The sequence below is a fragment of the Canis lupus genome, chromosome 7, assembly GCF_048164855.1.
Source record: "Canis lupus baileyi chromosome 7, mCanLup2.hap1, whole genome shotgun sequence".
In the NCBI taxonomy this organism is placed as follows: Eukaryota; Metazoa; Chordata; class Mammalia; order Carnivora; family Canidae; genus Canis; species Canis lupus.
Window position 1 is genome coordinate 61,269,348 of NC_132844.1, and position 1,143,880 is coordinate 62,413,227.

At 46.2% G+C, this 1,143,880-nt stretch overlaps 19 protein-coding genes, 9 long non-coding RNA genes, 1 other non-coding gene and 1 pseudogene across 119 annotated transcripts; 17 read left to right on the plus strand and 13 right to left on the minus strand.

The window, feature by feature from the left end:
* Positions 1 to 308: 308 nt before the first annotated feature.
* UBR2 (ubiquitin protein ligase E3 component n-recognin 2) lies at positions 309 to 129,969 on the minus strand. Of its 8 annotated transcripts, XM_072832987.1 has the most exons (48): positions 129,475 to 129,867; positions 122,753 to 122,834; positions 119,988 to 120,247; positions 87,445 to 87,523; positions 85,452 to 85,565; positions 77,136 to 77,266; positions 74,200 to 74,338; positions 70,523 to 70,585; positions 66,530 to 66,650; positions 64,124 to 64,231; positions 63,698 to 63,786; positions 62,525 to 62,623; positions 52,284 to 52,447; positions 52,098 to 52,197; positions 50,024 to 50,152; positions 48,772 to 48,955; positions 46,366 to 46,427; positions 45,579 to 45,689; positions 44,565 to 44,630; positions 42,624 to 42,746; positions 42,417 to 42,480; positions 41,374 to 41,498; positions 37,810 to 37,862; positions 36,622 to 36,724; positions 35,571 to 35,619; positions 35,015 to 35,169; positions 32,676 to 32,778; positions 30,330 to 30,439; positions 30,139 to 30,219; positions 29,635 to 29,813; positions 28,581 to 28,780; positions 26,526 to 26,619; positions 25,703 to 25,864; positions 24,154 to 24,257; positions 23,388 to 23,466; positions 20,777 to 20,925; positions 20,356 to 20,411; positions 17,299 to 17,395; positions 16,979 to 17,046; positions 15,316 to 15,451; positions 14,500 to 14,590; positions 13,286 to 13,416; positions 11,546 to 11,654; positions 9,630 to 9,686; positions 7,400 to 7,477; positions 6,347 to 6,517; positions 4,013 to 4,114; positions 309 to 2,470 (listed from the first exon to the last, which is right to left on the minus strand). In XM_072832987.1, exons 2-48 carry the CDS (start codon positions 122,756 to 122,758, stop codon positions 2,329 to 2,331), a joined length of 5,196 nt encoding a protein of 1,731 aa, XP_072689088.1. In that variant the 5' UTR covers positions 122,759 to 122,834; positions 129,475 to 129,867; the 3' UTR covers positions 309 to 2,328. The 8 variants fall into 8 exon arrangements, with proteins under 8 accessions (XP_072689088.1, XP_072689087.1, XP_072689085.1 ...); XM_072832986.1 differs by lacking the exon at positions 122,753 to 122,834 and having other exon boundaries at positions 24,154 to 24,254; positions 129,475 to 129,969; XM_072832984.1 differs by lacking the exon at positions 122,753 to 122,834 and having other exon boundaries at positions 129,475 to 129,969.
* On the plus strand, positions 129,207 to 157,506 carry LOC140637020 (uncharacterized). Of its 3 annotated transcripts, none has more exons than XR_012034267.1 (4): positions 129,236 to 129,709; positions 140,406 to 140,508; positions 142,927 to 143,082; positions 148,320 to 149,672. It is a non-coding gene; the product is annotated as an uncharacterized lncRNA (long non-coding RNA). The 3 variants fall into 3 exon arrangements; XR_012034269.1 differs by lacking the exon at positions 148,320 to 149,672 and adding an exon at positions 157,114 to 157,506 and having other exon boundaries at positions 129,310 to 129,709; XR_012034268.1 differs by lacking the exon at positions 142,927 to 143,082 and having other exon boundaries at positions 129,207 to 129,709; positions 148,320 to 148,470.
* A 74,225-nt stretch (positions 157,507 to 231,731) lies between these two features.
* On the plus strand, positions 231,732 to 231,836 carry LOC140637414 (U6 spliceosomal RNA). The gene has a single exon (XR_012034533.1). It is a non-coding gene; the product is annotated as a U6 spliceosomal RNA (small nuclear RNA).
* Positions 231,837 to 249,207: 17,371 nt separating this feature from the next.
* TRERF1 (transcriptional regulating factor 1) lies at positions 249,208 to 455,703 on the plus strand. Of its 24 annotated transcripts, none has more exons than XM_072832996.1 (18): positions 249,208 to 249,369; positions 250,640 to 250,721; positions 333,540 to 333,622; positions 389,547 to 389,661; positions 416,160 to 417,854; positions 419,329 to 419,375; positions 420,250 to 420,400; positions 421,446 to 421,793; positions 425,161 to 425,545; positions 426,174 to 426,240; positions 428,025 to 428,164; positions 428,296 to 428,399; positions 430,128 to 430,203; positions 437,762 to 437,850; positions 439,737 to 439,904; positions 445,776 to 445,979; positions 448,768 to 449,015; positions 452,745 to 455,703. In XM_072832996.1, exons 5-18 carry the CDS (start codon positions 416,418 to 416,420, stop codon positions 453,067 to 453,069), a joined length of 3,789 nt encoding a protein of 1,262 aa, XP_072689097.1. In that variant the 5' UTR covers positions 249,208 to 249,369; positions 250,640 to 250,721; positions 333,540 to 333,622; positions 389,547 to 389,661; positions 416,160 to 416,417; the 3' UTR covers positions 453,070 to 455,703. The 24 variants fall into 24 exon arrangements, with proteins under 24 accessions (XP_072689097.1, XP_072689094.1, XP_072689102.1 ...); XM_072832993.1 differs by lacking the exon at positions 249,208 to 249,369 and adding an exon at positions 249,665 to 249,784; XM_072832994.1 differs by lacking the exon at positions 249,208 to 249,369 and adding an exon at positions 249,881 to 250,009.
* A 6,234-nt stretch (positions 455,704 to 461,937) lies between these two features.
* On the plus strand, positions 461,938 to 481,355 carry MRPS10 (mitochondrial ribosomal protein S10). Of its 2 annotated transcripts, none has more exons than XM_072833017.1 (7): positions 461,938 to 462,047; positions 473,787 to 473,851; positions 473,940 to 474,012; positions 475,942 to 476,078; positions 477,539 to 477,647; positions 479,129 to 479,218; positions 479,675 to 481,355. In XM_072833017.1, the coding sequence occupies exons 1-7, from the start codon at positions 462,000 to 462,002 to the stop codon at positions 479,756 to 479,758; spliced, it is 606 nt and encodes a 201-aa protein (XP_072689118.1). In that variant the 5' UTR covers positions 461,938 to 461,999; the 3' UTR covers positions 479,759 to 481,355. The 2 variants fall into 2 exon arrangements, with proteins under 2 accessions (XP_072689118.1, XP_072689120.1); XM_072833019.1 differs by having other exon boundaries at positions 473,943 to 474,012.
* A 7,193-nt stretch (positions 481,356 to 488,548) lies between these two features.
* Positions 488,549 to 498,342, plus strand: GUCA1B (guanylate cyclase activator 1B). Of its 2 annotated transcripts, none has more exons than XM_072833020.1 (4): positions 488,549 to 488,894; positions 494,996 to 495,145; positions 496,354 to 496,474; positions 497,193 to 498,342. In XM_072833020.1, the coding sequence occupies exons 1-4, from the start codon at positions 488,688 to 488,690 to the stop codon at positions 497,318 to 497,320; spliced, it is 606 nt and encodes a 201-aa protein (XP_072689121.1). In that variant the 5' UTR covers positions 488,549 to 488,687; the 3' UTR covers positions 497,321 to 498,342. The 2 variants fall into 2 exon arrangements, with proteins under 2 accessions (XP_072689121.1, XP_072689122.1); XM_072833021.1 differs by lacking the exon at positions 488,549 to 488,894 and adding an exon at positions 491,965 to 493,037.
* A 190-nt stretch (positions 498,343 to 498,532) lies between these two features.
* GUCA1A (guanylate cyclase activator 1A) lies at positions 498,533 to 509,936 on the minus strand. The gene is made up of 5 exons (XM_072833022.1): positions 507,103 to 509,936; positions 506,510 to 506,981; positions 501,044 to 501,193; positions 500,423 to 500,516; positions 498,533 to 500,157 (listed from the first exon to the last, which is right to left on the minus strand). The coding sequence occupies exons 2-5, from the start codon at positions 506,708 to 506,710 to the stop codon at positions 499,985 to 499,987; spliced, it is 618 nt and encodes a 205-aa protein (XP_072689123.1). The 5' UTR covers positions 506,711 to 506,981; positions 507,103 to 509,936; the 3' UTR covers positions 498,533 to 499,984.
* A 3,421-nt stretch (positions 509,937 to 513,357) lies between these two features.
* CIMIP3 (ciliary microtubule inner protein 3) lies at positions 513,358 to 519,238 on the minus strand. Of its 2 annotated transcripts, none has more exons than XM_072833025.1 (2): positions 519,084 to 519,238; positions 513,358 to 513,890 (listed from the first exon to the last, which is right to left on the minus strand). In XM_072833025.1, the coding sequence occupies exons 1-2, from the start codon at positions 519,090 to 519,092 to the stop codon at positions 513,561 to 513,563; spliced, it is 339 nt and encodes a 112-aa protein (XP_072689126.1). In that variant the 5' UTR covers positions 519,093 to 519,238; the 3' UTR covers positions 513,358 to 513,560. The 2 variants fall into 2 exon arrangements, with proteins under 2 accessions (XP_072689126.1, XP_072689125.1); XM_072833024.1 differs by lacking the exon at positions 519,084 to 519,238 and adding an exon at positions 514,579 to 514,734.
* Positions 519,151 to 528,381, plus strand: LOC140637029 (uncharacterized). The gene is made up of 3 exons (XR_012034273.1): positions 519,151 to 521,591; positions 525,542 to 525,620; positions 527,795 to 528,381. It is a non-coding gene; the product is annotated as an uncharacterized lncRNA (long non-coding RNA).
* A 1,448-nt stretch (positions 528,382 to 529,829) lies between these two features.
* On the plus strand, positions 529,830 to 563,099 carry C7H6orf132 (chromosome 7 C6orf132 homolog). The gene is made up of 5 exons (XM_072833023.1): positions 529,830 to 530,063; positions 541,282 to 541,388; positions 555,264 to 555,339; positions 557,601 to 560,631; positions 561,240 to 563,099. The coding sequence occupies exons 1-5, from the start codon at positions 529,919 to 529,921 to the stop codon at positions 561,355 to 561,357; spliced, it is 3,477 nt and encodes a 1,158-aa protein (XP_072689124.1). The 5' UTR covers positions 529,830 to 529,918; the 3' UTR covers positions 561,358 to 563,099.
* Positions 563,100 to 574,556: 11,457 nt separating this feature from the next.
* Positions 574,557 to 606,103, minus strand: TAF8 (TATA-box binding protein associated factor 8). 8 transcript variants are annotated; one of them, XR_012034275.1, is made up of 10 exons: positions 606,042 to 606,103; positions 605,102 to 605,258; positions 601,015 to 601,113; positions 600,603 to 600,665; positions 599,447 to 599,571; positions 594,733 to 594,880; positions 593,063 to 593,205; positions 591,127 to 591,239; positions 590,443 to 590,612; positions 586,206 to 586,340 (listed from the first exon to the last, which is right to left on the minus strand). XR_012034275.1 is itself a non-coding variant. In XM_072833028.1 (9 exons), exons 1-9 carry the CDS (start codon positions 606,084 to 606,086, stop codon positions 585,891 to 585,893), a joined length of 933 nt encoding a protein of 310 aa, XP_072689129.1. In that variant the 5' UTR covers positions 606,087 to 606,103; the 3' UTR covers positions 582,760 to 585,890. The 8 variants fall into 8 exon arrangements, 4 of the variants coding, with proteins under 4 accessions (XP_072689130.1, XP_072689129.1, XP_072689128.1 ...); XR_012034276.1 differs by lacking the exon at positions 586,206 to 586,340 and adding an exon at positions 588,141 to 588,251; XR_012034277.1 differs by lacking the exon at positions 586,206 to 586,340 and adding an exon at positions 589,429 to 590,238 and having other exon boundaries at positions 591,138 to 591,239.
* On the plus strand, positions 598,146 to 598,221 carry LOC140637469 (U4 spliceosomal RNA; annotated as a pseudogene).
* A 1,147-nt stretch (positions 606,104 to 607,250) lies between the features above and the next one.
* CCND3 (cyclin D3) lies at positions 607,251 to 701,625 on the plus strand. Of its 4 annotated transcripts, XM_072833054.1 has the most exons (6): positions 607,251 to 607,506; positions 637,707 to 637,820; positions 695,882 to 696,097; positions 699,045 to 699,204; positions 699,762 to 699,898; positions 700,425 to 701,625. In XM_072833054.1, exons 3-6 carry the CDS (start codon positions 695,927 to 695,929, stop codon positions 700,590 to 700,592), a joined length of 636 nt encoding a protein of 211 aa, XP_072689155.1. In that variant the 5' UTR covers positions 607,251 to 607,506; positions 637,707 to 637,820; positions 695,882 to 695,926; the 3' UTR covers positions 700,593 to 701,625. The 4 variants fall into 4 exon arrangements, with proteins under 4 accessions (XP_072689155.1, XP_072689154.1, XP_072689156.1 ...); XM_072833053.1 differs by lacking the exon at positions 637,707 to 637,820 and having other exon boundaries at positions 607,252 to 607,506; XM_072833052.1 differs by lacking the exons at positions 607,251 to 607,506; positions 637,707 to 637,820 and adding an exon at positions 694,794 to 695,022.
* Positions 613,725 to 626,063, minus strand: LOC140637041 (uncharacterized). Its single transcript, XR_012034287.1, has 8 exons — positions 625,594 to 626,063; positions 624,295 to 624,432; positions 623,101 to 623,142; positions 620,144 to 620,292; positions 619,969 to 620,057; positions 619,155 to 619,321; positions 615,294 to 615,377; positions 613,725 to 614,047 (listed from the first exon to the last, which is right to left on the minus strand). It is a non-coding gene; the product is annotated as an uncharacterized lncRNA (long non-coding RNA).
* Positions 701,626 to 703,097: 1,472 nt separating the features above from the next.
* BYSL (bystin like) lies at positions 703,098 to 714,564 on the minus strand. Of its 2 annotated transcripts, XM_072833043.1 has the most exons (8): positions 714,416 to 714,559; positions 713,927 to 714,208; positions 709,008 to 709,170; positions 706,327 to 706,465; positions 705,857 to 705,990; positions 704,927 to 705,087; positions 704,673 to 704,775; positions 703,098 to 704,159 (listed from the first exon to the last, which is right to left on the minus strand). In XM_072833043.1, exons 2-8 carry the CDS (start codon positions 714,192 to 714,194, stop codon positions 703,814 to 703,816), a joined length of 1,314 nt encoding a protein of 437 aa, XP_072689144.1. In that variant the 5' UTR covers positions 714,195 to 714,208; positions 714,416 to 714,559; the 3' UTR covers positions 703,098 to 703,813. The 2 variants fall into 2 exon arrangements, with proteins under 2 accessions (XP_072689144.1, XP_072689143.1); XM_072833042.1 differs by having other exon boundaries at positions 713,927 to 714,564.
* MED20 (mediator complex subunit 20) lies at positions 711,508 to 808,667 on the plus strand. Of its 5 annotated transcripts, none has more exons than XR_012034281.1 (6): positions 714,605 to 714,764; positions 717,504 to 717,658; positions 722,587 to 722,840; positions 724,506 to 725,016; positions 759,959 to 760,032; positions 808,463 to 808,667. XR_012034281.1 is itself a non-coding variant. In XM_072833058.1 (4 exons), the coding sequence occupies exons 1-4, from the start codon at positions 711,642 to 711,644 to the stop codon at positions 724,719 to 724,721; spliced, it is 636 nt and encodes a 211-aa protein (XP_072689159.1). In that variant the 5' UTR covers positions 711,508 to 711,641; the 3' UTR covers positions 724,722 to 725,202. The 5 variants fall into 5 exon arrangements, 3 of the variants coding, with proteins under 3 accessions (XP_072689159.1, XP_072689158.1, XP_072689160.1); XR_012034282.1 differs by lacking the exon at positions 808,463 to 808,667 and adding an exon at positions 795,551 to 802,547; XM_072833058.1 differs by lacking the exons at positions 714,605 to 714,764; positions 759,959 to 760,032; positions 808,463 to 808,667 and adding an exon at positions 711,508 to 711,652 and having other exon boundaries at positions 724,506 to 725,202.
* Positions 718,893 to 733,941, minus strand: LOC140637040 (uncharacterized). Of its 4 annotated transcripts, XR_012034285.1 has the most exons (5): positions 733,734 to 733,941; positions 727,553 to 727,927; positions 722,337 to 723,439; positions 722,046 to 722,119; positions 718,893 to 719,146 (listed from the first exon to the last, which is right to left on the minus strand). It is a non-coding gene; the product is annotated as an uncharacterized lncRNA (long non-coding RNA). The 4 variants fall into 4 exon arrangements; XR_012034286.1 differs by lacking the exon at positions 722,337 to 723,439 and having other exon boundaries at positions 718,910 to 719,146; positions 733,734 to 733,937; XR_012034283.1 differs by lacking the exons at positions 718,893 to 719,146; positions 722,046 to 722,119; positions 722,337 to 723,439 and having other exon boundaries at positions 727,456 to 727,927.
* On the plus strand, positions 724,880 to 816,972 carry USP49 (ubiquitin specific peptidase 49). Of its 9 annotated transcripts, none has more exons than XR_012034278.1 (9): positions 734,948 to 735,097; positions 738,479 to 738,560; positions 759,959 to 760,032; positions 805,780 to 807,142; positions 808,463 to 808,667; positions 812,015 to 812,123; positions 812,682 to 812,887; positions 813,863 to 814,194; positions 815,302 to 816,972. XR_012034278.1 is itself a non-coding variant. In XM_072833036.1 (8 exons), the coding sequence occupies exons 4-8, from the start codon at positions 805,808 to 805,810 to the stop codon at positions 814,051 to 814,053; spliced, it is 2,046 nt and encodes a 681-aa protein (XP_072689137.1). In that variant the 5' UTR covers positions 724,880 to 725,016; positions 738,479 to 738,560; positions 759,959 to 760,032; positions 805,780 to 805,807; the 3' UTR covers positions 814,054 to 814,823. The 9 variants fall into 9 exon arrangements, 7 of the variants coding, with proteins under 7 accessions (XP_072689137.1, XP_072689138.1, XP_072689133.1 ...); XR_012034279.1 differs by lacking the exon at positions 815,302 to 816,972 and adding an exon at positions 814,435 to 814,823; XM_072833036.1 differs by lacking the exons at positions 734,948 to 735,097; positions 815,302 to 816,972 and adding an exon at positions 724,880 to 725,016 and having other exon boundaries at positions 813,863 to 814,823.
* Positions 795,552 to 805,645, minus strand: LOC140637042 (uncharacterized). Its single transcript, XR_012034288.1, has 3 exons — positions 805,218 to 805,645; positions 803,608 to 803,647; positions 795,552 to 797,116 (listed from the first exon to the last, which is right to left on the minus strand). It is a non-coding gene; the product is annotated as an uncharacterized lncRNA (long non-coding RNA).
* TOMM6 (translocase of outer mitochondrial membrane 6) lies at positions 810,831 to 821,662 on the minus strand. 2 transcript variants are annotated; one of them, XM_072833061.1, is made up of 3 exons: positions 821,459 to 821,662; positions 820,881 to 820,985; positions 810,831 to 812,433 (listed from the first exon to the last, which is right to left on the minus strand). In XM_072833061.1, exons 1-2 carry the CDS (start codon positions 821,584 to 821,586, stop codon positions 820,889 to 820,891), a joined length of 225 nt encoding a protein of 74 aa, XP_072689162.1. In that variant the 5' UTR covers positions 821,587 to 821,662; the 3' UTR covers positions 810,831 to 812,433; positions 820,881 to 820,888. The 2 variants fall into 2 exon arrangements, with proteins under 2 accessions (XP_072689162.1, XP_072689161.1); XM_072833060.1 differs by lacking the exon at positions 810,831 to 812,433 and adding an exon at positions 820,334 to 820,652 and having other exon boundaries at positions 821,459 to 821,594.
* PRICKLE4 (prickle planar cell polarity protein 4) lies at positions 810,831 to 828,832 on the minus strand. 8 transcript variants are annotated; one of them, XM_072833046.1, is made up of 9 exons: positions 827,979 to 828,105; positions 826,635 to 826,760; positions 825,548 to 825,691; positions 824,959 to 825,066; positions 824,175 to 824,312; positions 823,711 to 823,914; positions 822,951 to 823,155; positions 821,459 to 822,479; positions 810,831 to 812,433 (listed from the first exon to the last, which is right to left on the minus strand). In XM_072833046.1, exons 3-8 carry the CDS (start codon positions 825,677 to 825,679, stop codon positions 822,121 to 822,123), a joined length of 1,146 nt encoding a protein of 381 aa, XP_072689147.1. In that variant the 5' UTR covers positions 825,680 to 825,691; positions 826,635 to 826,760; positions 827,979 to 828,105; the 3' UTR covers positions 810,831 to 812,433; positions 821,459 to 822,120. The 8 variants fall into 8 exon arrangements, with proteins under 8 accessions (XP_072689147.1, XP_072689148.1, XP_072689151.1 ...); XM_072833047.1 differs by lacking the exon at positions 827,979 to 828,105 and adding an exon at positions 826,863 to 827,352; XM_072833050.1 differs by lacking the exons at positions 826,635 to 826,760; positions 827,979 to 828,105 and adding an exon at positions 828,688 to 828,832.
* FRS3 (fibroblast growth factor receptor substrate 3) lies at positions 822,767 to 838,076 on the plus strand. 3 transcript variants are annotated; one of them, XM_072833041.1, is made up of 7 exons: positions 822,767 to 822,790; positions 830,059 to 830,202; positions 831,740 to 831,828; positions 832,724 to 832,910; positions 835,317 to 835,478; positions 836,321 to 836,478; positions 836,754 to 838,076. In XM_072833041.1, the coding sequence occupies exons 3-7, from the start codon at positions 831,763 to 831,765 to the stop codon at positions 837,669 to 837,671; spliced, it is 1,491 nt and encodes a 496-aa protein (XP_072689142.1). In that variant the 5' UTR covers positions 822,767 to 822,790; positions 830,059 to 830,202; positions 831,740 to 831,762; the 3' UTR covers positions 837,672 to 838,076. The 3 variants fall into 3 exon arrangements, with proteins under 3 accessions (XP_072689142.1, XP_072689140.1, XP_072689141.1); XM_072833039.1 differs by lacking the exon at positions 822,767 to 822,790 and adding an exon at positions 828,304 to 828,426; XM_072833040.1 differs by lacking the exon at positions 822,767 to 822,790 and adding an exon at positions 829,577 to 829,762.
* A 20,892-nt stretch (positions 838,077 to 858,968) lies between these two features.
* PGC (progastricsin) lies at positions 858,969 to 870,120 on the plus strand. The gene is given in 13 exon segments (XM_072831638.1): positions 858,969 to 861,221; positions 863,987 to 864,049; positions 864,051 to 864,135; positions 864,438 to 864,555; positions 865,635 to 865,840; positions 866,254 to 866,471; positions 867,828 to 867,873; positions 867,875 to 867,930; positions 868,544 to 868,637; positions 868,639 to 868,692; positions 869,075 to 869,128; positions 869,130 to 869,177; positions 869,858 to 870,120. Coding segments are annotated over 13 exon segments (1,254 nt in total). The 5' UTR covers positions 858,969 to 861,162; the 3' UTR covers positions 870,011 to 870,120.
* A 1,738-nt stretch (positions 870,121 to 871,858) lies between these two features.
* On the plus strand, positions 871,859 to 927,249 carry TFEB (transcription factor EB). Of its 9 annotated transcripts, none has more exons than XM_072833069.1 (12): positions 871,877 to 872,017; positions 874,594 to 874,762; positions 875,254 to 875,382; positions 881,500 to 881,577; positions 920,478 to 920,703; positions 920,789 to 921,043; positions 921,611 to 921,688; positions 923,450 to 923,570; positions 923,668 to 923,724; positions 924,301 to 924,376; positions 925,027 to 925,174; positions 926,149 to 927,249. In XM_072833069.1, exons 5-12 carry the CDS (start codon positions 920,500 to 920,502, stop codon positions 926,635 to 926,637), a joined length of 1,428 nt encoding a protein of 475 aa, XP_072689170.1. In that variant the 5' UTR covers positions 871,877 to 872,017; positions 874,594 to 874,762; positions 875,254 to 875,382; positions 881,500 to 881,577; positions 920,478 to 920,499; the 3' UTR covers positions 926,638 to 927,249. The 9 variants fall into 9 exon arrangements, with proteins under 9 accessions (XP_072689165.1, XP_072689171.1, XP_072689164.1 ...); XM_072833066.1 differs by lacking the exon at positions 881,500 to 881,577 and adding an exon at positions 907,791 to 907,844; XM_072833068.1 differs by lacking the exon at positions 881,500 to 881,577.
* A 6,515-nt stretch (positions 927,250 to 933,764) lies between these two features.
* Positions 933,765 to 941,352, plus strand: LOC140636334 (uncharacterized). Its single transcript, XR_012033605.1, has 3 exons — positions 933,765 to 934,756; positions 936,784 to 936,926; positions 940,590 to 941,352. It is a non-coding gene; the product is annotated as an uncharacterized lncRNA (long non-coding RNA).
* A 13,629-nt stretch (positions 941,353 to 954,981) lies between these two features.
* On the minus strand, positions 954,982 to 970,782 carry MDFI (MyoD family inhibitor). 2 transcript variants are annotated; one of them, XM_072833073.1, is made up of 5 exons: positions 969,915 to 970,782; positions 968,873 to 968,959; positions 961,405 to 961,587; positions 958,478 to 958,702; positions 954,982 to 955,740 (listed from the first exon to the last, which is right to left on the minus strand). In XM_072833073.1, the coding sequence occupies exons 2-5, from the start codon at positions 968,946 to 968,948 to the stop codon at positions 955,484 to 955,486; spliced, it is 741 nt and encodes a 246-aa protein (XP_072689174.1). In that variant the 5' UTR covers positions 968,949 to 968,959; positions 969,915 to 970,782; the 3' UTR covers positions 954,982 to 955,483. The 2 variants fall into 2 exon arrangements, with proteins under 2 accessions (XP_072689174.1, XP_072689175.1); XM_072833074.1 differs by lacking the exon at positions 969,915 to 970,782 and adding an exon at positions 969,095 to 969,215.
* Positions 970,783 to 1,001,781: 30,999 nt separating this feature from the next.
* FOXP4 (forkhead box P4) lies at positions 1,001,782 to 1,055,311 on the minus strand. Of its 11 annotated transcripts, none has more exons than XM_072833083.1 (17): positions 1,055,171 to 1,055,311; positions 1,036,272 to 1,036,494; positions 1,023,943 to 1,024,038; positions 1,016,562 to 1,016,684; positions 1,015,925 to 1,016,011; positions 1,014,278 to 1,014,425; positions 1,013,939 to 1,014,149; positions 1,013,529 to 1,013,633; positions 1,012,635 to 1,012,722; positions 1,011,491 to 1,011,574; positions 1,011,192 to 1,011,363; positions 1,011,034 to 1,011,110; positions 1,010,077 to 1,010,178; positions 1,006,480 to 1,006,601; positions 1,004,895 to 1,004,961; positions 1,004,197 to 1,004,366; positions 1,001,782 to 1,003,739 (listed from the first exon to the last, which is right to left on the minus strand). In XM_072833083.1, the coding sequence occupies exons 2-17, from the start codon at positions 1,036,476 to 1,036,478 to the stop codon at positions 1,003,592 to 1,003,594; spliced, it is 2,007 nt and encodes a 668-aa protein (XP_072689184.1). In that variant the 5' UTR covers positions 1,036,479 to 1,036,494; positions 1,055,171 to 1,055,311; the 3' UTR covers positions 1,001,782 to 1,003,591. The 11 variants fall into 11 exon arrangements, with proteins under 11 accessions (XP_072689184.1, XP_072689182.1, XP_072689180.1 ...); XM_072833081.1 differs by having other exon boundaries at positions 1,013,939 to 1,014,152; XM_072833079.1 differs by having other exon boundaries at positions 1,011,192 to 1,011,399; positions 1,013,939 to 1,014,152.
* On the plus strand, positions 1,003,412 to 1,007,499 carry LOC140637047 (uncharacterized). Its single transcript, XR_012034290.1, has 4 exons — positions 1,003,412 to 1,004,108; positions 1,004,625 to 1,004,718; positions 1,005,541 to 1,005,631; positions 1,005,839 to 1,007,499. It is a non-coding gene; the product is annotated as an uncharacterized lncRNA (long non-coding RNA).
* Positions 1,055,312 to 1,055,777: 466 nt separating the features above from the next.
* LOC140637046 (uncharacterized) lies at positions 1,055,778 to 1,077,631 on the plus strand. The gene is made up of 5 exons (XR_012034289.1): positions 1,055,778 to 1,056,036; positions 1,057,271 to 1,057,457; positions 1,072,195 to 1,072,383; positions 1,072,978 to 1,076,064; positions 1,077,327 to 1,077,631. It is a non-coding gene; the product is annotated as an uncharacterized lncRNA (long non-coding RNA).
* A 19,967-nt stretch (positions 1,077,632 to 1,097,598) lies between these two features.
* On the minus strand, positions 1,097,599 to 1,100,634 carry LOC140636335 (uncharacterized). The gene is made up of 4 exons (XR_012033606.1): positions 1,100,280 to 1,100,634; positions 1,099,412 to 1,099,618; positions 1,097,998 to 1,098,146; positions 1,097,599 to 1,097,823 (listed from the first exon to the last, which is right to left on the minus strand). It is a non-coding gene; the product is annotated as an uncharacterized lncRNA (long non-coding RNA).
* Between the last annotated feature and the right edge of the window lie 43,246 nt (positions 1,100,635 to 1,143,880).

The window sequence follows — 1,143,880 nt, forward strand, 5'->3', positions numbered from 1 at the left end:
TATAAACTTGGAGACAGGTCTTGTTGCTAGGAGAGACTCCAAGTGCTGTTTTCCCCAGCGATTTGAGGTCCAAAATGGTTCAGAAAGGTCATGAGCTGTCATAGCCAATGAATATGAAGCTTAATCAGCTGAAATGATGATCCAGCTTTCTCTGGGAAGGTCAGGATGGTTTCGCTAATGGCCATAATTGACACTAATAATATAAGCATCTTAATTTTCAAGCTAATACAGATGTCCTACTTTATTTGTAGCAAGGTGACATGGGGGACATTTTTATGGCATTTTAAACAATGTAGGCAGATCCAAAGTAATGTCAACACCTAAAGCATTTATTTGGATATCTTTAAACTTTTTACATATGATACATTCCAAATTTTACAAGTTGTCCACAGATATTAAAGTTATAGCCAATTTATTAAACAGATATGATTTTCCCTGATATGGAAAGCATGTTATATAAACATTTCTACAATAAACAGAATACATGCGGAACAAATCATAAATCATTGGCAAGGATGACAATTAGCTTAATTATGCACACACTAGAAGATAAAAGGGTGCGTGTGTTGCTATTTCATGTAAGTTCATCTTCTCTCAGACTCTGTCATTTTCAGAGAATGAAATCCAGGGACACCCTCTGCTAACAATGGACTTCTGTAAAGTCATTCCTGAAAGCCACAGTATTGTTATGATTTGGTGGAAATGTTTATAATTCATTTACAGAGGGAGAAACCCGGTCCTATTTTAAATTCAAGCTTGGGGGAACATATGGAGAAAAGCCAAAAGAAGCTGGGCTTAAATGCTAAAGGAACGGGGATGCGACAAAGACCAAAATAAACATTAAAATCATTATGCCATCCACAGCCCCAGTTCTTATGAATGGAAGAAAGGCCAGATAAAGGGGGAAGAATGCTGTGTTCTAATTTGGATTTTCTTCCTGTTGGTCCTCCTCTCAGATGGTGAGCCAGTCCCAAGCAAGAAGGGTTTCAGAAGAGGGGGTCCTGTCACACACTACCTTAGAGAGGAAGCAGTGGATGTGGCTTCTGTATCCCTCTTTATTTTAGCCTGAAGTCTGGATTTCTGACCTTCCTCCTGGGTTTACTGCAGTGTATACAAAGCTGAATGGAACAGAACTTACAGATGCAGTTCAAGAAAATTGAGTGAAAGGTTTACTTGCATTGGCTAAAAAAATCCAAAAGTCTCTTATTATTCATTTGTCCCTTAGCCCTACCTTAGAGAGGCTCAGAATTTATTCCTCCACTAAATCTGCAAGTACTCTCTGTATTCAAGCTCTCAGCACACATACATCAAATGAGAGTGGCTATGTGGTATGTAACAGTTAAAACCTATTCTACTAAGCGGCTATCATTCTAGGAAGGCACCTCTTAGTAAGAACAATAATGCTTAAAAATAATAAAAACCCTGGGCCCAAAAGCTGTCCCAGGAATGTACTAAGTGAGCCAGCAGGTAAACAGTAATTCGTCTATTCCAGGAAATGCTAGAAAGGGTAGGGGAACCTCAAAACACTGAATTCTCATTTTTTTCTTCTAGTTTGATTCTAGATGCATACAATCTCTTGGTTTAGTCTTAGAAATGGGAATATATTGTCTGAAAAATTAGGATAGTCTAAGTTTTCAAAAAGCCCTTTAAAATGAGTTTTTTTCTCAAAGCCAAAAGTCTTGCCCCCCTCCCCCCACAAATCCAACTTTTATAGCCCTGAAAACCACCCAGCATATGAAGCAACCAGGCTCTCTCCATCCCACAGGCTCTTCCTGCACATGTGCCCCAACCTGCTCATAGCCAATGGAGACAGGGATAGCCACTTTCAAAATCCACTGCTTTGCTCTTAGAGGTAGGGTCCTGTCAGCAGAGGGGACAGCGACCTAGTCCCAGTGTTGAGAGTCACTGAAAGGGACCAGGAAATGTGACCCCAACAGACCACAGAGACTGTTTCCTGCTGCTGTCGAATCAGCTTCAGGCCTGGCGTGCCTTGTGATCAGTAACATAACATGGCTCAGACTACTGGGAACAGTCAAAGCGGTTAGACGCCCACAAAGGGGCTGTGCCCAGCCTGGGAAGAGAAATTCCTCACTGAATTCTAAAACTCAAGCAGTTATATTGAGGGACACAGCAAACGGTGCAAGAAAATCCACTGATGGAAGATGATTTTCATCAGTCCCTGGAGCCAGAAACTATGAAAACAAAACTGGGAAGAAAAGCTTAAATATAGAATTTATTTCCAAATTCAGTAGAATTTATTTCCTATTCTTTCCTGAAAAGCCAACTGGGTTACAAAAATCCAAGTTTATGTTTTTGGTAGTGAAGTAACTATAAATGTTGCCAGTCGATGCCAACCAGTGTCTGATTTGCTTCCTGTGCATGTCCAATTTCCTCCGTGATACTGTGCTGGTGCCAAAGCTTCTGAATCTTCTTAAATCGCTCTTTGCACAAATGTAAAGGATTTCCCCGTCTAGAAGGAAGACGCATGTCATTCAGGATGCATTCTTTTTATTCATCTATTATACCCCAACTTTTAGGAACAGTTACAAGTTACTGGTTTAAGATCCTCTGCAAAATTCCTGTTTGGTATGAGACTGTGGCTATTAACACATTAGCTCTGAAGGCTGGCTAGGAGCAGCTGAAGGGAGTAAGTACTGAAAAGAAGAGGAAAATGTATAGGAGCTACACTTACTCAGATTATGGTGAGGGAAGAGAGGCTAGGGTTGAGCAGGAGGGTCTGGGTGGAGAGGCTACAACTACCTATTCATTATCCACTTTGTTGGTAAAAAGTAAGACTGAAGGAGGCAGGGGAGATGGAAAGAGAACTGCAGAAGTAAAAATGTTTCCCATGGTGCTGTTTTTTAGCCATAAAGTCTAGTAAGCAAGGCAGGCAATTGTGAATAACATCTGGGTCTAATTTAACCATAGAAGTTTTGATGAGTTCATGCTGGTGGCCTTTGTTCCTGATTCAGAGCACACACAATCCTCTTACTCTCTAACCAGGGCTCTTCCTCCTAAGAGCCCACATTCCTCAGGGCAATGGAAGAACCATCACCAGGTGGCATTACGTGCATAACCTTGTAGCCAAGCCCCTGGGGCAGCCTTCTACTTATCTTGCCTTGGTTTCCAGTTCTTAATTTTCTGCTTCCCAAGGCTGGATGGTTTTACCTAGGTTAAGACTTTCACCTCCTCTGGGCAAAGAGATGGTCTAGAAGAAGTTAATAGTGCTTGAGGGAACTGTTGTTAGCATTTTTCTCATGATATAATAGAAGCAACCAGAGTAGAAGTGATTAAGCCTCAAATACTGTTGTATTGCTCTATATGTTCTACATCTTTGTCCTCAGATTTTTTTTTTAAAGATTTTATTTATTTATTCGTGAGAGACACAGAGAGAGAGGGGGAGAGAGGCAGAGACACAGGCAGAGGGAGAAGCAGGCTCCATGCAGGGAGCCCAACATGGGACTTGACCCCACGGTCTCCAGGATCACGCCCTGGACTGAAGGTGGTGCTAAACCGCTGAGCCACTCAGGCTGCCCTCAGATTCTTGTTAATAACATAAGCACGTCTCTCTTTTTTTCAAGTAGGCTTTATGCCCAATGTGGGGCTTAAACGCATGACCCTGAGATCAAAAGTTTTATGCTCTACTGACTGAGCCAGCCAGATGCCCCAAACACATCTCTTATCAATTAATATTTGCTCTTTTATAACTTCTGAACAACACTGGGTCTCCTCTTACAAAGTCATACAAGTCACAACAGGCTACTTCAATGGTTCTCTGGAGTGACAAATGGGAAAAAACTTGCTTTTCTCTTATTATTTCCCTTATCTGTCCTGATTGCCCTCATGACATTCTTATTTATTTATTTTAGAAAGAAAAAGAAAAAGAGAGAGAGTACAAGTGGGGGAGGGGCAGAGGGACAAGCAGACTCCCTGATCACTAGGACTGATCAGTGTACTGAAGGCTCTAGAGGCCCAGGATCAGCCAACCCAGTGCCCTAGGATGGGCTCTTACCTGAGTCCCTGGTCAGTTTCCCCATAGTCATCAAGGTAAGGAGGAGAATAAAAACAGCCTTTGGTTTTGCCAGCTAAAAATAGCACCTGACATTCCCGCACTCTGTAGAGAGACCATTTATACAGTACAGATTAGTAACCAATGTTTGGATTCAGTTCCTAATGGACTGAAGTCTTATAAAAAATAAACAACCCCAGTGTTAGAAGAAACAGCCTTTATAGCAGAGATACTTGAAGTATCAACACATCTGCCCAAATTTTAAAAATAACTAAAATGATTGTATTATACCCAATAATGATTGCATTGTAAATCAATATAGTGAGGAAGAGGAATATTTTAGATTAGGAATCAGTGGCTCATGTAATACTGGCATTTAAAAAACTATTAAGTGTAAGAGAGATAGTTAACTTTTTTTTTTTTTTAAGATTTTATTTATTTATTCATAGAGACAGAGAGAGGGAGAGGCAGAGACACAGGCAGAGGAAGAAGCAGGCATCATACAGAGAGCCCGACGTGGGACTCGATCCAGGGTCTCCAGGATCACGCCCTGGTCTGCAGGCGGCGCCAAACCGCTGCGCCACTGGGGCTGCCCCAGATAGTTAACTTTTAAACATAGATACTGATACTTTAACCACTATTATGTGCGAACTGCTCATTTAAAAAAAATGTACAAAAACATTCTGAATTAGGTTGATTTGAAACACAAAGCAGTACTGTACATGACTGAAAGAATTTTGAAATATGCCAGACAAGAGACATTTTTATTTCTTTAAAGGGTTATTAAAAAACATGTCTCCCGATCCCTTTGAGAGGTTTGCCTGGCCTTTTTTGGGTATTAATAATCCAGCTCAACTCAACATTTATAGAGAACCTGTCATATACAAGATATTGTCAGGCACCAGGGGACTAAGTTACCTAAGATACAGATCTAATTTATGCCTCAAGGGAGCTGAAATTCATGTCACCTCCCTCCTTCAAACCCTGAACTGAGTTCCATCTCACTCAGAAATGTCACCAGGACACAGCAGGCCCTAGGACTCTCCTGTATACACCACTCCAGCAACACAAGCCTCATTACTGTTTCCTGAACATGGCAAGCACATTCCCCAACAATTTTATAATTGCTGTTTCCTGCCTAGAGTGTTCTCCCTACTTCTTTCAGTGTTTATTCAAAGGCACCTTCTTGGTTCCCTAACTAAAATCCAACTCCCCATCTGCCATTTCATATTCTTCTCCCTGCTTTATTTTTTCTCCTCCAAGTGTATCACTTTCTAAATTATCAGCCTTATTATATTTTTTCTCTCTCATGCTAGAAAATGAGTTCCACAAAGGCAGAGATTTTTGTCTGTTTTGTTGACTACTACATTCTCAAAGCCCAGTACACAGTAGTCACTATTTGCTGTATGTTGTCCAATATATACAACCATAGTTGACCTTAGAACAACATGGCAGTTAGGCATGAGGACCCCTCCCCACTACCCGTGCAGTTGAATACCTGCTATAACTTTGGACTCCCTCAAAACTCAACTATTAATAGCTCACTGTTGACTGGAAGCTCTACTTTGTAACATAGACAATTAACACACATTTCGTATGTTGTATGTATTATGTACTGTATTTACAATAAAGCAAGCTAGAGAAAAGAAAGTGTTATTAAGAAACTCAAAAGGAAAATACATTTGCAGTACTAAACTGTATTTATTGAAAAAAATATGTGTATGAGTGGACTTGCATGTAGTTCCAACTCATATTGTTCAAGTGTCAAGGTTATATACATCAGGCAGTGATATGTATGGATCCCAAACCATAAGGATATGGCAAAAGAAGGAATTTTGACTGGGTTTGGGCAGTAAATCAAGGACAAATGGAAGTTTCACATTAGGATGAGGCACAAAGAAAGGAGAATTGAACTGTCATGGAGGTGGGAAGAATGACAATGGAAGAGGCAAAGAGAGTAGGATCCAAATATGAGATATGAAGAGACAAGGCTTCCATGTTCCTTGAATGAACAAACACAGAACAGCAGTCTCAAAATTCTTTGTTTTTTTTTTTTAAAGATTTTATTTATTTATTCATAGAGACAGAGAGAGAGAGAGGCAGAGACACAGGCAGAGGGAGAAGCAGGCATCATACAGAGAGCCTGACGTGGGACTCGATCCAGGGTCTCCAGGATCATGCCCTGGGCTGCAGGCGGTGCTAAACCGCTGCGCCATGGGGGCTGCCCTCAAAATTCTTTGTAACGTAGTAGCTTCTTGTGCCATCCCTCAACATGTATATACCACAGCAGGTGCAAAGCGGCAGATGCAAAGGAAAAAGCTCTCGTCAGAGCCTTACCTGAGGAAGATGCCCACCCCAGAACCACAGGAGTAGGTGTGAGCTGTGCAGGCTCCCACATCTTCCCCTTCCAGTTCAGTCTGACAGCAGTAGCTCTGGGAGCACAGCAGAGTTCCACACACAAGGCACAGAGTGGGGGCTCTGCTCTTATCACCACCTGATTTGGGGCATCTCCATGGGACAAAAAAAAAGCTCAAGTCATTGCTCTAAAAAGGAATGGCTAAAGAGCTGACAGTGGTAAAGCCACCCTGGAAAAAGTTCTGTAATATCAAGCAGAGCTGAAGATGCCTGTGTCCTATGGGCCAAATTTGGTTCTAAAACTGGGAACATCTCACACAAACAACATGTACTGGAAATATTTAATCAACATCTGGAAAAGAGGTAAATAAAATCAGTAAGATAAAAAAATGTAAATTCTGCTCTTGTGATAAAATACTACACAAAGTGAAAACTGGTGAATTAACAGTTATGTATATTGGATGTATAAAAAAATCTTACAAATAGTACTGAATATGAGAAATTATAGAATATGTATAATAGAGAATGCCATTTTTAAGTTTAAAACATACAAAATAATAATATATGCTGCTTGGTAATATAAGCATTTGTTGCTAGCCTATAAATGCATAGGAAGCTTGATATTCTGTGTTGAATAGTGGATCTCTGCAGGGGAAGAAGAGGACACACCAGAGTAGAGGTACACAAGGCAGCTTCAATTGCCAAGGAAATGTTCAATTTTTACACTACTGATTATTCCTTATGCTGTTTCTATGTCAAACATATACAAATATTACTAAAGGGTTCTTATTAAAGTGCTATTTAGATAACCTGTAATGAATCAACTTTGTCACCCATCACCCCGTTTCCTATGCCTTATGCTGAAGCATGCTGGAATGGTGTCATTACAAGACAGGCAGTATAAAACACTACTGACATCATAATTCCCTGACCCCCCCCCAAAATGGAACGATAATAAAATCCCTTAAAATCTGTATAAAGCAGTGAGTGCTTCCAGTGATAAGAAATGCTTAACACTGGAATATCAGAACTTACGAGAAATTAGATGCTTGATTAATGAGGCTGCTATAATCCTCTGGAAGGTCTATTAATTTGTTGGATTCTCTTGGATAGCTAAAACAAAACAACATAACAATCAAACATAAAAACCAGTTAGAAATCATAACAATGACAAGTAACTGTTAGTTTAAACAAATAAAGGAAGACTGAATCTGAGTGACTGGGTATTACCATAGTGCTACGAGAAGCCACAAAAGAAATTAAAAAGGCACTCTTTTTTTTTTGGATGGAATTTCCTTATTGTTTTTTAATTTTTTAAAAAAGATTTTATTTATTCATGAGAGACACAAGAGAGAGGCAGAGACATAGGCAGAGAGAGAGAAGCAGGCTTCATGCAGGGAGCCCAACGAGAGACTCGATCCCGGGACTCCAAGATCACGCCCCGGGCTGAAGGCAGGTGCTCAACCACTGAGCCACCCAGGCATGCTTATTTTTTAATTTTTAAAGGTAAGCTCTATGCCCAAAATGGGGCTTTAACTCACAACCCCAAGATCAAGAGTCCCATGCTCTCCCCCTGAGCCCTATAGGCACCCCAACAAGGCACTCTTAAAAAACAGAGGGCTCTTGGGCTTACATGTTTACTTGAAGAGCTCAGAATACATTATCAAGACAGTAGACAGTACTTAGTATCTTTCCCATTTAAGGGAAAATCTGGTAGCTCTGGGCAGAAGAGGAGATTCCTCCCTGGGCTTCTATGGAAAACAGAGTAATGGAGAGCCCAACCACACAACTCAGGATAAGACAGAAAAGATATGAAACTGGTTTTCCAATTGTGCAATAAAACCCCTTTTGGGTCATGGTTAAAAAAAAAAAAAGATATGCTTTATTAAGGGTGATCTTAAGGCAGAAATGACTTGGGAGGAGAGAGGGCAGTAGAAGAACAGATTTTCTTTAAATTAGAGACACCAGGCCATATTGATTCTGTGACAAGTTAATTCATATAGAAATGTAGATCCAAATTCATCTGGTATGTGAGGATCTGTTCTAGTGCTCACACATGCGCAGCATAGACTGTGGGATGTGGCCTGTCCCTGAGGCAGGGACAAGCAGCCAAGGGGAAGTGACTGAGACAGATTTTTTTTTTTTCTAAATAGGGAGCGGGAGAGAAAAAACCCTAAGCAGGCTCCATACCCCATGGGAGTCCAACACAGATGTTTGATCTCACAACCTTGAGATCATGACCTGAGCCAAAATCAAGAGTAGGATGCTTAACTGACTGAGCCAGCCAGGTCCGCCTGAGAGAGCAGATCTTATACCAGAGTCACCTGAGGGGAATTTTGGGGAGACACACATGCCAATGATAGAGAAATTAGATTTGGTAGGTAAGGACAGGGTATTTTTTTTCTAATTTTTTTTTTTTTTTTAATTTTTAAGTAGTCTCTACACCCAGTGAGGGGCCCAAACTCATGACCCCAGCATTAAGGGTCACATGTTCTACTGACTAAGCCAGTCAGGCACGCCTATGCCTGAGTATTTTTTAAAAGTTTCCAAAATTATTCTGATGTATACCTCAGAGAACTACTGTTCCACATGAGTTTTCCAACTGCAGAGTTGAATCATATGAAATTGGTTATATTCAACCTAATAAGATTAGAGTGCTATCATTTCTAGATTTGGGACAGGATGTATATAAAAATCAAAGAAACAGATAATCTCCTCTAACCTTCTGATTTTTATGGATGGTGTATTCAGTAGAACCAAGGAGAGATTTACAGATGAAATACATCTGTTATCACCTAGGATAGCATACTTTACTACAGAAATCAGAATACAGCTAATCTCAAAAAGAATGAAGAAAAAAAAAGCCATGATTTGATAATCACTGAAGTTGAGTGACAGGAATGTCAAGTCTTATACGATTCTTTATACTTTTGGATAGTTTAAAATTTTCTATAATAAAAGGGAAAAACAGAGCTAAGAAAAACCTGGAAAAGGATTCAAATTTTTAAAAAAGCAAACATTCCAAAATACAATACTTTTGTTATTTGTTTCTTCTGCCAAGAATAATGCACCATATTTATATTCATAATTCTTATTCTTTAGAAACTCTCATCGTTAGACTGAGAAAAAAGTTGTATGAAGGCAAGATGTTCTACCTCTTGGAATCACTGAAGATTTGCAAGATCATTTTTAAAGGAATGGCACACTTACATCCTGCTTCCTCTCTATCTCCTGCCCAAACAAATCTTTGTAATCTTTAACTTACCTTATAGCATCTCTTTCACCTTCAAGATATCTTTTAACTTCAATGTTATGACACCAACTTCAATGTAATGGGGGTGGCGGGTGGGGAAGAGAAACAAAATCAAAACTTTACTTTTGAAGGGTTATAATAGAATTTTTTCCTATTTCTCTATTCAGTAAGAGAAAAACAAATCTTCTTGGCTTATTTACTACATCAAAAGAAAGGAGAAGAAAGACATATTTTGCTACAACTTTTAAATCAGAAGAATATGAGCTGTGGTTTTCTAAAAGCATACACTATTATCCCACTCAATTGGACACTCCAGAAAAAACAGTATAAATTAATGACAAATTCTTACTATTTGGAGCTAGAATACTCATGAAAAAAATTTTTTTTTTATTGCGGCAAAATATACGTAATGTAAAGCTTACCATTTTAGCCATTTTTAAGTGTACGGTTCTGTGGCATTAAGTACATTCACATTATTGGGCAACCATCCCTACCATCCATTTCAAGAACTTTTTCAACTTTCCCAAATGAAATTCTGCACTCGTTAAACACTAACTCATTCCTCCCCTGACCCAGCCTCTGGCAACCACCATTTTATTTTCTGTCTCTATGAATTTGACTACTCTAGATACCTCATGTAAACGGAAACATACAATAATTGCTTCATCCGTGTTGTAGCAGGGGTCAGAGTTTTCTTCCTTTTTAAGGTTGAATAGTATGTCACTCTATGTATGTACTAAGTATTGTTGCTCCACCTTTTGGCTATTATGAATAATGCTATGAACATGACTGTGCAAGTATCAGTTTAAGTCCCTACTTCCAGTTTTTTTTTTTTTTTTTTTAAAGATTTTATTTATTTATTCACGAGAGAAACACAGAGAGAGGCAGAAACCTAGGCAGAGGAGAAGCAGGCTCCCTATGGAGAGCCCGATGTGGGACTCGATCCCAGGACCCTGGGGTCAGGACCTGAGCTGAAGGCAGACGCTCACCCGCAGAGCCACCCAGGTGCCCCCTGATTTCAATTCTTTTGTAATATATACCTAGAAGTTGAATTGCTGGATCATATAATTCTATGTTTAACTTTTTGAGGGACTGCCATACTATTTTCCAGTGCAACTGCCCTATTTTGTATTCCTACCAGCAATGAACAAGATTTCAATTTCTTGACATCCTCACTAATGTGTTATTATTGTCTGTCTTTTGTATATGTGCTGCTGAAGCGAGCACAATTGTCTGTCTTTTGACTATAGCTATCTTAATAGGTGTGAAGTAGCACCTCACCATGGTTCTTATTTGCATTTTCTTAATAACTGACTAGTGATGTTGAGCACGTTTTCATGTGCTTATTGGCCATTGTATATCTTCTTTGGAGAAGTCCTTTGCTCCTTTTTAAATGGGTAGTTGCTTTTTTGTTGAGATGTAAGAATTCTGGCCATATATTCACATGGTCATATATTCTGAATATTAATCCCTTATCAGATGCATGATTTGTAAATATTTCCCCCCATTCTGTGGGTAGAACAGCTAAGTTTTAATCTTAACTAACTTGATATGAATGACAAATAACCTTCCCTAGACTTCACTTTTCTCAAACATAAAGTGAGGGTATTAGACTAGATGACCCTCAAGGTTTTTCAGTTCCAAAAATTTACGGAATAGAGTCCTTAATATGTAAGTTAATATGAGGAAATAAACATTCCTACCACTATTCTCCTTATAAGCAAATCTACTTATGCTATTCACTAGTTTGGCAAAAACCATGCCACAAAGGTAAATTCTTAACTTAAAAGGCCTAATCCTTATGAGATGAGTTACACAGATTGAATTCTGCTAGGCTCACTATCTGAGAATTTCATAATATGTGATAAATCTAAGTTTGTTTCCATAGAACTATTCAATATAATGGAAGAAAAATGTATAATCATTACCTTTCAATCAGTAATTTTGTTATCTCATTATTTTCTTGAAAAAGGCAAATGAGGTTGTTTGGCAGGGAAAGGTAGTTACACAAATGTTCAAAATGGCTTGTTCCAGAAACTGCAAATGGAGAAGAGAAGAGTGATGCATATAACAACTAAGAGTAGGTCCTGCAGGAGAGTAAGCAATAGCAGAGCTTAAAAGCATAATGAAAGAATCTGAATTTACAAGTTCACAAAAGGACATGTGGAAGGGGACCACAGAAAATGGCACAATTGAGAGCAGAGCCAGGCAACTCCCACAACAAATTGGTTACAATTTCTTGGTGTCTCCGTGTAACCATTTGCAAAATGATGTACTTACCTGATCTACTTCACTGGGGTTATGTGTGAACAAATTAATGACAAAAATAACATATGGGGTACTCTGGAAAAGCATAAAGCAATATAGAAATAGAAGATGATTTTATCATGAGAGATGGATTTAAGTACTACCTTTAATCATCATTGCAAATGATTCGGAAGTCTAGACTATTAGCTGAATGAAAGTGTCAGTCAACAGACTTTGAGAGGGCAACCTCACATGCAGGCCCCCTTGCCTGAGCCATTCACTGTGAGGTACAGACAGAGTAAACTTTAAGTTTGCCTTGATACTACACTATTTATTTTTAAGATTTTATTTATTTATTCATGAAGACAGAGAGAGAGAGAGAGAGAGAGAGAGAGAGAGACAGAAGATAGGGGCAGAGACACAGGCAGAGGGAGAAGCAGGCTCCATGTAGGGAGCCTGATGCGGGACTTGATGACTTGATCCTGGGACTCCAGGATCATGTCCTGGGCCAAAGGCAGGTGTTAAACCCCTGAGCCACCCAGGGATCCCCACTGATACTACACTTTAATGAAATGAATCAAAACAGAACACAGAGAACAACTGTAAAACACAAAATGAATTCCTTCATTAAAATCATATATGTGCAATTATGGGTATTCTGAACATTAATGCCACACACTTCAAGTTAGAAAACACTTGACATTGTGAGTTATCCTCTTTTATTATCTGAAGAACCCAGTTTATGGATAACATATAATTGAATATTTTAACTCTGAAAGCAAAACTAGATTTTTATAAATAAAAATAGTACACTTACTGAGACGCAAATAAAATCACACATATATATAAATATGCATTTTATTCTATATTTGCGTACATCACCACAATCAGCTATATTCTATTTTTTTATTCTATTTCTTTTTTTTTAAAGATTTTATTTAATAATGACAGACACACAGAGGGAGGCAGAGACATAGGCAGAGGGAGAAGCAGGCTCTCTACAGGGAGCCTGATGAGGGACTTGATCCCAGGACCCCGGGATCACACCTTGAGCCTAAGGTAGACGTTCAGCCACTGAGCCACCCAGGTGTCCTTGTAAGTTTTCTTTCTTTTGTTTTTATTTTGAGAGAGTATACGTGAGTGGGGTGGGGAGGGGCAGAGAGGAAGAGAGAGAATCTTTTTTTTTTTTTTTGAAGAGAGAGAATCTTAAACAGGCTCCACGCCCAGCATGAATCCTGACTTGGGGTCAATCTCATGACACTGAGGTCATGACCTGAGTTGAAATCAAAAGTTGGATGCTTAACTGACTGAGCCATCCAGGCGCCCCTTAAATTTTTATTTTTGTAAGTTACCTTAATTATAAACTGCTGGAGTGAAAGATTACCTACATTTCCCACATTTTGAAGAAAACTAGAAATTACCTTGAAGTTCAGGTGGAGAAGGAACTCCATTTAAGTAATGAAAAAACAAAGCGCAACACTTAAGGAAAGGCATGATTCCATTTCTGACATTCCTCCATAGATGCCAGCCAGATGGTATTTCTTTCAAGGCACTACAAAGAGAAAAATGATAATTGGGAAATCTAATGAGGAAAGGTCATTCTAGTTATAGCACAGTGTGAAAACAGGGACAACTGCTATTTGGAATCAGTGGCACAGAAGCATATAAGGAGCGGGCAGCCCCATTACAGGACGTCAAGTATAAATAGTGCTATAGCTGCCAATGCTCTTATTAAAATTTATAAAAGTAATATAGCTATATAAAGAGAAAATTTGGAAAATAAAACACTACCCACTATTCTAGAAACTTTTATCAGCATTGTTATTCTGGCTATTTCTATTTGCACACTCATCTAGGTCTTACGTAGCTATAGTTGTAACATATGAAATATAAAATTAACTTGTTTTTCAGAACATCATAAAACATAATTCTTATCAGAACTATAATATTCTGATAATATAAGAATACATCAATCATAATATTCAGCAAATTATTCCCTTGTAAGCAAACACTGTGATTGCTTTAAATTCTTTGCTAATACAAACAATATCACGGTGTGCATCTTTTTTATGCCTATAGGTTTTTCTATATGTCTAATTATTTTTTTAAGTGTGCACTCTCAGAAATGAGTGACTCAAAGAATAAATATTATGGTTCTTGACATACACTGTTAAAAAGCTAAGTGAAACAAACTGCTGTACCAAATCCAAATGGCTGCAAAAATATGTGGAATTCTAGTAATTTTCCTGCACTCCGGCCAGTCCTGGATATTACCTTAAAAATATATTATGCTGACTTAATTTGCATTTTAAAATTCCTTGTGAGACAACATATATTTTAGAATAGTACTTTTCAAAGTAAGTTCTATACTTCCACTAGTCACTGCCAAATGCTCTGAGCAAAAGAAAGATTCCATGGCCAAATACATGTGGGAAGCTCTACAAATTACTCCTTTCTCAGAGATTTCCAATCATGTTATTATATTAAAATGTCTGGAGTTCTGTGGATCACTTCCTCATCTCTTTTAAACATGTCAACAGGCAGCAATTTCCCTTTTTCAACAAACGAATTCCTTTTTCATGCTATCACTTACTGATATTTGGGAACTGTGATGATGTAAAGATCATGATCCTACCTTCCTGTACACTGGTGAAGTGTTTTATACAAAGCAAGAACTGCTAATTCTTCTTCACCAGCAGGATTTTCTTGATCCATGCCATTCTCTTCTGAAAGATACGAAAATATTAGTACTTCACATTTGCCTATGAAGTAGATTAAGAACCATTTCATTTAAGTGCTCAAATGGACTCCTATATTTGCACATTATCTGAAAATACTCCTACAAAATACAAAGAACTTTAATCTCTCAAGTGCTCAGATAGTATCAATCTCCATCTTAACAAGGAGCCAGGAGGCTTTAGGAGAGGAAGCAAATGTGCTTCAGCAGGCCAGGAAGCAGCCTGTGAATAAAATCAGCGAAATATACATTCTATGGTACTAGACTATTACTGAACTTACAAAATAAAAATAAAAGGAAAAACATTCACATAGCTAGGGTATTGTTTATTTATTTATTTATGATTTTATTTATTCATGAGACACACACACACAGAGAGATAGAGACAGAGGCAGAGAAGCAGGCTCCATGCAGGGAGCCTGATGTGGGACTTGATCCTGGGACCACGGGATCACACCCTAGCTGAAGGTGGATGCTCAACTGCTGAGCAACCCAGGTGTCCCACTAGGGGATTTTAATAGAACGGAATTTGTTTCAAAACTTTCTACATAAGGATCGACAGAAAAAAGAAGTAGCCTAATCATAATTTACGCATTTCTCATCTAGGCACCTCTTCCTCTTACTTTCCTTTTCTTTTCTTTTTTTTTCTTACTTTTCTTTTAAACAGAAAACTCAAGTACTTTGTCCTTCATGAATCTGAAAAAAAGGAGTTACCTGTACACGAGGTAAGTAAGATCTGTACGATGTGTGCCATAGTAACCAGATGGAAAATGTGAAGATCTCCAGTGCCAAGGCTGATCCCAGAAAAATCCTGACACTGCAATGCAGGGAAAGCGAGCACCAAGCCCACCTAGATACCAAATGCCAAGGGTCAGACAGGTCACCTTTCCTTCCAAACTTGAAGATATTTCCAATTTCTTAACATGATCCCCTTCTGAGCTCAGCCCATCCCCTTCAGAAATCTATATTGTTACAAGGCACATGTAGAAATTCTGGGACTGGCTACATGAAATGACTTACGGACTAATGGAGTCTTCATAAGCACCGTTTCATATGCCCAGTGATTTCTAATACATACCTTACTGTTAGTTAAAATACATGAATTCTAGCTCATTTTTTTTAAAGATTTTATTTATTTATTCATGAGAGACACAGACAGAGGCAGAGACACAGGCTCTCTACAGGAGCCAGATGTAGGACTCAATCCTGGAACCCAGGATCACACCCTGACTCGAAGGCAGACACTCAACTGCTGAGCCACTCAGGTGTCCCGAATTCCGCTCCCCTTATGAGCTTTTTAGACAAGTTCACACCTTTGAGCCTCAGTTTTCCTGCTGGTAAACTAGCAATAATATATATATGTTTTTAATATCTCAGTAGCAAGGATGTAAGGGCTAACTAATAAAGAAAGTGAAAGCAGTCAGGTGCACAATAAATGCTAGCTTGCTTGTGAGCCACCTGCTGCCTGTCCAATGGTGCCAGTGGTGGCACAATCTTTATAGGAGTCATAGAAACAGTAATAATAGCTAACATTTACTGGGGACAGAGTGCTCTAAGCTCTTTACACTGCTTTTTCCACTGAGTTCTGACACAATCATTTGAGACAGGGACTAACCAATTTAAAGGTTCAGAATCCAATGCCCAAAGATTATGGGGACAGCAAATGGGGTTGCTATGTGTGTGGTATACTCAGTGTCCTGTGTAAAGGTGACCTAGCTAAGGTGGGGTTGAAAATCAGCCACCCACTGCTTAGCCAGTGCTGTGTCTGGGCACTAAGACTCACCTGCCTGTCCGATGCACCTGCTCAGAATACATTCCTTTTCTTAATTCGCAGAAAAGGGCTGTCTGTTGCTAAGTAATGTGACCATAGGGTTTACCTGTCCCAGAGCACTCTGAGTCAGCAGCAGCCCTTATATTACTAGTGTTACTTCTACTTCTTTATGGGTAAAAAACAAAGAGGTAAATTACTGATCTTAGTCATCAGTCACAAAGCAAAATAAGAGAGGTCAAGCCTCTCAACTATATTCCTTAACATTTTCTTTTTTGAGGCTTCTGGGAAAAGAATTATACTCAGAAGTAGTAAGAATAATGGATGACAACTCCTCCTGTCTGCCTCTACACTGGTCACCAAGTCTAAGATACAGTTGTCATAAAATAAAAAGAATTTTAAACCCCAATCACAGCATAGGGGCACCTGGGTGGCTCAGTTGGTTAAGTGTCTGCCTTCAGCTCGGATCGTGGTCTTGGGGTCCTGGGATCAAGCCCTGTATCAGCTTCCCTGATCATCAGGGAGCCTGCTTCTCCCTCTGCCTTTCTCTGTCTCTCGTGAATAAATGAATAAAATCTTAAAAAACAACACAAATCACAAGATACTCACCAATAAATGAAACATGTCGATATCTAATATGCATGGAAGGTCTCCATGGTTGTCATCTGGCACCAATGCTAAACAGTTTAAAAAATTACATTAGCATATTTCATATGTGAACATAAATATGAAATTATTTTTAAAATGCATATAACCTAGTTTAAATTTATCTTTTTATAACATGTATATGAATTTATAAGCTAGAACCTGTACATAAACAGTATTACCAAAATATTTTTCATAATGGAGAGTAGTTGCACCACTAAAAAAAAATTACAGAAGATGAGAAATTACCATAACATATATGGTACAGAGGTGTTCATACTCACATGCAAAAAGTTTACAAAAGTGTCCTTGCACCACTGAAAGTGATGCCACTGTCCAATGTGCTGCAGCAAATCTTGTTAATGACCTAAGACAGTCATCCTGAAATAAAGAGATTGATGCAATGAACAAAGAAGTCAGCATATAAGGTACATTTAATTCTTGAACAATGTAGGGGGTGGGGGAGCTGTGCCCCTTCCCGTCACATTCAGTTGAAAATCTGAATATAACCTTTCACCCCCCTCCCCAAAACTTAATTGCTGATGAGAAGAGTTACTGATGATGTAGTTGACTAACATATTTTTTATGTTACATGTATTAAATATATTGTATTCTTACAATAAAAGAAGCCGGAGAAAAGGAAATACAAACAAAATCATGAAGAAGAGAAAGTACATTTATGGTACTATACACACACACAAATTAAAAACCATGTATAAGTGAACCTGTTCAGTTCAAATTCATGTATGTTGTTCAAGGGTCAACTGTAGTTATCTTCTTTTAGGAATCCTAGTTCAAAGCACAGCTAGTCAAAGCAAAGCTGGATGCACGTGAGATCTCTCTAGGATCTTTCTAGGGGGTTTGTAACTGAATCTGTCACATCTGTAATGACATGTCTCTAACATGGAATGAATAATATCTAATTGTATGCAGAATAAACCAAAGGCATCTCCTTGAAACCAAGCTGCTGGTTCTCTATGGAAAAGGATATATGCATCGAGACAGATTATAAACAACTAAGGTGATGCAGTATTTCTTTATTTTTATTCTAAAGAGATACTCTAAAATGTGGGAAATCTTCCAAATATTGGGGAACCTATGGGCAAGAAGATGAATGTAACAAATCAGGGTGTCTGCAGCCATCAAAAATCATTATGGGGACTATGTAGCAACAATGAGAAAAATCTTGATGTAAACTGAAGAATATAACAGGAACAAAACTACATGTAAATACCAACTGTAATCAAGTTTAAACACGCTAATGGAAAAAACAGGTGGTGAACAAGAGTTTTTTTTCTTCCTGCTTAATTCTCTATTTTCCAAATTTTCTTTTTTTTTTAAAAAAGATTTTTATTCATTCATGAGAGAGAGAGAGAGAGAGAGAGAGAGAGAGAAAGGCAGAGACACAGGCAGAGGGAGAAGCAGGCTCCATGCAGGAGTCTGATGTGGGACTTGATCCCAGGTCTCCAGGATCACACCCTGGGCCAAAGGCAGGCGCTAAACTGCTGAGCCACCCAGGGATCCCCTATTTTCCAAATTTTCTGTAATGCTATTTGGTTCACCAAATATTGAGGACTAATATATGTTAGCCTTGGTTTTGAAGATCTTAAAATAAAAACTAACCCCACTTCTCCTGTACTCAAGGAGCTCACAAGAGGGATATTCCACTCACAGGACTCAGAGGTTTTCCGGGAAAGCAAAGCTTGAAGAGTCATCATAAAGAGGAAGAGTCTGCTTGGGCCACTTTAGCAGAGGTGAAGGCCTGGGAGGACTGGCAATGATTCTGCCAGCGTGGACCATGGATGCAGGGATTGGCAGGAGGTGATAATGGAGAAACAGGTTAAGAAGTTTAAGAGATGGGGCACCTGGCTGGCTCAGAAGAGCATGCAACTCTTGATCTTGGAGTTGTGAGTTCAAGCTCCACACTGAGTATAGAGATTACTTACATAAATAAATAAATAAATAAATAAACAAACAAACAAACAAACAAACAAACGTTAAAAAAAAGTTTAAGAGATATAGTCACTGTTACTTTTTGGAGGAACCCTTTGATATTGTATTAGGAAAAAAGATTCAGAATAGAGACTGCTATAATACTCTAGTCAAGAAATGATGTGAGGCTGAACCAGACAAGTAGGAGTATGTATGAAAGGGATAGGACAAATACATAGGAGAGGAATTCAACAAACTCTGCTGACCAACTAGATGGATAACTAGATTATCTTTTTAATAATCAACATATTACCAACTCTTACTTATTGTAGCAGAAAATATCACAGTCAATGCTGATATGTCATAACATTATATCATATACTTCATAGTTAAGAACTATCATTCTGCTGATTTACTATAAAGATACAATTCAGGACAGTTTTTTATTTTATTTTATTTATTTATTTTTTAAAAGATTTTATTTATTTATGAGAGAAAGAGAGAGAGAGAGAGAGAGAGGCAGAGACACAGGCAGAGGGAGAAGCAGGCTCCACGCAGAGAGCCCGATGTGGGACTTGATCCTGGAACTCCAGGATCACGCCCTGGGCTGAAGGCAGGTGCTAAGCTGCTGGGCCACCCAGGGATCCCCAGGACAGTTTTAATATCAAGTCTACTTCCAGATATTCCAAGTCCAAAGTGGCTTAGGTATTTCTATTTTTTTTTTTTTTTAAGATTTTATTTATTCAGGAGAAATAGAGAGAGAGAGGCAGAGTCATAAGCAGAGGGAGAAGCAGGCTCCATGCAGGGAGCCCGATGTGGGACCCGATCCTGGGACCCCACCCAGGATCATGCCCTGGGCCAAAGGCAAGCGCCAAGCCACTAAGCCACTCAGGGATCCCCAGGTATGTTTTTTTTATATTTCCAACTATAGCACTAAAAATTCAAGAACGAGAACAGTTTTTAGTTTTCCATTTTTCGCATGTTTAACTAAGATCTCTGGATGAAAAGAGCTGAAGTCTATTTAAAAGAAAATCATGGGGGATCCCTGGGTGGCGCAGCGGTTTGGTGCCTGCCTTTGGCCCAGGGCGCAATCCTGGAGACCTGGGATCGAATCCCACGTCGGGCTCCCGGTGCATGGAGCCTGCTTCTCCCTCTGCCTATGTCTCTGCCTCTCTCTCTCTCTGTGTGACTATCATAAATAAATAAAATTAAAAAAAAAAAAAAAAAGAAAATCATGGAAAATTAAACCACAAACATTACTTCTTCACTATTGTTACAGAAAATGGGCTTTGCTATGAAAGGAGTGAACTTATGCTTAAATAACTATTTCAGGTTTTTAAGATTGAAAAAAGTAGAACTACTAAATTTCCATTTCACCATTCTGTGAACTGAGTAAACTGACAACTTACCAGTCTGCAAGGCAAAGGACCAAATAATGGTTTATCTTCATCACTTAAAATTCTTTCTGCAGATTAAAAATGGTTAAGATGATGAGTTTGATGTTATGTACATTTGAAAGCACAATACTGTCAGGTTCTGAAATCTTTTAAGTCATTTCACAAGAATTAACTGTGGATGAAAAGTAAAATTAAAAACACATCCTCTTAAGAAACAAGAAGTTATAAGCACCACCAAAATGAATTCTCTTGCTGTGCTTTATTTATAAACTATCAATCTAATATTGGGTCTGTATTTACTTCCTACTTCAAAGTCTTGATTTCTTTATACTTTTGCCACTTTACACATCTCATTTAAGTACAGGCTTCTACACATAATTCATGTTAGCACATGCTTGTGACTTAGCGAGAGACACAACTATAAATCTCTTACCTATGCTTTGGATGGTGTATGCACAACTACCCCAACACATTATGGGTACACGGGGATCCTCCTCATTGGGATGAACCTTTAGTCCCACCTTGTAAGTAGCAGTTCCAAATGTTGTTAGCATTTCTTTTATGCTCTCAGAATAAGGGTTCCTGAAGTAAACATGTATGGAATTAGCTTAAAACAATGTGTTCATGTTAATTAAATGGTTTAGTTTTTTTTTTTTTTTAGATTTTATTTATTTATTCATGAGAGACAGAGAGAGTGGCAGAGACACACAGGCAGAGGGAGAAGAAGGCTCCCTATGGAGAGCCCAATGTGGGACTTGATCCCAAGACCCCAGGATCATGACCTGAGCTGAAGGCAGACGCTCAACCACTGAGTCACTCAGGCATCCCTAATGGTTTAGTTTCTTAACAGCCATTTGCTATGTTGGAATTGAACCACTTACGCTATTTAAAAAACAGAGTGTGCAAAGCGGGAATTAAAGACATGCAAACTGTCCCTGAATAAGAGGAGTTATACTTTATTTTGGTGGGTAGGGGTGAGACCCAGGACTGAAAATAAGGTATTTGGTGGAAGCCTACATACTGAACCTTAAAAACAATCCTTGACCTCTATCTCCATTTTAAGAACACTGGCAATGTATACCCACTGCCAAAGATGTTAGTCTCTCCAGCAAAGAAGCCTTGGGGGGAGCCATTTTACAAATAGGCATCTGGGGATCCCAAGTAAGAGCAGTAGGTGCCTGATCAGTTCACAGGTCAGCAAACTCCAGCCTGCCTACCAGGCATCAATGAGCTTTTTCATGACTTACTGTGGAACAGCCACTTGAGGACCAGTACACATTTAAAGAAAAAATCAAGCATCAGAGAGATAAACCTAAACAAATAGGCAGAAACAAAAAATACAGGGAAAACAGTACAGAAGCCAGCAAACCTGCAAGAAATTTAGAGGATCAGCCTAAGAGGGCCAACAGTGAGCTAACAGTAGGACTGTCTCAAAGAACAGAAAAACCAAAAGAAGACTAAGAAACAAAACAATTCTCATAACTTAAAGGATATGAATCTTCAAAAAGTCAACTGAAAACGTAGTAAAATGGATGCGGAAAAGATTCATATATCAAGGAACATCACAGAGAAATTTTAGAACACTGGGAATTAAAGGGAAGTAATAGTCATAAAGGAACAGGAATCAGAATAGCATTAATTTCTCAATAGATGCTAGAATTTGGAGAACAGTACTTTGAAAATCTAGATGAAAAATTACTTCTAGCCTACAATTCTATACCCAAGCCATCAACCAAGCATATGGATAAATAATTATATTTTCAGACATGAAAATTTAACACCCAGGCATCCTTTCTTAGGAATCTGAAGGGTCACCTGTGCAAAACAAGGGAATAAATTAAGAAAGAGCATGATTTGAGATGCAGGGAAATATGAAGGGAATGGCCAGGCTTGGAAGTCTCAGGGTACCTTGTCCTGATCAGGGCAGGAGGACACAGGTTCCAGAACAAAAGATCATCTGATGTATCTGAGCATTGAGAAAAGTTACTGCTAGACATCTGAGAGAGCTATTACACCACGGGTGTGTGCACAGAAAAGTAATATATACATATAAAAACCAAGTACACGAAAGAAATAAGGTGATTATCAACCACCAGAAAGATAATGTTATATAAGAAAGGAAATAAAATCATAAAGCTTCTATTAGTAAAGCTTCTATTAGTAAAGACCATTAAAATGTAAAAATTGCTAACCAGTTTAACTAAAAATTGTGAAATAACTCTACTTGGATAGTCGTGAAGAGCAGTGGATAGGGTAGATAGAGGTAAGGGTTGAATTTTAAATAGTCAACAGAAAGATAATGGTGTAAAAACAATAAATCAAAAGACAGTCACCTAAGCATTTGAATTCGATATATAGAAGTAAATGGCAGAACAAACAGTATCATAGGACTAGGGATGGGGATGGAGGTAGGCGATGTGGGAGGCAAGACTCACGTTTTTTCTAGTTGGTAGCTTTACATGCATTATGTCACTTTATCTTCACAACGTAAGGTAGATATTAGTACTCACTTTACAGATGAGGAAACTGAGGTACAGAGAGGTCAAGCAATTTGAAAAGCATCACATAGCTAGCAACTAGTGCTGCTGGGAACTGAATCAAGCAGTTGTAGTTTGTCCCTAGAACCTATACTGTACTTTATAATAAAACAGGGCTGAAAATATTCTGGCTTTGATCCTGGGTTACTATGACATTGGTGGGGCCATCACCAGAAATATGAAAGTCAGAAGGAAAGTACAGGACTTGGGGGGAGCTGAGCAGTTTGGATTTAGATGTACTGATTTGTTGCTGAGGAGAGCCAGATGAAGGGCAGAGCAGGAAGTCAGCAATGTAGACTAAGAGAGGTTGGTGAGAGGAAAGCATGTCACATGGTTCTTCAGTTTTTATCAATATACCTGCAGTAAGTATCAACATTTAATCCTTAAACCTCAGATTTCAAGATCAATGTACCATAATGTTTTGCTCCCTAGTTTGACAAATAATATTCTAACCACTAAATTTTTTTAAGTGGAACAAATTCGAAAGAAATAAAATAATATACTCACTTAGGATGAAAATCAGGCCTAAACCCTTCAGGGAACTGCAATTCATCCATATTCTCTAAATTCTTTGAAGAAGCAGTATCTACAGAGATAACCATTTTATATTATTATTCATCAGTCTATAGTATTTCTATAAATTTCATCCTAAATATAGGTCAAAGAAATTAAAAAATGACAGGAAAGATTACCATTAATAAAAAGTGGCCTAAGGTACATTCAAAGCATGAGAAATACTACTGCTGATTGACCGAGGCACCTTCTGCAGTCAACTATGCTTTTCCTAATAGTATAGCCACTAGAACACAGCTAGGGGAAGTAAGGAAGGTATGCTATTTTGTTTTTATAAAAACCAGTGATACAAAATCTACTCAGACTGCTTTCCCACAAGGTCGTTAAATGTAGTACATATTTATGAAACTTGGTAAGTCTTTGGTAATGCCAACAATAAAGCAAGTCAGCCCATCAAGAACTAAAGCTGGCTCTGCAACACTCAGTTACATTCCCCCACCCCCAGAAGCTCTTCAATAAAATGGGGGAATAAGTGAGAAGTATTTATTATAAACTTCACATGAGCTTGTGTTTTTCAAGAAATAAGGAATAATGTGGTAAGTCAAAACTAGTTCATTAAGACAAAGAAAATTAGAATAAGTCAAATTTTAAAATGAGAGGTTTCACTTTTAAATTAAAATATTCTTAAATAATTTCTTCTGGAGCTACATTTTCCAACAATCTCAGATTTTAGGGGAAAAATGAACTTATCAGAACTTACTAGGAGTACTTTCTTCTTTCCTAAGAACCTGTAATGCTTTTATTTGCTGAGAGATTGTTCTAATCCACTGAGTCAGTTTTGGTTGGTCTGAAATATTTAACCTGCTAGAGAAGATTATAGAGACTGTTTAGTATTCTGTTGCTTAGTTTAAGATACAAAAAGACTCTATAATTATGCACTTTATTATGCTCATAGGCATAATAGTTTAAACACACTTCCAAAAAAAAAGAAAAAAAAAAAGCTAGGGGAAAATTCGGTGCCTTAAAAAAATTAGAATAGATATTTGCCAATAGACATGAAAAGATATTGTCACTATAATGCTAATAACGTTATTTGTCAAAAATTTCATTTTTTCACAGTACTAGAATTTGCTAGTATTTACTGAGTGTTTATTATGTGACACTTAGTAAAAGCATTTTATAGTATTAGGTTTAATCTTCAAAATACTCTTATGAAATAGGTTACATTATTTTCCCCATTTTACAGATGAGGAAACTGAGGTTTAGAGCTATGTAACTTGATTACAACCCCATCAAGGACAGATCTAGCATTCAAACCCAGGTATATCAGACTCCAAAAAAGCCTGTATTCTTCATGAACTATGTTGTAATTGACCTTCATGGGGGGGAAAAGAAAAACAACTAAAGTGATGTGTGAAATACAACAAATATAATTTTCTTCTGATATGCAGTGAATCCTTAATCTAACAATGATTAATTTATCAATTCAAATGCAGAGGTAAGTCATGATTTTCTGTTATGATTAAAAAGTGTGAGCTTATAAGCTTATACTCAAATCTACTAATGTTTTAAGAAGATTTTGTGGTAGCATAAACTAAGACATCATAGTTTGAATTCCTAAAATTGAAAAGAACTCTGCTTTGAGTTGGATCCAAATAGCACAGAAATTAATAATGTTTAATATGCACAAAACTTAATTAGTATTTGTGTAGGTAAGGTAGACAGTGTAATTCTAAACCGAGATATAAAACCCAGTTTTGAAGAGAAGAGAGTATCAAATTCATATTGAACTGAGAATGTGCAATACTTCTATTAACTAGAAACATCCTAGAAATTATGAAGTAAAAATTTTCCATTTTGAAAATGTCAACAGATTTTCATATTTTGGCCCAACTCCTGAGGTATTATCAACCAGTAGAGTGTAAAAAATTACATTTGTTAGAATATTCAATAAATTCAGTTGAAACAGCTCCTCCATCCCCCATCAATTTACTAAGTATATCTTGCAAAGTATGAGGAAGAGATTTAGAGTCCTAGAAATAAAGGATATAATTTTCATAAATACATGAGAATTTTACACCTTCTATAATGTATTATGGGTGACCAAGAAACTATTACATTTGGCCCGTTCCTTTCTAAAAACTAAAGTCATATTTCACAGGAATACCAAAAGAATGACTACAAAAAAAAAGAATCTGGAAAACATTATGCGATTACCTAGTGTGATTCTCTCCCCTCTGGTTTATCATTTCATTATCTTCAAAGGAAAACTACTGCTTAAATACAAAGGTTTATGAGGCCAAATTTACCTGTTAAAAATATTTCGTGGAGGAAGCAGCAGAGGAATTACAGTATTACTCAAGCACTCACAGAGGGGACAAAGGAATTCTCCGTTTTCCACATCATAGCTGGTATGTAAGCGCAATCTCTGTTGCCTTCGCTGTTCTTTAGCTTGAACGGAATCAAAATACCTTTACAATTAGAGAACATGAGGTATCAAAAACAATGGTAATTTTTCTCAATGAGAGCCACAAGCTTCAACGTTTTAACTAATTTGTTTCCACAATACAAGAATTAAAATCTTCACATTTCTTGGTCTCAGTACTGCCTTGTCACTTCCCTAGGGCTGGTGGCGACTTCCTAGCGCAAGTGCATGATCACTGAATGAGCACAGTGCTAAGATAATAGCATTGATTAGTTGGTTTTGCAGAAGAGAAAGCACCAAAGTAGAACAAATTAGATGTTATCCCATCTTAGGTTGGGGAGCCGGGACAATCTCAGGAAGTAATAAGGCAAGTACTAACACCTTTCAAATCAAGAGGAACACCCTGGAAAGACATTACTCATCTAGGGTTTATGCCACCGAAAAAATCTTTTTCTTCATCCAGTTTGTTAGCTAATACAGATCCCCACATTTAAAGATATATCTGACATACTATGAAGTTTCTAAGATACTCGTTTCACATGTATGACAAAGCAACTCAATTTTAGTTGTTATTAGGTAGTGATATGCAGTTTTTTCCTTCAGCATCTCTAGTTCTCTTTTTTTGGAATGAAATGTCTTTTACTTAAAAAGTTAATTTTGAGCCTTCGGATAAGCTTCTCTTGACTAATATTAAGAATATAAATTACCTTTGCCAACAATGGGCATGCATAATGTGCCCACAGCTACCAGTGTGTGTTCCGCAAGACAGATCAGGGTGCATGAATAATGGATCATATTTTTCTGCATTACAAAACAAACAAACAAAAAACAAAACAAAACAAAAAACCAAGCATTTAATCTTCCTATAATAAAGGTACAACTTTAAATTGTGAAATCCTTGATAGGTGTTTGTAAACTTGAAATGAAATGCTAGTTTATTCCTTTGAGATACCAGTAATTTATGCAAGACCCTGGATTACTGAGAAAGCAAGACTCTCTAATTTTCAACACCCTGAGCAAATTAAACATCCCTGATTTGTTAACTGAAACTAGAATTCTGTATTATACATCTCTACTCTTCCACGCTTTGAGGGCACCATTCCTTCCAAAATTCCTGAGCTTATTAAGTGGGAGATTCTTCCCCGGGGCTGCCTTTAATACTTTAGGGATAGCTGGGTCTTAAGATCTGCAACAAAAAAGTTGTTTTGGCATTAATGGGGCGCCCCCTAGAGGAGATTCTGCTTAAGACACTCATGCAAAGAATAGTCACAATCTACTTTACCAGAGCCAAAGCCAAATGCCCAGGACTAGCAGCCCAGATGGGGGGAAAAAGAGTAAACAGTCTTCTGATGCTAATTTTTATATTCAAAGGAGATGATAACATGAAGACAAACTTAAGATGGGTGCCTGGCTTCTTTCTGGAATTCTCTATATAAATTAGCATAGTCTTAGAAATTCCATAACATTCTATAAAGAATTATTCAAGTTTTAATTTGCTTTATATACTAGAACAGTACAAATGTCATAGGATAAAAAAAGATCTTTCCCGATATAAATTGTGAAAGCATCTGGAAAATCTTAGAGCAAAAGCTTTTTCTTCACAAAATAATTAAATAAAATTGATAACTTTATCTCTGGCTTTCAATGAAATTTATAAATTGCTTAGTTCAAATGATTATTTTTTAAGATGAAGCAGATCAATCTTTTTCAGCTAGGCTCTTGAGAGCTAGCTACACTGTAAGAAGACTTTCCTTACAGAGAAAAAGCTATCCTACCAGCAGGTTTTCAATTCTACAAAGTAAAAGGCACTTGCTAAATAAGTGCTTTGGAAATTCCTAAGACACAGTTCTCACTCTCAAGTTTACTGGAATTGTTGAGGCATATGACATATAAACAAGTCTAAGAGTAGAGATATAAAAGTGTCTGCAGCTTAGATGCTCCTGGAGGAATGAATGACTTATTCCCTCCTTAGCAGTTGGAAGAGGGCACTTAACTGTTATTCCTTTTTAAGGGCACCTGCTTAGCTCAAAGTCACACCTCTTTCCAGAGGTGGCCAACAACCAGTCACTGATCAGTGTTGGGATTTAAAGACGCAATTCCCCTTCTCCAAATAAGGACCCCTTTGAAGGGCCATCTGGCCCCAGAGTTCCAGTGGGGTGGGATGAAGCCTTTGAGGAATTGCATTAAAGCTCAACTTCTCCCTTTGCCTAAACCTGCTTCCTTCCTTTCCATTCCACAGATGTTGATTCCAAGGCTTTCCCAAATAAATGTCCTGCATGGTCATCTCTATTTCAAGAGTCTGCTTTCTGGGGAACCCTATCAGTGATATTATCACTACTTTGCATCAGAATCTGGTTCAAGGACCGTTTTTTATAGGCAACTCGGTTGCCAGCGAGATTCCCAAGATTGGTTCCCAAGAGATTCCACTTTGGATTTATCCAGTAGACAAAATTATTGTTTCAGTGTGGCAACTAATTATTAGGACTTTACAAGTGTATTGAAAAATGGGAAAGACTGCTAAGTACCAAGTATGCTAACACTGTATCACAAAGAAAAGCTTTCTTTTGAAAATCTGTTATTTACCAGCTATGTAATTCATGGCTGATACTTAACTTCTGGAGTGTTTCCACATCTGTCAACTGGAAAATTTTTGCCTAAGATGCCACTGAACCTATGGAGTTATTAATAGCTTAATAAAATTTCTTTGCCACACTGAGCAGCAGTCACTGAGAGGGAGGAGAGAGGATCTAGCTATGACTTACCTGGATCCTGAATGAATTTACTCCTATTTTTTGATAATACAGTTGATCTTTGAACAAATGCTGCAAGAACCATTGCCTTGCTCTCCACCTTCACCTCTTGCTCCTCTTGACACAATATACAGGTAACAAACTGTCTCTGTTCAGGGACCTGAGTTTGTGCTGGCCCCAAAGCTGTAAGTGCCATATTTGAAACCATAGGGCTACAATAAAAGAATACAAGTTTCATGAATGAGCCTAAGAAGTTTCCATTTAATCATAAAGCAGTAGACTTTAGGTATGTACATATTAAACATGTGTGGTTTTGATGATTTGAACTGGTAGAAGTCACTCATATATATGAAACCATCTCCTATAACCCTCACAGCAATCCAATATGCAACACAGAAGCCAGACACTCAGTTAACTGAGCCTAGTACACTCATTCTTTTTTTTCTTAAGATTTATTTATTTGAGAGAGAAAGAGAGCGTGCGAGGTACAGAGGGAGAGAATCTCAAGGAGATTCCTGACGCAGGGCTCGATCTCACGACCCTGGGATCATAACCTGAGCCAAAATCAAGAGTTGGATGCTCTGGGCAGCCCGGGTGGCTCAGCAGTTTAGTGCCGCCTTCAGCCCAGGGCCTGATCCTGGAGACCCAGGATCAAGTCCTGTGTCGGGCTCCCTGCGTGGAGCCTGCTTCTCCCTCTGCCTGTGTCTCTGCCCCTCTCTCTCTGTGTCTCTCATGAATAAATAAATAAAATCTTAAAAAAAAAAAAAAGAGTTGGATGCTCAACGAACTGAGCCACCCAGGCGCCCCTGTGCACTCATTCTTTGAATGTCAAGGGTGTTCTGTGTGACACATCATTTTGAGCATACACATGGTATCTTATCTATAGTTGGAGATATACTCATAAATGTATACTAAAAACTAAAATTCTATGGGTAATTCCTATTCGCCTACCAATCCTTCTAAATTACTTTCAGATTAAAAATGACTTATAAGGAATAAAACCCAACATCTTTCCCATTTGAGAACCAATGGTCAAGAGATAAAAAAATGTTAATTATTTTTTTACCTATTATCAAGAACAGCAGAAGTAGAGGCATCTAGTTCTAATGTCTGCTGAAAGAGTTCTTTGTTCTCATCAATAAAGTGCCGCTGCATCTCAGACATCTGGGCCATGATCTTTTCTCTGCGCAGTCTGGCAATCTCAGCTTTTCTCTTCCTCTCAGCTTTGTCTTTGTCTCTTGAACTCTGAAAGTATGCTTCATTTAATTAGACCATTAGATACCAAATTAACATTTTTGCCCCAAAGCAGAACTGTCTTGATTGTAACTACTACTTAAAAACTATTTAATAATCTTACTTATCTAAACAAGAGAAAAGATTTTTTTAGCCTGTTTTAAAAAAAAGGATAGACACAGAAAAAAAAATTGCTACAACAAATAAAAAGTGGCACATTGTTTGGAATTCACATTTTTTGTGAATAACATCAACTACCAACTTATTACAGATAAGTTTAGTTGTTTATAGTGAACTTGCTACAATCCTTCAGTAGGATCTCATTTGCTTTTTATACCTCTTCCATTATGGTTCCTTCAGTCTCTGCCACAGGACTGGTGGATGAACTCTCTCTTATCTTCTTAATAGCATTAAAAGTCTATGACAAAAAGTGTCAGTTATTTGGAAGCTATGAAATATTATCAAAATTTAAAGATAACAAACACTGAATGTTTCTCATGAAAAGCAAAGTGATGCCAGAAATTGTACCTTTAATATCCATCTAATCATATCTTTGTGGACATCTAGGTAGGGAGCATTCTGTAGTGTTTCCAGCATAGCTAATATGCTAGGGGAGTTGTTTGGTGCTTCACCAGGTTCTAAGGCAGAAAAAAAATAAAAGGCACAATAACAACTAATATTTCACAGTGTTTATTACTATGCACAAGAAGATAAGGTTGCTTATAACATCATCTGCCCATCATTTATTTACAGCTCTACTTATTAGAGATTTTCAATACTTCTTAAGAATGTGATGTATCTGTACTTAAAAACAAGTTAACAACTAGAATGCTTTAATCATTCAAAATGGACATCTTACACCAAGTGATTATTTTAACATAGCCTTTAGCAATTAAATAAAAACCCAGCTAAAAGGTCTGAGATTTTAAAAAGTGTAAGAAATGAACTAGATTACAAGGATGTGTGTGTAAAAATACATCAACTTATTTTGGCCCTTTTTTTTTTTTTAAAGATTTTATTTATTTATTTATGAGAGGCAGAGAGAGAGAGGCAGAGACACAGGCAGAGGGAGAAGCAGGCTCTATGCAGGGAGCTTGACGTGGGACTCGATCCGGGGTCTCCAGGATCACACCCTGGGCTGCAGGCGGCACTAAATGGCTGCGCCACCCGGGCTACCCTGGCCTTTTTTTGTTTTTTTTTAAGGTTTTAATTAATTTATTTGACAGAGAGAGCAAACACAAGCAGGGGGAGCAGCAGGCAGAGGGATGGGGAGAAGCAGACTCCCAGCTGAGCAGAGAGCTCCACATGGGGCTAGATCTCAGGACCCTGGGATCGTGATCTGAGCTGAAGGCAGATGCTTAATCAACTGAGCCACCCAGGTGCCCCTTGTTTTGGCCCTTTAATAAAACCTAGATTTAAAATAAAATGCATTTCTTCTTCTGTAAGTTATTTCTTTATTTGAGGAAAAGACATATAAGACATATAAGTCCACATCAAGAGTACACTTAATCTAAATGTTAGCTAATTTAGTTTTTTTTTTTTTTTTGCTAATTTAGTTTTATAGTAAAAAATGTCCAGTTATTGACTTTCTTGGTTTAAGTGCTGCCATTTGGGCAAAATATTCCTAAGAGGGCAAGAGATTGAACTATGTGATCTTTAATATTCTTTCAGATCTAAAGTTCAGATCTAAAGTTCTAGAGAAAATGATTGCTGAAACAAAGAGAGAGACAAAGAGAATCTGATGTTATAGAGAGATGCGTGGATGAAATTATAGTTTAATACCTATAATGGGTATTACTATCCATTACACCACCTGCTGAAACTCCTAGTATAAATTCATTTAAATATCTGAGCAAATGGTGGATTGCAGGTCTGGGGCAGGGAAAGTATAAGATGAGTCTGGGGCATCTTTTGTGCCAGAAAGTAAGGTGTGCTCAAATACTAACGGGCTAGGGTCAAAAGGGCAGGGAAGCCAACTGAACAGATTCCCACTGACCAAAACTGGCAATTTGAGCATCAAAAAGAATCTTTTTTTTTTTTTTTAAAGGAACCTTGATCATATGTGACTATAAAAAATGGAGTAAATGAAAACCCAAGAGTAATATTAAAAAGCAAAGCACAACAATCCTAAGTGAACAAAGAAGCCTCATGGTTGTAACCCCTGAAGGCAACTATTAGACCAAATGCTTATTCTGAAAATCAAGAGAGGAAAGGCTTTTCTTTAGAGATGAAATATGAAAGGCTTTTCTTAGAGATGAAATATGATGGCTGAAACAAATGCTTTAAAAAAGTGTGCAAATATTAAAGAAAATATAGCAAAATACTAACTACTAAGTCTAGGTGGTAGGTATATGGATGTTTCCTGTACCAACATTTGCCTGTGTTTAAAATTTTTAACAATAAAAAGCTAAAAGAAAAGTCTTCTGGCCTTCTTAAAAAAAATCACATTACTTTATATATAAAATGATAATCTAATCCTCTATAGCTAATTTTCTTATTTTTAGTAATATGTCTTTATAATAGCAAGAATTTAAAAATGAAACCCTGATAGTAAACTTTGTATTTTCAAAGCATATCTGAGAATTAAATGTATGTGCTATACCGATTTCAAGCTAAGGACTCCTCATTAATGCTTTCAGTTTATGAATTAAAATTTATGTATTTTAAGTATGTGCAGTCCCTAAGTATTTTTATGAAAATACATCAGGATCAGGATATGATATAGTACCTTTAACACACAGATGAGTACATATAACCTCAGAAATCTGGATTTACTATAATCTATTTAGAATCTATATGAGCAAATAAGAGGTTATACTACATATTTAAAATCAGTAGTATCTTCAATTAGTTTAGTAAAAAGTATATACATACTTGATATCTTCTGAGTGAAGGTAAATGTTACTACATGCTCTTCTGTGACATTGTCTAAATGCTGTTTTTCTTCTTGTAGTGCCATTCCAATTAAATGTAACACCTTGAATAAAATGTTTTGTAACTTTTAGTAAATCAAAAATCAAGCACTTTTTTTTAAAAAAAGATTTTGTTTATTTATTCATGAGAGACACAGAGAGAGAGAGGCAGAGACACAGGCAGAAGGAGAAGTAGGCTCCATGCAGGGAGCCTGACATGGGACTCAATCCCGGGTCTCCAGGATCAGGCCCTGGGCTGAAGGCGGTGCTAAACCGTAGAGCAACCCTGGCTGCCCAAGCATGTATTTTTATAAGCGGTAATAAAAAAGGATTCACCACTGAAAAAAGATAAAGCAAACTACTAAAGACTAAGTGCAATAAAAAATAATTTGAAGTACTAATTTTTATTAAATTCAAACTCTAAATTTTGTTTTCTAATAAAAAAATTCTCATTAAGGAAACAAAAATTTCCATGTCACCTAGGAAGAAAATTCAACTGCAAATTCTTAGAGTAAGTTCATGTAATACGTCCTTCTCAGTTTTATGACATCTCTACACTACAGTCTTAAAAAAAAAATCTTCTAAGAATCAGTGACCAAATAATTAGAGCTGAAAGCATCTATCATGTAATGATCTAGTGTATAATATTCTCTAGTTTCTCTAAGAACTAAAAATCTTAATCATCTCAGATTTTTTCTTTCTTTCTTTCTTTCTTTCTTTCTTTCTTTCTTTCTTTCTTTCTTTCTTTCTTTCTTTTTCTTTCTTTCTTTCTTCTTTCCTTCCTTCCTTCCTTCCTTCCTTCCTTCCTTCCTTCCTTCCTTCCTTCCTTCCTTCCTTCCTTCTTTAAGATTTTATTTATTTATTCATGAGAGACACAAGGAGAGAGAGGCAGAGACATAGGCAGAGGGAGAAGCAGGCTCCTCACATGGAGCCCGATGCAGGATTCGATAATGGACTGGGATGATGCTGAGCCAAAGGCAGGCACTCAACCGCTGAGCCACCCAGGCATCCTCATACTTCTATTTCTAATACCACATAATTTATGAAGATTTTTACAGTTCTTAAATCTCACAAAAAAAACCCTTACCAGACTTCTAGGAAAATATAAAATTACATCGATTTTATTTGTATCTTTACTGCTCTTATCCTGCTCCCCAATCTTGGAAGGAGATATGTGTGTGTTGTCTATATGTTTCCTCACACAAAGAGCTACTGTGGCTGTCAGAGACTTGGATGAACTAGGTTAGCTTGAAGGACATAAAATAAATGTACATAAAAGGTAATGCTGTTCACTCCTTTCTTCTCCATCATTTCCCATAAATCTATTGCTCATATAATACTGATGGTCTCTAGTAGTCTATAACTCCATGCTTTTACATTTTAAGTATATGTTTATAAATGGGAGGGGTGTGTGTGAGTATACACATATTCTAGCCAATGAGACACTTGAGTCTGCTGAGATAATGGAAAGAAAAATAGCTTTGGAGGATGGATCTGAAATAATGCTTGCTTTCATTTATATCCTGGCTTCATAGCTTTCAACCTAACGTGCCTTCAGGGAATCTGTATAAGCCTAATTTCATCATCTTTAAAATGGGGGAAAAAACACCTTCCCTGTAGAGTTTTAAGAATTGCAAATATTGTATGCAAAAGTACCTACCACAGAAACAGGTACAGAGTAGGCAAATTCTATTAACTGAATAATTACTATTATGTTACTTAGTAGTTGAGTAACACCAACAAGTTAACTGAATCTTACTGAAACTTGACTTCTTCATCTATGTAATGGAAAAAGTTGTATCTACCCAAATGGGTGTTGTGTGAATTCAATGAAGTAAACAATTCAACAATGACTTACATCAAAGCTGTAAAATAAAATACAAACAAGGTTCTATCACTTATTAGCTACATGACTATAAATCTCGGAGTTTTAATTTCTTCAATTGTAAAATATAGATACTGATGAACCCACAGGTTTTTTGAGGAGGTTAAATAAAAACATGTTAAAGATAACACATTACACAAGTATCAGAGTACTGCATAAACAGATATCACAAATAATCAATGAGAAGAGTGGCCAACAAGACCAAGGTAATCACAACTAAGTGGTATAATTAAAAAATACCTGCCTGGCTCTCATTTTCATTGTCAGACACAAAAGCAGTAACGATATTACCATATTTCAAATTAAAATAACACTATGTTTTGTGCTAATTTGTCTGTGTATAGATATTGACAAGAATATTTTGGCTTTTACTAAAAAAGCACTAAAATATAAATAATAAATGTTTTCAAACCTACCCTTTGGAGCATGGACTCAGACCACGCATATCCGTTATGTTCTACAGCCCATTGCAGTACTGTCCTCATGATGCACAACATCACATCTGACTGCAAAATGTTTACCAGACTTGCAAATAGAGGGCAGAAAGGAGGCAAAACTGGAGGTGGAAGTGCTGAAAATAAAGTTATTATTTGGCTTCTTCTGTAGAACATGTTTTTAAAAACCCATCTTTTGATAGTCTTCACTCAAAGAATAATCATTAACATGGATCTTAAAGCTATATTTTACCTTCACAAGGTCAAATGCATAAAAACTACATAAATAGTAGTGCAGTGCAGAGGAAAGCCTTTCTTTTCCCTAAAAATGTCCTAGGATATGAGATAAAAACCACTAAGCCAGAGGTGACTCAGTACAATCTATTTCTGTATTTGCATATTTATTAGTCTTTTGAATGTTCACTCAGAAAGCATACATTTAAATCTTCCAATTCACCAAGGGTAATCATTATAGTCAATAGAAAACAACATTTAACAAGTAGAAAAGACAAAAGATTTTTAGAAAGATTAAAAATACCTGTATCTTCCCTGTTTTGTCTTTTCAATTTCCGTTGAGCTTCCTCTGCCTAATAAAATTGGAGAGGCAATTAGTAATACACAATAACCTAATATCTACAACTACTAAGTTAATTTTTGTCATACCATTTTCTGATTTTAGAAGATATTTACCCTTATTTCTTGGCCCCCCCAAGCCCCAAATGACACATCAAGATTATTTTCCTTTCCTACACAGTACCTACCCCCACCAAGCCCCAAAGAAGTTCTTTCTTATCTTAATATGCAGGGGAAACATGTATAAACCAAAACCAAAATGTTACCTAGGGTTAAGCTCTATGGCACACATCTAAAACTAAACAAAGCTTCATGTTTAAGTTTAATTAACATCCTTTACGAAAACATATTTTAAGAGTAGACTGCTGGGGTGCCTGGGAGGGCTCAGTGGGTTAAGTGTCTGACTCTTGATTTCAGCTCAGGTCATGACCTCAGGGATCATAAGACTGAACCCCCATGTCAGGCTCTGTGCTCAGTGGGAGACTGCTGGAGATTCTCTCCCTCTGGCCCTCCCACATGCATGTACAATTTACCTCTTTCTCAAATTATAAATAAGTAAATCTAAAAAAAAAAAAAAAAGACTCCTAAAAGACAAAATTTACCTACAATTATGAGGAAAATTCCCTAAATTACTATGGAAAAGCATAATGTTAAGTAGTAGCAATTCTGAAATGAACATAAAAGAACTTAACTGATTATTATACAGGTTGACAATTTGTCTTCAAAAGCCAATAAAATACAATCATACGTGTGGTTATGTATATAATTATATAGATCTTATATATGTATTTAGCATACATGGCAGCAGCAGGGGATGGCCCAAAATGTTAGGTGGTAATATTTTAGGTAATCTATGCCTTCTTCATTGTACCTTTTTATATTTTTTCAAATTTCCTACAATATTTTTATTGTATTCTTTTTCAATACCTGAAAAGCAGTAAAAGTTGTTTAGGAAAAAAACAAATCAACAAACACACACAGCTCTTCCCCAGTACACTTTTAATTTTCCCATTTACCTTGGACTGCTCTGCCCTTGAAAAGTGATAGAAATACAAATTGAACTCTTTGGCACACTCTGGTTTCAGTTCATACATGCCTCGTCCTGTTAATCCAGGTTTTCTATGGAAAAAAAGTCCTTAAAATATTATTACTAAAGTCACACCCTAATTTATGAGACAGTCTTAGATAACAGAATAAAAAAGCAGAGCTCTCACTGCTGACGAATGTAAAGTGGTACTATTTTCTGGGTTAATTTGGTAATCTACAACCAAAGCTCTACATGCATCATCTTATCTGACACATCCACTTTGTATCTTTATAATTAACAAAATAAGGACATTACTGTTGGAGTGGGAGCAGGAAAAAGCAGGATTGAGGAATTGCCTCAACAATCTCAAGGGGATAAACTAGTTTACCTATTGACCACTAGAGAGTGAAAGCACTATTCAGAGGCCACCTCATAATTTAGGAGGCACATTCAGATGGAAACAAAGAAAGCAGTTTTAAGAAAGCTCAATGCATTGACTTATGTCATATGCTCAGTTTATTTTTTTAAATATTTTATTTATTTATTCATGAGAGACACAGAGAGTGAGAGGTAGAGACACAGGCAGAGAGAGAAGCAGATTCCATGCAGCGAGCCTGTTGCAGCACTCAACCCAGGGACCCCAGGATCACACCTTGGGCCGAAGACAGGTGCTCAACTGCTGAGCCACCTGGGCATTCTTCACCTGCTCAGTTTATTTATTTTTTATTTTTTAAAGATTTTATTTATTTATTCATGAGAGACACACAGAGAGAGGCAGAGACACAGGAAGAGGGAGAAGCAGGCTCCATGTAGGGAGCCCGACGTGGGACTTGATCCCGGGACTCCAGGATCACGCCCTGGGACGAAGACAGACGCTCAACCACTGAGCCACCCAGGCGTCCCCATCTGCTCAGTTTAATGTCAATTATTTGAAACTCTCAGCTAGGAACACCAGTTCTGAGCACGATGAAAATTCTCATAAACCAATTTAGGTTGATGAGTGCAGAGCTAGATCAGAAGGGTGAAATGACAGTGAGAAATGTAGTTCACAACTATGCATCTGAAAATGTCACTCTCTGAAAGTAACAATTTCATTCTCAGTTCCATCAAAGGAAACAGTAAGAAAAATTAATATATATAAAAAAATTGAACAGGAAAGAACAGGAAGTAAACTCACTTGAAATGGGCAACTGCTTCAATTACGCTCTCCATGCCAGTCTCCTTGTTCTCCTAACAGCATGAGAAACAAGTAAGTGCATTTCATGTTAACAGTGTCTGCTAGCACGTTGAACATTGTACTTTTCTCTCCTTAGGCCTTAGATAGCAACCCTATGAAGCAGGTATACTATTATCCCAATTTTTATAGGTGAGGATTCCATAGTAAACATAATCATTAATATATAACCAAAGAAATGTATTTTGTAAACTAACACCCAGATTCTATAATTAGAAACAAGTTACTACCCTATGGATTCAAGGTGACAGCTTTCAAAAGGAATTAAGTTAAAAACAACACAAAGTACACATAACATTTAAATAAAATTTATATAAGATATTTATACTATTTCATGAAAATTACACTGATTCCTTATCTATTTTTAGTAAAACAGCATTTCCTAAATCATATCCCATTCATAAAAATATATTAATAGGAATGCTGATTAAAGAATTCTCTGGTCAAAAATATTTGGTAAATATAGTTGCCATCACTTTGTACAAGGTATACTTTAAAATGCTGTTTTAAATTATATTCTTCTTGGGGTGCCTGGGTGGCTCAGTCAGTTAAGCATTTGACTCTTGATTTCAGCTCAGGACTTGATCTCAGGGTTATGAGATTGAGCACGTGGGTTGAGCTCTGTGCTGGACATGGAGCCTGCTTCAGATTCTCTCTCCCTCTCTTCTCCTGACCCCTAAAAAAATTCTTTATAAAGTCCAAGTGAAACTGTAATTGCTTCCTCATCTAACAGCTCAGGATTTATTTCCTGTGTTATAAAGTTTTAAGTAATTTTTATCCTGACTAGATATTTAGTGATATTAAGTAATTATTAATTATTGTTCTTTTGGGATCCCTGGGTGGCGCAGCGGTTTGGCGCCTGCCTTTGGCCCAGGGCGCGATCCTGGAGACCCGGGATCGAATCCCACGTCGGGCTCCCGGTGCATGGAGCCTGCTTCTCCCTCTGCCTGTGTCTCTGCCTCTCTCTCTCTCTCTATCATGAATAAATAAATAGGGATCCCTGGGTGGCGCAGCGGTTTGGCGCCTGCCTTTGGCCCAGGGCGCGATCCTGGTGACCCGGGATCGAGTCCCACATCGGGCTCCTGGTGTGTGGAGCCTGCTTCTCCCTCTGCCTGTGTCTCTGCCTCTCTCTCTCTGTGTGACTATCATAAATGAATAAAAATTAAAAAAAAAAAAAAAAGAATAAATAAATAAAATCTTAAAAAAAATTATTGTTCTTTTATCATGGCATATAGGTAGGCAGGTTTTTCTAAAAGTCCTTTTAAGACCAGTTTCTCAACCGTGGCACTACTGACATCTAGATCAGATAATTCTTTGTTGTAGGGGATCTGTTCTGTGCATTGTATTATAGGATGTTTAGCTGTATCTCTGGCCTTTGCTCACTCAATGCCAGTAGCACCACACAACCCTGCCCTGAGTAGTGACACTGCCAAATATATCCTAGGAGGCAAAATTGTCTCTGGTTGAGAACCACTGTTTTAATACATATACAATTCCATGTATAGATGAAATGCTAAGCCTGTTATTCTGGTTTTTTGTTTTTTGGTTAGAACAACTCAGCAAAATAAAATTCCAGTTAATTGTTGCATAACATTGTTTCACATATACATCAAACAGGCAAACTCCCCGACCCCTAGCAACTTCAAATACAAAAAAGGAAAAAAAAAAAACTTTTTCTTGGACTTTTTAAACTATCTCATAAAACTACTTATATTATAGCTAAGTACATGCAAAAAAAAACCTACTGGAATGCTTGGAATAAGACCTTTTCTTGTTGCTGTTTTTGTTTTTACAAGATTTATTTTTTCTCCTTTGAAATTATAATGAACATGGTCACATTGCGAGTAAAGCCAGAAGCAGGGACAGAGAATTCTCCGAAGTCTGGTTTGGTCATCTGAGGAAATCATTAAAAATGGCTCATCCCTAGCAATATGCACACAAAAAAAATGTAAATAAAGAATACAAATTTTTAAGAAAAAAAAGCAGGGCCTTGGAAGTTTTGATTCTTTTTTCCTCCCCTATGGCAAACTTATTTTGTGGTTTTGGTTGGGTTATAAAGACCATGTATCATATGCCGGTAAACCTGATATATATTTTTTAAAGATTTTATTTATTTATTTGACAGAGAGAGAGAGCTGGGGACAGTGGTGGGAGAGGGACAGGCAGGCTCTCCGCTAGGCAGGGAGCCTGACACAGGGATTGATCCTAGAACTCTGGGATTATGACCTGACCCATAGGCAGACATTTAACCAACTAAGCCACTCAGATGCCCCTAAACCTGATATTCTTTTTTTTGTTTTTTTAAAGATTTTATTTATTTATTCATGAGAGACAGGGAGAGAGAGGCAGACACTTAGGAAGAGGGAGGAGAAGCAGGTTCCATGCAGAGAGCCTGATGTGGAACTCAATCTGGGGACTCTAGGATCACGCCCTGAGCCAAAGGCAGATGGCTCAATCACTGAGCCATCCCAAGTGTCCCCCTAAACCTAGTATTCTTAACAGAATAACCCAGTGGGGGCGTATGGATTTGTGATTGGGGTATAAATAAAACAAGACTGGCTGAAACTGGTGATAGATTCTGTTACACTATGCTTTCTATTTCTATAGATATTTGAAACTTTTCATAACATAAAGCTTAAAGGAAGTATTACTATGCAACAAATAGAGGTTTAAATCCCAGAAGAATGAATATTAAGGCTGAAAGTTTTAATCTTTGTTTCAAATTTGGGAAAACATTTAAAAAAGCCCAAGGAAATAAGGATCTCTCCTAACTACAAGTGTTGGGTATCTATCTGAAAGCCCCGTTGCTGAAAAATAGTTGGCTAAAGAACCTGTGATCCTGGGACAAGAAATAGTTACAATTAGCCTCTGAATGCTCATGTGAACATTATTTTACATTCACTAAAATGAAAGAGATGGCTTCCTAAGGAGAGTTTTGGGATGCTTCAGAAGGAAAAAGCTCTGAAAAACTTTAGTATCCTCAACATAGCTGAGCAGGTATTTCTTACTTCTCCAATATATTAAGTCATAAAGTATTATCTTCACCCGTGGTAACTTTGTAGTAAGGACTATAACAAGCCCTGTCTACTGGATACATAACTTCAGTTCTTAAGATCAGGTTTACTTTATTCAGCATCCTTATCTCTTCTAAGAATTCATTGTAAAAGATTCTACTTCTATGCTGCCTACTATTCCTGGTCACTAATACTCTCTTTTCTTTTCTTTTTTTCCCCTAGTATTAACAAAAAAAAAAAAATTAAAGTAACCTCTGTGCCAAACGTGGGGCTCGAACCCATGATGCCAAGATCAAGAGTTACATGCTCTACCGACTGAGCCAGCCAGGTGCCCCTCTAATTACTTCTAGTAAGAGTGACTAGGAATTATATGTGTCCTAGAATTATAGTCTTTACCACTGTGGAAAAGGTATACAGAAGTAAATCTAAACATAATAGCCTAACAGGTAGGGAGGAATTTCCATAATTTCTTTTGTAAGATCCAAGTACTTACGTCTTCAGGTAAAGACTTCACCAATTCACTATGAGCCATAGGTTTGATGCTTAATTGATGGATAATCTCTCGCTTAATTTCATCTGTAGCATTTACCTGTCCAACTCCAGGACTAAATCTCTCTCCTATTGAGGCAGAAGTACATATACACACATTTAACATAATCATAATACTTAAGCAGCATATACTTTTAATTCATTCAACACAATATATTTTTCTTTCTGTGCAGCGGAAAAGTAATAATTAGTTTGATAACAAGCTAGGGTGAAAGCAGGCTTTGGGCAGCAGAGAGAGAACTCTGGTTCCTATTTTGAAAGAATGGGATCAGAAGGCAGGAAGGGATTGGATATAGTCAATTGCTGTACCAGTAGACTGGGAGACTGCTTTTAAGCCATCTGCCACATGGTAGCAGGGAGGGAGAACCTTCCTTTGTCCTTCTACCTAGTGCTAAATAAGATCTCACCTTCTGAGACCTTTGTTAGTATCACCTTCTGAGAGTAGCCAGGATTCTCTGTTCTATGGACTACAGAGTCTAAAATAGCAGAGGAAGTAGAGAAGGTAAGGATAAAAGAATAGGAAAGATGGAGGTGACAGGACTGAAGATATAGGCAATAAGAAAAGAAATCTGCATCTATTAGCCACAAGTCTCTATTAACTTATTATTATCATATCTAAAGCCAAAATGACAGTTCTATAACACAAAACTATAGAAAGAAACATACCTAAGATACAAAGTAACAGTAAATAGCTCCTAAATATCCTATTCTTACTTGCTAACCTCTTCTGTCCTACTTTTTTCTCCCCAAATAGTCTTTCAGATTATTCTGCTTCAGTTATTTGTGCTCTTCTTGTTCCAAAGCACCACAACACTATCACTTTCAGTGCTACAGTAACCAGAAGTGAGAAAGAGATGGATGAATGCTCTAATCTTCCTGAAACTGAAGAACTGCTCAAACAAAAGAAACATAGCTTAGAAATTCGGAACTATTTGTTATCACAAAAGCCAATATAATTGATAAATGTTGCAAACAATCGAAACTTACCAACAATCATTATAATGAGGTATAGCATTTCTTCTATTAGAGTATTGTTTTGCTGAACTACATCCTGTAACAAGTTGGGGGGTTGGGGAGAGAAAGTTCAAAGATAAAAATATAAAAACTGTATTATCTCAGAAAATTAACATATCCAAAAAGAATGAAAGATATTTCTTCAATGATGTATTGTGGTCTTATAAAACATGCTCTTACCTTATGGGTAATCTCAGAGCTAAATCTTTTTCCATAGTCTGGAGTACTGAAAATCTGATAAAGTTCAAAGCGGCTGAGCATTATCATCAGGAAATGATTTGGATCCATCATGGAGACACCTGTCTTTTTTTTTTTTTTTTTTTTTTTTAAAGTTTGAGATAAAGGAAAAGAAGGAGGTCAAAGGGGCTACTAAACAATTAGTGAAAGATATTTTGGGGAGCATAAGTGAAAATAGCTTACTTATTCACCAATCCTTATAACAGATGAAAACCCACTTAGCCAATTGCCTACCTGTGGAAGCTATAAATGTAAACAGAAATCTATGCTGGTAAAACAAAACATAGACAAAACAAAAAACCCTTTAAACCTAACACATCAGAATAACATGGACTATATATTTTCTTTTTAATGCTCTGAATTAACTGCAACCCATGAATTCAGTTCTGAAGTTTTATCTCAAGGCTCTGGTCACTATCTAGTAGTGTATGGACTCTGAAAGAAATGCACTATGGCAAAAAAAAAAAAAAAAAAAAAAAAAAAGATGCACTATGGCAATTAGGCTTCTAGTTCTTTTTATTTACATAATATTAAACTCTAGAACTCTCAAACTAATTTTTGGTGATTATACTAACTGAAACAACAGCTTTAAAATGTTAGTTTAGTTTTAATTCTCCTTTAATTCCATTTGTATAAACTCTAAATCAACTTGGATTTAAGTTTATTTTGGGTCAATCATTTTTTAAAGACTGAAAGAGAGACTGTGGAAGAGAACACAAGCTGGGAGGAGGGGTAGAGAAAGAGGGAGAAGCAGGCTGCCCACTGAGCAGGGAGCCTGATGCGGGGCTTGTTCCCAGGACCCTGGGATCATGACCTGAGTCTAAGCCGCTTAACCAACTGACCCACCCAGACGACCTGAGCCAATCATTTTTGAAATTCACATTTCATAACCTTTTCTATGATTTTTATTTTAATAAATAAATTAATTTAAAAGATTTTATGTACTTATTTATGAGAGACACACAGAGAGAGGCAGAGACACAAGTAAATGGAAAGTAGGCTCCCCAGTGGTACTCCATGCCAGGACCCCAGGATCATACCCCGAGCCAAAGGTAGATGCTCAAGCATTGAGCCACTGAGGTGTCCCCTTTTCTACGATTTTTAAATCCACTCAGCAATAACATGGAAAAATTACTATGTGATAAGACTTTGTGCTATGCATAGTAGACAAAAAGGGACTAAGATATAGTTGCCAAGGTTTAACAGAGAGGATAAAAAGTAAATAGGCAACTGTGATCCAGAGCTATGAATGCCATGGTAATCGGGATGAGCACCATGCTATGGGTGTTCCCAAATGGAATACTTAGCTACATTTTTGTGTGTTGGGGAAGGCTTTCTAGAGAAAGTGACACTAAATACTAAGACATACAGGAAAACAAGTTACAAGGTGAACAGAAAAGGAAGGGGGTAGGGTAAGCAAACTAGGGAGCAAAACAAATGTACAGAATTTAAGACTTAAGAGAGAGCACAGGAATCTCAGGGAATTTTAACATAGTTATGTTTCATAAGCCTTGGAAATCAGTTTAAGAGGTTTGGATCTTTAACCAAAGGACAATTAAAAAAGGATGGCTTTCAGGTTTCTGACTCTAATAACTTTATAGATTGTTGAACAATATACCAAGGTAGGAAATCCAAGATAGGAGGAGGAAGGTATGGCGGAAATAAGAGGAGTTAGTTTGAATATGTTAAATCTGACATGTGTCCAGGAAATTGATATGGAAATGTTCTATAGCCTGTTAGTCCTATGATTGGAGCTCAGGAGACAGGGCTAGGCTGGTGTTACAGATTTGGGAGTAATCATAAGTGACGGGGTTCTGTGGAAATGACAAGAAAAAAAAAAAACATTCCTTACAACCTGTAAGTTTAATGCTTTTAATTCATTACCTGAAGCATTACTATATCCTTGTCAAACATTTCACGTCTGCATTTCACATTATGGTAGTAATAAATCTAAAAAAAAATTATATTGGGTAATAGGTTTTTATTTGTGCAGCTCTCTCCTCTCCCCAATCCCCAAGAGCACATGAGTTTAATGCAAGTGCACATGGGCATGCACACGTATATACACACACACACACAATGTGGTTTCCTTAACAGTTAATACTGTCTTAGAAGAGATTAATTAATTAGAAATTTCCAGATTTCAATGTTCATTCTATGGTTCACATTTTGCAGCCAACTTTCTGTGTTTCCTAACAAAGTTACTTTTCTGTAAGGTTTATGGCTATGAAAAATGGAAAAAAAAACCCTGCACCAAGCCTTGATAAGGTATAAAAATAAAACCAAAATTTCAGAGCTGTAGTAATAGAACTTTTCTTTGAAGTATAGTTGACACACAATGTTACATTAATTTCAGATGTAAAACATAGTAATTGGGCAAGTCTGTATGTTATGCTATGCTCACCACAAGTGTAGCCACCATTTGTTACCATATAATTTTATCACAATACCATTGACTATATTCCCTGTGCTGTGCCTTTTATCTTTGTGACTTATTTATTCCATAATTGGAATTTTGTACCTTTCACTCTGCTTTACCCTTCTTACTCACCCCCTGATTTCTTCCCCTCTGGTAACCATCAGTTTCTAATGAACTTTCATCTTTTACCACAATTTTATTTAAATAGATGAAATCTGGATTTTTCTTATGTTTTGTTGTTCTAAAACTGTTCTAAAAATGCTCTCAAGTTAAAAATCAAGAAAATTGCGTTCATTTCTATTGTTTCTTAGCAAAGTATGAATAAAAGTTCTAAGAAACTTTTTGGTTTAACATTACATTTATCTTCTCAAACAATTTTAATATACATATACTCAACTTTCAATGACTTATGTACAACCTTCACAGATGCCAAAGGAATAGATGGATTGAAAACTCTTCATAAACTAAAAAATACTTACCTGGTTTACTAGAGAGAAGCCATTTCTCCTCCACATTCCTGCATGTACTTGGGCACATAAAACAAGACATCTAAGAGGGTGTTCTATCAACATGGGTGGGCTAAGTTCACTCTGTATATATTAAAAAAAATAATAATAAATTTAAAAATCCACAAAAATCTCAACTCTTATTATAAAGAAGATAGGGTGATAGGGATGGAAACTTTGTATAAAACAATAGTTAAAATTACTTAAAGCATGTTTGCGTGATGGTTAATTTTATGTGTCAACTTGGCTAGGCCATGGTACCTAGTTTTTGGTTAATGCCAGTCTAGATGTTGGTGCGAGTATTTTGTAGAAGTGACTGATTAGCATTTAAATTAGTAGATTCTAAGTCAAGCAGATTACCCTCTGTAATGTGGCTGGACTTCATCCAATTAGTTCAAGGCCTTATAAGAAATACTGAGGTCCCCCACAAGGATGAAGAAATTCTGTTTCCAGAATGTCTTTGGACCTCAGGCTACAACATTAACTCTTCCTTAGGTCTCTAGTCTGTCAGACTACCACGCAGGTATATTTCAGACTTGCTAGGTCCCATAACTGCACAAGCCAATTTCTTACAATAAATCTTGTTTTTTTTTTCTTTTTCTCTCTCCATACTTACATACCCATGTGCACATGCATGGGCACACAATCTTCTATTGGTTCTGTTTTTCTGGAGTATCCTGATTAATCAAGTTTGTTTTCAAGTGATTTCAAGTTTATGAAACATAATAGGTATTTACTTTTAAATGTTAGTATTACTTACTAGAGGTAGGAGCTCTGGAAATTTATATGCCACTTCACTTTTGCTTAATAATACATGTAAACCTGCATGGGAGAACAAACAAAAAAGTATTTCTACAACTGCAGATCATTTAGAAAAAAGTCCTAAGTATTCACTCAACTTTGTATCTAACTACTTTTTCTCTTTGGGAACCTATCCCATTACAAATTAAGATTAAAAAATAAATTGCATCCATAAATGAAGCTTTTTAAAATGAGATTCTCATGAACCTCTGTATCAAAGGTACACTTAGAGCTAGAATCCTAATTATAGGTACTAATAGACATAGATGACATTTTATAGAAGTAACTGTTAGACATACAAATACAGCAAAAGCAGTTATATAATTATCAAAGCAATTTATGCTATGCCCACTTTAGGGTCATATTTTACTGGGTTGTGGAGTTTGTTCTCATTTACAGTATAGTAGGAGAGATCCTTCTGGCAAGAAGAGAGACTTGTGGTCTGTGCTGATCCTGACCTCAGATTTAAGTTTCCCAGAACTTCCAGCATAAAATCAAAGCCTCTCTAGTTCCCAACTGCAAAGGGCCCTTGAATAGCTCAACCTTGGTTAATTCAGTTAACTAAGAATTAATTGTCCTATTTATGTTGTTGTCTACACAGAGAATGTTTTTTACAATCTTGTCAATAGATGTGGCCATATGGTCAAGTCTGGCTTGCGGCTTTCATACTCACGAAGACCCGCATCATGAGTCTCATTCTAATGACCTGCACTCAACATCTGCCACTTAACCTCCATTAGTACACACTCCAAGTTGTTCTTGAACTGTTTTGTGTATGTTTACTTTAGTAAGCTCTTCAATTAGATTATAAGCATTTAGGTCAAGCTTTATCAAATATAGTCAGTAGAATGCTCAAAAATGTCTACTGAGAAGATCTGAGAGTGATACAGATTTAGGCAGAAATGAGTACATTCTCAGAGTACTGACTGTTTTCCTTGTGGATAACTTTCAGCATTGGCCTCCATCATACAACCAGATTTCTGAAGGCAGCAAAGATTAGTAGCTGAGTTGTAAACAGGACCAACACTCCTACATTCCAGATGAATACTTTCCCACACCATGCTTGCCACCTGCTCATATCAAGTATCAACAGGTTCAGTGCTCACAGCACTTACAGAAACAAAACAGGGCCGGAACAAGTTACAGAAATAAGGAATTTCTTCCCACAATCACAATTGCATTCTTAAGTACTACTTTGTTATCCTATTTGTTGCATTAGTGATATTTAGATGTCTAAGTTATCTTAAATCCCCATGACTGCCAGAAGACTGTTGGAATGCTAGGCCCTAGCACCAAAAAAAATGCTCAGAACAATGAAAAAAAAATGCATTCAGAAAAGAAAGGGATTATAAGTCCTTATCCGATGGACATTATAAAAGAATAATAAAGGAATACTAGGAACAGTTCCATGTTCACAAATTTGATAACTTAGATGAAATATAACAGTTTCTTAAAAAACATGAACTACTAACTCCTACAGGGAGAAACAGATAATTAGAACTAACCTATATCCATTAAAGAAACTGATTCAGTAATTAATTAACCCTCCAGGAAAAAAAAAAGGATCAAGTCCATATGGTTTCACTGATGAATTTTACCAAACATTTAAAGAAGAAATGATATCAATTCTCCACAATCTCTTACACACATATGTACACAACCACTTTCACATCACATTATTGAACCACATACCTAAGATAAATTACAAATTCTACAATAAGTAAAAATAACTATCTTTAGAACTCTGTTCTACTCTCAAAGTTAAAAATGGAACTACAGGGAACAGTAGTATGTGAGTAGGGTAAGAATTCCTGCAATCAAGAAATATAGAAGGAAGCTACACTGAAATGAATCTGTAGATAGAGACGGACAAGTGCATAATCAAAGTTTTTAGCTGCTGCAAGGTGGCAGCTTCAAATACTCTACCATGTATATAAAGGGCTTATAAATCAACTACTTATGACTAAAAAATGATCAATCCGATTTGGGACTCACTCTTGACGTGCTGCTTAAAAAGGTTATCAATAAATGAATAAAAAACAGCTTAGAGGGAGAGAAAAAAATTTAGAATGGTTTCAATTTATAAGCAATCAGTAAAGTGATAAGGTGATTTGAACTGTAACAATGCAGACTTTGACTTTTTCTTACTGCATGACATTAAGGAAGCTGCCTCTGTATCTTAGTCTTCCCATCTGGGAAGCAAATGTAATAATAATACCTACCTTATAGGCTGATATGGTAATTAAAGAAGTTAATGTTTATAAAACTCTCAGTATAATGTATAGTAAGTATTCAAGAAATATTAATCACAAACAACAATTTAAAAAATAATTTCAGGGTTCTTTTCTGGGGAGAAATGCTTTACCTGCAAGTAAGCGAGAAACTGGGAGGTGAATGCTAACTTTTTCTTGGGAAACACAGTATCTGATAGTTTCCACTGAATGTCCACAAATGCTTAATGTGATTGGTTGTTCACCATCAGTGAAACCACCATGACACTGCATCAATACAGCAAGGCATTTCTTGTAAGCTTCAATTAACACTTTTTCCTAAAAAAGAGGATTTTCTGTAAGTTACTCAAAAGTTTGGATTTCTACAATATTGAATAAGCACCTCAAATTCAACGATGAGTAAGTACCTCAGACATCAATATAGGCAAAACCAAACTCAATCTTCCTTCCCTCAACTTGGTCCCTCTTCCAGTGCCCTGTCTTAGGGAAGAACATCTCCATATAGCTGTGGAAGTCTAGAAGTTATTCCAGTACTCTCCTTTCTCTCATTTCCCACTGTCCAATCAATAACCAAGCTGGCAATTTCATCTTCTAAATTTCTCTCAAACCTGGCCACTGATCATCTTCAGTAACTCAAAGGAAAGCCAACCATCTATTAAATCCCTTGTTTCTACTCTTGCTCTCCTCCATCTATTCTTACACAGAGTAATTTTAAAAAATATGTAAACTGTATCATGTCACCTTTTCTGCTTGGTAGCTGCTAGTGGCATCCCAAATCAGAATAAAATCCAAACTTCTTTCCATGACCTCCAAGGTCCTGCAAAGTCAGTCTGCCTTTCTACTTTCAACCTCTGTACTCCAACCTGAGCCTTCTCACTGCTCTTTTTCATCACAGAGCATGATGTAGTTGTCTCTCAGTCAGGAATATTCTTTACTCTTTGATCAGTTAACTGACCTATAGTTTATATCTCATAGAAATTTTCTCTTACCTCTTAACTTACACAGGCTCTCATCTAGACTTTATAAAGACAGAGAACAAATGAAATAATTGTAAAGCTTTATTTTTGGATAAATTTCTTTCTTTTTTTACTTTTGGATAAATTTCTAAACTCTTTTTATATGCTCAAAATCTAGATGAGATTGTGGAAAAAATGAAGATAGCAACATAAGAGAAGAAAGAGAGTAGATTACTTCTTCCTCTATTTTCCAATTTTTAAGCCCTCAGAATTTTAACTTTTATGGAATTTATAGGTAAGAGAGGAAAATACGTTGTTTCATAAGGTAAGTATCACCACTATCCTCTCCAAATCTCCTCAGAATTTTCTTAGGAGTCTTTACTCCCCTTCATCCATTTATCTCCTACCCCCACCCCTAGAAGAAACTCACATCTAAAGCACACCAGTCCTGCATCATTGAAATGACATGTGTTAATTTCATTTGTAGTGTGAAGGCTGCCTCCCACTCTGGTTCCATTTCAATATGCTGTCCTACTTGACGTGTAATTGGATCCATTCCCTTAAAGGAAGAGAAAAGATTTTAAATGGATTAAAATTGTATTTGTCCTCTTACATAGAATTTTAAGAAATAATACAGAAAAAATATATATTGATTATAAAAACAAAGTTTTTAACAAACAGCTTCAAGTAGTCTAAGCAGTCCAATTCTCTAAATTACATTTTTATATTAACATTCTCTAAAATATAAATGAGGGGCACCTGGGTAGCTCAGTCGGTTAAGTGTCTGCCTTTAGCTCAGGTTATGATCCCAGGGTCCTGGGACCTAGCCCTGTGTTGGGCTCAGCGGGAAGTCTGCTTCTTCCTCTCCCTTTGCCTCTCCGCCTGCTCACACACTCTCTCTCAAGTGACCACATAAAATCTTAAATTAATTTTGAATTCAATAATCTTGAGTTATTTTTGAGGCAATCTTGTATATGTTTTAAACAATCTTGTATACTTCACTGCAACAATCCTTCTAATTATTTTTTAACTCTATCATCTACAGACTAAACTGTTAGAAGAAATTAGGCTTTTAGGGGATCCCTGGGTGGCTCAGCAGTTTGGTGCCTGCCTTTGGCCCAGGGCGCTATCCTGGAGACCTGGGATCGAGTCCCACATCGGGCTCCTGGCATGGAGCCTGCTTCTCCCTCTGCCTGTGTCTCTGCCTCTCTCTCTCTCTCTCTGTGTGTGTGTGTGTCTATCATAAATAAATAAATTAAAAAAAAAAAAGAAATTAGGCTTTTAAAATGTTACTGGAATAAAGTTTTCGTATTAATTCCTAATCTGCAACTAAAAGTTCTCACAGACTAAAAGAAAGCAAAAGAACCAAAAAAAAAACCCTACAAAAAATACCAGAAAAAAAGCAAAACAAAAAAATAAAATGGTTTTATAAGAATATACATTTTTGAAATAATTTTATTTATTCATTTATTTTTAAGATTTTAAGAGAGACAGAGATGGGCAGAGGAAGAAGCAGGCCCCCCATGGGGAACCCAAAGTGGAATTCAAATCGAGGACTGTGGGATCACAACCAGAGCCAAAGGCAGATGCTCAACCACTGAGCCACCCAGGTTCCCCTTGAAATAATTTTAACTAAGACTATGTTTTAGAAGCCAGCCTAGTTACCCTCTTGGTGTGTCAGAGCTGATTAGATTACAGAAAATAGAGGACACATCAAGTACTTAAAATGACCAAAGTTTCTACAGATAGAAAAACATATAAGTATTATAATAAATTAAATATCCATGAACCACCACCCAACATAGAAACTACAATATTTTCCAAAAATGATTAAGTAGATTTTTGCTTATTTCTTGCTTAAGAAAGCCAGATAGCTACTAAAAGAATTACAATGGAACAGCTCAGAAATTTGGGGATGACATCCACCTTCTTACAGTTAAACTGGTTAAATATACCATTTGGCCTTTTTTTTTTTTTTTTTTTTTTTACCAGTTGGCTTCTGTTTCTAGATTCTCTTCTGTATTAGGTGTTTCCAAAAAAGAGAATTAAACAGAGGGGAGCAAGTTCTATACTGTATTATCTAAATATTATATCAAGGAGAGAATTATGGAAACATTAAAAATAAAAATTAAACATAGTTAACTTAATAATACTTTCACTTAATAATTAAATTAATACTTTTACTTAAGCATATTAAAATATAGTATATTAAAATATAGTAAACTTGCAATCCTCAAAGAAAGAATGTTACTAGTAACCCAAAGAACAACCAAATAGAAAAGAACAATAGATGCCAAAACTTTTGCTTGGATGTCATTGTTCTACATCTAAGAGTTTCCAATTAAAGACAAGCTTCTTGCTCCAAATTGTAGTCATCCAAATTATTCTTTTGGAAATGTGCCCCAAATGAAAAAAACACCTAGATAGAAAGATGTTAAGTTTAATGAACCAAGAAAAAAATAAAAGGGAAGTGCTCCTCATTAAAATGTTCCATTTATACATACCTGCATACATTTGAGTAATTCCAAAAAGGCATCAAATCCTTCTAGGAACTTCTGCCTCAGATCATCTGACCATTCAGTTGGTTTGCTAATTAACACATACCTGAACAAGATAAAAATAGCAATGAACATATGGGTAAACACATATTAAAAGATGCAGGTGGCTGAGACAATTAAACAAAAGCTTACTTGAGATCAAAAATAAGGCTCTGAACTCTCCTAAACTTGAAGGCTTGTAAAGCAGTATATCGTTCAAACTGAAATCTGCCCTGGGCATCTCGATGTCTCAAATGATCCATAAAAGTCTTAATGATGATGGTCATCAGGTTTTCTTCTGTGATAAGCATCCGAGCCTAGAACAAAGTGTATCAGAGTACATTGGTAATCAAAACCTACTTACTAGAAAGCTAAAAAAAAAAAAAAAAAAAAAAAAAAAAAAAAAAAAAAAAAAAGTCACCACCACTGGTTAGCTCTTTGAAGTTTAAACCCTTTTCAATGTAACTATATAGTATTATAAATGCATTACTGTGTATTTTTAAACAACAATTACTTACTCCAACTGCCAAGTGTATGAAGCAACAATTATATCAGGGAGAAAGATGCCAGAATATTAGGAGACAGATCCAAGACTCATTTATTCAAAGACAATTCAGGGTAGGGGTCTGAACCAGGCTGCAAATTTTTCTTAACTGAGACATTTAGACACCTATAATGGTATGGTATAATTATTCTAGAATCCAGAGGTTCCTATCATAGATTCATTCTGTAGAACTTAGTATGAAACTGTATTTCCTCTTAATCTCCTTTTAAAATTTATTTTAAAATTTGTTTTTGTTTCTACGTATATATATTTTTAAATAAGCAAATACATATAAATGATGCAAAAAAAGAACATACATAAAAAGTCTCCTAGCTCCCAAAGTCCCCCTTGCAAAGGCAATCTCTGTTAGCAGTTTTCTTGCATATTTTTCCAGAGATAGCATGTGTGTGTATAACACATACATATATATATGTATATACACATGTATATACGTTTATAATATATGGGTTAAGTGCTACTAAGTAGATAAAAGTATATATATATTTAATTATATCCATTTCTTGCCCTCAAAGGATAGTATATTATAAACATTATTTACACTGTTGTTTTCACTTTATATATTTTGGAGATTATCCCATTATTGGTTCATGTATAAGAATTGCTCAATTCTTCATAATTCACCAGGTATGTTTTTCTATCATACTTTATTTAGTTGGCAGGCGCTTACTGGTGATATGTTGTGACATTTGAGTTTTCTCCAGTCTTATGCTATTTATTACAAAAGATATTGCAACAAATATTAGCTGTGTATGATTGCAAGGATATTTATAGAATAATTTTCTAGAAGTGGAATTACTAGGTAAAAGTGTTCGCATATTATAAATTTTACTAATATCATTAAATTGTCTCCACAAAGAAGCTTACCAATTTCTATGTCCATCTACTGCGTGTGCCTTTCCCGTCATGCTTTCAATAACACAATGCAACTTTAAACATTTTGATCTTTGCCATTCTGATGGTTTTAACTTGAATCATACTTTGAATGAAGTTGGACATTATTTATAACAATTTGCATTTCCTTTTCTGCTCCATAATAGTCAGAAGGTCTAATATTATTTGAATTCTTCATTATCACTCTGCTATAAAAGATCATGTATTTCCCCTACTTTTCTAGCCAGCTAGGTTCTTTTTTTTTTTTTTTTTTCCTAGCCAGCTAGGTTCAAGGGTATTATTGGTGTTGGGGGACTATTTAACTAGGTCTCTTATTAACTAGCAGTATAGAAAGTTGCATCAAAAAGTAGGACAGGGGTGCCTGGGTGGGTGAGTTGGTTGAGCAGCCAACTTCTTCATTTTGGCTCAGGTCACTGTCTCAGGGTCATGGGATCCAGCCCCATGTCAGGCTCCACACTTCTCTCCCTCTCTCTGCCTCACACCAGCTTCCAGTGCTCACATGTACTCTCTCTCTCAAATACATACATGCATGTATCTCTTAAAAAGGTGGGGGGGAAAAAAGGTGGGCAAAAAAGCTCAGAAGACAGAAGTCTAACAATATAGTAAAGTTGTGTTTTATTGTAAAAGTTAAGTTCTGAGGTCATAGGATAAGGAGAAAATCTACAGTTAAATATTCCTTTGAAAACTCAAATGTCATCATCACATTGCCAGGACATAGGCCCTAGGAATCCCCAAAGTCAACAGGATTAACTTCTGTTCATTTTCCTACACAGTGAAGACTAAGGATAAGTTTGAAGAAGAGATATTGATAGGTTAAGATAAGAGGATATTCCTTTTCGTTTGCATATTTGTTGATTTTGAGAAACTTAAATGAGTATAACGCAATTTGACCCAAGGAAAATGTTCTGTAGAGCCTGCTTTACAAGACTTATAACCAACAGTTGAAGGAAGTTTGGTAGAGACAATTTAATATTGGTGGAATGTAAATCTCACCAACTAAGGCATTTATTTAGCATTTTCAGTTTCAGATGAATGTTAAATCCACTATGTAATTTTGGATTGGATTCTAATTGTCATGGGTGCCAACTTAAAAAACAACAACAATGATTAGACATCCATTAGTACTGTCTCATTAAAACAGGGGTGTTTTTCAGGAATTTTTACTTCTAAAAAGAAAACTAAAGAAAGCATATTTTCCAAGGTTACAATAGAAGAGAAGGACAAAAAACTCTAAGTGCTTGGCTTTATCACCTTATGATTGTTACCTACTTATTAAGGTAATCTTCAACATTAAGTATCTAATATTATTATACAGTTCTAGTACTTCTTATCATCCTAAAAAACTGCTTGACTTTTATTTATTTATTTTTAAAAAAGATTTTATTTATTCATTCATGAGAGACACACAAAGAAAGAGAGAGAGAGGTAGAGACACAGGCTCAGGGAGAAGCAGCTCCATGCAGGGAGCCTCACGTGGGACCCGATCCCGGGACTCCAGGATCACGCCCTGGGCTGAAGGCGGCGCTTAAACCACTGAGCCACCCGGGCTGCCCCTGCTTGACTTTTAAATGCCTATAGTTCACTTTGCTTTAAAATATACTATTGCTACTTACCTTAATTACAATTGTATTTGTCTTATGTAATTTGTATTCAATTTTGTGTTGCAAGGCTCATTACATATCTAACAATATATTCAAAATGGGCCATAGGCCCCCCCCTCAAGAATCTGAAAAACTTTATTTTTATTTTTTTAAAACTTTATTTTTTATAAAGATTTTATTTACTTATTTTGAGAGAGCGAGCGAGCAAGCAGCAGGAGGGGCAGGGGCAGAGGGAGAGAGAATCCCAAGCAGACTCCACTCTGAGCACAGAGCCTGACGTGGGGCTCCATCTCACCATCCTGAGATCAGGACCTGAGCAGAAACCAAGAGTTTGATGCCCAATTGACTGAGCCACCCAAGCACCTCTCTGAAAAACTATTGAAAAATAATGGCCTGTGCATATACCTTTAGTTAAACTAAACATGATAGAGCATACAGGGTAGTGCTGACTATAAATTAGGGCACATTTAATAAAAACAAATTAGAACAAGATATTGTAATCACTTGAATTATTAGTACTGGTTCTTGATCAGGCTATTTGTAAGTGAAGACTGGATTTTCAGTTAACCCAAAAGACCAATATATGAGATTTTATCACTGATAAGAACACTTAACTAATATCCAGGCAATTGATTGTTAAGCAGGGTTAGGCAGATTAATGAATAATGCTGCTTTTTCAAATAAACTATACATGTACTCTTCCTTCCAGTCATGATGGATTAAGCTTGAGACTGACCAACATTTACCCTAAGAACAACCAGAAAAGATCAATTAGGAAAAAAAGTTTGAAATCATTAGAGAGCTGCTGAGGCAACAAGGATTCAAGGGGATAAAAGCATAGAGAAGGGGAATGGCAGAGGGCACTAAGCCAACATCCTGCAGCTGCTTTTCCTTCAGCATCTGACGTTTTTGGGAGTAGGGCAAAACAGGATTGAAGATCCCAGGAAGGAGTCTGAAAAAGATGCTAATAGGGAGAGAAATCTGAGATTTTAGCTGGTGTGGGAAGTGGGGCGGCCAGGATTCTAGTGAGAACAGAAGGGTGGAGATGGAGTCCAAATTTCTTCTAGTTTTCCCCATAAGACACCTACAAAATTCTGAAGCTGTACAGGCCAGAAGTCTAAGAGCAGACAGACTAGAAGAGCAAAGGAGTGATGTGGCAGTTTCAGCAAACAGAGGAAAAAAAACAAGTTCAGGAACCTAGAGAGGAAAGGAACTCTAGTGAACACCCTAGACTCTTGACTGGGAATGTCACAGGGGTGAGGATGACCCAGAAGACAAAGTCTTGCCAAAATAGGGGCACCTTGGGATGCCTGGATGGCTCAGAGGTTGAGCATCTGCCTTTGGCTCAGGGTGTGATCCCAAGATCCAGGATCAAGTCCCCCATCGGGCTCCTTGTGGGGAGCCTGGTTCTCCATCTGCCTATGTCTTTGCATCTCTCACTGTGTGTCTCTCATGAATAAATAAATAAATCTTAAGAACAAAAACAAACAAAACCAAAACAAACAAAAAAACAAAACAAAACCAAAAAAATCAAACAAACAAACAACAAAAACAAAACAGGGGCAACCTGGGTGGCTCAGTGGTTGAGCATCTGTCTTTGGCTCAGGTCATGATCCTGGAGTCCTGGGATAGAATCCCGCACCAGGCTCCCCACAAGGGAGCCTATCTCTCCCTCTGCCTTTCTCTCTGTGTCTCTCATGAAAAAATAAAACCTAAAAAAACCCCAACAACCCAAAAACCAATAACCTGGAGTCATGTCAATTTCTAACTGGATTAAGGTGACTGGCCTCACTCCAGCTGCCTAACATGAAGGAGAATTTTCTTAGGAGAAAGATATCATGCAGTGTCTAAGATTTTTAATAAAAAACATCCTATCAGAAGGCAATGAGAAAAAAGGAATAGGGCAGAAACCATATTTGAGGAGAGAATGACACTAAAACTTCCAAAACTGAGAAAGCCATCAGCCTAGGGATACAGTATCTACCAACACCAATATCTTTTTTAAATATATTTTATTTATTTATTCATGAGAGACACACAGAGAGATGCAGAGACACAGGCAGGTAGAGAAGTAGGCTTCAGGCACGAAGCCTGATGTGGGACTCGATCTCCGGACTCTGGGATCACGCACTGAGCCAAAAGCAGACACTCAACCACTGAGCCACCCAGGCGTCACCCAACTCCAATATGTATAAATATAAAGGAAGCCAAACCTGCATAAATCAAAGCAACACTGCTGAAACCGAAGACAAATGTCAAAAAAAAGTTAAGCATTTCAAATGACTGAAAATTACATAGGGCAAAATATAAAAAAAAAAAATCAAATAGGAATAGAACTACAAATGATCTAGATAATGACATTATCAGACTATAACTTTACTTAAGATTTTATTTATATATCTGTTTTGGTAGGGGGTAGCACATGCATGAGAGTGGGGACGGGGAAAGGCAGAGGGAGAGAATCCTAAGCAGACTTCACATTGAGCACAGAGCCTGAAGTGGGACTTATCCCACAACCCTGAGATCATGACTTGAGTTGAAATCAAGAATCCGAAGCTCAACCAACTGAGCCACACAAGTGCCCCAAGACCATGACTTTAAAGTAGTTAAGAGGAAAAAAAAATAGTTAAGAGGGACGCCTGTGTGGCTCAGGCGGTTGAGCTTCTGCCTTTGCCTCAGGTCGTGATCCTGGGGTCCTGGGACAGAGTCCTGCATTGGCCTCCTGTGGGGAGCCAGCTTCTCCCTCTGCCTATGTCTCTGTCTCTCGTGAATAAATAAAAATATCTTAAAAAAAAAAAAAGTTAAGATTTACATTTTCAGAAAATTGAGGAAAAATGGAGAATTTCACCAGAAAACTGGCATCTTAAAAAAGAATGGATTTTTGCTTCAGAAATCAAGTGAAAGTAGGTGTAGTTTTCTTAGTAAGTACACCTAACAATTCCGGACATTATAAGCAAAACAACACCATAAGATTCAGAAAGGTGGCCAGAAGAAGGCAGACTGGCTACGGACCACAAAGAACACAAGAAGACAGAGTTCTAAGAAGCTAGTAACCCAAAAATGCCAACGAGCACATATTTTTTAAAAAGTCCCAATAAAAGCCTGCTTTGTCAGCCACAGGAAAGAAGTAACCCAGTAGGACAGAAATTTTCAGACAGTAACTACACCAGCAAAGGCTGAGTGGGGAAGCCTAGACTTCCACTCTTCAGAGGCTGAAACATGGTGCTTGCTTACAATGTCACGGATGCACGCCATAACCGTTCATGGACTAGCAGCCTGCAAAAAGCTTGTTGTCAGTTGTGACAAAAAGATAAATCAATTAATTCTTAACAGTTTAAGCTGACATTTTTTCCTCATAGCAAGAGCTTTGCTGAGAGCAACAATGTGTTGGTTCAGTGCAGTACATATTGTTTATCCTGTCACTACTGACACTTTGAGTAAAATGCTTTAGAGTCACCTTTACAAGAGTACTAAGTGGGATCCCTGGGTGGCGCAGTGGTTTGGCGCCTGCCTTTGGCCCAAGGCGCGATCCTGGAGACCCAGGATCGAATCCCACATCAGGCTCCCGGTGCATGGAGCCTGCTTCTCCCTCTGCCTATGTCTCTGCCTCTCTCTCTCTCTCTGTGACTATCATAAATAAATAAAAATTTAAAAAAAATTAAAAAAAAAAAGAGTATTAAGTGAATATAAAATAAACAAGTGGGCAGCCCCGGTGGCGCAGCAGTTTAGCGCCGCCTGCAGCCCAGGGTGTGATCCTGGAGACCCAGAATCGAGTCCCACGTTGGGCTCACTGCATGGAGCCTGCTTCTCCCTCTGCCTGTGTCTCTGCCGCCGCCCCCCCCACCCCCGTTGCTCATAAATAAATAAATAAAATCTTAAAAAATAAAATAGAATAAACAAGTTAGTAAGGGGGAGGGAGGAATTACTGTTTAATCCAAAAGAAGGTAAGAAGGAAGAGAAAAAGAAACAAAATAGATGGTTCAAACAGAAAAAAATCATAATGTGGCAAATATAAAGCCAAATATATTAGTGATTACATTAAATGAGCAGTAATTTGGTTACATCATCAGGAGTATCAGATTGGGTAAACAAAACGTAAATACATGCTTTAAAAAAGTGACATAAGTTTAATGTAAGTGTACAAAAAAGTAAAAATGTGGAGTGTTTGGGTGGCTCCCGGCTTGGGAGTTGGTTACATGTCCAACTCTTGATTTCAGCTCAAGCCATGATCTCAGGATTGTGAGATCGAGCCCCATGTTGGCCTCTGTGCTCAGTGTGGAGTCTGCTTGAGATTCTCTACTCCTCCCTCTAACCCTCCCTCCATTCCCCACTCTCTCTTTAAAAAAAAAAAAAAAAGTTAAAAATGTTAACAATGGAAAAGACAATACTATGCAAACACTAACCAAAAGAAAGGAGTTGTTGCTGTAATATCAGATAAATTACTTCAAGTCAGAAGCATTATCTGAGATGAAAAAAGATAACTTAAAATGATAAAAGGGTTAATCTAGGATATAATTCTTTATTTGTATGTACTTAATCACATAAAGATATATAAAGCAGATAGATAAAAACAGAACTAAAAGGGGAAAGACAAATCCAACAATCACAGTGGGAGACTCTTAAGATTCTTAATAGTTGAAGGAACAAGTAGACAGGAAATTAGTTAAGTACATAAGACTTATACAAAGAAAATAAACAAACTTGACCTAAGGGACATATAGAAACACTGCACCCAATAGTAAGAGAACATATATTATTTTCAAGTCCACATGGGACATTTACCAAACTGAAAACATTCTGGGCCATGAAGCTAGACTCAACAAAGAACTGATATCAGCATTTTCTCTGACCCCAGTGAAACTGAGCTAGAATTCATAACAAAATAATTAGAAAATGTCTAAGTGTTTTGAAATTTAGCAATATATTTCTAAGAAGTGTAATCACAAAAAAGAACAAATGGATCAAGGATCAATGGATCATGAAGGAACTCAGTAAATTTTTTAACTATTTAATAAAAATAGGATATAATAAAATTGTGAGGTGTAGCTAATATTATGCTTAGATGGAAAATTGGAAAATTAGGCCTTAAATGCACTTATCAGAAAAAAAGGCTAAAAGCCAACAATTTAAACATCTATCTCAAGAAACTACAGAAAGTATGGCAGTCATCATGTGGTGAATAAAAGCAGGAATCTTTCTCATTCCTGATCTCAGGGGAAAAGCTGTTAATGGTCAGTATTAAGTACAATTTTTGCTTTAGATTTTTATTTTTTGTTTTGTTCTTAGGTACTCTATTACATTAAAGTTCTTTTTCATTCCCAGGTATGAAGTATTTTTTTGTTTTAAATTATGAATGAGTGTCTAATATTCATTAATTCAGAAAAAGCATTTGATATAATTTTTTTCTATTAGTAAGGTAAGTTATGCCAACTGATTTTTCCCCTCAAATGTTATACTATTCATAACTTGGTTATGATGTATTACCCTTTTTCTTTTTTTTTTCTTTTTTAAGATTTATTTATTTATTCATGAGAGACACAGAGAGAGACAGAGGCAGAGACACAGGCAGAGGGAGAAGCAGGCTCCACGCAGGGAGCCTGATATGGGACTTGATCCCGCGGCTCCAGGATTATGCCCTGGGCCGAAGGCAGGCACTAGACCGCTGAGCCACCCAGGGATCCCCTATTACCCTTTTTCTATATTACTTGATTTGATTTGTGCAAGCTCACCTGTGAGAAAGATCAGATGGTATTTTTTTTTTTTTTTTTTTTTTTTTTTTTTTTTTTTTTTTTTTTTTTGATCAGATGGTATTTTTTTGTAAATTGCTTTATTGGGTTTTGGTATGAAGTAACAGAGAACTCAATTAAATTGGCCAGTATAGTCTCTTTCATTCTTTTCTGAAAAAATTTATGTCTTGTAGGGATCATTGCATCAGCTAATTAGGTTCTTCACACTCATTTTTGCCCCCTGTCAATTTGTTCTCCAAATTACAAACAGCATGATCTTGGGATGTCTGGGTAGCTCAGCAGTTTAGTGCTTGCCTTCGGCCCAGGGAGTGATCCTGGAGTCCCAGGATGGAGTCCCACATTGGGTTCCCTGAGTGAAGCCTGCTTCTACCTCTGCCTGTGTCTCTGCCTCTCTCTGTGTCTCTCATGAATGAATAAATAAAGTCTTTAAAAAAAAAAAAAAAGCATGATCTTTTAAAAATCACAAACATGATGATGTAAATGACACTTAAAACTCAAATGTTTTCCCATCCTCTTCAGATAAAAATCAAAATCCTTCACTTGGCCTATAATACCTCAGTGTGGATAAAGACAGCTTCTACTATACTAGAATATATCTTTGAACATAAAGGTAATCTGGGGAAAAATACTCGTTAAAAACAAATGAACAAATAAACTGGAAAATGTACCTTGTAGGAAAATAACCTCAGAATACTCTTAAATTTGTACAATTTGGCACCCGCCTTCATTTCTGGTCTCATTTTATTCCATGTTCAAGGATCTTCAACTGTGCTGGCTTTGTTTCCTGGATAGGAACTTTATTTCAGCACTTCTCAAGTGCTGGTCCCTTTAAATGAAATTTCCTTCATATGCCCACATAAAGGTGCCTTCCCTACAGAATTTCTATCTGCACTTTGGGAAAAGATCAGCTCTCTCTATTCTCTCTCAAAACAACCAAATTCTTGTTTTCATTATAATTTTAATGAACCAGTTCTATGAGTCTTTCTCATTATTTTAAGTTCCATGAGGGCAAGGACTGCATCTTTTTTTTGTTTTTGTTCACCATTGTATTCCCAAAGCTTAGAATTGTGCCCAATAAATCATAGATGCTCAATACATTTTTGTTAAATAAATTAAATATGCATTTTAATTACTGAATAGCACAAAAATATAGTGATGTCTCCCTGAGGAACTAGTAAAACTTAGTACAAGATGATCCATAATCATTGTGATTCTATTGCCTTAGCTACCCTCTCCCTTATTGGGTAGGTGGTGGGGGCGGGCAGCTTCTTAAAATGTGAGATTCTATATAATATGCTGTTTCTAATGGATAAATTTGTTAAACCAATCAGCTTAATTTTTAACTCACCAGTTCAAAACCTCAGGGAAGTAGTATTAGAACATACAGATTAAGTTTAAATGACTTTTTTGTCTCTAGATTACATACTGAAGGCTATGTTCTAGCATGGTCAAAAGTGTCTCAAGTCCCAACACCCGTTAATAAAATATTATTCTATTCAGGAATATATAGATCTTCATTTTCTATTATTTTAAGACTTTAATTTTTGTCAATGACAAACAAGAAATTCTTCTAAGTCTTTTAGTACTTACAAGTGAAGGGACCGTGAATATCTGAACCGAGAGGTCTGCGATTGAAAACTCTCTGTCGTGGTCATCTGTCACATAATCACTCTGCAAACGCTCATAGTTCTATTAAGAAGGCAAAAAAAGGCAAGGAGTGCCAGCTATCAGTTACAAAGAAAAGGCAAGCACTACTCACCAGAGTAGGTGCGGTGAAGAACTGGACAGACAGAGCAGTCACGGACACTGCTCGCTCGTGATCATCCTCCATAAAATCTCTCTGCAACTGCTGGTAATTCTAAACAACAAGGGGGAGATTCACCTCTAATCCACAATGACCAAATGTTTTAAGGATCATAATGAAAAGTCAGTGCTGGAGGAGTCAACAACATAACACTGCTATGAGAATGGTAACTGAAATGACTTCTACCAATTAAATTTTGTATGAATATTGATTTGCTATACAACCTTCTTGAGCACCATGGCAATTTCTGAGCTCAAATAGGAGTAACAGCTTCTAAAATCCTGGGATGTTCTTATAGGGCTAAACCACAGCAGCTTTACATGGTCTCTGATGAAACCGGACTTTTATTTCTTATAGGTGTATATCAGAATCACCTGATGTTTGGTGCATCTGCTTCATTGAGAACGGGACACAAATATATATATATTTTATATATTTTTTGAAAGAGTCCCCCATATGATCCTTATATGCTTCCTAATTAAGAACTTCTAGTTCAGGTGAATAAAAAAAATAAGCACATATTACAAGAAGGGAGAAAAGAACATAATTCAACAATATCAACAACCAAGATTTCAAGATTCTTAAATCACATCCATACATACATGTCACTTCAGCTAAGACTATCTTTTCCTTATATACATTTTAATGGGAATAATACCATAATTCACAATGGCACAGGTTTAAATTCTTCATTTATCATTTCATATTATATAGATTTCACAGCTGGATATCTGTATTATTATGGCAGGTGACGAAAAGAAAAGTCTTACTGCTGGAATTTTACTTTATTGATAAAAGATAAAAAGATCATCTACTGAAGTTTCTTAGAATTTAAAATCAATACAGTGACATAATACTATTAGTTGCTAATATTATAAAGCCTGGATATAATAATGGATTATATTTATTCTGAATATAACCTATTTTGTTAAAAAATATAAAACTGAGAGACTACCTACCTTTGCAAATCGAATAGCAAACAACTTCTTATATTTCAAATCCATAAGTAGACTGCTCATAAACAACTGATGATACACACTCCTAGCACCTTTTACAAACAGAGCAGATGTAAAATAAGGATGTATCAACAAGCCAAAAATTACATTTCCAAAGTTTTTATACTCTCAATTGTATTTTAAGTCTCAAGAGCAGAACTCTACAATTGCAATCTGCTTCTTAAAAATTCAGTTTTTCTAAAAAAAGTTTTCTAACAACAACAAAAAAAGAAGTTTATTTAATTTGAGTTACGGACTCTAAAATCTGTTTTTGTTTTTTCCGAAGAGTAAGACTAATGTGCTAATTGTAAAAACTATATTTATTAAATACCTCTCCAAATGGGGGGAAAAATGCCTTTTCCAATTACCTAAAAGTGGTTAAAAGATTACCTTTCCACAATTTGGAATCATTAAGCATCAATCTATCCACTAGAGAAGAGTTTTCGCCATCTGGCCCTTCTTGTAAACCAACTTGACATAAAATTCGGCGAAGCCCATCTTAAAACAGGAAGAAAAGTAGTCATGAAATAGGAACTTCAAGTATTAAAATAAAATGACATTTTAATAGAAATGTTCCAACAAATCTATAGTTTTACATGTTTACTAATGGTCAAATTTACTCAGAAAAAGTAAACATATTAACTATTTTATTAACATTTTCACAAAAAGAAAAATTCTAAATCTTGCATTATATACTAACACTTATTCCAGAATACCAAAATATAAGCCTATCAGAAAGGCAATGACCTCTTATGTTATAAAGAATTTAAGTACATATGCTAAATAAACCACATTATAATAAAATTGTTACATCCCATGATAACTGAAGGCAGGCATAATAACTGTGCTACCATTAAAAAAAAAGAACGCATGGCCTCTATACTATAATATAGACCAGTCCATTTATCAGTGTTATGCAAAATGTTCCCACTCGTTTAGCAAACGTTCCCTGTAAACCTCTGTGTGGCTACTATGTGAAATGTCCTGGAAGACAAATTCCTACATCTTCTAAATGCTGAACATAAAAAATGTTCTTCAAATATTAACAAACGCATTAGCATAACCAAAACTTTAATACCTTTTTGTTTCATACATTAAAACTAAAATCACTCTTTTTAGTCTTTTATAAGCACGCAAAATAATCAGACAAAAATAGAGCAATTTTAAAACTATAAAAGCCACCAAACAGGAATTGTTTACAAGGCTAAAGAGAAATACTTATCTAAGTATTAATTAAGAGACAAGGTTTTTTTTTTTTTTTAAGATTTTATTTATTCATTAATGAGAGACACAGAGAGAGAGGCAGAGACATAGGAAGAGGAAGGAGAAGCAGGCTCCATGCAAAGACTCATTGAGTGCGGGACTCAATCCCGGGACTCCGGGATCATACCATGAGCCAAAGGCAGACGCTCAACCGCTAAGCCACCCAGGCATCCCAAGACAAGGTCTTTAAATAATTAGTGATAAATGTCTCAAAAATATTTTTGGCAGAAAATTGCTTCCGGGATACTATTCATTACTACTGTAGAAGAGAACTTGGTGCACAAGATATATCCAATGGAAAACACTAAAACTAAGAAGATAGGAGGGTAAGAAAAATAATTGGAGAGACATTTAAAAAGCAAGCAAACACAGTCTCCTAAATTTCCAAAACTCCACATTTTTTTCAATTGTCCGTTCACAATGTGGCAATGCTCTCTTAATATAAATATTTTAGAAGTTCTCTTTATAATAAACACCAGAATGTCATTTATCCAAGCCACCTCTCTTGCTTTCTAAAGAAAGTATGACAGATAGCTTAATCTATTCCTAATTTTCTCTGTAGTGTTATATTTTATACACCACACTTGTATTTCTGGCATTAGCCATGTGATTCTTTGTTCTGTTACCACATTAAAAAGATTGTCTAATTTGTGGAATATGGAAAGACATAAATACCAAATACAAATCCAGAACTTCAAATTTGCAAGTTTAGAGTTACAAATTATTGGTAACCAAAAGTTGGAGGAGTCAAAACAAAGGTATCAACATTAGTGTTGTATCTTTAAAACTGCTAATCATTTAGCAAGCTGGAAAATACAGTAGTATTTTCCAGCTTGCTCAGTGGAACAGAGTTCCACGGAATGCTGTTTTATTTTCATTTTATTTTTTTAAAGATTTCATTCATTTCAGAAAAAAAGAAAAGAGAGCACTAGAGAGACAGAGCAAGCATGAGTGGTGGAGGGCAAGGGAAAGGGAGAAGCAGGCTCTCCACTGAGGAGGGAACCTGATGCAGGGCTTGATTCCAGGACCCGGGATCATGACCTGAGCCAAAGGCAGATGCTTAACCAACTGAGCCACCCAGGGCCCCCAGAATGCTGTTTTTTTTTTTTTTTAAATTTAAGTCTGTGAGATTTATATTTCATTAGCATATTAAAGTCATTTGCCATTGTTCCATCTAATATTTCCTGCATTTATTTGAACACAGAATCCTTTGTATGCATATAAAAAATCTTGTGGATCAGGGCACCTGGGTAGCTCAGTCACTTTGGCTCAGGTTGAGATCCTAGGGTCCTGGTATTGAGTCCCGCACTGGGCTCCTCGTGGGGAGCCGGCCTCTCCCTCTGCCTATGTCTCTGCCTCTTTCATGAATAAATAAATAAAATCTTTAAAAAAATAATCCTGTGGATCAAAATTTTAGAAAACATGGGTTTGTCTGTACAATAAAGATATTGTGAGATGGTATTTTAAAATGTGAAATTAAAGTAAGAAATTATTTCACCTGATATTGTTTCCAAAATAGTTTTTTGGACCTACCTGAATATCCAATAACATTTCCCAGCCAAGATAAAAGTTTCAAACCAAAATTCTGATGTGCGACAATAGACGAATGCATAACTTGAACTTTGAGTGGCTTTGTCTGTCTACTGGTATTTCTCTTAAAAAGAAATGGCAGAATGAAAAAACAATCTTAAAAAGGCTATCTTATAGAAAAAAGCTAATATTTTTACCTAATGTAACTACACTCTCTTCATTACAGGATAATTTTTTTTTTCATGTATAAGAAAAATACCACTTGGTTTGCCTTACTCAGATCCTAATTTGCTAGAAAGAATCTTACAAAAAAGGTAAGGTATAGCTTACGAGTAACTTGAATCTTTGGTCCTATATTTGAAAATCTGCCCTACCAACTAGAAATTATTTAAATGCTTGCATTTGTTTTAGGTCTTTAACTTCTTAAGTGCAATCAAACATTTATTTAAGTAATATGCTTCACTGCACAGAAATGTAATCAATACTCAAAAAAAAACCCTTTGTATAATAAACTATAATTTTCAATGTAACCATTTTTAAGTGTACAGTTCAGGAGTGTTAAGTACATCCACACTGTAGTGTGACCAATCTCCAGAACTCTTTTCATCTTATAAAACTCAAGCTCTATACCCATTTATCCTTTTTTTTTTTTTTTTGGTAACTGGCTTATTTCTCTTAGCATATGTCCTCAAGGTTCATCTACGCTGTAGCATGCATTAAAATTTTCTTCCTTTTTAAGGCTGAATGATATTCTATTGTATGTACATATATTTTTTATTTATCCATTCACCCATCAATAAACATTTGAGTTGCTCCTGTCTTTTGTCTATTATGAATAATAATGCTGCTATGAATATAGGTATACAAATATCTCTGAGACCATTTTCAATTCTTTTGTGCATTTATATAGCCACAAGAAAAACTGTTGGATCATATGGTAATTCTTCTTAATTTTTAGAGGAACTACATTACAGTTTTCCATAGTGGCTGTACCATTTTACATTCCCACCAGCAGTATGCACAAGGGTTGCAATTTCTCCATATCCTTGCCAACACTTGTGATGCTGTTATGGTTTTCCTTTGTTTATAATAGCCATCCAAGTGGGTATCAGGTGGTATCTCATCATGGTTTTTATTTGCATTTTCCTAATAATTAGTAACATTGAGCATGTTTTCATGTGCTTATTGGTAATTTATATACCTTCTTTGAAGAAATGTCTACTTAAGTCTTTCACAATTTTTAATTTTTATTCCCCCTTCTCATTTTTTGTTTGGATCATCTTTTTACCCCCAACTTCATCCCATTCCCATAACCCACATTAACACAGTACATCTTTGCATATTTTCTCTCTATATATATTATATATGTATACATTTATAAAGATTTTTATTTCATTTACAAAAATGGGATACTATACATACTCTTGTGCATCTTTGCGTTAACCGATTTTTTTGGGTTAATGACTCATAATATTCTGTGGTGTGGATTTATTCAAACATCCTCTAGAGAAGGGCACTCATATTCCCTTTGTTTTCGTCTTCTGTGACTACAAAAAAAGCAGCACTGAACATCTTTGTACACACACTTGCTAGTGCTTACATTTCTATGGGATATATTCTTAGGAAAGGTATAACTTTAATAATAGATGCTACTAAATTATTTCCCCAAATGCTGTAGCAATTTAGTTTTATACAAGTATTCCTATTTTCTGCATCACTGCCAGTAAGGTATTTCATCACTTTAATTTCTCCATCCTGATGAGTATGAAATCTCCCTATCATTTTACCGATTACTAATGAGTGAGTCTTTATGTACACTGACCATGTAGATTTTTCCTGATTCCTAGGTTTTTTCCTGATGATTGCCTTTCCATATCCTATGTTCATTTTTCTATTTAGTTGTTTGTTCCCTACTTGATAATCTATGAGGATTCTGTTTATCGTAAATATTAAATGTCCATTTCTATGTTAGAAATAATTTTGCTAAATCTACTATTTGTCTCTGGGCTTTTTTTATGGAATATTTTGCTATGCTAACTTTTTATGTAGCCAAAAAATACATTTCTTTTTTAACTCCTGGGGTTCTAGTATTGGTTAAGAAGCTCTCCTCCTCCCTTAGAATATACCTATAATTTTCTATTTTTTCCTTCTAACTTGTATCTATTTCTGGACTTCCTTTTCTATTTTATGAATACATAAATGCCACAAAAGATTATAAATTACTCTTTTTAAAAAAAACGAAAAATTGAAATGATACTAAACATAAGAAGTTATAAAGCAACCAATATAAGAAAAAAATACTCCTTTACTCAGATTCATCTATTGCAAATCTTTTATCCCAACTGCTTTATCATTCCAACTTATTTTTCTCTCTCCACACAGATACATATACATGCACTTAAAAATAGCACTGAGGGTAAGTTATATGCACCATGCATCATTCCTCCTAATTCCTTAATACTTCAGTCTGCATTTCCTAAAACTGGAAATATTCTTTTACTCAACTACAGTATAGTTTCTGGTGCATTATTGAGTATGTCCAGATATAAAGAAATAATTTTTTAAATAAGACATAAAATATACAAATCATAAAAAAAGATATTTTGGGAAACGATATTTGCAACAAAAGACTACAATTCAGTTTACATAAAGAACCACTAACAAGAGTAAGAAAAAGAAAACCCCCCAAAATCGGTAAAGGGTATGAATAGGAAATTCACAGAAAACATAAATAAATATGAATAAGATACTCAAAATTAAGACAATGCAAATTTAATTGATGAGATGCCATTTAAACACATGAAACGGGCAAAAATTTAAAAATCTGACAACATACAGTTTTGACGAATGGGAACTCTATACACCACTAGTGGGCATGTATACATTAATGGCACCATTTTGGAGACTAACTCAGCAAAATCTAGTAAAGATGAAAATGCTCATATCCTGACAACTCATAAATTTCATTTCTTGGTATATACCCTAAAGAAACTTTTGCATCTATGCAACAAGGAGACAAAACAATGTCCACAGCAAGACAAAAAAAATATTATTATCCTAATTGTCCATCAGCAGGAGAACGGAAAAATTTTGGTAAAGTTATCAATGGAATACTTCACAGGTACATGCATCAACACACATAAACCTGGTACCAACAGTGAAATGAAAAGTTGCAGTATAATATATCCAGTATGGATCTGGTTAAGGTTTAGAGGCCTCCAAATCCATATATATAATGTTGACAGATTTAATAAATGGAAACATAAAGGCACGCACAAGAATGAACAAAAGAATTAGTAAAAGTAGTTATCTCTAGGATAGGAGAAAAGAGAATAGGATAAAGGAGGAATAATACAGTTTCTTCTATACTATTTTATTATGTAAAAGAAGTATGAAGAAAACATATAATGTGAACATATGGGCATTTGCTGTTATCTCTATTTTTATCTGCATATTTAAAATATTTAACAAAAAGCACATTTACATAAAGTGCATTTACATAGAATAATTTATAATAATTCTTACTTTGTAAAATAAATATAAATGTGAGGGATAGTTTTCTTTTAGAGAAATAATACACTAAATACTATTAGTATATGCAGCATACCTTTGCTATAAGTTACCAAGAAATAACTTCCCTTGAATTCTAATTATGGTGCCAAAGGCCAGTTTAATTCCTAAAAAGTAACATGATACCCTATCAAAAACAAAACAAAAATTAAACACCTTCTAAGATGTCTCTGATAGAGAAACAGGAAAGCAGAAAATCTGTATCTCATGGAAACATTCATTTTCTATATTAATCTTACACAGCTTGAACAAACTAAATAGAGCAATAATGTAATATTTAAGAAACGTATTATTAAACATGATTTTTGTTGATATTGGCTTAACATTCATGAAGGCAGAAAAAATCTGTTCATAAATGCCAAAATATGCAACTAGTTTCAAACTAATAAAAAAATAATAATTTAGGCTTGTTTTTAAATTACTTACCACAATTACTGATTTTGCTTGTTCACAATACTGGAAATCTCCATATCGAACAGACCTACGTCCCTGGTAAATGAAGATATTTTAAATTAACATGTAAAAATATTATATTCAGTATTAATAACTTTTCACCCAGTAAACAAATAAACATCTGAGCATATAACAACTCTGGTCAATTTTAATATTTAAAACATTCATTCTATTAAATGATAAAAAATAAAATATTTTCCTTCAAAATCATCCTAACATTTTTAAGCCATTAATAAGTATATTTCCTTAGACAACATAACAACATAACATTTATTCTTCTAGGTTGCTATAATTTCTACCTTCATAACTGAATATTTCTTATTTATTTATTTTTTTATTGGTGTTCAATTTACCAACATACAGAATAACCCCCAGTGCCCGTCACCCAATCACTCCCACCCCCCGCCCTCCTCCCCTTCTACCACCCCTAGTTCGTTTCCCAGAGTTAGCAGTCTTTACATTATGTCTCCCTTTCTGATATTTCCCACACATTTCTTCTCCCTTCCCTTATATTCCCTTTCACTATTATTTATATTCCCCACATGAATGAGAACATATGTTTGTCCTTCTCCGACTGACTTACTTCACTCAGCATAATACCCTCCAGTTCCATCCACGTTGAAGCAAATGGTGGGTATTTGTCATCTCTAATAGCTGAGTAATATTCCATTGTATACATAAACCACATCTTCTTTATCCACTCATCTTTCGATGGACACCAAGGCTCCTTCCACAGTTTGGCTATTGTGGCCATTGCTGCTATAAACATCGGGGTGCAGGTGTCCCGGCGTTTCATTGCATCTGTATCTTTGGGGTAAATCCCCAACAGTGCAACTGCTGGGTCGTAGGGCAGGTCTATTTTGAACTCTTTGAGGAACCTCCACACAGTTTTCCAGAGTGGCTGCACCAGTTCACATTCCCACCAACAGTGTAAGAGGGTTCCCTTTTCTCCGCATCCTCTCCAACATTTGTTGTTTCCTGCCTTGTTAATTTGCCCCATTCTCACTGGTGTGAGGTGGTATCTCATTGTGGTTTTGATTTGTATTTCCCTGATGGCAAGTGATGCAGAGCGTTTTCTCATATGCATGTTTGCCACGTCTATGTCTTCCTCTGTGAGATTTCTGTTCATGTCTTTTGCCCATTTCATGATTGGATTGTTTGTTTCTTTGGTGTTGAGTTTAATAAGTTCTTTATAGATCTTGGAAACGAGCCCTTTATCTGATATGTCATTTGCAAATATCTTCTCCCATTCTGTAGGTGGTCTTTTAGTTTTGTTGACTGTATCCTTTGCTGTGCAAAAGCTTCTTATCTTGATGAAGTCCCAATAGTTCATTTTTGCTTTTGTTTCTTTTGCCTTCGTGGATGTATCTTGCAAGAAGTTACTGTGGCCAAGTTCAAAAAGGGTTGCCTGTGTTCTCCTCTAGGATTTTGATAGAATCTTGTCTCACATTTAGATCTTTCATCCATTTTGAGTTTATCTTTGTGTATGGTGAAAGAGAGTGGTCTAGTTTCATTCTTCTGCATGTGGATGTCCAATTTTCCCAGCACCATTTATTGAAGAGACTGTCTTTCTTCCAATGGATAGTCTTTCCTCCTTTATCGAATATTAGTTGACCATAAAGTTCAGGGTCCACTTCTGGGTTCTCTATTCTGTTCCATTGATCTGTGTGTCTATTTTTGTGCCAGTACCACACTGTCTTGATGACCACAGCTTTGTAGTACAACCTGAAATCTGGCATTGTGATGCCCCCAGATACGGTTTTCTTTTTTAAAATTCCCCTGGCTATTCGGGGTCTTTTCTGATTCCACACAAATCTTAAAATAATTTGTTCTAACTCTCTGAAGAAAGTCCATGGTATTTTGATAGGGATTGCATTAAACGTGTATATTGCCCTGGGTAACATTGACATTTTAACAATATTAATTCTGCCAATCCATGAGCATGGAATATTTTTCCGTCTCTTTGTGTCTTCCTCAATTTCTTTCAGAAGTGTTCTATAGTTTTTAGGGTATAGATCCTTTACCTCTTTGGTGAGGTTTATTCCTAGGTATCTTATGCTTTTGGGTGCAATTGTAAATGGGATTGACTCCTTAATTTCTCTTTCTTCAGTCTCATTGTTAGTGTATAGAAATACCACTGATTTCTGGGCATTGATTTTGTATCCTGCCATGCTACCGAATTGCTGTATGAGTTCTAGCAATCTTGGGGTGGAGACTTTTGGGTTTTCTATGTAGAGTATCATGTCATCGGCAAAGAGGGAGAGTTTGACATCTTCTTTGCCAATTTGAATGCCTTTAATGTCTTTTTGTTGTCTGACTGCTGAGGCTAGGACTTCCAGTACTATGTTGAATAGCAGTAGTTAGAGTGGACATCCCTGTCTTGTTCCTGATCTTAGGGGAAAGGCTCCCAGTGCTTCCCCATTGAGAATGATATTTGCTGTGGGCTTTTCGTAGATGGCTTTTAAGATGTTGAGGAATGTTCCCCCTATCCCTACACTCTGAAGAGTTTTGATCAGAAATGGATGCTGTATTTTGTCAAATGCTTTCTCTGCATCTAATGAGAGGATCATATGGTTCTTGGTTTTTCTCTTGCTGATATGATGAATCACACTGATTGTTTTACGGGTGTTGAACCAGTCTTGTGTCCCGGGGATAAATCCTACTTGGTCATGGTGAATAATTTTCTTAATGTACTGTTGGATCCTATTGGCCAGTATCTTGTTGAGAATTTTTGCATCCATGTTCATCAGGGATATTGGTCTGTAATTCTCCTTTTTGGTGGGGTCTTTGTCTGGTTTTGGAATTAAGGTGATGCTGGCCTCATAGAACGGATTTGGAAGTACTCCATCTCTTTCTATCTTTCTAAACAGCTTTAGGAGAATAGGTATGGTTTCTTCTTTAAACGTTTGATAAAATTCTCCTGGGAAGCCATCTGGCCCTGGACTCTTGTGTCTTGGGAGGTTTTTGATGACTGCTTCAATTTCCTCCCTGGTTATTGGCCTGTTAAGGTTTTCTATTTCTTCCTGTTCCAGTTTTGGTAGTTTGTGGCTTTCCAGGAATGTGTCCATTTCTTCTAGACTGCCTAATTTATTGGCGTATAGCTGTTCATAATATGTTTTTAAAATCGTTTGTATTTCCTTGGTGTTGGTAGTGATCTCTCCTTTCTCATTCATGATTTTATTAATTTGAGTCTTCTCTCTCTTCTTTTTAATAAGGATGGCTAATGGTTTATCTATCTTATTAATTCTTTCAAAGAACCAACTCCTGGTTCTGTTGATCTGTTCCACAGTTCTTCTGGTCTCGATTTCGTTGAGTTCTGCTCGAATCTTTATTAACTCTCTTCTTCTCCTGGGTGTAGGATCTATTTGCTGTTTTTTCTCTAGCTCCTTTATGTGTAAGGTTAGCTTCTGTATTTGAGTTCTTTCCATGAATATTTCTAATCATTGAGTAGAATGAGAGCAACTGTATCTACATTTCCTGCTAAACTTTCTATCTGACAACAGCTTACATTACGTTCCAAAATGTATTTGGATCAATATGCAAGTGAAAAAAAAAACAAAAACAAAACCTATTCAGTTTTCCCAGAATAACTTACCTGTAATAAAAGGTTCAAATTTATTATGTGACATCAATATAATGAAATCACTTACATCTCGATCTACTGTAGTTGCAAAGCCAATGGCTTCTTTTTGTGTACAGTTAACAGCTTTCTGAAGGGTATAAATAACTTGTTCATAAGTATGCACCTCATCATTAAACAGCATGCAATAGTAGGTATCACTCTTCTCTCTGTAGGATAAAACATTAATTATGTATTTTCTAATTGCATATTCTCTAGCTCCAGGCTGAAGTAAGAGCATACTTGATTCTAGTTCTAGGGAATGTGCTAGGTACTGGGCATATATCTGTGATCTCCATGCTCTATAACACTACCATCTGATGGGGAAGATATATACTAGACATATAATTCTAAATGAACTGGCTTGTATCAAGAAGAATACAATGCTGCAACAGGGTAAAACAGGTCTGGGACTTCAGAGAAGAACTGCCAGAGAAGTAATCTGAGACTCAAAGTCAGAATTGGCTATCAATGGTTCTCAACTGGAGGCAATTCTCCTCTGTCTCCCATAGATGACCATTTGGCAATGTCTAGAAACATTTTTTGGTGGGAGTGCCACTGGCATCTAATGGGTAAGTGCCAGGGATGCGGGTAAATATTCTACAATCCACTGGGGCTAGCTCATTTGGAAAAGCACATGACTCTTGATCTCGGGGTCATGAGCTCGAGTCTCACATTGGCTTTTACATTAGAGATTACTAAAATATAAATAAATACAAACAAACAATATTGTACAACCTACTGGACAGTCCCTATAACAAGGAATTAGTCTGGACCCAATAGCTGATCAACCCTGGGCTAGAGGAAGTCCCTGAGGTGGCAAAGCTAAGTAACTGGGAACTGGTACGCAGGGAAAAAGGTCTAGAGAGAGGCAGACATCTTAAAGACTTTTGATTTTACCATCCTACGGGCATTCAATGATTTAAAATAGGAGATACAGTCAGATTTGCCTTAAAATTCAGTTTGTTATGGTGTGGAGAATGAATTGTAAGGGGCAAGAGTAGATAGGGCAATTTAGTTAAGGAGGCCAGATTGTCAATGATGAAATCAATTAATTTGGACTAGGATAACAGTAATGGAGAGGAACAGAAGTAGAATAATTTGATGGAGAACCACGTGGACTTGAAATCTAAATGAGTATAAATGATTTAAGTTTCTGGGCAGATGGAATGCCATTTACTAGATAGGAAAAGAGTACAAGAGAAGCAAGTTACATTCCTTTCCCTTCTATAATGGTGGCCTTGAACCTATAGTGGAACGGAACAAAAAGATAAAAATAAAACTCTTCTATTCTCTAGGGTCTATATTTGGATTTTTGATCAATGGTTCCCAACTTGAAGTATAGGCACATCTATAGGCACTTTATAAATACTGTGGGTTGTTTTTTTTTTTTTTTTTTTAACAAATTGAAGGTTGTGGCTACCCTGAGTTGAGGATGCCTCTTCAATGCCATCTTTCCAACAGTATTTGCTCATGTCATGTCTCTGCATCACATTTTGGTAATTCTTGCAATACTTCTAACTTTTTCATAATTATATTTGATGATCCGTGATCAATGATCTTTGATGTTATTCTCATAATTGTTTTGGAACACCAGGAACCACATCCATTTAAGATTGCAAACTTAGGTGTAAATGTTGTATATGTTCTGACTGCTCCACTGACCAACTGTTTCCTGTCTCTCTCCCTTTCCCTGGGCCTCCAAATTCCCTGAGACACAATACTGAAAGTAGGCCAATTAATAACTCTATAGTGGTCTCTAAGTGTTCAAGTGAAAGGAAGAATCAACTGATGTGGCAAACTTTACTGTTGTCTTATTTTAAGAAACTGCCATAGCCACCCCAATCCTCAGCCACTACCACCCTGATCAATCAGCAGCCAACAACATCCAGGCAGGACCCTCCACCAGCAAAAAGATAATGACTCACTGAAATATCAGGTGATGGTTAGCATCTTCTAGCAATAAAATACATACATATTTTTAAAGATTTTATTTACTTATTCATGAGAGATAGAGAGAGAGAGAGGCAGAGACCCAGGCAGAGGGAGAAGCAGGTTCCATGCAGGGAGCCTGATATGGGACTCGATCCTGGGCCAAAGGAGGGCACTTAACCACTGAGCCACCCAGGCATCCCGAAATAAAATATTTTTAAGTTAAGGTATGTACTTTGTTTTTTATATACAATGTTATTAGACTACAGTGTGATTGTAAACATAACGTTTGTGTGTACTGGGAAACCAAAAAATTCATTTGACTTGCTTTACTACAGTTGTCTAGAAACCAACCTGCAATACCTACAATGTACACCTGCCTGTACGTGCAGATAAATTTATAAGGCACTATTTCAACATTTCCAAAAGAGTATAGTTAACACCTCACTTTATTAAAAAATATTTACCCATGCCTAATTATCTAGAGTACTCATGAAAAAGCAAAAAAGAAACCACTGATTTTCCTCAGACCCTCACTTCAATGTGTAATACGTGTAATCAACTTTAAGTATGAACAGGATTCCAACAAACTTGGTTAGACTTAAAAGTAAAAGAGAAGGTTGCTTGAGGCAAGCACATGACATGGAAAAGTGAGCCCTTAACAACGTTAAGGCCCTTAACACCCTTAACACGGTTCTTTGGTTACAAGTTTGCCATGTCCTCAATAATCTCAATGCAAATAGTAAAAATGTGAGTTACCAGGTTTATCACACAAAGAACAGAAAACTGCCTGTGCCTAAAAGACAGGGCTTAAATAAACTAACCAATGAATAGAGAGAAACCTGTACTAAGTTTATCACACATATTTAAAAACTATAAAATAAGTATTCTTGAAAACTATTTAAAAAGATAGAAAAGGTAAGTCCTATCCTAGCTGTATTAAACTTAATTTGAAGAATTAGGACCAAAATGGTTAAAACAGAGTTTGAGCAAATACGAGCACAAGGATTTGTGTAATAAATGGATTGTACTTACACTATCTCTAAATCTGCTGGCAATTCACTTTCTTTTTCCCAGGTTAGTATCTCCACTGCATATCGAAACATAATAGCAAAAATGTTGTAGGTTCTCGCTATCACATCCTCTGATAAATGGACAAGAGGATCCTGAAAGAACAGAAAAAGAAATTGCAACCATCTTAAATGCACATGAATTCTCTTTCTTGTTCTGCCTCTACCCCTCAAGATACTACTGTAAACAGCTTACTGATCTTCCAGCTTTGGCTTGTCTTTTTTTTTTTTTTTTGGCTTGTCTTTATTTTAATCTTGTACATTATATCCTACCAAATCAAGATTCCTAAAACATTTTGTTCAAAATGATCCCAATTAGTGAATCAACTGAAAAGATTCAATGGCACCCCAATGCCTAATGAATAAATTTAAAATTTTTATATATTTTTAAATTTTTAAAAAGATTTTATTCATTTATTCATGAGAGATATATAGAGAGAGGCAAAGGCACAGGCAGAGAGAGAAGCAGATTCCATGCAGGGAGCTCAATGTGGGACCTGATCCCGGGTCTCCAGGATCAAGCCTTGGGCCAAAGGCAGGCGCCAAACCGCTGAGCCACCCAGGCATCCCATAAATCTAAAATTTTAGACTGGCATTCCAAGATCATTAACACCTAACATCAAACCATTTTTATGGCTTCCTAGCCTACTAATCCCCAATTTCCAGAATAAACAAAGGAATGTTATCTAAGGACAAACAAGCAATATTTAGTTTTATAGGTATAAAGGAGAGCCTGATTTAGAGGACTTTAAAAAGGAGAAACCAGCAAGGTCAGAAAGCTGCCCCTTAATGCCATAAGAATCACTCAGGGCATGTCGTGTATGTTTGGAATAGGGAACTTTGTACCTTACACTTAACAGGGAGTAAGTCACAAAAAATCTAGGTTAACGTGAAAAAGTATTACTATAAATATACGCTAAGTTGGGATGCCTGGGTGGCTCAGCAGTTGAGCGCCGCCTTCATCTCAGGGTGTGATTCTAGAGTTCCGGGATCTAGTCCCACGTCGGGCTCCCTGCATGGAACCTGCTTCTCCCTCTGCCTGTGTCTCTGCCTCTCTCTCTCTGTGTCTCTCATGAATAAATAAATAAAATCTTAAAAAAAAAAAAATATATATATATATACACAAAGTTTATTACACCTTTTAAACAAAAGATATTATATAATTTTAACCTTAATGCTTTATCTTAAATCTAAACATACTATTTAGCTTAATGGCTAGATAGTATTACACTCATTTCTCAAACAAGAATCTAATATGAACCTCATGCTACAACAAAATAGAAATCAGAATCAAAACTCAGTTTCCTTGGTGATATTATCTAGCTATACATTCACTTTTCACAATTATGTCCCATGATACAAGACATTTAGAAAATGACAGAATTACAATAAGCAGAACTTATAAGAATGAAACAGGTCCTGAAACAGAAACAACTGCCAATTCTTAAGAATTCAAGCCAGTAGTGTTCAAACTCTGTTCTATAAAATTCCTGTTTGAATTACACATCAGTTTAAAAATATAAAATTATCTATTTTAAAATGGTAATGTAAAAATACACCCCAAAATGTGTAATATTACATATTGGGGGATCACCAACTAGTAATTTTGCTATTGGCCTACATTGGCCTAGTTTGGGGCAGGGCTAGGAATACAGATTCTTCTGCTGTCTTTGTACACATACTAACTTCTTGAAAAATGGTCACTGACTAGAAATAATTATTTCTGGGGACCCCTGGGTGGCATAGTCAGTTAAGTATCTGACTCTTGATTTCAGCTCAGGTCATGATCTCAGGGTCATGAGATTGCATCCTCCCCACCCATCAGGCTCCATGCTCACTGTGGAGTCTGCTTAAGATTCTCACTCTCTTCCCTGCACTCCCCTCACTGGCTCACATGTGTACTCTCTTAAAAAAAATTATTTCTTCTCTATTTCTCTCTCTCTCTCTCATGGATAAATAAAATCTTTTAAAAAATTATTTCTGCAGTGAAAGGATGCTAGGCTGTGCAAGTCTACTCATATGTACAATGGTAAACTAAATGCTAAGAAAGATTTCTCAAAGTGCTCTTATGATAGTGTCAGAATTTGCAAATAAATGATCATCTCATCCTATATTATATTATCAATTATGATTAATAATTGTAGTTTTGATTACATTTATAGACTGCAAACCTTTGTCAGTCAACCGCATGTTACTCTTCTTTCAAATTAGAATAATATACGGCATATTACTAAAAAGTTATGTGTTTATGTTAGAAGGCGGTAGGAATTATGGATAACTAGTTTTTTATGTGATACACTTCTGTTTGAATTTATGTAAGCATATATTGTATTACACTATTTTAACCATTGTCATATGCAAATAAGGACTTTCTCCATACTGCCCAACTAGTTTATTACTAGAAACTAATGACATCAAAACCTCACTTATAAGTTGACTGTCTAGCAAGTAACTAATACACATTTCCACTTATAAAAGATAAATTTATTAATGCCACTTGTAGTATCCATTGACAGATGGATAAAGAAGCTGTGGCATATATACACAATGAAATAAAACTCAGCCATAAAAAAAGAATAAATCTTGCAATTTGCAACAATATGTATGAATCTACAGAGTATACTGTTATGTGAAATAAGTCAGAGAAAGTAAATACCATATGATTTTACTCATATGTGGAATTTAAGAAACAAATGAACAAAGAAAAAGAGAGATAAAAAAAGACACTTAAATATAGGAAATCAAACTGATGTTCACCAGAGGGGAGGTGGGGGGGATGGTTGAAACAGGTGAAGTGGATTAAGAGTATACTTATCCTGATGAGCAGTGAGTAAGGATTGAAACGGTATATCGCACACTTGAATCTAATATAACACTGTATGCTAATTATGCTGGAATTTAAAAATACCACTTTTATCTGTTTTATTACTGGGGTTTTAAAATTGTAATTTTATTTAAAAAAATTCCACTGCTGAAAATTATTTTAAAAATCAGTGCAATGTAGTAGCATCATCAACAATGGCCAAATTATGTAAAAAGCCCAAATGTCTACTGACTGCTAACTGATGAATGAAGATGTGATGTGTATGTATGTGTATATATACACACACACACCATGGAGTATTATTCAGCCATAAAAAAAGAATGAAATCTTGCAGTTTCCAACAATGTGAATGGAGCTAGAGTATTATGCTAAGCGAAATAAGTTAGAGAAAGACAAATACCATATGATTTCACTCATCTGTGGAATTTTTTTTTAAAGATTTTATTTATTCATGAGAAACAGAGAGAGAGAGGGAAGAGAGAGAGAGAGAGGGTAGAGACACAAGCAGAGGGAAAAGCAGGCTCCATGCAGGGAGCCCGACATGGGATTTGATCCCAAGACTCCAGGATCATGTCCTGGGCCAAATGTGGTGCTAAACTGCTGAGCCACCCAGGCTGCCCTCATCTGTGGCATTTAAGAAACAAAGAAATACAGGGGGAAAAGTGGCAAACCAAGAAATGGACTCTTAAATGCAGAACAAACTGATGGTTACTGGAGGGGAAGTGGGTGAGGGGATGGGATAAGTAGGTGACAGGGATTAAGGGGTGAACTTTTTGTGATGAGTAATGGGTGTTGTATGTAAGTGATGAATCACTAAAATCTACACTTGAAGCTAATATTACACTGTATGTTAGATGAAAATTTGGAGAAAAAAATAAAATTAGTGCAATGTACTGTTAAAGAGTTCCATTACTGGACCATTAAGACACTATGGGCAAGGAGGACACTTTGGGAAGTTTTTTAATCTCTCTAAAACTCAAGCTTCTGCAGCTACAAAATATTCATAATAGCAGTATTTACCTTATAAGGCTGTTCTGAGAATTAAATGAAGTAAACAAAATATAGTACTTAGCATAATACTTAGCTATTAATGATCAAAAATCTGCATTCGAGATGAAAACAGCATTAAATGAAAATTTCAGATTAAAAAAAAGTCTTCACTGAGGTTGTTCATTCAGTACATTTGTTACTAAATTAAATTTCATTCCAAAATGGATTTATAGCAACTTAAGAATATATCCAATATAATGAGTATTAAAAATAGATGTACAAAGTGGGCAAAACCAGAATAAAGGTAGGAAGATAAAGTGAAATCAAGATAATATCTGTTTATTTTAAAGACAGGCACTGTTTCTAAACATTTGACTCTGTTTTCCAGAAGCTCCAACAAAAGGAAACACAATTTGTTACCAGACTCATACCAAGAGAAACGTAACATTTCCTAAGGCAGAGACCTAAGAGAAAATTTCTTATAGTTCCTATGAAGATTATGAAAGAGGACACTCCAGCCCAAAGGGCCGATTTGGAAACATTGGCTGGGTACTTACTGTTGTCACAATGATGGGAGATGCTATTACCATTTAGTGAGTGGGAAGTAGGTATAATAAACACAATGCTTCTGAGAGTAAATACCTGGGGTCATCCAACTCTTTCTGTGAAGAGTCAGATACTAAGTCTTTTAGTTTTTGTAGACCACATAGGGTCTTTGTTGTAGCTATTCAATTTTGCTGTTGTAGTAGAAAAGCAATTTTGGACAGTAACACAACTAAGCATAGCTGTGTTACAATAAAATTTTGTTTATAGACACCAAAATTTGAATTTCCTTTCATTTTCACATGCCACAGATACCATTCTATTGATTTTTTTCCAAGTATTTAAAAATATAAAAACAACCATTTTTAGCTTATGGTGGTGCCAGTAACAAGTTGAAGATCTGGCCTAGGGGGCCACAGTTTGCTGATTCCTGGCCTATACAATAAAAAAAAAGTTCCATCCTAAATGCCAAGAGTTGAGAAGACCTATGGAACTGCTAAACATTATCCCTACAGAATTATATTATGAAGTTTTTCTCAACTTTTTCTTAAGATGCAGCACAGATGTAAAACAAAAAAAATTACATTCAATAAAAATAATTCTAAAAAAAAGTACATTGCAAATATTATACAACTTTCTTCCATTTCAATCATAAAATATAAAAAACCTAGGTATATGTACAAATTTAGTGAGTAGGGGCCAGGAAGGCTAAGTATAGTGCTATTTTAAAAATAGCTTCTCTTACATTCTTATCCTTGAGGACTTCATTTCTCTTAACTGAGTTCTTAAACGGGAATTATATGGCAGTCTGGAGGTTTTGTTTTCTGTTAAGCTGCTGCAGTATGCACTCTCCAGGTAGGACCATATAATTTCACTCAGGCAGGTGATCTTGCTAACCTCTTTCTAAAATTCAGGAAATTAACTCAAGCACGCTCTCTTTGATAGCTACCCCACTAATGTACAAGAATAAAGTCAACAGAATCACTACAAGCAAATTTTCTTAGAAAATTACTTAAGTCTACTCTAAAACGAAGATAAAAAGATAACAAAGTCCTAAGGTTTTTCTTTTCAAATAATTTATTGAGGTGAAATTCACAAAACATAAACTAAACCATTTTAAAATAAACTACTTGGTGGTATCTGGTACATTCATAATGTTGTATCACTATTACCTCTATACAATTCCAAAACATTTCTATTATTTTAAAGTAAAACCCCTTAACTATTAAGCAGTTTCTCCCCATTCTCCCTTCCCCCCGCCCTTAGCAATCACTAGTATGCGCTCTGCATACTATTACCTATTCTGGGTATTTTATATAAATGGAATTATACAAAATGTGATCTTTTATGTCTGGCTTCTTTTACTTAGCATGCTTTATAGGTCCATCCAAGTTGTTCCATGTATCAGTATTTCATTCCTTTTTATGTCTGAGTAACACTACATTGTATCTATATACCACAATTCATTTATCTATTCATCCACTGATAGCCATTATGGCTGATACTTATTTGATTACTTGTTTTCAGATCTTTTGGGTATATACCTAAGAGTGAAATTACAGGCTCATATGGCAATTCTACGTTTAATTTTTGTAGAAATAGTCAAATTGTTCCATAGCACTGAATCATTTTGCATCTCATTTAGCAATGTACAAGGGCTCCAATTTTTCTATATCCTCATCAACACACACATTCCTTCTTTCTGATTATAGCCATTTTAGTGGGTGTAAAAGTGGTTTCAATATTGCTGAACATGTTTTCATGTTTGTTGGTCTTTGTATTATATCTTCTTTGGAGATATTATGTCTATTCAAGTCCTCTTGTTTGTGGCATTGTTGTTGACTTGTTTTTTAATAGCGTTGTTTGTGGCATTGTTGTTGAGTTGTAAGACACATATTCTGGATCCTAGGCCCTTGTCAGATATGTTAAGTCCCCCCTTATCCACTGCTTCAGTCACATCCAGGGCAATTGCAGACTGGAAGCTGACAGTCCTTCTTCTGATGTATGCTCAAAAGATCAACAGTAGCCTAACATTATGTCACAATGCCTATGGCATTCACCTCACTTCATCTCATCAAAGTAGGTATTTTATCATCTCAGTACAATATGAGAACAAATAAGTGAGTGCACATTCACCTAAATTTTATTATAATATGTTGTTATAATTGTCCTATTTTATTACCAGTTATTGTTCATTTCTTGCTGTGCCTAATTTATAAATTAAATTTTATAAGTATGCATGTAAAAAAAAACAAAAAAACAACAGTATATGTAGAGTTGGGTACCATCCATGATTTCAGGCAACAATAGGGGGTCTTGGAACACATCTTCCATGGATAAGGTGGTACTACCGTATGTGATTTGCAAATGTTTTCTCCCATTTTACACCAGTTTTTAATTTTTTAAAAAACACAGATCTTTTTTTTTTTTAAAGATTTTTATTTATTTATTAATGAGAGAGAGAGCGAGCGAGAGCGGCAGAGACATAGGCAGAGGGAGAAACAGGCTCCATGCGGGGAGCCCGATGCGGGACTCGATCCCGGATCTCCAGGATCAGGCCCTGGGCTGAAGGCGGTGTTAAACCGTTGGGCCACTCAGGCTGCCCCCTTTTTTTTTTGTTTAAAGATCTTAAAAATTTATTTATTAGTGAGAGAGAGAGAGAGAGAGGGAGAGAAAAACACAGCTCTTTTTGTCAAGTATATCCTTGTCTTATTTTGTATTTTTACAAACAGAACTCCAATACAATAAATAAAAGAGAGAAGAACAGAGCTCCTCCAATAGAAGAAGAGGAGAAAACTGAAACCCTAATTACTGGGCATTTATCTGCTGCAAATCCTAAAATACTTACACAAAGCAAATGAAACACAAGATATGTTTTCCATAGTACTCAATCATTTCACAAAAATTTTAAACTGTCCTAAACACAGTGGAACACAGTCTAAAAGAACTGTCCTACACCATAAAGTCTTGGTCAAATATTCGAGACCTGCAAGGTTGTGTACCAGGAAGTACTATTAATGTTCACTTGTCCCAAATCTATATTAGACCTACTAACAATGCATAAGTACTTTGAATGCACCTACCTCTCTGCTATTTAAAAATAAAATCTGGGCAGCCCCAGTGGCTCAGCGGTTTAGTGCTGCCTTCAGCCTGGGGTGTGATCCTGGAGACCCAAGATCGAGTCCCACATCGGGCTCCCTGCGTGGAGCCTGCTTCTCCCTCTGCCTGTGTCTCTGCCTGTCTCTCTCTGTCTCTCTCTCATGAATGAATAAATAAAATCTTTAAAAAAATAAAAAAATAAAAAAAATAAAATAAAAATAAAATCTGAAATAAGGATCTTAAACATCAAATTGTCAGAAACAGTAGCAGAGATTTACATATTTATTGAGTCTACTACATCATTTAAATATCATTTAGAGAAATGCAAAATCAACAATTTAAAAAAGCACATAGTTACAGCTGGAGTAACTAGAATTTGTACTGAGCTACTGTCTTTATACTTGGTCCTATCACATATCAATGACACTGCTATGCCAGATGGTGATTAGGATTGGCTACCGTATACTTACAGAGCAGTATCTAGGCTCACAAAATCTTAGTCACAACACAAATACACAAAAGCCAACCAAGTTAACTAATTGCTACAAATAGTAAAAATAATCCTTCAAAGATAAACGAGGACTAAAACTTCAAATAATAAATCCAAATTAAATTAAACCTGCAGAATTTCAAGTGAGTACTACCAACAATGGTATGGCATCTATAAAATGCAAAAAAACTTTCAAAGCAGATTTGGTCACTGGTAATAGTGACAAATATTTTGCTTATCCATTTCTCATAACCTAATTCCTATATCTGAAAGTGTTTCAAACTCATGGTTAAAACAGTATTTCCTTAAAAACAACTTTGTGAAAATGTCTTTACCTCTTCTTCCTCAATTTCAGAAGTGTTAAGTTCATGTTTTTGACAGTAAGGACCCTCTTTCCAAGCTTCAGTATCACCACAGTCACAGAAACCTCCACCTCCTGATGTTGTCATCTTGAAAAAAAATTGTAAAGTATCTTGTCAATAAGTATTTACTGAGGGCTATAAGATTATAAATAAGAATATCAAGTGCTCAGGAAATAACATTGCTAAAGTGTTTAATTTCTTTGGAGGAGTAAAATTATATAAATGCCAAACCTCTCAATGTTTCAAAGCTTAAATAAGCCTAAGCTAATTTAAACAATTTTGAAATAAGCTACTTTGTAATGTCTAATAAACTACAGTTATTTTAAAGAGGTAAAATGTGTCCACTTATATGACATATGACTTCCTTATTAGGAAAATCATGAGGGTTTCCCTGCTGAGTTTTGGTATAATGTTGATATCAATGCCACCAGGTTATAGCACTCTAATGTAATATAACAGATTTGTTATAAAGATTCCTATAGCTGCTTTCCCCCAGGAGAGTCTAATGAGAGTGCTACATCTACATTAGAGAAAGTGACCAACAGAAACTACAGAAATAGTTTGTTTTTCTTTTCTAACATCCCCTAAATAGCATTCTTTGACAAGGAAAGAAGCTCAGGAAATATAAATGTAAGACTGTCAGGTGAGAAAAAGTTTTCACCACCTGCAGGATTCATGAATTATTCATACATTAAGATATGGCAATGACTCAAGGAAGCTGGCAAGACAGAACTTATTTAATTATTGGAAATTCTGCTTTAAAAAAAATACTGTGAAAGAGTGTTTAGCAGTGTGTATTTGATGCAAATTTTAGAATGAACCCTATACATTCTGCTCCCCAAAAGTTATTTGTATGTTAGATATCAAAATATAACTAATGTAAACCTACAAATGACAGTTATTCCCAAGGGCTGCAAGGATATAGGTCAACAAACATGGGCAGGCAGCCATTTGGAAAATGATAACCCTACAACTTTTGTGCTTCTTATGGTTACCTAAGACAGGTAGAGCAGCTTAAAGGAAACCAGGATTCTTTTACTGATTTATGAAAATAAAGGGAACATACAAAAATCAAAGGGGTCCAATTTTGTAGCTGTTTTAGTTCATTATCATCAATACTCGAGTAGAATGAAGAAAAACAGGAGGAAAGTCCTGAGCCAACAGGCCTCCTAAATTAATAATAAGATTGAAATTTCCCTATGATTTCATTTGAGATTAGGGTGCAAAGTTCCAGGTACTAACATTTCCCTAACTTTTGAATGTTCAAGGCTTTTTCTTCAATTTCCAGTAGAAGAACCAACCAGGACAATAATCCACCTTTGTATCCTTGATTTAAAAGTAAATATACCTGATTCTTGGAAAAGTACGGACTGCATTATAGTAGTAGAAAAATAATAAAATTGGTGGGTCTCATATTCTGGGGTTGATCCCTCTCCTACTATGTAGATGTTTCTTTAATATTAAGAAATGACAAATCTTCTGTAGAAGATGACCAACTGAGTTATTTCTTAAATGTATAATCCTGACACTTTTCCTTACTCTTTTTTTCCGCGTCCTTCCCTTCAGAATCTCCCTCCCACTTTTATCTCTCACCTTTTCCTCTAATTTTTGATAACCTTTTGCATAAACCTAGAATTACTGAAATAATAAACATAAGGAAGTAACAAACTAGTTGAAAACCAACATGCAGGAACTGGTATCTGTGAGGTCTTTCCTAAACCATGTGTTCAAGAAGTCTGGATTCATGATTTATTCCTACCCTGCTGGTAACATATGTTTAAGTGTTTATTTTTTTATTTTATTTTATTTTTTATTTTATTATTTTTTTGTTTAAGTGTTTAAATAACACATTTCTTAAACCACTATCCTCCATTTTAGTGTTAAATCCTGGAATTTAAAAAAGGCAGAAAATATATCTAACATAAAATTTAATAGTGGGTATGATTATTATCTGGACATTACTAACCCTATATCGATGGTCTCTGTGAATACTTCCCAAAAAGCACTCCATGCATAAAACACAAGTTGGATCAACTGCACAGTCTCTGTAAAGTTAAAGAAAAAAAAAATCAGAGTGTCAGAAAATAACTGTGTATTTCACAACATAATATTTCACCCGGAATACATCCAAGAAGAGCCAGAACAGTGAACTGCCTTGGTGTGAGAAGAAAGGAAATAATATTCCCAAAGATCTGTCAGATCTTTGAGCAATGAAGTCAGCTTAAGAACCTGCTCCTCTCCCCCACCCCCAAAAAAAAGAACCTGCTTCTCATACCACTGGATGTGTATATCTTATACTAGATTTGCGGAAATCACATTTTCATTTGATTTCAGTTGTTTCATTTACTTTCATCATAATGCCAATTCGATACATTTACAGATCATATCTTAAACAAGAGAATTCCTATACTTCCATGAAATGAAATGGTGAGTTACAAAAATCTTTAAATTTCCACTTATCTTAGTTACTGTAACCTCATAAGCAACTATTCTTCTGTGCTTATTCCTGCATGCCATCTAGGTATGTTCTTACAAAATGTTTTTGAGTGCATGTATTTTTAATGAATGTAAATCTTACTGTGTCATATATTACATTTTGTTACTTTTTCACTTCTGTAACATAATCCATTCATTTTGTATGTATACATCTGATTTGCTTCTAATCGCTATGTAATATGCTATGGCATGTATCCAAAATATTTTCTCTCTTCTCCCTGCACTGGACACCTGAATTATCTCCAATGCCTTTCTACCTATATAATGCTGTAATAAACACAGTGTAAATGTTCTCTTACAGATGTGTCTGAGACTTTCTTTGACATATAAACTGAAGAGCAGAATTGTTGGGTCATATACATGTCAACTTCTCAATCTGAATGCCATGCTACTGTCCAGAGGGGCTACATATCCCCCACCAGTTTATGAGGGTTTGTATAGCTCAGCATTTTCATTGCATTTGGTTTTACCTATTTTTTTTTTAAGATTTTATTTATTTATTCATGAGAGAGACAGAGTGTCAGAGACATAGGCAGAAGGAGAAGCAGGCTCCCACAGGGAGCCTGATGCGGGACTCAATGCCAGGACCCCAGGATCACAACCTGAGCCCAAGGCAGACGCTCAACCACTGAGCCACCCAGGCGCCCCTATCTAGTTTTCTAATATGTGCAAGGCTAACATATTTGAAATGATATCTTATTATTTTAATTTGCATGTCTCTGATTGCTAATATGTTTATTCAACTCTTCATATGCTTATTGCTTTTGGGTTTCCTCTTCTATAAATTGTCTTTGCCCATTTTCCTGCTAGGATTGCTTTATCTTATTTGCACAATCTAATCTAGTGGATATAATCACTTTGCAATATTAAACATTGCAAATATTGTCTCCCATTTGTCACCTGTATATTAATTTTATGTTTGGGGTCCTTTGTTAAATAGAACTGCCTATTTTGATGCAATTAAATTCACACAAACACACACGCAATTGGTTTGTATTTTAAGGTTTTAAGAAGTTCTTTCCCCAAAATCAGGTCACAAAAATACTCTTCACTTTCTTCTATTAATCTTCTGGTTTTATCTTCCACATTTAGGTGGAGTAGAATATAGTTGTATATGATGTAGAATATAGTAAAATATAGTTTTGTTTCTCAAATATACACTGAACTATTTTTTTCCAACACCATCTACTAAATGATCTAACTTTTATCTACTGGTTGTGGTATCATCTTTGTAAAATATTAAGTTCCTACATCTCCTTGGGTCTAAGCTGTCTAATATGTGTGAGTGATCTATTTGTTCTTACACCATACCACACTATGTTACTATGGCTTTGTAGTATATCTTAATATCTGGCAGGTTAAGTTCCCTTTTATTCTCTTTTTAAAAAATGTTGACTAAGCTATTCACAAACTCTTCTTTATTCGTCCACACATCACTTAGGATAAGTGTACAGAGTCTCTAAAAAATATCCAGCTGAAATTTTGACAGAGATTACTTAGAATTTATTGATAAATTTCAGGAGTAGGAACATTGTCATAAGAGTAAATTATCATGTCCATGATTATTTCTTAAGTCTTCTACTGAAGTTATAAAGTCTTCTTCATATGAATCCTTTATATTCTTGATTAGATTAATAAAGATGTACTCCCTAGATTTTATTTTAAATGATACATATTTAAAAAAAATCTTTATCTAGTTGCCTAAGGATGATGAAAAGAAATAACATTGATTTTTAGTATCTTTGATTAACCAAGGCAGTTCTAATAGTTTGTTGAATTATTTTTCTTCCCAGGTAAATGAATACATAGTCTGCATGTAATGACAATTTTATCTCTTTCCTTACCATATTTACACCTTTTTATTTTTCTTCCTTTATACTGTTGACAAGGACCTCCAGTGATATATTAAACAGCAGCAAGAGTAGGCATCCCCACCTTGTTTTAGATATTAAAGAAAAACATATCTAAAAGTTCTCCATTAGTATTATATTCACAGGTTTACTGATAAAGTGTTTTTCTAGAAAAAAAAATTAAGCATAATATCGTGCCTTTCCTATATAAACTGCACCTCAAGCTAATCAAAGGACTGAGGAGGGACTGTGTTTCTTTTATAAAAGACAAGCTAATAAAGAAAGAAATGATCAGTTAGAATATTTTGCTACCTCCTAATAAAATAATGATCAACAAGCATCGGTGACTGCTAAAATACTGGATAAAAAGGTTAATGAAGACCTTTTTAATGGTTGCATCTGCATGGTACCTAAACCCACTGATCATCTTAACAAACAAACAAAAAAACAGAGAAGCATCATGGGCTTCCTGACATGAAGAATTAAGAAGTTACACATCAATATTTATAAAGTATAAACATAATAATTCAATTATACCTAACTACCTGTTTAGAAGAAACACAGGGAGAAACATGTTAAGCAACACCATGGGGACACAGTAAACAAATCCAGACTGTGGAAAATTCCACAGGACAAATGATCTGGTTTCTTAGCAATATAAATGGAAAAAAGAAGAAAAAAAAAAAAAGAGGGAGAGGAGCTATTATAGATTAAAAGAAAAAATGAGGAATAACAGCCAAATGCAATGTGTGGACTTTGAATTCACATGTATGAGTCAATCAGTACAATTCCATTCAGGCTAGATATTAGATAATGTTAAGGAATTAGTGTTATTTTTTTAGGATGTTAATGGTTGTAGAGGGGGAAAAAAGCTGTATTATGAGTAAAAAGGCATACTGCCTAGAATTTGCTTTATTTTTTTTTAAAGATTTATTTTTATTTATTTGTGATAGACAGAGAGAGAGAGAGAGGCAGAGACACAGGCAGAGGGAGAAGCAGGCTCCATGCCGGGAGCCCGACGCGGGACTCGATCCCGGGACTTCAGGATCATGCCCTAGGCCAAAGGGAGGCGCGAAACCGCTGAGCCACCCAGAGATCCCTTGGAATTTGCTTTAAAATAACCTGATGGGCACTTGGGTGGCTCACTTGGCTAAGCATCAGACTCGATTTTGGTTGAGGTCATGATCTCAGGATCATGAGATTGAGCCCCTGACCCTTTGTGTTAGGACCTGTAGAGGGCATGGAGCCTGCTTAAGATTTTCTCTTCTCCCCCTCTGTCACCCCCAGCTATCGCTCTTAAGAAAAGTAATCTGGCAGGGCAAGAAAAAAAGTGTGTATGTGTATGAGTATACATAAAAAGAATTGCCATAGGGCAGCCTGGATGGCTCAGTGGTTTAGTGCCGCCTTTGGCCCAGGGCCTGATCCTGGAGTCCCAGGATCCAGTCCCAAGTCAGGCACCCTGCATGGAGCCTGCTCTCCCTCTGCCTGTGTCTCTACCTCTCTCTCTGTGTCTCTCATGAATAAATAAATAAAATCTTAAGAAATATATATTTTAAAAAAACTTAAAAAAATAGCGTTGCCATATATTGCTAATTGCTGAAGCTGAGCAATGAGTACATGTCAGATCTTTTATACCCTTCACCCTATTTTTAATGTTTGAAGATGTCCATAACAAAGTTTTTAAAAATCTAACACCCAAATATTCAGTAGTCTGCTAAGAATTTATATCATAAACAATTGTTGAAATTTATAAAATGCTTTCCAGAATCAACTCAGAAAAACATAGTTTTCTTCTCTATTAAAATGGTGAATTACAGTAATAATTGTTTTATTTATTTATTTATTTTTAATAATTGTTTTAAAGATGAACTATTTAGATTCCTCAACTAAGCTCCATTTGATTATGATGCATCACTTTTAGTATATCCTTGGATTCAGACAGCTAATATTTTATTTAGGATTCTTTCAGCTATTATTAATAAAAGAAATGGCTCTAGAATCTCTTAAATTTATCAGGGATTAAAAACAAGATTAGGGCAGCCCCAGTGGCGCAGCAGTTTAGCGCCATCTGCTGCCCGGAGCGTGATCCTGGAGACCCTGGATAGAGTCCCACGTTGGGCTCCCTGCATGGAGCCTGCTTCTTCCTCTGCCTGTGTCTCTGCCTCTCTCTCTCTCTCTCTGTGTCTCTATGAATAAATAAATAAAATCTTAAAAAAAAAAAGATTATATTAGCCTCATAAAGAGTTATAGCAGTTTCTTTTTTTTTTAAAGATTTTAAAATTTTATTTATTTATAGAGACACAGGGAGAGAGAGAGAGAGAGAGGCAGAGACACAGGCAGAGGGAGAAGCAGGCTCCATGCACCGGAAGCCTGACGTGGGACTCGATCCTGAGTCTCCAGGATCACACCCCGGGCTGCAAGTGGCGCTAAACCGCTAAGCCACCAGGGTTGTCCAGTTTCTTTTTTTTTTTTTTTTTAAGATTTTATTTATTTATTCATGAGAGACACACAGAGAGAGGCAGAGACATAGGCAGAGGGAGAAGCAGGGTCCCTAATGGGAGTCCGATGTGGGACTCAATCCCAGGACCCCAGGATCACGATCTGAACCAAAGGCAGATGCTCAATCACTGAGTCACCCAGGCATCCCAATTTTTTCCATTTTCTATAGTAAATTGTGTAAAAGAGGAATTAATTTTCCTTTGAAATTTGGTTGACCTAAAAAAAAAAAAAAAAAAAAAAAAGAAATTTGGTTGAACTCACCTATAGTCATCCAGGTATGGGATTTGTGGAAGGGAAGATCTTTAATTACCATTCCAGTACTGTACTGTTTTCCATACTGTATTCAAGCTACCTAGCACTTTTCTATAAATTTATCCATTTCACCTAAGTTTGTGAATTTTTTTAGTTGTTCATAATACTCATATTTCAAAGGCTGCCAAAGTTTTAGCATCTCCATAGTTTTTTTTTTTTTTTTTAGGGTACCTCTAGACTAAAAGAAACAATTATTCTGTTTATTAGATAGACTCAAACAACTCAGGACCTTTGAACACCTAACCATTTTTTAACACTTAGAATCAAATTGGATACTGCTACCTTCACTGCTTATTCCATAAAATATCTGCTTTTCAATCACAACAATGCTGATGACCTAGCTTTGCAAGACATGGTATCATCAAAAGGAATGCAGTGTGTTTCTCAATTTTCATTTTGAATTTTATGTATCTGCATGTTCTTTTCCTTATTCAGTCTTGCAAAAAAATTCCAAAGAGTCAGTATATCTCAGCTTTTTACTTTTATTTTCTGATCTTTAATTTCTTTCTCCTTTGAGTGTGCTCAAGTGTTCTTCATCTAACCTACTGGGCTGAATGTTTACCTTGTTTATTTTTTTTATCTTTGAAATAATTTTACTCCTAGGAAAGAGGCAAAAATAGTAGAGAGTTCCTTTATACCCTAATCAAACTTTTCTTCATGTTAACAATAATACAAGGAAATTAATATCAGCACAATTTATTAACTACAGCCCTTATTCAAAAGTCGTCAATTTTCCCACTATGGTTCCTTTTTCTCTTTCAGGATGCAAGATCCCACATTACATTAGACATCACGTCTTCAAAGTCTCCTCCAAATTCTAACAGTTCCTCAGTCTTTTCTTAAATTTTGTGACCACAACTTTTTGAAGAGTACTGGTTACTCATTTTGTAGAGGTCCCACAATTTGGGTTTTTTTTGACATGCTCATGATTAGACTGAGTTATACATTTTTGGTAAGAAAGAATACTACAGAAGTGATGCTCTGCCCTCAATACATCATAACAGGGGGAACATGATGCTGATCAGATATGCCAGAGTACTGGTGACAATAATTTTACTTTGTTAAGATGGTATCTACCAGACTCCTACACTATAAATATGCTCTTGTACCTTTTATAATTAAATATATTTGGGGAAATATTTGAGACTATTCAAATATCCTCCTATTTCTCAGTCATCTACTAGTTTTAGCATCTACCGATGGATCTTGTCTACAGTTACCACTGTGTTATTTGCCTAATGGTAACTTTCCATATCCTGCATTCCTGTCTGATTTATTTTATTTTTTATTTTTAAAGATTTTATTTATTTATTCATGAGAGACACACACATAGAGAGACAGGCAGAGACACAGGCAGAGGGAGAAGCAGGCTCCATGCAGGGAGCTTGACATGGGACTCGATCCTGGGTCTCCAGGATCACGCCCTGGGCTAAAAGCGGCGCTAAACCACTGAGCCACCAGGGCTGCCCCTCCTGTCTGATTTATTAAGTGGAATTTTTCAGTTGGGAAAACTATGAAAACATCCCTTCTCTCTCATTTATTCAAATACATCAGTGTGGACTCATGAATATTTTATTTTATGGGTTAGAATTTAATCCAATCATTATTTTATTGTTCAAACTGTTTCACCTGTGGCCACTGGAAGCTCTTTCAAGTTGGCTCCTGTGCCCTTTCAACATGCCCCTTCCTTTTCTTGGGGAGAGGGAGCAACACAAGATGTTTGAAACTTACTTTGTAGTTTCTCTGTCCCAGCCCTGGAATCAGTCATTTCACCATGAAGTTCTGATTCCTTTTATTGGACACTGGTATTTAGAAACCAGTATCTAGGTACTAGGTGTGCTCTCTGCTACAGGAGTTGCAGTTTCTAGGTCCTTTCAGCAGACAAAACCAGGAAATGTATGTATGTACAGCTATTTTAAAATATTTTTTTCATTGTGATAAATGTATTCTTTAATCCTTACCTCCTATTTCCCCCATCTCCCACCAACCTCCCCTCTGGTAACCATAATTTTTTCTCTATAGTTGAGTCTGTTTCTTGTCTCTTTTCTCCTTGCTCATTTGCTTTGTTTCTTAAATTCTACATTAGTATATCATAAGGCATCTTTTTTTTTTATTGAGAGAGAGAAAGTGAGACACGAGTGAGGTGAGGGGCAAAGGGAGAAGCAGACTCCCCACTGAGCACAGAGCCTGATGTGGGACTTGATGACCTAAGCTGAAAGCAGATGCTTAACTGACTGAGCCACCCAGGTGTCACTGGTATCTGTCTTTGACTGACTTATTGGTCGTAGCATTATACTCTCTAGCTTTAATCACGTTGTTGCAAATAGCAGAATTTCATTTTTATGGCAGAATATTCCACTGTATAATAAACCACATCTCCTTTACCCATTCATCTATTGATGAATACCTGGGGTGCTTCCATAATTTGGCTATTGTGAATAATGCTGCAGTAAACTCAGAGGTGTATGTATCCTTTAAGTTTTTGTTATTTGGGGGGTAAATACCCAATAATGTATTTACTGAATCATTGGGGAGTTCTACTTAAGGTTTTGAGGAACTCCATACGGTTTTCCATAGTGGCTGCACCAATTTGCATTCCTACCAACAGCCCATGAGAGTTGCTTTTTCTCCACATCCTTGTCAACACTTGGTTGTTTCTTGTTTTGATTTTAGCCATTCTCACAGGTGTGAGATGGTATCTTATTATAGTTTTGATTTGTAATTTCCTGATGAATGATGTTGAGCATCCTTCTGTCAGCCATTTACATGTCTTCTTTGGAGAAACGTCTGTTCATGACTTCTACTCATTTTTAAACTATATTACTTATATTTTGGGTATTGAGTTACATGAGTTCTTTATATATTTCAGATACTAACTCTTTATCAGATATGTCATTTGCAAATAAGTTCTCCCAACCAGTAGGTTGCCTTTTAGTTTTGTGGATTGTTTCCTTCGTTGTGCAGCTTATTTTGATGAAATTCCAATAGTTTATTTTTGCTTTTATTTCTCTTGCCTTAGGAGACATATCTAGAAAAATACTGCCGCGGCTGATGTCAGCACGGCTGCCTGTGCTCTCTTCAGGAATTTTTGTGGTTTCAGGTCTCAAATGTAGGTGTTTAATCTATCTTCAATTTATTTTTGTGTGTGATGAAAGAAAGTGGTCTATTTTCATTCTTTCACATGTGGCTGGTTTTTCCGATACCATTTGTTGAAAAGACTGTCTTTTCCCATGTATATTCATTCCTCTTTTGTTGAAGATTAATTGACCATATAATTGTGGGTTTATTTCTGGGTTTTCTATTCTGTTCCATTAATCTGTGTGTCTCTTTCTATGTTAGTACCATACTGTTTTATTTACTACCACTTTGGGATCCCTGGATGGCTGAGTCAGTTGAATGTCCAACTCTTGATTTTTAGCTCAGGTCTTGATCTCAGAGTCTTGGGATCAAGACTTGCACTGGGTTCTACACTCAATGGGTAGTCTACTTGAGGATTTCTCTCCCTCTGCTCATACATGCACACGTTCTCTCTCCCTCTCTCAAATAAATAAATTTAAAAAAATACCACCACTTTGTAATATAACTTGTAATCTGGAATGCTGCTATTTCCATTTTTGGTTTTCCTTTTTCAAGATTGTTATGGCTATTCAAGGTCTTTTGTGGTTCCACACAGGTTTTAGGACTGTTTTAGTTCTGTGAAAAATGCAGTTTGTATTTGGTAGGGATTGCATTAAGACTATAGATGCTTTGGATACTACAGATAATTTAACAATACTTATTCTTACAACCCATGCACATTCCATGGACTATCTTTCCATTGTCTTGAATTTCTTTCATCAATGTTGTATAAGTTTTTAGAGTGTAGGTCTTTTACATCTTTGGTTAAGTTTATTCCTAGGTATTTTATTCTTTTTGGTACAACTATAAATGGGATAGCTTTCTTAATCCACTTTCTGCTGTTTCATTATTAGTATTAGGAATGCAACAGATTTCTGTTCATTGATTTTGTAACTTATGACCATACTGAATCTGTTCTATCAATTCTAGTAGCTTTTTGGTGATGTCTTTAGGGCTTTCTATATATAGTATTATATCACCTACAAACTGAGAATTTTACTAGTTTGGATGCCTTTATTTATGTTTTCTAATTGCCGTGGCTAGGATTTCCAGTACTATGTTGAATAAAAGTGCCAAGAGTAGACATCCTTGTCTTGTCCTGACCTCAGGGGAAAAGTTCTCAGTTTTTCATCACATGTATGACATTGGCTATGTGTTTTTTGTATAAGTCCTTTATTATGCTGTGATACGTTCCCTTTAGGCCCACTCTGCAGAGGATCTTTATCATGAATGATGCTGTACTTTGTCAAATGCTTTTGCTACATCTACAGAAATGATTATATGGTTTTTATCCTTTCTTTTATTGATGTGACATATTATCTTGATTGTTTTGTGACAATCAAACCATCCTTGCATCCTGGGAATAAATCCCACTTGATAGTGGTGTATAATTTTTTAAAATGTATTGCTGGATTTGGTTTGCTGATATTTTGTCATGGATTTTTGCATATATATTCCTGAGAGATATAGCCTGTAGTTTGTTTGTTTGTTTGTTTTGTGGTATCTTTATCTGGTTTTGGTATACTAGCCTTACAGAATGAATTTGGAAGTTTTCCTTTCTCTTGTATTTTTTGGAATAGTTTGAGAAAAACAGGCATTAACTCTTCCTTAAATGTGTGGTAGAATTCACCTGTGAAACCTTCTGGTCCTGGACTTTTGTTTGTTGGGAGTTTTTAAATCACTAATTCATTTTCATTGCTGGTAATCTGCTCAGATTTTCTATTTCTTCCTGTTTTAGTTTTGGTAGGTTGTATGTTTCTAGGAATTTATCCATTCCTTCTAAGTTGTCCAATTTGTTGGCATAAAGGTTTTCAAAATATTCTGTAACAACTGGGCAGCCCCAGTGGCTTAGCGGTTTAGCACTGCCTTCAGCCCAGGGCGTGATCCTGGAGACCCGGGATCGAGTCCCACATTGGGCTCCCTTCATGGAGCCTGCTTCTCCCTCTGCCTTGTGTCTCTGCCTCTCTCTCCCTGTATCTCTTGTGAATAAATAAAATCTTTAAAAATATATATTCTGTAACAACTGTTTGTATTTGTTAGTTATTTCTTTTACTAGTGATTTTATTTGGGGCTTTCCTCTCTCTTTTTAAATGAGTCTTGCTACAAGTTTATCAATTTTTAAAAAATATTTTCAAAAAACCATGTCCTTTTATCTTTAATATTTTCAAAGAACCTTTCATTGATCTTTTCTGTTTTTGTTTTTGTTTTTTAGTTTCTATATCATTTATTTCTGCTCTTTTTGTTATTTTTCCTCCTTTTGCTAGATTTGGCAACTTTCTTTTCTTCTTTTTCCAGCTCCGTTAGATGTAAAGTTAGGTTGTTTGAGATTTTTCTTGCTTCAATGAGGTAGGCTTGTATTGCTATAAACTTCCTCTTATAACCACTTTTGCTACACCCCAAAGATTTTGGACTATTTTATTTTCATTTGTTTCCACCACAGAAATTATTTTTAACCTTTCTTTTTTTTCTTGGCAGATGTTTTAAAAGTATATACTTCCTATTAAATATTCCTTTAGCGATGTCCCCAAAATTTCAACACACAATGATTTTATTATTCCATTCTGTTTCTTTTTTTTTTTTTTTTTTAAAGATTTTATTTATTTATTCATGATAGTCACGGAGGAGAGAGAGAGAGAGGCAGAGACACAGGCAGAGGGAGAAGCAGGCTCCATGCACCGGGAGCCCGACGTGGGACTCGATCCCGGGTCTCCAGGATCGCGCCCTGGGCCAAAGGCAGGCGCCAAACCGCTGCGCCACCCAGGGATCCCTCCATTCTGTTTCTAAACTTCCTGGAGACCCGGGATCGAGTCCCACATCAGGCTCCCGGCATGGAGCCTGCTTCCCCTCTTCCTGTGTCTCTGCCTCTCTCTCTCTCTCTCTATCATAAATAAATAAATCTTTAAAAATAAATAAATAAACTTCCTTAGTGATTTCAGTAATATTCTTTTACTTAACATTAGCAATGGTAGTTTCCAAACATAAAATTTATTTAACTTACCTGTTTTTGTTTCTTATTTTATTAAATATAGTGGGAGAACAATCTGCATGGCTCTGAGTCTCAAGAATTAACTGGTTTCCTTTAATGTCGAATATACAGATTGCTTTTTAAAAACTTAGATATAATTCACACATAAAAATTAATCTTTTTAAAAGTGTCCACCCTAGGGGCACCTGGCTGGCTCAGTTAGTAGAGCATGTGACTCTTGATCTCAAGGACATGAGCTCAAGCCCCATATTGGGTGTTGGGCTTATGTTAAACAAAAATAAATACAATGGCTTATTAATTAAAAAAAAATGTGTCCAAACTTGGCAGTTTGTACTATTATAAGGCTGCGCAAACATAATCAACCAAAATGTTTGGAGAATGTCTATTCAAATCCTTTGTCCATTTTTAAATTTGGTTATCTTTTTGTGTTCCTTATTATTTTCTAGATAAATTCCATTTCCCAGAGATGAAAACTGCTATACCAGCTTTCTTTTGTATCATACTTTTGGCTGGTATTTTTTTTCTCCACTGTTCTATTCCTATTTTTAGTGATTTTCAGTTTTACTTTGCCTCTTATAGACAGTATTTTTGGATTTCTAAAAATCAACCTAAGAGCCAGTCTTTACATAATCATAAAGAAAAGTAAAGCCAGATCCTTGTTCTCTAAGAATCCATCATTTAACAGAAAAAACAAATGTGTACAGTTACAGGACCAGTACTTAACTGCCATATTAAAGTATGCTGGTTTGGTGAAAGCACACACAGATCTCTCAGATTTTACAGCTTTAGTGAAAGCAGTCATCTCCAAACTCTCGCGGATCATACATCCCTTATTAAAATGTTTAGAGCATGCACTATGTAAATATATTTGTATTACACACACATTCATAATTTTACTTATAAGTTGTATTTATGTGCTACTACTATATGAGACTAACTAGTCCCTCAATTATACTACTGTGTAACTGGAGTTCCAGGAGTAGGAAAATGAGGCAGAAAGTATATTTGAAAAAGTAATAACCTGGGCAGCCCGGGTAGCTCAGCGATTTAGCGCCGCCTTCGGCCCAGGGCCTGATCCTGGGGATCCAGGATCAAGTCCCATGTCGTGTTCCTTGCATGGAGCCTGCTTCTCCCTCTGCCTGTGTCTCTGCCTCTCTCTCTCTCTGTCTCTCATGAAGAAATAAATTAAGTCTTTAAAAAAAAAAAAAAGAAAAATAACCTAAACTTCCCAAATTTCGTTAAAGACATCAACTTACAATTCAACAAACTCAAGGAACCCCATAAGGATAAAAACAAAGAACATACAACTAGGCATATCATAGTCACATTGCTGAAATCCAACAATAAAGTGAAAATCTTGAAGGCAGCAGAGAAAACAAAGCACATGTGTTACAAAGCAACACAGGTATGCTAATAAAAGCAGACATCATCAGAAACAACAAATGTCAGAAGATAATGAAACAAAATCTTTCTTTCTTTTTTTTCTCCTTTTCAGCATTTGAAAGTATCAACCCAGAATTCTATACTCAGGAAAACACCCCTAAAAAATGAGGGCAAACTTCCAGTATCCAGTGAGCATGTAAGAAGGTTAGAGGTTGCCACAATGTCCTAACAAATAAAAAGTTAAACAAACTGAAAAACCATTAACCCATCTTAGATGTACAAAAGAAGTAAGGTCACAGGACAAACTGCTATCCCCGAAATTATAGAGACCAACAAATGAATACAGAGAAACACAACTTGAGAGAGCAGAAACCCACAAACACAAACCTCTACAGGAACCAAAATTAATAAAATTAATTATCAGAATTAATAAAGGACATTGACAATTCACAATGATAAAAGGGTCAATATACCAGGAGGTCATAGAGATTATAAACATCTATATATGTAGCTAATAGATAACTGAAACATAAACTGATAGAACTAGAAGAAATCAATCCAAAATTACATCTGAATATTTTCATACCCTTTTCTCAGTAATTGATAAAACAGCTAGTCATGCTGAGGTTAGAAACCTGAATTACACCTGACAAATTGTTGGAGGCTCAGTGTGAATGTTTGAGAGATTAAAACTCCAGTCATGGGGAAACAGAGAGGGACCTAACATTTTGGTGAGTTTTTTTTCCCCTGGAGTTCTACTAAGTTCTTACAATGAACATCAGAGAAAAGTCCTCTCATGTTTCCAGGGGTGGGGAAAAAAAAATGGAACCATTCTGAAATATGCAAGGGCATTCTGTTCTTAAGAAGTCTGCCCTCAGAAGAAACTATAGTCAGAGCCTAACCTGCTGGATTTTACCAGAGTCTAACTGACCTGGAAAAGAGAAATATCCACTTCCAGCCCACTCTAGCCATCTTGTCCCACATAAAGACAGGTGGTGATGGTAGAGTGGTGGCAATGAAAAGCACATAAGTTCAGAGTCCAGAGCATAGGCTCACTAGGAGACTGAGATCAAATCAAAGGACTACAGAATGCTTTGCCTTTCCCACACCTTACTATCACATCACTAAAAGTCTATGGAGTTCCTTCTAACTGATATATCATATGCCTGGCTACCAAAAACAAAACAAAAAAACCACACACAACTGTAAGACATATTAAAAGGCAAAAAATACAGTTTGAAGAAATAAAGCAAGCATCAAAATCAGACGCAGGTATGTCAGAAATGATGGAATTATCAGACCTGAAATTTAAAACGACCATGATTAATGTTAGGGGCCCTTATGGATATAGCAGACAGCATGCAAGAACAGAAGGGCAATGTAAGCAGAGATGGAAATCTTAAGAAAGAACCAAAAAGAAATGCTAGAGATCAAAACATTGTAACAGAATGAAGAATGCCTTTGATGGGCTTATTAGCAGACTGGACATAGCTGAACAAAAAATCCTTGAGCTTGAGGATATTTCAACAATGTGAAAAGCAAATAGAAAAAAGACTGAAAGAAAAACAGAACAAAATATCCATGAAATGTAAGACAACTACAAAAGATATAATGTATATGTAACAGGAATGCCAGAGAACAGAAAAAAAGAGAAAGGAACAGACTGATAATTTCCCTAGATGTTTTTTTAAGATTTTATTTATTTGACACACAGAGCACAAACAGTGGTTGGTAGGCAGAGGGAGAGGGAGAAGCAGGCTTTCCATTGAGCAGAGAGCCTGACATGGGGCTCAATCCAAAACCCCGGGATCATGACCTGAGTAGAAGGCAGATGCTTAACTGACTGAGTCACTCAGGCACCCAGAGAATTTCCCTAAATTAATGTCAGACACCAAACTACAGATCCAGAAAGCTCAGGGAACATCAAGTAAGATAAATGCCAAAAAGACTATTCCTAGGCATATTATTTTCAGGTTACAGAAAATGAAAGATAAAGAAGCCAGAGAAAAACACCTTACCTACAAGAATAACAAAGATAAGAATTATATCTGGATTTCTCCTCAGAAGCCATGCAAACAAGAGGAAGAGTAGAGTAGCATACTTTAAATGTTGAAGGAAAAACCCCACAAACTAAAAACAAACAACCCCCCCACCCGTCAACTTAAGAGTTTTCTATCTACAAAATGATCTTTCAAAATTGAAGGAGAAAGAAAAACTTTCTCAAAGTAAACTTGGATTAATTGTAAACATATACTGCGGGCAGCCTGGGTGGCTCAGCGGTTTAAGCACCTGCCGTTGGCCCAGGGCGTGACCCCAGGGTCCCAGGATTGAGTCCCACATCAGGCTCCCTGCATGGAGCCTGCCTCTCTCTCTCTCTCTCAGTCTATCATGAATAAATAAATAAAATCTTTAAAAAAACAAAAACAAAAAAACACATACTGCAAATTCTAGGGCCACAGAATGAAGTAAAAAAATATACATATAATGGATATGTTATGGTAGGTAGGAATGGCTTAATATTAACATCTGATAAAATAGACCCAAGACAAGGAATATTATCAGAATTAATAAAGGACATTGACAATTCACAATGATAAAAGAGTCAATACACCAGGAGGTCATAGAGATTATAAACATCTATATATGTGGCTAATAAAAGAGCTTATAGATAACTGAAACGTAAACTGATTAGAAGAAATCAATCCAAAATTACATCTGAATATTTTCATACCCTTTTCTCAGTAATTGATAAAACAGCTAGTCATAAAAATCAATAAATAAGCATTTAGAAGACCTGAATGGCACTACCAACCACCTTGTCCTGACATTTATAGACTATATACAAAAACTGCTGAATATACCTTTTTTCTTTCTTTTTTTTTTTTTTTTCTATTTATTTTAATCTACGATAGTCACACAGAGAGAGAGAGAGGCAGAGACACAGGCAGAGGGAGAAGCAGGCTCCATGCACCAGGAGCCCGACGTGGGATATGATCCCGGGTCTCCAGGATCGCGCCCTGGGCCAAAGGCAGGCGCCAAACCGCTGCGCCACCCAGGGATCCCTTTTTTTTTTTTTTTTTTTTTTTGAATATACCTTTTTTCAAGCGCTTATGGAATGTTCAAGACTGCAGGTCCTGAATCATTAAGTCTTTTTTTTTTTTTAAGATTCTGTTTCTTTATTCATGAGAGACACACAGAGAGAGGCAGAGACATAGGCAGAGGGAGAAGCAGGCTCTCTGCAGGGAGCCCGATGTGGGACTCAATTCTGAGACTCCAGGATCACGAGCTGAGCTGAAGGCAGAGGCTCAACCACTGAGCCACCCAGGTGCCCCTAAAACAAGTCTTAATAAATTTCAAGACTGAAGTATTTTAGAATATTTGTGTTAGAAATAAGATACAATATCTAGGAAAGCCTCAAGTATTTGGAAATTAAAGAGCATACTTCTGGATAACTGATAGATGATAGAATAGAATATAAGCACATTAAATCTAAAGTAAGCAGAAAGAATAATGATAAGAGCAGAAATCAGGGACGCCTGGGTGGCTCAGCAGTTGAGCGTCTGCCTTTGGCTCAGGGCATGATTCCAGAGTCCCAGGATCGAGTCCCACATTGGGCTTCCTGCATGGAGCCTGCTTCTTCTCTCCCTTTGCCTATGTCTTGGCCTCTCTCTCTCTCTCTGTGTCTCTCATGAATAAATAAATAAAATCTTAAAAAAAAAAAAAAAAAAGCAGAAATCAGTGAAACAAAACAGATAAAAGAGTACATGAACAAAGCCAAATATGGATTCTTTGGAAAGATTTATAAAACTGATTAATGACAGAAAACACAAATTACTAATATCAGGAATGGAAGAGGGGACCTCACTATAGATACCACAGATACCAACAACATACGGAAACATTATGCACAACTCTGTATCAACAAATTTGACATTATTAAAATGAAACATATTTCTTAACAAGATGAAATACAGTTCTGAATAACTATAATAAGAAATTTGGGGACGCCTGGGTGGCTCAGTGGTTGAGCATCTGCCTTCAGCCCAGGGCGTGATCCTGGAGTCCTGGGATCGAGTCCCACATTGGGGTCCCTGCATGGAGCTTGCTTCTCTCTCTGCCTGTGTCTCTGCCTCTCTCTCTCTCAAGAATAAATAAATAAAATCTGAAAAAAAAAAAAAAAAGAAAGAAAGGAAGAAAGAAATTTGTTGGGGCAACTGGGTGGCTCGATGGATTAAATGGTTGCGTTCGGCTCAGGTCACGATCTCAGGGTCCTGGGATCAAGCCCCATGTTGGGCTCCCCACTCAGCGGGGAGTCTGCTTCTCCCTTTGCCCCTTTTCCCTGCTCATGCTCACTCGCTCTCTCTTTCAAATAAATAAAATCTTTTTTAAAAAAAGAAATTTATCAAAACCTTCCTTCAAAGAAAACACCATGTCTTGACAGTTTGTTTTACTGCCAAATTCTATCAAACATTGAAATCCTATCAATGTTGCATAGATTCTTCAGAAAATATAGAAAAAATACTTCCTAATTCATTTTATATGGCCAGCACTACCTCTGATATCAAAACCAAAGATATTATAAGAAAATGACATACTGGTACATTGCATGGAACACAATCAAGTCTTTAATACATATTAGCAAACTGTATCCAGTAATATGTAAAAGTTATAATACATGATAAATCAAGTTGGGTTTATTTCAGTAATGAAAAACATTTGAAAAATCAATCCATGCAATCACTAATGGAATAAAAAAGGAAAACTATGACAATCCCAAAAGCTGCAATATAAAAGCAGTTGACAACATTCAGCAGTCATTTATAATGTTTTTTAAAACTCTGCAAACTAGAAATAGAAGGGAACTTCCTCAATGAGATCAAGGATATGTAAGAGAAAACTATACCTTAATAGTTTAAGACTGGATACTTTCCCCTAAGACTGGGAACAAGACAAGGATGTCCCATTTTCACCAGCGCGGTAACATACAAAAAAGAAATGAAAAGTTGGAAAGGAAGAAGTAAAACTGTCCCCATTCAGAAATGACCTGATTATGTAAAAATCCTAAAGAACAAAAAACAAAACAAAAACTACTAAGCCAATTTAGCAAGGTCACAAGACATAAATGCAAGATCAGAAACCAACTGTATTTCTTTATACTCACAGAAAAAAATGAAAACTAAAGCTAAGAAAAAATATCATAAAATACTTATGAATAAACATAATCAAAGGTATGCACAATTCCTATATAAAACCTTTAGACATCACTAAAGAGATTAAAGAAGATCTTAGAAAAGTATTACGATGTTCATGGATTGGAAAACCCAGTATCATTAAAATATCAATTCTCCCCAACTGATCTACGGATTAAACACAATCCTAGGGGTACCTGGATGGCTCAGTTGTTAAAGCATTCAACTCTTGGCTTCAGCTCAGGCCATGATCTTGCAGTCATTGGACTGAGCCCCGCATCAGGCTCTGCACTCAGGACAGAGTCTGCCTCAGTTTCTCTCTCCCTCTCCCTCTCTCTCTCTCAAATAAAAATCTTAAAAAAAAAACCCAAAAATATAATCCTAATCATAATCTCAGCAGTATTTCTTAAAAATAACAAGTGACATTCTATAATTCTGAAATTCATAAAATGCAACTGACTTGAACTAGACAAAATTTAAAGGAACAAAAATTTAAGATTTATTCTGACCAGTTCAAGACTAACTATAAAGCAAGTAAGCAAGATAATGTAGTTCTTGCCTTAAACAGCCATCTCAATGAATGGAATACAGTAGTCCCCCTTTATCTGCGGTTTCGCTTTCAGCAGTTTCAGTCACCTGTTGTAAACTGAAGTCTGGTAGTAGATGATCATCTTTCTGACATTTGGTCAGAAGATCAATAGCCTAATGCTATAGCACAATGTTTATGTCATTCACCTCACTTCATTTCATCACGTAGGCATTTTATCACCTCACATCATCACAAAAAGGGTGAATATGTACAATAAGGTTTTTCAGAGAGAGACCACATTCACATACTTTTATCACAGTTACTGTTATCATTTTTCTGTTTTATTACTAGTTACTGCTGTTAATCTCTTACTGTGCCTAATTATAAATTAAACTTCATCATAGGTATGTATATATAGCAAAAAAAAAAAAAACATAGTATATATAGAGAGAGAGTTTGGGACTATGCATGGTTCCAGGCATCCGTTGGGGGGCTTGGAAAATACCCCTTGTGGATAAAAGAGGGTGACTGTAGATTAGGGTGTTCTGAAATAGACCCACACCTATATGTAGTCAAACGGTTTTTGATAAGGCACCAAAGCAATTCAATGGGGAAAGGAACAAATGGTGCTGGAACAACTAGATATTCACATATAAGTAAGTGAAGCACGGGATGCCTGGGTGGCTCAGTTGGTTAGGTGTCTGCCCTTGGCTCAGGTAATGATCTAGGGTCCTGGGCTCCTTGCTGAGCAGGGAGTCGGCTTGACCCTTTCCCTCTGCCCCTCACCCCTACTTGTGCTCTCTCTTGTAAATAACTAAGTAGGTAAATAAATAAATAAGGTTCAACTCCCACCTCGAGCCATAAAAAAAAAATTAGTTTGAGACAGATCATAAGCCCACACATAAAATCTACCATTTCAAGGTTTATAGAAGAAAACATAGAGACTATCTTTGCTACCTGGGAGAAGGCAGACATTTCTTAAACACAATCTTCAGAAAAGAAAAAAACTGGTAAAATGACATCACAATTAAAAACTTGTCATGGGCAGCCCGGGTGGTTTAGCGGTTTAGCGCTGCCTTCAGCCCAGGGCCTGATCCTGGAGACCCGGGATCGAGTCCCGCGTCGGGTTCCCTGCATGGAGTCTGCTTCTCTCTCTGCCTGTGTCTCTGCCTCTCTGTCTCTCATGAATAAATAAAAATCTTAAAAAACAAAACAAAAAAAAACTTCTGTCACATAGGCAAGTCACAGACTGGGAGAAAATATTCACAAAATAGGTCTATCAAAGAACTTGTACCCAGAATATCTAAAGAACTCCAACACTCAATAATAAAAAGACAATCCAATAAAAAATAGACAAAAGTCGGGCAGCCCGGTGGCTCAGCGGTTTGGTGCCTGCCTTCGGCCCAGGGTGTGATCCTGGAGACCCTGGATCAAGTCCCATGTTGGGCTCCCTGCATGGAGCCTGCTTCTTCCTCTGCCTGTCTCTGTCTCTCTCTCTGTGTCTCTCATGAATAAATAAAATCTTTTTTTTTTTTATGTTTATTTTATTTTATTTTTTTTATTGGTGTTCAATTTACTAAGAATAAATAAAATCTTAAAAAAAATAGACAAAAGACTGGAACAAAAACTTCAGAAGTTAGATAAATGAGCAATGAGTACATGTAAAATTCCATCAACATCATTAGTGGGAATTAAAAGCATAATGAGGGATCCCTGGGTGGCGCAGCGGTTTGGCGCCTGCCTTTGGCCCAGGGCGCGATCCTGGAGACCCGGGATCGAATCCCACATCGGGCTCCCGGTGCATGGAGCCTGCTTCTCTCTCTGCCTGTGTCTCTGCCTCTCTCTCTCTGTCTGTGACTTAAATAAATAATAAATAAAATATTAAAAAAAATAATAATAAAATAAAAGCATAATGAGATACCACTACACAGAATGGCTAAAATTAAAAACACTGACATCAAATGTTGGTGAGATATGGAGCAAACGGAACTTTCATACATTACTGGTGGGAACAAAAAACCATTTTGGAGAAAGTCTGTAGTTTCTTAAGTTCAACATATACCTGCCCTTTGATTCAGTAATTCTACTCCTAAGGATTTATCCATGAAAAATTAAACACAAGTCAAGAAAAAGACTTGTCTGCAAAGGGTAATAGTAACTACTATATCAGATGCTTACTGTATTAGATTACTATCAAAGACCTATTTTAATGGTATCTTAATATTCCTAAAATGTATCATAAAAATCTGAAGATTTTTAATAGTTCAAAATTTATGTTATCTGGTATATTAAAAACATAGAAATAGGATTAGGTACAGAATAATAACACCTAGTACTTTACTATGTTGCATTTAAAATACTTTTGGCATAAACTAACATGATTTAGGGGTACCTGGGTGGCTCAGTCAGCTGTGTCTGACTTTGGCTGAGATCATCATCTCAGTGTCCTGGGATGGAGCCCTAAGTTCAGCCTGCTTGTCCCTCTCCCTCTGTCTCTATCTTCTAGCTCGTGTTCTCTCTCTTTCAATGAATAAAATTAAAAAATAAAATAATATATAGGGATGCCGGGTGGCTAGGGGTTTAGCATCTGCCTTTGGTTCAGGGCATGACCCAGAGTTCCAGAATCAAATCCCACATCAGGTTCCCTGCATGGAGCCTACTTCTCCTCCCTCTGCCTATGTCTGCTTCTCTCTCTGTGTCTCTCATGAATAAATAAAACCTTTTAAAATAAAGAAATAAATAAAAATAAAATATAAAAATAAAAAACTGATTATGATTTTTAAAATAAATTACTATTTCCTTTAAATTTAAGAGAATTTTCAATTAAAAGATAGAATTGTTAAAAAAAAAAAAAAGATCACAGAAACTTTACTCATGATAGCCTCAAACCAGAAACAACTCAAATATTCATCAATAGGACAATGGATTAAGTGCAATTTTAAGTACATTCATACAATGGACTACTACTCAGCAATTAAAGTGGAACCAATTTCCAGTAATCATAACAACAGGGATAGATGAGAGACATTATGTTGAGTAAAAGAAGGCAGACACAAAAGAATGATTTAATTTTTATTAAGTTCTAGAACAGGCAAAAATATCTAAGGTGAAATTACCAGAATAGTAGTTACCGAGGAGCTAGAGTTACTCAGAGGGAAATTTCTAGTCAGATGGAAACGTTCATATCTTGAAGGGCTGTGAGTTATAGGAGTTTAACCATGTCAAAAATGTAAAATTAAAATTTGTGCCTTTTGAAATATGTAAATTTTCCCTTAAAAAATTCAATTGGGCACCAAAAGGAAAATTTTGGCTATATATCCGAGTTTCCTTACCTCAAAGGATCAGCCCATAATAATCTAGTCATAGTTCTTTTCCTAACATCTAGACAAAGGCATAACATATAAAGTTAATATTATACCCAATGCACTCCAATGTTCAATCCTGCAACAAACTGGCAAAAAGTAAATAAAAATGATCACAAACCTCTAAAACAAGAACACAAGACTCATTTTAGAAAACTACAGGAATCCAAACTATCTAAGGAGTTAGATAGTCCCTGTCATTTTCCCAGGTCAAAGAGAACAGTGTAGACAAGGGAATTTCCAACATACTGAAGCTCAGTGACAGAAAATAGCATTGAAATTCTACTTCAAAGTATATATCTTGAAAAATGTTGAGATGTATGTAAAAGGGACATGTACTAATATGTACAGGGTGTTTAGTTGATTATGGGAAAAAAACTTGAAGTTTCCCATTTCTAAGTTCATTAACAGAGCAATCAAATTATGGCCTAAACTTACTATGGAAAGACAGAAGTTAAAAGAATGAGATTGGGACACCTGGGTGGTTCAGTGGTTGAGTGTCTGCCTTCGGCTCAGGGCGTGATTCCGGGATCTGGAATTGAGTCTCATATTGGGCTCCCTGCGAGAAGCCGCCTTCTCCCTCCTGCCTATGTCTCTGCCTCTCTCTGTCTCTTATTTTTTTTTTAAAGATTTATTTATTTATTTATTTATTTAGTCACAGAAAGAGAGAGAGAGGCAGAGACACAGGCAGAGGGAGAAGCAGGCTCCATGCACCGGGAGCCCAATGTGGGATTTGATCCCGGGTCTCCAGGATCGCGCCCTGGGCCAAAGGCAGGCGCCAAACCGCTGCGCAACCCAGGGATCCCTCTCTGTCTCTTATGAATAAATAAATCAATCTTTAAAAATAAATAAATAAATAAATAAATAAATAAATAAATAAATAAAGCAAAAGAATGAGATTTATATATACTGACAGGGAAAGATCTCTAAGACAAATGGCTAAATGGAAGAAAGTCACAATTGCAATATACACAGTATAATTTCATTCATGTAGCACATCATAATTAGAGGTTACCAACATTTTAAAAACTAATAGAGCACTGATTTCAATTCATGTCAAAAAGACAGTCTTAAAATAGAAATAAACTAAAAAGAGATCAAGTTTTCAAAAATTTTTTAAAAGCCAAGAAACTAAAACTATTCTTACTGGAAATAAGTTCTTTCTTCCACATTAGAGCTTTATATTTCCACACAGAATAGAAATGAAACTATGTTTACCCCTCTGCTTAAGATGTTATTCATGGCTCAGTAACTCATCCAAACTCTCAGCATTTGGTTTAAAATTTTTACATATATATTTCCCCAAGTGCTTTATTTATACATTACCTCATTTTATCCTAACCACTCTGTGAGGAAGGAAAAATAACCCCAAAACCCTAAAAAAATCACTGAAGGGACTTCTAATGTTCATCCACAGAGAGTAAGTTTGCATCTCTTCCAGATACAGGAGAATCCTCACTCGGTTTTGCAGTTGAACAGAGGGCTTCAGATTAGTTCTGGCTAAAGGGATATGGGCACAGTTGATAATTCTGAGCTAGTGCAATTTATTTGTTGGGCAAGACCTTTCAGCTCTCCTCTTCCCTTGCTGTGCTGAACCCTAAAAAGCATTGTTAATTTTGTGAAGATGTAATATGGTGTAAAGTAACTAATCAGAGTAGAACCCTCCACTCATTGATCTCACCTATCCAAATGGGTCACATGATCTGAGTAATAAATATATTTTGGGTAAAGTCTTCAAGACTATAGGGTTGTTTGTTATTTTTAGCATAACTTCATCTATCATGACTAACAGAATCAGAGTTAAGAAAAAGTTTCACCTGAGGAAAAAAGAAAGAAAAAGTTTCACCTGAGCAAAACCATTTAATAATTTATAATAAAACATCATAAAGTACTATCTGGAAACCTAAGCTAAGAATATTCCTGATAGCATAACTCCCCGGCCATAACTTCTGGTGATCTATAATATTGATGCAGTAAACTTTCAAATTATTAAAAAAAAAAAAAATGTTGTTGGGGAGCCTGGCTGGCTTGGATGGAAGAGCATGTGACTTGATCTCGGGTTCACGAGTTTGAGCTATACCTACATTTGGTGTAGAGATTACTTAAATAAATAAAACTCTAATAAAAAAAAAAATGTTCTCAGGGCACCTGGGTGGCTCAGTAGGTTAAATATCTGCCTTCTGCTCAGGTCATGATCACAGGGTCCTGGGATTGAGCCCCTCGTTGGGCTCCCAGCTCATTGGGAAGTCTGTTTTCCCTTTCCCTCTGTAGCTTCCCCTTCTTGTGCTCTATTTTATTTTTTTTAAATTTTATTTATTTATGATAGTCACACAGAGAGAGAAAGAGAGAGGCAGAGACATAGGCAGAGGGAGAAGCAGGCTCCATGCAGGGAGCCCGACGTGGGATTCGATCCCCGGTCTCCAGGATCGCGCCCTGGGCCAAAGGCAGGCACTAAACCACTGCACCACCCAGGGATCCCTCTCTCTCTTTAAATAAATAAATCACATCTTAAAAAAAAGTTCTCGGTGCGCCTGGGTGGCTCAGTGGTTGAGCCGCTGCCTTTGGCTCAGGTCATGATCCCGGGATTGAGTCCTGCATGGGGCTCCCTGCAGGGAGCCCACTTCTCCCTCTGCCTATGTCTCTGCCTCTCTCTCTGTGCCTCTCATGAATAAATAAAATCTTAAAAAAAAAATTCTCAATTTAACTATACACAGAAATCAATGGAATGATTTCTTTACATCTAAGAGAAGTGTTAAAATTTATCCCACATTGAAGTATGATATCATATTCTATTAATATTTTATTTTTCTTAACGGTTATAAAATGGTAAAATAGTTACGATCAAAGTTAAGATTATTGCCCCTACTAACAACCATCTGTATTTAGAGAGGAGTAACAAGTGTTACATTTGACTATACTTTTCCTAATAGATAAGTATGTAGACAAATATAAATACTAGCCTATTGCCTGAAAATGGACAGCTTTTTCTGGCATAGTAGAGGCTTTAGCAAGATAATTTGTGACCTATATAAGTTTAGAAACTATGAACAAATAACTGTCTATGGAAAAGCTAACTTAATTCCCTTCACAAATTCTTTTCCTAAGTACCACACATAAAAGACTCCTGAATATCAGTTTTTCTAGTTCAGGAAAACCTCTATCCTACAGACATGAATCACTTTAATCCTTGATGGATTTAGTTTAGAAACTCCCCTAGAATTTCAATAACCATATTTCATCTTTCCAAATGATAGACTCAATGTCATTTTACCAGGGCACTGGGTTTTATGGGAATACATGAGACATGGGAATAACAGGAAACATTCATCCCCAGGACCCCAGCATGGACATTTACTAAGAGTTTACCATGTGCTAAGAACTGTGGAAAGCAAACACAAAGAATCTCATTTACTTTCTCAACAACTGTGTAATTAAAGAATCTGGCTGGCTTTTGTCCCAGGGTTCCTGGGAGGGAACTCTAAATCCTTACAATTTCCTGTGTGATAGGAGTATCTCTGTTATTCATGCTGCCCCCTTCACATGATAGTTTATGCTAATAAATGAAGCAGAGTGGGAACTGGCCATAACAGAAAGACAAACCATGGAGGGTTGAAGCTTTCAGTCACGTAATATTACCTCTATCTCTGGGAAGGAAGTGGAGCTGGATATTAAGTCCCATAGGCAATGATTTAGTTAGTCATGCCTACATAATGAAACCTCAATAAAAACTCTGGACACCAAAGCCTGGATGAGAGTCCCTGGTTGCCAATACCGTATGTGTATTGTCATGCATTAATGTGCCAGGAAGATAACGTGTCCCTGAGGACAACAGAAGCTTTGCACTTGGAAATCTTCCTATGTACCTCTGGCTGATTCCAATTTGTTTCCTATTGCTGTGATAAAACTTTAATCATAAATACAGCATTTTTCTCAGTTTTGGGAGTTGTTCTAATGAATTATGTAACATACAGTAATCTATGGAGACACCTGAAATTTGCAGCCAGCTGATTAGAATTGACGGAGCCTCTGGGAACCCCCAAACTTGCAGCTATTTTTGAATAGTCTTGTGAAGGACAGTACCCTTTAACCTACTGTGGTCAACTTCAGGTAACAGCAAAGTTTAGAAATATCTCTTAGGAAAGGCGCCTGGGTGGCTCAGTGGTTAAGCATCTGCCTTCGGCTCAAGTTGTGATCCTGGGGTCCTGGGATCAAGTCCAGCATCAGGCTTCCCGCAAGGAGTCTGCTTCTCCCTCTGCCTATATATCTGTCTTTCTCTGTGTCTCTCATGAATAAATAAAAAAAATATTTTTTTAAAAAAAAGAAATATCTGTTAGGAGTGGAGTCCAAACTTAGGACCTTCTGGACCCTTTATAAATTAAATCTTTCTCACCCCAGGCTAGTTAGCTATTCAGGTGCAGGTCACCAGACACTGCTTTCTTCCCTCTACAGTTCAAGTAACTAACAATCTGCCTCCTCTTTCTGGCTGCCACACACTATCATGTTATTCCTGGGTTCTTCTCTCTGTAAGGCTGGCTAAAAGATTTTCAAAACTCACCCATCATCTCCATTGCAGTTTCTGTTGTTTGTCCCCAATCCTGACTCTTTTCCTCAAACTAGCATACCATCTCCTTTCTATAAGTTTTTACTACTGATCACTCAGAGAGAAATAAATATATGCATACTTGACACAGAAATTTTACTTTCAGGAATGTATCCTGTGGATCTACTTCTACATGTGCACAAAGACACACAAAGATATTCAGTGTGGTATTATTTGTAATATTAGAAACAACCTAAATGTCTATTAATAGAAGGCTAGTAAGTAAAGGTCAGAATATCCTACAGTAGAATACTAATCAGCCATTAAAACCTAAGACAGGGACACCCAGATGGCTCAGGAGTTGAGCACCTGCCTTTGGCTCAGGTCGTGATCTTGGGGTTCTGGGATCGAGTCCTGCATCAGGTTCCCCAGAGGGAGCTTGCTTCTCCCTCTGCCTATATCTCCGCCTCTCTGTGTGTATCTCATGAATAAAATCTTTAAAAAAAACAGTAAGACAAAGTGGGTGCATACTCTCTCTCTCTAATGTTATGTAACAATTTTAAGGACAAACTTTAAATAAGGTAAAAACACAGTTTAAGTGATATGCTACCATTTACTGAATAAAATAGAAATGCTTGATATGCATAGGGTATCTGGAAGAATACACCAGAAACTACTCATGGCGGTCACTTCTGATAAGGTAACAGGGAAATTAAGGGATGGAGAAGGAAGGTTCCTTTTCATGGCATACACTTTTGTACCTTTTGAAAGATATAACCAAATGCATGTTTTGCCTGTTAGTTTTTTAATTTCTAAAAAGCGGCACCTGAGGCTGTTCTTTGTGTTCTCTATCCTTAATATACCCTTGTGGCTTCTTTAGATGATGTCAACAAAGTGAAAATTTCCTCCTCGCAATAAGAGGCATTCCTTTCCATTGATTACATACATCCTCTCAATACACAGAATACCCAGAACAGGGACAATGGATTAACCCAAACCTTTGGACCATAGTAAAATGTAGTAAAATGAATTTATATCTTAGAGAAACTCTGGGCTGACATACCAAGTTCAAACCTGAGCACATGCACTACAGAAAAAAAATCTACTAAGATCATCTCTGACCCAGTTTTACCCACAAATCCTTTATGCACACCTAACCTTCCAATACAGGCAAATAGCTTTTCAGTGCACCATTTTCACTGAGGGAATAAATATATTCCTCCTCCTGTCATCCCACTCCACTTGTCCATACTCCCAAAAGCCTATTCCACAATCATCTTGGAAGATAAAATTCTTCTTACTTCTTCTAGTAATGGAAGATCCCACAACTCTGTCAATTTAATCAAGACCTCCTGTACCCAACGTCTTCTCTGGGATGGACCCACATAGACCTATATGAATTTCTAGGACTAACAAAATTCCTGAATACTGTGCCTATAGTTAAAAGATTAAATAGGGTGGCAATAAATTCCTAAGAGAGATTAATGTGCTGTGTACCTACCTGTTGTACCAGCTGTCCTATTAATTAATTGGCTAGGTATAAGAGTGAATATTCAAAGTTGTAAAATCTAGGATGAGAAGGATCCTGTACATAATCATGAATAACATCTCCCAAAGTAGCTGGCTTACAATTAATATATTGCCACCAGACAGGTATGGAAATGGGCAAAAAAATAGGAATATTCAAGGAATTCAATTAAAGTAGTAACAGCAAAATATCTTTAAAACTGTCCTCTGTGGGATCCCTGGCTGGCTCAGCAGTTTAGCGCCTGCCTTTGGCCCAGGGCGCGATCCTGGAGCCCTGGGATCGAGTCCCACGTCGGGCTCCCGGCATGGAGCCTGCCTCTCACTCTGCCTGTGTCTGCCTCTCTCTCTCTCTATGTCTATCATAAATAAATAAAATGTTTAAAAAATTAAAAACATAAAAAAAATAAAAGTGTCCTCTGTACTTTGAACAATGTAACAGACATTTCCTCAATAAATATTTGCTGAGCAGCTAATATGTATGAAGCTATCCTAATTGCCAAACATCTGCAATAGGGAAAGAACAGCTTATAGGGCAGCTCGGGTGGCTTGGCAGTTTAGTGCTGCCTTTGGCCCGGGTTGTGATCCTGGTGACCTGGGATCGAGTCCCACATTGGGCTCCCTGCATGGGACCTGCTTCTCCCTCTGCCTGTGTCTCTGCCTCTCTCTCTCTCGCTCTGTGTCTCTCATGAATAAATAAATAAAATCTTTTAAAAAGGAAGGAAGGAAGGAAGGAAGGGAGGGAGGGAAGGAAGGAAAGGAAGGAAAGGAAGGAAAGGAAGGAAAGGAAGGAAAGGAAGGAAAGGAAGGAAAGGAAGGAAAGGAAGGAAGGAAGGAAGGAAGGAAAGGCTTATACACTAGCCTAAACTAGGGATAATGAGGTAGAAAAGGATTCAGGCCAAGTTCACAATACCAAAAGCTTTCTCCAGTCCAAATATTTTTATCTAATATTCTTTGCAGGTACTTTGTAGTACAGAAGTCATATTACAATGCAATAGGATTTTCTGCTTAAGAACCCAGAATGCCGGCATGTAATGGTTCCCAGATTTGAGTTTCAGACACCAGTGGGAATGACCACAAAAAGGACAGTGGATTTTTTTTTTTTCTAAAAACATTAAAAAGCAAAACTATCTAGTTCATTGTCCTCATTTCATTCACTAATATTTTAACAATAAAGAACGTCTCTCAGAATTTAGGAACTAGACAGATTTAGTCACAAGAAAAGAAGAACATTTTTCCTATTTTCCCTCTCTTTTTACTGAATTTGAATGAAAAATTCATAGGAGACCAATATATGAGGATCAATAAAGATAAAATGAAAGTATCATGGATTTGAGAATCTGAGAGCCCTGGTTTCAATTTTTATGGCTGCAGGTAAGTCACTTAACCACTCTGAGCCACAGTCTCCTTGGGGATATTATCTCAGAAGTTTGTATAAGGATTAAATATGATTTCATATGAAGCACTTGGCATTAAATGTAACACCTAAAAGGTGCTCAAAAAACATAAGCAACTTTCTCTGTTAAAATAAATACTAGGACTTCCACTTCTGGTTACAATAGAGTAACTGGTACTCAACCAGCCTCCCACTGTACACAGCCATAAAACTAGATGAATACATAAGGCTCTCTGATCGAGGGAATAAACTCCCACCTGTGGCACACTGAACTAGAATCTAAGTAGTGCAAGAAGGTCTCACTAAGCTGAGACTAGATCAAATTTGGGGCAGGTAAAAGAGCTAGAAGCCTTGGAGCAGGAAACCAAAGAGGGATTATATGCAGGACAGGGAAGACTACGAAAGGACAGTCTATGTGGTAGTCACCTATGGATGAGTTCTTGGCTGAGGGTTGGGCTGCACATGCAGAGGGTGACACTTGTCAGAGAATGGCTGCTATGGAATCAAGAATGCCACAGAGATACCTGAAGTCCAGCAAGCAAGCAGTGTGAGAGGTCTCTGGAGTTCTGGTCAAGGCAGATACCCAGCTGATTCAACATGAAGGCTGTGACCATACATCTTAAAGACTTCTCTTAGATCTACCCTAACAAGTGGAGGGGGAAGGCTACCACGCCCAGCATAGGGTGTGGAGCTCAAATGAGTAAGGAGGGCAATCACATGGAGCTGGGTGGCAGTGGCAGCAACAATGAAGAATGGTTGTATATGAGGAAATGATCAAATAAATAAATATTTTTAGGACAATGAGAATCAGATTCATGAGAAAGGAAATCACAAATATGCAAAGGGAGAAAAGAGAGAAGCCTGTGGCATTCAATTGGAACTGGAGAGATTACTCTAAATGCATGTTTTCAATATTTCTTTCAGTATGTACCTATAGACATATATAAAATACAGATCCACTGCAAGGGCCTAGGATTGGTGACATACCAATAGCAACACTTAGTATTTTATTTCTTAAGACTAGTATCTACTGAAAAGGAACCAGGCTCCTTAGAGAAATGACTGATTTCAGGTCTGGGGGAGGAGAAAGTCCAAGATGTGCCCTAAATATCTTGTGTTAGAACAAGGAAGTGTTCAAAGAATAATGGGGACATGAGAACAAAGAAGATAGGGCCTCCCACTAGTTAAATCTAGAACTATTGGAACACAAGAATGTTGGGCTTCCGTGAATAATGTTGGGCTTTCATGAATATATACTGAAATAAATAAATGAATAAAACGAATGTTTGATAAGAAATAGGATATTTAAGAGCTTAGAGTATCTCTCCACAAAATTTACTGATTATAAAGGGTAAAAGAGTAACTTCACAGTAGAGAAGTCTTAATCAAATGATCTAAATTAACATCATCAGTTATCAAATAAAAATTATATGCTACTTGATAGAGTAAAATGAGAATGAGAACATGTGATTTCTGTGATATTCCTGTGAAAGATGCAACCTGACTCCAATCATAAAGTGGATCAGACAAACCCAAATGGACATTTAAAAAAGTATCAAGGGATCCCTGGGTGGCGCAGTGGTTTAGCGCCTGCCTTTGGCCCAGGGCGCGATCCTGGAGACCCGGGATCGAATCCCACGTCAGGCTCCCAGTGCATGGAGCCTGCTTCTCCCTCTGCCTGTGTCTCTGCCTCTCTCTCTCTCTCTCTGTGACTATCATAAATAAATAAAAATTAAAAAAAAAAAAATAAAATAAAAAAGTATCAAGATCATGCAAAAAAAAAAAAAAAAAAAAAAAACCCACAAAAAACACAAACAAAAACCCTGAGATAATATTCCAGATTGAAGATTAAAAGAAATGATATTCAAATATATGTGGTGGAAATGGATACTTTTGCTACAAAAGACATTGCTGGAACAAGCGGATCTCAGTTTCTTTGTCCGTTGCTTCAAACATCAATAAGAGAACTCAAAGAAGTTTTTATGAAGACAAAAATTACATCTAACCGTATTTCAAAATATAAAAAGATCTCTACTGGTATTCTAACCACGCTTATAAAAAAAAATTACCATAGAAACTTACAGGCCTTAACCAAAATTGAACTTAATAAATTTAAATCTTATAGGAAAAAGTGTTAAGAAAAAGAAATGTTACATAAGGCCTCTATAAATAGTACATCCATGCAATGGAATGTTACCTAGCTATATCAGCTGATATGGACAGAAGTCAAGATTCTGTTAAACAGAGGAAGGAAAATTTAGCCCAAAATATATGTAACACATACTCCCTTTTGTATGTATGTTTGCATATATGTGTAAGATAGCCATATATATAGGCCTAGATATGCATAAAAAATTTCTGGAAGGATACATAAGAAACTGTTGACAATGACTAGTTCTGTGAAATAGAGGAGTAAATGGTTTCAAAGGTTTCCTCTCCATCTACTGCCCTTGTATACTCAATTCTCAACATTTAAAAAAATACAAAAGGTTAAGTTATTCTATAGCAGTTAAGTACATATAGCAACCAAATAATGGTTTCTAACTACCATTCCTACCTAAAATGAAACTCCTTGTTGAAATGGCTGATTCTACATATGGTTCAGAGTAAGTACAAAGTAAGCTATGGATATCTTGTGCCAGAAAGCAAAGAAGCACTCAAAAACCAATGAAGGTGAGACACCTGGGTGGCTCAGTGGTTGAGTGTCTGCTCAGGGTGTGATCCTGGGGTCCCAGGATAGAGTCCTACATAGGGCTCCCAGCGGGGAGCCTGCTTCTCCCTCTGCCTGTCCCTCATGAATAAATAAATTAAAAAAAAAAAACACCCTAATAATGAAGGCATGTAAAAAGGATGACACTAGTGTGACAGGGCTCCTACTGGCCAAATGTAAGGTAATGTGGACATTAATAAGAATCACTAACTAGAGGGGCGTTTGGGTGTTCAGTTGGTTAAGTGTCCCACTCTTGATCTCAGCTTAGGTCTTGATCTCAGTGTCGGGAGTTCAAGCCACATGTTGAAAAGAATCACTAACTAGAAAACTATCAAGAAAAGTAAAGAAGTGACTATTACAAGTCAGGGCAGCAGTTAAATACAGGGAAGGCAGAAAGCACACAGTGGTTTTCTGGAATGCTGATGATGTTCTATTTCTTGACCTGGAAAATAATTACATGAATATTTATTTCATGATTATTTAATAAACCATACGTGTTTACTGTGCAGACTTTCTTAATATAGATGTATTTTCTAATTTTAAAACAAAAACATAAAGTTTTAGGGAAAAAACATAAAAACAAGAGCCTTTTAGAAAGAAAATGACAATATTTTACCTGCAAGAGTATGTAGGCTCTCCTACTTTAAAAACACGACCACAAAGATGAGAAGGTTTATTTGCTTGTTCAAGTTTTGGAAATCCAAATGCGGGATCTTCACCACAAAGGTACCATTCCATTGGTCCCAACAAAACATGCTGTGCCAGCATGTCCTCCTTCTGTGGAAAAGGGTTGGGACCCCTGCAGTAGATTTTGGGTACATAGTGGGCTAAATGCTGGTACACTTCTCTAGTGAGGTCAGTTGCTTGCAGCCATTTCTTTAAAAAAAGAAAAAAGGAAAAATAGGTTTAAACAATGTTAAACTGCTAATTTGAATAAACCTACTATATATTCTTTTAGGTACAAATATAATGATAAAAGTGTCATATATTTTGTTGATGTCACTCATAACTGTGTTTTCTTTCCAAAAAGGGTAAAAATCATTTAGAACTTTATTAAAATGCCAAGCATTTCAGAATTCTACTTTACTTCCAAGTAAAATGATCCCTCTCCTCAAAATGACTCTTGAAGCAACCTTCTGTAGGGAGTTATAGGAAAATGACCACAACAAATCATCATATAAAACACTAGCCAGGGACACCTGGGTGGCTCAGTGGTTGAGCCACTGCCTTTGGCTCAGGTTGTAATCCCTGGGTCCTGGGATGGAGTGCCACATCAGGCTCCCCACAGGGAGCCTGCTTCTCCTTCTGCCTATGTCCCTTCTTCTCTCTGTATATCTCTCATGAATAAATAAAATCTAAAAAAAAAAAAAAGACACTAGTCATTAGGCCCATCTGACTTCCTTTCTAATAATGCTTTGCTCAAATGATATACTGACTGTGATCTGGATCCTCATGTCAGTTTGCTGATAGGAAGAGTATGCAGTGAATACAGACAGCCAATATGCCACTTAGACTTCTCATTGATTAATGATACACCAGTCTCTTATGAATATGAGTCTACAAGAGATTTTGTTCTATCAATTACACCTTCTTTCTCTAATCAACCTGTCTATAAGCCCTTTCCCCTCTGCTCTCCCAGCCCAAAAACAAACAAAAGCCACTTTTCTGTCCTAAACTTTTATGTGATAATTAACCTCCTTTCAACTGAGCTAGAGCTGAAGTTAATGAGGTGACTTTTGGAAAGCCCCTAGGGATGGAGACCTGGTTGCCAGGGGAACAAGCCATGTGATAAGAAGGTTGGTATAGCCTCCACCCCCAGCCTCAGGGAGGGGAGAGGGGCTGGAAGTTGAGCTAATTATTAACAGACAATGCTTTGTTCAAGTATGCTTACATAATTAAGCTTCCATAAAAAATTTTTTAAATTTATTTATTTATGATAGTCACACACACACACACACACAGAGAGAGAGAGAGAGAGAGAGAGAGGCAGAGACACAGGCAGAGGGAGAAGCAGGCTCCATGCACCGGGAGCCCGACGTAGGATTCGATCCCGGGTCTCCAGGATGGCGCCCTAGGCCAAAGGCAGGCGCTAAACCGCTGCACCACCCAGGGATCCCTCCATAAAAATTTCTATGTTGGGGTTCAAAGAACTTCTGGGATGGTGAACACAGAGCTACTGGGATGATGAACACAGAAGTACTGGTGCACCCACAGCATGGAAGCTCTGCATCTCTTCCCACATACCTTGCTCTATGCATCTCTTCCATCTGCTGTGCCTAAATTGTATCATCTTACAATAAATCAATAAACTAGTAAATAGTTTCCCTGAGTTCTGTGAGCCATTCTAGCAAATTATTGAACCCAGAGGGGGGTCATGGGAACCCTCAATTCGTAGCCAAGTGAGACAGAAGTTCTAGGTAACCTGAAGACCACTGCTTGTTACTGGCATCTGAAGTAGTGAGGAGGGCAGTCTTATGGGACTGAGCCCTTAATCTGGGATCTGATGTCAACTTCAGGTGTATAGTGTCAGAATTGAATTGTAGGACACCCACTTTGTGTCTCTGTAGGGGATTAGAGAATTGCTTATGGGAAAAAAAAACACATTCGGTGGCCACAAGTATTGCTAAGTGTATAGAGAAATACAAGAAAGTTTCTCCTGATTTAAACATCAGTTCAATAGGTCTAAAACTGAACTTATGATCTCCACTACCCCTCCTCAAAAACCTATTCTCTCCACTTCCCTATTTTAGATACCAGCATCTACCTAAGTATCCACACCAGAAAAACCTGAAAATCTTCCTTCTTCCTCAATCCAACATCCAATTAGTCATGTCTTATCTATTAGGCTTCCTAAATAATCTGTTGACTCCATCCATTTCTTTCTCTCCATCTCCACAGGCATCATCCCCACTACTCTGATCCAAAACCCCCACTCCTATGTTTTACTAAGATTAGTGCAAAAATGTCCTAATCAGTCACACACACACACACAACCCCGCTAGTCTTGCCCTTGTACAGTCCATTTTCTAACCTCAATATCAGAGTGATTCTTGCAAAACATCAATCTGATCATGTCATTCAGCTTCCCCTAGTATTTAAGATCAAGTCAAGTCCCCTGACATGGCTTATAAGGTCCTTTGCCTCTGTCATACTATTTTTCCTCCTTGTGACCTGTAGTGCTCCTCTCTGCTCTGTAGGCTATTTTCTACTCATTCTTCAGAACCCCATGTATGTTTCACTTTCTCTAAAATGCCCGCTCTGTCCATTCCTCACTCCCACCACCCATTCCCACTTCCTCTAGGTCTAAAACAGAACCCAGCCTCGTGGGCATTTATTAAAATCTGTTAACTAAATGACTATAAATATATTTATACTACTTACTGTCATATAACATTGATAGTGTAGAAAGATGCTCCAGGTGGCTTTAATGAAAGGAGAGATAATAGATCCAGGCCTGCAGTATCTAAAAACCAAACCAAATAAGCCCTAGATAAAGCATCCTTCAAACTACCTCCTTCCTTTTCCCTTTTATCTTCAACCTTTTCCCTGTATTGTCATTTATCCCTGCCAATTCTGTATCTTTATTTGTCCACCATACTGCTTTGAGTAATTGCAACTTATTTTGGCTCTAAACCAGGGAAATATTTTAAATCAGAATACATGAAAGGACTCACTTCTACAAAAATGCAGTTAATGGAACTGCTAACTCACAGGCCCAATGTTTACCTATGGATTACAACCGAAGATCACATTACATCCTGGTTAAAAGAGTTACCGTCCCAGTAATATCTAACACCATATAAGGTCTTCATTTTAACTCTTGTACAATCTTCACCTACTTCTTTCCTTCTAAAAATAACTATAGGGGCGCCTGGGTGGCTCCGAGGTTTGGTGCCTGCCTTTGGCCCAGGGCGTGTTCCTGGAGTCCCAGGATCAAGTCCCACATTGGGCTCCTTGCATGGAGCCTGCTTCTCCCTCTGCCTATGTCTCTGCCTCTCTCTGTGTCTCTCATGAATAAATAAATAAAATCTTTAAAAATAATAATAAAATAAAAATAAAAAATAAAAAATAACTATATATAGAGAGAGATTTAAATATTCCTGAGGTGATATATATATTAACTTTCTAATCAACCTCACATTTTCATGTGTACTAAAAATGTAAAAATCTTCTTTGTAAATTAAGGGACAGAATTGAAGCTTCTTAGGAACACAATGGAAAAGTTTTCACCCCTGAAGAGAAACTATCTTTTTCAAATGTTACCAATTTAGTTGTGTTTACTTTATGCAACAGTAAGAAACTAAATTACTCTTAAAACAACAGCACTTTGCAGGAGATAATCCCACAGAATTAAGGATTTATCTCTTTAGAGAAGTGACTTGAAATCAAAATTGCACACACTAAGTTCTGCAATTACAAAAGGGTATTTTTTTTTTAAAGTAGTCAATAGTAAAAAAAAAAAAAAAAAAAAGGACTCAATAGTAAAAGGCAGAGTCATCAACCAAAAAGCAACCTAGGGCAGCCCTGGTGGCGCAGCGGTTTAGCACTGCCTGCAGCCCAGGGTGTGATCCTGGAGACCCTGGATCGAGTCCCACGTCAGGCTCTCTGCATGGAGCCTGCTTCTCCCTCTGCCTGTGTCTCTGCCTCTCTCTCTCTTTCTGTGACTAAATAAATAAATAAATAATCTTTAAAAAAATATATTTAAAAAAAAAAAGAAAGAAAAACCTAAAATCTAATTCTCTGAGCTAAAAAGTACTTTTTGGCCACATCTAAGGATAAATGTTTAGTTGTTCACCCACTTTTCAGAAACTCTATTTCAAAATGTGAATGAAGATACAAATTATCCTAGGCAATTTATTTCTGGATAAAAATATTAAGCTTTAAATATTCAAAGAATTCAATCCTATGATCCCAGAAAGTTATGCTTCAGGCAATGTTAATTTACAAAACATTTAAAGGTTTTAACAACCATATTTGTTTTTCTTATATTTTAAATTCTCATTTTTCTTAAAACCACTTTTGCAGGATTTTAATCCAGGGAGAATAAAAGGTGATGCTTTCTAAAAGAAATTATGTGTCTTCTTGTGGCTCTAACACTGATAGGTCAAATCTGTTCATAGATTTTTTCTTTCCCTTTTTTTTTTTTTTTTTTTTTTTTATTAAAGAAGTTTCCATGTCTAACATGGGGCTTTTTTAACTCACGACCTTGAGATTAAGCGTTGCATGCTCTATCAAAGGAGCCAGCAGGGCACTCCCTATTCATAAATTCCTTAAACAAAAGATTAAGAAACTAATATCAACTTATGATTAAGAAAAAAAAAAATCAACCTTATATAAAATATTTTATGTTTACTAAATGTTACTATATATTTTACTCTATTACTGTAATATTTATTATATGTAACATTATACACAATATAACATATTACTAATATTTGCTAATATATTACATATTATTAGTAAAAGCATTTCATCCTAAAAACTGTTTGTAATGTATTTTTATAAATTATTAAGAAGATATAAACATCTGGTTCAAGAAAAGCAGGCATTTTCTTCAAATTTAAAACCACCCAAAAGATTTGGGATCCACAACAGGCATTTAAACTTCATTAAACACTTAATATACAAAGCAAAGTACCTTCACATAAGAACTCTATACCAGAAATAATGAATTAGTGACTGGCAACACTATAGATTAAAAGAAAATATAATTGTGAAGAGAAATTGAGCAAGGGGAAAACATTTTTTGGCTACCTATCACAAAAATGGCTTACGTATTTCTCAAAAGAATAAAAGCAATGGCTTTTCCTATCCTCAGTAACATAAGCTAACTGTAATGATTTCTTCAACAGGAAAAACCATTGAGATTTCTAATTTGGTTGCATGTTAATCTGTCCTTATTTCAGACACTTGTGGCTGTCACACCAATGTGCACAACGAAGTAATAAGCACTATCTTATTAGAAGTCCTCCATAAGGGAAGTAAAGAAACTGTCAACTCATTCCACTAAAGTAAACATGTTATGACAATGTTTCCAGGAGCTTTCCTTTTTTGAATGCTAAATTTAAGCCTTGGGATAGAGAGCAAGTACAATAAACATAAAAATGAAAGAATCCCTAGAGGTTAGCCTTTTATTACACTAATTACTATTTTATACTCAATTAAAATTGTATCCTTTAACCACATTTGATTTTGTTTTCAAACAAAGATCACCAACATGTAAGTCAATTATAAAACAATAATCACTAGTGCTGAAAGGAGGTTTTTAAGACAATATTAAGAAAAATTTTAAACAAATCGTATTAAGAGTTCCAGAAATGAAGTAAAAGCATTCACAAATCAAAATATAGAAACTCAATAATAAAAGTCTAATTTAAAAATGGGCAAAAGACCTGAACTGACACTTCTAAAGATGTACAGCCAATAAACTCACAAAAGATATTCAGTATTAACAGTCACAAGGGAAATACAAATAAAAACTACAATGAGATACCACTTCACACTCAATAGAATGGCTATAATCAAAAAGACAAGGACACCTGGGTGGTTCAATGGTTGAACATCTGCCTTTGGCACAGGTCGTGATCCCAGGGTCCTGGGATAGAGTCCCGGCATTGGGCTCCCTGTGGGGAGCCTGCTTCTCCTTCTACCTATGTCTCTGCTTCTCTCTGTATGTCTCTTATGAATAAATAAATAAAATCTTAAGAAAAAAAAAAAAGACAATAAGAGTGTTGGCAAAGATATGGATGGAAAAATTCACTGGAACTCTCACATACTGTTGGTGAAAATGTAAAATGATGCAGTCACACTGGAAAACAGTTTAGCAGTTTCCCAAGACATTAAGCATAAAATTACCATAGAACCCAGCAATTTCATGCCTGAGTATATGCCCAAGAGAAATGAAGATGTATGTCTTCACAAAAATGGACACAAATGTTCACAGCAGCATGATTCGTAATATCCAAAAAGAGGAAACAACGCAAATATCCATCAACTGACAAACGGATAAATGATATATGGTATATTCATACAATGGAAAATCATTTGGCAATAAAAAGGAATGAGGTATTGATACATGCTACAAGGATGAACCTCGAAAACATCTGCTAAATGAAAGAAACCAGTCAAAAAGACAACATATTGTTATGGTTCCATTTATATGAAATTTCCAGAATAAGCAAATCAGTGGAGACAAAAAATAGATATGTAGTTTAGTTTGGGAGTTTAGGGGAAAACAGGAAGTAACTACTGATAGGTATAGGATCTTTTTTGGGGTGATGAAAATGTTCTAAAATTGTGGTGATGCTTGCCCAAATGTGGATATGTTAAAAAACAACTGAACTGAATTTATATATGTGAATTATGTATAAAACTGTCAAAATTTAAAAGCAAAAAATATCCAATATAGACATAAAACTCTACGTATTTCTTTTATGTTTGGGGAAAAACAATGTATGTACTTCTTAAATCACAATCATCCCCTGGAACACATTATAATAAAATCCGTGGAGCAAAAAATGTAGATAGACTCAGAGAAGTGCTAGGAAACTCATATTGTGGAATCAATTCTACCAAAAAAAAGAGAAAGGGGCCACTTAAAGATAGTTGATAAGCTTATAATTATCGAAGAGAGTGCTTAAATGCTTTTATTTGTGAGGCATGCTTGTTAGAATACATAAGATGACAAAAAGTCCTTCCTCCTCATAAAAGAAATTTAAAAAGCAGTGTATAAATAAAGTGTGAGAAAAATGACACTAAGCTTACTAAGTAATTTTAAATGGATATGATCCCACAAATTACCAGTAATGAAGGTCTAAAGGCTACAATAACTGCTTTGTTTACTCTGAAACTTACTCTTCACCCAAGAAAACCTTTTTAATCCTTTTTAATTTGTGATAAAGCACTGTGCTATAGCCTAAGATGAAAGAATAGTTTTAAGTGTTATGTGGTTTTAACTAAATACAGACAATAAACCCCCAAGCAAGGCCAGGTTATATAGCTGGAAGAATCTTGTATTTTTAATATTAGTTTGCATCTTCTTTAAGGACTTTTGTTGGTCTTTAAATGTTTTTTCATCTTTTCTCAGAAAACCATCTAAAAGTAAACAGAAAAGTAAAACATAGCTCAGATTGTGATCTTCACAAACTCAAATTAAGCCCAAATCAGTACATTTTGATTGCTTTTCCCTTAATTTCTCCCACTGCGTCTGCCTGGGAATTTCACTGCATAAGAATTATTGCATTGGTCTCTAACACCGTTTATAACTAGTTTCCACAGGAACTTCAACAAGGTGGAAAAACTCCAATCACTTGATAGCTTGTAGTTTCAGAATTGGAAAAATTTAGCACACAGCCTGTGTCGCTGGCCCAACAGCAACACACAAAATTCAGTGGGAGTAAAAACAACACCACTTTGAGGTTAGACAACAGATTAAAATATCAATATGGATATTGACACAATGACAGGGAATAGCTATCATTCTGATCATTTTACCGTCTACTTGTAACACTTTCATTTATTTTACTTTTTTTCATATCTCTTTGATAAATGAAAGGCAGATGTGGGATGAAAATCCTCTGGTTGTTGCGATATTATGTAGAAAGTAAATGAAAACAGACCTAAACAAGCTTGTTTAAAAAAAAAAAAAAAAGGGGGATCCCTGGGTGGCGCAGCGGTTTGGCGCCTGCCTTTGGCCCAGGGCGCGATCCTGGAGACCCGGGATCGAATCCCACATCGGGCTCCCGGTGCATGGAGCCTGCTTCTCCCTCTGCCTGTGTCTCTGCGCCTCTCTCTCTCTCTCTGTGACTATAATAAATAAATAAAAAATTAAAAAAAAAAAAATCCAAGAGTCATCATTCAACAACACATTAAAATTTTCACGTCTACTCCTGTCAACTGCTTCCACTCTGACTTTAGTGTCCTCATCAATTCACACAAAAATCTCCTCAGGGACCAACAACTCCAAAGGGCCCTCCTAAAATTTTGTTCATAACATTAAGATTGTTGGCATGATTTCAAAGGTCACTCCCTCCCTAGAAACTAAGTTTTTTAAACAGGAGACCTCAGAGGTGAGGCCTAGGTTGTTTGAGTCCATTCATAATCATTCTGGACAATCTGTTTTTCCTTTTTTTTTTTTTTTTTGACAATCTGTTCTAATGGCGTTCCCTGTCCTTGAGGAAAGGTGCCATCGAATGTATTAAAGTAATCATTATACAACTCTGCTGCTTACATGAGCATATTTACCACACACTTTCACTACAAAACTCGGTTTGAATGGTTTAAGTTTTTGGTTTAACTCTTCCTACTATTGCTGTGACCAAATCTCCTATTAGTTTCTGTACGTTGACAGCCGCTCAGTGTATTAACAATTCCTTTCCATCCACCTATCCCAACTCCTAGAAGAAGTTGTTGTTGTTGTTTTAATCTCCCAGCCTCCACTACTGCTTTCTCACACTCAGTAAACATGCCCAGACACTACTTTCGGCACATTCATCAACGCTGTCGACTGACCAAACCGGTGGGAAAATGCACTGAAGGGGGGTATAGGTAGAGGGAGAAGAACACCGTCGTTTGCACCCTTTGGTGCCTTAGGTCGAGCCCAGAAACAAAGTAGGAACCCGGTTTGGGCAGCCTGTTTCGGTGGGGAGGGCAAATGCTCCGCTAATGTGAGGAAAAGGATTAGGCAGGTGAAGAGGAGGGCGATTATACCCCCAAACCAGGTAGTGTCTCCCTTTCCCCCCTTCCAAGAGCTGACAAAAAGGGCAAAGGCCCTTGTGCTGGGGACCTAATGTGAGTGTGTGTGTGGGGGGGGGGGGGGGGGCGGGGGGGGGATAATGGAAGAGCTGTCGGTTCTCCTAGGCCGACAGGGAACGCAAGGGTGGCTAGCGCACAGAGCGGCTCTGCGGACTGTTGGAAGATAAAGACGGAAGGAGAGGGGCAGGCTCGGTGGCCTCCCCGGGTTACCCGCAAGGCGAGGCCAGAGAGCCTGGGGAGGCCGTCACCCCGTCAGGGCCGGGCTGCTCCAACATCTCCAGGGGTCGGGTCCTCCCCCGGGGGCGCGACCTGCGAGCCCCGGACGTCCCTGCCCAGGTCCTGGTACTTACCCCCGCGGTCTCCTCAGCCGAACATTCCAGCAAACTCCGGTCGATGGCCTGCACCTCGGGCTCCAGCTCCGACGCCATCTTCCTTCCTCCTCCCCAGCGCTGACGCTGCTACCGCCGCCCCGAGGGCCGCGGCCTCGCCACAGCCGCGGCCGCCGAGACCGCCACCCGTGCCTCAGGCAGTCGGTCCGGAGTTATCCCGGCGGCCGCGGGTGGGGAAGGAGGACAGGAGCGTGAGGTAAGCCGGACAGGGGCGAGAGCGGCCTCCGGCGCTCCCTCCGGGCCCGGTGCCCGAGAGTCAAGACCTGCCCTCGTCCCTGCCCCGGAGAAGGACACCCAGAGCCCAGGACCTGGCACTCTTGGCTAGCGCCTACCGCGTCCGGCACCGGGAAAGGGGGATACCACCCGAGGGCGGGAGCAGAGCAGCCTGGGAACTGTAGTCCTCCTGGACGCGGACGCGAAGCCGGTGGCGGCCCTTATAGGGTGACCCGCGAAGGCATTGTGGGAGTTAACCGGGGGAAGGGCAGATGCAGATAGGCGGGCGGGGCTTTCCTGTACTGCGCGGACCCTGGGAAGAGACCAGCGGAAAGAAGCGCTCACCTGGGAAGAGGCCGGGGAGCAAGACATTGTGGGAACTGTAGTTCTACTCCCACCAGCTCCTTTTGTTCCTGTTGGTATCCGCAGATACTAGAACGGTGCCTGGCACGTGGTACACATCAAGTACTTTCCAAAGCCTGTTGTGGGTAGGCCGACAGATACCGAGGAAAGAATGGGAGAATAATTGCATTCTATTCCCATAGTTCTATGGCCCTGTCATTTATCATGCCCTCCTTTTTTGGACTGTAACTGAGGTGGCCATTACCCAGATTTTTTTAAGGTTTTAAAACATACCTAAATACTGTTGGAGAAAACACATTTCCAAGTAATTTAGTTATGGCCACTTATCAAAACTTATTATAAATGTTGCTGCAAAGGAAAAGGAGCCTACTAGGCCAAGTCTGTCAAGATTTACTCTTGACAGGGACATTTTATAAAAATAGATAAGGTACAAAAGAAAATTATGTTTGGTTAGAGGTAATTAGGCTCTTGATTGACGATTGGGTGAGTGGGTTTCTTAGAACTAGTCTTCAGTTCCTTTAGAGTTTATCAGAAAATTGCTTACACATTTTATCAAGCATGCTAATTTATTCTGAGAAGGAGATTGTGAATTAGGGGAAAAAAAAAAAAAAAGATCTGACATAATCCAGGCCTGGGACGTGTTTTTGTTTTGGCAATTGTTCTAAAAATAATATTAACTAAGTGTCTTGTTTTTCCTTTTTTTATTAGGAAATAAAAATTACCCATAATCTCATAGTTCAAAATAGTCTTGCTATCACTTTTATTTTTTTTTAAGATTTTATTTATTTACTCATGAGAGACACACACAGAGAGAGAGGCAGAGACACAGGCAAAGGAGAATCAGGCTCCATGCAGGGAGCCTGACATGGGACTCGATCCCGGTTCCCCAGGATCAGGCCCTTCCTTGGCTGAAGGCAGTGCTAAACCACTGAGCCACCAGGGCTGCCCTTGCTATCACTTTTAAAGATAGGATTAGAAATTCAAACTTAATAGGAACATATTTTTTAAAAGATTTTTTATTATTATTTGAAAGAGAGTGTGCACAAGAAAGCATGAGAGAGTGTGCAGGAGTAGAGGGGAGGGGCAGAGGGAGAAGGAGGAGCAGGTTCCTCGCTGAGCAGGGAGCCTGACTTGGGGGTCCATCTCAGGACCCCAAGATCGTGACCTGAGTCAAAGACAGACGCTTAACCCATTGAGCCACCCAGGTGCCCAATAGGAATATTTTCTTCATTTATCTATTTATTTTTAAAGTAAGCTTGAACCCACAACTCCAAGATCAAGAGTCACATGCTCAACTGACAGTCTACCAGACATGAATGTAAAAATATTTTAAAAGGAAAAATGAAAACTACCCCACTTACCCCCAGTCTCCCCTCCCCCCAAATAATTTTTAATACTTCCTTATGATTCTATCTAGAAAAAAAAGTATGTATATATCTGCATAGATATCTAGAATGCGAGATCTTGAAATGTTCTGTTTTACTTTCTTCTCTGCCCAATTTCTTTGCACTGTTACCCTAACTAGTTACAGTCAAGCTGAAGGAAAACTGGGATAGTTAGAACCTGAAAGCAAAGATAATGCCTCTTTAAGGGTCCTAACATAGAATTAAAGCCATTAAAACAGATTGTAAAGAAAGTTTCTGCTGTTAACACTATTTCCTCCTATTACTTTTACATTAATTTTAATGTTTTTTCTAAATTCTTGAGTTGGATGTTTGTTATTAATATTTAATACATTTAATAGCAAACATTAAGCAGTTTGCAAACTTAAGCATGCATCAGAATCACCTGGAGGTCTTGATAAAATATAGATTTCTAGATACCAACTTCAAAATTTCTAATTCAATAGATTTTGGGTGGAGATAGAAAACTACATTTCTGTCAAGTTCCTGGGTCATCTTGCTGGCCTGGGGACCAACTTTAGAATCATAGATTTATTTTATTTTTTTAAAAAAGATTTATTTATTTAAGAGAGACAGAGAGAGAGCACCAGTGGGGGAAGAGGGGACAGGGAGAGGGAGAAGCAGACTTCCCACTCAGCAGGGAGCCTGATGTGGGGGCTCCATCCCAGGACTTTGGGATCATGACCCAAGCTGAGGTCAGACGCTTAACCGACTGAGCCACCCATGCACCCCAGAATCATAGATTTATTGAGGCAATACATTTCCATTATCTACTGCTTTGATTGCATTCCACAAACTTTGGTATATAGTGATTTCATTATCATTCACTGCTAAATGTGTTGTAATTTTGTTATGACTTCTTTGGCCCATATACTATATTTTAAATTTTTCAAATGTGTGTGGCATTGTTATCGTTTGTTATTGCTTTCTCATTGTATCATATTATAGGCAGAGAACATGGTCTATATGGTATACATTGTTTAGTATAAAATGACATTCACGTTGCAGTCTATGGTATACATTGTTTAGTATAAAATGACATTCACGTTGCAGACTATGGTCAACAAATTCTTCAAAGCCATTTTTTCTCCAAATAATACCTTCAAATATTTCTTCAAATATTACCAATTAGTTCTATTCTCTCCTTCTGGAACTTCTGTTTGAAACTTCTTTTCTATCCTCTATTAATCTTTTTCATTCTTCTATACTTTTAACTGTCTGTGCCATATTCTGCACGTTCTTCTAGTGTGCAAACTCTCTTCAACTGTCTAATCTGATAATGAAAAATCTACTGAGTTTTTATTTTCAGTGATTTCCTTTGTCTTTCTAGAAATTATATTTAATTCATTTCAAAGATTCCTGTTTTCTTTCATGTCTTGTTACTTATGTATGGTTCTAAATCTTTTTTGTATCTTTAATACTTTAAAATATGCATATTCAGTAGTGTTCATTAGATTGTTGTAGGTATGAAGATCTTGGGAATCTAATCTTACTTTGTGTGTGTGTGTGTTAATGATTTAAATAATTGTTTCCTTTCTGCTTTGTAATTATGAGTTTTGAGATCATCTTCATTTAACATTAGCTGTTGGAAATTTAAGAGGCCTCTGATAAGAGCATGTACCTTCAAAGCAGTTTTCCATTTGCCTCTGCAAAGTCAGGCATTCTAGAAGCATTGTAAAGTCAGGACCAGGTACTCTGGGAGTATCATATATGTAGGACCAGTCTTTATGTTAGTTTCTTGGCTTGAGGTTCCCTAATAATATAAATTCAATTGTGTGGCATGGTCCCTGTTTATCCATTTTTAAGGGAGAATACTTTTTCCTACTTAGAGTCAAGGTTAAAAGTTTCCTTGTCAGTTCCCTCTGCAGGTCAGTACATGTTTTTCTAGTCCATCTTTTCACCAGTGTTACTCTCCTTTGAGAGCCCTGGCTTTATGTAGGGATCACAGTTTCAATTTGTGTTTCTTGGATCCAAGGTTGTCTTATGTTCCCATGTGGGTATTTAAAACATCCAGTTGAACAGGGCATATTGAATATCTCATGACAGTGAAGCATGAGGGTAGGGAAGAGACTAGGGAATCACAACATCAAAATTTTGGAAGGTGGGATTCAAATGGATGAGAAATAACTAACTTAGCAGTCAGAAAATGCTGAAACCTAAGTTAGCAGCAGAGAAGCCCAGAATCAAGGGAATTTATGAATAGAACTCTGAAAGTCTTAGAAATTTAAAGCATCATATTACTCTGAGAGTGGGTGAAGATAATGCTTCAGAGCAAGAATATTGTTTGAAAGTCTATAGAACAAGAAGTTAGATCACCCTATCTTCCACCCTGGAAGAAGACTGGAGGCTTTTCCTCTAGACAGGCTGCATCTAAGGTCTTTAGACTGAAACACCAGGCACAGCTAAGGACAGAGACACAGTACTAAATACTAGAGCGTTAATTCAAAGTCTATACACTAAACAGGCTCACTCCCGTGCATTTCCCCACACTTGACTCTGAGAACACCAGTGGCTGGCTAGTAACTCCTGGGGAGGAGTTTGAGAGAGTCTTCTGAAGAGAAACTGACCAGCTGAAAAGAAAGAAAATCTAGGGATGCCTGGGTGGCTCAGCGATTGAGAGTCTGCCTTCAGCTCAGGGCGTGATCCTGGAGTTCTGGGATCAAGTCCCACATCGGGCTCCCTGCGAGGAGCCTGCTTCTCCCTCTGCCTGTGTCTTTGCCTTCTCTCTGTGTCTCTCATGAATAAATAAATAAAATCTTAAAAAAAAAAGAAAGAAAGAAAATCTGTCAGAGGGGTGGAACCCTGTATTAGATTCCTTGGGCTGCTATAACAGAACACCATCAACTGAGTGGCTTAAAAAACAGAAATTTATTTTCTCATAGTTCTGGACTTTTAGAACATCAGGAACAAAGAGAGAATCCTACAACTTCCAGAAAGAGAAAACACAAAGGCAAAGAATCAGAATGGCACCAATCTTTAAAATATGCAGAGTAAAAACTCTGAAAAATAGGAGTTCTAGAAAGAATGACAACAAAAATGGATGAGTATAAATTATAAAGGAAAATTTTCAAGAAAACTTGCAAGAAGTGGGCAGCCCAGGTGGCTCAGTGGTTTAGCACCACCTTCAGCCCAGGGCGTGATCCTGGAGACCCGGGATCGAGTCCCACATCAGGCTTCCTGCATGGAGCCTGCTTCTCCCTCTGCCTGTGTCTCTGCCTCTCTCTCTCTCTCTCTCTCTCTCTCTCTCTCTCCCCCTCTGTGTCTCTTATAAATAAATAAATATAATCTTTTTTTAAAAAAACTTGCAAGAAGTGAAATATATGAAATTCTAGACTGAGGGAGCCCATCCACTACCTAGATCAATTGCTTTAAATACAGCAATATTGGAGTGCCTGGCTGGCTTGGTTGGAAGAGCATGTGACTCTTGATCTTGGGGTTGTAGGTTCAAACTCCACATCAGGTGTAGAGATTACTTAAAAGTAAGATATTTTTTAAAAGATTTTTTAATTTATTTAAGAGAGAACACAAGAGAGAGCAAGCGAGCACAAGCATGGGGGAGAGAAAGAGTAGAGGGGGAGGCAGAAGCAGACCTCCCAGGACCTCAGGATCATTACCTGAGCCAAAGACAGATGGTTAACCAACTGAGCCACTCAGGTGCCCTGAAAATAAGCTATTTTTAAAAAAGATTTTATTTATTTATTCACGAGAAACACAGAGAGAGAGAGAGGGAGGCAGAGACACAGGCAGAGGGAGAAGCAAGCTTCATGCAGGGAGCCCGATGTGGGACTCCATCCCTGGTCTCCAGGATCATGCCCTGGGCCGAAGGCAGCGCTAAACCGCTGAGCCATCCGGGCTGCCCAAAAATAAACTATTTTTAATAAATAAATAAATAAATAAATAAATAAATAAAGCAACATCATGGCAAATCATCAAGAACTTTTAGAACATTAGGATCAAAGAGAATCCTACCAACTTCCAGAGAGTAAAAACACAAAGACAACAGAATCAGAATGGCACCAATCTTTAAAATATGCATTTAAGATCATATTTATTATATTTTTATCCAACATTTCTAGATATTTGTGTTGGGAGTGGTGGTTACCTAGGTGATAAAGTTTATTATATTTTCCAGATAACTAAAATGTGAGTTGAATGAAGCAGGGACCCTGTTTTCATGCATGTGTCCATGTTCCTAGAACAGTGTTTGGAACATAGTAGGTGCCCAATAAATTTTTACTAGATGAATGAGTAAACCACAACTCCACTTTGATCTTTTAAAAAGATTTATTTATTTATTCATTCATTCATTCATTCATTTAATATATAGAGAGAAAATGTGCAGGCAGGGGAGAGGCAAAGGGAGAGGGAGAAGGAGAAAACCAGACTTTGTGCTGAGCACAGAGCCTGATGTGGGGCTCAATATCAAGATCCTGAGATGGTTACCTGAGCCAAAATCAAGAGTCAGATGCTCAACCGACTGAGCCACCCAGACTCCTCTCCACATTAATTTTCTTAATTCCATAATGCTCCGTTCTTTTTAATAGCTACATAGTATTCCGTGATATGAATGCATCATAATGTATTTAGCCTTACTAATGGACTCATTGGCTTTTTTGGTGTTTTGTGTAATTAATAAATTCCTTGTTCATATAGATTGGTAAATTCTTATAAGTGTAGGCATGTAAGGGAGCCATATGTGAGGTAGGGAAAGAATTGAGTTTAGCCCTGAGTGAAGAGTTAGTCACATGAGATCTGGGACAAGAGCATTCTAGACAAAGGCCCTGAGCAAAGGCCCTGAGGCTGAAACAGACTTGAATTAAGAATATATATAAAAGCTATGACTTTATGGCAAAACATTTTCAGATAGGGGCACCTGGGTGGCTCAGTTGGTTGGGTATCTGACTTAATTTTCAGCTTAGGTCATGATCTTGAGTTTATGGGGTCGAGCCCTGCATTGGGCTCTGCCCTGGGTGTGGGGCCTGCTTGGGATTCTCTCTTGCCCTCTCCCTTTGCGCCCCCCCCCAATATATTTTTTAAAGTTTTCAGATAAATAAATGCTGTGGTTATTAGTAACAGGTATATTATTCCTATTTACTAAAACCTTTTCAGATGCATTATTATTTTCACTTAAGACATGATGGAACTGGGGTTCATATAGATAACTTACTCAAAGTCATTGTGGCAGATTGATTGCAGTGTTATGGCCCTAATTAATGTCCCCCAAAACCAATTCCACTAAAATGTGACTCTGTCACAATCTTTGCACCTATTTTCCCATCCTTTGAAACTGGGCTGGCCTCATGACTTGCTTTAGTAACTAGAATGCAATGAAAATTACAGTATGCCAGTATGCCAAGCCTAGATCTCTAGAGGTGGTCTTGCATACTCCGACCCTCTTTCTTGGACCTCTGCTTTCTCCATGGCAGCAAGGTTGGTCTAGCCTTCTGGGATGAGAGACCACATGGAGGAGAACAGAGGTACACAGGTTAACAGCCAGCCAACTCCTGGAAGCATAGTCACCTTGCTGACCTGTGGGTAGCTGCAAGCATGTGAGGGAGTCCAAGGAGACCAGAAAAACTGGCCTAAATTCCTGACCTGTAGAATTGTGCACCAAATGATTGTTATTTTAAGCCACTGAGTTTTTAAGTGGTTTTTATATGCAAAAGTAGCTAATTGATTTTAGATTAGTAGCAGAGCTGAAAATTGAACTTAGGTCTCTCCAACTTGGAAGCTCTCATATTCTTTCCATGCTATTTTGCCCCCCTCATGTACCCATTTCTAGGAAAATTAATTTATTAGATTTCTCATAATTCAAATAACCAAACTCACAGATAATAGGAGATAATCCAGTCTCCTGTTTTCCTTGACAGATCCTAAAATAATTAGTTGGATCTTCTTAGAGGCCATGGGTAAAATATTGAGAACTTTTGTCCTTGATATATTTCAAAACATTGAACTGAGATCTTTCTATCTTAGAAGGATCACACACACTCTTGGGAACAAGGTTATCCAGCTCCCTCTTTGATAGTGAGATAATTGGCAGTGATGACAGCCTATTTTAACTTATTTTTCTCATTTGTGGTATTATGAGTGGGTTCCCTCTAGTTTCTAAAAACATGTTATAAAGCAGCTGGTAGGTAGAGTCCTCAGGCAATAACAAAGTAAACAATATATGAATAGACAAATTAAGGTTTTGAAGAGTATTTCATTTTTTCTATATCTATCGTCACTGATGTAAGTTATCTCTGAGGAATGGAACACTAGGAGACTTGTGGTTTTCTGCTCCCTAAAGGCAGCTTATCAAGATCATCATTTTTCCAGATGTGGGAAGGATTATCACATGGCATACCGTGAAGCAGAATTGTCCAGCTAGCACATTCCACCCAATTAATTATTTCTGTTAATTGGGTGTGGAGGGGTGTGACAAAGACTCTGTCTTTTTTTTTTTTTTTAAGACTCTGTCCTTGACCTACCTCTAGTCAGGTTCTTCTGAGTCCTCTTTTTATTTATTATTTATTTATTTATTTTTTAATTTTTATTTATTTATGATAGTCACACACACACACACAGAGAGAAAGAGAGAGAGGCAGAGACACAGGCAGAGGGAGAAGCAGGCTCCATGCACCGGGAGCCCGATTCGATCACGGGTCTCCAGGATCGTGCCCCGGGCCAAAGGCAGGCGCTAAACCGCTGCGCCACCCAGGGATCCCTGAGTCCTCTTTTTAACTGGGCCTTGGGATCTGTCCTTGGCCCGCTTATTCTAGTTTAGCAAGAATCATGCTGAGTCAGTTTGGCAAGAATCTCCCATCTTTGGTCTGATCACTTTGCTATTTAATCAAATTCCTCATCCCTCATCCTTGATATTTTATCACCCTAGCCTGCCTTCAGCAAGAATCTGGCTAAGTTGGTCTAGCTATCCTCTCAGCTTTGATGTTTCCTCTTAACGATCGTCACTCTCTGACCCCATCCTGCTCCTTGGCTATAAATCTCTATTCCTTGTTGTAGTCTGAGCCTGATCTTTCTCCTCAACTACAAAACCCCATTGAATAAAGTCTTCTTTACCATCTTTAAGCAAGTATCATGAATATTTTTTTTCTTGACAGGTGCAATGTACTCTTTAAAGTGTATAAATAATTGTACTTAGTTATTATATGAGGCAAAATGAAAGAAAGAGTCTGGTATCCGCCTGGCTTTGCAAAGACATTAGTAAACCAGTGACACCCAACCCAAAAAGGACAAAGGCGTAAGGCTGCTAGGAAGGGTACTGTTCTACTGGCCTCTCAGAACCCATCATTCACAAGTTTAGTTACTGTAGCAAATGCTGTGGATTGGCTTCCTAGCCAATTTCATCTGGGTATGCTTTCCTGTGCTACAAAGTGTGGTAAGCCAAACACTACATTTCTCACCTTCCTTTGCAAGCAGGGCTCTTAGACAAATCAGTTATATGTGCTCCGATGAGATTTAGAAGTTGAAAGTGAGGGCAGCCGGGGTGGCTCAGCGGTTTGGTGCTGCCTTCCACCTGGGATGTGATACTGGGGACCCAGGATAGAGTCCCATGTTGGGCTCCCTGCGTGGATCCTGCTTCTCCCCCTGCCTGTGTCTCTGCCTCTCTCTCTGTGTGTCTCTCATAAATAAATAAAATCTTAAAAAAAAAAAAAAGTTGAAAGTGAGTTGGAGGCTGTCTTTCTGTCTCCATGGCTCTTATCAAGCATGATCATGGAGATGTTGAGTTGTCTGCAGCAGGATCCAGTCTATAGTTTCTAGAATATTATGAGACCATTATTATGGCAGTAGCAGTAATTTCCAGATTCTTGGATTGCAGCTGGGGGTGGGGTGGGGGCATATTCTTAAATTTAGCAGTTCCAGGATCACTTTCCCAGATGTTCATCCTAAAATTGCATCTCTACTCTAATTAACTTGTGAGGATCTACTTTCTTGTATCAGTATCTACTTACTTAAAACAAAACAAAACAAAACAAAACAAAACAAAAAACCTGCATCACAGTTTCTATTTTTTGCAACTAGACCTTTATCAATGGTTACTGTGATGGTTAATTTTAGGTGTTAACTTGGTTGAGCTATGGTGCCCAGTTGTTTGGTCAAACACTAGTATGGATATGGCTGTGCAGGTATTTTGCAGATGTGATTAACATTTACAAGCCAGTAGACTTTAAGTAAAGAAGGTTACCCTTGATACTCTAGGTGGGCCCCATCCAGGCAACTGAAGGCCTTAAGAACAAAAACTGAGGTTTCCTGGAGAAGAAGGAATTTATTTCAAACTATAACAGAGATCTTATCTGAGTTTCCAGCCTACTGGCCTGCCCTACATTTTCCAGACTTGCCAGCGCTCTTGATCGTGAGAGCCAATTCCTTACAATAATTCTCTCTCTGTATCTATAAACTGGTTCTATTTCTCTGGAGGATCCTCACTGATACAATTACTAATTAGCAAATGCACATTTATTTTGTTGTTGGGCTCCTTTAATTAACCATATAGTTTTTCCATTTCATATTAAAATTTTTCTAATTAAAAATTTATTTTTTAATAGATACTATTACCACATGGCCTATAATTTTAAAAGTATGAAAGGGTATTGTAATGAAAAGTAAATCATTCTCCTACCCCTTCTATTTAGCTATTAGGTTCTCTCTTCTGAAGACAGCTACTGTTTCCATTTTTTGATGTGTCCTTCTAGAGTTTCTGTACAAGTATTTTCTTGTTCCTATACCAATGGTAGCATACATGCACATTTTCTGTATTATTCCTTTTCATTTAGGAGATTTCTCCACATGTATATCGAGTCCCTTCTTTTTAAAAATAGGCTAGCTAGCATTCCAATAGATATGTTTTATTTATTTTAACGATCCCTTGTTGATGATGTTTAAATCATTTCCAATCTTTTGTACTTACAGACCATGCGGCAATCAATAACTGTAAAAATATCATGATGCACATGTGTGAGTCTATCTGTGGGACAGATACATTCTCAAAGCTGGAATTTCTCGATTACAGGATGTAAGTGTTTTTTAAATTTAATTTTTCTCAAAATTACTCATGCGCAAATTTCAGGAATTAAAGGCTTCTACAAAGTTTGTTAAGAAAAAAAAAAAAAGGAAGAAGAAAAAACCCAAAGCAGTCCCTAGTCTCTTTCCTCCCATTTCTCCTTCTCAGAGGCAATCACTTTGAATTATTTTAGCTGCTTCCCTATCTCAAAATAGCTTCCCTGTACTGCTTCTTGATTTTTTTTTCCATTTTAGGTATCGTTTATGCACTTCCTGTAACGAAAGATGAGGATTTGACTCTCCTTCAGTCCCTGCCCCCAGCACATACACACACCCTTCCTATTTCTCTATCCTCCTAATAAAGCTATATGACAATGATTTTGTGATATTTTTCTCTAGAGAGAATAGGGAGATAATTCAATCTTTTCTTGAGCATGGTTAATCATAATTTGTTTTTATTATTGATAGTAGAGATGTATAAAATAAACAACTTTCCATACACATAGTATTGATCTGCTATAGGTTGAAGCAGAATTCTGATAAGTTTTGTGTAAATGTTTCGCACCAAAACAAAACAAAAAACCTGTGTGGCGCATTTATAATTGTATGTGTTGCATTATCCAGTATGTTCCTGATAGGAGAAAACTGAATTGCTAAGAACTGAATCCATCACTTGCAATTTCCTGTATCTGATTAATGGAAAAAGTTTTCCACAGACTAGCTTCTGGTTCTTTACATTCAGACCTTGTTTCTCTGCTCCTACTCACCTACTTCTGCTGCTAGGCATCATAGTACATCTTGTTAGAACCTCTGACCCTGTACCCTCATGCAATAGCCCTAGGTGAGTTAGTACAGTAGGAGGTAGGAATATTCCTGAAGCAATTCCTACTGGAATGGTTGACAATAAGCTAACTTTATACACATGTGACTGTAAGCTACATAAATAAATCCAACTAAATCTAAATTGCATAGATCTTCAACTTACTTTCCCTTGGTTCCCAAAACTGCATATATGACAAAGGGAAAGTTGGATAGGAAAGAGACAGTGAAGTTGACCAATCGCAGTAAAAATATCTTTCCTTGCAAATTTTACCAAATACATGATTGTGTGTAGGGCTCCTGAAGCTGAGGTTAGGGCTCCTGAAGCTGAGGCTTCATTAGCTTCACGAGCAATCCACTGCTGGCTCTAAGCCTACAGAGCAATCAACTCATTTTGGAGTAGGTCAGAAAACTCCAAGAGAGATTTCAAGATAAAATTTATAAGGAAAGATTTAGTGACTTGGTGGAGACTTAGGAATTGAACATTCTGATGTGTTCAGAGAAAACTGTAAAAATGAAAAAACAAGACAAGTATTAACTCCATGGGAAACAAAAAGCTGTGCAGGAAAAGTCACTGTAATTTACATATGGCTCAGCTATAATTAATTTTTATCAGCATAATAATATAAACTCTAAGGAATGGATAGATGGACAGATTGGTGTTTTATTTTTATTTTTTTAAGATTTATTTATTTATTCATGAAAGACATGGAGAGAGGCAGGGACATAGGCAGAGGGAGAAGCAGGTTCCCTGCGGGGAGCTGGATGGAAGACTTGATCCAGAACCCCGGGATAATGACCCGAGCCAAAGGCAGATACTCAACCACTGAGCCACCCAGGCACCCCTGGTGTTTTATTAAGTATAATATAATGTTAAGTGTAGAATTTGGGTGGTAGGTAGATAGTGTTTATCATGAAATTCTTGGTACTTTTCTATAGGTTTAAAATTTTTCACAATAGATTTTGGGGAGGAAAATTATGCAGCTGAAAAATATAGAGTGAAAAGACATGGATCAGCGGAACCTGGGTGGTTCAGTCACTTAAGCGTCCAACTCTTGATTTCAGCATGAGTCATGATCTCAGAGTTGTGAGATCAAGCCCCATGTTGGGCTCTGAGCTGAGAGTGGAGCCTGCTTATGTTTCTCTCTCTCCCTCCCCACCCTCCTTAGCTCAATCTGGCTCTCTCTCTTTCTCTAAATAGATAAACAAAGACATGGATCAAGCAGTTAACACAAAAAAAATTCTATTTTTCTGAATTTTGTGTTTGTAGTATTTTCCTGCTTTTATTTATTTTTTAAAAGATCTTTAAAAATTTATTTATTCATGAGAGACAGAGGGAGAGAGAGGCAGAGGCACAGGCAGAGGGAGAAGCAGGCTCCATGCAGGGAGCCTGATGTGGAACTCGATCCTGGGTCTTCAGGATCAGGCCCCGGGCTGAAGGCAGTGCTAAACCACTGAGCCACCCAGGCTGCCCCTGTATTTTCCTGCTTTTAAAAATTTATAGCTTATTATGATTTATTTTCTCATTCTACATAAGTATTCATTTTCATACTTAATTTTGTATTTGTAATTTCATATTTTATTTTCTTTTTCTTTTTTTTTTTTTTTTAAGATTTCATTTATTTATTCATGAGAAACACAGAGAGACAGAGATAGAGCCAGAGAGAGAAGCAGGCTCCACGCAGGGAGCCCCATGTGGGACTTGATCCCTGGACGACAGGATCACGCCCTGAGCCAAAGGCAGAAGATCAACCGCTGAGCCACTCAGGTGCCCCTTTATTTTCTTTTTTAAGGTTTTATTTATTTGTGTGTGTGAGAGAGAGAGAGTGCATGAGCAAGGGGGAAGAGCAAAGGGAGAGGGAGAAGCAGACTCCCTGCTGAGAAGGGAGCCTGATGTGGGACTCAATCCCAGGACCCTGCAATCACACCCTGAGCTGAAGGCAGATGTTCAACAACTGAGCCACCCAGGCACCCTGAGAAGCTCTCTTTTGAGCTTGCAATTATGGAATTATTTTTCTTTTGCTCTCCCACTTGATTCATAGTTTGCCGGAGTATAGAATTCTAGGTTGGAAATAATTTTCCTCCAGAATTTTGAAGGCAGTTCCCAATTGTCTTCTGTCTCCCAATATTTCTTTCTTTTTTTTCCCCAATATTTCTATGAAGAAATCTAGAGCCATTCTAATTACTGATTATTTATGATCTGTTTTTCCATCTCTGGAAGCCTAAGTGATCTTTTTATGCTTGGTGTTCTGAAATTTCACAAAGAAGTGATTGATGTGGATCAGTTTCCATTCATTGGTGCTGAGCAGTGAGTGAACCCTTTCAATATGAAACCTTGGAGCACCTGGGTGGCTCAGTCATTTAAGCATCTGCTTTCTGCTCAGGTCATGATCCCAGGCTCCTGAGGTTGGGCTCCCTGCTCAGTGGGGAGTCTGTTTCTCTCTTTTCCTCTGCCCTCCCCCACTTGTGCTCTCTTTTGCTCTCTCTCAAATAAATAAAATCTTTATTTATTTTTTTAAATAAAATCTTTAAAAAATATATGAAAACTCATGTTCTTAAGGTCTGAAGATTTTATTATTTTTAAAAAGATTTATTTATTTGTTTGAGGAGCTAGGGGCAGAGGGAGAGGGAGAAGGAGAGAAGTAGATTCCCACTGAGCACAGAGACTGACATGGGGCCTGATCTCATGCTGAGATCATGACCCTGAGATCAAGACCTGAGCCAATATCAAGAGTCAGACACTTAACCAATTGAACCACCCAGGCACCCTTAACATCTTGTTCTTATTTATTTATTTATTTATGATAGTCACACAGAGAGAGAGAGAGGCAGAGACACAGGCAGAAGGAGAAGCAGGCTCCATGCACTGGGAGCCCGATGTGGGATTCGATCCCGGGTCTCCAGGATCGCGCCCTGGGCCAAAGGCAGGCGCCAAACCGCTGCGCCACCCAGGGATCCCTAACATCTTGTTCTTATTTTATGATTTCAATAGGTTGTCTCTGAGGATATCTATGGTATGTGTGGTGTGGTGTTTTCTTCTCTCCCATATAGTTTGTTTTACCCAGGTTCCTTTCTTTCTGTTAGTTTTGGTCTCTACTTTTGATATCAGAGGCTGTAATCTGTGGATATTGGCTCATTTTTAAGGGTGAGAGACTAAACAACTAATGAGATGCTCTGAAAATGTGGGTAAGGCATCAATTGTGAAGTTTGCTGTTGGATGATCTGCCTGGGAGGTTTTTCTGGGAAACTCTGATGTCAATATCTTTAGGTCTTTCCTCTTAGTCCAGTCTGATTTCTCACATAAGACACTTAGTCTTTTGCCTAGATGGTAAAATGGTTTTATCTTTCCCCACTATTAATGGAGTAGTCCAATATGGCATCCACTGCCAGAAACTGTAGGAACACAATGTCCAGATTCCCAAATTAGTTAAACAAACTCATTGTAGACTGGAAGGGATGAATGTGTTCATTTTTTATTATTAAAAAGGTACTACTATCCTAAAAAAAATCATGCTCTGATCTTGGATCTATATACACCAAATTACAGTTGACTTTTGTTTCCACCCATTACTTATTTTTGCCAGTGGCTACAATAGTTAAATCCTTCCATAGTTGAGCTTACTCCCATATGGTCTTCTATCTGCAAACACTCAAATAATTAAATGTTATTAATTAGAGTATGTAACTGTTCTCTATGTACATCCCATTCTGGCTTAGGAGATTCTTATGTGTTTGGTTTGTCCACAATTGATGGATGAGGAGCCAGCTCATGCTGGAGGTTGTGTTGTAGAAGGAATAAACCCACATACATCAAGGGCTGGTCTTTGACCAAAAAGAACCATAATGAAAATAAGAAGAGCAGAGGAGCTATACTAGAAAAGGAAAATTCAATCAAAGACCTCTTCATGTGATATGAGAGTGTGGAATTTGTGTTTATGATCATATTCAGTCTTTCCTGGGTTTTTCTCCTTCTCCTGTTCATGGTTTGATTCCAAGATAGTAAGTTCATAATGTACCCACCATTTGGTTGAAAGGAGTTTTCATTATTACTTTAATCTTTCTGATGAGGGCAGCCGCGATGGCCCAGCGGTTTAGTGCTGCCTGCAGCCTGGGGTGTGATCCTGGAGACCTGGGATGGAGTCCCACATTGGGTTCCCTGAATGGAGCCTGCTTCTCCTTCTGCCTGTGTCTCTGCCTCTCTCTCTATGTCTGTCATGAATAAATAAATAAAATCTTTTAAAAAACTAAAAAAAAAAAAAATCTTTCTGATGAATTGTGAAATCATAAGTTCCTGTCCCACTTTACCCAGTAAAGTGATTGGTCACCCACATTGTGTAAAACCCAAAAGATAGAGGAAATTTGGGATCCCTGGGTGGCGCAGCGGTTTGGCGCCTGCCTTTGGCCCAGGGCGCGATCCTGGAGACCCGGGATCGAATCCCACGTCGGGCTCCCGGTGCATGGAGCCTGCTTCTCCCTCTGCCTGTGTCTCTGCCTCTCTCTCTGTAACTATCATAAATAAATAAAAATTAAAAAAAAAAAAAAAAAAGATAGAGGAAATTTTACTTGAGACTCATATGTTTAGTTGTTATTTTTCCCAGTCCTTCACTTGTGCTTTATCAAAGCTAAGTTTATTTATTTTTTATTTTTAGAAAAATTTTATTTATTTATTTTAGAGAGACAGAGAGAAGACAGAGTGAGAGAGCATGAGCAGGGGGAGACACAAAGGAAGAGGCAGAGAATCTCAAGCAGACTCCACACTGAGCTTGATGGAGCTAGATCTCATGATCCTGAGATCAGGACCTAAGCCAAAACCAAGAGTTGGACGCTTAACCAACTGAGCCACACAGATGTCCTTATCAAAGCTAAGTTTAAAACTCCTTATTTGGGGGTGCCTGGTTGGCTCAACTAGTTAGGAATTTGACTTTGGCTCAGGTCATGATTTCAATGTCCTGGAATGGAGTCTCACATTGGGCTCTGCACTCAGCTGTGAGTCTGCTTGTCCCTCTCCTTCTGCCTCTCTCCATACTCATCCTCTCCCTCTCTCAAATAAATAAATAAAATCTTTTAAAAAACCTTATTTGTAATTATCAGGTCATTCCTCAGTACTGCCAACAAAGCAGAATATGGTAGAGAACAATTAGCACGAGAGTAACTGGCTTATATAGAATTGAGGTCTCCTCATGCATGTTCCTAACCTAATGGATATCCTCAGCAATGAAATGAGGGATTAATTCCTTTGTCTTTCCTTACCTGCTGCTTGGGAGAGATGGGCACATGCTAAGGGTTGTTTTATATTTAGCTTGTAACCCATTCTTGAATCACACAAGTTGTGAAATTGTGTTTCCAAATCAGATACTAAGAAATTAGGACTGTTGGGGTGCCCAGGTGATTCAGTCGGTTAAGCGTCTGAGTCTTGGTTTCAGCTCAGGTCATGATCTCAGGGTGGTGAGATTGAACCCCAAGTCAGGCTCAGGGCTGGGCATGGAGCCTGCTTGGAATTCTCTCTCTACTTCTGCCCAATTCCGTTTCTCCCCCTCTAAAAAAAGAAAGAAAGAAAGAAAGAAAGAAAGAAAGAAAGAAAGAAAGAAAGAAAGAAAGGAAGGAAGGAAGGAAATCAGGATTGTCATATTCCTGAAGACTTAATTCCATAATGGCTGATTTCACTTAATTAAGCATCAGTTGTTGTGACAACACACTTGTGGCTTTGATAGGCTGAGTGGGCAGTGAAACAATCTACTTTTCAGCAATGGGCAGAGCGTTATCTCTAGGAACAGTGGTAGGTAGGGGAAGACCAACCTCCTTACAGGGTTGTTGAAAATAGCATGTTGCTTTTTAAATATGTTGGACCCTTGCCTTTGCCCAGGCAGTGTCCATTCTCTGAGATCACTCTGTTCGTGTGTCTGCTTGCCTGCCTCCCTCATCTTGCCAGAACAAGGATTCCTCACCAAGGATTTGGTGGCATCCACATGAAGAACCAAGAGTTTAATTTTCTCAGACTTGCCAGTCCAATGAAGCAAAGTCAATGGTCAACATTCCTTTTTTTTTTTTTTAAGATTTTATTTATTTATTCATGAGAGACACAGAAAGAGAGGCAGAGACACAGGCAGAGGGACAAGCAGACTCCATGCAGGGAGCCCATCCGGAAACTCCGGGATCACACCCTGAGCGGAAAGCAGGTGCTCAACCGCTGAGCCACCCAGTGTCCCAATGGCCAACATTCACCACAGCCCAGGGCTTTAAATACACGAGAGAATATGCAGTTTATCTTTAGAGTCCAGAGTCATGTCATTGGCACTGCGTTTAAACGACTCAATTTGCTAAGACCCCTATTCTCCTTTCGAAGTGCAGTACCTCGCCCTCCCCGACCCCGCCAGCTATGAGTCAGATGACTGCGACCCCAGGAAGTTTTAGAATCAAGGCATCCATCCCCACGCCGGCCCGGCCGGGTTCCGAATTCGACCGCGCATCCTCGGCAATGACGCGGGATGCCTGCAGGGGGCGCTCTTGCCCAGGGCTGGCCGCCGCCGCTCCGCTGGGAGTCGCGGGGGGAGCCGCGACCCTCCGCGGGGCTGGGCTTTCCTATCCCTGGGGTTCCTCTTCTTGAACAATGGAGCTTGCATTTGTTTGAACATGACCGATTCCCGTTGCACAGCTTGGGACCCAGAAGTACTCGGTGTGTCCCTTTGTTGTTGTACATTCAATAAGCAGCTGGTAGCAGACATTCAAAGGAGCGTGGGGTTTGGCATCTTCAGGACCGGACGCTCGGAGCCAGGTCCTTCCCCTCCCTCAGGAATCCCGGAGAGGAGCTAGCCTCCTCAGGTCAGGAGGACGCACCTCCCGTCCGGGTTGTGATGTGGACTCCGCGGAAGGGCGGCGTGGAGAGCTGTCTGTGGGGCTTCCGAAGCTCTGTGGGGTTCAGACCCTATACAGATTTCGATACTGTACCCAGATGTGCTCTCTAGAGCCCCAAATTCCCATTAATACATGTGTCTTTTTTATTGGCAGGTCGCTGGAAGAACAAAAGCCTCTGCCTGGTTCCAGGGGGAATTCCTCTGGGGTTAGAGATAGAGCCACACGGTATCATACAGGACGCCTGAGGTTTTTTGTGGTTGACAACTCATAACCCTTTCAGTAAAAAAAAAAAAAAAAAAAAAAATCAAGGGAATACAGAATTTCAGGCACAGTTGTTTCTGAATCATCCTAATTACTATGTTGTCATTGAAACGAGTGACTGCAATATCTGCATTATGCCACCTGTTGAAATCCTATCTTATCAGATTGTGGCAGAATTGTTATCAGATTGTTGGAGAATTGGTATTTCACTGCAGCGGGAATAAGGAAATTTCTGATCTTGCCCAATGAAGGCTCACTAGGAGTAGGTTGTCAGATTTTGCAAATACAAACAGAGGACATCCGGTGAAATTCGAGTTTCAGAGAAACAGCCCATAATTTTCTTTTTTTGTACAAGCGTGTCCCAAATCTTGCACAGGATGTACTTATACTAGAGATCAATTTACTCTTTCTCCGAAATTAAAAGTAAGTAGGTGTCCTGTATTTTATCTGGCAACCCTAACTGTAAAAAGAGAGTTCAAAGAATCGATAAGACCTTAGATTCTCAGTCTCATTGCGTGGAGATAACCACTATGAAGGGTTTTGGTTGGGTCTTTCCATAAACTGTTCATGAATATACACAAACATTTGTGTGTGTATCCAAATCTGATTCCTTCGATTGTTAGCTGGGTGACTTTAGAAGCATTAGTTTCTCTGGATCTGAGTTTCCTTATATGTAAAATGAGGCTAGTGATAGTACCTACTACATAGGGTGTTAATGAAGATTAAATGAGTCTGGGACATATAAGGTACTGAATGGTTATCTATTTTCAATAATGGTGATTATTGCTATGAATATTATATGTCATGTGTTAGAAATTCAATTGGTGACATACAGTAGTCCCCCCTTATCCATGGGGGATATGTCCCATGACTCCCAATGGATGTCTAAAACCACAATAACACCAAACCCTATATATACTGTTTTTTCTTGTACATGCATACCTATGATAAAGTTTAATTTATAAATTAGGCACAATAAAAGATTAACAACAGTAATAAAATTATACAACTATAACAATTTATTGTAATAAAAGTGATGTGGGGATCCCTGGGTGGCGCAGCGGTTTGGCGCCTGCCTTTGGCCCAGGGCGCGATCCTGGAGACCCGGGATCGAGTCCCACGTCGGGCTCCCGGTGCATGGAGCCTGCTTCTCCCTCTGCCTGTGTCTCTGCCTCTCTCTCTCTCTCTCTCTCTCTGTGACTATCATGAATAAATAAATAAAATCTTTAAAAAAAAAAAATAAAAGTGATGTGAATGTGGTCTCTCTCAAAATATCTTATTGTACTATATTCACCTTTTTCTTCCTGTGATGACATGAAATGATAAAATGCCTACATGATGAGAGGACGTGAGGGAAGTGATGTAGGCATTGTGATATAGCATTAGGCTACTATTGACCTTCTGACAATGTGTCAGAAAGAAGATTATTTTCTTCCAGACAGTGATTTTATGGCAGGTAACTGAAATTACAGGAAGCGAAATCCAGGATTAATGGGGGACTACTGTACTACATAAATTGTTTTATACCTTGCTTTTAATTACCTTTTATGTTTTGCTTCTTTTTTTTTCACAGATGCATGGAATTCCTTTAAAAAAAAAGATTTTATTTATTCATGAGTGATACAGAGAGAGAGGCAGAGACACAGGCAGAGGGAGAAGCAGGCTCCCTGCAGGGAGCCCCATGTGGACTCAATCCCGGGTCTCCAGCATCACACCCTGGGCTGAAGGTGGTGCTAAACCCATTTCCAGCTGCCTGCTCAGTAAGGAGTCTGCTTCTCCTTTTTCCTCTGCTTTCACCCAGTTCCTGCTCTCTTATTCTCTCAAATAAATAAATAAAATCTTAAAAAAGAAAAAGAAGGAAGGAAGGAAGGAAGGGAGGGAGGAAAAAGAAAGAAAGAAAGAAAGAAAGAAAGAAAGAAAGAAAGAAAGAAAGAAAGAAAGAAAATGAGCCAGTCAGAACTTGGAGGTTCCTTCCACTCTACTACTAGTGGGCAGGGCTGTACCTGAACTCACCAGCAGAACTGGGGAAGCTCCCTCATCCAGGTGTGGGGTACAGGGGGTTGCTGGGCTAGCTTTCCCAGACAACACAATCAACAATGGCAAAAGGGCTGAGACTGTAGTGCTTGGATGCAACATTTAAGAGGACTCTCAAATCTCAGTAATCAAGAAAAAATAATATTTAATGTGATTGCAAAAAAACCATGATGAACAAAATATCAACATTTTAAGTAAAGACAATCAGTAACAGTGCTGTGCCAACTCATACTGGCTTCTATCTTGATTTTTATTTTTAAAAATTTCATTAAAATATAAATTATCTTGATTACTGTGTTTTGGGTGGCTTCTGAAATTTTGTGCCAGAAATAAGTGCCTCATGTGCCTCACCTTGTGTCTAAACTGGCTGGCACCATATCTAGATGGCAGAACGCTCAAGCTTGTGCTTCATTGATAAGGTGGTTCTCATGTTTGCCCTAAAAGAAGGGGTTCTGTCAAGGAACTGGGGTCCCTCTCATGAAACACAAACCCACATCGCATATACAGTAGACTGCCTGGTCCTAGCACATTTCTCCAGGGGCAAATAGATTGATGGAGATCATGGGCCTTCTCTTGTTGACACCAATCTTTCTTCATTAAAGTCTATTCTTGGGCAGCCCAGGTGGCTCAGTGGTTTAGCGCCACCTTCAGTCCAGGGTGTGATCCTGGAGACCTGGGGTGGAGTCCCACATCGGGCTCCCTGCAAGGAGCCTGTTTCTCCTTCTGCCTCTCTCTCTCTGTCTCTCACGAATAAATAAATAAAATCTTTAAAAATAAATAAATAAAGTCTATTGTATTATTGTTTGTTTGTTTGTTTGTTTGAGAGAGAGAGCAGGGGGAGGAGCAGATGGAGAAGGACAGGGGGAGAATCTCCAGCAGACTCCCTGATGAGTTTGGAGCCTGACACAGGGCTGGATCTCATGACTCTAAGATCATGACCTGAGTCAAAATCAAGAGTTGGACACCCAACCAACTGAGCTACCCAACTGCCCCTAAAGTCTATTCTTTAATCCACATTATGCCACTTGTGAAATTTATCTTGAATCCTAGTACACTGCAGGAGTCAATCCTGAAGTGATCTAACATGACAGATCTTGTATATATGATTTGGTAAACATATAAGAATATATGTTTAGTATAAATTTCTAGAAGTAGAATTGCTAGTCCAAACAGTATTTACACTACAAGTTTAAAAAAAATTTTTTTTTTTAAGAAATGCACATGAGGGATCCCTGGGTGGCGCAGCGGTTTGGCGCCTGCCTTTGGCCCAGGGCGCGATCCTGGAGACCCGGGATCGAGTCCCACATCGGGCTCCCGGTGCATGGAGCCTGCTTCTCCCTCTGCCTGTGTCTCTGCCTCTCTCTCTCTCTGTGACTATCATGAATAAATAAATAAAAAAAAATCTTAAAAAAAAAAAAAAAAAAAAAAAAAGAAATGCACATGAGAAAATGCTCTGCATCACTTGCCATCAGGGAAATGCATTTCTTTTTTTTTTTTTTTAAGATTTTATTTATTTATTCATAGAGACAGAGAGATAGAGAGGTGCAGAGACACAGGCAGAGGCAGAAACAGGCTCCATGCAGGGAGCCTGATGTGGAACTCGATCCAGGGTCTCCAGGATCACACCCCGGGCTGCAGGCGGCGCTAAACTGCTGCACCACCAGGGCTGCCCAAGTTTTTAAAAAATTTTTTAAAATTTTTATTTATTCATGAGAGCCACACACAGAGAGGAACAGACAGAGGTAAAGGGACAAGCAGACTCCCCCTGAGCAGGGAGCCCAATGCCTTATCCCAGGACCCTGGGATCATGACCTGAGCTGAAGGCAGACACTTAACCGAGGGATGCACCCAGGCACCCCCCCCCAAGTTAAATTTTAAATTATCATGTGTATGTGGAACTTTTCCTAAACCCTTTAATTTATTATAATTGTTTGTGTATTCCTGAACCAGCCCCAAATTGTTTCAAATAGGTAGACTTATAATGTGTTTTAGTATTCAGCCTTCATTTTCTCTTTTTCTTCTTTTAAAGATTTTATTTATTTATTCATGAAAGATACAGAGAGAGAGAGGCAGAGACACAGGCAGAGGGAGAAGCAGGCTCCATGCAAGGAGCCCGACGTGGGACTCGATCCTGGGACTTTGGGATCACGCCCTGGGCCGAAGGCAGAAACTCAATTGCTGAGCCACTTAGGCGTCCCCAGTCTTCATTTTCCCTGGAAAATTGTTTCTTTCCCAGTTTGTTTAGTTGTTTTTCTTAATGTTTTTATAATTAATTCCACTTCAAATTCTTTACTAGTTTATAAATCTCTTCTCAAGAGTTACTATTTTATCAATTTTATCTTCCTGAAAAACATCTGGACTTGTTCTGTATGCCTGGTGCATGTTTGCCTCCTTTTGTCCTTTGTCCTGGGGATTCCCTCAGCCTGTCTCCTGTGATAGAACTCCAGTTTTGAGGACATTAGGTCTTCCTTTTTTCTTTTTCTTTTTCTTTTTTTTTTGTTTACTATCACGTTTTGGTGAAGCATATCCTTCAATTGCTTTATAAGGAAGAGTGCTTTGGAGGTACATTTTTTCACATCTACAAATGTCTCTATCTGACTCCCATACTTGAGTAATGGTATTAGGAGCATAAAACTCTTAAGTTGAAAGCCACTCTAGAATTTCGATAACATTGTTCTGTTGCCGTCTAGCTTCCTGTGGTAGGAGTCAGAAACCATCTTTATTCCCTGATCTTTTATATGGGTCTTTTGTTTTCCTCACTAGAAATTTGGAGGATTTTTTGTTTGCTTGTTTGTCTTCATTGCCTGAAATTTTACAATGATATATGTAAGTACAGGTATATTTTAATTCTTCGTGTTGAACACTTTTAATTTGGAAACTCATGCTCTCCAGGTCTGGAAAATTTTTTCAATAAGTTCTGGGAATATTTCTTCAATAATTCCCTCCCTTTTATGTTCACTGTTTATTCTTTCTGGAATCCTGTGGTTCTGTATTGGACCTCTGGGACGAGGGTTCTAACTTTCTTATATTTCCTCTCATATTTGCCATCTACTTTTGTCTTTGGGCTTTACACTCTTGGAGGTTTTCTCCATACCATCTTTTTTTTTTTTTTAATTAAAATTTTTTTTAAAGATTTTATTTATTTATTCATGAGAGACACACAGAGAGAGAGAGAGAGAGAGGCAGAGACACAGGCAGAGAGAGCAGCAGGCTCCACGCAGGGAACCCAATGTGGGACTTGATCCTGGGTCTCCAGGATCACACCCTGGGCTGAAGGCAGCGCTAAACCGCTAAACCGCTGAGCCACCCAGGCTGCCCTCCATACCATCTTCCAAAGCTTCTGTAAATTAAAAACAAATCTCTGATAGCATGTCTTTAAATTCCAAAAGCTCTGGGGTGCCTGGGTGGCTCAGTTGGTTAAACATCTGCCTTCGGCTCAGGTCATGATCTCTGGGATCCGAGTCCTGGGATTCAGGCCTGCATGGGGCTCCCCACTCAGTGGGAAGTCTGCTTGTCCCTCTGTCCCCCTCACCCCTTGCTCACGGGTATGCATTCTGTCTCAAATAAAATCTTTAAAAAAAATTCCCAAAGCTCTTCTTTTTCTATTTTTTAGAGCATTCTATTCTTATTTTGTGGATGCAATGTCACAATAGTTTCTTATTTTCTAAGGATATTAATAATGGTTTTTATTGTCCTTGTTTTCATGTTTCTCTCCTTACATAATGGCATAATCCATTTCCTCTGACTTCCTTTTTCTGTTTGCACATTTGGTTTTCATGCTGCATGTTAGTTTTCCTCAGATGCCTGGCGATCTTTGGTCATCTGCTCCTATTTAAGCTGATTGGAAGCTTTGCAGGTGTAGGGAAGGATTTGTAGCATGTTCTGGCTGGATGGTTTCACTGGGGAAGACCCTTGTCTATAGCTTTATGTCTTTCCTTGTGAGCTGGTTGGATTCCCCAGGTTAGTCTTTTCCAACCTTCTGGAAAGAATAAAGCCAGGTTGCTATCTTCTAGGAGCAGAGGTGAAAGAAAGCAGAAGTTTCAGCAACTAATACTTACATTTAGTCTGGTTTTCTCTCTGGCACCCTTGCCCTCAAGTGTGCCTAATGCCCTCCAAGCTAGAGACCTCCCCGGTTTTCCCTTTCCAGAGTATAAACCTCCAGTCTTCTGCTATGGCGAGGCAGGCAATTGGGAGGACATTTAAGGGCTCTAACTGCTTCCCAAACAGTATTTCAATCAGTTCTCTTTGCTTTAATACTTCCTTCATTTCCAAAGGGAACGGGTCCCACCAATTCCTGAGCCTGTGGGGGATTCTGCAGTGCAAATTGGTTTGATTCTTATCTTTCCCACTACCACCTTGGACTTCTATTTTCTCGGATCTGAGTCATTTACTGATAGGAGGGCTGCCCATTTTGGTATATTTATTTTGCGTTTAGACACTGTAGTGCATTTTTTTACCTTTAAGGTTTCAAGGTGTAAAATCATAAATCTGCAAATAATGAACATTTTCTTTCCCTTACTAATTTTTATACTTCTTATTTCTTTCCCTTCTGTAATTGTATTGGTTTATACCTCCACTACAACATGAAATTTATAATAGCGGCGGTGAGGGCATCTTTGTCTTTTTCTTAGATTTACTGGATGTCCTTTTAGTATTTCACGATTAAGCATGAGGCTGGCTCGGGGCACCTGGGTGGCTCAGTGGTTGAGCATCTGCCTTTGGCTCAGATAGTGGTCCTGTGGTCCTGTGGATCGAGTCCCCTCTGCAGGGAGCCTGCTTCTCCCTCTGCCTGTGTCTCTGCCTGAGTCTCTCATGAATAAATAAATAAAATCTTAAAAAAAAAAAAAAAGTCTGATGCTGGCTCTGGTGTGACTGCATACATATGTTAAGAAGATATTCCTCTTTTTTACGGAAATATTTTATCAGAAATTAATGTTGGCTCTTTCAGATTTTTAAAATCCATATTCAAGAGTGAAATTTGTAGTTTTCTTTTGGGTGCTGTGTTTTTCAGGTTTTGCTATCAATATAACACTACTTTTGCAAAAAAGGATCTGAAAGCTTGCTTTTTCTCTGATGCTTTTGAATAGTTTCACAGCACTGGCAAGTATATTTGAAAAATAAGTGTCCAGCACTTGGACAGATTGGCCCTTCACCATCTTTCAAATCCAATCATAGTTGGTAGGGTGAGGCCTATCTCTAAGCAGACGCACGCTAGTCTCAGCAGGCACAGAAGTGATATTGAATGAAAGATGTAAAATTTACTTTCTGGAAGCTTCAGGGAGCCGGAAAAGGAGGAGAAGGAAAAGGAAAAGGAGGAGGAGGAAGTTAATTGTATTGTTTGGATAAGAATTTAGTTCAACAGACCATGTTTCTCTTCAGCCGGCCTGATAAAATAGGATAAAATAAAAGGAATTTCTACCACTCCTTTCTCCACAGTTCTCAGACTTGGCCCCATAATTCTGTGGTCTCCCTAGTCACCTTTGTAGAGACTTCCCTAGAGGAAATACGTGAGGCCCTCTCTGCACCACTGGAAGGAGGTCTGGAGTTGCCACTTGCTGATAAACAGAAAAGCCCTGTGTTGGTTTAGGGACTTGCTGATATCTTTTTCTGATGAAAGATGGTGTTGAGTTCACTATACCAGCTTGATTTGCCTCATCTAATTCAAGACCTAATGGTTTCTCAGGGTTTATCTACCATCAGGAAAAATGCTGGGGTGGAAGGTTCTGGAAAGAGTTCAGGACATTATAAATGAGAAACATCTGGCAATGTTTACAAGTGAAAGTTGCTGCCTCTAGGTGCTTGACTTCACCATCGGTTGCCAAATGGGTGCCTGGATTACCCTTGTAATTTCCCAAGTCCACAACTCTATGAAATGGGGATATTTTGAACATGTTTTCATATGGTAAATGGAGTTTTAAATTTAGATCATCTCTATACTACCTTTTTTACATTTTCATTTTAAGATTTTAATTATTTATTCATGAGAGACACAGAGAAAGAGGCAGAGACATAGGTAGAGAGAGAAGCAGGCTCTCTGTGGGGATCCCAGAGCCCCGGGATCATGACCTGAGCCAAAGGCAGATGCTCAACCACCGAGCCACCCAAGTGCCCCCCTATACTACCTTTTAATATTACAATTGATTAGAGTCAGTATGACTCAAGTGACCAAGAACAGACTCTGGATTCGGACAGATACTGTGGAAATCCCATTTCTACTCTAATTAGTTCTATGATATCGGTCAAATTAATGAGCCTCTCTAAGCATCAGCTTATCTGTAATGTGAGGACGGTCTTAGCACCCACTTCATAAGGCTGATGTAAAAATGAAATGAGATAATGGGTTTGAGGCTTATGACATGGTATCCGGCCCGCATTAAGGACTTCCCACATACTCGCTATTGTTATTATTCTTATGTCACTAAATAGGGACAGATATTTGGGAGACACGTGTAAAATCCAGGCTTATCTGGGAGTTAGGTGGTAGCTGGGGACTTGTATCAACCAGTCAGCCCACTGCTCACAGAAAGCTGCTGATCCTTGACTCTCCTGTTCCTGCTTCTACATCTCTTGTCTTAGGGGAAATGGTGGGGACTTTTGGGATGCCTGAGTTCTGTCTCCTGAAAGTGCACTGTTATCTTTATTCTTGTTCCAGATGGAAAGACTGGACTCCAGGTGGGCAAATCTAGTTACTACTTCTGATTGGCCATCAACAGAGCAAAGGCCACTTCGGGGGAGTCACCTGCTTCCTGCACCATCTGGCTGGCTCTGGTCATCACACTGACCCCTGAGCACCTTCTGGACAATGCTGTGCTGCTCAGCTTCCCTTTCCTCTGACTCTGGCCACCAGTTGGGTCCTCTTTCTGACCAGTCAGTCGAACATTCCAGGAATAGTCTAGACTCACTGCTAATAAAAAGGTCTGTTCCCATCTCCCCCTCCCTCTTTGCAATGTCTTTCCTCTCGCTTCCTTCCCCGGGGATTCCCCCAGTCTCTACTTCATTCAATCACCTGTTTTCACTCTTCTCATTAAAATCAGATTTTAAATTATTTGGTCACAAAATGTAATAACTGGGAGCATGTGTTAGACTCTTTTGCTTGTGATGAAGTCTTTTTTTCTTTTTTTGATGAAGTCTTTTTTGATTTACCTTAAATAATTCCCTTCCCTTATTGGGGAGGGCACACAATTATCAAGAAGAGTCCCCAGAGTAATTGTGGGGATCAGGGCTCTGGAGGCACCTAGAGTGGCTTTCTAGCTGAGTGTCACTGGAACACAGTTCAGAGCCCAGGAGGGGGCCCAGGACCCAGAGCTCAGAGGACAGTGACTTGATCCGACCTTGGCAGGAGAGTGCCTACTTCTTAGCATGACACAGCCCTCTTCTGCTTCTGCTTCTGATACTTCTGTTGCTGTCAGTTCACCTCTCCTCTTCTTTTTTCTGCCTCATGGCTTCTGTCCTCTCCCAGCTGCCACTTTTTGAGGGTTCTGGGCCTCTACAGCCTCTATGTCTCAGGGTACTGCCTCCTGTCTAATGAGCAGGGGTTTTTATAGCAGAGCTCCTCGTAGGCTGCTGGCTTGGCCACTTACTGGCTGGCCTTGCATTAGCTTCCTTGGTCCTTTGCCAGTGGCCATGGAAGACATGTGGCTCTGTCTGGGGTCTTGCTCCTCAGCATGGGAATCTGGCAGGGCTGCGAGTGTGCCCAGTGCTCTGAGCTTGGCTTTATCTAGAAAACACTGTTGTCCTTTCCACAAGTACAAAAGGGTTAAATCAGAATTTTGAGGATTCTCCAATGAAGTGAGAGAATCTCATGGGCAAATTTTTACACATGAAAATTTTACTTATTTGTAAAATGGAGACCATAATAACACTTACTTCATGAGATTGATGTGACCTTTTTCCCCCAGAATTTTTTTTTTGCTATATTTGCCTGAAAAAGTCAGAAATTGAGTGCCCTTAAAATACGAAATTGTTAAATCAGTGGTTCTTAAAGTCTCTGGGAAGAGGGAAGAGGAGAGAGGGATAATATATTAAGAATTGTTTGTAGAGCTGTATCTCTGATCTACGTCATCAGAATAGAGGCAAGGATTAAACTTTCCAGACTATATGATACACCAGCTGCAACCCACACTCCCAAAAGCACTGTACTAAGTGACCTACAGTAGTATCTCCTTAAAATGAAGTCTCATGTAATGAATTAGAATGATCTTGCAGAAGTGCATTTTTTTTTAATGCAAAGGAGGTCATAATGAACCACTGATCTTTAAAAAGCAGGTTATAAAAACAGGACTATGGTAAGAATTTTTAGAGAAAAAAGTACATCAAGGGCTCCTGGGTGGCTCAGTCAGTTGAGCATCTGTCTTTGGCTTGGGTCCTGGGATAGAGCCCCATGTAGGGCTCCCTGGCTCGGGCTGGGGGGGCGGGGGGGGAACCTGCTTGTCCCTCTGCCCTTCCCCCTGCTCCTGGTCTCTTTCATTCTCTCTCTCTCCCTTCTCTCTCAAATAAATGAATAAAATCTTTAAAAAAGAAAGAAAGCACATCTAGATATCTAGGCATGGCTAAGAGTCTGGAATATTAAAAATATGGTTGGTAGACCTACTGCTACAGCATCACTTTTAATAGGAATTAGAATCTGGGGCCCCACTCCAGACCTATTCAATCAGAATCTGCATTTTGAGGCATCTAGGTGGCTCAGTGGTTGAGCATCTGCCTTTGGCTCAGGACACAATCACGGGGTCCTGGGATTAAGTCCCACATCAGGTTCCCCAGAGGGAGCCTGCTTCTCCCTCTGCCTATGTCTCTGTCCGTCTGTCTCTCTCTCTCTCTCATGAATAAATAAACAAAATCTTAAAAAAAAAAAAAAAAGAAAGAAAGAATCTACATTTTGATGAGGTCACCATGATTGGCATGAGCATTGAAACCTGAGACTTGCAGCTCTAGAACACTGGTTCTCACCTTGGGTGCTAATTAGAATTCACCTGGGGAGCATTTATTTATTTTTTATTTTTTTAAGATTTTATTTTTAGGGGCACCTGGGTGGCTCAGTGGTTGAGCATCTGTCTTTGGCTCAGGTCGTGATCTCGGGGTCCTGGCATCAAATCCCACATCAGGCTCTCCATGGGGAGCCTGCTTCTCCCTCTGCCTATGTCCCTGCCTCTCTCACTGTGTCTCTCATGAATAAATAAATAAAATCTTTTTTTTAATTTTTATTATTTTTTAAATTTTTATTTACTTATGATAGTCACACACAGAGAGAGAGAGGCAGAGACACAGGCAGAGGGAGAAGCAGGCTCCATGCACCGGGAGCCCGACGCGGGACTCGATCCCGGGTCTCCAGGATCGCGCCCTGGGCCAAAGGCAGGCGCTAAACCGCTGTGCCACCCAGGGTTCCCCCCTTTTTTTTTTAAAGAGAAATTTGGCACCTAGGGGGTTCATCGGGGTCAAGCTGCTGCCTCTGCCCCTCCCCCCTGCTCAAGTGCTCCCTCTCTCTCAAATAAATAAAATCTAAAAAAAAAAACAAAATTTTTTTTTCTTTTCAAACTAATCTCTATACCCAGTGTAGGACTCGAGCTTACAACCCCAAGATCAAGAGTTGCATGCTCCACCAACTGAGCCAGTCAGGTGCATTAAAATCAAATCCTGGTGCCCAGGTGGCACCCAGTCCAATTTAATCCCAGTCTCTGGGGATGGGGATGGGCATCATGTAGCTTAGAATGCTCAGGTGATCCCAATGAACAGCCAGGATTGGAAACAGCTGCTCCAAGGATCAACCCCAGGTATTAGTGTGCTTATCCTGTGGATGGCGCAGAACTGGTGGTTCCAATTTGTGCTGTTTTTCTGTATTTTCTGATTTTCACTGAGGGAACATACATTTTTGTAATGATAAATAAATGACTTTAAACTTAAAAACCTCACATGAACATAAGGCTCATCTGAAGTTTATACAGCAGCCTGGAAATGAGAAAGGTGTTTTAGAGCAGAATTTACAATAGGAAGGGGAGGGAGGGCACATACCTCTAGGTTGGAGGAGGGAGAGTGACAGCAAAGCAATTTTTGTGCTATTTCTTCTATTTTTAGTCATGATATTGAATTTTTTAATTGTATTTTGAAATAAAAAATATCACAGAAGGAAAGCATGAGCTTTTTGTGGTTAGCAAAAGGGAAGATGGGTTAAGCATATTGAAAATAACCCTGTTTTATTTATTTTTAAATATTTTATTTATTTATTTGACAGAGAGAGTGAGTGCACAAGCAGGAGCAGCAGAGGGAGAGGGAGAAGCAGACTCCCCGCTGAGCAGGGAGCCCCAAGGCAGGGGGCTCAATCCCAGGACCCCAGGATCATGACTTGAGCAGAAGACAGATGGTCAACCATCTGAGCCACCCAGGCATCCCCCCAAAAAAATCCTGTTTTAGAGAGATAAGAGGATTTATTTCATCTACCACCTAACCCTATGCATCTCTTCCCCTTAGCACAGGAGAAACTACACATTGCTGAGAGCTCACTAACACCAGCACTGTAATAGGCATTTCATTGATCCTTGTGGCAAAGTCAAGGAGCAGCACTACAAATATCTCCATTTTAAGGGAGCCTGAGCCCTACCAAGTTATTTCATTTGCATTTAATCCCTAGCCCTGTGCTGTCCAATATGGCAGCCACTAGCCACACATGGCTCTTGAACACTTCAAATGGCTTGTCTAGTTGATATATACTTTGAGTGTAAAATATCACCAGATTTTGAAGACCTCCTGTGAAAAAAAAGTAAAAGAGCTCATTAATAATGTTGCATATTAATTACACACTGAAATGATTTTAGTTTGGGGACACCTTGGTGGCTCAGTTGGTTAAGTGTCTGCCTTCGGCTCAAGTCATGATCCCGGGGTCCTGGGATTGAGCCCCGCATCGGGTTCCCTGCTCTAAGGGGAGCCTGCTGCTCTCTCTCTCTCTGCCCCTCCCCTTGCTTTTGCTCTTTCTCTCTCTTTCAAATAAATAAAATCTTGAAAGAAATGATATTGTTTTGGATATGTTTGGGTTAAATTTTAAAAATTATTAAAATTATTTCACCTGTTTCTTTTTCCCTTGTTAAATGTGGCTAACCAGAAAAATTTAAATTACTTATGTGGCTCACACTTTATTTCTAACCAGGTAGAGGCAATGGGAGGTTAGACCCAGAGGAGTTATTCATGCTTGTTGTTTATTCTCTTTGGAATTCTCCTATGAGGAGAGGCATTGGTGAGAGAGGAAGCAACTTCTCCATAGCCCGTCCGGTTGAAGAATAAATGGAAAAGAGGTTAAGAGGAATTTGAGGTCATTCTTGCCAACTGTCTCTAGCCTCAGCTGAACATTAGAATTTCCTAGACAGCCTTTTAAAATTCTGATACTCAGCCATACTACTGTCTGATTAAACCAGAATCTCTGGAGAACCTCTATTTTTCAGGATACTGAGGTTTAGGGGATCCCTGGGTGGCTCAGTTGTTGAGCGCCTGCCTTAGGCCCAGGGTGTGATCCTGGACTCCTGGGATCGAGTCCCACGTTGGGCTCCCTGTGTGGAGCCTGCTTCTCCTTCTGCCTGTGTCCCTGCCTCTCTCTTTCTCTCTCTCTCTCTCTCTGTCTCTCTCATGAATAAATGAATAAAATCCTTACAAAAAAAAAAAAAAAAAAAAGGATACTGAGGCTTAGCAAAGATTGAGAACCACTGCTTTAGCCAGATTTATTCTTCTTCACCAGGGACAAACTACAGCTATCTGGGAAAGTAAGCTAGCAACTCTGAAGGCAGAGACCTGAGATGATCTTGAAGGTGTTACTTGGGCCACTACAAATTTTCTATTAAAAAAAAAAAGTGGAGGGCAGCCCTGGTGGCTCAGCGGTTTAGCGCCACCTTCAACCCAGGGTGTGATCCTGGAGACCGGGAATTGAGTCCCACGTCGGGCTCCCTGCAGGGCGCCTGCTTTTCCCTCTGCCTGTGTCTCTGCCTCTCTCTCTCTGTGTCTCTCATGAATAAATAAATAAAATCTTTAAAAATAAATAAAATAAAAATTAAAAAAATTCGAAGTTGTTTTATTTCCCTTTGTGAATTAACCTTGAAAGAACAGGGTTAGTTATCTTGAATATTCAGTCTCGTGGCCACTAGGGGGACTAGATTAAAACACTCTTGGAAGGATAGGCTGACATTGGTGGGGACATTGCTCAGTATCATTGTGGTGGGCAAAGAACCAGTACATACTGATACTTTTATTTTATTCATTTATTTATTAAATATTTTATTTATTTATTCATGAGAGACAGAGAGAGAGACAGAGACATAGGCAGAGGAAGACACAGGCTCCTCGACGCAGCCTGATGTGGAACTCGATCCCGAGACTCCAGGACCATGCCCTGAGCCCAAGGCAGATGCTCAACCCCTGAGCAACCCAGGCATCCTGATACTTTTTAACTTTTGTTTGAGTTAAATCCTATCAGCTCCCTCAAAGGCCATGACTTTTGTATCAGTAAAAATTGCTACTATCTTTCTGGATATCCTTTAGCAAAATAATTGTAGAATATATTTAGTGCTCATTTTGTGTCAGATACTGTGCTATGTGCTTCCCATACGTCATCTCACTTAAATCCTCACAACAGCCCTATGCAGTGGGTACAATTGTGGTCTTAATTTCGGATGAAAAACAAGGGTTGGAAGGATGAAAGAAAAGACTCATGACCACAGAGGTGGAAAATAGAGGATTTGAACCTCGGCAATTTGTCCCAAGAACTGGCCTTTTAATCTATAAATGATATTATATAAAATACATTTAGACTTTGATTTTAGTCTAAATTTTAGCCCAGTGATTTTAGTTTTAGGACTTGATTCAAGGAAATGACCAGACAACTGCAGAATGCAGAACAAAACTAGGCCGAGAGAAATCTCAATGGTCCTATTGTTGTAGGAGACTAGTTAAATAAATTAGTGTATCACCATGAAGTGAAATGATATGTAACAGCTAAAGAGTGCTGCTACAGAAGCAATTTATTGAAATGGAAAAACCTTGATGAAGTATTAAGTTTAAAAAGCAAGTTAGAAAACATTCAGGGGTGCCTGGGTGGCTCAGTTGGTTAAGTGTTTGCCTTTGGCTCAGGTCATGATCTCAGGGTCCTGGGATAGACCTGAGCCAGGCCCCCCGCCCACTGCACATGGGCTTCAGGCTCTCTGCTCAGCGAAGACTCTGCTTCTCTCTCTGCCCTTCCCTCTGCTAATGTGCACTCTCTCTCTCTCAAATAAATAATGTTAACAACAAAAAGAAGAAAACATATTCAGTTCAATATCCAGAAAGAATACATTGGTGGGCGTGTAGGGTGGGGAGAGAACATTAAAACATTAACAGTGGCTATATTTAAAGGGAATATCAGAAATTTTAACTTTCTTCGCCTTTTTCTCTATATTCTAATTTTTTCATAACGTGTTTTTCAGGTAGTACTTTTTTTAAAGATTTATTTTTATTTTATTTTTAAAGATTTTATTTATTTATTCATGAGACACACACACACACACAGAGAGAGAGAGAGAGAGAGAGAGAGGCAGAGACACAGACAGAGAGAGAAGCAGGCTCCATGCCAGGAGCCCGATGTGGGACTGGATCCCCGGACTCTAGGATCACACCCCAGGTTGAAGGCGGCGCTAAACTGCTGAGCCACCAACGCCGCCCAAGATTTTTTTTTTTTTATGTAATCTCTCTCTACAGCCAACATGGGGCTCAAACTTACAACCCTGAGATCAAGAGTCATGTGCTCCAGCAACTGAGCCAATCAGGTGTCCCCCACCCCGCCCGTAGAAATATTTTTCTTTTTTTTTTTTAAAGATTTTATTTATTTATTCATGAGAGATACAGAGAGAGAGAGAGGCAGAGACATAGGCAGAGGGAGAAGCAGGCTCCCTGCTGGGAGCCCCATGCGGACTGAATCCCAGGGTCCCAGGATCTCGACTTGAGTCGAAGGCAGACACTCAACCATTGAACCACCCAGGAGTCCCAGAAATGTTTTTTTATTTTAAGCAATGCAAACTATGATATATCAATGATATGAAGGAACAATGTCTGATTAAAGGAAGTGGAAGGAGTAAATGGGAACTAGTTCTTAAAGTTGTGGTGGGCACTAAATTTAGCATCAAAATTCTCACTGCGAAAGGAAATAGAGAAACATATTGGTTGTATAAATTTCACATTATTTCATTTATAAGAGAGCCTTTTAGGTGGTGCTCTGCATTTCCAGTTGTTCAGTCTTGTGAACTTCAGAGTGTGCAACCCTAAACGGACAGACACTCCATGTATACCCCAGCTCTGAGTAATTAGGTACATCAAACTCGAATAAACTTGTGTTCATTGAGCACCTCCCTTGTGTGAGGCTGGGGGCAGAATGCTCAATCATATCTTCCATGCAATAACACTCTGATTCTTACCTTGTGTTCACTCCGCATCTGGAGTCCCATCCTACACATATGCTCTGGTTCATATGTCTAGTTCAGGCACCTCCAGTAGAGTCTCCAGCCCAAACCAGTCATCCTTCTTTGAGAGTCCTATTGCTCCACTAGTCCTCATGGAGCAATTGAGTATGTACACATTTCCTCACCATGTTATAGGCAAACACTAGATCTCCACTACCACTAGACTGGAAACACTTTGTGAGCGAGGGCCTGTTCTGTCTCTGGAATTATAGCGTCTCAGAGTTCTAAGGGGATGCCTGCCAGCTAAGATGACCAATGCATCCTGGTCTGCTGGGACTTTCCTGGTTTTAGCACTGAAGGTAACATGTCCAGAAAAAAACCACTTAGCCCTGGCGAAATAGTTGAGCACTTTACTGGGTAATTATTTACTAATTGGTTAGATTGTTTTATATGGTAAAATCCCTCCTACGCACATTACCATTGTTAGATATATATTGACCAAACATCACCCCTGTATTAACATGGCTCTCTCTACTGCAGTACTTGTGTGATCTCACACCAACTCTGAAAGTAGGAAAAGGTAGGGGTTATTAGTCCAGTTGAGGAAACTGAGGGTGAATAAAGTCTTGTGAATTTTTCCAAGTATTAAGTGAATAGCTAAAACCTATCTTTTAAGGATTTTTTCTTTAAGATTTTGTTTTATTTAATTAATTAGCTAGTTAATTAAAAGTAGTCTCTACACCCAAGGTGGGGCTTGAACTCCCAACTCTGAGATCAAAAGTTGCATGTTCTATTGACTGAGCCAGCCTACTACCTCAGGATTTTACTTTTTTTTTTTTTAAGATTTTATTTATTTATTCATGAGAGACACACACAGAGAGAGAGGCAGAGACACAGGCAGAGGGAGAAGCAGGCTCCCTGCAGGGAGTCTGACATGAGACTTGATCCGGGGTCTCCAGGATCACGCCCTGGGCTGAAGGCGGCGCTAAACCGCTGAACCACCCAGGCTGCCCAGGATTTTACTTTATTTTAAGTAATCCCTACACTCAATGTGGGGCTTGAACTTACAACTCCAAGATCAAAAGTCACATACTTTACTAACTGAGCCAGCCTCTTTTAGGTCTTTTGATTCTTTTTTTTTTTTTTTTTTAAGATTTTATTTATTTATTCATGAGAGACACAGAGAGAGAGAGGCAGAGACACAGGCAGAGGGAGAAGCAGGCTCCAGGCAGGGAGCCTGATGTGGGACTTGATCCTGGGACTCCCAAGATCACAACCTGAGCCAAAGGCGGATGCTTTAACCACTGAGCGACTCACGTGTCCCAGGTCTTTTGATTCCTAATCAGGGCTCCCTGGAATTTGAAAGTATCCACAATAGAGCTTCAATTTCCCATATCTTCCAGCATTTAAAGTAATTGCAAAAGATTTTTGTGAAGAAAATACAAATTGAGGGCAGCCCCGGTGGCGCGGCGGTTTAGCGCCGCCTGCAGCCCGGGGTGTGATCCTAGAGACCCCGGATCGAGTCCCGCGTCGGACTCCCTGCGTGGAGTCTGCTTCTCTTTCTGTCTGTGTCTCTGCCTCTCTCTCTCTCTCCCTCTGTGTCTCTATGAATAAATAAATAAAATCTTAAAAAAAAAAAAAGAAAAGAAAATACAAATTGTACTTTCATTCCCAAAGGGTCTGTATAAGTGGAACATGGAATATTGTCTTCTACATGGAACAATTCAATATTGTAAAGATAGCTTTCTCAAAACTACTTAATACATTGAATGCAGTTTAAACTTAAAATTTCAGGGAGTGCCTGGTGACTCAGTCGATTGAGCACCCTACTCTCAGTTTTGGTTTGGTCAAAATCTCAGGGTTGTGAGACGGAGCTCCACATTGGGTCCACAATCAGTGAGGAGTCAGCTGGAGATTCTTTCCCCCTTCTTCTCCCTCTTTGCTCCTTCCCCATGCTTGCGCGCTCTCTCTCAAATAAATAAATTAATTAAATATTTAAAAATAAAATAAAATTTAAAATATAATAATAATAATTAAATCTTAGTATTTTAAGCAGTGAGGTGTTGGCACAGAATTATCCAATCAATGAAACAAAATTAAAAGTCCAGGAAATATACAAGAATTTGGCATATGATAAAGGTGGTTCAGATCAATTAGGGAATGATGGTTTACTTCATAAATGATGCTGAGAGAATAAGCTGATCATTTGAACACAACTTAAGCTAGGCTCCTATCTCTCCTAAAATACCAAAATAAACTTCAGATGGCTTACTAACTGTAACATAAAAAAATAAAAAAAAATTTTTTTAAGTAAATTTATGAGAGAATTAGATGAAGAATCAATGATTATGTGATTTGGGGGTGAAGAAAATCTTTCTAAATATAACACGAAAAGCAGACACCATAAAAGTAAAAACATTAAATTTGACTGCATGAAAAATCCATTTTAAAAAAGTACAATAGAAATGACAATGTGGAAAAAACCTTTGCTACATATATGACAATTTAAGAGAATTCTTACAAATCATAAAGAAAAAATAAACATGCTAAAAGAAAAACGGGAAAGTACATAATTTGCCACAGAAGTACAAATGACAACAAAATTAGGAAAAGTTCTATCTCCTTAGTTAGCAAATGAAAGTAAATAAAGACCAAAAAGATCTCCTCCTCCTCCTTTTTTTTACCTAATCATACTGGCAAAAAAATTTTAAACAATAATATCCTTTGTTGGTGGGGACTAAATTGGCAGCCTCTCTGTAGGGCTGGTTGTATTATAAATCAAAGGCCTTATCAACGTGCATTCATTTGGATCCAGCAATTCTTTAGCCAGAAATATTTTTAAAGGAATAATCAGAACTATGTGCAAATATCTCTTTATAACTTTGTCCACGGGAATTTTATTTATTGTAGCCAAAAGGGGGAAACAACTTAAATATCTACTTCTAGGGAACTGATTGCAAATGACAGTGAATTATATTATTCAGTAGAATACAAGGTAGTTATAGAAGTAAGACGCAGCTGATATTGTAGAAGAATATTCAATGACATGATAAATATTCATAACAATGTGTATTGCAAAGTGAAAAATGCATGTTACTAGGTTGTATCACAATATGGTCCTATATTTGTTTACACACACAGCATGAATTGTGCATTACAAATGATTTTTTTTCCTTTTCCTTTTCTACATTTCCACAGAACACACTTGCTGGTTTTCCAAAAAGAAACAATAATAATTATTATTAATTGTTCTTAAAGAGAACTTAACAAATCCTGGGTCGATGGTTTTCTCAGAGCATGGAATTATAGAGTTGTTCATGTCCTACAATACACACTTCTGCAGTGCTTGAATTGTGCTTATCAAATCTGTTATTTTTGGATGCCTGGATGGCTCAGCGGTTGAACCCTGCTTTCGGCTCGGGGCCTGATCCTGGGGTTCAGGGATCGAGTCCCACATCAGGCTCCCTAGGGGTAGCCTGCTTCTCCTTCTGCCTATGTCTCTGCCTCTCTCTCTCTCTCTGTCTTTCATGAATAAATAAAATCTTAAAAAAAAATCTGGTTATTTTTATAGTCAAAAAGAAACAATTTTAAAAACGAAGAAAGGGTTGGAGAACAGACATTTATGTTCTTTAATTCAATAATTTCACTTTTAAAAGTGCTCTTAAAAAAATAAATAAATAAAATGTTCTTAACCCTGGGGCACCTGGGTGGGGCAGTCAGTTAAGCATTTGACTCTTGGTTTTGGCTCAGGTCCTGATCTCAGTATCATGAGATCAAGCCCAGGTCTGGCTCTGTGCTCAGCGTGGAGTCTGCTTAATACTCTCTCTCCCTCTGCTCCTCTACCTTGTGCATTTTTTTCCTCTCTATCTCTCAAATAAATAAATAAATCTTTAAAAAGTAATGTTCTTGGGATCCCTGGGTGGCGCAGCGGTTTGGCGCCTGCCTTTGGCCCAGGGCACGATCCTGGAGACCCGGGATCGAATCCCACATCGGGCTCCCTGTGCATGGAGCCTGCTTCTCCCTCTGCCTATGTCTCTGTCTCTCTCTATTTCTCTCTCTGTGACTATCATAAATAAATAAAAATCTAAAAAAAAAAAAAAAAGTAATGTTCTTTATCCTGAAAATGAGCAAATATTTATGCAGCGATTGCTCACAACAGAAGTATGTACAACAGAAAAACAAACAAAAAACCTGATAGCAAACATATACGCACCATCTGAATGTCTGACAATAAGGAGCTAGTTAAATAAACTATGATAAGCCCATTAGGTAGACCTGTAGTCACAGAGTGAAGTCCGCATGGATCCACTTGGCTTCAAATCTCTGCCACTTACTGTGTGGCCTTGTAAAGTTCCAGTGTCGTTAGTGAAGTGATGATTGCAATAGTACCTACCTCATGGGATAGTCTCATGAGCATGTTTATCAGAGTCCACAGAGGAGACCAATGACACACTGAAACTGGGTAATTTGAGTAGAATTTAACAAAGGGACTCTTTACAGAGATGGGGGGGGGGCAGGATGTAGGGCAATTAACAAGCATAGTGCGGGATTTGAGCTAGTACAGTAGGGAATAATAGGAAGTAGTTGGGCGGCTATTAGAATGTGGAGAGAGAGAAAAGGGGGGAAAGAAAGGAAGAGGGAGAAAGTCCTCACTCCAAGGAGGAGCTGTGCTGTTTGATGAAAGCCCACTGAGCTTGCATAAACACCTTGACCTAACTCTAGGATCTTTCTGAGACACCTGTGAATAGCCTGACATTGCTGCAATAGTGCTATATACAAACAGTTCTAAATCTCAATGGTTATCAACTGCAAACATTTGTTTTTCTCACTCCTAGAATGACTGGGCAGCTCTTCTTCAGGCTCTGGATTGGTTGGGTTCTGGTTAGCTTTGAGGGCCTTTTATTTTGGGGCCAGCACTCAAAAGGCCAAACCAGACAGGCAAGTCCTTTTCAGGCTTCTGATCACTGCAAGCCTACAACTATTCCATTGGCCAAAGTATGTCACATGGCTGAGCCTAATATAAATGGAGTAGAAATATTCCTTTTCTGTATACTCTACTAGAAGGCACATTCACATGGCAAATGCTAACATAGGGAGAAAGGGAGAGAGTAGAGTTGGGGATGACAATCCAATCTACCACAATGTGTTACGGGCCAAACCCAAGGAAATGAGAGGGGACAGAAAGTCGTTGACATAGTCTATGCAGGTCCACCTCTAGGGGCGCAGAGAAGGGTGGAAGAGGGTAGAGGTGTTTGAAGAGGCAAACAAAGATAGCTGTGCAGGATTACATGAGTTAGTATTTTTAATGAGTTTAGGATAGTGATTGGCATGTAGAAAATACTAGAAAGGGGCAACTTCGTGGCTCAGTTGTTAAGTGTCTGACTCTTGATTTTGGCTTGGGTCATGATCTCTGGGTTGTGGGATTGAGCCCTGAACTGGGCTCCACACTCAGCACAGATTCTGCTCAAGATTCTCTCTCTCTCCTTCTGCCCCCCACCCCCCTTGCTTGTGTTCTATCTCTTTCAAAAAATTTTAAGGAAATACTATGCAGTTAACCCTTGAACAATATGGGTTTGAACTGCAGGGGTCCACTTATACACAGATTAAAAAAAAAAGATTTTATCCATTCATTCATGAGACACACACAGAGAGAGAGAGAGAGAGAGAGGCAGAGACACAGGCAGAGGGAAAAGCAGGCTCCCTGCATTGTGGGACTCAATCCCTGGAATCACGACCTGAGCAGAAGGCAGATGCTCAACCACTGAACCACCCAGGTGCCCCGATTTTTTGTTTTGATGAATACTGCACTGTACTGTAAAAGTATTCTCTTTTGTGTGAGTTTCTTAATAACATTTTCTTTCTCTAGCTTACTTTATTGTAAGAATACACATAACGTACAAAATATGTGTTGTTTACGTTATTAGTAAGGTTCTCTGTCAACAGTAGGCTATTAGCAGTTAAGTTTTTGGGGAGTCAAAAGTTATATGAGAATTTTCAACTACACAGGGGAATTGGGCCCCAAATTGTTCAAGGGTCAACTGTGTTTTTGTTAAATGAAATAATAAAATATGATACAATTGAGAATTATATATATTTTTAAAGATTTTATTTATTTATTATTGAGAAGCACAGAGACAGAGAGGCAGAGACACAGGCAGAGGGAGAGGCAGGCTCCATGCAGGGAGCCCGATGTGGGACTCGATCCCGGATCTCCAGGATCACACCGTGGGCTGCAGGCGGGGATAACCGCTGAGCCACCCAGGCTGCCCTGATAATGATATATTTTTTTTTTTTGAGAATGATATTTTTAAGAATATTTAAATACTGTGAAAAAAGAAAGAGAAAAAAAGAATATTTAAATACTTAAAAGTTCACAATTAATTGTTAAGTGAAGGAGGTTATAAAGCAGATGTATGTTAAATATAATTTAAAAACGCAATGTACCTAGAGAAAGTACTGGAAGGAAACTCAGAAAAATATTAATATTGTTGCTGGTAGGTAGACTCATGCGGAATTTTTTCTTTTATGCGCTATGTGTTCAGAAATAAGTTGCCATATGCAGTCTCATAGGATGTGCACTGCATAACTCCAGGGAGTGGTCTTTATCCCTCTTCACGTTTTTGGCTTATACAACCTCCTTTATTGTCTATAGCTTCTAAAATGTACATGTATTACTCTGTGTAATCAAACAAATGCAGTTTTAATATACTGCAACCTTGCTTTTTCTCCCTAACACATGTACAAGACAACTGAAGTTGAACTAGCTTGGCATTTTTATTAAAGTAGGAAATAAATGATCTTGCTACTCCAAAATGATTGTTGCAGGCGCACTTAACAATGCTTGAGATAAGCGGGGCCTTCAGTCACCTCTGCAGAACTGAAAGTTTCTTCAGGCATGTAGTGTAAAGAAAAGAAATGGATTTGGCCTGAGTGTGTTATTAAAATAATAAAAATTAAAATAATAATAAGCAAAATAACAACAAACCACGAAATGTATTTTAGTCACAGGAGAAATCCAGAACAACTGGATCAGAAATGATGACTGTGAGAATGGAACTTTCATATTAAATCCACAATGGAGAAGATTTAAAGTAAGTGAAGACTTCTTACTCCATGGTCAGGACAAAAGGAAAGTGTTTGTTTGTTTGTTTGTTTGGGGGTTTTTTGGGAACCTGGTTCTTTTTTTTTTTTTGGGAACCTGGTTCTTAATGGCATCCAGACCAACCCTGCACTTCCTGGTCTCTGCATTTCTTGTTACATGAGAAGATAAACACCTTTACTACTTAGACTATATAGTTGGATATTCTATTACTCAAAGACAAAAAATATTTATATGCTCTTTGAAGCCCCTCCCTCCCTAGAGTTAAAAATCCTGTCTTGTGTGTGTCCACAACCTCTTGCGTGTACCTTTATTTTAGTCTTGTTTATGAAATCATCCAAAGAATTTGTGAATTTTCTTTTATTTTGTAACCTCAGGATCCTTCCAGGTATCTAACACAGAAACATTTGTGTAGTAGATACCAGTCAGGATCCCACGAATTTACTGTTCTGGGAGGTGTAGAGGATGCTCTTTCTTGAGAGTGTGGAGAAGTGGTGGACTCAGCCTGTGCACAAACAAACATGAGTAATCTCATTGCCTGGGTGAGGCTGTCGGTAAAGGCTGAGTCAGAAATAGCCTGGTGAACTCTTGCCTCGAGCCCTGAGCCCCTGGCAGTGCACTCCCGAAAACTGGTAGACCGAAGCAAAAGTCACTGTAGATGAAAGATGACAGCAGAAGAGTACATCTCTTCTTCTATTTAAATTTTTAGGATTATTTTTAGATATTAATTACATTTTATTTTTTAAGAAATAATTTTGGAGATTAAAATGTTGGCTTCATTACAAAAGTGGGTTGGAGAATGTGCTCTAGTTGTGAAGTCAAATGGGCTTGGTAATACTCTCCTATTTTGAACTTATCTTCTAAAATGTCATCCTCCATTCCTGCTGGGATGGAGGCTATCCTGTTTGGCTTATCATATGGCTGGGAGAACAGACCAGAATATACCTGCACTCCATAGAGCAGGTTGCCAACCACTGGCTCAGGCAAAAGTGGATTCAGAAAGCCAGCCTGCCAGGGGAACAAGTGCAACAGTCCACCTAACCCATCCATTTCCGTGGTTTCTATTACTTGAGGTCAACAGTGGTCTGGAAGCACATAATCCTCCTTCTGACGTTTGGTAGCTTAAGGCTACATCACAGTATTTATGTACCTATGTCACTCTCTTCATTTCATCTCATATGTAAGTATTTTATCATCTCAAGTCATCATAAGAAGAAAGGGGAGTACAGGACAGCAAGATATTTTGAGAGAGAGAACACGTTCATGTAACTTTTATTATAGTACACTGCTATAATTGTCCTGTTTTATTATTAGTTGTTGTTAATCTCTTACTGTGCCTATTCTCTATATTTTGTGCCTAATTTAAAAAAAAAGATTTCTTTAAAGATTTTATTTTATTATTTATTCATGAGAGACAGAGACAGAGAGAGGGAGAGAGAGGCAGAGACACAGGCAGAGGGAGAAGCAGGCTCCATGCCGGGAGCCTGACATGGGACTCGATCCCGGGACTCCAGGATCACTCCCTGGGCCAAAGGCAGGCGCCAAACCACTGAGCCACCCAGGGATCCACTAAAAAAAAGATTTTATTCATTTGAGAGAGAGAGAGAGAGCGCTGTGCCTGGTGGGAGAAAGGGTAGAGGGAGACGGAGAAGCAGGCTTCCTGCTGAGCAGGGCTCAGTCCCAGGACCCTGAGATTATGACCTGCTCCAAAGGCAGACTGAGTCACCCAGGTACCCCTTACTGTGCCGAATTTATAAACTATCATAAGTATGTATGTATAGAAGAAACCCAGTATCTATAGGCTTCAGTACTATCAACAGTTTCAGGAATCCACTGGGGGTCTAGGAATGTATCCCCCACAGAGAAGGGGGGACTCCTGTATAAAGACATGAACTTCCTTACTGCTAATCTGCTACTCTGCATTCTTTATAATCTCTCTTGCTTTCCTGCCCTTGTTTGTATCATTGGGAGGTCAGAGTATATAAACATTTTTCCCAATCTTGGTTTGGCTTTTGCCTTCTTACAACATGAAGAACACAGCCTTTGAACTAGTGCAAGAATATGGGCTGCAAAGCGTGGACTGTTTTATGTTTAGTATCATGATTCCATACTTTCTACACAAAATCTCAATGTGGTGGCTGGAATTATGACTGGCAAAAATATGCAGGAATCTGAGTCTGAAAATCTGGGCTCCAGGCTGCAGTAAAAGTAACCAGGCCAAAGTGCTATTTTCAGAGTTCAAATGTCCCAACGGGCAGATCTTATCAATGATTTGAAAGGCATTAACGGCTGAGAATAGGTTTATTTGTTAGATGACCCAAACCTCATTCGCTTTTTAGCAGCCACTTTCAGTGCCTTACCTTGAAGGAGATGTCCTGTAGGAATGTCCTCAGGGAACAGGGCTTTATCTAGCACCCCTAAATCATGGCATATAGGAAGCTCCTACTTTATTCTTCCACACATGAGACTGATGCTTATAAGAATGTGGTAGGAAACAGGAAGGTTTTCAGGTTTAATTTAGAAGGAACAAAATACCAGTGGCCCCAGAGCAGGAGACCCTCCTTGGATCCCCACCACATCAGGGTATACCTCACCGGCTTGGGCAGAAACAGAAAGTAGGTCAACATGGAGCCCCGTCAATGTGACCAGGACACCATTTCTGGGTTCTATAGGGTAAGTTGACTTCATCAGGCTCCAACCAACCAGTCTGAGACTCAGCCTCTCCTAGCTTCTTCAGCCTAGTACAACTTGGGACCCGAAGATTCATGGCCTACCTGTCCCCCCAGCTCCACTCCAGAGCCACAGTCCCTACATTGCTAATCCTGGCCCATTGTCAAGTAAATAATCTCCTGGATTCTTAAGGGCCTGGGGGAGAGTGTAGATGACTCAGTGTGGCCCATCCCCACTATTAGAGAACAGCTCAAAGCAAATAGTTTGTGGCAGTGAGTTACTAATGTCAGCTTCATCAGAGAGTATTCTGTGAAAGCTGCAACAGTGAAATAGCCCTTGCAAGCCCTGTAAGACTAATTTTGTGTCATGAAAGGAAGGGGAAGTTAGAATAAATAGAGTGAGACTCAGATGATTTATTTTTCAGTTTAGACTTGTGTGTTTCATTCATTCCCCGAACATAGGTTCTTGTCTACCTGCCTTTGGGGATCAGCACTGAAAGAGGAGTGAGTCATCAATTGGCTACGCCTTTTCTGTCTTTAATCCTTTAATGTAAAGGAGAATTAGGCAAGAAGATTAAGTGAGGTTAAACAAGATTCATTAATGAATTATTAAAAATCAAGCTCTAGCTTAAAACAACACAAGTAGAGATGTGTACAACTAAGTAAGGCACTGAAAAACTATTCAAACATAAGAGATGTTATCCATTTCCTCTGTGAGAAAAGTCAGTCATTAATAACAATAATATGCTCAGAAGATATCATGATGTTTCTTCCTCCACACAGAGGCCCTACTGGCCATCTCCTGGGAGATGATAGACTTAGAAGACTAGTCCTGCAATGGGTTACCTGATACTTCTCCCTATCTGCCATAGGACTAGGTCTGCTTATGCAGTGAGCACTCAGTTTCCAGCTGCTGTACCATCAAATAAACGCTCATAGGTTGGTAAGCCTCTAGATAATACTCAGGCCAGGGCTTGAGTGAGAAACTGAAAATTTGCAAAGTTCCCCTCCTCCTTTTTAATGACGGACATGGCTTCCAAGTTCAGCTTCTCAATCTATTCATGCTTTCTAGTCTCTGTGGGAGAACAGAGTGAAGATCCAGGGGAAATTCTGGGGGTGGGGTGGGGCGGGGGGGAATTGGGTTTTTCTCAGAGAACTTCTAAAAAAAAATATTTAGATTATAGAAAGATGACTAAAATGGCAAAGGTAAGATGGTCATGTATTGCTTATTCAGTTTTATTTCTCCCAAGGTATTTCTTAGAGCCACAAAATAGGAAAATTTCTGTAGAGCTGGCTCAGTCTCAGAAGATTGCACTTCCAGGAGCACCTGGGTGGCTCAGCGGTTGAGTGTCTGTCTGCCTTTGGCTCAGGTCGTGATCCCGGGGCCCTAGGATTGAGTCCCCCATTAGGCTCCCCAGAGGGAGCCTACTTCTCCCTCTGCCTATCTCTGTGTGTCTATCATCAATCAATAAATAAAATCTTAAAAAAAAAAAAAGAAGATTGCACTTCCAGACATCAAAGATAGACTGAGATTCTCAAAAAACACAGGGCATATTTGCCTCTGGAGCTGCTGCAGTTTTCATGAGGGCGAGTCTCTGCTTTTCCTTTGTAGGCTTCTTGCTGTTGCGTTTCAACTAGAGCCAGGGCTTGGAACTCCCTAGAAGAACCATGAATGAGCAACTGGGGGTCTGTGAATCCCATGAACTTGTAGTCACATTTTCATTATATGCACACAGGTTGGGGGAATATAGAGGATCCAAAGCTCTCATTAGATTCTCAGAAGTCTGTGACCTTGGAAGTGAAGGCTCCTGGTCCAAGCCTGGAGCAGCTGTATATCTTCTGGATCAGCAGCAGGACCCATGCCTTAAATGTAGGTAATATTGTTATCCCCACTGTGCAGATGAAAAAACAGACCAACAGAGTTTAAATGACTCATCCGTGAGTCATATGGCTGGTGAATGGTGAATCCAGGTAATAAATCCAAATCTGTCTGACTTCAGAAATGGAGCATTTCATTAGTGGGCAAAGCTTTGTCTACTTTGAACAGGTTTAAAACAATAAGATCTGAAATTTGTTAGGGTTTTTCCAACTTCCCCAAATCCTAACAGCAGCATCTGTGGCAGGTGACCCAGTTCTGTACAAACCCTTCTGGGGATGGGAGCTTCCTACTTCATCAGGAGTCAGCAAGATTGTTGGACTTCACGAATGCTTTTAAAGTAGTAAACTCTGATTTACCTTGGGATTGGATGCTGGCAAGGTGCCTTCAAATGTAAAATGCAAAACATCTTCAGGTGTGTTGTCTAGGACTAGGATCTGAAATTCGGCAGCATGGAGCCTCTACTTCAAAGTGGGGCACATGGGGGGAAGTGGACTGCATTGGGAAATATAAGCATGCACATCCAGAAATAATCTAACATGTAGAATGGTGGGCAAGGCAATCTTTCAAAAGCATCAGAAGATATGCTTTGAAAATGGAAATGGTTGATAATTTCCATATACAGCAAAATTTTTCTTAGCTGTCATAGGGGTCTTTTTTTCTCTAGCTCCTTTTGTAAGAATGATCCTTTTTTATTTAAAAAAGACTTTATTTACTTATTTGAGAGAGAGGGAGAGAGCACAAGCAGGGAAAGAGGCAGAGGGAGGGGGAGAAGCAGAATCCCCACTGAGCAGGGAGCCCAATGCGAGGCTGGATCCCAGGACCCTAGATTGTGACCTGTGCCAAAGACAGACACTTAACCGACTAAGCCACCCCAGCATCCCAGTATGATCCTTTTTATATTTCCTTTACACTTGAGAGAACAAGAAATCTGGAAGGTGGGAAGGATGTTTTCTTAGAATATCCATTGTTTCTTGCTAAACCAAGATCTTTCCTGCTTCCTAAAAGGTCCTGAATGATAGATGCCAGAAATGCCTTAAAAACTGAAAGTATATAACAGTGATGTTAGTAAATTAGAACATTTGTTGTTATTATTATAACTGAGTAAGCTATTCTTTTTGCAGTAGCTAGACTACAAAGGTGGTCCTCTGGGATCTGCACCTCACAGGACTCATCCCTGGGAGTCTAGACTGGCCCAGATTCTCTTCAATCAATACAGTATTGTGGAAGTGATGCTGTGCCATTTCTAGGCCTAAACTTTAGGAAGGTCTCAAAGTTTCCACTTTGGACTTTTGGGAGCTCTGTGCTAACATGTATGAAGTCCTTTCTACTCTGCTAGAAAGGGTATGCAGAGAGAGGGGGCGGGTGGGGGGGGGGAGGAGAGAGATAGAGGCCCTCAGATAATGTGGAGAGAAAGAGTCCCTGCTGCCCAAGTATTCCAGCTAAGTCCAGCCTGCCAGCCATCTCCAAGATGATGCTAGACATGGTGATGAACTATATTGGATACTCCTGTGCAGTCAAGCCCCAGGTGACTGTAGAGACAGCAGACATCACAAAGAGCAGAAAAATCACCCAGCTGACCCTCGTCAACCTACAGACTCATGAGAGTAGTCATGAGTCTGTAGTCATAAAATGGTTATTATTTTAAGCCCCTGACATATAGCAATACATAGCCGAACACTCTCCATTTTCCTGTATCAAACTTGATTATTTTTATGGATAAACAAGGTCAATAACAATGCAAAGTAATTAAAAACATTTCTTTAGGGGCAGCCCTGGTGGCTCAGCAGTTTAGCTCCGCCTTCGGCCCAGGGCCTGATCCTGGAGACCCAGGATCAAGTCCCACATCGGCCTCCCTGTATGGAGCCTGCTTCTCCCTCTGCCTGTGTCTCTGCCTCAATCCCTCTCTGTGTGTGTCTCTCGTGAATAAATAAAATCTTAAAAAAAAAAAATTTCTTGGGGATCCCTGGGTGGCTCAGCGGTTTGGCGCCACCTTCGGCCCAGGGTGTGATCCTGGAGACCCGGGGTCAAGTCCCACATCAGGCTCCCTGCATGGAGCCTGCTTCTTCTTCTGCCTGTGTCTCGGCCTCTCTCTCTCTGTCTGTCTTTCATGAATAAATAAATAAAATCTTAACAAAACAAAACATTTCTTTATCTTGTGAAGTACCCAATCAAAAATAAGTCTTAGTAAAGCAACATTCAGACCCCAGTGAAATGGCACTCTATGCCCATCGTGATGGCTACAATTATACAGATAGATGATAGCGAGTGTTGACAGATATGTGGGGAAATTGAAACCCTTATACACTGTTGGTGGAATGCAAAATGGTGCAGCTGCTTTGGAAAGTAATCTGGCCATTCCTCTTAGAGTTAGCATGTGACCCAGCAATTCCATTACCATATACTCAAGAGAAATGAAAATGTACATCCCCCCTCCCAAAAAAAGAAAACGTACATCACCATAAAAACTTGTACAGGATTGATTGCTCATAGCAACATTATTCATTATAGCTGAAAACCAGAAACAACCCAGATGTCCATCAAGTGATGAATGAATAAATAATATCTGTTATTATCTAATCACTGGAGTATTATTTGGCAATGAAAAGGAATAAAGTACTGACACATGCTACAACGTGAATGAACTTTGAAAATGTTATGTCAGGGACACCTGGGCTGCCACAGTATGTAGATCATGGGACTCTTGATCTTCGGGTTGTGAGTTGGAGCCCCACACTGGGTATGGAGATGACTTAAAATTTTTTTAGTAAAAATAAATTAAAAAAAAACGTGTTAAATGAAAGAAGCCAGTCACAAAGACCACATATTGTATGTTCCTACTTACACGAAATGTCCAGAATAGGCAAATCTATAGAGGTAGATTGTAGATTAGGGATTGGCTTGGGCTGAGAATAATAAAAAGCAAGTGTTAATAGGTACTGAATTTGTTTTGGGGCTAATGAGCATATTCTAAAATTGATTGCTTTGATGATTTCAAACTGTAGATACACTACAAACATTGAATTGTACACTTTAAAAGGGTGAACTGTATGGTATGAATTATATCTCAATAAAGACGTTTTAAAACTTTTTTTTGTTAGGATACTTTTAAGTAATCTCTAACCCAATATTGGGCTTGAACTCATGACTCTGAGATCAAGAGTCACACTCTCTACTGACTGAGCCAGCGAGACACCCCAAAGGTGTTTTTTTTAAAGGCAATATTCTATAAGACTAATGTCTTTTTTTTTTTTTTACTACTTTGGACACCAGACTCCTGTCTATCATCAGATAAGGCAAAATCAACCCAGATAGCTAACTATAATGACACTGCAATTTGCTTTTGATAGAGGAGTTTATAGGACCAACATATGAAATGAGAGCTGAATGTCAGTTTATTATACAGTTAATATAGTTTTTATTATACTGTTAATACAGTGTAATATTACAGTTAATATTATTGTTATATTCCTCTTATCAGTGAGGCGAAGATCAGTACGGAGACTTGATCTGAATTCTTACATTCTCTGATCATGAAGTTTAAGCTTCCTCTTAGGATCTGCTGTATTTGGATTATGAAGTGATAGTAGCTTGTCAGGGTGAAGAAAAGGGGAGAGGGAAGTATTGCTTCTTCCTCAACTTCCCAGAAAACAAAAGAGTGTTCACAACTACATTTCCAAGAACCACCGAAAGTATTTGAATTCATTATTTACATAGCAAGAAAACAAGTTATGTGGGATGCCTGGGTGGCTCAGCGGTTCTCTGCTTCTCTCTCTGTGTGTCTCTCATAAATAAACGAATAAAATCTTAAAAAAAAAACAGGAAAGAAAACAAGTTACAGTTTGACTCTCCTGCAACAGTGTGATAACACATTTTTTATTGTCTAATGGTTTCTCCATGGTTGACCTTCACAGATGTTTCACATGGTTTTGAAAAAAGTATGTATGTGGGGCGCCTGGGTGGCACACTTGGTTGAGCATCTGACTCTTGGTTTCATTTCAGGGCGTGATCTTGGGGGGAGGGTGAGATGGAGCCCCTCATTGGGCTCCATGCTTAGCACGGAGCCTGCTAAAGTTTCTCTCTCTCCCTCTGCCCCTTTGCCCTATCTAAAATCAATCAATCAATCAATGTCTGTTTGTTTCAAAGATTTTATTTATTCATAAGAGACACAGAGAGAGGCAGGGACACAGACAGAGGGAGAAGCAGGCTCCCTGCGGGGAGTCCAATGCGGGACTAGATCCCAGGACCCTGGGATCACGACCTGAGCCAAAGGCAGATGCTCAACCACTGACCTACCCAGGTGCCCCTAAATAAACAAACCTTAAAAACAAGGTATGTATGCTCTGTTTGTTGTTAGGTGCAGTTTTATATGCATCCATTAATGCAAGCCTGTTAATTGTGCATTTATATGCTCTATGGCCTTACAAATGTTTTCGCTACTTTATTGAGAATTAAAATAATAAAATAATAAATGTTTATTTGTTGATAAACCAAAATGTAAGGCCCCATGCTAGGCTCTGATGGATCAGTCTTGAATTTTGCTCTTTAGGGAGCTCACAGTAGATGACAAATGTCTCAATCCATGAGGATATAGGACCTGCAATGTCAGCTTTTATTTTGAATTTATATTTTTGATTTATATTTTATGACTGTTTCAGTTTAAAGCCTTGACTTTCTACTTATCAGATTTTGATAAAACAATGTTAAAATCTCTCACCATGGAGACGCCTGGGTGGCTCAGTGGTTGATCGTCTGCCTTTGGCTCAGGTCGTGGTCCTGGGGTCCTGGAATCGAGTCCCAGGTTGGGCTCCCCACAAGGAGCCTGCTTCTTCCTCTGCCTGTGTCTCTGCCTCTCTCTCTCTCTGTCTCTCATGAATAAATAATTAAAATCTTAAAAAAAAAACAAACTCACCATGGTCATGAAGTCATTACATCCTCCTTTAGATCTGTCCAGTTTTGTTTCATATACTTCAAGACTTCATTGTTAGGTGCATGCTTGTTCAGGATTTTTATAACTTTCTTTTCTTTAATTTTTATTTTTATAACTTTCTAATGAATTTTCTTTTATCTCCTGCAGTGGCCAATCTGCTGTTCAACCATCCAGTGAAATTTATCCCAGGATGTTTTATCTCTAGAGGTTCAATTTGGGTCTTTTTTTTTTTTTTTAAGATTTTATTTATTTATTTGAGAGAGAGAGTGAGTGAGAGAGCATGAACTGGGGAGCGGTGGAGGGAGAAGCAGACTCCCAGTTAAGCAAGGAGCCTGATGCAGGGTTCCATCCCCATGACCTGAACCAAAGGCAGATACTTAACCGAATGAGCCACCCAAGCACCGCAAATTTGGATCTTTTTTATATCTCTCATCTCTCTGCTTAACATGTGCAATCTTTCCTCTACCTTCTTGAACTTAATGGAATATGGTTAAAATAACTTCGTGTCCTTATCTACTAATTCTGTCATCGGTGCTTTTTCTGGATGATTTGTTTATTAATTGATTTTTCTCCTTATGGGTCGTAGCTTCCTGCTGCCTGCTTCTTTGCATGCTGGGTAAGTTTTGATTAGTTTCCAGACAATGTATATCTTATGATATCTTGTGAGATGCTGGGTGTTTTGTGTTTCTGTAAATGTTCTTGAGCTTGGGTTCCCTGGGTGGCGCAGCAGTTTGGCGCCTGCCTTTGGCCCAGGGCGCGATCCTGGAGACCCGGGATTGAGTCCCACGTCGGGCTCCCGATGCATGGAGCCTGCTTCTCCCTCTGCCTGTGTCTCTGCGCCTCTCTCTCTCTCTCTGTGACTATCATAAATAAATAAAAAAAATTAAAAAAAATGTTCTTGAGCTTTGTTCCAGGACATAAGTTAAATTATGAGTAAACAGATGATCATTTTAAGGATTTTTTTAAAGATTTATTTATTTATTTGAGAGAGAGAGAGAGAGCAGGGGGAGGAGCAGAGGCAGAGGGAAAGGGGGAGATCTCAAGCAGACTCCTCCCATGACCTGAGCCAAAACCAACAGTCAGATGTTTAACCGACTGCACCACCCAGGTGCCCCAGAATTTTTTATTTTTAACCTTTCTTTACTGAGACTCTAGTAGTCTTTAGTCTAGGGCTAATATTCCCCCACTACTGAGGCAGTATCCTAATTACTCAGTGCTCTGTGAATTACAAGGCTTTCCATTTCGTCTGATGGGAACCCAACAATTCTTAGCCCTTTGTCATCTCCTGGATTATTTCCTCTGCTCCTTTGGGTCATTTCTTCTCTGGCTTTCGATAGCTTCCTCTCCATCATGTGCTGGTGAGCACTCAGCCAAAGACTTGAAGGGGATCCTGTGAGGATCTCCGGAACCATCTTTCTCTGTGTGCAATTCTCTGCTGTCCAGTACTGTGCCTGCAAACTGTAGCAGCTTTTCCTCCCTGCCTCAGACTCCCAGATTTATCTCTTCAACTCAGGGAGACCACGGGTTGGCCTGGATTCTCCCTGTCTGTGCTATGTCCTGGGAACTCTCCAGGCTCTACACTGGAACAATCATGCAGCTTGCCAAATTTGTTTCCCTTCTCAGGGATCACTCTCTGTGCCATCTGATGTCTAAAGTGTGAAAATCCATCTTTTCAATTAGTCTGCCCACTTTTTCAGTTGTCTCAGGTGACAGGGTAATTCTGAGCCCTGTTACTCTAGCTTTGCTGGAAGCTGAAGTCTAATTAATTTCCAATAATGCTTTTTGCCTGATATTGGCATTGCCACACCAGATATCCTTCCTCTAGTATTTGCCTTGTGTAAATACTGCCATTTATTTCCTTTGAAAATTCTTATATCATTATGTCTCAGATTTGTCTCTCTCTTTTTTTTTTTTTAGATTTTATTTATTTATTTGAGAGAGTGCATATGCACAAGCAGGAGCAGCGGTAGGGGCAGGAGCAGAAGGAAGGGGAGGAGCAGAGAGAAAGGGAGAAGCAGGCTCCCTGCTGAGCAGGGAGCCCAATGCAAGGCTTGAACCCAGGATGCTAGATCATGACCTGAGCCCAAGGCAGATAACGTAAAGGACTGAGTCACCCAGGCACCCCTCAGGTTTGTTTCTTTAAAAGGAACATAATGGTTGGATTTTATTTCCTGGTCTGAGAATTTTTGCTTTTTAACACTGGATTTAATTGTTTAAATTTGGTGAAGAAAAATAAAATGATAAATAAATAAATTGATTGATTGATTGATTGATTGATTGATTGGGACTAGCAGTCTATTTGGATTTAGGCTTCTGTCCTGTTTTTGTGCTTTTCCTTTTTCAAGCTTTTTCTTTATCTAAACTGTTTTTATTGTATTAATAAAGTTTTTCTGGGACGCCTGGATGGCTCAGTGGTTGAGCATCTGCCTTTAGCTCAGGGCGTGATCCTGGGGTCCTAGGATCAAGTCCCACATTGGGGTCCCCACAGGGAGTGGGCTTCTCCCTCTGCCTATGTCTCTGCTTTTTTCTGTGTATCTCTCATGAATAAATAAATAAGATCTTAAAAAAATAAAGTTTTTCTTATGGTCCCCCTTTTTATTTCTATGGGTTTGGAAATTATGTATTCTAATTTTTTAATGATTTTATTCATTTATTTGGGAGAGCGTGAGTGAGCACTAGTGAGAGAGTGCATGAGCAGGGGGAGGGGCAGAGGGAGAGAATCTTCAAGCAGACTCCCCACTGAGGAGGGAGCCAGATGCTCTGTCTGGTGTTGGCGTCCTATGAGATCATGACCTGAGCTGAAACCAAGAGTTGGATGCTCAACTGACTGAGCTATCACCCAGGTGCCCAAAGATTCATAGTGGATCCCTCTTCAGGGCTGAAGGACCTAATCCTAATCCTAATTCTCCAGATGCTAGAAACGGGAGATACCTCTGACAGACAATGCTCAATGTCAACCCCTCTCTAGAAATTGCCCTCAGCTGAATAGGGTTGCTTCACCCGCAATGTCCCATCCTTTCCTGAGTGTAGCCTGTATCTAATGATTGGTTGGTGCAGGGGTGTAAAGAGCCAGCCCTCTTGTGTCAACATGGGACAATTCTAAAGGTCCATCTGAGATTCCCGGCTCCCATGGAAAGGTGATCAACTCATCCAAGTTTGCCAGTTATTTGTGTCTCTGAAACCCCTCCATTTTGCCTCCTGGGAAATCTTCCGATCCCAGGCAATCCAGGACAATTGGTTATTCTTCCCATGAAGTTGAGTGAAGTCTTTATTGAGACTGCAATGAAGGCTCACCTTCTCATTCTACCTGGTCCTGCTTCCATCCCTTCCACTGGTATTGATCCCAAAAGTATTCCATAATAAGCCACCGACGTCTGACTGAATCTACTTCCCTAGGAACCCAAACTGCAACACTAATGTCTCTCTAAATTTAATTATAGAAAATTCTTGGATATTTTCCTGAAATATCTCTTATTCATGAGAGACACAGAGAGAGAGGCAGAGACACAGGCAGAGGGAGAAGCAGGCTCCCTGTGGGGAGCCCGATGCAGGACTCAATCCTAGGACTCCAGGATCACGCCCTGAGCCAAAGGCAGACAACCACTGAGCCACCCAGGCACCCTAAATAAAATCTTTAAAAAAAAAAAAGAAATATCACTCTTCGCATTCTCTATTCTTTCTTTGTGGTACATTCACTATATACATGTTAAATGTCTTCATTCTATCCTGCATTTCTTATAATCATTCTTTTAAATTTTTTTCATCTTTCTATCTCTGTCTCTTTGAATTTGCTAATTTTATCTTCATGTGGGTCTAAACTGCTGTTGTACCCATCTATGGACTTGTATACCTTAATAACTTCCTTCAGTTGGCTTTGAAGACACATACTCATCTGGTTTTCTTCCTGTATTTCTGGTTGCTCTGTTTCAGTCTTGTTTGCTGGTTCCTCTTCATTGTCCCTACTTCTAAATGATGAAGTCCCTGGGTCTCGGTTCTTGAACCTCTTCTCTTTTTCACAATTGAAACCACTTTCCAGATGAAGTCATCAGTCTTGTGACTTCAAATACCACAGATATGCTAATAACTTCCAAATTTATATCTCCCCTAAACTCCTGACCTGTATCTAACTGGCTATGAGGCACTTGAAAGTTTGGAATCTAAGCTCCTGATCTTCATTCCCAAATCCTGCAGGGTTGTTTTGTTTGTTTGTTTTCTATCTCAGTTAATGGTAATTGTTATTATAGGTGTTCAGATTGAACTCCTTGAATCATCTTTGTCTCCTCTCTTTGTCTCACACTGTAAATACTATAAATCCTACTGATTTATCTAAAAATAGATCCAGAATTTGGCCACTTAAAAAAAAAAGATTTTATTTATTTATTTGAGAGAGAGAGAGAGAGGGATGGGGGTGTGTAGCAGAGGGAGAGGGACAGTCAGACTCCGTGGTGAGCAAAGAGCCTGACACAGGACTTGATCACACAACCCTGAGATTATGACCTGAGCCGAAATCAAGGGTTGGATGATTGATTAACTGACTGAGCTAGTCAGGTGCCCTAGAATTTGGCCACTTTTCAACAATTCACACTGTTGCCCCTGTTCGTCCAAGTCACTGTCATTTCTTGCCTGGATTATTGCAATAACCTCCTGACTGGTCTGTCTGCAGCTTCTTTTCAACATGGCAGCCAGAGTAATCCTGCCAAAATGTTAGCCGACCCTTACTTCCTTCTGCCAAGAACCCAGCAGGACTCTCTTGTCATTCAAAGTAAAACCAAAGGCCTTACTATGATCTGCAAGTTCCTACATGATCCAACCCCATTACTTCCTGGCCTCACCTCCCACTGCTTCTCCGTCTCTCTTTTTTCCACTCTCACCTACACTGGGCTCTTTGCTGTTACTTAAAAACACCAGGCATATTCCCGCTGCAGGGCCTTTGCTCTGGTTGTTTCCTCTATTTGGAAAGTTCTTCCTTACACATCTGTATGGTTTGCTCTCTCACTTCCTCAGGTCTTAAATAAAACTCATTTGCTCAATGAGGCTTTCCTTGATACCTTATCTAAAGTTTCACTCACTCCTTCTTAATATTTTTATCCCCTTTACCCCTACTTTATTTTTTTCTGCTTATCCCTACCTCATATGCTGTATTTATTATCTGTCTTCATCACTAAAATGTAAGCTCTGTTAGAATGAAGCTTTTTGTCTATTTTGTTCACTGTAATATTCCCAGAGTCCACGTCTGCCATATAATACGGGCTCAATAAATATTTGGTAAATGAATGAATGACCCTATTTTGTACTTCTAGAAAGTTGATTCAGTTATTCCTTCAATCTCCCTGTTCTAGATGTGGTATATGTATACAATGGAATATTACTCAGCCATTAGAAATGACAAATACCCACCTTTTGCTTTGACATGGATGGAACTGGAGGGTATTATACTGAGTGAAATAAGTCCATCGGAAAAGGACAAACATTATATGGTCTCATTCATTTGGGGAATATAAAAATTAGTGAAAGGGAATAAAGAGAAAGGAGAGAAAATGAGTGAAAATATCAGTGAAGGTGACAAAACATGAGAGACACCTAACTCTGGGAAATGAACAAGGGGTAATGGTGGGGGAGATGGGCAGGGGGTTGGGGTGACTGGGTGATGGGCACTGAGGGGGGCACTTGGCAGGATGAGCACTGGGTGTCATGCTATATGTTGGCAAATTGAACTCCAATAAAAAATAAATAAATTTTTTAAAAAAAGAACGATGCTAGTTGAAAGCTGAAAAAAAATTTAAAAAATCTCCCTGTTCTTATTTAAACTTATTTATTTATTATTATTATTATTTTTAAAACGATTTTATTTATTTATTCATGAGAGACACACAGAGAGAGGTAGAGACACAGGCAGAGGGAGAAGCAGACTCCAGGCAGGGAGCCCAACGTGGGACTCGATCCCGGGACTCCAGGATTAACCCCCAGGCAGAAAACAGGCGCCAAACTGCTGAGCCACCCAGGGATTCCCTCCCTGTTCTTATTTAATAGTGTCCTGTTACCTTCCATTTGTAGTGATGAATAGCATGTGCTCTGGCACTAGACTGCTTGGGTTCAGATCCCAGCTCTGACACCCTAATAGCTGTGTGACCATGAGTAAATTTCCTAATATCTCATTTGTAAAATGGAGAAAGTAGTAGTATTTATTTCACAGGGATTTCTTGAAGACAGGAGACATTAACATTCTGTGAAGTGCTTTGAACAGTGATCGCTATCTTTACCACTATTTTCTTTTTTTTTTTTTTAAGATTTTATTTATTTATTCATGAGAGACACAGAGAGAGAGAGGCAGAGACATAGGCAGAGGGAGAAGCAGGCTCTATGCAGGAGCCCGATGTGGGACTTGATCCCAGGGCTCCCAGTATCACGCCCTGAGCCGAAGACAGACACCCAACTGCTGAGCCACCCAGACATCCCTACCACTATTTTCATCATTTAAAATCTGCTTATGATTTATAGTTTCTTTCAGATTTTCTATTATTTTAACTTTTGAAGAGGGGCCTATTTTTCCATTTCTTGGATATACAAACTCTCTACTGATAAAGTCTAATCAGCTACAGACCACCAGGAGCAAGTGTGTCATCTAACTACGTCAGTTACTGACTCAATACAGCAAAGGAGGGCACTCCAGGGGAACTATGGAAAATGTCACTCCACAAGAGGGAGGAGGGGGGTATCTTTTGTAAGGTTCAGGTCCCACTGAAGGATTCTGAGGATGCCAAGGGAAGTGAGTATCAATTCTGGATTGGTTGGTGTTGCTGAGTGGGTATTAGGAGAAGTGTGGATTAAGTAGGGATTAGGTGCCATCATGAGGAGAAGGTGGCTTAGCAATTGGGTCCCACCCAGGGATCCCCACCTAAGCCAATTTTTATGTCAAATTTTCATCTCAGAATTTGCACCATGCAGGTAGCTTAATTTAGACCTCCACTCCTGCACACGGTATAGGCCTAGGGCTTAGATTTCTCATGGATGACATGTTTGTTCCACATCTAAGAACTATGACAAGTGGTAAGCTTCCTGGCAAATTTATAGGGCCCATGTGCAATTTTTCTACCCCTATGTCAGAAGGAAGAGTTCTTTAAGACCTTCGATTTTTTTTCTGTTTGAACTCATAACCCTGAAATCAAGGCATGAGCTGAAGTCAAAAGTCAGAAGCTTAACTGAGCCACCCAGGCGCCCCAAGATCTTAGATTTTGAGCAGAGAGTACAATCATGGCTTGTCACCTTCCTCTTGCTCTTTATGGGCATTAACCCCTGGCCTGAACTCTACACCCAAATCCTTGTGGGCTGTTGGGACATTATTAGTTCACCTGATGGCTGCTCTGCCTTTAATGGCTCTCTTCATTCCTAGTATTTGGATTTGGCCAAATTCCTAGTATTTGGCTCTCTTCATTCCTAGTATTTTCCTTTATTTTTTTCAACTTATTTACATACATATATATTTCAAATATATTTTATTTAGCATCTTCTACATATTTGTAATAGAACTGAGCCCACATCCATATTTGCTCAGATCACTCTAATGATGCTAGGATGTCAGCAGTTATCTGGAGTCACACCTGGCTTTAAATCCAAGAGTTCAGGATGCCTGAGTGGCTCAGTGGCTGAGCATCTGCCTTTGGCTCAAGGTGTGATCCCAGAGTCCCAGGATCAAGTCCCACATCGGGCTCCCTGCATGGAGCCTGCTTCTACCTCTGCTTGTGTCTCTGCATCTATCTCTCTCTGTGTCTCTCATGAAGAAACAAATAAATAATTTTTAAAAAGCAGAAGAAAGAAAAGAAAGAAAGAAAGAAAGAAAGAAAGAAAGAAAGAAAGAAAGAAAGAAAGAAAGAAAGAAAGAAAGAAAATATTTTAAAAAATAAATAGGGATCCCTGGGTGGCTCAGCGGTTTAGCGCCTGCCTTTGGCCCAGGGCGTGATCCTGGAGTCCCAGGATCGAGTCCCACATCCGGCTCCCGGCATGGATCCTGCTTCTCCCTCCTCCTATGTCTCTGCCTCTCTCTCTCTCTCTCTATCATAAATAAATAAATAAATCTTAAATAAATAAATAAATAAATAAATAAATCCCAGAGTCCATGCTTATATTTTGTTTGACTCTGGTAAATTTTTTTTTCTTTTAGAAGATTTTTTGTTTATTTATTCCTGAGAGACACAGAGAGAGGCAGAGGGAGAAGCAGGCTCCATGCAGGAAGCCCGATGTGGGACTCGATCCCGGGTCTCCAGGATCATGCCCTGGGCCAAAAGCGGCGCAAAACCGCTGAGCCACCCGGGCTGCCTGACTTTGATAAACTCTTTAAGCCTCCATCTTCTATGTATAAAAGGGAATGATAATAAGACATACCTATAAATGAGGTAATAGACACAAAATACAGATAAAGAATTCAGTAGAGGGGCACCTGGGTCGCTCTGTGGTTGAGCATCTGCCTTTGGCTCAGGTCTTGATCCTGGGGTCCTGGAATCCCCACAGGGAGCCTGCTTCTCCCCCTGCCTATGTCTCTGCTTCTGTCTGTGTGTCTCTCATGAATAAATAAATAAAATCTTAAAAAAAAAAAAAGAACTTGGTAGATAACACATTAATGCTATCAATAGAGGCAATTTAAAAAATTTTTTAAAGGATAAGGAAAAACATAGTTTGTGCCTTTTTGTGACAAGATCTACCTCTTATCAACTATACTTCAACAATGAAAGGCCTGGGTGGCTCAAGGGTCAGGATGAATCCCACATCGGGCTCCTTGCAGGGAGCCTGCTTCTCCTCCTTCTTCCTATGTCTCTGCCTCTCTCTCTGTGTCTCTCATGAATAAATAAATAAAACCTTAAAAAAAATTTTTTTTAAAAAGACCTGCCTCCTAAAACCAAAAATCTATCTCTGTCCAGTTTTGATATATATTTTGTCTATGAACAGAGAACATTTACTCTTTTTTTTTTTTTTCATCAAAAAGCCTTTGATTTCCTCAAGAGGATTCTGAAAAATACCTTCCTATAGTTGTTCTACCCAGGATATGGCTTGAGTCTTTGGCTGCTGGTTGTAGCAGATACTCCTTTTCATATGAGAGCTCTGACCTGCTCCCTCTGTGTTTTATGACTTGTGCCTGTGGGCTAGTGGTTTTCTGGAAGAAAAACTTTCTCTTCCGTGTCTTTTGAAGCAGAATCCTTCCCTGTCACTTCACCACACATGCGCACCCCAGCCAGGCAGAAACTCCAAGGTCCTAACACTTCTTTTGCGACACCATTAACTTAAAGTTAGGATTAACTTCAGCAGTCCAATGTCATGTGGGTTAGATGTACCTTTAAATTTCCATACACATTTCTGGTTTTGGAAATCTGACAACTTCTCTAAATGGTTTTACCTAGCTTTCAACTCTCATTTCTCTAGTAAAGATAAATGAGTTGCCTCTACATGTACTGTTTCTACCACCACCTTGCCCCCTCCAGGAAATTCAATAACTTTTTAATATATGTAATATGTCTCATATCTCTGGAATTCTGAATTCATGGGTTATGAAGATTAAATGAAAAAGAAATATGGAAGTATTTCTTGGTACCTAGTAGGTTCACAACAAATAGATGCTGTGAATTGAACACATCTTTAACCTTATATATATGGTATTGGCCTGCCAATCTGAGTGTGTCTTCCTATTTTTCAGATGAGACGGTGTAAGCTCTAGGTAGCCAGTTGTGATTTATGCTCTGAACTCTGAGTCCTCCCCTACCAGAAGGCCTTATGCTCTACATGGCTTCTTTTTTTTTCTTTTTAAAATATTTATTTAATTTCTTTTTTTGTATATTTTTTATTGGAGTTTGATTTGCCAACATATTGTACAATACCAGTGCTCATCCTGTCAAGTGCCCATCACCCAGTCACCCCAACTCCCCCGCCCACCTCCCCTTCTACTACCCCTTGTTCATTTCCCAGAGTTAGGAGTCTCTCATGTTCTGTCTCCCTCTCTGATATTTCCCACTCATTTTCTCTCCTTTCCCCTATAATCCCTTTCACTATTTTTTATATTCCCTGTATGTCTGCATGGCTTCTTATACACATGGTGATGTTCATGGCTGGCCTTGGTGTATGAGAGTAAACTTCCAGGGGCCTTGGGGAAAATGAAGTTCTTCTCCCTCCCTACTTTCATGTCAAATATTACAGATACACTCACTCAGCTCCATTCCAACTCCCTTGTAATATGCCTTGCTAAATGCTCCAGATAAAAAGTAAAATATTACATATTTTCTTTCCTTCTTTTTTTTTTTTAGATTACATATTTTCTAGAGTCCTTGACAACTGGAGTTCCAAGCCCATCATGGAAACACACCTGGGATTTGAAAGTCAGGAAGAGGTGGAGGCCATGCTTTTGTTGGTTTTGTCATTTCTGCTGGCTTGCATGCAAGTAGAGAGGAGTTGGATACTTCTGTCAAAGTGGCAGAAGTGTCAGAGTCTGGTTCTTAGCTCTGTGGGTGTCAGGATGTAGCAGTAGCCAGTAGCTGATGACACTGGCTTCATCTTTGGCCTCTGTCATGTTCATGCCCACACCATGACCTTCCTCAAGGCCATCTGTTCCAGGCCCCTTGGAGCTTGACACATGCCCTGACTGGAATGTGAAGAGGCTGCTCTGATCTTCCCTAAAGCGGCACACAAAAGGAATCACTGTAGGTAACCAGTGGAGATCACTGACACGCAGGAGGCCCACTGGAGAGGACAAGTAGAGATCCTCTGGTGCATAACTGGTGCTATTTTAGGTAACTAACTTTCACCTCACCAAGGATCCTTAAGGACCCCCTTGCTACATAAAACCTGTGGGTTAAGGGAACACCTGGATGGCTCACTGGTTGAGTGTCTGCCTTTGGCTCTTGTCATGATCCTGGAGTCCTAGGATGGAGTCCCGCATCAGGCTCCCCATAGGGAGCCTGTCTCTGCCTCTCTCTGTGTGTCTCTCACGAATAAATAAAATCTCAAAAAAAACAAAAACAAAACCTGTAGGTTAGGGTCCCAACGGGGCTGGAGAATGGTTGTGTGGCACCAGGATGGTCTGTCTGCCCAGCCCCTGCACTGTCCCACAGGGTATTCAAGTTAGCCTGAATAAAACTCTGTGTGAATGGTAGAGAGTGGCTTGCCTCACTTTACCGTCTCAAAGTGCCTTCTCAGTCTGGAGGGTACTTGACTGTCCTTCCTCCACCTTCTAACACATGAGCAAACATGGACCTAGAGCTTCCGGATTCCTGAACTTACTACTATTGACAGTAACAGCTCCCTTTGTGGGCCGCTGCTACCATCGTGTTCTGGGGAGTCATTCCTGGAAGCTCTTCCTATAGCCTTCAGACAATTTTGTAAGCATCTAACTCCATTATTTAAGGGTTATTTAAACTAGCCAAATTGGTTTCCGTTATTTGCAGCTGGATCCTGGCTGATAGACCCTACAAATACCCCCTCCTTTCATACCCCCATATTCCCTCACCAAGGCTGGCAGCCATAATTCTTGTTGGAAAGCGTATTCCATTTGTTTGAGCCTTTGAATCCTATAAAAGCTTACCGAACCTGGGAAGATACAACCTATTGTAGGATCTTCTCAATCCCTTATAGCTCAGAACAATATATTCAGAAGATTTCTCCAGGCACCTGATGGTTCAGTGGTTGAGCGTCTGCCTTCGGCTCAGGGCATGATCCCAGGGTCCTGGGATCGAGTCTCCAATCAGGATCCCCGCAGGGAACCTGCTTCTCCCTCTGCCTATGTCTCTGACTCTCTCTCTGTGTCTCTCATGAATAAATAAATAAATAAATCCTAAAAAAAAGATGTTTCCTGATAAAAGGTGTGGAGAAAAAGTAAAGAAAAAAAGGAAGGAGCAAAGAAAGGGAGGAAGAGAGAGACAGAGAAAGGAAGTGAGGGAGAAAGGAGGAAAGGAAAGGGAAGAAAGAAAGAATAAAAAGGAAGAAAGAAAGAATAAAAGGAAGGAAGGGGAAAGAAGGTGGGGAGGGAGGGTAGGGAGGGAAGGAGAGAGGGAGGCAGGCGGGGAGGAAGGAATGGTGAACGACAGACTCCAGATGGGTAAGTCACCTTTGGAGAGGACTTGCCACTGAGTGAGGAAAACCGGATACTGAGCTAGAAGATAAATTTTGTGCCCCCTCCCATTTTTACCCCCAGCTTCTCCTAATGATGAAGGGTTGGCTTTAGCACAGAGTGTGGCCATCAGGAAAAACAAGCAGCTGAGGAAGGGCTGGAGAAGTCACCCATTGCCACATTCTCCTCTCTTCAGTCTGCATTCGTGATGCACATTTCCCAAAATGCTGTTTAGCAAATTGAGAGTTGGCTGTGGGATGTAAAGGAAAATCCCTGACACTATGTTTGTACCCATCCCAAGTACTCTTTCAGAAGAATTTTTTTAAATTTAAAAGTAAAATGTAGTTATTTTTATTTAAGACAGTTCCCCATTTTGAACACATTTACATTTTTTCTTCCCCCATTTACAGCCTATTTCCTGAAAAATGTTGAGCAGATTTAAGTGTCTAATATCTTCCAAGGCCATCTCATGATTCATCAGTTTATTGTTTGTTAAAATATCAACCTCAAGAAACTGGTTTAAATTTTATTTTAAGATTTTATTTATTTATTCATGAGAGACACAGACTGAGAGAGACAGAGGCAGAGACACAGGCAGAAGCAGAAGCAGGCCCCATGCAGGGAACCCGATGCAGGATTCGATCCCGGGACCCCAGGATCACGCCCTGGGCCAGAGGCAGATGCTAAACCATTGAGCCACCCAGGGATCCCCAAGAAACTGGTTTAAATGGGAATGCTTTTATGGATTTTTCTCTTCTGATTTATTTCAAAGATGACCCTAGAATGAATGAAAAGATTAAAGTCAACATTGTGCTAAATCCCTTGAATAACCAACCATGAGGCCCTATAAGAACCAACTGAGCTATCACTAGCACGGTTGGTCCTATAATATAGAACCATATATTAGTAGAATTTGTAACCCTAGGGGCCTTAGATCTGTCACCTCATTTCACAGAGGAAGAAACTGGGCCTGCAGAAGGGAAATGACTAACCCAGGATCATACCCTTAGCCAACAGCAGAGCAAGGACTAGAGCTCAGGTCTCCTGAGATTCACCCTCCAGTGCCCTCCCCAGCTCCAAGCTGATTTTCAAATGTGTGCTTTTGATCTTTTTTCTCTTCCTGCTCTCCAGCTGTTTTTCTTTCTTTCTTAAAAAAAAAAAAAAAAAGATTATATTTATTTATTCATGAGAGACACACTCAGAGAGAGGCAGAGACATAGGCAGAGGCCAGAAGCAAGCTCCTTGCAGGGAGCCCCATGCGGGACTCAATCCGGGTCTCCAGGATCACGCCCTGGGCCGAAGGCAGACTCTCAACCACTGAGCACCCAGGCGCTCCTCAGCTGTTTCTACTGTAGCAGGAGTCAGACCCCTTTCTGAGTGTCCCTACTTCTGTGAAATGACAGATCATTTGTCTAGCCGAGAATTTCCTTCTCCTGTAGAGCATAGGTCCGCAGAAATTAGGACTCCCATCCCCCTTGGGCGGATCAGAAAGATAAAGTTCAGACCCGGAGTTTGATTGCCTGAGAACACACAGCTACGCCTTGACCTCGGCCTCTTAACACCTATGCCGGTGTCCTTCCCAGCACACGACAGTAAGTGGCCTGGTACCGGAAGCCAAGGCGCTGTGCTTTTGTGTTAAGAAGCATACAGTAAGCAGAGTTTGGTCGAGTTAAAGGCCATCCAAAGGAGATTAATGAAGTTTCTACAAAAAGGGCCTACAAAAAGGAACTGTTCTCTAAAAGGCAAGCCCATGGCAGTTATCTTCCCTAAGCAAACAGTAGAGACCAGTCCTTGTGGAGGCATCTGGAGGGGCTCAGTCCGATGAGCATCAGACTCTTGGTTTCAGCTCAGATCACAATGTCGGGGTGGTGAGATTCCAGCCCGGCATCAGGCTCCACACTGGGTGAGGATCCAGCTTGAGAGTCTCCCTTCCCTCTGCTCCGCCCCTAGCTAGTGCTCCAGTGCTCTCTTTCTCTCTCTCTCTCAAAAAAGAAAAAAAAAAAATTTATCTATAGAGTATGTGGGGTTCTGCGTGTCTTTTTATTTTTATTTATTTATTAAGATTTTATTTATTTATTCATGAGAGACTCAGACAGAGGCAGAGACATAGGCAGAAGGAGAAGCAGGCCCCCTGTAAGGGAACTTGATGCCAGACTTGATCCTAGGACCCCAAGATCATGACCTGAGCCCAAGGCAGATGCTCAACCATTGAGCCACCCAGGTGCTCCTGTGTGTCCTTTTATGATGACCTGAATCAAGGTTTACTTAAATAGAAAGTTGCTAAAGGACAATCATCATGAGCTCATTAGTCCCTTTCTTCTTGTATGATTATTTAAATTATGAAGGTAGTATAAGCACATTACAGATCTTTAAGAAATTTTGGAAAGAAGAAATATAATTTCTCCATCTGTCATGTTATTATTATTTTGAATATTTCCTGTCTTTTCTATAGAAGTGATTTTACATCATTTTACACATTTTCTCATTTCTGTAGCATACCTACAAACTTATACACTGCTTCCCTCATGACATTATATCATAAATATTTTTCATGTAATACATTTTCTTCATGAGCATCATGTTTAATGGTTGCAAAACATTCCACCTCACGGGGGTCCCATAAAGTGTCTGTGATCCTCTGCAAGATCAATGAACATTATTCCAGGGAATCCCAGAGAATGTAGAACATTATTTCCCTTTCAAAGATACCAATGGCATTTGTTTGGATTTCAAAAATGAAAAGTAGTTCAATTAATTTTCAAAAACATTTGCCCTTTAACACTGAGTAGTGAGAGAACCTCTGGGTATGGGCACCTGTGTGGCTCAGTTGGTTAAGCGTCTGCCTTCTCAGCTCAAGATCCTCAGGTCCTGGAAATGGGCCCACTGCTCAGCAGGGAGTCTACTTCTGCCTCTCTCTCTGCCCTTCCCCCGCTCCTTTTCTCTCTCTCTCTCTCTCTCTCTCTCTCTAAAACAAACAAATCAATCAATAAATAAAATCTTAAAAAAAAAAAAAAAAGAGCCTCTGGGTGTATATGGACGGAGACTGCCCAGACAGGGTTAGTGGAGATCGTGAAGCAGTCCCGCAGACCTTATCCTGCTCAGTATAACACCATGGGCCCTAATACCTAAGAAACCTATAGGGTGGTTGTAAATTGTCTTTATTCCTATTGTATTATTTAATCTACACACAGAATAGATTATAGACTAACAACGGAATGAATAAGGAATACTGTTATATTAAAACTTAGTAAGTTAATGGGAAGCATTAAAATTATAATTCTGGTTTAGCGCTGCCTTCGGCCCAGGGCATGATCCTGGAGACCCAGGATCGAGTCCCACGTCAGGCTCCCTGCATGGAACCTGCTTCTCCCTCTGCCTGTGTCTCTGCCTCTCTCTCTCTCTCTCTCTCTCATGAATAAATAAATAAAATCTTTAAAAAAATTATAATTCTGTATTGATACATACCAGGAAAAAAGCTCCTCTTGAAAATATACTAAATGAAAGAGGCCGAGTGCAAGAGGCCACATACTGTATGATTCTGTTTTATGAAATATTCAGAATAAGCAAATGCATAAAAACAGAAAGCAGATTAGTGGTTTTGGAGGCTGGGAGAGAGGAGAAAAGGGGGTGACTGCTTAACGGGAATGGGGTTTCCTTTTTTAGGTGATGAAAATACTCTGAACCTAGATAGCAGTGGTGGTTGCACAACACAATGAATGTACTAAATGCCACTAATGGCAAATTTTATGTTATGTGTATATTGCTGAAATAAAAAATTACAATTCTGAAATTTTTTCCCTGAAATAGTTCTCATCAGCTATGCAAGTTGTATTTATTTCATCGTTCCAATAACATGAATTTAAACATCAAACCATGTCTGATACTTTAAAGTCTATTTTAAAAGTGAGAGAGGTGGTACACCTGGGTGGCTCAGCTGTTAAGCGTCTGCCTTTGGCTCAGAGTGTGATCCTGGACTCTTGGGATCGAGTCCCACATGGGGCTCCCTGCGTGGGGCCTGCTTCTCCCTCTGCCTGTGTCTCTGAGTCTCTCATGAATAAATAATAAAATATTTAAAAAATTTTTTTAAAAAGTGAGGGGGCACTCGGCTGGCTCAGTCAGTGGAACGTGGGACTCTTGATCTTGGGGTCATTAGTTGGAGCCCCACACTGGGCATAGAGATTACTTAAAAATAAAATAAAATAAAATCTAAGGGACTCTTGGTGGCTCTCGGGATTGAGTCCCACATTGGGCTCCTTGCCTGGAGCCTCTTTTGCTCTCTTTCTGTGTCTCTCGTAAATAAATAAAATCTTAAAAAAAAAAAATCTAAAACAAAATAAAATAAAAGTGGGAAGGAGTAATTCATTTACTAGGCAAAATGATTATCTGCACTCAATTTCCATTTCCAAATGTGTTTGTAGAGAAGTATTTTACAAATGAGAGTCTAAAGTCTCCCTCATCTCTTCATTTGGGAACAAAATATGAAAATTATAAAGAGAAAATAGTTGATTTTTTAAGCTGAAATGCAAGAATTCTAAACATTAGGCAATGAAAACTATTTTTACCCATCTTAATGCCATAGCATGTAGCTTCTTTCTATCAAAATATAGATTTTGTCCCTAAACATATTAAGCAATTCCATTTCAAAACGTATACTACAAATTATGCTTTTTAATATAATTAAAATGTAATTATGTAATTATTTAAAGTATGCATCACATGTTAATAGGAAGTTACATTTTGTCTTAATATAGATATTAATAACTTGTATGAAAACAATCTATCATATAATTTTAATACTATTTTATTAAATATAAAATAGCTTACAAAAAGCTTTAAAAATATGTCAATGAGTTAATATTTATAAATGTTACATTTTATTTTATTTATTTATTTATTTTGGGGGCACCTGGGTAGCTCAGTTGGTTGAGCATCTGACTCTAGGTTTTGGCTCAGGTCATGATCTCAGGGTCATGGGATCAAGCCCCCACATTGGGCTCCACTCAGCATAGAGTCTACTTCCCATTCACTCTCCCTCTACCCATCCCCTTGTACCTGTCCGTGCATGTGTGTGTGCACTCTGTATCTCTCTCTCCCTTTCTAAATACGCACATACATACATAAAATCTTTTTTTAAGAATTTTTTAAAGATTATTTATTTATTTATTCACGAGAGACCCACAGAGAGAGAGGCAGAGATACAGGTAGAGGGAGAAGCAGGCTCCATGAAGGGAGCCCGACGTGGGACTCGATCCCGGATCTCCAGGATCACGCCCTGGGCTGAAGGCTGCGCTAAACCACTGAGCCACCGGGGCTGCCCCTTTTTAAGAATTTTTTTAAGAATCTTTTTTTTTTTTTTAATTTATTTATGATAGTCAGAGAGAGAGAGAGGCAGAGACATAGGCAGAGGGAGAAGCAGGCTCCATGCACCGGGAGCCTGACGTGGGATTCGATCCTGGGTCTCCAGGATCACACCCTGGGCCAAAGGCAGGCGCTAAACCGCTGCGCCACCCAGGGATCCCCTAAGAATCTTTTTAAAACAATACACCCAATGTGGGGCTCGAACTCACAGCCCCTAGATTAAGAGTGGCATGCTCCACTTACTAAGCCAGCCAGGCACCCCTAAGCGTGACATTTTATTTATTTATTTATTTATTTATTTATTTATTTATTTATTTATTTTTAAATATTTTTATTTATTTATTCATGAGAGACACAGAGAAACAAAGGCAGAGACATAGACAGAGGGAGAAGCAAGAGCCTCGCAGGGAGCCTGATGCAGGACTCGATCCCAGATGCCAGGATCAGGCCCTGAGCCTAAGGCAGGCGCTCAACCACAGAGCCACCAAGGCATCCCTAAGTGTAACATTTTAAAATACTTTTGAAGTTCTTAGAACAGTGCCTGGCACATATTAAGCACTATATGTGCTTGCTAAATAAAAATAATACAATTACAAAATAGTTTTTTTAAATGCTATGAATTTTATGAGATACTATATGACTGGGCAAAAGAGTCTTGGATTACCACCAGTCTTGCTTTAATAAGGACTACTATGATGATCCCTGAAAGTATAGTCTTAATAAGGATTACTATGATGAACATTTTTCAAGCATAAAGATGGTTCTGTAGTTTGTTGTTTTCTTGAGGTATATTAACAGAATTAAGGTTATTAGTTCAAATGTCAAGATAACACATATTACTTTTGATATGTGTCATCATGCTAATCTTCTCTATGTGGCACTTACCATAATGGAAAATACAATGCCCTGACTTTTACAGCCCTTTGTGTCAACCTTATTTTTTTTACTCTTCATAATAACTCTGTAGGGTAGAAGGTATTATTATTCCTATTTTCCAGATGAGTAAATTATGATGTGAAGAGTTAAATCTTTATGACCTGATATCTAGGAGGACATAATGAGTTTCAACTGCAGGGTAAGTTTCTTGTCTTGTATGGTAAATTTCTTTTGGCTGAAGTGGGTAGGGAGGGGATGGTGGTCATCTACAAAGGAAATAAAAAGGACTTCCATTGTGAAACTGACCATCTCGTAGTTGAAGACTGGAAAGATGCAAAATGGGTTGGAGAGGGGACTGAGGATGATTGGAGGGGTACAAGGTGTATTCATTTCCTGGAGCTGCTGGAACACATTACCACAAACTGGGTGACTTTAAACAACAGATTTTTAAAAATTTTTCCCTTTCCCAGTTTTGGAGGCTACAAGTCTGAAATTAAGGTGTCAGCGGGGTCATTCTCCCTCTGAAGGCCCTGGGGGGAGGACTTTGCCTCTTTTAGTTTCTGGTAGTTGCTGACAATCTTTGCCATTCCTTAGTTTACAGGTACATCCTTCTAATCTTGGTGTCTGCCTTCACATGGCCTTCGCCAGGTGTTTGTGTCTTTGCATCCAAATTTTCCTCTTCTTTTAAGAATGCCAGTCATCTTGGATTTATTTACCCTAATCCAACATGGCCTCATTTTAGCTTGACGACATCTGCATTTGGGCCTTGTTTTCAAATAAGGTCTTATTCATAGGTTCTAGATGCACATGGATTTTTTGTGGGGGGAGGGATGGACACTACTCAATCCAGTACACTTAGGTAGGAGGAGACTGATAATTATGTTTCTCACCACTTTCCACTTTGCATCATATAGTGGTGAGCAAAGGTGTCTGCCCACAAATAGTGAGAAGAAACCTTTGGGTGTAAGAGGCAAGGTAGCATCTTTAGGGGCTGCTGCTACCCAGAGAGAGACAGCAGCTCCACACTCAGAAGGTCCACCCCAACTTTCCTACCCAACAGTTACTGGAAGTGGGTTTCAATAAGCAGCTCCCACAGGCAGGATTAACAGAGAATCGTAAAGGGAAAGATGTGCACAGAAGTACATATTACTAATACATCATCAATGAGAAGCACAAAATGTAACACATGATGGATATCTAAGAAACAGTTAATAGAAGTCACAGGTGATTTTAAGGGAAATATAATAAAAATCTTCATAGGTGTAAGAAATGTAATTGAAACCATGAGACAAAAAGGAAGTATGAAAAAGGACTGAATACCAAGGACCTAAGGACCAAGAATCAAGATCTTGGAAACAAAAAGTATTCAGAAGGGGAAATAGCAGACTGAATATAGATGAAGAACTGTTTAGTGAGCTAGAAACAACAGCCAAGGGATTCTCCCAGAGTGAGTATGAAAGGACAGAAAGTGTGAAAGAAATGTTTAGAAACATGGACAGTAGAGCCAGCACCTCCCAGACCTGACCATGCATGTTCTAGAAGAAAAGTATTATACTGAGTGAAGTAAGTCAATTGGAGAAGGACAAGCATTATATGGTTTCATTCATTCGGGAATATAAAAAATAGTGAAAGGGATTAAAGGGAAAAGGAGACAAAATGAGTGGGAAATATCAGTGAGGGTGATAGAACATGAGAGACTCCTAACTCTGGGAAATGAACAAGGGGTAGTGGAAGGGGAGTTGTGTGGGGGGATGGGGTGACTGGGTGACAGGCCTTGAGGGGGGCACTTGATGGGATGAGCATTGGGTGTTATACTATATGTTGGCAAATCAAACTCCAATAAAAAATATACAAAAATTTTTAAAAAATAAATTAATTAAAAGCAGAGAAAATGAAAAGGAAGAAAAATTAAAAATATAATAAAAGAAAAATCTCCAGAGTTGAATAAAGACACAATACTTCAGGTTGAGAATGGAGTAGGATGAATAATAAATGACTACATCTTTGGGGTGCTTGGGGGGCTCAGTCAGTTGAGCATCTCTGGCTCCTGGTTTTGGCTCAGGTTGTGATCTCAGGGTCCTGGGACTGAGCCCTGAATCAGGCTCTGCACTCAATGTGGAGTCTGCTTGGAATTCTCTTTCTCACTCTCTCTGCCCTCCCCCCCACATTTGCGAGCACGCGCGCGTGCTCTCTCTCTCTCTCATAAATCTTTAAAAAAAAAAAAAGAAAGAACTACATCTTCTAAAAAGAGAGGAAGGAAGAAAGAAAGAAATAACTACATCTAGATATGTCGAATGAAATTTTATTTTATTATTTTTTTTTTTTGTCGAGTGAAATTTTAAAGCAATAGGCTTATTAAGGAGAATCCCTGATAGCATCCAAAGATTCTTCTTCCTTTTTTTTTTTTTTTAAGATTTTATTTATTTATTCATGAGAGACACACAGAGAGAGAGAGAGGCAGAGAGAGGCAGAAGCAGAGGGAGAAGCAGGCTCCATGCAGGGAGCCCAATGTGGGACTGGATCCTGGGACTCCAGGATCACGCCCTGGGCCGGAGGCGGGCGCTAAACTGCTGAGCCACCCAGGGATCCCGCCTTCAAAGATTCTTAAAAGCATTTCTACGAACACCGATATCAGAATTTTCAATAAGAACATTTTGAAAACAAGAAGACAATAGAAATATACCTTCAAATTTTTGAGACGAAAAAATTTTTTTGAGAGGATAATGGTTACAAATCTAGAATTCTATACTCAGAGAATATTCAGGTATGAATGCAAAATAAATACATTTGCAGGTAGTCAAGGACTCAGAAAATTTATCATCCACAAATAATTAATAGACAATGTACTTACTTAGGAAAATTTTTAATTTAAATGTAATCCCACAGAGACATATTAAGCAGTATCTTATTAAAGAAGTTAGTGAAACTTATTGTAAAGTCCATATAAATCAGGGTAACCACTGGAAGAAATAGCAGATACATGTTCCAAATTTTTAAAAAATTGATTTATTTATTCATGAGAGACACAGAGAAAGAGATTGGCAGAGATATAGGTAGAGGGAGAAGCTGGCTCTTCGCAGCGAGCCCCAGGTGGGACTCCATCCCAGATCCCGGGATCACGCCCTGAGCCGAAGGTAGACGCTCAACCGCCGAGCCACCCAGGCATCCCAACATGTTCCAAATTTTAAGGGGAAAATAGGACAAAGAAAATTCAATAAATCTTACAAAAGGTAAAAAGAAACAACAAAAATCCATAATAAGTAGAAAAGGCAAAATAAGATGAGATCTCAGCTGTGTCAATATCACATTGCTTGTGATTGGGCTGCAATGTGATGAAAAGAGAATTATTATATTGGATTTTTAAAAATCTAGCCATTAGAAGAGACACCAGTAAAATAAAGCCACCTATGAATGTTGAAAACAAAATGATGGAAAAACATATTCAAAGAAGAAATAAATGGAAAGAAACTTTGTATGAGTATGTTTAAAGCAAATAAAAATTCAAGGAAGGTCTAGAAAACAGATTCATCCAGTAGTAGTGAGCATCCCTCTACCTCAATAGTTGTCTCTAAACATTGTTTCCCACTGAAAGGAATCAGGTTCACTTGAAAAAAGGCTGATTCCAGGTCAGGGGCAGGAAATGTACAAGATGAGCCTAAAACAAGTTGTCCTATCAGAAGTAAGAAAACAGGATTAGAGAGAGTGTCAAAACCACTTCGGAACCAACAGAAAGAGGCTCCTCCTGGCTAAAGATGTGACAGTTTTGCACTAATAAAAATAATACATGCACTAGATTAAAATAGTTGAAATATAAGTAAATGAGTGTGTGATAATGAAAACAAATGAACAATTCTTATTGGCTGCTTTCTACGAGAAATAAGAGACAGTGAAGAGATTAAACAACACTACAGGATATAATCTATAAAGTCTAGACTGTATGAAGTTCTACAGAACAATTGACTCAGTTCTTTCAACAAATAAATTCTCAGGCAATAAGAAAAGTGTGGATAGGGTGAAGGCAGGATTAAAAAGACATCTCATATTTTAGAGATATGTTCTGAAATATTTTTAGGTGGAATGTTATGTCAGAGACTTCCTTCAAAATAATAATTGCTACTTGTCAATCATTTTTGGCTATGAGTTAGTAAGTGGGGGGTTTATATTATTTCTTGCATTTTAATAAAGTTAAAAAATAAGCCTAAGAAGTTTTATGGCTGAGTACTATAAAACTTTCCAAAAAAAATATAACTTCTATGTTATAGACATTATTCTAGTGTTGGAAGCTCTCAGATTCATTTTGTAAGACCAGCAAACCATGGATGCTGAAACTGAATAAAATCAACTATACTTGGAACATAGATGCAAATATCCTTTTTAAATTTCAGCAGAGCAAACACAACACTGTATCAAAGGGATCTATCATGACAATAGGAGGTTAATTACAGATGTCCATGATTCTAATTTTAACTTAGAAAGTTTATCTAATTCACAGGATGCCTGAGTAGCTCAGTAGGTTGGGTCCAATTCTCAATATCAGCTCAGGTCTTGCATTGGGCTACACAGTAGATGTAGAGCCTACTTTAAAAAAAAAGTTTGGGATCCCTGGGTGATTCAGTGGTTGAGCACCTGCCTTTGACTCAGGTGTGATCCTGGAATTCAGGGATCAAGTTCCGCCATCAGGCTCCCTGCATGGAGCCTGCTTCTCAGTAAGAGAAGTGACACAATGCCTATGTCTCTGCATCTGTGTCTTTGTGTCTCTCATGAATAAATGAATAAAATCTTCAAAAAAAGTCATATGATTCACTACATTCACAGAATAAAGCATCTAATTACATCAATAAATACTGAAAAAATAATTGATAACATTTAACATCTATTAAGGATTTAAAAAGACCTGTAAGCAGCTAGCTGTAGAAGGGAAATTTCTTATCTTAATAAAGGAACTACCAAAAATCTACAGCTATCATAATAGAGATGATTTTAGAGGTAACCCTATTAAGTCAGGAATAAGACAGGGATGCCTGCTTTCATGCTACTATACATTACACTGGGAGATCTAGTCAATGCAATAAAATAAGAAAAATGAGTAAGAAACCTATAAATGAGTAAGTTTCCATCTACAAATACTAACAGAAAACCTAATTTGGGAAACTTATAAAATAAATGTTATTGTCTCATGTAATAAGAAATCCTGAGGTAAGAAGTCTCTAGAGTTAGCTAATTCAGTGGCTTACTGACATCATGAAGAATCCAGGTTCTATTTTTAGCTCTACCATATCCAGGAGGTCAGACATGTAGTCTCTCAAGCTTGCCCCATACCACTAGGCATCCTGTGGAAACCTGTGAGAGAAGTGATGTCTTCCTGTTTGACTCCTCTTAAGAGTGAGGAAATGTTTGTCAGAAATGCTCCAGGAGGGATCCCTGGGTGGCTCAGCGGTTTGGCGCCTGCCTTTGGCCCAGGGCGCAATCCTGGAGACCTGGGATCAAATCCCACGTCGGGCTCCCGGTGCATGGAGCCTGCTTCTCCCTCTGCCTGTGTCTCTGCCTCTCTCTCTCTGTGACTATCATAAATAAATAAAAATTAAAAAAAAAAAAAAGAAAAGAAATGCTCCAGGATATTTTGTCACATCTCATTGGTGCAAACTAGGTCTTATGCTCATCCCAGAACTATGGGATAGAGTTCCCAGTGTGCCCATGACAGACATTTAGCAGGAGAAAGAAAGAAAATCTTGGTGGTTAGGGGCACCTGGGAGGCTTGGTTGGTTAAGTGTCTGCCTTAGACTCAGGGTCATGATCCCAGTGTCCTGGGATTGAGGCCTCATCTGGCTTCCTGCTCAGCGGGGAGCCTGCTTCTTCCTCTGCCTGCCCCCCACCCCTCTTCATGCTCTCTGGCTCTTGCTCTGTTCTGTCAAATTAAAGAAAGAAAAGAAAGAAAAAGAAAGAAAGAAAGAAAGAAAGAAAGAAAGAAAGAAAGAAAGAAAGAAAGAAAGAAAGAAAGAAAGAAAAAGAAGAAAAGAAAAGAGAAAATCTTGGTGGTTAGACTTCCGAGATTTTGGTGTGTTCGTTACTGAGACATACAAAAACAAACCTGTCCTGACTCGAATTAACAAAATCTAAAGGTAATCAACATCTTTATCCTAACAATGAATCCAGTCACTCCCTTCCCTACTGATATGCTACCTTCCACTCACTCCTTTCTGCAGTTGAGCACTTTTATCAACTTCCCTTAAATACTTCCAATATTCTTTATGCAGATACAAACAAATAAGAGTATATATATATATATATATATATATATATAGACCCTCTTTCTTACAAAAAAAGGCAGAAAATTATAAATTACTATTCTATACCTTCTTTTTGTTACTTAAAGTAGATATTCTAGCTCTTTCACAGCAGTACCACAAAAAACTTCCTTTTTTTTTTTTAACAGCTGTATTGTGTTCCATTGTGTGAACAGGGTATAGTTTATATAAGCAGTTCCTTATTGGTGGGCACTTGTTTCCGATCTTTTCCTATTGCAGTCGATGATGCAGTGATGAATTACCCCATACATACATCATTTTGTCAATGAGTAGGGGAACATATAAAATCTCCAGAAGTGAAAATGCCAGGTCAAAGGGTAAATGCTTTTAAATTTGGGAAATATTGCCAATTGTTTTCCACTATGGTTGTACCGTTTTTTACTACTAGTGCCAACGTCTAAAAGGATCTGGTGTGCCACAGCCTTGCTAACAGAAACTGCCGCTCAATTTTTGGATTTTTCATAATTTAAGAATTACTGGGACGCCTGGGTAGTTCAGCGGCTGAGTGTCTGCCTTCGGCTCAGGGCGTGATCCGAGGTCCCTGGATCAAGTCCTGCATCGGGCTCCTGCGTGGAGCCTGCTTCTCCCTCTGCCTGTGTCTCTGCCTCTCTCTGTGTCTCTCATGAATACATAAGTAAATTCTTTTAAAAAAAATATTTAAGAATTACCTTGGTTTAGTTTCAATTTGAATTTCTCTTTTGAGTTAAAGAAAGCTTACTTTTTAAAAAATATGCGTTAGGGCCATTTGTCTATCCTTTTCTTTCTTTTTTTTTTTTTTCAAGATTTTATTTATTCATAGAGAGAGAGAGTGGATAAGCAGGCATCATACAGAGAGAGCCTGACATGGGACTCGATCCAGGGTCTCCAGGATCACACCCTGAGCTGCAGGCGGCCGTAAACCGCTGCGCCACCAGGGCTGCCCTGTCTATCCTTTTCTGAGAACTTTCTGTTCCATGTACTTTGTTAACTTTCCTTAAAAGTACTGATCTTTATTGGTCTTTTTAATATTGATTTACTGTTATTCCTTACATATTTGGATAATTTCCTCTTTGGCTATGACGTAAGTTGCAAATATATTTTCCCAATTTGTCCTTTGTCTTTCAACATTGCTTTTGGCATATTTTCCCATGAACTTAAAAAACTTTGTTATGTAGTCAAAATCACTAAGCTTTTTGTAAAGCTTATTTTATTTTCTTCTGTATTTTATTTTATTTTATTTTATTTTTATTTATTTATTTATTTTTGTCTTCTGTATTTTAGGTCATAGTTCCTAAAGAAATTCACTCACATTTTCTGATAGTTATGTTTCATTTTTTAATATTACGACTTTTTTAGTTTATGTTTTTTTTTTTTTTTTTTTTTTCAGTATCTCTCAACGTGACTTGAGAGTACACTCAATGTGAGGCTTAAACTCACCTTCCCCAAATCCAGAGACGGATGTTTTTCCAATTGAGCCAGCTAGGTGCCCTTTTTAATATTAAGATTTTAAAGGTAATTACTTTTTTCCTGGTATATGAGAGTCTTGATTCAACATTATTTTTTCCAGGTGGCTACCCAGTTATTTACTTAAAATATTTATTTAAAATTCTTTCTTGTCACTCTGATTTGAATTGCCATGTTTTCATATATTAAGTTTTTAGGTATATTTTGCTCTATTTCAGTATTTTATATTTTCCACCTTTAGTCTGTTTAGTCATGTAACATTATCACACTGTTTTATTTTATTTTTTTATCACACTGTTTTAATTTGAGGGAAATCTTGGTATATTTTAATATCTGTTGGATAAATACACCATATCTTCGTTTCCAGAGTGTTTATGGTCACTCTTTTTTTTTTTTTTAAGTTTTTAATTTAGGTAAGTAATCTCTACCCCCGTGGGGCTCGAACTCACAACCCTGAGAGCAAGAGTTGCATGCACTTCCAACTGAGCCACCTGGGTGCCCGCTGGTTATCCCTGTTTATAAAATTTTTGAATGAATTTAAAACCAATTTATCCATTTCCTGGGGGGAAAAATCCACTGGTAATCTTATTAAGATTAAATTTATAAATTGGCTCAGGACACATTTTTTGCCATGCTGGCTTTTTCTACTAACGGACAGGGCATATATCTCTATTATTCAGTTCTGTTTTAGTGTCCAAAGGTGGTGTTTGAAAATTTTCCTAACAGAGTGCATATTTCCTATGAAGTCTATTCCTAAGTAGTGTATCCATTTGTTGTTCTTCCCATTGCAGATGTGGTCTTTTTTTCCATTGTATTTTTTAACTGGTATTGTTTTACATAAGAAAGGTATTCATTGCTTTATATTAATTTTATACCCTGCCTTTTACTGGATCCTTTTATTATTTGTGTTCTTATTTTTCAGTTGATTTTCTTAAATATAAAATCAAATCATTTGAAAATAGTGACATTTTTGCCATTTCTTTTAAAATTCCTGTGGAAAGGGAGGTGGGCGGGCCTGGGGGTGACTGTGTGACAGGCACTGATGGGGGTACTTGATGGGATGAGCACTGGGTATTATGCTATATGTTGGCAAATTGAACTCCAATTAAAAATATATGTAAAAAGAAATAAATAAAATAAAATTCCTTACTTTTGGAGCACCTGAGTGGCTTAGTCAGTTAAGCCTCTGACTCTTGGTTTCAGCTCAGGTCATGATCTCAGGGTTGTGAGATGAAGCCCCACATGCGGCTCTGTGCTGGGCAGGGAACCTGCTTAAGATTCTTTCTGTTTCCCTCTGAATACCCCCCAGCCTGCTGTGCTCACTCCCACACACACTTGGGCTAACGCTTTCTCTCTCTCTCAAGAAAATAAATAAATAAATAAATAAATAAATAAATAAATAAATAAATAGAAAATTCCTCACTTTCTCATATCTAATTATATTTGTTTCTATCTTCAAGACAATATTAAAAAACAGTGGTGATAGCCGGCAACTTAGTTTCATTTCTTATTTCAGCATTTTTGAAAAAGATTTCATTTATTTGAGATAGCAAGAGTGGGGGCGGGGGTGTGTATGTGGGAAGGGTGGGGAGAGGGAGAAGCCGACTCTGAGCTGAGCAAGGAACCCAAAATGGGGCTCGATTTCAGGATCCAGAGATCATTGACTTGAGCCAAAGGCAGATGCTCAAACACTGAGCCACCCAGGTGCCCCTCTAACACATCTTTTTGTATGTTAGCTTTATGCATGGGTCTTCTATCCATTTTCCTTGCTTTGGAAGAACTTCAATGCTGTAGTCCTTGGGAGGATGTCAAAATGGAAACTTGATTAAGGTCATAAAAGAGGATGATAAGGCACCTGGCATTCCACTTGGATTTCGCCTTTCACTCATTTGGCCTATGTAACTTTTTGCAATTTCCTTGCTAACTTATTTTTTAAATTGAAAAGAAATCTATTCTGTTCAGAATTTTTACTTGTCTTGCTCCAAAAAAGCTGTTCAGGTTATCTGGTCTACTATACTCCTGGAAACAGACATTAGGACTTGCCATATCAAATATAAAAACATTTAACGATACTAAAGCAATTAAAATTGTGTGGTTTTGGCATAGAAATACATAAAGAGATTAATGGAGATTAATGGGCAGAATGGAGACTATAGAAGTAGATTTGTCTATACGTGAGAGGTTAGTAGTATATGATATTATGTTATTTTAAATTCAATTGTGTTAGAATAATTGGGAGAAAAAAGCTACATCCCTGCCATATACCATTCCTCAAATTAAATCCCAAATGGATTAAAGGGCTAAGCTTAAAAACATAAAACCCATAAGCAATGAGAGTCTTAGGTGAAAACACAGACAAATATATATATAACTACTGACAGGGAAGGATATTCTAAGTCAAGCACATACACATACACAATCATAGGAATATGAAAGCAAATACTTACAACACATGAAATAGGGAAAATTCTGTAAAGCAAGAAAGACTCAAACAAAAAGCTTTACAGGAGGGGCACCTGCGTTGCTCAATGGTTGAACGTCTGCCTTCAACTCAGTTCATGATCCTGGAGTCCTGGGATCGAGTCCTGCATCGGAGTCCCTGCAGGGAGTCTGCTTCTCCCTCTCCCCACCTTTCCAACTAAGCAGGGAGGCCAGCTCAGGGCTTGATCCCAGGACCCCAGGATCACAACCTGAGCTGAAGGCAGGCACGTAATCTACTGAGCCACACTTGAGCCCTGGGGACATGCAAATCTTAACAATGAGATACTATTTCTTAACTGTGTTATAGAGAAAAATTTCATATTGATTATATCAAGTACAGGCAAATGTGTAGAAAATTGATGTCTTATGTTCAGTTGTTGGGGATTTATTTATTTATTTATTTTTTTAATTTTTATTTATGATAGTCACACAGAGAGAGAGAGAGAGAGGCAGAGACACAGGCACAGGGAGAAGCAGGCTCCATGCACCGGGAGCCCGATGTGGGATTCGATCCCGGGTCTCCAGGATCGCGCCCTGGGCCAAAGGCAGGCGCTAAACCGCTGCGCCACCCAGGGATCCCAATTGTTGGGGATTTAAATTGATATAATCTTTTGGAAGATAATCTAGTGATATCAAAATTCTAAAATGCATACAGTTCTATGTAAGAATGCTGCTTACACAACATTTGCTAGAGGATTAAATGCATATATGACAAAAGAGATCTGTAATAATAAAAATTTATAACAAACTAAATATCCATCAGTGATATGATTAAATAATTATGTATTGTACCTATACAGAAGGAGATATGTACAATAATATTCATTGAATCACTATTCATGATAGCAAATTGTCAAAAACAACCTAAATGACAGCTACGGGGGAATGGATAGATAAAATGTGGTCTAATCATATGATAGATTGCCATACAGCAGTTCAGAGGAATAAACAAACATTTATCAACATGGATGAATCTTAAATATAATTTACATGATTAAAGCAAGTTGTAGAGACATATAGCATGATACCATTTTTATAAAAAAGCCTACACTCACTAAAAATGATGTATATTATGTAAGAAAAATACGGCAAGTGGATTAGAAAGATACACATTAAACATCTGAAAGTAGATGTCTATGGTGAAGGGAGAAGAATGGAAGCAAAGGAATAAAACCCCAAATTGGCTATAAATGAATAATCAAATCACGTCAATCTATCTGTACAACTGGGTCTAACATAATTAGAAAAACAAAACCAAAATGAACAGAACTATGATACAACCGTACCAGTACTTAGGTGAGTGTTAAGGGAAAATAATTAACTTGAGCTATATTTTTTAGATGTGGAAAGGTCTCCAAGATATTTGGTAAGTGAAAAAAGTAAGTCAGAGAACCAGATGTACAATGTTACAATATTTATGTAAAACAAAGCAGCAAATAGAACTTTTTACACATGCACACACATATGCAAACACATAGAGAAAGTTTTGGAAAAAATAACTATGGAAAAAATATAAACAGTGATTGATGTGGGAAAATTTCCTACATTATTTATATAATTTACAAATAGTGCGGAATAAAAAAAAGTAGGTAGAAATTTTAGGAAAAACAAAAAGCAAGGAGAGAGGAAATGTAACTCTAATGATCACTGATTCTGCAGTGAGCAATATTTCCGGTCATAATAATGTAGAAGTTTTTATTTTTGTTTTTCTTTGCTCTCTCTCATTCTACCCAGGTATGTGTGAATGATGTATATATGCATTTTTATGTATACAAGTATTTTGACTTATACAAGTATTTTATGCTCACAAGTACTCATGCTATGATAAAACTTTGTTCATTTATGGTGTTAAATGTAACTCCCAATCGGACCATATCCTTGCTTCTTATAATCACATCAGCCTTGTCTGTTTGCCTCTCTCTGTCTCCGTGTCTCTGTCTCTGTCTCCATTCTACCTCTGTGTATCTCAGCTACACAGCAAGTCAAATTTTTAGGGACTTTCATAGAGTTAAAATGAGAGTAGATGGAGGACGATACTATCTTTTAAAATCATTTATTTATTTATTTATTTATTTATTTATTTATTTATTTATTTGGGTGGGGAGAGAGAGAGAGAGAATCTCAAGCAGGCTCCGTGGTGAGTGTGAAGCCCAACAGCCCAACAGCTTGATTTCAGGATCCTGAGATCATGGCCAGAGCCTAAAGAGTCGGATGCTTAACTGACTGAGCCCCCCAGGTGCACCGGATGATGATACTATTGAACAGTGTTTCCCTGCCATCATGGTGCATTCATTACCAATAGCAATGAGTTTTCACTGGTTTTTTGTTCATAAGCAATCTATAGATAAATCTTAGACCATTTAGTTATAGTGTAAACATTATCAACCTTGATAATGCAAAAGTTGAGTATGGATGTCAGAAGGTACAAAGTGAAGGGTAGAATTACTGAGTAGGGACACATGGGTGGCTCAGTGGTTGAGCATCTGCTGTCAGCTTGTCCTGGGATCGAGTCTTGCATCGGGCTCCCAGCAGGGAGCCTGTTTCTCCCTCTGCCTGTGTCTCTGCCTCTCTGTGTCTCTCACGAATAAATAAATAAAATCTTAAAAAAGAAAAAGTATTACTGAGTGGACTACTTGAGGCTAATATCTTAATTTTATAAGGAACATTAAAAGACAGTTGATGGATCAAAAAAATAAAGTTGTTAGGATGATCTTTACAGTTATAAAGGTAACCAATAGAGGGGCTGAAAGAGGAGATAAAGAAGGTGTTTAAAAAAGTCTACTTTTTCATTTATCATATGACAGATTAAATAGATATTATCTATGATAAACCAAGAAATGGCAGTATAAGTATAGTTAGGAACATGGACGTATACCAGGGTGCTTTTTCCCAATAACAAAAATAACCCTAATACAATTTTACTTGGATTGTAAGGGAATGTTTTGGCTCTCATAACTAAATTCAAGAGGTAAGGTAAGTTTAAAATTGATCCAACCCAGTATCTCTAGCTCTCTTTCCTTGCACTTCTCTTGGCTCTGAATTTATTGGTTGTCTTCATCTTATTGGCATCAAAGTGGCTAGCATTCCAAGGCTTTCCACATTTCCAAGTCCTAGAAAAATGGATCTCTAACCCTCAAAAGGAAAATAAAATTTTCCTTTCCCTTTCTCATTTAAGAGTCTCCTTACATTTTTATATTCTAACTGCAAATGAACCAATTTACAGCATGATTCATAATGGGAACATTATTCTATGAAGAATATATTCTTCATAGAAAGGAAAGATTTGAAGCACTCTTGTGGTAGAGGGCGAGCTGCTTAGGGTCAGGCTGGGAGAATGGCCAGGAAGTTATCTAGGCTTAGAAAGTAATTATAACTTGTTTTTGGTTTGTTTGTTTGTTTGTTTGTTTGTTTGTTTTTAGAGAGAAAGAGAGAAAAAGCAAGTGGGTGGGGGTAGGGGCAGAGGGAGAAAATATTTTTTAAAACATTTTATTTTTTTTAAAGGTATTATTTATTTATTTGACAGAGAGCAAGAGAGCACAAGCAGGGGAGCAGTAAGCAGAAAGAGAGGGAGAAGCATCTTCCCCACTGGGCAGGAATCCCAACATGGGGCTCCATCCCAGGACCCCGGGATCATGACTTGAGTGGAAGGCAGACGCTTAACCCACTGAACCACCCAGGTGCCCCAAGAGAGACAGAATCTTAAACAGACTCCACACCCAGTACGGAGCCCGATTCCAAGCTTGATCTCATGACCCTGAGATCATGACCTGAGCCAAAATCAAAGAGTCAGACGCTCACCCGCTCACCCGATTGAGCCACCCAGTTGCCCCTTTAATTTGATTTTGAGTGGTGCGCCCTGCCTCTACTCTCAACCTGTCTTACTCTCAACCTTCAGTAGGTGTTATTAGTGTTGCATTTCAGTCTCAGTACTGCTGGGAGAAATTAGGAAAGAGCTGGTGTTCAGGCTTGGTACAAAGAATTAGAAGGAAAAGTGGAAGACCTAACCTCTGCCAGAGATTGTTAGCAATAGCAGTCACCAGAATAGAGTGGTGTTCAGAAAAAAGGGGAGCCACGAGGTGTGGACTGAGCAGGAGTTTCTCACACTTTGGAGGATGTATGTGGTAATATACAGCTAGGTGCATGAGTCATAATTAATTATTTGCATATAATTATTTGGGTATAAAGAGAATGAATGACCTAATTTTATATATGGGTTTCAAATAAATTGGATCTTAACCTAATTTCTCATTAATCCTTTTCTCTTTTGGGGAATATTTTCCTAGGAAAATTGTTCCCTTACTTTATAGAAGAGTCACTCCCCTCCATAAATGAAATTCCAGGACAGAATTCATAGTCTGGCTCAGGGAGAGAAGGCTCCCTATTTAAGGCATTAGTAGTTCTTTGTTCATTTAGCTATTGATTTGATTTTTTAAAGTATTTTATTTATTTATTCATGAGAGACACAGAAAGAGAGAGGCAGAGACATAGGCAGAGAGAGAAGCAGGCTCCATGCAGGGAGCCCGATGCGAGACTCGATCCGGGACTCCAGGATCATGCCCTGGGCCAAAGGCAGACGCCCAACCGCTAAGCCACACAGGCGTCCCTATTGATTTGATTTTTGTGTAACTCAATTCTTTATGTGTCTCATGTGTAGATGTGCCCATTTATGTTCAATCAAAGACGATAGCAAGTCAGAGATGCCTCTGTTTTGCTATGTGTAATAGGGCTTGTAATAAAAGATTCCATGCACTGGTGACCTTCTTCTAGGAAACTATTTTTCTGGGGCACTTGTGGGACTGGAGATGTAGCTATTCTGACCAGAAATGAAAGACTTTAAAATCCTGACCAAGACTCTCTGGAAAAACAAAGGATTTCCTGATTCCTAGAGACCTCTATGAACGGGATCGGCTGAAATTTGTTTTTGATAATTTGTCCGTCTACCTGAAGGAGGAATAACTATCAGATACTTTCAGGGTCCTTTTCTAATTCTGGGTTTTTACATTTTTAAAATTTAAGAGCACAAACAAAAGTTAAGCTTCCCATGTTGTTTTACTCTCAAGGTATGTAATTTTGGTATTGACCACGGAAATGGCAAATGGAAAGAAAAATTGTAAAGTTGACTTTAAACTTGTTTTGCCTTAAGATGACAAAACATATGATCTGCCACATAAGCTATACAGTTTTGAAACACAATTCTTCCACCATTTACTCCTAAGAATTATTACATTCAGGAGAAAGACATAGGGAAGAGTGTTTCTTTCTAAATAAGATTTTATTCAAGGTTGGCAGTCATCAATGATAATGGATCAATAATCATTTTTTCTGCCTGCAAAGTGTTTTCCATGGAAGGACCTTTAAACACATTTGGAAATGGTGACCTCATTAATCCCAGCCACATTCATGTAGGAGAACTGGCACACATGTATGTGACAATGTTATAGATGGCCAAGGGCTGCAAAGGAAAGCTAAATGATTTGTCAAAGGTCAACTTACAGATCCCCAGGTACAATTTGACAATCCTTTTCTTATATTTTATGGTTCAAAATCTTTGTGGTTCAAAATCTACAGGAGCACTTCTATTGATCGATAACTATGATTCCTATCACAGGTCACAGATACTGACTCAGGGAGGTCAGCATTAGAAGGTCAAGTTAATGAAAGAAGATGTGGCTACAGAGAATTATACAGGTATAAAAATGCCTTGTTTCTCCTCTGCCTGCAATGGAGCAAAATTAACCAGATGAAATTAAACCTGCCCAAGATACCTTTCATGTGGGCTCCTCTGGGTCATACAGTAAACTTACCTCATTCCACTTGTGACCTAATAATGGCCTTCTTTATTTTTTCTTCTGATCTCTTCTATTTCCTAAATAAACAATGACTTCATCTGCAACGATAAACATTTTACGCAGTGGAAACAATATCAACTTTTGAAATTGGAGCCTAAGATCAATAGGCAGGATTTTAAAGAGGGTAATTCTATTACTAATGAGGATGAGAACTGTTATGGATCAGAAGGAAAATATTTTCCAGCTTAAACAAATAGCTTATCATGTACTGTGTGTCAGGCACTGCTCATGATACAATGACTAAAAAGCCCATCTGCCCTTAAGAAGCTGGACTGGAGAAGTGGATTCAACTGTGTGGGACAACAGTGGCTTAAACATAAAAGGTTCGTTGTTTCTCAGAAAAGAAGTCTAGAAGTGATAAGCCAGAGATGGAATAGTGGCTTCACGAATTCACTGGACATCGTCTCTATTTTTAACTCCATTATTCTTGGCCATGGCATCCATCCTGATGGTTCCTTCACGGTCCAAGGTGGCTTTCTTAGTGCTAGCCATCCCCCTCTTCACTTCAGGCAGCAGGAAGGAGGAAGGGACAAAAAGGTCCAGCCTTTTCTTTTTTAGCAGTCTTTCTATAAGTTCCAGAAAACATTTCTCCTTGTATCTTACTGATCAGAATTTAGTGACATGACCATGCTTGGCCAGAGAGGCCAGAGAGGGTAGTTTCTCTGTGGTTTTATTGCCACTCTGAATAACTGGGGATGGGTTACTAAAAAGTGGGGTGGAATAGAATTGGGGTGGCATGTTACAACTTCTGCTTTTAGGATGTTAAAATCTCCCTGGATAAATAAGAACCTAGAGGTTTGGGACACCTGGGTGTCTCAGTGGTTGAGGATCTGTCTTTGGCTCAGAGTGTGATCTCAGGGTCCTGGGATCGAGTCCTGTATCAGGCTCCCCATAGGGAGCCTGCCTCTCCCTCTGCCTATGTCTCTGCCTCTCTCTCTCTCTCTCTGTGTGTCTCTCATGAATAAACAAAATCTTTTAAAAAAAACAACCTATAGGCTTGAAAGACAATTAGTAGTATATTGAGAAGGGCCAAGCAATGGGTTGTCAATATTTGGAGGAGGAAGAGAAGGTGTCAAGGTAGCCTGGGAAAGCTACCTTGGGAGCTTTACCTGGGAAAGAACTAGGATTTGAACTCTTTGAGGATGGGAAGGACTCTTTTGGGTGGTGGGAGGCAGTGACCTGAGCGGAAGCCTAGAAGCCAGACAGTGCAGTTCAGCCTTGGGCAGGAGCAGCAGCATCCATATGTTATACTGCACTGTAATGGAGTATTTGGCTGGAAGGGAAAGAATACTGACTGATTTTTTAAAATCACCCAAGGCCAAAGTTCCAAAACCACTTTGCCAGGATAAAATTGAATGCTGACTTTGCTTCCCTGTTACTGGAACTGACACTCGTATATACTACAGACAACTTGCGCCAGCAGAAATCATGGCATTATTTACTTCAATGAATTCCCCTAATTTTGGATTGTCCAAAATAGCACAAAGATCGTAACCACCGAATATATGACAGCAGTAATCAAAATAAATACATGGGATGCCTGTGACCACAGCTCAAGGCTATTATTCATTAAATGGGGAGAGGGAAAAGCCTACAAAAAGGGTTCTGGGCCCCTTTCCTAAATATTAATTGTTTATTTCATGATTCTTCTCCGCTCTAAACAGGCCTTAGACTGCCCCTTCTTAATATGCTCCCGTAAAGGATTATAAACTAGTGAGGAGGTTGGTTTAAACAAAGTAATCAGAAAGTAAGCAATCTTTCTCTTTCTCTCTGGCTCAAAGCTGTTTTGTCTGTTAGGGAACATTTTAGCACACAGACCTCAAGGTCAAACAGAGGTCACTCTTCTGCTTTTTGAGGTATGGGTGCTTTCACATTATTTGCTCATTTTTATTGCTGAGAATAACCATCCATTTGCCCCCATAACTGGGGCCTCCCCAACACAAAGACTGGTGAGTGGGCACTGGCAGGGGGGTTAATCCCATTCAACACAAAGCAAACAAGTTCAAATCTCATTAAATGTCGGACTTTGCAGCAAGAATACAAGCATTTCCAATTTAGAAAAGGAAGATGGAAATGTGACAGAGAGGTATTCTAATCATTTAGCAGAATAAATCGTGCCAACACGATACTAAAGCTGTCAACTTGGTGGAAAAAGGATAAACTCCATTAATAATACAACAGCAATGCTTACTTTTTCACATGAGGAATATTCCATTACAACAAACAGCCCGGGGCTTTCAGATTGCTTTTGTTCTAGATCAGTGGAATATCATTATAAAGAATATATTGCTAGCAATGATAGTTTGGATCTGAAGATGAAACCTAGCTGATTTTTTTTTTTAAGAGTGAACCAGGAGATGGTGGTGGATGCACACAGGGCCATGTGTAGATAACCTCCCCCTTCTGTACACATTTTAAAAAGTAGGCTCTTTACATGGGCACATAGCTTGGTGATCAGAATGCCAGCTGGAATTCAACTCCCCTTGCCTCCTCAGCCAGGGCACAACCTTTTGCAGAGGCCCTGGTTTCACAAGACTGTTCTTTTAAGGCCTGTTTTTAAGTTGGCTCTCTGAAATTGTCTTCCTTAAGTCTGTCCTGGGACAAGTCTCCTTATATACAGCTTTGTAGTGATAAGGCCTTCTATGATAGAATTTCTTATCTAAGGATTTTTTAAAAAAGATTTTATTTATTTATTCCTGAGAGACACAGAGAGAGAGTGAGAGGCAGAGACTTAGGCAGATGGAGAAGCAGGCTCCCTGTGGGATCCCAATGCAGGACTTGATCCTGGGACCCTGGGATCACAACCTGAGCCAAAGGCAGATGCTCAACCTCTGAGCCACCCAGGTGCCCCTCATTTAAGGATTTGAACAAATGATCCCCCCCCCCCGGTTTTAGAGCACTTCAGATTCATCCTACAAGGGTCTTGTGAGCACCCCATCCCCAACAATGCCAGGCCCATGGTGCATCTGGCAAGATAGGCTTTAAGGTCTGGCTGGAGCCTTGCTTGCTTAGCCATGTTTCTTAGCTGATGCCTGACCTTTAAGGGAGACTATCTTAGCTCAGGTTCCCCTAAAAGCAGACCTTAAGACAAAGATTTGGATACAGTTTATTTTAGAGTTGGCTCCAGGAAGAGGGGTTGGGAAATTGAATTGAGACACAAGGTAAGAAAAGTCAGTAAAGGATGCATTGAGGAGTGGCCTACTGCTGTGGGCAGCTGGGGCCCAATCCCACTGGGGACGGTCTGAGAGACTGTGTAAAACACACCTCAGAATTGTCCCACCAAGGGCAGGAAAGCAGAGGCATTTATTCACTAACTCCCTACCTGATTCAGCACTGTCCTTGGGGGCGTGAACTAATAGGGCCCTGGGTCCAGAGACAGCTTCGAGGCAGAAAAGGAGCAAGTGTTTGGGATAGGAAGCTGCTGGTGTGTATAAGGACTCCCACCAAAGCTGGAGGAAGTCACCTGGGCGGGATCAGGGGTTACAGAACATTGAGGAGCGTTGACAGTCTCCCCCTCAGAAGCTGTTACTTGCACATGAGATCCTGGCATGGCCCATGGTGGTTTGTGCCTCTTCTAAGTCTTCTTTTTTTTTTTTTTTAATTTTTTTTGAACTTTTATTTATTTATGATAGGCACACAGTGAGAGAGAGAGAGAGGCAGAGACACAGGCAGAGGGAGAAGCAGGCTCCATGCACCGGGAGCCCGACGTGGGATTCGATCCCGGGTCTCCAGGACCGCGCCCTGGGCCAAAGGCAGGCGCCAAACCGCTGCGCCACCCAGGGATCCCTCTTCTAAGTCTTCTTGATGTGTTGAGGCAGAAAAAGCTTACAGCCACATGTGTATAGAATGGCTTCCCCCCCCCCCCCAGATTTTATTTATTTGTTTGACAGAGAGAGAGAGAGAGCATGAATGAGGGAGCAGCAGGCAGAGGGAGAGGGAGAAGCAAGCTCCCTGATGAGCAGGGATGTGGTTCAATCGCAGGACCCTAAGATCATGACCTGAGCTGAAGGCAGATGTTTAACCCACTGAGCCACCCAGGCACACCTTGAATGGCCCTTTCAACCTCACTCATGCTCTTAGAACATGGTTCTTTCTCCTCCTTTGCTTTATAAATCAGTGGCTTCTGATCTTTTGCATGTAACTGAATACATAGAAAGGACTTTATTTGGGCAGCCCCAGTGGCCCAGTGGTTTGGCACCGCCTTCGGCCTGGGGTGTGATCCTGGAGACCCGGGATCGAGTCCCGAGTCAGGCTCCCTGCATGGATCCTACTTCTCTCCCTCTCCCTCTGCCTGTGTCTCTACCTTGAATAAATAAATAAAATCTTTAAAAAAAAAAAAAAGGATTTTATTTGTGCAGTGTGTTGACTTTCTCAGGGTTTGCTTTTGCAGGGAACAGAAATTGAGAGGTTGCTCCTAGATGGAGATGCCCAAGAGTGGAGAAGTTCTAGCAAAGGGAGCTTCTATCCCAGCACTCAGTGCCCTGTGCACCAGGGTTGGGTTCAGATTCTCCTCCTCACTAAATCCTGCTGATACTTCTCTATAACAAGTGGTTCTAACTTCTGTGGTCAGGAACTGCTTTGAGAATCAAATGGGAACCATGAACTTGCTCACTAAAATAACGTGCAAATATATACACATAGATGCGTAGTTTGCATATAGTGTCAGGAGATCCATATATACCTCAGAGCTCATCCGGGGACATTCTATTACTTGAGCAACAGTTTGGCTTGGGTGTGTCCATTTCCCTCTATTTCTACAGCCTGAATGCCTCAGTTAAGTTTGCCTGGCTTCCTGACCCTGTCTTTGAAATGATACAGTGAGGGACACCTGGGTGGCTCAGAGGTTGAGCATCTGCCTTTGGCTCAGGTCTTGATCCCGGAGTCCCGGGATCGAGTCCCACATTGGGCTCCTTGCATGGAGCCTGCTTCTCCCTCTGCCTGTGTCTCTGACTCTCTCTCTGTGCCTCTCATGAATAAATAAATAAAATCAGAAAGAAAGAAAGAAAGAAAGAAAGAAAGAAAGAAAGAAAGAAAGAAAGAAAGAAAAAAGAAAGAAAGAAAGAAAGAAAGAAAGAAAGAAAGAAAGAGGAAAGAAAAAGAAGAAAGGAGAGAAAGAGAGAAAGAAAGAAGAAAGAAAGAAAGAAGAAAGAAAGAAAGAAGAAAGAAAGAAAGAAGAAAGAAAGAAAGAAAGAAAGAAAGAAAGAAAGAAAGAAAGAAAGAAAGAAAGAAAGAAAGAAAGAAAGAAAGAAAGAGAAAGAAAGAGGAATCCCTGGGTGGCGCAGCGGTTTAGCGCCTGCCTTTGGCCCAGGGCGCGATCCTGGAGACCCGGGATCGAATCCCACGTCGGGCTCCCGGTGCAGGAGCCTGCTTCTCCCTCTGCCTATGTCTCTGCCTCTCTCTCTCTCTCTCTCTCTCTCTCTCTGTGTGTGTGACTATCATAAATAAATAAAAATTAAAAAAAAAAAAGAAAGAAAGAAAGATACAGTGAAGTGATGCAAAGCCAGGTAGCCAGGAATTGATCATCTTAGCTGTGCTACACATTAGCTGTGTGCCTTTGGGAATATCTCTTAATCTCTCTGTGCCTCGGCTTCCTCACCTGTATAATAAGGAATAGTACCTACCTTAGGTTACCTACCTCAAGTTGTTGTGAGGGTCAGAGAGTTAGTAAATGTAAAACCCTTAAGAACCATGTCTGGCAAGTATCAGGTACCTATAAGCTTTTGTGATTGCTGTTACTTGCACTGAGGCCATGGCTTTGGAAGGTAGAGTGGCTTAATGCAAAGAGTTTAGATTTGATGCCAGTCAGCAAAGGTTGTACAGCTGTCTTCTCTCAATTACCCACTGTGTCATCTTAAGCTAACTGAGGGTTTGGGTTTTATTTATTTTTTTCACTCTCTTAGCCTAAATTTCCTTACTAAGGAACTATGAACTCACTGGTTCTCAAAAAACATTTTGTAATGTCCTTTTTAAATACCAAAATGAAATTCACAGGTACTATGATCATTCTACACACAATATTTTAAAATAATTATAAGCCTCAAATATAAAGGAGAAATAAAAGAGTAGTTTACCATAAAACTATAGGAAAGGTGTAGGCCTAACTATAATAGAAGGCATAATGAAGTTGTCAGATGTTCGCACGTATGTGAAGAATCACCATGAAGGTGATAACTTCAATCAGAGGCTGACACCAGTTAATTCTCGTCTTGGTGACTTAAATACCATGATCAGTACTGTCAGGTGGAAGACTTTTTTGGGAAAATCTTGGTAAAGTTCTGAACAAAATGAAATTAGAATCTTCTCTCAGTTTAGGGACACCTGTGTGGCTCAGTCAGTTGAGCACTGACTCTTGGTTTCGGCTCAGATCATGTTCTCAGGGTCATGGGATCAAGCTCCACATCAGGCTCCATACTCAGGGGTTTCTCTCCCTCTCCCTCTCCCCACTGTACTGCTGGTGCTTTAAAAATCAATCAATCTTAAAAAAAAAAAAAAAAAAAAAAAAAAAAAAAAGATTCTTCTCTCAGTTTTTTTTTTTAATTTTTTTTTATTTATTTATGACAGTCACAGAGAGAGAGAGAGGCAGAGACACAGGCAGAGAGAGAAGCAGGCTCCATGCACCAGGAGCCCGACATGGGATTCAATCCCGGGTCTCCAGGATCGCGCCCTGGGCCAAAGGCAGGCGCCAAACCGCTGCGCCACCCAGGGATCCCTCTTCTCTCAGTTTAAATAGTGGTTTACATTCCCAGAACAATCAATTTATTTTTTTTTTAATTTTTTTTTATTTATTTATGATAGTCACAGAGAGAGAGAGAGGCGCAGAGACACAGGCAGAGGGAGAAGCAGGCTCCATGCACCGGGAGCCCGATGTGGGACTCGATCCCGGGTCTCCAGGATCACGCCCTGGGCCAAAGGCAGGCGCCAAACCTCTGCGCCACCCAGGGATCCCCAGAACAATCAATTTAAACCCAGGACAAAACACGTTGCGATGACACGGAAAACAGTCAAGTGCTAGGCTTGACCATTCTGGACAGATTTTTCACCTAGATAAATGTCTAGCAGGGCCGTTGAAAGTTGTGTGGAGTGGTCATGGACATTCCTTGTTGAGTAGGACTGTCTCATACATGGAAGCAATTATAGCACTCCTAGTCCCAGTCCACCAATGCCAATCCCCTAATTATTGTGATAATCACCCCTTCCATTTCCCCCATCTTAGTAGGGATGTACATCTTTCATTAACAGTGAGTTAACTAGTCCTGAACCAAAAAAGACTGAAAAATTCAGGACCAGAAAGAGCCTTCCTCAGTGAAGATTTTACTACACCATCCACTCTACCTCAACCGCTCCCAGGACTTAGGACTCCACTCTGGGGGACTGAAATAGAACTGATGTGACAATTGGCCAGGTCCCTGGAAATGACCTCCAGGAAGTTGAATGGTATGTCTAGCTTCCCCTCACTTCATCTACTCCTATCTCTGCAGGGCTTTTTCCGTTTTTTCCTCCCTCTCAGGCTTTCTCCCTATTAAAACTCTCTTTCAGACATGGAGATGATATCAGGGATTTAAATTGATGTGAATGTGTGTTAACTTCATATCTCTCAAATCCAAATGGCCTATTAGCATATAAAGAGATGCTCAACATTAGGATGTAAGGTACTGAAAGATTTAGAAAAAGGATGAGATGCTGTTTCATACTCACCAAATTGGCAAGAATCTAAAGTCTGACAACACCAAACATTGGAAAAAAGGTGGAGAAATCGGTACAACCTCTTTGAGGAGCAATGATTTTTATCTATTATGATTGGAAATGCTCACCTTCCTAAATCTCAGGAAGTCTATTCTCAGGGCTAAACCTTAGATAAACACTATTTGGTTGGACTAGAGGGTGTGAATATTTGTGGTGGCATTACTATTAACAATGAGAAACTAAATCAACTGAATACATTTAAATGTCATTAATAGAAGATCAGTTTCACATATCATCATATATTCGTATAAGGGAATATTATACAGCAATTACAATGATGAATCATGGCTTTGTGGCTGCCCCATGATAAATCTTAAAAACAATACAGAAAAGCTAATTGCAGGGTATGTGGAATATGACACCATTCAAAGAGTTTAAAACCTGCAAAACAATTCCATATATTGTTTATAGATACATGAATATGTAGTAAAAGCATAAAACATGTATGAGAATGATTAATGCCAACGGCATGATCTTGGTTATTTCTACAGAAGGAGAAAGAAGGATGAGATTGGGAAGAGGATATACCAAAAGCACTCAGTTGTAGCTGCAATGTTTTTGTTCTAGAAAAAAATATCTGAAGGAAATGTGACAAACTGCTAAGATTTAGTTTGCTATAAATTGTGCTGGATAGACTAAGTATTCATTATATCTTTTATGTATTTCTATGAGAAATGTATCATAATAAAAATCATTTTTAAAATTGATTCATGTCTAAGGGGTATTTGTATTCCTGATTTAACAAATTCTTTTCAACCTTCTAGGCACCACATGCTGAGGCAGAGGCTACAACAATGAACAGGATATAATCCCAGCTTTTAGTTAGTGGTTCTTAAACTTTGTTGTGTATCAGAGTATCACTTGGAGGGCTTATTAAAACATAAACTGCTGAGTCAGCCCCCAGAGTTTGTAATTCAGTAGCTCTAGGATGGGCCCGAGAATCCACATTTCTAACAAGTTCCCAGGCGATGCTGATGTTGCTGGTTCTGGGACCTCTCAAGGCATTTAACACTATTCTAGAAGGCCAGTCTTCATCCCTACTATAAGGATTCCAAGAACTGAGAGGAAAACTATTTTCTGATGGCATGCTTGGCCAAATCTGTAAAAAACATACTTACGCTGCACACCCTGGGCCACAAGGACCACATCTTCTTGGCCTCTCAAAAAATGTAACTCCAGGGGCTCCTGGGTGGCTTAGTCAGTTGACATCGGACTCTTGATTTCGGCTCAGGTCGTGATCTCAGGGTTGTGAGATCGAGTTCTGCAACAGGCTCTACACTCAGCATGGAGTCTACTTGAGATTCTCTCTCTCCCTTGCCTCTGCCCCTTGCCACCCCTCTCTCAAAATAAATAAATAAAATACTTTTAAAAATGTAAATCCATCCACTTACCCCTCCTTATTTGTAGTTGTGTTTATTTCAATTTATTCCATTAAAATTTTAGCTCCCTTAGGGGCAACTATGCATCCTGCTTGGTGTACACCCTATATAAAAGGTTAATAGTAGTTATTTGGAGTTGGTAGAATTATAGGTAATTTAAAAATCTTTTTGCTTGTCTATATTATCAAACATTTCCATAATGAAGATCTTCATTATGAACAAGTGTTAATTATATAGTAAAGATATATAATATGGGTGTTTGGCTGGCTCAGTGGGTAGAGCATACGACTCTTGATCTTGGAGTCGTGAGTTCAAGCCCCATGTTGGGTATAGAGTTTACTTAAAAAAAGAAGCCTGAAGCCCAGGGCGTGATCCTGGAGACCCTGGATCGAGTCCCATATCGGGCTCCTGCATGGAGCCTGTTTCTCCCCTGCCTGTGTCTCTGCCTCTCTCTCTGTGTGTGTGTGTGTGTGTGTCTCTCTCATGAATAAATAAATAAAATCTTAAAAAAAAGAAAGGATATAATAGTGAAATAAATATATATCAACTTGTATTAGGTTCTGTGATGAGGACAGAGATGCTTAGAAGTAATATGAATACTTGCCTTTAAGAGGTTTATGATCTCATTCATTCATAAGAGAGAACATATATTGGAAAAATATTTAGTAATAAGATATTAGAGAAAGAGTGTTCATTGAGGACTAAACGTACAGTGGGCAAGTACTTGGGAAGGAAATAATAACTGGGCTGGTGGCCCTAAAAGGGGCACTTGGGCCCCACTTTGGATAACAAAGCAGCTTGACATCTGCCAGAGTCTCCACAGAGGGTGAGGGAAGATGCAAATATCTCTGCCAATCCCCACAGTAACTCCGTTACATGGCACAGTGACTGTTCAGTGAACATTGGTGATGAAGTGAATAATAGAAAAATTATTAAATTCATATAGAACTTCGTTTGGGCACAAGTACACACACTCGGCATAGATAGAAACTAAAATTAATTTCATTGTGGATTTATGACAGGTCAAGTATGGCAGAAAAGTCTGCCATTTTCTTTTTTACATGATTCTTAAAAAAAAAGATTTTATTTATTTACGAGAGACAGAGAGAGAGAGAGAGAGAGAGGCAGAGACACAAGCAGAGGGAGAAGCAGGCTCCCTACAGGGAGCCTGATGTGGGACTCCGTCCCAGGACTCCAGGATCACGCCCTGAGCCAAAGGCAGGCACTTAACCAATGAGCCACCCAGGCGTCCCTTTTTACATGATTCTGCACTGATGACCACATCCCAAAGTGCATCTGTGAGTTTACAGACAAAGACCCCTTTGGACTGGACATACTAGTAAGGTGTGTTCTTTACTTTTGCTCTTAATCTCTCAGATTATTAGTCTTCAGATTTCTCTGTTCAAAACCATCCTTATCCTGAAGGAACATCTCTTCACTTCTTCATATTTGGATTAATATTTTTCTCTGCATTAAAAAATGCCTGGAGTCATTTACTCTGGGTGAGATAAAATAACAGAGACCAAATTTATTCTGCTTTGAACAACTAAGAAAGCATATTGGGGAACCTGGGTGGCTCAGTTGGTTAAGTGTCTGACTCTTGATCTCAGCTCAGGTCTTAATTTCAGGGTTGTGAGTTCAACCTCCATGTTGGGCTCCACTCTGGGCCTGGAGCCTACCTAATTAAAAAAGGAGAAAAAAGAGGGGCCCTTAGGTGGCTCAGTGGTTGAGCTTCTGCCTTCGGCTCAGGTCATGATCCTGGGGTCCTGGGATCGAGTCCTGCATCAGGCTACCTGCAGGGAGCCTGCTTCTCCCTCTGCCTATGTCTCTGCCTGTCTGGGTCTCTTGTGAATAGATAAGTAAAGTCTTTAAAAAGAGAGAGAGAGGGCAGCCCCAGTGGCTTAGCAGTTTAGTGCCGCCTTCTGCCCAGGGTGTGATCCTGGAGACCCGGGATCGAGTCCCACATCGGACTCCCTGCATGGAGCCTGCTTCTCCCTATGCCTGTGTCTCTCTCTCTCTCTGTGTGTGTGTCTCTCATGAATAAATAAATAAAATCTTTAAAAAAAATAAAAATAAATAAAAAGAGAGAGAAAAAGGATAAAGCAGATATAAAGTATATATAATATATGGGCAGAGTTGAGCAGGGAATATAAGGAGGGGCTGGATGTCCCAATTATATGGAACACAAACTTTTGCGGGTGATGGATATATTCACTATCTTGAGATCCCACCAATCTCTCAGTATCACAGGTATATGCATATTTCAAAACTTAGATTGTATGCTTCAGATATGAGTAGTTTGTTGTATGTCTATTAGATTTAAATAAAACTATTTAAAAATGGGGCACCTGGGTGGCTCAGTCAGTTAAGCATCTGCTGTCAGCTCAGGTCATGATCCCAGGGTTCTGGAATCGATCTCCACACTGGGCTCCTTGCTCAGTGGAGTGTCTGCCTGTCTCTCTCCCTCAGCCTGCCACTCCCCCTGGTTGTGTTCTCTCTCTCTCTTTCTCTGTCAAATAAATAAATAAATAAATAAATAAATAAATAAATAAATAAATAAATAAAGTACTGGGGAGAAAAAAACCAGCCTGGGAGCACAGGTACCATCCAAAAACAAAACAAAACAAAACAAAACAAAAGAACTCCTATTAATTAATTGGCCCTCAATTGGATAATTTCCCTTTTTTTTAACAGATTTTTAAAATTACACATCAAGCAGTTGTGAATATACAGTGAAAAATACTTCTGTGCTATTCAATTGAATAATTTCTCCTCCTTTTGTAAGATTTGTTCGGCACAGATAGGCATACAGTTGATCCTTGAACAACGAGGGTTTGAACTGTGAAGGTCCGCGCGTAACACATGCATTTTTTTACCAGTACAGTGCTGTCAACGTATTTTCTCTTCCTTATGATTTTCTTAACACTTTCTTTTCCCTAGCTTCCTTTATTGTAAGGTTACAGTATATAATGCATCTAATATACAAAATACGGGTTATTGACAGTTTTATTGTTAAGTCTTCCTGTCGACAGGAGGCTGTTAGTAGCTGAGTTTTTGGGGGGAATCAAAAGTGGGTTTTCGGGGCACCTGGGTGGCTCAGTGGTTGAGCATCTGCCTTTGGCTCAGGTCATGATCCCGGGATCCTGGGATCAAGTCCCACATCAGGTTCCCTGCAGGGAGCTTGCTTCTTCCTCTGCCTGTGTCTCTGCCTCTGTCTCTGTGTCTCTCATGAATAAATAAATAAAATCTTAAAAAAAAAAAAGTGGATTTTCAGCTAACCCCTGCATTGTTCAAGGGTCAAATGCACCATGAAACTAATGAAGTTAATGCTTCTAGACCTTCACAGAGTTCTTTCCAAAGTCCTGCATCTAATTTTTTATTTGTAATTGTGTGTGTGCATGTGTGTGTGTTTAAAGAGGCCCCAAATTGTGTAAGAGCAGGGCTCTACAAAACCTGAATGCAACCCTACTGTTACAAGGGGCTAAAAGGAACAAACTGTTCCCATCATTACTACGGACAGGACACAGGCACCCCAAAGGACTTTAGGGCCATGACTGCCACATTTCGACTTAGAGCAACATATTCGTCTCTGATAAGCTTTTGTGGACTTGGCAAAGCAGCTGAGGAGCTGTGAATACTGTTTAAGAAATTCCTCACCTTCTTTCTCGTCAAAGACTCTATCTGGAGGGACCAGACTGTGAAGGAGATGCATGACCCTCTAAGTACAATTTGTTTTCAGTGACTCATGAATATTCGAAGGAACCCACAGTGATCCAAGATTGAGAAAAGCAACCAATGTGAAGGAGAACTCGGTCCAGATACTTTCTGTGATCCAACCTTGAGGAATTTCAGTTCTAGTACCTCCAGAGAAGGAGTCTCCAAAGGATGGTGGAAATGGGATATTTGACTACATTTGGGCCCCCTTTCATACTCCCTGAGTAAAATATCCTGCTCTTCATCTTTGCTTACCAGATCCCACCAATCTCTCAGTATCAAGCTCCGCGCCTTCCTCCTACAATTGCTTTCCCAGATGTATTCAACCCAGAGGGAACTCTCCTTCCCCGAAACCCACACTTAAGACAGGTACTCTTCTTGGAGCTGGGAGAGGTTTAGACTCCGACTCCTATAACCATGTGATTTGGGTAAATGAGAACCTTCCTGAGCCTAGAGTTCCCCCAATAATAATCCATTTTCCATGCTAATCATGTGTTAATTTCATCATCACGATGTTTTCTGAGGGCAAATAATAATTCCTACTGATGTCAGAGTTAGCATGCGGCTTAACTTAAGATGATATATGTAAACATCATTCATAAACTATAAAATGCTGTACAAATATAAGGCACTGGCAGAAGTAATATTCCAAATATTTAATGACTGGTAGGCATTGCCCTCAACTAATCAGAATAGTCTTCAACCACAACCCTAGAACGGAGGCCCTACTAGGCCAGACTTATTAACTCTTTAATTGCTAGATAAAAGGTACATTTGGGGTTTCCTGAAGGAGAAGCTCAGGTAATGAGGGCATAGTGAAAAGAGGCCCAGGAGGCCACAGCTATCAAAAAGTTTAATATTTTAAAAAACATTTTACCTTGCACATGAGTACAATAATTATTGCTTTAAAAAGAGCAATACTAAAAATAAAAAAATAAAAATAAATAAAAAAATAAAAAGAGCCATACTCTTTTACTAATTTGTTAAAAAGCAAGAGTTCAACATAAAACCTTGCATACATATGTAGTGTATGTGTGTGTGTGTGTGTGTGTGTGTGTGTGTTTAAAGTATGCCTAATCCTCTTTTATATTCCACTGGCTTGTAATGATATTACAGAACTCAGTTAAGCCCAAAAGGTGTGCTAACAAATTCTAATTTTTGAGGTCTCTGTTTTTAGTCTTAGAAACGTCCCAGGGGCGCCTGGGTGCCTCAGTCAGTTAAGCACCTGCCTTCAGCTCAGGTCATGGTTGCAGGGTCCTGGGATGGAGCCCTACCCTGCTCAGCGGGGAGCTTGCTTCTTCTTTTCCCTTTGCCTGCTGCTCCCCCTGCTTGTGTTCTCTCTCTCTCTCTCTCTCTCTCTGTCAAACAAATAAATAAATAAAAATCTAAAAAAAAGAAAGAAAGAAAGAAAGAAAGAAAGAAAGAAAAGAAAGAAGAAAGAAAGAAAAAAGAAAGAAAGAAAGAAAAAAGAAAGAAAGAAAGAAAGAAAGAAAGAAAGAAAGAAAGAAAGAAAGAAAAGATATAATTCAACATTAATCAGCATATGAAGAACCAGGAAAATTTCAAGTGGTAAGGGAAAAAACAATCAACCGACACCAACTCTACGGGAGACATGGATGTTGTGATAATGAGACAAAGACTTTTAAAAAGCACTGCTCAAAGAGGTATAGATGGTACAAAGGCCGTCTCAGCAAAAAGATAAAAGATATAAAGAAGAAATAAGGGACACCTGGCTGGCTCAGTCAGTAAAGCCTGTGACTCTTGATCTGGGGATTGTAGGTTTGAGCCCTACACGGAGGGTAGAGAAACTTAAAAAAAAAAAAAGACATGAATGGAAAAATTTTAAATGAAAAATATAATAACTAAAATAAATATTTACTGGGTGGGAAGAATAGAGATGATGGAGTAAAGAGTCTATGGACTTAAATTGATAAAAATTATCCAATCTTAACAACAGAGAAAAAAAAAGAAGAAAAAATGAACAGAACCTCAGGGATTCAAGAAAGCATACCTGAAATCCTAATACATATTTAATCAGCTATCAAATAATCAAAAAGAAATAAGAATGGGGAAGCAGAGGAACAAAAATCCGAAAACAAATAGTAAAATGGTAAATACAAGTCTAATATACTAAAAATTACATAAAATGCAAATAGTCTAAACACATTGATTAAAAGATAGGGACTGCCAGAATTGTTTTTTGATTAAAAAAAAAATTAAAGATAGGCTGTCTACAAGAAAACAAGTTTAAATATAATATCATAAGGAACATAAGAGAATATAAAAAGATATATATCATTCAAAAGCTAAGCAAGCAAAAGCTGGAATGGCTAAATTAACATTAGAAAAAGTAGGCTTTAAAGCAAGGAAAATTAACAAGCATAAAGAGGGACATTACATAACAATAAATGGGTCAATTTGTCAAGAACACATAATAGCCTTAAACGTATATGCAGCAAACCACTGGGCTTCAAGACACAGGAAGCAAAAATACAACAAATCCACAATTGTAACTGGAGATTTCACTACTCTTCTTTCATTAATAAATGATAGAGCTAGACAGAAAATCAGCAGGGATATAGAAGAGCTGAATTACACTATCAAACAACTGGAATTAATAGACCTTTGTAAAGTATTCCATTTAATAAGAGAAGAATACACATTCTTTTCAAGTACACATGGAATCTTTACCAAGACGGAACACTTCCTGGGTGATAAAACAAACTTCAACAAATTTAAAGAATTGAAATCATTTAATACATGTTCTCTGACCATAATGAAATTGAACTAGAAATCAGCAGGAAGATAATGTGTAAATCTCTAGGATCTTGGAAATTAACACACATTTAAATAATCCATGGGTCGAAGAGAGAGTCCCAAAAGGTATTTTAAAAAATTTTTCATTGAACAAAAACGAAAACACAACACATAAAAATTTGTGGGATGAGGCTAAAGCAGTGCCTAAAGGGGAATGTATATAATGTTTATAATGCTTATAAATTTAAAATGCCTATATTAGAAAATGGACTGCTCTTCCATTTTAAGAAACTAAGAAGAGTGGGTTCGCTTCAGCAGCACATATGCTAAAACTGGAACAGTACAGAGAAGATTAGTATGGCTCCTGTGCAAGAATGACAGGCAAATTCATGAAGTGTTCCATATTAAAAAAAGAGAGAGAGAGAGAGAAAAGAAAGAAAAGAAACTAAGAAGAGCAAAATAAACACAATGTAAATGAAAGGAAAGGAAATCATAAAGATGAGAAATCATGGGGCACCTGGACCACTTAGTTGTTTAAGCATCTGCCTTTGGCTCCAGTTGTGATCCCAGGGTCATGGGATGAAGCCTGTTGGGGCACCTGCTTCTCCCTCTCCCCCCTATTCGTGCTCTTTCTCTCTCTCATTCTCTCTCTCTCTTTCGGAGATCTAAATAAGATCTTTTAAAAAGAAGATGAGAAATAATGACATTGAAAACAGAAAAATAGAGAAAATCAATGATACCAAAAGCTGGTTCTGTGAAAAGATGAATTAAATTGATAAACTCTGGGCAGCCCCGATGGCTCAGCGGTTTAGCGCCGCCTTCAGCCCGGGGTGTGATCCTGGAGACCTGGCATCGACTCCCAAGTCGGGCTCCCTGCATGGAGCCTGCTTCTCCCTCTGCCTGTGTCTCTGTGTCTCTCATGAATAAATAAATAAAATATTTAAAAATAATAGTAATAATCTTTTAAAAAAAGCCTCAAACTTTCAAAACTCACCCAAGAAGAAATAGGTAATGTATATATTAAAGAAATTGAACCCATGTGTTAAAACCTTAAAACAAACAAACAAACAAAAAACACAAAGACTCCTTCAGGCCCAGATATTTTCACTGGTGAATTCTATCAAACTTTTAAAATACAAATAGCACCAACTTTATGTGATCTCTTCCAAAAAATGGAAGAGAAGGGAACAGTTCCCAACTTATTTTATGATACTAGAATTGCCTTGATACCAAAACTAGACCAAGACAGGGCAAGAAAAGTACAGGCCAATGTCCTTCATGAACAGGAAACAAAAAGCCTCATCAAAATACTAGGAAATCAAATCCAGTAATATATCAAAAGAATAATAATCCATGACCAAGTAGGATTTATCCTGGGAATGTGTGGCAGTTTCCAAATTAAGAAATCAATCAGTATAATTCACTATATTAAAAAACTAAAATGGAAAAATGACAAAAGCCTATCAAACAATGCAGAAAAAGTACTTGAAAACATCCAGCATTCATTCATGATAAAATCTCTCAGCAACCTATAAACAAATGGGAATTTTCTAAAAAATACCTATAGCTAACATGATGTTTAATGGTGAAAGACTAAATGCTTTTGCCTAAGATCTGGAACAAAACAAGGATCTCCTCTCCATTCAATATAGCACTGAAAATCCTAGTCAGTGCAATAAGGCAAGAAAGAAAATAAAATGCATATTAATTAGAAAGAATACTGTGCCTTTATGCAGGTTACATAATTTTTTTATAGAGAATCCCAAGGACCTACTAAAAAAGGTCCTAAGTTAATAAACAACTTTAGCACAACCATAGTATACAAGGTCAACTCACAAAAAAATGTATATTTCTATACATTAAAATAAACAATTTGGACAGCAAAATTTAAAAAGTATATATCATTTGAAATTTTTCAAAGAGAAATGCTTAGGTATAAATCTAACAAAACTTGTGGAGGATCTGTTTGCTGGCAACTATAAACACTGAGGAAAGAAATCAAAGAGCATAAATTAATGGAGAGACATACTGTGTTCATGGGTTGGAAGACTCGATTTAGTTAAACACCCATTTTTCTCCATGTAAATCTATAAATTTAATGCAATTCCAATAAATATTCCAATGGAATTTCTGTGGATGTAGACAAGCTGATTCTAAAATATTTTGGAGGAAAAAAAATTAAAAAAATAAAACAAAATATTTTGGAGGGCAGCCCAGGTGGCTCAGTGATTTAGCGCTGCCTTCAGCCCAAGGTGTGATCCTGGGGACCTGGGATGGAGTGTCTCTGCCTCTTTCTCTCTCTCTCTCTGTGTCTCTCATGAATAAAAAATAAATAAATAAAATCTTAAAAAAAAAGATAAAAAATATTTTGGAAAGGCAAAGGGACTGGAATAACCAAAACAATTACTCTTATTGAAGTGTAATTGACATGTACTATCCTGTTCATTTCAGGTGCACATCATAGAGATTTGATATTTTTATACATGATCCCACGATATGTCTAGTTAGTATTTGTCAAAAAGGTTTTATAATATTATAGGCTATATTCCCTATGCAGTACATTAGACAAAATAATTTTGAAAAAATGATAAGGTGGGAGGAATCAGTCTGATTTTAGGACTTACTATAAAGCAATAGTAACTAATAACGTATGGTATTGGTGGAGGGATAAAGGCCTAGATCAACGGAGCAGAATAGAATGTTCAGCAAGTGATTGACAAAATGTGGATTGTTGACAAAAGTAAAAAGTAATTCAACGGGGATACCTGGGTGGCTCATGGTTTGGTGCCTGCCTTTGGCCCAGGACGTGATCCTGGAGGCCAGGATGGAGTCCTGCATTGGGCTCTCTTCATGGAGCCTGCTTCTCCCTCTGCCTGTGTCTCTGCCTCTCTATGTCTCACATGAATAAATAAATAAAATCTTTTTTTTAAAAAAAGTAATTCAATGGAAAATGGTTAGTCTTTTTAACGTATGGTATTAGAACAACTGAACGTCCACATGCAAAAGTGTCCCATACACGTACACGGAAAGTAAACCTAAAAAAATCTTGAGCTCAGGAGCTTGGCTGGCTCAGTGGGTAGAGCATGGGACTTGATCTCCGGATTGTGAGTTTGAGCCCCATGATGGGTGAGGAGCTTACCCAAAATTAAAAAAAAAAAAATTTTTTTATCTTAATCTCATACTTTTTTTTTAAAGATTTTATTTATTTATTCATGACAGACAGAGAAAGAGGCAGAGACACAGGCAGAGGGAGAGGGATAGAAGCAGGCTCCACGCAGGGAGCCCGATGTGGGACTCCATCCTCAGTCTCCAGGATCACACCCCCTGCCAAAGGCGGCGCCAAACTGCTAGGCCATGGAGGCTGCCCTCAATCTCATACTTGATGCAGAAATTAACTCAAAATGGGTCCTAGATGTAAAATGTAAAATTATAAAACTTTAAAATATAATTATAGTAGATATGTTCTTGACTTGGAATTAGGGAGAGCTTCTTAGACTTGACATCAAAAGCACAGCCTGTAAAAGAAAGATTGTTAAATTGGACTTTATGAAAATGAAAAACCTTTACTTTGTGAAAGATACTAGGAGCATGCAAACAATAGGGGAAAATATTTTCAAATCACATATTCAACAAAACTCTCGAAACTCAATAATAGGAAAACCAAAAAAACAATTTAAAAAATGAGTAATTTGGGGGCACCTGGATGTCTTTATTGGTTAAACATCTGACCCTTGGGACGCCTGGGTGGCTCAGCGGTTGAGCATCTGCCTTTGGCTCAGGGCCTGATCCCCATCCCAGGATAGTGTCCCACATCCAGCTCCCTGCAGGGAGCCTGCTTCTCCCTCTATGTCTCTCTCTGTGTCTCTCATGAATAAATAAATAAAATCTTAAAAAAAAAAAAATAAAAAAATAAAAATAAAATCTTAAAAAAAAAAACACACATCTGACTCTTGATTTCAGCTCAAGTCATGATCTCGGGGTCTTGAGAGGGAGCTCTCTGTTAGGCTCCATGCTGGGTGTGGAGCCTTTCTGAAATTCTCTCTCTCTCTCTCTCCCTCTCTCTCTCTCTCCCTCTACCTCCTCCTCCTCCCCCCCCACCTGTGCTTGCATGCACTCTCTCTCTTTAAAAAAAAAAAAAAAAGGGGATCCCTGGGTGGCGCAGCGGTTTAGTGCCTGCCTTTGGCCCAGGGCGCGATCCTGGGGATGTGGGATCGAGTCCCATGTCGGGCTCCCGGTGCATGGAGCCTGCTTCTCCCTCTGCCTGTGTCTCTGCCTCTGCCCCCCCCTCTCTCTCTCTCTGTGTGACTATCATAAATAAATAAAAAATTTAAAAAAAAGTTTTTAAAAAAATGAGGAAACCATCTTGTTATAGTTGAGTTCTTTTTTTTTTTTTTTTTTTTTTTTTTTTTATAGTTGAGTTCTTATCCTCAAAGCAAGGTACCTACCATGATAAGAAATAATGACCAATGCCTTTTGTTTGATTGTTTCTAATGCCTTTTTAAAACAGTGCTTCTGGGAGGCCTGCCTGGCTCTGTCAGTGGAGCATGTGACTCTTGATCTCAGTGCTGAGTTTGAGCCCCACATTGGGTGTAGAGATTACTTAAAAATAAAACATTTTTAAAAATAAACAAAATAGGGATCCCTGGGTGGCGCAGTGGTTTAGCGCCTGCCTTTGGCCCAGGGCGCGATCCTGGAGACCCGGGATCGAATCCCACGTCAGGCTCCCGGTGCATGGAGCCTGCTTCTCCCTCTGCCTGTCTCTGCCTCTCTCTGTCTCTCTGTGACTATCATAAATAAGTAAAAATTAAAATAAATAAATAAATAAATAAATAAATAAATAAATAAACAAAATATAGTGCTTCCTAGACAATTATATTACTTTAAGTGTGAGTAAAAATAATTTTAAAATTTAGTACTATTTTTCAGTATGGGATAAGTATAAGCTAAGCATTTTATTCACTTAAGTTTAATTCAAAGAATCAGCTCTTCCAGAAAACTTTCCTTGACCCTCACGTGTGATTTCAGTGTTCTTCGCCTGTGCTTTGGCAGGTTCCTATGCATATGTCTTTATCACAGTGCCTTCCTTATCTTACAGTATCAATCTGTCTGTCTCTTAATGGTAACTATATATAATGGCACTTTATTTCACTTATTCCTAAACCTTAGCATAGTAATGATATATAGTAACCACTCAGTGTGATTGTTGAACAAGATTTGTAAAGAACAGATAAAAATCATTGATAAGGGCAGCCCAGGTGGCTCAGTGGTTTAGCGCCACCTTTAGCCCCTGGCGTGATTCTGGGGAACTGAGATCGAGTCCCACATCAGGCTCCCTGCATGGGGCCTGCTTCTCCCTCTGCCTGTCTCTGCCTCTCTCTCTCTCTCTGTGTCTCTCATGAATAAATTTTTAAAAATTATTGATAAAACAATTAAATGGCAACAAAAACAATAAAAAAACTGAAATACTATGATGTTTTTAGAATGGCACTTGACACATAGTAAATACTCAACAAATGTTAGTTCATTCATTTAATAAATATTAGTTAGATATCTGCTATATGTGAAGCATTGTTACAGGTGATATTACAAGTTATAAGCATTTTAGGTATAGCTGGTAGAGCATTGAACAGCATAGACCAGAATTCCTGCCCTCACGAACTAACATTTTATTTTATTATTTTTTAAAAAATTTTAAAAGATTTTATTTATTTATTCATGAAAGACACAGAGCAGAGACACAGGCAGAGGGAGAAGCAGGCTCCCCTCAGGGAGCCCCATGCGGGACTCAATCCCGGACCCCAGGATCATGTTCTGAGCCGAAGGCAGACGCTCAACCACTGAGCCACCCAGGAATCCCCATTTTATTTTACTTTTAAAGTAGGCTCTACTAATGGGCAGCCCGGGTGGCTCAGCGGTTTAGTGCCGCCTTCAGCCGGGGGCCTGATCCTGGAGACCTAGGATTGAGTCCCGCCTCGGGCTCCCTGCATGGAGCCTGCTTCTCCCTCTGCCTGTGTCTCTGCCTCTGTGTCTCTCATGAATAAATAAATAAAATTAAAAAAAAAATAGTAGGCTCTACTACCAGCATTCAGCCTAACATGGGGCTTGAACTCATAATCCTGAGATTGATAACTGAGCTTAGATCAAGGGTCAGATGCTTAATGGACTGAGATACCCAGGCATCCATAGCTTACATTTTAATTTACCAGACTGGATTTGTAGGAAGAAACTAAACACATAAAAAGATGGTCAACAGGGGCGCCTGGGTGGCTCAGTTGGTTAAGCATCTGCCTTTGGCTCAGGTTGTGATCCTGGGGTCCCATGTCTGGTTCCCTGCTCAGTGGGGAGCCTGCTTCTCCCTCACCCTCTGCCTGAGGCTTCCCCTGCTTGTGCTCTCTCTCTCTGTCAAATTAATAAGTAAATAAAATATATTTTTTTTAAGAAAAGATGGTCAACATCATTTTTATCATTAAGAAAAAGCTAATTAGGGGATCCCTGGGTGGCTCAGCCGTTTAGTGCCTGACATTGGCTCAGGGGCTGATCCTGGAGACCCGGGATCAAGTCCCACATCAGGCTCCCTGCATGGAGCCTGCTTCTCCCTCTGCCTGTGTCTCTGCCTCTGTGTGTGTGTGTGTGTGTGTGTCTCTCATGAATAAATAAATAAAGTCGTTAAAAAAAAAAGCTAATTAAAGCCAATGATGAGATATTATTACACACCTATTAAGAATGGGGGGGGGAACCAATAACAACAAAACCCCAACTCTCAATCATTGCTGTTAGAAGTATAAATGGTACTCAGGAAAACAATTTATCTCTTTCTCATAAAGTTAAACACATACTTACCATTTGACCCAGTTATCCCCCTCCTCAATATTTACCTTAGAGAAGTGAATTTTATGTTTACCCAAAAACCTGTACAGGAATGTTTATATCAGCTTTATTCGTACTCATTGCCACGCAGTGAAGACAATTCAAAAGTCCTTCAATGGGTATATAAACTGTGTACCTTCATACATTTTAGCATTAAAGTACTATTTAGCAATATATACTATTGCTAGTCTACTATAAATACTATTTAGCAATAAAAAGGAACTATTATTATAATTAGCAACATGAATGAATCTCAAGGACATTATATGAAGTTAAAGAAGTTAGTCTCAAAAGATTATATAGTGTGTGATTCCATTTATATGACATTTGGGAAAAAGGCTAAGTAAGAAGTGATGGAGAACAGTTCAGTGGTTGCCAGGCATTAGGGATGGCGGGGGGGAGTGTGACTCTCAAGAGATAGCATGGGAGATTGTGGGGCAGATGATAGAACTATCTGTATCCTGACTGTCATAATGTTTATACACAGAACTATACACACACAAGAAGTCAATTTTACTATATGTTAACTTAAGAAAAGAAAGCCTACACCTAGTTAGGAACCTCATAGTGTTTGTTTGCTTGTTTATTTACTTATTTATTTTAAATAGGCTCCTTGCCCAGCCTGGAGCTCAATGTGAGGAGCCAATCTTCCCAACCTTGAGATCAAGACCTGAGCTGAAACCAAGAGTCAGACACTTACCCAACTGAGCTACCCAGGCACCCTTTAGTCTTTTAAAAAAGATTTCTAATGAGTATATGTTACTTTTATAAACTAATAACTTAAATAAATTTTAAGAACTCAAGTCAAGGGGCAGTCCCGGTGGCTCAAAGGTAGAGCACCACTTTCAGCCCAGGGTGTGATCCTGGAGACCCAGGATCCAGTCCCACCTCAGGCTCCCTGCATGGAGCCTGCTCCTCACTCTCCCTGTGTCTCTGCCTCTCTCTCTCTGTGTGTGTCTTTCATGAATAAATAAATAAAATCTTTAAAAAAAAAAAAAAGAACTCAAGTCAATTGCTAACTACAATATCTTCCACACAGAAATTTTTTTTGGACTGTGCTTTATTTGTAGACAAGAATGGGCTTAGTTACTCTAGGTATGATCCCAAGTGATTGTAATTGAGTGCTTCTAAAGGGATTTCAAATAGTGAGTTCCCTGAAAAAAATTTAGTGTAAACAATTTGGCAGTTCCTCAAAAAGTTAAACATAGAATTACCATGTGACCCAGCAACCCTACTTCTACATATATACCCAAAAGAATTGAAAACAGGTATTCAAATGCATACATGCACACTCATGCTTATAACAGTACTCTTCCCAATTCCCAAAAGGTAAAAACACCCCAAATGTCCATCAACTGATGAACGGATAAACAAAATGTTATAAATCCATACAACAGAATTTTATCCAGCTATAAAAAGGAACGTAGTACTGACATGTGTTATAACACAGATGAGCCTCAAAAACATTATGCTAAGTGAAAGAACCAGGCAGAAAAGGTCACATATTGTATGATTCCATTTATGTGAAATAGCCACAATAGATAAATCTAGAGACAGAAGGCAGATTAGTGGTTGCCAGGGGCTAGGGGGAGGAGAGAATAGGGACTTACTACATAATGGGTAGGGGGTTTCCCCTTGGGGTGATAAGAATGTTTTGCAACTGTATAGAGGTGATGGTTATACAACATTGTGAATGTATTAAACATCACTGAATTGTACACTTTAAAATTATTAATTTTATATTCTATGACTTTCGTCTCAATTTTGAAAAAAGATGAGGAGTGTCCCTATAATCTCATTTGTGTTTGTAGCAAAATTTTTGTTTTTCATGGAAATTGTAATGGCTAAATTAAATTTAGCCCATTTCTGGATAGTTAGGAACTCAGTGGAATCCAAATCAATCAGTGATATGTACTTTTTTGAACGTGATCTGTATAGTAGAAAACGTTCAGAGGAATTGAATAGTTGTAAGTGATACAAATCAGCATAATGAACTCCCTTTGTATGAGCTTTCCAATGCTCATATGTAAAAGGTATCTACAAAATTTAATTATACCAAAATCTTCCTTGGGACTAGATTTTATTCAGCTGCTTTTCCCTAGTGGCCCTGGCAACTCGTGTGATGCTGTGTCTGTCAAAGGCCCTTTCTGTTGTGATGTTGGTCTAAGGATGGGAAGAAAGGAAAGAGTAAAGGGGAGTGTAGGGCGGGGGGTGGTCTGTAAAATTTGACTTTGGGGCCTGGATTATTCCTCAAAGTTTAGAAATCTCAGATTTGTCTTTTCATTGATAATGGTTCCTGCAACCGCTCAAGCCTCTTTCTTTTCTTTTTTCTTTTCTTTTCTTTTCTTTTCTTTTCTTTTCTTTTCTTTTCTTTTTTCTTTTCTTTTCTTTCTTTTCTTTTCTTCTTTTCTTTCTTTCTTTCTTTTTTAAAGATTTTATTTATTTTTTCATGAGAGACACAGAGAGAAGCAGAGACATAGGCAGAGGAAGAACCGGGCTCCCCACAGGGAGTCCAATGCAGGACTTGATCCCAGGACCAGGATTGTGCCCTGAGGCAAAGGCAGAGGCTCAACCACTGAGCCACCCAGGCATCCCTCAAGCCTCTTTTCTTTCTTTCTTTCTTTCTTTCTTTCTTTCTTTCTTTCTTTCTTTCTTTCTTTCTTTCTTTCTTCCTTCCTTCTTTCCTTCCTTCCTTTTTTTCTTTCTTTCTTTCTTCTTTCTTTCTTTCTTTCTTTCTTTCTTTCTTTCTTTCTTTCTTTCTTCCTTCCTTCCTTCCTTCCTTCCTTCCTTCCTTCCTTCCTTCTTTCTTTCTTTCTTTCTTTTTAAAATTTGTTTATTCATGAGAGACACAGAGACAGAGGCAGAGACATAGGTAGAGAGAGAAGCAGGTCGTGGGACTCAATCCCAGGTCTCTAGGATCACGCCCTGGGCCAAAGCCAGGCACCAAATCGCTGAGCTACCCAGGAGTCCCTCAAGCCTTTTTTCTTAAAAATTCTTAAATCATCTTGTTTTACTTTTGTAAGTGTGTAAAAACCTGTGCATAATGCATACCAAATGACTATCCTTTAAAAAGCATCACAATTTGGGGCTCAGTATGTTAAGCACCCAACTCTAGATTTTGGCTCGGGTCATGATCTCAGGTCATGGGATCGATGCCGTGTGGAACCCCTCATCCTTTTGGGCTCTGCACTCAGGTCAGTGAGGAATCTTTTTGGGATTCTCTCCCTCTCTTTCTCCCCTCTCCCACTTGTGCTGTGCCTTCTCTGTTTCTCTCTCTCATAAATAAACAAATCTTTTTTATTAAAGATTGTATTTATTTATTCATGGAAGACACACACAGAGAGAGGCAGAGATATAGGCAGAGGGAGAAGCAGGCTCCATGCAGGGAACCCGATGCGGAACTCGGTCCCGGGCTTCAGGATCACACCCTGGGCAGAAGGCAGGTACTCAACCGCTGAGCCACCCAGGTGTCCTTTGTAAATAAATAAATCTTAAAGAAAATCATCACAGTTTAAAGTCCTTTACTGAAATTCATTGTTTGTGATATTTCCATTTTGTTTATTCTTAACCCTGATCCTGAAGATTTCAGGAAAAGTCCTGAGCTGGATATTCTCTGCCTTTTCCAGACTTACTCTTAGCTTTTTCTATGGTACCCCATGCCCTGGCAGGCTAACATCCACTCATTTCATCAGCGGCCTCCCAGATCCTCTGATTTCCTGTAGGGTTCAACCAATGGGAGGCACTTGCAAGAGACCAGAGGGGAGGAACAGATAGAAATTGGGTATCCATTCACCTGCCTCCCTGTCTATAGGTTATGGGTTGACTAAGACTGTTCTACTAAAGGCCACTGCTTCTATTTATGACCTTCCCATAGAGTTACAGCCACAGCCCAAACTTCAGTAACAATACTTTCTCCATGCCAGATATTTCTCTTTTTTGTTTTTTCTGTCTTAGTGATGGTTAAAGGCTCTATATTGCTTTAATCCTCTGGTACCATCTCTTGCTATTTTCCCTTAACCCTGCACACAGGACTGGCTACATGATTTGTAAGGTCCAGTGCAAAATGAAAATGTAGTACACTTCGTTAAAAAATTACTAGGAATTACTAGATGGTAACCATAACGCATTAACTAAGTGCAGGACCCTTTTAGTGCAGGGTCTTGTGTGATCACACAGGTCGCACATCTACGAAGTCTGCCCTGGCTGCATATGATTACAGATAGTACTTACCTTAAATGCTCTTCAGTTACTTGTTAAAGTGTGCTACCTGTTCTGGGCCAGGATCCTTTCTAACTCAAGGTCTCAGGGGTCCTTTCCCCCACTTAAAAAAATTGTGGTTCCATTAAGAGTTCTGGGAAAGTAGCCTTTATCTACACTTAACATTTAAATTGCACAGTGGTGCAATTGAAAACTTTTTAATAGATTTGCATCTTCACTAGGAAATTAAGTTAATCTCTCCCTCGCCCTCATAGTTAACATAAGTCACTCATTCGGGAGCCATGGTGAGCCACCACAGCTCTTGAGCACCACCCACCATATGCTAATACAATAGCTGAAATGTGTGATTCCCAAACATGCCTTCTCGACAGGGGCAGGAATTTTTAGCAGTGATTTCAACCAATTAGTTCCTTTTTTTTTTTTTTTTAAATTGGACACCAAATCTACTAAATATCCTAGCTTCCCCTCCCCCCCCACCCCTTGGAAATATGACTTAAACTGAGGACCTTCTCATAGCCTGGAACGTATTTTCTCTCTCTGGCTAGAAACTTGCCTGAGATAGCAATCTCCTTGTATTACTACACAAATACCAGTTAACCCTCCTGTCTTGAGTAAGGTCTGCTCTGTCAACACCATCCTTAACAGACTTGGCAGTTGAGGTGGTTTATGCTATCCTACTGGTTTTAAAGTGGGAGCCCCATAAGCCCTTCTGTGCCATGATTTTTTGCTTTCATTGCTTTGGTTGTTACAGATTTAAGAAGGAGAAAGAAACAAGAGCCACCACCATATGGTTTCATTGCTTTAACTTGCCTTCATCACTGAGCCTCCTTCAACAACTGCATTAGTTACATCCTTACATCCCTAAAGTTACCATCCATCCCTAAAGCACATGCTCCGCTTGTTCCATGGTCGCTTGATTTGATCCTGTTGTCTGTCAGAGCCTTCACTCTGCAGCCTCAGATAGAACAAGAAGCAAGGTGGTATGTGATTTCCTCTATTTCTCCATTCTTCTAATTTTTCCAGCTTTTAGGGAGTTCTGAAGAGCTACCTTTGATATAAAAGAATGTATTATACAGAAGGGGTTCCATTCTTTAAAGAATTACCAAATATATTGTCTTATCTTTTCTCTGAAATGCAAATCTTCTCTCAAAGAAGACAAACTTTTATTTCAAAATGGGGTCATTTGTAAAAATAATTCCAGCTGTTTGAACCCAGAGCACACAGACACAAATGACTTCTAGAACAATAAACAAACTCATTGGGCCTAAGACATTTTATTTGGTTATGAGCTGGATACATTTCCAATTCTATTCAGCTCTGATCTGTTCTTGACATAGGCAAATTTTTTTTTTATTTTTAAAGATTTTATTTATTCATGAGAGACACAGAGAAAGAGACAGGCAGGGACATAGGCAGAGGGAGAAGCAGGCTCCACGCAGGGAGCCCGACGTGGGACTCGATCCCAGGTCTCCAGGATCATGCCCTGGGCTGAAGGCGGCGCTAAACCACTGAGCCACCCGGGCTGCCCGAGATAGGCAAATTAATCAGAGTGGCCTCAGAAATGATCCTTTTCTTGCGGAAGGCCAACAGCATTCCTTAGACTCCCGCCTGGACAGTGGCAGAGGTGGGAGAGGTCTTGCATCTAAACTCCAAATGAGGGAACACAGAGCCCTCTGCACTGGGTAACAGCCCTGCTAAGCACAGAGTTGAGAATTTTGCCTGGTGCATCTGACTGATTCCTCCATTCGATTCTGAAGTGGCTCTGTGCAGCTGTACATTTTAGGAGAAAATCTACCAATTTAAACTTGCCTGTGCCTCTGTTACCCATTCTTCCTGCCATTTACCTACCTGTGCATTGTCCTCTGTATGGTTGAATGGGTCCTTAACAACTACCTTTTTTACCTTTACCTTGCTTTCTGCGGTATTCATTCTTTCCCATCTTCCTACCCCATCATCGGCTTACCTGCCAAAGGCAGGTAAGACATGTCCTGAATGTCTCCCAGTAACAATACTGCCATTTTTTGCATGTACCATGCTATAAGCTAGTACTGTATTTCAACAATTTAGAAAATTTTAGGATTATTAACAATTTATAGTAATTGAATGTCTGATCATTTTAAATTTTAATGTTTTAGAATATAATTATTTTACTTCTAAATTTCTTTCAAATTGATTTGAAATATTTCAAGCATTCAAGAAGTGGGGAAAACAGCGTAAGAGTTTCGACAATTATCCACATTTTGCTAATCTTATTTATCTCCTGTTTTGGGGAGAAGGGAACTGGAGTGTTTGAAAATAAGTCCTAGACAGACTTTCACCCCAAATCCTTCATTACACATCTCTAATAGATAAAAACTGAAGAAAAAATATAACCACAATGCCATTATCACATCTATAATATCTATACCTCTCACATATCTATATCTCTATATATATCACATCTATATCACCTTAATAATCTCTTAACATTTACATCAAGTCCACACTTTATTTCCCTGTCTCAACAATGTCTTTTTAACAATTGGTTTATTCAAATTAGAACTACACAAGATCTAAACACTGCATTTGGTTTGCTAGGCATTTTAAAAGCCATTATTTATGTGCATCTGATCTTCATACTAACCCAAAATGTATATTCCTGGTTCATAGGCAGGCGAATGGGGGGTTCAGAGAGCTTAAGAAACCTCCTCGGGCAGCCCCCGTGGCTCAGCGGTTTAGCGCCGCCTTCAGCCCAGGGTGAGATTCTGGGGTCCCAGGATCGAGTCCCGTGTCCCTGCATGGAGCCTGCTTCTCCCTCTGCCTGTGTCTCTGCCTCTCTCTGTCTCTGTGTCTCTCATGAATAAATAAATAAAAATCTAAACAAAACAAAACAAAAACAAAAACCAAAAACCCTCCTCAAGGTCTCATTGCTGGCAGAGCCAGAGGCAAAATTTGAATTGAGATCAGACGAAGTCCAAAGACTCCATTCTACTCCTTCCCTTTCAGGCTACCAGATTTTTTCCTGTGTTGCAGAGAGGCAAGAGGACTACCGGTTAGGAGAGAGGGTTTGGACTCAGGTTGGCTTGCAAGTTGGTGCAAGCGATGTAATATGATCCTCCACTTCTGTCTGCATCTGTAAAGTGGTTTGGGGCCGATTAAATAGGATTATGCATGTCTAGTACTTAGCACAGCACTTGGCACATAGAAAGCACTCAATAAACCTTAGTGATTATTATTAGTGTGGAGGAGGAGAAAGAAACACAAAGGGTTTGCTTTTGTTGGTAGCTCAGGAAACAGTGGTTCATCCCTAGTAATACAACCTGAAGGGGGTGGGTAGGGTAGGAGTGGGGTAGTGATTCTGCCTGGATTGGAGAAGGGAGCCTGGACTTAAAGGTTTAAATAGGCATCCAAGTACTCTGAAGGCCTCAGCTGGAAAACAGATAAACATGCCTTCTGAAGGCTAACCTTGGTTGCCTCCATAGAAGGAAAATCAGTGGGTGTCAGACAGGGTGGGAGGGAGACTTCTCAATATTTATTTGAATCCAGAACCATGTGAATGCATTTTTTAAAAAACCTCTTATCATGGGGGCAAGCGCTGAGAATGGGACTACCAGGATCTGATGATGGTAAAAATAATCCCCTTACATTTTTTGCAGCCCTAGGAAGGCTTAGGTCATACAAGGTAGGTTTTGCACCAGGATTAGGAGTATTTCAGCCTGACTCTTTTAATTGTTTTGGTAATTAATTAATTAATTAATTAGAAAGGGAGTGCTTGAGAAACAGAGGGAGAGCAAGCTTTTGAGAGAGGACATGAATGGGAGAAAAGCAGAGAGAAACAGACTCCCCACTGAGCAGGGAGCTGGACCTGGGGCTCCATGACAGGCCCAGGGATTACAACCTGAGCGGAAGGCAGATGCTCAACCAAATGAGCCACCTAGGAGCCCTGAGCCTGACACTAATTTCAAAGATCCAAGGTGATATTTCAATGTCAGGTGTCCTCTCTCTGACACTCATTCTCAGAGTCTCGATAACCACAGCTCACGGATTTGGGATTATCCACCCCATGGACAGTGTTCAAACACACGCACTATTGAGGGTTGAATCTATTGGCTAAATAATGTCTTCGTGTATTATCTGTGCATTTATCAGGGCTTTCAAGTTCTTTGGGCCACAGATCACTTTGATGGTTAAATCAGCATAGACTCTGGGGACATGATTTTTGAGGGTCCTTGGGAAGGGACGGGGCACCTAACCCCACTCACAAGTAATCCAGAATTTGTGTAGACCCTGTTCTAAGGCCCTGACATATATGAACTCATTTAAACCTCACAACACAACACTGTAGATACCATTATTTCAATTTTACAGGCAAGAAACTGAACCAAGTTAAGTCAAGTAAGTCATTCAAGGTCAGAGCTTGATGGACTAACCAGTAGGAAATACTACCTCTCTGTTGGTAGTGGTCCAAAGCATGCAGGGGTTCTTTGAAGGTGACTCAAGCGTGGTTGGTTGTGTAGGAGCACTACCACAGTCTGAATCCCAAACCTTCCCTTTTCTGGTTTAGGAGCAGGAAAGAGAGTGTGAATTTTTGCATTGACCCTGAGCAATTTACTTTCTCTTCCCTTCAGGCTCCTTATCTATCTGCTCCGGGAAGGAGTTTCAGATAGAAAGACCTCTCCTTGCCTTCCCTGTGTGGGTGTGTGCTGGGTGTGAGAGGTGGAGGTGCCCTGCTTCTTCCAGGTCTCCGGGGCGTAACTGAGTGCTTGGAGGTTCTTTCCTCACCAACTCCCTCCCAGGAGGTCAGGCCCCAGGCAGTGACAGAGCTAGAGCTCAGCTATTCTTCCCCGCCTAGGAAAAGGGCGGTCAGTGGGGTCAGCTCTGGCTGCAGCTGCGCTGGAGGGAGAGGGAGGGTCTTTCTCCCCCGAGGGTGTTAGAGATGAGACTGTAACACGCAGGAAGGCTTCTTGGAGGTAGCAGTGGAGTCGAATCCCAAAGGTCTAGCAGGAGTCGGTAATAAGAGGTGGAGGGGTAAGGGGTAGAGCTCCCCTCTCCGCCCCCCCTCCCCCCGCCCCATGCCGAACAAAGAGGCACCACCCGGCTTACAGTACAGGAGGGGAGGAGCTGGGAGAGTGGGGAGGTCCGTAGAGGCGAAATCACGCAAGGGCTTCCGAGCCTGCCTTTATTCTAAGAGCAACTGGGAGGGTTTGGCAGGAGTGCAGATGAAGAGTTTTAGAGACTCCTCTGGCCTCTGGGGAAGAATGGGTGGGAGGGGGCAGGAGGCTTATCACACGCAGCGGTCCGGTAGAAGGAGACCGAGGACCGAAGAAAGCGGGGGGCGGGGGGAGGGGCGGCCGAGCATCTGAAGCCTTTCTCGGTCCCCGCGACACTGTGCGCTGTCCCTCAGCTTTCTTTGCTTTTATGGAAGGACCTCAAAAAGGGCTGGGCACCGGCCAAACGCTCACTGAGCGAAACGGCCCAGAGCCCCCTCTTGTTTCGGGGGCCCCCTGGCTCAGGCGCCCCGGAATCGGTAGGGTGAGGCGGGAGAACTTAACACTGCCGAAACCGTTACCCCTCAAAAGACACCAACCTCGGCCGCTCCTGGCAGCAGCCTCCTCCGCCCATGACCTCATGCTTTAAGCTCCCATATAGCCTTCCCCCGCCCTGTCCCCACCCAGCGCCCGAGTGGGGGTGGGGGTGGGGGACAGCGGTGAAGGTGTGGGGAGGGGAGCACCTCGTTGGTCTCGCGCCAGAGCTGGGGGAAGGGACGAAACGACCTCCCCCACGCTGGGGAAAAGGAAAAAGGAAAAAAAAAAAAAAAAAAAAAGCATGGTTTAACTTTCCCTTGAGCTGCAACTACTCGCTGTCCGGCGGGCCCCTCGTGAGCGAGGTGCCCCGGGCCGGCTCGAGGTGGTCGGTGCGGCCGGGCCGCTTTGGCTCCCATTCCCCGCGGCCGGGAGAGACGCCGGCGAAGGCCGCGGCCCCGCGCTGCACCGACGGGCGGCCGCGCCTCCGCGGGGCCCCGGGGCCCGTCCGGCCCTCGCCCCCCCCGGCGCCGCCGAGGTTTGAACCCTCGGCTCGCCTTTCAGCCCGCGCCCTGCCCCCTGCTCGCAGCTGCTCTCGGTTTGGGTGCAGCGGTTTCCCCCGCAGAGGAGGAGGAGGAGACAGCGCGAGGAGCGACTCCGGGCTCGGGTTTCCGCACCAATGCCGCGCAGCCCCGGGCGGCCCCCGGCGGCCGTCCCTCCTCCCCGGCACCACGTTCCACAGTCATGGCGCGCGAGGAGGGGCGAGCGCGCGCCGCCGCGGCACCCGCGCCCCCTCCCCGCCCTCCCCTCTCGGCCCGGCTCCTCTCCTAGGCAACCTCCCTCCCCGGCCTGCAGCGCCGCGGAGATGGAGCCCCCTCCCCAGAGAGCTGCGTTCGCTGCGCCGTCTGCAGCGCCCCCTCCCCGCCCCCATCGGGGCGGAGGGATGGAGCCGCGCGCTTCGCGAGCCTCCAGCCCCTTCCCGGGAGCCCCAGCCCCTCTCCCAGCCCCGCCGAGCCCGGGTGCGGAGGGGGGAGGCGCAGGCCGCCTCTCCGCACTCCACCGAGACCTTGGCGTCTTTGCAACCCCTTAGCAAAATAAATAAAGCCCCCCAACCCCAGTCGTTAAATTGCAAAGCTCGTTACAATAACCGGGACGGCTACGCAGGAAGCAATCCTGCACTGGTCCGGGTCTAAGGCGGCAGCTTCCCGGCCACGCCGCCGTCTCCCGGGCCTCGATTTTCCGGTCACGCCGGAGAGTCCGCCACACCCCGGGGGCTGACAGGTCCCCCGCGGGGCCGCCACTCGGTCCGCGTCCCCCGCCCCATCCTCGTCCAGAGTCTCGCCAAGCCTACAAAAGGTGCGACCTCACGCACAAGCAGAGCACACAAATAAGGTCGGCAGCGCATCGCCGGGGAGGCGGCGAACAATGCGCCAGGCTGCCCGCGCCCGCCTGAGCGCGGCGCCCGGGGGTACAGGGGGCGCGGGTGGGGGCCGGGGCGGAGGACCCGGCGGCCGCGGCGCTGGACACCTTACTTCCTGCTTCCCCGCCCGCGGCCAGACCCAGCTCTGCGGAGGGATATCTCTCCCCTCCTCTGTCCCTCTCTCCCTTCCCCCGCCCTCCCCCCCCTTTTTGCTTCTGCTCCCCCCCCCCACCCCGCCTTTCTCCTTTTGCAAGAAAATAATTTGACAGTCGATTTGCTGACAGGGGAGGAATTTGCATCCTGGATTTAAAAAAAAAAAGGCCGAGAGGAGCTTGGGAACGGTTGCTAGGGGTGGGTAATGGGTGAAAAAAGGGGGGCGCCGGGGAGCGGATAAGGAGGGTTAAGGGAGGGGGCGAGGGTGGGGAGCAATGCAAAAGGTAAGGCCAGGTTACCGCTGCTCGGCCCCGAGTGGGCTGCGGCCGGGGGAGGGGCGAGAGATACATATGTATTTCTGTCTCCCTAGCACACCCCCTTCCCTCTAAGCGATGGCTGAGAGGCGGTGCATGCAGATGGGGAGTAAGTTTCCTGAAGGGGAGGGTGGATGCACGCGCGCGGCCCCGCGCTGCAAATTTCCACCGGGGAGGGAGAGTGGCTGGATGCGGAGAGTTTGGAGTTGCTTGCCGCGGAGGGCAGGAAGGGGAGCAGGGCCGGGAAAGGGGGCTGGCGGGCGCTATAGCTGGGAGTAAGTTTCCAGGATCGGGAGAGCCTGCACGCTTGCACGCTAGTAAGTTTCTGGTTGGGGAGGGCGCGTGGGGAGGAGGAGAGGGAGGGGTGCATGTATATAGAAGGGGGGAGGGGGGAGCAGATTTCCTGCGGGGAGGCTGAATGCATATGGAGAGTAGATTTCCTGAAGGGAGGGTGGAGGCGTAGACGGACCGAGTAAGTTTCTTGCTGGGGTGGTGGCGGAGGTGGTGGGTTGGTGCTTTGGAAACCCGGAGCTTCCTCCCCGGGGTGGGGGAGCATGCTGTTGGGGGTGGGGTGGGGGCGGCGCAGGGCCCTGTTCCCTGCTGGGGAAGGGGCTTGCATCTGGGGAGTATGTTTCCTGGCGGAGCGATATTTGTTTACAGGCTGAGGGCAGTACTGTAAGTGAGTAGCGCTTCGTGAAGGCGGCTCTGACATAAATTAATATTGAAATTACTCCATCAGCTCTGCTCGCCCCCCAGCTCACCCCCCAAGCGGAGTCTGGTCTTGTCGGATTGCCCATGCACTTGTTGCAGAAACAGCCAAGGTAGGCAAGAAGCTTATTAAGTTTCATTAAAAAAAAAAAAAAAATTAGTTGGGGGATGCTCCGTGAGAAGACGGGGGAGGGGAAGGGGAAAGCCCCCCCCCCACTTCTTTACTTTCAGTCTGTTAGCAGGGCCTTCTTTTTGCTTCCCTTCTTCTCTTGTCCCTCTGCGGGCTGTCCAGCATCCCGGCAAAGGGGGGAGGGCTGAGATGGGCGCTATAATTGGCAGCCCCGGCTTAAACGATGGTGGTGTTGGGGTTTGCAATTGAAGGTTGTGATGTTATAAAGCCTTCATTCTTCCAGCCAAGAAACCGCAGAACCCTAGGGATGTGCCTTTTGGGTTTTTGACATGATGCATATATGTATGTATATGCGCCTGTAGGCTCCTTGGGGGCTGGATACTCCCCCAAGCTACAGTGGCCACCCAGATAAGAGAAATGTATAAGGGGGAGAGCCTGCCCCTTCACTCTCTAACTTCAGTTTGGTAGACTGGGAAGTTACTGCTGGTGGGCTGAAGAAATAGATATTTAAGAATAACACAAAACCACCCATTCACTGGCGGAGGCCGAAAGCACCTGGCGGGCAGCCTCTGGCCAGCGCTGGGTTGGAGCATGTGCGCCTGCCATCCTTAGGTTAGAGAAAATGACTTCTGGTTCTTCCGTGTGCCTTCGGCTGGTCTGTTAGAGCCAGCTTTGTGGAAACTCTGCCCCAGACTAGACAGGGCTTTGGCAAGTGAAGTGTTGAGCGGGTTGCTAACAGCATGGCCTGGCCTGTCTTGTGAACTACATGGAGGTGATGCTTAGGAATGATGAAGCCAGGGGTGTCTGAAGAGTTGTTTTAAAAAAAAAAAAAGCCTCCCAAAGGCCGGCTGGCTTCACTTTTTTAGCAGGCCATGGAGGAGAGCTTTAAGGAATGAGTTTTAAGTTGTCCCAGTTGGTACAACCTTCTGCATCATTTACCCTTTCAGGAAAGCAATCTGGTGATGGAAAATGTGGTTTTGATGCCCACTGTAAGAATAACAAGCAGCCCTCCACACTTAACCAGTTAACCAGCAGTCTTTGCTTCTCCTTGCCTCTCTTTTCCTGCTGGTTTCTGCACATGAGTTGGTAGGTTTTGACTGCCAGGTACCTTGATTATGCCGAGACTTTTAACTTTGCCAGGATAATTTTGGCACCAGGGACCCAAACCCGGACATGTTTAGTAGGGTCAGGGAGTAAATGCTAGGTGTGTGGTTAACTAAAGTTGGTTAAGCTTTGTGCAGTTCTGTAGACAGGCTCAACTCTAGCAGGGGAAAAAGTGGGTTTTAAAAAAAGATCTCCCTACATGTTACTGATGGACGGTGCTTCTCTTCTTTCCTCCCTGTCATCAGATTTCCAGATTGAGAATTTGATTTTTGGCAGCTTGAGAGTTGAGTTAGTTGGGAATTAAATATTACTGCCACTTATCAAATATTCCTAACTAGGCATTAGTTAAACAAATTTGCTATTATTTTTCCCTGCTGAGAATCTTAGTCAGGATGGTGTATATGCTGGGAGGGTAAACAAAATCTTTATGTGTGTTTATCCCAGGGTAGTAGGATTATTTACATGCCTACCCTTGAAGCCAAGAGCAGTCATTCAGTTTTTTTTTTCTTATATTTATGAGATTTATTTTATTGTCTTGCTTTGGCCATTAATCAAGTCACAGTAGCTTTTTTTTTTTTTTTCTCTTTTGCTGAGAATGTTCTTATGGTAATAAAGGTTTGAAGGCCCATGAATCATAATTCATTCTTTTAAAAATATTGTGGTGATTGTCAGGATTTGATTTATAGGAATTGATACCGGGAGTGACACACCTCTTCGGGCTCCGCCCTTTTAGGCATGTCCATTTTCGCCAAAGGATTGTTTAGAAGCCAGCTTGACATCTCAAAAAAAGAGCATTTCCCTTCTGCTTTATGGGCACTGAGAATATTAATTCTGCAGGTTCCATGGTGAACATGGGTCTTTTCACAGCTTGGTAAGCCGGCTTCCACATAGCAGGCATGTGTTAATATCACACAGCATTTATGCGAGCTTGCTGTGAAAACAGTTATTCTATGAACTGTGCGGAAAGAACTCAGTTTTGCCTCCTTTAACTCTCTTGGGCCTGTGGTTTTTGTTGAGGTAGGACCTTTCATTGTAAAAGATGGGACTGCTGCTTACATAATAAAATGCGTGGTCACAAAAACAAAGCTTATTTATAATTTTCTTTTCCTCCTTTGATAGTAGGTTGGTCATAATAATCAAAAACATTGATTTTTTTCAGTTTTTTTTTTGAAAGTCTAGGGCTTCTCCATCAAGTTGATTAATCAGAAAGTGTTACGTTGGGTAGTTGGTCAATTTACAGCATTTGTAAAGTGACAAAGAACTTTTAAAGGTGATTTGATTCTCAAAGCAGGGAGAAAATGTTACTGAAAAGAAAAGTTGGGAGGATAGCCATTGCTGGGTTTTGGATTTTTTTTAATCTTAAAAATGCATATTTGATCTATGAGTTTCTTCCATCTCTGAAATTCTGTGACTTGGGTTTTGTGGAGAGAGGTCTCAAGAGGTCTCGACAGGCTCTTCCTGGGCCAACGGCCAAATTGCTTCATGGACTAGGACGAGTTGATTAACTTCTGTTTTTGTCTTCTCATGGAGAGAGCAGATTTGTACCTTGGCATTCCAAAAAGAACTCTTGAGTAGCCTGGTAATCTTGACTGTCAAATACAAGGAAATACTTAACGAAAGTCCACCACTGTCTTTTGGGGGGAAAAAATGGCATGGTTGTTTCCATTTATATGTGCCAGTAGTGTGTGAGGCACATAATCCCAGGAACCCAAAATAATTTCAGTTAATCTTGGAAGTATCCCCTCCAACCCAGCTGGCTTACCTGTCTAATTATGCGTGGTCAAGTCTAAGGTTAATCAAGCTGGAGCTGCTATTCCCCCAGGCTCAGGAGGAGGTAATCCTGGGAAGGAGTGGGACACCAGAAAGCCGAATGTGTTACCTACTTTCTGCGGAGATTCCACTCTACCAGATATAGGTAGTTGGGATTTGGTCGTATGTTTGTGAGAGAGCTCATAATAATGATGTCATGTTTCTGTCATTCCTGGGATATCCTTTATTTCACCATGGGCGTTTTTTTTGGGGGAAAGCTCTTGATGTTTGACTTTGAACATTGATATGAAAAGTGAAGGTCCACACAAGTGGCTCAGACCCCAGGCAGTACACATGGATGCTGGTGGTTTTGCTCTAAAAGCAGTTGAATTCAGCTCATTTTATTTATGACTTCATAAAACTGTGTGATTCAGGGAGAAGGGAGGATTAGAATCAGCTGGGATCTTGTGGATTAATAATATTTCTGAATTTGCATGTTGGAGGGGAACCAAAGAAATAAAGGGTAGAGTAAAACATAGTTGATTTTTTTTTCCTTGTGGGGAGAGGGAGACAGGAGTAGCTGGTGTCTATTTATTGGCATATGCTTGTCCACAAGGGTACTGTGGTATTTTAAGGAATAATAAAGTTCTGGTAACATAAGCTTTGATCCCGTGGCTCTTCTAATAAATCTTTTTTTTCTGGGTTAAAAAGAATGCAGAGCAAAAAGACCTATGATATTTTCTAAGAATTTTTAAGTATTCATGGTTTCTGCTTGTAAGGTCTTTTGGTTAATTTGGGTTTTCTGAGCCAGAGGATGGTTTTTGTGTTTTCCTCATTGAAAAGGACAACAAGCTGGGGAGTGGGTGGGATATGCTGAGCTATTGGGGTGTTGATGCAACAACGCTAAGTAGTTTTTTTTTGATAAAGAGGAAGGGGAGGGATCCCTGGGTGTAGCGGTTTGGCGCCTGCCTTTGGCCCAGGGTGTGATCCTGGAGACCCGGGATCGAATCCCACGTCGGGCTCCCGGGACATGGAGCCTGCTTCTCCCTCTGCCTATGTCTCTGCCTCTCTCTCTCTCTCTCTCTGTGACTATCATAAATAAATAAAAATTAAAAAAAAAAAAGAGGAAGGGGAAAAAGAACCAGTGTGCCTAAATGGCAGTGATAACTCTGGGCTCCTAGAGATGACGATTATTTTCATGCCATAACTGGATCTCCTATATCGATTGGTATATTTAGCAGCTACTTATTGAGGACCTATTATTCTAGGCGTTGTCTTAAGGCTCTGGGAATATGATGATAATTCAAACAGACACAGTCTCTGGCTTATGGTCCAGAGGGGTGCCAGACCTGTACAGAAATATATATTGCAAAATGTGATAAATGTTTTGATGAGACTGCAGGGAACAGTGACCTGGACTTACTTAGCTGAAGTAGCCTAAAAAGGTGTTCTAAGGTTTGGCAGACAGTACCAGGAGGAGGGGAGCCTGTATGCAAGGACTTTGACTTTGGGGGGATCTAAAAAGAGGAACTGGTGGATAAGGGGGATGAAGAGAGGGCAGTGTAAGGTGACTGTGCAGGACTCTGGAGGACTCTGAAAAGGTTGGGTTTCATTTGAAGTGTAGTGGGAAACCACTGAAAGTTTCCAGTGGGAAGTGACACTCCCAAATATTGATAATGGGTCTTGCAGTGGTGGAAAGGAGAGGAGCTGGTGAGGAGATGATGGAGTGGAAGGAGCAGGTGGGTGTGAGATGCACTTTGGAGGTAGATGGGGAGGGTCGCTGATGGGTTCGAAGGTGGCTGGGGAGAAAGAATCTAGGAGAGCTCTGAGGGTTGTGGCCTGAGCAGTGGGGGGCCTGGGTTGTGCTGTTTGCCCAGACGGGGAAGATTGAGAGAGGGAGGGGACAGAATCAAGCCATTTTCCTTTGGGCGCTAAATGCCTGGTAGAGTCAAGGTGGAGGTGGTCAGGTAGGCATCCTAACAGTGGTGTCCTGCACCAGAGGGGTGGCCACGCATGAGAGAAAAACGTGGGGCCATCCAGAAGACTGGATGAGATGCCCTAAGGAGCTTATACATAGAGAAAGAAAGGCTCTTTGTGTGTGTGTGTGTATGTATGTTGATGTGTTGTTGGGGATGGGTTGGTGGTTAAATGTTTCATGAGGTTGATAAGGCCAGAAGAGTCACCACTGGATTATTTGGTAAAATGGAAGCCATTGGGGACTTTCCAAAGAACAGCTTCAGTGGAATGCAATGGATAGGGTGGGGGCAAGATTGGAGGGGTTGGCAGGGGACTAGGAGGTGAGGGACTGGTCATAACTGGTCATAGCATGTATGGACAACTTTTTGGCAAAGTTTGATTGTGAAGGAATGGGAGCAGAGATCTGGAGCAGGAGCTGGGAGCATAATGGTAAGGGTTTTTTGGGTGCTGGTGTTGGCTTTGTGTACTGATGGGAAAGATCCTGGAGAGGGAGTGATTGATGAGAGCAATGGGTGGGGTTGGGTCAGCTGACTCAAGCCCTTGAGAAGGTTTCAGGAAGAATTGGCCTTTGCCTGGGGGTGTAGGGAGGAGGGGTGGGGTGGGGTGGGGAGGGCCTTCTGTCCTGGCCCAAACCTGAGAAGACAGGTGCAGAGGAGTGGAAGGTGAGGGATCTGTGCTCTGTCAGAGGGTGCTCCAGGCTGAGGCTGCACCCTCCTTGAGAAGGGATTTGGGCTCAGGACTTGGCACCAGCCAGAGACTTTCAAGGGTTAAGACTGCATCAGAAAATTGTACTGCATTTTTCTCAACATTTGCCTGCATTACTGAGCAGCACAGAGGCAAGAGCAGATTCTTTTGCTTGAGGAAGAGTCTTCCGTTAAAGTAATTTGGACCTCCCGTTAGATTTATTTGAAAACTATCATCGGAAAAAAACAGCTGTGATTTTCAGCCCCGTTCAAAAGTTGGTGGGCAGTGTCATGTTTTGAGCAAGAGGCTCCAAAAGAAAAAAACCCAACAAAACCCGAGGCCTCTCCTTCAGGCTACCTTTCAGGAAAATGTGCCACCGACTGCCAGCCTGGGTGGCCCTCACCCGTGGGGTCTGCATGGGAGGTGGGTGGCGGAGGAGGGAGTCTGAGGATCCGGGTTGGGGTCCAGTGCCCTGGGCGGCTGGCTCTGGACAAGGCGGCCTCCGCATCAGTAAAAAGAGGGTGATACCATCTGGCGCCTCTCCTCGTCGAGTTGTGAGGATGCCATCAGATAATGTACGGAAAGTGCTATGTAAACTGTAAGAGGCATCGTGCGCCGACAGCAGCGAGGTGAATTGATCTGCAGCCAGATCTCCTTTGCAGATAGAAAACCTGACAGCCGCCGGGACTCTTCCTGAATTTCCCAAAGCCTCTCCTCAGACCTCGGGCAGCAGCGAGCCCTGTCCCTCCTGCTCCCGCCTGGTAGCCACTTTCTCTTCAGGGAGGGGGCGGGTTTCAGGCTCTCTGTGCTCCTGTTAGCGAAAGTGCTCCCCCGTCGGAGGGCTGGCATCAGAACTGCTGGCAGGGACGTGCCCAGCTCCGTGGGCTCAGACCCTCCATCCCGTACTCAGACTTGAGACCTGCCCACCCACAGCCACAGGCGAACTCGGCTTCTGAGCTGGGTGCCGGGGAACCTTGAGCCTCCGCTGGAAACCGGACTGAGGTCTGAGGGTCCTAGGAGGGCTTCATTTGCATTCAGCTTTTGTTTTGCAAACGGAGACTGTTCCAGAAAGCGGAGTCTACCTAAAAACTGCCCTCGGCCCATTGGGGTACTGTGTGTGTGTATGCTGAAAGTCATTTTCAGTTTTCAACAAAAATACCTTGTGCTTTTCACTAATCAGACCTCTCGCTTCTGAGCCAGAGGGTAAGCCTTCATTTATTTATTTTTTTAGTTTTTGAACGAATTTTTATGATGGGAAAACTTTGAATGTCACAAAAGCAGACTAGTGTAATGAACTCCCTTGTCCCCGGTCACCTAGATTCTGCTGGTACCGAGATTTTGCTCACCTGTGGGTAATAGGGCTTCTTGTGTTTGTATAATAAATACAAGTTGTCAGTTTTGAGAGATCAGTGGAACTGATACCAGTTTGGTTTCATAAAGGAGAAAATAATCAACGAAAAATCAGAGAGAGAGGAAATGGATGCCATTGAAATAACCAGTGTTTATCTAGCTTTTTATTGGTCCAGAGCCTCTTTGGCATGTCTTATTTTATCTGACAACAGAAGCAACAACCATAGGAGGTTGATATTCTCATTTTACAGCCGAAGAAAGTGAGGCTCAAGATGTAGAATTGAAAAAAAAAAAAAAGTGATTAACCCAGAGTCACATGTCCAGCCAGCATCCAGAGCCCTGGTTTAATGCCAGAATTTGAATGGTCTCCAAACGTTGTATACCCTCAAATAGATAATGCTATGCAGTATTCAGTAAGAACATGGCACAGAATATATGCAGAGGATCATGGAAACCAAGAAGATACTCTGGGAACTTTGGGCTACTAACTCCCAGTGACCTTAGTTGGAAATACTCAGATGATTTAAGAATGTTTTGGGCATCCCAATTTTTAAAAACTTGCATTATCTGGCTCATTCTGGAGCCCACGGCTTTAAGGCTGCCTCGTAATTAAAGCCAAAACTTGACTTTAACAAATTGCATGGCTGTTCTCCATCAGCCTCCTACCCTTGGCCCTGTCCTTTTTGTGGGGCTCCTAAAGTGGAGGAACTGGGACAATCCATGGTGGTTTCTAGACAGCTTTGCCTTTGGTTTCCAGGTTTTGCCTTTGGACGTGCTGGGCCTTGAGCAGTTTCCTGCCTCTGAAAGCTTCCTGAGGGCCCCTGGGGGTCTTTGTCATAACAGGGATTGCTCTGAGGGCCTCTCCCCTCCTCTTGGGAAACCACCTCCAACCTACCTCCTTTGAAAGATGTTTTAAAAAGGAAAAGAAAAAAAAAAAACATTGAAGTTGATGCACAGGAGTTTTAATAGGGGTGTCATTTGAGTGCCCTCTGATGTCATCACAATGGGAGATACCAGACTCCCTTAAAATTCAACTCAAGGATACCAGTAATGAGGCTGATTCTCGAGTACTGGGGCTTGTTCACTTTTCTTTCTTAATTGGGTGAACACATGTGAGCTGAGGGGGTTTTCTGGGGAGCCACAGTAGGTGAGGACATTTAGAGGCCTCTCTTCTTTTGAAGAGTCTGAGCTTCTTTAGAAATTGGTATTGGAATTCAAACAATTTCACTGTGCATACACTCATTCCTTAACTCTTTCTTGAGGGCTCTGTGTGCCTGGTCGTGGGCCAGAGCTGTGGTGTGGGCTATGGGAATCCCTTGGGCTCCCACTGCCCATGGCTCCCGGGATGCTGTTGTCATACGGAACCACCAGTGTGTCTTGCACCCCTTGTACACTGTCCTGGGGAGGGCAGAACTGGGTCATCACTTGTTTTGAACCTGGCACCACTTACTGCAACATAAATGCTTATATATTTAAGAATCGACTGGGGTTTTTTGGTTTTTGTTTTCCCTCTAGTTCTACTGCCTCCTCCCCCTCCCCCCCCACCTTGGTTCTCATTGGAGGGAGAAATCCAGGCCTCTCTGCCATCAGGGTCAGCTCTTGCAGCCACTGAAGGGGACCAGGCTAGAGAATGTTTCTTTCCCCCTTGCCTCTCTCCTGGCCTGGCAGCCTTTAGCTGGGGTGGTTTAACTGAGCTCTCAAATTCAAGTGCAGCCCCATCCCCCATCCCTTGTAATAAGTGACATTTTGTTAAATCAGTTATTCGAGGCCTTATCTATATTTCTGTCTGTGCTGGCTTAGTCAAAATAGGAAAGAGAGTGAATATTAGATTTCTTTACCCCCCCCCCCCTTTGAGCAACTCTACATTAAGATTTCCGATGGGGCGGGGGTGATGTGTCCTTGAAGAAGTAAATGCTGCGTGCAGAAAAAATGTGGAGGGCTCTGACTTGTAGCGAATGCTGTTTTTCAGCAGCTGTGATTTTTCCATTTTTCTTTTTCTTTCTGTTTTGATTAGTGGAACTCATTGTGCTCCGGGGTTGGGATTGCGTTGGGGGAGGGCGCGGAGGGAACAACATTTTACTGGGCGAGCCAGAGTTGGGGAGGAGGAAGGAGGGAAGGGATTTATTGAAAATATATGTCTACTTCTGCTATGATAAAGCGGCAGGCATGTAAAAATGCAACGGGGAAATCATTATTGTGGTAATGTAGGCAGAGCTCCGCTTTCTCATTAACAGAGCTTAGCTCACGTGGAGGAGGGGGCGGCCGGGCTGCTTTGAGAGTTGGGGTATTCAATAATAGCAGAAACTCAGGGGATTGTCTCCATCCCCCCTGCTCACCCCCTTCGGCTGCCTTCTCCTTTCTTTCTCCGATCAGTTTGTAACCTTTTTTAAAGCTGCTTGTCGGATTTCATGGTCTCCATTGTCACCCCTGCCACCCCAAAATGCTGGAAAGACTGTTTAATTTTTAAAGTTGGAGGGAATTAAAATAAATTTTCTCCTGGGAACTCAGGGAGAATTTTGGCAACACATTGTGAGTCAGAGATTGGATTATATCCCTTGCATCCCGGAGAGCGCCGACAAGAGGCTATTTAGGGGCTCAGGAATTTGCATATGCAGTGGGGTATCCAAATGAGGGTTTCAGATCCCTCTAGGAGTAGTTGCCACTGTTTACAGAGAGCTCACTGTGTGTGCCTGGCCCTGTGCAGATGTGGTAGTCACTTCAGCCTTACAGCAGTTGTTAAGAGGCAGATATGATGCTTCACACTTGGGGACACTGAGGCTTGGGGCAGTTCAGCACCTCGCTTAAGGACAGGCAGGTGCTAAGTTACCAAGCTGGTCTCCAGACCCAGGACAAGCCCCCCAAAGACTGTCTAGACACTTTCCCTGTGCAAACGTCTAGATTCTAGGAACCTGGACAAAATAGAGCTACCACAAGGCCTGCCATTGACAGTTAAGAGGAGTGTGCTCGGGATGTTCATGAGAACCTTTCCTAAGCCCCTGGACAGAGCTGTCTCTCTGACCAAGATAAAAGTTAGTGGGTCACATCTTTGTTAGAGTGAGCGAGTGCCCTCCTCGCCCAACTGCCAGGCTACGGTGACTTTGTCAGTGCTGGCAACTTGTTCCTCAGACGTTTTGGAGCGCTTGCCCGGCACTGGGATTGTACCAGTGGCTGGGCATACCAGGACAAGTAAGAGAAGGAGCTCAGCGTCTGGTGGGGACAATTGGAACACATAAATCTCGTACACAGTAGTGCCTGCCTAGAAGAAGATCACCTGTCAGAAGTACTAAGTGGAGAGGCTGTGGGGAGCAGCAAGAGAAGTCTTCAGAGAGAGGTGTTCTATGGGTGGAGTTGTGTGGGTTCAGTGGGGGCTTGCTAGGTAGGCAAGTGGGGGGAGGGACTAGCAGGTAGCATGGTGAGTATAGGAAGCAAAATAGAGTTTGGTTTTACTGAAACATCACTTCAAAGCTTACCCATTTGGAGTGCCGGGTGATTCAGTTGATTGAATGTCCAACTCTTGATTTCTGCTCAGGTTGTGATCTCAGGGTCATGAGATGGAGCCCCATGTTGAGCTCAGTGCGGAGCCTGCCTAAGATTCCCTGTCCCTCTGCTTCTCACCCATGGCCTGAAGCGCGCTCTCTCTCTCTCTGGAAAACAAAACAAAACAAAACAAAACAACAAAACAAAAAAACAAACCGCTTACCCATCTAATCTTACTTTCCATCACCTTCAGTTTAATGCTCTAAAACTGTGCTGTCCAATATGGTAGCCATTAGCCATGCATGGCCATTTAAATTTAAGTTAATTAAAAGTTAAAATAAAAAGTTCAGTTCCCCAGTTGCACTAGCCACATGTCAAGTACTCAATAGCCACATGTGGCTGGTGGCTACCATATTGGAGAGCATACATATAGAACATTTCATTTGTGCAGAAAGTTGTTGGGTAGCACTGCTCATGAACTTTTTGCCCTGTGGCTTCTTCTGCACAGAATGTTTTCTCCTTTGTTCCTTATCTGGATCACTTCACTTCTACTTCCTCCAGAGGCCTTTTCTGAGCACCCCAGGGTGGGTGGCCATCCCAGTGTCCATCTGGATTGCAGTGGTCCCTTTCTGTGTCTGTCCAAGAGGACTTTCAACTTCTAAAGGGTGTGGGCTAGATCTTGTTCATTTTTGTGCCACATCTTGTTTATCACTGTGTCCCTAGCACCTGGCCTAGGGCCCAGCACCTAGGAAGTTCTTGGTGATAGTTGCAGATGATGAGGCTGGAGAAGTAAGAAGGGATTGGGCTGGGAGGACTTGATACCATGATATGAAGCTTGGCCTTGACCCCATAGACAATAGGGTAGTCTTGGAAAGCTTTGGAGTGAGGAGAGGTGTGTGGGAAATGGGGATGAGTCAGATTTATGTATTACAAAGGTTGCTCAGAGGTATGGAGGGTGGACAGGAGGGGCTAAGCCTGTAGGCCAAGAGCACAGTTAGTAAAGTATTAGAAGTATAGGAGCAGGGAGGTAAGGTTCTGCACTCTTAAGCTGTGCCAGTGAGTGTGAAAGAGTAGCATCACCATCTTTCCAAGTCAGGGTTTCCATTTGTCACCATTTTGGATGCTCTCGTTGGTTTCAAAGGGAAATTGCAGAAGGCATTCCCTTCCTCTTCTTCTGGGTCCCTCAGTCTCATTCCTTTTGGAGGCCCCCAGCTGTTCTCTACTTTTGTGAATGGGCTTCCCTCCCCACACCCTCCCCCACCACCCCCTCCCCTCCCCTGCGCTCACCTGTTCATTTCTCATCAGGATATGTTTTACTTTGTAGGGTTCCATGTCTGTACTACTGTAGAAATCAGAATCTCAGAGCACAGAGGCTGGGGTTCCAGCCTGGCGTCATCTTCAGCCCAGGATGGATTCTCCTCTGAGGACATTTCTGAGGGCCTACATTTAAGAAGTTTGTGGAGAGTTTTACAAAGGAGACTGGAAAGTAACGGAGATCAGCCTAGGCTCTTTGAGGGGGTCAAAGGACCCAGGATGGCAGAATGAGAGAAGCATAAGAGGGTCATTTTCTTTGGGAAGGTGAAGTAGTGTGCTCTGGCCATGGTAACCTCAGCCTGTGTGTTTTGGGATAGGTAACAGCTACCTCCTAAGTGCGGACACATGCCATCATTTTATATATATTACCTCATTTAATCCTCACGGCAACTCGATAGAGAAGGCACTGTTATCCTTAATCATACAGGGGAGGCAGCCGAGGGTACAAAGGGGTGGATGGGCTTCCTCGAGGTCTCATGGTTAGTATATTGCAGACTAGGGATTCAAACCCAGGAACCCAGACCTGTGTGACTGTAAAAGCAGCTGCTTCTCCCCCTTCCTCATCCTGCCTCATTTAGCCTTACCTGTCAGTGTGGCCTGAGTTCAGTTCAGAATGTGGCTGGGGTAACATGGAGGAAGGGGCACCATGCTGACCCTTGGAGGAGTGGGTACCCCTGAATAGCACTGTAACTCTCAGAGTCTCATTTCCCTTATTCTCAGTACCTTTGCTTTCCTGGTTGAAAAGATTTATTTTAAGAATCCAAGGCGAGAAAGGATGCACAAGTGCTTTGACAAATATAAAGCCATATACATAATTGTTTTCTGAAGGAGCGAAGTGCTGTGATGGTTGAGTCCCAGTGCTATTTCTGGGTTTTGGGCATGGTGTGTATGTTTGTGTGTGTGTATGTGTGTGTCCCACAAATCTTCCTTGTTAATTTCCAGACGTATTGGGGCCTGGACATGCTCTAAGGTCCACCTCAATTGTTTGACATGATTTAGGGGAATGGTTGATGTCTGGGCCTTTGACCAGAGCTGGAGTGCTCTGCATGACCTTGGGAAAGTCATTTCACCTTCCTAAACCTCCCTGTCTTGAGATGGTCACATCTACTCAGAGGGATCAGAGGGATGATTAATGCCAGAATATGTGTATAAATCAGCACCTTGGGATCCCTGGGTGTCTCAGCGGTTTAGTGTCTGCCTTCAGCCCAGGGCATGATCCTGGAGACCCAGGGTTGAGTCTCACATCAGGCTCCCTGTGTGGAGCTTACTTCTCCCTCTGCCTCTGTCTCAGCCTCTCTGTTTCTCTCTGTGTCTCTCATGACTAAATAAATAAATAAATAAATCTTAAAAAACAAAAACAAAAACAAAAACAACAAAAAAAAAAAACAGCACCTTGTCAGCCAGATAGTGACTTGTATTTGTGCAATGGAAATCCTGGACTTCTTGGTCTGTTGAGTAGACTCTTGGCCCATTTCCTTTCATGGTCAGAATGTGATGGCTTAGATTTACACAATGTTCTCCTGCTTTTAAGATCTGGAGAAGACATGGGATTCAAAACTCCTTTGGACCTAAGGCTTTTTCACTGATGCTGTGTAAATGATAAGTGAAAGTTCATAATTTTTATTTTGGACAGGAAGACTATAAATAGTACATGACAATTAGAGAATTTGGAAAATATTGATAAGTATAAGGAAGGAAATAACAGTTGGCTTTTTAATTTCTTCCTGTTAACTTTTTAATAATTTCCTTCCAGTATTTTTTCTAGGCAGCTGGCAATTAGTTAGTTGGTGATTAATAGTTTAAGTTCTGAAGTTAGACTGCCTGGGTTTGGGTCTAGGATCCTTCACTGCATGGAAATAACAGGGCTGGGTGAGATGTAATGAGATGACACTTCTTTTGTTTTTTTAAGATTTTATTTATTTATTCATGAGAGATACAGAGAGAGAGAGAGAGAGGCAGAGACACAGGCAGAGGGAGAAGCAAGCTCCATGCAGGGAGCCTGATGTGAGACTCGATCCCAGGACTCCAGGATCACACCCTGGCCCAAAGGCTGTGCTAAAGCCAGCCTGAGCCACCTGGGCTGCCCCTGAGATGACACTTGTAAAGCATCTGGGGCTGTGTCTGACACATAGTAAGTTCTCAATAGACATTAGCTAAGATATTTATGCCTTAAAATAGTAAAGGGCTAATTTTGAATGAGATTTAATGTTAATATCTTGCTCGTTAAATATTCTTTGGATACTTTTTTAATAGTTTTTTACTCTATTCTCATATGGATTCTATGTTCAACAAATATTTATGGAGTACTTACTGTGTACCCGGGACTGGGTCCCTTAATTTATTTAATTCCTATTATTGGAAACTTAGCTTGTTTATTATTTTGACATCCTTGCTTCGATCTACATCCTTGTGCATAAATCTTTGATCACATCTCAGATAATTTTCTTAGGATAAATTCATGGAAAGGAGAATTAGCTATGTCAAAGACAGTGGGTGTTTTTAAGGTTCTCAGGAATATTTCCTAATTGTTCTTCAAAACATTTTAAAAAATTCATTTTCATTCTTACTACTAGTGTGTGAGAGTACCAACCTCACTTCGTCAGTTCTAATATTCTTTTTCAAAAAATGGTCGTAACTTGTATAGCCTAGGTTACCCTTTAAACCATATACTACAGTTTTTCTCTGGGGCTTAATTTTTTCTTGCTGTGAGGTGGAGTACAGGCGTCTCTTGGTGTGATAACTACTATTTATTAATTTAGCAAGATCTTTGGATTCCTATTGTGGAAAGATTGTGCAGATGACCTGAATTAGTATTAAAAGTGCTTCTTTCAGGGGCTCTTGGGTGGCTCCCTGCCCTCTAGGGTGGGTTAAGCAGCTGCCTTCAGCTCAGGTCATGATCCCAGGGTCCTGAGATCCAGTCCAGGTCATGATCTCAGGGTTCTGGGATGGAGCCCTGTGTCTGGCTCTCTGCTCAGTGGGAAATCTGCTTCTCCCCTCCCTCTGCCTGCAGCTCCCCCTGTGTGTGCTCTCTCTCTCTCTGTCAAATAAAAATACATACATACATACATATTTAAAAAAAATTTTTAAAATGCTTCTTTCAACTGAGTTAGAATTTCTTCACACTTATTAATTTCACACACTTTTAATAAGTGTGCTTTTCTCTCAGCACACACAATGGATTTGACCCAGGGCACAGTATGGGTTGGATAGCAGGTTTGTATCAACAGGTGAACAGCATTCTTCACTCACACAAGTAATTGTTGCTCATAATTGGCTGTGGAATTACGGGGTTCCTGTCCAATGTTTTAGGAATTTGTTCTTTTTTTTTTTTTTTTAAAGGAATTTGTTCTTTTTTGAAACTTTATAAGAAAATGAAGGCTACTTTTACCTCCCATGAGCATAATAGTGCACAAGGTTTGTAGGAACACAAGTATTGAGAAAAAAGTTGTTCTACTGAGAATGCTGAAAAGTATAAAGACAATGAAAACCAGTCAGCATTCCATCATGCACACAGAATTTGTTTTTTTTTTTTAAATGATGTATTCCCTTTCTAGTAGTTTTTTCAGCATACATATCTTTTCATAGTTGTAGGTAGGCTTTTTGTGGTGTTTGTTCCCTTTTAGAGCAGACCCTAAATTAATCCTTTAACCATTTCCTGGATGGTTCAAGCTACTTACAACACTTACACTCCATTTAACTCCTTTATGCCTTTTATGGTCCTGTGATTTTAATTCTTTTTCTATATGAAACCCCACAGGACATTGTTTTTAAAAGTCAGTAATAATTTAGATTAATCCACATATTTACTCTTTTAGTGTTCTTCATTTCTTCCTGTATGACCATGCTCGTGTTCTTCTCTCAGATTAATTTTCCTCTTTCTGAAGAATGTCTGTTAGTTGTGTGTATGTGTGTGTGTGCATGTGGAGAATGTCTGCTAGTATGAAATTCTCTCAATTTCTGTTTGCCTGAAAATGTCTTTGACTTTTGTATTTGGAGGATATTTTCACTGGGTATAGAATTCTAGCTTGCCTATTTTTAATCCTTTAAAGATAACATTATATTGTCTTCTGGCTTCTTTCATTTCTGTTAAAAAGTAATTTCTCAGTTTTATTGTGTTTCTTTTGAAAGTAGTATTTTTTCTCTTACCTTTTTTTAAAGATTTTATTTTTTCATGAGAGACATGAAAGATACAGAGACAGAGACATAGGCAGTGGGAGAAGCAGTCTCCCTGTGGGGATCCTGATGCAGGACTCTGATCCCAGGACCCTAGGATCATGCCTGAACCGAAGGCAAATGCTCAATCTCTCAGCCACTGAGGTGCCCACCTTTTTTTTTTTTTTAAAGCAGTTTCATTATACTGTGCATAATTGTGGTTCTCCTTGTATGCCCCGTGGAGTTTGGAGAGCTTCTAGAATTCATGGCTTGATTTTTTTTGTCCATCTTAGAAAATTTGGGAGGAGTTTTCCTCAAATACTGCTTTTGCTCAATTATTTCTCTCCTTTTCTTGGTCTTGGATATGTTAGACTCTTTCGTGGCATCCTGCATGTCCTTGAGGCTTTTAAAATTTTTTTTTTGTAATTTCTGTATTTATTGTATTTTTTATGCTTCATCATAAATATTTTTTCTGATTGTACACTTCCTTAGTCATCTCTTTACTCTTTGTCAAACGTATCTAGTCAATTCTTAATTTGTTTTTTTATTGTTTGTAAGTGTTTTATTTATAAAAATATATTTTTTGATGGTTTTTAATGGTTGTATTTTTCTCTTGATTTGGTCCTGTTTCCTGATGCACTTGGTAATTTTTGTTTGAATGCCATGCATTTCAGATGGAAAACAGAGAGGCTCAGGATGTTGTATCACCTTGATTTTTGTGAAGGGCTAGTCTACTTCTGATCTGCCCTTGCTTTTAGAGGGGGTAATGTATTAGGGTTCCGCTTCCTTGAATGGCTCTGATAGGCACAATTTGTTTCTCTACCTCTGTGAAACTACCAGATCTCTACTTAGCTTTTCAGTTTTTTTGACAGTTTGTTTCTGCTTCGATTTTTAGGCCCTAGCCCTGTACACACTTGTTTTAGGTGTCAGCAAATTACTTGAGGGGAAATTGACACAGAACATTGGGTTCACTTATAAGTGGTTCACTTTTCCCTGAGATCTTTGCTGTGAAATGTGGGATATCTTTAAAGCCTTGAACTCCAGCTTTTGTTTCCTTGTCCAGGGAGAAAGCTGCAGCAAGCTGTAACTTGCTACTTTTTACCTTAATGTTTGTTAGATCAGCAAATGTCCTGAGGAGAAAGTCAGTTACTGATACACACCTCACCAAGTTTCCCTTTCTTCTAGGGGCATGGTCCTTCTTGTCCTAGATGGCTTTTTGTACTCCCATACCTTCAAACAATTATTATTGTTATTACTATTATTTCGTATTTTATCTACCTTTATTTATTTATTTATTTTTTAATTTTTATTTTTATTTTAATTTTTTTATCTACCTTTTTATACATGTTCTACACAGGAGGGTTAATTTAATAGCAGTTGCGATAGTTGAGTGAAGTATAATTTTTTTTTATCTTTTATCACTTAACATTTTAAGTATTTTTTATGTCTTTAAAATTTTTTTCATTGCAGGAGGGGGGTGCCTGGGTGGCTTAATCAGTTAAGTGGCTGATTCTTGATTTCAGCTCAGGTCACAATTTCAGGGTCTTGGGATTGAGTCCCACATTGGGCTCCTTGCTCAGCAGGGAGTCTGCTTCAGGATTCTCCCTCTCCCTCTACCCCTCTCACCCGCTTGCGCGGGCACATACACTCTCTCAAATAAATAAATAAATCTTAAAAAAATTATTAGGTGATTTTTAATACCTGCACAAAACCATTTCTTAAGGCTTTTATAATCTACTCAATCATTCTACTGTTGTATGCTTAGGTCATGTCCCATAATTTACTTTTAAAAATAATGCTGCAATAAATGTCTTTGTGCCAGAGCATTTTATTGTATTTTGAAGGTATGGAATTTGAATTATCAGAGTTGAAAGTATTAATCAGTAGTGATTGTTTTCATGTGTATGTCATGTACAAAAATATAGAGCTTTTCTATCTCAGATGGTTCAGAGAAAAGCCTTCCTTTTCTTTCTTTTTCTTTCTTCCTTCCTTCCTTCCTTCCTTCCTTCCTTCCTTCCTTCCTTCCTTTCTTTTCTTTTCTTTTCTTTTCTTTTCTTTTCTTTTCTTTTCTTTTCTTTTCTTTTCTTTTCTTTTCTTTTCTTTTCTTTTCTTTTCTTTTCTTTTCTTTTCTTTTCTTTTCTTTTCTTTCAGATTTTATTTATTAGGGCAGCCCGGGTTGCTCAGCGGTTTAGTGCCGCCTTCAGCCCAGGGCGTGATCCTGGAGACCCCGGATCAAGTCCCATGTAGGCTCCCTGCAGGGAGCTTGCTTCTCCCTCTGCCTGTGTCTCTGCCTCTCTCTCTCTCTGTGTCTCTCATGAATAAATAAATAAAGTATATATTTTTAAGATTTTATTTATTTATTCATGAGAGACACACATAGAGGATCCCGGGATCCTAGGATCACGCCCTGAGCCAAAGGCAGACAGACGCCCAACGCTGAGCCACCCAGGCGTTCCAAAAGTGTTTTGATTTCTTTAAAAATATTCTTATAGCACTTACCATGTGCCAGACATTCTTTTATATGCTTTATAATACTAATTTTAATTCTCCTAAGAGCCCTAGGATGGAGTTACTAATAATAATGATAATGATTTTAAAGATGAGTAGTCTGAGGCATAGGAAGGTAGATGACTTGCCCAAGGTCACACAGGTAACTTGTCCAAGGTCACACAGCTGAGCCCGTGCTTTCAGCACCTACTCCATACCACTTGGAGCTAATTGTTCTAACTTATTATTTCTTTTCTACTCATTTTAGCTTATTCCAGGGCTTCCCTAGCCTTTTCTTAATTGTCCTTCTCCCCCCACCCCTCAGTGTGGTTGCTGGGGGATGACTGTGAATGTGGTGGTGGGGGGGCGGTTGCCAGGGACAGTAGTTGCTGTTGGGACTGGGTCTGTGCAGTGGCAGCTCACTTTATAGGTTGACCAAATAAGCCTGCCTGGTGGCTCGCAGGAGTCTGTCAGGGATCCCTAGTATGGATTTAATGACAGGGAATTCTGCTGCCACCTCTGGTTTGACTGGCTCATGTTAGCTGGCCCTCTGCTTTTGCAGTTTAGACAGGAAGAGTGAAGTAATCCTCTTCTTCTCTCCCTTCCTCCTGTTCCACCTAAGGGCAGGATAAAGAGTAGTTAGCCGTAGGAAGGGCTCGCCTGCCCATGTGAGCATCAGGGTGGCCACAGGGCAGCAGAGATTGGGAAGATGAAGCGCTGGTGCTTTGGACCTTTGGAACTGCAGGGTGTGGATGAAAAGTAAAGAACCCGTTGACATTTGTCTTTCTGACTCACTTTGGAGCTTTCTGTTCTTTTCCCCCTATATCTCCTTGTTCCTCTCTGCCTGTTGGGTCTCCCTCATACCCATTCCCCTCTCGTTTTTCTGCTCATCTCCACTTGTGGGTCTAATATGGATTTGGGGGAGAGGGAGGTTTGGGGCGTGCCTGCTTTCCTTAGGGTTGTTGGGTTTGGGACTTGCAGTGGTTCATCAGAGAGAGCTTTGTGGGAGAGGTGGCTTTGAGCATGTTTATTAAGTCGTACCAAAGGAGATATGGAGGAAGAATGTTAAGGTGGCAGGAAACTGAAGGAGAACTTGGCCCTTATGCTCACAACCCTTCAGTGGCCCCTGCCTTAGTGAAAGTCAGTGTCCTTGCAGTGGTCTGGGGACACTCTGCTCCCTCCCCCACGTTGCTGTTATGACACTTTCTTCTACTGTTCTCTACTTTCCTCACTCTGCTCCAGCCACACCAGGTCTCTTAGCCATTCCCTGGACATACCTGGCATGTTCTTGCAGACCCAGGGCCTTTGCATAGGCCATCCTCACTGTTTGGATTGCTCTTCCAGAACCTAGATACCCATCTGCATTGTTCACCACCTCCCCCTTTGAGTCTTTACCCAGATGTCTCTTTCTCATTGAGACTTTCCACTGTATTCAGCACTACACCCTGAATTGCCCATCCCCCTTAATGCATTTTGCCTGAATTCTCCATCCCCTTTATTTGCTCTTTTTCATTTTTAACACATTATTTTAAAAAATATTTTATTTATTTATTCATGAGAGACACACAGAGAGAAGCAGACATAGGGAGAGGGAGAAGCAGGCTCCCTGGGGGGAACCTGATGCACGACTCAATCTCTGGGATCAAGACTCAGATCAAGACCTGAGTCGAAGGCAGACACTCAACTGCTGAGCAGTCCAGGTGCTCCTTTTTAAAATACTTTAACCGATTAACATTCCATATAGTTGATTCGCTCTTTATCTTTACTGTCACCTCCCTCCTAGAATAGGAGTCCCAAGAAGCCAGGGATCTTTGTGTTTCTTCACTGCTGCTTCTAAGCACCCAGCAGAGTGCCAGGCACATAGTAGGCACCCAGGAACTGTATGTCTAGTGCTGGGTCCTTGGGGGCTGTGTAGGGCCCCCAGCTCAAGAGACTTTTATCACATCTTAGGATCTGAAAAGTCTTTGCTTGTAGGAATTTTTTTAATTAAGATTTTTATCATTGTCATCCCCTTCCCCCTTCCAGTTCATTTAAGACTGTTATGAAACAAAACTCATTATGCTTCAGAATCTGACAGAGCTAAGGCCCCAGGGAAAGTGAGAGGAGGCGGCCGTGGCGGGCACTTCCTTCCACTTCCCCCGGCCGTGGCTGTCTCCTGTGGTTGGTTCACTTAGGATGGCCTGAAGCCCACCGGATCGAGGTGAGCCAGGATTCCCAGACCTCCCAGGGTACAGCCAACTGGAGAGTTTGTCAGCCAGTGAAGAGAAGACTGCCTTCCTGCATCGAAGGGTTTCTCTAGTTACCGGTACTCAGGATGAAAGGGGGAGAAGAAGTGAGGTGTGCTCTGTATGGTTCAGTTGGAGGAATTATGTTGCAAGGAGAAAGTAGACGTGTGGTCCTCCGTGGGTGTGACTTTTAGTTTCCACCTAAAATAATGAGTGGATTTTGTTCATTTGTTCAGCAGTGGTTATGGTACAGACAGGCTTGAAGGGTCTATGGACCTGGGCTTTTGGTCACTCACTACCCATTCTACTGCAGGAGGGACCCTGGGGTGGGGGGGGGGAAGCTTGGGTATAACCCTGTGGCTCAGAGCCAGTGTGTTGAACTTCTCCTTTGGGCTCCTGGGAAATGGGAAGACCTGTTGGGAGTAATTAAGGTGTGTGGTGGATGGAGAAGCTGCTCAGACTCCTCCCAGCATTCCATGGGAGACATTTCCCTAAAGGAATCTATGCTGTGGCTATTTGGGCAGGACCGACCTGCCATCTGAATTCAGTACGCCAAGGCTTTGTTCCATAGAGAGCTTCTTCTTTTGACTTTTGTGTCCTCCCTGTGAACAAAGGAAGGGAGCTTAGAGAGTACAGTTGACTCTTGAACACTGTGTGTGTGGGGAGGTGTTTAGGGGCAATTGAAAATCTGTGTATAACTCTCGACTCCCCAAAAACTTGCCTGCTAATCGTCTACTGTTGACAGGAAGACTTGCCAAGAACATCAACAGTTAACACACATTTTTTTTTCTTTTTTAACTTTTATTTATTTAGGATAGTCACACACAGAGAGAGAGAGAGAGAGGCAGAGACATAGGCAGAGGGAGAAGCAGGCTCCATGCACTGGGAGCCCGACGTGGGATTCGATCCTAGGTCTCCAGGATCGCGCCCTGGGCCAAAGGCAGGCGCTAAACCGCTGCGCCACCCAGGGATCCCAGTTAACACACATTTTGAATGTTAAATGTATTGCATACTGTCTTCTTATGATCAAGTAAGCTAGAGAAAAGAAGAGGTTATTGAGAAAACCATAAGGAAGAGAGTGTACATTTATAGTACTGTATCGTATTTATTGGAAAAAAATCCGTGTATAAGTGGACCTGCACAGTTCAAACCCATGTTGCTCAAGGGTCAGCTATAATATTCTTGGGTCGTCCTAGGGATAGGCCAGTATAACACAATTATCAATAGGCTGTCTGCATGCAGTGATGTGAGATGTGGAGATCTGATAAAGGAGGCCTGGGGAGAGCTTCGGCTCTGCAGACCTGGGGTTTCACCGTCTACTACCCCCTCCACCCCAATCTTGGCATTTCATCTGCTAATAAAGTAGCAACACCAACTGATGTGAGTTTCACCTCCTTTCATTTCCTTTCTCCTGTCTTCTGTACTGGGGCCATAAATGAGCTTCAAAAAGCCACCAGCCGAATGATCAGCCTCTGAATAATCAAGTCTGCAGAACTAAAAATACGCGGTTGCATTATAATGCAGATGTACTGATAAATTAAAGGGAAAATAATTGAGCCTACTGTTGTTTACTGATGCATTGTCCCGACCAGAAGTTACATAGGAAATAAATGAAATGATTTCACCCGAGGTGGCTCAGGGCCTGTAGTTTAGTTGTTTAGAATATGAGACTAAGGAGGCCAAAAATCCTGCTTTGAGCCCCACGTGGGGATTATTACAGCATCTTGACTAGTTACCCAGACTTGACTCCTACTCCTGGCCTCAGATGGCCTGCCAAGCCCTTACCAGCTGTCTCTCCCTATAGCTCTGTGGTCAACATGATATGGTGTAATTCATCTCCATTGTGGAAGAAACTGCTCAAGGCATATACCTCCTACCGAGGGTGTCAAGAGTCCCATTTTGATGTAAATATAAGAGTGCATTTCCCATTTGTTATTATGTGTCCTGGGTAAATAGATGGTTTTTGTTCTTATCTATTAGCTTGATTTGGGCTTATTTGAAATAATTAATTCAGTAAGTATTATTGAATCCTAACGATGTGCAGATACCAGTCTAGGCAAACTTTCCATAGAAGGCCAGAGAATAAATATATTTAGCTTTGGGGGCCATATCTCTATCCTCCGTACTAAGAACTCAGTCCTGCCGCTGTAGCATAAAAGCAGCCATAGACAACATGTAATTGGATGCATGGATGTGTTCCAATCAAACTTTATTTACGAAACCAGGTGGTGGGATTTGGCAGCAGGCCAGCATGGACCCCTGGTCTGACCCCTTCCACCTCTTTATTAAAGTTAGCACCATGAACAAAACAGACATGATCATGACCCTCGGGGAGCTTTCATTTTTGCTGGGGATAATTCTTTGCTACTGTTAGTAGCATTGCTTTGAAACCACACCTGTTATAAATAGTTGACAAGTAGCTTTTGGGGGGCCAAGGAAACCTAAGTAACTTTACTGAAGAAAGGTCCTAGTGAACAGGCAGTTCTATTTATATTACCTTCTCTGTCTGAGGGTACTGTGTGTACTTAATTTGGCGAGTAGATACTATTTTTGAATTGCTGGGTTTTTTTTTTCACTGAACATAATTTCACATGCATATTTCTATGCATTGGCCTGGATTGTATAATTGTAGTGGCTACATAGTATTTCTTGCTGAGTTAAGGCATGTCCAGTTGCAGTGAAAACCCTTTCAAAGTTGAAAAGCATCTGGTTTCTGCAGAACCTCCACTGGTGAGAAGTGGTGACTTGGGGGAACCGTGGGAGTGTGGGATGTGGCTGATGTCCTCATGCCACCCTGCTAGGTGACACTCAGCACCTCTTAGCCAGGGACCAGACAGGTAAGTGTGTTGTCAGGGTAAACATTTAAATGACAAAGAGTGGGATGATCTTTTACTCAAGCACTGCTCTCCCCACTGCAGGGAAAGCATTTGTGAGCTGTGCTTGGTTGGAATATGTAGAGTTTTGTGGGGGCAGGTGGGGAGGAAAAGCAATCCCCTGCAGAGAAGATAAAAAGTACAAGGGGCAGGGTTGGTGGCAGGTGTGTGGAAAGGGCATGGGTTCTGGGGCCAGACTGACCTTGATTTGCTTCTGACTTTAGACTTTGCCACTTACGTCCTGTGGCTGGGCACTTCTTAGCCTCTCTGAGCCTCTGTTTTCTTCGGTATAAAATGGGGCTATAATATCCATTCCATAGCGGGGCGCCTGGGTGGCTCAGTCGGTTGAGGATCTGATTCTTGGTTTTGGCTCAGGTCAGGATCTCAGGTTTGGGAGATCAAACCCCACATCAGACTCCTGGCCCAGTGGAGAGATTACTTGTGATTCTCTCTCTCTCCCTCTCCCCCTCCCACCGCCCATGGGCTCTCTCTAAAATAAATAAATCTTTAGAAGAAATAGTAATATCCATTCCCTAGAGATAGTGAGGATCAGATGAGCCCGCAGTAAGCATGTAACACAGTTCTTGGTTTGTAAGCAGCTGTGTAAAATGATCCCTATTATTGTTTGGTGTGAAGCAAGTGGCCCAGGTTAGGTCTGCGATTCACAGCAGTAGTTGTTATTTTACTGTTACCATTAATTGAGGAGGCTCCAGGAATTACCCTGGACTGAGACTGGACTTCCCCTCTCTTCCCTACCATCTCATCACTGCTACCCCCACCTGCTTGATAACTCAGCTGGGGAGGTCAGACCCAGACTCATGAGCCCAGGGCTTGTTTTTTTTTTTTTTTTTTTTAAGATTTTATTTATTTATTCATGACAGAGAGGCAGAGACACAGGCAGAGGGAGAGAGAGAGAAGCAGGCTCCATGCAGAGAGCCCGACGTGGGACTCGATCCCGGGTCTTCAGGATCACACCCCAGGCCGAAGGCGGTGCCAAACTGCTGGGCCACCGGGGCTGCCCGAGCCCCGGGTTTTAATAAAATCAAGTTGAGCCTGACGAATAACTGGATCGTCTCATTTACTCAGCTATTCATGCATTCATTCATTCATCCGACACATACACAGAGGCCCGACTTTGTTGTACAGCATGCAGTGGTGAGGAAAGCAGGCATGGCGATGGGCTTTAATCAAATAATCCTACAAATGTTTAATTATAGACTGTATTAAGAGCAGTGAAAGAAAAGTACAGGGCTTTAGGTTGGAAAGGGATCTTTTCTCTCTTTTTACAAGAAGCTTAATTTCATTAGTAATCAGGGAATACAACTCACAATGAGATTCCATTTTACCCCCATTGGATCATCAAACAGGAAGCAGCTGTGTAGTAGTAAGCACGCATCGGGGAGAATATAGAGCCCAGTGGCCTGATGCACTGCTGGTAGGAGCATGAACTGAGGCAACCATTTTTGGAAAAATAGTTTGGTATTGTCTTGTACAGTTGTGTGTGCATACTATGTGCCTGGGCATATCTACTCCCAGGTATACAGAATCATGAGAAACTCATTCACAGGGGCATGGGGAGATGTGTATCTAGAGTGTTCCTTGGAAATCAGAACAGGAGACCCACCAGAAGAGACTCTCAATCATAGGAAACAAACTGAGGGTTGCTGGAGGGGAGCGGGGTGGGAGGATGGGGTAACTGGGTGATGGGGATTAAAGAGGGCATGTGATGAGATGAGCATTGGGTGCTATACAAGATTGGTGAATCACTGACTTCTGCCTCTGAAACTAATAATGCACTGCATGTTAATTAATTGAATTTAAATAATTAAATAATACTAAAAAAAAAGAATGTTCCTAGGAGCTCTGTTGATATGAGCAAAAAACTGGAAACTTAAAAGCTCATCAGCTGGAGAATGAGTCTGTAGTCACATGATGGTCCTTCTGCAGTAGTGACATAAGTATGCAGCATCAACGTGATAGGAGTGAATCTTAGTAATCTGAGGTTGGAATTAAAAGGAGACCCTGAACAGCCCCTACAACATAATACCTTTTGAATAAATTTTATAAGTCAACAAAACTTTAAAATACGTTGTTTTGGGATGCAGATGTATCTGATAAAATAATAGATGGAGGGGTGGTGGAGTTTCCCGAAGGTTTCTTGGAGAGAGGGGAAGCTCTCTTTAATGTGTTTGCCAATCACTCACTGAAGTGCAGTGAGGAGGGGGGGAGCTTACTGTTTGAAAGCATAGGAGCCTTTTTTTGGGTTATTGCTTTGGAAACTTAAAAAAAAATTTTTTTAAACCCAAATTACAAAACATTACCTATCGGAGTAGTCGACACGGGTGCATTTATTTTTATTACCATGATTGCCTTTTTTTGATGACCACAAATGCAGATAGGATATGGGAAACTGTGGCTATATGTGATATCTGCCGTTTCCTGCCTGCGCAAGTGGTGCTGGCGGATCTCAGCTCTGTGTTTGCAGCCAGCTGTGAGATTCCTTGTCGCAGGGCCCCCTTCACAATGAAGGGACAGATGTGGCTGGGTGATGAGGCCTTGTCGGTTCGGTTCCAGGTTTAGCTGGCAGAGCTAGTTCAGAGATGAGTAAGAAGGGAGCACTTTCTGATTGTAGATTCAGGCTCACATATGCATATTGAAACTCTTCCTCACTTTCGCTTTTCTCATTGATGGGCCTTGAGGCATCTTCATCTCATCTGTGCCGGGAGAGAGGAGGAGGTCGAGGGAGCCCCATTTTGTATGAAAGTACCAGGGAGGACTTGGGGATGGGCAGGGAGAAACCCAAGATGTGTTCCTTTGGGGATGAATAGCTCATCTGGTGGGAAGGTTTGCAAGGATGCTCCCATCAGGCTGCCTGACCTGAGGTGACATAGAAGCCACCAGGGGCATAGGGCGCCTACTAACTGAGCATGTCCCTCCTGGGCAGGAGGGATTAAAGGGGAAAGCTTGCAGAGGAAAGAAGGAGTCCAGAGGAGGCGATGTGTATAAAGGGGGATGGGGAAGCCAGACCACTACAGTGAACAGTGAAGAGAATAGGGAGTAAGTACTTCAGGTGCCCGAAAGGTGAACAGGTGGAGCAGAGTTGTTCTGTGTGGTTCCAGAAAGTAAAGCTAGATAGTGGTGGAAGCTCAGAAGGAGATATTTGGTCTTAGTAGAAGTCGGATTTTTCAAACTGCCATCTGCAGTCCATTAGTGGGTTGTCCTATTGATTCAGTGATGAAGACTAGCAATTCACAAAGATGAAATAGAATAGAAAGGAAAGATTAGAACAGGAAGACAAATTTTCAGTGGATCAGATGTGTATGGGTCAGTGTTGTTTCTTAAAAATATTTGTACAGTTTTATATATTTGTATGATATATAGATACTTTATATACTGAGTCATGATAGAAAGCGTGATTTCTTTATGGGTAAGTAGAGAAAGTTTGAAAACCTTTGTTACAATCTACAATTTAATAATAGTCCTTCCTGTTTATTGAGCACTCACACTGTACTAGGCACTTTGCTAAGTGCTTTATGTACATTTTCTCACTTAAGTCTCTGGACAACTTTTCAAAATAAAGATTTTATTTATTTAAGAGAGAGTGAGAGCACAAACAGGGAGAGGGGCAGAGGGAGAGGGAGAAGCAGACTCTCTGCTGAACAGGGAGTGCCACATGGGGCTCCATCCCAGGGTCCTGGGGTCGTGACTGGAGCCGAAGGCAGATGCTTAACCCACTGAGCTACCCAGGCACCCCTCAGGATAACTTTTTCAAGCAGATATTACCATTCTCATCTTAAAGATGACAAACTAAAGTTCAGACTTTCCTAGAGTCCTGTAGTATATAAGAGGCAGAGTCTGGAATTGAACTAAACTTCCAGCCTTTTTTTTTTTTTTTAAGAGTTATTTTATTTTCTTATTTTCTTATTGTCTTTTTAAAAAATATTTATTTATTTATTTATTTATTTATTTATTTATTTATTTATTTATTTATTTATTTATTTAAAGAGGCAGAGACACAGGCAGAGGGAGAAGCAGGCTCCATGCAGGGAGCCCAACTTGATACCAGTTCTCCAGGACCACACCCTGGGCTGAAGGCAGCGCTAAACCGCTGAGCCACCCGGGTGCCCAAACTTGTGGCCTTTTATAAGCCTGCGCATGTAATGACTACTGCAGGAAGAAGCATTGATGGAGCTTTCCCAAAGCTTGGAAAAAAAGCTGGAAAGTGGGAAGTATTTGAGCAGAGACTGGATGGCACCTGACGGGGACAGTGGAGATATGGGGATTGGATTGGGTAATTACTATGGATCCCTGATTATTCCTCCAACATTATATGGTGTAGCCCAGAATGCAACCTGTACCTCTCTAAGGCCAGTTCTAACTCTTGAGTTTCTTTGATTTTTAATTGGAATGTGACTTAGTTAATTAACATAGGTATAGACTTGTTTACAGGTGGGATTTTCTTTTAACAAGTTTTCTGTAATGAATGTACATTTATTTTATGATTTTAGAAAGTTAGGAAACGTAAAATGTTTTCTGGTTTTGTGTAACAAGCACACGTCAACTTTATAATTTAAAAAAGTCATTAAAAAGAAAATAATACTGCAATGCAACAAAAACTTTAAGAATTCTTCCTGGCAAGTTTGTGAAGATAACTGGCAGCAGGCCATTCCTCCTCTAATGTGGCCTGGAGAAGCTCTGTGTGGACCGTGGGAGAGGACTGATGGACAGATTTTTTTGTGAACTGCAGCTTCTTCTTCTTTTAAAGATTTATGTATTTATTCATGAGAGACACAGGGAAAGGCAGAGACCTAGGCAGAGGGAGAAGCAGGCTCCCTGCAGCGAGCCCGATGTGGGACTCGATCCCAGGACCCTGGGATCATGACCTGAGTCAAAGGTAGACGCTCAACTGCAGAGCCACCTGGGTGCCCTGTGAACTGCAGCTTCTTGTCAGTTGGCTATACCAGCCCATCCTCCCTGCACAAAATAGGATGACGCAGGGACTATGGCTTGGGGAAAGCCCCTGTTCCCTCCTGACTGCAAAGTGAAGCTTCCACTGATTTTATTTAAAGCTGGAAAAGATACTAGAAGTCATCTCCACTAACCTCCTCATTTTACAGAAGAGAAAAAAAACTAAGTCCTGAAGAGGGGATATGACTTTGCTTTGCCCTCTACCCATCCCATGGAGGGCAGAATGGGACCAGCTTTCAGATAGGTTAAATTACGTTGCTTCCCCAAGAGAAAAGGGGTCTAAAGGTTGGTTGAGGTTGGGGGGAATAATAAGCAAAGAAGCGGTGAACTTCAAATTCTGATTTTGTGGGAGAATTTCAAAGCAGAGGTGAGAAGAGTGGGATTTAGTTGAAAGAACTTTGATCTGGAAATTGAGAGACCCAGGTTCTGCTTCCAGCTTTAAAACTCTGTAATCTTTGGTGAGTCACTTGCTAATGGCCATTGGAGGATATTAATGCTTCTTGCTCACGTATTGCTTAATCAACTCAACTCCTGTCGAGAGTACTACAGCAGAGCAGAACAAGTCCTCAGGCTTATTTTCTTCTAGAGTCAATGGGTAGTCTTCACGGAGCTGTCATTAACCATCTTCTGTAGACTTTAGGCCACAAGTATAGGAAACTCTCCAGCTTGGTAGGTGCCAGCCATCGGGGAACTTAAAGTACAGTTGCTACATGACCATGGAGAACTATATCTCCTCTTTGACCAACTCAAGTTCAGAGCTTTTTGTTTTCTGAATCCCCATAGTGCTGAGTAGGGGATTCTATATACTTTAAATGTCTGGTTCATTGAACTGGTGTGTGTGTGTGTGTGTGTGTGTGTGTGTGTGTGTGTGTATTTTGTGGGTCAGATGGAGGTAGGGTCCAGGTCTACCTTGAACAGTTTCTGTTATTGTTGCTCTGTTGATCGACCAGTTACCTCATCTCCAAGTGATACAGCCATGCATCTTGAAACCCAGGCCATCTGATTTAAGAATTGAGCTGTGTCAAGGAGCTCTGGAGTTTGTGATGGGATTGCTTTGAAGTGGGTCACTTGGTGCCTAAGTAGGTGACCTCAGGGGAGGGGATGCAACGGGAGAGTTGGGGTGTAGCAGTACCTTCTTCCAGGCTTCCAAATTACCCAAGGAGATGGGGACAGTAAAGAAATCGCTAAAATCGTGGTGGATTGTGATCTGTTTCCAGAATCTTCTCAGAGGATTGTAAGAGAGCTGATAAATTTCTCTTACATGGCCCATCTGGAATAGGAGATTCTCAGTGGTTAGATGGTTTTTCCTTGACCTGGGATGTAATGCAAATGTAGTCCGTTAGCCTGACTGTTGGCCTCAGCTGGGAGGAAAGGCAATTGTCACAGTTTGTTTTACTCTCTGTTATCAAGGCTAATAATATGAGCTTTAAGGCTTTATGACTTGATTAGTGGCATCAGCACTTGAAAGAGCTGGCTTAGGGCTGCTGTGGAAGGTTACAGGGAGAGTAATTAGGTGGTAGTTGTGAAATGGGGGGTAGTTTCCATTTACTAATGGCTTTGAGGAAGCCTTGCCCGGCACTGAACCCTCATGGTGAATTTTTCTTTTTCTTGTTTCCTTTTTTTTTTTAAGATGAATTTTTCAAAAAGAAAATGAATTAGTTTGTTTGGGTGCTCTGCCGTAGACCCCAGGTGACTCTCAGCTTTCTCTCCACCTGTGGTTAATGCCCATGACTTGCTGCCTGGGAACCTCAGTTTCACCTATTCCCTTGCTCCTCAAGGCATGGTCCCTGGATCAGTGGTGTCTAGGATCCCTGGGGAGCTCCTTAGATTTAAATGGAGAAACCACACTTACAGAGTCAGGGTCTGCATTTTTAACCAGGTTCTCAGTGGTCTGGGTGTACTTTAACATTTGGGAGGCACTGGGCTTGCACAGACGCCCCTCGAGATTAGAGATTTGTGGCAATGTGGTTTTTATTGTGTAGTGTAATAAACTCTTTAAACCCTAGCACCTCAGTATGATTAGCCTGGTGTCTTTAATTAGAACCTGGATTTGTGTGTCTGTGTCCATTGTCACTTGTGGCATCAGCACAGGGTTGTGGTTTACACCTCCTGTGCCCCTACCCCCCTCAGCTCACCAAGTTCTTGGCACAGCTAGTCATTTCTTTGAATGCAAGTCTGGCATCACAGAATGTGGGAGGGATGACCCAAACACCACTTTCTTCCTGTTACTCCCCTGCACAGGAGCCCGTGGTACCTCCATTGCCTGCAGTGACATAACCAAACCTCTTGCTGGGGTTCCTACACCATGGGCCCCACCAAGGGGCCTACACATCTGCCCCTTTCCCTAGCCAGGCAGCCTCTCATCATATACCATCAGGTGCACTGGGCTGATCCTCCTTGAGCCTGGCTTTGGGCCCCTTTTTGAAGTGTCTTTCCATAGCCTTCCTGGTAGTCTAGTGATTTCTCTGTTCTCTGCACTCTTGGTTTGCTCTGCTGCACTATTTTGGACTTGGTTATTTTGGGGCTGCTTATGGAGGCTTTGTTGTTACTTGTGGGGCTGGCCTTAACCCCTGACTCAGATAACATACTTTTATTAGAGTGCAGGATCCTTGTATGCCAGGTGTCCCAGACATCTGGCAGGTGCCTGATGAATGAATACCTGTGGGTTCCTTGATGCTGTCCATCAGGAGGCTGAGGATTTAGTATGGGTGGGTAAGCTGGGCTGCTGCCTTCACAGATGGGGTAGGGATTGGTGAAGGCTCTGAAAAGAAGCCTAGAAGGGATTGGAAGGGACTCCACTGAGGGGAGGTAAGAATTGGGCCCCTTGTCTACAGTCCTTCCCTGATGGTACTGGAGGTAGAGAATGAGTGCTGTCATGTTTCTGGTTTATTGCAAACCTGTCTTTTTTCGCATGAGTCTGGCAGTGAGGAATGATGGTGTGCTAAGGAGGGGCGAGGAAGACAGGTGCAAGTAATAGGAACCAGGTCACTTGGGTGTTGTCCTGATAAGGTTTGGGGTGGAGGCTATATTTCCTTCTTACAGGGATGCTGGTAGGACCTTTTTCTGTGTTTAGAAATAGTTTATGGAATATGAGCGTATGTATTCTTAACACACATACACACACACACACACACACACACACACACTCTCACTCCAAACTGAAACCAGAACAGAATAAAATTTAAACAGCTCACTTACCATAGAAGAAATTGAGAAAGTTATCAAAGAGCTGTTCCTTAAAATAGTCATAGACCAGATGGGTTTCACAGGTGAAGTTTTTCAAATATTGAAGGTGAAGGTGATTCTAATACCATTTAAGTTCTACAGCAATGAGAGAAGGAATGCTTACATTCTTCTTGTGAACCTTGTGTAATGAAATGTGGCGAAAGAACAATATATTGACACGCAACTACCAAGGGATCTCAGTTTTGAATTATCAGTGCAAAATTCAAATACCAATTAGCAAACAATCTAAGCAGCTCACTGAAAGAACTGCATAGGCCTGTGGGTTTCAGAACAGGAATGCAAGGATAGGTTAATTTTAGGATTTCTATTAATAAAATTCACAGTATTCAAGGGTCTAAGATGCTGAAAAGGTTTATGAAAAATTAAGCATCTCTTTCTAATAAAAACTCATAATGTAGGAATAATTAAATATCTCCTGATCACGAGAAAATATATCTTTGTCAAGCTGGTAGCCAAATTTTGCTTAGCATTGACATGGTGGGTAGTAGATGCATTCCCAATAAAATCATGATTAAACATCATAATTATATAACCTTGTTTTGCAAGGATAAGCTGATATAATTAGATAGGAGAGAGAAATATGAGGTATAAAAACTACGAGAAGTGGGTAAGACTAAGAAACAGAATTTGTTAAGGTAGTTGAGTGCATAGTTTATGCACAAAAATCGGTAGCTATCCCATATAAACAATGTCTCAACCAGAAAATATGGAAGCAAATATTCCATTTATGTAAGCAACAAAAGAGATAAGCTATCTTGTTATAAGCTTCAAAAATTATATCTATATGTAATTTCAATGCTATACAGGGACATAAAATACACAGACAGATAACATAATCCTGGCTAGAAAGAGTTAGTGTTAAAAAAAATTACTTCTATATATTTAAAAGGTGATCACAATAAAAATTACCAGTAGGATTATTTTGGTAGTATGAAATCTGATTCTAATTTCATAAAAAATTAACCTGCATGAAAATATGACAAGGAAAAAGAGAAGGATCTAGCTGTAACAGATATTAGACATTTTCAAAGCTGCAATAATTAAGATAACCTGGTACTAACTAAACTGAACAGATGATGGGACAGAGTAGAAAGCCCCAAGATAAATAGGGGTGTGATTTGTGATAAAGGCAGCACTTCAGGTTTAGAGGGGAAAGATAATATCTTCACGACTAGATAACCGTCTATGGCAGGGGGAGGTGCAGAAAGTAGGATCCCTACGTTTTGCCTTAGATCAAGATAAGTCTGTCAAAGATAGGTGAAAGATTTAAATAAAGAATGAAAGTATAAAAGCACTAAAATAATCTTTCTACAGACTTGGAGTAGAGAGACCTTCCTTAAGTTTTACATGAATCCCAGACGACATGTAAAATTGATAAAGCTGACAACAGGAAAATGAGAATTTTAGAATGAGGAGACCATCATAAAAGTCAGAAGTTAGGTGGGGCCCCTGAGTGGCCCAGTCAGTTGAGCATCTGCCTCCTGGTTTCAGGTCAGGTCATGATTTCTTCATGGGTTGTGGGACTGAGCCCCCTTATTTGTCTCCACCCTCAGCAGGAAGTCTGCTTGAAGATTCTCTCCCTCTGCCCCTCCCCTCACATGTGCTCTCTCTCTCTCTCAAATAAAATGAATCTCAAAAAAAAAAAAAAAAGGGTAGGTGATAGTTCTCTGAGAGAACAATATTTGCAAGATATATGATAAAAAGAGCTAATTTTCTTAATATACGAAGAGCTCTTAGAAATAAAGAAGGATTGCCGACTTAATTGAATGGGCAAGGACAGGAACAGAAATTTATAGGAAAAGAAGAGTAAGTGACTCTTAATGCACAAATTTTTCCAATAAAACATGCAGATCAGAACTACGGTAAAATGACATTTTCAGTCTATCAGATTGGGAAAGATGAGAGCGTTTGAGAATATATTGAGTTTGTGAGGGTGTGAAAGGAAAGGTACGTTAGTACATCCTTGGTGGGAGCAAATGGATACAATGGCTTTGGAAGGCAATTTGCAGTGTTTATCTAAAAGTTTTTTTTTAATTTTTTTATTTATTTATGATAGTCACAGAGAGAGAGAGAGAGAGGCAGAGACATAGGCAGAGGGAGAAGCAGGCTCCATGCACTGAGAGCCCGACGTGGGATTCGATCCCAGGTCTCCAGAATCGCGCCCTGGGCCAAAGGCGGGCGCCAAACCGCTGCGCCACCCAGGGATCCCCTGCAGTGTTTATCTAAATTATAAATGCCTACACTCAACTCAGGACCCAATGGCTTCATTCCTAGGCATCTGCTCCAGAGAGACATTCACATACATGTGCAGTGTTCATGGAATATTGTAGTAGTGGGAGACTGGAGACAGCAAGGTGAACGTCCATAAGTAAGATGGATAAATAAGTATTTATGTATTTAGCGACAGCTTAATAAAACTTGGGCTGTTCAGACCCCGAGGGAGGCCAGTAAATCAACGTAGTGGGTTGTGAGGCAGCTCGAAACTGGGGAGAATCAGGAGAGCCTTGTACACAGTGACAGCCAATATTTGGTGAGACTGTTGTTTCAATTTTGCATGTTCACCAACTGTGAACTGAGTCACAATGTAAAGTAGATTTCGTACTGTGGAACTCAGTCCAGAAAGTTGGAAAAACACCACAGGAGTGGTTATTTGGAATAGATGAGGTTGATAATCAATCTTGTGATAAGAGTAGACCTCAGAAATGTAATATTGAGTGCCAAGAGCAAGTTGCAGGTTGATATATATATATGTATATATATATATATTTATTATATAAATAATATAAACTATTATATTTATTATTTATATTATTTATACAATATTATATTATTTATGCTAAATAATATAAATTATTATATAAATATATATTTATATATATTTATTTTTTATTTTTTAAAAAATATTTTATTTATTTATTCTTGAGAGACACAGAGAGAGAGAGAGAGGCAGAGGGAGAAGCAGGCTCCATGCAGGGAGCCCAACGCGGGACTCGATCCTGGTACTCCAGGATCACACCCTGGACCAAAGGCAGGTGCTAAACCACTGAGCCACCCAGGGATTCCCCAAATAAAATCTTAAATAAATAAATAAGTAAGTAAATAAATAAATAAATAAATAAATAAATAAAACAGGCCCGAGGCATGTGCACCCGGCTCCTGTCAGGTGCGCGCTGAGGACTGGAGTCCTCTTTGAAAGGACTTTAAGTCAGCTTTAAGTTGCATGCTTTAATTTGTCAAAAGGAAAGTATGAATGCTTTAGCTGTTTACTTGAATGTTAAAAAATGTTTACACATTGCGGAAAGATTTTCCAACGAAGCCATTGAGCACAGGCGCTTTTTCCTTGGTTGTTTCTGCCTTTTTGTGACCCATTATTGGTTCCTGATCTGTCTACTTGTCTTTCCTTTTGCTTTAACTTGGATATCTTATACATTTTTTGGCATCATCTTACCCTTTTCGTTTATTAGCTTAAGATTGCCTGAAATCCTTAAGGAGTGTATCAGTGTCTCATTTATTGGGTTGTATTTCTTTTCTGACTTTTCCAATTCATTTTGAAATTACTTGTGCCCATGGTTTAGAACTTCAGTTCTTGGGATGCCTGGGTGACTCAGCGGTTAAGCGTCTGCCTTCAGCCCAGGGCGTGATCCTGGAGTCCCGGGATCCTTGCAGGGAGCCTGCTTCTCACTCTGTCTGTATCTCTGCCTCTCTCTTTGTGTCTCTCATGAATAAATGAATAAAATCTTAAAAAAAAAAAAAGAATTTCAATTCTTTTTTCTTTAAGATTCTATTTTTCAGTAATCTCTACACCCAACATGAGGCTCAAACTCACAACCCCAAGATCAAGAGTCACTTGCTCTACCAATGGAGCCAGCAGGCCACCCCTCATTATTTTTTCTAAGAGCTAACTTTTGGCTTTTGTTCTCTTCCTGGACATTTGCTCACATTCTTTTTTTTTTTTTTTAAGATTTTATTTATTTATTCATGAGAAACACAGAGAGAGAGAGAGAGGCAGAGACACAGGCAGAGGGAGAAGCAGGCTCCATGCAAGGAGCCCGACGTGGGACTCGATCCTGGGTCTCCAGGATCATGTCCTGGACTGAAGGCTGCGCCAAACCGCTGAGCCACCAGGGCTGCCCATTTGCTCACATTCTTATGCGTTCATTCTGTTTTCACTTTTCTTCTATCCTTTATTTTTTTTCTCCCGTGAGTTTCTGTCAACACAAGTACGGCATTGCTTCTGAAGCTTTAAGTTGCACACGAATCACCAGGGGTCTGAGGCCTTCATTAAATGCAGATTCTGATCCAGCAGGTGGGGAGTGCAGCCCCCAGATCCTACATTTCTAACCAGCTCCAGGTGGAGCGGATGGCCCAGGAGCAAAAAAGGAGAGGAAATGGCACCTGTTCCTCTCTGACCTTTGGACACTAAATCTCCCAAGTGAGTGGTATTCAGTGAACCTGTCAAGTGTCTAAAGATGATGCTTCTAACTATTGTGATAAAATTCATACTGCTCTCCTTTGAAGTAGTGAAGTTAGGATACCCTGCCTCCCCAAAAAACTTTCTCTGGCTTCATTAGTGACCACATTTTCCAGGTGGTCTTAGACTGTAAAAGATACAGAATTTCTTTAGCCACACTTGGTTGGTGAGCTGGATGCCTTAACTCAGCACTACTGTCTAGCCTCTACTGGTTCAGCTGACTTTTTAGGTACATTTGGATCAGTTGTTCTGAACCTTTGTGGTGGCCTGTGAACCTCTTTGGGAATGTGATGGAAGCTCTAGACTTCTCCAAAAATATGCCCACCCTCATTCATGCCCACTGAAACCCTCAATTCTTTGGCTTCTATGGGCTTCAAGTGTCCTGAAGCCTATGTGTAGATCATAAGACCCCTGATTTAAATGCTGCTGCTGAGGTGAGAAATCCCCAAATGAGGAACAGAACCCACAGTACCTGCAGAAGACATCTGGTCCAGCCCAGTTCACTTGACAAATAAAGAAACCAAAGGCCATGATTTTCAGGTGTTTATTCAGTCGGATTCTCTGTGTTCCATGAGCTCCCATTCTAAACACTTGCCTGTGGCAGTGGAGGGCCTGCTTGGCTTGATACTGGTTCCCTTTGCAGCCTCTGGAGCTGAAAGGAGCATGCCCACCCAGACCCAGCCTGCATCATCTCAGGAGAGGACAGCCCCACGGGTTATTTCCTGCAGCTCAGCCCTGCCCTTAGCTCTTAGAGTCACGTCTGGTCTGAGGAAGCGGAGACTCAGATCCCTTCCGGCCAGGATTCTGGGCTCAGACACGGTTCTGGCTCCAACATGGCAGGGCCTCCTGCCTTGTTCCTGTGTTCCGTTTCCTTTTCTGAGTCTCAGTTCTTCTAAGAGGCTTCTGTGTTGGTTCCTGTTCTGCTCACATGCCTGATATATCTGGGTCCTGTGCTGGGACCGAGACCCTGCGCTCGCCCTTTGCTGGAGATGGCAAGGTGTGATTGGGAAGACAGCCTAAATCCCAACTCATCCATTTACTGGCTGCATGACTCTGGTAGATTGCATAACCCACCTGGCCTCGGTTTCTTTATGTGTGTGACCGGAGCTATTGTGTATACGCCACAGGGTGGTTGGAAAGATGGTTGGGTAAGGTCTCTGGTACCTGGATGTGTGTTGATAATCAATAATTAACATGACTAGTCCTACTCCCAGGTGTCAGAATCTTGCCTCATCCCGCCAGCTGGGGCTTTGGTAAGCTTTTCACAGATGTCCTAATGCCTGTGTTGTGGAGGGTCACTGTTTGGGCTCCCCCTGTCACAGTGCTTTGCACTTTTGTAGAGACTTGTTCATAACCTCATCTTGGCTCACCTAAGCCCACCCTCTAGCTGGAGATCTCCAGGATCTCCTTTGACAGGAGGCCCACACAACAGACAACAGCTTCTCTGTGTGCGTGTGGAATTGGGCCGGCTTGTCCGTGTCCTGTTGATCCCAAGAAGGATTTTACACATCAGTTTCATTTAAAAATACAGCTGCAAAAAATCATCAGTGAAATAAACAAATAGATGAATGACCTAACTACTCCGGGAAATATTTATTGAGCAACTCTCATCCACTAGTCATGGTGCTTAGCACCAGTGATACACCCATGTTTCTGTCCTCAGGGCAGTGATGGAACTCTGAAGTGGGGCGGTTAGGTGGACATCTGATTGTATTACAGTCCCTGCAGTGAATGTGGTAATGGTGGGAGAGGAGGCCTTCGTCCCCTGAGGAAGGAGCTGGGACCCCTACTTCTTGGAACAGGTGACATTGGAACTGCTTCTTGGAGGTTGATAACTCAATATCCTTGCCTATTAATTTTTCCAGATGAATTTTCTTATTTTTTATTATTTTAAAAAGATATTTATTCATGAGAGACACACATAGAGAGGCAGAGACATAAGCAGAGGGAGTAGCAGGCTCCCTGTGGAGAGCCTGATGTGGGACTTGATCCCGGAACTCTGGGATCATACCCTGAGCCAAAGGCAGACGCTCAACCACTGAGCCACTCAGGCGTCCCTACAGATGAATTTTTAAAAAGATTTATATATTTATTTGAGAGAGAGAGAGAGAGAGAGAGAGTGTGTGGGAGGGAGAGACCGTCCCAAGCTCAGCATGGCATCTGATGCAGGGCCAGATCCTGTGACTCTGACATCACGACCTGAGCCAAAACCAGGAGTCGGACACTCAACTGACTGTACCACCCAGGTACCCCTTTCCAGATGAATTTTATAGCCACTTAGGTTCTTCGAAAATGAGTCTTGAAAAATTACCAAGTAGGGCTCATCCCAGGAATATATGCATGGTTTAACACAGAGAGACTACTATTAATAGAAATAAGCCATAAAAATCAGAACATCCAATATTTACCACAATGCCTGGAATATAATCAATGCTCAACAAATATTTAGTGAATGAGTGAATTAGGTCTTAGTAGATGCAGAAAAATACATAATTATAGATGCATTATAAAGCATCATAAAACTAAAAATAGAATTGGTGGGGGATTTACTCCTAGATATAAGGAACCTGCTTGTATATAATCATGTACCAAGTCTTCCAGGCAGATACCAAGTGGAGAGATGCTAGAAGCATGCCCTGCAAAACAGGAACTAAACCAGAATGTCCCTTATCGCTACTTTTATTTAACATAGTTTAACAGATGCTTGTCATAACAATATAGGAACAAAAAGAAACTAGAGGGATTGGTATAGGGAAGGAAGAGATAAAAATATCACTGTTTGCAAATGACACAATTTCTATTCAAAGAAAATTACAAAATCCGACATGGCTGTTTCTGATCAGAAGTTTGAAGTACCGAAAAGTAAGTTATCCCAAGGTTTCTGCCTCAATCTCATGCCCCAGTAGTTAAAATCCCAGTGAAATACTTCCTAAAGCATGCATGACAATCATAATAGCAATAATCAAGAAAAATTGGTGGGTAAGCATACCAAAATCTCTTCTGAAAATCTTTTAGCAGCGGGCTCCTTTTGGCAAACGGGGCAGGCAAGCAGTGGTTATAAAAACTGTACAGTATTACAGAAAAATGGGAGATTGGTGCAAGAAAAGGGATCTAAAGAAATGGAAGACATTCATACATGGCAAATTTGGAAAAGTGAGCAGTAGTGAAGGACATAATTTTAGAGTGGCTTTGGGAACCACCTGGTAGCAACACAGAGAAGGCAAACTCAGAGGTATGTCTCATCATAGGTTATAAAATCTCGACATACTAAGAATGCAGATTGATTGATTTAAAAGATTTTATTTATTCTTGAGAGACACAGAGAGAAGGGCAAAGGGAGACGCAGGCTCCCTGCGAGGATCCTGATGCAAGATTCAATCCTGGGACCCCAGGATCTCAACCTGAGCCAAAGGTAGACACGTTCAACCACTGAGCCACACAGGCATCCCGAACACAGTTTTAAAAACTCCTCAAAACTTAGAGGAAGCAGATGGAATATTTACCCCGTTGTGGAGAGCTAATGTGTTTGTGAAAATTCCCTGCAAATAATCATTGATGAAACGGGATGCGATCAATGATGCAGGAAGGAGACCTGTGAAGTAACAGTGATGCTCGTGCCCCCAGTCATTTCATGGTGGGCTTTGTGGCCTGTGCATGCTCTGTGTGACTCAGTACAGTGGGGTGTTTTTTCTTTTTCAAAAAGTAAAAATAACAAGGATAGAAATTGTGCTAAAGGAGAGGGTAAGAGAAGAGGGAAGCTGGTGCCATAAACTGATGGGTAAGAACTTGTGAAAAAAAATTAAATTAGAAAAAAAAAGAGCTGCTGTCCAAGGGATACACAGAAATGGCCAAGATTTTTAAGGCAGATATTCAGACTGTTGGTAATATAACTGGGTCGTTTCATATGAAGCCCACATTATACCCCGAGATGTGGAGTGTTTAGCTTCCTTGATGCAAAAGGTATGTGAATTCAAACAGGCCCAGTCAGTTTATAAAAATTTGGAGCAAATAGATGAGATGCTGAGGCCTGTGGGAAAGAACACAGGGTGCCCGAAAGGTAGAGCTATTTTTCTGGACATCAAGATGACTCGGCTCCAGCAGCACTGCTGTGGTTCATGCCTGGGGACCAGTATTTTTACTTCTGGGAATAAATGCCACAGAAATAATCCCAGAGGGGCCGAAAACCAACTTGTCCACAGATGGGAGAAAATTGGAAATAATCCAAATGTCAGTAATTAGGGGATGGTTAAGTAAACTCTGGGATGGCCATCCAGTGGAATTACCCACGTGTGGCTGCACGGAGTAAAGTTATGTGGAACAGGGAGAGCATGGCATAGCTTACCTGTGCTGATGGCAACTCAGGAAAAATCAGTGTACACTTATTGATAAGGATCTGGGAAAGTGCAGAATGTATTTGATGTGTTTTTTTGATCAGGCTTTTTTTTTTTTTTCCTTCCCCCTGTAAAATTGTTGATATGCAATGCAGCTTTTTAAAAGAAGAAAGGAGGGGGAAAATTCTGGTAGTAAAAAGAGGAAACGTGGGCACCGTGTTGTGGTGGAGAGGCAGCAATGGGCAAGGCGTCCACATGGGCTGGATTTGAGTCACTGCGTTGCCATGTGGTTTGGGGCTAGTCGTATATCTTTCCAGCCCCCTTGTCTCCACCCAGAAGGAGGTAACGGTGACACCCACAAATTAGATCCTAGTTGCTCTTGGCTCTTGCGAGTGCTCTTTTTCATTAACAGCTTTGCAAAGTGCTGGGAGCCCTTGCCTACTCTCCCTCCTTTTGTCCCCAACTCTGCAGAATGTCCCTTCTAGTGTGGCAGCAGAGGGAGGGAGGCAGACAGATGACACCCCCAAACAAGACAGCCAGCAGAGCCATTGAAATACTCCCGGAAAGGCCCTGGTAGCCCCAGGAAACCTTAAACAGAGATACAGCCTCTTCCGTTTTGGAAGGGGAGATGTGGCCCAAGAGGAAAAGACAGGGACTTAGAATCCTCTGGTGAGCAGGTACAGATTTATTGTGCAGTTGAATCTTTTTAGAAGCCTGGCCTGTGGACAAGGCAGGAAGGGGCAGAGATCAGTGTCTTTGAGACACTGAGGGGCCTGACTAATAAATTCTAGTATTAGACTCCGCTACTTGGGAGCTGGATGTCCTTGAATTTCTTAACCTGACCCCCCTACCCCCCATTTCCTCATTGTGAAATAAGGGTAACCTCTCTGTCTCCCTCGTTGGTTGTGAGAATGACTTGGGATTTCTGAGTTTTCAGTTATTATTGGTCAAGGTATTCCCCGAATGTGTGCCCCAAAAGGCCCCATGCTGCCTCCCATAGGAATACGTAGCCATCTGATTGATGGTCCCTGCCTTTGGGGAGCTTGTACAGCCTAGAGAGGATGCTGGCATACATTTCTACAAAGGGGCCAAAGTCATGAGAAGGCAACAAGCTGGTGTTTTAGGATCTTTTGGGATGAGGGAAATTGGGGCTATTCAGGCCAAAGGGCTAGTGACTAATCAAGAGACAGAGTGTGGGGATGCTGGAGAGGGGGTGGTATTTTCCAGGGGAGGTTCCAGAAGGCCTGAGATGGATTTATGCAACCCTAGGGGATTTACTGAGCATATCCGTGTCTGTTACCTCACATGAGCCTAACAGCGTGTGAGGTGAGAGGACCCAGGATCTCTGAGCTCCTTCCTGGGCTGACACGAGCCCAAGGACAGTCCGCTTGCTTCCTCTCCTCTGTGTTCCTTCATCTGTGCCACACGCCCCCCCTAAGAAGTGGAGCAGTGGGCACCGACCAGCAAGAGTGCAGCTTCTCCCTCTGAGGAGAAGAGGATGAAAGGCAGGGAATTTCTGAGGTGGAGAAGATGGAGGGTGAGGGTCGTGAGGGGGGCGTCTGACCAATTTAGGGAGGTGGTGATAGGGATGTGGGGCCTGGAGTCACTCACCTTAGGGGTCAGCCCCAGCTTTACAACTGCCAGGCTGTGTGACTGTGACCGAGTTAATTGACTTCTCTGAGCCTCTGTCCCTCCCTCCATAAAATAGGGATAACCATTTAGAGTTAACTCTGCAAAGTGTTTGTGCAAAGTGCAAGTCCTCTGCATGACGGCTGCTGACATGATTATGTTGTGATCACCATGGACTCGATGTGGCGTTTGTTTCTGTGTCATCGACTCTCCGGCCTGGGGGATCACTAACACTTTTTTACTTTCCTGGGGCAGATGGATGCTCCTCTCTTTCTGCCCTCCTTTCTCTGTCCCTCTTTCTTTCTCTCTGTCCCCATCTTTGATTTAAAAACAACTGAGCTTTATTAAGCACCTTCCACAAGTCAGGCATTTTGTTCTGTAACCTTGCATTTAAATCCTCCCAGCAACCTCCCTGGAGGTGGGATTAATCACTCTTGTTTTCCAGATACTGAAGCCGAGACTCCAAGGGTCTCATGGGAGGGGAGTCCAAGCTGTCTCCATCCTTCGGGACAGGCAGTGGGCACTGCGTGCTGGGGTTAGTGGCTCAGGGTCCCTGCCCCGCTTAGTTGGCGAGCTGGGACCCAGCTGGGCCGTCTTTCCCTTCCTCACTGTAAAACTTGGAGTCAAGGTGCTTAACCCCTCAGTGTTTCATGCTGCTATCTGGAAAGCTCTGGAAAGCTCTGGAAAGCAGCGGTGATAATAGCATCAATCGACAGCATTACTGTGAAGATTAAGGAAGATGATACCCAAAGCTTTGGAGCACAGCCCGAAGTGGTGGTGGCCCTTAAGGGAGTCTGCAGCCTCAGGCCCTATCCCGCCCCATGGGCCCCATGGGAAAGGCGGGCAGCCGGAGAATGGGTATATTAGCCTTGGCTGAACACTTCAGTGACCCTCTGAATCTCCCTGTTTGTGCCCTCAGGCAAGAGGAGTTCTCACAAGTGTGAACTTAGCTCCACTCTCTGTGGATACAAAGAACACTCAGTGTGAGAGTTTCCTAGTGAGAGAAAGCAGGCCGTCCCATGGTGTGGACTTCTTGGGACCTTTGACTCTGCGTGGCTTAGCTGGGACAGGAAGGAGGAATTAGCTGAGAGAACAGCGGTTGGAGGGTAGGATCGAGGGGTGGGAGGAGAGTATCTTGGCGGCAAGGAGGACAGGAGGACAGGGAAATGAGTTTGGGTGGGGCTCCTGCCTGAGTACAGGCCCATGAATCAGACAGAGGCCTTCAGGCCTGGTGCAGTGGGGGCCAGAGGTCAGGTGTTCTGGGAGCTGTGCTTCCCAGTTAGCCTCAGTTGTGTGAGTCAGGACCCCTGGATTGGGGTGGGGGCTGGTAAGGAAAGTGGGGAGGCGGTGCTCCCAGAGGAATGAAAACCTGTGAGGTGGTCACAGAGAAATCCAGGAGGTAGCATTGTGCTCCTGTGATAGAGCTGGAAAAAGTGGGAGTGGAGTGGATAGTTGGTGACTCCCTAGATGTGGAGGTGAGCAGGAAAGGCTAGAGGAAGCCCTAGTTTGAGGTGTGGGGTGGGTGTTTGGTAGCTAGTACCACCAACAACGGTAGGAAAGAACCCAACTGCAACACAGTGGACCAGATACCTTGGTTGGGTATGTTGAGTTGGAGAAATCTGTGAGGATGGCAGATGGAGAAATCTGATCAGAAGAAACATCCTGGCTGAAGTCAGATGTCCTCTGCAAGTATCTTCTGGCGCTTGAAACCATAGGTATGGCCAAGACCAGCAGGCAACATGTGGACGGCAAAAGCACTGAAGGTCACTAGCAGGCATAGGACTGGAGTCCCCAGCTCTGAAGGGTGTAAGCTCCAGGCTGGTTTTTATAAGACACCCCACTGAATGTACCCCCAACTCCAAACTCCTTATCCCAATACATAAATCCTGTCCAGAGCAGGCCTTGTGTTAGTTGGGTGACCTCAAACAAGAGAAAAATGTTCTCTCACAATTCTGGAGGCTGGAAGTTGGAAATCAAGGTGTCAGTGGGGTTGGTTCTCTCCAGAGGCTTGGAAGGAGAATTTGTCTCCTGCCTGTCTTTTGGTGGCTGCCGGCAATGCTAGGCGTTCCTTGGCTTTTAGACGCGTCCCTCCAATCTCTGCCTTCATTGTCGTATGACCTTCTCCCCGTGTGTGTCTCTATGTCTGTTTTCTCTCTTCCTGAGGGCATTGGTGGGATTAAGCTGAGTATGACCTTGTCTTAATTAATTACATCTGCAAAGATCCTATTTCCTAGTAAGATCATAGTTCGAGATTCCAGATGGTCATGAATTTGGGGGAGGATCGGTACTATTCAACCCAGTATAGACTTCACCTCTACTTGCTTTTTTGGCTTTATTCCAACCTTCCCTAACCACGGCTTCCTTTTGGAAAGGTGTCCAGAATCCACCCTACCTGAGGTTCATTGTCTCTGCTCATGAGCTTCTCCCTCTGTCAGCATCCCAGAACCCGATTTATTTAATTATTTATTTGAGTTATTTTTTAAAGATTTTATTTGTTTAATCATGAGAGAGACACAGAGAGAGGCAGAGACATAGGCAGAGGGAGAGGTAGTCTCCCTGTGGGGAGCCCAATGTGGGACCTGATACCAGGATCCTGGGATCACGACCTGAGGCAAAGGCAGATTCTCAACCACTGAGCCACCCAGGCGTCACTTATTTATTTATTTTAGAGGGAGTCAAGGACAGAGGAAAAAGAAGAGAGAGGGAGAGAATCTCAAGCCAGCTCTCTGACGAGCGTGGAGCCTGACACAGGGCTCGATCTCATTATCCATGAGATCATGCATGGCCTGAGGTGAAACCCAAGAGTCAGACTGACTGAGCCCCCCCACCCTAGGCACCCCTCCTAGCACCCTCTTTATTGTAAATTACTATTTATAATTATTTGTGTGCAGGGTAACGTGATGTTTGAGAGCCTAGACCCGAGGGTGCCATAGAAGTGGATTTGAGTCCTGGCTCTCCACTGAATTAGCCTGGTGACCCTGCTCTAACCTCTCAGCCTCAGTGTCCTCATCTGTAGGATGGAGCTATTAAATGAGAATTGCATCAATCTAGTGAGAAAAAGTCTAGTGTAGGACTTTGGATCTCCATGAGGGTAGTTGCTGTGTGTGGTTTTTTTTGTTTGTTTTGTTTTGTTTTAATCTGCTTCTGTGTATCTGGCACTTGGCCCAGGGTCTGACATAGTAGATGCTCCAGAAATCTTTGTTGCATAAATGGTTGCATGAGGAGACTTAGCTTGATGAGAAGTAACATTTTGTGTTTATGGATATGGCCCTTCCTTAGAAACCCCCCTTCCTCCTGCCCTTGGTCCCCAAGAGCTGGGTAATTACATTTTGAGTTTCAGCTAAATGCTGACGAGTGGCGGTGAACGGGGGGTCACAGTTTGAGTCAGGCTCACAGCCCTGTACCCAGTGTTTCTCTTTCATGTGGATGGAACAAACTTCGGCTTATTACATTAGCGGTACCTATGGTGGCTGCAGTAGATGAGTCACCATTTACTGTAAAGCTTTCAGATGCCCGGCAGGCCCAGCCAGTTGGGAGTGAGAGGGCCTTCTGCCATCAGGCAACCCTGCCATCAGTATCTAAAGGAGAGAAAGAAAATATTTGTTGCGGTCCCAAGTAGTAGGAAGGCCGTGGGTGAGGGTCTGTAGCCTTCTTAGCTTCCTCCTTCCTAAATTTCGTAGAGGAATTTCACTTTGATCCATAAAACAGGGGTGGGCATATTTTGAAGTCCATTAAATAACGCTGTGCAAATTTGTGTTCGTCTGCTTCTAAACCAGAGGTTTGTGCCTGTGTCTGGTTTTGGTTTCGTGTGGAATATTAATTTTTTTAAGGGATCTACTCTTGTTTCTTGATTATTGGCCACTGAGAGCAACTCTTCAAAGCCTGAGACCTTTCTTTCCCTTTTAAGTAAAAATGTCTTTGGTTCCTCTCTGCCTGCAGGTGATGGTTTTCTTTTCCTTTCAAGATATGAACCTGTGAAATTCCACTTGGTCTCCCATGGTAGACAGGGCTTGGGGCACTGTTAGCCTTTTGAGGATGAGCTTGGTTGTGAAGAATCGAGAAGGTTCACTGGCAGCGTGTTCCTTCTTGCAGGTGGGGCTGGGTGGGGCAGGGTGTGTGGAGTCGTGAGTGGCTGCAGAGGCGCCCACAGAGTGCCCTGTACATGCCTGGCACCATTCTGGGAACCAGGCTTCCTGCAGGCAGGCTCTCTGGTGAGGCCTGGGGTTCTGATGGAATTTAAAACCTGATTGGACAGATAAGTTTTTTTTTTTAATTTTTATTTATTTATTCATGAGTGACACAGAGAGAGAGGCAGAGACACAGGCAGAGGGAGAAGCAGGCTTCCTGTGGGGAGCCCAATGCAGGACTCAATCCCGGGACTCTGGGATCATGACCCAAGCTGAAGGCAGACGCTCAACACAGAGCCACCCAGGTGCCCCAGCTAAGATGTTTTTGTGCATATATGTGTGTTCATATCTGTGCCACCGGGCCTTGGGTCAGTTATGTAACCTCTCAGCCAGTTTGCTCATCTGTAAAATGGGGGTACTTTCCTCAAGTGGGTTGTTTCAAGGATTTGATGAGAAAATCAAGGCACTTTTTACAGGCTTGGTATGGAAAAAGTGGCAGTTATAATTACAAGAAGTGCAAGATGCCTGGGTGGCTCAGTGATTGAGCATCTGCCTTTGGCTCAGGTCGTGATCCTGGGGTCCTGGGATCGAGTCCCGCATCAGGCTTCTCACGGGAAGCTTGCTTCTCCCTCTGCCTGTGTGTCTGTGTCTCTCATGAATAAATCAACAAAATCTTTAAAAAAAATAATAATTATTACAAGAAGTGCTGTGAGTCTTGTATTTTGAGAGCATGGATGACGGAGGGAGCCCTGTGGTAAGAGGAAGAGAGAGATGTTCCTTCTAGATAATTAGCAGTGAACTCCATGGTTTTTTATGGTAATTAATTTAATATCTTAAATCTTAAATTGGCCTCTGTGTTCATTTAACTAACTCGTTTCTGCCTCTCCACCTTGGATTTGCTGGTGGGCCATGTAGAACACCCCCTTTCCCATCCTCTCTCCTCATGGGCTTCTCCTGGGATTGTCCAGACCATGCTTTTCTGGTGTATTCAGAGGATGGCCACAAGCCCCTCTTGAGTACATATCCTCCTGCCTTGTTCTGGCCAGTCAGGCCCTGGACCTCCCAGACATCTCTGTGCCTCCCCTGGGAACAAGAGGCTGTGAAGGACATCTTTTGGGACCTCTCTGGGAGATGACCAAAGTTTATGGGGGCAGTTGTGACACTCTGTTTGCCATCGCGACTTTGGGATGTTCAAGGTGATGGTTGCTGTAGCTGACCTTCCCTGCAGTGAAGGACTGTGGAGTAAGCCATCTTTTGCTTCTGTCTTCCCTCACATTGGTATCTCCTTGAGTCCCTCTTCTGCCACCCCCAGCTTTCAGTGGTGGGGGTGGTCTTCCTACAGCAGAGCACCCTTGCTTCTTGAATTTGTCTGTTGTTTAGTAAGACTGCTGCCTCTAACCCCATGTTTGCTGCCCTCCCAGAGGATATGGTCCTGGGTCAGGTTGGGTGTAGAGGGCTTGGTGTCTTACTTGTGACACTCACCCAGGACATCCCGTCTATAAGCCAGTGTTGAGACAGCGCCATTGTGAACGAAGAGCACTCACAATGAGAAAAAACTCAGGGTGAGATTACCACCCCCCACTCCTATGGGAAGGATGCAGTTATAATTTGTTATTCTTTCTATGTGTTTATGTGCTGGTTTGTGTAGCTGTCACTTGAGTTGTACCACCTTGAGCCATATAGATGCCTTTGCTTGGTTCTCCCCAGTGTACTAATGGTGCAGCATTTAGGCTATAGCTTGCCAAGGCTGGGGGACCCTCGTAACTGGGATCAGGAATGCTTTTCTCTGCACAGGAGATGTGGGTCCTGTGACCTTGGTTTCATGATAAGTGGATCCAGTGGAGGAAGAAAACCTACTCACGTCGAGTCGGTTAGGGAGGTCGAGTCAGTTAGGGAGGTCGAGTGACCCCCTGTGTGTCATCATCAGGATACTAGCGCAGTTCTGACCCTAAAGATAGCATTCCTTCCACGGCATCACTGACTCCTAGAGTACTAGAATGCTCTAATACCGGAATCCAATCCACCTGTTCCCACTGGATGCTGTGACTCTTCTTGGAGAACAGAAAGAGGGTGAATAAGTGGTGGTCACCACCAATTAGTGGCTTTCTCCATTCCCTATTCTCCTACAGAGGGTCTGACATGAGAGTTAGGAATCAGGAATTAGAGCAGAGGAGCTGGCCTCTGTTCCCAGAGCCCTCAATTACTACTGAACCAGTTTGGCACTCCACACTTCTGGTGTTGGTGACCTGCTTGACCTCTCCTTCCTATGTCCCCTCTGTCGCTATTGTCAGTATCTGGTTACTTCATACCCACATCAGGTCTGGTGCTCGATACAGCAATGCACATTGCTTCCCAGAAGCCTTTAGTCTAGAAGAACTCTCTCATCCAGATCCCCAGTACTGTGGCCATTCAGAAGTCATGGGTTCTTTTCTGGGTAGGTATTGGCATTTTGGATGTCCACTCCTGCTTATCGGGGTCTCTTTCCTGCCTTCTCTGCGGGCAGGTACCTGATGAAACCCAGGGTCCCAGGTGGCGGTAGAGAAAAATAAGACCTCACTGTTAGGGCCGCTCTAGGAGTGGAATCTGGTTGCGGTGGGGCCTATACTTTCTCTGATCATTTTAGGTTTAATATGCTCTGATCTGTAATGGTAATCATAACACAAGCTAGATTACTAAAATTTGACTATTGGTTAAATGAGAAACCTGTGAGAGGGACCCACTTCCTCTTGATTTTTGTTTTATTTTTAAAAATTCTGCACATTCTGTTTCATTTCTCTTCCTCTGGACTTTTCTTTTAGAAAAGTCACAAACAGCATACTATAAAAACCCAAACCATTTAGAAAATAAAATTGTACCTGGAGGAATACACAACACTTTCCTACCACAGTACCTTCCTTCCCACCACCTGCTTGGGTCTGTCCATTTGTCTAATGGTGTGGCAGGTGGTAGTTGACATGGAGAAACTGAGGCCCCATAGAGGCGATGGCAGTTGGTTGAAGTCCACGCTGGAGAAGGACTGGAGTCTGGTCTGCTTTGGTTCCGGACCAGTACTCCTACTTCCCCTGGAGTGCTAGTGTTGTTTGTGGAATGTTCTCCCATCCCTGTGTATCCTTAGCCCTTCCTCCTTGTAGTCTGATTGGCTTATGTAACATGGGCTCTCACCAAGTGCTCGATAATGCATTTTATGTGGTGTCAGGACTCTTGAATGGGTTCCTTCCCCATCCATCCATCTATCCGAAATATTTCTTGACCTGCTCTGCACAAGGCAATGTGCCAGGCCCAGAAGGTTTGAGGGATGAGGAGGCAAAATGACACTTCCGAGTAATCTTCTCTTTGGCGTTGGGGCACAGAACAACTAAGTGCTGTAAGAAACATAGGCAAGGTGAAGTCATTTTTGTTGAGAGATGGCAAAGACGCGGTTGGAGCTGAGTTTTGAAGGATGGATAGAATTTTGGTGCTGGGCAGACTACAAAAAAGGCACTTGGGGAAGTAAGGACTAAGAACATGCTATGGCCGTGATTCCTTGATCCCACACTGCACACACACACAGGTTATTGTCACCTGGGCTTAAGGGGACTTGCTCAATAATAGTTTCTTGAAATGGTTGGAGCTGCTTCACTTCGGGGTTAGGTTTGGAGGTGGAAGGTTGGCATTAAGAGTCGGCTGGCATTTATTGAGTGTTTTTCTTACATTTATCCAGTCTGCGTACATCAGCTTATAAGTGAGGGCACACCGCTAGCAAGTGCTGGCGCTGAGATTTGAACACGGGATCCTGTGACTCCTGGTTCCCCGATCTTCCCATTGTAGTGCTTTATGGCCTCCTCTGGGGAGGTTGCTGATGCTGAAGCCATCATTCCCCAGCTATAGGGTTCAGGTTTGCAAAGTAGAGTTGGCTTCCAACTGGCAGGAATACTGTGAAAATATTTTACTGTCTTAAAACTCGGGTCATTCAGACTTTTGTGTGGTTGGTGGGAGGACTGGTGGCATTTCGGCCATGCGATCTGGAAGCCCCTCCATGGTGCACTCTGCTGCTGTGCTGCTGTGTAGCCGGTTTGTCAGGCAGTTGCTGTATATATGATTTTTTGATGAGCAGGTACCTTCTGACCAAACCGGCAAGTCCCATTCCTGTGCTCGAACAGGTTGTTGATGCATTTCTAATGGAGACAAGCTTTTAAAGTGGCCGAATTGGCTTGATAATCCTCCTGTTTCCTGGGCAAGGTTTTTATTGGACAAACGAATGCCATGTCATGAAATCTGAAAGGAGAGCCAGTGAGAGTGAGCGGGGTGAGGAGCAGTGGCTGAGTGGGAGGAGGCACTTTCCGGGGCAGAGGCTGGAGATCGAGACCTGAGCATTCTGGACCCATTTTCCCAAGAGATGTCTTGAACCACAAGGGGTGTCGGGAAGGTGGACGTCATGCAGGGAGCAGGGTGGGTATTTGAATCTTAATAGATGTTTGGCAGTAATGAAGTAATACTGTAAAGCTAGAGCCTATCTCAATGGCACCTCTGTCTTGCCATTCTTTAAATTATGTTTGTACTTAAATTCAATACGCCAACACCTAGAATCACACCTAGTGCTCAGACATCACGTGGCCCCCTCAGTGCCCGTCACCCAGTTACCCCATCCCCCCACCCACCGCCCCTTCCACAACCCTTTGTTTGGTTTCCCAGAGTAAGGAGTCTCTCATGGTTTGTCTTCCTCTCTGATTTTTCCCCACTCAGTTTCCCCTCCTTTCCTTGTGATCCCTTGCACTATTTCTTACATTCCGGCAAGGGGTTCATGGAGCAAATACTGGCTGAGCAAGGTGCCTGAGGCTGTCGGTTTTGTCAGGCAAATGGGTACAAGTCCCTCGAGGTCCCCATCTTGTTACACAGCTGATGCCGTCCTCTGCTGACTTGCTCTCCTCCTTCCGCTCAGCGCTTTCCCCTCTTCTCTGTTACAGTGCCATTTTAGTTTGCCAGATTCTCTCAGGGCTGCAGATCGGTTAATCTTAGAATCTGCTTCTCCAAGAGCATCTTGCCTTTTATCTTTGTTCTCTATATTAGGGTCTGGGATTCTGCTGCTAAAAAAAGTTTGAAAACCAGATGCCTAGAGCGTATCTGCAGTGCTCATTGTCTGCAAGGGCAAGGGGGTTGGTGAGTGAGGACCACACCTCCTGCCGCACTGTGTGTGTTTGGGGGAGGGGACCCATGTGCCTGTCTTGCTGCTTTTACTCTGCTTCTTGAGTCTAAGGCCTTCCAGTTCTTGGGGGACTCATAATTCTCCTCCTTTCATCCCAGGCTGCCGGAGAGAACAACTTGTGAGTTTCACAGTCAAAACTAATGAATAAATTGCAAGTTATATATATTGTCTCTACTATGTACTGTCTCCAAGTTATATATACTCTGTCCTCTATATACTTTCTCCAGGTTATATATACTCTCCTTTCACAGATGAGGAAGCTCAGAGAGATCAAGTAACTTGCTTGAGGTCACACAGCTTTTCAATGAAAAGGTCTAGATTTGAATCCAGATCTGATTCTAGAGTTCATGGTTTTTACTACTAGATGCATCAGCCATACTTTTACCTACAATCAAATATATTTATTATTCTCTGTGATTTCCCCCTCTTGGGGATGTGGGCTGTGTAATTTTAGCACTGTGTAATGTAGCGTAATACTTATCTCTCGCTTTTACTCGCCTTGAAAGTACTGCCTTTGGAGGGTGGGACATTCTGGGCCACGATGATGGCCATGGTGGGAGTATTGAGAGAGGGGGCTTGGGTTCCGAGTCTTCAGTTCAGTCAGATTCAGGGTGAGGGGAGAGGTCTGAGAGGCTTGCCTCTCGGATCCTGAAGCTGAACAGTAAAGTCATTTGTCTTAGAGCTTCAGAGCCTTGAGGCCATTGGTTGCTCTCTGTGTTCTCTGAGCCTCTTGTCTCTGACTTTTTCCGGTCCCCTGATGGATATCTGATCGAGTCTGTGCAGCATGGCTCAGAAGGTGAGGAATCAATGACAGCCTGCTTGGGAGAGTCCGGGTGTGAAGGGGGCAGGGCCTGAGGAGGACTGGAATTGTGTGCATGTGTGTGTACTTTTGTGTGTGTGTGTGTGTGAGAGAGAGAGAGAGAGAGAGAGAGAGAGACCATTGACCAGATCTGATTGCCCATCCACTGATTGCAGAGATCAGAGTCTCAGGTTAGTTAGTGCTGTCAATCCATGGGTCTCATTGAGCACACAGTACTTTAATGTTGCCTCCAATACAGAGCTGCGAGTTATACTTTTGTGAAGATTATGCTTCTTCATGAGTTGGGAATGTTAATTTTATCCTCCTTTCCCAGGTACATCATACCTCTTCTTGAGATAGTAGAGACCCACAGATAGGGCTTAGACACACTCATGAAATACTAGGAGGAAATCTTGAAATCTGTGGACGAGGTTGCTGGAAGAAGAATCCAGCTAGCCTGTGGGCCCCTAGAGGCTAAGATTCATCCAGAAGATCAGAAGGAGTTTTTCATTTGCTAGTAACTTCCCTTTCTCTGGACAGATCCCATTTAGAAAGTTAAGTGTGGGAAGAGGGATCAGGGACTTGGAATTTGTTTGAGTCTTCCAGTGTTGCCTGGGTGGGACCAGAGGGCTCCAAAGGGCCTGCCTTGCTGAAGCCCTCCTGGCTGTTCAGCCCTGTCTCTCCTTCATGTTACTATTCAGTGGGAACCAAAAGCTTCAGAGCCTGAGCTTAAGTATTATGGCAGGTCCAAATCTGGCCAACTCACTTAGCCCCCATCACCCACATCTTGGGCTACTGTTTGATCATTATGGGTGTTGGGAAGTGGGATGGGGCATCCAGGCCTTGCCCAGCAGGCTGCCTTCTGCATGTCAGGTTCCTAGGAACCAGAAAGTTCTACAGCTGTACATGGACGTGGGCCCTCGAGATCCCTTTTGTCCACTCACCCCGGACTTTGTAGACTGGTAACTGAGATCCAGAGAGGGGAGGTTGGCTATCACAAATTCATACAGCACCATTTTGGCAGAGCTGGTCATAGACTGTCTTTGCAAAGGGTCTTCCAAGGCACAGCCCCGGATGCCCCCTGGGATGCCGGCCCTGTGTGCCCTGCCCTGTTTTCCTTGGAACAAGTGCTGGTGTTACAGATGAGGGCTTTATGACTTCATTTCAGATAATGCAGTTGGGTACAGTTTGCCTGGTGGTTGCCTAAATTTAAACGAAGTGGGCTGGGGTGGGTGGTAGTGAAGAAGATTGGCTTGGTGCTTTCATTAAAGCACAATGTGTTGGGGGAAGGTTCGATTTTTATTTTTACTTCACTGAATGAGGGATGAGCGCAGAACTGAGGGTTGCTTTTTTTTCTCTCCCCTTTCCTTTTCTTTCTGTCTTTTTTAAATTATTAAATATCTGTATATTCACAATTCAGGACTGGTGGTGCATTTCACTTCCAGTCTGGATATAAACCAAAGTAGGTTGAGTGGGAATATTATTATTTTGCACTTCATGATGGTCAAGTACAGTTATTGAGAAAGCCTCTTAAGCATCTGTAGACCAATTTTGGTTAGACTTGGGTTTCATTCCCAATTCTGGGCACTTTCTGGGTGCGTGACCCTGGGTATCATTGCTGAACTTCTTTTTTTCTCATTTTTCTCTTGGTATCGGTACCTGTTTTAGAATTGCCATACATCTGAATTCATACGTGAAACCCCTGGCATGCTGCACAGCACAGGGAGAGTGCTCATGAATTGTTAGCGGCTGTCCATCCTCTCTGTGTCCTTCACGTTTTGCCCTCCACCAGGTTGGGAGTAGATCAGGGGATGAGTTTGAGAGGATGATCTCCTGATGGAGGGAGGTGAGGGGCTTGTATGGAGGTGAGGCAGGTGCTGCTGGTGAGAGAGAGTGTGTGTATGTGTGATGTAGGGGAGTTGGGAGTTTGGGGGGCTTTTCTCCTTGGGGAATATGAGGAAAGTGTTAGAGGCCCGATCACCTGGACATTTGCCCCAGAGGAATGCCTTCTTGGGGTTTATTTCTCTGATTCTTTGCAGTTATTCTTCTCAGCCTTTTAAAAATCCACATTGAAATATATGGTCCACTTATTATTTCTCTGGTTATAAAAGTGACATGTCATAGAGAAGTTGGAGCACACAGAAAATCATAGAGGAGAAAAATAAAGATTGTCCATAATCTCACCTTTCTAGAAGAAACCAGTGTGAGGATTTTGAAATCTATGTCTCCAGTCTTTTTTTTTTCTCTGCATCTATACATAGGGTGTGTTTGCCTGCTTGTCCATTTTTACAAAACTGGAGTCACATTGCACATATTGTTATGTAACATGCTTTTAGAACAATATTCTGTGAGCATTTCCTAGTTGTAAACTGTTCTTCTAAAACACGACTTTCGGTGGTGGAGCATTCTATTATGCGGATATTCCATAACTTACTTAACCAGCCCCCCCCCCCCCCCGTTCGTCATTTAAATTGCTTTCTTGTTTCCTGTGCTCCTTCACCTTATGCTGCAGTGAATTTGGGAATGCAGATTTTAATAACTGGATCACCGTTTTTAGGAAAGCAATTCTCTGGTGAAGTGTGCTAACAAATGGTTTCATTAGTTTCAAGTTTTTTCGTACCTTACATGCTCCCTAGACCTTAGGGTTCTGCTAGTGAATTCACCCTCTAAGGTAAAAGCGCTGGCCCTCTCCTGCATTTCTGCCCAGTTCTCCACATACTGCTCACCCTGCAGCTCCTCCTCCTCTAGGAAGCCCTAGTTATCAGGGGCAGTGGGTACCATGAGAGGTCATGGCTACCCCAGAAGATACCAATGTAGGCGCTGACAATGTCATTTACTGGTAGAATGACCCTGAAAGTTTTTGGTGCTTTTTCGACACTCTGTTTTCCTTATCTGCAAAATGAGGGCAATCTCCCTTTTTGACTAAATGATGAGGGTGAAGTACAGCTGTGGCTGTAGACGTGTTTTGCAACTTTGAAGTACATAAAGATGTTAGTTGTTAGCATTGACCTTGAGGAAGAATGACAGGACCTGATCCAGTGGTGTCCTGCAGCTGGCTTGCACCAGCTCTTGAGAGTTGACTGTGCTCACCTCTTGCCGGCTCCGTGTCAGCTGGCCCTCACGCTGGTAGCTTGAGATTGGCCATAGTGAGTGCATTTATGCCATGGAAATAGACAAATGCTACAATCAAGGCTTTTTTTTTTTCTTTCTTTCTTTAGAGGTGATTGTTAAACATTTACCAGCACTTTACAGTGCTACTGTCCAGGGCTCTTATTTAACATTTGACGTACATTGTTTTGGTTTGAGTTGGTAGTTTTTTTTCATATATTAATGTTTCACTTGCCCCAGCTGGACTCTAAGCTCTTAAGAGCAGACATTCAATACCTTAAGATTTTTAACAGTAGGGCCCTATGAAGTAGCATTTACCCCAGTGAGCTCATGACTTTAAACTACAGGAAAAAAAATTGTGTTAAGCTGTAGCTCTGAAGGCTTCCTAGTAGCTATACAGGCCCCTGGTCCAGTCCTCTCTTAATGATCCTTTATGGATGGGTCTTCCATACACAGAACTTTAGTTATTTAGCCTTAAAACTGCCCAGGGTATAATAAAGAGGCTTTATTTCCCTGTGTTTCCATCAGTGACTATAATAATAATGGCTAACAAGTCATAGCTAACATTTATTGATTGTTTGCTGTGTGCCAGGTACATCCTAAATGCTTTTACAATCATTTTCTTGTTTAATCTTTACTCCTGTCACATAAAGGATACATTAATATCACCCTTGTTTTAGAAATGAGGAAAATGAGAAATTTAGAGATGTTCAGTACCTCGGTCATGATTGAGGGGGAGATCTGGCTTTGGCAGGTCACTCATTCATTCATTCATTCATTCATTCATTCAGCAGACTCTGACCTCTGCCATGTACTGAGTGCTGCTCTGGCTCCTTGAATGAACAAAACCACTGTGCCCTTGTGGAGCATTCCTTCTAGTGAGCAAGACAGATAATAAGCAAGCATGTAAATATATATTTAAAAGTCCCCTGTTGCAGATGGCTACAAGACAGTCAATCCAGGGAGGGAGAGAGAGGCTGATGGGCAGGGCCTAGGTTTGGCTGTTCAGATTCCAATCCTGGATGTCTGTCTGTCTTGCTGCCTTTGAAACACAGCACATCCTGTAGGTAGCCAGGCATCTTGAGCATGGCAGCCCTTTGTCACATATCTATTGGTTTGGCAATTGGAGCCTTACTGCATGCATGGGGATGACACAGGAATGCATGTTGAGAGCTTATGGTAAGCTCAAATCAGGTGCAAATGCCCCTAGAACCGTCTGGTGTGCTGAACTCCGTTCTGAGGGCTCTCAGGTGTTCTGGGCAGGTAGAATGAGCAGAAAGGCTGAGCAGTGAAGGGAGGAGGAGGAGAATGAGCTCTGTGGTCGTCAGGGGGTAGGAGAGGATACACAGGGCGAGGACCCACAGAGCTAGCTGCTTCTTGGAGGTCACCATTCTCACGGTACACACGGACACAGGAAGGTGTAGAGGACGGGATGGCTCCCCCCAAGGCCACTCAGTGAGACCAAGTTCCCCAAAGGATGGAGCCCAGTTTTCCACGCCTGGTCCTGTACCTTATGTAACATCATCCTTCTCCCAGATTTTATTTTACTTTCTTTATTCCTGTCTGGGAAACAATGGCAGATGGATGCAGTACACGAGTTTGGGGACCCCCCTTAAAGGATAGCCCTGAACACCAGGCACTCAGGAGTCCGAGTGGGTTATGAAGACCAGCCATGCTCTACCCTGCAAAATATCCTTCTAGAAGATGGGCCTTCTGGTGTGTAACAGACAAAAGTGTCCTAGAGTCGCCCTCCCTGGCCCTCACACGTGTGGATCAGCCCATGCCCGCTGTGACTGAGCTAACATCTCTCCCATGTTCAGTTGACAAGACCTTGAAAAACCCTGCCCTGGGAGACCGAGACCAGGATCCAGTACCCGCTCTGCTATTAATAAATTAACTGTGCCATTCGGGTCTCGGTGTTGGCTTCCTCCTCTGTATTAGGAGGGGTTGGTCGAACTGCCTTGATGTCTCTTTTTGCTCTGACCTTTACTCTCGGGAGGTTAGACCAGGTCTCACTCACAAAGCATTGCAGTCTTCTCAGTTCCTTTCTCAAGTGCCACGTGGAGTGCAGGGTTGGGGGAAGGACTTAAGGTTTGGAATGTGCCTCCTCGAGGGTATCTCTTGGTCTGTGGGTACGGAGTATTTTCCGCCTTGGTTCCCAGTTCTAAGCCACCTGGTCTTCACTCGTGGTTAGGTGGCCGTGGCCCACACAGGATCTTCCCCACAGAGTACAGCTCGCCCACAAGTGTTTTCCTAGCACGCCCATTGTTGACAGGAGGGGAGTGAGATTCGGGGTGTACTTTCCTATGGGGTCGGGGCCCTGGTGACTTCGTGTGTGTCAGAATGGTAGAGCCCTCATCCTGGTCCCTCCGATGGCTTCCACTGAAACGGCGCAGTGACACCACAGCAAATACAAACGCTTCAAAACTAAAAAGTGATGAGGTGAGGAGGCAACAGGAAGTGGGGAAGTGAGCAGAACAAAGCCTGTGCTGTGTACTCAGAACATTGTTGACCTTTTTTTTTTCTCTCCTTCTCTCTCTCTTTCTTTAAAATCATCTAGTTCTGTCAGATTGTTGAGGTAGAAGCTCGTTTATTTTAAAGGGTTTAGCCTTTGTAGAGACCTATGGAGAGAGCGTGTGGCCCATGGAAAACGGTAAAGTTTAAGGAAGAAGCAAACTGCTCTCCTCCCTCGCTTGGCCAGACTTATGCAAATTCATGTCAGTCAGGGTTCTGGAGACTCTTTGATCCTCTCTCTCCATCTTTCTACTGAGGGCTGGGGAAAGTTATTTCAATTGCTCCTCTTTGAGACCTTCCTTTGGAGGACTTCCTTTAGGTCTTGTACTTGATTAAAGATGGTGGGGGATGTGGAATTCTCCTACAGTTTTTCTTTGTCTGCTTCTACCTCAGTTTCTCATTTCCAACTAGTGACTTAAAAGGGAGAGAGCACAAATTTAACCATTCGTTTCCAGTATTGTGAGGTCCCACTGGTGTGGACTCTGAAAAGACCCAGTCAAGCCTGCCACTGGGCAGGGCACACTACTACACACACACACACACTCCACACACACATACACACACACATACACACACACGGGGACAGATCACTGGCTGGCCAGATGGAGAGAAGGATTGTTTGTTTAGGCCAAACAGCTTTTCATTTGAGGAGCAGATATGGTCCGAGGATTGAAGCTGCTGATAGGTGTTCGCTGTTTGGATATTGGAGCTCAGTTGGCTCAGGTTGGATTAGCTACGTTGGGGCTTCAAGTTTGGGGGGATTTGAAGCAACAATAGCAGTGTGAGCAATAAGAGCCATGTGTTTGTAGAAGCTTCTCCGCCTGCATTTCCACAATTTACCCTTCCACCAGGCTCACAAAGTTGGAAGGGAAGATAGAAGCCCTCGATTGTTGGTGGCTGGATAATATTAATAACATAATAATGAGTATAGGAATGGTAAGCCAGCACTTCCTGGGCGCATTCTTTGGATCCAGAAGCCTGGTGCCGGGTCATAGATATGATCTGATTTAATGCTGAGGGAATTCCTTTGTACGGATGGGCCATGGAAACCTGGAGCAGTAAGCTCAGTGACCTGAAATAATGGAGCAGGTGTCCTGTCCTTTAGTTCATTTGTGTCACAACTCTCATCTCCTGTGTTGCCTTCTTTGTTCCCTGGTATTGAATTTCTGACATGGCTGGGGTAGGGATATGATCGGTGGCATGGGTTCTCTGGTGGAAGCTTGCTGCTCCAGGGCACGCCCTGACCATGACTCCATCAGCCTTGCTGGTAGATAGGCATCCTTGCCATTGCTACACAGGTGTGCTCATCACCCACCGAGGCTCTCCAGATTGATGTTGGCCCTATTCCCCTGGAAACATATTGGAGCACAAGCTAGTTCAAAGAAAAGTTAAGATCTCCCTCTCTTTCTTTCTTTCTTCCTCCCTCCCTCCCTCCCTCTTTCTTTCTTTCTTTCTTTCTTTCTTTCTTTCTTTCTTTCTTTCTTTCTTTCTTTCTTTCTCTTTCTTTCTTCTTTCTTTTGATTTTATTTATTTGAGAGAGAGAGAGAGAGGGCACAAGCAAGGAGAGGGGAAGAGGGAGAAGGAGAAGCAGACTCCCCACTGAACAGGGAGCCTGATTCTGATCTCCATCCCAGGACCCCGAGATCATGACCTGAGCCGAAGGCAGATCCTTTTTTATTTTTTTTTTAAGATTTTATTTATTTATTCACGAGAGACACAGAGAGAGAGAGAGAGAGAGAGAGAGAGAGGCAGAGACGCAGGCAGAGGGAGAAGCAGGCTCCATGCAGGGAGCCCGACGTGGGACTCGATCCTGGGACTCCATGATCATGCCCTGGGCCGAAGGCAGGTGCTAAACCGCTGAGCCACCCAGGTGTCCCCCCGAAGGCAGATCCTTAACCAACTAACCAAACAGAAGACTTGGGGAGCCACTCAGGTGCCTCCAAGTCTTCTGTTTCTTCTTTTTTTAAACTACCTCTCTCCCCAATTCTATTTTATGTATGTGGCATTTTGGCTTTGCCATGGTTGGAGTGTATGTAAAGCCTGCTCTGAGAATCTGAGTCCAAATCCTGATGGAAAGCTTATACTCAGGGGCTCTCTGCAACCAGTGAGACATGGGCACCTTCCTACCTCCTTGTGGCTTCATTTCTGTTTTGTTTTAAATCTCTGTTGAAGTAGAGGCATGGAGGGCATAAGCAAAATGGACAGTCAGCTAATTTAGCGAACTTGTAGGGGACAGATGGAATGAATAGGACATGGGACTGAAACAGTTGTTAGAAACCCAAACAGGCTCACCTTCAGTGGAAATTTGGCATTCGTTGGCTAATTTGGGGAGTTCTAACCAACTTGCTACTAGAGACCCCACCCTAGGTCTTAGGAAGAGCCCAAACCCACGCCTTAGGTGTCTCTTTACTCTTGGTGATTCCACCAAGCTGTTTAGAGGCATGCTAAGGTGTGGTGGTAATGTTTGAGTGGATGAAACGTGTGGAAAGGAGGTAGAGCTTTCAGGCAAATCTCATGGCAGGCTGATTTTCAGTCGTTTTTAAATCAAACATGCATAGAGATTGATTTGCATGGCTGAGAGCTGACCACCTGACAGTAGTCCATGGCCATGGTACAGTCCTGGTGTGAGGCCACCCAGCCCTGAGCCGAGGGCTCAGTTCACCTCTCTTGTTCTTCTGCCAGTGGGGGTTGGGCCTAGTCTAACTGCCTCATGGGCAAGTCTAAATACAAGAGAAATTATTCAAAACCTCCGGTCCAGCTTCATTGAAATTTTCCCGTCCTGTTCCGGCACTGCCTTAATATGGTCAGCTTTTTTTTTTTTTTTTTTTGACTCCACAATGAAATCAAAGCTGAACCTTTTAACAACGTTTATTTGAGTTCAGTCCAGGTTCTGTTGTCTCTCAGGAGGGTTTTAGTGTCCAAGAGCTAGCCAGCTCCCTAGGTGGAATCTGGTGGGTTAAATACAGTCTCCTGCTCTGTTGATCGTAAAATTCTTGTGGGAAATGTGGCCTGGAACATGAACATATATGAAATTGGCCTTTTTTTTTTTTAAGATTTTAATTATTTATTCATGAGAGACAGAGAGAGGCAGAGACATAGGCAGAGGGAGAAGCAGCCACCCTGTGGGGAGCCCAATGCAAAACTTGATCCTGGGATTCTGGGATCACTCCCTGAGCTCAAGGCAGATGCTCGACCACTGAGCCACCCAGGTGTCCTGAACTTGGCCTTTTTTTTTTTTTTTCTTCTTCTTCTTTTTTTTTTTTTGTCCTTCTTCTTCTTAATTGGAAAGTGGCGCTCTTATCTTTGATTATTGTGTAACTTCTGTTTGGAGTTCAGTTCAGGATTGCCTCCCTGTTTTGCCCATGAACAAGGAGAGTAGATTCAAACAGTTTGAAATTAATAGTGTTTGCGGCTTAGAAACCCACCTTGTCATTAACCACCAGTGAATGCCAGCCTGAAACATGTACTTGTGCCAGAGTAAACCGCAAGGTTGTGGAAAAACGTAAAGGAAGTGGGGCGGAGTGGGGGGTAAGTTGGTAGTAAAAGGTAGAGCTTGTGGGTGGGAGATATGTGTGTGTGTGTGTGGTGGGGCGAGGAGGTTGAAGTGTAGACAAAAGAGAAAGGGAAACAAAGTCTGGCTAGGTACTCCAGGCCCGTAGGCAGGCTTGGACGTCACTAGTGAGAGAGAGTTAGCAGTGTGCCAACTCAGCCTTGATGTTGTAATTTCTTCATTTGCTTAAATTTGTATTTTTGAAACTTCAGAAAAAAAAAGCAGCATAAGGGAAACAGTACATTTGTTGGAGTGGAGTGGATTTATTGCCCATCATCCCACCTTGGTCAAGTTAGACTTAATTCATCTAGGATGTTGGTTCTCTAAATTTGACAACATCTGGAGACATTTTTGGTTGTCACAATTGTTTAGGGGCAGGGGGAGTTCCTGGCAACTAGTGGGTACAGGCCTGGGATAGCTGTTCAACATCCTGAAATGTGTAGAACAACTCCACAAAAAAGAATTATCAGTTCAGGGTGTCAGTAGTGCTAAGGTTCAGAACCGTTGATCTCAGGGCTTGGTTGTTGTCAGTTCATCCCGAGACAGCAATGTCTTGGTGCTGGGCGGTGGGAAGTACATACTTCTAATGAAGTGGAACCTCCAGGTCCAGAAAGCTTACTGCTTCAAAGATCCGAAAGGGTCCCAGGAATTGGCATCCTGGCCCAGCTGGACTACTTTTGCAGCTTAGTGTCTTTTTTTCCACCCTTCTAACAATCTCCCATCTTACCTTGTTGTGCTATGGCCCTGCCCACCAACATGAATTCTCTAATTTACTGCATTTTGCCCCCACCCCATACAAAATGCCATAAGTTGAATTCTTTAGCTTTTCTATCTTACCACCCATCTTAAGGCTTGGTTCTCTTTGGGGAACCTGCTTTTCCCCCAGAGAGGTTAATGAATCTCCAAATTGCCCTTTTATATAGGATGTGTCCTGGGTGCCATTTCCCCCTCCTATAGAGAATTAAAAATACGAACTACTTAATAAACTATAGACCTACTGCCAGTCAGCTGTAAAGCATGTGCCTCTTTCAGGCCACTTTTTGACAAGTTTCAGGTAAGAATGATAGCATATTAAATTATTAGGCAGTTTTATGGCTGTGCAGAGCAGATTTATCCTTTGATGAATAAATATTGCTGTAGCCCAATTTAGAACTTGACAAATGCTGATTTACAGCTTAAAATATATATAAGGGTTATTTTATGATGAAGTGGCAATGGTAGTGGGGTAGGTTTAAAAGTGACGCCTCTGGCCCCTTTGAGTAACGTGCCATTAAAATGATGCTGCGGGCAGAGCTTCGGAAGGATTCGGGTGGCTGTTGGGGGTTCCTGTCACTCCCAGTAGGTTATAGGGGTCCAGGTCACTTTGTGATGCACGGTCCCAGCTGATATTGCTTTGAGGCATTATTCAAAGTGTGGGTACCCCCACATTCCTCAAAGTTGATCATACCATGCATCTTCTAAAAGATTCTACTTGCCCACATGAGGGACTTCGGGGTGGGGGTGTGGTGGTGGTTCCAGTGTCAATGACTGTACATTTTTCAGCTATGGAATGTAGTTTTGAGGAGGAAAGCTTTTCAAAACCAAATTGAAGAGAGAGGCTGGTGAATTTTTTGGGTGTTCTGAATGTGGAGATCATCCTCCTTTTGCATCAGAACTACCTGTGACATTTGAACTGACAAGCATGGATACTTCGAGGAATAGAGAATTTATAATTGAAGCTGACCTTTAAAATATCTGTTGCATGCATACATGCATAAGGATGGTAGAGATAGAGCAGTTAAAGTCCTTTTCTATTTATTTGTTTGTTTATTTATTATTATGTGCACACGGCATAGAAGTTGGAAGTGACAGACTAAGGTGGTGTATAGCAACTCTTCCCCTTCTGCCCAGTGTCTCCCAGTTCCCTTCTCTAGAGATAACCACTGTTACTAGCTTTTTGGTTATCTTTCTCAAAGCTTCTTTTTCATGTATGTATATATGAACACATAGTATTTTTCAATAACTGCTAGCATACTCTCCATGCCATTCTGTGCCTTACCTGTTTTCCTACCATCATGCATGGAAAATTAGTCCAGATTGTGACATTGAGAATGCCTTTATTATGTTTTCCAAGTGCATAGCATACCATTTTATAGATGAGCCACAATGTGTTAAGGCAATTCCCCAGCAGTGGATATTGAGGCTGTTTCTAGTCTTTTGTCATTTCAAATCATACTGCTGTAGTATCCTTGTATACACACCATTTTGCATATGTAGGAGTATTGTCTGCAGAAGAAATTCTTAGAAGCGGAGTTGCTGGTAAAACATGTATATGTCTGTGATATCGGTAGACATTGCAAGTATCCTTTCAAGGAGTTGGTAGCGATTTACACCAACACCCTCAATGAATGAGACATCCTCGCCAACACAGTGAGTTATCAAAGTTTTTGATCTTTGCCAATCTGATAGATGAAAATTGGTATCTCAGTTTTAATTTGCATTTCTTTTATGAGTGTGGTCGAACATTTTTCACTAGTTTAAGATCCATTTGTGTTTTCTTTTCTTTCAATTCATAATCTGTTGCCCATTTTTCTATCAGGTTGTCGATCTTTCATCATCTTTTAGATTCAGTATCTGTTTGACCCATTTCTGTACTTGGCGGAGCTCACTCCTGGGGGCTGAGGACGACCACGCATGCACTTAAATGAGGCTTTGGGAAGTGGGATGGATCGATTAAGCTAGTGATGAAAATGGGCCCATTTTCTTGGATGTGGCCACTGCTGCCTCTGTGGTTGGTGGAGTCTCTGAGCCTAGTGATTTCTGGTGTCATCTTCACAGCACCCCTTTAAGGCTGGCAGCGGTCTGACTCAGGCAGATAGCAAGCGGCTACCCGTGTGTTGGACATGTGAGGATGGATTGGTTTTGGAGTTGGACATGAATGAGATTGGGGAAGCCCTGGGTTGAAAGCGGGGGCAGTGGAACACAGGGACTTGGGGCACTGAGTATTTCTATGCCTTGAGGCAGATTCACAGGAGAGAGCCATGGCAACTGCACTGAAAATTTTCAAATATGATACCTGAGAAGTCAGGGAAAATAGGATACTTAAGTTTAAGTAGTATGTCCATCACATTTTCAGTACTGTGCTTTTAAAAAAAAAGATTTACTTATTCATAAGAGACATACAGAGAGAGAGAGAGAGAGAGAGAGGCAGAGACACAGGCAGAGGGAGAATCAGGCTCCCTGCAGAGAGCATGATGCGGGACTCTATCCCAGGACTCTAGGATCACAACCTGAGCCAAAGGCAGACGCTCAACCACTGAGCCACCCAGGTGCCCTCAGTACTATGCTTAATATGATTTTCCGCCTTTCCAGATGAGGTCTCTCTAAACATAAAGCAGTATTTCTCAAACAAGAGTGATTTCTGCACCACCCTCCTGCCCTATCTCAGGGCAGCATCTAGAGACATTTTTGGTTGTTGTATTTGGGGATGCGGGGGTGGAGGGGAGGAGACTCGAGTGGGTGGAGGCCGGGGATGCTGCTAGACATTTTGCAATGCACAGGACGGCCCCTGCAGGAAAAAATTTTCAGCCCGAAATGCCAATAATGTCAACACATGAAAAACCCTTGTAAAGCAATGGGGTCCAGTGGTAAATCTGAAAAAATGTATCTATATACAACAGGTGCACTTTTTGCTTCAGTTCTGAAACATTTTGGGCCTTCTGTAGTGTCACCTTTAGATGAACTTCACCTGAAAGGGTGTGGAGGCTGAAGAAAAACACTGAGAATTTTATTTGAAAATGCCAGTTAGTGAACTATGTAAAAATAAGTCAATCCTATGGTTTCTGAGTTTTGGGGACACCCTGTAGGATTCCAGTGGGAGCAGGGGCCTGTCACTAGCGCTGTCCCTCCTTACTGCCATCATTCATGCTCTATTATGCATACCAGCACATAAAAAGTGGGGGGTGGGAGGGATGATATTTTAAGCCCAAGACCCCCTGAAAAGAGCGGGGCCTCGATGCCAGTGTGATGGCATTATCAGATATCCGGGCTCTGGGCACAGTGGGAGGGTGGCCCTGGAACCCTGCCAGGTTCTGTCTTGAGTCTCCCAGCCCTCAGGATGCCTGTTGCTGGTCGCCTTCAATCCCAGCAGTTCAGAGGAACCAGCAGAAATACCCTAGGATTTTCCTCATTGTTTCTGAGAGGGAGGTGGCTAAAAGCACATGTCTGGGAGACCAACTGCCCAGTTGTAATCTTTATACCTCACCTGTGCACAACTTCGGATGGGCCTTGGTTGCCTCTTCTGTGAAAGGGGAGCATCAGTATTAACATTACTATGAAGATGAACCAAATTAGTAAATGGAAAGTACTCAGCACAGTACCTGTTAGTGTTTGCCATTCGTGTTATTGTGATTGTGATTATTGGTCTCAGCCCTTGGAAGTTCCAACCTTCTTGCCCCTCCCCTGCAGTTCTGTGGAAACCCTTTGCTAAGATGAGCGAGCATGCTTGGTTCCAGGGTTGCCTTTGGTGGCTTCCCTGAGTCCACATGAACACACAGTGCCCCTCCCCGTCTCAGGGGAGGGCTCTGCTTCTCCCAGGAGGCACCAAGAGCTTTACTGAGCCAGCCCTGTACTCTGGCCTCATCTCCGTCCTCCCACCCCCAACCTCCTCCATCGAGGGAGAATTGGCCTGCCTTTTTGAGATAGGTCTCCTCATTTCACTCTCTCTCTTTTTTCAAAAAGATTTTATTTATTTATTCATGAGAGACACACAGAGAGAGGCAGAGGCACAGGCAGAGGGGGAAGCAGGCTCCCTGTGGGGAGCCCCATGCGGGACTTGATCCCAGGACCCCCGGATCATGACCTGAGCCAAAGGCAGACCCTGAGCCACCCAGGTGCCCCTCATTTCAGTCTCCTGATTCCAGTTCCCATAGCGACTTTCCTATCTCCTGCTATATCATCTGGTGTGACTGCCTCAGAAAAGCCCAAGTTGGAAGCTGAGAGGATGGTTGTGTCTGGGCCGTGGGCTTCCCTCCCACAAAGCACTCTGCTTGGTCAGGCCTGGGGTAGTGGGCTTGCTACTCTTAGTCCTCAAGGTACATTTCAGCTTGGCCTCAGCCACAGTCACCAGAAAGGGTTATTTATAAAATGGGGACAGTCTTTGGCCCAAACCTATAAACAGTCTACCGAAATGTTGTTGGGCAAAGCCAAGTTCTCATTTTGCTTTCATTCCTTTGGAAGGTTCATATTCAGATAGTTTTCATGGATCATTTAGTGGCTGGAGATCACAAGTGTTTGTGTCTGGGTGGGTGGTTCGATCTGAATGCTTCAATCAGCAGCTTCTTTGAAGAACTCTCAAACATACAGAAGACTTACGAGATGCAGTGGGGTAGCAGAGGTAGAGAGGCACATAAACCATGTCCTCGGAGAGCTTCCAGTCCAGTGGAGGTGGTCCAGCCCCTGACATCAGGTGCTCCCAGTCTCTTGGGGTAAATATAGTCCCGACTCCTCATGGAGTCCCCAGTCTAATGGAGGAGGCATAGGGTGAATTCAGTCTGATGGTGAGATAGTTCATATTCTTGGGGAGCTCCTAGTTTCATGGGGGAGAGACAAACCCTGCTTATCTAGCCTGATGGAGGAGACCTGAGTCTTGCTTTCCGACCCGGTTTGATAATGTGTGACGCAGACAGACCCTCAAAGAAATGGACAAGATGGAGCAGTTCTTAACCTCATAGCCTTCTTTTTCCATCCACAATAGAAGTGGGGGAGATAGAGACCGTGGCAGCCCGAGCAGAGGCAGAGTCAGCAACACCCTTTGCTTGGGCTGTAGCAGCCACTTTTACTGGCCTCTGCCTGCCCAGCCCCACCCCGAAATATGTGGAGGCTGCGCTATCTTTAGTGGTCACCCTTTGTAATCTTTAGAGGCCGTTGCTGACGTGGCTGCTTCCTGGGCTGGACCTTTCTCCCTAGAGAGCTGTGCTTTTTGCTGGGTGAGAATTTGGCTTGGGGCAGGGCGGGCAGTACCGAATGACTGGGGGCTTCCAAAACGTGGTTGTGGTCCCTTGCCTTCTCCTGAGTCACGGTGAAACTTTGGAACCTTTTGGACGATCTGTTTTAAGGTTGGAAAATAATATTGTAGAAAGGATAGTATTAGAAATCATCTAGTTTTACCTTCCCATTTCACAAAGGAGAATGTGGAGGCCCAGAAAGGAGAAGTGTTTTTTTCAGAGTTGCTTAGAGGTTGTGCTGGGCTTACAGCCTCACTCCTGAATCTGGAGAAGAGGCCTGGTAACCACAGCAACTAGGGAGGTCCTGGTAAAGCCTATGCCAGGTCAGTTATTACCCCTGCTCAGAGCCTGCTTACTCCCATCCCACTTGGAGTAAGACCAAAGGTATTTCTGCGACATCAAGCTGGCCTGATCTGGCTCCCACCCACCTGCCTCTCTGCCACTTTGCTTCTCATACATGCCACACTAGCCTTCTGGTTGTTCCTTGAACATACCAGGACATTTCCACCTCAGGGCCTTTGCACTTGCTGATCCTTTCACTTAGAATATCTTCCCTAGATATCTGTATGGCTCACTTCTTCACCTCAGAGAGCCCTTCCCTGACCATCCTAAATAAAATGCCCTCCTTTCCCTACCATTCTCTAGTCCTCTTAACCTGCTTTACTTTTCTCCAGTGCATTTGTCACCATCTTAAATGGTATGTATTCATTTATTTCTTAACTCCTCCTGTTTCTTCCCGTTAGAATGTAAATACTAAAACATGGTCAGTTTTCTTCACTGCTATATGCCCAACAACCAGAATACTTCTTGACACATAGTAAGTGCTTAATATCTGTTTGTTCAAAGAAGGAAAGGAGGGAAGAAGGGAATATAAAACACAAAAGGAAATCACTTGGTGTTAAGAATGGTTTGATTTAGTTAGGACAAAACAAAAAAAAAAAAGAAAAAAACTTTTTGGGTGGCAGAGATCCCATCACTTCCTGGTGTCCATCTGGACCGTGTCCTGGGGACAGCATTTCCTGTCTGCCCCTCAGTCCATCCACCTTGCATTATCCTTTTTCCTCTAACTAGAAAAAACTAGGTTAAACTTCACCCTTCCAAGAAAACAATGCATTTATAAATGCCCTGGACATGGAAAAGCTCCAAGTCCTTCACTGGAGCTCTTCCTATCTTTTGTTAAATGATGGAACAGAGATTGTGCTGGTGGAAGGAAGCTGCATCTTCTCCCTTGGGGTTTTTAAGTCTTAAAGTTATCTGCATGATCAGACTCCCTTTTTGCAAGGACAGAGACGAGTACCCAAAGATTTGTGTTGAGGATCCAGGAGCAAATTGGGGGTGGGGATGCCTACACCCAATATATGAATTTGGGTTGGACTCATGAAGCTGGGGGGTTGGAAGGGGAAGCTGAAAGCTCCCGGGTTCTGGTCCTGCCTCTTAGTGGGTGGCCTTGGCTAGTCACTTCCCCTCTCACAGCTTAGCTTCCTGATCTATAAAATAAAAGAGTTGGGCTGAACTTGGGGGTCAGGTCTCCTGGAGAGCCATGCAGATGGGCTGTTCCGTCCCCTCCATACCGACATCGTCCCCTCCATACTGACATCGGTACTCTGACACTCTTTGGATCAAATACCAGGTTTTCAGTAAAACCATGACTTCCTTGATAAAGTTGGAAACAGAGGCGACAGTTAAAAAAAAAAAAAAGAAGTAATTGTTAAAAAGTGTTTTCAGTGCCAGTTACTGTAGTAAGTGTGGGGTTTTTTTCTTTCTTTCTTTCTTCTTGGTCTTAACCTGTAAGCAATGACAAGATCAAACAAGTTTCATTTTGAGTCCCCCTGCTTTACAGTCTGAGTCTGTATGGCGTTGACTTACCACGTTTACTTTCAACTAGTCCGGCTGTTCCGGGGTAGGCTTTATCAGCCAACTGCTCAGCCATCAGGGGAGGAAGACTTGTTCTTGGGCAGTTTGGACGCTCGGTTCTCAGCGCCCGTGTAGACCTGGCACCTCTTCCCCATTTATCTGCCATCTTCCTCCCCAACCCCCTCAATCTAACTCAGTGAGCTGCTGTCATACATCAGTCTCTTTGGGGGACTGTCAAGTTCCAACTACCTTCCAGAACCCAGCCTCTTGCCCAGGACCAGTTATCTATTATGCTGGGCCCAGAGCAAAATGAAAGTGCGAGGGCCCCTTGTTTAAAGCTCAAGACTGGGGATCCCTGGGTGGCTCAGCGGTTTAGCGCCTGCCTTCGGCCCAGGGCGTGATCCTCGAGTCCCAGGATCAAGTCCCGCATCGGGCTCCCTGCATGGAGCCTGCTTCTCCCTCTGCCTGTGTCTCTGCCTCTCTCTCTCCCGTCTGTATTCTCATGAATAAATAAATAAAATATTAAAAAAAATAGAAATAAAAATAAAGCTCAAGACTTTCAAGATGGCAACCGTAGCACATTAAACCAAATGTGGGGCCTTGTAAACTTACACGGGTGCCCTGCCCTTGCAGCCAGCTCTGTTCTTCCATCCTACAGTACCAGGACCGTAGAGATTTATAAAACACATTTGAAGGGTATTGACAAGTTTTCTCAGAAGGAATTTGAGGTGTTGCTCTCATGGCCTATGAGATTCAGGGCTTCCAGCTGGAGCCACCCTGTGTTTGGGAAATCCCATGTGTGAGGGAGGGTTTGGGCAGCATCCTTGGGTGCTGGTGGGAGGCTCAGGGGACGATGGGTTAGAAATGGTTGCATTGCCCAAGCAGCAGAAGCATCATTTGCTTTGTTCTTTAAAATGTCCTTTGATGGATAAACAAAATATGGTATATCTGTACAGTGGAATATGATTGAGCTGTAAACAAGAATAAAGCACTGGTATGTGCTACAACACAAATGAACCCTGCAAATGTTACATTAAGTGAAGGAAGCTGGACACAAAAGACCACATGTTGTATGGTTCCATTTTTAAGAAATGCCCAGGATAGGCGAGTCCATAGAAACAGAAAGTGGTTGCCAGGGGAAGAGAGGGATGGGGAGTGATGCTAGCTGGTATGGGTTTTTTGGGGGGGTTGATGAAAATAATCCTGAAGTTAGTGGCGATGGTTGTACAACCCTAAGAATATGCTAAAAGACCACTGAACTATGCAGCTTAAAGGATAAATTTTGCAGTCCATGAATTATATCTCAGTTGTTTTTTTTTTTTTTTTAATGTGAAAATAAAGGTCTTTTGAAGGCTTGGACTTGAACTCTCTACCTTCTGCCCTTGGTGGGTGTGGTGGGATCAGTGCAAGAGCAGCCTTTTTTCCTTCCATGAGCCCTTCCCTCTTCTTCCTGCCTCACCTCCAGCCACAGATCATCTCTTGAGCATCCCTCCTACAAAGCTCGTTTTCCAGGAAAGATCTTCTGGAAGCATTCAGGCTAAGTGGATATGTGGCTGCTAAGACTTAGCCTCATCCAAAGTATTTGCATATTAACTTATAAAGGGAGAAAGCTTTTAGGTAACAGGAACGAACGTTTAATTTTAGAATTCCAAGAATGAGCAAGTGAGTGTGGAAGGGTGTTAGTTTTCAAGATGTCAGGGTGCTCAGTGGCTCTGGGGTGGGGCGGGGGTGGGTGGCTAGGTGCCCAGGTGCCCTTCCCAAAGCCCACCGAGCCAACTGACCCCAAGGCAGGGCTGGGCTGGCAGTGGGTGAGTGACAAGATGAGAAGCGTCCCTTTGGGACAAGCGTCTTTGCCCCTCGCCTGGCCAGTTTCCTTTATTGTTTTCCTGGCTTTGGGAAGGGGGCGGGGTGGAGAGTGAGGTGGGGGGACATGGAGAGTTGACTGTGGAGGACTGCTGGATATGGGGGACATCTTTCCAGTCAGGTCTCATTTCTGCTCTGTTACTGTGCTTGGTTCTTGAATCAGGTGGCCCCAATTTGAAACAAACTCCTCACCTGGCTCTTCTGCTTCTGTCCCTATCAGTTCAGCCCTGCTTATCCTTGCCCAGGGCTGCTCCTCCTCCTGTGTCCCTCTCACGTACCTGGCTGCCTTTCCCTCCATCCCCAGTGTCATAGCCCCCATCTTTCAAGACCCAGTGCAGTTCAAGCTTTAGCTCTTTGAGAATCATTTTTGGTCAATATTAAGTGCTCTTTCTTTGTATTTTCTGTGGCTCTTGGATTCTGAGATCTTTATCTTAATCATCTTTGGATCTTCAGTGCCTGACACGGTACTTGTACACAGTAAGCACTTACTAGATATTTTTTTTTTGAATTTTTATTTATTTATTCATGAGAGACACACACAGAGAGAGGCAGAGACACAGGCAGAGGGAGAAGCAGGCTCCATGCAGGGAGCCCGATGTGGAACTCGATCCTGGGATTTCAGGATCACGCCCTGGGCCAAAGGCGATGCTAAACCACTGAGCCACCTGGGCTGCCGGATATGTTTTTCTTTAAAGATTTATTTATTTATTTTAGAGAGCACAAACAAGGAGAAGGGCAGAGAGAGAGAGAGAGAGAGAGAGAATCTCCAGCAGACTCCCTGTTGGGCATAGAGCCCAGTGTGGTTGGTTTCATGATCCTGAGATCATGACCTGAGCTGAAATCAAGAGTTGGATGCTCAACCGCCTGAGCCACCCAGGTGTCCCATCACTTAAATGCTTTTGAACTACACTGAATCAGGATTCCATTTGGTCCTGTGAGGGAGCGGGAATCAGCAAAATCAGTGGGAGAGATGCTGAAGAGATTGTAAGCCTTAGGAATGACTTGATAAGACACAAGAGAATAGTATTTGTGGAGTGAAAGACTGATGTCTTCTGAAGCTCAGCTACCTGTAGATGGGGGCATCTCAGAGCATCCTGTCATGTGAGATGATGAACAGAGGGCATCTCTGGAGCTGCCACATGGAGTAGCTGCTTCCATTAGTCTCCATTCCTGAATGATCTCTTAGATCAAGACTTCCATCCTTAGTCAGAGGACCTGCATGGACACATATTTATTGAGTACCTACTGTGTGTCAGGCACTGATCTGGATTTTGTCATTTTGTTGGAGCTCCATTGTGTGGTAGATTTGGGGGGGCACATCCAGAGGAGCTCCACTGCTGTATTATGGATGTGGAGGAGCAACAGAACCTTTGAATATATGCTGCCTAGGCTAGGAGAGTTGCTTTTCCCTGAGCCTCTTGGGTTTTACCGATTCCTAGGGATGTTAAATTCCCATATGATTGCTCCTGGGTAAGAGGCATTGGTGTGTACATCATGAATACTGCCATTCACATTCTGCCTCTGTGGGGAGGAGGGAGGTGAGCATGAGACAGGGCTCCACTTTCAGCCCTGTGCATCTGGTGATGGATGGCGGCCCTGGCTCTGTTGGTTAGGGACACAGCCTGAGATGGCTGGCACATGCAAAGGGTTTAACTGGAGAGACTTTAATGAAGAGTATTTAGAAAAGTGTGGTCAGAGTTAAGCAAGTCAGAGGTAAGAGGCACCCCAGGGCTGACAACAGTGGGAAGCTATTACCTCCTACTAGGCCGGGAGGAGGGAGCTCTAGAGAAGGGGCCCCCAGTAATTTCATGATCCTGAATGGATTCAACTACTGCCAAACTGGTGAGGTAAAAGGAAGAGGGAAATAAATGCTTCCCCTTTATCCAAATCCATGTGGAAGCCTAGGGAGCCCAGTTGATGCAATCAGTGGTCCAATAAGAGCAGAGAACAGTGTGTGTGTGTGTGTGTGTGTGTGTGTGTGTGTGTGTGTGTGTGTCAAGTTGAGAATGACCACCCCTGGCTGCCTGGGCATTCTTCTAATGCTTAGCTGACTCCCACATTTCTTAGGTTATTCAGCATGTGAACATGTTAACCAGTGTTTATGTCTTCTTAGAATCATGGCAGGATGGGCATTGGGTGGTTTTTACTAGAGCAAGAAAAACAGATAATAGTCATTGATGGCAGGCACTGAGCATCCTAAACATTTTATGTGCATCCTCCTTAAATCTTTACAGAGACCCCAGTAGGTAGGCACTATTATTGTCCTCATCTTCACCATGTTACCGGTAAAGTATGTGGGACTGAGAGAGTAAGTAGGTTGCCTAGTGGCTTAGCTAACAAGAGGCAGAGTTGGGCTCTGACCAGTTCTGTCTGATTCTGAACACATACTTGTGACCTCTCAGTGCCTCTCAGGCCTCATTCCTCTGCAGTGAGGAATGAGGCCTGAGAGGCCACAGGATGAGTGGGGCCCTACTCATCCTGTGGCCAGTGCCACATGTGTACTGGTCCCACTGCCTGGGATGGTCTTCCTACTTCCTCTCCACTTGACCCAGTTGAACCCATTGTTAGGACCCAGCTCAGATCTCACTTCCTCAGTGAGACCTTCTCCAACCAGTCTTGCACTCCACACCTCTCCTTCAGCAAACAGTGACCAGCAACTATCCACCATACCCTCGGGATGATCCAGCTCTCTCGAGTGTGTATCTCTCCTCAATATCCAAGAAGACCAGTTTTCACAGGTACAGGTCTTAGGTCTTAAAGGATTTTTTTTGAACTCTTATTAACTCATTCGAAAGGTTGAATCGAAGAGACTTCAATAAAGTGATTATTTATACAGCTGTAGGGTTAAGGGAAACAACAGTGGTGGTCTGGTGCCCATGGACTAATACCAGAGCTTTGGGGGGGGTTGATGTTTAGGGGGGTAGGTGGAAGCAAGCCATTACCACCCTAGAGTAGAAGGAGCTTCCTTAGAGTGAGCACCCAGGGATGGCTGTCACCCTGGGAGAGGGACCACATGGTAAGAACTGATGGATCTGAGGGTTGCTTTTCTACTTAGCTAGTAAATGCCCATTGAAAGCCAACAGGGAGGATTTTTTTCAAAGGAAAGAAAATAAGCTAGAGCTGAACTCGGTAGGAGCTAACAGTCTAGTTGGGTGTTTGGGGGAGAGAAGACAGGCATGTACCCCTACCTAAAATAGTACGACACTTCTGCAGAGCAGTATTTCTCCCTGGACAGATGAGCCGTACCATTAGTCAAGATTCAAGCCCAGTGAAGGTGGACATTTGAGGAACCATAATTGTTGAAAGCTTCCTTGTAACAAGGAGGAGGTGGTGTTGATCCAAAGGCCTCCATGACTATTTCCCCAAAGGCCTCACACAGGCCAGAGAGGCTTTTGGGTAGAGCATGGCCAGTCTGTGTTTCAGCAGTTTTGAAGGTTCATAGTTCTTAAAAAATGTTTCTTGAGGGTCCCAGAAGTTTGAATAATTGTAAATGTCCTTCATCTTTGGGGCAGACCTAAGGAGAGGCTTAAGCACAATGTCCCCCACACCCCTCAGGAGTCACACAGAGTCACTTAGGAAGATTTGATGTTGCACGGAGAGGACCTCAGTTTTCCTCCATATGGTGTTGCTTAATCTCATTTCTTTTTTCTCTATTCCTATTTTTCCACCCACTCCTGTTGGCCAAGACCCAGCTAGACACTGGAAGAGTAGAGTAAATTGTAGGCAAGCAGTTGGAAGGATGAAAACCCTTTGGTTGGGCCTTTCTTTTCTAGCTCTTGTACATTTTGGTGTTAAATTTCTTTTTATTTTTCTCTGCTGGGTCTTGGACATGCGAAGAGATGCTCTAGACATCCCCAGTGCCCTTTCCTTTTCTGAACACACTACACATCCTCCATCCTCTAGGCCTTTGAGCTCCTGGTTCTTACTGCCTGGAAGACTCTCTCACCCCTCCTCATTGACTTGTTAGATAGTAGGGAGCAGTGGGGACTGTGGAGCATTCCATAGTTTACAACTCCATCTTAAGAGTTTCTGGGCTTCTGAGCTATAAGTTATGGCTTTGATTGTTCCTTGGGGTGGGTGTGGCTGTTTGCCTTGCCGGAGACTCAGGAAGGAAACCAGTAGGGCTGAGTGACACAGCCTAGGTAGAAACTTCGAAGCAGGGAACCAGAGGAGACACTCAGGTGGAACAGCTGATCCATGTGGCTGAAATTCAGGGAGAAGGAGGAGATGAAGCTGAGGAGGCCAGACGAGCCCTGGAAGAAGCTGGGCTAAGGCACCTCTACTATATCTATTATTGGGGACCGGCAGGATTTGGGTGTGGCTTGGGGTCAGTTGCAATGGTAGACTCGGTCCTGGAGAGACATCTTTCATTTTATAAAAAGGAGATTCTCTGCATACCAGACTGGGACCTGCTCTGGCACCTTTGCTTCTCAATGCTATGTGGGTTTCAGAGATCAGATCATGCTTTGGTTCAGGTTTTAAACTTTCATTATTCCTTTATTACACAAATAAAAAACGTAATAAAGATAAGCAAAGAAGAAAAGGAACTGAAATTAATGCCACCCATAATCCTGCCACCCAGACATCATTTACATTTAGGACTTGGGTGTACGGAGACTTCCCAGGCGATTTTCTATATTTACAGAGTGGAAGCAAACCATTTAGATAGTATTTGTAGATATATTTTGTAACGTGTGTGTGTGTGTGTGTGTGTGTGTGTATGTATGTGTGAGAGAGAGAGAGATTTCTGTCCCATTAAAAAAACAATAAATGTTTACCCCAAATTAAAACTGAGGAGGATAAAGAGAACTCCCCTTGCCCTCCCCTCACCCCTAATTCGATTCCTTAGAGAAAGTCCTCTTTAAAAGCTTCCAGTATATCCTTGATTAGGGAACAATGTAAGAGGGACAGTATGCATGAAGTAACAAACTGGGGATATTGGTTGTTGCAACTTGTGCAAATATTAGCTGTCACGTGTCAGCAGGAAGGTGAAGGCTGGGTTTGAAGGGACTGGGAAGTAGTCTGCAGTTAGTGAAGGGGCTTTCAGAAATTGATATCATAGAGTTAGGGAAAGGAGGAGATGCTGAATTTTTGAGGCCTGAGTCTTGTTTGGATTTATCACATGGATCTTGGTGAGGAGTGAGAGGGAGTGAAGGGGAAGGAGACTGCAAGCAGGGGCCAGATACTATCACATCTTACCTCTTGGGCAGGGATTGGGGTAAGAAGGGTGGCTGGTATGCAAATGAGCAAGGGACCTGTCAGGAAGCAGTGACATAATTGGTAGATATTTATAAAAGTACCCTTGCTTGACAAAACAAAAAGTTGGCAACTCTGTGTTTAGTCCCCCAAATTAAAAAAAAAAAAAAGTTTTAAACAAATCTTTGAATGCTAAGAATCCGAGCAAGACTGGGGAACTGGATAAGGAGTCATAAATGTCAGATTTGGTTCTGGTTTTGGCTCTGGCTATGCAGTCTTGAACTGTACCTTAATTTGTTTAGATCTCAGTCTTCTTATCTGCTGTAGATCAGTGGTTCTCAATCCTGGATGCACATTAAAATCACTAGGGAACTTTAAAAATACCCAATGCCAGAGCCCCACTCCAGCCTAAAGGTGTCTGAATCATCTTTGGGGCTGGGACCTGGGAATTTTTTTAATGCAGCCAATGTTGAGAACCCCTGAGTAAGGAGTCTCCTAATTACTCATTTTGGCCCCAAAATGTTACAGTTCTGCTTATGGTATTATATAATTTTATTCCTTTCAAATACTGTGCACCAGTGTTACATAGACTTGTTACCTACCCAGAATTTTTACTTTTTTAAGAAAAATTCCCCATGATTCTCAGTAGACCAGTGATAATAATGCCAATGTCCTTTGTCTGGTTAGTTGGAATCATAAACATAGTGAAACATCAAATAAATGATTTTTGCCCAGGAGTTGAGAACATGGACTTACTTTCTCATTCCTTCATTTTGAAAAAGCTACTGACTAGAGGCCTGACTTATAAAAAGGCCATTTATAAAGAAGACCCTGGGGGCACCTGCGTGGCTCAGTCAGTTGAGTGTCCAACTCTTGGTTTCAGCTCAGGTCATGATCTCAGGGTTGTAAGATCAAGCCCTGTGTCCCGCTCAGCGAGGAATCTGCTAAAGTTTCTATCTCCTTCTCCGTCTGCCCCTCCTCACTCTCTCTGAAGTGAATAAATAAATCTTTTTTTTTTTTTTTAAAGAAGACCCTGAAAAGTTCAGAGAGGAGATGTTACTGGAAATGTTTTCGCTAGAAGAATTATAAATACCGTAAGTTCCGAATTAAGAGGTCCAGTTTGGGGAGTCTTTATCAGATCTAAATTCTACATGGAGTAGGGGATGTTGAAAGAGACTTGGTGCTGTTTTATCTTTACCATTGAAGTTTCTGGTTTTGTCTCTTCCTAAATGAGTCATTTTTTTTTTAAAGGAACCCAACTCGGGGAGGTGGGGAAACCACTGCCGGAGGTGCCAAGGAGGGGGTGGGCAGTGAGGCTGATTATCAGAGGACTGAGTTTACACTTGGGCCTTTCACCCGGGAGGGCTGGAACTGGGGACCTGTCTGCTAAGGGTGTATCGAGACATGAGGGACACAACCTGGGGGGGGGGGTTAAGGTAGTGAGTGGCATTGATGTTCATTTAATTTATCAAGTATTTTCTGGAGTGCACTCACCAAGCATGTGGCTCAACCCACAGGTTTCGGATATTGTGAATAGAGGGGAAGAGACCTCCTGGTTTTCAGTCTAGGTGGGGAGATGGGTCACAGATCGTGGAGGTTGGTGCGTCCCTTTCTGTCTGCACTTACAAACACATGAAGTGAGGTGCTAGTGCTCATGCCAGTGTAAACAGTGCAAATGCAAATGTTAGTGCAGGCAGCATTGCAGAGGAGGGAAAATGGCAGCCTGATGACCCCGCTGTGAAGTGCTGGGGTGCCTGATGAAACACACACTGGCCCGGCACCTCCACACATCACTTCCTCTTTCTGTGCTCAGTTGTCCCGGGTGAAGAGTGACCCCACGCACCTGAGTCACCCGGGCTCCTGATTGCCGTTCAGGGTGTTCACTGTCCTTGATGCCTGCAGAGGTAGGGAAAGGACAGAAAGTGGGGAGCAGTGGCCAGACCCTGGCTTTGGAAAACCAGAGCAGCTCCATGTGGGTTGGGCCACATGCTCAAGGGGAGGAGGAGCACAAGGCAGGATGCTCGCTGATGCCCAGCAAGAGTTTTGTGTGCTCAGAATGCTCCTTTTATTCCACACTGACCTCTGAGGGGGGCCGGTTTTCATCTTTTCTGAGTGGTGTGCAACCTCCTACAGTTGTGCCTGTGTGTTTGCTAAGTTTGTCACAAACTTCCTGTTTGGGTATGGTCTGAGGCCCGAAGCTTTGTTGTGTTTTGAAACCCGGGTGTTCACAGAGGTCCGGCGCTTCTCTCTGAGAGGCCATGGGGTGGCCCCTTTGTTCTCTTTCCTTTTGCTGACTGTTGCCATCTTCCTTTGCAGAACTTCTCTCTGGGAAGGGCTCTGTCGCTTCTGTTCTTGCTCTCATTATCCAGGGTTGAGAGCTGTGAGGTTTGAAGGCTTGGGGGTTGGGGGGCGGGCAGCATTTATTGGGCCCCTTATGTAAAGCCACGTGCTGTGCTAGATGTTTTTATACGTGTGTTGTATTTAGGCCTCACAGTAGCTCATGCAGGACCAGGCTGCATGAGCAGTGAGATTGAGTGACAAACCTAAGAACGGACAGCCCCTGGGTGACCAGGTCAGGATTTGATCCCAGGCCTGACTCCAGAGCTCCTTATTTCAGCTAGGTCATGAGGACCCCACTGCTCCTTGGGTTCCACTGGTTTGAGGAGCTCTTCATTTCTTATTGGGCCTCTCAGCAGACAGCATCACCTTGAGCCCTCTAGTTTTCTCCCAGACCTTGTTATTCAGCTGATACCCATTCTCTCGGTATGGGGTGTTCTCTGATGGCCCTTGAGTATTTTGCAGAATTTCGTCTTTCCCACTCATACTCCTCCTGTGGCCCCACGAAGCCCAGAATTATTGTGTGGCCCGTGGCTGATGACTGAAGTGGATTAGGGGCAACTCCCAATTCCCTAGAAATGGAGTATCCTTTTTCCCACTTCTGGGCATCTGGCACTGACCATTTCGCTGGTGGGTTTTGTCACCACGAACCCCACTGAGCTGGATTTCTCACATCTCAAGCTCTTCCCTTGAAGAGAGAAGGAGAGAGGATATCTATCTATGTCTGCAAAAGCATGTGAAGGGGTAGCTAAGGAAGGATGCCAAGACCTTGAATATGTGGGAGCAGGAAGAGGAGGGGGAGCTAAATCTAGCACCCTCCTTCTCATGGGGATAGCTCTTATAGGATGCCAGACTCGGGTGTTTTCTGCAAAGGAACAATAAGTATGCTTCCAGAAACTTCAAGATGGCCCTGTGTCCCTTCCCTTGCCCATCCTAGTTCTCCTGTATTTTCTGAAAAACTTCTACCAGTGCACCATCTGAGCTTCATCGGCATTGTTCTGCATATCAAGTAATGTTTACCAAGACCCTGTGTTGAGTAGTGGGCAACCCCAAGCATTTTCAACATTAATATCAATCACCTTCAAGGGGTCGGCAGTCTACGTGGAAGGTCAATGTAGTGAGCTCAGAAGAGCCAGAAGAGCTAAGGATCTGGGGTGGTGCAGCTCAGTGGGCTGCAGGAGGCAACCAAGAGGGGCAGGCTGCAGGGAAAGAACATGCGTGTGGGGCACCTGGGTCTGCCAGGCATAGAAAAGGGAGGGGCTACGGGATGGGGTGGAGCAGAGGGTGCCTGTGGGAAACAGGACTGAAAAAGTTGAGTGCATCCTTGTTGAAGGAACCCAAGGAATGACTATGGACTTAGAAATTTTCCCATATCTGGAGCTGCCAAAACTGAGCAGGACGGGGCTAGGTAAAAATGGTGCTGTAGGAAGGCTCACCTGGCTGGGTGCCCTGTAGATGGGGAATGCTGGCAGGTGAGTAAAAACCCATTTATCCTGTTGAATTTTAGGAATGAAACTTTGAGGGCTTGGACTAGGGTGGTGACATGAATATAGAAAGGGGGATAGAGAAATGGAAGGTTTCAGGCCCCCAGTTCTAGCCCTCGCCACCCATGTGACCGTGAGCAGGTTACTTAATTTCTTGAATCTCAGTTTCATCGTCTGCATGCGGAAGCTAAAAACACCTCACAAGACTGTCGTGTGAGGGTTTGGCTTGTGTCGCACCCAGCACACATGCTGTTGCGGGTGCTCAGCAGAGTATGAGCCCTCTTGTGGGGTACAGGGCCCAATTTATGACCTGTGGGGAGGAGTCTGGGGAGTGTTCAGAGGGCTCTCTAGGGGCTGACTCTGGGATCCTGGACAATGGTGCAGCCTTGACAGAAGCGGATGGAGCTGTGGAGGCCTCTGGATTCAGTTTTGGGAAGATTCTACTAATCCAGAACCCCCCACCCCCACCCCAAAGCCCTGTGGATTGTGCTTCTGTGAAACCATGGCTTCTAGTTTCAGCTGGGCCCTCAGTGCTGCTGGCCAGCAACCAGCTCTCCAACCCTGGTTGCCACTGGGTGAGACCAATGAGGCACTGAGGGCACAAAGTTTAAGGCGGCTTCTGGTTTTCAGGCTGCCCGTGTACCTACATGATTCCCCTTGATGGGGTGTTCCACACCACACCCCTTGTCAAGCTCTTGTCTGCCCTTCCTTCGTTCAGGAGACAACCTGGCTTTGTTTATTCATTGACAAGTTCAAACAGCTCAGCTTGGGCCCACTCAGGTTCCTGCCTCTGCTCCCTTGTGGATACTGACATTGGGTCTCATCCCAACCTGATTTTCTTCCACTCAGAGATGGACACATCTCTCCTCTTGGCCAGAGAGAACCTTCTTCCTATACATGAGTTTTCTACATCTTCTGTGGCTCCTGGGACCTCACCCCCTTCAGTCTCCTGGCTGAAACCAAACCTCAAACCTTTACTCTCTAGTTCTCATTCCTTCTCCTCCTGTCCTTACAGACAGATGTCTGGAAAGAATGTGCCCTCAGATTTTGCTCCTCAGTTGACACAGCTCACTTGGGCTGGTTCCTGCCTATGGGAGGTGTATGTGGCACAGGGGAGGGACCCAGCTGGATTTTCTGCGGAGGGCTCCTGCCCTCCACAGGGACTGTCATCGTCAGGGCACCTGCAGCCTCCATATTGCCACAACCAATGGACACTTCACTCCTTATCTTTCTGGACTCTGCTACTTTTGATGTTGGACAGCTTTCTCCTTTTTGCTCCTCTCATTTCTCTTGGTTTCCTTCATTCCACCAACAAATCTCTCTGCAACTGTTTCTTGAGCACACTCCTCTGTGCCAGGCTCTGGCATGTATCATAACACCATGCCCCTGCTTATGGGGAGTTGATAGACTTGGCATGAGGGAAGAAGGTAAAAAAATATAAACAGATGTCAGATGCTAGTAAATGCTACCAAAAAAAATAGAACAGAGAAGGTGGGTGGGGGGGATAGGACAGGGGCTGGGGCGGTGGGGGAGGGTCCCTCTAAGAGAGTGACATTGTCACCAGAACCTGAAAAAAGTAAAGGATGCCCCAGGAGAGGAGTGTTCTGGGCAGAGTGAAGAGCAAATGCAAAAAGTCTTGAGGGAGGAGCCTGCTTAGGATGTTTGAAGAAGCCATTCTAGCTAGAGGAAATTGAAGATGGGCAGAGTGGGAGAAAGAAAGGTCAAGGAAGAGGATGGGCCAGGTCACGTGGGCCCCGAAGGTCATTTCAAGTACTTTGTCTTTTATATTGAGAAGAGATGAAACACTCTCCAAGTCTTTTGAGCAGAAGAGTGATTTTTAAATGATCGCTGAGGCTGCCGTAGGGAGCATGGTACATCAGGCGGCTCGGGCTGCCATAACAAAATACCTCAAACTGGGTGGCTTGAATAACAGTGGGGTATTTTCTCACAGTTCTGGAGGCCAGAAGTCCCAGATCAAGGTGTCGGCAGGGCCTCACTTCCTCTGAAGGCACTAGGGAAGGATCTGTTCCAGGCCCCCCTCCCAGCTTCTGGTAGCTCCTGGTCTTAGGCAGCAAAACGCCAACCTTCACACAGCAGCGTTCTCTCTGTGTGACTGCCTGCGTCCTAATTTCCCCTTTTTATAAGGGCACCAGTCGTACTGGATTAGAGACCCACCCTACTCCGAGATGATCTCATCTTAATAGCTAATTACATCCACAATAACCCGATTTCCAAATAAGGTCATTCTGAGGTACTGGGGGCTAGGACTTCAACTTAAGAATCTGGGGGAGATGCAATCCAACCCATAGTACAGTTTGATCCACATAATAGACAGATTGTTGAAAGGCAAGCAAGGGTGAAAGTAGGGAGACCAGTTAGGAAGTCCTTGCAGTAATCCAAGGAGAGAAGCTGCTGGTGGGGGTGATGAGAAGTGGTAAGTCTGGATGTATTTTGAAGAATCAGGTGACATCCTTTGTTGGTGGACTGGATGTGGCGTGTGAGGGAAAGAGGGGAGTCACAGAGACTCCTGGGTTTCAGGCCTGAGTAACTGGAATAGAGGTGGGTGTCTTTCTCTCCTAAATGCTCTTCTCCCTCGGGGACCTTCCTCAGCAGCCTTTGCAGGGTCCTCCTCCTGGGCAGGTCCATCGGCTGTTGGATTCTTCAGGGCTCCAGCTTTGGCTGCTTCTCCAGTCTCTCCTGATCCATAGGATCTTTCCCATGTTGAAGCCAAATATCCTGAATATGCTTTTTGGGTCACTCCTACAGGCCCTGGCTCTGGAGGATGCTGAAGGAGGAAGACATGGAAGCAGGACGACCCTGAAAGATTAAGCGTCTTAATCCTGAAACAGGTAGCCGCTCTGAAATGTTTTGTGATGAAGGGGTCCTAATAGTATTTCTTTGGTATCTATGGAGTGGAAAATGTGCCAATAAGGGGAGAAAGGCTGCTGTGGGTCTGGTCACCCATAATTTCTGGAAGAGTTTCTTTGGGAAATGGTTGGTGATTGTGGATTCACATATTGGCATTCAGCATCACTTGGAATGTGCCTTGTCTCTCTCGACTTTGCAGAGTGGTTGTGAATAGTGAAGGTGACAGAGGACAGTCACTGGTGGTAGCTCTAGATGTGTTCAGGGGGAATTAAATTAGACCTTTCTGGAGAATTGTAGTAGAGAAGGCTGCTCTGAGAAATCCCGCAGAGCCTATAAGAGGCAGATTCTTGAACCAAGGAGCCTTTGATCTGGCCCTGGACATTTCTAGGGTTTTTGTTTGTTCAAATCATCTCTAGCCCTGTGTTTTCTTCCAGACTCAGTGTGTCCCTCTAGAAAATGGGCACATAGCTGTGATTCCTTTGCCACGTCTCACACAGAAGTTGTCTGAAGGGTCAATAAGTTTGTGTATAAACAGATTTTTTTTGGTTAATGTTTAAATCCTGGCATGGCAAGAGATGACTGTTTCCCACAATCCTCAGTAACAATGGGGAAAGGAGGGTGGTGGGTGTCTAATTTGATTGTCTTGGTGTGCGCAGGTTCTTTTTCTTGGCAGGTGCCATACTTTTCATCTCTCTTATGCGAGACTGAAAGTTGATTGCCTCTTTTTTTGTTGTTGTTGTGTTTGATTTTTTTTTTTAAGATTTTCTTTATCTATTCATGAGCGACAGAGAGAGAGAGAGAGAGGCAGAGACACAGGCAGAGGGAGAAGCAGGCTCCACGCAGGGAGCCTGACATGGGACTCGATCCCGGGTCTCCAGGATCACACCCTGCGTTGCAGGCAGCGCTAAACCGCTGTGCCACCAGAGCTGCCCTGTGCTTGATTTTGATTTAATTTTTAAGCCATTGTGTCTTGGGGTTCCAGGAAGAAACAGGTGGTTCATTCAAGTGGAGTCATCCAAAAGACTCTCCTGAAGAGACTGTTTAAGTGGTGTAGGCAGGGTTAAGAGATCCGAGCACAAGATGTGGAACTACCCCATGGCTAGCTATGTGTGAGGGAGCTGTTACCATGCGTAGTCCTGAAAGAAGAAAGAGGGAAGGATCGGTTATTAGAACTGGAAAGAGAAGCTCCATGGAAAGGCTCTCTCTGGTGGGGAGATGCAGTCAGCCTTCAGCCACACAGCTGGGAAAGAGCCAAGAGACGAAATATCCTCATCAAACTCCCTTGTCAGTTCTCCTGTCTCCTTTTTTTTTTTTTTTTTAAGATTTTATTTATTTATTTATTTATTTATTTATTTATTTATTTATTTATGAGAGAGAGAGAGGCAGAGACACAGGCAGAGGGAGAAGCAGGCTCCACGCAGGGAGCCCGATGCGGGACTGGATCCCGGGTCTCCAGGATCAGGCCCCGGGCCTAAGGCAGCGCTAAACTGCTGAGCCACCCGGGCTGCCCAGTTCTCTTGTCTCCTGATGGTGTATTCTGTTAGGCACACTCAACCAGAAGCTAGACGGCTGGGAGCCATGCTGGTGTTTTCCATAGAGATCAGACCCTTGGGAAGAGGGGCAGGCACAGAACTGAGTGCAGAAGTGGGGATAGAGAGGTGCAAACGGGAAATATCTATCCAAACAAAGATGCAGATTGCTTGGATTATATTGCAAGGGATGTTTCTATTCAAAGAGGTGTTTTTTGTTTGGTGGAGTAAGTGAAACTTTGCATTATGAGGTCAGCCACATAGGACTGTTGGCTGTGAGGGCTGGAAGGAGCAAAAGAAATCTTCTAGTCAAACTTCATCCTTTTTGCAATTGGGAAGACTCAGGAAAGTCAAGTGACTTGCTCAAGGCCACTCATAATTTCTTGAAAGTGTTTCTTGAAAGCCAACACAAAACCACTTGAAACAGTTAAGAAATGGTGTCAAGTAAAATCCAAGAACATGCAGGAGAAAGCTGTGAATTGGTGCTTTCTTCTCATTTATCAGTCGGACCCTTTGGGGTTGTGACCATCGTCAAACCCAACTCAAAGGGGCTCCCACAGCACAGGGAATTAATCAAATGGCTCATGGTACCTGTGAAGGTCCGGGATAGGGTGGATTGCATTGTGGGTGTGAAATAGCAGCCGACATCAACATGATGTCAACCATCCAGTATCTTTTCATCTCTCTGTTACTCTTCTGTGATGTCAGTTCATCCCCAGGTTGGCTTTTCTCAGGGAGGCCGAATGGCTGCGGAAGTTCCTGGGCTCATAGTTGAATCCCTTTGGCTTGAAGGAAAGAAGCATCCTTGCCAGTAACTTCTTAAAAGACTGAGAAAGTATCATTCTCAGAATTCCATCCCCAGCACACCAACCTTGGCATTTCATTGGCCAGAACCACATGCCCACTCCTCAGCCAATCCCAGTAGTCAAGTAAATGCCGTCTGTTGATTGGCAGGGATGGGAGGTTTTTCTGATTGGTCTATCCCTCTCCTGGAGGAGTGCAGGGCGAGGAGGAGGAGACAAAGATGACTGTTGCTTGGGGAAGAAGGAAAGTGGCTACCGGGGAGAGTGGCTGCTGACATCCACTATACTGGATCAGCTATAGAAACCTTACTCATTTAAACTAATTATTGGAAGTAACAGTGGGAGGACACCTGCTTTTAACAAGTGAAGGTCTGAATCCATAGCCTGGTTTCAGGCAGAACCTTCCCAAACAGTTCCCACTGTAAGGCTTGCAGTTAGCATCTGCTTTTCAGTCTGTTTAAAACGTAGGCTCTTCTAGTAGGTTTTAACCATGCTTTCTACAATTCTGCTTAATTTCTCATATGCTTATTCAACCCTTTTATAGCCAACATAAACACTGAACTCATATTCTAGGTTAGTAGAGATTAAATTACATTAATGAGTCTCCTCGTTTAAACCTTATCTATAAAATGGGAGTGAGAATAGCACCTACTTTATAGATTGTTGTAAGGATTAACTGAGGTAATCCAGGTAAAGTGCCCAGTCTTCCAGTAGTTGGCCCAATAAATGTTACCTTTATTAGTGTCATATATCTCAAAATATTGTCACATTTATGTGTTTATGTGCACATTTAATCCAGGAAATTAACTCTCTTCACAGCAAATATATTATTTGTCACTGATTAGTTCAGTTAGAGATGAGGTAAATAAAAGTATTAAAAAATTTAGTGTTTATGGATTTTTTTCCAATGGAATGCTTTTTGCTTTAGAATTCATTTTGGGGAAAATCTAAGAAAGAAAATTTTAGGTAGCATATAGTTAAGTTAAAGTAGATATACTCCCTGAAAAAGAGGGAATTTTCATTTTACAGTAACTTATTAATGTATTCTTAGTTGAAAAGTTTTATAAATTGTTGAAGGCCTGGGCAGCCCGGGTTGCTCAATGGTTTAGCGCTGCCTTGGGCCCAGGGCCTGATCCTGGAGACCTGGGATTGAGTCCTGTGTCAGGCTCCCTGCATGGAGCCTGCTTCTCCCTCTGCCTGTGTCTCTGCCTCTCTCTCTGTGTGTGTCTCTCATGAATGAATAGATAAAATCTTTAAAAAATAAAATAAAATAAATAAATAGTTGAAGGCTTGTCATGACGTATCCCAGCTGATTTTCCTACCGATGTTCTCAGTTTGGAGGCTCTGGAGGGGGTAAGTGACCTTCCTCAGCTTTGGCTTCCCAAACCAGCTACACCATTGGGCTTCTCTGGGTAGATGGATTTTAGGATCACCGAAGCTAGTCTTGGGTGTTTATTTCAGTTGAATTTTAACTGACAAAATGCTGTGAATTATTCTCTGCAGCCTTTAGTACCATAAGGCAGACCTCTCAGAGTCTCAGCAGGGTGAAGTATCTTGATTTGGGGGTTCCCAGATTAGTGATAAGAAGAGCACAGGTTGACCCTGTGCTCCCTCAAGTACTCTCAAACTTTAGGACGGCCTGTCTTTATTTGACTTAGTGCAGCAGGAGAAATTCACTTGAACACAAGTCTTGATAAATCCAATTCATTTTATAAAGAAGAAACTATTTACTCTCAAGTCACTAATTTAGAATTGTTAGTGTCGTTTTCTACCAGTAGAAGGAAAATCTTGCAATACCTAAATAGTTCAGATTGAAAATTGTACCAACAGTTTTTCTTTTTCCACCATTTGACCCCCCAAATGATAAATCTGTTCAGTTGGATTTGGCCTTCAGTTGTGTAGCATATGCCTCTATGTGTGGGAAAGCACACGCGCGCGCGCACACACACACACACACACACACACACACAAGAAACACATGCACAGGGACGGCTGAGTGGCTTAGCGGTTGAGCGTCTGCCTTTGGCTCAGGGTATGATCCGGGAGTCCCAGGATCAAGTCCCACATCGGGCTTCCTGCATGGAGCCTGCTTCTCCCTCTGCCTATGTCTGCCTCTGTCTCTGTCCGTGTCTCTCATGAATAAATAAATAAAATCTTTTTTAAAAATGAAACAAAAACAAAAACAAAAAACCCCACACAGGCATAGAGGGAGTTAGGGAGAGAAAGAGAGAATGTAATTTGGTTGAAAACCCCCAGAAAGGAAAGGGTGCTTGTGAGAAAATCAGTGTGTGCATTAGTTGCTGGGAGGCTAGTACTTGTAACAGTTGCATCTTGGAGCTGCCAAAAGAGTATGACTTTTTAAGATGTCTTTTGGAGTCATTAAAAAACCCCAAACATACACCTAACCACCCCTGGCATCCAGAACAGTAATAAAACATTCCTCATTCTGCTTCGCTTCACATGCCTGCTTGGCTTTGCCACAAACATGTTTTGCCTTCCAGCCAGGGATTAAGCTTCTGTGTGAGGCCATGACTGGTGTGAAAGCAACTTCTCTGTCATTGCTTTTTTTTGGGAGGGGTGGGGGGACTGCTTGCATGCCTGTGTGAAATTCTGAATGGAATTCTGGAATTGCAGCACCAAAGAGGGGTTTGAGGTCTGTGCCTTCCTGCCAGGCTGTTTGAATGGTCTTCATCTTGACTGACAAAAGGTGACCTAATCCTGACATGTCACTGACCTCTAACATTTCATGGATCCTCGGTAAACAAGGACATGAACTAAGATGTGTCTTTCTCATGAAAAAGCAACACACCACATAATGCAGTTACTGCCCTGTTCACAGCCTCATTCTTGGGCACAGTGTCACCGTTTGAGTCCTGTTTGTGTTCTCACATATGCTCCTACAGCACAGTCCTCCACTGTTCTAGTAGACATTCCATCTTCATTCAGATTCCTTACCACTTGTTTTTATTCAGGTGTATCTCTCTCTACAGCAGGCTATTCGGTGTGTATAGTTATAGCTCAGTGTTCATTTGGACAGACGTTACCACAACCCTCTTGCTTTAATCAGCTTGGGCTGCCATAACAAAATACCACAGACGAGTGGCTTAAAATAGAAATTTATTTCTCACGGTTCTGAAGGCTGGGAAATCTAAGATCAAGGTGTTGGCAAGGCAGGTTTCATTCTGAGACCTCTTATGTTGGTCTGTAGGCGACCGCCATCTTGCTATGTGCTCACTTGACCTCTTCTTTGTGCCCTTGTGAAAAGAGGAAGCTCTGGTGACTCTTCTTATAAGGACATTAATCCCATCATGGGGCTCCACCCTTGTGACTCATCTTAACCAAGTTGGTTCCCAAAGGCCCCACGTCCTCATACTATCAGATTGGTGGCTAGGATTTCAACATATGAATTTGGGTTGGGGGTGGGGGCGGACACAGACTTAAAGTCCATAATAATCCTGAATCTTTATTTGTGGCTCCCTTGGAGTGCTTGCAGAGTTGTTGGTCCAGGAGCCCTGCAGTAAGTAGAGAAAGCCTTAGTATTATTGCTGTGAACAGGTACAGCATCTTACAGGTGGCTCGGTGGATTACAAAATTGGAAGACCTTTACCACAGAATTCAGGGTGACCTAGGTAGACTGGTGATCTCCTTTTCTTTTCAGATCTTGGTTTCCTAGATCAAGATGCCAAGTTGTAGACCGATGCCAAGCTCGGTCAGCCTCCATGAAGTGTGGGTGGTTCAGTATTCAGTATTCCCTGATCACCATCGATAGCATACCTGATGGGCCTCTAAAAAAGAGGTCTTAAAATGAAAGCCTGGGAAAATGGGTTATTTCTTAGCACTTTATCCTCTTGGGTATTTACTTCCTTTTCTTGGGGGAAAGGAGGGCAGTAAATTATAATAAAACTGTTCCTGTTCTATTAGAGATCAGTATCTTACAGGGTCCTTTTAAATGTATACAAGTATGGTAATGTCCATATGAACACAGGCATGTGTGTAAGCACATATATGCATACACACACAAAAACCTGTGCCAGGTGGAATATTTTAAAATATAATAAGGCCTTTGAAAGTTCCTTTAAACTTTCAAGGAACAGTTAATTTCTGTGTTATATAAACTGTTCCAGGATTTAGAAGAAAGATGGAAAACTTCCAGATTCTTTTTTCTAGCAAACATGACCCTGATAACAAATCTGGCAAGCCCCCAAAGGAAAGCTGTATACCAGTCTCTCTTAGGAATGTAAAAATTTTAGATAAAATTCTATTGGGTAGATTTCAACAATAGAGTGTGTGAATGTTCCACCATATGCAAGTAGGTTATGGAATGCAGGAATGGCTTCATATATATAGATTTTCATTTGATTGACATAAATTATTTAAGTAAAAATATGCAATAATCTCATTAATTCCGGAAGAACATTCAGTCAATTCAACTTCTAATTTTTACAAACCACTTAAAAAAGAATATATAAAATGACCATTCCTTCATATGATAAGGAAGATTGAGTTCACACAGCCTCCTGTCATTATACTTTTGGGGGCCCCAATAAAGGCATCATTGGATATAGCTGTGATCAAAACAAAAAGCCTATGTAGAAAGTTACAAAAATAGTAACTTTAGAAAATAACTATTGTAAGGAAAGGGTAAAATTATCATTGCAGATTGCTTAGTTGTAGATCAAGAAGTCTTAAAGAGATTACTTGTATATAGTAAGATAAAAACTAAGGATTTGGAAATCCTGGGTGGCTCAGTAGGTTAAGCATCTGACTCTGGATTTCGGCTCAGGTCATGATTTCAGGGTCTTGAGATCAAGCCCCGTGTCAGGCTCCACACTCAGTGTGGTGTCTGCTTGAGATTCTCTCTCTCCTTCTCTCGTTGTCCCTGCCCCCAATCCCACTGATCTCTCTCACGCGTTCTTTCTTTCTAAAATAAATAAGTAAAACCTTTTTTTTCTAAAGATTTTATTTATTTATTCATGAACGACGGGGGTGGGGGGCAAAGACACAGGCAGAGGGAGAAGCAGGCTCCATGCAGGGAGCCCCACGTGGGACTTGATCTGGGGTCTCCAGGATCACACCCTGGGTTGCAGGTGGCACTAAACCGCTGCACCACCGGGGCTGCCCAATAAGTAAAATCTTAAAAAAAAACAAAAACAAAAAAACAAAACAAAACAAAAAAACAACCCAAACCAAAAACCTAAAGATTTGGATACTTCTGAAATTAGTTCATGAGTTTATTGCCATTCCTGTCAAAGTCCCATCAGGATTTTAAAAATTTCACAACAGGGTTATCAGTCCGTATGGAACGATAAGTAGAATTCTGGAAATGGCTGTGGGACAAGGGAGTTATATCTATTGGATATTACAATATATAGTTGAACCAGATGTTAAAGTATACTATAAGGTCTTTGTAAGTAAAACACTGTGATGCTGGCATAAGAGGAGGAAGCAGGTAAGCAAAGCAGGATAGTTGAAAAGCAGACCCTGGCATAAATGATTTGCTAAGTCATAAAGAAGACATCAGAAATCAGTGGGGAAGGAAAGATTATTCAATAAATAATTTTGATGCATAGTTAGCAATTTGGAAAAAATCATTCTAACTTCATCAAAATGAATTACATATTGATTAAACAATTAAGTGCAAAATGTAGAGGCATAGGAAATCTACTGAATTGAATATTGCTTAGAAACAAAAGAAAAACACTCGGATAGGAAAAGAATAGTCAAACTATAGAAAAAAAAATCAAGATTTCTTCCTGTAAAAATACGGGGTATTTGGGGGTAATAATAGATTGGAAAAATACAGAGTATTATGGGGTAACAATACATTGGGAAAAGCTCTGCAGTACCATGACAGAATTAGTATCTTTATTTTGTGACATGCTCAAACAAATTTTAAAAAACTAATTAAAAAAATTTCAAACCTTGCTGGGACACTTGACTAGATGACTACATACAATACACAAATATGTGGGAAATGATCAGTTTCATAATAAGAGATATGTAGATTAAAATGGCAGCAAAATACTAATTTTAACATATTAGCTAAAACATACATTTTTATTTTTTTATTTTTTTTTTAAGATTTCATTTATTTATTCATGAGAGAGAGAGAGAGAGAGGCAGAGACACAGGCAAAGGGAGGAGAAGCAGACTCCATGCAGGGAGCCCGACATGGGACTCGATCCTGGGTCTCCAGGATCACGCCCTCGGCGGAAGGCAGCGCTAAACCGCTGAGCCACCCAGGGATCCCAAAGCACACATTTTTAAAGATTTATTTATTTATTTATTTATTTATTTATTTATTTATTTTATTTATTTATTTATTTATTTATTTATTTATTTATTTATTTATTTATGATAGACATAGAGAGAGAGAGAAGCAGAGACACAGGAGGAGAGAGAAACAGGCTCCATGTCGGGAGCCCGACGCGGGACTCGATCCTGGGACTCCAGGATCCCGCCCTGGGCCAAAAAGGCAGGCGCCAAACCGCTGAGCCACCCAGGGATCCCCCAAAGCATACATTTTTAATGGTAATCCCCAATTCTGGTGGTATCGTAATATTGCAAAAATGGTTATACAATATATTAAAAAGCCATATCATTAATTCATACATTTTGATCCAGTAATACCACTTTTATGGACCATTTTCCCACATTCCCTCTATGAAGGAAATAATACACAATATTTAATAAGCTATTTCGACAGAGATGCTCCCTGATGCATTATTTACAAAGTAGGCACACACACGCTTAAAATTAATATCCAACTGTTGCGTAACTATAAAATAAAATAGTTCTTCTCTCAGCATAATACTGTACTATAATTAACAATTATTTTGAAGATATGTAGTAATGTAACATGATATTTACAATATAATTTTATGTATAGAAATTGAAGCATAAATTGGGGTGGAGTTTCACTATGGAATACAGCTATATAGCTGTGCAATTAAATTGAATGAACCATAGTTGCCTATGACAACAGGGAAGGATCTCGGGAACACAACTTAAGTAAAAAAGGGAGTTGCAGAATAGCTACAATGTGATCCCAATTACATAAAGTTCAGATACCTGTAAAAGTAGTGAAGTAGCATTTAGACATCCACATGCATTTGCCAAGGGAGCATAGAAGAGGATGTGGGAGGAGCCCATGGAGCTATCTAGGGGATGGTAAAGTTCTCTTTCTCAAGCTGGGCTAGGGAGATAGGTATATATATTATTGTTCTTTTTTAATTTAAAGAAAATTTTAATTTCTGAATATTTCATTAATTTGTTTGAGAAAGAGCTTGCAAGTGGGAGGAGGGAGGGACAGAGGGAGAGGAAGAAGCATGGAGACCAACATGGGGCTCAATCCCAGGACCCTGGGGTCATAACCTGAGCCTAGGGCAGATGCTTAACCGACAGAGCCACCCACGCTTCCCCCATTGCTCTTTTTTTTTACCTTAACATAAGCTACAAGCATTTTTAATTTTTTAAAGTATTTTAATACAAAGGGATATTAAAACCCGTATTCACTGATGACAGTTATGTACAAAATATGTATCCCTAATAAAGATGGTAAGAAAGCATGTAGGTAACAGTGAGTTAGGGAAGTGAAATTATGGTTGGTTCCATCTTTCATTTTCATTCATTTCCAGGCACACCTTTTTCTTTTTTTTTTTTTTTTCCCTGTCCTGCACTTTATTGCACTTTGCAGAGTTTTGTGGCAACCCTGTGTTGGGCACGTCTGTCAGTACCATTTTTCCAACAGCATTTTCTCACATTGTGTCTCTGTGTCATATTTGGGTAATTTTCACAATATTTCAAACCTCTCCGTTACTGTTTGTACTTGTTACGGTGATCTGTGGTCAGTGTTCTCGGATATTACTATTGGAGCCCTGAAGAGGTGACTGCATTGCTGCTGTCTCATGATAAAACCTTAATAGATGAGGAGTTGCTTCCTGTCGATGAGCAAAGAAAGTGGTTTCTTGAGATGGAATCTACACCTGGTGAAGATGCTGTGAAGATTGTTGAAATGACAACAAAGGATTTAGAGTATTATGTAAATGTAGTTGATAAAGCGGCAGCAGCAGGTGTTGAGAGGATTAACTCCAGTTTTGAAAGAAGTTCTGCTGTGGGTTATATGCTATCACATAGTATCACGTGCTGCAGAGAAAGCATTCGGGAAGGAAGAGCCAAGTGATGCAGTAAATGTCACTGTTACCTTATTTTAAGAAACTGCCACAGACACCCCAATCCTCAGCTGCCACCACCACCCTGATCAGTTGGCAGCCATCTACATGGAGGCAGGACCCTCCTCCAGCAGATGATAGTTTGCAGTTTTTAGCAATAAAGTATTTTATTTTATTTTTTAAACGATTTATTTATTTATTTGAGGGGGGAGGGGCAGAGGAAGAGGGAGAGAGAGTCTTTTAAGCAGACTGTGTACTGAGCACAGAGCCCAATGTGGGGCTCGATCTTACCACCTTGAGATCATGACCCAAGCTGAAGCCAAGAGCCTGACGCTCAACTGACCGACCCAGGTGCCCCAGCAATAAAGTATTGTAAATTAAGCTATGTAATTTATTTTTTAGACATAATGCTATTGAACATTTAATGGACTGCAGTATAGTATAAACATAGCTTTTATATGCACAGAGAAACCAAAAATTCATTTGAAGTACTTTATTGCTATATTCACTTTATTGCAATGGTCTGGAACTGAACCCACAATCTGTCTGAGGTATGCCTGCCTGCATGTGTTTACATTACATTTTTTTTTTAAAGAAAGGAAAATTGAAGGAGACTTCTGCAATTATACTTAAGCTTCCAGTGGAGTGAGTGCCATTGCTCAGAGAGTGATAGACTTCACCACTGAGGCAGAAGGGCAGGTGGATTGATTGATTTTAAAGATTTTATATATTTGAGAGAGAGCACACAAGGCGGGGGGAGGGTCAGAGAGATAGAGAGACAGACTCCCTGCTGAGCGGGGAGCCCCATACAGGTCTCCATCCCAGGACCTCGGGATCAAAGGAAGATGCTTAACTGATTGAGCCACCCAGATGCCCCGAGATGTATTTAAAATGCAAAAGGAATGTATTTGGAAAAATAAATGTATCCATGATTAGTCACTGAGCATCTTTCTTGTGTGAGAAAGTCTTGACCAAGCTTATATTCTGAAAAAAATCTCTTGGATACTGAGTTTATTGCATTGCTGAAATAGATGAATTAGAAAAGCTGGTATTTCTTTGGGTTCCTTCAAATCGTTTTAGCTTACCATTTTGTCAGAAAAATAATACAGTGATTTAAAATATTCTTACAAAAACTTAATGGAACCTGAAGTCAAGCAGACACTAGAACTAAACCTCAATTGGAAGAAAATACAGAGAATGGAGGAACATGTCAGAAGACACCATGAGGATGAAATCAGGAAGTTCTTGGATCATATGACCCATTCGTTGCTCATAAATAAAATGGCATGGAAAAGGAGGGGCAGCACTGTGTAATAAATTTTAAAAGACTCAAGAGACATATCAACCAAATTCCAATGCAAATCTTGTTTGGACCCTGATTTAAACAAACCAACTCTGAAAAGACATTTAGGAGACAGTTGAGAAACTTGGGACACTGATTGGATATTTGATATTATAAAATTATTCATTTTTAGGTGTGATATCGTTATTTATGGTTTTATTTTAAAGATACTGCTATAGTGTTTGTGAACAAATAAAATATCAGATATTTACTTTAAAACAATCCAGTGGAGAGTTTGAGTATACTAAGTATAAAAACTCCATATTTTGGAGGTTAATTTATGGATGAATGCTACATCCAGGATTTATGTTAAAATAATCCTGGTGGGTGTGCCTGGGTGGCTCAGTCAGTTCAGTGTCTGCCTTTGGCTCTGGTTGTGGTCCCAGGGTCCTGGAATCAAGCCCCACATTGGACTCCTTGCTCAGTGGGGAGCCTCCTTCTCTCTCTTCCTCTGCTGCTCCTGCTTGTACTCTCTCACCTCTCTCTCGCTCTATCAAATAAGTAAATAAAATCTTAAAAAATCCAGGTGTAGGCTCCATAGTGGGATACAGATGAAATAAAGTCCAGCCATGTATGAAAATTGAAGCCGGGCAGTGAGTACAAACATTCTTGTTACTTTTGTATATATGTTTAGGATTTTTAATAAATAAGAGTAATACATATTCATAGCTGAAAATGTATAATGTATAGAAAAGTATAAAGAAGGAAATGAAAGTCACCTACATTTCCACCCCCTGGAGATAACTACTATCAACATTTTCCTTAGAGTCCTTCTATACCCTTTCCTTAGGCATTATAATACATACTTTTATTCATACCCACTTTAAAAAAAAAGATTTTATTTATTTATTCATGAGAGGCACACAGAGAGAGAGGTATAGACGTAGGCAGAGAGAGAAGCAGGCTCCATGCAGGGAGCCCGATGTGGGACTCGATCCCGGGACTCCAGGATCACGCCCTGGGCTGAAGGTGGCACTAAACTGCTGAGCCACCCGGGCTGTCCCACATCCCACTTTTAAACAAGAAATTATACTATCTATATTGTTTTGTATCCTGCTTTTTTATTTTGTGGACACTATTGTGCTTTAGTACATTTAGATCTTCCTCATAACTTAATATCATGGCTGTGTACTATTTTAATATGTGAAAACACACACATACCGTAATCTATTCATCTAACCAGTCCTTTACAAATGGATGTTCAAGTTGTTTCATTTTTTTTTCCTATTCCAACAATTCTGCATGCTTATTTCTCCTGACAGATATCTAGAAAATCCAAGGGTTTGTGTAAGGCTTTTTGCTCTATCATGGCTTACGACTTGTTGGAAATATAATATCATTTTGAACTCCATCCTGCAGCATATATGATTACCTATTTCATCATATTCTCAGCAACATTGGGTGTTGCATAGTCACAATATTTTAAATGTTTGTCAATCTGATATAGGGATAAAGAATATATTATTTTAATTTGCATTTTTAAAATTACTAGTGAGTTGAAAATCTTTCTGTAAATGTTTATCAGTATTTCTTTCTTTCTTTTTTTTAATTCATGAGAGACACAGAGAGAGACAGGCAGAGACACAGGCAGAGGAAGAAGCAGGCTCCATCCAGGGAGCTCGATGCAGAACTCGATCCTGGGTCTCCAGGATCACGTCCTGGGCCAAAGACAGGTGCTAAACCGCTGAGCCACCCAGGGATCCCTGTATGTCAGTATTTCTTATTTTATGACTAGGCATTTATATCTTTCCCCTCAATTATTATACTTATCTCCCCACTTCTGATTCATAAAGGTTCTTTTTTTTGTTATTTTTATTTATTTATGATAGTCACACACAGAGAGAGAGAAATGTAGAAAATTACAAAGGCTCAAAGGAAAAAAAGTCTAAGTTTACAACTTTTAAAGATCAACTAAGAGGGGTCCTGGGAGTCCGATGTGGGATTCGATCCTGGGTCTCCAGGATCGCGCCCTGGGCCAAAGGCAGGCACCAAACCGCTGCGCCACCCAGGGATCCCTAGCATCATTTTTTTTTTTTTATAGATTTTATGTATTTATTTGAGAGCGAGAGAGAGAGTGCGTGAGGGTAGGGGCAGAGGGAGAGGGAGAAGCAGGCTCCCCGCTGAACAGGGGGCCTGACACTCACTGGGGCTTGATCCTATGACCCTGAGATCAAGACCTGAGCTGAAGGCAGACACTTAACTGATTGAGCCACCCAGGTGCCTCCTTAATGTCATTTTGTGAGCTTTCGTGTCTTTAAATCATTTCCAAAAACAAGAGTTTTAATGTCTGTGTATTATTCTTTGTTTTGATATATCGTAATTGATTTAACCACATTACCATTATGGTACAGTTAGGTTTCTCTAGATTTTTATTATTCTGAATACTACTGCTATAAATGCCCTCATGGATAAATCTTTGAGTATTCCTCTGATTATTTCCTCAGGGTAAATTCTTGGGAATGAACTTGCTCAGTGTTAAGGCTGGTGATGCATATTACCAGATGGACCTTCAGAAATGTGGACTTATTTACACTCTTATCAGCATGGTCTGAAGATTCTTATTTCAGAGCACTCTGGACTATCGTGGGCATTATAGTTGTTTTGGTTTTTGCCACTTCGATTGTTGAATACAGTGCTGCACCATTTTAATTTGTAAGCTTTCTCTACAGAGTTTAAACGTTTTTTCATGAGTCCATCAGTAATTGTGTGTGTGTGTGTGTGTGTAAGAATTGTTGCCTCTTTGCATTCTTTTCCATTTTTATTTTGAAGTGTTCCATTTTCTTTTGAATCATTTGTAAGAGATTTTTATGCAGTATGTATTAACTTGTCCTGTTATAAATATTTTTATCTAGCTTCTCCTTTCCTTGATTCTAGTTTGTGACCTCATTTCTTAAGATTAACACTACAGTCAGAATCGTAATGTGTGCTCTCATACCCACTGAATCTACCTGGTTAGCAGTACTTCTGAGATTAATAACATTTTTAAAAAGCAAAGCAGACTCTTTTTTCTGACGCATTATATGGTTTGAATGTTCTTACTGTGAAATTTTAGTTATCTTGAAATGAGGGAGTTTAAAGTAGTCATCGAGAAAATGGACTAAAGAAAAAAGATTTGGGGCTCTGGATTTTTTTTAAAGATTCATTCATTCGTTCATTCATTCATTCAGGAGAGACACAAAGAGAGAGGCAGAGACACAGGCAGAGGGAGAAGCAGACTCCCCATGGTAAGCCTGATGCAGGACTCCATCTGAGGACCCTGGGATCACAACCCGAGTCAAAGGCAGATGTTCAAACACTGAGCCACCTAGGTGTCCCAGGCCTCTGGATTTTTACCCTTGGAGATAGTGAGATTGCCTTCTTTATCTTCTCTGGAGAATTAAGAGCAGCAGTGAGGCAGGTTGATGGTATCTGAGAATTCCATGATTTTAGCTAAGTGAGAAGCAGAGGGTCTCAGAGACCCTCTGGCTGTTTTTCATGTTAGATCTTATTAAGAACACACATGGTAAAGTGGCAGGGAGCCAACCAGAGGTCAGGGAGCTGAGTAGTAGTCTCTCCTCTGCCACTGACTGTGACCCTGAGCAAGTCACTTGTCCACTTGAGCCCTCAGTGTACTCATCAGCAGAACTCAGGGGTTTGTTGTAGGCGATGTTTTGGATGCATGAACTCCTGGGCTGTTCAGTGGAGTTCTCCAGGAGGCCTCATTGACATTCAACCCTTGTCCTGACCTGTGTCAGATGGATGTGTGGGGAGTGAGAAGAAGGTTAGTCCCATTGGTCTCCTGCGTGATTTATGAAAGAAATCAATCCAATATATATCTGTTCCAGATATAATGTGATCTAAATGTGATACTCACCTAATAAGATTAGATGAATCTAATATGGTTTTCCTCTAAAACACAAATACTGCGCCACTTTTAATTGTAGTAGCCAAATTAAATTACTCATCCCAAATTAGATTTCTAGCAAACTTAATTTGAACATGAGCTCAGTACTGCAGGCCCTGAGTAATTTTTTAAGATATAAAATAAATCAGTAGGATACTGGTATTGCTCCTCTGGGCGCTTCCGTGGTTACCATAAAAGAGAATAGGTAAACATCTGGAGGAAGCTTGCAGAAATAGAACGGAGACAGAGGCTCTGGTCCTTCAGCTAATCATTGAGAGCTTTTTCCCCTTCCACTGCTTCCGCCCTCACTGGTCTTGGAAGACAGGAATCAAATAAATTATTGGCGGACCTAGTGATCACTTATGTCTTATTGCTTATGATTGCCTTTCTTCATCTGTTCCTTGACTGAGCCCTTTCATATCTTCCCTGCTCAGGAGGACACTTGGTAGGAAGCGCTACCTGGATAGTTTATGGAACCACAGGAATTTGGTGAGCAACTAGAGACATTTGTAAAATTGCATTAGCTGTATTTTTTTTTTTTTCATTTTGTTAGGTGAGATTAACTGAAAACCAACCCAAACTGGTTTTAGTCTAGGAATAGATGCTAGCATTAGGTGAGGCTTTATCCAAAGACTCACATGAACTGCTCCAGACCCAATTTTTCTCCTTCAGTGTTGGTTCCTTCTCCAGGCAGGATCTCTCTTTCTAGCCCCAGAATGGGGCTTTTCTAGCCCACATCCCAGGTCAGTCAGTTTTCTTGTTCTCATCAGGTAGGAGCAAAGATCTTTAATGGATCAACCAAAGGTGTAGAGTTGAGTCCAGTTGCCTCTGGTTGGCTTAATTTGGATCTTATGCTCCTCTATTATCAGTACCATGTGGAGGAGATGGGACAGGTTGACTACTTGAAAGGTTCAGGGGATTGTTGGAAAAGTAAGGAGGTTCTGAAGTCAGGGAGGTACCTCCAGTCCTCCATGATACATTATGTAGGTCCTTCTGCTTTTCTGAGCACTGTATGCCTACCTTCTCTCCTTTGAAGTGTAAACGACCCTAAGAGGTTGGTGGGATTTGTTCATGGATGAGGAGGTGAAGTTCACTGTGGGATCACCTTACCCAAGGCCTTGTCGGTGGTAGAGCTGGGACCAGGCTCCTTGTCTAATGAGTCTTCCATTTCTTTTCACTATATCATGCCTTCTTCCTACCAATCCCTCTCACCAGCCCCTCCTTCCCATTTGCCCAACACTAGCACAGGGTTCTTCATTAAATAGACAGTCAGTCAATAGTTGTTAACTTGTTATTGACTGACTGGTGTACCATCAGACCAACTGTGACCTTTCTACTCATACTTTGTGAATATCATTATAGCAAACACCAATATAGTCGATTCTCAGTCATTAATTTGTAGATTGTTCCTGGTAATTCAGTTTTTCTTTCCCTGAATTATGGGGTTCTTCTAATAGAAAGATGGAGTTTGGATGGCTTGAGGATAGACATACAGGAAGGAGCCAAGGGCAGTGTGTGTGTATGTGTGTGTGTGCGTGTCTTTGCATGCCTGCAAGTATGTACATGGACCTGCAATTATAAAATTAAGTATGTTTCAGTTCAGCTGAATTTAGATTTGATGCCTTATCTTTTCATTTAAATGTAACTTCCATTGTGAAACTTACTATTGGCAAGGTCCTTATTTGCTTAAATCAAAGACCTGTGAATGGGTGTGCCATTTAGAAACACTTGCAGTAGTACTATATGTTTGCGTTTCATTTTTGAGAAAAATCACAGCTACGTATTGGCTTCTTCCTGCCTAGAAAACCCTTCCCCATCAATATTTCATCTCTGGTTTTATTTCCACCTCCTCTGGGCAGCTTTGTGGACTTTCTCCAGCCGTTTCTCCCTGTGATGAAGGTCTGCATTCTATAGTAAGCACCTCACTCTATGTCCTGTGATACATGAATTGTTTCATATGGATGAGTTTTATCCCCGAGGTCATTTGGTTAACTGCTTGGCCTTACCACTGTGTGTGTGTGTGTGTGTGTGTGTGTGTGTGTGTGTGTGTGTGTGTTTAATCCTCCATAGCACTTACCTCTATGCTAAAGTGAAGTGGGTGATCATTTAGTATTTGGTTCAGTGACTGGGATAGATGCTCCTCCTGAGTGCTCCCATATCACCCTCATTGCACTTATCAGTGGCTTTGCAATTGTCTGGTTATTGTCTCTGTTCCTCCAGTACAGTTCTTGGCAGATTTTAACAGCAAAGGAAATATATGTTCACTAATTAAATGGTTCTCACCTTCGCTATACCACCTCCACCTCTCCACCCCACTCCCCAATCCCTCCTGCCAAACCATAAGTCTTTTGAAGACAGAGACTGTATCTTACTGTTTTTTGTCCGTTGTAGTCCCTTAGGGTATCTGCCCATAGTCAATACTCAGTAAATTCTTGTTGAGTGAATAGATTTCATGGGTGTGTAGAAGCCATGGATCAGTACCCTCTTGGGACCTGCCTTGGGGAGATATAGATGCGAATTGAAGCTCTGAGAGGGAAGCTGGTGATGGAGACTGGATGGAGATGATTTCAAGAGCTGGGTGTGCCCACCCCTCCTTCTTCTGATTTCCAAGTAAAGATAAGGCACTTCCCTAATGGCAGGGTGCTGTGCCCTCCCCTGGCTTGTGGCTGGTGAACTCAATGCCTGAGAAACAGTTGAGTAAAAGATAGTGCCTATAATTCTAGCTTTTATTACAATAACAATAAAAAGTTTTCTACCTGAGGCCTTCAGCAATCTTCATGGTTGAGATGAGAGGACACAAGCCAGGAAAAGTACATGGCCACTTCCCTGTGTTGAGATCCTTGTTCTTCCCGTTGCCCTATCGGGTGTTAATGAGCAAGGACAGATCCACAAGGGAGGGGGCATGGAACACTAAGAGGTCAGCACCCCCTTAGCATCCCTGGGTGGTATGGGTCCTGCTGGGTAGACCAACCCAACCCTGGTTTGCCTGAGATTGTCCCAGTTTTAATACTGAACATCTTGAGTCCCAGGACACCCCTCTGTCCCTGTCCCTGGCAAACCAGGGTAATTGGTCACTTTAGATGCCACTTACTCCCTGCCCTGCCTTGGCCAGCTCTTTTCCTATTTCCTGTGCCTTTGCAAGGTCCTTGATTTGGCCTACTGCTTCCTCTCCTTTTGCCTTCGCCGCTACTTCTTCCTTAGCTCTTTCAAGCTAAGCCCTGAGCACTGCTTGCATTTCTGCTAGTAGAGGCTCTTCCAGACCAGCGTTCTGAATCTCTCTGGGTTGACCAGAGTTCTTGGAGCTAGATAAACTTGCAGGTGCTGCCTTCTCGTCTTCTCTGGTTCTGCCTGGCTCCTAAACTCAACCAAGATGGGAAAGCTGCTGTCACATAGGGTTGAAACTCATCTGCATTCAGGGAGAGTCTGGCCTCTCTGGGGAGAGGCTCTCTGCACACATGTGGGACTCGGCAGGCACAGCGGCATGCTGCACCTGGAAGGTAGGGCAGGGGAAGTGGCAGTGCTGGCGTCGCTGTGCCCGCAGTCCTGCGTCGTGCACGCCGAGGCCCACCTCCCAGGTCCCAGCCCGAGCCCCCAGCTCCAGTCTTCTGGGCACACTGTGGCCACCGGCTCTCAGCAAGGCTGAGTGCAGCCGGCTCTCTTCTCTGAAGCCTCCTTGCCCACATTTACCATTGACCTCTCTGTTCTCAGAACTCTTAGTACACGTCTAGTCAGTGCTGCTCCATTGAGTCTAATTGTTTGCTTCCGTGTTTCTCGCGTTTTGGTTCTTCCTTGAGGGCAGACATATTATCTTGCTTCCTTTCCTGCCACCTCATGGCACCTGGCGCTGTGCTGGGCCCCCAGCTGGCCCTCACTTGGTGTCCGTGGTGTTGTTGATGCACCTCGGTGATTTGTGGGTGACAGAGGATGTGTAAGTCAGCGGGTTCGTTCTCTGTGAGCACCTGAATGCAGAGTTTGTGGGTAACATGGAGGAGGAGGCAGGCACCCTGAGTCAGACCCAGGGTCTTGGGTGGAATTCGGTTATCCCGACTTCCTCTTTGACACTGGCACAGGAGGATGAGGCTTCTCTAATGTGAAGTGAATTTTCGTTGCAAAATACTTCATTTTATATATTAGGCTTGCTTTACATTTTCTGGAACATTATAATGTAATTTAAAAATAATCACAGAGGATTAAACAATTCTGAGACTGCTTTACAGAGACAGTAAAGTGGGTTTGATTTTTATAGTTTTCCTTTTTTGATTCATTCCCTTTTTGGAGGAGTTCTGAAGGAAGTGCTGTGCTGTCCCAGACCCTGTAGACCCAATTCTGTTATTTGTTTCGGCATTGCTAATCCATGAGTGAGAGTGCAGCTCTGGCCCACCACCAGGAGGGTGGATAATGTTGAGCTTTTGCCAGTCCTAACCTCCTGCTTTGACCTCTTCATAACCAGCTGCATGCCCTTGCTGTGTGTATGTGTGTGTATACAGTGCATTTGTTTTCAGATGTAAATACCTTTAAAGATTCATAGAAATAATATATGGTCTTGGTTAAACATTTAGCAGGAAGCTAAAGCTGGCTTTACGTTTTAGAAATAAGCACAACGAACAACAACAAAAAGAGCACAATGAACATTTTCACCTGTATCTTTCTAGATTCTTCTGTGCACTCACACATATATTCATACACACACATACACACAATGGTATATTTACACAGATGGGATCATTTAATATGAAATTCAAGGGCCTGCTTTCTTTTGTTTAATGATATCGTAAGGATATTTTCTCTGTCAGCGAAGATTCATTTATCATCCGTTCAGCAGGCACTTGCTGAATGCCTCCCATGTGTCCAGCAGGATACAGGGTGTTGAGGATGTAACATTGAACAAAGGGATAAAACTCCCTGCCCTTGGGGAACCTATGATCTAGTCGGGGTGACTGGCAATAACAAAGTATACAATATGTGGTAGGATAGAAGCTGATACCTGCTATGGGGGGAAAACGAGATAAGGAAGGTAAATAGGAGTGAGGGGGCTAAAGTGCATTTTGCAGTTTTAAACAGGGTGGTCAAATGATGCGGAGGCCTTTGAACAAGCACCAGGGTTACAGTGTTTAGCGCATAATATGTGCTGCTAAGATGACTGCTGGGTTAGGTCTGCGGTTGTAGTTGGAAGGGACACTGCCAGAGCTTTAGGAGTGCTGGGCAGGAGCCAGTCACATCCCTAGTGGTAGGAAATACACACTTGAGCATCCATGCATTGCCCTGTGTTGCTCATTACCCACAACAGCGACTGCCATTTATCTACTATATTGTTTCCATTGGAGCTTTTTGTCTGTTATCCTGGCCCTGTTGATTCCTGGCTGCACGTTTTTGGGCCTCATTTATGAAGTATTAGGATCATTGTACAGTTTAGATGAGTTAATCCTAGTGTATAGAACAGTGCTGGCAAGAGCTACGACAAGAAGTTTGGCTGTTGTTACTACCGCCTTTCATTTATTACTTGGGACAGTCCCGCGAGGAGGATGTTAAGTTCAGTTTAGAGATGAGGAAGCTGAGGCTCTGGGAGGTTAGCAATACTAGTGAAAAAGTTCAAGGTGCTAGTGGGTATAGTGGAGTTTCAAAGTGCAGGCTTCAGGCTCTAGGCCCTGTTCAGTCCATGTAAACGCCTGCCTTCCTCCAGGTGGGCACAGCAATTCCTGCTTTAGGCAGATGCCTGGGACATATGGCCACAGATTCCATTCCCTGCCTTCCTGATTGCTCTCTAACTGCTCAGAAGAAAAGCAGCCCAGGGCCTGGCAGGGCCAGGGGCAGGATTGGTCGAGGTGGGAAGAAGGAAATCTATAGAGCTCCCGCTGAGAAGAGCTGAGGCTTAGTAGCCCTGCCTAGCATCCTTAACTGCCAGTCAGTTTGGTGTCAACACATCTTCTCCCCATCTAGCCCCGACCCCAATCACCATACACAGCAGCTTGTAAAGATCCCTCTTAAAGACTCAGGAACATGACAATCAGTGACATTTCTAGTTCTAAATATCCGACTGAGAAATACCCATATCCTTGTGTCTGCAGTAGTTTGTTGAAAAATAGCACTGCCACAGACAATAACCAAACTCCATAATTGGTTATCACTGGCCTCCTTCCAGAAGGTCTCCTGGTAGCAGCCTCACAGCAAATCTGGCCCTAGCAGGCCCTCAGGTATGCAGGCCACACTTAAAGGACCTGTGAGTCCTAACAGAGTGGGAAGACTCGTGCCTAGAGTCATTGCTCCCCCAAATGGAGGACCTGACTGACACAGCCCTCGCTGACCTCCTCAGTGGGTACACCCCCTGCTCAGTTCTCTGAAATGGGATGCAGAGCATGTGTTAGCGTGAAAGCCATAATATAAGTGGTGGCTATGCGTACGTCAAGTAGCATAGTTTAGTTTTATGCTGCAGGTACACTATGAGTTCAGAAGGGCTTTTGTGGGCTAGCCTGGGAGTCTAACCAGCATCTTAAATATGATTTCTGTGGCTATGTGCTATCAGGATTCTTAAAAAATCACTTTTAAGCAAACCTTTAGAAGCAAGTTGTTTGTAACAGAGAAATTGGCAGCCGGTCATTGATAGTATATTTTCTTACCGTCTGGTGGGGTTTCTCATATCCCAGGACTCCAGATGGAGTGTAAGCTCCTGGGAAGTCCTGTGGCAGATGGATGGAGTTGTGGCTCAACAGGAGCACGTTCGGAAACGGCATCAGGGAGCTGGTATGAGTCAGTGCATGATAGAGCTGCCAGATGCTGCAACGGAGTGGAGAATCCACCAGGGGCTTGGTAGCTGGCATAGGGGGCATACCTGGGTCCTATACCCCAGGAGGGGCTTAAGCGGGTTGTTAGAGGAATGGGACTACACTTCCAACTTTAAACCAAGCAGCAGATGGAGAAATTGGGACTGAAGAGAGAAGACTATGGAGGAATTTAATAACCGTGTTTCATTATTTGAAGCACCATGATAGGGTTCCCTGAAAAGAGACTGATAAGAGAGATGTTTCAGCAATTAAAGGAAGGAGTTTGACAGCCCAAACTATTGAAGAGAGGAAGAGTTACTTTAAGAGATAGTGAGTTCCCCGTCATTAGAGGTATGTAAGGAGACGCTGGCTGGCTACTTGTGGAGGATACTATAGAAGGAATTTAAGCTCTGTATGAGTGATTAGACTAGACTTCAAAGGCCTTTGCTTGCCTAGAGCTTCTATGATTCTAGGGCACACATGGAAAATAAATTTAATTTTCTGGGCTTCTTATTCAGGATCATTGATAGTGGCTCCCGGAGCAAAGGTAAGAAGGATTTGGGGTTTGCTCAGTCTGGGCTCAGCAAGTGGAAACCCCTTGATTGATTAACTCCTTGATTAACTCCTTGATGTCTACCATGAGGGGTGCCTAGGAGGCTCAGTCAGTTAAGCGTTGGACTCTTGATTTCACCTCAGGTCATGTTCTCAGGGCTGTGGGATTGAGCCCTGCATTGGGTTCCACACTTATCTCGGAATCTGCTTGGGATTCTCTCTCTCCTCTCCGTCTCCCCATCCCTCTGCTCCTGCGCTCGCTCGCTCTCTCTCTCTCAAATAAATAAATAAAATTTAAATACAAAACCAAAACCCAATGTTTACCGTGACAGGAGGCCAGGTTGCAGGATGCCCAGCATTACCCATCTCCTTTCCAGTGGAGATTATCTTGTGGTGAACTTTGATCCAGGCCAAACAGTAGTGGGTGACCAACCATCCTGGTTTGCTTGGGATTGGGGAGAGGGGTTCTCGGGACCCAGACTTTTAGCTTTCGAATCAAGGCAATCCCAGGAAACCCAAGATGAATTGGTCATCTGAAGCAGAAGGGATGGTCATTTGCAAAACTGTGCACATTGGGCTTCTGGCTCCCTTTTATCCTCATGGTATATCTTTATCTCCTCAGAGCATGAATGTGGGACTCTGCCCTCAGTAGGAGCCCGGTAGACACATGCAGAATAAATGAGTTGGATGCAGTTCCTAGGAAATGGTTGCAGTATCCTTGCAATTAATTAATTTGTTTAATTAATTAAAATGACTTCACTAATTATATGTGCAGGAGATTGCACATTTCATTAGGCTGAGCAGATGGCTTCACTAATAATTACCAAAGCCTGGGGTTGCAGGAGGGGGGATGTCAGCATATGAATTGATATTGAACATTTAAATGTTGTCCTTCGTATAAAGTTGAAACTCCTATCCCCATTGCATCCAAGATGGATTGAAAAACAGATTTTTCATATTTCTTCTGGTGGTCCCAGTAGGTTCTGGTAACTCACTGTTTGTGACTTCATGAAGCAGCTGACCTTAAGGGATGTGGGCTTCGTGGCTCTGGAAGAGGGACACTTGTCTGGGTTAGACCTGAGGTCTTGGCACTGTTCAGACAGTTTAGGTCACTCACTGATTTTTCATAGTAAGCCAGATCTCCCACAAAAATAACGGGTGCCTCATCTCCAAAGGGAACGTGCCTTCCTCTGCTGTGTTGTCTAAACCTTGCCCTGCCCTCACCCTCTCCCATCCCCAGGGGCCTCAGCATCTAAGGCAGACCCACGGACATACCACAGAATGAAAACCCTGAATGAATGAACACATAGGCTCGGGGAGAACCTGGGATTCAGGTTATCACAGAAGCATGTGAGTGTATTTTTGGAGTGTTCTCGCTCTAGTGTTAAGGATGATTATTGGTAATTGACCAGACTGAGCAATGCCTCTGGGCCAGAAACTTGCCATGCTATTTCTAATCCTTGAAACAACACTGCAGGGCAGGTGTTCATTTACAGATGAGAAAACAGAGCCTTGTAGAAGCTAAGTGGTATGCCTAGGGTCACACAAAGCTGGGTTCATGCCCAGAGTTTTCTATCTATAAACCTGCTTGTTCTTTCCACCCCCTGCTCTGCTGGTAAATGACTTGGGGTCATGAAAGTCCCACACCCAGATCTGGAAAGATGTGAGGGGAAGCCAGCAGGCTGAGCTTAGCACTGCATATGGGGGTCTGCTTAGGGAGCCAGTCACCACTGATAGGCTGTCAGCATCATAGAACTGGAAGGGGCCGTGGAGTAACAGATTCTGAACAGTGTCTCAGCATCCACGGGCAAGTCCTAAGTGCATAAAGATTAACCCTAAACAAACAAACAACAAACAAACAAAAAAACCCAGCCAGCTGGGCATGTTATGGAGGAGTGAGGTACTGGTCAGAGTAAGTTCCAGAAAGAAGTCAATCATTTCAGGAGAATTTTCAGAATGTTAATTTGATGTGATCTGATAAGAGAGTTTTCTTTTTTGCTCATATGCATGGTTGAGGAAAGATGACCCTCCTGAAGCTTCATGTGGGGTGTGTAAAGAAAAAACAAAGCTAAGAAAGAGGGGAAAATGCTACTTGTAAAAGAATAACTAGATCAGTCTGCATACTAGTAAATAGATGTTGACCACGGCAGCAGTATTTCTGTTTGGAGAGATTGAGCCTTGCAGTTAGAATGCTTGACCTTCTGGGACAGTCCTGGTGAGCTCCCGTCCTTTCCGAGGTCTGTCTGCCCGTCCCCCAGGGTAATCTTGGGGTATTTATCCATCCCTTGTTGCTTTCACTCCACACTCCTTATGAGCTAGAGCAGGAATGGGGTGGTGTGTCTGAGTCACAAAAAATTGTGAATCATTCTTGAAATGAGGGAGCCCTGAAAATGTGACTAATTTCTGTAGCATGTACAGGTAAGAAATGGCTGTTTGGTTGTGACTGGCAACTGCCATGTTATTTCTAATTTTGACTTGGTTGCTGTTGTTTTGGAGATGGGATCAGACTTGGCCCTTGGGTGGGTGCAGTATGGAAGGATGAAGTGCCATTTGGACACAGTTCCTGCCTTTGAGCATTTCACAATCAGAAGGCCAAAGCATGTCAATAGTTGCAAAAAACATGTTGGTTGAAAGTTTATGTTAAGTAGCAAATTGAAAGAAGGAAATGTTGTAAACTCAATCAAGATGAGAGTAGATTTGCCTAATCATATAGCCAATTAAATGCTCGGGGCCAGCCAGGTAGTGTCTGGATTACATCAGTCAACATTGGAAAGAGCACTAGGCTGGTTCATAAATTGTGTTTCTGTTTACACATCCGTTTTTAGGAGTAGTTACTTATTCAGGGCTTTCTGTCTTTGTTGGTAATGTCAGCCTGGATGAGCTAGCAGAGTCTTGTTACTTGCTATGAAATTCAAATTGATTTATTAAAATACAAATACACTTGAGAAATATCCTCTCAGGGGCACCTGGGTGGCTCAGTGGTTGAGCGTCTGCCCTTGGCTCAGATCATGACCCTGGGATCCTGGGATCGAGTCCCACATCGGGCTCCCTGTAGGGAGCCTGTTTCTCCCTCTACCTATGTCTCTGCCTCTCATGAATAAAATAAAATCTTGAAAAAAGGAAAAAAGAAATATCCTGCATACCTTTATTGGCTAGTAATGATAACCCCAGACCAAAAGAAACATAATATAATAATGGAATGCGAATGCCTCATTGTTCTTACAGTTGGGTAACATTCGTAGCAATGCTGAAGTTTCCAGAGCTAAGAAGAGGCCACTTGTGGGGATCAAGGATTGGACCTTCAAGCTTGGTGTTTCAAAAGTGAGGGTTATGTATCTGACTCTGCTGTTCTATAAGGAGTTGGCAGGGGGTGCGGGTGGGGGGTGTAGGTTGTAACTACGAAAAGAATAAGAAAAAAATGGAGCAGTCTAGAATTTGGCTCAAAAACTAGATGAAAATGGTAAATACACAAGGGATGAAGCTGATAGAGAAGAGCTGAGGATAAAAAAGACCACAGGCATGCTTCGGCCTGCAAATAGCAATATTACAGTTTCTCATAAAACAAGAAGTTAGGGTGGAAGCGGTGGTTATCTGTTGTGTATCTGGGACGGTTCAGTAGTGACAAGGATAGGACTCTTCTCAGTCTTTCTACTTCGCCCTCTTTCTGCCTCGTGTTTGGCTTTGTGTCCTTGTGCTGCTTTTCTTGTCAGTTCTGTGAGTATGACACGGTCGCCCCTAGCTGCAAGGGAAGCTGGCAAGGTAGCTTTCCCAGCCTTAGTAGTGGTGGTGGGCAAGAGGGGTTAAGGAATGGCTGCTGGGTTATCCAGCCAACTGTTGGGCATGGACCAGTTGTGAAAAATAAGTAAAAATAAATGTGTGTTGAATCATCACCACAGAAAACCAGATGCGCCTGGGATTTTGCTCTGTGAGATGTGAGTGGAGCTCCAAATCAGAATGGTATGGTATGGAGGGGCCTCTTTGGGGTCCCATTCTAGCAGTGTGGCAAGATCACTTCCAAAGGCTGTGTGTGGCATTGCAGACGGGATTCAGGGAAAGTCCTCTTAAATCCTGCTGGGTGGGAGTGGGGACGAGGAAGGGAGGAGGCAAAGGAGCACCATTTTCTAGCCCATGACACTCAAAAGCAAAATTGCTGCTTTTCAGAAGTTAATAAGGGAGCCTTGTAAATTTCTTTGTAAATTCCATTTAATGAATGATGCATTCAGTTTAGGATGACTGGCTTCTGGTAGCAGCTCCAAGTCTGATACATCTAGTGCCATTTTGTTTTTTGTTTTTTTTTTTTTTAAATTCATGAAAGACACAGAGAGAGAGGCAGAGACACACGCAGAGGGAGAAGCAGGCTCCCACAGGGAGCCTGATGCGGAACTCGATCCCAGGACTCCAGGATCACGACCTGAGCCACCCTGGTGTCCCCCTAGTGCCATTTTGAATTTCATGCCTTATGTGTACGTGTGTATGTGTCTACACATGCACACGTGCACCCTGAATTCACATCCCTGTGGCCTGAATCACTTTTTCTTCTCATTGCCTCACAGAATCCTGGTCTTGTTGGTACACTGCTTCCCCTGCCCCACAACTCCTTAGTTCCCTCTTTCTTGTATCTGTGCCATATGGCAACACACTTTTCCCCACAGTTTGGGGAAGCCAGCTCTCTGATAGGTGGCTCTTGCTGCTTTGGGTCACCCAGTTATCATTTTGGGTCCTGCCACTTCTCCACAGCAGTGAGCCAGATGCCTTTGAACAAAAAAATGTAAGCCTGATGATTTAAATGCAATTCCTTGCTCTTGCTCAGGTACCCTAGAGCAAGGCTTCTCGAAGTTTAACATGCACACAGATCACCCGGGGATCATGTGAAAATGTAGATAAGGACTCGAGAGGTCTGGGGTGGGGCCTGAGATTCTTCATTTCTCATAAACTCCCGAGTGACGGTGGCAGCCTAGGTAGTAGGGAACTCAACCCTCAGCCCTGGGGAGTTTTTAATAAATACCAGTGCTGGGAGCCCACCCCAGAGCAGTTTCATCAGAATCTCTGGGTGGTAGGCCCTGAGCATCAGTCCATTTTAAAAGCTCCATGAGTGATTTTGATACGCAGCCAGGTTGAGACCCACTGATCTGGGACTTGCCCATCTCCTTCCTTTTGCTTAGGATGACCCTCCCACTTACACCTCCCCTTCTTTTCCCCTGTGAGATCTGTCCTTCAAGGTTCAGCTCAGAGGCATGTCTCCTTGGAGCTGTTCTCAGCCGTCACCAGCTGAACTCGGTACCACTCTGCCTTTCCTTTGTGCTCTCCATCACGGATGCCTCACAATATAGATGCTCTCGGCATAGCTGCCTCTCACAGTGGACGAGGCTGGCTTTGAGGACGGACTGCATCTGTTCATCTAAGTGGGGACTCCATCAGCTGGGGTGAATCAGATTTTTCCTGGGCCCAGAGACACACCACAGGGGCTTCCAACCTAGAATTCTGCGTTTCTATGAGAAGCAGTAGAACTAGAACTTGAATCCAGCTTTTCCAAGAGGAGAGATCTAAGTGAAAAGAGGTGCTTCAAATGTTGGAGAAGGTGACAGACATTACAGTTTTTGCTCCACCGCCCTCAGGACTCTTGACCATTTGGCCATTGCCCTTCTCTGACTAGCTCCCTCTCTGCTGGGCCTTGGGCAGCATCTCTGCTGCAAGAGAAAGCAAGGCCTGTGCCAGGCTCCTTGGTGCTCATAGTCCCACTGAGTAGCCCAGGATGCCCAAAGGATGAGTGTCTAGCCAGAGTTCCCCTGGCATCCTTCTACTGCTTACTTCTCCCCCTTCCCGGATACACACTCCATTGCCCCCAAGACCCCGTTGCCCCAGCTGACCTTCTTTAAAGAAAGGAAACCATCAGGGATTTTTTTCTTTTGGTGTTTGCCAGGGCCTGCGCTCCACTGACTGGGAACCATGACCACCACCATATCCCATCATACATAGAGCCTGCATGCAGTAGGAACTTAATAAATATGACCTGCATGGCCCGGTTGCTAAGACAGGCAGTGTGGCTTCTTCAAGCTATGTGACACTTAGTGGAAGAACTGGAGATTGATCCCCGGCTGCTGAATACCAGTCTAGGGTGCTGTGAATTTGCCCTGAGTCACACAAGCCACTGTTTCCTTAGGTCACGCTTCTCATGCAGAGCTTAACATTGGGGGTGTGGGTCTGATAGGAATAATTTGCCCCTCTCAGTTCTGTGCAGGCATGATATGAATTGCCTAAAGGCACAGGAGACGTAGTGCTTAAAGGAGGAAGAAGAAGTGGTGATCCCTTCTTTGGGATCATTTCTCTTGCAGGTGATGGCTTGTTGACACCTGTGTGTTCCCAGTAGGTAGAATAAGGCCGCTTGCAGAAGACACAATTCCTGGCAAGAGTGGGGAGGGATAGAAATGGGCATTATGGCTCCAGACTCTTCTGGACCTCAGAGGCTGTGGAAGGCCAGCAGGGCTCTGCAAACCTCTCAAGGTCCAGTGGTTGGGCATGATGGTCAGGTGGGAGTGATGGCCAGGTGGGCAGGATGGCACGGAGAGAACGGGAGGCAAGAATGTGGTACCCCCTCTGGGATCTTGCTGCTCTCTTCCTCATCAGCTTCCCTCTCCTGGATTTCTACATCCTTTCATCTGTTCATGCCTCATTCATTCATGTCAGTGTTTATTGTGTCCTGACTCTGGGGATACTGCAGTCCAAAATCAGGCCCTCATGGGGATTAGGCCTGCACTTGGAATATAATAGCCACTAGTATTATGTGGATATTTAGATTTAAGTTAATTAAAATTAAATGAATTCTTCAATCCCTCAATTACATTAATTAACCCTCAAGTGCTCAACAGCCACACATGGCTAAGGCTACCACACTGAACTCACAAATAGGAGATGTTTCCGCTACTGCAGAAAGTCTTGTTGGATGATGCTGGCCTAGAATCTAGCCAGGGAGAAAAGCATTTACCTTTTTTTTTTTTTTCAATTTAAGATTTTATTTATTTATTTGAGAGAAATGAGAGAGAGAGAGAGAGAGAGAACAAGTGATAGGATGGGGGAGGGTGAGAGAGAATCTCAAGCAGACTGTACTGAGCGTGGAGCCTGACTTGGGGCTTGATCTCAAGACCCTGAGATTATCACCTGAGCCAAAGTCAAGAGTCAGCTGAGCCACCCTGGTGCCCAAGGAGAGCATTTATTATGTAAACAGACAAGCAAATCATGTGGAGCCCTGGAGAGTGATAGGAAGATGAATTAACGGGAGCCCTGGCAGCAGATAACAGGAGGTGGACCTGGTTGGGGGAGCCAGAGTTTCCCCAAGGAAGGGATGGTTGCATTGGAGTTGGAGCAGGTGGGAACCAGGTTGGAAGGAAAGTTGAAGAGCAGAATAGAAGAGAGAGAACCCCAGCGTTGGTGCATGGGGAAGTGCCTAGACATAGTCCATCACTGGCATTCAGTAAACGACATGCCCTGTGCACACTCGCCATGACTGTTTAATCCAGAACTGTGTGGAGCACAGGCCCTGACGTTGGACTGTGTGGACTGAGTCCACACTGCCTGAGTTCACGTCTGCTTGCATGAACTCCTAGTGCCTTAGCGTCCTCATCTGTAAAATGGACAAAATAGTACGTACATGATAGAATTGTCGTTAAGATTAAATGAGTTAATACACATCAAACGCCTCGGAGTGCCTGGCATACTGTAAGCACTGTTGAGTGCTGGCTGTTGTTACTTCTGCTGTTTCTAGGACCTGTGATTTGTCAGCAGAGGGATGCCCTCCCTCCAGCTGCTTACAAAATCAAAGAGCACTTGGTATTAGCCCCCAGCACCTGGGAGCAGGGCTTCCGGGCTCTTGGCTCCCACTGCCCAGTGAATCAAGATATGGTTCCTAGCATCCCCTCTGCACCTCATCCCTCTCTGATTTTTTTTTTAAAGATTTGATTAATTTATTCATGAGAGACCCACAGAGAGAGAGGCAGAGACACAGGCAGAGGGAGAAGCAGGCTCCATGCAGGGAGCCCAATGTGGAACTCTATCCTGGGATTTCAGGATCACGCCCTGGGCCGAAGGCAGGCGCTCAACTGCTGAGCCACCCAGGCATCCCCCTCTCTGATGTCAGTCCTCCCAGCCAACCCCATAAATGCTTGGTTTGGCTATGCAAAAGTCACAGTAGCTGTGGTCCTTTCTGTGGCCTGTGATCCACATAGCCTCGTAACAATCTAGCAAGGTCAGCCCTGACATTAACCTGTCAGATTTGCCTCGTTATGAATGTTAGCACTCCTGAGAGGGAAGCCTCACCCAGGATGAAGCTCAGCAAGCCAGCATCTTCCATCTGACTGGAGCCCCAGTGTTCACTCCCAGCCCACCTTCCGGGACATCACTCAGGTGCACGTGGGGCATCTTGATGCTGTGCCGCTACCACGACCACATTGATTACTCACAGCTTTGAAATATCAGAGGGAGCATTCTCCACCCCACCATCATTCCACGTTTCGGTTCCAGTGCCACCAGGCCTGTGATATGTTGTAGCCCTTACCTGGGTGGGGTCTCAGAGTTTCATTGCCTTTTCACTTTAGGGAGTTGAGACCACAAGCAAAGCCATGCTGTTCCCTACCTGTCCCCTCTCTCTGGTCTGTGCTGCTGCCAGCTGAGAACCAGTTCTTTCAGCACAGAGAATGACCACACTAAGTGATCAGGCCTAGGTAGAGGATTTGCTGTATAGGATTAATTCCCAGAGAGACTCTTTGCTAACCAAATCAAAACATTGCCATGACTTGGCCCATCCTAGCAATTCTTTCTTGTAATGAGATTTGATACATGAGATCGGCCTGTATAATATTGTTAGGTAATAGAATGGTTGAGGATGTTAAAGCTGGGGCTTGAGTTGCTTTAAAATTTGAAAGAAGGTCGTGATGGTGGAAGTCGCTGAGGAGCCTGACTGGCAGCTGCTGTGGAAGGAGTAAGCGTGTCAGCGGTTGCTGTAGGCAAATTGCCTGGGCCTCCTGTCTTAGGCTTTCCTTAGCCCCCAAGGCTCAACTACCTTTAAATCATTGGGCCCCACTTGCTTTCCCCACGTTTTCTTTATTTTTAGATTTCCACCTTTATCCTTTCAGGGCTTCTTGACTTGGCACCCCTTTCAGTACACACACACACACACACACACACATGCACACGCTTTTCAGTATATACACACCCTTTTCAGTATACACACACACACACGTGCACACATGCACCATGTACACACACACTCCTTTGAGTGTGTCTATATAGTTTTGTTTCTTTTTTTTCTGGCCCCAGCTGAAATCCCATCTAGGATTGCCAACCTAAAAGAAAAAAATATCTTTGCTGTATCCTTGGAAGGTTCCATTTCTTTATGGCTGAGACATGGTGGGATGTGGCCGTTGGGATTCGTCACTGCTCTTGCCCTTAGTGCCTCTGCATCCGTTGGTGGGTGTCTGGGGCAATTTCCTCTTCACATTAAGTAAGCACTAGAGGGACCCATGTGGCCCTTGGAGGCTCCTGTATTTTCCTCCTGTGGAGGATGAAGTCAGCAATGGGGTCCCCTTGGCATCTTGTGGTTATTTTCTGCTCCTTATGCCAGTTGGAATTGGGGGCTAGGTCCCTTTACTTAATGGTAGTGGGAGCTCTGCATCCTTGCTTGGGGACCCAGGTCAGTTCTTCTCTGGCAAAAAGAACCCTCTGCCCAGCTACACCAGGATGAAGGGAAGCTGCTGGCTTTGATGTGGTGGCCTAAGGTTTGTGTCATGCAAATGAGCACTGGCCAGAAGGAGGTGAAGTGACCAACAAGTCGGGTGCCTGCTAGAACCACATTACAGGGCCTGCAGAAAACATCCTCTTAGGTGCCCCATTCATGTCTCACGAGGAGGATGATAACTTCCTCATGCAAGTAAGGCCTGAAGCATTGACAACAGTCATGAGCTCCCCAAAATGTTGCCTGGAGCCAGCTCCCCAGTTTATTTGAAATCCAAGAAAGGTTAAAAGCAGGAGGTGAAATAAGCTTAATCAGGAACCATCTGAGTTAACAGCAGCTAACACACAATTGGTCACTATTAAGGAGCAAGCTGGTAACTGATAAGAGCGTGCTCCTGTGATGGGCTGTAGGAAGTCAGCTCATTCTACTGGCTCATACACCAGACTTTTGTATTATATTAACCTACAACCTCATCACTTACTAGATCTCCTTTGGAGCAAGGGTTTTGTTTTTCTTTTTTTTTCTGTCCTCTTCTCTCTTTTCCTTTTTTTTTTTTTTTTTTTTTTGGCAGTGTAACCATCTCTGGAACATCATGGGCATGTTCTCCATATATATATGAAACATGACGGAAGGCCAGATCCATAAAAGTAGGCCAGTTCCCTGCCCTTGGGTCTCAGCTTAGCAGAAAGACTTGGCATTACTAAGTCAGATGCTCCGTAGAGGACCCTCTTCTTACCCAACTAGAACATATTTCCTTCTCAACCTAAGTGTTAATGGCCAGAACATAGCCTTCTGAAATTCTTAGCAAGAGTAAGCGCTGAGACAGGAAAATAAATAAATACCCACTGTCCTGAAGAAACCAGCAGAAGTCTTCCTCAGATACACCCTAATGGATTATGAGAGCCTCTGGGCAACATTCATGGAGGTCAAGTTCATGGTGAAAGGGAGGTGGCCTAGAAAAGGAGCAAGAGTTGTCTCCTTGCCTTTAGATGAGACTGTCTCACCCATCAGGGAGTTGAGACTGTTGCCTGCCTAAAAGGCTGAGGAGAGATCTTCTGTCCCCAACCCCCACCCATGGGAGTTCTACTCTTTTGGGATAGCTTGCAGCCCAGGGAGGTAGGGTAGCTTTGCTGTGAGCTTCACCTCTGTGAGAGCCTCTACCATCTGAGGGAATCCTGTGATTGATAGTCTGTTTTCCAAGGCGTTTTTCTCTCTCTCTAGAGATCTGTGGAAAAGTTGGGGTAGCCACAGCTTCCTTAGGCTTGGCCCCACAAATGATGCCTCACCCCATCCCTCACTGGGCTTCTTCTTTACAAGGATGTCACACTTGGTTTAGGGCATTTCCTGCCTTTTCAAGAGAAGAATGGCACATGCCACACATTTTACTTCCCTGGAAACATATTCTCCATTCCCAGCTCTTTTTGGCAGAGCTCAAGGGAAGAAGGGAGGCTACTGGCAGAAGGGACAGTCTGCATGGCCCCTGTGGGCTGACATGCATATGCCTCTGGCAGCATTGCTAGTCTGGCTAGACCCAGGCTCAGATTGGCCCAGAACTTCAGGGTCGGGGGGAAGGGCAGCCAGCACCCAGCCAGTGCCCCTAAGGAGGTCAGACCCTACCCTGGGCTCTGAATCCCTTCTTTTTCTTGCTGTGGATTTGTACCACCCAATTGCCCTTCATCGTCCTTTGCCTGTGCCTTTGGCCTCTCTGACTTAGTAGTTCACAGTTGGGGAGCTTTTTTGGGTGACCCACAGGGGACCTGGCCACTCCATGGGGGTGATGTGCTTCATTCAGTTGATCTGGAAAAGGAACCTCCAGCCTCCTACCTGCAAGGTACATACAGGTGTGTGGGAAGGAGGGATGAGAGTTTGTGGATGTGCCAACCTGCTGTTCTCTGATTTGCCCCTTAGTCCCCATTTCCAGCCTTGTCTCTTTCCACCCTTGCCCATTCCTGGCATCCTTGCCTCCCTCACTCTCTGCAGTCTACAAAGCAGACACATCCTTCTTGTCTGTGCCCTTCTCTGGGAGAGTCCTGTCCTCTCCTGCTTTCTCCAGGCTGCCTCCTTTCTGTTGGCCATCTCCCTATAATTTGTTGCTAATTGCCTCTTTCCCGTTCTTTTCAATGCTGAAGCTTATACAATTAAGAGAGTTCCTTTACTGTCAGTTTAACGAGTCCTAGAAGGGTTAAGGGTTTTGGTCTTCCATTTTTAAACCAGAAGGCCTATGGTGTAATTTAACAGCTTCAGAGGATACCATGTTGCGCCTGTACCTTCTCTGGACCCGGCCTTGCATTTTACACATTTATATTTTGCCCCTCTACCACCTTCCTATTAAAAACGGCACACAGGCGTCCTTGTAGTAAAGCTTAAGGCATAATCATGCTGATTTCCTGAGGGGGAATTTCTGCAAGTAGAGTTTTTGTGTCAGAGGATATGCAAAACTCTAAGATGCTTCTGGTATAGATTGCTAAATGTCTAAATGTCTCTTCATAAATATGATACTAATTTTCATTGCCGCCAGCAGTAATGAATGTGCCCACTTCTCCACATTCTTGTCAGTGCTGGAGATCATGTAACATATGTTTTTGTGTATATAATGTGAACATTCTACAGGATAGACTTCTGGGTCTAACTGCATGCACAGTAAAGTTTTGATAGACATTGGTCAGCTTACCATCATGTAAGCATGCTTATTTCATCCACATTCTTGCCACACTGCACTAGGATCTAAAAAATATTTTTCAGTTTGATAGGTTATTGCATCTGCATTTTATCCATTTCTCCCAAGGTTTACAATTTTTATGTATTTGTGCCCTTTGTAGTTCCTCTTTCATGGATGGCCTGTAACCTATTTTTTCTTTGTCGTTTATCATTTTCTTATTTTTTTATAATAAATTTATTTTTTATTGGTGTTCAATTTACCAACATACAGAATAACACCCAGTGCTCATCCCGCCAAGTGCCCCCCTCAGTGCCCCTCACCCATTCACTCCCACTCCCCTTCCACCACCCCTAGTTCGTTTCCCAGAGTTAGGAGTCTTTATGTTCTGTCTCCCTTTCTGATATTTCCCACACATTTCTTCTCCCTTCCCTTATATTCCCTTTCACTACTATTTATATTCCCCAAATGAATGAGAACATACAATGTTTGTCCTTCTCCGATTGACTTACTTCACTCAGCATAATACCCTCCAGTTCCATCCACGTTGAAGCAAATGGTGGGTATTCGTCGTTTCTAATGGCTGAGGAATATTCCATTGTATACATAAACCACATCTTTATCCACTCATCTTTCGATGGACACCGAGGCTCCTTCCACAGTTTGGCTATTGCGGACATTGCTGCTAGAAACATCGGGGTGCAGGTGTCCCGGCGTTTCATTGCATCTGTATCTTTGGGGTAAATCCCCAACAGTGCAATTGCTGGATCGTAGGGCAGGTCTATTTTTAACTCTTTGAGGAACCTCCACACAGTTTTCCAGAGTGGCTGCACCAGTTCACATTCCCACCAACAGTGCAAGAGGGTTCCCTTTTCTCCGCATCCTCTCCAATATTTGTGGCTTCCTGCCTTGTTAATTTTCCCCATTCTCAGTGGTGTGAGGTGGTATCTCATTGTGGTTTTGATTTGTATTTCCCTGATGGCAAGTGATGCAGAGCATTTTCTCATGTGCATGTTGGCCATGTCTATGTCTTCCTCTGTGAGATTTCTCTTCATGTCTTTTGCCCATTTCATGATTGGATTGTTTGTTTCTTTGGTGTTGAGTTTAATAAGTTCTTTTTTTTTTTTTATGATAGGCACACAGTGAGAGAGAGAGAGGCAGAGACATAGGCAGAGGGAGAAGCAGGCTCCATGCACCGGGAGCCCGATGTGGGATTCGATCCTGGGTCTCCAGGATCGCGCCCTGGGCCAAAGGCAGGCGCTAAACCGCTGCACCACCCAGGGATCCCAATAAGTTCTTTATAGATCTTGGAAACTAGCCCTTTATCTGATATGTCATTTGCAAATATCTTCTCCCATTCTGTAGGTGGTCTTTTAGTTTTGTTGACTGTATCCTTTGCTGTGCAAAAGCTTCTTATCTTGATGAAGTCCCAATAGTTCATTTTTGCTTTTGTTTCTTTTGCCTTCGTGGATGTATCTTGCAAGAAGTTACTGTGGCTGAGTTCAAAAAGGGTGTTGCCTGTGTTCTCCTCTAGGATTTTGATGGAATCTTGTCTCACATTTAGATCTTTCATCCATTTTGAGTTTATCTTTGGTTATGGTGAAAGAGAGTGGTCTAGTTTCATTCTTCTGCATGTGGATGTCCACTTTTCCCAGCACCATTTATTGAAGAGACTGTCTTTCTTCCAATGGATAGTCTTTCCTCCTTTATCGAATATTAGTTGACCATAAAGTTCAGGGTCCACTTCTGGGTTCTCTATTCTGTTCCATTGATCTATGTGTCTGTTTTTGTGCCAGTACCACACTGTCTTGATGACCACAGCTTTGTAGTACAACCTGAAATCTGGCATTGTGATGCCCCCAGATATGGTTTTCTTTTGTAAAATGCCTATCATTTTCTTATTGATTTTAAGCTCTCTTTATATATTAAGGATATTAATATGCATGTGGAAATTACTTTTTAATGTTGTTGATATTTAATTTTGTTTACCCTTTTTTGATAAGTTTTATTTATTTATTTATTTTAATAAGTTTTAAACAATAAAATTGATCAGTCTGTTGCCTTCATGGGACACTTCCAGGATCACCTGGGCTTCTTTTACTTCTTCAGTTACTGGGGCCCAAGTGACGGGCTGGCTGCAGATGTCAATGGCTGAGTTCCAGGTGTGGTCCTCAATTCTTTCAAAAGGAGGGCCAGGTCACCACTGCCAGTTCTCTGGAACTGCTTAGCTCCATATGGGAGTGGGAGGTTGGTCCTGGGGAAGAGGCAGCCCATGCCTGGGACTCAGCATTATTTGACTTGGGGAGTCACTGGCTGGAGTGTTTCAGAACCCACCTCACATTGGGGTGATCCAGAGGCAGAGGTGAATGTCGTGAGGGGTATGGACATGATTCAGACTAGCAAGGCTCCAGATCTCTCATGCCACTAAGAGCTGGCCTTAGGGGGCAGTGTTGCTCACTAGGGCTGGTTAAGAGGAGGGGCTGTTCTTGTCCAAATCTGCTCAGACTGAGCCAAAAGAAAGTCAGGGCAAGACCAGTGGGACCAGAGCTTTAAAAGGTTCACAGGAGTTGTTTGACTCAGGCTTCCTGTGATAATAGCATAGGATAGCCTCAACTGCTATAGGACAATGCTGGTTCAGTGCAGTGGCTTTATCTTGCAATTTGTGTTTCTCCTTGGTGCTTACTGAACTGACTTGCCCCCTTCCTCCACATTTAACCCTGGTGAGACAGGCTCAGGGAGGAGGCCGACGGGGGTGGGTGCTGGCAAATTGCTCTCAGTGGCTGTTGCTGAGCCAGGGCTGGGGACTTCCAGGGTCAAGGTGGCTTGGAGCCTCAGTTTCCCCAGCCAGTCATCTATGGGCTAGACATAAGATCAGTTTTAGAAATGTGTGAACAGTGCGGAAGGGACGCTTTCAGCAAAGTAGGTATTTCAAGACACATTAACCAAACCCTCAGAGTGGCCTTTAACTACTCTGCCTACAATGGAGTGGCTATTCAGATGGATAATTATACGTTTCCTCCTAAAGATGAGGGATAGGAATTGGAATATATAAAATTGTGACCGTTGCAAAACTGCTACTTCCTTCTACCTCTCAGACACACCAGGGTCACTTCCAGCCTTTGCCCTACAATACCCCCACCCTCTACCTGCCCCACCCTTCTCCAGACCCAGCAGGCCTGACTCCTTTCTGACACATAGGCCTTGCTCCAGGTGCGTCCCTCTGCCCCCCCTCCCAGTATGTCATTCTCACTCATGTTACGTTACTCTCTTCGTAGCAGTTACACCATCAACAATAATAGTAAGAGCTAATATTAAGGAGTACTAACCATGTGCCAGACAGTGTTGTAAAAGCTGTCCATGTACGAATGCTTCTGATCCTCACATCAACCCTATGAGAATATTGTTATTTCTGTTTTACAGCCAAAGAAATCAACTCCCAAGAGAGGCTAATGCACTAGTTTGACACCAGGATTCATCTGTTCAGTTGAAGTGTTTACTGAGCACTTATTATGGACCAGGACCAGCCTCTGTGCTAGGTTTCAGAGACAGAAGAATGAGGAGGTCACCATCCTTGTAATCAGGTTATTAGGAGATTCAGATCATCAGGAGAGTGTTCCAGATGAGGCTGGGTCAGTGACTCCTTTCTTAGGCCCTTGGCCAGTTGCTTATACAGATTCACACAGGTTTATTTTTCCATCTATAAAATATGACTAGAGGAACCCATACACCCTCCTCCTCTAGGTTCTTAGGTTTGTTGTTGAAATCACTTGGAGACATACATACGCAGAAGAGATGCAGGGTGTCATTGGGCATCCTCCCTCTGACACAGGAGATAGCAAACACATTCTCCCTTCCCACCTGAATATAGGAAAGATAGAGAATTAGCCTCTATCCTGGCGGCACTAAAAGTTTTTATCAGATGCCACTGCCTTCTCTTACGTGTAGACATTTTATAGTATCTCAGGGGGTTCTTAAATGTCTCAAAGATTCCAGCTAGAATCTCAAAATCATTTTTTGGTCTACTGATGTGGGAGATGCTGTACTTCTAGAACTGGTCGATAGGAATTATGGTATTTAGGGCTGCAGTTCCATCTGATTAGAACTGTTGAGTTTTATTGTCCAGGGACCCAAAAGTCTCTTGCATAGTGATGGCACTTTTTGAAGGAGGTTGTTCTGATTCATCATTAGGCTCCCAGTCTGGCTGTTTAATTTCAACAGCTGGTGTTTTTCTGGAACCTAACGTAAGGGCACTGCTTTGCTTTCTATGGTTTTTGCCAAGACCATAGTTAAAAACAATCCTATGGCAATAGATGAGATATTGGTGTGTGTTAGAGAAACAGCTCTCTGGAATTGGCCTTCTTGTTCCTTGTCATTCTCTTGAGATGAACTATAAAAAACGAAGCAACCAAAACTTCAAAGTAAAGCGAGCCAACATGTCTGACCTCATCTTCCTAAATGGTATGTAAGAGGGTACTTTGGTCTCTGGTTCTTGCCCTGCGCCCCACCCACATTTCTATCATTCATCGTTTGTTTCCTGTGTCCAATTTGTTGCACGATCTGTTAGTAACCAAACATGCCCTCACAAGCTGGGGAATATCTCCAGAATCCTAAAGCAATTAAGTTATAATCTCCCACTTTCCAGAAGATCCGGGCATCAGGCCTGCACACTCTGGGAAGATCCAGGTGCTACTGATTCTCTTGTTTCATTCATATGCATTGTTACTATCCTAATGCAGGCCCCTATCACCCCATCCATCCACTCATCCATCCATTCATCAATCTGTCCATCTACCACCCATCCATTCAGGGGGGCACTTATTATGGGCCAGGCCCTGAGCTAGGATCTGGTGGATATAAAGGTGAATAAGTCACCATTCTTGCCTTCAAGAGATTTCATACAGTAATAGCAAGAAACATGAGTTTCAGGGAAGTGTTCCAAGCTCAGATAGTTGGGGCTTACTATTCCCATTACCAATAAAAGGAAGGGTTTGGTCAAAAATTTAATAGAGGTTATGACCCTATACCTGAATCTTAAATGACAGCTAAGTGCTTACCTATATGCATCTTCTCTTCCTTCATAACTCCTGGGCCTCTCATCTTTCCACAGATATTAAGCATCTACTAGGAGCAAGTCCTTTATGTCCCTACCTTCTCCATCTTTGACATTGGCTCACATTCTACCCATGTCATTTCTCTATAGCTTCAAGCATGTCACTCGATCTGAAAGTTTTAACTCCTGAGCCTGCCGTTTGGATCCTTCCATTATGTTGTCCCAACCTCATGACCAGCTTGTTTCTCATTTCTCCTGTGACCAAGGAGGGCTACACATTGTCTCTGAACATGTCTCAAATGCTGCTTTCTCTTGTTTGTCTAATTTCACTTACCCTTCAAGGGCCAATCAAGCCTCCCCTGTTTAGGAAAGCCTGAGGAGGGGGGTAGGGGTGGTGTTGTTGCGTCGGGGCTTGGGGCTTGGGGCTTGGTTGCATGTTTCACTGGATGCTCCTCAGGCCAGGCCACATTGTATCTTTACCTTTGTAAAGCTATCTCACTTCTTTCTTCCTATTGATGGGATTTAAAAAAATTTTTAAATATATTCATGAGAGACACAGAGAGAGAGGCAGAGACATAGGCAGCAGGAGAAGCAGACTCCCTGTGGGGAGCCCGATGTGGGACTCAATCCCAGGACTCCAGGATCATGACCTGAGCCAAAGGCAGATGCTTAACCCCTGATCCACCCAGGTGCCCCAAGATAATGGGATTCTTACTTCATATATCTTGGTTCTCCTCTTTGACTAAATGCAGGGCCTGCATATGGAAGTCATCCATCTGTATTTATTAATGAAATCTGGGGGGTGGAGGGACAAAGATACACATTCTTTCTCACTTCTTCCTGGCAGACCCTTCATTCTGCTACAGAACTAGAGAAGCTCAGAGTTACTCTCCAGGTATCTAATCTACTTTTTTTACTCTCACGTAATAGAGAGTGTGAGAATATGTTTTGGTTGTCCTCTCTTTGCCCACCTCCTTCAAGATCCATTCTCTGCCTTGCTGTGTCTGGGGAGGCTGGCCTCTGCATCAGCTGGACTCCTCTACTTACCTTCTGGGTTTAATTAGGTTTGACTAATAGGAGATGCCAGCAGGAGATTCAAGAATAGGAGGAAAGAAAGGTTGGAATTTTAATCCTCTTGCTTCCTCTCTCCTTTATCTGCAAGCAGAGGCTATCTCTGCTTTGGCTGTCTTTTTTTTTTTTTTTTTTTTTTTTTTTAATAGCCTTAGACCCTCTCCCAGAGCTCTAGCCTCATTGGGCTCCAGGAACCGGTTCCCTCCCCTTGCTCTTCAGATTTAGGGGCAGTAAGGGCATCTTGCTGGTGTTAGTGTTTGAGTGCTGCACCATATTTTGTTGCTTCTCTTAACCCTCCCCACAGGTCTGTAACTGGTCTATTCGTTAAATTATTTTCATTTAAACCCTTTTGAGTGCCATCTATACTATGTTGCTCAGTCAACTTGCAGGCTTACTTATTTATCTCAGCAGTCAACCCCATGAATTGATCTGTTTCATTTTCTTTCAAAAGTTTTTTTTTTTTTTTTCCTGGGGAGTGTTCACATTCAGAAGATTTTATAAAAATAACAGTCTCTTGTCCCCTCCTCTCCCTAATCCAGTCCCACTCCCTTGGGGCAATCACTGTTAACTCAATGACTTCTTTCTGCCACTTATCTCCATATTTGAAAATAAGATACTTTTATTTCACTCAGATTTTAAAAATTATCAGCTTACTTCCTGTTGTGATAGGTGATGATTTAGCTCACTCATACCACCCTTCTACCTCCCTCCCCACATCCTCACAACATAGTTGTATTGTTATTTATAGTTCCTCTATTTGGTTAGCTTTATAAGTGAGATTATTGCTGTTGTATTTCTTGTCCATTAACAACAGTATTTCTTGATTCTCTCCTCAGTAAGATGAAGATATTAGTATTCTTACTTAACCTACCTTCCATTTTCCAATTTTGGTCATCTCTATTTTTACCTTTACAATAATGGTGATAGCATTTACATTTTTATTTTCTAATTGCCATTAAATCTTCTCTGCCTTATCTGTAAGTTGATCCTAAAGACTGAAAAAGCAGCAGATATGATTTGTCTTACTGTGAATATGTAAATCATAAATTGTGTGTATTGACAGTCCACCATTGGACATACTTGTTTGGTTTGCCTAGTGATGTTTTTTAAATTTCAGCCAATATTTTAAAATAGAATTTTAATGAAAGAGTTAGAATTTAGGATATTGTTTTAAAAGTTGGAAGCTCTGGCACATATAGTCTGACTTCCCAAATGAGAACCCTGTGTGAGGATGCCTCCTTTAGGATGAGCATGCCTACCCAAGTTTGCCACAGCCCCCTACACACTCATTCAGTGTATGCATGCGTTTGACTACCTAACCTGCTCTGATTATTAACTTAACTTTCACCATGAAGGCATTTAAGTGTGTGATCCTGATGCCTGATCTATTATTCTCTTTGGAGCCAAGTAATAATATATTAGGAGTCTTTTTTTAAAAAAAAACAGGTTTTTATATTTCCAAGGGTGTCTTATTGCCTTTTTTTTTTTTAACCATTTGTTGTTATCATATTGTCATTTTTCTTCCTTCCAAACTCTCCAGCCAGTTGGGTATTTTGTGTATCCTCCCTTCTTTCCAGAGCCTCTATTCTCCTCAAGTTTGATCTGGTTGCTCTCTAGGCCTACTATACAGTTGTCAACTGGGATTTTTCCTTCACTGTTTTACTAGGTTAATTCTACTGCTTTATGGGTCTCATATCGTTTCTTTGGTCCATTCAGTTTCTTTAGAGAAGAAAAGCTATTTTTTGCTGGGGGGAGTAGATACCTGGCTGGCCTATGAGCCACCCATGGAGGATTCAACTCCTCTGACTTCAGATTTCATATAATTCCCCCTGTTCATCTTCATATCTGATTCCTGTCCTCCATTGCCCTGAGTCACAAGCTCTTGGTCAGGCTGTTGGACTCCCGTGATATTCACATCCACTCTGGGCTCAGGCTTCCTGTGCCTGCATCTTCAGTTTCTAATCTTCCATAGTCTGTTTATTTTCCACAGAGTTGTTCCAGTCTCTTTCCTAGTAGCCTTTACCTATTCCCTTTGTTATTTGAAATGATGTCTTTTTTTTATCTTTTTTCTTTTTTTTCTTAGAGAGAAAAAGAGTGTGGTGGAGAGAGGGCAGAAGGGGAAGGAGAGAGAAAATCTTAAGCAGGCTCCATGCTGGGCATAGAGCCCAACATGTAACTTAGTCTCACGACCCTAAGATCATGACCTGAGCCAAAATCAAGAGTCAGACATTTAACTGACTGAGCCACCTGGTGCCCTGAAATGATATCTTTTAAAAATTTTCTTCTTTCATTGTTATAATAATATGTCCAGATGAAAAGGTTATAAGTGAATGCAGTTAATGTGTGTTGTCTGTGTTCCATCTAAGAAACATGGAATCTGGGATGCCTGAGTGGCTCAGGGGTTGGCCGGCTGCTTTCGGCTCAGGTCATGATCCCAGGATCCGGGATTGAGTCCCATATCAGGCTCTTGCGAAGAGCCTGCTTCTCCCTCTGCCTGTGTCTCTGCCTCTCTCTCTCTCTGTGTGTGTGTCTCTCATGAATAAATAAATCCCCTCCCCCCCCAAAAAAAAAGAAGAAGAAAGAATGAAACATGGAATCTTAACCCTTCTTAAATCTGTTTAAAATTTTTGCCTCTATCACTTCAAGAGGTAATAGGCTAAACTCTCCCTCATCTAAGTGAGCGCTTTGAATCCTAAATTTACCTTTTTTTGGGATTTAGGAGAGATTCCCTGTTGATAATATTACATGCCTATCCAGTCCATACTTTGAAAAAATGATTAAATTTAGATCTTGTATTAACACTGTTAAGGCAATGTTTGCTGCCATAATCATCTGCTGATTTGGGAGAGTTTAACATGATTGGTTATTTCTTGCCCTTATAGCAGTCAAATGCAAGTGTTCTGGTGTGCCTGGCATTCCTCCATGAGGTTATTCAGAGACCCAAGTACGTCTGTCTTGTGATTCTGCTGTAGTTTAGAGGATACATTGTCATTGGGGGCAGTTTCACACTCAGGGGGGCCAAAAATTAGTTCCCAGGGGCAAAAGAAATCTTACATTCCTTACATAAATATCACGGATATGTACATGGTACCTAACCAGATATACGGTGTCTCTGTGGTATAATTTCATGGAGGAAGGCAATTAGGAAAAACATGTCCAAAAAGGCTCCTTTCTGAGGAATGACGATGAAGAAAGGATGAAAACACTATAGGCCCTGAGGGCCCCTGGGTTCAGGTGGAAGGGAGAAAAGAAGGTAGTAGAAGCTCGCCCACCTCTTAACCAGCATGACCCCAAGACAGCATATGTCCCTGGGCCCTCATTTCATTGATGAGAATTAGTCATAGGGTCCCATCTTGCTGCAGGAAGAGCTGGCACATGGAGTTCCTGACTGGGCAGCTCTTCTGAGGGATGCCTCTCACTAAATAATGGGGAGCATGGATTTTGTTGGATGTTTGGCCTCCAAACACAGGGGTCAGCAAACAGTCTTAAAGAGCCAAGTTCTAAATATTTTAGGCTTGTGGGCCATATGGTTTCTGTCACAACTACTCTGCTTATTGTGGCTGAAGGCCTCTGTGGACAGTATGTAAATGATGGGTGTGGCTGTGTTCCATGAAAGCTCTCTTTATCTAAATAGGGAGCAGGCTGTGGTTGGCCAGCCCTGATACCTGATGACCAATCCGGAGCTTTTTGGTTCTCCACATGTCCTCTGCTTCTCAGGCCTGGAGCTTCCCCTCAACTGAGTGAAGGCGAGGCCCTGGTTTTCCTGTGAGAAGAATTAAATGGAATATGGCCCCCAACCAAGTGAGGTGTAGAAGTTCCATGTGTGGAGAAAGAGAATATATTTTGATTGTATGATATTAAGTCATCCCCACATCTAACCTTCCCAGCCAGCTGACATGGCAGGAGGCAGAGTCCTTGGCACAGAGCAATAAGTGCTCAGAGATTGGTGATCATTGCTGTATTCTGTGCTTGGGGGTCACTTAAAAGTACCTGCATTAGGTAAGTCCGTGGAGGATATGGGTTTCTGTTTTTCATAACATTTGGGAATGTACCATAATGTTCAGTGAATTATTATCCAATAGTTAAAGCTAATATTTACAAAGAGCTTTTAATAACATGACAAAATGCTTATGTTAGAAACAGGATACAAAATTATGTATACAACATGATCTCAACCATAGTTGCTTAAAGTTTAGAAAAAAAAAAAGAAAGAAAAGAAATATTCTCACAAACTGATGGGATTATGAGGAGTATAGTATTCCTTTTTATTTTATGTATGTTTACTAAAATATTTATGGTCACAGTGCCAGATATCCCACCCCTGGCACTTGGCAGAGGTTTTTGGGGCTTTGAGGGAAATCCTGTGTCAGGGCAGACAACCAGAAGAAGGGACAGCCTGCGCCCCTCTGGATACTGTCAAGGATTACTGGGAAGGCTCAGATTTGGGGGGGACAATTGATGGGGGGGTGGGAGAGTCAAAAGGTTAAAAGGAGACCCTTTCTCCAGCTTATGTAATTGCTCTAAGGAGAGAAGAGGGAAGAGAGAGAGATGGGGCTCAGCAAATGAGTTCCTGGCTGCTTGTCGTGTGAAGAAAACTGATGTGAACGACACTTTCCTCCTCTGCTTCCTGCCTTGCTTTTTTGTTCTTTGTTTCGTGAATAATGTGAATACAGGTTCCTCATACTTGGAGTTATTTTTACAAGGTCCCTTCTCTGCTTTGGATGACTCAGAGCTGGGGCCTTCTCTTGAAGATGTTCCTTGAGAAGCGCTAGAGAAGATGCTGAGCACTGGGCCATCCGGGGGTCAGGAGTGGGGGTCTTGCCCCTGACCTGTCCTGGTCTTCTTTTTCTCTTGGAGCCACATCCACTGCAGGGAGGAAGTTGGGGCTGGAAGGAAGGCCTTGCGGAAGACAGACACTTTTCCTGTTTCCTGTCTACCCAGCCAGCTCTGGCTTTTCCTCTAGGGGACACGATCAGGCCTGCTTGCCAGTCTTCAGGCGACCACATGCAACTGTCTCCAAGGACCACATGCAACTGTCTCCAAGGTGGACGCTGCAAGCCTCCAGGAGACAGACCATGTTCACAGGCCCTGGAAGGCTGGTGGCTCTAGTCTAAAGGCATGAAACCTGTCTGATCAGGGGTCACCACACACCAAAGGGAAAAGAGGATGATAGGAACCTGTTGTCCTGTCTCCCACTGCCCCTACTGCTCCTATATTCCTAGAGAGCAGAGGCTGCATCTCTGTTTCTTCCAGATCCCCACATCCAGCACTAAGACCTAGCAAATGTGTGTCGGATAGATAAATTAATGAAAGAGAAGCCCCTTTCCTTGGGTAAAGCTGAATTACCTGGACATGCCTGTGGTTGATGGTAGATTCTGCATCTGCTCCAGAAAACATGCGTGCACAGACTTCGGCACATAGGCTGGAAGTTATGGTTACTACTCTTAGCATGGGTGTCATCTGGTTTGACCCCTCATAACTACTCTGAAAGGCAAGGTCTTGTTTCCATCTTACAGAAGATCCGGGAGATAGGGTGGCATGCCCAGTGTTGGGCAGCTAGTAAGAGGCACAGCTGGATTATTCTGCCCTACATCTGCTGACTCCATGGCTATTTCTCTGACCCCATGTTGCCCTGAAGCCTGAGAAATCCCAGAAGTAGAAGCCTTCCTGCTCTTGGAAGAGACTCCATGCACTCCTTCGTTCTCAGCTGCAGTGCCATCCTTCCAGGAGAACCAGTCCTTTCCCTTCGGCTCTGCCTATGGCGGGAGAGTGGGTCTCAGCCACTTGCTGCCCAGCAACCCTTGGAAGACTATGGTGGGAAGGCCCCTCTCAGACTCCTCTTTTCTGATGGCTTTGAGGAAAGGGGAACTATTGGAGAATGCTCCTTTTTTCCTCCTGCAGAGCTTCCAAACCCCAGCTCCCTTTCCTGCTGTCTTTCCTTAGATCGCACAGTCCCCATCTTAAAACTCAAGTTGACCATTTGGAACTCAGAGTGCATTTTCCCATACAGGTAGCTTGAACATGATGCTTGGTCTGCCCATGATATATCTGAGACAGAATGGGAATAACATTGGCCAAGTAGCTAGTATTAGTATTAATGATTTTGTTGACTAATTAATTAATAATGTCACCACCATGTCTTGCCTGGAAGACCACAGCAGTCTCATAACTGTGCTTTCCCTGTGTACTCTTGTCACCCTATAGTTTGTTCTCTCTGTGAAACATTAACCAAGTCCCATTTCTTCTCTGCTCAGAGCCATCCAGTGGATTCCTGGCCCTGCCACGTGACCCCTGCCTGCCTTGCTGACCTCTCTCCCAGCCCTCTTCCCCCTCCCCCCAAGTTTGTATCACCAGAGGACCGAGCACCCACTCTTCTCCATGCCTGGGACTCTCTTGCCTTCTTGAATTGTCTTGTTCAATTTCCATTCATTCAGATCTCTGCCCACATGCCACTTTAGGGGTTGACCTTCCCTGATCACTCTTCAGAGGGGTGACCTCAGGCATCCATCCCCTTCACTGCTCGATCTCCTTACCCTGGCTTATTTTCCTTCCTGACACCATTCCCACTCTTCCACTGCTGATGTGTTTGTTTCCTTGTGTACTGTTGGTCTCCTCTTGTAGAAAGTCAGCTTCACAGGGCAGGGACCTGGTTTCTTTGATTTATTGCTTTGTTTCTGACACTAGAGGAGTACCTGACACATAGTAGGTGCTCAGTAAATACTTCTGAATAAGTAGATGCATGAACAGAGGAATTAATATCTATATCTATTGGGTAGACTGTGGTTTCCCATGGAATTAATCACACATTCCAAACAACAGTGCCAAAAATGAATGCCTACTTTTCCCAGTCCTTAGGATTCCAAGTGGAGGGACTTCATTTTAAAAATGAAATCATAGATTATTCTGGAAACCAGGACTTCTTATTGTTGCATTCTTGACAAATATAGACACCTATTTGCCTAGGCAGTTGTTCTCGGGGTTCTGAATTTGACAAAGCGGGGGCTTTGGGGCACTTTGATCTTATGAGTCTCCTACCACCAGTTTTACTGAGAATGGCTGTGTTTTCTTGATTAATCTAGAGCAGAGTTTCTCACCTCAGCACTACTGACATTTGGGACCAGGTCAGTCTTTGTTGTGGGGACTGCCTTGTGTGCTGTACAAATTTTAGCAGCACCCCTGGCCTCCGCCCATTAGATGTTAGTAGAACCCCTAGCTGTGACAACCAAAAGTTGTCTCTGGACATTGCCAGGTGTTCCTAGAGGGGCAGTAATCAGTTGGGGTTGAGAACTACTGCTCCACCATATGCTGGAAGCTCCCCACAGCAAAAAATTATCCCACCCCAAATGTCACTAGTACCCAGATAGTGATACTCTGCTCTAGAAGAATGCTTGTCACACGCAACTCTAAACAGTGATGAAAACGTTCTGTTCTGTGCAATCCAGTATGGTAGCCGCTAGCCACGTGTGGCTACTGAGTACTTAAAATGTGACTAGTTGGGGATCCCTGGGTGGCGCAGTGGTTTGGCGCCTGCCTTTGGCCCAGGGCGCGATCCTGGAGACCCAGGATCGAGTCCCACGTCGGGCTCCCGGTGCATGGGGCCTGCTTCTCCCTCTGCCTATGTCTCTGCCTCTCTCTCTCTCTCTCTCTCTCTCTGTGTGTGACTATCATAAGTAAATAAAAATTTAAAAAAATCTTTTAAAAAAATGTGGCTAGTAAAACTGAAGAACTGAGTTTTTAAGTTCATTTCATCTTAATTAATTTAAATTGAAAGAGCTGCTTGTGGCTACCATGTTGAAAAGCACAGCTGGAGAGACCAGGGCTGCTCACACTTCAGTAGGGCACACAAATCACCTGGGGATCCAGCAAGCCTGTGCCAGTACAAACTTGTTTTGAACTCTCCTGTCTTAAAACTTAGTGTGATATTTTGCATGGTATTGCGTTGTATAGCTGGGCCTATTTTAATTTAAAAAAAAAAATTAGCAGGGGTTCCTGGGTGGCTCAGTCAGCTAAGCATCTGACTCTTGGTTACGGCTCAGGTCATGATCTCGGCATCGTCGGATTGAGTCCCACGGCTCCTGCTCCTGCTCAGCGCAGTTTGCTTGTCCCTCTCCCTCTGCTCCTCCCCACCCCTGTTTGCATGCGCTCTCTCTGTCTCTGTCTCTGTCTCTCTCTTTCTCTCTCTCTTGAATAAATAAATAAAATTTTAAAAAATTAGTAGATTTCAGCCCTGATATTTACATGTATTTCAGCAACATATCAGGTTAATTCTGTGGCTCTGAGGATAAAGGTGATAAAGCAGAGTGAGAGGACAGAGGTGCATTGGGGAAGGGTATGTGTGGGGAGAAGTTAATGAAAGGAATAGTATTCCTCTCTAACAATGAGGATTTTGTTTCTCTCTTCCGGAATTTTCTCAAATTTAATCTCTGGAGTGAAAAACAACATTTAAATGCTACATTGTAGACACAAGCAAAGGGAGCAAGGTCCTACTGTAAATCCCTGGGCCACTGCAAGATTGGTCTAGGACATAAGCCCAGCACCCACGACCTCCTTAAGTCAGCGGTTCTTAGCCTTGGCCACATATTACAACCACTTGGCAAGCTTTAAACACTATTGTTTAATAGGTTTGTGGTAGAACCCAGGCATCTGTGGTTTTCTAAACTCCCTAGATGATTTTGATGTGCTATTAGGATTGAGAACTGCTGTGCTAGCCTATGGGACACAATGGTAAAAAAAGAAAAATAGACATTGCCCATGCCATACTAGGGCTTACAGTCCCACTAGGGAGACCAACTTGCTAATCACGTAATTAATTGATTGCAACTGTGATAAGTACTGCTGCACAGTTCTATTTCTAGAGAGTCAGAAATCTCACTGAAGCTATAACCTAAAAGGTTGACTAGATGTTTATGAGGAGGGGGCTAGGAGGAGAGCATCATAGTCAGCGGAACTGGTACGTGCAAACGCCCTGGGGTAGGAAAGAGCTTGAGATGTATGCAGCCCTAAAGACAAGCTGGCTGGGGCCATGAGCAAGGGGACAGCAGGCTTGAGGCTGGAGAGTGGCTGGTGGCCTGCTGTTCATCATCAGTCTACAGTGAGTCCATCTGATATGTTCTTGGTGTTTGAGCTATTCTACTATTGATGTGAATGGCCCAGCTTCTGTGTTCTGGAATAACTGGGTGCATGAAGGGTGGATTAAATGGCCCACCTCTGTCTCATAGTGATCTGGGCAGGACATTCTCCTGCCATAAGGGACAGCTATTTTTTTCTCAACCTCTGCAGAAGTGGGAATGGGGCACCAAAAGAAGAGAAGAGATGTTTAGAGAGAATGAGACTCCCCCCGCCCCCGCCCACCCCATCTCAAAAGCTTCCAGACCTCCCCTGGCTATTGGGGGAATGTATCTCATTTGAAATTAGATCCTCTACTGTGCCACTGTTGTCTCTGCCTAGCGTTCATTTGATGGAATGGTTGGCCCCCCAAGCACCTGGAATCTGAGATTTCTTATTGCATCAATTATCTTCATACTGTTTCTTAGCTGTTCTTAAATTAAAGCTACAGATTGAATCTTCCTTCTCCTCTTCCCCTCTTTTTCCTTCTCCTCCCCCTCCTCCTTTTCCTTCTTTTTAAAATCTGTGCCAATTCCTAATTTATTGGGGGTGGCAGGGAGGGATTTCTTCACACTTCATTTGGACCTGCTTCCCATTTCAGAGGCTCTCTCTTGTATATCCTGTGTCCCCAGCTAAACCCTCCCCCAACCCATCAGGACAGGATGTAATCTCTTTCTCTTTTTCTTTTCTTTTCTTTTCTTTTCTTTTCTTTTTTCTTTTCTTTCTTTCCTTTCCTTTCCTTTCCTTTCCTTTCCTTTCCTTTCCTTTCCTTTCCTTTCCTTTCCTTTCCTTTCCTTTCCTTTCCTTTCCTTTCCTTTCCCTTCCCTTCCCTTCCCTTCTTTTCCTTTTCCTTTTTCCTTTCCTTTCCTTTCTTTCCTTTCTTTCCTTCCTTCCTTCCTTCCTTCCTTCCTTCCTTCCTTCCTTCCTTCTTTCTTTTTTTAAGATTTTGTTTATTTGTGATGCCTGGATGGCTCAGTGGTTAAGCATCTGCCTTCAGCTCAGGGCATGATCCTGGAGTCCCAGGATCGAGTCCCACATCGGGCTCCCTGCATGGAGCCTGCTTCTCCCTCTGCCCATGTCTCTGCCCTGATCTATCTATCTCTCTCTGTCTCTCGAATAAATAAATAAAATCTTTTAAAAAATGATTTAGTTTATTTATTTGAGAGAGTCAGTGGGCACAGTGGGGGAAGGGGCAGAGGGAGAAGCAGACTCCCTATTGAGCAGGGAGTCCACGGGGGCTCAGTCTCATGACCCTGGGATCATGACCTGAGCTGAAGGCAGACAGTCAACCGACTGAGCCACCTAGGCACCCCAGGACCCTCCTTCTGTGGTTTGAGCCTCTCGGTACCCATTTAAAGTGTTTGTTTCTGTATATTAATTTTTTTCCTTCCCCCAGATCTTTTAATCTTTGTTTCCCCCTTACCTCTGACTATAGTGTGGTATGTAAGGCGGCATCTGTCACCACCAGTGTACACAAGGGAAACTGAGGCCCAAAGAATAGTGTGGGGCAGTGGGAAGATCCTGGCCTTGCCTGATGGCTTGCTGGCTGCAGATCCTTGAAAAGGCACACTATCTTCCATGGCTGTGTCCTCCTTGGTTGTACAGGAAAGAGATAATAAGATTTCTGTCTCATGGGGTGGCATGTGGTAACAGAGTAAAAAGGAAGGGCTTCCGGCTCCAGGTTCTGGCATTACCACTCAGTTTTGTGGTCTTGGGCAAGTCAGCAGGCCTCAGTTTCCTACTTATTCAATTGTGATACCCACAGTGACTCTGCAGGATTGTTGTAAATATTAGATTCCATCGCTGGGGAGTCCCAGCACCATGTCTCATCTGTGGTAGGATGTGGCAGCTGTTCCATCTCCTCTACCATCTGGGACTCAGCTGTTTGTCCAGAGGAACCCCAGTTGTTAGTGGTGGGTGCCCAGAGCTCCTGGGGCAGATCTTCCCATAAATCTCCGGAAGGGCATCTGATTCCTCTTTGCAATTGAGACTGGGGCAGGTGAGATGTGACTTAGTGAGGGTTAGTCCTAGCGTGGAGTGGAACTTCCAACCGGAGACTCAGCAACGTGGCTGGGAAGCATTGAGGGTACACACCAGGAAATGGTAAATCATCAGGACACCTGGCTACTGATGGGTAATCTCTGACCCTTGCAGAGCTGCCGAATGCTCCTGCTGTGGCCCCAGTAGTGGCTGGGAGATCATTTCTTGGACTCCCATTGATTTTCACATTGAGGGAGGGGCATGGCTCTCCTTGCTCCCCAATCGCTGGGGTGCAGAGTTGGTAATGCTGCCCGATTTGGGGTCCTTTAGGAGCCAGGCAATGTGCTTCTTGCTGATCTCCTTGAGACCCCTGCAAGGAGGCTTCTGTTTTAATAGAAGAACAAGGACCAAATGGCTGGTGAGGGATGGAGTCAGATTTGAACCCAGGTCTCCTGGGCTCCAAGGCTCATGTTCCAGGCGTGAAATTGTATGAATTTTCTTAAAGTATCACCCCCCAGGATGCTTCTCCAGCAGTAATCTTAATAATGGAATGCTCATCCACATCCCCAAACCCACACCCTTGTCTATCTTCTCAGCACTGACCAACTAATTTTTACTACCAGCCAAATTGAATTTAGCCAAGTCACCACTGCTGAAAAGGAAATAGGTAAGAGTGCCACAAACTTGGTCTAAAATTGGAGGGAAAGCAAAGTGGCTCCTATATTGGATGCCTCGTGCCAGCTTAGGATGAGAGAAAATTACACCTTATGTGTGTATATATGCACCTTATATTCCTGGCTTGCCATGGGTAACTTCTCGGGCTCTTGTGAAAAACCTGCACATGTTTAATGCTTGCCTTGGATACCACAGTGACTAAAGTGTGGTGTGAGACCAAGAACCAATTCAGTCCTTATTACAAGCCTCCTTTCATAGCTAGAACGTGCTGTGCTCCTCCTCATCACAGGACTTTTGCAAAGGCTGTTTATTGCACCAGCAACACTTATTCTCTCTTGCCCTCTCTGTTTTGCTTCACTTATGTGTTCTTAGGGCTCAGATTAAAGACTGGTCCATTAGGAAAGCACCACTGACCCTTTCCTGTGCTAGGTCTACCCCTGTCTCATGTTCTTATAGCAGTAGCCATATTTCTTTAGAACATATCACTGTTAGTTATTTCTAATTTGTTAATGCTTGTTTCTCCCACTAGACCATAGGCTCCATGAAGGCAGGGACTGCTTTGGTCTCACCTGTTCTTTGCCTAGTGCCTTGCCCTTGCACGGTACATATTATCATTCAGTCACCATTGAATGAATGGATGGAGAGATGGGTTGAGCTAGTGAGCCTCACTTCCTCTCCTTTACCTACAGACAGTATTTTTTTATTTTATTATTAACACGGTAGGAAGGTTATAATTACCTCCTTCCATGTCTATGTTGGGCCTCCTTGAAGGAGAACCCATCGTGAGAACCGTGGGAGGCCAACCCAGCACCTGACGTACGGTAGATGACCAATAGCATTTGACTCTCTGGTTGCCTAAGCATGGCTCTTGCTGTTGAGACACCCAGCTCCAAGGACTCAGGCTGTGGCAGGGGAGCTCAGTGAGACTCAGGACAGCACGTTAGTCATGGACACTGAGTGAAGTATATCCCTGCTTCCCAGCCCATGTCGTGGTTTAGCTTCTTGCTAACGTCTCCTACTCAGGTTGCCAGTTACTATATTGACTTATTTGTACATAAACAGTTATTCCCATAACCTTCTCTTCCCCAACATACAGAGATAATGATATACAATCTTTGTAACATCACAGACATCGCTTCAAAAACATTCTGTTGCTATAGGACTGTTTATGATGTGCTTATCGGTAGAATTTCATGAGCAACAAACTCCCAAATTGCAGATGATTTAGCATTTGAAGCAGGGAGTGAGGGTATATGAGTGTTCACATTTAAAAAAAAAAAAAAAGACTTTGAAAGGGGAAGTTTTTCTTCTGTGGAGTTATCTTCTAAAGTTTAAAATAAGAACTACTTAAAAGCTGAGAGTTTAGAGGAACGAGCACTTTCTCTTAAACATTCAAATGGGTGAAAATGACTTGTAATCTCTCCCTCAAGTATTATGGCAATAGGCATTTAAAGGCTTTTTTTGGAGCTGGCTGTCACAGACAAAGGATTTCTTAATTTAAAAAAAAATCATTTTTTATGGCATTAAATAGTAGGAATGAACACGAGCAGCCCTTTCGACATTTCGGGACTGATTTATTTTCTGAAATGTCCCAGTCCATTTAATAGATAACACTTTGTTCTTCCTGTTCGGGGCAGTTGCTTTGGCTGCGGTCGCCGTAGTTAGGGCTGAGAAGTTTTGACCAGGTTCCATGAGCCTCATGCTCCGGAACCTGAACCCAGCGAGTTCCACTGGCTCTGTCCCGATGCCTTCCCGAATGCTCCTGCTGTGGCCCTCCTTCCTAGAAAGAGACTCTCTGATCTGCAATCCACAGGGTGAATTTGACATCAGCTGTCTTGCTAGCCACCCTCTTAAGGGATCATCCAGATTTCTTGGGAAAGCCTACCTCCGAGTCAGCTTCCCTTGTGATGCTGCTCAGCTGTGGTTTGCGGAATGGTGCTGGCCACAAATCACTCACCCATCCTCGAGATAGTACAGAAATGGCGAGTAAGTGCTTAGAAACCTGTGTCCCAATTGGACAGAGTCATCTGTGGGGTCAAATAGTTGAAGAGGTGGCGCTCTGAGCATTTTTTCTATTTCATTTGTCTACCAGTTCATTTTTTTTTAATTACCTTTTATAAAAGCATTTGTCTGCAGTGGATTGGGAATGAAAACAAAAACAAAGACCACTCAGCCTTCCTGACAGTACTTTGGAAAGTCCTGTGGGGAGCAACTTGCGAACTGCCTCTGCTCCCCTGTGGGACAGGCAGGCTGTTGAATGAATTTGGGGAAATCACAGCACTTACCAAATTATATTGTAATGAAACATGTGCATCTCTCTCTCTCTCTCTCTCTGTCTCTCTCTCTCTCTCGACTGTTTCTTAAAAGCAGGGAGTGCATCTAATACATCTTTTTAGCCTCATTCCTCAGAACCCCTCATGGCACATTGTAGGGCGTGGGAAATATTTGTCTGATCCATGCCTGCCTGCTCCCCAAGGACATGAGAGTGGGTGAGGCCAGCCTCAGGAACTCCCTCAGCTTTTGAAGAATATCCCCTGCAGGCTGGTAATGGAGAGCTAGGAAGAAACAATGAAGGAGTGACCTTTCCTGATCTTTTCCCCCTGCAGAACCAGGACTCCTCTTCCCACCTGCCCAGCAGCATGAGAGCAGCATGACTGGCCGGCCGCAGGAGAAGCCCCCAGAGCCAGGCCCCCAACTCAGCCATCTGCTGTGGAGGTCAAGGTAAGCTTGCTTTCCTTCTCCTGAAAGGTCCAGGCATTTTTATTTTAATGAATTCTCTATGCTTTTGTGATCTCGCACCATGTGCTCGAAGAATGCAGGTTTGCTGGTGCATGGGTAGGCGTAAGAAGTGCATGTCAGCCTTGCAGGGCAAAGCATGCTCGTTGCAGTTAGTAGAGAGGCCAGTGGCAGGGAAGAAAGGGTACCCAGTTGAGTATCTGGAGACTAAAGCTACCATTATTCCTCCACTACCTCCTGAATCTGGGACCTTCGGCAGATCTTTTAGGGATTGTATATCCAGGGAATTTGGAAAGAATGACATTGGAAGGACAGTCTGTGGCCTGGGACTCCCAGGACATCCTAGACAGACTCCTTCCTGTCCCACACAGGGTCGTAAGGAGGGGTCATAAGCATCTGCCAGACCAATTCCTAACCAATGTTGAGCAGTGAATTATTAGAAAATTCTTCCTAACTTGGGACAAATTCTTCTCTATAACTCCTGTCTGCTCTTCTCTGCTCTGCCATTTGGAACCACAAAGCCTGGGCTTTCAGAAACTCTTCCACGTGACTCTGTCTTCAGAGTTGAAGATGGCCGTCATGACTCTGCTTTTCTTGTTTGTATCCATTCTTCCTGGACACTGGCCCCACTCCCCTTGTCCTCTTGTCCCTCTCTATGTTGGGAAGGACTCCAGTGTCAGCCCTGCCAGGTGCTCACTCAACCTGTGCTATCCTCAATAGAGAATCCTTTGGTCAGTACCTCTTAAGAACTCCTTTGTGATAGTGCTAGACTATCTGTGCTAGACTCGAGGTACATCAAGACAGGTTTGGATCCTTGGAGAGAGGCTAATATAAGCATAACTCCTTTGGTGTGCTCCTTTTTCATATTTTATCTCTTTTCAGCTTTTTTCTCAAATGTTCCATGAGCACTTGGAAGAAAATGGGTATTCTCTAATTGTTGGATATAGCTTTCTACATATGATCGTCAAAATAAATTACTTCATTGTACTGTTCAGATCCTCTCTAGTGTGCCTTTTATATTTTTATTTGATTAATCAGTTTTTGAGAGAAATATGTTAAAAATCTCCCACTGGATTTGTCAGTTTCTCCTTGTAGCACTGAAATATATATATATAATTTTATTATTTATTTATTTATTCATGAGAATACAGAGGGGAGAGAGAGAGAGAGAGAGGCAGAGACACAGGCAGAGGGAGAAGCAGGCTCCATGCAGGGAGCCCAATGTGGGACTCGATCCCAGATCTCCAGGATCACGCCCTGGGCCGAAGGCAGGCACTGAACCGCTGAGCCACCCAGGGATCCCCTCTGATTCTTTTAATGAATCTCAGATTATTTTCCTTCTGCTTGAAGTAAATCCTTTAGCATTAGCCTTTAATGAGAGAGAGAGTCTGGTGGTGGCAAATTCCCAAGTGTTTTTTTTCTGGTTTGGTTTGGGTTGGGTTTTGGCTTTGGTTGGCTTGAGAACATCTTTATTTTGCTCTGTTTTGAAAGGTGGCTTTACCAAATATATTCTCTTGGGTCTCTGAAGTGATTATTTCGCCACTTCTGGCTTTGAAATTGCTGTTGAGACGTTGGCTGTCAATCTAAATCCTGTTCCTGTGTAAGTGACCTGGCATTGCTCTCTGGCTATGTTAAAAACATCGTTTTCTTTGGTGTTCTGCAGCTCCCATTACCATGTAACTAGGTGTAAGTTTTTTTGTCTTCAGTCAGCTTGGGTTTTGTTGGGATTCCTAGAGCAAAAGTTGGGTGTTTTTCAATAGTCCTGCAAATTCCCCACCCTTCCTTCTTTGAATATTGCCATCTTTTCCTTCTGTCTCCTGTCTTCTTCTGGAACTCCTGTTAGACTTCTGATAGACCTTCTATCTCTGTTCTCTGTATCTCTCAACCTCTGTTTTGTATTTTTCATATTTATCTCTCTGGGCTGACCTCTGAATCATTTCTTCAGATCTGCCCTCCATTCAGTCCTGTATTCCGGGTTTCAAACGCTCTTTAATCCACCCACTCATTCCGTCTGTTTTCCTTTTGGTTGTTTTATCCATCGTTTCTAGAAGTTCCAGCTCATTATTTTTCTTCTTGGTGATTTTTTTCTAGTCCTTATTTCTTGCTCATATCTGCAAACTTCTTTTATTATTATTATTATTTCTTTCATATATTTAAGTAGCTATTTAGAAATTGTAAACTCTCATGTCTGGTAATTCTAGACTCAAATCCTTGGAGGTCTAGTTCTGCTGTCTGTTGTGTCTGATGGCCAATACTCATGGTGCCTTGTTTCCTGCAAGCTGCTTGTTTTCCTGGCAAGGAAAATTCTCTATTTGAGAATTATTTGAGGTATTTGTTGACATTGACTTTTCCAGAAAGAATTTGTATTGCTTTTTTGCTCGTTGTTTGAGGGTACTAGCAACCAAAAATCACTTTAAATTAATTTTCTACCTAAGCTTTCTCTGGCTGCATAAGAAACATGAATTCAAACTCCAAACCTCTGTGGGGTCTAGCTGATGATTACATATTTTCAGGAGATCAGCTATACACTCAGCCTGGATTCTGTTTTAGATTCTCTATCTCTCTCCCTCTCTCTTCCCACCACACTCTATCTAAAAGAAAAGGGGTGCCTGTGTGGTTCAGTCGGTTAAGCTGCTGACTCTTGATTTCTGCTCAGGTCATGACCTCAGGGTTGTGAGATGGAGCCTGCTTGCAATCCTCTCTCTCCCTCTGCCCCTCCCTCTCCTTCTCTAAAAAAGGAAAAACAAGAAAACCCACAAATTTCCAGGAGAGATTTTCTCCCATCCCACCAGCCCAAGGTCAGGGCTCCTTGCAGACTGCTTCTGTGTTGTGCATTTACTTCTCATTCACTGAGCATGGAGCCCCAACTTTATGGAGGAAGGAGATTTTTTTCTCGTGTCTCCTGAACATTGTGCAGCTCTTGAGGTAAATGTAGAAAATGTCTAGGGTTTGACAGGAACCCTCAGGGCAAAAGTCAGCTTTGCTGCTAGCTCACCAAAGCAGTGTTCCAGCTTTGGGTGTGTTTTTGGTCTTTGAAGAATCCTTCCATTGGTACAAACTCAGTGATGTGTATACAATTTTTATATTTTAAATTTTCTCCAACATATTAGTTGTTTCGATTGGGACAATCAAGTAGGGTACCTGGTCTGCCGTATTGCCAGAAGGTGTTATCTTCTTTCTTCTCCACCATAGCTCTGTATGGCATGAATTACTAGTCTTTATCACAAAAGAGTGCTGTACAGAGCTCAAAGAGGGCACATAGCTGGCTATAGTCACAGGGCGAGCAGGTGACAGCACGATGAAGAGTATGTCCTCTCCTGTCCTCTTTTCCCACTGTCCTCCCCAAGGTAACCGATGGCCATTTTTGGTGGATGAACTTTATGCTCACAAAGGATATGAGTCCCTACAAGGATGCTTTAAATAGCTGAACAGCTTTGTAAAATTTGTTTATGAATCTATTGTTTATCTTCCTTGAGAGAGGAAATGGCTTTTGCATATTTTGTGGCCTCTTTCTCCAGCGGTCACCAGCAACTTTCCTGCTTCGTTCCCACTCCTCAAAGGCCTGCTGGACTCAATGCCAGACCCCATGTGCGCCTCCTCCAGATCCCGGCTTCCTCTCCTCTGCATGCCACACTCTCCTTCCACTTTCTTCCCTTCCCTTGCCCCTACCCCTGTCCTTTCTGCTGTTGGCTTTTCTGTCTCCTGGTGTGTGTGTTTGTTGGAGGGGAGGCCACAGAGCACCATGGTTAGGCTTTTTGGGCTTTGTGGGCAGGGAGAAAGAGCTGAGTTTGAACCTCACTCTGCCATTTCACTAGCCCAGTGTCTCTGAGCTTCAGTTTCTTCATCTGCAACATGGGACAATAGACAGTTATTTAAGGACTAAATAAGACATGTATGGGGTGCCTGGGGGCTCAATTGGCTGAGCATCCAAGTCTTGGTTTCGGCTCAGGTCACGATCTCAGGGTGGTGAGATTAAGCCCCACATTAGGTTCTTCAATCGGTGTGGAGTTTGCTTGAGATTCTCTCTACCCCTCTGCCTCTGTTCTCCTCCACCATGAATGCACATGCATATGTGTGCGCTTTCTCTCTCTCAAAAAAAAAAAAAAAAAAAAAAGAATAAAGACTGTGGATATAGAGCTCATGACAGGAGCTTGGAGCATGATAACAGTCAGTCTATGGTAGTCAGTATTGTTATGACTGAGACAGACCCTTCAAGCCCCAAGCTCTTGTTCAGTGATACTTTTAAGTTGACAAGAGCTGGTTTATGAACCACGATGCAAATGGAAGCAGAAATCTAGGGGCGATGTGGGATCCTCAGCCTCACTATTATGTTCTCCAAACTGGAGTGGTTTTAAAGATGGTTTGAGGGAACACAGAGCACACTGGTCTGGCCAGTGTTTGCAGATGATATGAACCATAGGTTCTGGAAATGGGGTACCCCAGAATCTTGGCCCTCCCTCTGAACCATGCTGTCTGTCATGCGGCCACAAACGGGCTGGGCTTGATGATACCACTCACTGGGGACTTTTCTCTTGGAGCCCCCAGATAATAGGAGGGCAGAACCACTTTGCTGGACGCATGTTCAGTAGGGTTAGAGAAGTGGTCCTCACTGTCCGTTTTACTTTCGTTCTTAGATCCTTCTATTAAGTGGCTTTATATTACTCTCAGATTTTTATCACTTCCTGATTTGATATCTATCAGGCAACAACTTTTTTCAGTGCCTGCTATTCATAGTGACTCTAGGCTTTATACAGTACACAAGTGGCATTAAAAAAGGCAGAGTTGGTGTGATTCTGAAACTGCTCTAAAAAATAAAGTCTATTCATTTTAAAAGACTTCATGACCAAAAACAGACACAGAGGATAAACTGTCTTCATGAGATGAAATGCTGGGTATACAGAATGGGTCGCCGAGAGGGACAGCACTGTGTCCTTACTAAGTGGTCAGGGAAGGCTGGAGCAGGCAGATGGGAGCTGGGCCTGTTGGGCAGCTGAGTGTAGACATGGTGTGAACTGAGCTATAGAGATGGGTGTTCTCATGAGCCAATGAGACAGATGGCCTCTGTAACTCCTCTTGGAGAGCCACAGCCACTAGCATAGCAAAAGCCCTGAGAAGTCCTGCAATTAATGTTTGACTGTGTTTCACCAGGTTTCCCAAGTGTGGTTGACCACTCATGGCCAGTGAACATGGTGGTCTTGAGTGGATTAGAATTTGGCTTTTATCTCTACAGTAAATGCTTCAGTTGATTCCAGGCCATCAGGTCACTATCATAAAACAGTGACTGGCAACTTTCTGTAAAAATTCAGTCAGAGGGTGCTTGGGTGGCTCAGTCGGTTGGGCGTCTGCCTTTGGCTCAGATCATGATCCCAGGGTCCTCAGCGGGGAGCCTGCTTCTCCCTCTCTCTCTCTGCAGCCTCCCTGCTTGTGCTCTCTCACTGTCAGATAAATAAATAGTCTTAAAAAAAAAATTCAGTCTGTAAAGGGCACCTGGATGTCTCAGTCAGTTGAGCTTCTGACTCTTGATTTGGGTTCAGGTCATGATCTTAGGTTTGTGGGATCCAGCTGTGAGTTGGGCTCTGCACTCAGCACAGAGTCTTCTTGTCCCTCTCCCTCTGCTCCTCTTCATGCTCATGCTCTCTCTCTTTCGAATAAATAAATAATATTTTTAAAAATAAATAAAAATGCAATCTGTAAGAATCAGACTTATTTGGAGTCAACCACTTGCCTTCTTTTCCTAACTGTTGCTTAAATATCTAGAAGGATGAGGGCTCTGGAAGCTTGAGCATTGATGTTCCTGTGGTTAGAAAGGGGCTGCTTTGTTCTCCACAACTCCCTAGATGATGTCCTGCATATTCTCCACCCAGCTGAGGGGCCAGGCCTAGCCCCACCCCTGCCTGCAAACCTCAAAGTCTATTAACAGCTCTCTCCCGACGATGACTCATGCTTCCTGTCCCTCCTTCATTCTAGTTACTCAGAGCTGTGAGCCAAGATTGATTACTTATACCATCTAACTGGCTTTGCCCAGGGGGAGCTCAACTGGTAGATTAAATAGTCTTCATTGGGTGACAACCCAGCCTGTGTTCTCCTTGCCAACCCTGCAGAGTGAAACAAGGGCTTTATGCTAGGTGTGATTGTGAAGGCCATTTTCCAGAACCAGGAAGTCAACACCTTATGTCTGGGGCTATCTTAGGAGTTTAAGGAGCCAGAATTATTATGGATACAGAGATAGGAGGAGCCCCAGGCAGAGGACTCCTATGCCAGCAGAACCCCTAAACGCCATAAACGGAGTCTGTAAGTGAAGCTCTGGAGATTGACCATCATGATGTTCCTTCTCACTGTTGGGTGATCCACTCTCTAAAAATGTTTTTAAAATCTTTATTCTACTAGTCATATACATTATCCTATTTTTTAAAAAATTAAAGCACTGTAGCTGGAGCTTAAGTCTGCTCAGATGCCCCCCACCCCAACTCACTCTCTTCCCCTTTTCGCAAAGATGGGAGAACTGAGACTGGAACCAGGTGTCCTGACTCCTAGCGCTGTTTAACGGCTGCAGTAGGATCCTTAGGCATCAGGAGTGAGTGGTAGAAAACCCTAGTGCCTCAGTACCCTGGCTCAGGATTGTTGGGTGTCCCTGGGACCAGTCAGGGGCTGGGGGTGCTCACCCAGCTGAGTCTTCGCAGGTCAGAGCCAGAGGGACCTCCTTGCAGCCCATTGGGCCCAGCCTCCTTGTTCTGCAGAAGCTGAGTCTGAGTTACTGGGAAGGGGAACTCATTTGCCCAACAAGGTCACAGGGCCAGTCTCCCTTTCTCTCTGGTCCGGGTTATCTTTATATTGGGTTTGCACTTCCTGAATACGCAGCAACCGGGTTTGGGGGGGTGAGGGGGGTGGTGATGGAGGGCAGGCGAAGTGGGCTTAAAAGAACCCCATCTGAGAATGTTTAAAGTTCCAGTAAGTGTCCCATGAAGAGGGAGATAATCTATGTACGCATAATCAAAAGAGGGAAGACTTAGTTTAGCTCCAAAAGACCAACAAGAGTTGAGGGGGGGCGGGGGAGGACAAAATGGGAGCTATTCAGAGAGGCTGGGACATTTTTATCGATGGAATAGAAATAAATAGGAATTTGTTTTTTGCATTTTCACGATGCCGCCTTGTTAGTATTTTGGGAGTACATTCAAGTCACGTGGAGGCCCTAGTCCCATTTTAGTGACAGTGGTTTTGTGGTCTCTGGGGGGCTCTTTGGCCTGGGACTGGAATCCTCTGCTTTCGAGTCCATCAGGTTTGCTCCTGGCAACATGGGTGATCCTTTGGAAATCTCTTCATCCCTGTGATCTTCCACAGTTTAGCTCGGAATGGGAAGGCAGCCTCCGGCCAGGTCTGCCTCACAGAAAAATAATAGGTGTGAGTGCCCTCCACACGGTAAGGCTTAGGTTGGCCTCCTTTTTTGTTCTCTCACTCCCACCTTGGCATGAGCTCGGAGAGAGTTTGGTGCTTCTGCTGGGCAAGCTTTCATTTTCCCATCCGACCAGGTGGCAGCTGTGGGCCACCAGAGCCTCCCCAGGCCTGCTTCCTTGGGACAGCACACTGTGCGCCCCAGCTTCCTTAGAGGCACCGTTGTTGAGAGGCAGGCCAAGAGGCTGTGACTACAAGTGAGGAAACTGCAGATAGGGACAGAGTTCTTGCCAGTTTCCAGGAATCTAAGAGCTGGGGGCCCTCTTGAAACAGGAAAGGAAGTAGACTGCCTCTTTATCTGGTATCATGGAGGGAATGAAATGACTCTTTCTGGGTAATTTGGGCGCACGCTTTCTCCTTTAATGATAACCACAGATATTGTTAAGCTTTAAATGGCCACTAAATAATGACTTCTCTTTTCCTCTCTGGGACTCTTGAACTGTTTGACGGCTAGACCCCAGAGAGCAGTACACCTCCTTCATTACCAGTAACCACGTGGAAGAACTGGGCCTGACCTGTGGCCCCAGTCCAAGGCCCTCTCAGGCATCTCCTGAATCTCACTGAGCCTTGGAGAGCTGAAGGCCTCTCTGGCAGGGGCTGACCTGCCCCAGAAAGCTTCCCTCCACAACTGAGCATTTGCATTCTTCTGTTTATTTCTCTGCAATAATATGCGGAATGCCCAGGAGGCCTTGCATGGTGTCTCCGGGTCTTCGGGAGGGATCAAAGTGAATGCACCCTGCTGCAGGGGTGCCTTCAGAGGGTGTAGAGGGGGGGAAATGTGGTTGTTGGTCTCTGCATCAGAGGGCCTTGGACAGCTGAGGATTTCCAGCGGATGGGTTTTAGGGTCTTCCTCTCTTCCTGACTGTGTCCACTTCTGTCAGCGCCTGCCCCTGAGCACCAATCTGGTGACCGAAACAAAGGGAGGCCTCAAGGTTGCCCTGGAAACGAATAACCAAACCGATTCAATCACGACTGAGTCATTGAGGCCTGATCTAAACTGTACCCAAGTCAAAACAAAACAACAGGAACCCCACCCCAGGTGGTGAGGCTCCACCAGTCCTCATGGGTGCCACGCACGTCCCAGTACGTTCTTGTTATATCCTCACCAAAAAAAAAAAAAAAAAAAGCAGCTGTGGAGCAGTAGGTATTGTCATTCCTCAGTCCAAATTAAGCCCCCCCCCCCCAAAAAAAAAAGACAAGATCAATCTGCTGGGTTCTTACTTTGCCAGTGGAAGATGAGGATTTGAACTCTGGTCTTCTGACTCCAGGAGAGTGGTCTTAGCAATTCTGCTACATCGCCTGTTTCTCTCTCTCCAGGGAAAAGTTCCTGATGAATAAAACAAATTTCCAGATAGCTGGAGCTCAGCCCTTTCAGACTAGAAAAAAGGAAGATTTTTTTTTTTTTTTTTGGTATGCAGTGCCTCAGCTTCTTTTTCATATACTTCCCAGTCCATGGCTATATGCTAGAGGGTGGAGGGTTGCTAAGTGTAGGTGGCCAGATTCCCAGGGCATATGTGTACTGCGGTGAAACTGGCTTTCCTCAACCTTCCGAAGTCAAAGCTAGAAGGCTCCAACTTAGGGTAAGTAGCTTTGTGCTAATCAGATCTGTGATGGAGAACTGGGAACCCTGTGGAATACCACAGGAAGCCTCAACCTTGGGCATCAGAGCAGTGGAGGCCTGGCCCTTTATCACTAATTGTGTGACCTTGGGCAGATTATCCCCTCCATGTCCATACCCTCATCTTTTAAAATAGGGAAAGCACTTCTGACTCTACAGGTTTGTTGAGGGGACAGAACAAAATAGTGTATGTCTATGCTTTGTGCACTGCTTTCCTTGATGTGCTTGTTAGAGACTCCACATTGGGCCAGAGCATCTGTGCCTGTGGACCAGGGGACCTGTCTGCTCTGAGCTCCACAGATATGAGCGGACACACCCTGTGGTCATCAGGGCAGGTCACTCAGCATTGACATCATCCCAGGACCATTAAAGAGATGGAACCATGAGCTTTTTATTCTGTTTTTAAAAAGAACAACAACAACAACAAATCAGGAAAAAGAGAAAGATTGATTTTCTTTAACCTGTGGGTTTTTTTTTTTCCTTTCTCCCCTCCTTGCTGTGAGTGGAATTGCCACTTTGCCTTTTTTTTTTTTAATTTAAAAAAATGATGTTCTGGGTGATGGAACATAATATTTAGACATGTTGAGGTGACAGCTGATGGGTGTGTTATTAATACACCATCACCACAAATCATGTTGCAAGGGTTGGTGGGGAGGAGATTTGTGTGTAAATGTGCATGTGTGTTCACACGCTTGGATGATTTAACATGATGGGGGAGGGTCCGGTGACCCTTATCAAAAGCAGCTCTTGGGAAGGACGTGGTCTGCTCTTTGGAGGATTCCTCTGTGAACTGAGGAGGTATTTCCCATGTTATCCTGTAGAAACAAAAGGTCTCCCCTTCCCCCCTCCCTCCTCCCTCTCTCATGTCTCATGTACCCAGCGGGTACCGTGTATTATGCCAGCCCCTGAAGACAGAGTTGATGAGGCTCTCCTCAGAAGAGGTGCTGGCCTGATGGCGGAGGCAGTAGTCCAGTGGGGCACAGTGTGCCGAGTGGTGTGACGACGCGCAGAGTCCTGGCCCATCCTTGCTGGCTCTCCAGGCATTCTTCCTCGTGCCCCTGCCTTCATTTATTACCTGTTGTCAGGGAACTCACAGATCTCTCAGCCTGGGACTCCCCAGTCCAGCTGGCTCAGGGGCAGCTCCTGTAGGTCTCCAAATGAAACTGAACTCTCACAGTGTCCCCTATCTTCACAGGCATGAACCCCGACATCTGGGCGTCATCTTGACACCTGCCCCTTCTGTGGCCCCTGTACCTACCACATCACTAAGTTGTGTCAGATTCACCCCGAAAGGCCCCTCCATCACCACACACATGTGAACTGCCTGACCTGGACCAACATAAAGCTAAGTGCCCTCTGTGTCCCCATCCACCCTCCTCCAGCCTACGTCTATACCACAGGCCCAGACTATGATCTGTGAGCTAAAAATGGTTTGTACATATGAACACTCAGTGATGTGGGAACACTGGCTTTGAACTCCAGTCAAGCAAGATGTTATCCTTCCAAAAAATGCTTCCACTGTTCTCATTAGCCAATCTGTATTATCAAAAAAAAGTTCTCAATATTATTATATTTTTAGTTATGTTGAAAAACTTACAGAAATTTATATTTCCCTCACTACATACGTGTCTATGTCTTAGCCTTGGTTTTGTCATCTGGCTGCAACGTCTAGAATGTATTCTGTTTGGCTGTTTACTTTGTAAAACTTGTTGACCTCTGATCTACAATGTGGCCTTTTCAGGAGGAAAATCTGGTCAGTCACACATGCTTGGAAGACACACACACAGACACACACTAATCGAAACACTTTTATGGTTCCCCATTACATTTTTAGGATAAAGATAAAATTCCTTACCTCAAGAACCTTGGGTGGTATGGCCCTTGCCCTCCTTCTAGTTTTATGCTCCTTAGTCCAGTATTCCAGCCAGTCTGGCCTTTTTCTCTTGTTTCTCATGTCTACCTTATTCCTACCTGTCCCAGGGCCTTTGCCCGTACTGCCCTCGACTCTGTCTGGAATTTGACATTTCGCACCATTTCCACACCTTTCTCATCCATTGGATGGTGGCATCACTGTGACTTCTGCAGAGGATCCTTTGTAAACCTTTCTGGTGAGGACATGACCTGCTATTACAGCCATTCATCATGGTCATAGAATTACATTTGTCTGTGTCTTGACACTGCCTCCCCAGACTGCAAGCTCCATGAGGGCTGATACCAAGTCATGTACCCACCCCCATTTTATATCCACTATGCCTGGTATAAAGTGGGCACTCAAATATTTTGTTACAGTGCATGTCTGAGAATCAGGGAAGGTTTCATAAATGATGTTAAGTCCGAACAGGAACTTGTGGGCTGAGAAAATGGAGAATGAGAGCAATTTCAGGCAGAGCAACCAGCATTCTGAAAACTGGGGTAGCTCCCTAGGTCCAATGCTCGGGGTGGGTATGGGTAAATGGTTGGGGAAATCATTACAAAGGTAGATGCGGCCAAATTGTGAGGGCCCCATAAGCCAGGCTGAGTTGTGGGCACCCTTCTTCTGTTGGCAGGGGGAGCACTGGAGGTTTTGGGCAGAGGGGTGGCATGGGCAGGGCTACTAGTGGAAAAGTGGGCTGGAAGGGATGAGGCCGACCGTGAAGAGACTGTATCATAGCGTTGGCAGGGAAATGAGAAGATGGTTGGAGAATGCCATGGAGGAGAGGTCGACAGGAATTGATAATCTATTGGAAGTGAGGGGGGATTGTGTTCTTGGGGTCTGATTCAGGCCCCTCCAATACTTAAGATGAGGAAAGAGGTGGAGGCTTGAAATTCGTTTGGGCCCAGGAAGTGAAAGGAGAAAATGCCTGCAGCCCCCATGTCCTCTTCAAAATAGGGCCAGGTCCTCTGCTGAGACAAAGGCCTTTTAGGTTCAGGTCATGGGCTTTGGCCCCTTCCCCCTGTTGCTAGGTGCTGGGGAGCAGGGGGAGAGGCCCAGACTGAGGACTTCTATCCCAAATAGCTTCTCTGCAGGTTAGTAGGGCACTTAAGGAGACCTGCCTTTCCTGGACCTTTTCCTAAAACTGTGATAGCTAAATGTCTACTTTGTTAGAAATCCTACCTTGAAGGCCTTTAAGGAAGGTCTCTGCTTTCAGAAGATATTCGCTGAGGGTCTACCCTTCCCCAGCTCTGCCCTGAGCACCACAGGGACCACCCCTCCGCCCCCAGAGAATCTGTCTGACCCACAGACATAGCTGACACATAAAATGCATGAAGATTAATGCACGAAGACCTGGTTCAATGACATCCTGCATTTCTGTGGTGCATTCAAGTTCACAAGGCACATTCTCACACAGGTGATGCAGTTCTTCAGCCCACCTTCTACCTGATGTCTGGGGACTGTTTTTGTCCCTGGGCCCCCAGACTGCCCACGCAGCCCCTACCTTCACAGGTGTGGCTGGGGGCTACACGAGCACCTATTCACACCAGTGGTGCTCGGTAATGTGCCTGCGTAAACTAAATGTGATGTGAGCTGAAGACCTGTGAATGCAAAAAAGAAATAGAAATGCTGTTTCTGTGAAAAGTGAACTGAATGCTTTGCAAAGAATTGATCAAAGCAAGCCCCTCCAAGAAAATCCCTGCCCAGACGTGTGCACGACACCTGCTGGAGGCCGTCACTGGGAGGAGAGAGATGAGCCTGCCAGAGGAGGGTGTGCTGTGGCTCCTCCACTGGTTGCCCTCACCTTCCAGCTCCTTTTTTACAGATGCCATACTAGGAAATGACACATTGTGGGGTGATTTATGCTTAAAAAACAAATGCAAAGCTCTAGTCAACAGATCTATGTACAGAGGCCTGGACTGTGCCTCAAAAGATTAGTAAGATATTTGTGTTTGAAGTTAAAAATAAAATTTTAAGGTATGAATGTAGTGCTTTTAAGTGTACATGCAGGTTTTCCAATGTTTTATGACATGTTTATTTTTGAACAAGTAATAGCTTCCCATGGTTCAATAAATGAGAGAAACATAAAAAGCTGTAAAATGAAGTCTCCTCACTCTCTTCCTATTCAGCCCAGAGACGGCCCCTCCCTCCTCACAGACGACTCTTCCTGGTTTCTTGGATCCTTCCAGATTTTCTTAATGCACAAGAACCAACTGTGAATATACAGTGGGTCGCCAGCTATTCATGGATTCCATATTTGCAAATTCTTCTACTCTCTCAAATTTATTTACAACCTCCAAATCAGTACTTGGGACACTTTCGAAGTCCTTGGCACACATGCACAGAACAGCAGAACATTTGATTTGCCTGATACCCATTCCCAGCTGAGGCTGACCAGGTGATGCGCTGCCTTCCTGTGGCAGCTCTCATGCTGCCAACACGTGTCCTTTTTCCAGTCAGTTTTGTGCCACATTTTTCACATCCTTGTGCTTCCTGTTGGTTTCGTTGTTCACAGTGGCCCCCAGGTGTGGTGCTGGTGTGCTGGCTTGGGGCTTTCCTCAGTGCAAGGAGGTTGCATGTAACCTATGGAGGAAATACTTACTAGATAAGCTTCATTCAAATAAAAGTTATAGGGCCATTGGCTCTGAGTTTGGTGTTTACAAATCAACAATATATATTAAATAAGGTGCCTTGACACAGAAACACACGTAAAACGAGGTTAAGTTCTGATCAGTTGATGGAAATGTTGTGACCAGAGGCTCACAGGGACCTCACCTGTATTTCCCCCAGGAGCAGTGATACAGTACTAAATGATCCAGTGTTCATAATGACGTCACAAGATATATTACAGCTAATAATGAGAATCGACTATTTACAGATACATAGATATGTGTGTATTCTATTTTAACGTTGGAGAGCTTTCTATACCCATTTATGGAGTGTCCTTGATCTTTTTAACAGCTGCATAGTATTTCACCACTTGGTTATTCCATAGAATTCACCTTCAACTGAGAATGCCGTCTCAGGGTGTCTGTGGGAGACTGGTAAGGTAGTGAAGCGCCACAGGTGCAGGTTCCCATTCCCACCAGGGTCAGGGATTTGGGGGTACTGTGAAGGACTTGGTACCGTGCCTGGCCTGAGGTCAGCATCCCATGCACATTAGCCACGTTATCTTTCTTTATCATCCTTCTTTCCCATCTGCTCAGCAGTGTTAGTCTGCTTGTCAGCATGGCTCTGGAGGTCATTGCTGCTGTCCTTCTGACTGCAGCCAGCCCCTCTGCAGTCTGTCTCCACACGGGGCTGGAAGACACCTGGGCATCGTACCTAGGCTTAACCTAGGGCCACGCCAGCTTCAAGGGAAGGGGATTGTCTCCTTCACTTCCTGATCCTTTGCCAAACACACAGCGTTGATGTTTGGACAAACTTGTTTGCTGCATCCCATAAACATTGAGTGGATCCGCTTTGGGCCCAGCATTGGTCGTGGATGGCACAGTGGAGAAGGGAGGGAGAGCCGTACAAACAGAGGTATTCAGAGACATTTCTGTGCCTTTAGAACTTAAAAATCTAGCATTGGTTGAAAAATAGAATACCTGAGGTGACTCCCTGATGGAGTCATGTTTCCAACAAGCGGAAGGATGCTTCTCTGGGCCTGTGAATCCTTCCTCTAGGATTTGGTCCTCACACTCTCCAAGGACCCCAGGCTCTTGGGGGCCCCGTTTCTGCCCTCTCATTTCAGCCGCAGGAGCCCCCTGTGGGGGCCTCACCAAAACTACCTGGTCTTGGAGCAGCAAAGGGAGGTTGGTTGGGCAACAATTTGAGATAGTCAGGGCACCTGAGTGGCTCAGTCAGTTGAGTGTCTGCCTTTGGCTTTGGTCATGATCAAGCCCTGGGATCCTGGGATCAAGCCCCACATTGGGCTCCCTGCTCAGTCGGGAGTCTGCTTCTCTCTCTGCCTCTTCCTGCACCTCCTGCTTGTGCTCTTACTTGCTGTCTCTCTCTCTCTTTCAAATAAATAAAATCTTTAACAATATATATGCAAGAATTTGGAACAGTGAGGTAATGAGGACCAGTGACCAACAGGATATCAGACTTGGGCAAGTCCAGATAGGTTTGGGGTCTTCCCAGGATGTGAAAGATTACCAAAGGAGGGAGCAAATCCAGACCCTCTTGATTCTCTGAGGCCTGTTGGTAGTCATTTGGGTAGATGGAAACCAACTTTTATGACCCTCTCATCATCCACATACAGAACTCAACAGTGGGAATCTCAGGTGAAGGGCTTGTTGGGAATGTTCACTTCCATCTTTATAACATTGAATTCTTGGAAGCATGTGTAAATTAAAGCATACCATTTTTTCTTTACCTTGGCATGCTGTGATGTGAACCAAGATCCTCCTGACAAAACTGGTCTCCGCCACTCCATCAGCTTGTCTCTTGCAGGATGTTCACTCCTGTGGTCTGTTCACTATTTGGTTCCCTGAGCTCAGCAGCTTCCCGAGAACCCTGGGACGAGGAGCCCCTCTAATTTGTTGGTGGCCGACTTCCCTTCACACAATGAAGGACAAAGGAGACATCTCAGAGCAGCCAAGTCACTGAGTCAAAGCTTGGTCAGGAGGATGCAGGGTGACAAGGAAGTTTGAGGTGGGCTGTGACGCCCTCTGGATTCACTGAGTACACATCTAGTTAGCACAGTGCCACGCACAAGGCATAGGCTGGGTCCCAGAGCTGAACAGGATGGGCCTCTGGCTGCTCCCAGAATTAGAAAGGTGGGGGCATGAGCCATGATGATGGGCTAGAATCCAACCTACAGAGGCTTGGAGAAGGCAGCCACTCAGGAAATACCTCTGGGATGGCCTCCAGGCCCAGACACAGAAGTCCCTCTGACTTGTTTCTTGACTCCCAGAATTTCCCCAGAAGTCTTAGAGTTCTGAGCCCGAGAGGGCTGTGGGGTTGCTTGTCTTAGCCCCCTTATCTTACAAGAGAAGAGCCTAGGGGCTGCGGCATCGCCCCAAGTGGGGGCTGTGTTGCTGCTGCTGTATACAGAATGCCCACATGTGGCACTGACATCATAACCCGGTGAACCCCGTCTGAAATGCCGGCAGGAGAGCCAAAGAGACCCCAAGCACAAAGGACGCCAAGGCACAATTATTTCATATATAAGGGAGCATCGCTTACTTTGTTACCCAGTAAACTGTAAGCTGTTTTCCAGAAAGGAGTGTGTTTTCCCCAAGACACCCACCCCATCTTTGAAACCTTGGATGTCTAGAGGCATTTGCTTTTTAGGCAGACATCAAACTGTAAAGGCCACAGACCAGAACTAAATCAGCTGCTCCTTTGGGGAACTGAACCCTTGACCAAGCAGCCTACTTAGCGTCCTAAGGCAGGAGAGCCTCCGGGCTGGTGCTATCCAGGTGGCAGTATAGGCTGCTCCCTCCTCACCATCCCCTGCAAAGGAAACCAGTCTCTGTCACTCACTGCTTGGGGTTTGAGTGATAGATAGGAATGGAGCACTCAGGTGCTTGACTTGTGTCTTCTTAAATGTATAATTCACTCTGAGGCTGGAAGCAGAATACAGGAGTCAGCTCTTCCCACCAGCCAGCACCCTTTCCAGTCCATCTTCATCCCTCATACTCCCTAGGGCTGCGTCAGAACAGCTGGAGAATCTTCCATTCTCCCTGCCCTGCTCTGCCCTGGACAGCTTCAGGGATGGGAATCCTTTCTGGGCTGCAGTCCTAAGTATTGATTCACAAAGCCCGTGTCCTTAGGGGCAGGAGTGGTCCCAGGCCCCGACTACCCCCACTCCCACCAGCAAGGGTCTGCCCATTGTGCCTCCTGAGCCCTGGCTGAAGTGACGCCCCCCTGCCTCCCCACCCCCTAGAGGCCCCCCTCTGTCTCCTCTTTGTGAAGTTCCTTGGAGTCTTTAGGAAGCCCTGAGCTTAAAAGATTCAGGCTGTTGGGTTTGTATCTCTTCTAGCAGAGTCCTTGTACAGTAGGTCCTTGCTGTGAGGTTGTATGAAAGAATATAAAGGATGGGCAGAGCACAGATGCTGGTCTGCAGGCCGTGAAGTCCCTAGTCCACTTGGCTGAACATCTCTTAAGGCCCGCGGCTACGACCTGGTTGAGTCTCCTGGCACAGATCCATCTTCATTATGGTTGCTGGTCGATTCTGAAATCTTCCTAGCAACTCCTCCTTAGGAGAAACATGTAATTATGGAGTAACTCAGGGCCTCACCTATGGCTTGTTCAGTTGATTCCCCTGACCCGCCTCCTCTCTGCGGACCCCTTGGCTGTAGCATCTCTCAACCTCCCCATCACCTGGAGGGGCCAGCTGCAGTGGGGAAGAGCCTTCATGGAAGGAGTCAGGCAGCCCGTGTGGACCTTGGCCCTGGCATCCCTCCCACCCCGAGAGCCTATTACATCTCTCCCTTGACATCTAAGGAACCCTGTGTTTGGGGTAGAAGTTTCCTGCACTGCCTCCACAGGTCACTTCCTCTCTGAGATATAACTGATTTTATCTATCCTGATGTGATAAACATGGATCCCCCTGGGTGCATATGAGCAGGTCCCACTCTAGTCTCCCAGAGCATATAATATGTGCTGTTATGTCATGTGCTGGGAAGTCAGGAAGGGCTGGGCCACATCAGTTGCCTTCTCCGTCCTGGAGGAGAGAAACACCACATAGTGGGCTCTAAGCTGTGTGCATTCACCCCGAACAGTTGTCCAGTCCTCACCTTGAATACTAATTAGATGCTGAACCATTAATTTCAGCCACTACAAGTTGATAAAAGATGAGGCAGAAATTTTATGGATTTTGTTAAGGCTCCCTCCAGAAAAACTTGACTTTAATTATCTGGATACATAAAAGTATGGCTGAGATCCAGAATAGGGCAAATTACCTGCCCAGGTTCACACAGAGTCAGTGGAGCCAAAGCTGAGTCTCCTGTTTGCTCCTCCAGCACCTCTCTGTTTGTACCATATTCACAGAATCAATGCCCATGTTTCTAATATCCCTACCCAGACCTACCCATTTATGGGGGAGAGTGGTTTGAAAAACTACATACAGGAATATATCAAGGCACACTCAGACCATGGCTGCCTCCTCCAGGAAGCCATCCTCTATTCCTGTGATCTCTTATCTCCCCACATCCTCGACACCCACATCCCTTATGCCAGCCAGGAAGGAGAGAAGAAATAGCATGTGGCAGTCACCCGGGGAAGACAGTGTTAATTCCCTGGTCAAGGACTACTGCTAGCCCAGAGGAGTGAGCGATGGCAGTTAGGACCAGTACCCTGCACATTAGAAAGTGAAGTATCTCCAATCACGGTTTCCTGGTGGAGAGCTGTCCACAGGAAGCAAAATCCAAACTCGGTTTTGCAGATTCCCAGGCTGTGAGTCAGGCTTCTTCCTGGTTCCTGGGCTTGGAGGGACAGTTGATGCCACAAGGTGAGTCTGAAAGAGGGAGAAATAAGTGTCCCTTGGGGGACAAAGGAAGTCTTGGAGATCCTCCCACAGCAGAGTCAGCAGAGACCCAGGGCAGAGAGCAGCGAGCGGCCAAGGAAAGGAGCAGACCAGTCACTCTTCGAGGGGGAATGTTTCGGTGCTAATAGCCATCATTGGCAGAACTCGTCCACGGTAATTGGGTTACAGGATTATAAAATACCCACCGGCTTTATTTAAAAGACTAATCAGAAAGCATTTAGAACAACAACATTGCTATAAAGGAGGCCGTGAACTGCGGGCCCACGCCTTGGAGAACTGCCCTTAGCCTCTGCCTCCTTTGGGAATCTGGGGAGAAAGCTGGAGTGAGAAGAATCCCAGGAGAACCCAAATAAAAGCTCCTCTGATAGACCTGAGAGGAAGGCTTGCCCCAAACCCAAGCCAAGTTATTTGGGGGATTGTGTATACAGTCTCCGAATGATGATCCAGTGTCGGAAAAAGGAAACTCTTTTTGGTTTTCCTTCCTCCAACAAGCGGTGGTGGTCTGGCGGGAGCAGGGTGTTACCCCTGCTAAATTATAAGCAAACGAGTCCTGCTGATTCCTTGGCCAAAGTCAACTTCCTCCCTCTCTCTCTTTCTGGTTCAAAGGAGAGCCCTTTTGGACAAATACCCTCCTTGCAAATTGTGCTCTGTCTCCTGATACTCCTGGGGGTGCGGGGTTGGGGGGGCTTTGAAGTGCTAGAATAGGACTCTGCAGACTTTGGCTGGGGCCAAACACAGCCTGAACCTAGTTTTATACCACCTAAGGAAGGGTTTTTACATTTTTACGGGGTTGAAGAAAAATCAGGAGAATTCAAATTTCAGTGTCCGTGAATAAAGTTGTATTGGAACACAACCATGCCTATTCAGGTATATATCGTTGTATGGCTGCTTTCACGCTGCAGTTGCAAAGTGGTGACAGATTGTATGGCCCACAAACCTGAGAATATTTACCAGCTGGCCCCGTACAGGAGAACTCCTGTGCCAAAAAAAAGTCGGTGCAGAGCATTATCTACATTATCCCTTGAATCTGGTGCTGTAGGGCACTTGACCCAAAACAGAAAAGAATAGATTCTGTCCCTGGGTCCCTGTCAGGGGTGAAGTGCTCTCCGTCTCATTTGTTTGACTCAGTGTCTCAATTCAATGAGCGTGGACTGAGCATCTGCTGTGTCCCAGTCACTGGGACACAAGATGAGGAGGATGCCATCCCTGCCTCGGAATGACTGGACAGCCAGTGGGCAGATGGGCATGGAAGCAAGCCGTGTGGCTATAATGCTTCCACGCGAAATGGAGGGGGCACCTTGGGTTCTGAGTAAGCCTTCATTTGTTGATTCCAATCTGGAATCCCGGAGTCTTGCTAAGGAAGAAATTGATCAAAGAAATGTGAAAGTAGTAGTTCTGTTAATTAGTTCATGAGTGAAAAAGCTCCTGATGCCAGTTACCCAATGAGCAAAGAAGTAACCTTATTAGAAAAGTCATTAAGACTTGAATCCTGAGATGGTTTTATGACAATTTTAGGAGATCAGTTAATCTACCAAGAAGAATAGTTTCTCAGTTGTAAATGGTATATTTAAGATACCTTTTGGGGTACCTAAGTGGCTCAGTCGGTTTAAGCATCTGCCTTCAGCTCAGGTCATGATCTCAGGGTCCTGGGATCGAGTCCTGCTTTGGGCTCCCTGCTCAGTGGGGAGTCTGCTTCTCCCTCCCTCTGCCACTCCCCTCTGCTCATGCTCTCTCTCCCAAATAAATAAATAAAAATCTTTAAAAACAAAAAGGCTTTTGACAAGATGTTAAACTGCGGCATGCTACTGTCTTTGCAAAAGGCATGGAGGCAGGGGTGTGTATAAGCATTCTTATATGAGCATAAAATGTTTCTAAAACACATGAGAATCTGAGTGATTATCCCAAGAAGTCTGGGCTGCTGGGTATATGGGAATAAGGATAAGAAGAAACCTTTTCACATATAACTGGTGCAGCCACTCTGGAAAACTGTGTGGAGGTTCCTCAAAGAGTTAAAAATAGACCTGCCCTACGACCCAGCAATTGCACTGTTGGGGATTTACCCCAAAGATACAAATGCAATGAAACGCCGGGACACCTGCACCCCGATGTTTCTAGCAGCAATGGCCACGATAGCCAAACTGTGGAAGGAGCCTTTTAAAAAATTTTTTTGCTCTAACTTTTCACTTTCCTTTTAAGCATTTAGTTATTTCAGGTAATTTTCATTCTTTTGTATACTCTGTTATGCCTTTTGAATTTTGAACCACATAAATATAGTTCCTATTTAAGAGATAGATAGATAGATAGATAGATAGATAGATGATAGATAGATAGATAGATAGATAGATAGATAGATAGATAGATAGATATAAATTTTACACATTTAAGTTTTGGGAGAAATTAATTAAAAATTTAAAATATATAAATTTAACATTTCTGGGCCTCACCTTCTGAATCTGTCCTGTAGGGAGACTAGATGAGCTTTATGGGAGTCTTCCAACTGGAGAGGACATCAGACTCAACGGAGGGCCCATTAAAACACAGATTGCATGTCCCCCAACCAAGTTTCTGATTCAGTGGGTCTGGAGCCAAGAATAAGTACTTACAACAAGTTCCCGTGTGATGCTTATGCTGCTGACCCAGGAAGTACATTTTGGGAGCCTACTTCTGACTTTGTAGGGTTTTGTACTTGTAAATAAACTACATTTCCAGTTCTGAAAAATACTAGGGAATAAAGAATAGATTCCTGTAGCTCAGAGCACAAAGCAGACACATCAACCAAAGTAAAATTATCTAGCTTGCATTCCACCCACAGGGGCATGGTAGAGGGACATGAAATCAGGTCATGGTCAGAATCTGGTGAGTTTCGATAAGTAATTCTTCCTGTGGGAGGTAATGTGGTGCAAAGCCTTTGGGGGTAGGGTGAAGTGGTGAGATTTAAGCTAGGCAGGGCATTTTGTTACCACCAGGCCTGATGCCCACAGGATAACATTGCTGGAGGTTATTTTAAAGCTCCCACAGTTCATCCTTGCCATACAAGTTCAGTCAGATCATGAGTTCTTGACATAGACACCTGAACCTGACTTGATGCTTTTGTACACACCATTCCCTCAGCCAGAACACCCTTCCTGGTCCTCTCATCTCTGTATGAACCCTATTTGTCCATCAAGATCCAAGTAGATCTAACTGTTGTTCTCCATAAGAACTTAACATTCATTCCCCCTACACTGAGTGTCTTTTTCTGCTGATACCAATTCAGTGGGACACTTGATCATTGTTATCTTAATTTTTTTTCATTCATCAATTCACTCATTCAACAAATATCACCCTCCTTCAACGGATCTTTATTGGAGGGCCTACAGTATGCTGGGCATTATGGTAGGTTTTGGGAACAGAATAATAGGCAAAAATAGACGTGGTCCCTGCTCTAGTAGTTAGAGATCCATTAATCAAATAATGGCACTGGTTACAGACTAAGAAGATGGGTTTGAAAGAAAGGAATGTGTAAGAAATGACCCTGATGTTGACGTTGACCTGTGGTTAGGGTCAGAGTAGACTTCCTTAGGAAATAGAGTTTGAGTTGAGATCTGAATGAGGAATCCCCGGAATGTGACTAGGTAAAGAGAATATGGGAAAAGGCACAGCTCTCGAAAGTTAGGGGCGTGGGGGGACACCAGCATGTACAAAGGTCCTGTTGTGGGAGGCAGTGTGGCAGCTTCAGGAAACTGAGAGAAGACCAGAATGGCTGGGGTGGTGTGATGAGAAGGGGGTAAAGAACAAAGTAAAGGAGAGCTACATTGCCAGACTGGGACAAACTGTCCAAACTGGGACAGAGCCCAATCAGCCTTGTTCATGATTTTGATTTGTAACCTAAGAGCGTTAGGATGCCATCAAAGGATTTTGGTCAGTGATGAGATCAGTTATGTTTTGTTTTGTTTTGCTTTGTTTTGTTTTGTTTTAAGATTTATTTATTTATTTATGATATATATATAGAGAGAGAGGCAGAGACACAGGAGGAGGGAGAAGCAGGCTTCACGCCAGGAGCCCAGCGTGGGACTCGATCCCGGGACCCCAGGATCACACCCGGGCCAAAGGCAGGCACCAAACCGCTGAGCCACCCAGTGATCCCCCAGAGTTGTGTTTTAAAAGTTCATTCTGCTGCTGCTGGCTGGAGCATGGACAAGACCAAAAGCAGAGAAAGCAGTTGGAAGGCTGTTGGGATAGTCTGGAAGACAAATGTGGAGTCTTAGATTAAGGTGATAGTAATAGAACTGGAGGAAAAGGGATGCAGTTAAGAAAATATTAGGAGGTAAATTGATTCCCTATCATATTGTAGTGGTTGGTTAAGGAAGAGGGAGGAGTCAAGGGCAAGAGTTATTACAGGAGCGTCCATTCTGGGGAATATGAGGTTGACTTTGCCTTTGAGCACGGAAGTAGACTTTGGGGTAGGCAACTGAGCAGGAGCCCAGACCCTCTGGTCTGGAAGTGGTGATTGCAAGTCAGCAAAGTAGAATGGTAAGTGAGGATGTCAAGGGAGAGAGCTTGTGTGAGAAAAGGAGGGGGGTCTCCTCTTACTGGGTGGTAAGCCCCTGCAGGAGCGCAGCACAAGGGGCATGTTTCTCTCATTTCTCCTTCTGTTCTGCTCACCATCATCCAAGTTCAGGTCTTAATTATGTCTCACCTGGATGCAGTGAGAGCCTGCTGATCCATTGCTTCTCAAATTTTAATCTGCATACAAATCACTTGAGGGTCCTGATAAAATACAGATCCTGATTGAATACATGTAGGCGGAAGCCTGAGATTCTGAATTTCTGGCAAGCTCACAGGTGATACAGACGAAATTTTCAGGAGGGGAGCTGGTCTCCCTGCTCCTGAAGCTTAGCGCCATCAAACCTGACGTCCTTGTGCCTCTGCTCAGAAGCCTTCAACAGCCATTCATGGTCACATTCAGGATCTACTCCAGCTCTCTTTGGCCAACCATGGTTTCTTCCCACTGCTTCTCTTCATCCATCCTTCATTCTACCAAACCAAACCAAATCCCTTGCTCTGAATTTGTTCATCTCTCATCTTTCAGGAAGGGACAGAGACCAACTCAGTCTAGCTTCCAGTTGGAGGGGGCTACTGCAGTGGTCTTAAAATCTCCCATGAAAGAATGCGGTAAACGTAATGACCCTCCTCACACATTTTCAAGTTTACACCTACATTTTTTATCATACATTTGCAGAAGATGCAATCTCCAAGATATTGTAAACATTGATATTTTTAAGTAAAACTATTACATCATTGTTTTAAATTTATCCAGTAGAATCTAAGCACAACAGGCATTTGATATCTACCATCATCCGTTTTAAAAATGCATGAACATGCTCTTCACTAATAGTGTTCCTTTTTCTTCTTGAAATTTTATTTCTGTTCACTTCCCCAGTGGAATTTTATCCTAATGGAATATGTGTAATCTATTTCATGCTTAAAACTCTTTCGTTTGTTTCCCTATCATATTTCTCTGTAGCGATTTTATATAAAATTAAAACTTCTTTTATTTCCTGAAATCATAAAACTCTGAGTACTAACATTTTCTTCTGGTCTGAGTTATTGTTAACAATTATTAATAGGGGCAGCCCGGGTGGCTCAGCGGTTTAGCGCCGCCTTCAGTCCAGGGCGTGATCCTGGAGACCCAGGATCGAGTTGGGCTCCCTGCATGGAGCCTGCTTCTCCCTCTGCCTGTGTCTCTGCCTCTCTCTCTCTCTCTCTGTGTGTCTCTCATGAGTAAATAAATAAAAATATTTAAAAAAATTATTAATGGGACACGATTGATCAAAATAACACAAATGTATTATTAATTTGGATGAGTTATTAATAAACACAAAAACTAAAATTATACTGAAGATGCATCTCTTAGTGAGATGATAATGCTGGATGACTTTTTAAAATAAAATTTATTGGCTTACAACACACATACCTACATGTGACCAGGTCAGAGCATTCAGCTCTTGAATTATCCAAGTAAACACACTCATACAGTTACCACCATGTCCAGAAATAGAATATTGCTGGCGTTGGGTTATTTCTTCAGTTTGTTTTTATATCCATGGAAGAATATTACATATTGTATGAGATATGAGACAGGGGCCAAGATTGATTACATTTCCATTTTTTATTCATATATATGTACGCCCTGAATATCCTCAGTTGCATGTACTGATAGAAATAGAAGTTTTGTTAAAACAGGATCACTTGGGGATCCCTGGGTGGCTCAGTGGTTTAGCGCCTGCCTTCAGCTCAGGGTGTGATCCTGGAGTCCCAGCCCCTCTCTCTGTGTCTCTCGTGAATAAATAGATAAAATCTTTAAAAAAAAAAAAAAAAAGGACCACTCAGTTCTTGATCTGCTTTGAGTTATATACTGAATATCACATAGCGATTTATCACTAACAGACTTTAATTACTTCTACTAGGCCTTCCTATTATTATTAATAATAATAAGGAATTGGAAACCATCCAGTTTCAAAGAAGATTCACTACTCATTTATTAGAGTTGCTGGTTTTCTCAGCTTTCTAGATGTCCCTTTATATGGTGGCCAGGAGTGGGGCGGGCTGCTGGGGCGATAATAAGCCCAGTTAAGATTTGGGATGAGGTGAGTAAGAGGTCTGTCTTTCTTTTGTAGAGAAGGAAGGCATTTGTGAGAGTGTAGGTATTAAAGGTCAACTTGTACCTTTGTCACCAGTCAGTTCCAGAAAACAGCTTCTATGGAAGTTTGAGGCCCTGGGAATTAAGAGAAACAAAAACTCTCTCTTAAAACTTTGAGTGCGTGTGTAATGCTTGGAAAGTGTTCGTGTACTCCCAGGAATCTACAGACCCTAATTAGAAGTCCCCTAAAGAACCTATATGACTCAAACCAGACTAAACCAGTCTCTCTACATTTCCTAGTTCGCGGTTTTAAGATTTGTCTCAGTATGGTTTTTTGTGCCAGGTCAGCACTGTGTGTAGATGTTTCCCTGAGCAGGGACCTCAGAAAGCAGGGAATTGTGTTGACCAGACAGGCAAACTAATGTGTTAGCAATACTCCTCCTTCAAACTTTCTCCAATTCCATTCTTATCCGGCATTAGCTCTGCAGTCTGAGTTCCCTTATCTGTTATTTTTACCTTTTTATTACGTGCGTACTTATTCATGTGACCCGTCATCACCTTTTCTAACCATAAACATCTCAAGAGCTGATGCTTGTCTTAATCATTTCCTGGCATTGTGCCTTACACTTAGTAGGTGTCGAATAAGTATTTGTTGAGCAGATAAGTTGATAAATGAATGTCTTAAACGTCTTCACATCCCCTGCAGATCCTAGAGTCCCAGATGAATGGAAGGATTAATCAGTGAGCAAAACAATGAATTAACAAATCAATGAACTAACGAGGCATTGAGCAATGGGCTTTGAAAGAGAGTTCACTACTCACATGAGGGTCCAGATATGCAGAATTGGGGTAAATGGTGTGCAGTGTACAAAACAGACTACTCCAAATCAAGTCTCCTGTTTTGTATTTAATTCTCTAATCGGGGCGGCCCGGGTGGCTCAGCGGTTTAGTGCCGCCTTCAGCCCAAGGCCTGATCCTGGAGTCCCAGGATCGAGTTCTGCATCAGGCTCCCTACATGGCGCCTGCTCTCCCTTTGCTGTGTCTCTGCCCCTCTCTTTTCCTCTCCCTCCCTCTCTCTGTCTGTCTCATTAATAAATAAATAAAATCTTTAGAAAAAAATTCTCTAATTGGTCAGTGTAAATGTAATTGTTCTTACCAGAACATCCAAGTAGGGGCACCTAGGTGGCTTAGTCGGTTGGGCATCTGCCTTTGGCTCAGATCATGGTCCTAGGGTCCTAGGATCGAGCCCCACGTCCAGCTCCCTGCTCAGTGGAGAGACTGCTTCTCCCTCTCCCTCTGGCTACTGCTCCCTCTGCTTGTGTTCTTTCTCTGTCAAATAAATACGTAAAATCTAAAAAAGCATCCACTTTAAATCCTGTCCTGTGCTTTGCACTTTGTCTTGCAGGTGTGAGTGGCATCTCTGCACCACGGTGGTGTTTAGTCCATACCTCAGCCCGCGTGAGGATGTAAAGTCCCCTACTCTGCACATGAGTGGTATAGGCCAACAGGAACATCTGGCTGCAGCCACGTTCACCGACATGTCAGCCGTGGAATAGTGTGGACGCCTTCTCTCAGCTTCTCAGGGTCTCAGTCCTTTTGGGTTTGTCTCATTGACCTTTTTTTATGGTTTTGTGGCTGGACATTCACGGCCAAGGCAGGCACCATGGGGGATCAGCAGCTGTACAAGACCAATCACGTGGCCCACAGTGGTGAGAACCTTTTCTACCAACAGCCACCACTTGGCATCCATGGTGGGCTGAACCACAACTATGGGAATACGGTCACAGGGGCTGGAATGGATGCCCCGCAGGCGTCACCCATCTCCCCCCACTTCCCTCAAGATACTCGGGATGGTCTAGGCTTGCCTGTTGGTTCCAAAAACGTTGGCCAAGTGGATCCCTCGAGGCAGGGAGGGTGGGGAGGTCATACTGGGCCTGGAAACCACGTCCAGCTACGCAGCAACCTGACCAACTCTAACATGGTGTGGGGGACACCGGCCCAGGCTGAGCCCGCCGATGGCTACCAATATACCTACTCCCAGGCCAGCGAGATCCGGACCCAGAAACTCACCAGCGGCGTCCTGCACAAGCTAGACTCCTTCACCCAGGTATTCGCCAACCAAAACCTGCGAATTCAGGTCAACAATATGGCCCAGGTGCTGCACACCCAGTCGGCAGTGATGGACGGAGCCCCTGACAGCGCCCTCCGCCAGCTGCTGTCCCAGAAGCCCATGGAGCCCCCAGCGCCGGCTCTTCCTGCTCGCTACCAGCAGGTGCCCCAGCAGGCTCACCCTGGTTTCCCCAGTGGGCTGTCCAAATCAGCTCTTCAGGTGGGGCCACACGCTAGCCAGGGCCACCTGTATTATGACTACCAGCAGCCACTGGCTCAGATGCCAGTGCAGGGAGGACAGCCACTGCAAGCCCCTCAGGTGCTGTCCCAGCACATGCAGCAGATGCAGCAGCACCAGTATTACCCGCCGCCACAGCAGCAACAGCAGCAGGCTGGGCAGCAGCATATGTCCCTGCAGGAAATGCAGCAGCAGCAGCAGATCCGCCCGCCACAGCCTCAGCAGCAGCAGCAACAGCAGCTGCAGCTGCAGCAGCGGCAGGGTCCGATGCAGATACCTCAGTATTACCAGTCCCAACCCATGATGCAGCACTTGCAAGAACAGCAGCAGCAGCAACAGCAGCAAATGCACCTACAGCCCCCTTCGTATCACAGGGACCCCCACCAGTATGCCCCGGAGCAGGCGCATGCCGTCCAGCTGATCCAGCTGGGCTCCATGCCCCAGTACTACTACCAGGAGCCCCAGCAGCCCTACGGCCACCCCCTCTGCCAGCAGAGCCACCTGCCCCAGCACCAGCAGCGCGAGGACAGTCAGCCCAAGACTTACCCAAGCGACAGGCAGGCCCAGACCATGCTGAGCTCCCATGGCGACCTGGGGCCTCCCGATGCAGGAATGGGAGACCCGGCAAGCTCGGACCTGAACCGGCTCAGCGGGGCCCTCCCCCATCGGCCGCTCCTATCCCCCAGCGGGATCCACCTCAACAACATGGGGCCTCAGCACCAGCAGCTGTCTCCCAGTGCCCTGTGGCCCCAGGTATTCTAATGGTGGGCGCAGCTTGGAGGATCTCAGTGTGCTATAGAGTCGGCCAGAGCAGAGTCTAGGTCGTGCCCACCCCTCTCACCAGCCCCTCCAGTGCTTTTGTTCTTTATCCACACCACGAACCTTAATGCACATGTGCCTGATGCTGTCTGTGCCAGGTACATGGAATGCAGGATCAATTTCAATTCAGTCCTTTGCCCAGTGAGCTTACAGTCTTGCTGCAGCAATGCCCATAATACCATACAAGGTCCTGAATGATGCATGTAGTGGTCAAGGCTTGACTCGGGGGCCCAGGGACCACACAGGGGGTGAGGGTGGGGGTCTGGCCCCCTTAGGTCTGAATCCTCAGGGAATTCCTTTGTGAAACTGTTCCCCCTTTGGGAAGGTGACCACATTATGACAGCATTTCTCCAAGTATATTGCTCCGACCAGAAATACCATAGAATGTTTAATAGATATAGTGGGGATGGGGGTGGGGTGAGTTCTCCAGATAAATACATTGGGGGATTCCTATAGAGAATCTGGTTGCAACGCTGAGGGGCTTCTCAGAGCCTGTGCTATGCTGATGTGTGTGTGTTGTGCGTCTCCCAGAGATGAGACTCTGAGCTGCCCTCAGGATCCAGGCAGGTAAAGTGAGTAATAAAAGTGACTTGTTAAAAAAATTTTTAAAAATTAAAAAAAAAGTGACTTGTTAGGAGACACTGAGGAATGGTGCCAGCTGTGGTGGCCTGGAATGTAGATGCCCCATCTGATGGTGTTCTTATTCAGGACTTTTCAAAAAACAATCTAGCCAGACAAAGATCATCCGCAGATCTGTGGGTCGCGGTCATTAACCGTTTGTTTCTCAAATGTATTTGCCACAAGAAGGTTCCTGTGTGCTGGGCACTGCTCATGCCCTGTCATGTTCCTGGGAGCTACCCTCGTATGACAATAGGCTCCGGGGAGAAGGAAAGCTTGAATGGGACCAGGGTAGATGGAGAGAGGGCTCTGATGGAGGCTGGAGACGAGCTCTCCTTGACCCTATCTTGTTTGAGACCCAGGCCCAGTGGTAACTGGGGGAGCCTTTTTGAATATAAGAATAAGGTGACATGGCCACAGCTGACCTGACCAGCAGGAGATCTCTGGGCATGATGCTGTGTTATGCAGCTCTCTTGTTCCATGCCTCTCTCGGGAATGGAGCCTATCTATGCACACAGTGGTAGATGGGGAGAAAAGGAAGGAACGAGGTGGGGGATTGAGTCCTGGCGAGCTGGTGGCTGGTGGCAGCTGCCGAAGTGGGTGTGTTACTGAGTTGGGGGGCTTGGGGAAGCGAGGGAAAGAAGTGAACGACCTGCTGGCCCTGTGAGCTGGGGGAAGCATACTAGAAGTGTAGGCCCTGGGATTCCCTGAGCTCAAAGATTCCTCCCGTCAGAAACACACTTTTTTCTCTTTCTTCTTTCTTCCGGTGTCCTGCATGGCTCAAAATTAGATGCACCTACCTGATGGCAGAGCCCAGCCAGGGTCCCCCGAGTCAAGGTAGGATGGATGCAAGAAGGCATGTTGGCATTTTGGGAAACTGGGAGGTGTTCCTGGGTTGTCTATCAAGATTCATTTTCAAATTCAAAGTCAGTTTTTCAAAGAAGTTTATAATAAGAATAGCAGCTATCGTGTTTGAGTGTTTACTGTGTGCTAGGCACTCTCTATTTTGTGTAATAAAGCAACTCCAGTGATGGTGGGTAGGATTACCACGTGCCTAGCACATAGTAAGCACTTGACCATTCTTAGTTGCGTTCCTGTGACTTTACAGATGAGAAAACAGCCTCAGAGCTTAGATTTGTACATCAAGTAAGTGGCCATATTGGGATTGACTCCGAAGGCCATGTTCTGTCCACCAGTCAGTATTTATTGAATACCTACTGAGTGTCAGGCATAGAGCTAAGCTTTGAGAATGCAGCATTGAGTAGTACAGACTTATTTTCCCCCATCACAGGCACGGTAAATTCTTAGTCAGCACCTGACAGACTGCTACGACATGCTGTCTAGAGGCTGAACCAGAGTACTTAGACATGTGTCTCTAAGGGAGGGCTTCTGGAAGAGGAGGCCCGAGGCGACCCTAGAAAGATAATAGGTCAAAAGTGGAAAAAAACCCAGCACTTGACGGCCTAAAATGAAGGATGTTTTTTTCAACTCTTGCATGATTTTGAGCAAGCCCTTTCCCACTCTTGAGGCTCAGTTTTCCTTCTGTAAAGTGGGCTTAGTTCTCTGAACAGTATTGGGATAATACAAGTGGGACCCTGGGAGCACTGGATGAATGAAATGGGTTCATTGCGGGGTGTGAGGTCTTGTGGTAAGTCACCCTTCCTCTTTGTCAACATGTGTGTCCTCTCCGTTTGGCTCTACCCTTGAGCAGTAGCCAACCAAAAGGAGTGTTTGGGGAGCAGTTTGATGCCAAGAACAAACTGACGTGCTCCATCTGCCTGAAGGAATTCAAGAGTCTGCCTGCCCTGAATGGCCACATGCGGTCCCATGGGGGAATGAGAGCCTCCCCCAGTCTCAAACAGGTTAGCGGGAGCCGGTGCCTGGCCCTTCCCAGACCATGTGTTGCTTGCTTTGCTTTGCTGCCATCAGACAGAGAGTAATGTGACCCCCAGGTGGGCATCTGGGGAAGCACAGTTCTTCCCTAACAGGAGTACTTAAGCTTTGATGCTAGGAGCTAGCCAGATTAAACAGACTCCACTTCCACTGGTTTCATGAACAAGAGTCAAAAGCAGGGGAGCTGGAAATCTTTTGAGGGGTCCTAGTTTCTCCTCTTTCTGGAAAAGACAGCAAAGAAAACATGTAGATGCAACATTATTAACTTCTGCTGCTTAAAGCACCTAAGACCAGAGTCTCTTGGGCCTTCCAAATTAGTAGCCGATGGCCAGAGAAAGCAAATGTGACCAACATTTTCTATTCACCAGTGTGCTAGTGTTAGACTCTAGCAATGGAAGGTCTTTAAATACCCTCAGGATTATCCAGAGAGGATATCCATGTGGTGAAGTATCCATGCAGTTTTAGAGAAAGATTTAAAAATGCAAAGAATTTTTTAAAAATGCAAAGAATTTCTTAAATTCTTTAGATAATTGTTGATCTAAATTAAAGTCTATGGGATTAACTCCCTGTTCACCAAAATTGTGGATACCCCAGGTCACTCCCATCTCCTCACCATTCCAAATACAAGAGCTTTGTCTTCCATTTGACAGATGAGTACACTGAGGCTTGTAGAATTAAGAGGTCCTACACAAGAGCTTATTATGTTTTATTTTGTGCCTACCAGTCCATTCCTTTTCTTTAAAAGTTATGACAACAACAAAAGATCTGTTTTAATTATACAAGTGATAACAGTCAAGATTTTTTTTAACATAGAAAATAGAGTGCATGGCCTTGCCCACTGCCAACTGGCATCACTTGAGCCAAGGGACTCAGGGTTGCAGGAAGGAAACCACCCTGCAGTGGCTCTCTACCACCCATGCGTGATGCCCTGCAACATTTCAGGAAAAGCAAAGTGCATCCCCACTGGGACTGGCTGCTCTCAGCCCAGGATCAAAGCCTTTATTGTCTGTGTAGGAGGAAGGAGAGAAGGCCCTGCCGCCTCAGCCTCAGCCTCAGCCCCAGCCGCCACTGCCACCTCCGCCTCCGCCGCCACCGCAGCTCCCTCCCGAGGCAGAAAGCCTCACGCCCATGGTCATGCCCGTGTCTATCCCTGTCAAGCTTCTCCCGCCCAAGCCAGGCTCTCAGGGCTTCGCCAACAGCATCGTTGCCGCCCCCTCCGCCAGAGACAAGCCAGCCAGCTCGATGTCGGACGACGAGATGCCCGTGCTCGTGAGGATGACCCTCTCTCCCCCACACTCACCCCAAGGGGCTGCCCCCCACCCGCCTGCTGTGAGTTGCTGCTCTGCCCCCCGCCCGCCTGGGGTGAGAACATCCCTTTGCTTTCTTGGAGATGGGGCAGCTCTTCCGGGGTCACTGGCCTAAGCATAAGCATGGCCGTGGCTGGCTTGGGAATCCTATCTCTGTCCACACTGCCTGCTACCCAGTGAACACCTGTCACTCTACCAGGCAAACGGTCTGGGTTAGATTCTGAGAGGCCTGAAGGTATTCCAAAATTAAGACACATGATAACTCAGCTGGTAATCACGGCTATTAAAATATAGAAGTCCTATCTCAGTCCTATCTCAGCTGGGCCCTGGCCCCCCAGCTTCAGGATCTGCAGACCTCCTCAGATCCAGCAGCCAAAGAGGTAAAAACCCTTGGCACAGCAAGCTTCCACGCAATAGCCCTGGCATCCATTCTGATGGTCAGCCTAACTAGATGCTTAATATTTTCAGTATCCCACCTGCATTATTAGCCTTAGAGGACCTAATTCACCAAGGTTCCCAGAGTAACTCCACTGAGAGAGACATCTACCCCCCCAATCTCAGGAAAGCAAAGATATTTGTGTTTCTCACTCACTCTTAAGTTCTTCTCTTTCTCAAATTCCAAGCGTGTCACCCAAGCAGCTTAGCTTGGCTCTGGGGCAGAGATATCTCTCTCTTTCCCCCCGTATTTTGCCTCCCTCTCTTACCCCCCCTCGGTCCCTCCCTCCTCTTTCTCTCTTCCTTTCTTCTTTCCTCTTCCCTCCCCTCCTCTGGGGAGTCTGTAACCCATGTGGTTGACTATATCTAGATCTGTTCCCTCCCCACTAAGTGGTGTGCTGGGTCATATTTGTCCTCAAAGAAAAAGTGGCTGCTGGGATTCCAGGTGGCACGAGGGTGGGGTTAGGCCAAAATAGGGGTACGGTGAATAATTAAAAAAACTAGAAAAGTCCAAAAAGAACCTTTTTGGTTCTCTATGTAATACCAAGGCTTCAGAAGAGGAGAGGCCGAGGGGGATCTTCTGGGAGTGAGGGTTCTCGTGAACTTGCAAGACTTGGGAGCCAGCAACAGGCAGAGAGATGAAATGAGAGCCAAGCTCCCTCTTTGCCTAGGGATTCAGAAGGAGAGACACTGTTTCTGTCCCTGGAGAACTCTCAGCCTGAAGCTGGAGACAGTAAGGTTCCTAGTCACACAGGGGTCAGAGCCCCAGGCAGCACCCTCCGCCCCCACTCAAGACCATGAGAGAAAAACCAGGGCAGAGAAACAGTGATCCCCTGGGAGTGGCTGCAGGGGAGCACCCCTGGACAGCTAAAGTCACTAGGGACTGGGGAGATGCAGGGAGTTTGGTATGAATTTGCTCAGCAGACCCCCATGAAGATAGTTCTGAGCAGGGTTTTATAGGCAGAGATGAAGCTGGCTTTGTAGAAAAGGCAAGAGAGACGTCTTAAGTAAGGAGACAAACCGAACTAGAAGCATGTAGCTGGGATTGAGTAAATAAGAGCAAGAACCTGACACTTGATGTAAAGAAACTTAAATGTCTGGGAGGGAGCCCTGAGTTCTAATCCCCACTCTGCTACTGGGCCCCCCTGGGGATGCAGGGCAACTAAGACCCTCCCCCTTGCAAAGCCTGCATTTCTTCCCCAGGTCTGGGGTTGGACTCATCCAGGGGTCTCCCTGTTCTGGGGGAGCTTGTCAAACCTCTCAGTGGTTCCACCTCCAGGGGCTGAACAGCTTGGTAGACGTGGAACCCTGTAAATGCTTCCTCTCAAGTGACATCCAGACCTGACAATTCCAGGTGGCTTCCCTAGCCGGGGGTCCCAGAGCCTTGCCTGGGGTTGAGAGCTGAAGTGACAGGACCAGAGGCTCAAGTAGAGGGACCTTTGCCCCCCTGTGATCAGAGGTCTGGGTTCTGACACAGGGTTGAAGCCATGCAAGCTCTGTCTGTGCTCAGATGACCTCATCCGTTACCGGGGAATGGGATATAAAGCTTCAGGTTTAGTTCCCAACCCGGGGGCACAGACGTCCACTCCCAGTTCTCCTCAGGTCTGTCTCTCTCTCCACCTCAGCCTCAGGTGGTGAGGAGCCCTCTGGTGGGAGAGGAGGCAGGGTGTGGCACTCTGGCCTAAGGAGAGCCCCCTGGGGGTGAGCCCGAAGCCTGGGGGGGGGGGGCGCCCTCGGCCCCTTCAGCTTCCAGAGACTTCCCTCCTAGGGGCTGGGACAGCACCCCCAGAACACAGCGAAGCTGAAGGAGAGACAGACAGAGCTGAGGGGGGCCTGGAGCAGGTCACATGGCCTGGAGGCAGCTGGTCACATGACCACGGCCAACCTTTCCCATCACCCCCTGCTGCCTCCTCGCGGGGCCACCCTGGGCACGGGAATTGCCAGGCCCTACAGCTGTGACAGGCACTGGCCTGCAGGGCCTGGGCGGGCACCACAGACGGCCCAGAACTTTCTGCAGGTATCCCCGCCGGCCCTCGCAGAGGCACTGGGGCCTCCCCAGCCACACCCCGCCACACCGAGCGCTCGGTTTCTCTGGGCTGATGCTGGCGCACAACCCGAGTCTGTTTCTGTTTGGCTTTGGCGTGCCCCGCTTATCTATTTATGTGCATATGTTTACTTATTAGTATATATGTATCCGTGTGGCAGATCTTCCTTCCAGACTGTGCTTCGTTCCGCTGCCATAAGATAAACTAACCCTGCTGACAGGAAGCAACCCAGGAGAAGGGCTTGCTGCAAATGAGCTACCGTCCCGGGAGCCGTGGTGAGGGGTGGTGAGGGGGGAGCGTCACCAGATCCAATTTTTTTTTTCTTTTTTTTTTAAAGCAAAGCACAGGACAGGGGCCTGAAAGCCCCTCGATGGCTCTCCCTCGCTCCAGAGCTACCTCGAAGGAGAGCCCAGTGCGGGTCACTGGCCCCGGGCGCCTTGGCTAGGCTTGTCCGCCTCTTCCCGCTCCACAGCCTCTGTCTGCCCGGCTTCCCTGAATAGATTTGTTCTGTCCCCTTCTCAGAACATGTGTTCTCTGTCCCCGAGGTCTGTCCCCTGGGAGCGCTGGGGGAATTAAAGGGCCCCCTCGGCTGGATTCCACTCACCAGATGGGAATGCGGTGATAAGCAATAAAGAATGTGAATGTATTCTTCGTGCCCACCCGCCGTCGCCGCCACCCCCAGCCACCCCCAGCCACCCCCAGCTCTCGCCAGACTGAGGGATTTCCTCCCAAACCGAGGCCTTCTCCCCAGTCAGGCCCCGGACCCCGCCCTGTGGGAGCTGGAGCTGGCTGTTGTTCGAGGCAGGGGTAGGCGAGGGGTAGGCGGCGGGGTCCCCGTTAGAGCAGACGCCCCCCCCCACCCCCCCGCTTCCCTCAGCCTGTGGCAGTGGCCTGTGGGGAGAGCCGCAGGACTCGAAAACCGGCCCGTTCCTCCCGTTCTAGGAGATTCCCAGGAAGCACCAGCCCGGCGCGGCCAAAGCCGAGGAGCCCCTCAGGAGCTTGCCGGAGAAGAAGAAGTTCCGGCACCGGCCCGAGCCGCTCTTCATCCCGCCCCCGCCCTCCTACACCGCCAGCCCCGCCGCCTCGGCCTCGGGCGCCACGCTGTATCAGAGCCAGCTGCGCTCCCCGCGCGTGCTCGGGGACCACCTGCTGCTGGACCCCGCCCACGAGCTGCCCCCCTACACGCCCCCGCCCATGCTGAGCCCGGTGCGCCAGGGCTCGGGGCTCTTCAGCAACGTCCTCATCGCGGGCCACGGCCCCGGCGCCCACCCGCAGCTGCCCCTCACGCCCCTGACGCCCACGCCGCGGGTGCTGCTGTGCCGCTCCAGTGAGTCCCGCCCCCCCCGAGGGCTCCCCTCCTCCGCGGGCCTCTCGTGCACCCCGCCGGCTTCTGCTGGGCGAGGGCCCCGCGACGCCCCGAACTCAGTGTCCGATGCTTACCTTCAGGGGAACCCCAGTCTAGCCGGGGAGACCCCGCGGCCCGAACTACCGTCGCCTTGGCACAAGCCAACGGTGGAGGCGTGCGCGCACTCCGTGAGCCCGTGCCCTGGATAATCGTGCCCGAGACGCCCCCAAATAAACGTGCTAAGTAGATCTGCAAATAGATTAGGTATGACCTGCGAGACCAGGCTTCCACCTCCTAGGCGCCTGCTGCCCAAAGATCGAGCCTGGAGAGCCGGCCAGCCCCCATCTCTCTCTCTCGAGTCAGGATGGTCTCAGAGGAGCCGCCCAGCTAGGCTCCTCTAGGGCTTCTCCTTACCCCGTGTGGGACATGAGGGACCCTAAGCCGATTAGCAGCGCATGGCATCCGGTTCCTTAGACACCACTGGGGGTAACCCTGGCAGGGGTTGGGTGGGAGAGCCGTCCCGTTTTGACTTGAGGTTCCCTGCCCATTGGCTGTAGTTTCCTCGGCTCCCTTTCCTGTTGATCACTGACCTCTGGTTTCTGTGCTTCAGACAGCATTGATGGCAGCAACGTGACAGTCACCCCGGGGCCTGGAGAGCAGACCATTGATGTTGAACCGTAAGAAAAAGCCAATTTTTACATTTTTATTTACTTATTTTTATTTTACTTTTTAAAGATACATATATCTGGGTGTTATTCTGTATGTTGGCAAATTGAACACCAATAAAAAATAAATTTATTATTAAAAAATAAAGAAATATATACATTTTTTTTTTTACTTGTTTATGAGAGAGACAGAGAAGTAGAGAGAGACACAGGCAGAGGGAGAAGCAGGCTCCTACGAGGCAGCCAGATGTGGGACTCCATCCATTGACCCCAGGATCATGCCCTGAGGCGAAGGCAGATGCTCAACCACTGAGCCACCCAGGCATCCCTATTTTTTTTTTTTTTTTTTTGTAGAACAGAAGCTTCAGCTGAGGATGAGGAACTTTAAGAAGTAGCACCAAATGAGAAGTTATAGAAATTATAGAATCATGGTATTTCTCAAGTACTGGTGCTTCAAGGCTTTTGCCAAAGACTCAATGCATACTAAATCATGAAGCCCTATATTCAGGGAGCCTAGTCTCCTGGTCTCCGGTTGCATGAGCCAGTTTGATTGTGGCCATATGCTTGCGCATCCCCAGTGACTGACGCATTCCTGTCAGAGTACCCAGCTCTCTATGAGGCTCCATCCAAATGCCCTTGCTTCCTTCCCTGTCCTCTCCCTAAGATTCTTGGCTGATCCTCTAAATAGGCTTGTTGAGTACTTAAGTTGTGGGTAGGGGGTAGGGACCACAATGCTTCGAAGAGAAATGTGCTATTATTGTCTTTTCTTATCCTTTTTTTTTAAGATTTTTTTTTAAAATTTTTTTTTTTTTTTTTACTTAAAGAAGGAACCCATGAGTGGGTGAATGGGAGGAGGGGCAAAGGGAGAGAATCTTTCAAGCAGATTCTTACTGAGTGAGGAACCTGCCTCAAGGCTCGATCCCACAACCCATGAGATCACAACCTGGGCTGAAACTTAAGAGTCGGAGGCTCAACTGACTGAGCCATCCAGGAGCCCAAGAAAGGTGCTGTTTTCCTAGAGAAGTGCAGAAAAGACCTGGTGGTAGAGTGGTGACTACATTGAGTCAGGAATCCAAAAACCTGAGTTCCAGCACCATTTGTTATTTGACCTTGATGAAGTAACCTTTCTAGGCTTTATTTTCTTTTTAGAGACTTTATTTATTTACTAGAGAGAGAGCACAAGCAGGGGGAAGGGGAGAGGGAGAAGCAGACTCCCCACTGAGCACGGAGCCCGACTCGGAGCTTGATCCCAGGACCCTGAGATCATGACCTGAGCTGAACGCAGACGCTTAACCAACTAAGCCACCCAGGTGCCCCAACCTTTCTAGGCTTTAGTTAACCCACCTGTTAAGTGGGAATAATTGTCACTGCCTTGCTTACATCATAGATCTTTGTGAAATTCAGATGGGATAATTTATGTGAAAGTGGTCTGAAAGGAATAATAAATATAATAAGCTCATTATGTTTGTTACATTTTTTTCTGGTTAAATGGTGCCAGTGGCCGTACTATGGGCAGCTGTTGCCTTGCAATTAGCACCCTCCCTGTCTCAGTTATAGTGAGCTACGATGCTCCAGGCTGACTCCTCCCTGCCCCTTGCAGCCTCTCTCCCCAATCTTAAAGCTGTTCCTTATCCCAGTGAAAAGGCCATGCCTGGAATCTTAGGATCACACTGTGAGGAAATGGCCCTGCATTCTTCTTGCAGAAGGAACTGGTTTCCTTCTTTTTCAAGTTCCTGACAGTTGCTCTTGACCTCAAATTGAAGACCACACTGTTGTTTTCGTTCTTGTCATTAAAGACGCATCAACATTGGCTTGAGGTTCCAAGCAGAGATCCCAGAACTTCAGGATGTCTCTGCCTTGGCCCAGGACACACACAAGGCCACACTGGTTTGGAAGCCCTGGCCAGAACTAGAAAACCATGACCTCCAGCAAAGAGGTATTGGCATGAGGCAAGAACCGGGTGGGAAAGGCCTGATCCCCTACAGGAGAATCTGGCTCTAGGATGGGTGTGTTTTTCCCTGAGACTGAGCTCTCTCTGATGTGGTGGCTCCTCATTGTTCCCAACAGTGGAGAACCTCCTGAACTTGTGCTGTTCAAGTGCATTGCCCGGTGGAGGGACCAATTCTGAATTTGCTTTGCACTCTCTCTTCGAGGCCAAAGGTGATGTGATGGTAAGGAACGGTGAAAATACACTTCACAGTTCACATTCTTCATGTCAGAATCCTAAAAAATGTTTTCCTGAGTTTCTGTGTTGTCCCACATACTCTAAAACCAATTCTTAAGATCATGACCAATCAATATGTCGCTATGTTCCCTATCTCATTGAGTAGGTCAGGATTTAAAGCCTGCAGGAGAACCTGCTGTTAGACTTCTGTGTATACATCTGTTCCTAAGTAATAATTGTGGTCACATCTGTCTTGGGAAATTAGAATTTCTTTTCAGCAGTCTTATAATTAGCATCAGAAACCTGGCCTCCAGTGATAGAGGTAGAAAGCTTTACTGAAGTAAGACCTGGCCTGAAACAGCCTATTATACTCTCCCGATTGTTCTTCCTTACCGTGGAAGCCAGCCAGTTTGATGTTCATTGAACTGTTTTCTCCCCTGACTAAAATGAAGTGTTTGGTGTGCATCAACTAGTGTCATTCTTTCACCTTTGACACGGTTCTGTGGTGTCCCCAAATCTGACCTTTGGCACCATTTTCCCAGGATCCGAGTGGCCCATTTGCCTGCTCCACCTGAGTTCTTGGCAAGAGCACTCAGTTGTTAACCTCATTTTCCCTTTTAGTAAATACATGGTTTTGTACCATCTTCAGCCTCTTGCTTTTTGATTTTATGAAAATGTGCAAGTAAACAAATGTCCCAATTACTACCTTCTCATGAGATTATTGACACCCTTCAAGGATTTTCTTTTTCTTAATATTTTATTTTTATTTTATTTATTCATGAGAGACACATAGAGAGAGAGGCAGAGGGAGAAGCAGGCTCTATGCAGGGAGCCTGGTGCGGGACTCGATCCCGGAACTCCAGAATCATGCCCTGAGTTGAAGGCAGATACTCAACCGCTGAGCCACCCAGGTGTCCGGCTTCAAGGATTTTCTAGAGTGTTAGAGAACACTCTTTAATCCTTAAAGACAAATGTTGCAAAGAGGCACTTCTCAAACTTTTACTTTTACACAGATCACTTGGGGCATCTTGTTAAAATGCAGATTCTTATTCAGCAACTCTGGACGTGGGGCCCAAGGTTCTGTGTTTCTAACCAGCTACCAGCGGATCCCTGTGTTGCTGGTCCATGACCCACACTTGAAGAAGCAAGGCTCTAGACCTTTCTCTGCCCCTAACCCATCTTCTGTTCCCATCTACAATTCCACATGCACCATTTCTTTTTAAAGTTGATGAGGCTGAAGGAGGCATATTTGAAAGGGTTCTTTAGCTGGGCCCTCTGGACAGACAATGTATATATAATACAGTTATTACAATACAACCGTTTATGTTAAAGTTGTAATGAAATGCGGTTTTTCTGCAAAAACACTTATAAATCACCTGCTCATTTCCTTGGAGCCTTTCCCCAAGATTCAGTCTTCATCCAGAGGAGGCCGCACTATCTCCCTGAGGCTGGGGCCTTCACCAAGGAAGAAGTGGGGTCTCCACTGCCGCCTGTGTTTTTCTCAAACATGACCAATTGGCAGCAGGCATGGGCAGGGGGAGGTATCTGAATGCCGAGTCCTGTTGGCCAGAAAGGAAGCCCCAGTTAGGGGAGCTCCCCTCTGGTTTTCCTTCCACCACCCCCAACTCCTGGCTGTGCACTGCTGACTCCTTTTCCTCCTTAGGTAATGCTCTGCCCATGGCACACAGACCCATTACTGACTCTCACCTTTTCTCTCCCATGGATCTATCTGCAGGCTGCTCTGGAAATGCTGCTGCTGCGGAAGCCAGTCAGGTTAAAATGTCATCCTTTAGCAAATTACCACTATGCCGGTAGGTGGCCAGGAGCCTTGTGCCCCATTGCTTCCCGAGAGCAGGCTCTTTGCATGTGTGGTGATGTCGCTTTTAATAACGGATAGACCAGTCCCATCCTAATCACCCCTTGTGAGCTCAAGGCCTTCTGGGGCCTAGCTGGTGGGGCAATTGTATTTGTTGGCTGAGTACTATTGGGTGTTTGTATGGAGTCCTGCCCCTTGTGGATGTGCCAGGAGCTGGGTGATCGTGGGCGGTGCCTGCATGTGTGGCAGTGAGACTGGTGCGTCTGGGGAAGGAGCCAGAGAGGGGACAGCACAGAGACAACACTCAGCAGCCCCTTGGCTTTGGAATCAGTGGACATGGGTTCAGATCTTGCCTGCATCCTTGGCCTTCTGGAACCTTAGTCTCCTCACCTGTGAAACGGGGCTCCTACTCCATCCCTTACAGCACTTTTGTGATGATTACAAATAGTAAATGTTGCGCAGTACATGGCATATCCTAGTAGCTTTTATTATTCATTTGTTGAATAATTATTTTTTTAGTATTTGCTGCATGCAAGAAACTGCTAAGTACTAAGATAAAACAGTGACTATGACAGACAGACGGAATCCTTCCTCATGCACTTTGGAGTGTGAGGAGGAAGTAGTAATCAACAGTAGATCACACTCATGGCAGGAGAAAGACATACACGTATGCGTGTGGTATACATATACACGTGTGTATATACGCCTGCATATACGTATGTTATATGTTTGCACATATGCATGATATACACACACGTACATATACAGAGTGTGTTCTGCGAGGGTGTGGGTTAATGATGGCATCACCAATAAAGAGGAAGGAGAAAACACTTTTGAGAGTTGAATAGTACGAATCATGAAGAGAGAAGACAACAGGTCTGGGTGCCTGAGGTGACAAAATGAAGTCGAAATCAACATTTTGATCCATCCATTCTGAGATGATTCTCCATGAGCCTGAGCCTGCCTAGGTTCTCCATTTCACAGGAGGCCAAATCCTCCAATGTACTAAATACTTAAGTGGGCTTGGGGCCTGGTCAAACCTTTTCTAGTCCTCAGTCCAGGCAGCTAGATGGGCCTACCATGTGAGGGCTGCTCTACAAATACTAGAGTGTCCTCAATGGGCACCCCACCGTGCCCACCACACTTTGCCACACTCACTCTGCCCCTCTCATGAGCCAACTTTCCTGCCTGTCATCACAGGGAGGAAAGGCCGCAGAAGCCGCTTACCTGAGCACAGACAGCCCTGGATGTCTGCCTGTAGATCCCTGTCAGCATGCAGGCCTCTACCCGACTAGGCAGGCACAAAATGGATACAGGAATAAGAAATCTGTCATTTAACTAGGGCCTAAGGGAGCCAGTTTCTTAATATTTTCTCCATCACTTCCTGCTTGGTCTGCCCCAAGTGTGGGTAGGAAGATGTGGGAGTCCTCCCTAATCTGCCATGGAAACAATCAGTCCTCTTAATTCCCAGTGTCATCTGTTGCCCATTAAGCCCTGACAGGCTGTCCAGCCTCCTGGAGCCTGTCTCAGGCTTCTTTGTATAGTGGGCGAGACAGTTGATGACAGGGAGCTTCCCAACCATCTGCTGTAGCTGCACTCACCCTTGGGGTGACCAGGGTGGCCGGCGCCTCTGGGATGGTCAGCTCCAGCTGTGAGCAACCTCGTCTGAGACCCAGACCCCCTCCAGTTCTTCCCACTCTGCCAAGCAAGTATTAGATTGTTTTATGTGTGTCATGACATAATTTGGAAAGCTATGGACTAGAAGCCACCCGCCACCCCAAACAAATCAAAACAAAAATACTAAAATAATAGTAAGAATTTTGAAACTAAACTCTGCTAAAATTACCAATCTTTTGGGGTCCAGCTAATATGTTGCCCATCCTCAGACTCCTTCCCACTCAGGCAAACCAGGAAGCATTCTGTTGCCTTCTGGAATTTTCAACCCTTGGAGGCAAGAGAGGTGGACCTGAGGTGTGAAGGGTTGGTATTCCACTAGCCATGTGTTTCCAAGAAAAGGGTGCTCACCTGTCTGCCAGACATCTGCCTTCTCCAGGACATGATCACAGATTGGACCCCGGGGAATCTTATAGAACTATGAATAAAGATCAGAGGTCACTGGTCCCTAGAGTCTAGCCTGACTCCATCCCTTAATAGTTCCCTTCCAGGCCCCAGAGGAGACCCCAGAGTATACCCCCATCACATGTCCTAGTTATCAGCCACTGCCTCCTTCCTTCAGTTTGGTTCCAGAGTATAGGTGAATCCCATCCCCATGACCTTGTCCTGCCCTATCCTTTGTGCCCTATTGGGTTGCTCTCCAGTAGGACTCTGTGAGGCCAAGTCAGCATCACCGGAACACTATCTTCTGGATTGCCTTTGGCTTTGGCTCCGTGGCCGTGCCAATGTGTCACCCCGCCCCAGCTCCCTGCCCTGGAGGCAAAGCAGAACAACTGAACTAGAAGACAGAGGCTACAAGTTTGGGGGAGACAGAGACCCAGGCCTATGAAAATCACTTCCCTTACTTTATTTATGACTTATCCCACCCCATCCCAAACCATTCAGTAAGAAAAGGAAAAAATGACCAGTGATTGGGCCCAAGAGAGATACTAGTGTGGGTGAGCAGCTTGCCAAGGCTAGAGGAGGCCTGTACAAGATCCTCGGAGAAAGGAAGGTATCATTGCAGTGGCCCCCAGTGTGCTAATCCACACAGTCCAGCCCTTTCTGAGCACCCTCCGCCCATGTGTGGGTAGCAGTTTGCAGAGGCTCCCAGCTAGTAGTTGGTTGGGTGTAGAAGGCCTGAGCATGGGGGAGTTAGGGTGAGAGGACGCCTGGTTATAATTAAGCAGCTTGCACATTCTTGGTTTTTCCATCGAACTGGTCATTCCTGCAGATGGGTGCGGACACTGGCCTTATGCTTCCTGGCAAGGGTGCAGCAGAGGCCACTGTCTGGCTCGCAGCCTAGTCCAGGCTCTTCCTGGGTCCCAAACCCTGACCTGACTCTGGACTTGCAGGATTCCTGGAGGAAATACACAATCGGTTAGCGAAGTCTTGTTCTCTGTCTTGGAAGCTGTCCTGTTTGACGAGGAGACAGAACTACGTACTCAAGAGAATACTTTGCAAGAAACACAGCTGTGATGTCATTTTCCAGGCATTCTTAGTTCATGTCTCTGGCTGGAGAGTAGTCACCTCAAGGGCAGGACCTGAGTTAATGCTTACTCTCTGGCTTTGCCTGACACAACACTGGTAAAGAAAGGGTCCTTGGACGAGCTCGAGGCTCGAGGCCTGGATTCAGATGGAGGCCTCCCTTCCTTTTGCCTCCAGGGGGATCTTTGGCAGCAACCAACTTCTCCCTCTACTCCTAAAAAAATTATTCAGCCTTTACCCACTGTGGAAAACCTTTCACAGAAGCAAAGATCTGATTTAAAAACAGTCCCCCTTTTCCCGTAGTGAATGTATCTTCCTTGTGTATGTGCGATAACAGCACCATCACAAAAGTTTTTTCAGTCTTGAGAGGACGACGGAAGGGCCCTCTGTAAAAGATCCTGAGCCCAATTCTCTCACCGCTCCATGTCTCTTTTTAATTGCCTGGGTTCGCTATAGATCGCCCCAAATTTAGCCACAGTCCAGAGCCTGTTTCCCAGCAACCAAAGCTCAGAACATTTTTCCTCTGGATACTGTTCCAGCACCAGTTTCCTCAGTTAATTAGGCCCTTTGTAATTAGCCTTAATCGGCTTGTTAGGGGCCCCTGCTGATAACAGCCCAATAGCCAGGAATCCCCAGGTAGGACAAATGAGCACTGGGGGAATGTCAGCCCACTAACCCTGCGTGCCTGCTGAGTGGACAGCAGGGATCCTGGAGAGGAAGAAAGGGCAGAGCAAGGGGAGGGTTAGAGGCAGCCCCTTGCCTCGGTTTTGCATTTTATCTTGGACTTGATCCAAGGCACAGAATCCAGGAAGGGCTGGCTTAGAACTGTGTCTACAAATGAAGAAAGTGCTCCTGACAGAGCCTTCTAGGAATGAGATTCCTGAGCCTTTGCTTCACGGGATTACAGAAGGAATTTCGGGGATACAGTAGAAGAAGGGGGGCGACCAGCAGCCAGGAGTAAGGCTGTGGGATTGGACCCATGCAGAACAAGGAATACCAGTGCCATGAATGCACGTCAGCAGAGGATAGTGTGTATCCCATAGATGTGGGCTGACTTGGAATCCCTTCCGCAAGTGGCCAGTGACATTCGTTGTGCACCTACCTAGGATCAAAGGCTGCTGTCTGTCAGAGAAGAGGAAACTGAGAGCCAGAGAAGTGGAATACATTTGCCTGAGACCACAGGATGATTCCTGTGGCAGAACTGGATTTGCAGATTGTAGTCTCTTGACTGAAGTCACCCCTTTTTTCACAGCACAGTGACTTTATCTGGGAAAAGCACATTCAGGTGTTTCTAGGCTTGGGCCTGGAAATTCAGCCCAGGAGCCCAAGGGTGGATTCTCACCCCCTTGGGCAATCTCATGACCAGGAGGTCAGGAAGATGGACCCTGCTCTAATGTGAGCGTAAGAATGGATTTGCTTGACTCTGCCTCTCACTTCATAGACGCCCTTGTTGGACAGATACGTGTACACAGTACTATCTTGTGCACTAAAGCGCAACCCACAGGACTACATAGAAGAGCCATCTTTTACTCTCTGAGCACATGCCCCTGCTGTGGCCCCTGCAAACCCTCAGAGCAGGAAAATGCAGCCCGTTCTAATCCAGGACCGGTGGTTCAGAATGAATGCTCTCAGATGGGGAGACCGAAGACCCCATCACAGAGAAGCAGCCCTAAAAACCACCGAGGAGTCAGGAGGAATTCCCTTCCCCCATGAGGCTTGGGGTCGCCCATAACAGATGGTCCAGGAAGCTCCTTCACATCCAATGGGGTTGCAGCTAGCAAGCCATCTAGAGGCATGAAGGGACCCTTTCTTAAAAGTAGACTTGGGTGTTTTAACACTGCTTCTTGGGCAGTAAGCAGATGACGACTCCTCTCCTGGCATGTGGTGGAAGCAAGTGTATCCACACCAGAGAGACTATGTGCTGGCCTGAGAAGGCTGCATGGCCCTGTTAGTGTCTCACCAGGTCCCAGAGCTCCACTCTAACTTAGGAAACGTATTGTCTGGCTGACAGAGGAATGGATTCTCATTGATCTAGTTGGGTGTTTCCATCAGCAAAATGTCCCCTAATTCCCCACCTGAGATGCAACCCAGAGCTGCATGGGCTTTGGACCTGCAGCAGGGTAGCTTGACCAGGGATTCACCTGATGTGACATATCCCCATCATGATCCTCTTCCACCATTATATTTCTTTTTTTAAGATTTTTTTTATTCATGAGAGACACAGAGAGAGAGAGGCAGAGACATAGGCAGATGGAGAAGCAGGCTCCCTGCCAAGAGCTAGATGCAGAGCTTGATCCCAGGACTCTGGGTTCATGCCCTGAGCCAAAGGCAGACCCTCAACCACTGAGCCACCCAGGCGTCCCCACCACCATTATATTTCTGATTCCTCTTACCTCTTTGCTATTTTGATGGATACCTAAAGGAAACCATGGCTGCTCTTTGGTCCTTCAACTAAATTGTTGGTAATCCTTTCCGTCTCTTTCTACCTCTGCTCCTGAGCAACGGGAACATATGCTTGCTGGGACCCCAAGGCCTTGAATATTAGACAGAATTTGAGGAACACTGATGGGACCATTCTAGAAACCCAAATCCCACTGACCTCCTCTGCTTATGTCCACTTCAGCAAAGCTGCTTAATTCACCCAGCCTCTCTTCTCCCTATTGTGATGGTTACACAGCCAGAGATGTCCCAATCTCCAGAACCTGTGGAAGATGCTTCTTTCTGCTGAGAATTGATCAGAAAGCCACTTTCCTTCTGGAAATAAACAGATAAACTTACAAACCAAATAAATCAGGTGGTGGTGGCCCTGTGCTTTGGAGGTCTGAACCAGTACAACTCTGCAGAGCATATTGGTCTGGGGACCCATCGCTCCGTCACACGGAGAAAGTGTTTATTTCAGAAATCTGAGTTTATATCACACTCACATATTCTCTCAAGGAACCTGAGTCACTAATTTTGGCTGAATCTTCCAAGGGGAGAAACAGTTCAGGTTTCCTGTATGTTCATCTTCAACAGTCAACCAGGAAAATTCTGGGCTTATCCTGGTGAGGAAGGCAAGTACTATGGTTGGTGGATTATAGCTCTGAGACGTGGAGGAATGTCAGAGGGCCAACCATGTATCCAAAGAATCAGATGTGGAGAACTCAACCAGAAAAATGAGGCAGAGTTTTCTGCAAACAGCCACAGGAATTGAGCCTTCCCTGGAGCCCCTAGAAATAGGACTTATCTTAGAAGTAAGCTTTATTTCTTACCCCGAACAGGCCAAGATCACCCATATGATGATCTGCATATCATGCTTTCTCATTTATGGAGGTTAAAAAAATGTGAAAATCAAGTTTAGCCACCAAGGCAGATGCACCAACCCAGGATTTCTGGGCTTCTTCCTCACCAGTCTGCAGATCTATCAAGGGGATGGCCCCACTCCCCTCTCCAGCCTCATCTGCTTGCCAGGAGTTTATTAGATAAACTGTACTGGACTACTGCTCCTTCTCTGAACACCTCCATTTCCTCATCTGTAAAATGGGTAACAGTAATGCCAATCTTACCAGGGTTATTGGTAGAGCCAAATGACTAATACCCGTCAAGTACTTAGAATCTGGCACATAGTAAGCACTTAGAAATGCTTGGGTTTGGTGGGTTTTTTTCCTAGCACAGTGTCTTGCATGTAGTAGACACCTAATAAATACCTGCTGAATGAATGAATGCATCATCTTGTTCTTGCCTCTCACTTTTGTCTCAGCCACTTTTTCTCCCCAGAATTCTTTTCCATCTCCTTCTTGCCTGAACTGCTTCTGTGTGTCCTTTAAAACTCAGCTCAGGTATTTTTCTCTACCTGGAAGCCTGACCCTAACCTGAGCATGAGGCTGCTTCTCTGTGCCCCATTGGCACATGCCCTCCACCTCATCATTGCAGCCATTACCCTGAACACCATGGGCTCCTGATTTTTCTCCCCACTAGATGGTGAGCATCTTGAGGGTGGAGATTGCCGAAGCTGCCACATCTTGAGGAGCACTTACTACATGAACACTTGCAGTCTTGAACAGCAGAATTACAATTTGTTGAGCACTCACTGCCTTCCAGTTACTAAACTAAGCACTTGTGGTGCGTTATCTTCCTTCACCTTTGCAAAAATCACAAAAGCTAAGGACAATTAGAATTATTCCCATTTGTAGGTAACCAGACTGAGTCTTGGGTTCAGTAACTTGCCAACGTCAAGTTTACATAGCTGGGATTTTGAACCCAGGCATCAGGGTTGCTAACCATTACACTATGTTGGCTTTTTGTTCAAACAAGAGTTGGATATGGATTATATCACTTCTAAACAGTCGTGTTTTGTAATATAACTAAGTAAACCAGCACCTAAAAGTAGGGAGAACTTTGTGTGTTCTTATGATGTTTCTGTTCTGTTGTAGGTTCGGACAAGTGGACCTCCCTCGAAAGAAAACTGTTTAATAAAGCACTAGCCACTTACAGCAAAGACTTTATTTTTGTACAGAAGATGGTAAGCATGCTTTTTCCAGTCACTCACTTAAAATTGAAGTTGGGAACTTCTATATCTAAAGACATAACAGAAATATTTGATACTTGTTGAACACTCTCACAAAAAGGATGTCTCCCGCCTCTCTCTGATGGAGGATGTTAGGGTTGTTCCAGTTTCGGGATATACTGAAGAAGGAGAACCTAGATTATTTGGACACAGTGGTAGGGGGTTATATATTTATTTTAATAAATACATGTAATTTATAATCTATCAGAATAAATAGAACTGGGCCTGTTGGTTTACCATTTACATAACTTATTTCATGTATATTTGACAGATTTATCGTGTTTTGACCATTTTTTTCTGAGACATTGGATAAGGGAAGATGTGTGCCTTCCCCCTAGCCAGTAGCAGAGTTTCTGGTGTTGGACCTGTAATCATGATGACAGTAGTAATAAAAACAATATTTTGTATATACAGCATCTCACAACAAAATAGAATTCTTCTACACAAAATCGCACTTCTATAGCAGATAATGAACTTCATAGGCCTTAATTGGCTAAGAGGTGGTTCAGGCTAAAAGTTAAAATGATTCCAAGAGTGTTTCAGAAAGTCCGTGAACAATGGAGCCATATTGTGTTATTAAAGTCATTAAAATGTTCAAGTTCACAGAGAACAGAGCTTTCAGGTAACAGCTCCCACTGGCTCTGGGCTGGGTCAAGCCAGTGCCACCCAGTGGGTGTCTATCTCCTGTCCCTAATCTAGGGCCTTCCTGAGGGACAAGAATCAAAACAGGCAGACTCTTCTCTCCCACCTGCCTCTCTGCAGATCTGTATTCACCCCTGCCTTACCCTACCTTGGAGGCCACCACACTCTTTGCTGCCCCCGTAAGCTCAGCAGCTTCCATACTCTCCTCTTTTTTGAGAGGGGACCTCAAAAGGAAACCTCCTGACCTGTCAGAGGCCCTCCCCACACCTTGCAGGGCTACACCTTGTTGACCAATCATGTGTTGTGTCATGTATGGTGCTTGCCAGGCGACATGGCTTTTTCAACAGGCACTCTCCAAGACAATGTCCCCACTCCCTGAGCAGCTCTAATGTAGCAATTCAAGGTATAGAGTGATGTGAAGGAGGCATCTTCAGGAAGACAGGACTTCTGGTGTTGCCCCTCATCTCTCACGGTTTGGGTGGCTGGTTCCCCACCTCCAGAAGTATGGCCAGCCATTTATCTGCCTCCAGAAAAGCCACATTATTGAACCCCCCCTTGAGCTTGGAGATACAGGAACTACACAACAGCATTTTTTTTTTCTCTTTAGAACACATGTACCTTTGCCCCCTTGAGGGAGGTCAGGGCAAGGTTTGTTTCCTGCAGAAACTAAGCTCTTGTCGTCATAACTTTTGCCTTACATTCCTGTTCGATTACTAAGGCACATTTTTCATAAATAGATTTTGAAGGTCAACTAGCCAGAGAGCCACGTACGCTCAAGCGAATTAAATGAAAAAGCATGCTGCTTTATGGGTTAAAAAAAAAGAATGAGCTCTCTATGGGCCGACATGAAAAAAAAATCTTCAGGCTATATTGTTAGAAAAATCAAGTTGCAAAACAGCATAGACAGCATGCCACCTTTTGTGAGAAGAAATACGCTTTCTTGTTCTTTGGTATATGCACAAAGAGATTCTGGAATGATACCGAAGAAATTAAGAAGAGGGGCTAGCTGTGTGACAGGGGTGGGAGGTGAGAACTACATGGAGGGAGACCAGGCCCAGAAGGAGGTTTTTCACTATCTACATTTCTTTATTGAATTGCAAACATCTAGTACCTATTACAAAATTAACTTTTCACAAAAGCCTGCGGCTTGATATGCGCTGTGTGCTGCCGAGCTGATCTAGAGATGGCTTTCCCGGCAGGTGAAGTCTAAGACAGTGGCTCAGTGTGTGGAGTACTACTACACGTGGAAAAAGATAATGCGCTTGGGGCGGAAACACCGGACACGCCTCGCAGAAATCGATGATTCTGTGGTGAGTGAAGCTGCTCAGTCGCTGCTTATGCGGGCCCCGCTCCCGCCCCACACCCAGGTTAGTAAGTGGCTGGTGTTTGGCTCAGCTTTACTGAGGTGACGACAGTGAGCGGGTGACAGGCCCACTCCCTTGTGGGATTCAGGCCTCGACTTCCTGGCACAGAAATGCAGAAGGAAGGTGGTTCTGGGTTTGCCCCATACCTTAGTGGTCAGTTAAGTGGATGAGGACTGGCCTAGCTTTCTTTCAAGGCAGGCAGGGTCAAGGGAGTGAACCCAGAGTAGTCCCAGCCTTGACTCGATGCCTTATAAGTGGGTGCCTTTGACAGCCCAGGATATCTTCCCTGATCCACCACATCAGAGGTGCTGCTAACCAGAGAACCAGAGCCCTCGGATTTTACCACAGCATCCTTTAAGCACAACCAAGGAGGAGCTCTGGCCTCTAGATAGTGCCAGGAATTCTCAATTATTGAGGAATAGTTAGGAGTGTGTGTGTGTTATTCTAATCCTTAATCACTATTTATCCTCGACTGATTTCCTTCAGTGGCAGATGATCCAAAGTTGTCTGTGTATTAAGTATACACTAAAGACATAATACACTAAAGACTTAAAGACTTTGAAATCGTCTCTGAACTCCTAATGCATGGCTTCAGTAATTACTATCACTTTTGTCCTTATGGTTAACTCTTTTTTTCTGCATCCATAGCCAGGGGAAATCACACATTGTGGAAAACATTATCTGTCATGCATGGGTGTGTGAAAATGGCATGTCTTACAACAGATTAGTAAACTCCAGGCTGTCACCATTGGGGAAAGTGTTTGGAATTCATGGTTGTTGTGAATATCTGTGATTATACTTTCATTCCCAATCATGCCCCAGTTGTAAGTGCTGGCACATTCGTGGCTTATTTTCTTTAACAGACACTTAAATGGCACTTTCTATGTATCGGGCATTGTGCTAAGCCCTTTATGGATACTGACTCATTTAATCCTCATAGCCAATCTGTCGGGTAGGGAGCTGAGGCACAGAGCCTAGATAACTTAGCCAGGTCAAATGGCTGGTGAGCATGTTGGCTGATTCCCTGTGTGATACTTAAGAGCAGTCAAATGCAAATTCTTTTAGAGAAGTATAAAAACTTGGACTCATTAATGCCCCAAGGTCCAAGTTCCTACCTAAGAATGATCCTAGCTATGAAATATACACACATATTTGAATTTATGTTCAGACCAGATATCAAGAAGAAATCAGCATCCGTATCCAAGATAATGGTGTTCTGTGTTCACGGTTTCACATGACCAGGGCTTTTGTTTGAGTGGTTGAAGCAGTGTTGTCTCAGAACTGTATAGCATTGCTCTCACCTGTGGTCTGATGTTTAAAAAAGCAATGTGGCCTCTTCTGGTTCAATCAGCTGAAAGCAGTTGAATTCCCACAATGTAAACAACGATATGTATGTGGTGCTACGGGTGACCCAAGGATGTTAACTGGCCTCTGTCATCACACACACACCAGGAGCATACACTGAAGTTGGGAAGAAGTGGCATACACAAATAGAAGCTTTAGCATGAATTCCAAGAGTGTGCAAGCAAAGTAAGACAAGAACCAGAAGGGCTTGGATAGGGCCAGCCTCTCTCATCCAGCTCCACCATTCTACAGGCAGAGCTTTGAGACCCAAAGAGGGAAAGAAAGGGGTACCTAAGGTCACGCAGAGCATTACTTTACAAATGAGTGGCCTAGACAGCAAACAAGGAAGCATGAAGAATCCTGCCCTTGCCGATCGGGGACCTGGCTCCTAACCCTCCTGACCTATAAAATGGAGCAGATGGTTTAGATGATTTGGAAAGTCCCTTTCAGTTCTGAAGTATTCTGGGCTCTGTCAGAGTCCTGTTTTGGAAGAAGGCAAAATCAGAGGATATGGTTTCCTAAGGCAAAATTATGTCTCTCCAGTTGTGTGTTACCAAGTGCCTAGAGGAGTTCCTGGCATCATATGGCTACTCTAAATATTTGTTGAACGAATTGAATGAACGTCATTCCCAGATAGGAGTCACTGTGGACCATAGCAACGGTCCCTCTCTGAACTCACTACAGGGAGTTGGGGTGAACAGAGGGATTCAGAGCAGGGGATTGCTGCTAAGGAAGTTGTTACCATCTGAGGAAGAGGTGCCATTGTGGGCCACTAGCGCTCTGGAAATGGTGCAGAAAGGCCCAGGCCAGCATGTAGCCTCAGACTGAGGAGGAGAGTTTAAGATGATGCCCAAGAGACCACACCTTCTTGGGCTTATTTGCCAGGTGCCAGCATTAAGCTGGATCAGGAGCATCCCCACCTTTGTTACCTTAAGGAAAACAAAAAGCTGTGTGCAAAGATGACTCAGGCCCACCAAAAAAAAAAAAGTCTCGATTTAAGGCCAGCATTAACATGGTAGCTCACAGCTCCCTTTCAGTCACTGTGAAGGCACAGTCAGTCTTCTAAGGAAAGTTTGCAAAGTAGAGATGAAAAATTGGGATCATGCAAGAAATGAGGAGGGTGCAGAAGGCATAGTCCTGAGTCCTGCCACCAGGGTCCTGCCCTTTGTCTTCTTGGCCTGCCTGGACACCTGGGATAGCTTCCTGATCATAGGTCCTCAGTATTTCATTCCTGATGGAATATGATGGAACACACTCAGGTAGTTCAGGGACTTCTATGGGGAGAAGGGAAAGGAGAGTTTGGGAGGAATGGCTGCTCTTTAGGTAGTCAGAAGGCCAACATAACACAGTAGCTTACCCCGCTGAGTAGACTTCTGGCCTGAGGCCACAACAGACCCTACCACCTTGGAGGCAAAAGGAGGGGACTGGGTGAGCTCTATTAAGGACATGGAGGCAGAGAGTGCTGATCACACCTTCCTGTCTCCTGCCCAAGTTCATACTCCCAATCAGGGCCAATCTGTGAATCTGCTTGTAAATTCAGCACAATTCAAGAAATTAAGTGAGAAAACAACTGACTTTGGAAGACAGCAGTCAGGACTCCCAAGGGCAAAGCTCACTCGTGATCTGAACACCTAAGTTACTACAACATGGTCTACTGACGGGGTGCTTGGAAAATCTCCTGCGACCCTTTGACATTTATAGGTAGCTGTTTCCAATGGTTTTGAGGGGTTTAGGATCTCCATGTTTGGGCTGGAAATCTAAACTGTGTGCAGATGGACACCTGTTCCCCTGTGGACTTTTGCTACGGGCCCAATAAATGGAGAAGGCCAAAGTTTTGAAATCACATAGTTTAGGTTTCAATCTCAATCCAACTTCTTTACCAGCTATGTGACCTTGGGGAAAATTGTTCTTTGGCCAATTTCCTCATTTGTTTAAAAAAGGAAAATTTGTACAGGGTTATCATGCACACCAGAAATTTTGTGTATATGTATGTGTGCACACGTTATGTGTGTATGTGTGTGGTGCCTGATTTATAGCAGGCATTCAACATGTTTTCATCCCCATCACCATCATCATCAGTAACTGTGACACTCAGATTTGTGTCTCTGAGTAAATTTGGGCTGTCAAGCATTTGTATTTTAACTTACAAGTGTCTCATAATGCGAATTCCATTTGCATGCCTGAGAAATAAGAAATTATCCTCCTCAAGACACTCTTACTGCAGACACTCAAAGTTTTAAGCACCATGTTAAATATATCACCATCTCCACATCTTGCATTTACCCACCTTCTACCAATTTTGGGATATTATTTAACGTTTTATTTCACAATACATCATGAAATGGCCAACTTGTTGATACAAAGTTGTACATGTTAGGATTTTTGTCCTCCTATCTTCGTATCTCTTAGTCACTTTGGTAAGCCATATGGCTTGATGATAAATCATTTTGTGAACGTGTATAGATAGATTGCCAGTTGAAATAAAACCTATCTAAATTCCAGAGACATTCATAATCACAGTACAGTATAATTTAATCTGTAATTTTGTGGCTATATGGAATATCTCTAAGAGTTTTTAAGCAAAAAAAAAAAAAGTCATTGTGAGAAAATTGTAATTATAACAAGCACTATAACAAATGCCATTGTCATTAAAAGTTATTGTGTAATCTATTTTAAGTGCCTAGCTAGAGGCCATGGCCTGCCGATATTTGAGTTCACAAAGTTCCAGTTCTATAAAGGAATGGAGTGAACCGTTGGGAGTTCGACATAACGTGGTTTTACCTGAAACTCCTTGAGGTTCAAAGATGATGGATTCACATGGGAATCAGACTATTTAAGTTAAATCAACCCGTGTCATAAGAGACCTTCATAAGAGACCTTCAACTATAGTTGAAGTCATAGGAGACCTTCAACTCATATATCATGAATCACTCTGTGAAATGAAGTAGGCCAACATCTGTACTCATTGAAGTCTTTTCAGCAAATGTAATCATTACTAGTTAATCATAACTAACCCACTGGAAACTGAAGCCATTTCTTAAGTACACCCTGTTGCTGCAGCATCTCAAATATGCATATATATGATATTAAATGCAGACCCCGGTGGAACAGTGCCAGAGTGTTCAACGCCCCATGTTTACTGGCATTGTCTTTCCCCCACCCCCAATCCAAACTGGAGAGAGAAATCTGTGGTTTCTGAATCCCAGGGTATTGCTCTACTCTTAGAAATCTTCATCCTTTTCGGGAATTTTCGCTTCTGAGTTCTAAGAATCGTAGGTTCCCCCAGGGTTACATCACTCTCTGGGATAAACCAGACTGGAGCCCATGTGCTTTAGGCAGAGCCTAGCAGATACAACTGACCTGTGAGGGTTGGAGGCAGCAGGACATGCCTTTTGTTTCCTCATCTGTAAAATGGGGGGATGTTTCCAGCTGGTTGGGTAAAACAGCAAACTTGAAAACACTTTGTAAACTGTGAAGTGCTGTGCAACAGAAACTGGAGTAAGATTGACATAACCGAGAACTCCCTCTCCCTGAGCCTCAGTCCTTTCTCAGCCTGGAGGAGCCAGCCTCCCTCTTTGAAGACAGAGAGAGCAGAGTAATGTAGTTAAACAAGAAGTAGGAGGAGGGCCTCCTGCATTTCTGGCCTCCATTTCAGCCCTCCCACAGTAGGACACCAGGCTGCTCCAAGGACTTACTACCTTGTTAATTCTGGGGAAGGCAGGACTTCCTGCTGTGTTCTCTACCTGTTTGCTGTTCTGGAAAAGGGGGAAGGGACCCAGTAGCAGCGAGTAATATTTTTCATGTGCTTTTTCATAGAATGACTCTGAAAGACATTTCTCCAAGCGCATAATGAAAGTTCAAAAAGAAAGAAAAAAAGAAAGCAGGGTAGAGGGACGTCCCTTCCTCTCTTCTCTCCTAAAAGTCACTGCCATTCACTCTTGGATTCTATTTTGACAAGAGCAAGGAGGAGCCCATCAGAGCACTGTGGGTTACATGTTATCCACAGGCCGTGGGTCAAATCAGACATGTAGGGCATCTCGCATGGAAATGTATCATAAGGCCTGTAAACAAATCATTTTATGGGTCTTTAGTCTCTCTCCAGAGGGGTTTCCACAGTATCACTGCGTGCTTGAAAACCCTCCTCACTGCTCTGGGGAGACAGGGCTGCTCACAAGCGAGTTTTAATCCGTTTCAAGGCCTGCTGGTCTTGAAGAAGGGGGAGAAATTCTACACACAGAAATCTCTCCTCTCTGCCTTAGCATATTTTTATATAAGTGGGTGAGGGGACCCAAAGTGGAGCAGGGGGACTTCCTGGACCTCAAAGCCCCCAGGCGTCCTATGATCGACCTGGTAGAGACAGTAGGCCCTTCCCAGGGGGCTCTGTCACCGTTCTTCAGGCAGAGAGACACCCCCCGCCCTCCACCGCCACTGTGTTCAGCCCCTCTCTCCTCTTCTGGCCCATGACTGTTTATCACTAAAAATGCCATTTGGGTGATGTCCCCTCTTTTGCTTTTATTGCCTTACCGCCAGACAAGTGAAGAAGAGGAAGAGTTAGAGGAGGAGGAGGAGGACCCAGAGGAAGATAGGAAATCCACAAGAGAAGAGGAGAGTGAAGTGCCCAAGTCTCCTGAGCCACCACCAGGCCCTGTGCTAGCTCCCGCGGAGGGGCCGCCCCTGCAGGCCCTCGGCCAGCCCTCTGGCTCCTTCATCTGTGAGATGCCCAACTGTGGCGCTGTAAGTGTCTCTGCATCATCCTCTGGGGACCTGGGACTAGGAGGGCAATTAGCGGTGTCTGGCTTTAAGGACAGTGCATTTTAAAAACAGTGCACTTCTGGCAAGGAAAGCTTCACAGAGAGGGTTCCACGTTGCCATGGGCTCTTTTTCTAGTGGGGAGATGTTGCTGTGCTGCATGCTCAGGGGCCACAGTGAAGGTCCCTGCCTGCAGGACGAATGTGATCCAGAGCCCTTCAGCGCTGCAATGCATGGTTCTGCAGTGAGCCTTGGCCTCCAAGACTTAACACCCCATGTTTCTTGGTGCCTCTCCACTCCCCTGGGCCATGTGACTCGAGGTCAGGCCCTGTAAGTATGCATGTAAATGCCCCAGGGGAGCCCACAGAGGAGGCTTACCTTTTTATAACGAATTATCCCCATTCCTGGCCATCTGACCCGTCTGGAACGTTTGCAGTATTATTCATTCAAATGTCATTAATTTGAAATTTGAGAAAGTCAGTGCAACGGTGTAGCTAAAGTGTACCTGTGTACTCTTTGGGGGAGAACCAAAAATATTTTACTAAGCAAATTAATCATGTAAACAGACCGAAAGGGTGTCTATGATTATTTAACCTAGTACTTTTCAAGTACATTGGAAATATCATTTAGAGGAGCACCTGGTTGGCTCATTGGTTGAGAGTCGGTCTGCCTTTGGCTCAGGGTATGACCCTGGGGTCCTGAGATCGAGTCCCACATCAGGGCCTGCTTCTTCTCCCTCAGCCTATGTCTCTGCCTCTCTCTGTGTCTCTCATGAGTAAATAAATAAAATCTTAAAAAAAAAAAAAAAAGAAAGAAATATCATTTAGCTAAAATAAAACAAATTCACCATTTCATCATTCTTAGCACTAAGGAAGGCCCTACAGAGTCTGCACTAGCCTGGCCTAAGGCTCCCAGTGTATTTTAAAGGATATATATTTTTTTTTAAGTTGCTAACTTTAGACTTTTCAGTCCCTCACCAGTCCTCCACTAGCCTGAATTATTAAACTTTTCCTGAATCAGATTTCTTAAAGCCAGGCACACCTGTACAGGTGAGTTCTAGAGGTATTACTCAGAAAATGAAAATGTTCCTCCTTCACCAGAAGCCCTGTGTTCTCCAAGCTGATGTTCATCTCTGCTTGTACATTATTATCCAGGACAATACTGTTTTCCAGAGTGTATTGAATGCTGCTTGATGAGTCTGTCACTTAGATGGAGAAAGCAGTAGTCTTTAAAATATTTAGATACTAAAGCAAAAATTCACTTGATTTATGTTTGAGAAGAAAATGAAGAAGTAGGAAAAAAGATATATACATTTTGCATTAGCTTTGAAGAGAACATAAGAAATTGCTAGCTTGTCTCTTTGATGTTTAATGACCTGGAAGCATCACCACATCATTTCCATTTTGTATAGAGCGCTTCCGTTCACTCACATTTAAGATGTGACTTTAAATGACAGTATTTCTGGATGAATTTGTTTAGAAATTCACTGTCTTGTCAATTCATAGTTTTGGTGTACAGTAAATTCTTGACTGAGGGGAAAGTCAAGTCATCTTTCACTTTTCCCAATCAGAAATGCTCAGCAAACTGGATCTTTTTAATGATTTTTAAAATTCACAGGGAAAAAGCATGTTGGTTTTATTCCTTGCCTCACCCTGGAGGCTTTGGTTGCTAAATCAGCCATAAATTTTTTTTTTCTGGTAAGACCATAAACAGAGCTCATGAACTTCACATAGAGCAAACCACCGACAGCTCAGTGGGTATGCCTGTTAGCTGATGTGTTTAACAAGATGGAAGTTGGGGCTCCTCGAATTCAGGGGAGTGGATTGCATCTCTTTACAGTAGTGGCACTCAACTGAGAATGATTTTTGTTCCCCAAGAACATTTGGCAATGTCTGGCAACATTTACGATAAATCTGGAGAGGTGCTGTTGGCTTCTCCTGGGTAGAGGTCAGGGATGCTGCAAAATGTCCTATTTAACACAGCAACAAAAACTGTCTAGCCCCAAATGTCAGTAGTACTGAGGTTGGGAGAGCTTGCTCTATGGCACACTTCAAAACACTGTCCAGATCCTTCCTCTTTTTATCAACCTGCAGTAAAACTTGGGAGTCTGAAACATTGCATCCACAATTGGCCACTAATTGAGGCTTGGCCATAACGTACAGAATTTATCAGAGCAGCTAATCCAGTGTCTCTCCAACTTTGTTCTAGGGGCTCTAAGGGATTTCCATGGGGGGGGGAGATAGAGCTGAGCCAAGAGGCTCACTTTTGGGGTGCGGGCTCTATTTCAGCCAGAGCACCTCTGCTTTTAACTTCCAGCTTTTGAGCAAGACATGATTTGTTTTTGTTTTGTTTTGTTGAAGTAAATGAAAGAAAGGAGAAAAGAAAAGAGGGAGGGAGGAGAGATAATTGCCGATTTAAAAAAAAAAAAATGGAAAGCTGGTCAACTCCCCCATCTTACAGATGAAAAAAAAATCAGGTGTACAGAGGGGAAATGGCCCAGCAGCCTTCCCTTTGAGACAGAGGTGCTGGCCCCCCTCTGGACGGTAGCTCTGTCCTTCATACTGCACCGCACCTCTTCTTGTCTTCAGATTGTAACGACAATGTGTTTTTTTACGGGCACAGTGTTTGTAGCTGTAGTGTTTGACCTTGACTTTTTGTGCATATATCCAAAGTTTGCTTACATGAGAACCGCATACCCTGTCGTCATTAGACACTGTTTCAAGTATCATGTGTTTCACCACTGAGTAACTAATAACCCTAATTTCCTTTTCAGGACTGTAGATGTCATGTCACTCCCTTTCTTCCCCAGGTGTTCAGCTCCCGACAGGCACTGAATGGCCATGCCCGCATCCATGGTGGCACCAACCAGGTGACCAAAGCCCGAGGTGCCATCCCCTCTGGGAAGCAGAAGCCGGGCAACGCCCAGAGTGGGTACTGCTCAGTGAAGAGCTCACCCTCTCACAGCACCACCAGCGGTGAGACAGACCCCACTACCATCTTCCCCTGCAAGGAGTGTGGCAAGTAGGTGCAATTGGATCAGGGACTAAATCTAAGTTTTTGTGATGAATAATTGCTCTGTAGAGGCCAGGCCAACATGGCCTGAGGTTTCTTTAGCTAGAAAAAGAACCCAGTGTCTCCAAATACTCCCGCATATCATCCTTGCGGTCAACACGGTGCCTTAGGGTGGGTGGACCTTGTCTCTGACTCAGAATATGGTCGTTCTGATATCCTAATGCCTCATAAGGACAGACATCTTCAGAGCAAACCTCTAGTAACAAAAACTTCACTCTTCTTCAGAAATGGCGGGTGGGACTCTGATTCCCGCTTCATCTCTTCACACCCAAACCACATTCACTAGTGTTGCTGTCTCTTGCGTCCCTGCTGAGTGGTTTGAGAATGGCTCTGAAACACCCATCAGGAACTATCCTACCACTCCCAGCCCATTCCTGTGTCTGGGGCAGACATCACTAACCCATTGCTATACTCTTCGCTGTCATCTTAAGATAGGACCTCACATCTTTTCCATTGGGATGTTTCACGCAGGCACAGCCCATTGATCAGGATGACTCATGAGATAAAGCCTCTTTGTCATGCCTGCCCTTTCAAGTATGATTCAAGACAACTGAGAGAGAAAAACTGACAGTAGGCTGTAATAGTAACACCTCACATTTGCTGAGCACTCATTTTGTTACATGTTTTATGTGCAGGAGCTCATTTTAACCCTCACACAGAAACTCCACGTGATGCAGAGACTATTTTTATCCTTGTTGTACAAATAAAGATTGAAAGTTCGTTAAAATGACTTGCCTCAGGGCACACCCCGCAATAAGAGCAGAGCTGAGATTTGGACCAGTCTCTGTTCAAGTGCAGAGCCCGGGCTCCTGACCACTGCTCCATCCTATTGGTTTGTTTGTTTGTTTGTTTTAGGGAGAAAATACATTGAGGGGCACCTGGGTGGCTTTGAAGGTTAAGCGGCTGCCTTCGGCTTGGGTCATGATACCAGGGTCCTGGGATTGAGCCCCACATCAAACTCCCTGCTCAGAGGGGAGTCTGCTTCTCCCTCTCACTCTGCCCCTCCCCTGCTGGTGCTCTCTCTCAAATAAATAAATAAAATCTTCTAAAAATATATTATTGATGGTAAAGATGCACAGGGTTCTCTCCCACAGCATCCGCTGTAGACTTCCGCTTCTCAGTGAGTCTGCCTGACTTGGAGGAGTTGTCATGAATGACTTCCTTTAGCATCCCTAGTTGTTAAAATGAGGCCAAACTGGGACCTCTGCTTAGAATACTCACCCTCGTTAGGATATTTCAGACAATTTACTAGTTCCTGCTATTTATCAGGTACTATTTGCCTGGCAGTGTTTTAAAGGATTTTTTCAGGGATCCCTGGGTAGCTCAGCGGTTTCGCGCCTGCCTTTGGCCCAGGGAGTGGTCCTGGAGCCCCGGGATCGAGTCCCGTGAATGCGTGGAGCCCATTTCTCCTTCTGCCTATGTCTCTGCCCCCCTCCCCGTGTCTCTCATGAATAAATAAATAAAATCTTTAAAAAAATAAAGGATTTTTACATATATTAATTTAACCTTTAGTACAGTAACATAGCCACTTTTAGTAACTTATTTTTTTTTAAGATTGTATTTATTTATTTGAAAGAGACAGTGAAAGAGAGCACGAGCAGGGAGGCGAGGGAGAAGCAAGCTCCCTGATGATCAGGGAGCCCCGTGTGGGGCTGGATCCCAGGCCCCCAGGATCATGACCTGAGCCAAAGCCAGATGCTCAACCGACTGAACCACCCAGGCACCCCTATAGCTTCTTTTTTACAAGCAGAGAAAATGAGGCACATCTGAGTCAGGATTCAGGCCTTGCAGCCTGACCCAGGCCAGCGCTCTCAGCCTCTGAGTAAACGTAAGTCTGTTTGGTGGCACTCACCATAGGGAGCTGCACCGCGCAGCGATCTTTCCTCTGAAGCGTGCATCTGAAGTGCACAGAGATGGGGGAGATGGTTTTAGTGCAGCTCCCCTGTGTTCTGATACCCTTCAAGCCAGGACAGGGTATCATCTTCATCTTAACCGCAGAAAAGTGAGCCCCCAGATTGATCATTAGGCTTCCTGACTTGAAGTAATGAGCTATCTTCAGACTGACCCCACTTTTATCTCCTACCTATGCCCTGAGAGGAGCCAACACCTCCACTCACTTCCCTACAAACAGGCGACAACTCCTTATTCCACCAGGTGGAGACAAAGAACATTTTAACAAACAAAAATTAGCATTTGGAGCTTTCTGGCTGTCTCTCAGTGACATCCATTAAGTGTTTTTCTTGTCTTGTTTTTATGTTGCTTGGGACCTTTTAATACCATAACTCTAGTTAAGATTTTGAGGAAAATAGAAATATTTTCTGTGGTTTTCCGGAGTAGGAATAACAGGCGAATGTTTGCAGAGTGCCTATTTTAGCTGCTGAAATTATGTTCATTACATTAAACAGTTTCAATATGTGCAATTGTGATTCATCAACTCTGCTTGTCTTAGAAATGAGAGGGTTTTTTTTTTTTTTTCCTTTTACGAGCTCAGGAACGAATGCAGGTTATTTGTGCCACCCCCTCTCCAAAAACAGTCTCACATCTGGGCAAATGGTTTCTGAAAAAGGTTCAGAGAGAAATATTTTAGGCTTTGCAGGCCATACTATCTGTGTCACAATTATTTAGCTCTGCCGTTGCAGAGCAGAGCCACCAAAGACGGTCCATAAACAAATAGACATGGCCGTGTTCCAGTAAAACTTTATTTACAAAAATTCAGTGGGCTGGATTTGGTCCACTGACCATAGTTTGCGGGCGCCTCATCCCAGAGTTTCTCAACCTCAGCAGTGACATTTGGGTCTGATAAGTCCTTGTTTGGGGACTTATCAGGCTGCCCTCCGCATTTTAGGATATGTAGCCGTGTCCCTGGCGTCTGGCCACTAGACTCGAGAATACCATCCTCTCCTTGAGTAGTGAGTCAGAAATGTCTCCAGACCTCACCAGGTGTCCCCGGGGAGGCAAAATCACCCACAGCTGAGAACTACTATTTCGTTCTAAAGCTATTTTGTTCTAAAGAAGTAGGAAATTATGATAATATGATGACCAACGAGAAGGGGTCTTAGATGAAAAGGCATGGTGGGTGCAGCTCAGAAGTCAGGTACAATGAAGATGGAATGAAGGGCATTGGATTTGGCCACAGAGAGTTAGTTATTGGCGACCTTGAGGAGAGGGTCTAGGCAGCAGTGGAGGGGACAAGCATCCAGTTGGAGAGGGTAAAGGAAAAGGGGGGAATATGCCAAGTGTGAAGAGTTTTTAAGAAATTTGACTGTGGGAAAACAGGGATAGAAGCCAAAGACAGGTGACGGGTTCCATTTTGGGAACTATCAGAGCTCAGTGCTTGATTGAGGGATTCTCAGGTTTGTGATGAGGATAGAAAGGAGGAAGCTAAAAGAAGAGAAAGGTGTGTGCTGCAGACCACGGGTGGACAGGAAGGCCTTTGAGAATTCATCCTCCATTGTCACAGAGAGGAAGCCAGACACACTGTATAGCTGTTCCTGTCCCCGTCCCCTTTCCCTTGTAATGCTTGGAGAGGAGAGGTGACGGGTCACAGGGGCAGGAGGTCCTATGTGACCCGGGGACTCTGTCAGAGCCACCCAACCCAGATTAGACCCCGTAGGATGCCCGGATTTCCATGAACTCAGAGTGCCTGAGTCTCACATGCTTCCTTTTCTTCATTTTTAGAGTCTTCTTCAAGATCAAAAGCCGAAACGCCCACATGAAAACGCACAGGCAGCAGGAGGAACAGCAGAGGCAAAAGGCTCAGAAGGCAGCTTTTGCCGCCGAAATGGCCGCCACCATTGAGAGGACTACGGGGCCCGCGGGGGCGCCGGGGCTGCTGCCTCTGGACCAGCTGAGCCTGATCAAACCCATCAAGGACGTGGACATCCTCGATGGCGACGTTGTCCAGCAGCTGGGAGGCGTCATGGAAGAGGCCGAGGTCGTGGACACGGATCTCCTCTTGGATGACCAAGATTCGGTTTTGCTTCAAGGGGACGCGGAACTATAAACCCAGCTTGTCCCGTGAAGAAGGCCAACACCCACGGCCTCCGTCTTCATTAATCAGGAACCCTGGACTCCCTGCTCGTTTTGTAACCATTTTAAACTACCTGTTTAAAAAAAAGTGGTCATTTCATTCAGGTTTAGGGGGAAAAATTTTTTTTTCAGTTTCTTTTCCTTTTATTTAAAAATAAATGTTTCTATGGGAGGTTGGAGGGAATAAATAATTGGCACAACTCTATTTAAGAGGTGTTTCATCTGGGCTACATTCCCACGAACTCATTCCTGGCAGGGAATAAACCTGACCTTCAATGTTCCTTTGCTTTCAGATGTCAACCATCCTTGCTGCCTTTTATCCCAAAGCTTGCCGTGAACGTGTGGATGTGTATGCGTGTGTGAAGCAGGCTACCCTCTTCGCGTTGGGGCCTCAGGCCATCTTTTTCCCACTAAGAGTTATTTTTGTTCTGTTCTGACCTCATTCTATAGTTTGCAGTGAACTCAGAGTCTCTGCCGGGAGATTCTGTGCTAAGGAGTAACTTTCCAGTGAGCAAAGCAAGCAAGCCCTTACGTTACACGGCTTTCCTTCTAGCACATACACCATTTGAAAAGTTGACCAAATGTGAAAATAAGTTTTCTCCCTGCCTCGCCTATCACCGTTGGCCCGTTTCCAGGAGTACTGCATATATTTCAGGCTTTTACTCCTCGGCAATGCTTTATGGAGGACCTGGTTCATGAAGCAGGTGCATCCTCTTCCGTGTTCCCTGGGGTACTAGTTGGCTCTGATTTATGATCGGCAGAGCCGTCTAGGGGAATATAACCCCAACTGTCAAGTTGCCGGGGCTGTTTAGGGAGAGTGGCTGAAGGGGCACACATTCTGGAACACCGAGAAGTGTTCTTTTACCCAAAACCTAGACTGGAAGAACGTTCTTTTTTGCAACACTGTTAATGGCCCACGGAGTTCTGAAAATTACTTTGTGCCACTTGGAAGTACTGTGAAACCTCATTCACTGGGATTTTGCTGTAACTCACCTTTGCTGGACTGTTTCTTAACAAATTTAGTAGCAAATACAAGTGAGATAGCATTAAAGGCCTACAAGAATGGTTTCAGATACCATTTTAGCTACAATATTTGCATTCAAACAATGAATGTATTCATGCAAGTCATTTACCAAAGCACTTCTAGAATTCTCCAAGCTACATAACTCTGCTCTGCTTCCTCCCGTCCCTTGTAGCAGGGTTGCTGTTTGTACCTAAAGGTAATACGCATGTCATCCTTCAAAAATGGCATTTAGCTCAGGCTTTTTTGAGCTGAGTCAGTCTGTCCCATCCCTCTGTTAGGGCCAATGAGCACGTGTCTTCAGCCTGGGACACAGCCCAGCAGAGGGGACTGCCCCTGGCGGCTTCCCCTGGAGCCTTAATGGCGCCTGACTTCGGGAAGAAGGGCTTCCAGGCCTTGCCCCCGCCCAAGGTAGGCTGGTTCCCCGGCTTGTGTAGATGTGGCCCACCAGGCCAGGCTTCTCTGCTGGTATATTCATTCGTAGCTTGACATTAGAATGTCAGCACAAACCTGAGGACAGGACCTGAGCACCTTTTAAGTTTGCCTCGGGCAGAAGCATTTAGCACACACCCGCGGCAGGAGCGGCCTGCGTAGGCAGTGTTCTCTGAATCTCAGGAAAGCCACGGACAGAAGATAAATATAAAGGTTCTTTTCACTTCCATCATTCGGTTTTCAGAAAAAAAAACGGGGTGGGGGGGAGTCTTGGAGGTTTCGTTGATCTTTTTTTATAGGCAAAACGAAAGGTTTTATTCGCTGCCCTTTTAGACAAGGTTATTCTCTCGCACGTTTGGAGTTGGAACTGCTGAGGCCGTGTGCGTCCACCTTGCGGCAGAACTGCCCCAGAACCACTCCGTAAGATCAGCTGATGGCGTCTGTCCCGGTGACTGCTCCCCCTGCATGCCGGCGTCTGAGAGTGATTCTGGAATGGTTCTGCTATCAGGTCTGTGGAAGCTTATCTATCAAAGGAGCAAACACCCAGAAACATGTTTATAAAGCAAATGTACTTGCTGTGTTTGGAGACTTGCCCAGCCGTTCCACTTTTAAACATTAAAAATAAACTGAGTTGCCAAGGCAAAACTGTAGTGCACAATTTAATTTTGATTTTTCATGCAGTATAATGTAAGCATCTTTGACTTGAAATAACCAAAGAACTCCTCCTTAACGAGACAGTTCAAATTCCTGAAGTAGTATTTCTTGACAATATCAACTTAAAAAATTGACTTCATGGTAAAATATTGCACTTATTTCTTTTCTGAAATGATTCCGCCTGCATGTATGTGTTGTGTTTTTGCTTCCCTCACCCCTCCCCACCCCAAAGAACTTCTCTTCCTAAAGATTAATGTCTTCAACACCGTTACTGTTTACTATCAGATGGTTTTTCATTAGTGAATTTAGACCTCTTTGAGAAAGCTTGTATATAAAAAGTTAACAGATATATTTTATGGAAAAACCCATCTTATTTTCAAATATATTTAACTGCTGTTATATTTTATTAGAGGAAGGTTGTAAATATTTTCTAGGAGTTCTATTGTAAAGAAAAGTATTTTTGAAAAAAATTAATGTAATAAAAAAGAAAACATTTTTAAATAGTGTTGTGATTGCTTCCTGTTCTGGCTTCGTTATGTTCTATTCTCAGCAAATGACTTGCATGCCTTCCCATTTCAGGATGTAATTTATTCAGGTTTGCACTATTATAAGTTGACATCATAATATTTAGTGTACTTAACTGTATTTTCCCCGGAATGCAGGTCCCTTGGTCCATATCCAAAGCACTATGTATTAGCATCTTCATAATTTTTTCTTTTGTAACGTGTGTATTTTTAATAAGGATTTTATGTAACATTTTGGCAAAAAGAGGACAGTATTTTCTAGTGAATTTTATAATACATTTTGCTAAAAATGTTTCTTCCTAGGTCAGTTTTTGTTAAGGTGAACCAAAAGTCCTATTTTACCAGGGGTTTAAAAAAAAAGTTTGAAGCTTGAAAGCAAAGTTATATTTAAACATCCTATGTAACAAACAAATAAAGATGTTTTATAGACTTGTCCTAAAAAGGTGCATTCCTTCAAAACAAAACTTAGGCATTCTAGGTTGGTTTTCCCCCTGAGTGAAAAGCATTTTTTTTTAAGTTCTCACAATCCTTTTTTCAGAAAGGAGCCAGAAGAATTTTACTTAAGAGTTTCCAATCATTAGCCTCCTCAGAAATTTATTACAGTTCCTATAGATAGATATTCATGGAACAGAGATGTAACCAGATAGACACTGTCCTATTTACTTGTGAAAACCTGATTCAATACTGCGTCAGCTGCTCGGAAAATAAACTGTTACCTTTTTTGAGTTTCATTTGGCTTACACATTCCTTCTTTCTAGCCACTGAAGTGGCTTCTCAATGCTGGACAAATGCTAGTTTACCTGTTGGTTTCTATAGGCCAGTTTAGAGGTCTGCCGAAGAGATTAATGGCTCATTCAAGCGCCCCCTACACACCTCCTGGAGCCAGGACATAACATTTCTGCTCTGAAGAGAGGATGAGCCCCTTGGCGGGTTGGTGGCCTCTACACTATACTGCCCGGACTCCAGCTTAGGAGGACTCAGTATCCCGCACGGGTAGCTCACAGCAAACTCGCCACAAATTCCCGTCCACCCTGGTGTACGTGCATTGCTAGTCTGGATTTCCGAATTCTAGAGTGTGTTTACTTTTTAATGATTAAAGACAAACTTGAGGTGCCATCCAGGCGCCCCAATAAATAAATCTTTTAAAAAAATAAATAAATAAAAATAAATCTTTAAAAATTTAGGAGAGGGATGCCTGGATGGCTCAGTGGTTGAGCGTCTGCCTTCAGCCCAGGGTGTGATCCTGGAGACTCGGGATTGAGTCCTGCATCGGGCTCCCTGCGTGGAGCCTGCTTCTCCCTCTGCCTGTGTCTCTGCCTCTCTCTCTCTGTGTCTCTCATGAATAAATAAATAAAATCTTAAAAAAAAATTAGGAGAAAGCATAAATTCTGGGTTTTCTACAAAATTTGCTTTATGTGGAGCATACCTGTTTAAGACCTTGATCTAGGTTCTTTTGGAGGTTTTTTACTTTCATATTTAGCCATCAGTTTTAGAAAGTTCTGTATAAATAAAATAGCTAGGGACTCCTGGGTGGCTCAGCGGTTGAGCGCCTGCCTTTGGCTCAGGGCGTGATCCCGGGTTCCCGGGATTGAATCCCACATCGGGCTCCCTGCATGGAGCCTGCTTTTCTTCCCTCTGCTGTGTCTCTGCCTCTCTTTCTGTGTCTTTCATGAATAAATAAAATCATAAATAAATAAATAAATAAATAAATAAATAAATAAATAAATAAAATAGCTACTCCTCTAGAAGCAGTGTGCTTTTAGCCAGTGTTGTAGAGGCTCACATGTGCAATCTGAAGACATTTTCCTATGTTTTTATTTATTCATTCAGTACTCATGAGCCCTGAGTCTAAGACATTATTCCACACTGTATTATACATGGAGGAAGAGAGTATATAAAGATGACAAATGTTCCTTCCTTCCAATTTAATACTTAGAAAGAACATAGGAGGGGCCTGGGACTTGATCTAATTCCACCACTGGGAAGAGCAAAGGTCATGTTTTATTAATAATCAACCCCCATACCACCTCTGCCTCCCCCAGCAATGTATATCGGGTGCTCAGCAACGATCTGTTAAATTGGTTAATTATAAATAATAGTAACATAAATAAATTGGTTATTAATTTCCTCTACTCTTCCAGATATCCTTATTGGTGTGTGTGTATGTATGTAAATAAAGCCCCTTGAGTTTACCTAAAGTCGATTCTGAATTTCAGACTCCCAGTCTACCTTCCTCAGCCATAGCCAGCCAGCTGAAGTGTGCTCTAGGACCGAGGATGGGTTTTAATGTTGACATAAGCAAAATACAACTAAGAAGGTGCATTAAGAAATCAAATAATATGTTTCTAAGTGAACCACAATGATCTTTGGATTACAGACATCCCTGTATAAAAGAGCCAAAGTGCTGATTATTTCCTTTATATAAAAGATGATTTTTTGGGACGCCTGGATGGCTCAGCAGTTGAGCTTCTGTCTTCGGCTCAGGGTGTGATCCCGGGGTCCTGGGATCAAGTCCTGAATCAGGCTCCCTGAATGGAGCCTGCTTCTCCCTCTGCCTATGAGTCAGCCTCTGTGTGTGTCTCTCACGAATAAATAAATAAAATCTTTAAAAATTAAAAATTAAAGATGATTTTTGAAAAGCGCTGTCCTCACCACCCCACCCCCTACCCCAAGGTAAGTGTTCAATGTTTCTGTTTGACTTATAAAGGCCAGAGCAGCCGTACAGGCTTGTTTTGCATTCCAACACACATACCCTTACCACACTGATGCTTGCTTTGAGCTGTTATTGGTCATTACTTCCTCTGCTTGCGTAACTTTATTTTTTTTAGCAGTAATTGGCATTTTAAAAAAATCACTTCATTGAGATATGATTGACATATAAAAAGCTATACATATTAACATACACAACTTGATGAGTTGTATCTTTGGAGATAAGTATGTACCTGTGAAACCATCACAATCAAGTGAAAAGGGCTGCCCTTTAAAACAGAACAGCTAAAAAAAAAGAAGAACAGCTGGTGCAATCAAAATATAAGATAAAATATATGACTCACATACTTTCATTCTTCCTGAATATAAAGCAAGGTGTACTTGCATCAGCTGTCTAGAATCATTTGGCCTCCTACTCATCTACAGTAAGTCAGATGTTTGAAAGTTTAGGTAGGAGGGAAGAGGCCCATAATGGCTGGGTCAAGCTGCAGAACGCTGTCCTTGCCTACACACCATGGCAAAGAACCCCATCTATGGCTCTACTGCTCGCAAGACCTGAGTTTGCCCTGACAATGAGTCTCCCCTTCACCCTCAGTTAACTGAACCTGGGCTGGCACCTGACCCTCACTATTAGGCTTATAGGCTGCATGGTAACATGCAATATGGCCAAGCTATATTGGGAACCAAATGAGGGAACCAAATCAAATCTCCATATTTGAGAGTATGAGTAGAGAAACTGAGTGAGCCAGAGGCAACAAGTCATGGTCATGCTCAGGGCAGAGTTCTGGGGGAGTAGAAACTATTTGTAAGCAGAGAGAGCCCACCAATAGAGACCATGTTTAGCCTCAAAAATAGAGAGAGAATCTAGTCCCTAAGGTTGCTTTGAACCCACTCTTCCAGTTCCAAGAGTAGTTCAGGCCACGTGTCTTTAAAAAAAAAAAAGCCCTTTTCTCTCTTGCAGGGAGGTGGAGGAGTGGGGATCCCTATTCCTCAAACCCACAGAGACTTAAGTTGAACTGGACCTCATCACAGAGTCAGTGGTAATCCACTGCAGGGGTAGAAAAGATACTGAGCTAGGATTTTGAAGTTGATTATTGGTTCAGCAGTAACTAATTCATATGCCATTGAGTGAGTCCTATCATCTCTGAGCCTCAGTGTCCTCACCTATAAAATTAGGTAAAATCTGTGTCTTCCTGTGAGGATCAAATTAGGTATAACATTGGTGGATGTCACCTTATTGTGGCTGTGGAACACTCACCCAGCAGAGACTAATCAAAGGAGGCAGAAGGCAGACTGAAAAGCTGTCATGGAAGTGCCATAGAGGAACTGATGCAAACTTCAGAAGCAACAACAGAGTTGGAGAGCTGCTGGAGAACCCTATTAGCAGGGAGAGACCAGCCAACTTTGAATGTCACAATTCAGAGAGGGAACCTAGCTCTGAAAAGGGCAGTGGGCAGCCTGCCAATGTGGGGCACAGTCAAGGATAGTAGAGGTGCTTAGGTAAGGCGCGGTGTTTATACACTGTGGTATAGAAACAGACTGTGCGGGACGCCTGGGTGGCTCCATGGTTGAGCATCTACTTTCGGCTCAGGGCATGATCCCGAGGTCCTGAGATTGAGTCCAGCATCGGGCTCCTGCAGAAGCAGGGAGCCTGCTTCTCCCTCTGTCTGTGTCTCTGCCTCTCTCTGTGTGTCTCTCATGTATAAATAAATAAAGTCTTAAAAAAAAAAAGAGACTGTGCTTCTCTGTCATACTCCCACATGAATGGAGTTCTAGTGAAATGAGGCTAGTCTGAGGGACCCCCAAAACTGGTTTCTGTTCCTATCCTCATCAGTCTGAGTGATGCTGGGAAAATCATGCTTGCCTATAAAGTAGGGTCAGTGATACCTACTTGTGGGGTGGAGGGGGAATATACTTGCATAGTACTTTACTTAGATGGTACAAAATGTTCTCATAAACTTGATCTTTTTATTTTGAATCTGTTCAACGATCTTGCAAGACAGATGTGGTAGAAGCCATTTTCTTAAAAAGTTTTTTTTTTAAAGATTTTATTTATTTATTTGGTAGAGAGAGAGCACAAGTGGGGAGAGTAGCAGAGGGAGAGAGAGAAGCAGGGAGCCGAACACGGAGCTCCATCCCAGGACCCTGGGATCATGAACTGAGCTGAAGGCAGATGCCCAACTGACTAAGCCACCCAAGCGCCCCTAAAAAAAGATGTATGTATGTTTATTTGTTTGTTTATTTATTGGGGGAGGAGCAGGGGGAGAGAGTTTCCAGTGGACTCCTTACCAAATGCAGAGCCTGACGCAGGGCTCAATCTCACAAACTTTAGATCTCAACCTGAGCAGAAACCAAAAGGACATTCAACTGACTACTGCCACCCAGGCGCCCCAAAAGCAACTTTATGTTACAAATAGTGGATGACATTTACCTTGCATCGTTATGTGCGTTATGTGCTGGGCATCATACCGAAGCATCACACCTCAGCGTCTCATTTATTCTGTGCAGTAACTATTTGAAGTGGGAACTATGTTATCATAGTTGGTATATGAGAAATTGAGGCTCAGAGTGGGCAAGTAACCTGCTCACAGTCACTCAGCTAAGTTGCAAACCCAGATCTCCCAGTTTTAAGTCTAGAGTTTTCCATTATGATGAATTGCATCTATGGAAAGCACCTGGGGAAAAGAAAGCTTTAGAGGATTGTATAAATGGAAGAGATTTTTATCATAGAAAACCTCGGTTAAAAGCCTTTTTGGTTGGAACTAAATTATGGTGGACATTAATAACCAGACATTTTTTGGTTCTAAGACTTTTTGGTCTATGGTACTGGGTAGTGGCAGGAATGATAAATTCTGAAATACTAGAGTAACATAAGGAAAGGAAGACTTAGGAAGATCTGTAGGACAGTGGTGTACAGGATGGTGGGAGCACAAAAACGTCAAATGCTGTGGGGGAAGGAATGTAGGGTGAAGGAACATCGCAAGACTATTGAAATGAGGTAAAGGGTTGAGATCTAGACTCATTGCAATGAAACTTTTCCTTTTTTTTTTTTTTTTTAAGATTTTAAGTAATCTGTACACCCAAGGTGGGGTTCAAATTCACTACCCTGAGATCAAGAGTCACATGCTCCACTGACTGAGCCAGCCTGGCACCCCTGGTACTTTTCCTTCTAATGAAATACAAACTCTGTTAAAAAAAAAAAAAATACAGAAATAGGAAAATAAATCAACCACTGATAATCCACTACCCAGAAATAACTGCTGCCAATATATCAACTATGTACATTTTTCAAAGCATGTGTTACGGTGCCTCCAACAACAAAAAAAAAGGAACTTGGTAACTATGGAGACGGGGCTGAAGCAATGTTTTCAGGACCCGGCACCGGCCAGGCCACCGGCCCTACGGGCTGTGCTCTCACTCCCACCCTCAAAAAGCGTAGAATCAAGTCTCTATGGTTATTTCTGCGCCGGAACTCTAGGCTACACTCTCTCCTTATGCGGAACTCTATGGTCGGAGGCCGCGGCTGTGACCCCGGAAGCGGTCTTGGGAGGCCGAGACGGCAAGATGGCGGCGCGGGCAGCGCTGGGCTCCATGTGCCGGCGTCTGTGGCAGGTACCTGGCGGGCTGGGGGTGCTAAGCCGGCTGACAGGACAGCAGCCACGAATTCTGAGTGCCAGGTGTCGTGCCGGCCATCTGGAATTTTCTCCCGATATTTACTCCGCATCCTGGCGTGTTGTTTGCCGGAAGGTGGCGAGAAAGGGGCCAGTCTTATTATTTCAAATTCTCTCGTGGAATAAAACATAAGAGGGCAAAGACGGGAACAAGATGAATCGTAGCATGTTAGAGCTAGAAAGAATGTTGAACAACATGTATTCCAAAGCGCTGCTTTCAGATTTGCGAAATAAACGGAAGGTCAGAGAAGGATTACCTCGGTAAGATTAGGGGCTGAGCTAATCTCAGCTACAAGATCTTCTTTATGGAACCAAAGTGGGATGCTTTTCTGATATCCGGGGGTTCTGAGATTAGATGGGAGTAGCTGAAGTCATAGGAATGGGTTAAGGATCCTCCGTGCCGTTCTTCGGAGACCAAGCAAGACTTTGAGCAGTGGTTCTCAAATTACTTGGCCTCGGTACCCTCTTAACTCTCTGAAACTGGTTGAGGACTCCAAAGAGCTTTTTGTTCTTGTGGGTTTTAGCTATGGGTATTTAGCATATCAGAAAACCAAACTGAGAATCTCAATGCTTATTCACTTAAAAATAAAATCAACTCCTATGTTAATTAACATTTTACGGGAAAATGACTTAAATTTTTCAAAACCGCGATAAGAGCGGCAGTTTTATGTTTTTGTTGTTGTTGTTTGGTTTTCTTTGTTTTTGTTTTTGTTTTTGTTTGTTTTTGTTTTGTAGATCTGCTAACCTTAAAAATAAAAGTTACTTTACCAGCACAAGTTAGATTATCTGGGAATGACAGTTGCAATTTGGGACATGCAAGGTATGGCAAAACCACACGGATACCCCCAAAGGAGAGGCATATTATTTTAGAAAGGAGGAAGTTAGGAGGGGCTGTTTTGAATGGAAGTCCATTGGAGAAAAGCAAGAGTTCAGGGTGATGATGATTGCTCCTTCCCAGAATTGCAAGGGTAGTCAGTTTCTTGTAGAAGATGCAAGATGTATACATATTTTCCTGTTGGGGCCTGTGATTGATCATTCTTTCCTGTTGATTCTTCTGTTGAGACCTGTAATTGGCAATTCTTCCTGTAATTGATGTTAAGTAGTGTGGGTCCCTCTTTTAGCCTCCCAACTCTACTTGAGTGAGGTTTCCCTTTATTTTTATCTCTTCTTATTCCTTTTTTTTTTTTTTAAGATTTTATTTATTTATTAGAGAGGCAGAGGGAGAAGCAGGCTCCATGCAGGGAGTCCCACATGGGACTCGATCCCAGGTCCCCAGGATCACGCCCTGGGCTGAAGGGGCCAAACCGCTGAGCCACCGGGCTGCCCACCTCTTCTTTTGATTAAGATTTTTTCTTCACAGGCACCTGGGTGACTGGCTCAGTGGTTGAGCATCTGCCTTTGGCCCAGGTCATGATCCTGGGTCCTGGGATCAAGTCCCGCATCAGGCTCCCTGTGAGGAGCCTGCTTCTCCCTCTGCCTATGTCTCTGCCTCTGTGTGTGTCTCTCTCTTGAATAAATAAATCTTAAAAAAATTTTTTTTTTCATCAGAAACATTGCTGATTGAGAGTCAGGTTTCCATGTTTAGTGGTTGCGTCCCTCAGTGCCAGGAAGGATTTTTCCTGCTTGCCATGTCTTAGGTCTGAGGGAAAGCACAGATTGGAAACCTACTGAGGTCACATTCAAGTAATGAGGGGTGGCAGGGGGAATGTTCAGGCATTTCCATCTATCACGACATCATCAAGCTTGTAAGCATTGGAGAGCATCTCTATTGGTTATATCATTTTTACAAAAGTTTGACAGGCTATGTACAAAACTCAATTGTACAAAACAAAAGAAGTAACATAACAATTCCAAATTGTTAGATGGTTCTAAACCAGTACTGTAAGTCTGAAGATAGCAAACTGAAATATTTATTGGCACTCCAGCCAAGGGACGGAAAGTTCCCCCTGCAGAGGCAAATCTGTGGTCATGTATGCCTCCTGGAAGTACCTGTTTAAAGTAGCCATGAGACAAAATAGTGAATACTGCAAGAACACATGGAAAGAATTAACTGAGTGCATTTGGGAAAATACAATATAGACATAAAGGTGAAGCTAATAGCTAATGAACTTATTATAAAAACAGCAAGATGTCAAAGATGTATGAAAACAGTATTATCTCAAAAGAACTGCTTGGAGCCAAATATAATCCAATAATACAGCACATAAGGTTGCCAATTCAGGACCATGAATTTAGATAAAACGCCAGAGTCAGTTAATAGTCCAGATGAAAAAGGAGACTTGTGACTGCTAAACCTTCTCACCCTTCAGAACAAGCGATGAAAGGTTAATTTGTCACAGGATCATGATGAGGCTGTTTTCCAAAGCCATAATCAGAGGAAGAGGTTTCCCTCTTTCACAGGGTTTGGGAAATGAAGACAAGGGCACTTTCTTTGCACAAGAGAGAAAATAGAAGTAAACAGTGAGGAAAAGGTATACAGGCCTGGGCTGGACATCTTGAAAAAGCTGTCTCTTCAGATGTCATCTACTTCAGTTCTGGGAAATCTTTACTTTTAGGTCATCAGATGGTGTAGTCAGGATTTGTTGCCTTTTTTTTTTTTAATGTTTTTATTTATTTATGATAGAGAGAGAGAGGCAGAGACACAGGCAGAGGGAGAAGCAGGCTCCATGCCAGGAGCCCGACGTGGGATTCGATCCCGAGTCTCCAGGATCACGCCCCGGGCCAAAGGCAGGCGCCAAACCGCTGCGCCACCCAGGAATCCCTGTTGCTTTTTTTTAAGATGTGTCATGTGAACCCCGGAGTCTAGTCTGTCTCTTGGAGTTTGGCAGCACAGGGGTTGGTTAGCAGTAGCTGATGAGGTCCCTTCCAGAGAGGTTAAACAGAGTCTTTCTGGACGTATCTTTTTCAATAGATGGAATCTCCAGGTTGCAAAGTGTGCTGGTGTGATAGTTAAGGCCTGTCTCCAGGAGTGAACTGTGGAGAGATTGCTCTACCAAAGCGTGGTTGTTTTTAATAGAAGTAATTAGGTCTTTAAGATGTGAGATCTATCTCCTTTTGTCAATCACGGGCCAGGGAAACAGGGGCCAGGTGCATTGAGCATCTTGTGACTGCTCAAAGGGCGAGAGTCCGAGTTCCAGAGTGGGTGGATCTGAGATTCAGAAGGACCAACGGCAGTGCTTTTGGCTAAGATATTTGGAGAGTCTGCAGATTTACCAATTGAGTCTTAATAGTACCATTAGTGAGGTTAACCCTGAGGATTGAATACACACACAGTAACAGGCCAAACAGCACAGACTTGTCAAAGCACCAGACTGGTAACATGGGTTCCCCAATTACCATGAAGTGCAAGAGGGGTTTCCCCTGGTAGGAATAAACCAGAATTTTAGCCACAGAAGAAACAGTCACCTGTCTACAAGGGAAAGCTTATAGTTCAGTGAGAATGGTAGAAACCATGACTAAAACATTTATATCCATGGGGTGGGGGAGCTGTATGAAATTCACACAAACAGGTTTCTCTGCATTGTACTTTGGATAGGTGAGATGAGTGAGGTAGACACCTTTTGCAGCCTTATTAATGTCTCCCCATGAATATTTGTTCATGACATTCATTTTGTCAGTAGACCAATGGCTTAGTACATGCACAGTGTTAAGTAGTGGGAATGTTAGAATTTCTGGTAAGGCCAGATTGTTATTTGATCCAAACCACAGGTCTCTTTTTAGAGAGCCAACAATTAACTGTATTTCCAATATTGTTTTTCCCTCTCTGGGGCCAATTTTTGGGTATCTCTGGTTAATTTTTCCAAATTATCATTTGGGGGAACATCCCTTTGAACCATGACAGAGGTTTGGCTGTTGATTTCTTTGAAAGCAGCATTTTTGTTGGAAATAGTAGTGAGATGATTTCCTTTGGTGCCCAGGGAGTTGAGTCTGGAATGCCTGGGTACCTTAATAACAGAGCAGCCAGCCAAAGTATGGTATCGAATAAATTTTGGATACAGGAGATGTTTTAAATTTTATCCCCATTGGAGATTAGGAAACTTCTTGACTGCTTACTAACATTCCAAAGGCATGAGCTACCCTAAAGGCATACTGACCGTTGGTATAAATTTGCAGCTTTATCCTTAGCTAAAATTCAAGGACAGTTAAAGGAGATCCCATAATTATTTCTTCAGTGGCCTTAACTATGTCCAGGGGCAAGAATGGCTCAGAGGCTAGGGTAATATCCCCCTGTACAAGGGTCTGGTTATTGGGCACAGTACCCTATAGGTCCATCATGAACCCCATGTTTTGGGGTAAGTACTCCCAAGGGTATTCCCTCTCCCTCCCCATACAGAATAAAAAGAGAAGTTGGTAATTAGGATGTCTGAGGGCAGGGGCTTTATTAGGCTTTTCTTTAAAGTCCCCAAAGCATTGTCTTCTTAGTTTTTCCAAATAATAGGATTGGATTTGTCATTTTTCTTTTATTAGTAAAGCATATAGAGCTTGAGCCATAAAAGAGATTTCAAATCCAATTTTGACAGTAGCCAGCCAGTTCGAGAAAACCTCATAATTGGCACTTTTTTTGAGGTTTGGAAAGTTCAAGATGGCAAAAGTCCTACTTAGATCCAAATGTAGTCCTTGTTCTGAGGTTAGGCACTTTAACTGTCAAACCTGAATTTGAGCAAACTGCAGTTTTTTTCTTTGGAGCCTTTGTGTTCTTTTAAGGCCAAAAGCTTTAATAGGTAGATGCTATCTTACTGAGAAGAGATTTGAGAAGGACAGCAGAAAAGCAAATCATCTTTGTTATAACAAAGTAGAGGCTGCAGAAAACTTTCTGTCATCCAGATCTGTTTGGTGAAAAGTAAGGACTCTGTGCAACTCTTAACTGTCCAGGTGTCTTTGCATCTCTCCCAAATGGAAGAAAAAAGATATTGGCTATCCTTACCAACTGGAATACTAAAAAATAAACTCTGTAGGTCAATTACAGTGAAAAACTTGCTTTCGGTGGGAATGGATGTCATCAACAAAGGGGGATAGAAACAACAGGGTGCCAGGGGATAACAATTACATTGTTTAGAGGCCCTGGACAAGCCTCCATTGTTGGCCATTGAGTTTTCTCACAGGAAAAATAGGCGTATTACTCAGACTAGTGCAGGGGATAATGAAACCCTGAACTTTGTAATCTTCTGTTACAGGCTTGATGCCTTGCAGGGCCTCAATAGGGTATTCATTAAATCTGGGGAGAGGTGTTTTTTGTTTGTTTATTTTTTTAACTTTATTATTTTTTTAGGTTTTATTTATTCATGAGAGACAGAGAGAGAGAGGCAAAGACACAGACAGAGGGAGAAGCAGGCTCCCTGTGGGGAGCCCAATGTGGGACTCGATTCCAGGACGTTGGGATCATACCCCGAGCCAAAGGCAGATGCTCAGCCACTGAGCCACCCAGGTGTCCCATGTTTTTTTAAAGATTTTATTCATTTATTTATAAGAGACAGAGAGGCAGAGACATAGGCAGAGGGAGAAGCAGGCTCCCTGCAGGGATCCTGATGCAGGCTCAATCCCACTGAGCCACCCAGGCGCTCTGGGGAGAGATTTTGAGAGATCTATTTGAATCTTGATGGGAAGTGCATTATGGATTCTGCTGATCAGTTGAAGATTTTGTCCAGAAAGAGGATTTGTCCCAATAGGGACTGACAGTGTCCCCAGATGCAGTTGCAATGCTGTCAGACATGGAGAAAATAAGATGTCAAAAGGTCTTTGAATCCCCCTGGTTGGCCATTTTGATTACTACTGTCAAATTCTAGAATCATTTCCATCTCTGTGGAGAAAAAAATTCTAGCATGATGTATTTCTAAAAAAAAAAAAAGAAAGAAAAAAAAGAAAATCTCAGCCTAACAAATGAATAGGAGCAGAGGAACTAAGGACAAAAGGGTATGTCTCTCCCAAAGGGCCTAGAGCAAAGGGAAGCACCAAGAGTGAAGTTCTGGTGTCAAGAAGGACAGAGAGGGACATCTGGGTGGCTTAGTGGTTGAGCATTTGCCTTCGGCACAGGACATGATCCCTGGGTCTGGGATCAAGTCCTGCGTTGGGCTCCCTGAGGAGAGCCTGCTTCTTCCTCTGCCTGTATCTCTCTCTGTCTCTCTCTCTCTCTGCATCTCTCATGAATAAGTAAATAAAATCTTTAAAAAAACAGGCAGACAATAAGGAAGAGAAAGTCTGAGCCAAGTATGAGGGAGGTTTGGGAAGAGCCCCTATAGTTCCTTGAAGCCCTGTTGTGGGGATGAGGACATTGGAAAGGCTGGCTGTAGAGCAGTGAAGGCACCTTGAACATTTCAGATGGTAACAATCTTTCTTCCAGTGTCCTGGCTCTTTACAATAATAGCAGAAACAAGTTTTGGGGTTTGTTTAAGGGCCTTCATTTATTAGAGTTGAAAATTAAAAATTTTGGAGCACCTAGGTGGCTCAGTTGGTTCAGTGTCCAACTCTTGATCTCAGCTCAGGTCTTGATTTCAGGGTTATAAGTTCATTGGGCTCCACATTGCATTGGGCTCCACATTGCATTGAGCTCCCCACTGGACATTGAGCCTACTTTTAAAAAAAAGAAGAAGAAAAATTAAGAATTGTAATGGTCTTTCTTTTAAGTGACTCCCCTAGAGTACTAGCAAGCTGGTTTGCCAAATTAAATCAGGAGTGGACAGTTTCCCACTCCATCCTGGTTTTTTTTTTTTTAACTGAGTTAGCCCCATTCAGCCCATTAAGAAGCATAGTTTAAGGGCAGCCCTGGTGGCTCAGTGGTTTAGTGCCGCCTTCGGCCCAGGGCCTGATCCTGGAGACCAGGGATCGAGTCCTGCGTCGGGCTCCCTGCAGGGAGCCTGCTTCTCCCTCTGCCTGTGTCTCTGCCTCTCTCTGTATGTCTCTCATAAATGAATAAATAAAATATTAAAAAAAAAAACATAGTTAAATGCTACCCTGATAGATTCAGCATCAAAAGGGAGACCAGAATTTTCTTTGAAAACAATCTGAAATCAGTTATAATAGGAAAAAGTTCATCAGGCTTTTGTCTGCAAGACTGAATTTTGTTCCCATCAACAGGCTTAGAAAAAGCTACTGTAATTGTTTGGAGGAGATTTCCAGTGAATGTTCTAGTATCTTGCCAAAAGTTAGAGATTTGGGATCCCTGGGTGGCTCAGCAGTTTGGTGCCTGCCTTCGGCTCAGGGCATGATCCTGGAGTCCCAGGATCGAGTCCCAATCAGGCTTCCTGCATGGAGCCTGCTTCTCCCTCTGCCTGTGTCTCTGCCTCTCTCTCTCTCTCTCTCATGAATAAATAAATAAAATCTTTAAAAAAAAAAAAAAAAGTTAGAGATCTTTTTCTCTAAACTCCTTTCAAGGTATTCCCTTCAGGCTAGCTATAGCCAGTATTTGGCCTGGCCCTCACCAACATGCATGTGGACTAATTGCTAAAAAATCTGAGAAACCAGGTTGGTAAGTTTGAATATGTGAGATGCTTCAGCAAACCTATGGGGGTTCTCAGTCACTATAGGAAACTTTAACTATGGCTGTCAATTCAGCATCATTCCAGGGAACATAAGAAATTTAGGGGTTATTTTGATCCTCAGAAGATTTAACTGTAGGGGCACATGGATGGCTCAGTCAGGCGTCCCAACTTGATTTCCGTGCCCGTCATGATTTTGGAGATATGAGATCGAGCCCTGCAAGCCCTGCATCGGGCTCTGTGCTCAGTGGGGAGTCTGCTTAAGATTCTCTCTCTCTCTCAAAAAGTTTTTAAAATCTTGAAAAAAAAAAGACTAATTAGCAATAATCGCACCTCGGGTAAACCTCATTGGCTATGATGCTGCTGTGTGAAGCTGTAAAGATTTAACTTTAAAGGGGCAGGTTTTTATAGGTTCAGTAGAAGAGGAAGCAGGGCGAGGTTCAGATACAAAAGGAAGTTTGGTGAGAGAATTAGAATGGGGAGGTTGAAGGTGTAGAGGGGATGGAAGCGGCAGAATGGGAAGGAGGGTGATAGCACCACCGGTGGGGCCTGAGCATAAAGTGGCTGCCACACTCCTGGGAAGGGTGGGGGTCTCAGACCTTAAGAGTCTTTTTGTCTTCGTCTCAGTTTAGAAATTGTATCTTGCAGAGAGGCAGTTTTAGATTCCTTGGTAATGTTTGGAAGATTTTAAGATACAGTCAAAATAGACATCTCATTCAGGTTTGACAATTTTAGAGACATGGCTGCCTGGTTTAGTTTTAAGGAAGTCAGAAGTTCCCCTTCATTGGCCGTTGAAGTTCTAAATTACTTTTTGATTAAGTCAGCTCATTTAGTCAGACATGGGCATGAGGGAGAACCATGATGTTTAAACATAAAGCCACTAGTGTTCCAGAAGGGGAGCTGCCCTCAAGGCATTTTAATGACTGAGATCCTGTTCCTTAGAGATTTTTCTCTAGAGTAAAAAAAGAAAATTCCTGAACAGCACAGTTTCAACAGGAACATCCTGGTTCCAAAGGAATCAGACCAAAGGCCAGCAGAGAACTAGTGGGAACAGCCCAGTTCTGGGAAGGAGGTAGACCAAAACTAACACAGTTTCAAATAGGCACAGTTCCAACAGGAACCACCTGGTTCCAAAAAGGAGTCAGATCAAAGGTCAGACAAGTACTCTGAAAGGACAAAGCCTTAAGACAGATCCTAAATAAAGCCTGGAGAGCTCAGAACACAGAGTAGAGATCACAGTCCAGGAGAAACTTAGCCTCCAACTCCAGGGTTTGTAAGAGAGCAGTGAGCTTAATTGGCTCTGTGGGCCCTGGCACCTTTTTGCTCACCAGCTTCGAAGTTATTGGGGGTCATTTCTGCATCCCTTTCTTTTTTTTTAAAAGATTTTATTTATTTATTCATGAGAGACACACAGAGACACAGGCAGAGGGAGAAGCAGGCTCCATGCAGGGAGCCCGATGTGGGACTCGATCCCAGGTCTCTGGGATCACGCCCTGAGCCAAAGGTAGACGCTCAGCCACTGAGCCACCCAGGAGTCCCTGCATCCCCCTTCTGATCATCAAATAATGTTAACCTTTAAGATGAAAGCTATTTAAAAAAAAAGAAAGAAAGCTATTTTACCCGTAAAAATTGGTTTATTTGGGAATGACACAGAATTGCAGTTTGGGACATGAAAGCTATCTCAAGTCCCATAAACAAAGAAGAGAAACATTTCCTGGGGAAAAGGGAAGAAGTTAGGAGGGGTTTTGAATGAAAGTCCACTGGAGAAAAGCAGGAGTTGAGAGTGATGGCTTTTCATTGGCTGAGTTGCAAGAGGTAGTCAATTTCTTGTAGAAGACTCAGGGAACATCTTTTCCTGTTGGGGCCTTTAATTGACAATTTCTATAATCGACATTCAGTAGTATGGCTCCCCCTTCAGCCTCCCTACTCTACTCTGATAAGATTTCCCCTTATTAGTTTTCATACTCTATAATGTCTGGCTTAATAGAGGGCAGTTGGATTCTCATATCTGCTTCTGCAGTCTGTTGCTGTATCACATAGCATGCAGCCTCTATAAAACTTCACTGTACATGGTTGAGAATGAGAGTGGAAAAATTACAAATAACGGCTATTATTATGAAAATAGTTTTAATCTCCCAGGCCTCCTGAAATATGGCCCCCTCAGATCCTTAGACCATACTTTGAGAACCAGTGTTCTTAAAGAAAAGTCAGCTGGTGGTACAGGTTGAATTTCTGAGCTACTAAAGCACACCCAGACTCCCCAGACTCAGCTCCATCCCTTCAAAACAAAAACAACTTAAGAACTCTTTTTTTTTTTTTTTTTGAGATTTTATTTGTTTATTCATGAGAGAGACAGAGATCCAGGCATCCCAGGTTCTAACTTTTAAAAGCAGAAGTTTTTATACTGGGGGATCCGGGGACTCCAGGATCATGCCCTGGGCCGAAGGTGGCCCTAAACCGCTGAGCCACCCAGGCTGCCCTGTGTTTTGTTTTTGTTTTGAGAGAGAGAGGGAAAGAGGGAAAACAAATCAAGAGTTGGACACTTAACTGAGCTACCCAGGCACTCAGACCTGTGGTCCTTTTGCACATCAGATTGTGGGGTCTATGGTGTACGTGCAGGGAAGTAGTTTCTTCTGTGATGGTGTGTGGGGAAATGGCACTTATCTCCTACTACTTCATATTGTGCCTGATTTCCTTTCCTTTGTTTTTCTCCATTCATACAAGGGAGAATGTGAAAGTTTTGGTTTGCATCCATCTTGGGTGCAGAAGGGGGGGACAGGACAATTAGCTAAGAATAGGCTTTTAAAACATACCCAGGTGACCCTCAGTTGTTTTGTTTTACTTGTACTAACGTGTTATTTTCATCTTCTAAGTACTTTTAAGGATCTTAAGTATACTATACCTGAGTCTCGGGTTACTTTTTTTTTAAATAGATTTATTTATTTGAGAGAGAGAGAGATCGAGCGAGTGTAGTATGGAGAGGCAGAGGGAGAGAAGGAGAGAAAGTCTCAAGCTGGCTCCCTGCTGAATACACAGCCCCACACAGGGCTGGATCTCACGATCAGGACCACGAGATTATGACCCGAGCCAAAACCAAGAGACAGACACAGACACAACCAGCTGTGCCACCCAGGCACCCCTCTCAGGTCACATTTTTAAATCTCAAGAAAGCTCAAGGGAGATTAACCAATGTAATAAATTTTGATTCTATTGCTTGAAAAGGATAACTGCACTGTCTCCTTCCCGAACTGCACTGTCTAGCACTTATTTGCTATTGGCCCTTAATTCCAGGCCCACATTTTCCTCAAAAAGGCCTTCTTTTGCCCCTGAATTGAGATTTCCCTTTTCCGTGTTATCTTTACATAATGAAAATTTTGAATGAATAAAATTAAAATTTTGACTTAAAAAAAAAAAAAAGAAAGCTCAAGGGAAAAACAAATGGCAAAATCCATTATTACATGTAGTACCGTAAGTCTCCTACAACCAGAAATTTTGTCCACCAGGGGGAGTTGACAATAAAGAATTTGGAAAGGCTAGATTGGTGGGAGTATGAGGTATAGTGGTGGTGTAAGCTGGATATCCGTTTCACTGTGTATTTTCAGTTTGTTTATAAGCTAAGCTATCCCAGCCAATCCAAGAAACCTATGCTAGAAAAGATGTATGAAAGCTTAAAAACGGTTCTTTAGAATTCTTATTCCAACTCTTAATAAATTATAAAGAGACATTTATTGCTCGGAAATATTCAGGCAAGATATGTATTGAAGTACATTTAGTCTATCAAAATCTAATGGGAAAATAAAGTCACTTCTTTTTTTTTACTTGATGCCTGTGTATATTTAAATCATAGGTGTTCTTTTACTGTGAGAATTACTTGTGTGTGGCTGTATAAATGGCATTTTAAAAGAGTTTTTACTCCTGAGCTTTAAAGCTCAAATTCTCAAAAAATAAAAAAATAATAAAAATAAAGCTCAAATTCTCTAGTATTTTGAAACTCTGTTTTGATTATCAACTCTGTCATTGTCCTCTTGTTTTTAAATGAAATCTAATCTGGCATTTTAATTACCCTAGTATCTTCATCTGAAATAATGAGATGGCCCTTAATTTGAAGCATTGTACATCTTTTGATTTTTTTTTTTTTTTTTTTAGTGGAAACTATGAATGTTTGAGGATTGACTTTAATTCTAACACATGCTCCTCCCTTTTTCTAGGGTTCAAGGAATTTTTCTATAAATAGTTCTAAGAGCAGTACAGCCAGAAATGGTGGCTTTCTCCTGTAAGTATATAATTGGATGTGCTAAATTGAATAAAGAAACGGGCTTTTGTGCTGTTTCACTTAGGTTTTTCTTTGTTTCCGTACATAGCAGTACCAGCATGAAATGGGTACAGTTTTCAAGCCTACATGTTGATATTCCCAAGGATTTGACTAAGCCTACGGTATGTATTCCCTATTTCTTTGTAAGGAGCTATAGTAGCAATAAACTTTTCTCATCATTTCATTTGGGATTGTTTCCCAGACACTTTATGAATAAAAATATTTTGTCCTGGAATGCCGACAAGTACACAGTGTGCCTAAGTAAAGTACTCTCTAATGTCCTTGGGTGCTTGCATTATCTCTCAGAGAATCAAAGAATCGATTATTTAGCCCAAATAACTGATAACTGTGGGAATAAGCAGACTTTTGCTTTCGTTCAGCACAGTGTGAAGAGTGGTCAGAATTAATGATGCAGAATATTTGATACTATGTTACAGAAAATTTTTTTGTAGGCTTCAGGTCTTTATTTTCATTTTAAGGCATTGGGCCTGGGCCCAGACTGTTCACAGTGAGGAAGAACATTACCACAAGCAAAGAAAATCTAGAAGTAGAAAATCTGTGTAACCTTGTTTCCTTTTAGTGAAAACCATGATTCAGTCAACCCAGTTTTTGTGTAAATTTGTGGTTTAAACAATCCTTACAAATTCTGAATCTTTTCCGTTCTACCTCCCCAAAATAATCCCTTTTAACAGTTTGGAATGACTTCTAGATATTTGTGTGTAATCATCTCATCTGTGCACATGCACACCAAAATGGAATTGTATTTTACATAATGTGCTGCTCTTTTGATTTTTTTTCACTGAATACATACTGGATATATTTCCATGACAGTACATATAATAAACTCTGGGTCTCCAAGTCAAATGTTTGCATGGGCCAGGCCTGGAGGAAAGGTGGTGGGGTGGCTCTAAGTGAGATAGCTGCTCCTTACTCTAGCCCCATGTTACCATCTGGGAAATTAGACCTAGTGATGTCACCTGGTCTTAAATTTTCCAAGCTAAACTAAATCCAAATTTTTGTTCAAGATCTCTTGATTTTTCATGTCATGACAGATTGATACTATCTTTAAAACCCTGTATGGACTAGTCAAAACACATCTTAGGGCTGTATTACCACTCGCTTGTTCCCCAAGTTATTATACAGGATATCAGTGTATTCTTCCAGCAACCTTCTTTGGGGTAATTGAGAATAAATGTCTAACTAGCTTCCTGGTTATTAAGTAGATCTCCTTTCAGGAGTGAAGTAATTTAACCCTGAATCATTGGATTAGTAAGATAAATTATTGGTCTAATGAATGAATGAAGGTGAATATAATTCACCTCTTGGAAGAAAGTCAGAAATGTCAAACCCATTATTCCTAAGATCTTTAAGAATTAGAGTGGAAGAGGTAGAAGCTAAATATACAGTCACTGCCATAACATTTTAATTAGAAATGAGTAATTTTTCTATTAGGGCAGGCAAAACACACATGAATAAAACCTAATAAAAAATAAGAATGGCAACAGCTTGCCTTTGTATAATAATGTTTTTTATAATTTATAAGCACTTTAATCTGTGTGTACTTATTAGTTCCCTACAGAGATGCTGTGAGTGATGATGCTGTGAGCTCTAGTATAGGTATGATCCTATTTTATATATGAGCAAACTGCAGTGCAGTGAAATTCTCTGACTTGCCTGTTGTCATTCAGCTGGAAGTGGAAGTTTAATTCCCAGTCCAAATCTTCTGACCTGACTAGATCCAAAAATCCTTTCCCATTATATATTTGGGGTTCAATAACTATGAAGTTAAAGGTTCCTTTAGTGATTTTGTAGTTGCTTGAAAGTCTTTTTGGTTTAAACTATATTTTAACAGATTGTAAGAGTCATTGTGGAGATCTGAATGTCCTAGTTCCTAGAAAATTAAGCTAACAGTACTAAGATGTTACTCAGCATTTTTCTCTCCATTTATTAGGAAACTCTGAAATTGTTCGAGGATAATATATGAAATTTTCAAATTATAAATATTAGAGGAAGCACAACTGAAACTTTTCTTTTTGATTTTAAAATTGTAGATAACCATTTCTGATGAACCAGATACATTATATAAGCGCCTGTCAGTTTTAGTAAAAGGCCATGATAAGGCTGTATTGGACAGTTATGAATATTTTGCCGTGCTTGCTGCAAAAGAACTTGGTATCTCTATTAAAGTGTAAGTATGATCTTTCCTAATCTGACCTATTAGGGGCTGGAAAATGGTCAACCAGGAAAATGTACTGATCCCAGCTAGGTCTGAGCTCTTAAAATACCATAGAAACTCATGGTGGGTAGAGTTTAGATTTGTCATATCATCCTAATCAGGATTCCTATCTACGAAAATTTTTAAATACTAGAATGAGTGGACAAGGTAAATAAAGGAAATCTTTTATTTAGCAACTGTATAGACATAAGGAAACCTAAGAAGTCCTCACGTCTGGACTCTCCATAGGGCAGGGTGGTGAATTAGGTGAACAAGCAATCCTTTTAGACAACTTGGATCTGCTGATCTTTGTCTGATATAGCCAGAGTTTCAAAACTGCCTTCAGAAACATCACTCACCCAATCATTTCATACAGGAACAAGGTGAGCTTCATGCGGCCCTAAAAATCTCTGGTGGGTCAAATATAACTATTGTAACCTCCTCCTTATCCGTGGAGGATACTTCCAAGACCCCCAGCAAATGCCCGAGACGGTGGGTGGTACTGAACCCTCCATGTACTGTTTTCTCTTATACATATATACCTATGATGAAGTGATTTATTTATTTGTTTGTTTGTTTATTTATTTTGATGAAGTGATTTATAAATTAGGCACAGTAACTAGTCCTGAAATAGAACAGTTGCAACAGTGTACTGTAATAAAGTTATGTGAATGTGTCGTCGTCCCCCCCCCCCCCCCCCCCCCCGCAAAATCTCTTCTGGTGCTGTACTCACCCTTGGCATGATGTCTGATGATAAAATGCCAGGTGATGAGCTGAAGTGAGGGGAATTAGTGGGCACTGGGATGTTGTGTTAGGCTGCTATTGACCTTCTGACTCTCAGAAGGAGTTACCAGCTTCTGGACCGTGGTTGACCACAGGCATCTGAAACTTCTGAAAGCAAAACTGTGGATAAAGGGGAGCCTTCCGCACCTCTTTTGTCTTGTCACCTGCTCCTTCTGATGCTGAACAAGGCCCATTTGGGGCTTTGCCAGTCTTGACTTAAAAACAGAAGGAATGCACACCTTTCCTAGAGCCTTTTGTGGTTATTGATACATTTGTACATTTCCCTAAAACAACACACACAGTAACACATTGGTGCTGCTCTTCACAGTTCATGTATTTGGTCAAAAAAGGACTTCAGGGGGTAAAAACCAAAGGCGTATGCATGTGCCCTTACCTGCCAGGGCTCATTTTTGGGTCTGTGGAATATTTGTTCCCATTACTGTCTATGGTGTTTATTTTGGCCTGAGCTTTATGACAGCAGCTGTTAATACATGACAGTCTTGGCAAATGGAAGTCTGTAAATGGTAGGTAATGCCTATAATTGAGTTTAAGCCTGACCTATAAAATTGTGGAATAGTGCTTTGATATCAGTGACTCAGGTTTTAACACCACTTAGCTTAAGTATGCTGTTTTGCCCGTTGTTTTTTTAGACACGAACCTCCAAGGAAAATAGAACGATTTACTCTTCTCAAATCAGTACATATTTTCAAGAAGCACAGAGTTCAGTATGAAATGAGAACACTTTACAGATGTTTAGAGGTGAGTTCATTTCAGACACCCAAACATTTTTGAAATGTCCAGTTTCACACTAGCACATTGTAACTTTCCTTTAATGTCAACTGGGTGGACTTCCTGTCAGCCCATGATGCTGATAGCTGTAGAGAAGAGAAGGTAAGTGACAGGAGCTCAGAATCAAGTAAAGCCATCCTTTAGAGCAGTTCATACTTAACTCAGCAATGAAGATTATGGTGACTAATTTGCATACAATAATAAAGCCTTGGAACAATTTTGCTTAAATTTTAAAAATTCTAGTTAACTTTTTACATAGTTCTAGTGATTCTTTTTGCACACTAACAGGGCTTTCCATGTCCACAATGGGAAACATTAAAGTTTTTCATTATTCGTTTGTGCATCCACTAGAGTCAACACAGTCTTGTGGTTAAGGAGAGCAAGGGTTCTGGGGTCAGACAGGTCCAAGTACTGGCATGTACCAGCTATGTGATCTGCACCTCAATTCCTTCATCTGTGGGATGAGAATAACAGTGGTACCCATCTCGTTAAGGTTAGTGTGAGGATTAAATGAGATATTTATCAAAAGCCCTTAGAATGCTCCCATTACATAGTAAATGATTAGTAAATGTTATTAAAATGAATGCAGGTGTACTGCTTTAAAATCATGCTTACCAGCTGGGTTCAAAGAGCCCTGGTTTTAAGGTGTTCTGGGCCATGTGCCCACCTTCCAGTCAACCAGATCTGTATTTTCTTCCTTTTCTTTCTTTCTTTTTTAAAGATGTATGTATGTATGTATATATGTATGTATGTATTTGAGAGAGGGAGAGCACAAGTGGGGAGGAAGGGGGCAGAGGGACAAACTCCCTTCTGAGTGTGAAGCCTGACGTGTGGCTCGACCCCAGTACCCCAAGATCATAACCTGAGCCAAAGTCAGATACTTAACCTGGATACTTAACCTGAGCCACCTGGATGCCATGGTATTTTCCTTTTAAATTGGAATTTTGGGGAATCCCTGGGTGGTTTGGTGCCTGCCTTTGGCCCAGGGCATGATCCTGGAGTCCCAGGATCGAGTCCTGCATCGGGCTCCCAGCATGGAGCCTGCTTCTTCCTCTGCCTGTGTCTCTGCCTCTGTCTCTCTGTGTAAATAAATAAATAAATAAATAATCTTAAAAGAAAAAATAAATAAATTGGAATTCTGAGGGTGTCTAGGTGGCTCAGTCAGTTAAGCGTCTGACTCTTTTAATTTCAGTTCAGGTCATGCTCTCAGGGTTATGAGATCAAGCCTTAGTTGGGCTGCACGCTGGACCTGGAGCCTACTTGGGGGTTCTCTCTCTCTTCTGCCTCTCCCACCCCTACCTGCATGCATGCACACTCTCTCTCAAAAAAAAAAAGAATTCTGTGTAAGATTTCATAGAGGAAGAAAAGGCTGTACCACTTTATTAAAAAAAAAACTCAAAATTTCTGCTTTAATAGCATATCCTGAACCAATTTCATGTTTGAAATTTCAGTTAGAACATCTAACTGGAAGTACAGCAAATGTCTATTTGGAATATATTCAGCGAAACTTACCTGAAGGAGTTGCCATGGAAGTGACAAAGGTATGACTTGAATTTCTGTATCCCATTGGAGAGAGATCTGCATTGTTTTGATACTTTGCAGCCCTGTCCTAGTCCACTGAGTGGAGGGGAGGGCATGTAGTGGAAGTAGAGGTGGAGTTGCCACAGTGGTTGGGGTCTCTGCCTCCCTTTGCAGCGGTGGCAATCCAGCAGAATCCTGCCACTGCGGCCTACATCCTCCCCAAGCCGCCTCTGGAGACTCCCTCCCTCTTAGTGGTTGTCTAGACATAGGGTCCACATTAATTGGCAGTCCCTGGAGATCACTGAGGATCAAATAGGCTGAGTGAGAGTGTTTTATGAGTCCTGCACAAAGATGAGAGGGGTAAAAGGAACAAAGAAGACAAGAGGACTTGGGAAACAAAATTAGTAAGTCCAATTTGTGGCTAAAGAGTTCAGCTAAGTCCATATTATGTCATAGTTTTGTTTTTCTCTTTTTAGACAAAATTAGAACGGTTACCAGAACACATCAAGGAGCCAGTCTGGGAAATGGTACCAGAAGAAAAAGCAGAAGGCAAGTCCTAACGTCTCAGCAAGTCCACTGGTGCTGGCATTTGACCCGAGGGTGGGTCGGACATGTATGTTGAGATAGAAAGGCTTCCAGTTGGGATGACTGTGAGTCTACCTGACTGCTCTCTTGAGCCCACATGAGCCTACCACATGCCCTGATCAGCTCAAAGCAAGGGGTGGAACTTTAATGACACACTGGACTATAGTGAAAAACCACTGTACCTGTTCTATACACATCATCATTTCAGGTCTGATTTTAACAAATGTGAGCAAAACACTTTGACTACCATCTGTAAAAAGAATCGAGTCTATATTTTGTTATTCTGTTATTGGTCAATTACTAGTTTGCACTGATTTTAATTTGTATCATTTCATTCATCTGAACGTGAATGTTTGAAATACTCCTTACGCACATTTTCTCTTTTGAGGTACCTGGAAGGAACCTTCGGTTATTTTGGTTCATTTAACACTGAACAGTTAAAGTTCTTCATATTTACCTCAGTGCAAGCTGGGAAATGCTAGTTGGGGGATGGTAACCTCCAGTTTTACCTCATTTAAGCATGACATTCTTGAAAACTAATACACTGTGCTGCAGCAGATCATGCACGTTTGCGGCATGCACTGAACTCTTTGTTGCCCAAACCCTTACTTACCAGGTTGCCTAGAAGGATCACTGTTAAGGAATTTGAGCTCTCGAGAAATTACTGTATCACCTTTTATATCCTGTGATTCATTCATTCAGGAAGCTTTTCTTTTGTTCTGTAACCAGCACTGCAGAAAATACCAAACATTGAATGGAAGTAATGGCTTTTGAAAACTGTGCAGGGCACAGATAAATATTTTTCCTTATTAAGTCCCACATTATAAGGCCTCTTTCTTTTGGTAAATAGCATTCTTTTTGTTTGGAGATGGCTACTTTTCCATGAAATTAAATCGGAGTGAAGGCCCCGAAAGAGGCAAGGCTGCAGTGTGCTGAAACTGCCAATGCATCAACCGCCAGGGAGCGATTCATTTCCTTTTTACAGCACAATCGTATCCATGTCTTTTGTGGTTTCTTCATCTGTGGGGTAGTTATGCCTTCTCATTTTTTCCCCCCATAAACTGGAGTCGGAGTCCCGGTTCTCTTTTCCCTGACCTACTATCAGGTATCAGTGTTTTGAATGCATACTGCTTGTGCATCAGACTTACAGTACTGTCATTAACAAGAAAAGAGTTATAGCCTTGTGCCCCATGACCTCATTCAGTTCATTCACAAATGCCTAAAGCACACTTATCCCAGGTATAAGCCTCGGGATTAAGAACTAGTCAATAAAACAAGAGCGATATAATGGAACTATATCTAGCAAAGCGGCCATCAGTGACCATTTTTACTTTAAAAGAAATAATTCCTTGAATACAGATCTACATCTAAGCTTTTTTTCTTTACAAACAATATTAATCACCATATCATAAGATGATTTATGCAAACTTGCCTCCATTGACTCTCCATGTGAGCTCTTTTAAAGGGGCATCTACTTTGAGTTGTTTTCACATTAAACCAGATTACTTAGCACTACATGTTAATATCTTGTTTTAAGGTAAATATACAAATAAACTACATTCACAACAAAAACTAGTGGTATTTATTTCTTTGACAAAAGTATTTGGCATAGTTGAAGCCTACTTCCTGATATAAACAAGATAATTTCTTCATCCTGCTGGCTTTTTTCAATTGGATCTCCCAAGAAAAATGCATATTCTGAAGATTAGAATTAATACCCAACTACCACCTCTTGTCCATGTGGGAAGGGAAGTAATGAGAGAAAAGGACCAGATGAAATGAACCACAAAGCAGGTAGGAAGTGAGGTGGTTTTTGTTGTTGTTGTTGTTGTTTTTGTTTTTTTTACTGAGGTGTAGCCCTGGGTTCATTGTTGCTTTCTTGGATCTGAGATATATATTTTTATTCCTATTGCCACAGCTCAAACTCATTCAGGGCCTAGTTTTGATGTTTTCAAAGCAAATCACTTACATGTTCTTTTGGCCTCTGAACATACCACAGCAAATATATACAGCAATTATTTTAAGCCAGTAGTCTAATTTCCTTTTTTTTTTTTTTTTTTTAAATGGGTATTACTATTTTATTCATTCAAGTCAAAATCAAAATATTACTGAACATGTTTACTGGGGCACTGAGCTAGGAACTGGGTATACAATAGCAATCCATCCAAAAGCAGTCTCTGCCCTCTTGGAGCTTAGTCAGGTAACCTCTTATTACTTAGAAAATACTAGAGTACTCAGGGGTTACCTGAGTGGCTGAGTTGGTTAAGCATCTGCAGTAGTCTAATTTCCTAACATTCCTACTTGTGAAAGCCACCATTGCCCCTTTACTATAGTATATTATTTAGTTTTACCACAACATTAATGAGTAGTAGAGTAGAGAAAACACAGACTTGGGAGACAGGCCTGAGTCAGATAAGAAGAGTTCAGTCCCCCAACTGCTTTAAACTTGGGTAGGCTACTTAACCCTCAGTTTACTCATTAGTAAAACGTAGGAAACAATACCTATCTATTAAGTTTGGAGTGTTAGATCGCTTAGAAGCACCTCACATCATACCAGGCAGATAATAGACATCCAGTATATAATAGCTATTACAGGATGATAGTAAGAATCTGGTGATGCTCCAGATGCTTGTGTGCTGTATGTACTGTTTAAAAAATAGCTGGAAAGGACCTCGGAGTGTTTCCGAGGTGAGGACAACACTTAGAGTGGCTGCGAAGTCTTATTTACTTACTGAAGTTGATGCGTAGTTCAATTTAGATGAGAAAACACATAACATACTTATTATAATCACCACCATCCATTATGCCAAGCATTTTACATAGTCATTTACAGATGCTATCTTACTTAATCTTCATAACAACCCAATAAAATCGTTACAATTATTACCTCCATTTTACAGGAGAGAAAACCAAGTTACAACAAGCCCACTCAATCACCCCTCCAGTTTCCAGATAAAGCTGAGACAAAAAAGGTGACACTGATTAGTGTGAGTTCCAGTTAAAGACAGGGACAGCCTAAAGGCTAGGAAGTACTCAAGCTGTCCACATATTAAATGCAGAATATTCAAACCTAAAACCCAGATTTATTTCCCCTTATACATTATCAAAATGTCCTCATTTCTGTAAAGCTTAGAAGTAGAGAGATTGGGGGCACCTGAGTGGCTCATTCAGTTAGCATCCGAGCATCTGACTCTTGATCTTAGCTCAGGTCTTGATCTCCAGGTCGTGAGTTCAAACTCCACACTGGGCTCCATGCTGGGCATGGAGACAACTTGAAAAAAAAATAGTAGTAAGGAGATTGACTAGGGGGAAAACCTCTAAAGAATAAAAGATATAAATGTGTATGAATAAAGGCAAGCACAATACACAGTGCAATCCCTGTGGTCTCAGGGCTGACACCGGTCCTAAGTGGCCAAGGGGGCAACAGGAAAGTTGAGGCTTCGGCAAGGGGAACCCTCTGGGTCAAGAGAACAACTGGCATGGAGAGGATTTACAGTAGGGCTTCAGGCCAGGCCCTACAGGGCTCAGCAGACTCTGGCTTATTGCTCTCAAACATTTCTTTACTACTAGAGCCAGGCTTATGGCTGACCACCTGCGATCCCCAGGGTTCTCTTTGCAAATCCCTGCTCAATTCCTAATGCTGCCCTCCTTAAATCCTTGCTATTGTTACTCACTTCCAGCTATCACTTCTTTGTGTAACTCCTAATCCTCTTTAAAATGATATATTTATACCTCAGCAGCTCAGCGGTATTTAAGGGCAGGTCATGGGCAACTGACCCACATGAAAAAAGCCAATTGAATTTTAGACTCCTTGGCCAGAGGCTAAATCAAGTTATATTTGATTCATTTAGTTAACTTGAGCATGGGTGCCGTACTTTTAGTGACGACTCAGTGTTGCTTAAATATCAATAAACATGAAGAGATAGGGATGACACCATGTTCACACCCAGCCAGTTAAAATGCTCATGGTACAGAGCCATAGGAGCTGCAGGGCTATATGATCTTCAGGGCCTCTCCCAGTTCTAAAATAACATTGCCATTTCTCTTCCACAGCTGCCTGCTAACCCAGGCAGGAGGGTTGAATTCCTTAATTCAAAGGAATTAAGGGAGTTCTGTAAAATTTAAGGAGTAACAGCCTGCTTCTCCCTCTCCCTCTGCCTGCCTGCCACTCCCCTGTTTGTGCGCTCTCACTCTGTCAAATAAATACATAAAATACTAATAAAATTAAGGAGCAACAGCTCACATTCATTCAGCCCTGACTGCTGAGCACTTTGCTCAGTTACTCAATAAAATTGAATTTTTGTGTGTGCCAAGTACTGTGTTGGACACTGGGCATTCAGTGTATATGGTGAAGTCCTCTCCTCAGGGATCTTAGACTCTGGTGGAGAAGACACAATAAGAGGAGAAAGAATAAGATTCAATTATGCTTTGTGAAGCGAACAGAAGTGTCAGAATTACTTGAGTGGCTACTTGAGTTGTGGTTGGGAAGTTTCTCTCTGAGGAGGGAAGAGTGTCAAGAAGACAGCCATGTTCTTTCTTGGGAAAGAACAACCCAAGCAGCAGGAACAATCAATGGTGAGGGCCCCATGAGTTCGGTGTGTCCGGGTACGAGGGCAGAGGAACGTGAAGAGTAGGCAAAGGCTAGATTGGGTAATACATCATGACTGTGGAAAGGAGCATGGATTTAAATTCTGGATGTGAATTGGAAGCCAAAGGAAGGTTTGGAGCAGGAGAGTGACAGATCAGATTTATGCTTTACAACACACTACTCTGGCTGCTGGGTATGGACTGTATGTAAAAGGGGGCAGAAACACCTGTTAGGACCTACTGCAGGGGACCAGGTGTGAGCATATGGCCTGGACAAGAGATGCAGTCATGGGCGATGATGAGAATTGGTTGGACTCAGAATATAGTTTGGAGGTGGAACTGATGCAATGGCCTACTGGTAGGTTGAAGTGATATCTAAGAGAAGAGTGAAGAATGTCTCCTAGTTTTTGACCTAAGCAACTAGATACATGGTAATGCTATTACTGAGGTGGAAAAGGCTTGAGGAGGGATCTAGGGAGGAAATCAGGAGTCTGGTTTTGGCTTTGCCACATTTGCAATGAGTATAGAGTCTGATAGGCAACTGGGTTCATAAATCTGGCATTCTAAGGAGAAGTTCGGGCTGAAGTTACATATTTGGAAGCTATCAGCCTACCAATGGTATGTAAAGTAGGGGTGAGTGAGCTCACCTGGGGGGCAATATGGGAAGGTGAGAAGTGTACCAGTGACAAGCCTGGGTGCCTCAAGCATGAAGAGATTTGTTCAACAGGAGGAGGTGCTGAAAAGGAGATGAGCAGTCAGTGAGGTTAGAGTGAAGTCAGAAGAATGTGGGTTCTTGAAACCTGGAGTGTTTGAGGAAAGAACTCATTGGTGGGACTGGGATAAATCTGTTGGCAGATTAAGAAAAGTGGGTCAGTGGTGGCCACCTCTCCGTGCAGTGACAAGGATGAGCATCCAACTGGAGTAAGCTGAGTGAATAAGAGGCTGCAAAACAGTTTTGAGAATGTTCGGTTATCCATTGCTACCTTAAAACACCCAACACTTAGTAGCTTCAGTGACACTTTGCACACAAATTGCAGCTCCGTCACAGTTCTGTGGGGACAACACTCCATTTGTTATCAGCTGCAGTAGCTAGAACATGAGGGCTAGAGGCATCTGCAGAGTCACTCATCTGACACTCAGTGATTGAGGCTGGCTGCTAGCCAGAACCCCTGCAGGTGCTCTTGCCTTCCCACAATACAATGCTAGGCTCCTAGGGCAAGCTCTGAGAGAGAGCCAGGCGGAAGCCCTATCACCTTTGATGGCTGAGCCTTGCAAGTGACTTTTGCCTATTCTCTTCAACGAGTAGCCACAAAGTTCCATCCAGGTTGAAGAGAAGGAGAAATAAATTCTTCCCCTTGATGGGAGGAACGAGTGAGACCCAATCTGTTGCTGTGCCGTTTTTGGAAAATAATGTCTTCCACAAAGTGTTTTGTTATAAGAGGAACGAATATTAAGACCGTAGCTGGAAGAGCCAATAGGATGCAGTTGGTGCACAATGCCTAGGGCCTGCAGGATTTTAAATTTCTTTTAAATGTCTAATTTCATTCAAAATCAGAAGAAATAATAAAAAAGAGTCCAGGCTGGATTATGTTCATCTGCAGACCAATGAGTGATAAAATATTCTTAATATTTATTTATTTAACATTTATTTACTTAATATTTCTCTTATAACCCATGAAGACAAAAGTGTATGAGTGTATGGGCCCATTGGAAGGATCCCATAATGGGATCCTGAATGTGGAGTTAAGGAAGGACTTTTGTTTCATTTTAATAAAGGTGATATTAAGGCGGTCCGCAGGCAGGAATGATCCAATAGAGGACGATAAACCAAGGATGCAGAAGAGAAAGGGAATAATTTTGAGATTGAAGTGCTTGGGTAGCTAGAGAAAGAGGAGACCTAGCAGAGCAGTGGACAGGTGGAGGAGGAAAGAGACACTGCCTCCATTGACCCAGGAAGGGGGCAGAGAACGTGGACGGTGCAGCGACGTCTCCCGTGAAGATGAAGTAGTCATCTGATGCACCCGTTTCTCTGTGAAGCAAAGTTTGTGACAAGGCCAGCCGCTGAACATGGGAGTGCATGGAAGGTTTGAGGGCAGGCAGCTTGTGGAAAAGTAATCTCAGGAGGAGCAGAGTGACATTAGCAGGCAGGAGCATGTAATACTGTTGCCTCCTGGGTGCAGGTGAGCTGTTAGTGACTGCTTAGTGGCTTTTAGCCAGGGTCAGGTGTTACCAACTGAGTAGTTGGAGAGAGAGGCACAAAGGTCAAGGTTATGGCAGAGTGCTGGGGTGCGGATAAGAAGGAAAGCAAGTGAAATGATATATTTAAAAACAGATGAGGACAGCCCCGGTGGCGTAGCAGTTTAGCGCCGCCTGCAGCCCGGGGTGTGATCCTGGAGACCCGGGATCGAGTTCCGCGTCGAGCTCCCTGCGTGGAGCCTGCTTCTCCCTCTGCCTGTGTCTGCCTCTCTCCCCCCACTTTCTCTCTCTCTCTGTGTCTCTATGAATAGATAAATAAAATTAAAAAAAAATAACAGATGAGCAGGTTGCAGGTCTCAGGCTGGTGCACTAGTGGGTGAAGGTGTTAGGGAGTGAGCTAGAAGTGAATATTTCAGAGGTGGTTTAGAAATGTGTGATTGCAAGACCTGCAGTGGTGGTACCCAAACTTCAGCATACATTGGAAGTGTGCGGAGGACTTGTTCAAACACACTGCTATGCCCATCTCCAGGGTTTTTGGTTCATCAGGAGAGGTGGGGCCCGAGACTTGGCATTTCTAACAAGCTCCCGGATGCCATAGCTGCTAGTCCAAGAGGCCACAGTGAATGGGACGCCAGGGTTGGGTGGAAGAAAAGTTCTCTGGAACAAAGGAGGTTGGGGACCTCCAAAGGCAGAGTGTGGGATAGATCCGCTCTCTACCTGGCTGTGGAAGTTACCAAGCTGGTGCTCTGAGAGAGAGTGGTGAAGCCACCAGTGAATGATGGCAAATGGATTGAGTTAGAAATGGCTTCAAAGGGACTAGCATTTTTGAGGCAGAAAAGAGAAAAAGTGGAGGCAACAATTAGGAGCAGAGAAGTAACTGACCCTACTCTCTTGACCCCTACGGATGTGGGATGTGGGAGAAAAAAATCCATGAGTGCTTGAATGGATGATAGAAGGTGGGGTTCCTACTTCAGGAATGGCAAGAACTTAGAACTTCAAGAGATTAGGGATGTATGGAGGCAGGGAGATATGTGAGAGCAGGGGTCAGGCCTGGAGGCTTATACAACACTTGAACGTAGAGCCAACAGAAGACAGGCAGTGTTACCTGAGATTGTAAGACTCACTGGAACGGTTGCTCCTAAAACCTAGAAAAGTGCATCAGATTGGTTTCATTTTTTTAAAAGATTTTATTTATTTATTCGTGAGAGACAGAGAGAGGCAGAGACATAGGCAGCGGGAGAAGCTTGATGCGGGACTCGATCCCAGGACCCAGGATCACAACCGAAGCCGAAGGCAGATGCTCATCCTCTGAGCCACCCAGGTGTCCCTTGAAGATATCATTTTAATATTACCTTAAAATAAGCACAAATATATCATTGATTAAAAAATAAATTTGCAGGGCATTCAGTGTAAAAAAGCAAGAGCCTCAGAGTTCAAGCCACTCGCCCAGATCCTTCTCAAGTATTCATGCTTAGGAGAGAAAGTAGCCACAGCCCTGTCTCTCGGTCTTGGGTGAAGAGTGTTGGAGGGAAGCATTTGTACTTTAAATTGGAAAATGGAACATTTCCAAGACTCAAGGGTGTGACTTGCTGGGCCTAAGTCACATCATAGATTCTGCTGATTCTCGTTGGACCAGGTGGAGGAGTGAGGCCCAGATCGCCAGCCGCTTCTATTTGTTGGGCTAGGAGTTGGTCTTGCTCCCTCTCTGGACTTTGGAGTCTGTGTCTCCCGCATGGTGTCCAACTAAAGGAATAGGGGGCATGTGTGAGATGGTAGCGTGTCAGTTTCCTGGCCTTCCCCTTCAGGATCTGCTGGGGAGGCTTAGTTGCATGGTTGTCGAGACTGAAGGGGAGGGGTGAGGCTGGGGGAGCTTAGCTGACTGGAGGTCAGACCTTCCAGAGGAATCTTCTAATGATCTTAGGGCGCTTAGCTGGCCTGGTCCCGCCCCCCACCCCCCTGCCACCTGCCCCCTACCCTGCCTGTCCTGTTCAGTTGCCAGTAGATGGTGAGGAGACTGGCTAAGTAGAGGGGAGGCAGGAAGTGACTGCAGGCCTAAGGCATCATCCACAGCAGCCCAGAGGAGGTGCGGACCCTTGCTCCTTGACATTGCTCCAGGCCAGGATGGGGCAGCAGTTCAGCTGGGAGGAGGCGGAGGCGGCCGGCGAGATGGACGTGGCTGAGCTCCAGGAGTGGTACAAGAAGTTCGTGGTGGAGTGCCCCAGCGGCTCTCTCTTCATGCACGAGTTTAAGCGTTTCTTCAAGGTCACGGGCAATGAGGAGGCCACCCAGTATGTAGAGGGCATGTTCCGAGCCTTCGACAAGAATGGGGTAAGGAGGCACTTAGAAGGGAGGACGCCTGGCTAGTCCTGCTGGCTCATTCCCTATGGAGCTGAAGGAGCATCGCTGGTGGGAGGGAGCCCCCAGTCCCTGGTCCTCTGGCTCTTTTCTCTCCATTCCCTGCTCACCTTTTCTCTCTCTTTCTCCCAGACTCCTCTCTTTCCATTATTCTGTCCCTTCCCATCTTTCCTTCCCTCCTCTCTGTCTCACCCTCTCTCCCCGTCTCCCTGCTCTTCCTGAACACCTAGTCTTCCCCTGCTGAGAGCCAAAAGTAGGCTGGGCAGAAGGGCAAACAGGTCAATCCTCGATTTGTGTATTTTTGGCCAAGGCTCTACAGCCTCGGGACTCAGCTTTTCATACCTTCTTTTTTTTTTTTTTTTTTTTTTTCTTTATTTATTTATGATAGTCACACAGAGAGAGAGAGAGAGAGAGGCAGAGACACAGGCAGAGGGAGAAGCAGACTCCATGCACCGGGAGCCCGACGTGGGATTCGATCCCGGGTCTCCAGGATCGCGCTCTGGGCCAAAGGCAGGCGCCAAACCGCTGCGCCACCCAGGGATCCCTTTTCATACCTTCTAGAGCCCCTGTCACTTTAAAGATAAGGAGCTAAAGAGCTGTCCCAAAGGGATGAGCTATCTTGGCCTAGACCCTGAGCTCCGCCTCACTGGGGGCTTTGGAATTAAGACCAATCAGGTCTTCCCACCCAGCATCTTGGGGCAGCTGGAGGGGGACTCCTGTGCTGATGCGGCCACGGGATGGACTATGCAAAACTCCCTTCCATGTCTCCAAGCCATAGAAGATCTTGTGAAATCATATAACCATGGGGTTTCTTTAAGCCCCCCAATGGCTCCTGCAGCTGAGAAGATACTATGTTTTTGTATGTACGCACCTGGAAACTGAATTTAGAAATGGAAACCCCTTCATTATGTAAGGTCATCCATCCAGTGCCTCCAAGGTCCTTTAAATCATTAAAATTGCCTCAAGTACCTATTTCGGCCCCCCAAAATTGAGGGAAGGGTGTTGGATATAGATAACTGATCTGGAGAAAGCCTCTATACTCCACTTCTCCAGGTGTGGAGTGGCAAGCTTCACTCTCCAGGCTGAATCAGTGCTCTTCAGGTCTGACCTTGTCCAGGGACCATTAGCGCACATCTCCTCCTCCGCACCTTTGTGGGGGGTGGGATGGGAGGGTGGGCTCAGAGTCCTCAGGGCACCAGAAACCTCTAAGGATGATCCCTGTGAACTCCCTCGCAGGGCACAGAGTGAGCCTTCAGACTTTGCCAAGCTCCTCTTCTGCTCCCTCCCCTCCAAGCCCACCATAGCCCACTTAATTATCCAAATTAAATGACAAAACAACCAGAACAAAAAGAAGTGAACTGATTTACCCAAGATCATATACAGAAGGGTCCTGAATCCCAGACAAGTGTACCTGCTTAGAAGGCAGTTTGGTTTGGGTTTTGTTGGTTTGGGTTTTTGTGTTTTTTTGTTTTTTTGTTTTTTTTTGAGAAAGAGAAAATGTTTTGTTTGTTTTTTTAAGATTTTATTTACTTATTCATGAGAGACACACAGAGAGAGAGGCAGAGACAAGGGCACAGGGAGAAGCAGGCTCCATGCAGGGAGCCCAATGTGGGACTCCATCCCAGGATCCTGGGATCACGACCTGAGCCGAAAGCAGACGCTTAACCACTAAACCACCCAGGCGTCTGGAGAAATGATTAAAAAAAAAAAAAAAAAAAAAGGTCAAATGTGACAAGACTTACTATTATAAATATATCAATCTTCCCATATTCATCTAAAAATTCAGTACAGTGGGGCACCTGAGTGGTTCAGTCAGTTAAGTGTCTGCCTTTGGCTCAGACCATTGATCCCAGGGTCCTGGGATTGAGTCCCTTGTTGGGCTTTCTGCTCAGTGGGGAGTCTGCTTCTCCCTCTCCTGCTTCTCCCACTGCTTGTGCATGCGCGTGCTCTCTCTCGCTCTGTCTCTGTCAAATAAGTAAATAAAATCTTTTTTAAAAATAAATTAAAAATTTAAAAATGAAAACTCAGTATGATAACAATTCAAGATCCAAAAGGGATTGATTGTCAAGCTTGTGGGCATAATATAGCTGTACCTCTTATACCTCATCTCTTCTTAAAAATTAGCACAAGATAGACATCGATTACTTTTTTCTTTTTCTTATAGCTTTTATCTTGATAGGAATTTAAGTTTATACCAAGTTGAAAGAATAGTATAAGTGACTCTTATGTACAGTTTATCCTTTATCCAGTTGTTCACATTTTACCCCATTTGCTTTATCAGTGTGTGTCCCTCTCTTTTAGAGAAAGTTGGAGACATCATGCCCTTTTACCACACATTTCAGTGTGCTTTTCCTAAGAACAAGGACATTCTCTTAAATAACCTAATACAAAGATCAAAATCAGAAAATTCAGGGACTCTTGGGTGGCTCAGTTGATCAAGCACCCACCTCTTGGTTTTGGCTCAGGTCATGATCCCAGGGTCAAGAGATCAAGCCCTGTGTCAGGCTCCGTGCTGGACATGGAGTCAGCTCCCCTCCATGTGTGTGCCCGTGCTCTCCTCTTAAAAGATTGCCTGCTTTCTTTTTTTTTCTTTTTTTAGTCTAATCACATTGCATTTACTTGTCCTGTCTTTTCAGTCTTTAATTCTGAATCTTTATTTTTTAAATTTATTCATGAGAGAGACAGAGAGGCAGAGACACAGGGAGAGGGAGAAGCAGGCTCCCTGCAGGGAGCCTGATGTGGGAATCGATCCCGGGACTCCAGGATCATGACCTGAGCCAAAGGTAGACTCTCAACTGCTGAGCCACCCAGGCATCCCTTTAACTCAGAATCTTTAGTCTCAGCTTTTCTTTCTTTTTTTTTTTTTTTAATTTTTTATTTATTTATGATAGTCACAGAGAGAGAGAGAGAGGCGGAGACATAGGCAGAGGGAGAAGCAGGCTCCATGCACCGGGAGCCTGATGTGGGATTCGATCCCGGGTCTCCAGGATCGTGCCCTGGGCCAAAGGCAGGCGCCAAACCGCTGCGCCACCCAGGGATCCCTAGTCTCAGCTTTTCTTTGTCTTTTTTGACCCTGACATTTTTGAAGATTGCAAGGCAATTAATTTTGTAGAATGTCTCATAATTTGGGTTTGTTCAGTGTAGTTTTGTGATTAGCTTCAGGTTTTCCATTTCTGGCGTCGATGTCCCAGACATGATGTCATGTGCCTTTCAGGGCTTCCTGTCAGGGGCACGTGATGTTGGTCTGTCCCATTGCTGGGTGGTTAACTTCTGTCATTTGGTTGCATGGTGTCTGCCAGGTTTCTCCACTGTAGAGTTACCATTTTTCCTTTATAATTAACAAGCATCTTATAGGGAGATACTTTGAGACTAAGTAAATATTCTGTGACTCCACAGATTTTCCTCTGCTAGGCTTGGCATCCATCGATAATTTTCTAATTCTACCATCAGTTCCTTGTTTATTCATTGGAATCCTACAATGAAGAAAGAGCTTCCCTACACGAGTGTTAAGTTCCTCTATCAGGAACTTTCTTCTTTTCTTTCACCACATAGTCTCTGTCTCCAAACCCATACTCATTTCCCTCCCTGCATTGGCACCATCTTTCCATGAGTGAGTCTCATTTCTGGGCAATTGGGCTGAACATTGTGAGGCAAATAAGATCAAGAGTTCATAGACCTAGCTCACATGTCAATTCTGTGGGGGGCTGGGGTGGAAATGGGGGTTTGGAGGAGGCAAGGAGGTCAGCGCCTGCCTCTGAAAGTTCCTCTTTCTTGTAACACCCTTGTCTCTAGCAGTTGGCCTTTGACTCACTGGGATGGAAGAAAGGAGAGGGAGAAATCAAATGTCGTCTGGGATCCTTATGTAACCTGCTGTAGGGTCAGGGTTGGTGCGCATATGCAGCCAGTTCTGGGAGAAGTAGGGCAGATAATCCCACAGAGCAGCTCACACGCCTGTCACTTCTGCTCCTGCTCTCTAGTCGACAGGCATTTCCATCATCTTCCCATTGCCTCTGTGAGTAATTGAAGCTGATGAGGGCTGAAGGCCTAGCACAGGGGATGAGATTAGTCCCAGCTCGGAGCTTTCCAGGACTCGTGAAGGATGAAGCAACCTTACAGGTGAGGTCACTCCTCAGGAATGGTTGCTCTACAGTGTGCCTCACGGGAGCCAAGGGCTCTTTGTGGTACCCTCAGGCAGAGGGAGGATGTTGTGAGAACAGAATGTTCTAGACATAGAATGTGGGAGAATCTATAGATCTGGAGGGTAAGGATTTGTTGGTGGTTTTGTTTTTTTTTGTTCTTCTCTCCGTGGTGCTAGATACGGAGGCTCATTTTTCAGACAGTAATAGACCTTGAGGAGAGAAGGAAAGTTCTCCAACTTGAACTAGAGAAGTCTTATAGCTTGAAAGGCTCTGCCACTTCCTACGTGGGTTTTCCTTGGGCAACCTATTTGACCTTTGAGCCTCAGCTTCCTCATCCATAAAGTGGGTATAACAAACCTGAGGGAGTTGACAAATGTGATATAGATGGTGCCTACCAGCCATTTTGGATACATTTTTCTACTCTTATTTTTTTTTTTGTCTTTTTGTTTTTTTAAAGATTTATTTATTCATGAGAGAGGCAGAGACACAGGCAGAGGGAGAAGCAGGCCTGTCTTGTTTCCTTCTTGGTTTTTCCATAGGCTTTTTGCTATTTACCTCATTTTCTGTCGTATTCTGTTGCTCACACCTTGCTCACTCAAGTACCCCATGATCCGGGTGTGGGGCTCCCAAGCATATGACCCAGTGGAACAGGGGTGCTCTAGGCCAGCAGTGTCATTTCCCACTACAAAGCCCTGTGCATGCCAGCCACTCCTGAGGGAGCAATGAGTCAGGTTCTGGCTTCAGAGCCTTGAGGTCCCCACCCTTACAAGACAGGAGTGCCTATAGGTGGGAATGCTGGGTGAAGCTCAGCCTGATTAGCCCCCTGTAGGCACCATGGCTGCCAGCCTCTCACCTCCAACTTGGTGTAGAAGAACAAGAAGTGAATGTTCCCTCTGCCTCTGGTTTATTGCTTTTGGAATCACTGTCACATTTTTTTTTTTTAAGATTTTATTTAAAAAAAAAAAGATTTTATTTATTCATGAGACACACAGAGGCAGAGACAGGCAGAGGGAGAAACAGGCTCCCTGCGGGGATCCCGATGCAGGACTCCATCTCAGGACCCCAGGATCACCACCTGAGCTGAAGGCAGATGCTCAACCACTGAGCCACCCAGACGTCCCTCATTGTCACATTCTTATTAAGAGTTTTGGTTACCTGATCGGAGTCTCCCCACAGAGGTGGACTCTGTCTCCTTCTCCCTCTGGGCAGTCAGCCCCTAGGTTCCATCTCCCCTACCCCTTCCTGGGTGGGGTGGAGGAGGCCTGTCCTTCAGGGAGGCTAATGTTCACCAGGGCCTAGATGTGAGGGAGCCAGAGCCCCTGCCTGCCTGCCTTCCTCGGGCTCAGAGTGAGTGAAAGGATAAAGGACATTTTTAGGGTGAGCGCTGCTTCCTAATCTTCCAGAACTGCCTGTATCCCAAATTCAAATTAAACCAATCATTTATTCATTGATTCGTAAATATTTATGAGACCCTGACTCTGCACAGAGGTGGCGCTGGGCTGAGGACAAAGGAGAGACAAAGGCAAAGCAAACCCCTCTTTTCTCCAGGTATATAATACAGCTGGACAATGAGACATACGTGCAAAACGGCTAAGTGACACCAGAGTAAGACCCAGACTGTGCAGAATAGAGTACAGATGCTGGAATGCTAGAAGAGGGAGCGAGAGACCGCTGTAGCCGAAGGGGTGGGAGAAGGAAGGCTTCCTGGAGGAGGGGCCCCTTGAGCTAGGCCTGGAAGGTCGGGTTGGATTGGCTGATTCCAGACCAGGCAACGGTGCTAGGGTGAGGAACAGCCATGAGCAAAGCCAGAGAGGCCATGAGGATGGCCAGGCTCAAAGCCCTGAGTTCTTAGGGATGGATGGCCCAGAATCAGGCCCATAGCTCTGCTCCAGGGAAGGCGGGAGGGGCCTCACAGCTGCCGCTCCCCTCCTACAGGACAACACCATTGACTTCCTGGAGTATGTGGCAGCCCTGAACCTTGTGCTGAGGGGCACCCTGGAGCACAAGCTCAAGTGGACCTTTAAGATCTATGACAAGGACCGCAATGGCTGCATCGACCGGCTGGAGCTGCTTGACATTGTGGAGGTGAGTGGCTGCCCCTGGCCCCTGGAGTGGGGGCCCCTGGGGCTGTAAGGGGCAGCACTGGAATCATTCAGAGGGTGCTTTCTGACCACAGTCAGAATTAAGCTAGAGATCAATTACAAAATGATAGAGGCACCTGGATGGCTCAGTAGGTTGAGCATCTGCCTGTAGCTCAGGTCATGATCCCGGGGTCCTGGGTCGAGTCCCACATCAATCTCACTGCAGGGAGTCTGCTTCTCCCTCTGCTCATTCTCCCTCCCTCCCTCCCTCCCTCTCTCTCTGTCTCTCTCTCTCTCAAATAAGCAAATAAAATATTTTTTTAAAGATATCTAAAAGAGGGCAGCCCAGGTGGCTCAGCGGTTTAGCACCGCCTTAAGCCCAGGGCCTGATCCTGGAGACTGGGGATCGAGTCCCACATCGGGCTCCCTTCAGGGAGCCTACTTCTCCCTCTGCCTGTGTCTCTGCCTCTCTCTCTCTGTGTCTCTTATGTATAAATAAATAAAATCTTAAAAAAAAAAGATATCTAAAAGATCCCCATCTGTTTGGAAATAAGGCAATATACTCCCAAATATTCCAGAAATCGTACAAATTATATCACACACATACACGTGCCAAGTGTTTTGAACTGAGTGATACTACAGATGTAACGTAACCAAACTGGGGACTGTAGCCAAGGCTGGGCTTACAGAGCCTTTCTGTAGCCTTAGAGTGCATGTGCTGGAAGTGAGAGGCAGGAAATAAATGATTATAGAAGTCATCTCAAGAAATTAGAAAAATGAAGAATAAATTAAACCCAGAGAATAGAAGAAGGGAAATACTATAAGGCAGAAACTAATGAAATAGAAAAACAAGCGCACGGAGAAGAGAAGTCAACAAAACCAAGATCTGGTTCTTTGAAGGACTAACCAGGCTGATAGATGATTAGCAAGAATAAACAAGGAGGGAAAAGTCCTGCCAACTGACTTCTGACCCCTGACCTGGGTCAGCCTGTTCCTCCCTAGAACTGTGCTCTCAGGTGGCCATGGTCCATCCATGACACAGATATAGAAGTGGCCTTAGGGCAGTTCTGTGACTTGCCCAAGCTCATCCATCCCAGGAAGGTGTTGGGGCTGGCCGTGGTCGGTGGGGCCCACCGTGTCCCAGACTCTTTGCTGGGCAAGGAGGCCCTGGGGGCCACAAGATTGTGGCTGCAGCTTGGTTTCTTTCCTCAGGCGATCTACAAGCTGAAGAAAGCCTGCAGGGTGGAGATGGAGTCTGAGCAGCAAGGACAACTGCTCACACCTGAGGAGGTGGTAGACAGGATCTTCCTTCTGGTGGATGAGAACGGAGATGGTAATGGGGGAGCGGAGATAGGGGACTGCCCACTCCACAGCACCCCCACTTTCTGGCCGTGTGACCCTGGGCAAGGCCCTCCACCTGCCAGCAACTGTCATCCTCAGCTGTGAGCTGGGTACAGAGAGGAGGACATAAAATAACAGGAGTGTCCCTGGCACAGGATGTCCCTAAGAATGATTTAAGCTCCTACTGGAGCTGCTGATGGAGGCCAGGCAGGCACAGTGAAAGAGTAGGGGCTTTTGAGTCAGGCAAACCATTTCACCACTCAGTCTGGACTCAGTTTTCTCATCTGGAAAATGGGGATAATAATGATTTCGAGGAGTAAATGGGGCAATATATTTGAGAGATGGGCATAGGGAAGGCTACTGAGGCTCTCTTCCCTGTAGCTTGATGCACCAGCCCCAAGGCTGTGGAGGGAGGGAGCAAGCTGGGAACACTCCCAGAAGAGCCCTCAGGAACATTTGTAAGGTACCCCTGGGCCAAAGTGAACTTAAATTTATTTGCAAAGCAAGTCCCTTAAACCCTGGAAGGTTCCAGGAGACTTCTGGAGAATGGGAGAATTGACAAGCCCCAGGCTTAGGCCCTGAGACTGCAGGCTCATTTGTGTAAGAGGTGTAGGCTAGCATTAGAGGATGCCCCCGCTAGGAGAGGCCTCTCCTCTTGCCCCCACCCCATTTCTTCCATGCTCCCACACTATTTCCCACCCCTTGCTCAGGTCAGCTCTCCCTGAATGAATTCATTGAAGGCGCCCGCCGCGACAAGTGGGTGATGAAGATGCTGCAGATGGATGTGAATCCCGGTGGCTGGATCTCCCAGCAGAGGCGGAGAAGTGCCATGTTCTGAGGAGTCTGGACTAGTCCACAGGCCCCTCCAAGACTCCATGCTCGCCAGGTTTCCAGAATAGTGAGAGGGTGCCAGGCCCAGCCTACTGATGCTCACTCTCATCTGGCACCCACTATGAAAGGGGTTGGATAGGGGGGTTTTGGTCTGAAGTGGCCAGCAGGACACAGTCCCCTGGGAGGAGTTACTGGCGTGGTGAAGGGAAATGGCTTCTTCTCTCCTGCCAGAGGCTTCTGGGGAAAAAATGCTTTGGCTGGGTGGTTGTGGGGCATCCACAATTTCCTGCATGGTTCATAGCTGGAAGCAGGGGAAGACCGAGGGATGGAGGGGTCCCACAGATCAAACCGGCAATGAGACTGCCCACACAGTGTGAGGCAGCCTGCTAGAAGGCAGGGGGCTGGAAGTCTGTCCGCAAGGGAAAATTGCAGCCAGTAAGGAAGGCTCCCGTCTTCCCGGCTGTGCTTAAAGGAGCTGTTTCAGCTCTGCCCTGGTGCTGCTCCCCCAGCCCCTGCTGCCAGCCCACACCCTGACACCACCCTCCTCCCCACCTTCCTACCCCTCCTCCCACACCGGCCTTTCCAACCCCCACCCCATGGACCTGCCTGCCGGGATTCCCAGCCACGAGGGATTCCCAGCCACAAGCCGGTTGAGTCTCCCTGAAGGACAGGAGACCTTTCTCTGTCTCTGGGGAGAACTTGTTCTAGGCCAGGCTTTGCCTCCAGCTGGTATGGACCCAAGATGGCCCTTTCTCTCTCTCCCTAACCTCAATGATCTTACCTGCACAGTGAGCAAGTTGGACAAAACAGGCAGTTTTCTGATTATTATGTTTAAATGTGGAATTACTTTGTCATACAAACTTTGTGTGCAACCTCAATGTACAAACTAGATTTCAAATAAAGGGAGTCATTCTGGCTAAAGTTGGCGGGGGTAGGGGGTGGGGGTGAGGAACTCAGAACAGGAACTCATTTGAATAGATATGTTTTTATGTTGATGGATGAAAAATAAAACTCACCTACTGAACTGCAGTTTCACAGGCATGATATTAATGTATAAAGTTTCCTTCAGAAATAAATTTTAGGGGGGCACCCAAGTGGCTCAGTGGTTGAGCGTCAGCGTTTGGCTCAGGTCATTATCCCGGGGTCCTGGGATCAAGCCACATGTTAGGCTCCCTGCTCAGTGAGGAGCCTGCTTCTCTCTTTCCCTCCGACCTTCCTCCCTGTTTATGCTCACTTGCTCTCTAAAATAAATTAAATCTTGAAAAAGAATTTTTAAAACAAATCTTAGGCAAAAAACAGCTGATTGAAAAATAATTAACCCAGGTGGGACATAGATCTGTCCCCAAGTCATGAAGGTGGTATGTGCCTTGACTTTGGGGAAATGTCCTAATTCTGTTCAAATACCCTCCCACCTCCCACCTTCAGGATTTCCCAAGAGGCAGCCACCAAGAGAAGGAGAAGAAATGTCAACCATGTTTTTCCCTGGCTGTTCCTGGCACTGACCTCCACCTTCCCACCATGTCTGTGCTCAGGCCCTGGCTGCCTTCCTGGTCTAGGGTGGTCCCGGTGATGGGTAGGACCCTCTTGTCCCCACCCCACCCCTTGGGGTGAGGAAGGGGCTCTCTGCCAGCTGAGGCTTCATTCCTCTTGCCCCTTATTTTCTCTCTCCTACCCTTGGATTTTTATTCACTCCTTGTACTTCCCCACACCCAGCCGAAGTGATGACTCAAAGCCCAGAAGAAGGAGCATCTTTGAAAAAATGATCACAACGACTTCGGCCTGTGTCTCTCCCCAAGTTCTTGGACAGGTATTCCTAAAGTTGGGGTGTGCAAAGAATGGGAATGCCCACCCCCTCCAATAGCCTGTCCCACTTCCCAACTGGTGTCAGGTGTCACTGCAGCAAGAGGGATTTAGGTTAGACCAGGGATGGCCAGGACGCTCGCCACAGGCAACGAGTCACAGAGCTGTGGGAAACCACATGGCACCACAGGCCACTGCAGGGCCAGTAGCGGAAGTACAGGTGCTGTGCAGTCACTTCTGCATAAAGACCGATTTCCTCTGGATAAATGAGGACTTTGTCCAGTACCATAGCTTCTCTTAGCATATTTTATTATAATGATGCTTAGCCTGTTAGTTCCTTACGGATAAGAACTATCCTCTTTTTGGCATGTCCAATATCTAGCATTAATACAAAGGAGGTGTTCGATAAATGCTTTGTGGAAGGGAGGAACAAATCAACGCACCACAGAAGTAGGCTCCAGGGTGCTGGGTGCAGGTTGAGTGTGTGATCAAAATGCCCAGACGGAAGCTGCAGCCCCCCGATCTATAGGATTCCGTCAGAGTCCATGAAAGCCCAGTTCTGCGACAGAGCCTCCTGGCCTAAGAAAGAGTGGGACTGGAGAAGCTCAGTACGGAAAGCTGGGAGAAGCCGGGAGAAGCCAGGGAAGGGCTCTGGGGGTCCCCAGCAGGGAGCAGTCACCACCAGCTGAGTCAAGCACAGGGTTCAGGAACCATCCTTCTGGACTCCCACCCCTGCCCTTCTGCCCCGGCCGTGCACCCCAAAGAGGCGACTGTGCCTTTCAGTTCAGTAGACTGGATCTAGTATTACAATGACGACCCCAGGCACCAACACACATCCCCTCCCCAGTACAGAAGGACACTGGCAGTGGGCTCAGCCAGCTGCCTCAGTGCCCCCACCGCCTGCCCCCTCCGCCCCTTCCTCCTCTTGCTCCCCGTTCTGGAGCCTTCTCACGATACGGGTGAGGTCCAGGCTCCGTGTCAGCGTGTCCAGGAGCATCTGGTCCTTCTGGACGCCCTCAATGAACTCCTCCAGGGAGAGTTCCCCTGGGACAGAGAGAAAAGGGAGTCAGGGCAGGGAGGGTGTTCCCTCCCATCTCCTTGGTGGGATCGTGGGGGCGGGGGGCGAGCTGGAGTCTTACATGGGGGGCTCAGAGCCAAGACTGAGCGGGTAGCAGGCAAAGGAGCCAGGGACCAAAGTCTGGTCTGGAGGTCCCTAAAATCCAACTCCTGGGGCCGAGGGCAGAGCCCCTTTGTGCCTCCTCCTCCCCTCCTGCCCCGCCCCTGGCAGCCCCCATCTCCGCCTCCTCACCATCCCCGTTGACATCGATCTTGGAGAACACCGTATTGGTGAACTCTTCGGCACTCATGGTTGAGTCGCTGCAGGGGTTAATGGCTCGGATGGCCTGGGGAGAAGAAGTGAGAGGAGCCTTCCTAGCTGGTGCCTGAGCCACCGAGTGGGCACTGGAGACCGTGCTGGGGTGCAAGGGCTTGTGTCCGTACAGGTGAGAAAACAGGCCTGGGGCACCCAGGTGGCTCAGTGGTTGAGCGTCTGCCCGGGGTCCTGGGGTGGAGTCCCGCATCAGCCTCCCTGCAGGGAGCCTGCTTCTCCCTCTGCCTGTGTCTCTGCCTCTCTCTGTGTGTCTCTCATGAATGAATGAACGAATGAACGAATGAATGAATGAATGAATGAATAAAATCTTAAAAAAAAAAAAAAAAGAAGAAGAAGAGAGAAAAGAAAAAGAAAAAGCTCCCAAGACAGGATGGCGGGAGGCCCAGGTCTTGCAGCTGCCTCCCCCTACCCCTGCCCCGGACTCACCCTGGGTCCCAATCCTGTCCCCTCCTGAGACCGCAGTTCACCTGCTGAAGACCCACCCTGCCCACCCGCCCCGCCCTGGCCCTCGGGCTGTCGGCCCTCTGCACCTGCAGTTACCCGGATGATGGTGAGCAGCTCATCGCGGTCGATGCATCCGTTGCCATCGACGTCGTAGAGCTTGAAGTACCAGCGCAGCTTCTGTTCCACCTTCCCCTTGAGGACCAGGCTGAGCGCCGCCACGTACTCCATGAAGTCGATGTAGCCGTCCTGGGCGAGAGGCGCGGCCGCCGTGAGCCGCTCCCAGAGGCCGCGCCACAGGCTGAGCCTTCCTGCCCGGAGCCGCCCCCCAGCCCCCCAGCGTTGTGTCCAGCCCGGGCTGCCCGCCCGGCGCCCCATTGGCCCCAGGCTGAAAGGTGGTGCTCTCCCTTCACTGGTATTTTGGTGCCTGCGGGCACTGGCTGCTCCCAGGTGATTCTCAAACTGGAGCCCTTCCTGTTGCGAAAAGGTGTGCAGGTGGGGGAAGAGGAACTGAAACCCCACTGCCGGGGAAATGCATGCTTTTCCCAGCTGCGGAGAGGGCAGGAGGTAGATGGGGAGGCAGGGAGCACCCTTCTCCTTCCCATTCCTCCAACTCTGCTGAACAACTGCTACGCCCCTGAGAGTGGCTTCAGATTTCAGTAGGGTATGGACCCGGTCCAGGTGGGAATGCGGTGTTGGGGCACAGGTTTGAATCCTGCCTCGATGGGGCAAAGGACTCGATGTCTCAATCTCCTCATCTATACTAGTTATGATAGTACCTACCTCTGTGGGATTGTGGTGGGATTAAGTGAATTTCTTTTTTTTTTTTTTAAGATTTTATTTATTTATTCATGAGAGAGAGGTAAAGACACAGACAGAGGGAGAAGCAGGCACCATGCAGGGAGCCCAAGGTGGGATTCGATCCCAGGACCCCAACCTGGGATCTCAGGATCCCAGGATCTCAGAATCACGACCTGGGCCGAAGGCAGCCGCTCAGCCACTGAGCCACCCAGACGCCCCATTAAGTGAGTTTCTGGATCTAAAGCACTCAACATTGCCTTGCATACAGCCAGCCCTCAGGAAATGTTAGCTATTACTGTCACTACACTTCCTCACTTCCTGTGCTCATTTTTATAATGAGACCACTGTGCCATCACGACGTAATGCAACGACAACACACCTAGACAGGACAGGATGGAGTCACAGACCAAGAACACACAACTCTGCCGGGGCAAAGGCCAGAGAAGAGGCTTGGGGAGGCTTCCTGGGAAAGGGGTTGACCATGGGAGAGAGTGGCACTGGACCTGCCTGTGGGGTATTTCTCCGGGGTCCCCCAAATGTCACAGGCTGACCCCCTGTTCACCCCTGCCAGCCCCACCAGTGGGGTCAGGGAAACCGAGAACAGAGGCCTGCCTCTGCTCATCTGGCCCCCAAGCCGAGGGAAGCTCATGGAGGGAAGCCTGTGTTGTGCAGAGAGGCTAAGGTAAGGAGCACTGGACTCAGAGTGTGTGAACTTGGAGTCCGGCTCCTGTTCCTCCACTTACTCATGACCCTGGTCCTGGGACCAGGAAGTTACCCAGAGGCACATCTGGGGTCAGAAAAAAGACCTCTGACAGGGAGATTTGCCAGCCTTATGTAGTAATGAGCTCCCTGCCACTGAAAGTATGCAAGCAGGGGCTGGAGCTCGGTTATTAAAGATGTGTCAGACGCTGGGAAGGATGGCCTCTGAGATTGGGCTGTCCCAGCCCTGGGCCTCAGGTGAGGCCTTGATGAGCCGCAGCCCCACAGTGGGTGTCATGATCATAGTGAACCTTCGCGTGGTGCTTCCCTGTGTTCATAGGCTTTCACGTACGCCTTAGCTCATTCCATCCTTGCCCAATCCAGGCCCGGGTTGTCCTCAGAATAGAGCAAGGCCCCCCCATGCCACAATGCTCAGAGAAGCAAGAGAAACAATCAAGGAGGTTTTCCCTGGGCAAGAGGAAACGGGGCAAAGACATAGGGCGAGGACACTTGTGCTTTTCACTTTTTTTGTCTATTGTGGGAAATGTTTACAGCGAGCTGTACAAAATTACTTTTTTTTTCAAAATTACTTTTATAATTAAAAAAAAAAAAGGCTAAAAAGGGGCAATGGAAAAGTAGGGGGCTCTCGCACCAGGAAGAGCTAATTGACGTCCTAGGAGAGGTGTGACCTTGGGTAAGTCAGGGGGTATCTCTGGGTCTCGGTTCCTCAGCTGGACAGTGGGGAATGACAGTGCCCACTTTTCAAGACTGTGGGACGGGTTAGATTCAGTAATGATATGCTTTCCTCATTTAATCACACCCCCTGGGAGGTGGGATTTTTGTCCCCATTTTCAGAGGAAAGCTGAAGTTGAGAGGACTTAGATCCCACAACCAACGAACGCGCAAGCCTTGGCTAGAAACCAGGTCTCCTAAATCCTACCTGGCGCTCAGACGCAGAAGTGAAGATTTACATCAATTTGTGTGCACCTGTGCGAGTGCCAGGCATGGCCAAGCCCAGGCAAAACTTTGAAGCAAGCAAAGCACATGCTTACCTCCTCCTCCGGCCCCCCTCCCCGCCACACTCAGTGCTCACGCTGCTGCACCCCCAGCCCTGCCCGTCCAGCACAGTCCCCTAGGATCCTACTTGCCTGCTCACTCAGGGGTTGCAGACTTTTTCTGCAAAGGGCCACACAGCAAATATTTCAGTTTGGGCGATGTGTAAACACGGGAGTGGGGTTTGTTCTAATGAAACGTCATTTGTAAAAACAGGCCCACAGGCCATCATTTGCACAGCCCTGTTTGACTCCCCATTTGGAGGGCACCTGGGGGGCTCAGTGGTTGAGCATCTGCCTTGGGCTCAGGGCATGATCCCGGGGTCCTGGGATCGAGTTCCGCATTGGGCTCCCTGCATGGAGCCCGCTTCTCCCTCTGCCTGTGTCTCTGCCTCTCTCCCGGTGTCTCTCATGAATAAATAAATAAAATCTTAAAAAAAAAAAAAAGTTTCCCATTTGGGTGTCCCGTGTCTTAGCCCATGTGCTCCACTGCTCTGTGCTCAGGACAATGGGTAGAAGGCAACATTGTCCCAAGTGTGATTTATACCATTGGTATAGATGAGGCCCTTGAAAGGTCACAAAGATGCTCTTCATTTTAGTAGTGATGTATTTAAATTTTTAAAAAATTGGGCAGCCCTGGTGGTGCAGCGGTTTAGTGCCGCCTACAGCCCAGGGTGTGATCCTGGAGACCCAGGATCGAGTCCAATGTCAGGCTCCCTGCATGGAGCCTGCTTCACCCTCTGCCTGTGTCTCTGCCTCTCTCTCTCTCTCTGTCTCTCGTGAATAAATAAATAAAATCTTTAGAAAATAAATAAATATTTAAAAAATTTTATTTTTTAATAAAAATGAGAGACACACAGAGAGGTAGACACATAGGCAGACAGAAAAGCAGGTTTCCTGCAGGGATCCCATGTGGGACTCGATCCAGGATCCCGGGATCATGACCTGAGCTGAAGGCAGACACTCAACTGCTGAGCCACCCAGGGTTCCCAGTGATGCATTTAAATTAATGTGTACTATAAAACACATAATCCGCCCATAGAACTCATGATTTCTCACATGTTCATTCACTCATATAACAAATACTTGTTAAGTACCACCTACGATGGTCCAGGCACTGTTCTAGGTGCTGAAGATACAGGACTGAACTGGACAGATGAAAAAATCTCTGCCCTTGTGGAGCTCACATTCCAGCAAGGGAGACAGAAAACAAATAGTGTCAAAGTGTTATTTGGTATCATGTCTTAGAAGATGAGACCTGCTCTGGAGTGGGATGATGGGACCAGAAGTGCAGGGGCAGGGGCTAGCCCCAGTTAAACAGGGTTTCAACCAGGACATCTGGGCAGGTGTCAGTGGGATGGAGACTTATAGCAGGGGAAGGTGTGAGCCAAGCAGAATTCTGGAGGAAGAGGATCCCGGGTGTGACAAAGGCCCTAAGGTGAAGGCGTGTGTGGTGTAATCAAAGAGGTCAGGTTTGGGACAATAGAGGTGGTGCCTGCAAATGCAGGGTTGGTGGGTTGTCCCTCCCTGGAGTCAGACATGTGACTGTAGGGGGTCCTTCTGGAGATGTGTCTTGACCCCAAAGGTTTCCCTAGCAGATGAGAAGCTGAGATATTTCGGTGTGTTGGGGTGTAAGATGTTGAGGCTCAACCATTGACTTTCCTCCTCCTGTTCAGGAGTTATTCCTTCTTCTGGAGCACTGGGGGCTCCAGCAGAGAGATAACCATCCTTTCTGGTCTCCATGCCACAGGCTCCAGTATTCTGTTCCCCCACAGCTCCTCCAGGAAAGCCAGTGAGCACCAGGATGCTGCCCTTGAGCTTGGGACCTAAAGCCCATAATCTGCTTTGGCCCTTGACCCTAAATATTAGTGAGTTTTAAATAGCCTCTGAGCCCCAGCTATCCTTAGAAGCCCTGGGCACAGTGGTGTTTGGACCTCTGGGCAGCGAGGGGGGCCAGGAAGGCTCTGGGCAGCCTCTCCCTGGCTGGAGGTGGACTCACGGTAGAGCATTGCCACATCCTGTGCTTCAAGTGAGCGCCAGCGGGGGGGGGGGGGTGGGGGGGGGGGAGACTGGTTCAGAGACTTGGGTCCTTCTACTACTGCATCTTGACTCAATTGCTCCAAATAAATGGAAAATTTGCTCTTGAAACCAACACACATCTTAACTCATACTCTCAACATCCATGGCAGATGTGGGTACTGAGCTGAGGATGGGGGAGATGCTGGGCACAAGGCCACCCAGCTGATGAAAACTCACTGTGCCCAGCTCCTTGTGCAGCCTCTAGCTAACCAGGAGGTCCTCACCCAGTGTCCCGGTGATTGCACAGGGAGAGTACAACTTGACCACTGTGCAGACCTTCAGACCCACTTGAGAGAAGGTGAGCTGAGGTCACTGGACACTTTGGAGTTGGGAGGAACCTGGACGTCCCAGCGACCAGGCAGCCTCGCCTGTCACCAGAGCATCAGAAGTGACCACAGAGCATCAGGGACGAGCCACATAAGAAGGGCCTGCCTGTGCCAGGCCACCAGGAAATGGAGGCTTCTCACCCTGCTCTCTCCGCTCCACTCCTCCTTCTCCTCCTCCACCCTGTGAGCACCTAAGGGTCTGGGCAAAAGCACCAGGTGCAGCACCTGCCACTTAGTAGGGTGCTCGGTGACTGTCTCGTAAGTGTTTGCCCTTGTTCTGGAGTAAACCAAGACATGTGTGTGCAAGAGGCAGGGGAAGCCGTTAGACTGGGCTCCTGGGTACACGAACCTGCAGACCGCTCTGTCTTCCGCTGGCAAGTGAGGGCACAGAGGGGTCTGGTTCACCTCTGAACCCCTAGTGCCTGACTCACAGTAGGTGCTCAGTGAATATTAGGTCAATTGACTCCCTAACGTAGCCCCAGCTACACAGAGGCACGCTCCCTCCTCCGGCAGACACCACGTCCTGGCACCTGCTCCCCGCAGCCTGTGCAGGCCGTGCCTCCCGGGGGGACCCTCCAGCGCCCCCCTCCACCCAGGCCTCTGCTCACTTTGTTGAAGTCAAAGGTCTCGAACATCTGCTCCACATACTGGCTGGCAGACGGGCTCAGGTTCTTGAGGCCGAAAAACTGGCGGAACTCGTAGAGGGTGAGCTGGCCCGAGGGGCACTCGGTCATGAACTTCTTGTACCACTGGTGGCACTCGGTGCTGCTCAGCTCCTCCACCGACTTGCCGTCCATTACATTGCCCATCTCCCGGGCCTGCGGGTGGCTGGGGCCCGAGGCGGACGGGTCCTGTTCTCGCCGCCGCTGCACACGGGGTGCTGGGCCTTCTAGCGCTGGGTCCTCCTCGCTCACAGGCCAGAGTCCTCCAGAGCTGAGCAAAGAGGGTCTGACGGCGCAAGGAAATGCGGGGAGGAGGTGAGCAGAGGGACAAAGGTGATGGGGGGACGTGCAAACCAGGAGATGCCAGAGAACCAGTGTTAAGTCCCCACTAAACCCTTGCAGCCAATGGGAACCGCTCCTAGGAAAGAGGAGTGAAAATAGAACAAAGCTTAGGGAAGCAGAGGCCCAGGATTATAGCCTTGAGCTGATAGGTGAGAGGATTTTCTTACCCATTTTGCAATCTCCTTATCCCTTCTTACCAGGCAGTGGTTGTTCTGATCCTGTTACCTCCATTCCCTTCTGTTTTTGAGTGCGTTCTTAGTGTTTTTGGTCCCTGTCCTCCGACGTGGAATTGAGGTACATAGGAGATAGAGCTGGTTCCTCTTCAACAGCTGGCCCTACTGTGGGCTCCTGACAGGGCTGCTGTGTACAGTTGTCGAGGCTGTGCACTGCACTTGACCATCACAATTAAGGGGTTCCAGTCACACCACGGATAGTTAATATATGAGAGCACCTGAGTGATGCAGTTTGTGGGCTTCCGAGACAGAGTCCTGAGCAGCCAGGGGGAAAAGTCCTCCTACCTAACACTGTACAAGTACACATGGCCATGTACACACACTCACTGGTCCTCTTCTGACTACACTCTTACATTCCTAGGGACTGAATCTTTCTCATCCTGAAAGGCCTGAATTCAACCTTCCATTTGATTCCACACTTGATACCACCGCCTGCCAGGGGCATAGGGATAGGGGACAATGAATGCGTGCCTAGTGGACTAGGGGACGTGTGTGTGTGTGTGTGTGTGTGTGTGTGTGAAGGTGACAGCATGCAGGTGCATGGTAAGCTGCTACTGCCTCTCCCAGAAAGTTCCCAGGCCAATCTTAGGGGCCCATCTGTGATGAGGGTTGTCCCTATCACACAGCACTGTTGTATTCATGATACTTGTAACTAGAAGGAAGCAGTCAAAATGTTAACAGGGCTCATCTCTGGGTCATGACATCACCAGTGAAATTTTAATCTTTGCTTTTTAAGAATTATCTGTATTTTTAAATGGTTTCTAGTAAACGCATGTTGCTCACAAAAACAGAGGATAGCTATTTTTGAAAAAGAAACCAAACAGGACGGCTTTGCCTCTCCTCTGCCTAAAGTGATGAATGCAGGGCGCACTAGGCAGAGTGATGAATGCAGGCCGCTGGGGCCTGCCCGCTTCCATCAAGCTGTCTGGGGTGTGTCTTGGATATGGGGCTGGAGGCAGTGGACCTGGGGCCCAGGCTGGCGTCTTTGTCCATGGAGTCCTCTCGGGTTCGGGGTTTGGACTGAAAGCCTCAAGGATGAGGGAACAGCTCATCTTTCCATCACTCCCTATTTACATCCTCCCCACCCTCCCTCCAGAGCACAAACATGCCCCCCCCTCTGCAGAATTCAGTTTTCTGACCTCAGTGCACTGACAGTTTGCTTATGTGTTATATGAGCTTTCTATGCTGCTCGAACATTACCACAAGGTCAGTAGCTTCCAACTCTACACATTTATTATCCCGTGGTCACTGGGGGCCAGGAGTCTGAGCATAGCTTCACTGGGTCCTCTGCCCCAGGTCTCAAGGGGCTGTGGTGTCATTTGGACCGTGTTGGCATCCGGAGGCTTGACTGGGGAAGAATCCAATTCCACATCATTCAGGTTGTTGGCTGAATTCATTTCCTGGCTATAGGACAGAGGGCCCTGGCTTCTTGCTGGATACAGTCTAGAGGCCACTCTCAGGTCCTAGAGGCTGCCTGCAGTTTCTAGAAGCAGTCCAAAGTTCCTTGCTACATGGACTCCTCAATGTGGCCACTTATTTCATTGAGCCAGCAAGAAGAATCTCTCTCCAGTCTGCTACAACTGAAGCTTATATAACATAACTAAGCAAGGCAACGCCAACCCATTACCTTTGCCACGTTCTGTGGGTTAGCAGCGAGTCACGGGTGTCCCCCACACTCAGAGGAGGAGGACTGTGCAAAGGCAGGAACAGCAGAAGGTGGAAGTCACAGAAGTCACCTTCACATGTGTGACAACATTCATACTTCTACAATAACATACATGGTGCTCATTTATTTCTCGAATTATAAGCAGCTGTTCATTGTCAGCCTGTCGGGATGCCTGGGGGGCTCAGCGGTTGAGCGTCTGCCTTCAGGTCGTGATCCTGGGGTCCTGGGATCAAGTCCCGCATCAGGCTCCCTGCAGGGAGCCTGCTTCTCCCTCTGCCTATGTCTCTGCCTCTTTTTCTGTGTCTCTCATGAATAAAGATATAAAATCATTTAAAAAATAAAATACAAAAAAATATTGTCAGCCTGTCTTCAGGAACTCCGGGTAGAGGCTGCGTGCCCTGAGCCCCAGGGGGCTGACTCCTGTGGATGGGGATCACTGGGGCTCCTCTGCCCTCTGGGAATTCATCCACTGGGAAGCCGTGGAAGGAGACCAGTAGGAGAGAAAAGGCTGGGTATTTGTTCCCCGCCCTCCCTACTGGGTCCCAGTTTGGGCCCTGGTTGTTTTCTTCTACCTCAACCACAGCTCCTACGAAAGCTCCCTCTCTGGGCTCCTGGGACAGAGCTGCCTCCCTCCACCACTCAGGCTCGGGAGTCAGAAGGGCTTCCACCTGTGGCCACTCCCCGAGCAGGTCACCAGTCCCTGAGCTATGCCCACTTCTCTGCAAACACTCCCCTCAGGCAACACTCCTCCGTTACCTTTGGAGGGTGACACCTGACAGGGGCTCGAGCGCAGGAAAACATTGAGTGAGTGAGTGCGTGCACTCACGATGGAAGGAGGAATTAAAGGCTGAAGTAGGATGGAGCTACCAACCAACGGCTCCTGTGTCCAGGGTGCCGAGCTAAGCTTTCGGAATAGGCTTACAATGGCCCTGTGAGGTGGGATTATTTCCACGTGACACAAGAGGAACAGGGGACAGAAAAATCATCCTGAGTGATGTCTGGGTGGCTCAGAGGTTGTGCATCTGCCTTCAGTTCAGGGCGTGATCCCAGGGTCCTGGGGTCGAGTCCCGCATCAGGCTCCCTGCAGGTAGCCGGCTTCTCCCTCTGCCTGTGTCTCTGCCTCTCTCTGTGTGTCTCTCATGAATAAATAAATAAATAAATAAATAAATAAATAAATAAATAGAAAGAAAGAAAGAAAAGAAAGAAAGAAAGAAAGAAAGAAAGAAAATCATTGAGGTTCACAGAAATTTGAAGTGGTGGTACCAAAGTTTTCCATCTCACCACCATGCTTTTAACCTAAACCCTTAAATCTCTGAGGAAGGCCCAGGTGGGGGTGGGGGGAAAGCCCTAGGGCTCCTACTCCAACGTCTTCCCTGTGGCCCTTCTGCAGAAACAATTCCAGTGACGGGTCTCAAAACCTTTGGATGGGGAGCTCCTCACCCCTTTTCTCTGTCCCAAGGTGGGAAAGAAGTCCGCCAGCTTCCCAATCCCAGAGCCCAGCTTTTCCCTCTCCTGTGGCCTCTCTCTATCCCACTCTCCATTCTCCCAGACACGGTTACCAAGTCAGGAGGGTTGGGATCCATACCGAGGCCTGCAAGAAGAGGTGGACACACAAGAGAGGTACAGAGGGGCAGGGTGGACAGCTTATGCGGTGGACACAGTAGAGAGGCCTGGTGGCTTCCCCAGGCTGCTTTGTCTACAGGAATCCCTCCTGGGACAGGTGCCATAGCAGGTGAGAGGAGACACCTGGCCGAATGGTGCCAAGGAGAGGGAGTGTGGGGGGCAGGTGTGCGGAGGTGGAAGCCGAGCTAAGAGATGGGAGGGCCTGACTGATCCTGTCCCCACTCTCCACCTCCACAGAAACAGAGCAGAGCTCTAAGCACCCGGCCTTTGCCTTCTAAAACTATCCCACCCACACCGATGGGGACCTGGGCCAGCTTCTTTGAAAGGTCCCCGAAGCTTCCATCAAGGCTGCACTACCAAGGTGAACCTCAAGGGGGAGACCACTCCCAGTGGAGAGGAGAAGGTATCCCAGCTGGAGTGAAAATGCTGGGCCCCCATCACACCCCAGCAGGTTCTCCCGTGGGGAGGGCAGACATGGTTCCAGTTCATCTTTGCAACCTAAAGACTCCACCTTCGGGGACTCAGCAAGGGTCTCCTGGGTGGTTGAGTGGATATATAACTTTTAGTTACACCGAGACCAAAAACTTGAATTTTTCTCTGCTTTTCAAAATCAACTAAAATGGCAATAAAATGTTTAAACCTACCAACCCACAGAGACAAAGGGAGAGAAGACAGCAGGTGAGAGGTTCTAATAAAATGTTGGACAACAGAAGGCAGATGGATCTCAGCGCTCAGGAAGTCGAAACCCAAACACTTTCAGAGAACAGGAGGATGTGGAGGTTGGTAGGGACACAGCACCTACACCTGGCACAGGGCTCTGCAGGCTCAGAGTGGGTGCAGAGGTGCCCTGGAAGCTGGGGTGCAGGACGGAGTGGAGCAGAAATAGGAGGACAAGTGGAAAGCCTGTGGAAGGAGCAAAGGGTTCCCCAGATGCCTTCTGCAAGGCAGCAGGATGGACATCTCTGGGCATCCATCTCTCGCCCCTGGCTGGAGATCATTCTGGAGCTTTGGACTGGAGAGGCTGGAGTAGAGAGAAGGGTCGCTCTAGAAGCTGGGAGTTAAGGGCAAGTCTGCATACGAAGAGACCCCAGGCTCCTTCCCCTGCCGCTCCGCAAATACCGATAACTGGGCAGGAGAGACCTGGTACAGAAGCCAAGTGGCCGGCTTCCCGCCGAGGATTGCCAGGCACTTGAGGAAAGCCTCTGACTTTTGAGAGAGAGAGTGCGCCTACCAACAACAAACAGAAAATCCTGGACTCTCTACTGTGAGGGACCTCTAGGGGGGCTCACATCCTTCTTCCCTACTCACCATCTTCTTTTCAGAGAATGGCATCCAGGGAGGCCTGGGGCCTTGATGCATGTCTGGATCTCCAGAATCCTGTCCCTCCATCCCATCCCAGCCCCAAACTCTTATGCTCCAAAAGGATGCTCCATTGAATGCATCTCCCCACCTAGAATGAGCTGGGACTCCTAGAAATGGATTCACCCAGTGGTGTGCTGGCAAAGAGTTAACGACAGGCTGTCTAGAAAAAAAGAAACCCCAGTTTGCAGGCCTCTGCTGCTGGCTTCAGAGGTCACCAACATGAAGTCACTGGCTGTGGAGTTGAGAGATGCCCCCAGTCCTCCCCCTCAGGCCCATGGGAGCTGGCTCCAGCACACCGCTGGATCTGCCTCTAGGTGGCAGTGGCCAGGGACTCACTCAGGCCACCCGGCACCGGCACCGCGTCAGGGGCCCTCTGCCTTCATGGCTCTTCTGGACCAGAGGAGAGAAGACAAGATGGGAAATCCACCCGCCCACCAACGAACTCCAAGTCAGAAGAGGCAGTTTGATGTAAAATGAGGGCTGCGGGGGGGGGGGGGGGGGGCGGGGGGGGATGGGGGCCGGCAGCTGCACCAATGTGGAATCGCATTCAGGTGACTTCCCTCTCTCTTGACTTTGGAGGGGTTGCCAACCTTGGCTTATGGGGAGGGTGTGGCCAGCACCAGCTTTGCTCGGGACTCAGGCTCTGGAGGGGTGTTGAGGCCTCTCTTGGGGAGAGGGGACCGAGAATCAAGTCTTTTTGAGTAAGGGACTGGTGGGGCTGGGTAGGGAGAGGTAGGTAGGGGCCTGCGGGATCAGCCTCACAGAAATCCCCAAAATGATGAGGTGTCAGGAAACCACAGATAAGGGAATAAAGCAGACCATACTGCCCTAGATGTGTGTGGGGGGGTCTTTTTTTGTGACAGTCACCTGTGACCAGAAAGAATAGCCAGACCCTAAAAGAAGGAAGCCATTAAAGATATTATCACCAGGGACGCCTGAGTGACTCACTGGCTGAGCGTCAAGGGTAAGGGTGAGAATGCACTGCCCTTAAGGAGCTTAAGGCTGAAAGGGGAAAGAGACTCTCCCTGATGGATGAGGGGAGCAGTAGGGGAGGGCTTGCTGGGCTGGGGGAACAGCCTGAGCAAAGGCCCCGAGGCCTGGAAGGACAAGGTGCCACCAGGGGTGATAGGCAGGCCATCTAGCAAGTGCACAGGCCTCCCTGGATGCCATTCTCTGAAAAGAAGATGGTGAGTAGGGAAGAAGGATGTGAGCCCCCCTAGAGGTCCCTCACAGTAGAGAATCCAGGATTTTCTGTGTGTCTCTCATGAATAAGTAAAATCTTAAAAAAAAAAAATGTTATCACCAGTCCTTATTCAAACCAAGACATCCCAGGAATGATAAGGCCACAGTTCCCTGTCAGTTCTAAATAAAAGACTGTCGGTGGAGGCCCACGTTGGCAACCCTGTCAGGACCCCTCGCGCTCCTTTGAGAGCTTCCTCTGTCTCATTGTTTCATAAACTATCGCTTCATTTCCCAGTCTTCCGGCCTCTCTGGACTTAACCTATCGTAAAACGCCCCCCTGCGGCCTCAGTTTACCCACCCACAGCCACCCATTCAGATGCCAGGGAAAGGAAGGACAAACTTTAATTGCTGCCGAGAACAGAGACCTCCCTTTGCCTTTGATGACAGTGGGCACGGCACAGCTGTCTTAGCCCGGGCACAGCTGTCTTAGCCCTTGCTTCCCCGGGAGCAAGCCGCCGTTCTCCCCGGGACCCAGGGTTGCGGGGGGGTCGGGGTGTAGCTGGTGGGGGGCCTTCTGACTGGCAGAGGCCTAGGTACGCCACAAGACCAGGTTGGCAGGAGGCACGTCGAAGCACTTGCGGGTGTGGTCAGTGTCCCTCCGGTACAGGTAGCCGCAGGTGGGCTTCTGCAAGGTGTAGAAGGGGTTCAGGGAGTTGGAGTACTGGGAGGTGTAGAAGCCGAACCTGAGCTTCTCCAGGCTCTGTCCCCTCGGGTCTACCACCACGGGCACATAGGCTGCCGCCAGGGTCTGCTCGCGGTCCTGTTTCCACGACCGGGACAGGGGAGGCCGTGGAGACTTCTCCTTTTTGCTTGACAGTGTCTTGGGCTCCCGGCTGGGTCCTGAGGGTTTCTTTGAGTCCTGGGGGGTGGGGAGAAGGAGAGAGCTGAGGCATCAGACTCTGGGGCTTGCACTGCTAAGGCCAAGGGTGGGAGTGAGGGGGCAGGTGCCACTGGTCAGAAGCTTCCAGAGCCACCCCCAAGACAGCTCTGGTGGCCAGACACCTCCAGGAGCGGGGTGACCCTCAGGGCCCCCTGACCCACCCCCTCCAGTGCAGACCTCAGCCTGCTTCTCAGAGGCTGGGAGCCAGGCTCGTCCTCAACCCCTCACCCCTCTCCCCTCTGCCCCGTGTCCAGCTGTCTGTCAGTGTCCTCCACGGGGCTCCCAACTGGCCCTGGCTCCCGCCAGGCCTCCATCCTGTCTCCTGCAGGGCCTCTCCAGCCTGGGCCTCTGCACACCAATGGCCAGACCACATAGCTCTTCTCCTCAAAGCGTCTTTGGCTCTCTGCTGCCTAGAACAGAAATCTCTAGGACCCCTGGCCTGGAAGGCAAGAGCTTTAGGGACAGGGCTCCCGTCACCCTGTGCACTTGCTAGATGGCCTGCCTATCACCCCTGGTGGCACCTTGTCCTTCCAGGCCTCAGGGCCTTTGCTCAGGCGGTTCCCCCAGCCCAGCAAGCCCCCCCCTACTGCTCCCCTCATCCATCAGGGAGAGTCTCTTTCCCCTTTCAGCCTTAAGCTCCTTAAGGGCAGTGCATTCTCACCCTTACCCTTGACATAATGGCCTCCAAAGTCCTGTTCCTTGTTTTACTCCAGAACAAGGCATTTAGTGAGCACTCAATAAATGTTGGTCCAATTGAACTGGAATCTACTAAGGGGCAGTTCCCCTTCCAACCAGCCAGTCCATTCCATTTTAGAACACCTCTCATTGTTACAGAGTGACAATGCCAGCTCTTCACAATCACCGCTCTCGGTTGTTTAGGCACAGAGGTCTACTCCCCGAAGACACCCCAGTGCCCCACTGGCCACATTTAGTGACATTTATTTACTTCTCTGTTGCCACTCTCAAGACTGCCCCATGATCGAATTGTTTGGTTCACCCTTGAGCCCCCCCACACCATCTCCCAGGTATCAGATGCCCATCTTACTGGGATTCTTCACAGACATGACGGTACAACCCAAAGGATGAGATGCCTGGGTGTCGGGCTGGCCCTCTCCTGCTCCTCCAGGCTACTGCTGTGAGGGGAACCCATTCCCACTCTGCCCAGCCTCATGGCCCTCCAACCCTGCCCCTGCCCCGGCAGGGAAACGGGAGGGAACCCTACCTACAGAGTTGCTGCAAGTTGAACCCCTGCCATCTTACAGAGGAAATCCCTGGCACTCAAGAGATAATGCACACTCCTTTGCATTTGATTTCAAACTACTTGCCCAACTCAAACCTGCCCAGGGCTTTCCTCCCAAGCAGGCTCTGATTCCTACCCAGGAACGCGTGTGTTGTCTGCTGTGCCTTTCAAAATTCTTCCTATCCTTCCAAGCCAGCAACCCTCTGGACATCTCCTCCAGGAAGCCTCCGGTACTGCAGCCCCTGCCCCGTCTCACCCTCCTCTCTGCCTTCAGGCCCTCCTTTCTGGCTGTGCGGTCCTTTGCCAGGCAGGGACAAGGGCAAGTGAGCATTGTAAGGAGGAGCCAGGGCCCCCTGAAAGCTACTTTACATCTTGCTGCCCTGGGCTCTGTGCTTGCCTCACCCCAACCCCAAATCCTGGTCCTTCCAGGCTCACACCAATGTTCCAATGGCCTGTCAACTGCTCCCCATGTTCAGGACCTCACCCTGTTCACCTCTGTGTCCCTGGGGCTGACCCCCATGCCGGCCCACAGCCCAGCTGGAGACAGGGGCGAACAAGTGTTCAGCAGCCTTCCCAGACTCTCTGGGGCTCAGTGGTGCTGGGGGTGGGGTGCAGTTTACACACCGAGGGGTAACATCAGAAATGAGCTCTGACAGCGTTATCAGCAGGGGTTCTTCACCACCTGCTGCGAGCACATCAAACTCTTTACAGAGATTATCTCCTCTAATCCTCACATTACCCTTTAAGGAAGATAGTATTACTAGTCCTAGTTATAGTTGAGAAAACTGTAGTAAGGGGTTAGTCACACGTTTAGGGCCAGGTGGCCGGTAAAGAACCAGGCTGGGACTGAACCCAGGGCTGGCTGACCCTAAGGCCCACATCCTCTCCCCCATGATGCAGACCACGGCCACTGCACTGGGAGTGGGACTGGGGCTGCCAATTCATCCAATTCATCTCTGCCCTCGTTTCCTCGTGGCGGTGGGCAGCAGGGCAGCAGCTGAAGGGAAAGGCAGCCAGGCCTCCCAGTTTGGCAGGGACACTGAATGCTGGATTTTGGCATGACCATCTCTTGGCAGAGCTGGGGATATGACATTATTTGCTTCGTTCAGTCATTCATTCATTCAAAACTATTCCTCTTACATGCCAGGCCCTGGGCGTGCAAGTAAGACTAATATAAATAGAAATAGGAAGCCCTGTAGAGCAGGGCTTCCTGCCCCCAGCACCACGGATGCTGTGTGCTGATAATTCTTTGTTGTGGGGCAGTTCTGGACATTGCAGGACGTTTGGTATATTAAGTAGGTTTCTGAGAATGTGGGGCTCTGGTCCTTTTGATACTACAGAAGGGCCCAGCCCATGGCTGTGGAGGTGAGGACCCGCAGGGCCTCCTCCCTTCAGCCTTGGCCATTTGGACTCTGCTTCTCAGGCTCTGAGGCTGGTGTCCGGGACCCTCCTGTCTTGGGTCCACCTGTCAGCTATGCCTCAGTGGCTGCTACTGCAACATCTGGGGTCCTGGGGAGGGGGGCACCCAGTGCCTCCAGCACATTCAGGGATGAGGCCCTCATAGAAACTGGGGCAAAGGGACAGTCCCGGGAGGAGGAATAAGATACCTGGGAGGAGGAAGGGGAGGAGGAAGAGGAAGCCCAGGCAATCCAGTCTTGCCCTGCCCTTTCTGAGGGCCCAGCTGGGCTCCAGGTGACTAACATCAGAGGGCTGAGAACACCCCATGCCAGCCCAGGGCCCAGCAGGGCCAGCTCTAGGGAGAGGGCGGGGCCTGAATGCATACTTTCCAAGTCTGGTTTCATTGAACCATCTCCTCCCCTCTCGGGTTCTCCTGTCAAGAGCACGGGAGGTGGGGGGGCTGTGGAGGGTGCACGTGTGTGACTTTAGAGAAGTGGTTCACAACCTGGGGTGTTTTTCTCTCCAGGAAAACATTTGGCAATGCCAGGAGACACTTCTGATTGTCACAGTGGGGATGCTACTGGCATCCAGTGGGTAGAGGCCAGGGATGCCGCTAAATATCGTATGGTGGGACGCCTGGGTGGCTCAGCTATTTAGTGCCTGCCTTCGGCCCAGGGCATGATCCTGGAGACCCAGGATCGAGTCCCACATCAGGCTCCCTGCATGGAGCCTGCTTCTCCCTCTCCCTGTGTCTCTACCTCTTTCTCTCTGTGTCTGTCATGATAAATAAATAAAAATATTTAAAAATAGATAAATAGATAAGTAAATAAATAAATATCCATCTTATGGTGCCAGGACAGCCGTCCAGTAAGGAATTATCAGCACACAATGTCATCGGTGCCCAGGCTGAGGAGCCTGCTTTAGAGCTTTGAGGAACACCTCTAACCCCTACCTGCTTCCCGCAGTGTGCACTTAAGCCTCCCATTCCAGGGAGCGAGGAAGTCTAAAGGGCAGGTAAAGGGTCTAACCTGCCCCTTCCCTCCTTTCCAAATCCCACTACCCTATTTTCTTAAAAGATTTTATTTATTTACTCATGAGAGACACAGAGAGAGAGGCAGAGACACAGAGGGAGAAGCAGGCTTCCTGCAGAGAGCCTGAGGTGGGACTCAATCCCAGGACCCCAGGATCATACCCTGAGCCAAAGGCAGACGCTCAGCCACTGAGCCACCCAGGTACCCTCCCACTACCCTATTTTTATCTGCATTTCCAGCAGAGCCAAAAGAAGAGACCTCTCCCTTTATGAGCCCTGCCCCGCAGCCAGACCCTCCCAAGGCATTTTAGGTACACAAATCTATGCATCTGTCCCTTCTACCAAGATCTACAATGGGGAAGAGGGTGACTCAAGAGTGAAGCTTTCTAAGTAGAGCCAGAAGACCTCATATAGGGTTTTTGTGCAGGTCTGGGAAGACACTGCCCTCTCACAAATACCTCCGGCCCACAGGTACATCCTCTAGCCTACCCAGAGCCTGACATTCCACCATTAGCACCTCACTCTTGGGGAGAAGGCCTTGTGCCCTCTTGAAATGCAAATGGCACTGGGTGAGGCAGCGGATGAGGCCTCCCAGGGCACCTGGCCCTGTGGAATGTGCCTGGGCTTTGGAGTGTGAAGGTCTGAGCTCAGGGCCTCACTGGCCTTACAGGTCAGGCAGCCTTGGGCAAAGCTCAGAACCTCCTTGAGCTTTGGTTGCCATGTTGGCAAGATGAGGATAATGAGGCTGTCTCCTTCACCAGCATGCCATGGGGGGGCAGTGAGTGTGGGAACTGTGCGAGCAAAATGCAAATAGTAATTATCATCAGCCTCATCCAGCAGTTACCCCTGTAGGTTTCAAACACGCTCAGCAGAACCTTGGTGAGAGCCGGTTGGCCGGCAGTGGGCAGAGGGGCTGGGAAGGGAGCAGATGAGGAGGCCAAGCGAGGGCCTTAGCTTCCTCGTTTGTGAGGCCGTGTAGCATTGTGGCGTGGAGTTCAAATTCAAGCTCTGCCACTCGCACTAGGTGGCCGATCTTTCAAGAATTTAAAATATTCTGTATCTCAGTTTTCCCACCTCTAAAGTGGGCACAACTACAGTATCTACCTCATAGGGTCACCATGAGGATTTAATGAGATATACTGGATAAAGAGCCTAGATCCCTTGAGCATTCAGTAAACTTTAGCTATCATTGCTACTTGTCACCAAGTTTGCCTAGAAGGGGAAATGCGCACTGACCATCCAGGAAGTGTCTGGGGAAGTGAAGGGGCAGAGGAACACCAGGGGGTAGAGATGGTGGCCGCCTTCCTGCCCCCTCCCCTGGGGAGACAGCAGGGGCTCCACTGTAGGGGAATAAGAGTTGGGTTGAGGTGGGCTGGCAACCAAGTTTTTTATAAGAGGCCCTCAGCTCCCAGCCACACAGGCTTGGGCCTTCATACACTTTCCTGCCCATCAGGCTTCATATGGCCTTGGGCTGCCCTGATGCAACCCTGTGATGTCATCCCACCTGGGACATCCTTGACCAGGGCCTCTCTTGTCGGTGAGATGGAGTTTCTGGTGGTCAGGGGCTCCGGGGTCTCCCAGGGACTCTTGGGAAGTACTGGGAGTGCTGGGGTGGGGAGAATTTGCGTGGCAGGGGCATTGTGATGCCTCTTTGACAGCACAATTCTGTCTTCCTAAGGAGACACAGAGGCAGGGCTGGGGGCTAAAATCGCAAGGCCTGGAAGGATCTTTTAACCTTGACATTTTCCCTGACCCCTGCGATGCCCTCTTTTCGCAATCTCTCAGGACCTGTGACTTGTGGGTAGTAGAGTGAGTAGAGAGAGGAGGAAGTGATCCCAGTTACTCAGGTAACTTCAGAAGTCCTAATGTTCCCCCAGCGCCCCAACATGTCATAAGAAATTACCAGCAGGGAGGAAATGTCCCCAATCAACTCTCCATTCTCCTTCTGTCTCCCTCTCTCTCTCTCTGCCTTCCACATTGCAGAAATGATGGAGGGAGGGAGGAAGGGACGGCTAGATGCATGGACAGACAGAGGAGTGGGAAAGTGGATGGGCAGGAGGATAAGTTTGTAGGTAGATAGACTGTGGATGCCCAGACGCCCCTGATTTGAGACCTGCTCACCTTTTTAGCCTCATCTCTTGCTATGTTTCCCCTCACTCTATGCAGTAGCTAATTTCTTAAACACACCCTGCTCTTTCCACTCCAAGCCTCTACCTATGCTGTTCTGTGGACAGGAGGCTGGGCAGGGTGCCTGGGGGTGAATGGATAGATAGATGGCCAGTAAATGGCTAACATGCTGGGTGGTTGTGCTGTAGAGACAGGATAGCAGGCCCAAGAGTCAGGCTCCTCGAGCTTGAAATTGGCTCTACCATTTTACTAGTTGTATGACCTCCGGCAAGTAGTTGACTTCTCTGTAGATAGTATTTGACAGTCTGTTCATCTGTAAAATGGGTAGACTACAGGTCTCTACCTGCTAGGGATGGGCAGAGGACTCAGGATGGGGCCTGGCACAGAGTAAGCACTTGGTAAGTATTAGCTATTATTATGTGTGAGCAGGTAACTGGATTGATGGGTAGGTGGCTGAATGGGCCATCCCATCCCCATCTTCAAGAACCAGACCCATGCCCAACACCAGACTTGATAGGCACCTTCTAGGAATGGGTCAGAAATCCCACATATGGGAGGGACCTGGGTTTCAAAGGGGACGAAGGGATAGGACCCGGGGAAGGAGATAGAACAAGCCAGTGACTTCCTGCCCTCTGCCACAATGGCTTGGGCTGGGCAAGGGCTTGTTTCCTTCCTGGCACTGTGTCAGCACTGACTGTGGGTTACGGGGTGGACTTTGGGGCCCTGTGGCAGATTGGAGTTGGGGTGTTGATGACTTGTGCACTGCTCAGATCTCACACCCTGATGGTAATGACCCCTAATTTCTGAGAGGGTGGGAGGGCCCAGGAGGGGAGGCTCCTGGCGGGGTGTGTGTGTGTGTGTGTGTGTGTGTGTGGCAATCAGGGCTTCCCTTCCCAGAGCTTCTGATCAGGGATTTCTAAGGCTCTGAGGTGATGCTATCTTGCTTGAGAGGGAAGGAAGTGGGGACACGGTATTGTGGCAGATGTGGCCAGCATTGCCAGCTCCGAGGAAAGTGGCCTGGCTCCAGCCCGGGGCCTGAAGCTATCAGGAAGGAGCCCAGGGGACCGGCAGGGGTTTGGTGAGCAGATCACCACAACTTAGCCCTCTCCACACTTTGTCTCAGCCAAAGAGGGAGGTGCTGGGCTGGTTGCCTGGTAATCAGAGACAAGTCCCACCACCTTTCTGGGCCTCAGCTTCTATATGTGCACCATGAGGATGTTGGGTCTCTCCATCTTGAACATTTGAAGGAAGGTGAGTTGAATTTCATCCTGAGGACTTCACGTAGGAACCCCTCCCCCATGACTGACCATAGGCCTGGACCCTGGCAGGAGCATCTCCAGCCCGGGCTATGCCACCCTCTTCGTGGGGACCTCAAGACAGGACATGGCTGGGGAGACCTCCTTTAGCAAAGCCTGGCCAGTCAAACCAGATCTGTCTTATTTCATTTGTAAATCATGGGATGGTTTAAGATCGTGGCCTCTGGGAGCACCTGGGTGGCTCAGTAGGTTAAGCATCTGACTCTTGGTTTCGGCTCAGGTCATGGTCTCAGGGTTGTGAGAAAGAGCCCTGCCTGCATCGAACTCCACACTGGGCCCCACACTCAGAGGGGAGTCTGCTTCATTCCCTCTGTCCCTCCTCTCTCCCTCTCTTTCTCAAATCAATCAGTCAATCAATCTTAAAAAAAAAAAAAAGATCATGACCTCTGGACCCCCTCTGCCTAGGTTCAAATCCCAGCACTGCCACTTCTCAGCTACATGACTTGCCTAAATCACTTAACCTGTCTCTGCCTCAATTCCTAATCTGATAACAGAATCCACCTGGAAGGCTTGTTGTGCACACACCACCCACCTCACCACCATGAGCTTAGAGCAGTGCCTGCTGCAAGGTAGGTGCGAGGAGTTATTATTTCTAAACCCCAGATGATACCGACTTAGTCTTGCCTCCTGGAAGACCACCTTTCTCTGACTTCTTTGCCACACTCCAAGCATCATCTCATTTTATTCATCATCAAAGTTCCTGGAGGGTAAGGACTGACCTGTACTCCTCAGTGGGCTGAACTGGAGCACAGGAAACTCACCAGGTACCCACACACACCTTGCCACACACAGCCACCCCTCCTGCCTCTCTGCTGCCAAAGTGCCCTGCTACCGCCCTGCTCTATGTAGGCCTGGTGATTTGGACAGTCTTTCCACCTCTCCTCACCTGCAGTGCGGTTTGGGCAAATTACTTGGCCTCTCTGATCCTATTTGTTTTTCCTTTGCCGGACTTCAAGTACAGAGGGCTGAGTTATTCATACACCTTGTGCATGGTGCATTACCACCCCTGGTCTACAAAGGACTCCTCTCTTGCACTAATTTTCCCCCTTCATCTCCAGTCTCCAACCACATTCCCCACCCACCCCCGCCAGAGGCAACCATTCTAATGTACTTAATGAGCATCTTCTTGTTCATATATTCTTACAAAATATATGTATTCTTGTTTTGCATGCAGGCAGTTTTCATTTACATAAGTGGCATGCTGTGTTTTAGACCTCATTCTGTTTACTTTGATGGCTCCCTACTGATTTCTAAGATCCATCTGTGTTGCTGTTACCAGCATCTGGTTCCTCGCTTCTGATCGCGATGTAGTCGATGCAGTGCATCCACCACATTTTATGTCTCTGCTCCTCCCAGACCCCCCTACCCGGGGGCCTCCAACTCCCCATCCCCACAGACAACACTGCACTGATATCACCTCCTTGGCCCTCTATGATTTCTCTGGGGGCATATTCCTAAGAGCAGAATTGATTTGTCACAGACTAGGAGTAAACATCACTTAAAGTCTTTTCTCCACCCATATGAGGAGTATATTGTCCCGTCCCTTGTGGCGCTGATGATGGCAGTGGGTTATACATGCAATCCACTCGGCCCCACTCCTGACACAGAAGAGATGCTCAGTGGCTGTTCCTTCCAGATCTCAGGGAGAGGTGGAGGTAAGCCAGACCCAGGTTGGCTCACAGAGAAAGGCACCCAGGGCTCAAAGTCCCAGCTCAAGGGCTGTTCTGCAGAGCCCGTGAGAAGTATGTGGGGCTGTGCTGATTCCTGGAGGGTATGGACTAATCCAGAACGTTTGAAGCTCCCACAGCCTGCACACAGGTCCTGGTGTCCCAGGCAATGCTTACTACAACCCAGCTGTCACTCTCTCCTGGGAGCCAGAGTCACCTCCTCACACAGAAGGTGCCAGACAGCCTTATTTGTTGTTCTGCTCCTGCTCTGCCAGCCAATGAGCATTTTACTCAGACATGAAACCACACCCGAGTGAGTACTGAATCCCACCCTCCCATTGTACAGATGGAGAAACTGAGGCTCAGGATAGCTCCATGGTCTCACAGGAGGTTAGTGGTGGAAGTGGCTCTAGAATATGCATCTCCAGGTTCTCCCTTCTAGTACTCTTTAAAAGAAAATGCAAAAAATAAAAATAAAAATAAAATGCATCCCATGTTAAATTGTGTTCTTTCTTATCTATGGACTTTTCAGTTAAAACAAATGACCTACCAGCAGAGCACATTACTAAAAAGTGAACAAAACAAAACAAAACAAAACAAAACGAAAAACAGGGCAGCCCAGGTGGCTCAGCGGTTTAGCGCCGCCTTCCGCCCAGGGCGTGATCCTGGAGACCTGGGATCAAGTCCCACGTCGGGCTCCCTGCATGGAGCCTGCTTCTCCCTCTGCCTGTGTCTCTGCCTCTCTCTCTCTCTCTCTCTCTGTCTCTCATGAACAAATAAATAAAATCTTAAAAAAAACAACAACAACAAAACAAAAAACCCCACATGTAGTCCTGGCATTCCAGCTGAATCTTCTCCATGGTTCTGTTCCTTTCCAATCCCTGGCCATTTACAAATACAGTTTATATATCTGTAGTCACAATCTACATGGAGTTTTGTTTTTTGCTTTTTGTACTTAGCAACCTTTTATTTATTTTTTTAAGTGCGCGTGTGCACACACACGTGATTTCAAATTTCAGGACGTGTTTTACGATGGAATGTTTTTGCCTGGGCTTCAAGGCGATCTTGCAGACGTCCGCCCCACCCCGTGTCCTGGGCCCCAGTGGAACTTTCCTTCTTGAGGTTCTTTTGTTGAATTGTCACTGCCCTCTTCCAGCCTGTCAGGGCTACTGTTCTCTTTGCTGTTCCCCGGGTAGCCCCTCTGCACCCAAAGTCGGGCTGGGAACAGGGGCAGGAGCATGCAGCCTCTAGGTACCTACCATGAGTCAGCCTCTCAGATGCCTTGACCCACTATCTTGTTGAATCTCATAATAACCTCACATAATAGCCCCTGTTTTTCAGATGAACAAACTGACACACTCAGGTGGTAGCTCGGCCACGGCCACACCCTTGCTAAACAGCAGAGTCAGGATTCAAACCTATTTCCCAGCAAGGATCCTTCCCACTCTGGCATGGTCCTCTGGGCAGAGCCCATGGTTAGTTACCAAGGGAAATGTGTCTCTCCCCAGCACCCCGCAACATACCACTCCCCCCACCCAGGGCTGTGCTTGATCTCCACACTCTTGGGCACCAGGTAATGACTTTCTCTGAGCCCGCTCTCAGGATGTGGGAGTCTCCCTCTGCCTCCCGCGAGCTGGACTTCTTCTTAGCCTGACCTCATCTCCTGGCACCCACCTGGCCAGAGGAATGCAGAAGTCAGGGGACGGAGCCCACCCCCCCACCAGAGGCCAAAGGAAAGTTTCAGGGGCTGTTCTGGCAAAAGGTGTCTCCAGCCTGGAACAAGAGGCTGGACCAGATGATCCATAGCTCAGTAGCAAGTGGGAATTGGGAGTGCTGACCTTTGTCCCTGCAGGGTCACCCAGGTGGGGGTGAAGGGGAACCTCAGGACCTCTCAGGCCTGCACTTCTCCTACTGGGAGTGCACTCTCTCAGCCAGGAGTGCTTGGCTTCATTGGATGTAGGGAAAGCCATAAATCTGACAAAGTCCTAGCTGAGTCTCTGGGAAGACTATAGTGTCTGGGCCCCAATTTCACCCCACAGTCCAGAAGCGGCCAGTAAAGTCGGCTCTTGTTACTAAGTAATTGCTGAACCAAGATTTAATTACAGGATTGGGCTTTGGCTGTTTCTAGGAGAGCCTGTTATTGGGCTGTTTCTTTTACCAGGGGAGCAGGTTGAGGTGTTGCTGGGAGCTGGACTGGTGGAGAGGGAGTGCCCCCTGTTGAACCCAGGCTTTCCAGAGACTGCCCCCCACCCGGCCCCTGCCAATGGGCTACTGAAATCCGGGTGAAGTGGGGGGATGGGCAGAAAGAACCTTGACATCCAGACTCTGCAGCCCGATGGCCTTCTGCTGTTCACGATCACACGGATTCCCTCTCCTTCCCCAATCCCAGCCAAAACACCCCCAGAAAGCAAGGGAGTCAACAGGGCAGAGAAATGAACAAATGCTTCAGAGGGGGGGTGGCCTGCGGGCACCAGGCCCTGTGCTGGCACTTCACACCCATGATCTTACTGCATCTTCCTGACAACACTATGAGGGCCACTCTTGCTCCCCCACTGCAGACGAGGAAACAGGCTCAGAGCATTTTTTAGTATGTGCTGCCGAAGCGAGCACATCAGAGCATTTTTTACTTCCCCTGTGTGCAAACTGTCCATCAACACCTTCCTTCCTCCCTAAGAAATGTCCCACAGAAAAGCTTGGCTCTGTTGCTACCACCAGCAGACTAGTCCTGCCCTCCATGGCCCCCTACAACTGCTTGTATTAATTAACTAACTAACCAATTAACAGATCAATCGAGCAGCTTGACTTAGCCCCTCAGCCTACATTTCTTCCCATTGTCCTTCATCCGCTACTAGATGAACATCTTCAAAATACAGCTGTTGGAGGGCATGGCTGGCTCTGTCAGCGGAGCGTGCCACGCGTGATCTCAGGGTGGTAAGTTCGAGCCCCACGTTGGGTGTAGAGATTACTTAAAAAAGCAAATACACAAAACCCCCAGCTGTTACCAGTCACCAGTGCCTCCTCCTGGTAACCACTGATTCTAGGCCACAGCTCCTCAAACCTTCACAAGCTCCTGAGTCACCTGGGGACCTTGTTAAAACACAGATCCTTTGTTGGGCACCTTAATCCATCAGCTCACTGCATCTCATGACAACCTTAAATTAATAGCCTGTTTGACAGACAAACAAACTGAGGCCCAGAGAGGTTGCTCAATGTCAGGGAGAGGGTTTCTACAGTTCTAGTAGGTTCTATAGTTCTAGTAAGATCTCAGGTGATACAGATGCTTCTGGGTTACAGACCATACTTCTAGACTCTCCTGCCTACTTATTTCTTTTTAATTTTTCTTTATTTCTTTTTTATTTTTTTATTTTATTTTTTTAAATTTTTCTTTATTTTTTTAAAAATATTTTATTTATTTGAGAGAGAGACAGAGCGTGAGCAAGGGGAGGGAGGGATAGAGGGAGAGGGAGAAGCAGACTCCCTGCTGGGCAGGGATCGGGACATGGGGCTTGATCCCAGGACCCTGGGATTGTAGACCCAGAGCTGAAGGCAGCTGCTTAACTGACTGAGCCAGCCAGCCAGATGCCCCTATTTATTTTTCTTTATTTTTAATTGAAGTGTGGCTGACACACTTTTTCTTTAATTTTAAACATCAAATATATTTACATGGTTGGAAAATGAAAAAAGCGGGATACCTGGGTGGCTCAGCTGTTGAGTGCCTGCCTTTCTTTGGCCCAGGGTGTGATCCTGGAGTCCCAGGAGCAAGTCCCACATCGGGCTCCCTGCATGGAGTCTGCTTCTCTGTGTGTGTGTGTGTGTGTGTGTGTGTGTGTGTGTGTGTGTGTCTTTCATGAATAAATAAATAAAATCTTAAAGAAAAAAAAAGCATTTTAGGCTCAAAATTCTCCCACTTCTTTTTTTTTATTTTATTTTATGATAGTCACACACAGAGAGAGAGAGAGAAAGAGAGAGGCAGAGACATAGGCAGAGGGAGAAGCAGGCTCCATGCACTGGAAGCTGGGATTCGATCCCGGGTCTCCAGGATCGCACCCTGGGCCAAAGGCAGGCGCCAAACCGCTGAGCCACCCAGGGATCCCTCTCCCGCCCACTTCTATCCCATTTGCCCAGTTCCCTCCATCTCCACTCCCAGTAACCACTTCTATCAGTTTCTTATGCATCTCTCCAAAGTTCTTCTGTGCCAATACAAACAGGCAAATAAGAACCTACTTATCCTGCCCCAATAGTAGCAAACTACACACACCGTTTTGTCAACAGTTTATCAGTTTATCTTGGAGATAACTGGACACAGTCAGTTGACTCATTCTTCTTTTGAGTTGCATTATTATTCCATTGTGTGGATGTGCTGTAATTTATTTAAACAGTCATCTCCCGATGGACAATTTAGGCTGTTTCCAATCTTACCCACTGGTGTTTTTAAGCCCAGGATACCCTGGCCAACCTTGTCGTGACTTCCTTCTCACCCCGCAGTTCCCAGCTTCCACCATGCTGAGCCTCCTGCGTGCCCTCCCCAGATGCTCCAGCTTACCCTGACTGCTGCCCCTCTGAACCTCTGTCCCCCTTGTCTTCTCCTCCCCATTACTTCCCCTAATCATGTGTGTGTGTGTGTGTGTGTGTGTGTGTGTGTGTGTCTCCAAATAGATGAAAGCAACTTGAACTTTGATGCCATGTCTTTGATTTCTCTGGATCCTTTGCAGCCCACAGCTGGCACAGAACAGTTCTCCAGAATACTAAGTGTGTAGTGGATGTTGCATATAAATGGAGCTCCTCCTCAGTGGCTCTGCTTGGGGGTGGTCCAGAGTAGAAGAGCCCAGGAGCTACCCTAAATGGGAGCACTTCAAGCCTCCAAGGTCTCCAGGAAGGAAGCCTCTGTCTCATGCCTGAGTGTCTAGAGCCCTTGGGCAGGTTATGATGATGTCCAGGGCATGATGGGGCATCTGGGTTTCCCTTGTGCCTTCCCTGTGGGGACGGTAGGAGGAACCATGATGCAGAAGTAGGAGGTTGGAGGGATGGATGGTATGGGTATGTGCATATGCTAGAACAGCTCCTTCCCTTCTCTATTAACATCCTTGTCATCTTTCATGGGCCAGCTCAAGTCTCAATTCTCCCAAGAAGCCTTCCTGGACTTCTCCAGCCCATGTTGACTTCCCCGCCTCTGAATTCCTGCTATGTGTAATGAGTGACACCAATGACTATTCTGAACTTAGTCATCGTGGCCTGCCATCTTGAATCATTAAATCCATCTCCCTAATGAGACCTCAAGATCCTCCATGGTAGAAATAAAACTTCTGTAATTCGCTTATATTCCCATGTACCCCCAAACCCTCAACCCAGAACCAGGCAATTGGGAGAGCCTCCACAACTACTCCTTGAATGAATGGCAATAGGTTCCAAGAGTGCCATGGTAGGGTGGGGTAAGACATGGTTGACCACAGGCATGTCTCCAACCAAGAACATCTGGGGAACACAAGTGTTTCTAAAGATGCTCCTGTCCCCACCCCACCCCTAGCCCATCGGTTCCTCAGTCTCTTCCCTCCTGCTGAGAAAATAATGACCTCATAGCCACAAGCCCTAAAAGCCCAACTCATCCTGTCCCTTAACCTGGAGCAAGTAAAGGGGACTTTTAAAAAATGTCACTGTCATGAAAAACAAAAGTAGGCAATGGTACTAAATATGTAAAGGCACATGACAAGCAAATGCAATGTGTGAATCTTGGCTGGAGTGTGGATTGGACAAAAAAAATAAATGAAAATTACATTTGGGAGATAATTGGGAAATTTTTCATACTTCATTGTGGTAACTGTATTGTGGTCATTTAGAAGAATATCCTTATTATTAGCAATGGATATTGAAGTATTGGTATGCATGGGGAGATGGGCCAGGATATCTACAAGTTTCCATCTTCAGCAAGATGAACATGGAAAAATAAAAAGGCACGTGTAGGTGTGTGCATGTAGAGAGAGAGGGCACCTGAGCAAATGTGGTGATGTGTTGACCATCCAGGAGAAAGGTGTACAGGTGGTCATTTTACTAGTCTTTCAAATGTTTCAGAATGAAAAGTTGAAGGGGAATCAACTGCCTTTAGTACAAAGAGCTGGACAACTGCAACTGTCTGGGTTGGGGTGGGAGGCTCAGAGGAAGCACTCTGTCGCCTGTGACTGGCACCCCCACGCAGCCATCCACTCTTGCCTCCAGGAAGCATGGAAATCCAACGCCTTGGCCTGGCTAGTCCCCTACTCTCAGCACCTAGCACGGGGCCACCCAGTCATCAACCCCCAGGACCCTCCCTAGGAGGAACCAGCCCACCTCAGCTAGGATTGTTCTCCGAGCACTTTTTTTTTGTTTTTGTTTTTTTTTTTTCTCCGAGCACTTTTGAGGGCCACAGCTCCTCTCCCTGGGAAGGGAACTGGATCCAGGTGCACCCGGCTCACCTTGGGTTTCTAAAAATTATATTCACTTGACTTCTCAAAAAGAAAAGGGAATTTGATGTACAAAAAATGCCAAGATTTAGTCATCGCATCGTACGGTTCTCTTTGGAGCTCTCTCACCGCGGCTGTTTTCCACCTTTGCCATCCGGTGGGGATACTCCTTTATTGCTTTTCCTCCTTTTTCTTTTTCTTTTTTTTTTTTTTCCAGTGGGCACTTCCTTATCACCCACGGAAGGCTCGCGGCCCACAGTTTTGGGGGCGCGGAGAACCCTGCGGCGTCCCCAGCCTCGTCCCGAGCGCGCATATCGACCCGGCCTCGAACCTCCTCGCAAGTCGGGAACCGGCCGCGTCCTCCCCGGCCCCGGGAGAAGCGGGGCGGGGCGGGGCGGGGCGGGCAGGAGGCCCCGAGGGCCCGGGGGAGGCCGGGGCTCGACTTCCAGGCGGGGCGTGGGGGGCGGGCGAGGTCCCCAGCCCACCGGCCGTGCCAACAATGGCCTGTTGTAGAAGGAGGCGGGCAGGAATGCGGCCGGGGGGGGGGGGGGGGTGCGGCGGGGCGGGGCGGGGCCGGCCTCGGCCGCAGCCTCTTACCTGCCCAGGTAGCTCGCATTTCCCGGCGAGCGGCGGCGCCCGCAGCACCTGTCGCCGGGGCGCGCGGCGGGGAGCCGGCCGGGCCGGGGCGGCATGGCCCGCTAGAGGCCCGGGGAGCCGGTGCGGAGCTGGGGCCGGGCCCGGGCCGGGCCGGCGGCGGGGGGCTCCTTCCCGGGGCGCCGCGCGGCCGGCGGCAGCATGAAGAAGAGCCAGACGGTGCAGGGCACCTTTAGCAAACTCTTCGGCAGGAAGCACGCCAACCCCGCGGGCACCTCCCTCTACGCCACCAACCCCCCCTGGATCTTCACCCGGGAGGCCCCGGAGGAGGGGAGCCGCGAGCTGGGTGAGCGCGGGCGGCCGCGGCGGCCTCGGGGAGGCGGGAGGCGGGAGGCGCGAGGCGGGAGGCGCGGCCCCGAGCGGCGGGGCAGGAACACGTCGCAACCTGCCGCCCCGCCGCCGAGGCGCCGCCGGGAGGGGAGCCCCGGGCTCGGCACTCTCCCTCCTCCGTGCAGATGAGGTCCGACTCCTCGTGGTCCGCAGGGCTTCCCGGGCTGGGCGACGCGCCCCCCTCCGCCGGCTGCACCGCGGGTCCGTAGTGTCTCCTGCCCCCAGTCGAGGACTAGGGGCTGTCCCTGCAGCCCTCACCCTGTCTGCCCCGCTCCCTTCCTCTCCTGGCCCAGATCATAGGCACAGAGAGGGGGCTGCGATCTGGGCGCTGGCACGCTTGGCTCTGCACCGGGAGGCCCGGGAAAAGCCAACGGAAGCCACTGCTGGGCAGACAGCAGTCGGTGCAAGACATGGAGTGGCTCACTGGGGTCACAGGCTCATGCCAGCTCAGCGTGGGGCCTGGGTTGTCAATAGGCCGAGACGCAGGAGCCCAAGATGGGACAAGGAAGTCCCTCCTGACCCGTAGCCGCCCTTGGACCCTTGAGGCAGGCTGGTATGCCTCTGCAGGCATCCGGGATCACGGTGCCAGCCCAGCCCTGGGTCCTGGCTCTGGGTCACCTGATCACTGCATCTTTTTGCGATTTGTACCCTCTATAACTGAGGGAAACCGGCTGGATGGGGACAGCAATTCACTTAATTCGCCCATCACTGTTTTAGCTCACCTACCTTCATGGTCACCCCATCGTCTTCACTGACCTCTATGGCCACTGTACCATGACCCACAAGAGGGTGGTATATAGCTCAGCCCCTGCTGTTGGATTCAGTTCAGCACCTGGGTTGTCATAGATGGGACACAAGTCACCTGGACAGGAGCAGGACAAGCAAGATATCACCTCTCCCTGGCCCAAGGATCTCAGGCCAGTGGGGGAACAGAGCTAACCATATGCCATTTGGACCGTTCTGAGCCTTTGCTATAAAAAATGAAGTGCAGGGATCCCTGGGTGGCGCAGCGGTTTAGCGCCTGCCTTTGGCCCAGGGCGCGACCCTGGAGACCCGGGATTGAGTCCCACGTCGGGCTCCGGTCATTGGAGCCTGCTTCTCCCTCTGCCTGTGTCTCTGCCTCTCTCTCTCACTGTGTGCCTATCATAAATAAATAATAATAAAAAAAATTAAAAAAAAAACGAAGTGCATAAGGAGCAGAGAAGAGAGATGACTTGTGATTGGAACTAGCATTTGAGGGCAGCCCGGTGGCTCAGCAATTTAGCGTCGCCTTCAGCCCAGCACCTGGTCCTTGGAGACCCGGGATCAAGTCCCACATGGGGAGCTCCCTGCATGGAACCTGCTTCTCCCCCTGCCTGTGTCTCTGCCTCTCTCTCTCTCTCTCTCTGTCTCTCATGAATAAATAGAATCTTTCAAAAAAAAAAAAAAAAAAAAAGGAACTAGCGTTCGAGCTGAGATGGAAGGGCATCCAGCATTTTGCAGAGCAAACAGCAGGAACAAAGGCGAGGAGGGGCAGAGCAGTTTGGAGGCACAGTTTAGGAACTTACTAGTACATGTGTGTTGCCAAGTCTGACTCTGAAGCTCCAACACCTCTCCCCGCCCATGTAGCAAATGCTTGCTGACCCCTTGTTAGGTGCAAGATACCGTTCCAAAGTCCTTATGTTGTTGACTTGTTGAACCCTCATCTATCAATCCTTTTGTTTGTTTTGTGTTTTTTTTAAAAGATTTTATTTATTTATTCATGAGAGACAGAGAGAGAGAGAGAGAGGCAGAGACGCAGGCAGAGGGAGAAGCAGGCTCCATGCAGGGAGCCCGGGAGCCCGGGAGCCCGGGAGCCCGATGCAGGACTCCATCCTGGGACTCCAGGATCACGCCCTAGGCTGAAGGGGGCGCTAACCCGCTGAGCCACCCAGGGATCCCCTAGCAATCCCGTTGTAGTTGATGATGCAGGTACTATAATTCCTGTTGGTCAGATGGGAAGACTGAGGCAGAGGGAGGGTAAGTAACATGCCCAAGATCACACAGCTTTATATGGCCAAGCCAGGATTTTCTTAAGAATACAATTCATTGATTATTGGTAGACTCCGTGAGTTGTGCAGCCATACAATTCGGTTTGAGAACACTTCCAGTACCCCCAAAATTTCCTTCTTGAGGCAGAGCTGATATTTGAACCCCGCAGCCAGGCTCCAGAGACCACACTCTTAGCCAGCTTGCTGCATTAACTTACTGGGAGGCGATTCAAGGGTGAATTTGACTTGAGGGACACCTGCTTGAGAACGTGTTTCCTGCCACCCCTCTCCCAACACACGCGCACGCGCACACACACACATACACACACACACACACACACACACACACACACACACACACATTCCTTTCCTGAGGGGAGACCTTAAAAATGCCAGAGACCCTTCTCTATATTTTTGCCTGCACTAATCAGGCTGCTGGTGGGGATCAGTCCCTCTGGTGAGAGAAGTGAAAGCATCGTGTCCTGTCACCTCTGGCCAGCTGCAGCCTTCACCAGCTGGGGCAGGGCTGGAGCCCCAGGGCCAGTTCCTCCCATTCCCAGGGCAGGGTTGGGCCTCCAGCTGACTCAGCCTGGTTGCACCCTGCACATAGGGGGTGGAAAACAACGTGCACCCAGTAGGATGGCTCCCAGTGTTTCCGGGGTGTTTCCCAGGGGTGCCAGTGGGTGTAGCCCAGGTCTTCTTCCCTGTTGAACAGGGCGTGTGCTTGGAGTGGGGACAGGAGGGGCCAATGTTGGAGATTCTGCGATGGGATGGAGGTACCAGACCTGCCTCTGTCTATAGAGTAAAGGCTAGCCACTGCCTGGGCCTCAGTTTTTTTCTTCTGTGAAATGGGGATAGCGTCTAGACTGTCTACAGAATGGCTGCCTGAGGTTCGTACATGGCAGGGGTTTGAAGACTCTTAAAAAGAAAAGCCCTAAGAGCAGGAATTGGCAAATTATAGCCGTGGCTCAAATCTGGCCCATGGCCTATTATCATAAATAAAGTTTTATTAAAACAACCAGTCATGCCCGGCATTTACATATGGTCTGTGGCTGCTTTCATGCTACGGTGGCATTGCTGAGTAGCCACAACAGAGACCGTATGGCTCACAAAGCCAAAAATATTTACTAGGTGGGCCTTTACAGGAAGAAAAAAAAAAGGGATGACTACTGTATGATTTATTATGTCCAAGCCATTTTGACTCTGAGCACTTCCTGCCCTTGTCATCAATTCCTAACGCTGCTGTAGACCAGAGGAAACTGGGACCATCCTAAGGTCTCAGAGGGGTTGAGATTAGTATTCCATAGGGTCCTGGAGTCTGTAACATTCTCTGAGGTGCTGGTGGTATTTGGCCCTAGAGAACAGGCAGTGGAACAGAGGGGAAAATTGATGTGGAGGTGTGTATGGGAATTAAGGAGTAACTGTGGCTACAACCATGTAAAAGTCTGTTTGCATAAGGGTAGGCTGGTGCAGTGGGTAAAATGCAAACAGTCAGGTGACGGTGGTGACGAGTATGTTTTTCTTTAAACAATTTCCTTGACAAGTATTCTAATAACTATTAGGAGAGCTTCACTTAATGCAAATGCAATTTTAATTAAGTCTCCAGCCTCCCCCCAGCCCACAGAGAGATGTTAAAAGGCCCCTCGATTGTTTGCTAAGTGCTTGAGACCGCAGAGATGTGAATCTTTGCAAATTCCTTGATGAGGGTTGGGCTGCAGCTGCCAGAAACAGGGCTATCTCTCTTTCTGGACTCCTTGGATTAATTACCCGACCTTCTCTATCCCCTGCCACTCCACCCTACCCCAGCAGTGGGTTGTCCTATATCTCTTGCCTTGTTCCTCCAAATGTAAGTTGCTTTTGTCATAACCACATAGGACACTTGTTAAAAATGTAGATTCCTGGGGTCTCACTCAGGCACACAATGTCAGAATCACTGGGCGAGGGCCTAGGGTCTGGAGTTTTCACCAGCTCTCGGGTGATTCTTTTGTACAGGGAGACTTGAGATTTGTGGGGTTTCCTTCCCTGGATGTGGTATGGCTATTCTCTTTCCTCCTGGAACTTCTGCAGATCTAAATAAATGTGCAGGGACTGCAGCCAGCCCCTGATCAGGAGAACCCTGATGCTCCCTAGGGCTGGCTGCTGGTTCTGGCATCCCTGCTCCTGGGGTCCCCTGGCCTTGTGTCTCTGGCCAGATGAAAAGGTAGGAAGCCGTGAATCCCTGGAGCTGGGCACATATTTCCTGCCTGGGTCAGGCTGGCACCGGCCTCCCGAAAGCTGACCTGTGTACCTTGCGGGGGTGTGAAGGAGACTGTTGTTTACTCCTGTCCCCTGGAGGCGTGCTGCAGTTTGCTGGCAGGTCAGTGCGCACATGCACACCCATTATGTAAGCTCCTCTCGTCCCTGTGGCTCAACCCCGGAAAGCCAGGCTCTCCCTTGACCACAGCAGACCGGCTACCGGGTGCCCCTTCCCTCCCAGCCAATAAATGAGTGACAATAACAATAAGATCATCGTTATTATTATCAGTTATTTACTGAACCAGGCACCATGCTAGAAACTACATGTGTTTTCTCAATTGAGGAAACAGATTCAAAAGGCTCAGATAGGTGAAAAGACACAGTCATTTCGGCCCAGGGGCAGCTCAAATATTGATGTGCATCCAGCCGCCTGGGGCCTTGTCAAGATCAGATACTGATGCAGTAGGTTCGGGATGGGGGACTTGCATTTCCAGCCAGTCCCCAGGTGAAGTCCTTGGGCAGGTCTGCAGAGCACTCTCTGAGTAAGGTGTCCTAACTAGGAGGCGGGGGTGGGGTCTGAAGAGAGGCCCTCTCCAGGCCCCGCCCCCAGGCCTCTCCCCTCCCCCCCAACCTGTGGCTTCCTGCTCCAGCCCAGCCCAACCTTCAGCGTCCCCTCTGCCCTTGGACAAAGGCCTCTCTCTGGTGCCTGGGTCAGGCCTGCTGGGGCTTGCTGGGACAGACTGGCCTTTTCAGGTTCCTGTCATGTGGACCTGTTAATTAGCAAGGAAGGGCCTCATTAACGTCATTTGCGGGTTACATTTGTGGGGCCCATCTGCTGCTTCCCTGAAAGGCTGGGGCTCCTTAGTGACCAAGGATTGGATGCTCCACCTCAGTGGGGTAAAGATAGGGGGTCTTTTTGAGGGGTTCTGGGTTATTCTGCGTCAAGGCATCAAACTCGCTCAGCTACAGACCCCTCCTAAGCCTCTGGGATTAGACCTGGGGCCAGTGCTTGGGGCCATTTGGGGGCTTCTGGCAATTTGGGGCCTCACACCCCCACTCCAGCCCTCCTCTTGTCCCTGCCAGCTCCTTTCTCTCCACTGATTTTGGGAGGCTTCCTGCAACATAGGAGTAATGATCCCGGTTTGACAGGTGGGGCAACCAAGCCCCAAACAAGCCCCACCAAATGCTCAGAAATCCTCAGGCAACACATGAGGGAGTCTCGGTGTGACCCCAGATCTGATTCTTAGGTGTATTTGTTTCTTCTAGGAGGCACCCCATTTTGAGTCTCTGGAAAACCAGGAGATGGAGAGGAGAGATGCCAGGTCTCTGCATTATTTCCCTGCATGCTGGCTGTGACCAGAGGGTTCTAGAGTCAGGCTGCCTTGACTTGAATCCTGGCTCCTTTCACTCACCAGCTGAGCTGGGGAACCTCAGGCAGGAGACCTAACTTCTCTGAACCTTGGCTTCTTCATCTGCAAAATGGGAATAATAAGCTTGCCTCCCCCAGGGTTTGTGAATGGGAATGTAGAGATCACTTAGAATCCTGCCAAGCTCATAAGACATGCTTAATAGATGTTAGACGTTTGCATTTTTTTTTCATTTGCATTTTTATTATTAGTTTTCTCTCTCGTTTGCACCTGCCTAGGATTTGGGAAAAGAGCTAAACGAAGGTCCCAAGCCTCAGCCTCCATGGAGATCTGTGGCTGCTTTGAGGCTGGGCTAGGAAGAGCATTTTTCCAGGCTTTCGACTCTGATCTCTGGGAGAAAAGAAATGCCAAAGACCCAGTGAGATGCTGCTCCCTTTGGCAAGAAGGAGAGAAAGAGTGGGCTGGAAGGGAGGCAGCAGCTGTGCCCAGCCCTCAGCTTCCCCAAAGCAGGCCACCGCACCCCCCTGCACTTACACACACACACACACACGCACACACACACCAAGAGAACCAGTCTGGGGAGAGGCAGCGAGCCATGTGCCATATGTAAAGCACTGCATCATGTCCCGGAGCCCAGCACTACAACTCAGGCACCCTGTTTGGGTCCTGGCACCACAGCTGCTCTGCGACCTTGAAAGCCAGCCCCACCCACTCTGGGCCTCTGTCTTCCCATCTGCAAAGAGCAGCCCCAAATGTCCAGATTCAGAGTTCTCCCCGACAGCAGACCAAAGGGCCCACCCACTTCCCCGTGGCTCTCACCCACGGCTATAGCTACTTACTCTTAATTTACTGTGATTCAAGCTCAGAGCCAAACCCTTGCTGGGCAAGCTAAGGTGGAGCAGAGGGACACAAGGATGAGAATGGTGGTGATGATGATAAGCAGCCCACTCAATCATTGAGCAGAAATTACCTGCTAGGCACTGTGCTTACCTGCTGTACACCGTATCTCTCACTTAGCCCCCCACCCCCCAGCCCGCCCAGTGGGGATCATCGTTCACAGTTACAAAGATGAGGAGCAACCTCCGAGAGACCTAGTGACATGCCCAAGGCCCTACAGTTAATGAAGGGATGGGGCAGGGGCTTGAACCACATTCAGCTGGGCCCTGCCCCATCCTACCTCCCCTCCCAGCTGAGGAGCTGGGAGCTGTGGCCTGCTGGCTGTCTCCTTGCCTTGCTTTGACCTCCTCAGGACCCGCGCAGCCCCAGCCTCAACACAGATACCCCTCAAGCCAACGGCAGGGCGATGTTCTCCTAAGTGAGGCTGTAGAGGAGGGGAGCTGCCATCCTCAGCTGATGTCTGAGGGGAAGCCTTCCTGCTGAAACAGGTGTGGCCACCAAGAGTTCTTTTTGAACCAGGTTTCCAGAAATTAGGTGATACTGATGTGAACTCAGACCCTTGAGGAAGTGTAAATGAAAAGCTGCCTTTGTTTCCTGCCAATTTATGTGAGAGAGGTGTACCCAAATGCAAAGGAATCCTGCACACAGGCCTGTCAGAAAGAGGATTTCATTTGGGGGCAAGCTGGGGTTGTTTTAATGATCAGGTTTGGGTATATGCAGGCAGATCCGAATTTCCACCTCCTTTACCACTGGTTTCCTTTTAGATGAATTTGCCAGGCAGGGAGGCTTGTTTGTATCTTGACAGGGCTGTGGTCCACCTGGGGCTTGGGCTCTGCTCAGACCCTGCTCCTAGGATCTCCCAAGGCTTCCTAGCTGCTGGAATTGCTCTAGGGGTTTCCTGAAGATACCTTCTTTCTCTGGAAGCTTCTGAGTCTATGGTGGCTCTCTCCATGTTCCTTCTTTCTGGATCCTGCTGGAATGTTCCTCAGGTGTCCCTCTGGGCTGTGTGGCAAGCTCGAGACCTCTGAGATCTCCAAGGACTCTTCCAGTGGGCAAGAGACTGAGTAAAAAGACAGACACAGAGGGAATTTCCAGGTTTGGGGGTAGACAAGACACAGGATGGCATCTTTTCTTATTGAGCAGGTTCAATGTGTCCTCAGAAGGTGAGTTGTCCCACCTCCTCTTTGTCAAGAGGTGGCCTGGCCGTCCTTTACCTCGTCAATTGAGGAGAGGGCTGCTTCTCAGGAAGGCCCATTCTAGCATCCCAGATCATGTGATTGGAGCCAGGTTCATTTACTTCCATAGGAAAAGCCCCATAGTTGGACTCTATTGTCTTTCTGTTTCCTTTGGACCTCGCTCTTGAAGCTTAGAAAGCCCAGCCCTGACCTTGAACCCATGGAGGACCTAGCTCATGGTGGTGGCCCCTCCGGTCTCACCTGCTGGTATGCCTTTACCAGTCAGGAACTGAGCCCAGGTACAAGGGGCCCAGAGAAAGTCTGGAAGATTCTAGCCACACCTCTCTTTTGTTTGGGTGTTTTCTCAAAGCAACAGACATTTATTATCAAGTTCTGTCAGTCAGACGTCTGACATCTGATCCCATGGGGGTAACATTAAAGTGTCTGCAAGATTCGGTTCTTTCTTGGAGGTTGTAGAGGAAATCGGTTTTCTCAGCCTTTCCAGCTTCTAGAGGCCACCAGCGCTCCTTGGCTCATGGCCCCTCCCAACTTCAAAGCCAGCAGTGGTGGGGGGAATCTCTTTTTCACATCACACCACTCCAACTCTGTCACCACACTTCCTGCCCTGACCCCTGACCCCTGACCCCAGGCTCACGTCTTAGAACTGGGGGATTGAACTGGATTTCCAAGAAGTGCCCTAGTGGGGACGGAGCCACCTGGGCCTTCCTCCCCTGCCTCAAGCACAGCCACTCGCCTCTGATCGGTTCCACTGTATTTTTATTTTTATTTTTTTTTTAATTTTTATTTATTTATGATAGGCACACAGTGAGAGAGAGAGAGGCAGAGACACAGGCAGAGGGAGAAGCAGGCTCCATGCACCGGGAGCCTGACGTGGGATTCGATCCCGGGTCTCCAGGATCGCGCCCTGGGCCAAAGGCAGGCGCCAAACCGCTGCGCCACCCAGGGATCCCCCACTGTATTTTTAGAAAGGGTTCCCCTGCTGACAACAACCACAAACCAACACAACAGTGCCTCCCAGCCAGGGTTGAGTCATGGAATCTACCAGGTAGTTAGAACCATGGAATCTGTGAGGTGCTGAGAGCATTTGTGCCTGCGTGGTGGTCAGATTTGGCTCTGCCCCAGCCAGGGGCAAGCTTCACCTCCTATCCCTCCCCAGAGCTGCTCCAGGGCTTACAGCCAAGACTCTTACCCTCAAACGGCCCCCTGCCCATCACACCCCATCCTCCCATCCACATCCCGTTCGTGGCACGATTAGGATTCTCTACTCTGGAAGCAGTGCATGTAGTGGTTCAGAAATCAGTCCTGGAGCAGAAACCCCGGCTTCACCTGAGGCTTTGGGCATGTTATTAGACCTCTGTGCTCCAGTTTCCTCATCTGTAAAATGGGGATGATGACTATACCAATTGCATGGAACTGCTTTCGAAAATTAAGTGAATTAATAATGTGTAAGATGCTTAGAACAGTGCCTGGCCCATTAAAATTGCTCAATAAGTTTTACCTACTATTATATTATTACTACTATTCCAGTGATTCCCTTGCCAGGTTGCTCCCTTCTAAAGCTCCGAGGCACACAGTAATACCAGCCATCAATACCCTGACAATCCAGATGTAGAAAGGAGGCTGCGTAGACCCCAACACTAGTGCAGAGATGAAATGCCTAGAGAAAAGGTCAGCCTGGGAGCATGCCTCTCTTGCTATCTCTGTGTTAATCCCACCTCACCTCCCAGTCCTGTTAAGGACCCAGCAGCCATATCCTGCACGTCGGATTTAGGACTTTGGTGTCCACACAGCACTACTAGGGAACATCCCAAGGAGATCCTGGTGCCAACACTCAAACTTTTAGAAGCCAGAGAGAATCAGGTGGGCTTAGCAGTAGCTGTTTGGTTTTCCCATGAACTCTAGTTTTGTGGTTTCTGCTTGAGCCAAATCTGTGTACTCTTGTGCTTCCTGTCTCCTCCCCCACCTGCCCCCTGGCATCTTGATCTCTGGCCTCAGGGACAGAGCCTGGTAGGGACTGGGCAACCATGTCTTCCTGGAGTGAGCTGGGCAAGGCACTGCTGGCAACCGGAGTTACTGGGAACTGAGGCACACACAGAGAACTCATCATTTTGGTCCCTTTTGGGAGGTGGAGAATCTTCAATGTTCCAGCCACTCTCTCCCTGGTGGGGCAGCACACAAAGGGCTCTGCATCCAGTTGGTGTTCCTGAGAGCCTTTATATCACATTCAAAACCCAGATGTTCACGCAGAGAGAGGGCTGTGGTGGCAGGCATGGGAATTTGGGGTGAATGTATTCTGATCTCAGGACTTCCCTGATAAGCCCAGTCTCTCTTGAATAAACCTTTTAGCTTTCTTGCAGTTTGCTCCTGAACTCATGTGCCAAGAGAAAAGTAGTCATGATTTGTTCAATATTCCAGTTAGAGGATTCTGGATAATTGGAATTTTGACCTTTCTTCTCTTTCCCCTTTAGCTATAGAGGAAGAAAAAGTCCCTCATGCCCTGTTAAATGAGTGAAAACCCTTCTTGCTTGTGACTATAATAGGAGGCCCACAGTGACCCCTGCTTCTAGGAGGTGACAGTGTGAGCCTGAGACAGGCTGTGAAATCCTTATCGATGAGCATTAAGGGTCATGAGGAAGATTGGTTGAGAAAATGTGAATAGCTTCTCATGCTCTCTCCACTGCTGTGGAAACAGCCCAGAACACAGACTCAGTAACTAGAGGAAGAAAAAGCTCTTTGTATCACCTTCCTATAGGGGAAGGGACCGCTTCTGTTGAGCACTTACCACGTGTAGACCACACTAACTCCTCATAACAGTCCTATGAGGATGGCACTAACATCGCTCCCATTGTACAGATAGGAAAACTGAGGCCCAGAGAGCTTAAACAATACTATTGGTAGTTAGCCGAGTTGGGACTTGTACTAGGTCACAGAGACCCTACCGTCTCGCTCTTCTTGCTCTGCCCTCAAGGGTGCAACGAATGGATCCATGCTCACAACCATTGATGGTTTGCGGGACTCAGGAAATCTTGAGTTAGAAGCGTTCAGAAGGTGGGTGCTGGGCCACTGGGGCAGCAGGTGACCTCATCTGCTCTGCTTGTTCCAGATTAGCAAGTCAAACACTGGAGAGAAAAGCCACCCTGTATGCCTCCCTCGCCCTGTGAGATAAGCCTTAGCTGGGACACTGGCCACACTCCCAGGGCCCCCAAAAGGAGGGGCGGCTTGTAGAAGTGTAGACTCAGGAGCTGTATAGAGGGACGAGGAGGAACATGCCGCTGGGAGAGCTGGGAGAGGCCCCGAGGACCAGCCCCCTGGGGTCCCTGCAGCAGTGGGCCCCACTCGCAGCCACCCCGTTGACAGGATCTTGTGTAAGAGGCGCTGAGCTGAGTCAGACAGGCCAGCCGCAGGCCCTGGCTCCTCCCTGGGAACCGCAGGGCGATGGACTCATGGGCTCCCGCACTTGTCTCCTCCAGGTGGGATCTATGCTGGAGACAATCGGTTTGACTCCGTGAGTGAGTCAGGAACAGCCACACTGAAAGCTCGGCCCAGAGTCCGGCCCCTCCTGACCTTCCTTCCACTGGTGAGTACGGTTCTGCGCTGGGGCCTGCAGGGCCGCTCTGGGTGGGCCACCTTAGCCGCCGCAGAGAACGTGCCCCTGCCCCAGCGGACATCGGCCTCACCCTCTGTTCATTCCCTTCCTTCCTGGTGCCAACCCAGGGTGCCTCCTGGGAGGAGGCGTGGCTGAGACTCCTGGCAGGAAGGCTGAGATTAGGGGTGTCAGGTCCTCCGCACTGAAGCCCAAGGAGAGCTTATGGGGAACTTGAGTGCAGAGGCCACACAGCGATGGGTACCTCTAGCTCAGCAGGATTCGTATCTGTGTTCTGCGAGCACTGATCGCTGCCTTCCGTGCCAGGCCTTGCATTGGGTGCAGGCATTCAGAGACGGCCGAGCCAGCACTGAGGCTCTCAAGGAAGGACAGGAGCAAGTCAGCAGACTGTCGGAACATAGCTCAGAGCACAGGCAGCCAATCCAGCCACGGGGGTGAGTCAGGAGGGCTTCCTGGAAGAGGTAACATCTGAGCTGTCTTGAAGGACAAACAGCAATGACCCCTGGGAGAAGGGCATTCGGGACAGAATTCTTTGTGGGTCTGAAACTAAAGGAAACCAAAAACTCCCCTCTGGAGGCATGGTTGAGCTTTTGCTTTTTGGCAAGGGAGACAGACTCAAAAGAACTGCTCTCTGACTGGTTCTGTTGACCGTGCTACGAGTTCCTGGCTTTGCTGGGACAGTGTAGACCAGCCCTGTCCAATAGAACTACAATGCAAGCCTCATTGTCATTGTCATTTCAGATTTCCTGGTAGCTACACTGAAAGTAAAAAGAAATAGACAAGATTCATTTTAATGATATATTTTGCTTAATCCAAAATATTCAAAAGATCATCATTTCAACATTAAATCGATGTTAAAAAGTACTACTGAGATGTTTTATATTCTTTTTTTCCTACGGAGTCTTTGAAATCTGACGTGTCATACAACTATACATCCCTCTTCTGATGAGGGACATTTCACTGTGGCTGGTGGCTTCTACTGTACTGGACAGGCCATGTCTAGAGTCTAATTTCTAGGTTCACTCCTATCTGGCAGGCCTGATCCCTGGTTGGGATAATATTATCACTGGTGTCCTTGAGGATTCGTGTCACCTAGACTGACGATGGCTAGCCCTGCTGAGCATAACCACCTCCCTCTCCAACACCTGATTTTTAAACATTTTTTTGGTTTGTCCAATCTCACTAACCAGACCCTGAGATTCTAGATGGGAGAGACTAAGTCTTATATTCTCCTTGCTGCATCCCCAAAGCCCCATGTGGAGGGCTGAACCCCCTGTCTTCTGGGAATACAACGTTAATTTATTTTCTGCTTATAAAAGCAACTTGTGGTGGCTCAGTTGATTAAGCGTCTGACTCTTGATTTTGGCGTAGGTCATGATCTCAGGGTTGTGGGATCGAGGCCCTCCTTGAGGTCTGTGCTGGGTGTGGAGTCTGCTTAAGATTCTCTCTCTCTTTCCCTTTCCCTCTGCCCCTCCCCTTCTCCCTTGCACTCTCTCTCTCAAAAAATTAATAAATAAAAGCAACTTGTGAACATGATAGATAAATATAGAAAGTACGACACCACCAACAAAAAGGAATAAAGCAAATGAGTCAGCCCTTAACATCCAGAGATGCATAAGTGTTACAGGGGTCATTGCCCCCATAAATGCAGATAAAATCATTTTGAAATTTTCTATTGGTAAAGGTGAATTAGATTCCCTCCCCTCACCTACCCCCGAGACACATACTCAGAATTACAGTGGTATGAGCCCAGAGCTGACCCACCTATCACCTGTTCTGGTTGTCAAAATATTGAAATAAATGGCTGTTGCCCTTTGAATGATTCTAGCCGTTAAAGGGTTAATACAATGCAGCTGAGTTTATTCTGACTAGACCACCTTCCCACTTGGGTCTCTTCAGTGATTAGGGCTTGGCTTGTCTCAGCCTTTCTGCCCTCCCCTCTTCTTGTTTGGTCCCTCCAGGGCAGATCCTGGGCAGCAGCAGACCCATACCGAAGGCTGGTGGTGGGGTTTGGGGGAGAGTGGGGAGAAGACACTGGAGTGGGCTTGGCCGGCTGGTCAGGCCTGGAGATCCAAGACAGCCTTCTGGGGGCCAGTCCTCCAGGCAAGCCTCCAAGCCAGTCAGGAGATGGGGGCTTTTCCCTGGCAAACCACCTTGCAGCTTGTAAGGTCTCATCCAGTGGCCGGGCCATGGGACCCTGGCTAATGCATATGGAGCACTTACTGTGTGTCGGCCACCATTCCAAGTGCCTCCGATGTGTGAACAGAGTCGACAGAGTCACATTATCAGAAAGGTGCTGTTAGTACTTCCCATTTTCCAGATGGAGAAATTGGAGCACAGAATGGGAAAGTAACTTGCTTACGGTCGCACAGCTCGAAAGTGGCAGAGTGGGGATTTGGAGCCCCACAGCCAGACTCCAGGGTCCTAGTTCTATTCAGGCCATCCTATTCTCCCCTCTACCCACAACCTAGAAGCTCTTTTCTTCCCTCCCAGTGCCTACCTGCAGAATCACCTGCATCTCTCTTGTCTGCCCCTCTGAACCCCTGTCCAGCAGCTGGGGCCTCTGGACACCAGGGTCTCTTGCCTCTTTGGGGTTATAGACCCTTTTGATACTTTGATGAGGCTGTGGGCCACATCTATGCAATGTTGCTTACAATTTCAGCAGAGGCCCCTTTCAGGCCCCTGGCAGCCCATTTATGATGCACCTTTAGATTAGGAACACTTGGCCTGATGGCTTGCATCCTGGGGACATCCCTGTGCTCCTGATTCAGCTCACAAGAGTCTACTTTATCACCTGCTCCTAGGCTGAGGGTAATCTGACTCCTCTCCCTTAGGCTCTGGGCCAGGTCCTTTGCTTTCTTCCAGCAGCGGCAGGAGGCTGGGAGAATGAGAAGCAGGAGGACACAGCTCCATGTGGGTGTGGGTTCACACATAGATACACACACACCCGCCCCCACAGCCCAACCAAGTTAAGGTGGGTGGGGAGCTGGGTCAGTGCCCAAGCCCTGCCTGACATTGTCCTAGCCAGGCAGGCCTCGCCCCTCCCTGGCCCTTCCCATACGCAGAGGGTACCTCCTAGGCCAGGCTTCCCTGGGGCAGGGGCGGCACAAGACAGCCGTGTCTGAGAAACCAGGTGATAGGCCCAGCAAGGCCCATGCTCTTCCTCGAGCTCTGCGTGCACCTGGCCACCACCTGAACACACCCTTCCTGTCAGCACTTGCCCTGCAAAGGGACGGGGGGCAAGAAGGGAGAGCAAGAGGATGCTCTTGGGAAAGGGAAGGGCGAGAGCAGATGCTTCTGACTGCTTCCTGGAGCTTCCTCACTCTATTTGCAGTAGGAGGGCAGAGAACTAAGAAATACTTTCTCAGGCAGCCAGCAGCCAAAGGCCAGTGATGGAAAGTACCCCTGGATCCCTCAGTGACTGGGATGGGACCCAACTGATCCTCGAGTAGCTGGAACCAGTCTGGGCTCTGCCGCTGCAGTGGCTGAGGGCCAAGCCCTACCTCTCCCCGGGCCCCTGGCTCCTCACCCATCAATGGGGTTACACCAGATGGTCCTTCGGGGTCTCCCCAGCTGTGACTTTCTGTGTTAAGTAACTCATAATGGAGAAGCAGGAGCCCCCCCTCCCACAGAAGCCAGGCCCCTCACAACACACGGATCACTGCTTGAGCTCTGTTTCCACTGCCGTAAAGGGCAGTGTTCCAGCCACCCTACTTCCTGTTCCGAGAGCTCAGAGGACCTGGATGGGAATCACCAAACTTCAGAATAGGTGAGGACCTTGGCACTCATGAGGATGAGAAAACCGAGGCCCAGGGAGGGGAGGGCCCAGGTTACACAGCTCAACAGAGGCAGAGGCGGGACCAGAGCCCAGGTTTCCTCCCAAACCGGTCCTTGTCCATACCACCGTGGGCCTGGGCTGAGTGGAGGAAGGGTCCTTTCTCTCCACTTACTGCTACCCCCAAGGGGAGGCCAGGCCCAGAGCTCGAGCCAGAGCTTGCACACGTTTTCTAGAGCTTAGCTGATAGGACAGCCAGTAGTGGGAAGCTTGTGCTTACTTCTCTCTGAGGCTCTTTCTTACCATCCTCTGGTCTGAATCAAACCGTCCCCAGGGTGACGCATTTAAGGAATTAAAAATTAAATGCCAATGTGGCAAATATAGGGAAACTGGCTGGACAGGTCCCTAGGGGAGCCCCAGGCGATGAGAGCTCCCTGGGTCACCCCACCCAATGAGTCAGGCAGGCCTGGCTGTGCCTGGGGAGGTGTAAGGCTGGGCTGGGGGCAGGAAACTCCATCTGTTCTGGATCCCTCCCTCTATTCCTCTGTGCCTGAAGCTCCAAGTCAGTGGGATTTCTGGTTTCTGCTCCACCCGCTTTCAACTCAGCTCTGAACTCAAGGTCCACGCTGCCCTTTGGGGTTGTGTTTGAGCTTCTTGGGATGAGCCAAGCAGGGCAGCCATTATGCCTGCCTGATTTGTGTAGCTGACATTAGCTGGAAGGGTTGTGGGGTGAGGGAGCACTGTGTGTTTGTGGGGGTGGGTGTCAGGGGCCTGTAACAAGATGAAGTGCACATGGAGCACATGGAGCCTCCCATCCCCATGGTAGCCCACTGCCTCCTCTACCCACCTGGCTCCTACCCTCACAGTGATCAAGGGCCTCACTCTCAACCTCTACAGCTTTATCCTATCCGCAGACAGCACCCCCTTGGCCATACTCTGGGCTCAGGGATATGCGTACCCCTAACTTGGGCTGAACTCAGGAGATTTAACTGGGAAAGAAGTTCTAAAAGTGGGCTCAGGGTCATTTAAGTGGGGGATTCTAAGGGTCTTGGGGCCCAGAGCAAGGTAAAAAAGGGAGTGGTATGAGCTCCAAGGGAATGTCCCCTTGATCCCATAGACTCTTCACTATGTAGGGAACCAAAGCAGGGCCTTCCTAGCACAGAGCCAGGGGAAGGGCCCTGCGTCCAAGAGCAGTTTGAGACAGCATGTAGGTTCAGAGGAAGATGGCCTTGTTAGTAGAGATTCTTCTCTGACCCCCCGGAGGGAGTTGGAGCTGTGACAAGGTAGAGGCCAAGGTGGAGGAAGAAATGAAGTTCTTTTTTTAATTTTTATTTTATTTTTTTAAAATTTATTTATGATAGTCACACAGAGAGAGAGAGAGAGAGAGAGAGGCAGAGACATAGGCAGAGGGAGAAGCAGGCTCCATGCACCGGGAGCCCAACGTGGGATTCGATCCTGGGTCTCCAGGATCGTGCCCTGGGCCAAAGGCAGGCGCTAAACCGCTGCACCACCCAGGGATCCCTGAAGTTCTTTTATAAAATGCTCACTAGCTCCCCATTTCAGACAAGCTGCTCTGTGGAGAATGCACAATTGCCCTTCTGCCCCTGGCCAGCACCCCCTACCTTCACACTCTTCAAAGCCAAGCAACACCTAGCTGGGCTTCACCCAGCTTGGCACTTTGGAGGAGTTTCCTTGTGACTGTCACTCTAGGGTTCCACCCTCCCTGCTCCTGCAGCCTACAGTGGTTTCCCCCAATCATGGCCAACTCTAAGTCTGACTCAGGGTCATTTTCCTCCTGCATCTCCACACCCCATTCTGAGGTGCCCCAGCCAAGCTCCAGGAGCAATCTGATGAGGAGGCTTGCATTCCACAATATGTGGCTAAGACTCAGACTTGGCCTACGCCCAAGGTCAACCATGTGTTGCCCATTGGCCCAGCCCCTGGTGACCCACCCTTGGGGCTTGGCTGGATTTTGAGGAATCCCAGATATGAGGATGTATGTATCCCAGGCATGAGGAGGCCAATAAGGTAAGCTGGAGCCATTGGTAGAAATGAGTTATGTTCCGCTGAGCCTTTGGTGGGTCTCTGATCCCCTAAAACTTTACGGGGGAAGATAACCTACCCTCAAATAGTAGGTATTTTCTATCTTTCCTCTTTCTTAACTCTGGAATGTTTACAGTCAAAGGGCAGGGATTTTATGTGACATGACCCTGACCACAGGGAAGCATCTGTCTCTTCAGATTCAGCCAGACACAACAAGCTGGAGGCTGTGCCACGGAACCAAGTCTCCAAGTTCTTGGGCCACTGAGCTGTGTTAAGACCCGAGGAAGGAGAGCCCCAGGGGAAATGATCTTTCTCGAGTGCTAGCTAACTCTGCAGGATCTCTTTAGGCATGTGGTAACTTCTCCTAACTTAAGGGAAACGGGATCATCCTCATTTTACAAATGAGAAAACAGCCTCAGAAAGCAAGAGAGGCGCACACTTATTGAGCACCGACCTCGTGTCAGATACAGTCTTTGATTCCTTTGAGACGGTGGAGTTAAATTAAGACTGCCCAGCTTGGTTTGTCTGACTCCAAAGTTCATGTTATATTTTTGTTTTGTCTTGTTTTGTTTAATTAGGCCCGATGTGGGGCTTGAACCCATGTCCTTAAGATCAAGAGTTGCGTGTTCTATCAGCTGAGACAGCCAGGTCCCCCAAGTTCATGTTTTTTTTTTTTTTTTAATAACTATTATATTGGGGTTTTTTAATTATGAAGGAAACAGGAGTTCATTGTTAAGAACTGCGAACTAGAGACACATATAAGGAAGAAAATAAATATAAATATTCTTGGAATTGCCTCCACTCCCGTCCTCCCTAGCAACTAATCATTTCTGGACAATTTTCCAATATACTAGGCTGTGATGGTTTGTAAAAAGCTGCTTGGCTGAGCCAGGGAGCTGGCTTGCACCCTGTGTGAACAGAGTGAGGTGATCAATGATCTTAGCTTCTAGGCGTTGTCCGGGTGTTGGGACAGGTTGGGGCTGAGGCCCAGTTTCAGGTGGAGTGCCCCACCTGGCAGCGCCAGGGCTGGACTCTGCCCCAGGCACCCGCGGGGAAAGCTCTGCAGCAGGGAGGGGCACGGCGGGCCGGGGCGGGGTGCTCAGAGGCTCACTCGCTTGTTCTCGGTTGGTTTCTTTCTTTTTTAAGATTTTATTTATTTATTCGTGAGAGACACAGAGAGAGAGAGGCAGAGACACAGGCAGAAGGAGAAGCAGGCTCCCTGAAGGGAGCCTGATGCAGACTCGATCCTGGGTCTCCAGGGTCACACCCTGAGCCGAAGGCAGGCGTTCAACCGCTGAGCCACCCAGGCGTCCCTCTCTCTCGGTTGGTTTCTCCACGCACAGGTCAATGTGGGCCTCTGTCAAGGTGGGCTGCCTGCCTCAAAGGGCCACACCCCCCTGTCCCCCGAGTCTGTTGGAGGCGCATGCCAGCTGCTGTCAGCAGCGCACCAGGGGCACAGGCTCTGTCATTTTCTCAGCACCAGCGTGCCCAGGATGGCACATGGCCAGCTCCTTGACTGACTGCCCCCGTCAAAGCCCCTTGTCTGAGGTTAGCAGTGACCTGAAGCCCAGCCCTGCCCGCTTGGCCTCACCCCGTGGCCCCTGGAAAAGCAGTTTCGGCAACTCCTCTTCCCCACCTGCCTCTTCCCCTCCCAGGAGACAGACAACCATCTGGAATGTCTGTCCTACCTCCGTCATGGAGGCCTGGCCGCGGAGTGCCCAGGCCACCCCACAAGGCATAGGGTGAGCGGGGTCACTGGCAGGACACCTGGAGGGCCTGGCCTCACAGGGCACCATGGTTAAAGTGATCCTTAGCCAGCGGTTGCAGAAGAGGCAGGGAGGCCAAGAGGGAGAAGTGACTGTGCTCCCAGTTCATTGGTGGTAGGGTGGCTCCAGAACACAGGCTTTCCAGCTCTCCTGTGTTCTTTCTTCCTCTCAGTCACTCAGCCAAGAGCTCATTCACTTAACACACTAGTTGCGTTGTCCATTCTGTGCCAAGCATAAACAAAGAATTAGCTGTCATCCGACCCACAAGGAGGCTGGGCTGGGCAGCAGACTCCACTCACCTATGATAGGTTCCGTGCAGCATGGGGGCACTATTGTGGTGGCAAAATTGGCTCTGACCTTCCAATTCTGACCCGGCCACTTACTAGCTGTGCGACTGTGAGCAATGTTCCTCACTCTCTGTGCCTCAGAGTCCTCATCTAAAAAATACAAACAACCTTCCTCTTAGGGTCACTATGACTTACTGGGTTGCTACACGTCAAGCACTCACGATGGCGCCCAGCACCGAGTAGGCACCTGAGAAATGTCAGCTCTGGTCATAACGCACACAGGGTGATGAGCACACAGGGTAGAGAAATTAACTCTGGCTGGAGTTGCCAAGGAGGGCTTCATGGGTAAGGGACATTTATTCTGGGGTTTAAAGGATAACTAGGGGTTTTCCTGGCAAAGAAGAGCATCTCAGGCAGAGTCAGAGCAAGAGCAAGGCTGTGGAGACCCGAGAAGATACGGGAATGAATCCCAAGCAGCTGCAGTGGTTCTCAACATGTGGGGCGAGGGAGGTGTGGCCAAATGACCTAGGGGCTTTCTCAAGCTATTCACCCACCCACAGAACCTCTTCAGAGGGTGGTGAAGGCTCTGGAGAGGGTGGTGTCTCTGGCTTCCTGAGGATCCCTGCGGCAAGGAGCCCACTGGCTCGGGAGGGAGTCAGGTCCCCACGTACACTGGAGTGGGAAAAAGATGAGAACCGCTGATGAGAGCCCAGGGTTTGCGGAGAGGCTGGGAGAAGATGGCAGGAGCTGCAGAGGGGACAGCTTATGAAAGTTCTCGAATGCCGTGTGAAGGTGCTTGAATTTCATCTTCTGGACCAGTGGAAGCTTTCTGAGCAGGAAGTGACCTGTGTTGAGATGCATTTCAGAAAGAACATGCTGGCATCTGGTTTAAAGAATAGAGTGAGGCAGAGGCCAGAGAAGTATCTGGAGACAATGACAGTAGTTTGTCTGGGTAAGGAAGGACTGAAGAAGGGATGAGCAGAATCCGGTGACAAGCTGGGTGATGACTGTATGCCCAGAACGATAGGGGGGTATATAACTAATTGTGGGTCTTTGGGCAAGCCACCTAGCCTCTCTGTGCCTCAGTTTCCTTTTCCGTAAAAGGGAGGTCGCTATAAAAAGGGAGGAGCATCTATCTCATCAGATTGTTGTGGAAAGCAAATGAGTTAAGAGGTAGAAAACACTGGAAGAGCACCTGGCACAGAGTAAGTGCTAGGAAATCAGCAACTTCCATTATGACAGCCGAGACTGGGAGTACTGGAGATGGGGGCGGTGGGGGAGAAGGATGGTGTGAGGTGCTGATGTCCCGGGAGTGGAGAAGCTCTGAGGCTCTCTCAGCACTTTTTTTTTTTTTTAAAGATTTTGTTTATTTATTCATGAGAGATACAGAGAGAGGCAGAGACACAGGTAGAGACACAGGCAGAGAGAGAAGCAGGCTGCATGCAGGGAGCCCGACGTGGGAAGCACCTTCTTTTTGGATGGTCTTTATCTTACATTTTAACTTTTTTTTTTTTAATTTTAAGATACACATAGCATAGGGGTGCCTGGGTGACTCTCAGTCAGCTGGGTGTCTGCCTTTGGCTCAGGTATGAACCCAGAATCCTGGTATCCAGCCCCCACATCAGGCTCGCTGCTGAGCAGGGAGCCTGCTTCTCCTTCTCCCTCTGCCATTCCCCCTGCTTGTGCTCTATCTCTCTGTCAAATAAATAAATAAAGTCTTTTAAAAAATACACATAAAAGTTGCCATTGCAACCATTTTAAAATGTATAATTCAGTGGCATCATGTAATTTTTTCTTTCAACCAATCCTAATGTGCAGAAAAGTTACAGGACTAGTGCAAAGAATGCTCTAGAGCCTTCACCCACATTCATCACATTTGCTTTATTTGCTTCCTCCATCCTTGATACAGACACATTGTTTCTTCCTGAACCATTGAAGAGTAAGCTGAGACACTACATCCCTCTACTGCTAAATACTTCTATGTGTGTAACCTAAGAACAGAGACATTTCCTGCACAATTACTGAATTCAGGAATTTAATACTGATACGATACTTTTACCTAATGCACATTTATATTGATATTGCCAATTATCCCATTAATGTTCTTCATGGCACACATCCCAGGATCCATTTGAGGATCAAACATTGCATTTAGAGGCCACCTGCAAGCCCCCTTCTGAAGGAGGCTTTTCCTCAGTTCTTTGAGGCTAAAGAAGGCAGGTCAGGGAATTCAGCACTCATGGAGGTGGACGCTGTCTACATCTGTGCATTTGCCCACTAAAACATGGCACCATCCAAGCCAGCCTCGAGTCTACCCTGATAAGTGAGGGGCTCTCATCTTCTGGGTCTGTTTTTCTAGGATGAAAGTTAAAATGAATTTGTATTTGCCTTGGCGGGACGCACAGCGGTGGAAGGGACAGCTAAGTGAGCTAGCTGCTAGGGCTGTGTGGGCAGGGGAGGGGCCAGCTGGGACTTGGGGATGCAAGGTTAGTTCACTTCAGTACTGGGAGCTCCTGAGATGAGGCTAGACTTTGGGACCTGCGCCAAGGGTGGTGAACAGTGGAGAGCCACAGCACCTCAAGCAGTGCAGCGAGATGGTGGGAGTGTTCTGGGACCCCCATGTCTGGAAGGAGAACCTGAAAAGTTTGACCTCTGCCTGCACGGTTGCTCCAGAGCCGCTCATGAGACAGACTTCCAATCTGTGGTCTTGAGAGTCTAATGTGTTTGCAGAGTTCTTGAAGATCAAAGGGTGGGATGGGCAGTTGTACCTCCGGCCCATAAAGTCTGTCCGTCTCCTTCTTCCACACATAATTATACCTAAGCATCTAAGGTGATCCAGAAGGTGCTTCTAGGATTCCAGGCAGCTTAGCTTTGATCATTCACAATTTTTTCACCTTTGCGGGAGAGACGATTGGAAGACACAACCCTTCAACTAACACTGGTTTCCTGGGTTAGGAATATCATCTCGTTTAATCCTCATAATGCCCTACAAAGTAGGAAATATTAGCCCCATTTTGTAAGTGAAGAAAAACGGGTGATTTGTAGAAAAGGTGAGTTGGGAGGCCTAGGTTTGCACCCTGGCTCTGTTAAGGGATCTGAGACAACACAGGTAAAGCTCTCAGTGCTGGCACACTGTAGGTATGTGAGTGATGGTTTAACAACACCGCCACCACTGCTCATCCAAGGAAGATCACACTCGTGGCAAAATTCAGAGCATGCATGGAATCGGAGACTTTCTATGCTGAGTCCCAATGTCCTTTTATTTTCCAATTATGTTCAAAAGAGGAAACAGAAGTCTCAACCATGGATTCTAAAGGTCTGGCCTCCACCTCATCAAAATCAGAGGGTATATACTTGATGAAGGTTTATTAGACAATCAGTGTGTGTTGCATCTCAGAATGTCTTGGGAGACACTCCTTAGATAGGCTGCCCTCCCCCCATCCAGATCTCTGGGTTTGAGAGACATGAAGAACAAGTGTGTGTTGGCCATGTGAATCAGGTAGGGGCAGGGAAACATTACTAAGAGGAGAAGAATGATGCCTCGTGGCTACTCCAGCTTCAGAATTCTTTGAGAACATGAAGATGAGTGGTTTGTTGCCCCAACTGGCCAAAGAGTAATTCAGAGTTTGCCCTTGGTAACCCAGAGTCTCATGGATATTTTCAAAACACCTGTCTTGAATCCCCCAACTTATATATGAAGCCATTAGGCCATTAAGCCCAGAAAGTGAGTTAGCACCATCAGCCCATCAGTGAGTAACAATAACAATATAGCTTACTGTGTGTCTAGCAGGATGGGTCTATCAGCTTGAGTGGGGGTTCCGCATAGGACATAGTCCCTGGGCTCCAAGGTCAACCACATCTCATTGGAGGAACTAGGGGAATATCGAGAGAGCAAATAAATATCTTCCTTTGAGGAGCTTGGCTGTGGGCTACTCTGAAGAGCATCAAGTCAGAGAGGGCTCCTAGTAATAACGTTTATTGAGCTCACACTTAACTGGCTTTCACTACATGCCAGGAGTGAAGTACTTTTTGTGTATTGTGTCATTTAGCCTCACGACTGCCCTAGAAGAGGTAAATTCTATTTTTATCACCACCTCACAGGCAGAGACACAGAGAGCTTAGGCAACTGGCACAGTAGGTGGCAGATCTGGAATTCAAATCCAAGTAGTCTGGTTCCAAAGCCAGCCAATAGAGCAAGGGATATTATTGCTAAAAATAGAGGGCGGGAAGAGGGGCACAGCCTGACCAACACCCAGCCTCAGAAATGAACATGAACTCCATGTATGAGTTGGAAGGATAGTGGAAATTGATAGTTGGAAGGGAAGTGGTCAGACTAGGATGCGGGATGGGTCTATCAGCTTGAGTGGGAAATAAAACCTGGCTGGGAAGTATGAGGCCAGGGTATCGAGGACTTTGAAAGCTACCATAAAATGCTCCACATTGGGATCCCTGGGTGGCGCAGCGGTTTGGCGCCTGCCTTTGGCCCAGGGCGCGATCCTGGAGAAATCGGGATCGAATCCCACATCAGGCTCCCGGTGCATGGAGCCTGCTTCTCTCTCTGCCTCTCTCTCTCGCTCTCTCTCTGTGACTATCATAAATGAATAAAAAATTAAAAAAAAATGCTCCACATCACTTCAAAACACAGGTGTGTGGATTTTGTTGATGTATGGAAATGTGTATTTGGAAAAAAAATAGAATGCAAAATAGTAAGTACAAACGGACAGCTGTGTAAACATATTATGCACTGTTAGGCTTAAGATCAGAAGGGCATCTGCAGTCCTATAAATATTCTAGGTCACTACTTTTAATTTATTTATTTTTCTGGAAATACCTAATGAAAACCAAGAGTGAACAGGAGTCCAGGTTGAAGAATTTGGCTTTTAATTTGTGGACATACATGGGGGAGCAAGGCAGATTTGTTTTGTTTTAATTGGGATCTAATTCATAGGCAGTTGACTCATTATTTGCGGATTTGGTTATTTGCAAATTCGCCTACTTGCAAATATTTATTTGTGAATCCAAAGCAATACTCCAGACACTTTGGACCTGTGTAGAGCTGTGAAAATTTTACGTTACCTGATGCACATGGTCCCAGCTGAGATCAAACAGGACACTTTGCCTTCGTGCTTCAGCTCTTATACTGTATATAAATTGCACTTTAGTGCCATGGGGTTTTTTTGTGTGTGTGTTTATTCACTTTTTGTTGGTGATTTCACTGTTTAAAATGGGCCTCAAGCATAGTGCTCATGTGCTAACATCCCTAAGTACAAAAAGCTTTGATGAACCTTACGGAAAAAATATGTATGTTAGATAAGCTTTGTTCAGGCTTGAGTTATAGTGCTATTGACCATGGGTTCAATGTCATCGAGTAAAGAATATTATCGATTAAGGTGTCTTTAGGGGTGCCTGGGTGGCTCTGTTTTTGGTCATCTGCCTTTGGCCTAGGTCATGATCCCAGGGTCCAGGGATCGGACCCCACATTGGTTCCCTTCTCAGCAGGTTGCCTGTTTCTCCCTCTCCCTCTGCTGCTCCCCCTGCTTATTCTCTCTCTCTCTTTCTCTCAAGTAAATAAAGTATTTTTTTAAATTAAAAATACAGTGTCTAAACAGAAACACACAAGACTCACCTGTATACTAAATCCACTCTTTTAAGGGTTTATTTATTTATTTGAGGGGTAGAGCTGGGGCAGAGGGACAGGGAGAAAGAGAACCTGAAACAGGCTCCACGCCCAGCCTGGAGCTCTATCTCATCACCCTGAAATCATGACCTGAGCCGAAATCAAGAGTCAGACGCTCAACCAACTGAACCACCCAGGCACCCTAAAATTCATCCTTTTAAATTAGCCCTTTTATATTTTAGTATATTCACAAAGCTATAGAACCCTTCCCAATGCTACTGATTTTTGAGCAGTAAAATGACCTCTCAGAGCAGCAAGTTAAGAATTGTCTTTCTCTATTCCCTCTCTGCCCTCATTCAGAATGCCCAGGAAAACCATGGACTGGCTGTGCCCACCCCCTCTGTCCCAGGAGACTTTGCAGACAAAGAATTGACAGGTAAGAGGACCCTGGGCAGGGGGCTTGTCCGTCTTTCTTTCCTCCTCTGGCCCACCTCCCCACCTGGGGATAAAGCTGGAGTCCCTTGGCCTTTTGGCTACTGGCTGCAGTGGGTGGGAGTTGAAGAGAGCCAAGGTTGACTAAGGTCCACTTCCAGTAGGGGAAGGATGATGAGGGCCAAGGGCAGCATGAATCGGAGGGAAAGAACCCCCGGAGTCAGACAGACCTGGCTTTGGGTCCCAGCTCCCCCCACACATTAGCTCTGCTTCCTTGGGTGAATCACTTAACACCTTGCACCTCTGTATCTGCAAATGAGCCACAGCCAAGACAATTCCAGTTCTAGAGAGTGAATGAAGTATGGGATGGGACATTAGTCACTTCTTGTCACGCTCTGCTCAAAACCTGTCAGTGACTTCCCGTGTCGCGCAAAGAAAAGGTTCTTGCTGGGACTTCCAGAATCCGGCCTCCCCTGGCCTCACCTCCTGCTTTCTTTCTCTGTCTCACACTGTCTGCTGTCCTGGTCTCCTTGTTGCCTTTCAACACCAGGCGCCTTTCCACCCGAAGGTCTTTGCACTGCCATTCGCTGTGCCTCGGCTGCTCTTCCCCTGTACCTAGGGACAGCTCTCTCCCTCCCTCACTGCCCCTCTGCTCAGATGTCACCTTCTCAGTGAGGCTTCTTCTCTGACCACTCTATTCAAATCGTATCCCCAGCGCTCCTCCTGGGTGTTTTTCACCTAGTACTCATCATCTAACGTGGTAATAGTTTACTGATGTGTTATGTTTGCTGTGTGTCTCATTGTCCCATTAAAATGTAACCTCCAGGGGGGCCAGTATTTTGACTATTTTTGTTTTGTTTTCACTGCTGTGTCACAGCTCCTAACACGTGCTTAATGAATGTTAGTTTTTTCTCCTCCCCACCCTCAGTATGTCTTTTGTCTTGAAGTCAGACAGCTGGGAGGAGCCTTCAGAGCAGCACGTTCCCAAGGTTTGTCATGCTCTGTGCTAGAAACTGAGAGGAGGCGAAGCAAGGGGCACCTGGCAGGAGTAACCAGGGCATCCCTGTGGTCTGCAGACTCTGCAGAGTCGAGGCGCTGGGGCCCAGCCCCAAGAAGGGAGGGGTGCGAGCTGTTGGGGCCAGGGGTGCTGGCATCTCTCTAGTGCCTGGGTAGTTCAGGTCACCTTCTTTCTACATACCCTCATTCCATCTCATAGTCCAGAAGCTGATCCAGGAGCTCTCTGTGAGGTGGGAAGCTGGAATCTTTGGAGTTGCTTGTGTATATTGCTCCCTCCTGCGCATCTTTCACCCAAACTTCCTACTGAGAAGGTCTCCTGGAGCCTGCCCCTGATCCACGACTTCTCATTTTCCCCCTCATTTTCCCCATCTGACAGTCTGAAAAGTTAAGTGCAGGTGGTAGGAATCAAAGTGGTCACTGTTCATGAAGTGCCCACTCTGGGCCTAGCACCATGATAAGCCCTTTATGTGTATTTACATGAATTCTCTTACGAATCCTCACCACGGCTTTATGTGGTAAGCACTGACGTCATGCTCATTTTGTAGATGACAAAACAGAGGCTCAGAAAGGTTAATTGGTGTGTCCAAGGTCACGCATTGGGTTAAGTGGGAGAGCTGGGATTTGAACCCCAGCCTTTCTGGCTTTGTATCAGCTAGGGCCCCTGTAAGAAACAACTGGCACACTCAAAGGGCATCACCAAAGCATTTAATAAAGGGATGATATACAAGAGTGTGAACAGAGTTTGAGGACTGAAGAGGATGGTGATACCCCGAGAGGCCGAAGGAGCAGTAGGGAGCTACTCCTGTATCTGAGCTGTGGGACAGTGGCTAAGTTGATGGAAGAGCAGCCCTTGCTAACTATGGGCCCATCAAGAAGGCAGCCGAGGATCGATGCCCTGGCCTCTCTGCCCCCACCCTCTGATCTGCCAGCAGCTCCCATCGGCTCAATCCCTCTGTAGGCAGAGAATAAGGGAGTCCTGGCACACAGCAGGGCAGAGAAGAGTGAAGCAAACAGAATATTCAGTCCGGGCTCCAGAGGCTGTGCCCAGCATAGTCAGCCCCCCCGCCCCAGAAGGGAGAGGCTCACTCCCAGCACAGCTCAGGAGACTGGAGACATCCCTCCAGGTCAGGAGGAAAGGCATGAAACTGGCCAGTTATTCTCTTGGGCGCCGCCCTACCCTGTGCACACAGAGATGGGCCAGGCTGGTTGCTTCACTGTGTCCTCTTCTTTGCTTCTCCCTTCTTTCAGGTACCAGCTCACTAGTCAACGGCAACCTCCGACTGTACAGCTCTGTGGGTGACCTAAGACCTGGGCATTATGGGCAGGACCCACTCATCCCCCCACCGCCCCCAGGCCCAGCCCCGGGGCCACCCCCAGACACTTGGCAACCTCGAGAGGAGTCCCCACCACCTCCACCTCCACCTCCCATGGCTCCCCCACCGCCTCCCCTGCTGCTGGAACCCCCACCCCCACCCAGCATGGCCCCACCTCCGCCCCCAGTATTAGGGGTCCCAGCCCCCCTCTCCACCCTTTCCTCCCCATCCACACCTACCCCTCCGGACTTCATTCCTCCTGCCCCACCCTTGGCCTCTGTAGCCCCACCCCCACCCCCTTTGCCAGCCCCAGCACCCCCAGCATCTCCTCATACAACAGGGACTCACCTCTTCCCCGCTGGGGGTGTCACCAAGTGGAAATCGGAGGTAGCACTGAATGGCAGGCTGACAGAGACCCCCCGAACCAGCCCCCCGCCGAGCCCAGCTGAGCCAAAGGGGAGCCTTCTGGGACCTAAGCCGGACTCCCACCTTACTTTCCCCCGCTCACTCAAAGTGCCTCCCCCAACCCCAGTCAGGACTTCATCCATCCCAGCTCAGGAAGCACAGGGAACTCCTCCAGAGGAAGAAGTGGCCACCAAGAAAGCCCCCAATCGACTCCCACTGCCTCCCACCTTCCACATCCGCCCCGCGTCCCAGGTCTACCCGAACAGGGCCCCTGAGCCAGACCACCCAGGGGAGCAGCATGCTGCAGCCCCAGGCAGCCCCAGGCTGGGCCAGGCCCAGTCCTGGACGAAGGAACATGCAGAGACTCCACCACCGGCCCCTCCCCTCCCACCTCCTGCACCCCCGCAACCTCCCCCAGCACCGCCACTGCCCCCAGCTGCCCCTCCTTTACCTTCTGCTCAGAAGGCAGCTCCTCTACCTTCTGGGTTCATAAAAAGCCGCAAACCCAGCTCCCCTGCTCCCAAACCCAAACCTAACCCCCCCAGCCCAGAGGACACGGCCTCCTCAGCGCCTGTGGACTGGCGGGATCCCAGCCAGATGGAAAAGCTTCGGAGTGAGCTCGCGGCCTATCTCTGTGGCTCCAGGAGGGAGGACCGACCCCTCAGTCACAAGGCAGGCCCAACAGCGGCCTTTCAGGAGAAGGAGGGCAAGAACGGCCCCAGCCTGCCAGAGAAGGAGGTTCCTCCAAGCCTGCCAGAGAAGGAGGTCCTCCCAAGCGCTCCTGAGAAGAGTCCCTGCAGCCTGCCAGAGAAGGGGGCTGCCACCAGCCTGACCCTCCCCCCCGTGGACTACATCCCCCAAGACTCCCTGACTCCCAGTGTCCGGCAGATCCGGAGTGAGCTGGAGGCCCGGCTCTCCTCATCAGCAGAGAAGGAAGCCAAGCCCAGCATCGGGTCTCTGCCTCCCAAACCTCGGCTGGAAGGGGGAAGAATCTTTGAAAACAGGGGTGATAATGGGAAATTCTCTAAGCCTGTGGCCAAGAATTTGCCACCGCAATCCACCACCCCTCTGCCAACCACACCACTTCAGTCCAAGGCCACACCTGGGCCAGCCTTACCACCCAAGCCCACGCCTGGACCAGCCGCACCACCCAAGCCCACGCCTGGACCAGCCGCACCACCCAAGGCCACGCCTGGGCCTGCCCTCCCATCCGCAGCCACAGCGGTACCCACCACATCATCCCAGCTGATAGAGAAGAACCTAGTCCCAGGTGGTCAGTGGGAGAAGCTGAAACCTCAAGAACTTACGGAGCCTCTCCAGATAGAGGCAGGAGGGCACCCCACAGAGGCCAGTAAGCCTCCTATGCTGGGAACCCACCCATCTCCAGCCCTCCCACCAAAGAGATCCCCTGGCGGAGAAGAGGTGACATTTCTCTACAAGCTCCATCGCAACCAGAGAAGCCCCAGAGAAGAGGCTGTTATGGGGTTGGCACCGCCGGCCACAGGTTCAGCTGTAGGGTCGGGAGACCCTGCGGAGGTGAAGGAGCCCCAGCGGCAGCCAGCCAACACCCCCGCCTCAGCCCAGCCTGCAGATGACGTCCTCAGACATCCGGTGACCGGGGAGCTGGTGCAGCCAGGCTCCCCGATGGCTCTGCTCCTCGCAGCCAGGCAGAGGGCGCAGAAGGGGCGGCCGGGAGGCCTTGCCCTGGGCCGGTCCGCCCTGCCAGGGAGCCTCCGTGACCACAGCAGCCAGCCCCAAGCAGGCTCGGACAGCATCTTCCACACGGAGGGCCAGCCCAACTCTTTCACCGTGGTCCCCAAGCTACCCAAGGAGGCGGAGAAGGACCCCCAGCTGGCCGCCGGACTCAGTCAGTGGAAGCCGCAGCCCCGAGGAGCCCCCGAGGCCAGGGAGCCAAGCCTCAGGCACAACGCGACAAAGGCAGAGCCCCAGGCCCCCGCGGCCCGGGAGAGGCCGGCGTCCTCCAACCTGTCCCAGGGCCGCCTGCTGCCCAAATCCTTCTCGTCCCCTCCTTCTCCTTCCTGCAAGAGGGACGACGACGACGACGACGACGAGGGCGGGGAGTTCCACTTTGAGGTCATCCCGCCGCCGCCCGAGTTCAGCAACGACCCCGAGCCCCCGGCCCCGGCCCCGGCCCCGGCCCCCCCGCACCTGGGGCGCCGGGCGTCCCCTCCCCGGAACACCTTCGCGGCCGTGGAGCAGGCCTGGGCGCCTCGCGGCTTCTCGCGCCTCGCGGGGGGCCCGGAGCGCGGCCCGGGCGGGGGCGGGGGCGGGGGCGGGTCGCTCATCAAGAAGCGCCTGTACGTGGGGGAGCCCCCCCGCAGCCCCGGACAGCCCCGCGGCGGCCCCGGCCGCAGCCTCAGCTCCCCCAGCTGCTTCGGGCCGCCCGGGGGCCCCGACCTGCGGCGCGTCCGCGCGCCCCCCGGAGGCCTGCACGCGCGGAGGCTGTCGGCGGAGGGCGCGGCCCGCGGCGAGGCCAAGTTCAAGGCGCCCGGCGGCGGCGGAGGCGGAGGCGACTACCGGCTGGGGCCCGCGGCCGGCAGGTGAGCAGGGGGCGGGGCGAGGAACGCGGTGGGGGGGGCAGAGGAGCCCGCCGGGCCGGGCCCCCCGCGGGGACAGTCTCTGGGTTTTCTCTCCTCCCGCTCCCTGGGCAGAGGAGGCACGCGAGGCGCGTTACCTCCAAAGGGCTCTGTTGGCGCTTCCAGAACCCGCTTCCTTATTTCCCACCATCTCCCTTACCCTCTTTCCCCACCCTCCTGCTTTCTCCACCAGCCCCCCCTCTTTCTGCGCTCTCTTTCCCACGCTCTAGAGACTCAGGGCTTCAGGCTAAGAGTGCTGTGGTGTCTGCAGGGGGATCTGAATGGTCCTTGCGAATGGGGATTTCCCATCCATCCAGAGAAGGATCCAGAGCAGCAGGGTATTAGGCCCTATTCTGTGGCCAGCCAAGCCCAGACGGGAGGAGGAGCCCTGGGTCTGCTGAAACAATACTGGTTGACTGGGGTCCCACCCTGTCCACACCGGCTTGCTGGGCAGATACCACAGTGCTCCGCCCGTATCTTTTCCACTTGTGCCCTGAGGGAGATGGGAGGGCTATTGGTGAACTGGCTGCAAATATTAACCTCACCTCTCTCCTGCTTCTGCCCCATCCCAGGTCTCCCCACGGCACCCCCCACTACGGAAGCCCCATTAACACGTTCACCGTGAGGCCTGGGACCCGCCATCCCATCTCCTACGTGTACTCTGGGAACCACCGGAAACCCCCATCCTGAGCCCAGGGTGGTGTTCTCAGCTCTACTCCGAGGGGGTCAGATCTGGGCACTCGTTTTTTTTTTTTTTTTTGTGGGGGTGGGAGGGAGGAGGCAGGTGTTAGGCACCCTGACTTAAACATGGAGGAGTCTTTGTTACCCAAATACAGGCAGATGATGAGTGAGAAACAGTGGAAAGGTCAAGAGTGGGCTTCTGTTTCCCAAAGCGCTGGTGTGGCTGTGGACTGTCTGCACGTTGGGATGGGCCTGGGAAGGTGGGAGGAACTTTTAAGGGCCTGGAGCCTGAGTTTTCCCTACCTGGGACTGTTAACTTTAGCAAGACTTACTTAGAGCAGTTTTCTAAGCGTGGCCCACGGGCAAGTTCTAGAAGCAAGGGGCAGGGCTCTAACTGAATGGGAATCCATCTCCATGACTGTGATTGTTGGTCTGGTGCCCCCAGAGGGCTGAGGCCCAGCTCCATCTGGGTAGAGGTGCAGGGCACTATAGATTGATCTCTTTAGCCAGCCCGCCATTTGCCACCCCAAGAGGTGATTCCTGGAGTCCCTAGCATAGAAGCCATATTGAGATGGGATTAGGAATGTTCACATACAACATGTGGAGAAGGTACTGGGACAGCGTTCTTTGCATTGGCCAAGGGTGAGGTTGGGGGGCTGGGGGACTCATTGGCTCTGGCCCTGATTCTTAGCTACCTTAGCTGCCAGGAAGCCTAGGGAAAGAAGACTTGGCCAGTGTGGGATTGGAAGACAGAGGATAAAGCCTTGTTTTCCTTCTCAGATCCAAGCAGCCATGATTTTGGGGATTGGGTGCAACGAGCCAGAGGGTGTGGGGGCTTGATACCAAAGGTCTAACATAGCCAGAACCCATTTGGGATTTGGTGGTGGCATCAAACCCAACCACCCTTCCCAATCCCAACACTACAGGTCCCCAGTATTATTGAGGCTTTAAAATGCATAGTAGGGATGTTTGAAGGCAGAGAGAGCTGGTGGAGATGGGCACTGAGATCCAAGGGGTGTTTGCTGCAATGGGGAGTGCGTTTTGGGAAGTCTAGAGTGGGAGGACTGGGCTTGTTCAGATCAGGGGAGACCAATCAGTAGGATGACCATTTGTCCTTTGCCCAGGCAGTGTGGGTTCATGCCTGTTTTCCAGTGACTTAGACCCCCATCCACTTTCAAAAGAAGCCCTAGTTTGGATGATATATGTTCCCCACACATACCAGGAGACAATAGTCCTCTATCTGTCTTCCCTGTCTTCGGGCTTTGATGGGCCTAATTCCTGGGACCAGGCTGAGGCAGGCTGCCTCGGTAAGGAGGAAGGGCAGGGAGGGGCCCACCTGAGGAGCAGGGTGGTAGGAGCAGCCAGGAAGCAGTGCCTTTTGGGGGCAAGATGTTGAACCTTTATGACTCGAGGTAACCAGCCACACACCGTACCAGGTTGTGGGGACAGCAGGTGAGCCATTTCAGGGAAGGAGAGTGCTAAGTACCCTGATGGGGCAGGATCTGGTTACCTGTGTTCAAGAAGCGAACTCCACCCCAACACTAGCACTGGCCCTATGTATATGTATGTATTTTCCCTGTACAATGTTTTATAAAAGAGTTCGCTAATTTATCTGCTATATAAGGTTCAAGAGGAGTGGGGTGTGGACTCCCAGCTGTATATAGCTCTGGAGGGAGGGGAAGGACTGGCTGTCACTTGGCTTGGAAAATAAACAGGCCAGTTTGGACTGGCCTCAGCTCTGTGGCTGTGGATTGATGACTCGGAGCTCCTTTGGGGTGAATGAGAGGTTGGAAGAGCTCGGCTGGGGAAGGCTGAGCACAGGGTGGTGGCTAAACCCGTGAGCCACTTTGCTGGACCCACACTTCCACTTCTGACCCTTAGGTTCTCTCGGTCTTTAAGTCCTTCAAGGGGAAAAAGCAGAGCTAAAGTCAGGTGATAGCAAACTGTGTCCTTAAGCGAGTCTCTTTGACTCTCTGAACCTCAGTTTCTTCTTCTGTATAGTGGGCATGAAAATAATCCCTCCCTAATAAGGCTGCTGTGAAGATCAGAGGCAGGCATGTGGTCATTAACAAGTATTTGAAAAAAACAAACAAACAAACAAACAAGTATTTGAGGGATGACTGGTGGTAGGCTGTGTGTTAATATGGACATACATGACTCCTGCTCATGGCAAGTCTAGTGGAGGAGAGAGGGGAGAAAAAGAACACTCAGAAAAAGAACATGCGTTATAGTAAGTGATGGGAAGGAAAGAAACAGGGAGCGTGAGAATTACTGGAGGGTGGGGGAGAGGAGAGGATTATTTGAACCAGATGGTCAGAGAAGGCCTGTTGAAGTGGCAACATTTATGCCAGTTCCATCAAAGCATCCAGCCAGTGGCTGTTCAGTAGTTGCTCAATAAATTGCATTTTTGGCTTATGACTACCTTAAGTTACATGGGGCCTTTCACAGGTTTCCGTAAAGCTTTGACATGGTATCTTTAACTTTTCCAGAAGAGGAATCTGAGAAGCAGAGAGGTCATCTCAAGACAGTGTCAAGGAGACAGTTTTATTTCCTCCTCTGAGTCTTCTAAGGGGCAGGGAAGGGGAGGGAGACCAGGAGGATGACTCACTTATTCAGCAGCTTGTGCTTCCAGGAGGGGCCTCCTGGGCCTTCCCTAGCCTGGGGCTTCACACTTCTCCCCTCCCCTTATCCTGGTAACGCAGAGGACAGGCTCCTGACTCCCAGTAGGACACGGGGCTCTGCCTCTTGACTACTCACCCCTTCCTGATCTCCCTAACTTTTTCCTCCCCTCATCTGACATGGAAGGAGCCGTAGGGAGCAGTGGAGGGTGGGAGGCCGGGGTCCCACCTGAGCAAGTGCCTCTGACAAGCTGTGCAATCATGGGTCTCCAGTAACTCATCTGAAATGTGACAGGGACAGACTTGTGCTGTGTGTGGGTCTTACACTTGTAGGGTCCCAGACCTCTTTAAAAAGCTGCTGATGGGGGAGAGAAAAAAATAAATAGATAAATAAAATTTAAAAACTACTGAGAGCTACACATCCTCACCCCAGAGAGATGCCCCCTACATGCATTTTTACACATTATTTCAGGCAGTCTATAAATTCCCTCCAAATAGGGCTCCATGGACTTCACGTTGAAAATTCTCAATGCGGGGCATCTGGGTGGCTCAGTATTTGAGCATCTGCCTTCAGCTCAGGTCAGGATCTTGGGATCGAGTCCCGTATCAGGCTTCCAGAAGCTTCCAGAAGCCTGCTTCTCCCTCTGCCTATGTTTCTGCCTCTCTGTGTGTGTCTTTCATGAATAAGTAAATAAAATATAAAAAAAAGAAAAGAAAAGGAAGAAGAAAATTCTCGATGCGACATTGGTCATGGAAACCAGCAACACTTGACCTTGACAGTTTGGAAAGCTCACTGGTTCTCTGTTTATTCACGACAATCCTCCGAAACCAGGTGGCCTAATTCCATTTTGTTGGTGGGAAGCTTAAAGTTCTAGGAAGAAAAGTGAGTTGCTCAGAATAGCCCACCTGCCTCCAAACTGCAAACCTCATTACAACTGCCTCCCTTCTAGCTGTATCCACTCACCCATTCTTCCCAAACTTTATATCTTTCTAGCAGAGCATGGGTTGGGGGCCTAAGGGGGGGGGTGTGTGTGTGCAGGTACTCTGGTGCCAGAAAAGTTTAATTGGCTTGGGTGGCATGTGTTCCTGGATCAGGCTGGCTACACCTTGGTTTCTGGAATCTCCCAGCGGCTCCCTGGGTGTGGCTCAAGCCCCAGTGGCCAGAACGCCACCTCTCCTGTGAGGCCAGGCCGGGTCCAAAGCAGCAGCGAGGCAGCGCCCAGGGCAGGCTGTGCTGGAAGCCTGGGGCCTGCAGTCAGCGGTACGTGAAAGCCCTATCCTCCTCGATGGAGCATAGCTGTTACATAGGGGAGAGGCTTCTCTCGCTCCCAGTGAGCCTTGCACTCCCTTCTGTGGGAAGTGAAGGATGGCAGTGACTTGGGACAGCCGGTGTGGGAGGGAGGCTACCTCAGTGCCGAGCAGTCAGGCAGGCCTGCCCTAGCCTGCTCATCCCACCTGCCTACCCGCAGCAGCCCATGGCCTCCTTCATTGCCACTCAAAGGCAATGCTGGCGTCCCATGATTAGCTGTCCAGGTCAGGTGGCCACTGACACCAGGCAGAGAACCTGGGCCTCCTCCCTCCGAAGCCGCAGGGATGGCCATCTGCTGTAGATCTGGTGTTGGGGCCTCTGGGGATACTTTTAGCAGGAAGGTGAGAGAAGGTGAAGTTCTGGGAGAAGGGTAGGGACTAAGACAATGCATTCTGAATGCTCACTCATTTACGTGAATTATCCTGTGCTCCCCTGCCAATTTCTGGGGACCTAGAAGCTTCGTCTGGCACGGAGAAGCCACTCCTTTCCCTCCTGGAGAACCGTTCTCTGAGCTTCTACAGAACGTGTTCTTACGGGCTTCTGTCTTCTAGGCTGGCTCCCTTCTTCCACCCAGGTGTTTCAGCACCTGGACCTTGGCTTCCAGTCTCCTTCTCTATAGTTTCTTCTTTGGAAAACTGAACCCCTCTGCACCAGAGGTCCATGTTTCTAATGTGGAAGTGCCCCCTGAACATTCCCAGGTGGATGCCTGGCCAGCTACTCAAGTTGGACCTCTCCAAAAGGAACTCTTTTTCCCTTACTTCCTTTTTACAGTTTTGAGACTGGAGCACCCAGGCCCATGGTTGTGCCATCCCTAAATACTGCTACCTGCCTCGCTGCTTCAAGGCCCAGCTGAACTCAGAGCTCCTGCAGGAAGCCCTCCCCAGGCCCCTGCTGCTCAGAAACGCCTCCCTCCACGCCTCTGCACCGACTTCCCTTGCCCGGCTCTTCCTCACCCTGCAGGCTCTGCTCAGACAACTCTCACCCCCTCAGTCACATTGGTTCCTGCTAAAGGCTCCTGGGGTCCCCCAGACATCTCTCACCCCCTCAGTTACATTCGTTCCTGCTAAAGGCTCCTGGGGTCCCCTGGCCCCCTCACATCGGTATTACTTGTTCCACATCTCCCTCCCCCTGCAGCTGATAAGTTCCACAAGGCAAGGAATACTGGTCTTATTCATTATCCTAGTATCTCCAGCATCTGGTGCTGCTCCTGGCACTAGCAGCGGCCCTAAATGTGTGTTTGTTGAATGAATACAAGTTAGTATTTATTTTTTATTTTTTTTAAGTTTTATTTATTTATGATAGTCACACAGAGAGAGAGAGAGAGAGAGGCAGAGACATAGGCAGAGGGAGAAGCAGGCTCCTGCACCGGGAGCCCGACGTGGGATTTGATCCCGGGTCTCCAGGATCGCGCCCTGGGCCAAAGGCAGGCGCTAAACCGCTGCGCCACCCAGGGATCCCACAAGTTAGTATTTAATTAAACACTGTCAAGCACTATTTAGGTTCCTCGAGAGCAAAAATCATGTCTCCCATGGACTAGTGATGACACAACTGTCTTATTTCTAAGATGTGTGTAACCTGACCCAATGCTGAGGTTCTCGGGTGGCACAAAATCATGGTTTTTAGAGATGGAGTCTCTTGGGTTTCATTCCGAAGGTGTCAGGGTGCATTGGAGTGGCTCCTGCCTGGTGAGGTAAGACACGCCACCCTCTAAGTGGAGACAGGAAGGCCAGGAGGTGGCTACCAGGTGAGGCTGTTCCTGTCCTTACAAAGGGCCAGCATGCGGGGTGGCAGGCAGCCCTCCTATCAGGTCAGGGCCCCTGTGCCCTGCGAGTGAGCCAGCCTCCTAGAGCTGCCAGCTCCAACCATCCAGAAGGCTCTCGCTCTGTCTACTCTTCCGACATCCTTTAGTCTCCAGCAATGTTGTCTGGAGCCACAGCCTATCCCACCTATGGAACGGGGATCGAGGAGAAAGGTTCTGCCCAACGTGGGCTGGAGAATGAGAAGGAACAGCACCCGTTCTCCAGCCCTCCCCCCTGGAGAGTCCTCCCTCAGGAGGGAAGCCTTACAGTGGTCAGACTTGCTCCTTCAACAGCCTGCGTGGGGTCTTCAGGGCCCAGGAGAGATCGAAGCGCAGAGAACACAGACGCACCAGACTCACTGTCTCAGTCTCTTCCACGTCAGTGTTAGGATCACGACCCCTAGCACTCCTCTCAGAAGCTGGCCACAGCCAGCACCCTTTGCCAGATGCTCCCTCTGCCTTCTTGAAAATTAAATTTCTGGGCAGCCCGGGTGGCTCAGCGATTTAGCGCCGCCTTCAGCCCAGGATGTGATCCTGGAGACCCGGGATCGAGTTCCACGTCCGGCTCCCTGCATGGAGTCTGCTTCTCTCTCTGCCTCTGTGTTTGTGTGTGTGTGTGTGTCTAATAAATAAATAAAAATTTTAAAGAAAAGAAAATTGAATTTCTTCAGTCTTGTCTTCCACAGACTGAGCCTCCAGATTGCTTTTACCTTTCCTCATTGCAGAGGTGTATCTCCTGCTATCCTGTTGTTCTCTAGTTTATTTTCTGAGCCACTACAAACAGGGTTTGGTAGGCTCCTGTGTGTGTTCTTTCTCTCTTCTGTTCTCTCTGTGATCTTTCCATGTTTTGGCTCAAAACTTTTCAGCATTTGTTCCAAATACTTAAGGTGAGCACAAAGCCTCATCAATTCCATTCAATACTGCTGGGGGGATGCTGCTCAGTACAAGCCAAAGAACCAAGCAAAAGGATCACGATCCAGTTCAGGAGACATGCATGTGCGCGCGCGCGCACACACACACACAGCTGGAATAAAAAGCAGGAAAATACAAAGTTCTCCCACCCAGGAGAGCTGGGTAGCCAACAGAGCAGGTGGCCACATGGGACACTATGGGTGGCCCCTCTTGTGGCCTATGACCAGTCATCAAAGCTGTCCCCAGCTCAGTGACTCCAGTGGGAGTGGAGTGGAGCAGAGGAAGGAGGGCTGCATAAGTGGAGCAGAGGAAGGAGGGCTGCCGTCTGTTTGTTTTCCCTTCAGTGTATCCGACACTTAAACCCGTGGTGAGGAGTACTTGCTATCACTGACTCAAACACACTCACTGCTGCTATCTTTTGGTGACTTTTCTGGGCCCTTGAAAGCTGCCCTTGACATTCACTCTAACCTGATTTCTCCAGGGAGAGTGGAGGGGAGGGAGGAGCAGACATCCAGGTAGCTGGCCCTGGTGTCCAGCTCTGCTTTCCTTGCCGGTGGGTGTAGTAGCCCTGAATCCCTGTGTGATCCTTATGTGTGCACAGACACAGGCTGGCTGTCACCAGCAGGTGGCACTCTGCTCACAGGCGACCTCAAGCCTGGCAGGTGTACCGAGTTCAGATTCAGATTCAACTGAGATTGACGTGGCTCCTTCCAGGATCCAGGCTCAGAGCCAAGTACTGTCTGGTACACCAGTCGCTCTCAAACTTGAGCGTGCATCAGTAGCACTGAAGGACTTGTCAAAACACTGTTCCCAGAGCTCTTGACTCAGTGGATTTGGGATGGGGCCTGAGAATTCACATTTCCAACAAGTTCCCCAATGGGGCTGCTAGTCATGATGGCCCAGGGACCATGCCTTGAGAACTGCCATGTGTTATCCCATTTAATCCTGTCTCCTCACTCGGGGTAGGCAGTACCATTCCCAACACACCAAAGAAGAATCTCAAGTACTACAGGCCAGGTGACCTTGCCCGTTGTCTCCTGCTGGGGCAGGTGGCCACGCCTCTCTGGATTCTGTGTGCCCCTCTCCCTCCAGGAGGGCAATAAGAGAGAGAGCTGGCTAGGGATACATGGGTACTAGGAGAGGGCCATGGGGCACTGTGGGGCTGGGAGTAATTCCTCCGAAGTCCGGGGTGTTTTAAAAGTACTTTAGCTTTGGACGCCTGTGGGGCTCAGTGGTTGAGCGTCTGCCTTTGGCTCAGGTCATGATCCCGGGGTCCCAGGATCGAGACCCACATGGGGTTCCTCGCAGGGAGCCTGCTTCTCCCTCTGCCTGTGTCTCTGCCTCTCTCTGTGTGTCTCTCATGAATAAATAAAATCTTAAAAAAATAAAAATAAAAACATTTTATTTCTACTTAAATCTAATCTCACAATACTGGCCAACAGGCGCTCTCGGCCCTGCCCCCTTCCCCTTTCAGAACTGAAGTTCCGCTCAGCTGAGTCCTTCCCTGGGGACTGTCCTCTCCACCATAAAGCCACCTTTGCTCTCTGGGGGCAGCCCACATTCACCGATGGGGCATCCCAGGCCCCAGCTCAGGACAACTCTGAAGGGCCAGCTTAGCTGCAGGGCTTCTGATGGCCTGGTGCAGCAGCCTCAGGCAGCCCAGCCCCTTCCTCTGCCCCACCCCTCCCCCACTGGCTGTGCATCCTGAAGGCACTCCACGGAGAAACTCCCTGCACACAGAATCTCCGTTTCCCAGGGAACCTGGCCTGCGAGGACACCTTCCGTACTGTTCTAAGCATTTACACTATTATGTCATGGGATCCTCCCAACAGCCTCAGGAGGTAGGTACTTTGCTATCCTCAGTTTATGGATGAGAAACAGGAACAGAAAGGCAAAGTAACTTGCCCAATGTCACAGAGCTAGCAAGTGGCATTGCCAGGATTAGACTCCCAAGTGTTACATAACACTGTCTTCCAGAACATTTCTGTAATCTAGCCTCTGGGAAATCAAACAAAGGGAATGGCTGAAGACACATTCTGATGTGACAGGGAAAAAAAATCTCTGTTGCCCCCAATCCTTTTCACTAGCCTCTTGCTGATGCCTGAACATGCACAGACTTGGTGCTTAATTTTAGCTCAGCTGTTTTCATCTGGGAGGAGTTTTGTTCCCCAGGGGACATTCGGCAATGTCTGGACACTTTTGGTTGTCAGACCTTGGGGTATCCTACAGACATTTAGTAGATGGAAGTCAGGGATGCTACCCAAGTCTTACAACACAGAGGGAAGCCTCCCCCACCCCCAGTCCAGCCCAAAATGTCAGACTGAGAAACCCTGCAATCTACATTAAAATCTGGTCTCCTAGAAGTCCCAGCATGATGGCTACTTGAGAGTAGGCTCTGGTGAAGGTGGCCAGAGGTACTTGATTGAGCGCGATGTTTGGAGAGGGTTTGGAGGGCAAATGTCCTACTTTGCAATCCTTGAAGAACCAGTACTATCCCCAGTTGACAGATAAGGAAACTGGAGAATCAAGAGGGTATATGAGTAGTGAGAAGACAGGGACCTGAGTGCCCTGGAGACTCGCCCTTTCCCTCCCATGAGGGCCCCCCATGATCCACTCGTTCTTCACCTCTGACCTTTCTTCTGCCACTTTGCCCCTTATCTGTCCATGCTGGTCACACTGTACTCCTTAACATGCTAAGGCCACTCCTGCCCCAGAGCCTTTGCACTTGCTGTCACCTTCCCTTGGGATGTGGGGATGTGCCCTTGCTCCGTAACCCAGACCCTGGTCACAATCAGCAATCCAGGGGTGCCGGGAGGAAACTGGGGATAATGCTGGTATGAGCATGAGTGTCACACGTATCATCTCTAATATCACACCTCTCTCTCCCTCCCCCTTCTCTCTCAGTAACACCTTTGAGGTATCAGCCCACTTTGCAGGTGAGAAAAGTGAGAAGCAGGTGATTCAGTCACTTGCAGCTAGTTGAGCAGAGGGGCCCAGGACTGACCGAAGACCTGCCGGTCCCAAAGCCAGTCACCATTCCACCCCATCACAGCGCACTGCATTTAGAGATGGGAAGGAGGGTAAGACTCTCAGGGCAGTGAAAAGCAAACCTGGAAAAATTAACCAAAAAAGCCAAAGGTACAGAAGGTGGCGTTTTTTAGGCCACCGTCTGTGTGACAGTGACGAGAGAACATATATACCTGTGTGCTTATATATCCATAGAAGAGCTCTGAAGGGACACACAGGAGACAGGGATTGGTGGTGATTTCTGGAGTGGGGGGTGGGGTGGAGGAAGAAACAGCATGAAGAGGAAGGCTTAGTTTTTACTGTGCATCTTTTTCTACCTTTTGAATTTTGTACTATGTCCATTTATCATTTAATATAAACATTTAAATAGTACCTGGCACATGTTAAATATTATAGAAGTATATGTTGGGGCACCTGGGTGGCACAGTGGGTTAAGTATCAGACTCTTGGTTTCGGTTCAAGTCGTGATCTCAGGGACGTGATCTTAGGGTCATAAGATCACACCCCACATCGGGCTCCATGCTCAGTGTGGAGTCTACTTAAGACTTAAAACTCTCTCTCCCTTGGCCTCTCTCTCTCTCTCAAATAAATAAATATTATTTTTAAAAGGAACTATATGCTGTTGTCATTATTATTTAAAAATCATATAGAATTATTTCGAGGTAGAGAGAACTTGGTTGGGAAGGGAGAGTAGAGCTGGGGTTGATGGGGTGGGAGAGGGTCCAGGTGGATGAGTTGGAGATGGCCCTGCCCTGCAAGGAGAGCTACTGGGGACAGTTCCTGGGTCCTTCTGAGAGCTCAGGAAGGATGCAGGCCTCTCTCATACAAGCTGGGACACACTCCCTGACAAGATCCCAGAGTTCCCAGAACATTCCATGAAGCCAGAAGAAGACTTCAGGGGAGATCTTGAGACCCAGTTCATTTGGGCCTCTGATAAAATGAACTAAGTACTTCAGAGGACAAGGCAGGACTAGCCTAGGGCTCCTTGAGGACAGGATCCATGTCCTCTGGGTTGGCTGAAAGACCCTCCAGAGCGCAGCAGCTGGCCCTGTCACCTGGGGCCTCAAGAGAGGGCCCAGGCCCAGGTACTGCTATCTCTGACAAGCTTGTGGGGACGGCATCCCACACCAGCAAGTGTTGGAAGGAGTACAAAACTTGGGCTTCCTTACATGTATGTCTTATTTAACCTTTTTGTTTTCCTGGAGACTGGCCAACTTGGGAGCACCTGGGAGCCTAGAATGTCTAATCATTCTCCAGAATGTACCTGGCCCCAGAAACATGGGGGAAGGGAGAAGGAACACTGCTTTGCTAATCCTATTTGAATTTTCGGGGGATGATGGTCAAGGAAAAGGATAGCTTCTGGCATTGGAGAGAAATAATGCATATGGGGGCTGCCACTAGGATGATTTGTATGGAATACATCCCTCTCTGAGAATGCCAAGTTTCACTCTGCTCCTGGGCATGCACGCCAGGACAATTGATGAATTGAAATGACTGGCAGATGCCCACAGTTGCTCAGGGACAGTGGAGAAAGCTGTGTTCCAGAGAACATTTGGGGTCCCTCCTCAGCAGGGATGCTGTGCTGGGAACACTGTATTTCAAAATCCACCACGGAAAAGTTTACCTCAGTCATAACAGAAATGCAAACTAAAGCTATTCTAAAACACCATTTTTCACTTAGGTTGGCAAAAGATTAAAACTTTGATCACACATTGTTTTGACAAGGGTGTAGGGAAACAGGCTCCTTTTCCCCAGAGGGAGGCTAAAATGATACCACCCCAATGGAGGGCATTTGGCAATAGCAATCAAAATGTGAAATATATATTGTGGGCTGAGAATTCCACTCCTAGGAAGCTGGCTTACAGATATCCAAGCAAAATGACATCATGTCATTGCATCATTGTTGGAAATATCCTCAGTTTCTCTAAATAAATGATAATAAATTAGAATAAGACACACAATGGAACACTCTGCAGTCATAAAAACAAATAGGGATGCTCTTTATGAACCAGTATGGAATGAATTCTAAGAGATATTAATGGGGAAAGAAACAAATGCAGGAAAATGGATGCAGTACGCTAACACCTGTGTAAAAAAGGGAAAAACGCATGTCTGCGTTTGCTTGATGCGCACAGTGCTCACTTGGAAAATGCCTCAGGCACTGGTATCACAGGATGCATGTCGGGAGGGGGCCTTGCCTCCTGCAGCTGCCTCTACTCCCTGTGAGGGCTCTTGTCCCCTTCGGGCCCCACTCAGCCAAGAAATGGCCCAACTGGTGACTCTGGAGGTGGCAGGCAGTGGCCAGGAGGAAGCAGGGCTTGAAGTCCATTTAGCCATTCAATAGTTTGGGGACCTCACACACTTTTTTAAACCTTTGAGCCTCTGTGTCCTCTTCTGTTAAGCAGCATGAAGCAGCGAGAATGATAGCACTATGAATGAGATGAGCCGTGTGTCCACGGGGGTGATAATGATACCACCTCATCAGGCCACTGGGAGATGCACACAGGAAATCTATGTGAAGTGCTTAGTGTGGTGTCTGGTGTAGAGCAGGTGCTCTGCCAATGGATTTGTTCCAAAATACATCTTGGTTTCTCACTGGCCCCCTGACCCTTACAGCAACAAAACAGAAACTCCCTGGTGAGGCCAATGAGGATTTTAGGGTCCAACTTTAATCTTCGTTTCCATGGGCAGCCCCGTGTCCCCCTCACCTACTGTGGTCTCTGTTCTCTTTGCCTAGAATGTCCCTTCTGGGGCACCTGGGTGGCTCAGTCGGTTAAGCATCTGCCTTTGGCTCAGGTCCTGATCCTGGGATCAAGCCCCACATCCAGCTCAGTGGGGAGTTCGCTTCTCCCTCTGCCCTTCCCTCCTGCTCATGATCTCTCTCAAAAAACAAATAAAATATTAAAAAAAAAAAAAGTCCCGTCTGTCCTTTGCTTGACTTGGTCACCTTCAAGGGCCAACTCACACGTCACCATCCCTGAGATGCTCTTCCTAAAGTCTCAGCCCAGAAGGAGTTTGTGATTGTCTGGGGTGCCCCTCTGAGGGGCACCATCACTCCACATGGTGCTCAAGTCCCCAGTTCCCGCTGATACCCACCCACACGCTTGCTTGCCATGATACAATGAACAGGAAAAGACTCTCCACTCACTCAGGCCAAACCACGGCAAGGTACCATTTTCTACCTCTCAGGCTGGTGAGCCTCCGACAAGTTTCGAGACACAGGAGGTGGAAGTGTACTCAGCAGACACTGGGGTGAGAGTGTAAATCATTGCCACGACTAGTGAGACATCTGGGGACACTGGTCCATGGTTAGTGGGCACGCATGGCAAAGTGACATGTGCACAAGTGTGTTTGCTGCCTCCATGCGTGGTCATAGAAGCCTGGAAACTACCTACATGTCCATAGCCCAGGAGCTGGCTGAGTAAGTTAGTGGTAGGGCCACACTATGGAACACCATGCAGCCAAGGAACAGAAGGAAGCAACTTTTTATTACTTACGTAGAACCATTGCCAAATGGCACACTGAGAAGAGGGGAGAAAGCACGGATAGTTTATATGGTATCTACTACTATGTAAAAAGAGGAGAGAGTATATATAAGCACTTGCCTTCGAAACACAGACTATTTCTGGAAGAGCATGTAAGATAATATTGCTACTATCATACCGGTATCATACCCGGTAGACGAGACCCAGGAGTCTGGGAAACACGGAAAGAAAGAGCTGCTTAGTCACCACTTTCATCTTTCTCCATTTTTGAAATTACTTATACTGTGGACAAATATTATCTATTCAAAATTAAATAAGATAACTTTTTAGTAAAGAAGGAAAAGCTGGTAATAAAATGGAGATGAGGATCAGCCGCTCGCTCCAAGAGAAGTACCTTGAATGTGTTCCAGAAGCGACATGTCCATGGGAAATCTTTACCCTCGGGCCGGCTGCCCCCACTTGCACCTGGACACTGGGCTGCCTCACATGCAGAGAATTAAAAACATGTCTCAGTATGAGCCTGAGTAAAACAGAAGAATGATAGACCCACCATCAGTGGCTGAGGAAAATTCCTAAGTGGATGCACCACAAAGATCTAAAGAAATCAAATTAGAATTGGGGACCTCAGGCAGCCCGGGTGGCTCAGCAGTTTAGAGCTGCCTTCAGCTCAGGGCATGATCCTGGAGACCCAGGATCGAGTCCCACATCTGGCTCCCTGCGCGGAGCCTGCTTCTCCCTCTGCCTGTGTCTCTGCCTCTCTCTCTGTATCTCTCATGAATAAATAAATAAAATCTCAAAAAAAAGAATTGGGGACCCCAGGGCTCTTTCATGCCGGTGGATAACTGCTAAGGCTCAGGTCGCTCCTGTTACAGCCAGGGCACAGGTACTACTTAGGGCCTTTGAGGCTCCTGACCCCGACTACCGAAAAGCCTCGCTGATCATCAGGAACTCGCCTGGTTGAATGAGCTGGAGCCGAGCCCCTTCTGATCCCAGACCCCCCCAGTTCAAATGGCCCCTTTCTTGGGGCAATACTGGTGTAGAGCTGGAAGATATGTTCCCAAACCCAACCTGCCTAGCTGGGGTGCAACCTGAGGACCAATGCCACGAAAGGGACCTCTGCCAGATTTACGAGGGAGAAGGCTGGTTACAGTTGACACCACACTGGCCTCCAAAGATGTTCCAGGAGAGTCACAGGAGCCTCGGGGGCCGTGCAGGGGTAGGTGGGGGCCTTGGGGATGGTGGGCACCTGAGCACCAGAGTCCTCTGAGGCTGGGTCACCTGACCTCCCACCTTCTTTCAGGCCACCCCAGCTCTCCCCAGTCCCTTACCTCTTCCAGAAGCTTCACTCGCCAAACCCACCCCATTCAGGCCAGTCTTCAGTCCTCAAGTCCAACCCTCTCCTGACACTTGCTCCTCTGTCTAGGTACGTGGTGTTACACAGGTTCTTGTGTTTGTCTCCCTGGCTACGAGGGATCGCCTGGGGGGAAGGGAGTTACTGCATGTTGCTTTCTTCTCTCTTCCCAGCAGGGAGAGGCCCAGAGGCCCGGCTGGTGCTCTCGGAGCCAGAACTAACATTCTCTCCAGTTTGGGGGGTGCCAGTTGTCCTGGTTGGTTCACGTTTGCTCAATGTCAGACTTCATGAAACTAACTGCAGACAAGTAGTCTCCTGCCCCTCTAGCCGAGACACCACCCAGTGGCCAGAAAGATCCCTGACACTCCCTTGTTACTCACCTCTAAGTAACACCCAAAGCGCTTTACTCAGGCCCGGAAGGCTTTGTGAAGTGTGGCCCCCTGCTCCTCCCTGACCCCTCTCCTGTCTTCCCCAGGCACACAGTGGTTGCTTTTCCGTCTTCCTGCAATGCTTTTCCACTCCGCTGGCCTCGTCGATGCATTCAGGACCCTGCTCAAAGACAGCTTTCCTTCCCTATGCTTTTTAAAATAGCAACCCCTTTGGGGCACTGTGGGTGGCTCAGTCGGTTAAGCGTTTGCCTTCAGTTCAGGTCATGATCTCAGGGTTTTGGGATGGAGCCCTGTGTCTGGCTCTGTGCTCAGGAGGGAGTCTGCTTCTCCCTCTCCCCTCTTGGGCCCTCTCTCCTTCCCCACCCTAACCCTCCCCCTGCTCATGCTCTCTCTCAAATAAATGAATACAATCTTAAAAAAATAAAACAAAATAAAATAGCAACCCCTGTGGCACCTGGCCCCTCTCATCTGCACCTCCAGATCCAATCACTCCCACCCGCACCCGGTGCTGTGCCCTGGGAGGCTCACCCTCTGGCTTCCAGCTTCCACTCAGCAGAGCACAAGCAGGAGCAGGAGCCTGAGGTCTGGGTATTAATTCCCCTGCTGGCTCCTTCCTGCTGTGTGGCTGGGCACCTCAGTGATGGAGGCCTCAGCTCTTGGCAGAAGGCACCCACACAGGCCTCTCTCTCCAGGTTCTGGTAATCCCTCCCTCCCTCCCTGTTGCTCCCTCAGGCAGCATACCACCCTCGCATGCTCCTATCCCCTACAGCACTGTTGGAGGTAATCCCTTTATTAAATTTTCCTTAAATTACCCAAAGCAGGGGCACCAGGGTGGCTTAGTCATTTATGCCTCTGACCCTTTGGTTTTGACTCAGGTCATGATCTCGTGGGTCATGAGATCGAGCCCCATGGTGGGCTCTGAGCTCAGCATAGAGTCTGCTTGAGATTCTTTTTTTTTTTTTTTTTAATTTATTCATGAGAGACAGAGAGAGAGGCAGAGATACAGGCGGAGGGAGAACCAGGCTCCATGCAGGGAGCCCGACACGGGACTCGATCCTGGACTCCAGGATCACCGCTTGGGCTGAAGGCAGGCGCTAAACCATTGAGCCACCCAGAGATCCCCCCTACTTGAGATTCTTTCTCTTCCTCTGCTTCTGCCCCTACCCCCCAGGCATGTGTGTCCCCCCCCTTATCTCTCTCAAATAAATAAATAAATCTTTAAATTATGCAAAGCAGCCTATCACTTTCCTTTCAGGACCCCGCTCGACCACCCAACATTCTGGGTCATTGTTTGTGAGCTGTCTCTCCCACAGCTGGACCATAAGGTCAAAGAAGGCAATGACTTTACTATACTCTGTGCTGTGTCCCAACATCTGGCTCAGCGCCTGCACGTTGTACTCAGTTAACATTTGTTGAATGACTGGATGAGGAAAGGAAGGATCAGTATAATGTGGAGAGGAGATATAGAGGCTGGAAGGACAGACAAGATTTCGGGAGGTTGTGCACAAAAGAAGAGCCTAGGATGGGGATGCCTGGGTGGCTCAGTGGTTGGGTGCCTGCCTTCTGCTCAGGGTGTGATCCTGGGGTCCCGGGATCGAGTCCCACATCCAGCTCCCCACGGGGAGTCTGCTTCTCCCTCTGCCTGTGTCTCTGCCTCTCTCTCTCTGTGTCTCCCATGAATAAATAAAATCTTAAAAAAAAAAAAAAAAGAAGGCAGCCCAGGATGCAGCAGTGACGAGAATAGCCTCCTCCTCATGGCAAAATGTCCCTGTTGCCATCATCTTCACATTTCTCCACAACCTCTGATGCTTTCTTGGTTTGGTTTTCTTCCCACTGGAATTGCACCCCCCGGGGAGCAGGGGCCATGTCCGTCTTGGCCACTGTGCTACCCTGGAGGCCTGGTGTAACGCTTGGCATACACGGGGGTGCTACATCCACATTCACTGAATAAATGAGAGAATGGCGTCATCCAAAGGGAACCGTGAAGTGGCAGAGGACCCAGGAAGCCAGGTCAGGCAGGTCCCGGCAGGTTCAGGCAGGTTTGGCTTGGGGTAAGGAGCAGTAGTGAAGAACTATGGGGCGCCTGGTGGGGAGGGAAAGGGCTTGTAGGATGATGGGACAGCAGGGAGCTGCAGCATCAGGCTTGCAGGGGGAAGGGGGGTTAGAATTCAGTGACCGACCAGAGGCAGGGGAAGGACGGAGACCCCGCAGCGATTAGCCTGCTTGGAGTAGGGGTGGGGTGGGGAGGAGGCTGGGAGGATGAGGCCTGCCACCGTGGCCCAACGCAAGTGCTCCAGGGCCAGCCGCACTGGCCTCTTTCGTTCATTCTTTCTTCCTTCCTTCCTTTCTTTTCCATTTTTTAAGATTTTATTTATTTATGAGAGACACAGAGAGAGGCAGAGACACAGGCAGAGGGAGAAGCAGGCTCCATGAAGGTAGCCTGATGTGGGACTCAAACCCAGGACCCCAGGATCATGCCCTGAGCCGAAGGCAGATCCTCATTTGCCAAGCCACCCAGGTGCCCCTCTTGGCCTGTTTCTAACTCCCTTCTAAAGTGGGAAAGCTGGGGAGCAGACACAGTTTGGGAGGACAGAGTCAGACCTGATCTGTGTTGCATTGCTAGTATAGCCAGACAGCTCAGTGGAGAGCAAGCTAGAGAGAGACAGACGCTGAGGACTCCCGGGGAGGTACTGGCCGCAAGTGGAGGAGCAGATGAGCCTACTTCTTAAACAAGCAGAGCAGTGTTTGAGACCATCCTTAGCTGGGTGGGTCAGGGGGAGGAGCCAGCAAAGACAAGGGAAGCCAAGAAGTAGGATAGCAAGGAAAGGAGAGCAATGTAAAAGCCAAGGACTGACTCTGAAGGAAGGGGCAGCCAACAAAGTCACACATGGGAGGCAAAGGCTGGGTTGGATTCCACTGAGGGCCCCATCCTAGAGGAGCACCTGCCTGTTGGCCTCTGGCCCTGGCTGGGAGAGCCAGGGGTGCCAAGTTGGGTGGCTTCCGTGTTCAGGTAGGGTTTGCTGCCTGTCCCACCAAGGCATTCCTGGGCACATGCCCTCAACCTCATTTGTGGCAGACTGCCAGTTGTCCTCCAAATCCATTCTCTTGGTCTTTCCATGGTGACATAGCTGCCAAATTTTACCTAGACACTCAGCGAAACCCACATTTCCTCACTTCCCTTGCAGTTTGGTGGAGCCATTGGCTGGGATGGGGCAGCTCCTGGGGCTTGAGATCTCCTTTACATATGCCTCCCCTCTCCTCCTTCCCCTGGGCTGGAATGCGGACCCAGTGGATAGGGTGGCAGTCACCTGCCATCACATGGATGTGAGCAGCGGGTGAGGCGATGAAGGAGCCATGTCATAAGGCACTTGACACCATCAGGCCACCAAGCCAGCCTAGACCACCTACTCAGACTTTCATAGAAGGCATATGTTTCTGTCTTAAACCCCTATGTTTTGGGGACTTTGGGGGACTCTACAGCCAACTCCTATTGGAACAGACCATTTAATCCAGTAGAAATACCACCTTAGATCAACCCAAAAGTTGTTCCAGCCCATTATTACCAGGGCTTCCACAGGATAGTGAAAGGGGCCACAGGCATTTCCCCCGACAAGATCCCCACTCTCCTCGTACCAGGAAATCCTTAGTCTCCTTTATGATCTGCTACAGAATCATATTTCGAAATCCTTCACAAATAATTTTGTCCCTATCTATTTCATCAAGGAATGGACAAGAACTGTGACTAGCAGCCTCAGTCTACCTCCCCATCACCCTCTCTGTGTCACTGGTTCTATTTCTAACCCCTTTTCCTCCCATCCACAGGCCAATGACAGCGTGGGTGTGTTATAGGAATCACTTTGCACACAGTAGCACACAGTGCATTTGAGGAAGGAACAGAGGCAAGTATGGTTGTGAAGCAACACAAAAGGTAAAAAGCACGAGCTCGGAGGGAGAATGCTGGGTGCAGACTACAGCTCCAGGACTCAGCGGGCCATGTGGACTACAGTAAGCCATTGAGCTCCCTGGGCCTCCTCGTTCTCAACTGGAAACGGGGAGGGGGCAGTAAGAAAATCTACTATTGAGATAACTGTGAGGAGTAAATGAGTCAATACATGTAAAACAGTGATTGACAAGGGTTATCAATTAGTATTAGTTTTGTTTTTTAAGATTTTATCTATTTATTCACTAGAGACACAGAGAGAGGCAGAGGCAGAGGCACAGGCAGAGGGAGAAGCAGGCTCCATGCAGGAAGCCCAATGTGGGACTTGATCCGGGTCTCCAGGATCACACCCCAGGCTGCAGGCGGCGCCAAACCACTGTGCCACCGGGGCTGCCCTTTTCTGTTGCTTTAAAAATTACATACAAAACTAATACTGGGGCACCTGGGTGGCTCACTGGTTGAGCATCTGTCTTTGGCTCAGGTCATGATCCCGGGTCCTGAGATCAAGTCCCACATCGGGCTCCCTGCAAGGAGCCTGCTTCTCCGTCTCCCTGTGTCTCTGCCTCTCTCTGTCTATGAATAAATAAATAAAATCTTTAAAAAAAATAAAGCTTCAGAAGGAAATTTAAAAAAAATAAAGCAACAGAAAAAAGAAAAGCCTGGCAATGGAATAACATTGTAATATGCTACAGTTACAGTTCTCATTAAACCATCATTATCCCATTTTATAGAAACTGTTTGGTAGTTTAGGGATGTGCCTAAGATTTCACAGCTGGTCAGTTGTGTGGCCATAAATACAAATGTCAGCAATCTTTGTACTAATGAACCACATGGCCCTCTTAGAGCAACTTCAGGATTCTAGAAAAACAAAGCTCAAGAATGTCAGTTCCTTTTACACTGTTTCCCGAGAAGACCAGGCCATTTCATTCCTGGTTTCTTAGTTTTCACTGGCTACCATTTAACTTCCCCTTGGTCAGAAACAGAGGAGCCCCCAGAGGCCAGACTGGGGTCTACCGACCTCGGAGGTGAGGTTGAGGAAGGGATGTGCTCATCAGTAATTAGCAGAGGGACTGTGGTACACTTAGGAGCCATGAACACTGCTCCTAAGTGTGTGGATCTTATTTTGATCTTGATTCTAGCAAGCCAACTATTTTTTTTTAAAGATTTTATTTATTTATTTATTCATGAGAGACACACACAGAGAGAGAGAGAGGCAGAGACACAGGCCAAGGGAGGAGCAGGCTCCATGCAGGGAGCCCGACGTGGGACTCGATCCTGGGTCTCCAGGATCATGCCTGGGCTGAAGGCGGCGCTAAACCGCCGAGCCACCGGGGCTGCCCTAGCAAGCCAACTATTAAAAACAAACATGTTTGGGACAACTGGAAAAATCTGAATATGAACTGGATATTAAGGGATACAAATGAAATCTCTGTTCATTTGTTAAGTATGATATTGACATGGTGGTTATGTTAAAAAAAGAAAGCTATCAACCCACATAAATCTGCCCCCACAGCACAAAAAACTAAGTCTTGACAAAGGTACAAATGTAATTCAGTGAAGGAAAAGCAGCTTTTCAACAAAAGGAGCTGGATCAATTGGACATTTACAGGCAAAAGCGGTGAACTCAGCGGTGCCCCTGGTGGAGGTGGAGGACATGATGATCATGGGCAAGAAGCCCGACCCCAAGTGCGTCTTCACCTATGTGCTGTCGCTCTACAACCACCTGCGGTGCGGGAAGAATTGTGTAGCCTCCCTGCGTGCACGGCCCGCCTGCGGCAAGCTGCACCCACCATCCAGGCACCGTCCCCTCCCTGTGCGCCTGCCCACTGCTGCCCTGTCGCGACATCGCGACACCCTCCCCTGCATACACACGCTGCGTTTTGATAAATTATTGGTTTTCAAAAAAAAAAAAAAAAAAACTCACATCTTAAATAAAAATGTACTCAAAATAGATTAAGGATTAAAACATAAATTTATAAACATGTTACCAAACAAACAGAAAAAGACTTTTGGGGAGCCAGGGCTGGGTGAAGAGTTTTTAGATCTGACACTAAAAATACCCAGAAAAGAAAACACTGATAAATCGGTCTTCAAAATTAAAATCTTTTTGCTCTGCCGAAGATCCCATGGAGACAACACGAGGATAAGCTGCGGAGTGGGGAGGCGTGTCTGTAAACCACACACCTGACAGAGTTCTTGTATCTAGAGTAAAGAAATCTCAGAACAAAGAAACAATCCAGTGAGAAAATGGGCAAAAGACTCCAATGGATTCCACCAGATAGCAAATAAGCACATCTCACCATTAGAAAAATACAAGTTAAAGTCACAATGAGATATTATTATTGCACATCTGTCAGAATGGCTAAAGCAACCAAAAATAGTAATACCAAATATTGGTGAGGATGTGAGGAAACTGGATTACTCATACATTGCTAGCAGGAATGAAGATGGTACAGCTACTCTGGGAAAGAGATTCCCTCTTAACATTAAACCTGCAGTTAACAGAGGGCCCAGAAATCACATTCTTGGATGTGAATTGCAGAGAAACGAAAGTTATGTTTACATAAAAACTGATACACAAATGTGCATAGCCGCTTTATTCATGAGAGGCCAAAACTGAAAACAGCCTCGAGGTTCCTCAGAGTGTGAATGGGTAAACACACTGTGGTACATCCATACCATGAAATATGACTCAGCCAAAAAACCCAAAGGAACTACCGACACACAACCTTGGATGGCTCTTACTCATGCTGAGTGAAAAAAACCAACTTTGTAAGGTTCTAATTTTGATTCCATTTATATTAACAATCTTTTTTTTTTTTTAAAGTAAACTCTATGTCTAACATGGGGCTCGAACTCATGACCCTTGAGATCAAGCGTTGCATGCTCCAGCAGCTGAGCCAGCCAGGTGCCCCCATTTCAATTAACAATCTGTAAATACAATTATAAAGATGGAGAACAGAAGAGTGGCTGCCGGAGATTATGGACAGTACGAGGAAGGTGCTGGCAGTGATAGAAATGTTCTTTATCTTGATTGTGGCAGTTGTTACATGAATCCACACATGACGAAACTGTACAGAACTGTGCACACACAGAGGACAAGGTGAATCCAAGTAAGCTCTGTGGGTTGTACCGATGCCAGTCTCCTGGGTTTGACACTGCATCTGTTATACAAGATGCTACCGCTGGGGGACCCTGGGCCAAAGGTACATGGGACTTTTTTTTTGGGGGGGGGCAACATCCTGTCAATCTGTAATTTCAAAATTAGAAAGAAAAAAAAAGGTCTCTCAGAGAAAGATGTAGGATGACCTATTTACAGACTAAATGACACAGTCTTGGTTTTACTTTAAAGCCCCAGGAAGAGAGGCATGTGGGTGGCTCAGTTGGTTAACGGTTCTCTGACTCTGTTTCTGAACAGATTGTGATCTCAGGGTCATGAGATTGAGCCCCCCACCCCCACTCAACTCGTGCTCTCTCTCTCTCAAATATATAAAATCTTAAAAAACCCAAAAACTCCAGGAAGAAAAAAATAAAGGAAAAAAAGTGGGAGAAATCGATGAAACAGAATTAAAAAGATGTTGCTCAGTGTTGAAGCTGGGGTGAAGGATATACAAGGAAAACATACATACTTTCTCATTCTGTATTTGAAAATTTCCAGTGTAGAAAGTTTCATATAGTTCCCAGGGATACTTAGTCCAACAGAAGGACTAAACTTTTATCTGTCTGCAGTCTTATTCATTCTTGTGACTTCTGAATACAAATTAAGTTCAAAGTACATCATTTGGGGATCCCTGGGTGGCGCAGTGGTATAGCGCCTGCCTTTGGCCCAGGGCGCGATCCTGGAGACCCAGGATCGAATCCCACATCGGGCTCCCGGTGCATGGAGCCTGCTTCTCCCTCTGCCTGTGTCTCTGCCTCTCTCTCTCTCTCTATCATAAATAAATAAATTAAAAAAAAAAAAAAAGTACATCATTCTGTTTCATTTGCAAAGTTTTTATTATGATCTTTTATTGAGAGCTCATAAATCGCATTCTTAAATCTGGCTCTGTTTACTACTTTTTCCCTCTGAGAAGTCTCCCAAAGTTATAAAAAATATAAATTTATAAATATACGTTGAAAATTATGCACAGTTTTTACACAACAATAGTCAGGTCAGCCTTTCAACCTTTCTAATCATCTCCCTGGGGCTCTCATCCAGAATTACTCAACAGCCCAAGTGGCAGCTCTGTCCCAAACCCACCTCTCCCCTCAGCATCGTGGCATTGGGCAGGTGCTGCTTTTGGACAGTAGTGGTGAAAGAGGAACAGCAGATGTGCTGACTGGGGTGGCTGCTCCGAGAGCAGAGAAGAGCAAACTGGAAAGGTCTCAGCCCTGGATCTGCCAGGGTTCAAACCTGGGCCTGTAAACTCAGCTGGCCAAGAACTGCCAGGAGCCGGATCACAAACTCAGCAAAGGCCCACTCTGACTCCAGTCCAGTAGGAGGGTTTCAGGCCACTACAAACCTGAAAAAACGCTCCGTAGCTGGAGAACTCAAACATCTCCCGGGCATGCCTCAGGGACTGAGGAGTGGCTCTTTGCCTTCAGGCAATGGGATTGAGGGCCCTAGAGCAACTGTGAGGCCAGAGGAACATGGAACCCGCTGTCAAGTTTTTCAAGTTTTCAGTCACCAACAGCATGGAAGATGAGAAGAGGACTCTGGAAGCAGAGCATCAGGAAAGTTCAGTATGGCCCTGAGGACACTAACCCAGGGAACAACTTGTTTATCCTGTGTGAACTTCCAGGAATCACAGGCATTTTTCTTCTTTGGACTTGGGTTTTTAAATCTCTTCCTTTGGAGACCAGCCAAAGGGGATCAACTTACCCAACATCTTCCTTAACATTTGGGTTTTTTTTGTTGTTGTTTTTGTTTTTGTTTTGTAGGGTACATCAGGATGAAGTCTTCTCTCCCCAGAGAGGAAAAGAGGTGGAACAGATTCAGACCTGCTTCCAGAAGAACACCCTGGCTTGGCCTGCAGGCTCTTCCCAGCCCACTTGCACCATAAGGTAGGACCATGGCCTTCTGTCCGCAATGGACTTTTGGCAGAATGGCCAGGCCCATCCCTCAAAATCTCATTTTCCACCCCCACTCCCCACCATCAAATCTTCTTCCTGTTGTTTAAAATTGGTGATTCCTCTACAAGTCACAGTATCAAATATCCACTGATTTAGGCTCTTGTCCAAGAAAACTTCTTTTCCTGGGATGAGGCAGGACTTAGTTGGCAGTTCCCAAGCATACATCCCACAGAGGGACAGGACAGTCAGGGATAAATCCCTCAGGAGAGCACGCTACCCTACAAGTGCTGATGACAGAGTCAGTGCTGCCCTTAAGTGTCACTCTTCTCTGTGTTTAACATCATCTGTGCAGACCTGTCTTCTAGGGTTCAAGGAAATAAAGTCCTGACACAACGGAAGTACTGGCTGCTCCTGTGCCCCACAGTTTCACCAGGTTGATTAACAAAGTCTGATCGTTACCATCATGCCTTCCTCCACCCAAATATCCAGTGAAAACAGGTAATCTTCATATGGAGTTTGCTATCAAAATCATGCTCAGTCGCACCCTGCTGCCTTAGCTTGACCATGAGGAGGCCACCCTCTCTGCTTCCCTCCAGTGGCTTTAACTGCCCCCAGGAGAGTGGTGTCTGCGTCTCTGTACAAGGCAGGCTTCTTTCTCGGCTCACGAGAGGGACCTAGAAAGAAGAGGAATCCATGGAGCCTGCCTGGTGGGGGCCCCACCTGCTCTCCTTCTCCCTAGAGGGGGACTCTAGGGAGCTCTAGGGTGGTGAGGGCTGGTCCCCAGGCCGCAGGACACTCAACTTCTTTCCAACAAGAGGTATATATAGGGGATGAGTGAGGAGAGGGAAAAGGAAAAGAGGAGCTTTCCCCAAGGCTCAGACCCACTGGGGAGCCTCTCTTTTTTGCCAGGGAGCAGAAAAGACCACATCAGTTGGCCAGAGAAGCCTCTCCGCACCCAGCCTCCAACTCACTTCTTCCTGCGAATCTTGGGTTTCTTCACAGGTCGCAGATAGGGGTTATCAATGACGGTCTCTTCCCCGTTCCGGCTTCCTGATAAGGAGGGGTTCTGCTGCAGGACAGAGGTGTTCTCCTTCTCGGCTCCAGAATCATCCTTTGAGCAAAACCCGAAATAAAGCAAAATACCAATGGCATAAGGAAAGAGATCATGCCCATAATAAGAACTACTATTAGCATCCCTTTCGTCAAGAAATTAGAAGCCTAGGGATCCCTGGGTGGCGCAGCGGTTTGGCGCCTGCCTTTGGCCCAGGGCGCGATCCTGGAGACCCGGGATCGAATCCCACGTCGGGCTCCTGGTGCATGGAGCCTGCTTCTCCCTCTGCCTGTGTCTCTGCGCCTCTCTCTCTCTCTCTCTCTATCATAAATAAATAAAAATTAAAAAAAAAAAAAGAAATTAGAAGCCTAGAGACCATTTTCTTTCTAATGTATCTATCTCTGTCCAAAGAAATGAGCAGGGGCCAGCTATCAGAGGTAAATGAGACCAACAGCTTGGACACGGGGGAACAGAGATCACCAAACTGTGAAACTCCTGAAAAGGCAAGGGCATGAGTTAGAATAGAGCCCTGGCAGGGGCAGGGAGTCAGGGACGAACATTTAGATCCTCAAGGAGGAAACCCAGCCTATAGGAAGATAAAGAAAAAGAGAAGTGACCCATGATGTTTTGCAGGACACAGGGCCAGAACAAATCATGTGCACAGGGCATCTCCTGGACCAAACTGAATGCAAATCATAATTGATCTCCCCCAGATTCTCAAATATCTGGTACCTGCAACAGGTACCAATGATCATATTGCAACAGACGCCAGACATTTCTTGAGCCCTGAGGATTCCCACCAGGGCAAAGACAGCATGAAGGTGCCAACACAGGAATGCCAATGATAATCCCCATCTGTGACCTGTGGGTCAGCTCTTCCAGTTTGCTTTTTGAGGAAAGTGATTTGGAAGAAAAGTTTATAGGTTTATATATATTCAACATGATCTCGATTAAAACATTTTTTAACTATAAAGTGTGTACACATAGTAAAAATAGGTTGAAATATTAAAAACAGATTCTGGGAATATGCGTGATTGATTCTTATTATACTCTCTTCCATTTTCCAAGTTCTTTAAAATGAGCAGAAGCTGCAGGGTAAGGTGGAGAAAAATCACATCAAGGACCTGACCCAGAAGCTCAGGCCAGGCTTGAAGGACTAGAAGTGACCAGAAGAAGCTGTCTGGGCTGCGCCCCCTGGTGACTGGTCACTGAGATTCCCATTCCTTAACTGAGGCAAAAGAGGACCGGACCTCAACCAGGAGATTCTGTGGTCAAAAGACAGCAGGGTAGAGGATACTGTGATTGGATGACATGAATGACAGGTTCTCCCACAGGGATGGCAGGCCTAGGACAGGGACTCCAGTCTCAGGCTTAGAGAGCTTCAAGAAACCCTTCAGATTCTGCTGCACGCCCATCCCCGCCCCACCAATTCTGTTCTCCCTCCAAACCCAGCTCCATCCAGGGTCCCTGTGCTTTGCCTCCCCAAAACCTGATTCAGTGGGATCACAACGTGATCTAGGGTTGTTGTGGACTTTCTAAAGAGGCTCTCTTGAAAACAAGTGCCCCAAGGTCAACCTTGCTCATGCCAGGCACGGGGTCTGACCATGATCGGACCTGCCTGGGATATCTGGCTCCCAATCTTTCTGAAGTTCTTAATGGCTTATTTAGTAACTCACCGCCTGCTCCCCTATTGTCCTTTCTCTACTGGAAGCTCCCTGTCTTGCAGTCGCTGAAAGCTCATTTCAACCATGCCTGAAGTGTTTCCTGAGATAATAAGGATGGAAGGGCCAACCAGGGGCACAGAAAGGCCAGCCCTGGAACCTCTGCCGGAGGGCACTAGGCTCCCTCCACTCGGCTCACTTGTCTCACAGGGCCAGGATGTGGGTCCCGAGTCATCGGACAACAGCTTCTCTTCTCCCAAGTAGAGCTGGAAATGTTGTCACTTGCTTGCCTCTTTCAGGGACAGGCAGCCTTGACATAGGGATAGGAGTGGATAAAAGTAAAGTACCAAACTAACTGAGACTTGCTTCTAAAAGTCTGTCGGGAGCTCCTGGGGTGAGCTCTGGTGAGCCCCACGTACCCTGGGGTGACTGCAGCATCTCACAGTGTCCAACACTGTTTCTCTACACTGACCGTGTGCACCCCTCCGCCCTCACCTCTCTCCTGACCCCCAGGCTCGCACTGCCACCTGCACCGCCACCTGCTCACTCCACATCTCCACCTGGCATCCAGGAGGCGCTTCAAAGCTCTGTGCCAGAAACTGAACTCCAGCCTAGCCCCTGAGCGCCATCTCTAACCTTCCAGCTTTTTAAGACAAAGCGTCCTCCTGGCTTTTCTTTCTCAGACCTCCTACATCCAAACTGTTAGGATAACTTCTTGGCCTGACTTTCAAAGTATAGGTAGGATCTGAGCACCTCCACTCTCTCGAGTGCAGGCACCCTGCTGGACCCACCGGATCTCTTGTTAAGACTACCGCAGCAGCCAGCAGGCCTCCCCCCTAGTCCTGGTCCCTCTGCTGTTCCACACTCTCCCCTGACACCCATCTCACCCCATTACAAGCCAGTTTCCAAAAGCTGCCTGCAGGGTCCGATCTAACCCGCCCTCTGCCTCTCTTCCCCTGCTGCCCTCCACCATGGCCCGACTCACCTCTGTGTTGTTCCTCAGGGCCTCTGCACTGGCTGTCCCTTTCCAGAACGCTCTTCCCCACATAGCCACATGGCTCACTTGCTCACTTTCTTCAAGTCTCTTGTCAAATGTCTCCTTCTCCGTGATATCTACCCTGACCACCCTATTTAAAACCGAAACTTCCATCTTTTACCCTGGATCTTGTCCTGCCCGGTCCCCTTGCCCCGACAATAGCATCTGCATCTTTAATGTACTGTGAATGATTTATTTACATATCACATTTATTGGTGTTCCCCTACTGCCGACACACAGGCTTCCAAAAGGCAGATGTTTCGTTTGCTCTGTTCACCGAGGTATCCCAAGCACTCAGAACAGTATCTGGCACATACAGGGACTGAATCAATACTGGCTGAGTAAATGAATGGTCCTTTGTTCATAAAAGAACAAAAGTTTAGACTGCTATTGTCTGCAGGAGGCAGCTAGTGCAAATACACAAGGGGAAAAAAATGCTCTTATACGCTAATTCAAAATGAATAGCCCCTTTATATGTTCAAGTAGATGGAGAAACAGGAACCAGGTTAAACAAAGTAACCACCTAGCAACAGTCCTTGAAAGACATGCTGCCACTGCTAAGTGGAAGAATAATTTAAAGTACCTGCTGTTTAATTCACTGTAATGACATCTGTAAAGCATACATAGAAAAGACAAATGTCTATATTGTGGTTTACGTATTATAGTTACATTCCACAGTTATATCCATACAGTGGAACACGATGAAACCATAAGGAGGGCTAAAGAAGCTTCTGACCTCTACATACGGAATGCTCACCAAGATATATCAATAAAGGAAAACAAAGGGAGAGTGGTCTGTGATTTGCTATTTGTGTTAAAAATGAGGAAATTGCATCTTTAGAAGGATACATGAGACTGGTGATCCTGGTGGCTTTGTAGGAGGGAAAGTGGATGACAGGGAACAAGGAAGGGATAAAGACTTTTGGCCATACATTTCTTTCTACACGGTAAATTCTGAAACAGGATTCTATTTGTCATTCAAACAGAATAATACAAATAAATCCAATCAATTGTATATCAAGTGTTGCTAGAATCCTTTGCTTGAGGTCTTTTTATATTTATTTATTTATTTACTTTTAATAGAAAAGCAGGTGGTCATACAGCCTAAAACGGTGGGAGGCTGGGGGAGGGGAGCATACAATGGGTGCCAGGAGCTGCCAGGCACCTGATGTCTGTTGCTGGGTTAGCTGTTCCTATTCTTGCTTGTTATTCGTGAGGACACAGATTCAGATGTTAGGGTCTGCAAGCCCGGTCACGTTATCTGGAAAGCAGAGCCAGGCCAGCGTGACTCTGAGGGTCGGGTATTCCTACTCTTTGCAGTCTGGCTTGGCTTCTCAGTGCCCTGGAGCCCCACTGGCGGCTCCAAGGTCCTGCAGCCTGGGTTCATTCACGGCGACCTCGCCTGGGTCATCACCTGGGGTGTCAGGTAACACATCTGCAGGCCATTTAGCTACTTGGTACTTACAAAGGGATGGTAGTTTTGCTTAGAAGAGTCCTCCTTTTCATAAGGTGAACCTCATCTTAGTCCATGACCCAATCACCATATCTCACACCAAATTAACTGAGTCCAACACGGAAGTGTAGAATAACAAGTTCCTCTGCTTTAGGTAAAGCAATGGGCTTCCAGCCCTAATTCTGAAAGGAATAATCCAACATTAAAGAAATCTGTGTTCAAGCAAGGAGGCCTGTCGGCAAATAATAAAAGACAGCAGAGGCAACTTTCCACCCCCATACTGGGGCTGCTGGCTGCCACCTGCTGCATGGACCTTGGAGAACATGCAGAATGCTTGGTTCAACTAAAACCACCAAGGCATCCTTTGCTTCAAAGCCAGGGCTGGTCTTAAAGGATGGATGAATATGGTAAGTGGACCATAGGGCCCTGCAGGCCTTAAAGGCATCTGAGTGTCTCACAGTTCTGTGGCTGTACTTGGCACTTTCTCACAATGATGCAGGAACAAGAGTGGGGTCTTATACTTGTATGTGCTGAGTACAACCCATTGATAACCAGATGAGAACATCCACGAGTTATGAAGGGCACATCTCACCCACCGCTATCCCTGTGCCCGCGCACTCTATCTCCTCCCCTGGGAATGAAATGCCCATAACAAGGCCAACCCCTCCACCATGCCCTGTCCCCTAGATCCCTTACCTCTCACCTACCAAAGACCATCAATCCAAAATGTTTCTTTCTCTCCTGCATCCTCTTTTCCTCTCTACCAGATCATTCCCATCAGCATACTGACATCCTGTTATTTCTTTTATCTTAAAGAAACAAACAAAAATAAAAACGCCTCTCTTAACGCCTTAACGTCCCCTCTTTGGCCACCACTTCATTTTTCTCCTTCCCTTTACAGCAAAATTCCTTGAAACAATTGTCAATAGGAGCGCTGCCCAACAGAACTTTCTGCAATGGCATGTATTCACATCTGCACTGCTCCATATGGTAGCCACTAGCCATAGGTAGCTATCTGAAAAGTGGATGGTGTGACTATGAAACTAAGAATTTGGGGATCCCTGGGTGGCTCAGTGGTTTAGCGCCTGCCTTTGGCCCAGGGCGCGATCTTGGAGTCCCGGGATCGAGTCCCATGTCAGGCTCCCGGCATGGAGCCTGCTTCTCCCTCCTCCTGTGTCTCTGCCTCTCTCTCTCTGTCTAAAATAAATAAATAAACAAACAAACAAATAAATAAATAAAAATAAATCTTTAAAAAAAAAGAAACTAAGAATTTTTCGTTTTATCTCAATTATATTAGTTTATTTTTTAAATTTCTTTTTAAGATTTTATTTTTAAGTAATCTCTACACCCAACATGGGTCTTGAATTCATAGCCGAGATCAAGAGTCCCATATTCCACCAACTGAGCCTGCCGGGCACCCCTAATTTCAGTTTAAATGGACACATGTGCCTACTGTAACAGCACAAGTCTATACTTATGAAGCCCAATTCCTCTTCTCCTTTTTATCCTTACCTACTCCCAAGGCGCTCACCCCATCTCATGGTTTTAAACATGATTGACATATTGGTGACTCCCTAAGTTGCATCTTTAGCCCTAATGGCTCCTCAAACTCCAACTCATATATGCATCTCTCCACCTGACACCACCACCACCTGGATGTCTAATAAGCATCTCAGGCTTCCCTGTTTAACGGGAACTCCTGCCCCTCCACCATCCACCTGGCCCACCCAGGGGTTCCCTATCTTGGCTGAAGGCAACTCCACCTTTCCTGTTGTTCAGGCAAAATGCCTGGCATTCCTCTTTGGCTCTCTCTCTCTCTCTCATATCTCACACCCACACCACTGCTTGGCTCTGCTTTGAAAATAGTGTAAAATCTGACCAAATTATCTATCTGGCCACATTTCATTGTCTTCGCTTCTACACCCTCAGTTTACTGCAGAGCCTCCTAAGATGTCTCTGCTCCTGCTTCTGCCCTTACCTTCTGCAGTCTACTCTCAACTCGACTGACCTTGTCAATAAACCTATATCAGATCCCAACCTTCCTCTGCTCAGAATTCCCAATAGCTCCCACCTTACTGAGAAAAAGCCGTCATGTTTAATATGGCCTTTAAGATGTTCATGTCACCTTGGGAGCTTTGCTGTCCTTTACTACAACAGCTCCCACCTCAGGGCCTCTGCATCTCCTATGCCCTCTGCAAGGAATGCTCTCCTCCCAGATATGTACAAACCTTGTTCCCTTCAGGTCTTCCCTCAAATGTCACCTTCTCAGTCACCCTATCTAGTACCACATTCTCTCATACCCATATTACTTCCTATCTCCTAATTTATCATTTTTCCGTAGTGACACAAGGGCAGGAAGTTTTGTCTATTTTGTCTCCTACTAATTCCCCAGTACTCGAAATTGCCTGGCTCCAGCAGATACTTGTTTGATACTTGGTGAATGGATGAATGAAGCCCCAGGACATGGACTTGTCTCTCACCCAAGAGATCATGTCACACTTGGATCATCATGAGCCCGTCATGCAAGCCCAGAGACCCAGGGTAGGTGGTGTCTACTTCACAGGGTGACAGGCTGAGGGCAGCAGGGGTGAGTTTTGGGGGTACTGTGAAGCAGGCAGAAGGCAGGACCCACCGTGCTGATATGAAGAGGGAGGTTCTCTGTGTCTGTCTGCTCATCCTGCTCCGAGGAATCCGTCTCTTCCATCTGTTGCATCTCCAGCTCCGACGGGAGAAGTGCTGTCAGGTAGGGGATGGTGAAAGGCCTGGCAGCGATCACTGGGAAGTTGGAAGAGAGGCACCATTCCAGTCATAGCGTCCTTGCAGCTGCCCAACAGCCTTACAACAGAGTCGTGAGCAGCAACGAACGACAGTCATGGTGACGCGCTCTCAACACTCAATCAAGGTCACGTGACATCCTACATGCTATCTGTAATCCTTGCCTCCACCCTATTAAGTACAACTGCCAGCCCCATCTTACAGATGAGGACCCAGGCATGGAGCAGCCTCGTCAAGCACAAAGAAACTGGCAGAGTGGCATCTCAATTTAGGCAATCCGACCTCAGAGCCCACTTTTACAAGTATAACTAAACTCATAACTGGGGCTGAATCCTCACAGAGTATCAGCTTAGTGATCCTAGATCCCTCTCAGCCTCATTTCTTGAGCTCGGATATTGATCTCTTCAGCCTAAAGGACTGAAGTCCAAAAACTGCACCTGAGAACTCTCTGGATGCAAGTTATATATCCACCGAACCAGAGGGCACTTCAGGTGAGTAAGCATTCCAGTTCTTCCAAAAAGCACGGATTAAGAGAAAAAATTATTAATAAAACAAAAAACCAGGGGCACCCAGGTGGCTCAGTCGGTCAAGTGGCTATCCTGATCCCAGGGTCCTGGATTAAGCCCAGCATGGGGCTCCCTGCTCAGCGGGGAGCCTGCTTCTCCCTCTGCCCCTCCCCCTGCTTGTGCTTGTTCTCTCTCTCTGTCAAATAAATAAAATCTTAAAAAAAATTAAAAGAAAGAAATCATCTACATATATTTCTATAGCAAAATGTGATTAGCAGGAGACACTGAGATTATTTTTGCTAAGGCTCTGATGTAGGGTCCTGTATTCATTCAGAAAGAGCTAAGCCAAATTCTATCTACCAGCTGTGTGACTTGGAGCAAATGACTTCGTTTCTTTTCTCTAAAAGCCTCAGCTAATGGTGGTGGTAACAGTTCCTAACTCATAGGTTCACGAGAGGATAAGGGGTGTGATTAGTACAGTGTCTGACACTTATGAACTGTTAGTAGCTCTTACTCCAGGCCCAGGCACACATGAGCACTCAATAGGGCCCGGCTGACTGAATCAGTCACCCAAACCAATCTCTCTCACTCACATCTGAAAAAACTGAGGCCTACGGAGATGAAGCAATGTGGGCATGCTGTGAAATGGTGCCACTGAGATGAGAAATTCAGTGACATAGAACCTGTGAAAGGACATCATGAAAGGCAAAGACTGGGGGGTGTTCTGTAACTGCCCTGCCCTCCTACTACCAGGGCTGCCACTTCTACCGCCCAGGGTCAGTCATCCTCAAGGTAGCTGAACCTCAATCTCAAACAGCCAATCCCAAGAGAGGCTATAACATTTTACAGTCACCAGTTAGGGACAAGGCCTGAAGACCTGGGAAAAGGAGCCAGAAATGTCAAGAATAAGCTGCCCCAAGACAAGGACAGAGCTTTCATTTCTTCCTACCATACTAAAAGGGAAGATAGTGCAATTATTTCAAATGACAAGGCAGGGTACACCGAGGGGAGAGATTCTCACATGGAAACGTGCTGACGTCGTCTTTGAAAAGACTCTGGGTCTCGCCTGTTTTCGCCATAAAGCGGGTGAGCGCACGCTCCACATCTCGTCTCTGGGATGCAGCCTTCTCTCGCAGGACCTGGTAGTCTGACACAGGCTCGCGGTATGTCTGTAAGGAGAACAGCAGAAACACTAGAGTAATACCAATGGATCATTCTTGCTGTTGCGATGTCCTTTCACCCTCTCAATGACCCACTGACATTATCTGGAGCCGAGATCCCCAAGAGCAGTGGAAAGGCAGAAAGAAAATTATGTAACTATCACTAATATTTATTTTTAAGTTAAAAGTTAAGAAAGGCACAGACATTTACTATAGTGATTGCCCCTGGCCTTCAGGTAATTTCTGGGACAGCTGGTCTCAGGCATAAGAAATGCACCCCAAAGGAAGAGTGGGAATCCTCCACTCCGACCCAGGAAAGCCTTGACAGGGGGCACCCAATTCCACCGGTGTAATGTGACATCCTGCAGTATGTGAGCGGCTGCTTAAGTATCAGCTTGCTTTCTTTTCTTTCCTTTTCTTTTCTTTTTTTTTTAAAGATTTTATTTATTTATTCATGAGGGCCACAGAGAGAGGCAGAGACATAGGCAGAGGGAGAAGCAGGCTCCCTATGGGGAGCCTGATGTGGGATTCGATCCCTACGGGGAGCCTGATGTGGGACTCGACCTGAGTCAAAGGCAGATGCTCAACCACTGAACCACCCAGGTGCCTTCAGCTTGCTTTCTTAAACCCAACTTTTGCAAAGTGGATACGCTGTCCCAAAGGAGTCCCTCCAAGAAACACAGACTGAGGATATTAATGTAAAAGCAAGTTGAACAAGAAAATGGTGGGCTGGGATCCCTGGGTGGCGCAGCGGTTTGGCGCCTGCCTTTGGCCCAGGGCGCGATCCTGGAGACCCGGGATCGAATCCCACGTCGGGCTCCCGGTGCATGGAGCCTGCTTCTCCCTCTGCCTGTGTCTCTGCCTCTCTCTCTCTCTCTGTGTGTGTGTGACTATCATAAATAAATAAAAAATAAAAAATAAAAAAAAATAAAAAAAAATAAAAAGAAAATGGTGGGCTGACACTCCTCTGGCTCCTAATTATGAGCTCTTCAGCAATCACGTCATGGAGTGTAAGAGAACCGAGATCTCATGAGGATGAGAACTTAGCTACAACATTTTAAACTGTAACGGTAAACTGACATTTTTTTATTTTTTATTTTTTTAATTTTTATTTATTTATGATAGTCACACAGAGAGAGAGAGGCAGAGACACAGGCAGAGGGAGAAGCAGGCTCCATGCACCGGGAGCCCGACGTGGGATTCGATCCCGAGTCTCCAGGATTGCGCCCTGGGCCAAAGGCAGGCGCCAAACCGCTGCGCCACCCAGGGATCCCGGTAAACTGACATTTTAAACATGACCAAAAAAGCAACTACTCTTCATGATACAGAAACTAGATTTTTTTTTTTTTGAAGATTTTATGTAGTTATTCATGAGAGACAGAGAGAGACACATAGATACAGGCAGACGGAGAAGCAGGCTCCATGCAGAAAGCCCCACATGGGATTCAATCCTGGGTCTCCAGGATCATGCCCTGGGCTGAAGGCGGCGCTAAACTGCTAAGCCACGGGGGCTGCCCTGCTAAGCCACAGGGGCTGCCCGAAACTAGATTTTTGAAAGCAGCACTGGAACCACTTGGCAGTATCTACTAAAGCTAAACACATGCATCCCCGATGGCCCAGCCATCCCACTCCTGGGTATATGTTCAACAGAATGCAAACATATGTGCACTAAAAGACATTAATGGGTTGAACCATATGTATATAATTGTGAGTATCTGACAGTTGTTGATTTACAAAAATTGTAGTTCCCATGGTTTAACCTAAGCTAGAATGTTCACAGCAGTGCCATTTGTGTAGGCCAAAACCTAGATTAGCTCAAATGCCAAAAGATTATATATATGTTGAATAAACTTCAACTACATGCAGCAACATGGAGGAATATCAAAAATAATGTTGAGTGAGAGAAGCCACATAGTTTATACAAAATACAACAATAGACAAAAGAATTTATGGTGATAAAAATTAGATTGCCTTTGGGAGCTAGTCACTGAAGGGGAATAGGCACCTTTAGGAATGCTAGTTTATGATGGTAGTGGTGTTTTTTAAAGATTTTATTATTATTATTTTTTAAAGATTTTATTTATTTATTCATGAGAGACAGAGAGAGAGAGGGGGGCAGAGACACAGGCAGAGGGAGAAGCAGGCTCCATGCAGGGAGCCCAATGTGGGACTCGATCCCAGGTCCCCAGGATCATGCCCTGGGCTGAAGGGAGATGCTCAACCGCTGAGCCACCCAGGGATCCCTAAAGATTTTATTTTATTTTATTTTATTTTATTTATTTATTTTTTTTTTTTAAAGATTTTATTTATTTGTTCATGATAGACAGATAGATAGATGGAGAGAGAGAAAAAGAGAGAGAGAGAAGCAGGCTCCATGTCGGGAGCCTGATGCAGGACTCGATCCCAGGACTCCAGGATCATGCCCTGGGCCAAAGACAGGCACTGAACCACTGAGCCACCCAGGGATCCCCTAAAGATTTTATTTTTAAGCAATCTCTGCACCCAACGTGTGGCTTGAACTTACAACTCTGGGATCAAAAGTCACATCCTCAGGGTGCCAGGGTGGTTCAGTTGGTTAAGTATCTTCGGGTCCTGGGATTGAGCCCTGCATCAGCTCCCTGCTTGGTGGGGAATCTGCTTCTCCTTCTGCCCCTCCCCCATTTGTGGTTTCTCTCTTTTTATTTTTTAAATTTATTTACTAATGAGAGAGAGAGAGAGAGAGAGCGGCAGAGACACAGGCAGAGGGAGAACAGGGTCCATGCAAGGAGCCTGACGTGGGACTCAATCCCGGATCCCCAGGATCAGGCCCTGGGCCGAAGGCAGCACTAAACCACTAGGCCACCAGGGCTGCCCGGTTTCTCTCTTTTAAACAAATAAATAAAATCTTAAAAAAATAAGTTGTTATTCTTTGCACTCCACGTATGAGTCATTTAAAAAAAAGTAAAAGTCACATCCTCCACCAACTGAGCCAGCCAGGTGCCCCCATGGCTTTTTGTTTTTCTTTTGTTTTTTAGCTCTGGGTGCTAGTTCAATGTATATGTACACTTAGAAAAAAAATCATCAAACTGTACACTTATTATCGTGCTTTTCTGTGTGTTTGTGATTTTTTTTAAAGTTTACTAAAAAAAAAAAAAAAAGAGGTATTGGAAATATTTGGAAATATTCCCACTGTTTTTAATGTTAATTCAAATGTGTCACCTAAATGTAAGTTCCCCTATCTATACTTAAACACAGAAACAGGATTTTCAGACATGTTTAAAATCTTTTCCAAATAAGCTTTGCACAGTGGCAGTATCGTAGCCAATGGGGTTTATCTGAGCATGATTATTGCTAATTAAAATCTTACCCAGGGATCCCTGGGTGGCGCAGCGGTTTGGCGCCTGCCTTTGGCCCGGGGCGCGATCCTGGAGACCCGGGATCGAATCCCACGTCGGGCTCCCAGCATGAAGCCTGCTTCTCCCTCTGCCTGTGTCTCTGCCTCTCTGTCTCTCTCTGTGTGACTATCATGAATAAATAAATAAAATCTTTAAAAAAAAAAAAAAAATCTTACCCAAATAAAAAATTTAGGTGATTGTGAATTTAGGTGGATTGGATTTATACTTGTCAAAAACATTAAAATGCAAGATCTTATAATTATTTTTAGGACAACTGTTTGAGATGCCTGGGTGGCTCAGTGGTTGAGCATCTGCCTTCAGCTCAGGGCATGATCCCGGAGTCCCGGAATCGAGTCTCACATCGGGCTCCCTGCAGGGAGCCTGCTTCTCCCTCTGCCTATGTCTCTGCTTCTCTCTGTGTCTCTCATGAATAAATAAATAAAATCTTAAAAAAAAAGAAAAAGACAATTGTTTGACCTTCAAGAATCTGGAAATGTAATAGAAAAGTTTTACAAAGGGTGCCTGGGCAGCTCAGTCAGCTAAGCATCTGCCTTTGGCTCAGGTCATGATCCCAGACTCCCAGGATTGAGACACACATCGGGCTCCCTGCTTAGTGATGATTCTGCTTTTCCCTTTCCCTCTGTTCCTTTCCTTCACTTGTGCTCTCTCTCTTTCACTCTCTCTCCCAAATAAATATAACCTTTTTAAAGATTATTTGTTTATTCAGTACATTTCTGTTGTTCGAGGCCACCTAGTTTGTAGCACTTTGTTACAGCAGGCAGCCCTAGGACACTAACACAGAGCCCACTGGTCAAGGACAATGGCTGTGTTGCAATGGTGGGTGACCATCTATTCCTGAGGTATGCACAAATGTCCTAGAGGACTTGCCCCAACAGCCTGCCTGATGGCCACATTTGCACCAGTACATGGGGTGGAGGGGAGGACAAAGGAAGTGTGGAAAACCCCTGGGCACACCACATCTTCCCCAGGGAAGGTGAAACTGCTAGTCTGGCAAACCGAGAATACATCTGAACCATGGAAAACATAAGCCTCCTCTACCAGATTGTGTATCAATGAGGACAGAAATTCTGAGTTCTGAACCACTCTTTTACCAACAAACTTTTGGACTCGAGTCTGACAGTTGGTAGGAACTGAATACTTTTGCATTACTCACAGCCCCCAGTGTGGCCCCATCACTCACCGGAGTTTTGATATAGGTGTGGGGGTCAGGGAACTCAGGGAAGTGGCTGGGGATGTGTGGCGGGTGGGGTCGGTTCTGGCCAGCAGTGAGGGCCTTGGGGGTCACCGGCTGGTTGGTCACTGGAGCTGCAACAGAGTTACAACCTGTTACTCCTACATCCAAGGCTGTGGGTCTCTACCCCTTCCCTCCTTTCCTTGAAGTAAATGCCAGACCTCCATGTTCTCTGTACAAGCACTTTGTATTTCTATCAATAAAGATCCTTTAATGGTTTGAGGACCTGAGGAGGTCATCCTGTAATGCTCGGCCCTGTTGGATGACCTAGGGGGCCAGTACCACATACCACCATCTGCCTGCATGCTTCTCAGGTAGGTGAATGGGGGGCTGTGACAAGGTAACTACATAGGGGAGCATGCCAAGGAGCTAAGGAAATTGAGTGGGCTAGTAGTCTTTTTTTCCACAGAACCCAGATGACAAACACTGAGCGAGGCAGGGTAGGTCAGTGTGGGCTAAGGGAAATAAGGAGGGATTAAAAATAGCCCTTTCCAATGCTACCCCGAGAGAATTTCTTAAAAAGGTGCCAGCGTGAAAAGAGTGCTGAGAAAAAAATCTAGTATATTCTCCCCAAGGTCCTACAAGCAACAACTAGGTACTCCCAAGTCAAGTTTATGGCCTCAGTTTATCAAAGGCAGAGGTCATCAAACTTTTTGTGTCAAGGGACAGAGTAAATATTTCAGGTTTTGCCAGCTATACAGTCTGTCACAACCACTTAACTCTGCCATTATAACATGAAAGCCACCATGGATAACAGGTAAATATGGCTGTGTTCCAATAAAATGTTATTTACATAAACAGGCAGTAGGCCACATTAGACCTACAGGCCATAGGTTACTTGACTGAAGACTGAGGCCTTTCACATTTTTCAAACAGTCCTCTTCTGGGACTGAAGCACAGGAGCCACAGCAATACCTCAGACATGGGTTACCTCTCTGGTAACTAAACTTCACACCCCCATCCTATTAACCTAAATGAAGATCATATTGCAGGTAGCCCACAATGGGAAGGAGCTACAAACCCATCCCAGCCCTATTCAATGTGCATTCATCCCACAACTATTAGTTGAGTGCTTACTTAGTTGCCTCAGTTCAAAGTCACTTACGGGCAGTGATGACCATCCTCTGAGACCGCTTTGCATAAGCAGGGAGAGTGTCCACATTGAAACCTAAGAAACAGGAGAGCAAGAATCACACTGCCCAGACAACTGGCAATCAAACACGGAGTGGGGAGTAATACTGCAGCTAAAGAGTTTGAACCCCCAGCTCGAGGGCTCTGCTGCCACTCAAAAGCAGCTCCAGCAGAATCAATCCCCCAACAGGAAAGTAGGAGGTCTCTTCAATGGGTTCAGAGGAGCCCCCTTTCAGGGAACCCTCTCTCCAGCTAAAAGCAAACCTGGAGACTCACAAGGGAACTCAAGAACATTCAGTGGATGTGGCTGACTCTTGGAGACTATTCTTTCTCTCAGAACTCCACTTTAGCCACACCAGAGGTTTGGAAACTGGGGGTGTACTCACCCATCTCGACAAGTGTGACCACGATATCTGACAGTGTGGGCTGTGTCCTGGCTGTGTGCTCACAGTAGGACTTGGCACTCCTCCCAATTTCTGAAATGTCTAGAAAAGGGTCAAAGGCATAATGTCTTATTCTCAGTTCCCAAAGAGCAAAGTATAGAATTATTAACGTAAGAGCCAGCAATTCTGCTCCTAGAAATATACCCAAGTGAACTGAAAACAGATCATTGCACACCAATGTTCACTGCAGTATTATTCACAATAGCAAAGGTGGGAACAAGCCAGTGCTCATCAACAGATGAATGGCTAAACAAAATGTGGTCTGCACATACGATGGAATGTGATCCAGCCTTCAAAAGGAATGAAATTCTGATACAGGCTACAACAGGGACAAACTTTGAAAATGTTACCCCAAGTGAAATAAGTCAGCCACAGAAAGTCAAATATTTTCAGATGCCACTTATATTTCAGGCACCAAGAAAAAAGAAAATTGATAGGGACAAAAAGTGGATTAGAGGTTACTAGGAGCTTGGGGGGGTGGTGGTGGTGGATGGAGAATTAGCATTATGGATACAGTGTTTCTGTTTAGATGAAGAAAAAGTTCTGGAAATGGCTACTATTAACAGTATTCAATATTGTGAATATAGGGGCACCTAGATGGGTCAGTCAGTTAAATGTCTGCTTTCAGCTCAGGTCCTGATCCCAAGGTCCTAGGATCAAGCCCGCATCAAGCTCCCTGCTCAGCTGAAAGCCTGCTTCTCCCTCTCCCTCTGCTGCTTCCCCTGCTTATGCTCTCTGTCAAATAAATAAAATCTTTAAAAGAAAAATATTGTGACTGTATTTAATGCCACTGAACAAGTTTTTGTTTCTTCGGCCTGAAGCCGAACTCCTATGTAAGAGTTATTGGGGTGTGTGTGTGATCCCTGGGTGGCTCAGTGGTTTAGCGCCTGCCTTTGGCCCAGGGCGTGATCCTGGAGTCCCGGGATTGACTCCCACATTGGGCTCCCTGCATGGAGCCTGCTTTTCCCTCTGCCTTTGTCTCTGCCTCTCTCTCTGTGTCTCTCATGAATAAATAAATATCTTTTTAAAAAAAGTTATTGGGGTGCCTGGATGGTTCAGCAGGTGGAACATGCGATTCTTGATCCGGGGGTTCTAAGTTCAAGCCCCATGTTGGGAGTAGAGATTAGTTAAGAATAAAATCTTTAAAAAAAAGTTTTGCCAAAGTTCTTCAGGTAGGGGATCCTTGGGTGGCTCAGCGGTCTGGCGCCTGCTTTCGGCCTGGGGCGTGATCCTGGGGTCCTAGGATCGAGTCCCGCATCGGGCTCCCTGCATGGAGCCTGCTTCTCCTTCTGCCTCTCTCTCTGTCTCTGTCTCTCATGAATGAATAAATAAAATCTTAAAAAAAAAAAAAAAAGTTCTTCAGGGAAAGAGGAGGTATGAAGCTCTGAAACTGCTGAATTTTACATACAGAAAAGCGTTTTTCTGAGGATAGGTCCACAGATTTCACCAGACGCAAAAGGAGCCCCCAAATGTAAGGATCTCCTGCTCTAGAGGCCCTAATGGTTCAGAAGTTAAGAGCAAGTGGTGACTGAGAGGGAAGGGTGTCAAACTGAAGACCCACCACCAACTCACCAAGACCCACCATCAACTCGTTGCTACCCTGGGCAAGTCACTAGTACTGGCTCCCATACAGGAAAATGGTGGGCAGCATCTGTTTACTGTGGGAAAAATTTAATTAGAATCCTGGTATAGAATGTCTTAGAAATAAGCCAAGTGTCAGTTAAAGTATCTTCACCCATTTGGCTTTTTTCTTTCTTTTCTTAGTAGGTCCTAGGATTTCAAAGGACATGTATAAGAAATGTAGAAAATAGTATTCAGAGACTTTGCTCTGAACCCAGTTTAAGATTGGAGTCCCTAGAAACCAAGCGACTGTAGGCAATAAGCACAAAAACTCTGCCTCATGCTTATAACTAACACAAATCCTAAAACTTTGATACCCAGAGCTCTTAACAACATGGAGCTGCTCAAGCCTGAGCAAGACCTCAGCCTAAGCCATCTATCCTTGGTATTCCTTGGAATGAAGTGGCACTTTTTTTTTTTTTTTAAAGATTTTGTTTATTTATTTATTCATGAGAGACACAGAGAAAGGCAGAGACACAGGCAGAGGGAGAAGCAGGCTCCCTGTGGGTAGCACGATGTGGGACTTGATCCCAGGATCCTGGGATCACGACCTGAGCCAAAAGTTGATGCTCAACCTCTGAACCACTTAGGTGCCTTGGAGTGGCAGACTTTTATGCCATTTTCAAGCCTTTTAGTTTCAATATTCACAGCTTTCCAACACAACTATCTCAGCTCCATCCCGCTTGGTGGCAACTATTTCTTCTGAGAGAAAAAAGGCCTTTTGTCCAGTGGTATCAGAAATAATTGCCTTAATCATGAGGATCTTTAAACTCTGAATTCCAAGAATTTTTCAAAAACTGAATTCTGTTGGGAACTATTAGTCCGTTCTTTGAGGACAAAAGTTCTCAAAGTGGGGCCTGGGAGTCCTCAGGCAGCCCTGAGATCCTTTCCAGAGTCCACAGACCAAAACTATGTTTATAATTAAGTGAAGACATTCTTTGACTTTTTAACTCATTGTCTCATGTAGTTTTCCAGAGGTTACATGGGCTATGATGATATCATGGCTCTGAGGGATAATAGAATGTGGACTCATATATGTTTATATTTAATTTTTTTCAATTTTCTTTTTCTTTTTTTTAAAGATTTTATTTATTTATTCATGAGAGACACACACACAGAGAGAGAGGCAGAGACATAGGCAGAGGGAGAAGCAAGCTCCATGCAGGGAGCCCAATGTGGGACTCGATCCTAGGTCCCCAGGATCAGGCCCTGGGCTGAAGGCGGCACTAAACTGCTGAGCCACACGGGCTGTCCTCAATTTTCTTTTCTTTCTTTCTTTTTTTTTTTTTTTCAATTTTATTTTCTAATGTGGCAAAAATCGCTCTATATAAAGCCCATGTAGACAAAACTCCTCAGGATCCTCAATATTTAAGAGTCTAAAAAAAAAAAAAAAAAGAGTCTAAATAGGTTCTAAGATCAAAACATTTGAGATCATTGCTTTAGGAAAACATTTGGTATTTAAAAGTTCCAAACAAAAAATAATAATAATAAAAAATAAAAAAATAAAAGTTCCAAACACCAGCTGCAGAGAGCCACCTCACCTCAGACCACGTCCTTCCTGGGGCAGCCCACATCGAGTGTCCGATCAAGAACTGAGTACAAATGCAAGGCCCTTTCAGCCTGATGTGGTGTACTCTGAAGTACAGGTGCTCCAGAGGTCCCCACTGAGTCAGTCAATTCTTTATTTGGCCTGCATTGCAGTTAATCTCCCCCCTGCCTAAAGCTTTCTCTCACTTTGATTTGTGTTGATCCCTCAAAAGACAAGTTAAGTAAGCCCATCTCTCATCCCATTCTACTTTCCACCACCCTGCCATGCTGCCACTGCCACCACCACTAATAAAACCCAAGCAGGGAAATACACTGTATATGCAGAAAAGCCTGTGTGAGACCATTCTAGGCTTCTCCAACTCAATGTGTTTCCTCTTAAGCATTTTTTTTTCCGTTCTATAAAACTTATTTACTCTCCCTCTTTGTATCACATACTATAGCATTTGATTATCCAATATATAGCATCTATTCATGGGACTTGATCATGACTCTGCAACAAAACTATAACTTCCTGGAATATAGAGAACAAGCAGCAACAACAGCACTTATAAACCATCAAGAGGTTACCAGGTTCCTAATATCAAGTGTCTTACACATGCACCTCACTTATCCTCACAACTCCAGGAGATACAAATTATTGTCCTACTTCACAAATAAGGAAATTGAGGTTCAGGAGGTTTAGCAACTTGTTCAAGCTATTAAGTGGCAGAGCGATGACTTACACCCACGTCCATCTGATTCTAAAGCCTGAAAGTCACTTTACTATGCTGTTCTTTTTCCTATCTTTAACACTATCAGAGTGCAAGACACAGCACAGATGTTTGGTTGACTCGAAAAGGAGCTATTGTTTCCTGGTACTTACAGCTCTGCAGCATCTCTGTCAATGTTTCCACGGATGCTTTTTCAGCACTCTCGAACCCTGCCTCTGTCAACAAGGAGCTCACGACCACTTGAAGGGTTCGCCTCCGGGCCAGATGGTAGTTATCAGCAGGGTTAGTGGATTGTTTACTTCCTGATCTCTGCGAATCAGCACCCCATTAAAAAAAATTAATTCACCCACAGGACAAGAATGCAATCCAACAGTTCACATATCGTCAATGGCAAGCAAAAGTTCTTTCGCTAAATATGTATTTATCAGTGCTTAATAAAATACGGTAGCCCCTGGTGTTAAGATTTATAAATCCTGGCCAACTGAGTAATCATCGAGTACCCAAGGGGTTCTAAATCCTAAGGAGCTACCTAAAACTTATGAATCTAATAAGTTTTCTTACTTTTTTAGCATATTATCAAAATATATAGCTGAAAAAACATGCATGATGGGATTGAATTCACATCCATTTCCCAGAAAAAATTTAAAAAAAAAAGGCCTTTCTCTTGTTCCTCGCATCTCCACACTCTGTCACTACAAAGAAAAATTAAAACAGCACCACACGATGCCGGGCATAGGAAGGCAAAGGGCAACCGCTCAGAAAAGTAGGAAAGCTAAATTATTCTGAAACGGGAATCCCTCCTAACTCAGGCTGGCCAATAAGAAGGCGAAGCCGGTCTCCCCGAGCCAATCAGGAGGTGTTCCGGGTTCCCAACCCCCAACAGCGGAGGAGCCAATCAGTACACCGGTCCGCCAACTCAGGAGGCCGCAGCCAAGTCCCGAGGAGGGGGGCATTTACGGCCTGAAAGACGCTCCTCCACCCGGAGCTCATGGTGGGGCTGGATTTCTGGCTGCGAGCTTGTTGCCCACACTAGGGGGAAGTTGCAGAATGCCCAGGCTCTCTCGGCTTCCGCCCCGCGCCTCCCGCCCTTACCGTTCCGGAGCCACCGGCCCCGGCAGTGGCCGCCGTGTCGGCCATCTTGCTCTGGCGTACTGTGCGCGAGCGCAGGGCAGGATGGGACTTGTAGTCCCCGAGCGGGGAGGGGCGGGGAGAGGCGGGGAGGGGGCGGGGCGGCGCGCACCCCTAGGAGCTCTCCTAAGCCCAGGCGGGTTGCGGGGGGCGGGGGGGGCGGCGGTGTTTGAGGATCCCGGCTCACGTGACCTACAGTGAGTGGTAGGTTCTTGGGGCCCCGGTGTGCCTCGGAATCGGCTAGGAAGATGCGCCCTCGGGTTTCGCACCTGTTTCTAGAGGAGATCGTTTCTCCCGCAGAGCACATCCCTGGGGCGCTCCAAACTTGCCTGTTGTTAGCAACACCTTTGGCTGCGTCCCGCTCGGTCCCAGGGGCTCCCTCTCTGGGGACGGGGCCTGGGACTCTGTGTTGTGAAGCTCTGCAGGTGATTATCCTGAGCGAGTAATTTTGGGAAACCTTACTCTGCGCGCACCGGCCCCGCAGCCCGCCAACGTCCACCTGCCCCTCGAGCCTAGACCCGCTAGCCCAGGTCTTCCGCTGCATCCCGCTGCCTTCTCGCCCTCGATCCGCAGCGATGTGCGCGGGCGGCAAGAAGCTGTCCGGGGCCCGCCTCAGTCCCGAGGCGTTGCGACCCCGCGGTGCCTGTGGTTTTCTGCGTCTCACTCGCTCATCAGCCGCCCTGGACGGGGGTTCTCCTTGCCGGGACCGGGGACCCCCACTGCCCCTCCTTCAGTTCCGTTTGCGGGTGCCTGGGAGGGCGCGCACGCCGGGTTTGAATCCTAACATCGCAGGCTGTGAGGCTTCGGGCACGTTACCTAACCGCACTGTGCCTCAGTTTCCTTTGTGTGTGTGTGGAACAGGGGTGGGATTGCTAGAGAAGAAAATAAGCTAATACCCGCAGAGGATCTCGGGCACGTGCCAGAAGCAGAGCCGGAGGTCAAGACCCAGCACCTGAAGTTGTTTATTTCCTGCGCGACGCGCGATCGCCTGGCGAGCGCCCCGCGGGCCAGACTCTGGGAACCCGCGCGGCCCGGGCCCCGCAGGCGCACCTGAGCCCGGGGCGTGCCCCGCCCCCTCGCCCGGGCACGTGGGCCGGGGTCTGCGGGGCCAACCGCGGGCGGCCGGGGGAGGAGTCGGGGCCCACACTAGCGGCGCCGAGCACCCAGCCCCTTTGTCTCCCCCGCCCCCTCTTCCCCACTTCCTGCCCAGCTTTAAACTCGGGATCCGCGGCGCGGCGCGGACTTTGTAAACACGCGGCGCCTGCGGGGGTGGAGACTGTTTGTGTTGGGGCGCCCGGAGGAGGAGCGCACGCCCCTCGGCTCGGCTCGGCTCGAGGCGGTGGCGACGCCCCCCTCCCCAGAGGCAAGTCCGAGGCGGCGGGACGATGAGGCCACAGTCGGTGCTCCGGGGGGCTCACCTGCTCTGGAGGTAGGCTTGATGGCTGGGGTGTCAGCCTCTCCACCCTTCGCTGGGGTGCCTCCAAGCTCAGGCTGGACGCCCGGGGTAGGGTCGGAAGGGGGTCGGTTAAGGGGGTCACTGCGTCCTCATCACCTCCCCATTGTCCCCTAAAGCTTGGCTCACTTTTGCACGTAGGTGAAGAGCAGAGACGCCCCCAAAGCCCTGAGCCCTGTCCCCACAGCCCCTCTCCCAGCTGACCCAGAAGCCCAGTGGCCTCCCTGGGTTGTCGTCGTTCTTCATACCTCAGAGATAGCAATGGGAGGTGAGTAGGAAGGCAGAACCGATGTGGGCAGAAGGATTAGGTCAGAGGAAGCGCCTGGAAGAAGGGACGCCTCAGTGTCCCTGTGGTGTCTGATGTGCACACAAGCCTCTTCTGCATCTTTTAATGTACTGCCAAGAAGAGTAACTGAAGAAATTGGTTGTTGTTACTAAGGGAGCATAATGATTTCATCTGCAAACATTGAGCCCCTACTATGTGTCTGGGATTTATGGGATGCTGAGGGTACGATGATGTTATTCAACTACCACTGGTGTGGGTCACAGAAAACAACAGACATAAAGCACCAAGTTGGGCTGGCGAGGAAGACTCAGGAGAGAAGAGGACTTTGGAGTTGGATTCTAGGTGATGGATAGTCACCAGGCAGAGAAGTGGTAGGAGGACTTTGGGGGCCACTTGTTCATTCTGCAGACCTGTACTGAACCCTGACTGTGGGGTTGGCATTGGAATACATTGAGGACCCAGATAGCGTTCCTGCTCTCTTTAACCTACTATCTAGGCATGAAGAAGAGGGGGGAATGAGCAGGATAAATTCAGGGAAAGGCAAGTTTCTGGGCTGGTCCCTAAGAATCCAAAAATTCACAGCTGCATGCAGCTGGGAGTCCACTTGAGGGTTATGTGACCATCCACACAATGTTGGGGTACCCATTCCTCATCCTTGGGCCTTAAGACTGTTTCCACTGTTTTCTCAATGCCACCCTCCTCGGTTCTCTTGGGGACCAGACATAGGTGAAGACAACTAGATCTCTCATTGTGTTCCTGCAGAATCTTCTGCTTTTTCAATTCCTCGGCTCCCTGGAGAGATGATTGATACAACATTAGATGAATTTATTCACCATCCATTAGCTATGGCTATATCTCCTGCACAGGCTAGATGTTGGGGACATAAACAAGTCAGAGCTTCTACTCTGCCTGGAATTTCCAATCAAAGGTATCTCTGAGAATTCCAGCAAGATCCTAGTCCTTGAGGCCATGACTACCTTGGTCTTTAGTGCTTCCTCTTTTTTCCTTCCTTCCCTCAAGGGTTCAGAATACCAGCTAATGCTTATATAGTACTGTCAGGCACTGTTCTAAATGTTTGGGGTATAGTGTCTCATTTAACCTCCGTAAGTGGGGCACCTGAGTAGCTCAGTCAGTTAAGCTTCTGCCTTTGGCTTAGGTCATGATCCCAGAGTCCTAGGATTGAACCCCACATCTGGCTCCCTGCTCCATGCGGAACCTATTTCTCCTTCTCCCTCTGCCTGCTGCTCCCTCCGCTTGTGCTCTCTCCCTGTCAAATAAATAAATAATATCTTAAATAAATAAATAAAATCTAAAAAAAAAACCTTCCCTAAGTCCTATGAGGTCAGCACTAGGATCATCTCCATTGTATAGACGGGAAAACCTAGGCACAGAGGCGTTAAGTTATTTTTCTAAAGAGTACACCAGAAATAAATGGCAGAGCTGAGATTGAAACCCAGGGCACTTGACCTGGGAGGCCCTGTTCTTGATCACTAGACTACCCTGCTTCTCTGATTGACCATGTAGAATGTCCACTTGAGTTAGGGACTTAGGAGTTTCCAAAAGGTCCTGTGTCTTGGGTAGTAGAGAGGAGAGAAACCTTTTAGCTGAGTGTGGGTGCTGGTAACGGTTTACATGGAGCCTCAACAGGTCTTGAGTAAGCTTGTAGGGACTGCACTGAGTTATATCCTTCCCTTCAGGCTGTGTGTGTATTAGTGTGTTTTCTTGAATAAGCCTCACTCATCAAGAGGAACAAACTAAGGTTGCAAGAAAGAAGGCAACATGGTTGTAATGTGCCAGAATCCGGGAATGTGTGAGACTAAGACACCTCATTTGGTGGGAATCTTTAGGAATAGCAGAGACTTTCATATTTTAGATTCCAAGAGGAACAGTCCAACCTGGTAGCTGAGTAAGGAAGATGGTCCAGTAGTGGAAACCATCTTAAGATGTTCACCTCTCTTGCCCACAGCTGCTGCATCCCAAAGCTGCATGTGTGTCTCTGACTCCATCCCTCCAGGCAGGCTGGGCCCTTGCCCCTGATGTGAGCCAGGCCACAGGGCAGAGGTTCCCGGGATTCCAGCCACTTTTCCATTACCTTCCTGAAATTCTAGGTTTTTTCACAAGAGTCCTCTGCACAGATCTGGGGAGGCCTGGAGCGGTCCCCCTCTGCCTGCGGTCAAATCACCTCCATGCATCTGTCTTTGAGAGAGAGGCATAGGTTGGGGGAGGGATGGGTGTTGATGCTGGCAGTTGAGGGTTTAGAGGGTGGCCACACCAAGATAACAGGTAAGCCGGTTGTGAAATTCTGAACTAAATAGACCTCCAGGCCACCTTTCTGCCACACATACTTTCCTCCCTTGTCATAGGGTGGGGTGGGGTGGAACCCTTGGCTTGCCCCAGCCCCCTGCCCCAGGCGTTTTCTTGGCTGGGGAGAACAGGTTGTGCTCTTGAGAAACCACAAGAGGAAGTTTAGGGAGGGCTGGGGGTGGGGAAAGTTCTGGGGTGCCTGCCAAGTTTCCCTTTCTCCGTTCAGCAGGAGGTATGTTTATTTTGGTGTGTTTTTCTTACCCTCAAAGACATTTAAATTTTAAACCCTCTGAGTTTCAAAGAGCTGTCAAGACCTGCCCCATTACAGTGATGGTGGTTGGGGTGGGGGTGGGGAGGGTGACCTGGCTGTCCTGAGACACCACTGGAAATGAGACCAGAGCTAGGTACCCTTTTATTGGATTTCACCTGGCATTCACACTGCTTGGGAAAGGCCAGTTAACTCCAGAAGGTCTTCTTTTCTCCTCTCCCTCAAAGCACCCCCTCTTGCCTGAAACTCAGAAGAATGTGCTTATAATTTATAATGGTCACTTAGGAGCTGACTGATGCTGCCAGGAGCTGTCCTAAGTGTTTCACTTGCCTTATCTCATCTGATACTCACAATGCCCGGTTGTGAATACCCCCATCTCCAATTTATAGATAGGGAAACAAACCCAGAAAGGCTAATAAACTTACCTGAAGTCACACAGCTAGTAAGTGGCAGAGCCCAGATTTGAACACTGGTGAATTTGACTTCAGAGCCTGTGCTCTTGACAATTTAAATTAGCCCCCAAATCAGAGCATTAACATAGATCAGGCCCAAACAGTATTATATCATATTAGATCCTGAAGAGTAGGAGGTTGAGATCCAAAGATGTTTTTAAAATGATGTTGCTAGGGTTGGGGTGGCTTATGTAGAGAATTGGAAAGGATTCCTTGGAACTTAATATATTAGAAAAGGATCAAGTGGAGAAAAGCAGTGGGTGAACAAGGGGCGTCAAACTCCAAACAGTTGAAGCAAATGGGGAGAAGATTTAGGAAGGATATTATAGCTGTGTTCAAATGTTTGGAAGGTTGCTTTTGGAAGCCCACACGAAGTGGGCCAGATAGGGGGCCAGGGGACAGACCGGTGGGGGGCAGATCTCCGAAATAGCATGAGAACTTTCTAACAAACGGTTGCCTAATCCCCGTCTGAAGAAGTGAATTCTTCGTCTAAGGGAGTCTAGAGCACATGCTTAGGAGGGGCTTCTGCTCGTTGAAAGACCTCAAAGCCCCTTCCACCTCTAAACCGTCCCATGTGATTATTCACCTGTTTCCCCTTTCCGGGTCATCCCATTGCTCCTTGTGCTCCCCGGCCCATAGCGATCCTCGTCTGTCCACCAGGTGGGGCTGTTGCCCAGTGTGTTGCCCCGGGACTGCAGGATTGGGTGGAGAGCACCATCTGGTCGTTCAGCTGCCAGCCGGTTTCATGGGGCCCCTGCCCCACCCATCCCCAGCTATCTACACCAGAGCTCAGGGAGCCACTTTTGACCAAGTACAACCGCCATAAAATGATCTCTTAGGTCCCAGACCCTGGGGCCCCTCCTTCCCGCTGGGGCCCCTCCCACCCACACTCTCTTTTCCCCATCCCTGACCTTCCTTTGCCCTTGAGACAGAAGGCCCGGTGTATTGGGAGCAGAGGGCCAGACCAGCAGCCCTTGTAGGCATGGCCTTTCGTACCCTTCGAAGGCATGACACATAATACCGTGTCATCTCCATTGAGGGCCCTCAAAACCTGCAGCTCCTTTGCCCTCAGCGGGCACTTCTCCTACCCTGGTTGAAGTTCCCCCGAGACAGCCACTCCTGAGGTGAGACAGCAGAGGCCCAAGCATTGTCTCGGAGTGAGGGGTAGGAGAGGGGTTGCTTGGTGCCCCATCAAGACCCTTAGAAGGGTGTGGAGCAGGTCGCCTGGGTGGCTCAGTGGTTGAGCATCTGCCTTGGCTCAGGTCATGATCCCAGGGTTCTGGGATTGCATCCCACATCGGGCTCCCCGCTGGGAGCCTGCTTCTCCCTCTGCCTGTGTCTCTGCCTCTCTCTGTGTATCTCTCATGAATAAATAAATAAAATCTTTAAAAAAAGAAGTGTGAGGAGCTGCAGAGGCCCCACCATGGACGGGCAAGGCCCAACAAGAGCAGGAAGGAGGGTGCGGTTACAAGCCAGACCACCAGAGGGCGCCCTGGAAGGCAGGCCCGAGAAAGCGGCCCTAACTGTGCTCCAGACATTTCCTAACTCGTGTTTACTTCTTCTTCTTCTTCTTTTTTTTTTTTTTTAAGATTTTATTTATTCATGAGAGACACGGAGAGAGAGAGAGAGGCTGAGACACAGGCAGAGGGAGAAGCAGGCTCCGTGCAGGGAGCCGACATGGGACTCGATCCCAGATCTCCAGGATGAGCAAACCAAAGCACCAAGGGTTAAGCAGCTAGCTTCCTTTCACACAGCTGGTCAGTGGCTGAGCTGGAAGTCGGACTTGGCTGTTTGGCTGTAGAGTCTGCACATAAAACCACTAATTCATGCTTTCTCTCATGGAGTGGTCAAGAGAGCCGATGCCCAGTAGACAAACCACTCTGGTTTGAGTCCTAGCTTGGTTCCTTCCTGCTTGTGTGAAACTGAGTTTCCTCACCTGTCAAGTGGGTGTAAGTAGTCCCTACCTCACCGGGTCATTGTGGAGATTAGTCAGGGCCGATCTTCCTTGAATGCTTACTGTAAAACAAGTGTTATCTTTTCTGTCCTCACAGCATTCTCGCAAGGGAGGCACTGTTGTTATGTCTTCACAGACAAGGACACCAAGGCACAATGTGGTTACACAGAGGAAGGGGCTGAGGCTTCAGAGTCCACCCTCTGTACGAGGTGCATGAGATTCATGCACACAAAGCCCTGCCAAGTGCCAAACGGGTCATGAGTCCTTAGAAGCAATGCCTCCACTGTCCTGTCATGGTCCTAACCGTCTTCCAGCCAGAGCTGCTTGGAGTGGGCACGGGGGCCTTCCCCGAACCAAGAGGCAACCCTGGTTTCTTTCCTTACCATCCTACCTATGACTCCGTTTCGTCCTTTTGTCTAAAATAAATACCAGCCCATGAGTTCTGGCCTGTGGTCAGACAGTTGGACAAAATACTTGAAATTGGGACTGTCCCAGAAACTCCCAGTTCGGGCCCCAGCTTCGAGTGCTCCAACTCGCCCTCCCTCCTGTCCTCTGTTCTCTTCCCTCCAGGCTGCTCCTCCTGCCCTTCCCCTGGGGGCCCTGAGTTCTGGGAAAGGAAGCAGGAGCAGGGCCTCACATGCAGACCTCGGCCTCCAGCTTAGGCTCCAGCTGGAAGTGTTGGAGGCTCTGGAAGGGGGGGCCGGTCGGGGCGGGGAGGATGGGGGCACAGAGGGCCCTGGGCTGCCTGTCCCCAGGAAGGCATCTATCCTTCCAACACTCTTTCCTAAGCTTACTCCTGGGGGCTGAGGAATCCAGTCTGGATAAGACCCAGGGGAGAGTTTATTCCTCTCTAGCAAGTGGCTGTCGCAGGCTGATTTGGGATTATGAAGGGGAGGGAGGCTTGCTTCCTCCCAACACCAGGCCCCCGAGAGTCAAGTCTGTGTTTCCCCTTCCTTCCAGCTCCATTCCCTTTTCTTTAAACAGTATCTATTGCAGAACCACAGACTTGGAGGCTGTTCACATGTGCAATCTATTTTCATCACAGTGAGAGAGGATCTTGGGGTTATAGACTCTCAGATGGACTGGGGAGCTGAGCATAGGCCAGGGTGTGGAACATTCTAGTTTTTCCCAAGCCCTCTCCCTTTTTCCCTCCAGTCATCTGGTACCTGCTGGTTCTGGAGGCAGCCTCTGTCTTCTCTTGGAATTTACTTGAATCCACCTCTAGGACCAGGCTGAATTTTTCTCTCGGATCTCTGTGTCTCCAAAGAAATAGTCTTTTTTGGCTTAGGACCAGCCTCTTGGGTTCTAACTCAAAAAACCCCTCTCTTTACTACCCCTGGATGTGAGCTTAAGGCCTCCTGGGTCATCCTCAGAAAGTCCTGCTTCTTCCCTGCCTTTCCTCTGACACAGCTTCTGGGAGTCATTTTTGGCATTCCTTTTGGGAATCTTGTGTGGATTTCTCTGAACCCTCATTTCTTCCCAGGCACATGGCAGTAAACATGTTGGAGATTGTGATAGCATATCTTTTGCACAATAGTTCCATAGCCAGGCCCTGTTGTGAGCGCCTCCGTACAGTATGCACCATTTGCAGATAAGTTTATAATAAATATACATGTTTTTAACTCATTTCTCCTCTGTTCTTCCCAAGAATCCTGCAAGGTTCCTTTATTTTACTGGTGAAGAAACTGAGGCACAGAGATTAAGTAACTTGCCCAAGGTCATATTGCTAGTCAGTCCTGAGAGCCTGGGGGCTGAAAGAGCTCTGACCTGAGTCAGACTTTTCCTGCACGTTGCGTATGCTTGTGCGTGTGTGTGCCCACCCACCAGGGGGAGTGTGAGATGCCCCCAGGTTCTGTTGATGCACTGTCCTAAATACAGCATTGAGACACATAGAGCAGGCTGGTAGATCCCCAAACTGCCTCTGTGTGTGATGGTGAATCTGTGTGTGTGCACGTCTGTGAGGAGTGATGATGGTGTGGGTACAACTGCCCCAGGAAAGCCCAGAGCCGCCTCCATCCTCCTAGTGGGAGCTTCAGGGTTGTCTCCTATGCCAAGCAAGGAAGGGAGGGAGCCAGGATGGCCCAGCCCTGCCCCAGCAGGCAGGTCAGGTGTCATGCAAGACCCAGGAAGCAGGAGTGGGAGGTGGTGATATGAGCTCTGCTAGGTGGGGCTGGGGCCCTGACCTATCTCGGGAGCCCTGGATGAATCAGCCAGACCACAGCCGCCCCATTTGCGGTGATGGTGCACACAAGTTTTTCCTCCAGCCCTTCAAGTCCTTTTCTTTTCCTTTCTCTCCCCCAGACTCAGGCTTTAGTAGGGTTGCAGTGGCTGAGGGTACATCTCTGGAGTTGGCAGTTAAGCAGAGTCCTAACACTGGACCTGCACACTTCACCCAAGATACCCTACCCAGAAAGAAGGAGCAGCCCTGGCCCAGGAAGCATGCCACATACCTTGTCCAGAGGACAGGGCTGCATAGGTCTGGATCCTGGGCTCACTCACCTGGTGTATTCCTCCAACAACATCTGTAAGGCACAGAGGTCTTGTCCATTGCTCATTTACAGCAGAGTCACATTTTCTGCGGTGCTGGGTTCAAGATCAGTGGAGAAACAAAATCCGTCTCAGAATCACTCTAAGTTTACTTATTAAATTGCTCATAGAACATAAGATGCATAGTTTGAGCTTTCTCCCCCATTTCAGAGAATCTCCAAGATGGCCCGTTGTCATCGGAACAGATGGCCAAGTCCTTGGTTAAACATGATGTTTGTGCTAGAGTTATACCACACTGTATAAATAATATCTAAGTTTCTGTGGTTGATTAGTGTCTCCTCCAGTGAACATAATTGAGTTTGTGATAGTTAAATGGGCACATTTAGGAATTCAATATGCATTCTCTCATGGGCTCTCGTGGGCTCCCTGGGCCAGAGGAAGGGTTTAAGTGGTAGAGCTGGGGGAATCTGGGGGAAGGTGCACTTGCTTTTGGATGGATTAACCAGGAATTTCTTATCAAAGATGCCATTTGAGAAAAGAGAAGTGGACTTAAGGAGAAATTATTTAGGAGCAATTTTATTTTATTTTCAAGAATTTTTTAGTAATATCTACACCTAACATTGGACTTGAACCCATGACCCCAAGTTTAAGAGTTGCTGAGCCAGCCAGGCGCCCCAGGAGCAATTTTATTTTATTATTTTTTAACATCTTTTTTTTAATTTTTTTTTTTTAATTTTTATTTATTTGTGATAGTCACAGAGAGAGAGAGAGAATGAGGCAGAGACACAGGCAGAGGGAGAAGCAGGCTCCATGCACCGGGAGCCCGACGTGGGTTTCGATCCCGGGTCTCCAGGATCGCGCCCTGGGCCAAAGGCAGGCGCCGGACCGCTGCGCCACCCAGGGATCCCTATTTTTTAACATCTTTTTAAAAATTTTAATTTATTTATTCATGGGGCGGGGGGTGGGGGGCAGAGGGAGAAGCAGGCTCCATGCAGGAAGCCTGATGTGGGAGTCGATCCTGGGACTCCAGGATCACGCCCTGGGCTGAAGGCAGGCACTAAACCACTGAGCCACTCAGGGATCCCCTGAGCAAATTTTTTTTTCCTGAGCAATTTTAAATGGTGATAGCTTTTATATATATTTTTTTACTTTTCTAAACACCTGAATTTTCATTTTTTGTTTTTACTGAAAACTGCACTGTAGAAATCGGTTTTCGATTCCTATTTCTATGACATTAGGCTTACTCTTTATATCATTATTGCTTCTTTCTAAAATAATTAATGACTATTTCTATAATTATTTTTATAACAATAATTATTTTTAATATACCACTTCATGTTTTTTTAATGGCTTAAAAACTCCAAGGGTGCCTGGGTGGCTCAGTCAGCTGAGTATCTGACCCTTAGTTTCAGCTCAGGTCATGATCTCAGGGTTATGGGATCAAGCCCTGAATCCAGCTCTGTGCTCAACGGGGAGTCTGCTTGGGATTTTCTATCTCCTTCTGCCTCTTCCACCGCTGCCCCACCTTCTCTTTCTCTCTAAATAAATAAATAAAATCTTAAAACACACACACACACAAAAGCATACACAGACACACCTCTAGCAGAGAGGTTAAGACATGAGTGAAGGAAAAGGGCTAGGGTATTCCACCCTTAAAAAATAACTGTGGATCGGGGATCCCTGGGTAGCTCAGCGGTTTAGCGCGCCTGCCTTTGGCCCAGGGCGCGATCCTGAAGGCCCGGGATTGAGTCCCATGTCAGGCTCCCTGCATGGAACCTGCTTCTCCCTCTGCCTGTGTCTCTGCCTCTCTATGTCTATCGTGAATAAATAAATAAAATCTTTAAAAAAAATTATTGTGGATCCCAACGAGTTTTTGTCTTTGAAGGTTGTGACTATTGACATTTAACTTTTAATTTATTTTATTCTCATTTTTTTAGAGATTTATTTATTCATGAGAGACATGAATTCATGTCTTTATTTATTCATGAGAGACACAGAGAGAGGGGCAGAGACGCAGGCAGAGGGAGAAGCAGGCTCCTTTCGGGGAGCCAAAGGCAGATGCTCAACCACTGAGACACCTAGGCGCCCCATCTAACTTTAATTTTTTTTAAAGATTTTTGATTTATTTGTTCACGAGATACATGCAGAGAGAGAGGCAGAGACACAGGCGGAGGGAGAAGCAGGCTCCCTGCAGGGAGCCTGACGCAGGACTCGATCCCAGGTCTCCAGGACCACACCCTGGGCTGAAGGTGGCACTAAACCACTGAGCCACCTGGGCTTCCCTAACTTCTAATTTTTTTTTAAATTTTTATTTATGATAGTCACAGAGAGAGAGAGGCAGAGACACAGGCAGAGGGAGAAGCAGGCTCCACGCACCGGGAGCCTGACGTGGGATTCGATCCCGGGTCTCCAGGATCATGCCCTGGGCCAAAGGCAGGCGCCAAACCGCTGCGCCACCCAGGGATCCCCTAACTTCTAATTTTAAATGCAAAATTTAAAGAATATGAATCTCTTTAGAGGAACTGTAAAAAAGTATTGTGTGTTAACATAGCATCGTATTTTTAATAAAATAATAACTATTATTAAATGATTAAAAAAATGATCAAAAAGTAGTGAGCACTGTGGCTTTGTTTTACCTTTTTTACAAATCTCTTTAATGCCTGGCTTAGTAGAAGACAGCCAGATTATCATGTCTGTTTCTGCTTTAATCTATTGCAGGGTGTTGTTTGGGTTGATGTACATGAAGAAAATCTGGCCTCAGACAGATACGTAGTTGGAAAGGAAGAACTTGTGGACTGGTTTAAAACCTGCGGCCTTGGGACACCTAGGTGGCTCAGTGATTGCCTTTGGCTCAGGCCATGATCCCGATGTCCTGGGATTGAGTCCCGTGTCTGGCTCCTGCAGGGAGCCTGCTTCTCCCTCTGCCTGTGTCTCTGCCTCTCTCTCTGTGTCTCTCATGAAAAAATAAATAAAGTCTTTAAAACAAAACAAAACCTGTGGCCCTAGTAGAACATAGAGCAATAGTGAAGAAGCCAAATCAACAGCGTTGGGTTGGGGAATTTGGACTTTTTTGGTAGGTAATAGGGGGCCACTGAAAGCTTTTGAGCATGGAAGTGCCATGATCAGATTGTTTCAAGATAACTTCTAGGGCAGCAGTAGAACAGAGCTGGCAAGAGAAAGTCTACACAAAATCTAACAAGGATTGAAACTAGGGTGAGGCCAATGGAAATGGAAACAAGGGGGGTGATTTGGCAAAATATTTTGAAGGTAAAAGCAGCAGAACTTAGTAATTATTTGGTAGGAAGGTATGAATAATCATCTGCCCTGTGAAATTGCTCTGCCCTTCCCCCGCCAGGCACCTGGCATACTTCTAAGATGAGGTATGTTATAGTTTGCTGCTTACGTGCCTCCTTCTCTCCGACTAGGCTACAGTGGGTGCCCACAGTAAGTGAGTGTATGAGAGTAGTCGGGGCCACCCCAGAATGTTTCAGCCTGTGTGGCTAGTAGCATAGTGGTGCCCTTAAAGAGAAATTTAAAGACCAAGAGGGAAAGACATCCATTACTGTTAAGCATCACTAAGTAAAGGGTAAGAGGAGACACCAAGCTATGAAGAGAGAGAAAATAGTGGGTGGACCCTTGAAATATACCACGCTGTTGGCAAGGGAGTATGCTTTCCTGAGTTCTAAAGATGTGGGGAGAAATATAAAAACATCTAGGAGAGATTGCTCCATTCTTTGTTCTCAAGTAACCCAAGTTCAATAAGGGCAATGTTTTTCAAACCTAGAAATGTTTTCATTTTAACCCATTTTATATCCACACATACAAGCACACATGGATATGTATATAAAACAAGTTCCATTAAGCAGTACTTACCCTACTCCAGATATGTACTTTCAAGATTTTATTCTGTTGTTTAATTTTTTTTTTTTTTTAAATGCTGGTCGTGATTAGCTTCAAGACTTCATGATCCAGTAAAGCGTCCTGACTTGCAATTGGAAAAACATGAAGTGGGCGAGGTATCCCTTAGTATTCTCACAGTTCTGTAAGCAACAGAAATAGATTGTCCAGTATGAGGCAAAAGGAATTTATTAGAAGAAGGCTGGGAACTCAGACTTGCCAAACAAGCTGGAAGACTAGGTTTGGGAATGGACAGAAACTGATAAAGTGCCTGAGGGCTGGGCAGAGGGCCCTGCAGGAAGATGCCAGCAACTGAGCGGTCACCAATGCCTGGCCAGGCAGGGTGGGAATGGATGGGCCAGCCCCTCTGGTGTCTGGTGCAGGTAGGCAGGCTGGCTCCTGGATTTGTACTAGGGAAGAGGAAATGCCCCCGAAAGGAAGCGGTAGTGCTGTAGGAAAGAAGACTGGATACTTGACAGCCACAGGAGTCTACAAAAGGTGTCATGGCTTGTTCACAAAAAAGATGTCTGTGGGGCACCTACGTGGCTCAGTCCGTTAAGGGTGTGCCTTTGGCTCAGGTCATGATTCCCGAGTCCTGGGATCAAGTCCTGCATCAGGCCCCTTGCTCAGCTGGGAGTCTCCTTCTCCTTCTCCCTCTGCTCTTCCCTGCCACTCATGTGCGTGTGCTCTCTCTCTCTCGCTCTCTCAAATAAATAAAATCTTAAAAAAAAAATGTCTAACAGTGAGTATGTCCTTGCACAATAGTGGACCTAAATGGGCATCTTCTTACCCTGCTGGTGGCCTTGTCACATGGTAAACTCTCCCTTCAGAAAGCAGTTTGCCTCACAATGGAGCATGATTAAGCAAAGTCTGGTGTATCTATTAAAGAGAATATTAGATAGCCATTAAAAATAGCGTGCACACTCAATCACAAGGGTGCCTGGGTAGCTCAGTCAATTAAGCACCTGATTCTTGATTTTTGCTCAGGTCATGATTTCAGGGTTGTGAGATCCAGCCCCATGTTGTGCTCTGTGCTCAGCATGGAATCTGCTTAAGTTTTTCTCTCATTCTCCCTCTGCTTCTCTCCATGTGTGCACGCACATACTCTCTCTCTCTAAAATAAATAAATCTTTTTTAAAAAAAGTCAATTGCAAAAATATGTAATACCACGAAAACTTATACAGTAATGTGGAGGATAACAGGATGTAAAATTCTACATATGATATATCGCAACTATATATTTTACACACACACACAGAAGAGACTGGAAGAAAATATACTAAAGTGTTAGCACTGGTAGTTTTTAGGGGCAGTAGAACTGTGTGTGTTTTTTTTCCCCCTACTTTCCCCCTTTTTTCCAAATGTTCTGGTTCTGTAATAACATGAACAATGTTATGGTCATGAGTCGTATTTCCATAAGTATATAGAAAATCAGTCTTATTGGGCTCTTGGGTGGCTCAGTTGGTTAAGCGTCTGCCTTTGGCTCAGGTCATGACCCCTGGGGCCTGGGATCAAGCCCCGAATCAGGCTCTGTGAAGAGCCTGTTTCTCCCTCTTCCCCCTGCTTCTGCACGTTCTCTCTCTCTCTCTCTCTCTCAAATTAATAAATAAAATCTCTTTTAAAAAATCAGTCTTATTCTTGTAGTATCTCCTTGGAGCCAGTAGATGCCAAGTATAGAGTTGGCATGAGGAATATGGTGTGACAACCCAGGGGAGATCCTGGTGAGGCCTGGGGAATGACCGCTGCCTCATGTTCTGACTAAAGCAGCCTTATCTGCTGACCCTTTGAGTCCTGTGGCACCAGTAATACTGAAATACCGAGGCAACTCTGGGGTGGCTAACTCAAGTCGTCATGGCAGTTGTGGGAGGATCTTAACGTTAGATGACACATTTTCAAGCTCCAGTTACCCGTGGATGGGCACAGAGTGAAGTGTGGGGCTGGCATTTCCTTGGGGGGGCCTGATTTTTCCTTGTCCATCTGAGCAGCTTGGAGCAGTGGGAACCTAAGGTAGTGAGCACAGGGAGCAGGACTGTATCCCACAAGATCTGCCTTCCCCAGCTCAGCAACAGCGAAGGAGGTGGAGTCTGGATTGAGCCCTAAGATAAGGAATATGCAACAGCTGTGCCCCCAGGAGAATGAACTCCACATTCCATTCTCTGATCCCACCCCCAATTCCCACTTCTCCCAAGTGCCTTCCCCCACCCCACCCCCATGAGTGCACACTCAGCATCCCCATCAGCTAGAAGGGCCTCCCCTCAGCCTTGGCTTAGCTCCCTTAGAACCTTCCCACACCCGCACCCCCCTACCAGAAGCTGTTCTCCAGCTGTCTGGAAGGGAGTGAGTATTCAGGACAGGTGGCCGGAGGCGGATGCAGAGGGGCCTCATCCAGGGCCCAGCCCCACCTGCCAGACTCGGCCACCCTCAGACTCACACGTGGACCCAGGAACAGAAGAGAGCTGGGCTGTGGTGGTGAGCCTGGGGAAGCTGAGGCAGGATCTGGGGCCATGTGGGGTGGATGGGGAGGAGGGTGTGCAGTGGTCCTAATGGCCAGGTCTGCAAACATCTGGTCAGCCCTCACTGTGCTGGGTCCCGCCCTCTGGGGTCTCAGATCCAGAAGGGGAGATGGTCAGCAGGTATAAGATGTGCCTCCCTTACGTGGGTTATGGCAGCTCCAGGAGGTCATTTCTTAGCATCATGTTAGGGGAGCCCCCAGCTCTCAGGAGCCCCCATGTCTCTTGAGAGTTGCAAGTCCCTGCCTCAGACACCCCAGACTACTTTCCAAACATGCCAGCCTGGGATTTTAAATCAAGAAGATAGAAGGAGCAGATATTTTCTATTTCCTGGGGCTGGGCCACCTAGAGTAGTAATTAACACATTCCTTTATGTCACTCCCGTACCAGTCCCTGCCTGAACAGCAGGACTCAGCCGGACCCAGACACTGAGGGGCTTCAGGGCAGCACTGGTTCCCATCACATAGGACTTTTACAGCCCACACATGTAGAGATTCTGGACATAACTCCCGTGCTCCTGAGTTTGATCATGACCTGGGCATATAGCGTATCAAAGCCAGGGACATGGGCGGGTGTTGGCACTGAGGTATGTTGGGCATCTTCACCCTTGGTGGGGGGATGGTGGCAAGAGGAAGGTAATGGTGGGCTCCAGAGGCCGCCTGTTGGCCTGGCTGTCTGAGGAGAGGGCACTCTCATCTGCCCCAGCACCCAGCGAGAGTGTACGGGAGCCTCACTACCCCTCACACTAACTGCTGGCGACCTGGCAGGGTTGTTCATCACTGTGCTTCAATGTCTCTCCTGGGTCCCCAGGGCCCTCCAGTGCCCCCACATCTCCTGCAGACTGCTGAGCCCCTCCCTGCTTTCACAGCCAGCAGACTCTAAGTACATGCTGTAATAGCCAGAACTGACTACATAATTAGCAGAGCCCCTTGTTCAAAAATTCTTAAGAGTTTTGGAGCGACTGACTGGCTCAGTTGGTAGAGCATGCGACTTGATCTTGGGGCCGTGAGTTTGAGCCCCACATAGAGCATAGAGCTTACTTTAAAAAAAGTATTTAGGGGCACCTGGGTGACTCAGCAGTTGAGCATCTGCCTTCAGCTCAGAGCTCAATCCCAGGGTACTGGGATCGAGTCCTGCATTGGGCTCCCTGCGTGGAGCCTGCTTCTCCCTCTACCTGTGTCTCTGCCTCTGTGTGTGTGTGTGTGTCTCTCATGAATAAATAAATAAAATCTTTAAAAAAAAAAAGTATTTAGACTTTGAGGATGGTGACATAGAGCATTGAACCAAGCGGGGGCCCTTCCGAGCATGGGGCTCCGTGTGACTGCATAGGCCACATGCCCACGAAGCCAGCCCCGATCGGAGCTGACATATCAGCCACTTGCTGCCTGCCAGGCACGTTGCCAAGTGCTCACCATGCGTGGTCTCATGCCTTCCTCTCAGCAGCCGGATTATCCCTATTGTGCAGACAAGGAAATTGAGGGATTAGACAAGCCTCATAACTTGCTGAGGTCACCAGCTCTTAAGGACCAGAGCGGGGGAAGGAACCCAGCCTGTCTGTCAGTAAAGCCTGGGCTCTGAACCACCCGCCGCCGGCCGTCCCAGCCTATAGGGTAGGGAGGTTGCTGGGCAAGGCAGCTGCTTCCCATCCCCTTTTTTGCCCTATCAGGGGCAGGAAGGAAAATGAGGCAAGAAACAGCAGCTGACAGTGTGGGGACAATGGTAGCGGCGGTGAGGGTGGCCAACCCAGGCAGAAGTGTGGGTGGGGACGGGTGAGATGGGCACAGGGATTGTGTAGGCTGGAGGCAGCTGATAGACAGCACAGCTGTGCCCTCCGCTGTCTCCCTGCTCAGCCCTGCTTTCTCCCCCTTCCTTTTCCCTGCCACCCTTCACGGGGGAGGTGGGTCAGGGCTCTCCTCCGCCTCTGTCCTCAATATACCCATGCTCACTTCCATGATAACAGCGACAGCTTAGTGAGCACCTACGATGTGCCAGGTGTGCCACCAGGGACTTGAGAGGTATATGACCTTGAATTCCCTCCACAAACCTGTAAACAGTGATTATTCTCCCACCAAGGCCTAGAGAGGCGGAGAGATTGTCTAGGGTTACAGGGCTGATAAGTGGGAAAGAGGACACTTGGGCTCAGATCCAAAGCCCCAGCAATATCCAGCTCTTCCTCACCATCTTCGTCGTAGGACGGGATTGGTCTGACCAGGTATGGCGGTTCCCTGAGTGTGGAAGAGCCTTTTCTAGCAAAGTCAATAAATAGTTTGAGAAGTGGTCAGTTTGAGGGAAGAAGACATTGTATATTCTGAGGGAGGGAGACATTCACCTGCTGCCTCCATTTTATATTAACTGAGTCAGGGTCTGGGGTGTCTCATCTACCTGGAAGGCCCTCTCTGGCACTTGGGAAAGCAGACCTCATGGAGTTAGGTGATTGGGGCTGAATGCATGAGGAGGAAGGCCCGTCGCACACCTTGTACCCATCTGAATCCTGGCACCGAGGAATGGACTGGGATAGGCATTGGCAGGGAGGTAGGCACTAGAGTGCTGTAACAGATTTCCTCCTCCCTAAAATCGGGAGCTTAAATAAAATGGAAATTTCTCACATGCAAGTCTGGGTGGGTGATCTGAACTCTTGTCAGTGTTGAGGATCCAAGCTCTTTCCATGATGTTGCTTCTCCAGACCCCGGGATGTTGAAGACAGATCACCACCGTATCTCCTGGGGCCAGGATCTAAGACCTTGCTGGTGGGGAGAGAGGGCAAAGGAGAGGTACTGCTGTCCTTTTCAGGACATGACCTAAAACTGACAGGTCACCTATCCTTGTAGCCAAAAGTTGGTCACCCACCACACTGAGCTGCAAGAGAGTTTGGGAATCATATATACCAGGGATTCTAGTGTGAAATGTACAGGATGGGAACTGGATTCTGGGAAGGAGTGTGGCAATTAACAACGTTTGTCAGTAGATTGAGAAGGGCAGGGATCAAGAGAGCTGACGTCACATGGTGAGGATGGCTTTCTGTGGGGAACCTCTAAGAGAAATGTTTGCAGATGGACTTCTTTCTGGGTGAGGCGCAAGGCAGAGGGGCTGGCACCTTCTTGGCTACTGTGCTGTGTCCTGGACCATCTCATCTCTGATCAAAGGTAGAGGATTCGAGTCTCTGTCGACCTGACCAAAAGCCCCTTGGAAGTCATTACGGAGCCCTTGTCCCATTAGCACTGTAGGGTCAGGGTGAAGAGCACCATATTCCTCCCTATGGGGGGCCCTTCTGTTCTCAGAAGGGGTAGAGGAGGGTCATATCCTCATACCTCAGTGAGGTAATAATTATCTCGAGCATCAGGAAGTGGAGACATTGAGAGGGTAAGAGACACACACAGTTCCAGCGCGCTCAGGGCCAGCCTCAGTCTCAGCGACAGATGGAAAGTGAGCAAAGTTGGAACAGGAGGTCAAGCTTTGTCAAAAATCATATGAATCTCCTGGTGGCTTGATGCCAGCAGGCAGTCTCCTGGGTCCGGTACTCGTTCATCCACCCACCCACCCATTCAGTGTCTGTTTATTGAGCACCTACCATGGATGCACCAGGCACTGTACTCAGTGTGGGCAAGAGAGAAAAGAACAAGGCAAACACAGTTCCTTACCTCATGGAGCTTTTAAGCCCTCAATTTTCCCTGGCCCCCACTGAGGACAGACTAGGCTATCACAGCTCTAAGAGAGCCATCTTTGTGGCTCAGAGCTCAGAAGGTCCAATGGGAGCCCATGGAAGCATGGGGCAGGCCTTGGCCTTGGAGCAGATGCCTGCCATCTTGGGGCAGCAGGGCGCGCTGTGGACTGGGGCAGGGGGTGGAGTGCCGGTGGGGAGGGGGTGAGCAGCATTGGAGTTGCGGTTTCACTTCTCTCTCACATACCGGTGTGGAATCTGCGTTTTCTCAGATGGTGAGCTTTGTGACTTCTCATCTGAGCCTCAGGGAGATCTCTTCTCTGGTCCCCTCCTCCAACCTTTTGTTCCCCGAGTCCTGGCCTAGTTCAGGCCCTGCTTGCTCCTGTCTGGAAACTGAGTGGCCTCCCAGGGTCACTGCTTACTCTCTTGCTACTGAACAATGCCAGTGGCATGGCAGAGGAGAGGGACCCATCAGAGTCCCCTTCATCGGGGGAGGGCTGAGATCCTCACAGGACGCAGTCTATCGTCTTGCTTTTCTTGTCACTGGCAGTGGTGTAAACCACTCTGTCTGTACCACCCAGCAACTGTGTAGCCCGGATGAGTTTTTAACTCTCTACTGTGCCTCAGTGTCTCTGTCTGTGAGATGAGGATAACACTAGTACCTTCCTCACAGAGTCCTTAGGAGGCTTGCTGTACACATAGTACTTAGAACAGCGCCTGATGGGGCACCGGCTGTCTCAGTCGGTAGAACAGTGCCCAACACATAGCAAGTGTTCAGCTATTATTATGATCCAGGTGTTTGTCATTATGATGAAAACATTGACAGAAATTTCAGGTTCCAGGTCCCACTGGTATATAAACCCAGGGATCTGCAGGGTGCCTGGGTGGCTTAGTCAGTTAAACATCCAACTCTTGATTTTGGCTCAGGTAATGATCTGAGGGTCGCTGGATCGAGTCCTGCAATGGGCTCCACACCCAACACAGAGTCTACCTAAGATTCTCTCTCTCCCTATCCCTCCGCCCTTCCTCCAACTTGTGTGCATGTGCAAGTGCACTCTCTCTCTCAAATAAATAAATAAAATATTTTTAAAAACAAATAAACCCAGGGACGTAGGCCAATTAAATAAAACCCTCTGAGTCATAGGCCCTTATCTCTGTGGTCACTGAGAGGGCAGTGGCCCTGTCCACATTCCATATTTTTGGCTTTTAGTGTAGGATTTTGTACTTAACAGGTGTTCGTAGATGGTAGGTGGTAGATAGAGAAGATATCAACTGGCACCTACAGGAACCCAAAAATAAGGTTGCCCAATTATTATAGTATTGAAATGTCGATTCTCATTACTCACGGTGATTCTCATTATTCAAGTTCTATAAAGTTGCTGTGAACACTGATTTAGTGAATACTGAGCCATCGCTCCTAGGAGAATACAGGGTTAGGTTCCTTTGAGCCTCTGATCACAATGTTTTCATCAACCGGTTGATATAATACCTTGTTTTATGTGTGTTTCTGTTTAAAGACAACTTACTTAAAATATATTGCTGATTCATTAACATTGAACTCCTGGCCAGTGGTACTATAACGCATGTCTGAACAAAGTTGATCCAACACACGTGTTTTCTGTGACACATCACAGCCTTCTTGTGCTAAGAATCTTTAGATCATACATCAGCTTGAAGCCTGGGGAGCCATTTTCAACAGTAAAACCAACAAGAGGGCAAAAAAATGTAGACAAGGTAGCCTCAATAGACTGTGAAGAATACCTTTTTACAGCATGGGAGCTGAAACAAGAAGGCAGAGGGTGCTTTGTGTGACCTCAGCTAAGAGCATGAGTGTCAGGTGACCCAAATTTTTCATGGCTCTGTGCATATCTGCAAATGGCCGTAAAAGCGACATGAGTATCGATTTGGGAGCTACAAATACATTTTAGTGAGTAGGCAAATACGCGAACGCAAAATTCATGAATAATGAGGATCGACTGTACCTCCACATGAGTGGGTGTGTACCCGCTGCCCAGCAGTCAGCCACTCTCTGCAATGTTCAGCCCCTTGAGGATCCATCGCCTGTGCCCACACCCTGCACCAGCTCTCGGCCAGCATCCATGCTGTACCATCGTTGACTCTTTTGGGCAGGTGGGTGCCTTTGGCTGCCCTGGCCTGCACTGGAGGAGGAGAGAGAAAGCACTTCTTCCCCCACCCCCTCTCCTACTTCCCCACTGCACGTGAGGCCTCACTGGTGAGTGAGGCCCACACATGCGTACAGGCGGCCACCTGTGACTTTTCTCAGCCAAGTGCTGCATCAACACCTGGGGAAGACCCCCTGGCAGTTTGGGGGGGCCTGTTTTGACCTGATCTTTATTTACCCCTCACAAAGGAAGTAAATAAATAGCTCTTTGTGTGTCTGTGTGTGTGCGCGTGTGCCAGACTGTATGTGCCTGCTGCACGCTGTTAAAAACCGAGACCCAGCCCCAGAGGAAGTGGTAACAAAACGATTGTTTTATTTTCCATTTACTCTTCCCCACCTCCACCCTTTTTATATGTGCCCAGAAGCTTTCTTTGCCACCCTGGGATCCGATCATTTGTTCCTTCATTTCTTCACCCACTCATTCTAGTGTGTACTGAACCATACAGTGCTAGTTGCTGGTGACTATAAAAGATACCTATAAAAGAAAATGAGATGGAGAAAGGGTGCTTTGGCTTAGGTATTCCAATGGCTCGGGCTGCTTATGAGCAAGGTGACCACGGGCACGTTAAACTGGGATCACATGATCTCATCTCACAGGACTGTTTGGAGGATTGAAGTTGGTAGAATAATGACATGCTCATGGTCAACGCTCAGTGCAAGTGAGTTTCTTCCTTTAAGGATGCACTGCACACCTGGGAACAAGGTTTGCTGTTTCCTCCCTGGGCCGCTTCCCTAATCCTGTGGCCGCCTGCCTGTGCTAGACCTTCAGGAGCCCCCACCTGGATCACTGTGCATTTCCACAGCACCATTGCTCAAAGACCAGCAGCAGAGAGGGGCACCTTGGTGGCTCAGTGTGCCTTTGGCTCAGGTCATGATCTTGGGGTCCTGGGATGGAGCCCTGAGTCTGGCTCCCTGCTCAGCAGGGTGTCTGCTTTTCCTTCTCCCTCTGCGCCCCCCACCCCCCACCCCCCCACTTATGCACTCTCTCTTTCAAATAAATAAATAAACTTTTTAAAAAAAGACCAGCAGAGGCTTCCCAGGGTCTGTGAAATCAGGTTCAACCTATCATGGTGCTCTAGTTCTCTTAGCATCTGGGCTCAATCCACCTTTCTAGCCCCTTGACCCACGATCAACCTTTATAACCCAGTTCCTGCCACTAAGAGTACCTGACCCTTCCTGTGGTGCTCCTGCTTTTATCACTTTGCTCTTGCTGCCCTTCCTTCCTGAAATACCCCTTAGCCTCCTCCTGTCCACCCTGTCTGTCCAAATGTAGCCATTCTTCAAGACTCAGTTTAAATCCACTTGCCTGGGACCGCTGGGTGGCTCAGTGTGGTTGAGCATCTGCCTTTGGCTCAGGGCATGATCCCAGGGTCCTGAGATCAAGTCCCAAATCGGCCTCCCTACAGGAAGCCTGCTTCTTCCTCTGCCTATGTCTCTGCCTTTCTCTCTCTCTCTGTGTCTCTCATGAAAAAATCCATAAAATCTTTAAAAAAATCCACTTGGCCGCTCCTGCCCACAAAGCCCACCTCCTGGGTAGCTTGTCCTAGTGGATGTTATATGTGGGTGCAGCTTCTAGTCCTTTCTAGAGGACAAGCTCTGCTTTTTTGTCGCCTTCTTCCACCCTCTTCCACTCAGCCTGTATGAAGGATGACCGTTCTCTGCCGGACACCTTTGGGCTCCCATGCTTGTTCTCCAGCAGTGCCTGTCACTGCTGATACTCTCTCCATAAATGCGAGTCCAACAAATGAGTGGGGGAAACAGGATAGAAGACTGCAAGTATGAAGTCTTGGAATACAGACACTATGCTGTGGGCATTCTGAAGCAAGGGCCAGTCAGGAAGGCTGGAGGTGAGGGGAGGATTCCGGGAGAGCTGGGCAGTCTTTGGAGGTAAATGGGTGTAGTTGGGGGCAGAGGAAGGCAGAGGTCAGCGTGTGGCCAGAAGCCACGATCCTCTTGACCAGAGCCAGTAATTTTTGCTCCAGTCTCCCACCACCTCTCAGGCATCCAGATCTGGAGAGGGCACTGTGGATAGAGGCTTGATCCATCCACATCTGTGGACAGGGTCTTAATAAATGAATGAATGAATAAATCAATTAATTAATTAAAGTTTTGAAACAATGTTAAAATGAATACTTGCTCAATATAGGAAAGTTGGACAATAGAGAAAACTGGAAAAGTTAGAAAAATTGTTTCTAGTTTTTGCTGCTCGAAGACAGCTGGTTTTTACGTTCTGTGTGTTTCCTTCCCATAATTGTCATGCAGTTATGTAAACAGCTCATTAAATAGGTAACTTTTATATTTAATTCTTACACTTATTTTAAAAACACATTATAGACAGGAAGAAGAAGAAGTAAAGGTGCAAATTCCACCCCACTCTCTAAATTTTCCCCCCATGGAAAACCAGTGTTAGGAGATGGTGTGTGTCCTGAAATAATTTTTTCTGTGCATGCACACTCATAGGTGTATTCTTTTAAAACCAGGCCATAGAATGTTGTTTATGTGTAATCATTTTTATTTTTACAAAATTAGGGCCATTTTGCATGCCCAGTGTTGCATTTCTCTTTTTTTTACATAACATTTTTTTATACTATGTAAATATACTTAAATATCTGACATTCTACAAAACAAATTTATACCAGTAACACATAATCCAGTTATACTGTAGTTTAACAACTACCTAGAAATCTGGAGTCCTTTGCCTGAAAATCTGGACTGTACATTTTATTTTATTTAAGATTTTATTTATTTATTCATGAGAGACACAGAGAGAAAGGCAGAGACACAGGCAGAGGGAGAAGCAGACTCCCTGCGGGAGCCCGATGTAGGACTTGATCGCGACCTGAGCCAAAGGCAAACACTCAACTGCTGAGCCACCTAGGTGCCTTAGTTAAAATATGTTTTTTAAGATTTTATTTCTTTGAGAAAGAGAGAGAGCGCACACAAATGGGGTGGGGGAGGCAGAGGAAAAACAGACTCCTTGCTAACTGTGAAGCCCCAGGTGGGCTCCATCCCAGGATTCCAAGATCATGGCCTGAGCTGAAGTCAGACACCTAACCAAATGAGCCACCCAGGTACCCCTCCAGTTAAAATGTTTTTAAAAGTAGTGAGAGATACCTTTTTTGTTTTGCTTTGCAGATATAAAACTAAAGGAAAAATGCATTATCCTTAGATCTCTAAAGTCAAATGAAACTTTGAAACTTGCCCCTCAAATGAACATCTTACAGCTAAAATATAAAATGGTAACTATTATTTAAAAAAAATTTTTTTAAAGATTTTATTGATTTATTCATGAGAGAGAGACACACACACAGAGGCAGAGACACAGGCAGAGGGAGAAGCAGGCTCCATGCTGGGAGCCCGATGTGGGACTTGATCTCAGGACTCCAGGATCACACCCTGGGCCGAAGGCAGGCGCTAAACCACTGAGCCACCCAGGGATCCCCTATTATTTTTTAAAAATTAAAAAATCCCTCGGCTTTCACTTCTACCTACATAACATTTTACCAAAAAGACTTTTCTGTCAATACATTTCTTTTTCAATGCCTGCGTAATCATTCTCCTGTATTTTACTTAATTGTTGGCAGGATTTTCACAGTGTTTCCTAAGCCATGGGCTATGCCCATGAGACAAAATGCTTTCCTTCTAGAACTCCCAGGCTGGTTGAGCCCCCAAAGGCTGGCAGTTTCCACTTAATGTAATAAACAGCAGGGGTGGATGCTGTGCTGCATGCAATGGAAGCTTGCAAGGGGGTAGGGGGGCAAGGGCTCAGTCAAGGAAGGCTTTGTGGGGAGAAGACACTGTTACCTCGAATCTTGAAGAAGGAGCAGGAGCCCCCAAATGTAGAGGCTGGGACAGAATGGAGGGGCCCCTGGTGCAATGGGACTTACCAACACTGCCCCCCACCCCCACCCCAACCCAGCCCTGGCTCTGGTGGTTTGTTTCTGCTTTTCCTTTGGAGATGACACATTCAGCGACCTAGGGCTCCAGCTGTTTATCAGGGGCCATCCCAGGGGCAGGGGCTCCCACCCCCTGCTACGGAGCTGTGGGGCCCTGATTAAGGAAACAGCTGAGACAAGGCACCCAGGGCAGAGGGGGCAGGGCAGAGGGGGCGGGAGAACCGGAAGGCCTTGGTGGGGAACGGAGGCCGGAGGCCGAGAGCTGCTGGAGAGGAGCAGGCCGCAGAGCAGGAGAGAGCCCAGACGGGCCCTTTTGTGCTTCAAGGCATGCCCCCACCCCCCTCCACCTAGTGAAAGGCTCCTTCGGATGGCACCTCCCCTGTGAGTCCATTCATTCATCAAAAATGTCCTGATGGCATCACTTAGAATTAATCTGTCTCCTTTGTTCACTTAGCAGGTCAGCCTTTTGCAGTTGAAAGAGTGTGAACTCTGGAATCAAAAATCATACTAGAGATGCCTGGGTGGCTCAGTGGCTGAGCATCTGCTTTTGGCTCAGGGCGTGATCCCTGGGTCCTGGAGTCCCAGTCCCACATCCAGCTCCCCGCAGAGAGCCTACTTCTCCCTCTGCCTATGTCTCTGCCTCTCTCTCTGTCTCCTATGAATAAATAAATGGAGAAAATCTTTAAAAAAAGAATCATACTAGCAGTAACTAATATTTTCTAAGCATTTAACGTATGCTAGGCACGATGATAAGAGTTTTGAATCTGTTGTTCTATTTGAATCTATTGTTTTCTCACTTTCCAACAGTCAGTGAGGTAACAACTATTATTATCACCATGGTTGTAGCAGAAAAAACTGGAGGGCAAAGGGTTTAGTAAGCCTAAAGCATCACAGCAGAGGTCCAAGCACCTGTCTGAGTCTCACTTTCCTCATTTATAGCAGGGAGATGAAAAGAACATGGGGATCCCTGGGTGGCTCAGCGGTTTAGCACCTGCCTTCGCCCCAGGGCATGATCCTGGTGTCCCGGGATCCAGTCCCACATCAGGCTCCCTGCATGGAGCCTGCTTCTCCCTCTTCCCATGTCTCTGCTTCTCTCTCTCTCTCTCATGAATAAATAAAAATCTTAAAAAAAAAAAAAAAGAACATGTCTTTCCCAGTGTAGTTTCGAGAATGGAATGAAGTACTGTGTATCAGGCATCTTTCTCATCATAGCCCTCACCCCTACTCATTCTGTGTCATCATCCCTGGGAAGCTGCTAGTTTGAGTTTCTAGAGCATGGTGGAGTGATTGAGAGTGTCCATTCTGGTAGTGCCTGCATTAAAATCCAGGCTCAGATCTGTGACCTGGCTCAGATAAGTGACCTTGAACAAGGTAGTTTTACCTCCTTGAGCCTGTTTCTTCATCTATAATATAAAGGTGATCATGGTGACTTCCTCACAGAGTTGTTTTAGGATTAAAGTGAATGTGTGTATGTATTTGTTATTGATATTAACTAGAGTGGAAACTTTTGTTTTTAAGATTTTCTCTTAAAAAAAAAAAGATTTTCTCTTTTTTATTTGAAAATGTGCGCACAAGTAGGGGGAGGGGCAGAGGGAGAAGCAGACTCCCTGCTGAGTGTGGAGCCTGATGCAGGGATGCTGGGCTCAGTCCCAGAACCTCGAGATCACAACCCAAGCTGATGCAAATGCCTAACCAGCTGAGCCACCTGGGTACTCCTAGAATGGAAACTTTCTGAGGACAAGGTCAATTTTAGGAAGGTGTCATCTGTGTTCTCACTGCCTTGATGAGGATGTATGTAGTCGAGATAGTAGTATAACAGCAAGGACAATAAATATTCATATATTGGAATTCTTCTTCCTATACAAGAAATACTTGCTTATTGTAGAAACTTTGGAAAATATGAAGGAGAAAATACAAATGAGGGATCCCTGGGTGGCTCAGCGGTTTGGCGCCTGCCTTTGGCCCTGGGGCGTGATCCTGGAGTCCCGGGATTGAGTCCCACATCGAGCTCCCTGCATGGAGCCTGCTTCTCCCTCTGCCTGTGTCTCTGCCTCTCCCTCTCTGTGTCTCTCATGAATAAATAAATAAAATCTTTAAAAAAATATTATACAAGTACAAGATAAATGATATATGGTTTGTATTTTATAGATATGCTGAATTCATTTAGTCACCATATATATATATATATTTTTTTTTTAAAGATTTTATTTATTCATTTGAGAGAGAGAGAGAACACAAGCAGGGAGGGGCAGAGGGAGGGGGAGAAGCAGACTCCCCACTGAGCAGGGAGCCAACATGGGGCTTGATCCTGGACTCTAGGATCGTGATACAAGCCGAAGGCAGATGCTTAACCAACTGAGCTACCCAGGCATCCCTATTCAGCATATATTTATTGAATGCCTATGATCAGAGTGGGGTGGTAGGCAGCTGGGCTTGAGTCATGATCTTAGGGTTGTGAGATCAAGCCCCCTGTCAGGCTCTGCACTCAGTGTGGAATCTGCTTAGGACTCTCCCCTTCTAAAATTAATAATCTTAAAAAAAAATGAATGTCTACAATGGGCCTGGACTTGTAGGTGCTGGGGAGTCAGAACAAGACGAAGTCCCTGCCTTTATGAAATTTACATTTAGAGGTAGAGCCTGACCCTGAGCACACTCAGATACATAATGTGATGTTGGGTGGTGATAACCAATAGCTGTTAACCGTGGTTCATAAGAGAAAACTGTGGTTGGAGTTGAGTCTAAGTTAATTATGAGTCAACTGTGTAATTCAGTCTTGAAAAAGCCTAATTCCATTTGACGCTATGTGAACAGAATACCCAGCAAGCACTCTCTGCCTTCTGTTTGTCAGGCTGGACCTGGAATATTACATTTACATTCTTGAAGGACAGTGACACACCGGAACTTGTATATTATCCTGTGTCAGGAAGGGAGGTTCCAGCTCAGTAGGTTGAGAAATTGTCTAATGGTCAAAACTGACCAGTAATGGAATGGGCTGTGAGAGGGGATAAGATTTCTATTTCCAAATGTGTTTAAAAAGAGCCTGCATTCACCTGTCTCAGGATATTAATGAGGATATAATGAATCTGATAGAAGCCGGATTTCATATGTATGGCTCCTTCCAGTCCCAGGTAATTTTTGCAAATAACTTGTATTGTAGAGAATTCCACATTAATTAACCACATTTTAATAGCCCATAACCACCAAAGGCATAAGTAGAATCCCAACATGTAGAAATCAGAAGTTCTCAGAAGTCTTTCTCTGATCACATTTGCTCAGTGTCCAGATTTAGACTCTAGAGACTTCAGGGGGTTAGTCGACAGACTTCTTTCCTTTCACCTTTTGACAATTTCAGATAGAGAAAAGTTGCAAGAATTATGCAAAAATCCTCATATAGTCTTCACCCAGATTTCCCAATGTTAACATTTCATCACATTTGCTTTATCAATCTATCATTCATATATATGTACATTCATATATATATACATTATTTGAATATGTTACAGACATTATATCCCTTCACTTCTAAATAGTTTGGTGTGTCTCCTAAAATAAGGTCTTCTCTTCCATAACCCCAATAGATTGATAAAACCCAGGAAATTAACATTGACACGATGCTTGGATCTATAGACCTCATTCTTACATTGCAGTTGTCCTAATGGTATATGCTTTATAGCCCAAACAAAACAAAACAAAAACAAACAAACAAAAAAAACAAAGATCCAGATCATGGGTTATATTCAGTTATCATGTCTCTGTAGGTTTCCTTTAGCCTAAAATGGCTCCTTAATTTTTCTTTGTCTTTTCATGACATCCAACATTTTTGACGCTTGGGCAAAGGACTTTTAAGCAAAGGCTTTAAAAAAAAATGAGCCAAGACTGGGAGCAGGTTTTGATGAGTCCAAGTTTCTTTGGTTTATTCATCAAGACTAATTTCCCTGTTGAAGATGCCACAGTGTGGCTCCATGCTGCTTGTCACATGGAATGCAAACACCCCCAATATTCATTTCCTAGGGCAGCCATAACAAAGGACCACAGACTGAGTGACTTAAAACAACAGGAATGTACTCTTTCACAGTTCTGGAGACCAGAAGTCCAAAATGAAGGTGTCAGCAGACTGTGTCCCTCCAAAGTCTTTAGAAGAGGATCCTTCCTATTTCTTTTATCTTCCGGTATCCCAAGGTGTTCCTTGACTTTTAGCTCTGTCACTCTGATCTGCCTCTATCTTTAAGTGTCCATTTTCTTCTGTGTCTTTTCTTATAAAGACACCAGTCATATTGGGTTAAGGACCTATCCTACTCACATAGGACTTCATGTTAATTAGATCTGCAACAATCTATTTCCAAATAAGGTAACATTCTGAGATACTAGGAGTTAGAACTTCAACATATCATGTTGGGGGCCATAATTCAACACCCCTGCCTCATCTTTCCAATCTAATCCTCCATATCCTTATCCATGACCCCTCTGTTCAAACCACACTAATCATCCTCAAGAGGATGCTTGCATTCTCCTAGATGCAAGGCTTTCTTCTGGCCCTCTCCACTCCTCTCTGCCAATTGGGGCCCTTCTTTGTGCTAACAGTGACAACTTTCATTTACCTAGTGCTTATTATGTACCAGAGCAGTACCAGGTACTGCTCTAAACTCTTTACATATAGTGTTCTTTTAATGTTACCTAGGAAGGACCATCGTGAGCCCCATTTTACAGGTGAGGAAATGGAGGCACAGAAACTTTAATTTACTCAAGCCTCACAACAAAAAATTCTCAGACATGTTCCTGGCTTATTTCCTCCTCACTCTGAGTCTTTTCTGGTTGCTCTAGAAGGGATGGATCTCAGTACCATGAGCATTCTCATGGTCTGGTCCTCTCTGACATTTTCAGGGCCTGTGAACACCCATCATTGCCCACTGCCTCAGTTTACATTGATCCATATGCTGTGTCATCAGTTCTCAAGGTGGGGGCTGGGGAATGGGATTGGGGCTTTTGTTTTTTTGTTGGGCAGGAGTATTCAGGTTTTTATGTTCACCACTTCCTCACTTCCCACCAGAGCCTCTGGCCCTCTACCCTACACCAATTCTTCTCATCATAGGGCCCAGTGTGTCAAATATATCAACATCGCCTGTGGAGTATGTCAAAAAATAATAAAAAATACATTACCGGCGTCTCCCTCCAGACCTCCTGAATCAGAATCTCTGGTTGGGAGACCCAGAGCCTGCCTCGTTAATAAACTTCCTGGTGATTCTTTTTTTTTTTAAGATTTTATTTATTTATTCATGAGAGACACTCAGAGGCAGAGACATAGGCAGAGGGAGAAGCAAGCCCCCCGTGGGGAGCCCGATGTGGGACTCGATCCCAGGACCCCAAGATCACGACTCAATCCGAAGGCAGACACTCAACCACTGAGCCACCCAGGCGCACCCTCTTCCTAGTGATTCTTAATAAGTTTGAGAATTGCTGTCAAAAACCGTCCTGGGGGATCCCTGGGTGGCGCAGCAGTTTAGCGCCTGCCTTTGGCCCAGGGCGCGATCCTGGAGACCCGGGATCGAATCCCACGTCGGGCTTCCGGTGCATGGAGCCTGCTTCTCCCTCTGCCTATGTCTCTGCCTCTCTCTCTCTCTGTGTGTGTGACTATCATAAATAAATAAATTTGGGATCCCTGGGTGGCGCAGCGGTTTGGCGCCTGCCTTTGGCCCAGGGCATGATCCTGGAGACCCAGGATCGAATCCCATGTCAGGCTCCCGGTGCATGGAGCCTGCTTCTCCCTCTGCCTGTGTCTCTGCCTCTCTCTCTCTCTTTGTGACTATCATAAATAAATAAATGAAAATAGCTATAAAAAAAATTAATTAATTAATTAATTAAAAAAAAAAACCCTCCTGGGATGTGTATAAAATGATCGATTGACTGATTGACCAATTGAATGCTTGGATAACTGCTACTGTGTGTTTCTCTGGGGGGCAGACCAAGGGGAAACTTTTAAAATTTCCTGTCACTTTTCACAGCTCACTTTTTCTAAGTGAACCTGAAACTGCTCTACAAATAAAGTCAATTTTGTTTTTTAAAGATTTTATTTATTTATTCTGAGAGAAACAGAGACATACGCAGAGGGAGAAGCAGGCTCCCCCTTAGGAGCCCAATTCGGAACTCAATCCCAGGGCCCTGGGATCACGACCTGAGCCAAAGGCAGACACTCAACCACTGAGCCACCCCGACGCCCCTCAATTTTGTTTTTTAATGAAGGTTATTGCTCATGGAGTAACTGAAGACCTTTGTGGAATGTTGTAGGGCTTCACACCAGGGAACCTGCTCTAGTGGGGCGTGGCCTGCTTGTACGGAGACTTCCTGCTCTGCAGTGATGTTCCATTCAGCTTCTGAGGGAGATCTGCAGTCTCAGACCTGGTACCCACCTGCCCCACCCTTCCACCCCTTGCCCCAAACTCAGAGCCTGGGGGTGATAGAAGACAGTTGCTCTACCCCCGGAGGAGACCAGCTGTTTCCCCTCGCCCCTCATTTCAGCCACCTGAACCCATTCACAGTTTTCCTGTCAGTTAACCCGGGCCCCACGACGGTGTGGGAAGGGGCCCCTGTAGACTGGGTGGGGCTGTGTTTCATTTACTGGTGACCTTCCTCAGGCCTCCGCTGAACAGGTGCGGGCAGAAGCAGCTGGTGAAATGAGGACATTCTTCCTCTTCCTTTCTCTTCTCCCTCCAACTCCCTCCCCCAACCCAGCCACACTGAAGCCACATCCCATTTCCTCCCCAACTTTCAAGGCTGCTCTCCTCTCTGCCTCCTCTGTCCTCCATTCCTCCAAGGGCAGTGCCCCAGGGGTGGGGTTACTTAGCCTGGGAGGGGACACAGTTAAGGGAAAGTGGGAAGCAATGGGTTGCACTGCCACCCTCCCAGAAGAGGAGGTGGTGCGATGGAGGTGGTGTCATAGGGAGGGAAGGGCAGTTCCAGGGACTACCTAGAGTTGCTTGCTGACTGTGCCTACAGCCTCTAAACTCAAAGAAGACCAACTGTGAAGTTGGCCAACCCATCCTCTTCTCGGCTGACTTCTCTGCCATCTCCTAGACTGGGGTGGGGCAGGTCAAACTCAAAGCCACATTCTAGAACAAATGTATTCAAAGTTGCCTTCCCTACATCTGCATCTCCTAGAGGGTCCCTTGAACTGGGATGGCTAAAACTCACTCCCAGAGATTCTGATTGGGTAGGACCAAGGGCCCGAGAATTTGCCCATCTGGCTTGCTCCCCAGTCGATGCTGCTTCTGGGCTCAGGGACTAACTACACTTACAGAACTGCTATTCTGGGGCTCCCCTTAAGATTTCTGATAAGTAGGCTCAGCTTAGCCACCACTGGGGGAAGAACATGTCACTCAAGGAAGTTCTCCCTCAGTGGTGGCTTTATCACTCAGGCTCAAATCATAATCCTCCCCCCTGCAGTTCTGTGTGTTGAGCTAGATTTGGATGGGACTCTGGCTTAAGAGGAGAGGGCAGAAAAAAGATCTCTCTGTCTGCTTTCTTCTGACTCCCTGGACCAGTCTGCCTCCAAGCAATGCCTCCTGCCATCTTGAATCTTTTGTCTCTGGATCTCCTTCCCTGCCAATCGTAGGGCAAGCGATGCCCCTGTGTTCTCTGAAGCTTACCTTTCATCTGTATGCTGTGGGATATTAGGCAGCTATCCAAGCATGAGGTTAATCTCTATGTGGTGACTTGGGAGTGATCCATCATGACATATTGTAGAGTGAAACCACTCAACTACGGGTAGAAAATGTTCTCGCTTTTGTAAAAACAACCAGCCATAAAACTATATGCGAATACACATGCAGGCATTTACAGGCACTCAGACAAAAAAATCTGGAAGGACACTTTCCAACAGAAGTTAACTCTGGAGGATGGGACATTTCCCCCATTTAAGTCCCTCTAATGCTCTATGTGAGAAAGCCTATCTCACTCAGTAATTAAAAACCAGTGAGCTGCATATAATAGAAAATGGTACAGCTCCGGAAAGCTACATTCGACTGTTAACAGTGGGGCGTAGGGCTGGGGCTGAGGGCTCGCTTACCACACACACACACACACACACACACAAGCACACGCACACGTGCACACACGCACCCTTCTAGACCGAATCCGTTGAAAAGGAAGATTATTAATATTTTAATTAAAAAAAGAAATACAGGCAGTAAAGGAAACCGCCTCTCCCTCTCCTCCCCCCACCAGCTGCTGCCCAAAGCCCTCCACACTCCCCCAGCTGCTTTGCCATCCCATTTCTTCCTGGCACTGGCAGATTTCTCCACTGAGTGGCCTTCACTGGCTGCGTCCATCCCTTCAACAGCCATTCTTTGGATTTTAAAGAAACATTACATGTTTTCGTTTGTTGATTGCCAGCATTCCAAAAAAGAAGAAAAAAATCCCCTAACCTTAGAACAGCATCCGCAAACATGACTTGGTCTTGTCCAATCCTATCTGCTCCTCGCTGCACACGCGTGTCCTTTCATGATTGTGATCGGCACAAATGCTATCTTGTGTCCTGAAATGTTTTACGTCACCTAATTTTGTAAGCCCGTCTGTGTGTGGACACAGCATCATTTCTTCTATGAATGGTGCTATGGTTGTTTAACCAGGCCCCGATTGTTAGGCCTTTGGGTGGTTTCCAGTTTTTTGCTATTTATTCATTCATGATTTAACCCTCTGCTTTTGGGCCCCGCCTCCTGCCAGCCTATAAAAACTGCCCTCTTAAAGGTCACTGCTACCAGTGCCCCCCACCACCACCAATCTCCCAGGCTCTTCTCAGTCCTTGACTAAGCCCTTGTCCTGACGTTAATTGGGCTTAGCCTTGTTAACGACCCTCCTTGTCACCCAGCAGCCCATCCATCAAACCCATCTAGCAAAAAACAAACAAAACAAAACAAAACAAAAACAAAAACAAAAACAAAACAAAACAAAAAAACATCTAGCCTCTATTCATTGGCTTTTCTTTTTTTCTTTCTTTAATCATTTTTTTCTTCCAAATACAGACATTTTTATATGTGTCTTGTAAAAGAATAAAGATTATTTATTTATTTATGTATTCATTCATTCATGAGCGGCACAGAGAGATAGGCAGAAGGAGAAGCAGGCTCCCCATGGGGAGCCTGATATGGGACTCGATCCCAGGACTCCAGGATCACGCCCTGAGCCAAAGGCAGATGCTTAACCACTCCCTGAACCTCCCAGGTGCCCCTGCCTTGTAAAAGAATAGAAAAGCACATGTAACATAGAAAGTAGAGAGACATTTTATTTAAACTTAAATTGAATTATGAATATGAATACTGAATATGGCACAAATGAATATAAATACATATACACATATATGTATAAATTATAAAGCAGCGTAATAAAACTAAACCTGTAATACCCACCTTACAATTTACATACAACATCAGTAATTCCATGGACACTTCCTGTGTCCCCCTTTTGGTCCCATCCCTCCAATAAACACTACTGACATACTCAGTTTTGTTGATCGTTCTTATAACTAATTTTAGTAGTTTAAGGACTTGAACGGATTCTGTCCAATCACATCATCTATTAATAATTACGTTGTTTCTTTCTAATTCTATACCTTGAATTTATTTTTCTTTGCTTTCTGCTGTTGCTCCAATGTAGTCAATTAGAAGGAGGAACAGCTGACTTCTCTGACTTGTTCCTGAGTTTGAAGGAAATGCTACTTTTTTTTTTTTTTTTTTTTTTAAGTTTACTTATTGGGCGCCTGGGTAGCTCGGGTAGCTCAATCAGTTAAGCGTCTGCCTTTGGCTCAGGCTCTTTGCTCAGTGGGAAGTTTGCTTCTCTTTCTGCCCTCCCCCGCTTGTGCTCTTCCTCTCTCACTCTCTCAAATAAATACATAAAATTTTTTTTAAGTTTTTTTTTTTAGTAAACTCTACACCCAATGTGGGGCTCAACCTCAGGATGCTGAGGTCAGGAGTCACATGCTCTTCCAACTGAGCCAGCCAGTTACCCCCTATTTTTCTTAATTGAAATATAGTTGACACACAGTGTTACATTAATTTCAAATGTACAACATGGTGATTCAACAGGTTTATTAGGTTATGCCATGCTCACCACACGTGTAGCTACCATCTGACACCATACATTGCTGTTACAATACCAATGACTGTATTTATTCATGTGGCTTTTCATTCTGTGACTGGAATCCTGTATCTCCTACTCCCCTTCATTCATTTTGCCCATCCCTCCATCCCCTGGAACAAGTGATTCTTAGAGTTCCCTACTAATAATAATGCTGTAGGTTTTTGGTAAACGCTTTTTAATAGGAATTGAATTTTATCAAATGCTTTTTCTACATCTATTGAAATGATGCTGTGGGTTTTCTTCCTTCATTGGAATGCTATAAATTACATTAATATTTTTATGTTAAATTTTGTTGTATTTCTGTAATATACTGAATTGTCACATGATATATTATCTTTTTATTTTTTATTTTGTGTTTTAAAATATTTTTTTTTTTCATTTCAGAGAGAGAGCGTGCAAGAGCACAAGCAGGGGAGGGGCAGAGGCAGAAGGAGAAGCAGGCTCCACACTGAGCAGGGAGCTCAATGTGGGCCTGGATCCCAGGACCTGGGGTCATGACCTGAGCCAAAAGCAGACCTTTAACCGACCAAGCCACCCAGGCACTCCTTGATCTATCAATTATTTTAAAAGATGTATTAAAACTCTCTTGCCCCAATGTGGATTTATCAATTTCTCCTTATAGTTTTGTCAAATTTAGCTTTATGCATTTTGAAGCTTTTCTTATTTGGGATATACCGATTTAGAATTATTATATTGTTCTAACAAACAAATTATTATTGTAGCACATTTTTATATCTTTTTTTAAAAATTTTTATTTATTTATGATAGTCACACAGAGAGAGAGAGAGACAGACAGACAGACAGACAGACATAGGCAGAGGGAGAAGCAGGCTCCATGCACCGGGAGCCCGACGTGGGATTCGATCCCGGGTCTCCAGGATCGCGCCCTGGGCCAAAGGCAGGCGCTAAACCGCTGCGCCACCCAGGGTTCCCTATAGCACATTTTTGAATCATCATATGATAACTATCTTTTATAATGCTTTTTGCCTAGCATCTGTTTTATCCCATGTTAATATTTGGCATAAACTTCTTTCAGTTAGTATTATATTATTTCCATCATTTAATTTTCACCCTTTCTATGTATTGCTTCTTTTCTACCTGTGCTTTTAATGGGGCCTGCATTAGAAGTCAAAGACCTCCATTCGAATCTTGATTGTATCCTGGAGTCTTAGGTTCCTCATCTTTCAATTGGGTATCAAAACCCTTGCCTTGGGGCACCTGGGTGGCTCAGTGGTTTAGCATCTGCCTTTGATTCAGGTTGTGATCCTGGGGTCCTGGGATCGAGTCCTGCATCAGGCTCCCCATGGGGAGCCGGCTTCTCCCTCTCCCTATGTCTTTGCCTCTCTCTCTGTGTCTCTCATAAATAAGAATCTTTAAAAAAACAACAAAAAACTCCACTTGCCTTGCCCATCCCCCTTCACTACCTTGTGGGAATCAAATGATAAAAGATACGTGAAATCATTTTGCAAACTATAAAAGTGTTTTTGCAAATTATTATCTTTCTAGCCCTTTAATAGTGAATGTCCCCAAAAGCTTACTTAAAGCCATAGTTATGGTTAAGAGCTTAGCTGATCAGTAGAACTATACTTTTGCATTTGTAGATACTGTTTCATAGGATGGTTGCAAGATGTAAGCATATGAAAGTACTAAATTGGGATGCCCAACCGGCTCATTCGGATGAACATGTGACTCCTTGATGTTGGAGTCAGGAGTTCAAGCCCCATGTTGGGCATAGAATTTACTTTTAAAAAAAGTACTAAATTACCTGGGGCATCCCAAGTATTAAAAAAAAATAACTCAATGTCTTTATGATTATGTTTATTGTATTGGTCTTGCTTTTATCTGAGTTCTAGCTCCTCAACTTACCAGGATGTTACCATATATAACCTGAGTCTCAGCTTCCTTGTCTTTGAAGTTGCAGTAATAATCACTACTTCCTGGGGTTGCTCTGAGAATGGACTAAAATAATGATGAGGGGTGCCTGAGTGGCTCAATCAGTTAAGCGTCCGACCCTTGGTTTCTGCTCAGGTCATGTTCTTGGGGTTGTGAGATCGAACCCTGCATGGGGCTCCATGCTCAGTGGGTAGTCTGCTTGGGATTCTCTCTCTCTCTCTCTCTCTCTCTCTCTCTCTCTCTCCCCCTCTCTCTCTCCCTAGTCCTCTGCCTCTCCCCCACCTCTCTCTCTGTGTCTAAAAAATTTTTTAAAAAATGATGAAAAGAGCTCGGCACAGTGGCTGGCTATCATGATCTTGATCTACAGGATCTCTTCTGCTATTAAAGTTCTCAATGTTGACACTTTTTTTCTTAAAGATTTTATTTATTTATTCATGTGAGACACAGAGAGAGGCAGAGACACAGGCAGAGGGAGAAGCAGGCTCCCCATGGGGAGCCTGATGCGGGACTCGATCACAGGACCCCGGGGATCACGACCTGAGCCAAAGGCAGATGGTCAACCGCTGAGCCACCTAGGCATCCCTGTTGAGACTTTTCTGATGGCCCAAATCCCCTCTAACATCTTACTGAGCTCAAAGCCCTTTATTTAAAATGCTAGTGGAGTAGGGACACTCAGGTATCTTACCATCGGTTTAGATGGTCTATCCAAAACTACATTGTTCTTCCTTCCTCTTCACCAAATCATCTCAGTTTCTTGAACACCCGAGTGATGGTCTTATATTAAGTCCTACCCTTAAGGAGCTCACCACTCAAGAGAAGATTGACCCTAAAACATCCACTAGAAGTGCCATTGTAGAAATTCAAACAAAGGGCTTCAGGAGACCTTACAGAAGAGATGAACCCTGTGGAGAGGAGGGTGACAAGTTTGGGGAAAGCTTCCCAGACTAAGGGAAGCCCATTAACCCCAGCTTCACCAAACATCTCAGAACTTTCATTCTCCCAACACAACAGACTTTATTGCAACAACGGTACACGAAATCAGACAGCTTTTTTCACTTCATGACCTCCAAGCAGTGATCCAGGAATCCAGGGCTCTTAACATCTTGTGGTGACATAGTATTTGAGACCTGAAAGCCCCCTATTTTTTAAAAATTTTTATTTATTTATGATAGTCACAGAGAGAGAGAGAGAGAGAGAGGCAGAGACATAGGCAGAGGGAGAAGCGGGCTCCATGCACCGGGAGCCCGACGTGGGATTCGATCCCGGGTCTCCAGGATCGCGCCCTGGGCCAAAGACAGGCGCTAAACCGCTGCGCCACCCAGGGATCCCCTGAAAGCCCTATTAAGCATTTTCTGCCTTGGAGACATCTTTGACTTCAGCTACTCTCGACTTGTATCTATGGCTGCTCCTTTTTTTTTTTTTTTTCAAGATTCTATTTCTTTATTTGAGAGAGAGAGTGTGAGAGGGGAGGGAGGGCAGAGGGAGAGGGAGAAGCAGACCCCCTGCTCAGCAGAAGTCCGATGCAGGCTCAATCTCAGGATCCTGGGATCATGACCTGAGCTGAAGGCAGAGGCGTCACTGACTGAATCACCCGGGCATCCCCATGCCTGCTCTTGGAAAGACCTGAGCCATGGCACAGAGAGGAGTCACCTTAGTAGTCCCATGTGTTCCATCCCTGCTTGAGAAGACCCTTACATTTTTCTGCCATCTTGCTTACTGTGATAATCCTTTTAGCCAAAAAAATTTATTTTGGCATTTAGACCAGTGCTTGACACCTAGCAGGTATACAATAAATATTATTTATTTATTTGAGAGAGAGAGAGAGAGAGAGAGAGAGACATTGCAAGAGCGGAGGGAGGGGCAGAGGAAGGAGGGGGAAGCAGATTCCCTGCTAGGTAAGGAGCAATCCCAGGACCCTGAGATCATGACCTGAGCTGAAACCAAGAGTGGAATGCTTAATTGACTGAGCCACCCAGACTTCCCTACAATAAGTATTTTTTATTTTATTTTATTTTATTTTATTTTTTTTAATTTTTATTTATTTATGATAGTCACAGAGAGAGAAAGAGAGAGGGGCAGAGACACAGGCAGAGGGAGAAGCAGGCTCCATGCACCGGGAGCCCGACGTGGGATTCGATCCTGGGTCTCCAGGATCGCGCCCTGGGCCAAAGGCAGGCGCCAAACCGCTGCGCCACCCAGGGATCCCAATAAGTATTTTTTAAATGCCTGAACTCCTATCCACTCCAGGAGTTGCTTAGAGGTTATTTGCAAGGCTAAATTTTTTTTTAAAGGTTTTGTTTATTTATTCATGAGAGAGACAGAGAAAGAAAGAGGCAGGGACACAGGCAGAGGGAGAAGCAGGCTCCATGCGGGGAGCCTGACATGAGATTCGATCCCTGGTCTCCAGGATCACGCCCTGGGCCGAAGGCAAGCGCTAAACTGCTGAGCCACCCGGGGATCCCCTGCAAGGCTAAATTTAATTCAGCAGTTGGGTGGGCTGATAGACAGAGGGAGCTTTTGAATACTACACAACCAGGGGTGGGAGGATCTCCTTTTTTTTTTTTTTTTTTAAAAAAAAGCTTGTTTATTAGTCACCTCTAAACTACCAAGTATAGCACTGCCTTAGTGCTATAGGCTTTCCAGCCCTTTTGCTTCCTTCTGTAGCACCAGAAAGGAAAAGTGAAAGGGTAGAGCAGAGAGGCCCTGGGGGCCTAATCCTGGAAGGGAGGATCTCATTGTGCCCTCTTAGCACTTGGAGCACAGGTTCTGATGGATCCCACATTTTAGATTGTCCCCATCTGGCTGTGGGAACTTGGGCAAGTTACTTAATCTTTTTATGCCAGTTTCCTCATCTGTCACATAATATTAATAATACTTATCTCCTCTGGTTTATAGATTGATCAACTTAATATAATAAAAAGGGTAGACCAGGGGCACCACGTAAGTGCCATGTAATTAGATATTGCCATTCTTGGGGACAGGAAAGAAGTGATCATCTGAAATCCTAAAATGATAGACTGAGGCTGTTCTTGGTGTCTGGCCAGATTTTCCTGCTGCTCCTGGTTTTCAGCTCACGCTGTGGCTCTAAGTGCTTTGGTAAAGTAAGTGAAAATTGATTTTAATGGCCTCCTAAGTCTGGGCTGCCCCAACCTAATCCCTGCCCCCTTACCTGTCTTGCCCCCAGTCGGCCTCCTCTACCCCAGAACAGTCATACTGTTCCCCACCAGCCAGATCTTTGCTCTGCCATGCGCTCACCACCCCACCTTAGTTTGCTTATATCTCTGTCCCAGGGTCAGATTCTTCATGTCAGTGCCAACTAGTTAATCTGATAAACGAATTTCTCTGAAAATACTAATAAGAGCCAGTGCAAAGGTTGTTGCTTCACACAAAGGTGCATTATGACTGGGGCCCTTCTGGAGAAAGTGCCCCGCCCTTTGTGTCCTGGTATGTGGGAGGGAGAGATGGAGCAACATTCAAGCTAGGAAGCTGGGAGAGATTTAGGCCATCAAGCTCCCCTAAAAGAAGATAGATTCTCTGAGCATCCACTGTGTTGGCTGGAGAGAGGGCACATGAATGTACGGGCAGGGACGTAACAGGAAACATGGCAGGAACATTTAATCAGTAAATTTCTAGATACAAAGCTAGGATATAGAAAGGGTAAGACTTGTCTCTGCCTGCAAGGAGAGAAGGAAATGCAAAAACACAATTAATAAGCATACAGAATAAACTATATCCTGAACTAATATAGACACAAATTAGAGTGTAGATAGGAATGAGAGATCCATTCAAACTGGAGGATTTGAAATATTCCATGGAGAGGCCTTAGAAATGATGTCTGAAGAGGATTATTTTTATCTATTTATTTATTAAAAATTTTTTTTTAAGTTTTAGGTGAGCACCATGCCACATGTGGGGCTCAAACTTACAACTCCAAGATTGAGAGTTGCAGGCTCCATGAAATGAGCCGGCCAGGTGCCCTTCCAAGGATTTTTTTTTTTTACGATTTATTTATTTATTCATGAGAGATACACACACACACAGAGAGAGAGAGAGAGAGAGAGGCAGAGACACAGGTAGAGGGAGAAGCAGGTTCCTTGCAGGGAGCCTGATGTGGGACTTGATCTCGAATTCCGGGATCACTACCTGAGCTGAAGGCAGGTGCTGAACAGCTCAGCCACCCAGGCATCCCAGATTTTTCTTTTTTAAGATTTTATTTATTTTTCATGAGAGAGAGAGAGAGAGAGAGAGGCAGAGACATAGGCAGAGGGAGAAGCAGGCTCCCTGTGGAGAGCCTGATGGGGGACTTGATCCCAGGACCCTGGGATCATGACCTGAGCAGAAGGCATATGCTCAGCCACTGAGCCACCCAGGCACGGCCCTGACAAGGATTTTTTTTTTTAAAGATTTTATTTATTTATTCCAGAGAGAAACAAAGAGCAGGGAGAGGAGCAGAGAGAAAGAGAGAGAGACAAAAACAGACTCTGCTCTGAGTACAGAGCCCAAAGCAGAGCTCAATCTCAGGACCCAAGATCATGACCCAAGCCAAAACCAAAAATTAGATGCTTAACCGACTGAGCCACCCAGGTGCCCTGGAATATTATTTTAAAGAGGGGCACCTCACTGGCTCAGCTGGAAGAACTTGTGACTCTTGGTCTCCAGGTTGTGTGCTTGAGCCCAATGTTGGGTATAGAAATTACTTAAAAATAAAATCTTAAATAAAAACAAAGCATATTTAATTTTCTACTAATAATAGAAAATCTACAAATAATAGAACACAGAAAAGAAAATCATCCACTCTCTCACATGTGAAGGTGACCTCTCTGTTACTGGCAGATAATGGGGTTATGAGTGATTTCTGTTTGCTATCCATTTCTGTATTTTTTAAGTTTTTTTTTTTTAAAGATTTTATTTATTTATTTGACAGAGAGAGAAAGCACCAACAGACAGAGGCAGAGGGAGAAGCAGGCTTCCTGCTGAGCAGGGGGCCCAAGGTGGGGCTCCATCCCAGAACCCTGGGATCATGGCCTGAGCCAAAGGCAAATGAGCAACTTAAGCAACTGAGCTACCCAGGTGCCACTATTTTTAAGTTTTTATCATAAGTTTTACAATAAAAAGGATACACATTTGTAAAAGCAAAATTTAAAACTCAAAGACAACTCACTGCCAAAATTTCAGTATTTTACCCTCCTAGGTTTTTTGCAATACATAATTTTATCATTCCATTCATACAATTATATATCTTTGCTTTTTTCAATTTCTCAACATTTTCCCTGCTTATTATAAATGCTGCACAGATAGAACTGATTGGCTGTGGGACATAATTCACATAACCATTTCCCTGCCCTTGAAATGTAAGATTGTTTACACATTTTTTTTTTAGAGAAGACTTTTCTCTCTTTTTTTTAAGATTTTATTTATTTATTCATGACAGACACGGAGGGGGAGGGGCAAAGACACAGGCAGAGGGAGAAGCAGGCTCCACGCAGGGAGCCCGACGTGGGACTCGATCCCGAGCCTCCAGGATCACACCCTGGGCTGAAAGCAGGCACTAAACTGCTGAGCCACCGGGGCTGCCCTGTTTACACATTTATGCTATCATAAATAACCTTTTTTTTTTTTTTTAAAGATTTATTTGAGAGAAAGAGAGAGAGCATAAGAGCGAGCACGAGCAGGGAGAGGGGCAGAGGGAAAGGGAGAGAGAGAGAATCCCAAGCAGACCACACTGAGCTCAGAGCTGGACACGGCTTTGATTCCACGACCCTGAGATCTTGACCCAAGCTGAAATCCAGTCAGCCGCCCAATCAACTGAATCACCCAGTTGCCCTATACATAACCCTTTGTATATTCCTATGCATAAGTATTTTTTTAATTGATAAACTTCTTTTTTAGGTTCAGAGAAAAACTGAGCAAAAAGTACAGAGAATTCTCATACACTCCCTGTCCCTCCACATGCACAGCCTCCCACTGTCAACCCTACTATTGACATCCTGCGCCAAAGGGATGTCACATTTGTTCTGATCATGGTCCTATAATTATCATTATCACCCAAAAGTCATGGTTTACATCAAGATTCACCCTTGGTGTTACACATTTTATGGGTTTGGATAAATGTATAATGACATGTATCCACCACTGCGGTATCATATTTTCACTGCCCTACAAGTCCTCTGTGCTCCAGATATTTGTCAGTCCTTCCCCATCAGACCCTGGCAACTGCTGATCTTTTTACTCATTCCATAATTTTGCATTTTCCAGAATGTCAAGTAGTTTAATTTGTATAACATGTCACCTTTTCATATTGGCTTCTTTCACTTAGTAATATGCAACTAAGTTTCCTCCATGTCTTGTCATGGCTTGATAGCCTTTTTTTTTTTTTTTTTTTTTTAAAAGCACTGGATGATATTCCATTGTCTGGTTGAAGTATAGTTTATCCATTCACCAACTGAAGGGCATCTTACTTTCTTCCAGGTTTTTGCAATTATAAATAAAGCTGCTGTGAATGCCCACACACAGGTTTTTTGTGTAGATGTATTTTCAGTTTAGTTCATTCAGTTCATTTGTGCCAAGGAGCACAATTGCTAGAATTATGGTAAGAGTGTAATTAATTTTGTAAAAACTGCCAAACTGTCTTCAGAGTGTCTCTACCATTTGGCATTCTCACCAGCAACAAACGAGATTTCCTATTGCTCCCCCTCACCATCAGCATTTGGTGTTGTCAGTGTTCTGGATTACTGACCATTCTGATAGGTGTGTAGTGGTGTGAAATAACAGAAAAAAGAGTATGTTGGTCTCTGCCCCTGGTTCCTGGCACATAGCTCCTAAACCTCTCTAATTTCCTGTGATAAGAACACTAGGAGCATCTTTTGTTCTGGTATTTGATCTTTGACCCAGGTTCCTGACATAGGGATCTTAAGTCCCCTGGAATTTCCTGGGTGATAGAGTATCTTTTGTTCTAATAAGGTGACTCCGGTCCGGTCCGGTTCCTGAATAGCCTCTGGGTGGGCCTGGTCTCTAGAAAGACCATGACTAAAAGCTTGGAATTTTCAGCTCTGTCCTTCCTTTCTCCAGAATGGAATAATTAATGCCTTCATGAGGAAGCCTCCAGAAAAATCCCAATAGCATGAGGTTTGGGGAGTTTCCAGGTGGGTAAACACATCCACGAGCCAGGAGGGCTATACACCCCAGTTCCACAGGGACAGAGCTTGGGACCCTCTTCATCTGGCTGGTCATCTGTATCTTTTATCATATCCTTTAATAAACTGGTAAACGTAAGTAACTGTATTCCTGAGATCTGTGAACTAGCAAATTAATACAGAGGAAAAAAAAAAATCCAAAGAGGAGGTCACAGGAATCTCTGACCTGTAGACAACTGGACAGAGTTCTGGATAACCTGGGACCTACTACTTGTGATTGGCATCTGAAGTAGAAGGAAGTCTTGTGGAAGTGAGCTCTTAACCTGTGGGATCTGACACTATCTCCAAGTAGATAGTGTGAGAATTGAGGTAAATTACAGGACACCCAGCCGATGTTGCAGAATTGCTTGGTGTCAGAAGCATTGTGAGTATGGTAGGCATGTGACAGTAAAGGATAAACATATAGGAGAACTGTGAGGTTATTCCTATACAAGTGATATCCTATCTTTGTTTTAATTTTCATTTCCTGGGATGCCTGGGTGGCTCAGCTGTTGAGCGTTTGCCTTCGGCTCAGGGTGTGGTCCCGGGGTCCCAGGATTGAATCCCGAATCGGGCTCCTCGAAGGGAGCCTGCTTCTCCCTCTGCCTGTGCCTTTCTCTCTATGTGTCTCTCACGAATAAATGAATAAAATCTTTAAATATTTTTTTTTCATTTCCCTGATGACATATGATGTTGAGTATCTTTCATACACTTATCTGCCATACCCATATATTCTTTGGTGAGGTGTCTGTTCAGGATTTTTCCCCAATTTTAAATTAGATTAATTTTCATATTGTTGAGCTTTATTAATTTATATATTTTGGACAGCAATCCTTTATCAGATGTATCTTTTGCAAATATTCTATCATAATCCATAGCCCATGTCTCCTCATTCTCTTGACGTTGTCTTTTATAGACCAGAAATTTTTAATTTTTTAAAAGATTTTATTTATTTATTTGAGAGAGAGAGAGAGCATGAGCTGGGGGAGGGAGAAGCAAACTCTCTGCTGAGCAGGGACCCCCAACTTGAGGCATAAACCCAGAGCCCTGGGATCATGACCTGAGCCAAAGGCAGATGCTTAACTGACTGAGTGCCCAGGCACCCCAGAAGTTTTTAATTTTAATGAAGTCCAGCTTATTAATTATATGTATAATTATAATTTTATGTATATGTATAAATTAAATTTTTTGTATAAATTAAATTTTTAATAATTTCTTTTATAGATCACACCTTGGGTGTTCCCTCTACAAAGTCATGACCTTATCCAAGGTCATTTAGGGGTCTTCCTATGTTATCTTCCAGGAGTTATAGTTTTGAGTTTTATATTTAGGTCTATGATCCATTTTGAGTTAGTTTTTGTGAAGAATATAGGTCTATATCTAGATTCATTTTTTTAAAGATTTTTAAAAATAAATAAATATTTCATTTTTAGGGGGCTGCTAATGTAAATGGTAATTTCAGTATGTGTGCTGCCAAAGTGAATACTGTAAATGGTAATTTCAGATTACACTTGCTCCACTTGCTAGTATATAGGAAAGTGATTCACTTTGTATATTAATATTGTATCGTGCAACAGTGCCACAATTGCTTATTAATTCCAGGACTTTTTGTTGTTGTTGATTCTTTCAAATTTTCCATATAGGTAGTCATGTCATCTGTGAACAAATACGGTTTTGTTTCTTCCTTCCCAATCTTTGTATCTTTTATTTCCTTTCCTTGTCTTATTGTATTACTAGAACTTCCAGTACAATATTGAGAACAGTGGCAAGAAGGGACATCCTTATCTTGTTCCTCATCTTAGTGGGAAAACTGAGTTTCTCATCATTAAATATGATATTAGTTATAGTTTTTAGGTAGCTGCTCTTTATCAGGTTGAAGAAGTACCCCCTCTATTTCATTCATGAATGGGTGTTGGATTTTGCCAAATGCTTTTTCTGCATCTGTTAATATCATGTGACTTTTCTTCTTTAGCCTATTGATATGATGGATTATATTAATTGGTTTTTGAATGTTAAACCAGCCTTGCATACCTAGGAGAAATCTCACCTGGTCATGGTGTATAATTTTTATACATTATTGGATTCAATTTGTTGATATTTTGTGGAGGATTTTTGCATCTATATTCATGAGAGATTTGGTCTGTAGTTTTCTTTTCTTGTAATGTTTTTGTCTGGCTTTGGTATTAGTGTAATGCTGGTCTCATAGAATAGTTGGGATGTATTCTTTCTGCTTCTATGTCCTGAGATTCTAGAGAATAATAATAATTTTTTCCTTAGATGTTTGGTAGAATTTGCCAGCAAACCCATCTGGGCCTGGTGTTTTCTGCTTTGGAAAGTTATTAGTTATTGATTCAATTTCTTTAATAGATAGAGGCCTACACAGATTATCTATTAGTAATTTCTTTTTAAAGAATAGATTTTTAGAGATAGGATTACTAGTCAAGGGTTTAGTGTGTGTGTGTGTGTGTGCGTGTGTGGTATGATTCTAAAAGTAGCACATGCTCATTGTTAAATAAGTTAAACTATACAAAAAAATACCAAGTAAAAAAAAAGTTTCCTAACATCGCTTTCCCTAGACAGGCTCCACAGAAGTGTTCACTGTTAATGGTTTGCTGTGGATTTTTTCCAAACATTTTCTATTCTTGGTTTGAATTTTTTTTTAAGATTTTATTTATTTATTCATGAGAGACACAGAGAGAGAGAGGCAGAGACACAAGCAGGCTCCATGCAGGGAGCCAGATGCAGGACTCGATCCCGGGTCTCCATGATCACACCCTGGGCTGAAGGCAGTGCTAAACCGCTGAGCCACCTGGGCTGCCCAATCCAAGGTTTGAATATTTTTAAAGGCCTCGATACCCATTAATAAATTGCTTTGTAAAAAAACCTGTAAGAAGGCATGATCATTTCTAATAGGAGTGAGGTGTACAGTTTTTTCACTTTTTTCTAAATATAGAAATGCAGCATGTTATTTTATTTTATTATTATTTTTAAATATTTTATTTATTTATCCATGAGAGACAGAGAAAGAGAGGCAGAGACACAGGCAGAGGGAGAAGCAGGCTCCATGCAGGGAGCCTTACTTGGGACTCAATCTCGGGTTTCCAGGATCATGGGTCTCCTGGATCTCGGGTCTCCAGGATCACGGGTCTCCTGGATCACGGCCCAGGCTGAAGGCCGCGCTAAACCGCTGAGCCACCAAGGGCTGCCCTACAGCATATTATTTTAGAAAATACAGAACATTTAGAAAAAAATTTAAATCACCCATAATTCCACTCTGTAGAGATGACCAATAGTAATGTTTTGGAAAATTTCTCTCCAGGAATTCCTAGGTATCTCGGTCAGTAGAGCATGTAACTCCTTATCACAAGGCTGTGAGTTCGAGACCCACATTGGGTGTAGAAATTAATTACAATTTTTTTAAAAAGAAAATTTCTCTCTGGGCATAAAACAAGAGGACAAATCATAGGTGTTATGTGACAAGCATAAAACACCAGATCAAGAGACAGAACATGTCTCTGCTTCCCCCACTGCCCCACACAACCATACAGTGACTTTTTAAGGTAGTAGGAATCATCTTCTTTAGCCAGGTTGGTTGGTTGGTTGGTTTTTGTTTTTAACCATATTAACCATTTTTCTCTACTCAATTTGTTTTCTTCTTTTTTTTTCCCTTCTGACTTAATATAGTGAGTGTTTCTTTATATCTTTATTTTTTTTAAGGATTTTATTTATTTATTTATTCATGAGAGACACATACACAGAAAAAGGCAGATATAGGCAGAGGGAGAAGCAGGTTCCATGCAGGAAGCCCAACGTGGGACTCGATCCTGGCACTCCGGGAATCACACCCCCGGCCAAAGGCAGATGCCCAACTGCCGAGCCACCGAGGCATCCCTCTCCATATCTTTAAAAGTTTTGGGGGCACCTGGCTGGCTCAGTCAGTTAAATGTCTGTCTTCAGCTCAGATCATGATCCCAGGGTCCTGGGATTGAGCCTGACTTGGGCTCCCTGCTCAGCAGGGAACCTGCTTCTCCTTCTCTCTCTGCCCCTCTGCTCATGCTCTTTTACTCACATTCACTCTCAAATAAATAAAAATCTTTAATAAAAATTCTGTATAATTTTAGGATGATTGTCCAAGTATATGTAATTATTTGTAACCTTCTCTGGCTTCCTTAGACTAGATTCCTAGAAGAATATGAATATTTTTTAAGTGTTTGGTACTTATAGTCCAACTGTCTTCCAGAAACCTATCAGATTTATACAGGGAGGGAGGTGGTAGGGAAGGAGAGAAAATAAAGTTAGGTGATGCCCAGCACATCACATGGCCATTGTTGCAGGTGACTTGCTGAAGTGTGGCCAGGTTGATGGCTGGTGGCTACTACCCGCAGTTGGCACCCTCAGCTTCATGGGTCTATGGCTTGAACATTCATTTATTTTAGCAAATATTATTGAGCTTCTGCTCACTCTTTATTGTTGTAGATGCTGAATGTATTTCAGGGATGAGGCACACTTTCTGCCCTTGGAGAGCTTACATTCTGATGGGGAGCAGGTCAGACCACAAGTGTATGAACAAATGAGTATGTAATGTCATGTCTGACAGTAAAAGAATTATGAAGAAAGATAAAGCAGCATGCGAGCATAGAATGTGAATGCCTGGACATGTTGGTGCCACTTAAAAAAAAGATTTTATTTATTTATTTGCTTGTTTGTTTGTTTATTTAAGAGAGCAACCCTGAGAGTAGGGGGAGGGGCAGAGGGAGAGATAATCCCAGGCAGACTCCTCACTGAGCACAGAGCCCAATCCCACCACCCTGAGATCATTACCTGAGCTGAAACCTAGAGTCTGATGCTTAACCAACTGAGCCCCCCAGGACCCCAATCGTGCCATTTTTATTGGGCTGGTCAGAGAAGGCCTTTCTGAGGTAGTGACATTAGAGTTGAGACCTGAATGAGGAGATGTAGGAAAGTCTAGAGCCATGGTAGCCATGGTAGTTCTCAGTCATGGCTGGGGGAGCTTTTTAAAAATCCCAATGCCGGGCAGCCCCGGTGGCTCAGTGGTTTAGCGCCTGCCTTTGGCCCAGGGTGTGATCCTGGAGACCGGGGATCGAGTCCTTTGTCGGGCTCCCTGCATGGAGCCTGCTTCTCCCTCTGCCTGTGTCTCTGCCTCTCTCTCTCTCTCTCTCATAAATAAATAAAATAAAAAATAATAATAATAAAATAAAAATCCCAATGCCTTGGCCACCTATGCTCCAAGCCAATGAATCAGAATCTATGGAGATGGAGCCCAGGCACTGGTATTTTTGAAGTTCCTTAGGTGAGTCTGATGTGCAGCCAGGGTGGAGAACCAGTGGTCTAGCACAGCTTTGTTGAATAGAAATGCAATGCAAAGTGCGTATATAATTTTAAAGAGTCTAGTAGCCACATTTAAAAAAGTAGAAAGAGGGGTGCAGGGTGGCTCAGGCAGTTAAACATCTGCCCTCATCTCAGGTTATGATCCCAGAGTCCTGGGACTGAGCCCTGCCTCAGGCTCCCTGCTCAGTGGGGAGTTGGCTTCTCCAGCTCCCTCTGCCTACTGCTCCCCCTGCATGTGCGCTTTCTCTCTCTCTCAGGTAAATAAATAAAATAATAATTTAAAAAAGGATGCTTTGGCTCCTGCAATGGAAGCAGTGTGCTTGGAGGCCAGAGTGAAAAGCAGGGAGGTCCAGATATAGGCTATGGGTGAAAAATACAGGCGATTTGAATTTGAGATGCTGAAGTGTTTGGGTTCAAGATAGCTATTCCAAAGCAAAGTCTATTGAAGTTGTTGATGATTGAATGTAGGTCACGTGTTGAATGTGGGTCAGGTGAGGGAAAAAAGGAGTCATAAATAACTCCAAGGTATTTGCCCTGAGCCAATGATGATGGAGCCTGGGGTAGGGGGAGGGTGGGGGGTGTTGGAAATAGATTTGGGAGTGAGAGAAGAGTTCAGTTTAAGCATAGACCAATCAAAATTTATGTGTCCTTTAAAATCTAGAATGTGGGACGCCTGGGTGGCTCAGCGGTTGAGCGCCTGCCTGCCTTTGGCCCAGGGCATGATCCTGGAGTCCCAGGATCGAGTCCCACATCCGGCTCCTGCATGGAGCCTGCCTCTTTCTCTCTATGTCTCTGTGCTCGTGCTCTCTCTCCTGTCTCTCATAAATAAATAAAAATTAAAAAAAATAAAATAAAATCTAGAACGATAAATAAATAAATAAATAAATAAATAAATAAATAAATAAATAAATAAAAAAAGGGATCCCTGGGTAGCTCAGCGGTTTAGCGCCTGCCTTTGGCTCAGGGTGTGATCCCGGGGTCCTGGGATCGAGTCCCACATCGGGCTCCCCGCATGGAGCCTGCTTCTCCCTCTGCCTGTGTCTCTGCCTCTCTCTGTCTTTCATGAATGAATAAATAAATAAAATCTTTAAAAAAAAATAAAAATAAATAATAATAATAAAATCTAGAACATGTGTCAGCAAAGGCCCAAGAGATGTGTGTAGGAAGTGTTCAAGCTGGGGAGACTCCATGTGCTAAGTGTATGTGTTAGAGTAGGTGCCAGAATATGGAACAATGGGAGAGAAAACACACCACAGTAGAGGTGCCCGGCTGATTCAGTCGGTAGAGTGTGCAACTCTTTATCTTGGGGTTGTGAGTTCAAGACCCACAATGGGTTGTAGGGATTGCTTAAAAATAAAACCATAAAACAAACAAAACACTACAGTAGATTATAGAGGGCCTGGAATGCCAAACTAACTAATTTGAAATTTATATGATAGGAATGGAAGGAGCTTTGGAAATTTTTGAAAAATAATTAATACGATCAGAGCTTAACTTTACAATAGCAATTGTATGTTTAATAATGTGAAAAATGCCCATGAGATAGTTTTCACAAAACTTTTATTTTTATTTTTTAAAGATTTATCTATTTATTCATGAGAGACAGAGAGAGGCAAAGACATAGTCAGAGGGAGAAGCGGGCTCCGTGCAGGAGCCCGATGCGGGACTCCATCCGGGATCCTGGGACCATGCCCTGAGCCAAAGGCGGCGCTCAGCCACTCACTGAGCCACCCAGGCGTCCTTCACTAAATTTTTAGATGTTGAGTGATTATACCCAAGTTAAAAAAAAAAAAATTCTCACGTATGGATAAAAAGTCTTCATGTATTAAAAAAGAGAGGCTGGAAGGGATACTATTAAAATGTTCATAGGGATGGTTTTTGGTGTTTTGTAGGACTGTGAATAAGACTGGATTCTCTTTGCTTTTTATTTTTTCTGCTAGTCTGTATTTGTCAAATTTTCTTTAACTGAGCGTAACTACTTTTCTGATGAGAATAAACTTAAACCAGCAATTTAAATGTGTGCAAGGGGCGCCTGGGTGGCTCAGTCAGTTACGCATCGGAATTAAGGGTCGGACTCTTTTTTTAAAAAAACATTTTATTTATTTATTCATGAGACACACACAGAGAGAGGAGGCAGAGACAGGCAGAGGGAAAAGCAGGCTCCATGCAGAGAGCCTAACGTGGGACTCGATCCTGAGACTCCAGGATCGCGCCCTGGGCCAAAGGCAGGCACTAAACCGCTGAGCCACCCAGGGATCCCCTCAACTCAGGTCTTGATCCCATCCCAGGGTCGTGAGTTCCAGCCCCGCATCAGGCTCCACCCTAGACATGGAGCCAACATAATAAATAAGTAAGTAAATAACTAAATAAATGTATGCAAGAAAGGAGGGAAGAATACATGAGGTGCAGGAGTGGAGGCAGAGATATGGGTGGGATTTACTGCAGCAATCCAGGGGAAATGGAAGAAGTTGGGACCAAGGGAGAAGGGTGGTGGATATATTTCTTGCCTTTGAATTGGATGTATAAGGAAGCCTTACTATACAACAAGTGTGATAGTTAAGAGGAGAGGCTCTGGAGCCAGGCCCCTGGAGTTAGAATATGAACTCGGCCATGTACTTGGACAAATTAGTCTTTGCACTTTCTAAAAATCTGTAAACAGGAATAATAATTATACCTACCCCATGAGGTTGTTCTAGGAAGTAACTGAGTGACTACATATTAACCACTTAGAGCAGTGCTCAGCCCATAGACCCTCCACGTTTTAGCAATTATTCTTACCAATCACCTGGCCTCAGTGGAACTGGTGCTGAAGGTGGTTGCAGAATATGCAGTGGAGGGGCACCTGGGTGGTTCAGTCGGTTAAGTGTCTCTGTGTTTGGCTCAGGTCATGATCTCAGGATCCTGGGATCGAGCCCCCACATCGAGGTCCCTGCTCAGCGGGGAGCCTGCTTCTCCCTCTCCCTCGGCCTGCCACTCTCTCTGCTTGTGCTCTCGCCCTTCCTCTGTCAAATAAATAAAATCTAAAAAAAAAAAAAAATGCAGTGGAGTGGAGTGAAGGGATGAAGGGTACTGAAACATTATCCCTAACAGATCAATTTTTTATAAGAATATATTTATATATTAAAAAAATCTTAGGGGGGGCACCTGGGTGGCTCAGTGGTTGAGCGTCTGCCTTTGGCTCAGGTCGTGATTCTGGGGTCCCGGGATCTAATCCCACATCAGGCTCCTCGCAGGGAGCCTACTTCTCCCTCTTACCTGTGTCTCTGCCTATCTTAGTAGTTAAGAGTTTTTCTTGAAGCTAAGATGGGCTGTCCTCAAATGGTGAGCTCCCAACACTGAGGAAGTTTTTACAAGTGCTGCACAGATCGTTGGGGCTGGTACAGGGCTGTGATTCCAAACCAGTTTTCATCAGAGGACGTACTGGGTTTTTCTGTGTGACTCAGTTCATTTCATTAAAAGTACTATCCTTTAGGGGTGCCTGGCTGGTTCAGTTGGTGCAGCACGTGATCTCTTGATCTTGGGGTTGTAAGTTTGAGCCCTATGTTGGGTGTAGGGTTTACAAAAAATCATCATCCTAATAATAAAGATTAGACAAACCATAAGAGACTCTGAATCATAGGAAACAAACTGAAGGTTACTGGAGGGGAGAGATGTGGGGGGGGATGAGGTGACTGGGCGATGGGCATTAAGGGAGAACACAGGATGTTATGAGCACTGGATGTTATATAAGACTGACGAATCGCTGAACCCTACCTCTGAAACTAATAATACACTGTATGTTAATTAATTGAATTTAAATTTAAAAATAAATAAAACAGGAAAAAAATAATAATAAAGATTAGATTTTTAAAAAAAGTACTGTCCTTTATTCTGAGCCCTCAAAGGGTTTGGTGTTCAGGTATTCTTTGTTTTATGAAATTTGGTATATATAGACCAGAGGTTTTTTCCCTAATAACCTTACTTGGCAATAGTCTTACTTTTTGGTCTCCAAAATTTTGGGGGAAATTTTATTGGTCTTTGAAATGTAAATTTCTGGGAACTAGGGTTGTGGGGAAAGTGAATAATTTGGTTAGGCTGAAGTAGGTGCCTTTGAATACCCTTCTGACCCTTAGATTCTCTCATTTTGGGGCCACCGGTTGGACCCCCTCAACTCAGTGAGTCATTCTGCAAATGCGAGCTTTTAGGTGAGGGACTGGATAAAGATGTGAATGGTTCTGCCCAGCTCCGCCACTACTCTATTATAGAATTCTTCCAATATACTCTCTTGGCAGCCAGCCAGTGTGAGGGACAGCTGCCCTGTGGCCTCGAGCAAACAGCAGCTTCACTCATCCTTGTATTCCAACTTGCAAATGTACCATGAAGGCTCCTGGTTATACCCTGAAGGCTCTTGGTTGTACCCTGAAGGCTCCTGGTTGTACCCTGAAGGCTCCTGGTTGGGAGGCTCTGTGCTCCATACCTCAGGGCCAGGAGGTGTTACAGAGGTCAGTCCACCAGGATCTCCACCCCAAGGAGTGTAGAGGCTGACATCCTTCATATACAAAGGACAGTTTTGTTATCAAACTTCCTCACATATAAAATGAGGATAATAGTGCCATCTAACAGCCACCAACATGCATCTCTCCCTCCTTCCCTCACCTCTGCCCAGAGCTGCAGAGAAAAAGCAGGCTCTGAGAGGTAGACCATGAGATCAAAACAGAATGGATACAGAAGTGTGCAGAGTTACCTTAAAGAGAATGGCTTCCAAACCATGAGGCCTGATTGTCACTGGACCAAAACCTAACATAGTTACAAAGAAAGGTCCATGAGCTCTGGATACTTTTAAAAAAAAAAAAAAAAAAAAAAAAAAGCCCAAGGTTGCTGAGTAGGCAACTCAGTAGGGCCTGACTTGGCCTAGTGATTTTCCCTTTTGTGGAAGAAGTCACTTCTCCCAGTCACCACCTCCCAGTCCCTCGCCTACAAAGAGAGAATGTGCCGGCCAGAGGCCCCAGGTGCTTCTGTCCTTTCCACTCAGTGGCTGTGTCTCCCACTGTTGGTTTAGGCTTGGCTGTGTGGGGTGTACCTCTCTCTTGGGGTACTGGTTACCTTGAGCTTCCCCCCAGGAGTGGAGGCCGCCCCCCACCCTGGACATGTTGGCAGGTCATATTTCGGAGCCTCAGAAGCCTGGCCCTCGCTGAGGTCATGCCCCCCTTGTGGCCTTGGAACTTACTTTCCAGGGCAACATCCTGTACCTCCATTGGCCTTACCATCCTCTCGCTGGAGCTCCTCCACTTCAGCTCCCAAGGTTCTTGTGAAGATGAAGTCAGTTAGTGGGGGAGAAAACACATTCTAACATGTTTGAGCGTTATACGTGTGTGAATGATGACCATCGTGTTCAAATGGGATCCTGTGTGTATGAACTCTGTAGAGTGTGACCGTGTGTGCCATATGAATTACCCTAGTTCTGTTGGAAGTCAAGAACCGTGGGAAATTGACAGTTAGGCTCAAGAGAAATAGCAGGTTGGCTACCCCACCCCCTCCTTGGAGGGTAAAATTGATAATAGTGCCAGGGTTTACCCAGAGGAAGAACTAAGATGGGAACTGAGCTGTGCTGTGGTTCAACAGGTGGCTGCCTCTCTGTGACCCTGGCTAAGTCGGGTTGTTGTTGAGTGGTAACTGGGGCACTTGGGACCCTCCATCAGGAGCCCCTCTGCACACGGCCGGTGAGTTTCTAGTAGAGCTCAAGGGCAGTGCACACCATCACGTGGCTCACCATACCCTGAGCTCAGACTGTTTTTTTTCCACCGGGCTAAAGTGAGCCCCAGCACCCTCCAGCTGCTCCTGTTAGAGGGGAGAGGGCTAGTGCCTGCTTGACTAGTTCTTGCCCATGACAGAAATCCCTACCATGGAGCCCACATGGGCTGGATATAGGTTGATGATGCACATCTGGAGTAGCTAAGGTGTTCTTTCTCAAGGTGATGTGTTCTAGGCAACTTGGATGCGGGTTTATAGTTAGCAACCACTTGGGTGAGAGGTGGCATGAGAGTGGTGGGTGACAGTCTCATATTAGCTAACCCCAAAACCCACGGGGTGGTAGATCCTATTTATAGATGAAGAAACCAAGGAACTGAAGACTTCATTAACTGGTCCAAGATTGTACAACTATTAGAAAGTGACACAGAACCAGGATTTAAACCAGGCAGATAGTCTGACTCAGAGCTCATTTTACTATTATTGTCATTTTTTCCAGTGCACACCTAAGGCAGAGAGAGAATTGTCAAAGTGACACAACTGGTATGTGGTGGACCTGGGAGTCAAACCCAGGTCAGTCCACCTCCGGGGTTCACACCAGTAATCACCATTCAATTCTACATCCATGGTTGCCTGTAATATTCAACAGTATTGGGCAATATTATTACATATAATGTAGTACAGTTTTGTGTTATAGTATATTCCCCTATTATAGTATAATCTATTATGAGGTTACGGTTTATTTGATGAATTCTCTATTGTTGGACAATTAGGTTGTTTCCATTTTGTCCCTATTATAAATAATTGCCAAGGTTTTTTTTGTTTTGTTTTGTTTTTTGGTCTTTTTTAAAGAGAGAGAAATGGTAGGAATGTTGTTTGGTTTATCAGTTTATTTGTTTCTTTTCAAGGATTTAGAGCAGATGGGCTGAGCTCTCAGATGCTGGAAGAATTGGAGGCTTTGAGTTGACTGCTTGAATGGGGAATGAAATTCTGATTAGGAATGGTGCCAGTGTGGAGAGAAGGAAAGAACAGACCCTGTGCTTCAGCCCAGGGATTTGGCATTGCCTGCTGAGATAGAAAATTGGGGATGCATTTCAGAAATATCTGTAATTCCCACTTTGGATATTTTTGTGTTCTCTTGCATTTTCCAGCCAAGTGTCTCATTGACATTGCCCAGATACACATGGGTGGGGCTGGGCAGAGGGTGAGCCGTTTTCTTCCCCAGATCAGCCATGTGTGGCCGTCCGGAGTCACACCATCTGTCCATCCCATGTCCCTTGCTCTTTCAGCCCTTTCCAACTCCATCTCCCGTTGAAGTTCCCCTTTTGGTTCCTATGTCCCAGATCGAAAATGGACAAGGAGGCCTGAGCATCTCATACACCATGATGACAATAATGGCCTCCATAAAATGAGTCATCACCATGATGTAGTGAGTCCTTTCCAGGCCTCACCTCTTCTATCCTCACAGCTTAATGGAATGGGGACCATTAAGAAATTGTCATCGTACAGAGGAAGGAAAGGAAGCTTCCTGGAGTTAAGAGCTTGACCAAGGCCATGTAGCCAGGGATTGGTGGAGCCGGGATTCAGACCCAGAATTATCTAACCTCTGTGGCCACATCATGCAGCTTTCATGATGCACTATAGAAAGAGGACCCTCTAGTTCTGAGGGGGAAGGGGGGATCTTCAGCAAAACAACAGGAACATGTCCAATTACCTGCACATGTGTTTATGGGATGAGTTCCCTGAGAGGATGTTAGAACTGCAAAGATCCTGGAAGTATTTCTCTTGTACCTTTTTTTTTTTTTAATATTTTTATTTATATATTTGAGAGAGACACAGAGATAGCCAGCACAAGCAGAGGGAGCAGCAGAGGGAGAAGGAGAAGCAGACTCCCTGCTGAACAGAGAGCCTGATGTGGGCTTGATCCCAGGACCCTGAGATCATGACCTGAGCCGAAGGCAGACACAACTGACTGAGCCACCCCGGCAGCCTTTTTCTACCTTTTATTTAAAGTGTGTCCAAAAAAAAAAAAAAAAAAAAAAAAGCGTGTCAGGTGAGGTCTAGAGAGATCAATGGAGTTGAATAAGAGCAAGATGGTGGCCCAACCAGATTGGAACCAAGATCTTCTGATGCCCACCCTGTGACTCCTTGAATGGCAAACAGCTCTTAGCTCTACTCTCTTCTGGAGATTGGGAGCAAAAGCATATGCCAATAGGGCAGATATAGAGAAAAAGGAGTAGTTCAGTATGGCTGGACATCACTAGGGTTCATGGAGATAGGGAACCACAAGAATCCCCTGATTTTCCTCTCTCTATTCTAGCATACACCTAAATCCTAATTCCACTGTACAGAAAAATACAAGTCGGGCAATTGGCAGGAAGGCAGCATGGTGTAGTGATTAAGAGACTGGACTCCGGGGGTGCCTGGGTGGCTCAGTTGGTTAAACATCTGCCTTCAGCTCAAATCATGATCCTGGGGTCTTGGGATGGAGCCTGCATTGGGCTCCCTGCTCAGCAAGGAGCCTACTTCTCCCTCTGCCTCTCCCCTACCCACACCCCTACTGCCACTTGGGCTCTCTCACTCTCGCTCTCATAAAGAGAGAGAGAAAGAGAGAGAGTCTGGGCTCTGACATGGACAGACCAGGATTCACATCCATCCCTGAGACTCAGTTTCTTCATCTAGGAAGTGAGAGTTACAACTTCTTATCACATGGGGCCACTGTGAGAATGAAATGAGGCAATGCTTATAAAGAAACTGGCATAAGTCTGTGGAAAGAAGACAAGAATCTTGGGGTTGTTTGAGTTGGTAGAAAAAGGAGAACACAAAACTGGTAACCAAATATGTGATTTCAACAAAAGGCCAAGTATTTCTTAATTTCATCTGATTCATTATTTCCCAAAGGCACTGTCAGAGGGGTGCTCATTGCACATCCCCACATGGAGGCAAAGGGCTCTGTGACCTCTCTTTGGTGAAGAGTGGGGGTGGGCTCAAGATAATACAGGATGCTTTTCACTTCCTGTCTTCAAAGGGTGGGAGATAGGGAAAGGGAAATTGTAAATATAAACTGGAAATCCAGATTCTTCCTAAAGTACCTATCCTCAGCTGTGTGACCTTGAATGAACCTCTCACTGTCTCAATTGTCTCTTTGCCACAAGGTCATTGAGATGGGCCACATAATAGCCACTTTTACATGTGGTATCTTATTTAATCCTTGGACAAGTCTGCAAGATAGATATTACCATCCCATTTTAGATAAAGGAGAAGACTGAAGTTCAGGGAAGTTAAGTAACTTGTCAAGGGCCACACCGCACACAGCCAGCAAGCGGTGGACCTGTGAACTTAAGCCCAGGTCTGACCCCAGATTGCTTCCCCGTCTACCCAGGTTAGATTCAGATTTGGTTGGGTGTAAAGCTTATGCAATTTTGGAAGTCCTCTTTAAGGAAAGTAATACATACTCACATATTAATATTACAGATAACAAGAGTGGATATTTATCTGATTTTGCAATGAAATCACAACGTACTAGAAAAAAATGCCAAAGCCCAAACATCACAAACATTACAAACTCCAGAAAAATAACATAATATTTGTGATAACTGCCTGATGCTCTCCTCTAACACCTTTTTACTGCATCTTCTGGCTACATCCTCTTTGGTTGTATTCCACTATGACAATGATTTTGTAATCTTTTCCTTGGAGAAAATAAAAAGGATACCTCAGTGTTTCTCTAGTGAGGTTGATTGGAAGTTTTTTTTTTCCTTTTTTTAAAAATTATTGATAGTCTAGAAAAGTTTATTTCAGCTTCACAAGTCATTATTGGTAATGTCATATAAATAATAGGATAATTGTCAGTTTTGGAAAAGCCTCCATCAAAGTTTCTTCTGTAAGATTTTAGGGCATTTCATGTTTTCTGCTGCAGTGATTCATCTAAAATAATCTTTGAATTGGTGATACTTCTTACTCAATTTTATGTCCGCTAAATGTTATCTTTATTATCAGTATCTTGGGTTAAATCGGCAAAAAATTCTCTCATCTTTTCTAGTCCAGCCTCCCGTCTCCCACCCCTTAAGATGGAATGAGGATGGTTATGTTACTGAAAGACTCATAATTAAAGTCCTTTCTCACAAGTCTATGACCTTTTCAAGGGAATTCATTACAAAATACCGGATGTGAAAACATTTGAAGCATTTGGATGATTTGGCCTGGAAAGAGGAAGGCTGGAGGCAGCAAATAAATAACCACCTTCAAGGATATGAACCTTAGTGGGCATTAGAGTCCGCAGGGTGTATCTGAGCCTGATTCCAAGATCTGGGGATGAGCTCTGGTAACTGCCTAGTTAACAGGTTCTGCAAGTCACTTTGAGCAGGTTGCCCTAAAATGGATACAAAGAATAATAGAAAAGTGTGTGAGTGAGAACAGCCTCCCTGTGGACTCAAAGTGTGACCCCTGGTCTGGCAACTGCTGCGGGAGCTGGTTCGAAGTGCATAATCGGGGGGTAGGAGCAAGTGGGGGTGCCTGGCTGGCTCAGTTGGTAGAACTTGTGACTCTTAATCTTAGGGTCTTGAGTTCAAGCTCCACATTGGGCCTGGAGAGGAAGGAAAGAGGAAGGAAGGAAGGAAGGAAGGAAGGAAGGAAGGAAGGAAGGAAGGAAGGAAGAATGGGAAGAAAGAAGGGAAGGAGGGAAAGAAGACAAATGCATAATCTTGGGCCCTACCCACGACTGGTGACTAGGAATCTGCATTTTCAGAGTTGCAGGTGATTATCGGAGAAGCCCTGGACCAGACACTTGAGCTGGAACTTCTTGATGTGTCCTTCCAGGCTTGGCAGCTGTCTTTTTCCTCTCTGTGTCCTTAGCCTTAGGAACTGGCCTCTCTCTTTCTTTTTAAAGTTTTTATTTATTTGAGAGAGAGTATGAGCAAGAGGTTGAGGGTGCTGAGGAAGAGGGAGAAGCAGACTCCACATTGAGCACAGAGCCTGATGCGAGGCTCCATCCTGAGTTGAAGGCAGACGCTTAACGGACTGAGCCACCCAGGTGTCCCAGGAACTGGCCTCTCTTCTAGTTTCTGGCGGTCACCCATTGTGTGGATTCATTATATCCCTCTTCCCCTCCCACCAGACTACAAACTCCTACAGGGTTGAATTGTCTTCTTCTTGGATTTCTGGCCCTTCACAGTGCCAGGCACCCAAGAGGCACCACTTATGGAATACACACTACATGCTTTGCCTCTCTTTACCTCATTTGGCCCTCACTTCAAGCCTGTAGGCTGAAACAAATATCCCCATTTTATGTATGTATGTATATATGTATGTATGTATGTATTTATGTATGTATGTAATTTCTATGCCCAATATGGGACTCGAACCCATGGCCCCAAGATCGAGTCACGTCCCCTACTGACTGAGCCAGCCAGGCGCCCCAGTATCCCCATTTATAGATGAAGAAACTAAGGCTCTGTCACTTGCTTAAGGTCATAGGTGGCAGAAACTGGGAACCCAACCCAGGGCTGTCTGATTCCAAAGTCTTCAGTAAGGGGATCAGTAAATGTTTCTTGAATCCTTTCTTTACTTGATTATCATTCAGGCATTCATTAATGTTCTTATTTATTCATTGAAGAGACTCAGGAAGATGAACAGTAGAATTTGCTTCTTGGTGAACTCTGTCTAGAACTGGAGCTGTCTGACATCAACCTTCCAGAGGCAGGGAGCTGGGCTGCAGAAGCCCCCAGCCCTCCCTGGGAGTAGGGAGGTGACACTCCTACGCTGCCTCACCCTTTTCATAATGTCCTCCATGACTCAGCAAAGAAACCATGGGTTTGAAATCAGAGATGAGACAAAAAAACCCAAAAAAACAAAAAACACAACCCTCAAAAATGTTTTCTTTTCCTGGAGGAATTTCCCTTTCATGTTGCTCATTCCTCTGCCAGGGAATCCAGGAAGCCTTCGGTTTGGGCTTGGGGTCAGCCCTGACCCCCTAGTCTGGTTTCTCTGGGGCTCGGCCCCTCCTCCTGACTCCTCCCCAGGCCTGGGGACAGCATCAGGCCTTCAGGCCTTCTTCCCTGGTCTCTGGTTCTGGGCCACCAGGGGCCCGTTCAGCCCATCTCCTTAGCTTATGTTACATCACTAATCCTGATCCTGGACCCAAGATTGTTTGAGTTCAAATGCTTCTTACATTTGTGTCACTTTGGGCAAGTCATGTCACCTTTCTTCTTCTGTGGAGTGGGGATAACAGTACATTTGAGGATTAAAATGATTAATCTGTGTAAAGCACTTAGGGCAATGCCAGGCACAGAGTAGTCACTATATAACTGTTCTTGTAATTCATTATGGAGTAGTTATTAATGCCTGGAGACCTGGGTGATCTTGTGCTGAACTTCTCTTTCCATTGGTTCTAGCCTCACCCCTGAATTTGCATGGATTCCCAGTTATTCATGCTTTAGAGAGTTTAAGGGGGCAACTGCAAATGAGTGAATAAATTAATAAATTAGAAAGCTCTGGGTTGTTCTCTGAAAATGAGATTATTTTAATGCTCAATGGGGCATGAGTCAGTAGCGTTGATTTGGGAATAACCACATTTCATCTAGGAGGAGGGTGGCCCTCTGATAATTTCCAATCATGGGATAGATACATCTGCTGCTAAGAGGTGATTTACTGATAGGCTGATAAATTCAGTATGAAGATCTCCAGACCACAGGGGAAGGAGACAGTAGTTCTTGGCTAGGAGCTGGCTAGTAGTTCTCAACTCTGGATCCATTTCAGAATCACTGGCGGGGACAAACATACAGTACCCAGGTCCCACACCTAGAAATTCTGATGTCTAAGCCTGGGAGTGGAATGAGGGCATCAGAATTTTTTTAAAAATTTATTTATTGATTCATGAGAGACACACACACACACACACACACAGAGAGAGAGAGAGAGAGAGGCAGAGACACAGGTAGAGGGAGAAGCAGGCTCCCCATGGGGAGCCCGATGTAGGACTCGATCCCAGGACCCTGGGATCACGCCCTGAGCCCAAGGCAGATGCCCAAGCCACCCAGGCATCCCGGGCACTGGAATTCTTAAGAATCTCACCAGGTAATGAGGAATGAAGTCCAACAGTATGCTGAGATAACCGAATCATGACACAGCACATTTCTATAAACTGGTGGGTACTCTTCTCTCCCCTTTATAACCTCCCCTACAAGGCAGCTTCTATCATCCCCATTCTATAGGTAAGAACACTGAGGTTTGAGTAATTTGGCTAAGGTCACACAACCGAGCCTTTGTTTAAACTAGGTCTGAGTCTAAGGCCTGAATATATTGTGCCACATTCCACACCACTGGAGGTCAGCCTGGAAGAAACCTCCCAGAAATTGAAATTAAGATTGTTCCCTCTGATGTCAATTATAAAATCAATACATGATAGGTCAGAGCAAAGATATGCAAAGTGATTTAAAGAGACACAAAGGCTCCCAGAGTGAGCCAAGGAAGGCTCAACTTTCACCTGTGGCTTCTGTTAGCATATCTAAGTAAAGAATGCATCAGTGGAGGTCAGTGGAGGTGGGAGGGCGCTTGGGCCCTTTGGTCTGACCCTCTGGGGGCTGAGGGAAGGGTCTTAGGCCCCACTGACCCCTGACGGTGGTATCGTGACCTGGCTGCAGCTCTTTCCCTGGGTTTCCCTCGGTTCTCTGCTGACCTCTCCAACTGTTGTTTCCTTCCTTGGCTCCTCCTTCTCCACCTGCCCCTTAAATGAGGGTGTTTTCTTCTTCCACTCTCCACATTCCCCAGGTTGCAGCATCCAGGCCACGACTGGACTGCCTGTGCTGAGAACTTCAGAGGCGCAATACCCCACATGAGAGGGGAAAGTGTTGCCAGAGCACTGGAGCGCACATCCGAACTGGGGAGCTTGCTGGCTGTGGACCTTAGAAATTTCTTTACATTGTTTTTTAGCCTCCGTGTCTTTATCTGCAAAATGGGATTACTAATGTCTACCGTACATGATTGTTGTGAGGACGAAAACAGACAGGCATTTCAAGCACTCAGTAAGAACTCTATGAATAGCACCTATTTATTATGTCCAGCTGGCAAAGGGCTTTGTGGGCACTTCAAAAGCAACATGTGAAATAAAGAATCTTTTCCCCTAAATCTGTTCTTTCACTTAGAGTCCTAATCAGATTCCGTCCAATTCAGGCCAAAGCCAGAGTCCCTAGGGTCATCCTGGACTGCACCTCCACTACCATCCACATGGCCACTGAGTTCCAGTGATTCTGTTTCCTGCATTTCTTCTATTTTCAGAAGCCACCCTTGGAATTTCTCATTAGGTTATTGCAAGCACTTTTTTTTTTTAATGTTTTATTTATTTTTAAGTGATCTCTAAACCCAATGTAGAGCTCAGACTCACTACTCTGAGATCAAGAGTCCCCTGCTCTTCTGAGCCAACCATGTACCCCAAGGTGATTGCAAGAACCTCTTAACTGCTTTCTCTGCTTACCTCTTCCCCAAACTCCAAATGCTTATGTACTCAGGTTCTGGTCCAGATGAAAACCCTTTAATAGCTCTCCAGTGCCTTTAGGGCACAACTGAAATTCTGCTGTGGCCACAGGCCCTACCTTCCTGTCCCGCCCCCCCTTCCTGGCACCATCCTGTCTTGCACCCTCCCTGTTGGCAGTGCCAAACCACACCTCAAGTATGCCAGGTTCTCATGTCTTGCTGCAGCATCACTAAGTTCCCGAGGCTTCCATCCGTCTTTCTAACAAGACTGAGCCCCTTGAGCCCTCAACACCTTTTGGGCATCTCTTGATGCCTGGTATGTGACAGCTCTCTCAGCAGGAGGCTCTCCTAATAAGGTTTAACATCTATGCATCTTTGGTGTGGGCCAAGCCCAGTCCTAAACACTTCATATCCTCACAACTCTATGGGGTAGGCATGCTTCATTCATCCATTCTGCTGTACTTACATGGGTGGCTAAGCTCTGGTCCGGGCACTGGGGATATGGCAGGGCACGCAGCATGGGCAGTGCTAGAAATGAGGGGAGGGATTTCTCTTTTTATCTAGGAAGGTCAGGAAAACCCTCTCTGAAGAGGTGAAAATTGAGCAGAGATCTGAGGGAAGAAGGAGAAGGAGCTATGTGGGTAGGCAGGGGAAGAGTGGTGCAGGCAGAGGGAATAGCCAGGGCAAAAAGGATCATTAGCTCCATTTGACAGATGAGGAAGCCAAGAGTCTAGGTAGATTAATCTGAGTCACAGAGTAAGTGGAAGAGCTGGGTTGCAAACCCACACCCTGTAACTATTGACTGAACCATTACTCTACACTGTCTTTTGCGGGACACAGTGGATGCCTTGGCTGAGTGAGGGCAGGCTGGCTCTGTGTTCACCACACAATCCTCTGGTTGGACTTCTGTGTCGAGGAAAGCATGGGCTGATACTGGCTGGCTTGGTATTCAGGTTCACTTGGTGGCTCTGTTTGGCTCTTGTGTGTATCTGTTTCTGTGGCCTTCATTGGAGACAATTAGACTGTATCTACTCTTCAGGCAGTCTCCAAAAGCACAGTTTCTCTGCAAAGCTGAGGACCAGACCCTGAAATATGGTGACTTCACCACAGCAAATTCCCCCTCCCTGGTCAGTAGTCAGAGCAGGCTCTGTGGGCAACTGCTGTACCTGCCCAATCCACCAACCCGCGCCCGCCCCCCCCCCCCCCCCGCCCGCCCTGCCCCTCGCTTCAAACATCAACAGGAGAGTCTGAGCCATGTGTCTTTGCCGAGGTGGTATCTGAGCTGATCTTAAAGGACACTGCAGCATCGCAAGAGAGGTGTGGTTGGGGAATTTAGGTAGAAGGAAGTATGTGAGCTTCCCAGAAGCATCAGTGCTGGACCATTTAGTGCATCTGGAGTAGAAGTATGCGGAGGATGTGTTTGTGGAGGGAGGGGAGATAAGGCAGGAGAGGGAGAATTTAGGGTAGATCATGGCAGCAGCCTTTTTCTTTTCTTTTTTTTTTTTTTAATGGCAGCCTTTGCATGTCCATTTCAGATAAGTGATCTGGATTTTATCTTGGTAGTTGTAGGGATTTTAAGGTTTTAAGAAGCAAATGCACATGTGCATTCCTGATGTTTTTGAAAGAATGCTTGGACAGTAGTGGGGAGCAGGGGTTGGGGAGGTACATGGAGGGAGAGAGACCAGTGGGAAGGAAGAGGATTGCAGCAGTCCAAATGTGGGGTGGGAGTGTCTGACTGTTGAGTGGAGGGGCCAGATTCCAGAGACATTTTGGTGACAGGGTCTGTTTACAGGTTGACATAGAAACTTGGAGCAAGAGGCACTGAGAAAGAATAATGTCAGCGTTTTTAGCTTGGGTGACTCAGTGGATCACAGTTAACTGACAGATGATACAAAGGAGGAGGGAACAAACAAACAAAGGAGAGGAGGAGAGGGAACAGGTTTTGAGCACCTTGAGTTTGAAGCATCAGTGTGATATCTAGGTGGGGGTGAAGGCTGGGAGTTTGGGATGGAGGTTAGAACTGAAGAAGCAAAAAAAAGCAAAAAAAAAAAAAAAAAAAGAACTGAAGAAGCATGAAGGCTGAGGCTGAAGGAAGAGGTGTGTGTGTGTGGGGGGGTCTCTGATGTATGTGTGAGAAGAGAAGCGCCCTGGCTTAAGCTCTGGAAGATGTTTACAGTTCTTGAAGCTGTTGGAGGAAGAGGAGCCAAGGAAGGAGCTGAGGAGGAGTGTTTTGGTTAAGGCATCTCTGGGACCTTTTGACATACCTCAGCAGCTGATGGGAGGTGATGGAGGCCACATCTCAGGGGAACACACGATTGACCTGTTCTGGGTTGTCTGCTCAGAGCCACTCAGAGGCCAAGAGTGCCTCTGGTCAGCCTGGGTTTGTTGACGTGGTCTGGTGTGGGCTGTTTTCTTCTTCCACACATGTCTAGGCTCCCATTGTTGAGGGAAATCTCCTGAAAGTGGGGATCCTGACTTCTCTGCCATAATGCTCCAGGAAGCTCAGTTAGGGTTTTGTACACTGTGGCGGCTCAGAACACTAATGAGGGGGCTGAATGGCTAAGCAGAACGGATGACTGTGATGAACTTGGTCCACTTATCCTTGAGTTCCTTTTTAAGAGAACATCTTGTTTTACTGAATGGGTATAACCTGCTCTCTGAATCTTGAGTTGCTTCAGGTTTGGCCCACCCATTGGCCCATCCATCTGCCTGTCTATCCGTCCGTCCATCCATCCATCCATCCATCCATCCATCCATCCATCCATTCATCCTGTATTAGACTTTTGCAAATATAAAGCTGAACACTTTGCATATGGAGTTGAGGGGCTCCCAGCACATTTCGTGCATTATCATCTTACATTACAACAAGCATCTGAGGTAGGCATGACTGCCCTGTTTTGCAGATTAAAAAAACCAGATAACTTCCCCCAGGTCACACAAGTGAGTGATAGATTTAGGCCTGTCTAACTCAAAAGTCCCTCTGCTCTCAATTACTGACAGTAAGGCCTCCCTAGGTAGGAGGCAATCATAGAACTTATTATCCAAATTGGGATACTTAAAAAAAAAGTTTTATTGAGGAACTCCTGGCTGGGCCATGAGTTCAAGTCCCATGTTGGGCATAGAGCCTACTTAAAAATGAAAAAATAAAATTATAAAAAAGTCTTACTAAGACCTAAATTTCACATCATAGAATTCATCTTTATAAAGCATACAGTTTCTCTGTTCTTTTTGGTATATTTACAGAGCTGCGCAGTCATCACCATAATCTCATTTTAGAACATTTTTATCACCCCAAAAAGAAACTCAGTACCCATTAGTGGTCACTCCCCGTTACAATCACCACCCCAGCCCCAGGCGACCACTAATCTATTTTCTGTCTCTTTAGATTTGCCTATTCTGAACACTTCATATAAATGGAAGCATATGAACTGTGGTCTTTTGTGGTTGGCTTCTTTCACTTACCATCATGCTTCAGGGTTCATTCATGCTGCAGCGTGCATCAGGACCCCCTTTCTTCGTGTGAATGACTGAGTGATATTCCATTGTATGGATATACCACATTATCTTCAATGTGTTTGTTCACGTGTTGACAGGCATTTGGATCATTTCCACTTTTTGGCTATTATGAGTAATAATGATGCTCTGACATCTGTATGCAAGTTTTTGTGTGGACATATGTTTTTATTTTTCTTGCATATGTACGTAGTCGGGGTGGAATTGCGAAGTTAGATGGTAACTCTATGTTTAACATTTTTGAGGCACTGCCAAACCATTTTCCAAAGTAGCTGCACCATTTAACATTCCCATCAGTTCTGAGGGCTCTAGCTTTTTCACATCCTCACCAACACTTGTTATTCCAAACTGGAACACTTTTGATGGTAAAGGAGTACACCATTAATAATTATACCAGGACAATCAGTAGTAACTGGAACATTTGAACTCTACCTACATACCCCAAAAAAGTGAGAAGATTCAATTCCTGATTTCAGGGAACTTTCTGGCCACACGATGAGTCAAAGGCCAAAAACCCCCATACTTGAGTCAATTAAAGAATCAAGCAAAGGTAAATTATTAAGAAGGAAAGCAAAGCACATTTTATTTCCCCCAGGAGATTGTGTTCTCCTTAATAAGAGAAAAGAACTGTCTTATATTTGTATAGTTCAGGAGTATCTTGGCATGTCGTATGTAGGGTCTTAGTAAAGATCTGTGGAATAAATGAATGAATGAGAATGAATGATACAAACTCTCCTGGAGGGAATGTAAAAAGAGAAAAAAAGAATGAGCCACTTGATCTGGATGTGTGAGTTTGGAAGAAGTGTGAATCTTTTCTAAAAATACATTTTTTAAAGAAAAAATAAAAAAATAAAAAAATAAAAATACATTTTTTTGTTGTTCAGTAAGGTAACAACACTAATGACAACTTTATTTTATATTATTATTTTATATTATTGATTTATATATATATTATATATATTTATATATATTTATATATATATTTTTACTAATGACAGTTTTAAAAGGGAAAAGTAACCCGCAATTAGAGGAATCTGAAACTGGATTTTTTTTTAAAGATTTTATTTATTCATGAGAAACACAGAGACAAAGGCAGAGGGAGAATCAGGCTCCCTGTGGGGAGCCAGATGCGGGGCCTGATTCCAGGACCCTGGGACTACAACCTGAGCCAAAAGCAGGTGCTCAACCACTGAGCCACCCAGGTGCCCCTGAAATTGGATTTATTTATTTATTTTTAAAAAGATTTTATTTATTTATTCATGAGAGACAGAGAGAGAGAGAGAGAGAGGCAGACACAGGCAGAGGGAGAAGCAGGCTCCATGCAGAGAGCCCGATGTCGCACTGGATCCCGGGACCCCAGGATTATGCCCTGAGCTGAAGGCAGGCGCTCAACCGCTGAGCCACCCAGGCGTTCCTGAAACTGTATTTAAATGGGCTGACAGAAAGTGGAAGAAAGACCCCTTCTAAGCAGGGTTATTGCCTGAACAGGGAGGGAGTCTGGAACCAAAGTGCACACAGCTTTATGTGGCACACCTACAGCAGGATAACCAAATTTGGGAATGAAAGGATGTAGTACCTACCCTCAAGAGTTTCCAGTGTTTTTATTCAACAGGAAACAAGGAAAATAATATAAAAGGACCCTTAACTGGCTATGTGCCTTTGGGCAAGTCAGCTCCTCTCTCTTTCCGTCATTGATTCTTCTAGCTCTAAATATCTAATATTGTTCAGTCCTACAGCCCTGGAAGCTTCATGGAATTGGTGGCGCAGGAGCTAGGCCTTGAAGGAGAGAACTGGATTTGGAGAAAGGGGCAAAATGCCAGTGGTGGGTGATAAGGCCTTGAGGTGGACTGGAGTGCTCTGGCTGAGATAAAATTGGATAGGGTAGTTGGGGCCTCTTGAAGGAGAACTTAAAAAGCCAGGCTGGTTGACTTTTAAATTTGACCCGATAAGCAGGTCCTTGGACAGGAGATGAAAGGAGTGTCTATGAGAGATTAATCTGATGGCTCTGGGCCATTGATCTGGATCTATCTGGAAGTAGTGTGAAGACAGAGAGGCTCTCGGGGAGGCTTTTGCAATACTATGTAAGCCCAACCCTTCAAAAGAGGGTTTGAAACTCCTGTCAGTCTTGCTGTATACGTGGCTTCTTTGGAATTCAATTTTCCATAACCATAAGTAACTTAAACCATTATTATTATTATTATAGATTTTATTTATTCATGAGAGACACAGAAAAGCAGAGACATAGGCAGAAGGAGAAGCAGGCTCCCTGTGGGGAGCCTGATGCGGGACTAGATTCCAGGACCCCGGGATCACAACCTCAACCACTGAACCACCCAGGCGCCATTACTTTTATATTACAACAGTTATGGTTATATTATGTACCAGGATCTTAAATATATATAAATTTCTAAGGCAGAATGTTAGACTTCAAATAAATTTCAGGTTTGCAGAAGGCAATTTGGGATTATGCTACCAGATTCCTCAGAGAGATGCATTCTCTCTTCTCTGCCGCAAAGGGTCTGCTTTGGTGGCAAGTTTTGAGAAATTGGCTAAAAGCCCACTGGAAGGATAGGAAAAGTGGGACCTTAGTTTCAGCGGTGGTTTCCTTGGCCCAGCTAACTGAGTAGATGTCGGAAACCAAAGAAAGAAATTCAAGATGGCACCAGAGTTTAAAATCTGAGGACTCAAAAGAAAGATGGTACTCTCTCTCTCTCTGTCAAATAAATAAATAAAAAGGTTTTATTTGTTTTTTTTAAAGGATCTATTTTTTTAAAAGATTTTATTTATTTATTCATGAGAATACACAGAGAGGAGAGAGGCAGAGACACAGGCAGAGAGAGAAGCAGGCTCCATGCAGGGAGCCCAACGTGGGACTTGATCCCGGGTCTCCAGGATCACACCCTGGGCTGAAGGCGGCGCTAAACCACTGAGCCACCCGGGCTGCCCAAAAGATCTATTTATTTACTTATTTATTTGACAGAGGGAGAGAGAGAGAGAACATAGCAGGGGGAGCAGAAAAGGGAGAAGCAGGCTCTCTGCTGAGCTGGGAGCCTGATGCTGGACTGGATTCCAGGACCCCGGGGATTATAACCAACCAAGCCACCCAGTCGCCCAATAAATAAAACCTTTAAAGAAACAAAAATGTACCAGTTAAAGGGCGTCTGGGTGGTTCAGTCAGTTGAGCCTCCGTCTCGTGGTTTCAGCTCGGGCCCTGATCTCAGGGTTGTGGGATGGAGCCCATGTGCGGCTCCATGCTGGGGGAGGGGGATCTGCTTGAAGATTCTTTCCCTCTGCCCTTCCTCCCACTCAGTCACCTGCACATGTGCTATCTCCATCTCTCTGTAATAAAAAAATAAATAAAAATTTAAAAAATATACCAGTTGAGAGAAAGGTGGAAAGATGATGGTTTACACCATCATGAAAACACCGGGAACAGGAAAGGACTGGACAGGTTGAACATGGAGGAGGAACTGGCACTTCTGGGTCTTTCCCAGCCTTTGCCCTTGAAGTTCTCCCACTGGCCTGGATGTTTGGCATTTTGCCTGCTTTACTATTAATGTATCACTATGAGACAGGATGTTTAGAGTTTTAGTAGATGTCCTATATCAGACTAAGGAAGTTCTTGTCTATCCCTGCTTTGCCAAGAGTTCTTTTTTTGCTATGAACGGGTGTTGAATTTTATTTAATACTTTTTGGGGTATTTGTTGATGTGATCATATGGGTTTTTTTTTTTTACCCTTTAATCTTTTAGTGTGATAAATTACATAGATTTAAAAAAGGAACTAACTGAACATTTTTGGCATACGGTCAACATAATCATAACATAGTATCCTTTTATATATTGCAGGAATCAGTTTGCTAATATCTTGCTGTTGGACTTTGCATTCATGAGCATAGTTTTCTTTTCTCATACTCTTCCTGTTTGGTTTGGTTTTGGAATCAAAAAAAGTTGAGAAGACAACCCTCTTTTTGTATTTTCTGAAAGACTTTAGGTAATATTCATATTGCTTCTTTCTTGAATTTTCGGTAGAACTCTTTGCCTGTTTACTATTGAAGGTTGTCCCACGATGTGGGTGATAGTAGAGAAAGGAGCTTTTATTTGAGAAATTAATTTAAACAATAAGGAAAATCTAATACCTCATACATCACAAAAAGTCCAGGAGTAGATGTCTCAGGATTGGTTAATTCAGCAGTTCAGCAGCATTATTGGGAGAGAAATTTATTCTGAACTTGTAGCTGTATCATTGTCAGGTGTCAGCTAGGTCTCTTACTGCAAGATGGCTGCAGTAGCTCCAGGCATCACAACACAGTGATTAAGAGGGTGGGTTTTGGGTAGCCCGGGTGGCTCAGCAGTTTAGCGTTCGTTCGGCCCAGGGTGTGATCCTGGAGACCCGGGATCCAGTCCCACGTCGGGCTCCTTGCATGGAGCCTGCTTCTCCCTCTGCCTGTGTCTGCCTCTCTCTCTCTGTCTCTCATGAATAAATAAATAAAATCTTTAAAAAATAAAAAAAAAAGAGGGTGGGTTTTGCAGCTGAACATGGTTCCAAATCCCATAACTATATGACACTGGGTAATTACTTAATTAACTCTCTGGAAAATAGGATGGTAATAGTATTTTACCGCAAAAGTTTAATATTACATGGATTAAATGAATGAGGGTTTTTTTTTTTAATTTTTATTTATTTATGAGAGACAAGGAGAGAGAGCGCGAGCGCAGAGACATAGGCAGAAAGAGGCAGGCTCCATGCAGGAGCCAGACGTGGGACTCGATCCTGGGACTCCAGGATCGCGCCCTGGGCCAAAGGCAGGCGCTCAAGCGCTGAGCCACCCAGGCGTCCCTTTGAGTGAGGGGTTTTGTTTGTTTTTAACTCATAGACTGGTGCTTTGCACATGGCAAGCTTACAATAAATATTAGCATCTTTTAAAAAAATTATTTATTCATTCATGAGAGGCAGAGACATAGGCAGAGGGAGAAGCAGGCTCTCCACAGGGAGCCCAATGCGGGATTTGAACCCAGGACCCTAGGATCGAGACCTGAGCCAAAGGCTCAACCACTGAGCCACCTAGATGCCCAATATTAGCATATCTTACTCCATTCTGACACAGGGCAGAAATGAATTATTTTTCTCTTGTACCCCATTTATTGAAGCCCCTCAGCAGACTTACTTCACATCTTATTGGCTAGAATTTCTAGCCAATAAACCAATTGTGGGATTATCGTGATTTGGTTTGGATTAATTTGAGATTCAACCTCTGAGATGAGTGTCTAGCCTCCTCTGAAACACATGACGACCTGACACCTCATCAAAATCTGGACTGTTTGCAAGGAAGAAGTTGGAAGGATGATGGTGGGAACTTTTGGGTCACACAGGAGGGGTGAAGTAAGAATCCCCATCCCTGTGCATTCTCTACAGGATTCCTTGGAATTAACCCCTTAGATTTGCCTACTACTTCAGTTTACTTAGTGTTTTTTTTTTAAGACTTTATTTATTTATTCATGAGAGATAGAGAGAGGCAGAGACATAGGCAGAGGGAGAAGCAGGCTCCCTGTGGGAAGCCTGGTGTGGGACTCAATCCCAGGATCCTGGGATCATGCCCTGAGCCGAAAGCAGATTCTCAACGGCTGAGCCACCCAGGTGCCCCCTTAGTGCTTTTTTTGGTGTTTATTTATGTAAGTAATCTCTACACCCAATGTGGGTCTCGAACTTACTACCTTGAGATCAAGAGTCACATGTTCTTCTGACTGAGCCAGCCAGATGCCCTCCTTAGTGCTTTTTAACTGGTGCATGATCTCCCTGGTCTTAGAATCCCCCTCTAAGCAGTTTGTGTTGTTATCGTGTTTCATAGCCTGGAAATAGGCTTCTGGAGTTGAAGTGCTCGCCTGGTTCCAGGTGTGTTGTCAGAACAGAGCCAGGTCCTGGACTCAAGTGGAGGTCTTCACAGTCAAAGTTCTGTTTTCTCACTCCTCTTCTGTGAGTTCTCAACTGTCTCAGAACCGCCACATCCATGTGCCCCCTTCTGCCATTGTCTACTTGTGATTTTTTTTTTAAGATTTTATTTATTTATTCATGAGAGACACAGAGAGAGGCAGAGACACAGGCAGAGGGAGAAGCAGGCTCCATGCACGGAGCCTGACGTGGGACTTGATCCCAGGTCTCCAGGATCAGGCCCTGGGCTGAAGGCGGCGCTGAACCGCTGAGCCACCAGGGCTGCCCTACTTGTGATTTTTTAAAGTTTTTTGTTACATAAATTTTATTTTAAATGAAAACTTGAGGGGCGCTTGGGTGGTTCAGTCAGTTGGGTGTCTGCCTTCAGCTCGGGGGTCATGATCTCAGGGTCCTGGGATTGAGCCCCAGGGCTGGCTCCCTGCTCAGTGGGGAGTCTGCTTCTCCCTCTTCCTCTGCCCCTCCCTCCCACTCATGCTCTCTACTAAATAAATAAATGAAATCTTTAAATTAAAAAAAAGAAAAAATGGGGCACGTGGGTGTCTCAGTCAGTTAGGTGTCTGCATTCAGGCTGTGATCCTGGGGTCCTGTCCTGAGATCGAGCCCCACATTGGGCTCCCTGCTCAGTGAGGACCCTACTTCTCCCTCTCCCTCTGCCTCCCCCCCCGCTTGTGTTCTCTGTCAAATAGATGAATAAAATCTATTTTTTTAAAGATTTTATTTATTTATTCATGAGACACAGAGAGAAAGAGGCAGAGACATAGGCAGAGGGAGAAGCAGACTCCATGCAGGAGCCCGATGTGGGACTCTATTCTGGGACCCCAGGATCACGACCTAAGCTGAAGGCAGAAACTCAACCACTGAGCCACTCAGGCATCCCTAAATGAATAAAATCTTAAAAATATAAATAAATAAAAGGAAACTTGATAAAGTCTTAGGTTTGGTGCTCTAATATTTACATGCACGCATGCACACACACACTACTTTATTTTTTTAAATATATTTTATTTATTTATGAGAGACACAGAGACACATGCAAAGGGAGAAGCAGGCTCCCCATGGGGAGCCCGATGTAGGACTCGATCCCAGGACCCCAGGATCATGCTGAAGGCAGGCACTAAACCGCTGAGCCACCCAGGAGCCCCAAAACACACTACTTTAAAATGAGCACAAAACATTAAAAATATTTATGTAGGCCTAGAACTCATGCTCCAGCTCCTGCCTGGGCTCAAATCCCAGCTCTGCCAATGGGGCACATGCAGTCGGGATCCACCCAGCTGCCCATGGCACTCACCGCTGCAGAGTGCACCAGCCCTACTTTGGAGTGCCAGCTCTATGACTGCCTGATAGCTCTGTCCCAGTCCACTGTGCCCTCCCACAGGAGGGAAGTGCTATGTAATTAATTCCAGGACCTTCCCTCCATCCCCAGCAGCCCTCAAGGACTCTGGCTGTTGGGAGTTGGTGGACAGGTGTCTCCACTCCCTTGCCTCTCACCTCTCACCTTTCCGTGCAGTGACTTCCAGGCAAGCCCTTTCCTTACCTCCAGCAGAAATGAGCTCTGTTTGTCCACAGTGGTAACTCAGCCAATCATGCACTCTTTACTGCCTTCCTTCCCTTTCCCATCTCATTTCCCCCATTCCTTTTGGGTGCTTCCTGGGACCATCTCTCAGGTAAATTACTTCCCAGGAATCTTTGTCTCAGAGTCTGCTTCCAGGGAGCCCAAATTAAGGGAGCCATCTGCTGTGTTGGTGATACCAATTTCTGTGTGTCTCTCTTGAGTCCATCATAGGAGGATATTTGACAGCACCTATTCCTCATAGAGCAAATGTGGTAAAGCTTTCAGTGCCTGGCTAAAAGAAAGTGCTTAGCAAGCATCATCATCATCATCATCATCATCATCATCATCATCATCATCATTATTACTATTACTACCTTAAATTCTGTAGTGTGCTATGGTGGGTGGTTACCCCACAGTTGAGACACACTCCTCCTTTCTTCTCCCTTCTTATACCCCACTTATTCTCTTAGCTCCTATAGCCTGCCTCTTTCACCACAGGCATCTCCTGGAAATCAGGTGTCCATGACCACCAACCCCCACCACTCCCAATGCAGCCCATCCTTTCTATCACATAAAGCACCCTGCCTGCCTCTAATGGGTGTTGCAAATACCCCTATAAAAGTCTTCTGTCTGAATGACATCCAAGATTTCTCCATGATGCAGGATCATCATAGTTATCCACTTTCAACTGGAAACTCTTAAAGTGGAAGCTTCTCATTTCTGACTCAGTTCCAGAATATTCTAGGACATCTTGGAGCACCTGGGTAGCTCAGTCAGTTAAGTGTCTGCCTTCTGCTCAGGTCATGATCGTAAGGTCCTGGGATAGAGCCCTGGATGGTGCTCCCTGTTCAACAGGAGTCTGCTTCTCCCTCTCCTTCTACCCCTCCCCACTCCTTGGCCCTCTCTGTCTCTCTTTCTCATGCTCTCTCTCAAATAAATAAATGAAATATATATATATATATATATATATATATGAGAAATGTCGTAGAATATTCTTTTTTTTTTAAGATTTTATTTATTCACGAGAGATAGAGAGAGAGAGAGAGGCAGAGACACAGGCAGAGGGAGAAGCAGGCTCCATGCAGGGAGCCCGATGTGGGACTCGATCCCGGGTCTCCAGGATTGTTCCCTGGGCTGAAAGCTAAACCACTGAGCTAAACCACTGAGCCACATGGGCTGCCCATTCTTTCTCTTTTTTAAAGGTTTTCTTATTTATTTGAGAGAGCCACATGGGCTGCCCATTCTTTCTCTTTTTTAAAGGTTTTCTTATTTATTTGAGAGAGAGAGAGAGAGCACATGAGCAAGGGGAGGGAAACAGGGAGAAGGAAAAGCAGACTCCCAGCTGAGTAGGGAGTCCAATATGGAACTCTATCCCAGGACCCTGGAATCATGACTTGTGCTGAAAGCAGACACTTAAGCCTCTGAGCCACCCAGGTGCCCTATCTCAGAAAGAGTTATAAGACAGGAAAGCTTCACTTATTTAGAATCCAGATCGCCAGAAGGAGGGAGAAAAAGCAAATATGTACATAGATAGCCTGTGCTCTAATTCTATGATAAGGAGAGACTAAACAGGTTCAGGCTAGTACCTGAGGTTTCTTTTCACAAGCAATTTATGTGTGAGAGATTGCAAACTGCTCCCCACCCCTCAGATCCAATCCCTACCACATTATGTGTGCTTTGAAAACAAAGGGACTGTACAGCAGCACTCATTACCACAGTGCAGCAAAAGGCTGGAGCTAAGCGGTACCTCCCAGCTTTGAGTGGGACGTGAGCTGTCCCTGTGCCCAGCCTCAGCCCTTTCCAGCAGCTTCCTTACCAAGAACAACTTGCTGTCCATCATGTGGCTCGTGCTGGCATTTTTCTTACATCTAGATTGTTTTATTCATTCGTTTATTTATTCAAGAAAGTTCTTTTGGACACCTACTGTGAACCAGGCACCATTCTGCTTTGGGGTGGGGTGATGAAGGAGCAGGTGGGTATAGGATGTTAGTGACACACGTAGTGTCTGTTCTAGAAATAGCTGAGTGGATGAGAGAGTAGTGGGAAACGGGATGGGAGCAGATCGTGCAGGGTCTTGTAATGATCGTGAGGACTTTGGCGGGTCACTGGGAGTGAATGGAAGGGCCACTAGAGTGCTGCTGTGTTGAGACATGACTGGAGGGAGCAAGAGTGGATCAGGGATACTCACTAGGAGGCTATAGCAACTGTGAGCCAGGTGATGCGACTATGCCAGGGTGGTGGCCTTGGAAATAGAGGAAAGGGGAGGATTGGAGATGTCATTCGGGGCATAGAATCAACCAGAAACGTGTAATGAGGTGGATGTGGGAGACCAATAAGGACAAGGAAGAACTGAATTTAGACCAGGGAGGTAGCAGAGGAGGAGGAGAGAAGAGGGAGGATTCTGGAAATATTTTAAAAGCAGAACATCGGGGATCCCTGGGTAGCTCAGCGGTTTGGCGCCTTCCTTTGGCCCAGGGCGTGATCCTTGAGTCCCAGGATCGAGTCCTGCGTTGGGCTCCTGGCATGGAGCCTGCTTCTCCCTCCTCCTGTGTCTCTGCCTCTCTCTCTCTCTATGTCTATCACAAATAAATAAATCTTTAAAAAAAATAAAAAAAAAATAAAAGCAGAACATCTCTGCTCTGCTGATGGATGGATGTGGGATCTGAAAGACAGGAGTCAGGAATGACACCAAGTGCTTTGGCCTTGTTTTGGAAAGATGGTGTTGCCATTTGCTGATGGGGGAAAGCCTGTGGGAGAAGCAGGTTTGGAGCAGGGAAAATATTAGGATCTCCGCTTTGGGGAAGTTGAATTTAAAGGTGCCTATTGGGGAACCCCGGGTGGCACAGCGGTTTAGCGCCTGCCTTTGGCCCAGGGCGCAATCCTGGAGACCCGGGATCGAGTCCCACGTCGGGCTCCCGGTGCATGGAGCCTGCTTCTCCCTCTGCCTATGTCTCTGCCTCTCTCTCTCTCTCTCTGTGACTATCATAAATAAAAAAAAATAAAATAAAGGTGCCTATTGGACAATCACATGGAGCAGCCAAGAAGGCAATCTCCTACGTGAAACAGAAACAGAGGACAGGTTAACTCACATGCCAGCTCTGATTTCTCTGATTTGGTAGTACTGCCTGCAGTGCTGTGTTGATATTTCTTTTTTAAAAGATTTTTTTTTTTAAAGTAATCTCTACACCCAACATGGGACTCCAACTTAAAATCCTGAAATCAAGAGTTGCACGCTCTACTGAATGAACTGGCCAGGCACTCCTGGGTTGAGATTTTTTTTTTTAAAGATTTTATTTATTTATTCATGAGAGACACACTGAGAGAGAGAGAGAGAGAGAGACAGAGGGTCAGAGACACAGGCAGAGGGAGAAGCAGGCTCCATGCAGGGAGCCTGACGTGGGACTCAGTCCTGGGTCTCTAGGATCATACCCTGAGGTGACGGTGGCGCTAAATTGCTGAGCCACCCGGGTGGCCCTTTCTTTTCTTTCTTTCTTTCTTTCTTTCTTTCTTTCTTTCTTTCTTTCTTTCTTTCTTTCTTTCTTTTTTTTTTTTTTTAAGATTTTATTTTTAACCAATCTCTTATACCCAATGTGGAGCTCGAACTCACAGCCTTGAGATTGAGAGTCATATGCTGTACCCACTGAGCCAGCCAGGCACCTTGGCAAGGAGTTTCTTTCTTTCTTTTTTTTTTTTTTAAAGATTTTATTTATTCATGAGAGACACACACAGAGAGAGACAGAGACACAGGCAGAGGGAGAAGCAGGATCCATGCAAGGAGCTCGATGTGGGACTCGATCCGGGGTCTCCAGGATCACACCCTGCAGCACTAAACCACTGCGTCACGAGGGCTGCCCTGGCAAGGAGTTTCTTGATCAATAGTGAGACCTGTCTAGGGGCTGGTAAAGTGAATACCGGTGAACTCCAGGTGTAAGACTTTTTGCTGTGGAGTGGGAAGAAAATGTGAAAAATTCTCTTCTTTGTATTTTTGTCCTACCCTTTAAAATTTCTTAATATGTTCCAAAGTGTGCATGATACAGTAGAGTAGCAGGTATAGACATCATTTATAAATTAAGTATTCTATATAGAAACGATATACTCAGTTTTTACTGAGGAATGGAGAAATACTTCTGAAGATTACTGATTTGAGATATTATACAACAGATGCTCAAAAGTGTGGCCTGAAACTGTATACCCTGAGATGTCTCCCGAATCCTTGAAGAAATGATAAAATTATGTTCAGTTTGGTTTAATGCTTGATTTTTCCTCTATAAAATATACACTTATTGGGATGCCTGGGTGGCTCAGCAGTTGAGTGTTTGCCTTTGGCTGGAGGTGTGATCCTGGGGTGCGATCCCAGGATGCGATCCCAGGATGCGATCCCGGGGTGCCGGGATCGAGTCCCACATTAGGCTCCGTGTGTGGAGCCTGCCTCTTCCTCTGCCGGTGTCTCTGTCTCTCTCTGTGTCTCTCATGAATAAATAAAATCTTTAAAAAATATACACTTATTTACTTACTTAAAGTGCGCTCCATACCCAACATGGAGTCCAACACAGGATTTGAACTCAAGACTTGTACGCTTAACTGATTGAGCCACCCAGGTGCCCCTAAAACGTACATGTATTTTATTTTATTATTTATTTATGAGACACAGAGAGAGAGAGAGAGAGAGAGAGAGAGAGGCAGAGACACAGGCAGAGACACAGGCAGAGGGAGAAGCAGGCTCCATGCAGGGAGCCTGATGTGGGACTCGATACTGTGATTCCAGGATCATGTCCTGAGCTGAAGGCAGGTACCAAACCGCTGAGCCACCCAGGGATCCCCTAAAACGTACATTTAGACACAACACTACCTGTGTAATATCTCTACCAAAAATATTTAATCTTTACATAATCAGGAGAAAACAATCAGACAAATCTAAATTGGAGCACCCCCTGTAAAGCAATTGACTTTCAAAAACACCAGTGTTATCGAAGACTTTATTTATTTTTAAATATTTTATTTATTTATTCATAGAGATGCAGAGAGAGAGAGAGAGGCAGAGACACAGGCAAAGGGAGAAGCAGGCTCCATGCAGAGAGCCCAACGTGGGACTCGATCCAGGGCGCCCTCGGCTGCAGGTGGCACTAAACCACTGAGCCACCAGGGCTGCCCTATCAAAGACTTTTAAAAGAAGGGTCAGGGACTGCTCTAGAATAAAAGAGTTAAGAGTTAGAGTAACAACGCATGCATGATCCTTGATGGGATCTTGGGTTGAGAAGGAAAAAAACCTACAAAAACATCCTGGTGGAATAACTGGGGAACTTTGTATATAGATTATTTATGGTATTGTGTTAGTGTAAATTTTCCGATTGTGGTCATTGTTTTGTGGTTATGTGGGAGACTGTTGGATTCTTAGGAGACACAGGCTGAAATATTTAGGGGTAAGGAGTCATGATGTTTGTAATTAGGTCTCACATGGTTCAACAAAACACACATGGATTTAGGTGAAGGGCATTACTATTCTTGCAGTTTTTTCAGTAGGTTTGAAATATTTCCAACTAGAAAGTTGGGGGAAGGGATGCCTAGGTGGCTCAGTGCTTGAGCGTCTGCCTTTGGCTCAGGTTGTGGTCCCAGGGTCCTGGGATGGAGTTCTGCATCGGGCTCCTCACAGGGAGCCTGCCTCTGTCTTTGTCTCTGCCTCTCTCTGAGTCTCTCATGAATAAATAAATAAAATCTTAAAAAAAAAAAAAAAAGTTGGGGGAAAACGAGATTCACAGATAGGTTCCCTTCAGTTCTCAGAAAATGAGGAAATCCAATAATGGTGTATCAGACCATGTTTATTTTAACTTTTTTCCCTCCCCCATCTCTCAGACCACATGTAGTGTAGTGGATTGTTTCATTGAGTGGATCACTGTCTTCATTACCCTCTCTGAGGCAAAGAATTTGCCAAACCTTCACCACCACTCTAGAGGAATCCCCTGTGTGCTTTATTTTACAGGTGCCTCCATAGCCATTGGATTATATTTGTTATCATAAATACTCCATACACCTGAAGAAGTTTGTGTCTTTAACTCCTGCAGTCACAACTTTTTTTTTAATGGCGTACTGTATGTGAGGCACTGTTCTGTGTATTTTACACAAAAGAGCCCATTTTAGCCTCACAACCACTCTGCAGGGGAGGTACTATTATTACCCTCATTTTCAGAAAAGGAAACTGAGGCACAGACAGGTGGTATAACTTGCCCACAGTCACACAGCCAGGGATGGGGAGTGTGGAGCCCTGTGGCCCCAGGCCCTGCATTGTTCACCACCCACCCCTGACCACACGCTTCACATCATGGGCTGGATCACAGAAGTTTGCTAGAGCTGCCTCCCCAGGAGGGGGGCTTCCGCTGCTCAGACTTTTGCTTTTCTCTGAGGGGTGCATGTTCACAAAAGAAAGGGTACACCTTGAGAGAGGCAATAATAACGATGACAACAGAAACTACCAACTTCTTAAATTTTTTTTTTTTAAATTTTTTTTATTTATTTATGATAGTCACAGAGAGAGAGAGAGAGAGAGGCAGAGACACAGGCAGAGGGAGAAGCAGGCTCCATGCACCGGGAGCCCGACGTGGGATTCGATCCCGGGTCTCCAGGATCGCGCCCTGGGCCGAAGGCAGGCGCCAAACCGCTGCGCCACCCAGGGATCCCCGAAACTACCAACTTCTTAAAAAAGATTTTCTTTATTTGAGAGAGGAGAGAGAGAGAGAGTGCCCATTAGCAGGGGAAGGGGCACAAAGAGAGGGAGAAGCAGATTCCCTGCTGAGCAGGGAGCCTGATGCTGGGCTGCTGGGCTCCATCCCAAGACCCTGGGATCCTGACCTGAGCCAAAGGCAGATGCTTAACTGACTGAGCCACCCAGGTTCCCCCAGAAACTTCCACCATTGAGGGCTTGCCCTGTGCTAGGCCAGGGTGAGATGTTTTCTGCCTGTTTTATCCTCAGAACCCCAACATAGGCTAAGTAGTAGCCTCATTGGACAAATGAGGAAAGAGGTTACAGTAACTCCCTCAGAGTCATAAAACCTGCAGCCAGGCTTTACACTCCAGCAGCCAGACTCCAGAGCTTTTCCCCGCGTCAAACCTGCCTTGCCTCTACCTGTCCTCTCAATGGGTTTGAAGGTACAAATAGAGCCACAGAATGGAGACAGGGAGGGCAGTCCTGGTGGCTCAGCGGTTGGGCACCTGCCTTCAGCCCAGGGCGTGATCCTGGAGTCCTAGGATGGAGTCCCAGGATCGAATCCCATATCAGGCTCCCTGCAGGGAGCCTGCTTCTCCCTCTGCCTGTGTCTCTGCCTCTCTCTCTCTCTCTCTCTGCTTCTCTCATGAATAAATAATAAAATCTTAAAGAAAAAGAAAAAAGAATGGAGACAGGGAGACAGGTAGGGTGGGAATGGAGTGGGAGGAAGCAGGGGAAGGTAGGGAAGGGAATGGAGCTCGGTCTCCCCCATCACTTTGCTCACCCCCTCAGTTCCCAGGTGGGGACGTGTCAGTGTCAGTGTCGAAGAGGAGGAGGAGTGGGAGAAGACAGAAGAGGAAGAAGGCATTGTAATGCTTCCTTCTTGGGGATTTTCATCTGGCCTGTGGCATTCCATTCCTGCCCCTCCTCTAACTTGCCATTTCCTTGAGCAACTTTTTCTAATTGAGTGCACCTGGGCAGAAACTCCTCCCATATTGGCCTGGGTCAGCGCTCTGTTTTGTTTTGTTTGTTTGTTTGTTTATTTATTTATTTATTTATTTATTTATTTATTTATTTGGTGTGTGTTTTTGTTCTTAGACAAAACAAGGTGAGCCCCCTATTCCTTTGAGGTAGAGCTGACTGGGGAAGTGCCCAGGCTGGATCAGTCAACATTCTAGAGTCAGCTCTGACCTGGCCCTGCACTGAGCTCACCTGCCTCCTTACAGGACAGACAGCCTGGCAGGTAGCTGACTGGTTTCTTGGCCCTGGAGGTTCAGGATGACTCAGCCCTGAGCATGGCAGTCCCAGCCAGGGGTGAGGCAAAGGTATCCCTCAAAACGCCCTGTTCACCAGGAATTCCCTTTCTCAGGGTACAGGTTCCCACCCTACCTTCCAGGACTGGGAACTTTCTGTGTGCCTCTTCCTCAATAAATCAACAACTAATAAATCAACAGACACTCATGGAACAAGGATTAAGAGGCAGAAGAATGAATTAGTTAAGAGCAGGAACTCTGCAGTCAGATTACCGGACTGAATCCTGCTGGTACCACTGACTTCCTGTGTGACCTTGGGCAAATTATTTAGCTACTCTGAGTATTAGTTTCCTTTTATGTAAAATGGAATATATTATGTAAAATAATAGTATACTTCTCATTAAGTTGTTGTGAAAATGAGATGGTTTATTTTTTTTATTTTTTTTAAGATTTTATTTATTTATTCATGAGAGACAGAGAGAGAGGCAGAGACACATGCAGAGGGAGAGGCAGGCTCCCTGCGGGGAGCCCGATGTGGGACTCCATCCCACGACCCTGGGATCACTCCCTGAGCCAAAGGCAGACGCTCAACCACTGAGCCAATGAGATGGTTTAATACCTATCAAGCACATTCAGTGCCTGGGATGCAGTGAGCCCTCCATGAAGGACTGATATTGCTGGTGGTCACAGCACAGTGGTAGGTCTTGCAGAGGAGACACAGGTGTATAGGACACAGACCCTACTTAAGAAGAAGCAGTATAGCATTAAAAAGGGTATGGTTTGGGGTGCCTGGGTGGCTCCGTAGGGTAGGCATCTGCCTTTGGCTCAGGTCATGATCCCAGAGTTCTGGGATGGAGCCCGAAGTCAGGCTCCCTATTGGGTGGAGAGCCTACTTCTCCCTCCCCCCCCCCCCCCCCCCCCCCCCCCCCCCCCGTCCCTTCCCTTGCTTGTGACGGTGTGCTCTCTCTCTCTCTTTCTCAAATAAATAAATAAAATCTTAAAAAAAAAAAGTGGGGGGATGCCTGGGTGGATCAGCAGCTGAGGTCTGCCTTCCATTTTGGGTGTCATTCCGTGGTTTGGGGATCGAGTCCTGCATCAGGCTCCATGTGAGGAGCCTACTTCTCCCTCTGCCTCTGTCTCTGCCTCTCTGTGTGTGTTCTCTTGAATAAATAAATAAAATCTTAAAAAAAAAAAAAAAAGGCAGCCCTGGTGGCTCAGCGGTTTAGCGCTGCCTTCAGCCCAGGGTGTGATCCTGGAGACCTAGGATCAAGTCCCAAGTCGGGCTCCCTGCATGAAGCCTGCTTCTCCCTCTGCCTGTGTCTCTGCCTCTCTGTCTCTGTGTGTGTCTCTCATGAATAAATAAATAAAATCTTTAAAAAAAACTTTATATACTCTTGAAAATGCAGATTTTGGGGGCCTCATGATAGACTTGAGGAATGAAAAGCTCTGAAAACTGTATATTCAATAAGTTCCCTAGGTGATAAAAACTTCATCTGTAAATATTCCCTACATTTTCTAGTAATGCTTATGTAATTTTAAGGTGGGCAAGCATGATTCAAGGGCAGAAGTCATTATAGAAAATTTCAGTAGGTAAGGCTATGTAAAATAAAAAAACGTTTGTTTGTTAAAAAAAAAAAAATCTTCCGGGACATCTGGGTGCCTCAGCGGCTGAGCATCTGCCTTTGGCTCAGGGCATGATCCCGGTTGCAGGATTGAGTCCCACATTGGGCTGCCTGCGATGAGCCTGCTTCTCCCTCTGTGTCTCTGCTTCTCTCTGTGTCTCTTGTGAATAAATAAATAAAATCTTAAAAAAAAAATCTTCCATGAACCAAAAATGAAAGGCAAACAATGAACTAAATTTTTTTTAAATATATAACAAAGAAAAAGTATGAATAGGGGTTAATATCCTTCAAATGTAATGAGCACTTATAAATAAGAAAAATATTCCTTTAAAAGAACAGGCAGGGACTTTTGGGTGGTTCAGTCATGAAGCATCTACCTTCAGTTTAGGTTGTGATCCCAGGGTTCTGGGCTTGAGCCCTGCATTCGACTCCCTGCTCACAGGTAGCCTTATTTTCCCTCTCCTCTCCACTTGTGCTCTCTCTCTCTTTCTCAGATAAATAAAATAAAAAAAGAATGGTCAAAGCACATGAATAGATAATTCATTTTTATTTATATAAGATATGTAGATGTCTAATAATATGTCAGAATATTATTACTAATATTCCACTTTTCATCTGTCCAGTTTTTTCTCTATAAAGAAAATGTGGCATGCATATAATATATATATATATATATATATAAAGATTACTCAGCCATTAAAAAAGAAAAAAATTTTTTGCCATTTATGACAACATTGAGAGACCCTGAGAGCATTATGGTTTTTTTTTGTTTTTTGTTTTTTTCCTGAGAGCATTATGTTAAGTGAAATAAGTCAGACTGGGATAGACAAGTACTATATAATCTCACTTACATGTAGAATCTAAAAAAACCAAAGTCAGGTACAGAAAACAGATTGTTGGTGGTCAGAGGCAGGGGGTGTGAAGGTGCAGAGGGTAGGAAATGGTGAAGGTGGTCAAATATTTAGCTAAAAGGTAGATAAATCCTGAAGATATAATGCATAACATGGTGACTACAATTAACTACTGGATTGTATATTTGTAGGTTGCTAAGAGAGCAGATCTTAAAAGTTCTCATCAGAAGAGGAGAAATTGTTACTCTGTGAGGTGATGTAAACTTATTGTGGTAGTCATTATGCCACATCTACATATATCAAATAGTCGTGTTGTCTACATTAAAGTAACATTACATTATACCTCAATAAGACTGGAGCAGATTTTAAGATAAGAAATAATGGGGATCCCTGGGTGGCGCAGCGGTTTGGCGCCTGCCTTTGGCCCAGGGCGTGATCCTGGAGACCCGGGATCGAATCCCACATCGGGCTTCCGGTGCATGGAGCCTGCTTCTCCCTCTGCCTGTGTCTCTGCCTCTCTCTCTCTCTGTAACTATTATAAATAAATAAAAATTAAAAAAAAAATAGAAATAATGGTGATTTACTTTCTCATCAAAGATAGAGTTTTGTTATCTCCACAGTCCTACCCAATAAGTCTTTTTTTTTTTTAAGATTTTATTTATTAATTCATGAGAGACATAAGAGAAGCAGAGACGTAGGCAGAGGGAGGAGAAGCAGGCTCCATGCAGGAGCCCCATGTGGGACTCAATCCCGTCCTGAGCCAAAGGCAGATGCTCAAGGGCTGAGCCACCCAGGCGTCCCCTATTCAACAATTCTGAAAGTAATGAGACACCTTCCTTCAGGACAGATCTAATTTCTGGTTCTGTACTTCAAAATCTACAATTTTTTTTAGTCCTCTTGCACCCTAAAAGCCTTCAGCATCTTTGCCTCCCCGTAAGTTCGTACCTGATCTTCATAATTATAAATTTAGTGTTCTCTTTAACGAAAGAGTGCATTGCAATGGTTAGCTAAAGAAACTGCATGTTTGTATTTTTGAAGACAGCAATAAAGGACTTACAAGATCAGACAAGGCACATGGCACACATACATGTTGATACAAGTGCCCTTGAATTAAAAGTATATATAATTACGGTATAACATTTTCATGTCTCTAGTTGGTAGTGTGTTTTGTTTGTTTTTTCAAGTTGTCTAATGTTTGCTCATTAGATGGTTCAGCTTCTTATAGGGGAAATTTGGTAATAAGAACTGTATCAAAAGCCTTAGAATGTTTCATAACCTTACATTGAGAAATTCCACTTCTAGAAATTAATTCACTTCTAGAAATAATCCTGAGCGTGCACAAAGATATTATGACAAAAATATTTTACAGTATTATTTCTAGCAGGGAAGAACTAGAAAGAACTTAAATTTCCAACAATACATCTTTGGCAAAATATATTATGATAAATTCACCAAAGGCATATACTATGTAGCCATTAAAAATGTAGAATATTTCATGACATGGAAAAAGCATTAACAGCATTTTTTTTTTAGTGGGAAAAAGAAAGCTTACAAAACAGATTGCTATCTTATTCCTAAAAATTAGTGTTTATTCATAGAACAACTTTAGAAAGATAAACATTGACATTTTAAAGGGTTGTTTCTGGGTGGTAAAATTGTGGATAGTTATTTCCTTTTTTGTGGCTTATACGTATTGTCTTAAGTTTTCTACAATGAATATTCCTATGGTATGAAGATGACAGTAAAATGTATTATATAAGAAAGAACAGGGGTGCTGAGGCTGGCTCTGTCAGAAGAGCTTGTGACTCTAGAGCTTGGGGTCGTGAGTTTGAGGTCCACACCCGGGGCGGTAGAGATTATTTAAAAAGAAATAAAAAAACGTAAAAAAAAAAAAAAAAGAACAATTCATCAAGAACATGCTTAGCATAAAACTTGCTTCTTCTGTAACTGTCCTTTCTCTAACAACTCACTGCTTTCAGCGGCTCCTTCCTGGGGAGGACCCCAGGAGAGGCAGAGGGATCCCTCAGGCCTTCTCCCATTCGGGGCCTAACGGGGGATTCCTGTGGTCTGCCTCTTGGCCACATAGAATCTAGCTTTGGGGGAAAACAGCGAAACAACCCAAAGTGTGGGAAGTAGAAGAAATGGCAACGGGAGGATTTGAGAGTCTGAGCAAGGAACTCCTTCACAGAGGATCTATTTTCTCCGCCCGTGTTTTCCTCCAACAGAAACTAAGGCCAACTTCAGGGCTTGTCCGAGGCCACACAGCCAAACTAATGACAAGGTGAGGAGGCCTTGAATCCATGGCTTCCCCCCTGCTGTCTTACTGCAATAGGCAGATTTAGACCAAGCCTCGCCCCGCGGGCACAGGGGTCACCAGGGATCCTACAGAGGTGCTAAGTGTCTGGGATGGGGCAGCCCCCGCAGTGCCAGTGTCGCCGGGTCGCGGGTGTGGGGGTGGAAGGCGGTGAGGGTTCTGGGGCCAGGTTCAGCTTCCCCGGTGCTCGCGGGGCCACAGGCCATGTGTGATTGCTACGCTCAGCTGGGCTCCAGCTGCTGGGCTCCAGCCTCGCCATCCGCCAAGTGAGGGGACTACCCGGCCCGTGGGGTTTTCGGGATCGTCGGGGAAGCGGTTCCACGCCGAGCGCTCGGATCAGCTGCGTCAGGAAGCGGCCGGCTCATGAATGGCCGTATTCCCACTCCCCCAGAGCGCTAGGAGGGCCAAGCGGGGTCCGACGGATGAATGAATAACCCCCTGGAAGAAGGTTCTTTCCCGGGCGGCTAGAGCCCGAGAAGCCAGCGGGGGAGGGCCGAGCCGCTGGGGAAGAGGCCCGCCTCCTAGGAGCGGCTCTCGGGCGGGCGGTCAGGAGGCCCGGGAGCGCCCGGAAGCCGGCCGGCCCGCGCCCTGCCGACCAATGCGGCCGCCGGGGGGGGGGGGGGGGGCGGCCCGCCAGCCCTTTCCGTCCGGGGCTCCGGCGGCCCCGCCCCGCGCCGCGCCGCGCCGCCCGAGCATTCCACGGTTGCTACATCGTCGCGAGGGGCGGGGCGCCTGTCAGGGAAGCGGCGCGCGCGCCGGCGCGGGCGGGCTGGGGCTCCGCGCGCAGTGCCAGCGCCAGCGCCAGCGCCAGACCCGCGCCCCGCGCCCCGCGCCCCGCGCTCTCCGGCCGCCGCCGCCTGCCTCCCGCCAGCCCGCCCGCCCGCCCGCCCGCCCGCGCGCTGCCCGATCATGGAGCTGCTGTGCTGCGAGGGCACCCGGCACGCGCCCCGGGCCGGGCCGGACCCGCGGCTGCTCGGGGACCAGCGTGTCCTGCAGAGCTTGCTCCGCCTGGAGGAGCGTTACGTGCCCCGCGCCTCCTACTTCCAGTGTGTGCAGAGGGAGATCAAGCCGCACATGCGGAAGATGCTGGCGTACTGGATGCTGGAGGTATCGCCCGGAAGGGTCTCCCCTCCCTCACCGCCCGGCTCCGGACATCCCCCGGGCCGCCCTGTCGGGACATCCTGGTCCCAAGAGCGATCAGCAAGATGCTTTGGTGGCTCAGCCCCGCGGGGCCTGGCCATTCGCCCGGGCGCCCTGGCCGGCCGGCCGCCCCCGCGCCGTCGCGTCCCTTCCCCAGCCCTGACTCTGATTGCCGATCGCTCGGCACCGTCACTGAGCCTCCCGGGGGGCGCGCTCCCCCCGCTGCCCTGCCCTCCCCCGCTCGGGCTCCGGAGCGCGCGCCCGGAGGAGCCTGGGCTCGGCCGCCCCCGCCCAGAGCCGGTGCCTGCGTCGGTCGCGGGGCTCGGGCGGGGAGCGCGGTGGGGGTGGCGCGCGCGCGGTTCCGGCAGTCGGGGAAATGAAAAGTGCGGGAGACGGCGGCGGGAGTCTCCTCCCTTCCCTTTGGGTGTGTGCCGTGGGTGGTTGTAATGGGGGTAAGGTCCCAGTCCGCTGGCTACCGGGGCTGACTTTTCCGTTTCCCCGGCCCCCTTCTCGCCACGGGGGAGGGCCGTCCCAGTTTGGAATCCTTAAGGAAGGGAGCCTCTGGCGTATCTGGCGTATCCCCCCACCCCCCGGGGGAGGGGGAAAGGAGGCCGGCAACTCAGAGGAAGTGGGGGGGGGCGTCACCTTGGGGGAAAGGCGCATCCTCCTCCGTCTCTTAGTCCTTGTCACTGAAGGCACACTTATCCCCCCTCCCATTTTTTTTGCTCCCCATTCCACTTCCCTTTCAGCGCCACCCCTCTCCCCTTTTAGTGCGGCAGCGTTTCCCATGCCCTCGCCCCAGAAGTGACTGTGCGCCCTCCCCCAGGTCTGTGAGGAGCAGCGCTGCGAGGAGGAAGTCTTCCCCCTGGCCATGAACTACCTGGATCGCTACTTGTCCTGCGTCCCCACCCGAAAGGCGCAGTTGCAGCTCCTGGGTGCGGTCTGCATGCTGCTGGCCTCCAAGCTGCGCGAGACTACGCCCCTGACCATCGAAAAACTGTGCATCTACACCGACCACTCTGTCTCTCCCCGCCAGCTGCGGGTGCGTGCATGACTCTCCCCACCCCGACTCAGTACCGCCTCACTTACCAGGAAAAGGAAAACCAAGACCTCAAAAGCTTTTCTGCCCTGGGGAGGGTAGCAGAAGCTTATTTTTTTTGGACCAAAGGTGGGGCACTGTCAGGGTGGGACAGTCAGGGTAGCTCCCCAGCCTGAGCTGGAGCTGCCAGCACCAATCGAATCCCCTTCTGACCTCCAGGGGGTGCCATTCCTTCCTGGTCTTTCCCCCAGATAGCAACAAGTCAAACTGCATGTCTATACTCACTAGTACTTTGCCTCTGGGTTTACACAGCCACCATGAGTTATTTATTGGCAGCAAAAAGACATGCCTGCACACCCCCACTGGAGTGGGGGAGTGGAATGTGTTTCATGTGGGGGTGGGGGCTGCCTTGGTTGACTCTTTGCCGCAGTGTGGACTTTGTGATTGAAAAGCCTCCCAGAGCCAGAGCCGATTAAAGTCAGGCTTAAAGTCAGGCCGTTTGCTCTCAGGAAGGGCTGAGGAGTTGTCATCCCACCTTGTTTCTTTCCTTTTGTATCCCAGAAGACAGAGCTCCTTCCATGTCCTCGTTCTGAGGAACTTGAGCAGCTGCTTCAGGCCTGCTGGAGTCCCCTCTCCCTTTCCCCCTTAGCCAAAGGCCAGAGCTGAGGGAGCGACAGGGAGCCAGGCTGCAGCTGCTTCCGATGTGATAATGCCGCCCCCTCCCCTGGCCCAGCCACTCTGCCCTGAGGTCTTTCATAACCCTGTGGGGAGCTGCTGTCACTCCTGTGGTTTGGGAAGTGGCTCCCCAGGCCTCTTGCTGGGAACCTGGGCTGGGCTCTTCCCGGGGCAGGCAAGAGAGTCAAGGCTCTCTTTCCCCATTGAGCCTGGAGAGGAGGGTGGGGGAGCTGCTTGGGTCTGGGAGAGGTTATTTAGGGCAGGCAGATCACCTCCTGGGGGGCCTGAGGGGCCTGGGGGAGAGGATGGGTGAGCTGGCACCTTCCTCCACCTTGCTCTGTGGCCAGCCAAGTCTTCTCCTGACCCTGAGAGGAGTCTCTGGGCCCCATCTCCTGGGGAGGAGGGCAGCATGCAGTTTGCTGTGATTGGCTGGCCGGGAAGCCAGGGTACTGGGGCCCCCGACTGCTGCTTGTCGAGGAACAGGATTCCTCTTCCTGCCAAGTAGCTCTCAGAGATGGGAGTAGGAGGCCAGAGTTGGGAACTCCGGGAGGCCCCACAGCTCTTTGTGATGAATCTGGTAGTTTTTGGCAAGTCTGAAGGTGGAGCCGGTTTCCAGGGCCAGTGAGCAAGATGTTTTTGGAGGGTTTGGGCTGGAAGGTAGAAGGGGACTTCCTTTTTGTGAAAAGACTGGCATGGTGTGTGTGCCTTTGTGCGAGGGGAGTTTTTTTAGAACAGGCCACAAGGACTCTTCCTCCACTCCCTCTGCGTGAGCTGGGGGGTGGAGTGTGCAGATGCCTTCCTGGAAGGTCAGAGTTGGAAGGGACTGCAGAGAACTCTAGTCAGTCCAAATCCTTGTTTAGCAGAGGAGGTTGAGGCCCAGAGGAGGGAAGCATTGCACTGAGGCACATGAGGAGCCTCCGGGTCCTCTAGGCTAGCCCCGGTGGCCTTAAAGCCTACAGATGTGGAAGCCGCCAGCCACTGCCGCTAATCGCTCCCAGGGGTATGTCCTCCACCAGGTGAGGGCTAAGATTTTCAGGAGTTGCCTGGACACAGGGTTGGGTGGCTACCTTTCCTCACATGGGACCCCATGCCTCCACTCCAGGTTGCCTTCCAGATGTTTCTTTGGAGGCAAGGTGCTTTCTGTTCACTTCTTACAAGTTGAGGCACTGGGACAAGCATGACTAGAATGCTGGCTTCTCTGTCCAACTTCTTTTGGCTCCAGGCCAGGCTCTTTTCTGTAGGGCCCTGTGAGGGGCTTGGGGCTGATTTGGGAAGATGACACCTAGGTGGGGGCCAAGAGAGGGACAGCTGTGACTAGGGACCTGGAAGAAGCGGGGCGGGGTTGCCATTCTGCCTCAGTAAGGGGCCAAACCCATGAGTTCCTTCCTGAGATAAAACAATGAAGAAATCCTCATATGTGTTAACTCAGAAAAGGGGCCAGGACTAGGAACCCCAGATGCGTGGATTGGGGTGGGGCTCCTAGCCTCCCTCCAGGACCTAGCAGTGCTATGTAGGTGTGGGCCATGAGCCATTGGAGATAGAGTTTGGTCCCTCAGGGATCATCTGGACCCATCCTGTCTGGCTTGGCATCCACTTTGCTTCCTGAGACTTAAATGACACTAGCCACTATGGTTCCAGGTAAAGGGGGTGGAGTGGGGTGCTACATCTCAGGCCCACCCCCAGTGTCCCACCAACGGGATGTGGGTTGGGTTGGGCAACCTCCCCCTTTGAGGAACCTCAGGCTTGGTTCAGTGGCTGTGTCACAGGAGGTGGGGCCTCATGTTCATTCCGGTTTCTTCAAGGGGTGTGGCCTTGGCAGGGATGCAGAACTGGAGAGGCTATGGTCTCCCCTTTCACAAATCCTTGGGATTACGAAGAGTCTTTCTGCTTCACCCCAGAGGAGGCTCAAGGTGATGATGCTGCTGGTGGTTTTTATTTTCAACTCTGGCTGGAGAAGTGCCCAGAGCTCTGTGTGAAGTCAGGAGAAGACCTGGATTGTTGGCCCCCGGAAGATAACCAAACGGGATTGAAAAGGACAGTTTATATCAAATGTGTAGTTCTGATACTTTGTAAATAAGCAGTAGATGCCCAAAGCAGACACCCCCAGTTTTTCTGTGCTCTGGACTCCTCATGTCACAGCACCAGTCTTTAAATCCAGAAGCAGAACTGGGGGCTTGACCTTCAAGTCTGGTGGGTTTCCTTCCGTGAGACTTCTGCTTTACTCCCTTCCCTTCCCTCCTCAGCCACTGACGCCACCCTCTTTCCCAACCTCTAGGACTGGGAGGTGCTGGTCCTGGGGAAGCTCAAGTGGGACCTGGCAGCTGTGATTGCCCATGATTTCCTGGCTCTGATTCTGCACCGGCTCTCTCTGCCCCAGGACCGACAAGCCCTGGTCAAAAAACATGCCCAGACCTTTTTGGCCCTCTGTGCCACAGGTAAGAGCCCCGCACACTTTTGGCAAGTGAAGAAAATCCAAGGACTTGGAAGGGTGGCATGTAACTAGATTTTGAGTTAGATTCCTTTCAAAATTTGGGTTAGACTCTTCTCAAAATATCCCCTCTGAGATGAGGGGGTGCAGAAAAGGCAGCAGAACATAATCAGAGTTGTATGGGATTTGACAGACCCCCCATTATGTAGGTGGCTTAGAGAAAGGACTTGCTCACGGTCTCACAGTGATTAAGCTGGGAGCAGAACCGAGGGCTTTCTGACCCTGGTTTTATTTTCTTGCCAGGAAGACTCATTCACTCCTCGGTCCCTGGCTTGGCTCACTTCCCAACCACCCTGGGCCTGAGGACCTGTGGAAGTTTGTGGTCCACCCTGGCCCTCTCTAGGAGAGGCCCTTTCCTGCCTCTCTCCCTTGCTGCTCCTCCAGAGCTCACTGCAGGGAGTTCTCAGTATGCCCCCTGCTCTATTCCAGCTGCCTGGCACTTTCTGAGCAATAGGAAGTCCACGCTAAGCCTTGCTCTCATGATTCCCTCTCCCTCCTTCCAAGATTACACCTTTGCCATGTACCCGCCATCCATGATCGCCACAGGCAGCATTGGGGCTGCAGTGCAAGGCCTGGGTGCTTGTTCCACATCTGGGGATGAGCTGACGGAGCTGCTGGCAGGGATCACAGGCACTGAGGTGGTGAGTGTGGGGCCCCTGGGCTGCAGCCTGTGAGCAGTTCCTGAAGCAGTGCTATTCCCGGAGCCTCCAGCAGAGGGAGGCATGCATCCCTAACCTAGTCCCTGCTCCTGGTTTCAGGTGCCCCGCCCTTGGGGCTTCTGTGGCCTTTTATCTCCTGCCTTGGTCTGGAGAAGAGCAGGTGACTTGGGTGGGCTGAAGGGCACTGTCCCTGGGTGCCCTTTTCCTGCCAAATGGTGTGCAGGGGTGGGGTGGAGGATCTGCTGTCACATGCAGGGCTGCTCTCACACCCCCTTGCCACATCCTCTTGCCAGTTTCTTAGAACTAAAGGCTGATTCCTGGGGCTGGGCTGTGGCTTAACCTCCCCAGACTTCCCTGTGTGCTGGAAGGTGTCCTTCCTCCACACCTGTGGCCAGATGCTGTGGGGGTGGGAAGTGAGCCCTCAGTCCCAAAGGGGACCTTCTGCCATCCTACCCAGCAGTCACTCCTTACCATCCCCTACCCCCCACCTCCACCCCCGTGTTTGCAGGACTGCCTGCGGGCCTGTCAGGAGCAGATTGAAGCTGCGCTCAGGGAGAGCCTCAGAGAAGCCGCCCAGACCTCGCCCAGCCCGGCGCCCAAAGCCCCCAGGGGCTCCAGTAGCCAGGGGCCCAGCCAGACCAGCACTCCCACAGATGTCACAGCCATCCACCTGTAGCCTTGGAGAGGCCCCCTCCTGTGGCCCCTGGCAGCAGAGGAGGGGACAAATGCTGCCCCCACCCCCCTGCCTGTAGGAATGAACCACGCCACATCTGAGGCCTGAGGGGGCTCCTTCCTATCTGCCCCTTGCAAAGCTGAAGGGGTCAGGCCCTACCTATCCTTGCAGTGTGCACTAGGGGGCCTGGCTGGTCATGTTTGCGTGGCTGGTCAGGCTCCGCCTTTTCTCTCTGCATCTGACCAGCTCCCCTCTTTCCCTGATCCTAGCTGGCGGTGGGCCAGGCTGGTCAGAAATGAAATTGAAGTAGGTGAATTGTTTTAACATGTGCCAGCATTCCTTTTTGAGCCCCCTCATCTCTGGGGCTCTCCTGTTCTCAGATGCCAACATGCCCCCAGTGCCTTGTAAAGGTGTCGCACCTTCCAGGGTTATTGCATTTGGATTAGGGCCTTTCTGAAGGAGTTTCAGATATTCTGATAGACGTGTGAAGGAAACAGTCTGGACAGCTCCTCCTGACACACTTTGTGGGGGTCCCTGTATAAATCCATGCTCACAGCTGCTCCTAGAGGGAGGGCCCAGGCCTTGGTCAGAGGGGTGGAACCAACCAATTCCTCCTTGCTTTGCTTTCCGCTCAGCTTCTCCTGTGTGATTGAGGGGGGTCAGTGCTTAAGGAAGAGGTGGTTTTAATTTATTAATTGTTTTGAGGACAACTGTAAGAGGGTGTAGTGGGGCCCGGCTACCCCACAAATGGTAACCCTGGTGGTTGCTGCATCCCTCCCCTCTGCTACTGGCTAGAGGATCTTTGTGGCCAAGGAGCTGCTATAGCCTGGGGTGGGGCCATGCCCTCCTCTCCCTCTGGCCCTCTGCCCCATCCTCCAGGGGTACAGGACAGAGCAGGGATAAACTGGAGGTGACTGAGCCCCTGTCTGGAGAGAGAGGCAAGCCCTGTTGACACAGGTCTTTCCTAAGGCCACAAGGTCCAGGCTGGTGGCCCAGGACCATCATGCTACTACCTTAATAAAAATTCTGGAATAAATCTGGCTTTGGCTTCTTCGGTTGGATGGTGGTATGGGGGAAAAGCTATTCCCAGAATGCACGGTGTAAGCAGGGCAGAAGTCAAAGGTCATCACAAGCCATTTCTGTAAAGGTATTAAATACTTTAGGCTCTGTGGGCCATTTGGTTTCTGCCCCAGATATAGTCAGTTCTGCATTACAATGGGATGTATGCATTCCTGAAACTCACTGCACCATGCAAAATTGCACAATAAAAAACCAAAGGGCTCATGGGAAAACAGGCTTGAGGCATAATACTCAAAAACTTAATGAGTGACACATTTTTTTTTTTAAAGAAGGAAATGAAATGGAGAGCCTAGTTTTTACTTGAAATGGTTAAGAAACATATACAATATGGCCTTCTATCTTGAAAAAGACCTGAAATGTGTGTATAGAAGCAGAGGTTGGAGAACTGTGGAAGGCAGGTGACACCAGGTGTGGGTGTGGTTCCCTATATAAGGTAAACTGAGGTAGCTCTGGTGTTTGAGGCCTGTGCAGTCCGTAGTACCTGGCTTGACTTAGCTGGGCAGTTTTTATGCAGTGTTTCTCAAAGACAAAACTGCAGATAAATGTGAAATTCTAGATCAGTTTTTCTCCAGATATATTAACTGGCTTGGAAAATGAATTCACGGGAATCAAGTAAGAAGGGTTCTAAAAGAATTGTATAGCTGACCCTTGAATAACGTGGGTTTGAACTGTACAGGCCCACTTATACTCACATTTTTTTTCCAATAGATACATAAACTGGGCAGCCCAGGTGGCTCAGTGGTTTAGCACCGCCTTCGGCCCAGGGCGTGATCTTGGAGACCCAGGATTGAGTCTCACATTGGGCTCCCTGCAGGGAGCCTGCTTCTTCCTCTGCCTGTGTCCTCTCTTTCTCTCTCCTCTTTGTGTCTATCATGAATAAATAAATAAATAAAATCTTAAAAATAAATAAGTAAAAAATAAAATCTTTTTAAAAAAGATACATAAACTTACAGTATTGATATAGTACTGTAAATGTATTTTCTCCTAAAATTTCCTTAACATTTTCTCTGGCTTACTTTATTGTAGGAATATTGTATATACGACATATATTGTATAAAATGTGTTAATTGACTGTTTATGTTATTAGTAAGGCTTCCAGTCAACAGTAGGCATAGGCTATTGGTAGTTATGTTTGGGGAGTCAAGTTATATGCAGATTTTTGGCTATATGAGGGAGTTGGTGCCCCTAACCACTGTACCCTTCAAGGTCCAACTGTACTCAACTTTGCTGCTGTGGCATGAAAGCAGCCATAAAAAACAAATGGATAGGCAGGGTTGTGTCCCAACACTTTGCTTATGGACACTGAAATTTGAATTTCATGTAATTTTCACCTATCACACCATGCTGTTAAATTTTTACCCCAACCATTTAAAAAACGTAAAAAGCACGATTAGCTCATGGGCCATAAGAAAACTAGCATGACTCTGGTTTGCCAACCTCTGGTCTAAAGCTTTAATTAGCCAAGAAAGTTAGAGAACCTGTCCAGTGGTGACTCTGGATCTACTTGTTTCAGGGCCTGATCTTATTATTCTCTGATCTCTCTTGCTTCTATAGCTCCAGTTTTCTCTGGGGACTTTGTCCATAGCTGAGAAAGGACCATCTTTTGAACAGCCCCCTGGTCGCTGGCATTCCCCCAAAATAGCCTCTGCCTCTAGATCCAAACTTCTAGAATCAGGAGGTGGAGGGGGCGTATCCTCTATAAACTACAAAGAATCCAGTCCTAGACAGGAATAGGGAAGAACTTCTCTCCAGCTAAAGAGGGAAAGCAAAAATAACTCCACCGATCATATCAAAACACCAGAAGTTCAATAAATATCTGCCTTTGGTATTTATCCACATCCCAGTGACTTGACACAACAGCCTGAGAGAAAGAACCTATTCCAAGCCCCAGCCAGGGAGTGGTAACACTGGAGTGTGGCCTCTCAAGTCAGGTCTCAGAACTGAGCAGGGATGAAGACCTAGAATGAACAGGGAGCCAGCAGACCCTCAGTCCTCCCTGTCAGGGATAGGAGTCACAGATGCCTGTGACCCCTCTCACTGACTGTCCTGATCTGAGACTTCAGTTGTTAAGAGCTCAGTGCCACCAACAGGGAATCCTGGTGACCAGCCCCCCATGCCCTTCAGACCAGGACAAGTAACTTTCCTCACTCCATGGCGAGAGGAACATCTTCTACATCTCGGGGGACTGCGCCCTGGAGCTCACGCCTGATCTCGGGGGACAGCTGCGGATGCGGCTGCAGTCGGAGCAGTTCCAAGAGGGCGTCTTTCTGATCTGTGGCCAGGTCTGCCTTGTAGCGCTGGACCAAAGTCAGGAGGCACTGGTGCCAGAGCACAGGCAGTTCGCGCCTCTCTGTCCGGAAGCCCAGGAAGTGGAAGACCAGGGCATCTAGCACCCGGTAGGGCAGCGCATACTTCTTATCCAGCAACAGTCGCAGGAAGATGCTGTTGGCACCGCTGTATTCCATCTCAGCAATTTTCAGCATGGCTGCACTGGTGGGGAAGGGTTAGTGGTGGGGGGGACGCTGGAGGGAAGATCTGCTCTGCCCTGTCCCTTTCCTCCTCTCCTGGCCCCCCCCCTGTACTATTCCTAAGGGGGCCATCTCAGGCCTTCTTCTCACCTACCTGATCTTACACCCACCCTCAGCCTGTTAGGTCTCTGCGGATTCACACCAAACCCCTACCTCTCACTCAGTTGCTCATCTCAGTATCTGGCTAGAATATATTTAAGCATCTGAAGATCTCCACCCCTAACAAACTTTCTTCTCATGTTCTCCATTCATTCATTCAACTCCTTACTGAGCACCTGCCATGTGCCAGGCACCGGGCTCCTGTTTGGGGGGGAACTTCCATTCTAGTGGAGTAGCGACATGCTCAGAAGCTTAAACAAGCCACAGACCCAGGGCTATTCCTAGGTCCTTCCCCACTCTGTCCACTCCCAGCCCCCACCCTGGGATACTCCTATCTGGGTATCTGCTGACTGTTCTCCATCCTCACCAACACTACCTGGAGTGCAACACAGGGATGGAGCATTTGGTGATGATGCTACCCACGATGATGGCTTCGCGGAGGGTACAGGTGCCAGACTCACACAGGGGGATCAGGATCCCTGGGGAGGGTCAGAGAGGCAGTCATTTTTGAGTCTAGGGTGAGAGAAAGGAGCTAGAGCAGGTTCCCCACCTACCCGAGACAGTCATCTCCCAAGTCAGGCTTGCTGCTTTCACCTGCAGGAGCTCCGGCCCCTCCCTCTCAGTTCCCACCTTTAAACCAGGCTCCAGGCTTGAACAGGGCCTTCTTGAGTGCCATGTAGAGGTGGAAGTTGAGTCGTTTGTATTCAGCGATGTCATCTCGTACCCGGGGGAGCAGGACAAGGTTGTAGAAGCGCTGAGCCATGCGTTCCTTGAGGTTAGAGGCGAAAATCCTAGGTTTGGGGGTAGGGGGGTAGAATACGGAGGGAGATCCCTGGTCACTTGGTAGCCAGGAGCTGGCACTTTATTACTTTTTTTTTTAAAGATTTAAAAACTTTATTTGAAAGACAGTACATGCACAAGCAGGGAGGAAGGGCAGAGGGAAAGGGAGCAGCAGACTCCCCTGCTAAGCAGGGAGCCTGACTTGGGGCTTAATCCCAGGGCCCTGGGATCATGACTTGAGCCAAAGATAAGACACCTAACTGACTGAGCCACCTGGAGCTGGCACTTTAAATAATCACTGTGGATGGTGCACATAAGAGATCTGAGGGGTGAGTAGGAGTAAGCTGTGTGCAGACACAGATTAGGGAGGGCTCAGGAGGGGCTACAAGATGTATCCAAACAAAGGGAGCGCTCTGTCTTTGGGAAAGCCAGAGCTCTCTGCTCTTCACCTTTCTTCCCTGACATAGATTTTCTTTACCTTGCTGTCACGAGGGACCCAAGTGTGCCTGGGGAGCCACAGACTTCAGAGGCCCCTCTGATACACCAGGGGTTGTCCCCCAGTAGTTCTAAGCCCCACTTCTGAAAACTCATCACAGCAGAGTCTCAACCAAGTCCTGGCTCCAAACATGAAACAGGAAAGCTGGGAAAACCGTGATGTACAGAAACACAAGCTAGAGCTCTGGGGCAAGGCAAAGATGTAATGACAGTAGCAGAGAAAGCTGCACCTCCACCCCCACTGCCACCTACAGACCCCAGGCCGCCCTAACCCCCCTCTTCTACCTCGTGGCTTGGTACATGGCGGCTGCAGTCCAGGCCTCAGGCTCTGTGATGTACAGGATTTGCTCCCAGTTGGAGAGCGCAGGGATGATCTTGAAGGCCTTGGGCAGTTTCCCACTGCGGTACTTCGATAACACCTGGGGATGAGGGCGCTGAGTCATCGCTGCCCATGACACACAAGCCATGTGCCGCATGCCATGTCCTCATGTGGTTGGTTTTCACAGATTAGCTCACTTAATCCTCACCACAACCCTGTTAGGATGTGCTTTTATGCCCTTGTTTTCCAGATAGGGAAACCAAGACTAGAGTTAAGGAACCTTACCCAAGGCTACCAAGTCCCTGAGTGGCAGAGCAGGTATCTTTTAAGTTTGCTTTTGGCCACTCTGCCTCATTTGTGAGGGAACACAAAGCCTTAGGTGGAGCCCACAGCCCCTGGGAGGGTATTTGATCACGGCTCTCCTCTCAGCTCTTACCTCCCGGACCCCTCTGTAGACCTCTAGGACCCGGGGGTCCAGCTGGGGCATAGGAAAGCCTGACACCTCTGACATAACCATCTCGACTTCCGTCTGCTTTTCGGTTAGCTTCTCCATGATGATGTCAGCCAGGGTACGCCTAAGAGTAGAGGAGGTGTGGGAGGGAAGGGGAGAGGGCGGTGGTCAGTCTGGGAAGCTCTAGACTTCCTGCACAGTCCCTCATGAGCTCTAATACACTTGTGATCCCGCTTGGATGTGTGGCCCCAGTTTTCCTGAGCCCTACCACCCACCACAGAATCCTGAGCAGTGTGAGGACCCAAAAGTCATTCATTTTGGGACAAAGCTGATAGCTGTGTGGAGGTAGAGGGCCTGGACTCTGAAGTCAGTCAGCCTGGGTTCAGATCTTGGCTCTTCCTCTCCCTGTATGACCCTGGGCATACTTGGCCTCTCTATGTCTCAGTTTCCTTATCTGTGAGACCGGGACAGTGACAGTGCCTAACTCATAACGTCAGCACAAGGATTACAGGAGTTAATGTTTGCATGTTACTTAGAACTCTTAGTACACAGCAAGTGTACAGTAAGCATTGCCTATTTCAAACACATCTATCGAGTGCTGGCAACATGCTAAGGGATCTCCTATTACAAAGTCCTGATCTGGCCTCTCTAGAATGCCAGACACATCTCTGTTATTTTCCAAGATTTCAAGCAACTGGGGCCATTAAGGAGAGACTATGACACAAACTTCCCCCCAATTTCACTTTTTGAAATTTATGGAAAGATTTCTAAGATTAACAATATTTTTCTCAGTTTCCTTGCACAGAGCATATCAAACATAACCTTATCAGGATGGTTTAGAATTATTGTCACATTGGGCTTTGGTAGAATGATGTCTTCAGAGGCTGCTAAGGCATATCTAAAATGGCTATTTTCGGGATCCCGGGTGGCACAGCAGTTTAGCGCCTGCCTTTGGCCCAGAGCGTGATCCTGGAGACCCGGGATCAAATCCCATGTCGGGCTCCCGGTGCATGGAGCCTGCTTCTCCCTCTGCCTATGTCTCTGCCTCTCTCTTTCTCTCTGTGTGACTATCATAAATAAAAAAAAAAAATTTAAAAAAATGGCTATTTTCTCAACAGTAGGCATTGAAGCAGGATTTTCCAGATTTTCTCATATAGGCTGTACAACATCTCATAGAGGTGTCATTATTGCCCTTATTCAGACATAGGAACTGATATCCAGAGACGTCAATAACTCACCCAGGGTCTCAGAGCTCTCAAGTAAGGAGAGAGTCAAACCCTGGTCTTTCAGCCTGAAATCCAAGTACTTGACAATACACTATAATGTGCCCCCAACTACATGGGCCCCTGACTGCTGAGTTCACATGGGTCTGGTTTGCTTTCAGAAGTTGCCAGCTGTCATTTCTCAGGACTATCAAGAATCCCTGTTTTGGCAGCTCCAAGCAATAAAATCATCCTGCCAATCATGTCAGAATACTATATTACAAAGGAGTTTGGAGGTGCTGAGAACCAAGGGCCCTCTGCCAGGAGAAGCATACAGCCCAAGTACACACTTTGTGACGTCTACTTTAGCTGCTGGGCATCAGTGTGGGAAACTGGCTCATTTCCTCACTGTGTTCTCAGTGACCACAGAACTTATCCTTCAGCTTCTGTGTCTTTTCTCAATACTATCAGCAACGAGAGATGCATTTAGCTCCTAAAAGCCTAAGAACTGGGATCCCTGGGTGGCGCAGCGGTTTGGCGCCTGCCTTTGGCCCAGGGCGCGATCCTGGAGACCCGGGATCGAATCCCACATCAGGCTCCCGGTGCATGGAGCCTGCTTCTCCCTCTGCCTATGTCTCTGCCTCTCTCTCTTTCTCTCTCTGTGACTATCATAAATAAATAAAAATTTAAAAAAAATAAAATAAAAAAATAAAAGCCTAAGAACTAAGAAGAGTATCATATAAATATCACAGGGTCAGTATGAACTAGTTGAAGGTCTTTATTCTAGACCTCCCTCCCCTGGATCAGAATCTACCAGCTTAAAGAGTTTGCGTGTAGGAGCTTCAATGCCCACCTGTTTGGAGCTGCCATTTAGGATACAGGGCAATAAACTGTGCTCCTAAACAAGGGTGAGTCTGCCCATCAGGGAACATTTGGCAATACCTGGAGACATTTTTTGGTTATCAAGATTGGGGAAAAAGGTCACTATGGTGGCTAGTGAGAAGTTAGGTATGCTGCCAAATACCTCTCACTGCACAGGACAGACTCGACAAAAAAGAGTTTTATCCAGCTCAAAGTGCCAGTAGTGCTGAGGATGAGAAACCCTAGCTGATATGAAGCTGAGAGTGTGAAAGAGATCTGGCCAAGGAAATCGAACTTAGCACTGAGAAAACTGAGCATAACAAAACCAAATGGAATAGGATGGATCGCCCTGAGGCATCATGAAAAAAGACCCTGTAGCTGTTTCCCCAGCCAGTCTGAGCAGTTCTATAACAAGTGGACAGGTGGGCAGGAAGTTGGGGTCATTCTGAGGAGGGGCCAGTTTTGCCAAGTTGGTTCCCCACAATCAGCTATGCTCAGGGCCCTTCCCAAAGGCAGGGAACCAAAACTGGCAGGGCATGTGCCTCCTTATAGAAAACTGCACCCGGACCTGACATCCCAATCCCTAGGCCATGCTAGCCCTACCTGGCAGGAGGGTTCTTGTTCATGAACATCTCAATGGCCCGCTCATCCTCAGCATCCACAACAACTTCTGTGTGATGGCCTGCCCCCGTCATTGTGGCAGCCTTCTCCAGGGTGGGCCAATCCTCATCCTCGTCATCTGATCCGTCCTGCGGGACTCCCGGACCTAGAAGAGAGGATAAAACAGATGAGCAAGGCAGGGAGTTGGGGAGGGATGTAGAGGTCAATTCAACTTTACCCATCATGTAAAATACAGACCTCACATGTGCTTATAACAGATAGAGATGGGGGCAGTGGAAGCACGGATGCACCCACTGTCTTCCAGTTCCCAGGGGCTTCCTGGTCCCAATCTTGCTTGAGAGACAAAGTGTACAAATATGAGCCAAGGAGATAGTGATGCCAATGAGTAGTCAATCGTTAACACCCTAGACTCAGTTATATAGCAGGAGCTGTTCTAAACACTGTACCTAATTTTCATAATGCCAACAAGTAGCTACTTCTTTTTTTTTTTTTTTTTTAATTTTTATTTATTTATGATAGTTACAGAGAGAGAGAGAGGCAGAGACACAGGCAGAGGGAGAAGCAGGCTCCATGCACCGGGAGCCCGATGTGGGATTCGATCCTGGGTCTCCAGGATCGCGCCCTGGGCCAAAGGCAGGCGCCAAACCGCTGCGCCACCCAGGGATCCCAAGTAGCTACTTCTATCCAGTTTCAGGTAGGGACTCCTAAGCATAGGAAAGTTAAGTAACCTGCCTGAGGCAGGTAGTCTGAGTTTAGACTGTACATTCTTCACTTTTTTTTGCTCTATGAACATTGTAGGGCTTCATTAAATGCCAAAATAAAAGGTAAAGGCAGTGTATACCACAGGTATGTAAAAGGTAATAACAACAGAGGATGGTTAGACTCTGGACAGGGAGTACAAGAGCTGGAGGAGTGTGCTCCAGACATGGGTAACAACACTGCCAGGAAGGCTTGGTTACAAGAGCATCTGATAGGCAGTAGCAAGAAATAAGGCTAGATGGTCAAAGTAAAGCCAGATTGTGGAGGGCTTGAGGTCAGGCAATGCAGTTCAGATTTTAATGAACAAACCCCTCTTTTTAAAAAGAACTAACTTATTGGAGATAGACTGTGCATATGTCTGCACTAACAGGACCAAGGGCAGGGGCAGAGGCAGAGGGAAAGGGAGAAGCAGACTCCCTGCTGAGCACAGACCCTGCCATGAGGCAGGAGGCTGGATTCCAGGACCCTGGGATCATGAACTGAGCCAAAGTCAGATGCTTAACGACTGAGCCACCCGGGCACCCCTGGAACAACCCATTTTTATAACTGGTTATTGGAAAGCTATAGGTGGTTGGGCATCTGGGAAGGGATGTAATATCCGAACAGAAAGAAATGTTACACATGAACAGCTCATTAAGAAAAGAGGCAGTGTGTGATAAAAGCTAAATGGGGGAGGGGATGTGCCAGATGTTTTGTGTCTACATGCTAACAAACCCCAAATCTGTGCTTGTAGGTATATTTCCCTTTACTCTAGCTCCCTCCTGTAGAGCACCTCCTGGATGAGCCACAGGCAATTAAAACCTCACCTGTCATCAAATGAACTCACTCTTTTCCTTCTAGGTCTATACTACTCACTGTGTTTCAGATCTAAGTAAATGGCACTACCATCACCAAATACTGAGCCAGAACCTGGTAGGCCTGCCCTCGCCCCCTGCCCACACCCCAATTACACAATCAATTACCATGTCCTATTGAATTCTACCTCAGACTATCTCTCAAATCCTTCATAGTTCTGCCTATGCCTAGATCAGGGGCATTGCTTGCCTGTATTCAACAATCCCCTAACTGGTCTCCATATTCTGCAATAGCCCCCTGCTGTCTTTAGGACAGCTTTAAATCCTAAACATAGCCTCCAAATCTTTTGTAGATTTAACTTCTACCTACCTTACTACTATTAGCCCATTCATTCAGCGAACAATGAGAGCCTATTATATGTGAGGCATTGTTCCAAGTGTTGAAAAAAATTAGTATAAAAGGCAACTTGGGGCACCTGGGTGGTTCAGTGGTTGAGCATCCGCCTTTGGCTCAGGTCGTGATCCCAGGGTCCTGGGACTGAGTCCCATATCAGGTGCCCCTCAGGGGCCTGGTTCTCTCTCTGCCAATGTCTCTGCCTCTCTCTCTAAATAAAATATTTAAAAAATAAGTAAAAGAGAAACCTACAGAGCTTACGTTTGAACAGGAATGATAGATAATAATAAGTATTAAAAGAAGACAAGTGCTATGAAAAAAGAACAGAGTTGAGAAGTCAGGAGTGTAGAAACAGAGGTAAGGTGTATTTCTTTCCCTTTTTTTCTTCAAAAATTTTATTTGGCCGGGGGGTGGGGAGGAAGAGAGAGAGAAATAGAGAGAGAGAGGGAGAGAAACAAGCAGACTCCCTGCTGAGTGCAGAACCTGACACTGGACTCAACCCCAGGACCCTGAGAATTTCCTTTTTCTTTTTTTTAAGATTATTTATTTGAGAGAGAGCGCATGCATGCGCACACACATGTGCACACACAGAGGGAGAGGAAGAAGCAGCCTCCCCACTGAGCAGGAAGCCCAACATGGGTCTCAGCCCCAGAACTCCGAGATCATGACATGAGCCGAAGGTAGGTGCTTAGCCAAATGAGGTAGGTGCTTAACCAAGGTGCCCCGTGTATTTCCATTTTCAATGAAGTGACCAGGGCAGGCCTCTCTGAGATGGTGAACAATCAAGAGAATAAGCCTACATGGGTAAGAAAACAGAAGGAATAACCAGGACAAAAGCCCTAAGTTAGTATGTTTAAGGAAAAATAAAGCCTGTATGGATGAAGAGAGTAAGGGGAAAGTAGTAGAAGAGGTCAGATTGGCAACAGGGGCAGATCATGGAGGTCTTTTAAGTCATCCAATTATTGTGAGTGGACTGTAAGGGTGACTGTATGCTAATTAGGAAGCTACTAAAAATAATCCAGGTGAGAGATTATGGTGGTTCAAATAGGACTGTGTTCCAAGGTGATGAGATGTGGTCTGACTCTGATTTATTTATTTATTTATTTATTTATTTATTTATTTATTCATTCATTCATTCATTCATTCATTCATGAGAGAGAGAGAGAGAGAGAGAGACAGAGACACAGGCAGAGGGAGAAGCAGGCTCCATGCAGGGAGCCTGACGTGGGACTCGATCCCGGGTCTCCAGGATCAGGCCCTGGGCTGAAAGCGGTGCTAAATCACTGAGCCACCCGGGCTGCCCGACTCTGATCTATTTTGAAGATACGAGTCAACAAGATTTCCTAACATATCAAATGTGGAATAAGAAAGAAATCCAAGGCTTGCCTTGATCAAATGGAAGGATAGCATCCTATTAACTGAGCTGATAGTGGGAGGAGCAGGTTTGGCGAGAAGATCAGGATTTCTGTTTTGGACACATTAAATTTGAGATCTCTTGGGACGCCTGGGTGGCTCAGCGGTTGAGCGTTTGCCTTCAGCTCAGGGAGGGATCCCAGAGTTCTGGGATCAAGTCCGGCATCGGGCTCCCTGTGAGGAGCCGGCTTCTCCCTCTGCCTATGTCTCTGCCTTCTCTCTGTGTCTTTTATGAAAAAATAAATAAAATCTTAAAAAAAATAAATTTAAGACGTCTATTAGATTTCAAATTGGGGATGTCAAAAAGGCAGCTAAAATAGAAGAATCTGATTTTCATGGAAGAGATCAGGGCAAGAATCCAAGGGTGGGAACAGTTACCAAATAGATGGTACTTAAACCGTGAAATGGATGACAGCACCAGAGAAGAGATATGAAAAGAAGAGGTCCAAGAACCAAACTTGTGGCATATCAATGATAAAAGGCTGGGGACAAAAGAGCCAGCAAAAGATGCTGAGAGGTGAAGAAGTACTAAAACAGGAATGGGATGGCTCAGAAGCCAAGTAAAGATACCGAACCCAGGAGGCCAGTGTTTAATTGTGTCAAACACTGCTCTCAGGACAAATGAAAGATGAGACCTGAGAAATGTATTAAGTGACCCGGAGGTCAACACTTACACCCTAAAAAATTAAAAAAAAAAAAGACCATCTTTTTATTAGTCTCTCTTCCTCTTTATAGCACCTAAACAATATCGTTCATTCTGCTTAGAGCTCTCTCTCCACTAGTTTTCAGCACCAAAGTCATGTAACCTAGGAACCCTGACCCCCAAAACTAATGCTCTTGTTTTAAGATGAAACTATACTTAAAAAAAAAAAAAAAGATTTTCATTTATTTATTTACAAGAAACACACAGAGAGAGGCAGAGGCATAGGCAGAGGGAGAAGCAGGCTCCCCGCTGGGATCCCGACGCGGGACTCCATCCCAGGACCCCGCGATCCTGCCCAGAGCCCAAGGCAGATGCTCAACCACTGAGACACCCAGGTGTCCCAAAACTATACTTTCATCATGAAATGTATTATTCGAATCGTCAATTTAATTGTCTCTCAGGTTAGACTGTAAGATCTTGAAGTCAGGGTCATGGCTATCTTGCTTCCTTTTTTACTCAAAACCATCTAAACTCCCACCTAGCACAGTGCAAAGTACGGACTAGACAACCTACAAGAATGTACAGAACAGATGGATAAACGTTAGGAGTGCTCAATGGTGTGACCAATTAACTTCTTGTTGGTCTAACTTAGAGACTGCCTAGACGCAAGCATCTAAAGCAACAAGTGGGCATAGAGAGCTCTGACCACCCTGAATCTATTCCAGGGCTGGGTCTCCCATTTCATCACCTTTGCAAGGGTGTGATGCGGACTCCTTATTCAATTTCACTTTTTTTATTCCAAAGGATTCCCCTGGCAGAACCTTTTGGCCGTCTATCTACTTCCCCCTCCCTCCAAAACTAACCACCCTCTTCCTGGCACCCCCCCTCCCCCACTTACCCAGACGCGTGGTGCGCTCGCGCGGGGCTGCGGCCTTGTTCCCAGTCCCATGCTCGGTCTCGAGTTCCTCCTGTTGCTGCCGCGCTTGCTGCAAAATCCGTCGGGTCAGCCGGGGCCCCACATACTCTTCGTCCTCCTCTCTGGTCCCACGACCCCGCCGCTTCTCCCGGGGCCCTGCCCGCGCCGCGTCCCCAGCCAGGATTTGCTCAGCCAGCGGCGCATGTTTTTCCTGGCCTGCAGCTCCGCGAGCCGGCTTGAATTTGGGCATTTTTTCCCAGAACTCTGCCAGAAAGGTTTACACGTGGGGTACAGACGAGGAAAAAAAAAAAAAAAAGCCTTGAGCGCACTTGCGCCGTGAAGTCCCAGCTCCCAAGAGGCCCCCGCGGAGCTCACAGCGCCTCCCGGCGTCCGGAGGCCGGGAAGGCCATCAGCGCCGCCACACCCCGTAAGAGCGGGGCCTGGAGCCAGCCGGTCCCCGAATGAACTCACTGCTTCTAACGCTGGCTTCTGCAAGTGGTGGCAGTCCGAGCGGTGGTTTTCTACTTTCATAGATCGAGGACCTCTGTTCCCAGCCAAACGTGGACTTGCCTAGCTGCAAAGCCGGGGCCAGAGTTGGGTAGTGACGTCACTGGAGGCGTCACCGAGGAGATGCCTAGACCTGCCCCTGTTCCTCGTGGGCGCGTCGACTGGACGCTCTCCTTTTGCGTCATTTCCGGAGCACCTCCCTCGGCCGAAGCTTTCGTTAGGGGTCTTCACTTAGTGTGGGCGGCCAGAGACTACTGTGATCCGATTGTTTGTTCCTGCCATCCTCCTGGCCCGATACCATGGGAGTGACTTGGTAGGCCCGCAGGGGACTTTTTTGGGCGGCGCTCGGGGTCGGGAAGGGCCCCGGAGCCCGGAGTGTACCGGGAGGAGGGCCGGGACCAGGGACCGCGGTCCCCCATGAGCTGATGAAGATAAGATATCTTCGGAACGTGTGGGTGATGGAGACGCTGCGAGGGCTGCAGATTCTCCGCGCTTGTTTGCTCGGAGACACTTCCCTTCGTCCTGAAAGGCGGCAGGTGAAACGTTTTGTCCCAGGAGCCCATCAGTGGTTGTGTTCCTCCTTCCCAGGAGGCCATAGGGCTGCCCGAGGTGGAAATTAAGGATGCCCGAACTAGGACCCAATCTACAGGCGTAGCTAGAGGACGTAAAGGATAGGCAACGAGGAAACCGTCTTTTTTTAAAGATTTTCTCCTGCCCCTCCCTACAGCCACTTAATGCAGTTAGACCGGCCCGTGTCTGGTTCTGGTGCGGCCGTCTTAAGATTTTCGGTCTAGAGGGAAAAAAAAAAAAAAAAAAGCAGCAGCAGCTGTTGGGAGGTAGATTGGGGTTTAGGCACGTCACCTCTTCAGAATTCGTTTCCTACTATGTTTAACTGTATGGTTGGTGTAACTAATTACTATGGACTTTTAATCTCTCAACATGATATAAGTGGGGTGGCAGAGAAAGGTATGGGCCTAATGCTCTTGGAGAAAATGCTAGATTTTAGGGATTGTTTTGTTTTGAGTACCGGTAAGTATTAGCACGTTTCTAGTTAGGGCTGGAGCCTGTGGGAACCACTCTTTTTTTTAAAAAAAATTTTAATTTATTTATGATAGTCACACACACACACAGAGAGAGAGAGAGGCAGAGAGAGGCAGAGAGACATAGGCAGAGGGAGAAGCAGGCTCCATGCGGGGAGCCCGACGTGGGATTCGATCCTGGGTCTCCAGGATTGCACCCTGGGCCAAAGGCAGGCGCTAAACTGCTGCACCACCCAGGGATCCCCGGAGCTAGTCTTTCTGATAGCTCAGGTTCTTGTAGGCTTGTCGGTTACTGCACCTGTGTTTTCTGCAATGGATATTTTAAGCCTTTTCTAAGTTTTCTAGTGTAAGGGAGTGTATGAGGGTTGGAAGGAAAAGCTTGCAGCATAGAGGCTTGGAACCTGAAAGCCCCTGTTCTTTCAGCAGAAGACAGAAAGACGGAATGGGCCCTCAGTCTGTTGGGACCCTTAGCAAGTATATCACACTCCTGGTATTTCGGACCCGTGTAACGTCAGTTTAGATATTCTCTTATGTTTGTCAGTAAAGGCACGTTATCCATTGCTTCTGAGTTCATCTTCTGATGGAGAGTAGGGACAATTTTTAGCAACAGCAGTAGTCCCTCCTTTCCTCCCTCCCTCTGTGGTTGATTGATCATAAAGTAATGTCTTTGAGAATTCAGTAATATGTATGGTTTTTGTTTAGTTAAGTGTACCACCTGAAGTATTTATGAATTTTTTTTTTTTTGAATCTGTTTAGTTTTCTTAGAAGCATTTTAACCGGCAACTACTTGTTTAGGGAAGCAATCTAGTATAGTGAATAAGAACACAGACATGGAACCAGCATGCCTGGCTTTGAATCTTGGCTATACCACACCAAGCTATGTGACTTTGTGCAAGTTACTCAACCTCTTTGTTCTTCAGTTTCCTTACTTATTACAAGGAGATAAATAATAGTCATCTTCTAGGGCCGTTGTGAGGATCCAAATAGTTCATTTGTCTAAAGGCCTTTTGGACACTGCCTGGCACGTGGTTGGTGCTTAATGATTGTTACCTACTACTATTTTTTTTTTTTAAGATTTTATTTATTCATGAGAGACAGAGAAAGAGAGAGAGAGAGAGGCAGAGACACAGAGGGAGAAGCAGGCTCCATGTAGGGAGCCCGACTCGGGACTCGATCCCAGGTGTCCGGATCAGGTCTCGGGTTGAAGGCAGTGCTAAACTGCCGAGCCACCTGGGCTGCCCGTTACCTACTACTCTTAAGGGGAGGTCGGTTTCACTTACCATAGAAGGAATCTTGGAAATAACATTTTTATCTCATTGTTTTGATTTTATTTTTGTACATATCGTTGCCTCTGACTCCTAAAGATTACAGACTTGAGGCTTGCTTTCTCTTTGATCCTAGGGCTGTTGAATAGAATTTTCCATATTGGCGGAAATGTTCCATAACATCACTGTCCAATATACTAGCCTCTGGTCACATGTGGCTATTGAGCCTTTGAAATGGGGTAGTGCAGCTGAGCAGTTGAAGTTTTAATTTAACTTGTTTTATTAGTTTAAGTGTAAATAGCCACATGTGGTTTGTGGCTACTGTACTGGACAACACACCTTCAAAATGTTAGAGAATTGGTAAAAACATACTAACCTCAAACAGATTTTCCTAATTTAGGCAGAACTGAAGGAATTGCAAAGGACATCAGTGTTATGGATTACTCTGTGTGCCACCTAAAACTGCTTGAATGTTGGCACACGTGTCCTGGTTGGAAAATGCTGCTGTGATAGGAAGTTCACTAAGTTGGTAGGAGTGTCCTGAGACCTGTGTTCTAGTTCTTAGTGGAGCTGTTAGGAACTGTGAGCCTCTTATTTCCTCATCTTTAAAATGAGAGAGACGTTCAGGATACATGGTCTCTAAGATAACTCCTGGCCCTGAGGAGCTGTGATTCTGTGTGTGAATGATTGGCTCAATGAGTGTGCATATGCCTCTGAATACTTATGATTTGGTCTTTTCCCTTTCAGTGTATCCCAGATGCCTGTGGCCGAGGGCAAGAGTGTCCAGCAGACGGTGGAGCTCCTTACTCGGAAATTGGAGATGCTTGGGGCAGAGAAGCAAGGAACATTTTGTGTGGATTGTGAAACCTACCATACAGCTGCCTCCACTCTTGGCAGCCAAGGTCTGTGAGATGGGTCTGCAGGGTGACTGGACCCTCACTTGCAGTTGATTGACATTCATATTCATTGAAATCTTTATGCTCATTTCCTAAGCGTGGCATTCTTGAACATGTGGCAGATGTTTCCGAATCCATTAAATCCTGATCCTTTGACTGGTGCTACAGGCTTCATAATTATACTTCAACCAACTCCCTTGGTGATCTTTTCATGCACTCTTAAGTTTGGGAGAGGCTCCTTGTAGGCTCAGAAGTGTATGATTCTTTCATAACATTAGAGTTTTTAGAACTTTCTGCAGGAAGTCTGATTCCCACACCTAGCCAGCAGCCTTAGATACCTCATTGACATGACCTTGACCATTGAATCAACTTTTTTTTTTGATATATTAAGATGGGCTGTGGATGGTGGTGGTGATGGTAGGGAGGCAAAGAATCTTTTTTTTTTTTTCTTTAAACTTTTATTAAAATTCTAGTTAGTTAACATTAAGTGTCATATTGGTTTTAGAAGTTAGTGATTTGTCACTTAAATATAATCCCAGGTGCTCGCCATAACAACGGTCTTCCTTAATTCCTGTCACCCATTTAGATCCCACCCACCTCCCTCCATCAATCCTCAGTTTGTTTTCTTGTTAAGTCTCTTATGCTTTAGCTTCTCTCTCTTTTTTCCTCTCCCATACATTCAGTTGTTTTGTTTTTTAAATTGTATGTATGAGTGAAATCATATTGGTATTTGTCTTTCTCTGATTTATTTCATTTAGCATAATACACTCTGTGTTGTTGCAAGTGGCAACAGTTCATTCTTTTTGATGATCGAGTAATACTCCACTCTGTGTGTACGTGTATGCACCCCATTCATGTTGTTGCAAGTGGCAAGATTTCATTCTTTTTGATAGCCAAGTAATATTCCATTCTCTATGTGTGTTTGCACAACACATCTTTTTTATCTATGCATCGGTCGATGGAAATTTGGGCTCTTTCCATAATTTAGCTATTGTTGATAATGCTACTAAAAACAACAGGATGTATGTTCCCACTTTTACTCTGTATTTTTGTATCCTTTGGATAAATACCTATAGTGCAATTGCTGGGTGTACGGTAGTTTCTTTCTTTAAATTTTTGAGAAAATTCCATATGGCTTTCCAGAATGGCTGCACCAGTATACATTCCCACCAACAGTGTAAAGGGATCCCCTTTCTCTGCATTTTTTTTTTTAATTTTTATTTATTTATGATAGTCACAGAGAGAGAGAGAGAGAGAGGCAGAGACACAGGCAGAGGGAGAAGCAGGCTCCATGCACCGGGAGCCCGATGTTGGATTCGATCCCGGGTCTCCGGGATCGCGCCCTGGGCCAAAGGCAGGCGCCAAACCGCTGCGCCACCCAGAGATCCCTTTCTCTGCATTCTTGCCAACATCTGTTGTTTCCTGTGTTAGAGAACCTTTGTATAGGAGTTAGGAACTTGGATTCTCTTAGTCTTGGCTCTGCAGTAACTTGACCTAGGACATTTCCAAAGCACAGTGATTAGGAATCTAGATCATGGAACCAGAGAACTAAGTTCTGGTCACATACCAACTGCAACTTAGGGAAGTCCCATAACCTGTGACTGTTTCTATGCCAGTCATTTGCCCGTTTCCCCATAAATCCATTCCCCAGACCTCTCCTGCAGACATTTGCCAGGCTCCCTTTTAGTCACTCTTGGCCAGTGAGGGCACTGGTAAAGGTTAGAGGACTGAAGACAGGGAGAGTACAGGATCTCTCCTGCTTTGGGTGGTGTCTCTGGCTATGACTATGTCTCTTCCTTGGTGTTAGCTCCTGCTGTTTGGCCCTTGTGTCTGGCTCTAATGGCAGTACATCCTCTCTTTTTCCTTCCAGCTTTACGGATGGTAGTAGCTTGCTCTGCTGCTAATATTTGGGTGGTTTCACCATTTATTTGTTTTTTTTTTGGTTTCTCCAACCTTGGTATTTCATTCCCTGTATTAAATCCCCTCTAATGAAACTATTTGCTATGGGCTCTGTTTCTGTATCTTTCCACGACAGTTCTGTCATTTGTTTGTTTGTTTTTAAAATTTTATTTATTTATTCATGAGAGACACAGAGAGAGAGGCAGAGACACAGGCAGAGGGAGAAGCAGGCTTACCAGGTCCCGGGATCACGCCCTGAGCCAAAGGCAGATGGTCAACTGCTGAGCCACCCAGGCATCCCCAGTTCTGTCATTTGTAAAATGAAAATATCATAGTACTGATCCCTTAGTGTTATTGTGCTAATTAATTAGTTACTATGTGCAAAGCACTTAGAACTGAGGTTGTGTTGTATAGTAAGTAATAAATATAAGAGTTCTGAGGTTCATCATCAGTAAAATGATGAACTTTTTTTCTTTCTTTTTTTTTTTTTAAAGATTTTGTTTATTTATTCATGAGAGACAGAGAGAGAGAGAGAGAGAGAGGCAGAGACACAGGCAGAGGGAGAAGCAGGCTCCATGCAGGGAACCCAATGCGGGACTCAATCCCGGGACCCCAAGATCACGCCTTGGGCCGAAGGCAGGCACCAAACTGCCGAGCCATCCAGGGATCCCTAAAATGACACTGTTACTGGTAGTTTTGCCTTCTTCAATAAGAAGGTGGGATAAAAAACAGATAACAGTTCCAAAATCATCTGGAAAACAAAACATTTGTGCATAGATAGACGATGGCATACCATGTTTATGAAACTATCTATTGTAGAGCCATGTTTTCCTATTCTGACCTTTAATTTTTAAGGAGTTACAGTCTAGTCGGGGAGAGGACATATTTGTGGCAGATAGTGGGGTGGAATGGAAGGAGCAATAAACTTGAGGGCAGAAGGCCTATATTGGAGTTCCAGTTCTGCTCCTTGCTGGCTCCTTGCTTTAGATCACAAGTTTCATAGGGACCAGCATTATCATCACCAGAGTGCTCATTAACAGATTGCTTGGCCCCTCTCACAGTTTTCCACTCAGTAAGTATGGGCTGGGGCAGATAATTTGCATTTCAACAAGTTCCCAGGTGGTGGTGGTAGTGCTGCTGTTGCTGGTCCAGACTTACTGGCTTCATTTTCTTCCTCTGTCAAAGGGGCACAGTAACACTGGTTTTGCTTGCTTCACAAGTTTGTGCTGATACAGACAGCCCAGGTGGCTCAGCGGTTTAGCGCCGCCTTCAGCCCAGGGCATGATCCTGGGGACCTGGGATCAAGTCCCACGTCGTACTCCCTGCGTGGAGCCTGCTTCTCTGTCTGCCTGTGTCTCTGCCTCTCTGTGTGTGTGTGTTTCTCATGAATAAATAAATAAAATCTTAAAAAAAAAGTTTGTGCTGATACAAAGATACTTCATTGTGATTTTAAAAATACTGTTGTCTACAAACAGTTGACAGTGCCTTCTTCATTAAAAAAACCTTAGTTGACTTTCAAAATGTTTTCAAGACAGTAAGAGCACCTGCAGACTCCTGTAGTATGAATTCGGTAATTACAGTGAGTTTGCACAAGAACAGAATGAATGATAGATCAGCTTTGGGTTGTTTGTTTTTCAGGGTTGAAATGTTTTGCTCTGGGTTTAGCAGGAGGTAAAAGGTACCCATTGGCACAAGTGGTCAGGAGGGATGTGGAGAAAGGTTGGTGCAGAGCCTGTTGAGTTCTGGAAGTAGCAGCAGAGTGGAGGCCTATGTAAAGGTCTCTCTGCCCCATCTCGTTTCCACTGTTAAGCTCTCATTCTTGCCTAGAATATCTTTCCTTTTCTATGTGGCCAAACCCTACCTTCTCTTTGTATCATAGTTCAGGTGCTATTTTCTCCACGAAAGTTTTTCCTATTGACTCTTGCACACTTTGATCCTTTCCTGCTCTGGTCTTTTCTTCCTTCCAAAAAGATTTCTGGTCTATCCCACATAAGCGTTTTGGTCTTACTATCTCCTTAATAGTTTTTTATTGTCTTATTGTCTCTAATGAGAGTGTCAGTTTCCTGAGGTCAGGTACTAAGTCTTCTACTTGCATGCCTCTTAAACCCTAGCACGATGTTTGGGATGATTAAGTACTTAGTAAATACTTTATAGCTAAGTCTTCATGAATACTTGGGATTGTGGTAGTGTATCCATTAATTCTTACAGTGTATAAACAGGGGATCTTGCTTTCTATTTCTCAGTTAACCAAATATATGTAGCTTTCCTTCTTGCAGTAAATCTCTAGTAGTAATCAATGAGAAAACTCATTTCTCAGAGACTGGAAAGATTGGATGGGGCTTGAAATGAGACCTTCTGATTCCAGATCCTGAGTTCTTTCTGTGAAAGTGCTGATTGCTTCCCAAGTCAGCTGATGCCTTATAGCACTCCAGGGGTTCATCATTACCTTCAGGGTAAAGTCCAGACTTCTTGAGGCATGGAAAATAAGTCTTACCATGGCTTCACTCTGGCCTTCCTTTCCAGCCTCAAGCTCAGATACTCCCCTTTGCTGCTTCTGTGGGGCCTCTTCTTTTATATCAGGAAGGAGGCCAAAGGAGAAAGGGAAGGACAGAGAAGAGAGCATTTGCTTCATTTTTGTATACTCAAATGCTTTTAATATTACTTCTTATTTTCCTTATTACATAACATAGGATTATACAGAAGACTATGGGAAGTCTCTGTGGGTGATTGATTGTCATCATTAAGCACCCATCTGTGGAGCCCATCATTCAAGAACTAAACTTACCAGTGCTATGGAAGTTCCCTTATGCTCCTCATATTTCCTGGGGAATGAGCTTTTACCACATACTGCCTTGCCCACTGCTCTTCTTCCTTCCTCTTTGTGGAACAGACTGTTGGTGAGGGGATTACCCTCCATTGCCCTCCAAGATGGCTGAGGTAGTGGCAGATTGCCATCTGGCCCTGTTCCATGCATTTGACTATTCCGAGGCTTGCCAACAAAGATCCTGATGCTGATAGGCTCTCTGTCCCTGTAGGTCAGGCCGGGAAACTGATGTACGTGATGCACAACTCAGAGTACCCTTTGAGCTGCTTCGCCCTTTTTGAGAATGGCCCTTGCCTTATTGCCGACACCAACTTCGATGTGCTCATGGTGAAGCTCAAGGGCTTTTTCCAGAGTGCCAAGGCCAGCAAGATTGAGACCCGGGGTACCCGTTACCAGTACTGTGATTTCCTAGTGAAGGTGGGCACAGTCACCATGGGGCCCAGTGCCCGAGGCATCTCTGTAGAGGTAAGACCTTGGGGGAAAAGGAGCAGTATATGCTGAAGGGCTGCTCAGCAGAGGGATTGGTGGATTTCCACGTCCCTCTGAGTGCAAACCGCTGTTGATGCCTTCCTGATCCTGTCCCCAGAGCATCTGTGCTTCTCTGTCTCTGCATCTTTTATCCTTTCTTTAGTCCTTCGGGCTCTGGCCCAGGGTGAGAGTGGGAAGCTGGGGTTGCAGTGGCAGAAAGCTTAGGAAGGCTGGCTTGCTGGAGGAGGGAAGGGATAGCCAAGGGAGACAGGTTGATTGTGATGTGGAGGAACTGGTCACCTGTCACAAGGACTGGAGCAAACCAGGGGGAGACAGTGTACAGGTAACTTTTGGGTGGTGGGCCCTAAATCATGTAACTACACCCCTCTCCATGGTATACTTTAAGATAGGTCTCAAAGGTTGTGTAGCAGAGATGAGCCTTTCCTTTTGATATGCTGTCAACTTTCTTTCATGGTGGAAAGAAGTTTGTGTGGTGATTCCATCTCTGAGGTATATGTTGGAGACCGCAAAGAGGGAGTGTGGCAGTAGCTGGCTTTGGAACCAGTGAAATTCCTCAGTCTGCTATGTGCCCAGCTCTGTGTGAGGAGAAAAAAAATTAGTAAGCTATAGGGCCTGCTTTTTGAAAATGTGTGATTGAGAAAATGAGTGAATCTGAAACACACCGACTGTTTTTTAAGTTAATTTTTAAGGCATTCCCAGGCACAAATTGCTTTGGGAATTTGGGCCAATGAGAGCACTGCTGACTTTGGGGATTGGGATGCTTTCTGCAGGAGTAGCATGTAAAGAGGGATTTATAATGTAGAGATGTGGGAATAGATGAGGCCCACAAAGCATTCCAGGTGGAGAAAAGGGCCTTAGTAGTGATTACTGCTCTGAAACTCCAGTGACCTCTGGGACCAAAGTTTCCTGACTTCTTTTGGCTTGTGATATACCTTGCATTAGCTGAGTCCCACTGGGAACCCACTGTCTGCTTATCCTTCACATTTCTAGCTTTTTTAGTACAGATACATCCCAGCTCTTTTTTACTTGTTTCTCCTTATGGTTACTAGTTATTTTTCTTGCCATCCCTCCAGTGAAAAACTAGGAAAAAGGAATGAGAAAGTCTAAGGTGTATCTCCTTTGGCCCCTGCCACATGGGTTGGGAAATTACTTCTTAGAGTTAGGTGGGGTCTATCTTGGGGGTAATGTTTGGTCTTAAAGAGACTTAGTGTCTACTTTTCTCTCTGGTCACACACACACACAAACACACATCCTTACTTTTCTCTCATTCTTCATTTTCTCTCTCAGACTTTTTCTAGCTCTCCTTCGATCTTAATGCAGCATAGTAGGGACTATACAGTTCTGAGATCATCAAAAGGGGCCTGTATCAAAAGGGGACTTTTGGTCTTGTGGGTTGGGCTGTAGGTTGATAACTCCTAAGATGAGATGAGAATGCCAGAGATGCCTAAAGGGAATAATGCTGGGTATATGGAATCCCAGGTGTTTGGGTTGAGTATTTCCTGTGGAGCAACACTGTGTTAAAAGGTGTTTGTCTTTGGTTTGGGGCTGGAGAATTTAGGAGCAGGGGGTAAGAGGTATAAGAGAAGCAGAAGACCTTGTCCTTGCCTCACTCACCCTTGTTCTATGTTCTTTTGGCCCTAGGTGGAGTATGGCCCCTGTGTGGTAGCTAGCGACTGCTGGAGCCTACTGCTCGAGTTCTTGCAGAGTTTTTTAGGCAGCCACACGCCAGGAGCCCCAGCAGTGTTTGGGAACAGACATGATGCTGTCTACGGCCCAGCAGATACCATGGTCCAATACATGGAACTCTTCAATAAGATCCGCAAGCAGCAGCAGGTGCCGGTGGCTGGGATTCGTTAGTGACTGGCAGCTGCCCAGACCAGCTCTGTCACCAGGGGGACTGCATAGAAGGAGCAGGTGCTGCACCCTGAGGTCCCTGGACTCCAGAAACCCAGGGCAGACATGGAGGCTTCTCTCCCTCTTCCCAGCTGTGACTTTTGTTCTGGGGCTCTGGACTCCCTTCCCCTGACCCTCACACACAGCCCCCCCGGCAGCTGCTTCACCCTACGTCTGCCTTACTGGACTTGGCCTGTTCTCAAGAATGGTAATTATGAAGAGTGGAGAAGTGTGGAGCTTTCCTGCTTTAGGGGAAAAGGTAGGACAGGGCTGTCCCTGCCTAGTGTTGGTGGGGAAAGCAGTCTTTGTCTCCCAAATATCAAGGATTTGGCCTAGGTCCGCAGTGGACGGGTTGGGCTGGGCTGGGCTATAATAAAGGCCTTTTCCTCTACTCCAGGGATGCAGCTGGGCCTTTCTTGGAGAAGGAGTAAGAGGCATAACTTGGTGTGATGGCTATCATTTCCTGACCTGTTTGCTGAAATGAATTGTGAATTAACCTTTCTAGGGTGTTGCTGGACTCCTTTGGAGTCTCCCTCTGGCATCCTTCCATTCTGTTGTGAATGAGGTTAAGCCACATGCTAAGCTGTTATTACAAAGAGGACCTAAATCATAATGGCTCCTAGTAGAAGTTTATTCTCTCTTCTAATAGTACAGACGTAATTAGGTGGTCTGGGGCAGGTTTAACTGTACACGGTCACCAGGACCTCAGTTTCTTTTTATCTTGTTCAGCCAACCTTAGGGTGTTGATCTTGCCCACAAGGTCAAAGCAGACTCATCAGCCCCATGTCTAGAGAGTAAAGCAGTTTCTTTTTAAAGGGTATGACCTGGAATCTCTCCTATCAGCGTGGCTACACTTTGCTGAAAGGGACATTCGGACATATAGCCTCTTACTTGGGTAGCCATGTGTCCAGTTAAAACTCAGGGGCTTCTGTGACTAAAAAATGAAGGAGAAAATGGATGTGGAGGCCCCCTCTGCTGCATGAAGCTCAATGGATGTGCCCAGGTGGGCCCTTGGTGGTTATTTTGCAGAGTAACCCCTGTAATGAAGCTCTTTGTGAATCAATTGGGCTAGGATAGATGCCAGAGCCACTTGTGAGTTTAGCTGGCTTCTTCACACTGGGCAGTCAGTTCTGCACCTCTTGCTTAAGGGTTCATGGCTTCTTGAGCTCTTTGTCCTAATCTCATTTAAGCCTCCTTGCTGCTCATTGGACTTACATTGCCTGCCCACCTGACTCCTGCTGTAGAAATGTTCAGTTGTGCTAACATTGATATATACAGGCAGGGATGGTCTTAGGAAACATGTTAATGTACATACTACAATGTTGTCCCTCACTGAAGGTACCCAGATCTAAAGCCTCTGCAACAAGAATCAGGAGGCAGTCATGTTTCCCTTGTAGCTTTGGCTGGCGGGAAGCTCAGTTTAACTTTATAACTGCAGGACCTGCTGGCTGCATTTTTTGTCCCTGGCTTTTTTGTTTGGCTCTTTTTCCTATTTTTGCTTTTTTAACTGAGGTGTGTTTTAGATGTCATTTACACACAATAAAATGCATAGTTTTTGGCTTTCAGATTTATATTTGCTCTTGTCCAGCTTTATCTGTTTGTATTTTTCCGTAGGCTACCTCATATATTTTGTGAGATGAGACAGCATTTTGAATATAATGTATTCTTGAAAATATACAGAGGTTGAGCATGGTAAATATGACTCTAGATGTATGCATTTTAGGGAGAGACTCTGTTTTCTAAAAACGAATGAATAGTATAAACTTACTAACTATAGTTTGCCTTTTAGACACAATTTTGGTTCATACATTTCCAGTATTCTTCACTTTTGTTCTTTTTCCCTTATTTCGAGCATACATTTAATCAGTTTTAAGTCCAGTGAGTACCAGATCAAACTTTATGAACTGTCACTTGGGTACTTGTGTCCGTCTTTGCCTTTTGCATCAACTAAAAAAAGTTTATCACTAAAAAAGGCAGGTAATGCAATACATTTCTTCATTTAGCAAATATGGCTCTACTAGTGAAGTTGCCAAAACTAAACTGGTAACTAGTGGGAAGGGTCCAGATGTCATCTAGCTTTTGTATGCAAGCCTGAATGGGACTTTCAAGAGTAGTTTAGGATTATCACTATATGATTTTTGAAAGTTCAGGTTGGATGAAAGTTTAGGAGCTTTGGTATAAATTTAAGGAAAAAAAGGCAAACTGATCCTCATTTTATAAATGTAAACTTAAACTCGGCTAGTTCATAGAGATGCCATATGTTTTGGTTTAAATCTGATGTTTTTTCTTCTATACTAGACTTGTCTTCCTACATCTCCTTCTTTTGCTTGCAGATGCCTTACCCCTGTCTCCATCTGTAGCCACCCCCAAAAGAGCAGTAACTGGAAAATTTCTAAGACTGTGCCAACATGTCACCTTGGTGGGTACCTTTGCCAGAACCACATGGAAATCTGCCAATGTAAACACTCAAAGCTATGCAGGGCAGCTGTAGGACTCATCTAGTTTTCCTTTAACTAGGAGATGGGGGGGCAGCTGTGGGCTCCCACAGAGGTCATGCTAAGAGATGAGGCTAGAGATGGGACCAAATTTCAGGCTCAGGACCCCTGGCAACCTGGGCCTCTGTGTGGTGCCAGGTGATTTTAGGTGGGATGTGGAAAACTTATATTAATACTTACATCTTATTCTAATGTATATTAGGAAAAAGCAGAACTAGCACTTTATTCCTTAGGATGAGGGTAAGTTTTTAAGAAAGAGTCCATTTATAAGAACTATTCAAATTATTTGACAAGTGATACCTGCAAATGACAAAATCTGTGATGGCAGAAGGCAAATGCTGGGATTTGGGGAACCCTATGTTCCACTTGTGTCTGGTCCATCACTTTTATCCATCAGTGGTTCCTTCTCTGACTGTTCTTTCCTTATCTCCTGTGCTGTTGTGATTCTCTGGACTCCTTCTCAGGCTGCCTCCTGCTTGCTTGCCTCAGATCTTGAGTATCAAATGGTCAGTCACATTTCCCCTGCTGTCTGTTGGTGTCCCTGTTCCACTGAAGAAATACTGAAAGACTCACCATCACCATTCCTTTCCACCACCAGGTCTTCCCCAACCCAGTGTCCAAGTGTTCCGTTCATGAGGCTTCAGGATGAGGTAGTGAAATTTTTCTTGTCAAATCCTGGGTGGTAAAGGAGAGCAGTTAGAAATTCCCACCTATGCATGCCCTCCAGGTGTCAGGAATTGAGACTCTGAGAACATAGGAAGGGCAATAGCCTGAACATTTTGAAGATGTGAATACAGTAGATCTGGAGCCAGGCACGACTGATGTATGGCCTCACTGTCTCCAGGCTCATACCTATAATTCCCAATATTGTTTTTCCCTCTCTATAGCCATCTGCTCTGTATCTTAGAGCTGTCTGGGCTCCTTGGGCTGCAGGCCCAGTCACAAGTGCCGCGTGGCATGGCTGAAACTAGTTGTATTACAAGTTTGGTCCTCTCCTTGGGGTTGGTGTCTTTGGACTGGGCTGCAGGCCCAGTCACAAGTGCCACGTGGCATGGCTGAAACTAGTTGTATTACAAGTTTGGTCCTCTCCCTGGGGTTGGTGTCTTTGGACTTTGAGCAGTCTCTTCTTGCGGATGGACTCTCCCCCCAAGGTGAGTCTCTGCCATTGTGTAGAACATTATAAAATCAGTCTCTTGGGCTTTAGGTCACCTCGTTTGACCATGATTCAAGACTGAGATCTCTACATTATCCATCCCAGAGGTCATGCAGTCTTGACTTGGCCTCATCTAGGGAAATCTCTTCCCCCTGTGTATTTCATCTTTTCTCAGTAACTGAAACAAACACAAAACAAGACAACATATCTGACAACATACCTGTCTATTCCCTCCCAGATTATGGAGACTGTATTGTGCTTAATGAGAGAGTCTGGTTAGTTGCTGGAGTATGAGCAGATGATGACTGTAAAGTAGTGGTTCTAACTTAGAGCCGCCTAACCTCTGAGGGGAGCCCCAAGAGGCCTAAGGTGCCTTGGAATCAGACATGGTTTTGTATGTGTATGTTTAGTTTTGGGGGAATAGGATTTATAGGGTTTATTAGAGTATCTCAAAGATCTGTGATCTAAAAAAGGGTCTCTAAAAGAACAGATCCTGAAGGGAAACAGCAGGAAGGCAAAGATAAAGCAGACGTGAGGGATCCCTGGGTGGCGCAGTGGTTTGGCGCCTGCCTTTGGCCCAGGACGCGATCCTGGAGACCCGGGATCGAATCCCACATCGGGCTCCTGGTGCATGGAGCCTGCTTCTCCCTCTGCCTGTGTCTCTGCCTCTCTCTCTCTCTCTGTGACTATCATAAGTAAAAAACTTAAAAAAAAAAAAAAAAAAAAAAAGACACCTGAACCTGAGCTCCAGGTCCATTAAAAAAAAAAAAAAAAAAAAAAAAAGCAGACGTGAAATAATGTTCTACTTGTGTATTGTGAGACCTTCCCCCTGCCACTTAGACTCCTCCTCTAAGGTCTTATCCGGGGTTTTTCCTCCTTCATTTCATAGTCCTCCAGACCTTTCGGTCAGTTTCTGGCAAGTGGGACTATTTTCCTGCTCTTACCTTTCTATTGGTTTTCCCTTCTTTTGTCTCTACACATCCGTGCACACAACCTTTTAGAAATGGGTAAAAGTAAATAATGTATGAAGAATCTTTATAGCTTTCTTGGTTACTCTTGGAGTTACTCTTCCGTTATTACACAGTCCACATTCTGTAGGATCTGATAATTATGCTGTCATAATGGAACTTGACATAATAAGTATATTTTCATCATTCAGAATGATGTCATTGATGAGGCCAAGAAGTAGTTCCTTGCCTCTGTGATAAAGTTAGCAAGTTAAAACAAATTTTTTTGGAACTCTGAGGCAAAGGTTCCTAATTCTCTTGTATTCTCTGCTTTATTTGCCATCCCATTCCTGCCCCATCAGGGCATGAATGAATGGCATGAATTTTGCTGAAATTTCTTTGGAGGCTTTAAAAGAGAGAATTTAGGGAACACATTTATATATCCTAGATTGTCCCAAAGGCAGAATTCAATATTGGAAATCTGTCATGTAGGAAGGGCAAAGCTAGGGACATAGAGGTAACAGGTATTCCAAGGCAGCTATTGCTTTTAGGAGATAGGTGGCTAGGTGCTGGCTGTAGTACTGTACTGAACTTGTCAGGTGACTTCAGTCAAGTTGGCCTTTCTGGGTCTCATATAAAGTGAGAATAATGGTACCCACTTTGCATGCTTCATAGGCTTGTTGACGGACTCAAGGGAGAATAGATGTCAAAAGCTTTGTAGGCAAGGGGATGCCCTCTCTGCTCTTGCTTTTTGATGGTGCTGAAGGTAGTGGTGTTTGGTTAGGATGTTTAAGCTGGGATGTTATAGGAGTACCTGGCTGGCTCAGTTGGAAGAGCATGCCACTCTTGATCTTGGGGTTGTGAGTTTGAGCCCCATGTTGGGTATAGAGACTACTTAAAACCTTTAAAAAAATAATAAAACCTTTAAAGAAAAAAGGGAGTTAGTTATAGGGTCATACTGCTTGGTGGCAGGTTAAAATTCTCCCCCAGTGGAAAGAATGTTATTGTAATAGAGAATGAGCAGTGAGAGAGGGTCCCAAGAAGGTATACGTAGCAAAGGTATATTTTTTTTGTAACCCGATCAGTGAGCATAGTTATTTGACCCATCTCTGGAGCATGGAACTCTGTTTTTAATATTTATTCACAGTGAAAAGATTTTACTTGTTTTTCTACAACCAGAAAGGAAAGAGGCTCTGTTTAAAAAAAAAAAAAAAAAAAAAAAAAGGTTGGGGTAGAATTAACTCTGTCTTCTTTGTGGAACATACCCATCCCTGTATCCCTTCACCTCTTAGGCCTTAGTTGTGCCTGTCTCTGAACTATATTTGTGTGGTGCCATGTGTATTGTGATTACACTTGTTACCAGTTTTATCTTTAAGGGAGACTCAGTGTTTTGTTTTGCTTTTTTTTTTTTAAGATTACTTATTTATTTATTCATGAGAGACACACAGAGAGAGGCAGAGACACAGGCAGAGGGAGAAGCAGGCTTCCTGCAGGGGACTTGATCCCAGGACCCCAGGATCACGACCTGAGCCAAAGGCAGATGCTCAACCTCTGAGCCACTCAGGCATCCCAAGCTCAGTGTTTCTGATTCTGTTTTCCATTTCTTGTTGATAAACCACTGAAGCTCTTAATTCTGAAACTACACTACAGCCTTTTTGCATAGCCTTCTCATTTAAATGATCTAAAATAGTCTTTTTAGGGATGCCTTTGTCTTAGGTCGTAATTGATTCATCCCTGTGTCCTGTTGTCTTAGGTCGTAATTGATTCATCCCTGTGTCCTGTTGGGTCCTCTGGTCGGTCCTTCATTGAGCTCCCCGCAGGGAGCCTGCTTCTCCCTCTGCCTATGTCTCTGCCTCTGTCTCTGTCTCTCATGAATAAATGAATAAAATCTTAAAATAAAATAGTCTTTTATTTCTGCTTCCATCTAATACACAATTCTCAAACCCTTTAGTCTCAGGACTCTTTGATGCTTTTAAGTTCCAAAGAGGTTTTGTTTCTGTAGGTTATATCTATATTTGACTTATTAAAAGTTATGGGAAAAAAGAAAGTATTCATTTAAAGATAAATTCATCACATGTTAATATGAATATTTTAATGAAAAAATAACTTTTTCAAGCAAAAAAACTTACACGAATGGTATTGTTTTGTATCTTTGCAAATCTCTTGAATGCCTGGCGTAATTGAAGACAATGGATTCTTGTATCTGCTTCTGCATTTAGTCTATTAAAATTTGTCATTTTGGTTGAATAATGTGAATCCAACCTCACAGATGTGTAGTTGGAAAAGGCGAGGAGTATATTAATCTTTTCACATAATTGTGGATATTCTTTGATACTACATTACAACTCTGTTAGTTGCAATGTGGAATCTCAAATTCTATCAGTAAACTTTTTGTACTCTGTTATATAATAATACTCATTGGTTTATTTTGTACTTTGTTTTTTTTTTAATTTTTTTTTTAATTTTTATTTATTTACTTATGATAGTCACAGAGAGAGAGAGAGGCAGAGACACAGGCAGAGGGAGAAGCAGGCTCCATGCACCGGGAGCCCGACGTGAGATTCGATCCTGGGTCTCCAGGATCGCGCCCTGGGCCAAAGGCAGGCGCTAAACCGCTGCGCCACCCAGGGATCCCTATTTTGTACTTTGAAGGGATCTTTTACTGATACCTCATTTTTTTTTAACATATACTTCTTTTTTTCTTTTTTGAGATTTTATTTATTCATGAGAGACACAGAGAGAGAAAGAGGCAGAGACACAGGCAGAGGGAGAAGCAGGCTTCATGCAGGGAGCCCGACATGAGACTCGATCCCGGGTGTCCAGGATCACGCCCTGGGCTGAAGGCGGCACTAAACGGCTGAGCCACCTGGGCTGCCCACTGATACCTGATTTTGAAGCATCATGCATTGGTTGGGAAAACATTGCAGATCTTTTAGGTGTTGACACATTTCTTTTACAAGATTAAAAAATCATATTTGTTAATATCACCACTAATCTCATCAGAAAAGCCCTGGGAAGTTATTACATTCACAGTGGCACATACAGGTTTGTAAAAATTCGAAGTTTTGCTTGAGAGCTTGAGTTTAATTGTTGCTAACAAGTGCTGTCAGGCTCACTTTATCTTTGAGAAAATATGTCAGACACCCAAAGCTGACAAAATATAGTTTATCTGTTAGCTGTTCTTTCAAGTAAAAATGGTATTCCATGAAGAAAGTTGCTAATTCAGCTCAAAATGTGGAGACATTGCACAAGTGCTTTTCCTCAAGAAAAAGATGGTACTTAGGTAAGGAACATAAGTGCTTTATTCATACATCCATTTAACCACGTCGAATAGTATTGAAAAGATGGGTACTTATATAAAACATAATTTTTAGTATTTCATCAAAGACTTCTACCGTGAAACAAGTGTTATTTTTTCCTATGAATGAGTGGCAGTGAAGAGTACATTGATCAATTGCCTTGATATATACTAAGGCAGCAGTAATTTTATCCATTGTTACTTTTGTATCATCAGTGCAAATGTCATCACAGTGACAAAGGCAAATAATGTCCTATTATTATTAAAATAGTTTTGATCTCAGGACCTTGTGAAAGTGTCAGGGCTCCACAGGACACACTTTGAGAACCACTGATCCAATACATACTCAAGGTACTGAGAATCTTTTCTCCCTAGATTGCTATTCTGAGAACACCTCTTTCTTCAGAAGTCTTAAGTGGCTCTTACTACATATCAGGCGCTTTGCTAAAGAATTAACATTGAATAAGATACAGTCTTTAATCTCTTAAATTTAATTTTGGAGGGGCTTTGGGGAGTCAGGGGAGAAAACTGCTAATAAAGGAGTTAAAATGGGGCAGCCCGGTTGGCTCAGAGGTTTAGCAATGCCTTCAGCCCCGGGCGTGATCCTGGAGACCGGGGATCGAGTCCCACGTCGGGCTCCCTGCATGGAGCCTGCTTCTCCCTCTGCCTGTGTCTCTGCCTCTCTCTTTCTCTTTGTATCTCTCATGAATAAATAAATAAAATCTTTAAAAAAAAATGGGCAGCGCGGGTGGCTCAGCGGTTTAGCGCCGGTTTAGCGCCGCCTTCCGCCCGGGGCCTGATCCTAGAGACCCAGGATCGAGTCCCACATTGGGCTCCCTGCATGGAGCCTGCTTTTGCCTGTGTCTCTGTCTCTGCCTCTCTATCTCTCAAGAATAAATTAAAATCTTAAAGGAGTTAAAATATAAGATTTTTAAAAGAATTAAAGATGATAGGCAACAAAAGGAACGCTAAATTTTAGATCTTACTTTGAGCTCTTGAACCACATGGCAGACCCTCACCAAATCAATCTCCAGGTCCTTTCCTTCCATCATCAAACCTCTTTAAAATGTCCAGGTTAATTACCTTTAGACATGTTTTCACACTTAAGTACGCTTGGCTGCAGGCATTGTAGGTGCATGCTTACAGATGCACTTACTGTTTCTCCCTTATAATTTTGTTGTTCTTTAGCTTTTGTGCTTCTCTATTTCATACTGACAAGTGTGTAGCTTTGAGCCAGTGTAGCTGTTAAGCCATATGTTTATGTCTTTAACTTGTCCATTAACATGTAAGCCTTTACCTGCTTTAGCCATGTGATTGGGTGATGTAACAGTGTTGGCCTGTTATTTGTAATTTGGAGGGTAGCGTCACCTCCCGCGAGTTATGTTAGAACAATGCAGCCTCTGGAGGAAGCCTTTTCTGGGGCAGAACAGACTAGTAGAAATAGCCGCTGTTGTTTCCCTGTGGTCTCTATCCCTACAATCTGAACTTCTTAAGTTTTTGGCTGTGAACCTCTTCCTTGTGGGAGGGTGGGGTGGGAGATTTACATCAAACAGCTGGGTCCCTCCTGGGTCTTCAGTGGCAAAAGTCAGACACGTGCTCACCCGTCTGGTAGCCAATAGTAACTTTCGCAAACGCTGCTGCCTCGGGAAACCTCAGGGTTCGGAGGCGGCTGCTTTCGGACCGACGCAAGTTAACAATAAGTCTCTTAACGGAACAAAACGAAAACATAGGATAGTGAGAAAAGCTCTTCCCCTTGGCAGTGGGGAAAGATGTTAAAGGAGCTCCAAAAAGTGTGCGGAGAACTAATGGAGAATTCCTTCACTGTTCCGCGCGGGCTGAAGTGCTGGGGAGAAGGGGGCGGAGATGGGCTCGGAGAGTCTGGCCCTTTAAGGAGGAGGGACGGCCTTAAGACTCTGTACCTTTAAGAGTCTCTTTGTCTGGAAACCTCCTTATTTACTCTCCTGTGCTTCAACCAAACTTCGACCCGCGATTCACGACGCCTCTCTACGCCGCCGCCCCTTACGCCAGGCTCAAATCGGCCGCACGTTTGTGGCTAACCCTAAACTTTGCGCCCGTGGCGCGAACCCTCGGAGAGGCTGGCTGTGCCGGGGTCGGGGCCGAGCGCTGCGCCGTTGGCGCAATGCGGGGCCCTGGGGGCGGGGCTCCGGCGGGCGGGCCAATGGGCGGGCAGGGGGCGGGGCCGGGTTCGGTTGTCTCGCGCCCTGGTGACAGCTCGCGCGTGCTGATGATGGCGGTAAATAGAGGGGGGTCGGGGAGGGGGCGGAGGAGGTGGGGAGGCAGCCAAGGGGGTAGCTCCAGGGGGTGGGGGGACGAGGACCGGGGAGGACGCGACGGCCAGGGAGCCCATTCTAAGACGCGGAGGCGGGGACAGGAGTCTCCGGCACAGTGGCCCTCCCCTTTAAAGAAGCCAAATCCTCATACACCGGGTGAGGGGCGACAAAGGCGGCGCGCGCCTCGCGGGCGGGAGGAGCGGCGGCAGGGGGCGGGACCGCGGCGCCGGCGGGCTGGGGGCGCCCGGGGCGGGGGCCGGCGGAGGCGAGAGCCGGCTGTCGGGGCGCGCCGGGGCTTTATTTTGGCGGGGTGGGCGACGACTAGGTTGCGGGGGGGGCCTTGAGAGGAGAAGGGAAGGAAGGCTTAGGAGCTGCGGGGGGAAACGGGTCTAAGAATGAGATGAGGATTCAGGGGGAAAAGGGTTAGAAGGCAGGGAGAGGAGGAGTGAGAAAAAGCCAGCCAAGGAGGTAGGAAGGAGGCAAAACCCAGGGTGGGTGTCTAGGAAGCCGGCCGGGAATGAGGTTAGGAAGACCAAGGCTGGGGTTAGGTGTAAGAGCAGGGGTTTGAGGACCAGAGCTTTCTAGGGGGATAGTAGCAGGGTTAGCATGCTGGGGTAAGAGTTGGAAGTGGAAGGCAAGGAGGGGCAGAGCTGGGGTGATAGTTGGGAGTAGAGGAGAGAGGGTGATTAAGAGCCAGACGTGACAAGGGTGTGAACTAGTGCAGAGCGAGATGAGCTGAAGGACTAGGACCCGCGGTGGTGTGGGAATCGAGAGGTTCTGAGGAAGGTATGGGTTAGTGGGTGGGCGATGGGTGTAAATTCTTTAAAGTGAGGGAGGGTGAATTAGACACTGGATGAGGACCAGGTGGAGTTAGGAATAAGCGTAGTGGAAGGATGAAAGGAAACAGATGAGAGGTGGGGCATTTATAGGACAATTCTGAGACCAGACAAGCTGAAAAGAGGGTGTAAAGAAGTGATGGCGGTCTGGGACAGGGTCACTGGGGAATTGTGTTAATTGACGAGGTTCAGCCAGATCCAAGGTAAAAACAGTGAGGTGGAGAGACAGGGCTGAAAGGGGATGGTGAGAGGAGCAAGGAAGAGATGGGCCCTGGGAATTAAAGGATGAGATGGAGTGTAAGGGAAGAGAACAGGGTTAAGGGAAGCTGGAGAAGTCCTGCTGGATGAAGAACTGGGCTAGACTCTACAGGAGTGAGAATCAAATGTGCGTGTTATGGGGAGATGCTCCAGAAGGTCTGCATGGGTCAGGGCACAGACACTATAGTGAAGGATCAAGTGTAGGGAGCCTTTGGTGCAGAAGAGGAGGAACCATGGTGAGTGAAAAGAGACCTAGAGATAGGAGTAAACGCTGAAAAGTAAGAGTGGAGATTGGGGAGGGGGAGTGTTGTGCAGGAAAGGAATTCTTTGTTGAGAAGAGAACTGTAAGTGTGTTGAAACTGTGGGTCCTTTTGTCCACAAAAGTAGGAAATTCCAGAAACCTCCTTTTCTCTTAAAGACATCTTAAATCTGTTTTCCACCTTTCATTGCTTTTAATTCGACTTCCATGTCCACTTTGAAAAGATGAGACCCATTTTGATTTGATTTTGTTCTTCTGTGAATGATGAAGCGTCAACTCAGTGTTGGAAACCTCTGTGTTTTGCTAGTGTTGTGATAATGGGAATACAGGTTTTATTTATTTGCAGTGTGGCTCCGCCTGTGTAGTGTGATAGTGTTGTGTTGTAGCAGGGTGTACCTAACAGCACTGGGTAGAGTGTTTTATCCACAGCATTTCATTTTCAGTGGAGAGCCCACTGTTGTTGAGATAGAAAAAGATGAACATCTTTTTGTTTTGATTAATCAACCATATTTCGGCCTAATTGTTTTTTGATGGCTGGAGAATATTGAGAAATCATTTCAGAAGAAGGCAAATAACCAACCGGGGAAGTTTGCTGGAGAAGAGATTTAAATCAGGACTGTGAGGGCTTTGAGTTTCTAAGCTGCCTTTAGCTTTATGTGGGACATTTCACACTATAGTAGGTAACTCACGCATTTAACTAAATGGAATAAAGAGATTTGTAGGAGAATTTTAGAGTGGGACTTCTTTTTTAGGTTACGTAATGAATATATGAGTAACTTTTATCATGAAAAAGCCTCTATACAATAATGCAATGCCTGGACATTTCCACTGCCTCTTCTGTTTTGTAGTTGTGAATAAAGAAGGCCATATTAATATTCATTTCCTAGAAGCTTTTGACTTTTAAGGCATGGAAATTAAAAGGAGGATGAGAAATTTGGTACAAAATTTAGATTATTCTTACTATTTTGGTTTGATGATTTTTATTCTGCAGCTTTTATATTTAGCTAAGAATGTGAATGATTATTACTTTTTATTTGATAGTGTCAAAGGATAGCTATAATTTACTTAAGGAAAAAAATGCAAACTGATCTTGAGAATCTTATTTGAGGTTATTTTAGGGTACATTCAGATACACAAAGATAACTTTTTTTCAAAGTTGTGTAAATTTTGTATTGCCACTGTTTTATGGGTGTTTGTATAAACAGCAAAAATGATGGCATTTGTAACAGCAAAATTATATTTTGATTAGTAGATATCAGAAAAAATGGTTGTTAATATATGTCAATAATTCAGAATCTAAAATCTGTCTGGATTCTCTTAAGCAAGTGTTCAAGGTGACTACATTGATTTTGTAATTTAATACAAGATTTTTATTTTTATTTACTTTTATTTTTTTAATATTTTATTTATTTATTCATGAGAGACACAGAGAGAGAGAGAGAGGCAGAGGCAGAAGCAGGCTCCATGCAGGGAGCCTCATGTGGGACTCCATCCCGGGTCTCCAAGATCACACCCTGTGCTGAAGGCGGTGCTAAACCACTGAGCCAACCGGGCTGCCCTAATACAAGATTTTTAGAAATTACTGTTTTTGCTGCTAAATTTGAAGAGGATTAGTCTGAAATGTTAACTTTCAATCTTAAGAGTAACTTGGAATGGGGCACCTGTTTCTGTTGGATGTTTGTGCATATTCCCTTGCTGTCTCGATATGTTTGGTATTATTAACAATTTGTATTCTGTTTATGGTTTTGCCATTTTTATATTATAGTTGTTTTATACTTGATGTCTTTATATAAATAATTTTAGACTTATGTGATGTTGATGAAGAAGGAAATATAAACTCTAAGGTCAGCCGTAGGAAAGAATCCATTTGGGTCCTTTCTTTTCTATATGCTGCAATAGTGTGCTAAATCACTGATTCTCATTGGGAATGGTTATTTCTCAGTTGATATTTCTAAAGCTGAAAATAGGTAATCTTTTGGTTCAAATAATACTATTCATCAATAAGGACTCCATTTATTCATCAATAAATGTGAGCTTTGTTTTCATTTGTTCATCAGGTGAATTCTACTCAATTGAACTTTATTTTGGTTATAATCTTATTTGCTAAGCAATACACTTAATTTGCATATTCAGATTTGAACGAGTAGTTGGTACATACCTAAATGTTTTTCTGGTTAATCATAGATTCTTTGGATGGGAAGAGACCTTGAGAAGACCTCTAGTTTGTCCTGCAACTTCAGTCAATATCCCACTTAAATCATCCCAGGTAGATAAAAATTTATCCTGTTTTCAAAAATCATCAGAGATAATGTGGCAACCTTTGCAGATAGTCTTTTCTGGTATGTAATTATTTTCTCTATTAGGACAGTCTACTTTCTCTCTAACCACCGTACATGTAATGCTGTATTTATATGTGTTTTGTGTTGCCTCATTCTTCATTTTTGAGTAAAAATATTTGCTTACTATAGTATTAAAATCCTAGTTCTTCATAAACTTAATAGTAGTAGCTCCCCACCCATATGCTTTTATGCCAGCCACTGTTGTAAGTGCTTTGCAGATTAGAATTTATTTACTCCTAGCAGCAACCCTAAGAGGTTGGTGCTGCTCCTGTTCCCATTTTACTTTACTGAAATAAAGCCTCCTTGGGATTAAATGATTTCCCCTCACTCAAGGATACACTCAGACCCCCCCCCCCCCCGCCCTCCTTTTTAAACTTGTAGAATTCTAGGAAGTGGTGAGGATAGGATTTGAACCTTGGCATTTTGCAAGCAGTCCGTGCTCTGGTATTACTCCTGCTTGACTGTCATGAGCTGATCCATCACCATGCTCTTCTCCAGATTAAACAGTGCTGGTTTATTTTATTCCTTAACCTGTCCTATTTGCCAATCTTTAGATTATCCCTGTGGTTTTGTTATAAACCTTTCCTCAGTTGCTTTCTAGATGAGGAACCTGGGACAAACACCATAAGGGCTATGTCTAATGCAAAGATTATATCAGGGTTCTTACATGCCCCTATTTTTTTCATTACAGAATTACATTCATAGAATAAAACAACCCCAAACTAATAAAATGACTAAATGCATTGCAGATAAATGGTTGCCTCCCTATTTTTTTTCATGTAAAAAAGGGCTTGTTACAAACCATATAGGCTTACAGTTGAGAGATTGTTATCCAGGAACATTGTTGTCAGGAAAATGGAACTCCAGTTTCAGTGCAGAAATCCATAAGCAAGGAGAGTCTGTTGAGACTCCCCCTGGTTTTTTATTGTCTTCTCTTTATGTGTTTGTGTAAATAATAAACTAAGTATATTTATGGATGCTTTAATTTGGTTAAATAAATTGGTCTACTCTTTTTTTTTTTATTAAGACTTATTTTTTTTCTTTTAGAGCAGCCTTAGATTCACAGCAAAACTGAGTGGAAGGTGCAGAAATTTCCCATAGTCCCCTTACATGCACAACCAGCCTCCCCCGTTATCAACACTCCCTCACCAGAGTGGTTCATTTGTTATAGTTGATCCACTCATTTTTTAAAATACCTAATAATTAGCATTTACTAATTGCCCACCATGAACTAAGTTTGTGAAATGTTTGAAACTCTCAACAACCCTGTGAGAGAGAGCTTTTGTTAATGCTTGTGTATGTGTGACATTTGATATTCTTAGGATGTTTCAAGCTTATGGAAAAGTAGCAAAGATGGTATAGAACTTCTCTGTACCCTTATTCAAATTCACCAGTTTTTCATTTTGCCCCATTTGCTTTATCATTTTCTTTTACTTGAGTATTTTTCAAGTAAGTTTGAAAACAAGTGGATAGGAAGGCCTAATTTTGAAAAGAAAAGGGAAGAGTGTTTTGAATGTATAAGCAAGTTGGCATGTTTGATTTTTGTAAAAATGTTGTGATGCAAAGAAATCTCAAGATTGGATTGAAAGTGGATTTGGGGGTCATATGCTTTCTTTTCTTCACTGGATTCTGAAAAACATTCTTTTACCTGTGAATGACAAGTTTGTAGGTCCCTCCCTCATCAGCAAAACCATGTCATGGTGTACACCTCTGTTGGGGACCTTCTTAGCATCTGGCATGGTGTGTTCATACACACGGGAGTCTTCAGGGTATGATACCTGGTAATGATGTATGGGTGATGATTTGTTTGTTAGTTTTTAAGTTTTTCTTTATTTGAGAGAGAGCACGAGCAGGGAGAGGTACAGAGGGAGAGAGACAAGCAGACTCTTTGCTGAGTGAGGAGCCAGACATGGGGCTTGATTCTAGGATACCAAAATCATGACCTGAGCCAAAGGCAGATGCTTAATGGACTGAGCCACCCAGGTGCCCCATATGGGTGATTATTATGTGAAAACAGGAGCCACAGTCCTGTTCATCACTGTAACTGAGACATATTTAGGTGAAATATAGATATTGAAGATCCTTCTATAGCATCAAGGAGCTGGAAGTGATCTAAGTGTAAAATGTACTTCCGTAAGAACCTAAGGTTGCAATTAATACAAATTAGGTTTACCTTATGGTAGGGGAATGAATATAAATATCCTTCCCCCAAAATAAACCTAAATTTTGGGAGTCTTTAATTGTCACCATATAAGGAGATTTAATTGACCCCATCCCGCTACTAACTTCCAGCTCATCCTCAATCTTTATTAAAATGGTAACCAGTCCATTTCATAAAAGCATGACCTGCAAAATGAGGCCTGTTCAATTTCAGTAAAAGGACTATTAGCTGTATTCTGATGTATGTAAAATACAGCACTTGAGGGCTTCCCCCCACCCCAAAGCTATGAAATATAGCTCCTTGTTAAAGCTGATTGTAATAATTAAAAACACTTAGCTTTCATAAGGATGAGAAAATTATAAATTATTTGGAAAGCATTCTTTCTAGTCATGCATTATTGTTTCTGAGGCATGGGCAGTTTTTAAACACTATAATACTATTCTTTTGCCATTTACATGTTAATAGAAGTCTGAAAAGTAAGACACTCTTCTGAAATTTTCAGGGTTGTTTTTATTATATGTCAAGTTGTAAACAGCATTCTGTGACAGGTATTTTCTCTCTTTGTCTTCTATTGAGCTAATTAGTAATTTACACTCTAGTAGCATCTCTTCCAGCCTCACTGTGTGAAAATGCCTGCTACTCTGTGCCTTCCATGCAGCCTGGGCTGGCAAATGATTGGGGGCAGATGTTGGTTACCACATCAAAGGGATCAGGAATAAAATTTATTTTTGTATTGTGTTTTTATAAACATACAGGCTTTTGTATATGCCCTGTGACAGCCTTGCTGCCCACCCAACCCCCATTCAAATAGGAATGTTATAACCTCCTGTAATCCAGAGCTACTGTCCTTGATTCAATTTTGGATTGTTTTCTGTTCTGTCCCCCACCCCCACCCCAACATTGTGGGATTTGGGAAGGATTAGCAGGGCAGTCTGTCAGAGTTTAGAGCCCAGGGAACCAGTCTTCATTGCTCCCTCCCATTGTCAGCATATAGAGCTTCTTATTGAGCTTCTTGTTGTTGCCTTTATAACCTAGCAATTCTTCACTCATTGGGCAAGTTATGTGAGGGTTGGGAGCACAGCTCTGTTGTTAGTGAGTTATGAAGATGCTTTCATACAATACTTGTATTCCTCCAAAGGATGGATAGGTCCTGCCTTTTTATCAGCTTTTTTTAAAATGCAGCCATGAGTGACCAAAAGATAATTTATAGCATGGCTTTAGCACCTCGTCATGTTGGTATTCTGCTCTTTCCTGCCCCCTGCTCTATCTCCTTCTGCCAGCCTCTGACATGGGAAGGATGATGTTTAGTATCTATCATGTGTTCACATGGATTGGCCATGTGGACATATTAGAGTAGCCAGAGCTTTTGACTTTGAGATAAAGTCTTTTTTTTTTTTTTTTTAATCTTAAGATTTATTTATTTATTTACAAGAGACACACAATGAGAGAGAGAGGCAGACACAGGCAGAGGGAGAAGCAGGCTCCATGCAGGGAGTCCGATGCGGGACTCGATCCCGGGAGTCCAGGATCATGATCTGAGCCAAAGGCAGACACTCAACCGCTGGGCCACCCAGGTGTCCCGAGATAAAGTCTTAAGTGTCAGTTTGTTCTATGAAGAATATAAATTTTAATTGACAATCAAAGGAATGGTAGAGAGGGGTTTACTGATATATCAGTTTTGAACCAAAACCATTCTAGAATGCTAGATAATTTGTAGTACTTATTTTTGCAGTTATGAATACTAATTTGTTAGGATAATAAGGTCAGAGTCCCTGTTAGAGCTAATTAGAGTCTCCTTGACAAAAATTGTTACATAGACGTGGCCACAAAGAAAATTAGGTAAGAAAATGTGTGAATAGCTCATTTCAGCCATCATTGCTAAATAGCATTATAATCATAAGCATCTAGCCTTTGACAGTGAATCAGCATTTATGAACAGAAGACATCACATTTATGTAAGCATTTATAGAGTACGTTGGGGGCTTTATAGTGTTTATTTTTTTTCATAATCTAAAATGCCCAGAACATCCCTATGGATGGTCATTGCTAACATCTACTTCTCTTATTCTCCTCTTTCTGTGTTCTAATATAGCTACCTATGTCAGTTTTCTTAATTATATTGGATGTTCATGGCCACACACTGATTATATTCTTGTGCTTTACCATCCAAAAGAGGTCAAAGGTCAGATTAATAAGCAACATTTCATATAAAGCAAAATATCACTGAAATAGGCACCAAACAGAGGAATGTTACGAGTTAGTAAAGATGACAAAGTGAATACATGACTATGGAATTAAATATACTCTTTTAAAAGAACATTTCTAATACATGACATAGCTTGAAGAACTCATAACTGTATTTCAAGTGAATGGTGAGTATGTTAAGGAAGAGACCAAACTCATTTGTGATTGGCATCATTGTCTACTCCATGCTAAAATCCTGGATTGGTTAAATATTACCTACCAGTTTCCCCAATTATCCTGTTAATATGCTTTTTGAATTTTTTTTCCTCCATGGGCAGTTCAGCTTAGCCTACAAATAATAATAATTCAAAATCAACTTAAGCTATCAATTCAGTAATCCTAATCATTTAAATAAATATGAAATAAAACATAATTGCCACTTTTTACCTATCAGATTGAAAGATGATGGTAGCCAGTAGAGGCTAAGGATATGAGGTAGTTGGAACTCTCACATACTGTTGATGGGAATGTAAATTTTCTTGGAGGTAAATTTGGCAGTGTCTATTGGAATTTAAAATGTATTTGCCCTGTGACCCAGCAATTCCACTCCTAGAAATCTGTCCTATGGATATATTCATATACTTGCATGAAAACTAGGAGTACAGAGTTTTTCTTTGTAGCATTGTTTGTTACAGGAAAAAAAAATGACGTGACATTTCCACACAGTGGAACCACCATTAAGCTGTTAGAAATGCAGTGGATCTCTCTTTGCTGATGTAGAAAGATAGCCACTGTTAAAGTTTATTTTACTTATTTGTTTTTAAATATACCTAGCAGCTCTTATTTGTTTAAGTAATCTCTGTGCCCAGCATGGGGCTCAAACTCATGATTCCAAGATTAAGAGTCACGTATGTGCTCTTCCAGCTGAGCCAACCATATACCCCTCCCTGTTAAAATACTTCTTTATTTTTTAAATTACGTATTTTTAAAAAATGTTACGGAACAATATGTATAAAATATTTCTGTTTTTGTAAAATATAAGGAGTGTTATTGATGTGTTCCCTTTTTTGTGGGGAGGTATTCACTTTTTCCTTTATATACACTTCTACAGTGTTTACTGTCAATAAGCATGTGAGGAATGGGTTAACTGAGACCATCTCTACAGGGTTATCTTCTGTAGTAGAAAGGGAGAAGAAGGAAGCTGACCAGAGAAGAGAACTGCTTTATTCATATGATATATATCAGTCAAGTTTTTGAGTTATAAATGAGGACTGGAATGGCAGAAAAGGGATACAATGAAAATTGAAACCATTCAGTGGAGGTTTTAAAGGCAATGATAAAGAGCCTGAATTTGACGTGAAAAATGATCTAGAAAATGGAGATGATAATAGTACCTGGGGTACCATTGGGTTCTTGTGAGGACTAAATTAAATAACGCATATAAGATATTTGGAACAGTAACTGACATATAGTAATTGTCCATTATTAGTATTATTAAATGAAAATATATTATCTTTTGTAAGCCTGATAAATTAACATTTTGTCTTTTACTGTGTATGATGATGATTCTGCTGACTCCTCTGACAGACCATGTAGCTTTTGTGTTTCTAGCAGTACTGATTGTTGGACCAACCATTTCTATTTTTCACCTCCCATCTATTAACTCTTATTTTTAAAAATACTTTATTTATTTATTCATGAGAGACACAGAGAGACAGAGACATTGAGGACAAAGTAGACTCCATATCAGGAAGCCCGATATGGGACTCGATCCCCGAGCCTGGGATCACTCCCTCAGCCTAAGGCAGACAGACACTCAATCACTGAGCCACCTAGGCGTGCCTCATGTATTAATTCTTAGTATCTAAATCTGAAATACTGAAGGGGGTTATGTAATTTTTAGACCTTGGGACATATGATGGCCTACAAGTTGCTGTTGGTTTTGTTTACCAATATTGTCTTGTATACTAGTTACCTTTTGAGGTTTGTTTAAAAAATGAGGGGAACAGGTAATTTGGGGGGAAAACATTTTCTGTGCCCATGGGATGTGGAAGAGATATGTCACTTTGCACTGAATGTGTTCATCAGTTTTTGTTAGCAGTGCAGTGTAATGAGCATATTAGCTACAACACCTACGTTGGCAGCCAACAGTCTGCTTGTGAATTCTTTTAGAAAACAGAAATCTGGCAAGAAGTGTTCCTGAGCAGTTGAAATATCTTAGGGAAAATTACATAGAACAAATAAAGTAGAAAAAATTTCTTCTCCAAAAAGAAATTGTTTCGCCACTGAAACCCGCAAGAAAAGATGTTTGACTTGTGGATTGAGATGTGACAAAGTAATTTGGTAGGACTTCAGGGTTCATTCTGTATTTCAACCTTTCATTTAAGTTCGTCATTCAAAGAATTTGAAGGTATATTTATATTTGTGTGTGTGTTTTAAGGTTTTATTTTTTTTATTCATGAGAGAGGCAGAGACATAGGCAGAGGGAGAAGCAGGCTTCTTGTGGGGAGCCTGATGTGGGACTCAATCCCAGGACTCCAGGATCACAACCTGAGCCAAACAAAGGTCGATGCTTAACCCCTGAGCCATCCAGGTGTCCTGATGGGAAAAATTGCTAAAACTATTTTAAGAATGATAAATTTCTCGCTTTATAGTATATGAAGTCTTTGGAATTACTTTTCTTTTCTACTTCCAGTTAAAATGTATCGTAAAATGTGTATCTTTTTGAGGTTTTATTTTATTTTTTAAAGATTTTATTTATTTATTCATGAGAGACACAGAGAGAGAGGCAGAGACACAGGCAGAGGGAGAAGCAGGCTCCACGCAGGGAGCTCGATGTGGGACTCGATCCTGGTTCTCCAGGATCAGGCCCTGGGCTGAAGGCAGCACTAAATCGCTGAGCCACCAACACCAAGGCTGCCCCTTTTTGAGGTTTTAAAATAAAAAACCTTCAGTAGAAATAACAATGAAAGTTTATATTTAAGCACAGTACTTGTCATTAAGAAGTCTTCAGTAAATTTTTATTGAATAAATTAACATGTGCATGAATAAAAAATATTATTTTGATTTTGAACTTTATACCCTGTGATTTGGACACAGTCTAGCATTGATGTATAAAGGCCTTCTGTTCAGCCCCCATTTCCATGCCTATTTTCCTCTCCTATACCACAGGCACCCTGTCTAATGTGTTCGATGTATATCCTTGATTCTAGATGTATCTTTCTAAAATGTTTAGTGATTTTTTTGGTATACTTATCTTTAATTCCAAAACTGTTCATGACATTACACTATTGCAGAATTTGGCTATAGAATTATCCCTGTAAAAATGCTATAGCTCTGGGGCACCTGGCTGGCTCAGTTGGTGGAGCATGTGACTCTTGATCTAGGGGTTCTGAATTTGAGTCCTATGTTGGGTGTAGAGATTACTTAAAATCTTTGAAAAACAATGCTATAGCTCTTACTCTGGTTTTACTTTATTCACTTGGCATTAAGATCTATGAATGGTTTTGGATATACATTTAACTAATTGCTTCTACCTGCAACATGCTATTCCACGGTGTACGTCCATTCCCATAGTGATGGGTGCCTAGGCTACCATAAACAATGCTACCAATAACAGTCTTGTTTGTGTTCATTATGGGCATGTCTGAGAATTTCTTTGGGGTACAGACTCAGGAGTGGCATTGTAGCATAAGTACTATCAGGCTGCCGAGTGTATACACCTTGCAGGCTTCATATTCTCAATACTTGATATTAGCAAGTTGCGTCCCATTTCTCATATTTTAGTTAACTGTTTCCCTTCTGTGAAATAAGCATGAAAGAATAAACATAGTATTAAATTTTTCTTTTTACTGAAGTATAATTGACATCTAACACTATGTTAATTTCAGGTGTATAACATGATTTGCTGTTTGTATATAATGTGAAATGATCACCACAATAAGTCAGCATACATTGTTATAAAATTTTTTCTTACAGTGTAGACTTTTGCAGTGCAGACTTTTTCTGCTGTCTTGCTAATTTAATTTGCTTAAAGAATAGATCTGGGCATTTTATTATTTTTTAAAGCTGGAGGAGTTTTTGGTTTTGCATTATATTTTGCAGGATATTAATATATTTTCTCGAACTTCAAAAAAAGGAAGAAAATGATACTTTATACAATAGCTTGTTTTCTTCTTGATTCCAAGAGAGTGAAATGAACATATATTTATTTTTAAGTTTTATTTATTTAAGTAATCTCTACACATCATGTGGATCTTGAACTCAACCCCAAGATCAAGAGTCGCAGACTCCTGGGACACCTGGGTGGCTCAGCAGTTGAGGGTCTGTCTTTGGCTCAGGACTTGATCCGGGGGTCCCGGGATCAAATTTTGAATTGGGGGATCCCTGGGTGGCGCAGCAGTTTGGCGCCTGCCTTTGGCCCAGGGCGCGATCCTGGAGACCCGGGATCGAATCCCACGTCGGGCTCCCGGTGCATGGAGCCTGCTTCTCCCTCTGCCTGTGTCTCTGCCCCTCTCTCTCTCTCTGTGACTATAATAAATAAATAAAAAATTAAAAAAAAAATTTTTGCATTGGGCTCCCTGTGAGGAGCCTGATTGTCCCTGTGTCTTTGTCTCTGCCTTTTTCTGGGTCTCTCATGAATAAATAAATAAAACCTTAAAAAAATATATTTTTATAGTATTTGGGGATTTCTAGAGAAGAGCATATTTGCTGAGATGCCATTTCTTAGAGTCTTAGAGAAAGCTGGGCAGCAGTTTCAGATTCGCTGGTGAATCCCACTACTATTTCTTTCTGTCTTCAGAAAGGATAAATGTCTCTGAAACAAAATGTTGACTTGTTTCGACAAATCTGCAGTATTTGTGCTTTCCTGAGGAAACAGTAGTGTCTTAAGCATTTTCATTTCTTACCAAAATATGATGCAGTCAAGTTATTCTTTTGAGTTTGGTTTAAAATCTGCTTGACTGGGGATCCCTGGGTGGCTCAGCGGTTTAGTGCCTGCCTTTGGGACAGGGCGTGATCCTGGAGTCCCGGGATCGAGTCCCACTTCCGGCTCCCTGCATGGAGCCTGCTTCTCCCTCTGCCTATGTCTCTGCCTCTCTCTCTCTCATGAATAAATAAATAAAATCTTTAAAAAAAAAAACTGCTTGACTGTGTGAAAAAGGAATTTTAATTTGTGAAATGATTGATATAGCTATAAACTGTGAACTTTCCCCAATAATACTGTAATATATTTAAATTTTTCCTTTTTTTTTTTCTGGTTATGACTTTTGAGTTAAGTATCAGCAAAATATTATTTCCTGCTCTTGTTTTCAAACAAAGCCATACTCTATGCAAAGGTGTAGTGTGTTTTTTCCAAATAATTTGATTTTACACTGCCTTGAAAAGTACATTTTTTATTATTTTCTTTTTCCTTCAGAAATCTTGCTTGGAAAACCATGATTTTAGATGTGATTTTAAAACATTCTTTTTAACCTTTTCAAGAATCTTTTAAAATTTAACATTTATCAACGCTAAATAAAAAGTACCCTACCTGCTTTTCCTTCCCCCAACATTTGGCCTCTACAGGGACCTCCATTTTCTATTCTTCCAGCTGTTTCTTTTGGTATTTAATGCCACACTTGTAGGCAGTAGGGCTTATGCTGCTCTTTTTAAAAGTCTGTATAACTTGTTCTCTAGACCTGCACAGCTCTCATTCTTGGATCTATCTTACTGTATAACATAGATATTTCCTTCATCTCCCTATGTTGGGACCCTTTGTCTTCCCTCTTCAGTGTTTATTTTTAAGCAATTCTTCCCTAAGGTTCCTAAGAGCAAGCTGCATAGGATGTAAATTTGAGAATCTGCATGTATGAAAGTATCTTCCTTTTCTCTCATACTTGGTTCATAGTTTATCTGGGAATAGAATATAGAATAATTTTCTGAGTTTAGCAGGAATTGCTTTATTGATTTTTAGCTTCTGTTGTTGCTAATGAAAAGTCTGATGATATTCTCTTTTTTTTTTTTTTTTCTTTCCCCTCCTTGGTTCGAGGTGGTTTAGGATGCCTCTGATGTTCTGAAATTTTATGATAATCTGCCTCATTGTGAGCCTTGTGTTGAGCAGGGCACACTGGGGCCCTATTCAATTTACAAATGTAGATTTTTCAGTTCTGAGAGATTTTGTTGAATTCTTAAATTCTAACCAACCTCCCCCGTCTCTCCCTTGCCCTCAGTTTTCCTTTCCTTTCCCTCCTGAACTCTCTTTGGTATGGAATGTATGGTGATGGGTCCTTTACTTTACCGCCATCTTTTCTATTTCCATTTTTTTGTCTCTTTCTGGAGTATGTCTTGAACTTCATCTTCAGACTCTTCCAATTAGTTCTGTGTTTCTGCTATCATACTTTCAATTTCCAGTTTTTTTTAAATGTTGCTTTTTTTTTTTTTTAAGATTTTAGATTTTAGGGGTGCCTGGGGTGGCGCAGTCGGTTGAGCGTCTGACTCTTGATTTCAGGTCGAGTCATGATCTCAGAGTTCTGAGATCAAGCCCCATGTTGGGCTCTGTGCTCAGTGCAGTCTGCCTGTCCTTCTCCTTCCTCCTCTATGCGTGCATTTTTTTTTCTCTCTCTCTCAAATAAATAAATAAAAATCTTTATTTTTTTAATTTTTAAAAAAGATTTTATTTATTTACTCATGAGAGGCACAGAGAGAGAAAGGCAGAGAGACACAGGCAGAGAGAGAGAAGTAGGCTCCATGTGGGGAGCCCGATGTGGGACTCGATCCTGGGACTCCAGGATCATGCCCTGAGCCGAAGGCAGAGCTTACCCACTGAACCACCGAGGTGTCCCAATAAAAATCTTTAAAAAAGGATTTTATTTTTTTGCAATCTCTTCGCCCAGTGTGGGGGCACAAATTCATGACTCCAAGATTAAGAGTCGCACACTCCACCAATTGAGCCAGCCAGGTGCCCCTCTGAATGTTGCTTTTTAATAGTATATTTTTGATTCATGGGTGGAAAATTTCTTTTCTGAGTATGTTAATTGTAATTACATTTTTTTCTTCAGCCTCCAGTACCATCTGTTTCCTTAAAATACCTTTACTTGATCATTTCTTTTGGTTTTTCATTTAGGGGATTTCCTTAAATGTATAGCCTTGGCTGTCTTACTCATGTTTTATAATGAACCACTTGAGAAGCTGAAAGCTGGATTTGCTGGAGTGAAGGCTTCTAAAAGTTGGCTGGTGGTATTATTCATTATAAGGTAATTAAGAGCTCACTTCTAGCAGCCGATATTTATAAGTATTTTTCTGTTGGCCAAGTTCTTCCCTAGAGAGAATGCTCCCATCATTAGTTTACACCCCTGGTTGCAACATTTGGGAGTCTGAGTGGGGAAAGAGCAGGGGCTATCAGCCTTTTAGGATATCAACTTTCCCATAATCCCCATTTTTTTAAATTTTAGACTACTAGGCATGCCCCTAGTTGTGTTTGAGTCCAGGGTCTCTCTAGTTTGCAAAGTAGGCTTCTCATCCCCTGACCAATGGCTGCTTGGAGTCAGGGTTGAAATCTTGGGGCAGAACTTTCATTCTGTACTCCTTTTTCATCCCTGCCCGCTATCCCCACATTCAGAGGTATTCTGTGCTTCACTGGTGTATTCTAGCACAATTCAATTTGATCTGGGGTTCCCCTTAACGTGCTCTTATGCTCTAAATAAAAAATACAGTCTGTTTCCAGCTTCCACAAACTTTGTTGTAGTTTTTTCCTCTCCTATTCTTTGTCCTTGTAGATCTTGTTTTTATTCCTGTTTCAATGGAATTATAGAGAGAGCAGAGAGGCAAATGTAAATGTTCAGTGCATCATGTTTCACTGAAAATCTAAATTTATTCTCTAGTGCCCTGGTTCAGTACAAGACTTAATAGGTGAATGGCTTGTGGCAATTGCAAGATTTTGCTACAGTGCAGATTTCTGGATAACAAAGTTTATTTTGTGGTTTGCTATCCTCAGGATTAATGCCTAACATGTACTTTGCTATAGAAGAATGACGTCTGAGTGGCTTTGGGAACTTCACAGATACGAGTAGAGTACCCGGGTGGCTCAGTTAGTTAATCTTCTGCCTTTGGCTTAGGTCATGGTTCCAGGTTCCTGGAATCAAGCCCCACTTCCTACTCCTTGCTCAATGGGGAGCCTGCTTCTCCCTCTCCCTCTGCCTGTGGCTCCCCTTCTTGTGTGCACTCTCTCTCTCTTTGTCGAACGGATGAATACAATCTTCAAAAAAAAAAAAATCAGGAACTTTACAGATAGAATAACAGAACTGTAGATCACTAAGTAACTTAAATGTTCTTTTATGGATGTGGAAAGAGACCCAGAGTGCAGAAGTGGTCTATTTATGTTTTCTCATCTATCTAGACTAGAACTGAGTCTGTACTCCAGTTGTCTTTTCCTTACCACTATGGTTCTATATTGTCCCACTAAAGTAACTGGAAATAGAAGCCCTTTATCCATTGCTTATATACCCAAATATCCTGTGTATGCTTTAAGTTTGCAGTCATGAGTGTAGGAGATTTTTTTTCTTTCTGTTAATTTTTAGGGTCCAGTTTTTTTTTTGTTGTTGTTGAACTTCACACTTGAGAAAATGTGCATTTTACCACTTAAAGATGTTTCTGTTTTGAAGAATTTATAGTAAGCATTTAAAAGGTTTTTTTTTTTCTTCCTATTATTCCATTCTCAGTGGGTTCCAAAAGTTCTTAGAGGAGAAAGGTGGCAATGCTTTCCTGAATATAATTATAGCAGGTGAAGTAATGTTTTTTTTAAGATTTTATTTATTTATTCATGAGACACACACACACACACACACACACACACACACACACACACACACACAGAGGCAGAGACACAGGCAGAGGGAGAAGCAGGCTCCATGCAGGGAGCCCGATGCAGGACTTGATCCTGGGACTCCAGGATCACACCCCGGGCTGAAGGCAGCGCTAAACCACTGAGCCACCGGGGCTGCCCTGGGTGAAATAATTTGAAACAAATCAGGATGCCTGTTAAAATTTGAAAGTAATGTGGAAAAGGGAAGCAGGTGTTGTAAAAATATCATCAGGTTTCTTTGGAGAAATCCTAGGGTGCTTTCTTACCAACTTTGCAAAACTCAGTTCTCAGTGCTTCTCCTCTAAGACCTCTTCCTCCATTTTACCCATGGGACATAAATTTTTTTTAAAGATTTTTATTTATTTATTTGGGTGAGAGAGCAGAGTAAGAGAGACAGCACGAGCAGGGATGAGGGACAGAGGGAGAAGGAGAAGCAGACTCCTTGCTGTGTAGGGAGTCCAGTGTGGGGCTTGATCCCAGGACCTCTAGATCATGACTCTAGCCAGAGGCAGATGCTTAACCAACTGCCTGTGGCACCCTGGGACATAAATCTTTGTCTTATTTCCCCATTCCCTCCTATATTCTGTATGTGGTACATTTGCCCACAGCACACTGCCAGATTCATTATATCTTGGCATAGAATTCTTTGGTGATTTTCATTTCTGTCTAAAATCTTTGGGGGCAGACCCCCTACATTGTACTTTTGACCAAATTTACTTACACATGTATTTATGGAATGCCTTCTCTGACTGAGGTACCGGGCTCCTCTGTTGGTGCTAGCATCTGGGTGGGGGGTGCATATTAAGTCTTAAACAGATACCTGATGGTTGGTATAAATTCACCTTTTTCTCTAGTCACTATTTCAGAGCAATTGAAAGAATGGGCTCTGCCCCTTCCTTTGTGTCACCTTGGTGGCTAGCAGTAACAGCTGGGAGCAGAATGAGGGAAAGCCTGTTGCTTGGGAGCTCAGGGGTCTAATATTCCCTTATGTGGAAAGTGAATATGTTGTAAGGGAAGTTCTCTGAGATTCCTTACAACCTCCAGGTTTCATGATTATAAAGAGGTGCCCCCAGTGAGTCAATGACAACTTTTTTAGAAGTAGCCCACAAAGAAAACCGTCTTGTAGGATTGAATGGAGTTCAATAGAAATATTTCCATAACTGAGCTAAGCTGCTGCATACATAATCTAACGTAACATAGAACACTTTAAATGATAGAGCATTGATTTCATTTTTTGCTTTTTTTCCTCTTCCCCTCTTCTCCGGTTAAACAGTGCTTTCTCATTATACTTTGGAAATAGTTTAACTTTTATTTTTTTCTAATTTTTTTTCCTGTGAAATATATTTTAAAACATGTACACTTTATTTTATTTTTTAAGATTTTATTTTTAAGTAATCTCTACACTCATTGTGGGGCTCAGACTCACAACCCTGAGATCAAGTGTCACATGCTCTATCAACTATCAACTGAGCCAGCTAGGTCCCCCTAAACATATGTACATTTTAAAGATAAGTGAAACAAAAGCCAGGATAACCATCCTCTAAGTGTAAAAGTTCCCTGTGTGATCTCCCTTACACCCAACACCAGATTAACCGCCATCCTGACTGTTATCATGAAAGTTAGGATTTTGCTTCTTTTTATTATGTTTTAAATTCTGAACTTGGAAATGGATTAGCTTAAAATGAGAGGCCTTCAGTCTTTTGACATATGTGCTTTATTTTTTACACAAGGTAATACTAGAAAAATAATAGATGATGCCATTGACTCTTCTGAGCACTTTCCACATTATAACTCCCCAGCAGCTGTATGATATAGGTGAGGAAACTGAACCCAGGCTAGGAATTGGGTCCTACTGAGATTCTGATCCAGCCAACCTGATGTCTAAACCTGCTCTCTTGGGATCCCTGGGTGGCTCAGCGGTTTAGCGCCTGCCTTTGGCCCAGGGCGTGATCCTGGAGACCCGGGATCGAGTCCCACATCAGGCTCCCTGAGTGGAACCTGCTTCTCCCTCTGCCTGTGTCTCTGCCTCTCATGAATAAATAAATAAAATATTAATAAAATAAAATAAACCTGCTCTCTTAACCACAACATCTAATTAGGGTATTGTTTTATAATTTGATACAACCTTATATTTTTCAGATCTGGGTTTATTTTGTATCTTAAAATACTCTAACCAGATAACAGAGCCATCAAGCTCTGTATTGTTTCTGCTAGAACTGTTCCATTGGAAAGCTCTATAGGGTTTTGGTTCTTGTCCAAATACTCCTAACATCTCATTGCTTGGCACAGATAAAGAGCCCATCAATTGATCTAAACCTTATCGTATCTTTAGTGTTGTCTATTTTAGAGCCCTTCTAAAATGTTCATTTTATAAATATCAGTTTTTTAATAGGAATTTCAGGGAAAATCAACAGTATCACTTTATGTTTATAGTATAGTGAATAGGTATATATAGTATAGTATACTATAGTATAGTATAGTGTAGGTTAGCTTTAATTTTTAATTAAAGAAAAGTGATTCTTACTTTCTTCTTTTTCCTTTTTAAGTAGTCTCTACACCCAGTGTGGGGCTTCAACTCATGACCCCAGAATCAAGAGTCACATGCTCTACTGACTGAGCCAGCCTTCAGTGATAAGTCATTATGTTTATTTTTTTATTTTTTATTTTTAAGTCATTATGTTTAAATTTTAAAATCAGAAACTGTTTCTATAGGAGTACAGATTTAAAAAAAAAAAAAAAGGAGTGCAGATTTACAGCTCAGTCCCTTCTTGGCACAAAGCTTTGTTCTTTGCCAATGGTATTGAGTTACTGGAATTGCACTAATCAAAGCAGTTATCTTGGGCCTAAGTGTTGCTGTTTTTTTCCTGTGTGGTCCTGGACCAGTCATTTAACAACTGATTCAAGTATCTATCTTTCATTCATAAAGTGCCCCTGGCACCCACCTCATTGTGAGAATTAACTGAGCAAATATATGTGAAAACACCTCACTTAGCATGGTATCTAGTAGGAGTATAATAAATTTTCATAAATGTTCTCTTCCCATTAAAATTGCCACTCTGTGCTGACAAAATTGTTGTATAGTATTTTTAAAAATATTCTTGGTAATGACAACTAATGTTTTAAAAATGATTTGGATGTATGCTACAGACTGAGCTCTACCAATTAATGATTTTTGTTATATGTGGGGTGTAGAAAAGCAGGATTAGATTTAAGCACAGTGATGGAATAGCAATTCTGGTGCATGCTGTATGGAAGGCCATTTTCGTGGCTGCCACTGCTGCTCTACAAACTAAATGGGATTTGGTATTGCTTTTGTTTGCATATATTTATCTTGGATGATTGGGGAGAATGCAAGTATATCTGCTATTGCTTTTAAGTCATTTTAATTTTTGTGAGAAGATATTCCCAGTGTGGCTAAGAGCTTATGCTCTTTAATCCCTATAAGCTGTTAGTTAAGACCAGGGTGTTATTTAACTAAAATAAAGATGCAGTTACCAAACACATTTTAGGATTCTTTAGCTCCACAGGAAAGGTCAGGTTCTTGAATCCTAGCATGCTCCCCCAAACCCCTGGAATGTTCAAATATCAGTCTCTTCTCAATAAGTCTTTGCTATTTTTAGTAGCAAAGAAAGAAGAGCTAACCCATGTGTAGCTCTTGTCAGTTTACAATGCATTGCACACACATTTTATTTGATCTATGCAGCATCCTTGGAAGGGAGTAGAGCTGATGTTATATCCACTTACAAGTAGGAAGGTAGAGATCCCAGGACATTAGTGAGTTGCCCAAGGTTACACTGCTAATAAGTGACGCTCAAACTCAAGCCTTATGATTCTAAATCTGACTCTAGCACTCTCCCGTGTTCTTATGCCCCTTATAAGTAAAGAGACCCATCTAATATCTTATTAGATACAGAAAGCCAATCAAGGCAGATGGATTTCTAAAATTTTTATTTAAAACTTTTTGTTTATTTGAGAGAGAGAGAGATTGAGAGCACACACACACATGTGAGTATGAGTGGGGGAGGGATAGGAGGAAGGAAAGAATCCCAAGCAGATTCCATGTTGAGCATGGAGCTCTACACTCGGGGCTCGATCCCAGGACCCTGAGATCATGACTTGAGCCAAAATCAAGAGTACATATTACTTAACTGACTGAGCTACTCAGACACCCCTAAAACTTTTTTATTTTAACCACACAGGCATTTAGGGAAGAAAATTTCTAATGTGGGGCATGACCATCTTTTAGTCTGAGGCTGTGGATCTTTTACACATCATTGTATTGGTCCTAGTTTGTTTTTATTTTGGAAACAATGTGAAAGTGTTCTGTTCTACAACAAACATGTACATGTGGAGAGATGAAAAAAATTACAGTTTATAGTGGTGAATGCCATGTGAAGTTTTTGGGTTTTGAGGGGTTTGCTTTTTTTTTTTTTTTTTTTTTTAAAGAGTATCTATTTGAGAGAGAGTGTGTGAGTGGGGGTGGGGAGGGGCAGAAGGGAGAGGGAGAGAATCTTATGCAGCTATTTCATGCTATCCCTGAGCATGGAACCCAGTGCAGGGCTTGTTATCACAACCCTGGGATCATGACCCGAGCCAAAATCAAAAGTCTGATGCTTAACTGACTGAGCCACCCAGACGCCCTTGCCATGTGAAATATTTAATTGAAAATACTTTGTAGGGGTACCTGGGTGGCTCAGTGGTTGAGCATCTGCATTTGGCTCAGGATGTGATCCCAGGGTTCTGGGATCAAGCCCCACATCAAGAGCCTGCTTCTCCCTCTGCCTATGTCTCTGCCTCTCTCTCTCTGTGTCTCTCTTGAATAAATAAATAAAATCTTAAAAAAAAAAGAAAATACTTTGTAAATATTATCATATTGCTAAAGAATTAAAATTTGAGATAAAGGTCATTTTAAAAGAAGAGGTCCTCTATCAATAATTCATTCAACCAACAATATATATTAAGTGAGTAGGACTCTAGAATGAATGAGAAACAACCTGTTCTCAGGAAGCTCATAGTCTAGGTTGACATTCTGTGTACACTGTATAACACAGCTTCATAAATCCATGGACCACATTTCTGTTTAATGATGAAAAAGGATTTTAATAAACAAGTTATAAGAAATGAGTTCATTTGGCAAGTGAACTTATATTTTACCACTTAGATTATTCTGAACCATGGTCAGAGTGTGTCAGTACAATCCTAGCACCCTTTGTGTTTCACAGAAAATCATAAATCTGTTTTGCAGTTTCTGTGCAGAGGTCCTAAATTTGAACTTAAACCACTGGTCATTGTTTTTTTTAATTTTTTTTAAAATTATTTATGATAGTCACAGAGAGAGAGAGAGAGGCAGAGACATAGGCAGAGGGAGAAGCAGGCTCCATGCACCAGGAGCCTGATGTGGGACTCGATCCCGGGTCTCCAGGATCGCGCCCTGGGCCAAAGGCAGGCGCCAAACCGCTGCGCCACCCAGGGTTCCCACCACTGGTCATTGTTAAAAACCCATGGCAACTAATAACTTAGAACATTAAAGTCAGCAGACCTTGATCCTTTTTTTAAATTTTATTCTTTTTATTTTTTATTTTTTTGATCCTTTTTGTTCATGTTCTCCATACTGTACTCTGAAATGTAGAGTGTTACATGTTTTCTTTCTACATAATTACTTACTCTGGGTAAATATGGGTGGTGTGTACAAATTTTGGAATTTCAAATTTGAGTGGGCCTGAAGATCACAAAACTCTTCAGTGGCAGAGTATGGACTGAAACCCAGGTTTACTGACACCTAGCTTTCTCTCTTCCTGCCAGCCTGTGCTGGACTTCCTAATTTAGCATATAAGACATTTAATTGTGGTCTTCTTAGAAGAATTTTACATGAGATTTCTTTATTTAGTGGTGGATGGATGTAAAATTTTTTTCTTATTGTGTAAGTTTACTTTTGTGTCATCCAAGGCTTTGGCCTATTTTTTACTCTCATTAGATATGACTGATTAGTGTCTGAGTGGCTCAGTTGGTTCATCTGCTTTCTGCTCAGGTCATGATCCCAGAGTCCTGGAATCAAGCCCAGTCGTGTTGCCCTTTTAGCAGGTAGTTCATTTCTCCCTTTACCTCTACCCCTCCCCCATCTTGTGCTCTCTCTTACTCTCTCTCTCTAAAAAAATCTTTTTAAAAAATTAAATAAATGTATTGATATTCTTGTGATCAACTTTTTAAACTTGAAAAATAGGGATCCCTGGGTGGCGCAGCAGTTTGGCGCCTGCCTTTGGCCCAGGGCGCGATCCTGGAGACCCAAGGATTGAATCCCACATCGGGCTCCCGGTGCATGGAGCCTGCTTCTCCCTCTGCCTATGTCTCTGCCTCTCTCTCTCGCGCTCTCTCTCTCTCTCTCTCTCTCTCTGTGACTATCATAAATAAATAAATAAAAAATTAAAAAAAATAAACTTGAAAAATAATATAAAATATATACTTAAAATACTTTGAGATATATAAAACATTTGGATGACTGGGTGGCTCAGCGGTTGAGTGCCTAGCTTTGGCCCAGGGCATGATCCTGGAGTTCTGGAATCGAGTCCCACATCAGGCTTCCTGCATGGAGCCTGCTTCTCCCTCTGCCTATGTCTCTGCTCTCTCTCTCTCTCTGTGTCTTTCATGAATAAATAAATAAAATCTTTTTTAAAAAAAGATATATAACACATAAACTATATTTTAAAATACATTAACTATGTTGAATCCTAGTTATATTTAATATTTAGTTACATTTATTTTATACCTATATTTAGATAACCTTAATTACCTAAAATATGAATCTATTCTACTTGGTGAGCCATCTGAACATTTCCTATGTATTAATGTATGTTAACTACATACATTAATATTAGAGAGCTCTTTAAGGAAAGGCATTCCTTCTGTCACTTTGATGTTAGTCCTTGGCGCTAATGTTTCTTCAGAGCAGAAACCTGCTTTTGAATTCTAGCTCTGCCACTTAATAACCATGGAACTTATTTGTGCTTTAGTTTCACTGTCTGTGAAATGGGAATAAAGATAATAACTAACTCAGTCGTACGAAGTGAATGAGTATATGTGAGAGTGCTTAGATGAGTGTCTGGCACACATTTAAAACCATGTAAATGCCATCAGCAGCTATTATCATCATCATCATTGTTATTGTTATTCTTTGACAGAATAAGGTGAGGAAGTTTTTCAAGAATGGGCTTTATCCTCTCAAGCCCTGAACATTGCTCTAAACTAAAGATAGAAAGATAAAAGAAAGTTGCTAAACCTTTGTTGATCATTAGCTCTGTGCTAGGCAATGACCTAGCATTTTTTTTTTAAGATTTTTAATTTATTTATTCATGAGAGACACACAGAGAGAGGCAGAGACACAGGCAGAGGGAGAAGCAGGCTCTATACAGGAAGCTTGATGTGGGACTTGATCCCGGAGACTCCAGGATCACACCCTGAGCTGAAGGTAGATGCTTAACCTCTGAGCCACCCAGGCGTCCCATGACCTAGCATTTTACCTACATTCTTAGTCCTTTTACCAGTGCCCTGAAGTATATTAGAAAACAATCTCAGACAAATAAGAAATTTGCATAAGATCTTGTGCTAGTAAGTGGACACCATGATGATAACTGGTCTTTGTTACTCTGCATCCTGTACTCTTGCCTTTCATGACACCAGAAACATGAGAATTCAGCAAGTTTCCCTAGGAGGTAAGCTTGAAATTTGCTTGCTAGGGACTTTATTTTTAATGACCATTTAAAGGATGTTCCATTTTCGTTTGTTCCTACTATAGTGATTTGTTTTATGTATCTGTAATTCTACCCCTCCCCATTCAAAAGTATATTGCAGTAGTTTAAATGATGTAAGTGGAACTGAGATGGCAAATATTTGGACATATGGAGTCTTATTAATAGTTGTCAGAATTAAGCTGAATTATAATTTCCCATTTTTCAAGATCACTATCACAATTATTGAAGTCATTACTCCTGAAATTAATAGAGGTTTCATAGAGCTTTTAAGCTTAAACTCCAGGTAGCTGCATGTCCTAGGTACTGACCCTTTTTTTGAATTTATAAATAAAATTCATGAAATTGCTTTTTTCTTGCTGTATATTAGCTCAACCTTATGGATTGTTTCCCCTATAGGTAATAGAGAAGAGGAAACCTAATCAATGGCAGTGGAATAATATGGAAGAAGATGGAAAAAACTTGTTTAATGGGTAAGAATAAAACTATAAAAAAAGGTTAATGAAAATTATTCTTAATAGTGTTATGTATGGCCAATTTGTAGCAAGTGGCCAAGGTTGGTATACCCTTCATGTGAGTGATCAGTTACTATATTTGTCTTATTCCCCTTCTGAACTTTTACCACATTCTTCCTTCATACTGTTGTGAATTTCTCAGTTCTATGAGTTAACTTAAACTAAGAGAGGACACAGCCATATTTGAAGATAAAGGTAGGATCTGGAGATCAGGCACATATTAAAACAAGTCTAGGGTAGGTCTTGAAGCTTTGGTGGTTGGATTCTCTTTTTCCAAATACTACCAGCTGCTGTGATGTTAGGCTTATGGTGGCAGTCCTGCTTGTTTAGGCAAGAGCAGATTGTGTCCATGGAATTCCACAGAAGGTCTGATAGAATGTGTGATTAAATTAATGAGATATAAAATGTTTTAATGCTACAAGTCCATACATTTTTATTGTCAATAATTCAAACATTATAGATAACCAAACCCTCTACCTAAGTCTTAGCCCCTTCCCAGGGTATGTAAGTGTATGATATGTATTTGTGCAACCTTCTTCTTTGCCTAATGATTCAAAACTTGGGATTAGAAGCTGTACTGTTTTTGACTAGCCATCATTAACTTGATATTTGGGCAACTTAATTTCTTAACAAACTTAATTCTTGGGTGTAAGTGGGGACCGTAAAATTCCTGTCTCATCGTGATGTTGAGGATTAGTTGGATAATACATCTAAAAAACTTGGAATAATGCCTGGAACATAGTAAGTGTTGAGTAAATGTTAGCTATAATTTTGTTATGTATTCTAGTTAGCATTTTTATGTGCTAGCCCTCTATAGATTAATCTTTTTCTGATTCAGTACAGGAGGTAAGTCATCTTGTAGAAGGTCAGCCCTAGAGGCAAGAATTTTAAATTTTTTCATGAAAATTTTCTTTCTGGCTTTAAGCTTCAATTCTTTCAGAGTCTGCTGCTAGGCTATGTGTGAGAACAGTTACACACCTTCAGCTCTTACTGCATATGTCGTGGTGTGTATGATGCTTACAGATATGCATGAACTACCTTCTGGCTGTGATAATTTTATCTTGCCCATAGAAGTATCTGTGTTAAAGCAGGTTGCATGATTCTCTTGTTTCTAGATAGATATGTCAAATTTTGTTACGATTCCTTCAGTCTATGTTGACAGAAAAGTCTTCTTTAAATTTCTTCTCTCTTGTTTCACAGAATTGTAATAATTATGAAAATGTCTTTGGTGTCTTTTCCATGACTTGTCAGCACTTTTTAGGTAGTGCAGACAATTACCTATTTTTAAGAAGGAAGGACATTAAGATAGTCATCTCTTCTTAATATTTTCCTCCTATATTGTCCTGGAACTTTATTAGATTATTATGAACTATTCTGTCTGCTGTGACTATCTTAGAAGACTAATATATAAAAATAGAAGTTAACATTTACTGAATACTTTTTATGTGGCAGGCACTTTTTGAAGTGTTTTACCCACTTATTCATTATCTCATGTAATCCCATCATCTACTTACAAGGCAGATACTGATATTAATCTTCATTTTAAAAGTTGAGGAAGCTGAGGCACAGATTAAGTAATTTGCCCAAAGTCAAAATTGCAAGTGGCAGATTTCAGATTCAAACCTAGATCCTCTTTTCCAGAGCCTATAACTGCTGGCCTAGTTAGTAAAACTCATATAAAGTTTGTTAAGGTGGGTGTAAATTTAAATAAGATGATAAAACCAAATATTTCCTGAACAAGTCACCATAACTAATCTGATTTTGCTTGCCTGTGGGAAGGAAAATTTGAAATCATGTATCTTCTTAAGTATGGGAAAATGACAATATGAGATGATTATCCATAAGTAATTATTTGTCTTGGACCATCCTTAAATGAATACAGCTGTTTTGCTTCTTTATGAATCATTTGTAGTAGTTAGAAAATCACTTGCACCTAGCAAAGGACTAATATTAATATGTATGTATGTTTAAAAGGGATTAGAATGAGTTGATTTGTAGATTGCCAGTTAGCTGCTATTTGTAGAAATGGGCTCTCAGAAAGATTGAGCTGTGCAGCAGTTTGGAACTGATTAGTGATTGGAAATTGTTCTTTTGTCCTGTTAAATAATATTTGAATGACAGAAGAAAGTTATGCAAGGAAAGGAAGGGCAGGAGAGAGGTGACTTATGGATCTTATAATTAGCATGTCACTTAGAAGTAATGGTCTAAAAAGTCAGTGTACATTAACAATCGACATTTGTCTAGGAACTGGAAAGAATTCTAATACATGGTTTTCATTCTGGGCTATATTTTATCAGAATCGTTGGCTTTTCTTTTCTTCACATAGCAATTCATTCTCCGTTGAAATATGGTAAAGTACAAAGGATAAGCAACATTTACAATAACAACTACAGGGGCACCTGGGTGGCTCAGTGGTTGAGCATCTGCCTTTGGCTCAGGTCATTATCCTAAGGTCCTGGGATTGAGTCCTGCATTGGGCTCCCCACAGGGAGCCTGCTTCTCCCTGTCTCTCTCATGAATAAATAAATAAAATCTTAAAAAAAAAAAAAAAAGAATAAAGTGTGGCCATATATGGTCAGCATGTTTTCCTTTTTCCTCTCCATCTTAACACCCATTTCCTGTTTGAGAATCCCTTCTAATTGTTGATCAAAGTTACAGCTTTTAGCATACATCTCTTTTACAACAGTGTCTTAAGGAGTGGTCTAGGGCCCCCTGAGACTCTTTCAGGAGTCAAAGCTATGTTCATAATAATACTAAAACATTACTTGCTTGCAAGTCTATAGTGGAGTTTTCCAAAAGCTGCGTGGTGTGTAACCAATTGAATACAGAAATAGATAGGAGAATCTGGCTGTTTTCCTTAATTCAGACATTGAAAAGATTTGCAGAAATGTAAAATAAGACCACTCTTCTCTAGGTTTTCAGTGAGAAGTACTAAGGTTTGTTTCTATGTTAGAATGTAACGGTGACCCCAGTCTGGGCCAGAAGGTCATGGTGCTCCTGTCTAGTAATTGAGTGGATTGTGAATGGTCACAAGCAGTGCCTACCACACAACACCTCCGTGTACATTCTAGGGACATCCTGATAGGCTGAAGCTATGTCTCCTAGCCTAGAGAAGTGAGACTTATGCTCTTTTTTCATAATTGTGCTGGGGGGTATATTCCAGATTATGGAAGCTCTGGAAATCTGGAAAAAGGAGGGCTTCACTTTAACTAGGAATACCATCCAACCTTTCCAGTGATCTCACTGATATGTGCCATATTTGGAGTGTTCTTTGTGTTGGTTGCTCCCTACTTTAGGAGGACCAAAAGGACCTTACAGGATAGCTGTTTGGTTGTGCTGAGCATCTATGTTGCAGACAAGTTCTAGGGGCTGGAAGTAAGTCAGTAAGCAAAATAAAAACAAAAACACTTCTGTCCTCATGAAGCTGCCATTCCAGCTCTGGAATCCTTTGCTGTAGTCACACCTCCCTTTCCAGAACATTTCAGAGTTGGCAATAGACGCTGTGATGCTCAAGCCTCTGTGTCTTGAGCACTGACTGATATTTCTCAGTGGCTGACTGCTGAGGATAAAGTGGAAACTGCTTGACATTTTGTGATGTTTTAAAATTATTATTATTATTATTATTATTATTATTATTATTATTATTATTTAAAAGAAGTACCAAATGGTTTGGAATTTTTCAAATCATATATGAAACACTAGCCTATCTAGTTCACCCTTATTGTGGCTATTTTAATCTTATTTTGTTTTCAAGTTAGTGCCATTTTTGTTAAGAACCTTAACTTAAAAAAATTAAATACCAACTGATGTTAAATTTATTCTATTTATTCTTCATTATTTGAAGAAAAATGTCCATACATGCATGAGATTTTCCTTGCCCTGTGCGTTGCTCCCAAGACCCTGTAATTTGTTTAATAGACTTTTGTACAGAAAGAGATTACTTGGCTCATTAGATTGAGTCACTTAATAATGACTTGAAGGTTAACTAATGCGGCCATCAGACTCCTGCTCACCGGCTGGACGTCTATCATATCACTAACTTCAGTCATTTCCAACTGCAGACGATTGGGAATACCATTAGAATATTAATGGAAAAAGAAACTGACATTCAAAATGTGACCAAAAATTATCTCTAAAGATTATTTTAATTTTTAAGATACGCTTTAATAGAAGCTCCTTTTTTTTTTTTTTTTAATTGGGCGGCATTGTGACCTTCCTTTTATTGAAGGTGTTAAAGGAGCTTTTTAATCAGAATACACCAAACAGCTGTTGTCTCTTCAGCACTGCTACCTGCCAGGCACCCAGTTTCCAGCTGTGCCTGGTGTTCCAAAGACCAGACTGTCTAGGGCTCAAATAAAATCCTGTCTTTTGCCAGCAGGTAAGACATAGTCTGCTGCTCAGGGCAGAGGTGGGGTAAACGGAGGGGTCCTTTCAACAGTGTCCAACCAACCTTTTTTTTTTAGTAATCCCTTAAATCCCACTCCTTACCTCTACCTTCAGAGGTATGTGGAGCCTCTAATTTCCAGGCCTTTCCTGGTTCTGAAGTTCTAACCAACTTGCTTGCTTATTTCACCCTGGTGTGAGCAGCATTTAAATTTTAGCATGCTCTTGTATATTACACTTCCCATTCCTCTGTTTGCTTTCCAGATTCCAAAATTTCGATACTTCTCATGTACTATTTTATTATCTCCCACTGTTTGTCTTTATGAATTGATGGCCTTTATTACCCTTTATATACTGATTTTACTGGGATTTTGAGAGGAAAGGAGATAAATGTGTATTCATTCTGCCATATTTTACTGGAAGCCCAGGTTTTAACATGTATTATCGAGTACATACAGCATCCTAGGACTTGCTAGACACTTGGTCTTTTCTCTAATTTAAAAATCCCTTCAGGGGCACTGGGTGGCTCAGTCAGTTAAGCATCTGTCTTTGGCTCAGGTCATGATCTCAGGCTTCTAGGATTGACCCCCCAGGTTGGGCTCCCTGCTCAGTGGGGAGTCTGCTTTTCTCTCTCCGTCCCCTTCCCCCTGCTCATGCTCTCTCTCTCTCTTTTGCTCACCCTCTCAAGTAAATAAATAAAATCCTTTAAAAAAATCCCTTCAAGTTCTATTGAGTTTAGACTATTCATTCACATTAGTGCTATTCACCTATTATTTTTTGAGTACTTTCTATATGCTAGGCACTATGACATAAACTATTTCATACGATCAGCACATCCATTCTAAGGCATATAAATATCATACCTCATTTTAATGATTCTGGGAACAAATTTAAAGTTACAGGCCCAGTAAAAGGTAATGGTGGGTTTGAGATAGTCTTTTAAAACAAATGAGCTTTCTGTGTATCAGCTATCTCTAAGATATTAGATAGATGACCATTGTGGATATATATATATATTTTAATGTAAGCTCTGCTTGAACTTATGACCCTAAGATCAAGAGTCCCATGCTTTGCCAACTGAGCCAACTAGGCACCCCAACTATTGTGGATTTTTGAGCAGGGGTATACAGTATAGGATGAAAATGCTGCTTTTGCTTAATACTATGATGATATTTAGGGTATATAGTAGTTCTAAAAAGATAGGAGTCATCAAGATCAATTAGCACTTAAAGGTGTAATGAATGGCCCACAGCGTTAAGGGCCTAGATTTGGGAGGAGAGAGCAATAGCAATGAGGAAGGTAATTAGGTTTAAGAAACGCGTGTGCACATGCGCACACCTGTGTATGTGCAAGCGTGTGTGTGGGGGGGGGGGGAGAGGGCGTGGGGAGGTGGCATTTGAATCCATTCTTTTTTTTTTTTTTTTTTTTAAAGATTTTATTCATTCATGAGAAACAGAGAGAGAGAGAGAGGCAGAGACACAGGTGGAGGGAGAAGCAGGCTCCATGCAGGGAGCCTAATGTGTGGGACTCGATCCTGGGTCCCCAGGATCACACCCTGGGCCTGAAGGCGGCGCTAAACTGCTGAGCCACCCAGGTTGCCCTGAATCCATTCTCTTAAATGAGCTGCTATAACAAAGAACTTAGCCCTGAGCCTTGTACTCTGGTTTCTGAATGTGATTAGTAGACTTTGGTAACCACCTTGACTGTGACATGATGAAGGAGTTAAAGAGAATGTCAAGTTTTCAAGTCAGGTGAATAGGGGTGCCATATCTAGTACTGAGGTAAGGTGGGAAGAAGCACAAGGGGATATTAGTAAATTTGAACAACATTACATGTGAATGTCTTGGTTTCTTGGAAATACAAACATCTGACATGTTTTCTGTATTCCTTTCTTTGTTTTTTGGCATTTCTCTGAATGTCCTATAATAATACCATACACTATTACAGAAAGCTGACTTCATTCAGTCACATGATTTCTTAATAGGTACCCGTATTTTTGAGCTACTCTTTAGTATTTTTATATCTGTAATTTGAAGGCCATTTTTTTTTACTTTTTGGAACCAAGTACTCTGATTTCATCAGCACAGAAAGTGTTTTTACAAATCAATTCTTAAAGACCAGGAACCGAATGTAAAAGACATGAATGGACAGTTCAGATAAAGAGAAAAAAAACATTGATAGTCACCATAATTAAAGGCACACAAAATATGTGTGTGTGTGTGTATAATTTTTCAAATGTGAGATGGAAAATTATTTAAAGATGTGTCAATCCTGTACTGGGGAAACATGAATTCTCAAATATTGCTACTGGGAGGTGAGGGAAGGAGTGTAAATCAGTGCAGCCTTTGGTGGTTCAATGGTTGAGCATCTGCCTTTCAGCTCAGGTCATGATCCTGGAGTCCTGGGATTGAGTCCCACTTGGGGCTCCCCGCAGGGAGCCTGCTTCTCCCTCTGCCTGGGTCTCTGCCTCTCTCTGTCTCTCATGAATAAATAAATAAATAAATAAAATCTTTAAAAAAGAAATAAAATTTAAATGTATGTATTCCTTGTCACAGCAATTCATCTTCTGTAAATTATCTCATAGACACTTGCATAAGTGTGTCATGATAGATGTCAAAGAGTACACGTGGCACATTGTTTGAAAATAGCATAATTCTTCATTTGTAGAGGAGTTAGTTAAATGAATTAGGCCGTCCATGTCATAGAACATGGTATATAGTCTTTAAAAAAGAGTGAGATAAAGCTAGATGTATGGGAAAACCTCCAAGGTATCTTAAAGTTAAAAAAAAAGAAAAGAAAAGAAAAGAAAAGAGAAGAAAAGAAAGATGTAGAGGTGCCTGGGTGGCTCAGTTGGTTAAATGTCTGCCTTCAGCTCCGGTCATCTTAGGGTCATGGGATGGAGCCCTGCACAGGGTTCCCTGCTCAGTGGGGAGCCCAGCCCCCCTTCCACTTGTGCTCTTTCTCTCTCGCTCAAATAAATAATATATTTTTTTAAATGTAGAATAATGTGTATGATAAAGTCAAACATGTTTCTAAAAGCATAAAATATTCTGGAAATGTGCTGCAGAAGGATACTCAGTTAACAGTAGTTACCTCTAGAGAGGCAACCAGGGACAGAAAGCAGAGGGAGAGCTGTACTCTTGCAGTTTTATATTCTCTACACATCTTAGTTTTATTTTTTCAAGTGTATAAAATTAATAGGAAAAAACAGGACTCCAGTTGTCCAGTTGTCCTTTGCTAAACTTTTTTTTTTTTTTAAGCAAACTCTACCCTGAACATAGGCTTGAACTCCCCACCCCAAGATCAAGAATCACAGGCTCTACTGACTGAGCCAGCCTCGTGCCCCTCCTTTGCTAAACTTATAATGAACCCTGGGATGCCTGGGTGGCTCAGCTGGTTGGGCATCCAGCTCTTGATCTCAGCTCAGGTATTGATTTCAGGGTCATGGGTTCAGGTGCCGTGCTGGGCTCAGTGCTAGGCATGGAGCCTACCTAAGAAACAAAAAATTATAATGAACCTTGCTTTCCATAATTAAAACAAAATTATTATAGAAAATTTCAAACTTTGGGTGCCTGGGTGGCTCAGTTGGTTAAGCATCTGCCTTCAGCTCAGGTAATGATCAGGTCTTAGGATCCTATTCAGTGGGGAGCCTGTTTTTCCCTCTCCCTCTGCCGCTCCCCCCCTGAGTGTGCTTGCACACTCTCACACTCTCTCTCTCGCTCTCTGTCAAATAAGTGGATAAAATCTTTAAAAAAAAAAGAAAGAAAATTTCAAACTTTATCTATACCCCTTCCCTCTTCCTTACCCTACTCCTGGGTTCTTTTGAAACAAATCCTAGACATCATATGATTTCATCTATAAATAGTTTTTTATGTGCCTCTAAAAGATAAGAATTAGGGCAACCTGGGTGGCTCAGTGGTTTAGCGCTGCCTTTGGCGCAGGCTGTGATCCTGGAGACGAGATCCGGGATCGAGTTCTGCATTGGGCTCCCTGCGTGGAGCCTGCTTCTCCCTCTGCCTTTGTCTCTGCCTCTCTCGCACGCACTCTGGGTCTCTCATGAATATATTTGAAAAAATAAAAGTTAAGAATTATTTTTTATAAACATTACCACAATAATTATTATGCATGTAAATATTGACAGTAATTCCTTGATATCACCAAATACATTAGTCAGTGTACAAATCTCCCCAATTATTTCATTTTTTAAAATAGTTTGCTCATTTGATCAGGATCTAAATAAAGTTCAAACATTGCAGTTAGCTGATAGTATCACTCTTTCTTGCTTCCATCCGCTCTTTTTCTTTGAAACATCTTTTTTAAAAGATTTTATTTATTAGAGAGCATGCACGAGAGAGGGTGCTTGTGCATGCACACGCAAGGGGAGGGAGTGGGAGAAGCAGACTCCTCACTAAGCGGGGAGCCCTGATTTGGGGCTCAATCCCAGGACCCTGGGATCATGACCTGAGCCAGAGGCAGACGCTTACACAGCCAAGCCACCCAGGTGCCCCTCTTTGAAACCTCTTTGTCCTATTTGGGTCATTTGTCCTGTCAAATTTCCTTCAGCCTAAATATTGATGACTGTATCCCAGTGTTAGTTAACTATTATTAGATTGTTTACTGTGTTGTCTGTAAATGAGTAGTTAAATCCAGAGACAAATTAGATTCATGTTCTATTTTTCAGGAAGAATTCTTTTTTTTTCTTTTTTTAAGATTTTATTTATTTATTAATGAGACACACACACACACAGACACAGGCAGAGGGAGAAGCAGGCTTCATGCAGGGAGCCCGACGCGGGACTCGATCCTGGGACTCCAGGATCAGGCCCTGGGCCAAAGGCAGGCACTAAACCACTTAGCCACCTGGGCTGCCTTTTTTTTTTTTTTTTTTTTTTTTAATTGGAGCTCAATTTGCCGACATATAGCATATCACCCAGTGATTCTTCCATTTCAGGAAGAATTCTTAGTGAGTGTCAGTATATATTTCCATCACGAAGTACATAATGTCTGGTTGTCTTTTTTTTTTTTTTTAAGATTTATTTATTAGAGAGTGCAAGCTGAGAGAGGGGCAGACAGAGAGGGAGAGAATCTCAAGCAGACTCCCTGCTGGACACGGAGACCAGTGTGGGAGCTCAATAACATGACCCTGAGATCATGATCTGAGCTGAAACCAAGAGACAGATGCTCAACTGACTGAGCCGCCTAGGCACCCCTGTCTGGTTATCTTTTTGGTGTGTGATATCAGTAGCCACTGATGATGATTGCCTAGGCCCACTAATTCGTAAGAGTCTTCCATAAATGGAACTATTAGCTAGTGGCCAATATATTAAGTATCCTAAGTATATAATTTTTGGATATGGGTTATTTTAAATACTTTCTAAATTTTTATATTGTCTGTAGCTGTTGCTGCAGCACACCATTGGTGTGCCAGTTTATCTTTGAACCCTTTTATCATGGTATAAAGTTTTCTATTTGATCAGTTGGATCATTATGTTTTTTTAAACCCCAATTAAAAAGTTACTTTTGGGGTGCCTGGATGGCTCAGTTGGTTGAACATCTGCCTTCGGCTTGGGTCATGAACCCAAGATCCTGGGATCAAGCCCTGTGTCTGGCTCCTTGCTCAGTTTGGGGTCTGCTTCTTCCTCTCTCCCTGACCCTCCCCTCTGCTTGTCTTCTTCTTCTTCTTCTTCTTTTTTTTTTTTTTTTTAAGATTTTATTTATTCATGAGAGACACACACACAGAGAGAGAGAGAGAGAGAGGCACAGACACAAGCAGAGGAAGAAGCAGGCTCCATGCAAGGAGCCCAATGTGGGACTTGATCCCGGGTCTCCAGGATTACACCCTGGGCCAAAAGCGGCGCTAAACTGCTGAGCCACCCGGGCTGCTCTCTGCTTGTGTTCTTGTTCACTTTTACTCTCAAATGAAAAAATAAAAAATATTTTAGAAAAAAGTTACTTTTAGTTTTTCAGTTTTCTTCTGGATATTTTTCTCCCTCTTGAGTGTATGTAAAAGGAATCTCAGATATGACTACTAATAATTTGCCAAGGAGAAGACTAGATTAGAAAGTTGTTTGTTCATTTATTCAGTCTTTCATTCAACAAAGTTTATTAAGTATCTGCTATGTTCGTGGTACCATGTCCGTCTCATGTTGATTATAGTTGTGATATAGTCCATCAAACAGGCAATCGCAGTGCAACATGGATGGAGATGCTGAGTAGCGAGAGGCACATGTGTGTGCTCCAGAGCACACAAAAGGTTCCCCTAACTCAGTCTTAAGAGAGTGGGAGGTTTCCTGGAGGAAGGATAAGTAAGCGGCAGACCAAAGAAAGAGTGAGTATCCAGGGGAATGATGAAAACATTATAGGGGAGGGAGCAGCTTGTGGAAAGGCCTAGAAGTGATAGTAAGCTGTTCCATAGGGGACCTAAAAATAATTTAGAATTATGGGAGCATAGCTGTGGTGTGAGGAAATTGGGTTGGGCTAGAGAGGTGCAGGACCAGAGATTTAATGAGCCATAGTGAGGTTGGGCTTTATCCCCAAAGCAGCAAGGGTAACATAGTTAGGTTTCAGGCTGAAGGCAGGAAGGCTTATTAAAAAGCAGTGGCAGTACTGTGAGCTAGAACCGACAGTGGTTTGAATTAGGTTAGAGGCATTAGAGATGGAAGTAGTCTTGTTCATTCTTTCAGAAAATACTTACTAAGCACCTGTTTCTTGGTATGTGCTGTTCCAGGCACTTGGGAGTCAGCAGTGACTAAAATAGACAGAACTCCCTGCACTCATGGAGCTTACACTCCAGTGGGGAGAAAGACAATAAATAAATACACACACACACACACACAGTGCCTACCCGGTAATAATTGCCTGGGAGAAGGATACATCAGGAAGAGGGATGAGAATAGGGGAGTATCGTGTGGGGAACAATTTTTTTTTTTTTTTTGAGTGACCAATGAAAGCTTCACCAAGAAGGCAACATTTGAGCATGTACTAGAATGAAGTAAGGAAGCAAGCTATGTGGATATCTGAGGGAAGAGCATTTGAAGTAGCAGAAATAGTATTGTACATGTCTTGGGATCAGAGAGTACCAGGTATGTTGGAGGAACAGTGAGGGGGCCAATGGTTAAAGAGAAATATGTGAGTGAGAGAATAATGGGAGCTGGGCCAGAGAGATAGGCTTATTGGTCATTGTGAAGTTGTGATGAAATAGAGTCAAGATTCAAATGGAAGAATCAGTAGGATTTGGGGATTGACTGGATATGGGTAGTGGAAAGGAGGAAGGGGAGAGGGAACATAGTGATCTTGTAACATGAATATTTTGACTTCATTTAAGAGAATAAAGCAGCTGGAGCAGATAAGCTTAGATACCTATTATCATGCAAATCTCTTTTTTTATTACAACATTGGGGAAGAGGTAATATTGATTACATCCATTATGAAGGGAAAAAGTCTCTCACCATACAATGGATTTTCCTTTGGTTTTGGTAGTTCTCCAATTAGGGACAGACTTGACTGCTCAGCAGCCAGGAGAATGTCTGAGTAACAGCAGCAGGGCTAGGCTAGATATGGATGGAGCCCTTAGGATACTGCAAACTGCCCCCAACACATTACCACATCCTATATACACAGACGCACACACATCCCATTTGCATTTTGCTCTTCTTTGCAGGCTTTAAGATCTCTGCTAAATTCCTAGTTGACATTAACCTAATTCAGTGGTATTGCAGCTGCTTCTACTGAGAGATAAGTCATTATGATTTTGTGTCTGTACTAAGCATGGTTTTAGGAAATGCATCCATCCATTAAATCCTCATTTACTGATGATCTGCATAAGTCTCCATTCGGTGCCTGGATGACAAAGAGGACAATGACATGGTCATTGTGCCAGGTCTCAAGGACTTCAAAATCTAATATGGTGGACAAAGGAAATCCAGGCTCACAGGTAGGCATGTGATAATATTGGATGTGAAGAAGGTATCATGGGGAGAGTTCCTTAAGCTTTAGGCTAAGGGAGGCAGACTTCTCAAAGATGAGGATAACTTCTAAATCTGTGGAATTTTCATGTGCTGTGTAATCTGTGTGGAACACTCCCTTCTACTTCTGTCCTTCTTTCCAAGTCGCTCAGACCCATCTTCCTGAGGAAGGCTTTGTTTGTAGGTGCCTGTACAACCTTGTTCTTTCCCAGTATTCTGTAGACTATAATAGCCAGAAAGAAACAACTATAGGGTCAGTTAACAGAAAGCAAATAGTATAAGCAGGTTCATGTGTAGTTGATTTTATATTAATTCATAATTTAAATTAGTAATACTGTTAAATAAAGAGAACTATATACAGTGGCTTCTGGGGCACTTGGGTGGAGTAGTTCGTTCAGCATCTGCCTTGACTGAGGTTTATGATCCCAGGGTCCTGGGATCAAGCCCCGTGTCCAGCTCCCTGCTCAGCAGTGAGCCTGCTCCCCACTCCACCCTCCCTGCTTGTGCGTGCAGGCATGTGCCCACATGCACTTTCTCTCAAATAAATAAATAAAATCTTTACAAAAAATACAGTGGCTTCTATCCTGTAGAACAGCATTACTTAAACTTATGACATTTGTATACCACTGTCATGATTTTTGTCACACATAGGTAAAATTTGTAGTTACTTAATATTTTTCTTTAAGCCAAGTTACTTTCTTTTTTGTTTGTTTGTTTTTAAGATTTTATTTATTTGAGAGCAAGAGAGAAAGAAAGCACAAGCAGTGGGGAGGGGCAGAGGGAGCAGGAAGCCTGACCCGTGACTTGATCCCGGGACTTGATCCCGGTACCCTGAGATCATGACCTGAACTGAAGGCAGACACTTAACCAACTGAACCACCCAGGTGCCCCTACTTTATTTTTTCCTAACTTCAAAGCTTACTTGAACCTCATATAAAAAAATATTTGTGGAATTAAGGATTTTCTATTATTTTATGAGAAAATGTGATTTTTATATAACACTCCACTAGTATATACACTCCATCCCGTATATCCACCCAGTCTCTCCCGCTGAATGCAGCTAAAAACTTGGGTAGAACACATTGAATAGCAACTCAAGGACTCTGAGAAATCAGCAGTAGCAGGTAGATTAGAGAAGACCAGAATTTGAATTAACCACCATCCAGCTGGGAGTTTCCCTTTTTATTTCTCATGTCCCCTGCCTGGACTTGGTGCAGCCCAAACCTGGAATTGGGTGCTAGGATAAACCCTCTAGTTCTGACTCAAGTGGAAAAGGAGACTCCTAGCGCTAAGAGAGAATGGTAGAAACTGCCCCCTTTAAAAGTTTTTCTATCATTCTCTTGTGCCCCAACCCCCAGGAAATCTTGTGTTGGTGCTGGCCATGTCAGCAACAGGGGCTTACAGATGCCTAAAATTCTAAGGGAGGGGAACCTTTCTCTCCATTTGGAGAAGCTATAGACCTAAAAATGTGGGGTGAACTCCCATTACTTTTTTCCTTTCTCTGTTTTTCTGCTGCCCAGCTCCCAAATTATGTGGTAGAATGAGATAACAAAAGCCCCAGATTTCTGGCTGCAAGACAGTAAAGGGGAGCTCCAAGAGCCTGAGAGGTACCTAGAAGACAGTGGAGAGGGAGGAGCATAGGAAAGTAACCCCATAAGATTGTTTGTGATCTCCTGGGCACACCCCCAATTGTCACATGCATGAAGCTATTCCCAAACAGCCGACTTTTGAGTATTGAGCTATGAGAATTCCTGTCTAGGTTCTAGACTGGCCACTGGGTTGCGCTCCTGCCAGATATATCTGAATAGCTTTGCAAAGGCTTTGAATGTGGAAATGACATTTAAGTCATACACTGCAGAAGGTTGGTTGGAACTTGGGACCAGAATCCAACCAGGCTGCTAAAGTAAAAATATCAACATTTTCCATAGGGTATAAACAAGATGCAGAGTCTCACAATATTGAAAATGTTTAGGGTAGAATATAAAATTATTTAGCCTACAAAAAAAGCCCCAGGAAAATCTCAACTAATGTGAGAGAGATGACCAATAGATGGCCACACTAAGATGATACTTCTACTCTACGTGTGCATTATGCTCTTCCATTAAATTTGATTGGCAAGCATTGGCCACATGCCTGCTGCTGGCCTAGTGACCATGGATTGCCAGGGAGTACCATGCACAAATGGGCTGACACTTCTCAGGGCCCACCTCTGGATAATGCTGAGGTCATCTACTTTTGAAGCACATGGCCCTATGGAGGCAAAGTGGCTACTCAGAGAAAAAAACAAAAATTCTCACTTCTAGACTTTAAAAACACTTACCTAAGTAGGGTTCTCAGATTTCTAAGAGACTTTTCTTCACTAAGGTACAAAGAGGATTGAAAAGAGAGAACCTGTCAGATGTCAATATAAATTTTATTAAGCCCATTATGTATTTTCCCTTTGTATATGATTCTGTTTTTATTTTTTATGCAAATGGGTAAATATGCTTCAAGGCCAACCATTATTTTAGCACTGAAATAAATAACCAGTTGAAGGATGCAGATGTAGGGAGCCACACTTTAGCTTTTGTAGCTGAAGATGACAACCACTGACCAGTCATTGCCATCTCCTTAGAGGGTCCCCACCAGCTGCCCATACTGGTCAGGGATTCATAGCTGCATACTCGATGTACTAAGTTTAGCACAATTTGCACCTGCTCTCCTCTCTTCAGAAAGAAATATTCCAGGTGCTCATCCATGCTCCCTAGGTTGATCTGTCACTGTGATTTTTCTGAGTTCCCAGCGGTGCTATATCATTTGAAGTTTTGCGTTAGTGTGTCTTCAAAGTGTTTCTTTTTCCTATTCTGCTTGAATTATCTCTGTTCAGCTCATCACACACCAGCTACTTAGGAATGCAAAGCAGAGAATTTTAGAAAGCATGCTTGAGAGAGAGGCTACTGAAAGTGGGGGAGCTTATTAATATTACAAGTTCTTAAAGCCTTAAGTGTGTCAAGCTTCAATTTATGCAGGCAAAAAGGGGTCAGAATGAAGATAGTTTTAAATTGTAAACAAACTTATAGCAGTAAAATGGCAGGATCAGATTTTGAGGGACAAACTAGTTGGATTCTACTTGAAGAGGTAACTAATAAGAGCCCAGAATAATAATTTGCCCCAAAATACCTCTGCATTACCTTTATAATATTTGGCCAAAGGGAAAAGGGAGTATGTGGGAATCGAGTGAAAGATCTTAGTAGAGAGCAGGCTAGTCATAGTCCACACTTGGTTGGCAGCGTCAGCTTGTGATCTGGAGCAAGTCACAGGATTACTCTCTATGTTGACAGCCATTTCTAGAGTTCTAACTCTGTGCCAGGCATTTTACATATTAACTCATTTAATCCTTAGAAAAACCCTACGAAGTAGAAACTATTATTGTTCTCATATTATGGATAAGGAAATTAAGACCCAAAGAGATGATTTGCCCAAGGCCATAGATAACTAATAAGGACAGAGCTTGAATTCCCACCCAGGCAACTTGGCCTGACCTTTCAGCATTATGTTATATTGCCTCTCTATTTATACATGCCACGTGAAAAATATCTACCAAACTATTTTTTCAGAGTTATGGGAAGCAGAAAATGAAATAATAAAAGTAATTTTAATAAAGAATAGTACTCTCCAAAAGAAAACAATAGCATAAGACCCAATACCCATGCTGGCAATTACTATAAGAAGCCTATTTCTCTAACTATAACATTTTAGAGTCAGAGTCATAAGGTTAAAAGGCTCTCCAAAGCTTTGTATTAAGAGAACTTTATCTAAAACAGTGGTTCTCAGATTTTAAAAATTTCACAGATCTGTAAAATACACATCTGCATGTGCATGCACACACACACACCAACACACCAACCCAAACTACCATCTGTTATCATTACCATTACAAAAAGGGCATTAAAAAAAGGGCATTTAACACCAAGAATGCTGTGAGATATAATCTACTAATAACAGTTTCCTAAGAACAAAGCAAATAGCAATTTTACCCTAGCCAAAGAGATTATTGGTCTGAAGATTAGTAGTTGGGGAATTCATTCATCTGAACTGGTAAGTGTAGATCCTAATGGTTTAGAAGAAAAATTACCTTGGAGTAGAGTGATTTCCCAAATGATGTTTTGATCGTATTAATTAGAAGCATGTTCAGGTAATACTAGTATTTATCCTGCTTCTTAGTAAGTTTTTGGTGTTTGTGTTGGCAACCTGGGATGCCTTTACCTATCTAGGTTTTATGTGTTTGTTCCTTATCTTCCATATGAGATTGTAAACTCTGAAGTCATGAGTCTTATTTGTGTTGAACAAATATTATAATGCTTTTTTATTTTGTTTTTTTATGAGGTAAAAAATATATGAAATTTACCATCTTAACCATTTTAAAGTGTATATTTCGTTAGTGTGAGGCATATTTGCATTGTTGTGAAACAGATCTTCAGAATTTTTTCATCTTGCAGATCTAAAACTTTGTACCCAGTAAGCAACAACTCCTCTTTTCACTCTTTCCCTAACACCTGGTAACCACCATTATGCTTTCTGTTTCTATGACTTTGATAGATCCTTTAGATGGAATCATACAGTATTTGTCTTTTTTGTGACTGGCTTATCTCACTTAGCCTTAATCCTCAAGATTAGTCCATATCATAGCATGTGTTAGAATATCTTCCTTTATGAGGCTAATATTCCATTGTGTGTATATACTATAGTTTATCTATACATCTGTCAGTGGACATTCCTCTGATTAGTGATGTTGAGTGTCTTTTCAGATTCTTGTTAGCCATTTATTTGTATATATCATCTTTGGAGAAATATCTATCCAAATACTTTGCCCATTTTGCAGTTGGGTTATTTGATTTTTTGTTGTTGAATCGTAGGAGTTCTTATATAGCCTGACATATCCCTAATCAAATATGTGATTTGCAAGTATTTTTCTCATTCTGTAGGTTTTTTCACTCTGCTGATTGTATCCTTTGATGCACAAAATTTTTAAGTTTGATGTATTCAAACTTGTATGTTTGTCTATTTTTGCTTTTGTTGCCTGTGCTTTTGGTGTCATATCTAAGAAATCATTTCCAAGTCCAATGCTATGAAGCTTTTCCCCTATATACTAGGAGTGGTATAGTTTTAGGTCTTTAATCCATTTTGAGTTAATTTTTGTCTGTGGTATAAGATAAAGATCTAACTTCATTCCTTTGCCCATGGATATCCAGTTTTCCCAGTATCATTTGTTGAAGAGACTATCCTTTCCTCATGGAGTGATCTTAGCATCCTTGTCAAAGATCATTTGACCATAAAACAAGGGTTTATTTCTGGGCTCTCAGTCCTAATCTGTTGTTCTATTTGTCTTTATGACAGTATGACACTGTTTTGATTACTGAAGCTTTGTAACAGTTTGAAATGAGAAAGTATGAATCCTCCAACTTTGTTCTTTTTGAAAATCATTTTGGTTTTCTGGAGTTCCTTGATTCCATATGAATTTTAGGATGATATTTCTGCCAAAAATGCCATTGGGTTTTGATAAGGATTTTGTTGAATCTGTAGATCACTTTGGGTAGTGTGGACATCTTAACAATATTGTTTTCTAATGAATATGATATGTCTTCTCATGTATTTGTGTCTATTCCAATAAAACTATTTGGTCTTGGGCTTTTCTGTTTTGGGAGGTTGTTTGTTTTTATTGATGTATAGTTGGCATACAATATTACATCAGTTTAGGTATACAGCATAGTGATTCAACAAGTCTGTAAGTTATGCTGTTCTCACACAAGTGTAGCTACCACCTGTTACCATACAATGCTATTACAATACCATTGACTAGGTGCACCTGGGTGGCTCATTTAAGTGTTTGCCTTCATCTCAGGTCATGATCTTAGGGCCCGGGATCCAGCCTCACATTGGACACCCTGCTCAGTCAGGAGCCTGCTTCTCCCTCTCCCCACCCCCTCACTTGTGCTCTCCCTCTCAAATAAATGAATAAAATATTTTAAAAAAGAAAAGAATGTTAAAAAACAACCAACAATACCATTGACTATATTCCATTGGGAGGATTTTTATTTCAGATTCAATTTCCTTACTGGTTATCAGTCTTTTCAGATTTTCTATTTCTTCATGATTCAGTCTTGTGTAGATTGCTAGATTGTGTTTTTAATAATGTATCCAGGGCAGCCCCGGTGGCGCAGCGGTTTAGTGCCACCTGTAGCCTGGGGTGTGATCCTGGAGATCCCGGATCAAGTCCCACGTCAGGCTCCCTGCATGGAGCCTACTTCTCCCTCTGCCTGTGTCTCTGCCTCTCTCTCTGTGTCTCTCGTGAATAAATAAATAAAATCTTAAAAAAAATAATGTATCCATTTCTTTGAAGTTATCCAATTTGTTGGTATGTAGTTTATAGTAATCTCTTAAAATCTTTCTTATTTCTGTGGAGTTGGCTGTAATTTTCCCTTTCATTTCCGATTTTAATTATCTGAGTCTTCTCTTTTTTTCCTAATTAGTTTATGTAAGGGTTTGTCAGTTTTGTTGATCTTTTCAAAAAACCTACTCTTAGTTTCATTTACTTTCCTTTTCCTGTTCTGTTTTTGTTTTTTGTTTTTTTTTTTTTTAATTTTTATTTATTTATGATAGTCACAGAGAGAGAGAGAGAGGCAGAGACATAGGCAGAGGGAGAAACAGGCTCCATGCACCAGGAGCCTGATGTGGGATTCGATCCCAGGTTTCCGGGATCACTCCCTGGGCTGAAGGCGGCGCCAAACCGCTGAGCCACCAGGGCCGCCCATAAACTTTACTTTTAAAAGCACTGTTTTCACTGGATCCCATAGTTGTGTTATGTTGTTTTTTCATTTTCATTTGTCTCAAGGTATTTTCTAAGTTCCCTTGTGACTTCTTTGACCGCTTGGTTATTTAGGAGTGCTGTTTAATTTCCACATATTTGAAGATTTTCCAATTTCCTTTGTGTTATTGACTTCTAGTTTTATTTCATTGTGTTGGAAAGGATACTTTGCATAATTCCAGTCTTCTTGAATTTGTAAAGACTCGTTTTGTGGCTTGACATGGATTTTATTCTTAGAGAATGTTCCATGTGCACTTGAGAAGAATGTATATTCTATTGTTGGGTAGAGTGTATTTTGTCTGTTAGGTTCAGTTGGTTTATAATGTTCAAGTTCTCTATTTCCCTACTGATCTTCTCTTTGGTTGTTCTATTCATTATTGAAAGTGGAGTGTTGAAGCATCTCATTGTGTTGCTGTCTGTTGTATTACAGTCAGTCTGTCAAAATTTGCTTCATATATTTAGGAGTCTGAGGTTTGGTGCGTAAATGTTTATAATTGCTAAATCTTGGTGAATTGACTTTTTTCCTTTTTGTCATTTATAATGTCCTTCTTTGTCTCTTGTTTTTATTTTATTTTATTTTATTTTATTATTTATTTTATTTATTTTATTTTATTTATTTGAGTAATCTCTATGTCCCACATGGGACTCATACCACCTCGAGATCAAGAGTCGCATGCTCTTCAAACTGAGCCAGCCAGCCAGCCTCTTGGTAACAGTTTTTGATTTAAAGTTTATTCTGTCTGATATTAGTATAACAGCCCCTGTTCTCTTTTGGTTGTCATTTACATGAAATTTTTTCCCCTTCCTTTGTTCTTTCAGTCTCTGTGTGTTCTTAGATCTAAAGTGAATCTCTTGTAGACAGCATATAGTTAGATCCTGTTTTTTAAGGTTTCGAAAATCTTTAAACACAGATTGCCTAAAAACAGGGAGTCTTTTGATTTTGGGTAGTTTAATCCATTCACACTGAACATAATTATGATAATAAAGGACTCACTATTGCCCTTTTTTTAATGCTTTCTGTAGGTCCTAGAGAGTTTTTTTGTACCTCATTTCCTTTCTTATTACCTTCTTTGTGTTTTGTTGATTTTTTGTATTGATGTTTTTATTCCTATTTCATTTCCTTTTGTGTATATTTTATATTGTCTTTGTGGTTACCGTTACAATTACATAAAACATCTCAAAGCTATAGCATTCTTTTTAAACTGATAACATCAACTGCATACAGAAACTCTACTTCTCTATAGCTCCCCACACTTTATGTTTTTCATTTTTAAGTAGTATCCATGCCCAGCCAGGTGGTGCCCTGCACAGGGCCTGAACTCACAACCCCCAGGACAAGACCTGAGCTGAGATCAAGAGTTGGACACTTAACTGACTAAGGCACCCAGGCATCCCCATACTTTGTTATTGATGTTAGAAATTACATCCTCATATATTGGATACCCACTAACAAATTGATAGAGTTTTTAAATGTTTTTATCATTTAAATTCTATCCACCAAAAATTACTGTAGTACAGGTTACTATATTTGTCCATGTATTTACTTCTACTGGAGAACTTTATATTTTTATATGTTTTTGTGTTATCGTCTGTTACCTTTTTCTTTCTAAGGATTCCATTTAGCATTTCTTGTAGAGCAGGACTAGTGGTAATGAACTCTTTCCCTCAGCTTTTCTTATCTGAGAGTCTTAATTACACCTTTATTTTTGAAGGATAATCTTGCTGTATGTTTGGTTGACAGATTTTTTTTTTCTTTCAACACTTTGAATATAGCCTCTCATTCTCTTTTAGCCTACAAAGTTTCTGCTGAGAAATCATTGTTAATCAATCATATGGAAGCTCACTTGTATGTGACAAATAGATTTTCTTTTTTTAAATATTTTATTTATTTATGATAGACATAGAAAGAGAGAGGCAGAGACACAGGCAGAGGGAGAGGCAGGCTCCATACAGGGAGCCCGACGTGGGACTCGATCCTGGGACCCTAGGATCACGCCCTGGGCCAAAGGCAGGCACCAAACCGCTGAGCCACCCAGGGATTCCCACAAATAGATTTTCTTTTGTTGCTTTGAACAATGTGATGTATCTTGCTGTGGTTCTCCTTGGATTTATCTTAGTTGGAATCTTTTGTACTTTTTGAAGATATGTCCATATCTTTCCTCAGATTTGTGATGTTTTCAGCCATTATTTCTTCAAATATGCTCTCTACCTTTTTCTCTTTCTCTGTTCTTTCTGAGATTCCATAATGTTTACGTTGGTCCTCTTAATAGTGTCCTATAAGTCCCTAAGTCTCTCTTCACTTTTCTTCATTCTTTTTTCTTTCTTGTGTCTCTGACTTAATTTCAAATGACCTATGCAGGTTTGCTGATTTTTTTCTTCTGCTTTATCACATCTGCTGTTAAACCCCTCTAATGACTTCTTTCAATTCAGTTATTATATTTTTCAGCTCCAGGATTTCTTTTTTTAAATTTTTGTAAAGATTTTATTCATTAAAAAAAAAAGATTTTATTTATTAGAGCGCAAACTGGGGAGGGGCAGAGAGAGAGGGAGAGGGATAAGCAGATTCCCTGCTGAGTGGGAAGCCCAGTACAGGGCTTGATTCCAGGATCTTGAGATCATGACCTGAGCTAAAGTCAGCTGCTTAATGACTGGGTCACCCAGGCACCCCCTCAGCTCCAGAATTTGGTTTTTATTTTGTTTTTTAAGATTTTATTTATTTATTAGAGAGTGAGCACCAAGCAGGGGGAGTGGCAGGCAGAGGGAGAGGGAGAAACAGGCTCCATGCTGAGCAGGGAGGGCTCAATCCCAGGACCCTAGGATCATGACCTGAGCTGAAGGCAGACCCTTAACTGACTTAGCCACACAGGTACCCTAGAATTTCTGTTTTTCATAGTTTCCATCTCTTTGATATTCCTTTTTTTTTATGCATTATTGTTCTGAGTTCATTTAGTTGTCTGTTTTCTCTTTTAGCTCATTGAACATTTTTTTTTTTTTTTGAGAGAGAGAGAGCAGGAGTGGAGGGCAGAGGGAGGAGGAGGAGGAGAGAGAGAGAATCTTAAGCAGGCTCCACATCCAGCCAGAAGCCTGACAATGGGGCTCAGTCTCAAAACCCTGAGATCATGACCTGAGCCAAAATCAAGAGTTGAACACTTCACCAACTGAGCTACCCAGATACCTCCTCATTGAACATCTTTATGAGTTATTATAAATTTTTCATCAAGTAGTTCATAGATGTGCATCTGTTTAGAGTTTGTTTCTACAGTTTGGTTAATGGCCTTTTGTTGGGGCGTTTCACTTTTTCTTTGTCTGCCTTGTAATTTTTTACTGAGATTTTAACATTTGATAAAACAACCACCTATCTCAGTCTTTGTGTACTAGATTTGTGTAGGGAAGGACCTTCACCAATTAGTGCAGCTGGTTCTAGGATCCCTGAAACCTTTTCTGATTTCTTGCTCCCCCTAATGTCTGCCTACAGAACTGTACCTCAAACATAACCATTTACCTCTGTCTTTTCAATGGCTCCCAAACTCTGACTCCAGTTTGGTCAGTGCTGTGTCTGGTGAGACAGAAATCTCTCATTCAGGGAACCCTCAGATGAGCCAGAATGTTGGGTGCATTGTCCACTCTTATTTTGGCCCAGAGAAAGGAGTCCTTGTTGAGGATCTTTCCTCATAGTTGTTCCATGCTCTGCTGTGTAGAGAGAGGGATATGAATGGGCACGTGAATACAACAAATTTCTCTTCCCCTTTTGCTGAAATCTCCTGGTTTTACAATGACTTGGATGTTATAGCTTCTCAGTTGGTCTCTGGAATTCTCACCTAGGTGTTCTGATCCATATGTTATGAACTCAGTTTCTCTGTTGAGGAATGAGGGCCTGTAACTTCCTAGTCTCCTGTTTTGCTGATATCATTCCCTCCATTCCCTCTTTTTATTTTAAAGGTGTCTTGCTTTGCATTAGTAATATGAAGAAATAGAAGCTGCCCTAAAGTAATTGATAGATATTCTGGCCAATACAAGATTTATAAATTAAAAGTACCTGTATTTGGTAGACTGTAATAAGTGCTCAGCTAAAAATGCAATAGGAACCTAGAGTAGGACTTCATAAGTACATAAATCTTTTTTTTTAAAGATTTTATTTATTTATTCATGAGAAAGACACAGGGAGAGAGAGAGGCAGAGACATAGGCAGAGGGAGAAGCAGGCTCCATGCAGGGACCCGGATGTGGGACTCGATCCCAGGTCTCCAGAATTAGGCCCTGGACTGAAGGTGGCGCTAAACCTCTGAGCTACCCGGGCTGCCCAGGACATAAATCTTGAACCTAGAATAATAAGCCTCTGTAGGTGGTAAGCTCCCTGAAGACAAGGACGTGCCTTTTTTCACTATGTTTCCAGGGCCAACAGAATACCTAATAGTTATTCAAATTATTTACTGAATGAATAAATGAACAGAAAAGAGTATAGAGACCTTTCCTAGAGGAGGAGTACAGTATAAGCAAAGGTGAGAAGGCAAAGGTGTGTTAGTATGTTTGGGAGGCAATGAATAGTTTAATTTGTCTACATTGGAGGAAGCCTACGAAGATACTCAGAAATAGTATCAGAAATAGAGGGGTCAGGTGGTTAAAGTCTTAAATGTTAAGCGGAAAATATTAAGGTGCTGTGGACATTTTTGGAGCATTTACTTTTGGGAAGGGCTTTTTGAGTAGATTGGGTAGACATTACTTCCACCATCATGATGGAGCATTTTTAAATTATGGGTGTTTGGCTTATTAATGTGAGTGCATAGAATGTAAAGAGAAAGGAAGGTATCCTTGATGAGACAGAACTTTTCAACCCTAGATATATGGGAAAGTGATGGTACTACTCATCATGGAAATGGGGAGATCAGAGAATGGAAGTGGTTTTGTTTGATTTTAACAGGAAAAACTGCATATCTGCTGGTCAAGGTGTCTTATTTCAGGTCTTTTGGGTACTGTTTTATAAAGACAGACTTAGTGTTCTCTATGAGCCAAAAAACCTTCTTTCTCAGCTGCCTGTCACTTCCTGTCTACTTTTGTTAATTTGCTTCCTACCTGTTCAATTTATATCATTTTGTAAACTCTTCCTATATTTTGTTAACTTGCATTCTCTGATTCTTAAAACAATAGTTGTGTGTATATCCTAATGCCTGCCATTTTCCACACGTGAATAACCTAGCAAAAATAAATTGCAGTCAAGTTGGCTTTCATGACTGTGCTTCACAATCATGTAATGGACATTTTTTAAAAAGATATTATTTATTCATGAGAGACACAGAAAGGCAGAGACAGAGGCAGAGGGTGAAGCAGGCTCCCTGTGGGGAGCCTGATGTGGGACTCAATCCCAGGACCCCGGGATTACAACTTGAGCCAAAGGCAAATGCTCAACCACTGGGCCACCCAGGCATCCCTGTAATGGACATGTTAATGGCACAAGCATTTCTCTGACCTGGCTAAAACCTCCTTTGCATTCTAAATATGTGTTTGTCTCCTTCCATCTATTCATCAGCTCATCCATAAGGTACTGCTAAGCCTTTGCCACTCTGGGAGATACCAAGTAAGTGTAAGACATAGCAATCCTGTGGTAAGCTGTGTGCTCCAACCTAAGGATTGCGCCCTTGATGGTGGGTAAAGACTTAGATCGAAGATTTTAGTGGTGGTTTGGTCTCAGAATGGTGCACCTCCCCAAGAATAGCCACCACTTCTTTCCCTTGCCACCCTCTGCCTATCACTACTGTTGCATTACCTTTTTTCCTTCCTATATCTTGGATACAGTCAGATGTTACAAAACTTGAAGATAGGCAGTACTACTTTTGAATCCTGGTTGAATTCTTTTCTAACTATATGTTCTTAACGAAGTTATTTAACATATAAGAAAGCCTCAGGATATATAAGGATATCCTTGTATACAAGGATATAAGCCTTTATAAGCCTGTGTACACACAAGCCTTTGATATATAAGGATATATCAAATGGGAATAATGGTATATTGCTGTTTCGGGCCCAGAAGAGTTGTGAAAAATACTTGATCCTTGGTGTATCTTAATAATTACTATTGTTACTATCATATAATCATTGTTCACATTTTGTCAATAGCCTGGGAGCCTTCTTGTATAGTATTTGATGTTATGTTAGAGTGAGGTAAAGGTAAAGCAGGAATGAAGTAGATAGTTATAAATTTGGGACTCAAAGGGCCAGACATCTCAAAGACATGGAAAATCTAAGAATGCCCTATTCTATAGAGAAACTCATGAAGACTTTAAGATAAGACATATTTCTTTTAGTTGCCCACATTGATGTCTTCCTAGTGATGGGCATGTGTGTTTCAGTATTTTTAGCTATTTAAACATGTGAGCATTTGACTTTAAAGCCCTGTTTGTTGGGGCACCTGGGTGGCTCAGTTAAACATCTGCCTTCAGCTCGGGTCATGATCCCAGGGTCCTGGGATGGAACCCCATGTTGGGTTCCCTGCCCAGAGGGAAGTCTGCTTCTCCTTCTCCCTCTGCCTCTCTCCCTCACTCCCATTCTAGCTCTCTTTCTCTCTCAATTAAATAAAATCTTTGGAACAAAAATAAATCCCTGTTTGTTAATATGTTAGTATACCTGCTAACATACTTTTCTAGTCTTGTCTCATTTTACATCACTGACAGTGTTTTGTGAAGAAGGTACAATTCTACAATAGGTTTTTAGGAGACACTTCCAAGACCGTTTTGAAATCAGACACTGCAGTTTTGGACCAGGTTAATAAATGTTTTCCAGTTTAACTGTTAGCCTACTCTTTATCACTTGGCCCCTAGTAGTATATAGAAGTCCTGCTACTGTTTCTTATTTTCCTTAAACCCATACTTTGATAATCTTGTCCACATCTGTCTTATTTGAGCCCAGATTCTCACCTGTGATGTATGGCAGGTATAAGGAAATTCTCAGTCAAACCAATGAGAAAAAATGAGAGACAAGCCTTGCTATGTTTTTCATGTGGAATTTTTTATACTTCTTTCCACATTTCAAACTGGAGTCACTTTCTAAAACCTTATATTGTTAGAGTATGGAACAACCTTTAGAGCAGTGTTGTACATTGGTGCTTAAGCATTTTATCACCTTTTGTAACTCTTAAGTTATTAATCATTTATTTCAGCTATAAGAATTAATAAGGAAGCATCTTCAATAAACAAATTTACCTCCCTAAACATAGATCTGAATTTTTCATAAGGAACCTCCAACCCCTTTCCCTTAAAAAAAGAGTGTCAGAAAAGGTGACTAGGGATGCTTGGGTGGCTCAGAGGTTGAGCGTCTGCCTTCAGCCCAGGGCGTGATCCTGGGGCCCCAGGATTGAGTCAGGTTCCCTGCATGGAGCCTGCTTCTCCCTCTGCCTGTGTCTCTGCCTCTCTATCTCTCGGTGTCTCTCATGAATAAATAAATAAAATCCTTAAAAAGAAAAAAAAAAAAGGAAAGGTGACTAGAAGTACCACATGATCTTTAATCAAAAAGAATTAAAAATAATGAATTATGTTTATTCTAGTGTTCTAAGACATCAGAATAGTCCATCATTTGAGTTAATTAATATTTTATAATGTTGCTAATCCTGTTTTGACTGTTTTCTGTGCCTAAAGCATATTTCTTGGTACATCCCAGGTGGAATCCCAATAATATGTATTAACTGAATTAATTTGTAGTGATAAAATATTTGTTGCCAGAAATGCCCTTTCAGGAAGCTGGTATCTGTGAACAACACAGTCCCTGTAATAGCAGTGAGTTTCTAGGTGAAAGAAACTAACTTCTTTCAAATATGTCACTTTGTTGGGAGCTATCAAAAATGACATTCTTGGGGCAGCCTGGGTGGCTCAGCAGTTTAGCGCCACCTTCAGCCCAAGGGCCTGATTCTGGAGACCCGGGATCAAGTCCCATGTCGGGCTCCCTGCATGAAGCCTGTTTCTCCCTCTGCCTATGTCTCTGCCTCTCTCTCTGTCTCTCATGAATAAATAAAATTAAAAAAAAAAAAAGGACATTCTTACTGTGCTTGTTTTCTCTCTTGCAAGAAATATGCAGTATATGTGAACTATCTAGAAAGCTCTTTTTAAACAGTGGACTTTTTTGACAGCATGTACCCAATTTTGTTTAAGATGTAGGCATTTACCAGTACATACATATGTAGTGATAAAAGTGTGACAGTCCTATAAAATGTTCTGCAAAGGAACTAGAACTAGGAAGAATCAGTGATGTGAGCAGTTATCATAGAACTTCAAAAGATAATCATCTCTGTGTAGTAGAGAACAGTTCAGCTTATCTGTCAAAGTGATGGAGTTCTACCTAGGATTAAAGAGACAAGCAACTAACATGAGTAAAAGATGCCCAGGGAAGATTTAGGATCAAGTTCTTAGTTTTTCTTTATATGAAGAGTTGTGGGTAAGAAGTGGTAAAAAGTGGTGCATTCTTTGCCTTAAGAATCTTGGAGTATGGTTAGGAAACTAGATAAACAGCTGAGGTTGTGGGCAATGAGAGGTGTTCTTTGACGGAGAGATTCAGTATGCAGTGACGTTGTCAGGAAAAAGCTAAGTATAGAGCAGACAGGATAGTATTCCAAGGAAGTGAGTATTACCAGGATTCTGAGTAAATGGTGAGCAGACCAGTCTGACTGGTTGTTTGCATACAAAGAAAGGGTTTGAGATAATATTAGAAGCTACCTTGGGGTCAGATTGTTTGAAATACTTATAAAATTCTGGCTAAGGGACTTGGACTTTATCATACAGATAGTGGCAAGCTGTTAAACGTGGTAGTTGTGGGTTTTTGTTGTTTGGAGCAATGGTTAATGTTAATCTGGATTTTGGAAGGCTAGTGGATTCAGAAGGGATAGTGGTGAAGGGGAATAATCAGTTTACTTCAAAAATACTAGCATCACTTTTTGTAGCCATAATATAGTTACTGTTTGGAGTTTCCTGTTATACTCTGAAGGTCAGTTGGCCTTTAAAAGTAGTATCAGTGTATTAGAATCTCCTGGCTAGCTAGCACTGGTGTGTATACTGCTTTCAAAAATATTAATTGCTTGCAGATCTGTTTACTGTTATCTCTTTTCTACCATGAACTTACTATTTACTTGAATACTTTTGAAAGTATAAAACAAAGATTTTCTGCAGGGGTAAAAATAGACACTGGATTACCGAGACAGACTTCCCCAAAGTTTGAAGACCTGTGATCACTGGGAGGAAATAATGAGTCTTGCTTTGAACTTAGCTATATCCACCACAAAAACAGTCCTAAAAAGTGCCAAGAAGAGACAGCTGTACAGGTAAGTTTTACTAGACCTTCATGGAACAGATAAACCATGGAGGAATTAAACTGTTTCAGAGAAGAGATAAAGAAGTAAAGCTACCCATCTCATTTTTTGAGGTTAGAGTAATTTTGTTATAAAAACAGAGAAGGGTAATAGAAGAAAATGAAAAACTAATCACATTTCTGAATATGGATGTGAAAATTCTAAATGAAATATTAACAGATTAAATATCATTATAGTGGATCCCTGGGTGGCTCAGTGGTTTGGTGCCTACCTTCAGACCAGGGCGTGATCCTGAAGTCCCGGGATCAAGTCCCATGTCGGACTCTTTATATGGAGCCTGCTTCTCCCTCTCCCTGTGTTCCTGCCTCTCTCTTTCTCTCTCTCTCTCTCTCTGTCTCATGAATAAATGAATAAAATCTTTAAAAAAATGTATCATTATATTAAAATGCAAAATAAAACATTATGACCAAATGGTTTATCATTGTATGCAAGGATGGTTCAATATCAGAAAATCCACCACAGACATAATCCAACAAATTAATTTTTAAGAAGGTATGGTCATATAATTTTCTTAATTTCAGAAGAAAATATTAGATGAAGTTTAATATTTAGTCTGATTAAAATTTCCTTTTCACCAAACTAGAAATAAAAGGGAACTTCCTTAACCCAAAGTTAAGCAAAACTCCCTATGATAGATATCATACTTAATACTAAAACTGTGGACCCATTCCTTCTAATGATAGAAACAGGGCATGGTACCTACTATCATCTTTCTATTTAGTAATAAACTGGAGTTCCTGGCGAATGCCAAAAACAAGAAAAAGAAATAAAAGATATAGATAGTAAAGAGAGGACAAAGCTGTCTGTATTTGAAAATGTGGTTATTCATAGAAAATTCAAGAAAATTGACAAATTATTAGAGCTAATAGAAGTTCAGCAATTTCGTGGTTGAACCATATGAAATTAACATTATTTGTCGATAAAAATGGTCAAATATCAGTCATTTCATATGATTCAACCTAATACAAATGTTAGCCACATTCCTGTACATTAGCTAGCAATAGCTGTTTATTAAATGCATATTTTTAAAAAGATCCTATTCACATAGCCATAAAAAACTGTAGCATATCTGGGAAGTATCTAAATAAGAAATATGTTAGTCTTGTGTAGTAAACATATTGTAAGACCTGAATAAACAGAGAGTACCATGTTCATGGATCGAAAGACTTGCTATCATAAGGAAGTTAATTTTCCCCAAATAAGGTTTTATTTTATTTCATTTTTTTTTTTTTAAGATTTTATTTATTTATTCATGAGAGAGAGAGAGAGGGGCAGAGACACAGGCAGAGGGAGAAGCAGGCTTCATGCAGGGAGCCCAACATGGGATTCGATCCCGGGTATCCAGAATCACGCCCTGGGCCAAAGGCAGGCACTAAACCGCTGAGCCACCCGGGCTGCCCTCATTTTAGTTTTTAAATTTTTTCAAGTTTTACTTATTAAATCTCTATACCCAAATGGGGCTTGAACTCATGACCCCGAGATCAGGAGTCACACATGCTATTCTGACTGAGCCAGCCAGATGCCCCTCCCCAAATAAGGTTTTGATTCAAGGGAATACCAATCAAAAATTCAAAAGGATTTTAAAAAAATGATTTTGCAAGCTTATCCTAAATTTCATATGGTAAAGAGGCAAAAATGGCTAAGGCTACACTGAAAAAGAATCCTTGAAGGGGGCAGTATAGAACAGCAAGATTTGCAGAACTTGCCTCTGTAGTAATCAGAATAGTGTGGTCTTGGTAAGGGACTAGTCCGATAAGTCTACTGAACAGAATAGGAACATAAATCCAGACGTATTTTATTTACTTTTTTTTTTTAAAAAAGATTGTATTTATTTATTCATGAGACATACACACAGAGAGAGACAGAGACACAGGCAGAGAGAAAAGCAGGCTCCATGCAGGGAGCCCAATGTGGGACTCAATCCCGGAACTCCAGGATCATGCCCTGAGCCGAAGGCAGGCATTCAACCACTAAGCCACCCAGGCATCCCGTTATTTACTTTTTTAAAAAGATTTGTTTATGTATTTGGGAGAGAGAAAGCACAAGCAGAGGGAAAGGGAGAAGCAGGCTGTCCAGAGGTATTTTAATAATCCAAATGTAAAACTTTAAAACTGAGAAGATACTATAAAGAGAATGTCTTTATTATCTTGAGTAAAGAAAGGATTTCATAAAATACAAAATCCTAAATTGCATCATATGTTTGCATTTTTTTTTAAGATTTTTATTTATTTATTCATGAGAAAGGCACAGACAGAGGCAGAGGGAGAAGCAGGTTCCATGCAGGGAGCCTGACGTGGGACTTGATCCTGGTCCCCAGGATCACGCCCTGGGCTGAAGGTGGCGCTAAACCGCCAAGCCATCCGGAATGCCCTCATATGTTTGCATTAACTAAATCTTATTTAAAACAAAAGACCAGCATCAGACTGAGAGAGGATATTTACAATGCATCTAATCAGCAGAAGTCTTATATCCAGAATATATAAAGAACTCCTTTCATAAAGAAAAGACAAACAACCAGATCCAAAAGTAGGCAAAGGTTAGTTGATTTCTTGGAATTTATAATGCTTATTACTTTGTTGCTGCCAATAGTGGATATATTTCTGTTGATAGCACCTTCAAGACAGTTTAGTTCTTACTGGTTCTGGTAAGTTCTTATGTGAATGCTAGGTAAGTGGTGAATGTATGTTTTGTCAGTTCACAAAAGAGAAAACAAAATGTTTAATAATTATTTGAAAAGATGTTCAACATTAGGCTACTAATCAAGCAAATGATAACTAAATGAGATATGTCACATTAGATTGTAAAAATCTAAACTTCTGACAGTAGCAGTCATATTTGGTTAAGAGCCAGCTTTGGTATCTGTCTCACTGCTTAGCCATATACCAGCAGTGTGACCTTGGAAAGGTTTCTTTACCTCTCTGTGAGCCCTTATATTCTTTTAAAAAGGAGTTTAAAATCACTTACTTCATCAGGTTGTCAGGAAGACTAGACGCGCATTAAGTTTTGGAACAGTGCCTGGATATAGTAATGTCCAGCAAATGATAGTTCAGTTAATTATAATGCAAGTTAATTATAAAAATACTAGAAAGTATCTGGCCCTAGCCAAATTTTGTCCAACTATGTTCTACTTGGAGGGATCCTAGATAGAGAACTACCCCTAGCTTGTTAGCTAGCTTCTTACTGGCCCTTGCAGATGGCATTACCTTGGTGAACTCATAACTAGGGTTTAGACCTTAACTCTAAAGGTTCAGAACCTCAATTTTGTGAGAACACGTTAGGATGTCCAGTTTCTTAGGAACTGACTTGTGTAGTCAAAATGATTAGAAGATTCATTTACAGTGACAAATATAACTGTGAAGCATACTATAACTTGGTGGTCATTACATTTTCTCCCTGATGGCAGGCTGCATGGAAAAATCAATTTTAGTTTTCTGTGCAAGGAATTAATGCAAAGGAAGTCTTGTTGAATGGTTTTGGTGACGAATGGTATCTGGCCCTCATTTGATACCACCAGGCTCAAGTAGTTGTATTTACAGACTGGGGACTTGTTCCCCATGTAGAAAGAACACTTTAATTATTACTCTGAGGATGCTGTCTCTTGCCTGTGGCCTCTAGTCTATGGTCAGGTTTAGGCTTATATGTCCAGGACAGTCATATAACCTCTAAGGTTATATGTGGGTCACTTTGATTGGATTGGGAGACCCAGAACTCTGCAGTCACTCAGATCTCAGGGTTTTGGTATTTTTAACGGATGCATTATTATGTTTACTACTTTTTTTCCTCTAATTTCAATCTCAGAAGATAAATCCTTGTTTACTGTTTTGGAGATATTTGATATCATTATCATGTGAGAACACAAAGTTCCTTATTCCTTTTTTTTAAAGATTTATTTACTTGAAGGTGGGTGCAGAGAGGGAGAGGGAGATAGTCTCAAGCTGACTCTACTCTGAGCGCAGAACCCAATGCGGGGCTCAATTTCACAAACCTGATCTGAGCTAAAACCAAAAGTTGGACGCTTAACCAATTGTGCCACCCAGGTGCCCCAAAAGTTCCTTATTTCCTTTTTTTTTTTTTTTTTTTATTTCCTGAACCTACTCAATGACACCAACACCTTGATGGTCCTGCCCTCCTTCCTCTTAAGGTCCAGGGCATATTTGGACCTTTGTGATATATTTTCTCTACCAGCAGACTCATAAGCTGGACTCTTAATTGGAATTAGTAATGCATTAAATGGTCTCTTAGAGGTCTGTTGATTGGTCTTTTGGATATGTAACATTATTTTGCTTCTGCCAATATTAGATATTTTTAATCAGTAGTCCTTCAAAGCAGTTTAGTTCTTAATTTGTTCAGGTAGGTTCTCATTGTGAGTAGTAATAATATATATAATATATAATAATATATATGTTTTGATTAAGTTTGGTATAGGTGAGTAAGGTGGTTTGATGGGCACTTTATTTACCCTTGGGTTATAGCCAGCTAGTGGCTATTAACTTAAAAATAACAAACTGAAGGAAGACCTGGGTGACTAAGTTGGTTAAGTGTCCAATTCTTGATTTTAGCTCAGATTGCAATCTCAGGGTTGTAAGATTGAACCCCATGTTGCCTTCTGGGCATAGAACCTGCTTAAGATTCTCTGTCTCCTGGGGTGCCTGGGTAGCTCAAGCCAGTTAAGCACCTGCCTTCAGCTCAGGGTCCTGAGATTGCGCCCCACATCGGGCTCCCTGCTCTGTGAGGAACCTGCTTCTCCCTCTCCCTGCTGCTCCCCATGCTAATGCTCTCTCTCCATTCTCTTTGTCAAATAAATAAATAAATAAAATCTTTTAAAAAAAGATTTTCTCCCCCATCCCTCCTCCCTAAAAAATAGGAAAAATTAAAAAATAACTAACTGAAATTTAACTAAATTTTACTAATTTACTAAGAAGTCAGGCTCAGACAACACATGTTCAGAAATGAAAGGTTTAACTTTAGAATAATTACTTTTCTAGTTATTCATATGTATTGAGCTAATGAATTACATACATTCTTTATTTCATTATATATCTCTGATGTAATTTGGTGGTATGTACAATGTTCAGCACAGTGACCACAGGCAACATGGGAGAGTTGCTGGGGAAAAAAATAGTGAAGTTGTGAAGCTTATTTTTTGTGTTCTCATATATTTTGTTTAGGACCATCCCTTCTTGATGTCCATTACCCCTTAAGACTCAAGTCTTTCCTTCTGTGGGGTTTCAGACTTTCTCTCCCTCTTTAGTTTCTTCCTCACTCTATCTACATAACACCCTGTCCTTCAGAGCTCTGCTTTCCACTTCCTGCTATGGTAATTTAATCTGCATTTAGCTGTTAATCATTGATTGGCTTTGTGTGTTTCCCTTATAAGATTCTATATTTGCCTTTAATGAAGATGTCATTGTCTTAATCCAAAAAGTGAGACTCATTGGCAGGGTAGAAGGGTTGGTTTCTTTAAAATAAGAGCAGAGGTGGCTGGGATTTGTGGGATTTAAACTACATGAGGTTCATTGCCTGGGTGTGTGCACTGGCTCTCTTTTCTCCTGTCTGCTTACTATAGTTGAGTTCCCAGAAGCACTGCTGCTTTATTCTTATACGAGAGATGAGGGTTCATGCACAGTTCATGTCTTTGAAAAGCCTTCTATGCCTTATTTGAAAGAAGGCCTCTTTTATATTTTTGCCATGCAGCACATTCTGTGGGACCTGTAAATATTCAATGGGCATACCCCCACTGGAGAGGGAGCAGAGACTGATTCTGCTTCTTTCATCCAACTGCATTTTATGGTGCTATGGGTTTGTTTCTAACATTTCAATTGGACTTTTACTTTCCTTGCTTTGTGTTGCTATTAAAGGTCTTAAAGACCTAAGAAAAATAAATAATATTAGAAAAAATATTTAATTTGCTTGGGAAAAATAGTGATTTCTCTCATTTTTAATACAAAATAATCATCTAATTTCTTGTTTAAGGGTATTTTATTATGAATGCCATATTAAACAAAACTATCTGGATAAAATCAAGATCAGACAGCCAATTACTATAAGCTGCTCACTTAGCCAGCCCAACTTTATGTAGGCCCTGTGGAAGCAAAAGTAACTGTTTTCAGGGATAGGTGACAAGATGGCCAAGTCAGCCAGTACTTAGAGGCATTCACTTTCAGAGTGCAGTTAATGGCCATCTTATTTGAGCATCCCTCAAGAACATTTCCTTGAAGTAGATAGCATTGCCTCTCCATTTTACAGACTTGACAAGCTGAGGCTTATGGTGTGGGTTTTGTACTTGCAGTGGTCTGGAGGAGGGTCCTCCACCATTTAACCAATTGCCTTACCACCCTCTAGTGCACGCACACTCTCACACTCATACTCCTTCAGAGGGGTTGATTAGGTGTTGAGAGAGATAGCTTGCTGACCAGTAAACTGGGAATTATGTGAGAAGCTGGTCCTTGAAGGAAGGGAAGATCTCTTGAGAGTTGGGAAAGGCAAGAGTCTTCCCACAGAAATCACTTCTTTGGACAATTTTTGGTAGTGGCCCTGAGGGAAGTAGAGTAGAAATTACCTTGGTACCTTGGCTGATATGGAATTTCAAATGATTGACACTTGACCAATGGAAGCTCAGCTATATTGCCACTCTGCAATAAGCTAAAGAGGTCTGCACTTTGCTAGTCATAAGCTTATGGAGAGGGAGTGGGAGTCTTTCCCTGTGCAATGATTAGTGCTACTAGAATATAATTCCGTAGGTTCTCCGTATACTGTAAATATCATCCGACTTCCTGTCTCTATATCTTCTTTTCTAATGAAAACATAATAAACCATGGATGCTCTGTGCTTATCTTCAGTCATCTTGCTGATGCCTGAGTTTTTAAGACTGTTGAAACAGTCTCCTCAGTGCTATATCCTTTTTAAAAATTGATAACACATGATTTCTTATTCCCAAAAGGTACAAAGTTAATGACTGAGTCTCCTCTCCATCTCCACCTCCAGTTTGCCACCACAGGGTGTGTGTGTTTAATCTCTTAACACATGTAACAGAGAGGGAGGGGGAGGTTGTGTGTGTATATAATTTTTTTAACAGTCATGATGGTATATACACCATTCTGCCCCTTTGTTTTTTTTAACATATTGTATTTTGAATTGTTGTGCAAATAGGTCTGCCTCTTTATAAAACAAAGCAAAACAAAAAACAACTGATGGTTTCCGTTCTATGGCCAATTTATAATTTATTTAATCTGTTCTCCACATTGAAGCATTCTTCAATGTAGTGTTCTCTTTGTAGCTTACAGTTTTCTCCTTTTCTATGTATGTAACAAATACCCCTTTGTATTTGGTCTCTTCTTTCTAGATATTTGTCGTCTTTGCTCTTGAAATAAAGTGCTTAAAAATTGTGTCTCTGCTCATGCAAAATATGATGGGCCTTTGTCCTGAAAGATGTGCTTTGGTGTATTGATGGCAAAGGCATGGAACTAAATATACTGCTATCATTTTAAGAAACAAGACATTAGGAAGAGGAGGTTCCCATTTCTTGGAACAGCCACTGAAATAACCAACACTGGCATCTAATCCTGACAGTCCATTTGTAAATTCTAGTCAGATTTATTTTCCATTCACAGAAATTGTTCTTTTTTTTCCCCCCTCTACAGGCAGTTCCTAACATATATATGTGTCTTCCATACAAATGGCCATGTGTGGAAAGCCCTCTTCAGCCGTGGGGAAGTGGGAGGAGGGAGATTTCCCAATTTCACTGCCTGGGCTGCAGCTGGGAGAGCAATTCTTGGCATTTCAAGTTAAAACTTTGAATTAATTTTCTCAAAATAATACATTTGGTAGTTAGCTTCCATCCTGGTAGTGCTAGTATTCTAGTACTATACTGTAGATACATGATGGGCTTTCACTGGGCCACATGCTATTTAAAACATTGTTTCTCTGAGAAGACTGTTCCAAAGTCTCAACTGGAAAACAACCTGTTGGTTGATATTTGTGAATATTGGATTGGATCCATGTGGCTATATTTGCTTTGCCAAACATCATGTGGCCTGGGAGTAACCTGTGTTTGCCCAGGGTCAGAGATTTATGTTACTGTTTGCTGAACCACGGTAAGACTTAGGAAGGTACAAGATGAACTCCTTGATACCTTGATACCTGCATTATCAGTTATTAGGAAGGAGAACTGTGAAAAAAGAGGTTTTTCTTTTTCAATAAAGGAGAAGCAGTTTCAGAGAGAAAACATTAGACCAAGCAAGAGCATTTCAACAGACTGACTAAAGTGGCTTTGTGACCCCAAAAGACAAAAATACTCAGAAGTTTTTATGGACAAAACTCTGGTAAAGTTAACTAAAAGAAACTTTGGAGGGCCTGCAAAGAAGTTGCCACCTGGTCCTAAAGGAGGGTATGTTTGAGGCCCAGACCAAAGGGTATTTTGTCACCTACCTTCTGTGAACCAATGCTGCTGAGAAAAACTGATGTGGTATGTTCATGTGGAGTGGGGAGGTTGTGTTTCAAAGTAAAACTAGAAAAAAAAAAACAAAGTAAAACTAGATATGATGGTAAAATGATGATAGAGAAGAAAGGTCTCAGAACTTCTCTAATTTATGATAGGTTTGTATCAAGATTTCCTTTTGCTTACAACAATTTTTGTAGAACTTTATAAACATACCCTAAAATAAAGAGAATAGTATAATGAGCTCCATATACTCATCAACCAGCTTCAACAATTATGAATGTTTTGACAATGTTTCATCTATCTTCCTGCTGGTCCCCCCCCAGAATAGTTTAAAGCAAATTCCATACATCATCATATTTTATCTATAAATACTTGAGATGTCTCTAACATATAAAGACTAAAAAAGTATAGCTACCATACCAAATGTTTTCCGACACTTAGTCTGTGTTTAAATGTCTCCAGTTGTGGTGGAGAGGGAAGGATTACAAAGAGGCATGAAGAAATTTTGGCGGTGATAGAGGTGTTCATTCTTTTGATTGTGGTGGTTTTACTTATCAAATTGTATACTTTAAACATATGCAGTTTATTGTATGTCACTTATACCTCAATGAGCTTGTTAAAAAATATATATTGATATAGGTCGAGACAGACAATATTTTAAAACATTTTTTTCCAGTTATCTGAAAAATATCTTATTATATAGTTGGTTTGTCCAAATCAGGATTACATATGAATCACACGTTGAATGTAGTTGATAACGCCTTTAGGTTTCATATAGTCTATAGTAGTTCCATCTCCTCATCCCCTTTTTTCTTTATGCCATTTATCTGTTAAAGACTCCAGATCAGGGATCCCTGGGTGGCGCAGTGGTTTGGCACCTGCCTTTGGCCCAGGGCGTGATCCTGGAGACCCGGGATCGAATCCCACGTCGGGCTCCCGGTGCATGGAGCCTGCTTCTCCCTCTGCCTGTGTCTCTGCCTCTGTGTGTGTGTGTGTGTGTGTGTGTGTGTGTGTGTGTGACTATCATAAATAAATAAAAATTAAAAAAAAATAAAGACTCCAGATCATTGATCCTATAGCATTTGCCACACTATGATTTGGTAATCTGGCTAAGTGCAGCTTTGTGATAGCATGTTCTGTTTCCCACATTTCTCATACCCTAGTAGTTAGATCCAAATGCCTCACTGGACTCAGGTTCAGTTCTTTCAGCCAGAGTACTTTATAGGTTATGCTACTGTGAACCCCTTATTATATTGTATCAGCATGTCACTTGTAGTGTCTGATTATCCTGCTTTTAGTGTAAAATTGATCATTGGGGTCAGGTGTCGTCAGTCTACCCACTCCTGATAGTTTCCTGCCAGCTTTTGCCTAGTAGTATAAGGAGCTGCTGTCTCAATCCATTATTTCATTAGGGGTAAATTGTTCACTGGTGTGTGTTAGTGTAATTTTTAATAGTTCCACTAAGGTGTAACTTACATACAATAAACTGCACATACTTAAAGGGCATAATCCAAGAAGTTTTGGCATATATATATTATACACACACACACACACACATACATACTTTGACATATGTATACATTTTTGATGATTGCCTGGCTGCTGTGGGGAACCTAGTATTTTGGAGGCATCCTGCAGGGACAAACCATGATTCCTGTGGTCAGATTTTTAAAGGTTAATATCCCTGATTCTCTCAGTGGTAGCAATAGAAATTTTCCATATGGCAATGGAGTAGAAGTGGGAGTCTTTAGTTTGGACCTTGCTTTATTTAACACTAGCTTGTCAGGTAGACCTTTGCTAAAACAACATCAGGTTGTAGCAAATAGTCCCCTCTCATTGGGAGGTAGCTCTGAATTAGACCTGTTTAATGCTTGCACAGCCAACCTGGTTATCCTCTCTTAGCTGCCACTTCTCTGTGGAGTCACAGATAACATTATTAAGAGTACGCATACGCGCACACGCAAATGTGTGTGTGTGTGTGTTCCCTGTAGATTCAGAATTTCTTGGGAGCACTCTTTTGTGGCCACCTTGTACCCAGTCTACTATCATCTTGTACAAGGGATTAAGTTTTAGGCACAGATCTCTGTGGCAAGAGTATTAGGCTAATCAATCAAAAAGCCAGATCTGTAGAAGGCCAGCTAGCTTAGCTTTGTTCCACAGATGGCATCTCTAACCCCATCAGTCATCTTATGTATCTTGAACACCTGGAGACCTAGATGGAACTGTATATATCTCAGCCCATGGTCATCTCAGCTACCAAACGAACAAACAAAAAGTGCAGAACATGTTCAATAGCTTCATCTTGCAAATACTATAATGCAGGTATCAGAATGTGAAAATTCAGCCTAAGGTGGAGACTCTGCAGGAAGATTTTATACTCAGAAGTACTTGTGGGACTCTGAATATACCAAAACTTGTCGAGTTGTATGGTTTTTTTTTTTTTTTTTTTTAGATTTTATTTATTTATTTGAGAGTGTGTGTACAAAGGGGAGAGGAAGAGGGAAAGAGAAAATCCCAAGGAGACTCCCTGCTGAGTGTGGAGCCTGACTCTCAGGGCTCAATCTCAGGACCCAAGACCATGACCTGAGCCAAAACCAAGAGTCAGATGTTTAACTGACTTAGCCACCCACATGCCCCTAGTTGTACATTTTAAATGAGTGAATTTTATGGTATATAAACTATATTAATACTTTTTAAAAAGTACTCCTAAAAATTAAAATACAATATAGAAATGATACTATGTATTCTAGGAATAGGTGAAATCACTGAGAAGAGAGCAGAGGGCAAAACTTTGAGAAAATCCTTCATTTTAAGAAAAGAGACATAAAAACAGGGAAAGTATTTTCAGACAGAGGAAGAAAACCAGAGAATAGTAGCCTAAAATTCAGGCTAATGAACTCAGCTATAAGGAAATTGCCAATGACCTTTGCAAAAATAGTTTCTATGAGATGAATGTGTTAAGGAGTGAGCTGTGAAGAAGATGCAGCTGCACATTATCTTGCCAGAAATAAAGTAAGAAGAAGGAAAATGAGCCTAACAACACTGTCAGTGATCATCTAGAGGCAGGGCAAACCTGTGTCTGTGTATCTCTCTGTATGTCTCTCTTTCTTTGTCTAAACAGGAGAGACTTGGGCATGTGTGTACCTGGAGTGAAAGGTGAACAAAAGAGAGCAGAGACTGAAGGAACAGAGGGCTTACACCTAACTCTAGCTCTTACTATATGGTCAGAGAAGTTGGTGTTTGATACAGAGCAGATTGTTTTTTCCTTGATGGTTGTACTGCCTTTGTCATTTCCCTGCTGGGCCACAGGCACAGCCCCTGCCCTGGGCAAAGCAGACCTGTAGGCCCAGTCCAGAGCTCCCTAGATGAATCCTATTCCTATTTAACTGAAGAAGTCAGGTCCCAATACAAGTGAGAGAGAGATTACCACATAGGCATAGCCTTAAATCTGCTGTTGCCCACGATTAGACACTCATTCTTGAACACCAGTACTTGATTACTGAGGCCAGGTGAGCAATAACACAGCTCACAGGGCTCAGGCACACCCAGCACATCAGCATACCATAACATGTGGCCAAGAGCCACTGCTCTTTCACTGTTCATCCTTCCCAGCTCTCTGGTCAGAGAGCCAAGGAACACATTTAGTCGGAGCCTCTGAAGTCTCTCAGAATTCTGCCTCCGTGGGAGTCCCTGAGCCAGGCTCTGACCTATAGGTAACCCCCACTCCCTACCCCATTCAGGGAGAATCAGAGAGGGTAAAGAAGGGTGACAGCATGTAGGGATACCACCCACTCAGCCACATCCCCACACATGCACTGCCTTAGCAAAGGGCTTCTGAACACTTTCTTGCACTAACCTCATCCCTCTCAGGCTCTGCTCCGACTTTGTACTTTGTATTTATTGTTTTTATCTTTTTATTTTAGCCATCATCTCAAAATTCAGAAGGCTAGTTTCATCCTATTTATAATACAGCCTTTTAGAACCCTGCATAATACTCTAGGATATAGCATTATTCCCTTTTGGGTTAACTATACCTTTCATTTTTCCTTAATTGTATGTTGGTACTAAATTTTATTTTCCCATGTCTCTTGGAAATAAAATGTTAGCTGAAAATAAAATTCATTTTTAATGTTTATAAAAATGTATTCACTGTGCCTTTTCAAGCAATCTTTACGAGTTTTGTGGTACATGCAATTTAGGGTACACTTAGTAAGTTGAAGGGTTAAAATACCCTGCGCTGTCGCATATGGCAGTGAGCAGAATCGCAGATGTTGATGATACCACGTAATTAGTATTCTTTTATGTAAATGAAGGCTGTCAGCATGTTACCATAGTGTCTACTCTCTCTGAAGCTGGAATTTATGCCACTTGGTCTCACCAAGACCAGGCAGGATTATTCCACTGTCCCTAGTTAAGAACTGAAAAAGATGATAAGACAGAAGAAATGGAAATTCCCCCAAAGGAGATTATTATTTTCCTATTTGTTTTTTGTTGATTTCTCCCCCAGAAGTTTTATTCTGATGATGCAGTTACGCATTTAGGATCAGCTAAGAAATTTGCTACATGAGAAAAAATTGGACTAGTCCAATTAAAAGACAATCATGTATTTAAACTATAGATTTTTGAAAGTGATTCTAATATTCAGTCATCTCATACAAAGACTTTTAAAAAAATAGGGATAAATCTAGAAGTTTCTAGAACAAAAGGCATGAATTGAAGATCTCATTACCTTTTAGTTTTATATTAGTTATATTAATATAGTAGAATGCTTTTAAATAGTGGTTATGTCTTTTAGCTCCAGTTGATCCATATTTTTAAAATATGGTAATTAAAGAAGCAAAAAGCTAATATGCTGTCAAGTTTACCCCATATGCAGATCAATCCAGGATGTGCATGACAGTTGTTGAAAGTTGCTGATCTACTTAATGATGGAGAACTATCAAGGCACAACTTGTTCTTTGCCAGTTACACTGCAAGTTTACCTCTTGGATACTGGGTGCCTGTCATACTGGGTAATGTCTGTTTTAAGTGGAAATGTTAGGACTATAGTGACCTTTGGGAATTACAAAGGAAAGGATGTACATGTCAGAAAAATGTAAAATAGAAACCTTTATGCCTGTGGATGTTAGGCCTTCTTCTTAAATAAAGTAGTTAGAGTATGTGTGAGAGGTAAATTAAACACAATTTCTTTCTTGAACAGAGTATACCTGGGTTGAGTTCTCTTTATTCTTTATTTTGTATGTTGGTTAAAGTGGCTTTTTTCTTTTGTGTCACTTTTGGGTGGCTTCTATTTCATGATCCAGAAATGTTTTTTCTCTAGAGAAGCTAGTCTGCCTAGCTTAAATCACTGTGGTGAGGTGCAAAGTAGCCCTGTGTTTTCCTGAATGGATTTACTCTGCCATATGGCAGGTTAGTGAGTCACCACGACAGATTTGTAATGGGAAAAGGGCTGTGCAGGAAAAGATGTGCGTGATCAGCAGATTTATAGATCAGAAAATGAAATCGGAAGAAAGAATTTCCAGAATGCCCTTTCCATTTAACAGCTCTCCACGGAGAGGGTGTGGAATGGTTTTTTAGTGTTTTTCTATTTTGGCTTTGGTTGTTCCAGCATATTTTTTTCTAGCACAGGAGTTGATTTTGCAAGACATCAATGCTCTGGGTATTGTATTCCTGTTCGCAGAGATACTCTCTTTATAGGATTTGAAGCTGTGCTGTTTCATGTGATAAGATCTCAGTAACAATTAAATTTCTGAAGACATATCAAGCTCCTGTTGGCTAAAATGGGGATTTGCCAAGTTTTGAGTCCTAAGAAGAAGCTATTCAGATACAATTCAGTGAATACTAAATCTTTCGAAGGAAATAAAACAAAAGCCAAGTGAGTTAAAGATCATATGTCCTGGTGTATTTAAGCCTGTGCTATCCAGTACTGCAGCCACTAGCCACAAGCAGCCACTATTTAAATTAATTAGAATTAAATAAAATTAAAAGTTCAGTCCCTCAGTCTCACTAGCCACATTTCAAATACTCTAGGCACATGAGGCTAGTTAATATGGTATTAGGCAGCACAGATAAATTGTATTTCCATCATTACAGAAAGTTCTATTGGACAGTGTTAGTCAAAGTGGAAGATTTTGAGAAAGAAAATTCTCTCTTTGATTTCCATGAGGATATCTTCATCCCTAAATAATTCACTGGATTGGTGTAGTGGTTCTAAGGTTTTAATGTACAAGTGAGTAATCTGTAGGGCTTATTTAAAATGGAGATTTGAGACCCCTCCCCAGACTCTCATTCATCAGGTTTGGAGTTGTGACCAGAAATCTGTTACATATTACAAATTTCCTAGGGAATTATGATGCTGGTAAGTGGCTCAGGAACTACATTTTAAAAAGTATCATATAAGTGAGAAACTTGGGAATTGCCAATCTCTTGATTTTCCCCTCTTCATTCTTCCATTACTGACTTTTTTGTGTCCCCAGTAATTGGTTGTAAGCATCATGTGTACCCAACTTGAACTCTTAATTGGTAATGAGTATCAAAAAGAAAATTCATTTACTCACCATCTCATTTTTTAAATGTATGTGTGTTTTAATTTGTGCCCTATAAAAAATAAATAGTTATTTCAGTACCATTCTGGACTTTGTGGGAAAGTAATTCTGACAATACCTTTGACCATGAAGAGTTGAGCACCCACAAATTGTAAAATTACAAAGGAGTAAAAAAAGAAATATAACACATGATCTTCTCTCTGAAGATCGTATCTAGTTAGGAAATGGAAAAATACATCTAGAGAAGTGACTTAAAGAGCACTTTGTAAGAAATCAATAATTAAAAAAATAATGTAGAAGAAACTAAATCCTGAAAGAACTCAAGGAAAAGCATGCTCTGACTTGATTGAAAATAATCTAAGGTGCTTCCTTTGTATGATTTTAAGGGTTTCTTATCTAGGAATGGCCTTTGTCAATCTGGAATGGGCAATTACAAAATGGGAAGGATCTCTGACTTGGTCCTGTGATATAGTTGTGGGTTTTGGCAATAGGACCAGGCCAAAAAGGTCATCTTAAAACCAACTGAAGGGACTACACAGAGTGTACTAGATCTAAAACTTCTCGGAGTGACTCCATAATCATGGAATTTCATTTGCTCACAGAAATGAAAGAGGAGAAGAAATGGGGGTGAAGGAAGTTCACTTTATAAGAGTGACTACCTTTAGGGAATTTCAAATATTGATACTGGGAAAGAAAAAAACTTTCAAGGTTCCAAATAAAGTTTTCTTTTGAAATAATTGTCTAGCTTCTTCTCCTTGGATAAATTGCCCATTAGTCTTTTCTGAAGAACAATACTGAAGAAGCAATGTTAGGAAGACAGGAAGAAAAAGAAAAAAAAAAACAAAACTCAGTATGTTGCCACTTCTTAAAAAAGCATTTTCATGTATCTCGTCTGCAAGATTTGCTTTTTTTTTCTTTTTGCTTGGTAGTTTGGTTAAACCAGTAGCCACTCCACCATTTGTCCTGAGAGTCGGATCTAATTCTGTACTTACCTATACTTTCAGTAAGGAAAGTAACCATTTTCCCACCCTTTCTATAAGATGTACATGTTCTTTTCACATTGTCTTAATTCCTCTTATAATAAAAATAACCATAGACTGGGTGGCTTATAAACAGGAAACATTTTTCACAGTTCAGAGGCTGGGAAGTCCAAGATCATGGCACCAGATTCCATGTCTGGTAAGGACTCATGGTTCATGACTGTAACACTGGCTTTTTGCTGCAGTTTTATAAGGGCATTAAAATTTTCATTCGTGAAGGCTCATCCCATGAGGGTCAAGCCATTCACAACCTAATCCATCTCCTAAAGTCCTTGCCTCCTACTACCATCACTTCAGGAGGCAGGAAGGGGGTTTGATGTTTTAGCATATGAAAGGGGTTACACAAACATTCAGACCATAGTAGACCTATAAAGTGTTATTTAGATTGGGGCACTTGGCTGGTTCAGTCGGTAGAACTTGTGACTCTTGATCTAGGGGTTGAGTTTGAACACCACATAGGGCGTAGAGCCTATTTAAAAAAAAAAAAATTTAGATTGAGGCTTACAGACTATTAGAGAGGTTCTTTAGACTCAAGAAAATTGAAATGATACTTTGTACCATAGAGGACTTTCCCTTTCTTACCTTTATCTTATCCTGTTATTTCTGCTTTGAAATACATTGAAACTTAGGGTTGCCTTTTTGAGGAGGTCTTCATCTCTTACTGGTATGTGAAACATGTCTCTTCCTTGCCTTTGTCCCTTTGTGCATACAACTAGGATCTTGATCAGTATGAGATGTAGAGGCTTTCACTTCCAGGACATCATCAGTTCAGAGATGATTCAGATTACAAATTTCTTTCTCCTGGTGGCCAGTTGGGTGCAATGTGAACTAAAAGTAATGCCATTTCCTCAGGAATACAAATCAGCCTCACATAAAAATTAGCTGATATTCAAGAATCAATACAAGCTTAGAAAATGTTTAGATTCAACTTGGTGCTAAGCCCTCCCTCCAGTATTTTTCTTTTTTTTTTAACTTCCTTCCAAAGGAACCAATTTTGAATTGAAAACTAATGAACAAAAAAAAAAAAAAAAAAAAAAAAAGAAAACTAATGAACACTGAGTTGACAATGGCAGTTGCAAGCCTTTTTCGAGAATATTTTGCTGAAAGCTCTCTCTCTCTCTTTCTGGGGGCTCTGTCGTGCCAGGTTGAAAGAGTGGAGCCTTCTATAAGACATGGATAGATGCAAACATGTCGGGCGGTTGCGGCTCGCCCAGGACCACTCCATCCTGAACCCGCAGAAGTGGTGCTGCAGGGAGTGCGCCACCACCGAGTCCGTGTGGGCTTGTCTCAAGTGCTCCCACGTGGCCTGCGGCCGCTACATCGAGGATCACGCCCTGAAACACTTCGAGGAGACTGGGCACCCGCTGGCCATGGAGGTCCGGGACCTGTACGTGTTCTGTTACCTGTGCAAGGACTACGTGCTCAACGATAACCCGGAGGGGGACCTGAAGCTGCTCAGGAGCTCCCTCCTGGCGGTCAGGGGCCAGAAGCAGGACCCGCCGCTGAGGCGCGGGCGGACGCTGCGGTCCATGGCCTCGGGCGAGGACGCCGTCCTGCCGCAGCGCGCTCCTCAGGGACAGCCGCAGATGCTCACGGCTCTGTGGTACCGGCGCCAGCGCCTGCTGGCCAAGACGCTGCGGCTGTGGTTCGAGAAGAGCTCCCGCGGCCAGGCGAAGCTGGAGCAGCGGCGGCGGGAGGAGGCGCTGGAGCGGAAGAAGGAGGCGGCGCGGCAGCGGCGGCGCGAGGTGAAGCGGCGGCTGCTGGAGGAGCTGGCCAGCGCCCCTCCGCGCAAAAGCGCGCGCCTGCTGCTGCACGCGCCCCGCGCCGCCGCCCCGCGCCCCGCCGCCCCGCGCGCGCCCGCCGGGGGCCGCCCGCCGCCGCGCCGCGCTCCCGCCATGGCGCCGGGCGTCACGGGCCTGCGCAACCTGGGCAACACCTGCTACATGAACTCCATCCTGCAGGTGCTCAGCCACCTCCAGAAGTTCCGCGAGTGTTTTCTGTACCTCGACCCTTCCCAGACCCAGCAGCTGTTCCCCAAGGCCCCCAACGGGAAGGCCCCGCTCTCGGGCAGGCCGGCCGCCTCGGCCGCGGAGCTGTCGGCCAGGAGCGGCGGGGCCGAGGCGTGCGAGCGCGAGGGCCTCTGCTTCAACGGCGGGGCCTCCATCAGCAGGAGCCTAGAACTCATACAGAACAAGGAGCCGAGCTCGAAGCACATTTCCCTCTGTCACGAACTGCACACCCTCTTCCGAGTCATGTGGTCCGGGAAGTGGGCCCTGGTGTCCCCCTTCGCCATGCTTCACTCCGTGTGGAGCCTGATCCCCGCCTTCCGTGGCTACGACCAGCAGGACGCGCAGGAATTCCTCTGCGAGCTGTTGCACAAAGTGCAGCAAGAGCTCGAGTCTGAGGGCACCACGCGCCGGATCCTCATCCCCTTCTCCCAGAGGAAGCTCACCAAACAGGTCTTAAAGGTAGTGAACACCATATTCCACGGGCAGCTACTCAGTCAGGTAAGGTTGGCGCACCCTGCTCCCGACTCTGCCTAGGGTCACATCGCATGGAGACTTGCTGGATGGAGTGGGCTTCCCGTGAATGCCCCCCGGGGTCATTGGGCGAACTAGGATAGCCAGCATTTGCTGTGATGACACGTATCGGAGGGTGGCCATTGTACATTTCGCTGTGCTGTACCTTGTAATGGCCTTGTTGGTGAACTTGCCTCCTCTGGGCAGATTTCCGGTTGAATTTGCCATATCGCGTCATCTTCAGCGAATGTCTTCAACCCTCAGTGACGATATAGGTAATATAACATTCTCATTGTTAAAATTAAGAACCCCTTGTTGGCAGGCCATCCTTGATCGATTTTTAGGAAGTTGAACAGTTTGTCTATTATAACCCTAGTTCCATAGTAGTTTGAAAGAGCCTTATTTCCTTCCAGAACATTCTTTACATACAATGAAGGGAGGTGGCTCGGAGGATGCTAAAGGCCTAAGCAAGTCCCCCTTCTGTTCCCCATTATCTCTCATTTACTAGATCATAGGCCATGTAGGGACATAAGCAAAGACTCATAGATACAACTTTGTGAGAATGTGCAGAAAGAATTATTAGAGTTAAAAACGTGGGCACCTCTACATTATGTTATTGAGGTTTGTGTCTCAGTATTTAGGGTTTCAAAAGAATGATGAATGGATTGGGAAGAGGTTTTGTTTTATAGCGTGTAAAGGGGGAGTATTTATGGGCATTTCCTCTACCCACTGTGGGTCCACAAGAAGAACCACTGGTGCATCTGGGAAGGTGACAGTAGGTGAGGAGGTCTGATCATAAGGTACTTTGAGGCTCTTTGAATACAGGGGTCTGTGTAGGGATACTGCCAGAGACAAGGGCAAAAAAGAGGGGCAAGTTGGAGTGGGAAGAAGTGACAAAGTCTGGACAAGGAAGGAGTAAGGATGAGAGAACAGACAGGAATCTGCCAATCCTCTATCTCAGACTGATCCGAGAATGGTCCCATGATAATTTCCAGTCTGTATTGCTACAGCACTGAATGGTAGAGCATGCTTTGGGAGAGAAAGGGGTAGGTGATAATCCTTGTGTGCTGTATGATTTTCCAGTTCCAGCTAGCATCATAGTTAGAAATATATACTGATAGTACTATCTCTAATGCTCTTAAGGTCACATTTAATATTTTAATATTATAATTAAACTATAAACGTAGTTTTGGCAAGTTATGTTTGGTGGGGTTTTTTTGTTTTTTTTTTTTTTTATATAAATTGAGCAAAAATGTATGTGGGAAGCATGATGATTATATAACCTGTAAATCAATCTGTTCATTCTAGGTCACATGTATATCATGCAATTACAAATCCAATACCATTGAGCCCTTTTGGGATCTGTCCCTGGAATTCCCTGAACGGTATCACTGCATAGAAAAGGGGTTTGTCCCTTTGAATCAGACAGAGTGCCTGCTCACTGAGATGCTGGCTAAGTTCACAGAGACAGAGGCTCTGGAAGGGAGAATCTACGCTTGTGACCAGTGTAACAGTGAGTGCTGGGGGAAGAGGGGGGGCGGGGGGAACATTCACATGGAATGTCAGTTTATAGTGCTGCTTTTGCCCTTTTGGTCAAAAGTAACACTGATAATGTTGAGTGATTCTAAAGCATATTTTAAAGATTTTTTTTCTCCCATCTTTCTGAAAATAAGTGTGTGGACATCATATGTTAAAAAACAAAACAAAACCTAAGAGTTGGGCTTCCTTTGACTCCTGCTGTGATTGACATTAGCTGTTATTTAGGGAGGCATTTGAAAGTGTGGATCCTGAAATAGGGGCTCTAAGAATATGAGTACTGAGCCACATGGTGCTACAAGCGTCCTATTTAAATTCATGAACATGGATCTGACAGTCCTGATTTCATCTAAAGTCAGGTGTCATAGACTCTTTGAGGGTTACGGTATCAGAAGCCTGTGCCTTGTACTGAATTTGTAGATTTCAAGTCTGTCAGAATCGATGCTATAGATTGGTACGAGACCATGAAGGCAAGTCATAAGGTGCATCAGCTTCATGGTTACTTTATGCATTTGTTTCTTCACATGTCTTCACATGTCATGCACATGGGGAAGGTCATAAGAAAGTATTTCTCTGTCATGGCTCTCATTTTAAAATGGAACTCTCCCCATGTGGTACAGAGGCACCTTATTCAGAGCTTCTTCTGTCTTGCCACTCTAACATTCAGTGCTTTTGCTAACCCAGCACAGCAAATACTTGAAGCTCCTGTTTGGGTTTTTGACGTATCAGGATTTGGAACTAAGATTAATGGATTGTGTAGATATCTTGAAATCAGTTTGCATCCATAAAATAGTTTGTACTTTAAGTTTTGAGAGCCACAATCTTATGATGACCCTTATTAAAATATTTGTCTATGGTCTTTTCAACTAGTGAGCCTCAGGACAAAAAAAAAATCAAAAGTCATGCTTGATATCATTCTGCCATTTTTAAACAAAAGTTGAAATGCTGTACTTGGGTAACTATAGAGTCACCTGTCCTGTTCCTTATTGAGATATAAAGGTAGTGACTCATATTATCTTATTACAGCAGTTTTTTTTTTTTTTTTTTTTTAAGGTAGTGATTCATAAAGCTTTTTACTTGTGAGGAACAGAAGGATGTTAACAGGGATCCCTGGGTGGTGCAGCGGTTTGGCGCCTGCCTTTGGCCCAGGGCGCGATCCTGGAGACCCGGGATCAAATCCCACGTCGAGCTCCCGGTGCATGGAGCCTGCTTCTCCCTCTGCCTGTGTCTCTGCCTCTCTCTCTCTCTCTCTCTCTCTCTCTCTCTCTCTCTGTGACTATCATAAATAAATAAAAATTTAAACCAAAAAAAAAATCCTGATGATCTTTAAAAAAAAAAAAAAAAAAAGGGAGGATGTTAACAGCTTTAAGTCCATCGTTCTTAGACAAGGTAGATTAGGGAGGAAATACTTTTATTTATTTTTGCAAGAAAGGATTGTTTTTCTGGTTGCCAGGTGTGCCAATTGATCAGGATTTCTCTAGGCAAGTTCAGATAATAGCAGGGAAGGAAAGCTGTGGTGAAGGTATGGGATGCATTATTGTTGCTTATGAAGTTTTGAAACTATCAGTCTTCTCCCTCTCTTTGTGGCCACCTTAATCAAATGGAGACAGAGTCAGTAATTTCTTTTTCTTTGTGAATTTCATTTTAGGGAAACAAAAGCCGGATTCTATATTGTTTTCATGGTAGCTCACATACTCCCTCTACTGAGAGTGGCAGTCACTGCCAGGGTTCCTAGGCAGTGCTGCAATAATTTTGAAAAATGTGCTGGTGAATTAGAATGTAAAATAAGGCCAGGACTCCTTTTGAATTCTCTTTCTGTTCATGCCCCCACATATCATGACCACCAGGCCTAGTAAAAGGTTCTGTGACACACCCATTCTGCTGCAGTCCATTATAAGAACCAGCAGCTCCATATCCTATTGTCACAGGAAGCCCCGTGAAGCATCCTCTGGTTGTGATTTGCTGCCTTTCATGAGTGGTATAGACAGGACTTAGATGGCAGGCTCTTCAGACACTGAGACCATGATATCTCAAAGACAATGATTATCACAGTGGACCACTAATTTTATATTCCCATCCATTCACCAATCTAATTAATTTAATAATCAAGCAGTCATTAGTAAATGGGTATAGAGAAGGCTTCTGATGGAAATTAAGAGAACTTTATTTCCATTGTTTATTTGATGTAATTTAGAAATGCTTTCCTCTCACAATTTGGTATTTTTAGAAACAAAATTAGAGTCTGAGCACTGGTTCTTCTTTGGACTGGATGAATTTGGCCAGCCTTTGTCCACCTGGTCCTCCATGTCCAGCAGTCTGCTTTTATCCAAAAATTAGGTACAGCATAAAACTATAAAGCCAGTTTCTTTTCTAAATATTTGTATATGCCACAAACAATTCATGCTGAAAAAAAATCTGTTTACATATCCTGTCCTTTGGTAATCCTGTGCCACCTTACTTTTTTCCTAAGCCTGAAATATATGATTTATTCCCCATTTTACAGAAGAAACGGAGGTTGAGAGTTTGAACAGCATACAACTAGCTGTGAGCAGGAGATTGAATTAGGCCTACCTGATGAAAACAAAAATGTTTAAAGTTATATTCTGGTGTGTCATAATTTAAGTGATAAACCCATATATATAGGCATAGAACCCTAATGTGCATCTATGCTGCATGCATGCTGTTGCAGTGACCCTTCAGTATATTCCATTAATAAATCCATGATATCAGGAATATACCACCCTAAACCCATACCAGTTTTGGAGGCTACTGATGCAAAAATTTAGAAATGGATATATCAGGATTAGGTTTGGTTTTTCGTTTAACTCAAATAATAATGACTAAAATAAGATACAGGGTTTTTTTTGTTTTTTGTTTTGTTTTTTGTTTCTTGTTTCTTGTTTTTTTTCTGTTTTATAAAAGAAGTCTGAAGGACATTCAGGGGTTAGCACAGTATCTGCACGGCCATTGGGGGATCCAGGCTCTTTCCATTTTTCAACTTGACTAGTTCAAGGCTTCTATCCCCAAGGTTACCTCATGGTCGAAGAAGAGCAGTTGCAGTCATCGTAAGAGTGCCCCCACACAATCATCTCTTTCCTCTCTGGCAAAAGAGCTGTAGCCGCACCAGGAAGGCACGGGGGGTTGGGGGGGGCGGTCCGCTGAGAAATAGAGTCTGACAGGGTCACAGCACTGCTCCAGATGAAACTGAGGTCCCAGTACTGAGAAATAAGGAGAAGGCATATTGGGTGGCAAGTCGTCTCACCATAGCTAGGAAAGAACAAGACTCCTCACGATCTATGTCTTATACCTTCCCAAACCATATAGGCAAACGACGAAAATCCAATCCCAAACCCCTTGTTCTGAGTGAAGCTAGAAAGCAGTTAATGATCTACAGACTACCTCAGGTCCTCCGGCTGCACCTTAAAAGATTCAGGTGAGCTTGCTCTGGGGCCTCCCAGGTGGTTGTGAGCTTGGGGATATAGCTGCTTCAAAGGCTTTGGTGAGGGCAGATGTCTCCTTTGGTGTTGGAAAGGGAAGCCTGTTCCCTAGAGACCTTGCATGTTCCATGGAGATGACATGCTTCCCGCCCAGGAAGGCATGTTAACGTGGGGGCCCAGGACAGGGCTTCAGCTCTCATGGCCCTGTTTCATCAGGTAGCTCGCGCTGGGTGTCTGTTGCTTGAAGATTCTCTAGCCTCACCTGGGCTTATGTAAAGTCATCTTCAGAACCGAGAATGACATAGTCTGTGAAGAGAAGAGCAGGCAGTAAACTACAAAAAGATTATCGCCTGAACTGCTTGTTTTAGGGACTTCTAGTTTCAAAGTACGTCACGGAACGTTCACAGGAAATACATGTGGACACTGATCACTGTTTTATTGATGCAGAAGCCAAATCTGAAAGGTTACGTTTTCTTGGTTCCCTGTTTTACCTTCCTTTACCTAGGATAGCATATGCCATTTTTTACTATAAGAAACTTCTATCCCTGTTTTAGGTGGTCTGGCCGTAATCATCGAGAGAAGATTGGGGTCCATGTCGTCTTTGACCAGGTATTAACCATGGAACCTTACTGCTGCAGGGACATGCTCTCCTCTCTTGACAAAGAGACCTTTGCCTATGATCTCTCCGCAGTGGTCATGCATCACGGGAAAGGGTTTGGCTCAGGACACTACACAGCCTATTGCTACAACACAGAGGGAGGTGCGTGCGCTTTACTCTGTGGGGTGGGGGACACGGAAAAGGGTTGGTTTGTCCACATTCCATCACTTTCCTTTTATGTCATCTATAGGGGGATATTACATACATTAAAATCTAGTGGAAAGAATTATGAAAGTTGGATTCAATTTTTGGATATAACACCAAGTGACAACATAAGATTGTTCTAAGAATTGACAGGAACTGACACATGTAAAAGTACTTAGCACGGTTCCTAGCACATAATGCTCAGTTAATGTTTGAGGCTTCTCATGATTCTTAATACTTCTACAGACCTCCATTTCCGTCGTAGTTATGCAGAAATGCTATGACTCTTATAATCTCATGGAGATACTGTATGAATCTCACTAGCCCCAGCTCGCGATAGAGCTGAAGCCATTTCCCGAGTACTTTCTATGTCCTTACCACCTCCCTCCCTTACTGTGGGAGGTGTGGGGATACAAGGGCCCCTTCCAAGGAGCTTTCAGTCCTGGGCATCCCAGACCAGAGCCTCCCATCTACTGCACTGAGGAGGGTGGGCTTCGGCTGTGTTTCTCATAACGAACCCCTTACCCCTCAAGGTAGCTGGGTGGAATAACTTTTTATTCCTTCTAAATTTCCCTTCATCACTCCTCCCCATGTACATTTCACCTGTGCTCCTCCTCTTCCCATCTCTTAGCCCGTCTTCAGGCTGCCTTTGTAGAGGGCCCTAGTAAGCAATGAAAAAGCCTGGATAAAATGAGGACAGAAATTACAGCCAGTCGATACTGTAAGCAGTATTTTGGTGGGCTTGGGTGGAGTTGAAGCCAGCCGTCACAGGGAAATCTATTGGTTTGTTTACCCCACCACCAGCACCACCAGTCAGGGGTTGGCTCTGTACAGAACTCCTCTGTCCCTTTCTTCATCTCCTGGTTTTGCCTGCCAATTGGAAATACAAGTGGGGTAGTCACTTTCTCTCTTTCTTTCCTTTGGTTTTCCTAGGTTTTTGGGTCCACTGCAATGACTCAAAGCTGAATGTATGCAGTGTCGAGGAAGTGTGCAAAACTCAAGCCTACATCCTTTTTTACACTCAAAGAACAGTTCAGGGCAATGCAAGAATTTCAGAAACCCAACTCCAAGCTCAGGTGCAGTCCAGCAACAACGATGAGGGCAGACCACGGCCCTTCCACTGAATGGGAGGCATATTTCAAGGACTGGCTTGCTTTTAAATTGTTGGTGTTTATACATCTTTCCTCTTACAGGAAGTAAGGTTTAGTGCAGGAACAGAATACTAAGTTTGCCTCACTGGGACTACAGCAGAAGGTGCCAGCCAGGTGACTCATGTCTTATCCTAAAATCTGTAGTCACTTCCTTTTGAATGGATTGGGAATTCCCTCCTTTGATAAAACAAATCAAAAGGAGTAACTTCTATGAAGATTCTTTCATCAGTTGCTTCTGAATATAGAGGATCTGGGTGGAGGAAAGAGGGGGTAAATTGATCATATGCAGCCAGGAGAGCAGCCATGTTTTCTTTCCATTATGTGATCCCCCCACTAATCAGGATCTCCTTGCAGCCCCAGAAGAACCCTCCTGATGTGAGCAGCCCTGGACACAGCACGTGAAGGGGTGGGGGCAGGGGCCTGGGCTGGCAGCTTGCCGGATGGAATTGGTTCCAAGGCAGGAGGTGAATAATAAGGATTTGTTCCCACAAAGGAAGTAACCCTCAAGGGTTGAAAACTAGCAGACTTCCTTTTTTAGGGGATAGCAGTAGAAAAGCGGAATGAGATGCATAGAACAAATTTCCCCATGCAAAATGGGAGGTTTTTCAAGTCTCCTACCTTCCCTGGCTAGCTAGTGCCATCATTTGATCATTCCACATCATCTAAGACTGGCATGAACATCCCTTCATTCTGAAGAAGGAGCAGTTCATATGGGGAAGCAATAAACTGGCAGATGACCTGTTCTTTGTTGCATGCTGAGCCTAAGGGTATCTCTGGCTGCCCAGTTCCGTAGCATATCCCTGGTTCAGGTGTAGGGCAAGCACATGGTTTGGTTTAAACTGGTCTTTAGGTCAGTTGTCCAAGGCTGTCTCAGAACTCAGTTGAGGGTAGGCAAGGATGCCTGGCAGTCCCAGTCTTATCTGAATGCCCATCACCTGTTCTTGTCTTGGTGCAGGGTGCAGCTTTTCTTAGCCTGCAGCTTCTTTCTTGCACCTGGAGGGCCAGAACATTCTTGTTTGGGAACTTCTGCTTTCCTAGGGCTTAGGAATCTGCTCCCTGACGTCCAAACAGTTCATTGCTGCTGTCCCTGGCCTGTTTCCTCCCCAATTTGATAATCCCTGTTTCTTTACCCACCTGCATTCAGCCCATTGGAGGGGGGGAAAAAAAAGAGTGCCCTGTCCTTTACTTAAGTGCTAGTAAAATACATCTTTCTTTTTATAGCGGTTAAGTTTGTAAGTGGAATGAAACTGCCCAGATGGAAACCCTCCTCCCCATCAGAGACCACTGAATTTACCTTCTCACTCCTGCAGTTAGACTCACCAGGAACAGCAAACGCCAACCGGAACTGTCACTGCAGGGGCTGCTGCAGCCTGCCTCAGCCATCAGTATGAAGCTGAGTGTCTCATATTAAGGTTTCAGTTCAGGTAGCAGTACTGTTGTCACTCAAAGGAAGCAGATATGGAGGGAGTTTGGGGGAGGGTGGGATGTTGGGAAAAGAGAGGGTAAGAATGAGGGTCGTAGCTTAGGGGTTTCGGTGAGCCCCATTTCCAGATCAGATCTGTAGCATGTGCTGTTGACCTCTTTTGAGATGAACTCTCCCATAGGACCTGCCAGATAGCGCTGAGACATGGAAGAAATTCAGACAAAATGGCTCACCCTGATAAAGAAGGGGGAGTGACTATATTTTAAATTAAACTTGCTTTTTCCAACACTGTGAGGTTTCTGTAATACTTAGCTTTTATTTGGAAGCGATAGCGTATGGCATTTTTTATGCTATTTGGTTTATATGGTCTACTGCAGGCTTCTTTGTACAAGCTTGGCCTGGGCTCGCCCTCTCCTGGACACTGTTTTAAAGTGTTACAGCTGCCCATGTTGCCAGAGGCTCTGATATAAAGCTGTACTCTCTAGATCCACATTTTTAAGTTGGCAGGATTGATGATGACTTTTTGCAGCAATGGAAAAGTTCATTAACTCAACAAAAACAAAAAACAAAACCCAAGGAGAGTAAAAAAGAAAATACAAATTGTGCCTCATCTGTCTTTGAATGCTATATTTATTATTCTAGAAAAAGAGAACTTACAAATGGAAAAGAACTAATAGAGCATCTACTTCATCCCTCCGGCTGTCCAGGGGGAAATACTTAAGAAAAATGAACATTTAATGAAAAATTAAAAGATCTTCAAATTTAATTTTTAAAGATAGTTTTATACCAAATATTTATAAGAATTATTAAGCAGATTTAAGGACTTTGTGAAATAAGCCCTTAACTTAGCTGAGCACCCCTGTATCAAACTAATAAAATTGTTTAAAATAAGTTGGAATAGAAACCACTACCAGAGTCCTCACTGAGCTGCATACTCTCGAAGGTGCCCCTGCAGTCACAGACACCTCAGGTACCCAGAGGCAGCAGCACTAGACGCTGTTGAGAAGTTAGTATTTATGGAGATTTTTATTAAAGAGTTCCCTGCTGCATAAGCCAATGGCTGTTGTGAGGGAAGTGTCCCTTTGCCTTTAATTTATTTACATATTGGAAGTAGATGGATTTCTTAGTTGCATCTTACTTTAAACTGAAACATTCTAAAGAGAAGAAGATAAGAACAAGGTAGACATTGACTAGATGCTGCCAAATCAAACCCAAGATCTCCTAACTAAACCTTATGGGGCCTGCTGCTCCCAGACAAGTAGTTAGTGTCCCATTCCAGGAACCCTTTGTAGTTGGCTGGTGTGTTTACTTTCTGCTGTAGCCAGCCAAGATGAATGCACCCTGGCCCTCAAAAAGGATTTTTACCTCAGTCTAGTTTGACCCTCATACTTGTGGTTGCCTCTGAGATAAGCATCCATGCTAGTTTAAAAAAAAAAAAAAAAATTAGGAATGCCCTTAACAGCCAGGAACTGAAGCTCTTATTAAATGGTGGGCAGAGCTCTTGCCAGTTTTGATCCAGCCCCTTCTCGGGCCCTCTGAGGGGGGCAGTGCCACACTGAAAAGAATTTCCAGATGTCTCTTAAAATGTCATGAATAAAATTAGAAACTGTAGAAGTGTTAATGTGTCCTATGGACTCAATAGCAGAGTTTATTTTTGTTTTTAATGGCAAGGCTTCTAGAGTCAATGATTGTATGAGTTCCCTACTCTGGCTATGCTTATAGCTCCATCCAAGTGCAAGAACTGATGAAGTGAATTGGCTGGCAGTGGGGCATAAGCCTGAGAGAGGTTGACAGTAGTACAGAATGAAAACTTGCTTGGGTTGTGGGGGTGGGATGTGGGTGGGCAGGCAGGGAGGGGGAGATGGGAGTTTGTTTTACTTATTGATAAAGCTTTGTGAACTAATTTTATACAATTCATAACATTTGGTGCCTTGTACCCAGTTATGGTTTGCATGGGATTGAAAAGATTAAGGGAAAAGATGCCTCCTTGTCATTTTGGGTGACAAATGGGTCTGTACAGTGTAAAGGACATTTGATATAAGACTTTTAAAAAGCATTTCATCTCATGTGTGAAAGATAATTATTCTTACCAGCAGGTTCTGAAATTTTACTGTGTAATGTCCAAAATCTTTGGATTTGTGACTATTCATCAAATGGCTGCTTTTCAAGGCAGACTGTATACCCCGTTCTGTCTCAGCACCTCTTTTACGTTCCAAACATTAACTTGGGCCTTTTCGGGTAGGCTGGGAGTGCTACTTCTTCCCAAACATATACTATACCCTTGTCGGGTTATATATTATGAGTGGAAGAGTTGTTTTTCCAGCTGGTTGGGAGAGCACAAATGTTCAGAAAGGGCCTTTTTTTCCTAATGCTGGACAACTTAGGATAGAAGTCGAACAAAAATGGTTCCTCCTGAAGGATTACCTTCCTTAGTTCTGAAGTTCTTTTGCACAAAATTTCAGGAAGCAGTGTAGAACACAATCCCCAATATGTGAACCTTTAGATTATAAGGCAAGCCAGTGCACTGTGTAATATGTAAAAGAGAAGGCTCAAAGAACCTACCCCAGCCCTCCAGCCTCTTCCCCTGGCAGGTGCTGACTGGGATGATGCTGAGTGGCTGAGGAAGGGGAGAAGACCCAGTCTGCTCACCTGCAGGGCTGTTTATAGCCTGTTCCTTTTACTCTGATCTTAAGGTTTCCATTGAGCTTGTGAGACTTCACCAAAGGGTGTTTAAAAAGCTCACCACTTGAAGCACATTTGAAAATTGGTTCTTTCGGCCTAATTACTGGCCTAATTAATTGGGTGAGGTTGTACTTTTGGAGCAAAATCTCCCATGGTAACTTAGTTTTTTACTGGGTAAGTATGCATCTCCCTGGTGGTTCAGATTCTTTTTAAAATCAGCACTAAAGCTGAAAGCACCTTCTGACTGTGAGTTTAGTTTAGATCTTTCACATTTAACCATTGTCTTGGTCTAGGGCTTCAACTGACCAGTGTTTATTCTTTCAACCCACACATTGCTCTAAATACACTATAGCTAGCCACTCCAGCATTGATCAAATGGTCATTCTTGTGGACTCTTCCCATACTTATTTCTGCTGGCACGTTTCCATTTAAAATCTAACCACGTAATCTGAGATTTTTGTAGTGCTATGTTAATCAGCCAGGGCTAAAAATCAGATGACAAATGTGAAACCGACTTTGCTTGGGAAGAATGTTGTGTTGGAATGGTGAAGGCCAGCATTTCAATTTATGGAATTCATAACTGTTCATCAGAATTTGGGAAAATTGTAGATTTGATAGCTTTACTTGCTAAATTCTTAACACTGAGGAATTAAGCCAGTTTAAATGAAACTTTACCTTGCCAGTATTACGGCTTTATAAACCCACTAACAGTAAATTCTATTCCTTGAAGCTAAAACGTAAAATTTTGAGTGAAATACAAATTATGCTTTGGAAGCTGCCATGTCTTAATTTGCTGGATTTTTATTTTCAATCTTAAAAAACTTTGTAAAATAGAACTCTTCACAGTTATGAGTAGATCAGGCCGCAGACCAAGGATCTGTTTCATGCCTATGAAGAACAGGAGATGCTTGTATTATCTTAGCAGTGGTCTGATGCAGATCTGAAGGGGCTTAGAATTTATGCTGTGGCTTACGTTTCCTTTCTGGTCACCATGGGGGAGGGTTCAAACCCAAGCTTTGCTCTCATGCGTGTGACCATTTCTCATCCTAACACCTAGTAAGATGGGTGTTAAGACCTGTCAAGTCGTCTGTGGTCCTAGCGTAGAATCTTTCAGGGTCTTGGCTTCTTGGTAAGCAAGCCATCCACAGGCCTGAATTCACACATGCTCAACCTCCTCCCCAACAGATGGAGCCTACCTGACAACTGTAAGAGAACAGGACTTTGTAAAACATACACAATCTGATTCTCAAGATTTCTTAACGAGATTTATGCCGGTTAGGCCACTGTGGTGCATTCATACTGACCCCTCCATCCTTTCCAGTTCATACCCTTTAATCCCATATCCCTTCCATAGGAAACTTGACGTGGAAAAGCAGGATTTTAAAAAATACCTAATAGATGGGCTCCTGGCTAGCTGTCAGAGCATGCAACTCTTGATCTCAGGGTCATGAGTTGGAGCCCCATGTTGGGTGTAGAAAGACTCCATAAATAAACTTTTAAAAAATAAATGCCTAGAATAAAACAACCAGAACAAAATTGCCTAGGGGGAAAACTGTCTCTCTCCACATCTTTCTGAGCCTACATGAGTCTTTTCCACTGCCAGTTCCTTACATATTCCATTTCCAAAGAACTCCCAACTCTTGGGACAGTGGCACTACCGTGAGTTTCAGGTCAGAGAACATCTATTTCCTCGTGAAGGAAACAGCTTCCTCAAGCAGTGTCACTTAGTACCCGCTGCCCAGGCTGACTCACCTTGCCTCCACCTGCGTATCACTGCCCTCTTTCTCCCAAGAGATCCCACTCGATTATAGCAACAATGCCCCCCTGGTGCCTGGAAAACCCACCTGGTGCAGTAAAATGCTATGCAACACCAAATGGCTTCTTCCCCTACTTCTGCTCAACAGTGGAAATTCCTCAAAAATCACGTTTCACCTTATGTTGGCATCAGTGTACAGTGGCTACGGTTTTTTCTTTTTTTTTTTTCCTTTTAATATGAAGCAAACCATCTCTGTTACAATTCATGTTTGGGGCTCGTTCATGTCTCTTGAGTGTGAAATAAAAATCATGTTTTTATGATTTTTGTAAATCTTGACTTTTTACACCTTGTTTTTGTAAGCTGAAGTTTCTTATTAAAAGAATAAAATGACGGTCTTTGTATACGTCTTTATTCCAAATATTTCTTAAAATATCATTAGGTTATTCCTCAGGACAAGAGCAAAGATCACCTCCTGCAGAAACTTAGGAACTATGTACAGAACTTTACAGAACAGAGGACAACACTTTGGCTGAAACCTGACTGCTGACCAGAGAATGGAGTTCTGAGTGGGCTCAAGGAGACGAAGCAATTGGGAAGGGAAGGTGGTCTGATTGAAGCTTCAACTTCCAAGAGGGCTAAGTCTTGTGACGGTCATAAATTGGAGGCTCTAGTTTTGGAAGGTTCAAGTACAGCACAGGGGGTTCCATGTGTCTGCAATCAGACAACAGGACAACAGTGGCATTAGAAATGTAAAAGCACTGGAGGAAAATTAGTAAGAGACTCAAAATTCCTCATAACATCTGTAAACACATTTAACTAGGAACAGCCAAGGACTTCTATCAAATCTCCTTCCTGTATTTTGTGAATAGATGACAAATATTATTGCTTCTCTCAACCTCTAGAGCTCCCAGACCCGCAGAGCTCAGGTTAAGTTCTTACCTATTTGGCTACACCCCCGGCTGAGGTGCCATTAGGTCAATGTCACTCAAATTCCTAGCCAGCCAAACTCCCGCAGCAAAAAGTCCCAAATTGAGGATCAAGTTCCTGGAAAAAGAACATCTCATTAACCCTGTCGTCCCTGACTCACTTGTCTTTAGTTAAGGAAGGATACTGGGGGGAAAGACTTGCCATCACCGCCCTGGAAAAAGCTTCGGAGGCATAAACGCTTTTAGAATTGCAAGAACGTAGAGCTTTACAATGGTAGGTTGCCCAAGAACTACATGGTTACTTGGAGTCCGTTTCTGTATCCACGGAGCAGAATCAAATGCAAAGGACAATTAAACACTCGCCTAGGGCCGAAAGGCCTGTTTGTGTTGGCGCCTTTTTCCCGGGTCCCCCTGGTCACGGTGAGAATTCTCTAGACATAGCCCAGTAACTCAAAAGATCGCTTCTGCCGCACGGGAACTCTCCCAGCCAAGGACCGCTCCAAAGCTCAGCCAGAGCAACGCAGAGGCGCCAGGCAGGGCGCAGGGGGCTCGGAGGGCCGGAAAGGGAGAAGCTCCCGGGGCCTCGGTTACCTCCGGAAGTCGTTCCTGTCGGTGGCGAAACGGTAGACGCCCCGGAGCCAATCTCCCACGTTGTCTGGAATTTCGGGTGCTTCATTTGGCGCGCCGGCAGCGCTCACGCCGACCCCGCTGGAAGCCATAGCGGCACCCTCACGATCCGCAAGGCGTCTCCCGACGCACCGCGTAGGCGCCGGCGCCCGCAGAGCACGCCACTTCCGGCCTCGCACTTCCGCCGGCGACGGGCCGGCAGGGGGCGCCGCGGCCCGGGGGAGAGCGAGAGGTCCCGGGCTGCGCGTCCACGAGCTCCGCGAGGCGGGGAGCTCCCTCCAGGCCTGCGGCTTGCCCGCCTAGGCACGGCCACACGTGGTCTCTGCGTGCTCCCTTCATTGGCTCAGGAAGATGCTGGGGCGGGGCCGCCCCAGCCGTGGGGGTGGGCCTAGGGGCTAGCTCAGCAGGGGACGCGTAACTTTGCGGGGTGGGGTTCCCCCAAGAAAGTCTCCGTCTGAAGGCTTAGGATGCGCAGGCTTAAGAGGAGCACTCCAAGTTTGTGACCTGGCCGCCTCTCCCAGGGGTGCCCCTGACTGCGTTCAATCTAGGATGTTTACAGGGTGAGGAGATCCTCGCTCTCCCACCAAACCGATCACGCGCCCCTTCCCCTTCCCCGGGCTGCGCCACTAGCAAATGGCGCAGTGTCTCCTGGAGGTGTCGCTGTCCCCAGCCTGGAGGCTTCCGGGGGACTTCCAGGGACCGGGAAGGCGCTGGCCTAAGAAAAAGCCTTCGGGTTCCGAGTCCGAAGAGGAGGAGCAGGTGGGGCAGGGGGCGTCCTCCCTGGCGTCGAGCGGCTTCTCCAGCCGGCCCCGTTCCTGCCCTTGGGGTGCCTCCGTCCGGTCCCCAGCTCGATCTTCCTGCTCCGGGCTGGATGGAAGCGGCCCTCTCCGGGCCTCCGGGCCGAAGCGGGAGGCAGCGGCGGGAAGGGCTGCTCGGGAGACGGCCGCGGCGTCCTCCGCTCCGTCGAGGCCCGCCTCCCCTGTTGCTGGCCGGGCCAGAAACGCGGGTCTCAGAGCCGGGAGCCCCTCTCCCGGATCCGGGCGGGGAGGGCGCCAGAAGCCGGATCCAGCTGGGGCTCCGGCCTCTATCCCGCCCCGCCCCCGGGCCGTGCGCGCCGCCGCCGCCGCCGCCGCCGCGACGCCGCTCCCGGGCACCCCCCGCCCCCGCGCGTCCCCGCCGCCGCCCAGCAGAGGGCGGCCGCGTCCCCAGTCCGACAGTGAGTCCCGCGCCGCAGCCCCGACGGTGGCGCGGGGTGGGCTCGGGAGGCCCTGGAAGCGCTCCGGCCAGGGACGCGCGGTGAGAGCTGCGGGCCCCGAGGCTCGGGTCTGGGGGGTGCGGTGGGGGGACGGGACGGCGTGGGACCGGGGCGAGGGTCCCGGCCCGGGAGAATCCCCTCCTCGGCCCAGCCCAAGCCGCTGCCCCCTTCCCCCCGGATCTGCACCTTCTCCTCCCTTACCAGGGGACGCCCTCCCTTCCAGTGCCGGGGCCTGGCTGGAGCCGGCAGCCGAATAGCGACGCTCAAAGCAGCGGGGGCAGCAGGGGCCGCCCCCCGGCACGGCGTAGCGCCCCCCGCCCAAGGGCCCGGCGCAGTCCTGGCAGCAGAAGTGGTTCTCGTGCCAGCGCCGCCCCTCGGCCTCAGTGCAGCGCCGGGAGAAGATGAGCTGGGAGAGGGGGGGAGAACGGCCCGTTCATTCATTCATTCACTCATTCATCCACCCAGAACCACGCCTTTTACCCAGTTAACGCTAAAGCATGTCTACCGACATCCCCTTTGATCTACTCAACCACTCGGGCGCAGGGAGGGTTGACTGGCCTAGCCGGGGTCCCGCTAGCAGGTGGCACCGCCTGAAGAAGCGCGACCCCGGTCGCCGGGACTCCCAACCCAGGGTTCCGCTCTGCCTCTTGGGCTCCCATTATGGCAGTTCCTCGCCTGATCAGGACAGCACTGGGCACCCGGCAAACCGAGATGAACGCCTGTCCCTGCTCCGGAGAAATCCTCTGAGTCCCAGAAAGTCTGGGGGCCTTTGCTTGCGGCAGGGGAGGGCACAAGGCGACGGGTCCCCATGCCCAGGATTCCAGTCAGAGCCACAGGGAACACAAAGGACCCAGGCTGGTTCGGAGTCCTCCACTCCGCGGTACCGGCAGAGGTGTCCCCTTACCTCTCGCCGCGGTGGACCCTGGGCAGCCCCCTCCCAGCAGCCCTCTTGGGGCTGTACCTGGTCACAGGCCGGGCAGCGGGGCCGGAGCAGCTCTGCGTGATGACGGCCGCAGTAGAGATGCCCGTCGTGGTAGAAGTAGATGAGGTCTATCAGGGCCTGGCCACAGGCCTGGCAGGCAAAGCAAGCCGGGTGCCAGCGGCGCCTCTCTCCTGCCCGGGCTGCGAACACTCCGTACTCCCCTGGCCTCAGCGGCTCCCTGCACTGCCGGGTCAGGCGCTGGGCTGGTCAGAGGCTTCCCTCCTGGCTCTTCCATCTTAACCCCAACCCAACGGTTCCCCCTGGCAGGCCCACCTCCACTGCAGGCTCCACGGAGAACCCCTAAAGGTGGCCTCTCTTTTTGGAATTTGCCAAACTGTCAATCCCCAACCCCTGTTTCCCCACCTGAGCCCCTGGAGCTAGGCCCTTCTACAGAAGTGAGAAGGCAAGGAGGAATGGGGGGGGGGGGGGGGCGCACTACATACCTTCTCACAGGTGTGTTCCACCAGATTGGAAAGTACCAGGCAGGCCACCCCCTGTCCCAGGGCCTCCCGCCTCCGCTGGGCACAGAAGAGCCGCAGCTCGGCCAGCTCATCCTCTTCAAAGGCCAGGCAGTAGCGTTCCTGCAGAAACAGGCCTCCACTGAGACTGGGAGAGCCCCAACAGGCAAGGCTGGAGTTTGGAGGGAGAAGGCTTAGTTAGCTGCTGGGTCAAAGGAAGGTTGTAGAAGCTTCTGGAGGTGCAGAAGACAACGGCACAGAAGGGCACAGAGAGAGGGAAGAGAGCTGGAGTAAGCCTACCTCAGTCTCACCTGCCCCCGGGAATGGCCACCACTCAGGTCCTGACAGCCCACAGCACTAAGCCCTGTCACCACTTATCTAGATCCTTACCCCCAGGGAGCTGGAGCTCACTGTCACTTTCTGTTGTTTTTCCGATTTATTCCACGTTTCCTGGTCTTGCCCGCCTAGCTGAAGTGTAAGCCTTTTGTCTGGGCACACACTAGGGCCTCAATAAATACTTAACCATACTCTCTACATTTGTACATTCCACTATTGGTTTCCGAAGTTGTTCATGTCCATTTTCTCATTTGCTCTTCAACTAAGCATTGTGGGCAGAGCAGATGCTTTTGTACCCATTGTGAAGACTTGGAAACTCAGGCTGGGGAGGGGAATGAGTTCCCCAGTTAGCGGCACAGCTGGGTCCTAGTTCCCTATCCTCTGGAGTCTGGCCCCACAGTAAAAAGAGGGAGGCAGAGAGAGGGAGACCCACATCACTGTCCTGCGGAGGCAGCTGCTGCAGGAGGATCCGAAGCCCAGGCCAGATGGAGGCCCCGTCTGTGTCCAGGCAAGGGAGCCCCAAGCTCAGAACTTCGGGATCCTGAGGAGATGTGGCAGGAGAGGGGTGGTTAGTTTTGCCTTCCTCTTCTTTCCTCCCTCCTCCTCCCAATCTGGAATGATTACCATGTGCCCCCCTCCAAGATCAAGACAAGGACAGCTGATCCACTCCTGCATTTGTGGTCTGATTGAAGCAGGCTGGGGAGGCCCCACACCCCCAAATGGCATCCTTTCTTATGCTTGAAATCAACCGATTAGTCTGGGGCCAAAGCCTGGAGTTGGCTTTGACAACACAGACTCCCCAAGAGAGGGAACGGGTATTCATGTGAATAAGTTTAAAGTCGAACCCCCATGTCCCCATCCCCCATCCCAAGGGGCTGTAGGGACAGGGGTTCCTGCAAAGAGAAAAGGACCACAGGAGATCGGGCTCAAAGGCTACCTTCCAGGCGGGTGGTAGAAATGGGAGGAGGCCTGTAGGATGGAAGGCAGGTTGGCCTCAGAGGGAAGGGAAGGGCTCCTACTACCTGCGCAGAAGTCTCCTCAGGGTGCTTGTCTGGCAGGTGGCCTGGGTCACTGTCTGAGTTGGCTGGTGGACCTGGCTCTGGAGGGGTGAGGCTCTCCCCTTGATGGGGCCAGTCAGAGCTCGGCACTGACATTGGTGACAAAGTCTGTCCAGAAAACAAGAACTCCCATTTGTCAGTCCCTCATGTACGATGTGCCAGGCAGGGCTAAGTGCTTTGCAGGCATGGTCTCCTTCTGTCCTCCCAATGACCAGATGAGGTGGGTGGTTCTCCTGTCCCCATTTTATAGATGGCTACACTGAGGCTCACAGAGCATAAATGCCCAAAGTCACTCAGCTACTAAGTGGCTGAGCCAGATCTTGAGGCCAGGCCTTTCAGAAACTCCCAAGAGTTCTGAAGCTCAAATTCTGGGTCGTCCCAAGATTGGGAAGGAGGAAAGAGGAGGCCCACAATGGAAGGAGAGGCCATTCTGCCTTTCTAATGAGCCTTTGGGAGACTGGCCCCTTCCCCACCTCCCCAGTGTCAACTCCCACCATTCATCATTGTGCACTGAACACTCCACTGAACCTGCATCCTCATGCTCCCAACACAAGGGCCACTTTGCCAGCTGCAAGCTCAAGACAGTTCCTCATCTTGTCTATAAGCTCAAGGACAGGAAAATCCCGTGTGCTTTTGGCTTCTACCTATAGCAGCAATTTCCCATTTTATTGGATAATTCTAAACACATCTCTTTGGCCCTCCTTGGGGCCAGCCTTAGCAGGACCACAGGATCTTGGGGGTGAGGGTGACCACTGAAGTAGAAAACAGATGGGCCCTGCCCTTAAGGAGCTCATACTCCAAAAAAAAAAAAAGGAGCTCATACTCCTGTGGATAAGAGAGAGATGAGACTAGACTGAATAGGGCCAGAGCTCTAGGCAGGTATATATGGCACTCTAGGAGAAAAATAACCAGAGCAAACTTTTCTGTAATGTTTACTCTGTGCAAGGGACCAAAATAGCACTTTACATAATAGAATGCATCCTTAAAACAATCCTATCAGGTAGTTTCTGTTATCCCAGTTGAGAGCTGAAACAAACTGAGGTTAACTTGCCTAAGGTCACACTAAAAAACTGGGGGATGTCCTAGGAAGAAGTTGCCTTTGAGGTCTAGGATGGATTTTGACAGCAGCTAGGGCACAGGAGGTCCTCACCAGATCCCAGGCCTCTATAAAACTCAGCTGTGGAGTTGAGAACAAGGTTTGGACTCTTAACAGTTATATTGGTTCCCAGCCCTCCCACCCCCTTCAGACGTCCTGTGCCACCCATCCCTGCTTCCACACCCATCTGCTTCCTTCCTGTTCTGTCATGTTTCCTGTGGAAAGCAGCCAGGATGGGCTGTTCACATTCAGGGCCAGGAGTAGCCACTTCCCCTGACAGCACTGCCCCTGCTCCATCCAGGCGGCAAGAGGCACTTGGGAGAGGGTTCGGAGCCACCTGGGACCTCAGGGTGGATTTGCACCCTCTTCCAGGTTCTAGTTTGTCTGCAATTGCCCCGCACAGAAACAATGCTCAGAAGTCAGCTCTCACCCCTCACCCTTCCATCCTCCCATCTCCACTCAGCCCTGGACCCGGTCTTACTAACAAGCCGGATTTCTTCAAGAATCCCCCTCCTTCTCAGGGCTGAACCCTGTCTCCCGCCCCCGCGCAGGTGCAACCCGGTTCAAGAGTTCACTCTTCCCAATCCGCCCCTGCCCTGGAGGGCAGAGCCTGCACAGCCCTAGGGACCAGGGAGGTAAAAGGATGGGAAGGTTTTCCGCGGACAGCGAGAGAGAGAAGTACCCGGCCCTGCCAAGTGTCCCCTCGACAGATTCCTAGGGCTTGTTCTTGGACGTCCCCGGGAGTCGGGAACCCCGGGGTTCCCAGTCTGGGTGCTGGGAGCTTAGGGGAGGGCACGGGACTCCGCCGGGGTCTCACCCTCGCTGCGCGCCGGCGTCCGGGCAGCTCTGGACGGACCCCGCCGGCCGGCCCCCCGCCCAGTCCCCACCCTGAGGCCTCAGCGCCCGCCCCCGCCCGCCCCGGGAGCGCCGCCCGCCCTCTCCCTCGCCTCCCGCGGCCCCCGCCCGCCCCTCCCGGACTGGAAGAGCGGGCAGCTGGCGCGGGGCCTGGAGTTGCAGCCGGAAGGACAGGATCTGGGGGACCGCAGGGTGGAGAGTGCAGGCTCCACTGCCCCTCCCCACTCCCAGGGGCTCGCGAAGGCACTGCGCCCCCGCGGGCACGGGGCGGACACCTGGGAGCCGCCGTCGGGCCGGGTCTTCAGTCATTGGCGGAACCGTGCGCCTCTCCGAGCCGGCAGGTCCCCTCAGACCCTCCTCCGGCCCCGCCCCTCTCCGGGTGTCCTCACCCCTCTCAGTTGCCTCCCCCGGTCCCCAGCCCTCTTTAGGGATTCTTCATCTTGCCTTTCTCCCTGCAGGCAGGCCGTTCAGGCCCTTCCCCTATCTTTTTTGTCTCTTCCCCCGACCCCGGTCCCTCTTCTGATCCGGGGAGTGGAAACCTCCGGTCCCATCTCTGGGTCCCTTCTCGGCCCCGCCCCCGCCCCGCTCCGCCCCGCCCCGCCCCGCCCCTCTCCGTGGGGCTAGCTCCGCGGCTGGCCCGGAGCGCCCTCTGGCGTCTGCGCATGCTCCCCGCTCCCGACTGCAAAGTCCTCCAAGGGGACCTTCTAGGCTGCGCGCTGGTCGCCCCCGATCGGGTCCGCCCGCCCGCAGCGTCTCGTTGGTGCTGCCGGTGACCTCCGACCCCGCGGCCGCGGGGCGGGGCGGGGCGGGGAGGCCTTAGCTCCGGGCGGGCGGCGGCTGCTGCAGCGGGACCCGGGAGCGGGGCCCGGCGCCGCCCGGGCCGCGGGGCGATGTGAGTCGGGGCGCGGCGGGGCGGGGACGAGGCGGTTCCACCGAGGCCGCACCGCGCCGCGCCACAGCCTCCGCTCCCTCCCGAGGAAGCCCTGGGCGGGCGGGCGGTGGAGTCCCGGGGCTGGGGGCGGGGATCTGGGACGGCGCGCGGCCCCGACCTCCCCCATCGCTTCCCGGTGTCTGTAGAAATTCCCTGACAACCCCGCCACCCGAATCTGTCGCTCATTCCCCAGAACCACCCCACCCCCAACCCCGGACACACCTCGGCTTGTCCTGGAGCCCTTGGAACCCCCTCACTCCTGCGAATTCTCCTGTTCACGCCCGCAGAGCCACCACTCTCCGGAATGCCCCCCAGATGCTTCCAGAGCGCTGCGGTTCCTGATCCTGCATACGCCCCGTTCTCCTTGCACCACGCTTTAATGCAGAAAACTTACCCATGTTTCCGCAAGCCCTCCTATATTTTGAGTCCCCATAACCCACCCTGACACTCCCACCTCCGATCCACACCTCTGGGGGACCAGAGCCCCTACCTGTCCCAGCCACTGTAACCACCACCCCCCCCCCACCCCCGTCACTGAAGTGTCATGATACGTTCTGATATCCTAAAGACAAACGAAGGGGACAGAAAAAGGTGCAACACCCTCCCCCATCTTGCACCCTATAGTTCTTGGTTTCACCCCCAGACTCCCTGTTGGTGGCTCCAGCCTCAGTATTTTCCCGGCTGCCTGTCTTCAGGCTGTGCACACCTCCCTCAGCCTTTTTCCTTCTTGCAGAGCATAAGCCAGACCAGAGGGATGGGGGTCCCTTTACCGGGAAAGCTGTAGGAGGAAGCAGAGCACAAGGGTCCCCTGGGAAAGGATATTGCTTTTGGAAAGCAGGAGGGTGGGATTTCAAGGATCTCCAAGGCCCTGGCTTGTCAACATGTCCACCTGGGGCTGAATCCCCTGGATCCCTGAAATTCTGATTTATTGTTAGCGTTTATGTTAAAATTTTAGGCGTTGCAAAGCTTGGAGAACAGAATATCTATCAAGTTTCCAAATGTCAGATGGAGGGAGCGTAGCTTGTCCTGGAAGGGGCAAATACCCGTTTTCGTGACCATTTTACTACGGACTTAACCGCTTTCAGGTTAATTAAGCCAGAACCTCGCCATTTACAGAGGTTTCCCTTGAAAACTAAGGCCTTGAGGTGGGAGGTAGGGGATTGTCTTGCCAGAGTCTCCCAGATGCTTAGTGCCAGCTTAGATCATTCGTTTCCTGAATCTTAAGCCAGCATTCTTTCCAGTACATCACAGTGTCCTTTTCAGAAAGCTCTCTGTAGAGTTAAAGTTTTCTGCAAAGGTAAGGTGGTGGTTTTGGTGTTGGTTGTAACAGGATTCAGATGGGTTCTAGGGGCAACTGAAAAGGCTGTCTCCGACTTCAGATTCCTTGCAACTAGGGTAGTGGCTCCCTTTCAGGGCCTGGGGGGCTTGGATTTGTGGCCCTTTGGCCTTGAACTCACTCTCTTCATTGTGTGTCCTGTCAGGACCTGGAACAGATATCCAGGTGGGATGGATTGACAGCAAGTGAATTCATTAACAATTGGGGGCGAGCATGGAAGGTTTCCGCTAACTTGTGGTCTTTGTTTCCTGTGCCAGGTGAGCCCCAGGTGTGTCCCAGAGGGATCCAGGTGACTTCTCTGCAGACTACTTGCCATGATGCCCCACCAAGAACAGGGGGAATAAAGTGGGGGTCCTTCCCCATGCCCCTCCCATGGTCAGCTCCCCGATGGCCTGGGTGAGGTGAGAGCTGTGTAAAGGAGCCACTCTTCTGGAGTTTTCCAAGTCGGGAGGAATGGGGGATATCAGTCAGGATTGTTCAAGGCTTTACACATTCAGTGGGAGTTCCTGAAGGATATCTGATCTTACAGATTCATTTTTTCAAAGATATATTTATTTAAAGATATATTTATTTAGTGAGGGAGAGGGAGAGGGAGAGAGAATCTCAAGCAGACTGCTGAGTGCAGAGCCTGATGTGGGGCTCAATCTCATGACCCTGAGATCACGACCTGAATTGAAATCAAGAGTTGGAGGCTTAACTGACTGAGCTCCCCAGGTATCCCTTATAAATTGATTTCTTGCATCAAGTTGCAACCCTTCTGGTTGCGACTGTTCTGTGCATTTGTTTGCTCCCTAAGGTCACTCCAGTTTGGCGGTCTCCTCTCCATTCTAGACAAAGGCCCAACTGTTGTGACATGTAATCCAAGTGCTATAATCCTGGAGGGAAAAGCCAGATACTAAGGCCTCTGGTCTCCTTTTTAGACAAAGAGGAGCAAACCCAGAGTTTTTTTTTTTTTTAAAGGAAGAAATGCATAATCAAGGTTATAAAAAATGTGCTGTTTTGAATTTAGTCTTCTTACTGTATCTTGACTGTGATGTGATGCCTCACAGAAGAGAACATCAAAAAGATAAATTTGAAGTCCATTTTGGGATGGTGGTGAGGGAAGAAAAAAGAATTTGAGTGATGTGGGAAGGGTAAGGTAGAAAAGAGGGGAAAAAAAAAGAAAAAGAGGAAGGTCCAGACCAAAGTGTCGGGGACTCCCAAGTTACAGTTTCTCTGCTGAATCCAGATGAAGGCTCTGGATTGGCATCCAGCTCCCTCTGAAGAAAATCACTTTTCTGGTTCCCTGCCTTTTATATTATTTAATTTAATTTAATTTTATTTTATTTTATATTTTATTTTGTTTTATTTTATTATTTATTTTATTTTATTTTATTATTCTATTCTATTCTATTCTATTTCTATTCTATTCTATTCATCTTTTCAAAAAAGAGAGGGAGAGAGCATGCAAGCAAGGGGATGAGCAGAGATAGAGACACAAGCAGACTCATGCTGAGCATGGGGCCTGACCTGGGGCTTGATCCCACAACCTCGAGATCATGACTTGAACCAAAATCAGGCATCAGACGACTGACCAATCTCACCACCTAGGCACCCCTCCCTCTTTGTCCATGCTTTTCCTGCTTTACAGGCTTCCCATTGCTTGCATTATCTCATTCAGAATGCTCCTCACTTCTCAGGGTCCAGATCAGATGTTACCTCTGAGAAGTTCTCTTCCTTTGCTCTGTCAGCATTAATCTTTAACACATCCTAACTTGAATTAATGTTTATCTGACACATGTCTGGCCCTGGATTGAGAATATGAGTGTCTTAGAGGAGGGACAGAGTCTTCCTATGTCCAAGCGGAGGTGATCTTAACGAGGTGGTTCTGTCAGAGTCCCTAAAGTGGGGCTTTCCAGAGCTGACCTAGATTACCTTGTCCATTGCATTTTCCCCTAGGGTGGCCTGGCTGTTCTGACACCATGGGGAGCTGCTGCAGCTGCCTGAACAGAGACAGCGTCCCAGACAACCACCCAACCAAGTTCAAGGTACTCGCAACCTCCTCCTCTCCTGGGCTCCCTGGATGGCTCCTGGGCCAACCTGTCAAGTTGCCGTTGCCTCCCTAGAGAAGGTGAAGTGACAGGCCAAGGTGGTGGCTCCTTAAGACTTGAGGCCCAGACCGCTGCCCATTGCGTGGCTCTCCTATACCATGAATGTCCTACCGAGAATGAAGAAATACTGGGATTCAAACATCGTGCCTTTGAAACATCCACTCCTACCAGTATCTCTTCATAGCTTTACATATATATTTTTTTGGAGGAAAAAACAAGTCTGTGTTTGTGAGTTAGTATACATACATAGATATGCATTATGCATGGTAAGCCCTATATTAGCGTTTGCTGGTGGCTTTGGGAAGCTAAGGCCAGGCCCAGTGGCCCCGGGCATCCCTGGCCCCTGCCACCTCACTTCCCTGTAGGGGAGTCCCCTCCTCACACCCAGCTTTTGAGGCACAGGTTCTCCTGCTTGCCAGAAGAGGGAGCCCTCGGCAAGGTCCTAGAGTTAGGGAAGTGGTGGAGGAGGTCTGTGTTCTGTTCTCAGGGGCCTTAAAATTTTAGCTTGAAACGTCATGCATTGGCATCTGGTCCTTGGGCAGGGGTCATGGACCGTCAAGGTCCTCTAACCTTGGTCATCAAACCATCTGACCTAGGAGGTCAACTGACCACCCCCCCCTCACTGCCCAAGTGCCAAAGCCGAGGCCTAGCGAAGGGCAGTGGTCAGTGGCACTGCTGGATCCGCTTGGTCTCCTGGTGATCATGTGGCATTCCAGAGAGCCCCTTGGCTCCCCAGCCCTAGCGCTGCATTGGCCTGCCTCCCAGTGGCTCAGGGACCGCTACGCATACTCATTGAACTCCCCCCTGACCCTTCTGTTCTCTGCCCCCCTAGGTGACAAATGTGGATGACGAGGGGGTGGAGCTGGGCTCCGGAGTCATGGAGCTGACACAGAGTGAGCTGGTCCTGCACCTGCATCGGCGTGAGGCTGTCCGCTGGCCCTACCTCTGCCTGCGGCGCTATGGCTACGACTCCAACCTCTTCTCCTTTGAGAGTGGCCGCCGGTGTCAGACGGGCCAGGGTGAGTATGGCTCCTGCTGCACACCAGGAGAGGGGTTTGTGCCCCAGGGCAAGTACTGGGGCAGGAAGTCAGAGCTCAGGGGGCCGTGGGGAAGCCTGCTGACCTGGTGGATATTACCCAGAGAAGGGAAGGGTGATGGCCAAGAGCACATAGCGTGTTCAAAAGAAACTAAGTGGACTCCCAGGCCAGTGCTCTTTCAGCTCAGTCATTGGGATTCCAGTCTGGGTCCTTTTGTGGGGGCATTTATTGCATAGCCCGTGGGAGACAGCCAGTGCTCCCTGGCCAGAACCTGTCTGGGTAAGCAAGTGATTTCTCCTTCCTCTGTACCCTAGTTTGAGGGTATATAGAAACAAATTTTCTTCTGAGCCCCCAGGTCATAGACCCTGGAGCCCGTGAATAACGAAGGGTCAGGCTGGAGGCTCTAGTTACCTTGGGGTTGCGTGGCTTGGGAATGCTAGGCTTGGCAAGGTCAGACTCGGGTCTCTGATGTACTGAGTAACCACCTGGAGGTTAATATTTGTCTCCTGTCGCCTGGAGTGTGATGTTTTCTCCCTTCCTCCCCTTTCTCCCTGCAGTCAAGGGTCAGAGAACGGTGATCCTTCAATGAAGTCAAGGTTAGAGCCTGTCATGGCTCTTTGAAGGAGTAGCATCGTCTGGGCTTATCTCTTAGGACCCAGACCCAAGCTCTGGGTTTCTGGAAAGAACCCAGGCCAGGCTTGCATTAGATGCGGTTAGGGAGGGGACTGGGGAGGTGGGATGAACAGGCTCCCCTGATGAGGCCACTGTCCACAGCAGTGAGTCTCTGATGTTCTGGGAGCCTTCCCCTCCATGCATCTTCCTCTTTGGGCTTCCGAAGCAGAGGTGCTTACGTTGGCTGAACAGAAAGAAGACAGGAAGGGACTTCTTGTCATGTGTTTCATCTGCACTTGGGATTCCAGAGGGGCTGCCCTAGGCCCCCACACCGAGTTCTCCTCAAACTCCAGGCTTTCCCAGGCTTTTCTGGCTCCTAGTATATCTTGCCAGCAAAGTCCTTTTCCATCACTTCCTCTCTATCCTTGCTGTCTCATTCCCGCAAATCTCATTTTTCATATGTCAGCCGGGTTTTATTGATCTCTGTTCTGGATATATGCATGCGCATAGACCCCAAGTAGCCTCCCCTGAGCCTTGGGCCCTGCTGTTGCCAGGATGGGGTGTGCAGAAGCCCAACACGCCAGGGGTACCTTTGGATCCCTTGAATCACCCTCAGCCAAGTCCTGCTGTCCCTGGGACTCTGAGGTGCTGCATTGGGGTCTGAAGGGCCATAGGGCAGCCAATGAAGAGCTAATGATTGCCTGGCCACGTGTGTCTTGTAGTGAGTCTGCCATTCTTTCTTTCTTTCTGCACCGGAGTTTAAGTTCCATGAAGTCAGGGGCCTGTACAGAGTAGACATTCCCTCTCTGGCTGGGTACTGGACTAAGTACAGTGAACGAACAATGAACAGGGAGAGACTCTCCTGCCTCAAAGAGCTTGGACATGGTTGTGCATCAAGCCAAGAGTTGGTGCCCTGGGTAGAGCCTCTTTTTCTGAGGAGCAAAGGGTGGTACGTGGAGGAGGATGGGGGCAGCATGTGAAGTGGTCACTCATTTAACACAGTAATGCCCCCACCTTGCCAGCAGAGGAGACCCCCAGTGGGTACCTGAAACCACAGATAATACCAAACCCATATATATTCTGTATTTTCCTATACATGTGTGCCCGTGACACAGTTTAATAGGTTTAATATGCAAACGAGGCCCAGTAAGAGATTAACAACAATAACTAATAATAACAACGTAAAACAATTGTAACAATGTCCTGTAATAAAAGTTACATGAACGTGGTCTGTTCTCTCTCAACGTATCTTACGGTACTACACCACCCTTGTGATGACATGAGAGGATAACATGCCCACGTGATGAGAGGAAGTGAGGGGAATGATGTAGGCAGTGTGTGGTAGTGGTAGGCTCCTACTGATGTTCTGACATCAAAAGGAGGCTCATCTGCTTCTGGACCCCAGGTGCCTGGGGGTAACTGAACCCACAGAAAGCAAGACTGGATGAGGGGCAATACTATCCTTTTCTGCTCAGATGTTGACTTCTCCCCTTACCTGTGTACCCCTCACCTGTGCACATGACTGAGCTGTGAGGAATACAGGTGAGGTAATAGATCTCTAGATGGTGGTAATGGATGAGGGGAGGGACAGGTGGGCCCAGTTCCTTCCTGAGCTCTCAGATCTTTGTGTTCGGGATGAGGGGCCCTTCCGCCCCCTCCAGGCCTGGGACAAGTTCAGAGGCATTCCCTGAGTGTTGTGCGTCTCTTCAACCTCCTTGGTCCTTGCCTGTTGGTACATGGTCAGAGGAGCCTCATTTTTTTCCTTTCTTCCTTCAGGGATATTCGCCTTCAAGTGCTCCCGGGCCGAGGAAATTTTCAACCTGCTTCAGGATCTGATGCAGTGCAACAGCATCAATGTGATGGAAGAGCCGGTCATCATCACACGCAACAGCCACCCGGCCGAGCTCGGCCTCCCTCGGGCCCCCCAGCCTCCCAATGGTGAGGAGACCCCATCCTCAGCCTCCATGATTGTATACACAGGCCCAGTCCCTGCCAATGCGAGGCCTGGAGGCACAAGTCAGGCAGGCAGGCAGGCGGGGACGGCTGGGCCACCCAGCCAGGACAGTTGCCCGACATCCGATGACTCTTGGGGACAAGTAAGTCCTTTTCTGGGCCAATCAGGCGACTCAAGCTGCGGCTGGGGCGTTCTGGGCCTTGTAATGACGGATGGTCCGGGAGCAGACAGGAAGACACTGGGTTTCCATAGCAACAGCAGTCTGGAGCTAGTTTGCTTTCTTCTTTCTGTCTACTGGGTCATACCCATCTACCTTTCCTGATTTGGTGTGGGCATCTTTGCCCATGCCTGTTTTCTGGAGAGGTTCCCACACCTTCCTCTGGTTTATTCAGTGGGTCCACACTGAGCCCCTCCTCGGTGTTCTGCTCTTCGTGGGCTGGCCTGCGGCAGGGGGTGAGGGGGGGTAGAAGATAGAAGAATGCAGCCTCTGATGTTGGGGAGTTTCCCCAGAGCTCACTGGCAGAGCTAGAATGACTTGAAGGGACAGTTCAATGACGACAAGGTGACCCTCAGTGTTTCAGCTGAGGTTGGACTGGGGGACGTGGGGCTCACCATGAGCTTTGAGGGAGGGGGTGGGATTAGAGAACAGAGAGGTGGAAGATGATGGGGGGCTGCCGGTTAAATGGGGCCCACCGTCCTGGGGGCCCTGGGAATGTTTCCCCTCAGGTTGGAGGACTCCCAGGAAGCCACATGCTCAGCTGCAGGTGGTTGTCAGGCGGTGTAAGGACCCCCACTGCCCACATGGGCTTGTCTCCTATGTGTCCAGCTCTAGGCTACACTGTCTCCAGCTTCTCCAATGGCTTCCTTGGCTGCCCAGGAGAGGGCCCGAGATTCTCAGCACCCCGGCGCCCTTCGACAAGCAGCCTGCGACACCCCTCGCTTGGGGAAGAGTCCACTCATGCCCTCATTGCTCCTGATGAGCAGGTGAGCAAGCAGCTGCCCTGCTCCTCCCCATTGGCCTGGGTGGAGATGGGCCATCAGGAAACAAGGCGCCTCCTAGGGATCATGGGCAGGGAAGAGAATTGATAGGGTCCCTTACTGTCCAGAAAAGGGATGCAGCTTCCCTGGGAAGTTTGGAGGATGTGGAAGAGGTGGAAACTCCAGCTCTTTTCCCCATATTTCTCTTACCCTGTCCCTTCTGCTCTCTCCTTCCTCCCTGCCCTTGGGCTCTCCTGCTTCACCTGGACTCCTTCCCCCAGTCCCACACCTATGTCAACACGCCAGCCAGTGAGGATGACCACCACAGGAGCCGGCATTGCCTGCAGCCCCTGCCCGAGGGCCAGGTGCCCTTTCCCCCACAGGTCCGGGCCCCCGACCCCCGTGACCCCCAGGTGTTCTTGCAGCCGGGCCAGGTGAAGTTCGTGTTGGGCCCAACCCCGGCTCGGCGGCACATGATGAAGTGCCAGGGCCTCTGCCCCAGCCTGCATGATACCCCCCCCCACCACAACAACAACAACGAGGGCCCTTCTGAGTGCCCGGCCCAGCCCAAGTGCACCTATGAGAACGTCAGTGCGGGGCTGCGGCCAGGGGCGGGCTGGAGACTGAGCACGGAGGAGCCAGGCTGGAATGGCCTTGCCCACCGCCGGGCAGCCCTGCTACACTACGAAAACCTGCCCTCCCTGCCCCCTGTGTGGGAGAGCCACACCCAGCGGCTGGGGGAGGAGGCTGGGGATGACGGAGACTCGAGGGATGGGCTCACTCCGTCCTCCAACGGCTTCCCTGATGGTGAGGAGGACGAGACCCCGCTCCAGAAGCCCACCAGCGCCCGGGCTGCCCTCCGTAGCCATGGCAGTTTCCCTGTGCCACTGAGCCGCCGCCGAGGCTCCCCGAGAGTCTTCAACTTTGATTTCCGCCGGCCGGGCCCTGAGCCCCCCAGGCAGCTCAACTACATCCAGGTGGAGCTGAAGGGCTGGGGTGGAGACCGCCCCAAGGGGCCCCAGAACCCCTCGGCCCCCCGTGCCCCCGCGCCCACCACCCACCCCACCCGCAGCTCAGACTCCTACGCCGTGATTGACCTCAAAAAGACCGTGGCCATGTCCAACCTGCAGAGGGCGCTGCCCCGAGACGATGGCACTGCCAGGAAAACCCGGCACAACAGCACCGACTTGCCTCTGTAGGGACGTCCTTCCTCCCGCTCCGCCTCACGCTCCTGTCCCCCGAACCCACACCCCGGGTTCCAGGCTGCTTTGCAGAAGGGCACTGAGGTGGAACCAGATGCTTCCCTCTGCTGGCTGGTTCCCCCAAGACACCAGCCACTAAGTCTCCTGGTCTCCAAGTTGGGGAGAGAGGAAGGGTGACCAGGCGAGGAGGGAGCCATGATGTAAACTGTGAAGGGTTCCTCCGATGCATCTAGCACCCTCCCGTTACGTCCATTTGTCTTATCTGTCGTCTGTGTGTTTTCTTTGGTTGAAATTTTGAAACATTTTGTACCTGTTGATTTTATTTATCAGTTTATTTTTCTATTTATTGTTTTAAATGTAATTTAACATATTTATTATTAATATGATTATTTTTAAATTCTGGCTGGGCGAATGATGTCAGATTCTTACTGAGTCTTTTCTGGCATGGTTCTGGCTGGGAGTAGGGGAGGCCTCGTAGACAGAGGGGCTTCATTCTGGGAAATTTGGGGTGGTTGTGGCTTTTGTGACAGGTCTGCGACCATTTCTTTTTCTCCTCCAAGAAGCCCTGTCCCAGAACTTGAAGTTGCCAGGGATGGATGTGCTACCAAAGGAAAGCGACAGGATAGCTGAGTCCTGGATGCAGAAAGGGGATCTGGAAGGAAATCTGCTTTAATGGGAACACCCTGACCCTCCTGAGTTGGTGGGGGAAGGCAGGGGTTGGGGAGCGGGGGGTGGAGGCTGTACCAGCTTTACCTTCTCTGGGACCCCTTACTGATTTCCCTTCTGCCACTAGGCAGGTCCTAGGGGTACTGATCTCCTTTAACACTTTGGCCCAGAGGTGGACCCTGGATCCTCCTTTGGCACCCGCAGCATGGCTAGATCAAGGCTAGAACCTTTAAACAGGACTTTGCTAAAAGCCCAGGAATAGCAAAAGGAAAAAACACAGTGTAATATATAACCCACTAATCAGGCTTGCTTAGTTATTTTCCCAGAGAACCGCTCCCCAGGAATGGACACTTTGGGGTTCCTCTGCCCTACCACAGGGGCCAGCCCTGGCAGAGGCTCCACATCTGGATACCTGCCTGGAAGCCTGGGGCCTGCACGGCACTGCATAAACCCCCTGCCTGGTGCATTGTTGCAGGAGCTCCCTTTACTTATCTTGAGGCCGCTGCCGCCGCCCCCTCTCACCGGCCTCCCTGCCTCCAAGACTCCATTTCTATCTCAGCCCCCTGGATGGTTAATTTAAAGGAAATCCAGCATCTGCGATAAGCCACTGGGGGCCTCAGGGAGGAGTGGGAGCAAGGTTTGCCCAAGACCGGGACAAACCTTGTCTCCGGTCATTGTTTGTGCCCCAGCTCCCTGCCCTGGGGAGCAAGCACACCTGTCCTCCTGACTAAGGAAAACAGCCAAGGTGAGGCCTACCCTGTTCCCTCCCCACCTGCTCTCCAGAACAACACTGCCCAGGCTTCAATTCCGGGACTGCTCTCTCCCTGGGTGGGGATCGAACTGACTATCTTCCAGATTTCTCCACCCTTGGATGTAACTCTCTTGTCAGTGAAATGGGTGAAGAGAGCACTGGCCACAGCAGGATGGGAGAAGCCCTTCACCTGGGGCCCAGTAGGGGCCCCGGGTACAGCAGCTGCTACCGTGGCAGAGCTGGCACCAGACCCTTCTACCTCCTTCTGATCTCTGGGCCAGAGGGATGACTGCTCCAGGCTGGGAAGTGTTTCCACCCTGCAGTAGGGGGTGACCTCTCTGCAGCCCATCCAGGCAACTCCGCTCTGCTTTCTCCCTGTCCTCCCCACACTAGTCCTGCTCCTCCTTTGGGGGCTCCTAGTCAGGAGTGCTAGTCTCTCCAAATAGGAGACCCACGACGGGAAAGGTACAACCATGCTGGGACGGGCCTAGGGGCCCTGGCCATGCCAGTGACTCACAGGTCTGCTCGGGCCCCTCCTCATGGACAATGGCAGGGGATCCATGCTTGAGTCAAGAGACGGGATTCTGAATCTGACTCTGCTATTATCTATGGTCCCTTGAGCAACGGCTCACTCCCAGTCAGCCTCAGCTTTTGTACCTAGAAAACACGGAGCTTACTGGGAAAAGTAGCCAATGAGATGATGAACATGACACGACTTTGGTAAGTAGACAGTGGGCAAGCTAACAACCCAGCTGTTCCATGGGGCGCCTGGGGGGCTCAGTGGTTGAGCATCTACCTTTGGCTCAGGTCATGATCCCGGGGTCCTGAGATTGAGTCCTACATTGGGCTCCCCACAGGGAGCCTGCTTCTCCCTCTGCCTCTCTCCGTGTCCCTCATGAGTAAATAAATAAAATATTTTGAAAAATAAAAGCTGTTCCAGAGGAAGAAACTCCTGGAAGTCACATGTCTCATTCCCAAGACCCCAGGCCCACTACTGCACCCCTGCTGAAAGGCGCAAGGGATGGCCAGCCTCCTCTGGGGTAGTCCCAGACCAAGTCCTAGTAGCTTCTAGGCACATAATTGTGGAGCCTGGGGACTTCCAGAAGATTTAGCCCAATGTGGCTGCCAGCCTTCCTGCTCCCCTCCCCAGGTCATTGCCTCTGCCCCAAGAGTTCAACTGCAGGAATTTCCCAGTGGCGGGGTGGATGGGGTGTGAGCAGACAGCTGGATCTCCAGGCGGGAAGTGGAGGGTGGGAGTGAGGCCCAGGAGGGCGACCACTGCTCCCTCAGGGAGCCTGCCCTACTGATGTCAGGGTGTGGTGTCCTGATGGAATCATTTCAAAGATCCTCACCAACATCAGTGAATGTTTGCTGAGTGCTCAGTTCCCTGCTTTAGAAACAGGCCCTACCCACCCCCCTGGGCTGCCCTCAGGAAAGGATGGGAGCCAGCATCCTGTCTGGGAGTGACATTTCAGGTCAGACCAGGAGGGGCCCTCCCCAAGCCCACCCCTGGGTAATAATAGCAGTCTACAATGGTATAAACACTGTCTGCTTTCCATAGGGCCCTCTCCACCATTTATCTCTCCTGGGCTTGCTGGGCTGGATTGTTATCACCACTGTGCAGAGGAGGAAACAGGCCAAGAGGTAAAGTGACTTGCTTTAGGGCGTGAAGGTAATTAGTGGCTTGAGCTCGGGCTGCATGCCAGGCGTGTGTCTTTCCATGCTTACACCTGACCCGAAGGGGCTTAGAGCCCTTGGGTGGGCTGCAGAAAGAGTGGCAGGAGCTCTGGCCTGTAAGATTGGGCCTGCAGAGGCCACATTCCAGGGCTTCTACCCAGGAATCCTTGTGAATTCCCAGCCGGGGCCTTGCCTGATGCACAGGTGAATGCGCTCCCCCCAGAGCCTGCCCCCTTTGCTTTTTTTTTTTTTTAAGTTTTCTTTTTTAATTTGAGTATAGTTAACCCACAAGTTACATTAGTTTCAGTGTACAACTTAGTGATTTGACAGGTTTCTACATTATTCCATGCTCGCAGGTGTAGCTGCCGTCTGTCAAGTGGCTGTTACATTATCATCAACGGTATCCCTAAGCTGTGCCTTTTAACCCTGTGACTTATTCACTCCATGACCAGAAGTCTGTATCTCCCACTCCCCTGCACCCCTTTTGCCACCCCACCCCCAGCCACTCCCCACTGACAACCATCAATTTGTTCTCTGTATTTACTGGTCGCATTCCGCTTTTTGTTTGTTTATTCACTTTTTTAAGATTCCACTTATGAGTGAAACTGTATGGTATTTGTCTTTCTCGGCCTGACTTAGTTCACCAAGCGTGATGTCCTCTAGGCCCATCCATGTTGTCACAAATGGCAGGATTGCATCTTTTTAATGGCTGTATCATATTCCATTGTGCAGACCACATTTTCCTTATCCATTCATCTATTGAAGAACACTTAGGTGGGCCCCTTTGCTCCTGCAGTGTCTCCGAACGGCTCCGGTTCTGTAGAGGGCCTGTAGAGGGCCGCGCAGGAACCGGCCCAACCCCCCCGGCCCCGCCCCCCTCTCCTGACAGGTGTCGGCCTCACAGGAAGGTTCCTCTGGTCAGGTTAGGGCTTCTCTGAGCTCTGGGGTGCGCTCAGACCAATACCGTAAAGGGGAATCATGCTCGCAGGGGCAGGGGCTTTTTTTTTTTTTTTAAGATTTTATTTATTTATTCATAGAGAGAGAGAGAGAGAGAGAGAGGCAGAGACACAGGCAGAGGGAGAAGGAGGCTCCATGCAGGGAGCCCGATGTGGGACTCGATCCCAGGTCTCCAGGATCACACCCCGGGCTGCAGGCGGCGCTAAACTGCTGCACCACCGGGGCTGCCCAGGCAGGGACTTTTATAATGAGGGACTCTTGGACTCCAGAGAGGAGGCTAAAGGGAAAGGAGAGCTGAGGCAGAGGTGGGGGCCCTGTGGGGAGCCCCAGGGGCTCTGCATCTGTGGAATCAGAGTCCAGGATACAATCTCGTAGCTCAGCTGAGCTAAGAGCCATCCAAGGATCCTTTTGACTGGATTCTTGGAGATGTCTATCAGGTCTTTGCTCACATGCTTCCCAGGAGGGAGAGATGGCTGTCTCAAAAGTCCTCCCTCCAATCAGTGTTATGATGTCCATAAATGCCTCTCATTAGGGCCTAATTCTGCCCACAGATCCACATGTGGCTGTCTTGTCCCTCTTCCAAGGATGCTGAACTTTGAAACTTGGCGCCACCACTTACTCACACCTGGACTCCTCTGTGCTTCGGTTTCCTCACCTGTGACAGAGGAATGATAACATCTCTCTCTCATGAAATCGTGGTGAGGATCAAAATAAGAGAATGTCTGCCAAGCACGAACCATGGCAGCTGGCCCATAGTAAGTGCTCAGTAAATGGCAGATGTTTTCACCAGAACACGGTTCTTTCTGACATAACGGTTCTGGATGTAGTTGGGTCTGTCCTGGAATTTAGAGGCTCCAGCTCTTGCCATGAACACGGAGATGACAGGACAGCATGGCTGGGGGCTGGGGGCATCAGAAAGAAGTGTCCAGGAGGGGATTCTCTATGGGCCATAGAGCATAAGTTTTGCTGCATCACTGGGTCCTTCACCCTAGCCCTTCTAGAAGCTGTAGTATGCCTGCTGTGGTTGGCAGGAAGCCTTCCTGCCACTTGCCTTCCTCGCTTTCTGGGCCCAGTGAGAATGCCCCTTGAGTGAAAAGGCCCAAGAAGGAATGCAGCTGGGGCAAGATGTGGGGAAGCTGGAGACTGACCCTTTGGGGAAGGGAATGAGATGCGGTGCAACTCTCCTTTTGCCTGGGTGCTGCTTGGGTGGGGGAGAGTCTCGGGAGGGCTTGGAAGTAGATGGGAGCCTGGGTGGGAAGAGTGGAGGCCATGGGGCACAGGGCTGGGTGGGGACGGGGAAGAGTTTCCGGGTGTTCTTTGAGGCTCTTTGCGTCTCTGGCCCAACGGGTTGGTTCTGACCTCTTTCCTACTGAGCTCCACTTCCCTGGGACTAAGGAGCCTGAGGAGTAGATCGATATATTGATATATCAGGCTTGAGCTGCGGGGCACGATGCACAATCCTACAAGTCTAGCAGTCTTGATATCCCAAGAAAATGCTGGACACAGTGGGCCCAGGATCCAGAATCCAGATTGTGTGGGCTGAATCCTGACAGAGCCTCAACTCTCCGAAGCTGGCAGTTGAGGAAGTGAGGCTCACACAAACAGGAGTAGGGGACGCAAGCCTCTGCCATTTGAAAGCTGTGTGACCTCAGGCAGATCACTCATCCTCTCGGTACCTGTTCACTCATCTATTGAGGGAAACTAATAATGTTTACCTCATAATGTTGTGTGTTAATAAGAAAATGCGCATAGAGGGCCCAGTGGGTACTAGGCACAGAGCCCCGTTTGAGATCTGTTAGGATGGTCACAGCATAGTGACCAGATCCCTATATCATAGCCGGTGAAGCTTGCTAAAGAAGGTAGACCATGAAGGGTGAGGAGGATCTAGGGAAGGCCAGCCAGACCCCTTCCAGACTCCCTCAGCATCTGGGAAAGGGGATGTTCAGCCAGGAAAGCAATCAGGGTAGCTCTAGGGAGTGTTGGAGGCCTCTGGATCCTTTGTCTCCCCCATCACTGCTGGGTGCATGAGGACACCCTGGGCCTTTGGGTCCCCCTTCCCATTCCAGGTCTTAGTGTCCCTGTGTAGTGGGCATGGGAATCCAAGCCCTTTGGGTGTCAAGGTGTCAGGGAGAGGTGCCCATACCTGCTGAGGGAGAGCCTTACCGAGGCTACCTGTCCCCAGCTCCCTGTGCCAGGTCTCAGGCTCCTACCTCACCCAGATGTTCCACACCAGGAGCCCTAGCAGGCTGCACTGCCACTCACAGGCTGACCTCTCTGGAACCTAAACTAGATCGGCCAGGATCTGGACTGGGACTCCAACCAGAGCTCCAGACATGGAGCTTCCTGGACCCATTATCAATGCTGGGTTTGGAACTCTTGGAACAATCCCAGTTCCTACTCTTTATCTAGGCTCTGTGATTAAATTTTCTGGTCTTGGATATCCCAAGCCTGGGACTCCCCTCCTCACCACCCAATTCTCAAACCCCAGGCCTCTCCACAACCTCACCCAAGGAGACCCGAGCATGGCTAAGTCTAGCATGGTTCAGACAACTTCCTGCAGCCTGTTCTAACCTGCTGTGCTCCCCACTGCCGGCTCCCAGCAGGGTCTCAGGAAGACACAGGGTGCAGGAGCACCGGTTCGTAGCCCCTCTGGACAGGCCTGAGGGCTTCAAGGGGAGGCTGGTCAAGGGCCAGGGAGAGACTCTGGAAGTTCCCAGCCCCACTGGCAAGAGAGACTGAGGCCGTGCATGCCCACAGGGTAGCCAATGAACAGGGTAGGTAGGACTGGCTGGCTTGATGTCAAATGTCGGTGGTAAAGGCCGACCACTAGTCCTCATTTTGGCCTTTGGAAACAGAGTCACATAGAGGAGCTTTCCTGGGTCTCAGCTGGGCTGAGAGGAGTTCCCAGGCTGTGGGTGCTTAGTGGGGCCTTAGAGGAGGCAGCTCCCTTGGGGAGGGGAGAGGACAGGGACGGAGGGCAGAAGAGGAGGGGGCCGGATGGTAGGGAGGAAGAGAAGAGGGGGGAAAAGGGAGGAGGGATGGAGAGAGGAGGACTGCAGGGAGCTCTTCTTGCTTGCCCAGGTAGGAGGAAGGTGTGCCTGCACGGGGAGCACTGGGGGGACGCAGGGCCCCCATGGGGGAGCAGGCCCTGTGCGCAGCCCAAAGCTGGATGTGAGTGCCTGTGTGCAAGGGGGTGCCTCCGGGCATGTGCATGTTTGTGCTTGTACATCCAGACAGGACAGTGTGAGTGTGGGTTCCTTTCAGCGTTTTTTTTTTTTTTTTTTTTTTTAAGATTTTATTTATTTATTCACGAGAGACAGAGTGAGAGAGAGAGGCAGAGACACAGGCAGAGGGAGAAGCAGGCTCCATGCAGGGAGCCTGACACAGGACTCGATCTCGGGTCTCCAGGATCACACCCTGGGCTGAAGGCAGCACTAAACGACTGAGCCACCCGGGCTGCCCTCCTTTCAGCGTTTTGCACAGCGAGCTGGGACACACCAGTACACGCACACATGCACATACAAAGCCCTGCAGAGCTGTGCTGCCTAAACTGCACTCTGCTCTATTCAGTTCCAGACAGCTGCATTAGGCGAAGAGCCCCCATGGGCATCTGCCGGGCTGACCTCACAATCCACTAACGAATGGGGTGGATAGCATTTGTTTTTAAACTCATCTCTTCAGGGACGCCTGGGGGGCTCAGCGGTTGAGCATCTGCCTTTGGCTCAGGGCGTGATCCTGGGGTCCTGGGATCGAGTTCTGCATCGGGCTCCTGGCAGGAGCCTGCTTCTCCTCTCTGCCTCTCTCTGTATCTCTCATGAACAAATAAATAAAATCTTTTAAAAAAATAAAAAAATAAAGTCATCTCCTTGCCCAACATGGGGCTTGACCTCACGACCCTGAGATGAAGAGTGGTACCCTGAGCCAGCCCATGGGCCCCAGACAGTGGTCAAAAAGTTCCTCTGCATGAGGAGGTCTGCACACAAAGTGAGTCGGGGTAGGAGAGCTTCTAAGATCGGACTTCAGTCTTGTAGGGAAGAGGAAAGCTGAAGCTAGAGTGGGAGGTTCTGAAGTCATCTTAACCTGAAGTAAGGCCCTTGCTGTGCCCCAAGTGTCCCACATAAAGACACCTGGGGCCTTAGCGCCACCTTGTACCAGCACAGTCACACACTAGGCCCCTGAGCCCACCCAGCCTGCTTGACCTAAGGGTCCCACACTCTGCTACTTTGCAGCCTTTCCCTGAGGTCTCTCCCATTCCTCTGCCCCCCGTAATCCTATACAGACCCTGCCCTGGCCCACGTTACGCACCCCTTCACATGCCCCCAGTCAGAGGGTCGGGACACAATTCCTTTCCTCAGGGAGCCCCATTGGAGACACACCCCTGCCTTCAGGGATCCCCAGTCTCATAGGAGAAGCCTCATCCATACGTTTAAGAGCTCTGCTAGGGAGTAACAGGAGACTCCTACAGGGAAGGCCGGCACACCTCCAAGCCATGTCCAGACAGAAGATATATAAAGAAATCTCCTTGGGCATTTACTCTCCAAATCCTGATAACAGTCCCAGGAGCAGTCACTCCTCTCCCACAAATGATCACTCAGTTTTTCTTAAGCCTGAGACTTGGTACTTACTACTGTGGGGGTCTCCATTCTATTTGCCCAGGGAAAGGGCTGAAGCCAAAGCAAGAGGCATGATGGGTAATGGGGTCCTCTTCAGGTTCCTCACGCCTCCAAGTATGGTGGGCTGTGCTCCTCTTCTCTCCCAGCTTTCAACCCTGCTCCTGATGAACAAATGTGCAGTGAGCATCCTCTGTGCCTCGAACGTCAGCGACACGGAGGAAGGAAGCAACACCACCCTGCTCCCCAAACACCTGTGATTAATCACTTGTGTGGAATGACAGTTGAGTGTGCAAGACAGTGTGCTTGTGCACGCGTACATGTGCTCAATGCCACATACATCAATATTTCTCAAATTGCAGCTCACAACTCATTAGAAATCAGTTTAGTTGATTGGAACAAGCACTTTCAAAAGAAATAAAACAGGAAAATCAGGTGCACACACATACCATGGACTAGAACTTTGTATAGAACAGTGAGGCTTTTGTTTCCACTACGTATTATATGTATGTGTATAAGCTAGTGATGTAAAATACATTTCTAACTGTGGTCAAAAAAACCTCAAGGCCTTAGCTCTGGTGGTTGAGCCTCTGCCTCCCTCAGCAGGCCCGTCTCACTGCTATAGTCCAACCTCACGGCTCCGTCAAGTCATCTGTCTACCTTGGGCGCTTTGCAGGTGCTATTTTGCCTGCAAGAGCCACTCCTTTCTCATTCTCACCTGCCCAGCTATTCATGGTGCAGAATGCAGCAGTAGGTCACATTATCCCCCTCCCTCCAGGGATGCAGATACCAAAGCTCAGAGAGGTCAAGTGGTTTTCCCAGTGTCACACAGCCAGAGGGGGTTGGGATAGGAACCCAGGCTTCTTTGATTTCTGAGCTCAGGTTCTTGCCTTAATGCAGCAAGACTTGCCTGCTGAGCACCTCACTCCTTTCCCTCCAGGTCAGTGCAATATCTACCTCATGGGGTTCCAGTCCAGGCACCTGCCCTGGGAGGGCAGCTGGCCCCTGTAGCTCCCAGATGATGCCTTCCTGAGGGTCTCTACTCCATGTCTGCCGTGGGCAACAACAGGGGGAGACTGGCCGCTGCTGTGTAGACTGTCTCTGACTATCTCTCTGGCCAGACACAGAGAGACACAGTGCTGTCTGGGTCTCCAGGTCTCCTAGAAGCAGGGGAGCCCCTATTTGTCACTCATTCCAGAGAAACCCAACTTCTCAGGGTCGAGAACTAGGATGCCCCAAATAAAGCAGCTCTGTGGGTTCTGGCTTTGGGGAGCAGTCAGGCAGCTGGGGTCCAAATAAAAGGGTATCAGGTCAGTTTGAGAGGAATTGAGTTGGCAGGGTGGACAGAGCCTTGGATGGGGAGCCCCCACTTGGCATGACAACTGACTATGCTCCAATGGATATGACAGCCCCTGGGCAGGGCCTTGGTGGTGCAGGGACAGGCTGGACTTCCTGGCTGAACTTTATCTCTGACAGACTGCCCCTTGCCATTGGGTCCAGGGTGAGCAGAGGGTGGGGGAGGAGGACAAATCTAACCCTTAGAGACCGCAGCCCTGGGGGACTCTGCCCCTCTCCGAGGTGCCCAGCCCAGGAGACAGGTGCTCAGGAGGCGAGGATTTCAGGCTGCAGTTCTCTCGCTTCCTGACTCTCTCAGGAGCCCTTCCTATCCTGCAGCGTCTATGAAATCATGAGTGTCTGGGTTGCATCTACACTAAATATATGACAATCAAGTTGGTCAGCATGGAGCAGGCCAGCAGGTACCCGGCAAGTCCTGAGCCAGGCAGTACGGCCTTGGGGTGCAAAGGGTGCCATGCCTCGTCCTGGACCAGAGACGCAAGTTTGAGAACTCAAGAACAAGTTCTCCAGGAAGCTGAGCTGAGAATGCAAAAAATAAGTACATGTGCTGCAGGGATCGGCCTGGTGCTTCCAGAACGCCTGCCCTGACAGCCACTGGGAAATTGCTCTAGTGGCCACAGGAACCAGCGTGTCTCTCCAGTGCTTTCCAGCCAGCGACAGACCCTGGACTTAGAAGGAGAGGCAGGCAAGGTGCAGGTGAAGGCTCCCACTTCTGAGCGGAGTCTGTGTTACCTGGAAAAGCTGGATTGAGGTCCCGAGACTGGGTGGTATGCGCTGCCTGGATGAGGAGCAAGCCCAGCAGAAGGATGCGTTAGTGCGATGGGCCTTTGAAGAGGCTTGGGGAAGGAAGTGTGGGTTTGAAGACCAGACAGGCCCCATCGGGAGGAAGTGGAGGTAAGAAGACCACAAGACCCTAGTTTATTTAGGGTCCAATTTAGGTCATGGTGATGACCTTCAATTTCGTAAAGTAGTACCACGGCAGATGCACTCACCCATCTTCATATATCCATTGTTTCTGGTTGGTGGGAATAGTCATTAAAAGGCCAGAAACTGTTGTCACTGAATAGGACCTGAGGTCTATTCCTCAATCTTTTTTTTTTTTTAAGGTTTTATTTATTTATTCATGAGAGACACAGAGAGCGAGAGCGAGAGCGAGAGCGAGAGCGGGAGAGAGAGAGAGGGAGAAGCAGGCTCCATGCAGGGAGCCCGATGTGGGACTGGATCCCAGGACTCCAGGATCACACCCTGGGCCGAAGGCAGCCGCTTAACTGCGGAGCCACCCAGGTGTCCCTCTATTCCTCAATCTTAGTTAGTAACAAGTCATCACAAACTGCCATGGATTTGCACTGTGATTATAATACCTGCACTTCTAATTTTGTATACACGTAACCAGTAGTTTGAAAATTTTTTCTGTGCAGGCTTACTTGATGGCATGATTTTAGTGAGTTGAAACTATTCACTTGTAAAGCTCGTTTTCCCTTCCATTTTAAGTTAAAAGTTTGTGTCATTTAAAAAAAGTCAAGAAATTAAAATTTTTATCAGAGGGTTTTTCCCCCACAAAATCAGTTGTTCTAATTATTTTTGGAATTTTAGATGTGTTTACACAGTTTCAGTTTATTTTTTTATTTTTTATTTTTTATTTTTATTTTTTCACAGTTTCAGCTTAGATAGCCATTCTTGGTTACTTGTCTGTGAGTTTTTGTAGTCGATGGCATTTCAAAACTGCTGATGTGTTTGCATTATTTGTAAGCTAAAAACCTAGTAGTGTAGAGCTGTCTGCTACAGATGTTAAATTTAATTTTATTTTTTTTAGAGGAAGAGAGAAAACATGTGTGAGGATAGGGGGCAGTAGGCAGAAGGAGAGGACGAATCTTAAGCAGAATCCTGGCCCAGCGTGGAGCCCTTCCTGGGGCTGGATCTCAAGACCTTGAAATCATGACTTGAGCCAAAACCAAGAGTTGGATGCTTAACCGACTGAGCCGCCCAGGCGCCCCTGCCATAGCCTTTTAACATGAAGTTTAATAGTAGTTAAAATTGCAGTATCCTTTTAAGTGTTGATAATCGGCTCCTTTTTCTTTCCTCCTTAAACATAAACATTTTAAATTGCTGTTAACTTGAACTTGACCCAGATCTGTTTTACATTCTGTTCTGTAATCATGAATTTGTGTGGAGATATTCTCCATAGACTGAAATGCCTAAAGAAGTCTCAGGCTGGCTTCTGTTTTATTCAGGGATTTTTTTTTTTCTTTTTGTCAATCAGAAAAGGGATAGTGGAGCTTCTTCATGTATAAAACAGTATATTTGATTGGAGATACTGAAGAGGTGCCTTGGGTGGCTCAGTGGGTTAAGTGTCGGACTCTTGATTTCAGCTCAGGTCATGATCTCAGGGTTGAGAGATTGAGCCCTGCCTAGGACTCCATGCTCAGCACAGAGTCGGCTTCAGATTCTCTCTCCCTCTCCCTGTGCCTCTGAACCACCCGCATGCTCTTGTGTGCATGTGCTGTCTTTCTCTCTCTCTAATAAATAAATAAACCTAAAAAAAATAACTGGAGATATTGATGATTCAGCTGCCACAGTAATACTGTCTTCAAATCATGTTTAAGGTAGCTGCTTTTATGTGTATTTTGTAATGTTTGCCTTTGTAAAAATAGTACTGGGTGATGAAAGATTAGAGAGAAAATGTTCATCTGTGTAGAGGGTACATTTTCTTAGTTGTTCTGGGAAAAAACTCACAGGTTATATGTGTGGTATTTTCCAAAAGGACTATTAATAGAACTATTTGAAATGAACTGGTATGAGACTATTTTAAAAATAGGTTCACTGTCAAATCGAATGCAACTTTTTTCTTTACGTACAAGACTGGAAAGAGTGCTAAGTCATTTGGCACTTCTCTACAAATATTTTTCATGGTCACATTCATTAAATGTTACTACATTTCTGAATTTTTGCAAAAATGTATTTTATCATAATAGAATGGCATTATTTTAAAGAGTGAAAAACTGACATTAATTATTAATTATTAATAATTCAGAAAAGGAACTAAAGTCTAAGGTCATCAGATTTATTTTTTTTATTTAATTTTATTTAGATTCAATTAATTAACATATAGTTAATAACATTATTAGTTTCAGAGGTACAGTTCAGTGATTCATCATCAGTCTTATATAACACCCAGTGCTCATTACATCACACGCCCTCCTTACTGCCCATCCTCCAGCTACCCCACCCCCCCATCCACCTCCCCTCCAGCAACCCTCAGCTTGTTTCCTATGGTTAGGAGTCTCTTCTGGTTTGTCTCCCTCTCTGATTTTGTCTTATTTTTCCTTCCCTTCCTTGTTTTGTTTCTTAAGTTCCACATATGAATGCGATCATATGATAATTGTCTCTCTGGCTGACTTATTTCCTCGAGTTCTACCCATGTCATTGAAAATGATCAGATTTCATTTTTTCAATGGCTGAGTAATATTCCATTATATATATACACCACATCTTTATCCATTCATCCTTTGGTGGACATCTGAGCTCTTTCCATAGTTGGGCTCCTGTGGACATTGTTGCTATAAACACTGGGATGCAGGTGCTCCTTAGGATCACTATGTTTGTATTCCTTGGGTAAATAAGGTCAGTGCATCTAAAACACACACACACACACACACACACACAATTGATGAGGGAGGTGTGACTTTCATTGTGTATAGGTCTTATAATTCATAAACATAGCCTGTATCTCAGAATAAAAATATTTGTCACATATTTGAAGTCATGCATGGTAAGGAGTGTGTTTCAATGGCTATAAACAATAACGTATCATAAAAGATCAAGCTGATCTTGTGTAACTAAGGATCTATGAATGAATTTAGTTGGTAATTGGTGTTGTGCAGCTCACATGTTTACACATTCAGGGCCCTCATTTCCCCTGAGGGAATCGCCTTTTAGGTGGCCCTTGAAATGGTGTTTTGAGGTTACTTTTATCCCAGAGTCCCTTGGGTTTTGACTTCTGCACTTAATTTTTTTTTAATACCATGATGATGATGGTACATTTTCCTCTATTGCTTCTAGCTAGGGGCTTTCATTCTACCAGTTATTAATATCCAATGTTATTAAATGTTCATATTGCCATCCTGTAAAATACTCGATTTTTCTTATCATTCAGCACGCCGCTGCTTCTGTCTGTCTTAATGCCAGCATTAAGATCAAGAGTCCTTTACTCCATGCATGCAGGCTTTGAAAACTTTTATGAAGTTATTGATGTAATTTGATATTTTTCCATAATCTATATTTTGAAAAGTTACATCATTGCAACATCTTTTCTAAATCCATCGTCAAAACTTGCCTTAAGCTACCAGATTGCCTTTGCCACCACTAGGCATACCACAGGTTTGTATGTTTAATTTACTTTCACAATAAACTCCTATGTCATGAAAAATAAATAAATAAATAAATAAATAAATAAATAAATAACAATTAACACATGGCTATGCACAGAATCCACAGTTCTTGCTCCTTATCTTACCTAAGGGCATCTTTCCTTCTGTGCTGCTGGGGACAGTGGTAGCACAGGTAAACCTGTCAGGTCCCCATCAGTTGGGAACTCCCTGAGCAGGGACCACCTCCCTCCCTCATTTTAGGGGTGCTCCGAGTGCAGGTGTCCTGTCTCCTTTCTTCTCTTCCTTCTCTTTCTCCCCTTCCTTCTTTTCAAATGGTGACTTTATAAAACATGAATGGAAGTCCAGCATGCATGCAGAAAGGTACATGCATCGTGAGTATATAACTCATTGACTTGGGAAGACCTCAGAAGAGGAACTCAGGTCAAGAAACAGAACATTCTCAGCCCTCCTGGGTTCCTTTTCGTCTTTAGCCTTGCCTCCAGACCTGCTCCGTTAAGAGAGAGATTCCCACTCCACTGAGAATTCCTGGGGGCTTGCCCCCTGCTAGCACTTTCACAATCCTGGCCTTCCTGGATGCTTGCAGCATCCCCAGGGGCAGATGTTACCCCCCACTCACAGTCAGGGAAACTCAGGCTCAGAAAGGCTAAGTGAATTGTGGGGGCCTAGGGGTCAACACATGGTAGAGATTGGCCTTCTCTCAAGTGAATTGCATGTCACATGTGACCATCACATTAATTTGTGCAAAGAGGGGTGATGAAGAGTTTGCAGGTGGATCCCTAGGTCATCAGAAATAGATGTGCATGGACATCTCTGAGATTTGCCCAGACACATCCCTTACTTCTTCTGGGGGACTTCTGTCTACACTCTTCAATATGCTTCCCAAGGGAGCCTCTGGGTTCTCTCAGGGCCCTGCTGCTGGCCTCAGTTGGCTGGTCCAGGAATGAGTCAGAAATTCAAGGAGTTCTTCAGGGAATCCTGGTTTCCTTCTTTCTCTGGAAGTGTGAAAGTCAGCTGTCTGTGGTTGGTAATATGGAGAAAGCCGGTGTACGGTGACAGAGGGGGTGAGGGGAGGAAGCAAAGCCGGAATGAGAAGAAGCCAGAAGGTCGTAGTGGTGTTTGGATGCTGGCTTCTAGCTGACCCCAAGGCCCTGTCCCATCCTTCCCCTTCCTGCAGCTGGGTTGCAGTGTCACATGCCCCTCACCATCCAATGCACCCTCCCTCCCTTTCCACATAAGCCAGACAGGCAAGCTGTGGTCAGAGAGCAAAAGGATGTTAATCAATAAACCAGAGAGAAAAACAGTCTGTCTATTTTTTTTAAAAAAGATTTTATTCATTTATTTGACAGAAAGAGAAAGGAGAAGCAGGGAGAGTGGCAGGCAGAGGGACAGGGAGATGCAGTCTCCCTGCTGAGCAAGGAGCCCAATGTGGGGCTCTATCCCAGGATCCTGGGATTATGAGCCATCCAGTCTGTTAAGCATCTATTTCAGTCCATCTATTTCTCCACATGTACACATGGAGCTCAATTTCCAGCTGTTTGAGATATAGATGGATAAATCAGACTCCTGTGTAGAATGGGGATAAATTAATTAACTTGTGGGATTGTTGTGAGGGTTGCCCAATTAAACACATACAAAATACCCTGTCCCGCATACCTTCAATGATAGGATATTTTGGCAGGTGAGGAATTGTCCACTTTAAAACCTCAACCCAGTTCTTGCTCACATGAGAATTCTAACTGATAAATGTAGCAGGACTTATGGAACTAGAAGAGCCCCAAGGCAAACACCACCATCGTGGCTGTTTGCTGGCAAAACCCAGTAATGGATGCTAAGTTAATGGGTGGAACTCTGTTGAGAAACAGGACCCCTGCAGAGTCTCACAGTGTCTCCCACAAGATACTTATTTATTATCAGGGGAAAGACGGTAACTGTACAGTTGAGAAGCCTGGTAGAAATCCCCAGAAAGATCCCTGGGTGGCGCAGCGGTTTGGCGCCCGTCTTTGGCCCAGGGCGCGATCCTGGAGACCCGGGATCGAATCCCACGTCGGGCTCCCGGTGCATGGAGCCTGCTTCTCCCTCTGCCTGTGTCTCTGCCTCTCTCTCTCTGTGTGTGTGACTATAATAAATAAATAAATAAATAAATAAATAAATAAATAAATAAATAAATAAATAAATAAATAGAAATCCCCAGAAATGAGCCGCGTCCATATCATGTCCTCTGATATCAGGCACCGACAAGGGTGTGTCACTTCGGTGGTTTCTGCCCCCAAAGGCATGCCCTCAATCTTGTCCTGGGACAATCAGAACAGCCAACATGGAGGGTCATTCCAGAAAATAACCGACCTCGCTCTTTACACGTAGCAAGGTCACAAAAGACAACAAGAAAAAAAAAAAAAAAAAAAAAAAAAAGACAACAAGCGAGGAGTCAGAGCCTGGAGGAGACCAACACGGAAACTAAACACAGCAGGGGAACCCGGATCGAATCCTCAATCAGAAAACGGACATTAGTGGGAAGGCTGGTGAAATTCAAATAAGGTCCATAGACTGGTTATCAGGGTAAATTTCCTCGCTTCGACCCTGCAATGTGGCATGATGTAAGATGTTAACATTAGGGGATTCTAGACGGAAGGCATATGGGAATACTCTGTACTACCTTTGCCACTTTTCTGTAAGTAGAAAATTATATAAAAGTAAAAATTTTTTTTACAAAGCATACATTCTTGAACTTGGAAAAAAAAATCTCAGGTCAGGTATGTCTTTAGTAGTTTTGATTGAACTCCTGGTGTAAGAATAAGACAAACACAGAATTTAAGGAAAACACCAGAAAGCCAAGATAACAGCTACAGATCTAGGTACATTTCATTAGACAGCTGCCCAAATCTTATAGAGCCCCTGTCCCCAGAGCTGCAGTGAGGTAGGTCTTTCAGCTGTGTGGGCTTATTTCATGGGACCGAATACACAGATAGACCCAGATCCTTGGCACAATCTCCCACTGGCTGCAGGAGACCCCTGGATCAGTATTCCTCAAAAGGTGCTCTTTTGCCTTCTGCTCAAATGACTCTGATAGTAAGGAGATTACTACTCTCTTCTTCTGGATGATTATTTGTGGCCCACAGGCTATCAATAAGAATAAGAAATTGGAATTCACCTAAATGAATAGGGCTAACTGATCCTAGCTATGAAATGGTAGCACACTGTGTAACCACCAAAACTGAGTAAGAATGTGGCTTTTCTTTTTTCTTTTTCCAAATTTTTATTAAAGTTCTAGTTAGTAAACACAGAGTGCAACACTGGTTTCAGGAATAGAAGAATGTGACTTTTTAAAAAATTCTTTCTTTCTTTCTTTCTTTTTCTAAAGATTCCATCTATTCATTCATGAGAGACACACAGAGAGAGGCAGAGACACAGGCAGAGGGAGAAGTAGGCTCCCTGTGGGAAACTCGATGTGGGACTCGATCCCAGGACCCCCAGATCACGACCTGAGCCAAAGGTGGATTCTCAACCACTGCAATGAGCCAACCAGGCACCCCTTTTTAATTCCTTACTTAAATTCCATTTAGTTAATATATAGCATATTATTAGTTTCAGGGATAGAATTTAGTGATTCATCAGTTGCATATAGCACCCAGTGCTCATCACATCACCTGCCCTCCTTAAGGAGGAGGTGCTGTGATGCTGCCCAGCACCCAGTTATCCCATCCCCCCACTCACTCCCCTCCAACGACCCTCAGTTTGCTCCCTAGAGTTAAGAGTCTCTTATGGTTTGTCTCCCTCTCTGTTTTCATTTTATTTCCTTTTCCTTCCTTTGCCCTATGTTCATCTGTTTTGTTTCTTAGATTCCACATGAGTGAAATCATATGGTATTTGTCTTTCTCCAGCTGACTTACTTTGTTTAGCATAATACTCCCTAGTTCCATCCACATCATTGTAAATGGCAAGATTTCATTCTTTTTCATGGCTGAGTAATATTCCATAGCGTGTGTGTATGTGTGTGTGTGTGTGTGTGTGTGTGTGTGTGTGTACCACATCCTCTTTATTCATCTGTTGATGAATGTTTGGGGTCTTTCCATATTTTTGGCTATTATGGACATTGCTGCTATAAACATTGGGGGTGGAAGTGCCCCTTTGAATCACAATGTTTGTATCCTTTGGATAATTGTACCTAGTAGTGCAATTGCTGCATCATGGGTAGTTTTATTTTTAACCTTTTGAGGAACCTCTATACTGTTTTTCAAAGTGACCACATCAGCTTGCCTTCTTACCAACAGTATAAGAGGGTTGCCCCCTCTCTGCATCCTCGCCAACATTTGTTATTTCCTGAGTTGTTAATTTTAGCCATTCTGACTGGTGCAAGGTGGTGTCTTATTGTAGTTTTGTTTTGTAATTACTTGGTAATGAGTGATATTGAACATTTTTTTCGTGTGTCTGTTGGCCATTTGTATGTCTTCTTTGGAGAAATGTCTTTTCATGTCTTCTGTCTATTTCTTGACCGGATTTTTTGTTTTTTGGGTTTTGAATTTGATAAGTTCTTTATAGATTTTGGTTACTAGCTCTTTATCTGATAAGACATTTGCAAGTATCTTCTCCCATTCCACAGGTTGCCTTTTAGTTTTGTTGATTGTTTCCTTTGCTGTGCAAAAGCTTTTTATCCTGATGAAGTCCCAATAGTTCATTTTTGCTTTTGTCTCCTTTGCCCTTGGAGACATGTCTTGCAAGAAGTTGCTGTGGCCAAGGTCAAGGAGGTTGCTGCCTGTGTTCTCCTCTAGGATTTTGATGGATTCATGTCTCACATGTAGGGCTTTCATCCATTTTGAATTTATTTTTTGTGTGTGGTGTAAGAAAGTGGTCCAGTTTCATTCTTCTGCATATGGCTGTCTAATTTTCCCAATACCACTTGTTGAAGAGACTATCTTTTCTCCATTAGCTATTCTTTCCTGCTTTGTCAAAGGTTAGTTGACCATAGATTTGAGGGTCCATTCTGGGGAGCTCTGTTCTGTTCCATTGATCTATGTATCTGTTTTTTGTCAGTACCTTACTGTCGTGATGATTACAGCTTTGTAATATAGCTTGAAGTCTGGAATTGTGATGCCTCCAAATTTGTTTTTTTTTTTCTGTCAATATTATTTCAGCTATCCAGGATCTTTTCTAATTCCATAACAGATTTTAGGATTCTTTGTTCCAACTCTGAAAAATGCTGAGTGTGGCTTGCTCTTTTTCTTTCTTTCTTTCTTTCTTTCTTTCTTTCTTTCTTTCTTTCTTTCTTTCTTTCTTTTCTTTTTTCTTTCTTTCTTCCTTTTTCTTTTTCTTCTCTTTCTTCTTTTTTTAAAGATCTTATTTATTTGACAGAGACAGAACAGGCAGGGGGAGCGGCAGGTAGAGGGAGAGGGAGAAGCAGGCTCCCCAAAGAGCCAGGGAGCCCATTGAGGGGTGGGGGGGGTGGCGGGGGCCGATTCCAGGATTCTGGGGTCATGATCTGAGCCCAAGGCAGATGCTTAACTGACTGAGCCACTCAGGCGCCCCCATTGTGGCTTTTCTTAATGCATGGAAATGTGTTTGTAGTAATCTTAGTGACAAGAGCAGAGCAGAAGCAGTGTTTACGGACTGATTACAGCTATGTTAAAACCCAAGTGTGTACAGTAAGAGTATGAAGATAATTTACAACAGTGAAAATAGTTGTGGTTTCAAGATATTTTGATTTTTAAAAAGCAGTATTGTATGGGATGCTAAATGAAATTTAGTATCCAGATTGAAAGGAAAACCCCAATAAATCCCTCCATTAAAGGGCCTGGGGATTCTCATTTCAAGAATGATTAAGAATGGCTGCATGGAGAGCTAGATTGGGCAGGATCCTAAGGCCTTGGCTCAGCACTATGGGTAAGAGTGATGCATCTGATTAGTGATGTCTTCCAGGGGAAGGATTAGCAGTGGCAGTGGGCAACCTAGGTCCTTGCCTTATTCCTAAGATATTCCCAGCATCCATGACTTTTGTAGACACTCTGACAAATGAATGAGCTGTTGAAAGAGCCACGTGCAGGAAGATACCTCATCTTTTAGTTATATGTGGTAAGATTGGGGCAAGTCACTGGGATAGAAGATTGTATAAAACAAATACCGCAAGGGAAGAAAAGGCAAAGTCCTCCAAAATCGGGGTCAGTCTGAGTGTAGGTGGGCACAGCAGGGAAGGTTTGTGGCATTTGGACTGGGTCTTGAAGGAGGCGGGGGTTTTGCAGGTGCAGATGCTTGAGAAGGTGTCCCAGATAGAGGGCACAGCATGGATGAAGGTGTGGAGGGTGGCAAATACCAGGCCATCTTGGGAGGGATGAAAGCAAGGGGGTCACTGTGGTTACAGGATAAAGCATGTGTAGGTTAGTGATGGAAGCTGAGCATGGAAACAGGATGGGGCCAGACTCAGCATGTTCTCAAGACAAGGGTGATGCGCTGGAATTTTATTTACTTAGGCACAAGTGGCCATTGATGATGAGTTTGGAGGCAGGTGGTGCTCAGAAGGAAATGAGACCAGAGGGTGTTGAGCAAATGCCTCTTTCCTGGGAGACCACTGGCATAAGGTGATCTCAGGCTGGATTTGAGAAGATCCCTTTGGAATGTAGGGGGACATCATAGTGTTGGGATAATGAGGCGGGGGAGGTAAGCCACCCTGATTAAGAACAATTCCATGGGCTTTCGTTACTGTTCAGGATTTCCTGAGCTCTGGACCAGGCTACAGCCTCTGTCCTCTGGGAGCTTCTAGTCTTTGGGGGAGGCAAACATACCCCAGGAAACAACTGGAGACCCATCTGAGAGTGTGTGAGATCCAGCACCAAGGGGAGAGGGTCAGCAGGGGGTGCAGCATTTAGGGGCAGAAGAGAATGTGGGCAGAGTCAGTGGGTCAGGCTCCCTGGGTGTCCTTTGTAGGAGATGGTTGTAGATGACATCTCAGGTGTCCTCAGACTGCACATCCCCACATTTGGGAGAGGCACTGAGGATGGACAGAATTTGGATAGGTAGATGCGAGAGAAGTGGGCTTTCCACCGATTAGTGGCTGGGTCTTGGGGGTCAGGCCAGAGACAGGTGAAGACTTAGAATGTCTGAGGACACTGGGGAGACTGGTTGCTATCAGAAGTTCAAGTTGGGGAGGTGGGGTTGCAGACCCCCTGGGCCTGGCAGCCAAGAAGGGAGCCCTGGCTTGAAGCAGTGGGCCAGGGATGATCTGAAGAGACGTGGGGCCATTGGGGTTTGAGGTAGGCTAGCCTTGCAGCTGTCAGACTCCTAGGGTCCTACCAGATAAAGAAATGGTCCCTGGAGGCCCTGTCTGGGAGTCTGGCAGGCCTCACAAGATTTGGGGGATCCCATGGATTCTGCTCTATTCATAGGATTTGCTAAGCTTGCAAGGACCCTATGCCTCTCTTTGGCCTGCCCTTCCAAATCTGCAGAGCCCTTGCTCCAGGGAATGTAGTCCCTCACTCCCTTGTCTACCATCCCAGAGTCAAATGTGTCCCTGGGGACTGCAGGGAAGAATGGGGGCTGCTTTGGCTTTGAGACACAATCAAGTGGGTATATCCCATTCTGTGCCAATCCTAGGAAGACCTCTAGTGCCCTCTGTCTCCTCCCCCATCCAGGGCTAAGGGAGGTTCTGGGACTCTGGGTGGATAGTGGGTGGTGGTGGCCAGAGGAGAAACTCCCCCAGTGGCTGGATTATATCGGTGTTTGCAGGCCCTCAAGCCCCTTCTGCATGATAAATGTGTTTGGTGCTGAGTGTACGGTACAAGGTGGCAGAGATGGGTTTAGCTTGGGGGCTTTTTCCACTCACCCCAAACTTGGGAGCTCTCCTATGCCAGGCTTGTGGGCATTTGGCCAGCTCCAGGTCATCTCAGGCAAGAGAAACTTATAGCTGGGAAGCAAGGAGGGCTGGGAGATAAAAGAGAGAGAGGCATGGGTTTGACCAGACTTAGGGGTGAGACAGGGGCACATGAGAGTTTGGAAGACAGTAATGGGGGAAACAGGTATTTGAGGAACATTAAAGATGGGGGCAGAGCCTCAATGGGTTGGGAGAAGAGAGACAACAAGGAAGAGAGGCTAGGTCTGGCATGTCCCCTCCTCCCCTGCCCCTGCCCCAGGCCTCCTGTAGTTGCTGACCTGTACAAGTGGAACAGCCAGAGGCCAGTGTGATTTACATCATGGGTGTGTCCCGAGCACCTGCTGAACTATGATGACAATCTGTCCAATTTGAACCCCATTTGACTGTGGAAGCCTCCAAAGCTCCTGCATATAGCTCTGACTTCAGCCATTGGCACGCCAGCCCCACCACTGGCTTCAGTGCTAAGGATACAGCCTTCATTACCACCATTGGCAGCCTCTCACTACCACATGGTATTACCATCATCTGCTGTACCGGCCCCATCATCCCCAGCCACCCAAACTGCATCCCATGGGGTCCTGGGGGGTGCTGGGATCCAGGACTTGAGTCAGACCTCTGAAAGCGTCACCTACAGACCAATGATTCTCAACAACTTTAACCCTTAAAGGGACATGTGGCAATAACCTGAGATATTTTGGTTCACAACATTCGGACTGCTGGTGGCATCCCCTGGGTAGAGGCCAGGGATGCTGCTAAACATCTAAATAGAACAGAACAGCCCCCCAGCAAGGAATCATATGTTCCAAAATGTCAATAGTACTAAGGATCAGAAACCTGCGTATGGAGGTCCTATGCCCTCAGTTGACCTGACTCTGGCCTTCACCCCAAAATGTCACATCATGCCTCTGTTCCTGGACAAGGAGAAATCCTCATTGGTGCATCTTATGGCAACTCCTATTATTCACACTTCTTGGCCCCCCAGCATGTATGAAGAAGTGCAGAAGATCTAAGGTCCTCTGTGGCCACTGTCAAGAAGGAAAACGTACGGAAACAAGAGATTGTGCAGCACAAGGTGCGTCTGGGATTGAGGTCAGGATTTTGCCTGGGGCAGGGAGGCAGGGACTGGGCTAGAACCTGGAGGTATAAAGGCAGGAGTGCTCCGGCCTTCACTCCACAACAGCCCCACTTGGAGGGGCTCTTCCTCTGTGGCCAGTTGGGAACCAGCATCATGAAGTGGATGGCGATGGCCTTGATCAGCCTCCAGCTCTTGGAGGCAGCAGTGGTCAAGTGAGTCTGGGGCCTGGCTAGGGGCCACTCCACCTGTCTCTGCTCTGGAGTTTCTGCTGGGGCGAGGAAGGCTCCCCGAGCAGGTGTAAGGTGGGGACTCAGAGGTAGGAGGAGCTACAGCCTTTGCCCTCAGAAAGTGTCTAACTGAACCAAAGGAGAGTTTGTCCACCAGATGCCCTGCAAGTCAGTTAAAAATACTGACACTGAGCCTTGCAGTGCAGAAAGACAGGCTCATTCATTGGTGTGGCACTACCCAGGTGAACGGGGAGCTAATGCTCAGAAGTCCCAGACTCCCTGATGCTTGTAAGGGAGGTTTTTTGTTTTGTTTTTTTTAAGATTTATTTATTTATTTATGATAGACAGAGAGAGAGAAAGAGAGAGAGAGAGAGGCAGAGACACAGGAGGAGGGAGAAGCAGGCTCCATGCTGGGAGCCTGACGTGGGACTTGATCCCGGGACTCCAGGATCGTGCCCTGGGCCAAAGGCAGGTGCTAAACTGCTGAGCCACCCAGGGATCCCCTAAGGGAGGGTTTTTAAGGGAGATAATCAGAGATGAGGGGCTCGAGGTGGTGGGTTCTTCTGAAGGATCAGGGACTGGGTCAACCTCAAGATCAAATGACCTGTCTTTCTGGCACTGGTCTGTCTGGTTTGTTTCATCACCTGTGACTGGGTGGTCCTTCCCTCTCCTACTCTGGCTCTCCAAAACATCTCAGCAATGTGTGTCAGTGATGCTATCTTTGTTAGCAAAAATAAAATCACACCTTGTGATTGTGCAAGCTGATTCATTTCTTTCTCTCTTGAGCCTCATTTTCATTATCTTAAGCAAAGTGTCCTGGTATGTTCCCAATAATCGTTAACTATGGGCTACAGGCCTTTCTGCAGACTTACTCCGCTGGCAGTTGCACTTCCAGGCAAAGGAAAAGCACAGCCGCTTCCTTCCCCATCTGAGGAGAAAAGGTGGACCTGGGACAGAGCCAGGGTGACTGGTCCCAACAGACCCTCAACAGCCAGTGTGCATTCCTCCCGCAGAAAGGAACGATTATTTCTGGATGGGCAGGCATTCACTAAAAATTCCCTTAAGGCCGCAATCTATTTAGCACATGGCACAGCGATCTAAGGAGAAACACCAGGAACGTAGTGTCTACATGCTAGGGTGTCCGGAGAAAGGAAGCGAGGAGGCATGGCTCCCAGGATGTCCGGAGGGCGCCTGGCCTGCACCCTGCCTGCTGCCTCACCCGTAAACACTGATGCCCCAGTTGAAGACATGGCTCCTCTCAGAAACCTGCTTGTAACAGGCACATTCTGTAGAGGTGGCAAGCCCGAGCGGCCATCAGTCTTCACAGCTCAGTGTGAACGGGTTTAGTGGAGAATTTGGGGCCCTGAGAGAATGGGGAATCACATGGGAAAAGAAAAGAGGCAGGACTTCTGGAGTCTGGAATGAGCCTGGTGGAGCCATAGGGACCCCCTAGGCCATGGCAGCAAGCATGTCTTGGAAGAGGAGACAAGGGTGACAGAGGCAGAAACCCAGAGCCCCTCAGTTCCAGTTCCAGAGCTGATCTGGGCTCCAGACCACCCAGGCCAACCCCCACACCACCTGGTGTCTAGAGAAGAGCAGTGATTGGCCCCAGGCCAGACCATGAGAAGTAGGGGCAGACCTAGGACCCTGTCTTCTGAGTTCCGGTCTAGCATTGTCCCCTGTACCCATGCAGTGTCACATTCAGCCAGGGCCAGGTGCCTGAGGGCCACCATAAGAGAGGATTGGGGTGAACTCTGCATCTCCGAAATCTTACTTAAAAATCCAGGGTGCGGGATCCCTGGGTGGCGCAGCGGTTTGGCGCCTGCCTTTGGCCCAGGGCGCGATCCTGGAGACCCGGGATCGAATCCCACGTTGGGCTCCCGGTGCATGGAGCCTGCTTCTCCCTCTGCCTGTGTCTCTGCCTCTCTCTCTCTCTCTCTGTGACTATCTTAAATAAGTAAAAAAAAAAAAAAAAAAAAAAAAAATCCAGGGTGCCTGGGTGCCTCAGTCGGTTAAATGTCTGCTTTTGGCTCAGGTGATGATCCCAGAGTCCTGAGGTTGAGCCCCACATCGGGCTCCCTGCTCAGTGGGGAGCCTGCTTCTCCCTCTCCCTCTGCCCCTCCCCCTGCTGTGCTCGCTCTCTCAAATAAATAAAATCTTTTAAAAAATGCATATATCCTGGGCTGCCTGGCTGGATGACGCAGTAGAGCACATGACCCTTGATCCCAGGGTCCTGAGTTCAAGCCCTCCATTGGACGTAGAGCTTACATAAGGACAATGCATATATCCTGCCATGGGTGATGGCTGAAGCCCCCCTCCCCTTCCAGGGAAGGAATTTATGGGATGTCTGAGAGCAGAGGGCCAGGGCAGGATGGGACCCATCCTGGAGATGGGGCGTGGGCATGCATGGTGAAAACCGTATTTGTTTTCTGAGTCTTGGAACAAGTTTTGAGAAGAGCTTTGAAGGAAAGAGAAGGAGAGGGAAAGAGAGAGGCAGAGGGAGAAAGAGACAGAAGGGCAGAGCCAGGGAAAGAGACATGGAGACAGAGAGAAAGGGATGGAGCCAGAGCCAGAGCAGGAGTGAGAGGGAGCTAGGCACAGACACAGGGTGGTAGGCACAGGGGACACCAGGGCTGGGGGCCCGAGGCCCGAGGCTGGAGGTGGAGCGGTGGGGAGGGAAGGAGGGACAGACGATCAGCAATGCTGGCGGGAAGAGGGAAGTCCCTGCCCTGACACCAGCCCGTCTGCAGAGTTCCCCTGAGGAAATTAGAGTCCATCTGTGAGCCCATGAAGGAGAAGGGCTTACTGGGGAGTTCTTGAGGACCCCAAGAATGACCCTGCCCACAAGTACCACTCTGGCAACCTCAGTGTGGTCTTCAAGCCCCTGGCCTACCTGGATGTGAGTCCTGACCCTCTGTGGGGGTTCTTTCTCCTCGGTGCCAAAGGCTGATGAGGCTGGTCCCTGGGGGTGCCGCACGATCCTCTCCGTACCCTCCCACCTGGCCCCTGGGACCTGCTCCCTTCTCTCTACCTGCCAGCCCAGACTGAAGGTCTGTGTGTTCTCGGCAAGGATGGAAGATAGGCTTGGGCCTCTGCCTCTGGATCGCATTGTAGGGCAAGGGCTCTGTCCATGGAGGAGGCTCTGGGCCTGAGGGTCTCTGTATCCCTCCAGAGGTAATAGCCTGCCCCATGGCCCCCCAGAGTATGTACCTTGGGGAAATCAGCATTGGGACCCCATCGCAGAACTTCCTGGTCCTTTTTGATACTGGCTCCTCCATCCTGTGGGTGCCCTCCGTCCAGTGCCAGAGCCGGGCCTGTGGTAAGTGCAAGGCTTGCCAGGGAGAGTGGTTGGCAAGGGGAGGGCATTGATAGCCTCGGGGGAAGGAACCAATGAGGCAGGGATTGTGGGGCCTGGGTGCTTCAATCCTGAGAGTCAGGGGCATGTGCAAGACAGAGGGAAGAGGGATCCCTGGGTGGCGCAGCGGTTTAGCGCCTGCCTTTGGCCCGGGGCGCGATCCTGGAGACCCGGGATCGAATCCCACGTCGGGCTCCCTGCATGGAGCCTGCTTCTCCCTCTGCCTGTGTCTCTGCCTCTCTCTCTCTGTGTGACTATCATAAATAAATAAAAATTAAAAAAAAAAAAAAAAGAGGGAAGAGACTGGCCCTGGACCTGGGTGGTCTCTTTGTCTTCCCCCTCACCATCACGTGTTCCTCCACCCGCTCCAGCCCACCCCTTTTGCTCCATCCATCCCACTCCATTCTGCTCATTCTGTTCCCTGCCGACAATGCCATTCCGTCCCACCAAGGTCTATAACATTTTTTCTATTCCATCCCACTTCACTAAGTTCTCACAGAGTATCTCCTAGACACTGGTCCCTGTCTTACAGTTGTGTTTGGATACAGGCCATGCTCCCCTCCTTTAGGCTGCTCTGGTCCCTGCCGGAGCTTTGGGGTTTGGGTCCTGACACTCCTTGTCCAAAGAGTCCCTCATAGGCCATGTCTCAGGTCCTGGCATGGCCAGGTTCTTGATGGGGCAAGTGGGGGGAGAATGCAGGGATGCCTTGGAGGTTCATTTGCTCCTAAAGCTGATGGTAATTTTTAGGCACTTGCCTTGTGCCAGATGATCTGCAGGGGGCCAGGGAAACAGAGAGGGATTCTAAGCAACCTGCCTACCAAGGGTCACAGTCAAAGGACCACCAAGAGTCTGTAAGACGGGGCTTCGAGGCCAAGGCTGGCCACCTCACATGGGTTTTCACATCTTGGGAATCCCCTCAGCCAGGCATCCCCTGACTGCGTGGCCAGGGGTGCCGAGGCTCCAGGATGTGAGTACAGGCCAAAAATCGGGTGGGCAGCCCTCCACCTGCAGCCTGCCTTGGCAAATCCTCCTTCCCACTGTAGCCAGTCACCCCCACTTCAACCCCAACATGTCCTCGACTTACTCCAGCAATGGGCAGATCTTCTCTGCGCAGCATGGCAGCGGCAGCCTCAGTGGAGTCTACGGCTATGACACTGAGGGTGAACCATGCTGCAGGCTGCTCCCTGCCTCAGGGTGTGGGAACTGTCTCCAGGGCTCTGACCTGGGTTGGAACCTCCGAGGCCTCAGAGTCTGATGGGAGCTTCCAAGGAGACCCTGAAAATACAGAAAAACATTTAGTGCTCTACCAAGTTCAGGCCAGGACATGAGTATGCCAAGCGCTCCTTCAGGTAGTCAACCAGCCCTCGCTGAGCACTTCGTGGGCCAGGCACCCAGGACACCCTGATGAATGAGATGACCTGGTCCTTTCGTTAAAGAGCTTAAAGCCAGGATGGGGGGGAAGATGGAGGTGAGGGTGCTACAGCAGTTAGGAAAGGCCACTTGAGAGAAAACATGGCTCTTGTAAGATGTGTCAAGAAGGCAAGGGGCAGGGATCAGGGAGGGACGAACGAGGGAACCTTGAGGGTCTTTGTGGAGAGGGTTGTGGGAAGGTGAGTGGAGTTACACTTGTCACCTCCCACCGCCTGGGTGTGTCCCTTCCAGGTCCAGAGCATCCAGGTCTCCAACTAGCAGTTCGGCCTCAGTGAGCATGAGCCAAGTCCCTACTTCCTCTAGGTCAGGTTTGATGGCATCATGGACTTGGCTTACCGGGCCCTGGCAGAGGGCAGGAGCATCACAGCCCTGCAGGGCATGCTGCAGGCAGGCCTCCTCTCCAGTTAAGTCTTCAGCTTCTACCTGGGCAGGTAAGAAACTGCACGGGGGTCCTTAGCTCCCAGGCAACTCCCTCCATCCTCCCCAGACCCTGGATGGGTGGGCTTAATGCTTTGGGGTTTGGCGGCCTCCCAGCAGGCATTTGGCTCCAGCTACTACTTGTGTCCAGAACTTTCCTCCTGGGCTTCTAAACCGTCCCCCTGTCCACCCACTTTTCCATCATCCCTGTGTCTGTCCCCAGCCCACTCAGATTTTTCTTTGTATTTCGTGGTCAGTTTAGAATCTTTCCCTCATCTGGGTGAACTTAGCTTTAGTGTGGCTGCTGATTCTCAATACCACTGGGATTTACCTCCTGCCCAGAGCCACAGTTCACTCATTGCCTCCTGAGCAAATGTTTTCTACCCGGACACTTCTTTTGTATAAAAATCTACTGCCTCATCTCCTTTGATGTATTGTTCCAGCCAGGTGCCAGAGTCTTCCGGTCAAGGTTCATCATTTGTCCCCAGGAAGGTGTTTTCCTCACCACAAACACAAGCAATGCAGCCATTTAGTGTGGGAGCCAGGTGGTGGGGGCGGGGTGTGTGGCCTGGGATGATGGGCTTTCCTTCTTTCCTCTCCACAGTGAGCCAAACACCTTCTGGAGATAGTCAGCATCTGCTATCCGGCCTTAATCACTAGAGTGACTTTCAACAATATTTCCCTGTTCCTAATGTTGCTGACTTGGTCTCTACCTCCAGTTACAATTCATTTTGAGTTTAGCCCCTAGAGCTCCGCCCAATTCCACACTCAGATTTGGCTACCAGGGGAGGCTGAAAGGAGGTGGACTATTCTTCCCTCCCTTGGGCCAAGGCCCCACCTCCCTCCAGTCCCAGCAGAAAAATGTCAACCGGGGTGCAGGGTCAAACTCCCAGTGACACACAACACTAGCAGCAAGAAGTGAACGGGAGAGAGGAAGGGGTGTGAGACAGGGTGTGGGCCACACAACCAGCAGCCTCCCCAGAGGCAGGGCCTTGAGGGCAGCATTACCTAGACCAGAGGCACTGGGAATTCTAAGGGGCTCTGCTTGGAGCCGCAGTGAGAAAGGGGGACAGAACTCCTTCCCTCAGGGAGGAGGTCTGAAGGGAGACACAGCCCTGCCCCCAGGGATCCCCAGTCTGAGGGGAGACACAGCCCTGCCCCCAGAGAGCCCCAGTCTGCAGTGGGTGGGGGAGGGAGACACAGACCTGCCCCAGGGAGCCCCAGTCTGAGTAGGTGACATACTCATGCTCTAGGGACCCTCAGCCTGCAGCCAGGGCAGGATCTCTCTTTCCCTCTGAAGGCGATTGCTGGACCGGAAATCTTTTCTATAGTCATCCCTGACTCACCCTTCCCTTTGCCTTCTGCAGAGATAGGAGCTCTCAGAACAGAGCAGTTCTCATATTCAGAGGGATGGACCACAGCCTGCACAAGGGAACCAATCTACTGGGCCCCAGTCACCCAGGAGCACTACTGGCAGATTCGCATTGAGGAGTGAGTGTGTGCTGGGGACGTGAGGAAGTGGCAGGCTTTGAGGCCTTTCATGGCGTGCGTGCATGCACACGCGCGCGTGCACACACACACACACACACACACACACACACACAGGTTGGTACCGCTAGGAGGTCGGGCTAGGCGACTCCTGAGGCCTGCCCTTACAAAGCCACAGATGTCCTCTGTTGGAGATTGAAGGCCCACCTCAGCCTGAAGAAGTGGGTGAGGTGGGGACAACATAATAGGGGCAGGTCTTAGAATCTCAAACATTATAGACTCTGTGGTCCAACACTGTGTGTTACAGGTTGTAAACTATGGTGAATGTGGGGGGATTAATGTGCTCAACGTACTTACAACCATTCAGTGACCCAGGCTTTCAGTGTTTCTAGAACCTTCCTTGCAACTTTTAAGAAAGACATTCCATGGCCATTTAGGTGTCCTTGGACAGACTGAGCCGGGGGGTGGCTGGATTGACCTCTGCAGAGTCCTGACTTTCCTGAGGTGTACCTTGATTCTGTGGCTGAAGCTGTTTATTCCTCAGAGGCCGGGAAAGCCCACCTCCGAAATGCCCTGAGCTGGAGTTGCTAAGGGCGCTCCTCTCCTCACCATTCAGGTTCCTCATTGGCGGCTGTGCCACCAGCTGGTGCTCCCAGGGCTGCCAGGCCATTGTGGACACAGGCACATCTCTGCTCACTGTACCCCAGCAGTAACCTGAGTGCCCTTCTGCAGGCCATAGGGGCCCAGGCGGACCAATATGGACAGGTGTGTCTGGTGGAGGCATCCCCCTCTTTCGGAGAGGTTTGTTGGGAAGCATTTATGATTCTTCCGGGAGTAGCCCCACTCTTGGCCTCTGTGCTTCCAGCTGCCCAAAGCCCTGGAGGTGGTGGGGGGGTGTTGGGCTGGAGGCCTGGAGACTGAGTCCGGGGTGTGGAGGCTTGTGCTGAGGGGGTAAGGGGTGGTCATGACTGGTCAGAATTTCCTTGGAGGTTTGGCCCCTCCAAGGAAACGGGTTAAACTCTTCCCAGGCAAACTAACCAGAACGGGAGGCCAAGCAGGGCAGCAGGGCCCGGGGCGCTGAGGTGAGGAGGTTGGTAGGTCCGCTCGGGTGGACCTCGAGGCACCTGGGCCCTCTTCCTCTCTGCAGTTTATCGTGGACTGTAACAACGTCCAGAACCTGCCCACCTTGACCTTCCTCATCAGGGAGTCGTGTCCGTTTCTCCCTGCCATACCACTCCTTCCTCTTCACAGTGAGTCTGTGGGGACGCAACTGGGGTGTGAGGGGGGCCTGGGAGCCGCTGGGTCTCCTTATCATGTACCATTTCCTAGCTCCTTGCAAGCGCTGCTTTATTTTTTCCACTTGCTGGCTCCAAACCCCTACTCTGGCAAGAGGCTGTTAAACAGAAGAGTGTCATCTATTATCGATCACTATTCTTAATTGGTGCAGAAAGGCACTGGGTTGGTTTGTTGAGCGCTGACATGTCAGCACTTGGGGAAGCATTGTGCCCACACTGTCCCACTGAAGTTTCAGGACATTCCAGGAGGGAGATGCTAATTTCTATTTTACAAGTGAAACCTTGGAGGTCTGGAGAGGTTGAGAAACTGACACAGGGCTACACGGCTAGTCGGGGTGAAGCTAAGGTTGGAAGCCAAGTTGGTGTGGCTTCAAGGCTTTGCCAGCAGGCTGACCTGCTCCACGTCGGGAGCAAAAGGGAGTGCGTGGGAACTCGGGGAGAGGAGGCTGCAGGTGGTCACCGAGGTCTGCATTTACCCATTGCAGAAATCCCTCCTACTCTGGGGCTCAGTCAGCCTGGGGGGCCTCCAGGGGAGCACACCTGGCTCCCTCATTTCTGCCTTTGTGCTCAGGGCTGAGCAGTGCCCTGTCCATGTGGGAGCCAATGAATGAGCGCTGCCCTTCCGTGTTGTGCAGGAAAATGGCATTTGTGCCCTGGGGGTCCAGGCCACCTACCTGCCCTCCAGCAGTGGCCAGCCCCTGTGGATTCTTGGGGTTGTCTTCCTCAGGTCTTACTACTCCATCTTTGACATTGGCAACAGCAGGGTGGGCTGCGCCACTGCCGCCTAGACTCAGCGCCTGGAGGCCTGGGCTTCCTTCTTCCTCTGGACTCAATCCCTCCCCACAACCCCCACCCTACCCTCGCCCTGCAGGAGGTTCCCTGTGTGCTGCTTCTCTGGATTCCGTCTTCTTTTGCTGGCTTCTGGACTTTCTGTCACAATAAATAGTTATTCTCCTTGTTGGCCAGCGTGTTGTTTTTAGAAGGTGGTTGTGGCCTGTAAGGCAGCTCCTGGTCACAGGGAATAGGAGGGAAGAGTGGGAGTCGGGGCAGATGTGCCTCTGCTGGACCCTGTTCTCCCTCAGAGTCTGGGAGGCTTGTGGGGGCCAGAGAAGGGTATCATTGAGATTCTAAGAGAGAAGGGGCATAACATAGGGCTTGGGGATGGGCCCTGTACCCTTCAGACTTGGGAGTCTCTCTACAGCTTCTCTCTGGAGAGAGAAAAGAGTGGTAGTGACACTGAGGCAGGACATTCTTTTGTGAGGGGCCAAGGGGCCCAACCGCCACAACCCCAAATGTTCTGCTCACTTAATTGACCGAATGACCAGCAGAATCACCCCAGGCAAGTCTACTACCTCTGTGACGAGGGCTTCCATGCCTCCCATACCTAGGCCTTCATTTTGTCACCTGTGATTGAATTTGCACTAGGAGCTTCTGAGAAATGCTAGATGCCTATGTGCACTTGTGACAGTCATGGGTCCTGTGCACTTGTGACAGTCATGGGTCCTTCTGGAAGGGGGATAATGCTACCAAAACCTATTTCCAGGAGGGCTCCAGGAGGTCTGGGCTGAATGAACCTGATCATATTTTCACGTAGAGTCCTATGCCCCAAGGTCTGTATTTGAAGAAGGACTGGCCCTCACCTGTGGATAAGAGGGAAACTACTTGAATCACATGAGATCAAGCCCACTTGCTCTAAGTGAACAAAATAAGATATTTTCGCCCTCTAGACTTCATTCTATTCTTTTTAGGAGCCACTGGGTAAAAGACCCACAGTCCTTGGGCAACATGTATGGGGGATAGGAGGAAGGGGAGCAAGCAGAGAAAGGTGCTCAGCCCTGTAACTTCCAACAGGGAGAAGGATGTGAAAATTTCTTCTGGGCATCATCATAGGGTGGAGAGGGGGCTGGTGGCCAGCAAGTTAGGACTGATGAGGCTTGAGGCGGGGTATTACTGGAAAACCATAATGGGAGGGTTATAGGCTCCTTATACACACTTCTTCCACCCTGATCCCAACTTTGCTTCTTATGCTCAGGGGCAGGAATGAAATACAAGATCCAAGTCTAGCACTCCACTCCGAACACGAGGGAAATTGAGGTTTGCTACTTAGTAGTTTCTATGGCAATGGCACACCACGGGGACCCCGCATCTTTCCGAGAATCTGGGAAAGATAGGGTGCTGCTGGCCTCTCCTTGGGGTCAGAGAGGCCCCGGAGCATATCCTAGTGAGCTGTAGTTCAAGGCATCTCTGAGTGAGAAGAGGAAAAAAAAAAAAAAAACTTGCAGAAGGGGCAGAAAGAATAGGAACAAGTCAGAGGAACAAGTCCCCGTCCCTCCCTGCACACAGGCCGGGACCCACAGAGTGGGACTACAAATCCCAGCGTTCCCGGCAGAGCCGCCGGGAGGGACTACATTTCCCCGCGGGCGCCGCGGTAGGCCCCGAGGGGCGGAGCAGGGCGGGGCGGGGCGGGGCGGGGCGGGGCGGGGCGGACCGTGGGGGGCGTGTGCTGCCCTCTGCCGGGCGCGGCGGGAAGTGGGCGCGGATTGACAGCGGGAGCCCGGCGCCGGGCGCGGGGCTCGGTGACAGCGGAGGCGGCGGCCGCGGGCTGGACCCAGCGAGCGGCGCAGCGGCGCCGACGGCAGCGGGCAGGGCGGACGGCGCGGGCCTCCTCAGGGGCGCGCAGCCGGAGGGGTCCGGGAGGGGGCGGCGGGCGCAGCTCGCGGCCGGACACCTGAACTTGGGACAAGTTGCCAGAGCCGCGGGGGACAGGCGGCGGACGGACTGACCTTCAGAGCTAGGTGAGAGGGGCCGCGGGCAGGGGGTGCTCGGAGGGCCCGGGGCGCCGGACCCGGCCCCCCCCGCCGCCGCGGGTGCGGGAGCCAGGTGGGTGGAGGGGGCGCGGGCTGCAGCCGGGCCGCGGAGTGCGTGTGCCGCGCCGCCACCCGCGCCGCCACCCGCGCCGCCGTCCGTCCAGCCCCGGGGCTCGGCGCAGGGCCAGGGCGGCGCCGCCCGCGGAGCCCGGGAGCCGCTCCGGCCCCTCATGCGGGCCGGGCCGGGCCGGGGGCGGCTTCTCGGCGACCTTATGTAACCAGGCGGGAGGGGCCGGGGCGGGCACGGGCCTTCCCGGCTCGGGAGCGGGGAGCCCAGGGCGGGAGTCGTGGGAGTGAACTCGCAGCAAGTTTGAGGGACGTGCGGGCCCTGCGCCTCCTCCTTCTCCGCGGGAGGCGGCTGCGGCGGGCGGCACGGGGAGGGCGCCCGAGGCCCGGGAGGTGTGCGGGGGCCGAGTCCCGCCCGGCCAGGCCCGGCCTGAGGGTCCCGGGAGTGGGCGGGCCGGCGCGGCGCCACGCCCCGGGGCTGGGCGGCCGGTGGGGGCGGGTGCCAGCGCCCTCCCTCCCTCCCTCCCTTCCCGCCCCTGCCTCTCCCCGCGTGGCTCCCCCGGGTCCCCGGGCTCAGTCTTTTGCTCCCCTTTGCAGTATTGCGCGACCTCTGGGAACCCCAAGCCTAGAGCTCCCCCTCCGCGCGCCCGTCCTTCTGCCCCCTGGGCTCCCGGCCATCTGCCCCCCACCCCCTCGGTCCCGCATCCCGGAAAGCACGCCCCCTTCCCCTTGCGCCGGGAGTTGGCACCGCCCAGCCCCTTGCGGTCCCGCCCCCGAAGTCCGAGCGGGGTCCGGTCCCCGAGTTCCCGAACCCGGGGCGGCCGCGGGGGCGCAGCGCGTGCACTTCCCTGCTCCGGGCGGGCGGGCAGACGCCAGCTCGGTCCCCGCCCCTCGGCCCCGGCCGGCCCCGGCCCCGGCTTCACGCTCGGCTGCCCCGAGCCGAGCCGCTCGAGTTTGCGCCAGCAGGTTCGCGCCGCAGCCGCCTGGCGCGCCCCAGCCTCGCGCCCCGGGGGGGAGGGAGGGCGCCCGGGGCGGAGCTCCTCGGCACGCGCTCCCCGCGTTCCCCCGCGGCCGCTCCCCGCGGAGGCCTCCCCCAGCCCAGGCCAGGCCAGCCGGGACTCTCTCCGGCCCGTTCTGGGCACGGCTCGGCGCGGACGCCTTCTGGACTCGACTCGAGCGCAGGCCTTTCTCTGGCTTCCCGTCGGCGGGGAAGTGTCAGTTACCGCCCAGCCCCCACCGAGTGGGGGGTCTCCCTGGAGCGGAGGAGGAAGGGCAAGGCCGGTGCAGGCCCTTGGGATGCTTCTCAGATGTGGGCTCAGGCCCCTGTACCCGCCCCATCCAAGATTCCACTGGCCCAAGACCTGGCAATTCTTGGGGGGGGGGGGGGGGGGGGGGAGGCAGCTCTGGTTTCCTCTTGGGCGGCCAGATGCGGTTGGCTCAGATCAGAACGGAGTTCCTGGCTCCTTAGCCTGTTTGCTCTGAGGCCTTCCCTGTGTCCAGCCTGGGGGACAGCCTCCAGGCCCTGCCCTCAGGCAGATAACAGTCTGGGGGAGAGATGCCAGCAATAAAGGCCAGTCTTAGACACAGCGGAAGGGGAGAGCCCGACGCGGGAGTTTGCTGGTATGCTAGTACCATGCCTCAGTTTCCCCAGCCGTAGGAAAAACAGCAGTTCACTCTGTTTCTTTCTGCCCCCTTCTTTCTGCTTGCCCCTTAGCTGCTGGGGTAGAAGAGTGAGGAACCAGAAAGCATAAACGAAAGGTTGTTTGCAGACTCTGCTCTGCTTCTCTGGAAGGGAGCCTATATTGCTTACAATTTACAAGGCCTGTTAACAGCTGCAGTGCTGTTTTGCCCTCAGCTCAGCTCTGTGAGGTACAGACAGTTGGGAATCCTGTTCTGGGTGCCACGGAAGTGGTGCAGGGCACAGGACAGGGGACATCCCCTCAGGTGAGCACTAAATCCACGGAGAACGAGCTGGTCTTCTGAGGGCTGAGGCCAGTGTGACTCACAGTCAGAGGTGGGCAGAGGGTGGGCCAGGAGAGGCAAGATCCTATCCAGGGGCCTGGGATGGTGGGGATACCCAGTGCCCACCCCCATTGCCGGGGAGGCCCCTTTTCAGCCTCAGAGCTGGAAAGTAAGTAGGAGGGGCCTCCCACCCTTCAGGCCTGGCTGTCCTTTGAGGGTCTGGCTTCTGGCCCTGATCCCTCTTGGGGCTTTGTTTATGGCTGTAATTGTATCATTAGCTGGAGTTTATAGAGTAACTTAGCACCTGCCCCCACAGGGAGTGGCCCAGCCACCCCCTGGCTTCTCTCTCTTCCTTTTCAAAGTCAACTTGGTTTCTGCCGGCAGGCAGCAGGCAGCAGGGGTTTCCCCAACCGCAGCTGGCATGAAAGCCAGGTTGGGCCTTTGTCCTAGGGATGGAGGGCAGTCAGCACTTGGGGCCCAGCTTGGGGCTGCCCTGGAGATGACTGTGGAAATTGGGTTGACCTCCTCTGATACAGCAGGAGAGAGGTCAGGATTTCCAGAGCTGCCAGAAGTGTCCACATCCTAGGATGCAGCAAGTGAATACGCATATAACGTGTATATCTTCCTCTGAAAAAAGAGAGAGAAAAAGGTACCCTCCTTCCAGGCTGTTGTGAGGATTCAGGGTGGAGCAGTGCCTGGTACATGGTGAGTCCATAGTGTTGCTCTGTGTTTCACTGTGTCATGTGTGTAATTGATGGGAGTCTGTATGTGTGGTTATGAGATTATAGGTATCTAGGTACCTGTATATATATGAATTGTGTATGTGAGTGTCTAGGAGAGTATAACAACACGATATTGTTTACATATGTATATTTTAAAGATTTTATTTATTTATTCATGAGAGACACACAGAGAGAGGCAGAGACACAGGCAGACGGAGAGCCAGGCTCCCTGCGAGGAGCCCGATGTGGGACTCGATCCCAGAACCCTGGAATCAGACCTGAGCCAAAGGCAGATGCTCAACCACTGAGCCACCCAGGCGCCCCAACATGATATTATATTAATAGAATATTCATCTAGTCTCTTTATATTATGATGGAACATTATGAGAAAATTTAGTTATAAACAATAGTTGCCAACATTTATTATGTATTTACGCTTTAGAATGAAGTAGCAATGATTATTTTCATCAACAGATTCAGAGAAGTTAAGCAGGTTGCCGGAAGTCACAGGGATTCTAACCTGGGTCCAACTGCCTCCAAAATCCATATTCTCAATCTCTAAAGAAGGCCACCTTGGGTTTCTCAGGAGTTCTCTCTGAAAAGGTGAGCAACCATGGTCTGGGCACCTTTGCCCTATGCAGGGTCTCCTGCTCCAAGCAGGGGTGGGAACTTGCTGAAGCCTCTGCCCGGAGACCACACTTGTCTCCCGGCTGCTGTTCTGAGCTGCTGACACAGGTGACCAAAGGACCTCTGGTGAGAACTCTCCTGACTGGCGGTGGGAGGAGAAGAGTTCAGACAAGGCTCCCTGGGTCTCCTTGGAAACCTCACACATTAACCTATGGTGCAGCCCTCACTAGGCACTTGTTTACTCAGATGTGGGGAAAAGGCTGTGGCAGCTCCTGAGTGAGAATAAACAGCGACTAAGGTTAAGAAAGCACAGGAGTCCTCTTACTGCAGGCTGTACTGCAGCAGGTCCCTGCCTGTCTCAGGCTCTGTTTCTGCGTCTGTGAACCTAGAGCATCTGTGGGGTCTCCTCCAATGTGAACTTTCTACTGATATCTGGCGACAGGCACCTGGTGGACGGGCGAGGCTTCCCAAAGGGACGTGTGCTAGGAGGGAGCACTGCTGAAGTCTAATCCGTAGAGCTGGAACTCCAGGCTGGCCCTGATGGTGCGACCAGCTAGTTTTTCTTGGGACATAGTCCTAGCCAGCATGGATTGAGCACTGAGCGAAGTGCCATCTAGCCTGAGATAGGTGACAGCCTGAGCTCCTGGGCCGGGCTGCTTGGCTTGGAATCTGGCCTCTGCCACTTACTAGCTGTGTGACCCTGGGCAAGCTGCTTAACCCTGCTGTGCCACCGTTTGCACACCTAAAAAGCAAGGATTATGATAGCACCTGCTTAATAGTGCTCTAGAGAGGGCTAAACAATGTTTTTAAAACTTTTATTCATTTATTTGAGAGAGAGAAAGAGAAAGAAAGCGTGCAGGGGGAGGGACAGAGGGAGAGGGAGAGAGAATCTCAAGCAGACTCCAAGCTAAATGAGGAGCCTGACTTGGGGCTTGATCCTGGGACCCTGAGGTCATGACCTGAGCAGAAATCAAGAGTCAGAGCCTTAACTGACTGAGCCACCCAGCACCCCATCTGGGCTAAATATGTTGATGCATGCTGCCTGTATAAGACTTTGAATAGTATTGTGCTAAAAAATGTTAGTTATCATAACTGACTCTTACAACTCATTTATTTCTTTATTTCTCATTTCCACGTGAGGACATAGGGGCACAGAGAGCTCTAGCGAAGAAAAAAAGACCTATGAGTTGCCCACAGGACTCCCCCAGGCACCTAACACCCTCGAGAAATGCCTTCTGTGGGGCTTTGCAGCTTCTGTGGCCACAGGCCCCACTGTTCCCTGGTGACCACACCCAGCCCAGTCTCTACATTTAACAGGATGGCACAGAGAACCTGCCAATGCTTGCAGCATCGCTACCACCCCTGGTCCACCCCGCCCGCGGGGATTCCTTGATTAGCATCTGGCCTGGCAACTTACTACCCATCACTGACCCATGGCTTTCCCCAGCACTTCTGCTGTCTGCCCCTCCTCCACCCTGTACCAGAGGTACATCACCCCTTGGCTTCAGTAGTATCCCAGCAACAGGGCAGGACCTGGGATTTCCTGCACACCCAGGAAGTGCTCTGCTGTGGGATGGTGGATAGTGGGTGACAACAGAGGGCACCTGAGAGAGGCGGAAGCACGAGGCAGAGTCATCACTGGTTTTTCTTCTTGGCTCCTAGGTGTGGGCGTAAGGATGAGGAGAAAGGAGGCCTGACTACCCCCACCCCCATCCAGTGGAGACCCCAAGATAAAATGTGATGCCTTGGGGATTCATCCAAAATTCCAGCAGACTTTCCAGAAATCCCTGGCCCATATTTCCTCCTGCCAGTCCTTGTTCATGCTGATCCCTTCTGCTGGCACCCCCTCCTTTGTATCCTTCCCTCTAACCAAATCCTCTGTCCATCAAGGCACACCTTCCTGGGAGACCAGAGGATTGTTCCATTTGACAGTAGCTCTGGCTGGATATTATGATCACCAGGGGAGCTCTTGAAAAATACTGGTACATCCGGAGTGCCTGGCTGGCTCACTTGGTAGAGCATGTGACTCTTGATGTTGGGATCACGAGTTCAAGCCCCACATTGGGTGTAGGGCTTATTTAAAAAAAAAAAAAAATACTAGTGCATCTGAATCTTGAGGGAGGAGCCTAGGCATCAATAAGCCAAAAATTCCCCAAGTGATTATAATGCCATTTCTCCAGGGCAGTGGAGTGGGCATCAGAATCTCCTGGAGACAATTGTTAAAACACAGATTGTGGGACGCCTGGGTGGCTCATGGGATCCCAGGACGCCTGGGATCGAGTCCTTCATGGGGCTCCCTGCGTGGAGCCTGCTTCTCCCTCTGCCTGTGTCTCTGCCTCTCTCTGTGTGTCTCTCGTGAATAAATAAAATCTTTAAAACAAACAAACAAACAAACAGATTGCTAGGGCCTTACCCTCAGGGCTTCTGACTGAGTAGGTCTGGAATCAGTAGGTCTACAAATCCCAGTAGGTCTGCAATTTGTGTTTTGGATGTGTTCTTGGGGGATGCTAATGCTGCTGGTCCCCAGGCCACACTTGGAGAACTCACTGCTTCACAGCTACCCAGGCAAGAGCATTCTGTCTTCTGGGTCTCTCTGATTGCTTTGGACCTCTTAGGCCTGTCTCCTGTCTGAAGCCAGGTCCCCAGGGGCAGGGACCACTGTGAAATCATCTGGTGACTGCCAATCCCTGGCATATAATCAGCCTCCCTTCCCCACCCTGGCTCTCTGCCCCCACCTCCTGTTAAACTGACCACTGTCTAGCCTTGAGGTCTCGGCACCCCCCTCTAAGACAGGTGCTCAGGAAATATTTGCTGCTTGCGTAAGGTGGGATGAGGTAGACGAGAAAGGACAGCACTGTCCCCAAGAGTCATGGGAACAGGGGACAGGGTCTAAAACTCCTGCCAAAGTCCTTGTAGCCAGAGTGGCATTGCTGGGATGTAGGGTGGGGTGGGGTGGGGGGAGTCCTCCAAAGTGGCCCTTCACGCCGTAGAAAGACCCACACTGTTATTTTACTTTCCTACCCCGTGGTGGGCAGGTATGGAATCACTGTTTGAATCGTGTTTCTTGCTAATAACAAAAATGATAAAACATGCAGGAAAAGTAGCAGTGCCCTTCGCCTTCCTCACCCAGACTGGAGATGTTGCGGAGGAGAGGGGGAGTCACTATTGGATGTAGGGGTATCTCCATCATCTTCTAGGAGGTCCTGAGCCTTGGGGTGGATCCTTTCTTGGAAGCTGGAGGAGTTGGAGCAAACCCAGAAGAGAGGTGAGAAGAGGCGGTGGCAGGGCCCTCAGCCCTGCAGGGAGGTGGCAGGATGAGCTTGGTGACTGAGCCATTCAGTCCACAGATGAACGGAACACTCCACCGTCAGCACCCTGAGCACAGAGGTCTGATCTGTTTTGTGTGAGGCTGTATCCCCAGCACCCAGAAGAGAGCCTCGTACACAGTGGGTGCTCAGTAAACCTTTGTGGAGTGAAGGAACTCGTGTGAATTGAGCCCCCATCAATTACCTAGAAATGAGGACACAATAGGTCTCTGCCCCACAGGCAGGGTATCAGCTTCACCATCTACTACTCAGGGATGGGTACACAGCTGCACAAGGAGGATTTCCCTGGCTCTGCCCGCCTCCCCCGCACCCTCCCCCCCTACTCTCCCCGGGATCCAGGTCCAGCTTCACTCTGGTTTAGGGCTGACAGTTTGTCCCTTCCTGTACAGAGTTTGCCAGCAGCATCCCTCCCCCTGCCCCATCCCCGCCCCAGTTCTACCAGTGGGTCCGTGGGGTGGGGCTCTGGTTTGTTTTCTCCTGTTTGCCAAGGGAAGTCACAGCCTGTCCTCTGCCTTGTTTATAATTGGTTTGGGGACAGCACCTGCCCCAGCCCCCCCTGCAGTCCCTGAGAGGTACAGAGTGGCCAGGAGGTGACACACTATCCTGTCCAGTCCCTGGTGCCTCTTGTCTCCTCCTGGCTCTGGCCAGGTGTGCTCTCAGCTGCCCCTGTGGCGTGGTGCTGGCTGGCTCTGCTGCTGGCAGGCTGGGGCTGTGGGGCTGGGAGCCTTAGAAGCTAGCTGCTGCTACCCCCATATTTTGGACAGTGGAGGACTGGGGCCTGGGGAGCGTGAGGGAGCCTTTCTAGCACCCCATGGCCTGGAGCACCCTTAGAGTCAACAGGCATGAATTGAGTACCTCTCGGGCTCCTAGCACTGTGCCAGCCAAGTGGGGTGGGTGGGGATGAGAACACGGCTCCTCCCTTAAAGCTGACAGCCTGGTGAGGAATTTCGGTAACCACAGAGGACAGAGAGAGGCCGATTGGTGTAAGATAATACAGAATTACATAGACATGAATGGAAATGTGTTTAAGCCTGGCCCTTCACTCTGGAAAGCATTCTTCCTTGTTCTAGAGTGAGTTTTTACCAAAGAGTTCATGCCAGCATAGGAGCTCAGCCCTACCCACTCTCTGGGCCCCAAGAAGGGCAGCTCTATTGTTCTCTGGATCCTCTTACCTGGGAGTCACCTCTACAGACCCAGGAAGCTTCACTCCTGGACAGAGTCCTTCCTTCCAGGAGGACTAGAGGCTACTGAGTACAAGGGGAGACCACCGGGAGGCGGCTGGCCACCCACCTGCCATTCGGAAGCCCTGGGCCATGGAGGGTGTGCTAAATTAGGCCTAACTCAGATCTCCTTGGGCCTGCCTGTTGCTGCACCCTGGGACTTGACCTGGAATCTGGGGTCATGATTCTGCTCCCCGCACCGCCGGTACCTTCTTTCCTCCCCTCCTTCTTTTATACCCCACAGCCCCCTCCCTCTGAACCTCCAGCTACTTCCACTGCATCTGGAACATCGGCCCCCAAAGCATGTATGTCTCTCTTTCTTGCTCTCTCTTACCCTTCTCTCCCTCCTCTTTACTTCTTTTTCCACCTCCCATCTTCAGAGGGTGCCTTCCCAGCGTGAGCCCATGAGTCCTGCTGTTGGCGCCTGAAAGAATGGATGGTCCTGGGGAGAGTGAGACGGGTGTGAAGGTGTCCAACCTGATGCATCTCCCTGCCCTAGAGTAGCCAGGGGCTAGCGGTGGCAGGGTCATCTAGAGGTGGTGATAGAGGGATGGGCTGAGGGGCAGCCAGCCCTGGCCAGCTGGGGGTGCCCCTCCACAGATAGCCCCAAGCATCGCCAGATACTCCAGGCCTGGGACTAACTATAGATTCTCATCCAGTTTGTTGGGCCTAATTATAGTGGTTTTCAAAGCCAGGAGTGAGGAGATAATATTAGAACTTCTGTTTCTATTTATTTATATCCCACCCTTTTCTCCCCCTTTTATTGTGAAATACACCATAATGGCTGATAAGAGCATGAACTTGGATGTATGCTCTAATAAGTAATTGTAAACCCCCAGTAACCACCACCCAGATGAAGAAACAGAATGTGCCCTGCACTCCAGGGTCAGCTTACGCACCCTGCCTCTGTCATAACCCCCTCCCCCAGAGGTAACCACAGTCCTGCTCTTTCTGATAATCAGTTCTTGCTTTTTCTTATCACGGAACCACCGATGTCTGCAATCTTTATCAAAAGAGTTTAGTTTTGCCTGATTCCGAATTTGATACCGCTAGAATGACACTGAACATGGCCTTTGATGTCATGTTTTTTTCCACTCAACATTTCATTTGTGAGATGCACCCAGGTCACTATGCGTAGCTATTGTGTGTTCATTTTCACGGTGTACAGCGTCCCACTGTATGAACTGGCTCCCATGTTTGTATCCACCCTGCTAACTTGTGGACATGGGGTGACTTTCCTTTCTTGGCTACTGGGAACAGCACTGTAAAGAATATCCTTGTTTGTGTTGCCTGGTGCATTGATGCCTACGTTTCTCCTGAGCGCCTATAAGCCTGAATGGAATTGCTAGAGCACAGGATATGAGAGGGAGAAGGATAAGTAGACTCCACGCTCAGCACAGAGCCTGATCCGAGGCTCAAAACCACGACCCCGAGATCATGACCGAAGCCAAAATCAAGAGTTGGACACTCAGCCAACTGAGCCATCCAGGTGCCCCACCTTTAGTAACTATTTTGTTAAGTGGTTATACCAATTTATTCCTCACCAGTGGCACCTGAGAGTTCCTGTTGCTCCATATTCTAGCCAACACTTGATGTTGCTGGACTGTTGAACTTCTGCTGTGCTGGTGAGTGTGTAACAGTGTTTCATCCTGGGCATAATTTGTATTCCCCTTCCCATTTTTTAAACCTCTTTTTGTGGTTGTTTGCTGACCTGCATGATATATTCATAGATTGGTATTTATAAGCAATTTATGAGAAAAGAAGCGTGTATACCTGGGATGCTCAAAATTTTGTACTCCTAGCAGTGTGCGGTCAAAAGGGCTGAGAGACTGTTGACAATCTATGATAAAATTAAATGCCAGGGAGGGGCTACAGGTTGGGAGGTAGGAAGATGGTCTTCAGAGGAGACCCCCAATGGGGCAACCTCTGGCCAGAGGGTACCAGGGCCACAGAGTACACTCTCGTGCCTTCAGGCCCTCTTGCCCGGCACATCTGGCAGAGGAGAGAGAAGGCTATATATAGGGCTAGAGCCCTCAGCAGGTACCATGCAACTTAGAATTGGCAGGTGCCTGTCCTTCAAGGTCTCCTAGGGCAGTAGTTCTCAACTGGTGGTGATTTTGCCTCGCAGGGGACATTTGGCAATGTCTGATGACAATTTTGGCTGTCACAACTCAGGAAGTGCTACTGGCATTTGGAGGGTAGAAGCCTGGGATGCTGCTAAACATCTTAAAATGCTCAGGAGAGCCCCCCCTCCCCCCCCAACCCTGCCCCAAGGAATCATCTGGCCCTGAGTGTCAGTGTTGAGATTGAGAAACTCCAATCTGGGAACAGAGCCAAGAAACAGATTTGCCTTGAGCTTGCTACATGGCCTTGGGGAAGTCACTTCGGTGCTTGAAGCCTCAGTGCCCTCCCAGGGACAGTGAGGGTAGTGAGGGTTGTTTCCCCCTCCCTTTCCTGAGACTCTCGTCAGGACTGGGGAGAGGGTACCTGTGTAGGCACTTTGGGAAGCATCTCTGCAAAGGGGCCTCTCTGCTCCTCGTAGTCGTCATCATCATCATCATCCTTATTTCCTTTGTGGTACCAGCCCCTCCCCCTTGACCAAGCTCCTAGTCCACTGAACTGGAGGTGTCAGGTGACCAGCTGTGAGCTCAGCCCTGGTTCCTGCTATTCTAGGCCTCAGGGCTTGGGGGAAAACTGCCCTGAGGGCCCCAGCCTTTTGATGAGGGCAGCAGAAGTGAGGGGCTCTCTGGGGAACCCTGGGGCCCAGGTAAAACCATTTCTGACTTTGTCCTTACCCGGGTGGGAGTCCAAGGTTGTGTGGGGCGATAAGAGATGCCTATCATACTCTTTATCTGAGGCCTCATTGCAAGGTTGGGCCGTGTGGGGTAGAAGCCAGAGGTCATTCCTGGGGGCTCTGTACCCCCAGGCCAGTCTCCTCCTCACCCACTGTGTCCTTCCAGAATTCCTATCCCAGGGAGGGCCCAAGGTTGGGTCAGAGTCTGGGTCAGAGCTCCCAGGGCCTCTCTGATCATCCTGTTCTGGGGTGCACTTTACCTCAGTGGCATTTCCGGCCTTCTCCAGGAGTCATGGCCTGTCTGAAATTTCTACTCTGTTCTCCCTTCTTGAAACATACTCTCATGAAAGGGCCTAGTAAACTCATCTACCCTGAGGTTTGGTGACTGACATGGCTTAATAATCACCAGCCTTTTGGGATGCCTGGGTGGCTCAGTGGTTGAGCATCTGCCTTCGGCTTAGGTTGTGATCCTGGGGTCCTGGGATTGAGTCCTGTATTGGGCTCCCTGCTTCTCCCTCTGCCTGTATCTCTGCCTCTCTCTGTCTCTCATGAATAAATAAGTAAAATCTTAAAAAAAAAAAAAATCACCAGCCTTCCTTGACAAGGAATACTAGCTATCAGAGGTGGGAATCCCTTAGGCACCAGAAAGAAACACTGTTTGACAGGCTGTTAGAGAAGTATCTGGGGGCTGAGGAACCTCTGAAATCACATGTGTAGCAAGAACATTTTGTCACAAGTGAAAATTGTGTGGTGGCTCAGATCTTCCCAAAACTTCCTAGAGTAATCTTGGTTGTGGGGTCCACTTCAAAGTGGGCCATATAGGAGGACCGTGCACTGGGTGTCTGGAGGCCCTGGGAAGGCCCAAGGCCAAGGTAGCAGATGATATGGTTGGTCAGGAAGGTGGTGGATCATGGGGCTTCAGGCTAAGAGGACACATGTCTCCAGGAGGGGCTGGGAGGGTGTGTAGGTTAGGATTAGGCCTGCATTGGACCTAGTAGGGTTCCTGAAAACTCTTGCCTCTGTGCCTCTCCATCTTGGTGCAGGGGGTAGGATGGCTTGTGCCCTAAGGCTGGGTAGGTAGCGAGGTGGGGAGTGGGGCTGTCAGGGGCTCTGTCTGGGAAGAAGGAGGGCATGATAGGTGTCTTGGAGCTCAGAGTGGGTGAGATGGGGTGAGACGGGGTGAGATGGAACAGGAGCCTGTCTGTGTTGGGTAGTCTTGTGGGTGTGTGGAGCCTTCCGGGAGACTGTACAGTTCCCTCTGCTCTGTGAGTAATCCTCGGCCACACTTGCAGCTCCCAGGGGATTGTGCAACTTCCTCTGAGCCGAGGTGCAGGGGGCTGGGTGAGAAACAGTGCTGGGGAGAATGAGGAAACTGGGCCTAGAACCGGGGCAGGGGCCTGGCCCTGGGCTCTGGCCCCCCAAAGGAGCTGAGCTTTCCAGGCAGCTCCTTCCAGGGGACTGCCACTTCCCAGGTACTATGAGTGTGTGTGTGTGTGTGTGTGTTTGGGTGTATCTCCTGTTTTCGGGCAGGCAGGTGAGTGGGGATGAGGCCCCAAGGGCTGCACTGGCATTGGGGTATCTTTTGAAGAGGGCTGGGAAGATTCTGAGCAGGGTCAGGGTTGGGGAAGCAGGTGGCACAGAGGAGGGGTCCCTGGCCAGTCTCAGGGGTGGGTAATGGGGATAGTGGACAGTGAGGGAAACCAGGAGTCAGAAGAGCTGGTTCCTGCCCTACTCCTGCCCTGGGCAGTTGACCTAAGCACTCCCTGCCTGACCTCCACACCTCCAGGCTTGTTTGGAGGCTCTGGTGAGGAGGTAATGACATGCATAGCCTGGCACTGGCCAGGCCACAGTACATACCTCCTTACCCCAGGGATTGGGAGCAGATACTTCTCCAGTCCCCCTGCGTTCAAATCCTGGCCCTGCCACTCTGCCCCTGTGTGATCCTGGTAAGTTTAGCCTCTTGATGCCTCAGTGTCCTCATCTGTGAAATGGAGATGATGATTCTAGCACCTACTGTGTGGGTTCATTCTGGAGATTAAAAGACTTCGTTCATGTAGAGTGCTCAGAGCAGCACTTGGCACCCAGTAAGTAAGCGCTGTGTAAACGTGAAGATTTTCCTGATATATAAGCATGTTTGCAAATAGCAGAAAACCGCCTGGTGTTCGTGTGATTATTTTTGATGGCAAGGATTTGGTTGGCACTGGGGATGATAATAATAAGAGCTTATAATTCTCAAAATTCTCAAGCCTTACTTCATTGAAGCTGCTGTGCCAAGTGTGTGACCTGCATCAGCCCCTTGAATGCTCAGAGTCCCCCTGTGGGCTGGGTGTTATCATCACCCCATTTTATCGCCAGGGACACGGAGGCATAGGGGAAGTGAGTGACTTGCCGCAGAGCAGTTATATCAGTGAGGAGGGAAAGCAGAATGGTCCGCTAGAGCCCTGAGATGGACCCGCCGCCCCATCCCAGCCCCTCTTCTGGGTTCAGCTGGAGGTGGGTTGGTAGGAGGGAGCAGGGACTGCTGGGGAGGCAAGAGGGCTAGCTTTCAGGCCTTTGGCCCCGGGCTAGTCTCCAGTCAAGTAGCCAACTAACAGAGTCAAGTGACCATAGGGAATGGCTTTTTAGTGGTTGGAGTTAGAGTGAACTTCCTTGGCTGAGCTCCCTGCCAGATGTGGACTCAAGAGAGGGGCTGAAGACCCTCCAGTGTGGGGTGGTGTGGGCAGGAGTTAGGAATGTGGCTCCAGATTCAGACAGATCTGGCTTTCAATGCTCTCTGAACCATGTAGTGTGTGACTTTGGGCCTCAGTTTCCTCACGTGCAAAATGGGGGTAGTAAGAGTCCCTACCTTTTAGGGTGATGGTGAAGATCAGATGAGATGCCATAGTAAGGAGCTTAGCACAGGCCTGGCCCAGAGTGAGTGTCTGACGAATGGATGCCTTTACTAGGCACCTGTTGTACAGAAGGTCATGTGCTGGGCAGGGAGTTTGAGCCACACAGATCTCCCTAGAGGGCTAGAATTTGAACTGTGGATCAAGGCCACTAACTGGGCCTTAATTTCTGGCCATGAAAGCAGCTGAATGGGTCTCAATGAATATTTTTCTTTTTTTTCAATGAAAAAAGATATAGAGAGAATATCCAAGTGTACTGCATGATATTAGTCAAGTGTTTTGTGCAACTTATTTGTTTCAGGTTCGTGTGTGTGTGTATGTGTGCTATTTGTATATGTGTGTGTGTACACTGGGCCAAATAAAATATATTTTTCCATAGATCATGGTCAAAATATTTGGGGTCACTTCCTTAGAGATTATCTCCCTCTTGTGCAATGTTTATGGGAACACCTACTGAGTGCAAGACCAGCACCACATGCTGGGGGCCAGACTGGGGATTCTGGGCCCAGTTCTTGGCATGGCATATATGGGTGAGTGGGCCCTGTGGGAGGTCAGCAGAGGCAGAGGGTGAGGTGGTCAGGGAAGGCTTTCTGGGTGATGACATGCATTGGATAGGGACAGTGTGGGGTGACAATGCCTGGGATGAATGGTTGACTCAGGGTCTGGAGCTAGAGAGCCATCTTGGGAAGTGAGTGCTCCCTATCGGTAGAGTGCTACAGGGCCAGGCCTAGCCAGAAGTGCCCATGCTAGCTAGAGGAGAGGATGGGTGGGAGTCATCCCAGGGCACTGGGCAAAGGCTGTGCCCATCTTCCCTGGCTGAGGTGGGGAGGGGTAGAAGAAGACTCAGGATTACTGATGTTCCTCCCATCCCCACGACCTGCAGGATCTACAGTGACTCAGTAAGACCTAGGGCCCAGGGCTTAGCCATTTCCTCCCTTTCCCTGGGCCTTGGGAGCCTCCTGAGCCTTCTCCCCTCTACTGCCCCAGCTGGCTTCAGCGAATCTGGCCTGGAGCCTGGATCAGCCCTGAGCCCTGGTCCAGAGGCCAGAAGCTTTTCCATTACTTAAATCTCTGCCCAGAGCCAGTTGGGGCATCAGTTTCTTCATCTGTTAAGTGGGCATACTAACCCCTGAGCAGCCAGCCTTCTGGTTGGTAATGCTAATCTTGTGACCTAATATGGATAAGCCGGTTGTAGGACGTTCAGAGGGCTCTCGGTGAGTAGTCATTGTCATTTCTAAGGCTGAGAGAGCTGGGAAAGGTCATGAACTCATCAGCTGCCTGGCTGGAGAGCCCCCCACCCCCACCCCATCCCGTGACTTAGGGCTATAGGGCAGTGGTGGGGAGAGGCCTGTGACCCATGGTGAGCTGGGACTATCCTTGGCTCTGAGGGGAAGGTGGCCTTTTAGGGCCTCAAAGGATGACACCCAGGTCAAACCTGGGTCTGGGAACCCCAGTTTCCAGAGTCCTCCTCTACACCGGGCATCCTAGGAAGCCCAGCTTGAAAGTGTTGCCAGACAGAGGGGGCAGAGCCCTGGGACTGATTGGCAGAGGCCAATTTCCAGGAAGCCATGGGTGACTTCTAGCCTTCTGTGCCCAGAGCCCAGAGCCCAGGTGTGAGCTCCCACTGTAGAATGTGGTATCTAATGATAGGTCACATATACTGAGCACCTGCTCCTGGACACAGTGTTAAGCACTTTTATACATTTGCAAATTTAATCTTCACAGTAACTAAATACACAGCTCTTCCATTATCCTTTTTTATAGGTGAGGAAACTGAGGCCCAGAATGTTGAAGTCTGTCACTAGCCTAGTTAGTGGCAGAGCTGGGCTGAGGCCATGAGTTCTGGATTCAGATTGCTGGGGTTGAAATGTGGGTGGTATCACTGACTAGCTGTATGACCTTGGACACAAGTGACTGAATCTCTTTGACCATTAGTTTCTCGCTCTGAGAGATGGGGATCATATCAGTGCTTTACTCAAAGGTGGTTGTAAGAATTACAGGAGATAATGCAGGTGACCTGCGGCCCATAATAAGGGCCCAATAGGTATGATCTGCTTCATCATCTCTCCTGCCTGCAGCAATAACCTGCTGGGTGACCTGGGCCAGTTGTGTGACACAGGGTACTGATCCCTTCCTTGTGTAGGAGAGGAAAACTTCTCCTTTCTTCCCTTCTAGATTCTTTGGCTGGCCTACTAATGAAATTGACATAATACAGATTAATAGAAGAACATTTAATTTTGTATGTACAAGATCCCCAAAGATATGAAGCCCCAAGAAATGACCAAAGCAGGGAGTTCTGACACCATTTAGACAAAGAAACAATAAATTTGTGAAGAATTGACAAAACAAAGGAGTTTGGGCTTGGGGTAGCTCATTAGCAAAGAAGTAACAAGGTTTGTTTATACCGCCTCCTAGGCCCAGAATTCCCTATTCCTGGTGGTAAGGATGTCTCTCTGCCTCCTGATACGGGAGGGTACCTTGCATGTGGGAGATTTATTTCCTGCTCTCAGGGCATAGTGGAGGGTCAGATATCCTTCTTATACCTGCTGTCTCTTAAAGTAACTTTAATTCAAAATAACCAATATGCCAAAGTGGTGTCTTTTGGATGGCATATTTTGTTCCCCTTTGTTTTCACCCGTGAAACTTCCAGAAATTTCACAGTCTAGAAGCCGAGCTCCATTATTTAATTGAATTAATCTTGAAAATATGTCAGTCCAGTTAAACAGCTATGTTTCATTTTAGGAGCTGGTGATGCATCTGGGCTCCTAAGGTTAGGCCTATATTGTGTGACAAATCAGGTATTTAGTAAGGCATTTTTATGGAAAGAAAAGACAAAGGTTAGTGATCAGAGCAATCTGTGATCCCAGTTTCTGGGTTTTGAAGGCAGCCAGTTGAGAAGGTTTCTAGATGTCAGGCTGGAAGCATCTTCAGAAGGAGTGAGGGTAGACGGGAAATCTGTTAGATTTTCCTGGTTTGCAGTTTGTGTCTCTGGGGATCTTTTCTGTGGGGCCACTACAACAATAGGCATGAAGGTTGCCTGTACAGAGGCGGTTGTGGCAATTCCTCTGAAATTTCTATCAAGTTGTTCACACCACATAGGGCTTTAGGGCAAAGGGAAGCTTTAGTTCTTAGTTATTTGTTAAAAGTGGAAGGACAGCCACCTGGGTGGCTCAGTGGTTGAAATGTCTGCCTTTGGCTCAGGGAGTGATCCTGGGGTCTTAGGATTGATTCTTGGGCAGCCCTGGTGGCTCAGCGGTTTAGCGCTGCCTACAGCCTGGGGCCTGATTCTGGAGACCCAGGATCGAGTCCCATGTCAGGCTCCCTGCATGGAGCCTGCTTCTCCCTCTGCCTGTGTCTCTGCCTCTCTCTCTCTCCTCTCTGTGTATTCTCATGAATAAATAAATAAAATCTTAAAAAAAAAAAAGCGACTTGAAAGTTTAAAAAAAAAAAAAAGGATTGATTCTTACATTGGGCTCCCTGCAGGAAGCCTGCTTCTCCCTCTGCCTGTGTCTCTGCCTCTCTGTGTCTCTCATAAATGAATGAATGAATGAATGAACGAATAAAATCTTAAAAAAAAGGAGAAGGACATTTGAGAGCATCCGTTTGGAGAGTTGTCAGGAAGTATTGGAGGAAACTAGAATTCAGGATCCCTTTTGTGTAAATAACTATAGTGTCATGAAAATAAGAATACTCACTAAGAGTTGACAAATTCTGGAGGCATCAGGCATGGAGTAAAAGGTAAATGTTTCAATTCTACTTACAAGGGTATAATTTACCAAATTGCTGTAAGTCATGGTTTTCCTAAGAAAAAAAGTTTTGTTTTTTTTTAAATCTGGAAAAAATTGAATATTAGAAGTCCAACAATGTTTTAAATTAAAAGTCATGGCAAATGGAATTCCAATAAAAAAATATACAAAAAAAGTCATAAAAATTATAATCATCTTTATCAGTTAATTCAGTTAATTAATTTGTGCTGATGTTGACCTTTTAACAGTTTTATGAATCCAGTTTTTCCTTAGAGGTCTGTTAGTTTTTACCCAGTTCAGTGGTATGATCTGAAAGTTATCAGAAACCCATATTCTAGAGTACTTGTTGGAGTCCTTTCCATGAATCTTTCTGAAGATAAAACACTCTTGTAAAAGTGTCAGAGTAAAACAAGAACTTGTATAACTGACAAAAGACTTAAAAATGCCTATGGTTAAAGATCTGATGAGAGGCCATTACCATGTTATTGATGAGGATATTTGGTTATTTCTGTGACATACATTTTATGATAATAACTAGAATTACAAAGGATAAGATTATATTAGGACATATCAGATATCTAGGACTTCTATACAATTTCTGCAACACTTAAAACATATACCTCTACTAATACAATATAAAGAAGACTTAATATTAACTTTCTTTGACAGTGCTTCCCATGTGATTTAACATAGTAGGTCTAATTAGTTTAAAATGCCCTCCTAATACCTTTTAAGTTTTGTTGTTATTTTTTTGTTTTAAAAAAGGAGAAAGAACAAATCTTTCTAGATATTCCAGAAGCCCTCTGGAAAATCCCAAAGTTAGTTTGAGGTCCAAAGGACTTTAGAATTTGATTTGGGGGAAGTTTGTCAAATGATATTAAAAAAGACTTGAATGCTTGTTAAAAAGATCATAGATCATAAAGAAACAGTACTTAATTATCCATTTAACCAAAATGACAATAAAAGATTTTAAAGGGAAATACAGAAGGTTCTAAGCAAAACTTAGCTTAATATTGAGTTAGACAGTTTTCTTAAGTAATCAAAGGACTGATAATAAAGATAGACTTAAATGGTTAAAAAAAAAAGGAGGGGCAAAGAGGGGGGAAAAACATAAAAGTCTTAAAAAAAAAAGGAAGAAAAAAAAAGACCTTTTATAATCTCTTATCAGGAACAGACCAATAGTCCAAGAAAACTCTGTCCTTTTAGCAGTTTTAGTTTTATAATAGGCAAACTATTGATATTAAAGCTTATTTTTAAAAACCCTTATAATAACAATTTGATTTTAGCCAGATTGGTCACACAAGGTAAAATTCTCTCTCTCCTCTTTAACTTTTTAAAAAATGTATCCTCAAACCTCATACGTTTTCTAACCAAAAAAACCACACCCTACTTTTTTTTGCATAGACTTGTTTCCCTTACTATTTCTAGTAGTAATTACATACTTAATTAAAAATTTTAACCCTTAAAAATTTATCTTATAGTGAAAACAAGTAAATAAAGGTGAACTGTATGTAGTACCAGCAGTCTATAAATTGGCAAGTTTATAAATACATTTTATAATTTCTAGAAGCATGTGCCTTTTTAAATAGTATTTTAATGTGGCCAAGATGTGTTTAACAGACCCAAATATCTTTAGTTCCTCTGCAATAGGAAGACAACGTTAGATAAATTTATGTTTGGGGGCACCTAGGTGGCTCAGTGTTTGAGTATCTGCCTTCGGCTCAGGTGGTGTCCTGGGGTCTTGGGATCGAGTCCTGCATCATGCTCCCTGCAGGGAGCCTGCTTCTCCCTCTGCCTATGTCTCTGCCTCTCTCTCTCTGTGTCTCTCATGAATAAATAAAATCTTAAAAAAAAAGTTAAATTTGGTAATTAATGTTTAATGTTCTATCTTATTTGTAAATCATATTGATATTCAATGAATTTCTATCATTTAACTTAGCAAAACTAATAATGGAAGTTATTAAGAGATTTGGGAAACTATTTTAAATTTTTAAATTTATTTTTATTTATTTTTAAGACTTTATTTGAGAGAGAGAGAGAGAGCACAAGCGGGGAAGGGCAGAGGGAGAAGCAGACTCCCCACTAAGCAGGGAGCCTGATGCAGGGCTCCATCCCAGAACCCTGAGATCATGTCGTGAGCTAAAGGCAGACACTTAACTGACTGAGCCACCCAGGCGCCCTGGGAAACTATTTTTAAGTAGACGTACTATAAAACACAATTATTATTGAAAAGTTTACGTAAACCCTCTTATCCCATTCATCTATCTAAATTACCTGTTTTAAGCAGTATGTTTAAATTACCCACAAAAACTTCATGAGATGATAGACAAAATCAGACATCATCCCTAGCTACTTTTCTCACTGACAAACTTTGTAACATAAAACATAACCTTACTTGGGCAGTAAACCCTAGTAGAATAAATGTTGTATCTTTGCATCATAATTAATGTTCATAATTCTGAAGGCATGTCTGTTTTAATTAAACCAACAAGCTTTAACAAGCTTTTATTTCCCAAAGATTATCCCAGATCAGTGTGGAACTAAAAAAAAAGTTTTTCGGCTTAGTTTTCATATTTCTGAGTTTTAGTATACTTTGTCCTTCTAAGTGCTTGTTCTTCACCAACTCAATAGAGCTCTTTTAGAGATTAATTTTGGCAAGAGCATCTGGTGGTAAAAAATTATCATATATCTACAGCATTCATATAGACACATGTAAATATATAGAGAGACACAAACAGAGACTTTATAGCCATTGTTCTAAAATTTTAGCCAGGAGTCAGGTGCAATGATAGGAAAATCACAAGTTCATAGAACAGTTGGATCCAAATTTTATTTCTGGCAGTTGGAACAAGTTTGTGTGATACCACAAAGGCACAGAGAAAGTATCTAAGTCTATTCCAAGGAGTTTTGGGGTATATTTGCCTCTTATCAGAGGTCAAGATTAATTGCCATTTAAATTTTACCTACTTTTTCTTAAGTGCAGGATAATTGTTTCCAATGTCCTGATCTTTTACAATATCTACAAGCATTTTGAGATGATTAAGTGAGGTTTGGGGATTGGTAAAGATAGGTGGGATTTGAAGTGTGTCTGGAGCCACATTTCTGGCTTTGTAGAGGCCTGCAAGACAAAGAGTCATTTCCAGCTCCCCAAGGACTGGATTGCAGCCTGAATATCAAGGGGCTGACCTGTCCATCCAACTAAATTTGCTTCTTTATATCAGGGAAATTTTCAACTGAGATGGGAAAATTTCTACGTCCTCGAGATTCAAGCTTTAAAACAGTGTGTCTAAAAATCTATCTAAAGTGTTTAACAAAGGCCTTCTTGGACCAATTCACCTTAGAGGGGAAAGCCTCTATTATTGTTCCTATTACTGAACATCGGCCTCCAGCTGATTCATTTCCTGATCATTTGTAGGAAGGCCTGGGAGAACTTCTAGTCATCTGTTTTCTCTGTGAAGGAGGGGAGGGGTGCTTTTCCCTGGGAGGCCATCTGGCTTGTCTGATAACTATAGTATAATCATGGATAGAAAGAATGCTCCTTAGCAGCTAGTCAAGGTCCCTGAGTGGGGTTGTGAATGACCACTAATGGTTCTCATTCTTCTTTAAATTTGGTAGGATCCACCATTTGCTTCGAGGTGGATGGAACTGAAGGGTATTGTGCTGAGTGAAATAAGTCAATCGGAGAAGGACAATCATCATATGGTTTCACTCATACGTGGAATATAAGAAATAGTGAAAGGGATTATAAGAGAAAAGAGGGGAACTGTAGGAAAAATTAGAGATGGAGACAAACCATGAGAAACTCCCAACTCTGGGAAACAAACGGTTGGGAAGGGGAGGTCAGGGGGCAGGATGGGGGTAACTGGGTGATGGGCACTGAGGAGGGCACTTGATAGGATGAGCACTGGGTGTTATACTATATGCTGGCAAATCGAACTTAAATAAAATGTAAACAAAAAATCTGTAGGATCTTCTCAAAGTGGAGACAAACGGGCTTTGTAATTTCATCTTGTTGAAAAAGTCCTTAAGGCTAGCCACCCTATTCCCTTGTATGTTCTTTTTAATTTGATCTTTCCATAGGTACAGGTATTTAGGATAAATGTTAGTTATTTAGGAGGCAGTTATTTAGAATGAGAGGTCTCAATTTGGTTGTGTGTGTGAATATAGAAGTTTGTCCAACTCAAAGAATCCATGGTCATCTTTAAGGAGGATCTTACATTAACCTTAATGGCAATTCAACCCAAAGAGCCTTTTAATTGGTTAACCATGGACATGGGTGTGTGTGTGGGGGGGTGTTCCTAAAGAGGGCGTAAAGGATGCAGCCCTTACGAGATCCAGGAAGTTCACCTAGCATTAGTCTAAGAAAGCAAACACCTGTGTCATCATAGGTGATAGTAATGGTATAGTAAAAATGGCATCTCTGTCTTTCACAGGAACATTGAATGTCTCCAGTTACAGACCTGCTAATTTGTGACTCTGGGTGGGTGCTATTAGAATGAGACTTTAGCACTACCAAGACCACATACATTGAGATGACAAAGGCCCTTGATGGATTGGGACCTCTTATGACAGATTCTCCTGAGAGTCGTCATTGTCAGACAAAGAGAATGCTGCTTGTGGCTTTGTCTCTTAGAACTCCTGTCTATTCAACTGGCCATCAGACATAGGCCGGGACATGCCCTTTTCTGCTTATGGACACTAGAGAGAATATTCCCACTGGTCACAAAGCCAAGCTCTCGGGATATAGAATAAGATGAAAGGAAAGGAGATGTCTGCTTCTCTCCCATATGACAAACAACACAAAAGAGACAAAAGAAAACAGTGACAATCTCTGGTTGTCAGAGGATCAATAGAAAACAAAAGTATTTATAACACATTTTTACTAGAGTCCCCATACCCAAGGAACTAGTTTACACAAATATTTTCTCTTCCCAATCTAAATTAGAAAAGAAAAGGACTTACCACTCTTACTTTCACCAGACCCAGCAGGCCGAGATCTGGGAGACCAACATGATTAAGAATTTTTACCTTCTGCTGTCTGCTGGCTCCTACAAGTAGTCCCAGAATCTCTCAGCTGCTCCCAATGTGAGCATTGTCCAGCCAGGGAAAAGAAGCTCCATGTCGAACACCAAAAGTATAGAGGAGGAAAACTTTTCCCTTCTTCTCTTCTAGGTTCTTTGGCTGGTCTAATAATTAACTTGACATAAGATAGATTTGCAGGAGAAAAACGACTTTAATTTTGTATATACAGGAGCCCCCAAAATATGAGGCTCAACGAAGTGGCCAAGCAGGCAGCTTTTATACCATTTAGACAAAGAAACAATAAATTTGTGAGGAATTGAGAAAACAGGGGTTTGGGCTTGGGATAGCTCATTAGCAAAGAAGTAACAAGGTTGTTAATACCACCTTCTAGGCCCAGAATTCCCTATTCCTGGTAATGAGGATGCCTCTCTACCTCTTGGTACAGGAAGGGTACCTTTCACATGGGAGATTTATTTCCTGCTCTCAGGGGCACAAAGGAGGGTCAGAGTGTCCTTGTACCTGCTGTCTTTTTAGTAACTTTGATTCAAAACGATCAATATGCCAAAGTGACATGTTTTGCTTTCCGTTTCTTGTCCCTCTCAACAGAATTGTTGAGGATCAATTGGGATGAAAACACTGAGTCAGTTCTGAACAGAAGTGCTAAACTCCTTGAATCCCCAGGGCTGCCAGGAATTTGGGGGTGGGGGGGCTTGCCACTAACTGCAAAGCCCCGATGCATTTTGTTTGGGCCTTCTTCAAGCTTTCATGTTTCCTGCTGTCCTTTATAGGCATTTGAATTGGTGACACCAAATCTACTCCAGGGAACCCCAGTCCTATTTCAGGGTTTCCCCAGATGTGTCTGTGGAAGGGTTTGGTGGTCAAGCAGGTATGGGATAGTAGGAGTAAAAAAAAAAAAAAAAAGCAAAATGGTTTTCTTTGCTGCAGGACTTCTCTGAGCCTTTGACATGCTGATAGTTATTGTGTACCTCCAATATGTGGTTGTGATATACTGCAGGGTATCTCAAAGGCCTGGGTTTCAAAGCTCAATTTCCAGATGGAAAAACAGACCTGGAGTGAAGCCTAGGAAATGATTCCCCAGATCATGCAAGCTGGGACTAGATGCCAGGGCTCCTGACTTCATGTGCTCTGCCCAGGACATCCCCTCCTTCTACTCCTTCCTCCTTTCTTCTCAGAGAAATGTTGTATGTAGTGATGCTCCCTTCTGGAAGGCTCCTCACATTTTGCTGGCCCTCTAGTGGCCCCAGCAGCACTAGAGGGTGTCCTATTCCCTTTGGGCATTCATTGATGGGAGATGGGGCTATGCCCAGCACACAGGCTCCAGGGGGCTCCTTGACCGGCTAATGGATGGCAATAAGGCTGCATCCCACTCTGGGGGCCCCAGCCAGTTAATTGGGTTTTCTGAGTCCCAGTCTTCTCAACTGTCATGAAACGCATCCTCTGGCTTATCACCTGGAGTGACAGAGGTTCGGCTCTGACACCATATGTGAATGGTTCATGTACAGATGCTGACAAGTCTATTCTTATCATTTCTGGGCGGGGGGGGGCAGTGAGGGAAGCACATGGGAAAAATGAGGGAGACCCTGGGACCGTGGGATCTAGCACGTTGGTACCCCTAAATCCCGTCTCAGCCCCTACGCGTGCTGTCTGCCCTTGACTGTGCTGCTGTCCCCCTCAGGTCCCAGCTCCCCAACTACCTATGAGGTAGGCTGGTCCCATTTGGCAGGTGAGCCAGGAGGGGAGGGAGCCAGGGCACCGTTTCCTACTTTCCTGTGGGGTAGTCGGTGTTCGGGTTGGGGAAAGAAGGTCAAGCATCTCAGGGCCTCAGCCCGGCTGTGCCTTGAGTGGGATGGCCTTCTCCAGCCCTGCTCACTCCTTGATACCTCCCACCTTTCACCAAGGGTGGCTGGTCACCTGGCCTGTGGGCTGGGAGGGTGTGCAAGCAGGTCCCTGTCTCCGTCATCCCAGCAGTTAGGGTATCGATCCCCTAGGCCCTCTGTGGACTGGCGTGGGCTCTGAAGGAGAGTCTGAGAGGTTTACCAGGCCCAGTGGGAGGTGGGAAGAGGTGGTGCCTCCCTGGCAGACTGTCCTCTCCCGGAGGGCTGTTTGCCTGAGTTATTCTTAGCACTGACTCATTATAGGGTCTAATTTTAGCCCTGTTTCTATGTGTTTCCAACATCTGGTGCAGCCAGGACTGAAGGGGGTGTGGGTGGCAGGGGCGACCCCTTTGGGCATTGCTGGGGACTGGAGCCACTGGCAGGAGAGCGTGGACAGAGTCTTCTCCTTCCCGCACCTGTCACAAGTTGAAGCCAGGCACGCAGTAGGTGTCCTATTTGTGTGTGGGCCTTGATTGCTCTGCCACTATCTCATCCTTCCAGCTCCAGCTCCTGTGGGGGTGGGGAAGGGGGGTGAGTGTTCCAGGCACCCCCCCTGCACGCCCCCTCCAGCATGAGCTAACGGTGTTCATCAGGTAGGCTTTCCCATGCCCCTGGCTCCAAGGTTCCAGTTGGCTTCTGACTCCTGCAGTGAGGGACCTCAGAGGAAGGAGGCAAGCCCCAAGCTAGGGCCCTTGTCATAGCCCCCATTATAGGGGAGGAGTATAACTCAGTAGTTAGGGGTGCAGCCAGATGGCCTGGGATCCACTCCTGGCTTTGCTGCTTCCTGGCTGTGTGACCTTGGGCAACTCATCAGCTTCTTTGTAACTCGGTTTCCTTATCTGTGGGATAAGGATGGGAGTATAGTGTTTTGAGGACTAAGATAAGAACTTTGGAAGTGATGAATAATAAGTGCTATATGAGGAGGTAGTGGCATTCTTACTACTTTTGTTATTATTACTAATGAGAAGCTCTGTGTGTGTCCTCTTTGTGTATTGGAGTTGGACAGGGGTCTTCTCAGTTTTCTGAGTGAGATGAAGCTAGGGATGGGGCTCAGAAGGAGTGGTTATACCCAGGCATTGTGATGGCCGTGATTTCTGTAGGGCTGCAGTAAGGGGTGGAGGGCATACAGGTGGGTTGGAATGCGGGCTTTACCCTTCACAGGTTGAGTGAGTCACTTAGCCTTTGTGAACATCCATTTCTTTACCTGCAAGATAGAGATGATAGTAGGCCGTAGAATTTTTTTTAAGATTTTATTATTTATTTATTTATTTATTTATTTATTTATTTATTTTATTTATTTATTTATTTATTCATGAGAGACACAGAGAGAGAGAGAGGCAGAGACACAGGCAGAGGGAGAAGCAGGCTCCCTGTGGAGAGCCAGATGTGGAACTCATCCCGGGGACCTGGGGATCATGACCTGAGCTGAAGGCAGATGCTCAACATCTGAGCCACCCAGGAGACTGTAGGCCATAGAATTCTTGCCAGGAACACGGTGGGAGCTGAATCCGGAAGACTTTTGGGGGGTGGTGCTACTGTGTCCCTTTCCTGTGAGAGGGATGTAGTGCCATTGCCTTGGGAGTCAGGGAGGAGCCGGTGGCAGGAGCCTTGCGATAGGGGGCTGTGGCCCTGGCTCTCCCTACGCTGTGTGATCTGTGCACATTACTGGCTTCCCCTGGGCTTCTGTAACGCAAAGAGACCAGAGAAAGCTGGTTTTGAAACTCTTCCTCCAAACCCCAGGGAGTGATTTGGGGACTGTTTGAACTCACAGGGTGGGGAGGCCCCCAGTTGGAGGCCAGGTGCTCTGGCCCTCCCCCATCCCGGAAGAGCTACTTTACCATCCTGTTTTACATATCAAGGTTCTAGGTAAATTTTATCTGAAAACAGGGTTCTGCTGCTAGAAACAGCCCAGGGATCTCTGGTGGGTGACTTCCCAGGCTTCTTGTCCTCTGATGGGCATTGATTCTTGGAGGTGACCTGTGCAGGGGTGGGGGTTCCTGAGTGCCACGGGCACTGATGCTCCTGGGGTGTAGGGGTACAGAGGGGGCTGCCAGGCTGCTTCTCTGGACCAGGTGTGAGTGCTGCCCTGGCCTTGCTGCCTGCAGGACACAGGTACCTTGAAGACAACACTCAAGCCCAGAAGCAAAATCTCGCAGGAGGGAGTGAGAGCTGGGACGGGCAGCTGCCACAGCACTGGCTCATCCTAGGTGCTCACGAAATAGTTCAGAATGAATGAAATGGTACCAGTGCAGTATCCCAGAAAAACAGTACCTCTCCTATGGTGGCGGGTCTTCCCCTACCCCTTTGTCTTCCTTCTTGCCGTCACTCCATCTTCCCTGTCCTCTGCTTTGTTTGACTAGCCTGAAGCTGCCCCAGCCCTGGGGTCTAGGCTCAGCCCTGCTCATAAACTTGAACAAAGACACTCCCTCAGTCGGAGTCCCAGCTTGACCATTGGTAAAATGAAGGTGATGGGCTCAGTTTCAGAAGGTCCTTTCTGGGGACGCTGGGGTGGCTCAGCGGTTGAGCATCTGCCTTAGGCACAGGTCGTGATCCCGGGGTCCAGGGATTGAGTTCCGTATCGGGCTCCCCACAGGAAGCCTGCCTCTCCCTCTGCCTGTGTCTCTGCCTCTCTGTGTGTCTCTCATGAATAAATAAATAAAATCTTTAAAAATAAAAAATAAAAAAAGAAGGTCCCTTCTGGTGGCCAGTCTCTGTTCTCAGGGCAGGTCAGGCACATGTGTGTGTGCACACACACATGCACATGCTCATATGGCTCCATGAAGTGGGCCTGGCTATGGAAGGTCCCTCTTCCCAGCCAGGCAGGAGCCCCCTCAAGTTCTCCTGAGGTGAAAGTTGGGATGCTGCAGTGCTCTGAATGGGGCCCTCAGGCTCTGATGTGCTGGAGTTAGGGCTCAGCTGGGGACGTGGGGGCCTGTGGGTGGGTGTGAGAGGAAGGGTGGGCATCTGACTGTGTCCCCTGGGTTGCAGCTGCCACTGTGACTTTCGTGCATGACCTTCTGGGAGTGTGGGCGGCTGCCCATAGGGCACATGTTTGTGCGTTCATGCCAGGGTGTGAGGGGGTGTGTGAATGGAGGCAGTGAGGGAGCACGGGCAGTTATCTCCCGTTGCCGGGAGCTGCCAGGGCTCTGAGCAGAATGGAAAGTGATTTCATGCAAAGGATCTCTTTGGTCTCTGCATTTTGGCCACAACCCGAGGTATAGGTTGGCCTGGCTTCCTTCCTTCCTCCAACAACGGGCCAGAGGCCTGAGCTCCCCCTCCACAGGCCTCAGGGGGAGGAGACTGCCCTGATCTGCAGTCTGACACCTTCTCAGGGGGGTTTCGGGAGCCGGTCCGCACCTGCAGCTATAGGAGTCAGTGTGGGGACTGGGAGGGCATCCAGGCCTCAATTCGTGGCACTATGTAATCCCCTAAACCAGAGGAAGTAGCCTGCGGAGGCCCAGGCTGGGATGCTGTGGTCATTACCCTGCACCAGCCCAGTGGTTTCCCAGCTGGAGAGGACCTGCCAGGGAAGGAAGAGGAGAGGCTCCACCTGCCCACCGTCCCTACCATCCCAGCTGCAGCCTGCTAGTGACTCATTCCCCTGGGGAGTGAGCCAGCTTCTCTCCCCTGGGTCACTCGGGGCCTTGGTACAGAGCCCAGGGCCCCAGCAAGATGGAAGGGGGGTGGACAGTGGGATCAAGGCTCTCTTTCTGGGGGAGAGGGTCACAGCAAACTTTTCTTGCCCCTTCTCCTGGTCCCACAGACTACCTTCCCTTTGCTCATAGCAGAGGTCACAGCCCCAAATTACATAATGGGTCTGAAATGCCTCACAAGCAAGAAGCCCAGTGGAGCAGCTGGACCCGGGACTCCCTAATTCCCCAGGGTCCAGCACTTAGCATGTCCCCATTCCTCTGCCTGGGTTCATTGAGGGAATGGGTGGTGCCTGCCTCCCTACCCACCCCCCAACAGGGCTGTCCGTGCAGCCCAGGAGGGGTGCGAAGGCCCTCTCCAGAGAAATGAATTCCTGGCCTAACCCCAGATGCCGGCCTGCCCAGCTCTGCTCCAGGGTAACGCTGGGTGTACACACAGCCCCATTGTACGCCTGGGCTCTGTGCCCGCCATGGGCCTGGCACCAGTTCTATCAACAGCAGTGGCTCCTCAGTTCCTCAGCCCCCCTGCCAGGGCCCAAGCCATTGGGCCCCTGGTGGGGAGGAAGGAGGACTGGTGATCAGAGTGGTAAGTGTGTCCTGAGTAGAGGGGCCAGGATCATTAAGCCACTCGAGGAACTAAATGAATACATTGGTTTCTGTCATCACGTGTGAGGTACAAGCAGAGAGCATTATCCCCCATTAATATCAGTTACCATGGCATTGAGAGGCATCGGTGACTTCTCCAAGGTCACACCACCAGCAAGCGGTGGAGCTCACGTTTGAGCCCAGGGAGCCTTACCGCCAGAGCCTGGGCTCTGCACCACTTACTTCCACGTCAGGAGTCAGGAAAAGGCAGGCCTGCTTTTCACTGCCCAATGTTGGGGACTTGTGGCAGGCCACTTCTGGAAAGTTTATGTTCCCAGGGTGAAAGGGGGCCCAGGAACATTAGAGCCTAGAATCTCTATGTGCTCGTGAAAAGTGTGGTAGTTAAATTTCAAGGATGTTGTAGGAGGCTAAGTGGGCAGAGCAGGCCTCCAGAGCTGGCAAGCAGCTCTGTGCCTCAGTTTCCCTGCTCCACCTGCATTGTCTCTCTCCTGTGCTTCTTGGGAGAGCACGGGAATGTAGAGGTGAGATGTGGTGAGGGCGGGAGCCTGGACCCTCACACTCTTTCCTTATGCTCCACAGACTGGTGGGAAAGCCCCCCTTCCCCAGTCTAGATGCCCCTGCAGGCAGGGCGCCAAGGCTTCCAGTTACTTCTATTCTGAGAGTCCGTCCTGAGCTGCCCCATCTCCTCAGGTTTCCCAGCCCGAAGGGACCTCTGAGGCCAGGCAGCCTACAGAGGGGCAGCCTGGCTAGGCTCTGATGGGGGTCCTGCTTCTGCCTCATGGCCGTGCCCCTCAGGGCAAGATGGCAGGTGCCCAGACACCACTCTCATGGGGTCTGTCCCATTTCTTACTTTCTGGGCTCACCTTTACACCCTGAACTCTGACCCCTGGGACTGGGCAGAGCTGAAAATCCTCCTTTTTCTCGGCCCACCCTCCTTGTACCCTGTTGTCCTGGACACAGGGTCTGCTCCCCTCCTTTGGTGGTGGCTCAGCCCTCTTAAAAATGGCCAGTGCCCACAAGATTGTGCAAGGCCAGAGCTAGGCCATGGGGACAGGTAGGGGAGAGAGAGATTGGAAGGGGACATGGAAGCCAGCTCCCTTCCCACCCTACCCCAGAGCCTTGTCTCCCTCTGCTGGGGCTCATCTTTCCCCGTTTGTGCATATATGCTGTTCCCACCAACAAGCCAACACATCTCCAACCAAGTGGACGCATCCATGGGCTCCTGGACGCGAGCAGGGGTTGGACACTCTGTGGAAGGGGGACAGTGCAGGGGAGCAGCTGGAGGCCCAGACTGTGTTGGGGAGAAGGAGCAGCTTGGCCCAGGGCTGTGTAGGGAGGGCGTCCTAGGTGCCTTGAGGCCTGGTAGAGAGTTTGGCGGACTCGGTCTGGCGGACAGTGGGGCACCATGGGGGGTGATGGAGCAGGGTACGACTTTTCCTTATTGCTCAGTCCATTTTGTTTCTCTTGTTCTCTCAGGGCTGTTTTCTTTCTCTGTTTCTCCAAAGACAATAAACCCTTCTCTCTGCAATTCAGCTTTATCGGTCTGATTCCTGCTCACCCCCTCCCACATGTCCAGTCTCTGTTCTTGGCTTCCTGGCCTGCTCCCCATGCCCTGCTTTGTGTGCCTCTCCCTCCCTCTCCCAAGCCCCTGACCTGCCTTCCCTAGGGTAGGGCTTGGGTGAAGTTGGGCCTTTGAGGAGTGGGCTGCGGGCCTGGTGGGGACCTCACAGGGACCTGGCATGATGAAGACTCAGCCAGGAGGATGCCCCCTCGTTTTTTTTTTTTTTTAAGATTTTATTTATTTATTCATGAGGGGCACAGAGAGGCAGAGACATAGGCAGAGGGAGAAGCAGGCTCCCCGTGGGGAGCCCGAGACAGGACTCAATCCCAGGACCCCAGGATCATGACCTGAGCCAAAGGCAGACATTCAAGCACTGAGTCACCCAGATGCCCCAGGATGCCCCCTGTCCTGACACAGTTTACTGTCCCCTTCAGAGAATGACCCACCCCCAATAGCATGGCTAAGGCTCATGAGGAGGATCTTACGTTTCATTTGTCAACCTGATAGATAGAGATACAGATTTCTCTAACAGATGAATTAGCGAGTGATGGGCCTTCATGTTGTTACTCAATTTAGCAGAAAGATATGGACTCAGATGGGAATCAGCCTGCAGACAACTATTGTGTCTTTTCCGTCTCCCTTCAGGCATCTATCTACTATTTCATAGATGTATCCATCCCTTATATCCATCCATGCATTTTATCCATGCATCCATCCATGCAATCCATGCATGCAGGCATCCACCTATTCGTCAGATGTTTATTGAACACCTATATTAGGGATTTCACATTTAATCATTACAGAAATTCTCCAAGATGGCCACTCTGCTGAAGGTCACACAGACAATAAGCAACACATCTGGAATGTTCCGCTCTACCTGCTTCGAAACATGTGTCCTTAGTGTGGGCTGAAGTGGCCTTCCTTGATGTCCTCAGCACCTAGTTCTTAGTGTGGAGTGTGACAGCCATGTTATCGAATGAATGGGCATGCTGAGGTTCTGGAATGCTGGACTGATAGTTCTATCCTCATTGCAGCCTAGGGGTGGGAGGCAATGCAGGACCTCTAATTCTCTTGGCATTTGCCACCAGCAACCTCATGAGGCCATCACCACCCCTGGAATGGAGGCTTCTTCACCACATAATGTGCAATCCTGGCATGTCCTTGCTTCTTCTGTCCATCTTACAAGCTCTGCTTCTGAGGACACTCTTACCTCTAACAGGTGGACAATTTCTAGGTATACACATGCTTCGCCGTTGTACCCAGTGTCCCCCAGGGACTGGGTTTGTAAACACCTGCCTCTTAGCTTCTCCAGCCCTCTTCCAACTCCGGCCCTTCCTTTCTAGGCTTTAGAGTTAGCTGCTCAGTGTCTGGGCCTGACTGCCTCCTCAGGGCCCATTGGCTAAGACGAGAGTGTGAGTCCAGGTAGTTTACTTGGGAGTGACCGGCAGTGGGCCAGGTAAATGAACCAGGGAAAGGAGGGAAGCCAAGAACATGCGTGTTCAGGGGTAGATGACTGCTGTGGCACCCTGAGGTGCAGGCTTGCTGGGAACCCGTGTGGACCCTGCCTTAGGGTTACCCAGTGTCGGGGTGGGGGTCTCTTTGCTAGTGCCCCTCAGCCTAGGCTCAGGGCTGCTGGGGGACAGCGGGCTGCTGCCCCTGCTGGCTCTGACACAAAGGCAGGTGCTGGCAGCTGGTGCCCCAACAGCTTCAGTTGCACTCCCTGAACTCAGGCCTGGCAGTCCAGCCTGGTCCCTTGGAGTATGCCTCTGGTCAAGCCCTATTTCCTCGGCTCCCTTTCTCTCCATGGCCAGGGAGCAGCCACTCCCAGCTGCCCTGGGCCAACCCTTCCCCCTGGAGCCAGTCACCACTGCATATTCATTGTGTTCAACAGATACTTAAGGAGCTCCTACTATGTCCCAGGTAATATGGATAAAAAGAGGAAGCTGTTAGGATCCCTCCAGGCCCTCAGAGCAGAGGAAAGGGAAGACACGAGGTCCTTCCCCTCTGCCAGACACCGGCAGCCATTTCCAGGCCCGTCTGAGGCAAGTGGACTTCTCTGTGCTGCATCCTCTCCTAGAGGGAGGGACGGATGTGCTGTGCTGGGTAGCACATTGCCCGGAGCCATCTTCGAGTCCCCTCCCAGCCTGAGCATCCTGAGACTGTGATTTTAGCGGTTTTTCTGACTTCCTTTTCCTTTCTCTCAGTGCTCCTGCCTCTTCCCCTCTGGGGGCCACTAGCCCCATGGCTGCCACGTGGTTTCTTCTAGTGCCCTCCCTCTGTGTCTCTATGAGGAACAGGATGCAATTCGTGGGGGCAATGAAGTGTGTGTGGGGGGGTCACTTCATTCAAGGGTACCCTCCTGTGTCCCTGGTGAAGGCTCTGCTCTGTGTCTGCTTCCTGGAGAGGGGCCCCCTCCTGCTGACTCCTGCTCCTACCCGCAGACCCACATTGCAGTCTCAAGCCTTATGGGGCTGAGGGCATGGGAAGAGTTAAGAGAGGGAAGTGGTGTGTAGGTAAGGCCTTAGGTGTGGGAGTGGGGGGAGGGCAGGAGGGGGACGTGGGGCCGGTGCCAGGCCTGGTGGGGCATCAGGCTACAGGTGGGCAAGCCAGCTCCTTTTCCCTTTGACTTCTCTCTCCAGCTGCCGCCCTCAGCCTTTCTCCTCCAGGTTTGGTCAGGGTGCGTGTGCCAGGGTGGGCAGCAGGAGTTTGTCCACCGCACTGGCCAACCTTGAGACCTCTGACATTCCCCGTCTATCATGCACCTCCCCCACTTGGATAGAAAGGTGATTGTGCTCTTGGGGCTGGTTGGCATGCTGGTGTGAGGGCTGAGAGGAGGACAGACACGGTTTATACAGAACCAAGAGGTGGGCTTTATGATGAGGCTTTCTGTTGGTGGCTCAGGTTGGAGCTTAAGGGACTTTGGTTCCAGGAAGAGGTATAAGGCAGATACAGGTGGCTGCCCATATCTCACCTCTGTGGTAGTTGGCAGGGTGGTGGTGGTAATGGGGACCTGGGGGGGCCACAGGACACGGTGGGTGGGAGATCATGAAATGGGGAGAACAGAGTAACAGGCTCCTCTGCCAACCCACCATGCACAAAATCTAGGGTGCCTGGTTCCTCTCTCTGCCCAGCTAAGGGAAGGGTGCTTTTTGTGTTTAAGGACAGGAACAAAAGGTGGGCCAGCTGCTGTGCGAATTTGGAGAGTAAGAGTGGTGTTCCTCTCGTAGCTGTGTGTGCGGCGGGGATGGGCAGGTGCCGCAGCTCACTCACTCTGTAGGTAGGCTGAGGTGGAAACGTTGCTGTGGAGGCCACTGCTCTTGCCAGGGGCGAGGTTGCCCGTCAGGGCAGTTCTCCCGTCTTGCCAGGTGGAGAAGGGGTGGAGGTGCCAACTGGAGTGTACCTGGGCAGCTGCCCTGTTTGGGGTCTGGGTCAGCAGCCAGCCCTGTGGAGGCCCTGGGGTGGGTGAGGGCTGGGACAGGACCCAGGCAAGGGCACCCCTGATTTTGTGCCACTACGGATGTCCCCAGAAGCTCCGGGGCGGGGGGCTGGGCAGGGACGAGGACCAACGTATAGTGAGCGGAGGTCGGCCTGTGGCTGTCCTGTGGCCTCTGTCCGCGCTGCCGGCCGCCCTGTCCTGCCCCCACCAGGCGTGAGTCAGAGCGAAAGCAGAACCTGCCAGACACTGCGCGGGGTGAAGCGAGGCAGAACCGACTGTGCTATTTTGGAACCTGGTTAATTCCCCTCCCGTCCCCCACCTCTTCTCTCAGGGCTCCCACCGCCTCCTGGTCAGTCACCAGCACTCCGCCTTCCTCAAGGGGACAGTCGGGTTGGCACTTGATTTCCTCTGGCATGTGTGGGGCGGGGTGCTTAGTGTCCTTCCCCTTGGAGGACCCCCTCCCTGGCTGAGAGGTGCTGGCTTCTAGGGAGTCTGCCTTCTGGTGTTGGGGGACAGAGTGCCCCCTCCCGGCAGGAGCTCAGAGGAACAGCCAGGGCACCCTGGGGAGATGATGGTCGGCTTTCAGCAGGGCTCTCCGCCTGCGCCCTCCCCCTCCTATCTTTCACCACCCTGAAGCCAACTGTCCTCCTCTCCGGAGCTGGGAGCTGTGAGCGACATGGGGCAGCCTCACCCGGCAGTGACTCGGAGAGGGTTGGGAGGGATTTCCGGACCCAGAGAGGAGATATTTTGGGGTAGAGGGCCTTTCCAGAACCCATGACATCACATACTTTCGGGAGCCCCAACCGATCCTCTAATCTATGGTTCTTTCTTGGGCATCCTAGGCCTGCTTGAGGTCCTGGCTTCACATTTTAGGGTTTCTTTGGAGCCTGTAGACGGTCCTGTATAGGGGGTGTGAAAGAGGTCGGGAGGGTGTGTGTTTCTGAACTGGACACGGAGGTGTAGAGGTGAGAGCTGTGCCCCTCCGTGCGTAGGGTGTGCAGGGGGTCCCTGCCCCTCCTGAAGTTACGTGGTCTGAGAAGGGGTGGGCTTTGCTGTTGTTCTGTGTGAGTGTGTGCATGGGAGATGGGCACAGCCTTCACTGTGTCTTGCTGCCTCTGGGGGGACCCTGAGATCAGAGCTCACCCTGCCATTTATTCCCTCAGGAACTTGGGGTGGTAGGTTTCATGCAGGGAGGGTGGTCAGCAGGCACGTTGGTTGTGACCAATTAAAATGTCAACCTTAGGTGAGTAGGACTTGGGTTTCTCGTTGCTCAGATGGATTTGGGGTTTCGGCAGGTGAAAGCAAGGGTAAAGCAGTAAGGAGGAAAGAAATTGGTGTCCTAGGCCTGCTGCAGGGGGCTTCAGCACATGCCCCCTGCCTCCTGTGGACCACGCAGCATATGGGCGCAGGTGCACACTCTCCTCAAAGTTGTCTGGTCTCTGCTGGAGCTGTTCTTTGGACAGGCAAGTCCTGGGGCCACGTGAATGTGATGGTAAGTGTGCATGAGTGTGCGATGCTGTGTGTAGGGGATGCTGTGAGTGTGTGTGTGTGTGTGTGTGTGTGTGTGTGTGTGTCTGTCTCACTCAGCCTGTCCACTTTTCCACTGGTAACCATATGGGCCTCCAGGCTGCTTCCCCATAGACCTGGATTAGTCCCCCTCCTGCATAGGCCAGAGCCCCAGCACTAGGTGAGTACTGAGTGCAGAGACAGCCTGGAACCCTGTGTTCTTGCCTCCACCTTGGCTTCTGGGCCTGAGAATCAAGTCTGTTTGTTCAGGTTCACTGTGGGGGCACAGAAGAGCTCCGGCATCCCTTCAAGTGTTTCTCTCTGCACCAGGGGCCTGCACCTCCCCACCGTCTTTTTCTACCCTTCACCCACTGTCATGCTTGGAACCAAGTGACCAAGCCCCCAGAGGGCTACAAGTGGACTTCAATGCACCCACAGATATTCTAAGATGTATGTTAAGATGCAGATTCTGACTCAGTAGGTCTGGGATGTCCTGAGAACTTGCATTTCTAACCAGCTCCCAGGGGATGTGATGCCTGGGAATCCTGCTTTGAGTGGTGAGGGCTTAAAAGGCCCTGATGTAGCTAAACTCTGGCCAGACTGATGCTGCTCACCCAGCCAGGGAGCTAACACTCATGGCCACCCCCTAGGTGCCAGGAGCATCACACACTTCGGCTCCTGGGTCTCTTTGCCTACTCTGAGAGAGGTGGCATCATCACAATCCTGTTTTACAGATGGGGAAACTGAGGCTCTGAGAGACTAAGTTCCTGTCCCGGGTCACACGGCTGGTAAGTGGCAAAGCCAGACTTGAACTCTGGTCTGTCTGTGTTCAGGACATGTGAGCCTTCCGCTAAGCCCAGGTGTCTTCCAGAGAGCTCTGAGAGCTGCAGCCAAGGGGAGTGGGTGAGGAGATGGCACGAAGTTGTCAGGAAGCTGTAGGGAGCAGCCCCAGGGGCCGAGGGAAGCAGGTACCAAAGGGGGAATAGTTCTGGAGGGATAAGAGCTAAGTAAGGCTGGCATCTTGCCCCGCCTGCCTACCCGGACCCCTTCCATGAATGGGCTTGCTGTGACCTGTCTCTGTGGGCCCTTTCCGGACAGACTCTCCACCCAGGCACCTAGCATACTGCCATGCTCCCTGCACTCAGGAGCCTGGGCCAGGGGAGGTTGGGTGTGCAGAGTCCTGACCAGGCACCCCAGGTCTCATGCCTACCAGCTGTGTGACCTTGGGCAAATCGTCAGCCTCTTCTGTGCCTCAGTTGTTCCCTCTGTGACATGGGGGATGTATTACAGCTTCCTCACAGGTGGGTGGGTAAGCTTGCATTGAGGATTAAGTCAGTAACATACACCAGCTCAGAGCAGTGCCAGGTACATGGTAAGTGCTCAGTACCGGTAACAATGAACACCTGTTGGCTTGTACCTGAGCGACTAGAGGCCCCCTCTGTGGGCTCAATGTAGGTGTCATGCTCATAGGCTTCTCCTTCCTTCCTTCCCCTCCCCTCCTCCATGTCTTCTTTTATTTAGCAAAATCCAGTTACTTAAGTTATAAAGAAATTGTTTTCAAAGTATTCAGAGGCAGATTAAGCTCTTGCAAAGGAAGCCAAACAGGAGTTCATTTACGATGTGTAGGCCAAGCCATGGGGGGCTGGGGAGGCCAGTGTGGGGCTGGGGCGGCAAGGATGGAGTCCCCACATGTTGGGCGGCCGCAGAGAAGTGACCGCGGGGCGCAGTAGCTGGCTCTCCTGCTCCCAGCCCCACAGGCTGGCTCCACGGGCACGTGGCCTTGGCTGCATCCATGCTGTCCGGAGGCTCAGCATGCCCAGACAGAGCAGGAAGGGGCCTGCCAGGGATCCTGTCCTGCCCTCTCATGTTATCAACCAGCTTCCAGGGCCCAGAGAGGGGCACGACCTGCCTGAGATCACGACTGGGCAGTGGGACAGCCAAATGCAGGTCTTCTAATGCCACTGTGCCCTTGGGGAGGCATCTGAGGGAACCCTTTGGGAACAGACTCATTCCCAAGGGTCAGAACTATCAGGTCTCATCCTCCTTGGTGAGGGCCATCAGTGACTGTACAGGCTGACCTAGCATCCCCCAAAACTCAGCTGCTTTTCCCTTGGCCGGGAGAGGGAGGTGGGCTGGCTGGGATGGGCTGGGGGAGGTCTGTGGGGGCTTAGGCCACTTGGAGTCCCATCTTGAGTCACTTCCCTGCGCTTTAGGCCCTTTTCATATCTGGGGAACCCCCTCCCCACCCCTGCTGGAGTCCAGGTCAGACCTCTGTAATCACTTTTCTCTCTAGTGAGCTTGATATAATCTCCCCGTCCCTGCAAGGGTCTCTCATGACCCAGGGCATCTGCCTCTGTGAGATCCAGATCTCTCATCTCCTGAGCCCCTGGCAATGCATCAGTCTTGGCGGTTGAGCAGAAGAGAACTGTCTGCCGGCAGGTGGAGTCTGACCTGCATTTGGGGGCCTCCCTGGGAGCCATTTGTAGGATTCACTGAGGGTGACTGGATGGGGGAGTGAGGCGGGGCTGGGAGTTTAGGGGGACAACAATCCATATATAGGGGTCTTCCCTATAGGACCCTGGTTTCCTCATCTGTGCAGGAGCTGGTGATGGTTACGCAACAGACAGACTTGGGCTTGCAAGCCTGCCTCACTGTGTTCCTGCACTGTGACCTTGGACAAGTCACTTAACCTTTCTGGGTCTGGGTTTTCTCATCTGCCAGAGGTGCTATTTGTCCCCTGAGGTGTTTGTGGGGGACACATGCTCTGATGTAGGTCACATACTTAGCTCAGTGCCCTGTCCAGAGTAGGGACTCAGGAGTATTTGCTGGGAGAGGGAACAGGTGATAACTGGGCATGTGTTGGGTCAGTGGACAAGCAGCATTCTGGGGCCCTGAGTCTCATTCCGGGAATTCTGATGGGTGGGATGGGGTGGAGGTTCAGAAGAAAGCTGATTTCTTCAGAAGTTTCCTTGTACCTGGGGAGACTGGTAGGTGGCCAGGAAACGACTAGAGAACAAAGCAGTGCAGCCACAGGCAGGATGTTAAAGTGGACCAAGTGTCAGGGAGGTGGGGGCAAGCAGGTGAGGGAAAGAGCAGAAAGGCAGCTGCCCACTGAGGGGCAGGGTGGGGGATATGCCAACGTGTGTGTGTGTGTGTGTGTGTGTGTGTGTGTGTGTGTAGGAGAGACAGGCAGGCAGAGGGGCTTCATGTGTGGCTGGGCTCTATCTGTACACATCACGAGGGTAGACGAGGACCTTTCTAGTTTCTTTTCTCCATGCTTCCTTCAGCTGCATGACCCCTTGCCCCCGAAGCCTAGTGGCAGTCTTCCTGGGGCAGGCCTCACGCCAGGGTCCAGCTGGTCCCTCCGGGGCAGGATGGGCGCCTCTCTGGTCTGGCTTTGGCTTTGAAGCCTCTCCATGTGCTGCACAATTGCCGTGCTTTGCCCCAGGGCCAACAGGCGGGCCAGCCAGGAGGCGCCAGCTCCCACCCTTTCCTGTGGGATGTGAGCTGGGACGTGGGGCTGATGGGCCTGAGCTGTGGGCCCTGGAGGCTGCTAAGCAGGCCAGGAGCTCCCGTGGCTGCCCTTTGCCTCCCCTCTCCTTCCTCTCCTCCCTTCCTCCTGCCTGTGTTCAGAGATTTAAAAACAAGCACCTGTCCGCCCTCCACTTTTCCCCTGGCCGTGGCCCCGCAGCTCCCTGCGGCCTCCCGCGGTGGGTCCTCTAAACACAGGTGCTCTGCATGCCGGAATGGGGTGAAGCCTGAGTTCGAGTTCTCCTATGCTGCCACTGATGTGCTCTGTGCAGACCCCTCTTGGAGCTTTTGCTTCCTCCTCTAAGTCACTGCCTGTCTCCTAATCTTTATTTATCACAAACGGGATTGTTTAGCCTGTGCCAAGAATGGTCCCATTTGGCAGAGTGATTGTGTTCCATGGGAGATACAGAGGCCCACAGCCTATGTGATCGTCTGTATATGTGTCCCAGGTCAGGTGACACTCAGCCAAGGGGTGGAGGTGAGACTGGACATTCCTACCCTCTAGGGGAGGGTCCTGTAGGGACCCCGTTTTGATCTAGATGGTCATGACCCAGGGGGCATGCCTGCAAAATGCATTGAGCCACACCCTTTAAATCTGTGCATATTAAAAGCACATACCACTGACCACCTTTCTGCTCCGGGTACCAAGTACCTTCCAATCAAAAGTGCACACTTACCAAGGGCAGTGAGTGTGATTTCCATTTGCTCTTTTTTGGTATTAGAGGTAGCCAGAGGGCCCCGCTGCTGCCTTTCATGACCTCTAGGGAACCCCTGGGCCGCATAACAAACCCCCTGAATCATGGAGTATTTCCAGTGTGCCAGACATTGTGCCAAGTGCTCTGCCTGCTTGTGGTCTCTTGAGACCCCTGAGGTAGGATCCTGACGACCCACCTGCCTCTTCCATTGCACTGCAGTGAATTATCTGATGTACAAGCTTTGGAAAAGAAAATCTTCTAAAAACTCAAGGCTTTTGGGAGGAAACAAAGGGGGTGCCCAGTAGGAAAAGCTGGCTCAAGGCCTTCCTGCCCTGTCCTATCAAGAGAGACAAGCTGGGGCTCCCACTCGGCTGCTCGCCCAAGCCCAGGGCCTTGATATGGGTGTGTGTGTGTGCATGTGTGTGCACATGTGTGTATGTGTGTGCCTTTTCTTAAAGGAAACTTAAGAGAAACAGTAAGAGGAGACTGATCCAGGGATACCCTAGGTGGTCATGGACAATGGGACAGTAAACAGTGACAAAGTGGTGCCATCTCTCCCCCCTCCACGTTTTCACTCTTGCAGAGGTTCCCATACCCAGCATCCCAACTTAGGTCATAACTGTTCTGGGAGAGGTGGCTCTAGCTGGTAAACCCCACTTGACTGATGGAAAAGCTGAGGCTAGTCTGAGACAGTCAGGCCTGAAGCTGAGACTCCAACCCAAGCATTCTGATGCCAGGTTCTTACAGAGACTTATATGCAAGACTGCCGCTCCCGGGAATCTTATGCCACCTCCTCCCCTACCCCCACCCCAGCTCTCTTTGGGTCTAGGCCAGTGGATGCCCCCCACCCCCACCCCAGCCCCTGCCAGGACCCGTGACCAGCTTGGTAATTTCAAATGGCTACTGCCTAAGGCATGGGGATTGTGTGTACATTTTTGTTCTGTTTCTCAGTTCATCAGGCCTTCCTTTGCCACTGCCTCTGCCAGAGGGAGCTCAGGGAAGACAAAACAAACCCAGGTCCTGGAATCTCCCCCTCTCTTCCCTTCCCAAGGCTGGAAGGTTACCCGGAAGGTTACCCAGAAGTTCACGGGGTCCTTCCCTCTGCCTCTGGGAGCCTCAGGACCCGTTCAGGGGGCCTCCTTTAGTGGTTGGTTTAATTTCCCTTCTGACACCACTGGGCAGCTGCCACACGACTGGTAGTTTGTAACAGCCCCAATCAGTAAGGAAACTTCTTCCGACCACAGAAGCACAGAACGTAGTAAATGGCTTAAACAGGCATCCCGGCTGCTGGGCTTGTACCCTTTGTTGTTTCAGCCACGAGACATGTGTTTTTCTGGGAATACAGGAAATTATCTCTGCCCTTTGAGGAAGGGCAGAGTTTTTTTCTGCTTGCTTTTGGGGATTCTAGACCATTCCATCGTCCCAGGCGCCCCGGGCCCCAGGCTGGCTGAAAGAGATCGGCTGCTGAAACCCTTTGATTCGTAGGGGGCTTCTTCAGTGAGAATCCCTAATACAAAATGTGGCCACTCCTGCCCCAAGCGCAGGATGGGGAGGGGCTTAACTCTAAATCCCAGAGACCAGTCTCACCACTCCTTAGCTGTGTGACCCTCGGCATGTGACCACCTCTCTGTGCCTGTTTCCTCATGTGTAAAGGAGGGGGCAGTACTGGTACTCATGTCATGAAGTAATTGTGGTATTTAAATAAAGTGCTTTAAGCGTACCTCACATGTAGTAAGCACACCATCGGTGTTAATTATTAGTATAAAATACTTATTTTTCTGATTAGAAACATGTCCATTTTCATTATAGAAAAAGAACGACATTCCAAAGAGTAAAAAGGAAAAATTACACTCATGATTGCATCATCAAAAGTCTGACATTTTTGTCTATTTCCTCCCAAAAGGTTTTTCTACATGTATTTATACATGATGATCAGATCTTCTATACAATTTTGCATTCTACGTGTTGTCACTTGACATCTATCCCCGGGTTGCCAACTGTAAACATAACATTTCACCAGGAGGAACACAACATGATTTATTTAACCGTTCTATTGTTGGACATTGAGATTATTTTTCATTTTTCTCTCTATATAATATGCTGGGCATCTTGTTGCAGAAAAGCCTTTGCTGCATGTGGGATTGCCTCCTCGGGCTGGTGGAGACTTCCGCAGGCTTCGATACATATTGCCAGATTGCCTTTCCAAAGAGGCTGTCCCTACCCTGGGGCAGGGTGTTGATGTTGCCTGGTACCAACGGCATTTTAAAGTCGGAGCCGCACTTGGGCAGGGGTGAGGGCCATTTGTTCAGTTCTTCTTTTAAATTATTTCAGGTCTGCCCTCATTCATATGTAAATTTTAACGACTGTATAACACACGTACAGCAAAGTGTACACCTTTCGAGCAGCTGCCTGCATTTTCACAGACTTGACACTCCTGTGTCACCCACCCTGAGTCAAATTACAGAGCATTCCTAATGCCCCCACTGCAAGCTGTCCTGTGCCACTTCTCAGGCACTGCCCCCAAGGGTCGCCAGGATCCTGACTTTTAACAGAAGGTTCGTTTTGCCTGTTTGAACATTCTGTACATCAATGGTGCTGTGTGCGTTTTTGTGGCTCCTTTCATTTAGCGTTGTCTGCAAGAGGCATCTGTGTTGTGGTTAGCAATAGAGGGTTCACTGTCACTGCTGAGTAGCATTCCAGTGTGTGGATGTACCACAACTTTCTTATCCATTTCCCTGTGGATGGACATCTGGCGCTTTCTGGCTTGGGCACTATCCATAGTGCTGCTATGAATGTTCTAGTGTGTGTCGTCTGAGGAGCACACGGATGCTTTTCTGTTGGGCATATGCTTAGGAATGGAGTTGCTGAATCATGGGGTATATGTTTTTTGCTTTCCTGCTCCAGGTTTTATTTTTACTTATTTTTTAAGGTTTTATTTATTTATTTGAGAGACAGCACGAGTGAGTGGGGGAGGGGCAGAAAGGGAGGGAGAGGGAATCTCAAGCAGACTCTGCTCTGAGCATGGATCCCGATGCGGGGCTCGATCCCAAGACCTCCCAACCCCCCTCTCCCGACATCAGACCTGAGCCAAAATCAAGAGGCAGAAACTTAACTGACTGAGCCATGCAGGTATCCCTTCCAGCTCCAAGTTGTTTTTTTTTTGTTTTTTTAAGATTTTATTTATTTATTCATGAGAGACAGAGAGAGAGGCAGAGACACAGGCAGAGGGAGAAGCAGGCTCCATGCAGGGAGCCTGATGTGGGACTCGATCCTGGGATTCCCAGGATGTGGGATGCCTGATGTGGGCCAAAGGCAGGTGCTAAACCGCTGAGCCACCCAGGGATCCCCCAGCTCTAAGTTTTAAAGAATCACCTAGAAGACAGAAAAATATCCAGAGAAGTTCAGGCCCCACAATTAATTGAGGGGTCCTGGCTCAGCTAAGAGCAATTTGAAGAGTGCTGCTTGATTGTGCTCCCTCTGAAGGCTCATGTCTGGGGCTGTAGTGGCAACCGAGTCAGACCTGCATCCTGGCCCTCCAGCTCCAATGGGCATGTGACTTCTGACCCCCTGGTGGCCACTCAGTGTCCCCACCCAGAGTCCTCAGCTGACTTAACAATCATCATCACACTGAGGAGGGCAAGCTTGGGCCAGACTCCAGGTGAAACTGAGGGAACCCCACTTTTGGGTATGACAGAAAGCAGGTTGGGCCCTCACAAACCCTTGCAAGCTGTCTCCCTTTCTTTTCACCTTGTATTAAAGGAATCATGCTGGGCACCTGGGTGGCTCTGTCGGTTAAGCGGCCTACTCTTGATTTAGCCTCCTGTCATGATCTCAGGGTGTGTGAGATTGAGCCCCACATCATCTATGCTGAGCACAGAGCCTGCTTGAGATTCTCTCTCCCTCTGCCCTTCCGCACCCTTAAAAAAAATCACACAAGCAGCACACATCCACATTGAAAGAGTTAAGTGCTTCAAAAGTAAGAATGAAGGGTACAGTGGGTTGAGCATCCCACTCTTGGTTTTGGCTCAAGTCATGATCTCAGGGTTGTGAGATCGAGCCCTGTCTTGGGCTCAGTGCTTGCTGTGGAGTCTGCTTGGGATACTCTCTCACCTTCTGTCCCCCGCCCTCCCACCCCCACCCCCCCGCCCCATGTATACATGCACGCTCTCCTCTCAAATAAATAAATCTTTTTTTAAAAAAGAATAAGAATGAGAAACTATAAGAACCCCTGTTTACCACCCCCCAAAACCACAGGTAACCACTCTGAACAGTTGGGGGTATTGGGAGAGCCCAGAGTAGAAGTTTGAGGGGCAGCCTGGTTTAAGTCCATTCTGCTACTCATCAACTGTGCAACCTTGGGCAAGTTATTTCAGTTCTCTATGCCTCAGTTTCCCCCTGGAAACTGAGGGCAATAACAGTAGTCACCTCGTAGCGTTGTGAAGAGTGGATGAGTTAATATGTGAAAGCACATAGACCAGCCCTGACCCAGGGCAAGCCTTCAAGAAAACTTCTGATCCTTCTAGTCTGTTCTACAGGTTTAGGTTTACCCATTTCCTGTCTTAAATGGGCTTAGGCTGTACATTTCATTCTGTAGTTTTTTTTTTTCCCACTCAGTGCTCAATCTTTGAGATCTTCTTTCCTCTGATGCTTTCAGAGGATCCTCTCTCCTTGCCTGTCTCTCATGGAGGCCAGTGATTTCTCCCTACCTTTCCCCTCCCCGTCCACAACTTCCCTCAGGAAAGGTTGTTTCTGGGCCTGTTCATACTGAGGTGTAAGTGGCTGATGAGGGAGGCCTCCCCACAGGCTGACATGAAACCAGCCCTGGCCCTGACCAGAGATGTGCCCAGCTTTGGAGGTGAGCCCAACATCTGTCTGTTTTCAGATGCCTGAGGGCACACTAGGGAGTTCCACACACCAACCCAAGAGGCAGGTGCCCTTATTGGTTCCATCTGACCAAAGGGGAGACCAAGGCACAGAGAGGTTGAGTGGCTTCCCCAAAGCCACCCAGCCAGTTTGGGCACAGCAGGGTGGGGGGTGAGGTGGGGAAGGGCTTCAACTGCACCTGTTGGATTGGGAAGCTTGTTTTGGTCACAGCTAAGCTGGAACCCAGCTTCAGCTTAGGGCAGGGGGTAGTCAGGTGGGAGGTTCTGTGTGAACAGTGGGGTGGGGGGGATGGTAGTGGGTTTTGAGGGTGCAGATAGTGTCAGTTTCCATGGTCTTGGCTGAAACTTCAGTCCCTGCTACATTTCCTATAGGACTGGGGAGAGGTAGGAATTTTTTTGGGCGTTAGATCCCCTTGTCCCCTCAGGAGGAGGGTGTTACCTAGGGGTGGAGGCAGGGGAGAAGGTTCTTCAGGGAAACAGCTAGCCCTGCTGTCCGCACGTAGTAGGCACTCGAGGTTCCTGGTGTTACCGAATGCATGAATGGTGGACCCTTGCCAGGCCCAGTTGGCCTGGAGGTCAGATGGTGGGGAGGGCTCAAGGGTCACTTTGGTCCTTGGACGGCCCTCCTTCCAGTTCTTCCTGACCAGACTGAGCACTGGGGGAGGCTGGGAATGGCCCTCAGGTGTTGAGAGTGAGCAGGTGTACTTGAGGGCTGGGCAGGGAATGTCCCCACACCCAGGGTCTCTCCTGGGTCACCCCACCTGCCCTCAGATTCCCCCCCCCTTAGCCCTGTACTCATCTCACAGAGCCCCCCAGGCAGGGCCAGGGGAGGAGGCTGAGACGTGAAGGGAGCAACAGCTCTGCGGCTGGGGTGACAGCTTTGACAAGCGGGGTGAGGGTGGGGCAGCCTCACTGTGCTGTGCCACCTGGCCACCCTCTGTCAGAGGATGGCGGACAGGCTCGGGCTATCAACGCCTCTCAAGGCACAGACACCTCGCCGGTCACAGTTCTCTGATACCCTCTCCCAGGAGGCTCACGCAGCCCTGGTCGGGGTGGCTGGGCAGGGATTCCCGCTTCCGTTTTACAAATGAGCAAACTGAGGCTGGCACAGCCAGTGGGAGGCTGAGCAGGGCTTAGCCCAGGTTCTCCCGTGGCAGAGGCAGCTCCGGCTCAGCCTGGGACGGGCACCCAGCCCTTTGTCAGAGAAACAAGGGGCTCGTTCTCCCCCCGGTCCTCCTCGTGCTGGCTGGCACTGCCAGGTCCGGTGCTTCTCCCCCCAGCGGGGACCAACTGAAGTTAGATTGTTCCCAGAAGGATGGGCTCCCCGGCATTGCATGTGTGAGCATGCAGGGGTGCAGGGCACGCAGCTGCAGGGCAGTGGGCTGGGGTCGGAGCCCATGAGGTCTGCACGGCTGCAGTGGGAGGGGGGCGGGGAGGTGAAGACAGGCTACGTCTCTGTAGGAGCAGAGGAACCGGGTGGAGTCCACAGCTGTGTGAAACAGAGAAGGGGGGCGGTGGGGGCATCTGCTCTTTTCTCCCTGGGGACCCTCCTGTTGGGAGCTGGGCAGAGAGACCCTTGGGGCTGAGGCAGCCCCTTCGCTCATTCCTGACCTGGGGGGCAGAGAAGGGAGGAAGGAAGGTGAGTAGGGGTCATTGAGTGCTCAAAGCTCTGAGGTGGATGGTGCAGACCAGCTTTGCAAGGCAGCAGCTGCGGTGGTAGAGGGAGCCCTGGTTGGGGTCAGGTGGCTTGGGCCCCATTGGTGGTCCTGAGCCCACCAGACATGCAACCGGGACAAGCCCCTTCCCAGGTCTGTGTGGAGACAGAGCAGTCACCACGTCCCCCATCCACTGCCCCCATGGGCTGGGGAGCCACTCTGGTGTGAGTTCCAGCTCTGTCTCTGTCACCAGGTACTTAACTTCCCTGTGCCTCTGTTTCTCTTTAGCTGTAACAGGCGAATAATAACCAAAACTGCCTCGTGGGGCTGTTTGAGGTTAAAGTGCTTGGAACAGCGCCCAGCACACAGTAAATGCTCAAATAGATGCGAACTATTATTATTTCCATGATCCATTGGTTTTCACTGAATATTTGCCAGTACCTTCCACTAATGCTGACTTAGTCTGATGTCTGTCTGGCATTAGGCTATGCTGCTTTCCTTTGCTACCCCCCAGAGGTCTGGGTTTCATCCTTAGGATCTCGGGGTGCAGCTCTGGCCTTCAGTCTGTACAGCAGCTGACCCTGCCAAACTTGTGTTTATCCTTTACTTACCCATTCAGCCTACCAAGTGCTACGCTCTGTTCAAGACACATTGTTTTCACTTAACATGCTCACCAAGCTGCTTTTTTTTGTTTTAAGATTTTATTTATTTATTCATGAGAGACACACAGAGAGGGGCAGAGACATAGGCAGAGGGAGAAGCAGGCTCCTTGTCGGGAGCCTGATGCAGGACTCGATCCCAGGACCCCGGGATCATGACCCAAGCCAAAAGCAGACTTTCAGCCACTGAGCCATCCAGCTGCCCTGCTCACCAAGCTTCTGATGTAGAAATTGTTTACAAGTGAGGAAGCTGAAGCTCAGAGAGGTTAAGTGACTTGCCATAGGTCACACAGTCAACAAGTGGCAGAGCTGGGATTTAAGCCCATGTCTGCCCTGTTTCATAATTCTTGCTCAACCATGAAGTCATATGGCCTCTTGTAATATCGCCAGGATGGGACCCTCTCCCAGAATCCTGGGGGCTCTGTACCTCTCGGGGAGTCTCTTAGCTGGGAGGAGCCTTAGGCACCTTTCATTTTGTGCATAGGGAGACAGAGAGGCTCAAAGAGAAGGGATGTGCCATCGTCCCTCAGTGAGCTAGGGACAGAAGGGGCCCAGCTACGGGACTCATTCTGTCTTTTCCTTTTTCTTTTTTTTAAGATTTTATTTATTTATTCATGAGAGACACAGAGAGAGAGAGAGAGGCAGAGACACAGGTAGAGGGAGAAGCAGGCCCCATGCAGGGAGCCCACCTTGGGACACGATCCCCGGCCTCCAGGATCAGGCCCGGGGCTGAAGATGGCGCTAAACCGCTGAGCCACCCGGGTGCCCCATTCTGTCTTTTCCTCCAGTTTCTAGACTAGGCCTGGGGCCTTAGGCCCCCATCCCACTGAAACCCATGCACAATCAGGGCTGACATCCTAAGTGGCGGGAGCCCTCCATGGACCCTTGCAGGCCCAGGTACCCTGAAGCGACCATCTCTGCACAGGGTTGTAATGGCCTGTGCACTTGCTTTTCTCACTCACTGGAATGTAACTCCCCAAGCTCAGTGAATATAGGTAGCTTGCTGCTGTGTCGCCAGTACCTGATGTGTAAATAGTAATCATTCCCTGCACACATTCCTAGAACATCCACCACGTCCCAGGCCCTGGGCTGAAGGCTGAAGGCACAGCAGACAAAATGCCTACCCTCAGGGGAGTTTGCATTCCTAGTGAGAAAGAGATAGACCGTGAATGAAATAACTTAGCAAAAATGCATAATAGTTAAGATGGTGATAAGAGTAATGGGGAAACACACAGAAGGGAGTGTTGGGGAGGCAGGTAGGAGGGGCATCCCAGACTGAGGGAGGAGCAAGTGCAAAGGCCCTGAGGTGCGAGCTTGCCTGCGGTGTTTAAGGGAGTGTCAGGAGGCTGGAGGGTGTGGCTGGAACATGTGGAACAACAGAGAAAGTGTGGGGAGATGGGGTCAAGAGGGGACCATGCAGTGAGGATGGATCACAGAGGGCTTTTAGGGTAAGGACTTTGGCTTTTACTCCAAGTGAAACGGGAGCCATTGACAGTTCTGAGCAGGGGGAGGGACAGGATCTGACTTAGATTTAATAGGATCCCTCTGATTACTGAGTTGCGAGTAGAATGTTGTAGGGCAAGAAAGGAGAAGTCTGAACATTAGGGGGCTCCTTAAGATAAGGCAAGCTACAGGTTGGGAGGCATGGATGGCAGGGAGGTGGTGGTGGCAGGGCTGTATCTGAGGTCAGATCTGCCAGGATCACCATGTGGCCTGACAGAAAGCAAGGAGTCAAGATTGACTCCAACTATCTGGGACCGATCTGCTGCAGTTAACGAAGAAGAGATGGTCTCCGCTTCTGGCCCAGGAACCAGAAACCCTGGGTTCAAGTCTCACCTCTGTCACCCTCTTGTTGGGTGACCTTGGTCCCTTCTCCCTTCTGGGCCTCAGTGTGTCCTCCTGTACAATGGGTGCAGTCCCTTAGTCCTGGCCCCCTCCCTGAGACTGAGTGCTTTAGGGGGGACTGGCCCCTCACACACCTGCCCCCCTCGCCCGCAGGGAGCCCGTGCCAGTGGCCGCCATGGCATCGCGCATCGGGCTGCGCATGCAGCTCATGCGGGAGCAGGCGCAGCAGGAGGAGCAGCGGGAGCGCATGCAGCAGCAGGCTGTCATGCATTACATGCAGCAGCAGCAGCAGCAGCAGCTGGGCGGGCCGCCCACCCCGGCCATCAACACCCCCGTCCACTTCCAGTCTCCGCCACCGGTGCCCGGGGAGGTCCTGAAGGTAGGGCCTGTCCTAAAGCAAAGCCTGTCCCTGCCTGCCCTGCTTCTAGGAGCCCTAGAACCCTTGCCTTCTCCCCCCGCCCCAGGTGCAGTCCTACCTGGAGAACCCCACCTCCTACCACCTGCAGCAGTCCCGGGACCAGAAGGTGCGAGAGTACCTGTCCGAGACCTACGGGAACAAGTTTGCCGCCCACATCAGCCCTGCGCAGGGCTCCCCGAAGCCCCTGCCTGCTGCCTCCCCAGGGGTGCGGGCTGGACATGTGATGTCCTCCTCCGCCGGCAACAGTGCTCCCAACAGCCCCATGGCCATGCTGCACATTGGCTCCAACCCCGAGAGGGAGGTAAGTGAGGGGTGGCCGGTGGTGGCCGTGAGCAGAGTGGCTGCTGGGTGCTGTGCTCCTGCGGTTCCTAGTCTGACGGCAGAGGCAAGGTGCTGCTGGTACAGTACCTCCCAGTCTGAGGGAGACACAGCCCTGTTCTCAGGGAGCCCCAGTCTGAGGAGAGACACAGCCCTGCCCCCAGGGAGCCCCAGTCTGAGGGGAGACACAGCCCTGCCCTCAGGGAGCCCCAGTCTCATGGGAAAAGCCTCATCCCTACTTTTGAAAGCTCTGCTAGGAGAAACGAGAGAGTCCTAGAGGAAAGCCCAGCACACCTGCACAGCCATGTCCAGAGATAAAGTATATAAAGCAATCTTCTTGGGCAACTTGGCTTCTGGGGAAGAGCCTTGGCCTTGGGCCTGTGGGACCTGGACAACTCGCACTCTCTCTGGACCTTTTTCCTTTCCCCCGGAGATTAGCAGGTTAGGTGACGTGGGCTCCAAGGTCCCTTCAGGTCAGTGTCTGTCCCAGGGCCCTTTCTCCGTGCTTTTCTCCTAGCGGGCCCTCCCCAGATGGACTTTTCTCTTTCAGTTTGACGTCATTGACAACATTATGTGTCTGGATGATGTCCTGGGCTTCATCAATCCTGAAACTCAGATGCCCAACACGGTACTGCTGGCCAGGGTGGGGTGGGCATGTCAGAGGGAGGAGGGAGAGGTTCTATAGTGGCTTTGAGCCTGGAAAGTACCAGAGACAGGGGCCTCACCTGGGCAGAGCCATGTTGCTGAAGAGATAAGAGTCACCTCTGTGACAAAGCCCAAGGCCGAGCAGAATTATGAATCCACAGAGGCGTGCTCAGGCTGCGTGCATGATGGGGCTTCAGTGTGGAGTGGTGGCTGGGCAGTTGGGGAAGGCTTCCTGGGGGAGGGGTGGCTAGGGGAAGGGCAGGAGGTAGTGGTGCTGGGCCTCAGCAGAGGGGAGGCAGGGAAAGCATTCCTGGAGGGGAGTAGGTGGCCTTGAGCTGATGAGTTCTTCTGGGATCTGGGGCTTCCCTCCTCTAAAAAGCCTAGGACCCAGGGGGGACAGGCCTGTGTCCCTCACCGCAAGGGACAAGTGCTGGGGGGCTGGCTCTGTCCCCTCCCTCCAGCAGCCTCCTGGCAGTGTGAATGTTCTCTGGGCCTCCCAGGCAGAGGTGAGATAGCCGATGGGAAGGAGCCAGCCTTAGACTAGAGAGGCCTAGCTTCTGGCCTTGGTGAGTCCCTTAATTGTTCTGAACCCCAGTGTTCCCAGAAGCAAAATGGGGGTGATGCCGTCTAGCCACAGGAAATGGGAACGAGCCCTGCATAGGCTGATAGATACTCACACGGAGCAGGTGTGCCTGCCCCTTTTTGGAAGGCCGTAAACCTCAGCTGCTCACGTCTGCCACTTGAGACTGAGCCTACTACCCTGACTGTGGCCCCAGCTCCTACCCATGAGGGGAAGCCCCCAAATCTTGCAGTAGGAAGCCCCACTGCCCTGGCAACGTTGCCCCATGGCTCAGCTGGGACTGGTCAGGGCCAGTTGGGTCTGAAACCTGCTGCCAGCAGAGCACCAAAGGCTGGGGAGGAGCAGAGGTCCAGAAGGCACAAGTATTTGGTCCCTCTAGCACTTTCCATGTATCTGATAGGATGCCCGTGTACCACTAGGCTTCTTGGCCCTGTGATTGCTCGGCGTGTTCCTATGGCAGGAGCTGGGGTGACCATTCCTGAGCTCAAATCTCTCCCTGCCAGGCTTCTGCTTAACCCCCCCACCGGCAGCCCATTACAACATGCCAGGCTCTTTGCAAGTTCAATCTGGAAGCCCAGGGTCTGGTGGCATCTCCCAGCCTGCTCACATCACACTGTCCGCTTCTGCGGCTTGAGCTTCTGCCAGTGACAGCCAGCTCTGTCCAGCTCTGTCCTGCCCTGCATCTTTGCTCAGCTGTCCCTCTGCCTGTCGAGTTTTTTCACCTCTCTGCTCAGAGCTCAATTCAAATACCACACCCTCCAGAAACCTTCCAGAAACTCCAGAATAAGATTACGTGCTTCTCCCCTGGGCTTCCTAATGCCTGGGACTTAATCCCCTCATCTGTCACCCTCAGGGCTGAGGCCTGGTGCAATCACTCTGCAGGGCTTCCAGCCACTAGGCTGGTTGGTTGCTCCCAGAGGGCAGGAGCCACACCTTATTGAGCTCCCAAGCCTACAGACTTTCCTGTGGAGCTGCTGGTTGGAGAGGCCCAGTGTGGATTTTGACATCCTCGTGCTGGCTGTGGACCCCTTAGAACTGAAAGCAGGACCCCGGGGGACATCAGTGCAGCTTCCCCTTGGTGTCCCTGGGAGTGGCTTTCCCCCGGATGATGGGCCCATGGAGAGGGGGTGCTCACCGCGTCCCTCTCCCCACCTCACCCCACAGTTGCCCCTGTCTAGCAGCCACCTGAACGTGTACAGTGGTGACCCTCAGGTCACAGCCTCCCTGGTGGGCGTCACCAGCAGCTCCTGCCCTGCTGACCTGACCCAGAAGCGAGAGCTTACAGGTACCACCTCCCTGTCTCACGGTGCTCCCCACTCCCAAGTCCTCCCTTTTCTCCTGCCTCCCTCCCAGCTCCTCTCTCCTTCTCCCCCAACCTCCAGACGCTGAGAGCCGGGCCCTGGCCAAGGAGCGGCAGAAGAAAGACAATCACAACCTAAGTGAGTCCCGCTGGCGCCTTCTCCCTGCCTCCCTTGTCCTTGCTCTCATCTGGGCTGCCTAGAAAGCCTCTCTGATCTGAGCCCCAAGGTTGGCAGGGAGAGTTTACTTAAAAAAAAAAAAAAAAAGCCACTCTGACCTGCATGGGTTCTAGGAAGGCTTCCCTACTCGAGATCTTACATCCTCCATGGGTGGGACTTGGGGGGGTTCAGCACTGCCCTCTGCCCTCAGCCCCTCTTTAGGAGGGGATGGGGGAGCAATATTCACAGAATCCCCAACACTTCAGAATGAATGGGTTTATCATATCGGATCAGATCATTGCCTGTAGGGAAGGAGTCCTAGCCCTGTGGCCGGCGCGGCTACCCCTGGCAGCTTTGCTGTGCTACCAGCTGACCAGGTGACTCTGCCTCTAAGAGCCCCTTGGTTGTTCTGGCCCCGCATTCCCATAACAGTCCCCTTCCGTGAGTCCCCCATTACTTCCCAGAAGGGCCGAGGCATCCCTCCCTGGGCTGGGCCCCTTCTCCCCCACAGGGGTCCTCATCCTTCTAATTGCTCCCTCTGGGACTTGTTACCTCTAGTTGAAAGGAGGCGGAGGTTCAACATCAATGACCGCATCAAGGAGCTGGGCATGCTGATCCCCAAGGCCAATGACCTGTGAGTGGTTTCCGGGAGGGAAGGGAGAAGGGTTGGGGCTGTGGGGGGTGGGGAGTGTTGGCAGGTGACTCACCTGTATTTCCTGCACCGGACCTGGGCCTGCGCTGGTTGCCAGAGGGCTGAGGAGACAATCCCATGGTTGGGTACTACCTTCTAAAAGCTTATCATCTATTAGGGGAAAGAAGATCCCTCCACCCAAATCAGAACAGCTTGAGACAGATGAGCAAAATCCCGGAAGTGAGGCTGGGGCGGGGGCTTCCTGGAGGAGGAGTCATGCTAGGAACCTATGGCAAGGGCCTGGGACTACCACAGAGGGATGTTCAGGGCCATGAGGAGTGAGAGTGGGGGACACATATGATGGGTTCTGGTGGCAGAAATGGAAGGCCTAGGGAAGGAGGCTGCTCTGAATTATTTGCTTCCATGGGGTTAGTGAGGTGGGTAGTGGCAGCAAAGTCACCTGGCATAGTAGGGGGTCCGTTCTGTGCAGATGGAGCCTGGCCTCCTCCACAGATGGGAGTTGTTCGTGTCTAAGGTTTGCGGGCAAAGTTGGGATGTGCAGCATAGACTTCTGGAATGAAAGCAGGGTTTTGCTTCCACCTGCGGAGCACTTGGCAAATACCTGGCCGCTCCTGACGCTGTCTGGCCTGCAGGGACGTTCGCTGGAACAAGGGCACCATCCTCAAAGCCTCTGTTGATTACATCCGGAGGATGCAGAAGGATCTGCAGAAGTCCCGGGAGCTTGAGAGCCACTCTCGGCGCCTGGAGATGACCAACAAGCAGCTCCTGCTCCGCATCCAGGTCTGGCCCCCACACTTGGACTGGTTGGGTAGCTCTGCCTCCCGACCCCAGCCTGGCTCTTGACCTCAGGGGCAGTGCTTACACCTCTGACATTGGGGGAACGGGGATGATTGCCCACGAAGAGGGAGGACGGGTTGGTTGGCTAACAGGCAAACCCCAGCAACTTTAAGCAACAGATACCAGCTAGCAGTTAGGTTCTGTGAGGCCCTCATTCTGGGACCCAGGCCAAGTGACAGGCCCATCTAGAGTGGGCTCTTAAAGCCATGCGTAGCTCTTAAGGTGACACCTGTGGCTTCTGCTCACATTTCCCTGATCAGTGCAAGTACAGGCCTACACCTCACCTCAGGGGATGGGGAAGTGTGAACCTACTGCGAGGGTGGGAGGTGGGGAGGGAGGCAGAGATCTGGAAAGTGGCCGAGTGCCCAGTCTCACCACTGGAGACAAGCAAGGCTTGGGAGACTCCTGCCTACCACCTGGAGCCCAAGGTTGTAGTCCTGGCTGTGCTCGGGGTCTCTGCCTTCTTTGGATCTGAGGCTGGTCGTCCCTGCGAAGGGCGGGTGGGTGGCAGCCTTCTGATTCGTCCATTTCTCAGAGGAGATAGTACAATTGACATTACAATCCAGCACACATAGCCACACTCCAAGTGAAAAATCAAAGTTTCATGAAAGAACCCTCCTTCTTAATAGAGGCAGTGCATTCTGATCATTTCTATTCTGGTCCGGTCTAGGCAAGTCTATTTCAATTTAAGAAGAAAAAAATAGAGAGTGAGCTGGTCAAGACTCACTACAGTGGTTTCACAAGCCACTAATGAGTTGTGACTTGTAGTTTGAAAAAACACCGGTCTAGACTCTGGAGCTACCCTATACTTGCTTCCAGCTGAGCCAGTCTGTGGTCCGGGGGTGCCACAAGGGGAGGGGCAAGGGCAGCTGGTGCCCGTGGGTGTGCGCCCCAGCCCTCTCTGCCCCACCTTGCAGGAGTTGGAGATGCAGGCTCGAGTGCATGGCCTCCCCACCACCTCCCCATCAGGCGTGAATATGGCTGAGCTGGCCCAGCAGGTGGTGAAGCAGGAGCTGCCTAGTGACGAGGGCCCCGGGGAGGCCCTGCTGTTGGAGCCCGAGGTCCCGGATCCCGAGCCCCTGCCGGTGGTGCCTCCCCAGGCCCCGCTGCCCCTGCCAGCCCAGCCACCTCAGCCGCCGTCCCCATTCCACCACCTGGACTTCAGCCACAGCCTGAGCTTTGGGGGCGGGGGCGATGAAGGGCCCCCAGGCTACCCCGAGCCTCTGGGGCCCGAGCATGGCTCCCCGTTCCCTAACTTGTCCAAGAAGGATCTGGACCTCATGCTTCTGGACGACTCCCTGCTACCCCTGGCCTCCGACCCTCTCTTCTCCACCATGTCCCCCGAGGCCTCCAAGGCCAGTAGCCGTCGGAGCAGCTTCAGCATGGAGGAAGGCGACGTGCTGTGACCCTGACTGCCGCTGCCCTGCCGGGCCGGGGCTGGGGCCACGTCCCTCCCCACCTTCGGGCTGCACTTGTGTGTGAAGTAGCCAACTGCCCTGCCTCACTCCTCCCTGTTGGCCCCCTGTCTGGACTTAGTGCCTGCTTGGCAGCCTGTGGGGATCGGGACTCCCCGGGGATAGTCCTCCCGAAGGGGCTGGGGGAGAAGAGCCCTTCGGCCCAGCTCCTGGAGGTGAAGCCATGAGGGGAAGGGAGGGGACAGGGGTGCTAGAGGTAAGAAGAGGTCCTGGGAGGGTTGTCATCTGGGTCTGATCCCCACCCCTGCTGGTGAAGGAGGACACGCCAGAGCAGGGGGTTCAGGAAGTTCCTTCTCCGAGGCAGCGACTGGTCCAGGGGGTGCCCAGGCCTGCCTTTCTGGGACTCAGATGGCAACAAGTCTGTCCTCCAGCCTGGCACCCCCACCCCCCTTTGGTGCTAACAGCTCTCTACCAGGTGGTATGAGGGCGGGGGCGGCCGGAAGAGGGGGCGCCGGGTTCCTGTTAGAGCACGGGGTCACTGCTGGAAAAGCAGCTCCCTCCAGGCTCCCCACTTTGTGCCTTTAGTAAACACTGTGCTTTGTACCCGCTTGTCCAGTCTCCTTGGTGTGGTCTGGGGCTGACACACGGGGGAGGGTTTGACCCAGTGCACACGGTTACGGATTTGGAATTCAAAAACCCTTGATGGGGCTCTGGGTAGGGGGATACAGAGAGGAAGGAACAAGCCCGTCACTGGGTCCCCCCACCTCCCAGACTTGCCTCATGGCAAGCTGGGGATGTGGCCTGACTTGGGGGCCTTGGGTACTTGAGGGGGGTCACTGTCCCTCCTCCTGGCCACAAGATGGCGCTGCAGCCACGCGGTTCCACACCTCCAGCTGTGGTCTGAGACAGCTGCGCTGGGTGGTGCGGGGACCCCGCTGCTCAGAAGCCAAGTCTTCCGTTTGGCTGCTTTGGGGCACCCCTGGCTCGGGGTGGGGGGTGCATATTTCTCCTGGTCCTGGACGCCTGTTTTAGTGGTGGCCTCTCCTGAATTTTCTCCCTCCCTGGGTGGGCTGACAGCTGCTTGAGAAAGAAGGTGGGGCAGGCAGCTCTGTGGAGGCAGGGCTGGCCGCCTCTGCTCTTTGACGGCCCTAGCAGGACAGGCCCTCTAGGCACTGAGGAGCTGAGTCCTCTGGGCTTGGGGAAAGAGGACCTCAACTGAACTAATTTGGGGGGAGGCAGGAGTACCAGATTCTGGGTAGATGCAAGGATGAGGGCCCCATTCCCCTGCTCTGGCACTGTCTGGCAGTGAGGCCTCTGCAAATCCTTTCCTCTCTCTGGGCTTCTAATCCCCATGCGCCTCTGCTCTGAGACCCTGGGATTTTATGACCTCACCCAGGATGGGGAGGTAGGCTTGGGGCGGAGAGGGGCAGAGTGGCAGCCTCTTGAGTCCCAGGGGTCTTGGGGGAGGGAGGACAGGGTCTGGTTCTCTTCCAACTCTTCCCACAGTCTTCAGGCAGAGACCAAAATGGTTTTTCCCTCACGGGGCCCTAAGAGGCCGAAGGGGCCTAATTTAAAAAAAATTAAGAATCCCAGGATGAAAATGGCTAAGAGGGCAATTTCCTCTGTGCAGAACTGGAGATCAAATCAACATTGGAGCAATTAACGTGTGAGGGGAGAGAAGGGAAGGGAGCCGGGTGTGTGGGTGCCCATGGTGGCTGGACCGGCAGAGGCTGCGGGATTAATCTCAAGGTCAGATGGAGCCGCGGATGACCTTGCGGAGTTGGAGCCGGCCCAGGAGCAGTGGCATCTCCCCCTGCCCCACAGTCCCTCCTTGGGACACCCCCGCCACACATGCACTCAGCCCCTCCTGGGGCAAGCCCTGGCCTCTCACTGGGAGAGAGCCGATGGGCCCAGGCTTGGGCCCTGTGGACCCTGGAGCGGGAGGGGCTGGCAACTCCCAAGTCCAGTCCTTCAGGCAAAATTGGGGACTCTCCCATCCTGTTTTGTTCTCCTTCATCCTGGGGATCCAGGCAGTGGAGTGGAGAGCCGCCCTTCTGCTTCCTTGTACAACCCGTCAAGACCGCTGTATTCCCCAGCCACCTGCCTGCTGGCTTCCTGTCCCCGAGGGCCCATCAGCCCCGCCACCACTTGCAGCCTGGGAAGCAGGGCCTGGACCCTCCTTGGCGCCGATGAAGGGTGTGAGGAGTTCTGCCCACAAGGGGGCGCCACAGGGCCAGGGCCAGGCCGCAGCGCGCGCCCTCTAGCGGGGGGATAGCGGCGTCTCAGCGCCACTGCACATTCCGGGCGGTCAGCCTGCGGGCCCTGCCAGCCCTGCGGGTTTGGGGATTTGGTTAAGGCCGGCACAGGTGCAACCCCTGTGCACCCTGGCAGGTGCATGTCCACAAGCCACCAGCCAGTGTTCGCGTATCTGAGACTGGGCTGCATGGCCCTTAGCTTGTGGCTGAGATGGAGTCAGGCCCTCAGCTCCGGACTGGTGGTTATGAACATCTCTATTACTATTTTTGAAGATTTTATTTATTTATTCATGAAAGACAGAAAAGACAGAGGGAGAGAAGTAGGCTCCCCTGTTCCGTGGGGTTTGAGCCCAATGCGGGATTCGATCCCAGGACCTGGGATCATGACCTGAGCCTAAAACACACACCCAGCCGCTTAACCACTCAGCTGCCCCTGAACATCTCTAATTAAATAAGAGGGGGATGCTTTCTTCACTGAGGCTTTTTATTGGTAGACAACACCCTCCCAGATGTCAAGTCTACGAGGGGGAAGTTATTTTTTAAAAGGTAGAGGGGGTAAGTGGGCTGGTGTAAAAACACAGACACATCCTTCCAACCCCCTCATTTCATGGTGGAAGCCCTCTCCCTCTCCCCACCCCCCCAGGCCTTGAGAACAAGTAAAAGTGTAAAAAGGGATTGGGGTCTGGGAAAGGGGTCCAAGCTAGGTAGGGGAAGGATAAGACACTGTCACAGCTGCAGGTCCCACGTGGGGTCCCAAAGCAAGAGGCAAGGTGCTGGACATAAGGATCCTCATGCCACCCTCAGCTCCACTTCCTGTGTCTGTCAGCCTGTCCCCACCAGCTGCCAGCTTCTCACCCCCTTGTACTGTGAGGGTGTTGGGATCTGAGTCCCACAGGCTGAGATAGACACGGACACACTCGCTGATAGACACACACTGGAAGGCAGCTTTCCACCCCCCGCCTCCCGCGGAGATCTCCCCTTCGGGTCATTCGGACAGGTGGCCAGGCGTGGATGTGGGCCCTGCTGAAGCCGGGCTGGGGAGGGGGGCACTGGCTCTCTGCTCCTTAGTACCTCCATCCTCAGTGTCAGGGAGCCCTGGACATCCAACCATGCGTCTCCTCCGAGGCCTGCTCCAGCATCCCTAGGATGGGGCTGTCTGGGAAGCTGGAACTGGAGTGAAGCCTGGACCAGAATGTCCTCTTTGGGATTTCCGTCACCCACTGCTCCTTTAAACTGAGATTGTTCCTTCACTGTTTGGAGAACTGACTTGGCTGAGCGTCCATACACACTCTGGATCTCCCTCTACACCCACACATAGGCCCTTATAAAAAACAAACTCCAAGTGTAACACTCCTGCTCCAAACCCATGCCCCCTTCCCCATCTCAGGGCCCACTCCCCTTCCCAGCCCCTCCCAGCCACCCAGCATATCAGCTACAACAGCTAGAAACAGTCCCTGGGAGGCCCCTCCTGCCCCTCACCTGCTGGGGCCCCCACTTCTCAGGGGCCTGGGCCCCCATTCCCTTCCCCCGCTCCTTTAGCCTCATCTTTTTTCTTCACTCTCTCTTTTCCGAGGGGGGCAGTGGAATTTATACAATATTTAAGCAGCCAGAGCCGAGTCCAGGAAGATATTATTAATGTAAAAGGGACGGGCTGCAAATGCTTTTGGACCTGGTTACAATTAGAGGGTGATTTTTCTAAAGGTCAATGAATTCAGATAATATCCACAGGGGGGAGAGAAATTTAATACCTTTTTAGTGAATTAATTAATTATAATATTATATCGGCTTGGGGTTCTTTTCCAGAGTGATTAAGGGAGCGATCCGTCTTCTGTGAGGCCGGGGAGCAGCGCCCGCCGCCAGCGAGGACCCTGTCTCGGGGCTCAGGATGGGGCCCTGCACACTCCTCTCACCTCCGGGCGGCCAGGGAGCTGGAGGGGCTGCTGGGCAGCGGGGGAGGCAGGCAGGGCCCGTCCAGCGTCCAGTCCCGACGAGGGCGGGCGCGGTGATTGGCAGTGTCCTTTCCCCTCAGCCTGTGTCCGCAGGCCCGGCCCTCCCCCGGCCGCGTTGTCGCTGGAAGAGCTGAGGCGTGCCTTGTGGCCTCCTCCTGGGTGGCTCAGTGGTTGAACGTCTACCTTCAGCTCAGGGCACAACTGTGGGGTCCTGGGATCAAATCCCGCATCGGGGTCCCCACAGGAAGCCCGCTTCTCCCTCTGCCTGTGTCTCTGCCTCTCTCTGTGTGTCTCTCATGAATAAGTAAAATCTTTAAAAAAAAAAAATACTGTCCCTGGAGGGACCTGAAAGTGCCCAGGGAAAGGCACTTTCCACCTGCTGGGTCATTCATTCATGTGATCAATCATTCATTCATGCACCTAACCTTTGTGGCACTCCTGCTCTTGTGCCATTACAGAGGCTGAGATAGCCCTTCTCAAGCCCCCCCAACCCTGTCTTAAGCCCCAGATGCTCATTGGTCTTTTAGTCACTCAGCACCCACTTTGAGCCCCCCCGCCCCCACCGTGGGATGCTGGGGTTGTTTGGGTAGCTAAGGGACAGCCCTTGTTGTTTAGAAGTCAGTCTCTGGGGCTTTGGGGGCAGGGAGACAGACACAGGAACCATAGGGAGGATTCAGCTAGAGGTTTAAAGAAAGGGAGAGGGGACATCAAGCTGAGTCGTGAGGACCAGGCTGACAAGGAGAGGGAGGGGGCGTTCCAGACACGGGGGCACAGCGTGAGAGGACCCCCTGCCCTCCACCCACCTGCCCTGTCATGCTGACCGGAGACCATCCCAAAGGCCAAACAGGCTCCCCTAGGCCATGGAGGCGGGAGGTCCCTATGCCTCAGTTTCCTCTCCTGTAACAGGAGATTGCAAGATACACTTGCCGAGGCTGCTGTGGGGGTAAAGGAACAGCTGAAAGGAAGTGCCCAGCAGCTCACCCCCATGCGGCTCCCCGCATCTCAGCGTCAGATGGCCCTCGTCCCCCGGGGTGGGTGGGGGCCCTGCCCTGGTGGTGCCTTGAATTCCTTTTCCCTCCCAATCTGCGCCCCCCACCCCACCCCAGGTCCCAGCCCCAGGCCTTCCCGGGCAGGCGGACACCAGCGCTTTCCTCCCTTCCCGGCTCAGCCTGGGCCCCCCTCCTTCCCTGGCACTTCCAGCCAGTGCCCCACCCCCCAGCCCTGGCTGCCCCGCGGCCCCTCCCCCACCCTCTCCCCGTTTCCGTGTGCAGCGGGCTGGGGAGGGCCTTCCCATTGTACTATCTTTGGGCCCTAAATTAAAATTGATGACATCTTGAAATGAGCAGTGAGGGTAATTTTGCTTCTGAGCCGGGATGCTAATGAGGCCCCTTAATGGTGCCAACGTGGAGCTGACGGGTCGTGTGTCACGAGCAGCGGCGAGGGGGGTAATGGCCGAGGTAAGTGCCGGTAATTACACCCTGTCTCGCTGTATTTTGGCAGGCCTGGTGGGAGAGCGGGGTTCGATCACCGCCAGGGGGGCTGCCCCCCACCCACCGCGGGCCTGACAGCCAGAGATACCACCCTGGGCCCAGACGAGCCCCTCATCTCCAGCCCCACCTGGACCGAGGGGCCCGGGGCACAGCCCCTGCATGCTCCTCCAGCGTGTAACATGGCACACACGGTCAAGCACCACTGTGCACCCCTATCCACCCTCCCCGCCCCCTCCCCCATGTGCACACAGCAGTCATTGACACGCAGGCTCGCCGTGATGCTCGCCCACATCCACTCCACTCTCTGTGGATGCACACGGACCCATCCCCAGGACACACACATGTACACATGCACACAAACACGCCCTCCAGCAGTGTGCCCGCATCCAGCGCCTGCTGTGCCACCCGCCCGTCATCTCCAATGCTCCCGGCGCCCTTGGAGACAGGTGTTCTATTCTCTCTCTGTGATTCAGAAACTGAGCTGTGGGAGATGGAGCACCAGGTGCCAGATCACGCAGCGGCGGGCTGGCGCAGAGGCGGCGCCGGTTCAGCCCGTCCTGCTTTGCCATCTTGGCACCGTCCACGTTTCCCCTTGCGCATGCTTGCACTTGTGCGTCTCCGTGCACAAAGGCGCTCACATGCCCACACACGTACACGCCTCTTGCACACTCAGCTCCTGTATCTCTTCTGGGTACCCAAAGGCACCTGCCGAGCGCACCGTGCAAACCTTTGCTGGTGCACTGCTGACACATGTATACACAGGTGTACTCGGCACATACAGGCAGATGTCCACGTGCATACGTGCTTAGATCACATAAAGATCACACTACACACACACACACACACACATACACACACACACACACACAGCACAGTAGCCATGAAACCACTCCAGGCTCTAGCATCTCAGTTTCCAGAGAAGATAAGTGCTATTCCACATCCCTCTGCAGTATGTAATTGTTGTTGAGGCAGAAGGACAGCAACACAAAGGGGTGAGATGTCCCCTCCCACGACCCCCTGCAGAAACACACCCTGGGTACGCACATACACACAGTGTGCAGGGCTCACACTCCAAACACATGGTGTCTAGGCTCTCCGTACATGCAACGGGCAACCTTTGGACACATCTCTGCACGCGTACTATGCACACACAATGAACATACACGCAGAGCCCTGGTGTAGGGCCTCCCCCCAGTATACCTACTGAAAACTCCATAGAAGCATCTGGGTACTTGTCATGTGTAGATCCTGCCCACCGCCCCCTCCCAAACACATATCAAGTGAAGATCCCAGTAGAAGGAAACAACACAGACTCTGACTGCTTGGGCCTTTGGCCTCAGTCCATCACTTGACTTGCTGTGTGACCTTGGGCAGGTTACTTAACTTACCTGTGTTTCACATGTGTAAAATGGGGATTATGATTGTGTGCCTACCACATAGGGTTGTTGTGAGGGTTAAAAGAGTGAACAGACATAGAGCACTTACTGCCCAGCACACAGGAAGCCCCAGGAAGTGTGGAGGCAAGGTGTATAGTGATGACAAAGGACAAGCCCTGAGGAGTGGGCAGCGAAGGCACAAGAGGGAGTGCCCGCCTAAGGCTGGGGTGGTCAGGGAGGGCTTCTTGGAGGAAGAGAGATTGAGGCTGGGCCTTGAAAAAGAACTGTAGCCACTGTTTATTGAGCCCCTACTTGGTGCCGGGCCCTGCCCTAAGTACTCTGTATCAATTAACCCTGGGAGTCCTCTGTGACCCCCAGGAGGTGGGTCTGTCATGTCCACATTATGCATAAGGAGAAAAAGGCACAGGACACTTGGTACCTTGTCCAAGGACAGGAAGGCTTAGGGAAGAGGAGCAGAGGGCACGGGAATTCCAGGTGGGGAGCAGCATGTGTCAGAAATAGAGCAACAGATGGGAAAACACCCCAGAGGGCTTTCCTTGACACACTGTAACAGTTTCCAGATAATGAGAAGCCGGTGAGCATCTGGAGGAACATCGTGACCTACTTGCCGTGTCTCTTGCAGTGACACCAGGGACCTGGTGGGGGTGTGGGTGGCTGGCACTGCCCACAGCATGCTAAGATGGGGGCAGCACTGGCATCTTCACCTTCTCCCTCTCCTAAGACCCAGAGAGGGAACGGGATATCATCGGACCACCTTGGCCCTGGAGACCAGGTCTGGCTGGGACTTGAAGAGGTGACAAGGGGCCGTGAGCGAATCTGCCCATCCTGTCCCAACACCAGCATCGTCATGACCTAGGCGCTGGTTCTCCAGGACTCTTCAACAAGAAATAAGCCACTGATCAGGGTGCCCAAGGCTCTCCTCGAACGGGCCACCATATCCCTTTTGGCCTCATGTCCATCAAAGTGTCCCAGGCCTGACAAGCAAATCTGCTCACCAGCTTGAAGAGATCATAGCCAACGTAAGTGCCCAGCCTCTCGGAGCGTCTCGGTTGAAGCGCTCTGGGACTCTGCCACCGTCTGTCTCAGATCTTCAGGCCGGTGGCAGGAAATGGATAATGGAATATGCCGCCTCTGGTTGGGCAGTTCTTTGGGTAATTGGCTTATGTCCCTGTTCCCGGGCCTCTGTAGGTTCCTCTCTCTTACCTGCTCCCAATCCGCTTGCCAACTGTCCAACCTCCTCCCCCAATAGGCAGCCTTGACTGCAGACACCGAGGTGCTGTTCCCACAACACGGGTCCCTCAGCCATGCCTCTGCTTATACTTTCCCTGTATCCCAGTATCCTGTATCCCATGCCCCAACCCCACCCACCAGAGATTCAACTTGGAGCCACACTCCCCCATAAGTAATGTCTGCCCCTCCTCATCCCACCAGGCCCTTCTTTCATGGCACCCCCTTGCCAACCAGGAGGAGCATGGGAGGAGCATGGCGGGGGCAGGAGGAGAAGGGGTGTGAGCTGCTGAGCATCCCCTCCTGCCCCGCCATGTGGGTTAGCATCCCAACGCCTCCCCTTTCTAGTGGTGAAAGCTTGGGGGAGTCCTCGCCCACATCCCCACACTTGGTTTTCCCTGTTTTGTGGCCACAACCCAACCCTGCCCCCTCTTGGCTAGTATGTGCTGCACCTGGCCCATGGCAAGCAGGGGAAGGGGTGTCCGCTGTGGGGTCACATCATTTATTGTCTAAATTGGGGCACTCTGAGAATGGAAGAAGTTACTGTTAGTGACATCAGGGCATCAGGTGAAAATAGACTGTTCTAGAAGCAAGATGTGTGGTCACTACATCCACACATGGTGTCACTCCCCTTCCTGTCCACACCTCTGGTAGGACAAGGTGGGCATTTCATGAGTGCTGTTCCTGCTTCTCACTGTCTAAGCTGGGCCTGCCCTGGGGTCCCCAGAACACACTTCTGCCCTGATATGGGCCAGGGGTTTTAAAGAAGAAATGCTGCAGGGTCTTGAATCTAAGGTGCTCAAAATGTAGAAGTTGGTGTTATTTATATTATCATCAGAGAGGGCACCTGACTTCAGGCCAGGGCAGTGTGACCTATTCCAGTTGACCCTTCTAGCACCAGAATGGGTTCAGGCGAGGCTGGGGGCGGTGGGCTGCTGCCCACCAAAGGCCCCTTAGGTGTCTTAACTGGTAGATCCTAGAGAAGGGGAGGGGAGAGGGGAGGCTGCTTCCTAATGAACAATTAGTGTCTGCTGTATGGCTAATCATGTGGTTCCGTGTAATTAAGAAGCTAATTAGTGCTGTGTCAATTAAGGCTTAATTAGTCCCCTCTTTGGAGAAGCCTGAAAGACCCTCATGCTGGAAGCTTCCGGAATGGAAGGTGGGGATGGGGAGAGGTGGATGCAAAGAGGGTATGAAGGGGAGCCCCACTTCCTCTTGCACCTCCTCCAGTTCTGGGATCAATGACTTATCCCCACTGGTTCTGATCATGGAGATTTGGGGGTCCTGTGAGGCTCTCCCTCACTACCAGTGTGTGGTCACCCCAGAGTGATGACACCTCTGCACAGCTTCTATGGAAGCGGGCCCTTAAGGCACTGCACCCCTTCTCCACACCTGTTTTAGGGTAGCTTCAGCTGCTCCCCCTTGAGGAGAATGAGGAAACCAGGACCCAGAGGGGTTAAGTAAGTCGGTCAAGGTCACACAGCCAGTTAACCGACAGATCTGGGATTAAACCCCAGGACCACCCGATTCTGGGACCTGCTCTGAAAACCTAAGCCTGAGAAAGTGAATGCACAGCCCACAAGCAACCCAGCCTGATCCTGGAGGCTTTGCCCTTGCTAATGCTTCCCTGTCCCCCAATACCTGTGAGGCTCATGCCCTCACTCATTCAGGTCTCTGCTCAGATATCAGAGAGCCTGTGATCACCCTGTATGGAATGTCACCCCCACACTCCCTGTCCCTGTTCCCTCGGGGCAAATATCCCCATCTGACTGCCTGTATATTTATTTACTCTTTTGCTCGTGGCCTGTCTCCCAATTAGAGAATGGAAATTCCATGCATGCAGGGACTTTGCTGCTCTATCCCTGGTGCCCGGCATGGAGTAAGTGCTCAATGAGCATCTGCTGACTGAACAGGCCTGGAGTCGTGCACATGGTGACCCAAAGCACGCTGAACACAAAGAAGGTGATGAAGTGTTTCCTTCTTCCTCCTTCCTCTGCTCCCCACTTCCCTGCCCCCCCACCCCAACATGGCTTCCTTTGGGATTCCCTAGCTCTCAGCCCTGGAGATGAACCAAAGGCTGGAGAGGGTTGGGCAGAGTTGGACAATATCTCTGGTTAAACTCCTGCCCCCACCCCCTTTCCAGAACCTTCCATCACTGCTTCCTTCTTATTTCTTTCTCCTCTGACCCTCACCCCTGTTAGTCAACCACGACCTGGCCTGGTGGCTGGATATAGAGCAACACTGGTTACCCTCCTACAGACTGGAGGCTGCAGATAGAGCTGCGTCTGTGCCATGCTGGACAGTGGGGCCCTATCTGTGTGTCCACATGAGGGCACTTGGAAGGACAGTTGTGTTTGGAGTGTCGTGCTCCGCAGGTCTCCCTTTCACCTGTCAGCATCCAGCCAGTTGGTTCCAAGGCTTCCTGGTTCCCCCTCCACACACCTTGTTACACACCCTTTACACAGGGGTGCCTTCTCCTCTGAATGGGTGGCGTCAGACCTGAACCCTTCCCTCCTGCCCTGTTTCAAACTTTTAACAGCTTTATTGAGATATTATAATTTACAAACATAAAGTTCACTCATTTTAAATGAACAATGCAATGGTTTTTCGTATATTGATAGGGTTGTGTGATCATCATCATCATCATCATCATCATCTAATTTTAGCACATTTTCATCACCCCAAAACGTAACCCTGGATCCATTAGTAGTCCCTCCCTGACCACCACTAATCGGCTCTCTGCCTCTACAGATATGCCTGTTCTGGACATTTCATAAAAAATGAGATTGTTCAGTACATGGTCTTCTTTCATTTAGCATAGTGTTTCCCTCACCCTTTCTACTATTATAAATACTGTGATGGACATGAGATCTTCAGGACCACCAGACCTTGAACATAAGACTTCAAGCACAGCTTGAATAATTTCTTTAGGAACTTCTAGACGTGAAATTGCTAAGACGCCTGTAGACCCCTGTAAACTTCTAGACATGAAATTGCTAAGGCAAAAGATGGGGCCTTTGGTTGGATCTATTTCTCATCCCCTTCTGTCTTCACTGTCTCATTGGAGCCATTTGGCATCACCCCCGGTTTTTCTCGTGCCCTTCCTTTCCCTCCTTCCACCACCTCTCATCACCTTTCACCACCCTTGGTCTCCTCCTGCTTTTGTCATGATCACCGACTGTAGCTTCAACTTCCAGGAATGTCTTTGCTGGATTGTTCCCCATTGCTTATGGGAAGCCCACACTCCTTGGTGGTCTTTCAAGCTTTATCGCACCCCTCAGCCTCCTTCCCCCCTCCCTCCCTTCCTGCCTTCCTTTTCTCCTTCTTCCTACCTCCCTCAAGGACTTCAATAATCACACCAGCCCAGCTCCCTCACCTGCCTGAGCTGCCCACCTCTGACCTTCTGTGATGGCTTCTGTTGGCTTGGCCTTGTAACTCTGAATTCCCAAACCAAACACCAGCTGCTCCATGCAGCTTTTCCTGATTCTTCAACCTGGAAGTATTGTCTCCAACTTTGGAACGATGCAGAATGTAGGATGCAGGCTAAGATCACACCTCCTGCCAAGCTTCCTCTGCCGGATGTGGGCAGGGTGGCGGTTCTGGGCTAGGACAGGCTAAGTGAGGGTCAGGCAACAAGCTTCTAGCTGTGCTTGGAAGGAGACACTCGGCACCATCCCTCTGGGGCCCATGGTCATCACCGCATTTCAACAATCCTTTCTAAGCATTTTCTAGAAGCCTGGCCCTGGGCTAGGTCTGGAGACAGGGAATTAAAGAAAGACAAATCATTGCCTGCAGAGAACCTACAGTTTAGTGGGAGAGGAGACGAGTAAACAGACCCTTGGAAAACAAGGTGGGGAGAACACTGGGAACACAGGGTGGCCGCTAGTGCTACCCCCACGGGCTGGCGCTAGGGGCGGGCACAGAGGAGCCCCTGCCTTCCTGCCTCTTGGCCAGCAGTACGATAGCAGGGAGGCCAGATGGGAAGGGGGAGCAGAGGAATTAGGCTGGCAGAGAGGAGAAAATGAAACACAGAACAGAGATAATTGTTCCCATTTGACAACTTTTTCTAATTAGGGACCAATTATGTCCTCAGGTATCCAATTGGGGTCCTGGTAGATGCTCTAATTTGCTAGGTAATTACTGGCCAGTAATTCTACCAGGATGAAATTTAGGGAAGAAATATGTTTTCACAACATTTTGGTTTTCTCTCTCCTGGGGGCTTTGCCTAGAAAACAAGCTGGGTGATCTGAGTTCTCTCTTCTGCCTCCCATTCCTCATGGCCGGGTGTCCCCTTCCTGGTCTCCAAGCCTTCCACTGGCCGGGTGTCCCCTCCCTGGTCTCCGAGCTCCAGGGGCTGCCGATCTCCTTGGAAACCACTTGCCAGCACCACAAGGATATAGGGGTCATCTGTATTTTTGCCTTTCTAGCATCCAGCCAGCTTTTGCTAACAAAATTACTATGTATCAGGAAGCTATTCCAGGTCTCTCTCACACGCACACGCACACGCACACGCACACACACACACAGATTTATTTAATTCTATAACCCAATGGTATGGATATCACTGTTATCCCCATTTTATAGGTAGAAAAACCAGGGTACAGAGCAGTTAAGTAACATGTAGGAATTTACCATAAGGAAATGATCCAAGATGTGCTTCAAGGTTTTAAGTTCCAAGATGTCCATAATGATGTTACTTATAATGTCCAACATGAATAGTCAGTGGTGGTACCAAAGCAGGAAACCAGATAGTTTGGCTCTTGAGGCCATGTGCTCGGGCACAGTGCTATGCCGTCCTTCACCCCGAAACTGTTCTGCCTCAGTTTCCTCCGGGAAACCATTCCTTCTTCATTTACTAACACGGCTTTCTTGAGATATGCCGGACATTTATTGAGTGTATTTAACGTGTAGAATTTGGTAGACTCTCACACATGTTTCCACCCGTGAAAGTATCACCACAATCAAGATGGTGAATGTATCCATCCCCTCCCAAAGATCCCTCGTGATCCTCCGGAATCCCTTCCTCGTGCTCTTCTCCACCCCCCCTCTACCCCAGGCAACTATTGGTCTGCTGTCTATCACTATAGATTAGTTGGCATTTTCTAGAATTTTCCCTAAATGGAATCACACAGGCTTTTTACTCTGGCTTCTTTCGGTAGGCATAATCATTTTGAGATTCATCCGTGTTGCTGCGTGTACCTGCACTTCATTCCTGTTTGGTGCTCATAGCCCATTGTAGAGATATAACACAGTTCCTTTCTCTGTCCACCTTTTGATAGACGTTGGGTTGCTTCACAGTCTGGCTGTTGTAAATAAAGCTGCTATGAACACCTGTGTACGAGTCTTTGTATGACATGCTTTCATGTCTCTTGGGTAACTACTTATGAGTGGAACAGACATGCCATTTGGTGGGTGTATGTTGAATTTTTAAAGAAATTGCCAAACTGTTTTCCAAAGGGCTACTAGCGTCGCTTTGCATTCCCACCAGCAACCTATGAGAATTCCAGTTCCTCCACTGCCTCCAGAATATTTGGTCTGGTCAGTCTTTCATTTCCTCCATTCTAATCAATATGCAGTGATATCTCATTGTCACCTTCTAATTAAGATTTTATTTATTTACTTTAGAAGGAGAGCGAAAGTGTGAGCAGGGGAGGAACAGAGGGAGAGGAAGATAATCTCCAGCAGACTGTGCTGAGTGCAGAGTGCAACGTGGGGCTCCATCCCAGGACCCTGAGATCATGACCTGAGCCGAAACCAAGAGTGGGACACTCAACTGACTGAGCCACCCAGCCGCCCCCTGTTGTGATTTTAATTTTAATTTCCCTGATAACTAATGATGTTGAATGTTTCTTTCTTTTCTTTTTTCTTAGGATTTTAAAATTTATTTGTGAGAGAGAGAGAGAGCGAGCACGAGTGGGGATGCTGCAGAGGGAGAGGGAGAAGCAGTCTCTCCACCGAGTGGGGAGCCTGATGCAGGGCTCCTTCCCAGCACCCTGAGATCATGACCTGAACAGAAACCAAGAGTCTGACGCTCAACCGAGCCACTCAGGCACCCCTTCCATTTCTTCTTTGATTCTCTCAGCAACATATTTTAATTTTTCAGTGTACCAGTCTTGTGTATCTTTTGTCAGATTTATCACTAAGTATTTCATAGTTTTCAAAGCTATCATAAATGTATTTTGGGTAATTTGGGGCTGATTAGTGGTTTATCAATTTTATTGGATTTTTCTTAAGAAATCAGCTTTTGGGGGATCCCTGAGTGGCTCAGCGGTTTAGCACGTGCCTTTGGCCCAGGGCGTGATCCTGGAGACCCGGGACCAAGTCCCACATCGGGCTCTCTGCATGGAGCCTTCTTCTCCCTCTGCCTGTCTCTGACTCTCTCTTTGTGTGTGTCTCTCATGAATAAATAAATAAAATCCTTAAAAAAAATCAGCTTTTGGTTTTATTCATTTTCTTTGTTGTTTTCTAGTTTTTATTTCATTGATTTCTGCTCTGTTCCCCCTTTTTTTAAAGGTATGCCTCTGCAACTTTATTTTTTGTTTATTCATTCATTCATTCATTTATTTGTTTGTTTGTTTGAAAAGTAAGTTCTAGGCCCAATGTGGGGCTTGAACTCACGACCTGGGATCAAGAGTCACATGCTGCATCATCTGAGTCAGCCAGGGGCCCCAGTTTCTGCCCTGTTCTTTATTATTTCCTTTCTTCTGCTAGTTTCAGGTTTCCTTTGCTTTTTTTCTGGTTCCCTTAGGTGGGAATTCTGATCATTGAAATCTTCTTATGGGATGAGCACTGGGTGTTATACTAGATGTTGGAAAATTGAATCTAAATTTTAAAAAATTTTTAAAAAAGAAAGAAATCTCTTCTTTTCTAATAAGATATTTACTGGCCTAAATTGCCCCTTAAGGACTGTTTTAGCTGCATCCTATAAACGTTGACACGTGTTTTCATTTGCCTTGAGTTCCGAATATTTCCTGGAGAGCGGTGTGGTGGTGGTGAAGTTAGGAAGCTGTGAGAGGGCCTCCCTCCCTCCTGGCCTGGGGCTCGCTTCACAGGCTTGGCCTGCCTCCTCAGCCGCACAGCTGGATGCTCTGCCTTTGGCTTCAATCCTGTCAGCCCAGGCTGGATCTGGAGGGAGCAGCAGCTCAGACTCCCAGAATTGCCAGGAAGGGGGTGGGCAGGCTGAAAGGATGGGTAGTGAGGAACTTTCAGAGGATCATTGTGGGACACTCAGCAATACGCAGATACAGGGAGGTAGTCATGCAGGGACCCCGAGTTTCCATAACTAGGATGTGAACAGATAGCATGAGAATGACCTCTGGTGACCTTCACTCTTTCCAAGGGAGAGGATCTGATGGGGTCAGTTGGCTGTTGTGCTTGTCATCTGCCTGTGTCCTTAGAGCCTTCCTTCCCTTCCTCTGCTCTGCTCTGCACCACAGAGACAGTGATCTTTGCTGCTTGGGTTTCTCGGGCTCTTCCCTGCCGAGTTCAGCCAGGGGGGGACCACTGGAAAGACATTGTAGGGCGGAAGGGAGGGAGAAGCCAGAGTGTTTGTCTGGAGTGGCTTCCCCAGAGGCAGGGGGTCCCCTCTGGGGCTCCAGCTGCCCCAACCAGGCCTACTCCATGGCACAACTTCTACCAGGCAGCCCTGGCAGTGGTATAGCTCCCCCCCATGTGGCCCTGGCTTCTGGGCTCTGGTAACACCACCTCCTCCTCTTTTCTCTCCATGTCTTCCTCGTGTTGCTAATCTCTGAGGTGCCTCCCCATCACATTGGCTTCTCAGTTCCTCCACCGCCACCACCCATCAAACCCATTCTCTATATTAAATCCTCCCCTCATTCTCCAAACACAGTCACAATTTCCAATACTCTGCATTTTCCTAACTGGTCCTGACTCATAGAGCTATCATCCAAAATGGAGTGGCCCCTTTGGCTAGAGTTTTAGGACAAGAGCCCAAGAGATGGCTGGCTTCCTTCATGGCTCAGGCACCCTCCCTGGTCCAACCAGGCATGATCATGTTCTGCCACACACTGTCCAGCTTCAAGGGGCACCAATCACATAGAGTCACAGTAAACTGTAACCCTCCAGAAGTAAACAGATGACCCAGGCCTGACCAATCAGTGTGTCCAATGCTCCTGGCAACCGGGATTCATCTAAGGGATGGACATATGATCCAGAAGAGCCATTAGAGTCCTCTCCTAGGATTGACAAACTATATGAAGAACGCTTTTCCTATTGGGGTTGTGCTGGCACGTCTGGTTCCTACTCTGCCTTGCTCTCTCCCTCATCTACCAACATGGAGAAGAACTGTCTGCAACAGGAGACTTGGAGGCCAATAGACAAGGAGTCACAGAGTTGAAACAGAAGGAAGGAAATAGAGGAGAATCCTGATGGTATTGGGTCCCCTGCTCCCACTGATTGCTGAAAATCTCTTTTTAATTTTATAAATACCAGAGTGTTCCTTCCAGCTATAAGAGGCAATAAATTCCTTTCTGGTTTAAGTTCGTTTGCATAGGATTTCTGTCACTAGCATGGTAGACATTGAGCTTTCTGGAATTCTTCACCAGGAAAGTGAGATTTGGGAGTTACCTCTCTATTCCTCTCATAGAACAACTAAGTCAAGAGAAAGGAAGTAGATTAGTCAGTATGGTTTTGTTTGTCAGTGTTATTGGAAAACAATTGACCTACATCACTGTATGGCATTCAGCGTGATCGTTTGATTTATACGATCAATGATTTCACATCATTGTGAAATGATGACCACAATAGGTTTAGCCAATACCCATCATCTTGTATAGATACAATAAAAAGAAAAGAAAAAAGAAAAAATATCTCTTTGTGATGACAGCTTTTAGGATTTACTGTCTTAACAGCTTTCCTATATATCACACAGCAGTGTTGGCTACAGTCAACATTTTGTACATTACATCCCTAGCACTTTCTTAGAACCAGAAGTTTCGATCTTTTGACTGCTTTCCTCTAACTCCCCCCTCCCTCACCCTCTGCCTCTGGTAACCACAAGTCTGATCTCTTTTTTTCTATGAGGTTTTTTTTTCTTTTTCTTTTCTTTTTTAGATTCCACATATAAGTGAGATCATGCATTCAAAGAAAGTATTTGTCTTTGTCTGACTTACTCACTTAGCATAATGCCTTTAAGGTTTATCCATGTTCTTGAAAATGGTAGTATTTCCTCATTTTTTACGGCTGCATAATATTCCATTGTACACATATACCACTGTTTCTTTATCCATTCATCAATCGATGAACAGTTAGGTTGTTTCCATGTCTTGGCTATTGAACACAATGCTGCCATGAACATGGGGATGCGGATATTTTTTCAAGTTAGTATTGTTTCCTTTGGATAAGGAAAGTAGAATTGCTGGATCATATGGTAGTTCTATTTTTAATATTTTAGGATCCTTCATACAGATTTCCATAGTGGCTGCACCAATTTACATTCCCACCAAGAGTTCACGAGGGTCCCCTTTACTCCACATCCACACCAGCATTTGTTATCTCTTGTCTTTTTGATGATAAGTCATTTTTACAGGTACAGAGAGATATGTCATTGTGGTTTCAATTTGAGTTTCTCTAATGTGATGCTGAGCCTCTTCACATACCTATTGGCCTTTTGTGGATTTTTTGGGAAAATGTCTATTCAGGTCCTTAGTCCATTTTTAAAGAAGGTTATTTTTTTCTTTACTATTGAGTTGTATGAATTCTTTTTTTAAAAAGTTCTATTTATTTAAGTAATCTCTACATTGCACATGGGGCTTGAACTCACAACCCCAACATTAAGAGTTGCACTCACCCAACTGAGCTAGCTAGGCATCCCTGTATGAGTTCTTTATATGTTTTGGATATTAACCCCTTATCAGATATACGGCTTACAAATATTTTTTCCCATTTCACAGGCTGTCTTTTCACTTTGTTGATGCTTTCTTCTTTTGCTGTGCAGCAGCTTTTTAATTTGATGTAGTCCCACTTGATTATTTTTTATTTTGTTTCTTGTGCTTTAGATGTCATATCCAAAAAGCAATTATCAAGAACCATGTGAAGGAGCTTTATTCCTATGTTTTCTTCTGGAAGTTTCATAATTTCAAGTCTCAGATTTAACTGTTTAATCCATTTCGAGTAGTATAAGATAGAGATCTTGTTTCATTCTTTTCCAAGAAAATATCCAATTATCCCAGCACCATTTATTGAAGATATTCTCTTTGCTCCATTGGGTATTCTTGACTCCCTTGTCAAATTTTATTGACCATATATCCTTGGGTTTATTTCCAGGCTCTCAATTCTGTTCAATTGGTTTATTTGTTTTCATGCCAGTACTATTATGTTTTGATGACTGTAGCTAGTTTTTTTTGTTGTTGTTTGTTTTGTTTTTTAAGATTTTACTTATTTTGAAAGTGGGAAGGGAAGAGGGAGAAGGAGAGAAAGAGAATCTCAGGCAGACTCTGAAGCCTGAGTGTGGAGCCTGAGCAGGGCTAGATCTCACGACCCTGAGATCATGACCTGAGCCAAAATCAAGAGTTGACTGACTGAGCCACGCAAACACCACAACTATAGCTAGTATTGCTTGAAACCAGGGAGTGTTCTTCTTTCTCAGCATTGCTTTGGCTAACTGGAGTGTTTTATGGTTCCATATAACTTTCAGGAGTGTTTTTTCTATTTCTGTAAAAAGTGCCATTGAAATCTTGATAGGGATTTCACTGAACCTATGGATGACCTTTAGTAGTGTTGACATTTTGAGAGTATTAATTCTTCTGATCCATGAGCATGGGGTATCTTTCCATTTATATGTGTCTTCTTTGATTTCTTTCATCTATATTTTATAGTTTTCAGAGTAGAGATCTTTCACCTCCTTGGTTAAATTTATTTCTAAGTATTTTATTGTTTATGATACTATCATAAATGGGTTTGATTTCTTTATTTCTTTTTCATAAAATTTCCTGTTAGTCTATAGAAATGCTACTGTTTTTTGTATATTAATTTTATATTCTGCAACCTTACTGAATTCATGCATTAGATATAACAGTTTTGGGTTGAATCTTTAGGGTTTTCTATATATAAAACCATGTAATCTGTAAATAGAGATAATTTTACCTCTTCCTCTCCAATTCTAATATCTTTTTTTTATTAATGTTTTTCTTTTTTAATTTTTTTTTCATTTATTTATGATAGTCACACAGAGAGAGAGAGAGAGGCAGAGACACAGGCAGAGGGAGAAGCAGGCTCCATGCACCAGGAGCCTGACGTGGGATTCGATCCCGGGTCTCCAGGATCGCGCCCCAGGCCAAAGGCAGGCGCCAAACCGCTGCGCCACCCAGGGATCCCTCTTTTATTTCTTTTTGCTACCTGACTTAGCTAGGACTTCCAATACTATGTTGAATAGGAGTAGTAAGAATGGGAACCCTTGTCTTTTTTCTTATTTTAAATGAAAAGCTTTCAACATTTCACCACTGAGTATGATGTTAGCTGTGGCTTGTCATATATGGCCTTTATAACGTTCTTTCTATGCCTAACTTAGTAAGATTTTTTATTATGAATGAATGTTGAATTTTGTCAAATGCTTTTTCTGTGTCTATTGAGATGATCACATGATTCTTTTCTTTGAGTCTATTAATGTGGTATATCACACTCATTGGTTTATGTGTGTTGAAACATTCTCACACCTGAAAAATAAATTTCTTTTGATCATGATGAATGATCCTCTTAATGTGCTGCTGAATTCTGTTTGATAGTATTTTATTGAGAATTTCTGCACCTGTATTCATCAGGGATATTGCCCTGTAGTTTCCTTTTCTACTAGTGTCCTTTTCTGGATTTTGGTATTAGGATAATGCTAGTCTAGTAAAATGAATTTGACAATGAGTGTTCCCTCCATATTTTTGGAGGAGTTTGGGAAGGATTTGTGTTGATTCTTATTTAAATGTTTGGTAAAATTCACCAGTAAAACCATCTGGTCCTGGGTTTTTCTTTGTTAGGATATTTTTAATTACTGATTCAATCTCCTTACTAGTAATTGATCTGCACAGATTTTCTATTTCTTCCTGATTCAGGCTTGGTAAGTTATATGTTTCTAAGAGCTTTTCCATTTCTTTTAGCTTTCTTTTAGCCCAGTTTGTTGGTGTAGAATTGTCCATAAGTCAGTATTTTTTAGCCACAAGTAACAGAAAGCCTAGTTAAAGTGGCTTAAATAAAATTCACCACAGGACAACACTGAACAGATAGTATTTATAGATAGTATGGTTGCAGGGTTGGTTACTCTGGTGGCTCAAAGGTGTCTTCAGGAACAGATATTTTTCTGCTTTCCACTCTAAAATCTTTGGAAGGGTTGTCTTGACCTCCTAGACTGGCTCCCTTCATACTCCTAAGGTGGTTCTTTCTGCCTAGGTTACATACAGACAACAATCACTAAGGATGGAAATGGGAATATTCCTGTCTTAGGTCCTAGAACCTTCAGAGACTTACCTTTGGTTCTCACTGGCCAAGATGGTGTCACCTACCCCTTTTAGAATAAATTAAATTACTAGCAAGGGAATGAAACCACATGATTGGCTTTGATCAATCATAATCATAATTCACTCCCTAGAGTTGAGGTCTGCTGTCATAGAAGCTCATGGCTGCCTGGAGGAGACTGAATTAAATCAGGGATCTGTTTAAAAAAGAGAGAGAGAGAGAAGCTAATGGCTATTGGGTAGGGTAGTTGAAACAGCTAGCCATCCCCCAATAGCCATGCTCCATTTCTTCCAAAATAATAGAATTTTCAGCTGGGCACAAAGTACACCAGAATAAAGTACACTTCCCAGCCTCCTCTGAAGCTGAGCATGACCATTTGACTAAGTTCTACACAATAAGAAGTCAGCAGAAGTTGCACACAGCAGCCTTCAGGAATCTTCTTTAAGAGACATCTGGCATATGCCCTCTGCTCTCCTTTCTATTCTCTTCTGCACTTGCTGCCAGGAACTTGGGTGCCACCACAACGCACCATGAGAACAAGAGCCGGAGCAGAGCAGTGATCTGTAAGGAGCCTGGGCCTCTGGGAGCCTCAAGGAGTAGAGTGCTATCCCAGCTCTGTACCATCATCTCCAAACTTCTCTACAAAAGAGAGAAATAAACTGACAGTGGACATATTCCTAATGAATACAGGCAGGCAGTCAACACCATCTGCTATAGAACATAATGGCCAAGGGTGTCTCAGCAACAGAAAGCCTAAATCATAACATAGGACCCCTGACTCCCAGATCAGAGCATATTCTGCTGTCTTGAAAGCAGCATGGTGAAATGAGACAAGTTCAGGTGTTGAAGCCAGGAAATCTGAGGTCCAGCCTGGCACAGTGCCTCATGAGAGATGTCATCCCAAATATGTTAGTTAACTTCTCCAAGTTCTTTTTCTTATCTATAAAATGGGGATAATGATTCCTATCCTACATGTGCTGAGCACTTGAGTGAGCCTGGCATGCTATAAAAACTAGATATGAATTTCTAACAATGGAATGAAGATCAAATAGGCTGTGGACCCTGGTTCATAGAAGATATGGTAGCCAGCTTCTAAGATAGGGAAGACTCTAAGGCCAAGTCATAACAGACAGTGTGATTCCTACCTTGGTCTCTTGGATCACTCATGGGAGAAGTGAGCTGCCCATGGTGTGAGGATGCTCAGATAGCCCTTTGGAGAGGTGTACACACAAGCAACTGAGGACCCCTGTCAAGGCCTAGCACCAACTTGCTGGCCATGTGAGGGAGCCACCATCCCATCCCATCAAGCTTGCAGATGACCAGAGGTCTGGTCAACATCCTGACTGCAACCTTGAGAACTTGAAGCTGACTCAACTAGCTCAGGCCATGTCCAAATTCCTGACCCATTAAAACTCTATGAAAGAATAAATATTTATCATTGTTTCAACCTGTTAGGTTTGGATTACTTGTTACATAACAATAGGTAATAAATGTAGTATTTATTAAGTATTAGTTCCCTCTTCTCTCTGGGAAGACTCTTCCCTTTTGTACTACCTTCTCCTACCATGTAAATCTCAGGTCCCAGAATGTGTGCTTAGGATGCATGCATCTGCCTGCCCTGCATACACACAGGCTGTGGAGAAAGGCTGTGGCCAGCCCTATGGCAGCCTCCCTGATGGCTAGCCAAGTTCTCCTTGCCAAACAGTGAATCCATGTTGGTCTGGATGCTTGTCATGGCAAGCCCAATGCTGGTGATGGGGCCCTCCTGTATGCTTGGGCCCTACCAGTGAATGAGGAGTTGGCTGGCCAACCTCTGCCTGCCTGCATCTCCACCCCTTTGCCTGAAAGCTTCCTCCAGCAGCGCAATTGAGTAGCAAGTGCCAGAAAATTGACACTCCTTTGGGAATGGCCTTCAATGAGTGACTGTGGGTTTGAGTCAACCAGTGACTCAGCAACATTGAAGGCACGTGTCCTCCAGGATTGGGTGCCAATCGCTCACAGTGGTAACCAATTAACACACGCTTCATTGGCTGCCTTCCCTCCTGGTCTCTCTCTGCTCTCCTACTGAGGTTTCCCGAAATCTCTGAACAAACTTGTACTCGAAGCCTTGTCTAAGACCTGCTTCTGGGGGAGCCCAACCTAAGACTACATGTGACCCCATCGGGCAGAGGTGTAGGTTGACCTGCAAGGAGCATCTGGGCATGATTTCCTTCCACTGGTGAAAGGTGCAAGAGAAGAAGGCCTCATTTCCCCCACCTGTCTTTTTTTGTTTGGCGTGGATGCTGTGTGTGAGCTTAATGCCTGGGGCTCTGGTAGCCACTTTGTGACCATGAGGGGAGATGTGGACCACATGCTGAGGATGATAGAGCAGAAAGATGGAAACCAGGCTCCTCAGTGGCATCTTTGAGTCTCTCAACTGGCTCAGGGTTGGTCACCTAGCTCTGTACTTCTTGTTAAGGACATAATACATGTCCTTATGGATTAAGTCACCTTTATTTGTTTTTTTTTTTTGTTTTGTTTTTGTTTTTTGCCGTTTATAGCCAAACTCAACTACTACTGATACATCCATTACTGATACAGGCTTGTTCCAGAGGCATTCCCATTGGAATCCACATTCCCCCACTACCACCTTGAAGCTCCCAAACGGTGGCACCAGAGAAGGGCCAAGAGGCAAGCTTGGGGTGGAGAGGGGACTGGGGAACTGGGGAGACCACAGGCCTTAACTCCACAGGTGGCTGAGGACCTGGCGCTGAAGACCAGGGGTCCCAAAGGGAGAGGAACATGTGGGCAGCAAGGACAGGGGGTGGGGAGGACAAGAAGGCAAACCCCCCATTAATCTGGCCAGGGTGAGCATTGTTATTGTTATTATTATGGAGCATCTCAAGGCTCATGCTCATCCTGGCCTGGCTGGGCCCCACTAATGGCCCTATAAATCCCAGCCATAAAGAGTAATGGGGGGAGACAAATGAGATAATTAGGAATAAATCTCACCGAGGTCTCTATTCAGCAGCGCCCCTGGCCAATCTTCCGAGCCATTAGCCAGCCCCTAATGAATGCCAAGCTGCCCGGTGCTGCGGAGGCTCCAGGCACGGGAGGGACCTGGGATGACTGGCACCACTGCCCCCACAGCCCACGGCCAGCGACCTTGGGAGGAGCTGGGGACGGGGTCCTGCAGCCTGCCTGCGTGGCTTTTCTGCCTCCAGGGCCTCGAGGACACTTTGTCTGCACTCTGTCCCCCCACAATCTCCCCTCTGCCTTCCATCCCTGCTTTTCTCTCCTCAGCATTGTTGGGCTGTGGAAGGTCTGAGGTCGCAGGAATTGAGGCGGCCACCTGACATGACCCCATCACCTGTCCTCCCTGCCACCAGTCAACCCCAGGACACCAGTCAACCCCATCCACCTCCCTCCCCACAAGAACAGTCCTTGGAATAGGAAGGCAACCGCACCACTGTCACTGGCTGTTGTCACTATCAGAGCTGACTCTCTTGCCTGGGGCTGAGAGCTCTCTCTTGGTGTCTGCTCCTTGGTCTCCCTCTGCCTGCTGGAGCCCCAAAACAAGCCTCATTCTCCTCCCGAGCTTTGGATAGTTGAGGCTCACCGTCCTTGACTTCTCTTCTTTGGCCAAAGGCCTTGAGTGGCATTTGACGGTTCAAGGTTTCCAGCCAGGCCTCCGGGACCCAGGCGCCTCCTCTGGACCTACACATAGTAGTCCGACCCATGGTGACACCTGCTGTTTTTGTCTGCCAACCCCTCCCTCTTTTTTGTGACAGCACCCCTACTTCTTTGGGAAGCTTCTTCTCCTGGATTCCACATGGTTCTGGAGGGGCAGCCAAGGAACCCACCTTCCCTGGCCACAGAGTCCTGTCATAGCTCTCCAGCCCTTGACGTGGTGATTGGCCTGGGGAAGGGGAGCAAAAAGAAAAATGTGGCAAAAAGAGGAATGTCGGGTAGACGCAGTGCAGGAATATGCCTCCCATTCCCACCTGCCCCAGCCCCCCAGTGCCCTACCCTTCTGAAGGAGGAGGGAATGAGGTTGTAACAAGAGGCATGCCCAGAGATGGAAGGCTTTGTGGACTGAGGAGGCTGCTGAAGGGTTGGGGAGAGGTAGTCAAACTAGGTGAGGAGCAGGCAAGGCTGGGGGAGGTGAAGGGTGAAGGGATGGCTGCATCAACGGGAGGGCTGTGGCCATGGGTCCACCTTATGCTCTGTCCATGAGTGTCAGAATATGCAAAGGAGCACAAACACGGAAGTGACAAGGGGCCAGGTCTGTGATCCTCTGGCCCCTCTGCTGCCCCCACGTGTAGCCTGAGGCTCCTTTCTTGCTTCTTCCTCCTCCTCCCCTCCAGGACCAGTCCTGGGAGCTACCCCACTGCCTTGCCACTGCTCAGCAATGGGGAGCATCTGTAGCAACTGTCTCGAGAGCCTCGGGGACCAGCCCTCAGCCCCCACCTCTGCCTCACCTCCCAGTGGTGGTAGTGGGGGTGATGAGGGGGATAGGCCAAGGCTCCAAGGCATGACTGGTTGCAGGAGTCTGCTGACAGGTGTCCCGTCCTAGGAGTCCCAGAGCCACAGGATCAGCAGGGCCTGAAGCTCTGCCCAGCTCTGGGTACCAGTATGGGGAATGCCAATTAACTGTGCTAAAGAATGGAGAGAGGCTGATGGAAGCCATGTGGGCAGAGGGGCCTGCTGACCACACCCCTCATCAGCCAGCCCCTAGCTTAGCTACTTGCTTGGTCATGGGGCAAAATCTTATGAGTTTGGCACATAAGCTCACCCAGTGGTCATGGGTAGTCCTAGCCAGAGACAACTTAACTTGGCTTTACCACCTTCTCCTCCCATGGGTGTGGTGATGCCTGTCTTGGGTTAGACAACTCAGGGCATGAGGTTTGCCAGTCAAGAAGTCTCCTGGGCAAAAGGGGGCTCGTCACCTGCTCTCTAGATAAAGGAAAACCAGATAGGCAGGCTACTTCCCTGAATACTGTGACAACCATTACCTTTTCAGAGTCTCACTGATGTTCCACGGTATACATAAAGAAACTGAGGCCAAGGGACAGAGCCTCTTCCTCGGGGGGGAGTGGGGGAGTGAGGGGGGCCCACCCCAGGGGGTGGGGGGTGCGGGGGTGGGGGGGCCAACCCCAGAGCCAGGGCTAGAATTGACACCTGGCTCAGGCCAGCCAGTTGGAAAGCAGCTTGGGGAGCCAACAGAGAACAGCTGTGGAGTAGAGGGGAAGAAGGGTCTAGAACTAGGGCTTGCTCTGGAAGGATATCTGGGCAGGACTGGGTGGGTGAGTAGCCCATGTGACAGAAGCCATTGGCTTCCCAACCCGGCTGAGGGCCACATGGGCAAGGCTAGGGGAGGCAGGGGATGAGGGGGGGAGTGTACAGAGGCTCTGCAGCACAGCCCCAGGCCCCGAGCAAGGCTGGCCACGGCTGCACATGTCACGTGAAGAGCCGGAGTGTACATATGTGTACATTGTGTGTGTGTGTGTGTAAGTGTGGTGTGTGTGACTTTGTGGAATGTATGTGAGTACGTGACTGTAAGGAGAGTCTGTGGGTGTGAGTGTGAGCTTGTGTGTGCTGGGGGGAGGCTGGCTGAAGCCTGCCCCTGTCCCGCCCTCACCAGCTCAGCCTCTCGGGTTTCAGCCACTGTCCTAAAGAAAACAGCCCCGAGCCTGCAGCAGGAAATGGCTATTTGGATTGGAGAGGAGCCTCTTCCTGCCACGGCCCTCGGAGGGGAGAGGGCCAGGGAGGGGGCCTTCCTGCCCACCTGGACCAGACCTGGTCAGGCGCACTGCACCCCTCCTCCCGGCCTCCCTAACGTCAGACCCCAGCCTTGGGAAAGCCTTGAGGCGGGGCAGGGACTGAATGGATGCCCCCCACCACCGTCTGCCCTCCTGGGGGCCAAGAGCCACAGCAGTGGCAGCTAGTGGCCTTCCTGTGGCCATGGGAGCAGAGTGGCACACCCTCTGATGGCGCGGCCCTGTCCAAGTCACAGCCATCCCACCTTCAGGCATATGCTACAGACGCAGCTTATGCATGGAAGAGTCCGTGTTCACGCGGACTTGTTTGTAGCAGAGAAAAAAAAGGGAAGGGACTAAGTGGAGCTGGGTAACCAGGTTGTGGCTCGGGCTTCAGTGGAACTCTGGGCCGTTCTTCGCTGCGCTAAGGAAGATCCCTCAGACAAATGGTCAAGTGATAAAAACAGTGCTGGACAATGTGTATAGAATTTCGACATCTTTGTAAAATAGAAAAAAAAAAGAGAGAGAGAGAAAATAGGTATATAAGCTTGTGTACGCCCAGGTGAGACTTTTGAGCCTATTGTACTTTGGGTGTGCAATAACTAGGCACAAAACTTCAGATCACCAGATAGATAAATGAACATGGGGGCGGGGGTGGGGCGGGTGGAGGAGATAGGGCTGCTCTTGGCTTTGGTGTTGACTATGTGACCCTGGGCAGGTACCCTCCTCTCTGTGTCCTGAGTGTCCTACAAAGTCCCAGAGGTCAGGGAAACCTTGCCGTTGGCAAGCAAGCACTGTGTACCTGTTGGGGGGTGGGGGGGATGTGGGGGAGGCGCATGGTGGTCGGGGCAGTTCTTCTCAGGGCCTCTTATATCTCCTTCTGCTGCGACTGCACCCCCCTCCCGAAGTCATGGGCTGCTCCATCATATGATGTTCTTTAAGAGTTCAGATTTCATCCTCTTCTGAGCTCCCTCCTTCTTTCAGAAACCCTCCAGGCCACTAGTGAAAGCAGTACCCACCAATTACTCCACTTTCCAAGGCCTTCCTCAGCCTTCTCTTCTCAGGATGATCCAAGTCCAATCACCAAACTGCCCTGTCACTCACCCTGGACCCCTCCTGGCTTCCCCCAGGTCCCAGATGGGGTGGGGAGGCCTCAGTCTTGCCAGCCCTCCTCCCTGTGGAAGCTCCCTCTCCCCCAGGGGAGCCCTGCAGGGCTCAGGGTTACCCTCCCCACAGACATCAAGGGTGCTGGCCTTGAGGCTTCCGCACATGGCCTCCGAGGCTTCTGCTAGTCCTGCAGGTCTTCTTCCCTCTCGGGCCCTCTGACAGGGCACTGAGGCTGGGCCAAGTGACCCCCCACTTGGGCCATATTTGCCTCCCAGTGCAGCCCAGGAGCAAGCCCATGCTGGGCCCCGCCACAGCTGCCCCCACCCTGGGCACTGCTCTGCCACCAACACAGGCAGCACCCAAGCCTCGGAGCCATCATGGGGAAGGGTGGGGAAGGGCTTCAAGAAGCAGGAGTCAGCAGGAGATTAATTAATCAAAACCCGAACACATCTGTTGTTAATTAATTCTATGCCAAGGGTTAACTCTTCCCTCCCTGGGCTTTCCCTTCCCTTTGGTGGGAAGAGGGAAATCATGGTGGGGAGTTGGTACGCCTCTTCTTCCTGCCTTCGTGGGAACGTGAAGGAGGGAAGGGACCCCAGAGGGCAGGGAGGCCCCCTCTACCATTTGGGTGCTTGGTGTGTGTGCTGGGGTGGGGGTGTGTTTGCTTTGGAGACGCGCAGTCCACGGACACTACTCGTGAGTGCTGAAAGATCTGAGATGGACAAATAACTTTATTTACAGCAACAAATAGAACATACCCTCCCTCCATTCCCTCCCTCTTCCCTTCCAGTCTTTTCTATACCCTTCCTGTCCCTCGTGGCCCAGCCCTGCCCTCTGGGGGACCTCAGGGGTCACTGTAAGAGTCAGGCCCCCATGAGGGCCCGGGAAGGAGACTGGGCAGGGGCTCGGCCCAGAGCGGGCTGGGGTGTCTCACTTCACATTTTGCTGTCCTCGGAGCCAGAGGCGGGAGGCGGGCCCCAGGGGCAGGGAGAGGTAGAGAAGCGCACGGCCCACCGGCGCCGCCTCCCTCTCCCCGTTCCTGCCCCCCCTGCCCCCTCTTCACAGTGTTCAGCGGCCCAGGCCCCAAGGGTCCCCGCACCGCTAGGAGGCAGCGGCGCTGCGGGGGGGGGGGGGGGCGCCCCTCCCTCCTTCCCTCCTTCCCTCCTCGGAGCTGGCCCGGGCACATCCCCCCAGCCCCGGGCGGCGGGGGCGGCGTCAGGAGGAGAAGCAGAGCCCGCAGCACTCCATGCAGATCTCCAGGCAGTCGGCGGACTCGCAGCAGGCGTCCACGATGCCGCAGTCCAGGTCGCAGGGCAGGTCGCAGTCGGCGCACTCGCCCGAGCCGCAGCAGCAGCAGCAGAGGCACGAGTCCTCGGAGCTGCAGGAGCCGCACGTGGCGCAGTCCAGGACGATGTTACACAGCGTCAGGAACTCGCAGAACAAGCAGGACAGGATGCAGTGGACACAGCAGTCTGCGGGCGTGGGGGTGGGGGTGGGGGACAGGGCCGGTGAGCCGGCAGGGCCAGGAACCCAGCCACAGAGGGCTCACCCAGTGCGCGGCTACCCTCCCCTTGCTCCTGCGCCCACAGAGGGATGAGATGAGGGGCTCAGCTTCCCTCTGGCTGATGACCCCAAGGAACAGAGTTACATGCACGCACCTGCCTCGCTCCCTGCAGAGCGGGGCTCTGAGCCCCCGCGGTCTGGATTCTGAGTCCCTGCTCTTCCTCATCCTTAGTCATTTATTTAACAAACCCACGTGGTCCCAGGTCCCAGGCACTGTTCAACAAGTGTTGAACATGCCCAGCAAGTGTTAGGCATGAATGGAACTCATTTAAATTTGGCAACAACTCCATGAGATGGGGCTACTATTAGCCCCACTCTACAGATGAAGAAACTATGTGAAGCACATAGAAGTCACTTCAAAATATACCCAGAATCCTCCCATTCTGCTCATCTCTCACCCAGGCAACTGCAAAAATATTCTCACTGGTCATCCCAGTCCCCACCTTTGACTACCCTTCCCTGCATCTACTCCCCACACATCAGCCCAGAGGGACCCTTGCAAAAGGTTGGCAGAGTGCATCCCTCCTGCGCTCAGAACCCTCCAGTGGCTTCCACCTCCCTAGAAGTAAGATCTGGTCTCCTCCCACACTCTTGTCTCCTGAATCACTGCAGCGGTCTTCCGAGACCACCCTCTTTAAAACTGCAGCCTGCTGCCCCACCCCAGCACCCTTAGCCCCTTGCCCTGGGCTGCTTCGCCTTTCCCGGGAAGGACTTAGCACCTTCCACACCACTGCACAGCTTTCTCCTCCTACTGAAACGTAAGCACCACAAGGAGAGGCATCTTTGTTCGTTGTAGTCACCGATATGTTACAAGACCCTAGAAAGCACCTGACATTGAGGGGCTGAGTACATAAATGGTAAGTGAATTAATGCAGGAGCCTACCCGTGGACAGTCAGCTGGTAAGTGATGGAGCTGGGAACCGAAACCAGGCAGGCTGGCTCCGAACCGCTCCGTGCGCTGCCAGGATGCTGAGTTGGCATCCCTCCCAGAGGCTGGGCATGCAGCAGAGCATCCAGTTCCCCTGACCAGGTGTGCCCCTGGCACAAGGCTGCTGGTCCTACGGGAGTCCCACATGCCACAGAGGGTCTGACTCTCTCACCCCATTTCCGTGTAATAGGACTGAGGTCTTGCACAGCTAGAACCCCTGCAAACTACCTGTAAACTGAACAGGGGAGTTCTCTTCCAATGCAAATCCGATGAAGCCACTTCCTTGTTTAAAATCCTTCAATGGCTCCCTATTGCCCTCCAGATAAACACTTTTTTTTAAGAGAGAGAGCAAGAAAGCACTCCTGTGGGCCCACCTGAAGCACGGGGTGAGGGGCAGAGGAAGAGAGAGAATCTTAAGCAGGATCCATACCCAGCATGGAGCTGGAGGCAGGGCTCAGTTCCAGAACCCCGAGGTCATGACCTGGGCCGAAATCAAGAGTCAGCCCCTTAACCGACTGAGCCCCCAGACGCCCCTTACGCTCCAGATAAAAAGTCTAGGTCTGATGCACAGTTCACAAGGTGCCTCCCACCCCCACAGCCCCTGCCTGCTTGGAGTTTCACCTCTCCCCATTCCTCACCTAGACTTAGATAATCTAGCCAAACTAGCCATTTCTCCCTTCTATGCTAATGCTCCCCTGGCTGGATCCTCCTAGTGACCCCCCCTTTTTTTTCCTAGTGACTCTTTAAGGCTTGCTCAGACACCTCCAGAGTTTTCCCAGACTCCCCTCCTCAGCTTTCTAGGCTGGTGTGGGTGTCCCCTGTGTTTGCATAATGTCCCGTGTGTGGTTTTATCACTGTATTTATCACCCCATATGGTGATTACCTGTTTGTCTTTCTCATGAGAGCTTTATGAGGCCAGGGACTGGGTACCCAGCCCATAGCACAGTACCCGGCTCACAGCAGATGCCCAGTACATTTAAATGGATGAATATTCCCTTCATAATTAAGACTGGTGAGCAGAATCTGCCCTGCGGGAAGGCTGATGAACACATTCCGTGCAAATGTGTACACTGAATCCTGTTTGCAGAAGACCAGGCTGGCATCGCCCAACGTGGACAGGACTCACTCAAAACTTCTGGGGTGAAGGTCAAGTACCACTTGAGCCACAGGCTGCTGTCACCCACACTGAACTGATGCCTGGTGGGGCAGGGAAGCCAGCTGCCCAGGGTGGCCCAGCAGAGGACCCTCGTGTTACCAGAACAATGGCTAGTGTATCTGGGTTCTCTGACTTCCTGCCACACCCCCAGTTAATATCTGATGGTGCATCCTTTTATTCTGCTCTCACTAAACAGATGGTCCACTCCTTGAGGAAAATTTTGTTTCCAGAACTTGACTGGCTTACGCTGGCTCAGCCCAGATGGTTTTGTTCCTTGTTACAGCAATTCTGGGAGAGCATGGACGGGAAGGGATTAGTCTTGAGAACAGAGCTATGCCTCACTTTACCCAGCAGGTGTAAATTGGCAGATTCCCTGGAGGCAGTGTGAACACCGGGTCTCCTGGGCCCCACCTGGAGGTTCAGATCCCATTGGCCTGGAGTGGGGCTGAGCCTGCATGTAACCAGCAACTTGGTAAGGGTGCTGCTGCTCGTCCCTGCATCATGCTTGGAGGCGCCCAACTTGGAAGGCCTTGTCTAGGGAGAGCGGGGATGGGGTGCTTACCTTCCTGCGCCTGGAGGGGGATCTGGGAGGCAGTAGATTTGGTGCTGCTCTTACTCTTCTTGCTGCCCTGGCTGGCTAGAGATGGGTGCGTCTGCAACTTCCGGTGGGCTTTAGGGCCACCCAGGGCACCATTTCCTGCCCGCCTGGTGCTGCTCAGCTCTGAGGGGTGGCCTGAGCCATTTGCCACTAGTGGGGTGCAGCCCAAGGGGTTCCCCTGAGGCTGGCCTAGAGAGATGATGAGAAAGATTAATGGGGGTGAGGGTGGGGGGCGCCCAACCTCCCAGAGCTCTGCCCTAATCCTGCCTTCTTTCTTAGATATACCACGGGTCACCTAGCCAGCCCTCTATTCTGCAGATGGGGAAACTGAGGCCCAGAGAACAAAACTGACTTGCCCAGAGGCACATCAGGAAATAGTAGAGTTGAGCCTGTCTTTTCTGGAAAAGACAGAGGTGCAAGGCAAGAGCAGAGGCTCAAAGCCCCGGATCCCACCATCTTATCCCATGTGAAATCCACTCTTCTGCTCTTGGGGTCCTGGGGTTTTGGCAGGAGTGGCAGTGGTCAGGGAGGAGGGATAAGGACTGTTTGGCTGGGGTGCAGAGGACAGCAGTGAAGCAGTTAACCTTCACCTTGGCCCCTGCCAAGCCCCCAGCTGTTTTTGCCCTTGGTGTGCTGGGTGATTTATTGGAAACATCTGTTTGGAGATGAACGCCCTGGCCCTGGACTCCAGGGGCACCTCAGAGGAGCCCCTCTATCTCCTCTTCCACTTCAACTCCCCTGCCCTGTCTGCTTTTGTGGGGTGACTGGCAGAAAAAACCTAGTAGGGGGCCCAGAATGAGGGGGGAAAGAAGGCAAGAGATGCCCATGGGGAGATCCCTGAGGTCAGGAACTCTCTGAGTCCCCATCCCAGGCTGAGGGACCAAGCTTCAGCTTCATCACTGGGGTACATAGAAGCTGGGGATAAAGCACCCAGTTCCTTCCTTACACTAGATTTGCTCACCTGAATGGTGTGGTTCTGTTTGCAAGAGATGGGGGGCAGACGTGTGTGTGTGTGTGTGTGTGTGTGTGTGTGTGTAGGAAGGGACTGAGAAGGGGACGTGGAGAGCTCTGGGACACCTCAGTCATTCAGGGCTGCTGGTTCCTGGGTGGCACCCTCTGTAAATGCCTAAAAGTTGGGCACTTTCATCCCATAGGCATGGGGGTCTGGGTCCCTGACTCCCTCCAGGCCAGGCCTCTGGGTTTGAACTGTACGAGAAGGAGGTGTCTTGGAGGGTGGTGCTGGAGGTTGCAGACAGGGGAAGGTGGCCTCAGTGCTTCCCCTGCCAGAGAGGGCTGGGCCTGCTGAAAGATGGTTGTAGTGACATCACATCATGGAGCACTTCCTGCCTGCCAGCCACTCTTCTGAGTGCCTGATGTGCCATTCTCTCACGAACCCTCTCAGTTTCTCCCTAGGGCAGTATCCACCTTTCACAGAGGAGGGAACTGGGTCCCAGAGAAGCAGAGTAACTTGTTCACTGTCCCACAGCCCTGAGAGGGCAAAACTTGCCCAAAGTTCCACAGCTAGGAAGTGGGGCGAGGATAGGATGGAGGTGAGGGGAAGGAGCTGAAGGCTAGGTGGGGAGTCAGGGGAGGATGGGACACGGGACTCTGGAGAAGCTCCACGCTGGGAGCCTCTGGCCCTGAGGTGTGGCTGGTGCCTGCATCTGGGTAAACAGGGGGAAGGCCAGGGGAAGCAGCCAGGCCTGAATCATCCTGCTCCCACCTCCTGGCCCCAAGGCGGGAGACCAGCCTGAGTCCTCGGTCAGCTTCCGTGCCCCCTGCCCTGATGCCTACACATGGGCACGGTGGCCAGAGGGCGGGAGTGTGTGGTGAGGCTGAGGGCCCTGGGAGGTTCGGACAGACACAGAGCTTGCTGTGGCCATGGCCGTGGGGGTGGCCATGGGGACTGAGTCACAGAACAAACACTTGGGCCCCTAGACACAGAGGTGTCTGTCCAACTCCCATCCAGGCCCCCTCCTCTGTGGCCACGGCGCTGACCTCTTTCTCTCAATTCTGCTGGTGGGTGTGTCTAGAGGAGGCTGAGGGCAGTGCGCTAGCAGGATTTAGTAACCCTGACTTCCAGGGAGTCCAACTTAGCCCCAGCTGCCCTGGCAGAAGGCGGCTCCCTGCTCAGCCATGCCAGCTGAGCAGACAGGCAGAGGAAAGAGCACTGAGCCAGGAGACCCGAGTTCCCCGGCTGTGTCCAGGCTGCGTGGTTCTGTGCGCCTCGGTTTCCTCACCTGTAAAACGGACCTGGCGCTGGCCATCCTGCTGCCTCACTACAGGCTGGTTTGAGGAGTTTGTGAGGCATCATTCAGGGAAAGAAGGCTGGAAAGTGCAAATGTGTCTATAGATTTTGTGACCCCTATTATTAATTACAAATGGCTCTGGCTGCCTCCTCCCCTGCTCGTGAGGGTGACGGGGAAGAGTTCTCTCCCTCCCAGGACCTCCGTGGAGGCCTTGAGACAAGCCTGGGAATAGGCTCCTTTCTGTTCAGATTAGCTAGGGGCTTCTCTCTTTCCTTTTCACCCTGGATCCCCTGAAGGGTGGGCTGTAGCGGGCTCTGGCTTCTGGCCCTCAGCACCCCCAGCTCTCTTCCTCCTTTCATACGGCCCCACGCCCTCTTGTCTTGAACCATATTGCCTGGAGCCCGTCCACGCTCCTTGTGAACTGATGTTATACTCATCATTTTGTATGTGAAGGGCTCTTTCCTAGACAGCAAGGGCACTGACAGTGTGCTACACCTTTTCATTGCCCACACTTTGAGGCTCTGGCCCCGTGCTAGGCTCCCGCGGGCACCCACCATGTTGCTGCCAGCCCGTATGGATAGCATGCCCCTAGGGCAACCCCTACATGTTACCACTCCCACCCCCTGGCCCTCCAGGACTCACGTGTCACAGCTTCTGTGGGGACATGGAGGTCAGTGCTGTCCAGGGCCTGAGGGGCCCCAGGGCCATTGCCTTGGGGCATGGGGGGCGCCGCCTCCTCCAGGGAGCCCTCCTCTAGCGCTGTCTCCAAAGGGTGAGTGGATCCTGTTACTACCTCCAGCCCAGGCAGGAGGGATGGGGTCTGGGCTGGAGAAAAAACACACGACCAAGGTATATTTTCCTGGTGCCCTCCTGTCTGCCCGGCCCTGGTCCCCTTCCCACAGCCCAGAATGCCATGTGCCCTCATTCCTGGTCTCTTTATACCAGCTACCCAGCCCTTACCCTCTCTGGCAATAGTGCCAGACTCCAAAATAGAAAGCTGCCAAAACACAAGCCACGAGTGGTCAAGAGTGCGTGTATCTATGTGTGTACATGAGCGTGTGCACGTGGGTCTGTGAGTTCATGGGGGAGAGGGGCCAGGGATGTGCAGTAGAAAGGAGGGAAGTGGGGAGAAACACGGCACAGGAGAAGATAGACAAGGATGGAGACACAGGGACAGGGAAAGAGTCAAAGGAAAGGTAAGAAGGAGGGACAGACAACATCAGAAGGCAGGATTGGGCACCAGAGGAGGGGTCCCCCAGAAGCCCCGTGACACAGGCCTGGAACAGGAAGGAGACTCAGCAGAGACTCCGTGAGGGGGAGGCAGGGGCGACAGAGAAGGGAGTGTGCTGTACGAGCAGGGCCAGAGGGACAGGCAGTGAGAAGCCAGGTCAGGGAGAGACCATGATAGCAGGAGAGAGGTTCAGAGACCTGGGGGTGAGGAGAAGGATGGGCCAGGCAGGAAGGGAGGCAGGGAGCCGGCCCAAGACACTGGGAAGAGGCGGACCGCAGCCACATGTAATTACAGTGACCAGCTCGGCCCCTCTGCGCAGGGTGGGCGGAAGGCAGAAATGGAGCCACCTTCAAACCCACTGCTCCTGAGGCAGCAGGACTAGGCCCCCTGGGCCCAGGGGAAGAGGAGTAGGGGGTTGGGAGTGGGGGCCCAAGCAGAAAGGGGCTTGAACTCCCAACTCTTAGCACCACCAGGGTTGCAGGAAGGCCTGAGGGTAAGGGGGGAGAAGGAAGGCAAGTCAGGGGTCATGGGGCTCGGGGCCAGGCTAGCCATTCCAGGGTGTAGGGTGCATCCTGAGCCTCTCATCAGACCCCCCAGTTGTGCACTCAGGGTGACAGGGGCTTCGACAGGGTGTTGAAGGCATATACCCACTATATGCCATGTTGAGAGCAGGGCAGACACAGAAATGAGAGACTCAGAGAAACACAGACACCACGAGGGCACAGGGAGAGGAGAGCCACAGGCAACGGCGGAGAAAAAGAAAGGGCAAGAACCCAGAGCGTAAATGATCAACACCCGCCTCCTCACACACCACACAAAGTGACCAAGAGAGAGACACGCCCCGGGCGACCGAGAGAGATAGACAAAAGACTAGTCTTAGAAATAGAAACAGACTCAATCACAGAGAACGCAGGCGCCTGCATGTGTTGGTCTTCGTCTCCCTTCTGTCTCCAGATGAAGGCCAGGCTGAGAGAGGAGGCCCGGAGAAGGCCACCGTTAGAGGAGCCAGTGAAGGTGGGGCCTGTAGGGCAGGGGGGCTGGGAGCAGCCTGAGGGGAGGGCACCACTCAGGGGCTCAGCTGCACTGGTGGCCCTGAGCAAGCCCTGTTCCAAAGATCCCCATCCCCCATGCAAGGGTGCCCCAGGGGGCCCAAGGAGGCAGCAGAGAGAACAGCAGGCTTGAGGGATGTGCTTACACCTGCCTAGGAAAACCCAGCAGAGACAGGTGTTGGGGTGGGAGAGGGGCCCAGGGCTCCTGCAAGCTCTGGAGGGCTGCAGAGTGACCTCGGCTCATGGTGACCTCGGCTGCTCCAAGGAGGCAGGGGTCAGTTCCGTCCTGCCCCATCCACTCTTTGGGCCAGTTGAGAGCCCCCTCACTACTGGGCTAATGAGTGGGGAGTCAAATGGCTTTGGAAGATCCCCGGGCTGGGACAAGGGGAGCAGGTGAGGACATCCAGGGAGGAGCGATGCCTGCTGGCTGGTGCCTCTCCCAGCCCGAATCCTGGTCTACAACAGGTCAGCTGTGGTTCCTGGGGGCCAAGACCAAGCTGGCTTGAAGAAAGAGGCTCAGAGCTTGGTCCTAGCCCCTAGGAAGGGAGGGGCCTGCCCGGGTCCAGCCTCTGGCCCTAGAGGCACCGTGCCACGGCTGGACAGGCAGCGCTGTCTCTCCTGCGTGTGGTATAATGAAAAAGGCCTGAGTGAGGAGCTCGGAGATCCAAGCCCTGGCTTTTAGCACTAAGCAACTTGGCCAAGTTACCAGGACTTGTGTTCCTTTGTATGTAAAGGGTGGGGAGGAGGGTCCTCATGCTTGTCCTTCAGGGTTTCCTAGAGTAAATGAACTGCTCAGCAGTGCCCTGGCATGTAGGGGCCATTCATGAAACCTTTCCATCCACCCACCTACCTACCTTCCTTCCTTCCTTCCTTCCTTCCTTTCTTTCTTCTTTCTTTCCTTTTTCCCTCTCTGCACTGTTTGGTTTACCATTTATTAAGCAGCTATTATGCACCTTGCAATAGGTCAAGTGCTAGGTAGACCAAAGCAAGGAAGAGGGGGGCCCTGTCTCAGGGGTTCTCTGCGGCGGCTGGTGGGCAGTCCCAAACACTTCGGGGCAGGAGGTACACTAGGGCTGTGGAAGCTCAGAAGATGGGCACCCATCCCGGGGGTGTGCATGCATGTGTGTGCGTGTGCACATGCGTGTGTGTGTGTGTGTGTGTGCGCGCGCATGTGCACGCATGTATCCAGGAGGCTTCCTGGAGAAGATGGTGCCCATCCTGGGTCTTGAATGATAATCAGCAAAGAAGGAAAAAAAGGACATTTCAAGAAAAGCAGCAGGGTGAGCGGCTGCAGCATGAACAAGGGAAGCCACAGCCATTGGAGGTGTTGAGGCCAGTTGGGGAGCCTAGAGAGCCCGGACCTCGCAGTCACTTCCTAGGCTTTCTCCTGAGGTCACTGGGGTGCACACTGATGACACCATCAATCCTGTAGTAAAAGGAGATTGTAGTAAAAGGGATTGCAGCTTTCTTGGCCTACCTCCAGGGTTGGAGAGGGATGAAGGCAAGACAGAGGGGTTGGGGAGACTCGTCCCCATTTCTGCCCTCCTTCCCCACTGTCGCCACTCTCTGGCAGTCTCTCCTTGTGGGTCACCTCCAGGGCTGGTGACCTTGAGGCCGATGGGGGCAGCTAGTTAGAGAGCCTGGACCAAGTCCCGAGGAGGCCCTCCTGCAGGAAACCTGCCATTCTAGGGCGAGCCTCAGACGGGGGACAGATATCAGGGAGGAAAGACAATCCAGTGCAGTCACCTTGACCTGGAAACACAGAGGCACAGGCCTCCTGAAGCCAGAAGGGGACTCAGCAGATGTGACACTAAGGGCCTAAGAGGAACCCGTGCTAAGTGGCCAGAGACACAGAAGCAGAATGAGAATGGGAAGGCATCAAGCTCAGGGGAAGACCTGAGCTACGAAGGAGATACTACCCAGAAGGCCTGGTGCCAAGAAACAGCTCTCCCTAGAAGCACAGGGAGCAGAAAAGTCAGACAAAAGGTGGAGCCCAAGTGCTCAACCATCAAGAGAACAAAAGAGCCTCATTTTGCTTCTTGGGACCAGGAGCCCCTGCTGGTCAGCCACAGAGGACATCTCTGGGGAGAAGCTCCCATAAGAATGCTCGAGAGGGTAGAAATGCAGCATGGGCTGGAGGGAAGCAGTGGCCAGCAAAGGCCAAGGATTCTTACATGGATGCACAATTCATGTTTGGCATAAAGGGGTCTGCCAAGGAGGGCAGGAAGCGGGGGTGGGATGCTGGCGTCCCTGGTTAGGGCCCCATCCTCTCCGGAGGCACCACCTGCCCGCCCAGCTATATATACCTACTCCATTTGTCCAGAGAGCACTTTTTTCTAATGTTCACAGGGGCCCATACACGATATACCGGTGGCATCTCTGAGCAGAAGCCCCAGCCCCGCACCTCTTTCTAGGGTCTCCATCTACAAGAGGGAATGCAGAAAGGCAGCAGCCCCTTTGCCTCAATATACTATCTTCTGTAACACAGGTTAGGGTTTGAGCCAATGCCTTGAGTTCTGGAAGGACCTCCCAGAATGGAGTGGGAAAGTCCTGTTTAAATCCACAAGCATGGGGCGCCTGGATGGCTCAGTTGGTTAAGCGTCTACCTTTGGCTCAGGTCATGAACTCAGAGTCCTGGGATTGAGTCCCACATTGGACTCTTTGCTCAGCAGGGAGTCTGCTTCTCCCTCTCCCTATGGCCCTTCCCCATGCTTGTGCCCACTCTCTCACTGTCTCAAATAAATAAATTAAATCTCAAAAAAGAAAAATCCATAGCCCAAGAGGGAAGGCCAAGAGACTCACAGCTTCAGCAGGAGCCCACAGCTGCCTGCTGTCCACCAAAGTAAGAGGTGTTCCTGGACCGAGGAATGGGGGGGACCTCTTTCAGGTGGGATGGGTTCACTCCAAGCCTGTTAAGTGCCCACAGGGCCTTTGTTCTGGAGCAACAATCTCTGGTGGCTCAAACCCAGACCTCTCCATTGTCTTGTGAACAGAGGAGCCGAGCGTCCCCCTTGGAGCTCTGACTATCTCTGGAGAGGGCCAGAACTTCTCCACTCAGAGAGCAGTGACTGGAATCCCACACTCCAGTCTCTCCTTGGCCTGGTATTCAAGGGCTCAGTCTACATCTTCAATTTGATGAATGGACAGAGATCCTGTGTTCCAGGCAGCCTGATCTCTCCATGGCCCCAGGTCACCACTGGGCCTTCTGACAATGCTCCAATCCACCCATTCTCATATTGTTCCTCTTGACCAGAAGGTTCTAACCCTCTTCTTTCCCACTCCCCTAATCGAACCGGTCCTTCAGGGCTCAGCTCTAGCTCCTCTTCTTCAAGCAAGCCTTCCCCTGACACCCAAGCCAACGGTCCCTCCTTGGAGTGGCCCATCTACTGAGGACTTAGCACCAACCTAGCCATCCTCTTGTTACTTAGGACTGGGGAGTGAAGTTCTGGCAGTGAGCACTCAGCAAATGTCTGGTGGTGAGAACTGAGTCCTGGAATTTAGGATGCCCCAGGTTAGGGCAAGAAAAGAATGAGGGGGTGAGGCCTGGGGGAGTGGGCTCCAAACCCCAAGAAGGAGAGAATGTGGGCTCACTGGATGCACACTTGTGACATACTAGTCACAATCCTGGCCACCAGGCTGAGGACTGAAGAGGGCCTGAGTTGGCCAGTTAGGCTGGGTTGGGTTGGTTTTATTTTAGGTCTGAAGGCTCCAATTCCCCAGGAAATTCAATTGAGAACCAAGAGCTGGAATGTGACGCCTCAGTGCTGGACAGAAATCTTCTGTGGGTTAGGGAGCCAGGCTCTCCAGGGCTCACAGGGTGGAGTGGGGAGGAGGCACTGGGGGAGCCGAGGGTGTGGGGGCTTGGCCACTTGCCCCAATCAGAGGTGCCCCAAGTCCCCTTGCACCCTGTCTGCATCTGGGGCAGTTGAGGGGGGGTGACTTCCTCCCTGGCAGTGCTGCCAGCCGGGGGGGCCCTAGGAGCAGTGCTATGGCCTGGCTGGCTGTTCAGCACTCAGCAGGGAGTGTGGGGGACTCTGGTCTACGCTTCAGGCGGCTGTGGGGTTTTGGCTGGGTCTCTTGCGGTTTGGGCTTCCTGGGCAGCAGGGTTCATTCTCCCAAGGCGGCAGAGCCAGGCCTCCTCACATTATGAAAGCCACATTGTCTGGCCCAGCCCAGGCTGGGGAGGGGGCTCTCTGGGCTGCTGGAAGGGTGGGGGGAGGGTGCCTCAAGTTACAGACTGGGGCTTACCCCTCTAGGTGGCCCACCCTGCCCCAGAACATTGAGTCCCCAGCTCCCTGCTGAGCCTCAGAATGGGTCACACGGGAGAGCACATCTTGCAAGGAGGTAGTAGGTGACAGAGCAGAGAAAAAGGAGAAGTGGAGAAAAAAGGCAGGGCGAAGGGAGAGGGTGGAAGAGAGGCCCAGAAAGTGGAGCGGGGAGGGGGGTGGCCAGTGAGAGAGGCCAAGAAGGAGAGAGGTTCTCAGAGAGAAAGATCCTTCCCGTCCCGCCCCAACCTCTCTCTCCAGGCTGAAAGAAGTGCACTTCTTGGAGAAGCTCATCCCCCAGAAGTCTCTGCTCCAGGGGCCCCAGGAAGAGGAGAGAATCTGAGGCTGGGGGGGCGGGGGGATGCTCAGCCGACACATTAGTCCCATGTATGTGCTGGCCCTTGGCCAGACATCTCCCACTTGTCCTCACTCTGCTGTAGGAGACGCCCCACCAGGCCTGGCTTGGGTGTGCACTAGGTAGACGGCCTTCCCCAACAGGCACACAGGCCCCTCTGGGCAGATGTGGAGACTGAGGCCCAAAGGGGGAAGGACTTGTCCAAGGCCATCAGCCAGTTAGTGTCAGACGGAGGTCCAGGACCAGACCTTCTTTCTTATTCAGACACTCAAAGAGGGGAGAAGAGGAGAATTGGGGTGGCTGAGAGGAAGGCAAAAGAATGAGACCAACCTACACTGGGTTTAAAGTCCAGAAATCTGGGCCTAGACTCCTGCTCTCCACCCGGCTGCCCCCGAACAAATCCCAGCTGCTCCTGACTTCTCCCTGGCCCTGCCTGCCACGGGGAGCCTCGGCCTCCATGGGTATCGCAAGGAGACCGGTCTGAGGGCCACAGCCAGCACCCCCAGGGAGCCACAAAGCCTTCCAGGGTTGGGAGGCTCCTGCAGGAATCCCAGAGAGATTACAGACCCCGGGAGTTGGGGTAAGTGCATTTCACTTGGTTGGAGTGTGTGTGCGTGCGTGTGCACGCGTGCGCGCCAGCAGGGTCGGAGCTGCAGGGAACGGGGCCGGGCTGGGGTGGGGAGGAAGACGAGGGAGACAAGATGGCAAGGAGGGGAGGGGCTGGGTCCTGGAGCCGCTCGAGGCGGACAAAAGTTTTCGGGAAGCGCTGCGCTCCGGCTGGGATGGGGGAAGGGAAGGAGAGAAGGACTCAGACACCCCAAGCCCCGCCTGGGGCCCCCATAAATATTTACACACTGGGCAGAAACGGTTAGGACACGAATCCCAGACGGACAGACACCGCGGTGTGTGTGTGTCTGGTGTTGGGAGTGGGGGTAGTTGGAGCCAATTTGGCGCAGCCGCTGTCTCCACTCGGCCCTGCCCCCATCACCCCAGCCCTCCACTCTTCTTGGACCCGGTCCCCGATTCCCAGTGTCCTCACCCCCCATCCGCACCCAAGCTCCCCGGAACCGTCTCCCCGCGTTTCAGGGAAAAGGAGTGAGGGTGCGCAAATGCCCCCACCCACTCCCCCAGCTCGCCTCCCCGCCCCCCACCCCCCTTCCAGCCGCCCGCCCCGCTCCCCTCCAGCCTCGCTCTCCATCCCAGGTCCTACCTGGGCCCGGGGCGGCGCTGGGGGCACCATGGGGCGCGTCGCAGTGAGGGGGACGCTGGCCGCTCACCTGGGACATCGGCCCGGGACCTGCAGAAAACAGGGCTCAGCGGGCGGGGCCGACCTTCCCCCTGGCGCGAGCAGGGCAGAGGGGGACGCGCAGGGGGTGACCGCGCCGCCGACGCGCGCCTCCCCCGGTTCCAGCGCGGCCACCGACCGACTTACTCGTGCAAGCTGCGCGCCACTCGCTCGGCCCGCGGGGATCACCGCCCGGGGGCTGCCATGCGCGCCTGCGGAGGGCGCCCCACCGAGGGGCCGCTCGGCTCCCCGCCCTGGCCCCGCGCCCCCTCCCCTCTCACTCGCTCCTTTCTCCCATCGCGGCGCCAGCGCGCGCCGCTCGCCCCCTTCCTTCTTCCTTCTCTCTCTCCGGCCCCCTCGCTCCTCCCCGGCTCGCCTCTCCCCTCCCCTCCTCCCAGGCCCACCCTCTCCCCGCCCCCTCCTCGCCTTCCCCGTCGCCCCCTCCCCCCCGCGTCCCGGCCCCGAGCCGCCTGGGCCGGACACGTCTGTCCGCGGGGCGCCGCGGCCCGAGCCCCCACAGGAAGCCGACTCCTCGCGTTTCCTCCGCGACCTCGGAGCCCGGCCCCAGGCTCCCCAGGTCCCCGCTCGCCCCCAGGCCCGGCGCCCCGAGGGGCCGCCGGAGGAGCTGCGGCTTCGCCTTCTGCCCTGAACTCTGCAAAAGTTTTCGGAAAGTCAGGAGAGTGAGAGAGAAACCGCTCTGACCGCAGCCACCTCGAGGCAATTGCCTCAATAGTCGTGGCCCCAAATCTCATTGTCCCAAAGGTGGGAGTGATCAGAGACCTCGGGCCCTTCTCCCACCCCGTAGGGCGCCGTCCGGGGCCGGGGGCTCACAGACCTCGTGCTCGCTCGCGCCGCCAGAAGCTGTCCCTCCGGGAACCCGGTTGGTGGCCGCCTGGCCTCCCGCGTCCCTAGCAGTCCCGAGCATCCCGAACCCCCAGCCCCGCCAGCTGTGCGTGAGAACACCAACCTCGCAGGCAGAGGGAGTTCCCCGAGTTCAGCCCTTCTTTTGGCTCCAGACCGGAATCCGAGGCCTTCCAAGTTGCGGGTGCGCGAGGAGAGAGGACAGAAGGGGCCCCTGCAGGCAGGGACGGCCCGACGGCACATCTGCGACCGTGCGGGTCCCTCCCGGGGGCCCTGGGGACGGAAGGAGCCGCCGTCGGGCAGCGCGGGGTGGGGGAGGGCGAGGACCCTCCACGCGACTCTGGGGCCAGGACCCGACGAGGGCCAGGGTTTGGAGGCTGCGGCCCCGCGGGCGGGGGCCGGGCGCGCCCGTGGGACGAGCCTCAGGTGGGGCCGCCGCCGAGGTGCCAGCTCCGGGCCGCGCTTGACCCGGGCGGCCTGGGAGCCCAGCCTGGGCGCCCCACCGCGCCCGCCAGCGAGCAATTAGGGAGGCGGCGGCGGCGGCGCCGGGCCAGTTCCCCCCAGACCCCGCCTTCCCGCCGGCCCGAAGCCCGAGGCTGGGACGCGGGGGCCGAGCGGGGGCCGAGCGGGGGCCGAGCGGGGGCCGAGCGGGGGCCGAGCCGGGGACTCGCTCTCTCCCGGCCTCCTCCGGCCCCCGCAGGCGCTACTCACGCCCTCCAAGGCCCCTGCGGCGCCGTCGCGGCCAGGACGGCGGTGGCCCCACGGTGCTCGCCGCTCTCACTCCTCGCCGCCGCTTCCCTGCGGGGAGCCCAGGTGGCTGCGGCCGGAAGGGGGGGCCCCGGCCCGGGAGGAAGGGTCCCGCTCCCGGGGCCGGGCTCCCTGCTGCGGGGCCCTGGCCTGGCGTCCCGGGAGCCAGCCCGGATCCGGCTGCTGTCTGGGAGCTCTGGAGAGCAGAGTGGACTCCCCCTTCCTGGCAAGGGCTGAGTCACCGGGACGCACCCGCGCCGGGCTCCGCGACTGCTGCATTCTTACCGGCTTACCTGGGCCTGCGGCGTGGGCCTCGCCCTCCTCCAAGGGTGGCGGTGGGGGGCAGGGGACGTTGTCTCCAGGGCAGCCCCCACCTTCTCTCTCTGTCCTCTCCTGCATATGGGGCCTCCTCCTCAAGCACTGACCCTAAGTGATGCACCCCTTCTCAATCCCTATCCCCGCCCCTAAACTCTGGGTCAGCCCAGTCCTCAGCCTTACTGTTAGTCGCTGGCTTGAGCTCAGAACCCTAGGAATCTGGCCCTGCACTAATTAATATGTTTGGTTTGTTGGAAATGTAAAATATGCTCTAAGTTGAATCCCACATGCCAGTTTTACAGGTGTGCTCAGTTCGTGGAAATTCAGCACGGTGAACATTTAAGGTTCATGCGCTTTTTTGGTGTGCCTATGATGCTCCAATAAAAAGTTAAAAAAATGAACACTCATCAAAATCAACACTCCAGGACAGAGCGCAGTAGGATGTAATGGCCAGGTGGCGGGCCTCATCCCCATGTTTCCCTGGTGAAGTCTTTTCATCTCTCTGAGCCTCCAGAGGGATCAACATTGGGGCCCTCAGGGTAGAAATCGGCCCTTTCACTGTTATCCAGGACTAGGACTAGGGTAAGATAAATGGGGCACTTAGCTAGGGTGCAAAATTTAGAAGGGTGCTGAGACAAAGAACGTTTTAATCCAATATTTTAGTATTTAAAAAAAAGCCAGAACAGCAAATTACAGCCCTGCTGGCCAGCTGCCTGTTTTTATAAAGTTTTATTGGAACCAGGGCTGGCATTAGAGTGAAGCCAGTGAGACGGGATCGTGCGAGTGCAGACTTACATCCTGTGTTGATTTAAGATGTTGGCAATTTGTGCATCGTGGAATTTTTTTTCTTGCATTCATTTTGATTTTTAGACATATTGCAGGAAAATATTGTTTATCTTCATTGCAGAGTCTTCTGATGCCCCTTTAAGTTTTGCACCTGTGCCAGGTGCCTTGATCACTCTAGGCCTTGTATACCACTCTTCCTGAAGGACCTGGCTAGGACCCTAGGGTAAAGGAGCATAGGTTGAAGTTTCCCCCTCCACTCACTCACACACAACATCAGGTGGGCTCTGCTCCCCAGCCCAGGCCTTGCTTTCCTGGAGCCCACTGATCAGTTCAGAGTAAAATGCCAAGTCCTTACAATGGCTTCCTGCCTCCTTTAGGTGGGTTCTTCCCACCTTCACCTCCATCTTTCTCACTCATTCCCTTCTGTCCTCACTGCTTCCTGAGTTTTTCTACTTGTCTCATGCGCTTGCCTCAGGGCCTTTGTTCTTGCTCTTTTCTCTGCTTAGAATGTGCTTCCCTGAAATCTTCCTGTGGTCTCCTTTGTTGTTTCCGCATTTCTTCTGCTTATGTTATCTTCTCCGAGAGGCCATCCCAGACCCCTCACTGTCCACTCACACCACTTTATTCTTCTTCAATGACCTTTTCACCATGTTTTCTATTACATTTTCTTGTTTATTGGCAGAAGGAAGCTCCAGGAGGGGATTCTGTTTGTCTGCTAGCATATTCCCTAGAATTGTGTCTGCCCCAGACAGCTCAATAGATAGTTCCAGTTTCACAAGAGGCTGAGGGGGAAGGGGCTAATGGAAGTCACGCAGTGAGCAAGTGGCAAAATCTGACTAAACCCCAAGTTTCCAGACTCCCAAACCAGTGCTCTTTCCAGCCTCCTGGAGCTTATTCTAATCCCTTCCCCCCAGAGCCCTCCAGGCAAGGAAGGGTGACAGTGACCCTGCACAGCTCTCCTGTATAGTCCTTTGCACACAATGCACTCACAGACCTGGCCAGGCTCCAGGCCCTGGTGTCCACCCCTTCCCACTGTCCAGCAGACATGCACAGTTCTTCCTGGCTTCCTGTTTCTGGCACAGAGCCGGTCGGGAGCGGCTGGGCTGGGCTCCGCAGCTGGACCACAGCTGCGCTCTCTACCATGCCCGGGAGAATGGGGAACAGGACATTATGGCGCAACCTCCCAGCAGAGGGCTGTGTAGAAGGGGGCGTGTTTGTGTGTAGCCTGGAGACTGCTGGATCTGAACCAACCCAGAACCTCCAGCTCCCCTCCCTGACTAGCTCCCTGAGGGCCACTTTGTGGGGAATTGGGCTCTAACCTCGCCCCGCCGCTTCCTGATAGAAATGCCAGCCCCTTACTAGACATTTCTAGATCTGTTGCTTCCTTGAAAATCCCCCCAGTCTGGATAGTTCATATAACCATTTTACAGATGAGGAAACTGAGGCCCAGGTAAAGTGACTTGCTAATGGCCACACAACTAGTAGTACACGTAGCTGGGACTTGTGCCACAATTTCTGAGGCCCCAGGCAGCGCCCATTCCAATTCCTGACACGGCCTTTAGCACATGGCGGGAACTGCTGTGTTCTTCATCATGTGTCACCACCTCCAAGCTGCTTGCTGAATATGGTGACAGGATCCCCTGCAACGCATCTCTGGCTCATTGGTGGTTGGGGTACCAGGCACACGGCAGAGGAGAAATGAGTTGGGTGGGTGTCAGGGAGACCCACTCGATCTGCATCCTGGTTCAGTCCCTTCTACCTAGCTTTAAATTTGATTGTGGGCAAATCACTTGAACTTTCTGAGTCGCCCGTTTGGGAAGGGAAGGGGAGTTCCTACCTCGCCACTGGGGGAGAAATTAAGTGAGCACCTGGTACAACTTGGTTGTGTCTCAGTAAATGTTAACTCTCTTGCCGACACTACCCTCCCCAGCGCTCGCCCAGCAGCAGGTGAGGGGAGCTTCAGAGGGCCCCTGTCTGTTGTGCTGAGCACCAAGCCCTGCTTCCCATGGGATACGCGCAACAGCGTTTTACAGTAACTCGCCGCCAATTTAATAGTCATGGTAGTAAATACAGATTAATATTAAATACCGATATTTCTCCTGCTTCACAGATGAGGAGACCCAAACACAGAGGGGTTACGTAACTTGCCCCCACAGAGGACCTCTTCTCCTTCATCCCTGTGGTAAGCTGGTTAACTGTGAGCTGTTATTCACATAAAAATGTCCTCTGTCAGTGGCATCCAAACAACTCTTCCTCCTCCGTCGTCGTCGTCGTTGTCGTCTTCTTCTTCTTCTTCTTCTCCATAATTCAACTTTGTAACAATTATAAGTAAACCTGTTAGAATTATCTGGACAGTGCCAGAATTTGGATATAAAAAAGTACTTTATTTTTAAGAGCTTTTTGAAATTTACAACAAAATTGAGCACAAACCACATCCACCATATACGCATATACCATTTACCATATACCCATATATCACCCAAAGTCCAGAGCCTACATTAGGGTTCACTCTCGGTGGTGCACATTCTATGGGTTTAGACAAATGTGTAATGACGTATATCCAGCACTATGGTATTATACAGAGTCATTTCACTGCCTGCCCTAACCCTGAGCAGCCACTGGTCCCTTTCAGGTTTTGCCTTTTCAAGAATGTCACGTAGTTGGAATTACGTAGTTTGTAGACTCTTCAGATTGGCTTCTTTCACTTAGTAATGTGTATTTAATGTTCCTCCATGTCTTCTCATGGCTTGCTAGCTCATTTCTCGTTAGTATTGAATACTATTCCATTGTCTGGATGTGCCTCAGTTTATTTTCCCCGCTCACCTCCTGAAGGATATCTTGGTTGCTTCTATGTCTTGTCAATCACGAATAAAGCCATTATAAACATTCATGTGTAGGTAGACATAAGTTTTCACCTCATTTGGGTAAATACCAAGGAACATGATTGCTGCATCATATGCTGAGAGTATTTTAGTTCTGTAAGAGACTGCCAAACTTCTTCCAAAGCGGCTGTACCAATTTGCATCCCCACCAGCAGTGAATGAGAGTTCCTGTTGCTCCACATCCTCCCAACATTTGCTATCTTCGATGTTTTGGATTTTCGCCATTCTCATGGGTGTTGGATGCAGGCATGTACTAGATGTGCAGTGGTATCTCCTTGCTGCTTTAACTTGTGCTTCCCTAATGACATAGGACGTGGAGCATTTTTTTCATATGCTTGCTTATCATCTGTATTTCTTTGTCAGTGAGGTGTCTGTTTAGATCTTTTGCCCATTTTTTGGTTGGGTGCTCCATTCTCTATTGTTGAGTTTAAAGAGCTCTTTGTATTTTGGATAGCAGTCCTTTATCAGACATGCCTTTTGCATGCAAAATATATACAAAATTATAAACAGCCATTATAAACAGTCATGTGCAGGTAGACATAAGTTTTTATGTACTACATTATTAATTGCTTTAAGTTGTGGTAAAATATATATAACATCAAAAATTTTCCACTTTGTTTTTAATTGTGCAATTCACTGGCATTCATTGCATTCAAAATGTTGTGCCAACATCACCACTATCTATTTCCAAAAGTTTTTCATCACTCCAAGCAGAAATGCTGTAACTCCTAAGCTGTAAATCCCTACAGTTAGCTTCCCAGGGTGGCTATGGCCATGACAAAGTACAAAAACTAGGTGGCTTAAAACAACAGTGATTTATTGTCTCCCCAGTTCTGGAGGCGAGGAGTCTGAAATCAAGGTGTCAGCAGAACCACGTTCTCTCTGACAGCTCTAGGCAGGGCTCCTCCCTTGCCTCGTCTGGCTTCTGGTGTTTGCTGGCAATCCTGGGAGTTCCTTGGCTTATAGACACATCACTCCAGTCACATGGCTGCCTTCTCCCTGTCTTCACATCATCTTCCCTCTGTGTATGTGTGTTTCTGTGTCCAAATGTCCCTTTTTAGAACTGAGTGGGAAAACTTAGAGAGGGAGACAAACCATGAGAGACTCTTAACTCTGGGAAACGAACAAAGGGTTGTGGAAGGGGAGGTGGAAAGAGGGTTGGGGTAACTGGGTGACGGGCACTGAGGAGAGCCTGTCTGGGATGGGATGAGCACTGGGTGTTATACTATATATTGGGAAATTGAACTTCAATAAAAACAAATGAGATAAAAATGTCTCCTTTTATAAGGACACCAGTCATATTGGATTAGGGCTGCCCACCCTCATGACCTCCACCTGGTTCAGTCCACACAGACCCTATTTCTCAATCGTGCCACATTCTGGGGCACCAGGGGTTAGGACTTCAGCACATCATTTTGGGGAGATACAATTCAACACATAATACTCCTAGTTCCTTCTTCCCCGTGAACCCATGAAAACCTTCAGTATGCTCTCTGTCTCTTATGCATTTGCTGATTCTAGATATTTCATGTAAGTGGAATACAAGATTGGTCTTTTTGTGCCTGGCTTATTTTACTTAGCATAATATCAAGGTCCAGCCATGTGGTAGCGTGTATCACAGCTTCAGGTGTTTTTTTTTTTTTTTATGGCAAATATTCCAGTGTATGGATAGTAGACCACGTTCTATTTACTCATCCATGTATTTGATGGACACTCAGGTTGTTTCTGTCTCCTGGCTGCTATGGATAATACTGCAGTGAAAGCTGGTATATGAGCCCTTCCGCTTCCTCCAAACTCTATTGACAGGGCAACTTTTTCAATGCAAAACGTTGAATATGGGCACCTGGGTGGCTCAGTGAGTTAGGCCTATGGCTCAGGTCATGATCTCTGGGTCCTGAGATTGAGCCCCACATCGGGCTCCCTGCTCAATGTGGAGTCTGTTCTCCCTCTCCCTCTGCCCCTGCTCCCTACTTGTGTGCTCTCTCTCTCTCTCTCTCAAATAAATAAATAAATAAATCTTTAAGAAAAGTTGAATATCAATCCCGACATGTGTCTATTGACTGATAAATTATATACCTGCGCTATTGTTAATAGAAAATGTACATGACAAACATCATCAAAGCAGCAAAATAAAAGGGGAGGTACCTGGCTGGCTGTCAGTGGGGCATGTGACTCTTGACCTCGGGGGCGTGAGATCAGGCCCTGCATTGGTCAATAGAGATTGCTGAAAAATAAAATCTTGAAAAGTACATAAGTAAAAGTTAAAAAAAAGAAAAGTAAAAAGATGAGACAAAAAGAAAATAAGAACGAATCTGGTATAAAAATAAGTAAATGTAAACAGATGTTCTTTCCTGAATCCCACTTTGAGCAATGCGGTACTGGTCTTAAAGGGATATATGTGATTGACAGACTGGTCTTAACCTACTGGTTATAGCTTTCTTGGAGCCCATATTTCTTTGACGATCTGATGAATGCTATGGGCACTCTCTCCAAAAATTCCCCCTCAAATAAACAAAGCTTTTCCAACAGGGGTTTGGGAGATGCAGGGACTCCCAGGAAACCTCATTTAAGATTATTCGCCTTGTTATTATTATTTGGGGGACCACTCTGAAGTGGCAGAGTGGTATTTGGAGGTAGGGAGCAAGAATTTTACCTTCCTCCATGGCCCTGTTCTGAGGCTATTAAGTCTTTGATGGCAACCTGACAAAGCAAAACAGATGGAAAGTAGAGAGAGTGGGATTGAGTCAGATAATCAGAAAGTGCTTCTAATAGCCATGAGGATAAAACAGGACTGCAGGGGGTGAAAGAGGTAGTAGAAGTGAAGGGGGTGTTGAGTGGGGGGTTGTGAATCCTGGTCCCTGAAGATATCCATTGGGGAGATGGCCTCCCATTGGAGTGGCAGGTGATCTGGCCTAAAGCCGTCCAGCTGATGGGGCAGGGGTGGGAATATGCCAGAGTCTTACTAAGGGGAAAGTCACCGAGAGTTTCCCTTCTGCTCTGGGCCTTGTAGTGAGAAGAAACAGAGCATTTTCACATTTATCATCTCACTTATTATCATCTGTATCAATTAGTGTCCAATTGGGAAAACAGAGACCATTCTAGGTGCTTCAAGCAGAAAGGGACTGAATACAGGGGAGATTGGTCACAGATGTTTTGGAAGGGAGGAGGTGGTGCTCAGAGGCTAGGAAGCTGCTAATATCCCTGGTCTGGAACCCACAGCCTGCGGATGGCGTTGAGCAGCTGGGAGTGCTACTAGCTCTGCCCTGGCTATGGCTGGAATGGCTGCCACTGGGCAGATCCAACCAGCCCACACGCCCAGTGCTGCTGCCAAAGTGCCTCCCCCAGGACCCACCACTGCTGCCACTTCAGGAGCCACCTGCGGGGGACACGTGGGGGCTCAGCGGTTCAGTGTCTGCCTTCGTTCAGCTCAGGGCATGATTCTGGGGTCCTGGGATCGAGTCCCACATTGGGCTCCTGCAGGGAGCCTGCTTCTCCCTCTGCCTGTGTCTCTGCCTCTCTCTGTGTGTCTCTCTCATGAATAAATAAATAAAATCTTAAAAAAAAAAAAAGTATCACCTGTGGAAGAAGCAGGTAAGGCTGCTTCTCTCTCTCCATCTCTTACCAGTTCTTCCCATTGGCAGAATCAAACTGGAGTTTGGGAAATGTTTTTAGGCTTCAGGCACCTGCAGAGCGCAGAAGGCCAGCGGATGAGAGCCAAGAGGAGAAGCACCAGCACACCCTAGGTCCACACTCAGAATAGATCCCCTGTTTGCCCCTGTATTTTCACCCCTCACCGAGTCCGCCCTCTTTGAGGATGGGGTGCTGTTTTTTCACCACACTTTCTCCGGCACCTGGAACCAGTACCTGACTCAGTGCTCAATCAAAAGGCTCTTCCCCAACCACTCTGTCCTCTCGCCAATAGAGTGAATGTTCTCCACTGTTAACATGCAAAGGAGCCAAGGTCCAGAAAGTCCTGACTTGCCCCGAGGGACCCAGTTGCCGTGACATGCCTGCCTGGGAAGCCTCAGGAAGGCCCTGGGCAAGCACAGGGCTGACTCGGCAGCTACCGCTTGCCCGCTCCTGGTCACGCCTGCCCGTCTGGCTGTCCCCAAGCAAGTGCTGAGCACAACGTGGATGCCTCCTTCTGGCCTCCACGTGCTCCTGGAGTGGAGGCCAAGAGGGGCTGACTCAGCCGTGACCTCTTCAGGGCTGGTTACTTCCTTCTGCCCCGGGAAATAGGGCATCCTGGTGGCTCTGCCGAAAAGGTCCAAGGGGAGGTCAGGTAGACTAGGGTGAGGGGGGGGTGTGCTGGGCTGGCCCCTCCTTCCTGCTTCCCTGGGGTGGAGCTCTCCACCGCAGGGTCCCGACTGTACTTCTGGTGACCGGATTTCCCAAATCAAACATTGGCGCTCGAGGGTGGACACATGACTGGCTGAGAAAAATGGTATTAGAAGTGGGGTCTCGGGCAGCCCCGGTGGCCCAGCCGGTTAGCGCCGCCTGCAGCCCGGGGTGTGATTCTGGAGACCTGGGATCAAGTCCCACGTCGGGCTCCCTGCATGGAGCCTGCTTCTCCCTCTGCCTGTGTCTCTGCCTTTCTCTCTCTCTGTGTCTGTCATGAATAAATAAATTTTTAAAAAATCTTAAAAAAAAAAAGAAGTGGGGTCTCTCCCAGGGTTTCTCAACCTTAGTGCTGTTGACATTTGGAGGCCAGATAATTCTCTGTTTTTGGAGGCTGTCCTGGGCCTTGCAGGATGTTTAACAGCACCCCTGCTGTCTACCCACTAAAAGGCAGTATCACTCCCCTAGGTGTGACAATCCAAGACATTTCTCCAGACATTGCCAAATGTTCCCTGGGGGAGCAAAAGCGCTCTGCTTGAAAAGCACTGGTCTATCCCCTCCCCCCCAACCTCAAATGCAGGACATAATGTCTACACTGGATGTGCCCAGTGGCCAGGAGCTGGTACTGTTTGGCAGAAAATATAGTCCTTATCCCTCAAGGGAGGCAGGCACAGTCCTGCTCCTTGTCTGAGGGAAGAGACAGATCCTGACTTTGGGGGGACTTCTGGGCTGACGGGGGAGATTAGACAGCCCCTAGAGAGGCAGGAAAACATGGTGGCTAAGAGTACGAACTTCAGAGGCAGAAACCTGGATTCAAATGCTGGCCCTACCATTTTAGAGGACAAGTTACTTTTTGTGCCTTTGTTTCTTGTCTGTAAAATGGGGGTGGCGATGCCCCCTATCTTGTAGGGTTTTCTTAAATTATTTACTTATTTTTAAAATATTTTATTTATTTATTCATGAGAGACAGAGAGAGAGAGAGGCAGAGACACAGACAGAGGGTGAAGCAGGCTCCGTGCAGGGAGCCCGACACGGGACTCCATCCCGGGTCCCCAGGATCACGCCCTGAGCCAAAGGCAGGCGCTTAACTGCTGAGCCACCCAGGGATCCACTATTTACTTATTTTTTATTAAGAGACTGGTTTTTAGGAAAACTTTAGATTTATAGCAAAGCAAGTACAGACTGCCCATACACATCATGGCCAGTTTTTTCCATTGTTAACATTTGTTAAAATTAATCAGCCAGTATTAATACATTGTTATTAACTAAAGCCCATGGTTTACTTGGATTCCTTAGTTTTTACCCAATGTGCTTTCTATGTGCCAGGATCCCATCCTGGACACTACATCATAGTTAGTTGTCAATGTATCCTTAGGCGCTTCCTGTCCTGGCTGCGACAGTTTCTTAGGCTTTTCTTGCTTTTGATGATCTTGGCAGTTTTAAGGAGTACTAACCAGACATGTTGTAGGATGCCCCTTTGTAGAATTTGTCTGATTTTTTTTCATGATCAAACTTGGGTTATGGATTTAAGGGAGGGAAGAAGATCACAGGGGTGATGTGCCCTTCTCATCATATCATGTCAATATTTTATATGATCACTGTGATTCACAACTATGGATGTCACCCTGGATCACTTGGCTGAGGGCCTGCTCGTTAGGTTTCCCTACCACCTCTTCCTGACTGTGCTTTTTGGAAGGAAGTCACCATGCACAACCCACACATAAGGAGTGGTGTGGGGGGTTGGGGGAGTGCCTCATAAGGAATTTGTGTAGACTGAATCGGTTAAGAAATGAATAATCCTATGGGCAGCCCAGGTGGCTCAGCAGTTTAGTGCTGCCTTCAGCCCAGAGTGTGATCCTGGAGACCTGGGATCGAGTCCCACGTCGGGCTCCCTGCATAGAGCCTGCTTCTCCCTCTGCCTGTGTCTCTGCACCCCCCGCCCCGTGTCTCTTATGAATAAATTAATAAAATCTTTAAAAAAAAGAGAAATGAATAATCCTAGAACAGTGCCTGTCATGTGCTAAACCCTACCTCGTGATTTGCTGTTATGGTGGCAATGGGAAGATACTCTGAAGAGATTAGACAGTCCTCACACAGGAAACAACTTGTAGGACTGTGTTAGACAGAATCATGATGTCCCTCCAGAAGATGTCCCAGAAATGTCTGAATGGATTACCTTACATGGTGAAAGGGCTTGCCAGTTGCGCTAAAGGGTATGGCCTTGACATGGGAAGATGACTCTGGGTTATCCAGGTGGGCCAATCTAGTCACACAAATCTTTCCAAGCAAAGACACCTTCCTGGCTGTGATCAGAGAGCAGATACACAATGTGTTGACAGAAGGTCGGAGAGATGGCAGCAGAAGGACTCGACTGGCTGACCTACTGACCTACCATTGCCACCTTTGAAGATGGAAGGAGGGGCCTCGGGCCCCAGAAAAGCAGGCAGCCCTGACATGAGTTTACCTCCATGACACCTGTGTTTGATCTCTGACCCACAGAGCACACGTGGGGGCTGAAAGCGGAGATAGAGCCCTCAATCAGAAATCTTTCCTTGCTAACTGCAAATGGATCAGCTCACTGGCCTCTTTCCTTGCGTGCTCAGTTTTTGCTAGCAATAACCACAACCAAAAAAACTCTCATTTCTTGAGGGCCAGCCTCACCTCAGTCCAAGACCCTCTAAAAAACAATTCTTGGGATCCCTGGGTGGCGCAGCGGTTTGGCGCCTGCCTTTGGCCCAGGGCGCGATCCTGGAGACCCAGGATCAAATCCCACATCGGGCTCCCGGTGCATGGAGCCTGCTTCTCCCTCTGTCTGTGTCTCTGCCTCTCTCTCTCTCTGTGACTATCATAAATAAATTAAAGTTAAAAAAAATTAAAAAAAAAACAATTCTTATAGATGTATCAGCATATTATCAGAGTGTCTGAAACATCCTACAACCATGCATTCGTTTGTTCGTTCATTTATTCATTCATTCACTAAGCATTCATTAAGCACCAACGGTTGAGGCCCTGCCCTCCAGAAGCTTTCTATGGTGGTGAGAGTGGGGCATAGAGCCATAACCAGAATCTGGGAGCAGGGTAGGACTATGGTCTTTGGGCAGCATGTCATGGTTGTTTAGCTGGGGAGGCAACACAAGGCTGTGGGAATCTGGGAAGGCTGCAAGGAGGTGGTGTATTCAAGCTGGGTCATGAAGAACAGGGATGATGCCAGTGGCATTCTGGGGAGGACAAACAGGACAAGCACAGGTATAGAGGAAGGGAAGTGGAGGCCTGTGTGTTTGCCCTCTTATTCCTCATGACATCCTAAATGAGTAAGTACTATTATTATCCTCATTTTGCAGAAGAATAAACTGAGGCACAGAGCAGTTGAATGACCTACCCTAGAGCACATCTAGTTATGAGTCTAACTGCAGAGCTCCTGCTTAGTCTTTTCATCACATCAGCTGAGGAAATACTAGCCTCACAGAATGAATTTGTGAGTGAGTGAGCTGCACTCATTCATTCACTTTGTCATTCAACAGATATTGATGGAGCACCTGTGGGTGCCCGTGAACTCCATGCTAGGGAAACCAAGGTAACAGGGGAGGCTTTCTTCCAGGACCTCACATCTGAAGGAAGAGGCAGGTGTATAGATGCTGAACTATCTCACTGCACAGAGAATGCTGGAGAGATGGGCAGGGGGAGGAAGAGCATGGAGGTCGAAAGCTGGCTCCTGGGAAGCCTCTTTCAGGAAGATGGACATGAGAGCAAAGTCAGTGAAGGAGACAGGGAAAAATGGTCAGGGACCTGCAGGAGAGCCAGAGGGCAGAATCAAACCCACCCTTATCCATTTGCAGGGCAGGAGAATACACAAATGGCCCCTGGCTCACAGCCTGCCACCTTTCTTTTCACCCTTTAGCTTCTCCTGCAGAGTGAGGGTCTCACATTAGCATGCGTTGCACATTCCAGCCATACAGCCAAGCTCTGCTCATGCTCTCCACCTGCCAACAGTGCCACTGATCACCCCTCAGGCCCAGAGTGCATGTGGTAGTCATGATCCACCCTTTAAGAGGGCAAACTGAGGGAAGAAGCCCTTGCAGACTCTGCAAGTGGGCCTAGGACTCTTTGGGCAAAGAATTCCTAAATATTGGGTACCCAGAGTGTGGCCATGAAGACAAGTTTGGTGTTCTAGAAGGGCGGGCATGTTTCTTTGGCCCCATAAGCTCCTGGTTCTGTCAGTGAATCTGCTTGTCTGGGTCCAAAGGCCATTTTGGATAGAATCGTAGAGGCCCTGACCTAAGAAGAAGATTCATCCACTGTCAAGTTCTCCAACGAGGTTAGGTGGAGTGAGGATTAAGATGTGACCACTGCAGCTAGAAGGTTGCCTGGGCTTTGTGAGAGGGTGGTGTGTGAGCCGAGCAGGGTGTGGAGAGATGTCGGGTGAGCATGAGGTGAGGAGTAGAAGTGGAGAGTACAGAGCCCTCTTTCAGGAAAGTTGGCAGGGAAAAGAAATAAAGCCAGAGGAAAGGAGCTCAAGGGGGAGGTAGGGAAGAGGGAATGTTTTTATTTGTTTGTGTTTAGAAGGCAGTAGACAGGAATATGTTTTAGTCTGAGGGAAAGGAGTCTGTGGAAAGAGAGAGGGTGAAAAATCAGGGGGAAAGAAGTCAATGAGGAGAAAGTATAATCATAAAAGGTCTTTTTACTTCATCATCCAGGGGATATGATGGCCTTAGGAAAAATAAAGAAGAACTCCTCTTTCTCTGAGCAAAGGTGAGAGGGGATTGAGGGAGCCTGGATTAGGTGATCCGATTGTCCCTGAGAGAATCCGCATTTACAGAACACCCACTCACTGTGTGCCAGGCACCGTTTTAGGTACTAAGCTTATAAAATCTTACCAATTTCTCACAATGACCCTTAGAATCAATATTGTCATTGTCTTCTCTGCTTGACAATAATCTAAACAGAGGCAAGAGAGGATTAGTAACTGGCCCAAAGTGACACATCTAGTTAATACTGCTTTTAGATGTAGACAATGGGGCTTCAGACCTGAGATCTGCATCTTAGAAGGCTCTGCATAGTCATCACCACACAAAAAAATAAATTTATTAACGGAACAAGATTTCAGTTTCTGGCCATAATGAAGTGAAAGAGACTGGATTTACTCTCATGCCCTAAAATACTTTACTCCAGGCAAAATATATGAAACAATGATTTTCAGACTTTGGACAAAGGCAACTCAGGACTATGATCCCCTGAAAAGGGAAAAAAAATGAGGTGAGCCCTGTAATTACCCCAGCTCACTGCCTGAGGCAGTTTGCAGGCTTCAGTGCAGAGAGAAGGGAATCCAAGTAGAGCTTGGATGTCTTGCTGATTGAGAAGACAGATTTAGAGTTCAAGAGGCCAAGGTGCTAGAATTTACAGGGCAGAGTCCCAGGGAGGGGAAGCTGAACATATATCCAGAGATTTGCAGAAGTGTCTTGAATCTTTGGCTGAGTACTGATTTATACATACATGAAAGGAATGGCTAGGGAAAGAGTCACTGGAAGCAGAGCTATGCCTGTAGCTCACACAGGGCAGGGATTAGTTTGTGTTCCCAAAAGGCAGAGTAGAAAGACCTTGTAATACACGGGGTACAGTTCTCAGAAGGGTATTGCCTTAGTAGAGGTCTAAATTGACCTTAGACTAACAGCTACTCTATATCCATCCTAAAAATCTTAAAAGCAAGCCTCAAAAGTATACAACTTATTCCAAGTATGTTAACTATGTGCCAGAGTAAAGTCCAATACTATTTAAAGGAATTCAACAAACTCCAACACTCAGCAATGGAAGATTCACAATGTCTAGCATCTAATCAAACCACAGACCAATATTCCTCAACATGGTTGCAAAATTTCTAACCAAATTTTAGCAAATCAAATCTAACAACATGTAAGAAAGATAATACATCACGATAAAGTGAGGTATATTTCAGGAATGCAACGTTGGTTTAATGTTTGAAAACCAATCAATTTAATTCAGCATATTAAACAAAATTCAACATTCATTCATAATAAAAACTTACAGAAGACTAGGAATAGAAAAAACGTCAATCCGATAAAGAGCAAACAAACAACAAAATACATACAAAGAAGTAGAAAGTATGGGGCACAATGGTTCAGTTGGTAAAGCATGTAACTCTTGATCTTTGGGTTGGGAGTTTGAGCCCTGTGTTGGGTGTAGATATCACATAAACATAGAAAAAATATATATTTTATATATAAAAGAAGTAGAAAGTATGACCCACAATCAGGAGAAAAATCACTCAATAGAAAAACCCAGAAATGAAGAGTTGAAGGAGTTAGCAGAGAAGGACATTGAAAGAAATAATATAAATATGCCTCATATGCCTCATGTGTTCAAGAATTTTGAGAAACATATGAACATATGAGGAGAAAAATACTATAAAAATAATATTAAAAAGATCCAAAAGAGATTTCCATAAATTAAAAATATCTATCTTAAATTTTAAAAAACACTGTATGTGATTAAAAGCATATTTAGATACTGTAGAAGAAATGATCAGTGAATTTGAAGATACAGCAATATAAAATATCCAAAATAAAGCCCAGAGAGAAGGTAAAAACGTGAAAAAAATAAATAAAGGATCAATGACATTTGAGATAATATCCAGAAATCAAACATATGAGTAATTGGAGACCCAGATCAGGGCAAGGAGATGACAAAGATATTTGAAGAAAAATGGACAAAAGTTTTCCAAATTTAAGCAAGATAAGTCAGTCAGAGAAAGACGAATACCATATGATCTCACTCATCTATGGATTTAAGAAACAAAACAAAGGAGCAAAGGAAAAAGAGAGAGAAACCAAGAAACAGACTCTTAACAATAGAGAATAAACTGATGGTTGCCAGAGGGGAGGTGAGTGGGAGATGGGGGAAATAGGGGATGGGGATTAAAAAGCACATTTATCATGATGAAAAAATTAAGTAAAATAAAATAATTTCTCCCCTCCCTCAAATTTCCAAATTTAATGTAAGAGAAAATCAATAGATTCCAGAAGTGCAATGAACCAGGAAGAAGAAACATAAAGAAAACCACATGAAGGGCAGCCCAGGTGGCTCAGCGGTTTAGTGCCGCCTTCAGCCCAGGGCATGATCCTGGAGACCTGGGATCGAGTCCCACGTCGGGCTCCCTGCATGGAGCCTGCTTCTCCCTCTGCCTGTGTCTCTGCCTCTCTCTCTCTCTCCTTTCTGTGTATGCTCATGAATAAATAAAATCTTAAAAAAAAAAAGAAAAGAAAACCACATGAAGACACATAAGCAAATTGCTGCAAACCAGTGATAAAGGGCAAGTTGTATAAACAGCCAGAGAGAAAAGGGCACATCTCATACAGAGGAACAAAGGAAAAGAACGACAGCATACTTCTCATGCAAAACTACGCAAGCCACAGGACAATTGAGACCCAAAAAGAAAGAAAGAAAGAAAGAAACAAAGGAAAGAAAGGAAAGAAAGGAAAAGAAACGGTCAAACCCAGAATTCTATACTTAGTGAAAATATCTTTAGACAATGAAGGCAATCTACAGACAGAACAGCCAAAGCAAATCCGAAAAGAAGTAAAAATTAGGAAGAATTACACTAACCTATTTCAAAATTTATTATAAAATTATAGTGTGGTATTCATGTACAGACAAATCATTGGTTGGTGTTCATCAGTTATATCTTATTATTTCCCTTTTTAATTACAATTGATCATGTTGAATATCTTAAAAATAAGAAAAGTTAAAGAATCTAAATAATTTAAAGTTTAAAAATTGTTACATTTATTTTAAAGTGCTTATAATAAAATATATTGAAATGTATACTTAGAGCACAATTACATTTTACTTTTTAATCTGTCATAGCACTACTGTCAATAAAACAATTACATGAGAATCAATTATAGAAATATAATTGGTGATCCTACTGAAATTAGAGCAAGGAATGTAAATGTTATAGAAAAATATATAATAATTCATGAATTGATTATTGATTATTCATCCAAACATTGCCAACCTATCAGAAGAACTCCCATACATTTACATTATTAATTAAATTCAGTCATTTTTATATTTTTCTGTCTTTCATCATAGGAAAACCATACCCCTGTGTCTGCACACACACACAAATCTTTGGTTATAAGGAAAATGTATTTGTCAGCCTAGGAAGCTGGAAATTATTTTATGTAATGGTTTGGTAAGTTTATTTGTAATGTTTAACTGTCAAGATAATAGAATTTGGGGGCCTCCTTTGCTTTCTTGCCCTGGGCTGCAAACATGAAGGGTTCAACTGTCTGACAGGTGATAGACCTAGGACGTCCCCCAGGTGGTCTGGCCTCAGGACCAGGTGCTTCCCATTGCACCATACTGCCTGGTTGTAGAAAATGGGGAGGGTGTTTGGGAACAGTAAGTACAGAGAAGTTTCTGGAAGAGGCCTGTGAGGACGTCTGGGAACTTCTGTAGGGAGTAGAATTTACGTTGAGGGGGAGAATTTTGATGGGTGAAGGGGGTAAGGAGTACAGATTAAAGATGGGGGCTCCCGGGGATACTGACTTTCCCTCTGGGGACAACAGACTCACCGAAAGGGGGTTTTTAGGGGAGAGTTTGCAGCCTAGGTTCTTAGCTCTCTGGCTCTCTACGTCAGCCAACTCCCTATCATCCTCAGGAATGGAAAGCCTGTATTACCCGGCAATTATAAAAATAAATACAGAGGAAACAAAGTAACATATTAGAGTCTAGCTAAATACTGTTGCTTGCCAGATGCTGCCCAGCCAGAGACGGCCAGGGTCAGAGAGGTGTTAGAGGCAAGCTAGCACTGGGTTGGGATCTTTCTCTTTGATGGTATCAAAAGATCGCAAAAGAACTGAAAATGCAAAATTACTTTTTGCCATGCCCAGGTCCATCAAATCATCTCTAGGATGCCAGAGATACAGCCCTCATTGTCTGGGAAACACTTCTCTGGGCCAGACTCTAAGAGGGTTCTAATCCGAATGGGCATGCCGAGGTCCCACCATTCCCCCTCTACCATTGCTTTAATGCTATGTGCCAGGTGTACTGTTTCCAAAGACACCACCCCAACAATTTCTCCCATTCCTGTACCATGTTGCTCCTCCTGCCAGGAAACAAGAGCTATCAACCCCCTCCTCGGTTCTTGGGCTGGCCTTGGGACTTGTTTTGGCCAGTAGAATGCTCCAGAAGTGATGCTGCGCAAGTTCCAGCCTGCACTCTTACAGCCCTGGACCACTACACAAGAAACCCATCCTGCTGGAGAAAGAGGTCCAGCCAGGGCCCACCTGCTCTGGCCACCCCAGCTGAACTGCCAGCTGAATGCAGCCAAATGAGTGAGCCCAGCCACCACTGCCCAGCTGAGCCCCGGGAATCGTGAGACATCATAAATAGCTCTTGTTTTAAGCCACTACATTTTGGAGTGGGTTTTACTCAGCGACAGACGACTGAAACACGTGCCAAGTGCAGCTGAATGTCTTGCTCATGTTATTTATTTAATCCTCACAACATCCCCAGGATAATGTCCCCTTTAGCAGCTGAGAAAAGCCAGGCCTAGAAGGGTGGCAACCACCTGGCTCCCGGTCTCACAGCTAAAAAGCGGTGGAATGTGGATTTGGCCCTAAGTCTGTCTGACTCCAAGCTCAGCAGGACAAGGGGACGGCTAGGAGTCCAGGGAAGGACCCAGGTTCTCATGTCGGAGGGAGGGAGAAACGGTGCTGGCCGCCTCACTCCCCCCACAGGCTCATCCTGCTGCCACGGCAGGAGTGCAGGAGGGCAAATGAGGACCAGCGGGGGATGGAATGCACTGGGGAGACTGGGTTCTGCACTGGGGGGTAAGGGGGTGGGTTGGGGCTGTGGGGGGTGTGTGGCTCCAAGAGCTCTTGGAGGAAGGGGCTTCATGGCCAGGAGCTCTTTGACCCAGGCAGACAATACCCTGTCCCCTGCCTGAGATACCACCAGGCTTCACAGAGTCCCAACCGGATATCATGTCTGAAAAGGTCTCGTGGCTCGGCCAGCTCGCCAACCTGGGGCTCCACACGGCCAGCCTCCTGCTGCCCAGTGAGAGCCTCCTGCCCCTGCCCCGTGCATTTCCCTGGCACGGAGCTGAAGTCCACGAGCAGGGGCGTCAGAGCAGAGTCCCTTTGGAGAGAATATCAGCTGCTGCTTCTCCCTCCAACACACTGCTCCCTCCTGCCTCCTTATATCACCCTCTGGCATCCTGCCAAACATCCTCCTCAGGTCACAGGTTAGACTTGAGATCCCCCTCCCCTCTGGGTGCTGGACACTGTCCTTGATGGATGAGAGGGGAAGGACAAGGTGCCCCTTAATGATGCTAATAATTCCTCCGGCACTGAGAGCAGGGTGGACTTGCTAAGCCCACACTGGGATTCGGAGTTAGGCTAGGGGTTTGTATGAATTTACTGTTCGTATGAATGTACTAATGCCCAGGTGGGGACGTTTTGGTGCAATTGCCGGGGTTGCAGGCAGAGATGAGAAGGGTGGCGTGGCGCCACAGGGGCTGTGGACTGTTGCTCTCCACCTCTGTCTGGTCCTGCCTTCTTCTCTGGAGGCTGCAGAGAGCAAAGGCCACATTTTTCAGAACTCACCGGCAGTAGTGACCTAGGTGCAAATTCATCCCCGCCTCCTGTCCATGCACTTGGCACTCTTTGGAAGGCAGCACAGAGCGCCCTTTGTGGTTGCTTTTGCTCACAGGTAAGATAGTGGAAATGTGGGTGCCTGGGTGATTCAGTGGGTTAAGCATCTGCCTTTGGCTCTGGTCACACGATCTTAGTGTTGTGTGATCCTAGCATTGCGTGATGCCAGCGTCCTGGGATGGAGCCCCACACCTGTCTCTCTGCTCAGTAGGAAGCTTCTCCCTCTCTCTCTGTGAACTTGCTCTCTCTCTCAAATAAATAAATAAATAAATAAATAAATAAATAAATAAATTTAATTAATTAATTAATCTTTTTTAAAAAGGTGGTGGAAATGTGCCATTTTTTCTGCAAACTCCTTTCTGTAGCTTCCTGACTGTTGAGGAGCAGGTTTCACTCACATCTCCTGCTCCTGGGTGGCTTGTCTTCCCTCTCCACATTCCTGCTCCTCTCTAAAGCCTTTCCCAGAGAGAGCTCCCGGAACTGTCGGAACTGTCGCTTCTATGCAGAGGAGAAGGCAGCCCCTGGTGTTGCAGGAGCAGTGGACAGAGGATCCAGAGGTTGACAGCATGGCCCTGGAGCTGCCACTCACTGGGGATCACATCGTTTCTTCTCTGTGGGCTCCTGTTTTCCAACCTGTAAAATGACAGACTCTAAATGAAAGTTCCCTCCCAGCTTGAACCTACCATGATTCATTCCACAAACATGTAATTGAGGGCTTGCTGTCGGACCAGAACTGGGCTAGATGCTGGGGCAACAAGACGAGTGGGGCCTGGGCCCTGTCCTTGTAGAACTCACCTTCTAGAAGAAGGCAGATGGAGAAGCATGGAATTATAACCCAGAGGGCTACACACTATAGCTGAAAGCATCAGCTTGTTCTAGTAGCTTTGTTAAGAAAAGGTCTCGTGGCACTCTCCTGGCCTCCCGGCCTCCTCTTCCCACTCCCCACGCTCTGCCTCTCTCATTTCTTTTAGATGATTCCTTTGAGTTTGGGCATCATATCTGTATAAAGGAGATGTGCATTGCTGCTTCTGGATTTTTCAGTTTTAGGTACCAATTAAGGTCTCACCTTATAAGGTGTAGATTGAACTCTCTTTCAGCCACTGTCTCCATATAACCATCCCCCAGAATGCTGCCTGTCTCCCCATCCTCCCAGTATGGTTCATGGTTACATCATCCTCTTATTTAGATCGGGGTTCAGTGTTTTCACTCTTATGATGAAATATTATTTCTAGCCAAACCATGTACCACATTATTTAGCTTTTTGCAACATTTTGTTCCCTCCACAGTTAATGGTCCTTCTTTATTTGCTTAGTTTTCTTTATATATATTAGTGATTCATCCCCCAAATCTTTCCCAAATCAGTGGCACAGATTTTCATCACAATAGGTTCAAATTTTAGGTATCCTATGCATTTTATCTTCTTGAAGAGATCTCTCCCAGAGCCCTTTGATGTCCCCTGGCAGCCTGGCTGCCCTCTACTCCTGACATGGGCTGCTAACCACTCTCTGATGCTGTCCTTCTGTGTTCCTTTTCTTGGGATGGTGGAACACATCCTCTTCCCTCCCACTGTGGCAAGCAATAAACCGGAATTGCAGCTTTTGGATCATTTGCATGTCTTGACGCATTTTTTATCCCACACTTAATTAGTAGTCTGGCAGGGGATAGAATTTTAGGTTGGAAATAATTTTCTCTTGGAACTTCAAAGGCAACAAATACTCCATTATCTTCTACAACAGTGTTGTTGAACAACCAATGCTATTTTGAGTTTCAGTTCTTTAACATGACTTGATTTTTCTCTCTAAAGGTTGGTAGGATTTTCTCTTTGTGTCTGGTGTTCTGACATTCCATGAGGATGTGCTCTGGTGAGGGCACTTTTTTATGAACTCTTTGGCCTATTTAGTTTGAAACTCATGTCACTCAATCCTGGGAAATGCCGTTTCATTTACCTTTTTAGGGATTTTCTCTCTTTCTAGATTTCCTTTTAGCTAGATGTCGGTCCACCTGAACTGGACTTCTAATTTCATTTTCTTTTCTGTTTTCCTTCATTGTTTTGTTTGCTGTCATTTGGGGAGGATATCTTTAACTTCCAGATTTCTGGTTTGTTTTCATTTCTGTTATATTTTGAATTTCTAAGACCTCATTTTGTTCTCCAAATGTTTACTCTTATAGCATGTTTTCTTTCTATTTTTTAAACACCCTTCCTCCTCCCTTCCTCTTTCTCTCTTTTTCTTCTTTCTTTCTTTCTTTCTTTCTTTCTTTCTTTCTTTCTTTCTTTCTTTCTTTCTTTTCTCTTTCTTTTTTTTTTAAGATTTATTTATTTATTTATGATAGAGAGAGAGAGAGAGAGAGAGAGAGAGAGAGAGGCAGAGACACAGGCAGAGGGAGAAGTAGGCTCCATGTCAGGAACCCGATGCGGGACTCGATCCCGGGACTCCAGGATCACGCCCTGGGCCAAAGGCAGGCGCCAAACCACTGAGCCACTCAGGGATCCCTCTCTCTTTCTTTCTTTCTTTCTTTCTTTCTTTCTTTCTTTCTTTCTTTCTTTCTTTCTTTCTTTCTTTCTTTCAAATAATCTCTATGCCCAATGTGTGGCTCTAACTCATGACCCCGAGATCAAGAATTGCATGCTCTATGGACTGAGCTAGCTGAGTGCCCCTAGCATGTCTTCCTATTTCATGAGTGCAATATCATCTTTTTCTGAGAAAAAATGACTTTAAAATTTTCTTCTTTTCTTTGCATAGCACAGTTCTCCAAGTTGCTTTTGTCTGCTTGTTTTGATTGCTCTCTCTTTTTTCATATTACTTTCCTCATATGTGTATTGATCCTTGCATTTCTATTGAAGAATGGGACTCTCAAAGCTCTGTGCAGGTGGGTGAGCCTTCGCTACCCTGGTCTTTAGAAACCGTGATGTCAGAGTCTTACACTTAATTCCCCTGTGATGTCCCTGCCTTAACTATGTCAGTGTCCCCCAGCCCAAAGACCCTCTGTCTCACCCACTCCAGAATATGCATCTCCCATGGTCTCTGACGGGACCGGGCAGGGAAAGGACCTGCCTGCTTAGGGTGGGGGAGGAGGACTGGAGGACTAACTGCCCATTAAACTGATTTTCTACTTGTTCACTTTGTTGTTTACTCGCTTATTGTGTTGTGCTTTTGGCTTTTAATAACAGGTTTTAGTTTCTAGAGCAGTTTTAAATTCACAGCAAAACTGAGGGGAAAGTATAGAGAGTTCCCATATATCCCCTGCCCGCCCCCACAACCTCCCCACTATCAACATCCCCTATGAGAGTGGTACATTTGTCACAATCAGGGAACCTTTGTTGTCATATCATAGTCACCCCAAATCCATAGTTTACATTAGGGTTCTCTCTCCTGGTGGTGTACATTCTATGGGTTTGGACAAATGTATAAAGATATGTATCCACCACTAGAGTCTCATACAGAGTAGTGTTACAGGATTTTCTTCTCTGTCGATGCATGTGGTTCTTGGTCACGCCGCTTTGAAGAAGGAAGAGGTGGGACAGAGTGGCAGGCAGCAAAGCAAGGTTTATTGAGCAATAGCAAAGTGATGGCACACAGCTCCCGAGGAGGGAGGGGACTCGAGAGGCTTGCCACAGAGTTTCTAAGTCTAAGAGTTTTTATGGGCTCCTTGGGCTGTTTTGATCTGATTAACCCTCCCTGTGCCTGTCACCCAATCAGGTTTTGGTCATGATCATCCCACCTATCACATGGGAAAGAGTGGAGGTCTCCTTTCAGGGTGGGGTAAAATCCTTTTAAGGCTGGTTTCCTCTTAGGGTGCCCCAGGCCCCTTGTTCCTGCCTGCCTTTCTTCCCACTATCCTTCATCAGAAATTCACTGCCTTAAAAAAATCCTCTGTGCTCTGCCTGAAGATCTCTTCTTCCTCTGTACCCCCTGGGAGCCACTTACTTGTTTATTTAAAAAAAATCACTCCTACCCCTACTTCTAGAGGTAATCCTGCTGGCCACTGATCCCTGGGCCTGAGTGGGGAGGCCCATGATTCCAGCTGGGTGCCTCTCAGCTCTCCTTGTCCTTGCTGGCTCAGGACTCAGATTCCTCTGCCATCCTCTCTCCAACCTCCAAAACGTGTTACTGTCCTCTTCTGCCTTGTTCTATTTGTTTCTATAAATCCACACCTTAAAAAAAAAAAAAAAAGAAAGATAAAAAAAAGTTTCTTTACTATTGTTTAGCAGGGCTTCAGTGAGCTTGAAGAGAAATGCATGAGCTTGATCTACGATCTTTAATTACAAATTGCGCCTACTGGATTTTCTGTGGTTACCTCAAATTCAACCAAACCCTGACCAATCCCTCACCTTCTACCCAGATAAACTCCTTGTCCACCTCTCCTGACTTTTGCCCGAGCTTCTGCTACTCTCTTAACTCCGGGGGAAACCACAGGGCCTCCTTTGCCCCTTTGTCTCCTGCCTCCTGTCTGTGGAACATCTCAGCTTCTTCCTACTTCCTTTCTGGGGGCCTTCCCCTTTCCTTCCCTCTCTCTTCCCAGATACCACCCAGGTCTACCTTCTCACACCCAGGCTGAATGAATGTACCAAACCAAACCAAACCAAACCAAACCAAACCAAACAACCCGCCATGGGCTTGTCACTCCCTGCTCACATATATTTTGTCTAGAGTAAAAAGTCCAAATTTCTGAGTTGGGCAAGCAAGTTTCCAGCATATGACTCCAATCTGCCTCTTGGGGCCTAATTCTGCTGGGCGTGGTCACTCTGAATACATTGACCGCCCCCTGGCCCTTTGACTCTCTTCACTAGGCCCATGCACTTCTCTAGACTCAGCTCAAATGTGACCTCTGACCCATAGCTCCCTGCTACCCAGGGAGATCGTGCACATCCTTTCTAGGTTCCCAAACTTAAATGGAAAGCTGTCTCTGCTTATGTATCTGCCTCTCTTTGGGGTTCTTCGAGGGGAGGGACTACGTCTTGGTCATTTGGTACTTCAGGGCCTAGCTTGGTAAGTTCTCAATAAACGTCCGATGTCTGAATGATTGACTTTATAGCTGGGCTTCATTATCTGTCTATGCTGCTGGCTTTGTTGTTACCATATTAATAACAATTTTGTAAGATCTTTTTAACAATTGAACTCCTTGAAAGTGTTATAAAAGGAACCATCTTGGGGTTCCTGGGTGGCTCAGTGGTTGAGCATCTGCCTTTGGCTCAGGGCTCCTGGAGTTCCGGGATCAAGTCCTGCATCGGGCTCCCTGTGAGGAGCCTGCTTCTCCCTCTGCCTCTGTCTCTGCCTCTCTCTCTCTGTCTCTCATGAATAAATAAATAAAATCTTAAAAAAAAAATCTTTAAAACAAAACAAACAAAACAGAAAGACTGTCCCTATACCAAGAATTTGCTGCCGGCCAGAGGAGAATATGCTCTTTTGCATGGTGCCTTATCTTGATTTCTTATTTTACTGCTCCATGTATCAGAGCTGTGTCAGCCCCCCGAGGGCAGGATCCATGCCTAGCTATGCTTTTAGCACCCAGCCCTGGGCATAATGGGGCTCAGTAAAGATTTGTCGCTCCACTGTGTTTGCTCTGGTAGTGGAGGATAAGTGGGCCAGTTTGGGGTGACTCTCTGGCATGGAGGCAACATCAAGAAGCCCAGCTGGGCCTGGTTCAAGCCTGGGGTGATGGTGAGCATGAGACCAGAGCAGCTTGTGGGAAAGGATGTCTGGGAACAGTCAATCACAGCCAAGTGTTCTTTGGGAAGCCGGAAGCAAGCAGGGATAAAGAAGGTGTTAGATGGTGAGAGAAGAGAAAGGGGAGTGAATGGCAGCTGGGTGGGGGTGGTGAGCGCGATGGGGGGGAGGGCTGAAGTAGGTGGGAGGCCTCACTCCAATGGCTGCCCAGCCCCACTCCTCCCTCTGTCCTGCTCCCTTTCTCCCATTCACCTCAGGACTCCCTCCTTGTAGTGTGTGTGTCAGAGCCTCCCTGGCCCACTGTGTGCCCAGTCTCCCCTTCTCCTCTTGAGTGTCATCGGGCCAGGACCAGACCCAGGCCTCTGTTCTGGAATGGGATAGGATGGGACTCCCACTCCACTCCTTGCCCCGGACATAAGTCTCATGACTGTTTCCAGACTCTCCGGTCTTCCTGAGCAGCTGGGCCTGGGTCCTGGGGGAGCTAATGAGTAATGAGGAAGGAGACTGAGAATCACGGAGTCTGGTGGAGGAGGGAGGGTGTGCTCTCACACACATACACTGGGGAGTATACGGTTTGATCTTTTTCTGCCGTCTCCCCTGCTTAAAAATACTTAACAATACACAAAATCATTACAGTTGAGCAAGTCAGTAAGAAAACCTTTTCTTGGCATTCCATGCCATGTCCCCCTCCTCTGTGCCTCTGGGGGTCCCCTCTCTCCCCTTGCTACTAAACTCCTTTAAAAGAGACCACACCTCTGCCTCCATCTCCACTCCACACACTGACTCCTTAGTTCATCCCTGTCCTTGGAAACTGCTGTCCTAGGGTGTCAGAGGCCTCCCATTGCCAAGCCCATGGTGGTAGGTGGTCGGAGGTCTCTCAGGCCTGCCAACCATGGACCCTGGAGCCCCATCACTGCCTGAGGACTGCCCTCCTTCCTGGCTCTTCCTCCTTGCCCCTTGACCATGTCTACCTTCTTTCACAGCTGTGCCTCTTGCCCTAGAGCCAGATGTGAGCCCAGATGTGCTCCAGCCAGGAAGGTCTCTCTCTCTCTCTCTCTCTCTCTCTCTCTCTCTTTCTCTGTCTCTCTCCCCAGACCCTCTGCATGGGGGCAGCACAAAGTCCCACCTGCTTTGGAAAGCCCAGCATTTGACTTCTTTCTTGGCCCTATCTTAGCCCAGAGGGGTTGCAATGATGAGAGTTCTGTGGCCCAGGACCCAAATCTTGCAATCAGTCTTTATTTGTTTAAGATTTTATTTATTTATTTGAGAGAGAGAGAACAAGCACAAGCAGGGGTGGGCAGAGGGAGAGGGAGGAACAGACTCCCCGCTGAGCAAGGAGCCTGATAAGGAGGCGTTCAATCCCAGGACCCTGGGATCATGACCTGAGCTGAAGGTAGACACTTAACCGACTGAGCCACCAAGGTGCCCCTTTTTGTTTGTTTTTAAATAAAATCTTCTAGCTGAACAAAAGATACAGGGAGCAAGAGGATGGACTCCTGTGCCCCCACTCCAGCTCAAAATTGAGTTATTATCAGTATGCTTGAAGCCCCCTGAGCACCCCATCCCATTGCATCCCCCACCCTCCCTAAAAAGGCAGTGACCTGGATTAGTTCTCTTGGTCCTACAAATTATTTAACTGTTTGCTACACGCCTATGTGCCCTAACATGATATATGGCATTATTATCTTTGTTTTCAAGCATTATGTAAACGGCAGTACTCTCTCTCTTCTGCTTACTTTGTACCCCATGGATGCAAGCAGCTCTTATGCATTCCCTTTCTGTGCTATATAATATTCCAATGTGAAAATGTACCACACTTTGATCAGACTTTTCAGATATACCAGGTGAGGCCATTCTGCACCTCTCTTCTCTCATGCAGCAACCCAATTCCATCTTCAACTTTAATGTTGTTTCACAAGCCTCCTGACATCATTACCCAAAGCACCCTCCCCATTTGGGACCTCGTCACTTGCCATCTGACAACACAGGCAGCCACCTGAGTGACCCTCACAGCACCAACATTTCAGCCAGCCTGCTCTCCCCATACCTCCTTCTCCTCCAAACCTGACATCGATCTATCACTGCCTTGCTCTCACCTCTTCCCAGGCTCGCTGCCTCATGCACCTGCCTTGGACCCCACAAGCTTGGCCTGTGGGCAACCCCCAACCTGGCTCCCACTTTTCCAGTGTCATCTCCCAGTACCATGGCCCCTTGGGTCCGCCCCCCTACCACAAGCATCCTAACCGCTCCCAGCCCTGCCATTGCTCACTTAGATCCCCACTGGGCAAGCTCTCCCTGTCTTATCTTTCCTTCCGGGCTCCTCAGCAGCCTCATTTTCTCCAAGAGGCCTGCTCTGAACACCTCCAAAAGCCAAGCATGTGGTTTTGGAACAAACCTAAAAAGTCTCTCCTCTTCCCATGCATTTCGCCTCCCCAGCTCCAGCCTCTCCTCCAAGGAGTCCTCCAGGAGCAGTCTGGTCCTTTGTGCCCCCTATGGTCATTGGCATCCAAAGACTACATTTTCTTAACAGCTATTATGTGCTGTGGGCCTAATATGCACCACTTAAAATTTTTTTATTTATTTATTTACTCATGAAAGACACACAGAGAGAGGCAGACACATAGGCAGAGGGAGAAGAGCAGGCTCCCTGAGGGAAGCCCAGTGTGGGACTCCATCCCAGGACCCCGGGATCACTACCTGAGCCGAAGGCAAATGCTCAACCACTGAGCCATCCAGGTGCCCCTATGCACCACTCTTAGAATATATCATTATTCTTTTCAAGAAGCCAAGATGATAATCCCACCCAGTCTATAGATGAGGAAACAGAAGTCCAGAGGGGTCAAGAAGTTTCCCAAAGCCCTAGAACTGGCAAGTAGCAGAGGTAGGATTTGGATCTTTGTTAGGCTGACTCCTGCAGGGCCTGAGTTTTCTTCCTTGTAGCACCAGGCCCATCTCTATCAGTTTCTCAGCCAGAGAACCAGCTCTCTGAGAACAGAGACTTGTCCTGTAGTTCTCTGGCGTCCGCTCACCCTTATACCCCTACACTTGGCCCATTCTTAGGCCTAGGCAGTGGCCTGATGTAGATGATCTGAGCTCCAGGTCCGAGAGCAGGAGGGGCACTGAGCCCTAGTGGGTGTGGAAGCCTCCTAGTCTGGGCCAGAAGCTCCCCAGAATGTCCAACCCACCTCTGGACCCCCCTCCACCCTACTAACTCGGCCCCTCACCCTCCACACCCTGGCTGCGGCCCCTCCTGGCCAGGACAGAGGGCCTTTCAGCCTAGGCTGCCAGCATGACCACCTTCTTGGGAGGGGCTGTTTTTCTAAACTTTTGATCTGAGGTGGAGGCAGACTGCAGGTGTGGAGAGGTCCTGGGCCCGTGTGATGGGATGTCTCTGTGACTGCCATGTGCTGTGTGTCCCTGCCCTGGGTGTCCACGGGCTAATTGCAGGCTTTCAAGATGGAAGAGGCCTCTGGGCATAAACAGCCTGAGTAGCGGGCAGCACGTGTGTGTGCCGTGTGTGTCTGTGCACATGCTCAGGTGTACGCTTGTGTGTGGTCGTTGTGAATTCCCCACCTTGGACAAGGGCCTCTTTGTCTTCACTGCTCTGACGCTCTGCTCCATCAGAAGGCCCACGGTTGCTTATTTTTATAGGGTGTTCCAGCCTGCTTTCTCCAGTTCCCTCTGTCCCACAGCGACTATTCCGAGCCCCGACTTACCTCATTCTGCTGGGAGAAGAGTGGCAGCTGCGGAACTATGAAGCCAGGGCCTAGCCCCTGGCTCCCAGGTGCTCTTACCTCAGTTTCCTCATTGAAAGTCTCCAAGAAGGGGTGGAAGGGGGGAGCCAAGGAAAATAGTGTCCCTAAGACGCTGAAACTAAGCCACTGAGCTTCCTCTTCCCTTTCCCCACCTTAAACCACAGGTTCCTCATTCTTAAGGCTTTATCTGTTAGCCTCTTGGATTCCTGTGCCTCATTTTCCTCATCTGTAAAATGGGGATAATGATGGTATTTGGCTCAGAGCTGTTGTGAGGATCCCAAGAAAGATAAAAGTGTCTAGAATTGTGTCTGGTACAAAATGAGAGCTCGTTAAGGGTTAGTAATACCACTAAACACCTTTATTGAGCCCATCTGCCCGGTACTAGGCTTCCGAGACCACTTCTTTCTAGATCTTCAGCGTTTCTCCTGCCTTCTCCCATTTCTGTTCAGGTCGCCGAGTTGGAGAGGTCCGGGAAGCCCCCAAACAGCCAGAGCGGTTGAGGTGTTGTAGTTCTCACCGGAGGTTGAGCCCCGCCTCCCCGCCCCCCTCCCCTCCCCTCCCCTCCCCTCCCCTCCCCTCCCCTCCCCTCCCCTCCCCTCCTCTGACCGCCCGTGTGCCCAGAGGAGGAGCCCAAGGGCCGCTTTGTCTAAAGCGCCCTCTGCTGGCCGTTAGCAAAAGACCTTGGGCAGGGGTGGCCAGTTCATGGTAGAGGGAGGGAAGAGCTTTCCGAAGTGAGGGGAAGGGGGCACTTGTGCCCCCTGCAGAGCCCACACTGCTACCTTCTCACCCGCCCAAATATGCGGCTTGGAGTAGCCCTCTTCCTGCCAGCTGGAGGACCGGTTCCGCGGAGAGCCTCCCTCTCCCCGTCAGGGCAGAAATGCTAAGACCAGGATAAACTGCCAGCCAGCACGAACCCAACCTGCACCCATCACCCAGACGCGCAGTAGGAAGGAGGGACAAGACAGTAGGCAAAACCTCTTGACAGCTAGCATGCCCAGGGGCCTTAGGGGGGCTTGGTTCTTATTGGGAAAAGGTAACGGCAGTGGAGGGGGGCTCCAAGGAAACCTATGAAATCATCGAGAAAATGAATTATGGAGTTGTAAGCCTTGTGCAGGCGGTGGCCCACAGCAGACTCCTGTTGCCTATATTGCAAGACCCCTCTCCTCCTCAGTCAAAGCCCGAGACAGATCCTCACGCCATGTCCAAGTGCACTGACCAGACATTTGCTGTATCTCTAGGGAAAGAATTAAACCCAAAAACTAAAAACAAAACTCTAGTTGAAGCAAGAGAAGCTGAAGTTAGACCCCTGGGAGGACTGTCATGACGGTGAGGCTGGTTGTCATCTCTGGTGCAGGAAGGACCGGTCTGTAGACCAGAAACCTTCTTCGCCCAGGGTAGAGTAAGGGAGCTGGGAGCTTGGTAGCAGACACCTCTGGATTCTCTGGGGCTTCGAAGGGGGCTGGTGGGTCCCAGAGGGGAAGTGGCTGCAGTGAAATCCTAAGTAATTGTTTTATTACATCACGGGGGATGCCGCTGTCCACAGGGATGACATGCAGCTGGTTCTCCCGGCAGGGCCGACAGCTCCACATAGGGCAGGGAGGGCCAGGCGACAGCACACAGCAGTGCTACTTCTTTATACACTGCCTGGCGGGCCAGCCTGTGGGTGGAGGCTTGGGGGTGGTGGTAACTCAGACTCCACGCAGAGGTCCCTTGGCCTGACCGGGCTAGACCCTCTGAGATGCCCTGAGGAGGAACAGGGATTCACCCCAGACTCTGTGCAAGTGTCCAGAGGATTAGGGCAGGGGGAGACGGTGGCATGGACAGGGGTGAGGCAGAGAGATGAAGAAGGTAACAGATCGTGGTGGAAAGCAGCAGGAAGGGACAAGACAGTTCTGAGAAGTCAGCAAAGACTATTTCCAGATCTTGCCCTCTTTCCTAGCCCACTCCCCACCATCACTCAATGTGTTTTTTGGAAAGTTCCAGCAGTTTGGTGATTTGCCAGAAGGGTAAGGGATTCCAACTGGGTTGCCTTCTCCACACCCTCCCTTTGACCTCCCTGCTTCCCCCCAAGTACACACATTCTTTCTGGGGGGCCCTACCCTTGAGGAGGATGTGTTTGGAAGGGGCTGGAGGTCCTGGAGGATGAAACTGGTGGGTGGTTGGCACCGGACACGGAGGTCGGCGGGGCCAGGAACCGGTGGGGCCTGAAGGACACGCCTCTGGTTTGACAGCTTAGGCTTCCTCCCTCCCCTCCCCTAACTGTCCAGGGTGCCCTTACCCCAGCAACACAGCGACCCCTTTCCGGACCCGCCCACTGGTACGACACTGACACCACACCGAGTGGCAGGTACAACCCACCCGACAGCCCCAGCCCCAGTCACCCCAGCCAGGCAGCACCCTCTCCACTGTGGAGACGGTGACGCGCCCAGAAGGGCAGCTGGGCCTGCAGGCGGATGTCTTAGGTGGTGGGGACCCCCGCAGCAGGGACCCTCCGCATCCCTGAAGGAAATCTGATGAACACACCCTTGGAGGAGGGGCGGGACCGGCAAGAAGGAATTGTGGCTTTGGGAAAAAACAGAATGACCCACAGAACCTGGGTTAGGAGAAAATACCAGAGAACGTGGAGGACAGTGGAAGAGGCGGGCAGGAGGAGCAGAGAGGTTGGCGGGGCCCCTTCCTGGCCCACTCACGCATTCCCAGAGAGCGCCCCTAGGGTTCCCCGCTGTCCACCAGGCCTGCTGCCCTCGGCCCCCCAGAGCCATCTTTCCACTTTAGTGTCCTTCCCCCCTCACCTTGGTGACACACGCAGGGCCCGGTGAATAGAGGACGTTTAATATTTCTGTGCTGGTCAAACAGAACACAGGTGGGGAGTACACAGGGGAGGGGGCGGACGGCCCCCTGCCTCTTAGGAGGGGTGGCTTGTGAAGGGGTGTATGTGGGGAGGGGGTTCTTGGGAAATAGTCCAAGGAGTCTTCTCAGCAAAGGGGCCTGGCCTGGGGTATCATGAGCATCCAACATACCCAGTCCTCGGCCTAAGTTGGGGTCCCCCATAGGGGGTCTGTGGAGTCTCACTTTTTTTTTTCCAGCTCCTTTGCTGGAATCCACACTCCCAGCGTGATGGGGGGACTTGGTCCTAGTGAGGGGTCTGCAGAGCCCCCAGGAAGCAGCCCAGGGTTGGGACTCGGGCTCAAGGCCCACGGCCCGAGGAGATGGGAACCCCTTGGGATGCTGAGGGCAGCACATCTCCTTCCCTCTGCCCTCATTCCTTCCTCCAGGCTGGCCAAGAGCAGAGTTGGGGTGAGCAGAGCCCCCAGCCTCTACTGAGTCCCAGGGTCCTCGGGGTGGGGTGGAGGAAGGGTGGAGAGAGGGTCTGGGCCACCAACAGACACTGTAAACTTTGGTTTAAAACAATAACTTAAGTGGAGGGAGGGCTTCCAGCCTGGGGCCAGGGTAGGGAGCAAGGAGGAGCAGGGGTGTGGGAGGCGACAAAGGAAGAAGCCAACAAAAAGTTTTGGTTTTTGCTTCCGGCATAAGAAAGGTCTTTGGTCATTGGTTTAACTGGGGGGTGGAGAGGGGTCAGGGAGGGGTGCTGAGGGAGGGTGAGAGAGAACTACAATGGGGGACCTGTAGGCTGGGGGTGACCTGTTGGGTCACAGAAGCCACCTGCCCCTCAAGCCTGGTTTCTGCCTGGCCTTTGCTGTGACAGAGGCAGGATGCTCCTGGGTGGCACCAGCGTTGCCTGTGACGCCAGCTCCAGCCTCAAGGGCAGGGCGGCTCCCTTCAGCGGCGCCCCCTCCCTCCGTTAGTCCACCAGGCACAGACCTCTCTGTGAGGAGGCCGGCCCTGGGCCTCTTCCTCTGCTCCCCAGTGTGGGGCACCCAGGGAAGGGGGTAGCGGCTCAGCTCAGCCTGGGCTCGGTCTTAGGTCCAGGGCAGAGGCTGGAGCCAAGCAGCCTTGCTCCCACAGATCCCCACAGGGCACACAACTTGTCCCGCCCCAGCTGCAGCTTGCCAGTGGGCACAGCTGAGGGGGCTGGTGCTCTTGGGGGGGGGGGTGGTCTGAAACTTCAGCTCCCCCGGCCCTACAGCCTGGGCCGGGGTGGGAGCTGGGGGCAGCGGGGAGATTTTTTCACAGTACGGAAAAGGAGGAGGAAGGGAGCACAAATTAGGAAGGTGGGGGGCCTCTGGCCAGAAAACACTGCCAGAGCCAGGTGCGAGGGGCCCTGGGTTGGAGAGGGGTGGCTTAGCCCCGCCTGCGGGTCTCCATGGCGCTGAGGGGCCCTGTAGGGGAGAGCTGGTGGGGGAGGAGGGCCCTGCTGCTGCTGGTGGTTGGGGGGAGGCGGTATTCAGATGTAGGGGAGGGTCTGAGAAAGGGTCTGGGCCCTCCGTGTCCTCTGCCGGTCCCAGACCAGGGGTTATGTGTCCCCTCGGGGGCGGGCCTGTCCCTGCCCCCCTCCCCGAGCGTCTGTCAGTCAGGTCACATCGGGAGTCGCTGGCCCAGCCCCCCAATCTGAGTCCTGGAAGTGCCTTGAGGTTTGGGCGGGGCTGAGGAGTGGGGGTAGGTGGGGCCTGGGGTCCGGAGGGAGGGGTCTCACCCCTGCCCCGCCTGCCCCTAGAGGCCCTTAGGACAGTTCCTCTCCTGGCAGCTCCTCCTCAAGGTCCCTGTCTTCAGGAGGCCCCGCAGTGCTGGGGTTGGGGGGGCCCAGGGGCGGGCCTGGCCGCCTGTCTTCCTCTGCCTCGGCTGGCTCCTCTTTCACCTGCACCTGGTGGCTGTGACAGAAGGGATCATGTGGGTGTCCCAGGGGCCTTCCCCTGCCCCCCCCCAACATCCAGAAGGTCAGAGTGCAGTGGGGTGTCCCCAGCTAGCCTCCCCAGCTCATCCCTGAGCTACTGAGGCCTTAATTTTAGGTCTGATCTCCCCAGGAGCTTTTCTCTGAGGAAGGGGAAGGCTGGAATGGACGGAGGTTGCCTCTGGTCAGGAGGAGATGAAACAGTGGGAAAGGAGAAGAGGAAGATGTCATTGTGGAAGGAGAGGAATGAAAGGGGGAGGAGGAGGAGAGTAAGAAGGGAGAGAAGAGGGAGAGGCGCCAGGAAAAAGGAGGGAGAGAGAGAGAGAGATCACCAGTCCTGGGAAGACAGGTATGTGTGTGTGGGGGGGTTTGAGATGGGGATCCCACCTGCAGGGGCATTAGGGGGGGCACTGGGGGGGTCCAGGCCATGTGCTCACCTGTACTGGGACGGGGAGAGGCGAGGGGGGCTGCTGCTGCCATTGCTGGGCAGTGGCTCAACGGGGGCGCCCACTTCGTCGTGGCTGAGGGGCAGGAGGCTGCTGGCGGAGCCCGGGTTCAGCATGCCAGGGCTGTTGAGGAGGGGGAAGCTGCTCTCGGCCAGGGCAGCCTGGAGGGCACAGGGTTGGCCCTGTCAGCCGGCTCCAGGCAGTCAGGTATATCCCTGCCCCCACCCCCAAAGAACCTCCAGGGAGTCTATGTGCTGATCCTGAGAGCAGATCTATCTCAGGGACTCCCCAGCCCACCCAGGCCTGGCCTTTCCAACACAGCACCCCCCCCCCCCCCGCAAGGCCAGATCATGACCCTGACTGGCCTTCTCCCAGCTTTCCTGGGAGCTTGGACCCAACCTATCCCTATCCCTTCCCAGGAGACAGAAGACCCCAGAACGACAAGCCAGGGAACACCATTGGTTATGCCAACCAATGCTCTCCTTGCTCTCTGGACCGCCTGAAGCAGCAGAGGTGGGGGCTGAGCCCTGAGTCGGGTGGGGCAGAGGGCTGGGGTTTGGGCCACCCAGGGCGGCCTTCACCCTCCTGGCCCTCCTCTGACAGATGGGCCCTCGGCGGGGGACAGGGGGTGAAGGTCAGTGTGTGGGGGCAGGAAAGCAAGGGGCTGGCTCCGGCCAGGGTGCACTCACCTGGTAGCTGGCATTAAGTGCTCCGTAACTGAGGCCCGAGATCATGTTCTTCACCAGGGTGGGGCTCCTGGAAGACAGAGAAGGCTGTGTTGGGTTCATTCATTCACTTGCTCCTCCTTCACGCCCTCAGCCTTACTAGGCCCTGCTCTGTGCCAGGGCCCATTCCATTCATGGTCCTAGGAGGCTGGAGCAGGGTCAGTGCTGTCTGCCAAGTCCCTGTGCACTCCATCTTACTCAGCCCTCACGTTGACAGGGCACAGCACATATGGACAGCCCCCTCCACGCGTCCAGCGCTGGGGCTCTCAGGGGCTCTGGAGCAGGTGCAGTGTCTCGGAGCTGGCAAGTGGGAACGGGGATCCCTCCTCATGCCTGTCTTCCATCACGCTACTTCACATCTGCTGTCTAGATGTTCCAGGGTTCACCGGGTCCAAGCTAGAGCCCCAAGAGTCCTGTATCTGTAACATCCACACCATCTTGCCATCCCGAATTTTGGGACATCTAACAGCTGCGCATTCAGCAGGTCCTTGTGTGCTCTGCACCAGAGACTTTTGTGCACAGGAAGGTGTGTAGGAGTTGGGTCCTGTAAAGCAGTGGCTCAAGGCTGCCCCTCTCCCATAATGATTAATCCTTTATTCCCCATTTACAGACAATCTAAGAGAGGTGAAGGAACTGGCCCAAGGTCACACAGCCAGTGAGAAGCAGAGGTGCACCGGAACCCAGGTCTTCTGACCAAGTTGGTAAAGAGACATACCAGTGCTGTGACTAGTATGTGTGTATAGGGGGCACTCAGAAGGAGATGGCTTTCTTCCCTTTTCCAGGCCACCTTCCTATATATCCCCTACCAACCGCCTGGCAGAGAGAGGCTCTTTTCCCAGGAGGATCTTTGAGGGGAAACGGCACCCACAGAGGTACCCAATCTAACTGTCCGACTTCTCTCCTCCCAGCAGGCCTCTGGACAAGCAGCACAGGCAAAGAAGGGCCGCGCGTCAGGAGCACATGGGGTGGGTAAGAGACCCCTGGAAGCCAATGGGAGGTTTCCGCCCTCTCCCAACTTCCTCAGTTTCCAATGAAAATGCTGCTTGCTACAGCAGAACATAAAAGGTGGGAGTTCAGACACCCAGCTCTGCCAGGAATCTGCTGTGTGACCTCCCCCCCAGCCCCTTGCCCTCTCTGGGTCTCTTCTCCCTATAAAACAAAGAGGTGGGACCTGGGGACCTCAGAGATGAGCTCATCCTGTGAGGAGACAGGGGAGTATGGCTCTGGGGCTGGCAGCCACCTCACCAACAGCCATACTACCTGGCATCCACCCGTGTTCCAGCTCTGGCCATGGCTACCCTCAGTCTCTGTGTCTCTCTGGTGGCAGTCCCCCCCTCCCCCCAGCTCCTTCCCTCATTTAGACATAGGGACAGAATAAGACATAAACGTCCACCTGTCACTCTCCTGGGTTCTTGCATCCCTTTTCTCCGCACCCCACCTCCGAAGTGGGAAGGACGAGGGTACACAGGGGTGTCCTGGTGAAAAATGGGGTGGGTGGCCCAGTCCATGCCCCAGGTGAGTAACCCTGCTCAGGGCTGAGTCCACATACCCTGTCATCTTTGGCGGCCTCCGCTTCTGATACTCTCGTTCGTCCACAGTCCACACGGCGCCCTTGACGTTCTCCACACGCACGAAGCACTTGTGCAGGCTGAGATTGTGCCGCACAGCATTCTGGGGGTGGTGACAAGGTGCATGCTCTGAGCAGGTTTCTCCACCCTCTCCGGGCTCGGGTGGGTGCAAGGGGCAAAGCACCTGTCCCACCTGTCCCACCTGGTCCCACTCCCCAGGCCCAGGGAGGCTGGGGCTGTCTCAGTGAGGAGTCCCAGCTGGGGTTGGGGCTGGCAGGCAGGCCTCTCTCCTGCCCACCACCCAGGGACTGCAGGGTCTGTCAGGGTCTTCATTGCCACAACCCATTTTATGATCCAGTCCCCTTCTCCCTGCCATATTTTGGAAAACTCTGCCTACCAACTGAACACCACCTAGGTAGTAATAATTTGGTTCCCCCGGCAGCACTGATCAGACACATGTTGCTGTCACTTGGGGGCTCCTGGTCGCCATGAGCCTGCACTTGGGCCCTGGCACATCAGTGAGCCTGGGACCTGTTATCTCAGGTGCATGCAAAATTTCTATGAGGCTTTGGAAGTTCTGGAAATAAATCAGGAACTCTCACTGCAAGCCTCTCCAGCCTCTAGGAGTATGGGAGCCATGGCTTTGAGAAGAGACAGCTTAAGAGCATGAGGTAGACAGCAGGCCTCTCATACATACTTGTTGAAATACACTGGGAGAAAGGAGAGCATGGATTTAGTAGCTGTGAGGCAGGAAGAGGAAAGAAGAGAGAAGTCACCTTGTCGCTCCCACCTCCTTCTGGTGGAGTGACTTTAGGAATTGAGGCCATCTGAATTGTAGGACACTTGGGCGGGTTGGGGGGAGCTTGGCCCCATTCCCTCCAGGGGGCCTAGATGAGGGCCCTGGCCCACCAACTCCTGCCAAGTCCCTCAGTCCTGTCCCTGTACTCTCCTCTCTCAGCTTCAGCCCCACCCCCCACCCCCGCCATTCCTGTCCCTGTTACCTGTCCTCCCACAGTCTCCCCCGCCTTGTCCCCATCCTTGTCTCCTCTTTACATTTCTAAACGGGGAAGAAAGCCGGCAGGGCGGGCAGCTTGTGCCCCTGGAGATCCCCTCTCCCTCTCTCCCTTCCAACTCTTGCCACTTGCAACTGGCCCGATTTCATTACCAATTTTAATTTGCCTCTAATTAAATCCTGTGTATTTTTCCGACTCGCTTGCTAATCCACGAGGGAGGCGGGCGGCTGGAGTGGAATCTCTTGGAGCGATAATTACAAAGGGCCTAATCACGCCGGGGCTCCTGCCTCGGAATAAATTTGCCCGCATTACGGGGCTCCGATCCTCCGCTTTGCAAATGAGAATGACCCCAATTTCCGAGGATGGCCTCACCGGGGCTTTTTTCCCTCATTTCGAAGCCTGATTCGTGATGAGAGACTAATTCGTTACGCTGAAACATTAACGGCAATTTAAGGGGTCTGGCGGGGGCTGCGTAAACAAAAGGACAGGCCCACAACACGGGCCCTGGGAGGGGATGGACACAGGAGGAGGGCTGGTGAGGACCATCGGCTTGGCAGATGGCAGCTCTGTCCCTGGATGAATGGCAGCTGGCCCGGCCCACACTGGCTCCCGACCCTGCTGCCCTGGTCTGAGGTGGACAGCATCTTGGAGTGTGGGCCAGAAGGGTGAAAGGAGGAGGACAAGAGGAGGAAGAGTTGAGAAGAGGGACCTCAAGGGGCAGATAAATGGGTGGTTGGTGGAAGGTGAACAGTCAGGTGTAGACAAGGATACATTTCCCAAGGAACGTGAATGAAGCTTGGCTGCAAAAATCCTGGAGGTCAAAGTGGAGCTCAAGCTGAGCTAGATCTGCTGTGCCACAGGGAGGGAGGGCACAGGCAGTGCTCCAAGTGGCGGAGGCAGCGGCAGAGCACCACCAACTGGGAAAGTCACCTGCTCATTCAGCTAGTGTTGAACCAGGACCCTATAGGAGGTGAGGGGAGGTGGACATGAACACCCGGGAGCAAGAGACACACCACTGGGATGACCCTGGCTACCAGGCAACCATGGACTGTAGCATAGAAGGTCAAAGGGGCTCGGCTAACCGGGGATTCAGGATGGTCATTGAGGGGTTTGTGCAAGTCACCCACACTAGCTCTTTCTGATTGCAAAAAAGGAGAGCAGGGTGGTACAGTTAAGAGAGTACGGGAATGGAGGGTAGGTGGGTGAGTGGCACTCTGCCCCCAAGAAGGAGGCTGTCTTATGGGGAGCGAGGCTCTATATTCTCATCCCGACAGGTAGGGGATTAATCTGCATTATGAATACAAACATTAGATGAAAATTGTAATGATCCTTTATGTTTGTATAGGACTCTATCATTTTTTTAAAACCTGGTATGCAATCTGGTCTGGGGGTTGGAGACTGGACCAGGTGGTCCCAACAAGGCCCTGCGGGCTCAGGGAGAGGGCAGGACTGTGGTTGGCAGGAAATGACATCACTCACAGCCAATCAGAGCAGCTGTCCCAGCCTTGAAGCCTCTCTCCCCAGCTTTGGGAATTATGAAGGGCCGTGGAGCAGTCTCTCCTGCTGCAGTTAGCACATTTCAGGGCAGAGGAGAGGGGGCCCTATGCAGACTCCACCCCATCGGGCACTGGTGGTGGGGATGGGGCCTCAGTGACACTTGTTGAAAGCCAGCCGCGTTGCGCGGCGGTAGCCGGTTTTGCTGCAGTTTCTGAGCTGGCCAGCAGGGGGACTCAAGAGCCAGGGATCCAATTAAGGTCCTGAGCTAAGTACTCCTTCCCAGGTGTCTAACCTTCCCCTCAGGGCGCCAACACTCCCTTCACTTTCCCTCCACCCCCACCCCCATTTAAATATCACTTTCCACTCTGCTGCACAAACCCTAATATTCTCACCCATCAGACAGACACACGGACACACACATCCCTCCCATCTTGGCTATGGGAGAACAAACGGCTGAGCGCCCCAGTCCACATCTCCGTGTCCCATTTTTGTAGGGTCCCTCCCTTCCCTGCCTGCGGTCTCCTGAGTAACATCTATGGCCGAAGGTGTTGAAATGACTAATTGGATGGAGACAATTATCTTCCTGCCGTCATGGCAGAGCTGGGGAGAGAGTGGGGGTGCCTGATGTTGTGTCCCCAAGCACAGTCCACAGGTCTTGTTTGGCCCATCCCTGTGTCTGTTCATCGCACCCCACAGCTTCCAAACATGCACCTTCAGCCAAGGTACCCAGACCCTTAGGGTCTCAAGAGGGTAACCCAGACCTCCCTGACATGCTCGGGCATTACTGGCTCCCTGAGGTCCTACTTCATGGGGCTTATGGGGGAGCACTCCAGGGAAGAGGAGGACTTCTTCCCAGAAAGAAGGCAGCAGAGGCTGGAAAGAAGGGGCTATTAAGAGGCAGTTAGAGAACATCCCATAGCCCATGCTGAAATGGGGTGGAAGGGCCCATGGTGCAGCCCAGTACCCCTCTAAGGGGACTAAATGTTACGGAGCCTTGGTCTCAAAGGGATGTGGAAATGTCTGAGAGTGACTGGGGCCCCTGGACAAGGAGGAAGGAGCAGGCCTCACCTTCCAGGTGGCAGTGTTTCTCCGGAAATAGGCGAACATCCTGGTGAACCAGTTATAGATCTCATTCAGGGTCAGCTGCCTGTCGGGGGTTTCCAGAATGGCCTGTGGGCAAGAAAAGTGCAGAGGGACCCTCTGTCTGGGCTTTGAAGGGTCACAGGCCTGAGGTCTCTCCCTTCTGCCTGGCCCCTGACTCCCACCCTGAGAACAGAGGACACCCACTGCAGAGGCCTGTAGACAAGTGGACTGGTGGGTATTGTCGATGCCCCGAGGCAGGCAGGCTGCTTACAGCCCAGCCAGAGGCCAGAGGAAACGCAAGCCTCCAGGGCTCTGCACTTGTGTGAGGAGCAAATGAATTCCTTCACAAGAGAAACTGGCCTCAGAGGAGTCCCTGCCCGGGAATGGGCATGAAGCAGTACTCTCAGGAGGGAGATGTCCACAGGGTGGGGGCTGTTTGCAATTTATCCTGATTTTGGCAAAGCACACCCAAAGCATGAGATGGGGTATGTGTGCATGTATGGGAATACGTGTGAGGACATGTGTGCCTGTTCACGGAGATCAGAGCAAGAGGACAACTGTGTAAATGTATGTTCATATGAATGCGATGTGAGCATTAAGCACGTGTGTATGAGAGGGTTGGGGGGGGCGGGGAGAGAGAGGCAGCAACCGAGAGTGACCATAAGTCTATAGGAAAACAGTCTCTTGGGAGCATATGTACATGGGAATGAGGCTGAATGACACAGTGGGTGTGGGTCGCAAAAAACAGTGCGCATGCCCTCAGAGACACGTCTGCATGAGCATCGCGTAGACTCAAATGGAACCTGTGTGAGAGGGTGTAAAGCTGGGAAGGAGAGCCATGTGCCAGCCTCCTCCGGTCCCAGGACCCTTGCGGAGGCTGGGACGCTGAGCTGGGGGTGCAGCCTGTGTGCCCTTCCCACCCACTCTACCTTCCATGCTCACCTGGCGGATGAGGGAGGCGTAGGTGAAAGGGGGCCTGACATCGGCATTCTTGTAGAATTCATGATTCTGGGCCAGCTCTGGGGGAGATAGGCAGAGGATGAGGTAGCCAGATGGGGGGTCCAGCTTGGGGGGCAAATGACCCTCCTGGCAATCCTTACCTGAGGAGATGGGGGAGCAGAACTTGTCACTGCTCCTCCGGCGGGCGGGGCCTCCACTGTGCAGGGAGGCAGAGCTGAGGCCAGGGGGCCGAAGGGGGGTGACAGGAGCAGCAGCCGAGGTGGGGGGGTGCACGAGACCATCTGGGAACGAGTCTGCTGCAGAGACGGTCACCTTGGAGAATGAGGAGGAGCCAGGGACCGGGTTCAGCTGTGAGCAATGGGGAGGGTGCTGAGACCGGCGCCAAGGGTGGGGGTCCCAGGGGTCCTGGGAGGGCCGCAGGGAGAGGGGAATCACTCACTGGCTGGCTGAAGGGCTTGGGCTCGGAGGGCCGCATGTGCAGATGAGCCATCATGGCCTGCAGCCTCTCACTCTCCTTGGCGAGCTGTGGAGAGGTGGGAGGTGGGCAGGGGCTGAGCCCCGGAGGTGTCCGACCCTCCTCCTCCTCTACATCCCACCTTTCCCCACCCAGATACCCAAGATAACCCTTCTTCCCCCCACCGCTCTCCTCAGCCTGGCCTATCAGTCCCTGGCTCCCTCTTGTCCCCTGCTCCTGGAAGGCCTCAGCTCTGCCCTGCCCCCTCACACCCTCAAGGCCAGGGCCTGGGGTTGCCTGCTCTGGGAAGCCCTCCCTGCTTCTCCTCCAGACTGTGCATCCCAGGCTCGAGCTCAGTAAGCTGCTGAGCTACAAGTCAGGGGCCTCCTTGCTAACAACACATGCCTTTTCTCTCCATCGAAGGCAGAGGCTGTGGCTGAACAACACCCAAGTTCAGTGGCACTTATGTGTGAGGGTCCTCGCGCAATGAATGGAAACACAGGAATAGATGAATGATTCATTCACCCCCATTCATAAATTCAATAGGTCTTTCACAACTACCCTCTCAGGGCAGGGCACTCTGCTAGGTACCAGAGAACTGGGTAAATGTTGTCCATCATGCTGCCTGATGGACTGTCCAGAGTACTGTGTGCTACGTAGTATAGACTCGGGAACCAGACTGCCTAGGTTCTGATCCCCACTCTGCCACCCACTGGGCTGAGTGACCAGAAGCCAAGTCACTTCACCTCTCTGGGCCTCAGTTTTCCATATCTGTAAAATGGGGATGATGATAATACCTGCTGTATTCGGCTGTTTAGAGGATTCCTTGAGTTAATATAGGGAAAGCGTTTAAGTCATCACCAAGCAAGTGCTCAACATGTTAGCTGTTGGTATTTTGATTGTTTTTATACGGATGCTGGTCTTCCAGGCCTCCCAGCAGATACACTCCCAACCTTGGTTTGCTCCTGAGAATCTAACTGCAATCACCTTGTGACCATGGCACTTAGGAGCAAGAAAGCACAAGATGACCCATCTCTGAGATCCTCAAAAACCCTCCTGGAAAGTCAGTGCTGAGGGGGTAGAGATCTGGGGGTCCCCACGTCCCTCCCAAACATGGTCAGAGCCGCACCTGGATCTCCAGCTGCTGTACCACCTGCATCTGCACCCGGCACTGGGCTGTGCTCCGGTCATCCAGGGCGTGCTCTGTGTTGAGGTGTCTTCAGGGGAGGAGGGGGCAGAAAAGAGAGACTTGGCCCGACTTTGCCTGCTGCCACCACCCTCCCATCCTCTGCTCCCATCCCATGCTCCCATCTCCTGCCCACAGCCTGAAGAGCAGACAGACCAAGAGATACAAAGGGAAAGAGGTGGGGGGAAAAAAAAACAGGGCAACAGGGCAACGGGAAGCCGCCTTCTCCGCCTTCTCGTCAGCCTCCTTTTGATGTCTTTGCTAAAATCCCAGCTACAGAGAGATCTAATTGCAAATGAACTAATTAAGTAAACCTCTGACGAAGCGTGAAAACAATTTGTTTGACCCTGATGCTGCAAGGGTCTGGGAGACAGCGGAGTTAATCAGTCAGTGACAGAGCCTGGCACGGCTGTGGCAGCTGGCCGCCTGCTGCCAGCCGCCTGGCCGCCTCCCACCCTGCCTGTCCACCGGTCTTCCGGCTTGTCACTAGGCCATCAGTCTCTGGCTGAATCTGGGGGAACCTGGGGAGGGCGGTGGGGGCATCCTGTCCTGCTTCTTACACTCTCACCCTGCAGGGCTCTGACAGCGAAGGGATGGGGTTTAGGAAGGCTGTTGGTTCCCTCGATATAGATGGGTAAGAGGGTGGGGGTGGGGATCAGGGAGCTGGTGGGGGCAGGGAAGGAGCTAGGCTAGGCACCCCAGGGGTGAGGACAGCAGGACAGCTGGTGGCTGAAGGCCCAAGAAGGGGCAAGCTAGGTGGCAGGCTGGGGGGTAATGGGCCCTATGGAAAGGTTTTTGTTCGGGGGGGGTGCAGTGGAGAATTAGGGTGACACCTACTTGATAAACTGGCCCAGGTCTTCACACAGGGTCTCACAGCCTGGCCACTTACACTCTCCATGTCCGTAGAGGGGGTGGGAGCCTGGCGTCTCCTCATGGGAGGAGCTAGGAGAGCATGAGGGAGGCAGTGGTCAGGGACCCTGAAGACCCCAACAGCCCTAGGTCCAGCTCATAGCTTGGCCTGGCCCTCCCATTGGTGACATTTCTTTCCCTAATATGGGATTCCCAGAGGCCAACAACAATTATGTGTGCCCTGGGAGAGGGGTAAACTTCAGGGCCCTGAGCTCCACCTCCCTGCCCCCCCCCCCCCATCCAATCCCTCACCACAGGTGCCATCCCTCCCGGTCCAGAGCCTACCCGTCCCCCCGCCCCAGGTGGCAGCACCCTCTCCCAGCCTAGGCCCCAGGCACCTGTCTCTCCGAGGTGTGAGCACAGTGGGCTGTCCATTGGGCAGGGTGTGGTGGGAGAGGGGGGGTGAGACTTTAGGGGGAGCGGCAAACGAGGTAGCGGTGGTGGCTGAGCCGGTGAGGTCCAGCCCCTCCTGCTTGACGCTGTCCTCGGCAGGCTGCCCAGGGGCGCCCTCGCCCTTCCACAGCTGGGGCAGGTCCGTCGGGCACACGGCTGCTGCGGGAGAGAGAGTGGTGCGAGGCTGGCAGGGCCCCAGGAATCCACAGGGCCTCCCCTCTGGCCCTGGGGGTGGGGTGGAGGGTGCCCGCCCGGGGGCCGGGGGCGGGCCATCGGGCACTCACCTTGCGGGAGGGTCTGGAGGGGCCCTGAGGCTTGGCTGGGCTGCAGGCTGACCAGCCCCTGTCTCTGCAGGTTGAGCAGGTGCTGCTGCTGCAACTGTTGCATTTGCAGGAGCTGCTGCTGGAAGGCCAGCTGCTTGTTCCCCAGTGCCTGGTGGGGGGTGCGAGGGGGCGGGCAGAGAGGGGTGCCATCAGCCTCCGGCGTGCTGTCTGGCCCCCACCCTGCGGCCACCCCCTCCCAGGGCCTGTCGGCCCCCGGAGCTGTCGTAGTGGCCTCCGCGGCTGCAGCCTCTCTGCTCCCGGCCCAGCTTCCATAGGGCTGCATGCCTCCTCGCGGTAAACACACGCATGCACGCACGCACGCACACGCGCAAACACACACAGCAGAGCCAGACGCGCAGCACGACGCCCTCCCTGCTCCCGCCCCCCTCCTTCCGCTGCCTCAGCGCCTCACACCGCAGCTGTGCTCGCCTGGAAAGGGGGGGGGCTCTCATCACAATGATCGATGAGCCTGTCAGAGTCAGGGGGGCCCCTCCCGCCTGGCGGGCACCCTTCCCACATGCCTGGGTGCCCCCCTTCTGCACTGAGGAGGGGGCCTACCCCCTCCAGCTCCTCTCCTCTCCTGCTTCTTAGATACAGAAAATCAAAGAGTCTGATGGGACTTTAAAAGATGAGCATCAGCTGGTCATCAGGACCCAGGCCCTGGGAAGAGTCACATCTCTACTGCTCAGGCGCACACTTGCTCGCTTGCTCACTGTAGGTCTGGAGCTCTGTTTGCTCCCGCTCTCTCTGTCCCCCCTCCCACCCCCACCCCCCCCATTCAGTTCTTCACACAGGCACTGACAAGTCAGGCTGTCAGCAAGTCTTTTCTGAGCGCCAGGAGCCAAGCATGTCCTGGGTGCTCAGGAGGCAGGGACGTCTCTGCCTGCCTGCCCTGGGGGTGGGGTGGGGGGCTGGCTATTCAATAAAGCCTTCCTAGAGATAATGCTGGGAATGCAACAATGACAAGAGCTTGAGGGGGGAGGCTGAGGGCATTGGGAAATGACTGGGTGTCAGCAGGGAAGCCTTCTGGGAAGAGGCAACTCAGGACTTGGCTGTGGTTTGGCCAGCAGGAGGGAGGCACATGTCTGGGACATGGAGTTGGGGAGCCAAGGGGCTTGGTACAGAAGCTCAGCAGGCCCTGCGGTCCAGGTGAGGCAGGGGGTGTAGGCTGGGAGTTCTCTGGAGGGGAAGGGCAGGATATTACATGCGGCAACAGGTTGGGGCAGGCCTTGGGGGAGCAGTGCAAGTGGTTTTGCTGAGGGGCTAGAGTGGAGGGCCGAGGTGCTAAGTCACTAAGAGACAAGTGGGCCGGAGAGGGCCCGACAACAAGGCAGCTGGTCATGAGCAAGGGCAACAGGACACATGTGTGCAGGGAACACAGGGCTCAGCCTGCCCACTCTCAGTAATTGGACAACGCGAGGACCAAGTGGGCAGGAGGGCATCCCTGGTCTCATTTCCCCATGCCCCGCAATTCCCTCCTCTTGATTTGTCTCCTATTTCCGCAGGGCAATCCTCTCCTGGCCACTTTGGGACGCCTAGCCTCTGGCCAGGAGAGGGCTGGTACAACCGTCCTCTGAAGGTACAATCAGCCCTGCCCACGCCCCTTACCTCTTTGGGTTGCTGCTTTCCAGCCTGCTGTTGGGTGAGGAGCTGTAAGTGGAGCTGCTCCTGCTGCTTCTTATAGTATTCCTGCAGCTGGGTGGGATGTGGAGGGGGACAGGGGTGGGAGTGAGTTACCACTCGCAGGGGACTGCTGACCCCAGAGCAACCCCAGCCCTGCCCATTACTAGGCTCCTGGAGGCAGAAGTAGGGAGTCTCAATGGGGTGGTGAAACAGACACCCTGCAGGTCCCTTGTATGGGTGTGGAGAAGGGAGAGGGGGCTTCTGCCCCCCACAGCTCTGGGCCCTCCCTGCCTCTCAGTGGGTCTCCTGAATACTTCACAACAAGGTGCCAGCCTGTTCCAGTACTTTGCCTTTCCCTGGGGTTCTGGATACAGAAGCAAGGCCAGCAAGAGGGGGATCATGGGGTGCTGCTGTGGGAGAGGCCTGACCTCTGACCTCTCCCCAGCTGCCCTGAAGGAATGCAGATCAATCCAGCCTGAGCAGTCTCTCTGGTTTCTGCCACTGCTTTGGCCAGCAGTGATGTTGGCAGTAAACAGGGTGGGAGATGGGAGGCCAGATGGGAGGCCTACCCTGCCCCATCCTCCCCTCTTTGACTTCCTAGCTGCCTTGGGGCCACACTCACCTGCTGGAGCATGAGCGCTTGTTGCTGCTGGAGCAAGGCCTGCAGCTGTGGGGGTGACAGGATCTGCTGCATCTGCTGGGGGGTGAGCATCTGCGGTGACATCATGGCCACGGACACAGGCACCTGTGGGATTTGGCCCCATTAGCCTACTCACCTTGATCCCACCCACAGTACAGCAGCGTGGACTGGAGGGCAAATTCTGGCTCTGCCACCTACTAGGTGTGTGTCTTTGGACAAGTGACTTGTCTCCCTGTTCTCCATTTTCTTGTCTCTGAGGTGGAAGTAGCAGCAGTGCCTATTTCTTAGTGCTACCATGAGGATTAATGAGGTGACACTTAGAATAGAGCCTGGCACACAGCAAGTGCTCATGAGGGTTGGCTGTTATTGCAGGATACACCATTCTCAGAGCAGAAGAGTAGCCCCTAGTGACATCAGTCAGAAGAACCCATACCCATGCTTTGCAGGGTTTCTCCCCCAGTGATGGGGATGGGCAACACCTAGCCATTCCCAGTTCTTGCTCAGTCTGTTCTAGGGGCGCTATCTCCAGGGTGCACCTGGCCAGAAGGGCAATCTGCAGTCAGGGAAAGAATTCAAAAAAGTGGTCTACATGCCATGAGGACCTGGACTTTGGCTCTGATCACAGACACGTCACATACTCCAGCACACCAGTCTAGATGGCACACACAGAGGCCCAGAGCTGACCCAGGGAGTGCCAGCCTAGGCGTCTATAGGTGTAGTTAAGTCAAAGTGGGGTGGGAAGAACACCAGGCAGGGAGTCAGGAGGCAGGCTTTGGAATGAAGTTGCTGTGTGGCCTCCAGGCAAGTTACCTGCTGTCTCTGGGGTGTTGGTTTCCTCAAACCTAAAACAGGAACTGAACTAAAGAGATGACTCCTTCCAGCAGGAACACACAGGATTCTCAGAGAGGAGCAGCTCTCTATCCCCTTGCCCTGGGTTAGGCCCCTGGAGGAGGCTCAGAGGACCTAGCTACCAGCACAAGGTTCCTGAAAAAGCAGTAACACCATTCTTTTCTCTGCCCCACCTCCCTGAAATCCCCCAGCTTGGGCAGTCAGAGCCAGGGAGGCCCGAGTCTTGTCCTGCTGTTTTGGCAGCACAGGTGCCCCGATGGGGCTCTCTGCCAGCCCCACCACTCTGTGCCGGGCTTGTCTCATCTCCCCTCCCACTGCCAAGCCCTAGAAGGGCCCCTGCCCGCCCCCCTCCCCTGTTTCCCATACACAGTAGGCACTCACTGAGTGTTTGCTCCCCTGAGCTGAAATACCTTCCCTAGCAGATCAGAGGCCCCTCTGCCAGCCCAGGGATGGGGAGGGAGGTGTTTGGGCAGCCCAGCCAGGGAGGAGTACCCTGCAGGGACTTGTCCTGGGCAGGATGTGACAGGTTCTGTCCTCAGGAGACTTGTGGCCCCTGTCACCTCCCCCTAGCCTCATGGGTAGGGTAGGAGTTGGTTCCCTTCCAGATCCCTGGCAAGGGGCAGGACCCAGCCTCAAGCTACCAATTAGGGAATCCCCAGGCAGAGGAGCTGCAGGGGAAGTGTAGTGGATCCAGGGACATCGGGGAAGTCCCAGTGCCTCCCATTCTTATGTCCCACCCCAATAGCCAGTGGCTGAGCCCTAGCCCTTTATCCCAACCAGCTCTGTGCCCACAGCCCTGGGAGGGGTATAGCCATGAATGCTCCCAGGGTCCTCCAAGGAGAAGCCTTAAGTGGCAGGGTTGGGAATCAAGCCCGGGTCTGTGAACCCTACAGCTCCTGGTGTTTCCACGTCCACATTGCCTTCTCTACCCTGGAGCGGATCTTGAGGTGGGTTAGGAAGCCTGTGTGGAAACTGAAGGATCCAGGGAGCTGAGGGGTCGATGGGGCTGGAGATCCAAAGGCCAAGCTCCCTTTTTACAACTGTGTATCTGGAGGAGACTCTAGAAAGCCACGCTGTGGGGTCTCCTGGTCCTCACTCTGGGAGGGGCCTGGGCTAGGTGGCAGACCATGGCGCAGACCCATACCCCTGTGGAGCCAGCCCCCGCGTCCCTTGCTGGGTGCCCCCAAGGCTTTCTTTCCTCGGGGTCCTTTCTTTCCTCCTCCTTCTGGGGGTGCACCATGGTGGCACTGAGCTCAGAGTCCTGGATTTCTGAGTCAGGTGACCTAGGTTCCTGTTCCTGACTCGGACTGTTCTTTGAAATCAGCCTGCCTCACCTTTTCCACCCGGACTGCTAATTGCTAATTGCGTGCCTTGAGGCACTTGGCTAAATCTTCACAGCAACCCAAGGGGGAAGGCCTAATCATCCTTACTGCCTTACAGATGAGAAAAACTGAGACCTGGAGAGGTTAAATAACCTGGCCTGTCCCCAAAGGGAGGGTGGGAAGAGGGGTAAGTGAAAGTGATTTGTTAGGCCATTAAATCCTATACCAAATATAGGGAAAACTACTTCTTAAAACATTCTGGGGGCAGTCCGGGTGGCTCAGCGGTTTAGCGCCTGCCTTCAGCCCAGGGCCTGATCCTGGAGATCCGGAATGGAGTCCCACGTTGGGCTCTCTGCATGGAGCCTGCTTCTCCCTCTGCCTGTGTCTCTGCCTCTCTCTCTCTCTCTCTCTCTCTCTCTCTGTGTGTCTCTCATAAATAAATAAATAAAACCTTAAACAAACAAACAAAAAAACCCTACTTTTTAAAACATTCTGAGTTTTCCTCCTCTTTTCTCCTCTTCTCCCTCTCTCCCTTCTCTATACTGCCCCTAGGCCTGCTGGGATCCTCAGAAGGCACTGCAATGGCAAGGGTCCCTGAGGACCAGCGCCCAGGGCCTGTCGTTCTCATCCTGGGAGGACTGAATGAGAGAGATGGACATGGTCCAGACAGGGAGACAGACCAGACACCAGGGGCTCTTTCCAGCCACTAGGGCTGTGAGTCACGGTGTGTGGCATGCAAGAAAGGATGTGGCATTTCCTTCCTTGGGGCTTTCCTACTTGGACATAGGGGAATGGAAGAGATGACCTTGGAAGGCCTCCCTGGCCCCCACCGATCCTGCCAATTGGCCGAACAGTGGGATGGAGAGGGTGGCTACACAGATGTGGATGGATTACCTTGCGTGTACTTGTCCGACGGGGCCAAGGGGGTCTGGAAAGGTCAGTGAGGTGGCTGCTGCAAGCTGAGCTCCTGAGCTGGAATGACCCCATCCACCACCCTTCATGCCTCTTGCGGTTCTGAGAACTGAATTGGAGCTCCCCTGGTGGCCCCGCTGACCCCTCACTAGGCTAGGATGTGTCAGGATAGGCACTGTCAGCTTGTCAGCTCAGCAAGGCCCGTGAGTCACTATCTGGAGAGTGGCCAGGGCAGCTAAATGCTTACTAAAGCCCTGGCAGTGTGAGCTGTGGGCAAAATGCCTATAGCTGCCTCCAGCCCCTCCCTTGGGGACCCTGCCCAGACCCCTGGGTCCTCCACCCACTGTGAATACAGTGCTGGGCTGGGTGGCAGCTGACAGAGAAGAAGCTTGTTCAAGGGCGAAGGGCTGGGAGGCTGAGGATCCCATGGATGCAATTTGGTGCCAAAATCAAGGACCCAAACTCAACCTCTGATGTGGGGTTTACCTAGGGTCCTTGGCTCAGTGGGGAGACAGGCCAGAGCTTGGTTTAGGTTAAACCCCCTTGCAAATGACCAGAAGAAAATCCTCAGACTAGTTCTGGGCTAGGGCAGCAGCAAGCAAGAAGTGGTAAGGGCACGAAAATGAACTTCTAAAAATTCTGGGTCAGCCTCAGGGGCACTGAGAAGGTGCTATGGAGGCTGGATGGAACTAAGGGGCCTGGCCCTAGCCATCATCCTCTCTATCCCCCAAAACTCCCAGCTACATTTGCTGCCCTTTCTAACTGACCTCTCCCTGCCTGGAGCCCAGGCCTGGGCATGAACTAGAGGCCGTCTCCAGGCTGGAGCTGGAGACTCACATGGTTCTAGAAACTTCTGAAGCTGGCTCCCAGAAGGGGTGGTGAACACAGCTGGGAGGTGAGTGGGCAGCCAATCCTGTCCCGTGTTTAGGAGCAGGGCAGTAGGGATCCCTGGGTGGCGCAGCAGTTTGGCGCCTGCCTTTGGCCCAGGGCGCGATCCTGGAGACCCAGGATCGAATCCCACGTCGGGCTCCCGGTGCATGGAGCCTGCTTCTCCCTCTGCCTGTGTCTCTGCCTCTCTCTCTCTCTCTCTCTCTCTCTCTCTGTGTGACTATCATAAATAAATAAAAATTAAAAAAAAAAAAAGGAGCAGGGCAGTATCATGTGGAGGCCACTGGAAAAGGGTGGCCATCTATCTTTCTTCATTAACCACTTCACTCAATTTCTAGGCCCTGGGCCCTGGTCAGAGATAGAAGCTCTACCTCCTTAGAGACTGAACCTAAGGGTGGATGAGAGGCAAGTAAGGTATGTTTCCAGGGTTGGAGGAGGAAGAGGGTCAACAGCAGAGCTCCAGGCTCCTGAGGGAGTTCAGACATAGCCCCATGAACCCCATCTCCCCAAACCCAGAGAATCATCCAGCCAGGGCTCTGCACCCAGGGACTACTGCTCTTCATGGCTGTGCAAAAAGCACACAGAACGTCACAGTGCAGGCACTGACGTCTAAATTCTGGAGCTAGTTGTTTAGAGCCAGATCCCAGCTCTGTCCCTTATGAACTGTGTGACTTTGGGCAAGTTACTTAACCTATCTGGGCCAAGGTCTCCTCATCTGCAAGATGAGACTAATAATAGCATCTCTAGCCCCCACAGGATTATGAGAATAAAGAGAGACAAATGAGACTCGTAGAGCACTTAGTGTCTGCTCCAGGGTAAGGACTCCGTAAGTGCTGTAGGTTTCGTTAGCACTGAGCAAGTATTTGATGAATGGATGAATCAGTCACTGATTCAGTGGAGGAAGCAAGCAAGGAGAGAGGAAGCCTGAGAAAAGGATCATTTGCTCTGCCTCTGACCCAAACCTCTGCCTGGGAGCCATCCAGGGCTGCTCTCATTCTGGGGAGGGGCTTTCCTCTTTTTCTTTTTTTAATTTTTAACTTTTAATTTTTCTGGGGGGAGGGGCTTTCCTAAGGAAGATTCCATAACCTCCCTTCTCCTCTCAATTACTTCAGATCTCCCACTCCTCAGAGCCAGCCGTGAAGTCCTTCTGGATGCTTGACTTCAGACCCTTCAACTACTTTCAAGCTGCTTCCCTCCTGCCTTGGGTCAGCAGGCCCTCTCTGGTTGAGGGAACATTCCAGTTCCTCAGCCCATCCCTCCCTGTTCTTAGAAGGAGGTGTGAGGGGATCCCTGGGTGGCTCAGTGGTTTAGTGCCTGCCTTCGGCACAGGGCATGATCCTGGAGTTCCGGGATCCAGTCCCACATCAGGCTCCCTGCATGAAGCCTGTCTCTCCCTCTGCCTGTGTCTCTCCCTCTGCCTGTGTCTCTCTCTCTGTGTGTGTCTCTCATGAATAAATAAATAAAATCTTTAAAAAGAAGAAGAAGAAGAAGAAGAAGAAGAAGGAGGAGGAGGAGGAGGAGGAGGAGGAGGAGGAGGAGGAGAAGGGGGAGGGGGAGGAGGAGGAGGTGGTGGTGGTGGTGGTGGTGGTGGTGGTGGTGGTGGTGGTGGTATGAGAGGGACACCTGGGTGGCTCAGTGGTTGGGCGCCTGCCTTCAGCTCAGGTCATGATCCCGGGGTCCGGGATCAAGTCCTACATCGGTGTCCCTGTGGGGAGCCTGCTCCTCTCTCTGCCTGTGTCTCTACCTCTCTCTCTCTCTCTCTCTCTCTCTCATTCTCTCTGGGTCTGTGTCTCTCGTGAATAAATAGATAAATCTTAAAAAAAAAAAGGGGGGGGGGATCCCTGGGTGGCTCAGCGGCTCAGGAGCTCAGCGCCTGCCTTCGGCCCAGGGCACAATCCTGGAGTCCCAGGATCGAGTCCCACGTCGGGCTCCTGGCATGGAGTCTGCTTCTCCCTCCTCCTGTGTCTCTGCCTCTCTCTCTCTCTCTCTCTCTCTCTCTCTCTATGTCTATCATAAGTAAATCTTAAAAAAAAAAAAAAAAAAAAGAAGGAGGTGTGAGGCTGGGCCCAGGGTGAGGAGTCTGAGGGTCACTTCAGACCCCGGGGAATACATGGGGGGCGGCAGGGGGGAGTCCCCAATCCAAAGAGGCCCAGTCCGGATGCCACAGGGGCCAGAGAGCCTTTCGCATCATTCCAGTGTGAGAACTTTCTCTTCTTCCAGATTCTGTTCTGACCTCCCCACCCAGACCATAACCCATTTTGGCCCAACTCCTCCCCCTGGAGGGCCGTCTCCTTAAGATCAAGACTTTGAAAGGAGGGCCATGGGCACTGCTCAGGCCCGGACCTGTCAGTCCCCCTGACCTTCTACAAGAGCGCTGGAATCTCACCCTCCACAGGACAAAGCCTAGTCCTGGGTCCTTCTTGGAGTACCCTGCACCCTACCCCTGTTGTCCACCTCCCTTCAGCCTCCCACCTCCTGCAAACTCCAGAGCTTCTCACCCAGGATCCACTAAGGATCTGGAGATCAGGATCGTGCTCACCCTTTTCTCCCCTAGATAAACTTCCTTTCAAAGCCCTGCTTCATCCTCTCCCCAATTCTGAGCCTCCCCTGCTGCTGTGGGGAGGGGTAAGGGGAGAGGGGAAGGCAGGCTGCAGGGCCAGGGGGAGGGGAGCCGGCTGCTGCCCGAATAGTGACCCACCCCGACTCAGACCACAATTCTCCCAAGTTCTTTGTGACACAAAAGGTAAACAGAAGGCCCGGCTTTCCCCCCCACCCCCACCTCCCACAGATCTCCCCTCCCCCAGCCAGCCAGATGGGCTGGCAAGCTGGGGGAAGGGAGGGGGGATAAAAAGGGGCAGATTGTGCAAAGGAAAACAAAAGAGATAGAGAGACACCAAGAGACAGGAAATGGGGGAGACAGAATTGGTGGGTGAGAGATGGGGGGGCACGTGGTGACCTCAACATCTAAGAGAGAGCCCAGGAGAGGGGGATGGGCCAAGTGACCCACAGGATGGAGAAACAGAAAACTGAGAAGGGATGGGGACACCCCCCTCCCAGGGCAGAGTCAGGGAAAGGAAGCAAGCAGGAGGTAGGAAGTGCAGGAGGTGCGGGAGGTACCCCGGAGAGGAGAAAGCGAGAGATAACCTGCCTGCAGACACAAACTGAGTGACACGCAACAAAGAGGCTGAGTAGAGGAAGGCCTGGCTGATCAGGTGGAAACAAGAGAAAGTGAAGTTTCTTCACCCCACCCAGGCACTGACTGCATTGGCTTCTGGAAAGCTGCCCACTTTGTGGCACTGGGAACTGGCCCTGCCCCTCCCTCCGGGCCAAGCCCACCCTCCCCGCCAGGCCTGGCCCTGGCCCCTGCCCTCCTCCCATACCCTCCTCCTCACCTGCACCGCAGAGGCTGACTGCTTGCTGTCATTGTTGCCCGGTGAGCTCAAGCCCGAGGCCTGCTGCAGCAGGAGCTGCCTGGCCACCTGGAGAGCCTGCAAGACAGGGGCCTGGTCAGGGTCAGAGTGCAGCCAGCCTGCTCCGACATGGCCTGAAGGGCCTGGAGGGGGGCAGGGGCAGTTGGGGGTCAGCGCAGGATCCAGGTTTCACAGAGTCAGGGGGCAGTAAAGGGAAGAAGGCCAGGCCCGGGTGGAAGGTCTTGGGGATGAGTGAGAGGGTCCCAAGGTCCACTTGGACTTGGCAGTAAGCCTAGAGGTAGGAGTCTCGGGAGGAACTGCTGGGGTATAGAGATCAGAGCCTATTGGGGCCTCCCTCTGGGACCTGAAAGGTTTTGTTGGGACTCAAAGGAGCAGCAAATGGAAGGGAGAGTGGCCACAAAAGGACCCTAGGTACTAATACTAGGTACTACTTGCTGAGCATCTACTATGTGCCAGGCCCTTTACACACGTGATCTCATTGAGTCCTAGTGAGGCTGTGAGGTAGGGATTATCAGTTCCATTCTACAGCTGAGGAAACTGAGTCTCTAGGAGGTAAAGTAATTTGCCCAGGATCACACAGTCTGGAGGTGTCAGACAGAGGATCTAAGCCCAGGAAGCCTTGGCTGGGTGGCCGGTCTGGAAGCGAAGGGAGTAGCATTTAGTTGGAGTCATTCAGTTGGAGCTGAGGGGGGATGAGGGTATTGTCTCAGGGTCTGAGCATGGTGTGGCTGTCTGAGTTCCAGAGATCTGAGTTGTAGGGCCTTGCAGATCGGGGAACTGGGTCAAGTCCTCAAGGGCACGTCTGAACTACCAGCGAGTAACTCTGGCCTCGCTGTGGCAGTCCAGGCTCAGAGGCCCCGGCGGCTTGGACTGGACTGCGAGTTGGCAGGGTCACAGGGGTGGGGAGTGTGTGGAGTTTGCAGGAGCAGCAGCTCTGGCTCATCTGTGAGCCTGGAAGGTGAGTGATGTGAGGTCTGATGAGAGAGTAGGGAGTCAGGGAAGGAGGCCCAGGAAGTCCTCTGTAAGGATGGCCAAGCCCTCTATCATCCCACTCTGGGTCAGTGGGGGCTGGGTGGTTCAGAGGCAGGGGATTCGGGGACCTGTCCTGAATCCACATTCCAGGAGCACAAAACCTGATCATGTTCCACAAAGATCTTCTCCTCAGGCACCCCAGGCAGTTGCCTCAAGGCCTTTGACTGGGGCGGGGTGGGGGTGCTCTGGCATCAGACAGACCTGGGTCTGAATCCCAATTGTGCTGCCTCCCAGCAGTATGACCTTGGGCAAGTTATTCTCTCCCTGTGTCCCAGTCTCTTAGGCAAAACCAGGCCACTGTCCATCTCTGAAACACCAGGGGAATGAAAGGACCCAAGCTTAGCCCTCTGGGTGGCATTGCAAAGTGTCCATTCCCTTCCCTTCTCGGGAACCTGGGTTCTCTCCTCTGCCCAGCGTGCCTACGTAATGTAGTGTGCTCACCGCTGCTCCCTTACCTCTGTCCACACACACACACACACACACACTTGTTTGTCCTTACATGGACTTCTCTCTGACCTCACCACAAGCACCAACAAGGCAAAGCCTTGTGTGGTGCAACAGGGACACACTCATACACACTCTCTGCCTGGCAAATGCTCCTGAGTTCCCCACTGCACATACACACATGCCTTCCAAGCCCCTTCACTGCCACTGAACAGCCCAGCCACCCCCAGACTTAACCTAGCTTCCCTTTAGCACGGTCTCCAAATACTGGTGTATCTTGGAGCACATGCCCCAAGGAATGAATGCCCCCCACCAACCTCCCCCCCTTACCCGCCCTGATCCTAGGCCTTCCCCAGCCCCTCTCTCCCCCTGGAGAAGTAGCCTGGGGTTGCTTCTCCAAGATTCACTTCAGAAACTAGAAATGTGCCCTCTGAGTCAAAAGGCTGCTCTGAGAAGCTATGGAAAGGAGCAGATGGGGTGAAAGAAGGGAGGTGGCCATGTAATCATCAGGAAGGACCCCCTCCAGGTCTAAGGAGTCAGACAAATACTCTTTGTTCTCCAAAGGTGGGGGTGCCACAGAGAAGTGGGGGGTGGAGGTCAGAGGTAAGCTGGAGGAAGAGGAAGGCTTGGGGGAGCTGGGCAGCCCAGGTGACCCAGAGGGGAGCCGCAAGGGAATGGCCTTCCAGGGGAAGTTGAGGGAGTGGCCTGGGAAGCTGGATTCACTCCCTGCAGACTCTTTGTAGTCTCCCAAAGGACGAAATTACAAGACTTACAGGAAAAAAATGACAGGCCCTTCCCTCACCCTCCTGCCCTCCTCCCAGTCTGGGCCTTTCCTCCCCTGCAGGCCAGGTGACAGGGAGCCCAGCCAAGGCCGACCCCTCCTGGGAATCCCCCCCCACTCACTCCTTCCTTCAGTTAGGGGGCACCTGCTATGTGCCAGGGGTTGGGCCAGCTGCTGAAACACAACAGAACAGAACCTGGCCTGCTCCCAGGCTCAGGGCTGCAGAGCCTGAGTGGAGGTGAGCAGTGGGCCTGGCCCCAGAGCCCGAAAAATGTGGTGACATTGGCTCTACTGGCCAGAGTCCTCAGGGGTGAGGTCCTCAGGTGGCCCGGGAGGCTGAAATGTGTCCCTGGCCACTTACCCCCACTGTACAGAGGAGTGAAATGGCCCAGCAAGGCCAGGGGCCTTGAGACTATTCCCCAGGGCAGGCAGCAGGAGAGGCTGGAGGAGCCCACGGAGGTCCTCAGGTCATCAGAGCCTGAGTGCCTGCAGGCGCTTCCTTCCTTCATTCCTTCCCTTACTCACACGCATGCCCGGCCACCTTGCACAGGCCCTGCGCTTACAGGCAATGGGACAGTGATGGTGGACAACCAAAGTCATTTTGTGTAATTTGCTTGGGGCTCAGCTCTGACCCAATTTGGAGTGGTTTGAGTACCACCAAAAATTCATGCTATGGGTGCCTTGGGGTCAAAACTCCCCTACTCGGCCGGCCTGGACATGACCCTGACTGCTCAGTATACTCCAGTGCTGCTCATTCCCCGCTCCCTACCACTGTCCACACATCTAGACCCCCTGGCTGGGGACAGCACTCTGGGAGGGGTGGAGTCCCTCTGGCCCAGGATCCCCTCCTCCAGGGTACCCACTGCTGAGACTTAGGCAATGGTGGCTCCCCCCCACCCCAACAGAGCCAGCCCCACTCACTCTGATGATGCCAACCAGGTCATAGCCTCTTTGAAAGCACAGGTGCTGTCAAATGTATCGGTGAGCCCCCTTCCCGGGCAGCAGCAGATAGCAGACATACCTGTGAAATTCACTTTGGTCTACGGTAAACAGGGGAGGTAGGCCAGGTAGACAGAGCTCAAGAGCTAGCCTCTATATAGGGCCTCCTACATAGCCCTATGTAGCTTTACCACCTCCTACATAGCCCTATGAAGCTTTACCACCTCGAGTGAGGTAGGGCCTATGTCACTATCTTCCTCTTAAAGACAAGGAAACTGAGACCCAAGGTCCCATGGCCAGGAAATGGGAGTCCAGATACCTCTGACCGCTCAGCTGCCCTCACCCACTGAAGGACTTTAGGAGCTTGTGCACGTCCCTCGAGGCCTGTGAATCTCCTCTCCCCTGAGCCTTGTGTGCTTTCAGCTGTCTAGGTGCGAAGAGGAGCTAAATAAAGGTAGTTTGGGTGGGTAGACTAGACCAAGGCAGGAATCTTCAGAAAGCTGGACTTACTGTCCCTTCCTCGAGGTCCAGAGATACCCAAATACAGAATTGGCTGGGAAAAGGCATTTAGAATCCAACACCGAGGAGTGCCTGAGTTGCTCAGTCGGCTGGGTGTCTGCCTTCGGCTCAGGTCATGATCCCGGGATCCTGGGATAGAGCCCTGCGTCATGCTCCCTGCTTGGCAGGAAGTCTGCTTCTTCCTCCACTCCTCCCCCAGCTCGTATTCTCTCTCTCATGCTTTCTCTCTTTCTCAAATAAATCAGTAAATAAATAATCTTCAAAAAAAAAAAAGAATCCCACACCAAGGAGAAGCCATCATGGAAACCCTAGGAAGAGGGAGGAGAGTGGGGCTCAGGGCAGAATGGAAAACTGGGAGTCATTTAGCCTCTCAAATCCCCTTTCTCCACCACTTGGATTTAAAACTTAATCTCCAGCTCTGTGGTTTGGGGGATAAGGGCTAGCTTTCCTTAAAAGGAGGCAGTAGGGGCACCTGGGTGGCTCAGTCAGTTAAGTATCTGCCTTGGGCTCATGTCACGATCCCAGAGTCCTGGGATCAAGGCCTGAGTTGGGCTTCCTGCTTATCAGGGAGTCTGCTTCTCCCTCTGTGCTCTCCCTCTCTCAAATAAATAAAATCTTAAAAACAACAACAATAAAAGGAGGCACTAGTAGGTCATTCAGTTCATAGACTGTAGTCAGAGATCTGGATCCACCATATACTGAGTGACCTTGGATAAGTCACTTTACCTGATCCTCAGTTTCTTTCTCTGCTAAATAGGAATAACCCTGTCCTTAGTTCCCAGAGCTGCCGTGAAGAGTACACGATGCACATGAAATATTTAGCACAGTGCCTGGCACCCAGTGGGTCCTGAATGGACATCAGCTTTTATCTTTACTATTAATATGCACCTTCCTGGGCATCCCCTGGGCATTTGTCCAGTGCCATCCAGCAGGACTCACTCACCAACCTCCCTGCCCGCCTGTACCCACCCCTTCACCCCCTCCAGCCTAAGAACGGTCTTGCTAATGAAGGAGAAGTCTCCACCCCGCCCCCACCCGCCATCCATTCAGAAGTCATTAGCAGGATCTCCACAATTAGGAACAAATGGCTTATAACGGATGACATCCAGGGAGGGCGGTGGGGCACTCTCGGGATGAAGGGGAATGAAGCCAGAACTCTGAGGGCAACAGGGGCTGCTGTAAAAAGAAAAACAAGTCTTGGAGCAGGAGGGTCTCCTGGGCTGGCTGCAGGATGAGACCACACCCTCACTCTGTCTCAGAGAATTCAGTGGGGAGGGACAGGCATCCTCGCCGATGGAAGCCAGGTGCAGGGCTGGTTATGGTCCTTTCTGCAGCCTGAGGATTGGGAGGGCGGGGATGTGGAGCTCGGAGATGAGCTGGAAGGGCTAAACTTTAGGAATGGAGAAGTAGAATCACACAGACCAGGGCCCCTGCAGGGCTCAGGGGTTGAGCGCCCACCTTTGGCTCAGGGTGTGACCCCGGGGTCCTGGGGTCGAGTCCCGTATAGGGCTCCCCGCAGGGAGCCTGCTTCTCCCTCTGCCTGTGTCTCTGCCTATGAATAAATAAATAAAATCTTTAAAAAAAGTTCTAAAAAATTATTAAAAAAATAATCATCACACAGACCTGATGAACTGGAACTGTTGGAGGGTTTCTAGTCTCATGTTTTCTAAATTGCTAGTCATGATCTAATGGTGGGTCATAATAGCAATTTAGCGGGTCAAAAAAAAGGAACACACACAGGCATATAAGAAAGCACCAGAGTTATCAGGTAGGCATAAGCATTGTTTCAGGAAACCGGGCTAGGGCTCCAAGTAAAAATGTATCTCTTGCGGTGGATCTGAAGCTAACTGGTTTGTGAAGCACAATGCAGTTCACAGATGTGGAAATGATCCAGAGAGGGACAGTGACACGGCCAAAGCCATGCAGTAGCAGAGGCAGAGCCTGAATCTCCTGGGCCTGACATGGGCTCTGCACAGGGAAGAGGAACCACAAGCGGCCAGGCAAGAGAGAGGAACTTCTGGCAAATTCTGGTTTAATTTGGATGGGGGTGAGGGGCAGCCAAAATAAAATCCAAACTTCTTTTGTCAGCATCTAGCTAATTTTGGCAAAACTGAGATGGAAATTGTCTTGATAATTAATTTCAACTGGGGCTGACTAGATTTAGGCTAAGGGACACAAGTAGAGCATTTGTGTGGGGGGTGGGGTGGGGGGAGAGGTTAGCCTATCCCAGACCTGAAAAGAGCCCCAGGAAAGCCCATCACCTGTCCCCTGCACCTGCAGCCAGAGTATGACTCTCTATTCTTTTGTCAATAATTCAAAAAGGATTTGTGAAGCCCCACAGGGCATTTGCACCATCCTAGCCCCTAGGAAGGCCCAGTATTTGCTTTAACGGGGATCATGTTCTAATAAGATGAACCAGACACTAAAACAAAGACAAGCAGGCCTGGTTAGCGTTACACAGAGCATTACACGGAGCACAGCTGGCGGCCTACTTAAGTTGTGTGGCCAGCGAAGGCCTCTCTGGGGAGACATTTAGGATGAGGAGGGAACTCTTTCAGTGGACCAAATTCACAGTGGACGAAAGAGCTGGTGCAAGAGCCCTGAGGTGGGCCTAAACCTTAGAGCATTATGAAGTATGAAGGCCAGAGTGGCCAAGCTGAGTAGCCTCGGAGGAAGTCCCAGAGGTGAGCAGGAGCCAGATCACATCGGACAACGGTTTTCTATTTCATTCTGTGCTGGAGGAAGCATTGCTGGAGGATTTTAAGCAGGAAGTGATAAAATCTCTTGAGGGTAGATACCTAACCCACTGCTGGTAAACAGTAGGTACCTAATAACTACCTGTTGATTTGAATTAAACAGGAAATACTTCTCAGCCCACTGCTTGAAATGCAACTTCTCTGAGGCCAGAGAGGGTGGGAAGGGGCCCAGGGAGAAGGGTCAGAGGTCAGTGGCCCCTAACCACTAAATGTACTGACCTGGGGAGATCCAGGTTCTCTACTAGCCAGGCTTTGTCCTCCAGCAGAGACATAAACATGAAATGACACAGAAAAGGGGGGCAGCAAGGAGGATGGGGAGAGGAGACCATAAAACCCCTGAAGTGATTCTACACCTTTTTCCCTTAAAAAAAAAAAAAAGCTTTTTGGAAAGGCTGTAAATTTTTTTTACACCAACCTCGTAAAAATGACATCGGCGCATTCTCAAATTAGAACCATTAAAATGAAAACCAGCAACGCACCGATACAGGCAGGCCCACGTGGGTGGGAGACTCAGAGCCTAGGTGCACAGCCGGGTTTCAGGCCCCCTTCCTACCACTGCCAGGAAAGGGCTCTCGCCTCTAGGAGATGAGAATTAACAAGGGACCCCAAATGCTCTGAAGTGAGAATGGCACTCCTCTGTGGCTCCTTGGTTCCCTCCCAGCCCCGCCAAGGGAGGTGTGCAGGAGGCAGGGCCAGGGAGCTGCAGGATCTGGAAAGCATGCAAACAGAGCAGTGTGGTGGCAGTGCTGCCAGTCCCCATGCGACCCCTCCTCTCTGCTCCCCACCGCCTGCTGCTCGGGGATGCATCCCAGACCTGCCACTACCATGCAGCTGTTGGTTCTCCAGAAGCGGGTCTCTTTCAGGTCTGGGTCCAGAGCCACAGGAGCCCAGCCACTAGCCTCACACTAGTGCTTCTTCTGCAGGGGGCTTGAGTATTGGACAGACGTGGAGTGGAGCATGTAGGGGCATGCAAGTCCCTTCCCAAGGACTCCCACCGGGACTGCTCAGGATGAAGGCGCTCCACTGGTGAGAAACTCGCTGACCCACTTAAGGGTGGCCCTCTGCATCTTAATCTTTCACTCTCAGATAAGGAAACATTCAGCCACTCCTCCCCCAAATTCTCCCCCTTTGCCCCCAAACTCCCAAGAATCCTAGCATAGAAAGGGGGTGGGGGTGGGCCAGAAGGGGTGTCAGAATTCCATAGCAGAAGGCTTAGTGGTAAGGGGGGCTGGTTTCCTCTTGGTCCCAGCAAAGCAGGGACCTTGAGGATCCTTTTCCTGGGCCTGGGGCCTCCCTCTGCCCTTCCCACCCGCCTTGCCCTAGCCCTCTCCTGAAGAAACTTTTTTTTTATTGGACTGGGAGGCAGACCCATAAAGACCCTTTGGCTTAGTAACCCTGGATCAGGACAGTAACCAGGACAAGGGTTAAGGCCCTCTCCCTCCACAGCACCCACAATTCCACTGGCTGCCTTCATACCTGGGCCTCTATTCCCTGGCAGCAGCTATGCTATGCTACAGCTGTTGGAGAGTCAAGGGCTTCACTGACGAGTTCCTAAGTCTCCCCTCTGGAGAGTTGGGGCCCCAACTCTCCCTGTAGGCCCCCAGCACCTCCTAGGGAGGGCCTCAACCTACTGAAAGAAAAGAGAAGAGTCCAGAAGGTGAGACCAGAGGAGAAGAGTAGAATCTGGAGGGTGTGGGTCCCAAGGAGAAATGGGCCCCTCATCTGAAACTAAAGACCACTGTTGAGAGTGTGGGTGGGGTGGGAGGGGGTGGTGTGCTAATTCACCCCAGAAGCCTCCCTTTCCACCTCGTCCCCTTAAGTAGCTTGGGCAGAGGAGGGCCAGATGGGGGAGGAAAACAAAAATGTCTTCCATTCTTCTTTCCCTCTGTGCCCTGACCACTCCCCCCCCATCTCTTAGGAGGGGGTGAGTTAAAAGGCCATTAGTGTGCAGAGCCCCCCAACCCCTTTGAATGTCCTCACAGGATGTGAACAGGGTGGGATTTGGCCCTGGTTGTCACAGCAACTGCGGTTGGAGTTCCCAGACGCTAGGCAACCCTCCTGTGACCCTCACTGACCTGTCACCCCCGAAACCTGAGGACAATGGAAGTGCAGGCTCTGGAGGCCCAGGATGCCTTTCAGCGTGGCCGCCAGCGGCTCTCTGCCGGCTCCCACCCCGCCTGGCGCAGCCCTCCCAGGCCCAAGACCGGCTCTCCTGGGCCAGAGCAGTCAGGCCGGGCCCCAAGGCCTTTGGAGGCCCACCACCTCCCACACTCGTCCCAGCTCTCATTGCCCCCCATCACAGAGCCCAAGGAGTACCTGTGCGGTCCCTGGGGAAACCTGCCCCCCCCCCCAACACACTGGGGACATTTTATCCAGGAGAAATCAGATTAGGATAAAATGCAAGGCCAACCTTCAAAGAAAAAAGCCATCAGAGGGAAAATGGGAGGAAGGAGCAATGAGGAAGGAAACTTCACTTGGGGAAGGAAGGGGATGAGTGGGCAGCTGGCATGCCTGCTGGGCCCAGGGTATTCTTTAATAGCAGCTGCAGATCACCAACTCCAGCTGGCCAGCAGGGAGCCCGGTGTAAATAAGATTCAGAGCATGTTTGCTGAATGAATGCATGCTCCAAGGCCTACCGCACTGCGAGCCTTCTTCTCTCAGGAGGTTCTCCCGAAGCGGGTAAGGCCCAAGACCCAGGGAGAGCCCGAAGGACAGAGTGGACCCAGCAACAGCAGGCTTGAGACGAGGGAGCTGGAAGCTGGGGCCCTGACTGCAGCCAGCAGGGGACCCTCTCCCTAGTCAGATGGGGCCTGGCAGTCAAGCCAGGTCACCTCCCCACCCCCAGCCCCAGCCCCAGCCCCAGCCTCTGTTTGAACAAGCTCCCAGCCTGCTGTTGCATGGAAACGGGTGTCTGCTCTTGTTCCAAAGTGATGCGGCCACCCTCTTCAGCACTGTTTGTTTCGGCCTAAAGTCCTGTCACTGGCCTGACTTCTGACTTGCCCTGTTTATCTCTCTCTGCTCTGTCAACTCATTACTCTCAAAGGCCAAGACTGCATTTCCAGGGCTTGTTTATCCAGAGTGGAGAGACAGAGACCAGCGGACAGATGTAAAAGAAGGAGAGGGGCTTGGAGGTGCAAGGAGGCCCAAGGACGAGGAATGGGACCAGTGCACAGCCTGCACACTGGTCCCCAACCTCCCTCCCCTAGAGTGGCTACTTAGGGCCTGCGGCAGGGCAGTGTGTTGCTTTTGTTTGTTTAAGAGCTTTCAGGGCCAGGAATGGGGCGCTCTCATGCACTCACCAGTAGACGGATATCTAGCACCTACCATGAGTCAAGCCCTGCTCCCTCCATTTCCCACGGGGACCCTGTGACAGGGATAGTAGCCAAAAGGAGGCTGAGTGAGCTTGGGTCCAGGAACCGGAAGACCTGAGATCTATCTGCAGCTGTTCTCGTGCCCACTCCTATGCAGAGTGGGAATAACAGCACCCACCACCCAGAGGTGGCCAGGTGATTAAGTGACCTGGGTAGGAGAAGGATCCAACAAGCCAAACAGAGGCAAGGTTATTTGTTTGTCCTCGAAGGACTTCCTGGTTGGGGTTGAGGAGAGGGAGGAGGAACCCGCTGGGCCAGGCTTTCTTTTCTACAGTTACTCTACCCCACAAATAGCCAGGAACATTTGTTGTTGGGGGTACCAGAAAGTGTTATACCGTAAGCTCCACCCCCCACCAAAGCCTGGCTCATATATGGATGGGGCTAGAAGGAGGGTCCACAGACTTTCCTGCTAATTGAAAAATTTATAATTTTTAGTTTTGTGGGGTTCTTTCATAGTTTGGAGCCAATAGAACTTTTTTCAGATCTCAAATATTTTCCTTGGCCCCAGGCACCAGGCCCATAGTGAGCCCAAATGGATAAAACAGCCCTCTGCCTGCCTCCAAATCTCCACCCCAGTTTATTTGTGAAACAGATATAGGATTTTCCAGGACTTTGGGATATTCCCCAAAACAAACAGGAATAACCAGAATGCGGAATATAGATGGCAAAACATGGCTCGTGTGCAATGCAGAATGAAGAAACCTGATCAGTACAGAAAGTTCTGTCTCTCCCCACCCCACACATCTCCTCAGCTATACAGATATCTGTGTTCACTCTGCGGTTTTAGCAATTGTTTAAAGGACACTTTGCAGTATCAGTAGTTCCCCCATGTCCCATCCCCCCGCCACCTTCAAGATCTTTCTGAGCTCAGTGTGCACAGAAGGGAGGGAAGAGGTGGCTATACAAAATGAGTGGCCTTGGAGACTTCTGGTGGGGTGTGTCTTGTTATTATTTTCATAAAGGGTAGGATTTTGCCCTTTGACCTTGCATCCCCAGGAGATGTCACAAACTCTGTGGGTCTCTTCCCCAGAGAACCTGCTTAGGAAGACCTGGGAGAGGCCAGCAAACTCCCAAGGACTGTGTCTCCAGGGAAAGGTAACAGATCCTCTCCACAGTTTGTAAGAGGAAGTGATTTCTATTCTCAAGTCTGCTGGCATCCACATGGGCCACTCAGTGTGTGCAGGGACTTCACACTCAACTTGCATCTGATCCTAAAATCCCTGTACGTTAGGAGTCGAGGAGGCCAAGGCTCACAGAGGCCCCATGACTTGGCCAAAGTTGCACTGCTGGTAAGGGGCTGCCTGGGACTTAAGCCAGGTTCATTCAGTTTCTGTGTTAGTGGTGGCTGACCAACTCTGGGCGGGGTTTGGGGCTTCAGATGGTGCTGCTTGTAGTCTGACCTCCAGCTTCACATAGTGTGGTGGTGGGAGAGGGCCCCTTAGGGGCCATGGAATTGGGGGAGGAGCCCCAGGGTGAGCCTGGGAGAGAAGAGGAGGACAACGTGGGAACCCACATATGTGTACACTTGAGGCAGGGGTGGGGCACGGGTGGGGACCTTCATGCAAGACCCGACTTCACAGCATTCCCAGAGAGCCCCCCCACAGGCAGTGCCATCAGTGTGCTTGGAGGAGCAATCAAATAAGAGGAGGAGAATCCCAAGGCCAGGGCTGGCTGGGCCGGTTCCCCTGAACTTGTCAAGCATGATTCTCCCTTTGTCCAGGGGTGGGGCTGTGGGCCCAGGACCTGGGGCCCCTGCTCTGTCATCACCCAACCTGGCTCCCCACCCCAGGGCCTCTCAAGCTTCAGCAGCTGGTCTTGAACTCCTGAACTCTGTAGTTGAGGGTGGAATGGTGGAGGGGGATGGGGGCGGGGGGGCGCAGACAGAGATGCCCTGTCTGACTTCTAGCCTACTGCTCTTGGCCTTTCCCTAGCTGCTTTGGACTCGGGTGCCTGGAACTTTAATTTCTTCACAGCTTGGATTAGGTGCCCAGGCAGAGATAGTGGTGGGGAACATTTTACAACACAAAGTGAAGGTTTTCCTCTGTGCATAGCCCCTTCCTCCAAGGGGCATCCACCTAGACGGGTCTCGGTCCCCACAGTGTGCAGGAGGAGAGCCCAGGCGACCACCCAGCCCAGACACACAGTCTCAAGCCTACTGCCCAGCGTCATTCTGTCTTTGTGGGCATTTCTGGGGCTGTTCTAAACTCCTTGACTTCTGGGTCCCACTTCTCTCTCCTGGGAATGCTGCTGGGCCCCTGCCTTTAGGTGGCCACTAGAATGGGAGGGCGCAGAAGGAGTCCCTGGAGGCTGGGAGGCTTGGAGGGGAGGTCAAGAGTGAGGCCCCCCGGGCAAGCCTGGGGCGTGGGTCACCAGGAAGGGGGGGGCCAACCCGCCCCGCTGGCGGGCCCCTGTCCTGCCGGCTGCCGGGAAGGGGGCGCGGGCTCCTACCTGTTGCTGCTGGAAGTGCAGCAGCTCCGCAGGGCTCATCTCGCCGTTGCTGTCTGCGCCCGCCGCCGGGTCCCTGCCCGCGCCGCCGCCGCCAGCGCCCGCCGCCCCGGCCCCGCCGCCGCCATCGGCCTGCCCGGAGATGCTGCCCACGCCGTTCTGACCAGCGGGGGCCGACCTGATTGTCTCCGAGGCGGATTCCACCATCATGTCGTTCTAGCGGGACCTGGATGGGGGGGAGGGGGAGAGCCATGGGGGAGGGGCTGAGGCTCCAGGCCGCCGCTGTCTATCCCAGGGCAGCCAGTGGAGTCCCCCCAACACCCCCAAACAACACACCACTGCCACTTAACACCCCCAGCTGCCCCCCCCCCCCCCCAGGCCCCAGTCCTAGGCATCTCCTCCTCCTCAACTTCCAGGGAGCAGCTCCTGGGACTCCTCTCCTCCCCATGTCACCCTCTCCCTAGGCTGGGGGAAGGGGCTGCTCCAGACATGCTGAGGCTGCCCCACTGCCCTCCTCCCCATTTCCTGGACTTCCAGGAGACCTTGGCAGGGAAGGGGAAAAGGTGAAGGCTTCACCCCTGCCCCTGGGGAGGGTGGGGTCGGAAACCCGTTTTGGGCTCTCCCTCCAGGCTAGGGCATGCTGGAAGCTAGGGTCCTCTAGGAAACCCTGTATCAAAGCAGAGGAGCTATTCACTTGGACCAACCATATTGCTGGGCCCCACCCCCACCAGTAATGACCTTTGGGTGTGTTCCCTATAGATAGAGACTTCCCCCAGGGCAGGGCCTCCTTACAGAGTCTCCTTCCCCAGGACCCAGAAAAGCTCTAATCCACATTTGTTCCACAAATGTGGTTGCCCTTTGCCCAGCACCTACTGGGAGCCACTCAGCTGGGCCTGGAGCTGTGCAGTGAAGGCAGCCAGCGGTCCCGCTCCTCTGACCTTCCATTCTAAAGCCCCTCAGCCTAGTACCTGGCCAAAAGGAGATACTCCATAATATTTACTGTTTCTGTAAGCACTATGATTCCTTCTCACAAGGAATGAGAGAGCTATTATCATCCTGATTTTACAGATGGAAAAAGTGAGAGTCCAGAGAGTTCAGGGCAAAGAGTCAAGGCCTGAATCCTGTGCCCGCCCTCCCTCCCTCCCTCCCCCAGCTGCTTCTCAAGGAGTGGTGGAAACATTCCCAGAAAGAGAGGGTATGTTTGGAACGGTCAAAGGCAGCCAGGAGAAAGAGGAGGCCTGAGCTTCCTTCTACCACTCAAGGAGGTTCTAACATGTGCTGGGGGTAGGGGGTGGGGGCCTGTAAGCACATGGGGTACTTTAGTATACAGGGCTGCTCTCAAAATCTGGAGTGCCCTCAGTACCAACCTATCCCTGAAGCCACAGCCCCTTGAGAGGAACATGAATTGCAGTCACAAGGGACCTGGTTGGTACCCACCACTGATCTTTGACAGGCGTCTTAAACTCCCTAAACCTCAGGGCGCCTGGCTGGCTCAGTCAGAAGCGCATGTGACTTTTGATCTCAGGGTAGTGAGTATGAGCCCCATATTGGGTGCAGAGATTACTTACATAAATAAACTAAAAACAAAAACAAAAACAAAAAAAACCCGGGGGCGCCTAGGTGGCTCACTTGGTTAAGTCTCCACTTTCAGCTCAGGTCATGATCCTAGGGTCTTGGGATCGAGCCCCACATGGGGCTCCCTGCTCAGCAGGGAGTCTGCTTCTCCCTCTCCCTCTGCTCCTCCCCCTGCTTGTGTTCTTTCTCTCAATCTCTGTGTCAAATAAATAAAATCTGTTTTAAAATTTAAAAATAAATTAACACCTCCCCCCCCCCCAAACACTTCCTAAAGTTTAGTTTCCTTGTCTGTAGAAGTAATTCATTTCAGCCTCTTGGAGTCCTGAGCAGAGTAAATTGAACAGCACACGTAAACCACCTTGCAGCATGTAAGCTCCAGTCTACCCCTTCTCTCTCTGCCTGCCCTGTTTGTAAAGGTGAAGACTCTGAGGCCCTGAGAGGCCCAAGACTTGGCCCATTTAACATGGAGATTGAGGGGCCTACAGAACCCAGCCAGTGTTCTTTCTTTCCTTTGATCCTCTTTTGGCCTAAGCAGACCCAGGATCACACAACATGGTCTTCCAACAGGTCGTGGCTGCACAGATCAGAGAGCTGCTTGGAGAGACTGGTTATCTTCCTCATTCCTTCCCCAAGGTGGCGGCTCCCAAGAGCATCTCCCTCCTGCCCAGAAATCCTCTCCCTTCACTCCAGAAGGACTCTTCCCTTACTCTGCCAGGCCACTTGCTGTTTTTGTCTCTACTGGAAGCAAGGTTGGGAGAAGTGTAAGGGTATGGGAGTGTGTGAGGGGGACGGAGAGATTTAAGGGTCTGTGGGGGGCCCACCAGCCACATGGGCCACATCACCGGTCCTGTGGCCCCTCTTCTTCTGTGACTTTGTCTTCATCCTAATAGATTGATCTGTGTAGCCTTTTGGGTGACCCTATGCTGCTAGGGTGTCCCATGTTTATGCATTCTTGTGTGTTTCCAAGGGCTTTCCCTACCACTGCCCACCCCCAGCTGCCTCTCCCACTCCTGAGTTCTGAGAAGAGGTGGGCCAGGGTGAGGGTGAGGTTGGGGGCGATGGTTCGGAAGAGATTGAGCACTTGGGCCTAGGCCTTAATGGCCATGTCAGCCTGAGGGCCAGTGGCTGTCAAATGATGGATGGGGTGGGCACCGGCCTCCACCGCCCGAGCACAGGGCCCCAGCCCCCTTCTCTGAGCCACCCACCCTGATCCCTGCCACCGACCTGCAGAGCACCTTCCCCCACTCAGGCCTGGGCCCCAGCTACACATAAGGGGGATGGGGAGACAGCAGGGGCCCACCCTGCTTCCTCTCCCCCAACCCTGGCCCTGCTGGGGGTGGAGAGCAGCTGCCAGCCTTGATTCCAAATCTAGCTTCTCTGAGATCTGAGAACTCCTGGGCCCCAGGGGACAAAGACCAGAGCCTCAGGGGTGTGTGTGTGTGTGTGTGTGTGTGTGTGTGTGTGTGTACAGGAGAAAGGAAAGAAAATCCAGCAGTTACTTCCCTGGGGTAATGGAGAGTGCCCCCCTTCCAACACACACACACACACACACACACACACACCATAAAGTTGTGGATCAGACAGCAAGTTTGGAAAAAGGGAGAAGAAAGGAAGGAGGCTGCAAACAGAGGTGTCCCTTTCTTTTCTGTCTTTTTATGGGGGGGGGGGTTACAGAGCGACACCCAGTGAACAACATAATTGCTGCAATGTGGCGTGTAATAATAGCTATTCAAGGGCCGATCATTCATATTAAACAGGGTGAAGCAAGCCTCTCATTTGCATGCTTGAGATTATATGCATTTGAAAAGTCATTTCCGCAGGGTGTATGAATGGCATTAATTCCCATGTGGCACGCTCTGCCCTCTCCCTGGGTTTTCACCTCCTTCCTTGCTCCCACCCACCCACCAATGCACACCCAAACCTGCACGTGTTCCCAGGCATCTCCACACCCTCTACCTTCTCTGTGCTGGACACCTGCTCTCTGAGGAGGAGTACACCAGCAGCCTCATGCCTCCTGCCCGGCTCTCCACTGGGTGTTGCAATAGCACTAGGGTGTTCCCTGCACTGTGGGTGAGCAGGCTCTAGAGGCAACAGGGCCTGGGGCAGGGTGCTGGTAGACCTTGACAGCAGGGCCCTGAGAACCTGGACCCTGGCTAGGAGAAGGCAGGAGCCTGGGCTCAGCCACAACCAGCTGTGAATCCTCTGCCTTCCTCCTTTGGGCCTCAGTTTCCCCATCTCTACAGAGAGGTGGTCCTGAAGGCCTTTTTGGCCTTGGAAAGCTCCATGGGTAAAATTCCCTACCCCAGCACATGCACACAAAGCCACAGTGTTCTAGTGGCAGGTGGGAGCCACTGAAGACCCATCTGGCTTGCGGCTGTGGTCCCTTGCCCAAAGGGCTCCGCCTAATGTGGACCTGAGCTGCCTCCTCTGGTACTGGGGTGGGGGGGAGTCCCCTCCAAAAGCCCCCTCCTCCCTCCACTCCTGCCCTTCCCCTCTGTCCACACTCCCTCTCCCCCTCATCACTCATTCCCTCAGCCAACAGCAGCTGACACCTGCGGGAGAGGAGAAGACACTTGCAGGAAGGAAATCATTTGGTGTCAAGGGCCAGCTGTGTGACCTTAGGCAAGTCACTGCCCCTTGCCCTTGTCACCACATTGGTCTTTCTTCCTTCTTACAGTGCGTAAGGAGGGGGCAACTAGGTCTTTCTAGGATTCACGAAGATTGAGGCCTTCATCCCCCACCCCACCCCCACCTCCCCTGACCCCTCTTCTGCCCCCTTGGGGTCAGGGGAAAGTGACTAAGGCCACATTTTAGGTGGTCTAGAATTTCTCTCTGGGGCTCTAGTCCCCCCTTTGGGCAGGTCCCAGTCTCCCACCTCTCAGGAACCCCTCGGGGAACCAGGGCATCTCAGAGCCTTGGGCCAGGCCCCGAAGCTCCCGCAGACGCCTGCGGAAGAAAGGAAGGAAGCTGGGTCAAAGCCGCAGTCTCCTCTTCCGCTCCGGGGGAGGCTGCGGGCCGCTGGGGGCTCCCACTTCCCCTGAGGCTCCTGGCCCTTCGAAGAACCCTGGCGGGCATGCAACAGGGGACGCCTCCTGGTAACTTCCCCGGTCCGCTTTGTGCCCCCCACCCCGCCCCCAGGCCGGAAGTGACGAGCTCTACCCATTTTGGGGCTAAAAGGAGAACCCCAGGACCAGGATGCTTTTGGGGTGAGACTGGAAGAGGGCCGGGGAGCCCCACACGCGGAGAAACCTTTGTGCCTTTTCCGCGGGCACATATGGCGTAGGGAGTATTAATTACCGTAGCTTTTTAATTAACAATCGCTTAATCTGAGCCGTAACATTTGCCACGACACCCTGCGCCTCGCCGTGAACCCGCGCCGCCCGCCCTGCCAACTCATCAATTAATTTTTATTGACGTTTTCTTCCCCAAACAGGCACAATACCAGGGTTTTCCAATTAACACCTCCGCGATCTCTAATTAGTGCAATTAACAGACTGATGGATGCCCGGAGTTTACCCGCGAGGGAGGGAGGGGGGAAGGGGCGGGGCCGCCCCGGCGCACACGTGCACGCGCGCAGCTGGGCAGCGGGCAGCGGGCAGCGGGCGCACCCGGGCTCCAGCGCCCGCAGGGCTGGCGGGGGCGTGGCCACAGGTAACCCCGACCCGCAGCGACTGTAGTGCTTTGAGGTGAAACGAGTAGTCACTGTTGCCAGCCCCCCGCAAACCCACAATCTAGCCACGGCGAGAGCTGGAAGCCTGAGACTGAAAGTTGGGAAACCCGGCACCTAGCCCCAGGTCTACCATCAACTTGTGGGTGACTTGGGCCACGTTCATTACCCGCGTTTCTCCTCCGTATAATGGGGGAAAGCAGACTAGAAGTAGCCAGCTATCTACAGAGTATAGACTTCCGAGAAAGATGAGGAAGCTGGCCTCAATAAAAGACACAGGAGGCTTCTTAAAATACATCATGGGGTAGTAGGAAGGGAGAACAAAATGGACCCTAATCTCAAGCCAGGGGACCTCAAACTTGAGTGCATCACAATGCCCTCGGAGGGCTCGCTAGAACACAGATTGCTGGGCCCCAGGCCCAGGGTTTCTGACTCAGTAGGTCTGGAGTGGGCCTGAGCATCTTCACTTCTAAAAAGCTCCCAAGTGATGCTGATGCTGCTCATCCAAGACCACAGGTCTCCCCCGTGATGACCACTGACTTTATTTTTTTTTAAAGATTTTATTTATTTATTCATGAGAGACACAGAGAGAAAGGCAGAGACACAGGCAGAGAGAGGAGAAGCAGGCTCCACACAGGGAGCCCGACATGGGACTCGATCCCAGGACTCCAGGATCATGCCCTGAGCCAAAGGCAGACGCTCAACCACTGAGCCACCCAGGTGTCCCGACCACTGAGTTTAGTTTATGAGCTGCCTGTGGCCAAAATGAAATGATCTATCTCCAAGGTCATGTATTCATTCAACGTGGATTTAGTGCCTGATTAAGACAACACTGATGGGGAGGTGCGCCTGGCTGGCTTCCTTAGTAGAACATGCAACTCTTGATCTCCAGGTGGTGAGTTCAAGTCCTACAATGGTCACAGAGCTTACTTTAAAGCAGGGGTGGGGGGGGGGTGGGCACCTGGGTGGCTCAGTGGTTAAACATCTGCCTTTGGCTCAGGGCGTGATCCCAAGTTCCAGGATCAAATCCCGTATCACACTTCCCACAGAAAGCCTGCTTCTCCCTCTGCCTATGTCTCAGCCTCTAAGTGTCTCTCATAAATAAATAAAATCTTAAAAGAAAAAAGAAAAAAGGTCCTCAGGGACCTTTCTTGCAGGACGCTGGAATTTGGTCCCTGCCCTCTGCAGGTTTATAAATCTTAAAGAAGCCTGTGCAGTAGTGTCCTAGATGCTTTGAGGGCAACTTGTAATAATGGGGGTCCTATTCTCCCCAACCTCTTTTTACTAGGGAAATCTGGCATTGGTCTTTTTGAAAATTTAGCCACTAGTGGAGTTTTGGCTATGAACGAAGTCATTCTCTCTCCTCCAGTGGATGGCCAAGAGTGTACAGCACCAGCAAGGACCCTTCATTCACGGGTTGCACAGATATTTAGGCACCTACAGTGTGGCAGGCTCCGTGTCTGCAGACCTGAGCAGAACAGGGCAGAACAAGGCACAGGCCCTGCTCTGCTGGAGCTCATGGTTCCTGTGAGGGGAGGCAGATGATAAGTAAGGACACAAAAAGAGATAAGCTCACAATAAAGTAGGTTTCTATCAAGTGTGAGTACAGGGAATAAACAGCGAAATCTTACTTAAACCAGGCGGGTGGCGGGGGGAGTGCAGGGAAAGTCTTCTTTTTGAGGAAATGGCATTTATGCTCACAAATGAAAGGTGAGTAGGTGTTGGCCAGGTGAAGTGTACACTGAATTGCAGGGGAAACGGCACAGGCAAAAGCCCCTTATTTCAATAGAGGCTGCCAGTTTCAGACTCTTCCAGAGCCAAAAGTCTTTGAAATGGACACATTGCTAGATTACATGAAAAGACGTGGGTACCACGTAGAACAGAGCATGAGGACACCTTATATTTCCTATTTCCTATCTTTCTAGTTATCTTGCTATCAAATCTTGTGTCAGGGACATAAAGCAGAGGGCTCTTCAGAGCAATAAGCTCTGACATTGCACGTAACTGAAGAATGTTTCCCAATCTGTCATCCAAAGGCCTGGGGGACCCCCCCCTCCCTCATTCAGCTCAGACCCTGAAGGCGCACCTGCTCAGGCTGCCAGAAGAGGTGAGGGCTTGGGCAGTAGCCACTTTTGACCTTGGCCTTCTGTAGATAGCCACTCATTTGCCATCTACCTGCTGACCATTTTCTGGTCTCTCATTATCTTTGTAATAAGAGCAGTGAGGTCATCCGTGTGAGCCTCGGTTTCCTTATTTGTCATATGAGGCTAATGCCAATAAACCTTCCTTTCAGGGTTGCTGTGATATCAAATAAAATCCACTCCATGAAGAAGGCATTCAGAAAAGGGTAGTTAAGTAAGTATGGGGGCCCAGAAAGTCCTGCTGCAACTCAATTCTGAGTGGGCTATGGTTTATGATCCTATCCCCTTATTACAGCCCGTGTTCAGCATTTGAGTAAAGTGAGAATAGGGCCCATGGCTTAGAATATGTCTCTATGGCTCCAAAATGGGTCTCCAAACCAGAGCAAGGTGATGTGAGTCACGTCATCACCGGGCTTTCTGATTAGGCCAAGAGTGTCTTTCCCTAAGAAGATGGGGCTCTCTTGAGTTCCAGATAAAGCTTAATCCCTCTCCAAGCCCCTGTTATCCCCATACTTTGGGGCACCCCAGGCTTCCCTCTGTACTCTGATTCCTGCCCAAGATTCTCCCTAAATGACACACCAGCAGCCACATGCCCCAATATCAGAGACCATTCAAGACCTCTCAGCACAAAACTTCAGAGCTCGAGGAACGTCGTGCAAGAGTCAGGGTGAGGGCCTGCCTCTCTAACGGAAGGCAAGAAGCCTCTGACTTGGGAGATGAGCCACCATCCGTGCTGCTTCACGTTCTCTCCTGAATTTCAAATAACTTTAGTTTTTAATCTTAAAAGCATTAGACACCTTGGTAGAAAATTTTGAAGAGAAAAAAAGTATAAAGAAAAAACTGGTACCCATAATTGTGCCACCCAGAGAGCTAGCCTTTTGGGATCCACCCCTTCCAGTCAGTTCATTTTCACTCTCTTTGGCATATAAACATTTAAAAAGTGAAATTGGGGTCATAATCTGTACATGGTTTGAATTTTCCTATTTTTCCACTCACCACTTACTATCATAACCATTTCCACATGACAGCAAATATTTTAAGCAACAGTTTTTAGTGGTCACATTGTTGCTCCAATGGGCTGCATGTTCCAGAATTTATTGAGCCAATCCCCTAGAGTTGGACATCCAGACTATTACCTATTTTTTTACTATGACTCTGCAATAAACACCCTTTTGCTAACGGAACATTCGATGTTTCTAACTACTAGCTTAGGAAACGTGTTTAGGTGGAACTATGTATTTTTAAGGCTGTCAATATATTTATTCCCTAATTGATATCCATTAAATTTGTACCAACTTTATCCTCCCTCTGGCAATGCACACATCTCTTGGAGGACTCACATACCCCTCACCTTTTTAGCATTTTCCCTCCCTCTTCCTCAGGTCTGTTTCCAGAAGATTCTCAGATCCTGCATAAGGCATTCAAAAAACAACACTTACAGATCCTGTCAAATCTGGGTGAGTTTACAGGGTACACAGCTGGCTGGTGGTCCTCTGCCTGTAACTAATACTGAACACAGTAGGTACTGGGGTCTGGGCATATGGAGGGAATAAAACACAGCCTTTGCTTTTGTGGGGCTTACAAGTTGGTGGAAGAAAAAGAGACACACCCAGGCAAACACAGCATTAAGAAAAATACCCAATACCTAGGCTCCACCCTGCATCAAATAAATTGCGATTCTGGGGAGTGGGGCCGGACATGGATCATTTAAAAATATTTTCCAAGCATTCTAAACTTCAATTGCAGAGGGCGCCTGGGTGGCTCAGTTGGTTAAGCATCTGCCTTCGGTTCAGGTCATGTTCTCGAGGTCCTGGGATTGAGCCCCACATCAGGCTCCCTGCTCAGTAGGGATTCTACTTCTCCTTCCCCCTCTGCCCCTCCTCCTGCCTATGCTATTTCTTTCTCTCTCAAATAAATAAATACCTTAAGCTTCAATTGTAGCCAGGATTGAGAACCTCTGATCTCTATATATCGCCCAACTTTCCAAATGTTACATGAAATTGACACTGTAGGGGTGAGGTGCTGGCTATGGGTGCCTAGAGGGAATGGGGATACTCTGGGAAGGCTCTTCCAGTAGGAGGTGACTTCTAAGCGGAGTCACAAGGAAGTGAAGCCTGGGCACACAATTTGTGACTATATTTTATTTTAATAACAACCATTCCACTCATAGAGTCCTTGAAAGTCCCTTCCCATACCCTGTCCCCTCTTCTGCACACAACCTGGCATTCGTTTGACAGATGAAGGAGCCACACTTTGAAGATGCTTACTGACCTGACAAAGTCACCTGGCTGCAAGGAGGCTGAGCTGAACTGGAACTCTAACAGCTCTTCCCATTCCCAAATCAGTGCTCTTCTCCTGAATCCCACCTCAGAGGCCTAAAGGGTGGTCACTCTGGGAAGCGGTTGAGCCTCTGCCTTCAGCTCTCCCTGGAGTCTGAACCTTTCCTCACCACTGCCCCCAGCCACAGTTTACTTTCCACTGGCTCTGGCCCTATAATGCTCCCACCAGGCCCTAGCACCCCATCCTAGAACCACACCAAGAGGAAGAATCAATAAAAAAAGAAAGAAAGAAGGAAAGAAAGAGAAAGAAAGAAAGAAAGAAAGAAAGAAAGAAAGAAAGAAAGAAAGAAAGAAAGAAGAAAAGAAAGAAAAGAGGAGAACCAAAGATCCCACTCCATCTCATTAAGAAAGTAAACATAAGAGCCATCTAAGTGTCTAATTAAGCTTCTAATTAGTCCCTGCTTGTTACTAATGCAAATTAGATTACTCCGCTTAACTACAGCATGTCCACAACACCCTTGTTAATTGCGGCCTTTTGAAATTAAATTACTCCCTAATTAGCATATCAAAGCCATTGATTCGGAGCTGGGAAAGATGAGGGCAAGAGAAGCCGAATGCCAAGTTTGGTTAATCAGAGATGGCTAATTAAATAGTGACGTCTTTCGTGGGGGGGCCTGCTGGTTTGGGGTGGGGGCAACTCATCCGAGGCCTGAGTGGCCATCTGGAGCTTGGTTCCGGTAGTGCCCTTGGCACCAGGGGGCTCCCGTGAGCAAAGGAGGGGCTCCAGTCAGCCTGGGACACATCACTTGGTCTGGCCCTTCCTGGGGGCCTAACTGCTTCACGCCCAACCTGCTCCTGACCTGCCCTGGGCCCTCTCTGTCTCCCCTGATGATATTTAGGTGTAGTATTTACAGGCATTTTGGGTACCAACTCAAGGGGCATCCGAAATACATCCACATCCAGATACACAAGATTCAGCATCCTCCCCTCCGCCCCAATTTCCCTGTTACAAAATGAGTTCCAGAAAGGTGACTTATATCCAATTCTCTTGTCGCCACCTGAGGTTCCATTCTTGGAAGAAAGTCTCCCCACTCCCCCTCACAAAAAGTAAGTTTGGGGGACAAGTGATGATGACTTTCATAGTCGGGCTCACCTGGGCAGGGATGACCTGGTTTCAGCTTGGAACAGACTCCTGGCGACACAAGGCCCTATAATTCCTTCCGTGGTCAAAAACAGGAAAAATACCACCGTCAGTTCTGAACAGAATTCAGCTGGGGTCAGGGTGTCCTTAGAGGTCTTCTCTGGCTCTAGTTAAGACCTTGCAGAGTCTCTCAGACCACCTCCCCTTCTCCTAGCTCTTCCTTGAAGAATATTGAGGATAAGTAAAATCTCCAAGACAGAATTACTAACCACAATGCCCTCAGGGGCCAGGCTGGTCACCTAGGAGGCCAGGTGAGAAGTACAGGGCATCAATCCCAGCCTGCCCTTACCAAATGCAGGCTGAGTGTTGACAGGGTTTTAGTTTTTCACAAGAAGCCAAAGGGGGGTATTTGTGTGAAATGTACCCTTGTAATAAGTTTTGTGTGAGTCAACAAGACTCCTAAGGGGTGAAGTTGGTCAGTTAGTGGCTCAGCCCTTATGGCCAGCATTCCAGAGAAGCAGGTTCCAGTTAACTGTGTGGCCTCAGGGCCATTGCACTACCTCTCCAGGCCTGGGCCCCTCACCCATCAACTGAGAGTTGAGATATGTCTATATCGTCGCCTGGAGAATCTCTCCGGGCTGTTGTGAGGATCAGAACAGGGAAGGCATGTGAAATGGCAAGGCAGAGATCCTCAGTCAGGGTCTGGTGACCACTTATTGTACTTTGTACCTGCCACAACCCCCTCCCAGATTGGGACAACTTCTAGAACTTTCCTCCTTCATCTTCCATTTACCTTCTTATTCCTGCAGAGGCCCAACTTAGCTCTCAGGCAGCCAGGAGGTACCACACATCTGTGCCCTCTGCCCCTTCATTGAGCAGATCAGCCCCTGGCTGGGGCAACAGCTCCTAAAGGCCTCTTCTAAAAAATATGAAACTTTCACCAGAACAAAATCCTGAGGTGTGACAGGCAGGCCTCTAGCCTGGCCCTCCAAGGTCCCCTCCTCCAACTAGGGTGTGTGTATCTTGTGGAAGAGGCTCTTTGGAGTCTGTCCCTAGCTCTCCCCGGGGTCCTCTCCAAGTTTCTCACCAGCAGCCCCTGGAGTACACAGCGTCAGGGTCAGGGCCAAATCCCCCAAGGGTGAGGTTCTGTTGGTTTAAGGAAGGATGGAACAGGGCCCAGGGGAGAACAACTCCCTATTGCCCCCCCCCCCCCGCGCCCCAGCTCAGAAAGGGTGAATCCCAGGAGGTGACCAGGGAGGGTACCCATCCAAGCCAAACCTGGCAAAAGGCAAAAGCATTCATGAGGGTGGTTTTGTTTTAGAAAATAGGTAGAATGAAAGGCAAAGCAGAAACAGAGAAATGGGGAGGGGGTGACGCCATCCTGATGTGAGGGGGAGGGCAGCACGGAGGCACACAAGGGCCAAGCTGCAGCCCGCCTCACTGAGCTCTCTCTCCCAATGAGATTCAATTAATTGATAACAAGAGGCATCAAATTAATTTCTGGAGGATGTGAGATTCTGATGAAGGGAAATCTCGTTGATGGAGATCGAGCAGGGGGGGGGCAGCACCCCCTTTTAATCAGGCTCCGCTGCCTAATTGGGAAGGAGGAGCCCGGCCTGTGCGTGCGGAGTCGCCTGCCCCACACTCCACAGCGCCCCTTTCGGGAGGGCGAGGCGGAGGCCGGGCCCACCGCCATGAACAAGGGGAGTGCGCTGGGACCTGGCAGTGTCCCCGGCCCCCCCATGCCCGACCCGCAGCTCCGGCCTGGGCCAGAGGAAGCCCAGCAGAAGAGGCTGCAGGGGTTCCCAAGTCAACCTGCAGTTAGGAACACCTTTGCCGAGAGAGAAGTGGGCATGCCTAAGGTCTCCCCAGCATTAGGAAGTTGGTAGCAGTGTGCTGTCCAGTGACCCTCTCCTGGAATCCAGACCTTGTTTACCACCCAGATCTGCTAAGTCATCCCCCAAAGAGAGGAGTGCAGTTCGCAGGGAGAAGGCACACCCCCCCCCACCTCAAACACCGGCAGCCCCCTCTTCCAAAATTCCCTCGACTCCCCAGGCACTGGAGTGGAGGGGGTCTCGTGCCCCAGGCTCTTTCTCGGTGCTCTGGTCAGGTGTAGCACGCCTGAGCTCAGAGATTAAGGAACTTCCAGCAACTTGCACTAATGCACTTGCAGAGGCTCAGGGAAATGCTGGCGGGGCAAGCAACCCAGAGCAAGGGCGCGGAGCTGGATGGGGAGACCAGTAGCACTGGCTCTCCAGGGGAAATCCCGGAGGCTTCCTAAAGGAGGGGTTCTCCCAAGTGGACCAACTCTGCATCCTTAGCAAGATCCAACCTTCACAAGCGCCTCCTGCTCCAATGATCCAGCGATGCAGGAGCCTTGAGAAGATAGGGAGCTTCTCCACACTCAGAGCTTTGCTCCTTCAATGCTTACAGCTGCAGCCACTCCCTGGGTCTCCTACAAATCCTGCCATTCAGTGTCTCTTTCAGATTCTCCCCAGCTATGCACACCCTTCGTTGCAGGGTGCCAATGTGCATCTGCCTGGGGAAGCCCTGAAGGAAAGGAAGAAGTACACCGATACCCTTTTTTGGACCAATTTCTTTCAGCCTGGGTCTCCTGGAAGTGTGGGCTCCAGGCTGCGGAGCCCAATCTGAGGGAGCTCATCGGTTGGAAGAAACAAGAATGGGAGTCCCTTCGTTCCCCCAACTTCCACTTTTCCTTCACACAGCACAGGCCTCATGAAGGCTCTCCCAGGTCAGCAGAGGCATCCTCTTGCCCCTGGGGAGCATCAGGACCAGTCCCCAGACCCTATCTGAAAGATCAGCCCTAGGGCACTTGCTCCACTCCTAATTTTCCAAGTTGCAATGGAGTCATCTCTTATTAAACCTCTTCCCCTCAACCCTCATGCTTGCCACTGCACCCATTAAGTGCTCCACAGTCCTCCTCCTGGTCTCCATTCCCTGAGTTACCCTGCCCTTAAGTCGCCATCTGTCTCTCCTTTGCTACTGGTGAGAATTCGAGGTAACTTCCACCTGCTGACCCTGACTACCTTGAACAAATGCCAAGGGTTAGTATTGTGTACACACTCCACTCTGAGGAAAGCCCACCAGCTCGTCCTCCTCACCCCTACCCCATTTGCAGGGCAGCCCAGGTCAGGTTCCATCAGAATCAGCTTGGAGTGGGAGAGAAAATGCCATTTACCTTGGTCCAGGACTACCAATAAGCCTGATGGCCCTCAGGTCCCAGCTCTGGAGGCTCCAGTTGGGCAGAGGATTGGGAACCGTGAGGTCAGCAGAGCTACTGGTATTCTGGGCACAGGTGGCATGGCTCTGGCCAGGGTGGGGAGAAGGTGCAGGGTTGCACTAGAGGGACAGCCTGGCAAAGACCCGGAAAGGAGTAGTCCTGGGATAGGAATCAAGGGAAGGAAGGACATCCATCAGGACCAGGCCCCCTCAAGGCACAGGGCACTTTGACTCCCACAGCTCAACATCCTGTGGCCCTGTCCAGATGTGCACTTCTTGTGCTGGGAGTTCTCGATGTCTAGCTCAGGCAGGTGTGCTCTGAGTCTCTATGAGGGGCCCACAGTCTCTATGAGGGGCCCACTGAGTGCCATTTCACCAAACCCCTGCATGGGCAGCCACAAGGCTTGGAGTAACAGGGCTCCTGCTGTGATGCCAGCAGGGTGGGGCTGGCAGCAGGTGAAGAAGGTGTGTGTTCCCATGGCCAATCCAGGAAGGCAATGCTGAAAAAGCCAGGAACTTTAGGCTGAAGTTTTTTTTCTTCTTCTTTGAAGTGATCCATCCACAGGTAGGTCTCCAATTGATCTAAGACTGGTGGCCAAACTTGTCTTCCATAAGACTGTATAGGCTAGCGTTCCAAACCCCAGAAGTCTCCCTTTTTGGAGAGAGGTGAATTATTCCTCGCATTTTTGTCTTCACAAGCACCATCACAAGTGGTGATGGTGGGGTAACATACGTCTGGATCGTTCTAGGGTCGTATGCAGGTGGGAAATGCCAGGTTCTGAACCTAGACCCCCCCCCCCCCCTTAATGGGAAGGCAGGAGGAGAAAACAGAGCCTTCTCAGTGGACAGCAAAGGGGCAGCCCAGGCCTGAGTTTGTAAAGGAGGGTGTGGTGGAGGGGGGTTGGGTTGACAGGCCCTCTCATCCCCTCCTCTCTCCCTTCCCCACAGCGAGGCTCAGGCCCTACTGGTTGCCCTGCATTTTAGTCTCAGCTGTTCCACTCACTAGCTGGTAACCCCAGCCAAGTTGCTTCTTCTCTTTAGGCTTCCTTTTCCAAGCCCATGAAATGGAGGTTAAAACACAAACATTTCCAGTATTCAGTCCAACGTGAGTGCTGGTAACGCTGGAAGTCGAATAATACAAACCACTCCTTGGTCAGCACTAGTATGTGCCAGGCTCCGTGCTAGGGACTTCACATACAAGCTCCCACTCAACTCCCAAACGGACTCTCTAAAGTGAGCATTATTGACCCACTTTACAACATGGGAAAACTGAGGTTCCAAGAGCTTAATAAGTTCCCTAGAGTCCCATCACTGCCGGTGGTCAGGTTCCAAAGTCTCTTCCACTGTGACCCATGTTCTGGCCAGGCTGGTGTTCCCTGCCTTGGGTTCTGGAGTTCTGGAACCAAGTCCAAGGAAACCATTTCAGCCAATGGAATCCTGTCAAAAGTAGCACCCACCTGGCCTTGGTCTGGAGAAGCTGGGAGAGCTGTAAGACTGTGAAGGGACGCTGTGTGGCTCTCCCCGGGTAGAAGAAATTATTATTTTGCACAGTTTGGGTTATTAGGAAAGTCAAGTCATTGTGCCAGGGACAGATGCGGAGGGGCTTGCATTTCAGCTGGAAAGATAGGCAAACCACCAAGGTGGGGGGGGGACGGGGGGTGGAGCACAGTGATCGGTTAGGATGTGGGGGAAGAAGGGTGCAGCCATGCCAGGTGTGGCAGGGGAGTCCTCTGGAGATGACCCTCCCTTCCCTTTGCGCCTCACACCTCTCCTCTGAAACAGACACCCTGCTCTCATTCTCTTCTCCTTGACGCAATAGCCTCCCTGTCTGTCCTTCCTACCCCAGCAAAAGAAGCATCAGAGAGCAGACCCAGCCTTCTTGTTCACGCTCTCTAGTGCCCAGCCTGGGACCTGCCCAGACAGACCAGGGGCTCAGCAAACACTTGGGGGAATTACTACATCAAAGGAAGCCCCCCACCCCCCCTCCCAGCACATCCCCCCTGCTTTCTTCCCCCTAAGGAAGAGGTGTGTTTGGAGTAGGGGCCCAGCAGGATATGCACATTCCTGGCGAGAAGGGACCTACCTGCTAGAAGCCAGAAAGGAAGTTTCTGGCCCACAGCAGAGGAAAGGGGTTGAGGGGGGGGTATCAGTGTCTAGGTGTGAGCAGAGTACCTGCATAGAAAGGGACAAAGGCAGGTTCTGTGTCAGGCTGGGCCCAACCTGCCTTACCCCTGGCATTCCCCAGCATTGGTGTCAAGCCTTTCTCTCCCCAGGGCTCAGGGGTTCCCCAACTCTGTAACTCCTGGGAAACCTGCCCAGGACTGGGAGAAGGAGAGAAAACCCCACCCAGAGACTCAACGGCTTAGTGCCAAGAGAGAAGCTTCCCATGGTCTCTCCCCTAACTCAGTGCTGAGGCTGGGACCAGAGTAAAGTAGTGGCTGGAGGGTCTGGGAGAAGAGATTCCCAACTTCCTGGGGGTCCTGGGTATGTTTGGGGGGATTGGGCCCCCACAACACCACTTCCTCCCCCATGCTACCTTGCCCGGCTGAAAAGAGTGGGAGCAACACCAGATAAGGAGTGCACCCCAACCTCCCACCCAGTCATACCCCTTGCTTTTGAGAGGCTCAAATCTAAAGTAGTCAGAGAAAGCAAGTCGTCCAGGTGCCTACAACAGTCTCGGGCCCTCCCTCCAGCCTGCCAGGTGTCAGGGCACCCTAGAACCCAGGCAAGACAAAGTTTCTCAAGTTGAAAACAAAACAAAACAAGCCTGCAGACTTCCCATCCCCAGAGCAGTTTTCTTCCCGGTTGCATGGGGTTCGTGGAGATCATCTGGGGCAGGGACTGTCTGAAGCGAGTGTCTCTCAGGGCATCTGAGATGCTGTCATCCCTGCCCTTCCGGCCCCTGAGACTACCCGCTGGCTCACCAGGAGTCAGGGGCTTGAAATGCCCAGCCCCGGGGACGCTTCCAGTTCGGGATCTCTGCTGAAAGTGAGTTTCTGGGTTCAGACTCTCCGTGTTCCAGTCTGGTTACCCACTGCCTTCTCCGATGGGGCTGTGGTCAGACCCTTCCGCGGCTACAGGCCGTGTAGACGCTCCCGCCGCTCCTTCCCTCTGCGTGGGAGATGGCGGCACCCTGTCGGTCTCCGGCTCCAACCCCCCGCCACATCTCATGCTTCACTCCCGGGCCCTGCAATCCCAGACCCAGCACAGTTCGCCCTGGGACAATCCAGGCAGGCTTTAAAACGAGGGATGAAGATGCTGAAGTTCAAGGAAAAAACCCGCATGGGCCAAAATGCTCCTGGGTGTTCTCAGGAACTGCAGGGATGACAGCTTCAGACTCGGGTTTGCTCTTTCATCCTCCCACCTGAGCCCCTGCTCCAGGCTCCGCGGCCAGGCCAATCCGTAGGAAGACCCGGTGCTGGGGTGCGAGACACGCGGTGATCTCCAGACGCCTTAAACCCCGGACGCCGAGTGAGCGAGGAAATCCGCCAGGCGGGGGTTGGCAAGAGAAGCCGGAGTGCAAAGGGATGAGCTGGGCGCTCTATAGGCTCTGGGTGTCCGTATTCCCATATCATCTTCCCCTAGCCTAGAGGGTCCGGGAGGGACGCGGACGTGTTCACGAGATCGCCCCAGTTGTAGGAAGGAATCCGCAGCCCTTAGGGCCTCTGTCTCAGAATCCGCGTCCCGCGAAATCGCATGGTCCTTTGCCGGGGAGGCCGGGACCCGGGTCGCTCGGAGCCCCCCGCTTCCTGGCGCCACAGGCTTTGCCTGGGCTCAGCCCCAAGTTAGTTTGGCGTTGACCGGGAGCGCCAGGCCGGAGCACCGCCGGGGTGACCGCGGGTCACAGAGGTGTCCGTGACGGGCAGTCCGGAGGAGACACTGGGGTCGTCAGTCTGGGGGGGGGGGGTCCTGCTTGGTCACTCGGGAACCCTCTTCCCTGGGGGGGGGCGTCGGAACCCTGCGGCCGCCCTCCCTTTCCAGCCCCAACGCGGTGAGACGGGTGGGGGCAGGGGTGGCTCTCCCTAAATGCGGTGGAGAAAGGTATCGCCGGGTCGGTCCCCCGCCCTCCAGCACAGGCGCACAAAATCACAGGGGCCGTTTCCAGACGCTCCCAAGTCCCCAAGAAGTTTTCCGCTCCATCTCGGAGCTGGCCGAGCGAAGCGATGGGGGGAAAGGGGTTGCCTGGCCCCGGCACCTCCAAGGTGCGAGCCCAGCAAAACGAGTCCCCTTCTCACCCCAGGCTACTTGGCGGGTGCGATCGCGGCCCACCCCCCACCCCCATCTGCCTCCGGGGCGCGTCTCGGGGAATCCTGGACAGACCCGGGTTGGGTTGGGGGAGCTCGCGCCACCACTTCCCTCCCCAGCTCAGGAAAGTCGGGGCCGGGAACTACTCTTTGTTCGACTCCGGCGGGGGGCCGGGGGGTGGGGGGGTCGCGCCCCCTTACACCCCACGCCCCGCGGCCAGGCCGGGAGGGGGCGGGGCCAGATCCTGGGGGAAGGGCGGGCCTCAGTGGCCTTTCCAGGCCCCCCCACCCCGCCGCGCCGACCTCCGGCTGCCCCCACCTCCCGCCGCCCGGCCGCAGCCCCCACCTGTTCCCAAGGCGGCTCCGGGCCGCGGGGGCCCAGGCCGGGGGCGGGGTGTGGTGGCGGCGCGGGGTCAGGGCGCCGCAGCCGGCCCCGGCTGGAACAAAGTGCGCCGGCCTGGGCCCGGCTCCTCCCGGCGCCCAGCGCGTCTCCGGCGGGCAGTTTGCAAACACAAAGTGAGCCAGTGAGCGGGCGAGAGAGTGCGCGAGCCAGGGAGTTGGTCTGGTCGCCGGCCCAGCCCCCACCCGCGTCCCCGGGCTCGGCCCGCCACCTACCTGTCCGGCCCGGCCGCTCCGTGCGGGCTCCGGCCCGTCAGCCCGCGCGGGGCATGGGGCTCGCTCGGGTCGCAGCCCGGGCCCGCCGCCGCCCGCTGGGGCTGCCCCTCCGCGCCGCCCGGCGCCGCGCAGCTCCCGGGCGTCCTCCCTCCGCGCCGCGCCGCGCCGGCCGCCGCGCGCCCTAGCCCCGCCGGGGCATCGCACTTTGTGGGGGCTCGGCTCGCCGCGGCGGCGCTCCTCCTTCCCGGTCCTCCCGCGACGCTCGCTCGCTCGCTCCGGCGCCCGGGCTCCGGGACCCCGGCGTCCCCGCCCCCGGCCCAGCCCTGGTTCCGGCCCGGGCTCCTCCCCGCCGCGCCGCCGCCGCCCGCGCCGCGCCCTCCTCGCGGGCTGGGGGCTCCGTCCCGGCAGCCGGCCGCGCTGTCCGGTCCGCAGGGGCGGCCGGCTCCGGACTCCGAGGGGCTGCGACTGAGCCCGGGCTGCGAGTGGCTGCGAGCGGGCGGCGCGCGGGCGGGGCGGGAGGGGGCGGGGGACGCGGGCTGGAGGGGAAGGAGGGAGCGCGCGGAGAGCCTGGGAGGAGGGAGCGAGCGAGCGGCGGAGGGAGGGGAGACCAACTTCTAGCGCTACCATAATTCGCCTAAAGCAGGTGCAGCCGCTTTCGCCCGGCCTGGCCGCCGCCGCCGCCGCCGCCGCCGCCGCGAGCGAAGACCACGTGGGCCGAACTTTAGGGGAAGCCGCGGGGACTTGGGGAGGAGACGCGGGCGGCGGACCTGGAAAAGGCGGGAGGTGGCGGGGCCCCCGGCTTCTGCCTGCCCCCGCGGGGCCTGCGGCGCGCCGTGCAAACCCCAGCTCTCGCCCGGAGCCTGGAGGTACGGCAGAGGCCCGCTCCCACACGCTTCATTGGCTCCCGGCGGGCTGCGCTCGGCGCGGGGAGTGGCCGGGGGCCCCGATCCCGGAGCCGGTGTCCGGCCGGAGTCCTTCCTTGCCTCCCTCCCGCTCCCCGCCGCGTGGGGGCTGGCGGTGAGCTCCGGGAGCCGGGGTTCGGGGGGTGGGGGGTGGGGAGGCTCCTTCGGGGCTTTGTGAACGCTCACCCCGGGCGCGCGCTGACTCCCTTTCCGGAAGGGGAATTTCCCAGAAAGTGCTCTGCTAACCGGCGAAGAAGGGGCCCAAAGCCGGATACACGCGGGCAAAGCGAAGTGCAAAATCGAGGCGATTATCCGGACAAATTAGATTGCAAACAAAACTCGGTGTCTTTGCCTGGGGGCTCGGAGGGATGGTGGTGGTGGCGGTGGCGCGAGTTGGGTTAGGGTGGGGGCGGAGGTTGGGGGAGGGGGTTGGATGGGGGGGGCGGGGAGTCCGGATGGGAAAAGGCCCGAGTGTCCCCGGCCTGGAGTAAGCTGGTAGCAGATGCCCCACCCAGAGACCCGTGGAAATCTGAATAAATCCTCCACTCCCAAAACATCTCCTGTCTCTCTGTGTTGCGGGTGGGGAGAGGTGAAAGACGCCCCAGAGATCTTCAAGGAGTGCCCATGACCAAGGGAGGGCCCTTCTTTCCTGGCCCAGATCACCTGAGGCAGGTGGAGACAGGGCCGACCCTTTGATGCCTCTGTGGAGTGTGAGCTGCAGATGCTTAGGGTGAGTCAGTCCTGTCGCCTGGGGAGAGAGAGAAGGGTCTCTTGGAAGAGAGGGTCTTTCCAAAGGCGCTTGGAAGAAAAGGAACCTAGGAGAGGAGGCTCCTTTTGGGGTGGTATCATCAATTATAATATCCCTTTTCTGCAGGTAGGGATATTAACCTCAGAAGTGGTTGTAAGGTTAGTGACACCCGTCCAGGTCCTGATCCTGTTTTTGTCCCACGGGGTGGGTGTCATGGAGATTTAGGTCCTCCCAGAACCCTTCAGGTATCTAAGTGGGAAATTGTGGGGAGGAAGATTCTAAGTGTCTTTTATGTGACTGTCACAGTGTTCTTCGCAGTGCAGTAATAGCAGTAGCAATAAAGAATAACAACAGCTAATGTTCGAGTCCGAGAGCCGGCCAGGCGGAGGACTTATTTCATCTTCAGAATAACCCAATGAGGTGGATAGTACCATTATCTCCATTTTACAGAAGAGAAAGCTGAAGCATGGAAAGATTACACCACTTGCCTAGGCTTACCGAGCTGCTAAGGGATGAAGCAGGATTCCAACCAGAGCCACTTCGGTGAGGATGGAGAAGAACTCATGGACGCCCCTGAAGCGGCACTGCTTGTGGCTTACCTGAGGAGGAGGGCAGGCTGCAAGGAAGGAAGCCCTTGGTAATGTGATCCTGTTTAGCTTCCATGGAGAGTCAGCTCTGGTGGGAGTCGGGGTGTGTGGACAGGTCTGGGCCTGGCCTGCAGTTGGCTGGTCCTTGTGTAAGCCCAGCTGGGCCGTGGCCATGCCCCCCAGGCCTCCTGCCCATCCTTCCTGCAGAGGCTTGGGGTGGGATGACAACTCGGGACTTTCAGTACAAAAGAAGGGATTTTTGCAGGGGGAGGTGGAACGGGCTTGTCCACCTCTTTTCTGGCTTATTCTGAGTCCTTTCCCCACTCGTTTCCCCATCACCTTCGTGCAGAAGCCCTCCACACCTCCCACGCGGGCTCCCTTGCCCAAAGTGGGGAGTCCCTGGGAAATGCTTAGGCTTTCATTTCAGGTGACCGGTCATCTCCAGACCAGCTTGAGTTTCCAGCGCCCTGTGAGTCACATTGAGGGGGGCACAAGGGAGGCAAAAGGCCCTGTGTTATCCTCACCTAAAGGGCATTTTGGGGAGGAAAGCAAGCCTCACCAAAGAAAGGTACAGAACAAACACCCTGAAATCAAAGCAGCCGGTCTGAAGCTCTTCCCTCTGGTACAAGAGCTCTGTGAGAAGGTTCTAGAGTAGCCCTTGGCTCCCAAGGTGGAGTGATCCAGAATAGACAGGAGGGTCCCGTTTCTATCCTCGTTCCTTCAAAGGGGCCAGGGCAAGGGGCTTTGGCTTTGGCAAGAATGAGGGTCTGTGGTCTAGCCCTGCCAGGAAGGCCATAGTCAGAAGCACAGGGGCTGGCATGAAGCAGCCTTGGGTTGAACTTAAGCCTCCATCATTTACCAGCAGTGTGACCTGGGCAAGTTACATGATGTCTGAGTCCTGCTTTCCTCATCCTCAACACTGGGAGAATGGCTCCTTGGGTGGTTGGCAGGGAAAAGCATGGGCAAATCATTTGCTTTCCAGAAATGCTTCATTTCCCTTTTGTAATCCCTGATTTCCTCACCTAAAAAAGAGGAATACTGACCTCGCAAAAATGCAAACTGTACATACAACAACTACAGTTGATACTTATTAAATGCTTGCTGTGTGCCAGCCACTTGACTCACGTGCCTTTGAGCCTTATCTCCCCAGACGTAGTGGCTTTTCTTATTTTATAAGTGGAGACCTTGAGACTCAGAGAGGTCTGGCAACTTGCCCCAGGTCACACAGCTGGGAGGTGGTGCAGCAAGGATGTGCTTCCAGGTCTTCTGCTCTGAAGCAGGGTCAGCTGCCTCCCTGCCGTGGGGATGAGTGGGCAAGTGGGTGAGCCTATTCCTCATATGAGGCCTGGCACTCTGGGGTGGGGGCGGGGGTGTGTCCAAAAACATTAGTCTCCTTAATCCCACAGTCACAACATATCTAGGCCCAGATGGTTTATGTTTCCATCATCTGTTTGAGTCTTACTTTTTTTTTCCTCAAAACTTTTTTTTTTAGCCTTATTAAGGAATAAAACTTTCCAGCATAACACAGCAGCTCCACTCCTAAAACGCATACATATATGCGTTCCCCAAAAGACCTACACTAGAATGTTCTCTGCAGCACCACGCACAATAGCCATCAACAGTGCCATAAGTGAACAAATCGTGGTATTTCACGGGCTGGTACTTGGCAATGAGAATGAACCAAGCCAATGCCAATGCTATGCACAGCAACATGGAGATATCGCACATGCAGAATGTTGAGCATAAACATACCACACATGAGAAAGCACCCAAGATGATTCCATTTCTTGGAAATTCAAAAACTGGGCAGATGGACAGCATTAGAACTCGAGGCGGTGGGGCATGACTGGGAGAGGGTACGAGGGGACCCCGGGGGAGGTTGTCTGGGGATTATTGTTCTGAGTTTTGTGAATTTGGGAGTTGGTTGCAAGGCAGTGCTCCCTTTGTGAAAATTAATTGAGCTGCTCTATACTCCTGATTTGTGTGCCCTTCTTCATGCTTAGAACTAAAAAGATCAACCTTGTGGCTGCTGCTCTAGTTGAGGACCTCTCTGTATCTCTTTCACTTTCCCCAGCCTTCCCTTGCCAGAGGTAGTCACTTTCTTGCAGTTGGTAGGTGGCCCTTCCCAAGTAAGTTTATACAATTAATCCTTTAGTGTTGCTTGGGTATCTAGAAATTTTCAAATAGAAGGTAACTTTCTGTTCTTGGTCTTTATTACTGAACTTCATGCTGGGAAGATTAATTTAGGTTTGCTACATGTATCTCCAGGTCAGTCATTGAAAAAGGCTGGTGGAGAACATTCCACTGGTTTGGTATGCCCTGGTTTCTTTGCCAGTCTCCTGGTGGTGGACAGTTAGGTTGCTTCCTACCTCTGGCCACTGTGGTCACATGGCAGTGGGCTTGCTTCTGTGTGCACCTCCCCTCCCCATCCCACCCCAGGCCTTCTGTTTCTTTCTCCCCCTTTGCCTCCTGCTCAATCAGGTTGTCACTCCTTTCCCCCTGTGGTTTCTCTACTCTGGATTCTTCTCCCCTCCCCATTTCCCAGCTGCTCCTCCCCACCCTGCTTACTAGTCTTTCTGACTCAGAAAGACCCCAAGAGCCTGTGCTGGGTGAAGGTGGGGGAGGAATGGGAGGGGACAGCCTTTTCCTTTGCCACAAAGGCCCCTGTTCCCCAAGATAAATGATGATTTAAACAAAGAAATATTTCATTAAGGGTTGATATCTTAATGAACTGTGCCAGGAACCCTCAAGACACTCCCTAGATGCCCCCCTTTTAAGGGAGGCTCCTGGGGGGGTGGTGCGGGAAGCTTATCAGTTTACCATATTGCCCTGAGTAGAGGTCCATGTGCTGTGGGGAGCTGTCCCAGGGGGCTGTGGTGTGGCCTGCACTCAGGACTGGGGGTGGGGCCCAATTGCCCTTGCTTGGTGCCAGGCTGGATGCCTGGGCCCTGGGAGATATTTGCAGGGCCCCCTGCAGTCACTTTCAGGGGCTCAGAGACTTAGGCCTAGTCCATAGGGTGGCAGGCATGCGACCCCAGGCTAATTGGTGGAAAATCAGTCCTCAAGGATCAGGAAATGAACAATAATAACTTGACAAGTGATGAACAATTTTCCACCTATTAGAACACAGTGTCTCTGCGTCAAATGAGAGTTCTCTGTGGAGGGATTTCCGTGGAGGGAGACAGCAGGACACCTAGAAGGATGGGCGGGGAGAGTACCCAGTGCCCTTCCCCCTCCCCTATACACATCAGGCAGCCTTTCCTGGAAGAGGGGGTGTGCCCAGGGACAAGGAAAAGCCCAAGAGCTGGCAGGCACGGAGGAAAGACCCCCTTCCTCCTTCATTCTTCGGGAGCTACCGCATGATTTCCTTCCTCGTGAAGACACTGGGGACTTTAATCCCAATTCTGGTACTTTCTAGTCTGAAATCCCCAAGCAAGGGGCTTACTGTGTTTCTTTGGCTGCAGGATGGAGAGAGAAAGGAGGGTCTGGCAGAGAGGTGGGGAGGAATCCGAGAAGTCACAGAGCTTCTCAGTATGGGCAGTGGCAGCACAGGATAGTTTGGAGCCGAGTTGTTCCTTGATTCCCGGTGGCCAGTTTACACCTCCTTCCTTCTCTTGGGCACTCCTGTGGATGTTACAATGTGTTGTTGGCTAACTTTTATTTAACAAGCACCTAGAAACTTTGAACACATTCTATTGTGTTAACTGTTTAATCATTTATGCCCCATCTCTCCGACTACATAACAAATTGAGGTCAGTGGCTTACAATTGTAGTCACTTTGGAATTTCCTGTTGCCCCCGGCACAGGGTGTTTTGCATAGTAGGTGCACAGTAAATGCTTGTTGATTTTATTTTATTTTATTTTATTTTATTTATGATTTTATACTTTAGAGCAGAGTTAAAAAAAAAAAAAAAAAAAGCCTGATACATCTCAGAGCAAGTTGATGCCCTGAAGGTATCAGCTGGGGGTTGTGGAACATGGGCAGGAAATGGGTCTTCCTTGACTGGAGGAACAGAGAAGCTGGGAGTCCAGAGAGGTGGGGTGGGACTTGGATAGAAAATGGAACTAGGTGGCACACTCCCTCTCTTGGGGCCATCCCCTCCTCCCAGATGGCTGTGTTCTGATTCTGCTCACTCCTTCCAACTCCCTTCCTCCTGGTCCACAAGGATGCCTTCAGAACTCTGTGCTGAGCAAGGGAAGTATTCCTTCACTGGGGAATTTTTTTTAAAGATATTATTTATTCATTCATGAGAGACACACAGAAAGAGGTAGAGACATAGGCAGAGGGAGAAGCAGGGTCCCTGTGGGGAGCCCGATGTGGGGCTTGATCCCAGGACCTCATGATCACGACCTGAGCCGAAGGTAGATAGTCAGCTACTGAGCTACCCAGGTGCCCCACCTTCCCTGGGGAACTTTGAAGGCCTAGGGTTTGGGGTCTCAGCCACTGGTACTGGAGGGTGAGATGGGATGTGGAGGAGGAAAGTCAAGCTACTGCACTCTCACACTGCAAATAGCTACCACCTATGAAGCATCTTATACCAGGCACTTCTGACACATATCTCTGATCCTCACAGTGGTCTCACTGTGACCACTGGTTTTGGTTGGGTGATTGGTTTCCTTCCTTTCTTCCTTCCTCCCTCCCTCCCTCTTTTCTTTTCTTTTTTCTTTTCTTTTCTTTTCTTTCTTGAAGGTGGGTCCCAAATAACAGAGGCAATGGAGGTAGTGTGGACATAAGGGGAGATAGGAGAGAGTTTTTATATGTTCATTATTGTGTGTGGCATCTGGCCCATGGACTGGGCATCCCCCCTTTTCCTGTGGCTTTCATACTCTGTTCCAAATCACATTCCATGCCAGGCCTGGGCTCCAGGGCTTACCTCCTTCCTAGTTCTTTTGCCAGCCCTCTTCTTTCTGGCTTTCTCCCCTCCAGTCCCTTCTTCTCTTGATCCTGGCCCTCTAGTCCCCAAGACCTCCCTCATGGTTGTTAGGCAGCAGGAAATCTCTGGAGCCAGGCATCAGAAGGCCGGAATGAGGCTGGGTCTTGATTAGAGATGAATCAACTATGCATCAAGCACTGTGTTAAGCATTCTTCACGTGTGACCTCATTTTGCCTTCTAATAGCTAAGATGATGCAACAGATGTTGTTGGTGCCCTGTTTCTATGCCCACCCCCTGGCCACTTACACTCCCAAGACTTCCAATCACCTGCACCTACTCTGGGCATCGAAGCCCACTCTAGCACTATGTGGGAGGCCAGAAGTGCCAGGGCATTAACAGCTTCTGGGAGAGCCCTCCACCCATGATATGTGGGTATTGGTGTGTAAATACCCCCACTCCCTCATCCCTCTGATGGGATAAGTCTGAGACGTGTGTTCTGTGTGTACGCCTGGGGCTTCCCCAGCAGGGAGAGCCCACCCTAGGAGCTGGTGTGACGGTGTACATTCTGTCACCTTCCTTCCCTTCCTTGTCTTACCTCTTCAGTTCTCTCCTGGTATTTCCTTTACATCCTGAATGAACCACATGTACTAGAATAGTTGTCTCAGGGTCTACTTCTGGGGGAACCCAGACTAAGTCAATCATTTTTTATTTTTTTAGTTTGCATTTCCTTCATTGGGAGTAGTAGTATACATCTTTCATATTTATAAGGGCCATGTTTCTCCCCTCATTTAAAAAGATTGAAGTAGGGGATCCCTGGGTGGCTCAGCAGTTTGACGCCTGCCTTCTGCTCAGGGCGTGATCCTGGAGACCTTAGATCGAGTCCCGCGTCGGGTTCCCTGCATGGAGCCTGCTTCTCTCTCCAACTATGTCTCTGCCTCTCTCTCTCTGTGTCTCTCATGAATAAATAAATGAAGTCTTTTTAAAAAAAGATTGAAGTATAGTTGACATACATTGTTATATTAGTTTCAGGTGTACAACACAATGATCCTGCAAGTCTGTACGTTGTGCTCACCACAAATGTAGCTACCACCTTTCACCATAGGACACTATTACAGTACCCCTGGCTGTATTTCCTATGCTATGCCTTTAATCCCTGTGACTTATTCATTCTACAACAGGAAGCCAGTATTCCCTTCACCCCATTTGGTCCATACCCCTACTCCTGTCCTCAATTATCAGTTTGTTCTCTGTGTATATGGGTCTGTTTCTTTGTTCATTTGTTGTTGTTGTTTTGATTCCACATAAAAGCAAAATCATATGGTGTTTGTCTTTCTCTGTCTGACTTATTTCACTTAGCATTATACCCTCCAGGTTCATCCATGTTGTCACAAATGGCAAGATCTAGTTCTTTTTTATGGCTGAGTAATATTCCGTTGTGTGATATTCCATCTTCCTTATCCATTCATCTATTGGTAGACACTTGGGCTGCTTCCATATCTTGGCTAGTGTAAGTAATGCTGCAGTAAACAAAGGGATGCATATAGCTTTTTGAATAGTGTTTTTGTTTTCTTTGGGTAAATATCTAGTAGTGGGAATATTGGATCATATAGTATTTCTATTTTTAATTTCTTGAGGAACCTCCATACTGTTTTCCACAGTGGGTACACCAACTTACATTTTGGGGGGTATTGTCATTGTCCTTACTTTACAAGTGACAAGACCACAGCTCAATGAAACTCATACACAGTTCCACAATTATGTAAGCAAAGTGCCTGTGTTCACACCCTGGTTTGATACACATCAAGTATCCGCTTCATTGCTCTACCATATGGCTTCTTGAGGATCCTTGTCCCTGTCCCCAGAACTCTGGTTCAAGGCCATTCTCCGTGGTTTCTTGCCTTGAGGGATAAGAGGTGAGGAGTAGGTTGGAAGTGGGGGGTGTTACAGGCCACCCAGCCCTCCCTACCTCTCTGTGGGTCACCACCGGTAGTAAGAGCCAGGCCCTGGGTCACAGACGAAGAGAAATGATAAACACCTGCAGGGCTGAACAACTGGAATGAAGTGACAGGACACCTGGAGTGCTGGAAATGGAGAGGGCTGATCCAGGGGTCCAAGGAGAGGCGCTCAGGCTGAGGAAGTCTTTCTAAGCCTCTGTAGTATTCACAGGGCCGTGACCACTCTTCCCTGTACACTGGAGCCCCTATAAACACAGAAGGAGCTAAGGTGAGAAGATAGAAAAGGACTCCCCCCCCTTCCCCTGGAATGGATATGGATATGTATTTATTTTTATTTTTGAAAGATTTTGTTTATTTGAGAGAGACAGAGAGAGAGGGAGAAGATGAGCAGTAGGGAGGAGCAGTGAGAGCGAAGCAGATTCCCCGCGGAGCAGGAAGCCCTATGTGGGGCTCAATCCCAGGCCCTGGGAATCATGACCTGAACCAAAGGCTTACCCAAATGAGCCACCCAGGTGCCCCTCCTGGAAAAGATATTTAGATAGTGAAGTTTGCTCAGCCTCAGAATGGGAACGCCCTGGCTGAGAACCCCAGGAGCAGGGCACAAATTAGCTTGTCTCTTTATGAGTGTGGAGGTGGCCACTGCACCCAGGGTGGGGATGACCTGATCCCCCCCAAGACAAAAGTTACATGGAGGGAGCATCTCGAAATGTTTCACTTGTTTGGTTTTCATGACAAGTTTAGATTCTCTCAAAAGCAGACTCTGAGACAAAGATTTAAACACAAGTGGTCTATTTGGGAAGTGCTCCCAGGAAATACCCATTGAGGAGTGAAGGGGGGAGGGGTGAGAAGGAAGCCTGGGAACCCACAAGAGCACTCCCTTCATTGGCTGGGACCTCGGGAAGACATATGAGATAGGTCTCAAGTCATCCCTACCACGGGGCAAGGAAGCTGGGGTCTTTATCTACCGCTCCCCCTTTGCCATTGGTTCAGGGCTGCCTCCAGGCACACTGACTCTCCAGCACTTCCAGCATGCCTTGAGCTGTAGCCAAGGGTGTTTCCATGGCCAGAAAAACCCTCTGGCAAAGAGCAGGTATTGGCAGGGAGCAGCCTTGTCCATCTAAAGGTATGCGCCCAGAGGTAATGGGCGGGGTGCCAGCTCCTGGCACACTCTGCCCTCTGTGCTCCTCCTTGACTTTTCCTTTCCATGTGTCTTTGCAGATTCATGTCATTTCCCAATGCCCTCCTCTTAAATGCTTGGTGTGGTTCACAAGGCTTCAGCCTTGACCCACTGCTTTCCTCAAGGTACATGTCCTCTTGGACAATCCCACCCACTCTCTTGGTTTTAACCACATCTGTGGGTTGGTGGCTCCAAGCACTATTGCAATCTTAGACCTCACTCCCACTCTCATGTCTATGAGCCTCCAGAGATGGCATATTCAACATGTCCCAGACTCAGATCATCATTTGTATCCAAAAACATGCCTTGCCTTTGCATTTTTTCTTTGGTGGTGGTATCCTGATCCAGCCTATCCCTCTAGAAACTAGGGATCACCCCTTGATTCTCCCTATCTCTCCCTTTTTACATTGAATCAGTCACCAGTTCCTCTGGATGTGATTTCCAGAATACTCTCAGAGTCATTCCCTCATCTCCATCCCCACTCCTGGTGGTCTGAACTCTCATCATCTTCTCCCTGGGACATTGCAGTGCCCTTCTGGTTGCCTCCCCACTTCTAACCTGATCCCCTTCCTGCACCTCTCTGCAGCAGTTGTGAAAAGTTATATTGTAAGTGCCAACCCCCATGGGGCTAAAATCAAGCATGTTGGCCTGGTACACAAGTTTTCCTTTCTTGAGCCTCTGATTCTATCCCTGGCCACTCCCAGCTCTGCCACTTGGGACTTGTGGCCTGTGCTGTGCTCCTTCCTCTTGTGTTATACTCTCTGCTTAGAATACCTTTTCTTCTTTCTGCTTTCATGGCTGACTCTAAGGCCCAGTTTAGATGACACCTCCTCTTGGAAGTTTTCCTTGAATGCCCCCAGCTAGATTAGACGGTCTTCTTTTATGCTTTTGTAACCATGCAAACAGCAGAACATTCACTTCAAATAAGCTTAAATAACAACGGGAGTTGATTGCCTCATGTAACCAAAAAAATCAAGGGGTAGGGCTCACTGCAGGTGATGTGTGATCCAGGAGCTTTAACCAATGCCATAGGGTTCTCTACATTGCTTAAATCTGCCTTTCCTTGGGTGGGCCTTGTTCTCAGAGTCCTTGGAGGGAGTCCCATCAGGTTTAGACTCACATCCTGCCCAGTCCAGGCCAGTGAACTGTTCAAGCAAACGCTGGCTTGTCAGGACCTGTCTAGGAATTTACTTGCCTCACTCTAAACCAATCAAAATGGCCAAGGGTTTAGAGTGTTCTATTTTGGGGACTGGCAAACTATGGCCAACTTGTTTCTAGAATAGCAGAGTTCAATAGTGGAAGCAGAGACCAGCAAATGATTCCTGTAACAGGACAGATAGTAAGTATTTTAGGCTTTGTGGGCCAGGAGGCAGCATCAAGAATACTATGTGGGGACTTATATAATAAGAAAAAAAAAGAAATTTTCACAAAATTTTTATTGATGGATTATAATTATAATTAAATAACTGAATATATTTTTTTTGTAGTACATGTCTGCTAGTGAAAAGAATGAGATTTGTGGGGAGGAGAGGGCTAACATTTTGTTTGATTGGAATTCAAAGTTAATGCCCCCTATTATAAAATTGATGGCAAATGTTCCTCTATAAAAGTAACTCTTGGGGGCAGCCCAGGTGGCTCAGCAGTTTAGCACTGCCTTCAGGCAAGGGCATGATCCTGAAGACCCAGGATGGAGTCCCACATCGGGCTCCCCGCGTGGAGCCTGCTTCTCCCTCTGCCTGTGTCTCTGCCTCTCTCTCTCTCTCTCTCTCTCTGTGTGTGTCTCTCATGAATAAATAGATAAAATCCTAAAAAAAAAAAAAAAAACCTCTTGGGGCGCCTGGGTGGCACAGTTGGTTGGGGATCAGACTCTTGGTTTTTTGGCTCAGGTCTGATCTCAGGGTCATGGGATTGAGCCCCTTGCCAGGCTTCATGCTCAGCTTGGAGTCTGCTTACAGTTTCTCTCCTCTTCTCCTCTGCCACCCCCCTCCGCTGTTCTCTCTCTTCCTCTCTGTCTTTCAAATAAACAAATCTTAAAAAAAATAAAAATAAGAAATCATTCTTAGTTCACATACCATACAGAAACAGGCAGGATTCGGCCCACACTTTGCAGAGCCCTGAATTAAATCAAACCATTATGAAGCTAAGAGGAGAGACTGTGGGAAGCTGGAAAAGGAAACAGAAGACCACCTTGATGGTAGAGAGGACACTGATACTACAGGTCTTCGTATGTGGGCTACCTTTGTGACGTGCCATTCACAGAGGTGGGCTGTGGGAGCATATTTTTTAAGATTTTTATTATTATTCATCTAAGAGAACGAGTGAGAGCATGAGCAAGGGGGAGGGGCAGAGGGAAAGAAAGAAGCAGACTTTCCCCTGAGCAAGGAGCCTGATGCAAGGCTTGATCCCAGGACCCTGGGATCATGCCCTCAGTCTAAAGCAGACATTTAACTGACTGAGCCACACAGGCACCCCTGTGGGAGCAATTTATAAAGCATATCTTTATAAGACAAGTTCGTGTCCATTAGGCTCCCTAAATCTGACATCATTCCTACAAAATAGGCAGGCAAGAGTGGCTGTACCCTTTTCACAGAGGAGAAATTGAGGCTCAGAGATAAGTGGCTTGTCTGAGGTTTGCAGGAAGGCCTCTCTGGTGCATGTTAGAGGATTCTAAGAGTCTAGGGGCATGTGTTGTGTTGAGTAATTGAACAATTGTGGTATTCCCTGGTTGGGGGGCAGGGGTTAGCCAGCAGGAAGACAGCCTGGTCTGGACATAGCCTGGGAGGCTAGATGTCCAGGTGGTTCTGTGACATTCAGTGGTCACCTGGAATGGGCCTGTCTACACAGGTACTTAGGAACCCAATTCTATTCCAAGACTCTCTGGGTTTAGGCCTGTTTCCCTTATAACCCCCATGCAGGACAGGTGATACTAGCTCAGTAGCCCTGAGCTAGAGAGAGAAATCAGGCTTTGGGCAAGAACGCCCAGGGCCACAAACAAGGAGTCTGATGAGCATCCAGGTTCTGCATGAATGAGGTTTAAACCTTGATGTCGGGCTGACCCCAAGGTGGGGGTAGGCGCTGTGGGCAGCTCTCAGCAAGGACCATCCAGCCCTTCTCAGGGCTGGCCTGACCTCAGGCAGGACTGCCCAAGGCCAGGGAAGGGTTCTAGGGGTGTTTAGAGGCAGCCAGAAGTGAAGGGTGGATGCTGAATTCCTTCCCACGATGATGATAGGTGGTTACCGAGTGTGTGTGTCTACTGGTATGTACACACACACACATTTGCGCATTCCCTGTCTTTCACACATATTTACAGCCTCCCATAGTCAGAAATTCACACCCATACTCACCTTCACTGTCAGGATCTCACGTATACATTCCCACGATTTCCCAAACTTACCTACCCACTCCCAAGTGTGCACACATGTACTCCAGTATTAGTTTCTAGGGCTGCTATAACAAAGTACACGGCTGTGTACTGTGGCTGAAGCAACAGAACCTTATTATCGATTATTCTCAATCTCTGCCTCCATTTTCACATGGACTTTTTATGAGGAATCTAGTCACACTGCATTAGGTACCACCAGTACCATCCCAGCACTATCTTGTCTTGAGTACACCTCCAACAGGCCTGTTTCCAAATAAGATCATATTCCCAGGTGCTGGGGGTTGGGACTTCAACATATCTTTGGGGGGGAGGGCACAGTTCAACCCATAACCACGTTTATGGCTGTAAAGTCTCACATGTACATATCATACTCCCACAGTGACACACAAATGTATACACTATCGAGTTGCACGGACATGCACACTCACACATTTATGTAGTCATAGAATCACACATACCCATATATACCACCAGGATCATGCACACACAGTCCCCACTCCCAGAACCCCCAGCAGCCCAGACCCCGTCTCCCTCAGTATCTGTCTCACAGACAGCACCACACTCCCTCCGGCTCCTATCCTGCTCCCACACGGCCCCTCGCCACACTCAGAGGCCACCCCACCGGGGTCATGCTCTGAGACCTGGCACATTCTCAGCCTCGTGCTCTGCTTGTACATCTCGAATCCTCCCCCACCCACACAGTCTCTCCCTTTGTGCCACCTCCTCCATCCAGCACGCACAAGTCCCCAAACAACCCTCAGGGCAGGGAGGTGGTGGCACCCTAGTCAGGGCACCATGTAGACAGCCCCATGCTGTCTGGGGTCAGGTGCTCCCCACAAGCCTGCTCCTTGCAGACTCCTGCTTTCCTCTCCTAGGGGAGCAGACAGATAGATAGACACAGGGCACACACACTGTCACCCTCGCACCCGCGCCCCTGCGGCAGCCCCACAGTGCAGTCTGTTCCTCATTATGGGCCAATGCGCCTGTTTACTCACCCAGCTGGAGATGGTTAGAGAGTGATAAATAATGAAAGAGAAAACAGGCTTTTCCCCTCTGCGGCTTCTATTTATGTAACATGTGTCACAGCTCACTCATAGACTTTGTTTCAGAGCTGGTTGCAGGAAATAGTTTATTTTTTCCGGACGGTGGCTTGGGGGTTGGGGTGGGGGGCCAGGGGTTGGGTTTCTGCTCTCACGCCCATGGGAGTTTCAGGATCTGGCTCCCAGAGTCCTCTTTCCCCGGTGCCTCCCCTCCACGCCTCCCCCAGTACCTCCTGGGCAGACATCACAGCTCAGAGCTACCTTAGAACAGAGTTCTCCCATTCTTGGAAGGAGTGGGGTGATGGGGGGCTCCTCCCAGCTGCCTCTGAAGCCTCTCAAACAGATGAGCTCATTTTAAGAGCCAGACAGCTCGAGGCTGGGACTCCCTGAGAGGCGGCAGTGGGACAGGGGGCTTCGCAGGTAGCCTGCACCTGTTAGAGGGAAGGTGCAAAAAGGATTCATCCTACAAAATATGAACAAACAGAGCCAAGCCTTGCATTCACTTAGCACTTATAAATGTGGCCTCTCTGAGGCTCCAGCTTTCAGGTGCTGCTCCCTGAGGGGAGGGGAGGGGAGGGCAGGGACCAGGAGGGACTTGCCATGGTCCACTCAACTGTGAGTGTGAGAAGCCAGGACTTCAAACTCACACATCCCGCTGCCCCCCCTTCCCCAGGAGCACCTCCTCTGGTAGAGTTCTGGTCAACTTAACTCATGCTAAGGCAGGTGGGAGTAGTTAGAAGGGCGTGGGGCTTGGAATGTAGGGGAATGTGAGCTGTCAGAGATCTGAGATGTACCCCCTCCCAGTCCTTCCCCAAACACCAAAGCAGCCATCCTTTGGGGGGATGGTCCAGGGAGGGAAGAAGCTGCAGAAAGCTGCCCTGCTCCCCAGACCTCAGTGCAGGAAGGTTCTTGAGAGTTTGAAGGCGACTTGACCCTCCTGAGCCCGCCTCCTTGAATGCCAGGGCAGGGAGCTCATGTCTTGCTTGACATTGGAGCCCCAGTGATGTTCCAGGTCATCTCCTGGGGAAACCCAGAGATACTGACCTGAAGACTGCAGACTCCACTGTGGAAGATGGGCCGGGAAGCCCCCAATTCCTGCTGACTGCAGGGGCATGTGTACAGGTGACATGGCATCTGTCCTGCCCAGTGGATTTGGGTTCTCACAGGTCCGTTCCATAGGCGTCTCCTGGCTGGTAGAAGAAGCAGCCACATTCCCAAGACACGGACTTTAAATACCATGTGACAAACAAGACCACACAGTGTGGACCCAGAGTCAAAGAAGAAGCCAAGGAGGTGGTTTTCAAATCTAGGGGTTGTCAGAGTCACAAGGAAGAGAGCTGCCCAGGTGGCTCAGTCAGTAAAGCATCTGCCTTCAGCTCAGGTCATGATCCTGGGGTCCTGGGATTGAGCCCCATATCAGGCTCCCTTCTCAGTGGGGAACCTGCTTCTCCCTCTTCCTCTGCCTGTTGCTCCCCTGCTTGTGCACTCTCTTTCAACTAACTGAATAAAATCTTAAAAAAAAAAAAAAAGGAATCACAAGGGAGCTTATTAAATACTGACACCCAGGCCCACCCCTTGGGCACTAATTTCAGTAGGGAGCGTCCAGGAATTGGCCACACTGGCGAGTTCCTGGGAATTCTGAGACTGGTGGATTTCTAAAGACTTGGAGGTGTTATTTTTTTTTTAATATAAAGATTTTATTTATTCATGAGAGACAAAGAGAGAGAGGCAGAGACACAGGCAGAGAGAGAAGCAGGCTCCACGCAGGGAGCCCGATGTGGGACTCGATCCCGAGGTCTCCAGGATCACAGCCTGGGCCGAAGGCAGACGCTGAACCGCTGAGCCACCCAGGGATCCTGATTTGGAGGTGTTAGTACCCTAGGTGGACTCTGAAGGCAGCCCCTGCCCTCAAAAGATGAGCCGGAAACATTACAATTGGGTCAGGAGGAAATCTGACTTGTCCCCAAGGGCAGTAATGAATCAGTCTGAAGACTGGTAAATTGGTTGGAAGGAAGGGAGGAAGGCAAGAAAGGAGAGTTTACCAACATCTATTAGGTGCCAGGCTTGGTTATATGACATTTTGATCTGGCTGTTTGGACTTTTTGGCATTTGTTCCCATTTCTGAAACCTAAAACATGATCGGCATTCGATTTCTTATTACTGCACCACAACGCCTACAAACAATAGTGTTCCCATGTTACCAAGGCTCAGAGAGGTTTAGTAACTTGTCTAAGGCCACTCAGGTAAGTAAATCCTGGCAATAGGAAGAGCCAGTGCTCTTTTCACTGCTCCGGGGAGGAATCCGATTGAGGTGATTGAGTAACCGGATCCAGAAGCTGATTTGCAGCCCTCTTTCCAGGGCTCCCTCTCTCCCACCTGTGGAATGAAGAGGATAGATGGGGAGGTACCCTCTCTGCCGCTCACCAAGCCTCTTGCCCTTGGCACCCCATGGACTTTCTCAAAGCCCATCCAGCCTGCATCCCAGTCTCAGAGCTCTCTGCCTGAAGGCAGATGCCCAGGATAGGAAGCTGAGTACCCAGGGTCTCAGGTACCACTTTCCAATTTGGTCTGGGGAGCATTTGTGGCTCTGTGTGTGTGTGTGTGGGGGGGGGGTTCCAGGAGAGAGGAGCCAGGCAAGAGGGCACTTGAGGAGCACCCCTTCCTGGGCTTCCAGGAGCCTCCCACATCTCTGTCCCCTTGGCAGGATAGGTGTGTCACAACCTGGAGGCTGGGGGTGTGTCGGAGGGGCAGGGCCGACCAGAGCCCACCGTCCTGGACATTTCTTCATGAAGTGGGCTGAGCTTCATTTCAAACACAGGGACTTGGCAATTCCCCTGCATGCGGAGCCCCCTTCATGAAGACCCAGACAAAATTCTGAGCTCTCATGTCCCCTGTGGGTGGTGACAAGAGTAGTAAAAATCATTCTAAACCTCAGGTGCTCTGCACCTGTCTCTAAACTTCACATTGATCCTTCAAGGTAGCTTTTATTATATCCTCTCCCCACCTCCCACTACCTTGTAGATGAGAGAAATGAGGCTCAGAAAGGCCAAGTGACTGGCCCAAGGCCACACAGCTCTTCATGGCAGAGCTGGGCTGGGACCCGGCCCCATGCGCCAAGCTCACATCTCACTCCTTTCACCAGGCTGCCTTTGCTGTTTGTCTCCCAATGCCCAGCATCTGGGAATGTTCCACGGGTCAACAGATCAACTTGTATGTACGGGCTTTCTCTCATACACGAGCAGGGCAGGCCCCAGCTGCCCTTCCTCCAAACCCACCCTGAGCTGTGATCTCCAGGCAGACTCAGGAAATCTGCAGACCTCTCTGCTTCCTCCACAGCCAGAAGCAGCAACAGCTTGAATTCCCTAGGGGTACAGCCTCAGTTTCCCCGCTCTCGGGCCAACACACCTGAGCAAGGCTTGGCCACTGCTGGAGGCTACCGACTGCACTGGAGGGGCTCCTGCCCAGATCTGCCCCTCACTCTGGAAGCTTCTGAGGTGCGGCCTCCTCCGTCCTCCCCTCTTGCTGCGAAACATGGAAACGTGGGGCCGGTGCTGCCCCCCTGCAGCCCCCTCTCCCTGAGGCCCGCTGGGAGACCAGGCTTTGCTCGAGGGCAGCGAGTGAAGCCGGCTGTAACAGAGAAACCTCGGGCTCCTCTTTAGAAGTCCCCGGAGGAGGCAGATCTGAGGAAAGGCTGCCGAGAAGGCGCCTGCAGCAATGTCAGCTTGAGAACAACCCGGCTGACAGGATGCTGAGCGGGGATTAAGGTCGGGATCAGGGAAACCAGGGAAATGAAGGCAAGTTCCCTGCTCGCCTTGCCGCCACCATGATGATGCTGGGTTTGTCTTCTTGTTTATTCTCACTCTGGGAAAGACAGCCAGGAGGAGGGTGGAGGACACCAGGCCTCCTCCGGCTCTCAAGGGCTCAGGCAGGGTGGGGTGGGGGTTGCGCCTGGGACCCTTCCCCAGCCACTGTCTCCAGTGGGCCAGCCACTCCCCTGGGAACCGTTCCCCCATTGCAGAGTCTGTCCTGAGTGTTGACGGTGGCAGGACCAGTGAGGATAGACTCGAGCAGGATGACATGGCAGTTGCCAGATGCCCTCTGGGTAGGGGATGAACCGTCTCCACCTGCCTACAAATGCAAGATCCCCTCTTGGGGAAAGGCCATCACCCTGACTTGCCTAATCACTCAAATGTCCCCAAAGGGGCTTCTGAGTTCCATGTCCTCCAGTGTAACAGAATTGCAGGGAAACCTCAAACTCTTGTATTGTTGTGGGTGGGCTGGTTGGCATTGTGGCTTCTGGTCTCAGACTGCTTGGGTCCAGATTCTGACTTGGCCACCCATCTGCTGTGTGACCTCAGTCAAGTCAGCTGACCTTTCTCTGCCCAAGTGGAAGAAAATAGTAGCAGCTTCTGCTAAGATTGTTAAGAAGACGGAGGGAGCACATGAAAAGTACTTGGTGTAGGGCCTACCACAGAGGATGTGTGTGTGCCGTAGTTTGGTTACCAGGGGGCAGAAAGGAATAAGAGTAGCAGCGGGAAGTTAACCGCCTGAAAGCGTCCCAGAGGAAGGAGGCACAGAAGCTGATTTTGGAGACTGAGACTTGGGGCAGGGGGGGCAAGTGCTGGCGTGAGGGATGGAGATCCTGTTTGCCAGATCCTGTTTGCCTATTTACAGGTGGGGTTGGAGAGGCGTCTGGGAGGAGGAAAGGATACATTTTCCTGGAGCTCTACTCCCAGCCAGTTTTTCTCCAAAGTTCCTGCTCTAACTAGGGGTGACATGACTATGTTCTCCCAGTCCAGCCAAGGGTACAAAGATGATGAAAAGATGCAGCTTATCATGGTGACCTTCCCTGAATGGAGCTTATTCCAGAAATCCAAGCAATTCAAACCTGGCACCCAAGTTCTCTGGACCCAGTGGGGGGTGAGGCAGCAGAGAAAGGTGCAGAAGCTACAAATCTGGAGATAGATTGCTCTCCCACCTACCAGAGTACCTGTGTGACTTGGCAGGAGTCAGTTAGCCTCTCAGGGCCTCAGATGCCTGGTCTGCAAAATGGGGTTAAGATTCACACAGGAACCAAGGAGGCGTCGTTCCTGCTCTCCAGGGTTGTATGCTTTAGGACCTGCTGAGCCTGGCCCACCACACAGGCCCTCCTGGAGGAGCCTCAGTCCCTCACCCCATCTTTGAACACCCTAGGGTGAACAGGGTAGTAGTAGGGTAGGGTCTGGGTGGGAGTGAGAATGGGGTCCCAGTAATTGAGGGAAGGGTCTGCTGAGTCTGGTATCTTGGGAAGAGCACCTGGGCCAGGGAGTCTAGTCTCAGTGTGTGTGGAGCTTCTGGCTGGGAATTTCTATCTCCCCAGGACTGGTTTATAGAAAAGCTAACTTCAAAAATACATCTTTTATTATTATTATTATTATTATTATTATTATTATTATTAACCTGGCAATAAAAGTTATATCTCTTTATTATAAAAAATTTAGAAAATACAGGAAAATATATAAAAGGAGATAAAGTTCAACCATAATTCCACCACTCAGAGATAACCATAGGAGGACTTTACTGTATCTTCCAGTTTTTTAAAGTACACATACATGTTCACACGCGCTTATGTAGCTTTATTACAGCATAATGTGCTTAATGTATGTATCTCTCAAAAATTTAGAAACATGATCATGGAATAGTATCTGGCTTTTTGATTAAACAAAAATATGGAGAACCTTGTCCCCAGGTCATTAAATATTCTTCTCCAACAGAATTTGATGACTGTACAGTGCTCCATCTTTTGGGTGTGTAATAAGAGACGTATACGTAGTCTCCCCTTATCCTGAGGAGATACTTTCCAAGACCCCCAGTGGATGCCTGCAACTGTGAATAGTCTTATGTATATACTATGTCTTTTTCTATACTTATACATCTATGATAAAGTTTAATTTATAAATTGGGCACAGTGAGAGATTAATAGCAATAACTAATAGTGAAATGGAACACAGTTCCATTATGACAATAACTGTAATAAAAGTTACATGAATATGATCTCTCTCTCTCAAAATATCTTACTGTTCTGTACTCACCCCTCTTCTTGTGATGACATGAGATGTTAAAATGCCCACATGACGAGATGAAGTGAGGGGAATGACACAGGCATTGCGCTGGAGCACAGACTACTATTGACCTTCCAGCCGTATGTCAGAGAGAGGATCATCTACTTCCGGATGTGGTCGGGCCGCAGGTAACTGAAACCATGGGAAGTGAAACCGTGGATAAAGGGGAGCTCCTGTACTTTTATGAGTCCTCAATTGTTGGTCATCCAGAGTGTTTCTAGATTTTTTCTGTTATAAACTGCACCGTAATGAACATTCCTATAGAGAGAGCTGTGTGTGTGGCTCACTTTGCAATGTTTGTTTCTGTGTCTGTCTACCCACCGCCCCCACCCCAGCCCCCACCTCTGCTTGGAGTGTGAGACTTTCTAGAGCAGACTCTGCATCTGCTTCCCTAGCTGGGCTCCTGGGTCACTGTAGACATCCAGTAGTTAGTTGAGTTGCATTGCATTTCTGAAGCCTGTGCTCCAGAGGGTGAGACAGGAACGGTGGGCTGATGAGGGAGGAGCCCACCTTCTCTGCTAGAACCCCCAGGGATCCCTGTGCCCCTTTGTTGGCCTGCCAAGTTCTCCTAAGGAAAAAGAGGTTCCCAAGCCCAGAGCCAGTGGCCATCCTGGAGGCACACAGAAATGTCTCCCTTTATCTCCTATCTTCCTGGTAGCAAACCAACCGTCCTCGCCTTCCCCTGTCAGGACCCTCCCCCTACCTACCCCCCATCTCTGACTCATTTGAGCTCTTTTGTTGTGTCTTCAAGCTGAAGGCCCAGCCGACAGAGCCCTTTCACCTGCTCATTACTGCTGGAGCAATGTTGTGGCAGCTCCCCGGGCTCCCCATGAAGCAACCTCTTCTCTGGCCTCCCTTTCTGACAGCACAGCCCACTGGGCCCCTGGCAAGTGCCCACTTGGCACACCTCAGCTCTGCCCCGCTCCACCTCCCATGGCACCAGGAGTCTTTGTCTCTTGCTTCCAGGGCTCTGGGTGCAGGCTGGCCTTCCTCCTGATATAGATTTGTAGAATCATGGATTTTGGAGCCGAAATCCAGCTTCTAGTTTTTCAATAGGTCTTACAAAAAAAAAAAAAAAAAAGAAAGAAACAGAGAAAAAGAGAGAGAGAGATAAGAGACCAAAATCGAGAGGTAAAACTTCCTAATTGAATGTCCCCCTCTCGAGCATCCCTGCTCCTAATTTCCTGCAGCTTTCTTTCTTGTTTTTTATCTTCTCTTTCCCTCTGTTTCCTCTCCCTTTCTTTCCATCCCTTCTCTCTCTCTCTCTCTCTCTCTTCCTCTCTCCTTCTCTCCTCTCTTTCAGCCCTGACACACTCTCCCACCCTCCTGTCCTCATTTCCCCTCCTCTCCCCTTCTTTTTTAAGTTTTTTTTTTTCTTTTAACTTTCAAGGTCATTCCGGACTCCTGACGCCGCCAGTCCCTCGGTGAGACGTGAGCGCCATTGGCGTCCGTGGCCTCTGTTTCCGTGGCAACCCAGTAACCATTAATTTTCAATTAAAGGAGACAAAAAGCTCCATGACAGCTCCAGGTCTGCTGAAGATGTCAAGAATCTGTATTAATATACAGCAAGAGAGCATAATTGTGTGTCCATCTTCCAGAGCAGCGAAAAATGGAGGGATAATTACCAGCTCGAAAGCCACTCTGTAATTTACTTCTTACTGTCACCACAGCCCTACACATTAGCATAAATTAAAAGCAGAGTTTATTGTTATCAAAGTGCATTGATATCGCCAGACCCGCTTTCTTCCCTTTAACTGTTTGTCGTGGGTGAGTGACTCCCCAGCTCCCCCCGGGTCTCCCTGGGAGGGCGGGGAGAAGTGCCAGGGCCGGGGATGCTGGATCTGGAAGGTCTGCAGTCAGTCCGCTCTTGGCCATGCAGGAGAGCGAGCGGGCAGGACAACGGTTAGGCCTGGGGATGGTGGGCAGGGACTAGGCTGTCTATTCACCTTCCACCTGTGAGTGCTTTGTTTTGCCTGAGAGCCCTACAGCTCCTTCCAGGGTTGCCACCCGTCTTGGAGTTACCCTTCAGCACCTAGGATAGCGTGGGGCAGGTGGGTGCCCAAGGCCAACCTGTTAAACAAAGGAACCAGTGAATGTGGAGGGGTGTCCTCTCCTGGCTGGATGTCAGCAGGGAGCTGTCCTGCTTTCCTCCTTTGGAGTGGCCATGCTTCTGGCTCTGGTCCCATTCCTGCTGACAACCCAGTCCCCAACCCACCACCTGGTTCCCACTGTGGCCCTTGGTGGCCCCCTCCCCCTCCCTGCTTGACCATCCCCTCCACTGCCACCCCTTCTCCCTGCCTGGGTCCTGCCACCCTGCAGACTCACCTCCAAGTAGTCGGAGTGCCTAGAAGTGTCTCGCTGTCAGGGTGCCAGTGACAACCACAGAAATCATGAATTTCCGTGAATGGGGGATGCGGGGTTTTCTTGTATTCTATCCAGAGAGAGCTGTCCTTCAGAGGGGAATTTAGTGTAATTACCCTTAAGGGAGCGATCCTTACACAGTCAGTCACAACACTGACCTCCTGGCTGAGATCTGACAGCAAAATTACAGGCTGTGTACTCAACAGAAGGGGCATCCTCCTTTTGGGGTGGGGGGAGGCGGGAAGGGAGGAGGAGGGAAAGGAGATGCAGGGGCTTTGAAAAGAAAAGTGCTGGCTTCCAGCTGCCAGGCACACGGGTTCTCCTTGGCAAGGCATCCATGGGGCAGGGAGAGGTGTGCAGAGATCCCCCTGGTCCTTCCACTGGTCTGGTCGGTAAGGGCAGGCCGAGGACTGGCATTCCCACCCTTTAATTCTTTGAGCCATGTGGTCTCTGATCTTAGCTAAAGTGGATGTTCCTGTAGGTAGGGTTCAGAGGGTTCTAGGAACTATTTGATAAACTAGTCAGACATGTTTTCCCAAACAGATCTGTCCCTTGGTCACTCCCACAGGGCCTGAAATTCTATCATCCCTCATACCTCTAAGATAACACATTCTCGACCCCATTAAGCTGCACCTAGCTTACCTGACAGGACTAACATGCTAATGTGGGGAGACCATTCCAAATTTATTTATTTACTTATTTACTTATTTTTAAAATTATTTATTTATTCATGAGAGACACACAGAGAGAGGCAGAGACACAGGCAGAGGGAGAAGCAGGCTCCCTGTGGGGAGTCCAATGCAGGACTCCATCCCAGGACCCCAGGATCATGACCTGAGCCAAAGGCAGATGCTCAACCGCTGAGCCAGCCAGGTGCCTGGGACCATTCCAAATTTAGCAGGGACTCAGCTATCAGACATGCTGGCCTGTCACCTGGCAGAAACCTAAGGACACAGGTCAGGCAAGTTTCCACAAGGTAATAGAGAAGATCTGATGTGGGAAGATACAAATGGACCCTGGAGCCTGGGAAGGAATGCAAATTAATCCCCCAATCTCAATGCTGGGGGTGGGGAGATGCCCAGGCACCCAGAGGTCCAAAAATCTTCCCAGAGCAGGTATCTCTTCTGCTCAAACTCCATCCAAAAACTGGCTTCCTGTGCTCACACAATTCCTACCTTATTCAGTCCAAGAAGACCTGTTTGGCCAGGAGGCATCCCTGCCACTGAAGACCCCTCCTGACCATGAGATTGCTCCAACTCCTACCTTCCCCTCTGGGGCCCAGGAACAAATCTGAACTTTCTCCAGTGGGACAGCCTTCCAGCTACATGAAGACAATGCTCAGCTGTCCAATAAGCTGTCCAATAAGTTGTCCTCCAATTCTGGGACCTGGTGGGCCCATCAACCCATCCAGCTCACCTTCCCATGGAAGTGCCACGGATTTTAAAGGATGAGGATTCTATTCTAAAAGGATGAGAGAGGGGGCCCAAAACACAAATCAGATATTTATTGAGCATCAACCACGTTCTTTTTTTTTTTTTTTTAAGACTTTATTTATCTATTTGAGAGAGAGTGAGACCGAGATCATGAGCAGGGACGAAAGGGAGAAGCAGACCCCCTGCTGAGCAGGGAGCCCAATAGGGGCCTCAGTCCCAGGACTCTGAGATCATGACCTGATCAAGACAGACGCCTAACCGACTGAACCACCTAGGTGCCAGCGTCTACCATGTTCTAGGCACGAACACCCACCATATGTCCCAGGGAGAGGGGATATATTATTCCCATCTTAGTTAGAGGAAAGAAAGTCCCACAAAGCTACAAGCTACAAGCCACTTGCCCTAGATGACCTGAGAGATAAGCAGCAGAGCCAGAATCAGGGTTGAGACTCCCCACCCCAGCTGAAGGCTTTCCTTGAGAACACGCTGGGTTTGGGGAACGAGCCCTGTCATTGGTCTGCCTGTCTTCGTACGTTCAAGATGCTTTGCTCCACACATGCTTTCTGTGCTCTCTCTCCTTGGCAGGGAGAAGGAATTCCAGGGGAAACCCAGCTCAAGTCCTGCTTCCTCCCTGAAAGCTGCCCTGCTCTCAGTAATTGCTTCAGTGACAATAATGGCCACGTCGGCTATTACTTACTGACCCAGAGCTGCGCTTCTGAGCTTTACATGTGTTTCACAGAGGGTACTTCATTCTATTCCCCGGGGAATTTGCCCTTGCTTCGGGTTCTACCTGGACCCCCTGCCCTCAGAGACCTGCGTGTCCTTCAAGGTCACCTTCTCAGCCCGGCCAAACCTGACCAGGCTTTCCCAGGCTCTCGTGCCCTGTTCCATAGCTCCCATCACCTAATATAGGAATAATTCAGTCATCCTGCCACCTGACGATTTCCCTCCGCTTTAGGCTCCCAAAGGACAGAGACTTTGTCTATTTTGTTTATTGTCCTATCATCCTGAGCCCTGAGGACAGTGTCTGGTACGGAGCAGGTGCTCTACACACACATTTGTCAACTCCTTGAGGCGGGTGTGTTATTTTCACAACAGAGAGGAACCAGGGCTGGAGTTAGGGGTTAGGGGACCGTGTCTTGTCCAAGGTCACAGAGCTAGCAGTACCCGGATTCAAGCCCTTGCTTGTTTGGGCTGCGGACTAGAGAGCCTTGGGGGCTGGGCCTTGAGCCTGTGGTCTGAACTTTGAGTTAGGGGGCTCCCTGGGGGACTTCTACCTGCTGTCCAATCAGCAGGCCTTTCTGGGTCCCCCTCCCCTGGCCCTTTCCCTCCCTGTGGTTCCTTTCAGCCGCCCCCCCCCCCCCCCGGCCTCCCCCCAGGCTAGGAGGGGCCTGCAGGTGCAGCCCAGCTCAGCAATCTCCTCCGAGGCTCAGTCCCAGCCTGGGCTGGAGCCCACATCCCTGGCCCTGGGTGCCCCTGGGAGGCCCCCATGCCGGTCTCTGAGTGGCTCTTCTCCCTTAGATGTGAATCCGGGCCCCAGAGTGGCCACACAGAACATACATCTTAAACAAACACTTCTCCTTGCTGTTTATCTCCCTGGCCTTTAAACAAACTCTTTCAAAGGTTTCTGCTGATAGGAGAGATTTACTGAAAACCATTCCTTGCTTAAAAGCCCTGGGTTTATGCTGCCGGGATGGGGGCAGTGGGGCTTTCAAGCCTGGGGTTTCTCTGCCTCTGGACCACATGTTTATCCTCCAGGCCTCGATAGAGGAGCAACACAGGCTAATCTTTATGGAAAAGAAAATAAGAAAAGCAGGAAAAAGGAGAGATGGAGGCTGGGGGAGAAGTTTGGTTCTTGTCATTGACTCCACGGGCCCCTGGCAGGTTGGGCGCTACAGAGCCCACCTCACTATGGCCAAGGGGGCTGGGCGCCCTTCCTGGGAAGGGTGCGGCTCCCTTGAACTTTGGACGGAAGGCCTTTGGGCAGGTGAGCCTCTTCTTGGGCCCCCACCCCCGACACAGGCCAGACTGGGCCTCTCCCAGCCAGGGGGTGGGGGTGCGGAGCAAGGCAGCAGACCTGTGGCAATATCTATTGCATTCAACCAACACCTAGGAGGTACCTGGTGGGTGCCTAATAATAGTTAACATTGACTTACATTACTTAGATTAGCATTTATGTGGGCTGGCACTGCTTTAAATCGTTTACATGAATGAACTCATTTAATATAGCTGCAGAAGTAGGTTCTGTAATTATCCCAGTTTTGCAGATGGGGAAACCAAGGCACAGACGATTACTGGGTCACATCCCAGAGGTTTTGGTTAAATTGAAGTACACTCAGGGCTCCTGGGTGGCTCAGTCAGCTAAGTGTCCAACTCTTGATTTCAGCTCAGATCATGATCTTGGGTGGTGGGATTGAACCCAAGTCAGACTCTGCCCTCAGCGGGTAGTCTGCTTGGGATACTTTCTCTCTCTCTCTCCCTCTGGCCCACTCCTTAAAATTTTTAAAAAAATTCTCCTATTCTAGGAGAGAGTGGAGAGCTACTGCTATAGAGGTTGAAACTCTTGTGGCCCTGGCCTTGTTCTCCCGATAATACAGTATGTCATCAATTCTAGGGTGCATCCATCTCTGAAATCTGAGGTGTGTCTCATAATCCACTGCTGACACCATTTCTTTCTTAGTGGAACATGAAATAATGGAGCAATCTTAAGTTCAAAGAAATACAGAAATACAGAGATACCTCCCACCTGTGTGGCCTGGGCTGGGTGGTTTGCACACATTATGTCACTGAATCTACCTCCCAGAGCTTTGAGCTAAATCACAGGAGCATCTCTGATGAGAAAACAGAGGGAAATGAGAAAACCAAGAACTTAGTACCTCACTCAAGACCACCCACTTATAGGGTAGGAAGTAGAGGCAGGACTTGAACCTATAATTTGAATGACTTTATCTTTTCTCTTAACCCTTGAAAGATGCTTTACACTTTTCTTTTTTTTATTTATAAAGATTTTATTTATTTATTCATGAGAGACACAGAGAGGAGCAGAGACATAGGCAGAGGGAGAAGCAGGCTCCATGTGGGGAGCCTGATGTGGGACTGGATCCTGGGTCTCTGGGATCACGCCCTGAGCCAATGGCAGACACTCAACTACTGAGCCACCCAGGTGCCCCTGATGCTTTACACTTTTCATGCTGTCTTCACACTTATTTTATCCATTTGGGGAGACACTGAAATACAGAAAGTTTAAGGAACTTGCTCTAAGTTATATACTCCTGACTCTACAACCTATGAGTGTGGGAGACCTGGGGGAGATTTTATTGTTTTCGGTTTTTTAAACCTTCCTTGGGTTTTTGTATATGGAAGCTGCTCCTAAGGGGAGAATGGGGCCAAGGAAGTAGGCCAGGGTAGAGGCCTCTGAAAGCAAGATCCAAGGCCTGTCCCAGAGGCCCTGGGTGAGGATGGATGTCATTGCAAAGACTCCACTGACTTCCAGTCTGTGTTTTGTTTGTGAAGTGAAGGGGCTGTGGTGGCAGGTGAGGAAGGGAGAGGAAAGCAGGTAGGAATTTCCATTCCTTTCTGCCCAGAGCTCAGGCCGGAAGCCACTACCTCTCCTGGGTGTTTACACTCAGCCGGCCACACCCCTCACAATGGTCCGGACTGACACACTGTCCCTCACCTGCCAGCTCCAGACCACATACCTTTCTCCTCACCCTGAAGGCACCTTTTAGCACCTGGGCCTTGAGCTGGGCTGGGCTTGGGGAAGAAAGGGGGTGAGTGTTAGGAGTGGGGTGAGGTAAGGTGTGTGGAGGTGGGGGTTGTCCAGGAGAGGACAAAGTTCTGGGAGGGACTGCCTTGAGTTTGGTCACCTTCCTTTCTGTATTGTTCTCATGTATAGTGACAGCCAGTTTCCAGAACCTTCCCATCAACTCTTGCTCTAGGATACTTCTTTCACACCAAAGTCAACAGCTGATAACAGCTTCTAAAATGACCCTTTCCTGAGAGAAGTGCAATTTGGCAATGGCCTCTTTGTTTATTTGTCCATTCATTCCCAAATTTACTCAATCATTTCCTCTGGCATTCCTGGAGAGCCTCCATCCCATCTGAAAACCCGAGCTGCCACATCTCTAAGCGGTTTGGCGGGCTGCCCTCTGAGCTTTGACACCCCTCACCTTCTCACACAACATGCAGGTATATTGGCGGCCACTCAGGCTCTCTTTTTCACAATTCCCTGAAAGGAAAGGTATCTCATCCTCAAGAAAAAGTTCAGGGAACTTTGCCTCGTGTGAAAAAGGTGGTGCCCTGATAGGTGGATTTTCAGGGATCAACCAATCAGTATATTCTAGTTTGGTCATGGGGCTGAGCTCCTCAGGGCACTTGGGAAGGAGCCCATGCAGGACATCAGACCTTGGGTGGAATTTCCAAAACAAGGCCATGGGCAACAAGGATTCTGAGCTTGCTTCTTTTGCTGTCTTTCTCAGTAGAGAAAGCCCTGGCTGTGAGCTCTGAGAAGACTCCTGAGCTCAGAACTTGAAAGGACCCAAGGAACCATCTAGACCAGTCATTTACAGGGGGCTGATGCAGTGGCTTACTACAGCCTTTTAATAAACTTAATTTACACTGAAACCCAAAATGTAAAGCGGCCAAGAGTCGTAGCTCTAGTTGAAGTGGGGCAGGGGTTGGGGGTGGACCTTGCATACTCTACTCTCCTACTTACCCCTGGAAGTGGTCCAAAGCTCCCCTGTGGATCTCCAAAGCTTAGAGGATACAAACAGAAACCACTGAACTAGTGGGAAACTGAGTCAGAACATGATGGGGAGGGTGCTGACCCTTAGGGTTCTCTGTCCGCCCAGGGTCGTATTCATTCTCTGGACTCACGAGGTATCCTTCTTTTCAAATGGACCTGCAAAATCCTCCCACCCTTCAGGCTCTGTTGAAATGCCACCTCCCTGTGGAGTGTTCCCCTGTTCTCTCACCCAGTTCTGGACCCATGGCCATCCTCTTCAGTGTTCCCACAGCGCCCTGCTTTCACGTCTCTCCTAGGATTCACTTCCCCTGCATTTCTGCTCTTCTGGAACAGGTCTTTTTTCCCTCCATGAACTGTGAGGCTCTCTGCGGTCGGGGGCATCTTTTTAATCTCAAGCATCCAGCCCAGGAATAGGTGTGCAATCACAGGGAAGCTGTTGACATGTTTTCTGGGGTGAAGGTGGGGGTGCTTTGCCCATGGGGAGGGTTGCTTCCTCCTGGGTGGCACTGGTCCTCATCAGCTCTGCTGGCAGTGGGCATGAGTTTGATCAGACAGTTACTTGGAGACTGGAAGTAGGGTGAAGGGGGCCTTTCTTTAGAGGCTAGAGGGAGGGGCCCTTCTGCCATGAACTGGCCCCTCTCCAGCTCCCCCTCCCCCAGAAGATGAAGAGCAGAAAGGAGGGGAGGGGAAGAGAAGCCAGGGCCTTCACACTTCCCACCCTCACCCTCCTCTTCTCTGGCATTTTAAGAGCTCAGACTCAAACCCTTCAAGGGCTTTTGAAACAATTAGATTTGCAAGTGCCTAGAGCTCAGTCTAATTGCTTAAAAGCCACTTCAGGCTTCAGCTGACCCAAAGTAAAGCCTTGGGGGTGGGCAAGGGAGGGGAAGGGGAGACCTGAGACAGTCTGTCCCCCTGTTTCCCCAGGCCTTTCTCGGTGACCAAGCCCTGGGCCAGAGGTGTTGCCCAAAGGGCTTTGGATGGTCCCCAGGTGGCAGGGCCACTGACATCTCCCTGTCTAGATCCTTCTCCCCTCCACCTTCTCATGCAAATCCAAGCAGCCCCAGGGGTGGCCAGGCCACCAATTTTCAGAGGTAGAAAGTGACAAGCCCAAGGTAAGCAGGCCCAGGAGCATGAAGGCAGGACATGGTGTGGCGTCTGTCACAGATGAGGCAGTTCCTCCAGGATCTGTGATTGGGACGTGAGGGGCTCTTGTAATCTCTAAATCAATTCCATGTCTTCCTGATTACTCTTCCCCTGGATTCTAATTTCTTTTTTTTTTTTTAATATTTTATTTATTTATGACAGATACAGAGAGAGAGAGAGGCAGAGACACAGGCAGAGGGAGAAGCAGGCTCCATGCACCGGGAGCCCAACGTGGGATTCGATCCCGGGTCTCCAGGATCATGCCCTGGGCCAAAGGCAGGCGCCAAACCGCTGCGCCACCCAGGGATCCCTGGATTCTAATTTCTATACGAAATTCTTCTTTCTAGCCCAAGACCTTGCAATGCTTTGTGTGAGAGAGGGGCAAGTCTTCCCGGCAGCCTCTGGGTGCCTCCATAACTGGGCTCCACTCCCCCTTAGCTGGACCCACCTCTGCGTTTGTGCATGCTATGCTCCTGCCCTTCTTCTCTCCTTCACCATCCAAATAATGGTCTCCTTTTTGTGCCCAACACGAGGCTAAGCAGTGGGGACACTGGGATGAATAAGCCATGGGTTCTGCTCTCAGAGTGGCACATTCTAGTTAAAACATAGATGTATAAACATATTAGTTAAGGGGCACCAGGGTGGCTCAGTGGTTGAGCATCTGCCTTCGGCTTAGGTCATGATCCCAGGATCCTGGGATCTCGTCCTGCATTAGGCTCTCTGCTCAGCAGGGAGCCTACTTCTCCCTCTGCTTATGTCTCTGTCTCTCTCTCTGTGTTTCTCAAGTAAAAATAAATAAAAAGTCTTTGAAAAATAGATTAATTAATTTCCCTGCCAAATATTTATTGAGTACCCACTGTGTGCCAGATGCGGGTCTATGCCCCAGAAACACTGACGTGAAAAACACCAAAGTCCCTACTCTTGTGGAGTTGATATGGTTGAGGCAGCCACCCATAAACCAAGGGATACATAATTTACAAAGTGGAGATGAGAGAGTAAAGGGAAATAAAGCGGTGGCGAAAGAAGGGTCTTGGAAGTGGGGACACTTTAGCAGAGACCCGAGTGAAGGGATACAATAGCCTGTGCAAAGGCCCTGAGGCAGAGATGCCTGAGTGTACAAAGAGGAATGAGGAGGCCGGTATGATCAGAGAAGAACAAGAGAAGGGAAGTCAGAGGGAGCCAGATCCTGGCAAGTTCTGTGGATTCTAGAGTGAAATGGGAGCCCTTGGGGATATCCAGGAGGGAGTGACCTGAGTAAACACGTGCTTTATAAGGCTCACTTTGGCTTCTGGGAGAGGACTTCCTGGAGTCGGGGCAAGAGCAGGAGCGGAGAGCCTGGTTAGGAGGCTACTGCAATAGTCCAGGCACGAGCCAGCGATGGTGTGGGTGAGGTGGTTGGGGTAACAGGAAGTGGTCAGATTAGAGATAATTGCAGCATAGTGGAGACACTCTATCAAGAGAGCACAAGTCCCTGGCAGACCTGGAGGCAGGACAGGGCTGTTGACAAGAAAGGATTGATCAGTGCTGGAACCTAAAGAGGAGGAACTGGTCCAGACAGAAGATGGGAGATGGGCCAGAGGGGCCGCAAGCTTGGAGGTGCATGCTCCACATGTCGCAGGCAGCAGGGATGGGTGTAGAGGGGCCAGAGCAGCACATAGAGGCGGGGAGTGGTGAGGGCTGGGGGGCTCGGGGGGCCAGAAGCCAAGGGCCGGAGCTTGAAGAGTTTGGGCTTTCTCCAATGGGCAGCAGGGAGCCAAGAGCGTGTCAAGCCTGACCTCATCACGATCCAGGTTGTGCTAGAGAAAGATCACTCTGTCCGTGGAGAGGGGGAAGGATAGGACCAGGGGCTGGGAGGGCAGTTAGGAGGCTGTTGTGGTGACCCAGTTACAGACGAGAGTGGTCTGGACCACAGCACCCCTGATGGGGCTCAGAGTACTGTTTTGAAACGAGAGTGGTCGGGATGTTGAGACATTGCCTGATTGGATAAAAGTGAGCTGGAAGCAGAGGAATGAATGGAGGCCCATGTTCAGCTCCAGGGCCTCTAGACTGGGTAGGAGGGTCTCCCAGTTAGGGCCTCCTCTGTCTCTTCTCACGAGGCAAAGAGTCTGTGCCGGGAGCCACACTCCTTCCAGATGGCTCTCCAGATGCCCAGAGCCCCCGGAATTCTGGGGAGAGGGCCAGGAGTCTGTGTGCAGGGCCATGCAGGCTGCCTCCCCAGGTCCACCCTCCTGGGTCTAACACCCCTTGCCCCTGCCCTCCTCCCCGCCCCTGCGCCACTGCCCTGCCCTGTCCTGGGAAGCCTGCCCTTGCTGCGGGCTGAGTGCAGGGGTTGTGCACAGAGCTGGGTGTATAGTCCAGGGTGTCCACACACCAAAGCCCTTCAAAGTGTAAGGTGAAGTTAGGGCTGGGAAAGGACGGGGGAGGAGGGGGCAGAGGCTGGGGGAGCACGGAGGCAGTTTCTCCCTCTGCTGCCCTGTGCAGAGCTCCGAGGAGCCCGACAACTCTCAATGTGAACCCGGCCTTCCGGATCTTTAGAAGGTGTATGTGTCAGCATGGGAGAATTGAACATATTTTATTTAACAGTTTGTTAACTTGATTTATAACTTTTAAATATTTAGACATATGGAATGTGGGCCTCCATTTGTACTTTTGCCCGGTCCAGAAGGGTTGAGTGGAAAACTTCCCAGGGCCAGGATTATGTCTTATTTGCCTGGTTCACTCCCTCTGCCTCCACGCCCCACACCAGGGCCCCTAGGCTTGGTAATTTCCATCCAACTGGAAAGAGAATCAGATCCCAGGCTGATAGCGAGAAATGTGGACTTGATGTGGCCCCAGCGGGGAAGGTTGTTCAGGAGACTCCACAGAGGCCTGTGGATGGTGTGCCCTGGACAGGGGCTGAGGTGGAAGCAGCCTGGGGCCCGGGGGTTAGAAGCAGGGCCTGCACTCACAGACCGCCTGGTGCAAAGCCCAGCTCTGATCTTTAGGATTGAGTGGCCCGGGGCAGGTGTTGTTCAGCTCCTCGGTGCTTATAGGACTGACTGGTGATAATAATCCCTAGTTACCCTACCTTGCAGGGCATGGGGCGGGGGATGCACTGAGTGTCTGGCATGCAGTAAGTGCTATAAAACATTTGTTATTACTATCACATAAAATGGCCCCTTCGAGGGAACAATAAGCCGAGCTAAGGATTCCTGCCAAACCAAGGAAGGAGTCAACGCTGGCTTTGGTGCCAGATCTTTCTCTTTCCACCTCCAGGATTCCCATGAGGGCTGCTCGGTGATTGGGCTGTCCCTCCCCCTAGGTCCCTTGGGACCCCCTTGCTCCCAGGGCTGTCTGACGTTTTGGGTGACTCCCGTGCTCTCTGTCTCTTCAAGCCCTACTGTCTATATCGTCTCATTCCCTGGAAGCTTTGCCAAGCAACTCACTTGCCAATTCTTGAGGCCCCTATTCACAGGAAGCTCTCGGTGGGTGAGAGTGAGCCCAACATTGCACCGAGTGCCCACAGCTCGCGGTTCCAATCCTTGCAATGATGCTCTGAGCATTGTTCCACATGCTGCGATCCTGCACCCAGGGAGACTGGAGCAGAGAGGTTAAGTCACTTGCCCAGGATTCCCCAGCTGATAAGTTGCAGAGCCAGGACTAGAACCCAGGAATGATGTGGGGCTGGAGTGCACTCTCTTTTCCCTGTGAGGGATCTAGCTTAATTCAGAGCTCCTGTGATGTTCCTGCTTCACAGGGTTTAGATTTGTTGGGGACAAGCTGTGTCCCAAAGGACACACTTTGATGGGAGAGTTGCAGGCCCTTAGCAGGGCGATGGTGGGTTGATGTTCTGGTTTGTGGGGGGAAAGGAAGTTCCTTTGGTTTCCTTCAGATTATAGCTGAGGACTTTCCAGGCAAAACCAAACAAAACAACCCTCTCTTTTCTAGAGACATGGGCTACAGTGAGCAGGTCTGGAAAGGAAGGTACTTATGTGTTGGAAATCCTGAGGCTGAGCTTCTTTTGGTGGTGTGGGTTCCAGTCAGAGGGGATTCTCTAGGGACAAGATGCTGCTCCTTTTCCCACCTTGTCACAGCCCCATCAGCCCATCTCTACTGGGTACCATGAAGGCAAACTGGTGACACGGGTTCCTCGGAAGGATGCCTGATTTGGGGAGCAAAAGCCCATGAAATGCCACTCAGCTGTGACTGGAGACAGGTACGTTTGACTCTGGCTTCTGCCCTCTTGAGTCCACAGTCTCATAGGAAGACGGAGGATGCTTACACTGGGGGAACTTCACATTAGAAAAGCCTCAGCCTTGGGGTGCCTGAGTGTCTCAGTTGGTTTAGTGGATAAGCATCCCACACTTGATTTTAGTTCAGGTCATGATCTTAGGGTTGAGCCCTGGGTGGAGCTCTGCATTTGGACCTGCTTGAGGTCCTCTCTCTGCCCCTCCCCCTGCTCACTCACTCACTCTCTCTCTCAAATAAATAAATAAAATAAATCTTAAAAGAAAAAAAGCCTCTGCCTTCTGGCCTTGAGGTGACTGCACTGTGTGGCCTTGGACAAGTCACTTACCCTCTCTGATCTTGAGTTCTCATCCATAAGATGAGAACATTGAGATTGGTCGCTGGGTTAAATCTGCCCTTCCCTCTCTGAACAGGGCACCTGTATTCGAATGAAATCCAACACAGGACGGCTCTGTTTCTGAGAGGTGGGGAGCCCATGTTCTCAGGCTTCTTCCTCTTCTTTCCAGATAATTTCCAAGGGCAGCTCTAAGCGTCTCTGATTGGAAGGCTTGAAGCACATTGAGAAAGCTCCTGAACGGCCGCTTCATGGGGGAAGTCAAGATGTATTTGAAGACTGGAAGAGTTTTGAGGTGTGGAGGTGTGGGGACGGCCTGGCAGGGAGGAGGCAGGGCGTGAGGAGAGATGCTGAGACAGGGAGCCAGCCCAGCGGACGAGGGGGAGTCCTGTGGGAGAGGAAGGGGTTCCCAGTTGGGGTTCTCGGAAATGCCACAGGCACATCAAGGGGTAAAGATGATTTCTGCAGCATCTGGGAACACGCAGGAGGGCTCCTTCCCCCAGAGTGGGGTGCAGCCTGCAGTGGGGGGTGGAAGTAACCAGCATCAAGGGAACAGTCATGACCCTAGTGCCTGCTCCAGAGTGTTGGTGTGGGGGTGAAATGAGTTAACGTATCTAAAGTCCCAGAATAGTGTCTGGCACAGGAGGAACGCTGCATAAGCCTTTGTTAAATACGTTCAGTCTGGAGTGGACCCAAGTTGCGGTGACCTTCCTGGGGCGGGTCCTCGCATGGGGAGTGGTGGCTTCGAATGTCAATCACCTCTATGCTCAATGATCATGGTGATTGTGATATGTGTATGTATCTGCGTGTGTGGGTGTCGCTGCAGATGTCTTTCCTCACTCCCTAACACACACACACACACACACACACACACATACATACGCACGCACATTTCCCTCCCCCAGTCCTTTTTCTGGAGCCGGTGCGCTTCTGGCCAACCCACCCTCTGGAGCCCCTAATTCCCTCTCCCCCCCTGCTCCAAGCTCACACCTTGCTCTCAGCCTCCTCCTCCCTCTCCCCCAGCCCTGGGGGCCCTCCTACTCATCGTAAATCTGTAACTCCAGAGTGTGTGTGTGGGTGTGGGTGGGTGTGTGGGTGGGTGGGGGGAGGTTGGGGGGCGAGGGGGTGCTGTGGTGAAGAAGCAGCAAACCAAACCAACCCCAGCTAATGAAAACGGTGATAAATCTCTGTCTATCAGGTTTGTTGTGAGCACAAACATCGCCAAACAAGGGCCCAGATGGCCTGTAGGCCCTCCTCCCTCCTCCCTCTGGTCTGCAGCACTTTAAATGGAGATGGTTGCCTTATACATCTATTTACTACTTGGAAACAGGGGCTGATGGGAGTCCAGGGGGTGCTTGGCCAGGAAACGGGGCAGGCCAGGTGGACAGCAGGACTCCTCTGGCCAGTCCCCAAAGGCTTCCCTCTCAGTTCCTAGAGACAGCTGGGAGGGAGCCCTCTCTGACACAGGCCAGTCAGGGAGAGGGGGAAAGGAAGAGGCCATTCCTCCTGGCTGATTATTCATTATCAGGCCTCCACAGCCAGGCTTTAACCTGCTCCAATTCCTAGACACAGCTCCCTGGGCAGCCAGACCCAGCTCCTTACCTTCTTTTCAAAGTTCTTCACACTTTCACACCCTGTTCAGAACTTTCCTTCCTCTTTTCCACCCAACTGTCCTTGGCATGCCTGGGTGGCTCACTCAGTTAAGCTAAGCCCCTGTCTTTGGCTCAGGTCAAAATTCCCAGGTCCTGGGATCAAGCCCTGCATCGGGGTCCCTGCTGTGTGGGGAGTCTGCTTCTCTCTCTACTTCTGCCTGCCACTCTCCCTGTTTATGCTCTCTCTCTCTCTCTCTCTCTGTCAAGTTAAATAAAATCTAAAAAACAAAACAAAACCCTACACTGTCCTTCAAGCTCAAGCCAAGCCCCATCTCCTCCAGGAAGTCCTTCTGGACCTCTCTGGGTTCCTACAATGCTGGCTCCTGGGAGCGCAACATGGGGTCATTATGGGACTGCTTTGGAGGTGGAAAGGTCTGAGCCTACAGCCGGGCTTTACCACCCAGCAGAGGGACCTGGGGTAGGTTCATCTGTCAGCCTCGGTTTCTTATTCTGTAAAGCAGGTATATAATGGGATGGTGGTGTGGATTAAATGAAGTTGGTGTAGGATGAATGTGTACAGCAAAGTGAAGGACACAGTCTAAGAGCTCCGGGTGTGTCAGCGTTTACTCTTGGTGCCACCTGGTCACAACTGGGCAGCACTTCTCTGTGCCCTGCCTTTTCAGAGACATGGGTGCATGCACACGCATGTGTGTTTGTGTTTGTGTGTCCTAGTTTGGGTCCCCTCAAAAGAGACTCTGAGACAAGTACTTGAGTGTGAGTAGTTTATTTGGAAGGTGGTCCTTGGAAGCTAGAGGGAGAGGATGGGGAAGAGAAAAGAGAAGAGCCAATGAAAGGCGGAGGATGAGTTGATTCCAGGTAGTCACGGGGGCTCGCTGAGGACTGGGGGAACTCACGGCAGAACTGTCCTGCAGAGTGCTGAGGCGGCCAGCCTATTCCTCCATCCACCCCAGCCCTCCTTAGTCAGGGGTGTCCCTTGGGGCCATAAATCCCTGGCATGTCCCAGCAGCCATGTGGGCTGAGCACAGCTCGCTGGGGCCCAGCACTGGACAAACTGTGTAGGTGGGAAGCAGACAGACCAGTCAGGGTGGACAGCTCCAGGCCCACTGCCCTCGGGCAGTGACAGCTGCAGGTGAACCAAGAAGTGAGTCTGGGGACGTGGGTGGGGCCTCAGTGGTACCCTTTGCTGACTTCACTTTTCTCTCCAGCACAGAGTTTTGCACACAGTGGGCTCACCATAATTACCGATGATGAAAAGGAATTTGGGTTTGGAGCTGGGAAAACCTAGACTTGCCCCACTGCTCAAATTTGAACTCGTTGTGTGATGCTGAGATAGGTGTACAACCACTCATCTGCTCCTTCCGTAAAATCAGGACATTGACACCTTCTCTGTTCATCCTGTACTGTGAACGGTTGTGGTCAGTCAGAACGGTTTTTGGGAGTGGGTGCTGAGAACAGGTAAGGTGTGGCTGGCGATGACGTTGGGCAGGAGGGGAGTTCCCCTATCTAGGCTTTATCTAAAGTGGGAGGTGCCCAGTGGCACACTATTCACACACACCCCATGGTCAAAACACACAGGTGTGTGTTTCCGGCCCCACTGGGATGACTCTTGCCTCTTCCTATCACGTGACAACTTCCAAGGTAAAGGATCCAGAAAGATAAGGCCGGAGGGCTTCTGACAGCTGACTCTTCGGTGGAAAGAATCCCAAAAGGATCCAAGGAAATCCCACAGGGGTGCTGTGTGGTTTATTTCTAGGTCTGTAATGGGGGTTGCCCGTGGCTGGCAAATATAGAAACCATTAATACAGAGATTCTTAATGCAGGGGTCTTGGAATCCCTAGGATGCACATGGACACATTTTCGAAGTCCCTAAATCTCCTCAAAATACACAAAAATTGAGTGTGTAAGTACATGCATGCTCATGAACCACTTGACGTTGGTGATCTAGAGCTTCCAGCCAATTTTGAAATGAGTCTGTGACTTGAGAAAAGAAGATGTGCTCTACCCCGAATCTCCCATCTCAAGAGAGGGGATGTGACTGCTGGGTGACACATTTAGAACCAGATGAAACCTGAAGTCCCTAGCCTCGAATGGCTGTGCAGCTGGAGTAGACTCATACATCCAGAAAAGCAGGCCCAGCTTCCCAGGAGGCTGTGTGAGAACCCACAGCACAGTATAGTCACCCCTCAAGCTCCTGGGGAGACATCTCAGAGGCATAATGTAGTCACCATTCCCTGGGGATGAGGGTGGGTGCCGAGGTCTGTTTCCATGGAAAACAGAACAAGAGAAAAACAGACCAAAACTGGAAGAAAAAGGAAGGTTCTTGTTACTGAGAATCTTGCGCACGCTGGTGGGCCTCGGTTTCCAGACGTGGCAACGATAATAATGCTTTACATCTCTAAGTTGTGGTGAAGATTTAAAGTGACTAAGTAAGTGGAAAATGGTTTAGGAAAATGAAAGGTGTGCACAAATGCTAGTGACGATCACTATAGCAGAGGCCTGGTGAAGACTTGTTTTGCTGGTGGAAGGAAATGGTATAGCACCCGGATGCCAGTCACCCAGTTCTGGATGACTACAAAATTCTCCTGCAGCCTCTTGCAGGGGAAGAGCCCTGGCTTTCTTTGGGGTCAAGCCTGAATGTGCACCTCAGTTCTACCACGTGTGACGGTGTGTGGCCTGGGACAAATCGAATAGCCTTTCTGGGCCTCAGACTGTCCATCTGCAAAGTGGAGACACACATGGACTTGCTTGTTCACTGTGAAGTCCCTGTCTCCCCCACATTTCTGGCTTCCCCCCTCAAATGGAAGTTCTGTAGCATAAGAACATGCCGGTCTGGTTTACAGCGATATTCCCCAAGCCTCGCAGGCCGTGAGCCACAGATATTGTTGAATGAATGAGTGGAAGTGCAAAAGCACATTTCTAAGGATGGGAAGAAACTCAGATGATGTGAGACTACTCATCAGCCCGGACCAGCCCCAAGAGGGACCCGGAACTGTGCCAAGAGCCATATTAGGGGTCGAGAGAGTTGGCCTCGGGTCCTGGCTCCACCACTTAACTGCTCCACCACCTCGGCCAAGTCGCTGGCCCTCTCTGGGCCTCTCTGCCCTCCCTCCAAAGCGTGGGAGCCCTGAGATTCCCAGGCCTCCCCCTCAGAGGCTAGCCTCCAAGGAGCTCCGGCCAGCTGGGGAGTGTGGGATTTCGGGATAATTTGGCCACTTAATTAGTGAAGAGGAAGGAGGAGTGGGAGAGGATAGAGGCGGGGGAGGGAAGCAATCCGGAAGAACAGTCAACACGCGGCAGCTGCGGGTGGGGGCAAGGGTTGGGGGGAGCCACGCTGGGCCAAAGTGCCAAGCGGCTGCGCGCGCCCCGGGAGCGTGTCTCCTCGGCGGCGGCGGCGGGTGCGCCTGGGCCTCGGCCGGCCCCTCCCTCGCTCGCGCGCCTCGCCAGGCCCCGCCGCCACTGACTTTCTGACTTCTTAACTTGTCAGCAAATCCCAGAGTTAAAAATGCACACGCACCCCGGCCAGCCGCCAGCAGGGCCGTCTGGCCGCGGCTCCAGATGTGGGGCCACCGCGCGGCCCGCCCGCCCCGCCGCGCAGACTAAACAATCGGCCTTGGCCGTGAGCGCAGCGCAATTCCAGATGCCGCGTCCCTCGCGCCGCGCGCTAATTGGGCCGCGGGCGCGAGGCTCCGTCAGCGCGGGCAGGGCCCAGCCGGGGGCGGCCTCGGCCCCGGGCCGGGCGCCCAACCACCTAGGGCGGGGGCGGGGCGGGGGAGTGCGGAGGGGGCGGCGGGCCGCGAGCAGGGGCGGGCCGCGAGGGAGACCCCGAGACGGGCGCCCCCAAGCAAGGGCCGCCGGAGGGGCAGAGACATTCTGCAAAGGGGCGGCCGCCAGCCACGCGCGCCGAGAGCTGGGAGGACAGGGAAACAGAGGCAGGGGGCGCTGACTTCGGGAGCGGAGTCGCGAACGGGAAGTCGGGGAGGGCTGGGCCGGCCCTGAGCCCCAGCACGTTTACCGCCCGGCTGCTGCCGCCGTACAGGTGTCCACGCCTCCTGTTTTTACCGAACCTCCTTCTCACATTCGCACTTTGTGTCATTCTTCTTAGAATCTCCCTTGGCTGGGCCCACCCGCGCGGTGACCTGGTCTTGGCCGCGAGGAACCGAGGTGGCTGCTCGGAGGAAGCGCTCGGGCCCTCAGAGAAACCTGAGCCTCGCCCTAGACCTGGCTTAGGGACCCGGCTGGGCGCGTGCGGGGTGGGGCTCTGCGGAGGGGCTTGCCTCGCAGCACGGGGCGCGCCCGAGGGACTCCCGCAGGGCCCCTCCTCCGGCGGGCAGCCACGCCGGCGGCACTCGCCTTTCCTGGCGCCCCGAGGCAGGGGGCGGCCGCTTAGCCGAGACCCAGGGCAGGGAAGCCCACCGGGGACCACCCGGGGGAGCGCCCCCACCCGCCCCCACCCGCCCCCACCCGCCCCCGTCCAGCCTCGGGTTCCGCCCCCGCCGGGAGGCCCGGGCGCCCCCGGGGTGAGCCTGGAGGGCAGCGCGGCGGCCCGGCGGCTCTTGGCGGCCCCTCTCTGACAATCTTTCCTTTGTTTGTTTTCTTAAATCTGGGAGGCCCGAATTCCTGCCGGATTCCGTAGGTTTCACTCAGGAAGGAGGCGCCCCCACCCCCACCCCCACCCCGTCTCACGTCGGGCCGGGCGGCCGGGGAATGGCAGGTTCTTCCCGGAGGCCCGCGGCGCGCAGCCCCGAGGCCCCGAGCTGGGCGAGCGGGCGCCGCGGAGAGTCCCGGGCTCCCTGCCCGCGCGCCACCGCGCAGCCCCGCCGGAGGGCCCCGGGCAGCCTCCGCTGGAAGAGCAGAAAAAAGAAGAAGAAAAAAAAAATCGAACCAGGAAAGTTTTAAAAGATACAAAGAGCAGTCTTCCTCCCGCCCAGCCTCGTTCCACACCCCTCTGCCGCTTACACTCCCCTCTTTTAAATCTTTTTTTTTTTTTTATTTTGGTCTCCAAACTCGAGCCTCATTAATTTCCAAAAAAAATTTCCCCCAATAAAAGGCAAACATGGAAAGAAAAACAAACTATTAGAAAATAGAGGAGGGAGGAAATGTTATTTAAAAGGTTAGCAGACCGCATCATTTTCCAATGATATTATATACTCCCAGCAGTATCCAAAATATATATGGGCCCTGGGCCAAGAATGTTAAAAAAAAAAGAAAAGAAAAGAAAGAAAAAAAAGAGGGGGAAAAAAGAAAGAAAGAAAGAAAGAGAAAGAAAGAAAAGAAAAGAAAAGAAAAGAAAAGAAAAGAAAAGAAAGAAAAGGGAAGGAAAAAGAAAGAAAAAGAAAAGAAAAAAAAAAAACCTTGAAAAAACCCCTCACTTAGACACAACATCTGGACCTTGGAGCGAACAAACCCCCCATTTATCACACTTAATCCTCCAATGAAGCAATCGACAGTTGACTTCTGTTTTGCTAATTTAGCTGCTTTCAAACGCCGGCCCAGTCCAGACCGGGAATTAAGTGTCACTTGTGGAGGGCCTGCCCTGCCCCCTCCCCTCTTCCCTCACCTCCCGCGCCCGGGCCCTCGGATAGGGAAAAAAGACCATTAAAGAAGAAAGAAACTTTTTATGAATTCTCTTTACTCCCGCCCACTCGGATCAGTGAAAACCTCCACTCTGACCTTCCTCTGCTCCCTTGCTCAGCACCCCAACACCCACTTCCTTGGTGACACGCCCCCACCCGCCCCTGCCTCCCCCCTCAGACTTGCCCAGCAAGGGCATCGGCCAGCACCAACGCCAGCAGCCCCAGGCACTCACCCTGCTCACCAGCAGCTTCTCGAGTTGACTAGGTGCCGCCAGCCTTGTGCCTGGCACTGCCTGGTGGCCTGGCAGCCTGACCCTCAGGCCGGGAGAGCAAAGCACAACATGGGTTTCTGGTGATGGGGAGCCTCCGTTCCCCCCGGAAATGCTGGGGAGGCAGGAGGCCCTGAGGTGGAGGCCCTGGGCCAGCAGTGTCTGAAGACAATGGGATCTTGTGAGGGCGCTAGCGGGAGAGAGAATAAATCAGGGAGAGTGTATCATTTGAGGATTAGTCAATAAATCCCTGGGACCCTAGCCCAGTGGGGTTGCTGCCAGAGGCACAACTTGCTGGGAGTGCAGACTTCCTCAGCAACCTTCCTGCTCCTCCCCAGAGGCCTCCTTGGGTCTCTCTCCTCACCTCTGTCCATCTCAGTTGTTTCCTTGGCTCCTCTTCTAGACTTTGGAGCCCAAGCCACAGGTATTCGTTGCTCTCCTCCCCTGTTTCTGTTGATAGTTGTACAAGGTTAGCAGTGACTGTTGTAGGCTTAGGGTACTGTCCTCTGGCACCTGCAAACAGAAGAGGCTGAAGAAGGTATCCTAATTCCAGCCTGATCACTTCTCTTCATTTGGATCCAGCCCACCCCTGGCCCCCAGCTCCGAGTCTTGGCAGAGTCCCCAGGAATACCTGTCCCTGGCACCCTGAATCCCAGTCCTCTGCAGGCTCTCATGGAGGCCTGGCTGGGCCCCCAACTTCTTGGGGAGAGACCCTCAGTTCTGAGCCCAATCCAGATGCAGTCCCAGACCTCCTGACCCCACCCTCTAGACCTACAAAAGGCTCGTATCTGAAGCCTAGTCCATATTGACTGTACTCATTCAAATAGACAATTATGAACACCTACTGAATGCCAGGCAGTGCGCTAGAGTCAGGAGATGGAGATGGATGGGACTCCTTGCCCCCCTAGGGCCTAAGCCTCTACTGGGACTTGTCCTCTGTTTACAGATGCCATATGGGGATGTCACATTTTTTTTAGCTATACCCCTTCGGAAAGCAATCATTGAGCACCTGCCACGTGCCAGGCACTGTGCTAAGCACTGGGGATTCATAGATGATCAAAGACCATTTCTGCCCTTTTAAACTTGCCAGGGAGACATGCCAACAATTAATTCTAAGACAAGACAGAAAATAAGGGCCCAAGTGATGTATTTATAACAGCCTCAGGGTGTGCCCAGAGAAGGGACTGACTCAGCTTGGCTGGGATAGAAGGAGGGGTGTGATGGGCCCAGGGTGGTGCTGGTGGGGCTCATTACTCTATCACTTAAAGCTCATCCTAGGGATAGTACAGCCTAATGGTTAAGAACAGGATTCTAGGGGCACCTGGATGGCTCAGTGGGTTGAGCCTCTGACTCTTGGTTTCGGCTCAGGTCATGATCTTGGGGTTGTGAGATGGAGCCCCACCACGGGCTCCAAGCTCAGAGGGAGGCTGCTTCAGATTCTCTCCCTCTGTCCTTCCCTGGCAATGCTTAGTGAAGATCCAGTGGGATAATAGAGGACCAGCAGCTGGCCTATGGTAAGCTCCAAACGAATATCCGTTTTACCTGTCTTTCTTCCAAAGGATATGGACAGACCACCTTGTAGCCTCCCTGCCATTTTCTGATTGCCTGCTCTCCCCAATCTGAGGACTGGGCACAGTGCTGGGCACACAAAGTAAGTGGTGGTTTAAGTGGATAAGTAAAATGAAAGCCTGTCAGACCTCGGCTCAAGTGACACTAGGGAGACAATGCTGTGCCCAGTGGGTGGTCGCCCTGGATGTGCCATCTCCTCCCTCTGATACCTGAATCCAGGCTGGGTGAGCTGGGATGGCTGCTCTTCTTGTTCCTGCATCTCTGGAAGCCAAGCAGAGCAAGAGCATCTGAAGGCCCTTTTTGCTGCTCAGCAGAAAGTTAAGAAGTGTCTTCTGGCCCGGGGCCACTGTTCTGTGGCTCTGGTTTGAGTTGCATCCTGCCTCGCTGTGTATCCTTGGGCAAGCCGTGTTCCCTCTCTGGGCATTGGATTTTTCATAAATGAAACAAGTGGGTTGGACTGGATGCTTTCCAAGCTCCCCTACAGCCTTTGGGATTTATGTCTGCTTCTCCTTTGAGCTGGGGGGAACCTCAGCTTCCTTTCTGGAGGCTGGTCATCTGAGGATATGGTTTTCTGCTCTCCCATTTCTTGCCTGCCTCTGTGGCTTTTCTCTGTGGTGCCCCCCTCTTTTTCCCTTCTTGCTCCCTTTGGCTCTCTTCTTCTCTTTCCTTCTCCTCCTCTTCCTCTGCCACAGCCCCAGAGCCTAGAGGATGTGTGGATGGCTGACTCCCTCCCCAGAGTTCCCCTCTCACCTCTACGTGGCTCCTTGGCCCCCAAACAGAACCAGGGCCTGAGGAGCCATGCCTCTCCATCTGTCCTCTTGGCTGGATGTGTTGGAGATGCCCTGACCCCTGCCCTCTGACTTCTGAGACAATGGGAGAATGGCATCCCATGTGGGATCAAGAGAGCACCTAACAGGGGTCTCCTGTCCCCAAGAGACTGGCAGGCTCACTCTTCCCATGCTGCCCCCTCCCCCTCCAGAACCCCGGGCTCAGGAAAGGGGGCAGGAAAGCAAGCCTTTTCTAGGTCTAGCTGACATTCAGCCGCCAACCCACGTCCTTCACAATACCCTCTCCCACCTCTGAGGCTGGGAGAAGCTCTTCCTTCACAGAGGCCCACGTACTGGAGGCTATTGTCATCCTCAGGGAGCCTTTATAATTGTCAGGAACCACTTCCGGAGAGCCTACAGTGTGCCAGGCACTGTGCTATGAGCCATGAGGAGGTGTCCGTGTTGGAGTGGCAGGGAGTGGGCTAGGACAAAGGCTGGGGCTGGCGGGGAGTCCCCAGGAAGGCGTGCTGCTGCCAGGCCAAGGCTCGTGGGCAAAGGGTTTGGCAATGCCTGTGCGTAGGCCCGGCTGGAGTGGCACCTGAGATGGAGCCAGGTCCTGGAGGCAGGTAAACAGGACACCATGTGCTGGGTGTGGTGGAGGAGGAGGGGGGACATGGAGGGGCACAATGGGCCATTGTGTACTCTGGAGTCATTGTGACACCTGGGCTCTGGGCCTCCCTTTCCTCTCCACCACCCTCCCGCTGGGCTGTACAAGTATCAAGATATATGGAAGATGAATTCATAGTCATCTGCCTTTGGCTCCTCTGCTATTGTCTGGACCACATGGACCAAGATGATGTAGTGAATGCTGCCTGGCTCATCCCTCCCCACCCCTCCCTGACCAAATCAGGAGGGAACAGAGAGAGAAATCTGATCACTGGGATGTGGTTGAGAGAGGTTGACAGAGATCTTTCCAAGCCTGGGGACCAGGCTCCAGCCTCAGCTGGGACTTTTCCTTGAGAAGTCATAGAACTGCCCTCAGTTTACTCATCTGTAAAATGGGCTAAGTATGATCTTTATCCTGTCTACATCACAGTGTTTTGTGGTATTGTGACAGAGCCTTGGACACAGTCAAGGGCTATAACAGGGCACAACTGCTTTTGCTTCCAGTGTTACTTTGTGACAAGACCTCTTCTGTCGGACAAACTGCCCCTCCGGCAGCAGGAGTAGGGAGTTGCTGGAGACCCCCATGGGGCTATTGAGAGACCTAAGGACAGAAATCAAGATTGGAATCTTCAGAGTATTTAGCCAGCCAGCCTTCATTCATTTCCTGTTCCCTCCGTCAACGAACCTCTTTGAAGCATCCTTTCAATGAGCCTGGGCCTTCAAAGATGAACAAGGCAAATCTCCTGTCCTCAGGGAACTCCTAGTCAGATGGAGGAACCCACCTCCCCAAACATGCGCACACACAGCATTAACATATAATAATCATGGCTAACACTGAGTGCTTACTCTGTGCCAGAGATGGCTTAAGCACTTTACAAGCATTAATTAATCAAATCCTTCCCATTTTGAAGGTGAAGACATTGAAGTCCAGAGGAGGTAAGCAACTTTGGGCTCAAAGTCACTAGTAGCTGAGCCAGGATTTGAGCCTGCACAGTCTGAATCTGGGCTCTTAACCAGTACACAGTCCACACAGCATGCATGAACCAACACAAACGGGCAAAAGAATAGTGAGGCCTCAGAAGGACGAGAACAGGAGAAGATCGGCTATTGTCCAGCTCCCACTAGGGCAGGACTAGGTGAAGCAAGTGTAAAGACTTGCTATGTCTCAGAGAAGGGGGTCCTAGGATGTGTTTCCAGGGCAGGGCGCGGAGCCAGCCTTCCTTGAAGAGAGCAGAGAGCTTTCTGATTAGAAGGGTCCCTGTCATCCCTCTGCTTTTGGTCCTTTCCAGCCCAGAACTGAGAGACCTTGGAGGTCCCTGGTGGAAGAACGGGGCACCTGTATCGCATCTAAATTGAACTTCCTTAATCCTAAAGCCTGTTGGGGCCTTGCTCCTTCTTTTGCCTGCAGGTGTTGGTGATCCAGGAGGAACTAAGTAGAACTGAGTGTTCTAGAAGGTACTGCTTAGCAAACAAGTGATGGAAACTCACCCCCAAACAGTTAAACCAAAGGAAAGAGATTTACTGACTCAACCAGGAAGGAGTGTGTGTGTATGTGTGCACACACACACGCGGTGGGAGTGTAGGCACAGTTTAGAGACTGTCATGCCTCAAAAGATACCATCAGCTTTCTCTCTTGCATTCTTTCTTGACCTCACCCATATCTTGGCTATGTTTTTTGGTGCATAAGGGCCTCTTTCCTCCCCTCTACTAAGAGTGGGGAGGGACAAGAAGGTCAGAGCATCTCATTTGCTGGATGACAGGGAGAGGTGGGTAGAAGAGACTGGCAACAGACAATTTTATTCTTACACCTCAGAGGAAAGAGAGTGTGTGTGGTTTCCAACACCCTCTAGCTAGAAAATCATAGAGAAAGACTCCTATTGGCGGAGCTTGAGTCATACTCCCGCCCCTTAGACCAATCAAGTGGGTAGGAAAATGGTGTGCAGTGATTGGCTCAGTTTGGCTCATGTGGGCAGGTGGAATGGGGGAATTGTGGTTGGCAGCCCCATAGGATTGCAGGGAATGGGGGCCCAGCCGTTCTGTGAAGGAAGGGGGTACATCACCCAAAGTGGACAGGGCTACAAAACAAATGAACAAACAGAAACCCAAGCAGACTCTTCTAGACAGAGGACAAACTAGTCATGGCCAGAGGGGATGGGGTGGGGGATGGGCGATATAGACAAAGGGGATTAAGAAGTACAAACTTCCAGTTATAAAATAAATAAGTCATGGAGATGGAAGACAACCACAAGAAGTGGACAAGGCTACAAACAACACAAACAGATGCAAACAACAAATGCCCTTCCAGAGGGGACACAGGAAGAATAGAATAGGGGCGCCTGGCTGGCTCGGTCTGTGGAGTGTGCAACTCTTGATCTCGGTGGTCATGAGTTCGAGCCCCACCTTGGGTGTAGGGATTACTTAAATAAATAAAACTTAAAAAAAAAAAAAAAGAGGGAATAGAATAAACTTGGCACAGCTTTCTGGAGCCTCAAATTTTTGTCTGAGACTTTTTGGGGAAGGTTTTTAATGACATTTTAAAACGTTTTTATTTATAGCACACATAGCTAAATTATGGAGTAAAATTCAAAATTCATGTAGACTTCTAAGATAAAACAGAGGATGTCAAAAGAGTTCAGGGTTTGCAAGCAGGCTGTTTTCCTCATCCAATCCCCTCCCCACCTCTTGCATATTTTTTCAAGCTCCTCTGATGATAAGGATGGAGTCGGGGTTGGAAATTTGAGATGCACTGGGAATGGAAATACCATGGACTTGGGAGTCAGAGCGATGAAGATGTGTTCTTCCATTTTCCAGCAATGGGCTCTTAGGAAAGCCATGTCCTCTCCGTGAGCCTGCTGGCTCCCCTGTATAATGGGTACAATGAAGCCAGCTGGGGAGACGGGTGTGATAAGGAGTAAGTGACCGGATACTGAACCATCCAGCCCAGTGCCTGTCTCAGAGGAACACATTTAATAAACATCAGCTCTCGCTTCCCTCCTTCTTGTGTCTGCAGGCTCCTGAGACCACTCTAGCAATGCAGGGTCCTGGGAGCAGGGAAGGGGTCCCCCATGGCTGGTCCCCCAGCTAAACCTCTGCCACTCCTGGCAGAAGCCTAATGACTTTCTCCTCTTGAGAGCTATAACCATATACATGAGTACAGTGATAACTGGCTTCACCACCTTGTAGATACTGAATAGGCAATTAATCCTTTAGTGGTGTAGACACAACATCGCCCACGGAGGGGGAATTCGTCGCCCCTGTTCCCAAAGCTCTTTGTATAAACTTCTCTTGTGGTTCGTATTACTGAGCACTGCAATGATGCGTTTACCTGTTTATGTGTCTCTTGCTATCACTAGTTTGTGAATTCTTGGAGGCAGGAATTTATTTTTCTGCCCCCCTATTTCTAGAGCTCCACATAGAAGCTGGCATAGCGTAGGGGCCCAGTGATTGTTTGGTGGCTTGATGAAGGGATGAGTGGGGAGACCTGCTCCCCTGGGTTGCTTTTTGTCCAAGGAACAACAGTTACCATGATCTTTTACTGAGCTGTTAAAATGCATCAAGCGTCTAATACAGAGAGTCCTTCTGTATAATCCTGACAACAGCCCCATGTCATAGGGGCTATATCTTGCCCCCATTTCAGAGGTGAGAAACTGAGACTCAGAGAGTTAAGGTGACCCAGCCTGGAAGTGTGGGCGTTGGAATGCAAATACAATTCCGTCAGATGTCAAGTCAACGGAATAAACCTCTACAGGCTTCTGACTAACATATCAGGTTATACCGAGGTGTGCAGAGAAGAGGGTTGTGGCATAGAGACACCCCCAGAATTGAAGCTGACATGGGGGGTCCAGAAGAGAGAGGAAGGGTTGGTGATCGAAAGGCCACTGGGCGGGGTTGAGGGAGGGGCAGAAGGGGGGGCTCTTAGGGGCCTGAGGTCCTGAGGAAGTTCAAGGGGGCTTGGGGTCTGGGGAGACCAAGGAGGTGGTCAAGTCCTGCAGGAAGAGGTGTAGGGCAGGGTCTCCCCCGCAGAATTGTCTGGGGCCAGGAGTCGGCCCCTTCAGGTTGTTTTCTAGCTGGGTTGGGGGTGTTTAATATTAATAGTAATGACTGTGGCGGGAAGATAATAGGCCTCAGTCAGATTAGAAGGGGGTAAGCGCTTATCTCTGGCTGCTGAAGACACATGTCTTTCACCTGCTCCTTTAATATCCCCCCTCTCTCATTCCACCGCCCACCCCCTCCCACCAGCCTAGAACAAAAGGGGTATTATGGGCCAGGGTGTTTTCAGGCTGCAGCCAAGGAGACCTCCCCTTCCCCCTCTGCTCCCCCCGCCCCCCAGTTTGAATGAGGCTTTTTCCTCCCAGAAGAGATTAGCTCCGTTTGACAAGGCAGTGAACTTTGGGAGGGGTGAGTGGGGGTCTCCTCCGGGAGACTCCAAAGTGCAGCCCTAAAGAATGCTGCTGGAGAGAGACCCGGAGAGACAGCCCTGAAGACAGACACACAGAGTCAAAGGCAGACAGACAGACAGACAGACACCCCCCCACACACAGAGCAGGAAAGGCACTGAGGTAAAGCTAGACTCTGAGACATGGGGAACTCCCCCCCCCCCCCCCCCCGCCTTGCACCGCCCCCTGACTCTAGGATGTTGCGGAAAGGAAGAGACATGGGGAGGAGAGATAGACCCACAGACGTCCACAAAAAACAAAGAGACAGAGAAACGCACCCAGACACACTTGTCACCAGACAGACGGACCTAGGGAGAGACAAAAACAGAGCAAGAGATGGAAGGAGTGAAGACATACAGATGGAGATACCAAAGACCAACAAGGATGAGGAGGAGAAAGGAAATGGAGGGAGAAAAAGGAGGAAGAGTTGGTAAAATCAGCAAGAAACAGAAAAAAAAATTTTTAACAAATAAAAGGAGACCTGGAAGGGACATTGCAGGGAAGCTGCTGAGCCCTTGACCTCCCTGGGGCCGGCTCTGCAGCCCTGGGCCAGGCAACTCTGGAGCAGGTGTGCAGAGCTCGGGAGGACCAGGGTGGAGATGGAGCTTGGGCATGGGGTACGTGTGCAGGGAGAGAGAGAGAAGGAGAGACAGGTGAGAAACCCGCCCAGAGACAAAGGTAGTGGGTTGGAAGAGAGCTAGACGGCAAATGCCAGAGGGAAGTGAGTTTCCTGGGTAAGGTAGCTCCTGGACCCTGGAGGAGCAGGTGTGGAGGTGATGTGCTGGGGGACAGGGCTCTGAGGAGGCTTCTTCTTGAGGTCATACGGGAAGAGGATCCCTCCCTTCTGCTGCTGGCAAGATGGAGAGAGGAAGAAAACCAAGGGCCACTTCCACCATTATTACCATTCCCCGCCCCACTGCCCTGTTGGATAGGTCCAGTGGCACAGCGGTGAGACAGCAGGGCTGTCAGACCATGACCTTCCTGAGTTCAAGTCCCTGCTCTGTCACTATGTGACCTCAGGAAAAGATGAACACACCTCAGCCTCACTTTCCCCATCTGCAGAATGGGGATAACAGAAGTATCTCCATCAAGGGTGGTTGTAAGGCTTGAGTTAGGACAAGTTACTTAGCATCACTGCAGACCCGCAGGAAGGCCTAACGTCTGTTGGCTACTTACTGTTCACAGGTCCTGTTCTAAAACACCTTTCAAGTATTATCTCATTTAAATCTCAGAACAACTCCTCCAAGATCCAACTGAAGAACATTGTGAATCACAAACTATTGACTGGAGGAGCCATGATTTGAACCTAGACTTTGAGACTTAATCATACTGGGTACCATCCTCATCAGTAAGAGACACAGTCCCGTCACCACTGTCCAGAAGGAGCCCTACAACCTTTCCAAGAAGAAGGGTGGATTTATATATATATATATTATATCTGAAGTGGTTCTGGCTGGGGGCAGAGTGGGCAAGGCAGAGGTTCACAGGTAAATGTCCAAGAGCTGACCCTCCAAGAGGGGGAAAAAAAGTGTTTAACGATTTCCATGGCATGAATACTCCCACCATGGTGGGCTCCAGTCTACCAAGGGGCCCTTCACTGGCCAATGGACTGGGAAGAGCTGCCTGCAGTTGGCTCTGGCAAGCCCATGGGAACTGGCTCCTGCACATGACTGAGCCGGTGGGGTGCAAGCTGCCTGTGTGAGAGAAGATGGCTGTGGTATACCCCTCTTTTCCCCTGGGGGTTTCCAGCCTCATTCAGGAGAAGGGAAAAAAAAAAGGAGAAGGGGCACCGAGGGCCCACACTCAGTGCCAATGCTGGGGGTTGTACACAAGGTTCCAAATCATGGTACATGCTATGGAGTCTGCAGAAGTTCAGAAAGGAGCATGTGTGTGTGTGTGGGGGGGGGGGGAGGGTGGGTTCAGTTCTGCGTATTCCACTGTCCCTTGCAGCTGGGAACTCCTAGACAGACAGGGATTGCCTCTTCCCCTCCCCCATCCTTGGTCCATCTCTGCAACCCCTTGCCCTTCCAAAGTGCCCAGAACACCCCTTGGGTGCTGTGAACTCCTAGTGTGTTGTAACAACGGTGCTGGGGGAGGGGTGGCACCAAAGGCCTGTGGTCCCCCCCCCCCCCCGCCCCGCCCCGGGCTCCCAAGTGCCTTCTGTGAAACCAAATACTACCCCCAGTCGCCCACCCGGACACCGGACTCCCTCCTGGGGCCCACTCTGGGCGCAAGCCGTTTCCTGTCTGGGTCTCGGTAACCCCCTGAAATCCCGGCCTCCCTCCCCCGATCCCTTCCAAATGCTTATTAAGCCGTTTGCAAATCCAGGGCTGAACGGAGCGGCGTGAGTTTAATAAAGCAGAAGACAGATGCCATCCATCACTGGGGCCCCGGGTGGGGCGCGGTGAGCTGATGGACTCACACCCTTCTGGCTGCTTCTAGGTCAGCCAGCCATGCATCAGAACGAAGGCCTCGCCTTGCCCACCCTGGCCACGTTCCCCATTCAGGACCACCTCCTGGCTGCATGCAGCTACCCTTCAGGTCACATTCCTGCCACCGATCCCACTCAGGGGACCTCTTGCTCGCTGTGGGTAGAGAGCGGCTGGGAATCCAGAGAGGTTGGCTCAACCCCTGCATTCCGTGTGGATATCTGAAAACAGGCAGGGCCCAGACTGGACTACAAAATACAAATGGGGCTCCCAAACCTCAGGAATCAAGATAAATAATATTTTGATGTCATATCTTAAAAAATTGAATGCCCCAAAAATCCACGATGAACGGGCTACCACTATTTTAAATAAAGACGAGATCTTTCCCGATTGCCTTGTTGCCTCAGTCTCCAATACGACCCATCGCAGCAACGAGAGTGGCCGCCCCGAATTCAGTGGGTTCAAAAGCAGATTCCTGATCTGCCCCAAACCTGCTCCTTTAGCAAGGTCAGCTCTGTCCTTCCAGTGGCTCTGGCCAAAAAAACCGGAGTCAGACTCAGACTTGACGGCTCTCTCTTACACCCATGCCCAACTTTTAGGAAATCAGGTTGGTTCTAATTTGAAACCATATTCAGAATCTGACTACTACTCCCCCCGCCTTCGCCTTCACTGCTGCCCTTCTTGTCCCATGTCTCCCTTCTGTTCGGGATTCCCCATGGCATCCTACTGCACTGGGAATAAAAGCCAGTTGCCCTCCCATTATTCTCTTGCTTGGTCCCTGTGCTCTGGACACAGCCAGCGAAGCACACTCCTGCCCCAGGGCCTTTGCACTTCCTGTCTCTCTGCCTGGGACACTCTTACCCCAGATGTTCACATGGTTCCTTCCCTTACCTCTTCAGAGCTCTGTTCAAATATCACCTTGCCACTATATTTGAAACAGCAAAAGACTGCCCCCATGGTACTCCCTCTTCTTTTCTTTTCTTTTCTTTTCTTTTCTTTTCTTTTCTTTTCTTTTCTTTTCTTTTCTTTTTTCTTTTCTTTTCTTTTCTTTTCTTTCTTTTCTTTTCTTTCTTTTCTTTTCTTTTCTTTTCTTTCTTTTTTCTTTTTTTCTTTTTTTTTCTTTTCTTTTCTTTTTTTCCCCTTTCCTTCTTTTTAAGGGCAGAGCTTAACTCTGAGTCTCTTTTGTGACCCCAGTGATTGTTAGTAGAGAATTAATTAATGCTACCTGCCAGCCCGCCTTGGTATTGCCCTGCACACACACTGGTCTTTGAGCAGAATGCTTTCCATTGAAAGTGCTTCCTCCTGCCTGTCTGCCAGTCTCTGGTCCTCATCTTGTCCCAAGCCCTACAGAAGGCACTTCCTCCAGGAAGCTTGGCTCTTGGCCAAGGGTATGCAGCCCTGAGCCTGACTGAGCCAGAATTGTGGTGTTGTATGCAGGAGTCTGAACAGCGACCGGGACTGGGAGTCAGTCCTGCTTTGGGTCCAACTCATTGTGTGTCCTTGTGCAAGTCGCTTCTCCTCTCTGGGCCTCCATTCCTCCATTATTTAGAAAAGCATGTGGACCAGGTTACGTCTAGTTCTGACCTTTTAATATTTTGAAGTCTTTCCCAAGAGCCTCATGTAGTCTCAGGAGTGAGTCAGGCTGTCTGGGTTCAAATCTTGTTGCCACCACTTTCTAGATGGGCCATTTAGATGCTCTAGGGCTCTTTTGTTGCGTCTGTAAAATGGGGATTGTTATGATCCCTACCTCATAGGGTTGTTGTGAAATTTATTTATTTATTTTGGTTGTTGTTGTGAAATTTAAACAGGGAATGAGTGAATTCATGTGCAACGACTCAGAAAGCACCTAATACTCCGTGAATGTTAGCTGGTTTGGGTAGCATTAGTAGGAGAATATTTGTGGAGACTTCCAGTGTGTTTAATTGGCTTTTTGTATTTTAAAAATACATATATCTATAACCAATAGCAGCAGCCAACCTTTTACCCCCTGGGGAAGTAAAATGGCCAACAAGGGGCCAAGGGAAGCCTGCTCTCTGGTGTCTTGTCTCTGGGCTGTCTGGGCTTCTGTCATCCCAGGCCGCAATTCCCAGCCAACCTGCTGGGTGGCCACCTTCCTCCAAGCCACCCCCCACCCGCCCACTATCCTCTGCACCCAGGCCTCCAGGCTCCTGCAGCCCCTGGGCCCAGCCCCACCCCCACTCCCACCCCCCATGTCCCTCTGAGCCCACAGAGACCCAGGCTGGGGCTGCGGCTCGCCTTTCACACCCAGATGCAGGAGCCGGGCGCGGGAGCCCTGCCTGGGGCTGGGCTGGGGGCCAGCTCAACATCTGGCATCGATTACCAACGGTGGCTGCGAGTGGACTCCTCTGCCTGCCACTCACCTATCTGCCGGGGTGACAGAGGAGATGGGGAAAAAGGTTTTCACAGCTGGAATAAATTGAGGGGAAGTGGAGGGGGAGGGTCGCAAAGACACAAAAAACAACATTGAACTCAAGATGGAAGAAAGACAGTATTAGAGGAGGTAATGAAGAAAATATGTGTGAGTGTGCCTGCGAGTACGTGTGTGTGCGCGTGCGCTCACGTGTACATGTGTGTCTGGGATAAGCGTGTGTGTATGTGTGTGTGTGTGTGTTGGCAAGTCAGCCAGGGTATTTTGTTTAGTGTCGTTTAGTATTTTATTTACGGGGGTGGGGGTGCTGCCCACTTGTTGGGAAGCCCGGGCCGGTCTCGGTTTGCGGTCTTCCAGGACCAAGAGCAGAGGCCTCTGAGAAGGGAGAGCAGGGAGGACCAAGGGGGGACAAGGGCAGGGCAAGGCCAGACCAGGAGATACTGAGTGGACAAGACAGGGAGTGACGGAGGAAGTAGAAAAATAGGGCTTTTGGAAGAGAAGAAAAAAGGCCCTGAACACACTGTGGCCTCGCCCCGGCCCCATCGCTGGGACCCAGAAACTGCGCTGCTTGGTGGGTGATGCTAGGTGGGTGACAGCCGGTGGGGCCTCCTTTCCCTCCCCCATCCCCCACCTGCTGACCCCACAAGCTTCCCCGCCTCCCCCTCCCTCGCAGCCACCCACACCTCTGAGGCCAGGCCGCAGGAATCCCCTTCCTTCCCCATCTGCTCCCCATTGACACGAAGGAGCTTTCAATTGCCCGCTCATTAGTCACTGAGATATTTCCCCTGGCCCACCTCCCCCCCCCCCCCTCTTCTAGCTTCAATCCAGCCAGAGCCAGCGGGGTCCCAACCTCCCACAAGGCCCCTGTTTGTGGGGCGGACTAGTCCTAATAACCTGGGCAGAACACAGAGGAGCCCGCTGGCTGGGGACTAGGGGTGGGGGGTGCATGGCCCTCACGGGGGAGGGGCCTCTCCGGGGTCCCTGAAGGAAGCGGGGGGGCGGGGGTGGGGGGCAGGTGGCCCACTTCGAGCAGCCCACTTGAGGCTGGAACGCCTTCACAATGTTACCCCCATCGAGTCCATAAAAGCCCCCTCTAGCGTTACGGCATTTGAGAGACTATTAAGTTTTAAGGCCTTGGACCTCCAGGGAGGAGGCAGGTTGACACGGTGGTTTGGTGGGCTCTTGGTGGCAGTCAGGAGGGACCAGCTGGAGCTAAGATGGAGGGCAGAAGAGAATGCTGGGGGCCAGCTGGGCAGTCAAGGCCTCTCCCCCCACATCCTCCTCCATGTCCTGGTCAGTGGCTCCGATTGTGGAAGGCCATGAGACGGGAGGGGCTGGTGAGTCAGGGAGAGGAGTCTAGGAGGGCCTCAGTGGATGACACACTGTCCCCTGTGAGCTGCTGGGCCAGCTGTGATCCCTCGGGGCCGCCCCACTCTCTGGCTTCCTTGCCTGGCATCTACTGCAGGAGGCTGTGGCAGCTTTGATCCCCCCAGGCTTTGCTGCCACCCCTTCTCTGGAGGCTGGACCTTTGACCCTCTCCTGTCTCTCCTGGCCTCCCAGCACCCTCAGGCGGGCTCCCATCAGAGACACTCTGGGCGAGCAGAGAGGCCCTGCCTGGGAGTTGAAAATCTGTTTCTATCCAGGCCCTGCCACTGACCAGCCATGTGACCTTGGTGCTATTCTTTGGGTCTCATTTTTCTTACCTGTTACCAGAGCAGGTTGGACTAGATAATTCCTAAATGTGCCCCAATTCTCTGACTCTGATTTCATTACCTGGTGGGAGAAGAAGTGAGTATTAGATTCTTTTTAATTTTTTTAAAATGATTTTATTTATTTATTTATTCATGAGAGACACAGAGAGAGGCAGAGACATAGGCAGAGGGAGAAGCAGGCCCCCTGTAGGAGCCCAATGTGGGACTCAATCCTGGGACCCCAGGATCACGACCTGGGCCAAAGGCAGAAGCTCAACCATTGAGCCACCCAGGCGTCCCAAGTATTAGATTCAAGGGAGGACTAGTGCCTATATAGGACTAGCTCACATATTTGAGTGCTCAGTAGGTACGAGGTGTTAGATTGTATGCTGTCACCATAGTCACTCTCTGCTGTAGCAGTGATTTGTCCCCACTTTTTATTTAAGGTTTTACTTATCTATTCTTGAGACACACACACACACACACACACAGAGAGAGAGATAGAGAGAGAGAGAGAGGCAGAGACTCAGGCAGAGGGAGAAGCAGGCTCCATGCAGGGAGCCCGACATGAGACTCGATCCTGTGTCTCCAGGATCACCCTATGGGCTGAAGGCAGGCACTAAACCCCTGAGCCACCCAGGCTGCCCTCATCCCCACTTTGTAGTGAGGAAATCGAGGTAGTGGGAGAGGAAGTGGCCGGCTCTCGGGCCTGGTGCTCTGCATTCCACAGTCCATGCCCCCCTGTTCCATGGCCAGGTATCGACGGTGGGAAAGTACAGCTCCAGTTCTCAAGTGGTTCTTACACGTTGTTTTGGGCCAATCCATTTGTCTGGGCCTCATTCTTGTCCTCTGTGCGATGGGATTACAACTGCCGCTCCAGGAGGAGTGATGGAGAGGGGGCGGGCCGAGCGCTGCGCTCGCAAGGGGCCAGCCCACCCAGAGGGCCGCTTGCATGTTAGTTGTCACTGTATCGTCACTGCCATCTTCCCAGGTTGCAAGATCCCTGCTTCAGCCAGCACAGGAGGAAAACCACTCAGAGGGAGTCCAGTGAGGGAGTTGGTGCAATGCGGAACTGGAGGTGACAGGAGGCTAACTAACACTGCCACCACCTCTCTACCTGCTCCCCTCTTCCCCAGACCTGCAATTTGGAGATAATAGTAATAATAGCACCTCACATTTGTAGAGCACTCTCTTTAGCATTTCAATTCAATTCTGCAAATATTTACTGTGCGCTGACCATGTGAGGAAGCTTCACATCGATTGCCTTCTAATTGGCAAACCCCTCCCTTTGGCCCTGGCACACAGGGGCATCCGCACAAACCCATGCATATACGTCTGCACACACACCCAGCCACATGCTTGCACACACACTTTCATGCACAGGCACATACACACAGGGCTACTGCCCTAGCCCGCCTCCCTCAGCCTTCGTGTACGCTTTACCCTTAACTCAGTGCTTTCACCTTAAATGAACCCGGGTCCCTGGCCTCCTAAGTCACCCTGTGGAGGTCAATCCGTGAAGATGGCTGGATGGGTCTATGACACTGAAAGGCACTGAGCTGGGGGGTTAGCACCTGGTGGCAACTCAGCCAGCCCCAGCTCACATCCCTGCGGCCTACCAGTTCTGTGTCCTGGGACACACTGGTTTTTCTTTTTGTGCCTTAGCTTCCTTATCTGTAAAATGGGGATGGTGATTAGTAGCCACCTGGTGGGGGCATCAGGAGGATTAACAGGTCAACACATCTGTCGGCCACACGAATGGCCTTGATGGTGATGGGACAATGGATGTGTAGACTGGTCTCAGGGACAACTTCCCATGTGGTGACATCTGCACATAACTCTGAGGGGGTCCAGCTGAACTACATTTTCCCTCATCAGTTCATGATCAATGCCACAATCAGTCCTTAGGGCCAGAGTATTTATCCTCTGTGTTGTTGTTTCAAAGATTAATTTATTTATTAGAGAGAGAGAGAGAGAGAGGAGGGGCAGAGAAACTCAAAGATTCTCCCTGCCAAGCACAGACCCCCACGTGGGCTCCATCCCAGGGCCATGAGATCACGACCTGAGGGGAAACTAAGAGCTGGATGCTCAACCGACTTAGCCACCCAGTTACCTGGTATTTATCCTCTACCAACTATTCCTGGAATTCATGTGAAGCAGCCTAGTGGATCCCGTACAATCTGACTCCAGTTGTAGGAAGGTTCCTTCTTCCCTTCCTTCAGATAACATTTATGTTCATTTCCTATTTGCTGGGTGCCAAAGACACAATGGTAAACAAGACACACAGCCTGCTCCCAAGAAGCTCCCTGTCTCCAGAGGGAACCACATGTACTCAAGGTGAGTGGAGTGGAGACAGGCCTTCCAGAAGAAGGAGAGGAAGGAGTCGGGGAAGAAATGAGTGCTCAGTCTCACAGGAGGGAGTTGATAGAGAACATTCCAGGTTGAAGGGCAGAGGAACAGCTGGGTTTTGCAGACAGGACCACGCTGGTGGTAGTGTGGAGGGAGTACTAAGAGGATGGGCATGGTGCCAAGGGCTGGACCAAGGTGGGGACAGACTACACCTAGGGACGCTTTCCAGAGGCCCCTCTGCAGCCCTGCATGTGTGGGTCCTCCACTCCATCCTGGAATAGATGACTGTGTCTGCCACCAAGACCAGATGAAGAAGCTGGCTTCTGTTTAGGGGCCTTGCTTATTGAAAAATATGTCTTTTTTAAACATGAGAATTCCCATCGACACGGTGAGATGTTCAGGCCATGAGAAGTGTGTCCTGGGCTGGCAGGGAAGGGCAGATGGATGTCTGATGATGCCCTTGCGACACATGCTCAGCTCCAGGTTTAAATCGTGTCTCTCTCTTTTCCTGCTGTTTGGATACCTTTGAGCAAATGTTCATGTGACAGGACAGCTGCAATCTCCACTGGGGCGGCCGCCACCAGTTGGCCTGGTCATTCACCTGTGCTGTCCTAATGCTCTTTGTGGCCAGCTGGGGTAGCACTACCTTCATTTTCCTGAGGCTCAGAGTTGAGGTGGGCTGTGTTCCAGGGCTTCTGCCTCCCTCTCCACATCCCTTGGCTGCCCCTTTGTGTTTCCCATAGTGACACTGGCATCTCAGCCCCTGGACCCAAGGGGAAGATATAGTGCCCGACGAGAAAGGACCAGGCTTTATAAGGACAGGCAAGTCCAGAAGTCCGTTCCCCAGTCCCTACCCTGGCCATCCTCCCACTCTGGATCACTACCTCCCTTCATCTAGTTCTCCCCAGAAGTCTAACACTCCTATTAAAAATAATATTCTTATTGATGTATAATGCTCATATAGATGTGTGCAGAAATTCTAAACTTCCTGCTTGATGAACTTTTGTAAATTGAACACAGCCATGTAACCAACCCTTAGATGAAGAATCAGAACATTTGTTAGCACTTTGGAATAATGCATTGTGCTCCTTGCCAGTTACTGCCCATCTGCACCACCAAGAGTCACTACCACGCTAGTTTCTAATACTGTAGATTTATTTTGCCTGCTTTAGAACTTCATGTAAGTGAAATCATACAGTACGTAAATGTCTTTTTTTTTTTTTGGTCTGGCTTCTTTCACTCAATATTATGTTTGTGAGATTCATTTACATTGTCGTGGGTAGCAATAGCACATTCTCTCTCATTACTTTGTAACAAGTCCATTGTGTGAATATACCTCAACTTATTTCTGCATTCTATTGTTGAATTTTCCAGATTTTTGCTATTACATATGTTGCTATGAATATTTGCTGATGAATAGAATTTCTGGGTCATAGACTATGCATGTGTTCAGTTTTATTAGATAATGCTGAAAGGTGCTCAATAATTGTTGAACCAACTTCTACTCCCACCAGCAATGCGTTAGACTTCCAGCAGCTCCTCGTCCTCATGGAAGCTTGGTTTTCTCCGTCTTTTTATTTTAACCATTTTGCTGTATTGCACTGTGGTTTTTACTTTTTAAAATTTCTATTTATTTATTTTTGAGAGAGAGAAAAATGTATGGGCAGGGGGAGGGGTAGAGGGAAAAGGTGAAAGAATCTCAAGCAGATTTCCAGCCTGACGCAGACTCCATCTCATGACCCTGAGATCGTGACCTCAGCTGAAATCAAAAGTTGGGCGCCCAATTCACTGAGCCATCCAGGCACCTGTGGTTTTTAATTTTTATATTTCTCTGAGGACTAATGCAATTGAACCCCTTTTCATATGTTTTTTTTTAATATTTTTTAACTTTTTAAAATTTTTATTTATTTATGATAGTCACAGAGAGAGAGAGAGAGAGAGAGAGGCAGAGACATAGGCAGAGGGAGAAGCAGGCTCCATGCACCGGGAGCCCGACGTGGGATTCAATCCCGGGTCTCCAGGATCGTGCCCTGGGCCAAAGGCAGGTGCTAAACCGCTGCGCCACCCAGGGATCCCTTCTTATGTTTATTAGCTATTTGGATATCCTCTTTTTAAAAAAGTATGTATGTATTATTATTATTATTAATTATTATTATTTTTAAAGTAGACTCTGTGCCCAGTGTGAGGCTTGAACTCATAGCCCTGCGATCAAGGATCCTATGCCCCACCAACTGAGCCAGCCAGGTGCCCCTGGATATCCTCTTTTTGTGAAATGCGTATTCAACTCTTTTTGCTCACTTTTCAACTGGCTTTCTGTCTTTTTCTTATTGATTTGTAGGAAATATAATCTCCTAAATATGAATCTTTTGGTGAGTATATATTCTACAAATATCTTTTCTCACTTGGTGGCTTCTCTTCATTCCCTTCAAAGTGTCTTTTGATGAACAGAAGTTCTTAATTTTAATGTCGGACAGTTTATCAATTTTTATCTTTCACAATAAAGTGCCTTTTGAGTGCCTTTTAAAGGAATCTTTACCTATCCCAAAGTTATGAAGATATTCTGTTTTTTTTTCTAGCTTTCTGGTCTTATCTCTCACATTTGTATCTACAATCCATCTGGAGTTAATTTTCGTGTATGCTGTGAGGTAGGGGTCAAGATTCATTTTAAAAATATGGGCTAGCACAATCTTGACCTCTGATCCCATCCACTCCCAATGAAAGACCCACTTTAATCAAGAAGGGCTTTTGTGTCCAAATGTGTCCTTTGACAACCAAATTCAGAGGCAGCTCTCTGGGCCTCTGTGAAGCGGCCAGGACAGATCTCTCGATGTGGGAGTTTCTGAAATTTGCTTGGTCCACCTCTTCCAAGGGAAGTGGCTGGGCCATGAGGAAAAGGGGACACAGGGACAGAGAAGTGAAGCACACCCCTCTTCCCCTCCCCTTTCAGATAGGATTCTATCACCCACTGAACTCCTGTCAGATTTAGAGATGCCCAGTGGAGCCCTAACTCCAGCATTCCAATTCTGAAGCTTGACAATTTCTGCTTTTTCTGCACACATTCATTCACTCAACAGATGACTAGTTGCCTATTCTGTACTGACCAGTGGTCACTGGGGATACAACAGTGGACAAGATGGACTCCAAGTCCTGCTCTCATGGACCTTACATTCCAGTGGAGGGAGAAAGGCAGTGAAAATATAAATAAGTAAAATACATAGGAAAAGTATGAAGGAAAATGATGGTTGCTATAGAGAAAAATAAAGCAGGATAGAGGGACTGCAAGTGGTAGGTGGTTAATTTTAAGTTGCATGGTCACAGGGTAAAGCATTGTTGAGAAGGTGACATTTGAGCAAAGACCCAGAGAGCCATGCAGATGTGGGGTGGGGGGAGCATTCTCAGTAGAAGGGACAGTAAATATAAGGTCCCAGGGGCAAGAAATGTTGGCACAGGTGATGGAAGAGATGAGAAACTGAAAGGTACTGGAAGTCAATACCACCAGAGACAAAAGGAGGAAGTGGTGTTTTTGGAACCCAGAGAGGGGGTCACCCAGCAGAAGCTACAATCAGGGTGAGTCTGTAGACCAAGAGCTGGAGCCATGGAGGAGATGTAGCTGGAGACAATAAAGAAGGGTAGAAATACTCTGCTTTTCCTCTTCCTCACGCCCTTTAATCTCCCGTCATTGCCTCCTCTTGGAGAACCTGGCCAACAGCCAGCTGATAGAGTTGCTGGTTGAAGCAGCCTAGGAAGTAGCCCCCTGAGATACAGAGAAGTACAAGGGAGATGAGAACTGGCCTTGAAAGCGGACCATCCAACAGCAAAATACCTCTTCACACTCACTGAAGAGCTATAATAAAAAGACCAATCAAACCAAATGTTGGCAAGGATAGGGAGTACCTGGAACTCTCTTATATTGCTAATGGTGTGTATGAATAGTAAGAGTACTTTGGAAAACTGCTTGGCAGTCTCTAATAGAGTGGGATAGACATCTACCTATGACCTAGCAATTCTACTCCCTGGCATATACCCAAAGAGAAATGAGAACCTATGTCCACAGGGAAGACTGTGAGTAAGAGCCAAAACACTGGAAACAACCCAGAATGCCCACCAACAGGAAAATGGATTATATTGTAGTTAATTCATACAATGGAATATGCATTACAATAGAAACAAACTACTGCTAGATGCAACAGCAGAGACGAATATCCAAGACATTGTGCTGAGTGAAATAGTCCAAACATAATAGAGAACAAATTGTGTGACTCCACGTATATCAAGTACAAAGACAGGCAAGACTGATCCATGGTGATAAGGGAGGATGGCCTGGCAAGGGGCACCAGGGAAACTTTCTGGGATTATGGAAAGGCTCTCAACCTTGACCTGGGTGTTGACAACACAGATACACTTGACAAAATTTATCAACTGTACTCTCAGGATCTGTGTATTTCCTACTCTGTGAAAATGACACCTTAATAAAGGAAGAAAATGTAACACAAATAAAGGACTTAGACCTTTGTCTCCATTCCTCTGTCACCAGCCCAGCTCAAGTGCTCCTCGCAGGGCTGTGGCTGTCTCATCCCTCTGCAGTCTGCCACCCGTGGACCCCCGAGGCTCTCCCCAACCCTGCGCACAGGGACAGATCCATCTTGCCAAAGCAGCTGTGGGGAACAGCAAGTAGTTCTGGACTTGGAGCCCGGGTGCCCAGCTTAAATCTTGGCCCCATCTCATCCCAGCTATGTAATTTAGTTGAGCCACATCACTTCTATGATTCCCCTTTATCATCTGAAAAATGGGTTAACAACACTTTAGAGGATTGTTGGGGAAATGCAAATGAGCCAACGTCAGAGAAAGAGCTTCTGGAAGCAGGAATTCAGCAACCATAGGGTGCAGCTCATACCACTCGGCCACAGGTGACCCTGTACAACGTGGGCCTGACCCCTTGAAACTTAATTACTGATAGCCTACCATTGACCAGAAGCCTTACCAGTAACACAGTCGATTAACACATACTCTTTAGGTGTATTCTATACTGTATTCTTACAGTGAAGTAATCTAGAGGAAAGAAAATGTTAAGAAAATCATAAGGAAGGAAAAATACATTTATAGAACTGTACTGTGTTAAAAAAATCTGCATTTAAGTGGACCCGTGCAGTTCAAACCTGTGTTGTTCGAGGGTCAACTGTATTTAGGAAATTTCCGCAGCTATTATACAGCACTAGGGCAGATTGGATCACCAGGCCCAACTCTTTCCTCCTGGTAATAGGGTTCTACACCCATATTCTTTGTCACATGACTCTACTTTTTCACCACGCTGATGGCAGGCTTGGTCACCTGACTTGTAATGGCATGTCAGTGGATGTGAGCAGAGCATAGGATTAAAAATGTTTGTGCTATTTGACTTGGTCTCTTGAGCTCCTATGATTGCCATGCTGGCCCAAGGAGAATGTGGAATAGTAGTCTTGAGCCCAACCCACAGTCTGCGAGTAAAAATAACAAAGCCTTGTTGTAAACCATAAAGCATTCATGTGATCCGCTAAGCAGTATTTTTGCAGTAATGGCTGACTAATGCAGCCTCAAGGTCATCCCTATGAAGTCTCCATTCACTTATCTCTTCAACCCCATTTCCAATAACTCAGCTCCAGCCAAACCAGTCCATGCAACGTGCCATGAAACTCAGCATTCCCTGTCACTCCTACTTGCCTAACTTAATGTGCTGTTTTCCTTTCCTGTCTTTCCTCTTTACTGAATGCCAACGGTTTTCTCCCTCCACTGTTCCAGGCTATACCAGTCATATGTGTCCTTCAAAAGACAATGGGAGTACCCCCTCCCTTTGATGCTTTCCTTCACTGCCTGTCCCACCCGCCCCAGGGCACCCTCCCTGCAGCTGAGCCCCTGCCGCCCTGCCAGTCCATGTCCTTCATGGGATGCTGAGCATCACCACTGGCTTCATCTCTCCAAATGAACAGCAGCGTCCTTCATCTGTCGGTGGCTTAGGAGTTTCCTGGGAGGCACGGAATTGCGCCTTGGGAGATACCTGCTGGTGAAGGAAGAAATGAATCAATGAGAGCCCTCTGTAACTTGCCGCCCAACACCCAACTTCCCTGAAGTTACAATTTACAAGTCTAGCTTCAGGCCCAATCCAGAAGTTTCAGCTGGGGTGGAGAGAAGGCGATGAGTCCCACCCACCTGGCAAGACAGGAGAGCGCACATCTGCCCCATGGAGTCAAGCAGAAGAGAGGATGTTGGTTCTAACGCTGCTCTTCTCCTTCCCTGTCCCTATCTCATTCCTATCTGCCTCTCTCTCTCTTTAAAAGATTTTATTTATTCATTCATAAGAGACACAGAGGAAGAGAGGCACAGATAGAGGCAGAGGGAGAAGCAGGCTCCCCACAAGGAGCCTGACATGGGATTCGATCCCGGGTCTCCAGGATCACACCCTGGGCTGAAGGCAGCGCTAAACCGCTGAGCCACTTGGGCTGCCCTCCTATCTGCTCTCTATTTTACTCACTGGCTATAACAACTTCCCAGACTGTGAACAATCAACCACACAGCTACAGTCTAGACTGCCGTGCTTATCTCAGTTTTCATCTTAGTCTGGGTGCCCAGTGGTTTGCAATTGTTACTCAATAAACATTTAATGTCCGATGGAATGAATGACAGGTTCTGTTAAAGTGCAATTGGAAGATGATTTTATATTTGGCAGTTTGAGGTCCAGTATTCCTGAGTTTAAAACATTTGAAAACTCCAGCACCAGCTATTTTGGGTTTGGGGTGATGATGATGGAGACCAGCAGCCTTTGGAAAGTTAAGGGGCCAAGTGGCAGAGCTCTGCTGTTTGAAGGGGTCTTCTAAGTGGGCAAGGATAGAAAGTTCCTCTTCAGAAAGTTCCCATACTCACATATCCACCGAATGATAAAAACTTTGGGTTTAAAACCCCCTTCTTTGAAAACTCAGGCAGTTGCTTGAAGAGATGCAATTGCCCAACTGAGTGCCCAAGAACTTGGATGGGTGATATTCCAGGTAATAGAGGAGAAGAACATTTGCTCAAGATCAAGGTCCCAGAGCTGGGCTGATGGCAGAGTGGGAACTCCAATCTAGGTCCAGAGATAGGCCAGAGAAGGGCAACCAGAGAGGGTGGGTTTCAAGACAAATGTTCTTCATTCTCTCCTTTCATCTAAGACCCAAGGGCATAGAGAGGCAGATATAGAGGTTAGGATTATTTGGAGACTCCCTACAGATTCCTAGGTCTCTGGTGGTAGCAAGGAGTAGGTGGGAGAGACTGTTTCTAGGGTTGGGGAGGGGGGCTGTGAATGCCTTGTAGGGTGAGGCTTGGGGAAGGAGGGAGGCCTGAAAAAGAGACCAGGAAAGGAGTATGGGGAGATGGGGCCTGACAAAGAGAGTCTCAGCATAGATGCGCCTCCAGTCTACTCTGCAGGGAAGGCCCAGGTCCCCCTAGGGCTCAGTGGCAGGGGTCCAGGAGTGTGGGATGAAGCTTCTGTGTGGGATGTGACTGGGCCAGGATAGAAGAGGAGGAGGAGGAGGCAAGTGTTAAATTAAGGAGTCATAACTCCCAAGGAGTGACCCAGCTGCTCTGTGGGGCCCACCTGAGCCCCACATCTTCAGGATTTATGCAGTTGCCATGCTTCCTTGGGGCCCTGCCTCCTAACTCAAATCATGGGATTATTTATTCCTGCTAGCATCAGCTGAGAGGGCTGAACTCCACTCCAGCTTGCCCAGAGCACATGAGGGAGCAAGGGAGCGAATGGGGGGCTGGGGACAGGGCAAGAGCACAGCCATGGGGACACACAGACACAGGCCAAAGTGGCCCATAACCCCACCCCTTCCACCACAGCACAAGCCAGCAAGTTCCAAGCTCAATCCAAGCGCCCAGTCCCTGGAGTGCCTCGGGGAATTGTGGAGGTTATTTTAAGGTTGTTTCCACATCCTTATCTCCCCCGCCCCCATCCAACAAACAGTCAGACAGAAAAACAAACACACCAGAGGCCCCGACTGTTCTCATGGAGGCAGACCCCCTCTACCCTTCCCCCATCTCTGGACTCTTCCCAACCACATTCTTCCAGGCAGGGCCCCTGCTTCTGTTCACCTCCTCCAAAGGGGGATAACCCACTCTCCCCAGTTACTGTTTCCTACCCCACTTTGTGGGAATGCACTGTCAGGGTGTTGGATAGGATGGGATGAGGCACTTGTTAGCCAGGTGACCACCGGTGCATCCCAGCTGAGCCCTACACCCTGGGCATTTGGGTCAGAGATCCCCAAGTGGACCTTTTAATTTTTGCTGCAGGCTAATTTGTTGCCTCTGTGTGAGAACCTCCTAGAAACACTCCATTCTGGTCTTTGCAGAGAAGGAAACATTACAAAGAGTGGGGGGGGGGGAGCGGAGGGGGGCAAAGCAGGATGTAAGAAGTCCATAATGGGAGTGGCCTTTTGTATGTGAAGGTCTCACCAGGAGTGGGGAATTCATTTAGAAACAGAACTGTAAGACTGAATTAGTCAATGAACATTACTCTGCAGTTACCTTCGGCCAGGCACCATCCTAGGCACAGTGCAATAAGGCGAGGGGGACGGGACTGCCGGCCTGGTCTGGTGCTGTGGAAGCTAAAACTCTAGTTGGGAGAGAGAGAGGGGGGGGGCGGGGGAAGAGGCACCCTAGACAGAGATGGAGAGGTCGGGCTCAATGCAGAGCAGGCCTTGTAGGCTCTTACGGATTCAGATTTTATTCTAAACCAAATGGAAATGGCAGAGCAGAGGTTCCTGAGGTCTGCAATCTTGTAGAAGGAGGAAGGGAACATATGAAATGTAGAGGCCACAAGAGGTCTCTTATGAGCTGGGGTTCCTGGGGGGGTGCACTGTCCTACTTACAAGGTGGGGGGACAGGAACTCTCCCTGTTAGTCTCTCAGTCAAGGGGCTCAAAGGCAACCTGTAGGCCTGGTCAGGCTTCCTTTCTCTCCCCTTCTCGTCTCTATTCACCATCTCTCCACTTCCCACCATCTTTCCACACTCCCCATCTGGCCTTCCAGGTGTCAGGCAGCCTCTGCCTCCCCATCTGACTCAGGTCAGGGCCTTAGGAATTCTGGATCAGGGCTTTGAGGCCCCTGGACACCCAGACAGCAAAGGCAGCCCAGGGCACAATTGAGACATGACCCCAAGGTTCATGAGCCAGCGGAGCCCTGGTCTGAGGACAGGAGGCCTATCCCCCATCTGGCATCCCTGCACCTGTGTCTCTTCCCACCCCCATTGGTCTCCAGTGGCTTTAGGCCATCCCACCTTCTTTATCCCCAGTGCAGGCCGGGCATTCTCAGGCCAGAGCTCTGAGCTGCAAGAGACACCAAAGAGACCCGTGAGACAGTTTATCAATCCATCCATCAATGAACCAGAGGGGCAGGGACAAAGCTCCAACTGAGAGTTTCACTAATTTGGAGAATTTGTAGGTGTTTAATCACAACCTCCTTGCTCTTCGGGGTGGAGGGAGAAGTGTTCTTCAGGGATCTATTTGGTGGTTTTTATGTTTTCCCACATGGAAGGGGCAGGAGGCAGGGTCTTACAGCTTGCTCCTCCAGAGAGGGGGCTAGGGAATGAGTGGGAAGTTGGTAGAGTCTCTATCTTCTTCCTCCCCCATAACTCTCTTCCTCCTGTTCAGGTGTTGGGGGCAGATACATGTGCAGTCCCGGGGCTAGGCCCCAAGGGTTGGTGTCTTGGGTTGAACCTGTGCCTGGAGGACCCTGGGAGCCCTTGGAGGGTAAGAGAAGTCCCAACCTGCCTCATCTCTGCAACTCTATCCCTTGGTCTGTCTGTCTGTCTCTCCTGACTCCATTTCTCCATTTTCCAAGTCCCCAAAGGATGAGAGCAGGAGGGGACAGTGAAGCCATCCTGAATCCCCATCCTGGGTGGTCACTGAGCCTCTCTTGGACCTACTCCAGCATGAACCACCCCACTGTCTCCGGCAAAGCTGGCAGCGGCACCTCTACAAAAGTCCACTGCAAAGGGTGCCTGGGTAGCTCAGCTGGTCAGGCATCTGCCTTCCGTTGGGGTCATGATCTCAGTGTCCTGGGACAGAGCCCTGCGCTGGGCTCCCTGTTCAGTGGGGAGTCTGCTTCTCCCTCTGCCTCCCCCCACCCCCTTGTTCTCTCTCAAATGAATAAATACAATCTTTTTTTTTTTTTTTTTAAAGCCCTCTGCAAAAGCTGAGGTCTCCATCCCAACCTTCCCATTTGGGTCCAAGCAGCTTCCGTCTGACCTCGGCTTGAGCCTCGCAGGCAGCCCCTCTCCACACTGCCCCCAGCTCTTCTGTCCTCACCTCTGCACCGAAGCCAATGTGCCACCTTCCTGCTCCTCCCATGGAGGGACTAACGCCGCAGGTGGAGGAGCTGACCGCCTCTGGAGCTCTGGGCGCCGCGGGTTATTCCCCCTCGCGTGGCCTGGGGCCCGGCCTTGAGCTACCCAGCCCAACACCCCGCAGCCCTGCTTGCCTGACATTGCGCTGTGTCCCGTGCCCTGCGCGCTACGCCCGCCTACCCGGCTTTGCCCGGCTTTGCTTGCTTGCCGTGGCGCTGGGGCGGGCCTGGGGACCCCAGGCTCTCCAGGTCAGGAAGGGAGGGTGCTTCCAGTTCGGGGCAGAAGGGAGGGGGAGGGCGTGGGGAGAGAGGCGCCCCGCGAAGTGAGCGCGGAGTGGAAGGCTCGGCTCCCCGTGCCTTCGGAGCTGTGTCTGCAAATCCTGGAAGGTCGAAGGTCGGGATGTGCTGGGGGGATGCAGTGTGCACCTCGCGTGGGAGTTGAGGGCGCCCAGAGCACCGCGCGGGCACCCCCTTTCCTCCAGGCCGCTGCTCCCCCGGGGGCGCTCTCACTTTTCTCCCCCTGCATCCCCCCCCCCTTTCCCACCACTTTCACTGTCAGCACCAAAGTGCTTTCTTTGTCTGTCCGTCTGTCTCTCTGTCACCGGCTCTCTGCCTCACTCGGGGTGTTTATTTAATTGTTTTCCTGAGCTCCGTGGCGGCCTCTCCTTGCCGTCAAACTCTGCCATCCCACTCTGCCTGTGTAATTTAAAGCTATAGTTAAATTATGACTTCTCCGGACCTGTTGTGGCACCTACTCCTAAGCCTAATTAAATGATCACATCCATTCTGAAGGCAGCTCTCTTCTCCCCTCCAACGTTAATTACAACATAAGAGGCTTTAATGGCCCGCCTCACCTCCAGCTCCTGGAAAGAAAGGTCAGGCGATTAATTTTCGTCATTAATCTTTTCCCAATGTGGACACTGTGCTGTCACCGGAGCCTATTAAACCCCCTTTGTCCCCCCTTCCAGCCTCCATCGCCCCTCACCCGCTCCTCCCTGAGTGACTGCAGAGAAGGAAAATATTTAAGAATCACTTTGTCTCTCTGGCTTTCCACCCTCCCTCTTTCCTGGAGACAGCTTCTCCTTGGGGGTCTTGGGGGTGGGGTAAGGGGGGCACGGAGTTTATTTCCCAGCGGCTTTGGACTGCACCTCTGAAGACTGGTCCCATCTAAAATGTTATGAATCTAGGAGTCAGGCTGGGAAGCAGAGAGGCTGGGTCTGTGGCATTCCATCACTCCAGGTGGTGGTGAGGAGGGGGGTGCTTTGCATTTGTGTGGAGGTACAGAGAGGAGGACAGGGCTGCCACTGGTCCATGCCTGCACCTGGATCCTTATCATAAAAGACAGTAAGGAATGTGTTGACACCTAGAGTCCTGTGGTCTAGCATCGATAATTTTTTCTTTTTTTTTTTAAGATTTTTAAATTTATTCATAGAGACAGAGAGAGAGAGAGAGAGGCAGAGACACAGGCAGAGGGAGAAGCAGGCATCATACAGAGAGCCTGACATGGGACTCGATCCAGGGTCTCCAGGATCACACCCTGGGCTGCAGGCGGCGCTAAACCGCTGCACAACCGGGGCTGCCCTCCATAATTTTTTCTGCGGTGGTCTAGATTCCACTGTTCCTTTAATCGGTTCTCCTTCACCCTGCAACTTCAGCCCCTTTCATTGGGGGGATAACCTAGATTTCTGCAATGGCAGAGGGCTGAGGAATGGCCAGCCACTCCCTCTGGGGAAGGTGATTCCAGACCTATCCCTTAGGAACTGGATGCCTCTGGCTGTGATGGTGGTCCTGGGCTCAGTGAGGAGGACTAAGTCGGGAGGATCAACTTCAAGGTGGAGGGGGCTCTGGAGGCGAGGAGATAGATAAGACCCTGAGAATGTGCTTTCCCAGCTCCCCGAATTCTAGCAGCAGGCCAAAAAGGGAGAGAGGAGGAGTGCGGCACGAATAGGCTCTCTGCAGACAGCTTTCATACCAATCCCAGAATTTAGTTGATTTAAAACTCTAATCTAGAAGAGAATCCCTGGGAAGCTGAGGGGTGAGGCTTGGCTGGGTGGTGCTGAGAATTGGCAGGAAGGGTACAGGTGTGATACAGCCAAAACCACCTGGCTCTGCTGCTGCTCTCTGCAGGGCAGTTTGCCTCCTTGGTTGGGGGTAGGCACTGGCCAGTGGGACGAGAAAGATAAAGTAACAAGACTAGAGGGGTGGGGTTTGCAGGAGGGTGAGAGCCCAAGCACTTGACCTCAGATGCACAATACTCCTTACCCCCCAGCAGTCAATGTCCTGCCACCTGCAGTGCTCCCTGGCACCATTACCTGGTCTATCCCAGGAGACAGAGCCACACATCTCTCCATGTCCTAGGAGAGTCAAGAAGCCTTCGAGGTGGCCCTGCTTGGAACACATATGCATCACCTCAAAGAAAGCTGGATTAATTATCTTTCAAATCCTGGAAACCCAGGGCTGCACTGATATCTAGAACTTCTGGCCCCAGGTAGAGAGATGCTAAGGTGGGAGGTGTCTGTCATTGGGACTCTGATGGGGGCAAAGGGCAGCATGGTCACAGCATTCACTGACCCTTGATGCCCAATGGTGAATTTAGGAGAGGCCCTATTGGGAATCCAGCCAAACCTCTGCAAGGCCTCCTTGTTCTGTACTGGGACAGGGGGGAGATGGGGAATCCAGTTTGCAAAAGGGACTCGGAAGACTCCCCCAGTGATCAGAATTGTCTTGTGTCCAGCCAGGCTGGTTGTGCCCAAATCACTGGCTTTCAGAAAGAAGAAACTTCTAGGAAACTCAAGAAAAGTTGGCCAGGACCCAGGAGGTTTGGATTCCTCAGACACAGGCCTTCTTTCTAGGAAACTGTCCCCCTCTCCCCTCTCTCCACCCAAACCTGGCTCCTACTGGCATCTGCCCCAAGGTGGGGCAGCTGCCTCTTCCTGTTGCCTGGGAGCAAACCTCCCCAGGCCGGCAGGAGTCAGCCCCTCCTCTAATGCCCCTCCACCCCTAACTCCACCCCAAGGACATTGGGGACATCACGTCCACAGAACCCTGCACAGCCGGATAATAATAATTAATAACCATTAGGAACAATAAGGAGAATACCAGTGCCCAGTCAGCCCAACGTGCAGCCTCGGCTTTTTCCTTTCTTCTTCTTCTTCTTCTTCTTCTTCTTCTTTTTTTTTTTTTTTTACTTTAATGAAAACAATGATTTGACTTTGAAGAAAGTGACTTTTTTAAAGTGAAAGCTGGATTGAGTTCCTCCTCCGCCCCCTCCCCCTTGCCATCCCCCTTCCCTTCCGAGAGCTCCTCCTCCCATCTGCCCCCCCCATTTTCCTCTCTCCCTTTTTTCTTTTTCTTTTAATACTCTGCGTTCTATCATGCAAATCCCCTTTCAAATTATGAGAGTATTAGAGCCATCAACGGTAATGTCACCGCCACAAAATGAGAGCAGGGACTTAAGCACCTAACGAACAATGAAATGTGCGGGCCCTGGGACAGGACAATTAAGAACTAGGCTTAGGCAGCCAGGGAAATTTATTGCTATCAAATCCATATTTCTATTTTCCCCCTGAACAGTAACCTATTTGAATATGATTAAAGGGTTTCATTACGGCAGAGAGAAAGGCCCGTGTCCCGCGGTTCCTGGTGAGCTCACAAACACAGGCTTGGAGCCGGGGGAGCCCCTGCGAGGCAATGGGGGGGCTTGGGGTGGGGTGGGGGGCAGAGAGGTCATGGAGGGACCCAGGGGTCCAGAAATCTGACATGAGGGGGCTGGCTCCCTGCATAGAGGGTCTGGCGGAGGAGGTGCCTGGCCAGAAATGAGACCTGAGTGTCTCGGGTTCTCTGACTTTTTGCAGAAGGTACCAGAGGGTTCACTAACAGATGGGAGAAACTGAGGCACTAAGAGGTCGAGCAACTTAGTGAAGGCCACTCAAATCAGTGAGAGCAGTCGATCTATCCAGGACTGGATCCCAGGTCAGCGCTGGTCTCCTTCTGTTCTTTCCCCCTACCCCGCCTGCTGTACTGGTCCTATAAAGATACACTAGAAACCGGAGAAGCCATTGGGGGCCAGGGACAATTTATGATTTACGGTCTGGATGTGAAGATGAGCCTAGATAGAGGAGGCCAATAGAACAGCATGGCCCCATGTCAAAGAGAACAGTGGCCATGCCCAGTCCCAAAGGGGTGTGGACAGGTTCAGAGGGGCTGCTGTGTGTTGGAGTAGCTGCTGAAGGCTCTGCTATAACACAAACAAATGGCAAAGGATTTTTTTCCCCTAGAAGTCTGCACATGATCACTCTGCTCCACTGCAGAACCTTAATAAGATCTGGCCGCTGCTCCTTCCTGCTTTCTCGGCTGCACCTAAACCAATAACGATCATGAGAATGATGCCAGTGATAACCACACTGCACCAGTGCATTTGTGTATTGCCTTCGTTGAAAAGAGTTTTCACATCCCTTTTTCATCAGATCCTTGGAACAACACTTTAAAGGTGGGCAGGGCTGATGGGTGAGACCCAGAGAGACTAAATGGCTTGTCCAAAGTCACACAGGTAACCAATGACAGAGCTGGGATCAGAGCCCTGGGCGGTCTGGCTCTAACATCCATATTCACACATGCTGACGGGGGTGCCGCTGCACATGCTTTGGCCAACAGGCTGCTCCCAGCCCCCCACTTGTGGCAGCTGCCTTCTTGCTGGAAGCTCTGAGGAAAAGAATAGCGGCCTAGCCAGACAGATCAGCTGTATCAACTGTGGCAGTAGGAGGGTGACAGATGTCATGCGGGATCACCCTCACACGCAACACACGCTCACACCAGCTAAGAGAGAATCATACAGGATGGGAAGTAATTAAGTGCTAACTAACTTCTGTGGTCCTGAGCTGGGAGGAGGCTGAGGTGGGCCTTGAGGTGGCAGGAAGAGCTCTGGCCTTACAAATGGGCCCTGGACACGAGGGAGGGGCCTGGGAAGGGGTGGCCAACAGGGGCCAGGGATCTGAGGAGGAACAGGATGAGTGGTATGACTGGGGTGGAGGGTGGGGTCTGAGCTTCTCCAGCCTTTGGCTTCCTGTCTCACTCCTCCCACACTGCCACTTTCTCCCCTCTGGGACAGTCAGCCTGCAGGGAGCTAGATAAAGTGGCATTACTAACAGTTGGATCTGCCCTGGGCCATCTGGAACTCACTTTCTGCCAACATACACCAGCTTGGTGCACCTGAAGCTTGGGCCTCACCAGGGCAGGGTGGGTAGCATGTCAGGGGTTGCCCGAGGAGGGGAAGAGATGTCTTCTGCTACCTTGAGCACCTTCCAAAGCCTCCTTCTCCTTCTTCCCTGTCCATCTTGTAGTGGCTTCCCCCATCGGCAACCCCGCCCATTAGACTCTCCACAGTCTGCCTCTGCTGTCACTCACTCTTCCAACACCCTTGCATCCCTCTGCTCAATAGGCACCAGCCAAGCATGTGCTGAGATATAAGGGTATTGTCTATAGCACCCTCGTGGTCAAGGAGCTCCTCACCTATTGGAGAAATGGGCACGTGCACAGCAAAGAATCATGACCAGAGCACTGGGGGACGGATTCCAATTGAAAACCCTCTAAGGTAGGCAGGGCAGATATGGTCCCTGCTCAAGAGATAGGCAAACTGAGGCTCAGATTGCTCAACTAGGTGGCCCGAGAACCAAAACCCAGCCGCCAGCCAGGCTATCTGACATTTCTGTCCCTCCCTGCTTCCTTTTAGTCCTTCCTTTCCTAAAATTGTCTAATCTCAATATTCAGTCTTGGCCTCTATTCTTCTACCCACCCAGAGATGTTGCTTAAAATAATGAGCCCATACACTAACCAACGGGAATGGATGCGTGGTCAGAGCAATGGAGCAGGGTCCTGAGGCCCCCTGCTGGGCTGGGTGCTAATGTTTAGTTGCTGAATCTTGGGGAGGTCCAGCAAATCCCAGGGCGGTGTCTAGGATGGTGGGGAGTGGAGCATTCAATGGGCTAGGGACAATGACTATTAACTAACCAGCACAGAAATTTTAACAACTAGGACAGGCACACTGATATTTGTAGCACCTAATGATCAGCATGACGTCCATCCATCCATCCATCCACCCATCCATCCACCCACTTATGAGCCCCGTCCATCCCTAAACCCATTCTACCTCAGCCCCACCTCCTGGTATGCTCTGAGTACTATAGGGCAGTATCTATGAAGTAGAAGACTAGCTTCCTTCTCTCTAGGAGCTTACGCTTGATTTGGGGAGCCAGGATAGACCCACTCTGATGTTCAACAGCCCAAGAGGCGTCACAGGGTCATGTGGGATGGGTTGTCTGGTGGGTGCTACATGCCTAAAGGGTCCAGAGCAGACAAAGATCATGTGGTTGAGAACGCCAGGGAGGCTGCCAGAGCTCGCACAACAAGCCTTTGAGCAAATGAGGATAAATCTCCCAGCTTCTCCTTAGTCCAGGGCCCTGGGGGCATCACATGCTCCTTCTCCATCCCCGATGTCCAAGTATGAATTTTAGTTTGTTATCAGCCTGCCTACACTCCATCTCAGAAACTTGAGAGCAGGCAGGGGCTCAGATGCTGCCTTGCTCCCACTCTGACCTCTCCAGCGGGCCCGTTGCCTCCTGCAGGGAAGGAGCCAGCCTACAGTTGGGTTCCCGATCCCCCCGCTTTCCATTTTCCTCCTCCTCTCTTTCCTTCCCGGGGCTGTCAGTTTAATGGACAGGTGTTTAATTCCAGCCTGTCAGGCGCCTGGAAGTGCCAGCATCACTGCACATCAGTTTGCGGAGTTTGCTCTTAAAAGAACAGCGAGAAGCTGAACTCTGCTATCTGCTGCTTGGCCCTCTCTCTCTTTGTCTCCACCTCATCGGGCAAATGTGCTTGCACCTTTCTTACTGATGTTTTCTGCCAGGGCAGCTGAGCTCAGGGAGCCTGGCAGAGGATGCAAAGAGCTTCTCCAAGTGTCTCCAATGGAGAGCAGGTTCCCAAGTGCTAGGTGTCATCAATTATGTCCCTGGCACGTGCTGGGCCTGCTTTTTAACTATTAAAATCATGTAATAGCTAAAGCACACTGCTTCTGCAGCCTGGGGGCAGAGAGGCGGCTGTCAGGTTCTCCAGGCTACATCAGCTGCTTCTCTCCTCTATACCAGTGTTGCTCACACACGAGCCAGGAACTGTATGCTCATCTCTGGCCTGTAAAATACCTAGAAGTGTCCCCAGGCATCTGCCCAGAGAGCTCCAGAACTTTGGACATGGAGGTCACAGCATGGTCCAGAGTTCACTGTGTAATGGTACCCCCTCCAACCCCGTAGGGCTTGCCACCCAGTTCCTCCCTCAGCCTTTGGGAGGGTGTCAGGGCTGGGGGAGGAACAGGCCAGAGGCTGGGAAAGGAGGACCTATCTTCGGCAGGTAGCTTGAGGCACTGGGTCAGAAGTGGGGGCGTCTGGAACATACCAACTGCCCAGTGGATGGAGCTGGGCAGCCCAGTTCAGGCAACAAAGGCACTTGCGTGCCATCTCAGAGGGTCACGGAGCTCACACTGGCACACAGCTTCCCCTCTACTTCTCCTGCCCACCATGCCCACTTCCCTCCTTGCTTATCTATCTCTTTTTGCTTTGACACCTCCTACCTGTCCCCCCATCAGACCTCCACCCACCCACATACCCCAACGAGGCATCACGGTTCCTAACGAAACGGAACCACTGCCAGATGAAATATATTACTATTAAATACTTAATTCTTCTAGTGAGCAGAGAGCAGGCAGTATGAATACGATTATTAAAGAAAATTACTTTGGCTGATCAGATATTTCTGCATACTAATTTCTGACCCCTCTTCCCTCACTCCCGCTTCTCGTCCCTCAGAGACCAGGACAGATAAAATTCCATCACAAATAGCTGATTACCGAGGCTTGCATTAAAAATCACATTTCTCTCTCTCTCTCTCTCTCTCTCTCTCTCTCTCGTGCCTTCTCTATGCTGATGTCCTTGCTGGAGAAGGGAGTGTCCCTAGACAGCAGCAACCACTGGACAACATCCAGAGAGACCCTATTCTCTCCTCCTCCTCCCTCTCTACATTTTCTCCAAGATCAGCACCACCGCTATTCCAGCCAGTTCCCTACATGGGCAGAAGATTCTGCAAGCACCAAGGACCCTGCTGTCAGCTTCTCAAACATCTCCCGCCTCTTGCTCCAGAGGTCTGAGCTTAAGAACACGGTGGGACTGCCCACCAACCGAGATGGCTGACTTTGCACCTGCTGGGAAAGTCCCCCCCCATCCTCGGGAACAGGAAGTGTGATCAGAGGCCCTGCCCCACAGGGTAGGGACTTCCTAACTTCAGAGCTTCCTGATTGGTTGAGCTGTAGGCCTCTTTGCAAACATCTGGGGGATCCAGAAGGAGGGAATTCATTCATTCACTCGTCAAAGCCAGCAAACTTTCATGTGCATAGGGCTGTATATATGTATCTCCAATGTCTAAGTCAAAGTCACACCTGAACATACTATGCTTTGATTTTCTCATCTGTAAAATGGGAATAATAGCAGTACCTACTTCCTATGATTGTTGTGAGGATTAACAAATTAATAAGCAAAAGGCACTTAGAACACTGGCACTTACTAAGTACCATTATGAGGGTTGTTACCATTGCTATTATTGTTATAATGTATAGATTGTATATAATTTATTTTTTTAAAGGTTTTATTTATTTATTTATTTGAGAGAGAGCACGGACAGGGTAGAGGGAGGAGCAGGCTTCCCACCAAGCAGGAAGCCTGAGGAGGGCTTCAATCCCACCACTCTGGGATCATGACCTGAGCCAAAGGCAGATGCTCAACTGACTAAGCCACCCAGGCCCCCCTATATTATATGTAATTTAAAAACTGTACTCCTCACCTGCCCATGAATTATTCCTCCCCATAATTCCCCCATCAGAAGAAGTTTCTTCCAGGCTTCTTTCCTAAATTCTCATTTGGCTTACTTGGGTTCTCAGTGCCTCACAGATCCCCTTCACAATGACCCCTCAATCCCACTCTGAGCCCCCCAGCCTCAGTTCAGGCCACTGGCACCAGAGCAATTACCAGTATTCTGGCAATCGGGGGCGGGGGTGAGGGGAATGTGCTAAAAATACACCCATTCCCCACAATCCTATAAGCCTTCAATTTACCTGCTTTTATAAAAAGATGCTTCCTTAGGTGTCACCAGTAGAAGGTATAATTACAGCCTGGGAATGTTAATTCCCTTGCTCCTGATATGCGGATCACTGCTCTGCGGGGCTCCTGTCCTCCTCAGAGCCTTGGGAGGGGAGATGGGCAGGCGGCAGGGAGGAAGTCAGGGGATGGGAGGCAGGGAACACTGGGCCTGGGGACCTGCAGGCACTCATCCTCAAACCAGAATATGCTGGCTGGACCAGTATGTGTGTTTTGGGGAGGGTGCCCTCTTGTACCTGGCTATTCCTAGGAGCCCCCTTGGGGACCTACAGCTTGAGGGGGTAGACACACAGGACAGAAGTCCTGACATCCTTGTGGGAAAGTAAGAACCCTGAGTTCTGTGACCTGCCTGTCTCCTTTTTAAAATTTTTAAAAAAGATTTTATTTATTTATTCATGAGCGATAAAGAGAGAGAGGCAGAGACACAGGCAGAGGGAGAAGCAGGCTCCATGTAGGGAGCCTGATGTGGGACTCGATCCGGGGACTCCAGGATCACACCCTGGACCAAAGGCAGGTGCTAAACTGCTAAGCCACGCAGGGATCCCCAACCTGCCTGTCTCCTTGCTCCCACCCTGTCCCCCTTCAGTCTATTGACACAGCAGCCAGACGAATCATCAGAAAACCTGAGATAGAGTTCCTTATCTCACTTGCGTCATCACAGGGGCCTCAAGGCTCTACCCATCCCCCTTCCCTGCTGTATTTCCCTCCTCATCCTTGGGCAGCACCTACTATGGTGTACATTTTACTCATTTGTTTCAGTGTATATCCCTCGCTATGATATAAACTCCACAAGGACAAGGATCTTCATCTGTTTTGTTCCCAGGTCTCAAAACAGCACCAGGCACATAGGAGGTGCTCACTAAAAGTTTGTGCATGAATGTGTGACTTTTCAGGAAAGGTTTCCAAGCACAAGGAAGAGTAAGTGCAAAGCACAGAGGCCCAGGAGGGCCTCACTCATTTAGGAAATGCAAGTGGTTCTATACACTTGGTGCACAGGGTGCTCAGGGAAAAAGAGGAAGAGAAGGGGCTCTTGGGTGGCCCAGTCGGTTAAGCATCTGCCTTTGGCTCAGGTCATGATCTCAGGGTTCTGGGATAGAGCCCTGCATGGGGCTTACTGCTCTGCTTTTCCCTCTTCCCTCAACCCCTCCCCCCACTCGTGTTTTCTCTCATAAATAATAAATAAATAAATAAATAAATAAATAAATAAATAAATATTTGAGAGAGAGAGAGAGAGTGCGCAAAAGAACTTGTGAGCTTCTTGAAGGTGAGGATTGCGGCATTGCCATTGCAAGCCTGATAGAATTGCACAGTGCTTTAGGCCTGGGACTTTTTTTTTTTAAAGCAAGCTCTGCGTCCAACAAGGGGCTTGCATGTACAACCCCGAGGTCAAGAGTCCCATGCTCTACTAATTGAGCCAAGTAAGCAACCCTGAGCCTGGGACTTTTGCCTCCAGATAGAGGTCTTGGGTTTAAATCCTGAATTTCCCACTAATTGACCTTAGGTAAATTACTTCCCTGTCTGTAAAATAGGAATAAAAACATCACCTCACAGGATTGTTCTGAGGAGTAACTGAGTTAATGCATGTACTAGAAATGAACACGTTGTAAGGAGCTTTGCTAAGTTCCCATCATGCCCTGTTTTCCTGCAAATATTTAGCCAATTGCACCATGCTGCTCTCTGTTAGACTGTAGGCACCTTGCGGGTGGGAGACACTAGAGTCCAGCATGACCCCTCCCCTCAACTATCATCACAGCTGTTAAATACACATGTGCTGAATGCTGTATATTATGAAACACTCTGAACACACTGAATTCAACCGAAACTCAGGTGTCGGAGAAGAGAGAGTCCTAATCAAGCAAAATTGACTGTGGTTCTTCCCAGAAACTCTAGTGTCCTGGAAGCTCAGACGGAGTGGATCTCCCCGGAAACCGGGAGGCAGAGTGACCTGGAAGAGACAGGGTGGGTGGGCCCCTTTCATCACACCCCTCCCTAGAAGGGAGGCGAGGAGGTCCAAGCCTCCAACCCTCCACTGGGGGGCCCCCGCCTAGGGCAGGGTGGGTCCAGCCTGCAGAGCGACCTGACTGAATCTGGAGAGAGGCTGCTAGCTGGCCCCCCACCCCAGCTCTGAATGGAGGATTCTGGGATCAGAGGCAGGGGTGAGGCTCAGCCTGCTGGGCCCTCTGGGAGCTGGCAGGCCCGAGCCACTGCAGAGCACTCGTCCCAAGGCTATATATACACAGGACCGGAATGTTTATTTTTCCTTATTGACTTTCTCCAAATAAACCCCTGGCCGGCAGAAAGGGGCTCCCAGCAGCAGCTGTTTACCAAGTGTTTGTGATAAAGAGGCTTCTCCATAGCAACAGGTGGCAATGTGCGGCTCTCTGAGAACATGGCAGGGCCTTGCAACAGGGCTGTGTTTACTCAAAGGGGAAGAAATAGAGGCAGAGGGGGAAAGGAAGGCAGGAAGGAAGGAGGGAAGGAGGGAGAAGGAAGGAGGGGAGGAAGGAAGTCAAACCAGGAGACCGGCGGCTGGGAAGGGAATAGAAGGGGAGACCAGGAGGGAAGCCTCTAGAGGGAGTTTGGATGCTTCTCCCAGACAGCTCCTGGTGGGCCTGGAGGATGATAGGCCATCAGGTGATGTGTAGGGGGAACCGCGGCCCTGCTGGGTGTGGGGTAGCTGTGAGCTGGAGCACCTTGCACAGGAGCCACACAATGTGGGCTTGTGTGGCCTTGTCAAAGTGCGAGTCCAAGTAATTGTGTACTTCGGTTGCTGTTTGCGTGCATGTGTGCGTGTGTGCGCGTGTGTGTATACACAGGTGCGCGCACGTTCTTCTGCGCTTTTCCTCCGACAGCCGTATTACCACAAACGTGGTGGCTTACAACAACAAGAATTTATTCTCTTACAGTTCTGGAGACCAGAAGTCTGAGATGAAGGTTCAGGCAAACTTTGGTCCTTCTGGAGGGCTCAGAGGGACGCATCCCTCTCTCTGCTCCCATCATCCCATGGCGTTGGCTGTGCCTGTGGGCACATTTCCCTCCTATAAGGTTGCCAATCACTGGATTTAGGGCCCACCCTAACCCTAATCCAGCAGGACCTCATCTTAATCGGATTCCATCCACAGAGTCCCTGTTTTCAAATAGGATTCTAGTTGCAGGTACCAGGGGGAGAGAACTCAGACCTGTCTTTTTGGAGAACACAGGCACGCATCCTGGGGGTGCCTGGATAAGGGCAGGGATGGCTGCCATAAAGCTTGGGGGATTAACCCACATACAAGACTTTTAGAAAGCAGACCACTCTTCTGTGCCCTGGCCAGTTCCCCTCCTGCCAAAGAGGAAGGTGGTGGTGGATCAGGGTCAGGGAGGCGGCCCTACTGTCTCATTTGGAAGCAGCCCTTAGAGAAAGGAGAAGGAGGACTTGAGGTGTCAGCAGTGATGCCCGTGCCCATGTCTCACACCCTAGCTGTGTGACCGTGGACAAGTTGCTTCTTCTCTCAGGGCTTCCATTTCTCCACCTGTCCTGATAATAGCTTCCCCACAGAAATGGGAGAATCATAAGGCTCTTGGCACAATGCCTGGCACATAGCCGGCACAGCTCGATGCGTGAGCCATTCTTATTATTTTTCACGGGCCCTGACTTTTCCATCGGAAGTGTGTGAAACCCACTGGGGAATGCCACCCTGTGGTGGCACCCATGCCTGCAGGGCACAGCCTCTGTTCTGGAAGTCAGCACAGGAACCCAGGCACCGGGGGGCACAGCTGGATGTGGGCACAACCCTGGTGGAGTCTGGCCCACAGTCGCGGCGTGGGAGAGTGCATGGGTGGGGGCCTTCCAGCTACAGCAGGGCACCCCGATTCGGCAGGCAGAGGCACCCCTGGACTGTCCTCCAGTTCACCAGAGGAGAGTGAGACCAGTGCTGAGTCCGTGTGACCATCCAGTAGCTGAAGTGTGTGAAGGGAGTCAGTGGCCAGGTTGAAAGTGCACACGCACAGACATACGCACACCTCACCTACATGGCCCTCACAGACACACACACCTCACTGCACACATGTGTACAAGACCCACAGCTCACAGGCATATACATCCACGGACGCACATGCACCTCATACCTGTACACATATAGCTCTTGGACATACACACACACACACACACACACACACACACACACACACACACAGCATAGACTTCCTCCTGCAGACAGGCACAAAGACTTGAGCCACATGGAAAGACATCTCTAATCCCCTCCGTATGAGTCCTCATGGCACATGGAAACCAGATTTATTAGTTGGTGTGCAAATCTTTCTTGAACACCTACTATGCTCTGGGCACTGTGCTATCACCGGAGGGACAGCAGGGGGCAAACATGGAGATTATATTTTAGTGAGAGACACAGTAAGAAGAATGAATAGGGAAAGTAAATGGTATATTGGAAGGAATTTAGGACTTTGGATAAAAATGAAGGGGGTAAACGGGAAAGGGGCACGAGGAGGCTACACTCTGAGCCGGGCCCTCTACTCCTTCCTGGGGTCCCCTCCCTCCCCTAGTGCTGGGCCCTGACCCAGAGCCCCACAGCCCCGGTCCTGCCACCCTCCCTCCCCAGCCTGTGGTGTGGGCCAGGGATGGTGGCTAGAGGTGGACATTCGCCTGGTGGCTCCTGGACTGGCTAATGGGGCGCAGCCTGTGTCACCTCCCGGCAGCTGGCGTCCGCGGTGGGGCAGGCCCACGCTCCCCCGAGATCTGTTGCTCTCTAACTACAGCGTGTCATCCTCCTCATTACTATTCTAATCCTCATTACAGGGAAATGTCCTCGCACTCAAACACAACAACCACGCAGCGCTGTTACACAGCCCCGTGGGGAGACAGGGCATTTTTCTGGAGCTGCCGGAGAGAACAGTCAGAGCAGCATGGGAGAAGAGTTGATGCCTTCTGGAGTTTCTCGCTGGGGGTGCAGCCCTCCCGGATGTCAACTTCTCTCCTCTCTGTCCTCATCGCTTCTATTGTGGTCCTTCCCGACGAGAAGGCAGCTGGGTGTTTACTCCGGGCTTGCGTCTGCCACTGGCTAAGCCCGGAGGGCTCTGGAGCCCAGCCCTGCCCTCTGCTTCATTATCTTTATAGCCAGGCACCTGCCACTGTGCTGGGCACACGTAGGTGCTCCATCAATGCGACTTGCAGGGAGGGGTAAGGGAAAGTGGGGCAGGGGAGGAACAAGAATGAATGCAGAATTTGGTGGGGGCGGAGCATGGCCTATTGCCCTAGGCGTACTCCCCCCCCCCCCCACCGCCCCCACCGTGGGTGAGGCAGTAGCACACTTGAGAGACAGGCAGCTTCCCCATTCCTGCCCCAAGGATCTGTGCTCTTCTGGAATCCGAGTCCTGGAAGTTCCATCATCCCAGAGTTATTCCTTTGTGCCAAACATGACCTCCTTCTCCCAGGGTTCTCATTTAAAAGGCACATGTTCACCCTGTGAAAGATATTGAATGTGGTGACCCGCGGTTGAATGACCTTGGGCAAGTCCTTGCATGTTTCTGGGTCTCAGTGTTGTGGTCTGTAGAATGGGGGCTCCGACCCATGCCTACCCCGGGTTCGTTGTGAAGATTCAGTGAATGACCCCCTTTAAAGCCCTTGATATGGTGCCTGGCACCCAGCGACTGCTCAGCGAATGGTGGATGGTGTCAGTGTGTGAATCAGGGGCACTTCCCCATAGGACCCATCACTGGATGGGCCAGGGAAAGGAAATTTGCTTGACTGATCATCTCCCCCAGGGCTGGCCTGTGGCAAGAGAGAAGATTCAAGGGAGTCAGAACCTCAGGCAACTGAGTGGGCCTGGGCCGGGGTGGGAGGGACAGGGAACAGGGCCAGGGCTTGGGGTCCTGAGCCAAGGAGAGGGCTGATGGGGAAGGAGACACAGGAAGTAAGGAACAGGGATGAGCAGGTTTACTTCCAGCCCTGAGCAAGCAATGAGCACAGGGGAGACAGCTAGAGAACAGAGCCCTCAGAAAGTTTCCAGCGCATTCCTGCTAAAATTAGCCCCGTCTTGCATACGCAACTCTATATTTAAACCAGTGGCCTGTCAGAGTCACCGCTGTGCAGCCGGCACATGCCAGGGGGTTTGAGGCCCAGTGCCGGTGCAGGGGTGCAGGCGGCAGCCCTGTGTGTGGGCAAAGGGACCAGGCCGTGGGATGAGGCCACTGGCCACCCACACCCACTTGTGCAGAGTTGCACGGGGGGGGGGGGGCAGGGCTGTGTGCGTGTACAGCACATGCACGTTGCTCCCAGGCACCATATGGGCCCTCCTGCCTCTTGTCCTGGCCTCAGAGGACAGAAGCCCAGCAGGGGTTCAAACATAGTCCCATGTGCAGACAGGCGCAGAAGGGATGGGGCAGACAGGGGGAAAGAACATGGAGAGGAAAGGGAGCCAGTGAGGGACAGGGATAGACAGGGATAGCATTGGAATGGATGAGCGTCTGTCCAAAGGACAGGGGAGGAAGGGAAGTAGACAGAGCTCCAGTTGCATGACGCCGAGTGGGACACTGTCAACCTGGGCTCATGTCCTAGTCCAGGGGACGAAGGGGTTGTCACAAAGGGGGCCTCGGCCTCCTCTGACCACAGAGCTCCCCCATTCTGGCTCTGTTCTGAGGGTGAGGGGAGCCCAGGCTGCTCCCTCCTTCCCTGCCCACCTTCCTTCCAGCCTTCTCCAGGGAGTGCACTGGCTGATAAGAAGCCGGTTTTACCTGAGGCCTGGTACATTAACTTTGACACTGAAAAGGGGATATTTTATTACCCAGGAATATTTCTGCATCTCTTCAGAGATCTTCTCGCTCAACCCCCACCCTCAGCAGCCAGCCTCTTTAGATAGTTAAAACTGACTGTGCTGTTAACCCTACGGATCCAGCCCTGCTATAGGCCCCAAAGAGAGGGTTTCGTATGTGGGCAAGTGTTCCTTTCCCTTGTGCAGCTGACCCCTCATTCTTGCCCTACTGGGGTGTGTGTGTGTGTGTGTGTGTGTGTGTACGTGTGTGTGCGCACACGTGTGCACATGTCCACATGCTGGGGGCCAGTGAGGTGACCCATCAGGCCCTCCTACCAGGCTCTTCCTTCAGCTCTAGCTTCCTCTGATCTCAGACTGGCAAGGGGCCCCAGACAGCCAGCAGTCCCCTCTTAGGCTATACAGATAGGTCAACAGAATCTCTGAGAAGTGAAGCAGTGTGACTAGCCCAGGGTCACACAGGGAGCTCATGAGTTATCTGGGTCTGAACCCCTGGTTCCTTCCTTTTCCATGTATTGTCTACCATCTGTGAACTAGGTCCTGGTCATCTTTTTTTTTTCTTTTTAAGATTTTGTTTATTGATTCATGAGACACACAGAGAGAGGCAGAGACACAGGCAGAGGGAGAAGCAGGCTCCATGCAGGGAACCCGACCTGGGACTCAATCCCGGATCTCCAGGATCACACCCTGGGCTGAAGGCGGCGCTAAACCACTGAGTCACCCGGGCTGCCTGGTCGTGGTCATCTTTAGCTCTAACCTCGCCTTCTCCCTGAGACCCTACTCTGGCTTTCCAGGTAGGCTGGCCAACATCTGCCTTTCCTGTAATTGTCTTGGTTTTACGACTGAATGTTCTGCATCCAAGCCAGCATGGTTGGTCACCCTATTTCCAGATCAAAATGACTCCCCCTGTTTTGGTGCTCTTCAAAATATCCTATGATAACAGCTAACATTTATTGGCCTCTCTACTATTCTCCTAAGTATTTGACCCAGATTCATTCATTTCATGCTCATGATAACCCACTGAAGTAGGTACTATTATCCCCATTTTTCGGAAGGGAAAAATGAGGTCCAGAGAGGTAAAATGGAAACCCCAGCGAAGAACAGAGAGCCAGGATTTAAACCTGCAGACTCTGGCCCCACAGGCAGGACTCTGTGACCCAATCCTTATGACCCACCCAGCCCCTGGATGACCCAATCCTCTCTTGAGGGAGGCTCCTCCTGTGATTGGTATATAAGGCTGCCTCCTTGCTCAACCAGACTCTCAGTAGAGCAAAACCCAGGTCTCCTTAATCCTGGTGTCGGGAGCAGCGCTGGCGCATGGTATGCGCCAAACAGAACTTTGCTGACAGAATCTGTGCCTGCCCTCTTCTCCCTCAGCTTGCACCGGTTCCTTCCCTTTGTCCCACAGCCTGGGTCCCTGGCCTTAAGAGCCATCTTCCTTGCTCCTAGTGGTTATCTTGTGGGCTCCTGAGTCCTTTATTCCAGATGTCTTGAAAGAAACTACTTTCTCGTGAGTCAGCAAAGGTCAGAAGAAATCGGTGCACGTGTTCTGAGAGTTTCCAGACTTCGTCTTTGGCCTGAGGGCCCCGCAGACCTACGCTGTGCATGGCTCTGAGATGGGAGCACCCAGACTCTGGAAGCTGGACCCCATTGGCAGACTCCGGCTTCTGGGGCCTCTGCTTCAGTCATCCTGCTCCCTGCGGATGCAGGCCCCACACAGGGGTGCGGGTGGTACAACTCTTGCAGTTTACTGTTTCCAGAAACCCTTAGTGAAATTATAGCTTTAATTAAATACAGCTGGCTGTATGTTATACTCCATATAATTATCGTGTTATTATTATTATCACTTAGACAAAAGTTCAAACAAAGTTTATTGTAAATACCGTTTGACAGAAACAACTGGAAGAGCTGAGGGCTATCGGCCTCCCTGAGTGACAGAGAGGAGAGGCCTTTTGGGGGATGTGGGAGTGCATGGGGTAGCGCAGAAGAGAGAGCCCTGGGATAGGGTCCGGCTAAGTAGCCATGTGACCTTGGGCAAGTGCCTGTCCCATCTCTAGGTTTCGTTTTTCTGAGATGTAGACATTTTATTTATCCTCCAACTGTTGATTGAGACCTACTATGTATCAGGCAGTGTTCCAGGCCCCAGAGCTCAGTGGCCAACCAAGCAAACAAAATTCCTACCCTCATGGAGCTGACATTCTCATGGGAGGGAGAGACATGTGTGAGTAAATGTGTAATGTAATATTAGGGATTAACCTGAGGAGATATAAAACAGAGAAGGGGAGAGCAAGAGAGATTAGAAGGACCCAATGGGGCACTATTTCAAGAAAGCCCCTCCCCCAGGATGACATCTGATTAGGGACTAGAATAAAGTACAGGGATGAGCAGCGAGAAAATAAGGAGGAAAAGCATGCCCAGCAGAGGGAAGGGCACTAGCAAAGGGCTTGAGGCAGGAGACAAAATGGCACGGTTGAGGACAGATGAGGAGGCCAGAGTGCTGGGAGCAGAGGAGGGGAAAACCAAGTAATAGGAGTTGGGGTCAGAGAGAAAGGGGGCACAGAGTATGTAAGGACTGGTTGGCCTTAGAGGGGCCTCTGGATTTCATTCAAAATGTGATGGGAAGCCACTGTGAGAGGGCAAGGGAAGTCAGGGGACATCATGATCTGATTGGGATCTGATTCAAATTAGAATCATCAAGGTTCTTTCCAAGTCTGACTCGCCCTCACTCCATTCCCGTGGAACAAACTTCCGCAGAACTCAGTTGCTTAAAATGAAAATTTATTTTTAGTTGTCATAGTTCTGTGGGCTGACTGGGCGTAGCTGGGCAGTTCTTCCTTGGGTTCTCTTTTGAGGTTTGATCAGGGAGCAGGTGGGACTGGGCTGGGGCCATGGGAGGGCTGGTTGCGGGGCTGTCTTCCTCACTCACATGACTAGCTGGGTGCTTAGTCAAGCACCTCTTTTTCCCTCTCCCTGAGGCTGTTCCAGGTGGCTAGGCTGGGCCTCCCCCAGGCATGGTGGGCTAAGGGTAGCTGGATTTCTTACATGGTGCCTGACAGTGAACCTGTCGAGGCTTCCAGGCAGAAAAGCCTTTTCTGGCCTAGCCTTGGAAGTCACAGGGTATCACTTATCACTTCTGTTAAGTTCTATCGGTTATCCCGGGCTGTCCCAGCTTTAATATGGGAGTGGTCTGCACAAGAACACAAATGCAGAGAAGTATGGTTAATTAAGATACCACCTTTAGAGATAAGCTCATTTCTCATTAGAAAAGCCACAGTAATGGAAATAATAGTAGGTACTATTCATCAAGTGCGTTCTATGAGCCAGGCACTTCTCTGGTTTCCATATTTGAACTCATTTCATCCTCATATCAACCTTAAGAGGTGAGTGCTATGGTTAGCTCCATTTTACAGATGGGGGAACTGAGGCACAGAGGGGTTAAGCATCTTGCCAGAGGTCATATAGGCTAATGAGTGGGGAGCTGGGGTTGAACTCAGGCTGTCTGACTCCAGAGCCTTTGCTTCACTAGACTCAAGCTTTGTTGACAGTCTAGAGTGAGACACTTAAAACTGCAGACAGAGGGACTTTCCCTGGGCTCCCCAGCTCCCTTTGCCCAGAGCATGGCAAGCATCTGAATTGGTTTGCTG

Excerpts from the sequence above, each read along its gene's own strand:
- FRS3 (XM_072833041.1), top strand. The coding sequence starts at position 831,763 with ATGGGGAGCTGCTGCAGCTGCCTGAACAGAGACAGCGTCCCAGACAAC. Across the intron at positions 831,829-832,723 it reads ACCACCCAACCAAGTTCAAG|GTGACAAATGTGGATGACGA; the intron begins GTACTCGCAACC and ends CTGCCCCCCTAG. Across the intron at positions 832,911-835,316 it reads CCGGTGTCAGACGGGCCAGG|GGATATTCGCCTTCAAGTGC; the intron begins GTGAGTATGGCT and ends TTCTTCCTTCAG.
- GUCA1A (XM_072833022.1), bottom strand. The coding sequence starts at position 506,710 with ATGGGCAATGTAATGGACGGCAAGTCGGTGGAGGAGCTGAGCAGCACC. Across the intron at positions 501,194-506,509 it reads AGACCTTTGACTTCAACAAA|GACGGCTACATCGACTTCAT; the intron begins GTGAGCAGAGGC and ends CCTCTCGCCCAG. Across the intron at positions 500,517-501,043 it reads AGCTGCTCACCATCATCCGG|GCCATCCGAGCCATTAACCC; the intron begins GTAACTGCAGGT and ends TCTTCTCCCCAG.
- C7H6orf132 (XM_072833023.1), top strand. The coding sequence starts at position 529,919 with ATGAAGAAGAGCCAGACGGTGCAGGGCACCTTTAGCAAACTCTTCGGC. Across the intron at positions 541,389-555,263 it reads TCCTGACCTTCCTTCCACTG|AATGCCCAGGAAAACCATGG; the intron begins GTGAGTACGGTT and ends GCCCTCATTCAG. Across the intron at positions 555,340-557,600 it reads TGCAGACAAAGAATTGACAG|GTACCAGCTCACTAGTCAAC; the intron begins GTAAGAGGACCC and ends CCCTTCTTTCAG.
- GUCA1B (XM_072833020.1), top strand. The coding sequence starts at position 488,688 with ATGGGGCAGCAGTTCAGCTGGGAGGAGGCGGAGGCGGCCGGCGAGATG. Across the intron at positions 488,895-494,995 it reads GAGCCTTCGACAAGAATGGG|GACAACACCATTGACTTCCT; the intron begins GTAAGGAGGCAC and ends CCCCTCCTACAG. Across the intron at positions 496,475-497,192 it reads GGTGGATGAGAACGGAGATG|GTCAGCTCTCCCTGAATGAA; the intron begins GTAATGGGGGAG and ends CCCCTTGCTCAG.
- CCND3 (XM_072833052.1), top strand. The coding sequence starts at position 694,825 with ATGGAGCTGCTGTGCTGCGAGGGCACCCGGCACGCGCCCCGGGCCGGG. Across the intron at positions 695,023-695,881 it reads TGGCGTACTGGATGCTGGAG|GTCTGTGAGGAGCAGCGCTG; the intron begins GTATCGCCCGGA and ends GCCCTCCCCCAG. Across the intron at positions 699,205-699,761 it reads TTTGGCCCTCTGTGCCACAG|ATTACACCTTTGCCATGTAC; the intron begins GTAAGAGCCCCG and ends CCTCCTTCCAAG.
- TAF8 (XM_072833027.1), bottom strand. The coding sequence starts at position 606,086 with ATGGCCGACACGGCGGCCACTGCCGGGGCCGGTGGCTCCGGAACG. Across the intron at positions 605,259-606,041 it reads GGGCCGGTGGCTCCGGAACG|AGATCAGGAAGTAAACAATC; the intron begins GTAAGGGCGGGA and ends GCTGATTCGCAG. Across the intron at positions 599,572-600,602 it reads GAGGATGGTCATCACTGCCC|CTCCAGTGACCAACCAGCCG; the intron begins GTAAGTGACTTT and ends ACTCTGTTGCAG.
- TFEB (XM_072833064.1), top strand. The coding sequence starts at position 920,500 with ATGGCATCGCGCATCGGGCTGCGCATGCAGCTCATGCGGGAGCAGGCG. Across the intron at positions 921,689-923,449 it reads AAACTCAGATGCCCAACACG|TTGCCCCTGTCTAGCAGCCA; the intron begins GTACTGCTGGCC and ends CTCACCCCACAG. Across the intron at positions 924,377-925,026 it reads ATCCCCAAGGCCAATGACCT|GGACGTTCGCTGGAACAAGG; the intron begins GTGAGTGGTTTC and ends TCTGGCCTGCAG.
- TOMM6 (XM_072833061.1), bottom strand. The coding sequence starts at position 821,586 with ATGGCTTCCAGCGGGGTCGGCGTGAGCGCTGCCGGCGCGCCAAATGAA. Across the intron at positions 820,986-821,458 it reads GACAGGAACGACTTCCGGAG|GAACTTGATCCTCAATTTGG; the intron begins GTAACCGAGGCC and ends TTCTTTTTCCAG.
- TRERF1 (XM_072832996.1), top strand. The coding sequence starts at position 416,418 with ATGGGGGATCAGCAGCTGTACAAGACCAATCACGTGGCCCACAGTGGT. Across the intron at positions 419,376-420,249 it reads CCAGGGTCCCCCGAGTCAAG|TAGCCAACCAAAAGGAGTGT; the intron begins GTAGGATGGATG and ends ACCCTTGAGCAG. Across the intron at positions 445,980-448,767 it reads AGATGCCCAACTGTGGCGCT|GACTGTAGATGTCATGTCAC; the intron begins GTAAGTGTCTCT and ends TTTCCTTTTCAG.
- USP49 (XM_072833036.1), top strand. The coding sequence starts at position 805,808 with ATGGATAGATGCAAACATGTCGGGCGGTTGCGGCTCGCCCAGGACCAC. Across the intron at positions 807,143-808,462 it reads ACGGGCAGCTACTCAGTCAG|GTCACATGTATATCATGCAA; the intron begins GTAAGGTTGGCG and ends TGTTCATTCTAG. Across the intron at positions 808,668-812,014 it reads CGCTTGTGACCAGTGTAACA|GCAAACGACGAAAATCCAAT; the intron begins GTGAGTGCTGGG and ends CAAACCATATAG.
- MRPS10 (XM_072833017.1), top strand. The coding sequence starts at position 462,000 with ATGGCGGCGCGGGCAGCGCTGGGCTCCATGTGCCGGCGTCTGTGGCAG. Across the intron at positions 462,048-473,786 it reads TGTGCCGGCGTCTGTGGCAG|GGTTCAAGGAATTTTTCTAT; the intron begins GTACCTGGCGGG and ends CCCTTTTTCTAG. Across the intron at positions 477,648-479,128 it reads CACTTTACAGATGTTTAGAG|TTAGAACATCTAACTGGAAG; the intron begins GTGAGTTCATTT and ends TTGAAATTTCAG.
- MED20 (XM_072833057.1), top strand. Across the intron at positions 717,659-722,586 it reads CTCCACTCTTGGCAGCCAAG|GTCAGGCCGGGAAACTGATG; the intron begins GTCTGTGAGATG and ends CTGTCCCTGTAG. Across the intron at positions 722,841-724,505 it reads CCCGAGGCATCTCTGTAGAG|GTGGAGTATGGCCCCTGTGT; the intron begins GTAAGACCTTGG and ends TTTTGGCCCTAG.
- UBR2 (XM_072832984.1), bottom strand. The coding sequence starts at position 129,552 with ATGGCGTCGGAGCTGGAGCCCGAGGTGCAGGCCATCGACCGGAGTTTG. Across the intron at positions 48,956-50,023 it reads AGGACTGGTGTGCTTTAGAT|GAAAAAGTGTTAATTGAAGC; the intron begins GTGAGTTTCTTC and ends CCTCTTTTTTAG. Across the intron at positions 42,481-42,623 it reads GCTCTGAGATTACCCATAAG|GATGTAGTTCAGCAAAACAA; the intron begins GTAAGAGCATGT and ends AACTTGTTACAG.
- MDFI (XM_072833073.1), bottom strand. The coding sequence starts at position 968,948 with ATGTCCCAGGTGAGCGGCCAGCGTCCCCCTCACTGCGACGCGCCCCAT. Across the intron at positions 958,703-961,404 it reads CCCCACAGAAGCTGTGACAC|GCCAGCCTCAGGGGAACCCC; the intron begins GTGAGTCCTGGA and ends TCATCTCTCTAG. Across the intron at positions 955,741-958,477 it reads CCCCCTCCAGGCGCAGGAAG|ACTGCTGTGTCCACTGCATC; the intron begins GTAAGCACCCCA and ends CCACGCCCGCAG.
- PRICKLE4 (XM_072833050.1), bottom strand. The coding sequence starts at position 825,679 with ATGTCAGTGCCGAGCTCTGACTGGCCCCATCAAGGGGAGAGCCTCACC. Across the intron at positions 823,915-824,174 it reads TGGAACACACCTGTGAGAAG|TGCAGGGAGCCGCTGAGGCC; the intron begins GTATGTAGTGCG and ends CTGACCCGGCAG. Across the intron at positions 823,156-823,710 it reads GCTGCCCGGCCTGTGACCAG|CTCATCTTCTCCCGGCGCTG; the intron begins GTACAGCCCCAA and ends CCCCTCTCCCAG.
- FOXP4 (XM_072833075.1), bottom strand. The coding sequence starts at position 1,036,478 with ATGATGGTGGAATCCGCCTCGGAGACAATCAGGTCGGCCCCCGCTGGT. Across the intron at positions 1,016,012-1,016,561 it reads AAGCGCTCATGCTCCAGCAG|CTGCAGGAATACTATAAGAA; the intron begins GTGAGTGTGGCC and ends CATCCCACCCAG. Across the intron at positions 1,013,634-1,013,938 it reads CTCACACCTCGGAGAGACAG|CTCCTCCCATGAGGAGACGC; the intron begins GTGCCTGGGGCC and ends ATGCTCTCCTAG.
- BYSL (XM_072833042.1), bottom strand. The coding sequence starts at position 714,194 with ATGCCCAAATTCAAGCCGGCTCGCGGAGCTGCAGGCCAGGAAAAACAT. Across the intron at positions 709,171-713,926 it reads CGAGCGCACCACGCGTCTGG|GTCCGGGAGTCCCGCAGGAC; the intron begins GTAAGTGGGGGA and ends CCTCTCTTCTAG. Across the intron at positions 706,466-709,007 it reads AACAAGAACCCTCCTGCCAG|GCGTACCCTGGCTGACATCA; the intron begins GTAGGGCTAGCA and ends CTCTACTCTTAG.